This window comes from Bos javanicus, chromosome 7 (assembly GCF_032452875.1).
Source record: "Bos javanicus breed banteng chromosome 7, ARS-OSU_banteng_1.0, whole genome shotgun sequence".
NCBI classification, from domain to species: domain Eukaryota; kingdom Metazoa; phylum Chordata; class Mammalia; order Artiodactyla; family Bovidae; genus Bos; species Bos javanicus.
Genome location: NC_083874.1, coordinates 21746082 through 22890404, shown reverse-complemented (window position 1 = coordinate 22890404; position 1144323 = coordinate 21746082). Strand labels below are relative to the sequence as shown.

The 1144323-nt window shown below is 41.0% G+C and overlaps 12 protein-coding genes, 2 long non-coding RNA genes, 3 other non-coding genes and 1 pseudogene across 47 annotated transcripts; 10 read left to right on the top strand and 8 right to left on the bottom strand.

Annotated features, from left to right (window-relative positions):
* The first annotated feature begins 45975 nt into the window (after window positions 1–45975).
* On the top strand, window positions 45976–165363 carry CDC42SE2 (CDC42 small effector 2). Of its 8 annotated transcripts, XM_061422882.1 has the most exons (6): window positions 46471–46558; window positions 77969–78127; window positions 114300–114640; window positions 153531–153632; window positions 162201–162316; window positions 162845–165363. In XM_061422882.1, exons 3-5 carry the CDS (start codon window positions 114587–114589, stop codon window positions 162297–162299), a joined length of 255 nt encoding a protein of 84 aa, XP_061278866.1. In that variant the 5' UTR covers window positions 46471–46558; window positions 77969–78127; window positions 114300–114586; the 3' UTR covers window positions 162300–162316; window positions 162845–165363. The 8 variants fall into 8 exon arrangements, with proteins under 8 accessions (XP_061278858.1, XP_061278861.1, XP_061278860.1 ...); XM_061422874.1 differs by lacking the exons at window positions 153531–153632; window positions 162201–162316; window positions 162845–165363 and adding exons at window positions 46728–46828; window positions 70290–70371 and having other exon boundaries at window positions 45976–46558; window positions 114300–114387; XM_061422877.1 differs by lacking the exons at window positions 153531–153632; window positions 162201–162316; window positions 162845–165363 and adding an exon at window positions 46728–46828 and having other exon boundaries at window positions 45976–46558; window positions 77969–78051; window positions 114300–114387.
* A 17669-nt stretch (window positions 165364–183032) lies between these two features.
* Window positions 183033–416212, bottom strand: RAPGEF6 (Rap guanine nucleotide exchange factor 6). Of its 8 annotated transcripts, XM_061422863.1 has the most exons (29): window positions 410593–416212; window positions 374371–374441; window positions 373345–373401; window positions 367845–367928; window positions 344994–345063; window positions 320727–320870; window positions 286535–286666; window positions 274694–274871; window positions 272589–272725; window positions 268128–268286; window positions 267126–267278; window positions 262618–262782; window positions 258554–258661; window positions 256718–256921; window positions 253694–253802; window positions 240397–240637; window positions 233856–234013; window positions 224966–225206; window positions 222479–222862; window positions 211911–212122; window positions 207382–207505; window positions 205105–205128; window positions 201667–201887; window positions 199906–200097; window positions 197344–197481; window positions 191700–191928; window positions 189696–190201; window positions 187034–187324; window positions 183033–186355 (listed from the first exon to the last, which is right to left on the bottom strand). In XM_061422863.1, exons 1-29 carry the CDS (start codon window positions 410659–410661, stop codon window positions 186330–186332), a joined length of 4827 nt encoding a protein of 1608 aa, XP_061278847.1. In that variant the 5' UTR covers window positions 410662–416212; the 3' UTR covers window positions 183033–186329. The 8 variants fall into 8 exon arrangements, with proteins under 8 accessions (XP_061278847.1, XP_061278848.1, XP_061278849.1 ...); XM_061422864.1 differs by lacking the exon at window positions 205105–205128; XM_061422865.1 differs by lacking the exon at window positions 367845–367928.
* On the top strand, window positions 374565–375589 carry LOC133250967 (nucleophosmin-like; annotated as a pseudogene).
* A 93-nt stretch (window positions 416213–416305) lies between the features above and the next one.
* FNIP1 (folliculin interacting protein 1) lies at window positions 416306–536801 on the bottom strand. Of its 2 annotated transcripts, XM_061422872.1 has the most exons (18): window positions 536594–536801; window positions 488986–489112; window positions 476156–476290; window positions 472493–472593; window positions 472157–472231; window positions 471172–471263; window positions 466924–467007; window positions 465676–465747; window positions 464620–464755; window positions 461164–461365; window positions 457066–457151; window positions 438205–438351; window positions 437161–437330; window positions 432669–434079; window positions 431662–431830; window positions 424911–425108; window positions 420951–421066; window positions 416306–419043 (listed from the first exon to the last, which is right to left on the bottom strand). In XM_061422872.1, exons 1-18 carry the CDS (start codon window positions 536683–536685, stop codon window positions 418965–418967), a joined length of 3492 nt encoding a protein of 1163 aa, XP_061278856.1. In that variant the 5' UTR covers window positions 536686–536801; the 3' UTR covers window positions 416306–418964. The 2 variants fall into 2 exon arrangements, with proteins under 2 accessions (XP_061278856.1, XP_061278857.1); XM_061422873.1 differs by lacking the exon at window positions 466924–467007 and having other exon boundaries at window positions 536594–536798.
* On the top strand, window positions 451024–451125 carry LOC133252186 (U6 spliceosomal RNA). The gene has a single exon (XR_009737816.1). It is a non-coding gene; the product is annotated as a U6 spliceosomal RNA (small nuclear RNA).
* Window positions 536802–551914: 15113 nt separating the features above from the next.
* Window positions 551915–690220, bottom strand: MEIKIN (meiotic kinetochore factor). Of its 3 annotated transcripts, XR_009737463.1 has the most exons (15): window positions 687779–690220; window positions 687535–687628; window positions 687033–687120; window positions 684511–684574; window positions 667102–667239; window positions 660292–660411; window positions 632930–632969; window positions 627098–627150; window positions 624391–624461; window positions 621390–621554; window positions 620237–620317; window positions 614841–614960; window positions 562184–562304; window positions 561555–561758; window positions 551915–552317 (listed from the first exon to the last, which is right to left on the bottom strand). XR_009737463.1 is itself a non-coding variant. In XM_061422862.1 (14 exons), exons 1-14 carry the CDS (start codon window positions 687909–687911, stop codon window positions 552286–552288), a joined length of 1320 nt encoding a protein of 439 aa, XP_061278846.1. In that variant the 5' UTR covers window positions 687912–690218; the 3' UTR covers window positions 551927–552285. The 3 variants fall into 3 exon arrangements, 1 of the variants encoding a protein (XP_061278846.1); XM_061422862.1 differs by lacking the exon at window positions 561555–561758 and having other exon boundaries at window positions 551927–552317; window positions 687779–690218; XR_009737464.1 differs by lacking the exons at window positions 551915–552317; window positions 561555–561758; window positions 562184–562304 and adding exons at window positions 562321–569942; window positions 570104–570231 and having other exon boundaries at window positions 687779–690219.
* A 4612-nt stretch (window positions 690221–694832) lies between these two features.
* On the bottom strand, window positions 694833–757913 carry ACSL6 (acyl-CoA synthetase long chain family member 6). Of its 7 annotated transcripts, XM_061422858.1 has the most exons (23): window positions 757516–757911; window positions 754884–754968; window positions 739664–739884; window positions 734604–734718; window positions 733865–733929; window positions 733486–733587; window positions 732875–732974; window positions 732089–732267; window positions 731110–731142; window positions 729675–729726; window positions 721141–721214; window positions 719251–719328; window positions 715484–715618; window positions 714767–714901; window positions 713563–713658; window positions 712042–712114; window positions 709415–709503; window positions 708579–708695; window positions 706236–706439; window positions 705493–705636; window positions 704126–704227; window positions 703143–703214; window positions 694833–695300 (listed from the first exon to the last, which is right to left on the bottom strand). In XM_061422858.1, exons 3-23 carry the CDS (start codon window positions 739856–739858, stop codon window positions 695163–695165), a joined length of 2298 nt encoding a protein of 765 aa, XP_061278842.1. In that variant the 5' UTR covers window positions 739859–739884; window positions 754884–754968; window positions 757516–757911; the 3' UTR covers window positions 694833–695162. The 7 variants fall into 7 exon arrangements, with proteins under 7 accessions (XP_061278842.1, XP_061278838.1, XP_061278840.1 ...); XM_061422854.1 differs by lacking the exons at window positions 719251–719328; window positions 754884–754968 and adding an exon at window positions 719385–719462 and having other exon boundaries at window positions 757516–757913; XM_061422856.1 differs by lacking the exons at window positions 719251–719328; window positions 754884–754968 and adding an exon at window positions 719385–719441 and having other exon boundaries at window positions 757516–757913.
* Window positions 757914–819249: 61336 nt separating this feature from the next.
* On the top strand, window positions 819250–821240 carry LOC133251987 (interleukin-3). Its single transcript, XM_061424755.1, has 5 exons — window positions 819250–819619; window positions 819722–819757; window positions 820757–820849; window positions 820972–821007; window positions 821127–821240. Exons 1-5 carry the CDS (start codon window positions 819311–819313, stop codon window positions 821238–821240), a joined length of 588 nt encoding a protein of 195 aa, XP_061280739.1. The 5' UTR covers window positions 819250–819310.
* Window positions 821241–834137: 12897 nt separating this feature from the next.
* On the top strand, window positions 834138–836850 carry CSF2 (colony stimulating factor 2). The gene is made up of 4 exons (XM_061424754.1): window positions 834138–834708; window positions 834809–834847; window positions 835567–835692; window positions 836472–836850. The coding sequence occupies exons 1-4, from the start codon at window positions 834550–834552 to the stop codon at window positions 836577–836579; spliced, it is 432 nt and encodes a 143-aa protein (XP_061280738.1). The 5' UTR covers window positions 834138–834549; the 3' UTR covers window positions 836580–836850.
* A 42777-nt stretch (window positions 836851–879627) lies between these two features.
* On the top strand, window positions 879628–879734 carry LOC133252265 (U6 spliceosomal RNA). The gene has a single exon (XR_009737877.1). It is a non-coding gene; the product is annotated as a U6 spliceosomal RNA (small nuclear RNA).
* A 49300-nt stretch (window positions 879735–929034) lies between these two features.
* LOC133252085 (prolyl 4-hydroxylase subunit alpha-2-like) lies at window positions 929035–932252 on the bottom strand. Its single transcript, XM_061424813.1, has 4 exons — window positions 932245–932252; window positions 931259–931358; window positions 930715–930768; window positions 929035–929375 (listed from the first exon to the last, which is right to left on the bottom strand). The coding sequence occupies exons 1-4, from the start codon at window positions 932250–932252 to the stop codon at window positions 929199–929201; spliced, it is 339 nt and encodes a 112-aa protein (XP_061280797.1). The 3' UTR covers window positions 929035–929198.
* Window positions 932253–950509: 18257 nt separating this feature from the next.
* Window positions 950510–951341, top strand: LOC133250959 (small ribosomal subunit protein eS4, X isoform-like). Its single transcript, XM_061422853.1, has one exon. It carries the CDS (start codon window positions 950535–950537, stop codon window positions 951324–951326), a length of 792 nt encoding a protein of 263 aa, XP_061278837.1. The 5' UTR covers window positions 950510–950534; the 3' UTR covers window positions 951327–951341.
* A 1426-nt stretch (window positions 951342–952767) lies between these two features.
* On the bottom strand, window positions 952768–955362 carry LOC133250961 (uncharacterized). Its single transcript, XR_009737462.1, has 3 exons — window positions 954884–955362; window positions 953526–953701; window positions 952768–952856 (listed from the first exon to the last, which is right to left on the bottom strand). It is a non-coding gene; the product is annotated as an uncharacterized LOC133250961 (long non-coding RNA).
* A 37989-nt stretch (window positions 955363–993351) lies between these two features.
* Window positions 993352–993423, bottom strand: TRNAY-AUA (transfer RNA tyrosine (anticodon AUA)). The gene has a single exon. It is a non-coding gene; the product is annotated as a tRNA-Tyr (tRNA).
* A 19889-nt stretch (window positions 993424–1013312) lies between these two features.
* On the bottom strand, window positions 1013313–1084306 carry P4HA2 (prolyl 4-hydroxylase subunit alpha 2). Of its 5 annotated transcripts, XM_061422848.1 has the most exons (17): window positions 1084148–1084306; window positions 1050026–1050155; window positions 1045527–1045673; window positions 1037063–1037162; window positions 1036346–1036442; window positions 1035908–1036059; window positions 1032809–1032946; window positions 1029335–1029574; window positions 1027898–1028091; window positions 1026940–1027116; window positions 1023277–1023347; window positions 1022941–1023040; window positions 1019100–1019153; window positions 1018622–1018681; window positions 1016723–1016791; window positions 1016242–1016338; window positions 1013313–1013775 (listed from the first exon to the last, which is right to left on the bottom strand). In XM_061422848.1, the coding sequence occupies exons 4-17, from the start codon at window positions 1037142–1037144 to the stop codon at window positions 1013705–1013707; spliced, it is 1602 nt and encodes a 533-aa protein (XP_061278832.1). In that variant the 5' UTR covers window positions 1037145–1037162; window positions 1045527–1045673; window positions 1050026–1050155; window positions 1084148–1084306; the 3' UTR covers window positions 1013313–1013704. The 5 variants fall into 5 exon arrangements, with proteins under 5 accessions (XP_061278832.1, XP_061278830.1, XP_061278833.1 ...); XM_061422846.1 differs by lacking the exons at window positions 1018622–1018681; window positions 1084148–1084306 and adding an exon at window positions 1018507–1018572 and having other exon boundaries at window positions 1050026–1050104; XM_061422849.1 differs by lacking the exons at window positions 1050026–1050155; window positions 1084148–1084306 and having other exon boundaries at window positions 1045536–1045625.
* LOC133250958 (uncharacterized) lies at window positions 1024150–1038183 on the top strand. Of its 2 annotated transcripts, XR_009737461.1 has the most exons (4): window positions 1024150–1024715; window positions 1031214–1031292; window positions 1032170–1032323; window positions 1037542–1038183. It is a non-coding gene; the product is annotated as an uncharacterized LOC133250958 (long non-coding RNA). The 2 variants fall into 2 exon arrangements; XR_009737460.1 differs by lacking the exon at window positions 1037542–1038183 and having other exon boundaries at window positions 1032170–1032809.
* Window positions 1068820–1083274, top strand: PDLIM4 (PDZ and LIM domain 4). Of its 2 annotated transcripts, XM_061422851.1 has the most exons (7): window positions 1068820–1068989; window positions 1073451–1073602; window positions 1077132–1077213; window positions 1081776–1081957; window positions 1082166–1082329; window positions 1082713–1082830; window positions 1082950–1083274. In XM_061422851.1, exons 1-7 carry the CDS (start codon window positions 1068897–1068899, stop codon window positions 1083152–1083154), a joined length of 996 nt encoding a protein of 331 aa, XP_061278835.1. In that variant the 5' UTR covers window positions 1068820–1068896; the 3' UTR covers window positions 1083155–1083274. The 2 variants fall into 2 exon arrangements, with proteins under 2 accessions (XP_061278835.1, XP_061278836.1); XM_061422852.1 differs by lacking the exon at window positions 1082713–1082830 and having other exon boundaries at window positions 1068826–1068989; window positions 1082950–1083020.
* Window positions 1084307–1101246: 16940 nt separating the features above from the next.
* Window positions 1101247–1143841, top strand: LOC133250955 (solute carrier family 22 member 4). Of its 2 annotated transcripts, XM_061422844.1 has the most exons (10): window positions 1101247–1101879; window positions 1116317–1116420; window positions 1117949–1118103; window positions 1125517–1125688; window positions 1129779–1129905; window positions 1133867–1133967; window positions 1136264–1136478; window positions 1137508–1137690; window positions 1139852–1139987; window positions 1143460–1143841. In XM_061422844.1, the coding sequence occupies exons 1-10, from the start codon at window positions 1101487–1101489 to the stop codon at window positions 1143533–1143535; spliced, it is 1662 nt and encodes a 553-aa protein (XP_061278828.1). In that variant the 5' UTR covers window positions 1101247–1101486; the 3' UTR covers window positions 1143536–1143841. The 2 variants fall into 2 exon arrangements, with proteins under 2 accessions (XP_061278828.1, XP_061278829.1); XM_061422845.1 differs by lacking the exon at window positions 1143460–1143841 and having other exon boundaries at window positions 1136362–1136478; window positions 1139852–1139980.
* The last annotated feature ends 482 nt before the right edge of the window (window positions 1143842–1144323 follow it).

Genomic DNA, 1144323 nt, shown 5'->3' with positions numbered 1-1144323 from the left:
CAGCAACTGGCATTAATTGATCATTCCCTCTCTCTTGAGCAAAGACCTAGACACACATTTATTGTAGACTTACCATAAGTAGGATACAGCCATGAACCAAAGCAAAAAAAAAAAAAAATTCCTACCTCATCATCTGTTTATAATTTTACATACACTCAGCCCTTCTTGATGGTGCTTTCAGCCTTCTCTGGCAAGAATAACCTGTAGGAACCACCTGAAATGGCTCCTGTATCCTCTGACCTATGGTTGGTTCAGCCAGTGGGGGACCCTGACCAGAGATCAGGAGTAGGGAAGAGAGCAACGGCAGGTATTTCTTTGCCTGGCTCTGTCCCTGAGAGATTGCCTCACGGGGTGTCCCTCAAAGTTTCTCTCAGGCTGACCTCTGTACAGTTCTTTCCTTCCTGTTTGGATAAGAGCTTCCCTCTCGTCTTCAGATCTGGGGTAGCAACATCTTATCTGCTCCTATCCATGTGAGTTCCTTTACACATACAGTTTTGTAAACAGTCCCTTTATGAATAAATCTTCCACAAACATACATAAAAGTACATCATTATTTCCTTTTGAGACTGTCACTAATTCACTTCCCTGGGAGAACTTAACTTTCTGTAGGTGAGAGACATATAATAAACACAATTTTAAAATAAATTAGAAGGTGATAAGTAACATGGAGAAAGATAAGGCAGAAAAGGGAGAGGGGAAAGCTAGAAGAACAGTGTTGCAATTTTAAGTCCTGAGATCAGGGAAGGTCCAAGTAAGGAAGTGGTAGTTGAACCAAGATGAAGGATCTGAGACTCCAGCCCTGCGGATACCTAAGGGAGGAGCTTTCCAAGCAGAGGAAACTGCTAATACAATGTTGCTGAGACAGGTTCTCATCTGCTGTGTTTTAGGAGCCAGGAGCAAAGTGATTATAAGTGGGGAGTAGTAGGAGACAAAGTCATAGAAATGATACGGCAGAGGAGTGTAGATGCCAGATTATATAGGCTGTTTTTAAGGACTGGTTTTTGCTCTGAATAAAATGCAGAGCCATTAGATGGTTTTGGGAAGAGGAGCGATATGATCTGATTTTAAGTTTTAAAGACATCATTCTGGCTGTTGTGCTGAGAATAGATCATGGTGGCAAAGATGAATGCAGGGATTCCAGCTAAAAGTTTCTCGCATATTATTCTGGGTAAGAGATGATAGTGGCTTGTACCAGAGTGGCAGTGGTAATGGTGGTGAGAAGTGGCAGAATTCTGGGTATATTTTAATAGAGCTCCTAGATTTACTGATGGATTGAAATGAGGCGAAAGCAAGGAGTCAGGCATGAATCCCAAGGGTTTTGGCCTGAGCAGGTGAAAGGATATTGTTGCCATCAATTGTAATGTGGAATAAAACAAGACTTGTGAAAAAAAAGATGACATGTTTCATTTTGGGCATGTGTTAACTGGGTCAGGAAGGTCAGAAGTAAGAAATGGCAACCCACTCCAGTATTCTTGCCTGGAAAATTCCATGGACAGAGGAGCCTGGTGGGCCACAGTCCATGGGATTGCAGTGTCAGACACTACTGAGCACGTACATATCATTATTCATTGAAATAGCTGAAAGATGATCCAAGTGTAGATGTTAATAAGACTTGGATTAAGATCTGTAGTTCAGAAAGTGGTCTGGGCTGGAGATACAAATTTGGGAGCCATTAATATAGATAAAATATTTATAATCATGATATTGGATAAAATCACCAAGAAATTGATTATATATATAGAAGAAGAAATGGAGAAGGAAATGGCTACTCACTCGAGTATTCTTGCCTGGAAAATCTTACGGACAGAGGAGCCTGGCAGGCTATAGTCCGTGGGGTTGCAAAGAGTCAGACATGACTGAGCAACTGAGCACGCATGCATAGGAGAAGAAAAGTCAATGAGTCTTTTGGGGCACTCGGATGTTAAAAGTTAAAGAGGTAAGAGACAAAGAAGTTTCCAATAAGGTAGGATGAAAACAAAGAGAATGTAGAGCAAAAGTTATCAAAGTATGGCTCACAGGGGCCAGATCTGACCCCCTGTCTTTTTTTGTAAATAAACTTTTATTGGAATACTACCAAACTTAACTCATTTACATCTTCTCTTTGGCTGTTTTCATACTACAGTGGCATAGTTGAGTCATTTCAACAGAAACTGTATGATCCCCAAAGCCCAAAATTGCTATCTGGCTCCCTTACAGAAAAAGTTTGTTGGCCTCTGGTGTATAGAATCTTGGAAGTCAAGTCAAAACAGTGTTTCATTGAGAGGGAGTGACTGCATTGTGATCATGATTAAAATTCCATTAGAAAAACCAACATGGAGCTGACTTTGGTGACTTCAGCAAGATAGTATCAGTGAAATAATTGGAGAAACATACTCTTGTTCATTATTCTCAGGTCTCTAAACTTATTGTAGTCACAGTTAAAATTACAGTAGCATTTTTGTAAAGAACTGGTAAATTTACTCAACTCTATGAGGAATAATAAAGGTTCTTAATCAGCTAAATCAGCTGTGGCAAAAGAGTAAAAGTGGGTATGCATATGCAAAAAAGTGGAGCTCTGGTCCACGCTTGGCACCATATACAAAATAATCTCAAAATCAATCATAGAGCTAAATATAAAATCTCAAACTGTAAAACTTACTGAATTAACAGGAGAAAATCTTTGTGACTTTGTTTAGGCCAAGATTTCTGAGCTATGACACCGAAAGCACAATACATAAAAATGAATTGGATTTTGTCAAAATTAAAAAAAACTTTGCTCTGTAAAAGATAACTGTTAAGAGAATGAGAGGAAAAGCCACAGACTGGGAGAAAATATTTATAAATCATAAACTAATAACAAAACTTTTATCCAGAAAATATAAAGAACTTTTAATCATAAGATAATAAAAAAATTTAATTAGATAAATATTTAAGTAGATACTTCATCAGAAAATATATAAATGGAAAGCACATAAAAAGATCTCAACATCATTTGTCATTACAAATTAAAATCATAATGAGATACTACTACGTACTTATCAGAAGAGCTAAAATTAGAATGACTGAACATACCAAGTCTTCGCAAAGATGTAAAAGAACCAAAATCTTCATACATTACTGGGAGAAATATAAAGTGGCAGAACAACTTTGGAAAAACATTCAGCCATTTCTTACAAAGTTTAATGTTCACTTCCTTTATGACTGAAACCTCTCACTCCTAGATACTTACTTACCTAAGAGAAGTGAAAGCATGAAGATTTACATGTTTATATTACACCGCAAAGGAAACCATCAACTAAATAAAAAGGCAACTTCCATAATGAGGAAAATGTTTACAAGTAATATATTGATAAGAGGTTATAATATAAAGAGCTCATACAACCAAATAGCAAAAAAATGTAATTTTAAAATGGGCAGTGGATCTGAATGGATGTTTTTCCGAAGAAGACATTCAACGGACAACAGGTACATGAAAAGATGGTTTGGGGGTTTTTTTTAGTTTTTTTTTTTTTTTTTTTGCCGAGCTTTGTGGCTTGAGGGATCTTCATTCCCCAACCAGGATTGAACCTAGGCTCTCAGCAGAGAAAGTATGGACTCCTAACCACTGGACCACGAGGGAATTTCTGGAAAGATATCCCATGTCAGTAATCCTCAGGGTAATGCAAACCAAAACCACAGTGAACTATCATCTCACACCTGTTAGAATAGCTGTTAACAAAAAGATAAGAAATAGCAAGTGCGTGGCAAGGGTGTGGAGAAAAGGGGGCTCCTGTGCACTGTGAGTGGGAATGTAACTTGGTGCAGCCACTATGGAAAACAGTATGGAGGATTCTCAAAAAGTTAGTACACCTGTATGGCCCAACCGCTACATTTCTGGGTATTTATCTGAAAAACATGGAAACACTAATTTGAAAAGATACATTCACCCCTGTGTTTATTGTGCCTTTATTTATAATAGTCAAGATATTGAAACAGCATGTGTGTGTGTGTATCAGTGGGTGAATGGATAAAGATGTGACTTACATATACAAAAGAATGAAATCCTGCTACTTGCAACAACATGGATGGACCTTGAAGGTATTATGTTAAGTAAGTTGGAGAAAGACAAAACGCTTATGATTTCACTAGTATGTGAAATCTTAAAAAGTAAAAACAAACTCCTAGATACAGAGATCAGATTAGTGGTTACCAGAGGGAAAGGAGGCCAACTGTATGGTGATGAATGGTAACGAAATTTGTGATGGTGCTCACTTTGTAGTTATACAGATGTTGAAGAATAATGCTGTACTCTTGAAGTGTATATACCTTTTTAAAAATACGCCTACCATATGATCCAGCAGTTCTATTTCTGGATGTTTATCTGAAGGAAGTGAAAATGCTAACTGGAAAAAAATATACTCACCCCCATGTTCGTTGCAGCATTATTTATTATAGCCAAGACATTGAAGCAACTTAAGTGTCTTTTAATGAATGACTGATGAAGAAAATGTATATATGTACATGTGTGTATGCATATAGACAATGGAATATGATTCAGCCATTTAAAAAGAAAGAAAGCTTGCCATTTATGACAACTTGGGTGGACCCTGTCTGCTGAGTCAAATGGAGAAAGACAGATATCAGATGTGCTTACTTATATGTGAAATCTAAGAAGAAAACAAAAACTCATAGTAATGGGTTCTTGGTTTGAGGAGTGGGAGAAATGGTCGAAGAGAATCAAAAGATACAAACTTACACAGTTATAAACCATGGGTTTGTAATGTACAGCATGGTGACTACAGCGAATGATATCGTATATTTGAAAGTTGCTAAGGGTATGTCTTAAAAGTTTTCATCACAAGAAAAAAAGATCTGCAGCTGTGCCTGGACTTAATGTGATCATTTGACAATATGTACAAACATTGAATCATATTGTGTGCCTAATATTAGTATAATGTTGAATGTCAATTATATCTCAATTTTTTAAAAAAGACTTACTTACAGCAGCTTTATTTGTAATGGCACCAAACTGGAAACAAAACAAATATCCATCAACAGATGAAGAAATAAACAAATTAGTATATCTATACACTGGAATACTTCTCACAAATAAAAACAAATGAACTATTGCTCAGTTCAGGTTAGTTCGGTCACTCAGTCATGTCTCAACTCTTTGCGAACCCATGAACTGCAGCACGCCAGGCCTCCCTATCCATCACCAACTCCCGGAGTCCACCCAAACCCATGTCCATTGAGTTGGTGAAGCCATCCAACCATTTCATCCTCTGTCATCCCCTTCTCCTACTCTCAATCTTGCCTGTATCAGGGTCTTTTCCAATGAGTCAGCTCTTTGCATCAGGTGGCCAAAGTATTGGAGTTTCAGCTTCAACATCAGTCCTTCCAATGAACATCCAGGACTGATCTCCTTTAGGATGGATGGTTGAATCTCCTTGCAGTCCAAGGGACTCTCAAGAGTCTTCTCCAACACCACAGTTCAAAAGCCTCAATTCTTCGGCACTCAGCTTTCTTCACAGTCCAACTCTCACATCCATACATGACCACAGGAAAAATCATAGCCTTGACTAGATGGACCTTTGTTGGCAAAATAATGCCTCTGCTTTTTAATATGCTATCTAGGTTGGTCATAACTTTCCTTCCAAGGAGTAGTTAAGTTCAGTTCAGTTCAGTCGCTCAGTCGTGTCCGACTCTTTGCAACCCCGTGAATTGCAGCACGCCAGGCCTCCCTGTCCATCACCAACTCCCGGAGTTCACTCAGACTCATGTCCATCGAGTCAGTGATGCCATCCAGCCATCTCATCCTCTGTCCTCCCCTTCTCCTCCTGCCCCCAATCCCTCCCAGCATCAGAGTCTTTTCCAATGAGTCAACTCTTCGTATGAGGTGGCCAAAGTACTGGAGTTTCAGCTTTAGCATCATTCCTTCCAAAGAAATCCCAGGGCTGATCTCCTTCAGAATGGACTGGTTGCATCTCCTTGCAGTCCAAGGGACTCTCAAGAGTCTTCTCCAACACCACAGTTCAAAAGCATCAATTCTTCAGCGCTCAGCTTTCTTCACAGTCCAACTCTCACATCCATACATAACCACTGGAAAAACCATAGCCTTGACTGCTGCTGCTGCTGCTGCTAAGTCACTTCAGTCGTGTCCTACTCTGTGCAACCCCATAGACGGCAGCCCACCAGGCTCCCCGGTCCCTGGGGTTCTCCAGGCAAGAACACTGGAGTGGGTTGCCATTTCCTTCTCCAATGCATGAAAGTGAAAAGTGAAAGTGAAGTTGCTCAGTTGTGTCCGACTCTTCTCGACCCCATGGACTGCAGCCTACCAGGCTCCTCCATCCATGGGATTTTCCAGGCAAGAGAGTATTGGAGTGGGGTGCCATTGCCTTCTCCCATAACCTTGACTAGACGGACCTTTGTTGGCAAAGTAATGTCTCTGCTTTTCAATATGCTATCTAGGTTGGTCATAACTTTCCTTCCAAGGAGTAAGCATCTTTTAATTTCATGGCTGCAGTCACCATCTGCAGTGATTTTGGAGCCAAAAAAAACAAAGTCTGACACTGTTTCCACTGTTTCCCCATCTATTTCCCATGAAGTGATAGGACCAGATGCCATGATCTTCGTTTTCTGAATGTTGAGTTTTAAGCCAACTTTTTCAGTCTCCTCTTTCACCTTCATCAAGAGGCTTTTTAGTTCCTCTTCACTTTCTGCCAAGCGTCTTTTAATTTCATGGCTGCAATCACCATCTGCAGTGATTTTGGAACTATTGCTACAAACAAGAAAATAGATGAATCTCAAAATACTTACCCTGAGTGAAAGAAACCAGACAAAAACAAGGACATATTTTATGATTCCATTTATGTAAAGTTCTAGAAAATGAGAATTAATTCATAATCACTGAAAGTAGATCAGTAGTTGCCAGAGAAAGAGCAGGGAGATGGGTGGAGTGAGGGATTGAAAAGGTGCATGAGGAAATTTCAAAGGGTGATGGATATTTTTATTATTTTGATTGTGGTGATGGTTTCATGGGTGTATGTACATTTTTAATATGTACAGTTAACTATTTCAGTCATAATAAAGCTGTTTAAAAAGTACTACAAAGGTGTAATGATTTTTTTTTTTAAGTGTAGTATTGGTGAAAGAACTAAAGAATGGTTAAGCAGTTGACCAGAAGAGAGAGCTCAGGGGTAAACTTATATACTCTCTTTCTGTACTAATATATACATTTTATAGTCTATACATTGTTAATAGTTCTTTCAGTGACTCTCTGTGTGAAAACATTTATTTTCGCCCTTTCTCTTGAATAATAGTTTCATTAAGTACAGAATTCCATGGCACCATTATTTCCCTTAGCACTTCACAGATACTGTTGCATTGTCTTTTAACCTCTTATTTTACTGCTGAGAAGTCTATCGGCAATCTAACTGCAGCTCGTTTTGGCTAGTTTGCCCTTTTTTAAAGATTGTTTAAAGATTTTTGCCTTGTCTTTGGTAGTTTAGGCAGCGATTTTCTTTTCATTTATCCTGCTCAACACTTGGTGTACTTCATCTTTCTGAAGATTGATGTGTATTAATTATGCAAATTTCTTGCCGTAATATATTCAAATATCGCCTCACAAGCACCCTCTCTTTCCTCTTACGGGAGCTCCTATGAGGCCTCTCGTGCTGTGCTTCCCTCTGGTCACTTTGCTTACTTTCACTGGTTTTCTGTCTGTTCTGGTTCACCACCGCTTTCTTCAGCTGCAGCTGTCTTATCTGGTGTTTGTCCACCCCATGTATTTCTCTTTTAATTTCCGTAACTTTATTTTTCGTTTCTAGGCACTGTGTATGCTTTTTATATCAAATGCGTTGTTCCTTTTTCACAGTAATACGTTCCTTATATCTTTTACAGCTTTCATCATTTAAAGATAATTTCACACTCTTTCAGAACATGCTGTTGTGTCAAGTATTTAGGTCGTCAGTACTCCTGTTTGTTCATGACACAGTCTTTCCTCGTGTGTTTTATAGTTTTTGATCGTATGTCTGTCTTGAAGAGCAGTTGCTAATTCACTGAGGATCCTATATGGAGCTGTGGACTGTGATATAGGTGCTAGAGATTCAAAGAGAAGGTAGTTTAGCAGGAAGGACTCTCAGAAGGTAGGCAATTATAGTGTAATTAATGCTACACAGGAAATAAAATTTTAAGAATATGAATGTATTAATGGTTTGCAAAATATACAAGATAGTGTGCTTTTAACCTCTTAAAGAAGTAAACATAAAATAACTCATACCTAACACCATTTAAAATATATAAATTGGAATGAAAAACATAAATTTTGTGAGGCAAGCAGAAGTTTGGGGGAACCTTAAGCTTTCTGCCACAAACGTCTTTTGTACCTTTTTTTTTTCCCCTTGTATCTTTTACTCTGGCAACAGAGTGAAAAGCATACTGTTTTAGGTAAGATTTCCAGAGAAACAGACGTCAAGACAGAGATATGCATGCAGGAGGTTTAAATTAGAGAGTACTGTCAGGAATAACTTCTGTGAGAGAGTGAGAGTAGCAAGATTGGGCAGAGGGAGTTGTTGAATTCTGCAGTGCAGCTACACTGGAGGTTGTCAGACTTGTTCTGAAGTAAGGACTGGGCTGTTATTCCTGAGTATCAATAGTCACTGAAGGTGGGGCAACCCCAGGGAAAAGAAAAAACCTGAGTAAGGCAGTTTCCTTCAATGGGACAACTCCTAGAAAGAACAGTAGCTGTTAACAGCCCCAGAACTAGGGAAAAGAATGCCTCCTTCTGAAGGGGACATCTGGTCCATGCACAGAATCCACTATACCAAATAAGGCTTTTCCATAATTAGCTCAAAGTGCTTGAGCAAGAGAGGCAAAATTCTAAAACTGGGTGTTTCTCTTCTGAGAAATAAGTATCCCAGGGATAGTTTAGTACCTATTCAGACCAAAAGAAGATGACAAGCCCATAAAAAAGAAGAGCTAATTTTGAGTTGAGATTCAAAGTGAGTTAATGTATGGGGTCATTATTCATTTAATAAATTATCTAACATCATCTGGAGATAAGCTTACTAAAGATTGAACAGGAAACTAAGTTCTGATAATGGCTTTTGTCAGTGAAAATTGGGTCTTTGAATAAATCATTTATCATCCCTAGATTTCAGTTTTTTTGAGGAATCTCTATTCTGGTGTTCATGGCTGCTGTATCAATTTACACCCTACTAAAAGTTTTTAAGGGTTCCCTTATCTCCATGTCCATGCCAACATTTATTTGTCATCTCGATGCTAGCCATTCTGACAAGTGTGAAGTGCTATCTCAATGTGATTTTGATTTGCAAAGTGATTAATCATCATTTTGATGATTAATTATGTCAAGCATTTTTTCATGTGCCTGTTGGCCATTTGTCTGTCTTGTTTGAAAAAAAAAATCTCTTCTGAACTTCTGCCCATTTTTATTTCATTGGGTTTTTTTTTTATGTTGAGCTCTTTGAGCTGTTTCTACATTTTGGATATTTGGGTATTGGTCATAGCAACTTCACTTTCACTTTTCACCTTCATGCATTGGAGAGGGAAATGGCAACCCACTCCAGTGTTCTTGCCTGGAGAATCCCAGGGGTGGGGGAGCCTGGCGGGCTGCTGTCTATGGGGTCGCACAGAGTCCGACACGACTGAAGTGACTTAGCAGCAGCAGCAGCAGCAGCATATCATTTGCAAATATTCTTTCCCATTCAGTAGATTGACTTTTCATTTTGTCGATGGTTTCCTTTGCTGTGCAAAAACTTTTAAATTTTATTACGTCCTATTGGTTTGTTTTTGCTTTTATTTCTTTTACTTTAGGAGACATATGCAAAAAAAAATATGGCTACAATTTATGTCAGTGTTCCACCTATCTTTTTTCTAGGAGTTTTATATGGGTCTTGATCTTATATATAGGTGTTTAATCCATTTTGAATGTATTTTTGTATATGGTATAAGAAAATGTCCTAATTTCATTATGCTACATATTTTCCCAGAACTTCTTATTAAAGAGCCTGTCTTGTCTTCACTGTATATTCTCATCTTTGCTGTAGATGAATTGGTCATAAGTGTGCGGGTTTGTTTATTTATTTCTATCCTGTTCCACTGGTCTGAATTTCCGTTTTTGTGCCAGTACCATTCTGTTTGGATTACTGTAGTTTTATAGTCACTCAGTGGCTTATAATTTTCTCTTTGTGATATATTTGTCTGATTTTGGTATGAAGGTGATGCTGGCCTCGTAGAATGAGTTTGGAAGTGTTCTTTCCTCTGCAGTTTTTTGGAATAGCTTGAGAAAGATAGGTGTTAACACTGAATGTTTGGTAGTGAAGCCAGACCTGTAAAGCCTTAACCTGTGAAGCCTTCTGGTCCTGGACTATTGTTTGTTGGGAGTTTTTCAATTACTGATTGAATTTCACTATTGGCAATTGGTCTGGTTGGATTTTCTGTTTCTTCTTGGTTCAATCTTACAAGATTGTACATTTTCTAGGAATTTGTCCATTTCTCCTAGGTTGTCCGTTTTATTGGTATATAGTTGTTCTTACTAATGTCTCATGATCCTTTGTATTTCTGTGGCACCAGTTGTAACTTTTCTTTTTTCATTTCTGATTCTATTGATTTGGGCCCTCTTCTTTTCTTGATGAGCCAGGCTAAAGGTTTATCAATTTTGTATATCTTTTCAAAGAATCTGCTTTTAATTTCATTCATCTTTTCTTTTTTTTTTTTTTAGTCTCTATTTCATTTGTTTATGCTCTGATCTTTATTATTTCTTTCCTTCTCTAACTTTGGATTTTGTTTCCTGTTCTTCTAGTTTCTGTAGATATAATGTTAGTTTATTTGAAATTGTCCTTGTTTTCCTGAGATAGGCTTGTGTCACTATGATAAACTTCGCTCTTAATAACTGCACACAACGTAAACAAGCAGAAATGCATGAGACACTAAAAGGCCCATGGAGTTTTGAGGCCACTGCTGGCTCACTGGTGGGCAGACTCAGGCCCCTGGATCTCTGGCTTCAGGGTCCCAGGGGTCCTGGAGCTGCTGTTGGTCCACTGGGGGGCTGGGCAAGTTCCTGACACAGCTGGCTGCGGAGTCCTGGTGTCCCGGAGCTTGTGTCAGCCCACTAGTGAATGAGGCCAGGTCCTGGGGCAGCTGGGTGAGGACTCCAAGGTGTCTCAGAGCTGGTTTGGGCCTCCTGAAGAGTGGGCTGAGTCCTCTCGCAGAAGGCTGTGGGGCTGTAGTGGTCTTGGAATCAGTGTCTGCCTGCTGGGTGGAGCCTGAGCCCAGGAAATCCTGGAGCTGGTGCCTGCCAGTGGTGGGTGGAGCTGGGTCCCAGGCTCTCTGGCTTCAGGACCCACTGCTAGATCAGGCTGAGGCATGAGGGTCCTAATCCTAGGGTTACTGCCACCTTGCTGGTAGGCAGAGCAGGGCCAGATCCTATAGCTTAAGCTAGAGGGAGGATTCTAAAGTGGTTCTTGCCAGAACCAGTGTTCACGTGGTTGAACAAGCTCCCCAAAATGGCTGCTACCAGAATCTGTGTCCCTAGGGTGACTCCAGTTGCCTCCATGTCTCTCTGGGAGACTCTCCAAGATCAGCAGATGGGTCTGACCCAGGCTCCTTTCAAATAACTGCTTCTGCCCTAGCTCCCTGAGCATGTGAGATTTTGTGTGCATCCTTTAAGAAAAGAGACTTTTATTTCCTACAGTCCTCTGAGTGTCCTGAATGTAAGCCCCACTGGCCTTCAAAGTCAAATGTCCTGGGGATTCATCTTCCCGGTGCAGGACCTCTGGAATGGGGAGCCCAGTGTGGTGCTTGGATCACTCACTCCTTGAAGGAAATCTCTGCAATTGTCATCATCCTCCCATTTGTGGGTCACCTGCTTAGGGAATGGGTATCGACTATTCTGCATCTCTGCCCCTCCCCTGCACATCTTGAGGTTCCTTTATAACTTTAATTGTAAACCGTCTTTTCTACCAGATTCCAGTCTTTTTCATATTGATGAGAATACGAGACTGATCTCATTCACAGCTGCTCTGTGAATAGTTGTCATTTTGGTGTGCCCATGAGAGGTGGTGAACTCAGGGTCTTCCTACTCCACCATCTTGGCCAATGAAAGTTTTTATTTAAAAAAGAAAAGCACAAGTATGTTACATTGTAAGTCCCTATGATCTTGGCATAGTGACTTGAACATGATGTAGTTTAAAAACAAAAGAAATTGTTGTTATTAATAATGGTGACAAAATAATGATGTACATTATACCAGTAAGTGGTCAACTCATAATCCTGCTGTATTTCAAAATTTTTAAATAATCAAATACCATTCAACTAAGTCTGGCACCAGGAAGTTCCCTGATTGATAGCAGCTTACATATAAGCCCACATTTGTTTCTAATTCTGAATGTATCTCAGTATCCCCTTTCTGAAGCATGAAATTCTGACCTTTTACATTAAAACACAAGGTCTGGCCATTTTTCCAGAAACTGTAGAGATTTATTACTTCCCTCCATAATAGCGAACCAGTAAGGCTGAAAAATAAGAATTTGGTGTGATGGGTCAGTAACACTTGTATTCAGGACTTAAACTGCTATAAACACCGTTTGCAAACACATTGTGTTATGGCTCTGATACACAGTGCAGGAAAAGAAAAGCTCTGGGTGGCCACAGCCTCTATGATGTTGGTGTCTCCTGGAATAAGATCTTGATTAATTCTGCTTATGATTACTCTAATTCATCTGTATTTTATATCAGTGTGGCTGAGTAATGTTTGGTACAGTAATTAGAAGTACTGAATTTCTGTAAACGAAACCTATCAGTACACCATGCTCGGATCACATACTTGCACTTAATGATGTCATTTGTTTTAGGAATAACCCAACTTAAAAATCCTTTTGACTTTTTTCTCAGAAAGTGTTTCCAAGCAAGCAGCACGTAACCCTTCATCTGCAGTGGCACATTTAGCTAATGTGACTTTAAAGCACCTTTATAGAACACCTAATTATAGATGTAGAAAATGGGGTAGAATGGCAGGAGATAATAAATCATTTAAGATCACAAAGTAAATTAGGGCAGAACTCTGTTGTTGGTAGTTTGTTCAGGACAAGCCATTCTCAAAGTGGTAGTTTGTGAACCGTGTGCTGTGCCTGATTGCTCGAGCACAGGTCTACATTATCCGTGCCTGTGTGTATTTGATTTTAATCTTCAAGTTATACACACTTTGTGTGTCTCCAAGGCAGAAGTATTTCCAGGAGTGCCTCACTTGAGACTTAAGTGTTTTGCTCATCCAATCTGTGATCCAGTGTAAATTAGTCAGGGTTTTCTAGAGAAATAGAGTGGTACATATAAATGCTTACTGCAGATGGTGACTGCAGCCATGAAATTAGAAGACGCTTGCTTCTTGGAAGGAAAGTTATGACCAACCTAGATAGCATTTTCAAAAGCAGAGACATTACTTTGCCATCAAAGGTTCATCTAGTCAGGGCTATGGTTTTTCCTGTGGTCATGTATGAATGTGAGAGTTGGACTGTGAAGAAGGCTGAGTGCCAAAGAATTGATGCTTTTGACCTGTGGTGTTGGAGAAGACTCTTGAGAGTCCCTTGGACTGCAAGGAGATTCAACCAGTCCATTCTGAAGGAGATCAGCCCTGGGATTTCTTTGGAAGGAATGATGCTAAAGCTGAAACTCCAGGACTTTGGCCACATCATGCGAAGAGTTGACTCATTGGAAAAGACTCTGATGCTGGGAGGGATTGGGGGCAGGAGGAGAAGGGGACAACAGAGGATGAGATGGCTGGATGGCATCACTGACTCGATGGATGTGAGTTTGAGTGAACTCCAGGAGTTGGTGATGGACAGGGAGGCCTGGCGTGCTGCAATTCATGGGGTCGCAAAAGTCGGACACAACTGAGTGACTGATCTGATCTGATCTGATTATAGGACTTGGCTTATGCCAGTTATGGAGGCCAAGTCCCATGATCTGCCATCTCCAAGCTGCAGAACCAGGAAAGCCAGTGATATGGATTCAGCCCCAGTCCAAAGGCCTAAGAACAGGAGTGGGAGAACCATGTGGTGTCAGTCCAGATTGGAGTCTGACCAGGACCAGGATGTCTGTGTCTGAGGGCGGGAGAAGATGGATATCTCAGCTCCAACAGAGCAGATTCGTCCTTCTTCTACCTTTTGTTCTGTTTGCGCCTACCTCATTGGTAAGGAAGACCATGTTTACTCACGCTGCTGACTCAAATGCTAATCTCTTCTGGAGACACCCTCACAGAAATGCCCAGAAATAGGGTCTTACCAACTATCTGGACATCCTTTAGCCAATCAGGTTGACCCATGAAATTATTCATCACACCCAGCCAACTCAGCATTTATTAACTACACCCTCTCCTATGCAAAGTACCAGATACTGTCCAAAATACGCATGAAGTGAGAAATGTAAACCTTACCCTCAGAATTTACAATGCAGTACGCCTTTGTATGAGCGCACCATCAGTGGAAAAAACAGCAACAAGGCCCAGAATACCCACAGTTTCCCCAGAAAGTGACCCTTTCATAACTGCTTGTGTTACAGGCCGGAGGAGCTTCATGCCCAGCAGAATAGCCTCTGACTTCTTTGTTTCATTTTTCCACCTCTACAGTTTATAAGATAGGAAAATATGTTTACTTACTTGCAGAAAATGAGCTTTTCTTTCTCATTTTTTTTCTCTATTCGTAGCCCTCTTTTTTCCCCGCTTGCTATCAGTTGTTTTCCATAGGTGAATTGTGTGAATTTTCATATTTTATTAATTGTTAAATACTGGTAATTGAAAAAACATGGCAAGTTAGCATTGATTCACATGTATACATAAAGTCAGAAATAGTTTGAATAGTTAAACTACACCTGAAGCATTGTTCACAATAAACGTTGTACCACGTTGTAAGTTTAGTGTGATAATTAGCAATATAAATTATGTGTCACCCCCAAACCTTTCAAGTAGTTCTGACTCATCATTACATAAGGCTCGCAATTGGTTAACACTCCCAGAAAATTGTTTGGATTCATAAGAAACAGTAGCTAAGTTTTTCTACTTTAAAATCTCTGTGAAGACAAGAAATTTCTACTCAGTCAAATTTCAGTATTGAAGTGGAATCTCATAATACAAAGATAAAACAGATTTTTCACAAACCCACAAAGTAGTAAGAAGTTCTTAGCAATCCAGATGTCCCTGAGTCCTGATATAGAATATTCCGGAGTAGGTGGGATCACTGGCTTTCATCACTAGACTGCATGGACTACTCCCAGCTTACGCACTAGCTCTGTGTGCAGTGTCTGGTTATCTAATCTCTCTGTTCCCCAGCTTCCTCATCTATAAAGGAGAATAATGGTCCTACTTGTAATTAATTAAATACATTTTAACTACTTAGAGCAGTGCCTGGTGCTGTTCTTAATATGTTAGCTATTATTTGCATTATTTGATAATGACAGTTAATCAAAGAGAACAGAGCTATTGCTAAATGAAATTTTAAACAAAGTGAATGCAGGTGAAGACTCACACATCACTGCCCTTGTATTTGCATTTCTACTCTTTGTCTGTTGCAGATGAGTACCCTGTGATCCCGTTTGGTGTCAGATGACATACCGTCTGCTCCTTGTCCAGATCTTGTACTTCGCCCAGCTTCTTTAACAGAGTGACAGTGACCGGCATGAAAGCAGGGGAGGACGTGAGCGTGGGGCACAGCACCCTGCGCTTCTCAGTACCGTTCCCAGCGTTTCCCTCAGAAAGACAAATACAGATTGCGCTGTCATTGTTTACCTTCATCCTACTGCTTATCCAGCCTTGGCTACTTACTCTGCTTGCCACCAAGCTTCTAGATTTGTCCAAGATTCAAGTCTTCAGGCCTCTCCCCCTGAAAGGTACAATAAGCGCTGACTGGTTTCTTGGCTAATGTGATGAAGTCATTGTCACCCCATCCATTTTCTCAAAATAGCAGGTTATTTTCTTTCCTTCCTAGCAGTGTTTCTTAGCTAATTTATTGACTCATCATCACCCTGTCTATTTACTTAAAATAGAAAATTGTTTCTTTCTTCTTCTTTTCTAGTCCTACATGGAACTCAACTGACTGTAAAACTTAAGTGTTTCTTTCCTCATTTCCACCTGATGTTTTAATCAGCTCAGGACCATCTTCAAACCAGAAGTGAACGTCAGCGTCCACCATAAAGACCCCTCTCTTTGGCCTTCCCTAAGTGTGCGTGGGGCCTCGACCTCCCCTCCTGGAACTGGGCATGTGTGTGCAGGGTGAGTGCTGGGGGAGGGTGTATAGGGGCACAGGTGCCAACTTGAAAAGCTGACTTTCCGTTGATCTGACAAACACTCTGCTTTCTTATGACCAGTAGTATAAGCCATATTTTAAAAATACAATTTTCCACATAAAGAAAAATGTCCTCCCCAGTAACTTATTGCCATAGATGAATTATTCATGCTCTGTTTGAGTCTATTCCCTCAGCTTATGCACTAGGTCTTATTCCCTCTCACCCAATAAAAGACATCATGCTAATAGTTTCTGTTCCCAAGGCCCTGTTACCAACTTTTCACTCTCCACTAAGACATTCCCATAAGCCTACAAGGTTGCTAATATTTTTACTGTCTTCAATAAAATGAACAAAAAACCTTTGACCTACTTTTCCTTCCACCTGTCCAATTCCTGTCCAATTTCTTTACAGTTAAACTCAATAGCCATTTGTAGATTCCCTCTAATTTTTCCCTTTACACTCTGTATTGAACCAACTTTTGTGAAGTTTCTGCCTACACTACTCCACCAAAATTGTTCTTCTCAAGGCCATCAAGTGACCTCATATTGATCATTCCAGTGGTCAATTATCAGTCCTCATCTTTCCTGACCAGCAGCATTTTATGGCATTGATCACTGTCTTCTCTTTGAAGCACTTTCTTTTGGCCTCCAGAATACCACAGTCTCTTAGTGTTCCTCCTACCTTCCTGGCTATTTCTTCTCAGTCTCTACCCAAGTTGATGTCTTCTCTCTAATCTTGTAGTGTTGGAGTGCCCCAGGCTAAGTGTTGGGCTGTTTCTTCTTTATCCAAGCTCACTACCTTCATGATCTCATCTACTCTCTGGGCTGTAAATGCCACCTCTTATCTGACAATTCCCAGATCCCTCTCTTGAGCCCAGTTCTCCCTCCTGAGTAAAATATCCAACCGCCTGTTTAACATCTGCCTGAATATCTAAGAGGCATCTCATACTTTACAGGTCTCCAACAGAACTCCAGATTTTACTCTTTAAACTTGGCCTACTTGCAGCGTTCCCAATCTTGGCAACTTGAAAGTTCATGATGGCTCCTTCCTTCCATCTGCTCAGGTAAAAACCTTAGAGTTAGCTTTGACTCCTGTCTGTCTCTTATGTCCAGGTTGTTGGGAAAACCTATGTGACTGTCCCTTCAAATATTATCAGAATCTGAGTAGTCATCAGCTCTTTGGTTACTCCCTTGGTCTGAGCCATGATCCTCTGTCATTTGGACTAATCTCATAACTTCTTCACTATCTCTCTTCCTATAACCTGTAAACCTCATAGTTAGAAGCCAGAGCTTTAAAAAATGTAAGACAGATTGTATAATTCGCCTGCTGAAAGCCCTCTAAAACTTCCCATTTTAGTCAGAGTAAAAGTGAAAACCTTGATAACAGGTTCAAGGTCCAGCTAAAGCTGGCATCCCGTTATCTCTCTGACCCCATTTCCTTCTACTCTACCTTCCTCTCTGCTTCACCCCTCTTCACCAGCTCCCTTGCTGTCCCTCCATTACTCCACACGTACACTCTTGGGGAATGACTGTTCCGGCTGTGCCCTCTCCCGGAAATGGTCTTCTTAGCTAACTTTCTCTTTTCCTTCTTGTCTTCCCTCAGTGAGAGAATCTTCTCAGTGAGACTTGCCCTAACCAGGTGGTTTACTACTACAGCTCTGCCTCTGCATGCAGGCACACACTCACACACGTGTACACACACCACTGACACCTCTGATTATCCTTACCCTGTTCTACTGTTTAACATTTTTTTCTGCATCCATCAGCTACGAATACATACTCTACTTATTTATAGTTGTTTAGTCGCTCAGTTGTGTCCAACTTTTATGACCCCATGGACTGCAGCGTGCCAGGCTTCTCTGTTCCTCACCATCTCCTGGAGTTTGCCCAAGTTCATGTCCACTGAGTTGGTGATGCTGTCTAACCAGTCTCATCCTCTGCCACCCTCTTCTCTTTTTGCCTTCAATCGTTCCCAGCATCAGGGTCTTTTCCAATAGTCGGCTGTTTCCATCAGGTGGCCAAAGTGTTGGAGCTTCAGCTTCAGCATCAGTCCTTTCATTGAAGGACTTATTTATTGTATTTGTTATTTATTGTCTGTCTTCCCACTAAATGTAAGCTCTTTTTACATAAAGAGCTAGTAAGATCAAACAAAGATCTTTGTTTTGCTGTAGATATACTTGGAGCATCTGTCACAATCCAGGTATTTGACAAATAGTTGTTGATATACACACAGATAGACATACACACACATACATATAAAATAAAGTCACTTCCCTCTGATAAAGCTGAATGAGAGTTTCAGATCCCACAGAGAAGTGACTGTCCGTATTCTAGAGTGGAGTGAGGCCCTCGCACAGCACTGGGTCTGTTTGTATACACTGGCATCTTCGAGGACAAGCATTTGAACTGTGTTCATGACAGGAATTCAGAGTGAGTAGAAAATGGGGTAAAAGAGAAGTAGGTTATGCCACTCCTGTTAAGAAATCTGGCACAGTCTTAAAGGAAAGAAGCCTAGCACAATAAACTATTGTGAGAAGATAAGAAGTTAAGAAGTTAAACTCAGTAAGAAGTGAGTCAACCAAACTAAACTAAACTCAGTAACAAGACCTGTGATTTCAGGAGGATTTCTGGCTGTAGTGCAGTGCCTCTGACACAGACTCCCCACAAGTTTTATTGGTGTCCTAATAACCAGCATGATTACCCTGTCCATGCCACCGTACAAAGACAGGGACGTGTGCAGATAACACCAAAGACTCCTTAAACTGTTTCATACCTCAGGCGCCAAGCAGCTGTGAGGCCAGATTCTGTAAGAGGACAGAACACAGGCAAGAGGAAACTGTTTTTCTACCCATTTTATAAAAGGTGGGTGCCAGCAGCGTAAGGCAGATTGGTGATGACGGTGAAGGATGTTGACTGGCTGCAAAGCGTAGGGTGACCACAGCAGAAGCAGGAGCCAAAGCCGGAGGCCCGGCGGTGGAGTAGGACAGAGCAGCAGAGCACGCAGAAGCAGCACAGCTGGGCATGGAAAGGGCGGCTGCACCAGCATGAACAGCAGCCCAAGGGAGAGGGAGTGGGTATCTGGGTGAAGCAGCTGTGACAGGCAAGACAGTGTGTGAAGTACTGGCCCCTGTGTCATCAGTGGCTTAGGGGGGGCTCAGAGCGCCCTTCCGGAGGAGGGCTGCGGTACCAGCTCCAGCCACAGCCAGCAGGGCGTATGGCGTGGCGGCCCAGAGCCAACTGAAAGCAGCGCCACGCACAGTGGCCAAGCGTGCCTTGTGACACTGCGACGACCTGCAAAACCCCAGAGATAGTCTGTAAGAGAGAACCTCCGCAGAGGCCCAGGGTTTTACAGCTGTGTGTGTGAGAGTCTTCAAACTAGGGGAATTTGGTTTTTAATATTAAGGTAACTGTTTCCACAAGCCAGGGAATTCTAGGGAAGTTCAGAATTACAAACTTGTTTATGACTGTCCTAAAAGAAACTCTATCTCGTGCAGAAGCAAAAGCTTCTGAATTTTTTCTGAAAAACAAAAGGCTAATCCTGTGGGTGATTCAATTAGAAGGCAAATTGAACTTAACCATTCTCATAGGGTCTTTTTTTTGTTCAAGTTGGAGCATTGATTGGGAAGAAGAGGGACTTTCAAAATTGCTAAAGAGACTTTATGGGCAGGTTTGAATGAAACTTAGTCCACGACCTTTAAATTCTGCCATGCCTTCTATTCCAGTAGAAATAGCCCTTCTTTCTGCACAAGAAGGTCAATCTCCCCTTGCCCAAGGAACCTGAGAGAGTGGTTTTGCAGGAGGCAGAGCCTCCTTAGGACTTATCCCTACCCATCCCTCATTGTTTCTCAAACTAGATCTAGACTTTAATCCTGCAGACCTCAGGAGGTCATTTATAAAATAACCTATAAAATGAGGTCAGTTACAAAATGAAAACCAAAAACACCAAAAGAATAGCAAGATTTTGCCAATTTCAACTGATAAAAATGTACAATATGTTTGGGATTCTAAGTGTTAGATCAGGGTTTAAAGAATGTAAAGAAGGATCAGGTCAAATTTATTGATTTGGGTGTACAAAGGAGACATTCTGGATCTGATTTGTTACGCTAAGAAACTAAGAGTGGCTTTCCAATAGGTGAGTCGTTGGTTCACTAAAACCTGGAACCAAAGGATGATAGGATGAAATGACAATGCTTCGTTGCCAAAGACAGGGTGGGCAGGGTTAATATAAAAGGTGGACGTGGTAAATGTAATGGCAGCAAAGCCCAAAGCAATAATCAGAATGAGACGACCCCTAGAGATCTTTGTGTGCATGTGTGCTAAATCACTTCAGTCGTGTCTGACTCTTTGTGATCCTGTGGACTGTAGCCCTCCAGGCTCCTCTGTCGGTAGGATTCTCCAGGCAAGAATACTAGAGTGGGTTGCCATGTCTCCTCCAGGGAATCTTCCTGACTCAGGGGTTGAACCTGAGTCTCCTGCATTGGCAGGTGAGTTCATTACCTCTAGCACCACCTGGGATGCCCCATAGAGATCTTTGCTGCTGCTAAGTTGCTTCAGTCATGTCCGACTCTGTGCAACCCCATAGACGGCAGCCCACCAGGCTCCCCATCCCTGGGATTCTCCAGGCAAGAACACTGGAGTGGGTTGCCATTTCCTTCTCCAATGCATGAAAGTGAAAAGTGAAAGTGAAGTCGCTCAGTCATATCCGACTCTTCGAGACCCCATAGACTGCAGCCTACCAGGCTCCTCCACCCATGGGATTTTCCAGGCAAGAGTACTGGAGTGGGGTGCCACTGCCTTCTCTGATAGAGATCTTTGGTGTTGGCTAATTGCTCATGGTGTCCTTAGGTCAGAATTAGATAAGCAGTGTACTGAAATCTTCCTTCAGTAAGTTGCTGTCATTTGTATTTAATATGATTTGGATAAGCAGGAAACTCTGGGTCTGATGAGTCGAAGTCACCTAATACATAATCTTGGCTCCTGAGGCAATCTCCAGACCTGAGCCAATTCACAGACCCAGAGGCCCTTAAATAAATGGAAGACCAGGTTCCCCTGGGAACAACCCTAATACACAGCCAAAATATATACTGTAAATCTTGCTCCTAAATTTACCCAAAGGGACCTGCAGTCATTTACCAGGGTGATGTGCATTGAGGAAGGTGAAATAAGCAAACTTTCATTGGCTCTGAACTGGCACTAATTCTTAGAGAACCAAAGCACCACTGTGGTCCATCAGTCAGAGTAGGGGCTTATGAAGGTCAGATGTTTATTGGAACTGGGTCTCTAGTCCACTTCACTGCAAGCTCAGTAGGCTCTTAAATTCACCCTATGGTTATTTCTTCAGTTCTGACATTCACCGTTGGAATAGACATACTCAGGAGCTAACAGTAGCCCCACTTTGGTTGCTGTACTCTTGGAATAAGGACTGTTGTAGTAGGAAAAGCCAAATGGAAATCCCCACAAACTCACCTCTACTTACCAAATAGATACTTACTGGTTTGCTTGTCTGAACAAACCCTAACTTATACAATTACTCAGACCACTTGAAAGCTGACTTGGAATGCTAACATTATTCTAGCTACATATATTTAGAATATCAGTCAGCTCAGGAACTGGCCATTCAGAAGGGGTGCCATTACCATCAGTAATATACATGGTATTTTTAGAAAAGATCCTTTTACAAGATGTGGTCTTATAAAGAAGTAGGACTTTATAGTTATGAAATCTAACTTCTGTATTTGGTAGTTAATGACTCATCATCAGGTTGAATACATTGCTTTATAAAAACTAAAACTGAACATTAATTTATAGAATTTTATTTTGTACTTTTGTATTTGTCTCCATTAGCAACCTTTCTCACCAAGTATAAAAGTGAAAAATTCTGTTTATTTGAATTATTAAAATCTTGTGTCTTTCGAACATGGTATATTTCACCAGTTTCTAGAATCCCGGAATTAAAAGTAGTACAAAAGATTTTGGAAAAGGAAACTTTAGAATTAACAATAGCAGCCACTGTTTTACTAATATTATAGTAACTGTGGGTAAGTGGAATATTTGTTAGAAGTTCATAACCGACTTCGTGGTTAGTAACAGTGTTAGACGTGTCTTGTATTGTCTGCTCAACCTACAGCACCGTATAAAGAAGCTGCCCCATAGACTGTAAACGTAGAGCAGCCCAGGTTTCTGGTGGCTCTCTAGTTCCCATGAAATCCGTTGGAATTTTGGCTTTGGTCTTTGGTTTCTGTGAGACTTACATTCTTTATCTGAGTTATTCAGGGTCTCTGCTCCCTTCAGTAAAGGACACTGGCCTCTAAAGGTAATAAAAAATTCTTTAGTTTTAGAGTGCAAACACAAACAGCCTAGCTCCTTGCCCCTTTTCAGGGCACATATCCTTGATATGATTGTGTCCCCCTCAAATTCATACTGATGCCCTAACCCCTGGTGTGGTGTACTTAGGGCCTCTGAGGAAGTAACTGAGGTTGAATGAAGTTATTGGGGCAGGGCCTTGATCCTGTCAGCTCAGTCTCCCAGAGAGCCCCTGTGCTCCCCCTAATCACTAATGGTGCTTGTTGCAGAGTCTGGTGGACACCTTTGTCAGTTATTTAAAAATTTAAAAAACAGAAACTAGTTAGGGATGTTCAGAGGGAAGTTAACACAGGGAACTAATTACAGAATTTTTGGAAAGGTTAAAGAGCAAAAAGGTGAAAGTGCTGTTAACTCAGAGCCCAGGAATGCTGTGCTTCTGGGCAGCTGGGCCCCAGCTGCTCCAGCTGCTCCTGCTGCTAAAGCCCGAAGCAGGAGAAGGAAACAAATAGCTTCTCTCGCTTTGTCCCCTTTTAAATCCTCACCATTGTCTCCATTGGCAGAATCTAACCAAACCACAGCAAGGGTGCATGGGAAATAACAGTTGTCAGTCTTCAGCTCTCTGTGATATAGAGAAGCAGAAATGAAGCTAACAGCTAAAAGTGAAAAAAGCTGTACAATGTCCTTACTCAGATTAGGAAAGTTTCTATTTATTTATAGTCTTCCAAGAGTTTTCTTTTCCTACACCTAATGAGATAAAATGACTTTTCTTTTTTGAATCTTTTAATGAGGACAATAATGAATTATGTTAAAGATTTGTCATTGTTGAATCTGCTTTGCATTCTTGCTATAATATCAACTTTGTCATGATAGATGTATAAACATATATACATATATATCAAGGGTTTGATCCTTGGGTTGGGAAGATCCCTGGAGAAGGAAATGGCAACCCACTCTAGTATTATTGCCTGAAAAATCCCATGGACAGAGGAGCCTGGTGGGCTACAGTCCACTGGGTCACAAGAGTTAGATATGACTGAATGACTAAACAATACACATATATATGTTTTCTGTATATATGTGTGTGTGTGTGTGTGCTGGATTTTATTTGCTAATATTTTGTTTAGGACTTTTGCATCCATGTTTATCAGCAGAATTGACCTTTAAGTTTTCTTTCTCCATATTCTTCTTGTGTAAATTTATAACAAAGCTACACCAATTATACCCAGTTGTGCCTTTTCCCTACTTTTTAATTCTCTGGGAAGTAACTGTTACTGACATTTGATTTTTAAAAAGTCTAATGTAAACTCTAAACCTAGTGTTTTGAATGAAGATATATTTTTAGATTAATAGCTTATATTTATTTATAGTTTCACTTTCTTTTTGAATCTGTTTCTGGCTGGAATTAATCATTTTCCCCCAATTTTCTTTTTTACAGATTTTTAAAACGTACAAGCACAAAACTGTCACAAGTATTTTATTATAATTTTTAAAGTCCAAACTCTGTAACTTCTACTGCAAAACATAATGGCTTACCACATATTATTGTTCTGATTTGTGGGTTAGCTGGATGATATGTTCTGGTCTTGGCTAATTCGACTGGGATTGAATGATCTTAATGTGACTTTTCTTACATCTTTGGTGATTGGCAGCCTGCTCAATCAAAAAGAGCCTGTTTGATGTTACTTTGTCTTCTGCTTGTGACTTTCCATCAGCTCACACTCATTTTGATTTCTGATATATTTGACTTTATTATTACCAATCCTATTTGGTTCTTCCTTTTTGCCTTCTGCTGAAGTAATTAACTTTTTTTCACTCATTTTCTACTTTAAAATTGTACATTTTGTATCTGTTCTTAGCAATTGCCTTAGAATTTTATCCTGCATACATGTCTTTAAATTATTTCAGGTTTAAAAAGGTCTCTACTCTCTTCTTGGTTCTTTCTCATAACTGCATTTCTGCTTAATTCCCACCATCTTTCCTATTATTATTGTCGTATTTTGGTATATTTTTAAGCATTTTGTTTTGACTAGGCTGTACATAATGAAATTTTTCTAATTGATTTTTGGCTGTGCCGGGTCTTCTGTTGCTGCATGCAGGCTTTCTCTAGTTGTGCTGCGCAGGGGCTACTCTCTAGGTAAGGAGCGTGGGCTCTGGACACATGGGCTTCAGTAGCTACAGCTCCTGGGAAGGCTCAGTAGTGTGGCACATAGGCTGTGATCCTGACCAGGAAGGAACCATGTCCCCTGCACTGGCAGGTGGCTTCTTAACCACTGGACCACCAGGGACGTCCAAAAACATTTTTTTTTTAAAGCTACAAAAAGCTGTACAGTGAAAAGTTTATTCTCATTTCTGCCCCTTGCCTTCTAGGACCCCTCCCTAGGCAATTATTAGTATCAGTTTCTTGTATATCTATCCAGAAGCAATATATGCATATATAAGCATATAAGGTGTGTACACATTTTTCTTTTTTTTACTTTACAAAATACATTTTTCTTTCTGATGTAAATGATGGCATATTATCCACACTGTTCTGCATGTTGTTTTTTATCTAAAAATATTTCTTTGAAATTATTTCACGTCAGTACATATACAGATTCTTCATTCCTTGTAGTGATTTATATGATTATTATTTATAATATAAATATATATATTTTATACTAATTATATAAATATAGTATAATGGCTTTGTAATTCTTATAATAGCCATTAGATACATGTATCGTAATATACTGAACCAATCACCCTACTTTGGATATTTAGGTTGTTTAATGTTTTTTGCTACTGAAAACAATTTTGTAGTGAGTATATTTGTATAGACTTTGTTTTGCACATGTGTAAATATAGTATAAATTCTATGATATTTCTGTAGTATAAATTCCTCAAAGGGCATGCATCGACAGGCATGTGTTTTTTGAGTTCAATAAATTCTTCTCCAAAAGCATTTCATTGTCCTCCTATCAGTGCTCCATTAAAATGTCCTATTGTGAACTGAATGTTTGCAAACACTCAAGATTTGTTAAGTTGAAAGCCCAATCTCAGTGCAGTGTTATTTGAGATGGGGTTTGAGGAGGGGACTAGATCATGAGGATGGAGCACTCATAAACAAGATTAATGCCCTTATAAGAGCCCTAAGAAGTAGCTCCCTCTTTTTCTGCCATACCAGAAGTGAGCCATTTGGAATCCAGAAGAGGGTCTTATCAAAACCCAGCCATGTGGGCATCTTCTTGATCTCAGACTTCACAGCTTCTGGAGCTATGAGAAGAAAAATTTTGATGCCAAAGTCACCCAACATATAGTATTTTGTTAGAGCAGCCCAAGCTGGCTAAGACATTTCCCATGCAGTCTTCTCCATGTTCTTTCTGCTTTCTTTGGCTGGGTGTCACTACTCCAGGCAATTTGGAAAGCCACTTTTTGAAGAAACAGAATTACTATCAACTTAGGTCCCTGAGTGACTTCATGGATGATCAGACGTCCATTCCTATACCTCCCTTGCTCCCCTCACTAGGAAATCCTGCACTGGACTATTTCATGTATAAGAAGTATACTTCTCTTGTAAGAAAATGAAATTATGGATTCTATCTGAAGCAGCAATTAACATTTTCCCATCAAGTCACTTTCAGGTTTATCAAGTACATTTTGAGCAGAAATGAAGGCATGAATGAATAAAAATTTTAAAAAGATTTACCTATTCCCTTGTTAACAATGTGTTAGAAACTCTTTTGTTGTTTACGAATTAAATAGGCAAACAATCCATCGTATAAGTTTCAAGTTGCATTTCTTTTATTATAACTGAAGCCAGAAGTCTTTTGGGGAACTTCCTGGTTCAGTGGTTAAGACTCCACACTGCCCATGCAGGACGCCTTGGTTCCATCCCTCGTCAGGGAACTAGATCCTGCAAGCTGCAACTCAAGATGCCGCCTGCTACAATTCAGATCAGATGCAGCCAAATAAATAAATAAATAATTTAAAAGTTTTTTGTATGTTTACATATGTTAACAACCATTGGAACTTCCTTCTCTGTGAACTGTCAGTTCACGCCTTGTGGCCATTGCCCATTTTTCTATAGGTTTGTTGGGTTTTCTTTCGTTTATATGAATTGCAAGTATTTTTTCCTGTTTGTCACTTGTCTCTTTATGTATTTTTTAAATCAGTTTCTTTTAGTTTTTGAGGGTTTTTTTTTTTTTTGTCAGTTAAAAATGTCTTCTCCACTTCAGAGATTTTAATAAGTATTCTCTCATATTTTCTTAAAGATTTTTTCACATTTTGGTCACACTGCAAGGCATGTGGGCTCTTAGTTCCCTGACCAGGGGTTGAACCTGTACCGCCTGTGGTGGAAGTGTGAAGTCTTAACCACTAGACTGCAGGTGAGTTCCTCTTACAGTACTTTTATAGTTTGTATTTTTTTTACATGGAAATCTTTGATCAGCATAAATTTTATTTTGCTGTGGAGTTTCAGGTAGATAGAGATTAAATTTATTTTTCCCCAATAGCTAACCATTATTCTAGCACACTGATTGTTTAATCTCGCTTTTCCACAAGACTTAAAGTGCTACCTTTGTCATATACTGAAATCCAACATATAATACAACAGTTTCTGTGCTTTCTAATCTGCTCCACTGACTTGTCTGTATCACATTATTCTGTTATCTCTATAACAATATTTGAATGTCTTGTAGAGTGAGTTCCCACACTGTTCTTCTACTGCATAATTTTACCAACTCTTTTGGCTTATTTTCCATATAAACTTTCAAATAGGTTTATCTAGTTCTCAAGAAAATAGCACCTGGTTTTTTGTAAGGGAGGGGGAATCACCTTATTTTAAACATCCAAATTAGTCATTTCTGTTGTTTTCTTTGGTCAACTGTTTCCAGTCCTTTGATAACTGTTACTTCTCACATCTTACTCTTCCTTAATTCAGTTTTCTTTTTTGTTAACAAGGTTCTTTCTGTGAGCCTCTGTGAGAGGCAAACTCCCTTAACCCACCTGTCTAAAATGCCATTATTTCTCTTTCACTTGAGAAGAATAATCTTACTTGATAGAGACTTGTATTCTGACAGTCATTTATCTTCAAGACTTTGAAAGTATTTATTATGTTCTGCTCTCTGGTTTTTGTAGTGGCCACGGGTACATCATTTGTCAATGATACTGTTCTTCCATTGCCTTTCAGGTTTTTCTTTTTATCTGAGAAATTTTGTAGTAATCATTTATCTATTTTGTAGAATCACTGTTATGTGTCTGGATATGGATTTACTTTTATTTATTTTTCATCAGCCTTCTCTGATTTTGAAATTTATGTATTTCATCATTTCTGGGAAATCTCATCCACTGTGTTCATATACAGCCTCTCCTGTATTTATTCCAGTCTCTCTCAAACACTTTTCAGACTGTATTGGGGCTTTCAGTATATTCTTCATGTCTCTTAATCTCACATTCTTACTTTCCATCCTTTATCACTCCATAACATATTTTGAAAATTTCCCTACTCTATCATCCATGTGGCTATTTTGTTTCAGCTGTGTGTAATCTGTAATTTATTAACAACAGTAATAGTAAATGTATTGCATTTTTCAATTCAAATGACTTTTTCATTTCTAGAAATCATATTTTTTAAATCAAAATGACCCATTCTCTTTCATATGTATTATCCTATAATTTTGGTTCATGTTTTTTCTCTAAAGATTCTTTATTATTCTTTAAAAATTAATTTTATATAATTTTTAAAACACTTTGAAAGGTAATAATTTTGCAAAATATTTTTCTATAACTAAGTTCATAAGGCTGCTTGTGTTCCTGTTTGTTATGTTTTTGTGAACTGTAATCTAATTGCATATGTTTTGTCATTTTTTACTGTGAACGTTGAGTGCAAATTTCACGTGACCATTGTTGCAGAAGCATCCCTGTAGAGTGATTTGGGGTTTGTTACTGCCAGGTCCCCTCAGTGGTTTTCACTGGGGTCCAGCTCCTGTGTTAATGTCTCAGCAGGGAGTTGCCACACTACAGGTGTAGAATAAATTCAGATTCCATATCTGAGAGAGAAGCTTAGCTTCGTTTTGTTTTCTCAGTTGGGGAGTGGGATCTTTATCCCAGAGTCCTGCTAAGAGTAAACTTCCTCTACTCTTCTCTGATATGACGGTGTTTGTTTCTACTCAGAGAGGAAATCCTTCTACAGGTCATTGCTTTTTTATAGGAAGTAACAGTTTCACAATTCTGCTTGGAAAGGGTGAAGGCAGCTGTTGTTGTTACAGTCTCCTGTGATTATTAAACCTCAGTCTCTGGTTACTAGAGTCAGCATTTTTATCCAGTAATCTGCCTTAGTATCACTTAATACACTTCCCACTCTATAAGTGAGTTATCTTTAATTTCTGGCACCTGGAAATTTCTCTCTCTGTGTTATAGGCTTAATTACAGATTTTAAACATTTCTCGGTTTTATACAACATTTTTTCTGAATTTCAAAATTCATGTTATGAATTTTTATTATGTCTTGTCTTAGCTCAGAATCTATTAATAAATTACTTTTTAATTTTATTCTTTCATTCATAAACACAGCAGAATTATGTTTTTCTACTGTTAACATTCCTTTGTGTGTTTATTTTTGCCTAGTTACCTCTCAAACTGCATGTATAATTTTTACTGACCGTTTTTTTCAGGACTTTGTAAAAGCTATCAGGAAAGTGCATTTATATACTGAGGGGTAACTCTGGCTAGATCTTATTCAGAATTTAGGAAGATTCTCTAAGAGTAAACACTCCTGTATTGTGTGATCATCACAAAACATGTGACTTAGATCATTGTTTACCTGTAATCTGATGTTGTGTCCTCTGGTTTATAAAATTTTATATACCGATTCCCTAATTTTAATTAAATTATGGTAAAAATATTATCTATTATGTTCTCTAATTCCCCTTTAACATAAAAGGCTTATATTAGATTTGTCCTACAGTTAATTCTAACAAAATATGTACTTATATCAATCATTTTATATATATTCTTATAGCATAAAATGAATAATATATGCCATAATGTATGTAATTTTTGCCTTCACTGCCAGGGACCATGGAATCCACACCAGTGTTTATTGACAATAAATAAATTTCTGTTGCATGCTAGATAATTTCTACCCCCTGAATTTCCTTCATATATTTTATGTTTTTCTTTTTTTGACTTAATTTTATTGAAAAACAGTTGATTTACAATGCTGTGTTGATTTCTGATATATAGCAAAATGATTCGGTTTTATATATATATATATATATACACATACACACACACACATATATATATATCCTCTTTTCATATTCTTTCCCATTATGGTTTATCTTAGTTGCCTGTGCTGTACAGTAGGATCTTGTTGTTTATCCATCCTGTATATACTCATCTGCATCTGCTAATCCCAGACTCCCAATCCTTTCCTCCCCCATATGTTTTTCTTAAGATTATAAAATTATGGTCTGGTTTTACATGATGCTTCTTTTATAAGATGTAGTACTAATAACTCATTAAACACTGTCTTTGCCTTTATTGTTCTAAATAAGCTCATTTTTCCTTTTTCCTTTCCTTATTCTAACTTCAGCTCTCAAATTATATATTCTTATATTATTATCTAATGCATTTTCTTTTCTCTACTAATATCATCCTTCTTTCCTTGGCCTTTGTCTTAGGTCACATAGGATTAAGGTTGCCAATATCACCTTAACTCTGTATGAAAGTCAATAATTTACAATTCCCCTTTTAATTCTGAATTCATTTTTAGGTCAGTTTCTCTGATCGAAGAAAATGAATTGTCTTTCTCTTTACAGGGCCAGATCCTTAATCTATATGTCCCTTGTTCCACGCCCTTACCCCCTCACAGACCATCTTTCATGATTTATCTCTTTTCTTTCAATCTCTTCATATCCACAAACATACTCAAAATTCTCATAGTACCTACATCTACTTCAAGCATTTCCTCAAATGTCATCTTCTCAGTAAAACCTACATTGACTATCACCCCTTTAATCCTTCTTTGCTTCCTATTCCTTTTAACTGCTTGTTTTTCTTATCATACTAATATCTGATACATACATTTACATACCTACATATATGTGTGGTGGTAGTGGTTGTGTTGTTGCTAAGTCATGTCCAGCTCTTTTGCGACCACATGGACTGTAGCCCACCAGGCTCCTCTGTCCATGGGATTTCCCAGGCAAGAATACTGGAGTGCATAGCCATTTCCTTCTCCAGGGGACCTTCCTGACCCAGGGATCAAACTCAAGTCTCTTGCATTGGCAGGTGGATTCTTTACCACTGAGCCATCAAGGACGCCCCCATATTTGTGTATATACATATATATATAAAATCTTGTTTTTTACTGTCGACTACTTGACAGATGGGCTTCCCAGGTGGCACTAGTGGTAAAGAACCCACCTGCCAATGCAGGAGACATAAGAGATTCCAGTTTGATCCCTGGGTCAGGAAGATCCCCTGGAGAAGGAAACGGTAACCCACTCCAGTATTCTTGCCTGGAGAATTCCATCAACAGAGGAGCCTGGTGGGCTACAGTCCATAGGGTCACACAGAGTCAGACGCGACTGAAGTGACTGAGCACACACTTGACACATAATGGTCACTCAGTAAATAATTGTTAAATGAATGAATAATATTGCTCTTCATTTGTTCAGTTTAATGAAAGCATGATATCTTATTAGATCTCCAAATTACAATTTAGCTTGATATTCTTCTGTTAATTACACAAGTATTATTAACTCATGGAGAAGGGAATGGCAACCCACTCCAGTGCTCTTGCCTGGAGAATCCCATGGACAGAGGAACCTGGCGGGCTATAGTTTATGGGGTTGCAAAGAGTCAGACACAATCGAAGCGACTTGGTCGCACAGAGTTGGACACGACTGAAGCGACTTAGCAGCAGCACTCATGCATTATCAACTCACTGATATATACTTGTTTTTATCTAAGTTATTATTTCTGCAGTGAAATCCAAAGAATGGGTAGTAGCTACGGGAAAATGTTTAAAAAAACAGAATTGAATTCCAAGATATTTTTCCCTTCCACCTTCTACTAAGTGATAATAGTTGTAGTAAATTAATCTCTTCACCTCTTTAACATTTCTGCTTATTTATTGTAATTAGGGTAAGTTGTCTTCTGAAGTCAGTAGCTGAGAATTCATTTGTGTATTCTTTCTAGAGAAGTCCATGTATGTTTACAAGAACGTTATCAATTGCTTTCCAAAGAGTTTTATGACACATTTTTTAGTATCAGCTTTCTTCTTTGAATTTCACTCAATTCCTAATGGAACAAATGACTCCGTTTGTACAGAAAGGGAATAGATCAGCTCAGCAAGCAGTGTCCATCTCACTCAGGGCCAATCTCATGGTATGCATCCTGTGCAGTCACATAGGCCCCATGTTCAGAAGGACGCTAAACTTGGTTTAATGTTCTGCTGTCACTGTCTTGATATTCTTAATTTTTTAACAAAAAGTCATGCATTTTCATTTTGCAGAGGGCTGCACAAATAATGTAACCAATTCTGACCTCACAACTTAGTCATTTCTACCATATTTGTTTTTCTGGTTTAGCTCAGCAGGCTTATTATAACTTCAGCCCATAAGAAAATACATTTTTTATCTATGAACAGTTGTTCTGAGTTGTCTGCTGCCCAAGTTTACACCTGCAGTGTGTAGCCTTTAAAGGAGCCACAGTTAGATCCCAACAACAACAGAAGTCAGCAAACAATGAAATGATAGATTTTATGTACTGTTCCCAATAGCTATTAAATTAGAATTCAATAAACTCCCATTGTTTTGAACAGAGATCTTAAAGTTGAAAGCAAAAGAATGGCAAAAGTTAGATCATACAAATACTAACCAAATGAAAGCTGATGTAGCTTTAATATCAGGCTTTAAAACAAAAAGTACTACTAGAGATAGAGATACACTGCTTAATGATAAAAAGTCCAGGCCCCGTTCACTAGGAAGTACACCATGACTTCATAAGGGACAATCGAAGTTATTCCTGTAATACACAAAAAAAAAAGAGAAAGAAAGAAAAAAAAATTGACTACTAATGACTCCAACTTGAGCCAGCCGAATAGGTTGATACAGATAGCTGGAATGGATTTTGTTGCTTCTGTGGAGCACGTCCACAGCCAAGCAAATAAGCTGATGGGAAGACCCAAAACAGTAAGAAAATTATGGGAATAAGAAAGAAAGGACAAGGATTAAGTTAGTCCTCAACTCCTCTTCTTCCAAGAGGAGACCTCAAAAACATTCTTAAATTTGAAATTTAATGAATACCAGAGCTTACAGATGATTACCTCTGTGTTTTTGTTTGTTTTCTAATTTATTTGATTTTTGGTCATGTCTATGCTGTTTTTTTTTTTTTTTTTTTTTTAAATCAGTCTCCATGATTGATATGGATGTTCCAGACACAGGCCATCAGTTCAGTTCAGTTCAGTCGCTCAGTCGTGTCTGACTCTTTGCCACCCCATGAATCACAGCACGCCAGGCCTCCCTGTCCATCACCAACTCCCAGAGTTCACTCAAACTCACGTCTATCGAGTCGGTGATGCCATCCAGCCATCTCATCCTCTGTCGTCCCCTTCTCCTCCTGCCCCCAATCCCTCCCAGCATCAGTCTTTTCCAAAGAGTCAACTCTTTGCATGAGGTGGCCAAAGTACTGGAGTTTCAGCTTTAGCATCATTCCTTCCAAAGAACACCCAGGACTGATCTCTTTTAGAATGGACTGGTTGGTTGGATCTCCTTGCAGTCCAAGGGACTCTCAAGAGTCTTCTCCAATACCACAGTTCAAAAGCATCAATTCTTCGGTGCTCAGCTTTCTTCACAGTCCAACTCTCACATCCATACATGACCACTGGAAAAACCATAGCCTTGACTAGATGGACCTTTGTTGGCAAAGTGATGTCTCTGCTTTTCAATATGCTATCTAGGTTGGTCATAACTTTCCTTCCAAGGAGTAAGCGTCTTTTAATTTCATGGCTGCAGTCACCATCTGCAGTGATTTTGGAGCCCAAAAAAATAAAGTCTGACACTGTTTCCACTGTTTGCCCATCTATTTCCCATGAAGTGATGGGACTCATTGGATTTATTTATTGTAACTCTTATTGGTGACTTCTATAAAATTGTCCAGATTCATAATCAAGAACAGCTTGTTCTTGCCAAGATTGTATACTAAAATAATATCTCAAACAAAGGAGGAAAAAACACTTGGTTTTCTCATACAAGATTTTATATATGGATTGTTACACATTGGTATCTCCTTGTTCAACTGCCCGGAGACTGGTAGAAATCAATAGTGTTTGATGTACTTACCATGTACAATTGAGGCTTGAAAAGGAGAGTAAATATCATTATTCCCATAGTTCATAGTGGTTCCTAAATCTAGCTGCCTGTTAGAATCACCTGGACACATTTTAAAAATTCCCAATGCCAGATGAATTTTCTTAAACATATTACGTGAGTCTTGACCTTTTTCCTTCCTGTCCCAACTAAAAAAGCAGTTTAAAAGCAGTTGTACTTCTCTTGCTTTTATTCCGGCAAAGCAATTTACTGGGCATAAAATTCTTGAGTCACACTTTCTTTCCATAAGGACTTTGAGTTCTTGAGGACATTATTTTACTGACTTTAATCAGGAGAAATCTGAGACTGTTATTGTACCTTAAACTTTTGTCTGGCAAACTAAGGTTTTCTTTCTTTATCTTTGATTCTCAATAATTTTTTGCTAGGAATATGTCTCATATTATTTGATCCATAACAGTCAAAATACCTTTTATTTGGAGAAAAAGTGTTCTTGATTTATGTCTTTAAAAACTTAGGATGGTCATTTGTGGGGGAAGGGTTTTTAATTTTTGAGGATGCCAATTATATATATGTTGGGTCTACTTTCTTATCTTCCTTAACTTGATTAAGAGTACTATAGATGATCTAAAGCAAGCATCAGTCCAAGTGGAAAAATATTAGAAACATTCCCTTTAAAAACAGGTATAGAAAAAAATGTTTTTTTCTGTTAAACCTTAGACTGGTAGTCCTAAGCACTGTGGAGGCATAAGAATTGGCAAGGAAGAAATTAAGTGGTCAGTTGATATGCCGTTGATATGATTGTTTACGTAGACAACCTAAAATAATCTAAAATTAACAAGATGTTTTATGTAAAAATGAGTTGCATTCCTATATACTACTAGTAGCAAACAACTAGAAACATAAAGAAAGAAACTTCTAATAGTAATATTAGAGAATATCAAGTGTGTGTGTGTGTGTGTGTGTGTGTATGTATGTATGTGTGCGCGCGCACACGCACTCAGTCATGGCCGACTCTTTGCTACCCCATGGAGTGTTGCCCACCAGGCTCCTCTGTCCTTGAAATTTTCCAGGCAAGAATATTGGAATGGATTGCCATTTCCTACTCCAGGGGATCTTTCCGACCCCAGGGATCAAAGCCTCATCTCCTACATTGCAGGCAGATTCTTTACTGTTGAGCCACCAGGGAAGCCCTAAGGAGTAAAACTAACAGAAGATATCCAAGAATTCTTAGAGAAAATTTAAAACTTTGTTGAGAAAAATATCATTCGTAACAATTACACCACGCTAATGCAAGGTGTTAATAACAGGGGAGGCTGGGGTGGAGGATGAGAACTACATGGGAACTCTCTACTTTTCAGTCAGTGTTTCTGTAGACCTAAAAACACACACACACAAAAAAAGCTCTGTTAATTTTAGAAATGCACTTTTAAAGACTATATAGAGATGCATAAAACAAAGAAAAATAATGAATAAACATAGCTGCTTATCAGAATTCTTAATATTTTGTATCTCTCTCTTTTTTTTTTGTATCTCTTTCTTATTGATTTAAAATGTATGAGTTAATAGAATATAAAAGTAGAACTGAGTAATTTTTGATGAGCAAAAGAATATGTTGGGCAGATCTTGCCTGGAGCAGGAAGATGTAATTAACATCTTTGAGTCTCTTTCACTTTTCTAAACCAAGAAATCACTATGGAAATCATTCTTTTTATTAAAGATAACTATTTAAAAAAAGAAAACAAACTTTCATTTTCTCCAATTGAGGAAATTCCCATGAATTTGTCAAATGGCTAAGATGTTAATATCACCCCACAAATAAGTTAATTTTCTTTCTAAGATACCATTCTGTTTTCAGAGAGTCTCTCTTTTTTTTTCTATTTGTATATAACCTATTTTTAATAGAGTATGCAATTTATACCATGATAGAAGAGAAAAATGAAAAAAGAAAAAAAATGTCTAGGAGACAATACATGAATAGCAAAGTAACTCATGGAATTGACGTTGACCCCTGAATTTCAGGTATGTACAATTACTGTTCATAAGGAGACAAATTTTAGTTAATAATAAAAACTGTTCAGATAAATGGGAAATTAGGAAGAAATCAACCTTCACATGCTTTTTTAAAAGCAAAACAGATAGGCATGAAATAATCATGTTGGTACTATAATTTCATTTCAGGTTTTCACGTACTGCCCTTTATAAATAAATGCTACATGCAGCTTGTCAAGTAAGTTATCAAAACAAGGATATTTTGAAGTTCAAAGGTTATATATGATACACTGATGATATGTCCGTATATGTAAACTTTATTCTTTTAAAGTAGCATCTTTGGTACATTTTGTCTTTTTGCTCTACTTTTTATCATCTTCTAAATAAATCCAAACTCCTTCACATGCTCTAGCCTCTTTCGGCAAGTCCAGAATCATTTCCTCTCTGTGCCCACAGTAACCCTTCTCTGAACTGCTCTCATTCTCTGGTTCCCTAAGGGCATCATACTCTCATCTCACCCTGTTTTCAATCAGGTTGTTTTTCTATGCCAAAAAAAAAAAAAAAACACCTCATCCTTCCTTTCATTCGTGGATAATTCTTCTCGAGCATCTGCTCTTTTTGGAATCCTTTTCGTATCATCACAGGCTGAGTCAAATGTCCTCCACTAGAACTATGTCTGTGATAATACTTAGCAAAGTGTGCCCAACTTCCTCTTCACACCAGCGTAATGCGGGAGCCGGAAGCTGTGGTGGCAGCTTCTTGATTCTGTGGCTTCCTGACTAGAGCTAGAGCCGGAGCTGGGGGTGAGCAGAGTCTGTGTGATTGCATGGTGAGGGGTCAGAGAATGAAACACCTCTTTTTCTGGAATCCCACATCTTACTCTAGATGAAAGGTCAGAAACAGAGAAGAGATAAGAAGTTGTTTGTAGGTTCAAGAGGCAGAGCCTTGGAAGACTTCAGAGGCAGAGGGACGTCAGGGGTAATGTGAGATGGAGAAAGTGATTGGAATCCAGAGCAGTGCTGTATTGCTGGTTTTACTTGTCCTGCACCATTCTTCACTCCCATCCAGCTTAAATGCAGACTTGCATCAGTAGATCCCCCCTGCCTACAATGGTGCCTGCCACACAGTAGGTTGGCAACAAGTATCTGTTGAATTGAGCCCTGTTGAATTAACCATCCTTTAAAGACGATTCTTTAAAACCGCTCACAAAGGATACTTTGCCAGGAAACCTTTCCTAATCCCCACCGAGAAGGATTCTGTTTTTACCAGTACTTGTGGTGTGTTTTTTGGATATCTCTCATTTTCTTTCCATGTTATACCTTGTATTATATGTGTTTGGATATGTCCTATTTTTTTCTCTAGGAGCAAGATCACTGTCTGGATCATCTTTGAAGATCCTCGTAGAAGTATCACAGATTTTTTGCAAGTCCTTCCATGGTTGCTGTGCAGTGCCTGCTGTTTTCTATAGTTCTGATTTGCTTTTGTCCTCATTCCCACATAACGGAGATAATGACTTAGAAAGGAAAAAAAAAAAAAAGCTTCTGTAGAATCCAAAAGTCTATACCATTGTCTTCAGAGAAAAAGCAAAGGAAATAAATATATAATCTTTTATTAGAGTTACTTTGAAAATGAACAAGTATGTGAGATAGGTTTTTGTTTTAACCCAGCTCTCATGATTGCCTGGTATTACTTTGACTGTGTAGCTCTGATTTGTGGTATGTTTTGGAATTTAAAATTAGAAACCCATGTACCACTGATACCCTGCTCCCCTGATTGAAATATGACTCACTGCAGCTAAGAACTGATGGTAAAACAACAATGACGAAAACCCAAATCATCTGGGTTTGGTATGTGCCAGAGTATAATGTATGTGCATATATGTTCTCATACCTCTATAATTACCTATCAGTGACCTATTTATGTTTATTGTAGATTATTCCAAAGAGTAGAAGATATCTAATTGAAATATTTATTTAGAGGTCTAGTACTGAGCCGTCCAAGTACTATAGCCACTGGCTACACGTTGCTATTGAACACTTGAAACATGGCTGTACTGAATTGAGATGTGGCATTAGTTTCATATTTTTACTTTTTTCTTCATGTGACTACTAGAAAATTTTAAAGTACAAGTGTGGCATGCATTATATTTCTGTAGGATGGCATTAATCGCATATATGCCATAATAACTAGAAACATTGCAAAAGACATTGTGAAAAGGATGGCCAGTGGTGAAAAAAATCCACCTGCCAATGCAGGAGACACAGGTTTGATCCCTGGGTCAGGAAGATCCCCTGAAGAAGGAAATGGCAACCCACTCCAGTGTTCTTGCCTGGCAGGCTACAGTCCATGGAATTGCAAGAGTCGGATGTGACTTAGTGACTAAAAAAACAATCGATAAACTATTGATAGTCTACTGTGCCACAGGCACTGAAGTTTTACATGAGTTATTTTATTTAATTCTCCCCAAGTCTTATTAGATAGTTATTTTCCATACTTTAATAGTCTTGGGTTTGAAGAGGTTAAGAAAATTTCCGATAAGTCCATGATCAGACAGCTACCAATCTGCAAAACATACTCACTTGTCCCAGGAGATCATTCTCTTTTTACTAGAGAACACCACGTTTCCTCTGTCTTTTCTTTCTCTTATGCTACCTGAAATTCTAATAGCACCCAAAATTAGTAAAGTCTCACCATCCAGTTATTTCAAAATAAGGTCATATTTCCTTTTTTAACCCAAGTGAAAATAATATATAAGTCCCTCCCAAGCCAAGTTATCAGGAATTCCAATCTTTTCCCTTCATTCCCCTCCTTGTATATTCATAAGTGACACAGGCTTATTTACTAATGCCTGAGAATTGATCCATTTGTCTATGTATTGACAAGTGGCAGTTCCCACAGTCTTGAGGCTGGAGCTTGTCTAGAGAAGGGTTAATTCAGTGACAGGCATTATGTTAGTTTTAACCATCAGTGGCTTAAAACAACACCCATTTATTAGCTCGTATTATCTGTAGGTCAGAAGTCCAGCATGGTATGGTGTTGCTGAATTTTCTGCTCACAGTATCACACAGCTGAAGTCAAGGTGCCTGCCAGTCGGAGTTCTCATCTGGAGACTTGAGCTGGGGAGGAAATCTGTTTCAAAGCACATTTTTGTTGTTGACAGAATTCCGTTTCTTATGGGTACAGGACTCAGGTCCCTGTTTCCTTGCTGGCCACCAGTCAGGGGCCACACTCTGCTTCTAGAAGCCTGCTGTATTCCTTTTCGTGTGCCACATTCCTGTCTTCATGCCAGCAATGGCACATTGAACCTGTTTCGTGCTTTGAATCTCTCTGGCTTCTTTTTTTGCAACCAGCCATGGAAAACTCTTTGCTTTTAAGGGCTCAGGTAATGGGATCAGGCCCACCCGGATGGTCTTACTTTAAGGTCAACTATGAGGTAACTCCCAGGTGGTGCTCCCAGTGGTAAGGAATCCGCCTGCCAATGCAGGAGATGCAAGAGACACAGGTTTAATCCCTGGGTTGTGAAGATCCCCTGGAGAAGGAAATGGCAACCCACTCTAGTATTCTTGCCTGGAAAATTCCATGGACACAAGAGCCTGGAAGGCTACGCAGTCCATGGGGTGGGTCACAGAGAGTCAGACATCACTGAGCATCCACGTATGAGGTGTGACATAACATAATTGTGGGAATGATATCTCATTCTGCTTACAGGTTCCCAAATTTAGGGAATGGGATATTGAGGGTGGAGCGGGTGATGTGTTTTCAGCCAACTGCCTGGTACAGTGCCGGGGATATACAGTGCATGGACCCTACTACAGAGGTAATGACAGAAAGCAAGCAGCGAGAGTCCTCCCAGCTGCTTAGCTTAGCTTATCACAGGGCCAGAAGCAAGAGCTGAAACACTATTAGGCAGTAACACTCACTGGAGGAGACGTGGAGGATGGGATGTGAAAGTTCCTGACTTGGCCACCTTCTACTTCTTTCAACTGTACCGCCAAATTTTACTCATCACCACCTTTCTTTATGAAAACACACGTAGTTCTCTGTGCTAGGGGGAGGTGTAACATGTCTGTCCTGCCTGTTTTAAGGGCAGGAGTGTGCAGGCACTTTGAGGTATGTGGAGCCTCCATGTCCCATCTTGCTGGAGCCCTGATAAGACACAGAGATGGGAGTTCCCCTGGTGTCTGCTGAATGGCTTCCCAACAGGTTCCAGGGGCCAGTTCTGCTAGTTCCTCTGGGCCAAGGAGCTTCCTCCAGGTGCAGAAGGAGCACTCCTCTGGCGTGTAGCAGACTTCACCCCCTCTAGGTTACCCGAATTTTGAACTCTTGCTTTCCCCATGCTTGTATGCCAGTACTCAGCTCAAGATTCAATATGGCCTCTGCTCTCCCTGGGAACACACCTTTAACATGCCAATTACGGAACATTGGCTCGCCAAGCTTTGTATTCCCTAAAGTGCCACATCCCCTTTCTCTTTATTGCCTCTGTTGTTGACTTGAGAGATTTCGTTTAGCTGATTCATATTTTTAACCTTAAACATATAAAAGAAACTTTGATGGCTATCACATGTGGAAAATCTGAATTACTTGCCATATATAGGAGTTAACTATAAAAGAGAAACAAAAAAAGAAATTCTTCATTACTTGAGGTCTCTCACCTGACATAGCAGAGTGATTCTCAAAAGGTTCCATTCTTCCTCTCTGGTTGTCCCCAGAAGACATTTCTATTACAATTCCTAGCTCTCTTTCTGTTTGTTTTTGTTGTGTTTTAAGCTAAGGAGCTACAATGTAAACTATATTACAGGCTACATATTGAAGCTCTGTGGCTACATATTGAGCTGCATGTATCCCAGGCTACTTCCCCTCTTCTTCTCACCCCTACCCCTCTTAAGTGTGCTACCTAGTCATCTCCCACACCACCATAAGATGTACAATCCACAGTTTAGAAAACACAGATGTGGACTTTATTCTTCCCAGAGACCCACCTCAAATTCCTCTCCCTCTAAGAAACTGATACAGACCTCAGCGATCCCCTCAGCTACTACGCTATCTAATTATTCAAATATTGCTGTGTGACATTTCATTAAGGACAAAGACCACGGTGTATACTAAGTTTTCCCACAGCATTTGGTATGCTACCTGGCAAACAGCAGGCATTCAAAGGATATTTGTGGTTTGATGAGCAGCAAGGGTCAACTCTGGGTAAGAGTGTAAAGCAGGAGTCTGACTTAGGTTCCTCTCCTACCTGGTTGCTCCAGTCACAGAAGGGCGATGACCTGTGGTCCTCCTTTGAGGCATATTCTCCTTTCTCAGTAAGTTCCATGTGCTTCGTGATTTTCCTCAGTCTTCCCAAACCACACTTTGTGTGCTGTGTCCCATTATCTTGTTGACGAATTAGCTAAGGAATGTGGTGTTAACAACTAGATTTTACATTGCTTGACTCTGTCTTGTAAATCTGTTTGGTATCCTCTATCACACCAAAGACAGATCATATATACTTAGTAGATGCTCAACAGATATTTGTTGTGTAAATAAATGAATACCAGTTGTGTAGTTCGTGTTTTGGAGTGTCCATGATGTATCTTCAGGAAAAAAATACGAGATCCTCAAGCTAAGTCATAGAACATTGGTCAAAGGGATTTCCTAAGTCTGTTAACAAGTATGGAAAAGCTTTGTAGTTTTGACTCAGAACAGTACAAATGAAATCTTCCCTCTGCCTTTTCTCCCTCCTTTAAACCACTTCGCCAAGTTGGATGTTCATTTCAAGGAGCTAAAGCCTCTTCAGCTTTACATGAAACTTATGGTTCCTTCTCTGTACCCCAAGCAATTTATACATACTTGTCATTCAAATCTGGACATATTGAGAATGAGAGTGGGCACAAATAACTTTTAAGCCGGGTCGAGAAGGACATTGACAAACAAGGAAGTACGGCCATACTATTTTGAAAGTAGTTACTTGGTAGTGGTATGTCTCCTTTCAGTTAACTGTAAAGCTATTCCAGGTCTGGGCCTTATTTCTTTTAGCTTCGTTTGTTGCCTAGAATTGTGCCTGGCACGTAGTGGTGGTAAAAGAAATGTTAGTGCAGTTTTTTAAAATATTCATGTAATTGCATATAATACTATCTTGATGTAGAACCCAAACAGTCCCATTTGGGGCCGATTATGAACCATTTTCTCAGTATTACAAATATAGGGCAATGAGCTTAATTATATGCTTGTGTGAGGATAATAGCTAGCATTTACCAGCACTGAGCATGTGCCAGGCCCAGGGCTAAGAATTTTGCTTGAGTTCTCTCATTGATTCCTTCAACAACTCTTGGAGGTAAATACTACCCCCGATTAAATGAGAAGAAAAGACAGGTTTAGAAAGATTAAGAACTTTGGTCAGGGTCACCCCGCTAATTACGCATCAGAGTTTGAACTCCAGACTCTAACCCTATATACCATCTCTCCTATATGTGGTAAATAACTGGTACTGAATTTTGGAAAGCAGTTTTTAAAAAAGTAATAGTATACTTCTAGGAAAAATCCACTTCTTGTAAAAATTTTAAAGGAAAATTTACTTAACTAAGAGATTGCATCATTAGGCCAGTGTGGTAGCTACGTGAGCTTATGAGTAGTGATAGCAGTTCGTTAGACCAACAGATTGCTTTCTGTTGTCCTTGGTACTAATGTTTCCATGGGTTAAGGCACAAATATACCATGTTAGTTTTGTTGAGATCATTTTCTTGTTTGTGGACTAGTACGCGTGCAAACCATTTTATTTTGTACTGTAACAGCTGCATTTAACTTTAGCAGTATGTGGATGAATTATGAACACTCGTCTATTTTCTGTTGTGTCTTTTTAAAATTTATTTTGGGTTGTGCCATGTCTTCGTTGCTGTGCAGGCTTTTGTCTAGTTGCAGCAAGCAGAGGCTACTCTTCCTTGCAGTGAGCAAGGTTCTCGTTGCAGTGGCTTCTCCTGTGGCAGAGCACGGGCTCCAGAGTGAGCGGGCTTCAGTAGTTGCAGCCTGGGGCTCATGAGTCCCCGGCTCAAGAGCGCAGGGTGAGCAGTTGTGGCGCAGGGGCTTAGTTGCTCCAAGGCATGTGGGATCCTCCCGGACCAGGGATCAAACTCGTGTCTTCAGCATTGGCGGGTGGATCCTTTACCACTGAGCCACCGGGGAAGCCCTCTACTCTGTCCTCTTCAGATAAGTTTTTACCTATCAACAATTTAAAGAACAGTACAGACACATCATCATAATGACTTCAGAAAAAATTGTTTGGTACTATTGTAATTACAAACCATGTTTTTACATTAATGAAATATATAGAATCAATGTTTTTTCAAATAAAAGCAGTTTATTCAATTTTATATAAAAGTAATCTAAATTATAAGGGATCATCTGTAGCCTTAGTTTTAAATCAGAAAGGATAAATTATATATGTGAAGAGACGATGCCATAAGTATAATACTGAGCAAATAATCATATGCACAGACTTTCATACAAAATGTATCCTTTGATTGAATGGAATTGTCTTCTTAACTTTCTTTTCTACTGGCAAGTAGTATATAGGAATAGCTATAGCAACTGAAATTATGTATTAAGATATTTGATCACACATGATGTGTTATAAACTAAGTATGAAATATCTGGAAATAAATAATTTTACATAATAAGTTTACATAATAAATTCTATCATGCATAAATGATAGGAAATGTTATTACTAAAGGCCTTCACACAAGATGACTACATCTGTAATTCAAAGGAAGGATTATAAATGTATATATCAAGTTCAGGAATTACCTGTTTTCTTTTTGTCATAGGATTTTTTTAATTTTATTTTTTAATTTAAGTATAGTTGATTTACAATGGTGTGGCAATCTCTGCTGTACAGCAGAGTAACTCAGTTATATATATATATACATTCTTAATATTCTCTTCCATTATGGCAAGATATGGACATTTTTACAATTAATGGGTCTTTTTAAGTTTTACAGCAGAAAGTTTCCTTTAATTTGTCTTCTCCAGTGAAATAGGATACCATGATCTCAGTAGTTAGAAAAACTGCATTGAAGGTCAAGTCATCACTGTACTCGAGTAATCAGAAAATCAAAATGCTTGTGTTATGATATAGATAGGAGTCTTCTGGTTAATTGATAGAAACAGGAAAATATAAAATTGGTCATTTTTTGATGCTTTGTACTTTTTATTACCTAGAAAATTTTAATTTATTTTTTTTTCCCATTTACTCTAGGCACTTGGGATAGATCAGTTAAACAGAACAGACGAAAATCTCATCTTCTGTTGGGGAAGACAGACATTAAAAAATAAACATACATAGATAAATTATAAAGATTTTTGTAAGATTTTAAGTGTCATGGGAAGAGAAGGAGCAAGCTGGGAGGATTGAGAGTTGGGTTTGGGGTGGTTACAGTTTTTTTTTTTTTTTTTTGGCTGCTCTGGGTCTTAGTTCTGGCTTGCCGAATCTTTACTTGTGGCATGTGGGATCTCTAGCTGCGGCATGCAAACTCTTAGTTATGGCATGTGGGATCTACTTTCCTGACCAGGGATCAAACCCAGCCTGCTGCATTGGGAGCATGGTCTCTCAGCCACTGGATAACCAGGAGAATCCCTTGGTTACAGTTTTAAATAGTGTGGTCAGGCTAAGCATCATCATTTAAGATAAGATTTGAGCCATGGGAAGAATGTTACCTGCAGAGAGAAAGCTCTGCCAAAGACCCTATCCTGGAGTATACAGGCGTTTGGAACTGGAGTCAGAAAGTAAAACAAAAGGCCAAATCTAAGGGCTTTGTAGGTCACTGTAAAGACCTTAGCTTTTACAGTTTAGGAAATAGGGAGGCAGTGGAGGATTGATGAAACAGACCTTGATGAAACAGACCAGAGATTGATGAAAGTAACCAGATGAAACAGCAGCTGATTTTCCTGTAGGAAGGTATTCTGGTGGTGGTGGTGGTTGTTTTTTAGTTCTACCAGTTTATTGCTACCAACCCACCTCCCTCCACCCTCCTCAGGCATGTCTGCTCAGTCGCCTAACCCCATGGACTGCAGCCCCGCTAGGCTCCTGTCCATGGACTTTTCCAGGCAAGAATACTGGTTGGGTTGCCATTTCCTTTCCATTTCTCTCTCTTTTGTTGGTGGTTGTTGTTTTTAAATTAATTAATTTGACTGCCTGGGCTCTTCATTGCAGTTTGTGGGCTTCTCTGTGTACCAGCTCAGTAGTTGCCTGGGCAGATTTTAGTTCCCCCTGTCCTATTTGAGCGTGGGACCTTAGTTCCCCTACCAGGGATCAAACCCTGTGTCCCTGCACTGGAAGGTGGATTTTTAACCCCTGAACCACCAGGGAAGTCCTTTTGATTGTTGTTTGATAATAGACTGCAGTAACAGTGGGCAAGAAGATCATTTAGTAGGCCACCCAAATACAGGCCAGAGAAGATAAAAGTGATGCAAGTGAGAAGTGGTCTGAGTCTGATTTATTACAACCAAGAGACCTTCTTGACAGTTTGGAGCTGAAGAGAGAATGAGGAGCCAAAGACCAAAGTTTTTGACTTCAGTAACTAACTAGAAGAAGGACTGCAGCATGGTTTTGAGTTGCTTTTTGAGCAAGGGAGAACTATAATTTAGGGGGAAGAGAAAACTAATGTACTAACATCAGTCAAGATGGGGAAGATGTACTACGTTATATTCCAAGTATTGTAGGCATTTTGGTGGAGGGTTGGCTGCTAGAAAGGGGCACTCTTAAGTGTTTGATTTCTAGGACATAGAAAATATTACAGATAAGGGAGTCTCACAGATCCAGTGTGTGCGTGTGTTCGTCACTCCAGTCGCGTCCGACTCCACGAACTGTAGTAGCCCGCCAGGCTTCTCTGTCCATGGAATTCTCCAGGCAGGAATATTGGAGTGGATTGCCATTCCTTTCCCCATTGGATCTTCTCGACCCAGGGATTCGACCCTGGTCTCCTACATCGCAGGCAGATTCTTTTATCCCCTGAGCTACAGGGAAGTCCTAATTTTATGCATATCAAATGCCAGGTGGATATTCTCGGCCTTAAGACAGGTAATGATGGATGCAACAATTCTTAAGTTTCCTTTTTTTTTTTTTTAAAGGGTGGTTTGGTGATTTCAGGGCATGTACCTCTCAGCTGCTACTGAGAGGCGGTCAGTCAGACGGCTCAGCGCCGACCCTCGTCCGCCTAGGAGAGTCTGCACTATTAGTGCAGGCGCCGCCTCTCCGCGCTGTCTGGGGAAGGGGCGCGAGCCGCCGCGGCGGGCCGCCGGCCTGAGCGTGGGGAGGGGCTCCCGAACGTTCCCACCCAGCCCCGGTCGCCATCTTCCGGCGCGTTCTTTCCCGCGCGGGCTCCAGCCCGGACTCTCTGCCCTCTGCTTGTCCGGGAAGGGGCTTCTAGCCCGCGGAGACCACTGGCCGGGCGCGTCGCGGAGGTGCGGGCCAGAGCCCATCCCCGCAGGCGGGGCAGGGGGCGGGGCCAGCCCGGCGGCAGCTGCGCGGCGGCGCGGCCCTCCCGCGGCTCCCGGAGCGCGCACCGCCTCTCGCCCCGCCTGCGCGCGAGCCTGGGCGTGGAGGGAGGGGCCAGGAAGCGGCGAGCGCGCCGGGGAGCGCAGCTGCGGGCGTGGGGGGACAGCAGCCGCGGAGCCGGCGCCGAGAGCGGCTGCTGCCGGAGCGAGCGGCGGAGACAAAAGGCTACGGTGAGTGCATCTCCGGCCCGGGGCGCACCCCGGGCCTCCCACCTCGCCCTCGCGGCCCCTGGGGCGGAGGCCCGACGCCCTGAACCCCTACCTCCTAGGGCTCCGGGGCGAGTGCGGCCCGGCCCTGCCCGCCGTGCGCTGCGGGCTGAGCCTGCGGCTCCATTTTCAGGTCTGGGCGACGTCCTCCTGCGGACCGTGGCTTTGGTTTTTCTTCCATTCCTTCTGGGAGAGGGTTCCAGACTCTGTTCCGGATTCAAGACTGGCGGACGGGTGAGAGCCCACTGCCCCCCTGTTGTAAAATGGAAATGAAGGCTCCCCCTCCCCCAAACTTTGCCTGTCTGGAAGTCGGGAGGGTGGTGCAAGGGGCGGGTGGAGAGGGCCCGGGTCCTCCAGGTGAGAGTTTCGGCGGGGCGGGGCCCGCGGCTCGGAGTCGGACTCTAGCCCAGGGCGTCCGGCGCGAGCGCCCGCGGGTCTCGCCGCGGTTCGCTATGAGCCGCGGAGAAAAAGCCCTGACCACCTCCGAAGAGCAGCTTGTCCTACTCTTACAGGTTGTTTTACCCAGCGCTTGCCGCCTTACTAGTGATTTTTTGGTAGCGGGTGTGGTAGTTAGCGGCTCGCTGATGCCGCATGAATAGGTGAAAAGAGCCTCGATACGCTGGCTTAAGGTGTACAGGAAACATTGAGAGTCCTCTTTAGCTGCTGCTCTTATTTTAAGTGACACGCTTTTGAAGGGGACTTTGGTGCTAATGTTCAGTTTACAAAATTAACATTTTGTTAAGGGCCTGACGTATAGTAGATGCTCAGTAAAACGCATGAAAGTGAGTTTTGAAATGTCAGACAAAGCTAATCTCATAGCTAGTAAAAATTTAGGCACAGACCCTCTTGATTTAGAAGAAGGAAAAAATTGGCAAACACGTTATTTTGGTTTATAAGCTTGTATTTTTATTTCATCCAAGATAGTGTTGAAAAATCAGTTATTTTCAATATTAGGAGCATAGAGAATACGTTTGAAATGTGAATTTTTTTTTAATTTTGAGGAAAGTTGGTAGACATGTTGATATTTCTTAAAAATCAACATTATTGATCTAATTTTCTTTTGAAAGAATAGGGAAGGTGAAGAAAAGCTGCTTGTTTTCTATTGATATTTGATTCTTTTGAGACCCAGCTTTACATTTTATTATGAATAGAGAAGTTTATATGCTTTTGAGGGACTCTGGCATGGTTTTGAGTTGCTTTTTTGAGCAAGAGAGAACTCTTAAGGGACGAAAGAAAGCTAATGTTGCAGTAATATAATTAAACCTTACCACTTACTCTACAGATATTCATTAAGCACCTGTTTTATGCTGGCACCTGTGTTGGGTGCTGATTCTTCGGAGCAGACAAAACCCACAATTATCTTTTTCTTAAGCTTAAGCTGAGTGTGTTCTTTCTTCATTATTGATGTTGCAAGGACAGTCTGTCTTACACACTTGGTGCCTATTTAAAATCGGAAAAGATGGCAGGTGAACAGCAGGAAGTGTAGAGTCATAGCAGTCTATTTAGAGGTTAATAAGTAACTTTACAGGACTAAGATTATTACTGGGTTACATTTTCCTATTGTCAGTTTAATAAAATCCATATTTTTTTAATGAAGGGAAGAAGACTTTTAACAAACTAGTATTTCTGTTCTCTATCCCATATGAGATGTTGTTGATACAGTGTATTTATTGAATAGTAATGTACTTGTGGTTCTGTTTTCTGTAAATAATCTTTGCAGTACCGCGCATGTTCTGCTTTTAAAAATCTCCCAGGAGAACTAGTGGATTCCTTTTCTATAAGAAGTATTTTTAAATAAAGCACTTTTTCAGAAATTTTATTTTGACGTTTTAGTCACTATTTGCAAATAAATGTAGTATTGCATTGATAGTAGTGACAAGTGAAGGACTCTGAGTAATGATTTGTGGTTCCATATTTGAACTTTCCATCTGGTATTAAAACTGGTAAAACTGCTTGCTAAAAAGAGAATGATTTGTAGTATTGCATTTATTAATTCTAGAAACGAGAATGATTGATCGTACTGCATTTATTCTTAACATAAAGGTTGTGTTGTCTGCTTTTCTCTTATTTACATATAATAAGAAGGTACTTATTTTTATTCGGATTCTTCAGAAGTCCAAATTAATGTGCTGCAAAGTCAATCTTGATAATTACAGTATAAAGTATATTAATTTTTTACAGATAACTTTTGAATTTAGGTGGACACTTTTGACGTGTTAACACCTTATATGTTGTTGAAGATTTTGTGTGCATTTCAATAGAATTTTCAGATTTTTAGACTTTACTAATAGTTTTTTATGGTTCCTACAAATAATAAGGAAAGTGATCTCTTAAACTTTAGTGCTAGAGGGTTGTGTTAGTTTTTCTTTAAATATGTAGTTCTTATAGAACTACATATGATGAGTTGGTAATGCACATGTGTATTTCTAGTCTGTTGAGAAACCTAGTGACAAATGATAACAGTGATGATAAGAATAATGTAAGCATTATATGTTGAACAAAAAGTGCTTATTTTATTTGGGGCAAGAATTTTATCAAGGTTCTTGACAGTCCGCAGCGTTGAGACATGTTTAAATAATTTTACCAGTAAATTAGAACTCGTAATGACTGGACTTTCTTTATTGTTGTACCTTACAAAAATACTGTGTTTTCAAGGCATTATTTCCTACCTTGGAGTAATTTATAATGTTTTGAGGCTAAATAAATCTGAGCATCATTCCGCTTAATAATTGTTGGAACACTTAAAGTGTGTTGATGCTTTTTTCGTCAAGATATGTTTGACTTGTAGGCAGTTGTCTTTGTTGTTGTTGTAATATCCTTTAGTATAATTTAGAAGGTGTGTTCTTTATCAGATGTAATTAGTAAAGTTATTAAGAAACACACTGGTAAGACATACTGCAACTGTGCCCATATTGTCTGAATAGATTGTGAGAGAGACTATCAATTAACATTCGAAAAGTGCTTTAACCTCATCTCTCACATTTATTCAGTAGGATCGGTTGCTAGTGTGTTTTTAGGTCCCAGTTGTCTCTATTGTGAAAGAAGATAATCATGAAAGATTTCTCATCTGCTTTAGGATGAGTCTCAAATACTTTGTTAAGGCTCCATAAGACTTTTCTCTCAGTTGCAATATTGATTTTCATCTATTTCAGTGTTAATCTCAGTTCTTATGAAAATAATATTTTAACATTTATTGAATATTAATTGTTAGTAAAGTTTCAGGTGTGTTTCAGAGGGGGACGTTATGGGTTCCGTGTGCATTCTTGAGAGGAACTGAGTGAAACATGGTGCTTATCTTCAGTGGTTTGGTGAGGGCTTTTATTCTGATTTTATTCATACTACCTGGAAAAACTTGGAATTTAGCTTGTTAATTATTAACTTTATACGTTCTGCTCCCTCAGTTCAAAGCTTAAGTTCAGTTGCACTTTCTATAATACTGACAAGTAACGAACAGGGCAAGATTTAGCTGAAACTGCTCTGGGACCTCATCCAAAGGGAGTTTTTGAACTGAAAGCCCAGAATTTGGTGATGAGTTATCTTTATCACGACACCATTAAAATACCTGCAAATCTATTTTGGTCAAAATGGATTGTAATAGAACAGACTCCCTCTTTTTCCTAGAAAGCGTTAGATAATGCCGTGTTCAATTTAGGTGTATTTGAGGGTGACTGAATTTTGAGCACTGTTTCCATTTGGAAGCTTACCCAGAAATTCGTGCTAAGATTTCTTCCCTTTTTTTTTTTTTTTTGAGTCTATTATAATTTCTTAAATAAGTATTGATTATTTTATCTTTTAATGAGCATTTCTTTTTTAAAAGTTATTTCCTTATTTATGTGCATTAGGTCTTAGTTCTGGCATGCAGGATCTCTAGTTGCAGCATTCAAACTCTTAGTTGCAGCATGTGGGATCTAGTTCCCTGACTAGGGATCAAATTCGGGCCCCCTGCATTGGGAGAGTGTGTCGTCTCAGCCACTGGATCACCGGAGAGGTCCCAACAAATAAGTATTGGTTTTAAATGTGTGTAAATTAAGCTTGTAATTCACAAAGTTAGAAAAATAACAAAACAATTTCAAGAAAAGGAGAAGACTAAGATTTTTTATTAAATCTTTAGAATTAAATGTATGTAAGCATCTTGTACTAAACCAAAATCGTTTTTGTTTCATTTACTTTAATCTGTGTTAACTTTTTGCTCAGTAAAGCAAAAATGAATTTTTTGGATATATTTAGCACCTAATATCGGAGAAGGCAATGGCAAACCACTCCAGTACTCTAGCCTGGAAAATCCCATGGACGGAGGAGCCTGGTAGGCTGCAGTCCATGGGGTTGCTAAGAGTCGGACACGACTTAGCGGCTTCACTTTCACTTTTCACTTTCATTCATTGGGGAAGGAAATGGCAACCCACTCCAGTGTTCTTGCCTGGAGAATCCCAGGGATGGGGGAGCCTGGTGGGCTGCCGTCTCTGGGGTCGAGTAGAGTCGGACACGACTGAAGCGACGTAGCAGCAGCAGCACCTAGTAGTGGGAGCCCTTGGATATTTGTAGGGATGCAATGGATGGGACTTGATAAGAGTTTAAGCAGAAAACAACTTACTTTCTCTCACTGTATCTTCAAGGCCTCCCTGGAGATTGTCTTTCCCTGAATCTCCAGCCCTTAGGAAAACCAGGTAGCTTGTCTAGTTCTAGGTGGTAAAAAGTCTTCTGCTTATTTGTCAGTAATAGTCTTATTTTAGGGGCTTCCTTAGTGGCCCAGACAGTAGAAAAGCTGCCTGCAATGCAGGAGACCTAGGTTTGATCCTTGGATCAGGAAGGCCCCCTGGAAAAGGGAAAGTCTACTCACTCCAATATTCTTGCCTGGAGAATTCCATGGACAGGGGAGCCTGATGGGCTACAGTCCATGGGTTTGCAAAAAGTTGGACATAACTGAGTGATGAACATGTACACAGTCTTTATTTTTGTCATTAGAAGGCGTGTGTTCAGAATAACAATGTATTCAAACTCTTCCATGCCATAGAACTTTTCTTCGTAGCTCCGAACTGCTTCAGAGCAAGAGGTCTACTTTGGAGGGAGAGTCCTGAGAATCAGCTTCTCTTTTTCACTTTGCCAGCTCCTCTTTAGTATGCTGTTGGAATCACCTGTCCCGGGTCCACCTCGGTGGGGAAAGGGGCCTGGGGGGACAGGTGTGGTTTTCATGTAGCCTCTGTGCCTTCTGAGTTGGACAGTTTGTTCAAAGCTGGCTCTAGAGGAGTGCTGGAAATGGTTTTCTTGGGGATTCCATGTGTGGGAACCTCCAGCTACTATTCCTGCAGTATTCTTCAGCTCTAGTCCCTTAGGCTTCTAGTTACCCTCGTCTGCAGGCTCACTTTGCCTGGGGAGAGGTTTTGCTTTAGTCTTTAAAGTAGTTCTGTTACATTTTAACCAGACCCGCCTGTACTTTATTATTTCACAGGACGCACTTCCAAGCATTCTGTCCCAGCTTCAGCTTGCTATCTCTCTAGTTCCTTCTGTTGATGACCCCCCACTTGAACTGTACTTCTGTGTCTGGGACCTACGATTCATTGCTGCTGCTCCCTTTTTAAGTGCCCTGAGCCCCCTTCTTCTACATGCGTGCTTGATTATTTACCGTACTTTGAATCCATAGTCCACTTTAAAATTTTTCGCTTTTGTATATCCTCAGTTCTCTTTTGGACTTCCCAGGTGTCAAAGAATTCACCTGCCAATGCAGGAAATGCAGGAGGCGTGGGTTCAATCCCTGGAAAGATTCCCTGGAGGAGGGCTGGCAACCCACTCCAGAATTCTTGCCTGGAGAATCCCATGGACAAAGGAACCTGGTGGACTACAGTTCATGAGGTTGCAAAGAGTCTGGCATGACTGAGCACTCAGATCCAGTTCTTGTTCAGGGCCTCTCACTTCATGTGCTTACCTGGTAATTGCCAACCTCCCTCCTCCCCACCCACCCATCCAATTCTCCTTCCAGTCCAGCTGATACCTGGCAGCTGGGCTTGAATCAAGGAAGACATTCCTATGCTGACTTGTTCTCCATTTGTGTTGGCCAAGGAGGGTCCTTTGTGCTGTTCACAGTCCTTAATCGTAGTATCAATGGATCCCTGGTGGAATTACTCCACCAGCTGCCCAAATGACTATTTTATACATCCCCTCAAACCTCTGGTGCCTCTTTTCTCTTCTTTTTCAGCTGATGACCTTGTTTCCTGTGTATTAAAAATGAAAGCAATCAGGCGAAAACTTTGCATGTCTCCTCGATTCTATACCCAGACTGTATGCACTTCCTATTTGCTATGATCATCACGTCCTCTCTTGCTCTTGGTTGTGTCCACTTCCTGTCAGGGCCATTGCATTGCCTCAGGATTCATCCCATTCTGCCAGCCAGTGAGCTGTCTCATTAGTGTTTCCCATATGTATTGCATTATTCCTATCAGCATGAAGATATGCTAAAATATCTCTCATCTTTAAAAACAAACGTACTCCAATAGCACATTTTTCTTCAGCTGCTGTTCTTCAAAAGAGTTGTTATTTGTGGCCACCAGCACTCCCTCTCTGTCTTGGATCCAGCACAAAATTTCTTTTTTTTTTCTCATCTTCCCTGCTACCTAAACAGTTCTTGTTGAGATTGCTTACTGGTGACCTCCTTGGTAACAAATTCCCTAGTCAGTTCTCAATCTTACTCACTGGATGTAGCAGCTAAAGCGTTTGAAAGTGGTCAGTGAGTTTCTCGTCTTTGAAATCTTTCCTCCCTTTGTTTCTGGGACACTACTGCTTATTTTCACTTTCTTTTGCTGGTTCCTTTTTGTTGCCCCAACTTCTGAAAAATAAGGCAGTTTTCTAGACCTCTATGTTTAGACCTCTTCTGTATTTATACATGGTCTTCTGTGATCTCATCTCAGCCTCTAGCTGGAATTATCATGTATTTCAGGCTAAGAATGTTATCTCTCACCTGGATCTCTTTCCTAACCTTCAGCTGGCCAGGCAGCATTTTCAGTTAGATATCCCAGATTTAACCTGTCAGAACTGAACTCCTCATTCTCCTTCCTCCCTCTCCCACTCCAGTGGTTGTTCCTATTCCAGTTTGCCTCATTTTATTAAATGTCAACTGAATCCAAGCCAGGCTTCAACAGTACATGAACCAGGAACTTCCAGATGTTCAAGCTGGATTTAGAAAAGGCAAAGGAACCAGAGATCAAAGTGCCAGCATCCGTTGGATCATCAAAAAAGCAAGAGAGTTCCAGACAAACATCTATTTCTGCTTTATTGACTATACCAAAGCCTTTGATTGTGTGGATGACAACAAACTGTGGAACATTCTGAAAGAAATGGAAATACCAGACCACCTGACCTGCCTCTTGAGAAATCTGTATGCAGGTCAGGAAGCAACAGTTAGAACTGGACATGGAACAACACACTGGTTCCCAGCTGGAAAAGGAGTATGTCAAGGCTGTATATTGTCACCCTGCTTATTTAACTTCTATGCAGAGAACATCATGAGAAATGCTGGACTGGAAGAAGCACAAGCTGGAATCAAGATTGCCGGGAGAAATATCAGTAACCTCAGATATGCAGATGACACCACCCTTATGGCAGAAAGTAAAGAGGAACTAAAAAACCTGTTGATGAAAAAAAAAAACTGTTGATGAAAGTGAGAGGAGAGTGAAAAAGTTGGCTTAAAGATCAACATTCAGAAAACAAATATCATGGCATCTGGTCCCATCACTTCATGGCAAACAGATGGGGAAACAGTGGCAGGCTTTATTTGTTTGCGCTGCAAAATCACTGCAGATGGTGACTGCAGCCATAAAATTAAAAGACACTTGCTCCTTGGGAGAAAAGTTATGACCAACCTAGACAGCATATCAAAAAGCAGAGACATTACTTTGCCAGCAAAGGTCTATCTAGTCAAAGCAATGGTTTTTCCAGTAGTCATGTATGGATGTGAGCTGCTGAGCTGCCAAGTCACTTCAGTCGTGTCTGACTCTGTGACCCCATAGACGGCAGCCCACCAGGCTCTCCCATCTCTGGGATTCTCCAGGCAAGAACACTGGAGTGGGTTGCCATTTCCTTCTCCAGTGCATGAAAGTGAAAAGTGAAAGTGAAGTCACTCAGTCGTGTCCAACACTCAGCGACCCCATGGACTGCAGCCCACCAGGCTCCTCCATCCATGGGATTTTCCAGGCAAGAGTACTGGAGTGGGGTGCCTTGGATGTGAGAGTTGGACTATAAAAAAGCTGAGCACCTAAGAATTGATGCTTCTGAACTGTGGTGTTGGAGAGGACTCCTGGGAGTCCCTTGGACTGCAAGGAGATCCAACCAGTCCATCCTAAAGGAGATCAGTCCTGGGTGTTCATTGGAGGGACTGATGTTGAAGCTGAAACTCCAATACTTTGGCCACCTGATGCGGAGAGCTGACTCATTTGAAAAGACCCTGATGCTAGGAAACATTGAGGTCAGGAAGAGAAGGGGACGACAGAGGATGAGATGGTTGGATGGCATCACCAACTCGATGGACATGAGTTTGAGTGAACTTTGGGAGTTGGTGTTGGACAGGGAGGCCTGGTGTGCTGCAGTCCATGGGGTCACAAAGAGTCGGACAGGACTGAACTGAACTGAATCTTTGTTTCTCTGACTGTAACTTTGTAGACATTCTTGATTCCTTTTTGTTACACATTCACACTAATTCACAATAGTGTATCATGAGAATGTGTCCTTTATTTACCTTAAAATCTACCATAAGAATAAATGCGGGAACTTCCTAGTGATCCAGTGGTTAAGAATCCTTCCATTGCAGGGGATGTGGGTTTGATTTCCTGCCCCGGGGGAGTAAGATTCCGTATGCCATGGGGCCGGTGTGCCACAACGAAATTTTGTGTGTTTTGCCAGTTCAGCAAAAATACAAAAAAACTTTTTAAAAATTAAAAAAAGAATAAACATGACCACAGCTTTCTGTCTTCATCTGCACTCCCCACCCCCGCGCCCCTCCCCCACGTAGCCATCATCTCTCGCCTGTGTTATTAGTCATCTCCTGTCTGGTCTCCCTGCTACTTTTGCTCTTCTCTGGTCTCATGAACGTAGCAACCTGGGCAGTCCATTTGAAATGAAAGTCTAATTATTTTACTCCTGTATTCAAAACACTTTGGAGATTTTCCATATCATTTAGAGTAAATGCCAGAATACAACAGTGCCTGCCAGGTCTTCCATCATCTGTGTGGCTGACCTCTCTGATGACATGTCCTACTAGTTTTTCCTTGGCTTGTCCCACCCTAGAAACGTAGGTTTCCTGGTACCTGATGGGCGTCACATTTGCTAAGTGAATGGCTGCTTGTTACTCATGTCTTTGATAACAGCTTATATGTATGTTTCTCTAAAGTAAAAGTATTTCAATTAAAAGTATTTCACCTAAAACCATATAGTCCCATAAGAATTAAGTAAACACAAATTTAGATACAAGAGAAAATGATAAGTTTGAAATGAATTTTTTGTATAGAAGGTGAGAATACCCAGGAAAATGGTAAACAGCAGAGGAAGTGAGAAAGGAATGGAAAGAGGTTAAGGTAAATGGAATGAAGAAAAGGAAAGCCAAATTTCAAAGTAGGGAGCCACTCTAAGAAGAAAACTATTGTTGGCTTGCCGCATGTTTCTTTTAGGCTTCCCTGGTGGCTTGCAGTGCAGGAGACACAGGTCGATCCCTGGGTTGGGACGATCCCCTGGAGGAGGAAATGGCAACCCACTCCAGTCTTCTTGTCAGGAAAATCCCGTGGACGGAGGAGCCTGGTGGTGTGCAGTCCTTGGGGTCGAAGAGAGCTGGATGCGACTGAGCACATATTTCTTTAGGCTTTGTTTCTTGAATTCTGAGTCTTGTTGATTTACATGGATGTAGACACTGGGACTGCACTTACCTTTGCTTTATCAGGAATATGGGCTCAAATGAGACTTGAAAGCAAAACTAATTGTTTTTCTGTTGCCAAACTCCTTTTATTAAAGGAAAGCAGTTGCCATTACCAAAAGAGTAGTTTTCCTGGCAGTATTCTTAGCTTTTTTTTTTTTTTTTTCTGTAGACTGCTCAAACAGAAATCTCAAGATTTGCGGGAGGGATGTTCAGGGTACAAAAATTTGCTACTGAGTCTTCTCTTTTCGGTACTGGACTGCCTGTTTACTCACCCTCACAAGAGAGGGGGAGTATCTCTCAGCACAGTTACTGTATTCTGTGGTAAAGCAGCAGCTAGGTATGTTAGTGTGCATGCCTGTTGAGTCATACTATATGTATATTTGTGTTCTTAATGAAAGATACTGAATATATTTAAACTTCAACTTAACCTGCTATTTAGGTAGGAAATGAGAGTTCAAGAGTATATGCAAACTATTTCATTCTGATGAGACAAGATTTAAAAAAAATTTTTTTTCCTGAGTTACAGGTCTCATTTCCTATTGATTTAAAGAAATCCTTTTAAATAAATTATTGAGATAGGTGGCTTAGATACTCCTGAATGAGTAATTTTTTATGTGCAAGCATATATTCCTTATAAACCAATCTTAACTATTTAACTGTTTTTGTATAATATGTAGTAATTTCTGTCCCGATTGTCTTGTCTGACAGATTGTTCTGTGGCTAATAATACGGACTTAATTTTCATGATCATAGAGGTGTGGACATGTATGAATCTTTACAGATTTGTAGTATGCAAGTATAATTTAACTTGTTTATGCTTGTTACATACTTTAACTACTAAACAATAACATCTATAAATCAGGCTTGGTATTTTGTTTTTCTTTCACATTAAATAGGAAATTAAAATACAATTTATATGAACACATATGACTATTAGAATTTTTTAAAAACTTTCTTACCTTCTGTGTAAAGTCATTTCAGATGACATGCTAGTAAATGTTTTCCTACAGTATTGAATTTGTCATTCTGTACTTTTAGTTCATATGTTAGTATTTCACATCTGAATTCATATGTTAGTATTTCACATATGAAATAACCATCTTGGATTAATAAAATAATTACTTCTGAACTGATGGATAGTCTTAACCACTACTACATTTATTTCAGCTATATTCATAGGTTAGGCCCATCATACTTACATTGCTTTAACTTCGTAACGTTCTACATAGATTGTGAAGTAACCAGAATGATTATATTGAGAAGGGTAATAAGATTAATAGGCTTTGACCTAAGTCTCATAAGGGATTGTTAAAATGATTCACTGAAGTATGCATTCATTCATTCTTTTAACATTCATCAAACTACTGTGTGAAAGTGCTTCCAGTCTACTCAGAGTAGAATACAAGCTGTACTCATCCGGGAAATAAAACCCCGCTGTGTATGTGCTGCAGCCCTGCCGCCCTCTCAGGAGCATTTCATCTTTGCTCACTACGTGCCTGCCACGCTAACGCTTGTTTTCTTAAACATGTCCTGCTTGTTCTTTCCTTATTAAGGCTTTTACATGGGTTGTTTCCTCTGCCTAAAATAGTCTTCCCCCTATGGTTGGCCTCTTATCTTTAAGATCTCACTCAAATATCAACTCATTTCCTCACTGCTCAGTTTAAAATAGCCCGTGCCCCCCATCACTGTTTTACTTTCTTCATAGCATAAGTGGGAAACTGGATAATTCAGGCAGCAGCTTGTTTTAGAGAAGGAGAAGATTTTAGGAACCATGCTGCTGATCCTTTGATCAGAGCATTAGGTGGAACCAGGGGTGTGTTGGAGCTGGTGAGCTGATGGTGTGACTGTATGCATCTCTCCAGCTTCGTGTTCGGTGATGGTGTATTGACAGGTTACAGTGGAAAATGGGCAAAAGCTATAAACCAGGGCCTTTTCCCCCAGAGAGATGGTTGTTAAATATCAATCACTAGACCTCTTAGTGGGACCATATGAAATTGCTGTTTTTATAGATTAAAAAAAATGCTTGAATATTGGCAATTTCTTATGGTTTATCTTAGTGGAGTTACTTACTATGGTTGAAAGATACTTTCTTCATATGAGTTAATAAAATTACCTTTGTGCTTTACCTTGTGTGTCTTTTCAAAACTGCATTCCCTTCACTTCTGACAATTACTTCTAGATTGATTTAATATGTAAAAATTGGCTGTTTATATATTAATTGCTTAGCTGTTTACCTCGTTTTTAACTAGTTCTTTGCAAAAGCAGGCACAGGAGGTCTTGCATTTCTAAGGGTGTTGTTGGGTCTGCTACTGAGTCTTAATTGAAAGGCATGCTTTTCCTGGTGAAGAAACCAGAGTTGGTTCAATTTGAGTTATAAATTGTTAGATAATTTTTTAAATTTGCTTTTCAGAATGATTTACACAAATATACGAACATTCAGTTTTTTCTGGCTTTTTCTTTTTCCCTTTATCATCCTGTAGGTATTTGCTATCTCTAATTTATTTATTTTCTGCTCTTCTGTGATTTCTTTTACGAATCAGTGTCTAAATCAATGAAGTTATTTTGTCTTGTCTCTCAAGTGTTAGTAGTTTTTCCCTGTGGTCTTCCTTATCTGTGGTCACCTGGGCATTCCAAGCCATTTTCCACCTTTACCCCCCAGTTGTAAAAACAGACATGAAGCTACATCTTTCTTATAGGCGCCATTTTCCTGTTTGAAGGAATTTATTGTTTAAAAACTGAACCTTGTTGACTGAGGAGATTTCAGTAACATTTCTTGAGTAACAATTGCATTATCTTAACTCTGAATATGTGGGTTTGAATTGGTGGTATTGAATAAAATGTGGCTCACAGATTTCTTTAATTCACATTGTTCTGTCTTATGCACAAGCTTAAAAAAAATAATGTGTTTAATGCAGATAATCAGAATACACATAAAATCTAAAAAATAAAAGCACATCCATAATCCTTAAGATAACTGCTAAGATAACTGTTACTTAGTTAACATAACTACCTAAGATATCTACTAGTTATGTTTTGATGAATGTCCTTCCAGACAAATCAACAAATTGCTTTTTTCTACAAAAGCAAGATCTTAGTACATATACTATTCTATAATGTCGTACATTACCAAATAGTGTGATCTTTATAAAAGCATTACTTTTTATTATTTGTTGGAAAGGATCTTACAGAGTGGAAATTTTGTTGATACAGGGTAAAACTAAAGTTGTGATTGAAAACAATGGTGCTTATGGAGGAGAGTAGAATGTAGTAAGTTACCTCAAGACAAGAATTATTTCAGCATTAATTGTTTTCTTAAGAGCTCTCTTACCATTGCACAATAGCCTGATTGTATTATACCAGCTAAGGAAAACAGTACATGAGTCTATGTACAGAAGAATTATTTTAATAATAGCCCTAGTATAAAATGGGGGGCTGTACCTAAGTTCCTATTTTTTGGTTTGCCCCAAATCATATTGATACTTTAATACTAAGATATTTTAAAAGAAAAATGTGTTTTATTGAAGGACTTCATCTAATTTTATCAGATAATCCTACCCTTTTTAAGTGAATGAGTTCTTGGAAAATGAAAATGTTGGTATATGGATTCTTGTTTTACTGTTCAGGTTATTTTTTTGTTTCATGAATGTGAAAATCTTTGTGGGATTGTTACTGGTGTGTTGTATCCTTTGGATATCAGTCCTGATCTTGTCAGGTAGATGGTTTGGTCTTAAAGTAGCAGTTTTTAAAGCTAATGAAGAAAAAATAAAAAAATAAATAAAGCTAATGAAGGGTCCTGTGAGAGTTGTATAATTCAAATGACTTTTCTGTTACCACAGTGGTATCCGTTACATAGGGTAGAGTAGGTGATTTCTTGGTTTGGTTTTGTTCTTCTCGACCTTGTCCTGTTCCGTGTTGTGTTACTGCTTGCTCACCAGGCGCTGAAGTCTTTCTCTCTTTGGTAGCTAACGTAGCCATTTCTGCTACTCCACATGGTGCTACTTCCTGGATAGTACATATATTGCTGAAAACATTTCTCATGTGGTAAAGGAGAATAAAAAGCAGTGTAGTTGATGTGGCTTTTTCTGCTGAAAAAATTACGCATTCGTTGGCTAAAGTGAGGACTGGCAGTCAGTCCCTAAAAAACGGTTTTTCACTGAGTGATCACGTGTTTGTTTAAATGGATATGCAAGAACCTTTGCTTGTTGGTAGGTATTGTGAATCTTGATAAATTCAAGATAAGTGTTTAGAATTATTCCATCTCGCTGTTTTAAAAATTGGTATTTTAAAAAAGTTCCATTTTACAGTGAATTTTTAAGCCTCCCATTTTTATATTTATTTTGTGACTAATGACTTTGTATTTGTAAAAATGGTACATATACACTGAGGAAGCTTAGAAATAATTAGTCACGTTGTAACTGGCAGTACTCGTATTCAAAGTCTTGTCTGATAGCTTGGGAAAAGCTATAAAGTGGCACAAAGAATGTGGACTTTAGAATCAGGCACACCTCAGTTTGATTCATAACTCTGCCATATATTTTCGTTATGGCAGGATCTTACCCTTGGTGATTTTTGTGTTCTTTTTAGATTAAGTTAGGGTAGTAGGTTTGTTAGGATTAAATGAAGTACACAGTACTTCTACTTTGGCCTGTAGAAGGTGTTAATAGTTTTTTTCTTTTTTACTGCTCGGTATTATTTGAAAGTATCTCTGCAAGTCACTTTGGACAATTACCTTAAAAGTGATCTGTGTTCAGGAAAGTGGGAATATATGTCATCCAAGTGGACTCCATTGTAGTGCCACATCAGTCTGCCTATCTGAGGGGAAAGTGGTTATTGCAACTTTTTTAAAGAGTACTTTGACCTCATGGAAAACTTTAAAGTTAAAGGCTGAAGTAGAACTCAGGATGAGTTAATTATTGCTGGCCAGAATGGTAAGAAAGTAACTGATTTCTCTGTTTAGTGAGAAATAAAAATGTTTATGTGTAACAATTGCATACATAAAGATGTCTATATTAAAGGCCAACAACTAACCAGCTGACCCTTTGCAAAAGAAAAATATGACTGAAATAGGGAAGAAGTGTTCAACTTTAATAATAATCAATAGCCAGTCTCTTTTTTTCATATTTAAGATTTAAGAAATGGTGCTTTTTCACCCCAGTACAGTGACGTAGATACTAAATGCCTTGCTAGAGAGAACATATAAACCTGTAGAACCCTTTTGAATACAGTTTGGCAAATATCATATTTGCTAGTCGTATTTCTGCCTCTAAGAGTAAACCCTCAGGAAGTAACCTTCCTTTAACGCCCTACCCTTTTTTTTTTTTTGAGGGAGGATGTTAATGTCTTTTTTTGTAACAACTTTATTCAGATATTGTGATTTGTAGTAAATATTTATTTGGTCTTGGTCCCTGTTGCTGGCACTGAGCTCCCAAAACTATTGGGATTTCGGAGAGTGAGGAGAGCGGGTAAGGTATCTTTTGTTATGTTAATGAATGACTTTGAAAGGCTTGTGCGGTTGGGGACTGGTTGCCAGGGAAACCGAGGGAGTGATTAGTGGAGGGTTGGAACTTTCAGTCCTACACCCCTCTGACCTGGAGAGGAAGGGGGTTGGAGGTTGAATCACCAGTGCCATGATTCAGTCAGTCAATTTCCATGTGATGAAACTTCCATAAAAATCTGAAAAGATGGGATTCGAAGAACTTCTAGGCTGGTGAACACGTGGAGGTGCTGAGTGCGTGGAGTCCTCAGAACATGGAAGCGCTGTGCCCCTTGCCCCGTGACTTGCCCAGTGTATCACAGGACTGTTCGTGAATTATACCTTTTTTTTTTTTTAATAAGCTGGTGGTCTAGTAAGTGAAGTATTTCTCAGAATTCTGTGAGTGGATCTAGCAAATTAATCAAACCTTTGAGGAGTTTCGTGGGAAGCTCAGAAACACAGTGACAACCAGGGTTTATAATGTGACTTCTGAAGGGCAGGGGAGCAGTCTCAAAGGGCTGAGCCCTTAACTTACAGGATGTGATGCTATCTGTAGGTAGATACTGTCAGAATTGAGGTGAATTGTATGACCCCCAGTTGGTGTTAGAGAGTTGCTTGACATTGGTGTTTTCTTCACATCGCAGTTGGTGTCAGAATTGTCATTTATAAATCATATTTCACCTTTTAAAAGTATATATGTAAGTTCTGTGCATGCATCACCACTATCTAATTTTGGAATATTTTGTCACTTCTAAAAGAAGCTAGCAGTCATTCCCCATTCCTCCCTTCCTCCCAGCCTGTGACAACCACTAGTCTGTTTTCTTTCTGGATTTACCTCGCGTGGACATTTTATGTAAGTGAGTTCATACAGTTTGTGGCCTGTTGTGCGTGGCTTTCTTCACGTAGCGTAATGTCTCAAGGTTCATCTCTGTTGTACCATTTATCAGCACTTCATTCTCTGACCTGGCTGAATGTTATTTGTATGAATCTATACCACATTTTGTTAATCCATTCATCAGTTAATGGGTATTTGGTTTGTTTCCACATTTGGGCTATTATGAATAATGGTGCTCTGAATATTTACTTCGAACTTTGTATGGATGTATGTTTTAATTTATCTTAGATATATACTTAGGAGTAGAAATGCTGGGTTATGTTGTAACTTGACGTTTAACATTCTGAGGTCCTACTGAACTTTTCCAAAGTGATTGTACCATTTGCATTTTTTATAACTGGCTTCCTTCATTTAGTGTTTGTTTTTCAGGGTTCAGCCATGTTTTAGTGTGTGTAAGTACTCACCCCTTTTTGTAGTGAATATTATTCCTTTGCATGGATCAACCATGTTTCTTTTATCCTGAAAAAAGCTTTCTATCCAGAAATGTTCAATGATGCATTATTTGTATTGAAGAAAATTGAAAATTACTTAAAAGTTTTAGTAAAGAGAAGTGGTTAAATTAGGTACACCTTATGGCCTATCTGTTTTGGAGAGTTTCAAGGGAAAGTCGTCGTCAGAGTGCTGTGGTAGGTACACGGCTGTACACGTACGACTATTCCGTGTCTATAGCTTTGGGGGATAGTGATAACCAAATTTTAAAACATTTCTATATTTTCACAATATACAATAGTATATTTCTATACTTTTCATAGCATCTATTTCTTTATCAGAGTAAAAGAAACATTAGAAAAAAATGCCCATAGCTATATCTGTGTATATTACTGATACAAATTTGTTCAGCCAAGAAAAGCAAGATCACTCACTGTTAGGAATGTTACTGTTTTGGGTTCATCCAGTAATTATCATATTATAGCATTTCAGACTACTGTTAAAAAAGAACTTTTGATTCTTCATAATTACCTCAGATTTTTAATTCATAACTGTAGCGTGGAATAATTCTAATTCCTGGGAATTTTATTTCTGAAATGGGGAGGAGGAGGATAAATATAGGCTATGCACTTATTTGTTTATTGGCCACGCTACTCAGCATACAGGAATCTTAGTTTCCCAACCAGGGATTGAGTCCGCGCCCCCTGCCTTGGAAGCCTGGAGTCTTAACTGCTGGACTGCCGGGGAAGTCCAGGCAGTGCATTTTTTAAAAAAATTTATTGGAGTGTAGTTAATTTACAATGTTGTGTTAGTTTCTGCTGTACCAGAGTGAATCAGGTTTTTTATGTGTACACACACACACACACACACACACACACACACACACATCCACTCTCTTTTAAAGATTTTTTCCCCACCTGTGTCATTAGGGAATATTGAGGAGAGTTCCTTGTGCTATGCAGTAGGTCCTTATTAGTTATCCATTTCACGTATAGCAGTGTGTATATGTCAGTGCCAGTCTCCCACTTTATCCCTCCCACTGCTCTTTCCCTCTTGGTAACCAAATAACAAATACAAAAAACAAACACCTGTGACTGTTCCTATTGATATTTTGTAAATAAGTTCATTTGTACCTTTTTTTAGCTCCCACACCCATGGTATTTGTCTTCCTCTGACTGACTTCTCTCAGTTTCACAGTCTCTAGGTCCATTCATGTTGTTGCAAATGGCATTATTTTGTTCTATTTTATGGCTGAGCAATATTCCACTGTATATATGTACTTCATCTTTATTTGTTTCTCTGTGAAAGAATTTAGCTTGCGTCCATATCCTGGCTGTTGTAAATAGTGCCCCAGGGAACATCGGGGTGCATATATCATTTCGAAGTTACATTTTCTCTGGATATATGCCCGAGAGTGGGATTACATACAGTTCTATCTTATCTACATTCTCATCACACCTTCTCTGGCATATTTTATTTGTAGATTTTTTGCTGGCCATTCTGATTGGTAAGAAATTATACTTTCATGTGCTTTTGGTTTGCATTTCTCTCACAATTAGTGATGTTGAACGTCTTTTGTATGCTTTTTGTCCATCTGTATGTCTTTGGAAAAGTATCTCTTTAGATCTTCCACCCATTTTTTGATTGCACTGGTTTTTGTTTTTGTTTTTAATATTGAGCCGTGTGAGCTGTTTATATATTTTGGAGATTAATCCCTTGTCAATTCCTCCATTTTCACCCATCCTCTGGGTTGTCTTTTCGTTTTATTTATGGTTTCCTTTGCTATGCAAAGGCTTTTAAGTTCAGTTAGGTCCCCCCCCCTTTTTTTTTTAATTTTCATGTCTCTTGGAGGTGGATCAGAAGAGATCTTGCTGCAATTTATGTCAAACAGTGTTCTGCCTTTGTCTCCATCTAAGAGTTTTGTAGTATCCAACCTTAATTTCAGGTTTTGGTCCATTTTGAGTTTATTTTTGTGTATGGTGTTAGAGAGTATTCTACTTTTATTCTTTTACGTGTGGTTGTCCAGTTTTCCTAGCACTGCCTATAGAAGAGATTGTCTTTTCTGCATTATATATTCTTACTTCCTTTAACCATAGGTGCATACGTTTTTCTCTGAACTTTCTATCCTTTTCCATTGATTTGTATTTCTGTTTTTGTGGCAGTACCACACTGTCTTGATTCCCGTAGCTTAATAGTGTAGTCTGAAGTCAGGGAACCTGACTCTCCAGCTGTTTTTCCCTCAAGATTGCTTTGGCTATTCATGGCCTTTTGTGTTTCCATACAAATTGTTAATTTTTTTATTCTAATTCTGTGAAAAATTAAGCAGTGCATATTTTGATTTTGAAATACCATATGTATCAGAGTTCGTTGCAAAAAACAAACACTGCTTTCCGAAAATCGTGACCTCGTGGGTTCTGCTTACTCATTTTCATGGAAAATGTTGCTATAAAACTTGTTAGTCCTCATTGTCAAATCAGCCAAAGTGGATATGTTTTCTTGTCAGAAATATCTACTTTTTCAGTTCTAATAAAAACGGCAGTTTCTGCATTGAACAACCACTGGATAATTACTTTCACTTGTGAATTCTAACACTGATTGTTTAGGTAAGGAGTCTTGCCATTAATTGATTGATCAGGTAAGGAGTTTTTTGCCATGAGTTTCTTTCAGTATTTCTTGCTGTGCTTATATGAGACTCTTCCTTATCCTCCCAGTTATCCCTTTGGTGCCCTGGCAATTTCTTGGAAGCAAAGTTCCTTACTAAGCTTTATGACAAGTAAAAGTATGACTGTCTTCTATAACGTGGGAGGGCTACTGTGACAGGGAAGGTGGAAAAAGAATGAATGATGCACATCAGTTTTAGTAAAGGGTACAGGAGGGAGGTGGAGATCTGGAGATTGATTTCCTTAAAGCTGTGCAGACCTGTGTACCTCCTGGAAAGCGTCACACCTGGCACTAGGTTGCAGGCCCTTGAGTTAGCGGAACAACATTATCTTCTGCTTTAATTGGTGGTGTGTGTTTAAGTAAATTATCTCATTTACTTTTAAATTTTGCCTTGAAAGCTTGGACAAATTTATAATTGACCTTTATGATGAGATAGAGTAGTTTTTACAGTGGTTCATGGAGCAGTGAACATAGTAATCAGAACCTCATGGAAGAGACTGCTAAAACATAAAAATTAGGAGAAGAAAAAAGGAAACTGGATCTCTACCTCACACTGGACAGCAGGATGAATTTTTGATTTTCCAGAGATGAGTATAAAAAAAGAAAACCTTAAACATATTAGAAGGGAATGTTTAGCATGAAAACTTTTGGGTGTTGGGAAAGCCTTCATAAGCAATCCAATACACTCCTTTTTCTCATCAAAAAAGTCTCAAGTTATTGTTATATGGCCATAACTGTTTTTTAAAATATGTGAATTATTTTTCAGAAATCCAATTTTCAGAATACATATAAGATCAAGATTGTCATTTACATCTAAGTTACCTTGCAGTTTCATATATCATGTTTCCGCTTCTGCTCTTAAGCATAAAGAACTTTTCAAAGTGCTGCTATTGTAATAAACATGACCCAATACCCATTAACCTTCCTAATGATTGCTTTGCTAGATTTAGGGTTTATTTGGCTCTTGGTTGCAGACATGGTTGGTTGTATTTGTGCAGAAATGTGTGGAATTAAAGTTGTTAGGAAACCAGTCAGCTGCATTCTCTTGAAATAAACTATTGGTTGCCAGTCTTCTTTCAAATGGAGATTTTCGTAGTAAATAATAATAATATATATACTTATAAAGTTGTATATTGAACAGTTGAACCTTTAGAGAGATTTTTATAGTACAAGCAGCAGGCTTGTCAGATTTTAATCTGAAAATGGGTAAGAATCTATTTTCCATTTGTTGTTATTTTTCTTTAAAGTCTCCCGCCCCCCCGCCCCCGCAACTTTCAGTTCTCAATGAACAATTTGTACTTTTAGTCCCTCGTGTCCTTCTCTGCAAGACAGTGATGCGATTTATCACATCTTCATTCCTTATTAAGTCAATTGGGGCAAATTAAATATGTTCTGACTTTCTCAAGATAAGTTGAGATTTCAGCCCCCTCTGCATTTACCAGAAATAATACCATGCTGAGTCACTCTCTGAAAAAGCACAGCTGGTAGAAGAAATTGCATGTTAATGATATTGTCAGTGTAGGAGGGCCACTGCTATAGCGAAGCAGACTCAATTAAGCACCTGCTATTTGGGTTAATATTCTGAAGGAGCAGAAAACATTATGCTTGGTCAAGTAGGCTCAGTTAAGTTCACAGGGTACATCAAATCTGAATCAAACTAAAATGTAACAATTTCATTTGACACAATGGAAAATTAATACAAGATAAAGAGGACAAGTTACTGATCAGTTTGGGAACTGTGACTTATTTTGCCTTGAAGGGAAGATGTACTTTTTAGTTATGTAGTGTTTTCTTTTTTTTTTGGTATATGTGCTCCCAAAGTGAGCACTGTGTTATCTTACGTGGGCTTAAATAAAAACATTCAGTTATTCAGTAAACACTTAACTGCTTCAGCTGTGTGCGAGTCACTCAGGTATTAGGTGTTCAGTTGCAAACTAAAATAAAAATATGTATCTTCATAAGACCCTACATTCTGGTTAGTGATGAAAATGAGTTATATTTAATACATACATTATATATAATGCATGTATAATGCCAAACAAAAATTAAAGCACTATGAGGAAAAAGGAAAGCATGGGAACAAGATAAGGAGAGCCAGGCTAGGGAATAGGGAATGCCATTTTAAATAGGGTAGCAAAGAAAGGACTCAGTGGAAAGTGGAAAGATAATAAAGAGATAGCCATTACAGGATCATTTGTGATTACTATTGGAAATAGTGGCGGCAATCTAGATATCCGTCTCTATGACACTGGTTAAATGTGTTATGCATCTATATAGTGGAATACTCAGCAAATAATTTAAGTCCTACATATACAGAATGATCGGCACATTCATGAAGCAATAAAACCAAGGAGCAGAATAATACACAGAATATGTTACCCTGATGTCTGTCAGGTTCATGATATATTTTTCTAAATGAATGGAATCTCAGAGGAAAGATACATAACCAATTAATGGTCATCTTTGGAATGAAGGGTGTTTTGTGGACAGGAGAATAAGGGTGAAACACGTTACGTCCCATTTTACTAGGTATTTGTACCGTCTAGTCAAAATCAGTGATTAAGATGTAAGTACGTGGAAAACTGTCCAAATAGAAGACCATGGAAACACACACACTTGTAAACCCTAGTGGCCCGGACAGCCCTCTCCTAGATGGTGAGTAAATGGGGTAGTGAATAGAAACGTGTGCTCACTTCTGTGATGAGCTGGAGACCGTGCTGACGGTGACTGTTGGAAAGGAAGGCCAAGTCCTGTTTTAGTTGGGTAATGAGTTACAGTGATTATGACTGTAACATTGAGATTTCTCTTGACTTTTTTCACTCTTCTAATCAAATGGAAGGTGTGTTTATTTCCTGGAGTTTCCGCAGTGAAGTACCACAGAAACTTGTTCTCTCGCCATTGTGGAGGCTGGAGGTCAAAAATGAAGGTGTCAGCTGGGCCCTGTTTCTCTTGAAACCTGTCGGAGAACCCTTCCTTGCCTTGCCCTAACCTCTGGTGGGTTGCTGGCAATCTTTGGTGTTCCCCAGGCTTGCAGTTGCATAATTCAGCCTCTGATGTCAGCGTGTGGTTTTTCTGTTAGTATGTCTTGTTTTCTTCACAAGGCCAGCTTCTCATAATGACACTGATCATACTGGATTTAGGGGCCCACCCTACTCCAGTATTACGTCACTAACAACCCTGTTTCCAAATAAGGTCACATTCAGAGGTCCTGGGGGTTAGGACTTCAGCATATTTGAGGTGGGGGGGCGGGGAGCGAGCTTAGACAGAGAATGGGACAAAATCCAACCCATAGCAGTATTTCCCAGGGTAGGTTGCCTCCACGTACAGCCTTTCTTATATGCAGAAGTGTTTTGGAAAGTTGTACAGAGAGATAATGTTTTACAGTTTATTTTACTCTTACTGTAAAGTTGTTCTCATGGAGAGAAATAAAAAAATCTCATCATGCTTAAGAGTGCAACATATTTATTGAAGCTGATGTTTTAATGAAAATAAATTTTTTCTCCTATCTGGTAAAAGAGTATGGAGATTATAAGTAGTAATGAGTTAAACATGACAGTGAGTTACTAATTTAGACATTTTATGTGCTTTTTTTTTTTTTAAGTCATACCATGAGGATGAATACCTTATATTCTTTTTTTGTGTTTTTATTCTCACTCATGCAAAAATAGCTTCCTTTGCAGAAAGGACAAACACCCTCCCCCCCGTTCTTAGTAGTTTTTCTTGTGCCCATAGCCATTACACTTGTGTGAAACATTAGGAAACCTTTTAAAATTCTCCCTTGCCTTTTTGCTCCTTCCCATGTGTAAATCAGAAACCACATATTTGTTAGCCTCCAAAATCTTTTTAAAAGTTAGTATGTCCCAAATAAGCCTTTTTAGATGCTGTTTTACCCTTGGAGAAATGTGTTGTATATAAACAAATTGACAAATTGGCATTGAGGGGTGTCTCTCTTTTTTCACAGAGTCGAAAGAGAAAGGAGACTCTCCTTTCTTTCGTTGTAATTGAAAATGTCTCATTTTTTTCCTTTAAAAAGTTCATTAATGTAGAAAAACAATATAGTTATTTTTATGATTAATAATTCCTCTGATTTTTTTTTATGAAACAGGCAGTTAAATCTCACATCTTAGAAAGTTATTCTTATTTGGGCGGGCTAAGTAATGTACTTTAAATTCAGTTGCTACCTAGTTATGTTTTAAATATTTTATGAATTTAGGTGTCTTAAAATCTTGAGGATTCGTTTGGTCTTTAGATATCGTCTAGTCTGACATTCTTTCAAATGTAGGAACATTTTTAGTGTCCCTGATCTATAAAACTTCTAGTGACTGTGAATTCACTACTTTTCTAGACAACCCAGTATCTTTTGGAGGCCTCTCTGAAACTTGTACGTTAATGGCTCTTGATCCATCTTCTTTGACAATCAACCCACAGTAAGTCTTTTTTTCTCTCTTCACATGCTGTATACTAAGACCCACGATTATTTGAAGGCTGTCATATCTTTCCCTGTGCTTTTTGCTAGGCTAACTCTCTTATGTGGCATAGTTTTCAGACTCTTTGCCATCCTGCTTTCTCTTCTCTGGATGCATTCCAGTTTAGTAATGTCTCTGAAGATGTGGCACCCAAAACAGGATGGCATATTCCCGAACTTCAATATCTGAAATTCTGGGCCTAAGTAACACCTCCCTCCCTGGTTTGTAGGTACAGCCAGAATTGATAAATTCTGCAGAGTAAGTGTCCACATGATACATGGGAAGAGTGCCCATCATAGGTTTAGAGGGTTGGAGAAGCCTTCCTAAAGGAAGTGATGGCCATGTCAATTTCTGAAGAGTATGTCCTGCAGAGGTAGTAAGTAAGTATGATGCTCCAGAAGCAAGAGAGAGAGTGAGCCTAGTGTTTTTGAGAAGCAAAAAGAAATTGAGAATGGTTGAATGCACAGTTATGAAGTGAAGAGGCAGTAAATGAGGTTGAAGACAAAAATGGGGACCAAACCATAAAGGCCCTTGGAAATCATATTAAGGAACTGAACTGTTCTTAAGGATAATGGTGAATCATTAAAGGGTGTATTAAGGTAGGAAAAAAACACAATCAGACATTGATTTTAGAAGGATTGTTCTAGCTGAAATGGGAATGAATTGGAGGGACTGAGACAGGCAACCAGGAGATCAGTTTGCAATTATTATGAACTTTTTAGACATAGTGGTGGTGCCCAGACCTTGACTAGTGGTTTTGGGGTTGAGAAGAAACAGGTTAGAAAAATAGTTGAGAGAATTTGGTTACTTGGCTATGGAGGGAGAGAATGAAGGGCAGGAGGCAAGGATAATAAATACCCTTGTTTTTGGTGTGGGGAACTGGGTAGATGGGGGAGCTGAATGGGAATGCAGTAGAGGACTGGCGGGGAGGAAGTAGAGTTCAGTGAAGCTAGAGGCAGAGGTGAAGTGCTGTACGCAGCTGGGTATGTGAGCTGCAGGGCTCTGGGCTGGAGATAGGACTTGCATCAGTATCTAAATAGTAGTTGAACTCAGGAGTGACTGAAATGACCAGGGGAGCGTTTGTAGCATGAAAGAAGGAGGGCACTTGCCAGAGCCCTCAAGAACTGTTGTCTAGTATTTGAGCTGCAGCCTTTGGTGTCTTTGGATTATTTGGGAACCCGCAAAGGAGGAAATCCAGACTTGTGACATGCTTATTTCGTAGAAACCCACCTAAATTTTTTGATTTGTGGAAAGAAAATGGTCCTCAAATGATCTTCCCTACTCACCTGTCACAGTAACTGAAATTCATGTTATTAAACATTCTCTTGGAAAAGGCAATGGCACCCCACTCCAGTACTCTTGCCTGAAAAATCCCATGGATGGAGGAGCCTGGTGGGCTGCAGTCCAAGGGGTCTAGAAGAGTCAGACACGACTGAGCGACTTCACTTTCACTTTTCACTTGCCTGCATTGGAGAAGGAAATGGCAACCCACTCCAGTGTTCTTGCCTGGAGAATCCCAGGGACGGGGGAGCCTGGTGGGCTGCCATCTATGGGGTCGCACAGAGTCGGACACAACTGAAGTGACTTAGCAGCAGTAGCAGCAGCAGCAAACATTCTTTACTTTGGATTAAGGTATCATCTCTCTAGGAGTTAAAATGCATATATCCCTAAAGAGTGCTAAAGTTTTAATACTTTGGTGGTGGTTTTAGGTTCCTAGGTTGTTTTTTGTTTTTTTTTTTTAATTAAAAAAATTTTTTTTTGGCCATACAGCTTGGCATGTGGGTTCTTAACTTCCCTGACCAGGGATTGAACCCCGACCCCTGCACTGGAAGCACAGAGTATTAACCACTGGATTGCCAGGGAAATCCCAGGTCCCTAAGTTTGAATCTGGAATTCAGATCAGAAGAACAGCTAGGAATTTCAAAAAGATTGGTTTTGGAAAGTGTGACCTTGCTGAGGTGTATGAGAGGGAGCGGGACTTGAAGCACTGAGGTCACCAGTCACTTGGATAAGGAGATGAGAGCCTGAGTGAGTGAGTGTGTGTGTGTATGTGTATGTGTGTGGAAAGTGGATGGTGCTTTGAATAGCAAAGGGCTAATATAAAGAATGATGCTAAAGCTGAAGCTCCAGTACTTTAGCCACCTCATGCAAAGAACTGACTCATTGGAAAAGACTGATGCTGGGAGGGATTGGGGGCAGGAGGAGAAGGGGATGACAGAGGATGAGATGGCTGGATAGCATCACCGACTCGATGGACATGAGTTTGGGTAAACTCCGGGAGTTGGTGAGGGACAGGGAGGCCTGGCGTGCTGCAATTCATGGGGTCGCAAAGAGTTGGACACGACTGAGCAACTGAACTGAATATAAAGAGATGAGAGCCAGAGATTGTATGTGTGAGTGTGTGAGTGTGTGTGTGTGTGTGTTTGGAAAGTGGATGGTGCTTTGAATACCAAAGAGCTAATGCCCCTAAAAAGGGAATAAGGGCATATTAAGAGGATGAAGATCTAGATAGAGGGAAAATGTTGAAAGTATTTTAGTTACATGTTAGGGTGATCATATAATGTATCATCTAAACTGGTACGTACTGAGGTAGTTTATCATCTTAAACTGGGACATACTGTGATAGAAAGGGGAGTGGCTTTTAATAATTACTTTGTGAAAACCTGTGCAAACTGGGACGATCTAAGCAAATAAGGACTGGATGATTAGTAATGCTCTAGTTGTAATGTGCCTATACAGTATATACATATTATATGTATGGGCCTGTATACAATAATAGCATAAGGAGATAGTATCAGTTTGGAGCTACCGTGTGCCAAGTGTATAAACACTTGATACGTGTTATTTCATTCTTACAAGAATTCTCTGAAGTGGCCTTGTCCTCATTTATAGTTGATGGAACTTTCTCATGAAACTAAAATATTTTGCTGCAGTTCTCTATGGCAGTCAAAAATTGAAAATAATGAAATGGCTTAATACTAACCATAAACAAAAACAGGTAAACTCTTATTAAACACTGTGTCATACTGCAGTTGCTGCGAATCTGTACATGTATTTTAAAATGTCCCGTGACTTGCTAGGAAAATTACTCTTGTAATGTTGTATCATGTGTTAAACTCCATTCCCCTCTGATGTCCACATTCCTGAGGGCTTACTTTGTGCCAGACCGTGTTTCAAGCACTTTACATGTATTAACCTAATTGAGACTGCAAAATTGCCTTCTGATTTATAGCCTGTTTTACAGTTTAGCAAAGTGAGGCATGGTGAATAACTTGCCGGAAGTCAACACATCTAATAAGTGCCAAAGCCAGAATTCAAACTTTGACAGTTTGACTCAGTTTGACTCAGGATCTATTTTCTTTCTTATTGAAGTGTAGTTGATTTACAATGTTGTGCTGATTTCTGCTGTGCTGATTTCTCTGTGCTTCAGTTACACACATATACGTTTTCATATTCTTTTCCATTATGACTTACACAGGACATTGAATATAGTTCCGTGTGCTGTACAGTCGGACCTCATTGTTTATTCTATATATGATAGTTGGTGTCTGCTGATCCGAACTCCCAGTCCTTCCCTCTCCCATCCCTCCTGCCCCTTGGTAACCACTAGGCTGTTCTCTGTAACTGAGTCTGTCTGTTTCTTTGATATGTTCACGTGTATTTTAGATTCCCCATGTAAGTGCTATCATTTGGTATTTGTGTTTCTGTGACTTCCTTTGCTCAGTATGATGGTCTCTGGGTCCATCCATGTTGCTGCATATGACATCTTGTTCCTTTTTGTGGCTAAGTAGTATTCCATTGTATACACATACCACGTCGTCTTTATCTGCTCGCCTGTCAGTGGACGTTAGACTGTTTCAGTGTCTTGGCTGCTGGGAGTAGTGCTGCTGTGAACACAGGGGTCTGGATACACACTCAGGAATGGGATTGCTGGATCATATGGTAGTTCTGCTTCTAGTTTTTCAAGGAACCTCTGTACTGGTTTTCACAGTGACTGCACTTATTTACATTTCTACCAAAAGTGTAGTAAGGTTCCCTCTTCTCAGCACCCTTGCCAACATCTTTTAAGGTAGAATTTCTAACGATGGCCATTCTGACTGATGTGAGGTGATACCTCATTGTAATTTGGGTTGCATTTCTCTAATGATCAGCAGTGTTGAGCATCTTTCCCAGTGCCTGTTGGCCATCTGTATGTCTTTGGAGAAATGTCTGTTTAGACCTGTCCTTCTTTTCTTGAGTTGTTTGTTTCTTTTGTTGTTGAGTTGTATGAGCTGTTTATATATTTTGGAAATTAAGCCCTCAACGATCGCATCATTTGCAAGTATTTTCTCCCAGTTTGTAGATTGTCTTTTTGTTTTGTTTATGCTGTGCAAAAGCTTATAAGCTTGATTAGGTCCCGCTTATTTAGTTTGCTTTTATTTCTATTGCCTTGGGAGACTGACCTAAGAGAATATTGGTATGATTTATGTCAGAGAATGTTTTCCCTCTCTTCTCTTCTAGAAGTTTTTGGTGTCTCATATTTAAGTTTTTAAGTCATTTTGAGTTTTTTTTTATGTTCAGTGTGAGGATGTGTTCTAACTTAGTTGATTTACATGCATTAGATATTATACTTTTGAAAGAGTTATTTTCTGAAGAGAGAAAAGATTGTGGCCATAAATTTTTCTTTCTTTTTTAGTCTTTCTAAAAAAAATGTAAGGTTTCATATTGGAGTGTAGTTGATTAACAATGTTGTGTTAGTTTCAGGTGTACATGTGGCCATGATTTTCAAACTTAATGCATTAAAAGGGTTCTATTTTTCATATTAATCAGTCTTGCTACCAATGACTAACTTGTGATGAATTACTTTATCTTAAAATTAATTACATATATTGAAAGTATGCCATTTGGTTAATTTATATATATGTACACACACATACACACACACACACACACACACTCTATGAAACTATCACCACACTCAATGTAATAAAAATATCTCCAGCAAAAGCTGTTTGTAGCCCTTTCCTCTTCTCTTGGCCACATACCCTGCCTGTTCCCAGGCAGTCAGCTGAACTGCTTTCTATCTCTTGTGGTTCTGGAATTTTATATAAATGGATTCTATACAGTATACTCTTGGCTTCTGAGCATAATAATTTTGAGATCCATTCATGTGAATGAATGTATAATATTTTTTACTGCAAGTGGTATTACATTGAATGGCTTTATATTTTGTTTATTTACTCACCTGTTGGTGGAAAGATGAGTTGTTTCTAGTTTTTGGCACTTAAAAATAAAGCTGCTTTGTAGACATACACTTTAATTTTTCTTAGATAAATACCTAGGAATGTAATGGCTGGGGTATAGAGTAAGTGAACAAATGTTCTATAGAAAAGAATTGATTTTTGAGTATTGATTTTGTATCCCGTAACCTTGCTAAACTCATTCCATTAGTTCTAGTCATCTTTCTGATTTCTTAATTATTCAAATTAAGCATAATGACCCAGTTAATTGTCAGCTTAGCTTCCCTGGTGGCTCAGATGGTAGTGTCTGCCTGCAGTGCGGGGACCTGGGTTCAATCCCTGGTTTGGGAAGATCCTCTGGAGAAGGAAATGGCAACCCACTCCAGGACTCTTGCCTGAAAAATTCCACGGACGGAGGAGCCTGATAGGCTACAGTCCATAGGGTCGCAGAGTCAGACACGACTGAGTGACTTTGCTTCACTATAAGCTTATAAAATGTAATGTGTCACTTTGATATGTAGCATCCCCAGTATTTTCTTTTTATAAAATACTAAATATTCTTTATTATATGGGACCTTGAAAGTTCAGTTCAGTCGCTCAGTTGTGTCTGACTCTTTGAGGCCCCATGAATCCCAGCACGCCAGGCCTCCCTGTCCATCACCAACTCCCGGAGTTCACTCAGACTCATGTCCATTGAGTTGGTGATGCCATCCAGCCATCTCATCCTCTGTCATCCCCTTCTCCTCCTGCCCCCAATCCCTCCCAGCATCAGAGTCTTTTCCAGTGAGTCAACTCTTCGCATGAGGTGTCCAAAGTCCTGGAGTTTCAGCTTTAGCATCATTCCTTCCAAAGAAATCCCAGGGCTAATCTCCTTTAGAATGGACTGCTTGGATCTCCTTGCAGTCCAAGGGACTCTCAAGAGTCTTCTCCAACACCACAGTTCAAAAGCATCAATTCTTCAGCACTTCACAGTCCAACTCTCACATCCATACATGACCACAGGAAAAACCATAGCCTTGACTAGATGGACCTTTGTTGGCAAAATAATGTCTCTGTTTTTCAATATGCTCTTTAGGTTGGTCATAACTTTCCTTCCAAGGAGTAAGAAATTTCAAGCTATCATTATTTAAATAGTTGAATTTATAGGCAGTTTGAAGAAGGTAATTGATTCTGAGGGAGGAATTGCTGTTTGTTTTTATGGTTTTTATGAGACTCTTAGAATCTGTTCAGACTATGTATCTAGAGAATCAACCACTTCAATTATTTTGGGAGGATGAGGGAGAGTATATGATAAAGACTTGGAGGTTTGAGTCTGGAACCGAAACTGCAAGGATTCCAGGCCAGTTTACTGAAATGAGAAAGACTGTCAGACAGCAGTGGATTTACCAGTTCAGTCTGGACATGTTAGATTTTAGACCTGTTGTTTGTTGACTCTTTTAAGTGCTTATATGTTTATCTGGAGGACTATAAATGAAGAAATACATACTTTAGGTTAAAAACAGACCTGAGGTCACATAAATAGTTACTTGCAGAATTAGATCTCAAACCTAGCGACCTCTGATTCCCGAGCCAACGTGGTTTTTCTTGTGCTGTATTGTATCCACAAGGCAGAAAAACAGATTTGTCTTTGATAGTAATAAATATTTCCCATGAGCTATTATAAATACATAGCAGAGTTTGCAAGTTCAGATGCCAGCAGACTCCAGACAGATAACTGTGAGCTGGATTATGATAGAAGAGAGTGATGACATGTATGGAGAACTGCAAAACCCATGTCCCATCTGAAAGATTAGCTGCTGATCAGCTCCAGCAGATTATTACCAGGTGGGAAAGTGGGCCCAGTATTGCCAGATCTTCTGGCCTTTTTTCTTTTTTCCTCCAAGAGAGGTCAGATAATTTGATTTTTATGTGAAGTCGTCTAATTTATGAATGTCGGCAGCTCTCTTTTAGTACCCTGTGTAAGCCAGCCTGTGTGCCGCCACCAAACACAAATGTGTATTGGATTCCACCCGGCACACAAGAGTTGCACCTGGTATATTGTGGACACTACAATAAATTTACATGATGGGAAAGGGTGGTGACTGTAATAACTACATTACACCCTTTGAAGTATAAGTTGCTTAGTTTGAACATTGGACTTAGTGAATCTGGTGTTTAAATTCGGTTTTCTTGTGGATCAGTTAATCATAGGTGGGTGGGGGAGGAAGGAATTGCTTGACTTAGTGAATCTGGTGTTTAAATTCGGTTTTCTTGTGGATCAGTTAATCATAGGTGGGTGGGGGAGGAAGGAATTGCTCTCGGCAGCTTTTTGCCTCCTAATTGCATGCTTTCATTTGCAGATAGGACCAGCTGTGAGTGTGTGGATTTTTGAGTAAAACCTCGAACCCAAATGAGCAGAAACCATCAAGGAACAACACTGACAGTGAGTCTGCAGTCATCTGTATGCATAATACGGAATGTTCTCAACCCAGAGATAGCTCTTTTGAAAGGAGTGAGTGGTGAGTCTGACTATCCCCACTGGTGATTAATCTAAATCCTTCCCATAAAGAGAGGACTACTCCTCCTGCATGCTTAGCATTTACCAACTGTCGAATAGTAAGCTAATTTTTGTGTTACAGAAAATGACTCCAGCATGGTTTAAGAGAATTCTTTACCGATTTTTCGGAGAAGGCAATGGCACCCCACTCCAGTAACTCTTGCCTGGAGAATCCCATGGACGGAGGAGTCTAGTGGGCTGCAGTCCATGGGGTCGTGAAGAGTCAGACACGACTGAGCGACTTCACTTTCACTTTTCACTTTCATGCGTTGGAGAAGGAAATGGCAACCCACTCCAGTGTTCTTGCCTGGAGAATCCCAGGGACCGCAGAGCCTGGTGAGCTGCCGTCTATGGGGTCGCACAGAGTCGGACACGACTGATGCGACTTAGCAGCAGCAACAGTGTGTTTAATGTATGTTTGCAATTCGACTTTCTTCTTCAGTTAGACACATCCCTTCCTTTGCCTATGTATTTTCTGTCATTTTTTTTTCCCACCAGTCCATATCATACCATCTTCCAAGGCTTGTCTTCCTTGATCTATTCAGCCATCTTTAAAGAGATGGTCATCATAGTTACAGCATCCAGTCTAATCTTCTTTATGTAGGTCTCATTGCCGTTGGAAGTGATTGTTCCAAAGGACTGGGCATGAGATCCAGTTTTGGCCAATGGGAAATAAAAGGAAAGTCAGAGAGAAGCTATTGGGAAAGGTTTTCTTGCTTTTGAGAAAAAGGAAAAGAAGTGGTCCCTCCTCCAGAGCTTGTTTTATTTGAATGTGACCTCTGAAACTGTTGTAGCTCTTGTGCTACCAGCCTGAAGGGTTATTCCCTTACCTAAAGAAGGGCAGAGGTAAGAGAATTACAGAGAAGTAGAACTGGGCCTGGGGAAGGAAATGGCAACCCACTCCAGTGTTCTTGCCTGGAGAATCCCATGGATGGAGAAGCCTGGTAGGCTGCAGTCCATGGGGTCACGCAGAGTTGGACACGACTGAAGCGACTTAGCAGCAGCAGCAGCAGAACTGGGCCACATTCACTGTTCCTTCACATTCACTAGTCTTCACGGTAGATTCATTTATTATGTGACACAGTACACTGTCTTACTGTTTAAGCAATTTTGCTCTTAGATTTTCTGTTACTTGCTGTGGAAATCATCCCAGTTCATTGACTCCCCTCTTTCTTTTTACCCACTGGCATTTATACTTCATTATGTTCTGAACTGTCTAGTAATGTTTGTGTGTATTGCCTTCGTAGCACATTATAAGCTTTGTGATGTCAAGGACTGTGTTTATGTCCCTGATGTGTGTGACACATTTATGTCTTCTTAAAAAAGTCATCATTGTACATTTAACTGAGCTAAATTATTTGAACAGTAGAGAATTTGGAACATCAGTTCATAGATTTAAATCATTATGTTCTTTTTATGCACGTTTCTTTAACCACACTGCTTTTCTCTAGTGAAGTTTGGCTTCTGATTTAAGATGACTTGTGTGTAACACATTTTCAGGTAGTTAGTTCTACTCAATTTGCTGTTTGTTTTTATTCAACTTTGCCATGAAAATCAGCTGCTCTCTTGTATGTTTGAAAATTGGCTTTTAATCCCATAGGTTTTGCTATCTTCTCTGTCAGTATAGATGAAATCGTTTACATTCTGTTTTCTCTGCTAATTATAGGAATGAGAAATAGTAACAACGTCATAAATGAGGAATAATTTGTGTTTGGCTTTGCAATGCACATTGACAAAAAGACTTCCTGACGTGTGCATCTCTGTTCTGTTCTTAGGACCTGGTTTTGTGTACAGAGATTGAGGAAGGAGGGTTGATGATGATCTAGTGTCTTTGAGGAGCCTTGAGTCACAGGATGGAGTATTTAGCTGATTCTATTTTAAATTTATTATATTTTTAAATTTTCTGGCTGCTTCTGGTGGCAGGCAGGATCTCAGTTCCCCAACCAGGGAACAAATGTGTGCCTCCTGCAGTTGAAGTGGAGTTTTAACCACTGGACCCAGGGAAGCCCCAAGATGATTCTATTTTAAAACTTGTTAAAACCAGCTTTCCTCCTCCTCTAACTCAAGATATCCATGTAGTTGTTTTCTTTAGATTCTGCTATTATAATCTTGAAAAAGTGAAATAAGAAACTTGTTTTCTTCCTGAAAATCTAGTTTTGTTTTCAGCTTTGTTAAGGAATATCATAAACCTTTGTTGTAATCTGCTAATACATTCTGAATCCTTCAAAATGATTTATATTCAGGGAAGAATTTACTTTTTTATTGTTGTTCTGTGATTAAATGGGGGATAATAACTTTTTAAGAAGATAGGGAAAGTTGAATAATGTGCTTGAACCATTATTTTTAATTCAGCAATGTCATTATTCAGCAGAATAAGTTCAGATCACCAAGGTACTTTATTTCATGTAGGAATGAAACGTGTTCTAACCTCTGGCAGTCATGGCAGACATATGATCTAAATCAATCAGAATGATCTTCGGCATTTGCTAGAAATACTGGGATCAAGATACTTTTTTTCCTGCTGAATTTCAGCCCGGCAACTATCTTCCAACCATAAAAGGAAAGTCAGTTGAGTAAGAAGCCAACAGGGAAGGAGGAGATAGAGCAGAAACACACCCTGATCACCTTTGTTGAGATGCTGAAGCAGTTCTTCCCTAAAGATGGTATAAGTGAAGTTGCTCAGTCATGTCTGGCTCTTTGTGACCCCGTGGACTGTAGCCTACGAGGCTCCTCAGTCCATGGAATTTTCCAGGCAAGAGTACTGGAGAGGGTGGCCATTTCCCTTTCCAGATGGTATTCCTAGACTTCATTCAGTTACATGAGCCAATAAGTCCCAAAGCGTCATAGCATCAGTTCAGTTCAGTTCAGTTTGGACTCTTTGTGACCCTGTTGACTGCAACATGCCAGGCTTCCCTGACCATCATCAACTCCTGGCGCTTGCTCAAACTCATGTCCATGGAGTCGGTGATGCCATCCAACCATCTCATCCTCTGTTGTCCCCTGCTTCTCCTGCCTTCAGTCTTTCCCAGCATCAGGGTCTTTTCCAGTGAGTCAGTTCTTTGCATCAGGTAGCCAAAGTATTGGAACATATACAACAACGCATATACATCTTTATTATAACCTTTTCTATATCATATAATGATAACTCAAAGGACTTGCTAAGACTTGAATTGTGAATTAGGCAAGTCTCTGATACAGGTGTGCAAGGTGGCAGATAGTGCAGTCCTTTTTTTGATTTTTTTCAGGTGTTAAGTACAAGAGTTAAGGTGGTAAACAAATATGTAATCTGTACCATTGCTGGTGGAGCTTAATGTGACAGAAAGAGGCTGACAGTATCGGAACAACCCTCCTGATGAGTAGGTTCCTAACTGTGGTTTGGTCCTAGAGGAAAAGGAGTAGCCATCATCCATACTGATTTAGCCCTTTGGGGGAGACGCCTGCTGAACCCTTGACTCCTCTGGAACTGTAAAACAGTTGTGCAGAACCAGGGTTTTGGTTGACTTTTTTAAAAGGTAGTATGTTGTTATTGGTTTTTTTCGTAAGAAGACATGAGAATCTTACAGGACAATCCTTTATTCCAAATCTTGGGGCCAGATATAGTTTGAAATTTTGTGCTTTTTTCGATTTCAGAAAGGTTCGTGTATGTTTAATGTAATACTTCTTTTGTTTATGGAAGGGACACGTAGCTTTCTATTATTGATAATACAAATAATAATGTCTTTCATTAAATGACAGGCTTGGTGTACTTTTCAGCATTACCTTAACTGTTTGATAAATTACATTCATTTTAACACTCAAGAAAATTGAAGGCATTAGGTGACTTCAGCTAGGAAGTAGTAGAGTTGAGATTTCAACTCATATCTGCTTAACTCTGAGGTCTGTGTCCTTAACCACAGCTCTACTGCCTCTTTAGTGTGTTATTACAGCTTAAATTTATGTGTTGCTAACATTAGGAAGATTACTACTTTTTGATAAATTTCATCCATTAATTAAATTCACTTAGAATTTCTGAGAGTGCAATCCTTATTTGTAACGAAACATAATTTGCTTTATCCTTTCCAGATTTTATATCTTTCGTGGTTTGCTTACCAGCTGCATTGGCTGGAACTCATAGAACATTGTGATTACAATGAGCATCTTGTCTTGTTCATTAATCTAATGCCTCTGATGTTTCACAAAACATTACATTAATTGGAACGTCTACAGTGTTCACCACTGAGCATGAAGCCAGCCTTTTGGTTTTCTTTATAAATGAAATGTTAAAGAGATCAATTTACTTCCATTTTATTAAGAATTTTTAAAAATTCTGTTTTAACATCTGTAAGGGCCATATTTCAAAGTGTTAATTGTTGCCATGTCATAATTGCTCAAAATTAAAAGTTCAGTTATTTCTATCTGCTTACCCTGTGTTTCCATTTTAATCTCTGGTAGTCTTTAAACTTATATCTTTGGTAAATTTATTAGTATGCATTTAAAAATATGTTTACTATACTTTATAATTTGCTGACTTATATTTACATATTGTTTTTTAAATATGTGAGCCTAGCATATAATAGGAGCTCAACGAATATATGTTGAATAAGTTAATTTTTATGATTATCTAATTAGTGAGGCATCATGATAGCATGTTTTCGTTAGTGATAGGGAAATGTTATGTTAATTTTACCGAGGGAAAAAAATCCAGAAAATACATGTTTAATATTAAATTGTGGTTTTCTGATTTTTTTGTTCATGTGACTGATTTCTCATCCTATAATTTTCATTCTGACTTGATAGCACCTTGCTATAGGGTACTAGCCTACTTGAAACTGTCAGGTGGTTTTAGGAATTACACACACACACACACACGAGGAATATTTTGCTCACCAAATGTGAAAGAATGAAGAAATGTGTACATTATAGAAAATGATAAAGCTGCAAAGTTTCAATAGAATATTCATTTAAACAATGCCTCTGAATGGCTCCAAGTTTCTCCTATAACTTGTAAATATCAATCAGGAAGGAGCTTGGGTGATTATGAGGGCATAGATTAATGATATGAGCTCTTCAATTTTGGCAATGGGAGCCAATATATCCGTCCTTATTTATAGCTAGAAAATATTGTTGAAAGTCTGATTAACTAGTTTAGGGAAATGGAAATTGATACTAAATCTCTAGTTTTTTGGTTAATGGTCCAGGTGTAAGTACCCAGAAATCACTGCCATCCGAGCGGCAGTGCCATGCTGAGGTAAGTGGACTTGGTAGCCCTAATGTTGGACCACTTAGCAACTAACGTGCATATATGTAATAAGCCACACCACGAGAGAAGACTACACATGGCCATCACCAGATGGTCAACACCAAAATCAGATTGATTATATCCTTTGCAGCCAGAGATGGAGAAGCTTTATACAGTCAGCAAAAACAAGACTGGGAGCGGACTGTGGCTCAGATCATGAACTCCTTATTGCCAAATTCACACTTAAATTGAAGAAAGTGGGGAAAACCACTAGACCATTCAGGTATGACCTAAATCAAATCCCTTATGACTATACAGTGAAAGTGAGAAATAGTTTTAAGGGACTCGATCTGATAGACACAGGACCTGAAGAAGTATGGACGGAGGTTCGTGACATTGTACAGGAGACAGGGATCAAGACCATCCCCAAGGAAAAGAAATGCAAAAAAGCAAAATGGCTATCTGAGGAGGCCTTACAAATAGCTGAGAAAAGAAGAGAAGGGAAAAGCAAAGGAGAAAAGGAAAGATATACCCATTTGAATGCAGAGTTCCAAAGAATAGCAAGGAGAGATAAGAAAGCCTTCTTTAGCAATCAGTGCAAAGAAACAGAGGAAACCAATAGAATGGGAAAGACTAGAGATCTCTTCAAGAAATTAGAGATACCAAGGGAACATTTCATGCAAATATGGGTTCAATAAAGGACAGAAGTGGTATGGACCTAACAGAAGCAGAAGATATTAAGAAGAGGTGGCAAGAATACACCGAAGAACTGCACAAAAAAGATCTTCACGACCCAGATAATCACGAAGGTGTGATCACTCATACTCACCTAGAGCCCGACATCCTGGAATGTGAAGTCAGGTGGGCCTTAGGAAGCATCACTACGAACAAAGATAGTGGAGGTGATGGAATTCCAGTTGAGCTATTTCAAATCCTAAAAGATGATGCTGTGAAAGTGCTGCGCTCAATATGTCAGCAAATTTGGAGAACTCAGCAGTGGCCACAGGACTGGAAAAGGTCTGTTTTCATTCCAGTCCCAAAGAAAGGCAATGCCAAAGAATGCTCAAACTAGCGCACAATTGCACTCATCTCATGCGCTAGTAAAGTAATGCTCAAAATTCTCCAAGCCAGGCTTCAGCAACACGTGAACCATGAACTTCCAGATGTTTAAGCTAGTTTTAGAAAAGGCAGAGGAACCAGAGATCAAATTGCCAACATCCGCTGGATCATGGAAAAAGGAAGAGAATTCCAGAAAAACATCTATTTCTGCTTTATTGACTATGCCAAAGCCTTTGACTATGTGGATCACAATAAACTGTGGAAAATTCTGAAAGAGATGGAATACCAGACCACCTGATCTGCCTCTTGAGAAACCTATATGCAGGTCAGGAAGCAACAGTTAGACCTGGACATGGAACAACAGACTGGTTCCAAATAGGAAAAGGAGTTCGTCAAGGCTGTATATTGTCACCCTGCTTATTTAACCTATATGCAGAGTACATCATGAGAAACGCTGGGCTGGAAGAAGCACAAGCTGGAATCAAGATTGCCAGGAGAAATATGAGTAACTTCACATATGCAGATGACACCACCCTTATGACAGGAAGTGAAGAAGAACTAAAGAGCCCCTTGATGAAAGTGAGAGGAGAGTGAAAAAGTTGAGCTTTAAAGCTCAACATTCAGAAAACTAAGATCATGGCATCTGGCCCCATCACTTCATGGGAAATAGATGGGGAAACAGTGGCTGACTTTATTTTTCTGGGCTCCAAAATCATTGCAGATCATGATTGTAGCCATGATATTAAAAGATGTTTACTCCTTGGAAGGAAAGTTATGACCAACCTAGATAGCAATTAAAAAGCAGAGACATTACTGTGCGAACAAAGGTCCATCTAGTCCAGGCTATGGTTTTTCCAGTGGTCATGTATGGATGTGAGAGTTGAACTGTAAAGAAAGCTGAGTGCCGAAGAATTGATGCTTTTGAAGTGTGGTGTTGGAGAAGACTCTTGACAGTCCCTTGGACTGCAAGGAGATCCAGCCAGTCCATCCTAAGGGAGATCAGTCCTGGGTGTTCATTGGAGGGATTGATGCTGAAGCTGAAACTCCAGTACTTTGGCCACCTGATGCAGAGAGCTGACTCATTGGAAAAGACCCTGATGCTGGGAAAGATTGAAGGCGGGAGGAGAAGGGGACGACAGAGGATGAGATGGTTGGATGGCATCACCAACACAATGGACATGGGTTTGGGTGGACTCTGGGAGTTGGTGCTGGACAGGGAGGCCTGGCGTGCTGTGGTTCGTGGGGTTGCAAAGAGTCGGACACTACTGAGCAACTGAACTGACAGCAGCTGGGTTTTATTGTAGCTCTTGCCCTATGTCCTTACTGTAAAGGCCGTGATTTCCATGAGGAAATCAAAAAAGCAGCCCTCCTTTGGTTTTGATTAAGGAGTATTTTCTGGCAGCATGAGAAAATACACTCGTCTGTGCTTTATGGATGGAAGACATCCATTTCTTTTTTGAAGAGTAGTCATGCAGGATACCATTTTCATTTATTACTACTATTTGTTAATATTTGTGAATGCTTTTAGTGCACATGTTTGCTAAAAAATGCTTGTAGGGAATGATACTAAATGAAATGTGTTAATCTTAAGGTAGAGATAGACATTTCCTGTCCAAGATCATATTCCCGTGGTTCTCTATTTCTGTAGTTCTCTTTAAAGATGGTTGCCTTAAAAAAACAAAAAGTTGATCTGTAAAACTCACTAAAAAGTTCAGTGCTGTATATATTGTCATTGGGTTTTAATGCCCAATAAGAAAGACTAAGTATTGCTTCTTAAATATTGCAGTGCTTTCATACCTAATTATTTAACATCTTTAGACCTTCTGACTTTTCTCTGATTCCCTCAGATACTTCAAGGAGTTAACAAGGCAGATTTGTCAGTAGAGCAAACAAATCGTTTTAAAATTTGTAATTCTGAAAAGTTTAATAAATTAAACTTGGAAATTTAGCATATCAAATTTTCTTGTCTTTCAAATATCTTAGTAGATAGAGCATAAAGTATAATAATAATGTTCGTATGGATGTATTTAATAGCACATGACTATTAATACTGATTGATTTCTGTACTTGCCCAGAGTTAAGAGATTTGTCCACCAAAATGGAAACAGTTACTGTCTTAGGCTGGTTAAATCAGTTTGATTACAAATCATAACTATGATGCTGATATAAATAAAGCTATTTGGGTCAAAAACTATAGAATAAGAGTAGATTTCTGAAGAAAGAAATGTGAGACTGGCAGAGGCCTAACCAAGACTTAGCTGGCGATTATTAGGATGAGTGCTTTTCTTAGGCTGCAGATCAAGCCTTATAGTCTTACTCAACATTGTAGATTTTAATTTTATTGAACTCAGTATATTTACCTGATACACTGGTGTGTTTTTTTAGTTCTCCACTTCAGGGTAGAAAGATAGTTTTTTTCCCTTTAAAATGCTGGAGTTAGGGGAGCCTTTTAGGATTGGTAATACAGATGTTCCAGTGTGTTGTTTTTTTTTGTTTTTTAATGTATTTATTTTTGGCTGCGTCGAGTCTGTGGCATGTGGGCCTATTAGTTCCAGGGATTGAACCCATGTCCCTTGAATTGGAAGGCAGATTCTTAACCACTGGACCACTGGGGAAGTCCCTCTGATGCGTTGTTAGTGGGAGTGTACATACATTTTCTTAGAAGATTTGGAAAATATCTGTCAAAACTTAAAATGCCTCTCCCAAATTAAAATATATAAACAGACCCTTTGATTCTTCAGTTTCACTCCTTGAATTTATCCTAGCGATAAATCCCACTGTCTCATATCCCACATTTGTGAATTTACAAGATAATTTCTTGCAGCATGATTGTAGTTGTAAAAAATTAGGAACAACACAACTTCCCACCTGTTGAAAGTGGGTTACACCTGTAAGATAAAATACAGCCTTTCAAAAGTGAGAGAGGCAGTTTTTTTTTAAGTTTCTGAAACTGCCTGATTTCCAAGATACAGAGTTGAATGACAAAGCAAGGTGACAAATAATGTATTTGGTCTCATGAAAATATTTTTTAAAGGAAAAAATTTATATTCTTATATATCATTAGAATTTCTGTGAAGGGCTTATAGCAGAAGCTAATATTGGCAGCTGTGTCTTGGGAAGAGAATTTTGTGGCTAGGGATAATGATGAGAAGAAAATTTAGTTTTCATGATTTACTTTTGTTTCCTTTTTTTACACCATGATGATATATTACCTACATACCTGACCAAAACAAGCAAAACTCCAGATTAATATGAGGTACTTAGTTTAAAAAAAAAGTTCATTCCGTTTTTCATCTTTACTAACTCATGAAAATCTGTAAGGGTGAGACCTCCAATTACTTTAAAAATGTTTTTTATTGTGGTAAAAAACATGTAACATAGAATTTACCATCTTAGTTTTAAGTGTGTAGTTGAGTAGTGCCAAGTATAGTCACATTGTTGAGAAACACATCTCCGTAACTGTTTCATCTTGCAAAGCTGAAACTCTGTAACCATTAAACAACTCCCTTTTTCCTCCTCTTGCCAGCCCATGGTAACTACCATTCTGCTCCGTTTTCTGTGAATTTGACTATTTTAGCTTGGGCCTGGGTTCAGTCCCTGGTCAGAGAGCTAAGATCCTACAAGCCATGCACGCAGTATGGCCGAAAAGAAAACAAAACAACTCTGACTATTTTACACGTCATGTAAGTGGAATCATATGGCATCTGTCTTTTTATGACTGGTTTATTTCACCTAGCGTAATATCCTCAAGCCTCGTCCATCCGTGTGATAGGATTTCCTCCTTTTTAAGACTCCACTGTATGTATGTATCATGGTAATACTTTGTGTATATATCGCATTTTGTTTATTTGTTCATTGGCTCAAAGACATTGGCCTTGATGCTGCCGCTTGTCTTACGTGAGTCGCGCTGCTAACAACATGGGTGTACAGATACTCTTCCCGATCCTGCCCTCAGTTCTTCTGAGTACATGGCCGGACGTGGGAGTGCTGCGTCATACAGTAGAGTTATTTCTACATTTTTGAGGAACCTCCATATTGTTTACCATAGGAGCTGCACTACTTTCAGTTCAGTCCAGTCACTCAGTCATGTCCGACTCTCTGCGACCCCATGAATCGCAGCACGCCAGGCCTCCCTGTCCATCACCAACTCCTGGAGTTCACTAGACTCATGTCCATCGAGTCAGTGATGCCATCCAGCCATCTCATCCTCTGTCGTCCCCTTCTCCTCTTGCCCCCAATCCCTCCCAGCATCAGAATCTTTTCCAATGAGCCAACTCTTCACATGAGGTGACCAAAGTACTGGAGTTTCAGCTTTAGCATCATTCCTTCCAAAGAAATCCCAGGGCTGATCTCCTTCAGAATGGACTGGTTGGGTCTCCTTGCAGTCCCATTTTACTAACAAACAGTGCACAAGGGTTCCTTCCAGTTTTTTCGCATCCTCAACGCTGATACTGTTTAATTTTTTTGATAGTAGCCATGAAAATGGACATGAATTGATCTCAGGCAGTATTTTTAACAAGTTTAAAATCATTATATAATGTACTTCTTCTGGTACATTTACTTAATTTCAGTTCAGTCATCAAATATGCAACATGTGGTCACTTTTTAGAACTTTTTTTCTTTTCTTCCAGTGTGATTTATTGCTGTAACTTCAGATCTGTGTTGTATAATGAGATCCTCAAAGGTCTCTGCCTCCCTCTGTCTGTCTTCCCTATTTTTTTCTTCTGTTTAACCAGGAATGAAACACCCAGGGAACAGACTAGCTATATTAATTAACCCCAATGAATTTTGCTAACTTTACTTCTTTTCTCTAATACAGTTAAAATTTGAAGGTTCTGCATGTTATAAGAATCCCAGTGGTGTATCAGTATTAAAAATGTTACATTTTAATTTTAAAAGAAAGCTCAATTTTACTTTGCAACAGACTATCTAACCACTTTAATACTTTTCACTGAAACTAGTTTTACCTTCATGATCTTGACAGTCTTGTGTTAACTTTTCTCATAAGATGAATTTAGTCATAAATTGTCTTTTAAAAGTACAGTTAAGCAGTGTTTAAGCAGGGGATTTTATCCAGAGCACAAAAGTACATGAGATTCTATTCTAGTAAGAAAAGGAAAAATAGTGTAAATTGTTCTTCAGGTTTTTTCTTCTTTTACAAGAAAATTTTAGAGGCATGAGTAGTTCTACAACAAAATTAAGAGCTAATAAGATATTTTACAATTTGAGTAAATTACTTGCAGTTTTTTTCTTAATTTGAAGTTTCTGAAATTATCATCACATAAGTGTGTATTGTCTTGCAAATGTTTGTCCTTTAGAATTATTTAGTAGTAGTGTTTAGAAGTGTTATTACTCACATTGTGTGAGTATCCAGCTATATAATGACATCATACTCACTGGAAGTCACTTTGAAATAATTATTATACATCATATGTATTTGAAGTCATTTCAAAGTATTTTTTGCTAGACATTAAGTTCTTTATTATGCAGTTCTACTCCTTTATGAGTTATTTGAGTTATTTAAAACAGCTGCTGCATTTGTTACATTTGGTGTGTGAGTTGATGGAGAAGGCTGCTAAGTAGTGGAATGGCTTGGAAAGGGTGGGGGTGTAATCCTCGCTGTGAGTTTTGAGAAAAGATAATGAAATCCTTTATGTCCCTTTCCATAGACCTGCATTTCAAAGACTTACATTTTAATAAGAATTGGTTGTGCAGCTGCAACCCTGGCAACAAGGCCTGGGAGAGAAGAATTGGGGCAGCCTTCCAGAAATCCAAGGCAGGCAGTAGTCTCGTGTGGAGCCGAGCTAATGAAAATGATAAAACTATAAAGCACTTAGTAGAAATAAGACCAAGTACTTTCTTTGGCAGGATAGATGTTGAAATTTTCCATACAGTATTTTATTAGTTATAAAGTCCAAAAGCTGCCATAAGCTACTCCTGTGCAATAAAAAGTAGCTATATTATACTCTCCTTTAGTATAAAGATACCATAAATACTTCCAGAAGCTAATGTTTCTGTAAATTCTATCTGAAATATAATTGTTACTGGCTGTTTCTTGATGAAGTCTAGACATTATCAAAACACAAGCTACCAAACTTACCAGATTTTTAAAAGCAAACTTTTAAGTTTTAATAATTAGAAAATTAAATGCTCATAGTAGTTTTAATGTAAACTTCTCATGTTGTTTGGATTTTTTAGATCCCGCTCAAATAGTAAAATTTGTTAAACATACCCTCTTTTCAACACTATGACGATGGCTGTAAATATATCCTTAAACCATGAATTATTGCCTGGTTGTTAGGTAATTTAGGTTGTATCTGGGAGTTTCCCTCTTACTGTAGTGAGTATTGCAATGAAACATTTTTTTGGCATATAGGGTTGTTTTTTTTCCTGAATTACTCGAGATTACTTCTGGATTTCCAAAAGTGATATTTCTGCATTACATGTAAACTTTTAAAAGTACTATCAACTCACACAGTATTCTTAATATTCCTGATGGCTCAGACGGTAAAAAATCCTCCTGCAGTGCAGGAGATCTGGGTTTGATCCTTGGATTGGGAAGAACCCCCGGAGAAGGGTATGACAGCCCACTCCAGTGTTCTTGTCTGGGAACACTGGGACAGAGGAGCCTGGCGGGCTACAGTCCGTGGGGTCTCAGAGTCAGGCATGACTGAGCAACTAAACATTTGCACTTTCACACTCAATATTTGTAGGAATGAGCTTTTTTCTTACATGTTTGGCTCTTGACATGCTTAAATCTTCACTTCTGTCTTTAATTCTGGGAAATTTATTCTCATTGTTTCTTAACATGTTTGTTGTTTTTTTGAAACTTTGTTTTTTCCCTTCCTTCTGAAACTCCTATTATCTTGATGTCTTCTTTTCATACTCAGTATTTCCCTTTGATTCTTTTTTCTAAGATTATCTTTAAAAAAAAAAAAAAACTTATTTTAACTTGGCTACTCCGGTTCCTAGTTATGGCACTCAGGATCTTCTATCGTGGCATGCAGAATGTTTAGTTGTGGCTCTAGGGATCTACTTTCTCAACCAGGGATCAAAGCTGGGCCCCCTGTATCGGACATGTGGAGTCTTAGCCACTGGACCATTAGGGAGGTCCCTCCACTTGATTCGTTTCCCTAGATTCTTCTGAGTTCATACTACTCAATATCCCCCCTCGGTCTCTTCATTCCTGGAGCATCTAATCCACTAATTCTGCATTAGTGGTTGGGTTGTTTGGTGTATTATGTGTCTTTTATAACCGTTTTATGGCTTGCTCCAAATACTTATTTTAGCTAGTAAGCTAATAATTCTTTGGGAAGGAATATTATCCACTTAGTCTAATAATATGGATTAGGGAATGGCCAACAGCCAGACCTTCGTTTGTGTTGGTCTGAGTGAGTTTAAGAGAGGAGGGACTTGATCTCGGGTCAAACAGCCACCTGGCATTGAATTGCTGTTAGGCTTTTCTGTTGGCTACTACTGCGTTAGGCCGCTTCTGATCAGGGTTTGTTTTTTAAACTCTTAGAGGTTTTAAGAGGTGGTTTCCTTGTATCGTAATTCACCGCCATTCTATAGTGTTTTCTGAGAGGAGAAGGACTGAGACGAGTGAATGACCTCAGGGTAGTCCGTTCATACCAGTGTTCATGAACTCTCCCCTCGTAGGCGTTCTGTGCTGTCCTGATTTCATCCTGCTGACAAAGATACGAGCTGTTCTGCTCATTTCTGGTAAGGGGCAATCAAGGGAAAGATAAAGGCAGACTGAAAAAAGCTTTTTAGTTTTTTAAAAACTAAAAAAAACAAAAACAAAAAATCTTGCCTTTTGACTCCTGCCACCCTTTGCTCCTGACTAGAGGTCTCCAGTGTCTACTCAGCACAATCAATGGAAATTTATCCCCATCAGATTTTGTACTTTTTGTTATGCTGGTCCTGGAATCCAGACTGACTGCTTTTTTTTTTCCCTCAGGGCTTTATTTTGGAGGATGAGACCGGTAGCACATGATTGTTTATCATCTTGATAGAAATTGGATGGCCTCATCTGAGTTAATAATGATAAATTTTAAAGATTTTTCTTTAAAACATGTGAAAATCTTTAATGGAAAAGTAGAACTTTACTGATACTCCAGTGATGGAGAGTCTGCCTGCCAGTGCAGGGGACATGGGTTCAATCCCTGGTCCAGAAAGATCCCACATGCTGTGGGGCAGGCAGGCCCGCACACCACGACTCCTGAAGCCCATGCACCTAGAGCCCGAGCTCTGCAACAAGAGAAGACGCCACAGTGAGCAGCTTGTACGCTGCAGCTAGAGAATACTTGCCACAACTAGAAAAAGCCCACGCCCCATAGTGAAGCCCAGCGCAGCCATAAATCACTAAATAAAGTTGGGGAGGCAAATGTCTCATGGGGGAAAAAAAGAAGGCAAGTATATGCATGAAAAATATAACAAATTATGTGAAAACAAAGTACCTGAAACCTTAGTGGTTTAAAATGACAGCTATTTTATTAAATTTAGAAGATGAGGAATTTGAACAGGTCTTGGTAAGTCTTCTCTTACATGAGGCATCAACAAAGGTCATCAGATAGTCTTAGCTAGCACGTGGTCTGGACTGCAGAACCATTCGCCTGTTGCTCTGGCTGAGGAGGCTGGAAGTCCGGGCTCAGCTGGGACTCCTAACCTGCGTGCCTGAAACGCTTGTGGCCTTCCCAGCATGGCAGTCTTAGTGTTGTTGGACTTCTGAGCACAAGGTACCAGGCTTTTTGTGACCTCATCAGTTCAAGATCATGACTTGAGCTTCATTCTTTAGGTGAGAGAAGTCACCTAGGTTGTTTGAATTTAAGGTAGGGAATTTCTTTCTCTCTCATTTGGAGGCCTAATCAAGAATTTGCAGCCATCTTTACTAGATCACATAAAGTTATTAGAATTTTGTGTTGCTGATTGTTGTTTTTAGGAGTATTATCATTAGCGGCTTGGCTCAGGAAATTTTGCCCTTCTCCCATCTCAAGGGGACTCTCTAGAGTAGAGAAAATCACATACTTTTCCAGTTCATTTTTTTTTTCCTTTGCAGTATTATTATTTTTTTTTTTAATTTTATTTTATTTTTAAACTTTACAATATTGTATTAGTTTTGCCAAATATCGAAATGAATCCTCCACAGGTATACCCGCGTTCCCCATCCTGAACCCTCCACCCTTCTCCCTCCCCTCCCCTCCCTCTGGGTTGTTCCAGTGCACCAGCCCCAAGCATCCGGTACCGTGCATCGAACCTGGACTGGCGACTCGTTTCATACATGATATTATACATGTTTCAATGCTATTTTCCCAAATCTCCCCACCCTCTCCCTCTCCCACAGAGTCCATAAGACTGATCTATACATCGGTGTCTCTTTTGCTGTCTCGTACACAGGGTTATTGTTTCCATCTTTCTAAATTCCATATATATGCGTTAGTATACTGGTTCTTGAATACTCCATTCTCCATCATTTTGACTGGAGACAGTTTTGGTTGTCACAACTGGTAGAGAGGAATGTACCGGCTTTTTACCAGATAAGGGCTGCTGCTGCTGCTAAGTCGCTTCAGTCGTGTCCGACCCTGTGTGACCCCATAGACGGCAGCCCACCAGGCTCCCCTGTCCCTGGGATTCTCCAGGCAAGAACACTGGAGTGGGTTGCCATTTCCTTCTCCAATGCATGAAAGTGAAAAGTGAAAGTGAAGTCACTTAGTCATGTCCCACTCGTAGCGACCTCATGGACTGCAGCCTACCAGGCTCCTCCTTCCATGGGATTTTCTAGGCAAGAGTACTGGAGTGGGGTGCCATTGCCTTCTCCAGATAAGGGCTAGTGAAAGTGAAAGAAAGTGAAGTCGCTCAGTCGTGTCCGACTCTTTGCGACCCCATGGACTGCAGCATACTAGGCTCCTCTGTCCATGGGATTTTCCAGGCAGTAGGCCTGGAGTGAATTGCCATTTCCTTCTCCAGGGGATCTTTCTGACCCAGGGGTCAAACCCGCGTCTCCCGCATTGTAGACAGACCCTTTACCGTCTGAGCCAGCAGGGCAGTCAGATAAGGGCTAGAGACGTTGCTAAACGCATTTCAGTGCACAGGACAGTACCCTCCCCCACCAAAAAAGAATTACCTGGCCCCCAAAAACAGTAGCGTGGAGGCAGAGGAACTAACCCTTTGTTGCTGTTCAGTTGCTCGGTCGTGTCTAACTCTTTGTGCCCCATGGCTGCAGCACGCCAGGCTTCCCTGTCCTTCACCATCTCCTGGAGCTTGCTCAAACTCATGTCCATTGAGTTGATGATGTCATGCAACCATCTCATTCTCTGCCCTTCCCTTCTCCTCCTGCCTTCCGTCTTTCCCAGCACCAGGGTCTTTTCTAATGAGTCAGTTCTTCGTATCAGCTTCAGCATCAGTCCTTCCAATGAATATTCAGGATTGATTTCCTTTCGGATTGACTGGTTTGATCTCCTTGCTGCCCAAGGGACTCTCAAGAGCCTTCTCCAATACCACAGTTCAGAGGCATCAGTGACTTGGTGCTCAGCCTTCTTTATGGTCCAACTCTCACATCCATACATGACTACTGGAAAAACCATAGCTTTGACTCCATGGACCTGTGTCAGCAAAGAAACCAACCCTGTCTCACAGTAATCTTGCGATGTTGGTATAATCCTTATGAGAGAAAACTTTACCTCAGAGAGGTGATAGACTAGTGCCACTTAACTAATAAGTGGTAGAGCCTAGTTTTAATTCATTGTTGTTGTTGTTGTTGTTTTTTTGCAAATATTGGGACGCATTACCATGTTAAGTGCTATAAGAGATAATAATTTGGAGTCTGTCTTGATGGAGTTTACAAGAATCTGTATGTCGTAAGTGTTATTTAACACAGCATTGAACTGTACCTTAAAAAAGTAAGAGAAAGTGGTCCGCCATTAAGTTACTTAACATATCTGAGCTGTGGTTTCTTTATTTCCAAAGTAAGGATAATACTTACCTCTTACGATTATAGAAATTAGATAGTGTTTATTGAAATACACAGTGTAATATCTGACTAGTGCTCATTTTTTCTTTTTCTTTGTTAGGGGTTTACAATTTAGTTGAACCTTTCTTTATAATTTTCTATCACTGATTTTTCTTATCTAAAACAAAAACAGACTGGAAAATCCAAGAATATTGTATTTTTCATGTATGACCTGCTATGATTTAAGTTTATAGACCAGAACTAGTCCATATTTTTTTTTATTTTTTTAAAAAATTGAAGTATAGTTGGTTAACTTTTTTTTTTTTTTTTTGGCCGTGCCACACTGCTTGTGGGATTTCAGGTTCCCATTAGGGATTAAACCTGGGCATGGCAGTGAGATCCCAGAATGGTAACCACTAGGCTACCAGGGAATTCCCTCTCGATTAACAATATTACATTAGTTTCAGGCGTACAAAATAGTGATTCCAAAAAAAAGTAGTGTTTTTATAACTTAAACTCAGTTTAAAGTTACTACAGAATAAAGCTGTATTCCCTGTGCTACACAGTATATCCTTGTTGCTTGTCTGGTCCATGTTGTTGAGTGATATTTTCTGTTTCTGAAACCATTTTCCTCCTCATACCATCATTATGAAAGTTTCTATTATTACACGCTTTCCTTTGAATATCAAAATGAAGATCTTGTTTTAAATGGAATTAGAAAACTCCCCCCATTATTGTTTAGAGTTATTTTATAAGGTGATTCAAAAAGGTTTGAACATTTAAAACATTTATTATTTAGTTACCTTGTTATACTTGGGCAAGTAATCACCTTTGTACTAAGGAACTACCATTGTGTCTGTAATGCTCATTCGGTACCTTGTCTGTAACACAGCACGTGGCTACCTTATGGTCTGATTCCACTCAGGCTTTTTGTTGGTAGCACGTGATCTTTGATGGTTGAAATGGCAGCCAGGTTGAATGCCTTTAGTTCCTTAAGTCTGTAAGGAATATTGTAGTCCCAACTCTATAGTTTTCTTTTTACATATCCCCACACTAGAAATGTGGTGTAATAGTTGTGAATTCTGATGGCTATTATTTCAAAGGCAATCCAAATTTCGGATCAGAATGGCCAGTCTAGCATGATGATGGGTATTCATTAAAGAGCCTCAGGATTGCGTGAGGCAGGAGAAATTTTCCTGTTGGAAAATGAAGTTGTGGAAACTTACATAGTTGTAGAAAAAAATAGCAGTTTTTTCTCACTTGTGTTTTTCTATACAAAAAAGAATGACTGAAAACCCAATGTGCAGTACGATATGGCACAAAAACAGTAGCTTTTAGGTGAATTCCTTGTATGTTCTGCTGCATTCTACTCTCTTTCATTGCCACATATGCGGGCATTCTGGAGGTTTACTTTTCCCCTTAAATAGAGCTTGGTCTTCTCCTTGAACCTTGAGCAACCCTACAGTTATCCGTATGATTTTTATCTTATCTGACTCCATCAGGGGCTGAAATAGATGGGAATACCAAGAATTCTACGTCAGTACCTTAGTGAAACCTAACAGTGAATTAGAAGTAGAAGGCAACCTTGCAGTTTGGTGCTTGCTGCGTATTTATGTTCAGCCTGGTTAGTGTGTAATAAAATTTTTAAAACTTTTAGTTCTGTTCTAACCACCCCCTTTTGATCATTACCATGTTCAGAGGGCCTAGTACATAGCAGTAGCTCAATAGTATCTGTCAGATACACTTATGTGGTCAGTTGACCCTTGAACATGGATTTGAACTGCTTGGGTCCACTTATATGGGGATTTTTTCCCCAGTAAATATGTCCTACATGATCCATGGTTGATTGAATCTGTGGATGTGGAACTGTGTATGAAGCACTGAGTCTAAAGTTATACTCGGATTTTCTACTATGGGAAGGATCTCAACTCCCTAACTCTTGCTTTGTTTAAGGGTAAACTGTATTATATCAATAATCCATGTATCCATGTATGGTGAAATCCTGAATTCAGAATGCATGCTGAAGTTTATTTCTGTTATCCAGTTAACAGGTGTTCAGTTCAGTCAGTTCAGTTCAGTCGCTCAGTCATGTCCCACTCTTTGCGACCCCATGAATCACAGCACGCCGGGCCTCCCTGTCCATCACCATCTCCCTGAATTCACTCAAACTCATGTCCATAGAGTCGGTGATGCCATCCAGCCATCTCATTCTCTGTTGTCCCCTTCTCCTCCCGCCCTCAATCCCTCCCAGCATCAAAGTCTTTTCCAGTGAGTCAACTCTTGGCATGAGGGGGCCAAAGTACTGGAGTTTCAGCTTTAGCATCATTCCTTCCAAAGAACACCCAGGGCTGGTCTCCTTTAGAATGGACTGGTTGGATCTCCTTGCAGTCCAAGGGACTCTCAGGAGTCTTCTCCAACACCACAGTTCAAAAGCATCAATTATTCAGCACTCAGCTTTCTTCACAGTCCAACTCTCACATCTATACATGACCACTAGAAAAACCATAGCCTAGACTAGACGGATCTTTGCTGGCAAAGTAATGTCTCTGCTTTTCAATACGCTATCTAGGTTGGTCATAGCTTTTCTTCCAAGGAGTAAGCGTCTTTTAATTTCATGGCTGCAGTCACCATCTGCAGTGATTTTGGAACCCAAAAAAGTAAAGTCTGACACTGTTTCCACTGTTTGCCCATCTATTTCCCATAAAGTGATGGGACCAGATGCCATGATCTTTGTTTTGGGAATATTGAGCTTTAAGCCAACTTTTTCACTCTCCTCTTTCACTTTCATCAAGAGGCTCTTTAGTTCCTCTTCACTTTCTGCCATAAGGGTGGTGTCATCTCCATATCTGAGGTTATTGATATTTCTCCCGGCAGTCTTGGTTCCAGCTTGTGCTTCTTCCAGCCCAGCGTTTCTTGTGATGTACTCTGCATAGAAGTTAAATAAACAGGGTGACAATATACAGCCTTGACGTACTCCTTTTCCTATTTGGAACCAGTCTGTTGTTCCATGTCCAGGTCTAACTGTTGCTTCCTGACCTGCATATAGGTTTCTCAAGAGGCAGGTCAGGTGGTCTGTTATTCCCATCTCTTTCAGAATTTTCCACAGTTTCTTGTGATCCACACAGTCAAAGGCTTTGGCATAGTCAATAAAGCAGAAATAGATGTTTTTCTGGAACTCTCTTGCTTTTTCCATGATCCAGCGGATATTGGCAATTTGATCTCTGGTTCTTCTGCCTTTTCTAAAACCAGCTTGAACATCTGGAAGTTGACGGTTCATGTGTTGCTGAAGCCTGGCTTGGAGAATTTTGAGCATTACTTTACTAGCGCATGAGATGAGTGCAATTGTGCGGTAAAGTTTGAGCATTCTTTGGCATTGCCTTTCTTTGGGATTGGAATGAAAACAGACCTTTTCCAGTCCTGTGGCCACTGCTGAGTTTTCCAAATTTGCTGGCGTATTGAGTGCTGCACCTGCACAGCATCATCTTTCAGGATTTGAAATAGCTCAACTGGAATTCCATCACCTCCACTAGCTTTGTTCCTAGTGATGCTTCCTAAGGCCCACCTTACTTCACACTCCAGGATGTCTGGCTCTAGGTGAGTGATCATACCATCATGATTATCTTGGTCGTGGAGATCTTTTTTGTACAGTTCTTCTGTGTTTTCTTGCCACCTCTTCTTAATATCTTCTGCTTCTGTTAGATCCATAGCATTTCTGTCCTTTATTGAGCCCATGTTTGCATGAAATATTCCCTTGGTATCTCTAATCTTCTTGAAGAGATCTCTAGTCTTTCCCATTCTGTTGTTTTCCTCTATTTCTTTGCATTGATCGCTGAGGAAGGCTTTCTTATCTCTTCTTGCTATTCTTTGGAACTCTGCATTCAGATGCTTATATCTTTCCTTTTCTCTTTTGCTTTTCGCTTCTCTTCTTTTCTCAGCTATTTGTAAGGCCTCCCCAGACAGCCATTTTGCTTTTTTGCATTTCTTTTCCATGGGGATGGTCTTGATCCCTGTCTCCTGTACAGTGTCACGAACCTCAGTCCATAGTTCATCAGGCTCTCTATCTATCAATTCTAGTCCCTTAAATCAATTTATCACTTTCATTGTATAATCATGAGGGATTTGATTTAGGTCATATCTGAATGGTCTAGTGGTTTTCCCTACTTTCTTCAATTTAAGTCTGAATTTGGTAATAAGGAGCTCATTATCTGAGCCACAGTCAGCTCCCGGTCTTGTTTTTGCTGACTGATTAGAGCTTCTCCAACTTTGGCTGCAAAGAATATAATCAATCTGATTTCAGTGTTGACCATCTGGTGATGTCCGTGTGTAGATCAGAAAGTTATTGATTACCTGCTTTAATTTGAAGAAAGAAATACCAAGAAAAGAAGCTAAATGTACATGTGCTTTTTAATTTCCTTATGGTTACACTGCACTAAAGTTCAATATAGCAATGGGAAACTCTTTTTTCAATAGATAATACAACACAAGTATTATACATTTTCTTTGTGGCAAGGTGTTCTTTGTGTTGCCCCCAAGTTGAGCTACCTTCACTATTACCTTTGCGATTAACATTCTTTAAGATAACCTGTTTTAAAACAGCATTCCTATATTTATGTTTACATGTAAACTGTTAACACTTTTTATAGAATATATTAAATTTCATTCTGGACCTGGAAGATAAAAAGGTGATAGAGAAGTATTTTTACCTTACATTGTTTTCTCTAAGCAACCAAAAAGGCTTTTAAACCACCGCTGTAGTCCCACATGGATATATTTTTTACTTTTTCTTTAACGTTGTCACAGCACTAACTCGTCTGTAGTCAAATCTGTGAATGCTTTCATAGGCCTTTCAAGTCTCTTCTATATAGTCTGGATACTCAGTGTTGGTTTATGTAAATTCCATTTTTTTTTTCCCAGTTAAAAGTACACCTTATTCTTGAAATTGTGTGTGGGCTTACGAAGGTGAATAGCAGAGTTGCTTAATTTTTCAAGGTATTTTGAAGATCATTTAAAATATGAAAATACCTATTTTAACTTTTGGGAATGTTATTTTACCCTGTTTTTTAAAAATAATTATATAACTTGACTTATGGCTTTGATAAGAAAACATTTAAAAGCTAAAATAACAGCAAGTTTTCCCCTGAAGAGCTTGGTGATTCTTCTTTTGGAGAAATACAAACTCATTCTAACTAAGGGCAGCATATTTCTCCTGTGTGTGCCTTAGAACACAGGTCAGAATTCCAGGTGCCTATTTGTAATTGAAAGCATTGATTCACATTTTCTCTGGAAAATTCCCAAGGGGTTTTATTGTGGTGTTTTCTAGATTTTTTTTTTTAACCTGTAGGTTCAGTTCTGTATGTATGTGTGGATATTTTCTTTTTCTTTTTTTAAAGTCATTGGCTCTTTTAAACTGTAAATTTTATCTTAGTACTTGAAGCAGTAGTCCAGTTACCATTATTAGTTTTGTTTGAGGGTTCCAATGGTTCGTATTTGTAATGAGTTTGACTTATTTTGGTAGGTTTTATTTGTAGTGAAGTTAATGGCAGTGTATTTGTTGAAATCTTTCAGAATTTTCCCCACTTGTCGCTTCAGTCCCAGGTGACTTTACTAAGGCCTTATTTTTTCTGCATTGGTTTCCTTTCCTCCACACTAAGAATAGGAAAAGCTGTTTAGTCTTAAGGATAAGCTTGTGGAGACCTAAGCAACTGTGGGAAAAAATGATAATTTATGGTAAGTTTGAGAGCGCCAAAGCTGTATGTAAATTGGTTGTCTGACCAGTCTTTAGCAAAGGACATACATTTGTCTTGGGTACTGTCATTGTTCATCTTTAATTTGCCAGTGGTGTGAACTGTGTAAGTAAAATGTCTTCTATGTGGCTTTTTTGTTTGTGCTAGACGTTAAGCTTGAGAAGAAACTTGATAACGTAATAACCTTAGTCATCTCTTGTAGGGTATTATAGGCACTTTGATAATACAGTTTGAAGTTAATTTTTGTGGCAGTGTTAGAGCGAAGAAATTTGAAACAACTAAGTGTACTCTTTAGCTTGACGTAGTTCGGTTATTATGACAAATCTTCTAAACTTTTTTCTCAGCCAAAAAATATCACTGATTGCTGAAAATGTATCATCCCACCTCCCCCAGGAAAAATACCAAGTTAACAAAAAGTCCTAAGGCAGTAGTCTCAAGGCAGGACACAGTCAAATGGAAATCACTGTGAGCTTTGATGCTCTCTGGGGATGAATCTGAAACACCGTATCAAAGCCTGGTCTGAACCTTACCTTGTTCCACACCCAGATAAATGATTGTACTTTGTGCCTAATCAGCTTTCACATTCCCAAGGGATGGATGGGGTGGTACTCCATGCTGGACCAGGAAGCTTGGATTACATACTTCTCATTCTTCAAGCCTTTAATTAACTGCCCTCCTCCTCTTGCAAAACAGACAAGGCAGCCAGTTCAGGTAGTAAGTAGGTATTGTATGAATTCCCCTCAACAAGTTTAATCTTCTGATATACATAGCCTTCTAAACTAAGTGAAAAACCTTACTAAATATAATTTATTATGAGTGTATTTTTTTTGTAATTAATAAGTGATAGGTGGAGTAAGGTAGAATTCCTTATTCAACTATCAACTGAAAACCCTCTATTGTTAATCTTACTGTATGCTCTACAACCTTAGTACTGCTTTTGCTTTATTTATTTATCTTAATACTTGCCCTCTTAATTATAAAATTATAATAAACATACTCATGTAGTTTTGTATGCATGCTACTTTGTCTCAGAAAGATAGATGGACTAGAAAAATCTTTGTCTGCTTGCCTAGATAAGCATCAAGGAAGCTTGTCTCTGCTCAGTTCTCTGGGCTTCCCTGGTAGCTCAGCTGATAAAGAATCTACCTGCAGTGCAGGAGACACTGGTTTGATTCCTGGGTTGGGAAGATCCCCTGGAGAAGGGAACGGCTACCCCCTCCAATATTCTGGCTTGGAAAATTTCATGGACTGTATAGTCCATGGGGTCGCAGTGAGTCAGACACAACTGAGCGACTTTCACTTTCACTTTCCCTGGATGAAGGGGAAGAAGAATGATGCAGTTGTGATGACAATAATGATCATTTGTTTTTTGCTCAGTTTCTAAGCCATGGGATTCTTTGTGACCCCATGGACCGTAGCACTCCAGGCTCCTCTGCTCTTTACTGTCTCCTGGAGTTTGCTCAGATTCATAGCCGTTGAGTCAGTGATGCTATCTAACCATTTCATTCTCTCCCTCCCCCTTCTCCTTTTGCCTTAAATCTTTCCCAACATCAGGTCTTTTCCAGTGAGTCAACTCTTGACATCAGGTGGCCATAGTATTGGAGCTTCAGCTTCAGCAACAGTCGTTCCAGTGAATATTCAGGGTTGAATTCCTTTAGAATTGACTAGCGTGATCTAATCATCTGATCATGCTAACAATAAAAACTTATCTTGTTTTTTAAATTTGCTGTGTGCAAGGCACTATTCTAAGCAGCTTAAATTTACTCATTTAATCCTCACATACACCTTTAAGGCAGATAGTTAAAAACTCCATTTTATAAAATTCTGAACTGAGATACACAGAGGTTAAGGATCATTCATCCAGAGTGTGGAGGAATGCAGGATTCCGATGTAGGCTCTCTAGTATCTGAGTCTAAATTCTAAGTCACTACATTATTACTCTTTCTGTGCTTGCATGTAGATAACAGTGTGTAATATGAATATGACTATACATGTGATGTGAGAATCTCAAGCTGAGAAATTAAAAAATGTAAACTTGAATTTTATACTTCACTTTATGGGTTTCTAAGCACTAGAAAGTACATACGGTGCTTCATGGGTTGTTCCTCAACCTGGGAACACTGGGCTTTAACAGAATAATCAGAAAAACACTGTAAGTCTAAACTGTCTGAATGAAAGACAGACACTGAAGGAAATGAAAATTGTGGTTATTGAAATGAAAGTCATTAGCTGGGGTAAAATATTAATAGCAAAAGTTAAATAGCAGTAGAAACAGGTAAAAGAATCATACGTATATAGAAATGAATCTGAAGCTAGAGAGTCAGTGAAATTGGAGTCAAATGCAAAGACAATCTTAAGAGCCTTCATAGAGAAAAAGTAAATTTATGTTTAAAGGACGGTAAATAAGATTGACAGTTGACTTCTCATCAACAACAGTAGTGGTCAGAATGACACGTGTAAAGGACTGAAGGAAAAACACTGTCAGCCAAGAATTCTGTACTTAGCTAAACTGTCATACAAGACTAAGGACAAAATACAGACCTTGAGTTAACAGTGTTAACTGAGTGAAGGGTACATGGCATATTTCTGTTCTGTTTTAGTAGTTCTGTAAATTATTTCAAAATTAAAATGAAAAAGAAAATCCACAATTTTAGAGAGACACCTGAGAAGCTTACCACTTGTAGCTACATATTTAAAGAGATGTCCTTCTCAGATGGCGTTAGTGGTAAAGAACCCACCTGCCAATGCAGGAGACAAAAGAGATGGGGGTTCAGTCCCTGGGTTGGGAAGATCCTCTGGAGAAGGGCATGATAACCCACTCCAGTATTCTTGCCTGGAGGACCTGATGGACAGAGGAGCCTGGTGGGCTACAGTAGAGTCACAAGAGTTGGACACAACTTAAGTGACTTAGCATGCACATACTACTAAAAAAAAAAAATCTTAAGCAGAAGAAGGAAGTTGAAAGGAAAAATTGGGAGGCAAGAAAAAATGGTGATCTAAAAACTGGTAAATGTGGATAAATATTGATAATCATCAATATTATTTACACTTAGCTATGCTAAGCTTAAGTGCTTCATGTAATTCTCTCAACAACCATGTAGTATGGTTACTAATACTTTTCTTCAGTTTGAAAGAACTCATCCAGTTCCCAGCACAATGAATGAAAAGGACCAAACCAAGTTACATCGCTGAACACCTTGAGAATTCCAAAAGTAAAGAGAAACTCTTTCAACTTCCCAGAGGAGGGAGAAGTGTGTCACCAGCAAAGAAACAAAGTTATGTCCCCAGACTTCTTAGCAGCTACTCCTGAAAGTAGTTAATAGTGAAACAGTGCCTTTAAAATCCGGAGGAAAAGATCCTTAACTTGATATTCTGTATTTAACCGGTCAGTTAGATGTCAAATGCAAGCATTTAAAACATTTTTCTTCCCTGTACCCTTTCTTAAGAAGCTACTAGAATGTGGTGGTGGTGTTTATTCGCCAAGTCATGGCAGATTCTTTGCCACGCCATGGACTGCAGCATGCCAGGCTGTCCTTCACTAGGGAGATAGTGAACTGGAATGTGTGATTTTTTTTTTTACAAAATAAGCTGAGGCGGATGAAAAAAGGAAGAGGTGATTCTTGGAAAGAGGGCATCAACCTAGGAAAGGAACCAAAGGAAATATGCCTTGAGAGCAGCTAGTAAAGATTGAAGCAAGAGGCTAGTCATGTGATGAAATCAAAAGAAAATTTAACTCAGTGCATCTACTCACATGTTCAGGTATTTGGAAATTACAGGTCTTGTACAAAGCTAATTAAAGTGTTTTGCAGGCCCTGGTGCCTCAGTGGTGAAGAATCCACTTGCCAGTGCAGGAGATGCAGGGTCAATCCTTGGGTCAGGAATCTTCCCTGGGAGAAAGTGAAAAGTGTTAGTTGCTCAGTCCTGTCTCTTTTGTAACCCCCCTGAGCTATAGTCGACCAGGCCCCTCTGTCCATGGAATTTTCCAGGTAAGAATACCAGAGTGGGTAGCCATTCCTTCTCCAGGGGATCTTCCCCACTCAGGGATCAAACCTGGATCTCCTGCATTGCAAGCAGATTCTTTACCCTCTGAAGGAAATGGCAACCAAGCAAACACAAATTCTTAGGAGTTATTAACCACAGAAAAACTAATGATTATTCAAGAAAAAATAGCTAATTCTAATAGATGACTTGTTTCAGCAGTGGCAGTTGTAGTAACAAACATTGATTATTGATTCAACCAAAAACTGTTACCAGTGTTGATAAGTAAAAGGGAGCTTGAGGGTAGGCAGTGATTTTAAAAAAGACATATTCTAATCTATTTTAACAGAAAATCAGGTTAAATTATCTAAAAGTCAGTAACAAGAATTAGCAGTTGTCGTCTTATTCATAAATACCAGAAGAAACACCTTGATAACTTAAAAATGACTACGAACAGAGAGGGACGTGCTAAGTCGCTTTAGTCGTGTCCAGCTCTTTGTGACCCCATGGACTGTAGCCCTTTCAGTCTGTTCTGTCCATGGGATTTTCCAGGTAAGAATACTGGAGTGAGTGGCCATTTCCTCCTTAATGGAGCTCATATCTCTTGCGTCTCCTGCATTAGCAGGCAGGTTCTTCACCGTGAGCACCACCTGGGAAGCCCAAAGAATTCCATTAGGACGTTTCCTAACGCCGTGACTGTGACTGTGAACGTCCTAGTCGCTCGGTCGTGTCCTGCTTTTTGCGACCCCATAGCTGTAGTCCACAAGGCTTCTCTGTCCATGGAATTCTCCAGGCAGTAATACTGGAGTGAGTAGCCGTTCCCTTCTCCAGGGAGTCCTCCCAATCCAGGGCTTGACCCAGGTCTCTTCGCGTCACAAGCAGATTCTTTACTGTCTGAGCCACCAGGGAAGCCCATAAAGTGTTAGTCGCTATATGTCGTATTTGCCATTTTAAACAGCTTTTTATTGCTTACCAATACTTTAAAAATCTTTGTGCTTGTATTAATTTTTTAGAAAAAGGCAATACAATGTGCTCAGTTGTGTCTGACTCTTCGCAACCCCATGGACTGTAGCCCACCAGGCTCCTCTGTCCATGGGATTTTCCAGACAAATATACTGGAGTGAGAAGCCATCTCCTTCTCCAGGGCATCTTCCCAGCCCAGGGGTTGAAACCATGTTTTCCTACATTGACAGGTGGATTCTTTACAACTGCACCAGCTGCACAGCCCTGAATAAGAGTAAAAATTTGTTTAAATATAAGAAAGTATTTTACAGTACGATTTTTAATTCCCTGAACTGCTGGTAGTGGGATAGAATTTGAGTATGTATTGCTTGGTAAACCTTGTATGATGATGCCACCCACCAAGAAAGGTTATATAGACACAGATGTGGGGGAAAAGACAGTGAATTCAGTGTTACAGATAATGTTAACAAGGAGACCACATGAGATGTTCATTAGTATGTGGGTATAAATATCTACCTAGACTCAGGAGAAAAGATAGCTTTCAATCCATGAACTAATAATTGAGAACCTACTCTGTCACAGAATTGTTATTTCTAACTCTGTATCGCTAATGAAGGGTTTTAGGACAGTGGATGAAGAGATAGAAAAGGGAGAGAGAAACTGGAAAAAGGAAAGGAGAGTAGCAGGAAAGGAAAAGGAGGAGGATTTATTGTTAAAGCTAGAAAAGATAGGCGTGGTGTTTGTTCTCATATAAGGGTGAGCAGTGCGGGAGTTCGAGAAGGGAACAGTAGTTTTCTTATGTATTACTCTGTTTACATTGCAGACTCTGTCAGGTTTGAGCCAACATAAGAAACCCTCCCGTATATGTGTATATGTTTGGGTTAAGTACTTGGGTTTTAATTAAGGGGAAAAGGAAGATGTCAGAAAGGAAAAGCCTGGGTAGGCTGAAAGTGCTACCTAACTATACCTATAAAATATTAATGTCCACGGTAATTTGTAAAAGTAAACCTAAATGAAACTATGTGGGATGATGGCTTTATTATCCTGGGAAAGGTAAAATAAACCAATCCATGATGAAAATTTGTCAGAAGTAAGATAAACCCCCTAATCTGTGATGAAAATAGACTTTTGACTTTCTGACTTTTGAGCTTTCTTATGGAGAGTTCCCTGGCTGTCCAGTGGTTAGGACTCTGCACTTTCATCCAGATTCAGTCCCTGGTCAGGGAACTAAGATCCATAAATTACACAGTGCAGCCAAAAAAGAAAAAAGAGAAGCTTTCTGAGGAAAGCTGTAAACAAAGTTCAAAAAAAGTGATGCAACAAAAAATACAGAGGAAACCTGTACAGTCTACAGACTGTTGGCTGCGCCATGTTAATGGATTGTTGTTGTTTACTTGCTAAGTTGGGTCTGATTCCTTTGCAACCCTGTGAACTGCAGATGCCAGGTTCCTTTCTCTCTGGAATTTTCCAGACAAGAATGCTGAAGTAGGTTTTGCTATTTCCTCCTCCAGGAGATCCTCCCAGCTTAGGGATGGAACCCATGCCTCCTCCATTGGCTGGCGGATACTTTACTGCTGAGCCACCAGGGAAGCCCCATGTTAATGGATTAGATACTCAATATTGTTAAAATGTAAATTTCCAAATGTCAGAAAAAAATGCAGTCCCAGTCAGATTCAGAGGCTTTTTTTTCTTTAAGACATTGACAAAGATCCTCAAACGTGTGTGGAAATGTGAAGCATCTAGACAATGCAAAGTAATCTTGTAAAAGAATACTTTGGAAGATTTATCACTACCTGGCTTCAAGTCATAGCATGAAACTATAGCGGGCTTCCCAGGTGGCGCCAAGAGGTAAAGAACCTGCCTGCCAGCGCAGGAGGCATAAGACACGGGTTCTATCCTTGGGTCAGATCCTTGGGTTGGGAAGATTCCCTGGAGGAGGGCATGGCAACCGACTCCAGTATTCTTGCCTGGAGAATCCCATGAACGGAGGAGCCTGGCGAGCCATAGTCCATGGGGTTGCAGAGAGTCGGACACGACTGAAGAGACTTAGCATTCGCATACATGTATCAGAAAGGCAGTCTGGTTCTGGTGTAGGAATAGGTCAGTGTAATTAATAATCAGCCCAGAAATGGACACAAACTTAACAGTTACTTGATTTTCAGTAAAAGGTACCAAATCAAGTCAATAGGCAAAGGGATCCGTCAGGAAATGATCTGGAGCAATTGTATATCCATGTCAAAAAAAGGAATCATGACCTTTACTTTGTACTACCACTAACCACTAAAAGAGGATTATAGACTGAAAGTAAAAAATGAAAGTTGTGGGTGAAAAGATAACTGAAGAAAAGCTGTTTGGGGAAACATGCAAACATTTCCTAGAACACGTATCATAAAAGATGAAATAGATAAACTCGACTTGATTAAAAAAAACTCTGAGACATGTTGTTTTTTAAAACATGGAAAGACAAAGACTAGGAAAAGAATACTCATAATATACTTACCAGACAAAAGACTAGATCTAGAATATGGAAATAACACAACTGAAAAAGACACATAAATTTAAAAAATGGGCACAAGATCTGATTATACCTAGCCAAAGAAGAAAATACATGAGTGGCTTGCTATCACAGCAAGATAGCACTTCATACACAGGGGGATGACTGAAATTAACAAGATCAAGGACACAGAGTGTTGGTAGGAAGTGGAACAGGTGGAACTCTCATACATTGCTGGTACAAATGCAAGATGGTACAGCCGAACTGGAAAACCGGCCAACAGTTTAAAGTTCAAACTGATCTTGAAATATGACTCAGTAGTTCTCTTTCTAAATATTTACCCAGGAGAAATGAAAATTTCTGTTCACATGAGTATTTGTATATACTAATTCACAGAAGCATTTCTAATAGCCAAAAACTGGAAATAACAAATAGAAACAGTTACATTGTGCTGCATCTATACAGTGGAAGTCTGTATGAATTAGCTAATAGAGGCATCATGGAAAATCTCAGAAACATGCTGAATGAAAAAAGCCAGATTTTGTTTTTTTTAATACTATGTGATTACATTCACATGAAACAGTGGGAAAGACTAACCTATAATCAGTCATTCTAAGAAGAAAAACTAACCTTACTTCCATAGTTGCATGTGCCCCCAAGTGTGCCTTTTATAACTGAGTTCAGGGAACAGGGGCTTGATTTTGAACTTCAGCCACAGAAAAGAAGGTCTGTGATAAATACATAGTTTGAAAGCTCTTTTCAGAATGTTCCCCCCTGCCCCCCTACCCCCAGCCGGAAGAACTTTGTACCGCAAGTCACTATCAAAAGAATGATTTTAACTAGATTGAGACAGATTTAGTGCTGGTGCAGCTACGATATGGCTTTACTGAGAACTCAGACTTGGTCATTGATTAGTAGGTTCTGCATTTCTGCTGGAAACCTCTTTGGCATTTGGTAGAATTTCAGATCTTACTATCCCTCTCCCCACCCAAACATCCCAAATTTTACCAGGTCCTTCAGAGTCTCTAGTAAGGATGTTCATTTTTATTTGATTTTTTTTTTTTTTTTTTGCATTTCCATGACTCCCAACAACTTGAAATTGTTAGTACTTGCTTCTTTTACTTATATATTTAAATTGTTACTTAAAGATATAATATGTAGAAAATTGCATAGACCGTAAATGTACATTTAATACAAAATTATAAAGCAAGTACTTGAGTAACTACCACCTAGATCAAGAGGTAGAATATTATCAGCATTCCAAGAGCCCTTGTGCATCTCTTCCTGTTCTTAATTCCTGCCCTCAGCCATAGAGATAACCACGTTCCTCACTTGTATTATAATTTTCTAGTTTTACTTTTACACTTCCTTATGCATCTCTCGGAGAAGGCACTGGCACCCCACTCCAGTACTCTTGCCTGGAAAATCCCATGGACAGAGGAACCTGGTGGGCTGCAGTCCACCGGGTCGATAAGAGTCGGACACGACTGAGCGACTTCACTTTCACTTTCCACTTTCATGCATTGGAGAAGGAGGTGGCAACCCACTCCAGTGTTCTTGCCTGGAGAATCCCATGGATGGGGGAGCCTGGTAGGCTGCAGTCCATGGGGTCGAGAAGAGTCCGACACGACTGAGCGACTACACTTCCACTTTTCACTTTCATGCATTAGAGAAGGAAATGGCAACCCACTCCAGTGTTCTTGCCTGGAGAATCCCAGGGACGGGGGAGACTGGTGGGCTGCCGTCTATGGGGTCGCACAGAGTCGGACACGACTGAAGCGACTTAGCAGCAGCAGTATGCATCTCTACACAAAATAGTTTAGTTGAAGTTTTTTTTTTGTTTTTTTTTTTGAACTTGTTTTTGAAATTCGCATACATGAGGTCTTTGCACGTGCATTATTTTGTCCTCAGTAACATGGCAGTGAGAAGTGACCCGTGTGTTGGATGCAGCTACCACTTACTGTAGTATTCTTTTGTATGAATGGAGTACAGTTCATTTTTTTCAGTTTTTTATGGAGGTATAGTTGATTTACAATATTGTGTTAATTTCTACTGTATAGCTAAGTGACTCAGTTATACAGTTATATATTCTTTTTTATATTATTCTCCATTGTGGTTTATTTAGGATGTATAGTTTCCTGTACTATACAGTAAGACCTTGTTGTCTATCCTTTTTATATGTAATCGTTTGCATCTACTAACTCTGAAGTCCCAGTCCAATCCTCCCCAGCCCCCACCCCTTTGGCAGCCACAGGCCTCTTCTCCGTGTCTGAGTCTTGCATCATAGGTATGTTCGTTTGTGCAGTATTTTCGGTTCCACATGTAAGTGATAGCATACGGTATTTGTCTTTCTCTTTCTGATTTACTTCACGTAGCATGATAATCTAGTTGTGCCCATATTGCTGCAAATGGCGTTGTTTTGTTCTTTTTTATGTCTGTAGTATTCCAGTGTATAAATGTACCACATCATCTTTACCCATTCATCTCTCGATGGAAATTTTGGTTGTTTTCATGTCTTGGCTATTGGAAACAGTGCTGCTATAAACATGGGAGTGCGCGTGTCTTTTTGAATTATAGTTTTTTCAGGTATATGTGCAGGAGTGGGATCGCTAGATTATATGGTAATTCTATTTTTAGTTTTCAGAGGAATTTCCATACTGTTTTCCATAGTGGCTGTACTAATTTACATCCTTCCTACAGTGGAGGAGGGTTGCCTTTTCCCCATACCCTCTCCATTATTTGTAGACTTCTTAATGATGACCATTCTGACTGGTGTGAGGTGGTACATCATTGTAGTTTTGGTTTGCACTTCTCTAATAATAGCACTGTTGAGCATCTTTTCATGTACTTATTTCATATACCTGTATGTCTCCTTTAGAGAAATGTCTCTTTAGCCTTCTGCCCATTTGTTGATTAAGCTGTTTTTGTTGTTGTTGAGTTGTATGAGCTGTTAGTATATTTTGGAAATTAAGGCCTTGTGGGTCGCATTGTTTGCAAATATTTTTTCCCACTCTGTAGATTGTCTCAGTTCTTTAAAAAAATTTTTTTTATTCCCTTTTTTTTTTTTGGTGTGGTGGGGAATGTAGACTTTTAGGTTGTTTGCTAAAAATTCACAGCTATTACACATTATTTTTTGTTACTTCATTGTACTGTTGGCTATTTTAACTTTGATAACAAATAAGAGCATCTTATATCAGTATAACTCTTTGTAATATATGCACTACCCTTATGTACACCCTCATTTAGCCTTCATTTCAGACTTGTGACACTGGCAGTGTAGCATTCCATTTTTATAGCTAACAGAGCTTGTCAGTTCCTCAGGCTAACATTGTGAAAAATTAAGGTAGTATTAACAATTGCCACCGTTCTTTTATTTCAAAGTCTAAATTCTAAATTTTATCCAATTCTGTTTCGCACAAACTAAGCATGCTCTGTACCTCAGCTGAGTTAAAGTATTTCACAAAAAAAGGAAAAGAAATTATTTGGTTAGAGGTATGCCTCGTTGCCTTCTTTTTTTTTTTCCGAGTCATGGCCTTACTGTTTCTTTGGAAGTTGACCTAAAAAGTTTTGTTTTATTGATTTGTGTGTAGGATGTTGGGACATAAATTCTTTAAATTGTCAGCAGTGAAACTGTTCAGGCAAGTATGAAGCTTATATCTGCAGCATTTGATTTAGGTGTGGAAAGGGAGGAGGAGGGGGAGGGGCTGAGGAGGTTAGAGTTTTGACCAGAGCATACTGCTTACTTCCATACTTTTTTACTCAATGCCAGTCTCTGAAAGTCGAGAGACTGAGCTTTTAATGCAAGGAAGCTCTGCAAATCACTAAGTAGCCTGACAGTTCACGTAAGCTTTTCTAAAATCGTATGTCTAATGAAACTGTGGTTGGTGAGATGCTCTGGTACTGTGGTCCAGTTTGACCCCTGATGTATGTGTGGAATCTGCTGAGTTGTGTTTAAAGCCAAGTTTAGTTGTTGATGTTGCAAAGTGATACTTCTTTTGTTATCTTAAGGTATTAAAAGTAAGGTTTTCAGTGTGGATGTCATGTAAGCAACACTGAGCTCAGGAAGTGAAAGTAACTATGAGTATATTTATTATTAGTGTCTGTGGAAATTTTTGTGACAAATTCAGTACTTCTCTAAAGGTGTTATGTATAAATGTGTTCTAAGTATATACACATTTGTAAAAAATTCTAAAAAGAAATTTTGTTTAGAAAAGCAAGAAGAAGGAAAGTATACTGGTATGATATTCCAAGACGTGTTTGAAACATTTTTAGACTTAAATGTTTACTTAACAAATAAAAACCTGTGGAGCTGCAAACATCCCCTTGGTTTGAAAATGTATTTCATCCTATCTGTTTTCTAGATGATACACTTAAGTATCTTTTCTGTCTTATCTCCAGAAATACAAATTATTATACTTTAAGCAGTCATACTTCAACTAAACATTAAGAATTATTGTGAATATCACTTTCAAAGTAGTACATGTAGTGGGAAAATGTGTATTTTAAAATTTTAAAAATAAGGAATAGCTTTACTCTGGGAAGGACATTTGAATTTGTGGAAATGTGGATTTTTAAACAGGGAAGCCATTGATTAATTTTAAGTGTTAAACAGAAGGAACATTTACTTAGTTAAAAAGTGAAGAAAATAAAACACCTTCCATTGTAAAATTAATTTGACAGTGGTTTCTGGCAAAGATAAATTAAGAGTAAAAAGGGTGTTGCCTGGCATGGTATGTAGATGAGAAAATATAATGATAGAATAAATCATATAGTAGATTTAAAACCTCAGATTTCAAATCCAGTAGAGTTGAAACATCAGAGTAACTCAGTGTTTGTATGTGCTACAATAGCAGTGGTGAGCAAAAGGAATTTCAGTGTCAAACAAAGGCATATTTGTTTTCATAGAATTGGTTAAAAGATTTCACAGTAATTTTTTTAATGGCCAAGATCTTTGATTCAGGGTGGAATTAAGCTTGTCAAGTAAATAGTAGCTGAAATAATGTTCTTGATGTTGTAAATATAACCCTTTGCTCTGATACTCTTGCTGAGGAAATAAATGAAACATACTTTTCTTTTGAGCTTATAAACCTTCATAGTATTTACTCGCTTCATTGGACAGAGCCAGTTGCAAGACTGCTTCTTCTTTGTTTCAGAGTTTGGGTGAGGTGAGGAAAGTTCACCTCTCCTTGAAAATGCATTCCAGTTTCTGAATTTTACTGTGATGATAGTGTATATTTTCTTCCTCCTTATCTTCTCTGAACATATGCTTAAAACTTAATGTGTCATTTTCCTGTAATATGTTAGAAGGCACGTCCTTTAGACTGTGTAGAATGAGGGTCCCAAATTCATGCCTTGTTATGGCCTACATGTGTGCCATTGAACATGTATGCATTAATCTTCACTGAAGATCTTCTATGCAAATGTAAAAATAGCAGTCATTTATGTCTTTCTGGTTTAGAGTCATAGCTTCGGGAAAAGCTTTTATAGTCACAAAACAGAATGCTCTGTGAAGGCAAGGATTACCGTTTCCTTTGAGTTCCTATGTTACTAATACCTGACACTCAGTACTTAAATATTTTTCTGTTGAGTGACTTATCAGTTTATTAAAGTCTTGATTTTTTTTCAGTGTTTACTTTTTTTGAAATATTCTTAATTTTATCAGGGATTTAAGAAATAAGCTTCCAAGGATAAGTAAAGTAACTTGTTTTCTTTCCTTTTTTCTTTTTCTAGACCACCTGTTGAGGCCCTGAGTCAAGACAACAATTTTTATACTTTTCCTGGTGGTTCAGAAGCAAGTCTCTGTAGACCAGAAACAAAGAAAGGAAATAATCTGACCTTTTCTTTATTAGATTGACTGTAAAAGACACTTGACTTCCAGGAACAAGTACAGAGAAGTAATAAAGTTATTATTTTGGCATCATTGGACGTTGATCGCATTGAGAAGCGTGCTTTGTGAAGCTTCCCGAGTTGAGATTTGGAAACTTCATTGGTGCTCATTTATAACTTGGACTATCAGCATGAGTGAATTCTGGTTGTGTTTCAACTGCTGTATCGCAGAACAGCCTCAACCCGTAAGTATGACGTGATACACACACAAATTGGGTGGGGTACTTGGTATGCATACTGTTGATTCTCAGGCTAAGAACCAGGATTCCAGTAGTGATTGCAGGGCCGTTCCAAGGCTTGTCAGTGAAATTCTAAACATCTGATTAAAGAAAGAAAAAAGTAAGTTTGCTTTTGAGTAAATGCTATATGTGAAGAGCTGTAGTAGACTACCAAATGTGATTGAGAACGTTGTAGACCAACTTCCGGTGGACGCGTGAGAGGAGAGGGAGACACCCTGCGGTGGAACAGCCAAGTCGGCTTTGGAGATGAGTGGGTGGAAGGTGGCGAGCCAGGATTTACCATCTCATCGTCCTCACAGCAGTTCTCTGGGGAAGATGCCGTTATCCTTATTTCCTTGTAGACGTAGGTTCCATTTTTTTTGCCCTGAGTGGACAGTAAGTCTGCGCTGGCCATTTCTTGCTACCTGCCTCACTTTTGTCCCTTCTAACCTGTGCACATTTTGTTACCTCTACCAAAATTCTACCTTCCCCCTCCAGTTTTCTCTTCATCTTTTAAGATGCCTATATCGAATGTCAACTCTGTGAAATCTTCCCCACTTTCTCCTGACTTAGGGGAAAACCCCTCAGCAATATTTCCACCAGCTCTTTTAGTTCATTTTTCTATGGTAGGATGGACCTTCTTGTGTGGTAACTATTGCCGTCTCTTCTTTAGGGGCCCTGACCATGTTTCCTTTATAACTTCAGGATCGCATCTAATACCTTGGAGAATGTGGTTATACATGCTAGCTGGTTTGCTGGCTGACTGGCTGAATAAATGAATTTCTATTGTATTCTGTTTGGAGTAACATTTGTAATAATATGAAAGGAGGAATGATATGTAATCTTAAGGTCTCCTCAGATCTTTTCTGACCCTTTCCTTGGTCATATACACAGTCCACTTTTTAATTTTCCTTGTATATACAGTTGTTTTGGAATCTCCTAGTCTTTAATGTCTGGCTCTGGAAAAGGGAAAATATGAAAAAGTGAGGGCAGGGAGGAGAAGAAAGGGCACTGGCTTTTTAAGTTTTCTGGAAATCACTTCAGCCAGAGGATGAGGGCCTTGCAACAGTTGGGGAGTTGAGCACCAGCAGTGGCGGCCCGCCCGTCTGCTGGTCTGCTCCTCTGTGATCAGAAGTGGAGATGTTTGGAGGACAGGCTCGTTTTTGCCCACCCTGGCTCCCCAGAGGTTGTGCGCGTGATGTACAAAGACCACAGGTGTGGGAGGAGGGGAGCCCTGCTCTGCTCCTCTGCTGAGAGCTGACGCTGACTGAAACTAGCTGCAATTTACCTTTCAAGTTTTCCCCTGGAAGTTGCAAGCCTTAAAGAGACTCCAGAGTTCCAGAATAGATACAGCAGAAACATAATGCCTGTACAGTGGTGGTGGGGGTACAGATTCCTACTGTTAACGGCTCACCATCTTCCCTTTTACTCCTTTTGTAATGCTGTTACATTTAGTTCTTTGATCCATGAAGTATGGAGGGTTGCTTTGTGTGGGATGAGGTAGGGGTCTGACTGTTCTTTCACGTTAAGTCAGCTATCTAAAAACAGTTTATTAAATAGCCAGTCTTTTTGTTAGTGATATGAAATGTCACCTTTATTATATACTACATTTTCACGTATTTAAAGAGACTGCTCTTAAAATCTGTTCCGTTCTTTTGGTTACATGTTTACACCTGTGCCGTCGCACCTGCTGCCGTTACTTAGTATGTAGCTCTTCTTCAACTATTTTGATAAATCTTGTTGTTAAGACGGATTATGACATGGTTTTTTGCTGTGTTGTCTTTTGTATTTTTTTCTTTGAATGAGATATGTCATGCATCTTTTAAATCATTCAGGTGTTTACTTTAGAATTGCATTGAATCTAGATGTAATTGGATGAGAATTGACATCTTTTGAATTTTGAGTAATTCCATTGAGAAGCATAGCATACATCTTCATTTATACAGACCTTTTCATGTTCTTTTAGTAAGTTAAAATTTTCATCATGTAAGTTTTGCATATTTCTTGCTCAGTTTTTTCTAGATTTTTTAAAATGAATTTTCCTTGCTATTCTGAATGAAATTGTTTTGCTATTACATTTCCTAGTGGATTTTTTTTTTTTTTTACTATTTTGTAAGCAATTAATAATTTTTATACACCAATTTTTTATCCAGATACCATACTGAACGCTTTATATTTCTTAAATTTCTCCATATAATGACATTTTGTTTGTCTTAATTCTCATATATAAACTTTTATCCCTATTGAAATATTTCTGCATTGGTTAGACCTCCAATATAGTATTGAATAGTGTCGATGATGGCTGAACATTCTTGCTTCTCCTGACTTTTAATGAGAAAGGTTCAAATTTACTTAAGCATAAAATGAATATTTATTTCAGTAACCACGTTTACCTGTGCATTTGTTATTGTGTACAATTTATCATTTACAACTTACATTGCCAGTGATTGCATTTTCAGCAGTTTTGAAAGATTTTAGAATACTTGAATCCCATCACCGTACTGTTTGCACTGTGCCTTGTAATTTTTGTTGAAAGTCATTTGTGATAATATGCTGAGTAAAAGAAACTGAGGGAAACAGGCCTGTAGTATCAGTTTTGTATTTGTCTGTGTGGGGATCAGGCTTTGCTTAATCTTTGCTGCAGTTGTAGGTGTCCCGGGATAACATTCTCCGTGGTGTCCTTGCTTTTCTGCCCTGTTGTCTCTGTAGGACTTGTGTTTAAGTAAGGTCTGAGAGGTCCAGAGCTTTCGATGGTATTTCCCTGTATTTTCACACAGGAACACTGATGATGTACTGGTGAGATGCTGGGGACGGGAAGCATGGTACACTGCCGTGGTTAGGTCTCGGTCTTTAGTGAGCCTGAGCCCCCTGGACTGTGACCTACACAAGTGCTTCTCAGTTTTGTTTCAGTTTTTTTTTTACTCCTTAGTTGAGACAGACGGGCTGGAGGAGGCTGCAGTTGGACATTTCCCTTCCCCAAAGTTGGTTAGTTTCTGATATAACCTCAGTCAATTAGGAGCTGGCCAAATAGGTTTCTTTTGAGGGGATGCTTTGTTAAGAAGAGCAGGCAAATTTCCATAGTGCCAGATTGCAGAAGGGCATTATAAATTGCACTTCCCTGGTGGGGCTCAGTGGGAAAGAACCTGCCTGCCCATGCCAGAGACGTGGGTTTGATCCCTGGTCCAGGAAGATCCCCTGAAGAAGGAATGGCAACTCCCTCTAGTATTCTTGCCTGGAAGAGTTCCCATGGACAGAAGAGCTTGGTGGACTACAGTCCGTGGGGTTGTAAAGAGTCGGACACGACTGAAGTGACTGAACAGCAACAACAATTGTAAATTGCTGTGAGAACCCTACCTGGGGCCTGTGTGTGGCAGTGGTCTAGGTGTGGTTTTTTGATGTGGTCTGAGTCAGAGTTCAGGCAAAGTATCAAACCTCTCCTGATCGCCTTTAGGTCACTGAGAATATAGAGATTGGATTGGGTGAAGTTTTAGTTACCTAAGATGACGCAAGTTAGCCTAAACCATAGTGGCTTAAAACAGACTTTTATTATCTCACAGATTCACTTAGTTAGTGTTAGTCGCTCAGTCTCATCCGACTCTTCGCTACCCCGTGAACTGCAGCCTGCCAGGCTCCTCTTCCATGGGATTTCCCAGGCAAGAGTACTGGAGTGGGTTGCTACTTCCTTGTCCATAACTAAGATGATGCAAGGTAACCTGAGCCATGGTGGTTTGAAACAGACGTTTATTATCTCACAGATTCTGTGCGTCAGGAAGCCAGGCAGTGTTCAGCCAAGTCCTCTGACTTAAGGTATCTTTGAGGTGACAGTTACAGCTGAGGCCATAACTACCTCAGGGTTCAGTGCCGAGCGGACCTGCTTTCTCGGTTACTGAAGCAGTTATTGGCAGGGTTTGGTTTCTCTCTGAGTCCTGACAAGAGTCTCGGCTGGAATAAGGGCCTCGGTTCCTTGTTGGCTGGAGGCCTCCCTCAGTTAGTCGCCACACTGGTCTCGCCACAGAACAGCTCACGGCGTGGTGACTGGCTTCCGCTAGTGTGAGGAAGAGGGCAGGCAAGGTGGACGTCAGAATCTCTGTGACTTGCCACCACTTTTTGCTGTGCTCTGGCCTGTAGAATTAACTCGCTAAATCTAGTTCACACCCGAGAGAGGGGAGTAGACAAAGGCATGAACTCCAGGAGACGGGGATCATTGGGACCAACTTCACAGGCTGCCTACCACAGATTCCCTCCAAGGCCCCTCCCAGCGCTCACATTCTGTGAATGCTTCCCTCTCTCTCCCCCAGAAAGAGGCCACGCATTCCGTTTCCAGGCCCAACTTCAGAGACTCTCAGTCAAGTGCCCGGGTAGCTGTGACACATTCTTTAACTGTAGCTAGCCAACATGAAAAATGTAGTCAAAGAGGAAAATCATCTTATCTAAAAGAGTTAGACTGTGAAAAGAAAGATGTTGAATTTGTTCTGTTTCAGTGGCATATCTTCCATTACAGTACTCTCTGGATAGACAAAATACCCTTTTAGAGGAGACAGGGAAGATAGGCCTGTCTCTGTTCAGATAACATCAGAACCAAACGCACTGAACCAGCGTATAGTGTTGTATCTTATTTTAAAATGTCTGCCTTTCCCTCCTCTTGGCTGAAGGAGAAGGAGAGTTTTCTCTGGTACTCACTTTGAGAACATGCTAGAGTTCCTGCTGGTGAAACTCCCAGGAGCCCGGGGGCCCTCCTAAGACAGGCCCCCCTAAACGCTCCAGCTGTCCACACTCCTCACCCAGGAACTCCTCAGTTACAGTCTTAAGTTGTCCTGCTCTGGTTCTGCATGACCTGGGGGTTTCCACTCTAGTCCATGGTGGTTTTCTGTACTGGCCTGTCTCTCCAGTTCTGGAGGCAGCGGTTGGTTCTGTGATCTCAGTTTTCTAAAGGACCTGAGAATTGTTGATTTTCAGTTCAACTTTTTGATCATGTGGATTGGCACGACATCTTCTAAGCCCCTTACATGTCTGACAGGAAACCACAAGTTCTATTTCCATATTTTTTAAGGTTGATTTGTTTATTGCCAGCATTCATAATGCATATAACATTCTGTTTTACAGGTATACTCAAACTAGAATGACATAGATTGGGAATTTTAAAGAGTGGGAGCATAAGACTTTAGAATTACAAGTACAGGACATTAGAAATACATTTTCTGATACACAAAGCATTTGCGGTTTGAGTGTTTCTGTGCACATATAACATGTCTGTGTTGTGTTATTGTTTAATAATAGGTAATTGCTTGAAATATTCCACCTTTTTGACTTGCTGAGAAAAACGGCACAGCACTGCACAGGGTCACATGGTTACTGTGGTGGAAGAACCGCTGGCTTGTTGGCGTTAGGGAGAGACACTTAAAGGGTGCGTTAATCATTTTGTGCGTGCTTACAGCCTACAGAAGTGTACCTTGCAGCTCTAGTAGACAGTATCAAGAGTGCCTTATTTGAAAGCTGCTTGGTCATCTCTAAAGCTCCCCAAAGTCTGTACCAGAATTGAGTGCTGTGTGCCGACTCTCCCACTCCTTTACCGCCCCCTGCTCTTGCGCATTCCATGTGTGGAAAAGGAACAGCTCAGTATTGGGAAGAACTTAGAATGCATTTTTCTGAGTAGTAGCATAAGAATCATACTTTTCCTTCCTACTCTTTAGTTTTAGCACAGTATAGTACAGAATAAAATAGAGTCCCATTTTTTTGAGCTGTGGTAATCTAAACCTTTAAAATTGTCTGTAGTGTAAATGCTGCGGTTGTTGCTGCTATGTATATGCTAAGGTAGGAATCTTTAAATGGTTGCTGTTTTGCACCTTAATTTTTTAAAAAACAAGATCTGTCAGCTGTTTATAGTACTTCAGTGAATTTTTTACCTTCTTATTGTGCATTGAAATGCTAGTGGACTTTTTTACCAACTTTTTTTTTTTTTGAGTTATAATTGGTATACCCAAAAAACTGTGCATAATTAATATATTCTGTCTGCTGAGTTTGAATGTATGTATACACATGCTGCCATCACCACAGATCAGATCAGATCAGATCAGTCGCTCAGTCGTGTCCGACTCTTTGCAACGCCATGAATCGCAGCACGCCAGGCCTCCCTGTCCATCACCAACTCCTGGAGTTCACCCAGACTCATGTCCATCGAGTCAGTGATGCCATCCAGCCATCTCATCCTCTGTCGTCCCCTTCTCCTCTTGCCCCCAATCCCTCCCAGCATCAGAGTCTTTTCCAATGAGTCAACACTTCGCATGAGGTGGCCAAAGTACTGGAGTTTCAGCTTTAGCATCAGTCCTTCCAAAGAACACCCAGGGCTGATCTCCTTCAGAATGGACTGGTTGGATCTCCTTGCAGTCCAAGGGACTCTCAAGAGTCTTCTCCAGCACCGCAGTTCAAAAGCATCAATGCTTTGGCACTCAGCCTTCTTCACAGTCCAACTCTCACATCCACATGGAAAAACCACATGACCACAGGAAAGACCATAGCCTTGACTAGACGAACCTTTGTTGGCAAAGTAATGTCTCTGCTTTTGAATATGCTGTCTGGTGGGTCATAACTTTCCTTCCAAGGAGTAAATGTCTTTTAATTTCATGGCTGCAGTCACCATCTGCAGTGATTTTGGGGCCCAAAAAAATAAAGTCTGACACTGTTTCCACTGTTTCCCCATCTATTTCCCATGAAGTGATGAGACCGGATGCCATGATCTTCGTTTTCTGAATGTTGAGCTTTAAGCCAACTTTTTCACTCTCCTCTTTCACCTTCATCAAGAGGCTTTTTAGTTCCTCTTCACTTTCTGCCATAAGGGTGGTGTCATCTGCATATCTGAGGTTATTGATATTTCTCCCGGCAATCTTGATTCCAGCTTGTGTTTCTTCTAGTCCAGTGTTTCTCATGATGTACTCTGCATATAAGTTAAAGAAACAGAGTGATAATATACAGCCTTGATGTACTCCTTTTCCTATTTGGAACCAGTCTGTTGTTCCGTGTCCGGTTCTAACTGTTGCTTCCTGACCTGCATACAGATTTCTCAAGAGGCAGGTCAGGTGGTCTGGTATTCCATCTCTTTCAGAATTTCCCACAGTCTATTGTGATCCACGCAGTCAAAGGCTTTGGCATAGTCAGTAAAGCAGAAATAGGTGTTTTTCTGGAACTCTCTTGCTTTTTCCATGATCCAGTGGATGTTGGCAATTTGATCTCTGGTTCCTCTGCCTTTTCTAAAACCAACTTGAACATCAAGAAGTTCACGGTTCACGTATTGCTGAAGCCTGGCTTGGAGAATTTTGAGCATTACTTTACTAGCGTGTGAGTTGAGTGCAATTGTGCAGTAGTTTGAGCATTCTTTGGCATTGCCTTTCTTTGGGATTGGAATGAAAACGGACCTTTTCCAGTCCTGTGGCCACTGCTGAGTTTTCCAAACTTGCTTGCATATTGAGTGCAGCACTTTCACAGCATCATCTTTCAGGATTTGGAATAGCTCAACTGGAATTCCATCACCACAGTTAAGGTAATAAACTTCTGAGTTATCCTCCGAAACAATAAATATTGATTTACAACCTCCCCCCTTTCTACTCACATTACATGCTTTCCCTATACAGTGTTTTCCCACACGGTACTGATGTTTTGTAATGGTTTTTATCTCTGAAATGTGTTACTTTATTTGGATACCTATGCTAGTCATCATATTAACACCAATATTTCTCCAGCAAGCCAGGTTCTGGTGAAATAACAGTGAGCGAAACAGACATTATGACTTAATTCACTGTCATTCTAGTGGAGGAGTCTGTGATGTCAGATAATGGTAAATGTTCTGTGGAAAAAGAAAGCAGAAGAAAAGATAGAGAAGGGGAAGTGGGGGACGGATTAAGAGTGTACAGGAAAGACCTCTTTGATGAAATGATATTTAAGCTAAGATTTAAGGCACACAGTTAGGTAGGGAAGAGCGCTTCAGTCTGAGGGACTGAGAGTACAAGAGTTCTGGAAGCTCAGGGTTGTATGTATGAGAGGAATATCAAAGAGGGCGGGGTGGCTGTGAGCCAAGGCCACAGTAGTGGGAAATGAGGTCAGAGATAGTGAAGGGCCAGGTCATGTATGGCCTTCCAGGCCATGGAAAGACTGGTTTTTACACTTGGGAAATGGGAAATCATTGGATGGCTTTGTTCTTTAAGTGAAGTGCATGTCCCTTCTCAGTGGTTTGAGTGTTACTGTGTGCCCAGACGGAGAAGCAGCGCTGCCTGACGAGACTACGTCCTGCAGCCGCGCGGTACCGTGTCCTTCCTGCGCTGCCAGCCGGGGGGTCCTCTTCTGCCATCTGCAGTCGTGTGCCTAGCACGTCTGAAGTAAGATTGCTTATTTCCTGCAGTAACTTTTCTTACTTCCACTTTTTTTGTTGTTTTGATGTGCAGTTCTAATCCATAATAGTAGGGGTTGTGTATGTCAGTGATGAAGTGGTTACTGTCATTTAAAAAAAAATGAAGGGCACTGTTCTCCGTGTATTAGAGAGTCTGAGGTTTCTTCAAGGGAAATAGGTGAAGAGTTGGAGGGAGATGGGGTGGTCAGTAGACAGAGGCTGCTTGCAGACCTTAGACCTCAGACGGAGAGGAAGAGCCAGCAATAGTTCAATGAAAGGTGGCTAGAGGAAGCTCTCGGTAAGGGCATTCTGGAATTTCACAGGATTTATGCCAGGCAAGAGTGTTTGCTTGTGTGTGATGCATCTCCATCAGTACTGTGTGTTGATGACCCCAGATGGCATGATTCATGTAGAACTTCCTTTTTCAGGAATCACATTCCCAAATACCCTAAATGAAGTGTGAATTTGACTGATACAGTGTCATTTTTCCCATTTCTGAAAATGCAAATATGCATGCTCTTAATTTAACTAAAAAATCATATAACTATAGTCTTCTCAAACCATTTAACAGATGAAGTTATGTAAATGAAAATTAAAAATCACCCTTATCAGTAGAGAAATGAAAAATATTCCTACTTTGTAGAAAGGCAGTGCAGAGGACTGATTCAAATGTCTTAACCATATGCTAAACCTGGAAATGAGGCAGGATTATCTCACTCACTGGAACTGCCTGTCCTGTCTCGGGAGCAGCTTCTGGATTTCCTCCTAGAGACAGTAAGCTGCTCTCAGATGTGGTGGGTGGTACTCCCTGTGTGCTCTCATACCTGTGGGGAAAGTGTGGACTTGTGTACATGAACTCTGAAGACAGACTAGAAAGGCTCTTGGCATGAGGTGCCCCTGTCCTGGCCTGTGCCTACAGCACGGTCAGGAAGTGCTTGGTTCGTGTCCCTAGCATTCCATGTGGATGCCAGCTGGAGAAGCGCAGGAGTGCTGGCGGGTGAGAGGCGGGAGGAACATGGCAGCAGAAGGCCGTTTTTCTTAGAAACTAGAAGGCCTTTATATTTGTTGATGTCGGAAAGAAAATTGTTTTCTTTAATGCTTTTATTAAGTTGATCTTGATTTAATTTCAGTTGGAGTTTTTTGATACATACATGAAAGTAAAGCAAGCTATTCCTTAGCAAGCCATGAGGTTGCTGCCATTTATCATTTCTTAAAAAGTGACATCAGCAAAAATAATTCAAAAGTAGACAGTAGTATACTCAACCTCATGCGCTCAGCTCCAGCAGCATCAATTCTTATCTGATCAGTGCATCTACTTTGCCTTTTTTATATTTTGAAGTCAAATTCCAAGCATTATTTCATCTTATCTATAAATATCTATAGTTTTTTTCTCTGAGATAATGACTTTTATTTCACATAACCACAGTACCATTATCACACCAAAAAATACTTTAAAATTTTCTTTTACGTATAAATGTACTATATAATAAATAATTCAAAAACAATTGTATTATGAATCAACCCAAGTCAAAAAGTGGAGCATTGCCAACACCCCCAGAAGCCCTCCAGCATTCTCATTTACATCTCTTCTCCAACGCCAGGAGAGCTGCTGCCCTGCTTCTTAGGGTAATCATTTCCTTACTGTGTTTTATGGTTTTACTATTTGTGTGTGCCCTGAACACTATAGTTGGTTTACTGTTTTAACTTTAAATGAGTGGTGTTGCACTGGATATAATTTTTTTTAATATAATGATATAATTATAACAATATAATATAATGTTTTCTTTAATTCAATATTAAATTTAAAAGACTAATCTGTATTGAAGCCGTTGCTGCTGCTGCTGCTAAGTCACTTCAGTCGTGTCCGACTCTGTGCAACCCCATAGACGACGGCCCACCAGGCTCCCCCGTCCCTGGGATTCTCCAGGCAAGAACACTGGAATGGGTTGCCATTTCCTTCTCTAATGCGTGAAAGTGAAAAGTGAAAATGAAGTCGCTCACGTTAGCTGAACTTAATTCCCTCTTCTCTAGAGTGTTCTGTTGTATGACTACACCATGTACATCCATATAGTCCTTTAGAAATTCTGAATTGTTACCAATACGGGGCTGTTATGAATGATGCTCTTTTGGGTCTTTGTGAATGTGTTGCCTGGTGAACACATGCTATAAGTTTCTCTAGAGTTTAAGGGGTGAAATTACTGTTTCTAAAGTCTTAAGGACACTAGCTTTTACCATGCAAGACACAATTGTTTTAAATGTTATTGTTGTTAATTCAGGTTGCTAAGTCATGTCCAGCTCTTTGTGACACCATGGACTGCAGCACGCCAGCCATCCCTGTCCTTCACTATCTCCCAGAATTTGCTCAAATTCATGTCCATTGAGTCAGTGATGCCATCCAACTGTCTCATCCTCTGTCCCCCACTTCTGCCGTCAGTCGTCCCATATCAGGATCTTTTCCAATGAGTTGGCTCTTTGCATCAGTTAGTCAAAGGATTGGAGCATCAGCTTTAGCATCAGTCCTTCCAATGAATATTCAGGGTTGATTTCCTTTAGGATTGACTGGTTTGATCTCCTTGCAGTCCAAGGAACTCTCGAGTGTTCTCCAGCAGAATTGAAAAGCATCAATTCTTTGATGCTCAGCCTTCTTTATGGTCCAACTCACACATCTGTACGTGACTACTGGAAAAACCAAAGCTTGGACTATGCAGACCTTTGTCACCAAAGTGATTTTTAATATGCTATCTAGGTTTGTCATAGCTTTCCTTCTAAGGAGCAAGCATCTTTTAATTTTGTGGCTGCAGTCACCTTCCTCAGTGGTTTTGGAGCCCAAGAAAACAAAATCTGCCACTGTTTCTACTTTTTCTCTATTTGTGTTAAAATGATGGGACCAGATATCATGGTCTTTGTTTTTTGAATGTGGAGTTTTAAGCCAACTTTTTCACTCTCCTCTTTCACCCTCATCAAGAGGCTCTTTAGTTCCTCTTCACTTTTCTGCCATTAGAGTGGTATCATCTGTATTTCTGAGGTTGTTGATATTTCTCCTGGTAATCTTAATTTCAGTGTATGATTCATCCAGCCTGGCATTTTGCATGATGTACCCTGCATGTAAGTTAAATAAGCAGGGTGTGACATATGACCTTGACGTATTCCTTTCCCCGTTTTGAAACTAGTCTGTTACTCTGTGTCTGATTCTAACTTACTTCTTGTCCTGCATACGGATTTCTCAGGAGACAGGTGAGGTGGTCTTATGTTCCCATCTCTTTAAGGATTTCCCAGTTTGCTGTGATCCACTCAATCACAGGCTTTAGTGTGGTCAGTGAAGCAGAAGTAGGTGTTTTTCGGGAATGCCTTTGCTTTCTCTGTGATACTCAGCAGATGTTGGCAATTTGATTTCTGGTTCCTCTGCCTTTTCTAAACGCAGCTTGAATATCTGAAAGTTCTTGATTCATGTATTGTTGAAGCCTAGCTTGAAGGATTTTGAGCATTACCTTGCTAACACGTGAAATGATGGCAATTGTACAGTAGTTTGAATATTCTTTGGCATTCCCTTTCTTTGGAACTTGGATGAAAACAACCCTTTTCCAGTCCTGTGGAAAACGCCAATGCTGACTTTTCCAAATTTGCTGGCATATTGAGTGCAGCACTTTAACAGCATCATCTTTTAGAATTTGAGATAGCTCAGCTGGAATTCCATCACCTCCGCTAGCTTTGTGTATAGTAATGCTTCCTAAGGCCCACTAAACTTGACACTCCAGCATGTCTGGCTCTGGGTGAGTGGCCACACCATCATCGTTACCCAGGTCATTAAGGACTCTCTCTATTCTTGCCACCTCTTCTTAATCTCCTTGCTTCTGTTTTAAATGTGGTTTTACCAAATTTCGTTCCTGCCAGCAGTTGGAGTGTACCAACCATTGTTCCGTAAACTTATCAAATGCATGGTATTTTCAGACTTTCAGTTTTTATCAGTCTGAGAGGAAATGTTTAATCTTTCATTTTAATTTAATGAGAATGAAAAGTAACCTGATTTTTTTTTTTAAATTTCCAGTCGTGAGTTTCAGGATTATACACAAATCAGAGATTCCTTGAAATAAAATTCTCCAATCCAGTTCTTCCACACTGTCCCCTCTGCATATTGGTTTTATACCATGAGTTCTTTGAGAGTACAGAGACAGACACATTTAGGTGACTTGAAGAGAGTAAGTCAAGATGTTATGCCCTAGGAGCTTTCATTCTCGTGTTTAGTTTCAAGTATGATTAGGCATTAGTCTGAGTGCGTTCTATTTACTCTGTTTCTAGTAACTATTATAGAAGTGCACTGAGAAACCACCAGGTGTGTCTGTCATCCTATGCACTAAATATTACTGAAATTTAATTCTAAAAAAAGATGCAAAGTAAAAATAGAAGATTAAGTCTTTTCCTCTAACATTACAACACTCCCAGGTGAGCATATTCACATATGAGACCATTGAATACAGAACAGTTCAGAACATGGAGCTCTGGAGTTGAGAAACAGGATTATTTTACCTTTATTGTGATAAAAATAATTATCACTGGGGGGAAAAATAGGAAAGAAACTCAAGGAAAGATTTTTTTCGGGCAGTAGGAAGAGAAAAAAATATTGTGGTCAAATAGTTTAAAAAAAAATATATATATATGTATGGTGGATAAGTCCTAACAATTTTTTTCTCTATGCTCATTACAAAATACTGTCTATATCTTCATAAAGAAAATGTTCCTCATCTATGAGGTCATGTTAAGTAGCTATTGTGAGCTCCTACGGAGAAGGCGATGGCACCCCACTCCAGTACTCTCGCCTGGAAAATGCCATGGACAGAGTAGCCTGGTAGGCTGCAGCCCATGGGGTCTTGAAGAGTCGGACATGACTGAGTGACTTCACTTTCACTTTTCACTTTCATTGATTGGAGAAGGAAATGGCAACCCACTCCAGTGTTCTTGCCTGGACAGGAGAGCCTGGTGGGCTGCCATCTGTGGGGTCGCACAGAGTCAGACACGACTGAAGCGACTTAGCAGCAGCAGCAGCAGCAGCAGTGAGCTCCTATGAACTGTCAGCTTATGTGAATGCTGAAACATTTCTTAAAAGATATTTTGCAAATCATCTCACCATCTGAGAGATGGTTGTGTTTTTGTAGGAAACAGTTTCTTTGGTACATGTTCTGTCATTTGTATAAATGCTGTGAAAGTCTGCGTGTCTTCATAAGGCATTGAATTTTTAAAATGGCTAAAATTAAGGTTCTTCTGAAACATCAATAGCATGAACCTTTGCATTGTTTTGTTTTTACTGATTATTGGGTTTTATAAACCTAGAAACAGCAAAGATAAAGAGGATTAAGCCTTTATTTGTCCAGAGTTAGTGGTTTGGGTCCTGATTCTCACATGGCCTTGGTATATACAAATGGGATAGAAAGTTAAGGACCTCAATTGTATTATTTTTAAAATCAGAAGAAAAAGAAAAGTCAGTATCAGAGAGGTAAAGTCTAGATAATAAACTGTTCATAGTTGTAGAAGAGTAAAATGTTTATGCTAACTTTATATAATTTGTGATTAAAGAGGAATTAGAGTTTAAGTAATTTCTGGGACCTAATATTGTACTATAGTAATATTTTAGTAATTATCTGGGACATATTTATAAGTACCATATAAGACCTTTTTAAAAGCACTTAATCTGTTCATCTGTGACATAAACACATAAAAGCCATTCTGTTTTTCATCTTTCTCTGCTTTAAACATGTTTATGACGGGTAGAAAATACTACAGATCAGTTTGTTAGCTCTTGTATGCAAGACAGATTCTAAGATCTCACCAAATAGCTCCTTTCAGTACTGAGTAAAGTTTGGTCTCTTATCACCTTTGTACATAGTAAAAATTCTTCTAATTTTTTAGATATTTCCAGTGCTCATGTTCCACTTAGTTTTGTGGATTCACCATTCTTTTCATTGTTTGAAGAGCTATTTCAATGCTTATGTCCCTCTGTTTTAACTGGTGGGACAGCATTTGTTTTATTTTTGTGTGTTACTTGTTTTCATTGGTGAGTTGAGGATAATTTTCATACAATCATAAAATTATAATCTTAAAGGCATAGAGGCAAGTGTCTAGTCAAATGCGTTACACACAGATTTGGAAACTACTAAGAATAGTGAACTAGTAGACTGAATTAAGGCTAGTGAATTAATGGGCAGAACCCTACCATTTTCAGACTAGTTTTTCACTAGTACGTGTTTCGATAAATTAAATGGAAGTTATACATAACATTGGATATTTACTGTTCGACCTTGAGCAAATTAATTAAACCTCAGCAAATAGAAATATTGACACATACCTAATAGACTTCAGTATATTAAAGTAGATGTTGTATTTGTGACCCCATGGACTGTAGCCCACAAGGCTCCTCTTGTCCACGGGATTCTGTAGGCAGAAATACTGGAGTAGGTAGCCAAACCCTTCTCCAGAGAATCTTTCCTACCCAGGGATCCTTATCTCCTCCAGCCCCCGCATTGGCAGGCAGGTTAAGTACTCAGCATAGTGCCTGGCTTGCAGTTAAGTGCTCTTTTGTTTTTCTTAGTCTTTATTTATTTGGCCGCGTCAGGTCTTAGTTGAGGCAGGCAGGCTCTTTGTTGTGGTGTGCAGGCTCTAAGAACTGGGGTTCAGTAGCTGGGCTGCATTGGGCTTAGTTGCCCCGTGGCATATGGGCTCTTAGCTCCCTGACCCCAGGGATCAGAACCGCACCCCCTACACTGGAAGGCGGATTCTTAACCCCAGACCATCAGGGAAGCCCCATTAGTGCTCTTTTTATGGACGCTGAGTTGATGAATTGTAGTTTGCTCTCATTTTAAATAATGGTTGGTTTTGTTTTGTTGTTTTGTTTAAATCTCCATTGGTTATTTTCAAGCACATTCTATCTGAAATGAGTGGGACCTTCAAAGCTTGAAAAATGGGCCTCTTTCTAGAAGTATTTTGGTTCGGTTTGGTTTTGTTACCAGGAAGGGAGATTCAGGTATGTTACAGAGAGGGGATATTGGACCAAACACATCCACATTCAGTCTTCTCCCTCCTGAAACTACACTTTGTATGACATTAGAGTCTGAGGGCTTCCCTGGTGACTCAGTGGTAAAGCACCTGCCTGCCAACACAGGAGACGCAGTTCTGCTACCTGAGTTGGGAAAACCCTCTGGAGAAGGAAATGGCAACCTGCTCCAGTATTCTTACCTAGGGAATTCCGCGGACACAGGAGCGTGGCGGTCTACAGTCCACGGGGTCACAAAAAGTTGGACTTGATTTAGCGACTAAACAGTAGCAACAACAGAGGCGTCTGAAATACAAAATGGTATTCTTTTCCACAAGGAAAAGAACTCACGGAAAGCAGTTAAGTATGAATGAAAGGTAATAAAACAGATGATAGACTGGGAATTTACAGAACGTAGCCACACCCAGTTGTCTGCAGAGAGGGATACCGACCAGAAGCACACCAGAGGCTTTCACTTGTTCCTGCAAGGCCTGCAGCTAGGTTTGAGCGGCCCAGGCTGGCCTGAAGCAGGTTCTTCCCTAGAGAACTGACTCTACAGAAAAGACCCAATGATGTGTGTGGTTGTGGACTCCCCGAGGGAAAAATCCATTCACCATTATTTCATCTGTTGTTGATCACAGCAGTCAGCATGCCTAGAGCCATGTGTACTAACCCTCGTGTGCACAGTCAGATAATCCTCAGGCTTGAGGAAAGCTAAAGGAAATTCACTGAAAGAACTGAGGAAATTGATGATACAGGAAATAAAGAAGAACTGCAATGAAACTGTCAATATTCCTCAGATGATTGAGATGTTAGGCCCTTGAAGCAAGAACAGTGTGCCTCCAAAGAAAGGGGCGGGGGCGAGAGAAAGAACAAAATCAGAGGAACACATAGTGTTTGGAAATGATAGATATAGCTGAAGTAAGCCTAGGAGAAGGACTAGAAGATAAATCTTTTTTAAAAAAGTAAAAAGTAGAAACAAAATTTAAAGAAATAGATGGAAAGTACAAGGGAAAGGTTAAGAAAATTAGATGATCAATCCTGAAAGTTCAGATCTGCCACAGAATTTAACAAAGTAGAAAATAGTCATTGAGGAGAATAAATTATCAAAGTAATAATACAGGAACATTACCCTGAAGTTAAAAAAAAAAAAAGCAGATGTTTTGGGCCTTTTTAAAGGTCATTTGAGTGAAAGATACTCATTCCATTTAGTGAAATTTCAGACTATATGGGTAAGTCATTTAGCGTTTTAACCAGTTATACTGCAAGAAATTTGTGGATGGTGTTGAAACAATATGTTGGTTTCATAGGAAGTTAAGCAAATAAGAAATTCAACACAAAACACAGTACAAGAAAAGTAATTATAGAACATTGCTTGACTTAATTGTGAACAATATTTACAAAAAGTTAATACAAGCATTTTATCTTCTTTTTCTATTTTACATATATGTTTGGGGGGGGATTACATGACTATTTTTGAAACACGAAGGTGTTTATTTTTGAGTAACTGTGTATGTGGTGGTGGAAAGAAAAGAACAGTGGACAAGGGAGACTCCCAGACCTGCCTCCGTTAGCTGTGGGTCCTTGGCAAGTGATATGCCCTCTCGGTACAGTATTGTCCTGCGGCTTGCAGTAACAGATTATCACAGGCTTAGTGGTGTAAACAACACGAATTTATTATCTTTACTTCCAGAGGTAAGAAGTCCAGTTTAGGTTTCACTGCTGTAATATCAGTGTATTACTCCACATTTTCTTTGTTCAGTATACAGTCATTTCCTGAAGTTAGCTCTTCTTGTTTAGTTGCTGAGTCATTTCTGACTCTTTTGCGACCCCCTGGACTATACCCCCAGGCTCCTCTGTCCGTGGGGTTTCCCAGTCAAGAATACTGGGAGTGGGTTGCCATTTCCTCAAACTTGTGTCCCCTGCCTTGGCAGGTGGGTTCTTCACCACTGAGCCACCAGGGAAGCCCTACTACACATGAAACTGTAACTCAGATTGGGACTTGAACCAGGTCTCCAGCCTGGCCAAAACCCACGGTCTTCGACTGAGATCACACACCTGATTTCAGGACTTAATGAAGCTGAGGTTCTTGGTTGTCTCAGCACAGAAATAATTCAGTAAGAAACAGAGTGATAGGTGAAAAATGGATTTATTTAGTGAGAAACATATTCCACCAACAGAGTGTGGGCCATCTCGGAAGGTGAGAACAGCCCCGACATACCGCGTGGTTAGTTATTATGGGTTGGGGTGGGAGGATTATTCCCACTATTTCAGGGAGACTGGTAGCGGGGATTTCCAGGAATTGGACCACTGCCCACTTTGATTAGCCTCGAAACTAGGGCGTAGGGCGTCATTTATGGCGTAGGGCGTCATTTAGCTTGCTGATGCGTTACAGTGAGCATACACTGAGGCTTAAGGTCGAGTGAAAGTTGACTCTTCGGCCATTTTGCACCTGTTTGGTTCTAATCAGTTCATGTCGTGTCCTCAGGCTTATCATTCTTCTGATGTGTGTGCCCTGCCCCTTCCCTCCTATTGCGAGCACGTGTGCGCGCTCACACACACCCCCCCACCATATACATATGCACACATGTACAGGAACAGCTTCAGGTGGACGTGTGGTAGCAGAAACTAGTGTAAAGACTTTAGCACTCTTGAGATTGAGAAATATATCACTGGTACTTAGAAAAGCTATTTCAGGCTTGTTTTCAAGCCTGTTTTGTGTTTCCGTTTTCATACTTGCAGTGTGTGGCTTAAACCAGACACTCACTGAAGAGCAAAGGAGATCACGGTGTTCACGTGAGGTTTCTCACTGAGAGAGGAGAACAGCTAATTCCTTCAGTTTTGCATTTAGCAGTTCTGCCCTTGAAAAGATCTCTGTAAACTTGCTTTGAGATTCCCTATAAAGAAACAAATTTGGGGGCCTCCTGTGAACTTCTCATCTGTTACCAGCTTTGAAACTTATACTAGGTGGGAAAAGGCTGTTTCTCTGCTAAACTCTAAAGGGCCAGGTGAAGACAGCACTGTGCTTAGGAGTGAATTTCACGCGTGTCACCAGCAGCCCACCTGTGTGTAAGTATTTCCAGTACGAAATCCCTTGCCTTTCTGTACCTCGACTTAGGTCTCAGTCCCTGTTCATAACGCTAGCTGGGTGTTTGGATTTCTCTGTGGTGATTGATGACATGGCTCTCATTTTCTGTAGAATTGGCTCTTACATAAGCCTCTTCACCTGAGGACCATGCCGGCGTTCCAGCGAGTGCACGCACTGTGGAAACCAGAGAAGTAGAATTGTCATTTATTATTCCCAGAGTGTATCTTCATACAGTACAAGTCGGCATTCTGAAAAGGTTGATTATTTTCTGAAATTTTGGCAGATTTTTTTCCTTCAATCCTTGCAGTCTACTCCTTGCTTCTCTCCATTTTTCTTACTTATCAAGGATCAATACTAATTCTTACATAGTAATTAGAGATTTTTGGTTATTATCTTAGAAACCAAACTCCCATAGGTGTTATTATCAGTGCATAGACTACCCACAGGAAAGCTGGATCTGGCTACTTAAACATTTGTTTAAGAAAAGGAAACATTTGTTTAATAAGCATCCCCAAGACCTGGGGCTTCTCAACTCTCTTTCTTGATTCTGTGCACATTGGCGTCTTACTTTCTGACGAGAGGTGGGTGTTCTTTTCTCCATGGTTGCCCTCAGCTCCAGCTTCATCATCTCATTTTAACCACCATGAGGAGGAAAGGGCATCTCCCTGCTGTATAGTCCTTCCCGGGGAAGGATTCTGCCCAGGCTGTGTCCTGTGCACACACCATGGTCATGGTTGTGGACTACTCTGGTTGACACCCTATCAGAATCATACGGTTGGAGTCAGGAAGAGGTGATTTCTCCAAAGGAAAGGAAGAGGGTTGTTGCTTCTAGAACAAAGTATGCAGAAAGAAATGGCGTATGTCCACAATAAAGTCTGATGCCTATTTAGCAGGATATAAATAAAATGTCACTTCATTGGTCTGAATATCTATTAACTAGTCTGGTAAATAGAGTATATAGGGGACTGCAGTGCAAAAGTAGGAAGTCAAACACCTGGAGCAACAGGCAATTTGGCCCTGGAGTACAGAATGAAGCAAGGCAAAGGCTAATAGAGTTTTGCCAAGAGAACGCACTGGTCATAGCAACACCCTCTTCCAACAACACAGGAGAAGACTCTACACATGGACATCACCAGATGGTCGACACCGAAATCAGATTGATAATATTCTTTGCAGCCAAAGATGGAGAACCTCTATACAGTCAGCAAAAACAAGACCGGGAACTGACTGTGGCTCGGATCATGAACTCCTTATTGTCAAATTCAGACTGAAATTGAAGAAAGTGGAGAAAATCACTAGACCATTCAGGTATGACCTAAATCAAATCCCTTATGACTATACAGTGGCAGTGAGAAATAGATTTAAGGGACTAGATCTGATAGATTGCCTGATGAACTATGGACACAGGTTTGTGACATTGTACAGGAGACAGGAATCAAGACCATCCCCAAGAAAAAGAAATGCAGAAAAGCAAAATGGCTGTCTGGGGAGGCCTTACAAATAGCTATGGAAAGAAGAGAAGCGAAAAGCAAAGGAGAAAAGGAAAGATATAAACATTTGAATGCAGAGTTCCAAAGAATAGCAAGAAGAGATAAGACAGCCTTCTTCAGCAATCAATGCAAAGAAATAGAGGAAAACAACAGAACGGGAAAGACTAGAGATCTCTTCAAGAAAATTAGAGATACCAAGGGAACATTTCATGCAAAGATGGGCTCGATAAAGGACAGAAATGGTATGGACCTAACAGAAGCAGAAGATATTAAGAGGTGGCAAGAATACACAGAAGAACTGTGCAAAAAAGATCTTCACGACTCGGATAATCACGATGGTGTGATCACTGACCTAGAGCCAGACATCCTGGAATGTGAAGTCAAGCGGGCCTTAGAAAGCATCACTACGAACAAAGCTAGTGGAGGTGATGGAATTCCAGCTGAGCTATTTCAAATCCTGAAAGATGACGCTGTGAAAGTGCTGCACTCAATATGCCAGCAAATCTGGAAAACTCAGCAGTGGCCACAGGACGGGAAAAGGTCAGTTTTCATTCCAAACCCAAAGAAAGGCAATGCCAAAGAATGCTCAAACTACCACACAATTGCACTCATCTCACACGCTAAAGTAATGCTCAAAATTCTCCAAGCCAGGCTTCAGCAATACGTGAACCGTGAACTTCCAGATGTTCAAGCTAGTTTTAAAAAAGGCAGAGGAACCAGAGATCAAATTGCCAACATCTGCTGGATCATAGAAAAAGCAAGAGAGTTCCAGAAAAACATCGACTTCTGCTTTATTGACTATGCCAAAGCCTTTGACTGTGTGGATCACAATAAACTGTGGAAAATTCTTCAAGAGATGGGAATACCAGACCACCTGACCTGCCTCTTGAGAAACCTGTATGCAGGTCAGGAAGCAACAGTTAGAACTGACCATGGAACAACAGACTGGTTCCAAATAAGAAAAGGAGTATGTCAAGGCTGTATATTGTCACCCTGCTTATTTAACTTCTATGCAGAGTACATCATGAGAAATGCTGGGCTGGAAGCATGAGGAAGCACAAGCTGGAATCAAGATTGCCGGGAGAAATATCAATAACCTCAGATACGCAGATGACACCACCCTTATGGCAGAAAGTGCAGAAGAACTAAAGAGCCTCTTGATGAAAGTGAAAGAGGAGAGTGGAAGAGTTGGCCTAAAACTCAACATTCAGAAAACTAAAATCAAGGCATCTGGTCCCATCACTTTATGGGAAGTAGATGGAGAAACAGTGTAAACAGTGGCTGACTATTTTCTGGGCTCCAAAATCACTACAGATGGTGATTGCAGCCATGAAATTAAAAGACGCTTACTCCTTGGAAGGAAAGTTAGGACCAACCTAGACAGCATATTCAAAAACAGAGACATTACTTTGCCAACAAAGGACCGTCTAGTCAAGGCTATGGTTTTTCCAGTGGTCATGTATGGATGTGAGAGTTGGACTGTGAAGAAAGCTGAGCGCTGAAGAATTGATGTCTTTGAACTGTGGTGTTGGAGAAGACTCTTGAGAGTCCCTTGGACTGCAAGGAGATCTAACCGTCCATCTTAAGGGAGATCAGTCCTGGGTGTTCATTGGAAGCACTGATCCTGAAGCTGAAACTCCAATACTTTGGCCACCTGATACGAAGAGCTGACTCATTGGAAAAGACCCTGATGCTGGGAAAGATTGAGGGCAGGAGGAGAAGGGGAAGACAGAGGATGAGATGGTTGGATGGCATCACTGACTTGATGGACATGAGTCTGAGTGAACTCCGGAAGTTGGTGATGGACAGGGGGCCTGGCGTGCTGGGATTCATGGAGTCGCAAAGAGTCGGACACGACTGAGCGACTGAACTGAACTGACCTCTGGTAAAATGTTATAGTGAAAGTGAAAGTTGCTCAGTCATGTCTGACACTTTGCAACCCCATGGACTATACAGCCCATGGAATTCTCCAGGGCGGAACACTGGAGTGTGTAGCCTTTCCCTTCTCCAGGGAATCTTCCCAACCCAGGTCTCCCACATTGCAGGCAGATTCTTTACCAACTGAGCAACAAGGGAAGCCAAAAATGTTACAAAGCTGCCTCAAATCCTTTCAGAACAGTTTAAAAAATTTAATCATTGTAGCTCTAGAATACCCTAAGCTATTGTTTAGGTGTAAAAAATAAACTGAGAAGTTAATCCAAATCAGTAAAATAAAAACTAAGGATATGAGAATTATACAAACAGCTTTAAGAAACAACAGTTTTGAATGTCAAAAACTTGAACATCTTTAGCAAATGCTGAAGTAAACATTGATAAAATTGTTTGGTTCTAAGTTGTGTCTGACTCTTTGTGACCCCATGAGCTGCAGCATGCCAAGCTTTCCTGTCCTTCACCATCTCCCAGAATTTGCTCAAGCTTATGTCCTTATGTCAGTGATGCCATCCAACCATCTCATCCTCTGTCGTCCCCTTCTCCTCCTGCCTTCAGTCTTTCCCAGCAGCGGGGTCTTTTCCAGTGAGTTGGCTTTTCACATCATGTGGCCGAAGTATTGGAGGTTCAGCTTCAGTATGAATACTCAGGGTTGTTTTCCTTTAGGATTGATTAGTTTGATCTCTTTACTGTCCAAAGGACTTTCCAACACCTTTCAACACAAGTTGAAAGCATCAGTTCTCTGACGCTGAGCCTTCCTTATGGTTGAAATCTCACATCCGTCCATGACCGCTGGGAACACCATAACTTTGACGATACTCACCTTTGTTGGCAAAGGTATCTCTGCTTTTTAATATGCGTTCTAGGTTTGTCATAATTTTTCTTCCAAGGGGCAGCCCTCTTCTGTTTTCATGGCTGCAGTCACCAAAGTGAAAAAGTAAAAGAAGGCTATATTCTGTGCTGGTTATGTACACCTTCATCAGGATTCTAGTTAAGCTAAGGTCTGTAAGCAGTTACTTCAGTTGTCTTTTGGCTTCTGTGCCCTATTAAGTAAACTTGATATAATGAGAAAAAGGTAAGGTAGAGGCCTGTATTAAGCAGTTTATTCACATGGTTTTCATCCTCTCCGCCAAATCATAACCACTATATGTCATTTTGAACACTCTATCAGAGCTCATCAAATATTAATAGGTAATAAAATCCTGTCAATCATTTATTTTTGTATATTTTAAAGTCATGGTAATAATATCTTTTCCCCACAGTTACTCTATTATGTCTAATGGTTTTTGTGTTTTCTTCCTCTGCTATAATGTGTTTTGCTTACTATTTGTAGAGTATAAGATAATGTATTTTATATATTGCCTCCAGTGTTCATCAGACTTGGCATGAACTTGGAGTTCGTGGACACAGATAGGAGATAGTGAGTTTAGTAACTCACATCATCACTGATACTTGTAAATAGATATATGAACTCTATAATCATCTTGGTATGCTTAAGACTTATCCAGTCATTACTGGAATAAAACCATGACTCACACTTGTGGTGTGTTTGTAGAAATCTTGGTAGAGTCCAGAGGTAAGGAATGAAAATGGTGAGAAGTAGGTCATACGAGGGTGATGGAGCTAAAGTTTATTTCACTACTTCCCATCTGTAAGTAGGACAGGGTCCCCACATTCCAGTTTTATTGAAGTAATTAACATGTAGCATTGTGTTTGTTTAAAGCGTACAATGTAATGATTTGATACATGAATATATTGTGAGATGCTTACCACAGTAAATTCAGTTGACACTCAGCACCTCATATAAATTCTTTTTACTTTTTATGACAACTTTTAAGATTTATTCTTAGCAACAGTCAAATATAGAAGACAGTATTGCCAAGTATAGTCCCTGTGCTGTACTTTATACCCCAGAACTCACGACTGGGAGTTGTACCTTTCGGCCCTTTAACCCATTTCTGCCACCCATCCCCACGCCTGGCTCTAACCTCCTGCCTCTGGCCACCACTGGTCTGTTCTCTGTTTCTGCATTAGTTGTTTGTTTGTTTGTTTGTTTTTTCAGATTTCAGATAGCAGTGAGATTGCACAGTACTCATTTTTTCTTTCTAACTTAATTTCACTTAGCATCATGGCCTCCAGTTTCATCAGTGTTGTTGTGAGTGGCAGTGTTTCCATCTTTTGTTTTATGACTGAATAAAATTCCATTGGTACCAAAAATTTCCAAAATTTCATTTTTTGGTACCAAATTCAAAAAAATCATTGCCAGGAGTGATGTCAAGGAACTTATTCCTGGTTTCTTCTAGAGTTTTATGTTTTCAGGTCTTGCATTCAAGTATTTAATCCATCTTGAATAGATTTTTGGATGTAGTGTAAGGTATTGGTCCAGTTGGATTCTTTTGTATGTGGCTGTTCAGTTTTCCCTGCACCGTTTATTGAAGAGACTATCTTTTCCATTGTTCCGTTACCCTTCATAATTTGCTTATGAGTTCTAGCAGTTCTTTGGTGGAGTCTTAGGGTTTTCTGTATATAATATCTAGAGAAGGCGATGGCACCCCACTCCAGTACTCTTGCCTGGAAAATCCCATGGATGGAGGAGCCTGGTAGGCTGCAGTCCATGGGGTCGCGAAGAGTCAGACACAACTGAGTGACTTCACTTTCACTTTTCACTTTCATGCATTGGAGAAGGAAATGGCATCCCACTCCAGTGTTCTTGCCTGGAGAATCCCAGGGACAGGGGAGCCTGGTGGGCTGCCGTCTGTGGGGTCGCACGGAGTCAGACACGACTGACGTGACTTAGCAGCAGCAGTAGCAGTAGCAGGAAGTTACTAGTTTCTTCTGGGTTGTCCAGTTTTTTGGCATGTAATTGTTCTTAGTAATCTTTGTGATTCTTTGTATTTCTATGGTTTCAGTTGTAATGTGTCCTCTTTTGTAACTTAATTCTATTTTTGGTAAGTTTAAAGAGTTTCCTATTTTCAAAAGTAGCTCTTTGTTTTGCTAATCTTTTCTATTGCCTTTTTATTTTTCATTTATTTCCTCTCTTATTTTCTTCCTTCTACTAACTTTGGGCTTTATTCTTTTTCTAACTACTTGAGGTATGTGTGTGTGTGTTAGTTGCTCAGTCGTGTCCGACTCTTTGAGACCTCATGGACTATAGCCCACCAGGCTCCTCTGTCCATGGAATTCTCTAGGCAGGAATACTGGAATGGGTTCCATTCTCTTCTCCAGGGGATCTTCCCAACTCAGGGATTGAACCCTGGTCTCCTAAATTGTAGGCAGTTTCTTTACCATCTGAGCTACCAGGGAAGTGGCTCAGCTGGTAAAGAATCCACCTGCAGTACAGGAGACCTGGGTTCGATCCCTGGGTTGGGAAGATCCCCTGGCGAAGGGAACGGCTACCCACTCCAGTATTCTGACCTGGAGAATTCCACGACTGGTATTCCATGGGGTCTCAAAGAGTGGGGCAGGACTGAGCGACTTGAGGTATAGAGTTACACTGTATTGGAGTTCTGCTGTTGTTAACATAGTTGTTTCTATGAACTTTTTCTTAGTACCGCTTTTGCTGCATCCCGGAAGAGTGGTATGCAATATATCCATTTTTGTCTCAAAATGTTTTTTGATTTCCCTTGGAAAAGGTTTTTAAAAATGCATTTTGTTTCTGACTTTGCCGGACCTCCTTGCTGCGCGTGGGCCTTTTCTGGTTGTGGTGAGCAGGCCTCCTTGTGGCGGCTTCCCCCGTGGCGCACCGGCTCCGGTGCCTGCGCTTCGGTAGTCGTGGCACGTGGGTTCCGTGACCTTGCACCCTGTGGGGTCTGCGGGGCCGGGATCCAACCTGTGTCGCCTGCGTTGGCGGGCACCGCCTGGTAGGGCCCTTGGTTTCTCTCTCAGTTTTTTCTGTGACCTGTTGCTCAGTCAGTGGTATGTTAAGTGAGTTTTCCACTTCTTTCCTTGTAATTGATTTCTCATTTCATATTTTCATGCTCATATAAAAATGCTTGATATGACCTCAGTCTTTTTAATTTATTAATACTTGAACTGCAGCTTAACATATGATCTATCCTGTAGACTGATCCATGTGTACTTGAGAAGAATATGTATTCTGTTACTGTTGTATGAAGTGTTCTGTAAAGTGTTCTGAGAATGTCTGTAGAGTCCATCGGATCGAAAGGGTCATTAAGCCCAGTGTTTCCTGGTTGATTTTCTACCTAGATGATCCATCTATATTTGAATGTGGGTTATTGAAGTCTCCTGCTATTATTGAATTGCTGTTTCTCCTTCAGGTCTGTAATATTAGCTTTATATATGTTAGGTGCTTCCATGTTTGGTGCATAAATATTTACAAGTATTGTGTCCTCTTGCTGGAGTGACTCCTTTTAACGACCTTCTTTGTCTCTTTTTACAGTCTTACCTGTTTTGTTTGATGTAAGCACACCTATCTCTGCTTTCTTTTGTTTTTTATTTGAACAGAATACCTTTTTCTCTTCTCACTTTCCACCTGTATCCTTAAAGCTGAAGTGCTGAAGTGCTCTTGTTCGTATATAGCTGGGTCTTGTGGTTTCTGTTTTATTCAGCTACTCTACGTCTGTTGACAGGAATGTTTAGTTCATTTACATTTAAAGTAATTATAGGCATGAACTTAGTATTACCATTTTGTTCTTTTCTGGTTGTTTTATAACTCTTGTTTCTTCTGTTTCTCTTCCTTTGTGATTTATTTATTTTTAGTGCTGTGGTACAGATTCATTGTATCTCTCTTGTTGTATATCCATTGTAGGGTTTTGTTTTTGGTTTGTGGTTATGATGAGGCTTATGTAAGACATCTTACATTTATCACAGTCTGTTTTTAGCAGGTGGCAACTTTAGACTGAATGCATCCTAAAGCTTAATATTTTTATTCTCCCCATTTTATATTTTTGATGTCATAATTTACATATTTTTTACCTTGCATAATGTTTTAGAAATGATAGTTCTGGTTCTTTTTATTAATTTTGTCTTCTAATATTTATACTAGATTTATATGTATTTGTAAGTATAAATTATTGGTTTATCCACCATCATTAATTGTGTATTTACCTTTATCAGTGATAATTACACATTAATATGCTTTTCTGTTAGTACCTATCATTCTTTTGTTTCAGCTTTAACGACTCCCTGTAACTTCTTTTTGTCTGTTCTAGTGATGATGAATTTCTGCAACTTTTGCTTGTCTGGAAAATTCTTTGTCTCTTCCACTTCTGAAGGATAGGCTTGCTGGTAGAATAGTTTTTTTTAACGGTTTTTTGTTTTTTTTCTTTTAGCACCTAAAATACACCTTCCCACTCGATTCTCCAACATTTCTATAAGGGGTGGAGGATTGCTTTATATGTAACAAGTTGCTTTTTAAAGATAATTTTGGGGGTTCTTGCCCTTGTGTGTGTCTGTATATCGTTCAGGTTCGGCAGTTTAACTGTAAAGCATCTCAGTGGGTCTTTTTGTATTAATTTATTTGCAACTCTCTGGGTTTCCTGTCTGGACATCTGTCTCTTTCACCAAGGTTGCAGATGTTTCAGCCAGTATTCTTCAGCTAAGCTCTCTGCCTTTGACTCTCTGTCTTCTGGCGCCATATAACGTACACACTGGTCTGCTAGATTTTGTCTCTTGTTCATTACTCTGTCTTCACTTTTGTTTATTTTTTTCTCCTTCTGTCAGATTCCACTGCACTGTCTTTGAGTTTGCTGATCCCTTCTTTCACATGAGCTTGTCTTTTGCTGAACCCTTCTGTTGAATTTTTTGTAATTGTGTTCTTTCAGCTTTGTGATTTCTGTTTGGTACTTTCATTTTCTGTTGCTGTTAAAATCCTCACTCTTCTCCGGTATTGCCCTCCTGATGTCAGTCAGCGTCTTGATGACTTTCATTTTGAATTCATTATCAGGTAAATCACTTATCTCCATCTTGTGAAGGTCTGTTTTTGGGTTTTCTTTTCTTCTTTTCTTGGGGCCACATTTCTTCATTTTCCTGGACACTCTGTTGGTTTCTTCTGTGTGTTAAACGCCGCCTCTTCCAGGCGTGATGTGCTGGCCACGTGCAGGGGTTGAACATTATCTTCAGCCTGGTCCACGTTCTTGGTGGGCTCTCAAACCCAGTGATCGCCCACAGCCACATTCTTTGTTGCTGAGGGTGTGCCAAAGCCTATCAGTGCTCGGAGGGGAGGCTCTCAGGCAGCACCGTGCAGTCACCTGGATGCAGGCCGACTGGAAGTCAGACGCTCAGGCAGCGTCTCTGAGCTACGCAAGTAGACTCCTTTCACAGAAAAGCGGGGAGCTGGGTATCTCTGTCTGTTCCCTATGCACTGAGGCGTTGCGGTGATAGCTAGGAAAGAATTAGTTGATTGCTTTCATGTTCCGGGACCCATGACCTGGAGCCCAGCTGGCCACCACAGCGAGGCAAAAAGTGTGTCCCCTGAGAGACACTAGGGGACTTGGAACAGGCAAGAGGAAAGTGGAGATGGTGCCCACTGGCCTCGTTTCCGAGCAGTCTCTTAGTCTATCTGTGTGTGCTAAATTAGAAGCTTAACTCTCAGGTAGCAGCTTTTAAAGTATGCAAATAGACCTCTCCTCGGAAAGACTTGGGAGAGGGGCATGCCTGACTGCTGCCTGTGCCCTGAGCCCTGTGGAGTTCGCAGGTTCAGAAGCGTTCTTTGTTTGCTGCAGTGAATAGGCTCTTCTTTTTGATGAAAACTATGGATTAAAACACATTCTTTGGTGGCTAGGTTGTTGTTTTTAATGAGAGAAACTATTCAACCCAATGGCTTTCCAAATAATTTAAACACACACACAAACTTTAAAATAGTGTTTAAGAGTTCGAGAGGTTAACTAATGTGAATATAAGGTGGGAACGTGAGCACTGGCCGAGAGTCCAAGTGAGACTTTGCCAGAGTTTCCTGGATTTGAAGGGAGTGTTAAAACGTAGCATACTGCTTTTCAAGGTATTATCAGATGAGTTCCTGTATTTAAAGTGCTTAGAAGTATGCCTGGCATAAGAATTGCCCATTGTTTTAAAATATTCAGCTGTAAATCTTCAGAGTCAGTATTTCTAAACCATTGAGCCATCAGTATCACTGTTAGCCTTGAACGTTCCTGGACCTGCCCCAAACTTGGTGAATCTGAAATTCTGCAAGGAGAGGTCAGCAGCCTGTGTTCTAACAAGCCCCCACAGAGATTCTGATGCACAGTAAAGCTTGCTTTCCTATTAACAGCCAGCATAAAAGCTGAGACAGTATATACGGTGCAGCTATTCTCTGGGAGATAGCAGTATTGTGACGTAAAAGCGAAAAACCCAACAAAACAGATAAGTAATTTACTTGTGTGGAAATACAAAATCCACTAGAATTTTCATCTTTTTTTTTTTTTTAACATCTTCCATATGTGATAGGTCCTTGAGAAATATTTGGTCATACTATTGGATAAGACAAACAGTTTTTAGAGAACTGAGCTGACATTGTTTATTTAAAATCCTTTTATTCAGCAGCCATTGTCCAATGTGTCAGGCACAGCTGTGGTCAAAGAACTCTTAGCATGGTAGGAAAGTCCAGCTGTGGGCAGATAAATTATAAGCAGTATTTTTAAGCATTAAAATTGAAATAATGAGCTTTGTGCTCTAAGTGCTTGGACCAAGGAACGCCCAGCAACCTCATCTCAGAAGGTCATGTTTGAGCTGAGTCTCAGGCAGTGCCACACAGCAGGGGTTGGGAGAGGGCATTTCACATAGTTTGTTGATGTTAAGCCATAACTGTTGCCTTGATTTTTGTGTGAGACCCACTAGTAAAATCCTTTTCCTTTACTATAGAAAATATCAAATCTCTTTTTGTGTTACAGCTTTTTATGTAGCTTTCGTTAGTCATTTTCTCCCCGTCGTATAAACTGGATGGATAGTAGGATGTAGTTTGAAAGCAGCTCACGTACTTCGGGGATCATGGACTGTCAGTGGCATCATAGGAAAAGTGGCTGTTTGTTTTAGAAAAGCCCAATGCCTAGCGACCCTGTCGATATTTCAGAAGATTAACTTAGCTTATTTCAGGGGCTCCCAAACTTTTGTTTTTATTTCCCTTAACACTTCAGTAATTTTTTCATGGTGTTCGCAAGGCAAGAGAAATACCTCACAGATTTATTTATTAGGTTTGGTCTAAACAACTTGAGTCTGAGTGAACTCCTGGAGATGGTGATGGACAGGGAGGCCTGGCGTGCTGCGATTCATGGGGTCGCAAAGAGTCGGACACTACTGAGCGACTGATCTGAACTGAACTGAAACAACTTAGTATTTATGTTCTAAAAACTGAGCTGTCACTTGAAAAAGTTACACACATACATAGGAAGAAAATAAATTCTTATTTCCTTCCCAAATAACCATGATTACTTAGTGTGTGCCTGTGTGGCTTTATAGAGCTCTTCAAACTCTGGGCTCAGACGGAACACCACCAGCGTCTTCTCCAGCTCCGTACCTACTTCTCTGCAGTACTGGACTTTTTGCACAGCAGCTGCTGAACAACTCTGCTTTGCAAATATATGTCACTGTAAAAAGTGTGTGCTCTAAGACTGGAATTATGAGTCATCTTGGACTAGTTCACACAGCGTTGTACATATATTAAGTATCACTGTGCTCCCCTCACACTGAAGACATCCCATGGGGCCCCTGGATGTTTGCCGACTGCTCGACACAGTCTGGGAATCATGAGTTACTTGATACATTCACAGGTAGGGGGTTTGGTGATACATCTCTCTCAACTTTCTCTTTCCAGGTCACAAAGTTAAGTCAGTAGTATATCTTTGTCTTTTAGCCTTCCGAATATTTAGTCCACATTGGCGTAAGTGATTGCTATCTTAGAGCCTGAGAGTACGAGCCTTTCCCCCTGCTCCAGATGGCAGGCTCTTGTGTTCTTCCTTCATATTTCGTGTGTGTTTCCTGAAGGGCCTGAGGCTGCTCCACCTGTGCTTTTACCTTGAGCCTCCCATTGCCTCTGGAACCTGGCCTTAAACTGCTCCTCGGTGGCATGCGTTTGTGCATGAAGCTGTCCAGAGAAGAGTCTTAGAGGGACTTTTAAGTGAGTCAGTAATCACTTCCTGGAAGCTATATTTAATCAATATGGGCTTCCCTGTGGCGCTAATGGTAAAGGATCCACCTGCCAATGCAGGAGCTGTAAGAGAAGCAGGTCTGATCCCTGAGTTGGGGAGAACCCCTGGAGGAGGGCATGGCCACCCACTCCAGTATTCTTGCCTGGAGAATCCCATGGACAGAGGAGCCTGGCAGGCTACAGTCTGTGGGGCTGCAAAGAATTGGACACGACCAAAGCAATTTATCACGCACGCATGCACATAGAAATGTGAGGGAGGTGGGGCATTTATATTACTCCAAAAGTTAGGCCTGAAAAACCACGTGACTGTGACGTTTATATATTCATAAAAGTATTCATTCAGAAAACGTGTGTTGATGAGTTGCTCTGTGCGGTGTATGGCACTGGCCCTTGGTGGGCTGACGTTTTACATGCCCTCTCTGTGAGGAGCACATCTGTGATGCAGCGGGCCTTTTAAATTTGGTGTGAGATGCAAATTTTACTTTGGTGGAAGTGAACACAAGGTTCTGTGAGTACAGAAGGGAGGAGCATGGAACCTCAGAGCAAGGGTATAGAGAAGAGGTGCCCGAGTTAGCCACGGAGCAGTAGGGAGGGTCCTTCAGATCGAGGGCAGAGAAGTGAGAAAGTTGGATCATAGCATCTTTAAGGAGCTTCGAGTAGCAGACCGAAGCTTAGAATGCAAGGAAACGTTGATAGATGAGGCTGGAGAGAGAACAGGGTTTCATAGGCTTCGAGAGTTTAAATTCAGCCTGCAGGTTTTGAAAAGCCATTGAGGGATTTTAAAGTGGTGCGTGACATCAGTTTTGTACTTGGAAAGGTAGATCTAAATACAGGGCAAGGAGTATCAGGCAGGGAAGGAAGGCTGTGAAGCTCGAGCAAATCAGTTAGGCAGTGACTACAGCAATGTAGGTGGAAGGCGGTGGGGCTGAAGGAAGGCTGTGGCAGTGCCGTGGGGTGGAGAGAGGAAGGGTAGGATAGGACCGAATCCCCAGGATACTGTGAGGAAGAGGAGGAGCGAAGCAGAGCCCTCAGCCCTGGCTTGAAGTACTGCTAGGAGCGTTGCCCACCCCAGGGGGCGTGGAAAGGAGGACCAGGCTGCAGAAGTGAGGTTACACGCTTACTTGTGGACACAGGAGAAGGAGATGGTGGCCCCCTCCAGCATCCTCGCCTGGGGAATCCCACAGACAGAGGAGCCTCGCGGGCTGTAGTCCATGGCGGCACAAAAATCGGACACGAGCTAGTGACTAAACCACCATCACAAGTGGGATTCCCTGGCCTCTCAGACGGCAAAGAACCTGCCTGCTAATGCAGGAGACCCAGGTTCGATCCTGGGACAAATCCCCCGGAGGAGGGCATGGCAACCCACTCCAGTATTCTTGCCTAGAGAATCCCATGGACAGAGGAGTGTGGCGGGCTACAATCCATGGGTCGCAAAGAGTCGGACACGACTGAGTGACTAACGCTTTACACTTTGTGAACATAGGAAGTTTGAGTATCCTGTCAGCATTCACACGGACGTGTCCAGTAAGCAGTTGAATGTGTGTCTAATGCTCAGAGAAGAGAAAGTAGACTCACGAGTCATCAGCGTAGTTAATAAGGTGAAGACATGGGGGAGGAGGGGAAAGGGGACCCTAGGACACCCTGGAGAAGGCCGCGCGCACAGAGCACATAGGCGCAGAGGGACGGAGCGCACGTCAGAGACAAGCGGGAGAGCAGAGAGGGGATCCTTTGGAAACATAGTCTCAGCATGATCCTTTGTCTGAATTTTATATTCCAGATTTTTACTTTTGTATTGGCCTAGTAATTTTTATTTTCAAAGAAGGAACATGTGATGGGAGTGCATGAATAATGCATATAGATAGCAGCGTTTTAGACTAAATGGGTATTGCAGTTCGCGGTATGTTGATGTGGTAGCTCCACAGTGTATTTTTTAAAAACTTCAAATATATCTCCTAAATATATATATGTTAGAGTTAAGAGAGGAAGACAGGAAGTACATAGTGCATTTTAGAATTGTAAGGCCTCAGAAAGAGTACAGATAAGATTATGTTCTCATGAAAATCAGACATGAAAGTAAATATTTCTTATTCATATTTGTGACATAACCATTTTTGCTAGTACTCAGTGCATAAGTTTTTATGTAAGTTGTAGACTAGGAGGAAAACAAAATGCATGAACGTATCTTTTTAAAAACTAATAAGGGAAGGAAGAGCGCCTCCCTCCACCCCTTCTGGATAAATAAAAGCAAATTCTGGATATCAACATTTCATTGAACAACTGTCTAGTATCTAAGATTTAGTCTCTAGGACTTAAATAACGGTGGTGGTGGTGGTGGTTTAGTCGCTAAGTCGTGTCTGACTCTTGTGACCCTGTGGACTGTAGCCCGCCAGGCCTCTCTGTCCATGGGATTCTCCAGGAGAGAATACTGGAGTGGGATTCTGTCATTCCTTTCTCCAGGGGATCTTTCCAACTAGAGATCAAACCCAGGTCTCCTGCATTGAAAGCAGATTCTTTTATCAACTGAGCCACCAGGGAAGCCCTCAAAAGTTCTAATGACGCGTAGTGGACACACATTGAATGGGAAGAGACATGTTTCCTAGTCCTTCAGGGTAATACAGCCACTCATTTGTTTTAACCTTTGGGCCTTGGCCTTACGCAGAATAACAGTTAATATTTTAAGGTTGGCAGGAATTATTCAGAAGGTTGACAGTTTTAGTAAAGTTCCCTATAAGGAATAAAGAAGAATAAAGTATGTTTCCAGGAAAAACTGTGACTCTGCTACTGACAACAGTTCGTGCGTATTGAGTGAAGTACAGCGTTTCCTGTTTTTCTTCGCAGAGGCCTGACTCTGGAATTCCCCTGTTTGCCCACGATTTAATTCTTGTCTCTGGCCTGTGCTCTCGGTACAGCACACCAGAGAAGTGGGCTGTTCTTCACATGTCTGACTTGTGCCTGAAAAATATTTCAGTTTTGTATCTTAAAATACTTAGTTATACTCAGAGTCTAGGTTTTTGACTCAGAGAGTAGTAACAGAAGTCTGAAGAACACCTCAGCCCGGGTCTGGATCCCGTCCTTCCTACCTTCTCTGGAGCACTTATAATATTGATAACCCTTCGTTTTTCTTTACCTCCCGTTTCTTTTCGGATCTATCACATCAGAAACTAAGCATGATCAAGTCTGTCTCATCTTGAAGGGAAAAAATCCAGTCTGCTGGTTTCCTCTTCTCCCTTGAGCTACAGCTGTCTCCTCCCGTTCGAGGCCAGACTCTGTCCCATGCTCTGTGTGGGAGCTCTCATTTCCCCGCCCCCTCCCCTCACTCCCCTGATGGCTGGCGCCCCCGTCACTGCGGGCACAGGGTCACCAGCGTGCCGAGCAGGCGCCGAGTCCAGGGGACACGCTTCTCTTCACCTGACCTCCCTCCAGCTGTGCAGCGCGTCACCTAACCCCCATCACACTTGAAGAGCCCACATCTGACTTTGCCCCTGACTTCCAGGCTGCTCCTTTTTGGCTTGCTTTAATGGCTTATTTTCCTCATCCAGCCTTATGAGGAGTGCTTTTCTGTGCACTTTTCTTCCTGGGAAGTCTCCTTAACTCAGACCACTTTATCCTGGTGACTCTGTTTGTCATCTCTAGTTAGCGCTTCTCAGAATCCTCTATCTGTGTATTCAGTGCCCTTGAACGTGAGGCACGCTGAATATCATTTGCTAGGCCTCACTTAAATGTCTCATAGCTATCGTAGATTTGGTGTGTCTTTTTTTTTTCTTTCCATTTATTTGTTTGGCTCCCCAGGACTTAGTTGTGGCACGTGGGATTGTCCGTCTTCATTGCAGCGTGCGCGATTTTTAACTGTGGCATGGGGACTCTTAGCTGTGGCATGTAGAATCTAGTTCCCTGACCAGGGATGGAACCCAGGCCCCTTGCATTGGGAGTGCGGAGTCTTAGCCACTGGACTGCTGGCTAAGTCCCAAACTCAGTGTGTCTGAAACGGAATCTTTCATCTTCTTCCAGTATGACTCTTCCAGCAAGGCTCTCCCAGAATTGTCTAATCCAGTAAATCATATACCCTGTATTCAGTCTGAAATCTGTTCATCTTTCATAACTTTTACCTTTCCCTAGTTCTCAAATCCAGTTTTTGATTTTAGCTTCAACCTGAACTTTCCATTTCTGCTACTGGTAGTTGAAATTCAGTAATCTCCTTTAGCCAGCATCATTCTAATACCTTTTCCATTGGTGCCCTCTGCCGTGCTTTCCATTGTAGTGATCATGGAGTAGCCTTTTAGAACCATTCTGATCATGTCATTCCCCTGCTTAACAAGCTGGGCTCCTTCTAGCCTTAAAGAAGGGAGGACTGAAACTTCTGCTTTTTTACCCTAAAATCAAGGTTAGACTAGATGTCATGAAGTGAAGTCTAAAGGAAAAGTGTGATGCTCAGCTCCATAAAGTTCAAGTTGAAAAGTAGTCATTATTTTCAGATGATGAATTAGTCACCCAACATAATTACTATGATGCAAGCAGGTTGATGTCATCCTGTCCTTTGAATCAGTTCAGCTGTCTCCTCCTGAACATCCTCTCTCATTCAGCATGCCTGTTGTGTTATTGTTTATGAGTGCATATTACTATAGCTACTTCAGAGGCACAGTGACCTACAAGCACATCCGTTCATTGATCTCTCAGGAAACATTTCAGGGTGAGATAGCTGGTGGCCTCAGTGTACCATGGTGACTCCTCTCTCCCCGCATCTTGCAATAATTCAGCTGTTGGAATAACTCACATAATGTGGATTCATGGGCCCAGTGTAGCCACCTTCTAAGCCCCAGACACACCCTTCTGAATCCACATCTTCAGAACTATTAGAAGTCTTGTGTATTCATGGGGCAAGAATGATATGGAAGTAGATCTTATTCTCTGCAATAGGCCAGCCCATTGCCTGTTTTAGAGGGCCCTCTGGCTGAGCCAGGTGGCACCCTCTGTACTTGGGAGCTGTGGCCCCTTCAGGCTGGTCTGCACAAAGTCCACAGTCCTACAGATGCCAAGAGTCCAGCGACTATAACTGCTGACCGTTGTCTCCATCTGTAGACATCTCCCCTTTTCTGCTTATGTCTGGAGTGTGCCAAGAACCTGGAAGCCTCCTCCTTTACTGTCAGTCAAGGGGCATCCTGGGGAAGAAACCCCAACAGTTTGTCCTGATCAGGTGTCAAGAAAGTTCATGTCCTGTTCTGGTGCAGATGCATTTGGATGTGCTTGGAGAAACATGGGTTTCTGATAAGACAAGTTTGGTGGAAATGTAGCAGTGTATTGTCGAGGGAAAAGTAGGCACAAAACTAGCATTTGCATTGCCTTTTCCCTTCCTTAGTCCTAGAAGAGATGGCACTGCTTCTCAAGGACCATTTAGGGACTTGTGCTGTAACATCTCAGATGAGAAGAGTGTGAAGGGAACTTTGTTGAATTTGGTGGATAGAAATAGACAAACTCAGAGTCCAGGGGCAGAACAGGAACTGGGTGGAAGCGACTGCGTTGGCGGCACTTGGCCTCCTGCATCGAAGGAGGGCTGCAGGTGGCGGACCTGTGCTCGGGGAGTCCGCGCGGGTCCTTACGTGGCCCTGTGTAAAGGCAGCAGGGGGTGGTATGTTTCGCCAAGAAAGAGAAGGTTGAAGGACATAGACAAAGGATCTAGGGCCTTATACTTGGCTTGCTGCCAAGCCTTTTAACCTGAAGTCTTTGTATAGCCCTAGGGGACAGGGCCCCAAGGATGGATTGAATCTTAACCCTTTAAAAAGGGGCTTGAAGTAATTAAATTTGGAGAAGTAAAGGAATGAATATTTTGCTTCTAGGTGGTGGTGGTGGTGTTCAGTCGTGTCTGACTCTCTGCGACCCCGTGGACTGCAGCGTGTCAGGCTTCCCTGTTACTATCTCCTCTGATCACACTCATGTGCATTGAGCTGATGGTGTCATCCAACCATCTTACCCCCTCACCCCCTTCTCCTCCTGCCCTCAGTCTTTCTAGCATCAGCTTCTTTTCCAGTGAGTTGGCTCTGAGGTTGTTATAGATTATAATACCTGTTGTTACAGACTCTATTCAATCAGGTATTTTTGAGAGAAAAAGGGAAATCATGTAATATAAAGTCTCAGATCAGAAAATAACTGCAAAGAACTTCCCCCTAAAATTATAATGGATAAAATAATAACATATCTACCACTGAAAAAAATTTCTGATCTAGGGCTAAGGTCACTAAACCAGAACTTGTGAGCCACCCTTTTTTGTGCTTAAAAGTTAAATGGAACACCGCTATTCTCACTTGCTCCCTCACGGTCTCCAGCTCCTTACCTGCTGTGATAACAGTGGGTCAAAGCTTTGGCAGACTGTGTGGCCTGCAGGCTTAAAATATTTACTCTCTGGCCTACAAGAACACATGTGGATTCCTGGAGAGGAAGAAGTGGAGTTGTTTTGTAATTCAGTGAAACATACAAAGGAAACAAGTAACTGATGAAAGTCACACACACACTCTCTCCCTTCCTCCTCATCCCCACCCTCCTTAGATACACAGGCACATTCAGATGTCCCCATAACAGAGGCTCTAGAAATTGCAAACAAAGAACATAAGGAAAAGTATCAAAGAAATAATAGAAGAAACTTTGGTACACTGTAGCAAAATTTGTGTTCAGCTAGAGAGGGATCCCATATGCCTACAGAACACTGGAAGGGAGAAGCAATGATCCTGGAGATGCTCCAGAGCCACTGTTGAACTCGAGACTTCTTTTGGGATTCTGTGGCAATAAAAGGTAGAGACAGTAAAGTGATACCTATTTTAGGTCTAAAATTAATGTGTGAACACGCCACTTTTGTGGTTTTATAGAAAATCACATCCTAACCCTGGAGAGCTGTCACTTGGATAAGCTTTTAGGGTGTATCATGTGCATAGCAACATTTCAGGGGATGGCGACATGGAACACTACGTTGGGAGGCAGCCTGACCTGGTTCCACTAGTTTGCAGCTTGCCTTGGTTTTGATCGGGTAGCACTTTCAGGAGAAATATTCTGTTGAAAGGGAAGAAGATGGGGCTACACAGAGTTGGCATTGGGACACAAGGCAGCTGTGCCCGTGGCCTCTTCAATCGATCACAGAATCTAAGGCATCATGGAAAACTTGGGTCTAATTTAAAATCACCTTCATCTCTTGAAAAATCTTGGATGGTTCAGTTGAACACAGCAGCATGGTGAGGAAGTGTCCCTAGTGTGGTGGAGCAAGGGCTGCCGTGACCTGCAGCTGCAGTCCTGGGGGCTGCTGGGACATGGGTGTCAGAAGCGACGGGGAGGCGGTTTGTAACTTAGAGCCAGAAGAGACCGGAAATCAGTGACTGGACTAGAACCCAGCCTCCCCTGTACCACTAGCCGACAGATTCACTCCAGCAGGAAAGGGCAGTTGGCTATGATCTAAGTAATAACCATCAGAATAGCATCGGTGTTTAATGATGAGACACAGAATTCAGTACTTACGTCATACTGTCTTGTTATGAACGATGGTTACAGATGATACTTTTACATATCTTTTTTTTTTTTAAGAATAAAACTTAAATGGTTATTATACAAATACATGGATGGCCGAAGTTAGATCAAATAATCTATTTTAAATTCTAAATATTATTTTGCTTTACCAATTTTTTTTTTTTTTGGTGCATATATTTCTCTGGGGGAGTTCATCGTAGGAGATGGTTGTGGCGATACCAAGATTTAGGTATTTTCCTGTCCTGGGCAAAAACATTTTTCATAGAGAGTCATTTGTGCATAATGTATAAATCTACCAGAATAAGTTTTTGTTAAGACCATTTTCTGAACATTATCCCTTATATTTTAGAAGAGGCGCCGGCGGATTGACCGAAGTATGATTGGAGAGCCCACAAACTTCGTGCACACAGCTCATGTGGGGTCAGGTGACCTGTTCAGTGGGATGAACTCTGTAAGTACGAGGGTGGAGCAGGTGGGTGGGGCCTGGGGCGCGGTCAGATGTGCCTGTCTGGCAAGTGCGCTGTGCCCAGTGAACTGCAGACATTTAGTACACACACTTAATGTGAGTGTGAAGAGAAGAAATGAATAGTGGAAAAATCTCTTATTTAGTTTGCGAAGCCATGTGTTTTTTTTCTGTTTGTACTAAACTCTTTGTAGCTACATTTCTTCTGAGTAACCGCTTTAAAATTTTTAAAGGATTTGAGTTCAGAAAGGAAGTTACTATCACATGGATTCTCATGCCGCCATTCCCCCCATCCCTCCCACCCCACCCAGCAACTTTGAGGTCAGCTTTTTAGTAATATTTAATCTCCTTTTTGTTCTCTTAAGTTCAGTTGGGTTGCCTTTGCAAATGTATTTGTCCCCTTTACTTTATAAAATATTAGCCTTTATCTGATGCTAGAATGCTTGCAATTTATTACTGTAACATAAGTTCTCATGCACTTAGCAGAGGATTAAAATTTGCACATATTTGCTCTTTGTTATAGAGGTTTCGGTGAACTTCAGAAGAGACTTTAGATGTACTCAGTTGAACTCTTACTCCCTAATTTGCATCTAAGAGAAACAGAGAGTAGTGTGACAGAAACCAGTAGAGGGGGTTTTTACCCGGGCTGTGCCTCATCCTTGCCCTGAAGCAAATGACCGTGTGTCCAGAGTCGCTTTCCCCCCATATCTCAAGTGCGCACGTGTGTCTGAATGTTCCCTCAAGTGTTTAGAACCAGAGAGTCAGTAAGGCTTTCATAACACAGATACGCTGCATTGTGTGCTGACTGGACTCTGTTCACAAAAAACCTAACAGGAGAACAGACTTGTGAAATAGGTGGATGGGTGTCCTGGATACAGCAAACAAGTTTGTCACTGCAGTTACTGGGTAGGCTAAGGGATGACATTCGTAGCTTCCTGGAAAGGAAACAGCTTGTTTGTTTTAAGTCTGTAGGAAAAGTACACTGAACGGCTTTTGTGGAAACGTAAGAGCCGTCAGGTTGCTGTTAAAATACAATTCAGTAGCTTTGTTTCCTGGATCAGTGCGGAATGATGAGACCAAATGGACTGCTGACTGTTGTTAATATTAAGGTCATTGTGACAAAGATAAATAGAATGAATGGTTTCAAATTTATTATAGCTGATGAATTTTAATTTATTTCTCATCAACACGTCTTCTTCCCTACTTGTGTTCATAAAAATTTAACTATGTAGGCAAAAAAGATCTTCCCTTGTAGCTCAGTTGGTAAAGAATCCACCTGCAACAAGGATACCCAAGTTCGATCCCTGAGTCAGGAATATTCCCCTGGAGAAGGAAATGGTAACCCACTCCAGTATTCTTGCCTGGGACATCTAATGGACAGAGGAACCTAGTGGGCTCCAATCCGTGGGGTCGCAAGAGTCGGAAGAGCCCAAGAAGAGGAAATCTGTCCTGTCCCTGCTTCCACGTTTTCCCCTTTTACTTGCCATGAAACGATGGGACTGGATGCCATGATCTGACTTTTTTTATATTGAGTTTTAAGCCAGCTTTTTCACTCTTCTCCTTCACGCGCACCAAGAGGCTCTTTAGTTCCTCTCCACTTTCTGCCATTAGAGTGGTATCATCCACTTACCTGAGGTTGTTGCTATTTTTCCTGGTAATCTTGACTCCAGCTTGTAACTCATTCAGCCCGACATTTCACAGGAGTGATGAGGGTTACTTACTGGAAGTCCAAATTCTTGTTTGAAATTAAAGAATTGACTTTTGGAAGAAAAACAGATTTGTCTTTCTTATAATCTGCATGGCATTATGAATGTACCGTGTAAAAATATATAAAGATGTTGTTGTAAATAGGCCTAGGATACCTATAAAGTGTAGGATAACATGTTGTGTTAGGTAGGAAATTATTTGGCACCATGGTAAAATCCAACTTTCTGCCACAAAACTTGGTGTTGCCAAAAAGGAGCAGAAAGTGAACTGATAGGCTGTGGGCCATAGCCTCCTCAGGCGGAGCAGGTTTGCTTAAACAGACCTGTGGATTTTAGTTTCTTTTTTAGGGTACTCTTACCTAAACTGGTTGTTTAGTCATGTGAATATAGATATTGCAGTAACTCATGTGGTGTCACTGGAGTTAGTTCCACAGAAGTGAATGTTTTAGTAAATGAGTGAAAACTTACCCATTTAAGACCCAATCACATGTTCTCGCCTTAAACTTATTGGACCCAAATACGCTATGCATTTTATGTCTTGTTACTATTTTCACTTAGAATGTATTTAAACCTGCCTCACTCTGAATCTGTTAGGCCATCACCTCCTATTCCTCCTGCTCCGAGCAATCTAGCGTGATTCTGAGTTTCCAAAATGCTTCTGATTGATACAAATGAAGACAGGATATACTAAGAGCACTTGAGAGTTTGCAGATAACCTTGTGCCTTTTTTTTGGTAAAGTAAGAAAATACCCCACTGGGACTTGCCTGGTGGTCCAGTGGTTAAGACTCCACTCTGCCAGTGCCGGGGTCATGGGTTTCATCCCTGCTCCGGGAATTACGATTCCACATGCCACACAGCACAGCCGGAATAAAAAGGAAGATGCCCCAGCATTTTTATATCTCCCTAGAAAGTAGCCGTGTAAGATGGTTAGGAGGGATGATCATCTGTAATCACTCTACAAGTAGGAAACCTGATGTTCACGGAAGATGAATAGTGCGTCCAGAGTTACGGTGTTAATGAATAAACCGGGATTGCAGTTGAAGTCTTTGGATTCTATTTTTGGAGTATAGTTGATTTACAGTATTGTGTTAGTTTCAGGTGTGGAACGAGGTGATTCAGTTATACATACATTCTTTTTTACATTCTTTCCTCATATAGATTATCGTGGAATGTTGAGTGGACTTCCCTGTGCTATACAGTCGGTCCTTGTTGGTTATCTGTCTTAAATAGACTAGTGTATGTGATCTATCCGTTCCTCCTGTGTTTCCCCTTTAGGAACCATTAGTTTGTTTTTGATATCTGTCAATCTTTCTGTTTTATAAATAAGTTAGTTTTTTTAATTAGAGCCCACATGAGTGATAATATTTGTCTCTGATTGACTTCACTAAGTATGATAATCTCTAGGTCCGTTCATTGTACTGTGAATGGCACTATTATTCACATTATTTTATTGGAATATGATTAACATTGTACTAGTTTCAGGCATAAGCAGAATGAGTAAGGTGTCCACACATCTGCTCTTTTTTAGATCCTTCTCCCATATAGGCCGTTATCGGTCCTTGTTTGTAACAGTTCTCTATTTTACATAGTCCCAACCTCCCCGTGTGTCCTTCTCACCCCTTTCCCCTGGGTAACCACAGTGTTGTCTTCCACACCTGTGACTCTCTGTTTTGTACTTAAGTTCATTTGTACCATTTTTTTTTAAAGATTCTGCATATAAGAGATATCATGTACTTGTCTTTCTTATTTTGCTCAGTATGGCAATCTCTGAGTCCATCCATATTTCTGCAAATGGCATTTTTATTCTGTGAAATGGCTGAGTAATAAAAATCCATTGTATATATCTACCACGTACTCGTTATCCACTCCTCTGTCGGTGGACACTCAGGTCGCTTCCCTGTCTTGGCTGTTGTAAATACTGCTGCTGTGAACAGAGGGGTGCATGTGTCCTTTTGTATTTTTCTTGGGATATATGCCCAGCCAGGAGTGGGATTGCTGGGTCATATAGCAGTTCTCTTAGTTTTTAAGGAACTCGCAAGCTGTTCTCTGTAGTGACTGTGCCACTTTACATTCCCATGAACAGTAGGAGGGCTCCCTTTAGCCCCACTCCCGTCCCAGCATTTATTGTTTGAAGACTTGCTCTAAATGGCCATTCTGACCCTTGTGAAGTGATACCTCATTGTAGTTTTGATTTGCATTTCTCTGATAATTAGCAGTGTTGAGCACCTTTAAATGTGCTTTTGGGCCATCTGTGTGTCTTCTTTGGAAAAATGTCTTTATATCTTCTGCCCACTTTTTGATTGTTTTTTTTTTTTTTTTGACATACAACTGCATGAGCTGTTTGTATATTTTGGAAATTAATCCCTTGTTGGTTGCCACATTTGCAAATATTTTCTCCCATTCTGTGGGTTGTCTTTTCATTTTGTTTATGGTTTCCTTTGCTGTGTAGAAGTTTCTGAGTTTAATTAGTTAGCTACCATTCAGTTTTTTTCTTTAGAAGGTGGATTCAAAAAGATCTTGCTGCAATTTATGTCAGTGTTCTATCTTTTCTTCTAAGACTTTTATAGTGTTTGGCCTCATTACGTTTAAGTCTTTGACCCATTTCCAGTTTATTTTTGTGAACGGTGTTAGGAAGTGTTCTACTACTACTAAGCGCTTCAGTCGTGTCCGACTCTGTGCGACCCCATAGACGGCAGCCCACCAGGCTCCCTGTCCTTGGGATTTTCCAGGCAAGAACCCTGGAGTGGGTTGCCCTTTCCTTCTCCAATGTATGAAAGTGAAAAGTGAAAGTGAAGTCGCTCAGTCGTGTCCGACTCTTCGTGACCGCATGGACTGCAGCCTACCAGGCTCCTCTGTCCATGGGATTTTCCAGGCAAGAGTACTGGAGTGGGGTGCCACTGCCTTCTCTGAGGGAATGTTCTAATTTCATTCTTTTATATAGTTGTCCAGTTTTCCCAGCACCACTGAGAAGAGACTGCTTTTCTCCAGTGTATACTTTTGCCTCCTTTTGTGATGGATTAGGTGGCCATAGATGGGTGAATTTATTTCTGGCTTTTTATCCTGTTCCACTGATCTGTGTTTCTGTGCCAGTACCATACTATTTTGATTACTGTTGCTATATAGTATAGTCTGAAGTCAGGGAGCCTGTTTCTTCCAGCTTTGATTTTCTTTCTCAGGATTGCTTTGGCTATTTTGGGTCTTTCCTGTATCCATATAAATTTAATAACTTTGTTCTCAGTTCAGTCCAGTTGCTCAGTCGTGTCTGACTCTGCGACCCCATGAATCACAGCACACCAGGCCTCCCTGTCCATCACCAACTCCCGGAGTTCACTCAAACTCACGTCCATTGAGTCGGTGATGCCATCCAGCCCTCTCATCCTCTGTTGTCCCCTTCTCCTCCTGCCCCCAATCCCTCCCAGCATCAGTCTTTCCCAATGAGTCAACTCTTCGCATGAGGTGGCCAAAGTCCTGGAGTTTCAGCTGTAGCATCATTCCTTCCAAAGAAATCCCAGGGCTGATGTTCTAGTTCTGTGAAAAATGACACTGCTAATTTAATAAGAATGGAATTGAGTATGTAGATTGCCTTAGGTAGTACTCTCATTTTGACAGTGCTGATTCTACCAAGAACATGGTATGTATAGCCTGCTATCTGTGTCATCTCTGGTTTTTTTCATCAACATGTTATAGTTTTCAGAGTAGATGTCTTTTTTGTCCTTAGGTGGACTTATTCCTGTGTTTTTTATTGTTTTTGATGTGATGATAAATGGGATTCTTTCCTTAATTTCTCTTTTTGGTCTTCGTTTTTAGTGTATGGGAATGAAAAAGACTGCTGTGTGCTAATTTTGTGCCCTGCAACTGTACTGAATTCACTGATGAGCTCTAGTAGTTTCCTGGTGGCATCTTTAGGATATTCTGTGTATCACGTATCATGTCATCTGCAAACAGTGACAGTCTTACTTGTTTTCCAATTTGGATTCCTTTTATTTCTTTCTCTTCTCTGTCACAGCTAGGACTTCTGAAACTATGTTGAATAAATGTGACAATGGATTGTGACGTAGATTTACAGATATTTAAAAATTCTTATAACCCTGGGATTAATGTCACTTGATCATAGTGTATGATCCTTTTAATATACAGTTGGAGCATTTTTGCATCTGTGTTCATCAGTGATACTGGCCTGTAATTTTCTTTCCTTTTTTTGTGTGTGGCATCTTTGTCTGGTTTTGGTATTAGGGTGAAGTTGGCCTCATAAAATGACCTTGGGAGTATTTCTTCCTCTTCATTCTTTTGGAAGGAGTTTCAAAAGGATAGGTGTTAACTCTTTTCTCAACATGTGATGTAATTTGTCTGTGAAGCCATCAGGTCCTGGACTTCTGTTTGTTGAACATTTTCTAATCATTGTTTCATTTTCATACTCATGATTGGGTCTAAGGTCTCCTTAGACAACCACTTTGCCTGGCTGGCTTTCTTTTTCTTGGGGATGGTTTTGATCATGGCCGCCTCCTGTACGGGGCTACGAACCCCCATCCACAGTTCTTCAGGCACTCTGTTAGATCTATTGGTCACTTCCACTGTATAATCTAAGGGATTTGATTTAGGTCATACCTGAATGGCCTAGTGGTTTTCCCTACTTTCTTCAATTTAAGCATGAATTTTGTGATCAGGAGTTCATGATCTGAGCCACAGTCAGCTCCCGGACTTGTTTTTGCTGACTGTATAGAGATTTTCCATCTGTCTTTCATTACTTAGAATATATAATGCTATACTCCCTTCTGGTCTGCAGAGTTTATACTGAAGAAACAGCGGATAAATTTATGGGTTTCTGGGGATTTCCTTGTATATCATGTGTTGCCCTTCCTTACTGTGTTGATATTTTCTCTCTTGTCATTTGGTCATGTGTCTCAGTGTGTCCCTCCTTGAGTTCATCTCCTGTGAGCCACTCTGCGCATCCTAGACTTGAGTGTTCCCTTTCTCACGTTAGGGAGGTTTTCAGCTATAACCTCCTCAGGTGTTTTCTCGGGCCGTTTCTGTCTTCTCCTTCTAGCACCCTATAGGGTACGTGTTGGTGTGTTTAATACCCCAGAGGTATCTGAGACTGCTTTGTTTCCTTCCATTGTTTTCTCTTCGGTCTGTTCCTTAACAGTGATTCTTACCATTGTTTCCAGCTATTCATTTTTCATGCCTCATTTATCCTGCCTTGATTCCTTTTAGTGTATTTTTCATTCCAGGTATTGTATTCTTTGTATCTCTTTGTTCTTTACATCTTGTAGCTCTTTGTTAAACATCTCTTGTAAGTTCTCAATCTGTGCCTCATTCTTTTTCCGAGATCTTGGACCATTTTTACCATCGTTCGTCTAAATTCTCTTTGTTTGTAGCTCTCTTCATTTAGCTGTTTCTTGTGAGTTTTTATCTTGTTCCTTCATCCGAAACATCTCTCTGCCATCTGATTTTGTCTGTTTATGGGATCCTTCATGCTGGCTGCAGGATCACAGTTCCTCTTGCTTGTAGTGTCTTCCCCAAGTGGTCCTGAGGCTTGTGGAAGCCTCCTGGTGGCGAAACCGGTGCTTTCCGCCTGGTGGGTGGCACAGGGGCTTGTCCCTCCGGTGGGCAGGGCTGTGTCCTGGGGGGTATATGGCACACGTGGGGCCACACAGCACGGTCACAGGGGAAGGGAGGGTGCAGGCCTGGGGTTCTGCCTTCATCAGGGATGAGGGTAAATGCCAAGGCTTTCACAGCTTCACTCTTAACTGCTTCCTCCTGGCACTATTGTGAGGGTTACATGATGTCATATTTTGAAGTGATTCTGTAAACCTGAGAGCAGCCTATTCTGAGGGAGTATTCACTCAGTATTGACTAGAGATGTTTCAGTCTTCTCTTACATAACCAATTGCTGGCCACAGGTTTCTGCAAAAATCCCCCAGTGTGTTAAGGAGACATCATAGGCTCAGCAGAGGATGAGTCAAATAAAGTTCAGGGGCTCTAATCATGTGATAGAAGCTGGAGAGAATGATCCCCTGGGCTCAGAGGAGAAAGGGTATACTACTCAGTTCCTCAATATGCAGACTTGGCTCTTGGGGTGTGGCCTCTAAGCTTCCTTTGAATGTTCCAAGTCTTTGAATCCTCATTTGAATGCTTATACTTTTTCATTTTATTGATTTTACTAAGAGTATATTAGGGCTTCCCAGGTGGCACCAGTAGTAAAGAACCCACATGCCAATGCAGGAGATTCCTGAGAGATGCAGGTTCAATTCCTGGGTCAGGACGTTTCCCTGGAGGAGGGCATGGCAAGCCATGCCAGTATTCGTAGAATCCCATGGATAGGAGCCTGTCCATAGCATTGCAGAGAGCAGGACATGACTGAAGTCATTTTTAGAATAAGAATACTACTATTATGTAAATTTTACCACATGGACTTTTAAAATTTATCTTTGGTTCAGTTTCCTACTTTATTTTTGTATCTGATTCTAATCCAAGAAATTGAGGTGATTTAATATGTGAGGTGGTTGTAAATTAAGGTGGTTGAGGAACAAACTTGAATTCGTCTTTATCCTTTTGACTGGTTTTGAAATGTAGCCAAATACCTTGTGAACTACAAAACCTTTTTTTGTAATAGGGAAGTGGAGTAGGGGGTGTTTTGGCCAAAAAAAAAAAAAAAAGAATTGTTCAACCACCAGCTTACCACTCCCCATATATTGAAAACAATTTCTAAGTCTGTAAAAAGATAGATATATATATAATTTTTTTTTCTATAAAAAGTACCCTTCTGGGAAAAGCAGCCCAGCCAAACTGTCAATTGATTGGTTGCAGTGGCCCTAGTTCCTGACCCGTTCTTTTCCGTTCTTGTCTCAGGTCAGCTCCATTCAGAACCAGATGCAGTCCAAGGGAGGCTATGGGGGTGGCATGGCCGCCAACGTGCAGATGCAGCTGGTGGACACAAAGGCCGGATAGCCCCGGACTTCTCCTCAGTGAGTACCTCAGAGCCCCACGGCCACCGACGATGAGGAGAGGCTTAGTTCAGACTCGAGTTCAAAAAATAAAAGTCTTATTAAAAAAAATTTGTGAACTTACTGGAAAAGGCAAAAATAGTCTGTCCACAGTCAGTTACAGCATTTGGGTATTAGTTTCAGATTGTTGTTTTTCCTTATGAGAAACTTTAAATGTTTTCAGACGTCTTGCTCTGGGGGAGCCTCTGACTGAGATTCTAGTGACAAGATCTCTCTTATGTGTTCTTTAAACATGAATGAAGTTACTGAGTTACTGATATTGTGTGAAACCCATGTGTGGTGAAGTAATTTTATATTTAACACCATTATGGGTAAATCGTACATAATAAAATTTTCAAATTTAAAAGACAACTTCTAAATGGAAGCATGAAACCCCTAAAGTATAAAAATAATTTGGCTTTTTCTTCTGGTTTTATAGGTCATTGTGAATTTCTGTATTTTGTTCCAACTGTTAATTTTTTGTCATGGTTGCTTTTCTTTCCTTTTCAGTTACAAAAAAAGAAGCGTGATGGCGTCTTGTTCACCCTGTTGTGACTGCTCCAGTGACACGTTCCTGTTCTGCTCTGAAGAAACTTGTCAGAAGAATCCTGCATTTCCTTCAGCTGGCATGCATGCCTTTGGACTCATGGACAGAGTTCTTTGGATTGTGGCTTAATTCTTGATTTTTATGGGTCTGATTTTAGCATGATCTTTTTTTGTGAATGCTGGCACTGTTTTGCATTCTTCCCCCACATTTTTCTTTCCACCTTCAACCCCTCTGCCTTATTGATTTTATTGGTAAGCAAAGATCTGCTTTTATTTGTTAATTTACACCATTTTTGTATATTTTGGAACGTATGCGACCTGTAAGCACAATGATCATTTCTATTCATATGAAACTGCAGCAGAGTAGTGTCTGCATGCTTTATGAAGTTGCTTGTGTGGGACCCCACAGGATGCCAGATGGAGAGTTCCTGGCTGCCATGGGTGGATGATACTGCTGCTATTAGAGAAAGGTGAGCTGTGGCACCAAGTCACATCAGTTTCACAGAAAAAGGCAACTTGTAGCTTATTTTAGAAGTATGACTTTTATTTAGTTAGAATTATAATAAAAGAAAAGCTTGCATTCAAAAGGCATTCATTCTGTTGTAAATGTTCGATCTATTTATTTGCGAGCAAGGACCTGGGATTGTAAACAAGTGTGTTTATCTATTGAGTGTGTGGTAATACCCTCATCCAGTCTGACTCTGAGCATCATGTTCTTTGTTCATTTCTTTGTGTGCTTGGTCTCAGTTTTTGCTTGTTTATGTTTAATACTGTGGTATCCAGTTGGCTTCCAGTAGCAGTTTGTTGAGTTTCTTAGCCTCTACTTCTAAGCACGGCCTCTGGAGTCCGTGGCCTCTCCATGTTCACATTGTGGGACAGTGGAAGTTGCCAGGAGCAGCGGTTGATCTGGCTGTGTTGTTGCCCGTGAGAACAACCTGCGTGGTGACTTAAGGTATTGCCAAGAATGCTTGGGCTTCAAAGTGTGTGTTCCTCACAAATTGTATTTCTATAAACGCTCCTCCTAAGGGTGTAGTGCTAAGCCTGGTAGTGGTTTGGTTTCCACTAGAAATTTAAAATCCTATGTCCAGTTTAGCCCATATCCTGCAGGAAATGGGCTTAACTGGAAGAAAACAGTAAGGAATTAGGTAACTGCATAGAGAGAGAGAGAGATCTAGATCTGTTCTCTTCACCTTAGTCACAAGTTCTTAATAAACAGGTAAGTGAATAAATACTGGGTTATAGAGGTAAAACATGGCAGGATTTCTTCCCCCAGTTCTTTTAAGTTACCCTGTACAGCAGGCACTAGATTATTCAGTCCTTTATTTCTACAGTTTTGATCTCTGTAGATGTCAATCTCAAGAGAATCTGTCAAGAAAAAACATTTATGCTTAGCAATCAGAATAGGCATTTTGCAGTTTAATAACTTCTAAACTTGAATTCATTTAATGTCATTAATTGTGTTGATACTACATTCTGGGTTTTGCTTGACCACCAGTGTCATTCTGACCGGCAGTCAGGGTCCTGACGGACGCTGCAGTGTGCACGCTCTTTAAATACGATGGATTGTTTTAGTGCTGTCAGTGATAATGCTAGCCTACTTCTATTTTGACTTTAGTACAGAGTTTATAATTGTGTAACTCCTAGAACAGTACAGGGAGCCCTGGTCCCTTTTCCCTTACTTGATGATTTGACTTTATTCTTTTTCTCGATCGCTCGCTTTCCTGATTCTCCAAGGACCAAATTCTCCAGTGAGCACTGGAGCGTGTCTCCAGGGTAAGCCAAAGGCTGCGCTCTTCAGCCTCTAATTGTTCTGCAGCTGCCTCTGGCAGGCACAAGTAGCCCCACTGTGTGCAGGAACACATGCCAAGGAAGGTGCCAATAACGACTCAAGAAAATTACCAAGACTTTTAAGATACTAACCTTGGACACAGTTTTTTTAGGGAGTCCACTTTCCCCCATTGATAAGTAGGTTTTTAAACCTTGGGATGTCATTTGCTCCCGATAACAATGTGTCTCATTTGAAAATTGAAGCTAAATAGAATTGACTGTTAATATTAATATTTTGCTGAAACATGTGCTAACAACTGTTAACTAATGACATGCATTCTTAAAAGAGGTGCTTTCCTGTGATGTAGGCGTGAGGTGGTGCCAGTGAGCATAGAGTGGAAATGTGAACTGTGCTGATTGGGTTCAGCATTTCCAATGCAGCATTATCGGTGGGCCTTTAAAGATACTTTGTGAGTACATATTAGCTCTCACTTTTGTTATTAAATTATAGCAGTTCTATTATAGAAAGCAAGTTTGCCTTGATTTTGTTTAAAATGACTTCTGCTCAGCACCCAGGAGATAAAATTGACATATTTTTATAATATAAGCATACTTTTTTTGTACATTGTGTTCATTCTTGAATAAAGTAAGTTCAGTGTTGGCTTGTAGATAATAAAGTATTTGATTTTGATTCAATAAATGTTTTTCAATCCTGACTTGGTTATTTTCTTTCTAGGAGATATTTAATAAACACAAGAAATGCTAAAAAGGTGCTGTAAGTGACTTTTGAGTTATGACTATTAAACAAAGGTATTATCCAGCTCAGTTTTTCATGCTGAAGCATTTTGTCCTCACAGTATATATGTAGGACTTAATAGTAAAGCTAAGAATTCTATTTCCCAGTCACACTATCATATTAGAGTTACAGAATATTTCCATTGTCACAGAAAGTGTGGGAAGTTTTGAAAGTGTCTGGAAGTACTTTGTGATGTCAGAAATTGAGGATGGGGTACCCCTTCAGGGGTGCTGCTGCATAGCAGTCCCCACAAGAGACCTACTGTCAGAGTGCCCTAGTTGGGAAACTGTGATTTAGAACAGAGTATACAGACATTCCCGTCTGTATACTCACCAGATCCCAGACCCTGTTAGAGAATCTTTAATGTGTGGTTGGTCAGGGATTGGGAACAGATCACTTAGATGTGCTATATCATCATATTCTACAATAAAAGTCAAGTATCAGAAATGGTTTCTCAAACAGTTTCAATAATCTTTCCTCGTCTCATGGCCAGGGACTCTAAAGGGAAACTGGGTTACAATGAAAGGATCTGAAGAAATTCATGCTGGTATATTAATGAGGAGCTCTGTTTGGAGTGCATGTTTTCAAAGCATATGCATAACATGTGCACAAAAAGTAGGACAAATCTATAAAAAGTGTCAGAATGGAATTTGCTAAAATTTTAAAAATGCAAAATTCTTACATGCCTTCTGCTTCAAAAGATGCTTTTAGCAGACTGGTGAAAAAGCAATTTAAATTTTACCTTTAACTTACTGTCTCCATCCAGACCGGTCCAGTAAGAGAACTTAATCTGACTATTAATATTTAAGCACCTAAGCTTTGAGGATGTTTCTGAGATGAAGGTTTTGTTGTTGATGCTTTTACCAGCTACAAGTAGCCTGTGGGTTGCTTTTGCCCCTACCCTTCTCTTCTCAATCTCCTCATCTTAATAGTTTTTTAGCTGATCTTTGTACAAAAGAAAAGAGACTACTTCAGGATCAGAAGATCCAAATGTTTGATCTGGGACTTAACAATTGCTATAAGGATGGTTTTAGGCTCACTGAAAGGTAAGAGCAAGAGAATAAAAACTATGTCAACTCTAACCCCAAATTTTCTCCTCTGTAAATCCAAGCTCCAGAGTTTACTAGAGCTTTAAGAGCTCACTAGACCTATGTTCACCACCTTTAAGACCATGGAACACCGAGGCAGCGGTTTTTACTCCTTTACAGGAGCAGAAAGTAAGATGCTTTTTTAGAAAGATCTTCAGAGCTTCACCTGGTTACCTTTTTCATAAAGTTGCTACTAGAGCCATCTAAACACAACCAGCTTTTAAAAATCTGTGTGCCTTTCCAACGCCTTACCTTTCCCCAGGCCCACCCACCTCTGAGGGAGGTGCAAGGACCACTCTGCTGGATGCAGTGTGTTAAGGCAGTGTCAGGAAACATTAAAAATTTTACTTTTCAGAAATAGTGAAAAAAATTTTTGTTAGGGATCTTATAATAAAATACCCTAGATTTGGGTGGCTTAGAAACAAAGTTAGGCTTCCAAGTCCGAGATCAGGGTGCCAGTGCAGTGAGGGCCCTCTGCCAGGCACTAATCCCATTCTTGAGAGTTACACCCTTATGACTTAAGCACTCCCAAAGGCCATACCTCGAGAACTTCAGTGTGAGCTCCAGGGAGGGGGCACGCTAACATTGAGATCATAGCAAAACAGGAATACAAAAACAAGAGGTTAAAAAACTCAAAGTAGGATACATCCAAAGAAGCCCACACCAAGATTTAATCAAACCATGAAAAGTCAAAGAATCTTAAAAGCAGCAAGAGAAGAAATAAGTGCAAAAATCGTCAAGAAAATAATAGCAAACAGAATTCACCAGCACATTAAAACAATGATAAATGATGACCAAGTGAGATTTATTCCAGAAAAGCACAAATAGCTCAATGGAAGAAAAGTCAGTCTCTGTAATACACCATGTTTGCAGAGAGATGGGGGGAACCCCATGTGGTCATCTCTGACAATCCTCAAGACCCTTTCAATAGTAAAAACATTCAACAAACTAGGACTAGAAGGAAACTAAACAAAATGAAGATCATCCATGAAAAGGCCACAAGTGTGATACCATTCATTTTCAATGATGAAAGACTGAAGAGATCAGGAACCAAAAAATGGATGTCTGCTTTCACCACTTTGAACAAAATACTAGAAGTCCTAGCCAGAACAGACAAGAAAAAGCAAAGTTATCAGATCTCACTTCACACACAACATGATCTGATACGTAGAAAGTCCTAACAGATCACACACACACACTTGTTAGAACAAATAAAGTGACAGGATACAGAGTCAACACAAAAACTGTTTTTGTATACTAAGGAATAAATTTAACCAAGGAGGCAAAGCTAGTGGAGGGGATGGAATTCCAGTTGAGCTATTTCAAATCCTGAAAGACGATGCTGTGAAAGTGCTGTACTCAATGTGCCAGCAATTTTGGAAAACTCAGCAGTGGCCACGGGACTTGAAAAGGTCAGTGTTCATTCCAATCCCAAAGAAAGGCAATGCCAGACAATGTTCTAACTGCTGCACAAATGCACTCATATCACACACGCTACTTAAGTAATGCTCAAAATTCTCCAAGCCAGGCTTCAACAGTATGTGAACTTCCAGATGTTCAAGTTGGATTTAGAAAAGGCAGAGGAACCAGAGATCAAATTGCCAACATCCGCTGGATCATCGAAAAAGCAAGAGAATGCCAGAAAAACATATATTTCTCCATTATGGACTATGCCAAAGCCTTTGACTGTGTGGATCACAATGAACTGCGGAAAATTCTGAAAGAGATGGAATACCAGACCACCTGACCTGCCTCTTGAGAAATTTGTATGCAGGTCAGGAAGCAACAGTTGGAACTAGACATGGAACAACAAACTGGTTCCAAATAGGAAAAGGAGTACATCAAGGTTGTATATTGTCATCCTGATTATTTAACTTTTATGCAGAGTTGGAAGCACAGGCTGGAATCAAGATTGCCTGGAGAAGTATCAATAACCTCAGATACGCAGATGACACCACCCTTATGGCAGAAAGTGAAGAGGAACTAAAGAGCCTCTTGATGAATGTGAAAGAGGAGAGTGAAAAAGTTGGCTTCAAGCTCAACATTCAGAAAACTAAGATCATGGCATCTGGTCCCATCACTTCATGGCAAATAGATGGGGAAACAGTGGTAGAATTTATTTTGGGGGGCTCCAAAATCACTGCAGATGGTGATTGCAGCCATGAAATTAAAAGATGCTTACTCCTTGGAAGAAAAGTTATGACCAACCTAGACAGCATATTAAAAAGCAGACACATTACTTTGCCAACAAAGGTACATCTAGTTAAAGCTATGGTTTTTCCAGTAGTCATGTATGGATGTGAGAGTTGGACTATAAAGAAGGCTGAGCGCTGAAGAATTGATGGTTTTGAACTGTGGTGTTGGAGAAGACTCTTGAGAGTCCCTTGGACTGCAAGGGGATCCACCCAGTCCATCCTAAGGGAGATCAGTCCTGGGTGTTCATTGGAAGCACTGATCCTGAAGCTGAAATTCCAATACTTTGGCCACCTGATGCGAAGAGCTGACTCACTGGAAAATAGCCTGATGCTGGGAAAGATTGAGGGCAGGAGGAGAAGGGGACGACAGAGGATGAGATGGCTGGATGGCATCACTGACCCGATGGACGTGAGTCTGGGTAAACTCTGGGCGTTGGTGATGGACAGGGAGGCCCGGCATGTGCAGTCCATGGGGTCGCAAAGAGTTGGATGTAATTGAACTGAATTGAAGGAGGCAAAAGACTTGTATGTTGAAAACTACAAACCATTAGTGAAAGTCAAGACACGAATAAATGAAAAGATATCCCGTGTTCATGTACTCTATAAAAATCCATCCTTATGTCCATGTGGGATCTCAAGGGACCCCTGAGACAGCCAAAATAATCTTCAAAAAGAACAAAGTTGGAGGTATCATACTTCAAAACCTCTATAAATCTACAGTAATTACCACAATGTAGTACTATCATAAAGAGATATAGATAGACCACTAGAACAGGAAGCCCAGAAATAAACTTCCTGTCTCTGGTTTCAATGACTTTCAACAAGGATGCTAAGGCCAGTCTTTTCAACAGATGGTGCTCTGGAGATTGGATATGCACACACAGAATAAAGGTGAACCATGTCAATCTGTTCAGGCTACTACAACAAAATACCACAGACTAGATATCATATATAAACAACAGAAATTTATTTCTTACCGTTCTGGATGCTGAGAAGTCAAAGATCAAGGTGCCAGCGTGGTTCCTGAGCCAGGTGCCCTCTTGCTGTGTCTTCACAGCGTGGAAGAGGCAAGGGATTTCTCTGGAGCCTCTGAGAGCAACAATTCCATTCAGGGCAAAGTCCCCAAGATGGAAACAATTCCCAAAGGCTGACCTACTAATACCATCACATAGGGCATTAGGGTTTCAAGATACCAATTTTGGGGAGGACACAAGAGTAGGCTATTAAACGATATACAAAAATTGGATAAAACACATTAACATAAGACCTAAAATAATGAAACTCTTAGAAGAAAACATGAGAGAAAAGGTTCATGACAGTGAATTTGCAATGACATTTTTGGATAAGACATCAAATCACAGGCAACAAAAGTAAATAAAAATCAGACTACTTCAAAATTACCTTCTGTACATCAAAAAAATACAATCAAGAGAATAAAAAGGTAACCTACAGAATGGGAGAACATTGCAAAGCTTATATCTGACAAAGGATTATATCCATTATATGAAAGAACTATAAGTCAATAACAAAAAACACACAACTAAAAAGTGGTTAAAGGACCTGAATAGACGTTTCTTTAAAGATAAATAAATGGCTAATAAGCACATAAAACGATGCTTAACATCACTAATCATGAGGGAAATGCAAATCAAAACCATAATGAGATATCACCTCACACTCAATAAGATACATGGCTTTGGTTAAAAACAAAATTAAAAAACCCAGAAAATCATGTGTTAGTGAAGATATGGAGAAATTGGAACCCTCTGCGTGCTGGTGGGAATGTAAAAGGGTGCAAATGCCATGGAAAACTACAGAGGGTCCTGAAATAAAACGTGAAAATACCAGCATATGATCTTACTTCTGGTTACATATTCAGAAGAACTGAGCAGAGTCTCAGACATATTTGTACACAAGAATACAGCAGCATTCTATACAACAGCCAAGGTACCGAGGTGACACAAGTGTTCACGGACAGCCGAATAGAAAAAGTGCAGTATGTACTAAACAAGGAAACGTTATCCAGTGTTAAGTCCTGACACATCCCACTGTGAATGAACTCTGAGGATGTGATCCTGAGACAGACTTGGACCTAGGATCCTCTCCTGGGTGTGTACACCTGGACAGATATGTCCTTGAGCAATAGCATACAGAGAGACTGTAAGTGACTAAAAGTAACTGTAACTGGAGCAACTGTAACAGCATGAGCAAGGGCAGCAGCAAATGGGGGACAGGTCACTAAGTTCTGCCTGCTGTCCAGTCCATGAACGTGCCCTGGTGTTGCTCCATTTAAGGACCCAAGCAGCTCCTCCTGGGGAGCCAGGCAAGGGTATGTTTCTTGCTTTGACTTGCTTGTGCTACAACGTGAGAGCCTATATAGCCTTGCCTGAAATTCCCTGGCCACTTAACCAATGTGAATTGATTAGAGTCCAAGGGCCCAGGTTGATAACAATTTCCACCTAAGCATATCAGTAGGTAAATGCTTAGCAAGTCAACAGATTAGGTGTTCAAAAGCAACAGCAGATATTTAACACATATATACATGCGATCTAGAAAAATGGTACCGATGAACCTATCTGCAGGGCAGGAATACAGACAGAACAGACTTGTGGACACCGCAGGGGAAGCAGCTGAACTGAGAGGAGCACTGAAACATACACATTATCATCTGTAGAGTCGACAGCTCGTGGGAAGCTGCTGTGTAATACAGGGAGCTCAACCTGGTGCTGGGACAACCCAGAGGGCTACGATGGGAGGAGAGGTGCAAGAGGGAGGCGACATGTGTACCCACTGGTTGATTCACATATGGCTGAAACCAACACAACACTGTAGAGCAATTATCCTCCAATGAAAAATAAATTAAAAAAAATTTAAAACAGTAACAGCAGAGTAGGAGAGGGAAACATTAAGAAAAGTATGACATTTACAGACTGTAATCAAGTGTGATGAGAACCGCCTCCGAATAGACTTGGACATACAGCTGAGAAATGCAAAATCACTCCATCACCCGACATCCTTTTCCCTATTCCTTGTAAGTGCAAACCTGGGATAAACTGGAGTTTATCTTCTGCTCAACATGTTATGCCAGTAGCAATGGTGCTTTCACAATTGAGAGCTTGTTAAAAAGGTTCATGGGAACATGACCGACACAAGAACCAAAGACCCTATGAGGCCGTGTCAGAAACTCAAGTTACTCAGCAACTGCCCAGCACCTCAGGACACTCGCTCCTGTCGTCAGCAGGAGTTCCTGGCTGTAGAAACCACTACACGCCTAGGTCTTTGTTCGCTAGATGACACTGGTAAGATGATGCCTGAGGCGTTTTTCAGAGCATCCTCACCATGCTTAGCACACAGCAGGGACCTAAGGGTGCATGTCTATAGAAAAACCGTACATGTGTCTATGGAAAAACCATTCAATGTTTTCCATTAAAGCCCATAATACCACACAGGGCCAGACACAGATGTTGACAGTGTCTCGTGTGAAAAACACCATGTACAAAAAACTCTGTGATGTGGACGGAGGCCTTTCCTAGTATGCTGACACTGAGGGAGGGACATGCCAGTGCAGCCCAGCCAGCTGCCTCAGGAATTCAGTGAGTGGCAGTTAACAGGCCGTCGTGACTTGGATTTTACAATGCAGGCCATTCATTCTGTCCCCTGATGCTGGCATCCTCCTCTCTCTGCTTGGTAGTGGGTGACCTCATCCTGCCTCGAAGCCTCTGCTGTGGCTCTCAGATACAGTAACAACCAGAGAGCAGCAGGTGTCAGTCTAGCTCAATGCGACCCTTGGTGGTTCTAAGAATGAAGGACTTACCAGGCCTTGTATGAGAGAAAGTCAGTAGCATAGGCTTCCGGTGATAAATAGGTGGTGGTAAAAACATAAAACTATGATTTCTATTTTCTTTCCAAGTTTAAGAAACATACAGGTTCAATTTTTGTTTTACCTACCAGACTTCAATTAGTTCCAGATTGCCAAAAGCACTTTACATTCCTGGCCTCACAGGGAAGGGAGGATGGTCTGGCTGTGGGGCTATGTAAGAGGATGGGACACTGGAGGGACAAGCTGAGGAGACATTTAGTAAATACTGGTCACCAGTTAGGCGTGGGCTTGGCTCATTCTCCAGTCCATCCTCGTACAGAGTTTTACTCTTCCAATGTCATATATAGGTGATGGAATGGATGATTAGAGGATAAGTGACTTGCTCGAGGTCAACAGCCAATAGCTGGACATAGTTGTCTTACCGTTTTTGATTCCACATCATGGGGTCACACAGAAAACTGGCCCTGACCTCCAGGCTAGGAATTCTAAGGAACACCTCACACAGGCCCGCCTGCGGCCACATACCCACGTGTGTGTATAGGGGCAGGTGACTTTGACCCTCAGTCCCACCCAAACCCCATGGACTGGGACAAGAATAGTTGCTTTTAAAAGGAGAATGGAGAGTTATAGTAAGACAAAGGCAGGAAAGCTTGAGGGCAAAATGCAGGAGGGGGTTAAGACCTTATCTGTCAGCTATCTGTCAGTGCTCGTTTCAAAGGAGACAAGATTTACAGGTGAGCAGACAGACAAAGAGGATTCCAAGCTACTCTGCTGGACTCTCAGCTCTCCCTCCCTGTCACCTGGATGAAAAACACCCAGCTCTGAAGCCTCAAACCCTTTGCTTCTCAGGAGCCCAGATCTAACACTGTATTCAGACCCTGGAGACCGGGGAAGATGTCATACTCTTTAAACCAAAAGGTATCAGCAGGATAGGGTTTAGGATGACCCAGTGCAAAATATTTTTTAAATTGGAAAATTAAAAATACTGAAAAGAAAATAAGCAGTAACCCAGAATGCCACGAACAACCTAGCAGCTGAACGTACCCTGAGTTCCAGGTCGCAGTGGGCTTGCCGGCTGTGGGGAGGTCAGAAGCCAGAAGGGAGGCTCAGTGTTTGGGTGCCAGCGGTGAGTCCACACGGGATCCCCAGCCTCCCACCATGCTGAGCACCTGGGTCCCCAGCCGATCTCCAGACTACTACCCTCCAGACTACTCAACACCTACCCCTCGTGTGCACTTCCTGGGATAGAAAACCGTTCTTTAGTTCATCTTGCTTATTACTCTGCCTCTCAAAGGAAGTCCTGAGCTCAAATAGGATTTAAATATCTAACACTGGTGATGATAAAAAAATAACTGCTTTCGTTTATTGGCTCCTCAGCATGATGAAGCCCCAGTGTCTTAGTGAAATGAGTGCTTGACAAGCTGAAGTTAAAACCCAAGGTCAAATTTCCCTGAGTTTTGGCCCTTGCTGCAAATCTCAGTGCTGACCAGCAACTTGATCTCTAGTGCCCCATAGATTTTACGGATGAGACCCAGGAGGAGACAGCATTTGGAGTTTGGGTTTATTAGGTGTATACAAACTGCCCTTAACATACTTCTGGTCTCCCAAGGAGCTGAAACCCTCTGCTACTGCGATGAGTTTTCCTCTCCTTCTCTAGCAGCCACCACAAATATTTCATTTGTTAATCTTTCTTGGGTTAGATTTTTAGGGGGCATTTAAAAACGACTGCGGTAAAATACACACAAATTTACCATTGTAACCATTTTTGAGTGCACATTTCAATACTGCTGCACACATCATTATTGTGCAACCAACTTCCAGAACATTTTCATCTTGCAAACACTGGGTAGCCCCCCATTTCCCTCCCCCCAAGCCTTTGGCAATCACTATCCTAGTTTCTGTGTCTATGTATTTAAGTAATCTAGATAGCTCACACAGTATGTGTCTTTTTGTTCCTGGCTCATTGTACTTAACATGAAGGTTCATCCGTGTTGCAGCATATTTCAGAATTTCCTTCCTTTTAAAAGTTGAATATTCCACTTACATATATATACATTTTATTCATCTATTTATCCATCAGTGGACATTTGGGCTGCTTCCACTTTTTGGCAATTGTGAATAACGCATGAGTATACAAAGCTGCCAGGAGGCTGCTCTCAAGTCTTTTGGATACACAGCTAGAAGTGGGATTTCTGGATGACATGGTAGTATTATTACTTTCTTTTTCAGGAACCTCCATATTCTTTTCTATCAGGGATGCAAGCATTTTATATTTTCACTGAGAGTACATAGGGCTGCAGTTTCTCCGCATCCTTCTCAGCACTTGTAGTTTTCTAGGTTTTTCTTTTTTTGGGGGGGTGGGGTGGGGTGGGGGTGGGCATAGCTATTTCAATGGATGTGAGGTATTTCATATATAATTTTTTTCACTTCCTTTTTGATTAGTGATGTTGAACATCTTTTCCTGTGCTTATTGGCCATATTTTTCCCTTCTTTGAAAAATCTCTAAAGTCTTTGGCCCACTTTAAAATTGTGAGTTATTTTATTTTGTTGTTGAAGAAGAGATCTTTTTATTTAAAAACTTCAATATTTGTTTAGTGGTAACCCTCAGAGAGCCCTGGGGGCATCCTGTCTGTGCCCCAGACTGCCTGGCGAGTTCTCTTCAGAGTTTTCAGATAGCTCCTCTCTCAGGTTGTCCTACTGCTATTAATATGCTTCCTTCAAGTTTCCCACTCATGTTTTTAAAGTTTTGACTTTAGGAAACAAGAAAGCTCTGGGTCTCATTGAAAAGTCAAGACTATAATGCATTTTCTACATGTGATCAAACTTAATTTTGGAGCATTTTGGTTATATTTAAGATACATGAGGTTGTCTGATAAATGACCCTTTGATTAAGGAGTCTCGGCCAGCCAAGACTATATTGGGCAAAGAAATTAAATTCTAGAAAAGAAGATGTGGTGGAAGAGTCAGGGTAAGATCTATTCAGCTATGAAGAAGGAAGAGAGAGGGAGGGAGTGAAAGGTAGTGAAAGGGTGATAATACAGCTTACAATTACTGAGAAACTTTTTAGGTGGCTGCTGCTGCTGCTGCTAAGTCACTTCAGTCGTGTCCGACTCTGTGTGACCCCAGAGACAGCAGCCCACCAGGCTCCCCCGTCCCTGGGATTCTCCAGGCAACAACACTGGAGTGGGTTGCCATTTTAGGCGGCTAAGCCATACCAAAGGATTGCACTTGCATCAACGCGTTTCATCCTCATAGCTCATGAGGTAGGTCGTTGTTAACCTGATCTGAGGACGAGAGAACTTAGGCACGGGGCACGGGGATAATACACAGCCTCCGAAAGTCACACAGGTGGAAAGTGATCTATTAGCTATTTTTTGCTATACAGTAAATTACCACAAATTCAACAGCTTAAACTGGCATAACTTCAGTACATCAGGAATCTGAAATTCAGTGGGTCACAGCTTGGCTGTCTAACGTGTCAGCTGGGCTGTGCTTACATCTGGAGGCTTAACTAGGGGAAAAGCCACTTCCAAGTTCAGGCAGGTGGTTGGCAGGATTCATTTGCTTGTAGAACTGAGGGTCCCAGCTCATCACTGACTGCTGGCTGAAGAGATACCTGTGTCTCCATCTTCGTTGTGGCATTACTGATAAAAACTGCCGAGATTTGGAAACAACCCAAGTGTCCACTGACAGACAAATGGATAAAAAGTATGGGGCACGTGCACATACTCTGCTGTGCATACACAGAGTAACATTATTCTGCCTTAGAAAAGAAAAAATTCTGCAATTTGTGACAATATGCTGAGCAAAATAAGCCAAGCACAGAAAAATGCTGCATGATCTCACTAATATGTGCAATCTGGTGTTTACTCAGGGGTGAGGGATGGAGGAAAATGGAGATGTTGATCAAAATGTGCAGAGACTCAGTTATGTGGGACGAGTAAGTTCTGGAGTGGTACTGTATACCACGATGACCACGGTTACTACCACTGTGTCATATACTTGAAATCTGCTAAAGAGTTGATCTTGAGTGTTCTCACCACACACACAGACTGTAACTATGTGAGGTGATGGATATGTTAATTAGCTTAACTGTAATAATCATTTTACAATGTATATGTGTATAAAATCATCACATTGTATAGTGTACACTGCTATACAATAAATCTTTCTGACCCCAGCCCCCAGTTTCATAGGTTGACATCCTAATCTCTGAAGGTGATATTAGAAAGTAGGGCCTTTGGAGGTGATTAGGTCATTATGGTGGAGCCCTCATGAATGGGGTTAGTGCCCTTTATAAAAGAGGTCCCAGAGAGAGCCCTCACTTCTTCTGTTCCCTGAGCACCCACTATTTACGAACCAGAAAGCAAGTTCTCACCAGACCCCAAATCTACCGGCATCTTGATCTTCGACGTCTCAGCCTTCAGAATTGTGACAAAGAAGTGTCTTTGTTCATAAGCCATCCAGTCTGTGGTATTCTGTTACACCAGCCCAAATGAACTAAGACACATGTCTAAATCATACACAGTATTTACATGCCAAGTATTTAACTCAATAAAGCAGGACAAGGAAAAAAATACTTAGAACACTTAAAAATAAATCTTATATGAGAATATGAAACCCTTAAACCAAAACAGGAAAACACTGACAGCAATAGCAAATCTAAGTAAATGGAGACATACACTGGGATACGGGAGACTAAATTTTACAATGGCGGCAATTTCCTTCAAGCTGATATACAATTTCAAGAAAATCCCACTCAAAACTTCACATTTGTGTGTGCATATGTATGTATATAAGCTGATAACTGGTTGTAAAATTCATTTGGAAATGCAGTGATACAAGAATAGCTAATATATACTTGAGAAAGAACAGTGTCAGAAAACTCTCTCTACCAGATGTTAGTATGTATTATAATACTAAAGTAGCTAAGTCAATGAGGTATTGGGGAATGGAAGAACAAACAGGATGATAAAAGAGAACACACCCCAGATGTATTCTCATATACATATGGACGGCTGATGTCATTCAAGTGCCAAGAACTTATCTTTTCAACCTGGCCTCTACCTCACAATACACACAAAAACCTATTCCAGATATATTTCGGAGCTAAATTTAAAAGGCAAAACATCCAAGTATCTAAAAAATTCAAATATGTTGGAGTAGAGGAAGACTTCTTAAACAGATCACAATGCACTACCCATAAAGGAGAATAAATTTCTCTAGTCCAAAATTAAGAACTTCATCAAGTGACACTATTAAGGCTATGACAAGCAAGCCGAGAGTGAGAGAGGACACCTGCCACAGAAGTAACAGATGAAGCAGCCATATCCAGAAACACATATATACACACAGCTTATACAGATAAATATATACAGAATATTTATAAATTGATAAAAATAAAGCATTTCGTAACAGTGCAAATTAAGTGGTTCACATAAATATGAAAAGCTCAACTCCACTAACAATAAGGGAAATAAAAACCAAAACCACAATAAAACACCATTACATACCCACCAAAATGGTCAATGTTAAAAAATAAAAAATACCAAATAGAACAGATGAGCAGCCGCCAGGAGTCTGTGGAGATGTTGGTCAGTGTAGATTTTTATAAGTTTAATTGGCTCTTTTGTCTGCTTTTCATTCCTGTTCAGAGTTGGGCCATTTGTATTTTCTGGAAAATTTCCCTTGGGGGGCCTGGAAAAAACCACCACTCATTAAATATTCCAAGTCCTATGTCTAAATGTACAAAAACTGTACTAGGACATAGCTATTTCCACACTAACCATTATCATCTGAAGATTATCCAAATAGAATGTCTAAAATTTTTTATTTTCTGATTGGAAATGCTTTATTTCATTACCTCTGTGAGGAAGTCTTCTGAAACATTTCACTATGGACCACACACATATCTGGAAACATCATTAAGAAATTACCTTGTTCTACCTTTTCTGTTTTTGATGAATTACATCATTTAGCAAGGAATTTGAGGAAGGTGAGCTTGCTAAAGAAATGAAAAACATTATTTGTATATGTACACACACGTTCTCCTTATCCATTCACCCAGGAATGGATACAGCTAGTCTGCACATCTTCCTACTGTAAATAATGCTGGGGGGAAGAAAAAAAAAAAGGTAACTACGTGAGATGATGAATGTATTGACTGTGGTTATCATTTCCCAATGTGTATGTAAAAAAAATTACATTATAAACTTTAGCAATTCACACTGCACAACCTAAAATAAACTAAATGTAAGGACAAGTCTGGCTCTCACCTTTTTAAACACCTAAGACCTCATGCAGAGTCACACTGTAGTGTGGCGCCATCTGGTGGTTCCAGTGCACTGTACAACTTCCTCTAAATTTAGTCCTGTTATTGTTTCTTCCAAGAGTAACTTTGGACCCATGATCAGTTCAGTTCAGTAGCTCAGTCGTGTCCGACTCTTTGTGACCCCATAACCGCAGCACGCCAGGCCTCCCTGTCCATCACCCAAACCCATGTCCATCAAGTCAGTGATGCCATCCAACCATCTCATCCTCTGTCGTCCCCTTCTCCTCCCGCCCTCAATCCTTCCCAACATCAGGGTCTTTTCCAATGAGTCAGCTCTTCGCATCAGGTGGCCAAAATATTGGAGTTTCAGCCTCAGCATCAGTCCTTCCAATGAACACCCAGGACTGGTCTCCCTTAGGATGGACTGGTTGGATCTCCTTGCAGTCCAAGAGACTCTCAAGAGTCTTCTCCAACACCACAGTTCAAAAGCATCAATTCTTCGGCGCTCAGCCTTCTTCACAGTCCAACTCTCACATCCATACATGACCACTGGAAAAACCATAGCCTTGACTAGACAGACCTTTGTTGGCAAAGTAATGTCTCTGCTCTTGAATATGCTATCTAGGTTGGTCATAACTTTCCTTCCAAGGAGTAAGCGTCTTTTTAATTTCATGGCTGCAATCACCATCTACAGTGATTTTGGAGCCCACAAAAATAAAGTCTGACACTGTTTCCCCATCTATTTGCCATCAAGTGATGGGACCGGATGCCATGATCTTCCTCTTCTGAATGTTGAGCTTTAAGCCAACTTTTTCACTCTCCTCTTTCACGTTCATCAAGAGGCTCTTTAGTTCTTCTTCACTTTCTGCCATAAGGGTGGTGTCATCTGCATATCTGAAGTTATTGATATTTCTCCCAGCAATCTTGATTCCAGTTTGTGCTTCCTCCAGCCCAACGTTTCTCATGATGCACTCTGCATAAAAGTTAAATAAGCAGGGTGACAATATACAGCCTTGACGTACTCCTTTTCCTATTTGGAACCAGTCTGTTGTTCCATGTCCACTTTTAACTGTTGCTTCCTGACCTGCATACAGGTTTCTCAAGAGGCAGGTCAGGTGGTCTGATATTCCTACCTCTTTCAGAATTTTCCAGTTTATTGTGATCCACATAGTCAAAGGCTTTGGCATAGCCAATAAAACAGAAATAGATGTTTTTCTGGAACTCTCTTGGTTTTTCAATGATCCAGCGGATGTTGGCAATTTGGTCTCTGGTTCCTCTGCCTTTTCTACAACCAGCTTGAACATCTGATCATCTGCCACCAACCTTCAAACAGGAGGCAGCATGGCTAACACTTCCCTCATCATGAATTCCAAACTTATGCAGAGCTTTTCATTATAAGACTAAGCACTTTTTCATGTTTATTGGACAGTCTCGCCTCTTAATGAAGTGCTTCTTTCTTTTACCCCCTTTTTAAAAAAAATCTGGGTGCTCTTTTTCTTTCGATAGAAAGAAGTACTTTATATATTCTGGATACCTGTGCGCTGAAGGGCATTTGAATTACAATATATTTTCCAACTCTGGCTTTTTGTTCTTTTAAATGGTCATTTTTTGATGAACACGTTTTTAAGACAGTGAAATATACCATTTCCTTTATTGTTAGTACTTTCTTATGAGAATCTTGTTTAAGAAATCCCTACTGTGGCTGAGATTTTGTTAGCAGTACCAGTGTCACTTTTTTTCTAAGTGCTGGGTTTAAGTTACAGACAGGGCCACCCAGGACAAGTTTTCTCCATGGGAAGGCTCTTAAATGAGACTCCACTTCTTTAGTAGTTATGGGACTACTGGATTTTCCTTATTACAGTGTTGCTAAGTTTTGTTTTTCTATGTTTATTTCATCCACATTTTATTCAAAGTGTCTGTCTTTCTAATGACTATAATAGTGTTTTGTTTCTAACACTGGTTAGTTTTGCTTTTTTTTCTTTTTCCTTGATCATTCTCACCAAGAGTTGAGAAATTTTATCAGTCTTACTGCTTTGCTAGTTCTTTGTGTTTTTTTTTTTTTGGTCATGTTACATATTTCACTAATTGCTGCTGTTATTTTTTTCCATCTATTTGAATTTAACTTGCTAGTATTCTGGTTTCTTGAGAAGGTTTAGCCAATTCATTTTTAGCCTTTCTGCTTTTCTAATATGTGCACTTTAATGCTACACTGTTCCCTTTAATCACATCCAAAAGATTGTGACTTGATATTCCTGTTTTCATTTGGTTCAAAATAATTTCTACTTTCTACTGGGTTATTGAGAGGTATATCCTCTTTAACTTTCCAATTTTGTAATTTTTGTTACCAATTTCCCATTAATTCTGCTGCAGAGAGCCTTCTCTATGAGCATCCAATTCTTTGAAACTTGTTAATAGTTTCTATATGGTCTAATGTATAGTCAGCTTTGATAAATGCTCCATAATCACCTCAAAGTAATTATCCTTAGGGAGGAGACTGTATCTGCTCTCATTTACTGAGAGAGCTGTAATAAAATTTTATTATTTTTTTATATTAAAATTTTAAATATGACTTTTGCTTCTGATCAGTATGGAGAAATTAGCACTTTATCTTCCTCCCTAAAACAAAAAACTAGACAAAATACATAAAACAAAGCCACAACCACTTAAGACCCTTGACACGAGACACTAAAGCACGTAACCCTTCAGCACATAAGCCCTCCCCTCCACAGCCCCAGCTCACGGCCTGTAGAAAATTCCCGGAATATAGAAAATTCAAAAGAATCTAAAAGCTGTTAGAATCAATAAATGAATCAAGCAAGTCATTATAAAACAATATTTCACTACATTAGCAACAAATAAACGAAAGACCTAGAGACACCTCACAAAAGACAGTATCCAAATGGCCAATAAATTTGAAAAGATGCTTATTAGCATTCCTAGTAATTATGGAAATTAAAGTTAAAACATAAAGATACCAGTACATACTTACCAGAACTCCTGAAAGTAGAAAGTAAAATGAAAAATATCAAGCGTGGCAAGCATGATAGCAAATGTCCCTTCTGTAAACACTTGGAAATGCAACAGGCTGACCAGCCAGTTGGAAAGGAAGCCTCTGGGCCTCTCTTACCTTTGTTTAACAAATGCTTCTTGAAGACAGTGAGATGGGGTGGTTCCCGTGGTGTGATCACTATATCCTTTAATTCAGACAAAAACAGTAGCATCCATTAGTTTTCTAGAGTGGCCATTAACACAATACCAAAAGCTGAGTGGTTAAAACAACAGGCCAGAAGACCAAGAGCAAGGTGTTGGCTGGGTGGCACTTCCTCTGAGGCTCCAAGGAGGGATCTCTTCCTAGTTTCTCCTCCTTCCTGGTGACTGTAGGCATTCTTCCACCAGTGGCCACAATTCTCTGCAGGCTTCACACTGCCTTCTCCTCTGTGTTACCTTCCTTTGCCTCTCTAAGGACACTCAGTATGACAGTTTTGAGGCGAGAGGTAAACAGAAATTATGCAAGTGGAGTTCTTGAAAAGCTGTTTTGCTAATAAAAGGGACACACAAGTTTGCACCTTTCCAGCAAATCCTTTCTTCTTGAAACACTTGGTGGTGTCCTCAGGTGTCTGAATAGCATGGGGAATCTCTGTACCAACCCGAGAGAGTCCGCTGGCAGACTCTTCTGTTACAAAAGAAAAACAAGCTCCAGTAGGGTTTAAGCCACTGATAAAGTTGGTTTGTAATCGAATACACTTTTTAAAAAAGTATTTGCCTGCATCAGGTCTCAGTTAGTTGCATCATGCAGGATCTTTGGTTGCAGTGCATGAACTCTCTAGTTGTGGCACGTGGGCTTCAGCTTTTGTGGCTGTCAGGCTCTGGATCACAGGAGCTGAGTAGCTGTGGTGCGCGGGGTTAGTTGTTCCCCAGCATGTGGGATCTCACTTCCCTGACCAGGGATCAAACCTGTGTCCCCTGCACTGCAAGATGGATTCCCAACCACTGGACCACCTGGGAAGTTCCTGAACACACTTTTAAAAAACTAAACAACAGCTAGGTGTTTGACAGATACCATAATGTCAACTGTAATTGGACAATTCCAATTTCTCTCGAGACTAAAAACAAAAAAATGCCTTCATACCAATGCAGGTCCCAAACTGGTCCTCTTGAGTGACTAGGTGTAATTACCTGACAGGCTCCCACACATCAGCAATAACGTGCAGAGACGACTGATTAGATTCTTTATTGATTCCACCAATGTATTAGTAGATATGATAATAAATGGTACTTTTACATTCTCTTAACCAAAAATATAACAAATATTTACACTCAATAAAAATACAAAAAGCATACAGAGGCACTGTCTTTCTAAAAGACATAAGTTTAAGAGGTATCAAAAAATAGGAGACAAACATTGCTTGTTACAGGATACTTTACAATCACGGAATTGTGCAGTATAATTGCTATTTGATTATTATGACTGTGCAGTTTTGTCTTTTGCTGATAAGCTCGCGTTTCAATTTTAAAAGGTCAAGTACAACTGCATTCTGTGTGTCAAAAGTAAAGAAGCCTTTAAAGAGCACAACAAAAATTAAAGATGAACTGGGGTTCACGTTTAAATCTGAAAATGTACTTTAACACTTTAGAAGATTTATCCCTTTGCTCTAGCCTTTATACTAAAGGGATACATCTATTTTAATATTACATGTTTTAGAAACATATATCAGAATAACAATCAGTTTTAAATACACAAGGAGGTTTGGATTATCTCCATGATTACATCATATTTCAAGCCTGGGAGATTTTTAAGGTGGTTATGCAGACTTATCACCCTCACAAAAAATCATTTAAAGGTTTTTCTCTCCCCAAATATCATACTGAAAGTAATCATTTGGAGAAAGTAATAATCTATTAAATTACAATAAACTTTATGGAAGTACATACTGGAGTTATTAATTCTCCATATCTTTCATTATGAAGAGTTTTTTTGTTGTTGAAATTCATTATTTGGCAAAAGTTTGCAGCAAGGAGTTACTATTTCAATATTCCTGGCTGATTCAGAGTTGTGGTGCGATGAGGGCACAAGTCTCTTTAGTATGCTTATAAATTCATAACATAAAAACAAATGGGGACTTAGAACTGGAACAAGTACAGGTTAAGGCTTCTCTTGTTCTAGTCATGTGACAAACTAAGAGAAGGCAGGAATGTATCCGATAATCAAAACATAAAGATCAAAATGCCACGACGTTTTTAAGGGATACATACATATCAAACTACAAAGCATTTGGCTAGTTCCTGATCAATGTGATCAGCTGATCCAAACACTCACAGTTCAAGCTACAGGAAAACAAAGGCAGCTACAAGGTGCAAGTCCAAAACCACAAGCCTCTGACTCTGTGCAAGATGATTATCGATAACATTAAGGACAACAATTTGAAAGACCTGTTAAAAAAACAGATATTGTGCAAACAGCACATTTTTCTGGGGAGTGGATACAAAATGGTGAGAATAAATACCCAAACTTGATAAAAAGATGGTTATAGCAAAAATATCTTTCACTTTCTTTGTTTTGTTCTGGACATGAAAATAATATTGTGTAAACCAGTGAAAGAAAAATTTATGATCAAAAGACCACTGTTTATAGATCAAACCTTTACAGTGTGACTTTCAAACTATTATTAGATTTTTGATCCAGGTTAATTTCCATTTCAATGGGCCAAGATAGCTATGAAGCCAACTAGCCTCATTCTAACCTTAAATTTCTAAGGCTTAAGTTTCTGATTTACAATTTTTTGCCCATGGGAATTTTTCAGATACGTGATCTTTCCTAAGATGAAGAAACTGTCATTTTGATAGAAAAGATGGACTACTGCCATGTACCAGTTGGAACTGATTTATGATTTTAAAATAAAGGAAATAGAAGGATGATAGAAGGAAGAGAGAGCTAGGGAAAAAATGAGAACAAACTTTTCAAAAGGAAGTCATAAGCCAACTAAATCCTATAAATTCACATATGGACAACCACTCAGAAGTAAACCTATTTTTGGTTGCAAGTTGATCCGGGTAGTGCACATTAATGGCTTTGGCTTTTGTTTTTTTGGTAGTCACAGAAGTTTATTAAACTTTCATTTGCCTTTATACTAAAAAACAAATGAAAATATTTAAACTAAAGATATAGAAAACATTATACTTAATTTTTTTAAATGTTGGAAAGTCTGTCTCATCCAGTAAACAATTACTGAAATTTTCAGTAAATATTTAAGAGTGCCATGCCCAACAGGAGATACATTTTATATATATATCCTCTCAAGGCCTGAAGTGAGAACCAAGAAATAATCATTTCCATAATTCTAGCTCCTCTTTCCCCCACAAAATTTTCAACCAATCATTGACTCTGGCATGCTGAGCTTTACCTACAGTCAACTGGGAGCTGCAGTGTTTATCAAGATTGAAAACAGCCTTGTGCTTTGAGATGGGGGTGGGGGTGGGGAACACTGCAGAACACTTAGCACAAAGCTAAATTGATCTTCATGATTACACTGCCAATGATAACACATCCATTAAGAAAGAACTCCATATCTGAGTTGTGAAAAATTTTAGTTACAGGTTCCTACAGAGTAGAACCGTCTAGAACTCAGTTTCCATTTATTGGATTTATACTTACAGTTAGATAGAGCATTACGTTCACTTCAGAAAGAATTTCTATACGTGTTACATAAGATAAAAATTTCATTCTTTGGAAATTAGGATTGCTACACACCCCATCATACCCCCTTCCTTTTCCCAAAAGGCTGCTGACTCTGTGCTAGCTTCATTTGGCTTCCAAATCCTGACCAGCAGATGGCAGTATTTTTCCTTCCTAACATCTCAACAGCAAAAGGATTCCTGTTCCATTCAAACAGACCCACATTGTATTGGTGCTACAGATGGTTACATCTCTGTATAGTCGAAAGTATTATCATCCTGTAAAGATGGCTTCTGTTTGGTCAGATCAGAGACAGTTTTATGGCCTCAAACATGAACATCAGTTAACAAGAGCTCCCAAATACAAAGAAAACCACAAAACTTCAAATAATAAGTTACTTTTCAAATACATAAAAATATCCTTGGCATTGGCAGACATTCTGAATTTGTCTGTTAACCCAAGCTATGGCTTGAAAATACTACCACTCTACTATCTTAAAAATAATGTGTTAAAGGAAAATCTATAGTGAAATATATAGGGAGGACTCAAGTTTGAATTTGTTCTAGTAACTGTGGTCCCAAGGCAGATCTGGTGTGCAAAGCGGAGACTGGTATCCAGGCACAACATCCATAGCTGAGGACACTATGCATCTGCAGGGATTAAATGAAAGGAAGCATGATTCAGGTTATCTCACTGCTCAGAGTACAGGAACAAAACCTCTGGGTTAGCAGCAGGAGCAGCGTGCTGTGTGCTAGCAACGGCCTGCAGAATCACGAGATGGCTCCGCCCACTCCTTCTTCCAGGACTTTCAGTAGACTTCAACCAGGTCAATACAAAGGCTACACTGCTGAAACCTGTTCATTTTCTGAAAACAACAGAAACACAGTTAAGTGGTAGATCTGCATATTAATAAAGATCAACTAACAATCTAGTTATCTTTTAGAAAGTTAGTTAATTTCAACAAAGAAATCTCAAATATCCCATCAGAGGACAGATTTTACCGTAATGACATTTTTGAGTTCTGACCACACTGAAGACTGACAATCAACTGGAATTCCAAAAGTGCTTTGTAACCACTTTATTATTATTACTACACTGTTTAAAAGGATAAAATTCATTTATTGCCAACTTTGTCAAGTCAGTCAAGTTTTGCGAATAAGAGGAACTCTATCAAACAGCATGACTTCAGATAATTTGACATTGTGATAGTTGGAGTTTCAAGTGCCCAAGCATTAATATATAACACAACTCCACCAATGTCAAGTGTCTTCTCTTAAAATCATCCCTTTTGGCTGAGCTGCCATCTGAAATATAAGAATACTCCATTTGAGCTGGAAAAAGGGTACCGGGCACAGAGAAACAACGAGCTTGTCCTCTCCGTTTACAAAAACACACCATCATATTTAGGCTTTTCTTTTTTTTTAAACAGAGATTTCTAAAGCAGTGAGGAAAACATTTTTGATTACATGAAATACCAGAGTAAAGATCATTCAAAGTGTTAAGCTATTTATTTGAGAGCTATTAAGGTAGTTTGTCAACATACCATCTGCTTCGCTATCTCCATCAGTCACATCTAGTTTATGCCTCTGAGGCTGAATTACAATCTTCGATGGAACACAGGCCACAGGGCTGCTACTGAGAGAAGCTGGTGGCAGTCTAGAGAGGCTGTTATGCATCATCTTTGACCTCTGCACCGCCACACTATACTCTGGAGGTTTTAGGTGGAGGTGGGGTCCTTCCTTTAGGTCCGCTAAAGAAATCCCCATGTATCCTGGAGGAGTGGGAGGTGGCTCCCTATACCTATCCTCCTTCTTGGGTGAGGTGACACAGTACACTGGCATGAAAAATAAGCAATGGAAACGTTAATGAAAAACAGAAGAAATGAAAAAAAACACAAAACTTATTACAATGACAAAATAGAACTTAAAAAACTGACAAAATGAATATATTTGAACACAATGGCAGTAGATTAAAAACTTTTTAATAAGCTTAATAAACTTGATATTTAAATTTGTGTTTAAAATACATAAATTACATTGGGTTTTACAAACATTAAACAGTGAGACAGTTGAAAGAGACCCTGACGACAAACTTCTTCCTTTCACAGGTCAGCCTGCGAACCACAGAGGTGCGACAGATTCCTCAAGGATACCAGCCCCAGAGGCAAGTCAGAAACATTTAAGAATTCATCCTGAATATCTAAAGTGTATTAAATGGGGAGATTTTCATAGAAATGACACTTAGGTCCTCTGCTGCTGCTGCTGCTAGTCGCTTCAGTCGTGTCCAACTCGTGCGTGTCCAACTCCAGCCCACCAGGCTCCCCTGTCCCTGGGATTCTCCAGGCAAGAACCCTGGAGTGGGTGCCATTTCTACTGAAGTGCTACTTTCCCCTTTCTCTGATATGAACCACTGTTTCCTGGCACTCCAGGGTAGATCAGTTGTCACTGCTGGCATATAAATAACTTGAGAGAGGAACTAATTCCTTCTAGGACCTTATTCCTAACCTCTGCTTTGTGCTTAAGTGAAGAAGAAAAACCATAATTTTAGGAAATCTACTTTAAGTTAACTTTCTCTGATTTTCTCAGTGGGCATTAAAAATAATAGTGACTTAAAATCTTTTCCCCTACGTTTGTACACCCTGGGTCTAAAGTAAAGCTTCAAAAAGCACCAGAAATAGGTTAGATAAAGAGGAAGGTTTCATGAAATTAAGACCAATTCACAAGACTCATAGGACTAGTAACTCTGCATGTCTTGATGATATCAGTAACTTTTAAAATACAAACACTATCTAAATACATGGGGAAGGAAATGGCTGCCCACTCCAGTATTCTTGCCTGGAGAATTCCAAGGACAGAGGAGCCTGGTGAAGAGTCGAAAATAACTGAGCAACTAACACAAATCTATATGCAATAAGAAGAGACTAAATTAAAAAGGATCATTAAAATCCTCCCTTCAGAGAATCAAGTTTGTCCATGCTGAAATTTCTACAACTTTATCAGTAAAATCTGCAGATAATATCAAAGTCAGAAGGATTTCCATTCCCATCTGAGGAGAATGGAGCGAGGAGAGGGTAGAGAGCTTAAGAGAACACAAGCATGAAGAACATTAAGAGATCTGCCCAGAGTCAACTAGAAATGAACAACAACAACAAAAACACGAAAAAACATTTTAAGTCTATTTTCCCAAATGGATAAGAGAAAGCTTTTACGCCCATGCACACACATGCTTGTGTATCAGTATACCGGTTACCTCAAAGGCTTTAATAAAAAAAGCCCTTGGAAAAATGAATGAACTAAAAACCCCGAAGTATAATGAAATAAGATGAGTAAAAACTATGCTATAAAAACCACGTCTTTTACATTTAGTAATTTAAATTGTTACCATGCATATGATATAAAAGAAAGAGTTGATTATAATATTGATTCAAAATAGTCACTTCACACAAAAGAAAACCAGGTGCTACTATGTCCCAGGACTTACATAACTCAAGAAAGGGAAAAATGTATTTGATAGACAAATACTAAAAGAATACACCAAGAAAGCTGTGTGCAGTTACAACAGAATCCACAAACAGAAGTTGGCACACGCATAATATGCACTAGGCAGGTATAACGAAAAGTATTTTGGACTTCTTTCTTTGCTCTTTTTGGCCATGCCGCACAGCATGTACGATCTAAATTCCATGACCAGGGATCGAAACGGTGGTCCTTGCAGTGGAAGCTCAGAGTCTTAACCACTAGACCACCAGAGAAGTCCCTGCTTCAGACTTCTTTATCACACATTTTCCCCCACCTGTAAAACCTAAAAGTTTTATCAGATTCAAAGCTTCTAAACATGCATGCAAAGCAAGAGGGGTTCAAACAATTTAAGAGGTGGCAAAGAGAATAATCCCTTTATTACTACTGCACAGTAATGTAATATTTCTTAATGAAACCAAAAAGATCCCAAAAGCAAAACCAGACATATAAACCTGTCTCCCTAATTAAATTACTGCATGTCACCCTTTTCATTTTAAATGGCTTGACTATCCGACCCAAAGCCCTTGAGAAATCATCAACTTTTTGAAAATAATTTGCATATGGAGGAAGGAAAGAGAGATTAGAATAAAAGAAAGGAATTTTGCAAGAATAAAGTTCTGGGCCAACGTCACGGTTTACCACTTAAATTCTAAATGCCACAGATATGACAAAGAACACATAACTTACCAATCAAGCCCTTTTCTGTACTTGAAGTAACAGTTTTATAGACTGGGTCGATGCCCTCTTTGTGGTCCAAGCCTTCAGATGATTCAGCTGGGGTGTTCTCCAGCACTCTCCGTTTAACTGTCCCATAGTTTGGTTCGTATGTGTCAGACAGAGAACTAGAGGAAGCCCAACTCTGTCTCATCTGATTAGTCTCTAGGCTTCCTTTACATTGACCACAAGTTCGAGAGCAGCCTTTGGGACAGCTGTAGTGCTCACAGTCAGTGGGTTCAACTTCAGCTATGGGACCATCCAAATGGGTAGGTCGGTAAGAGTTCAAAAACTCCCAGCCTTTGGGGTTTGGAAGACTTTGGAAGTTGTCATGGGAACTGCTTGAGCAGGAAGTCCAACTCCCACGACCACTATCAGCTGTTTCTATAATGATGTGCTCATGAGAAATCTCTTCATTGCTCACAGAAGATGAGACAGCTAAACTCTTGTTGATTAGAGATGGCTTTGAGAGTGTCCACCTAAAATCAGAGACACACAATTAAAAGTAATTTACTGGCTTAATGGAAAAACTGCCTTCTATCAACTGCCTACAAGAGACTACAGAGCATAGATCACAAGTGCTTAATGCCCACATAACCCTGTGAAAAAAATGTCACTGTAATCAATCATCACTAAACTTCTACTGGCATTAAGGTTTATACTTAGCTAGAAACTCAAATACTTAGCAAGGTTTCCTCAGCATTCTTCTTGAATAAAATTAAGTATACATTTTCATTCTGGGTCACACAATGCTAGATTCTCTCCATGCACACAGAATTAAGAATTTTAATTACAGGAATCATGTTTCATTTTTCAGCATGTCTCTGAGGTACCAAGTAAACAGCAACTTCCCCAATTACCTACTACTGAATGAGTTCTATCATTTCTAGCAAGGGTTCTCAAACTTACATTCATGGGCCAAATCCAGTCAAGACTGTTTTATTATGGTCTTGGGCAAAGCATAGTTTTTGTTTTGTTGTTTTTTTTTTTTTTACATTTTTAAACAATTTAAACAAAATAGAACAAAATACTCCAAAGATTTTGAGACAGGGACTGTATGCAGTCTGCAAAGCCTAAAATTTGTACTCCTTTAAATGGGCCTTTACCTGCTCACCCCAGATAAGGTTTGTGAAGTCCTGATATTTGGTACAGAGGATAGACCAGGATCTGCAAAGTGGAGTCCAGGGGTAAATTTGGGCCTCTATACCTGCTTTTGCATATAAAGTTTTACTGGGACACAGTAAAACTGTTTGTTTACAAATTGTCAAAGGCCATTGTGATCCAACAAGAGCAAGGTTGAGCAATTGCAACAGAGACCTTACCGCTTGCTAAGTCTAATGTATTTACTAACTTTTACAGAAAAAGTTAGCCGATTCCTGGTCTAGAGAACCACAGTTTAGAAATCTTTACAAATACGATAATGCTTTACTATGTAAAGTATACCAGATTTAACAATATCAATTTACAGTCAACTTTCTCAATGCTTTCTGAAGACTTCCATTTTGTTTGATTCGAAATAGAAATTTAGAGTTCACTTTTATTTTTTTGGATTGCCTTTTCATACCTGGTAATTCTTATGCTCTAAATCATACTTTGCAAGAACAGGGATCTAGGACTAGTCCTACTCTCCCAATCTGTCCACAGTGTGTACAGTACTTTGAGGGTACTTGCCATTACACACTCTGTTTTTGAGCAGTCTCTAACCTTACAGCCAGAATGCAAGACACTTCCCACATACCAACAGCATCTTCATGTTGAATTCTTATTGATCAAAAAGACATATGATATAAGTTATGTGATTTTGGTAACACTTAAAAAATGAGCACCCCTGCATCTTTCAAAACAGTACTTATTTTCATATAAGTACATATAAGATACCCCCTTTGGTGGGGGCGTCCATGTTCAAATTAGGGAGCACTACTTGCTGTGGCCACTTGGCTTGAGTTTTGTGATGGGAACACAGGCAAGGATGTTTACCCAGGGCCAAGCTGACTGTGGTCTCCTATCCCTGAGGAGTGCTCTGTCTTTTCCAATGCTCCAGTGGATTCAGGGACTGCCACAGCCTGGGAGGAACACCGTTCATCCTGTAGAGCTGTAGACATGGAGTCAACAGAACAATTGCTCACAATGCTGGACCGTGAAGAAATCTCACTGTGGCTGGAGTCAGACAAGTTGTCAGATTTAGCTGATGGTATAAGTGTATAACCTGAATAAGAGAAGACAACTGATCAGACTACAGAACAAGTGAACTGGAGTGGGGAGGGTCAGGGAGAGGATTAAAGAAAATATAAAAAAGAACAAAAACATAAAGTGAGTGTCAGTGTCAATCTCCATCTATGCAGAAGCAATGGTGCCAATCTTCTATCATGCTCCCTTACACATCCATTCACCTACCTACCTTTATGGCACCAATCTAATTCCAAATTCAAGAAACAGAACGTTAAAACACAGTATTACTGAGAAAACTAGTTCAAAGGTAAATCTGCCCCTGGCTCTCACAGAGCTATAAGCATTTAAGAGAATAAGAGGCATTAAATATATTACAGAACATTAAAAAGAAGACATCTTGAACTTCTCATCTTCTTCTTAACTCTATGTTCCCTCCCCTATGATTAACATAAATATTTCAAGGCCTGACTTAAGTGTTCAAAACACCACCTTGGGCTGGGGGTACGTAAGGGGAGTTAGGACCCAAGGGAAATAATTTGTTTTTTCAAACTGCAAATACTTACCGTAGATACTTTGCTTTAGTCACCTAAGAAGTCTTGCCCAAGCTGAAAGCCACTTGTTTTAGTATTTTTAAAGAAATTGTTTTAGATTTGTATTTACTCTTATACCTAGTTTCCTTTTTCTTCATCAATTTAGCAGAGTATTAAACAGCTGAACTGACAGATTTAGAAGAATGTATCATGAAAAAAAAACAGCATCTACCTGTTTTAAATTGTTCTATGACTTACTGCACAGCAGATATAACTAGAGAGATTTTCTTTAGCATTTTCTGGAATGAAGGGGTGAAGATGGAGTAAAGTAGAAGGATCCAAAATCAAATCTGCAGTGTGATACTTAATGTACCCAATCACCTGTTTTTGTAATTGTCAGAAAAGTGCCAAACATCTGTTGTTGTGAAGTAAAAGAAAATGCTGTAGTAATCCCAGCAAGGAGTAGGTAGCAAAGAAGGAAGCAATTATCTTCTCGTTCACTGAGAGAATGAGGTTCTACTAGGTGCATGACCTTTGGGTCCACTCCTAGAAATCTCAAAAACTATAGCCTCTATACTCACACATAGTTCAACAACCAAAAAATGTGTTAATCAATAACCTAATTAAGTAGTTTCATTAACTATTTCAAAAAGAAAAATTAAGACTCAGAAAATGTGTGATCTATGTATCTGGCTTTGTGCCAGGCACAGGACACGCCAAGCCAAGCCAATCATTTGACTCCTCCCCAGTTCTCTGATCATGGGATCACTGCTATTCCTCAGTGTCCCGCATGAAGTGATCCGTCAATTTTCAAGAGGACCAAGAAAATGGATGTGGTAAACTAAAAACAAAACTAAAAAATTCTTCCTCAAAAGAAAAAGTCACTGTTCTTTTATCCTGGGGCACAGACTTGCTTTACTGTTTTAAAAATAATTTCATTCCTATGTCTGTTAGATCAGTATTTCTCAAATATAATTAATTCTAAGAATCATCTGGAAGGCTTATTAAAACACACATTCTTGGGCCAATTTCTAGCAATTCAAATTTATGAGGTCTGCAGTGGGACATAGTAACTGTATTTTTTTAAACAAGTTTCCCATATATTTTTTAACTTGCCAGGTTAGATTATCTCCCCCTCCTCTGACCAGAGTGTATATGAAAAGTGGATGAATTAAAAAAAAAAGGTTATGTGGACAAGATATTATATAGTTTCTTGCCTTCCAAACACTTCTCTTTAGCTTATAATGTAGTTGCAGTAATAAGAAAGCAACACACATATGTAAAGGCAAAGGTTTTGATCAGATCATTACTGGGGTTTTAATGTAAAAGTAAATACTGGTTCCTAAAAAGTCTCCTCTACTTGCTGTACTCACAGACCCAGCTGTTACCAGTAGAAAATAAAGCCAACCACAGAAAACGAGAGTATTAAGTTTACTAACATTAGCAAAATAACATACATACAAATAAGGCACTTTAAATGAATACGATTTGGTTGCTGGAGGATACTAATCCATAAAATGCTCAGAGAAAGTATTTTAGTAGTTGGCTGCCTCAGCCTTGACAAATGACTTAATTTAAGTTACATTTACATTAATAAATGAAAACAAATTTCACACTAAAATTAAGTAAAGAACTTCATCAGAGTGTCTTTCTCCTTTTAGACGTGAATCGCGTATAGAAGCAGTGTAAAGTGTTACTGTTGCCTCGGCTATTTGAATTGAAGATGTCACTCCCTTTCTCATCTTTGATGTTGCTTCCAACATCCTTCACTTTCTCACAGCTTTCTGTAGCTTGATTGTGATCTGCGTCCTCTTTTTTGCTGTTGGCTAGTCTCTCCCTTGAAAGAGTTCTTTCCCTAAATCTTCTAAACGGGGATGTCATTCTTTTTCTGGCTGTGTTGTCACAGCTTGTCCTGTCTCTATTCTCCTCAGTGGCCTTCTCGGTCCTGTCTGTTCTTTTGGCTGTGCTCCTGGTAATCTGAAGGATTTTCTTTTGCAAGTAAACCCCACCTATTCCGGGGCAGCTCTGGCCACTGATGTTGGTGCTGGACTCACGGGGAGGGGATGAGGAAGACCCTGAGAGGCGCAGCAGGATGCTGTGATCAGATAGGATACTGCCAACTGGAGGGAGAGATGCAAAAACCCTGTCATGGTCAATTAATTCTTTCCAATTAATCACAATTTACCTGGTTTATATAACATTTTACTATCAAAAAATTTTAACATCTTGACAATATCTGAAAAATTAAAGTCTAACAACATACTTTTACTACATGGAAACTCTACAGCATAAACAAGACAGAACACAGGAGAAAGGTTACCTTGATTAGAATAAGCTGGTAATAAAAAACTGCTGAAAGTAACCCAAGCTGCTAAAATCATAAGCTAAAATATGACAAGAGTACCCAATAACCAGAAATATTTCTTGAAAGTAATTATGTCTAGAATTTCCAGGCAGATTCTACTAACAAAAATCAGACAGGACTTCATCAGAGTCTCTTTCTTCTTTTAGACTTGAATCGTGTATAGAAGCAAAAATCAGACAAGATATATAAACAGGATACACAATATATATATTTATAAAGCACAATGTCCGATCCAGTTTTCTCTCCGAGGTGGAGAGGTTCCCTGCCTTAAGCATCAGGGAAGATAAAGGTTAAGGCCTCTTGACATCTCACTTTTTCAATTCTTTGTTTAAATTCTCCTGTTAAAAATCCTGAGTGTAGGCGTCTTCTCTTTTTTTAGTTGAAAAAAAAAAAATCGGCTTATTTTCTCAATTGTTAGAAAACAAAGAACTATTTCAAAGTATAGCAAGAACCAAGAACAGAGTCTAATAACATATTCTTAGTTTAATGGCATTTTTGTTCAATCACTGACCACTGGCAAAAATCTGTCTATGGAAATAAACCACCAGAAATAGTTTTGAAGAAAAGACTTTCTTCAGATTTCTAAGACTTTAAAACATTACTATGTTTCTCACAAATCTATAAATATCATGGTCACAAATCTATAAATATCATGTTCAATTGCTGGCCACCCACTGAAAGACACAACAGAGAGAAGACTTCTCTATTCCAGTGGTTAAAATGGATTTCTGTTGGGAATAAAAGCAGTGGGGAAATTCCTGTTCTTGACCTCTTCCCTCAAGTCACACTGATGCATAAAACACCAAATCCAGTTCAACTAGTTTCCTGGTTAGAGAACTGTCTATAATGAGACCACTGGAGGGTGTACAGGTGTTCCTGAAAGAGCATTAAAAGCATATGAACACTGTTCATCTGGACCATGTGTGTGAATAAGGCACTGTTCCCAGCCCCAATCCTTGGGACCTGATTACCCATCTGAGTATTACCTGGAGAATTCCTTGGACAGAGGAGCCTGACAGGCTGCAGTCCATGGGGTTGCAAAAAGTCAGACACGACTGAGTGACGAGTGCTTTCACACACACACAAGGGATACTTTGGATAGGAAACACACACAGTAAGGAGAGGAAAGAGATCTGTGTATTTTCCTAAATCATATACAAGCTACATACAACCGGAATAGAAAACTGTGCTTTATAAACACATCTATTATGAATACTTTTATATGTCCTACGTGATTTTTACTAAGTTTTTCTTAGTAAAATCTGAAAGAAAATTCTAGCCAGTCTCAGCTATGTGAAGAAGGTCAGTAATGGAGTTATATTGCCCTGGTGTGGCAGCAGTGATAAAGAAGAGCAATTCCAATTTACTAAACACCCACCATCTATCTATCAGGCATTACAGGTTTTATTTCATTTAAATCTTAAATAAGGTCCCTAAAATAGGTGGTCCCTATCCCTTCTTACAGACTGAAGACCTGACCTTATAAATCTGTTATTTATAGTAAGACAGCTATGACCGGGGACAGAGTCAGGAATCAAACTAAGGTCTGACATCACTGTACCACACTGCTGTCACAGAGGTAGCAAAAATAAAAAGGAACCCTCAAAAGTGAAAGCAAACTTAGAACACAGGAGCTAAGGAAAGCTCTGGAAGTTTTCCTGCTAGAATTCGTAACCTTGCCCTCCCTCAGACCGTGTACTGTTCTGTACTGTGATTATTCAAAGATGTAAATCTTTTACATCTGTGAAATTCCCACAAGTCATGTTCATGCATATACACCAAATCCAATTCAACTAGTTTCCAGTTAAGGAAACTAAGGAGTCTTTTCACCAGGGTACACAGAGAATATGGAGGGGCCAATGGAAGAAACATACACATTATTTAGAATGCTACATTTGGAGCTGGTGTGAAATGGCAACTTACATTCATACTACCCAGGCTAGTCAGAAAAAAAAAAGAGCAAAGCCTCGGTCTGAATTATTAAAATATAGGTAAATAAACAAGAGAAATTTCACATTTTTTTTTAACTCAAGAGGTTCTATATTAGTATAAATGTAAAAATCCACAAGGGTACTGTACAGATTATTGTAAATTTTGATTAATAAAAAGGTAGCAGTAACATTACATTAGAAAGAAAGGAATGTATTACCCTAAATATTAGTTTCATTTCCTAAATCTTGTAAATGGGTTATAAACAATTTCCTAAAGAAATTCTTACTTTAAAAAACTTCATAGAATTATTTGAATTAATTGGTAATTTGAATAACAACATCAAGAATCTGCACAGACCAAAACACCTGACTTCTGCCTTCATTCTTATCTACGCTTGTCCTCTACCAAAGAAGGACCACACTCTGAATGCAGGAGTCCTAGCTCCATGCTGCATAATACCTGGAAGCCATCTGAATAATTCAATCCCAAACATGAAAATTCAGGAGGTATTATGAGTTTCACTTTTCTTCACACTTTCTAAATATTACTACTACAGACCAAAAGCAAACTATGTGCCCCACAGTGTTGTCTGGTGTTAACAAGAGCTCAAAGTGTTTTCCCTCACCTTTGCGGGGGGAACCTTGAGGAGACACAGGAGGGCTGGAATGTAAGGATGATGCCACAGAAACGGTGTCTTCTGTGTGTTTCTTACCACCACTTACTTCTTCAGCTGTTCCTAAAATTTTCTGAGGTAAACCTGTACCTAAAAATAAAATCAAAGAGGTAAATAAGCATCACTTCACAATTAAAATGTCTACAGTTGCCTAAATTACTACATAACTAAAGCCACGATGCACAATGGCTAGTGTAGTCAACTGAAATGCGTAAATGACAAACGGGGACTACATGACTGGGTAATGGCACACAGAGATTCTCACCTCTAGGTCATTTGTTCAAATTCAGCCAGTCACACAGATCAGATTAGAATAGCTCTTTCCTTGCTTGTTTTGTGGCATAAGGGACATGGATTTAACAGTCTGGGTATAGTGTGCCACCCCCCACCACTGACACACGTGTTGGAAGTCTCAATAGAGAATGCATGGATTCAGACTCTTCCTTCCCCTCTAGAGGTGGCCTCTCCAAGTCAGGGCGAGGCATGTGGCAGGGGCAGCGGAGGGATGTTGGCACTGTCACTACCTGTGGTGCATCTGTGCTGTGGGTATACAGAAGCAGCTGCAGGGCTGCCAGTCCAGCCCTTTTCAAGAGCACTAAATTCACACTACAGGAGAGAAGTAGACAACAGAAAGAATCATCAATTTATAGAAAAAGAGTATGGAGCCTACTGGAAACATTCCTGCAAAGTTCTGTCATCACTCTTGTCCAACAGCTGGTCCTTTTTGGCATAGGTCAACCTTACCAATGTTTTCACTGTTGAACCAGTAAAGAAAGCCCAACTCTGATGAGTACTCAGCATAGTAACAAGCATTCCTTTAATACTGAAAAAATTTAAAACTTGGTATACTCACACTACTTTTAGTGAAGTGCCATTTTAATATATTTATCATATAACTAATAGGCATATTACAGGAAGAAGGAAGATGGCTACCTGGTACAAATTATTCTGCCTCTTAGGTGATGACGTCCAAGTAAGAAATCAGAGTTAGACTATTCCCATTTCTCATTCTCATCACCAGATCAACTACACCCATTTTGCATCCAATTTTCTCTTCATATCCACAGTCACCAAACTAGATCAGGTTTGGTCACCTTCCCATTGCTACATCAGCTTTCCACTTAGACTCCCCATCTCCAATCTCACACCACTTTCCTACTATAGAGCTCCTCAAACATAAACTGGACCAGACCCTTGCCTTGCTCAAACTGCTTCCTATAGGTATCTATTGACAACTTTCCTTCAGCATGCCATGTTCTAATTTTGGCATGTCTATGACTTGACTTCTCTTCATCCTGGGACACTGTCTGTTTAGTACAGTGTTAAAAGTAAGGACTTTGAGCCAGTTAACCTGAGCTCAACTTCCAGTTCCATCTCTTACTGAGGGTGCTTTAAGTTATTTTGACTATGGAATGAGAGTATTCTTTATCTTTAGAGTTCTTAAAATTCAATGAACATATATATATAAAATAGTAAAAGCACTTGGAACTGTGTCTGGCATTCAGTAAGTGTTCTCTAAGTGTTAGCATTAATTATTATTGTCCCTCAACACTCTGCAGCTTTGTACTCAGAGTAAACCACCTGTAGCTCCATGTAGCTATCAAATTCTTCCTCTGCCTGAAGCAACTTCTCTGGAATTTTTGCCTAATTACCTCCTTCCTAGTCAACCTTTAATACTCTGCTTAGGTGTAACCTCCAAAGTCTTCTCTGGAGCACTGTCTTACCTCTCTCAACTCTAAGAGTCCCCTCTCTTTTGTTCTTTTCTATGTTCTATACATGCTCCTGCCATAATAGTGGACACATCACATATACTGAAGTTATCTATTTATGTGAATATCTTTATCACCAGACTGAAAATCTGGCAAAGGAAGGGGAATTCCTTATTTGCCTTTGGATTTCAAAGCAAAATCAAGTTAAATTCTCAAGGTTCTACTGAGTATGTTCTATGTATAATGCATGGGCTAAATAATAATACTGGGAACCAAACCTCATCTAGCTTTCCACCTGGAAGCTAAAATAGTGATACTGCTAGAACAAGTAATGAAAGTAATTTGAACAACGTCTACATGGTCCAACAGAGGAAAAAAGAGCATGGCCTATACTTTGTGTATTTTACCCTTGCTTCTTTCTTGTTTCCTAGCTAGGTTTTCATAAGTGGTCATTAATGTAAAACCAACTTTTTTTTTTTTTTTAAAGACATAAGCAATTTCATTCTCATAGGTTGCATTTTCATTAGATAACTGAGTATATAGACCACTAAATGCAGTATGCCCTTGGTACCCAAGTAAAAATAAGTTTTTGGTTGATATTATAGGAATTCTCACATCAACGTTTAAAGCATGCATGCAGTCATCAAAGACTTATAGGCAAAATGAAGCATTTCTTGACTCATGAGTGCTGCTTATATTACACAAACCATGATAGCAGATCTCCAAAGCATTTATAATTACTTTCCAATCTGACTCGCCTGGCAATTTCAGTTAAACGAATGCAGTATTAATTGTGTATACTCACTCAGGGTGGCAGGGTCTCTTCCTTGGCCCTTCTTCCTGATAGGGTGCAAATTTACAGCTGGCACCTGAAGCACCTGGCTTCCTCTGTGAGGCTGATGCAAATGAGCTTTAGTTGTTTGGCCAGCTGACCTCAGTGGCACCGGAGACATTTCTGATGACTTCATTGATTTTTTCTCATTTAAATTCTTGGTCACTAATAGGAGAGAGTAACAAAACATACTTCTGTACTTTATAAGGCAAAGTTATGTGGGATGTTTTCGTGGTGTGGCTCCTAAACTTGGGCATGTGTGCACCAAAGCCCTGAAGCACTTGAGACTCAAGCAATTAACATCTTCTCATTTATACTGTTGAAATGCTCTCTTTACTCTATCAATTCTAGCATGCCTTCAAGCCATTCTCCATACATCAGCATGATGGCTCTTCCATCATGAAAATCTGATCTGATAATGCTACTTTCCTTCTACAAATGCCCTGCACAAACCTTCAGATGACTTGCCACTGCTCTCAGGATAAGACACAAATCCTTAAAGCAAGGTCTATTAGACCCTGCATGATCCAGCTTCCGCAATAACCCACACTCTGTTTGTTCTCAAGACACCCTGTATCCTTCCTTCACAGCACTGATAATTATAATACAATTATCTGTGCAATTAATCAATCAATGCCTCTTCCCTCCACAAGGCTATAACTAACAAGATTATAAGGATGGTATATCTTGTTTACAACTGTATCCCTATGTGTTCAGTGATACAACAGATGTTCAATAAGTAGGTATTGAGTAAGTGAAATTATTTCAACAGCTATACACAGGAATACCAAATTTGCTAGAAGTGTTCAAGATATTGTTTTTATAACAACATTTACTGAATGTCTCATTACCCTACATTTGAAAATTAATTGTGAATCTGAATTTTAAAAACAATACTTAGTTGTATTTCCGTTTTCTTTTCTACTCTATTGACATACTTGTCCCATTACTATGCAAATACTATACCATTTACCAATCTCAGGGTCAACTCATGATGACTGCCATTTCTCCCTATTAACTAGGAACATGGAAACAGAAAATCTGAACCTTCCCGCCCCCTATATTCTGTCAACATTTAAATCAATTTCTATGTATTATATTGGGATTTTTACTAGTGTAACATTTAATCACATATCCAGATAAGTAATACTCATAATAGATGTACAATCTTTGATTTCTGCTTTCACAACTCATAATGTCTTTGACCCAGAGATACAGGCATTCTACTGTTTGTACTTAATTAAAAAAAATGAGTATTGAGAATAGGATCTATTTTGTTCATCACATTTTCTATTCATAAATAATATCAGAAAAGCTCAGATTTTTCTTGTTTTTACCTTATGTACTGATACCTATAATTTATTGTATTTTTTCACTTGGTAAATATCTGTAAAATTCTTAGAAAAGGGAAAATCTTCACTTATTTTACTTTTCATTTAGGGATGAAAGTAAGAACATTCTCAAAGAGAAAGACTCCTCTATAATGTTTCAGTCTTTAAGATTTTATAATGCTTTTCAAAGAACTATATTTAGACTCCATTTCCTGCACAGAGAAATCATCAGGAATGGATGAGAGTTCAGTATCTGACTAACATGATGACATGATGCTTGAGTATGTCAGTAAACCTTTGTGAGTGAAAGTTAATTTTCTTGGGACTTCACCATAATACTACAAAAATAAGTTTCTATTTTGTTGTGCTGTTTAGTATCATGTAAGTGAAAACTTGTACTTACAGGTACCATATGCAGGCTCCCATTGCAATGACATCATCTGGAACTTCTCTTCATCTGTCTCGACATCCAGACTGGAAAGATACTGCTTCACTTTTCTTGCCATTTGGGCATCTTCATATAGCTTCTTGGCATTTAGCAGAGAGCTACGGCGTGCCCTTTTTTTGTGAGCACCTCCCTGAACATCCAGCATGTTTGAATTTGTGCTGCCTTGACTCAGTGACCTGTAAGATGAAGATCACAATAATGGGCTATAAAGACACGAATTAAGTACGACAGACTGAAGATTAAAAGAATTCTGTTCTGTTAATGCGATTGCATGCTGATGCAAATGAGTTAAAAGATGAAAAGCATTAATGCAAAGTAATATGTCACACATGGCAATGTTCTGAGTTTCAAGATTCAGCAAAGTGAAGAACTCAAAAGGATAAGTTGACAATTCCCCCCAAAGCAACAAATTCCATCAGACCTATGTTTGGTGCCTTCCAACCCATAGGACAATTGTGACAGTGAAAGCATTCCTTGGCCCTGTGGCCATCCACACTCTGAAGATATGTCAAGAGCCTAACTGGGCAAGTGCACCCTGAGCCAGATCTCTGCACCAGGGCTCTTCAGCACGGGAGTTTCTAGAGCAGCGCTGGTTGTATGTGCTGCTTTGGACGTGCTACTGCCATCATCATTTCTGTGTACAGCAGACCTACTCTGAGCACGCTCCAATGTTACCTGTAACCAGATTTTGGCCAAACTTTAAAGAGAACAACCAATAAGAAAAATAACACCATTTATATTCAAGTCAATATAGTCAGAGATGGGAAACAGCAGTAAAAAGCTATTCAATGTTTCCACTCACATATGAATTGGTGAGGTAACACATGGCTTCTAGGGTTGGGGATATGGGATCTTTCTTCTGCAGTGCCTCTAAATGTGATGGAACTACAAGCTGGGTAGGAATTACTACAATTCAAACAAGCTAATAAAGTTTTACATACAACTCTTTTCAGCAAGCTTTCTTCTACAATAACTATATCTAGAACCACTGGAAAACAGGAATTGCAATGCTATTTGTCCTTTGTAACAAAGATGGCAAACACAAGGTTCTAGACGATTTTTATTTTAAAGGCAGTTGCCATTCTAAAATAATGAAGGTATCTATGGGTTTTCAAAGTTAGCCTCCCAAATACCCAAAGATATTAAAAACTGGACCACAATCTTATAATCTGTTTTTTCCGTATTTATATAGCTCATTTTAAAAACACACTAAAATCCTAATATTTTCACTTCAGATTAAGTGAAATAAAGCTGTAAAAAATGTTATTTTTCTTTCACAATTTTAAGATCTTTAAAAGACTGTGTCTTACAGTGGATGGAAACTTGCAATTGTTACTGGTCAGGCAGAAACTGTGACATGTTTGTTGCTACTTACACAGCAGAAATTTCAAAATTTGCAGAATAGTTTGGAAAAAATCCAACGGCATTAGTGAATACTCCCTTAACCTTCAGGAATTATAAGGCTTCAGGATTATAAGGCTATAGTGACTCTGAAGTTCAACAACATTCCTGAAGCAAGTGTCAAAAGGAAGCTAGCCCTGTTATTTGCAGAGCCAGCCTAAGAGCCCCGCATCAGCAGCTTTTTGTTCTTTTACAGCTTGTTTAAAAAAATGTGGCATTACCTATGCATCTGATGGCACAAAAGGCAATACTGTGCGTTTCTGGGAAAAAACCCAGAAACTAACAACTCTAAAGGTGATTCAGAAGATTCATATTCTAAATAGGAAGAAGTTTTAGAAAGACATAAACCAATTTAATTTGCGTAATTTTTATTAATGCAAAAAAGGTGTTATGTGACAAAAATGCACACCTAAAATATATAAGAACTCTTAACAAGTAAAAAATTATCAGTATTAAGAAGGCATTTCAGTGATTTTTCTTAGTGGTACATAAAATAGTAGTGGTCTTGACAACTGATGTTGTCTTAGATTCAAAGAAATGCAGTAAAATCAATTCCCAACATTTAAGTACAAATTTTAATACAAATATTTAATAATTTTACCTAAGTTGATATACAAAGGAGCCTAGAAATTTAGAATAAAGACAAAATTTCAATAAATGAAACACTATGATAAATGACAAAGAAATGTCTTTTAATCTACTTTCAAAATGCTTTGATATAAAAAAGAAAATGTCCGGTGTCTGCAAACATCATACAATGCAATCAAATGCTGAATAGTGAGTGTGTTACACAAGTCATTCAAACACCCCAAATACCCACTAAGATACACTGTCCATTCTTCTTCATCACAGCAATGTTAGAGATCAATTTCTGTTTTCAATGAGAAGAACCAGAAAAGACCAAGACATAAATGTACAGTATATAAGAAAACACATGAAAAACACACAGAGAAGGGAAGAAGAAAGTAGAAAATTCAAGTTTACCAAGCTTCAACAGAAAACAAAAGACCACAAATAAGACAAGACTCAAAGTAAGTGGCTCACAAAAAATCTTTCATATATGTCTTATAAAAGCATCTAACTTCATGATTCACTGTAATCTTAAAAGAGCACATTCTTATTTAATCCATTCATCCACAAAACCCATCTTTTCCTTCAACTGAAATTGAAAAGACTAGATATATGACTTATAAGATATCTAACTATGACAGATCTGTAAGCGGAGATCTGAAACTACTTGAAAAACAAAAGGTGTCATTTTTGGAATCTATTTCAGTTTAAAGAGAGGTAAGGGAGCCTTTAATTAAAAGTGGTAGGAATTTAAAATAAAATTCTATCAATGCTGTATATCTCATAGTATTAGTGGATCTGAGAAATTAAAATAATCTTCTATTTCAATTACTTACTATCTCAATTCTATAGTATAGTTTGGATAAAGGCTGCAGCTGATGGAAAATGTACCCTTTATAAACAACTTTCTTATCCATTTTAATTCACTTAAATATTTATTTTTATAAATATGGCATGTGAATAAAATGGTGTGGACTCTGGAATCAGACTATCACCAATAATGAATTAGAATCCACTATAGTGAGCTCTAGGAATTAGGACAATTCTGTCTTCCCCATTTGTACCATGGGAATACCAGTATCTATTTCACAGAGCAGCTATAGAATTCAAGTTTATATAGAGTGCTTAGAGAAGTATATAGGAAGCATACAACAATATATGCTATCATCATCATATAACTGACCCTGCTAAATTAAAATCTAAAAGGGACTTACGGGATGTCAATAATGGAAAAGTAAAGGGAGAAAAAAGCTAGTTCTACCACTATTTTCTCCTTGTTAGCAAAAGGCATTTGTCAGGAATGTAGGTTGACAGGGTTAATAGAACACATGCTATTTTACGTGCGTGCATTAATGAAAAGGATGCAGTATACGTTAAGAGTTGAGCAACCTTCATTCCAGTTGCATTCATCTCTACACTTACCCCAGACTCCGCCACCTCTTCTTCCTGTAAGCAAGAGCCACAAACATTGAAGCGTGTGTTTGAATAGGAAAGCACAGAAAAAAGACAACAGTTGAAAGTCAGAGAAACTATGGAGACAGAACAGAACAGAAAAATTTTACTAGAAAAAAATGGTAGCTTAACAGTAAAATGACTTTAATGGAATACAAGGTGGTAAAATGAATTATGACATGTACTGAAGGCCAAAAAAGTCCACAATATTTAAAAGTGTGCTTTTAGACCAATTATGTTTTTAATACATAATTAATTTAGAGGCTTATGTTAATAACAAGCTTAACAGAAAATATTTATTACAAGTTTCCAGGGAAACTTTAAAAGAAAGAATAGAACTTCTGAATTTTTTTCAAAGGTATTTTTGAGCCATTCATTTAAGTGAGACAATGAAATTACAAGGAACATAAAGATTTATAATTTCATTTTTAAGTGCAGAAATTTCTCTATGTATTTGTTCAAGAAATTTTGAACAAACCAAAGCCAACTTAAAATTTAAGTATAAATATATCATGAAAATCTGTATGCTCCTGTATCTCCTTATACTATAATTGGGCTGAATCAAGATTCTTTATAACATTTTTATTCTCATTTTTTTGGCCCTCTCCTCTCTACCACCTGATTGGTCTGAGCATATCCCAGACTTGTACTCAATAAGCTCCAGCTGTGGCCAGCCCCAATCTGTTTCTTCAGTCAGCACACTGACTACTGTCCACACTACATAGTATGTATCACCAAAATGGCCAAATACTTGCTTAAAGAAAGCTACACGTTTCAGTACTAGCTGACAAAATCAATTTAAGCAAAGTTCAGTCTAATCTAACTATAAATGTTTTATTTTTTCCTATACTGTATCTACTCTAGGCTAGACCATTCAAGGGAACAGTCAAGTTTATTGATTTCCATCTTTGCTCATTTCTGAGGCACGGCTGGTACTCAGAAAATTATCAACTGGGCTGGCAGGCTCACAAATTCATTCAGGAACCAGGGTGCTAAAATACATGAGTAGACGGATGTCTGTGTAAGGTAACAGGGAATGGTGGAGCCACTGTACAGGCACATATAACAAAAACAAAAACTTAGAAACAAAGAAACAAACAAATCCTGCAGGTTCGCTTTGGTCCCTGGTTCTTAATTCTTCTGCTTCTACACTGCCGAGCAATGGCACCTCTCATTACATGCAGTGATTCTCAGGTGTGCAACTGGGTAGGGAAGAGGAGATATGACACACTCCTTCTTTCATATTTGGAGAATTTCTAAACTAGAGCAACCATCAGGTCAACTACTCCTAAAAACAGACTTCTGAACTGTGGTTTAAACAAAACAAAAATTCAGAAAACAATCCTGACATATGCTGATTCCATCCGGTTACAACAATTCCATCTCTTTTTGTTTCTTTAGTAGACGCTATTTCTTTTAAGCCACTGAAATTGTGCCTGTTCTGGCAAACATTTCGTTTTTAAAGCCCTTAGGTACTAAAGCTATACACACAGGCCTAGAAGAAAATCAGATAAAAAATTAAAACCCTAGTATCTTTTCATCCTAAAAATTACTAGGAAAAATAATTTACTTTAAGTTTTATATAATTTGAGGAGGCATTTGTTACTACATGAAAGGTGAATTTTAAAAAGCATTCACAGAAGATCAGGTTAATAGTGAACACAATATTTTCATTTTTATTAAAGATACAGTATCCTTAAATCTGCACTTTCTAAACTGCTAAAGAATTTACATAAGCACCATAACTTGAGACAAAGGAATACATTTTAGACAAATGAAGTAGAACTTATATAGATATTGAACTTTAAAAATATTCAATAAAAATCAAAGACATGCAGACTAATACTTCACACATTTGGTTAGAACCAGATGAAAGTGTTTGTTTTCTCTGATAACTTCAGTAAAGATCAGCAACTTACTTATATTTAAGTTAGATAACATTTTATGTAACAATAACAATACAGAACTATCTGTGTACTCAAAAAAATTAAGAGAGAAGTAGGGTTCAAATCTCAGTAATTTATGTCATCCTGGACACATTATCTAACTGCTCTGAGTTTCAGTTTCTTTGTATGTAAAGGGCAGGCCAATACTACCAACCTTTAAAGGTTTTTATAATACACTATTATTTGAGATTGACATCTATAAAGCACTTAATACAGCGCACAATAAAAGGCAGATGGTCAATAAGTGAAAAAGATCACTTTCAATGCCACTCTGTAACACTTACACACTTCAATGCCATACCTCTGTCGGAACATCATAGCTGGATCCATGTTAGCAGAAGTCATTCGAACAACCTGACGAATTTCCTTGGCAATCATTCTGAGTTTCTCGAAATTTACCAAACCATCAACTTTGGAATCATTTCCTATAGGATAAAAGTAATTTTTTTAACTCCCCCAATTAAAATATCTATACAAAGGTAGCAGAAGTCAAGTCATTATTCCTGGAGGCACAAATCAGAACCTTTATCAAACTGCCACTTTTTGGTTTTAAGAATTGATAAACCCATATATAGTTTAATCCTGCTCCCAAGGAATGACCTAATGGGAGGAATTATACTCCATGGGAATAATGATTACGAACATTGCAAAGTGATAAACTGTGCATAGCTTCTAAAAGCCACCTCTTCACTGCACTGCAGGCACACCTAGTAAAGTGCAGCCCTCAGTGCTAGCTCTCCAGACGCTCGGCTCACTCAGGCAGGTACCTGCATCTAGTTTTTTGGCAGCAAAGTTAGTAACCACTTGAAAACTTAGGTTTCCACCAGGGGTCATAAAGAGTGACCTTTGGGCTTACCTAGTCCAGTATGGTTGCTACGGTTTACAATGATTTAAAAAATTGTAAAATCAGTTGTGGACACTTAAGAAGTGGAAGACATCCCATGAAAATAAGAATTTCTGCCTTATGTGGAAGAAAAAGAGAGCGGATGGTATGTGGGGGATTAAATAATAGCACGTCTGTTTTCTAAGTGGTAATAACTAGTTAAAATTAAGAGACGGATGGCTCATAGGGACAGACATCTTCAAGTCTACCATGCCCTTCCCCAGAATTTGAATTTACAATCATCACTTTAATCATTAAATACAAATTTGATTGTTCATAAGTTACATAATTTTTGTTTATTAAGTAGTTCTCTGAGAAAAAAATTCATACAACTTTCAAAATGGTCTATTTTTCTTTGACAAGAACAGGAATGATACCAGACTTAGCCCAGATGTGGGGCTTATGCAGTTCAAACCACAAGGCAAAAAATCATATGTTCAAAGGGTAATCTAACTGTCTTTTTTCCACACCTGTCTTTAACACTTGGTGTGACCCTATTTATTTCCCATGGTGGGCCCCGAGGTATCTCTGTGGAACACCAAGTCCCTGAAGCCAAGATGGAAAACCACATGGGTCTGAACACACGTGGGCTCCCTCTTTGTAGTAAATGGTACCTATCTACTGGACATATAAACTGTTCTGGGTCTCAAAATGAGTTGGAAACAAAATGACAATGCAAAATACTTTCAAGTCATATAAACATGTTTTGAGGGAACATGTAAGAAAATATATTTGAAGTCTCTAGTAATATTTTCTTAAGAAAAAGAAGTAATAATGAAATTAGGGGCAGTATAATTAGTTAATTGGTACAACACACCGAGAACAGTTCGAAAAGTTCAACAAAAATAGAAGAAATACGTTGAGTCATTAAAAAAACTGTCAAGGCAGTGAGGATCTGAAGAAATAATGAAGATGTGTGGCAAATTTAGCATTTCCAGTGCTCCACCTACAGGCCTCTGCTGATTTCAGAAAAGGTGACCATGAGCTGAAAAACTGAGCAGTGCCACCCTGACTTTTGAAGTTAGAGAACAACTTAAGTCTAGATAAATCTTCAATTCTTCGGGTTGGGATCTTTAAGACACACACACACCCACACACACACACACCCACACCCACCTACCCACCCACCCACCCAACAAAATGTAGACTGGATAAAAGTTCAGTGTTACATTATCTCAAAATGTGAAATGGTTTAAAGTGATTTTTGGATTGCTAGCACTCCTAGCTGCCTGGCAGAATCAAGTTTTAATTCTATCTGGAGAAACAGAATATTGTCCGAAATTCTAGATTATTTCTGTAATTTTTTTATATACAACATCCACCTGGCCAAAAATAACCAGGTACATTTGGTGAAAATTTAATATGACTGAAATGCAAGGGGAAAAAAAAGACAACAGAAAGACTCATTAAAAAAAAATCACACCTAGATTATGGAGTTACTAGAGACAGACACGGAGAAGGCAATGGCACCCCACTCCAGTACTCTTGCCTGGAAAATCCCATGGATGGAGAAGCCTGGTGGGCTGCTGTCTATGGGGTCGCACAGAGTCAGACATGATTGAGTGACTTCACTTTCACTATTCACTTCCATGCATTGGAGAAGGAAACGGCAACCCACTCCAGTGTTCTTGCCTGGAGAATCCCAGGGACGGGGGAGCCTGGTGGGCTGCCGTCTACGGGGTTGCACAGTCGGACACGACTGAAGCGACTTAGCAGCAGCAGCAGCAGAGACAGACATTAAAGTAACTGGTGAATATGTGCAAGGTTATAAAAAACAACTCTGAGAACTCTGGTAGAAAACATGAAGAAATGAATTTAAATTGTAAATCTGGGGGGAAAGCCCAATAACTGAAATAAGGAATATGCTGTTGAATTTAACAGTAAGTCAGACATAGTTGAAGAAATAATTTTAAAATTGGATATTAGGCTAGAAGAAAATTCCAGAATAAATAAAAATATCCAGGTGAGACAAAATCAAAGTCGTATAATAGCAAAGCTAGAGAAAAACAGAGATAGAGAGAAGAGAATATTTTAAAGCAGCTATTAAAGGAGGGTAGATTATTGTCAAAGGAACAACAAATAAGACTGACAGTTGACTTCTAAAAATAACAGTGGAAGTCAGGAGATATTTCTGTTACCTTAAAATGTTGAAAGATAACTGCCAATCAAAATTGTGCCTTAAGAATGAATATTAATTAAAGACATTTTTTCAGATAAACAAAAACTAAGATTTTATCACCAATAGACTTGCACATAAGAAAATAATAATCAGTGTTCTTACAAGGAGAAAAATCCTCAACCACAGGCAAACTTTGAAATTCAGGAAGGGGAAAAAACAGTAACAATATCATCACACTAAATAAATATCGACTTTACTAAACAATATTAGTACCAAGTGGGATTTAAAGGCATGGCAACAACTGTATATAAATCGAGAGGTGAGAGAATGGGTATTTGAATGGTCTGAGTTCTTGCACTGCCTGACACACAGAAAAGTACTAATGGATACTACTCAAAGTAGTATCGGCAAGTATCAATGTTGTAATGTATAGGGTAACACTAGAAAATTAGCAAAATAGTGTGTAGTCAGCAAGTTAATGGAGGACAAATACCACTCACAAAAAAACAATTAAGAGGAGTATAAACTACACGGCCGACTCAATGGACATGAGTTTGAGCAAGCTCCAGGGTTTGGTGATGGACAGGGAAGCCTGGCATGCTGCAGTCCATGGGGTCAAAGAGTCAGACAAAACTGAGCGACTGAACTGAGACTACATGGCAAAAGACTAATAAATTAGGTTTTTAAAACTCAAAACGTGTTGTTCATCAGAAGATAATCTTAAAAGAGCCAAAGGCAGTCATACTATATATATATACATATAGGACTTACACAAAATCCTTAAAAGGTGTATTAGAGAAAGAGAACGTTATGGAATATAGGCAAGAAATCGAACTGAATGGATAAAAGAGGACAAATAAATATACAGAAGGGTGTCCAGACACATTAGTAATCAGAGAAATGAACATTAAATCACATCAAGATATAATTACACACCTACTGAAATGGGTAGAAATAAAAAGAATGAATTGACCAGGTACTGGAGACAGCGAGGAACAATAAGAATGCTCATGTCACTGCCAGTGTTCCACTTCAGTGGATTAACACCAAACTGTCTCCCAAAGTTGACTGTATGAATATTCATAAATTTCACTGTGAATTATATCAAACAAAAATGCATGTGTACTATGAGATATGTGAAAGGATATTCACAGCAGCATTATTTGTATTGAGTAAACAGTGGAAACTATCAAATGCTCATCAACAGATTGAATGAATCCACTATATCGCATTTATGTAATGCAATGTCAAAATAGTTTTGAATAATGAATTACAATTACACTCAAAAACATGCAAGAATCTCATCACACAAGTCTAATGTTCACCAAAATAATCCAGAAGCCAAACCAAAAACTAAAAAAACAAATATACTCTGTGGATACATAAAGCTCGAGAACAGGTAAAACCATCGTATTAGAAGTCAACACAAGTATCTTTAGGGAAGATGAAGGTGGTAACTGGAAAGGGGCACAAGTGGGGCTGCTGGGAGGGAGGCAATGTTTTTTCTTGACTGGGTGTTGGTTGCCTGGGTGTTTGCTTTGTCATAATCCATTAAGTTGTTCACTTGTTTGCGGTACTTTTCTGTTTGTGTTCAGTAACTAAAAAAAGAAGTTGGGAGTCTGATCTTGGTTGTGTGTGAATTGCATTGGGTAAACACCAACATCTGTTCTTATCAATAATGTGGGTTTTTCCTAAGATTTACTACATTTAATTGGGTAAAGCTTTTAGTGACTTATAATCAATAGACTGAAAAATATATTAAATACATTATAATTCTGTAGAATTAGCTGAAGTTAAGCATGCTAATTTTCAAGTAACTTTAAAATACCTTCATGTAGAAATGTCATATCTTTCTTGACAACAGGAAAGAGTGGAATAATTGGAGGCTGCATGCTTTGACTACTAAGAATATTTCTGTATTTTGCCATGTTTCTGGATGGATCAAAAAGGTCTTGCAGATCTTGGAAGTGTTTCTCATACTTGCTTGGTAACTTTTCCCAAGTACCTCTGAGTCGTGCTACAGATGCCAAGTTCAAACCACTGCCAAAGATGAGAATAAAAACATTAAAAAGAGGCTTGCAAGAGAGGTAGGACGCAGGTCAGGTTAAGTGTATAAACCAATTTTCTTGAATGAAGCTAAAATAAGCAGATACATCTTATATAAACAGTAGAACCATAAAAAAAAAAAAAAATAAAAGGGACTCCTTGATCTTGTAAAACAAGAAAAACTTGCTTCAAAGGAACTACATCATGTGCCAATGGTTGTATATAGCTTTTTTTTAAGGGTGCATGTAAATGACAAATACAGTAAATCCATTAAACATACATTTAACTTAAAAATAAACTTCAAGCATCACAATGTTTTTGTATGTTTTACTTAGAAATAATTTTATGGAGACATTATTTATTTGAAAGTGGTATAAGTGATAACAAGTGCTATATAAATATAAGTGAGGCAAGTTCTGAGACTGAAAACCTTCTTTCTTTGAGATTTTGGCCATTCATGTCCCTGATTTCAATACTTCCATAGGTTCTAATCCTGTTGTCTGTCAAGTGTCTATATACTCAATGTCTCCTCTCTTGTTCTCGGCTACCTGACTTTTACCTCTACCACAGAATTTAAAATGTTCTCTTGACTTATGATTTTAAACTGTGGAATTAGGAAATCTTTGTTTCCTCTGTTTCTCAGAAATCATCTCAAAAACTATAAGGATGAATAAGAGAAATGCAGATTTCATTTCCACCAAAACTTAAGAGATATCTGTAACTCCTAAACAGAATGGCTATCAAAAAATAGTCAAGTCAAATCTAAGTACGCAAAATGCTGAAAAAGGAGGCCTGCAGCGGAAGATTTCAATGAAAGTTGTAAACCATAGCGCTCCAAAGCAGGTAACTTACTCCAAAGGCAAAACCAGCAATCCCCTATTTGGAACAACAAAGCAGGGTCCATAGACTGATAGAATTAGGAAGGGGCTGGACTCTTGTTCTTCACCAGGGAATGTCAGGGAAAGTAAGATTTAAAACAGTGTGTGCAGTGATATAACATCTTGGCTAGAAGCAGTTTAATAGTGACACAAGACAGCAGAGAGAAACTGAGTTGTAAGCACCCAGAAAACTGTGTATCTCCATTTGCTGGAGAGAAGTTAAGGGTAAAAAAAATTCACATACAAGCTCTATTTCTGCTAGCCTGGAACACTTCCCTGGCTCCTCTCCTGTATGAATCTCCTGCAGATAAGATGGTATAGGAAAACTCATGTCCTTCTAAAATAAGGAATGAATAAAGGAGCCATAACATGCTGCTATGAGGAAAAACACAGACCATAAAGAAGGAAGATGTTCTGACAATAAAAACTGGGACTAATGACCCTAGTATCCATGATTCAAATGAATTAATAAAGTAAACAAAGAGCAATGAAGTGATATAAGAGTTTAGGAAAATATATATATTGATTAAAAAATTTAACAAGTTTAGGAAAAATTGGAAGAAAAACCACAACTATCAGAAAAATGAAAGCAATGCTGGAACCTACATAAAGAAAAAGATAGCTAAGATCTTGAGCAAATATCTTAAAAGGACTGACAAAAGCAATCAATGGAAATGGTCAGAGTTGAGGAGAACGACAGAGAAAATGGGCTTCGCTGGTGGCTCAGATGGTAAAGACTCTGCCTGCAATGCAGCAGATTTGGGTATGATCCCTGGGTCATGAAGTTCCCCTGGAGAGGGAAACAGCAACCCACTCCAGTATTCTTGCCTGCAGAATCCCATGGACAGAGGAGCTGGCAGGGTACAGTCCATGGGGTTGAAAAGAGTCAGACACGACTGACTCACACTTTCACTTTCTTTTCAGAGAAAAAATAATGGATATGGAAGACAAAGGCTATCTAAAATTTATATAATTGGTATCCTTGAAGCAGGAAACAAAAATAATGGAACTGAAAAAAATCTTCAAAAGTACAATTTGAGAAAACTATCCAGGAACAAAAGAACTTAATCTATAGAATAGGTACCACAGTTTCAGAGAACCTGACACAGAACTAAATGAGATGTAGAAGCACCCACGTAAGGTAAATGACTTCAGAGACAAGAAAATAAAAGGGGAAGCAAGCTCTGAAACCTGCACAACTACATGGAACACTAGCTGTAGAGCAATTATCTATGAGGTTCCCAAGAAATAACATGTTAGAAAAGAACTTTAAAGCCAGATAAAGTGATAGCGAAGTTCAAAAGCAACAGAAAAATATTTTGAATATGCTTAGGATATATCATTTCCAAAAGCATTTTTAAGAAATGATTAGAAAACAAAATTCAATCAGGAGATAAGGAGAGAGAGTGATGTCAACATTATAGTGTCATAAGACATCCCTATCCCAACAAAAACTCAGCCCCTATCCATGAACAGTGGGACCCAGAAACATGGACCAAGGGACCAGAGAGGAGTCTTACCCACCAGCGTACTGGGTAACAGGCAGGAAGATTTGGAGTGGGGAATCTAGAGGAGACTAAGAAATGGTTCTGGCCCCTTTCAGCTATGGACTGAGAACATATGCAGAACACTGACTTCGGTGGTCACCTTCAGAGAAGAGGGACTTTGTGAAGTCCAGGTTTCCAAAGGAGAAGTTCGAGTGCTCCGCTGAAGTAGACGAGAACAGAAGAGTGTGAGTGAAATGGGATAGGAACAGCTTGACTTTGTTGGCATCACTCCTCCCCCAAGGAAGCATTATTGTTGTTGTTGTTCAGTTGCTCAGTCATGTCTGATTCTTTGCGACCCCATGACTGCAGCACGCCAGGCTTCCCTGTCTTTCACCACCTCCCGGAGCTTGCTCATGTCCATAGAGTTGGTGATGCAATCCAACCATCTCATCCTCTGTCGGCCTCTTCTCCTCTTGCCTTTGGTCTTTCCCAGCATCAGGGTCTTTTCTAACGAGCTGGCTCTTCTCATCAGGTGGCCAAACTATTGGAGCTTCAGCATCAGTCCCTCCAGTGAATATTCAGGATGATTTTCCTTTAGGATTTACTGATTTGATCTTGCAGTCCAAGGGAGTCTCAAGAGTCTTCTCCAACACCACAGTCCAAAAGCATCAATTCTTTGGCACTCAGCCTTTTTTATGGTCCAAATCTCACAACTGTACATGACCACTGCAAAAACCACAGCTTTGACTATACGGGCCTTTGTCAGCAAAGTAATATCTCTGCTTTCTAATATGTTGTCTAGGTGTGTCATAGCTACTCTTCCAAGGAGCAAGCATCTTTTAATTTCATGGCTGCAGTCACCATCTGCAGTGATTTTGGAGCCCAAGAAAATAAAGTCTGTCACTGATTCCACTTTTCCTCTTCTATTTGCCATGAATTTAATGGAACCGGATGCCATAATCTTAGTTTTTTGAATGTTGAGTTTTAAAGCCAGCTTTTTCACTCTCCTCTTTCACCTCCATCAACAGGCTCTTTAGTTCCTCTTCACTTTCTGACATAAGGGTGATGTCATCTGCATATATGAGGCTGTTGATCTTTCTCCCAGCAACCTTGATTCCAGCTTGTGCTTCATCCAGCCAGGCATTTCACGTGATATATTTTGCATATAAGTTAAATAAGCAGGGTGACAATACACAGCCTTGACATGCTCCTTTCCCAATTTGGAACCAGTCCTTTGTTTCATGTCTGGTTCTAACTCTTGCTTCTTAACCTGCACACAGGTTTTGCAGGAGGCAGGTAAGGTGGTCTGGTATTCCCATCTCTAAGAATTTTCTGGTATGTTGTGATCCACGCAGTCAAAGGCTTTCGTGTAGTCAAGGAAGCAGAAGTAGATGCTTTTCTGGAATTCTCTTCCTTTTTCTATGATCCAATGGAGGTTGGCAATCTGACCTCTGGTTCCTCTGCCTTTTCTAAATCCAGCTTGAATATCTGAAAGTTCTCAGTTCACGTACTGTTGAAGCCCAGCTTGGAGGATTTTGAGCATTACTTGCTAGAATGTGAAATAAGTACAACTGTGTGGTAGTTTGAACATTCTTTGGCATTGGCCCTTCTTTGGAACTGGAATGAAAACTGACCTTTTCCAGTCCTGTGGATACTGCTGAGTTTTCGAAATTTGCTGGCATATTGAGTGCAGCACTTTAATACCAGCATCTTTTAGGAGCTGAAGTAGTTCAGCTGGAATTCCATCACCTCCACTAGCTTTGTTCATAGTGATGCTTCCTAAGGCCCACTTAACTTTGCACTCCAAGATGTCTGGCTCTAGGTTAGTGATTCCCACCATTGCGGTTATCTGGGTCATTAGATCTTTTAAATATAGTTCTTCTGCGTGTTCCTGCCACCTCTTCTTAATAGCTTCTGCTTCTGTTATATCCATTTCTGTCCTTTATTGTGCCATCTTAGCATGAAATGTACCCTTGATATCTCTAATTTTCTTGAAGAGATCTCTAGTCTTTCCCATTCTATTATTTTCCTTTATTTCTTTGCATTGTTCACTTAGGAAGGCTTTCTTATCTCTCCTTGCTTCTCTTTGCAACTCTGCATTCAGATGGGTATATCATTCCTTTTCTCCTTTGCTTTTCGTGAAAGGCAAGCCAAAAGGCAAGGAAGCATAACTCAAGCCTAAACTAGATGGCTCTTGATCTCTCCAACAGGGGAAAGGGAGAGCAAGTTGGGAATGCCTGGCTGTTCAAGCCATGTGAGGTGTTGCTAAAGACACTCATTCTCTCTTCCAGCATCCAGAGCACTAAAGTGGGATCTCTATGAGTGGGAGGGAGGGAACAGATCAGAAGAGTAGCATGTAAGATTCCAAAAGGATATTAAAGGAATGAGGTGCCTGCTAACGCCTCTGGATTCCAACAGGAAGCCCATCCAGAAGACATAGAAAGTGAGTGTTAGCTGCTCAGTTGTGTCTGACTCTTTGTGACCCCAAGGACTGTAGGCAACCAGGCTCCTCTGTCCCTGGGATTCTCCAGGCAATAGTACTGGTGTGGGTTGCCATTCCCTTCTCCGGGGAATCTTCCCAACCCAGGAATCGAACCCAGGTCTCTTATTTCAGGCAGATTCTTCACCATCTAAGCCACCAGGGAAGCTCCCCAGGAGACAAAGGAAAACCTCAATTGTAAATCCTCCTGATGTACCCAAGAGTACCTGCAGCTCACTGTGCTCAAACCCACACCTTCCACCCCTCTGCTACTGGCTTCCTGTGAAAGGTCCCAAAAGAAAGCTCTGGAAGAGAGGAAAAACATACAGAAAACAGGCTGGAGTCTATGGGTGAAGAAGAAACCACAAATCTGAACTGTAGCACTACCTTTAGGAAAATAAAAGAGACATATCGGCATGTGACATGGTACATCCTAGGATACAGAGAAAACATACGAGCTTCAGCATTCTGCCCAAGAGGGAACAAGAAGCCTGGAGCAGGTGTACCCACACAATGCTAGAGAGAAAGTCTCAGAATCTGTATTAGGAATGACAAAAGGATTTTTTCCTCCTGAAGGCAATTCATAAAAATTAGAGAAGATGAAAGCAATTTCAAATGCAGAAAAAGCAAGGCAAAACTCCCTGAAGCATGAAAAAACAAGGAAACATGACATCACGAAAAGTTCACAATAATCTTCCAGTAATCAAAGACACAGCAATCCATAATTTACCTAATAAAGAATTCAAAATAGGTGTTTTAAGAAAACTCAATCAGCTATAAGAAAACAGAAAGATGAGTCAATGAAATCAGAAAAACAATATATAATCAAAATACAGACATCAAAAGAAAGAACCAAAAGAGTATTCTGGAATGGAAGAATTCAGTGAATGAAATGAAAAAAATTGCAATAGAGAATAGCAACATCAAGTAGACCAAAGAGAAGGAAAAATCACTGAGATAAATGATAGAACTTTGAAATAACTCAGAGTGAGGAGAAAAAAGCATGAAAAAAAGAAAAAAAATGAAGAAAGCCAATGAAGAGAAAAAAGAAAAAGAATGAAGAAAGCTGGGAAACCATTATGGAAGAAAACTCAAAACAGCCAAGATACAAACCCTTGGGGTTCCAGAGGGAGAAGGGAAGAGAAAGACCACTAAAGAGGCACAGCTGAGAAATCTCCAAACCTGGGAAGAGGCCTCGACATCCAAGTTCATGAACCTAACAGATTACCCCATTATTTCAATCCAAGACAACTTTCTCCAAGACACATTATAACAAAACTGTCAACATGAAAGAAAGAATTCTACAGGCAGCAAGAGAAAAGAAGATTGTAACTTACAAGGGAACTCCCATTAGACTATCAGTAAACTTTTCAGCAGAAAACTTACAAGCAGGAGAGAGTGGACTAATACATTCAAAGTGCAGAAAGGAAAAAATTACCAGTCAAGAGTACTCTATCTGGCAAAGTTATCCTAGAGAAGTAGACTTTCCCTGGAAATCAAGAGCTGAGAAGTTCATAATTACTAGATCTGCCTTATAAGAAATGCTAAAAGAAGTTCTTAAAATGAAATGACACGAATAATGTTAAAACATATGAAAATATACAACGCTCTGATGAACATTAAGTATAGAGTTAAGCTAAAAAATACTCTCAACAATGAAATATGATGGTATATTAACCACTAAACTAGAGAATAAAGGTTAAATGACGAGAATATAAAAAACACTTGCTATTACAATTTGCGAATGAATACACTACATAAAAAGGCAAATTGTGACACTGAAAACATAAAAGAGGGGGCAGACTCTTGAGAGTCCCTTGGACTGCAAGGAGATCCAACCAGTCCATTCTGAAGGAGATCAGCCCTGGGATTTCTTTGGAAGGAATAATGCTAAAGCTGAAACTCCAGTACTTTGGCCACCTCATGCGAAGAGTTGACTCAACGGAAAAGGCTCTGATGCTGGGAGGGTTTGGTGGGGGCAGGAGGAGAAGGGGACGACAGAGGATGAGATGGCTGGATGGCATCACTGACTCGATGGACGTGAGTCTGGGTGAGCTCCAGGAGTTGGTGATGGACAGGGAGGCCTGGCGTGCTGCGATTCATGGGGTCGCAAAGAGTCGAACACGACTGAACGACTAAACTGAACTGAACTGAGAGTTGTATGTGACTGGAATTTTATCAGTGTCAAATAGACTGTTACATCTCTAAGAGATTTCATGTAAGTGTCATAGTAACTAACCACAAAGCAAAAACCCACAGTGGATTCACAAAAGGTGAAGAAAAGAAAATCAGAGCATACTACCAGGAAAAGTATCAATTCACAAAGGAACAAAGCAACAGAGTAAAAAATAAGAGTAAAAAAGAAAGAAGGGAATTACAGAACATCCAGGAAACAATAAGATGGCAGGAGTAAGTGCTTATATATCAATAGTTACTCTAAGACCCCCCAGTAGTGCAGTGCGTAAGAATCCACCTGCCAATGGCGGGGACTTGGATTTGATGCCTGGTCTGAGAGGATTCCACATGCTGCACAGTGGCTGGGCCTCAGCGCCACAACTACTGAGCCCACCACGCTCCAGAGTGGTGAGCCTCAGCCACTTAAATCTGCTCGCCCTAGGCCCATGGGCTCCAACTACCGAGCCTGTGTGCTGCAACTCTGATACCTCCGTGCCCAGAGCCTGTGCTCCGGAACAAGAGCAACCAGCACAATGAGAAGCCTACACACGGCAACAAAGTGCAGCCCCCGCAGGCTGCAGCCAGGGGAAGCCCGCCGCAAAGACTGAGGGCAAGAGGCCAAGGGCTCGACAGAGGAGGAGATGACTGGGTGGCATCACTGACTCAATGGCCATGAGTTTGACCAAACTCCGGGAGATAGTGAAGCACAGGAAAGCCTGGCGTGCTGCAGTCCATGGGGTCACAAACAGCTGGACACGACTGAGTGACTAAACAACAGATACATAAAGGGTATTCCATTCAATACCAGCAGAACACACATTCTTCTCGAGCATACACAGAACATCTTTCAGGTTAGGTCATGTAAGCCAAAAACAAGTCTCAGCAAATTTAAGAAGACTGAAATCATACCAGCTATCTTTTCTGACCACAATTTGTGAAACTAGTTATTAACAGCAAGAGGAAAAATAAAACATCTACAAATATATGGAAATTAAACAGCACTCCCTTGAACAAACAATGGGTCAGAGAAACCAAAGGGGAAATTAAAAAGTACTTCTAAATAAAGGAAAATGGATATACAACATACCAAAATTTGGGGGATACTTCAAGAGCAGTTCCAGGACCTAAACTGATAATGACAAATTTCTCAAATAAATTACTTAACATATGTAACGAGAAAAAGGAGAAACTAAGCCCATTTGAAAAATAACAAAAATCCAAGTAGAAATAAAGAAGAGACCAGAAAAAAACAATAGAAAAGATCAATGAAACTAAGAAAGTTATCAGAAATAATAAAACTGACAATTCTTTGGCTAGACTTAGGAAAACGAGAACTCAAATAAATAAAATATGCTATAAATTCCAGTCATAGGTGACTGATTCACCCGTTTCATCTCAGCTGTAAAGTTAATATGTCCTTTATATTTTGTAATGCATTGTGATATAAAATGTAGGAATACTAAGCAATTAACGTTGGCACCCCACTCCAGTACTCTTGCCTGGAAAATCCCATGGATGGAGGAGCCTGGTAGGTTGCAGTCCATGGGATCACCAAGCGACTTAGCGATCTGAGCGACTTCCCTTTCACTTTTCACTTTCATGCATTGGAGAAGGAAACGGCAACCCACTCCAGTGTTCTTGCCTGGAGAATCCCAGGGACGGGGGAGCCTGGTGGGCTGCCGTCTGTGGGGTCGCACAGAGTCGGACACGACTGAAGCGACTTAGCAGTAGCAACGTTACATGAACTGTCAAAAATGTAAATAAAATATTCTTCATAACAAAACCAACCTAACCAAAACAAAGCTTCCTAACCAAATGTCTGACCTTTTTTGTACCCATCTTGGGGCTGCTCTCCACCGTTCTCTCTCATTCTACTTCCTTGATTTTAACAACACTATCGTAACTATGCTGTCTACTATCTCTTGTATTAGTACTCTAGTTCTTTGGTTGGACTTGCTTCTTTACCCTCACCTTGAGGATGGCCTCTAAGATATGTTTTTTACCATATTCTTTGGACACTCTACACAGAGATCTCTTCTGGAGTCAATAAGATTTTTTGAGGGGCGGGGGTTGTTTGTTTTTTTAATGGAGTACTCCAAAACTGAGCTGGTAACGCTCAGATTCTTTACTCCATGTTTCCTATACAAACAGTTTCAATTTCTAGCCTTCTAATTGTCTATCAATGGCATCTGTGTTCCCTTGTTTTAGACTCAGCTGTTAAAAACTGTGAGGTAGTTGGTGTAAGTCCTGAATTCCACAAATGAGAAACTGGTCTTCAGTTTTCTCTTGCTACCACAAGCAAGAGGCAAGATTCAAATACAGATGCGCCTGATTCTAAAGGCCATTCTATTAATCTCTATTCAACACTTCTTCCACAATGTCTAGTTCTATTGCATCCAATGGTTAAATTTCATAAAGGAGTTTTCTATTACCATGACAGATTTATGATTTAGAAGTTGCTATAAAGATTTTAATTTTATCTCTTGTGAGTACTAGAAAGAAATCATAATTAATTTTTGGGAGAGTGTGCACAGACGGAATTAGTTACGGTAGTTATTATGCTACCATATACAAGTACATGACCTTTAAAAGGACCACATTACTACTACCCTCCACCTTTAAAATTAGACTTGTTTTAGGAGGAATCCTTCTGTGATCAGCATTGTGCTGGATGAGGGTCCGAAAATAAAGTACGTACACTGAGATTCTCATAAGTGAAGAGAAGGAGGAAGGTTTCCAGAAGCTCATGTAACCACCCACACTTCCTGGGTTTATAAACTTTGAAGGATTTTCACAATTCTAATGGCCCAGCTTGTCTGAGTGGCAACACATTCAATGATACCTCATATAGTCTGTGAGAAACAGGAAGAGGTCACCAAATGGTTGCATTATTTGTTGCTGCTGTGGTCACTTCAAAATAGCAGTTTTAAATTACTGCATTAATATCACCAATTTGTAGTGCATTGATTTTTCAATGTCTAATCACAGTGAATCAGGTACTGCCTGATGCACAGTACAGAAGTCTGATGATAAAGACCAGGTATCGGGCATATATCCAAGAAGGTATAATCCCTCATGGGGGAGAAATGAAGAAAACTGGGCAGGGAACCACCTCTACTTAACAAAAAAATGTTTAAGTGACTGAAAGATGGAAGAAACAAAAAGAGAAAAAAACAGTATCACCAAAATGGAAAATATGTTCAATCTAACAACATTTATATAAAAATATATTCATTGAACTTTTCTCCTGCTCATTTAATACCTAAGAAGAAAACCAGCTTCAAGTTCAGTATCATGACAAAATCATACAGAAATATTTGTACAAACTTACCTTATTATTGCAAACATGGAATTGAAGTTCTTACATTCTCGACAATGAAGTGCAATTTTAATAAAATGTTTAATAATCTTCATTCGTTTGAGCTGATTTGATTCAGTTAAAATCTCTGATGCAACCCAGAATGTCTCTTGGTTTACAATGTCTTCAAATTCTTTCAAGTGAGTATTTCCTGTTTTGGACTCTAACTTAAAAAGGTCATCAATATATTCAGTAGGCTCAATATTACGAAATAAATCAAAGTCCCTCATTGACAGCTGAGTGGCCACCTCAATAGTACTTAGTTGTAGCATGGACAGCTGGCTTTCCTTAACTAGTTCTTGAGCATCTTCATCTGAACATAGGGTTTCTGTTTCCATGTTATTTTTCAAATAATACCTAAAAGGAAAAATGGCTTTTATAAGTGATTCCACATTTATAAGAGCACTTTTCCTCTTATCACTGTTGTCAAAACATCATTATAAAAAAAAAATCATTATACTGTTAATAACTTTTTGTCACAGACAGGGGTGGGGATGATTTGGGAGAATGGCATTAAAACATGTATAATATTATATAAGAAACAAATCACCAGTCCAGGTTTGATGTAGGATACAAGAAGCTTGGGGCTGGTGCACTGGGATGACCCAGAGGGATGGTATAGGGAGGGAGGTGGGAGGGGGGTTCAGGATGGGGAGCACGTGTACACCCGTGGTGGATACATGTTGATGTATGGCAAAACCAATACAATATTGTAAAGTAAAAAATAATAATAATAAAAAATAAATATAAATTAAAGAGGTAAAAAAAAAAACCTTTTTGTCAGAAATGTCAGCAGAATATTCATTTAAAGATAAAATGGAAAATTAACATTTTGAATGAGAAGACTTTGAAGAAGTTGTTCTCTTATTCTACCATTTAACATCTATGAATTTAAAGTGTAAAAGTAATGTTGATTATACTGTAAAACTTAATGATTTTAAGAAATTATTCACATGTTGTGTGAACAATCATGTGTATACTCTTGAGAACCAAAGCTTTAATGAGGGCTCTATAAGGATGCAGGACACATAATAGGTACTATACAAAATACTTGTTCATGGACAGCATGAGTAAACTCCTGAATCAAGACTGTCTACAGTTCTATTTGGAAGGTGTTGCTGTACTCACTTTCTTCTTAACTTAAAATTTTCAAGAAAAGCAAAGAATGAAACCCATACAGAACAGAAACTTCCATTACTGATTTCTCCCTTGATAAATCCAAAACTTCATTCCAGCAAATGGCATTGATCGGTAGCCGTAAAAAAGATCTTCATTTGCCTTTCATCTTTTTAGATGAACAATTTTATGACACTTAAAAGCTCAGAGGCAAGTAAAGAATTCATAATTAGAAAATATCTTCTACAAGACTGTTGCTGCAGAAGAGGTTACATTTTGTATCACAAGTGGTTTTTACTTCAGTCTTTTCTATTAATAATATATAGCTTGATCTGAGCCTGAGTTTGTGTCCATCTATTTTATATTGTCAAGGAACTATATTTATTTTTCTTCTGCCTTTAAACTATTCACATGCCTAAGAGATTACCATAAATAATGAATTGAAACTCATACTGTAGATAATAAAATTAGATCTAATTATGTTAGGTTTATTAACTGAATTCTCTTAACATTCCTCTGAGGTTGGTTCTATTACTTTCATCCCATTTTATGATGAGAAAATTCAGGCACAGAGGTACTAAATAACTTGCTCAAGATCACACAGCCAAACCAGGGATTTGAATCTGGGCAGTCTTGCTCTAGGATCCACGCCCTTAACCACTACATATAGTCAGCAAAAGCAGAGTTAACCTATTCTCTCTTAACAGCAACCATGATGGATAGTCATTTTAAGGTTTCTAAGGATCTCATTCCACATATGAATCTGGGTTTGCTAAAAAGATTGTATTATTGCCAGAAAAAAAATCACTAAAAAACAAATGCTACTGAAACTATCTTCTAGTTGATCAAATAATTTTCAGAGCACATTTAAAACACTTTTAGAGTTTTAATATATCATAAAAGGAAAAGTACTTAGAAGAATTAGGTAAACTATGGCTTCTTTTCCCCAAAGTACATACTGATCATTTAAAAAGCAAATAGTATAAATTAACATACATATAAATACTCAGATACATATAATAGAGATATGTATCGTCTCCCTCTGTAAAAAACAGGAGTTGGACTATACCACTGGTTCAAAGGCTTTATTTTAGCAGGAGGGCTAAAGCATTTTTATCCTTTCTCCCACTTCTGGGTAGCACTTACGAGTGCTAACACTCTTAAGATTCCATTTACATAATTATGGAGACAACAGAAGGCTAAAAAAAGAAAAATACTATGCTAATTTTAGAGAGAACTCAGTGGCCCTAAAACATGATGTTCCTATTTAACATTATGTCTTTTAACATGGAATCTTCAAAAACACATGCAGAAATGAGTACATTCATTAATAAGCACATTCACCTTCCATTGAGCTGAATTCTATCAGCTAATTTGGAGAATTGGTCTGGAAGTCTTCTCTGTTTTATAACACCCTCAGGAGTAACAGAAACTTCACAGAGAGAGTATGTGTCAGATGCACCAGTCAAACCAAATTCATGAATAGCTTGACAAACAACTTCTTTAGCTGTAGTGTCTTTACTGATGATAATGTAGCAACTTTGCTGATCTGCTTTGAAAACTCTTATAACTTGATCAGGAATATCTGTATAAATACAAAACAGTATTCTGTTATTTTACAGAAACTGATTCAAACTCTTCAAACAATAATTTAGAAGACAATGATCTCTCTAAACAGTTAAATATATATTTCTCTTTCAAGGATGTTAAAAGAAATCATAGCTGCACTTATTAATAAATCAATGTATCTTTTCTGGTGACAAAATACTAGTATATGTTCACAGAAAAACACCAAGAAAAAGAAAATAAAGCCATACTACGCATATGATTTGAAAGCCATGAAATTTTCATTTTTATAAACATTTTAAGTCATTAAATATTCTTCAACAAAATTTTTTATGGAGGCATAGGACTCCACAATCTGTATTTTATAATCGGAAATGAACCAAATCCTGAATCATAGACAGTCAGCTTGCATATCACGTTCCTTTATCATAAGTAAATTATGATAAATAATTTCCCTCCATCTCAAACTCTCCCTGAAGATAAACCTTTGTAGTCAATCTGATTTATTTCCTCAGGGATAATCCAAACCAAAGAGAAATGTTGAGTTAGAGGGCATGCATATGGTTAGGGTTTTGGAAATATACTTCTGAACTGTTCTCAGAACATTATAATGTTTTATCATCCTAGGGTACAAAGACAGCAATTTTAGTCACATTCTTATCAAAACTGTTTATGAATTTTTTTCCCCCATTTTGAAAGCCCTCTGCATTTCTTCCTCCAAAAATGTGTCATTATTTTGTATTTCACTTCTTTAGTTCATGGTGAAACTCACTGGTTTAATAAAACATTATTCCTTTTTAAAAATATTTTTTGTTATTCTTTATGCTTTTTCCTACTGAATTATACTAGGTGCCAATACAATCTACTATAAAGTGGCCAATGTCTTTTCAGATTTTATATTTATATATTTTAGCACAGGAAAATTTAAAATATTCATGTGGTTAAATCTCAGTGTTTGTGATGTTTGCTATTAGTAGATTAATCCTACTTTAAAATAAATGTTCATGTAATACATACATGTAAATAATGATATTCCCCCCTCCTACTCTACCTTATTGCTTTTTCTATTCATATGGCATTGGCTAAAGCTTCCTGAACAAAGCTTTCTGAACAATTAGCCCATATGACAGTGGGCTAATTTTTAACATAATTAAATTTAATTGAAAAGTGATTTTACAACACAAACAACTGCTAAATGTTTCCTCATGATAATAAATTATAAAAATTTCTTCCATTTTTAATTAGGAAAAATGTATTGTTGTGGATATTTCTATCATGTGTGTAATGGGGGTGAGCTAGGGATATTTTGGTGGCTCAAGTCACTGTATACGTTTGTGTAGCATTACCTTCTTAGCATTGTATACATTGTAAATCTAAGAGAAAAGAAAAATTACAAATTTATCTCAAAACCACCCGAGGCATAATTCTAGCTAAATGAAAGAGAAAAGTAATGAAACAGATGTGGGAAGAAATAATTTCACAGAATAAAGTTAGCAGTGAGTCTACAACACAAAAAGACAAAGACTGACTCTCAGTATTGGAATAGTCAACTGAATACATGTGAATACAATTCCAGGAAAAGTATTCTTAGCCGACAAACGTTGACTGTTCTGGGTTTAGTGTCAAACTGGAAGCACAATGCTTCATCTATTCAGGCCCCTTTTGTAAGATATATGCGCCAAACTGCCTTTTTTTGAGGTATGCAAAGATCTGATTCACCAAACACCTCTTTGCCTCCTGTTCATACATCTCTGAAAATGAGTCAGTCCCTCAGATGTTGCTGACATTAGGTTTCTAAGTCTACAGGCATAAGGTAGGCTCTTATGGCATGCTAACGATATGCTTCTCTATTCTGGGCTAGAAAATGCAGGAAGTTGGAAATTTCAGTTTTCCAAAAGAAAGATACTGGACAAGAGTTTCATTATCCCTTTTAACCCAATAAAAGGTGTCAAACAACTACTACTATTATCTGTATTGTTCCTATCCTCTTCACAAAAATAGGTCTCAGTCGTCCAGGGCTTAGAGGTAGATTTGTTTACTAGGTTTTTGGGGGTTGAGCATCTGCCAGCCGAGCTGGCTGACCATGAGGGAATGGGGAGATGCTCTGATTCTTTTTACTAATTTCTTCAGAGAAATTTATTCAAACAGACAGATTGGCAATTTGCACACATTTCTTCTCTTGCTGCTAATATACTACGTACGACATCAGGGAAGGAACCCTGTGCATCCTTCCAAACACTGTATTCTGTTACATTCTCTTATATTCACACTGTTAAAACCATTTGTTTCACATGCAAAGAACAAACTGTCATATAGTCATATAAGAAGGAATCAGGCATTATAAATGGATAGCTCTAGAACAGATCTGCAAATGGAATTACGCAAAGGATATTACATAACCCAAATCCTGGTGAATTTTCCAAGATAATAAATGCCCATTTTGAAAACCAAATTTGAAAATTTGAGACACATTAGAGGAAAAAATATCTCCACACTGGTATCAGTGTTGGGGTAAATCTCTCTTTCCATTTTAGAACTGTTACCTGTATAATACATATATTTTCTTCACAAAAGTATTAGTGGGGCGACACTGTAATTAATGCTAAACATAATATTTGAAACATGGCAGACACTCACACATTAAATGATTAGTTAAATGATGAATATGAAGTTAGAATAAAGTTGAATCAAAAACAAAAATGATCTAATCATTTCAAATTTTAGGTATGAAGCTAAAATACACATAAAAGTATAATCCTGTAAGAAAAACAGACATTTAACAAGAATCTTGGAGAAGTACAGCATTTATTAGTCTTATAATTAATATTCCATATTAAAATTCTTACATAATCAGTTCAGTTCAGTTCAGTTGCTCAGTCGTGTCCGACTGTTTGCGATCCCATGAATTGCAGCACAGCAGGCCTCCCTGTCCCTCACCATCTCCCGGAGTTCACTCAAACTCACGTCCATTGAGTCTGTGATGCCATCCAGCCATCTCATCCTCTGTTGTCCCCTTCTCCTCCTGCCCCCAATCCCTCCCAGCATCTGAGTCTTTTCCAATGAGTCAACTCTTTGCATGAGGTGGCCAAAGTACTGGAGTTTCAGCTTTAGCATCATTCCTTCCAAAGAAATCCCAGGGCTGATCTCCTTCAGAATGGACTGTATGGATCTCCTTGCAGTCCAAGGGACTCTCAAGAGTCTTCTCCAACACCGCAGTTCAAAAGCATCAATTCTTCGGCACTCAGCTATCTTCACAGTCCAACTCTCACATCCATACATGACCACTGGAAAAACCATAGCCTTGACTAAACGGACCTTTGTTGGCAAAGTAATGTCTCTGCTTTTGAATATGCTAAGTTGGTCATAACTTTTCTTCCAAAGAGTAAGCATCTTTTAATTTCATGGCTGCAATCACCATCTGCAGTGATTTTGGAGCCCCAAAAAATAAAGTCTGACACTGTTTCCACTGTTTGCCCATCTATTTCCCATGAAGTGATGGCCAGATGCCATGATCTTCATTTTCTTTTTTTTTTAATTTTATTTTTAAACTTTACATAATTGTATTAGTTTTGCCAAATATCAAAATGAATCCACCACAGGTATACATGTGTTTCCCATCCTGAACCCTCCTCCCTCCCCATACCATCCCTCTGGGTTGTCCCAGTGCACTAGCCCCAAGCATCCAGTATCGTGCATTGAACCTGGTTCATTTTCTGAATGTTGAGCTTGAAGCCAACTTTTTCACTCTCCTCTTTCACCTTCATCAAGAGGCTTTTTAGTTCCTCTTCACTTTCTGCCATAAGGGTGGTGTCATCTGCATATCTGAGGTTATTTATTGATATTTCTCCCAGCAATCTGAATTCCAGCTTGTGCTTCTTCCAGTCCAGCGTTTCTCATGATGTACTCTGCATATAAGTTAAATAAGCAGGGTGCCAATATACAGCCCTGACGTACTCCTTTTCCTACTTGGAACCAGGTTGTTTTCCATGTCCAGTTCTAACTGTTGCTTCCTGACCTGCATACAGGTTTCTCAAAAGGCAGGTCAGGTGGTCTGGTATGTCCATCTCTTTCAGAATTTTCCACAGTTTATTGTGATCCACACAGTCAAAGACTTTGGCATAGTCAATAAAGCAGAAATAGATGTTTTTCTGGAACTCTCTTGCTTTTTTGATGATCCAGCGCATGTTCGCAACTTGACCTCTGGTTCCTCTGCCTTTTCTAAAACCAGCTTGAACATCAGGAAGTTCACGGTTCACATATTGCTGAAGCCTGGCTTGGAGAATTTTGAGCATTACTTTACTAGCGTGTGAGATGAGTGCAATTGTGTGGTAGTTTGAGCATTCTTTGGCATTGCCTTTCTTTGGGATTGGAATGAAAACTGACCTTACATAATAGGTAAATGAATTCAAGAACTGAAATTCACATATTCCATACTTTCAACCCAAGGCAAAATTTCTAGTGTTAAGTAAAATTAAAAAGTGAGATAAAGACACATGTTTTGACCCTGTTGTTGTTATTTAGTTGCTAAGTCCTGTCTGACTCTCTTGCAACCCCACTGATTGTAGTCTGCTGATGACGTAACAGGTACTCCATAAATATTTGTATAGTGATTAACAATTTAAAGCAGAATGAAGAGGCAGTCTTTTGCTGCCTCTTTGTTTTTTTAAAGATCATCTAAAATACCTAAAAAGTTCTTCCATTTTTAATGTCTGACCCTGATATTATACTAAAAATAGAAAGAAGAACTTTTTAGGTATTTAAGATGACCATTACAAGAAAAACAAAAAAAAAAACAAAGGAATGTCTCTTCATTCTGCTTTAAACTGTTAATCACTGTACAAGTATTTATGGAATACCCGTTACATCATCAGTGTTTCAGATGATGAAGCTAAAGTAACAAATGAGATGGACAAAGTCTCTGTTTGCAAAGATTTGCTTATATTCAAGAGAGTAGGTGGTGGTTCAAGGAAAGACATAATGATGAAGTAAATAAGACAATTCATACGGTAAAAGTTCACAAAGCAAACACAAGTGATGAGTATAATGACACGGATTAAGGACTGGCAAACTCGTTCCATGAAGGGTCAAAAAGCAAATATTTTAAGTTCTGGAGGAATTTAGATAGACAGAAAATAGATAATATTTCATAGATATTTATGTAACAAGAAATTTGACAAAATTCAAAGTATATTAATAATGTAAATCTAAAACATGTAAAGATATGTAATCCCAGAGGTTTAGGCAAACATCCACTAAAACAGAACTGGTTAAACAGAATGTTCAAGATATTGTGGTAGAATACATCCTGCTGCAGAAAGGCATTTAGGGTATATTACTAGGTGAAATGGGCTAAGTGGAAAAAAAACTATATCATTTGGGGTGAAAGAAACAGTACATACATTTTATGTGCTCTGAAATTTCTGAAAGGATACAGACGCAAATGAACAACTGTTAATTCTGGAAAGCAGAGACTTTTATATTTTATCCTTTCTCTGCAAATAAAAACTGTAATATATGTTCCTTTACAATTTAAAATTAGTTAAAATAACTCAGACTTGCAATGCAAAATGAGTATGAAGTTTACTAAATATTAAAGATGTCAAATTAAAAGTTTGTGCTAGTAAAGGAAAAAGAGTAAGCAGAAAGTTCCATATGCAAACTCAGAAAAAAAAATCAGTTTTCAAATACTTTTAGCTACACTCTGAATTTTTAGGCCTCATATCACATTAAACCCCAAAATTCTGAAACTTTTTACAAGTTAGAGAACAGCATGTATACTCTGATTCAATGGGTATAAAAGACATATATATTCAAACAAAATGGCTAAAAGAATATATGCCAGTTTATACTGGCAACCTTTGAAGTGTATGGAGTTCTGCTTCCTACTTCATTCAATTCTGTATCATCTGACTTTTAACCATATACTAAAACACTACACACAAACATAAGCAAGAAAATACCGTAGTCTTCAGGATACTTACAGTACAAACCAACAGCTGTAGGCAGCAAAAACAAAGCAAACCATAAAAAAGTCAGCAAACAAAAGCGAAGTATTAAACAGTTCTGTAGCTTTGTCCTTACTTTCTAATAACAATTTAAAATATGAAGCAAAAACATAACTGAGATGTAGACTGATAAAAGTTAGTCATACTTGGCTGATGTCACACATGTACTACAATATACATATGTGATGTACACAGGTAACCTAAAATTCAGTGCTGTCATTTATGATTCACCAAGCTGAATTTGGAATTAATTGGTAATAAATATTTTATTCACCATAAATGCAAACAGCACTGCAGAAGGCTTTAAATAAAGTTGCTCATCTGGAGATTTAAAAATATAATTTTAAGTTAAATTCCTCTTATATGTGTTCATGCATATTGCTGATATGGACAAAGGCTGCAGACTGAGCTTTGCAGACTGACTTTCTCTGAACAGACAGTAAAAGGGCATTCCAACACTTTCAACATGGTCTCAAAGAGGGAATTATGCAATCAATCTTGAAGAGCATATCCTCTTCAGAGATCAGAACTGTAAACTTCAGGGTTTACAGTTTCTAAATTTTAATAATTCCAACCTCTTTTGTTTCCCTAGCTAAATCCCCAAATTCTCTCTCCTCCCCCTTCTACCCATTCTTTACCTCCCACCCTGCCTCACTTCTAAATATGCCAGTGGCAAAAATACAAATGTACATCAATAACTGTAAGTCAATCAAGTTATAAATCATACATCCCTAAACACTTGTCTTATGAAAGTACAGATGAACATTTTGTTTGTGCTTTGGTAGTGTTTAAAATTTTATTTGTGAATGCAGTGTAAGAAATACTGCTATGAACATATGCACACAGACACAGAAATAAATTCCCATACTACCACATGACAACGTCAGACAGACAATGATAATGTGCTAGAAAAGCAGAGAGCGATTCTGTATCAGAGGGACCTGAGATCCCCAGATGAGGTAACACTTGGGCTCAGCACTAAGGAATAATAAAAGTTTCCTGGGATATGCAAGGAGAAAACACCAGAGGTAGCAAACAATATGTGCACAGAAAGAGAGTTCTGAAGGTACGTTCCATACTCAGGAGAGATAGAGAGGTAACAGTTTGGAGAATGGTATAACAGGAGGCTAGAAAAGGGGTTTATAATTATGCTGTAAAAACTGGATACCAACTGTTATTAAGTTACTGTGTTTAGGCTCCAAACCTACAACTACCCTGCTACAATGGGGCTAGGACTCTGCAAACCATATTTTTTTCTTGCCAAAAGGGAGCACCAGAGGTAGACTGCAAGGTTACAGGAAGAGACCTGCTGCCTTATTTTCTTATGTGTGGGTATGTGGCTCCTGTATTGCTCAAACGATACTCCTTCACCCTGGTGGTGGCATTTCCTTCATGCACCAGAAGCTGAATCCACTTTGCAGCTTCCTAACTGTGACACTTTAGTGCTTGCTTTCTTACCTTTTTATGTAAAACAGTTTACTTTATACTTGGTAACAATATCTGATATTAACTTCTGATCAAATACATGGAGTGCTTTCCATCTCACTACTGAATCCAGAACAAATAGAAATCACTAGACATTTCTAAATCAAGTAACAGCTCATCAAAACCTTCATTCCAGAACAGGGGTCCTCAGCCTGCAGAACCTAATGCCTGATGCTCTGAGGTGGAGCTGATGTAATAACAACAGAAATAAAGTGCACAAAAATGCAATGTGTTTGAATCGTCCCTGCCCCCTTCCACAGGAAAACTGTCTTCCATGAAACCAGTCCCCAGTGTCGAAAAAGCTGGAGACTGCTGCTTTAGAAAGAATGCTGGTAGTCACGTAGAGAGTAGGATGTGTCAAAGACAGATCACTGGGCCTAGGAATCTCTCGAAACAGGTGAAGAATAACAGAATTCTTCCCTTTTCCCACTAGCTGTTAGAGCTTTAACATCAAAACTGAAGCTGATCACAACTATATGCATCTTTGAGGAGGTGCTTTTTTCCCTCCTCTCCTTGGATCAAATATATACCTCAGTTTTTAATTGTATGCATCTTTTATTGAAAACCATCTCAAAGCCATTCAAATAGTAGATATATAAGTAATTCTTCAAAATGTTCCATCCTTATAAAGAAATTTTAGGTTACATAGTTAAATGACAATTTCTGCCTCTGAGCGTGGATACAGAAAAATAAACTTGATGCCCCACAATGAAAGTCTGAACATCAATGAAAAAGATGCTATAGTACTTTAACAATATTGGATGTAACGAAAACATTACAGGTAGTGGAGAGAAAAATCAGTGTTTCTAAAAAACTGTTAACACATTTCTGTATATCACAGAGGAAGGTAAGTTAGACAAGTTAGATTAAAATAATTTGCTTTATTCCTTTCCACACTCTGGTTAACATGTTTCTTGATTGAGAAGAAGTATCCCTGCTTTCATCCACTGCTTGGATTAGGGTTACCAAAAGATACGTACTTCTCTTTCATACTGAAAGTACCATCACTCCAGTTTAGAGAAAAAGACATAATCTTCTTTTTAGTGTTTCTGCATTAAGTCAAAATATGGAGGTGAAAAAAGAGGGCTGCCAGCAAATCTAGTATTTGTTACACATGGCTCAATCATCTATTTATCTACTCAGTACAAATATGGCTGTATAAAATAAGCAACAATTACCTGAGGGATTAGAAAAATCCAACATGCTGGTGGTAGGCTGGAGGAGGTCGGGGCTGCTGGACGAGAGTGTTCCAGGGATAGGCATGATGGCCAGACTGTGCCTGCAGTGTCTCGTTCCCACAATGCTGTCATCCTGTGACTGGCTCAGGCCTCCATCACTTCAAAAGAATGCCACATATCACTTTAAAATATTTGAGAAGCCTTTATAGTAAACATTTCTGTTCTCTGTACACAAGGCATAACAGGACCAATTCAAAGTGGTGACTTTAAAATAGTATAGCAATTAAAAAAAAACAGGACAGGTGTTATACTGAAAACAACACTAAATTTTTTTTTAATAATTATACTCAAATAAAATTTAATTTATACATCTAGGTAATTCTATTACAGCTGACCCCTGAACAATGCAAGTATGAACCAAGCAGGTCCACTTATGCACGGATACTTCTCAGTGGTAGTAAACACTACAGTACCACACAGTCCCTGGTTGGCTGAATCCACAGATGTGAGGAACCACAGGTGTGTAGGGCCAACTATAGATTCTACAGGAATTAACTCCTGTGTTTTCAAAGGTGGGATCTACATGACACAGAAATGCTTGTATTTTGTATTTAGTTTCTGCTGGTTTTGGTAGAGAAAATCAACCTGAACAGGAAGTTCTTGAGATCTGCCAGCTTCATTAGACACTAAGACATGTATCCAACATACAGCACAGCCACACCGCTGTAAGGTTCTTCCTTTCGAAAGAAAAGCTTGGCAACCTTTGAGGCAAAGGATGGAGTTGGTCTGAATCCAAGACAAAAACATGGCAGGTTGTAGAAAACAAGGGGACTAGGCTCAAGTGACAAAGTAGATAGGTCTTCAAACACATGAGGAACCTGGGAACTGCTTCAACCACCAATTACACAGAAGAGAAAACAGTAAGATGATACAGAAAAAAGCAGCAAAGGACAATGGCGGTATGTGACAAATAGAAAGCAGAAGAAAAAAGGGGACCAAGAGAGAGAGAAAAAAAATTTTACAGGCTCTAGTTTATTCTAAGGGTGCATTATTTCTTGTGTGATCTCTCAAGTCTAATTACTTAGCTGTTCCCTAGATGAGACAATCAAAACCAAAGCAGAAAGCCAGTCACTGAAAGTTAATTCCCTTTAAAGGTTTCAAAAATGAGTAATATTTATTAAATGGCCATATTAAGCAAATACTCTTCCTTTAAAATATTTCAGAGGTGTTAAACAGGCAATTCTAAAACCAAGAGAAAAAATAAAACCAAACATAACCCTGTTACTTAAGGTTTAGATACCCCTCAAATTCTATAAAACACAGGATAAGAAAAACAGTTCTATACAAACATAGGACAGCAGTGAAAAGTAGACATCCATTAGCATCAGCAACCAAAATACTACTTATTTCTAAGCACTGGTTACAATGTTTTAGGTTAATATTAATTCCCATCTATATATATTTTTTTCAGTGTAGCATTCTACCCAGTATTTGCTGCATATACAAATAATTATCACAGAATACTTACCTATGATCTTGGGATGGATTAAGATCTGAATAATATAGGGTACTTCCTAGATATGTTAGGAGTTAAAAATAGGACTTAGGCAGATTAGAAAACTATGCAAGATGGAATTTAGAGGATTGCTAAATAAACAGCTAAAGGACTGTTAGTAGCCAGACAAGGAAGAGAGCCAGGATAAGACAAAGAGAAGTCAGGGAGAAGCATGAGAACATGGGAAAAAAGCATAGTTAAGTGTTTCAAGAGCAAGCTACGTCAAACAGACCTAGGTTATTAGCTGTGTGACCTCAGGGAAATTTCTTTGTTTATTGGTTACCTCATCCAAAATTGTGAATACTATTGATCCCCTAGTACTATGGCAAAGATTAAATAAGGTAATGTAGGTGAACATTTTAGCACAGAGAAAAATAGGATTCCTACTTTTTAGATGATAGTAGCACTTTTACTGAAATAAAAATAGAACAATACATATCTAGAAAGGATAATTTTTATTTCTGCTAAGTTGGTTCCTTATAATTAGGGGTGTATCCCTAAAGATCAGAGCTAAATAGCTTATGATAAGAGGAAAAAACGGGGGGGGGGGGCTCTCGCACACATTTTATAGTTTTGTTTAAATATTTCAGCAACAATTCATATTTGCTGCTGCTGTTGTTTAGTTGCAAGGCCGTGTCCAACTCTTTTGCAACCCGCATGGACTGTAGGCTGCCACCAGGCTCCTCTGTCCATGGGCTTTTCCAAGCAAGAATACTGGAGTGGGTGGCTATTTCCTTCTCCAGAGGATCTTCCCAATTCAGGGATCAAACCCATGTCTCCTGCATTGGCAAGTGGATTCTTTACCACTGAGCCCAGGGAAGCCCTACAATTCATATTACATAAATAATAAAGAATTTTTAAAAGTACAAGTCTTTCTTTGATTTCTGAAAACAACCTGCCAGTTCTTTGACACAGTCAGGTAACTAAATCCAAGGAAGCAAACTGTTAAAAACATTAGCTGTTTCTACTAATAATCAAAGTCTAAACAATTTTAACAATATTAAAAAGTTACAATTTACTATTTAGGGGAATTGGCTGTCACTTGCAATAAACTAGAATTTACTACAGAGACTGAGAAGTACATGAAATACTAAAAGTCTTTATCTCTCTTACTGATGTTATTTAACATTACTTTTGCTTTTTAATAAGCAATAGATATGACACAGAAAAGCTATAATTAAAGCTGGTAACAAATTCATGGTAACTAAGGTGAAAGCATATACAAATGAAAACTATACTAATGTTATGTACAACCCATGCTATGACATGAAACAGTATCAAATTGGCAAAATATCCATGCTTGTTTGGAAGCCGAATTAATAATGCCTATTTGCAAACATGTCATTTCTTACCAAAACAGTCTCCTGAGAAGATGATGCAGTAACAGAAACAAGATAGTTTTGAAAAATTCCTCAGTAATGCTTGATACTGAATTTACTTAAAATAAAACTATGTTTTAGTTTCAGAGTATGAAACTAAAAAGGCTGCATAAACATCAACAGTTTGCAAACAAAAATAATACCAATATTAAAAGCAAACACAGTGAAAGCTAACAATAAATGGAGAGGAAAAAAATTAACTTCTAATAACCAAACAAGGCAAACTACTTCCGGGACTGTTACAGTGAATTAGATACTTGACTGGGCAATCCATGATTAAAGAAAACAAAATAAAAGCTATAATTAAAAAATAATAGGAGATCAGACTTCCTGATTTTCAGGTCAAGAAAATTCACATTGCTATGTCTTAATTTGAGGATATTATTCAAAATCAGTTAGACTTTTTTTTCCCACTTGCAATTTTCAGGAGCATTCTTTCATTTTAAAATTATGTCATGGTTAGATATTTGGGGAATTACTGAGTCTTATCTCAACTACTTACTCCTTCCTTATATTCAGTATCTTTACTCCTCTTACAGATGTGGACATTCTCTCTTACAGTATTTCCATGACAACTCTTGTGCTGCAAAAGCCAGAGCCAAGTGCCCATTCCAAAAAGTCCAGACAGAGAAGCCATACTGAAAACTGTGGAATTAAACTCATGAAAAATTCTTCCTAATTAAAAAATAAATATTCAAACCAAAAAAAATTTTAATACAAAAAACAAGGAAGCAAGCAAGAAATGGAAAATTTACCTATAAAGCTACTTAGAGAAAACCATGATCAACCTTTTCCTTCTAGTCATTTCACAGTAAATAGCACAATTTATTTAACCAATCTCTTGTAGCTGGACATCTCCCGAAAATTTTGCAATTTTATTTTACTATGGATAAAGAACAACTAATGATGATGATGATCATTTTAATTTTTGGCCTTGCTGTGCAGTTTGTGGGATCTTAGTTCCCTGATATGGGGTTGAACCTGGGCCCAGAGTCTCAGGGCTGTGAAAGCGCTGAGTCCTAACCACTGGACCACCAGCAAATTCCCTATTCTTGATTATTACTGATGCAGAACATCTCATTCGTGTTATGTGCCTACTGAACTTCTACTGATCTCTGTGTGTGCATGTGTGTGTAGCAAAAGAGGTTGTCTGAATTCATCTAATGATTAAGTACCAAGAAATATGACATACATTCTCAAAAATGCAAAGTATCTAACCTAAAACAAATTCGTTTTCCTTGCAAAACAGGGTCCAGTAGAAAACTGTTATGATTGCTACCAAAATAATCTGGGTTTTTTGGGGGGTATTTTTACAGTTGAAATTATTAGCATTATGTTTAGAAGAGATGACCAGTTTAATGTTAACTCCCGAAAGGCAGCATTTTATTCATATTTTATTCACAGCCAACAAACTCCTGCTGCCACAAGGGAGAGACTCAATAAATGCTTGCTGACTAACAACAAAAATCCCTCTGAGTTTAAGTAAAATAATTTTTACTAGATCTTTCATTTTGGTGGGGTCCTAATATAAACAAACAGTGCTTGGACACACTCAAAAGACTGCTCCCAGCCAACTCAATTTCCATGCCTCCTGCTGTAGGCACAGATAGACACCAACTAGAGTGACCAATTCCCACTTCCTAAAGGAAACACTATAGAGATGAGATACTGATTTAGATGCCTGACAACTGAATAAGCTGGGTGAAACGTGACAAACTAACTGCAATCATGCTGTTCTCTGGCTTTTGATGACACATGTCACAGGTATGCCACAAAGTGTTCAAAATGAGACTCTGTTACAGGAAATACATGTTTTCCAGATCAAACGCCCCAAGGGCTTCTGGAAATGGAACTCTGGGCATTACTCCTGAGGAACTCCCTGTGTGAATTCTTCTCCCTTCTGATCCTCCATTCCTCTCCCTTTTCCTCAGTGTGTTCATGCAGACTTCTGGTCATCCCAAACTGTCTCCAATCTCTTCAGTGTGAGCTGGTCCCTCTAATAATTTCATTATTGAAATCTCATTTGTGAGAAAAAGTTTATTCTTATATAAAAGTGTTTCCCATGCTGTGAGAAAAAGTTTATTCTTATATAAAAGTGTTTCCCATGCTGCTATCATACTACAGTATGCTCATATTAAAAGAATTTTGCTAAAGCTATGATTTTTTTAAAGCCTCAAGGAGAATAGTCACTCAAAAAAGAATGACTAATAAATTTGCTAAAAGCAAGAAACATTATGAACACAGCTCAGGTTGTTTCAATTTTCTGTGAGCTCCAAATTAAATGAAGAATAAATATGCTTCTCAGAGTTGAAAATAAAAACTGATGAAGCATTTTCTGATCAGGAAATTCTTATAAGATCTTTAAGTAAAAGATAAGAGCTGACATTCACCTTGTTCCTAATTAATCTTGCTGTTATTGCTATACTGTGTTGCACCATCAACCCCAAATCACTACCACAGATAAAAGATCTTGAAAGAGTAAATCTTACCACATCACATGTCTTCGATGGCCCCCTATTATGACATGAAGTCCGTATCTTTAGCATAATATTCAAAGTCACTCACTAACCTATCTATCATGCTTCATCGTTAGGGTGCACTGAGAAACACAGTCTACCCAGATCTACCAAGCTTGTTTCTGCCTTTGTACATATCAAAATAATTATCACCCTGTAATGGACCACTTGCTCATTTTCCATTTTAGATGACCAGCTCTTACAAGGGTAAAAAACTCGTTCTACTTTCACTATTTCTATCTCTGGATATTGTGCCTAGTTTATAATAAATGTGTGAAGAATAAAAGGTTCCTGCTATGAATCCCCTAAAGGCAGGGACGACCTCTTTACAGCTCTGTAATTATCACCTGGCACAGTACAAGGAACTGTCAAGAGCCAAACTCAGTATCTTCTTTGAATATGCTTTCTTTCCTTTCACTGATTCATTGCCTTAATTCAGCAAATATTGAGTGACTACTATGTGCTAAGTACTTTATTTGATTATAACTTTTCTGATTACTTTAGAAAGTGGACACTATAAAATATACACAGATATAGTATGTATTAGAGCAATTCCCAGTCATGACACTGGATTCATTTTATCAGTATTTTAATGATTTAATCTGCATTTAAAATCCTGAGGTTCTATTCAGATTTGGTGATATTTTGTTTTGAAAACAGAAATAGATTTGATTAAAAAGGTTAGCTTTAGAATTCAAGAGGGAATAAATAGTGCAATAAAAGGAAGATTTGAAAGACAAAAAAAAAAAAAATAGTGTCAGTGAATACGTCTCAAGTTTTAAGATGTCCAAATCTGTAGATAATGGGACTGACATTGGACCAAACGTATACAAAAAAAAAAGATTTCATAAAATAAAATGAAGTCTTTTCTAAAATTCAGATCAAGGTTAATGGAAGACTATATAATCTAACAATGATATCTTCATGGAAGTGATTAGACATTTAGAATTTATTCTTATTTATGGATTGCTTATAGATTGCATGATGCAATAGCTGTATAAAAACTAAAAGTGACCCAACTTTCCTTTTTCCATAAAAAACTTTATAGTCAATAGGAACATGCCTATATTACAGAGATTGTAATTACCTACCTAAAAAGTTTTGGAGGCAAGATACTAAATCGTGTTTTATCCAAAATTTTCCTGATTTTGTTTCTTCCACCTGAAACGGTATTTGCTTTTATTTTCTTATTTCCTTTCTCCTGTGATGTCTGTTCAAGATCTCCTGGTACATCCTGGATTGAGTGGCGATTACTTTTTTTTTCAGCAATTTTGGGAATATGAGGAACACCAGATTTCTCTTGTTCAGTCCTACTAAGTAACTCTTTGAACACTGTGGAAATAAATGTAAAAAACTGTCATGTCTTCTCATTAGGAAGTTTTCATATCAATGACAAATTTTAGATAAACACAGTTGTCTTCTATCATCTGGCCTTTCATAGCATTATTCATTAAATCTCACTGCATTATAAAATTTACACTCACTCTTCATTAATCAGCTATATTCACTTTTCATCTTTTATACCTGACTATAATTCTGATGCTGACCAATAGTGATCAAAGAAATTCACTGGTGAAAACAGAAGCAAAGTGGGCAGATTGCCAGCATGTTTCAAAAGCCCAAGGGCTCCTATTTAGGTAATGAACAATATAATTGCTAATCAACCCATATTTTATAGAAAAAGGTACTTAGATTCTATTATTTATATTTTATCCCTTATCATTTGAGATGAGATGTAAATACTACAAGTCAGGCCTTGTTTTGCAAACTTGAACCATCAAAATACAAAAAAAAGAGAAGAGCCCTTCTGGACCTGCTTTTACCAGAAACAAATAATATTAAATTTTGTAATATATGACAATTCCCTCAATGTAACATGTGTTAGACTTAAGTCACTCAGCAAAGTGAAAGTCACTAACAAGCATTTACTACAGTGGTCTGAAGTAAAAAACCAAGCATTTGTAGATAACTTTCTATCAATCCTAAGTCTGGTGAGTTACATTTCATCCTCAAGGAGGGTGCAAGCACAATGGAGAACTTGCCTTTCCAGCAACCTCTTTGCTGAGATCGTTTTTCACCTTGTAAGAGGGCCTGTACCTCCCTGGGATGAGATAAAACAAAGATAAATCCTTATAAAGCTCTATATCTAGAAGTTTTAGCTGTCTCATTTACCAGTTAGGAAAATCTATGTGAACTGCTTTTCATTAACTAATGTCACAGCAGTTATTTTTTGGCTGTTCCTATCCTAAATGTGTTCTCAAAGAAGACAGATCAACTGCTAGAGGGGAAGAAAAAAAAAAAAAAACTAAAAAGATAAATGCTAAAGTAGAAGACAACATTCCTGAAGAGGGATGATACCTGGGAGGGATGGTGGCTGCATACTTTTGAACATGCAGGTCTTTAGCCACCTAAGACTCAGACCTCAGCTTAACAGGAAGTACAGCTATGAGTAGTATGACTCTGTATCTTTATAAAAGAAAAGCTATAAATTATATAAATGTACCCACTGAAATCTCAAACACAGAAAATTGTCATCTTTTCTGTTGTTTGTGGAATAAATCCATAGTTTCCTAGAACATCAAAGGACTTACTAGTAAGACTCAAGTAGAGAGAGCCACTGAAACATTACAACATAAATAGCTTGGTATTTAATTATTGACTTGACCATTTTAGAAAGTTTCAACCAGGATGATATCACATTACCAAAGTACATTGCAAGCTTATGAAAAGCACATTTTCTGTCTTCAAGAAACTGGAAACCTTTAGGAGACACCTTTCAAAGATAGGTCAACTTCTAGAACTAACACCAAAAAAAATGTCCTTTCATCATAGGGAAATTGGAATGCAAAAGTAGGAAGTAAAGAGATCCTGGAGTAACAGGATCCAAGTTTGGCCTTGGGAGTATAAAATGAAGCAGGGCAAAGGCTAAGAGAGTGCTGCCAAGAGAACGCACTGGTCATAGCAAACACCCTCTTCCAACAACACAACAGAAGACTCTACACATGGACATCACCAGATGGTCAACACCAAAATCAGACTGATTATATTCTTTGCAGCCAAAGATGGAGAAGCTCTATACAGTTAGCAAAAACAAGACTGGGAGCTGACTGTGGCTCAAATCATGAACTTCTTATTGCGAAATTGAAACTTGAATAAAGTAGGGAAAGATTTAGGTCATTCACATATGACCTAAATCAAATCCCTTACAATTATATAGTGGAAATGACAAATAGATTCAAGGCACTAAATCTGACAGACAGAGTGCCTTAAGAACTATGCAAGAGGTGGTAATCAAAACCATCCCCAAGAAAAAGAAATGCAAAAAAGGCAAAATGGTTATCTGAAGAGGCTTACAAATAGCTGGGAAAAGGAAAAAAGTGAAAGGCAAAGGAGAAAGGGAAAGATATACCCATCTGAATGCAGTTTCAAAGACGAGCAAGGAGAGATAAGAAAGCCTTCCTAAGTGAACAATGTGAAGAAATAGAGGAAAAAAATAAAAAGGGAAGATGAAAGATCTATTCAAGAAAATTAGAGATAGCAAAGAAACATTTCATGCAAAGATAGGCACAATAAAGGACAGAAATGGTATGGACCTCACAGAAGCAGAAGATATTAAGAAGAGGTAGCAAGACTACACAGAAAAACTACACAAAAAAGATCTTATAATAACCCAGATAACCAAGATAGTCTGACCACTCACCTCAAACCAGACACCCTGGAGTGCAAAGTCAAGTAGGCATTAGGAAGCACCACTACAAACAAAGCTACTGGAGGTGATGGAACTCCACCTGAGCTATTTCAAATCCTAAAAGATCATGCTATTAAAGTGCTGCATTCAATATGCCAGCAAATTAGGAAAACTCAGCAGTGGCCACAAGACTGGAAAAGGTCAGCTTTCATTTCAATTTCAAAGAAAGGCAATGCCAAACAATGTTCAAACTAACGCATAATTGCACTCATCTCACACACTAGTAAAGTAATGCTCAAAATCCTTCAAGCGAGGCTTCAACAGTAAGTGAACGGAGAACTTCTAGATGTTCAAGCTGAATTTAGAAAAGGCAGAAGAACCAGAGATCAAATTGCTAACATCCACTGAATCACAGAAAAAGCAAGAAAATTCCAGAAAAAACATTTACTTTTGCTTCAATGACTATGCTAAAGCCTTTGACTGTGTGGATTACAACAAACTGGAAAATTCTTCAAGAGATAGGAATACCAGACCACCTTACCTGCCTTTTGAGAAACTTGTAGCAGGTCAAGAAGCAAAAGCTTGAACTAAACATGGAAGAACACACTGGCTGAAAATTGGGAAAGGAGGATGTCAAGGCTGTATATTGCCACACTGCTTATTTAACATATATTCAGAGTACCTCATGTGATATGCTGGGCTGGTAGAAGCACAAGCTGGAATCAAGATTGCGGGGAGAAATAGCAGTAACTTCAGGTATGCAGATGACAGCACTCTTATGGCAGAAAGTGAAGAGAAACTAAAGAGCCTGCTGATGAAGGTGAAAGAGGAAAGTGCAAAAGCTGGCTTAAAACTCAACATTTAAAACACTAAGACCATAGCATCTGGTCCCATCACTTCATGGCAAATAGATGGGGAAATGATGGAAACAGAGACAGACTTTATTTCTTGGGCTCTAAAATCACTTCAGATGGTGACTGCAGCCATGAAATTAAAAGACTTGCTCCTTGGAAGAAAAGTTATGACCAACCTAAACAGCGTATTAAAAAGCAGAGACATTTCTTTGCCAACAAAGGTCTGTAAGTCAAAGCTATAATTTTTCCAGTAGTCATATTTGGATGTGAGAGATGGACCATAAAGCAGGCTGAGCACTGAACAATTGATGCTTTTGAACTGTGGCTTTGGAGAAGACTCTTGAGAGTCCTGTGGACTGCAAGGAGACGAAAACAGTCAATCCTAAAGGAAATCAACCCTGAATAGTCACTGGAAGAATTGATGCTGAAGCTGAAGCTCTAATACTTTGGCCACCTGATGCAAAGGGCTGACTCATTAGAAAAGACCCTGATGCTGGGAAAGATCAAAGGCAGAAGGAGAAGGGGATGAAAGGACGAGATGGTTAGATGGCATCACCAATTCAATGACATGAGTTTGAGCAAGCTCTGGGAGAAGATGATGTACACGGAAGCCCTGCATGCTGCAGTCCGGGGGTCACAAAGAGTCGGACACGACTCAGCAACTTAACAACAACAACAATGCAGCTTTTTAAAAAAATTCACTTTAAGCCACATGGTAAAAATAAAAATGCTTTTTTGAGCTAAAGTCAAGATACTGATCCATTCCAAAAATATTTACTGACTTTTGAATAGTCGAAGACTATGCTTGTTGTTTGCAGATTGTTTCAGTTATGAAACATACAATCAGTCAATGATAAATGGATTGGAGAGAACACAACTAGAGGAACTAGTTAAGACAGCAAGAAAAAGAAAATCTTCCTTCATTAAGTCACCATGTAAGAAGAGATCAGTGAAGTGAGTTGATTTTAACTAGGCAAAGAGAATAGGAGGAGTAATTCTAGGTAGAGGAAATCTCAAGTTTAAAGCACCTGCGGCAGAAGGAAAGTTCAAAAAAAAAGATGACTGAAGAACAAGGTAGAAGAAGGGCCTGATAAAGTTATTGTAAGGTGTTTGAACTTCCTGTTAAGAGCAACAGGAATTTGCGGGCAGCAGATATCTCTGGCTGCAGAGTGTAGGTAAGGTGTTTCAAGAGTGTACAAGGTAGCTTATATCTTTACTGGACTTACATATATAATATTAAGTAAAAATCTGCATCACATGCTTTGTAGATAAAGAAATGATTAAGTTAAACTAAAAAAATAGTGAGGAACAAGAATTAATGGATGGCAAACAAACATAATTAGAAAACCATTAAGCATCAATATTAGATATAATATATGAAGATGAAAGTGCCCAATAATAAAAGAAATGCTTAATAAATTTGATTACATAAAAACTAAAGATTTCTTAGTCTCTCTATATATGTGTATATGTATTTACACACACAAACCAAAACAAATGAACGTGGAAAGTCAAAAGACAACCTGGGGAAAATATGTGCAACCTTTAGACAAAACAAAACTTTTCTTCACTTATTAGACATTCAAACAAATCAATAAAAGATGAATAACTCAACATATAATGGACAAGTGAAAAAGACTGTTTATAAAAAAGAAATGTTAGCACATAAAAACAGTGTTCAACTTCCCTCATCATTAAAGGCAGTATATCAGAAACTAAAAAGTTTATTAAACCCACTGCAGAGGCATTCTTATACACTGATGAATGAAGTTTATAAACAGACTGGGGAACTTTAGGAAAGTAAAACCAAAGTAACTATAAAGGTAATTCCACTCAGAGAACTTTATCTTATAGCTATATCTACATAAACATAAAAGATAAATACAAAGGATATTTATTACATCATTGTAAATAGGAAAAACTATGAACAATCCTAAAACATCCAGCAACATGAAACACCAGATCAACAGATTATGGTAACAGTGTGATGGAATTTGATGCAGTAACAATCATAAAAGAAAGAAACTGGTACGAACTCCTGTGGCAAGGTATAACACACTGTACACACAATGCGGTCCCACTGGGCGTCTTTCTTTAGTATACTTTGTAAAACATGCATGTATTACTTTTATTAAACAATTAAAATGCTAATCATAAATCATCTGAGTGGTGGGATATTTACAGATGTTAGAAAGTTGCAGAAAGTAAGAGGAATAGATGAATGCAAACTCCAGAGCAGGAAGAGGGTAAACAGAGATTGCCAGCTGTTTTCTTCTCTGGGGACATATGCTGAGTCTAAACATAAACATGAAGTGAGGATCAGGTAGAGGGACTCCTAGAGGAAAAAGAAGTTTTGATGGATGTGAGTAATGGCAAGAAAACTGGAACACAGAGAAGCACCAAAGCAGTGTCACTTCTCTTCATGAAATATCTCTATTGTAAGACAAGGCATGAGGCTGGAAATTTCTTAGAATCTCATAGTACTCAGAAAACAAAGTCACAACAGGGAGAGACGACCAACAAACACACAACAGATCTATTGGCTTGGGGTGGGAAGCTGAAGAGCTAGGCTCAAAATCTCTGAAGGAAAGAATGATAAAAAAGGAGACAAAGCTACCAGATTTTTAATCAAGAGACTGAAGGTAGGAAGTGGTTGGGAAGACAAGGGTGAAAAAGCAGAGTGAAATTTTTCAGTCTCTGCTTAGAGACAAAGTTCCATTAGAGAAGGGGCCTATATCAAGCACATGACGAGTGTGCTGTCAACCTGAAACCAATGGACACAGCCTAAGTAATTCTGCAACTCAGCGTGACCCGGCTCAATTCCCCTTACTCTATGTGATTAAACAAAGGAAATGGCAGATCCTATCTGCGAAAAAATACTAACTTTACTACTAAGGTTTCTTTATATACAAAGTACAACATACAATAAAAAATTTTAAGATTCAAGGAAAGAAAATAACCAGAGGGAAAAAGAGAGTAAAAGATAATCCAAATGTAAGAGTTAATATACAAGGATTTTATAATCTTTTCATTAAAGAACACAAAGGAAAAGAGATAAAACGGATTAAAAGATGAAGACGTGCAACAAAGAACTGAAGTTTATAAGAGATTCAAGTGAATATTCCAGAACTGAAAAATATCTAAAATTAAATTCAAGGCATGCATTTATCATCAGACTGGGTACAGCAGAAAATGGTGTAACTTTCTTAAACACAGGTCATTAGAAAATATCCAAACTGAAACACAAAGCTAAAGTTAGAAAGAACAGAACAGAATGAAATAAATAGTTGGGACACAAATCTTCTATCATATAAGTGACTGATTTCCCACATGCAAAGGAAAGAAAGAGGGTCAGTAGTAATTAATAATGGCCATGAAATTTTGAGAACTGATGAGTAACATCAACGTAAAATTCAAATGCTGAGCAAACCCCATACAAAATAAATACAAAGAAAACTGTAATGAGGACTCCTTGCTACTGTTAAAACTGCTGAGTACTATTTGCAACCTATGGAAAATGTGGGTATTTTTGCTTAGCCTCCTGTGAGTTGTGGTCCAGTGTTTAATTTTCAAACCCACTGCAGTGCTATACAGATGTGTCCACTTTGTACCACCTGGTGGTCAGGCTAGGACCTGAGCAGAGGTCTGCTTGTGCCAGTTCTCAAAGTCTATGATATGCTAAATAGAATCAGATTCACGTACCTATAGGACGTCGGTGAGCCTAGAATTTCATAAACAACTTTACGGGATTGCTTCCTTCATGTCAGTTATCAACCTGGTACACTTTCTAGTTCCTTAGGCCTCCAAACTGTCCACTGCAGTGCCTCAGGGGCCAAGTAGAAGAGGACAGTGTGTGGGGGGCGGGGGTGGGGGTGGGGAGGGAGGGGAGCAGTGCCGTTGGCCTTGCTTTCTCAAAGCCACAGCTCCACTAAGGGGTGAAGAACATTTTGTGAGGCAATGCCACTGGATTGCATGGAGGCTGGGGCCTGAGAGAATGGGAAAACAAGAGTGGGGGAAGAAAAAAAAAACCTGTGGAAATTTTCTAACTCTGTCTGAGCTTTAGGAGTTTCCCTTCCCATGCCTTGTCAGGCTTCTTCTGGGTCCTTTTTGGTCTGTGTTATAATATTCACATCCGGGTTTCGGGTTGCCTTGAGTATAGCCCTGGGGTAAAAAACATCCTTTTGGTGGGGAGGGTACAGTCTTAGACGAGTGGTTAAGGGATCAGACACATCCAGAGTCTGTGCTTTTAGCAACTGCAGGATTCCAAATCTTTGCCCTTTTCCTGGGAGTCTACTGCCAAAAAAAAAAAAAGGCTCAGTCTCTTAGTCCCTTTCCTTGTATTGTACTGGTAAATGCTCTGCAGCAGATAATGGCTCCAGTTTACCTGAGGTCTAATTTCTCTGTTTAGTAACAGGTAGTTCTTCATTAGCCAGCCCTTTCAGTTGCTCTCAGTCAACACCAGAAATAGTAAGTTGACAAGTTTTTTTAAATTAATTTTGCTCAGAGTAGAGGTGGCTCTTTGAATTGGGAGTCACGTCCTCATTTTTCATTCTGACATGGCCTCTGCCATTGTTTTCTAAATACTTTCTTCTTCATATTTTCTTTTAGACTCTTGGAATAGTACTCAATTGCATTTTGTATTTTTTTTTTTCCATAAAGGTGATTTCTTCAACTTATCTTTTCCTTCTACTCAGTGTTTGTCTTTTTTACTAAAATATGTCTCTGCATACTTTGAGACTTATTTTTCTCAGTAACTGTCTTTCATGGTAATGCCAGAGTTACTGGGACTTTATTCCAGGCATCAAAACCAGACTAAAATACTTCATTTCAGCAAATGTTTTACTTTTATTCCTTTGAGATACTCTTCGGCATTTTGCATGGGGAGAATGTTGGCTGACTACACTCTGGGGCAAGTAGGGAGGTCTAAAGGGCATGGGCTGCCTTCTGTAGCACCACAGAACTCTCATGCTCTGCAACATTCAGTCTAGGGTTCTTTGGGCAATTGTTTCTCACTATTCAAAGAGTTCGGAGGCTGTGGTTTCTCTTCCTCTTGCATCCTTCAGATCAGTTTTGTTTCCCAGGGTCTGTGATGTTAACCACTACATTATACTATCTCCATGTTTTTATACACAATCACACTTGATACTAGTTAATACTTATGACATGCCAGGAACAAAAAAAATTTAAAGGTATTGATGTTTTTAAACCTATGAAACAGAGCTGCAGAAACTGAACTGAGAAACTAATTTGCTTCATGTGTCAGAATAACCTCTGCTTCCATATTTTTCAAAATTAGAATCCTTTCAGTTTAACCCAAAAGTTGGTATTTCTAGATACTAGCCCAAGTCTAGGAAATTAAAAAACTATGAATTTTTAGCATAGGTTTACTATGCTAAAAATAAGTGAGCTTATACAATATTTGTAAATTGCTAATAGATTGCTCAGAGAAGGCAATGGCAACCCACTCCAATACTCTTGCCTGGAAAATCCCATGGATGGAGGAGCCCGGTAGGCTGCAGTCCATGGGGTCTCTAGGAGTCAGACACAACTGAGCGACTTCACTTTTACTTTTCACTTTCATGCACTGGAGAAGGAAATGGCAACCCACTCCAGTGTTCTTGCCTGGAGAATCCCAGGGACGGGGGAGCCTGGTGGGCTGCCGTCTCTGGGGCTGCACAGAGTCAGACACGACTGAAGCGACTTAGCAGCAGCAATAGATTGCTATATGCCAGATTTAGCACAATGTCATTTAATAAGAGACACTCAAGTGAAAAGAGGAAAAACACCAAATGTTTCATTTTTCATTATGACTAAGTGCAGTATTCAGTTCAGTTCAGTTGCTCAGTCGTGTCCGACTCTTTGCGACCCCATGAATCACAGCACGCCAGGCCTCCCTGTCCATCACCAACTCCCGGAGTTCACTCAGACTCACGTCTATCGAGTCAGTGATGCCATCCAGCCATCTCATCCTTTGTCATCCCCTTCTCCTCCCCAATCCCTCCCAGCATCAGAGTCTTTTCCAATGAGTCAACACTTCGCATGAGGTGGCCAAAGTATTGGAGTTTTAGCTTTAGCATCATTCCTTCCAAAGAAATCCCAGGGCTCATCTCCTTCAGAATGGACTGGTTGGATCTCCTTGCAGTCCAAGGGACTCTCAAGAGTCTTCTTCAACACCACAGTTCAAAAGCATCAATTCTTCGGCGCTCAGCCTTCTTCACAGTCCAACTCTCACATCCATACATGACCACAGGAAAAACCAAAGCCTTGACTAGCTGGACCTTTGTTGGCAAAGTAATGTCTCTGCTTTTGAATATGCTATCTAGTATCAACATAACTTTCCTTCCAAGGAGTGTCTTTTAAGTTCATGGCTGCAGTCACCATCTGCAATGATTCTGGAGCCCAAAAAAATAGTCTGACACTGTTTATACTGTTTCCCCATCTATTTCCCATGAAGTGATGAGACCGGATGCCATGATCTTCGTTTTCTGAATGTTGAGCTTGAAGCCAACTTTTTCACTCTCCTCTTTCACCTTCATCAGAGAAGCCAAAGTGGGAGAAAACATACATACACACACACTTTTCCATAGGCAGAGCTTTCAAATTCAACTCTTATTTCTCAAAATTCAACCTAAATAATGTAGAGAATTTTTTTCCTTCTTACTACATAAAGACCCTTAAATTTTCTTTGACAGTTTCCAACTGTAATATTGTTTTTACTGTTGCCCTTCTCAAAATTTGAGAGAAAATCCCATGAAGACTAACCAAGTTGCAGTCTTTTTCAAAAGCTAAAAAAAAAAAAAAACCCAAACAGTAGATTAAGTTAAAAGTAGAAGCTTAGACTTGCTGAATTCAAATAGTTACAAAATCAAAACACACTTCAAGTACTGTACTGAAATCAGATTGATTATATTCTTTGCAGCCAAAGAGGGAGAAGCTCTATACAGTCAGCAAAAATAAGATCAGGAGCTGATTGTGGCTCAGATCGTGAACCACATGATCTGCCAAAATTGCCAAATTCAGACTTAAATTGAAGAAAGTGGGGAACACCACTAGACCATTCAGGTATGACCTTAATCATCCCTTATGATTATACACTGGAAGTAAGAAATAAATTTAAGGGACTAGATCTGATAGACAGAGTGCCTGATGAACTATGGACAGAGGTTCGTGACACTGTACAGTAGACAGGGATCAACCAACCACAAGAAAAAGAAATGCAAAAAAGCAAAATGGCTGTCGAGGAGGCCTTACAAATAGCTGTGAAAAGAAGAGAAGCGAAAAGCAAAGGAGAAAAGGAAAGATATACCCATTTGAATGCAGAGTTCCAAAGAATAGCAAGGAGAGATAAGAAAGCCTTCCTCAGCGATCAATGCAAAGAAACAGAGGAAAACAACAGAATGGGAAAGACTAGAGATATCTTCAAGAAAATCAGAGATCCCAAGGGAACATTTCATGCAAAGATGGGCTCGATAAAGGACAGAAATGGTATGGACCTAACAGAAGCAGAAGATATTAAGAAGCGGTGGCAAGAATACACAGAACAACTGTACAAAAAAGATCTTCACAACCCAGATAATCACGATGGTGTGATCATTCACCTACAGCCAGACATCCTGGAATGTGAAATCAAGTAGGCTTTAGGAAGCATCACTACAAACAAAGCTAGTGGAGGTGATGGAATTCCAGTTGAGCTATTCCAAATCCTAAAAGATGATGCTGTGAAAGTGCTCAATATGCCAGCAAATCTGAAAAATTCAGCAGTGGCCACAGGACTGGAAAAGATCAGTTTTCATTTCAATCCCAAAGAATGGCAATGCCAAAGAATGCTCAAACTACCGCACAACTGCACTCGTCTCACACGCTAGTAAAGTAATGCTCAAAATTCTCCAAGCCAGGCTTCAGCAATACATGAACCGTGAACTTCCAGATGTTCAAGCTAGTTTTAGAAAAGGCAGAGGAACCAGAGATCAAATTGCCAATATCTCCTGGATCATTGAAAAAGCAAGAGAGTTCAAGAAAAACATTTCTGCTTAGACTATGCCTAAGTCTTTGAATGTGTGGATCACAACAAACTGTGGAAAATTCTTCAAGAGATGGGAATACCAGACCACCTGACCTGCCTCCTGCAAAACCTGTGTGCAGGTCAAGAAGCAAGAGTTAGAACCGGACATGGAACAACAGACTGGTTCCAAACAGGAAAAGGAGTACGTCAAGGCTGTATACTGTCACCCCGCTTATTTAACCTATATGCAGAGTACATCATGAGAAATGCTGGGCTGGATGAAGCACAAGCTGGAATCAAGATTGCCAGGAGAAATATCAATAACCTCACATATGCAGATGACACCACCCTTACGGCAGAAAGTGAAGAAGAAATAAAGAGTCTCTTGATAAAAGTAAAAGAGGAGAGTGAAAACGTTGGCTTAAAGCTCAACATTCAGAAAACTAAGATCATGGCATCCGGTCCAATCACTTCATGGCAAATAGATGGGAAAACAGTGGAAATAGTGGCTGACTTTATTTTGGGGGGGCTCCAAAATCACTGCAGATGGTGATTGCAGCCATGAAATTAAAAGACATTTACTCCTTGGAAGGAAAGCTATGACCAACCTAGACAGCATATTAAAAAGCAGACGCACTACTTTGTCAACAAAGGTCCATCTAGTCAAGGCTATGGTTTTTCCAGTAGTCATGTATGGATGTGAGAGTTGGACTATAAAGAAAGCTGAGCACCGAAGAATTGATGCTTTTGAACTGTGGTGTTGGAGAAGACTCTTGAGAGTCTCTTGGACTGCAAGGAGATCCAACCAGTCCATCCTAAAGGAGATCAGTCCTGGGTGTTCACTGGAAGGACTGATGTTGAAGCTGAAACTCAATACTTTGGCCACCTGATGTGAAAAGCTGACTCATTGGGAAAGACCTTGATGCTGGGAAAGATCGAAGGCAGGAGGAGAAGGGGACAACAGAGGATGAGATGGTTGGATGGCATCACCAACTCAATGGACATGAGTTTGGGTCAACTCTGGGAGTTGGTGATGGACACGGAGGCCTGGCGTGCTGCGGTTCATGGAGTTGCAAAGAGTCGGACACAACTGAGTTACTGAACTGAAAGAACAGTTTGACACAGAAAGGCAGAAACTGAAAGTGAAAGTTAAGGCGCTCAGTCCTGTCTGACTCTTTTCAACCCCGTGGACTGCAGCCTGCCAGGCTCCTCTGTCCATGGGAGTCTCCAGCCAAGAATACTTGAGTGGGTTGCCATTTCCTTCTCCAGGGCATTTTCCCAACCTGGGGATTGAACCTGGGTCTCCTGCGTTGCAGGCAGATGCTTTATCCTCTGAGCCACCAGGGAAACCCAGAAAGGCAGAGTATACTCTACTCAGAAAGGCAGAGTATACTGTTATTAAAAATCAGCAATTCACTGATTAATTACTTCAATGTTTTACTCTATTCATTTCCATAAAACAGCTAACTGGCACTGATACTGCTATTTCACTAGAGGTAGACTGATTTGCACATTAGCAGGAAGAAAAAAAGCCTATGACTTCTATGTTTCATTGAGTATTTCCAGGTGAAGTACAGTCCATAATACTGAGCAGACATTCATAAATGACTAAGTGCAGTTGTATACTTATTTTAACTAAGATTTCAAAATAATTAAATACAAATAAAAATGAAAATTCTAGACTACAGAATATTATATTCAAACATTAAAGATCCTATAATGTTCAAAAAGCTTAGATGGGAACATGTTTTAAGTATTTTTACTATCCTCCTTATCACTGTTGACTTTTTTCTTTTCTATTACCAAAAAAAAGAGCTCAAATAGATTTTTACAACAAAACTCACCAAAAATGTTGGTCTTTACAGTAAGTGCAAGATGAGTATTATTCCTCAAAATTTCAAGGGCCTTCACAAACGTTATATTCTCAAAATTTTGTCCATTTACTTCCATTATCTTGAAGAAAGTGTTCAAAAAATAGAAAGACAGAAACAGTATTAGTTATTTCTGCAGCCTTAAGTTTAATGGGTAAAAAAATAAAACTTAAATAAAATATACCTATATGTGAACAATAGTTATCTGTGAGAAGTGGAATTATTGTCTAATAGCTTTTCTCTATATTGTGGTATTTCCTAAATCTCTACTATAAACATTTTTTTCAGTTCATTTCCTCTGGGATAATACCGGAAAAAAATTTAAAACATAATGTTTTATATATGAAGGGAAAATTTCAATTGTGTCAGATCTCATAAAAATTATCACCTGTGTGTGTGTGTACACAAATTTTAGTGAAGTATTCTAAATGCAAATTTATTGCATTTAAAAAAGAGGTAAATTCATTTAAAAGTGGTATTCTAATTACAGCTAATATCATTTCCTGCCACTGACTCAATCAGGCAGTCAAAAAGCAACAAGCACAACTGTTATGGGCTCTTGTTCCATCTGACATTGCTGATCATTCATATCAGGGCTTCACAAACCTGGCTGTACCTCAGAATCATCAGGAGTTTATTCAAAAAGTACTGATTCCAAGGGAAAAGGATAAAGAGACAAGACATGCTGAGGGAAAAAAAGGCAGCACAGAGGATAGATCTTGAGGGCTGACACAGAGATTTCAAAAAGATAAAAAGGAGTGAGAAAAAAAAATATTAGGAAAAGAAAAAGAAAAAAAAATCACAGAAGTTAAATTTCCAGAGTTTAAAAAAGTCTTCAGTCTACATACTGTCATGGATCATCTAATATCAGGCAAAAAATAAAAAGATCTATTTTTTAACGGATCACTTGAATATTCTGAATTCCAGGGACTTAGAATAAAGACTCTATAAGCATCACTCTTGGGGATTTGTGCAGGTGGCCAAAGGCACTTAAAAAAGAAATAGAATGGCTTAGACTTCTTTGGGACTATATTAAGATGATGTGATACCTTTCTGTGACGTCAATGTTCTGAGAGAAAAATGACTGTGATCAAAGATTTTTATACTTCATTGAACAAAGATATCATTAGACATGTAAGGGACACAAAGCTAGAATACTCATTCGCCCTTTCTGAAAGAAATCCTAGAAGAGGTACTAGAAGTACTGGAAGACAACTGTGAAATAAATAAAAATAATGGCACCATGTGGCATAGACGAAGTAGAGGTGATCAATGAAAGCAGTAAGCAGGTGCAAAATGATTCTTAGTAATAGGCTTATGAAACTTAATGCAAATGCCAAAGTACTCTTAAAAAAGAATATTCACAATATTAAAAAATGACTTATTGAAAATCTCAGATAATTTCAACCATACTTGGAAGGCCTGAGGGAAGAAGTAAAATAACGATAAATTTTTCTCTCTCAGGAATCAAACTGCTGGAGTATTCTTTTCTTTTTCTTCTATGAAGAATGAGATTCTTAAACATGTTTACCAAAAAATACCTGTCCAATAAATATATGACTCCAAATTCTTAGCAACTAGATATTCTTAATGAGTAGTCTGAGTAAAGCCCAGAAATCTCTATTCTAAAAAGCTCCCCTAGAGGAAGAAGAGTATCATTAAAACTTTGTGTCAGAGTTTCTTTTTTAAAATTATATAATTTATTCTTAAATTTTAAAGTATTTTATTATATCATTCACTTATATCAGTTTCTTAACTCCCCGCACTATTGATATTTAGATACTGATATTTGGTCTGGATAACTGCCATGTGGCTGCTTTGTCACGGGGTGTTCCTGGCTATTCAGCAGTATCCCTGGCCTCTATCCACTACATGCCAGTAGTAATTCCCAAGTCATGACAATCAAAAGTAACTCCAGACATTACCAAATGTCTCCTGGGTGACAAAATTACTGCTGGTTGAAAGCCACTGTTTTGAAGTACAGAACTTTTAATAATGTGAATGCATGCCTGCTTGCTTGATTTATGTCATGGCATGTGGCATGTGGGATCTTAGTTCCCCGACAAGGCACTGAACCTGTGCCCCTTGCAGTGGAAGCACAGACTCTTTTAACCAGTGAACCACCAGGGAAGTCCCTGTGAATGCCTTCTTAATTCAAAAACAAAAAACACCATCGTGTGATTACAAGTAAAATAAGGTCACATTCTAAATGAACACATAAACAAACAAAAATTTTAAGTGGAACAAAGTCAGCTTCCCAAATGATTTAGCTAGGAGAGAAACCACTCTGGTGTACATGAGATTTTGAGAGCTTTGTTCAAAATACAGATTCCCAGTCCTTAACTCTGCAGGATGTGATTACTATGATTACTAAGACTGAGGTATTTTTTTTAGTAACAAAGTTGTCAGAATTTCATTTTTGAAAATATATTGTTCTATAGTTTACTAATGCCTCCATGGAGAGAATAAATCCCTATCTACTTACTCCCAGTATCTCCCCTTCCTTTTCCTAATCCTTCAACCAGCTCACTCTACTTACGGATATACCAAATAGTTTTGTTACCATATGAACATTATTTAAAGCAAAACCATCATTTATGGTAAATCTTTGGCCACTTAATTTTAGAGTGGTATGGAAAAAAGTGCTTACTCCTTTAAAACATGCAAGGGTGCTAACTCTCTTACTGATCTTTCTGGAATACTGTGAAGTTGCCAAATGACGAGTTTCCTAATACTTGGAGGATGGGCAGGACCATTCAGATTGATAGTGGCCAGACTACCAGGCTGTTTCTGGACATGCTATATCAAATTTTCCATTAAGAGTAATGGATATATGACAAACACATTTTAAAAATAAACCATTTAAAAATACCACCTCTAAAAAAAGGTTTCAAAGTATTTCCTTAAATTGATCATGCTTACTAGAATATCATCATATGAGAAAAGTAGCACTCCTATTACTTATAAAAAGGCTTTAAATGGTTGTTATTTACTTACTTGATCACCACGTTTCAGTCCTGCATCAGCAGCTTTGCTACTAGGTTCTACGCTTTCAACAAAAATACCAAATCCCTTCTCACTTCCTCCACTTAGGCTGAAATGCAGAGGTGACTCCCGGGAAGCTTTCTGCAGCACAACCTGTCTCCACTTAGCCTTTGCAGCACACGCAATATTCAATAACCGGAGATGACCATTCATTTTCTATAAAGTAGAAAGGGGTAACATATATATATAAATGTATATTATCTATTCCTATAGGCTTTAAAAATATAACCTAAAATTATTACAACTAGAGTAAATAAAGAATATATAAGTATGGGTAAATAAAACTGAAGGAGAGAAACCTTCCACCCTAGGGCACTCTCAAGAATAAGATCCCTTAATATGGTTTTTTAAAATTTCTAGATAATCACAAGTTAGAAAAGATTTCAAAGTGGTGTCTTATTCAGACAGTGATGACAAAAAAATTTCTTCATTTTCTGAATCTAAGTAATAACACATTCTGTATTACTATTGTGCTTATCTCCTAGCTGTTACATAAAACCAGAATATTTTTAAACTTCTATTTAAAACCTTAAAGGACTTCAACCACCTTCCCAAACATTGTCTGATACTCAGACACATGCAAGTCTCCATCTCTTTCAGAAATATTATTCTTATAATTTAGATTTTCCTATATTATTTTAGATCTTCATTAAACTCAGCAATATTTTAACTTTCAAGTTCTAGTATCAGTTTAATGTATCAACTGAGAATTCAACTATCCTCAAATAGTGTATTAAATAAATCTCATGTCCATAACAAAAAGCTAAAGTTTTTCTCAGGGTAGAAACCAAGTTTTACACCTCTTCTGATCCTATATAACAGCTTGGAGTATACAGCAGAATTCAGTAAATATTTGATGACTGACTTGGTAACTGGGGGGAAAAAAATCCCATGACTGCAAGATAGTTTCTATTTTCATAAGTCCCTTGAATATTTACATAGCCAGCAATGGAAGCACCAAATGATGCTGGTGAGCCTCAACAGGCCTCTTAATCAGTTCCCTGTTCATTCTCCCCATTTTGCATAGAGCAGATGTGCTGCTGAATAGACTACAGGAACCAAGAGTTAAGGAAAGAGACAAAACAATCTGAAATTTGCCCTTCTTTATTCAACTTAATCCACTTCTACTCTGTAATAACAATGGTGCCATGCCAGGTTTTGTTTGCAGATTCTTATATTCATAGCTCACTATAACCCTCAAGACAATCCCAACAACCTAGAGGCTACTATATAAAATAAGACAATGGAGGCATATAAGGTTGGACAATATTTCCAAGTTCACATATCTACCAAGTGGTGAAGTCTGAATGTTGTTAATTCAGGCAATCTAACTCCTGAGCTGCATTATTATTTATTTCCTAAAAATTGAAGTTGCTTGGAACACACAACTGAGTTGAAGTTCAAAGTTTTTATATCTAAAACGAAGAATAAATAGATTTATAAATAGCTACCATGAAAGTTAAGAAGACCTTGAGGGTATTATCTGAGGTGTTGCATATTAAAAACAAATGAAATCACATGCAGAAGGGAGACTTAGAAAGTCTACTGTAGGTCTGATAAATGTGTATTTGAATGCCTAATACACATGAAGTGAAGACTAGAAGAAGCATGATCTTTGTTTGGGTTGAAGCAGCAGAGGATGAGCCCAAGTCTAGAATACAGATTTGAAAGTTCTCAGAACACAGGAAAAGATGAAAGCTATTCTGAGTTGCAATTCTTCAGCAGGGGGAAAGAAGAGATTGGTAAGAATCCCCAAACCCTGAAGAAGATAAAATTTCTGAGCCTTACTGTATCTTCCAGATTTTTTTCAAATTCCTCTAGAAATCGAGTCATAGCAGGATCACCTTCAAAATCATTGAAATGATTATTTACCCATAATAATACAATCCGTGTTACCTGTGGAAACATGGAAGAGGCAGCATAGGATTATATGAGAGGAATTCTTCCTGCAAAAATAAAGCCCTAAAAGCAAGTCCTAAACTGAGGAACAACTGAGCTTTATGGCTAAGCCCTTTGCCCACCCTCTCACACATGAAAGGCTCATTCTAACAGAGAGGAACATTTAGTTTGAGCTTTTGCTTCCTTATATAACAGAGAGAACAAAGCCTCTGCTTTCACTGAGAAGACAAGCCTGTATACTAACATGTAAGTAGTACATGGGAAGTGTATTTTGAACAGTATCTTAAAATGCAAACTTCTAAGGGCAGGCAAATGTCAAGTATTTCTTTAGTTGAGACCATTTCACGAAAATTGTAACAAAAATCTGAAACCTCCTTCGTAAACACTATAATTTTCAAAGTTGTGAGTTAATTTATTACTTTGTTAACCTGTGCTACAGATTAACAAAAAAGTTAAAAACAAACAAATGGATGTTCAATTAAATGTGCCTACAGTGAACTCTACTCAATGCCCTGTGGTGACCTAATATTGGAAGGAAATCCAAAAAAAGGGGAGATATATGTATACTTATGTCTGATTCACTTTGCTGAATCAGTACAGCAGAAACTAATACAACACTATCAGGCAACTATAGTCCAATAAATATAAAAAAAAATTAAGAATATTAAGAAACATTCTGAACATTAAGAAAACACACAGAAGCCAAGATAAATCTAAAGAAATAAACCAGAGATTTTTCCAAAATCTAAATTAAAAAAAAAAAGTGCCTAATAATACAAATAATATTTTTATTATTTGTAAATACAAATAATATTTTAAGTCATATCCTTTAAAATTGTGGTAAAATAACACATAAAATCCACTATTTTAACCATTTTAAAGTGTACAATCCAGTGGCATTTAGCCCATTCTCAATTGTGTACAGTCATCTCCAAGCTACCTAGTCCCAGAGCACTATCACCACCACAAAAGAAAATCCCATTCCCAATAAGCAGTCACCTACCATTCTTCCCTCTTTCCAGCCCAGAATAGCTTCTATTTGCTTTTCTGCCTCTCTGATTTGTCATATAATATGCGATCTTTCATGACTGGCTTGTTAGACTTAGTACATTTTCAAGGCTTATAACATGTTGCTGCTGCTGCTGCTGCGTCGTTTCAATCATGTCCGACTCTGTGTGACCCCATAGATGGCAGCCCACCAGGCTCCCCCGTCCCTGGGATTCTCCAGGCAAGAACACTGGAGTGGGTTGCCATTTCCTTCTCCAATGCATGAAAGGGAAAAGGGCAGCATGTATCAATATTTCATTTTTTTTTTTTTTATTAAATGGTGGTGGTTTAGTTGCTCTGTGTCCAACTCTTGCAACCCCCTGGACTATAGCCCACCAGGCTCCTCTGTCCATGGGATTTTCCAGGCAAGAATACTGGAGTGGGTTGCCATGTCCTTCTCCAGGGAATCTTCCCAACCCACGGACTGAACCCAGGTCTCCTGCACTGCAGACAGATTCTTTACCAACTTTTTTATAGCTGAATAATATTTCATTATATAGTATGCAATATTTTGCTTATCCATTCATCAGCTGATGGACATTTGAGTTGTTTCCACTTTTTGGCCATCATCAATAGTACTACTATGAACACTTGTTTACAAACTTTTGTTTGCATACCGATTACCTGTTTTGGCTATATACTTCAGGAGTAGAACTACTGGATTACACAGTAATTCTAAGTTGAACTTTTTGAAGAACTGCTGAGCTGTTTTCCATAGCAGCTATACCATTTTACATTACTACAAGCAATGTATGGGAATTTCATTTCCTCCACATCAACATATTCAAAATCCTTGGTATTTCCTTTTTTAAGTCATCTTAGTAGGTATGAAGCAGAATATCACTGTGGTTTTGATTTGCATTTCCCATGACTAATGACACTGAACACCTATTGCATGTGATTGCTGGCCATTTATCTCTCTTCTTGGGAGAAATACCTATTTGAGTCCTTTGTCTATTTTTAAATCGTATTTTCTTTTTGCTGTTGAGTTATAAGAGTTTTTTTATTTATTCTGAATACTAGATCCTTGTCAGACATACGATTTGCAAAAATATTCTCCTATTCCATATGTTGTTCTGTTTTTCCTGATTGTTCCTTTAATGTGAAAATGTTTTAATTTTGATGAAATTCTATATATCCATTGCTCGAGTCTGTGCTTTGTACTAAAAAAAACTATCGCTGAATCCAAAGTCATTTTTTTGTTTTTTACTCCTTTTCTTTGAAGAATATTATAGTTTTAGCTCTTACATTAAGTCTCTGATCCATTTTGAGTTAACACTGAATATGGTATAAGGTAAAGGTCAAACTTCATACTTTTACACATGAATATTGAGCTGTCCCTAAGTCATATTTTTGTTCATCCTCTAGCATGCCTTTATTTCCTCAGCAATCTAAGTAACTATATATAATTTCAAAAGCAAGGGAAAGGCAAGCCTATACTTTTGGACACTTACTGTATCTAACTTATTTCCTTTAAAGTATAACTCAAGAGCTTCCCAGGTGGTGCTAGTGGTAAAGAACTCACCTGCCAATGCAGGATACAAAAGAGATTAGGGTTTGATCCCTGGGTTGGGAAGATTCCCTGGAGGAGGGCATGGCAACCCATTCCAGTATTCTTGCTTGGAGAATCCTATGGACAGAGGAGCCTGGCAGGCTACTGTCCATAGGGTTGCACAGAGTTGGACAAGACTAATGGCACCCCACTCTAGTACTCTTGCCTGGAAAATCCCATGGATGGAGGAGCCTGGTAGGTTGCAGTCCATGGGGTCGCTAAGAGTCAGACATGACTTGAGCGACTTCACTTTCTCTTTTCACTTTCATGCACTGGAGAAGGAAATGGCAACCCACTCCAGTGTTCTTGCCTGGAGAATCCCACGGATGGGGGAGCCTGGTGGGCTGCCGTCTATGGGGATGCACAGAGTTGGGCACGACTGAAGCGACTTAGCAGCAGCAGCAAAGTGATTTAGCAGAAACTAAAACTCAGAAAGACAGGCCAGGCAATTATGGCTCTACTTTTATTTTTCTTAAAATAACTAACTTCCTATTACTGAGGTAGTTTATTGGTAGTTATGTACCAGTAAGCTGAGGTATTACTAGTTTTTCCATGGAAAGTATAAACACTCCATAAAAAAAGTTAAGACAATCTATTTAAACGTTAAATGCAAAAAAAAAAAAAAAATCTTCAATGCCACATCTAAATGTGTTACGGCAGTGATAAATTATATAAAGTCTTTAACTCAGAAAAATCAATGTTTTTCTATTTAGATTGTTTCTAAGCCCTCTTGTAAAAACGTACTTGGTGAATATTCTTTCTAAACTTTTAAATGTTTTACTCATCTCCTCTGAAACAACCAAGTATTTTGATAAAGTGCAAGACTGCTGCTGCTAAGTCACTTCAGTCGTGTCCGACTCTGTGTGACCCCATAGACAGCAGCCCACCAGGCTCCCCGTCCCTGGGATTCTCCAGGCAAGAACACTGGAGTGGGTTGCCATTTCCTTCTCTAATGCATGAAAGTGAAAAGTGAAAGTGAAGTCGCTCAGTTGTGTCCAACTCCTAGGGACCCCGTGGACTACAGCCTACCAGGCTCCTCTGTCCATGGGATTTTCCAGGCAAGAGTACTGGAGTGGGTTGCCATTGCCTTCTCTAAAAGTGCAAGACTACTATCCTGCATTTTCTGAATTTATAACTATACCACAGCCTGATTTCAGTTTCTGCCTTTTAGAAAGCAAAATAATCTACTTTTTACAAGCTATTTTGTCATAAAAGTAACCAGATATGTCTACTGATTCACTAATTTTTTAGGTGAATTGAATCTTACCAAAATAAGCATTTAATTTGTCAACTGCAAAAGATTTTGGGGGAATATAAAGGTTAAAATCAATTTCATGCCCTTTATAAAACCAACCTTATCCCTTAAGCTGTCAATTTTAAACCATTCCAACAGTTTGGTCCCAACATCCAAAGGACTTGCAAGAAATGTTCTGTAAGTTAATAGGAAATCTTCTATATAAGTTGGGTCCACAATGGAATGCTCTTCTATTAAATGCATGATGAGACGCTCAGGTGTTCCCTAAAAATCAAAACAAAGAATTAGAAGATAAAAAAGTAGCTCAGGAACCAAATAACTCCTATTGATTACTTCCCTTTGTAGCTCCTCGATTACAAAGTCCTCAAAGTAAAGTTTCATCTTTAAAACTGTCAGCACTGGAAGTAGGCAGTGTCTCAAGGTTGTAGTCCATCATCATGCAGAAGTTTAGAGGAAAATAAGGCAGAGGATTAAACATGCACAACAGCATTACCTTGGCTGTAGCTGTTTTATCCGTATTTCATTATAGCTATGAGGGGATAATATAATAACTATCTTGAGTAAAGAGAAGGAAGAGGGGCTCCCCTGGTGGTCCAGTGATTAAGAATCTGCCTTGCAAAGCAAGGGAAATCGATTCAATCCCTGGTCTAGGAAGATCCCACATGCCATGTTGCAACTAAGCCTGTGCACCGCAACTACTAACCGTGCTCTAGAGCCCAAGAGCCTTAACTACCGAACCCACACACAGCAACCGCTGAAACCTGTGCGCCTACGGCCTGTGTTCCACAAGAGAAGTTACCGCATAACACTAAGAAGCCTGCACATAACAATGAAGAGTAGTCCCCTACTTCCACAACTAGAGAAAGCCCCTGTGCATCAACAAAGAGCCAGCACAGGCAAAAAATAAAATAAATAAGATAAGAAAGGATAAGAGTTAAAGAAAATAAATAAATAAATAAAGCTTTCTTCCAAATTTAATCATCCTTAAATTCCCTTCTGTTCCAGGTTATGGGACAACATAGTTCAAGACAGCTTGTTTTATTACTGTCACTTCTTGGAACAGAGATTTCCTCTTCTGCGGTTTCTCCATTCCCATTTGCCAGAGGAACCAGAAGTTCTACAGACACTTTTTACATGCACACAGAGTTTAACTGCTTGCCTGTTTCTCAATTTATAAAAAGGAATAAAAGTAAAATTTATCTATTGCTCCTCCTTGAATTTCTGAATCACTGTTAAAATTTACTACTCTGCTGCTGCTGCTAAGTCGCTTCAGTCGTGTCCGACTCTGTGTGACCCCATAGACGGCAGCCCATTAGGCTCCCCCATCCCTGGGATTCTCCAGGCAAGAACACTGGAGTGGGTTGCCATTTCCTTCTCCAGTGCATGAAAGTGAAAAGAGAAAGTGAAGTCGCTCAGTCATGTTCAACTCTTAGCGACCCCATGGACGGCAGCCAACCAGGCTCCTCCGTCCATGGGATTTTCCAGGCGAGTACTGGAGTGGGGTGCCATTGCCTTCTCCTAGCAGCATCTTAAAAAATGGGTACACAGAATAAATACAGAAATAAACCAGGTATTAAGCCAAATATAAAAACCAATTGTTGCCCATAAAGTCAGATTTCAATTTGGTGCATTCATCCTAATGATTTCATTGGCCAGAATTATTGCATGACAAATATACATTAATACTAACAATGTTCTTGTTTAAAAATTTATTACAAGATTAAAAAAGGGTACCCACTGCTAAGCAGGTATGTAAATCATTTCTCTAGAAGGAAGTCAGAGAAAGGCTCTTCAAGTTACCTATTTAAGGGACAAGATAATCACAGGTCATTCTTATTCTTCTCCCACCTTCAAAAACACTCTAAGAATTCCAAATCGGGTCTGTCATTCAGGAAAATCACAATTTGACGTCACTCAAATCTGGTTCTCAGATCATACATACAATATGTCAGGGGTGAAAATGACTGACATGTTAAAGAAAAGCCGTTATTTTGATTAGGTAAATCACTGAGGAGGGATATCTGTGGAGATTAGGTTGTATTTTAAAAAGCAGTATTTAATGACAAGTTCCATAATCATGCAGAGGCACTTACCAAACTGCTCACTAGCATCCAATAAGGTGGGATGCTGGGAGACAGGTATGCTGAGTGGGCAGGTGAAGGAGATGGCTAGCTGGTAGAGTTTGGTTATGATGAGCAAGCAAGTAGATATACAGAGCATAACAAGAGCCACTGTTAGATAAGGTTATTTACAATGAGGGAAAGGAAAAGGCTACAAAACTAACTCTGTGGTACAGTACTAGAACTGGGAGTCCTGGTATAAGCTCAGGACTGAGACAGATATAAAAAGGAACAGATGTGCATGAATTTAGTTTACATATATTCCTATCTCTCTGAGCAAAGGCTCTAGAAGCAATGACACCTCAGTAGCAGTGAACAGAGTGAGTGCCCTGATTTTGGTTTTTAAATGTTATTATCTACTAGGAGGATCCAGGGCTCTCTGGAGCAATGCCTGATTTCAAAGCAGGGGTAGGAAAAGTAAAAGATGAGCCTGGAACATCTTGTTTTGCCAGATAACAAGAAAGCTCTCAAAAATGATGGGAACATGTCAGAAGAATACAGGAATCAACAATCTTAAGAGGGTCCCACCATCTAAATCTGGGACAATCAGACAATCAGAACAATGCTGATGGTAAAGAAATACATGAGAACATTCTAATCAAAGAGGAGAGAATGCCATTCTTACAGGAGAATGACAATAAAATAATGGAAATAGAAAATCACCATTTCAGGCAGGAGTAGTCAATCTAAGTGAAGACTGGTGGATAGAGGTCTGCAAGACATACTGACACTATCCCAGAACATCAATGCTTCAAATGCTTATCAATTACAACGGGTAAAATGGTGATTTCACAGTAAAGACACCTGACAGACACCAGGTCTCTGTGGACCAGGTGATTAAGATTAACTTCACTAGTGGTGGCATAGGCGGACATTGTGTGCTCCCTGATACGATGTACTGAGAAGAGCAGAACATTATTTCTGTGAGGTTCCAGCCAGGAAAGTATAACTTTAGTCTGGGCAGGAGGAAACAGCGGACAGATCTAGTCTGGGGGTCATACTGTAGACTGTAAGGTGTACATTCATCAAAATTGCTGAGAATGTGAAAAGGGAATAACTATTCCTGGAGTAGACTTAAGTGACATGACAACTAAATGCAACTGTGTGCCTGGATGAGATTGAGCCAAAAATGAAAAAAAGCCATTTTGGGGAGAGTTGGTGAAAATCTAAATGGGGTCTGTGGGCTGAATGGCTTTACTTTATCAATGTTCATTTCCTAACTTGAAGGGCTCCATGGTGTTTATGTAGGAGACTGTTCTTATTTTTAGGAAGTACACAATGAAATATTTTGGAGTAATGAGGCATCACATGTGCAGACTGCTCTCTCTCAAAAGATTGAAAAAATACTGATGAAAATGGAGGATATGCAGAGAAATGTTAACGGTGGGGGAACCTGAGTCAGGATACTCTAAACTGTTCTTGCAACTTTTCTGTAAGTTTGAAATTATTTAAAAAAAAAAAAAAAAAAGCCTCAACATGAGCCTTCATAAAAAGACAGCCTGTGACAATCCACACATATATTCGAATTTTTTCCTACAAAGAAAGCTTACACTTATCAGCTTAGGAAAAGAAAAGGAGTGTTTAGATATAGTCTGACTCTTAAGGAATATCTGATCTGACCAACCAGTCCCTCTTATTGTTAAATAAACAGCTGCACTTATAATGAAAAATAACACATTTAGTTATTTTGCAACCAAGACTAGCTTGAAAAGAAAAAACTGTCAAGCATTTATTTCCTCTCTTCCAACTATAATTGCTCTATTTTACATCTGTGTGTGCTCAGTCATGTCTGACTCTTTGTGATACATGGACGGTAGCCCACCAGGCTCCTCTGTCCATGGGATTTTCAAGGCAAGAATACTGGAGTGGGTTGCCATTTCCTTCTCGAGATTCAGACGCCATTAAGACAGGCAGACAGGAGAGTGGAAGGCAAAGATCAGAGGGGAGAGGGAATCAGAGAAGGGAAAACAACATGGGTATTAAGACTCTACAGCATGCTAAGGCTTTTGATTTGCCACATTTAGCCCTAATAAAGACCTGCCATAGAATCCCCATTTTCAGATAAGAAAACTGAGGTTCAGAGAGGCTAATGTCTATTTCAATGACACAGAGATCCCATCAGCGGTCTCCATCTTCATCTAGGATTCTTGTACGTTGATGGTTGGTCCTTTCAATTTGTTTTGTTTCTAAATATTGCTATCTTTGATGAAATTAACTTCCATTATTGATGAATCATACATTTGAGAAGGCAAATTCTGACTGGTATATTCTAAGTAATATCCTTTCATACTGATATACATGGCAGTGTCATCCTTACCCAATAAAATACTGTTAAAAACCAACTAAGAAAATGTCAAAAGGACACATTTATTTATATACACTGGATCCCAAAGTTAGTGAATTATCTTGCACTACTTAATAAGCACTTCAAAGTCTTTTAAACAAGATGAAGGTTTTATTGATCAATAATAAGTAAAACACACCCACCTTAATTACAATGTGTCCTTTCCTGGTTCCACTTCGATCCAGTTCACGATGCTCATGTACCATAACAATTTCTCCCTCTTCCTCAACTTTATGGGTATTTTTTTCAACATGGTTTAAAATTCTCCAATAATCCTGCTGGGCTATGCAGACAAACTGCCCAAGAACAACATGGGGACAATTAATAAACCTATAATACATAAATATATCACTATGCACCAAGGCAGAGCACAAAGGTAAGAACTCAAGTGACATCAGTTCCTTTTTATTTAGCCCCTTTACTCCTTAACAAAAATCAAGGTAAAAAAAAATAAAGCATGCACAAAGAGACCAAAGAAGTTAAATCCATGTGAATTCTGCTCTAAAAGGAGAAGTAAGCATATACTTCTTTCAAAACTGACACTACGCAAAGAAAACATGAAGCAGGAGTAAGTTAGAAACAAACAACTCAGAAGTTCCTATTTCTTCCTCTATTGGGAAAAAAAAAACAAAAAGGAGACTGAGCTGGCTAATATCACATAGATATTTAACAAACAAACATTTATTGGGTATACTCTCTTTAAAATATGTATAGTTTAATTCCACAAATATTTGCATCAGATATAAAATCTACTTTCCTTTATTAACTGAGTTTTTCAAACTTCTAACTCTCAAATCAAGCTATTTTATTTTGAGGAAGGAAAAAGGCTCAGCCATTTAAAAATCAAGAAACAGGAGAACCAAAAAAAACCCCAGAAACAAAAGAACATACACTGCTATATTTAAAATGGATAACCAACAAGGACCTACTGTACAGCACAGGGAACGTGGCTCAATGTTATGTGGCAGCCAGGGAGGGAGTGCAGTTTGAGGGAGAGTAGATACAACGTTTATGTGTGACTGAAACTATCCTTCACTGTCTACCTGAAACTATCCTAAATAATCCACTCTACTCCAATATAAAATAAAAAATTAAAAAAAAAAAAAAAGAAAGAAACAAGAGAACATTACCAGAGATAAGCTTACCTGACAGTCATCTACTTTAGTCCTAACAACTCCATGCATGTACTGTTTATCCAGAGTGGGTGTGATTCCAAAACTATTTCCCATAAAGAGATTGTCAACTTTTCCATCTGGATGACTGATTTCCACAGTGCCATTTAAAATAACATACCATGAATCAAGCTATAGAGAAGACGACAGGTTTTAGGAATCTTTGAGAAAAGATGATTATATGTTAACTTTGAAAAATAATCAATCAGTACATAGAACTCATATAATTTATAAAAGATTTCATTATATTATTGAATATTCCATCAGATAAGAATGTATTAGTAAATAACACCGTTTCTATTAAGCAAACGACAACAGTTTATTTTACTCTTTATTCTTTTAGTCACCAAATGAAATCAGGGACCCTCATAACTGACCAAAATACTCTTAAGACAAAATACTGCTGCTAAGTCACTTCAGTTGTGTCCGACTCTGTGTGACCCCATAGATGGCAGCCCACCAGGCTCCCCCGTCCCTGGGATTCTCCAGGCAAGAACACTGGAGTGGGTTGCCATTTCCTTCTCCAATGCATGAAAGTGAAAAGTGAAAGTGAAGTCTCTCAGTCGTGTCTGACTCTAGTGATCCCATGGACTGCAGCCTACCAGGCTCCTCCATCCATAGGATTTTCCAGGCAAGAGTACTGGAGTGGGGTGCCATCGCCTTCTCCGAAGACAAAATAATGTTATGGCTAAGACCACAGTTTAGTTGCTTAGTCTTGTCCAACTCTTTGAGATCCCATGGACTGCAGCATGCAAGGATTCCCTGTCCATCACCAACTCCCGAGCTTGCTCAAACTCATGTCCACTGAGTTGGTGAAGCCATCCAACCATCTCATCCTCTGTCGTCCCCTTCTCCTCCTGCCTTCAATCTTTCCCAGCATCAGGGTCTTTTCCAGTGAGTCAACTCTTCACATCAGGTGGCCAAAGTGTTGGAGTTTCAGCTTCAGCATCAGTCCTTCCAATGAATATTCAGGACTGATTTCCGTTAGGACTGACTAGTTTGATCTCCTTGCAGTCCAAGAGACTCTCAAGAGTCTTTTCCAATACCACAGTTTAAAAGTATCAATTCTTGGTGCTCAGCTTTCTTTATAGTCCAATTCTCACATCCATACATGACTACTGAAAAAACCATAGTTTTGACTGATGGACCTTTGTTGGCAAAGTAATGTCTCTGCCTTTAAATATGCTGTCTAGGTTGTCATAGTTTTTCTTCCAAGGACCAAGCGTCTTTTAATTTCATGGCTGTAGTCACCATCTGCAGTGATTTTGAAAATCACCAAGAAAATAAAGTCTGTCACTGTTTCCATTGTTTCCCCATCTATTTCCCATGAAGTGATGGGACCAGATGCCATGATCTTCGTTTTCTGAATGTTGAGCTTTAAGCCAGCTTTTTCACTCTCCTCTTTCACTTTCATCAAGAGGCATTTAGTTCCTCTTCACTTTCTGTTATTAGGGATGTATCATCTGAGTATCTGAAGTTATTGATACTTCTCCCAGAAATCTTGATTCCAGCTTGTGCTTCATCCAGTCCAGCATTTCACAAGATGTACTCTGCATATAAGTTAAATAAGCAGGGTGACAGTATGCAGCCTTGACATACTCCTTCCCATTTAGGAACCAGTCTGCTGTTCCATGTCCAATTCTAACTTGCTTCTTGACCTGCATACAGATTTCTCTGGAGGCAGGTAAGATGGTCTGGTATTCTCATTTCTTAAAGAATTTTCCTCAGTTTGTTGTGATGTACACAGTCAAAGGCTTTGGCATAATCAATAAAGCAGAAGTGGATGTTTTTCTGGAACTCTCTTGCTTTTTCGATGATCCAAGATGTTGGTCATTTGATCTCTAGTTCCTCTGCCTTTTCTAAATCCAGCTTGAACATCTGGAAGTTCATGGTTCATGAACTGTTGAAGCCTGGCTTGGAGAATTTTGAGCATTACTTTGCTAGCGTGTAAGATGAGTGCTATTGTGAGGTAGTTTGAACATTCTTTGGCATTGCCCTTTTTGGGGATTGGAATGAAAACTGACCTTTTCCAGTTCTGCGGCCACTGCTGAGTTTTCCAGATTTGCTGGCATATTGAGTGCAGCACTTTCACAGCATCATCTTTTAAACAGATTTGAAATAGCTCAACTGGAATTCCATCACCTCCACTACCTTTGTTCGTGGTGATGCTTCCTAAAACCCACTTGAATTCACATTCCAAGATGTCTGGCTCTCGGTGAGTGATCACACCATCGTGTGGGACATGAAAATCTTTTTTTGTATAGTTCTTCTGTGTATTCTTGCCACTGCTTCTTAATATCTCTTTCTGTTAGGCCCATACCATTTCTGTCCTTTATTGTTCCCATCTTTGCATGAAATGTTCCCTTGGTATCTCTAATTTTCTTGAAGAGATCTCTAGTCTTTCCCATTCTATTGTTTTCCTCTATTTCTTTGCACTGATCACTGAGGTAGGATTTCTTATTTTTCCCTGCTAATCTATGGAACTCTGCATTCAAACGGGTGTATCTTTCCTTTTCTCCTTTGCTTTTAGCTTCTCTTGACGTACTCCTCTGGAAGTAAGACCACAAACTCTTGGAATTTGAATCCAGAATCTGCCACTGACCAGCTGAATGAGTCTGGGAAAGTTGCTTCAGTTTCTCTACTGCTATAATGAGTGTAACAATATCACCTATCAGAGAACTTTTGTGTCAATTAAAAATGAGTTTATTACAAATCAAGTAATAAATAGCAATAAATTCCAGACTGGAATAATGTCTGGCACACAGCAAACATTCAAAAGACATAAAAAAAAGGTAGTTACTGATTAAGAAAAACTATTAAAAACTTGAATTTTAAGGTATACCTAAAAATATATCAAAAATTTCTAATGTTAAGAAAATACTGCTCTCAATTTATACCAAAGTATTTAATGCTCTAAAGAGACATATTGTAACGCCTACTGCATATCCATGAAAGACTACTTGTTCTCACTTAATATCCCTTTTATTAGTCTAAACTGTCAACAATTTTAATGTGATTTAAGGAAAATCTGGATTATCAGTTCTTAAGAATCAGTGACAACAAGAAATATTTTTTCAAAACTGTGGGGTTTTGTTATTTCAAATATAAAATATAATTATTGTGAAATTTCACAATTATACAAATTACTTGAGGACAGGGGCCGTGTTGGGTTTTTTCACCACTATCCTCACAGTGTTTAGAATAGTAACTGGCAAAAAGCAGGCACAACAACAAAGTTTTGCTGACAGAACTGTAAAAAATTAAAAGAGAAAATTTGTGGAAAAGTTATTTAAAATCCTACTGTTTGTACAGTTGTCATTAAAAGTTTAGTATTTTCCTCCCATGTTTATCTTATCTCACACTGCTGAACTATTTATTTTATGCTTTGAAAAAAAATTCAATACTATATTCATTTGTTCAAACTTTTTTTTTTTTTTTAGTATATCCCATGTGCTAAATGTTTTCTAGGATACAGGGAGAAATCATGTAAATGAAGCTAGAGGTAAGGCCCCACCTTCAAAGATTTCTATCAAATCAAAGATTTCTATTACAATCATTTGAAAAGCTATACGAAATTATAACCTGTGGCCACATACTCATTTAGTTAACCACTGCTTATTTGGGGGATATATTTTGGTTATTTCCAATTTTTAATATTATACAAATGTTACAATGAATATATCTTTTGTGATAACTCTTGAGTTTTATATTGTCTGGAGGAGAGACATTCAGAAGGGTAATAACAGATTAGAGACTATTAAAAGTCCATGTTAAAAATTGCTAAATGATTTTCCAGAAATACTGCTTATATTCCTATTAACAGTATATATGACAGTGTTCATTGACTAATAGCTCACTATCAATTTTTATCAGTTCAATAAGAAAAGCAGTGAAGTGCTACCTGATAGCAGTAACACATTTCAATTCCTCTGAATCCTCCCCTCCACCCATCCACAAGTTGCCATCCAAGCATTTTTGAAAACAAAACTGCCACATAAATGCCTCAACTGACAGCAGTTCACTAGGAGGCACAGGTATGAAGACAATTCCTTTGTTTAAAAAGAAAATGGGTAATATAAAAAAGGGATAGGAGATTAAATACTTGATAACATTTAATAATATTATAAATATACTAATAAAATAATAATATCTTCAAGTCTTACAACTTAATTTGAGAAGTTAAAAAACAAATTTGGTCCAATGAATTACTGAACATCTATTTTGTGTAAGGTCCATGGCCAAGAAATCAAAATTAAGACAAAATCAAACAAAATGAAACTTATCTCTTCAGAAATTATAACTGCCCCCAAATCAGCATTCATTTAAAAAACTGTATAACTTTTAAGTCAAGATTTATACAAGTTTATGCAAATTAAACATTCTAAAAATCAGCTGCCACAGCAAGTAATGTGTAACAGATATTTGCTAACCTACCTCTTGCCCATCTTCAAGAATAACAGCTCCAGCCTGCTCTACCACTTCAAAAATCATCACTGAGCAGAGTTCTCTCCTTACAGACATGGTCATATTTGCAAAAGCGGGAAGCTGGTGCATAAACTCCAGCAATTGTTCTGTTAGAAAACAGAAATTCTACTTTAGTGCTCATCAAGGACTACAGTTTAAAGATACAATAAAATCTAGAATCCAATACCCAATTTCCTAATCAACTTATGAATTCATGATGCTTAACTAGAGAAGCCAAGATGCAAGATGACTGTTGCTTAAAAAAATCTGGTTAATGGATACATTCTGACTCACACAAAAATACAGCCATAAGAATTCACAACTTCCAGAGAAAACCTGGAAACTACAGGTTCAAATGATACTGGAGAGTTTAGCTAATTCTCATGGTGGTTAGGTTTAGTGATGTCCTTTGGTCTAATAAATTACTGAAAAGAGCTTTTGTCTGTTTCTTATGGGCTTGAGTTTTAAGTAGTTATTAATAAATGTCAGTAAGTAATTAAATTAGGGATAACAAATGTGAATACTACTTTAAGATTTGTCAAAGCAAATACAAGGTAACTGTCTAATTTAACCAAGAAATGTTTGAGTGCCTGAGTCCCTTCTCTTATATAGATATGAGAGCAATAAAGACAAATATAAGGGGAAAAAAATACATTTAAGCAGTCAGCTAAAGCTGAAATAGAGGAAAATGATAAGAAGTTATCAACCCACAGATAACTGTAATTGAACTATATTTCATCTTTTAAATAAACCTTGTAAAAAGTACATAGTGTACAATTCTTTATCACTGAAAATGCACTTACAGTTTCTGTCCAGAAAGCATTCACAACATGAGTCTCAACTGTAGGTTGCATAACTATACTATATGTTATTAGCATGATAAGGAATGTTTAAACCTATAGATCTTAACTCCCATAGACTATAATAATTACTAGCAGTATTTTCTGATTTGAATCACAGCAATATAACTCTTTTAAAAGAGAAATCTAGGATAAAATCTTAAATGAATCATAATATATAATGATACTAAGTAATCTCTGTCCTTAAAGATGACATTAGCATCTTTAGTACTATTCAATCTCGAATGTAAAGTACAAGAAAGTAAAGAAAAATTCATAAAATTTGAATCAAAAGCTGGAGAGGCAAAACTATGATTTCTTTTTTTTAATAACATTTGAAATCTTTTAAAATTCATAGACACTGGACACTGATGTCCTGTGTTGTAAGTACCTTACGGACATGAAAGGGGAAACCACTTAAATGCAATCAAAGCTTTTGTTTTATAAACTGGGGCAAACAGAATGTGAGGCCTCTCATCACCCAAAGATCATCAGGGTTGATTCAGCTGATCTGGTTGTCCAGGCAAGTGTCCCCTTCCTCCGCCACCACTTCAGGCATGTGTCCCTCTTGAAGTTGTACACTTAATCAAAGACGACAAGCTGTCCCGATACAGGAGTATCTTGAAAAGAACACTCCCTGACAAAGGGGAACTGTCCTTTGGTTAAGGGTATAGGAGGAGCTGTGTTCCACTGCTAGAACCTCCGAACAAGCTCTTTTATCAGGGCAGCTAGCCTCAAAGATGTCCCTAAACAAATCCGGCCTCTTGATGGTCATGTCTGGATGTAGTCCTCTCCCTTACTGCATGAGGGCTGCTTTGTGTGACAAACATAATTGGGAAGAAGCAATGACGTGTCATTCCTGAGGTCAGATCAAAAAAGACACTGTGGCATCTGCCTTATTCTCCCCTGAATAAGAAACCAACTGCCATGTTGTGAGAACTTTTAAGCCATCTCTGGAGTGGCCTGCATGGAGAGGAACCGAGGTTCTATGAACAAAGCCACATGAGCAGCCACCTTGGAAGTAGATCCTCTAGCTCAGGCCAGTGAAGCCTCAGATGACTGTAGTCCCTGCCACATTCTGACTACAACCACATGAGAGAGAATGAGCAAGAATCACTCAGGCTGCTCCTGAATTCCTGACCCACAAAAAATTTTCAGCGATGTGTCATTCACCAACAGGTAACTATATATAAATTAAACTATAAAATTCCTATTGTGAACAGATGTATTTCTTACCGATGTCATCATCAGTTTTATCTGCAGGTTCTTTTTCAAGACATTCTCGGACAAGATCCCGCCCTTGCAGAGGATCTGTTCGATCAATGTCTTCATCTTCCTCTTCTTCATCTTCAGAATCAACAGGTCCTTCTGGAAGACGTGTTAAATCGACATCTCCTACCTCACTTTCGGTAGCCTACAGGAAGAAATCTTGATCACTTATCACTTTATGTTATAAAAATTATGTATTACAATCTAAATGAAATACAACTATCCCTTCCACTAAATATTATCAAGAATTAGGCAACACTGTATGTTGTATCAAAAACAAAATGATACTTATTAATAAACGGTTCTCTGCCCAAAATACAGGCCATCATTTCACAGTGTGACATCTAAACTGATGTCTAAGCCAGTAAGTATAAAATGGTCAAGAGATTAAAACATCACTAAATGTATTAATACTTTTTTCCAAAAAACCCACTTATATTCCTTAAAAGTACATTTCTTAAAATATGAAGTGAAAAAAAGAGAAAGAGTTTACTAACAATCATTTTAGGAGCATCTTGTTAGTTTACGATGGCTATTTTAAATAAGGTTATTATTCTTTCGCCACAGGTTTAGAGTCTAGTAGAGTAGGGATTCACATAAATTAGGAAATAAGTATAAAACAGATAAATAACAGTACTGAAAACTGCTGAATTGCAACAACTATGAAGGACTGAACAAATACTTATGTCTTTCCAATACCTTATTACTTAATCTAACAATAAGCAAAGAAAAGCCAAGGTTACTCTAGGCAATCTTGAAGAAAATAAACTTATACTAACCAGCTGAACTTTGCAAATATACTAGTATCAGATATTTGTAAAAGAATTACCAGATCTTTAAAAAACTGTAAATTTATATTTTTAAACTTATTTAATTGGAGGCTAATTACTTTACAATATTGTATTGATTTTGCCATACATCAACATGAATCTGCCACAGGTGTACACGTGTTCCCCATCCTGAACCCCCCTCCCACCTCCCTCCCCATACCATCCCTCTGGGTCATCCCAGTGCACCGGCCCCGAGCATCCTGTATCCTGCATCGAACCTAGACTGGCAATTCGTTTCATATATGATATCATACATGTTTCAATGACATTCTCCCAAATCATCCCACCCTCTCCCTCTCCCACAGAGTCAAAAAGACTGTTCTATACATCTGTGTCTCTTTTGCTGTCCTGCATACAGGGTTATCGTTACCATCTTTCTAAATTCCATATATATGCATTCAGATCAGATCAGATCAGATCAGTCGCTCAGTCATGTCCGACTCTTTGCGACCCCATGAATCGCAGCACGCCAGGCCTCCCTGTCCATCACCAACTCCTGGAGTTCATTCAGACTCACGTCCATCGAGTCAGTGATGCCATCCAGCCATCTCATCCTCTGTCGTCCCCTTCTCCTCTTGCCCCCAATCCCTCGCAGCATCAGAGTCTTTTCCAATGAGTCAACTCTTTGCATGAGGTGGCCAAAGTACTGGAGTTTCAGCTTTAGCATCATTCCTTCCAAAGAAATCCCAGGGCTCATCTCCTTCAGAATGGACTGGCTGGTTCTACTTGCAGTCCAAGGGACTCTCAAGAGCCTTCTCCAACACCACAGTTCAAAAGCATCAATTCTTCGGCGCTCAGCCTTCTTCACAGTCCAACTCTCACATCCATACATGACCACAGGAAAAACCATAGCCTTGACTAGATGAACCTTTGTTGGCAAAGTAATGTCTCTGCTTTTGAATATGCTATCTAGGTTGGTCATAACTTTCTTTCCAAGGAGTAAGCGTCTTTTAATTTCATGGCTGCAGTCACCATCTGCAGTGATTTTGGAGCCCAGAAAAATAAAGTCTGACACTGTTTCCACTGTTTCCCCATCTGTTTCCCATGAAGTGATGAGACCGGATGCCATGATCTTTGTTTTCTGAATGTTGAGCCTAAAGCCAACCTTTTCACTCTCCACTTTCACTTTCATCAAGAGGCTTTTGAGTTCCTCTTCACTTTCTGCCATAAGGGTCGTGTCATCTGCATATCTGAGGTTATTGATATTTCTCCCAGAAATCTTGATTCCAGTTTGTGTTTCTTCTAGTCCAGCGTTTCTCATGATGTACTCTGCATATAAGTTAAATAAACAGGGTGACAATATACAGCCTTGATGAACTCCTTTTCCTATTTGGAACCAGTCTGTTGTTCCATGTCCAGTTCTAACTTTTGCTTCCTGACCTGCATACAGATTTCCCAAGAGGCAGATCAGGCGGTCTGGTATTCCCATCTCTTTCAGAATTTTCCACAGTTTATTGTGATCCACACAATGTAAACTGAAAATTTAAATGTCACTCATAGAACACAATGAGAATGTATTTTGGGAAATAAAACTCTGCTGAAGTGGACTATTCGGCAATATTTCTAAACACTATACTTACTGGATTCATATTATAAATGAAAAAGCATGAATACTGAAGCAGATATGAAAAAAGTGAGTAGAACATACAGGAATTTTCATAACAAATAAGCACTCATGTATGAGTATTAACTGAAAACTACAGAACCTTCATTCAAATATGTAAGTCTCATCTCCTGTGTCAAACATTCACTCATTTGTTCCTCTCTAACTTAACCCACATTTCAAAAGGAAACAGTGACCTATTTCCGGCTAGGTAAGCTAAGGAAGAAAGTCCTTTCCTATGGATTTTTGTAACTGGAGCTGGAGAGTAGAGCATCTTTTCTTCTCTGGTTGATGAACTGGAAGAATGTGATGCAGGGCAGCCCACAGCCAAATGGGAATGTCTTTCTGTGGTGGGAGAAAATGGAATCAGCTGGCAGAGAAAGGGGTAGAGGAATGCAGAGGAAGGACACTGAACAAGAGAGCAGACAAAAAAGAGATCAAGACAGACACAAAGCAACACAAATAAAAAACCAAAAATGTGTCATGCAGGACAGAGATGGAAAGAGCAGAGCATGTGCAGCAAAGATGACCTCTGACAGAAAGTGTCACAGAGGGCGAGGAAGGAAGAGCAATCAAGCTGCCAGGAGTGAAGTGACTAGACAGACAGGGGCAGACACACTTGCAAGCATCCAGGTTCCTTGAGGTTGGAGCTGCCTCTGCTTTCTCTGGGGGTCAATTAATTATCCTTTCTGGCTTTTGTTAATACAAGTTAAGGCTCTGATACTCCAACTGAAAGAGTTCTGATTTGTTTTATAAGACCATGTTCTATACTTCCTATGGACTTCTGCACAGCTTTGAGTAAAAGTTTTAATGAATAGTTAAAGTAGATTAAAACATTTAGCTTGCAATCTTTAAGATTAGACAAGCTGGCTCTTAAGGATCATAGAGGGGCAATCCTATCTTACATGACTGTCATGCTCTCTTAAGTCATTTTTGACTATGAAATGTTAGTATTTAAGTGAAATGCATTTCTAAATGATGTATCTTTGGAACTAAAAACTTGCTAGCAAGTTACAACCTCTTTTCAAAAATGAGTAGTTTTAATTTAAATGTGTACATACTAAAATGACTTTTCCAAAACCCAATCTATTTACAAACACTGATTTTAACCTAAGAAATTAGTGTCAGAAAAACACTGAAGTAATATTTTTCAAACAAGTTAATTAAATTTTTCAAAATTTAGACACTCACCTCTGGTATAATAGTCTTTTTCTCTTCTATCAAGTTTTAAGGATAATCTACCTTAAATTTGAGTTCTTAACTACCTTGTTTTCAACTCAAGCTCAGGTTTTCATCCTCTGATCCAGACTATTTCAACCTCATCTCATTCTTACCTTTTAGATTTTTTCTGATAAAAAGATGGATAACTCACAATATTAATAAAGGCAAGATGCAATTGAGTTATGTGGACAATAAGGAAGTCACTTGCATCACTTACATGAAAAATGAAGGTACTAAAGAAAATAACTTTTTAGGGAGAATGAAAATTATGGGTAGGAATTGGGAGAAGGCTGCTAAGACAATTCTTAGGAACTTTTGAAGGCCATCTGAAAAGGAAAGAATATAATTCTTTTTATCATGCCTTCTTTTACCTGAACATTTTTCAAAAGAAAAAGAATAAATAAAATTAGTTAAGAGAATATACTCAACTGCTAAAGCATTCAGAGCCTATAAGAGGGATGATGTGGTAAAATAAGAATTAAGAATAAAAAATATCAAAGAGTGACCAGAAACATGCTAGAAAATTAAAAAGGTTTTCATAATTAAAAAATAAGTAAACAAAAAGTTCGATGTAGAGTCCAAGGTCTTCAGTTCAGTTCAGTCGCTCAGTCGTGTCCGACTCTTTGCGACACTATGAATCGCAGCATGCCAGGCCTCCCTGTCCATCACCAACTCCCGGAGTTCACTCAGACTCATGTCCATCGAGTCAGTGATGCCATCCAGCCATCTCATCCTCTGTCATCCCCTTCTCCTCCTGCCTTCAATATTTCCCAGCATCAGGGTCTTTTCCAATGAGTCAACTCTTCGCATGAGGTGGCCAAAGTACTGGAGTTTCAGCTTTAGCATCATTCCTTCCAAAGAAATCCCAGGGCTCATCTCCTTCAGAATGGACTGGTTGGTTCTCCTTGCAGTCCAGGGACTCTCAAGAGCCTTCTCCAACACCACAGTTCAAAAGCATCAATTCTTCGGCGCTCAGCCTTCTTCACAGTCCAACTCTCACATCCATACATGACCACAGGAAAAACCATAGCCTTGACTAGATGAACCTTTGTTGGCAAAGTAATGTCTCTGCTTTTGAATATGCTATCTAGCTTGGTCATAACTTTCTTTCCAAGGAGTAAGCGTCTTTTAATTTCATGGCTGCAGTCAACATCTGCAGTGATTTTGGAGCCCAGAAAAATAAAGTCTGACACTGTTTCCTCATCTATTTCCCATGAAGTTGTGGGACCGGATGCCATGATCTTCGTTTTCTGAATGTTGAACTTTAAGCCAACTTTTTCCCTCTCCACTTTCACTTTCATCAAGAGGCTTTTGAGTTCCTCTTCACTTTCTGCCATAAGGGTGGTGTCATCTGTATATCTGAGGTTATTGATATTTCCCCCGGCAATCTTGATTCCAGCTTGTGTTTCTTTCAGTCCAGAGTTTCTCAGGGTGTACTCTGCATATAAGTTATATAAAAAGGGTGATAATATACAGACTTGACGTACTCCTTTTCTTATTAGGAACCAGTCTGTTGTTCCATGTCCAGTTCTAACTTTTGCTTCCTGACCTGCATACAGATTTCTCAAGAGGCAGGTCAGGTGGTCTGGTATTTCCATCTCTTGAAGAATTTTCCACAGTTTATTGTGATCCACACAGTCAAAGGCTTTGGCATAGTCAGTAAAGCAGAAATAGATGTTTTTCTGGAACTCTTTTGATTTTTCCATGATCCAGTAGATGTTGGCAATTTTGTCTCTGGTTCCTCTGCCTTTTCTAAAACCAGCTTGAACATCAGGAAGTTCACGGCTCACGTATTGCTGAAGCCTGGCTTGGAGAATTTTGAGCATTACTAGCATGTGAGATAAGTGCAATCCCTGACTAAACAAAGAGAAGCCAACTCTTTAAGGTAAAGATAGGTATGACGACCACCAAGACTGGAAGTCACTATATGATGTTGCTGAAGATGCAGTTCCTAGGAATGCAGTTTCTTTAATAATTAAATAAGATTTTTTAAAAATGTAGTATCCACAGTGTCCAGGATACAATATAAAATTATTAGACAGATGAAGACACTAGAAAATGTGACCATAACCTGGAGAAAAACCAATATAAAAATATCCAGGAATGATGAAACTAGGAGACATGAATTTTTGATATTTAAGTAAATTCAGGGATTTAAGGTCTGGCCTTTGAACTATTTTAATCCCAGCAGCTGGGATACAGCAGATCCTCAGAAAGATTATGATAAATAGATTAAGCTCAGGGGGAAAAAAGTATATTGGCCAAAGGACTAAAAAATATTACATGTTTTGTGTTTTTCTTTTCTCATAGTATGAATGTGTCTCTGTGTACACGTATAAATATAATTTGGTGAGGTAGACAGTCTGAGATGGTTTTATGTTGACTTGGCCTTCTCCAAATAAACCACCAGAGGATATTCTTTTTCTGTCTCCATCTACATAAACGTGAAGCTACTATGAGGAGAATAAATTAGTATGAGAAGTTACACAAATTATAGAAGCCACATTTTCAAATTTAGAGCAAAGATTAAGCAGAACCTGAGATTTTCAGTGCTTATCTCTACTGAATTCCCACTTTCAATATTTCATTCAACCTTTTTCATGGATCATGTACTCCTTAAGTTTCCTCTTAGTTTTTCTAGTCATGGCAACATGAAATTAATCCTTCACAGTAATGCATTCTAGGCTGGCCCAGTCCAGTATCTCTACAACAGGGCCGGTAAGGAGGCAAGGTCTCCTTTGTCCTGGATTGTCAATCAGTTAGTAGTAATCCTATACATTTTCCCTGGAAACAATATTGATTTCTATTTTCAAATATAATGCAACTAAAAACATTTCTAGATTGCTTAACTGCCAAAGCTGTGCTTAACTCAGCATGAGATATAAAAGGAAGAAACTTCACACTAACAATAAATTATGATGATATTGATCAAGCTTACAGGTAACTACACTAAAAAGCTACACCAGAAAGTTTCATATAGTCAAAGCTATGTTTTTTCCAGTAGTCATGGACAGATGTGAAAGTTGGACCATAAAGGCTGAGTGCCAAAGAAATGATAGTAGTCCCCTGGACTGCAAGGAGAGTAAACCAGTCAATCCTAAAGGAAATCAACCCTGAATATCCACTGGAAGGACTGATGCTGAAGTTCCAATACTCCAACCACCTGAGCTAAAGAGCTAACTCATTGGAAAAGACCCTGATGCTGGAAAAGAACTGAAGGCAGGAGGAGAAGGGGATGACAGAGGATGAGATGGTTGTATGGCATCACCAACTCAATGGACATGAGACTGAGCAAACCCCAGGAGATGGTGATGGACGCCAGGGAAGCTTGGTATGCTGCAGTCCCTGGGGTTGCGAATAATCAGACTCAACTTAGCAAATGAACAACATCAACAACAGCAGCACAACATAAAAAAGCAGAGTGAAAAAAGTGATAAGACCCACAGAAAAACTGCTGTGGGTTCCAACATGTGAGAGGCAATACAAAAATGTCATCTAGGTGGAGCTGCAGGAAGAACAAAATTACGAAAGTAGGAGTAGGTAAAGACAAACTCATTCGGGGAATAGCATATGTATTTGTCATGGACTAGAATCTCAGTTCAGTTGCTCAGTCGTGTCTGACTCTTTGCGACCCCATGAATCGCAGCACACCAGGCCTCCCTGTCAATCACCAACTCCCGGAGTTCACTCAGACTCATGTCCATTGAGTCAGTGATGCCATCCAGCCATCTCAACCTCTGTCGTCCCCTTCTCCTCCTGCCCCCAATCCCTCCCAGCATCAGAGTCTTTTCCAATGAGTCAACCCTTCGCATGAGGTAGCCAAAGTATTGGAGTTTCAGCTTCAGCATCAGTCCCTCCAATGAACACCGCGGACTGATCTCCTTTAGGATGGACTGGCTGGATCTCCTTGCAGTCCAAGGGACGCTCAAGAGTCCTCCAATACCACAGTTCAAAAGCATCAATTCTTCGGCACTCAGCTTTCTTCACAGTCCAACTCTCACATGACCACTGGAAAAACCATAGCCTGACTAGACGGTCCTTTGTTGGCAAAGTAATGTCTCTGCTTTTTAATATGCTATCTTGGTTGGTCATAACTTTCCTTCCAAGGAGTAAGCGTCTTTTAATTTTATGGCTGCAATCACTATCTGCAGTGATTTTGGAGCCCCCCAAAATAAAGTCTGACACTGTTTCCCCATCTATTTACACATTAGGTCATAGAAAATGGTGTAAATGATATTCCTGTTAAGCACTGTTCTTAGGATGTATCTCTTCTCTTTTCCCCATTCCTCCAAATTAAAAATACAGTTGACTCTTGAAACAAGATTGGTATTAGTAGCACCAACCCCCTCCACCCCAATGTGAAAATCTACGTATAACTTTATACTCCATCCTCTGTATCTGTGATTCAGTACATGTAGCATCTATTTACTGAAAGAAAAAAAATCCATTTATAAGTGGACATGTGCAGTTCAAACCTATTTTGTGCAAGGGGTAAATGTACCTGCACATTTTGTAAGGCTCTGCTTAGACTGTTACAAGCCATGACTGATAGAGGAACTCACTTTTAAAATCTCTCAAATGCTGAAATTTGGATAACCAGGAACACTACTTCACATGATGCTGGCCAAGCATATCATGCAAAATTCTGGGCTAGATATCACAAGCTGGAATCAAGATTGCCGGGAAAAATATCAACCACCTCAGATATGCAGATGACACCATTATAATGGCAGAAAGTGAAAAGGAGCTAAAGAGCCTCTTGATGAGAATGAAAGAGGAGAGTGAAAACGCTGTCTTAAAACTCCACTTTCAAAAACTAATATGGCATCCAGTCCCATCATATCACAGCAAATAGATGGGGAAACAATGGAAACAGTGGCAGACTTTCTTTTCTTGGGCTCCCAAATCACTGCAGATGATTGACTGTAGCCACGAAATTAAAAGATGCTTGCTCTTTGGAAAGAAAGCTATGACAAACCTAAACAGCACATTAAAGCAAAAATACCACTTTGTTAACAAAGGTCCATCTAGTCAAAGCTATGGTTTTTCCAGAAGCCATGTCTGGATATGAGGATTAGATCAAAAAGAAGGCTAAGAAGGGTAAACACCAAAGAACTGATGCTTTCAAACTGTGGTGATGGAGAAGACTCTTGAGAGTCCCTTGGACTGCAAGGAGATCAAACCAGTCAATCCTAAAGGAAAGCAACCCTGAATATTCACTGAAAGAATTGATGCTAAAGCTCCAATTCTTTGGCCACCTGATGCGAAGAGCTGACTTGCTGGAAAAGACCCTGATGCTGGGAAAGACTGAAGGCAAAAGGGGAAGAGGGTGGCAGTGGATGAGATGGTTAGATAGCATCACCAACTCAATGAACATGAATCTGAAAAACTCCAGCAGGGAGTGAAGGACAGGGAAGCCTGGTGTGCTGCAGTCCATGGGGTTGCAAAGAGTTGGACATGACTTAGTGACTGAAAAGCAACTATAATCCCTCTAATCTTCTTCTACAATTTTATTCAACTTTTATTTTTAACTATATACTCTATGCCCTCCTTAAAAATTTTTAAATGTAGAAATAATAAAGTCCATTGAGAAAAATACAAGAAAAGCTGAAGAAACATACTAAAAACTACCCACAAACCTACCATCAGCAGAAAACAGGTACCATTTGGTAACACATCTCTTGAATTCATATTTACATTCCATGTATATAAGACAAATATGTATATACTTAAGATTCTGATTTCTTTTCCTTCTGTTTTTATTTTTGTACATTTGTTTAGTTTTAACCTTTACACTGTTTCTATCCTTTGGCTACTATTCTGTGCTTACCTTCTTTGGCTACACTTCAAAGAGTTTATCTTACATTTTTGCATATCTTATTTTAGTAATGTAATAGTTTTCTTCTTTAAAATTTCTGAATTTCTGGTTTAGTTCTTGACTTTCATTATTTTGGCTCATCTGTTTACTCTCCCTAAATTATTAAAACTTCTTTTATCTTATTGGTTACTTTCTATGTTTCCAGTACCATCTTTTACCTATGTTTTCATTTATGTGACCTTCTAGAAAATGTTAAACTAAAAGGGCAGAATACAGATTGATGGCTGCCAGGGCTGAGGGAGCAGGAGAAGGAACTGACTAAAAAGGAGAATACAAAATACTTTTTCAGGTGATAGAAATATTGTATGTCTTCTTGTAGGCTATACTACAGAGGGTAAATTTTGTTATTTGTAAATTACATCGCGGCATCAATCATATATACAAACACACTGACGCAAGAAGTAGAAGTGATATGACTTAATGGTGAATTATGATGATCAGGGGATGAGGCCAACGCTAACTTTCAGGTTTCTGGGGACATGAAATGGTATCTTCTTCATTGTGTAACAAAGGGACTTCTTTGCTGTGCAGGAGAGCTGGCAAAGGTATCTGTCCACATTTTATGCTATGTTAAAATGAATCACTTTAAAGGCAGAATGAACTGTGGCAAGTACTACTGAGGAAGGAAACCATACAAAAGGTTGAAGCAGGGCAGCCATACTCATGGTCAGGGTCCTACAGGAGAAGACTCCAACCACACCAGCAGACAGGCTCTACCCCAGCCTCAGGTGGGCCATTCTGTAGGTGAACATCCTATAGATGCTAAAGTAAGCACAATTCTTCAGAGGCTCCTCCAAAATCTTGCCAAAGATAGAGAATCCCATTGTGTACAGCCCATCTTTTATTAATAGTTCAGGGTAAAGAACTGGCCTTTCCAAGTGACCTTGAACTTCAATTTGGTGCACTATCCTTTTGTTCCTTTTCTCATAACCATCGAGGGCTCTACTCCTTGCTCCAAAAAGGGGATCACATCTGGTCAGAGACGGATATACTAGTGAGATCAGGTATCATCAACACTACATCTTTGCTTTATGGCCTCTTTTTGCAAGGTCCAGACATTCTCATTAATCTTGAGAAAAATCTACAACCACATCCCTTAACTTCATTAACCCAGGGTCAATCTTCCTTAGGGTTCCTTCTCTAGGAAAAACAGAGTCCAGAGAAGCACAACTCTACTCTGACTTTCAGGTATGCAACAATTCTAACTTAATCCACAGGATACGTCTTTTGGGGAGAAGGTGGGAAACGCACGAAGTCCAACAACTCCATGAACACAGTAAGTGGCCCCTGAACCACCACACAGTCTTTAACATAACTTAAAAAATTCCCTGTTCTATCTACAATAAAATGATGAAGAGGGAGAATTCCTTGTTGTACTAATAAAGGGCCAAACAATGGGACGTAGATGGCAAGACCACAACAATAATCTTTGTAGAGAAAAACCTCACATGAATCAAACACAGAGGCTTTTTTCCACTTTGCACCTGCCTAAAAACTTCCCTTAACAGAGCAATGTAAATTTTCAAAAAACAGCTAAATCCATGTAACTGAACAGAACCACAGTCTAAAATAAAATGTTTTCCTTAGATAGCAATGGTTGTATTTCAAAAGATCAGTACTATATGGTAACCACTAGTCACATGTGGTGCTTGAAACATGCCTTATCTGAATTGAGACATACTGTATGTCAATATTCTTTGCCTTTTGAAGACTTAGTTAGAAAAAATAAAGTACCGCATTCATAATTCTTAAAAACTGATTACATATTGAAATAATAATATCCAAATATACTATGCTAAAAATATATATTATTCAAATCAATTTTACTTGTTTCCTTTTAATTTTAAAATGTGGCTACTACCAAATTTAACAGTCTTTACAATACAAAGTCAACTCTAATTTTCTTCATGACTTTACTTATGGAGACTTAAATAATCAACTATCATAAAAATCAGTCTTTTTATAAGTTCAGTTGTCTCAAGAACCATTTTCCAATGAAAGCAAATATATATTAATACAGATTCACCTGGGTAGAAGAAATTAAGAACACTAAATTCACATACTGTTGGACCATATTTAATCACTCTCAAAAGACAAATCACCTCTTTCATTAGGCTTGTAAATCTGAAAGGTAAATAAAGCACATTTTCTCAAAGACTTTATGTCTGAATTTCATAACCTAATTAAAAGATACATGAACACCTAAGCCATAAGCACAAGGTATTTGGCAGAATTAAAAAAACATAAGCATAGCATACAAACTCCCAAAGTATTACCTGATAGATATCAGATAAACTGCTGCTTCCAGAGTCACTGGCGATGCTACAGCCAGACTGACTAGAAGACACGTGAGTCACCTGTGGATGAGGGTTGTCTGCAATGTGCATCTTGGTAAGATCGGCTGGAAGCTGAAGAAGAAGAAAAATAGTCTAAGATAATCTAAATATCAAACATTAGCATTAAAGAGTTCTTGACACACTGTGTAACTTTTGCAACAAAATTATATGTACATTTCTCTTCAATCTAATTTCTAATGTAAATTCTCCATTCTTAGAAAAATCTCAAAAAATGGTAAGAACCAAATTAGTATTCTATTAAGCAAGCCTACAGTGGAAGCTCACTGATCAGTTTTCAAAAGAGATTACCATAAGTAAGGATATTAAAGAGGGAAAAACTGCCCTTTCCTTTATCTCAAATAAAAATAATTGGCTGTTGCTACTTAGAGTACAGGAATACTATCCCCTCCCCACCCATAAACACACACACCCCTAATACAAAACGGTTGGAATACCAGAATAAAACAGCAATATCTTGGATTAAAGTACAGCATCTAGCATCAAGACTTCAGAAAAGCAAGCATTCAATATTCCAAAATTTTAGTAAGCCTTTTTTTCATTTAATATTGTATTAGCTTATAGTTGGACCCTAAAAAATTTTGTTAGTAATCATAATGATGTAATGAATGTCTGTGCTAGGTATATGGCTACAGAGATACAGAAATCAATGCTTCCTCCATCTCATCTTTCATATGATTATGCTTTTATCAGGGATGAAAGTTGTACAATATAATTCACACCATAAGACTTTAAAAAATTTTACAAAATAAATGCTAAATTTATTTTGAGTTGAGACAAGATACAAACCACTGAGCTCCAAAGCAGTGAGAGTTTTACATTGCGATTTGATGACATATTTTCCAAATAATTTCTCTGCAACTTGCTATTCAGGACCATTGAGAGAAATCTACATTTCAGAGCAAGGTTTCTCACTGCTTTATTATACAAAAATGTTAAGGAAACACGTGAATGATAGTGGAAGCTAAATATACTCTAAAGAAGAAAATGTCCAAACCTGTGGTCAAATACTAAAAATTACACACAGAAAAACTGCATCACTAACATCCCCTGCTGGGACAGGTGATACAGATGAATCCTGTAATGCTTTGGATTTGGACCCCAGGCAGTATTTGTTGCTGTTGTTTAGTCACTAAGTTGTGTCCAACTCTTTCGTGACCCATGGACTGTAGCTGGCCAGGATTCATTGTCCATGGGATTTCCCAGAATATTGGGGTGGGTTGTCATTTCCTTCTCCAGGGGGTCTTCCAGAACCAGGGATCAAACCTGAGTCTCCTGCTCTGGCAGGCAGATTCTCTACCACTGCACCACTCGGAAAGTATGTTATACCCTATCTGGAATCAAGATTGCTAGGAGAAATATCATCAATCTCAGATATGCAGATGACATAACCCTTATGGCAGAAAGCGAAGAGGAATTAAAGAGCCTCCTGATGAGGGTTAAAAAGGAGAATGAAAAAGTTGGCTTAAAACTAAACATTCAAAAAACTACAATTATGGCATCTGGTTCCATCACTTCATGGCAAATGGATGGGGGAAAAAATGGAAAGAGTAACTTTTTTTATTGGGCGTTATTTTCTTGGGCTCCCTGCTGTTCATGACTACAATCACAAAATTAAAAGACATTTGTTTGCTCCTTGGAAGAAAAGCTATGACAAACACAGACAGCATATTAAAAAGTAGACATCTCTTTGCTGACAAAGGTCCATACTCAAAGCTATGGTTTTCCCAGTAGTCATGTATGGATATGAGAGTTGTTGGAACACAAAGAAGGCTGCATGCCAAAGAAGTGATGCTTTCAAACTCTAGTGCTGGAGACTTCTTTAGAGTCTCTTGAACTGCAAGGAGATCAAACCAGTCAACCTCAAAGGAAATCAACCCTGAATATTCATTAGAAGGACTGATGCTGAAACTGAAGCTCCAATCCTTTGGCCACCTGATGTGAAGAGCCAACTCACTGGAAAAGGAGTTGGCTGAAAAAAATTTCCCCAATGCTGGGAAAGACCGAGGGCAAGAGAAGGGGGCAGCAAAGAATGAGATGGTTAGATAGCACCACCAATTCAATGAACATGAGTCTGAGCAAGTTACAGGAGATACTGAAGGATAGGGAAGCCTGGTGTACTTTAGTCCATGGGGTCGCAAAGAGTTGGACATGACTTAGTGACCATACAGCAACAACAAAATAAGTGTGATCCAAAAGTAAACTGATGCTCAATTTAAAATCATCGCAATCCCTGATTTTGGATTAAAGTTACATAGGATTAATAGTGCTTCCAGTTAGCTACTGAAAGCAAACACAAAACTTCACCGTAGGGAAAAAATCATCCTGGGCATCAAGATAACAGGACTGCCTGGTGGCTCAGCTCCTCCAATGCAGGAGGAACTGGTTTCATCCCTGGGTTGGGAGATCCCCTAGAGAAGGAAAAGGCAACCCACTCCAGTATTGTCTAGAAAATCCTATGGACAGAGGAGCCTGGTGGGTTATAGACCATGGAGTTGCAAAAGAGTAGGACACAACTTAACAACTAAACAACAGGCCTCAGATTACTTAAAAAAAAAAAAAATTTGACGCATAATATCCATTGCGCAAATAAAACCAGGCACATTAGGAGACAAGATGGCATTCATGCAAACTAAGGGAAGTAATAAAATCTAGAAACCCGTGAAGAAAAAGCTTTCAGATAATGGAGTTATCAGATACAGATTCTAAAACAACTTTATTTAATAACATATGCCAGGGGTAGACGGTAAAAGCATCTGCTTGCAATGCGGGAGACCCGGGTTCGATCCATGGGTCAGGAAGATGCCCTGGAGATGGAAATGGCAAACCCAGGCAGTTTTCCAGTACTCTTGCCTGGGAAATTCCATGGATGGAGGAGCCTCATAGGCTACTGTTCTTGGGGGTCGCAAAGAGTAGGACATGACTGAGCGACTTCACTTTCACCTTCACCAGGGGTTGGCAAACATTGTCTTTAGAGGACTTAAGAGTATACATTTTAGGTTTTTGTAGGCTACACATCTCTGTGGCATTACTTCTTCTGACTTTTATTTTTTTAAAAAGAACTCAGCAAAATAAAATTCCAATTTACCGTTGGACAACATTGTTTCATACACACATCAAACAGGCCAAAAAAATAGAAAGCAACTTCAGAGACCGAAAAAAAAAAAAAAACCCTTTTATCTTTGGCCTTTCTAGCCATCTCAAACTAACTACTTATTGTACAGCTAAGTACATACACAAAATGCTCAGAATAAGATTGTTTTGTTGTTGCTGTTTTTGCCTTTTTTCACAAGATTTTTTTCTCCTCTAAGATCATAATGAACATGATCGCACCACAAGTGAAGTCAGAGGTAGGACAGAGACTGCTCCTAAGGCTGGTTTGGTCATCGGGGTCATTAAAACTGACTCACTCCTAACAACATGTACAAAAACATAAAATGTAAATAAAAACACAAATTTTCCTTTAAAAAGTACTTTAAGAAGAAAAGCAGGGCCTTGGAAATTGGGTTATTTTTTCCTTCCCTGCTGCAAATTCATGTCATGGCTTTGGCTGGGTGGCAGAGAATGTGTGTCCCCTGCAGGTGGCGCTGGCGTGGCGGGAGGGCAGGCCAGCAGGACGCTACTGGAAGATGACCATGTTTAGACTGAGACGGGAAGTGGAGGGTGAACAGGTAGGTCATGGTGGCCTTTTTGTTTCTTTAAACTTTTTTTTTTGATGTGGACCATTTTAAATGTTTTTTCTTTTTTTAATTGAATTTTTTACAACCTCACTTCTGTTGTTTATGTTCCAGGTTTCTACCCTGAGGCATGTGGGATCTTAGGCCCCCAACCAGGGATTGAACCCATACCCCCTGCGTTGGAATGGGGAGTCTTAACCACTGGACCACGAGGGAAGTCCCATGGGTAAGTTTAACTTTTCCTTTATTTTTTGCTGTCTAGTCATCCTCATCGGTCTTGGTGTCAACACCATCCTCCTCCTCATCTTCAGCTGCCCCTTTGACCGTAGCTGCTTCAGCCTCCTCACCTTCATCTCCTCCCCTTCCTCACCATCACCTTCCTCCTCCTGCTCTCCCCTCCACATCTTCTTCCTCTTTTTCATTTACCTCTTTGTCAACTTCCTGCTCCCCACTTTGCTCATTAGCAGGTGCCTCTCCCCCATTCTCTGCCTCCTCCACAACTCCCCTCTTTTCCTTTGAAAAGGTGTTACGTTGAAACTGCTATCCACAGCCACGGCTGACATGATGGGGCAGGCCAGTGATCCTGTGCAGCGGTTTAAGAGGAAAGAAAGCGAGAGTCCGAGGAGGCTCTCCAGAAAGCTGCTGGAGGCCAAGGCAGAGGTGGCTGAAGCACATGGGAAATCAGATGAGGGAACAATGCAAAGATGGCTTTTCAAAGCAGCCAGTGGGGCAACAAATTTATTTTAAACAATCTTTTTTTTTTTTTAAACTTAGCTATGCCATGCAGCATGTGGGATCTTAGTTCCCTGACCAGGAATTGGACTTGTGACCCCTGAATTGGAAGAGAGGAGTCTTAATCACTGGACCACCAAGAAAGTTTCATAAACCACCTTTAGGAACGTAAAAACTGGGCTTCCCTGATGGTCAGTGTTCAGGAGTCTGCCTGCTCGTGCAGCAGACATAGGTACAATCCCTGGTCGGGGAAGATTCCCACATGCTGAGAGGCAGTTAAGCCCATGGGCCACGACTACTGAGCCCATGCACAGTAACTGCTGAGCCTGTCTGCTCCAACTACTGGGCCAGTGTGCCTAGAACCCATGCTCCGCAATCTGAGAAGCCACCGTACTGCAACAAAGAGCAGACCCCATTAAGAGCAACTACAGAAATCCGGTACATGGCAGTGAAGAACTAGCAGAGCCATTAATTAATTAATTTAGATGGGCACTGTCCTTTAAAAACATAAAACTAAATAAAAATGTAAAAGTCATTCTTAGTTCAAAAGTAATTAACAGCTCACTGGCAATATCTGGCCCAGTTTAGCAATCGGGACATACATAAAGAAACATAGGTCTAAGAACTTTAGCAAAGAAAAACTAACAAAGAATGAAATGAAAGTTCTAGAATTCAGAAATACAATTATGTAAATTTTAAAAGTCAACAGATAGATTCAGTAACAAATCTGACAGAGCTAAGGAAAAAAAAGAAAAGAAAAGAAAAACTGGTCTCAAAAAATGTCCAGTAAGAGACATGAAGAGTAAAAAGAATAAAGTTAGGAAAGAAGGGGCAAGAGCCACAGGAGATACAGTGAGAAAGTAGCACCAGAATAAGCAGAGTCACAGAAACAGAAGAATACTTAATGCATAGAAATGATGGCTGGGCAATCTGCAAAGTTAACAAAAGATACAAAGTCATGGATCAAGTAGCTTTAAAAATTTCCAGTAACATACATAAAAGCCAAACCATACTTATATACACCAGGGTAAAAGTGTCGGGGAGGGGGGCAGTCAGAGAAGTCTTAAAAGTAGTCTACAAAAAAAAGAGATTACTTCGACAAGAACAAAATTAAACTGACAGCTGACTACTCAACAATTTGGAAGCTAGACAATGTAGTGTTATCTTCAAGAGCTAGAATTCTACACCCAGTAAAAACAGTTCTCAAGATGAACAAGATAGTAATTTTCACAGAAACAAAAATGAAGAGAAATACTCCCACAGTATACCTACAGTGAAGAAAATGCACTAGGAGACAGAAAATGATTCTAAATGAAAACTTCTAGATGAAGGGAAGAAGGAAAACCAATGAAAATTGGAAATGTGTGGGAAAATCAACAAGAATATTGATGATATGAAACTGTAACACAAACCAAAAGAAAGTTTATGTGATTTTACTAATGTCAGATAAAGAAGACTTGGAGGCAAAAGCATTAACAGAAACAAAAGAGGACATTTCATAATGATAAAAAGTTTAACACTAAACAGATATGCACCTAGTGAGTAATATAGCCTCAAACTGTATGAGGTAAAATAATGATAACAATAAAAGGAGAACTACATGAATCTACAATTATGCCATAAAAACTTTATCACAGATCTCTCAGTAACAGAATAAATAAAAAAACAAGTAAAGATACAGAAGATATGAACATAATACAGAAACAAAGTGTATATACATAAAATGCTGCAATCAAAAACTACATATTTTCTTTCAGGATTCATACATAAACATTCATAAAAATTGACAATAAGGCAGGCCCCAACATAATTCAAAAGGTTAAAATTACAGAGAGACAATACCATGATTACAGAGCAAATAAGGCAAAATAATAAAATGATAACTAGAAAATTATTATGCACTGGGAAAAGTATAAAACAAACCTCTAAATAGCCCACTTTTGACTGTGTGAATCACAACAAACTGGAAAATTCTGAAAGAGATGGGAATACCAGACCACCTGACCTGCCTCTTGAAAAATCTGTATGCAGGTCAGGAAGCAACAGTTAGAACTGGACATGGAACAACAGACTGGTTCCAAATTGGGAAAGGAGTACGTCAAGGCTGTATACTGTCACCCTGCTTATTTAACTTCTATGCAGAGTACATCATGAGAAACGCTGGGCTGGAAGAAGCACAAGCTGGAATCAAGATTGCCGGGGGAAATATCAGTAACCTCAGATATACAGATGACACCACCCCTATGGCAGAAAGCGAAGAATAACCAAAGAACCTCTTGATGAAAGTGAAAGAGGAGAGTAAAAAAGTTGGCTTAAAGTTCAACATTCAGAAAACTAAGATCATGGCATCTGGTCCAATCACTTCATGGCAAATAGATGGGGAAATAGTGACAAACTTTATTTTTTGGGGCTCCAAACAAAATCACTGCAGATGGTGACTGCAGCCATGAAATTAAAAGGCACTTACTCCTTGGAAGAAAAGTTATGACCAACCGAGACAGCATAATAAAAAGCAGAGACATTACTTTGCGAACAAAGGTCCGTGTCTAGTCAAAGCTATGGTTTTTCCACATCTCATGGATGTGAGAGTTGGACTATGAAGAAAGCTGAGTGCCGAGGAACTGATGCTTTTGAACTGTGGTGTTGGAGAAGACTCTTGAGAGTCCCTTGGACTGCAAGGCGATCCAACCAGTCCATCCTGAAGGCAATCAACGCCAAATATTCACTGGAAGGACTGATTTTGAAGCTGAAACTCCAATACTTTGGCCACCTAATGTGAAAAACTGACTCATGTGAAAAGACCCTGATGCTGCCAAAGATTGAAGGCAGGAGGAGAAGGGGATGACAGAGGATGAGATGGTTGGAAGGGCATCACTGACTCAATGGACCTGAGTTTGAGTAAACTCTGGGAGTTGGTGATGGACAGGGAGGCCTGGTGTGCTGCAGTCCATAGGGTCGCAAAGAGTTGGACACGACTGAGTGACTGAAGTGAATACTGAAATAGCCCACAGGTAACAAAGTCACATCAGAAATCAGAAAATATTTAAACAGAATAAAAATTAAAATGCCATATATCAAAACTTGTAGGATAAGCCACAACAAGTTATTAATGATGAGACTTTTCATCAGCAACCTCAATTCACTTACCCCATCAGCCTCCAGCCTACCACGTCTGGCAAAATTTCCTATTTTTCCACACACATTTTCTATACCTGATCTTCTGAGCTCTGCTGGAGCTCACTAATCCATGAAGACTAGTGTCAAAGTTTTGTTCGGAGGTTGAGAAGGCAGCTTAGCTAATGGCTTAAATACAGACACAGATTATGAAAGTACACAGTTTTTTGAAGGGAAATGCTTATTACATGAAAAGGGAAAGAGATGTATTAAGAAGAGGCAAAGAGGCAGAACATAATAAAAAATGTCAAGCTATGTATTTTGAAATTCATTTCTATAGCCAACAGAGAACTACTGTAATTTCTGTGAAAGGCAGTGATGTAAGATCTACATGGTATGTCTCTGACAGGCTTAACTCAGCAAAATGTATTATTCTGCTGACTCAAAATACCCTATAGATCCAAGTAATTCTTTGGGCAACTGTTTCACATGCAGAGTCTCAGACATCCAGGCTGCTTTGGTTTCCTGGCTCTGCCATCTTAACATGGGGTCACTTAAGTAATCACAACAGAAGAAAAAAAAGCTGGAAAAGACTCAACACCGCCATCAATCACGGAAATAAAAATTAATACAAATAACCTTTTCCCCCATCAGAATGGCAGAAAGAAAATTTGACACTACAAAATATGGGCCAGATAACGGAGGAAAACAATATTCTTATAAATTGCCAGTGGGAGTTATGAACTGATACAGCTACTCACAGCTACTGTGCAGAGTCATTTGGGGAGCAGCCACTTTGAGGGAGCAAATGTAAGGAAATGGGCTTATTACATTTAAAATATATAAAACTTATTCCTCAACAACTCCTCTTTGGGTACCTAAAGAAGCATACATGTGTCCAAGAGGGAATGTGCCAAGACATTCATTACAATGTCTGTAAAAGTTCAAAAAAAAGACAAATATCACAGGAAGAACAGCTAAATTACTATAGCTCATTATGGAATACAAAGCAATAGTTCAAGGTATAAAATATATCTATATGTTCAAACCCGGATAGTTCTTGGTTGAAAAACCAAGATTCATAATAAATGTAGACAATATGACTAGTTTTTTAAAAAACATAATCACAGTATCATGTATTTTCTGGATATATACTTATCTAGGTTTAGGGGGAAAGATTTGTAGGAAAGTATACTAGATAACCAACAGGAGCACTCTATAGTGAAGGTGGAAGATTGGGGCTGGTGGTCTAAAAGGAATTTTAGTTTTATTTGCAAAATCTAGCTGAGATGTTATACTTCCATATGGAGAAAAAACTTTCCTATTAATTTCTAAAAATAAACCATTTGAAAAATTTCAGAACTGAAAACAAATATATACACGTTGAGTACAATAATTTCCCACCTTCCCATTTAAAAGTGTCCACAAACACTGGAATGTGCTGAAATTCTGTAACCCTTAGCAACTAGGGGTTGCTATACATACAGTATACGTTTTTTATAAATGTTGAAATATTAAGATCCAAAGATGAGTTTAATCAGAATGTCTTGTGAGAACATGACAAATAATGATATACTTACTGAAAGTAGAGCCCAGAATGAACATTTAACTTAAAAGCACTGGAAACAAAATAGAAAGTGATATAAAACTAGATTTACAACACAAACTCCTAACATAAGGACTTGAATGTGAAGCTAAGAAATGAAGTGAACATCACTCATTATCAGAGAAATGCAAATCAAAACCACTATGAAGTACCATTTCACACCAGTCAGAATGGCTGCGATCCAAAAGTCTACAAGCAATAAATGCTGGAGAGGGTGTGGAGAAAAGGGAACCCTCTTACACTGTTGGTGGGAATGCAAACTAGTACAGCCACTATGGAGAACAGTGTGGAGATTCCTTAAAAAACTGGAAATAGAACTGCCTTATGATCCAGCAATCCCACTGCTGGGCATACACACCAAGGAAACCAGAATTGAAAGAGACACATGTACCCCAATGTTCATCGCAGCACTGTTTATAATAGCCAGGACATGGAAGCAACCTAGATGTCCATCAACAGATGAATGGATAAGAAAGCTGTGGTACATATACACAACGGAGTATTACTCAGCTACTAAAAAGAATACATTTGAATCAGTTCTAATGAGGTGGATGAAACTGGAGCCTATTATACAGAGTGAAGTAAGCCAGAAAGAAAAACACCAATACAGTATACACACACATATATATGGAATTTAGAAAGATGGTAACAATAACCCTGTGTATGAGACAGCAAAAGAGACACTGATGTATAGAACAGTCTTATGGACTCTGTGGGAGAGAGAGAGGGTGGGATGATTTGGGAGAATGGCATTGAAATACGTATATCATCATATACGGAACGAGTCACCAGTCCAGGTTCGATGCACGATACTGGATGCTTGGGGCTGGTGCACTGGGATGACCCAGAGGGATGGTATGGGGAGGGAGGAGGGAGGAGGGTTCAGGATGGGGAACACATGTATACCTGTGGTGGATTCATTTTGATATTTGGCAAAACCAATACAATATTGTAAAGTTTAAAAATAAAATAAAATTAATTAAAAAAAATTAAAAAAAAGAAGAAAAGTGAAATAAACCTACATTTTCATTTCACTCCTTTGAATACAGCACTCACTCTACATATTCCTGTTATATATCACATGTATAAACATTAAAATATTCTTATACATTTATATTTCACTTTTACTACCTAATGAAAGCCTACCATAGTGATGCCTACCCCACATATATCACCTGCTCATTGAGTATCTGTAGAACAACTGAGTGAATATTTGACTTCTAAACACTGTCACTATTGCTCAGATGGTTTCCATGGATATCTGAATAGATAAAGTCTTAGCACATACATATTCAGTATTTCAGGGTGACTGGCATTGCCTAAACTGTGTACTGAGTTTTCTGGATCTATTGGGGAGGCAGAGGAAGGGCAGGGTTTGATGGCTGAATAAATCAGCAAATAATGCTATACTAAGCTCTTTACAGCACGCGTGTATTTATGGAGGGTCAAAAAGTCCATTACTTTGCCAACAAAGGTCTATCTAGACAAAGCTACGGTTTTTCCATTAGTCATGTATGGATGTGAGAGCTGAGGACCAAAGAACTGATGTTTTTGAACTGTGGTGTTGGAGAACATTCTTGAGATTCCCTTGGACTGCAAGGAGATCCAACTAGTCCATCCTAAAGGAAATCAGCCCTGAATATTCATGGGGAAGACTGATGCTGAAGCTGAAACTCCAATACTTTGGCCACGTGATGCAAAAAACTGACTCATCTTTAAAGACCCTGATGCTGGGAAAGATTGAAGGTGGGAGGAGACAGGGACGAAAGAGGATGAGATGGTTAGATGGCATCACCGCCTCGATGGACATGAGTCTGAGCAAGCTTTGGGAGTTGGTGATGGACAGGGAGGCCTGGCATGCTGCAGTCCATGGGGTTGCAAAGAGCTGGACACAACTGAGCGACTGAACTGAAAGAACTCTGACAAAGTAGAAATGTGTTTCACCCAGCATTTTCAAAACTTCTTTTCCCCCAATATTCATCTTATCAACATTCTGTCAATATAAGAAATCATGCTATGGGCCAATACCATCCATTTATCCAAGAAACATTTATAGGTCAATTAGTTTGGGGAGCAGTGGCAGAGATCTACTTGACCCTAGACTGGCATGAATGCAGGTATAAGTATAGCACAATATTACACAAACGAACACAGTACATATATACACATGTATCTATATATCTATATATATACTGTATACTTGCCAAAACTCAGGGGTACCTGGCAAGTATTACACAATTGTTCAAGACTGTACTACATATATTAAAACTTGGTCTTCAGGAATAACCTGCACAGCTAAGAATCATAGTAGGGAAAATGTACCCTTTAACAAACTGCTATCTGAAACGTTCTGCCCCTTATAATCCATACCCAAGTGTTATTTCATTTAGAAGGTCATTCAAAGGGCTTTATTAAGTACAAAGTAATATTTACTATTAACTCTAAAAATAATGTTTAAGAATTATACAATTCCCCAACAGAACATTATTCCTCAAAAGTTATTATTAAATTCCAAACTGCATTGTTATTAGTTTCTTTTTCAAGTGTATTTTTTTTAAATATAAATTTATTTAATTTAATTGGAGGTTAATTACTTTACAATATTGTATTGGTTTTGCCATACATCAACATGAATCCACCACGGGTGTACATGTGTTCCCCATCCTGAACCTCCCTCCCACATCCCTCCCCATACCATCCCTCTAGGTCGTCGCAGTGCACCAGCCCCAAGCATCCTGTATCCTGCATCAAACCTGGACTGGCAATTCGTTTCATATATGATATTATACACGTTTCAATGCCATTCTCCCAAATCATCCCACCCTCGCCCTCTCCCACAGAGTCCAAACACTGTTCTATACATCTGTGTCTCTTTTACTGTCTCGCCTTGTCTAACTCAATGAAACTAAGCCATGCCCGTGGGGCAACCCAAGAGGGGCAGGTCATGGTGGAGAGATATGACAGAATGTGGTCCACTGGAGAAGGGAATGGCAAACCACTTCAGTATTCTTGCCTTGAGAACCCCATGAACAGTATGAAAAGGCAAAATGATAGGATACTGAAAGAGAAACTCCCCAGGTCAGTAGGTGCCCAATATGCTACTGGAGATCAGTGGACAAATAACTCCAGAAAGAATGAAGGGATGGAGCCAAAGCAAAAACAATACCCAGCTGTGGATGTGACTGGTGATAGAAGCAAGGTCTGATGCTGTAAAGAGCAATATTGCATAGGAACCTGGAATGTCAGGTCCATGAATCAAGGCAAATTGGAAGTGGTCAAACAACAGATGGCAAGAGTGAATGTTGACATTCTAGGAATCAGCAAACTGAAATGGACTGGAATGGGTGAATTTAACTCAGATGACCATTATATCTACTACTGTGGGCAGGAATCCCTCAGAAGAAATGGAGTGGCCATCATGGTCAACAAAAGAGTCCGAAATGCAGTACTTGGATACAATCTCAAAAACGACAGAATGATCTCTGTTTGTTTCCAAGGCAAACCATTCAATATCACAGTAATCCAAGTCTATGCCCCAACCAGTAACGCTGAAGAAGCTGAGTTGAACGGTTCTATGAAGACCTTCAAGATCTTTTAGAACACCCAAAAAAGATGTCCTTTTCATTATAGGGGACTGGAATGCAAAAGTAGGAAGTTAAGAAACACCTGGAGTAACAGGCAAATTTGGCCTTGGAATACGAATGAAGCAGGGCAAAGGCTAATAGAGTTTTGCCAAGAAAATGCACTGGTCGTAACAAACACCCTCTTCCAACAACACAAGAGAAGACTCTATACATGGACATCACCAGATGGTCAACACCGAAATCAGACTGATTATATTCTTTGCAGCCAAAGATGGAGAAGCTCTATACAGTCAGCAAAAAGAAGACCAGGAGCTGACTGTGGCTCAGACCATGAACTCCTTATTGCCAAATTCAGACTTAAATTGAAGAAAGTAGGGAAAACCACTAGACCATTCAGGTATGACCTAAATCAGATCCCTTATGATATTACAGTGGAAGTGAGAAATAGATTTAAGGGCCTAGATCTGATATATAGAGTGCCTGATGAACTATGGAATGAGGTTCGTGACATTGTACAGGAGACAGGGATCAAGACCATTCCCATGGAAAAGAAATGCAAAAAAGCAAAATGGCTGTCTGGGGAGGCCTTACAAATAGCTGTGAAAAGAAGAGCAGTGAAAAGCAAAGGAGAAAAAGAAAGATATAAACATCTGAATGCATTTCCAAAGAATAGCAAGAAGAGATAAGAAAGCCTTCTTCAGAGATCAGTGCAAAGAAATAGAGGAAAACAACAGAATGGGAAAGACTAGAGATCTCTTCAAGAAAATCAGAGATACCAAAGGAACATTTCATGCAAAGATGGGCTCGATAAAGGACAGAAATGGTATGGACCTAACAGAAGCAGAAGATATTAAGAAGAGATGGCAAGAATACACAGAAGAACTGTATAAAAAAGAGCTTCACGACCCAGATAATCACGATGGTGTGATCACTGACCTAGAGCCAGACATCCTGGAATGTGAAATCAAATGGGCCTTAGAAAGCATCACTACAAACAAAGCTAGTGGAGGTGATGGAATTCCAGTTGAGCTATTCCAAATCCTGAAAGATGCTGTGAAAGTGCTGCACTCAATATGCAAGCAAATTTGGAAAACTCAGCAGTAGCCACAGGACTGGAAAAGGTCAGTTTTCATTCCAATCCCAAAGAAAGGCAATGCCAAAGAATGCTCAAACTTTACTGCACAATTGCACTCATCTCATGCGCTAGTAAAGTTATGCTCAAAATTCTCCAAGCCAGGCTTCAGCAATATGTGAACCATGAAATTCCTGATGTTCAAGCTGGTTTTAGAAAAGGCAGAGGAACCAGAGATCAAATTGCCAACATCCGCTGGATCATGGAAAAAGCAAGAGAGTTCCAGAAAAACATCTATTTCTGCTTTGGCACACCAAAGCCTTTGACTGTGTGGATCACAATAAACTGTGGAAAATTCTTCAAGAGATGGGAATACCAGACCACCTGACCTGCCTCCTGAGTAATCTGTATGCAGGTCAGGAAGCAACAGTTAGAACTGGACATGGAACAACAGACTGGTTCCAAATAGGAAAAGGAGTTTGACAAGGCTGTATATTGTCAACCTGTTTATTTAACTTATATACAGAGTACATCATGAGAAACACTGGACTGGAAGAAACACCAGCTGAAATCAAGATTGCCGGGAGAAATATCAGTAACCTCAGATATGCAGATGACACCACCCTTATGGCAGAAAGTGAAGAGCAACTCAAAAGCCTCTTGATGAAAGTGAAAGAGGAGAGTGAAAAGGTTGGCTTAAAGCTCAACATTCAGAAAACGAAGATCATGGCATCCGGTCCCACCAATTCATGGGAAATAGATGGGGAAACAGTGGAAACAGTGGAAGACTTTATTTTTCTGGGCTCCAAAATCACTGCAGATGGTGACTGCGGCCATGAAATTAAAAGACACTTACTCCTTGGAAGGAAAGTTATGACCAACCTAGATAGCATATTCAAAAGTAGAGACATTACTTTGCCAACAAAGGTTCGTCTAGTCAAGGCTATGGTTTTTCCTGTGGTCATATATGGATGTGAGAGTTGGACTGTGAAAAAGGCTGAGCGCCGAAGAATTGATGCTTTTGAACTGTGGTGTTGGAGAAGACTCTTGAGAGTCCCTTGGACTGCAAGGAGATCCAACCAGTCCATTCTGAAGGAGATCAGCCCTGAGATTTCTTTGGAAGGAATGATGCTAAAGCTGAAAACTCCAGTACTTTGGCCACCTCATGCAAAGAGTTGACTCATTGGAAAAGACTCAGATGCTGGGAGGGATTGGGGGCAAGAGGAGAAGGGGATGACAAGAGGATGAGATGGCTAGATGGCATCACTGACTCGATGGACATGAGTCTCAGTAAACTCCGGGAGTTGGTGTTGGACAGGGAGGCCTGGTGTGCTGCGATTCATGGGGTCGCAAAGAGTCAGACACGACTGAGCAACTGATCTGATCTGATCTGATACAGGGTTATCGTTACCATCTTTCTAAATTCCATATATATGTGTTAGTATACTGTATTGGTGTTTTTCCTTCTGGCTTACTTCACTCCGTGTAATAGGCTCCAGTTTCATCCACTTCATTAGAACTGATTCAAATGTACTCTTTTTAATGGCTGAGTAATACTCCATTGTGTGTTTGTACCACAGCTTTATTATCCATTCATCTGCTGATGAACATCTAGGTAGCTACACGTTACAGAGGAACTGTGCCTATCCAGAAATCACTTATCCATTAACTTTAAAATTACCAAAGAATAAAGATTATTTGTGGGCACATTGCAAAGACTTTAAGTTCCTTGTTGTACTCACAGTAAGACATTTCAGAACTACATACTTAGCTACTGAATATATAAATAAATTTCTAACAAGCTTGGTGGTCTAATTTCCTAATTACTCAATAAACAGCAGTTTGTGTATATCTAATGCTAGTCATAACATTAGTACCATGGGTTTGGGGAGACTTTAGACAACAATCAAAATACTAAAACAACAAATGCAACTTAGAAAGACCTCATTCTCACTGAAGGTAAAAAGCGGATTAAATATACTAAAGAGTCCTGACAAAGACCCAGAATCACAAATGTTCATCGTAGTAGCCGTAGTCCAACAGCGCTAAGTGAAGTGTGACTAGTCAAACTGAGACATGTTCAAAGTATAAAATGCAAATTTGGATTTACTAAAAATAAACAAAAAGTAAAATCTCATTAATAATTACTTTATTACATATTTTAAAAACTCAACTGGACATATTATTACATTAATTTCACCTTAAAGTTATTTTAGAAAATAAGGCAACCAGAAGGTTTAAAATTACATATGTAATCCACATTAGGCCAGGAAACAGTACGCAAAACAGAATAGCTCAGGTAGAGAGGTATACTACAGGAGCATACAAGAGATGAAGGACCAGACATAGCATTTTGGGGTGCTTAGATTCCCTGTACTAGAAAAGAGCTATTGTAGAGGCTTCAGTAAATAAATGACTAGAAGAAATATACCTTTAGAACACATTACCCTGGAAGCATAGAATATGAAACGGAAGAAAATCATACATATAGGAGACAAGAAAATTAGTCAAGGCACAAGAAGATGGAAGTCTTACAGAGTTAAAAAGCAAGACACCAGAATTATGCAGTACTAGACGAGAGTATCAAAAGTGTCAGCTGACAGTGAGAGAGGAGTTAAAAACAGATCCTAAGGCCCCCACAGCAGTCTGGAGCCTGTTTTACGGAAACAGAAGTATAAACTTCTCAAAAGCCCTGAAGGAAACAGCTATACCTAATCACAGCAGCCTGGGGTACATACAGCAGCACTGTGCCTGAGGCATGTAAAATTGCATTTCTAACTCATTATTTTTACTGAAAGATGAGGATGGAGGGTATCACTGTTAAATAACAATAAATATTAGTTTTTCAAATTGGAGACACATGTCTCCCCACTTTTTAACATTTTTAAAACCACAGAATTCAATCAATATTACTTAACAGTAGTTTTGTTTAAAGGGCAAATAGAATTTTTGTGAAAATAGGAAATCGGTTTAAGAGTACCTGGCAAGTTTAGGGAGACACAAGGAAGCTGCTGTAGTTGGAGTGAACAAGGAAGAGTGTAGGGGAAGATGAAGGGAAGAAGAGATCATATATTGTCTGGCAAGTCATGGTTGATTTCTACTCAAAACAAAGAGTGTCAAGGAGGAGGAAGTCATCAATTGTTCAAATGCTGCAGATAGGTAAGGTAACGGAAGGGTCAAGAAACAACCTATAGGAAAAAAAAAATAAACAACCTATAGATTTAGCTGTGTCTAAAAGTGAAAATGGCAGCACTTTCTAAACCAGTGACTGCAGGCGCACCTACAGAAAGACGACGGAAGCCAAGGCAGGAATGCCTCTTTGTCCAGTAGTCGTCACCCAGGGCAAGCAACCGTAACAGACCAGATGGTGAGCTCTTAACTAAGAATCAATCAAGAAAGGTCAACCTCATGAAAGAAAAACAAGAACAAAAAAACTCAACTAAGAGAGAAATTTAAACTTGAAGAAAGAGCTAGTAGACAATCAAGAAAAAAGAATACCAACCATAAAATGAAAACAAGTTATTAAACAAAGGTGGTTACAATGAAGCATCACTAAGAGATGTCAGAAATGAATAACACAATTATTAAATTTAGAAACTTAAAAAATACACAGCAGGACAGAAACTGGTCACAGGTGGAGGATAAGTTAATGAGCTAGAATATCGAACTAGGAACACACAGAATGAGAAAAAGTATGAAACAAACGTTGAGAGACGTTATGGACAGTCCAGAGTTCCAACATACAGAGTAACAAGAGAAAAAAAAAGTTGCTGCTTTCAAAAAATAACATACTTCCCACAACTGAAGACAAATGGGAATCTTCAGCGTGAGAGAGACTTCCAAAAGCCAAAAAGGAAAAAGAAAACAAAAAATTAGATAATCCATAATAAAACTTTATGGCATCAAGGATAAAAAATAAAAACAAAGCAAAACACAACTAACAACCAACAAGAAGAAAAGCAGATTACTTAACACAGGAACAAGAATTACAAAGATCCCAGACTTCTCATCTCTAGTACTGGATGCCAGAAGACAGTGCATTAACTTTTTCAAAGTGCTAAAGGGAAAAGACTTTAGATTTATTATTTCACACACAAATAAGCAACTATTTGAAGGGTAAATATAAAAGATGGCATCTGAACATTACTGCTAAAACTATTTACTGATCAAGACAATAAACCAATTCAGAAGTAATGAATCTGAGTACTAGAATGGGCAAAATACATGAATTAATGAATAATATGTCTTAGAAAACCAAAAGCAACAAATATGAAAAATTAATCACAAGTGTAATTAATCACAATCCAGGGTTAAAATTCCATCAACAGTGAAATGAGAGTTGGGGGCAGGGGTAGGAGACATGTACTTTATCATAAATACTTAATTTACTCAGTAAAGTAACAATCACAAAATCCAGCTCAGATAATATCTGCTGTCATTTAATGAAACCTTAGAATTTAATGTTTAAAATCCTGTTTGGGTCTTCTATATTTGTTCAATCTTAAATGTGGATTATCAGTATCTCAAAAGGCTAACCCCTATATCTCATTCTTTTGTTTGAATCTTTTTCACCTGGTTTCCTCCATTTCCTTTCTATGTGTCATTTTAAACCTCAGTGCCAAGTAGCAGCAATGCATGGGCCCCACAGGTGGCATGTGCACTGAAAAGATCATCCATGCCTTACCAGATAATAGTACAAATGAAGTGTGAACCTAGGCATCTTTCTATTCTTTACATTTCAATCAGCTGTTTGCCAAATGGACAGTGAATTTAAATGTCCTTCCAGAAGCTGCCTTTAAGAGACATACCCAATGAGCTATCTTTCAGATGAAACAGTACACCATGATGCTATCATAGTATTTCTTCCTTAGTCACCATCAATAGGACAACCTTTAAACAAAGACATGATTTCAGATCATCCTAAGAGATGCTTCCATTGTGTCTGTCTCTATCCAACAGAACCATAAAGCAATCTTAACATAGTTACTGTTACAATTAAAGTGTTTTCTAAAACATGTGGTTTTATACAAAACTAAAAATTTAGATTTTACTGTTTTTGTTTTGACATTTATATAACAGGAAAGATGACTTGAGTGGCATCAAATTCCGGATCTATATTAATAACCACTGTGAATACAATTTATTAAATTATAGTGTATAGTTTTCTAAAACCTAGCAAATCCTTCTGTGTAGCAATTTTGCTTTTCTGTGAGTTAACATGCTTGCTTTAAAATGACAAGCATAAAAGACAATCCTGAGCAATTCCAAACTACTAATGGTTCATTTACTACTATTTTGAAAATAATTAAGATCATTATTAAAAGATTTTCATATAATTACTCTTCATAATGAGTATTCTTCATACCATTTGGCTGCATATGAATTATTATCCAGTGTTTGTAAAATAATACAATTCAACAATTTATTTGATAGCACCATATTACTAGAAAATGTTGTATAACACAGACTAAAGATTAGACTAACATAGCTAAATACATCAACCCTTGAAGAAAATGAGGAAATACAATATATTCAAGTTAGAGTATGATCACAGAGATGTATATGTATGTGTATGTATAGGCATAAACAAATGATCATTCAGTCTGAAAAGAGTATACTTCAAATGCACTACACATTTTGAGTCTACAGATTCATTAAGAAAGTATTTTCAAATCCTCTTAGAGGTACATGAGAATATTCAAGATTCTTACAAACTGAAAAACAAAAATGGCCACGAGAATGAGTTTTTTAAACTGCTCTGCAGTTCTTAAAGTTTAGAAAACGTAACAGTGTAATACAGCTCATTTAAAATTCAAAATAGAATTTAAATGTAATAGATTATATCACTCTCAAAGAAAATAATAATTACTTACTTTGGAGGCCCATGGCTGAAGACAATTGGCATAACAGCGAACAAGAAAAGCCATTTCCTGAGCTGCAAAGGATAGTTTCCTTTTCAAACCAGAGCCACACCGACGAGTATGTTGACAAAATTCTGTTAAGTTTCCTTTCTATAAATCATACACCATTTGCAGTGTAAATTGCAGTGTAAAGACAGCTTCTCCAAATCTCTTTCAAACTGAAATCAGGAGCTTTCAGTAGCTTAGAACTGAGCTTCTAAATTACTGGAGCAGTTTTCATCAAAATGTTCACTTTTAACAAGTCACAGTAAATCAAGATGTTTGTATTTCTGGCTCAGAACATAGAGACATACACACGCTTCCTCAGGCACCTGGCACAGGCATGCACAGTGGTAACACAACAGTTAATACTGTATCAATCAAAGCAAATAAGGCAACATGCACCAAATCTGTGTTGCTAGATTCTGAGAAACCTTTCCAAAGACAGCTTTGTCTTTTCTTCAACTTATTTCATTCTGTAGAGCAAGCACTGCAGTAATTCTTCTGCCTCAGAAGCAAACCAGAACACAGTATCCTTAAGATGAAAGTTTCTTCTTTATATTGTTAACCATCAGAGGTTTAAAAAAAAAAAAAAATGAACCACTGAGCAAGCGGTAGTTAGAAGATGTCTGTTCTAACAGGTTAGTCCTGAAGAATGCCTGAGAATCTTCAAAATTAAAAATTTCTCTTTGCACAAGCACTATTTACAGCTCTGCAGCATTGCTCCTTGTTCTAATGCATCAGTAAGACAGTACTGTGGATCTAAGTCTGACGTTGTGGTTGAAATTTTATATATGATAGGGTACAAAAACACTACATCGTCTGCTAAAGCAAGACTATATGTTAGCGTCTTAATTCCTACTGTCCTTGCCTGTTTCACAGCAGCTCCCTAAGGAGAAGCTCCTATTGATTCTATGCTCTGCAGTAAGATGAAATATCTAATAAGAAGGAAAGAGAGTGGGAGGAGAATAGAGCTAAAAGGATGACATCACCTGTATAGAAAGCCTTCAGAAACTGCATTAGATCAATTGGCTACTGTATCTGCAGATGTAGCCCAAAGAGCAGTTTACTGAAAACACATACACACCCTTCTATGAGACTTGTCAACAAGCTAAATTCTATAAGAAAAAAATTGGCTCAAGCATCTCTGTTTCAGTTTTAAGATTCATTTGTATTTTTAATTCTGTTCACTGATGCACAGCTTTATTTGGGAAGCCATATTTCCTAATATTACTATTCAAATTTAACATAGGCTTATCCTCCCAAGAGAAAACAATCGGCTCTAGTAAGATACTCTTGCACTGCAAATACAGAAGGCAGCCTAGTTCTCAGATGTCACATATGTATTCTGCTTGTAAAACTTCCTATTTATCAAGTAACTGTTCTGAAAGGTGTAACCTTCAAGATTATTCTAAATTAACATTAAAAACATCAAAAGTGGCATGAAGATGTGTATGTAAATAATAAATTTAAATGGAAACAACAGAATTTCACTGTACAAAGGGAAACGAAAAAAAAAAAAAACACACAAGCAAAACAGCTGACATGTAGCATTTACCAACTCCCTCTGAGGAAAAATCATCTATGCAATATGGTACTTTCCTACAGCCCAATGCTAGATTCCTAGAAAGAGACAAGCAGCAAGTAAAATCCAGAAACAATCAGAAAAGAAAGTGATTCAACCTGCTTCCAAATTGAGCTTGGACTAAAAGGAAGCATCATTTTCCTATAAAAATTATAAGAAAAAATGAATTCTTGTCACACCCTCTCTAATCTGAAAACACAATTCCTCTAGTACCCACCCTACTCTTCAAGATTCTGTCACAAGGCATCTAAATGTAGGTACTACCACAAAGAGTTTCCACTAAGCTATAATGGTGCTTCCCAATAGCCAAAGTAAAACATAGTTTCCAGCAGTTCAAAAAAAAAAAAAAAAAAGGTACCACCCCTCCAGGCAGTAAAATTCTAAGAATAACATCAATAAATAACTCAGAGTAATAGAACTACCTTGCTTTATTGACCTAACACCATTTTAAGGGGAAGAGTATGTGCAACGTAAGAGAAATTATTACCTGAGAGACAGGTGTTATTACAATGGACTCTACTGTCAAAGGGATAAATACCTCATTATTAGCCAAAAAGAAACAGGCAAAGTAACAAAAGATTTCCAATACCCCTGGGCAAAGTATAAGTCACTTTCTGAACAACACTTTGCTGCCCATCTTAATTATGCTGCTACTTATAAGAATAGAACTGACTTTAGTAAAACTGTTATTCTGAACAAAATCATATTTTCACAATAAGTGATTATAAACGAATCTGGGTTTGTATAAAACTTAAGAATTACTTGTTTTGTGAAAAGATTTCAAAAGAACACACAAAATTTACATATAAACATACAACTAAATCTAGCAAATAAACATGACTCTAGCTTTCAAAACCTGAAACACAGAAAACATCCACAGGTTGATTTTCCAGCACCAATATATTTTTTTCAACTCAATTAATTTAAATAAACTACAATGAATTGGAATTTCAACAAAAAAGTATTCAAGAATAAACTAACTAAAATCTAATTTTAACAGTCATCTTTAAAAACAGGATAATGATCATAGGTACCGTGTATGTAAATGAAGCCGAACACTTTCTAAAGATAAATTTCTAAAAGACATTTTGTACATAAACATTAATGGCGCTGAAAAACATTTTAGTTTCAATGTGAGCTAATACTTATATTCATGTATAGAACCAACAGGATAAATTACAACCAAATCAAAAGCAAAATCCTAAAGGGCACCTTTTCCCCTTTTTATAAATCATGATGATAGCTCACAAAGAAGGACCTCAAGCTGAGAGAGATCAGCCATCTCTTAGCTGCTTTAAAAAACACCCTGCCCTGTGTATGAAATGCAATCCACTAATGCCATATGTTAGAATTACTGTAGTAAACACTGGCTCAGTAAAGGAACAACTCTCTTTTCCTTTAGTTTGGCCTGGAAGTGAAGATGACATCATCCCTTCCCTTGTTCCACCAATCATCTCATAGTATCTGCCATTCTAGGGAACTGTATGGTAAGCCTAGTATGAAAAATCTCCCTGTGCAAGAATACCATGAAAGAAACTAACAGGTCGAATTTTATGTTTAGCATGTGAACCCACTGCCCCTCTGATGATGCACTTTACCACAGTTTCTTCAGAAATAATGACTTACTCTCTTAACTACTGATCAAAAAATACAAGCATCCTTTAAAAAGTCAGTAATTTATCAAGTAACTAAAATATATGATTAGGTGAATAAATGGCTTTTCACTTTCATTACTTAAAAATTTTTATCATGGAGCTCATTCCATTACCTCACCAATTCAAATAACTGAAGTAACTCAAGCAAGGGAGAATGCCCTGATGTACTAGGAATCATCAACATAAGATAACTATTTAAGAACACATTTTCCCTGCACGTGAAATGCCATAATGATGCTAAGCCACACTGATGAAATCTTTAGCTTTAAAAAGATCTTTCAAACTACTACCAAATAAAGCAATCAATGTATGCATCTGCAAAACTTCAAACCATTTAAAATAGTTTTATAAAAATGTAAATGCTATAGTTAATAATAATATTCATATTATAAATTACACTAATTGTATAAACTAATTAAAATATATTACCTAAACTATTTCTAAACAAAAATAAAAAGCAGAACATTGAAATCATCTTGTATAGAAAGCCAAATATGAGGTTCTAATAATTATTAAACTATAAATATACCTTTTATTTCAATAAGTAACAACACTGAAAAGGAATAGAAAAAAGGTAATCATGGAAAAAGCTATCAGAAAATTAAAAATGAGAATAAGTTATCATTTCTAGACATTATGGAAAACAAAAACCCAACATTAACAAAAACCAGGTTTATAATAATCTCAGGCACAGTCATACATATACTTTATTCCCTATCTGCACAGTGTAATATTATAACCACAGTTTAGAGAAGTCAAACTCAAAAGGAGATGAGGATTAAATGAAAAATTATGTAGTTTTACAAAATAAAACACAGGCCACTCAGTTCTGTATTTTAGTTGTAGGCATCTGGCCTTTAAAATATAAACTGTAAAATATGCTTATATATATAGTAAAAATACTTTAATCCTTTTGAAAAATGAATGAATAGATGACACTACCATAATGTCTGAGGCAACATACAAGCCCTTTTAAAGAATCACAGTAAGCTTTCCTACTCTACACCCAGCTCCTGTCCCTTGCTTAACTTCAACATTTGAAATGAATTTTTGTAGTTATCAGACATGGTTAACTCTAATTACTGGTGCCCTTCAGGAATTCCTGCTTTGAAATTGCTTGCCCTCTGTTCCTCAGCCTTTTTGAAGAAAGGAAAGCCACAGAAGCAACCCTCTCCTTCTATTCTGTGAGAAACAGTGTGCTGCAGCATCCTGTCATCTCTGTCCACGAAATGATCAGCACCACGCTGCTGAAAACCCCGTCAGAGCCACCAGCAGGACACACATGCACTATGAAATATGATCCTTCCTTTGGGAGTAATGGAGGAAGAAAAACCAAAGAGGGAGAGGGAAGCCTTCATCATCAACTAAGGTGATGTAAGCTTCTATAATTAGAATCAGTGAAACCGAAGGAACAATAAAAAGGCACCACCAAGCTTCTACTTTACACTACAGAGTGCAGTCGTAGCAAGCATTTTTTTTCACTCACACACACACAAAAATACACTATGCATTTATAATAATCAGTCAAGGATGCTATATACTGTATGCAAAGTTAATGCATAGTTTTAATCAAATGTACTGTTTTCTACAAAAAATAAGACCTGCCCGACAATGAAAAGAGATACCTGTATCTATAAACATGAATGAAAAAAGAAATCTCACTAAAAAAATTAAACTATTGAGAATATTGTATCCATCTATAAATTCCTGGATTATATTAGAGACTACTTTTGTTATCACTTCTGTAATTTTAAAATATTGCATTTACTGATATTACAAAAGCTAAATGCTAAACAGTACAGTTACTGAATAGATAATAAATCAAATTAAAAGGCAGTAACAGTCAGCATTATTAATCTATTTGCAATGTCTGAGTAGTTATTTCCCTTGGAATGCTCTAAAAAATCATTATCTTAGGCCATTGGTGTACATGTATTAGTATCAGAGTTGCTTCAAACAATCTTCCAAAGAGCTTTCTGTAAAGTGTTTCACGTATGATAAATATCTTTCTGATTCTGGTTGCCTGGGCAGATCCACAGGAATCAGTGTCACCTCAACAAAAGAGAGAACTGTCTCAGAAAACCAGAGGGGCATGACCCTGCCCTCGTTCCAAGGCTCCTGAAGCTCATACAGGGTGAATGACAGAAATTTTTTAAAAAACTACTAATTAGAAGTTAGCAATATTTATGTAAAGCCTTTCATACCCATATGAAAAATAACTTTCATACACTGTGAATCAATCCTAAGGGGAAAAAAAATCAGTCACAGATATATTCATACAAGTTGTAGTAGGAAGAAAATGAAACTGCATGAGAATACTGTTGTAATATTAATATTAAAAATAATATTCAGGGAAAAATTTAATTCCTTGAGAAGTAGAAAGGCAGGATAACTAAATATTCAGCATTATCTATATTAGTCCAAAAGATATCAATGATTTAATCAAGAAACATGCATTTAAAAATCATTAGCCACATTTGCTATCTCCGTTTTGAGGATTACAGTAAACTTATTTCCTTCTTAATATTCTTCTATATTTTTTGACATTACTACAAGAAACTTTTTTCCCCCTGTGACACACAAATTTTTAAAATCTGATTTAGGCAAGCATTTGTCCTACTTAGTTTGATTACAATCACACCCCTTTGCTTTTTCTCTGTCCACGTGTGAATTCATGACCCTGTAACTAGGTACAAGAACCTTCTATTGAGAATTCTACATTGTTTCGCAGAAGCCAACTGAGAAAAATTCTCCTAGGAGATGCTAGATGCCCATGAATAAAAAGAGAAAAATCCTGCTCTGTTTTTAAGGTATAAAGCACCATAAAGAACTTATCTGTCCAGAGCACTTTGGCTTGCAAATAGGGTGAAAAGCAATACTGAAAAGCTGCAGATTCTTAGAGGTTGAACTCCAAATTTCTCAGTAGTAACCTGGTCAACACTCACTGTTTATACACAAGTCAGACTGGCAAAGGCTCCAGATTTACAATCTTCTTTACTTCAGAAGTGACAGAAGATTGTTTACTCACTTATCCTTTCATTCTACAAGTATTTACCAAATACAAATTATTTAATTACGAACAGTCAGGATCCATCAAGTGTACAAATAAAGTTCACACTGTTGGACAGTTTCTTTATCAATCAGTGACTATGACTTTAGCAGATCAAACTTGAAATTATAATAATATATGCAACAAGAGTGTATATACTTCCTCCATTTTGACTTGAATAAATGATTAAACTAGTTGTTCACTGGTGTTCTGCTACGGTCTAAAGGCCTGCATCTCACTCCCACCCCTCTCCCCGACCCCCTACCTCCTTCTGCAAATTCCAATGTTAAAAATCTAATCTCCAAAATCATGGCGTTAGGAGGTGAGGCCTTTGGGAAGTGATTAGGCCATGAGAGATCTGGAACTAGGATTGCACATAAGTGCTAAGTCACTTCAGCCATGTCCAACTCTTTGTGACTCCTTGGACTGTAACCCACCAGGCTCCTCTGTCCATAGGATTCTCCAGGCAAGAATACTGGAGTGGGTTGCCAGGCCCTACTTCAGGGGATCTTCCAGACCCAGGGGATCGAACCTGTGTCTCCTGCAGCTCCTATACTGCAGGCAGATTCCTTACCACTGAGCCACTGGGGAAGCTGGAGCTGGGATTAGTGCCTGTATAAAAAAATGCCTTAGGGAGCTTCCTAGCTCTGCTCTACCATGTGGACACAGAAAGGGGTTGGCAGTCCACAGTTAAAAGGGACTTGGTAGCTAGTTCAATTCCTATACACGATGCAGGGACTGAGGGTCTTAAAAACATTGAAAATTAGCACTTGAAATAGAAAAGGAATTCATATCATCTGATTCCTAGTTTAACGTCTATTATATCATATTAAACTGAGGGATCTGGCTCTTACAAACCTGCCCATTTCAAGGATGTGATTTATTTGAAAGTCCAAACAGGTGGTCCTGAGACAAATATTGAGATGCTGCTATGAAGGTCTGTGTTCCTGCATAATTCACATATTGAAATTCTAATTCTCAAGATGATGGTATAAGGAGGTGGGGTCTATAGAAGGTGATCAGATTATAAGGAAGGAGCCCTCTGACATGGGTTATGCCCTTAGAAAGGAGGCTCCACAAAGCTCCCTAGCTCTTTCCACCACGTGAGCAGAAAGCAAGAGGTAAGCAGAAGAGGGCCTTTACCAGAACCTGAACATGATGGCTGCTAGTACCGTGATCTCAGTCTTCTTAACCTTTGTAACTGTGAGAAATAAAGTTCTGTCATTTTTTGTCACTCAGTCTGCTACCGTGTTATAGCCACCTACACAGACTAAGACTCATTCCATGAGGTGATCTCAGCAATCACACTCGAACCCTTGTTCAGGAGCACTGAAAAATGTCTTAAATCTCTCTCTGTACACTATAAATCCAAACAAAACATGGAGCACTGCAGGAGAGCAAGGAATATAAGGCACAATTACATAAGCAGCAAACGAGAAAGAAACACTTGATGCATTAGTAATTTGTGAGCCTAAAATGAAACAGTAGATTCTAGAGTATCATACCATGCTTACCAACTGCCATACTATGCTAAACCAATGAATGGGATGGAAGAAAACATGTAAAGGAGGGTGAGCAAAACAGCAGAGGATGTGATGGCTAGACAGCATCACTGACTCAATGCACATGAATTTGAGCAAACTCCAAGACACAATGAAGGAAAGGGAAGCCTGGTGTGCTGCAGTCCATGGGGTCTCAAAGAGCTGGACATGACTTAGTGACTGAACAACAATTAAAAATTTAACTCATTACCTATGAAAAATGTTCACCATTGTAGGTTATTTAAAATACAGTAGTCAACTTCCTATAAAAAACACATAAAGAAATTCTTAAGTAAGTTGTGGTGGCTCAGATGGTAAAGAATCTGCCTGCAATGGAGGTGACCTGGGTTCGATCCCTGGGTTGGGAAGATCTGCTGGAGAAGGCAACGGCTACCCACTCCAATATTCTTGCCTGGAGAATTCCATTAACAGAGGAGGCTGGCAGGCTATAGCCCATGGGGTTGCAAAGAGTAGGACAATACTGAGTGACTTTCACTACTTTTCACTATCTTCAGAAGAGAACATAATTATGAGCAAATGCATGTAAGTATGTATATCATCTTATGGGTTCTACTTCAATCAGAAGCAGCACAGTCTAGGAACATGGAAGTGTTAGAGAAGGCTTCTCTAAAGAGTTCATGGATGACTGGAGTTGTAGGAGCTGAGCAGGACTTTATCTGGAGGACATGGTAGAGACCATTCTGGATAAAAGGAGCAAATAGCATGCTAAGATTCAAACTGAGTCATCAAAGGACAGAATTACATTAACTAAAGAAGACTGTAAGAAATTTCCAGGGTGAGAGAAGACCCAAAGGAGGGAACAATCTACAAAATAATGGGGCCAGAAGGCTGTAAAGGTAGGCTGGGGGCAGATGAGAAAGGGATTTAGATATCAATTAATCTCAGTACTTTAAAAATAAAATATTTCTGAGCTATATTTCTAAGATATATAACTTATTTATAAATTAATACATGTATTCAGTTCAGTTGCTCAGTCATGTCCAACTCTTTGTGACCCCATGAATCACAGCATGCCAGACCTCCCTGTCCATCACCAACTCCTGGAGTTCACTCAGACTCACGTCCATCGAGTTGGTAATGCCATCCAGCCATCTCATCCTCTGTCGTCCCCTTCTCCTCCTGCCCCCAATCCCTCCCAACATCAGAGTCTTTTCCAATGAGTCAACTCTTCACATGAGGTGGCCAAAGTATTGGAGTTTCAGCTTTAGCATCAGTCCTTCCAAAGAACACCCAGGGCTGATCTCCTTTAGAATGGACTGGTTGGATCTCCTTGCAGTCCAAGGGACTCTCAAGAGTCTTCTCCAACACCACAGTTCAAAAGCATCAATTCTTCGTCATTACCAATATATAATTTATTTATTAACACATAATTAACACACATATTCTAAAATATATAATCTATTTATAAATTAATACACGTAAAAACATGGTTAATAAATGTATTTATAAATTAATATATGTGAATTTATACATGTATTAATACATGTAGTATCAGCAAAAATGCTTTGTGTTCACTGTAAACAGGAAAAAATCCACAAAAACTTAAGAGGATTACAGTACACATAAATTCTATTTTCTTCCCGTGTCCCATTTTGCAAACTACATTTTAAGACACCTGAGCTAAACTACTGACCTTAATTACTAAAAGAAAAAGGGTCTTAAAGTTAATAATTCCAAAACCAGTCATCAGTTTCCGGCAGACATCCTTTGTCATCATTTAATTGGCTTCTAGTCATTTATTATTATATGTAGTAAGGCAATTAATTCAGTGACTTTCATATACATTTATATAAGCACTCTATTTTGTAGGGTTGAAAAAATATATTATTTAAAGTGAACCATAGCAAGTACAGGCTACAAGAAAATTGTGAAAAGCATAGCTGGCTGATTGCTGCCTGCCTGATTTTATATTTCCTACCTTTTTTCTCCCTTTGATATTTTATCTTACATTTTTCAGTTATCCTTTCATTTATACATATTTTGGTAAACATGTTTTATAGCCAGGAATCAATAAATAATAAAATTAATTTGTTAGTAACAGGAACAAAGATTTTTTTTGAGTATTTTAAATAATAGTAACAGAAACAGGAATTGTTGACATTACTGCATGTTTTTCAATGCATGAGACACTGAGCAGAGCCTCTTATACATAAAAAATCACTAAGAAGGATACACAACTTGCCCAAAGTTACACAAGAAACCTCAACAATCTTATAAAAACAGGCACTCTATTTTCTTTAACAGGCAATATGCTCTGAAGAATGTAAGCAAGATGGTTCACATTTTCAAAGCATGTACACTCTGATGGGAGAAACAGACACTTGAATAAAAAAAAGTACAATGTAGTCTAATAAATGGTAACAGGTATATACATGGGCTACTACAGCAATGTAGATATGTATACCTAATCCTACCAAGAAAAAATCATGGATTCCTCCCATGAGATGATATAAATTATTTAAATTAAAAATTTTAATTTTAAATTAAAATCCTCAGTCATACCAGCCACATTTTAAATGCTCAAAAGCCACATGTGGCTGGTTACTATCAGTTTGGAAACCACAGATATAAAACATTTGCATCATTGCAGAAAGTTCTATTATACAGAACTAGTTTAGACTACATACCAGATAAATGTTCTAGATCATTAGACTTTCTAATAGGTGGTAGTAGGCCATAAAAAGACTTAAGAGTTTAAAAGAAATAACACTGTTAAAAGATTCTTTTAGGACTGATAAAAGTAAAATGAATGAATTATTTGGTAGCAGGGGATAGTAGAGTACATAAAGAATAGGGCTAGGAGTACACACCAGAGAGAAGAGAAAAACAGAACCTGAAATAAAATGATTAAGCGATATTTTTAAATGCAGAAATTATATAATACTTTTCAATTAAAAAAATTCTCAACTTCTAAAAATGAAAAATTATTGCTTTTACAATAAAGGTTGGTCGGGGGGGTGTTGCTGGGAGATGCTACAACATTTCTAAAAAGAATGACAGTGAACACTAAGACAATGACATGGGGAAACTGAGGTAAGGGCACAAAACATCTGAGAGGAAGAACCTAGAGATATCATTAACTGATTAAACCTTGAGTGTGCACATATGTTCTATCAGCACCATCATGCAAGACAAGCAAACTCAATATCATCATCCTCATTTTTAGAGGTAAAGCAACCAAAGCATTAACAGTTCAGATAAAATGCCCCAATCGCATAGTAAATGAAAGAAGAATTCAGAGAGATGGCTCATCTAAATAAAAGACTATTTTCACTTGTCTTAATTACTCATCCTATTCACTGAATATTACTCCCAATCACCGCTATGCTATTTTCAAATACCAAGTACATCCTCCCCAAAGATTAAAGTTCTGAAATCACTGAGAATATTTGAAGATATTTAAATGTGTTGTGAGCTCTGAGAGAAATACCCAAAGTAGTTTAAATGATGTTACTACTGTTATAGAAGTGCTCTTTTAACATTAAAAAAGAAAAAACTTTTCAAGTTTAGAGTGTGCTTCTCATCTTTATACAAAGCAATGTACATGAACAGCCTGAAAATATTTCATAAGAATAAATAATTTTTTTCAATCATTCTAGGCATTCATTTAGAAAGTATCTTTCAAACACATGCAAAATTTTTAATGCTCATAAAATGTGATGTACAGGTTTGGATTAATGATACTTAAGAAAACTACCGGAACAAAATATTCCATACACCTTTAAGAATTTTTGACCTTCAGCACTCTAGCAAGAAAAAGTGATGGTTCGCAAGTGCAAAAAGAAACTGTCAAATTTCCACCGCTATCTTGTATAATGATTCTGGGACTTACATGGTGGTCCAGTGGCTAAAAACTCCATGCTCCCAATGCAAGGGGCCCAAGTTCAATCCCTGGTTGGGGACCCCACACGCCTCAAGTTAAGACTGAACATGCATGTGCCTCAACTAAGACCTGGTGTAGTCAAATAAATAAATTAAATATTTTTTTAAAAAAATTATTCCTCCTGATCTCTCTGAACTGCTGATAATACCCACAAAAGAAACAAAGATCCTATGGACGGGGGAGCCTGGTGGGCTGCCGTCTATGGGGCTGCACAGAGTCAGACACGACTGAAGCAACTTAGCAGTAGCAGCAGCATGGTAGTCATAAAATCAATTATCTACTGTATCAATACTGATTAAGATTTTTGCTATTAAAACTTATACCCATCCTTATCTAACTATTTCAAAATAGGAGGAACACTGCCAAATTCACTGTAGTAAGCCACAATCACACTGCTATCAAAACCAGCCAAATATACTACAAGAAAAGAAAATTACAGGCCAATATCTTTGATGAATACAGATGTTAAAACCCTAAAAAAATATTAGCAAATCAAATCCAAAAATATATAAAAAGGATCATATAGAAAGATGAAGCTGGATTCATTTCAGGGTTTCAAGGATGGTTCAACATACATGAATCAATCACTGTGATATACCACACTAAATGAAAGGAGAGGAAAAAAAAAATGATGGGAAAAAAAAAGCATTTGACAAAATTCAACATTCTTTCATGCAAAAACTCTCACCAAAAAGGGGAGAGAGAGAACATAGCTCAACATAACAAGAGTCATTTATGACAACTCCATCACACTCAACAGTGGAAAGCTGAAAATCTTCCCACTAAATTCAGGAATAATATGAGGATGCCCACTCACCACTTCTGGACAATACATTATTGGAAGTCCCAGACATAGAAATAAGACAAGGAAAAAAATAAAAGGTATCCAAACTGGAAGGGAAGAGGTAAAACTGTTACTATTTTCAGATGACATGATACTTTCTATAAAGAGCCCTAAATTTTCCACACACAAACCCTTTTAGAACCAATAAATATATCTGGCAAGGTGGTAGTATACAAGATTAATGGTTTCATTTCTTTACACTAGCAATGAAATATCAAAGAAACAGGAAAAAAAAATCCTGTTTAAAATTGTTAAAAAAGCAAAATACCTAAGAATAAATTTAACCAAGAAGTAAATGACCTATACACTGATAACTATAAAACACTGATAAAGGAAAATGAAGATGATGCAAAGAAGTGGAAAGATAGCTCGTGCTCTTAGACTGGAAGAATTAATATTGTTAAAATAGCCACACTATCCAAAGCAATCTATAGATCTAATGCAATCTCTACCAAAATACATAGGAAATTCTTCATAGAATTAGGGGAAAAATCCTAAAATTCATATGGAACCACAAAAGACCCAGAAAGTTCTATCCAAGAATGTACAAAATGTCATTAGTAGTTCCATAAGTGAGTGATGGGACTAATCAACTTTTAATTTTTCAAAAATAGACAAGAATCATTTGTGTATTAAGTCCAAACTTAATTAAAACTTGAATTAGCTAAAATTAATTAGTGACAGGGCAAGTTACTATATAAAAAGTGGGAATTCCCTGGCAGTCCAGTGGTTAAGACTCAACACTTTCACTGCCATGGTCCCCAGTTCAATCCCTGATCTGCAAACTAAATGGTACAGCCAAAAAACAAAACGAAAAAATCATTAATAAAAACAGGAAATGAACTTTATGTAATAAAAAATTTGAGGACTACTTCATATGTTATGGCTTGTTGTCAGAATGTGCTCAATCAAAGAAATTAGGCAAATAATGCCTAAATCCTTACAGCTGCTCAAATTTAACACTCTAACACAAACAACTCCTTAAATAATCCTCCTTATTCCTAAAATGGAATGAATTTCTGACAACCAAAAGAACATATACCCTTGGGAATTTTGATACCCTAAATCTCTAGGCTGTTTTTATATTTTGGAGGATCAAGTTTCCTTTGAAAACTTATAAAACACACCTGGATTTATTCTTTCTTAAATTATCCTTATTCCTTGATTCAACTATTGGGTCAGTCAAAAAGTCTGTTCAAGTTTTTCCCGTAAGATCATATGGGAAATCCTGAAAAAACTTTCTGGCCAACCCAATACTTTTCAATCTGAAAAGCAGCATCTATCATTACAATATTAAAGACTTAAAAAGATTTTCTGGTTTTATGGAACTTGTTTATTTCATCATCTTTCAGTATTTGTCTGTGGAAACATACCTTTAACACTTGCACGTATTTCTGCATGAGCATACAGTAGCATAACTGTCCCACACATGAAGGGGAGAACTGACATTTTATTTCTTTTGTATGCCTTAGTGTACAAAAGAAAAAAAGCTCCCAAATGAGTCTATTTTCTGAGTTCTCCGGGCACACATACACTCAGGGCACACCATTCAAGCAACAGAAAGGTAAGAAAATCCACAAGCACGTCTAAAAAGATACATTAAAGAAATTCTTTTACACCATTTAAACAAAAACAAATACCCAACTGGTAAGAGTATTTCTATCAAAGCCAACACAACAGAAACATTTTTAAAAATTATATAGATATCTTTTATGTGCCCCAAACTTTTATCTGTAGAGCCCCAAGTGTTGATATTACCAAAAATATATGCTGATATTACCAAAAATATGTATGTTCATACTGTATATGAACATTAACGAATATCAATGAAATATTCCTAAATATACTCACAGAAAGATAGCTGTTAATATCCACATCATCAGTAATAGTCTGGCGTTCTCCTTTACAATTAATTTTCCGAAATCTTCTTCGAGACTGTCTGGCAGGAATTTCTCTTTGTAGAATATTATCTTCATTATCTTTGGAATTCTCTACCTGAAACACATGTTCAGATTCCTGATTAAACATCCAATTTTTCCATATTACTGACAGTCTGTGGAGTTTAAACAGGCTCATAAGGAGACTTCATATACTTCAAGCAAGAAACTGCCTCAAGAAAATAGTCTGTACAGGACAATGCTCATGAATACAAAAAGATTAAAGGTGACATTATAAAGATCTAGAGACCACAGTTTCCTCCCAGGAAATAGTCTCTCTTGCTTACATGAGCATACATCCTCCTAAGTGAAGTCACTTACCAGAAATGAAGGCTGTTAACTACACCTACACATCCAATAATCACAACATCTAAGTTAGTCTAATTACAAACTGCCTGGTTATACACATATTTAGCAAACAATCATGGTTATGCCTTCAGTGAAATGCTAAACAATGAAACAAAAATGCTTTGTGTGTTATTCTTTGATGTCCACCTTAATGTGTGAAAATAGTCAAGAGTAACTAAGGCTGGCATCTTCTAAGGAGGAAGGGAAAACTAACATTTACTGAGGGCTTTAGGCCAGCATGCATATACATTATACTATACAGTTTACACAGCAGCCTTGTAATCAGGTATTCAGTTCAGTTCAGTTGCTCAGTTGTGTCCGACTCTTTGCGACCTCATGAATCACAGCACGCCAGGCCTCCCTGTCCATCACCATCTCCCGGAGTTGACCCAAACTCATGTCCATCAAGTCCGTGATGCCATCCAGCCATCTCATCCTCTGTCGTCCCCTTCTCCTCCTGCCCCCAATCCCTCCCAGCATCAGGGTCTTTTCCAATGAGTCAACTCTTCGCATGAGGTGGCCAAAGTACTGGAGTTTCAGCTTCAGCATCAATCCTTCAATGAACACCCAGGACTGATCTCCTTTAGGATGGACTGGTTGGATCTCCTTGCAGTCCAAGGGACTCTCAAGAGTCTTCTCCAACACCACAGTTCAAAAGCATCAATTCTTCGGCACTCAGCTTTCTTCACAGTCCAACTCTCACATCCATATATGACCACTGGAAAAACCACAGCCTTGACTAGATGGACCTTTGTTGGCAAAGTAATGTCTCTGCTTTTTAATATGCTATCTAGGTTGGTCATAACTTTCCTTCCAAGGAGTAAGCGTCTTTTAATTTCATGGCTGCAATCACCATCCGCAGTGATTTTGGAGCCCAAAAAAATAAAGTCTGACACTGTTTCCCCATCTATTTCCTCATCTATGAAGTAATGGGACTAGATGCCATGATCTTCGTTTTCTGAATGTTTAGCTTGAAGCCAACTTTTTCACTCTCCTCTTTCACTTTCATCAAGAGGCTTTTTAGTTCCTCTTCACTTTCTGCCGTAAAGGTGGTGTCATCTGCATATCTGAGGTTACTGATATTTCTCCTGGAAATCTTGATTCCAGCTTGTGCTTCTTCCAGCCCAGCATTTCTCATGATGTACTCTGCATAAGTTAAATATGCAGGGTGACAATATACAGCCTTGACGTACTCAGGTATTACTATTTCCAATTTAAAGGCGAACAAGGGAAAATCCAAAATGATCAGTGACTTCCAGGTCTCGTAACAGTGACTTATTAAAGGTGATCTAGAATACAAGCCTGTTTCCAAAACTTATGCCACTGATACAAGACTATATTGCCAAGGGAGGGGAGGATGGGAAGGATAGAAATAGCTGAGGGATATTAACAGGTACAAACATCCAGCTGTAAAATAAATGACTCATGGATATGAAATGCACAGGGTGAAGAATATAGTCAATAAATATGTAAGAACATTGTATGGTGACAGATGGTAATAGGACTTATTGTGGTGATTATTTTGAAATGTATAGAAATACCAAATCACTACTTTGGGTAAGAGGAACTAACCTAACACTTATGTTAGTTCAACCTAAGTGTTCTGGGTTGATTTTACTTCAAAAACAAACAAACTCACAGTAAAAGAGATCAGATTTGTGGTTCCCAGAGATGTGGGCTAAGGGGAGAAGAATGGAACTGGAGGAATCAACCTTCCCAAATTCAGACTATATTACAAAGCTACAGTCAACAAAACAGTATGGTACTGGCACAAAATAGAAACATAGATCAATGGAACAAAACAGAAAGCCTGGAGATGAATCCTTGCACCTATGGACACCTTAACTTTGACAAAAGAGGCAAAAATACACAATGGAGAAAAGACAGCTTCTTCAACAAGTGGTGTGGGCAAACTGGTGAACTACATGTAAAAGAATGAAATTAGAACACTTTCTAACACCATACACCAAAATAAACTCTAAATGGGTTAAAGACCTAAATGTAAGACTAGAAGCTATAAAACTCTTAGAAGAAAATATAGGCAGAACATTCTCTCATATAAATTACAGCAAGATCATCTATGACTCACAACCCAGAGTAATGGAAATAAATACAAACAAATGGGACCTAATTAAGCTTAACAGATTTTGCACAACAAAGGAAACAATAAGCAAGGTGAAAAGATGGCACTCAGAATGGGAGAAAATAACAATGGAAACATCTGCAGAGAATTAATCTCCAAAACATGCAAGCAGCTTATGCAGCTTAATATCAGAAAAACAAACAAGCCAATCAAAAAAGTGGGCAAAAGACCTAAACAGATGACATACAGATGGCCAATAAACACATGAAAAAATGCTCAACATCGCTTATTATTAGAGAAATGCAAATCAAAACCACAGTGAGGAATCATCTCACACTGGTCAGAATGGCTATTATCAAAAAGTCTACAAACAATAAATGCTGGAGAGGTTGCAGAGAAAAGGGAGCTCTCTTACACTGCTGGTAGGAACACAAACTGATAAAACCACTATGCAGAACAGTATGAAGTTTCCTTAAAAAAACTAGGAATAAAACTACCACACAATTCAGCAATCCCACTACTGGGCATGTACCCTGAGGAAACCAGAATTGGAAAAGACACATCACATGTATCCCAATGTTCACTGCAGCACTATTTACAATAGCTAGGACATGGAAGCAACCTAGATGTCTACTAGCAGATGAATGGGTAAGGAAGTTGTCATACATATACAAAATGGAGTATTAGTCAAAAGGATGAGAATGCAAAAGGAATATTACTCAAAAGCTATAAAAAGGAACACATTTTAGTCAGTTTTAATGAGGCAGATGAATCTAGAGACTATTAAACAAAGTGAAGCAAGTCAGAAAGAGAAAGACAAATACTGTAAATTAATGCATATATATGGAATCTAGAAAGATGGTATCAGTGATCCCACATGCAGAGTAGCAAAGGAAACACAGATATAGAGAACAGACCTTTAGACTCGGTGGGAGAAGGAGAGGTGGGATGATTTGAGAGAATAGCACTGAGACATATATGCTACCATATGTAAAATAGATAGCCAGTGTGAGTTTGATGTATGATGCAGGGCACTCAAAGCAAGTGCTCTGTGACAGCCTGGAGGGATAGGGTAGGGGGAGGTGGAAGGGGGCTTCAGAATGGAAGGGACACATGTACAACTATGGTTGATTCATACTGCTGCTGCTGCTGCTAAGTTGCTTCAGTTGTGTCCGACTGTGATGTATGACAAAAACCATCACAATATTTTAATTATCCTCCAATTAAAATAAATAGATTTAAAAAAAGAAAAAAAAGGAGGGACTTCCAGTTATAAGGCAAATAAGTACTAGGGATGTGATGTCAACACGATAAACACTATTGTATACAACTCAGTGACACACGTGTTATATATGAAAGCTGTTAAAAGTAAATCCTAAGCGTTCTCATTACAAGAAAAACATTTTTTTCTACTTAACTTTCTATCTACATGAGATGATGGTCAGTCATTAAATTTATTGTGCTTTATCACTTCATGATGTAAGTCAAATCATCATGCCTTAAACTTACAGTTGTATATGTATAAATTTACATATACAATAAATAAAACTGGAAGGATAATAAAATAAATATTTATTATTATCCCTCAATAAAACTGGAAGGAAAGAAAAAGACTATCTGCCGATCTACTAAAAATTACAAATTACATAATAATTTTTTAAAAATCACTTTTGCAAAGGTATACTGACATGTTCTAAAGTAGACTTATAATTAACCTCACGTTCAATAAATAACAAACAACAATTTCAGCTTTTTCCCACAATTACTTCTCCTGCTAATGTTGTATCACTTGCTGATATCAAAAATTTCCTAGTCATCCAAGAATGAAATTTCAACATTTCCAACTCCTCTGCTTGTCTTCCAAATCTTATCTTCAATCATTTCTTCAAAACTGTCAAATGGTTTTTTTAGAAATCCCTTTCATGATGCCTTTTTTTTTCATTCCCACCATCACCATTCCTTAGTCAAGCCTTAATCACTTCAGTCCTAAACTTACTGCTTCTGTCATGATCTTCTCCAGTTCCATCTGGCACGGTCAGGTAAATCACCTAGATAAAACAGTATGTCGTCCCCTGTTCAAAATGCTAAAATGGACCTCTAATGGATACCAAATAAATTTTAAACTATTACATTTGATATCCCAAGCCATATTTGCTCCATTGCTGAAATATTTTTAGCACTTTATCTTACACAAGGAAGTCTGGAGAAACTGCTCCCACATCCTCCTCCCCACAAAAAGTCCTTTCACATAAAAGCTCCAATGAGGTATGCAAAACTTCCTGATGATTTCTCAGGAAGAATCAATGTCTAAACTGTTCTATTTCCAATGTGAGTGTTCAGGAGTAAGTAGCAGTCAAGCCACTTTGACTATTCATGGTTCCCTACTTTGGCCACCTGATGCGAAGAACTGATTCATTTGAAAAGACCCTGATGCTGGGAACGATTAAAGGTGGGAGGAGAAGGGGATAACAGAGGATGAGATAGTTGGATGGCATCACCGACTTGATGGGACATGAATCTGAATAAATCCCAGGAGTTGGTGACGGAGAGGGAGGCCTGGCATGCTACAGTCCATGGGGTCACAAAGTGTCAGACATGACTGAGCGACTGAACTGAACTGATACATAAATAAGTTACATTCTGCCAAGCAACTTTACCTATTTCAATTTCCGTTATCCTATCCATTTTATCTTCATATGCTGAAATACTACCATCATGTAAGAACATCTCAATTGCCATCTCTTCAATAACCACAAGAGACATTCCTTTGACTGCTTTACTACTGTACCCTACCCAGAGTTCTCATAAATAGAACTGCTTTCAGGCCTTTGCATTCATTTGTATTATTTCTGCCTAAAAGTCACTCCTCCTCTGCTAAAATCTTGGCAAGCTATATATACCTCATAACCCAGTTCAACTAACCCTACCTCTGCCCCAAGAAGGTACCACCCTTCTACAGCACTAAGTATATTAGCCATAATTATTAGATAAGCCCACCTCACTACAAGTTCTCTAATATAAGAACTGCATTATATTTATATTCATCTTTGCTCACTTATTAAAAATGTTTGCCAAAATGGGCATTAAATTCTTTCTTTCTCCCTAAAGATTTAAAGCCCTTTCAAGTATGCGTAAGATGCTCAACAAATACACAGGCAGGCAGAATAACTTACTGAATATTATTTTTCTGAAAGGTAAAATCCAGAAGACACAGGGGTTGACAATCTAATTCAAAACTACAGAATTTTGTACAGGCAGCAAATACATGTCACCTCTTTGAGATTAAATTTCCTCTTTAAAAAAATGATCTTATTTACTACATCACTACACTAGGCCAAGTAACAGAAACTATTATTTTCTTTAAGGCTTACAACATAGCTACTCTTTCTGTTAACAGATGCTATGGAGCCTCATAAAGCTTTTTACTTCACACAAATGGATGAGTAACAATTCAAAAAGTAAGTGTGACTAAAAAGTTTACTGCCTCCATACCATCCTATCCTACAGGATATGCTAGATTATTTAGGTGAAATTCCAGTATAATGATTCTTAGATCTTTTAATATCTACCATTTATCTAGCAAAAAGTGATTTAAATGATAAAGGATTTTCAAGATAGAAACAGTAGTAAATTAAAATTAGGAAAGGAGTTTCTAAGTCTCAAAAAATGTGGGGGAAAGTACCAAATGAAAAGAAAAAAGCAAACAATGTATAAATGATTAAACTCTCGCTGAATACAACTGAAATGTGAGATTAGATTTAAAAAGTGAAATCTCGTACACACATACGGAAATGGCACAAAAGTAGGAATCCTAATGCAAAGAATGAAGTGAAGGCAAAATACCAGGAAGCAGGCTAGGAACACAGACCCAATCTACCAGATGATTTCTCAACTTTAAAGGCAAGCCTTTCCACTTGGATGGTTAGAGAATCCACCAAAGACAGGGAATGCACAAGAGACTCACTCATCTCAAAGAGCTACATCCTCAATGCAAGGTATAAGTCTATCCTGAAGAAGAGAGGAAGAAAAACTGCTTGGCACTGAGAAAAGACCTGCTGAGGGTGGGGAAAATTCAAGACAGAGGCCATCCTTAACGCAGGTCTACAGTTTTAATTCATTATACTTTAAGTGTATAAGAAAACTTGTACATACATGCAAGAGACAAAAACAAATCTAAAACCTCTGTAAGAATGCAACTTTAACCCAAACCTCAAAGAATCCCCACACCTAAAAGTTCAAGCCATGTGAAGTCACAAATAACTGCCCCCCATGAAAACCCCAAAACTAAAAACAGAAAGAAAAAAAAAACACAACCTCAACTACAACAAAACCTAAGAGACATGATGAACAACTATGGACAGAAAAGGCAGCAGAATCACATCTGCAAAAATTCCAATATATTGGAAGTATCAGAAAATATAAAGCTATGATAAAGAAAAAAACAACTTTAAACAAACAAAAACTTGAAAATGAGCCAGAGATTATAAATAGCAACCAAACAGATAAAGACCAGAAAAAAAAAATCCTCCCCAAGTGCCCTCCCTCCCCACCGTCAGGTAGCAAATACCGAGTAACAAGAAATAGCCGTCTACATTAGAAAGAAGGATGAGAACATGGAGATATATCCTGTCTGAAACACAGAGCACAGAGAAGGCCTAAAAGTGAGGGTGGAACAGGAACACTCAGAAAAATTTTTCAAAAAACCAGTCTCAGCCCTGAACACAAAAGTAACAATAGAGAAAACTGAAACTACTGATCTAGCTCAATTCTTTCAGAAGAGGTGTGCTCCTCTCCAGGCCTAAACGCTATCTTCTGTCTTTACTACCCTAATACACAATATTTAGTATCAAATACAAAACACTAACTCACATAAGGAGAAGGCAATGGCACCCCACTCCAGTACTCTTGCCTGGAAAATCCCATGGATGGAGGAGCCTCATGGGCTGCAGTCCATGGGGTCACTAAGAGTCAGACACGACTGAGCGACTTCCCTTTCACTTTTCACTTTCATGCATTGGAGAAGGAAATGGCAACCCACTCCAGTGTTCTTGCCTGGAGAATCCCAGGGATGGGGGAGCCTGGTGGGCTGCCGTCTATGGGATCGCACAGAGTCGGACACGACTGAAGCTACTTAGCAGCAGCAACTCACATAAAAATAGAAACAATTTTTAAAAAACTACTCAATCCACTGCCAAGAGACAAAGCAATCAACAGAGCAATCGATGAAAATTAAGAAAGACCCAGATCATAATTAATATGGTAATGGTTCAGCAGAAAATGTGGACAATATAACTAGACAGACGGAGCAGACATAAGAAAGGTATTAGAGCAAAATGAAAATGTCAGAAACAAAAACATGGTACTGAAGATGAAGAATGCCTTTGATCACTAGACCTGATGCAATCAAGTCAAGAGAAATTACCCAAAGTGAGAGAGAGAAAGTAAAAAAGAAAAATGAAGCAGAATAGGTCTTTAGATAGTCAGATACTTATAGCAGCCAATTTTATGAGCCCAATTCTTGTACCTCATATCCAGAAAAACACTAACATCCTTCATGAGGAGCTTCAGACTAACTCCTCTAGCAGACTAGAGGAGCCAGTCTGTTCCTCACGACTAGCAGAAAGCTTCTGCACAAAAACACATGCTTGATTGCACGTATTCTCCCTTCACCCAAATCACAAACATACTGACGTTCCTCCCTGCCTCTTTGGAGCAGTTTCTCAGAGCTATCTGAGGTGCTATCTCCTGGGTTATAGTCCTCATTTTGCCCAAATAAAACTTAACTCAAAACCCTCACATTGTGCATTTTTTAAGTCAACATTTTTTAAGAAGTAACTAAACAGAGAATTAGTGAATTAGGAAAACAGAGCTAAAAAATAGCAGTATGGAGTACAAAGTCAGAATGAGATGAAAAAGAAGAAAAAAAAAATCTTAAGAAATACAGAGAATTAGCTGAAAATATTTAACATATTTAAACAAAGTTTAAGAAGGTGATAATAGAAAAATGAAGATGATGTCCAAAGAGAAAATAACTGAGATTATATTTACTACGCTATTCTAAAATGTCCATGAAAGGGACTTCCCTGGTGGTTCAGTGGTTGAGAATCCACCTTCAAGCACAGGGAATGTGGGTTTAGTCACTGGTTAAGGAATTAAGATCACACACTCTGGGGTAACTAAGACCACGTGCTCTAGAGCCAATGCTCTAGATTTTTTAGCAATCACAATGGATGTAAATGGAAGAATCTTTTCAGGTTAAAAAAATAAATATTCCACCAAATGCAGAAAAAGAGTTAACAGCCTTCAAGTTCTAAGGCCCACAGAAATTGTTGTTGTTTAGTTGCTAAGACGAGTCCGACTCTATGCAACCCATGGACTGTAGTTTGCCAGGCTCCTCTGGTCCATGGGGTTTTCCAGACGAGAATACTACAGTGTGTTGCCATTTTGTCCTCCAGTAAATCTTCCCGACCAAGGGATCAAACCAAAGTCTCCTGCATTAGCAGATAGATTCTTTACCACTAAGCCACCTCTGAAGCCCCAAGGCCCTCAGAATCTGAATACATAAATGAAAAGAGAGTCCTAGAAATTAAATCACAAGGTAACATCTCACTATGAAATAATGAATGCAAGAATCCTAAACTCAGTTATCAAGTTAAGCCTAGAAGAACAGAAAAAATAAAACAAATAGCTCAGGTCAAGCCTTTACTGGGTATGTAAGGGGCTTTCCCGGTGGTTCAGTGGTAAAGAATCTGCTTGCCAATGCAGGAGATATAGATTTGACCTCCCCGTTGGCAAGACCCCCTGGAGACGGAAATGGCAATTCACTTCAGTATTCTTGCCTGGGAAATCCCATGGGCAGAGGAGCCTGGCAGAGTGCAGTCCATGGGATCACAGAGTTGGACACAACTTAACAACTAAGCACAGCACATTCCCCATCACTAAAAACAGACTACTCAATGTTGAAAATAGTGTTACCATTAACACTCATGGTCTGTGTTATGGGGTTTGTATCTGTTAAATTACACCACAGCCTTTAAGTGGTACAATAACAAAGGGTAGTTTAAAATTCTAAAAATCTGTTAATAATAATATTAAGAGATCAAAGGAGAAAAAGGCACAGATCACTGTAACAAATGTAGAAAAAAAGGTTTTAATCAATTTCAATATCCCCTCTTGCTAAAAGCTGCCCTGGTGGCTCAGACAGTAAAGAATCCGCCTGCAAAGTAGGAGACTCGGGTTCGATCCCTGGACTGGGAAGATCCCCTGGAGAAGGGCATGGCAACCCATTCCAGTATTCTTGCCTGGAGAATTATATGGACAGACGAGCATGTCCGGCTACAGTCCAAGAAATCACAGAGTCAGACACCACTGAGTGACTAACACGTTCTGCTAAAAAATTTTAACACTATTTTTTGATAGTCAAGCTATCCCTTTTAAGTTACAAACTTCTGACAAATTCTCAATAGTTTTTTGATATCTCTTTGCTTTCTGACATGAATTGCTAGCCTAATACATTTCCTACTCCACATGTGATATATAATCTATTATTTCCTTGGTGGCTCAGTTGGTAAAGAATCCGCCTGCAATATGGGAGACCTGGGTTCGATCCCTGGTTTGGGAAGATCCCCTGGAGAAGGGAAAGGCTATCCACTCCAGTATTCTGGCCTGGAGAATTCCGTGGACTCACAAAGTTGGACACGACTGAGCGACTTTCACTTTCACTATATCCTTTTAGTGGGGAAATAATATTTACTGACCATAATCTGGGCTTGCTCTTATAGCCACAAAGAATTACTAAAACTACTTCTAAGCTTTTTCAATGAACAGCCCTAAGAAACATACTTTTTCATAAAGAGAACCAACCTGGGAAATAATTTTAAGACAAATGATGATATATTCAAATTTTGCCCTATAGCTTTACTTAGTCATTGGGGAAAAATGACTCTTAAAGATCTTTATATATATATATATATATAATTAACTGTATTATATTAATTACAACTTGTAAATTTAATTACATCCAATTAAATGTTATCTTAATGACAAATCATTTCTCTTCATACTATACACATGTATATTTTACATATGTAATAGCTTTAACCATATTAATGTTACCATCAATTTCCTGATACTACATAATCTTGGTTCCTAATGATGTATGTATAGATGATTTATAAATTTATGTATATATTAATTATAATTACATGTGACATACACATAATTATGTGTAATGTGTCTCTACAGGCACATATAAAAAACTTCTATAATACTGCCATTAGTACTAAAAATTAAACTACTGACTCCTTCTCTCCTCATGGATACCCCATTAAAAAGACATGGACAAAATAGTGTTTTTTAAAGTCAGCAGACTACATCATGCAAAATGACAGCCTGGATGAAGCAAAGCTAGAATCAAGATTGCCAGGAGAAATATCAATAACCTCAGATATGCAGATGACACCACCCTTATGGCAGAAAGTGAAGAGGAACTAAAAAGCCTCTTGATAAAGGTAAAAGAGGAGTTAAAAAGCTGGCTTGAAAACTCAACATTCAAAAAACTAAGATCACAGCATCTGGTCCCATCACTTCAGGGCAAATTGATGGGGAATAAATGGAAACAGTGACAGACTTTTATTTTCTTGTGCTCACTGCAGACGGTGACTGCAGCCATGAAATTAGAAGATGCTTGCTCCTCGGAAGAAAAACTGTAACAAACCTAGACAGCATCCTAAAAAGCAGAGACATCACTTTGCCCATAAAGGTTCATAGATGCGAAGCTATGGTTTTTCCAGTAGTCATGTACAGATGTGAGAACTGGACCATAAAGAAGGCTGAGTGCTAAAGAATTGATGCTTTTGAACTGTGGTGTTGGAGAGGACTCTTGAGAGTCCCTTGGACTGCAAGGAGATCAAACTAGTGAATCCTAAAGGAAATCAAACTGAATATTCATTGGAAGGACTGAAACTGAAGCTCCAATGCTTTGGCCACCGGACATGAAGAGCCAACCCATTGGAAAGGACTGATGCTGGGAAAGACTGAGGGCAGGATGAGAAGGGGATGACAAGATGAAAGGGCTGGATGGCACCATCAACTCAATGGACATGTGTGAACAAATTCCAGGAGTTACTGAAAAACAGGGAAGCCTGGCATGCTGCAGTCCATGGGGTCGCGAAGAGTCAGACATAACGGAGCAACTGAACAACAACAAAGTCACCAGAAATAAAAATTCCTGGTAGAATTAAACCAACTATTTTACATATATTAAATTCATTTGGTTTTTTAAAGAGTACATTTTTTTTTCTTTTTTTCTGGATTATTTTAACTATTGTTAAAACTTACTAGGTTCCACAAAAGAGCTCCTCTTTCTCAGGTTTGTTCAAGCTCTTGCTTTTTTATTGTTCCAAATATATTAGGCACAAAACCACCACCATTCTGATGGTAATTTTCACTGGACTCTAATTAAATTTACAAGATAATGTAAGGAAAAGAAATACCTTTATGAATGATAAAGGTCCTCCTCATTTGAGGACGTGGCATCTCATTTTTTACTCAAGTTGAATTTTTTGAGAGTATTTAAAAGCAAAGTTTTTGAAAATTTGTTTGGTTTATGCTAAAGTATTATATATGCATGCATGCGTGCATAGTCACTGCAGTTGTGTCTGACTCTACGACCCCAAGGACTGTAGCCCACCAGGCTCCTCTGTCCATGAGATTCTACAGGCAAGAATACTGGGGTGGGTTGCCACGCCCCACTCCAAGGTATCTTCCAGACCCAAAGATTGAACCTGCGTCTCTTTTATCTCCTGCACTGGCAGGCAGGTTCTTTACCACTAGTGCCACCTGGGAAGCTCAGTATTAAATACAGTTACTGTAGAAACTATTACCTGACATAAACATTGGGTTGGCCAAAAAGTTCGAGTTTTTCTGTAAGACATTATGGGAAAACCCAGACAAACTTTTTGGTCAACCCAATTTTATGTCAGGTCAATTTCTTAATCTCCATAAGACAATCTGCTAGGATTTTCATGGGGATTACACTGATTTTTATATCAATATGGAGATAATTTATATCATAAAAATGGATTCTTTCAATTGACTTAGTGCTAAGGAAGAGCCCAAATTTTTTTTATGGTTTTCTGCATAGAGATCTCCTATACTTTTGTTAGATTTATTCTGATGTATATGGATGTTTTGACGTAAGTGATTTGCTTACTAAATTCTATTTTTCTAATATTTTATTACTCATAAATACAAATAGAATTGATTTCTGTATATGAACAAGTACTGAAAGACCTTGCTGAAATGATTATTAATTCCTAGAGTTCACATGCAGTTTTTGATTTTCTATATGCAAATCACATCATTTGTGACAGTTTTATATTTTCATTTAAAATCTTTTTCCTCTTGCCTAAATGCACTCTGTAAGGTTTTTTAGACATTGGATTTGGAATTGGGGAGCTCTAACATGTTCCCAAGTGCCAGGAGAAGGTTCTGAATGTTTACTGTAGGTTTGTGTGGATACTTTTGATAAGGTTCTGAACGTTCCCCTCTTTTCCTAGCTTGCTAAAAGTTTTAAAAGTCCTCATGAATGAACTTTGAGTATTATCAAGTGATTGTTTTTCTATCTATAGAGATGATCATCTCACTTTTTCCCCTAATGATATTAATATAATGAATCACACTGATTTTCAAATACTAAATCAATCCCATAACTCTGGAAATAAATTCAACTTTGCCATGATATGTATGGATATATGTATCACTAGGATTTGATTTTCTAATATTTGAAAATTTTAAAATATACTTTCATTAAAAAAAAATGACCTGTAATACTCCTTTTGAGTAATGCTAGGTTTTGCTTTCAAAATTAAACTGGGCTCTTACACAATGTTATATGTCACCAATATTTCAATTAAAAGAAATTAAACTGGGCTAAAGAAACATATTCAATTTTTCTCTGTTTTCTGTTAGACTTTATGTGTCATTTCTTCTTTAAATGTTTAAAAAATTTATCAGTGAAACCATGTGGGTCTGAATTTCTAAATGAGAAGGTCTTTAATTTCAGGTTCATTTTCTTTCTAGATATTGGATTATGCAGATTTTCTATTTGTGTAAAGGTGTGTGCCAGTTTTGTTAAGCTGTGTACTTTGAGGAATTTGACTCTAAAATTTCAAACTTATTTGCTTAAAATATTAATAATATCCTCTATTACTTTTTTTTTTTAAGTTCATTAGATCCACTGCACTATATTCTTTTTTACTCCTGACACTGGTTATGTAATATGTTTTGTTCTTCATTACTTTTGATAGGGATTTATCAATTTTATTATTCTTTTTGGAGAACCAACTTACACCTTGCTGATTCTTAAGTCTGCTTGACAGGTCATTGATTTTAATATTTATCTTTATTATTTCGTTGCTTCTCATTTATGTTATAGGTATAGTTTGCTGCTCTCTAATTTCATGATGTGAAAGCTCATGTACTGTCAACCTTTAATCCGCATAGCATTAAGGTTTAAATGCTACCTTTCTTGCTCAGCAAGAACGATGTAAGCTGAATTCCACGTTTTGATATGTCATCTTCATTCAGCTAAGAATATTTTCTCATTTTCACAGTGATTCTTTTTTGACAAGTGATTTAATATACACTCCTAAATTTCAAAAGTTGTATTCTGTTGTAGTTCTGTTTTTGTAATTGTTTTTTAAATTAATTCCATGGTGGTCAAAAACTATAAATTGTAAAATTTAAAATCTTTTTTGAGCCTGATGTTCCACCTATGGTCAACTTTTAAAAATATTCCATGTGTACTTGAAAAGAAGATGCATTCTACTGTTGATATAGTGTTCTCTATATAAACTATTTGTTTCCCTAAACTTCATGAACCAACCTCTGCTAGCTTCAAACGTATCTTCTGTAGCTTTCTCAATTCTTTTAGCCTTTTAGTTAAAAGAAGAATTCACAGAATTAAAGACAGTTCGGACCTTGCACTAGATTATGTTTTGGCTTAAGGGACTGTCATAGTTGGTCTGATATTCTCTACAGGCCACTAAAACTTTCACCTTATAAGCAATAAAGCAGTTTCATTTTCTTACTGTTCGTATGTTCACTGTTAAGATTTTTCATTTCCTTTGAGAACTTGTCCTTTGCCATCACAACTTGGCTAAGTGTTTGGCACAAGAAGCCTAGCTTTCAGCCTATCTTAATTTCAACATGCCCTCCTCACTAAGCTTAATCATTTCCAGCTTTTGATTTAATGTGAGAGATGGACAACTGTTCCTTTCACTTGAGCACTTAGAGGCTATAGTGGGGTTGTTAACTGACCTAATTTCAATACTGTTGTGTCTTAGGGAAGAGGGAAGCCTGGGCATAAGAAGAGAGGTGGGGGAACAGTCAGTTTGGTAGAGCAGTCAAAACACAACATTTATCGACCATCTTAATGGCTGTGGTTCATGATGTCCCAAAACAAGCATAATAGTAACATCAAAGATCACTGATCACTGATCACTGAAACAAATATAATAATAAAAAGTGGCACCAATGGACCAGCTTGATGTGGGGCTGCTACAAACCTTCAATTAAAAAAAAAAATTAGGAATATGCAATTAAAAAAAAAAAAAAGCACACCTGCAGGCAACACACATTTGAAAGCAAAAAGTGTTAGTTATTCAGTCGTGCCTGACTCTTTTCAACCCCATGGACTGTAGCCCACCAGGCTCCTCTGTCCATGGGATTTTCCAGGCAAGAATACTGGAGTGGGTTGCTATTTCCTTCCCCACAGGATCTTCCCAACCCAGGGACTGAACCCAGGTCTTCTGCATTGCAGGCAGATTCTGCACTCCCTGAGCTACCAGGGAAGCCCAACACACATTTACATGTACCCGTATATTTATTCTGTCCACTGTCCTTTGTACCACATCTCTGTGCTTCCATCTGAGATCCTCTTCTGCCTGAAAAATTTTCTTTTAGTAAAATGAGTTCTGGTCTACTAATGAAACATTTTCTTAGCATCTACGTGAAAACCTTCAAATTCTGTAACTAATGAAGGTAAAATTACTGTATTTTACCATTGCTCCTTTAGAAGTGTTTTTTTTTTTTCTTCTGTCTTTCTAGCTTTACCACTTTCTCTTTACTTTTGTTTTCAATAGTTTTACTATGATGTGCTTATGCATTAGCTTGTATTTATCCTGTTAGAGTTTATGTTCATCCTGTAGAGTTTTAAAATCTGTGAGATGACATCTTTTTGGTTTTGGAAAAGTCTCTTACTTATAATAATATAGTTATTCCCTCCTGTCCTCTAAGACTCCAATTATATAAGGATATGACCTTTGCACTCTGAGTCTCCCAAGGAATAGAAATAAAAATGAAAACAAACAACTGGGACCTAATCAAACAAGCTTTTGCACAGCAAAGAAAACCATAAACAAAACAAAAAGACAACCTACAGAATGGGAGAAAATATTCGCAAATGATGTGACCTACAAGGGCTTAATTTCCAAATTATACAAACAGGTCATACAACTTGACAACAAACAACAACCCAACAGAAAAAAGATCTGGAGACGTTTCTCCAAAGAAAACATACAGATGGCCAACAAGCATGTGAAAAGATGCTCAACGCTACGAATTATTAGAGAAATACAAATCAAAACTATAATGAGGTGTCATCTCTGAACGGCCAAATAAGACTATAAACAAATGCTGGAGAGGGTGTTGAGAAAAGTGAACCCTCCTACACTATTGCGGAAAACAGTACAGATGTTCCTCAGAAAACTAAAAATAGAATTACTATATGATCCAGCATTCCCACTCATGGGTATCTAGCCAAACAAAACTATAATTCAAAGGATACATGCATCCCCCTGTGTTCATAGCAATACTATATACAATAGCCAAAACATGGAAGCAATCTAAATGTCCATCAATGAGTGAATAAAGAAGATGTGGTACATATACACAATGGAATACATACGCAGCCATAAAGAGTAAAATAATGCCATTTGCAGTAACGTGGATACAACTGAAGATTATCAAACTAAGTGAAGTCAGTAAGAAAAAGACAAATACCATATCACTTACATATGGAATCTAAAATCTGACACAAATAAACTTATCTATGAGACAGAAACAAAATCACAGATAGAGATTAGACTGGTGGTTGCCAAGGGGGAGAGGGATGGGAGAGGGATTAATTGGGAGTTAGGGATTAGCAGATACAAACTGGTATATGGAGAATGGGTAAACAACAAAGTCCTACTGTATGGCAACAGAGAACTGTATTTAATATTCTATAATAAACCATAATGGAAAATAATATGAAAAAGAATGTATATATGTATAACTGAGTCACTTTGCTATACAGCACTATTTGTAAAATCAACTATATTTCAATGTTTAAAAAAATAAGTCCAGAAAATAAAATGAGGGGGAAAACACCCCAAAACTCTCCTATATTCCATTGTATTTTTCCTTGGACCTGTATACAGTTGACCCCTCAGCATTGTGGGGCATAGTAGCACTTGACCCTCCATGCAGTTTAAAATCTGTGTATAACTTTACAGCTGGTCCTCTGTCTCCTTAGCTCTTACACCCACAGATTCAAGCAACTGTGGATCATGTAGTACTGTAGTATGCACAAAACAAAAATATACATGTAAATGGACCTGCCCAGTTCAAATCACTATTGTTTAAAGAGGTGACTCTTATCCTGCTTATCATTCAATTCCCTAAGTCAATCTTTTCAGCTAAGTTTTACCTTCTCTTTAACCTAGCTGAGATTTTATTTTCAGTTGTGTTTCAAGTTGTAGAGTTTGGGATTAATTTTTTCATTTTATATCTTCTAATCTTCTGGTAAAATGTCTATGTGTTATCTCTAATATTTGGATCTCTTGAGAGTTGGTTCATATTGTCTGCTTTTTATTCCCTTTAGTTACTGACCACTTTTAGATGTATTCCATAGGTTGATACATAGTGTATTTTTACTATGGTTATTTTGCAAATTCTATCAATTCAGTGTGTATTCACTTATCCTTTGACAGAAAGTTGTTTGATAGGTTTAAAATTTTCAAGGTGTAGCCTTAAGGTGGATTAAGCACATTCACATTTATTGGTATGACTAATCTATTTTCAGTCTCAATTCGGTGATAACATTTTAGGTGTATTCTGTTATACTTATTCACTTTTCACTTTCATGCATTGGAGAAGGAAATGGCAATCCACTCCAGTGTTCTTGCCTGGAGAATCCCAGGGATGGTGGAGCCTGGTGGGCTGCCGTCTATGGGGTCGCACAGAGTCGGACACGACTGAAGTGACTTAGTAGTAGTAGTAGTAGTTATACTTATTTCTCTGAGAAACAGGTATTCTTTGCTTTTTAATAAAAAAAAATATTTTTTGGTGCCTAGAAAGACCTGTATTTTTATTTTAGAATCACTTCTGTACTTAAACCTTTTAAATGTCCTTTGATCCTTGTATTCTTTTCCTTTATTTCTTACAATTATTTCTCACACTATTTTCTCTGACACTTTTTTCCAGTTTTAAGACTAACAGAACAATGTATAAGCTTAAAGTGTACAACACTGTTGATACATTTACATATTACAAGGTGATTACCACCAAAGCTTTAGCTAACAGCTCCATGTCACAGAGTTACCATTTTTGTAGTGAGATGGTTTAAGATTTGCTCTCTTAGTGACTTTCAAGTATGTAACAGTATTTCTGACACTTTTACTTTATTCTGTGTGTCATTTTCATTTACTTGGTTCTTTCCTGACCCTCTTCCATACACCTTATTAAATTTTCATTTGACTTGATTTTCCCTGGGGGAAGCTTATAATTCATTTTTTTCTAAAAGATTTGTTATCTATTCCTTACTAAATTCATACTCTTTTTACTCTTTTTTTGGAGGCGGAGGGGGTGCATTTTCTTTTCTTGGTTTTTAAATTTCTGATTTTACATGCTTTTTGTTTTCAATATCCTCAAATAGTTGACTGAATATATTTAATTCTGTCTGGAGTGCAGCCACACTTTTCATCTGCATGACTAGGATGGGGAGAAACTTCTCCTTAGCTGACATGTAAGAATTATCATTTTAATAATATCGATACATAGATTTGTCAAGCTTCCTTTTTTACCTTTTTGTGATACTAGGATGTCTTACGAAATCCCTCATTTAACAGCACCTCTTTTGTCAAATGGGCTTTCCTGATAGCTCGTTGGTAAAGAATCTGCCTGCAATGCAGGAGATTCTGGTTTGATTCCTTGGTTGGGAAGATCTGCTGCAGAAGGGATAGGCTACCCACTCCAGTATTCTTGGGCTTCCCTTATGGCTCAGCTAGTAAGGAATCCACCTACAATGCAGAAGACCTGGGTTCCATCCCTGGATTAGGAAGATCCCCTGAAGAAGGGAAAGGCTACCCACCTCCAGTATTCTGGCCTGGAGAATTCCATGGACTGTATAGTCCATGGGGTCACAAAGAGTCAGACATGACTGAGTGACTAAGCACACTCACTTTTGTCAAATACTTTGAAGGACAGATGTTTTAAGCTATTTTTTTTTTTCATTTTGCTAGTGGAAGGAGAGGTTGCAAAACCTGATTTTGTGTTCACTTCAGCCTGCAGGACTAAAATTTACCCACGTGCTTCTTTTAGCACTTAAATGCCAAAGGGAGCTTGTTCCCTTTTTAAAACCTTTTGTCTTAATCCTGAATTCTGCATGTAGATGACTATTCTGCAATTACTCATAATTTTAAATAACGTAGTTTCTGTTCTAACATATGCATATGTACACACATATTTTACACTTAGTACAGAATTAGTCTTCTTGCAGTGTAGGCCAACCATTTCTCCATTTGCTAGCTTCCATTTTCTGAGTTTTCTATAGACCTGGATGGTTGACCTTTACTCATCATAAAGTTTTGCTGAAGGGTTGGAGTAGAGATGAAGTGTGAGAGATAACAAGCTGGGAACTGGTGATTTCTCTCTTTATATTTACAACTATTTTCAAGTTTGAGCATCCTCTGTTTTCAACTTGTGTTGTGAGCATGATTTGTGAAAAGATTTCTTACACCCTTCTTTTAGTACTACATTGTTTTTGGAGGAAATATTTGGAGACAGGTAGTTAAGTGTTTACCACTGTCTTTAGCTGCCCAGAAGAAGTAAGATTTAAAAGTTTAATTAAAACAATGAACTGTTAAAATTCAATAAAGTATTACAGATTTTAAAACTTCAATAATCCTGTCATCAGGTCTTTCTAGTATGACTTCAAACCAAAAAGTTGTTAAGAGGAAAAAAACTCAATAGATTAAAAAAAAAAATTGTAATAGACACAAAATTCACTTTAATTTTTTGAGAGTTATGTTTTACTTGGTAGGAATTTTTTAGGACTTCAAGCCCGGGAGACAGCATCTCAAGTAACCCTGAGAGAACCTCTTCAAGGAGCAAAATTCACTTTAGACTAGCTATAAAATGATAACCTCTTATAACAAAAGTGTTCATTTATATAGTAATAAAAAGTTCTTTTGAACACAAATAAAGAGTAATCCAAGTAGAAAAACTGGCAAGAGACATGGATAATAAAAATAAGCCTTCCATAAAGCATATGAAAATATGCAAAAATTAAAATAAGATTTCATTATTATGTATCAGATTGAGATGACTAACCTATCAGGTAACAAGGAAGGTGTTCAGAAACAGGCATTCCCCATCACCAGTGGTTACGCATGACATTTGTAGAAATACATACAGAAATACATACATAATAAAACCATTTGATAGAACTTGTCAAAGGAGTAAACATGTTACTTATGTATACTCAGACCAAATACATATGTACATACTTGTCCAAGTATACACTGGGACCAAGCATTTTTATGAACCTGTAAATAATTTCACGTAAAAGATACACTGAGGTATCAAAGATCTGTACTGTTACAAAATGCTAAGTACAATTTTGTATTTCAAAGGATGTAACAGTAGTGAAAAACTAAAAAAAAAAAAAAAAAATTAAGATTCATCAAATGGTGGAATGAAAATAAAATCCTCAAAAACTTCAGAAAGAAAAATCCTAATATTATTTTAGGTTATTTTCTCCTATTACTCATAATCAATTTTTACCTATGCTGCTCATCAATATGATAGAGTTATGGAATTTAAAAATTACCAATCATAAATATATACAGTTCATGTGACTTTTTGGGTGATTTTTAAAATTGTATATATGCACATACTTTTTCTTTTTCTGAAACACTGAGTATAAATTGAAGAGAAAGTGATTCCTGACCTTAAAATGTGTCAACATGTATTTCCTTAGAACAAAGACATTATCTTACACAACCCCCCCAAAAATAATCAAAAACAGGAAATTCAATAGTATCTAACCCAGGTATCCCCAACCTCTGGGATCTAATGCCTGATGATCTGAGGTGGAGATGATGTAGTAATATTAAGAGAAATAAAATGTACAATAAATGTAATAGTTTGAATAATCTCAAAACCATCACCACCCACTCCAATGGGCTGGAAAAATTGTCACCCATGAAACTGGTGCCAAACTGACCACAGTCCAAGTTCAAAGCTCAACTGTGCCAACATCATCATTTATAGTTACGACCCTCTCCTGCCTCCAAGATTTAATGCAACATAAAAAGCATTCCATTTAGTTATATCTTTTTTACTCCTTTAACATGAAACAGTTTTTCAGTCTTTCTGTGATGTTTCTTGACACTGGGATATTTGAAGAATATAAGCCAACAATTTGAATAATGTCTTTTTGGTCTGTCTGATATTTCTTAATGATCAGGTTCAGGCATGCACTTCCAGCAGGCATATTTCTCAGAGGTGATATTCTGCCCTCTTCAGTGCACTGTACCAGAAGTAGTATGGTATCACGTTATGCCTATACTGATGGCAGTAGCAACAATTTTTGTTACAGTGGTATCGTATCCTTCTGTTTCCCCATCAAAAATTTGGTAATTTTTCCCTTCATAAATGATTTGTGGGGAGATAAAATGAGATTATGTAAGTATCCCATTTCTCAACGAACATTAGTCCCAAGTTTTAGCATCATTAATTATTTTCTAACTTAATCATTCCTTAAAGACTTATTAGTTGGCATTTGACTATCAGGAAGAAATTCTCCTTTTCATTCATTCATATTAGAATTTATAAATTCTTTATTATACAGGAGGGTACCATCAATTACTACACATTTTTATTTGGATTCTCACATAGTCCCATATTTGGCCAAAGGGAGATCCTTTAATCTAGTTCTTCCACTGGCCTTTCTCTGTCCTTCTGCAAGACCCCTATAATTCTCTGAATATTTCCTTACTTTGTAAGGTAGGTGATGCAAATATTTTATATTTTGATAGAGAGATAGGTTATAAATGGTATACATTTGTAATATCAATAAATTGTACACTTAAAATAAGTGTATGCTGCTACTGCTAGGTCGCTTCAGTCATGTCCGACTCTGTGCGACCCCATAGATGGCAGCCCACCAGACTTCCCTGCCCCTGGGATTCTCCAGGCAAGAACAAACACTGGAGTGGGTTGCCATTTCCTTCTCCAAAATAAGTGTATGCTGCTAAGTCACTTCAGTCGTGTCTGACTCTGTGTGACCCCATAGACGTCAGCCCACCAGGCTCTCCTGCCCCTGGGATTCTCCAGGCAAGAACACTGGAGTAGGCTGCCATTTCCTTCTCCAATGAATGAAAGTGAAAAGTGAAAGTGAAGTTGCTCAGTTGTGTCCTACTCTTAGCAACCCCAAGGACTGCAGTCTACCAGGCTCCCCCACCTATGGGATTTTCCAGGCAAGAGTACTGGAGTGGGGTGCCATTGCCTTCTCCAAAATAAGTGTATATGTATATGTTAATACTCTAGCTAGTGGTGCTTTCTACACTGTTATGAGTAAGCAATTTTAAAACTGTCTTAAGTAAATATTTTGATGATAATGGAGACGAAGTTTCTCACCATTTAGTGAGAGAAGGTACAAATAAAAGAGAATATGAGAATTAACTCTAGGTTTTATAGATAGATATATATAAAAGAAATAAATACAAAGGTGTATATTTAAGTGTGTATGTATGTGTGTGTATATATATACACTCAGATGTATATTTTCTAGCTCTGTTCACTGAAAGGCCTTACAAGCACTGAGGCACCTGAAGCAATGGAAACAATCAGCTGCCAGATCTTGGCTTCTAAATACTGCTTTCCACTAAAAGCAAGCAGATCTCCTCACAGAAAAGGTTAACTCCAAGCTTGGGGCAAGACAACAACAATTCTTCCCTTTAATTCAAAATGAAAATCGATAGATATAAATTTAATAATTAATAAATTGAACTCTACATTTAAAAATGGCTAAGATAGTAAATTTCATCCTAAGTGTATTTTACCACAATAAAACAAAAGTATGCACAAGGTGTTGCTTAATCCAGATATAACTTATAGTCTGTCCTCTGTATACGTGGATTCAACCAACCAGACTGTAGTATTGCAGAATTTACTACTGAAAAATACCTGCATAAGTGGACTGAGCAGTTCAAATCCTTGCTGTCTAAGGGTCAACTGCATATGAAAACACTATGGCAAAAGCACCATTCTTTTCCCATAAAGCATGAGAAATACACATCACAAATAAACAAGAAAACCCTACCACCTGAAGCAGTTTTCCTGCCGTGTCTCTCAATGCACTCATTTAAAAGAAAGAGTTCTGAGGCCTTAATAGATATGCCATGTATACCAACACTTAAAGAAAATAAACATAATACAATATATAGTCTAAGCCTTGAACAAACTTGAGAACCAATAAAATTTACTGAATATTTATTTACTATGTGGGAAGTACTGTGCAATACTATCAAAGACACAAACAGAATAAAAACTGATCTCAGCCTTTTAGGAGCTTAAAATCCAGTTGCTTATATGAAATTTAGGACACTAAGCTCATGACAACGTAGATGATCCAATTTGGCAAAGAGATCACAGAATCTACCTGAAGATGTCAATCTGACTATAACACTATGAAATAAAAAAGTAGTTTAGTTTTGAGCCCTGATATTAAAAGGCTACATTAAGAATTCAGCCTTGTTTCTCAATAGTTTAAATCAAATCAGATGATATGATCATCTACATGAGATGCTAGCAGGACAAAGCATCCATTCAATATTAGCTGTTTTCTAGTCAGGTCATCTCAGAACAAGGTAAAAGAGAGCTGTGTTCTGGATTCTTCAAATGCTGAGGGAAAAAAGTCTTATTTTCTAAAGTTAAATCAACTACCTAGCTTTAAAGTAAAGAACTAATCCTTAAATACACTCTTAAAATAAAATATTAAAATGTAAACCATTTATTTGGATATAATTGTGTCTCTTTTTTTCTATCTCTTTCTCTCAAGTCCAGGGTACAGAAAACAGATGCTCAAAGATTATTACCTATATCGAATAGGAAAATCAGGGTTCCATTTCAGAGCTCTTATTTAAATTTTCTGGTGAATGTAGTAAAGGAGTTACCAAATTGGTAATACTTTAGATATAACTGCATCATGTTTCAAATTCTCTCAAGAATCAGAAAAAATATTCAAAGTGGGTGAAAATGCATCAAACTAGGTATATATAAATATATATGGTTTGATGCTACTTAGTAAAACATTAAAAAGTCACATTAAAGGAACCTTTTTGAGTATTTAAAAGATCACTACATTTAAAGTTGAAAGTGAAGCATAACAAAAAGGAATTCAACATTTTTTAAAGTTCTTACCACAATCATTTCTGAAGGCTCTAATACAAGACAATCACATCCTCTTTTTCCTCCAAACTGCTTACCAAAACTATAAAAACAGAAAAATATTTCTTTAGCAAAGGTTATAAAATGTATCAATACAGAAAAAAAAAAAGAACCAAAAAAACTTAGATGTTAACCAAAAAATTGTGATTCTATTGCTTCAAGATTTTCTTAAAAACAAACAAAAAAACCCCTTCTTTTACTTGCCCAGATATGTGGCCTCAATACACAGTGTGATAATTATTTTAAAAATTCTGCCTTCAACTAGTCTCTAAAACTGATTATAAAAGATATCTACCTAATCTCAAATTTTGAACATCTATTAGTATGTGTTGAATTAAAGAAAAACCACACTTGCTGCTGCTGCTTAGTCACTCAGTCATGTCTGACTCTGCGATTCCATGAACTATAGCCCACCAGGCTCCCCTGTCCATGGGGATTCTCCAGGCAAGAACACTGGAGTGGGTTGCCATGCCCTCCTCCAGGGGATCTTCCCAACCCAGGAACTGAACCTGGGTCTCCTACATTACAGACCGATTCTTTACCACTGAGCCACCAGGGAAGTCCTAAAACTACACCTACTGAAGAGTAACACTAAAATTACGGAATATTTTTTTAAAAAAACAAATTTTTGAAACTGATATAACAGACATAAAAACTTTAAAGATATTATCACTTGAATATATTAAAAAATGAAGTAAGATACAGAAGTGATTCATTAAAAAAAAAATTAGGGTTAAAGCCCCTGGATAGCTCTTTGGAAAAAATAAAAACTGCAGCACTACTCAAAGAAAATTTGAGTTTTTAGGTATTTGTCTGGAAGAAAGATTTCTACGTAAATCAAAAGAAGCACGCATAAAGAAAATACTGGTATTTTCATTTTAAAAGATGAACTGAATTTTTTAAAAGGTGGGTTATAAAAAAATACTAGACACACAAAAGGATAACATATTTAACATGAAACAAAAGCAATCTAAAATACTATAAAATGGAAATTAAGTACCATGGTTAATTATAAAATATATAAATAAAACACTATAAAAAATAACTTTAAAACTCCACTAACAATGCAAGCAAAACTATAAATACCAAAATACAAACTTAATAAGGAAATACAGAAATCACTTATAAAAAAACTATACAATTTTATTGATGAATTGAAAATAGGGCTTAATAAAAGAAGTGATATAGCATATACTTACAAGGAAGCTATTATAAAAATGTCAACTTTCCACAAAGTATATGATTATATACAAATATTAGTTTATAACAAAATCCTAATCAAAATCCAAATGAACTTACTTTTTAACATAACAAAAAAATCACTGCTATTTTTTCTTAAGCAATAGCCTGTATTTTTTTCTTATTGTTCTTCCTCCCACCAAAATCCCTACCTTATGTAATACATAAAACAATGAAAGCAAATATGTAAAAGGCTACTTTAAAGATGGAATAACAGGGAATAGATTTACTCTCCTACGTGAAAAAAAAAACAACAACAAAAAATGGAAAATCAGACAAAACACATTAAACAACGGTTTCAAGATTTTGGAAAGTAGGTAGGACATGTATATGGATGCTTTAGAGAGGAAATTAAAAACCTAAGATGACCCTTACAACATCCCAATTTTACTAAGTACAGGTAATCTCCAGGCCACAATGCAAAAAGGGAGAAACCTAGCAGAGTCTGCCAGTGTCACTGAATTGAAAAGACAAAGATAGACTTGGGGTGTGGAAAGCCTGGGCTTCCTGGTGGCTCAGATGGTCACGAGTCTGTATTACGTATTCTACATAACTTGTATTATGTGGAAAGACCACATAATACACAGGACATTGGATAGGATCGTCAGAAATTGATTTCCTTTGCAATGTGATAAATTAGTCTACACTAAAGAAGTACTTTTGCCTGGAAAGTCCCATGGATGGAGGAGCCTGGTGGGCTGCAGACCATGGGGTCCCTACAGTCTGACATGACTGAGCGACTTCACTTTCACCTTTCACATTCATGCATTGGAGAAGGCAATGGCTACCCATTCCAGTGTTCTTGCCTGGAGAATCCCAGGGACGGGAAGCCTGGTGGGCTGCCGTCTATGGGGTCGCACAGAGTGGGACACGACTAAAGTGATGCAGCAGCAGCAGCAGCAGCAAAGAAGTGCTAGACTCACTCAAACAAATATTAAAGACTTAAAATAGATTCCAATTAAGTGAACTACATGTCAGAAGAAAGCCTAATACTACTCTAAAGAAATACACCAAAAGGTGAAATACAGCAACATAGAAATCTGACATCCAGTAAAACAAAAAAATACCGTGCAAAGAGGACTATATGATCCATAGCCAAAGAAAAACCGACCTATAAAAACAAATCTACAGTTGTCAGCAGTGAGAGAATCAACAGACAACACTGAAATAGCTATTTTTAAGTATGCTCCAAATGTTTAAGAAAGTGAGATAAACATGAATTCAACAGAGAAACAGAAGCTTTTTTTTTTTTTAAAGACCTAGTGGAATATTCTACCACATCACATATGTAGACACATGTCTGGTTGTGCCAGTTTTTAGTAGTGTTAACAACGGTGAGTGGTTTCACACTGTCAATTTGATATGCTCACAATACTATAAATCCTCCTATCAATTTTCCGTCTATTAGATTTAGTATCCTTTTTTGATTGGTGACCAGACCTCAAGTGTTATTAGGGGCTACTGAAAAAGCCATTTTATAATTGTATCATTCCTTCTGAATTTATCAGCTAAAGTACTGAGGTAAAGAAACATACTCCAACTATTTGAATTCCTAGAACAATAACTTATACAAGAAAGGCATGAGAAAAGCTGCACTGGAGATGACATGACTATACATTAAGTAAATTCTATACATTCTGTTTTCAGGTAATTCCAGCCCAGTGGTTAGCGCTCAGGGCTTTCACTGATGTGGCCTAGGTTTGATCCCTGGTCAAGGAACTAAGAAGCTGACTACAAGCAGTGTGGCACAGATTAAATTGGTACAGCCAATTTTTTTTTTTTTTTTAAAGAAAGAAACAAGTGAATTTACCAAGATTGAAGGATTCAAGCTCAACATTCAAAACTCAATGCTTTTATTGTATATTATCAATGAACAATCTGGAAAAAAAATTTAATTCCATTAAAGGTAGAATGAAAACACAGAATACTTGAGATAAGTTTATAAAAACATGCACAAAACCTCTATAAAACTGCCAACTAAAAAAACTATAAAACACTGACAAGAAAATTACGATATCCTAAATAAGATATACCTCATTTATGGGTGGAAATGTTCTACAAATTCAATGTAATCAACAAGTTGCCTTAGAGACACTGACATGATGATTATAAAATTTACACAGAAATGTAAAAGATCTAAAATAATTAAACCAATTTTGGAAAACAAGAAGATGGAATATTTATTTTATATTTCATGGTAATTTTATAAAGCTAGAATACTCAAGACAGTATGGCATCAGATTAATTTATAGATCAATAAAACAGGACCGAGAGAACAAAATCAGACCCACACATATATGTTCAATTGATTTTTGACGAAAGTGCCAAGGAAATTCAATGAGGGGAAAGATATTATCTACAAGTAGTGACAGAACGACATATCGATACAGAAAAAAGGAAGATTTTAATACCATAATCAAAAATGAGAAATGGATCAGAGATATAAATGAAAAAATGGACATTAAAAACTTCTCACAGCACAGAATTTTTGTACATGTCCTAGACAAGGGTTACTGAGGAAGTTTCCTTCCATATAGCTAAATTTTAAAAATCTTATCATGAACGAGTTTTATCAAATATTTTTTTTCTGCTTACTGAAAGGATCATGTAGCTTCTGTCCACTCTTTTACTAATGGAGAATACTACATTAATTGTTTTATGGATTTTAAACTTCCTTGCATTCCTAGGATAAACCCAACCTGATCACAAATGTCTAATTCTTCTAATATATTCATGGATTTGGTCTGCTATTATTTTGTTAATTTCTACAGGTATGTTCAGGGGAAATAATTGCAGTTTTCTTAGAATAGTACATCATCATGATAATACTATATTCATAAAGGAGACTGAAAAGTTCCTTCTTCCATTTCTCAAAAGACTTTACGTATGTGTTAATGTTAATAATAATGCTTCATTAAACATTTATCTGTGGGGCTGAGCAGGCATGAGCATTCAAGGTCCATTTCCAGCTTTGCTCGCTGGTAGAGCCTCTGGCTGTCCCGAGAGGGTGAGTTGGTACTAATGGTGTAGATTAGGGTCGGGGTGGCCCACATGGTCCTTGTCCTCCGGCTAAGAGGTCTCCTACCCACCCTTGGGTCTTCCCACCTCTGCTGCTGAGGGCCCCATGCTCCCCTAGCCTCTCCACAGGGAAGCGCTGGTGAACAGGGTGGCTCTCAGATTCCACTGGCTCTGAGAATTAAGACTGAATCAACCTGGAATCAAGATTGCTGGGAGAAATATCAATAACCTCAGATATGCAGATGACACCACCCTTATGGCAGAAAGTGAAGAAGAACTAAAGAGCCTCTTGATGAAAGTGAAAGAGGAGAGTGAAAAAGTTGGCTTAAAACTCAACATTCAGAAAACTAAGATCATGGCATGCGGTCCCATCACTTCATGGCAAATAGATGGGCAAACAGTGGAAACAGTGGCGAACTTTATTTTTTGGGGCTCCAAAATCACTGCAGATGGTAACTTCAGCTATGAAATTAAAATACATTTGTTCCTTGGAAGAAAAGCTATGACCAACCAAGACAGCATATTAAAAAGCAGAGACATTCACTTTGCCAACAAAGGTGCGTCTAGTCAAAACTATGGTTTTTCCAGTAGTCATGTTTGGATGTGAAAGCTGGACTATAGGAAGGTTGAGTGCTGAAGAATTGATGCTTTTGAACTGTGGTGTTGGAGAAGACTCTTGAGAGTCCCTTGGACTGCAAGGAGATCCAACCAATCCATCCTAAAGGAGATCAGTTATGAATATTCAATGAAAGGATTGATGCTGAAGCTGAAACTCCAATACTTTGGCCACCTGATGCAAAGAACTGACTCACTGTCAAAGACCCTGATGCTGGGAAAGACTGAAGGCAGGAGGAGAAGGGGACGACAGAGGATGAGATGGTTGGATGGCATCACTGGCTCGATGGACATGAGTTTGAGCAAAGTCCGGGAGCTGGTGATGGACAGGGAAGCCTGGCGTGCTGCAGTCCATGGGGTTGCAGGGACGAACACGACTGAACAACCAAAATTAACTGAAATATCTGAAAAATGCTTAGCAGTAAAGCCATCTAGGCCTATGCATTTCCTTATGGGAATATATACAATAACTAATTTACTTTTTAAAGGATATTAGAATTCCTAATTGTTTTTGAGTGTATTTATATTAATATATATCTTTTTTTCTTTTCCCATGCAGCTTGTGGGATCTTAGTTTCCAGACAGACAGAGATTAGTTCTCCACCCCTTGCACTGGAGGCTCAGAGACCCAACCACTGGACTGCCAGGGAAGTTGCCAGTGTATGTCTTTTTAAGATTTGTTCAATTTATTAGTATAAACTGGCTGATAAACTTCCCTAAGAATACTTTTAATTTCTGTAAGATAGTAATATCCCCTTTTTCAATACCTAATATTGATAATCTGTGTATTCTCTATTTTAAAAGGGCAATCTATCTCAAGGTATAACAATTTTATAGATCTTTTCAAAGAACTTTTCGTTTCATTGATTTTTCTCTACTATTTTTCTGTTTTTTCACTGATCTCCACTCAAACTTCTGTTCACTTTGAGTTTACTTTACTATTCTTAAGCTGGAAAAACTTAAGATGGTTGAATTGAGACCATAAAAGTACTAAGACTTTCCCTCTAAGGGCCTTCAGCTGAATTCCATAAATTGTGATGTGTGTTCATTTTCATTCATCAAAATACTTTCTAATTTCTGTTATCACTCTTCCTCAAATTATAGGTCATTTTCAAAGGCACTGTTTCAATTCCCACATTTTTCTCTGGTATCCATTTACAATTCAATTCCAATACACTTAAGAGGACAAACTCTGTATGATTTCAATCCTTTTTAACTTACTGAGACTTGTTTTATGGTCTAAAATAAGCTCTATCTTGCATAAAGATGTAAGTCTGAAAAAACCATTAAATCAAAGTGGCTGATAGACTTAAGCTTTATTAATTTTTCATTATAGCAGTTATATCACTTATTGAGAGTAGAGTTTTGAGATATCAGCCATTACTGCTGGTGTGAAGGATTACATTAGTTGTTTTTGATTACTGAACCAGCCTTGTGTACCTAAGTTAAATCCCATTTGGTTATGTTGTGTAGTTCTTTTTATACATCTCTACCATATTTGAATCTGGTTCCTATGTTTGCTCTGTCTCTTCCAACTGTTTTTTACCCTCTAGAAACCCTTGTAATTTTTTCTTGCTAGTGAGAAATGATGTAATGGATAAAAGGAACTACTTACAAATATACCTTTAGTAATATGATAGTAAGGTGTGATAGGAGGAGAAGTACATTATAGTTCTAAGATTATGTCTCTTCTAGTGAGTCTTTGCCAGTGGACTGAATTTCACATGTTTCTCTGTTGTTCTCCTTTTAGGTGGGACAGCATTGCTAGAGTAGGCTGCTGCTGCTGCTAAGTCACTTCAGTCGTGTCCGACTCTTAGCGACCCCATGGACTGCAGCCGACCAGGCTCCTTCATCCATGGGATTTTCCAGGCAAGAGTACAGGCTGCTGCTGCTAAGTTGCTTCAGTCGTGTCCGACTCTGTGCAACCCCATAGACGGCAGCCCACCAGGCTCCCCTGTCCCTGGGATTCTCCAGGCAAGAACACTGGAGTGGGTTGCCATTTCCTTTTCCAATGCATGAAAGTGAAAAGTGAAAGTAAAGTCACTCAGTCATGTCCAACTCTTCGTGACCCCATGGACTGCACCCTACCAGGCTCCTCCGTCCATGGGGTTTTCCAGGGGAGTACCAGAGTATACAGCTGAGTTATTTACCTTTCTGCACGTCTAGGCTCTAATGGAATAGTTTCTCCTAAAGGCATGGGGAAACAGTGTAAACAGTGTCAGACTATTTTTCTGGGCTCCAAAATCACTACAGATGGTGACTGCAGCCATGAAATTAAAAGATGCTTACTCCTTGGAAGGAAAGTTATGACCAACCTAGATAGCATATTCAAAAGCAGACATTACTTTGCCAACAAAGGTTCGTCTAGTCAAGGCTATGGTTTTTCCAGTGCTCATGTATGGATGTGAGACTTGCACTGTGAAGAAGGCTGAGCGCTGAAGAATTGATGCTTTTGAAGTGTGGTGTTGGAGAAGACTCTTGAGAGTCCCTTGGACTGCAATGAGATCCAACCAGTCCATTCTGAAGGAGATCAGCCCTGGGATTTCTTTGGAAGGATGATGCTAAAGCTGAAGCTCCAGTACTTTGGCCACCTCATGTGAAGAGTTGACTCATTGGAAAAGACTCTGACGCTGCGAGGGATTGGGGGCAGGAGGAGAAGGGGACGACAGAGGATAAGATGGCTGGATGGCATCACTGACTTGATGGACGTGAGTCTCAGTGAACTCCAGGAGTTGGTGATGGACAGGGAGGCCTGGCGTGCTGCAATTCATGGGGTCGCAAAGAGTTGGACACGACTGAGCGACTAATCTGATCTGAAAGGCAGACATTCTTAAGAAAGCTGTAGCATGTTTCAAAATGTTTCCTTTTTCCTCCCCTCTGACAGAAGCACAAAGGGCTTTTTCTCTATTATTCACTATGAGAACCTGTTTGAGATCTATGAGAACCTGTTTGAGATCTATGAGGTAAAACTCAAAAAAGGGTGGAGGTTCTTTCAATGACTTGGTCTTGCCTGATTTTTTTTTTTTTTTAAACTCTGAGAGTAGTCCACACTGAGTCTCCAGAAGTTCATCAATTACAGTTCAATTTTCCTACACTGACATTAGCTGCCTCAGAGACTGTTGCTCTAAGTTTTGATTTTTTTGTATTCATCTGTCATTCTCTTTAATTTGGGGACAGCAGTTTCCCTTGTTACCTCACTTCCCTTATGGACCTAAGAAAAGTTATTTATTTTTCAGTCTATTCAGTTTTGTATTAGGTTGGTACAAAAGTAACTGCGGTTTTGGACCATGAATTTTAAATCATTATAACTAGGATCAATTTGTTAATTGATCTTTTGTTAATCAAAATAGGAACCATTATAATCAACACATTTTTGCCAATGAGAAATAAGTTTGTTTATTCCTATATATAGTTAAAATATTATAAGTAGCAAGTAATAAGTCATTAGCTTCCCTGGTGGCTCAGATGGCAAAACATCTGTCAGCAATGCAGGAGACCCAGGTTCGACACCTGGGTCGGGAAGATCTCCTGGAAAAGGGAATGGCAACCCACTCCAGTATTCTTGCCTGGAGAATTCCATGGATAGAGGAGCCTGGTGGGCTACAGTTCATGGGGCCACAAAGAGTCAGACACGGCTGAGCAACTAACACTATCTACTAAGCCATCAGCAAAAAAAAAAGTGAGAAATGCACATTAAATTGATGTTTAACATAACCACATTTATTTAAGAATGTATTCCAATTTCAAATGGTAATATTCAACAATGCAATTGCAATTACTCTTAAACCAACCTAATAGTTGTTATTAGAACACAGTGGCAATTTCCAAGATTCTTACATGGCCTAGCAGAAACTGGAATTCCAAGAATATTTTGTGTCTACAGATTAATACAAGGAGACGTGCACTTAACAATACTGCATCTTCCTGGGTATGAACATGGATTGTTTCTACATATATTTACATTGTCTTTAATTTCACTTATTAACATTTTACATTTTTCAGTGTATAAGTTTTTTACTTTTAAAAATTGTTAAATTATTTCTTAATATTTTTGAGGTTATTCTGAATACATTATTTTCTTAACTTCATTTTAAATCTTATTCACTGCTAGCATAAAGAAATACAATTAGTTTTTATATATTGATTTTATATCCTGTGACCATGATATACTTTAAATTTTACTAGTTAAGTTTGTAGATCCCTCTACACACAAAAACTGGTAGTTTTATTTCTTCCTTTCCATTCTGTATGCAACACCCATTCATGATAAAACTCTCAATAAGCAAGAAATAGGGGGGAACTTTCTCAACTTGGTAACAACTATCGGACAAAACACCAACAGCTAGCACCACACTTAATGGTGAGAAACTCAACGCTTTACTAAGAGCAGAAACAAAGCAATGATGCTCCCTCTAAAGCATGGCTTTTAAGATAGTATCGGGGCCTCCCTAATGGTCCAGTGGTTAAGAATACACCTTGCAAAGCTAGGCACACCAGTTCAATTCCTGGTCCAGGAAGAGCCCACATGCCCAGGAGTAATGCGGCCTGTGCCACAACTTCTGAGACAGCGCTCTAGAGCCCAGGAGACACAACTACTGAGCCCACGCACTGCAGCTACTGAAGTCTGCATGCTCAGAGCCTCTGCTCCACAACAAGATAAGCCACCACAATGAGAAGCTCATATACCACGATGAAGAGTAGCCCCACTTGCTGCAAGTAGAGAAAACCCTCACACAACAATGAAGATGCATCACAGCCAACAAATAAATCTTTAAAAATATATATTAAAAAAAACGATGGTATTGGAAGTCCTAGCTAATATAATAAGAAAAGGAAATAAGAGGTATACAGATGGGAGGGAAGACACAAAACTGTCCTTGTTCTCAGATGATTTGATCATTCATGTAGAAAACCTGAAAAAACTGACCAAGAAAACTCCTGAAACTAATAAGTGATTACAGCAAGGCTGCAGGATGCAAGGCTAACATATCATTGGTCAGGGGATTTTTGCAGAAACTAATGTCTGTTGTTGGCAATTTGTTATATATGCGAATATTGAAATGTCTCCAGTCAATAACATTTGGGTAACAAAAGACATATTAATATTTCTCTGGTCAATAAGTTGTTAACATGCAAAAATTAACTGCTTTCCTATAATAACAGCAAGAATATGTGGGATGTGATACAACAAACACCATCTGCATTAGCATAACTGAAAATAAAATACAGTTGACCCATGAACAACACAGGGGTTAGGGATACCAAACCTTCCTGAGTCAAAAATCTGAGTATAATTTTACAGTCAATCCTCCACACTGGCAGTTGCACATCTGCTAATTCAACCAACTGTGAATCCTGTATTACTGTAGAATTTAGTGGGAAAAAAAAATCTATGTGTAAGTGGACTTGTGTAATTCAAACCAGAATTTTCTAAGGGTCAATTGTACTATGGTAAAAATCTAACAAAATCTACATAAAATCTATGTAAGAAAAATTACAAAACTCTAATAAAAAATTATCAAAGAAGAAATAAATAAATGAAGTGACAATCCTTGTTCATGGACAGAAAGACTCAATTTTGTCAAGATGTCAGTACTTCCCACTTGATTTTAGACCAATGCAATGCCAATCAAAATTCCATAAAGTTATTTTGTGGATAGTCAACACAACATTGAAAGAGAAGAAAAAAAAAATCAAAGGGCTGATGCTGTCAGACTTCAAGATTTACCAGAAAGCTACAGTTATCAAGACAGTGTGGTATTGTTGAAAGAATAAATACATCAATGTAACAAAACAAAGAGCCCAGGGAGAGACCTCTGTAAATACAGTCAACCCATCTTTGACAAAGAAGCAAAGGAAGCACAATGGAGCAAAGTTAGTCTTTTTAACAAATGGTGCTGAAACAACTGGATGTCCACATCTTAAAAAACATAATTTAGACACACTTTATAAAAATTAACTCAAAATTGACCACATACCTAAATATAAAATGCAAAACTACAAAACTCTACAAGATAATACAGGAGAAAACCTAGATGACGCTGGGTATAGCAATGATTTATCTACAACACTAAAGGCAAGATATATAAAATAGTAACAGATAAGCTGAACTTCATTAAAATTAAAAACTGCTCTACAAAAGACATAGTTAAGAGAATGAGACAAGCCACTGACTGGCAGAAAATATCTGAATAGGTAGTTCTGATAAAGAATTGATGCTTTTGAACTATGGTCTTGGAGAAGACTTGAGAGTCCCTTGGACTGCAAGGAGATCCAACCAGCCAATCCTAAGGGAATTCAGTCCTGAATATTCACTGGAAGGACTGATGCTGAAGCTGAAACTCCAATACTTTGGCCACCTGATGCAAAAAACCGACTGGAAAATGCTGGGAATTTTCCAGCTGGGAACTGATTTTCATGCTGGGAATGACCAAAGGCAGGAGGAGACGGGGATGACAGAGGATGAGATGGTTGGAGGGCATCATCGACTCAAGGGACATGAGTTTGAACAAGCTCTGGGAATTGGTGATGGACAGGGAAGCCTGACTGCTGCAGTCCATGGGGCTGCAAAGAGTCGGACACGACTGAGTGATTGAACTCAACTGAGTTCTGATAAAAGATCGTTGTCTAAAACATATAAATAACTCTTAAAACAAAGATACAAAAACAACATAATTAAAAAATGGGTGAAAGACCTTAACAGACACTCCAGCAAAGAATGCAAATTAAAGTAACAAGATACCACAACACTTCATCAGAAACACCAAAATCCCAATCCCTGACGATACCAAATGCTGCAAAAGACGTGGAGGAAAAGAACTCTCATTCATTGCTGCTAATAATGCAAAATAGTACAGACACTTTGGGAGACAGTTTGGCAATTTCTTACACAACTAAAAATACTCTTACCATATGATTCTGTAATCATGTTCCCTGGTATTTACCCAAAGGAGCTGAAAATTTATATCCACAGAAACACTTGCACCTCGATGTTTATAGCAACTATTCATAATTGGCAAAATATGGAGGCAACCAAGACACTCTTCAGTACGTGAATGGATAAACTGTGGTACATTCAGATGACAGACTATTATTCAGTGCTATAAGAAATGAGCTATTAAGCTATGAAAAGACATGGAGGAAACTTATATTATGTATTTCTAAGTGAAAGAATCCAATCTGAAAACACTATACATGGTATGATTTCAACTATATGACACTGTGGAAAATGCAAAACTATAAAAAAGCCAGGGGTTGGTGGAAAGGAAGGAATTAACAGGTGGAACTCAGGAATCTGAGGTCTGGGAAACTACTCTAATACTATAATGGTGAAAATATAACTTTGTATGTTTGTCCAAACACAAAGAGTGTACACTACCAAGAATGAACCCTAATATAAACTGTACTTTGAGTGAGGTTCATCAACTCTAACAAATGCACCACTTTTGTGAGAGTAGCTCATAATGGTGGAGACTATGCATGAGTAGGGGCAGAAAGTATATGAAAAATCTGTATACCTTCCACTCCAGGCTATAAACCTAAAATTGCTATAAAAAAATAGTCTATTATGAAATAAACAATAAATCAGTTTTTATGAGAATCCTATCAGGATTTATAAAACAAGCATATCCTTACATTCATATGGAAAAACAACCTAAAATAAGCAAAATCACTCTAAAAATGAACAAAGCTGTAAGACTCACAGTACTGATTTGACAACTTACAACAAGCCACAATAATTAAGACAGAAGATTAGTACCAAGATAGAAAAATAGTTAAATGAAACAGAGTAAACATTAGTTCAGCAAAAGCAAACGAACAGACATATATATGGTCAACTGATTTTCAACAAAAGCAATTCAATGCCTTCTAAAACGACACTGGGTCAACCGGCTATTCTTAAGCAAAAACACAAAACAAAGAGAAACAAAAACAAAACCAAAATGAAGTCATAATGAACTACACCAAAATATAACTGCTGAAACTGAAAACCATCTAGAAGAAATCATAAGAGAAAACTATGCAATTAGGCTAAACAAAGATTTCTTAAGATACACCAGCAAAATCTAGGTCCTCAAAAGAAAAAAAAAAACAAAACTGAATCTCATGAAAATATAAAACACTTGTGCTTCAGAAGACATTATTAAGAAAAGGAAAAAACAAGCCACAGAAAAAAGAAAATGCATGCATATCATATATCTGACAAAGAACTTGTATCTAAAACATCTAAGTTCTTAAAACTTGGTAAGACAAACACAATTAAAAATCATACATCTCATGAAGAACTTATATCTAAAACATAAATTCTTACAACTTAAGACAGATAAAGGGCAAACGCTTTGAACAGACATTTCAGCAAAGGTACAGGAATGCTTAATAAGCACATAAGAGCTTCAACAGTAATAGTCACTACTGAAATACACGTTAAAATCACTGAGATAGTTAAACACATACTAGAAGAGAAATAATCAAAAGACTGTCAATACCAAATGAAGGAGAGGATGCAGAAAAATGAGATCCATGGTATGTTCTTGGTCAGTATGTAACATAATAGTCATCCTTTAAGCAATTTGGACCTTTCCTCAAAAGTTAAATATATATTTATATGACATAGCAATTCCCTCCTGCATATCTACAAAAGAAAAAATAAATACACAGCCCATGTAAAGACATGTATTTATTTGAATCTTTACAGCAGCATTATTCATAGAAGCCTCTAAACTAAAACAATAAAATTTCAAACTTTTCATCTTCTCATGAATGGCTAGACAAAATGTGAAATCTTCTTAAAATGAAATACAACTTAACAATTGAAAAAAATAGACATGCTACAACTGTTATAGTCTAAAACAATGATGAACCTCAAAAACATTATGCTAAGTGAAAAATGCCAAAACAAAGACTACTTTTAAATATCTGCGCAAGGTAGATATTGAGACAGAAAGTCTGTCAGGTTTTAACTGCAAAAGGGCGTGCAAAACTTTTTCAGGTAAAGGAAGTCTAAAACTATGGTGTACCAATGTATATATATTAATCATAAAAACTTATGGGTGAATTTTATGGTATGTAAATTATACACCAGTAAAGCTAGTTTAAGAAAACTGTCTAAGAATACACAGAAGAGAATATTTACAAACTTGGAATAGGCAAAGATTAGTAGAACACGTTTAAGTACTTCAAACAAATTAGTAGAACACTTAAGTACTTTGGACCTCTCACACTTAAAGAAGTTATCATTGAAAAACAAAAAGGCAAGACATAATCTGGGAAAAATACTGAAGAATTGATGCTTTCAAACTGTGGTGGTGGAGAAGCCTCTTAAGAGTTCCTTGGACAGTAACAAGATTAAACCAGTCCATCCTAAAGGAAATCAACCCTGAATATTCATTGGAAGGACTGATGCCAAAGTTCCAATACTTTGGCCACCTCTTGCAAAGAGCCAACTCATTGGAAAAGATCCCGATGATGGGAAAGATTGAGGGCAGGAAGAGAAGGGGGTGATGGAGGATGAGATGGTTGGATGGCATCAACCTATTCAATGAACTTGAGTTTGAGCATGGAGGAGGAATCTATTTGTCCTCATTGGAACAGACACATATTCTAGATATGATTGGCTTTTGCCATCCACAATGCTTCTGCCAGAAGCACTATCCACAGGCTCACAAAATGCCATCTATAGCCTCAGCACTCTAGATAGCATCATTTTCAATTAAGGTACTCATTTTGCAGCAGCAAAAGTACAGCAATAATTTCTGTTATGTATCTGCTCAACAGGCAGAATACATGGATTTCATATTCAAGGCATGGAAGTAACAGTGGTTCTTCTGTTATACTTAATAACTCATACACAGAATTTGTACTTCCTCTTCCTAAAACTTTGAGCTCTGCTGCTTTGAGTCTTGCTGCTGCTAAGTCGCTTCAGTCGTGTCCGACTCTGTGCGACCCCATGGACTGCAGCCTACCAGGCTTCTCTGTCCATGGGATTCTCCAGGCAAGAACACTGGAGTGGGGTGCCATTTCCTTCTCCAATGCATGAAAGTGGAAAGTGAAAGTGAAATCGCTCAGTCGTGTTTGACTCTTAGTGACCCCATGGACTGCAGCCTACCAGGCTCATCCATCCATGGGATTTTCCGAGCGACAGTACTGGAGTGGGGTGCCATTGCCTTAGTCCTGCTAGATTATTTCTAGCAGGAACACAGCAATGGTTCCACTGAATTAGTGACTTCCACCTAGCCACTGAGATGAGTGCAATTGTGTGGTAGTTTGAGCATTCTTCGGCATTGCCTTTCTTTGGGATTGGAATGAAAACTGACCTTTTCCAGTCCTGTGGCCACTGCTGAGTTTTCCAAATTTGCTGGCATATTGAGTGCAGCACTTTCACAGCATCATCTTTCAGGATTTGGAATAGCTCAACTGGAATTCCATCACCTCCACTAGCTTTGTTCGTAGTGATGCTTTCTAAGGCCCACTTGACTTCACATTGCAGGATGTCTGGCTCTAGGTCAGTGATCACACCATTGTGATTATCTGGGTCGTGAAGATCTTTTTGTACAGTTCTTCTGTGTATTCTTGCCACCTCTTCTTAATATCTTCTGCTTCTGTTAGGTCCATACTATTTCTGTCCTTTATCGAGCCCATCTTTGCATGAAATGTTCCTTTGGTATCTCTGATTTTCTTGAAGAGATCCCTAGTCTTTCCCATTCTGTTGTTTTCCTCTATTTCTTTGCACTGATCGCTGAAGAAGGCTTTCTTATCTCTTCTTGCTATTCTTTGGAACTCTGCATTCAGATGTTTATATCTTTCCTTTTCTCCTTTGCTTTTCGCTTCTCTTCTTTTCACAGCTATTTGTAAGGCCTCCCCAGACAGCCATTTTGCTTTTTTGCATTTCTTTTCCATGGGGATGGTCTTGATCCCTGTCTCCTGTACAATGTCACGAACCTCATTCCATAGCTCATCAGGCACTCTATATATCAGATCTAGACCCTTAAATCTATTTCTCACTTCCACTGCATAATCATAAGGGATCTGATTTAGGTCATACCTGAATGGTCTAGTGGTTTTCCCTACTTTCTTCAATTTAAGTCTGAATTTGGCAATAAGGAGTTCACGGTCTGAGCCACAGTCAGCTCCTGGTCTTCTTTTTTGCTGACTGTATAGAGCTTCTCCATCTTTGGCTGCAAAGAATATAATCAATCTGATTTCGGTGTTGACCATCTGGTGATGTCCATGTATAGAGTCTTCTCTTGTGTTGTTGGAAGAGGGTGTTTGTTATGACCAGTGCATTTTCTTGGCAAAACACTATTAGTCTTTGTCCTGCTTCATTCTGTATTCCAAGGCCAAATTTGCCTGTTACCCCAGGTGTTTCTTGACTTCCTACTTTTGCATTCCAGTCCCCTATAATGAAAAGGACATCTTTTTTGGGTGTTAGTTCTAAAAGGTCTTGTAGGTCTTCATAGAACCGTTCAACTTCAGCATCTTCAGCGTTACTGGTTGGGGCATAGACTTGGATTACTGTGATATTGAATGGTTTGCCTTGGAAACAAACAGAGATCATTCTTTTGTTTTTGAGATTGCATCCAAGTACTGCATTTCGGACTCTTTTGTTGACCATGATGGCTACTCCATTTCTTTTGAGGGATTCCTACCCGCAGTAGTAGATATAATGGTCATCTGAGTTAAATTCACCCATTCCAGTCCATTTCAGTTCGCTGATTCCTAGAATGTCGACATTCACTCTTGCCATCTCTTGTTTGACCTGGCCACTGAACCGAAAGGCAGAAAAGGGGTTTATTCTACTGGCCTGAGTGATTGATTACAATCACCAAGGAGGAACTGAGTTGCTGCATAAAATGGAGGCCAGCAGAACTACATCTATAGCCCAAGAGGTTCTTTTGGGCTCTGTACAGTGCTTTCAAGTCCACTATTAAAGTTAATGGAAAACTACCAGCAACCCCAAGTGGCCGGGGTGGGGGCGGTGGGCAGGGAAGAACCAAACATAGGATAATTAAGGACCCTTAAGAAATGAAGGTTTTGTGCCCATCATCACGTAAAGAACCCAGAACAGCTGAAATTCTGGTTGAAGGCACAAGTACTGAATGGGTGGTAAAAAGAGGAAGCAAGATCAACTACGGATTTGTGACCAATGATAGAAACAGGACTGTATGTTGTATACATGGTCCGGAGTTGTATAAACGTTAACTATTTTCTTCTTTCCTCTCTTTCCCATATCTATTTTATATATAAGTTGTTGGAAGTGAACTTTATAAGGTAGTCTGGAGTTAACAGTCAGAGGCACTGTGATGAAAAGTATAACTAATACAGCAAGCACTGACAACTGGGACCGTGCATCCCCTTGTTTCAGGGAGATGGTAAGAACTTCTTTACTTATATGAAGGATAGCTGTATCTTGTTAAATGAAAAGAGAATTGGATAGAAGCTCAAATGTGTTCAGAAGCATTCATATGAAAACTAAGTAACCAAGGGAGTGGACTGTACCAGGTGTCCCCAACCTCTGGCATCTAATGCCTGATGATTTGAGGTGGAGCTGATGTAATAACAGAAACAAGTGCACAATAAATGTAATATGCTTGAATCATCCTGACACTGCCTTCTCCACTCTGGTCTATGGAAAAACTGTCTTGCACAAAATCTGTCCCTGGTGCTAACAAGGTTGGAAAGCACGGCACTGTACCATGTATTTACTGCCTCTCAAGTTCAAATGTATTTGCTCTCAGTTTCAAATTTACTTTATAATAAAGGATCTGGATTTAATCAAGATTCTCCTTTGGCTGGCTGTTAATGTCAAAGCTTTGTCAGTAAAGGAGGCTAGTACAAGGAAACGGCAGATACTTTCCTACTGCTTGGCAGGATAGGTGTGTGTAAGGCAAAGGGAGGTCCTATCTCCAGCCTCAGGACCCATCTGCACCCTGAGTGGGCTAGGGGTTGGGAAGGACTATACTGTTTACCAGTCCTCGTCAGACTTTCTCTCCCTGACCGCCTTGACCCAGTAACCATGGACACCTCTGGCCCAGAGCAACCAAGTGAACTTTGTCATTAGCCACTGGGCTACAAGCAACATATTCACCAACAAAAGTTCTGAATTTCAGTTTTGGGGAGAAAGTTCCCCTTTCAAGTTTATTCCTTCCTTGGGTAACCTTAGCACCTTTATCCTTCTTAGTACCTAATTTCTTGAAAATTAATAATTCTTTAAAGGGTCCCTGTTCAAATTACCATGTGGTTTCTGTCTATTCATTGATAAAGGAGTAACGGATACCTTAATATCTAAAGAAATAGTTTATATTTTTATAAACAATACTATTATTCCTCTTATATTAAGTACTGCTATATTCTATTGACTATCATAATGATGACATCTCAATGCCATTATGATATTTGCAGAAGCCAAAAATTATTTGATGTTTAATATATGCTAAATCATCTAAATCATAAGATGGCAGAGTAGAAGGTCGTGTGCTCATCTTCTCCTGCAAGAACCTCAAAATTGCAACTGGCTGCTGAACAACCATCAACAGGAGAAAAAGAACTGCAAAAATGTAAAATGGTTGTCTCAGGAGGCCTTACAAATAGCTGAGAAAAGCAGAGAAGAAAAGGGCAAAAGAGAAAAGGAAAGATATACCCATTTGAACGGAGAGCTCCAAAGAATACCAACGAGAGATAAGAAAGCCTTCCTCAGCGATCAGAGCAAAGAAATAGAGAAAAACAATAGAATGGGAAAGACTAGAGATCTCTTCAAGAAAAGTAGAGATACCAAGGGAACATTTCATGCAAAAATGGGCACAATAAAGGATAAACAGTATGGACCTAACAAACGCAGAAGATATTAAGAAGAGGTGGCAAGAATACACAGAAGAACTGTACAAAAAAGATCTTAATGACCCAGGTAACCATGATGGTGTGATCATTCACCTAGAGCCAGACATCCTAGAATGAAAAGTCAAGTGGGCCTTAGGAAGCATCACTACGAACAAAGCTAGTGGAGGGGATGGGATTCCAGTTGAGCTATTTCAAATCCTCAAAGATGATGCTGTGAAAGAGCTGCACTCATATGCCAGCAAATCTGGAAAACTCAGCAGGGGCCACAGGACTGGAAAAGGTCAGTTTTCATTCCAATCCCAAACAAAGGCAATGCCAAAGAATGCTCAAACTACCACACAGTTGCACTCATCTCACACGCTAGTAAAGTAATGCTCAAAATTCTCCAAGCCAGGCTTCAGCAATATGTGAACCGTGAACTTCCTGATGTTCAAGCTGGATTTAGAAAAGGCAGAGGAACCAGAGGTCAAATTGCCAACATCTGTCAGATCATAGAAAAAGCAAGAGAGTTCCAGAAAAACATGTACTTCTGCTTTATTAACTATACCAAAGCCTTTGACTGTGTGGATCAAAACGAACTGTGGAAAATTCTTAAAGAGGTGGGAATACCAAACCACCTTACCTGCTTCCTGAGATATGTGTATGTAGGTCAAGAAGCAACAGTTAGAATCGGATATGGAATAAACTGGTTCCAACTTGGGAAAGGAGAACATCAAGGCTGTATATTGTCACCCTGCTTGTTTAACTTATATGCATCATGAGAAATGCTGGGCTGGATGAAGCATAAGCTGTAATCAAGATTGCCAGGAGAAATATCAATAACCTCAGATATGCATATGACTCTACCCTTATGGTAGAAAGCAAAGAGGAACTAGAGAGCCTCCTGATGAAAGTGAAAGGGGAGAGTGAAAAAGCTGGCTTAAAACTCAACATTCAAAAAACTAAGATCATGGCATCCAGTCCCATCACTTCATGGCAAATAGATGGGGAAACAGTGGAAACAGTGACAGACTTTATTTTTGGGGGCTCCAGAATCACTGCAGATGGTGACTGCAGCCATGAAATTAAAAGATGCTTGCTCCTTGGAAGAAAAGCTATGACAAACTTAGACAGCATATTAGAAAGCAAAAACATTACTTTGCCAACAAAGGTCCACCTAATCAAAGCTATGGTTTTACCAAGAGTCATGCATGGATGTGAGAGTTGGACCTAAAGAAAGCTGAGTGCCAAAAAATTGATGCTTTTGAACTGTGGTGTTGGAGAAGACTCGTGAGAGTCCCTTGGACTGCAAGGAGATCAAACCAATCAATCCTAAAGGAAATCACTCCTGAATATTCATTGGAAGGACTGAGGTTGAAGCCCCAATACCTGGGCCACATGATGGGTAGAATTGACTCATTAGAAAAGATCCTGATGCTGGGAGATTGAAGGCAGGAGGAGAAGGGGATGACAGAGGATGAGATGGTTGGATGGCATCACCAACTCAATGGACATGAGGCTGAGCAAGCTCCAGGAGCTGGTGATGGACAGGGAAGCTGGCATGCTGCAGTCCATGGGGTTGCAAAGAGTTGGACACGACTGAGCAACTGAACTGATATGCTAAATATTAATCTAGGTATTTTATTTGTATTGACTCATTTAATCCTAACAATCACCCTCCGATAAACTCTCAAACAAGCATCTCTCAAACACAAAATATAAATCTAACAGGAACTGTTCTCTAAATGACAATTAAATACACTTCTATAATCATCTTTGCTGTGAAGTTCATGATGATTACATTAAAGCATACCATGACTTTGTTTTAAAAATCTCTTATTACTGGGAGTTCCCTGGTGGTTCCATGATTAGGACTCGGTGCTTTCGTTGCCATGGGCCCAAGCTCAATACCTGGTCAGGGAACTAATATCCCACGGGGCAAATGGTACAGCCAAAAAAAAAAAAAAAAATCAAACAAAAAAACAAAACACCAACAAAAAAGAAAACCTCATACTATCCATTATTTAAAACAAACTCCAATGTCTTGATTACAAACTAACAGTGAATCATTATGGCTGATTAATGGCTTCATAAAGTGATTACAACAAATTCTTAACCACTCATTAACAGCAGAAAAGAGTGATAAAATATTCAAAAGAACAGTACTAATAATCCTAAAATAGAACTGTAATCCACATCAACCAAGCTTATTCTGTTTCATGAACTAATTCACTCACTACAAAGCACTCAAGTGTCTTTCAGAACATAGGGGAAAGGAACAACAGCCAAAAGGGTTAAAGAAGCAAGAATTATTATGTATTTTATTTGTAAAAACAGTCAACAATATGTTTTATACTACTAGTCAAGAAGTACACATTTCATTTAACCAAATATTGATGATAAAGTTTCAAGACTAAAGACACAGCTTTAAAAATGGCCTCAGAACTGAGATGTTCCATACTATCAAACAGAATGTACCTTGATACTTAAAATATTTTTAAAACTAAATTAATTGAGCTGCAATTAGAAGTCCTACCTTAAAAGCCTAAAAATCTCTTTTCAACATTACTAGGGAAAAGTCACCAACAGGTTGTATTTTTATGTTACCAAATTATAATTTCAGGCCCCCAAATTTTAACTATTACTAACAGACCACATTATCTAAGAATATTATATCTAATCATCTTGCCAACCACTCTTCTTTTACCTAATAATTCTGATGGTGATAATTAAAAATTACTTATAAAAGCCAGGCACTGTTCTAAGAGCTATATAAACTCACTTATTTCCCAAAACTGGCTTATGAAATACATCCTATTATTGTTCCTATTTTAGAAGTGAGGAAACTGAGCCACAGAACGATTAAGTAATTAACCCAAAAAACAGTAAAGCAAAGAGATGAACTCAAGCAGTCTAGCTCTAAAATATCAACTTGTACAAACTTCCATTGAGAAGTATGAGTCATAGCTTGCTATAACCTCATAACACACGTAAGTGGGTACTATTAGTATCCTCATTTTCACAGGAAAACTAAAATTTGTCCAGACTCAAACAGCTAATAAGTGACAGAATCAGGATACTAGCCAAATTCCCGTTAGTCTAAAAGCTGATTTCTTAACTATAAAGGTATATTGCCTCCCTATAACTAAGAGCAATGAATCCATGAAACATCAGATAAATGATATCAAATCTCAAATAATACAATAACATGTCACGGGATAAACTAAAGATTACACCCCAGACGCAGGTGAAAGAGGAGAGTCAAGGAGCTGGCTTAAAATTCAACACTCACAAAACTAAGATAATGGCAACTGGTGCCATCACATCATGGAACATAGATGGGGAAACAATGGAAGCAATGACAGACTTTCTTTTCTTGGGCTCCAAAATCACTGCAGATGGTGACTGCAGCCATGAAATTAAAAGATGCTTGCTCCCTGGAAGGAAAGCGATGACAAACCTAGACGGCATATTAAAAAGCAGAGACATTACTTTGCCAACAAAGGTCCGTCTAGTCAAAGCTATGGTTTTTCCAGTAGTCACGTATGGATGTGAGAGTCAGACCATAAAGAAGGCTGAGTGCTGAAGAACTGATGCTTTTGAACTGTGGTGTTGGAGGAAACTCTTGAGAGTCCCGTTGACAGCAAAGAAATCAAACCAGTCAATCTGATAGGGAATCAATCCTAAATATTCATTGGAAGGACTGAGGCTGAAGCTCCAATACTTTGGCCACCTGATGCAAAGAGCCAACTCATTAGAAAAGACCCTGATGCTGGGAAAGATTGAAGGCAGGAGGAGAACAGGTGAGATGGTGTATGGCATCCTTGACTCAATGGACATGAATTTGAGCAAGCTCTGGGAGGGAGATGGTGAAGGACAGGGAAGCTGGCATGCTGCAGTCCAAGGGGTCACAAAGAGTCAGACACGACTGAGCCACTGAACAACAACATACTCCCGAAATATGAAATATCAGTTGATTCTTGCCAAGTACTTCACGTAGTACCAAAAAGCAAAGACATCTATAAAATGTATCATCTACTAAGAGAAAATACATATTCTACATAAAATAGTTTAACATAAGAAATAAAACAGTCGTAAACTTTGCCTATCAAATATACTAAGCAGCCAATGTAAACATACCTGCAAGGAGGCAAAACCATGGAGTCTTTCATAAGCACAGATCCAGAAAGCAGGATATACCAACATCTGGCAATAGTTTCTGAACTGTTTAAGTGAATAAATAGATGAGTAAATAAATATACATATTCACATGTATATATGAATTCAATACAAAATACAAAACATGAAAAAAATTCAAGTATTATTATAAGTAGTTAAAAATTAACAGTCCTTGGAAATTTCACTTGTTGCCGAAGGTTTCATATAGACCGTGTTCACATCTTACATAATAACTATCCTAAGATACAGGTTTCAGAAATATTTTTTTTGGTTCTTCATTATTAACTTGTATCAGTAACTTCCTATTCCTCATTTTTGTGTATGATCACCACATTTGATGAAGATCAACTCAAATACTGTACTAGATGTACATACTAAAAAGTTATATTTCTGATAAGTTTAACGTATATTAAGGACAGTATTGTTTGGAATTCACATTTATCAATGTTCCATCTTCATGTTCAACTATAATATGGGTCATAATGATCTACTTCTTTCACTTAAATTCTATTCTGACATGAAAAAATAAAATGTCTACCCAACCTTTCATTTTATGTGTTTTTGAAGGATAAAAAATATCAGATAACTTGAGTCCATCATCAGTTTTAGTTCAGTTAAATCACCAATGGAAACCCAGAATACCATTAGGTGTTAAGTTTATAATCTAATCATTTTGTCTTTCATATATTTTTAATTTACCATATCTGCAACTTCAATTAATTCCAACATGTAGACAATTCTAATTTTATATAAAAGAAACATTCCCTCTGAGCTGGAGAACTGTATATCTATCTAGCTATTGATATGTAAACTTGCATATATAACACACAACTCAACCTCAACATGTTCAAAATCTACCTATCATTTCCCTCAAGCTTGATTTTTTTCTAGGGTTCTCTGTTCTCAGTGAATAATACCATCTATCGTCTAGAAATCTAAGCGTCCAAACCATTCTACACAACACCCAGGGTGAGCTTTCCAGGTAAATCCTATTGCTTACCATGAGAAGGAAAAATTATCATCAACTTTCCAGAAGATATTTTAAAGTTCTTAATATCCCTCCCCTCTGTCTTCACTGAGGGAAAATACAAATGGCTGAAAATCTCCTACTTAAAGTTCTTTGTTTGGAAATTCCTTCTAATTCTTTTGAAATATGACTTTCATACAATCAAAAAGGAATTAAAATCAATAAAAGAAAAATTTGCCCAAAATCAACACAGAAGAAAGTTACGTTTAAATGCTACCACAAGTCTCCAATTTTTATCTCTTTACTGAAACAGTCACAGAGTTGTCAGTAAATTCTACTATAAATACAGGAAAACTCCTGATGTTCACTCCTAACACCAAGAGAGCCATGCCAGCTCGTCAATCAGAAAACGTTCAGACCTTGCAGAGAACCCCATCCTTCGAGCACAGTTTGGCAATGTATCTGATGAGTAAACATAAGGAAAGTGAAAGTTCTTTAACATGGGTCCACCTATCTCCTTTCTTTTTGCAAGTGAATAAATTTAAGAATAACCTAGCCTGGAGAAGAGTGCCACACATAATCTTGTCAGATCTTACTCCTGCAAAGGCTTCACACTGCTCCTAAAATAAAGAACAAAAACTATTAAAGTGGCCTCTACCTACCTCTCTCTAGATCTCGCTCTCCCCATTTCCTCCTCTCTACTGGTGGCACTGAGCATAGTGGTTTATTTTCACTTTTTCTATCATGCTGCTTCCCAGTTAAGGTCAACTATATGCATTCTTTTCTCTGCTTCCACTAATCTCTGAATTTAAACTCTTTAATTTACACATTCATTTTTCTAAAAATTCTTTGGTTTATGATTAGCCAGATATAGATTTGGATAATTCTTAATATTAATTTTTAAACAGTTTAACTGAAGTATAATCTACAAACCATAAATTTACCACTTTAAGTATATGATTCAATGCTTTTTATGAAGTTGCAAAGGACTGTGCAAACATCATCAAAGGGAGACCCCTCGTGCCTTGTTTGCAGTCTATCCCTGCCCCAGGTAAACAATAATCTGCTCAGTCTCTACAGATTTCTATTTTGGACAGTTCATGTAAATAGAGTCATGTAATATGTGATGCTTCTAACTTACATCTTCCATTTAGCATAATTTGTCTGAGGTTTGTCTATGTTGTAGTATTTAGCACCACTTTACTCCCTTTTACTGACAAATGGTATTCCACTCACCAGATGCAGAGCATTTTATCTACCCATTCACTGGACAATTTCCAGTTTTAGGCTACTATGTATATTGCTACTAAGAAAGAACATCTGTGTACAGTCTCTGTATGCACATTTCCATATTTCCTTAGTAAATATATAAAAGTGGAATTACTGGGTTACATGGTAATATTTTAAGAAACTGCCAAACCATTTCCTAAAGTGGCTTTGTTAACACCTGGGATTGTCATATATCTGTACCACAAATATATGACAATCCCAGGTGTCAAAAAATCCTAATCAACACTTGTTATTGTCTACCTTTTTGACTATAGCTATTTTTCAAAATTTGTTTTTAATTGAAGTAACATTGGTTTATAGCACCGTGTTTCTATTTCTGTATATCCTATAGCATGCTCACCATCACAAGTTTACTTTCCACCCATTACCATACAGGTGATCCCCTTTACTCATTTTGAACCCCTGAAACTGTAGCTATTCTACTGGGTTTAAAGTAGTACCTCAGATTAACTTTCTGTATGTAAATACTCTGTACCATTTATTGAAAAAACTATGCTTTCCCAACTGAAATGGTTTAGTACCTTGAACAAAAATAAACCATTCACTGGTGGTTCCTTTTTAATACTCAGTTGTGTTATACCCACATTGTGTGCATATAGCTTAGCTACGTAGCTAGAGGTCCATTTTTAAAAAAAGCAGAGACTATTTATAAATATAGGAGTTTATTTCTGGGCTCTCAATTCTGTTCCATTTATCTATAAATCTATACTTTTCCTTGATAGCTCTTATGTATGTGTAGCTATCTTAATGAACTTTTTCTCCTCCATTACATGTTAAACTCATAAGGACAAATCTCAAGTCTTTTCACCATTCTATACCAGCCTAAGCATAATAAGAACAAACATTTACTAATAAGTTAATGAATCAACAACTGAACAAATAAAGCTATAAAAATCCACATGAATCCAGAGAATACTTAGAAATAATGATAAATGCAATGTGCAATGAAACACTATAGTCAGTATCAGAAAAGGCAGAGGAACCAGATTTGCTAGACCACAGAGAAAGCAATGGAATTCCAGAAAAACATCTATTTCTACTTAATTGACTATCCTAAAGGCTTTGACTGTGTGGGTCACAACAAACTGTGGGAAATTGTTAAAAAGATGGGAGTACCAGACCATTTTACTTGTCTCCTGAGAAACGTGTATGCAGGTTAAGAAGCAACAGTTAGAACTGGACATGGAACAAAGGATTGGTTCAAAACTGGAAAAAGAGTATGAGAAGGCCATATATTGTTACTCTGCTTATTTAACTTATATGCAGAGTACATCATGGGAAATGACAGGCTGGAGGAATCACAAACTAGAATCAAGACTGTCACAAGCTGGAATCAAGAGCCAGGAGACATATCAACCACCTCAGATATACAGATGATACCACTTTAATGTCAGAAAGTGAAGAAGAACTAAAGAGCCTATTGATGAGAGTGAAAAGAGAGAGTTAAAAAGCTGCCTTAAAATTCAACATTCAAAAAACTAACACAATGGCATTCAGTCCCATCACTTCATGGCAAACAGAAGAGCAAAAGTGAAAGCAGTGACAGACTTTATTTTCTTGGGCTCCAAGATCACTGCAGACCATGACTACAGCCACGAAATTAAAAGATCCTTGCTCCTTCTAAGGAAAGCCATGACAAACCTAGACAGCATATTAAAAAGCAGAGACATCCCTTTGCTGACAAAGGTCCATAAAGTCAAAGATGATTTTTCCAGTAGTCATATATGGATGTGAGACCTGGACCATAAACAAGGCTGAGCAGTGAAGAATTGATGCTTTTGACTCGGTAGTGCTGGACAAGACTCTTGAGAGTCCCTTGGACTGCAAGGAGATCAAACCAATCAATCCTAAAAGAAATCAACCCTCAATATTCACTGGATGGACTTACGATAAAGTTCCAATACTTTGGCCACCTGATGTGAACACCCAACTCATTGGGAAAGACCCAGATGCTATGCTAGGAAAGACCGAAGGCGTAGAAAAAAAAGAGAAGGGCGTGGAATTACATGAGGTGGTTAGATAGCATTATTAACTCAATGGACATGAATCTGAACTAACTCCAGAAGACAGTGGGGGACAGAGGAGCCCAGCGTGCTGCAGGCAATGGTGTTGCAAAGAGTCAGATATGACTTAGCGACTGAACAACAACAACAAATCAGCTGCACACCTAAAATAAAAGAGGTCCCTGTTGCCAAAAACTATGAAAGAAAAACAGAGAAGAATTATCTTCATAATCTGAGGAAGCTAAAGATTTTGTATTCTTAAATAGGACATGAGATGCACTAATCACAAGGGAAAAAAACAGAAAGAATCTCTTTTCTTCAAAAGACGCCATTAATAGAGTAAAAAAAGCAAGCCACACAGTGGGAGAAGACATTTGCAACTTATGCACCCAACAAAGGACTTAGATATAGCATTCATAAAAATTTTATACAAATTGATAGAAGATAGCCCAATTAAAAAATGATCAAAAACATGAATCAAGATTTCAGAAAATAGCTATCCAAATAGACTATATGAATAGGAAAACCATTCATCATCACTAAGCAGGAAAACAAAAAATAAAATCATGATGAGATAACAAAATGAAATATATATTTTAGATTCTAATACTAGAATCTTCTAAATTTGAGCACATATATTTCCAATGCTTATTCCTAAGGAATATTCCCCAAAGGAATGAGTAAATAAGGGTACAAAAAGACATGAACAAAATATTCATAGAAACTTACTGTTTATGACAGGAAAAATACTGTAAACAACAGTATTTTTATTAGTAGTGGGAAAGATTTTTTCACATAATTGTATACTATAAAGCACTGAAAAAGAACAAATGCAAAAACATGGAAGAATCGACATCTGTGAGGTATATAAAGCCTGACCAAAAGGTTTTGTATGAATTTTTATATGAAATTCAGAGACAAAACTAATCTAAGGTGACAGCCATCAGAGCTAGACTATCTTTCCAAGATGGCTGACTGAGACCTCTGAAAAGCTAGTATGTTCTATATATTCACTGCAAAGTAGTTACACAGATGTATCTTGTTTATTAAACTTTACTGCACTTACTTCTTCCCTGAGCTCTATGTATATTTCACAGTTCAGGAATGTATTTCAATCTCTTCCACAGAAACTTTCAGAATCAAATGAATTTCCCTACTAACAGTCCAAAGTTTAAACATTGTTAATTAAGGAAATACTTACCAAAAAAGAACTTGATTGCCACTGTATCTCTCATAGCGTGCTCTTGCAGACATCAATCTAATGTATTTTTTAAAAAGTAAAAAATTTTTAAATTATCTTAAATTGTTTTAATAATTGTTAACAGCTACCACAACAGAAAGTTATCAGATCTACCACTGAGTTTTTCACTGGAGTTTAAAAATATAAACATCACACACATACAAATCGATTTAATAAATACAAATTTGCTTACATTTAAAAATACTCTATTACTAACACTCTAGTTTTCAATTTTCTTCTTTCTTCTTGATACACTTATTTGATATATACTAACATCTGAACAATGTTACACAGAAAACAGAAAATAATAAATCCAAAACAATCATATTTTAGCAATTTGGCCCATAGCCAGAAACTTAAAAGAACAGCCAGAAAAGTTATGGTTAAGCTGGCCATTGGAAAGAAAACACAGTTTAACCAAAATTTATGCAAAGTTACAACAGTTAGTACTTACAGCACTCAAAAGTGCCTTTACAAATATAATCACAATGATACAAGGTGGCAAGAAAGTGAACTCATTTTACAGAACAGAAAAATGAGGTTTGGAAAGTTCATGGGTACTGTCCATAGGAGCTTATACCCAGTCAAGAGTCTTGCTCCTTCCACTTTAATATAATACCACATCATACCAAGTCCATCTTAAGCATTTTATATAATAAATATCAATACAAAATACAAAAAGAAAACAGTTCTGTTTTCTCTAGATAGCACAGATTGAGCACTGTACTTTGCTTTAAATATTCTCATTTAATCCTCAAAATGTTGTAACAAAGTTAATGTTGTTATCCCTATTTTATAGAAGACTAAACTACAGCTTAGATGTTAAGACTTGCTTAAGGTCCCATGGCTAAGAAAAACTGGAATGAGAGGGGCCAATTGCCATGCACAGCCTATAAAAAGCGAATGATTTGGCCCCTGCAACTATCTATCCGAACTCATTTGAATAAACCTCTTAGCACATGCTCTTAAACACAGCATCACACTTACCGAAGCTGATGTTCCCTGAGATTTGATAATATTTCCATTCCATGAAGATAAGAATAAATAGTATTTAAGTCCTGTAAAACAGAAGATTTTAGATTAGTAACTTTGAATACTTCTAAAAACATTTTCCCTGGTGTGATTCTGGCCTGTGCGGCTGTTTTCCTCAACAATAGTTGTTTATTTCCGTCTGGCTTCTCTCCCATCTAAGTGCATGCCTCCAACCCACGGACATGAGCCCCTTGAGGCCCAGAACTATCTCTTAGGTTGTGAACTAAAGGCTGACAAAGACTATCACTTTAAGGTGGATAATGATGAAAATGAGCACCAGTTATCTTTAAGAATGGTCAGTTTAGGGGCTGGTGCAAAGGATGACTGCACATTGCTGAAGAAGAGGCGATGAATCGTGAAGGCAGTCCAATTAAAGTAACACTGGCAACTGTGAAATGTCTGTATAGTCAAAGGTTTCCCTTGGGGGCTATGAAACACCACCACCTGTGGTCTTACAGTTGAAGTGTGGTTCAGGGCCTGTGTACATTAGTGGACAGCACTTAGTAGCTGTGGAGGAAGATGCAGAGTCAGAAGATGAAGAGGAGGAGGATGTGAAACTAAGTATATTTGGAAGGCGTTCTGCCCCTGGAAGTGGTAGCAAGGTTCCCCACAAAAAAGTAAAGTTTGCTGCAGATGAAGATGATGATGAAGATGGTGATCGTGACAAGTTTGATGAAGAAGCTGAAGAAAAAGCTTCAGTAAAGACATCTATATGAGATATTCCATCCAGAAAGGCACAAAAATTAAACCAGAATGGAAAGACTCAGAACTGTCAACACCAAGATTAAAAGGTCAAGAATCCATCAAAAAAAAAAAGAGAAAAAAAAAATTCCTAAAACATTGAAAAGACCTAGCTCTGTAGAAGACATTAAAGCAAAAATGAAAGCAAGTGAACAACCCTGGGCAGTACTGGTAAATTAAAGCCAAAGATGGGGAGAGAGGAAAAAGAAAGACAAATATAGTCTAAACTGAGTATCAACAACAATCCAGACTGAAGTCTTCTATTTTAATCTCAATCCCCTTTCCTGATTGGCCACCCAACCACACCCCCTTCCAAGCTTGATCTCCTAAAACTCTTCCGACTGCTGTGATTCAGTGAACCTTACATTTTGCTTTCTATTATTTGTGCAACGGCCTCAATTCTGACCATGTTTAATCACCTTTGTATTTCCCTCGCTGCTCAATAAATATTTACTCAAAAAATTAAAAATATAATAGAAAGAAAGAAAAGTGAAGTCGCTCAGTCATGTCTGACTCTTTGCAACCCCATGGACTGTAGCCTACCAGGCTCCTCCATTCATGGAATTTTCCAGTTAAGAGTACTGGAGTGGGATGCCATTTCCTCCCATTTCCTTCCCCAGGGGATCTTCCCAACGCAGGGATCGAACCCAGGTCTCCCACATTACAGGTAGACACTTTACCATCTGAGCCACCAGGGAAGCCCAATGTGTGTGTGTGTGTGTGTATAATGATATCCCACAATTCTGTAAGCTACAACCACTTATGACACAATTGTTACCATGGAAGAGTCACAAAAATCTCTGAACAACAGATCTGAAAAGGTTGAGAATTCCCTCAACTCATACAGGAACCCCTCCTCAGCATGGCTGACAAACAATGCCAGAAATCAAAAATTCATTATTTCATACCAAGATCTATTTCACTTCAAAACATATGTAATATTTCTTCTTTAGTGACCTTCAAACATTTGAAAAGTTATCCCATCATCTTAAATCTTTTTTTTTTTTTTTAACCTCCAGATAACAGAGTCTCAGTATTTGCAGGTTCCAGATCTTTAAGCATCCTAATTGATCTCCTCTGTGGAGATGACTCTGCTCGTTCTTACTCCTCTTAAAATATGGCTTTCTTAAAAAAAAAAAAAGTCTCTTTCAAACAGACTGAAGGGGCTTAGCAGGTGGAGTAGTGGTAAAGTACCTGCCTGCCAATGCAGAAAATGCAGCAAATGCAAGAGATGTGGGTTCAATCCCAGGTGAGGAGGATCCCCTGGAATAGGAAATGGCACCCCACTCCAGTATTCTTGCCTGGAAAATCCCACGGATGGAGGAGCCTGGTGGGCCAGTCCATGGGGGTCACAAAGAGCTGGACACAACCAAGCACTCATGCACACACGACACAGTGTTCTTAGTGAAGTGTTAGTCGCTCAGTCATGTTCTTTCCCTCTCTGAAAGAACTGGGAAATGTGTCTCTAGCCTTTATTCCGATTATTAGATATTAATAAATCCAGGTTAATACAGAGGTATAGTATAACCTCTGCCAAGTGCAATGGCATAGCAAAAGGAAGATGCGGAAGCAGGGAATATTCCTGACAGAACACAGTATTTTACCACAGAACGCTAGTGCACAGTAATTACAAAGCAGCTTAAATTCCTTACCAAAAAAATGTACCTCCTCATTTTCTTACAAGGAGTAATGTCTTTATAGCAAGGCAGACTGCTCCCAAACACCACCCTCCCTCTTACTGATACGTAACTATCCAAGAATTATCAGATGACAAAGAAAAAGAAGACATGACAGCTTTTCTCCCAACTAAGAAAACACGCAACTAGGACAAGAAGAGTCCTAAGGGAAAGGCGATCACGTCTGATTCCAGAGATCACAGCTGCCAGGTAACATGATGGAGTCCATGACCACACATATCGCTGTTAGATCCTTAGCAAAATAAGAGTGAAAAAGATTTTTAAGTATCTTTTTTTAAAAAGAGAGATGAACAGATTAAAAGAGCAAACTGTGACAAATTAGTCTACAGACCTAAATAAGGTCTATAAAATTCTATAAGACAGCAGATGGAACAGTGATATGATAAAAAGTACTTTCAAAGAGGGCTACAGTGACAAATCTTATCCCATATGCTCTTTTGCAACAAGACTTTGTCACTCCCTCATCAAAACGGACAGCTAGGCACCCTCCCCATGGATCTGAGTTTGGTCCTGTAATTTGTTCTGATCCAAAGAATGTGGCAGAAATGAGGTTGTGTAACTTCTAAGATTCAAACACCCTGAGACCACCAACATTGTGAGGAAGCCCAAAACAGCCTCACTGAGAGAAAAAGGTACCAAAGTACCAGATATGTGATTCTTTCTGAGACCAGACCAGCTGAATGGAACTAAGAGAATGATCAAAGTCAAGGTTCTGTGGGGAACCTCCCAGCCAAAACTTTCTGAGTTGGGATAAAAAGCAGAGTACTGGTACAAGGCTGGTTCACAGTGAGCTCTCACTGAGCCTGCAGACCCACCCTAATAGTCTCTCTCCACTCCCAAAGTTTATAACTAGATTTATACAAGTGGCAGTTAGAATAATCCTCACAAAGGATCCTGAGTAAAAGCAGTCATGGTGGAAAGGGCCAAGTAGAAATCTCTGTGTGCATGCACACTAAGAACTCGCTTCAGTCATTTACAACTCTGTGTGAGACCCTATGGACTGTAGCCCGCCGGGTTCCTCTGGCTGTGGGATTCTCCAGGCAAGAATACTGGAGTGCACTGCTGTGCCCTCTTCCAGGGGACCATCCCTACCAGGGATCAAACCTACGTCTCTTAGGTCTACCTGCACTGGCAGGTGAGTTCTTTACCACTAGCACCACCTGGGAAGCCCTCTGAAATTGCCCCATTCCCCCAGAACAAGACAGTACATAAAAGACAATATTGCTTATCCAAAGGGGCAAAGAAGCAAAGACTAATGCCACCAGTAAGGACTTTAAAGTATGCAGGGTGCTGGTACTTCCCATGTATAATCTGCAAAAAGCAGATAGGTCCTAAAAAATGACTACAGACTGCCAGACACTTAACCAAATTTAAGCCCTGGGCACAGCTGCAAGTCCCAAACATAATACTGTTGAAGGAACTGTTTAATTAAGCTTCGGGTGTTGATTTGGTCAATGTATTCTTTTCCATTCCAGTTACTAAAGTAAAAAGTACAAAAAACAGCAACTGTGTAGGATCGTATTAATTTACAGTTTTGCCTAAGGGCTATTTTAACTTTCTCAAGTTTCTGTCGTAATACAACCTGAAAACATCTAGACCACCTGACACATTATATACATATTTTGCTGACTGGACAGAACCAACAAGAAAATAAGCAAGAGGTACCTGGTATTGTGGAGTCTTGGAGAACACACTCAACTCCAAAAAGTGAGCTATTAATTCTATGAGGGCTCAAAGACCTGCAACTTTAATGTTTCAGGGGTGCAGTGGTCAAGAGCATTACAAGACATCCCCTCCAAAGTGAAATACAAACTGTTGAGACTTAAGCTTTCATTCAAGGTGGAAAAAGAGGGGCTGGACTTATCTTCCACCTAAAACAACAAAAGGTCATAATAAATAAATAAAATAACATTTTTCAAGAGAGGAAGATATCAGTTTAAAAAAAAGAAAAAAAGACAGTGACACTTGAGAGACGGGGAAAAAATGCCTGGTGGTGTCTTAAGAAGAGGGCTTCCCAGTGGCTGAGTGGTAAAGAATCTGCCTACAATGGGGGAGACCTGGGTTCGAGCCCTGGGTCGGGAAGACGCCTTGGAGCAGGGCAGGGCAACCCATTCCAGTATTCCTGCCTGTAGAAACCCATGGAGAGAGGGGCCTGGCATGCTACAACCCATAGCGTCACAAAGAGTCAGACACGACTGAAGCGACTGAGCACATCTTGAGAATTACCTGACCACCAGGGAGGAGAATGCAGCTGAAGTTTGCAGAGCAGGATAGAGGAAGTGCATACTATACAGAAAAAAAGGATGTTCTGCAAACTTACAGAGGGTTTCACTTGAGTCTTAGGCTGAGTACCAATCATTTTAAGTACAGGAAGAAATTTCTGAATTCAGGGAAAGAATCACCTTAAGGGATTAGAGTAGTGATCCTCAATCAAGACTGATTTTGCTCCTTGAGTGACCAATTATACACAATATACAGACCAGTTATGTCTGGAGACATTTGGGACTATCATCATTTCTGAAGGGGTAGGGGGAAGTGCTCCTAGCATCCACTGACTATAAGCCAGCTGCTGCTGCTGAGTCACTTCAGTCGTGTCCGACTCTGTGTGACCATATAGACGGCAGCCCACCAGGATGCCCTGTCCCTGGGATTCTCCAGGCAAGAACACCGGAGTGGGTTGCCATTTCCTTCACCAATGCATGAAGTGAAAAGTGAAAGGGAAGTCGCTCAGTCATGTCTGACCCTCAGTGACCCCAAGGACTGTAGCCTACCAGACTCCTCCATCCATGGGATTTTCCAGGCAAAAGTACTGGAGTGGGGTGCCATTGCCTTCTCCGGACTATAAGCCAGAGATGCTGCTAAATATCCTGTGATGCCCAAGACAAAGCCTTCAGATCAGATCAGTCGCTCAGTCGTGTCTGACTCTTTGCGACCCCATGAATCACAGCACACCAGGCCTCCCTGTCCCTCACCAACTCCCAGAGTTCACTCAGACTCACGTCCATCGAGTCAGTGATGCCATCCAGCCATCTCATCCTATGTCGTCTCCTTCTCCTCCTGCCCCCGATCCCTCCCAGCATCAGAGTCTTTTCCAATGAGTCAACTCTTTGCATCAGGTGGCCAAAGTACTGGAGTTTCAGCTTTAGCATCATTCCTTCCAAAGAAATCCCAGGGCTCATCTCCTTCAGAATGGACTGGTTGGATCTCATTGCAGTCCAAGGGACTCTCAAGAGTCTTCTCCAACACCACACTTCAAAAGCATCAATTCTTCGGCACTCAGCCTTCTTCACAGTCCAACTCTCACATCCATACATGACCACAGGAAAAACCATAGCCTGGACTAGACGAACCTTTGTTGGCAAAGCAATGTCTCTGCTTTTGAATATGCTATCTAGGTTGGTCATAACTTTCCTTCCAAGGAGTAAGCGTCTTTTAATTTCATGGCTGCAGTCACCATCTGTAGTGATTTTGGAGTCCAGAAAAATAAAGTCTGACACTGTTTCCACTGGTTCCCCATCTATTTCCCATAAAGTGATGGGACCGGGTGCCATGATCTTCGTTTTCTGAATGTTGAGCTTTAAGCCAACTTTTTCACTCTCCTCTTTCACTTTCATCAAGAGGCTTTTGAGTTCCTCTTCCCTTTCTGCCATAAGGGTGGTGTCATCTGCATATCTGAGGTTATTGATATTTCTCCCGGCAATCTTGATTCCAGCTTGTGTTTCTTCCAGTCCAGCGTTTCTCATGATGTACTCTGCATAGAAGTTAAAGAAACAGGGTGACAATATACAGCCTTGACGAACTCCTTTTCCTATTTGGAACCAGTCTGTTGTTCCATGTCCAGTTCTAACTGTTGCTTCTTGACCTGCATACAAATTTCTCAAGAGGCATATCAGGTGATCTGGTATTCCCATCTCTTGAAGAATTTTCCACTGTTTATTGTGATCCACACAGTCAAAGGCTTTGACATAGTCAATAAAGCAGAAATAGATGTTTTTCTGGAACTCTCTTGCTTTTTCCATGATCCAGCAGATGCTGGCAATTTGATCTCTGGTTCCTCTGCCTTTTCTAAAACCAGCTTGAACATCAGGAAGTTCACGGTTCACATATTGCTGAAGCCTGGCTTGGAGAATTTTGAGCATTACTTTACTAGCGTGTGAGGTGAGTGCAACTGTGCGGTAGTTTGAGCATTCTTTGGCATTGCCTTTGTTTGGGATTGGAATGAAAACTGACGTTTTCCAGTCCTGTGGCCACTGCTGAGTTTTCCAAATTTGCTGGCATATTGAATACAGCACTTTCACAGCATCATGTTTCAGGATTTGAAATAGCTCAACTGGAATTCCATCACCTCCACTAGCTTTGTTCGTAGTGATGATTTCTAAGGCCCACTTGACTTCACATTCCAGGATGTCAGGGCAAAGACTAATAGAGTTTTGCCAAGAAAATGCACTGGTCATAACAAACACCCTCTTCCAACAACACAAGAGAAGACTCTATACATGGACATCACCAGATGGTCAACACCGAAATCAGACTGATTATATTCTTTGCAGCCAAAGATGGAGAAGCTCTATACAGTCAGCAAAAACAAGACCAGGAGCTGACTGTGGGTCAGATCCTGAACTCCTTATTGCCAAATTCAGACTTAAATTGAAGAAAGTAGGGAAAACCACTAGACCATTCAGGTATGACCTAAATCAAATCCCTTATTTTTATACAGTGGAAGTGAGAAATAGATTTAAGGGTCTAGATCTGATATATAGAGTGCCTGATGAGCTATGGAATGAGGTTCATAACATTGTACAGGAGACAGGGGTCAAGACCATTCCCATAGAAAAGAAATGCAAAAAAAGCAAAATGGCTGTCTGGGGAGGCCTTACAAATAGCTGTGAAAAGAAGAGAAGCAAAAAGCGAAGGAGAAAAGGAAAGATATAAACATCTGAATGCAGAGTTCCAAAGAATAGCAAGAAGAGATAAGAAAGCCTTCTTCAGAGATCAATGCAAAGAAATAGAGGAAAACAACAGAATGGGAAAGACTAGAGATCTCTTCAAGAAAATCAGAGATACCAAAGGAACATTTCATGCAAAGATGAGCTCGATAAAGGACAGAAATGGTATGGACCTAACAGAAGCAGAAGATATTAAGAAGAGATGGCAAGAATACACAGAAGAACTGTACAAAAAAGATCTTCACGACCCAGATAATCACGATGGTGTGATCACAGACCTAGAGCCTTAGAATAAAGAATTCTCTGCACCAAAACAATAGTTCTGAGGTTGAACAATACCCAAAACTCACACTGGGACCAGAAGAGCTGCTACTCCCACCAAGGAGACTGAAAAAATCTCGTAATTCAGAACACATTTAGTAGAATCCTCAGGAGCCTTTGGATTCACTATTGGGGCAAAATTAATGCCTCACTAAATGCTACTCTGGTGCTATACAGCATAGTTCAGAAAACAGCCCCAAAAAGATCAAAAGAATTTCCAAATTACTTAACTCTGCCCCAGAAAAATATTTACAAGAAATAAAAAGTACCTAGCACATAAAAAAGTAAACTTCACAATCTCTGGTAGTCCATCAAAGATCATCAGGCATGCAAAGAAATAGGAAAAATGACCCATAATGAGAAAAAAAAAATCACCTTGGTAATTATCAGATAACAGAATTCATACAAAAAGACATTTAAAAACTTATTAAAAGTACACTCCTTACGTTCAGGAAAATATAGAAAAGATTAACCATATAAAAAGGGGTATTAAAAAAAACTCCAGGACTTCCCTGGTGGTCCAGTGATTAAGAATCTGCCTGCCAAAACAAGGCAGATGGGTTCGATCCCTAGCCCTGGAAGATTTCACATGCCATGGAGCAACTACTGAGCCACGATAACTGAGCTCAGGCTTTAGAGCGTGTGAGCCGCAACTACTGACGCCCGTGCACCCTAGAGCTGGTGCTCTGCAACAAGAGAAGCTGAGCACCACAACTAACGAGCAGGCCCCACACGCCCCAACTAGAGAAGGCCCAAGTGCAGCAACGAAGACCCAGTGCAGGCAAAAGAAATTAATTTTTTAAAAAACCATGGGGGAAGAAAATCAAAATGGCAGATTAGGAGGAGTCTGAACTCACCTCCCCCAAAGAACACATCAAAAATATATATTTACATGGGAACAATTCTCACTGAAAACAAACTGGAGACTGGCAGAAAGGCTCATACAACCAAGGCTGTAAAGAAAGATCCACATGAAGTCAGGTAAGAAGGGAAGAGAAGCCATCAGGTCAAGACCTGAAACACAAATTGGGAAACCTAGCCCTGGAGTCCAGCACCAGACAGATAAGTCCACATGGCTGGCTAGAAGACCAGTGGGACTAGCAGGGGGTGCCGTGAGAAATCTAGACTCTGCTAGTGAGGAGCACGTACATGCTTGCTTGCTTGCTCTCAAAACAAGATGGAGAAAGCAAATGAAAATGTCAGGCACTCCAGCTGGCTTCCTACATTGGTCCCAGAGTGTACCCTGGCCCATGCTGGGGGCAATTTCAGCCCCTCTTGCTCCACAGCACGGCTCCCCACTAGGGCAAAGGCTGACACTGCCAAGTAGATTAAGTCACTGTGACAGAGTCAGTTCAGACCCAGCACTGCATCTGAACGGGGTGAAGACAATCATTACCGGCGTTTGTGGGGACAGAAGGTCAGAAGCCGCCTGGAACTCCAGTGTGCTGGGACTGCCCCAGCATGCACCTGGACCCACACTGACTGCCCACTCGTGCTTCAGCACTGCTACCCTCCGGGGTGAAAATGCCAAAGTTGGGAGGGATGAGACACATGCTTAGAGAAAACGGAACCAGCTCAGACCTAACCTTCAGCACTTCTGCTTCAGTACCTTGGAAACTTGGGAAAAAAGATGCCCACTCTTGGCCCTTCTATTTAACATAGTATTGGAAGTCCTAGGCACAGCAACCAGACAAGAAAAAAGAAATATAAGACTAAACTGGAAGAGAAGAATAACTGTCTGCTATCTGCAGATGGCATCATACTTTATACAGAAAACTCTATAAAGGTTCCACCAAAAAACTGTTAAAATAAATGGATTCAGTAAAGTTGCAAGATACAAGATCAACATATAGAAACCTGTTGCTTTTCTATACACTAATAATGAACTACTACAAAGAGAAAACAAGATAAACAATCACATTTGAAACTGCATGAAAAGAGTAAAATACCTAGGAATTAACTTAACCAAGGAGGTGAAAGGCCCATACATTCAAAACCATAAAACACTGATAAAGGAAACTGAAGACAATAAAAAGAAATGGAAAGATGTTTTGTGCTCATGGACTGGAAGAACTAATATTGTTAAAATGTCCATACTACCCAAAACAATCTACAGATTTAATGCAGTCCCTATCAAAACAACCATGATATTCTTCACAGAACTAGAACAAATAATCCAAAAATTTTTATGAACTGCAAAAGAACCTGAATAGCCAAAGCAATCTTGAGAAAGAAGAACAAAGCTTGAGGTATCATGCTCCCTAACTGCAAACTATACTGCAAAGTAACAATAATCAAAACAGTATGGTACTGGCTCCAAAAATAGACACAATAGATCAAGGAAATAGAATCGAATTTTGGGGTTAGAGAACCCAAAAATAAACCTACACACTTATAGTCAATTAATCTAAGTCAAAGGGAGCAAGAACATACAATCGGGAAAAAGACACTCTCTGCAATAAACTGTGCTGGGAAAACTGGACAGCTACATGTAAAAGAATGAAATTAAAACATTTCCTCAAACCATATACAAAGAAAAATCAAAATGGATTAAAAACCTAAATGTAAAATCTGAAACCATAAACTCCTAAAAGAGAATATAGGCAGAACACTCTGACTACAGAACACTCTGTAAATCAAAGCAATAATTCTTTTGTATCTGTCTCCTAAAGCAACAAAAACCAAAGCAAAAATAAATGAGACCTAATTAAACATTCAGTTCAGTTTAGTTGCTCAGTCGTGTCCGACTCTTTGCAACCCCATGAACCGCAGCACACCAGGCCTCCCTGTCCATCACCAACTCCCGGAGTTCACTCAAACTCATGTCCATCCAGTAGGTGATGCCATCATTAAGAGTTAATAAAAAACTTTCTATTTTGTACTGGAGTACAGCAGATTAACAATGTTGTGATAGTTTCTGGTGAACAGGGAAGGGACTCAGCCATACATATACATGTGTCCATTCTCTCCCAACTTCCCTCCCATCAGGCTGCCACATAACACTGAGCAGAGTTCCCTGTGCTGTACAGTAGGTCCTTGTTGGTTATTCATTTCAAACACAGGGTACACGTGCATCCCAAACTCCAAACTATCCCTTCCCTCATCCTTCCCCTACCCAAACCATAAATTCATTCTCTAACTCTGTAAGGCTCTTCCTGTTTTGCAAATTTCATTTGTATCATTTCTCTTGAGATTTCACCTATAGAGGATGTGATACAATGTTTCTCCTTCTCTGTCTGACTTACCTCACTCTGTAGGACCATCTAAAGGTAAGAGCCTTGCACAACAAAGGAAACCATCCATGAAACAAAAAGACAAATCAACTGCTCAATGAGAGAAAATATTTACAAATGATATGACTGACACGGACTTAATATCCCAAATATATAAATAGCTTATATAATTAATTATCAAAGAATTAAAACTCAGAAAATGGACAGAAGACATGTAAGACATTTTTCCAAGAAGATATACAGGTGGCCAATAGGCATATGACAAGATGCACAACATTACTAATTCAGCAGAGAAATGCACATCAAACCACAATTAAACACTACCTCAGTTCCGTCAGAATGGCTATCACCAGAAAGATCACAAATAACAAATGCTGGCAAGGATGGAGGAATAAGAGCGTCCTAGCGAGGAAAGGGAATGTAAATTAGTGCAGCCACCATGGAAAACTATCATAGGGCTTCCCTGATAGCTCAGTTGGTAAAAAATCCATCTGCAATGCAAGAGAACCTGGTTCAATTCCTGGGTCAGGAAGATCCGCTGGAGAAGGGATAGGCGACCTACTCCAGTATTCTTGGGCTTTCCTTGTGGCTCAGCAGGTAAAGAATCCACCTGCAATACAGGAGACCAGGGTTGGATCCCTCGGTAGGGAAGATCCCCTGGAGAAGGGAAAGGCTATCTACTGCATTATTCCCGCCTGGAGAATTCCATGGACTCTATATATAGTCCATGGGGTCACGAAGAGTCAGACACAAATGAGCGACTTTCACTTTCACTATGAAAAACAATATGGAGGTTCCTCAAAAAAAGAAAAATAGAGCTACTATATGATCCAGCAATTCCACTTCCAAGTATACATCTGAAGAAAATGAAAACACTAATTCAAAGAGATACATGCACCCAATGTTTATAGCACTATTATTTACACACAATAGCCAAGATACTGAAGCAACTAAGTGTCCATCAACAGATGAATAAAGTAGATGTGGTATGTGAATGTGTGTGCACACACACATATACACACAATGGAATACTGCTCAACCACAAAAAGGAGTGAAATTTTGCCATTTTAAAGAACATAGATGGACCTGGAAGGTATTATGCCTAGTGAAATCAATCACACAGAAAAAGACAAATATTATATCTTATCATTTACATGTGGAATCTAAAAAATAAAACCAATGAATACATATAACAAAACAAAAACAGACTCACAGATATAGAGAACAAACTAGTTGTTACTGGTGGGGACAGAGGCAAAATAGGGCCAGTAGAAGACTTAAGAAGTACAAACTACTAAGTATAAAATAAAGAAGATATAAAGATGTGATGTACAGCACAGGAACAGAGCCAATATATTATAATAACTGTAAATGCAGGATAACCTACAAAAATACTGAATGACTACGTTGTATGTATAAACTAATACTGTACAATACTGTAAATCAGTTATACTTAAATTTAAAAGAATAAATATAAATAAATAAAGGGAGAAAAGACGAAAAAAATCTGAACAGAGCACCAGTGAAGACAGGGAACAACTTCAAACAGTCCAACAAAACTATAATTGGGAGTCACTGTGAAGAAAACGAAGAACAAAAAAATAATTTGAAAAATAGTAGAGATAAAAACTATGAGCTTGCACATCCATAAGGCTCAACAAAACTCAAGCACAAGAAATATGAAATAAACAAGAGCAAAGCACATAAACTGCTTAATAAATGATAAAGAGAAAATTGTAAAAGCAGGTAGAGGACATCCCTGGTGGTACAGTGGATAAGAATTCGCCTGCCAACACAGGGACACAGGTTTGATTTCTGGTCTGGAAAAATCCCACATGCCACAGAGCAACTAAGCCCGTGTGGGACAACTACCGAGGCTGCACTCTAGGGTTCGTGAGCCACAACCACCAAAGTCCACGTGCCTAGAGCCTGTACACTGCAACAAGAGAAGCCACTGCGATGACAAGTCCGTGCACCACAATCAAGAGGAGTCCTCAAGCACCACAACTAGAGAGAGCCTGCGTGTGGCAACAAAGACTCAGGACAATCAAAAAAAAAAAAAAAAAAAAAGCAGCAGCTAGAGAAAGAAGGTAAATTACACAGTGTGAATAATAATTAGAATTACAGAACACTTCTAGTCAGAAACAATGCAATCCACACAATACTGTAGTTAACACCTTTAAAGTCACAAGAGAAAAAAATTATCTACAATCCTCTTTCAGTCAAAATATCTTCCAATTAGGAAAGCAAATATTTTTCATATATACAAAGATTGAATCAATCAATCACCAGCAGACCTGCTCTACAAAAATAAAAGTCATTTCCATAAAAGAGGAAAACAATATCAGATGGAAATCTGGAGCTATACAAAGGAATGAAGAAAACTGGAAATAGTAACTACAAATATAAATCTTTTTCCTATTTAAAAAAAAAATTGGCTATTTAAAGAAACAGCAACAATGACAACAACATATTATGAGGTTTATAATATGTGTACAAGTAAAATGCATCACAATAGCAAAGGCCAGGAGGTAAAAATGTAGGTATAATATTGTAAGGTTATTTTATTATATGAGAAACAGTATCATATTACTTGAAGGTTGTGGTAAGTTTAAGATATATACTATAAACCTTAACAAAACTGACAGTTTGCAGAGTCTTTTGGATTTTTTACTATACAATAAAATCTCCTGTGAACAAGAACAGTATTGTTTCCTCCTCCATATATATATATGCAGGCAATTTTTTTCCCTAGCTTTAATGCATGAGCTAGGGCTTCCAAAACAATGGCTGGTAGGTGTGGTCATATACTACAAACACAGCTGCTGGGGCCCCACCCTTTTAGTTAAGAGTCATCTCAACCTGGCTAGACACTCACAAAATGCCTATCCCATGGAAATGTGCTTGTTATTTTCTGACATCAAGACAACTTTTAGTGGCAAACAAGTTTTCAAAACTGTAACACAAAAGGTTATGTCATGACAAACAAAATTAGAAATCCCAAAACTTGATTTGCCAGATGAGGGCGGACTAGGAGTCGCAGAGTTTTCTGAGATTCTCAAATGAGCTATGTCATATTTCCTCTGGTTTCAGGTCAGAGGGTATCTTTGGTACATCACTGGTGATGGTACATCAATAGCTGACAATTAGGAATTCACTTTTCAATTTTAAAGTCTGTCAGAATATAATTCACAAGTTTTTAAATACATATGGTTCTCCAGTTGTCTGCCTGAATAAAGGCTGACAAAGTTTCTGAACTTTAGATTCTCCAAGTCCTTCTTCAAATATCTAAAAGTTCGCCCTTTATTTGTCTCCAATCTTCTCTTCAACAATTTGGTCACTTTAACATTCTGTTCTCCAATGGCATCTATAAATGGTGACCACAAGGATTTGAAGAGAAGTATTAGGATTATTCCTATCAGGAGTTAGCAAACTTTTTCTATAAAGGGTCAGATAGTAAACATTCTAGGTTTTCTGGGCCATATGGTTTTTGTCACTACCACTAATCTACCTTGCCTTTGCAGAATGAAAACAACCAAAAAAAAAAAAAAAGGTAAATGAGTGGGGGTGAGTACATTCCAACAAAACTTTAGTTACAAAATCCCTGGTAGGCTCAGTTTGGTCCCCAGGGAATACTCTGTCAAGTCCTAACATGTGTTTGTGTGTTCAGTCACACAGTCATGTCCGACTCTTCGGGATCCTATGGACTGCAGCCCATCAGGTTCCTCTCTCCATGGGATTTTCCAGGCAAGAACACTGGAGTGGGTTGCCATTTTCTCCTTTAGGGGATCTTCCCAATCTAGGGATCAAACCTATGTCTTGGGTCTCCCTCATTGGCAGGAGGATTCTTTACCACTGTGTCACCTGGGAAGCCCAACTTCTAATGCATATGGTCAAAAATATCTACCAAGGAAGTCAAGCCATGAATGAGGTGGAAACTGGAAACATCAGATTTCCACTTTTCCAAGCTTCCATAAAGCGCAGGCAAATGATCCAAGTGCTACCAATCAGATATACTCATCACAAACTTTTAATCTAGTGATACCAAGAAGCAAGAACTGTGGTTGAAGGCTCTGTCAACACATGCAGTGTACAGTGTACATGGTCAGCACTGCAAGTTACGGTACCCACTGTGTTCAATGCAAGCAGCAGTACTATCTTTACCAAATATGTGACAAGGAGTATGGATCATGACTGTCTAGCTCCACGTCTATTTCTCCAGCATTCCCAGCAAGTCGATAGCTACCTGCTATCCTTTTAATAAACACCTTTTCTTTAAATTGACCAGAATTGGGTTTTTCTGCATGTAAGTTACAACCTAAAAGACTTGGGAACTTGGCAAAAATGTGAATTTCCATACCTTATGAATCAGAATCTCTGGGAGCAGGATCTAGCAGTCTGTGGTTTAATGAGACCTACAGGTGGTTCTGATACACATTCAAGTTTAGAACAAGTGGTTTATTGGTAGGATTTATGCCACTCTGGGGGATTCCCAGGTGGCCCAGTGGTAAAGAACCTGCCTACCAATGCAGTAGCCACAAGAGACATGGGTTCGATTCCTAGGTTGGGAGGATCCCCTGGAATAGGAAATGGCAACCCACTCCAGTAATCCTGCCTGGAAAGACAGGCAGGACAGAGGAGCCTGGAGGCTACCGTCCATGGGGTCAAAAAAGAGTCAGACATGACTTAACGATGGAACACATGCACACACATGCCACTCCGGGTTATTTGGCTGATAACCTATTAAAGAGGAGGGACACAAGCACTGAGATGTCTAGTAAACCCTGGTCCCTCCAGAGCACCTGGTTTTAGGGTCACAAGATGCTAAGCATTTATGAAACAACGGAAAATAATCTTTCAGAACAAAGGATGGTTGTAACAGCAAACTGATAAATTCTCTCATATGATGTGGTTGGTTATGGGTTTTCGTTTACATGGGACAATAAGTATTTATAGTTGTTCACTGCGTAATGCTGGTCTTAGAAAGGGGTTTCTTGTGGTTTCTGTACCAATTATCGCCGACACAGGCTTAAGGTACTGCATTGTCTGTTAGGCTCCTGGTGTGTCCCAGATCAATAAAAGCTATTATAGATACCCAAAACAACCCCGACAGAGGCAGACTGGAAGTCTTACAGACATTTTTTGGTAATAAAAAATGTAAATGCTATATTGAAAGCAATGGTATTTACATTGTGCACTTCAAAGTTGCTCTACTGAACCTCAAAAAGGGAAATCATGAAAAAGATGGAAAACTAGGAATTTATGACATTCCAGATCAGTAACACCTACATCAGACCCTGGTTCTGTAACTACAAAATAGTGAAGAAATTATCCAGGGGCATGAGGTCGCAAAGAGTCAGACAGGACTGAGCAACTGAAGGCACACAAATTAGAAGAACAAATACCAACTCAGGATTAGAGAATAAAAATAATTAGTCCCATTTGGGCAAAAAGGAGGTGAGGAAATGGTGATGACTCAACACGTCATAAAACACATCAGCAATACCCTCTCAGCCAGTCAGTCATGTGAGTGAGTGAAGGTGGGCAAGCTGAGGTAGGTGAGAGCAATGCTATCCTACAAGCTGCCCTTTAACGACCCACACCTAACACATTCACTGTAGGTATATTCTATGGCTTTTCAATTTCACTGTAAAATGACATGTTCAATTCATGTTTGTAGCTCTGTATGAGGAATTAATAATTCTGTTAAGTTTAGTTGCTTAGTCGTGTCCGATTCTTTGTGACCCCATGAATCGCAGCACACCAGGCCTCCCTGTCCATCACCAACTCCCAGAGTCCACCCAAATCCATGTCCATTGAGTCGATGATGCCATCCAACCATCTCATCCTCTGTCGTCCCCTTCTTCTCCTGCCCTCAATCTTTCCCAGCATCAGGGTCTTTTCCAATGAGTCAGTTATTTGCATCAGCTGGCCAAAGTACTAGAGCTTCAGCCTCAACATCAGTCCTTCCAATGAACAACCAGGACTGATCTCCCTTAGGATAGACTGGTTGGATCTCCTTGCAGTCCAAGGGACTCTCAAGAGTCTTCTCCAACACCACAGTTCAAAAGCATCAATTCTTCGGCACTCAGCTTTCTTCACAGTCCAACTCTCACATCCATACATGACTACTGGAAAAACCATAGCCTTGACTATACGGACCTTTGCTGGCAAAGTAATGTCTCTGCTTTTTAATATGCTGTGTAGGTTGGTCATAACTTTCCCAAGGAGTAAGCGTCTTTTAATTGCATGGCTGCAATCACCATTTCTGTTAAGTATGTACTTCTAGTTAAGCACTTTGGGATTTCTATCCCCTTCCTCAATGCTGTACCAAGAAGTGTGTTGCTCTCAACAACTATATATCTCAATTCAGCTGTTCTACACATGCTTATAAAACTAATTAAACTTGTAGAACTCAAATTGGAATGCTTAAAGTGATTCTGAATTTTTCTGTTTCTCAAAGTCTCAATCTAGTGAATTTCTTACCTATGAAATGCTTGTGATCACATACGACACTCAATACAACATCAATTATCTAAAACATTCATCAACCAAGGTATTTTACTCATTATCTCAGCAATTAAAAAGAAAACTCTCAGGGGATTCTCTGGTGGCCCAGTGGTTGAGAATCTGCCTTACAATGCGGGAAATATAGGTTCAATCTCTGGCTGGGGAACTAAGATCCCACATGCCATGAAGCAACTAATAAGCCCGTGCCCTAAAACTACTGATCCCACATGACACAACTAGAGAGCCCGAGTGCTACAACCAAGACCCAATGCAGCCAAGTAATAAACATTAAAAAACAAAACAAAAAAACCCTCTCAGGATGAATCTCTACGGTCAACACAAATTCAAACTCAAGATATACATATTCTGCAGCTATAGTCCTATAATCAAAAGTTATGCTGAAGAATCTTCTCCAAATTATTTTTAGGCTGCCTTCAGCCTAACAGTGCAGTTAAAAACTTGGAGACAGCTGTGGTTTCAAATCCTGCCTCTATCAGTTATTAACCATATAACAATAGATAATCTACTTAACATTTATTTTTTGTACAATAGGGAATGTCAACAGTTTCTTTTCAAACTTAAATTTTTAAAATAAATCTACTAAATGTGTAGCACAGACACACATGTTAAAGGTTAACAAATATTAGTCTGTTTTATATGTTTCATTATGAAATTACAAAAGTTAAATTATATCAGCAGACTATTAAAACTATTTGAAAGACTTTGAGCAATACCTCCAAGTTAACATGCCCATACATTAAATACAGAATTCCATTCCATTGGTTTTATCATCCATGAAGGTGTAAATATATTCTGCAAAATGGCAATGAAAAGCTGTAACACTTACCACACCTGAAGCTCACACCACAGATTCTAAATGCCATTTCCTACTAAAAGAAACCTGGTGTGATGTATGTCAGAGAGTGTTTTGCCTATGTTCTCCTCTAGGAGTTTTATAGTTTCTGGTCTTAGGTTTAGATCTTTAATCCATTTTGAGTTTATTTTGGTGTATGGTGTTAGAAAGTGTTCTCGTTTCATTCTTTTACAAGTGGTTGACCAGATTTCCCAGCACCACTTGTTAAAGAGATTGTCTTTAATCCATTGTATATTCTTGCCTCCTTTGTCAAAGATAAGGTGTCCATATGTGCGTGGATTTATCTCTGGGCTTTCTATTTTGTTCCATTAATCTACATTTCTGTCTTTGTGCCAGTACCATACTGTCTTGATAACTGTGGCTTTGTAGTAGAGCCTGAAGTCAGGTAGGTTGATTCCTCCAGTTCCATACTTCTTTCTCAAGATCGCTTTGGCTATTCGAGGTTTTTTGTGTTTCCATACAAATTGTGAAATTATTTGTTCTAGCTCTGTGAAGAATACTGTTGGTAGCTTGATAGGGATTGCATTGAATCTATAAATTGCTTTGGGTAGTATACTCATTTTCACTATATTGATTCTTCCAATCCATGAACATGGTATATTTCTCCATCTATTAGTGTCCTCTTTGATTTCTTTCACCAGTGTTTTATAGTTTTCTATATATAGGTATTTAGTTTCTTTAGGTAGATATATTCCCAAGTATTTTATTCTTTCCGTTGCAATGGTGAATGGAATTGTTTCCTTAATTTCTCTTTCTGTTTTCTCATTATTAGTGTATAGGAATGCAAGAACATAGGCAAAACACTCTCTGACATACATCACAGCAGGATCCTCTATGACCCACCTCCCAGAATATTGGAAATAAAAGCAAAAATAAACAAATGGGACCTAATTAACCTTAAAAGCTTCTGCACATCAAAGGAAACTATTAGCAAGGTGAAAAGACAACCTTCAGAATGGGAGAAAATAATAGCAAATGAAGCAACTGACAAACAACTAATCTCAAAAATATACAAGCAACTCCTACAGCTCAACTCCAGAAAAATAAATGACCCAATCAAAAAATGGGCCAAAGAACTAAACAGACATTTCTCCAAAGAAGACATACAGATGGCTAACAAACACATGAAAAGATGCTCAACATCACTCATTATCAGAGAAATGCAAATCAAAACCACTATGAGGTACCATTTCACACCAGTCAGAATGGCTGCGATCCAAAAGTCTACAAATAATAAATGCTGGAGAGGGTGTGGAGAAAAGGGAACCCTCTTACACTGTTGGTGGGAATGCAAACTAGTACAGCCACTATGGAGAACAGTGTGGAGATTCCTTAAAAAACTGGAAATAGAACTGCCTTATGATCCAGCAATCCCACTGCTGGGCATACACACTGAGGAAACCAGAAGGGAAAGAGACACGTGTACCCCAATGTTCATCGCAGCACTGTTTATAATAGCCAGGACATGGAAGCAACCTAGATGTCCATCAGCAGATGAATGGATAAGAAAGCTATGGTACATATACACAATGGAGTATTACTCAGCTACTAAAAAGAATACATTTGAATCAGTTCTAATGAGGTGGATGAAACTGGAGCCTATTATACAGAGTGAAGTAAGCCAGAAGGAAAAACACCAATACAGTATACTAACGCATATATATGGAATTTAGAAAGATGGTGACAATAACCCGGTGTACAAGACAGCAAAAGAGACACTGATGTATAGAACAGTCTTACGGACTCTGTGGGAGAGGGAGAGGGTGCGAAGATTTGGGAGAATGACATTAAAACATGCAAAATATCATGTATGAAACGAGATGCCAGTCTAGGTTCGATGCATGATACTGGATGCTTGGGGCTAGTGCACTGGGACAACCCAGAGGGATGATATGGGGAGGGAGGAGGGAGGAGGGTTCAGAATGGGGAACACATGTATACCTGTGGCGGATTCATTTTGATATTTGGCAAAACTAATACAATTATGTAAAGTTTAAAAATAAAATTAAATTAAAAAAATAAATAAATAAAAGAAACCTGGTTCCTAGATACATGGCTAATTTCAGTAGTAGGACAAGGAAAGTAAAAGCCTGGAACACCTTTTTGGGCCAGAAAGTAGGGTATTACTTAAAGACTATTTCTTATTGTTGTTTAGTTACTGAGTTGTGTCTGACTCTTTTGCGATACTATGGACTGTAGCCCACCAGGCTCCTCTGTCCATGGGATTTCTCAGGCAAGAATACTGGAGAGGGTTGCCATTTCCTACACTGGGAATGTGCCGTCCATCCAGGGACGGAATGTGCGTCTTCTGCTTGGCAGGCAGATTCTTTACACTGAGCCACCTGGGAAGTCCTAAAGACTACTGGATCATGCCAAAGTTCTCAGGAGGAGGAGGAGGAGAATGTAAAGTAGGAAAAGTTCTTCCAAACGGAACATCAGCTAATAAATGGATGGAAGGAATAAACTGCCTACACTTTCTACTGCTCACTGAACACTGTCACCTGGTGACCCCTCAGCATCTCAAATGCAATATATCCAAAGCTAAACTGATTATCTATCCCCTAGCTGTGTCTTGCTCCTAGGTTCCCTGATTTAGGTGACAGTACTCACCTTCAACAGCTCATGTGAGAACATCTCTGTTCACCATCTCAGCTGAAGCAAGTTAGAGAGTCCTTCCCTGGTGGCTCAGACAATAAGGAGTCTGCTTGCAGTGCTGCAGACCCAGGTTTGATCCCTGGGTCAGGAAAATTCCCTGGAGAAAGGAATGGCTACCCACTCCAGTATTCTTTCCTGGAGAATTCCATGGACAGAGGAGCCTGGTGGGCTACAGTCCATGTTTATACATCATCAAATGTTTATCTGCCTTCTTAGAACAGAAGGCAGCACTCAGTCTCATAATGTGAAGGTCCTGAGTTCCAACCTCAGTGAGCACAGTCTGGGCTTCCCTGGTAGCTCAGCTGGTAAAGAATCCACCAGAAATGCAGGAGACCCTGAGGTCAGGAAGATCTGTGGGAGAAGGGAGAGGCTACCCACTCCAGTATTCCTGGGCTTTCCTGGTGGCTCAGACGGTAAAGAATTCACCTGCAATGCAAGAGACCTGGGTTCAATCCCTGGGTTGGGAAGATTCCCCTGGAGAAGAAAATGGCAACCCACTCCAGTATTCTGGCCTAAAGAATTCCACGGACTGGGGAGTCTGGCAGGCCACAGTCCATGGGGTCATCGAGAGTCGGACACGACTGAGCAACTTTCATTCACAACAGAAAACAGCCTTCTTGCCTCTAGTCTGGCACCCTATAATCCATTCTTCACAGTGCTACCAGAGTGATCTTTCTAAAAAGAAAACACAAACTTAACAAGGAGAACACAGTCCCTCATGTTCTGAATCCTGACCATGCCTCCAGCCTCATATATTTACTACTTACTCTTGTCCCAATATTCTAGCTACACAGGCAATGTGCATGTTCATACCAAGCTCATCTGCGGCCTTGGAAAATGCTGCTCCCTTTTCTAGGAAAACATACAGTTCCTTCTTTACCTAACTTTTATATATTCTAATTTACACTCAAGTCAGGGTTCCTTTTCTAAAACAATTTGAATGGCACGTGCTTAGTCTTTACTCCTCTCCCCCAACAGCCCTCCTACAAACTCCTGAGCATCTGATACGTGCAACTGTCAGAGTACTTAACCAGACTCTATTTTAATTGTCTGTGTACTTGTCTATCTCCCCCTCTAAGAACATTTTATTCCTAGCACTTAAAAACAGGACTTGAAAAATACATATCACACAAACATTCATTAGGAAGTCTTCTACAATAATGTATGCATTCAACTCTGCCTCAGAGAGTCATTTGAGGAGCTCATAAGCAATCCAAACTTCAGTTGGCACTTGTAACACTTATGAACTCTTCTTTATGATAAAGTCTTCTTGTATAAGTTGAATGCTCTTAAGAAACCAACCTAGAATAGACTATCAACTTCTGAAAACAAGTTATAAAACAGAATGGTATATTAAAAAAATCATGTAACAAACACATCTGTTTTCATTCTACATAAAACTTGAGAAATATACACTTAAATAGACATAGGCACCTTAAAATATTATACTTCATACAGTACAGGCAAGATTAAATAAGAGGCATTTATTTAGGAAAATATCAGGCTCTCTATAGATATCAATAAAAAACAAACAAACAAGATCAACGCTTAAAATGTAACCTAAAGTTCACTGATAAAGAAAAGCACTGGGGCACTACTGGATGAAGGAAGTAAATGATGACTCATGTGACCCTGAGCAAGACATTTTACCTCTCTCAAGTTTAGTTCCTTTATCTGTATGTGACCCACTTCACCAGCTCTTGAACCATCAGCCAAGGTATTTTTGGAAATCATATATACGTACATTCACAAATACTTGCTAGGTGGTGCTGCTACTTCTGCTATGTACTAAGTGCCCTGTCCACCAAGTCCCACGGGTCTCTGCCTCATGTCAAAGCTGCCAAAGTTTCAGTTTGGGGCAAATAATGGAGAACATCAAACAAGGGCTGCTTATGTCTTCGCAACCTCAAGTTCTTAACAACGAAGGGGTTCCTTCAGTTTTCATCTAAGCCAGATCTCAGTTTACACCAGCTGCTAAGTCACTTCAGTTGTGTCCGATTCTGTGCGACCCCAGAGACGGCAGCCCACCAGGCTCCGCCGTCCCTGGGACTCTCCAGGCAAGAACACCGGAGTGGGTTGCCATTTCCTTCTCCAATGCATGACAGTGAAAAGTGAAAGTGACGTCACTCAGTCGTGTTCAACCCTCAGCGACCCCATGGACTGCAGCCTACCAAGGCTCCTCCATCCATGGGATCTTCCAGGCAAGAGTACTGGAGTGGGGTGCCATTGCCTTCTCTGACACTAGCTGCTGCTGCTGCTAAGTCGCTTCAGTCGTGTCCGACTCTGTGCGACCCCATAGACGGCAGCCCACCAGGCTTCCCGTCCCTGGGATTCTCCAGGCAAGAACACTGGAGTGGGTTGCCATTTCCTTCTCCAGTGCATGAAAGTGAAAAGTGAAAGTGAAGTCGCTCAGTCATGTCCGACTCTAGCGACCCCATGGACTGCACTAGTTCAAGGTAAAGCCAAAAGGCAACTACAATGTTACAGAGCTCACAACTGTACATCCAAGAACATGACTTTGTCATAGAGTCAAGTTCACCACGCCTGGCTGCTACTGCTCTGCAGAATTCTCTCTCAGAGAAGCTCCTTATCACTCAAAACCATGATTTTATGGTGTCGAAACTACTGAATGGCCAGAGTTGTTATTGTTTTTGCTTTTTTCTCAAGTTGGGAATCTCCAATACATATATGAGGTGTCTTGGAAGAGCAATTATCCAATAAAGGCCCCATCTGGGTCTAGTATTCCCTTTCTATACAGTTTACTTTACAAATGAAGGTCAGAGGGCCCCAGTTGCATAAATAAGTTCTTGCTTTCCAAGGAGCTCTCTAAATGTGCACCTGCTGTAGAAAAGCACAAGAGAATCCTTGTTCTGCCACCCTTAAGGGTGCACACAGTGACTCCCTCAAAAATTTTGAGTACAATGGTGCTCTTTTGCTAATTCAGAAGGAAAAAAACCCTAAAATGTACATTTAAAGACCATTATTCTAAATTATGAAAAAGATTTAATAAATAATCACAAGAACACTAAATTTTATATTCTTTCAGTCCAAGCCCCCTCTTTAAATTTTGGTAACACAAACAAGCTAGATTTTTTATAAAATGATTTTCTGGATTGTAAATAGGCAATTACATTAACATCTAGCTGAGCATGAAATATTTGCCCAACAAAAGTTTAAAGTCATATGCTTAAAAACACATGAAAAGTTAAAACTGGCACTGCAGGTAAAGCTGCAAATGTGTTTTAAAGCCGTATAAAAAAGAAGTTCCTCTTTCAAAGTATGACTTAAGTTCCTCTATCTGAATTGTCTGTGAAGAACTGCCAGGTAAAACACATAGTTTCTTTATGGTCACTGTACATTATTTACATCTTACTAGGAGAAGATTTGGAGAAGGAAATGGCAACCCACTCCAGTGTTCTTGCCTGGAGAATCCCAGGGACGGGGGAGCCTGCTGAGCTGCCATCTATAGGGTCTCACAGAGTTGGACACAACTGAAGTGACTTAGCAGGAGAAGATTAACAGCAAATTTTGCTCTGTGCCAAATTCAATCTTTTTTCCCCAGCACTTCAAATATCAGACCAACAGAAATTACTACTAGAAAAACACGAAAACAGTATTGGTCAGATTCTTTTCCTTTTTAGAGTCATTCACTCTACAAATATTTGGTTACCTACCACGTAACAAGTATTGCATGATGGAACTGGGAGATAAAGATACAGTCACTGTCTTCAAGACGCTTACAATCCAGCCAGGGAGAACAAGCCAGCAATCCTAACACAGAACAGTAATTGCTGAGACAGGAAGGGACACAGAGAAGGAATGGGAGATCAGATTTCAGTGAGGCGGCTGCATTTGTCAAGTGAGAGGATGGTGTTCAAGACAAAGGAAATAGCAGACTAGCATGTACGGCTATTACTGAGGGTTCATTATGATTGGCACTTCGTTAAATACTTTGGGGCTTCCCTGGTGGCTCACAAGGTAAGGAATCCACCTGAAACACAGGTGACCCGGGTTGGATCTCTGGGTCAGGAAGATCCCCTGGAGAAGGGAATGGCTACTCACTCAAGTATTCTTGCTTGAAGAATTCCATGGACAGAGGAGCCTGGTGGGGCTACAGTTCATTGGGCAGCAAAACTTTACATATCTCATTTAGTCCACGTAACAATCCCCCAAAGATATTCAATCTTAAAATTAGGTAACTTTTCCAAGGTCACTAAAATTCTCAGTGCTATAGCCCAGATCTGAAGTAGGCTTGTTTAAATGCAAAATTCCATGACTGTAAACACTTTTCCATCCTACATAAAAGCACAGAGACTGGGGAAAATGGCACAATGGACAATGTTTCTAACCGCTATCCATATATCATAATTACTTAAGGAGTATAGAATTACTTCTATAAATACCAATGCTTGACACTCCATTCCAGATTTTAATTCAAGAAATGAGATGGGCCTCAGCATTATTAAAAAAAAACAATTCCCTAGGTTGAGAAACATATGTAGCCCAGGTTGAAAAATACTGTGTTATGACACTCACATTTCTCTGATAATCAGTGACGCTGACCATCTTTTCATGTTTGTTGGCCATCTGTGTGTCTTCTGTGGAGATAAGTCTCTTTAAGCCTTCTGCCCATTTTTTTCATTGGGTTTTTTTTTTTTTAATTGAGTTGCATAAGCTGTTTATATATTTTGGAGATTAGTCCTTTGTCAGTCAACTCATTTGCAAATATTTTCTCCCATTCTGAGGGTTGTCTTTTTCACCTCATTTATGGTTTCCTTTGCTTGCAAAAGCTTTTAAGTTTAACAAGGTCCCAATTGTTTATTTTTGTTTTTATTTTCATTACTCTAGGAGGTGAGTCAAAAAAAGATCTTGCTGCGATTTATGTCAAAGAGTGCTTTACCTATGTTTTCCTCTAAGAGCTTTGTAGTGTCTGGACTCACATTTAAGTCTTTAATCCATTCTGAGTTTATTTTTGTGTATGGTGTTAGGGAGTGTTCTAATTTTTTTTTAATTGAAAGATAATTACTTTACATAATTTTGTTGTTTTCTGTCAAACCTCAACAGTCATAGGTATACATACATACCTTCCCTTTTGAACCTCCCTCACATCTCCCTCCCCAGGTGTTCTAATTCCATTCTCTTACATGTAGCTGTGAAATTAAAAGATGCTTGCTCCTTGGAAGAAAAGCTATGACAAACCTAGACAGCATATTAAAAAGCAGAGACATTACTTTACCAACGAAGGTCCATATAGTCAAAGCTATGGTTTTCCCAGTAGTCATGTACAGATGTGAGAGTTGGACCATAAGGAAAGCTGAGCGCCAAAGAATTGATGCTTTTGTACTGTGGTGTTGGAGAACACTCTTGAGAGTCCCTTGGACTGTAAGGAGATCAAACCAGTCTAAAGGAAATCAATTGTGAATATTCATTGGAGGAACTGATGCCGAAACTCCAATACTTAAGGTCATCTGATGTGAAGAACTGACTCACTGAAAAAGACCCTATGCTGGGAAAGATTGAAGGCAGGAGGAGAAGGGGATAACAGAGGATGAGATGGTTGGATGGCATCACGGACTCAATGGACATGAGTTTGAGCAAGCTCCAGGAGTTGGTGATGGATAGTGAAGCCTGGCGTGCTGCAGTCTATGAGGTCACAAAGGGTCAGACATGACTGAGCGAGTAAACTGAACTGTCCAGTTTTCCCAAGATCACTTACTGAAGAGACTGTCTTCTCTCCATTGTATATTCTTGCCTCGTCTGTCATAGATCAGGTGACCACAGGTGCATGGGTTTACTTCTGGGCTTTCTATTCTGTTCAATTGATCTAAACTACAATAAGGTATCACCTCACACTGGTCAGAATGGTCATCATAAAAAAATCTACAAACAATAAATGCTGGAAAGGGTGTGGAGAGAAGAGAATCCTCCTACACTGTTGGTGGGAATGTAAAATGGTACAGCTACTATAGAGAACAGTACAAAGTTTCCTTAAAATAAAAACAGAGCTATCATGTGTCCCAGCAATCCCACTCCTGGGCATGTACCTGGGGAAAACCATAATTCAAAAAGATACATATACCTCAATGTTCACTGCAGCACTATTCAGACTGGCCAGGACATGGATGCAACCTAAACATCCATCAACAGAGGAATGGATAAAGAGTATGTAGTGTATATATACAATGAAATATTACTCAGCCATATAAAGGGACAAAACAGTGCTGTTTGCAGAGACGTGGCTGGATCTAGAGACTGTTATAAAGAGTGAAGTCAGAAAGAGAGAAACAAATATTGTATAATATCACTTGTATGTGGAATCTAGATAAATAGTACAGATGAACTTATTTGCAAATAAGAAATAGAGACACAGATGTAGAGAACTTACCTACAGGAGGAAGGGGAGCAGGGCGGGTGTGGGATGAATTGAAGACTGGAATTGACACACATGCACTCCTACGTTTAAACTGACACATACACACTACTGTGTAAACCTAAGGTCACGACGGAGCACCGAGTTCCTTGTACCATACAGGAGATTCTCACTAGTTGTCTATTTTATACACAGTAGTGTATGTATGCATAGTTTGAACCCAATCAGAAGTGGGCAGAAGACCTGAACAGACATTTCTCCAAAGAAGACATGTAGATGGCTAAGAAACACATGAAAAGATGCTCAACATCACTCATTATTAGAGAAATGCAAATCAAAACCACAATGAGGTTTTCACCTCATACCAGTCAGAATGGCCATGATCAAAAAAATCTACAAACAATAAATGCTGGAGAGGGTGTGGAGAAAAGGGTACCCTCTTGCACTGTTGGTGGGAATGTAAATTGATACAGCCACTATGGAGAAGAATATGGAAATTCCTTTTAAAAAACTAGGAATAAAACTACCATATGACCCAAGAATTTCACTAGTGAGCATATACCCTGAAGAAACCATACTGAAAAAGACACATGTACCCCAGTGTTCACTGTAGCACTATTAACAATAGCTAGGTCATGGAAGCAACCTAGATGTCCACTTACAGAAGAATGGATAAAGAAGTTGTGGTACACATACACATGGAATATTACTCAGCCATAAAAAGGAATGCATTTGAATCAGTTCTAACCATGTGGATGAACCTAGAGACTATTTATACAGAGTGAATGAAGTCAGACAAAAACAAATATCGTATTATGCACATAAATGAACTCTAGAAAGATGGTACTGATGAACCTATTTGCAGGGCAGCAACGGAGACCCAGCACAGAAAACAGACTTGTGGACACAGTAGGAGAAGGAGAGGGAGACGAATAAAGAAATTAGCCCTGAAACATCCACATTACCATATGTAAAACAGACAGCTGGAGCTGGTGGGAATTTGCTATATGACGAAGGGAGCTCAAACTTGGTGCTCTGCGACTACCTAGAGGGGTGGGATGGGGTGGGAGGTGAGAGAGGTTCAACAGGGAGCAGACATGTGTATATGCCTATAGCTGATTCATGTTGACGTATGGCAGAAACTAACACTATATTGTAAAGCAATTATCCTCCAATTAAAAATAAATAAAAATAAACTCAAGTAACTCCAAAAAAAAAAAAAGAAAAAGGGTGCGTGTTTGGGGGTGTGGGATGATAAGGCTAGAGTGCAAGGCAGAAGATAATGGAGGACTCTACATCTTTCCCATTCCCATCAGAGCCAAATTCATGAACTTGCAGCCTTCACTTTCTTGGGTCTTATTCTCTAATCCACTGCAGTCAGGCTCTGTATTCAGTCCACTGAAAGCATTCTGATGGAAGCAACCTGAAGAATATAGGAGCCTTCACCTTTCTCGAATTCTCTATAGTACCTGATGTTAATAATTAGGGATTTCTTTATGAAATGTCTTCCTCTAAGTTCTTCTCCTACCTCTATAAACACTTTCTTTTCATTATCTTTGGCAGTTTTCTTTTTCTTCCCTCTTCCCTTTAAAATCAGAGCACTTAAGAGTCTGTCCTCCTTTTCTCAGTCGACTTCACCTATGACTCATAAGCTGTAGACTCTCAGACCAACTCAGACCATTAGCCGGTTTGATCTGAAGCTCCAAATGCTTTCTGAACATCTCTGTGTCCCCTGTTGCTGCTAAGTCGCTTCAGTCGTGTCCGACTCTGTGCGACCCCACAGACGGCAGCCCACCAGGCTCCCCCGTCCCTGGGACTCTCCAGGCAAGAACACTGGAGTGGGTTGCCATTTCCTTCTCCAATGCATGAAAGTGAAAAGTGAAAGTGAAGTCGCTCAGTCATGTCTGACTCTTAGCGACCCCATGGACTGTAGCCCGCCAGGTTCCTCAATCCATGGGATTTTCCAGGCAAGAGTACTGGAGTGGGGTGCCAACTGAATTCTCTTCCTACCCTAATTCTGCCTTTTAATAATGTGCTATTATACACAGTTACCCAAATAAGAAACTAAGAAATTATCTGAACTTCTGCTTTGCTCTGAACAGACCCAATCCAAGTCTGTCCCAACAAGCAAAAGACAGAAAGGTTTGCCACATTTGCCCCAGAGCTACTGCAGTTTAAAGGAACATAAAGACAGAGTGTCTCTTGGCCTGAAGTGCAGCATCTGAAGTTTGAGGCAGTTGCCGCAAGAGTAGGGTTGGAAAGAATGAGGTGGCCATTCCAAAAAGGGTCAGGTAAGTCAAGGTATAAAGGATAAGCAGACGAAGACCAAGAAAAGCCAAGATAGGAGGTTCAAAGTCCAGCCCAGAGATTAAAATGCAAAGAACCAAGATAGTTTCCTAGTTCTCTTGGTCACTGGAAAGAATACACACTGTATGATTCCACTCAAATGAATGCAAAAACATCTTTCATGGCGAAAGATATAAGAACAGTTTCCTTTGGGAAAAGGTACTGAGTGGGAGAGGAAAAGGGGGAGTTTCTGGAATGCTGGTAATATTCTATAATAATGATTTGGACGGTACCTAAATATATTTGTGAAAATTAAGCTGGCTATACACTTGAAAGCATGTGGAATTTACTGTATGTGTATTATGTTGTTGTTTAGTTGCTAAGCCATGTCTGACTTTTGTGAACCCAAGGATTGTAGCCAGCCAGGTTCCTTTCTCCATGGGATTTCCCACTCAAGAACAATGGAGTGGGCTGCCATTTCTTTCTCCAGGGAATCTTTCCAATGCAAGGACTAACCCCATGTCTCCTGCATTGGCAGGCAGATTCTTTACCACTGAGCCACCAGGGAAGCCCCCATATGTATTATAGTCAATTTCAAAGACTAAATAAAAAAAAGTCTGGCAGGATGTACAAACTCCCATTTCAATCAATGAGCATGTTGAGACAACTCTACTTCACTATTCCACTATGTCATATTCTGCTACCTTATTTCACTCCTAAACTATTGCATTTGTTTCCTAAAACTAGATCCACATCTCCTGATTTCCCAGTTATCCTGATATAATCATTAACAGTCTTGCCTTTCACATTGAAAAATACTCTGGTGTGGACAAAATGTTGTTTGTTCATCCTACTGAAAACCACCTGCCTCTAGCGTAGCCAGCCTGTACCGCTTCTTAACCCATCCCCTGGCTCCACCTACACCTTCAACAATGCCCACAGAGTAATCTTTGTAAAAGTGACCCTATTTCTGGGCTAAATAGCTGTTAAACCCTCCAACAGTTCTTTATTTACAACATCCAGTCCAAATCCCTGAAATGATCCAACCCTGCTATTATATCCAGCTCCAACATTTAACACCCAACACCACGCATCATCTCCTTATACACACAAAACACCATACACTAGTCCAGTGTTTTGCGACCTTTCTTCATTATCACATCTCTCCAAAGAGTATTTTTCTTAATTGCCACCCCATCTCCAACTAAACATTAAGGAATAAGACTTTGTCCAGTAACGATGAGTTTCGTGTAATATTACTACACATACCATAGATCTAAGTTTGGTTTTTTTTCCATTCCCCTCAAAGACCCAATTTTTGTCCCACTGGGAATGACACCATCCCCACTGGGAATGCACGCTCTCAGACTGGCTACTTGTTCTACAAATGTACCTGGCTTGTCACCATTAGTGCCTTTGCTCCTGCTGCCCTCTGCCTGGAATGACCTCCCTCCTGGATATCATCTAGAAAGCTATTCACAATATTATGGGTTTAATTTAAAGGTCCTCCAAGGAGACTTTCCTTTTCTCACTTGCAGCTGTAAAGTGCCCTATTCACATCTTCGTCACCAGTAATCTTAACGTTTTACTAATGTCTTGTCTGTCTCCTAAATCACTGAAGAATAGGGACCATGTCTAATTTCTCCCTACAACCTTGGCTTTGAGTATTCTAACATATCTGCTTACTGAATGGATAAATTAATGTTATCATCTGCATGCGGTAACCAAACATCTCAGTTTGCTGGAGACAAATGACTTCTTTCATCTGTTTTCCAGGTGTAAATACTAACCCACCTCTTCTCATTCTCAAAAATAATTTGGATGACAATTTATACTGCTAAACTATCTAGGTAATGGGAAATAACTCTGAGCAAGAATAGAAGATGATCAGATCTCAGTACTAGGAAGATCACTCTAACCAAATATGACAATAAGTAAAATGACTCAAAAATTCAGGGGTGAAATGATAAAAGTGTGAACTAGGATAGTTGAGCTGGACAGGAAGTGAGAGACTCTCAAGATGTAAAATCAACAAGGTTTAGTGACAAGTTAGATACAGAGAAGAGGACAGCAGGGGAAATTGAGTAAAGACACTAATTCTGAACTGGGAAACTGAGGCAGTCAACCAGAAGAATATTAAAGAGTAAGAATGATGATGGTTTCTATTTCAGACAAGTGATTTAAGAACTGTCTGATTTAAGAACAAGTGATTAAGAATAATGAATCTGAAGCACATGAAAGGTGGTAAGATGTGACAGACTTATGTGTCAACCTATTAAAAATTAACAGAAGTCACATTGCTGATTGAGACCACCCAGGTGTACAAAATCAGCAGTTCTAATGAATAGAAAGTATTATATTTTAAAATGAGGTCTTAAATAATTCTTAATTTTGTTCTGTTTAACATATTGATCGTTTAATATGTGCGAAGCATGGTATTAAGCAGTTAGAGATGGAAATATAAGAGAAATACTCTGCTCACTCTGAGGTAGAAAAGAAAGATTACAGAGAAAGAACGGCATTGAATATGAACGGAGTTGAGAGAAACGCAAATTCAGGGTCTCAATTTTGACTGTGGTGTCTTTAATTTTGGTATAAGGACTCAAAATGAGTACCTTAACAGCTTTCGTTGCTTCAGAGCACTAAGCTTCCCATGGAGTAGTTAAGCCTAAAATTTTCCATTAAAAAAAAAAAAAAACAAACCTTTGTAAAGTGCAAAAGGAAATCAGAGGACTAGCTCAGGAAAGCCCATGTGCTATGGAGGGTGAATCTACAAAGCAGGAGAGCTGGCCAGAAAAGTAAAACTGCTTTAGAATACGCTTCTAAATGGCATTCTTCACAAAACTTCCCATTCTCAGTGTCTGGCTCACTAGGATTATGCTTGAGTTGATAGTTTCATGTAAGGACAACAGATGGTTCAAAATAAAGGAACCATTAATTCTGTCCCAGAAACAAACAGAAGAATTCTTTATTCATGAATTATATGATGCAAACATCTGATTACAAGATTCTAAGACACTGATTCTTAATCTATTTGTATATTTTTCATAATGCTTTGTACCCAGTAGGTATTCAAGGAAAAAAAGCTGAATGAATGCATTTTACCCCTTCTATTACATATTTTCTTGACTTAGCTTCCAAGACATCACCACTCAATCCTGGTTTTTCTTTGGCTGCACTGTTGGCTCCCACGCATTCTCCTTTGCTGGTCTCTGCTCTTCTCACTGGCCTTGTAATGACCAAGTCTCCCAGGGCACTGTCTTTGGTCCTCATGTACGCTCACCACTTTGGCAATTTCATTTAGTCTCATGACTTTAAACATTATCCTTAAGCTAATAACTACAAAGCTTCTATTTGCAGCCCAGCCTTCTCTTTAGAAATAACTATAAACTGTATATGCGACTCCTTACTCAACATTTCTAACAGACAATTCAAATGTGACATGTTCAAAACTGAATTTCTGATCCATTCCCGTTCCCCAAACTACTCATCCTGCAGCTTTCCCGGGCTCTTTGACACAGCTCAAACTCTTTGATTGTTAACTCCAACACTCCAGTTATTCTAGCCAAAAACTTTGAAATCATGCTTGATGGCTTTCCTTTCCCTCAAAGCACAAATCCAATCCATTAGCAAATCATGTCTGCTAAACCTTCAAAATATTTCCATAATTGACTACTGCTCACCACCAGCATTATTATCCTTTAGTCTGAGCTATGATCATCTCTTCCCTGCTTTAGATAACCTCTAACTGATGTTCCTGTTTCTTTCTATCCTCGCTCCCAGTCTATTTTCAACCCAGCAAGCAGCCAGGGGATGCATTAAAAAGTAGGATTACATTGCTCCTCTGCTTCAAAACATTTTGGTGGAAAACAGAACTCTTTTTCATTCAAAATAAAATTAAAAAATATACAATTAAGAGTCCTGCATGATAAGTTCCATCTTACATCACCATTGCCTCTCTGACTTCATCTCTTACCACTCTGCACTAGTCACTTAGAGCTCCTTGCTATTCCTTGAATGCACCAAACACTCTTTCATTTAAAGACCTTTGCAATGACTATTCTACTTGGAAAGCTATGTCCCAATATATCCCTACGGCTAATTCTATCACATGAATCAAAGCTTTAATAAAAATTCATCTCAATCAAGACACCAACTACCTTAAACTGCACACAGTCCTTGTCCATTTCTTCCAATTCCTTTATCCTGATCTTTTTAAAATTTGCAATTATCAGCTAACATATTATGTAGCATACTTGTTTCCTATATTTATCTGTCCATCTCCCTCCCTCTTCAGTTAGAATATTAATAAAAACTCCAGCAGGGTAGGCCTGTTTAGTTCACTGATACACCCTAGTGCACAAAATAATGCCTTGAACTGGTAAGCTTTCAATAATTGCTGAATATATTTATTACAGATGCTTAACAGTCCACTAAAAAGAATAAGGAACTTCTGAAAGCAGAAATGACCCTGTGAGAATTTCATCAAATTATTTATCACAAATACATCATCACTAGAATTCAATTTATCACTTCTTTATTGATACTTCTGTGCACCCCCACCCCAAACAAATTCTACACTCAATTAAAAGCACTGCCAAAGATGGGACTTCCCTTAGGACTCTACACTTTTCCTGCTAAGGGCCAGGGTTCAATCCCTGGTCAGGGAACTAAGATCCCACAAGTCACATGGTGTGGCCATAAATAAATAAAAATAGTTCAAAAAGCACTGCCAATGAATCAAGCAGTTAACATGTTATATGCTGCTAGATGTCAGAGCTCCAGTCTGTGTACTGTGGGCAGCTGTTTCAGCATTCATTCCCTTAAACAATGCTGCTGTTTCAGTAAAACAAGATGAAGTACTTAACACAGCAAACACTAGCCAACATAACTTTGTGAACAGTTCAGAAAATTTCCTAAGGCTCAAAAATAAGCAAACTAGGTAATTTTGTTAATAAAGAGAATTAGGATTTTCCCATTAACATGCTCTCTTATCATTGTGGAATTATGTTAGAAATCAATATCAAAATGTATGTGAAAAATAACCCACTTATTTTCAAGTGCAATGTGACAGTTACCAAAAGAGATCTGACTGAGCCACTGAAAGCCTCAAAAAAGTTAGAAGACTGAAAAAGCACAGAGGGTGAATGAGAAGACAGAAGAAAGTTTTACTATCAAAGATACTTAAGAAACTTCATGCATTTGAAAATTAAATGTCCACTTTTAAATGACAGGTTAACAAGGAAAATCAGAAAATATTTTTAACAGAATAAAAAGGAAAAGAAAATTTACCAGAATTTGTTGCATGCAGCTGAAGCTGCTTGATACTTTCTAATGATATAGAAACTATGGTAGGTTCACCTGTTCAAAATGAACGCTTTCAATTAACTCACAATGACCTCAAGAACTATCAGGGAAACTAAGACACCTAGAATTACAAATTCAAGTCTTAAAAAGAGGGCTGTGGAAAGCGGTAGAATTTGCTTTGTTTCTATGCAAAGATCAGGATCTCCAACAACAAAGTCTGATCCATCAGCTAAAATTACAGTTTGACTGTCATGTCACAAAAGGTCAGTCCAAATTACTGAGATCTACTATGCAAAACATATAAACCTGAAAAACACAAAACTGAATTCAGAAGAACTAACCCAAAGCACTTTCTTTCATTTATTTCAATTACACACAAGACAATCCAACAATACATTCACAACATTGTTTTTGCTTTTTGGTTTAAGAAACATAGCACTTATTATGGAAATTTCTCCAAACCAAGGAAAACCTCACCTCGCCCCCTAAGCACTCTACACCGACCGGCAAGGTTAACAGGTTTTAGTTATTTGCCTGAAAACTAGCCTGCAGGTCAAATGAAAACTATTTAAGCTGATGCCATTACTGCTAACTCAATAAAGCAGGTTTTGGATCCAAGCACAAAATACTGTAGAATTTGTCAATGACACAGTCTGAAAAATTACCTCCTGAACTGATCTTTAAATACGCAGAATTCTCCACTAGAATTCATCACCTGAACTGGACGCAAAGTTTTAAACTGATGTTGAAAACTTGATCGTTCAGGCAACTGAACAGTATTTAAAGTGCCTATACGGTAACTTTAAGAGAAATTATTAAACTTTAAGTAACAGAGATTTGGGGTTTTCTCTTTGTTATTTTAATGACACGGCAGATACATTTCACTTACAACTTCCACCTCCTTTTCATAGTCTACCTAGTTACGGGACAATCTCACTCCGAGAACCGGCATTTTGCCCTGAAAAAATACGATTTAGTAATGGTGCTTTCTTATCGAAAACACTGGGAAGTCACCGGCCAAGTACCGGGTGTGCGGGGAAAGCAGCTTTTCGAGAAGGAAAGACGGCCGTCACCCGCCCGCGAGAAGGGCCCGGTTTAGGACCGGGAACGCAGAGAACAGATAGCCTGGCAAGCAGGTGCGAGGCTCTGGCAAGGGGACAGTCGCCGCAACTTTCAGACCGACAGAGGGAAGCTGTCCGTTGGACAGAGGGAGGCTCGACGGGTCAGCTGGCCTTACCTCGGGCGTCCGCTCTGGCGGCTTCTTCTTCAGCGCCTGCCTAGCGCCAGGATCCACAGGTGAGTTCATGGTCGCGGCCCCGGCCCCCGTGCTCCCCAGCCTGCCCTTAGCAGCCCATGCGACAGGCCATTTACCCTAGGTAGGGGGGCTACACCCTCCCCCTCGCAACTCCCCTGAAGAAGGGAACTCCGAACTGCGGCGGGGACCGCGCTTTGGCAAACAAGCCTTCGCAACGCCCGCCCAGGGCCTCAGCCCACGCGCGACTGGCCAGAGGGAAGCCCGCGCGGGGGCGGAGGGAAGGCTAATGCGCGTGCGCAGCACGCGCAAGCGCGCAAACGAACGCCTAAGGGCGTGACTCCGCGGTGACGTAAAAACTGGGGCGGTGCCCCGAAGCCTCTCCCATCACTTCTACGTGAGAGTTGAGGAAACGTCGCGAGACTTCACTTAAACCTGTCTTTGCATCTGCCTCGGAGTTGCGGTTTCAGCCGCTCCAGCTTCCGGTGGCGGGGCCGGAAACGGCTTGTGACCGACTGAGAGAAAATAGCGTATGGAGGATCAAACCGTGGGGCAGGAGTTCTGGGTGGAGAGTTGTTTGTGCCAAAATCCGGAAGTTCAGGGCGTGGCCAGGCTCGGGGCGGAGCTCCAATTCTGCAGCTCCAACACCGCTTCTTTGGATAATGTGCGGAAGTCGAAGCAACCATTCAACAAACGAGGAAGTTACTACCCTCTCTTCCCTCCCTGTCTTCTAATAAACAGAGTCTCTTGTGGAAGGGGCCCGCCGAGAAGAACCTACCCTAAGACGGACGCCCTGACATAAGCGCAGAGAAATAGAAGCTTGGTGGCCTTGAGCAGGAGTTGGCAGTCGCCGAGCCTGCAGCCAGCTCAGAATTAAGCGCTTGTTCGCGAAGTCAGTCTGGACTACGTTCACATAACCAATGCTGAGGCCAGCCCTCCCTCCGCTCAACCCATTCTCAGGGTTGCCTGACTTAAGAATGTGCGCTTTTTACATTTTATACACTAGTCTTTTTCCCAACAGGCCGAATAATGTAAATGAACATTTATTAGCTAGTTCCTTGGTAAGAAAAACATCTAGGGCAGCCAGACATCTGTAGAGGCTGTTTCCACTGGAACGTCACTGACAGAATTCCAGAATCCATCCTTCTAACAATCCTATCTAAGCGCAGATGGGCCGCACTAAGTCACACAATTTTCCTTGGAGTGACATAATCATGTCCTTTCCACTGAATACAATTTAGTATTTTTTTTACAGTACTTTATGGTTCACAAAGTAACTGATTTAAAATTATGACGTTGTTCTCATTAATTTTTTAATGACATGGTAAGAAAATTTTAGACTAACAAAAGGGAAAACAGAGAGCAGGCTGCAACATCACCATTTCAGGGATCCAGTAATGATGGCTGATGGTAAGGGGCTTTGTTTTCCGTTGGTCATTCAGCTTGCCCAAACTTGGAAGTTTACAACATAATATTAGCACATTTCTTTTTTGAGTAGAGGGCAAAAACTTTACCACGGAAGTTATGGCTCAGCCACTCAGAATTTTCAGTTGGTCACAAATAATTGCAATAACCCAGTTTCGTCATTTTTGTGTGTGTATATTCTCTCAAAAATCTTACTAAGGTCACAAAGGTTACCCCATTTTTCAAGCATGTTTCCAAAGCCACACCAGTATTTTGAAAAGAGGGAAAAGGAATTAAAAGTATGACAACCATGAGCTTGGACTTTTAAGGGCAAACATCTATATTTGTGTCTTTAATAGGCCATTTCTAGTTAAATAACTTGGTTATTTATTTCTGAACTTCATTTTTCTTATCTGTAAAATGGGACTAGTAAAAGAACTACTGCTTTGGAATTTTCTGAGGATTACATACATAGACTTCCCTGGTGGCTCAGACGGTAAAATCTGACTACAGTGCAGGAGACCCGGGTTCAGTCCCTGGGTTGGGAAGATCTCCTGTAGAAGGAAATGGCAACCCACTCTTGCCTAGAAAATCCCATGGATGAAGGAACCTGGTAGGCACAGTCCATGGGGTCGCAGAGTCGGACACGACTGAGCGACTATACTTTCTTTCTTTCTACATACATGAGATAATTTATGTGAACAATCTGCACAATCCAAGCACTCTTTTATTATTTATATTACTTTACCTTTAGGAAGTGATTTCTCTAAAACATAAATTCAAATTTGAAGAACTGGATAGGGTTTTTTTCATCCGCTGTTTTTTTTCACCAGAACTATACAGAAACACATTTAAGTATTCATGAAGATGTGGAGCAACAGGAACTCGCACAAACTGCCAGTTAAGCGTATATTGGGAAACCACTTTGAAAAAAGAAGTTATCTAGTAAAGCTGAAATTTAACATACCCTTTGACAGCAAGCCCACTCCTTGATGTTTGTCCTAAAGAACACCCAGAAAAGATGAACAAAAATGGTCATTGTTCATATTAGCCAAAAATAAAATAATCCACTTGTCCATCAACTATAGAATGGGTAAGTTGCTGTATATTCCTTCAGTGGAATACCACCCACATAGCACAAGAATGAATCTCCAACATAATGCTGACAGGAAAAAAAAAAAAAAAGGCAAAATACGGAGTACCACTATACAAAGTTCAAACACAAGCAAATCTGAAGAATAACACTTAGGGATGCGTACAAAGAAGTAAAACTATAGAGAGAAGAGCAAGGAAATGTTCATGAAAGTCAGGTTGGAAGTCACAAAATTAGAAGGCAGAGTATTACGATCAGGATAGGGCACATGGAGATGGGGGGGCAGGGATTCTGGGTTACTGAAAAGGATTTACTTCTTGATCTAAGTGACAGTTACAATACTGTATATTTATTCATCTTATACTTGACAAGGAAAATGAATTAAGTCTACAAAAATACTTATTAATATAGACTTTATTGTGATAAGACAGCAACAGTAAAAACAGTATATTAGTATCTATAGTAACTACACACAGCTAAATTTGAGCATATTTTCAAAGTCTATGTTGTCCTCTACCATCCTGTATTATGCTTTGGTATGCTAAAAAACAAAAAGTGAAGAGACAGAGTGAGAGCTCTAATAACTATTTTCAGAGAAAAGCCAACGTCCAGGACAGGATTCACCAGTATTAACATACACCTGAAAGGAAAAAATAATGGTTCTTAAATTCTAGGTGGTTAAATCTTTAAAGATGGTTAAATATTGCTTCCCTGGTGTCTTAGTAGTAAGGAATGCGCCTGCCAATGCAGGAGATGGAAGGTTCAATCTGTGGATTCAAAAGATCCCCTGGAGAAGGAAATGGCCACCCACTCCAGTAGTCTTGCCTGGAAAAATCCCATGGACAGAGGAGCCTGGCAGGTTACACTCCATGGGGTTGCAAAAGAGTCAGACACAACTTGGCATGGACAGAGGAGCCTGGCAGGCTACAATCGATGGGGTTGCAAAAGAGTCAGACATAACTTTGCTATGAAACAAAAACAAATCTTTAAAAAAAGAAAAAGTAGCTTAACTCTTTACCCAATCTTAACATTTACTGACTTATTCCTGGTACCTAGATCTGTGTCTATCACACAACAGGTGTTCAATCAGTATCTGCTAAATGAATAGAACTATCTAAGGACTAAGTGATTAAGATTTTGCTGTTAGAAAGATAGGAACTTGATTGCTGTCCTATGGAAAAGATATGTCTGGCTAGGCAACTACTCTATTATGTAAAAATGAATGCATACACAATCATATTATCATCTTTGCAGAACAACAGCAGACCAGCAGAAAGAAGTTAAGAGCACTGGTTTTAATAGCACCTCAAATGGTATAAGGAAGTGAGATTTGGGGTTGCTGGGAGACTGAGTCACTACTACTGGGAAAATAAGAGCACTTGCTGGCCTAAATCCAGAAGGTCACTTTCTATCACTAAATAATAATCTTTGAGGGTGGGGTCTAGAAATACTTTCCAAGCACTATCTAGATGTTTCTCATATGAAACCAGGTTTGAAAACTAAATTAACTCAGGTTCTGGCTAGTCAGACCCATCTTAATTCCAACAGTGAAAGATACTGACTTCTGAGTGCTGAACCAAATGTGTGACATAAAAATGGCATCAGAAGTTTCTTGAGGATGTAATAGTATCTCCCTTATATTTACATGACACATCAACAGTGTTATTCCCTTTCAGAAAATTTAGGTAACACTGCTTTTATCAATAATCTTACTTTGAGTGCTGGGGTGAATATAAAGACATGTTTTGGGACTCTCCTTGATACAATGGTTACTTGGAAAGGAAGGCATCTCAAACCTCTTCAACTTAATATCCTCCTTAGAGTAAATACACATGTATCTATGGGAGGTCTAGTCAGATAGTGTTAACCTGGGCAGAGAGCTGTGTGCAACCTGATAAAGGAATCAGTCTAGGCTCACAATTTTATGAAAAGAGGAGTTCCTTTTAAAGGAAAGGTTATAAGAGGACAAAGTCCTGGGGTCTGGGCAAGAAAGGAGCCTCTGACCCAAGCATATGTTTTAAGACCAAAAGTTCTCCTGAAAAAAAAAAAAAATAATGGATAGAAATTTCATCTACTTAAAAATCTGTTTAAAATTTCTTTTAAAACTTCAAAAATCTTTGAAAAAATCTTTTGGGATTGCCAGTATTTTCTTTCTTTAGGGAAGTTTAGAACAAACAGAGTCAAGTCCACAGTCTGAACTATAAAGCAACAGGAAGCACTACACTCTCCAACTTCCCTCTTTTCTATCTGCCTAAATCCTTCTCACTCAGAGTTACAATTCCCCAGCCCCCAGTGCACCTTCAGCTCATGTTTGATTCCACTTGCCATCCCACCCCTACCTCCTACAATGGCAAAGACAAACAAAAGAAATCTCAGATAGCTTTACAACGCATTTGTCACCACATCCTAGTTGGAAGCATTCTGGTCTGAGATAGGACTTTAAGTAGTAATTTGAATTGGGCTTCCCTGGTGGCTCAGAGGTTAAAGCATCTGCCTGCGGAGACCTGGGTTCAATCCCTGGGTCAGGAAGATTCCCCAGGTTTACATGGCTTCTAGATTTTAAATAATTTTCAGTTGCTTTCATAAAAGCAATTGTTTCCAATTCATTGTTTCCAATTCATCAATTCCAAAAGTTGTTTCCAATTCATCATCACGAAGATTAGGTTAAATATAAGAATATATCATATTTTTTGGTTACTATATTTTAACTCAAAAGAATGTATGTTAAATTCTGCCCACAATAAAACAGGTAGGGGCTGTACAGGAAAGGCTGGACAGATTACCTAGCAACCATGCTGTGTGTGCACAAAGCCACTTCAGTCATGTCCGACTCTTTGCAACCCCACCAGGCTCCTCTGTCCATGGGGATTCTCCAGGCAAGGATACTGGAGTGGGTTGCCATACCCTCTTCCACCTAGCAACATACCAACATTACTGAGCATTTGGAGTGTGCCGTCAAGCATTGAGATTAATTCTTGATATTCATTATTTCATTTGATTCTTACCACCTCATAAAGCAGATTCAACTAAATGACCAATACAGAAATTTTGGATTGGAGAAGGACAAACTTAGAGGACATTATGAACAAGGTCCCTGCCTATAGGTGTCACACTTGGGAAAAGAATCCAGATGGGCTGGCAACAGAGTCCACAATGTTACATATACCTTATTAAATGTGAAAAAAAGACCAACATCATCCATCAAATTGACATGTGTATTTATTGCACAAATATCCCCTAGAACTGGGAGGTTATTATAATACAGGCGTACATTTGAGAAATGTATACAGAACAAGAAACACGTATTTACATTTTACATCTCCCACCATCTAAATAACTTAGAGAAAGCAAAACAATCTCATAAGACATCTAGCAGAAGTAGGCATTGTGTAAAATCTGTTTGTTTTTTTTTTAAGTGATCATCCCCAGTGTATGCCAACTGCAACAAAATGAAATCTGTGCTACTATGTTTATTGCACTTAACATTTTCAAACTCAAAATTAAGACACATTAATAGAAACCAGGAATATTTAAAATCAAAACAATTAGTTTATATACAGGAAAAATTAGTTTTAAATCTATAATGTAAAAGATTCCTTTTTCATTTCCTGCTGCAACAAACAGGTTTTTAAAATGTGTACTACATATCTGTCTGTACCATAAGAAGTTGAAAAATTGTTTTGAAAAGGCCAAAATTCTTTTCACATTCATCATAATGACCATACTTCAAAGAAGTAGCAGTTCATTCCTTGGGCTTTGTGTAATGAAAGAATAACTATAACAAACTGAGCAAAAATTACAGGATGGTAAATTGTAGAACTCAGGAATCCTTACAGGATTAATGATTCTATACGAAGCTTAGTTTTAAGAATTACAGTAGCATGAGCCATCCATTTGTTGAAAACCAGATTTCCAAAATGGTAATTTATTACAGATTTCAAATAGACAGGACTGTGAATAGTTTGATGATTAATTTAAAAAATAAGACACAAAAACAAGACATTATCTACCTGCTATGCATCCTGAACTATGATGAGAAAAAATATAAGTGGCCCACATACGATCTTTTCCATATTCTGAATTCAGAAAAAGAGATTGATTCATAAAATTCCAAACAACAGATCAGAGAATTTCTTTAATGAATAGACTAAAAAAAACTATGCCAATGAAAATATATCCACAAACACTCTTTGACAGCAAGTCGCCCATGGGAGACTCAGGCACTAAAGCAGCTGAGAGGATACAGGGGCCAAACTGCCTGCAGGCACACCAACTTCAGGTTTACATTCCATTAAAATAACCATTTCATCTCAGTCTAGCTGGAGATGAGAACAAGGTAAAATGTGACCCAATGCTATAAATTCGAGGTCAGAAACTAAATAAACCACAGAAATTTCCTTAATTACTGAAAATTTAAATAGCAAGAATGGATGCATTATACACAAAAGATACTTAGTAACAGAATAAGCAAGTGGTTTTCAGTTTTAAGCTAATCAGCTGATTATGATGAAAATAGTTCATGAAAGCAGAAACCAGTTTCACTTCTTACATTAAGAGCATCTTAGACCAGATAAGTAAAGGATAAACTATTAATATAATGTAGTATTTCAAGTAAACTGAGGTAGTAGAGCATATTGAAAACTTTATCTACCCATCTTTCTATTTACATTACTTACAAGAGTTTGGTTCCATATTAGCCTTTCTCACAAACAACCCTCCCCAGTATATACAAAAACAGTTACAACTGAAAAGTTGAAATCTTTGAAAAAATATTAGCTATTGGAAAGGGAGGAGCTATTAGAGAAAAGAAAATTTTAAGAATTAATGAGTTTTGTTAGTGTAAATTGAATATTATGAAGCAGTGAACAAATATTCAGTTCCTATGGGTTCAAGAAGGGCTTGATACCGAAAACCAAGGGCCTCGGCTACCTGAGCACTTTTAAAGAAAATAGTATTATTTCTGCCAATGCTTTGGTGCAATTTTTAATCCCAATTTTAATTTATTAAATTAGATGCAAATATGTAAATATTAACATTTATAAGAATTAGCTTATACTTATAAACAAAACAAATAGTATAAAGTAGAATTCTTATTTTGGGAATCTACATTCCTCAACCTTAAAAAAAGATTGGCTTTACTTATAGTTTAGGGTGTGTGAAACAGAAAAATCACCAGAAAATAATATTTCAACACTATATACAATTACTACTAGTTGAAAATATATCTTTAAAAAGGCATGTTTACCAATCTTGTATTTCTACCTCTGGTTTTTTAAAAAATAGATACATATGTACACTTGGGTAGATAACATAACACAAATTTATACACTTTATTCTGAGTTTATTTTAATTAAAAGTTGTTTAAAATATTGAGAAATACTTAGAAATTAGGTATTTTGAATTGAAAAACAAACAAACAAAACCAAATAATCACAACTCTATAGATCTCTGTACCTTAGAAACAAAGAAAACTAGTGAAATGACTATTTCTGGGCCATTTAGTGAGATACCTGTTGCTACTTATGAGCTGTGGCAAGACTGTAGTGATCATAATCAAATTCTTCAATGTTACTCATTTTATAGAAACTTCTAAGTTACAATGTGGCATCTTCAAATGCTTTTCCCCAAAACGCTCTTTTTAGTTTCACTTGGTTAAAAATCTACCACCATCCAAAAGTCCAATTAAAATGAAAAAGTCATCTGGTGACATGATATGCACAGCAATACAGAATACCAAGGTGACTGACTCATTCAGATGAAAGTCTGACAGAGAAAAAAAATTGCCATAAATGCATGTTGTGACTGCTTCCTTGGTTTCTACTTAACTTTTCACTGAAGTTAACTTCCAACAGCCTTTATGTTAAAGTAGTATCTGAGCAACATATGGGGAGTGAGTGCTCGCTACAGCAGCCAAGAGAGGAAGATCACTGGATTCAATCCTGAAATTAAAAAAAAAAATCTCAGTTCAGGTTTTCTATACCCAGTACCTAAGTCCTACAGGCAAAAGACTGCTACCTGTAAGATCACTACACATCTCCAATCAAGGACATTGGCCACCATGGCCAAAATGAAAAGGGGAAGAAAGCTCAAGATAATGAAAATAAGAAATTTTTCCGTAAGTAAAAACCATAACCAAAGATTTTTTTAAAAAGGAAACCTCTGAAATGCAACAGAAACGAAGTCTTAAATGTAGAAAACCATCTCAGTGATCTGCTGATGGGCCATGCATCAGGGCAAGTGATGATGTCTAAGAAATACTATATAATAACAGAATGATAGTATGCAGCCCTATTGTTCTGGATACAAATGTTTCTATAGTAAGATTCACTGGAAAGAAGTAATGGAAGCCTCTTAAAAATACAATCTACCACAAATAATGTACAGGAAAAGAAAACTGGCCAATAAATATCAAAATAAGTTATGCAGACTCACTCATGGTTAGAGAATAAATCTGAATAAAATCAGCTTTCATTTTTCAGCAAGTAGCTTAGCAAAAATTAAAAAGTTTGGTAATAAAAGTAGTAGGAAGAGTGTGCTTCCCACTGTTTGTGGGAATTTATTCTGGTACTTTCTGAATAGAATTTACTACTGCTTGTCAAAATAAATACCAACATCTATCAACAATTTAATACACATGTCCTTTAATTAAAAAATTCTACTTCAAATAATGTATCCTATATACTTTAAAGAATTATACTGATTCCAGCACTGATCTGTAATAGCAAACTACTGAAAATAATCTAAACACCATACAATGGAATGCAATATAGCCTTTAAAAATGATATAGACCAGTATGTGCGGTATGTGCTTAAATGAACAAACATTCAAGATTCATTAAAAGGCAAGTAGCACAATGACAAACAGAGTATAAACTAATTTGCATTTTTAACCCTACACATTTAAAAATTCTATAAGAAACAATTCATTAACTGTGTTTGGATGAAAACAGAAATTGTGGAAAAGATGATACAACTTACTTTTCACTTTATGCCAAAATGCATGTACACTGTATATACATTACCTAAAAAATTAGTTTAAACTTTTAAAAAATAAAAAGCTTCACACACAGAGAATCATTTCCAATCTGGATGCTAAGGAATAACATTAATGAAAGAATTTAATCTGGTTTCAGACATACAGTAGTAACTCAATATTAGCTGTTTCTCCCTTCATAAAAGCTAAAACTAGACAAAAGTTCTAGCTTGTTTTAATTTATTCAACCAGCATTTCAAGAAATAATTCATGTACCTGTGCATGCACACACACACACACGAAAAGTGGCCATAGAACACAGGGAAAGTGACCACAGAACATAATGAAAGGGGCTATACCATGACTCCCGCCAAATTCCTCTTTGTCCTTCAGTTAGCATTTTACATAACTGGCTTCTTCCCAGGAATAATTGCAGAGTATTAAGACATAATATATAAAAAGTGGAGAAGGAGCAATACATATGTAGATAATATACCACCATCCACAGAAGGCCATTACTCCTTCAATCAGTTCATCTGGATGACAGGGCAAATGCTGGGAATGATGAGTTTATAATATATTTAATAAATAAAAATGAATATTCAATTTTTCTAATGCCAAAATTTATATTTTAATTCATTTCTATTAAACTATATTCTCAGTCTAGTGAACTGCCCAGGGACAGTGCCTTTCACATCAGTCCAAGACAAGGTTCTGTTTTTATATTGTAGAGAGCAATCCAGATGATAATACTGTACAGGTTCTAACAACACAACAATTTAAAAAGAAAAAGGCAATTTTGATGAATGTTCCTTGCCTAAATAAAGACAGTGCAATGAAAAAGCAAAGCCAGAGAAGAAATCAGGAACGTACCCTAGAACCACTCCTAGCTCCTTGACATGAACACGCATCTGCCCCCTCAGGTACTCAGACAGCATTTTGCTCTTGAAGTACAGCTCCTGTAACCGATCTTCAAGATGCATTACACACTGCAGTTAGGAGGGAACCAAGAATGAGGTCAGAAAACGCACAACACAAAGTAATGGCAAATTCCAAAACATTATACTTTGACAATTCTACTTAGCCATTCCAACATAATCTAAAATTTGGAGCATATTTTTAAAGCATGCAATTTTAGCTAAAGGAGTGTAAACTCACTAGCTTGTATCAAAGATTTAGATTCTACAGAGCTATTTTTTAAAGTGGTGAATTACATACAATATCAAGTTAACCATTTTACATATGAGTTACCATTTTAACTACTTTATACAACTGAGAGGCATTAAGTACATTCAAAAGGTTATGCAACTTATCACCACCATCCATATCCAGAAGTTTGAAAAATAAGTTTTTATTCCAAATTTGATAACTATAACACTCTTATAAATTAATATACTTCAAATGTATTTACATTAAAAGGCTGCATTCTCCTATGGAAAGCAAAAGAAAAAAATTTCCAGCAGCTCATAGAGAATGCTCTATAGGCCTCACTAGAAGAAATGTTTCTAGGCTGGAATATTAAAAACTAAAACATAAACATTTTGTTTCTTGTCAATTAACTTGCACAAGTCACTAAAGCAAGTGTCTTTTTATGTGAATTGTTGATATATATATATATACATATATATATATGAGGAAAAAGCATGAGGTGTAGGTGCTAAAATACTAAATTCTTGCAGAATATTTCTCTCGTATGAAAACTGGCTGCTGTTAAAACTCCTAATAAAAACACATTTTCTTTTTCTTCAGAAACAAAAACTGAATAGATTTCTTGGCACATATTCTTTTGTGGTGTATTTTTGGTAGTATTAATATAATGCTCATGTAGACTGAAAATGCCTTATGTGAAAAAGAAAATATCTATAAAACATGTTAATAATAGGATTCATACACAAAAACTTACCATATTATCTACTGTTAGACACACAATTCAATGTTATTAAGTATATTCACAATGTTGTACACCATCATCACTATCCATTTCCAGAACCTTTTCATTATCCCAAATGGAAACTCTACACCCAGTATACAAGAACCCTTTATGCCCTCCTTCCCCCAACTCCTAGTAACCTATCTATTCTGTTTCTATGAACATCCATATTCCAGACAACTTATGTAACTGGGACCACACAATATCTGTCCTTTTGTATTTTGCTTATTTCACTTAGCATAACATTCCAACCCTACTGTATCATGTATCAGAATTTTCTTCCTCTTTATAGCTGAAATATTCCATTCTATGTATTACACATCATTTACTGGTGGACATGAGTTGTTTCCAATTTTGTCTATTGCAAGTAATACTGCTGTGAAAAACAGGGAACAACTGTTCAGTCCCTGCTTTCCTTTATTTTGATTATAAATACAGAAGGACCACATGACATTTAATACAATGTTAAACTTTTTGAGGAACTGCCAAACTGTTTCCACACCAGCAACACCATTTTACATTCCCACCAGCAATGCATAACGGTTCTGATTTCTCTGTATTCAATATTTGTTATTTTGGGGGTTTATTTGATTAAAACCATCCTTATGGGTGTGAAATGGTATCTCAATGTGATTTTGATTTTCACTTTCCTAATAACTGATGGATGTTGAATATCTTCTCATGTGTTTATTGGCTATTTGTGTTTTTTCTTTAGAGAAGTGTCTACTCAGGTCCTTTGCCTACTTTTTGAGTTGTTTCTTTGCTGAGTTGTAGGAGTTCTCTATGTATTCTGGATATCAATCTCTTTTCAGATGTATGATTAGTAAATATTTTCTCCTGTCCTGTCAGTTGTCTTTTCCCTCTGTTGATACACAAAAGTTTTAGCTCAGTAAAGTCCCAATTTATCTACTTTTCCTTTACTGTCTGTCCTTTTGATGCCACGTCCAAGGAATCACTGCTAACTCCAGTATCATGAAGATTATACCCTATATTTTCTTTAGAGAGTTTTATGGTTTAATATTTAAATTTAGTTTTGTTTTTTTTTTTAAGTTTAGATTTAAGTTAAAGTCCATTTTTGTTAATGGAATAAAGTAACGGTTCAACTTCATTCTTTTGCATGTGGATATCCAGTTTTCTCTAGGCCAAAATACTGGAGTGGATAGCCTTTCCTTTCTCTAGGGACACGCACAAATCCAGTTTTCTCAGTAGGATTTGCTGCAAAGACTCCTTTCCCCTTTGAATAGTCTTGGCTTCCTTGTCAAAAATTGATTGACCATATATGTTAGGGTTTATTTGGGGGATACTATAATCAATTGGTCTATATGTCTGTCCTTATGATACTACCACACTATTTTGATTACTGTCCCTTTATATAAAGTTTTAAAATTAGGAGGAGTAAGTCCCCCAGCTTCATTCTTAGTGCTATCATGTTAATAATACTAAGTCTTCCAAACAATGTGAAATGACTTTCACTTATTTACGTCTTTAATTTCTATCAGAGATGTTTTGTAGTTTTCAATGTAGAAGTCTTTTGCCTCCTTGGTGAAATATACTCCTAAGTAATTTATTCTTTTAATGCTACTGTAATTGCTTTCTTCATTTCTTCTTCAAGACTGTTCATTCCTAGCATATGTGAATGCAACTATCTTTGCATGCTGAATTTATCTTACATCTTTGCTAAATTCATTTATTAACTCTATCAGGGTTTTTTGGTGGAATCTTAGTTTCCTATGTATAAGATCATATCTGCAAACAAAGATAGTTTTATTTCTTTTTTTCCAATTAGGATACCTTTTGCTTCTTTTCTTGCCTAACTGCTCTGGTTATGACTTTCCAATACTATGTTGAAAAAAAGTGGTGAAGGTGAACAACCACATCTTCTCCCTGTTCCTAAGGGTAAAACTTTTATTAGTCTTTAATTACTGAGTGTAACGCCAGCTCTAGGTCTATCATATATAGCTTTTGTCTTGTTGATCAACAAAGGTCTTTAACTATGCTGTATTACAGTTCTCCTAACCAAAAAAGGAAAGAATCTTCAAATCTTCGAAATGGCATCTTCAGAAAAAGGTTACCAGTGTTATAAAAAAGGATCATCCAGGGACTTCCCTGGTGGTGCAGTGGCTAAGACTCCACACTCCCAGTACAGGGGCCCTGGGTTCAATCCCTGGTCAGGGAACTAAATCCCAAATACTGCAACTAAGACTTGGCACAGCCAAATAAATAAAGAAATATTTAATTTAAAAATTAAAAAAAAAAAAACAAACAAACAATCATCCAAAGTCCTAATATGAAAATGAGGCTACACAATGCACTGGCATTCTGCACAGAGCTTAGGGCTTGTTACATGTCATTACTTCACATAATACTAAACCAGGTACTGCAGAAATCATATAGACTATATAGACAAGTACATGTACATATCCCTTTCTGTCTTAGTTTGAGTTGTAACAACAAAGTACCACAGACTCAATGGCTTAAATAACAGATAATTATTTTCTCACAGCTCTGGAAACTGGGAGTCTGAGATCAGGGTGCCTGCATGGCTGAGTTTTAGTGAAACTCTCTTCCTGGCTAGCAGATGGCTCCCTTCTCCCTGTGTCCTCACACGGTAGAGCAAATGGAATCGCTCTCTTCCTCTTCTTATAAGGCCACTAATCGCATAATGAGAGTCCCACTCTCATAACCTAATCTAACCCTAATTATTTCTCAAAGGCCATCACATTGCAGAGTATGGCTTCAACATGTTGATTTTAGAGGAATACAAACATTGAGTCCATAACACCTTCTTTCAGGAAAATAATAATGAAGATAACAGTAGTATTCAGTGTAGGCACATGAATAACAATAGGGTTAAGTTAGCTATCACAGTGTCCACAGTTAATTCAAGCCTTACACATACTTACAAAATTTGGAGACAGGTTATGTTTATAAAGCTGAAGAGTGGAATGAAGCAGATTGGAAACAAGACTGGAAACCAACACTTCCTTTCCCAATTTATTATCTGTCATTCGTCTCTGGCTACTGGCCACTTGAACAGTCCATTTATCCATATCTGCTATAATACAGACAGCTTCTGCTATTGGTTCATCCAATACTGGATGCTGGGAAAAAAGGAAAAAGAAAAATAAATCACCTTAAAAAAAGAAAAGTTTTCAAAGATAATGTTAATGGGATGCACAAGGAAGAGGTACTAGACAAAAACAAAACAGAGAAATATGAAACTTCTGAGAGTTACAGCCAAAGAATCCTTGACGGTGAAGAAAGTAGCTCAATAACAAATACCCTGAGATATCTTATAGAAATGATAATACATTCATTACCAGAATTTTGTATCCTTTAATCCAGAACTTGAATTTTACCAGTATTTTGATCATTCATTCAACAGATTTACTAAGTGCCAACTATGTGCCAGGCAACTGAAAGAAAATGCTTTTACTTCGAAAGAGCTAAATATTTTAAAAATAGGAAGGAAATAAATTCATATGAAAGGTCAATGATAAGGTTCTGTGCTAACTATCCCATCCAGTCAGGCATTAATTTCTTTGAGCACCTCAGAGACTATCTCTTGATTATCTCTTCCTGGCTATATGTGCTAGGCTTTTCTATTTTACAAAAATATATATCCAGAGTATAGATACAGCAGTTAAAAAGGAGACAAATCAACATATACAAACATGTTTCTCAGGATACTTGGTTAAATGGGTGGGAGAAAAGTCACTACCCGCAGCTTCCCAGGTAGTATAGCAGTAAAGAATCCACCTGCCAAGCAAGGTAGGAGACACAAGAGATGAGGGTTTAATCCCTAGGTCGGGAAGATCCCCTGGAAGAGGAAAGGGCAACCCACTCCAATATTCCTGCCTGGAAAATTCCACAGACAGAGGAGCCTGTTGGGCTACAACGGAGTTGCAAAGAATCAGACACGATTGAGCATGTGCATGCACACGCACATACTATATCCCAGTTATGTTCTTAAAAATTCAGATCTTTATCTAAATGAAAATGTATAGAAAAAAGAAAATACTCAAATCAAACTGTTTATTATAAAGTTTTCTGTGAAGAAATACAAAATATTAAGAGTATAGAAAATCTTCACTTTTTGCTTTGTAATCTTTATACTGCTTAAATTTGAATCAGAAGCATTCACCTAAATGATATTTTAATAAGAAAATTTAAGAAATAGAAAAACATTTTTAGCTCACATATATGGATAAAAGAACCACAGGCATATGCCTGTGCCCTTGGGTTCCCATGGTTTACCCACAAAGAATTAAGTACATAATACCACCATAAATAAGAGATGCTCAATACATCTTTTTGTATTCAGAAAGGTAAGGCTTTCTTCACCATTGGCCATATGAATTAACATACTGGCAGTAAGACTGAAATATAAACTACAACCTGAAATACTTAAACCCAATGGCCTTTCTCCTTTCTAACTTTCACTGTTACTAAAATTTCATAGCAAGAATACAACAAGTTTACTCCAGGAAAAATCCAAGTTTGGCACCCACCCCACCGAGGGATATCTCCTGGTCCAGAATAAAGTTTTTTGCTTGATGCTAAGGAAACAAAGAGAAGGGAGCTCACAGTCCTATGAGGGAGATAAAAAGAAATACATATGCAGCTATGAAAATACTTGTGTAACAAACAGTCACCAAGTGCTGGGGTACCAGAGGAGGGCAACACTGGGTTCTGTATGACTGGGAGTTACACAGTAGAAGGAGCACAAGGATATGTCACTGAAACATGAATAGCATTCCGAACGAAAAATGGAAGAGGATTATGGATAATTCTATAAAGGGGAATACCATGAAAAGACTCAAAAAGAGAAGTAGATGCATGTAACCAAATTTGTGGAAAATGATACTGAGAAGTGGGAAACAAAAGAATACAAAGGAGGAGGCTGGAAAGCTAACACTGTGAAGACTTCCCATGGAACTCTAAATTCTATATTTGTTTTTATAAATGGTAGTTAAATATTTCTTATTCACCTCTTACCAAGGATATAATACTTTTCATCAACTTCAATACCGAAACATAATTTTGGAAATGGTATATACATGTAAAGAGGTAAGGTAAATCTTACATTTTTAAGAAACAAGAAAAGAGTGAATATATATTCAATGTAACTATTTTTGTTCTTATAAAAGAAAAATATGGTGGGAAATAGAATTAAATAATTTAAGTGGAAAACAAGCTGTTAAAGGAAGATACTTCTTGCAAAAGCAGAGGGCATTTTCAGGAGATGAGAATTACAATGGAAGTCCATCTACTAGCCTCACAAGGAAATGCCTAAACAGGTAATGAGGAAACAGCTATGAAATAAACATATCTCTTTTTAAAAAGCTTAAAAACCACTTTAGAAATTCACTTTATAGCTCCTCAATCAAAAGTCACATGGCTAAGATTTTAAAAGCTATTTTTTTTGGTAAGATAAAGGAAAATAAGCCCACATCAGTAGTTTCCCAAGAAGTGTTAGTTTCTCAGTCATGTCCAACTCTTTGCAACCCCATGGACTCTACAGGCTCCTCTGTCATGGAATTCTCCAGGCAAGAACACTGGAATGGGTTGCCATGCCCTTCTCCAGGGGATCATCCTGACCCCAGGATCGAACCCGGGTCTCCCGCACTGCAGGCAGATTCTTTACCCTCTGAGCCAATAGGGAAGCCCAGTTTCCCAAGAAAGAAGGGCCTAAAACCCAAGTCTGAGACTACAACTGATCCAAATCAAACTCATTTACAGTTCAGTTCAATCGCTGAGTCGTGTCTGACTCTGCCACCCCACGGACTGCGTGCGGCACACCAGGCTCCCCTATCCATCACCAACTCCTGTAGCTTGCACAAACTCATGGTGATGCCATCCAACCAACTCATCCTCTGTCATCTGCTTCTACTGCTGCTTTCAATCTTTCCCAGCATCATGGTCTTTTACAATGAGTCAGTTCTTCACATCAGGTGGCCAAAGTACTGGAGTCTCAGCTTCAGCATCAGTTCCTCCGTTGAATATTCGGGACTGATTTCCCTTAGGATAAACGAGTTTCATCTCCTTGAAGTCCAAGGGACTCTTCTCAAGAGTCTTCTCCAATACCACAATTTAAAAGCATCATTCTTTAGTGCTCAGCTTTCTTTATGGTCCAATTCTCACATCCATACTAGACTACTAGAAAAATCATAGCTTTGACTATACAGACCTTTGTCAGTAAAGTAATGTCTCTGCTTTTGAATATGCTGTCTAGGTTTGTCATCATTTTTCTTAAAAGGAGCAACTGTCTTTTAATTTCATGGCTGCAGTCACTATCTGCAGTGAGTTTGGAGTCCAAAAAAATAAAAATAAAGACTGTTACAGTTTCCTTTGTTTCCCCATCTATTTGCCATGAAGTGATGGGACCAGATGCCATGATCTTAGTTTTCTGAATGCTGAGTTTTAATAAAGCCAGCTTATTCACTCTCCTCTTTCACTTTAATCAAGACGCTCTTTAGTTCCTCTTCACTTTCTGCCATAAGGGTGGTGTCATCTGCATATCTGAGGTTACTGATATTTCTCCCGGCAATCCTGTTTCTAGCTTGTGCTTCATCCAGTCTGGCAGTTTACATGATGTACTCTGCTTAGAGTTAAATAAGCAAGGTGACAATATACAGCCTTGATGTATTCCTTTCTCAACTTGGAACCTGTCAGTTGTTCCATGTCCAGTTCTAACTGCTGCTTTTTGACCTGTATATGGGTTTCACAGGAGGTAGGCCAGGTGGTCTTGTATTCTCATCTCTAAGAATTTTCCTCTGTTTGTTATGATCTACACAGTCAAAGGCTTCAGCATAGTCAATGAAGCAGATGATTTTCTGAATTCTCTTGCTTTTTCTATGATCCAACAGATGGTAGCAATTTGATCTCTGGTTCCTTTGCCTTTTCTAAATCCAGTTTGAACATCTGGAAGTTCTCAGTTCACATAGTGTTGAAGCCTACCTTGGAGAATTTTGAGCATTACTTTGCTAGCGTGTGAGATGAGTGCAATTGTGTGGTAATTTCAACGTTCTTTGTCATTGCCTTTCTTTGGGTTGGGCTTCCCTAGTTGCTCAGCTGGTAAAGAATCCGCCTGCAATGTGGGAGACCTGGGTTTGATCCTGGATTGGGAAGAAGAAGGGAAAGGCTACCTACTCCAGTATTCTGGCCTGGAGAATTCCATGGACTATATAGTCAATGGGGTTGCAAAGAGTCAGACAAGACTGACTGAGTAACTTGCACTTTCTCTTCTTTGGAACTGCAATGAAAACTAACCTTTTCCAGTCCCGTGGCCACTGCTGAGTTTTCCTAATTTGCTGGCATATTGAGTACAGCACTTTCACAGCATCATCTTTTAGGATTTCATATAGCTCAGCTGAAATTCCATTACCTCCACTAGCTTTGTTCATAGTGATGCTTCCTAAGGACAACCTGAATTCACAGTTCAGGATGCCTGGCTCTAGGTGAGTGATCACAAAATCGTGCTTAGCTGAGTGATTAAGATCTTTTTTGTATAGTTCTTGCCACCTCTTCTTAATATCATCCGCTTCTGTTAGGTCCATACCATTTCTGTCCTTTAGTGTGCCCATCTCTGCATGATATGCTCCCTTGGTATCAATTTTTTGAAGAGATCTCTAGTCTTGCCCATTTTATTGTTTTCCTCTATTTGCATTGGTCACTTACTTAGGAAGGCTTTCTTATCTCTCCTTGCTATTCTTTGGAAATTCTGCGTTCAGATGGATGTATCTTTCCTCTTCTCCATTGCCTTTTGCTTTTATTCTTTTCTCAACTATTTGTAAGGTCTCCTCAGAAAACCATTTTACCTTTTTGCATTTCTTCTTCCTGGGGATGGTTTTGATCACTACCTCCTGTACAGTGTTACATAATTCTTCAAGCACTCTATCTATGAGATCTAATCCCTTGACTCTATTTGTCATTTCCACTGTGTAACAGTATAAATTCATTTTAGGAGTTGTTAAAGAAACAAGGGGGCAGTACCAGTGATTTATTCTGAAGCTGCTTCTTTTCACTCATGGATTATCATAAGCAATGTCCTAATCTGGTAAAATTTCAAGTTAGTCAATTTCAGTCCTTTCCTTAACCATCAACTTCTGGAAAAAACAACCTATACCCAAGAGGAACATATTCTTACTTGAGAATACATTTCCTATTTGTGGCCTGGAAGTATTTGAGGCTGGATACAAATACGTTCCTCAAAACTAATCAGTTTTCTTCATATATCTTTTTTTTTTTTTTAAGAGAGAGAACCCCAATATTTTAAAGGGAACAGGTTTTAGGGACATTACAAACTGCTGTTCAAACTACCATTGTCTTTGGAGAAGAAAATACCAAACATGCAACAAGAACAAGAAAATAGTTCTAAATTTAAAAATTGGTCAATATCTTCATTTCTGGGAATCTAGCCTACAGAAATAACCTTAAATTCATAAAATGCAGCAACAGTATCAATGTTATTTATAACAATAAAAGGAAGAAAAGTTGTTTTTTTTTTAATTTGAGCAATAAGAGACTGAAGAGCACAGAAATAAATCCATGTATATATGCTCAATTAATTTGACTAAGGACCCAAGAATAGTTTCTTCAATAAATGGTGCTTAAGAAACTGAACAGCCATACTGCAAAAGGATGAAACTGGACCACTATCTTCCACCACACACAAAGTCAACTCATAGGCTAAATGAATTCTATACACCATGACCAAATGGGATTTTTCCCAATAGGAATACAAAGATTGGATTAACATCTAAAAATCAGTCAATGTAATCTATCACATTAACAGAAAAACCCACATGATCATTTCAATAGATTCACAAAAGTATTTGACAAAATCCCACACTAGGTCATGATTTAAGGGGGTAGGGCACAGAAAACTCAAAACACTAGGAACAGAACTTTATCCAGCAGATAAAAGAGCATCGTATAAGAATCCAACAGCTAACATTATTATGCTTAATAATTAAACGCTTGATGTCTTTTCCCTAAGGAAAAGAACAAGATAGAGATGTCTACCATCAGCACTTCAATGCAACACTATACTAAACGCTCTAGGCTATACCATCAGGCCAGGGGAAAAAAGAGGCATCGCAGACTGGAAAGGAAGATGGTAAAATGAAGCTGTACGTAGAAAATCTCAAAGAAGCCACACAAAGAACTATGAAAACTAATAAAAGAGCTCAGCAAAGCATCAGGATACAACAACAATATATAAAAAATCAACTGTAATACTATAGCCAGAAATGAAAATTAATCCTATTCACATTTATGCATTTGCAATATTTTGATGTTATAAATAACTTAGTGATGAACACCTAAGAATACACATAGCATTTTCTGTATTTTAAGATTTCTAATTTGACAGATTCCTTTCACTTATTTTCACAATGACAGGTAACCACATATAAAGTGATGGATTTAGAAAACAATTGTGTTCTGTCTGTGCATCTGTGTGTGTTCAGTCATGTTCAACTCTTTGCAACCACCAGGCTCCTCTGTCCATGGAGTTTTCCAGGCAAGAATACTGGAGTGGGTTGCCATTTCCTTCTCCAATTATACACTGAAGTGTGACCAATAAAAGGCAACTCTGGGTTCTACTGGTTAATAGTTTGTCCAAATTTAAGAGCAGTGAAGGTCACTCACCTGCACAGCATGAGACAAATCTGACACCAGACACTGACGGAGCCTCTCATCATTCCCAATTCCTTGAAGAACAAAGTCAGGGACATAAGAAGAGCAATAGCCACCCAGCAAGGATCTCCCAAAGTTGGCAATGTTGGGCTGAACAGCACTCACTTCAATTAACTTCGACCTGGGAGAAAAGTTCCAAAAGAAGGCATATCTATTCAGTAATGAATATATTTTACAAACATACAAAAAAATTTGGACTCTACTAATCCACATTTCCAGTACCATCATTCTCTATAAAATATACTGAAAGTAAAATCATCCTTAAATAAAAACTGGCCTAAAAACAAACAAAAAAAACCACACTAGCTTAAGGGCTCAATGAGAACACAAAACACTCCTTCGTATCCAAAAAGGGTTTGATGGACAACTGTAATGAGATGAACATGAATCTTTCACAACAGACTTTATGAAGGCTATCCCTTGTGTATATGTAACACACCCTTAATACAATCAAATTACAGAAACCATCACCTAAGACCAAGTATAAATAATTTACAAACCCAAAGCTTGGTGTGTAACATTTCTCAGGTATGAATCTCTTCCTTGTATTCTTGACCGAGAGTATATGTCCTGTGCTTTCCTCTTATCTGCAAACTGATTTCTAACAGCTATTTCCTACCTTCTCTCAGTGATCACCTCTCCCTAGTTGCCAGGCTCAGCACAGGTTCTCTCTGAGGAGCATAATTCTATCCTAAATGGCTTGAAAACTCCTAGACAGTAGCGAATCTCCCATACACAAACATAACTTTTCTCTAATATCTTCACAAAGCTTTTCCACAGTACCTATGAGTCTTAGCCTTTAATTCTTCTTGTAAGAGCACATCATAATCAAAGAAAATTTGTCCAGAACAATGATCTCTTCTTTTATATTAGCTACAACCAACTTTCAGATACCAGTTAAACAAAAGAATTGTACATATTTTTAAAAGTTCTATGAAAGGTTAAAACTGCATACTCACCCAGGAAAAGGTATCTCATCTTCTTCTGCCCAATCCTCCTGCTCTCCTCCATAATAACTGTTTCCTTGTCTGGCTACATCTTGACCTGTATCTTCACTTTCACTGTCCCCAAGGGCACTATCTGAACTTTCATTTCTTGGAATGTCCCATTCAGCTCCCACAGCAATTTTTTTCTCTGAACTCTCTTTATCCCCATGGGGGACAAGAATGGAGAGTGTATCTCTTTGGTCTTGTTGAGGAAAACAGGTTTTACATGAATCTTGGTGAACTGTTGCTACACATTTGCAAAATTCATTGTTTGGTTTGCTATTTTTTGTACACAACCTTTTTGAAAACTCCAGCATACAGCAGTGTTGTTTACTGTCTGTACTTGTTTTAAGTGGAATATCATCAATAGTCCTGGTTTCAATTGAATCATCATTAAAATATTCATCAAATAAACTCATGCTTTCTAGGTCTGAATGATTCCAGCAAGGGAGTTCACAGGGTTCTCCAGATACTATGTTCGGTATAGCAGACTCTTCAGATTTAGTTGTTTGTTTAGCTTCTTGATGCTGATCAACAGCCCCTCTTTCTTCTTTCGGTGATTTGGTGTGATGCCTGGTAATCTGATCCACTACTGCCTGACTCCGGAGTTCAGTATCTGAGTCAGGTGACATAGAATCCCCAATCAAGAAAGTAACCTTTGTCTGGGTTGCCTCACAAGAAAATGCAGCTGTCACAAGCTTATCTGGAGGTTTTTTTTCCACAACCATTCCTGCAGATCTCAACACTTTACCTGTGTGAGAACCTGAATCTAGCAACTCCTCATTCCGCCACGTTTCCTCTGCTGGGTCTAAGCCTGACTTTGACAATGCACATCTGTCTACTGGAGCAGATCCTGTGCAAACAACTGTTTCTAACTTGGTATCAAGGCAAGTTCTTGACTTATCTCTGTACTGTTTAACATCGGGAGCATTTTCTTCTTGGCAGTCCGGAGAAATCATCTGGCACTCATTTGAAATTCCAAGCAGCTCCTTAGAGCTGTTCTGAATATCTTCTCTCTCTTGTCGTGAAACATTCTCCATATTTTGCCCAAGGAGTGGACGACTGCAATATTTACAGTTACAATTAGGAGTCCTTGTCTCTTCCGACTCTTTAAAGAGCAAACTGCTTTTGTTTCTATGCATTGTGATCAGCACATATTCAGATTCTTCTATTTCTCCTTTCTCCAAAGTGGTAGTAATTACTGTGCCTGGCATAACAATGGCTTCATCTTCTCCATTTTCTAAAAGATGGGTTTCTTGAAGTTCAGAGCATCTTATGAAATAAGTAAGAAAATAAAGCAGCCTCTGAACCATGTCTTGTCGTTTGCCAACTACCACAGTCCTTGCTAACCGTACAGGGGAGCCAATAGCGCCATATAAGTCTCCTGAAATAGAAAAATCAGTTAATGGACATATCTCCTACTTATACAGCTAAGCACCCTATTTTCAATTAACAGAAACCTACTCTTATTATATGAGGGGTAGGTCAGGTTTTACTTTTGGCTCCTTCAGAGGTGAGTGATTATTCAGGAGTAGGATGAGATGAATGATCTTAACCAAAAAGAAAGGTGAATGGAGGGGCTTTCTACCTTCCTCCTGAAGCAGCTGCTGTGGTGCTGAAACCACAAGCAAACAGTCAGTTGTGAAAGTCACATTTACCAAGAACATGTTCCATGCCAGTCCCCTTGCAGAGTATAGCATCTGAGTGGACAAGTACTGACTAAAGTACTTATGTGCAAAAGCACATCTGCTGAGGACCAAGGAGAGGAAGACAATAGAAGTGAAAATGAGCAGAGCTGAAGTAGTCACATCACATACTTAACTTTCCTTGATTGAAATTATATTCCTGAACCTCAACTGTTGCCGTCCTACTCAGGACCTCACATTAACTTCCATGTTTTTAAAAGTCCATTTTCCTTTCCATTCCATTCCCCAGAGAGCTGGATACTCACGACAGACCCAAAGGGCAACATGTTCAGCTTTATGATTCATTTTCACTTCTGTATCGATACTATACATGAACAGCTATTACATTTAAAAAGGGGGGCTCCTAAGTCACTTCAGTCGTGTCCGACTCTGTGTGACCCCAAAGATGGCAGCCCACGAGGCTCCCCCATCCCTGGGATTCTCAAGGCAAGAACACTGGAGTGGGTTGCCATTTCCTTCTCCAGTGCATGAAAGTGAAAAGTAAAAGTGAAGTTGCTCAGTCGTGTCCAACTCTTAGTGACCCCATGGACTGTAGCCCACCAAGCTCCTCCATCCATGGGATTTTCCAGGCAAGAGTACTGGAGTGGGGTGTCATTGCCTTCTCCGAAAAAGGGGGGAGTGGAATTTAATTCAACTTTTGAAAAACCTCTATTTTTACTTTACAAGAATCTCATACTTTTTAAAGGAACGAACATAAACAGGTCTCAAATAATATATAGACTGTATTAACATGATACATTTTCTCCTCTAGCTAAGACACTGGCTCTAGCACCACGATGCCACTGTTCAAACTACTCCCAAGGTTTCCACTAACAAGCAAATAAATTGAAACTGCTTTGGCTTGGTGAGTCTTTCATGACTGGTTCCACTTTACTTTTCCAAGTTGATCTTCTGATAATTACCTTTTCTCATCTTTATTCATCCAAAGTCCAAGTTAAAGTGGACTACTTCAACTGGACCCCTGAATGTCCTCAGCACTTTAACACCTAGACCCCTTTACTCATGCTATGTACTTTCACGTCCCTCTGTATCTCTGTCAGCCCAAAGCATCTTCCCTGGGACAAAAGTTAGCTTCTGTAACTGAACTCCCACTGAACTTTTAACTTCTTATAGCTCCTATCTGAATTATCCTCATTGTCCATATATATTTTACCTACAGTATAAGACTGTCATTTCTTAAAGACAGTCATCTTTATATCCTCCAATGCTCTTTGTACAGAGCCTTAGATATATTGTGCATTCAATAAATGACTGTGAAACTGAAAACAGATTTGAAATGTTCAAATTAAAAAAAAAACTACTGAATTACTTGATTTGGAAAAACATATATTAAATATTCATACAATGAAATACTAGTTAGCATTTAAAAAGAATGAATTAGTAATACATATAATATAGGTGAATCTCAAAATAATTATGTTGAATGAAAGAATTCAGACCGAAGAAAAACACTTAGTGTTTGATTCCATCTATATAAATTCTAGAAAATGCAAACTAATCTACAGTGATTGGTAGAAAGCAGACGAATGGCTGCCTGAGTATAAGGGAAAGTGAACAGGCAGAGTAGGGAGGAAGTGATTACAAGGGGCATGAGGAAAATCTGTAATGATGAATATGTTCACCATAATGATTTTGGTGATGGTTTCACATATATTTTGACATATATATCAAAACTTACAAAACTGTATACTTTATACATGTGTTTGTTGTATGCCAATTATTCCTTAATTATGTAGAAGAAAGGAAAGGGAGGGAGGGAGGAAACAGAGTGGGAATGAGAGAGGGAGGTTGATTGGTTATATGATTAATAAGCCACATGACAATCTGCCTGGCAAGCTCACACACCCTAACAACTAAGAGAATTTAAAGTTTCTACCAGGTCACCAAAATGTTCTCCACTAGTTCTTCTTCCATCACCAAATAGCACCAGAGTAACAGCAAGGATAACAGCAACTACATGTATTTATCGGTCACTGTCCTAAATACTATACTCATATTATTTCATTTCCTTTTCACATTATAAAGTATGTACTATTTATATTTATTTTATATATCTTTGGCCACTCCATGCATCTTGTGGGATCTCAGTTCCCCAACTAGGGACTGAACCCAGGCAGAGGCAGTGAAAGCACCGAATGTTAACCACCAAACCACCAGGGAATTCCCTGTACTATTTATTATCCCTACTTTATAAACAGGGAAACTGTGGTTCAAACATGGTATGCCTGACTCCCCAGCCTATGCTTAAATTTAAGCTCCAGGCTACACTGCCTTCCTAACGACTGTCAACTCATCAGTTAAACCCTCTCTCCTGTTACCCATTTATTTAGTGGGGTGCGCAACACTAACGGCAACATTTTCAAAATTTACTCAACAAAAGAAACAAACATAGTTCAATGGAAAACTCCATGACTGCTTCTCAGTTAACCAGATTTATTCTAGAGATCACAGGTAACTTTGTTCATTCATTCTTTCTAGGCAAAGTACTAAATACAAAAAATCCAGAAGACTCCAAAGTTAGTAGTAAATTCTGCTCCTTTTGTTGCAGTTGCAAGTCTCTATCCATAAGGAATATTATACATAAGATTGGGATAAGACAATTTAGCAGTCATGTAACAACAAGGAAGAAGTGCTTTAGAAAGGAAAGGGAAAAGAGAGCACTTAATTTTTCTCTATTTATTTTTGCTATGAAATAACTCCAGATAGTTACACAAAAGTCTAAGTATAATGCATTAGGTAAGGGTTTTCAGAATACATACCCAGTTGTGCCCAAAGTGGATTATATGGATGAGTCTTTGCCAACATGTCCACACTCTGAGAGGAATGTTTTTCTAAAAATATTTTTATAGGTGGTTGTCCATTTGGCATGACTGTTGGAACCCAGGCAAGATGATTGGTCAAAACTGCAGTAATAAGTGCTGGCAAGAATCTGAAATCAAAATGCATCCTATCAGATTCTAACCTGCTTTCATAAAACCTCAAGCAAAAAGCAGTGACAGAATAAAGCAGAGAGGGTATATGGCCAATCGTCATAAAAAAAAAATAGAGGAATAGAGGAAAGGATAGGTATATCACCAAAATGAAAACAAAAGTTAATAAATTTTTGTTGTACTAGTTAAAAGAAAACTCCTTAAAATAAAGATAGCATTCATAAGGAGCTATTTTGACTCATAATTAAAAAACAAAAATACCATTTTATTTGAAAAACTATGGATTCTTTTCAGTGTTTATGAATCAATCAGTAGGTCTATACATTTCCCAATTACTGAAAAGGAAAATGAAAGAAAGTATTAACAAAACTTTGTTTAGAGAATATAAACATTTAAATTACTCATCTAGAGTCTAAGAATTTGATGAATGATTAGAAGAAAGCAATATGATAAAGTACCATACTGAAAACATTATTATTGGAATTCTGGCACTTATCTATATATTTTTTAAGTTGTTTTCTAGAGAATGAAACTGCATATATAGATATAATTATGAAAAATGAGAAGCCTCACACAGTTCCGTAAGATGTCAGGAGTTTTAATACACAAATACATTTTTACTGTTTCTCAACATCAGGTTCTTTGGCCTTCTTCTATATCTTTTAATTATATTAATTACCTTTTATAATTCTATCTTGATCATTAATAATATGAAAACTTCCAAAGGCAATGATTAACTCTTTCATTTTTGTAACTGAACTTGATCACAATCTAGATATTCACTTATTATAAATAACAGCTAAGACAGTTAAGATAGCCTAGATGGATGGATAGATGGAAGAAAGGGAGGATGGGAGAGAGCGAGGGCCATACTGATTTTTTGAAGCATTTTCCATTAGAAAAGTGAACTCCTTCATGAAACGATGGCAAAGCTGGTTCTTTTCTGGAGTCCCCGACATCATTGTAAGCCAGACAGGCTCTCCAATTCGTGGCATTGTATAAAGATTACAAATTGTTGTTCTAAAAAAGAGGAAAACACATTATAAAACTCAGTTCCCAGAATTACATACTCTTAATGTTGCTGGCTCCCACCTAGGTTATTAAAAGCTTTGGAAAAGAGGTAATGAATCAAGTCTTTCCTTCTTTGTCCTCAGCATACTACCAAGGGAAAGGGGGAATATAAACTCAAAATGTTTTGGTCCTAGAACCAGATCTGTCCTCAAAGACTGTGTGCCTTTGGATAAATTACTGCCCTACTTTAAGCATCAGTTCCCCTTACCTGTAAAATGAAAGGAAAGGACCAGATAATTTCTAGACCCTTTCCAGTTGTACATTTCTAAGGTATAAGCTATACTTTCATATATATAACAAATTATTTAATCAACAACATAGAAAATTATTTTAAATGGCGTAACAGCGTGCCAATATTACCCACTCAGAACAATAGTTTATCAGCATCATTTTGTTGCCTGTGCTCAGACTCTTCCACTGGGATGACCTGGAGGGATGGTACGGGGAGGGAGGTGGGTGGCGGGGGCGGGGTGGGGGGTTGGGGATCAGGATGGGGAACACGTGTATGCCCGTGGTGGATTCATGTTGATGTGTGGCAGAACCAATACAAAATTGTAAAGTAATTAGCCTCCAATTAAATAAATTTAAATTAAAAAAAAAAGAAGAATACCTTTAAGATGGCAGTTCTTTGTTGTTTTTTTTTTTTAACATTAATATCTGTTTGGTAAAGTGCTATACAGTCACCAGGATAAGCAACTCCCACAAAGTTGGGGCTTAAGAAACTAGTCAGTCTCGCAGAAGCCACAGAATGGTATCTGACTTTCTACTCTCTCAAACGGTCCTAACAGAACTTTTAGCACTAATGCATATGTTCTATTATCTGTGCCATCCAACATGGTAGCCACTAGCCAGTCATATGTGATTACGAGATAACTAAAATACGGTCAATGTAACTGTGGAATTGGATTTTAAATTTTATTTTGTTGTAATTAATTTAAATAGCCACAGGTGGCTAATGGTTATTAACTTATTAGTAAGGCTCTAGAAGGTTCTCTTGAGATTTCCACAAATCTCAGATACCTACCTCAATATAATTTAAAATAACTAGAATTCTGGTGGCTTCCCTGGTGGCTCAGAGGTTAAAGTGTCTGCCTGCAATGTAGGAGACCTGGGTTTGATTCCTGGGTCGGGAAGATCCCCTGGAGAAGGAAATGGCAACCCACTCCAGTACTCTTGCCTAGAGAATCCCATGGACAGAGAAGCCTGGTAGGCTACAGTCCATGTGGTTGCAAAAAGTCAGACACAACTTCACTTTCACTTTCAAAATTCACAAACGAAAAAGAATTCTGTTCCTTGTTCAAGTTTTACTGAATCTCAACCTAATATGAATAGGATATATTACCATAAAGTGACAAATACAGGTCACATTAATGAATTATCGGTAGGGCACAAAATAACTGCTGAGAACTTAAATGTATGAATAGAAAAAACTACAGGCATCTTATAGAGAAAAATAGGAGTAGAATATAAATGAGGGATATGAGATAATGCTTATTTTTAAAAGACTATTAAGGATATCCAGATAGGATAAAAAATTGAAAACAAATGTTTATCCACTTTTAGTTCTTATGCCCCAAATGAACACTACTTAATGATTTAAAAATCAAATGAATTGCTACAACAGACAGAACTTTAGTGAATTTTACTGAAACTTTAGTGAAAATTAAAATTACAGATCTAATAAGATTCTAGAAGACAAAATACAGAGAAGAAATGTTCACTGAAGTAGTAGGGTAGAGAAAGATGATATATTATGGTACTCATAACGGGGGACATGTACAAAGAGAAGCTAATTTGCCCCAGTGAAGCAAAGAGAGTGTAAGTTTTCAAAAGTAGGTCAGGAGTCATATAGGACTATAAACTGACAGACTAATTCAAGGTCCATAAGTGGTTGGTTACCCCTACATTCTACCCCATCTTCCTGCAGAATAACTAATGACAGGAAAGCAGAGGAAGCAACTGACCTGCCTGGGGAAATGACATCCCCAAACCCTCCTTGATATTTGAATCTTTCATAGTACATAAATACATAGATAGTAAATTTTGTGGTATTAAAATTTCATGGCAGAGGCAGCAATTATGGGGGGAAAAATGTTTAAATATGCTCCTTCAGGCAGTGAAAATGAAAAAAGTTGAGCAACACTGCTGTAAAATAAGGTTTTCCAATCTGTTCTCCCAACTTTTATTTTGGTTCCTCGCTCTCAATTCTTAATGGGCAACCAACATTTTGATACTAATACATAAGTAAAGCCTCCAAGGAGAGAGGGACACAAACAAAGACAGAAATACACACACAAAGGACTCCAGAAGAAATAGGAAATAATATATTCAGAAAAAGAAAAGAAAAATATGAAAGAAAGACATATAGACGATCAATTCAGGAATGTCAATTTCTAATAAACTCAAGAGAGAAAATAGAGGAAAATAAATTATCAGAGAAACTAATTTACCAAAGCTGAAAGACAGTGCTAAAATCATACTGAAAGGCTAAAGGAACCAAGATCAAGTATGAATTCATGGCAGGAGATAAATATGCCCTACAAGTGATAAATCATGAAATAGCTGCATTAAGTACACTGTTTAATAAAATGGAGGTAAATAACAAAAGAAATACTTAAAGAGTTAAAAGAGGATGTTCTTCAGAAAAAGAATGGGGATAGGAGAGGTAGAATAGGCTTCATTTACTTTTCATATAATTTTTGTTTCTTAACCACGTGAATGTCCTTTTTGATTAAATGAATGAACAAGCTAATCAACTCATTTTTCAGAAGTTTCTTCAGAATAATAGTGTCTACCATTCAGTTCAGTTCAGTCGCTCAGTCACGTCTGACTCTTTGCAACCCCATGAAAAGCAGTGTGCCAGGCCTCCCTGTCCATCACCAACTCCCGGAGTCCACCCAAACCCATGTTCATTGAGTCCGTGATGTCATCCAACCATCTCATCCTCTGTCGTCCCCTTCTCCTTCTGCCCTCATTCTTTCCCAGCATCAGGGTCTTTTCAAATGAGTCAGCTCTTCACAGCAGGTGGCCAAAGTATTGGTGTTTCAGCTTCAACATCAGTCCTTCCAATGTACAGTCAGGACTGATTTCCTTTAGGATGGACTGGTTGGATCTCCTTGTAGTCCAAGGGACTCTCAAGAGTCTTCTCCAACACCACAGTTCAAAACCATCAATTCTTCGACACTCAACTTTCTTTATAGTCCAACTCTCACATCCATACATGACCACTGGAAAAACCATAGCCTTGACTAGATGGACTTTTGTTGACAAAGTAATGTCTCTGTTTTTTAATATGCTGTCTACCATTAGGTTGGTGCAAACGCAACTGTGATTTTGGACCATGAACTTTAAATTATAACCAGGCTCAAACACATCTTTATTAATCAAAACAGGAACCACTGCAATCAACACATTTTTGCCAATGAGAATTAAGTTTGTTTATTCCTATACTGTAAAACTCCACATTTCAGGATTCAACGAACACTTGGAAAGCATTTTCTGCCTCCTGCTGGTTGTGGAAGCATTTTCTCTGCAAAAAGTTGTCAAGATGCTTGAAGAAGTGGTTGTCAGTTGGTGAAAAGTCAGGTGAAATGGCAGATGAGGCAACACTTCGTAGTCCAGTTCATTTAAATTTTCAAGTGTTGGTTGTGCAATCTGGGGTGGGCGTTGTCATGGAGAAGAACTGAGTCCATTCTGTTGACCAAAGCCGGCTACAGGCACTGTGGTTTTTAGTGAATCTCATTGATCTGCTGAGCATACTTCTCAGATATAATGGGTTCACTTGGATTCATAAAGCTGTAATGGATCAGACCAGCAACAGACCACCAAACAGTGACCATGACCTGTTTCTGGTGTAAGCTGGACTCTGGGAAGTGCTTGAAGCTTCCTCTTGGTCCAACCACTGAGCTGGTCGTCATATAAAATCTACTTTTCATCACACGTCACAATCTGATCAAGAGATGGTTCGTTGTTGTGTACAATTAGAGAAGACAACACTTCAAATTGATAATTTTTTTGATTTGCCGTCAGCTCATGAGGGAACGATTTATTGAGCTTTTTTCACCTTTCCAATTTGCCTCAAACGCCAAATGACCATAGTATGATCGATGCTGAGTTCTTCAGCAACTTCTCATGTAGTTTTAAGAGGATCAGTTTTGATGATCCTATCAGTTGGTCATTGTCAACTTCTGATGGTTGGCCACTATGCTCCTCATCTTCAAGGCAATTGTCTCCTTTGCAAAACTTCTTGAACCACCACTGCGCTGTACGTTCATTAGCAATTCCTGGGCGAAATGAGTTGTTGATGTTGTGAGTTCTCGCCACTGCTTTAGGACTTATTTTGAACTGAAATAAGAAACTCCCTCATAATTGCTTTTTGTCTAGCATCATTTCCCTAATCTAAAATAAATATAAAATAAACAGCAAGTAAAAAGTCATTAGCAAAAAATAAAAATAAAGAAATGTACATTAAAATGATATATAACCACATTTATTTAAGAATGTACTCCAATGCCAAATAGTAAAGTTCAACAATGCAAAACAGCAATTGCTTTTGTACCAACCTAACACAAGTCTTGATGAAGGTGAAACAGGAGAGTGAAAAAGTTGGCTTAAAACTCAACATTCAGAAAACGAAGATCATGGCATCTGATCCCATGACTTCATGGGAAATAGATGGGGAAATGGTGGAAACAGTGTCAGACTTTGTTTTTTTGGGCTCCAAAATCACTGCAGATAGTGACTGCGGCCATGAAATTAAAAGACGCTTACTCCTTGGAAGGAAAGTTATGACCAACCTAGATAACATATTGAAAAGCAGAGACATTACTTTGCCAACAAAGGTCCGTCTAGTCAAGGCTATGGTTTTTCCTGTGGTCATGTATGGATGTGAGAGTTGGACTGTGAAGAAGGCTAAGCACCGAAGAATTGATGCTTTTGAACTGTGGTGTTGGAGAAGACTCTTGAGAGTCCCTTGGACTGCAAGGAGATCCAACCAGTCCATTCTGAAGGAGATCAGCCCTGAGATTTCTTTGGAAGGAATGATGCTAAAGCTGGAACTTTGGCCACCTCATGCGAAGAGTTGACTCATTGGAAAAGACTCTGATGCTGGGAGGGATTGGGGGCAAGAGGAGAAGGGGACGACAGAGGATGAGATGGCTGGACGGCATCACTGACTCAATGGACGTGAGTCTGAGTGAACTCCGGGAGTTGGTGATGGACAGGGAGGCCTGGTGTGCTGCGATTCATGGGGTCGCAAAGAGTCGGACACGACTGAGCGACTGAACTGAACTGAACTGAACACAAGTCTATGCCAGAGTCATACTGTTAACATTAGCATAGTGAGTCTCTGAGGACACTCCCTTTAGAGTTTTGATATATAAAAATATGCACCATGACTTGAAGTGTATCAAGTGAAAAGAAGGCAAAAAAAGTACATGATACAGCTCTCACTACACAAAATTCTGTGTTATCATTAACAACCTAGAAGTAATAGTACTTGCTCTCTAGCCCCTTTAATGATTATTCCCTACTGATGAATAGTAAGAAAGGCAAGTATTTTCAGTCATCTGACCCTTTATTTTTCTTCATCTGTCCCTAGAGACGAAAAATTCATTTTACTTAGAAGGGAACTATGACATGATTTAGTTCTCATTGATATATATAAAATCCAAGTAAAAATCCAAGGACTTCAATGTATACATATGGCTGATTCATTTTGCTGTACAGCAGAAAATAACACAACACTGTAAAGCAACTATATTCCAATTAAAATTGAAAAAAAAAAAATCCAAGGACTTCATCTCTGCCAGGCAGCAATGCTAACTAAACACAGTTCTCAATTCTTTAGCTTCCATACACATGTGAATCATTTCCTTCCTCTTCCTTCTCAACTACCCAAAATTCATTAATCATCTCATTTCAAATAAACACATACTTTAAAATGCTTCTCATTATTTACAGCAATGATTTATGAAGTCAACAGAAACACTGAATTAGTGAACAATGAATCACTGTTCATGAGGAAAATACAGGGTCAGGTTCCTGTGATCCACTGGTCACAACACTTTTGTCAGTCTATCAGTATATAATCCTGTTTGATGTGAGTTTTTGTTTAAAGACACTTTATTTAATATTCTGTTAATTCATTAATAATGAATTCACAGCCAACAGCACTATGATACATACCTTGAAAAAGCTTATCTGACACATATTTTCTCTGTAAAGCACATCATAACCTTCTTGCACTTATTAACATTAGCTAGCATTTCAGCACTGTGCTTGTGGATAATATTTTTTAATACAAATTTATTTAATTGGAGGCTAATTACTTTACAATATTATAGTGGTTTTGCCATACATCAACATGAATCCGCCATGGATGTACATGTGTTCCCCATCCTGAACCCCCCTCCCACATCCTTCCCCATACCATCCCTCTGGGTCATCCCAGTGCACCAGCCCCGAGCACCCTGTCTCATGCATTGAACCTGGACTGGCAATTCATTTCACATATGATAATATACATGTTTCAATGCCATTCTCCCAAATCATCCCACCCTTGCCCTCTCCCACAGAGTCCAAAAGACTGTTCTATACACCTGTGTCTCTTTTACTGTCTCGCATACAGGGTTATTGTTACCATCTTTCTAAATTCCATATATATGCATTATTATACTCTATTGGTGTTTTTCTTTCTGGCTTACTTCACTCTGTATAATACGCTCTGTATAATTCATCCACCTCATTAGAACTGATTCAAAAGCATTCTTTTTAATGGCTGCGTAATATTCCATTGTATATATGTACCACAGCTTTCTTATCCATTCATCTGCTGATGGACATCTAGGTTGCTTCCATGTCCTGGCTATTATAAACAGTGCTGTGATGAACATTTGGGTACACATGTGTCTTTCAATTCTGGTTTCCTTGGTGTGTATGTCCAGCAGTGGGATTTCTGGGTCATATGGCAGTTCGATTTCCAGTTTTTTAAGGAATCTACACATTGTTCTCCATAGCGACTGTACCAGTTTGCACTCCCACCAACAGTGTAAGAGGGTTCCCTTTTCTCCACACCTTCTCCAGCATGTATTACTTGTAGATTTTTGGATAGCAGCCATTCTGACTGGCGTGAGATGGTTCCTCATTGTGGTTTTGATTTGCATTTCTCTGATGATAAGTGATGTTGAGCATCTTTTCATGTGTTTGTTAGCCATCTGTATGTCTTCTTTGGAGAAATGTCTGTTTAGTTCTTTGGCCTACTTTTCGATTGGGTCTTTTATTTTTCTGGAATTGAGCTGCAGGAATTGCTTATATAATTTTGAGATTAATTCTTTGTCAGTTGCTTCATTTGCTATTATTTTCTCCCATTCTGAAGGCTGTCTTTTCACTTTTCTTATAGTTTTCTTCGTTGTGCAAAAGCTTTTAATTAGGTCCCATTTGTTTATTTTTTATTTTATTTCCAATACTCTGAGAATTGGGTCATAGAGGATCCTGCTGTGATGTATGTCAAGAGAGTGTTTTGCCTATGTTTTCCTCTAGGAATTTTATAGTTTCTGGTCTTACGTTTAGATCTTTAAACCATTTTGAGTTTACTTTTGTGTATCGTGTTAGAAAGTGTTCTAGTTTCATTCTTTTACAAGTGGTTGACCAGTTTTCCCAGCACCACTTGTTAAAGAGATTGTCTTTTCTCCATTGTATATTCTTGCCTCCTTTGTCAAAGATAAGGTGTCCATAGGTGTGTGGATTTATCTTTGGGCTGTCTGTTTTGTTCCGTTGATCTATATTTCTGTCTTTGTGCCAGTACCATACTGTCTTGATGACTGTGGCTTTGTAGTAGAGACTGAAGTCAGGCAGGTTGATTCCTCCAGTTCCATTCTTCATTCTCAAGACTGCTTTGGCTATTCAAGGTTTTTTGTATTTCCATACAAATTGTGAAATTATTTGTTCTAGTTCTCTGAAAAATACCATTGGTAGCTTGACAGGGATTGCATTGAATCTATAGATTGCTTTGGGTAGTATACTCATTTTCACTATATTGATTCTTCTGATCCATGAACATGGTATATTTCTCTATCTATCTGTGTCATCTTTGATTTCTTTCATCAGTGTTTTATAGTTTTCTATATATAGGTCTTTTGTTTCTTTAGGTAGATTTATTACTAAGTATTTTACTCTTTTAGTTGCAATGGTGAATGGAATTGTTTCCTTAATTTCTCTGTTTTCTCATTGTTCGTGTATTGGAATGCAAGGGATTTCTGTGTGTTAATTTTATATCCTGCAACTTTACTATATTCACTGATTAGCTCTAGTAATTTTCTAGCAGAGTCTTTAGGGTTTTCTATGTAGAGGATCATGTCATCTGCAAAAAGTGAAGAGTTTTATTTCCTCTTTTCCAATCTGAATTCCTTTTTTCTTTTTCTGCTCTGATTGCTCAGCCAAAACTTCCAAAACTATGTTGAATAGTAGTGGTGAGAGTGGGCACCCTTGTCTTGTTCCTGACTTTAGGGGAAATACTTTCAAGTTTTCGCCACTGAGGATAACGTTTCCTGTGGGTTTGTCATATATAGCTTTTATGATGTTGAGGTATGTTCCTTCTACTCCTGCTTTCTGGAGGATTTTTATCATAAATAGATGTTGAATTTTGTCAAAGGCTTTCTCTGCATCTATTGAGATAATCATATGGTTTTTATCTTTCAATTTGTTAATGTGGTGTATTACGTTGATTGATTTGCGGATATTAAAGAATCCTTGCATCCCTGAGATAAAGCCCACTTGGGTCATGATGTATGATCTTTTTAATGTGTGGTTGGATTCTGTTTGTTAGAATTTTGTTAACGATTTTTGCTTCTATGTTCATCAGTGATATTGGCCTGTAGTTTTCTTATTTTTGTGGCATCTTTGTCTGGTTTTGATATTAGGGTGATGGTGGCCTCATAGAATGAGTTTGGAAGTTTACCTTCCTCTGCAATTTTCTGGAAGAGTTCAAGTAGGACACGTGTTAGCTCTTCTCTAATTTCTGGCAGAATTCAGCTGTGAAGCCGTCCGGTCCTGGGCTTTTGTTTGCTGGAAGATTTCTGATTACAGTTTTGATTTCCGTGCTTGTGATGGGTCTGTTAAGATTTCCTTTTCTTCCTGGTTCAGTTTTGGAAAGTTGTATTTTTCTAGGAATTTGTTCATTTCTTCCAAGTTGTCCATTTTATTGGCATATAGTTGTTGATAGTAGTCTCTTATGATCCTTTATATTTCTGTGTTATTTGTTGTGATTTCTCCATTTTCATTTCTAACTTTGTTGATTTGATTCTTCTCCCTTTGTTTCTTGATGAGTCTGGCAAATGGTTTGTCACTTTTATTTATCTTCTCAGAGAACCAGCTTTTGGCTTTCTTGATTTTTGCTATGGTCTCTTTTGTTTCTTTTGCATTTATTTCTGCCCTAATTTTTAAGATTTCTTTTCTTCTACTAACCCTGGGGTTCTTCATTTCTTCCTTTTCTAGTTGCTTTAGGTATAGAGTTAGGTTATTTGGACCATACCTTTTTAAAGTGAAGTACAGCTGATTTACAAAGTTATATTAGTTTCTGGCACACAGTAAAATGATTCCTAGATATATCCATATAGATATACCTATATATATATATATATATATATGTGTTATGTGTGTGTGTGTGTGTATATATACACGTGTGTGTATATCTACATATGTATATATACACATTCTTTTCCACTCTGGTTTATCACACAATACTGAATATACTTTCATGTGCTATAACAGTAGGACTGTGCTGTTTATGTATCATTTTTCATATAGTAGTGTATATCTACTAATCCGAAACTCCCAATTTTATCCTTCCCCTCTATCTTTTCTCTTTGTTAACTGTAAATTTGTTTTCTGTCCATGAATGTGTTTCTCTTTTGTAAACAAGTTCATTTGTGACATATTTTAGATTCCAGATATAAGTGATATCACATGATATTTACCTTTCTCTGACTTACTTCACTTTGTATGATAATCTCTAGGTTCATTCATGTTGCTGCAAATGGCATTACTTCATTCTTTTTTTCCTTTACAAGCAATACTACTGTGTATATATACCACATCTTCTTTATCCATTCATCTATCTATGGACATTTAGATGTTTCTATCCCTTGGCTACTGTATATAGTGATGCTCTGAACACTGGGGTGCATGTATCTTTTAAAATTAGAATTTTCTCTCAATATATGCCCACAAGTGGGATTGCTGGATCATATGGCAACTCTATTTTCAGCTTTTTAAGGAACCTCCATACTGTTCTCCATAGCAACTGCACCAATATAAATTTCCACCAACAGTGTAGGAGGGTTCCCTTTTCTCCACACCTTCTCCAGTGTTTATTAAAAGCCTCTTAAATGATGGCCATTCTGACCAGTGTGAGGTAGTAACTCATTGTCATTTCAATTTGCATTTCTCTAATAATTAGTGATATTAAGCATCTTTTCATGTGTTTCTTGGCCAGCTGCACATCATTTTTGGAAAACTGTCTTTGGGGCCAATTTTAATTGCAAAATCACTAAAAAAAAAAAAAAAGGTGCAAAACGCTTTGAAAAAAGCAGCACTATATAGATCATGAAAAGGACACTTGTTTATAAAACAGAGCTGAAACAAGGAAGAGTACTCCAAAGAAGATATACAACCAACCAAAAACCCACGAAAAGGTGCTCAACATCACTCATTATTAGAGAAATGCAAATCAAAACTACAATGAGGTATTATTACCTCACATCAGTTAGAATGGCCATCATCAAAAAATCTACAAACAACAAATGTTGGAGATGATATGGAGAAAAGGGGACCTTCCTGCACTGTTGGTGGAAATGTAATTGACACCACCACTACAGAGAACAGGATGGAGGTTCCTTAAGGAGCTAGTAATAAAACTATCACATGACTCAGCAAACCTACTAATGGGAATATACCATAGGAAAACCATAATTCAAAAAGATACATGGACCCCAATGTTCACTGCAGCACTATTTACAACAGTGAGGACACAGAAGCAATATAGAAGTCCACTGACATGTATATATATATATACACACATATACATATATATAGGTATATATGTGTGTGTGTGTGTGTGTGTGTGTGTGTATATATATATATAATGGAATATTACACAGCCATAAACAGGACCAAAGTTGGGTCATTTTTGTGATGTGAATGAACCTAGAGTCTGTTAAACAGAGTGAAGCAAGTCAGAAAGAGAAAAACAAATATCATGTATTAATGCATATATATGGAATACAAAAAAAAAATGGTACTGATGAACCTATATGCAGGGCAGGAACAGACACAGACATAGAAAACAGACCTGGGGACACAGGCCAGGGAAGGAGAGGGTGGGATGAACTAAGAGAGTAGCACAGATATATATACACTACCACGTGTAAACAGACAGCTAGTGAGAAGCTGCTGTAGAGAACTCAGCTCAGGGTTCTATGATGACCTAGAGAAGTGGGATGGGTGGGTGGAGAGACTTAGGAGGGAGGAGACGTATGTATACTTGTATTTTATTCACTTTGTTGTACAGTACACATCAACACAACACTGTAAATCAATTACACTCCAATTAAAATACACAAAAGGGAGAATACTGTCTTATTTGACGTCATCTGGAAATGTGTGTGTTACAGCACTCAAAATTTTCACTGCTCTGCACATGTCCACAAAGGATCATATAATCACTATGAGTATATTTTAGGTTTATAAATAAATTGCAGCAAGCAGACTAATTCACAAATACAGAATCTGTAAATAATGAGGATCAACTGTACATATTAAAAGTACGTCTACAGATAGATTGCTTAAAAAAACTGTGTTTCATCAAGTATTTTTTAAATATTGTAAGAATGTTTAACTGATATCATGCAGTCATTCAGATTTGCACAGACTGAAGTAAAATTATCAGATTAATACAAAAAGGAAAATACACAATCAGGACATACATTTACAATGGTTTTCTGCTTTTTTGTTTTGTTTTGTTGCCTGCACTGTGCAGCATGCGGAATCTGTGTTCCCTCATGAGGGATCAAACCCAAGCCCTTAGCAGTGAGAGCATAGAGACCTAACCCACTGGAATGGCTAGGGAATTTCCTACAATGATTTTATAACTCATACATGCTGTAAATTCCAGGCAATGTTAAAATTTTAAGGGGAGGCAATTCATACTACTTTACATCACAGCAATTATCTTGTAGGTATTTAACTCAAAAATTCATTAATCAAAATGCTGAGTTTAACCTAAGAGCAAAAACAGTTTTCTACCAGGAATGAGTCTCATGACAATATTTACTATTCTGGTAACCTCAGCTGGATCTATGATGACAGTGCTTCCTCAGAGCTCAAAAACAGACTCTCGGCCTTTTGCCACAAAGCTTGTGACTAAAGAAAAGAAACTAATCCAGTAATGTAAGATACAGCTCAAAGTACAAGGGCAATGATTCAATGCTGGGTAATATCACAAAATGTGAATGTCAAAAAAAAGGGGGGGGGCAGGATTCTTTTTGGCGATAAGCAAAAAGAATTGTTCAAAACATATAACAAACCCAGTCCAAAGTCAACGAAACATTGAATTAAACCATATTCATGCTCATTTGACAGCACATATAAACTGAAACAATACAGAGAAGATTAGCAAGGCTACCTGCCCAAGATGACATACAAATTCATGAAACATTCCACATTTTTAAAAAAACATACAATAAAAAATCATGTTGATACTATCCAAAGCAATCTACACATTTAATGCAACCCCTAACAAAATTCCAATCACATTTTTTCACAAAAATAGAAGAGACAATCCTAAAACTTGTATGGAACCACATAAAACCCTGAATAGTCAAAGCAATCTTGAGAAAGAAGAACAGAAGTGAAAGCAACATGCTCCCTGGTTTAAAACCATGTTACAAAGCTATAATACTCAAACAGTATACTAGTGGAATAAAAACATAAATAAATCAGTGGAACAGACAGCCCAGAAATATAGCCTTGCATATATATGGTCAATTAATTTATGACAGAGGAGCCAAAAACATAACATGGAGATAGGATAGGCTCTTCAATGAATGGTTCTCTGAAAACTGGACAACCACATGTAAAAGAATGACCAGACCTTTATCTTATACCACAAACAAAAATCAATTCAAAATGGACTAAAGACTTAAACTCAAGACCTGAAATCATAAAGCCCCTAAAAGAAAACAAAAGGGGTAAAGTCCTTGACATCCATCTTGGCAATAACTGAAGATAACAAACCTTAACATGTATGTACTTAAGAGAGCACTGACATATGTAAGTTGTAAGGAAGGAGAGGGACTGGAATGAAGGCAGTCAAAAGGTACTACAAACTTCCATTTATAAGATAAATAAGAACTAAGGATATAAATGTACAAGATTAATATGATTACCACTGCTGTATGTCATATACGAAAGCTGTTATGAGTAAATCCTGAGTTCTCATCACAAGCAAAATATTTTTTAGAAAGTTCTTTAATTTTGTATCTATAGCAGATGATAATGTTCACTAAACTTGCTGTGATAATGATCTCATGATGTGTGCACATGCTTGTCACCAAGTCATGTCTGACTCTTGGCAACCCCATGGACTGCAGCCCACCAGGCTCCTCTGTCCATGGGATTTCCCAGGCAAGTATACTGGAGTCAGTTGCCATTTCCTTCTCCAGGGGATCTTCCCAACCCAAGGATCGAACCCATGACTCCTGCTTGGCAGGTGGATTCTTTACCACTGAGGCACAGCGGAAGCCATGAAACTATTAGAGGAAAATGAAGGCATAACACTCTTTGACATACATCTCAGCAATACCTTTTACAATCTGTCTCCTAGAGTAAGAGAAATAAAAGCAAAAATAAACAAACAGGATCTAATCAAATTCAAAAGCTTTCGCACAGCAAAAGAAACCATAAACAAAATGAAAAGATAATCCACAGGATGGGAGAGAATATCTACAACAGTGTGACCCACCTGGGATTAATCTTCAATATTTACAAACAGCTCACGTAGCTCTATGTCAAAATACAAAGTGAAAGTCAAAGTACGAGTGGCTCAGTTGTGTCCAACTCTTGCGACACCGTGGACTACACAGTCCATGGAATTCTCCAGGCCAGAATACTGGAATGGGTAGCCTTTCCCTTCTCCAGGGGATCTTCCCAACCCAGGGATCAAACCCAGGTCTCCCACACTGCAGGTGGATTCTTTACATGCTGAGCCACAAGGGAAGCCCAAGAATACTGGAGTGGGTAGCCTATCCCTTCTCCAGTGGATTCTTTCCAACCCAGGAACTGAACTGGGTCTCCTGCTTTGCACGTGGATTCTTTACCAACCGAACTATCAGGGAAGCCCTATGTAAAACAAACAAACAATCCAATCAAAAAATAGGCAGAAGACCTAAAATAGCCATTTCTCCAAAGAAGTCATACAGATGGCCAAGAATTGTAAGAAAAGATGCTCAACACTGCTAATTATAGAGAAATGCAAATGAAAACTACAATCAGGTATCATCTCAAACCAACCAGAATAGTCTACAAACAATAAATGCTGGAGATAGTGAGTAGGAAAGGGAACCCTCCTACACTTTTGGTGCAAATGTAAATTGGTGGAACCACTATGGAGAACAGTACAGAGGTTCATTAAGAAACTAAATACAGAGCTACTATATGATCCAGCAATTTCATTCCTGGGCATATATCTGGAGGAAAACATGGTTCAAAAGGATACATGGACCCCAATATTCACAGCAACGCTATTTACAATAGCCAAGATATGGAAGCAACCTAAATGTCCATCGATAGAGGAACGGATTAAGACAATGAAGTAAATACAGACAACGGAATATTACTCAGCCATTAAAATGAATGAAATAGTGCCATTTGCAATAGTATGAATGGACCTGGAGATTAACATACTAAGTGAAGTAAGTGAGACTGAGAAAGACAAATATCATATATCACATCACTTATTTGTAGAATCTTAAAAAAAATGATACAAATGAACTCATTTATAAAACAGAAACAGACTCACAGACTTAAGAGAATGAACTTATATGCTACTGCATAGCACAGGGAACACTGCTCAATACTCTATAAAAACCTAAATGGGCAAAGAACATAAAAAAGAATATATATAGAACATGTATATATATATAATATATATAGAACATGTATATATATAACTGAATCATTTTTCTGTTCACCTGAAATTAACAACTTTACTCCATTATAAAATAAAAATTTTTTTAAAAAAGAAAGATACGTGGAAAATCTCCAAATACTTAAAAAAGATTTTAAAAATTTATTTTTTAACATAACGGTCAAAGAAGAAATCTCAAGAGAAATTTTAAGATTTCTGAATTAAACTTTCATTCAATATAACAAAACCTGTGGAATCCAGCAAAAACAGTGTTTAGAGGAAAATTTATAGCACTGAATGCATATATTAGAGAAAAAGATAATTTGAAAGCAATAATCTAAGGTTTAACTTCAGGCAACTAGAGAAAGATGAAAAACACAAAACTAAAGCAAACAGGAAAAAATAAACAAAAATCAGATTAAAAATTATTGAAATTAAAGACAAAAATCAATAGATTAAAAATCAACAAAACAAAACCTGGTTCTCTGAAATGATCAAAGGTGCTTTGAAACTTTATAAATTTCTATCCAAGATAACCAAGTAAAAGAGAGAAATGACACAAATTACTAATATTAGAAATAAAAGAGGGTCCATCACTATTAACCTATGGACATCAAAAGTATAATTAAGAAATGATATGAACAACTCTATGCTTGCAAATTTGATGATTTAGATGAACCAGACCAACTCCTTGAAAGATACAAGCTACCAAAACTCACACAAGAAGAAATAGATAACCTGAAGAGTCCTATACCTATTTTTACAATTGAATCAATAATCAATAATATCTCAGCAAGCCAGGAATAAAGAGGGAATTTCTTCAGTTTGATAGACAGTGTAAGAAACTTAACTTCATATTTAATGGTGAAAAAGTTGAAGCTTTTTCATTCAGATCTGGTATAAGGTAAGAATGAACCTTCTCATCATTGCTTTTCTACATCATACTGGAAGCCCTTGTTAATCCAGTAAGGCAAGAAAAAGAAATAAGAGGTAAACAGATTGGGACAGAAGACATAAATCTGTCTCTATTCACAGATGAGCAGAAAATTTAAAAGAAATGACAAAAATCTCCTAGAATTAATAAGCAGTTATAACAAGGCTGCAAAATATAAAGTTAATATATAAAAGTCAATTGATTTCTTATGTATCATCAATGAACAGTTGAAATTTGAAATTATAAACAAGGTATCATTAATATTAACAACCAAAAAAACTGCCCTGAGATATTTATGTATAAATTTTTAAATGTATAAGATTTACAGGAGGAAAATCATAAAACTCTGATTAAAGAAATCAAAGAACATACAAATAAAGAGCAAACTATTTCATGTCAATGGACAGGAAGTATTATTACCGATAAGATGTCAACTTTTCCCAATCTACAGTTTCAATGCAATCTCAATCAAAATCCCAGTAAGTTATTTTGTAAATATCAACAAAATGATGTGTTGGAGATTTGATAAAGTTTGGAGAGGCAAATGATCCAGAATAGTCAACACAACACTGAAGGAAAAGAACAAACGTGAGGACTCATATAATCTGATTTAAAGAATTATTATAAAGTTGCATTAATCAGGACAGCGTGGTACTGCTGAAAGAAAAGACAAATAGATCAATAAAACAAAACAGAAAGCTCAAAAATAGAGCCCCTGAGATATACCTGATACCTGATAAATCAACTGATACCTGATAAAGGAATAAAAGCAATACAAAGCAAAGACAGTCTTTTCAACAAATGATGCTGGAACAAGTGGACATTCATACGCAAAAATATGCACCTAGACAAAGGCCTTATAGCTTTCACAAAAGATAAATAAATAAAAATGGATCAAAGACCTAAATTGTAAATGTGAAATCATAATACTTCTTGAGCATAACATGGCTGAAAACTTATTGATCTTATGTTTTATTTCATCATAAATTCAAAGATTCTAGAATATGGCTGAAGCAATGAGATCTCTCCTTTGAGACAGGTTTAAAAGAGGACACCAGATTTACTTTCACTGTGGTTTAACACAAAGAGAGAAAAATTAAGAATATAAGAGGATCAAAGTCGAAAACAAACGAGTTCTCTTATTGTCAAATTTATTAAATATATGACTTCCTAGCCATTTCCATTAACATATATAAATATAAATATATATATATATATATATATACACACACACACACACACACATGACATGTCTACAGTTTCACAGTAGCAATCTTGCAGTATCACAGGCTAAAACAGCCTTTTACTTCAAAATGCAGTAACTCATATTTAAACAAACAATCCAGAAGATCCTTGACCCAATAAGGTGCCATACAAGACAAGCCAATGAACAAAAGTGAGGTACATAGACTAGTGGAGATAATAAACTTTAGGTGGTACACAGATACGTGTTTTAAATTTTAATTATTATGCATTCATTTTATAGCTTACTTACCATAGCAAAGGATGTTGATTGTCTATGTAGGGTAATAATGCATAAAGTTTCATTTTTAAATACATTTATTTAGGTAGCAAAACAGGGTCAATTTAGATCTGGCAATACTATGAACATCAACTATGAATGACTTTTGAAAATCACTGATATAGGTTATATTTGGCATATATAATAGTGGTAACATCAATGTTGGGCATTCTGCTAAGTACTTTACATACATTATTTTATTCTATCTTTACAACAATCTATTCAATCATTACTAAATTGAATTCATAGATTTTATGTTAGAAAACTAAGGGTCAAAAAAAGGCTAAAAAATCCGCCCAAGGTCATCAGGGATAATTAAAGGCAGAGCCACAGGTCTGTCTGTCAGATACTAAAGTCTTGAGTTCTTGTCCTACGTGTTATACTATTTCTCTAGTGTAAAGGAGGAAAGACCGAGAATATAAGAGGACAAAGTAAAACTGAAGTGAATCTCTTTGAGACAGAAACACATCAGTCACTTAATGTGATTCCTGACATAAGGTCATCTGCAATATGTTTCCTTGCCTTAACTACAGTGCAGTTGCAGCACTTGCTTGAGCTTCAGGGACCAAGCTTTGTTGTGCCAGAAGATACTGCTAGAGAAAGGATTAAGCAACAAAGTTATATGGAACATCAAAGTTCATACTCCTTATATCCATGTATATTTTTGTATTCCATGTATCTAAGAATGTGTGATTACCGTCACTTAACCAGTCCCTACATCTAGGAACCCAAAGACAAAGCACATTTCTGCTAAAACAAGGGTCTCTTCTGGTTATATCTGCTTGTTTAGTGGTCCAATGCTAGCAACCATACTACTGACTCCTCTCAAGTGTGCTTGAATTCCAAGCACTTTTGATATTTAATAACAAAGGAGTCAATAGCCTACTGAATTACACCCTCATTTGACTATGGGACAGAGAAGGTTAAAGAATTATATTTTATCAGAGTAAGTAAAGAAAATAAGTAAATTTTCCAGTGTACACCATGAAACAATTCTATATTATGAAAGGCTGGAGAAAAATGTACCTGAATTCATTTAGTGCATCAACTATTCGATTATATGCCAAACTCCTCTGACTGGCATCAGCTGATCTCCGGCTCATTTTCATAGCCTTGAAAGCAATCAAATAGTTAATTCTTATACTGACCATGGGCAAAATATGGGGAAAAAAAGTAAAAGACAAAATCACATATTTATTTAACATTTTACCTACCATTCTTAACTAGATATGTATAAAGAAGGCACACATATTTCTAGTGGCTTGTTTTTGCACTTTTGGTCATTAATGAGTATAATAAAATTCAAATTTTTCTGATGTTAGACCTCTTAATTGAAAGAGAATATCAAAACACAAAGAAACTGACATTGACAGTTTCTGAGTTACATAAAACTTCTCTCCCAAACAGATCATAAAATGCTAACTCAGTAACAACTCCTGAGTTTCGCTAATATTCCATAAACAGTGGTTTTGTTAAGTAAATCCTTTTTTTAAACCTAAAACATAAATATTCTACTGAAAGATATCTCAAGTTATTAGTAATGTTTGCTTTCTTAAAAAGATATTTAGCCAAGGTTTAGAAGTCCTACTTTAGGTAGACAAAAAGATCAGAATATGGTTATCAGAAAGAACTGTGAAATTTTTAAAATTTTTTCAAAGATAATGTAATTCTACATTACTTATGTAATTACACATTAATTTTTTTAATATTCAAATATATATGTAAGAGAAGGTTAGACTAGAATCATTCATGTACATCTGAAAGCTTCATAAGGTAAAAGTGACAATTTTTGTTTTCACAAACTGCTGAGAGACTCCTAATTTATAAAGAAGTAAATATTCTTTGGCTAGAATTGACCAATATTCTTCCTTAACTTTATGAAATAAATTTAACTACATTATAGATCTCAAAAGGTAGTGCAGACTTTGAAATAACTCCCTCAGTGCTCAGAAACAGAATCTATAGTTTTTCATTTAAAATATAAATAAGTGATCATTTGAAAACAGCCCTAGAACATCTTATGTAGGTATTTCAATGTTTACTATAGTCTATGATTAATTAACTATAGAATAGGTTCTATTCATTTATATGAAAGTATTCACTCAGCTCTTTCAGTTTTATAAAGAAATGAGTTGTTAAACATGAACAAATATACAGCTGCTATGTGCCCTTTAGGGTGCAGAAGGAACAAAGCATTAAAACATTTAAAAAGTAACCTCTAACGAGTTCTGTACTGCTTGAATATTTCAAGTTTTATACAAAGTTTAAACACTTTTCCCTGTAACTGAAATGTCAGTTCAGCCATGGCTTAATATTCTGTGTACTGACTTTGGCAAAAACTGACTACAAAAAACACAGTAGCAAACTGAAGAAAATGTCACGAGTGTTGAACTTCTGAAAAATGAAAATGGACTTTACTCATCGCTCACTAAAAAGGTATTGCTAATGATCTATTTGTCTTTTAATAGATTTGTTGTGAATAACTAACATAGTGCCTTCTTTAGAGGCACAAGATCCTCAGGCACTAATGAGTTACTGAAATGCACCCTCTGCTTTCTAGACCATTCTAATTGCTCCTGCATCTCTTGTTTCTTTTACTAGTCTCTTTCAAACATGCTGCCATAATAACCTTCTTAGAGCACAATTTGAAGACAGTCTAACAAAGTCAAAAATCCTTGCAAGCATTCTAGACTCCTTGTGATCCGGTCCACATTAACTCTGTTAGCCACACCACCTACTACTACTTTTTGTATCCTTTCCTTTCTGAATTCTGTCACAGGGATTAAGAAATTTAGTTATGTTCAATGATTCAACTTATAGGAATCTCATAAAACATAATCTGGAAAATTCACCAAGATGTTAACTGAAGTGTAGCTATAGCTGAGAAAAACCAGATATGGCCTAATTAACTTAAATGGAGGGAAGCCACTAAAATATATTTAAGAACCATTTATAATGAGAAATGTACATGTTAACAAGGATGAATTTTTCAAAACAGGCACGTAATAAAAACAATATGAACACAGCACAGTCCCAATCAAGTAAAATACAATATGCATAGAAAAGGTCTGAGTAAGAGTTTCAGAAAAATGTTAATGACTTATCTTTGGGTGGCAAAGATAGCAATTTTCCCTGTTACTCTGTTATCCATTTTTCAAAGCATTGTGTTTAAAAAATTCTACAACTCCTTTAAGATGCAGTCCAAATGAAACATCTTCTCAGAAGGAAGTCATTTTTCTTCCCTATGAACTCCTAAGACACTTTGCTTTTCCTTCTTTTTTACTCTTATGTTCTATCTTATATTCACAACTTTCTTTACATCAATTTATTACATGCGCTATGAGCAGCATTTGACATAATTGATCACTCCTACCTTCTTACACCACTTTCTTCACCAGGCTTACCCCAAAAGTACTCTCTCTTGTTTTTCCTCCTACTTAAATGGGCAATCCTCAGTCTCCTAGCTAGTTCTCAGCTCCTCCAAATTTAACTACTGAAATGCTCCACAAATCAGGATCTCCTCTCCCTCTTAATCAGCTTCTTAGATTACAATACCATCTATATACTGGTGACTGCTCAGCTTGGACCCTAAACTCTAGACTCACAATTACTTGGATGTCCAGGAGGCATCGCAAACAAACTCCTGATCTTCCTCCACCAAACCCGTTCCATTTGTAGTTTTCCCATTTTAGTTCTGCCAATTCCATCCATCTTATTGCTCAAAAGAAAAATCCCAGTCCATCGCCATGATTCTTCCTTTTACAGTTCCAACTCAGTCCATCAGCTAATCTCATTAGCTCTATTTTCAAATATACCCAGAATCCAACCATTTCTCACCAATTCCATCATGAAACTGGTTTGACTACCCATCATCTCTCACTTGAATTATATTTCAATAGCCTTGTAACTCAGAGAAGGCAATGGCAACCCACTCCAGTACTCTTGCCTGCAGAATCCCATGGATGGAGGAGCCTGGTAGGCTATAGTCCATGGAGTCACTAGGAGTCAGACACGACTGAGCGACTTTGCTTTCACTTTTCACTTTCATGCACTGGAGAAGGAAATGGCAACCCACTCCAGTGTTCTTGCCTGGAGAATCCCAGGGACAGAGGAGCCTATTGGGCTGCCATTTATGGGGTAGCACAGAGTCGGACACAATTGACATGACTTAGCAGCAGCAGCAGCAACACCCTTGTAACTGATTCCAAAGCATCCAACTTTGCCCCTAGAAAATCTATTCTCCACCAGCAGTAAAAGTGATTCTCATGAATTATGTCATTTTCCTGCTCAAAACACTCCCATGGCTTCCTATCTTTCTTAAGTGTATATGCCCATGCTCGTACAATGGTATCCTGTAAGGCCCTACATGATTTAGTCCGACTTCTACCCCAGCCATTTTGGCCTCCTTACTCCTCCCTACCGATGCCCAAGCATCAGGCTTACTCCTTTGCCTCTACTTGTAAAATTGTTGTCTCAGATGGTTATACCAAATTTCCTCTGTATCTCTGGATCATATGTGACTTTATCAGGAGCACTCTTGACTATCCTATAAAAATTTGTAATCCTCCATCCAGCATTCCATAAAAACCTTTCTCTTATTTTTCTTCATAGTACTTATTACCATCCAAAATCTTACACACTCATTTATTTGCTGCCCCATGATCTAGAGAGTTGCTTTTTTTTCACTCTTATCCTCAGTTGCTAGAACAGGCCTGCCACATTACAGGCCCTCAAATATTTATTTATTGAATGGATAAATGACCTTAGATCTTTTTTTAGGCAATAAGCTCCTTAAAAAGAGCTAAAGTCAATATTATGTGGCAGCCTGGATGGGAGGGGAGTTTTGGAGAATGGATACATATATGTATGGCTGAATCCCTTTGCTGTTCACCTAAAATTATCACAGCATTGTTAATTGGCTATACCCCAATACAAAATAAAAAGTTTAATAAAAAAAAAGAAGTGAAGTCTACTTTGCGTCTCCCAGGTCACTTTGTAGGGTACCTGCACAGAGTCTGTTAATTTTTCTGCCATGAATAAAGACAATGCTTAAGCAAAAGAATGAGAATAAGATTCAAAGGAAAATAAAAAATAAAAACAAACCATAAACGTGGTTATGCTTACCTGTTCTATTGCACTCTTTAATTTGTTCATGTGGCTTTCAAACAGAGGAAAATGTGAAAAAAAGAACTCATTAAATTTGTTACTTTCATCTTCATCTTTGGATAATGAAAAGATTACCCCAATTGCAATCTTCTTTTTCCTCACAATTCCTGGGTTAGGGCCACAGCTTTCATCTGACAGATTAAAGCTTTCTTCTACAGACCTTAAAAATAAATGTTTTTTTTTATTTTAAAAATATGAAAATGATTAAATTCACAATTCAATCTCCTTGGTAATTAAATGTAGGCAAGCTAAAGGTCTTGCAGTGTTTTATCAAGTAAATCTAAAAATTCGTATCAATTATGTATATCTTTGAGAAATATATTGGCTATTCCTTTATATTCATATTTTTGTAAGAAATAATAGAGTCAGATTGGAAACGTTTTTGTTCAATTATGGAAACAGTGACAGACTTAAATTTTGGGGGGCTCCAAAATCGCTGCAGATGGTGACTGTAGCCATGAAATTAAAAGACGCTTGCTCCTTGGAAGAAAAGTTATGACCAACCTAGATAGCATATTCAAAAGCAGAGACATTACTTTGCCAACAAAGGTCCATCTAGTCAAAGCTATGGTTTTTCCAGTAGTCGTGTATGGATGTGAGAGTTGGACTATAAAGAAAGTTGAGTGCTGAAGAATTGATGCTTTTGAACTGTGGTGTTGGAGAAGACTCTTCAGAGTCCTTGGACTGCAGGGAGATCAAACCAGTCCATCCTAAAGGAAATCAGTCCTGAATATTCATTGGTAGGACTGATGCTGATGCTGATGCTGACACTCCAATACTTTGGCCAGCTGATGCAAAGAACTGACTCATTGGAAAAGACCCTGATGCTAGGAAAGACTGAAGGCGGGAGGAGAAGGGGGTGACAGGATGATATAGTTGGATGGCATCACCAACTCAATGGACATGAATTTGAGTAAACTCTGGCAGTTGGTGATAGAGAGGCCTGGCATGCTACAGTCCATGGGGTCCCAAAGAGTCAGACACAACTGAGCAACTGAACTGAACTGAAAAAAAGTAAGTAACCCCAGTGTAAAACCAACCTAAAAGAGCCTGAATTTCAAGGTTTATAGACGAGTCTAATCTCTTCACTGTTCTAGAATCTACTTCTCCCTTTTGATTCCAGAAGTAAAGTCAAAGATGAAGGAATAAAGGGAGTGAATAAAAAAGGAATCAAGCTTCATCATCTTTACTTATACTTAACACAGATTTAAAAAAAAAATTTCAAGAATGAATGAATTTGCCTGAATAGAAACATGAAAAACTAGAATATCAAAGCATGCAATAAATGGACCAATGACCAAAACAGAAGAGTTAAAACTATAAAACCCTTAAAAGAAAATATAGGATAAAATCTTCATGACACTGGATTTGGCAGTGATTTCTTGCCTGGAAAATCCCATGGATGGAGGAGCCTGGAAGGCTACAGTCCATGGGGTCGCTGAGGGTTGGACACGACTGAGCGACTTCACTTTCACATTCTTGGATGACACCAAAAGTAAAGCAGCAAAGGAAAAAAATAAATCCGGCGACACAGAAATTAAGAACTGCCGTGTATCTAAAGTGGTTTCCCAGGTGGCTCAGTGATAAAGAATCTGCCTGCCAGTGCAGGAGATGTAGCTTCAATCCCTGGGTCAGGAAGATCTCCTGGAGGAGGGAATGGCAATCCACTCCAGTATTCTCGCCTGGGAAATCTCACGGACAGAGGAGCCTGGCGGGCTACAGTCCATAGGGTCACAGAGTCCAGGGTCAGATACAACTGACTGAACACAAACGCACGTGTACCAAAAGACGTATCAACAAAATAAAAAGGCAACCAATAGAATGGTATAAAATAGTTCAAAACATGTATCTGATAAGGGATTGATATTCAGAAGTATATAAAGAACTGCTACAACAATACATCTGATTAAAAAATGAGTAAAGCACCTGAACAGACGTATCTCCAAAGAAAACATACACATGGCCAATAAGCATATGAAAACATCATCACTAGCTATTCAGTTCAGTTCAGTTCAGTTGCTCAGTTGTGTCCGACTCTTTGCGACCCCATGAATCGCAGCACACCAGGCCTCCCTGTCCATCACCAACTCCCGGAGTTCACTCAGACTCACGTCCATCGAGTCAGTGATGCCATCCAGCCATCTCATCCTCTGTCGTCCCCTTCTCCTCCTGCCCCCAATCCCTCCCACCATCAGAATCTTTTCCAATGAGTCAACTCTTCACATGAGGTGGCCAAAGTACTGGAGTTTCAGCTTTAGCATCATTCCTTCCAAAGAAATCCCAGGGCTGATCTCCTTCAGAATGGACTGGTTGGAAGGGACTTTCAAGAGTCTTCTCCAACACCACAGTTCAAAAGCATCAATTCTTCGGCACTCAGCTTTCTTCACAGTCCAACTCTCACATCCGTACATGACCACTGTAGGCTATGGAAAAGCCATAGCCTTGACTAGATGGACCTTTGTTGGCAAAGTAATGTCTCTGCTTTTCAATATGCTATCTAGGTTGGTCATAACTTTCCTTCACTAGCTATTAGAGAAATGCAAATGAAAATTACAATGAGTTATCATTTAACACCCCTACAGATAGTTATTAATTTTAAAAAATGGAAATTAACTACTGGTGAGGATGTGAAGAAATTAGAACTCTTATGCATTTCTAGTGGAGGGCGGGGCGGTGAGGAGGTGGGGAGGGGGAGTGAAAATTCCCTGGCAGTCCACTGGTTAGGACTTCATGCTTCCAATGAAGGGGGCACAGATTCAATCCCTAGTCAGAGAACTAAGATCCATCATGTAGCTTGGAGCAATCAAAAAAAAAAAAAAAAAACCTGGCCATTTTTAGTGGGAATATAAGTAAAATGGTGGGGCGTTCTGGTGAAAACTATAGCAGTTCCTCAAAAACACAGAATTATAATACAATGCAGGAATTCCACTTCTGGGTATGTAAGGATAAAAATTTTATGATTCCACTTATATGATGTATGTAGTCAAATTTACAAAGAAAAAAATAGCATAGTAGTTGCCAGGGACTAAAGGGAGGAAGGAATGAAGGAATTACTGCCTAATGTCTACAGAGGTTCAGTTCAGTTCAGTTGCTCAGTCGTGTCCCGCTCTTTGTGACCCCATGGACTCATGCGTGGTTCAGCTGGGGGAGATAAAAAAAGTTCTAAATGTGAATGGTCATCAATGCACAACAATGTGAAGGTACTTAACACCACTGAACTACACTGATAATAATGGTTAAAATGGTATATTGTATGTTATGCATAACATAACACAATTTTTTTAAAAGTAATACACTTTAAAATTTTCCAGTTGCAAACTTTAAAAATATAAAATACAAGTCCAGACTTTTAACATACAAAACTGTGTTTAAGGAACTAGTCAATCTTGTGGTAAAATAAAAGTTCCAACTTACCATCTAGGAAATACCCCATTCTCTAAACTTGTTGTTTGGCTACGTCGCCAGCGTCGCTGGTAGCTGCTGGCACAACTTCTGGTAAGTGAGGAGTTTGGAGAGGGAAATGGTGTAATAAGCAAGCTGCTGAGAGATGCTGTCAAGTCAGAATAAGAACAAGTACAATTTTTAAGTTAATAATAACTAAAAACAGGAACAAATTTCTTTTTAATAAATTTAATAACAGTGACTCAAAATTTCCATTTTGCTGAATGAAGCTCTAAAATCTCCATTAAAAAAAATATATATATCATTGTTGGAGCAAGGTCCCAGAAAAAAAATCACATGATAAAAGTGATTCAGTAAGAGATCCTGATACCGTTTTGCCATCCTCACTTTTTCCCACCCCACTCTAGAAGAAAATGCTATTTTGAAATAAATCTTTATTCCTTTGGTGATGACACTGACTCCAAGCTTAGATGAACCTCTCTGCACAGGTTTATCACAGAGCACCTCATACAATAAACTAAGATTATTTTTCTCACTAATTTTTCATTAGAACCTGTGCTCTTTAAGGATGTAATCTGGGTGGGTGTTTTTTTGTTTTTTGTTTTTTTCTTAAATCCTCAGAATGTTTCAATAAAACTTTGTCAGACAAATTTTGGAAGAGTAGATATCTCAAAGAAATATGTATAACACTGGTTCAAGATATCTAAGTTTCTCTGGGCAAGAGACAATCTGACATTTTAAACCCAGCTAGGAGAAAACAGATGTAAGCAAATGTATTTTTCCTACTATGCTATTTAAACAGTCTCTTGAGAAATACTATTTTTCTGACTGCGTGTGTATTCATCCAGGCCATGCTCCATCAGGCACATTTTTACTATTAAATATGAAAAAAATTTTAATTTAAAATACTTATCTCTGCTGTTTCTACAATTCTCTTGTTAGGCTAATATCAATACCAACAAACTGTACACATAAAATTAAATGATTAAAACAAAGATTAAAAAGGAAATCAATGTCAGGTAACAGTGATCTCATAAAAACCGGATTAACACATGAACCTATCATTACCGGAGCGTGCTATGCCACTGTCTCTGTCCTCATTCAGTTCTCTTCCAGGCATGTCCATTGGGTTGCTGTGAACTGTGAATCAAGACAAAACTGTGACTTATAAAACACAGTGCTGTTCAGGTTGATGTTCCTTTTAAAATAGCAAACTAAATCATGCTCATCTCATTGCATTCCTTTATTTTTTTCAACAGCATGGCACAAACCCAACACCAAGAGCTATTATTCAGTTGAACAAGCTTTGAGATCTATGTGTAAACAATCTGTGACATAATATATAAAGAAGCAAAGGGTGACTAAAATAAGCATTTTAGAAGCACATTCAATGACATGAATATATTCACAATATACTACTACATGATAAAAAGGCAAGCTACTGACCAGTAAAGAACAATGGTTGCTGAGGCTAAGGGATTGGCATATGACGGTTAATCTACTCTTCTGCCTATATAAATGTACATTTTAAAATTCTATAATAAAAATTAAGAAAACTGAACAGTATAATCCCAATTTCTTTTTAAAACAAACAAAAACTAAGGAGGTACTTCTGGTTGACAAAATGGCTAATACATATTTTTTGCCTATTTCTCATATTTTCCAAATTTTCTATACTATTATACATTGTTTATATTTCTAAGGAAAATACATACTAATTAAAACAAGAAGTTGGATACAACTTCCTGGATACAGAAGCATGAACACAGTCTACAATCATCTATTTAGTGATATCAATATAAACAAATACAGTCAGAGATGCCTTTTATAGAATATAATGGTGCTTGTTCATCTGAATCTTAGCTCCAAGAAAAATCATTCTTATGGAATAGTGTAGATCAGAAATTGCACAACAACAGTATTTTCTGTGATTGATGAACTATATGATACAAAAGCTACTCAGCCATGGAAACAAGATAGTATCACATTAGAAATTCAACTGGTATTTTAAGAAATAACGTTCATACTATATTTTGGTTTAGGATTCTAAAGTTAAAATCATTAATACATAATGAGGCAAGAAATGACAAACTGAAATTTCATGAAAATGTCATTTCTACTCGTAACTTAGTTTCTGGAAACCTTAACAACATATTCAATAGAAAGATATTAAGTCCTTAAACTTCCTAAGCAACGTTTTCTTAACTGCACACCGTCCCCAAATGCATTTCTCTACTCTCTTGTTTCCACAGCATAACTATCAATTCTAGCCGCTGGGGCACACCAACTAGTCTACCCACACAGCACACGGCAAACCTGCAAAGAAAGAGGCGCTCCTGATCAGGCGGAGCGGACCCTGTTCAGAGAATGCCCGCCTGGGGCTGCAGAACTGTGAAAGACCTACATGGCAAAAACGTAAAATACATATGAAAGAGGGCTGTTAGAGAAGCCACGATGTATCAGGAATAAAAGGTGAGCTAAGGCAGCACAAAAGCAGACCAACAGATATGAATGGAAATCTTTAAGTAAGAATAATTCAAGCTGACTTCCTATTTTTGAAACAGGATGGTTTCCCTCTGGCCATGGCTTATGACACCATAATAATTTCATGCCTATTAAGTCCACAAATAGTAATAAAATAAGCTTCCACTATGTAAGGTAAAAATTATTTTATAAGCTTCCACTATATAAGGTAAAAATTATATTAAATGTTCAATCCTTTCTCATCTAAAACAATATTTTTAAAGATTAAAAAAGCACAGTGATGTTATATACATAATTTGATATTTTCCAAATGAATTTATCCTTTAAAAATCAATTTTAATATTACAGAGTATTGTGTAACTAAAATTAAAAGAAAACCACCTAAACGCTTGGCTGAAAAAGCTGACCACAACATAAAACAAAGGGCAAATAAAGAAAAGGGGTCTACTGACAAGTAAATATGAATCTGATTTTTCTAAACTAGTGCTAAATAATAAATTAATGGGAGAAACCAGAGTTCCTAGAGCAGAGGTCAGCCACTATGGAAGCAGGAAAGCCAATGCAGCCTGTCAGGGCCAGACTCCCAGGCCGCTCAAGGTAGTAGCTGCCACACACTTGACCAAGAGAAGGTAAGAGTCTGAAGACCGAGAGAGCGTAACATTACAGCCTGGAAGCAAGCACCTGAGTTACTTATTAGTTAGGGTTAATCCAGATGGCCTAAAGAGCCACCTAGGAGGTTGATCTAGGACAGAACTGACGGCTTTACTGTTTTAAAAAGTGACAAATGTATTTTTAAATTGTTAGTAGGTATTTTTCTATAACAAGAGTTTCTATAATTACAGTGAATGTGCAGCAATCCTTCCATGTTTCATTGTTCAGTTCTTCCTTCAACTTTTCCTATTTACCTTAAAACTTACCTGCTCTCTTTAATCTCATTCCTTACTCTTCCCTACTCTGAGTATATGACTTTGTCTCCTACAGTATGCATACGTATATGTGTGTATACAAGAAGAATCACCATACGGGAACTCTCGTTTTCCTACACTGCTATCTCCAGACTTAATTCTTACTCATCCCTGCCTCCTTCCTGCCTGAGCAGTAATAATAGGTAATATTATTCAAGCCTTTCTTTGTGCGAGGCCTTAGTGAAAAATCCCGAGATGTCCCTCTCTCCCTCCCTTTCAAAGCTAATTCTTCTACATCAGCTAGACCCTTCAAAAATCTCACTTTACCAGTATCACCTCTATTTCCAACCTCATTCTCCTTATAAACCTCCTTTTCCATCAACATTTAAATACTGTCAGAACTCTTCTCCCTTCTCCCCATATATCTAATCCTGTAGTTCAACAGTTCTTAAAATGTGGTCCAAGGACCCTCTTCGGGGACCCTGCAACCCTTTCATGGGGTTACATGTTATTACTGGGTACTTCTCCCAACAAACTTCTCAACAACTCTTTATCCTCACTGACACAATCTTATTCTAGGTCCCCATTATGTGTCACTGGACTATTATAAGCAGTCTTCTAATATGGGTCTTTTCTCAATCCCACTGGCTCATCTGAGTCCTTTCCCAAAGCAATTAGAATATTCTTTTGCAGATACAAATCTGATCTGATCACGTTTCTATATTCTGAAAACTCCTCCGTGGTGGCCTTGAGAATGCACCACAAAGTTCTCCAGTTATAAGGATGGAAATTGGCCAAGCACCCCAGCTGCTGTGTTTTTAAATCCATTGCCAGATTTGGGCAAGGTCACATACCCCACAGCCTGCTCCTAGTCGATGACTGAACACAGCAGGTATAACAAGGTAAAGCCCATTTTAGCAAGACATGGGTCACTTCTGACAACCAAGTATAACTCAAAGACTTGTCCACAGCCTTATCAAACCTTCCCTGGACTAGTGTGGCATGCTGAAACACATCCACTCAAGCTTTTATTCCTCTCCTTCAATTAAGGTCAAACTTACACCATAATCTGAGGGCTCTCTGAACCCTTCCCTGCTTCCTCTTCTCTCACTAAATAGTAATAAATATTATTATTTATTAGTACTAAAATCTGTGCATGTTTACTCTTGTCTTGGAACCTGTTAAAAATCAGGTGGAAGACCCAAACTAACACATTCTCCCTGGCACCCAACTGCTCAAAGAATAACTTGAAACTTCTCAGTGTGGCGGCCCACAGTCTCCATCATGATCTGACTCTTGCTCATTTCTTTACTTCTTTTCACTTCCTTTAACTCATATTCACACTGTGCTCCACCCACATTGATTTATTCACATTCTTTCTACACTCATTGTATCTGTTGCACTTAGATCTATGAACATGCTATTGCTTTTTCCTGGGACATTTCTTGTCCCAACTGTCAGGCAAATTCTTCAAGTTTAAGCTCAAGCTTAAGGCTTTAAGAAAGCCTTTTCTGACTCTCTAAAACTGAACACAGTGTTCCTGCTCATTTCTAACACATCATGCTCTTAGTCTCACCCAAGAATTAACTATAGTATACTATAATTGAATATTGTATCACAGTAAATTAACTATAAATCCACTGAGGCAGGAACTGTGTTCACCACTGGTTTCTCATGGCCTAGCAGAGGTGCCTGGCATTTAATAAGTGCTTGATAAGTATTCGTTGATTAATTGAAAATTTAAAGAAAATAAGAAATGATATTCAAATATCCTTGATTCACAATTAAGAATGTACAAGAAAAAGCTGTTCATGAAAAAGTCTATGCTTTGTTAAATGTATTATTTTTGTATTCCATATTAAAACAGAAAAGCTAAGTATATCTAGCATCTATGGTGTACTTTACCTTTATACATGATAATGGATTTATATTATTAAACAACTTTTAATAAGCCCCTTTAACTTTGAAAACTGTCAAATTATTAAAAAAACACTTGTCATATTTTTACTTTATTAAAATGAATGAAATAATCGAGTTAAGCAAAAGTAGAACTTCTATTTTTCTATAAAATGCATGCTTTCTAAATCACATGCCAGACATTGTAACTAGCCCACAGTAGGTAGTTAATAAATGGTTGCTATTTGAATGAACATGAATTATTAAAAATATATAATGCTATAATGTTAGAGTTGGGAGGAAAAAAACTTTTCAACTAATATGTATAACTGATATCTATTGATTGAAATTACAAATAAAAGTTTTTACTCAACAGGGAATGAGGAAAATATTTATCCTATGCTAACTGCTGTCTACTCTGACACACTTCAATTCTGTATGCACTGGAAATATGGTCAGAAGTAATTTAGCTGATCTTCTTAAGATACAACAAAGGACCAGATATTTTAGAAATAGTTTGTCACTTTAAAATGCTGAACTTAAATAACAAATGGCTTCCCCAGTAGCTCAGTTGGTAAAGAATCCGCCTGCAATGCAGGAGACCCTGGTTTGACCCCTGGGTTGGGAAGATCCCCTGGAGGAGGACATGGCAACCCAGTCCAGTATCCTTGCCTGATGAGTCCCATGGACAGAGGAGCCTGGCAGGCTACAGTCCACAGGGTGGTAGAGTCAGACACGACTCAGAGACTCTCACTTTCAAATAATCAAAACAAACTAACCAAATTACCAAATGAGCTACTATTATAATAAATCTCTTAAGAAAAACATCAAATTTTGAATATCTGCTTACAGATATTCAAGTGAATTTGTGAATTACAAGTCACAAAAACAAGCACCAGTTTACAAAAACAAGTAAACAAAATTACTTTAATATGGTTGTGGAAAAGGAAAGGGAGAAAGTATAATTCCTGTCTCCCTCAGCTGAACTATTCAAGAGAACTAGTAAGGGCTTTTTACCCCAACAAAAGTACTTTTCAAAGATGCATCGAAATTAAAAACAAAAAACAAATCAGATATTTCTTCAGCAGTTCCCTTTTTTCAGATACAAAATAAATACTAAGTTCAAATATAAGAAAATTATATTTTTCAAATAATACAAATATTATAAATACTTGCAATTTAAATCCCTTTTCCACTTCTAGTATTTGAAATCCTTTGGTGAAATTTTAACAGATCTACATTGGTAAGAACATTTTTAAAACATACAAAACCATTTTACCTATATTTCCAAGTAGTCCATTAATGACTGTATTATTATCGGCCTTTAATGTACTGTTGTCCTGATTAATGAATTCAAGACTGTCTTGAAGCCTAAGGGGAAGGAGGAAAAAAATGAATACCAAATCTATTTTATGCTCTTAATGGCAATTCTTTGTATACTTCAATAAAATTTTAAGTGTAAAACATTATATTTAAGTTTCCCTGTCAGTACTATAAACTAGTCATCTAAATCAGGGGTTGGGTACAGCCTGAGGGTTAAATTAAGCCTGCTGCCTGTTTCTGTAAAGTAAATTTTATTGGAATACAGTTATACCCAAGTGTTGTCAACAGATGAATGGATAAAAAAGATGGTCATGTTTGTGTGTGTGTATAGACACTGGACTAGTATTCAGTCATGAAAAAAAGAGGAAAGCCTGCCGTTTGCAACAGGCTTCAGAATGTGGAGCTAACATACTGGGAGCTATGAGGCACAACCAAAAAATTAAAATAAATACAAACTTTTAAAACTTATTTTAATTTAAAAATAAAAATCCAAACACAGAGAGCAAAGTGATGGTTACCAAGGACTGGGAGGAGTGGAAAAGGGAACATAATGGTCAAAGGGTACAAACTTTCAGTTATAAAATTAACAAGTTCTGTGTGTCAGTGTACTACTAACTAATAATACTGCATTATCAATACTGGAAAGTTGCTAACAGAGTAAATCTTAAAAAATTCTCACCACAAAAAAAAGAAATGGTAATTATGTGACGATGGCAGTGTTAGCTAAGGCTATGGTAGTAATCATTCTGCAATATATAACTGTATCAAATCATGGTATATTTCAACAGAGCTAGGAGGTAAAATCTGGCTTCCATTAACTTTCAAACTTAAGGGATAGAAAAAAATCTGAATTTACGCTGTAGTCCTAAAAGCAGCTTATTAGCTTTCATACTTTGCAGATCTTAAACAATTCTCTTCTCCTTCCACCCATAACTACTTACGTATTGAGACTTCCACAGATGCTGCTGCCAGTCCGTGCAGTAAAAACTTTGCTGAGCATGAGCTGTGGAGGGGAACTATGAAGAAAAAGAGAGGGATAGACAGAAATCAAAACTGAAACACAAGGATCTTTTCAATTTATTATAAATAAAAATGTTTAAGTTACAGAGATGTTATAGCATAGTTATAACAGACATGAAGTAGCATTAAACCCATAAAACATCATAAACTGAGTATCTGGCAAGCTCTGAGTGGAGGCTATAAGAAATTCTCCCATCTTTAAGAAAAACTGAGTATTTTAAAATGGATTCATTAAGAAAAATCAGAAAATCCCTCACCGGATCTGATGAATTTTTAAGGTGGATCCTTTGTAGCTCATTGCTACTGAGCCAAACATCATCTCTCCAAGCATATTGGCATCAGAAGAGCACCGAGAACCCTAAACAATAAGCATAAACATTAACAAAATCATTGAACTTAAAACTATTTCAAATGCTAATTTTTATTAAAAATTTCTCCCTGATGGCTCAGTGGAAAAGGATCTGCCTGTACTGCAGGAGACACAGGAGACCCAGGTTCAGTCCCTGGGTTAGGAAGATACCTGGAGAGGAAAATGCCAACCTACTCCAGTATTCTTGCCTGGAAAATACGAAGGGCAGAGAAGCCTGTCAGCTACAGTCCATATGGTCGCAAAGAGTTGGACACAACTGAGCACACAGACACAGTTCCACAGCTCTCACTGCAGTTATTCTACACAATGTTTTAAGTTATTTGACATTGAATAAACTGCTCTGCAGCTTGATTTTCTTCATTTTACACTGTCTTACAGATCTAAGCATACTGTTACATACAGAGTCTTTTTAAGAGGTGCATAGTGTTCTGCTATATGAAAATACTAGTTTATAAGCCAGTTCCCCTTACTGACATACTGACAGGTATTTAAGTCACTTTCTGTTTTCTGCTACTACAAATAGTGCTCAAGTAAATATTCTTAACCATATAGAGTCGGACACGACTGAGCGACTGAACTGAACTGATGCATATGCAATGTTTCTCCAGGACAGATAAAAAGAAGTAGAATTCAATGAACATGCAGAACAGATTTTATCATTCCTACCATGCAAAAACAAGCAACTGCAAAAAGGGTAATTTGGACATATTCTGCATTCTTTAAAAAATACTTATGTTAAACATCAGAATGTCTTGTTTATAAAGAATTCTGTTTTAAAAAGTATTTCTTTCAATTATTCTTTAATTGTCCTCATAGGAGTCAAAAAAATCTAAAAACTGACTCAGTCATTGGTTACTATTTAGATACTATAGCAAATACTACTAGTTACCCACCAACCCACCAAATATCTTATTTCTTATTTTCTGAAGTCCAATTTGTTTCAGGGAACCAATGTGCCCTAGTGAAAAAAACTGCATTTCAGAGCCTCCCTTAGAGATAGGTTTAGAGTTGATCTCTATATTCAAAGAGTTAAACCAATGGTTATAGTGGTAGCTTTCAGAACTAGCCATTTATATGTATCCAACACAGTCCTGGTCAATGGAATATAAGTAGAAATCACTGTAAACAGAGATGCTGTAAGAGGACCACAAGCCAACAAGTATGTACCTGTTAGCTCTAAGTAGAGAGATAAGCAAGCCTCAGTCTCTGAGGCCATCCTGAAGCCCATACATTATCATCCCTAGATGGCCTCTCTCCAGACTTGCCATATGTAGAAAATCACTGTTTCACAGGATGACCCAATGCCATTACTAACCAATACAATTATATAATAAAACAAATGATAAGGAAGAGGATCTATAACTAAGATAGCAAATAAGGATCACGTCCAAATTTCACTAAGCTATTCTACCACAGGAAACAAAAAATTAGAGGAGTTTTTAAAAATAATTAAAATATTCTTCTGAAGATAACAATAAAGTGATGAGGACCCCGATTTTACAAGTGGAAGCCAGGGAATAAATATAATGTGATTCTCTTTTACTCTTTTGCTTGTTTACTACCTGCCTTGGGTTCAAAAACCTGTATATTTACATTCTGTCATCTTTCTTAACAGCATCTTCCAATAGCAATCCATTTCATTATACATATTATTTTTTATATTTGTTTCTATACATTCATTGACATTTTTTCTTAGTGCTGTAGTCTTAATTTTGTTTTAATAAAGGCACAAAGTTATTTAAGGAAAAAAAGTCACTTTTGATATACCTAGGTTACTAAAAGAAGCAACTCATCTATCCTTGGGATTTGGTTAAGACAAAATTTTTTTTTCCAGGCACAGAAGTTTGGGAATTAAGAACAGTTTAGAAAGAGCAGAATAATTTTTTAAATGATGAAGTGGTTTGTTTTTCTTTTAAGATCAACAATGCCAATCTTTCTTGGCAACCTAAATTGCTTCTGGATAATGACAGAAATGAGAATTTTCTCCTACAAGCTCATTTCTGTTACAACGCATCTAACCCATTTTATTTTGACTAAAAATAGTATTTCTTATATTAAGCAAGCTACACAAATTTAAATATCAAAGCATTTATACATTTTAATACAAAAGTAGAAAAGAATCCTCAGGAGGCAAAATTCAGTAAAAATAAACTGGTACCTAAACTTTATAAAACCAGGTATCAATAGCTTGCTATCAAAGGTTCTCTCTACCTGTTCTAATACATATCAAATAGTTATCATGACTGTCACTGATGTGCTATATATTTTAATGTGACATAATCTATAATTAAGGTCATAATTAAGAAAATGTTATTTTCTTTAATTTTTTTTAGAAAGATTTTTTTTATTTGAAAGGTCAATTCTTTGTTAAGTACTCACTGCTGAATGCAATAATCTGTAATACCCTGTAAATCAAAGATAACGTTCTACTTACCTGAAATAACATTTTATCAAGTGTAGTGAACTATATATTATAATAATTCAATGCCTTCTTGCTAAAAAAAAAAAAAAAAAAGCAGATTTCCAAGACCATGAACCTACTGTCAGAACACCTGGACATATGACCTGGGAATCGGCACTTAAAAAACTTTAGGAATTTTGTATGCAAAATGAGAATTACAATCACACACTGCTTCAGAGTTTCTACCACCTGGATCCATTTGCTAATACTCATATTTAACTGCATAACATTACAAAGAAAGGAAAGTTTCTACAATTGATCAAATGAGAAAACTTGCAAACTGGCATAAGTATGATGATCCTACATAAGCACAGCACTATTAAGAACTTGTTAGGGTGTCATACCTAAGATGGAAGAGGAACAGAGAAGAGCAGAGAGAACGATGTAGTACCTCATAATATCTGGATTTTTATGACTCAAATCTCTTTCACATATACCATTATGGTGATGTCGTATAAGGGTTAGTTTCTATCTAGACACAATTACCTAAACAATTTAAAAATCCAGGATTCTATTTTAGTACTGCTAAATATACCTATGCTTCATTCATGCAAGCCTGAATGACACAAATAAATTCACATTAGATGACATTTGCTTAGTTTGATCTTATGTGAAATAAAACAACTTGTTGTTTAGTCGCTAAATCATAAGTTTATAGAGAAGTTCCTATGTAGTCAACTGGCTGGTTAATTCTATATTTTAAAAGAAGAGCCACATTAATTTTCAAAAATGAAAACATATCTCATACCAAAGCTGAACTCTATTATTTTATATTTACCCTAATATTTCAGTAATTTAAAAGTACATAAAGTAAGAAATGATTCTGATGGTCTAAAAAATATGAAATGGGAAATAAAGAGGAGAAAATACCCCTGGCTACATGTGCCTGAAGCTCTCTATACTTCCCCTATCCTATCAAAGTTCATAAACGTATTTATTTAATTATCTGTCTCTCCAGCTATACTACAAGCTCCAGAAGGGTAAGGACTAGTCCCAGTTATATCCTCAGTCCCAAGGATGATACACAACACACTGTAGGTACTCAAAAACATTTGTGAATAAATAAATAAATGGCATCAACGATCTTACCTGATACTTAGGACACTGGTCTTTCACATCTGAAGATGAAGTCATGGAACTGTCTAGAGAGGAAGAACTGTCTCCTCCAGGTTTCAGCTGGCAGCATTTCCCAAAGACTTTAACTTGAGCGTCGCTACAGAGCTTCTGAAATGGAAACATTATTCCCATTCGTATTTTAACATACGTTCCACCATATTTAAATTACAGCATAAAAATTTTTGGAAAAACCAAGGATGAAACAATGTAAAATAATATAGCTATAACATTATGGTTAATTGCATTTTACTGTATTTTCTCCATAACAGTTTTCTATTCTTTGTCTCATAACTATGATAATATTTGTGGAGTTTGTTTTTTTTTTTTTTACTGTATTTTTCTCATAAAAATTATTAAACCAGGAGAACTTTTCTATATTATAATGGTCTACACAATGCTCATTGCTAGGGACTTAATTATATACTGCAGCAGTTTTCAAACTATTTGATCTCAAAAACCTCTTCATGCTCTTAAAAACTGTTTAGAATCCCAAAGGCATTTTTGTTTATGTGACAATATATTTACCAGTATTGTCCCATATTGGAAGTAAAGAGAGAAAATTTAAATATTTATAAGTTTATTTAAATATAACAATATATGCATTATAAGCTAATGTAAGTAACATATTTTTATGGAAACAAATTTGGAAGATGTAGGAATCGTTAGAGAAATGCAAAGGAGACATATTTTAACATATGTACATATATATGTGGGCTTCTCTGGTGGTTCAGTGGTAAAGAACCTGCCTGCCAATGCAGGAAACATGGGTTTGATCCCTGGGTCAGGAAGATCTCCTAGAAAAGGAATTGGTTAACTCACTCCAGTGTTCTTGCCTTGGAAACCCGATGGACAGAGATGCCTGAGGGCTATAGTCCATGGGGTCGCAAAGAGACAAACATGACTAAATGACTGAGCACACACATATATATGTAAGTCTAAACTTTTGAAATAAGAATGTATCCACGTATTGGACAGTTATATTTTCAGTCAGAGCTGAGGTTAGGACCATAAGGTTGTACTGTCTAGTATGGAAAAAGAATGTATTTCAATTTTTTGCTTTACTCATCTTATTTTCCTATCCCTCCACAATAGGTTCTAGAGCTTTCAGTACTCATAACTACCAAAGTTGCAATCTACCAAGGTCCTTGATACTCCTAAAAGAATTGAAATATTAATCACAGTTACCAATTGTTTATTCTTCAAACCCAGCTGGCCTAACTTATCTACTATTGCAAACCACCATTTATCAGTCAACAAAACCGGTGGCTCAGAAGGTAAAGAATCTGCCTGCAATGCAGGAAACCTGAGTTCAATCCCTGGGTCAGGAAGATCCCTTAGAAAAGGGAATGGCAACCCACTCCAGTATTCTTGCCTAGAGAATCCCATGGACAGTCTGAGTGACTAACACTTTCACTTTTGGGGGCTTCCCAAGTTGACACTAGAGGTAAAGAACCCACCTACCAAGGCAAGAGACATAAGATATGTGGGTTTGATCCCTGCATCAGGAAGATGCCCTGGAGGAGGAAATGGCAACCCACTCCAGTATTCTTGCCTGGAGAGTCCCATGGACAGAGGAGCCTAGTGGGCTACAGTCCATGAGGTCGCAGAGTCAGACGCCACTGAAAGTGACTTAGCACACATACAATAGTAGTAGAGTACTATGTGTACCAGTACTAGACAAAAGAAGTGAATAAAACAGTTCTTTTCCTTGTAGAACTAAAAATCTAACAGACGAAAGAGACATTTAACAAACAGCTAGACAACTTAGTATAATTAAATATATATTTCAAATATGTCTAATAAAAGTAATAATAATGATAGCAAATGCTAACTCATATAGCACCTAGTATTTGATCAGGTATTATTCTGTTTTACATGTATCTACTCTTTTTTTTCTCACAATTCTATGAAGTAGGTACTAATACTAATCCCATTTTACAGATGAAGCTGTTAAAGAGCAACAATGTTTATATAAACTTTCCAAGAAAGAACTTAAGTTAATCTAGGCAAATCAAGGAAGTGACATTTAAACTGGGACTACAAAAAAGCATTGGAGTTAAAGTGAAAGAAGAATGAGAGGTCAAGAAAGACATTCCAAGCTGAGGTAACTATGTATGTCCAGTCTCTTAATCAAAAAGCAATTTGCTAGAGGCAAGAAAGGGACAAACGTACACAAATTCCAAGACTAAGGTTAATGTCTACTGATGCTAGAAGGTTAATGTCTACTGTGCCATGTCCCCTCACTAGACCATCTTACAATGAAGTTGCTGCTGTTTAGTTTCAAAAAAGTTATAACTTCAGAATGGGAAAGAGAAAAGATACTGTATAGCTAGGAAGTTGATGGGAGAAAGGTGTGTGTGTGAGAGAGAGCGAGCTTTTACGTATATATCTACGCACAATATCTTATCTTCTCTACAACAGGATAATGAAACTAAGTCAGAATTTACATACAATATACCTTTCCCAACGTTCAATGTGTATCTGCGTTATACATTAACCAGATTCCCTCAAGGTAGGAGGATGCAATCAACCTTTGAAAAATAGTCCCTTTCTTCTGATGCCAGCACTGTAATTTTTAAGATTATTATTTCTTTCTCATCTTGTACAGGGGATCACACTGACTAAAGGCTCATTCTATGCATTCATACCTGACTCTACAAAAATCTCTGATGAAGTTTATAATTTTAACTTGCCAATATGATACATGATTATCTCAAAAATGTTTAAGAGCTGACCAGTGGAACAATTCTCAAAATTTTTGAAAATCTGTCTCCCAGGTTAAAATCCCCAACTTGGCTCAAATAAAATTCTCTTTATTTCTTCTTGACTATTAACTAAATTTTCATTGACACAAAGAAATCTAGGTCCCACTCTGTCTTTAACTACTCTTTTCCCCACTTCATACACTGCCAGTAAGTAAAATCATTTTTATTGGTTTACTATTGTCCTTCCAGTATTCTTTTTTCAAATATAAGCGTATTCTTTTTCCTCTTCTTTTTCAGAAAAAGTGATTCAGTTCCGCCCTTGCTTTATTTTCCACTAATATCATAGAGAATCATTTCATCTATCTTTAGAAATGCTTCCTCATTCTTTCTGTTTTAAATACAGCTGCATAGTATTCCAGTGTGGAAATATACTACAGCTTATTTAACCAGTCATCTGTTAATGACATTGCCAATGGAACTGCTGGGTCAAAACATAAATACATAAAATTTTGGTAGATACTGCCAGATTATCCTCCATGGATATCATTTCACTCACTTCAACAGCAAAATACTGCCACTAAATAATTGGGGTTTTCCCAATCTAAAAGAAAAGAACTAAAATCACAATACAGTTTTTATTTTCATTTCCTTGTGAAAAAGAGGAAGAATCTTATTGAACGTGTGATGTCATCTGTATGTGAACTCCCTGCTCTCATCCTTCACCCAGTTTTCTACTGAGCAGTTCTCCTGTCTTGATTGATAGGAATTCTTTATATAAAAACATTACCAGCTGGTCTTATATCCCATAAAAGTGTTTTCCCAGGATATCATGTGTCTTTTAATTTTCCTTATGGTAAGTTTTTTCCTTTTTCACTTGTTTGCCTTTACTCTGTTTTGTTCATCATCCAAGTTACTTCCTTTTCTATCAGGTTGTCAAATTTATAAGCCTTTTACTTATGGCTTCTGCATTTTGAATAATAGCTAAAAGGTGTTTTCCACTCCAAAGATACATAGGAACTCATGTTTTCTTTGGTAATGTTCGTTTTATTTTTTACATTTAAATGTTTGATACACTTGAGACATGAATCTAAGTTGATTTCTCTTGTATCTGGCTAATTATCTCAATACCATTTATTAATCTTTACCCTACTGATTCAAGGATGCCTTTATCGTATATTAAATTCCTACATGGATTTAATCTATCTGATCTTTTATTTCCATTAGTCTGTTGGTCTATTTATGCTCCAATAAAATAGTTTTAATTATTGAGACTTTATAATGTATTTTTCAAATCTGGTAGAATTAACTCAACCTTACAACTCTTCTTTTTCAGTTTTCCAACTTATTATTGCTATTTTTTCCCTTTGAACTTTAGAATCTGCTGTTTAGTTCCAGATATGACCACCCGCCAATAATATTAATAGTTAAGGTTGGCATTTTTATTGAGATACATTTTTTAAAAAGCAACTTAGAACAGAGAGCGTTATAACCAAAAGTACATTACCCAGAAACATATTTTGCCTTTTTATTTGTTCAAGCTTTTATGTACTTCAGGAGATTTAAAGTTTTAAACATAAAGATTTTGTTAACAACCAAAAGTACATTACCCAGAAACATATTTTGCCTTTTTATTTGTTCAAGCTTTTATGTACTTCAGGAGATTTAAAGTTTTAAACATAAAGATTTTGTTAACTTTATGCAAAGGCACTTTCAAAAATTGCTGTTTTAAATGAAGCTTAGATTCCTTCATACTTACAATTGGAAGTTATCTGCATATACTGAGTTCACTGATTTCTGTATATCAACACTGAAGAAGTTTCAATAACCTAACCAAATCCTATGTTCTAAATCTGGAATCACAATCACGATTCAACTATTGGCACTTGTACAGTTTCAGTGTGCAAAACTCTGACATATTAAAATTTATATTCACCTTTCCAAAGATACGTGAGCCTGCGAATGTGAAGGCTGAAACATGAGTTAATGCAACTTCACTGGCAGTACATAAAAAAGCATTAGATTATTACCATAAAAACAATGTCCAGGATAAAGATAGTAGCATATGATCAACTCACACTTGATCCATATGCCTATATCAGTGTTCAAAGAAACCACTTCACACTTCAACTAGATGATGAATAAGGTCTGAGGATCAAATGTAAAAAAATAAAAATAGACTTTTACAAACACGTGAACTCTCTGGATTAAATCCACTGAATATCTGACTCATTTGTCACAGAATATAACAGAGCTGGAATGAAAAAATGTTCTGAGAAAGTTATACATTAATAAAATTTTATTTCAGCATTTTAAGACAATCAGGAAGCTGTTGATGCCCAAACTATCACATCATTATGCACAGACCCAGATAGCGTGTAAAAAGTTCAAAATTATCATTTACATCACACTCTTTGCCTATACAGAACTCATAATTTAAAGCTTTTTTTCCCAGTAGATGAAAAAAAAATACTTAATGATTCCAACAGCTCACAATCGGGGAACATGCTCTCTGGTGTTCAAAAGGAATATATAAAATCTTCATGAAAGTATTTATAGGATTTTGATAATAAACTTCCTAACTTATAACCTACATGCAGGTCAGGAAGCAACAGTTAGAACTGGACATGGAACAACAGACTGGTTCCAAATAGGAGAAGGAGTTCGTCAAGGCTGTATATTGTCACCCTGCTTATTTAACTTATATGCAGAGTACATCATGAGAAACACTGGGCTGGAAGAAGCACAAGCTGGAATCAAGATTCCTGGGAGGAATGTTGGCTTAAAGCTCAACATTCAGAAAACAAAGATCATGGCATCTGGTCCATCACTTCATGGGAAATAGATGGGGAAACAGTGGAAACAGTGTCAGACTTTATCTTGGGGGGCTCCAAAATCACTGCAGATGGTGACTTCGGCCATTAAAAGAAATTAAAAGACATTTACTCCCTGGAAGGAGAGTTATGACCAACCTAGATAGCATATTAAAAAGCAGAGATATTACTTTGTCATCAAAGGTCCATCTAGTCAAGGCTATGGTTTTTCCTGTGGTCATGTATGGATGTGAGAGTTGGACTGTGAAAAAAGCCGAGTGCCAAAGAATTGATGCTTTTGAACTGTGATGTTGGAGAAGACTCTTGGGAGTCCCTTGGACTGCGAGGAGATCCAACCACTCCATCCTAAAGGAGATCAGTCCTGGGTGTTCATTGGAAAGACATGTTGAAGATGAAACTCCAGTACTTTGGCCACCTCAAGAGAAGAGTTGACTCACTGGAAAAGACTCTGATGCTGGGAGGGACTGGAGGCAGGAGGAGAAGGGGACGACAGAGGATGAGATGGCTGGATGGCATCACCAACTCGATGCACCTGAGTTCGAGTCAACTCGGGGAGTTGGTGATGGATAGGGAGGCCTGGCGTGCTGCAATTCGCAAAGAGTCAGACACGACTGAGCGACTGAACTAAACTGTACTTATAATTAAAGCTGATCAAAAATACGTACTGAATAATTAACACATGTGAGGCAGGGTGCAGTTTAGGAAGCAAAGGTGAATAACAGACAAATTTTTTACTTTTTTTTGTTTGTGATTTAAAAACAAATACAGCTATGACACAGAAGTCTATGAAAGGCTATCAATATAAACAAAGGACCAAGAGAATTCTGATGTAGGAGAAAAGATATATACCTGGAGCAATCAGAAAGGATTCATAAAATGGTGATAAAATAAACCCAAAAAAGGGCAGATCTTCATCTAGGATGACAGCACATAAGATGAGGATATATAAAACAAATGAGACTGCAAGCACTCAAGGCTGTTTGATTTCTAGTCACTGATGAGCCTAGACCAAAGTTCAAAAAGAAGAAGCAGGCATATAAGAAAATTTCAGAAGAATGAATGCACAGTATGAGATTAGAGCCAGTAGACAGACTGAGAAACATAGAGACTCAGAGATAAGGCCAAGAAGAGATACTGAAGAGAGACAAAGGAGAGACAGATGAGACACTGAGGAGAGCCCGAGAGACAGTGAGGCAGAGAAACTAAGAGACACAAAGACACACTGAGAAGAATCAAAAAAAAAAAAAAAAAAGAGAGACAGAGACAGAAAAAGACAGGACATATATACAAGAAAGTAAAAGGATAATCATATATTTGGCGTTGGGTAATGAGACTTTGTGAAGACTTGCAGGGAAAGAAAAAGAGCTAACCAAAAGAGAAGAAGGAGATAGAAGACTAATGAGACTAATGAAGCATCATCTCAGAAAAGGTGGGCAGGAAGGGTTCAAGAAACAGCATGAAAAGAAGATTCATAATGATGTTTAAAACAGAAAGGAAGAATGCTACAGTAACACAACGAGTAGCATTAATCAAGAGAAACAGTAAAGAAGAGGTCATATCCTTCAATTTAATGGAACATCATCAAGAACACACAAAAAAATTCAATAAATATTTGCTAAAGAAATAATAAAGAGTATTAATTAATCAATCACTGTCAACCTTAAAAGTCTTAGACAAGTTCTGCTGACCTATTAGCATTCTAAATACAAAGACGACATGCTTATCACATTTGCAGCTAGACTTAGATTTCAACTGTCTGCTTGACCATCTACAGCTTTGACTCTTAGGCATCTCAGTTCAGTTCAGTTCAGTCGCTTAGTTGTGTCCAACTCTTTGCAACCCCATGAACTGCAGCACGCCAGGCCTCCCTGTCCATCACCAACTCCCAGAGTCCACCCACACCCATGTCCATTCAGTCGGTGATGCCATCCAACCATCTCATCCTCTGTTGTCCCCTTCTCCTTCTGCCCTCAATCTTTCCCAACATCAGGGTCTTTTCAAATGAGTCATCTCTTCGCATCAGGTGGCCAAAGTATTGGAGTTTCAGCTTCAACATCAGTCCTTCCAGTGAACACCCAGGACTGATCTCCTTTAGGATGGCCTGGTTGGATATCCTTGCAGTCCAAGGGACTCTCAACAGTCTTCCCCAACACCACAGTTCAAAAGCATCAATTCTTTGGTGCTCAGCTTTCTCTATAGTCCAATTCTCATATCCATACGTGACCACTGGAAAAACCATAGCCTTGACTACACAGATCTTTGTTGACAAAGTAAGGTCTCTGCTTTTTAATATGCTATCTAGGTTAGTCATAACTTTCCTTCCAAGGAGTAAGCATCTTGTAATTTCATGGCTGCAATCACCATGGGCAGTGATTTTGGAGCCCAGAAAAATAAAGTCAGCCACTGTTTCCACTGTTTCCCCATCGATTTGCCATGAAGTGATGGGACCGGATGCCATGATCTTACTTTTCTGAAAGTTGAGCTTTAAGCCAACTTTTTCACTCTCCTCCTTCACTTTCATCAAGAGACTCTTTAGTTCTTCATTTTCTGCCATAAGCGTGGTGTCATCTGCATATTTGAGGTTATTGATATTTCTCCTGGCAATCTTGATTCCAGCTTGTGCTTCCTCCAGCGCAGTGTTTCTCATGATGTACTCTGCATAGAAGTTAAATGAGCAGGGTGACAATATACAGCCTTGACGTACTCCTTTACCTATTTGGAACCACTCTGTTGTTCCATGTCCAGTTCTAACTGGTGCTTTCTGACCTGCATAGAGGTTTCTCAAGAGGCAGGTCAGGTGGTCAGGTATTCCCATCTCTTTAAGAATTTTCCACAGTTTATTGTGATCCACACAGTCAAAGGCTTTGGCTCTCACTACTCAGCTATTCAACCATTTTGGTTGAATTCACCATACTCTTCCTTCTCCCTCATTCCTCCCACAGCCAACATGGAGGTTTTTTCACTATATTTAAAAAACTGACATATAAGTGACAACAGAATTATATTCAATTCAGATGTATGACATAATGATGATGCAGTGGTTTGTATACATTATGAAAAGATCTCTACGATAAGTCTAGTTAATTTCTCCAAAGAAGACATACAGATGGCTAACAAACACGTGAAAAGATGCTCAACATCACTCATTATCAGAGAAATGCAAATCAAAACCACAATGAGGTACCATCTCACGCTGGTCAGAATGGCTGCTATCAAAAAGTCTACAAACAATAAATGCTGGAGAAGGTGTGGAGAAAAGGGAACCCTCTTACACTGTTGGTGAGAATGCAAACTAGCACAGTCACTATGAAGAACATGTGGAGATTCCTTAAAAAACTGGAAAAAGAACTGCCATATGACCCAGCAATCCCACTGCTGGGCATACACACCGAGGAAACCAGAATTGAAAGAGACATGTGTACCCCAATGTTCATCACAGCACTGTTTACAATAGCTAGGACATGGAAGCAACCTAGATGTCCATCAGCAGACGAATGGATAAGAAAGCTGTGGTACACACACACAATGGAATATTACTCAGCTACTAAAAAGAACGCATCTGAGTCAGTTCTAATGAGGTGGATGAAACTGGAGCCTATTATATAGAGTGAAGTAAATCAGAAAGAAAAACACCAGTATATTAACACATATATATTTTTAAATTTAAAAAGATGGTAATGACGACCCTATATGCAAGACAGGAAAAGAGACACAGATGTAAAGAACAGACTTTTGGACTCTGTGGGAGAAGGGGAGAGTAGGATGATTTGAGAGAATAGCATTGAAACATGTACATTACCATATGTGAAACAGATGACCAGTCCAAGTTCGATGCATGAAACGGCACTCAAAGCCAGTGCACTGGCACAACCCAGAGGGATGGGATGGGGAGGGAGATGGAAAGGGGTTTCGGGATGGGGGGACACATGTACATCCATGGCTGATTCATGTCAATGTATGGCAATAACCACCACAATATTGTAAAGTAATTAGCCTCCAATTAAAATTAATTAAAAAATATAAGTCTAGTTAACATCCATCATAATGCATAGTTTTAAAAATTTTTCCTGTTATGTAATCTTTTACATTTTAGCAACTTTCAAATATACAATATAGTGTCATTAACTACAGTGATCACGATGTATGTTATAGCCCCATGACTTATTTATTTTATAACTGGAAATTTGTACATTTTCATGCCCCTTCACTCATTTTCCCCACTCCCCACACCCTGTCTCTTGCAACAACCTATTTGTTCTCTGTATCTGTTAGTTTTTTTTTATGTTCCACCTATAAGTGAGATCATACAGAATTGCCTTTCTGTGTCTGACTTCTTCCACTTAGCATAATGGCCTCAAGGTCTATCCATGTTAACAAAAACAGCAAGGCTTCCTTTTTTTATGGCTGAATTATATTTTTATTCATTCATCCATTAGTGGGTGCTTAAGCTTCATCCATGTCTTGGGTATTATAAATAATGCTGCAATAAACATGAGAGTGCAATGCACATATCTTTCCAGGTTAGTGTTCTTATTTTCTTCTGGTAAATACACAGAAGCAGAACTGCTGAACCATGTGGCACATGTATTTTCAGTTTTCTAAGGGACCTCCCCTCATTGTTTTCAATTGTGGCTACACCAATTTCCACACCCACAAATAGTGTACAGGGGTTCCCTTTTCTCCACATCCTCGTCAACATTTGTCATTTCTTGTCTTTTCGGTAATAGTCATCTGACAAGATGATACATCACTGTGGTTTTTATTTGTATTTCCCCGATTATTAGATGCTGAGCACCTTTTCATGTATCTGCTGGTCAACTCTGCCTTCTTCGGAAACTGTCCATTCAGATCTTCAGCTCACTTTTCAATTACATTGTTTGTTTTCTGCTACTGAGTTACATGAATTCTTCAATATATACTTGATATTAACCCCTTATCTGATATATGATTTACAAATATTTTCTCCCATTTGGTACACTGTCTTTTCATTTTGTTGATGGTTTCCTCTGTTGTGTGAAAGCGTTTTAGTTTGATGTAGTCTCATTTGTTAATTTTTACTTTTGTCATCTTCACTATCGGTCTCATATCCAAAAAAAAAAATCACAGCAAAGACAATGTCAAGGAATTTACTGCTTGTTTTATTCTAGGGGTTTTATGGTTTTAGGTCTTATATTTAACTCTTTAATCCATTTTGAGCTAGTTTTTGTGTACAGTATTAGAGAGCAATCTAGTTTCATTCTTTTGCATGTGGCTGTCCAGTTTTCCAGCATCATTTATTGAAGAGACTATCCTATCCCACTGTACAGTTCTTGGCTCCTTTGCTGTAAGTTAATTGACCACATATGTGTGAATCTATTTCTGGACTCTCTACCAAAGTGACTTTTTGGAACATAAAGCAGATGCCTACAATGGTTTCCCTTTACACAGGATATAATCTAAACTTCTAACTCAAAGACCTATAAGGCCCTAAATACTCTGGCTCCTATTCTACCTCTCTCCAATTTCATCTCTCAACTAAGTTACATACTACTTTACTATCATTCCAGCCAGACTGGTCTTGTTTTACATCCTTCAATTTACTGAGCTCCTAAGTTAATCTGTAAAATGCATTTGCTGATTCTACTAAAAGGAATACTCATCTCCTATACCATGCCTTCAATTTCTTCAGATCCCGAGTTGAATGTCACTTCTTCACTGAGACCTTCCTTAATACTCCTACACCCAAACTGATAAGAAATAGGTTCCTTCCTGTGGAATCTCGTAAGAATTCTGTATGTTTCTTTCACAGCTGTTATCATTGTTGTTGTTGTTTAGTCTCTCAGTTGTGTCCAATCCTTGGCGACCCCATGGCCAAGGACCCCATACAGCACACCAGGCCTCCCTGTTCTTCACCATCTCCCACAGTTTGTCCAAGTTCATGTCCATTGCATCAGTGATGCCATACAACCATCTCGTTCTCTGCTGCTCTCTTCTCCTTTTGCCTTCAATCATTCCCAGCATCAGAGACGTTTCCAATGAGAAGGCTATTCTCATCAGATGACCCAAATACTGGAGCTTCACCATCAGTCCTTCCAATGAGTATACAGGGTTGATTTCCCTGTGGAATTATTTATTTGTTCAATCTTTACCTCTGCAAGAATGTCTAATTGCAGGCAACAAGAGAGGTAGAGACATAAATCTCCAAATGCCCAAAGCTTTGTAGATACTGTGTTATCTGCACAACTAAATAATACTTTAAGAAAATGTTGCAATTTTTTTTGTCAGACTGAAAAAAAATATCCAGATAACAGCTAAGAAATCTAAACAAAGCACAATCTCCAGAAAACTAAATGTGTTACTGATCAGAGTAACATCATAAAACCTGACAATCAAAATAACTCAAAAATTACCAAGTACTTATTACATGCCACTTAAATAGACCATGAAGATGCTATTATAAATAAGACAATAGATCACAAGCAATAAATCAGATTTTTCTAAGAACACAAAACCTCAAGTACAAACTCCCAAGCAGCTGTATGCCTATTAAAAAATAACTCTTTGTCTATTATAAGTCAATTCTATTGGTAGAAAAATCTTTCCCAAAGTGTTCTGCTTTGAGTTGTTTACTGAAATGTTAATGAAAATTGTCAATTTAGGGGAGGAGAGAAAAGACAGTTCCAGGCTTCCATTTCCAGATTACAGATCCAGGGGATGGAGAGTCCTTATGCCTGAAAGGGTAACAAAAGTAGCAGTAGCAAAATGACAGCAATCACTTGCATTTACTTGGATGACTAAGTGAATGGCCATGTACTCCTGCTAAACTAGTCATAAAATATTTCAAAATATGATATTCAAAGTCAACAGAATAGACATTCTTGCTACTGCTGTATAGAATGGGGAAATATGATGCACTAGGGCCTAAGATTTAACTTGCTTTATACCTTCAGACAAATAATGTCACCTCTCTGGTCACACTTTCTACAGCTATATAAGATGGGAGATTTGTACAGGTTCTCTTTAAGAATCCCTGTAGCTCTAGTCATATCTCACAATAGCAGTATATAAGTAAATGTCAAACTAAAATTTTCTCTGGTACTAGACCAATGCAAATAAGGCAAATATTTTTTCCTTTAAAAATTCTCAAAATCGGTGCTCTAAACTTTAATAACATGCTAAAATGTTGTATATTGACAAATAAAAAGTACCATAATTGAAATTTGACCCACTCTTTCTTGAATTAGAATATTTGGCATTAAACTTGAACCAAACCAATAACAATGCTCACCGATACTGATATGTCCTCATTTTTTCTCTTAACACTGGAGTCAAACAGGACATTTCTCCCTCGTCTTTCACAGTCTTGATATACAATCAGTCGAATCTGGCTTGGATCAAACTCTGGCAAAGGCCAACTTTAAAGAAAAATAAAGATTCATTAGAATTAGTTTAATAAATATTCCACATAAACACCTGGAAATAATAACCGAAACCCAAAGTTGTAGTACTGCTGCTCAAGGTAATACAGAAGATCTTTATATAAAATACTACCATTTAGTTTAGGGTTGAAAATTTACACAGCTGTGGCACTTTAGGTTAAAAAGAAAGAATAGCTGTGGCAAGTATCATTCAGTGTATATAAAATATAGTCATCCCATATGAATCTAAATATAGCTAATAAAAATATGTAAAAACATTTACTATAATGAAAATATATACTTATTTCATGGCATGGACTCAGATGGCATAAGATTAATAATCCTTAAATACTTTTGTTACTGTTTCTTTAATATGGAAATGAAAAAAACAGATCCAGTTTTCAGTTTAAATAACAAAAACTAATTACTTATAAAACAAAAACAAGTAAAAAGGTGGTGAACATCCAAATGGGATAGAAATTCCTCATGTATATTTGATACGAGTGAAAATGGCATAATCTTTTCGGAGAATAGGTTTTAAAATATATACACTAATTAGACAACATCTAGTAAAAATGAAGTTGACCCAGCAATTCTATTCCAGAAAAGTATGCCATTATACAAGAATGTTCAGAGCAGCACTGTTCATAATAGTTGAAAACTGCAAACTATTCATATACTTACCAACAGAATGGGTAAATATTCATACTATGAAATACTACACAACAAACCTAACGAATGAACCTCAGTTGCAGGCAGAAACATAGACCATGAGCAAAAGAAATTAAAACAATTACACACATACACACAGTAGTGTATTTTGCCATTTATCAGTTCAGTTCAGTTCAGTTCGGTCGCTCAGTCGTGTCCGACTCTTCGAGACCCCGTGAATCGCAGCACGCCAGGCCTCCCTGTCCATCACCAACTCCCGGAGTTCACTCAGACTCACGTCCATCGAGTCAGTGATGCCATCCAGCCATCTCATCCTCTGTCGTCCCCTTCTCCTCCTGCCCCCAATCCCTCCCACCATCAGAATCTTTTCCAATGAGTCAACTCTTCACATGAGGTGGCCAAAGTACTGGAGTTTCAGCTTTAGCATCATTCCTTCCAAAGAAATCCCAGGGCTGATCTCCTTCAGAATGGACTGGTTGGAAGGGACTTTCAAGAGTCTTCTCCAACACCACAGTTCAAAAGCATCAATTCTTTTGGTGCTCAGCTTTCTTCACAGTCCAACTCTCACATCCATACATGACCACAGGAAAAACCATAGCCTTGACTAGACGGACCTTTGTTGGCAAAGTAATGTCTCTGCTTTTCAATTTGCCATTTATAGAAAGATTCAAATCAAGTAAAGCTTTATCAAGTGATGCACATTTCGTTTTTAAAACTATCATGAAAACAAAAGAAATGATGGCTTCAAAAGCTTGGAGAGTGGTTATAGCTCAGAGTTAGGTGAGAGCAGTGAGATTTCACCAGGAAGGGACATACCATGAGGACTGGGGCACTGATGATGTTCTATTTTTGACCAGATAATGTTTACACAGATACAGTATCAAAAAGAAAAAAGAAAAATGCCACTGCATTTGTCCTGTGTGCTTTTATACAGGCATTGTATTTCACAACTTAAAAAACTAATGGAATGAGTGAGATAAGGAGAGGAAAAGGGAGAAAACAATGAATTGTATGACAGAGACACTAATCTAGTAAACTGCATGCACTACAACTTACAGGACGGCTGCCAAGCAAGAAGAGGATTGTGATTCCAGGAGCTGCCTACTGTAAGTTAGGCTAAGTGGTCAATTCCTCACAATTCATCAGTCACAGCTTTTGATTACATTCCTTCATTTCCTTAAGAGAACCTCAACCCTAATCCTAGTACTTCCCTGGTGGCTCAGTGGTAAACAATTCGCCTGCCAATGCAGGTTCAATCCTGAGTTAGGAAGATCCCCGAGAAAAGGAAATGGCAACCCACTCCAGTATTCTTGCCTGAGAAATTCCCCATGGACAGAGGAGCCTGTCCATGGGCTTACAGTCCATGGGGTCGCAAAAAGTCAGACACAACTTAGCGACTAAACAACAACAGCAGCAACCCTAACCCTATCAATGAATGTTAAAAAAAAATCCATAACTGGCAATATAAAACATCTCCACCCCAATCTTGACAGAAAATATAATTTTAGTTTTCTTATATTTAATCCTTAGCAAATGTCTATGAATTGATGAAAAACTTATCCTGGACAATCAAACTAAACCAGGGATTCATCCTTAGATTACAATGATTTGCATCCCACTGAACAGCATTTATTAAACTGTGCTTTGATGTTAGGCAAAAGAAACCATAAAAGGACAGACTGATATAGAAAATCAGGAGGGTGGTCTCAAGAAAACTAAGAAAGAGGAGCACTTTAGAGAGGAAGAAGAAATATCAGGGCTGTTACTAAAAAGTATCCACTAGTTTTAGAAACAAAGAAGTCACTGGTGACCATGATAAAGACACTTCTCAGTACAGGGGTCAGACTGCAGAGATTTGAGGACCGAATAAGGGTAGAGAAAATAGAGATTTTAAGACAAATATCAAAGAAAGTAAAAAAGAAAAGGAATCATGAAATAGAAGACAGTTATTTTGTTATTAAAAAGGACACGTGAACATGTTTACATATTGATGACAAAAGTGTGAAGTGGATGGGAGAGGAAGACTGACAAAGTAAGGTGTCTAAGGAAGTGGATGAGGACAGAATACAGAGTACAGATGAAAGAATTACCTCCGAAGAAAGGATAATCACTGCACTAGGACAAAAAGAAAAGATGGACACAGATACAGGAAGATTCAGAGATATGAGGGGAAGAATGGGGGAATTCATACCTAGAAGCCCTGTATACTTTCTAAAGCAGGTGAAGGAAAATAAAGGACAGGTTGTAAAATGTGGGGACAGTAGACAGCAAAAGAGAGCAGTCTTTGTAGCAAAAGAAAATGTGCTGACTGGCAAACGTAAGATTTCTTGGCAATTATGAAAGTCTACCTGAGATGAAAATACACCAGTCACAAACTACACAGTTGGGTCATTTTCTCCAGCAATCATTCGCATTCATGTGCTTGGATATGGATCAGATTGAGTAAGTTGCAATCAGGGAACATGGGTTCAATCCCTGGTCAGGGAAATAAGATCCCACATGCTGTGGAGCAACTAAGCCCTTGCGCCACAACTACTGAGCTGGTGCGCTCTTGCCCTCCACAACTAGAGAGCCAGCATGCTGGAACTGTACATTTTAAATGGATGAATTTTACAGTATGCGAAATTTACTTCAATAATAATAAAAACAAGTTAGAATGTGTTGCTCCTTTTCTTATTAAGTATTTGTAAAGTATTCTTCCAATGAGTACATGGATTGAACTATCATATTCCACAACCTGAAAAAATAAAACAGAAACTTCCTTTGAAAAGTTTAAAGGTATGCCCATCAACTGATGAATGAATAAACAAAATGTTATACCTATACAACAGAATATTACTTGGCTATAAAAAGCTGAAATATGGCTGACCCTTATAAATATTAAGCCAAATGAAAGAAGCCAGACACAAAAGGCCATATACCATAAAATTCCATTTATTCCCTCTGACTTGTCGAAATAGTCAAACCCACTGTGGCAGAAAGTAAATTAGTGGTTGCCCAGGAGGACTGGCAGAGGAGAAGGGAGATGACTGCAATGAATAAGGAGTTCTTTTTTTTTAACTGAGGTATAGTTGATTTACAATATTATACAAGTTTCAAGTGTACAACATACTGATTCACACTTTGTAAAGGTTGTTCTCCATTTATAGTTTTTATAAAACATTCCTTGTGCTCTACAATATTCCCTTGTAGCTTACTTATTTTATCTGCAGTAGTTTGTACCTCTTAACTCCCTACTCTCTAATCTTGCCCCTCTCCTTTCCCCACTGGTAACCACTAGATTCTTCTCTGTATCTGTGAGTTTGTTTCTTTCTATTATATTCAGTAGTATGTTTTATTTTTTACATTCTACATATAAGTGATATCATATAATATTTGTCTTTCTCTCTCTGACTTCATAAGCATGTGGAGTGATGAAATGTTCCGGAATCTGACAGCAGTGATAGCTGGACAACTGCTTGACTATACTAAAAAAAACCCACTGGCTTGTACATGGTTAAAAGGTAAATTTTACAGTGCATGAAATTTATCTCAACAATAGTAAAAAGAGTAAGAATGCTTTCTCCTGAACTTACCTAAGCATTTGTAACGTAAAGTGTTCTCTGTTAACTCAAAATAAGACTACACAAAAGCTTAAATTCTAAAGCTTCTAGAAACATAGAGTATCTATACAATCAAGGGGTGCAAAGAATTCTTATACAAGACACAAAGTTATTATGCATAAAAAATTTGATAAATTGAACTTCATTAAAGCTTAAAACCTGCACATTAAAAGGCAGAGTTCTTTTAAAAAGGCCAGTCATAAAATGGAAGAAAATATTTGCAATATATATAGATGACAAAGAACTTGTAAATAGCCTATACAAAGAACTCCTATAAAGCAGTTAAGATGAACCATCTGTCCAATTTTAAAATGGGTGAAAGGCTTGGGCATTTCAGATAAAGAGTATATAAATGATGAAGGAACAAAGCACATGGAAAGGATGCTAACAAGATTAACTATCAGATAAATGCATATGAAAACACTTTCACAAAAGACTAGTAACGTTTGTTGTTGGTAAAAATATGAGGCACGTGGAATCTTTCACATTGCTGGCATGAGTGTAAAAGGGTACAACCATTTTAGAAAAAATTTGGCAGCTATAACCAAGCAATTCTTTTCAAAGATATTTACCCAGTAGAAATGAGAACATATGTTCAAAGAAAAGTTTTTGCAGCTTTATTCCTAATGGCAAAAAAATCTGGGAACACCACAATTACCATCAACAGGAAAATGGATAAACAAGCTGTGGTACATTCTTACACTGAAATACTGCACAGAAATAACAAGGAATAGACTACTTACTCGCCATAACACAGATGAACTCTGAAACAACCCTGAGTGAAAACAATCCAGACACAGAAGCATACATATTGGTAATTCCATTTATATGTAGTTATAGACAGGCAAAACTCATCTATGGTGATAGAAATCAAAGCAGTGCTTGGCCAGAGGCAGGATGGAAGGGAATGGACTAGAAAGGTTTTTGGACTGACTGAAATGTTCTATATATTTACTGGGGTTGTAGTTAAACAGATGCATACATTTTTAAAAATTAATCAAATTATACACTTGAAATGTATGCTTTTTACAAAAACTGTACCTCAATCTTTAAAAAGGAGGATTATGGGGAAAAACCACTATACATATAGTGTATATGCTGAAGTTGAAGCTCCAATACTTTGGTCACCTGATGTAAACAGCTGACTCACTGGAAAAGACCCTGATGATGGGAAAGACTGAAGGCAGAAGGAGAAGAGGGTGACAGAGGATAAGATGGTTGGATGGCATCACCAATTCAACGGGCATGAAACTGGGCACGCTCTGGGAGATGGTGAAGGACAGGAAGGCCTGGTCTCAAACAGTCAGGAATGACTTGGCAACTGCGCACACACACACACACCATTGTGCAAACACACACACACCATTGCACACACACACACAAACATGCTTGCCCAGTGGCTCAGACAGTAAAGGTCTCAAAGAGTCAGACATGACTTGGCAACCACACACACACACACACACACACACACACACACACCACTGTGCACACACACATACACACCTGCCTGGTATCTCAGACAGTAAAGGTCTCAAAGAGTCAGACATGACTAGGTGACCGCATGCACGCATGCGCACACGCGCGTGCACGCGTGCACACACACACACACACACACACGCTTCCCTGGTGGCTCAGATGGTAAAGAATCTGTCTACAATGCAGGAGATTCAGGTTCGATCCCCGGGTCAGGAAGATCCCCTGAAAAGGGGATTGGCTACCTACACTTCAGTATCCTTGCCTGTAGAATTCCACGGACAGAGGAGCCTGGGGGGCTTTAGTCCATGGAGTTGCAAAGAGTCAGACATGACTGAGTGACTGACACTTTCACTTTTCATAATGTATTTATATTATTTACATTTTAGATATCTCAATAAAACAGAAATTAAATATTTACCATCCTCAGAAGCATAATGCCAGGCCCTGGGAATATTTCTGTACATTCATTCACTGACTTAAAAGCATTCATTAAGTATGAAAAGAAAAACATGACTGTGAAAGATTCACAGTCTAACAGGAAGACATGAATAATTTTATCACTGTAACACAGTCTGTAACTGAGGCAGGATTATAATGCAGACAAGAGGTCTGCATAGGTAGGTCAGGTACAGACTCACTAAAGAACAATAATAAACGATATACAATGGATAATAAATAATAGGTAACAGTTATTATCTACTGTATACCAGTTACTGTCCTAAGGGCATTACATAGGTTAATTCATTTACTCTTCACAGCATCAATTCATCTTCACAACTTCATTCCTATTTTACAGGCAAGAAAACTAAGGCATAGAGAGACTAAGTAGCCTGCCCAAAATAACATAGCTAAATATAGACAGTAATTGGCAAAGTTCAGCTTAGATTCCAGGCACTATGCCTCTGGAATCCATGATCATAACCATTATTCTCTACTATCGATGAAGTACCTAAAGTCTGTATGAGCTTCAAGTTGAGAAGACGGGTATTCTCTTCCCTGCAAGAAGAAAACATCATACGCTATAATTTTTAGCGACCCTAGCTCTGGAGTGTGCAGTGAAGTAACAAAAGCTGGAAAGGTAGACTGGCGCTAGATCAAAACTCAGAACTATTTCACACAAACACATAAGGACTTCCTTCAGACAATGAGTAAACAGGGTGTTAAAATGACAGTAAGATCATCTGTGCCTTTTAGAAAATCACATTTACAAAAACTTAGAGAACTGACTAGAGAGGAAGGTGTGGAGGTAAGAATAAGGTTCTAACCTGAACCAAAAATAGCACTGAAGACAGCAAGGGAGGGAGCCAGATGTTATTTAGGAGACCAAGAAAGGACTTGGGAGACTGGATATGGGGAATGAGGGGAAAAAAGGATGCCTGATTTTCAGGTTTCAGATTTGATGAAGAGAGTCGTAGAGAAAGAATACAGGAGGGAAAGCAAGTTTGGAATAAGGGTGTTTACAGATTTAGTTCAGTGGGCCTATGAGATGCTGCAGAAGAAACACCTCTGATATTCTGATGAAAAAAAATGCTCTGGAGTTCAGGAGAAAGGCTTAGACTAGAGTTCTAGATATAGGAGTTATTGATACATAGTTGGTAGTGAAATTATTCAGGGAGAACATATTAATGGAAAAGAGAAAAGATACACAGAAACAACAAGTTCCTACATGGAACTGCATTCAAAATCCTGTAATAAATGATAATGGGAAAGAATATGAAAAAGTATGCCTGCATATGTGTGTGTGTGTGTAAACTGAATCACTTTGCTATACACCAGAAACCAACACAACATTATAAATCAATTATACTTCAGTAAAATAAATTTTAAAAACAGAAAAGAGAAAGTAAAGAATCAATAAGCTAGAATTTTACAACATAGCAGTATCTTAAGGACAGAGAGTAGAGAAATCAGGGAAGATCAGTAAACACAGACCACAAGAGAAAATCAATGGTACAATATTATTTCAAAAGTCAAGGGAGATGAAGATAAAAAAAGGAACAGGGCATAGTGGCAAAGGCTGCAGAAAAGTCAAAAGATTTATAAAGACTACACGTATCCATGGGATTTTGTAATTTGGTGGTCTTTGGTACTCTTCCAAGAACCATTTCAATGCAGAGTTGGAGCCAGGGTAGTCACACAACAAGAGCAACTAGAAAAAAGAACTGAGAAAGTGAGATGGTAAGTATATACTATTCAGAAAGTATATACAGAAGTATACACTATCCCTTTAAAAGGGGTAGAGAGAAAAATAATGTGACCACACAAATGACCATCTAAACTGTAAAATTTTGAAAGCAAAGGAGGGCCCTAAATGCACAAAAGACACCTGAGATTATCTTGGGCAACCAAGATCTATGGTCATCCCAGATAAGTAGAAGAAGTAAGGCCACAAAAGGCTATCTCTTAAAGGAAAAAGACATATACAAACATATATTATTGTTTGCATTTATGTATGTATCTATCTACCTAAAGAAAAAAGGTACATACTTAAAGGCATGTGTTTCCGAACTGAATGGAAGAAATCAGCGGAAAAGTCTAACTGGATAGCTATGTGTAAATCAATGAAATTAGAACATTCCCTCATACCATATAGGGCTTCCCTAGTGGTTCAGACAGTAAACAATCCACCTGCAATGCAGGTTCAATTCCTGGTGGTCAGGAAGATCCCCCGGAGAAGGGAATGGCTACCCACTCCAGTATTCTTGCCTGGAGAATCCCACCAACAAAGGACCCTGGAGGGCTACAGTCCATGGAGTCATTAAGAGTCAGACATGACTGAGGGACTAAGCACACATGTGTCATCGCTCAGTCGTGTCCGACTCTTTGTGACCCCATGGACTGTAGTCTACCAAGCTCTTCTGTCCATGGGATTTTCCAGGCAAGAGTACTGGAGTGGGTTGCCATTTCCTTCTCCAGGGGATCTTCCCGACCCAGGGATTGAACCCGGGTCTCCCGCATGTACTCCATACCATATACACATATGAACTCAAAATGGTTTAATACCTAAATATAAGACATAACACCATAAAACTAGAACAGAACAAAAGCTAAACATTCTTTGACACAAACTGTAGCACAACTTTCTTAGATCAGTCTTCCAAATCAAAAGAAATCAAAGTGAAAATAAACAAATGGAGCCTAGTGAAAGTCGCTCAGTCATGTCTGACTCTTTGTGACCCCATGGACCATACAAGTCCATAGAATTCTACTGGCCAGAATAATGGAGTAGGTAGCTGTTCCCTTCTTCAGGGGATCTTCCCAACCCAGGGATTGAACTCAGATCTCCCACATTGCAGGTGGATTCTTTACCAGCTAAGCCACCAGGGAAGCCCCAAATGGAGCTTAATCAAACTTAAAAGCTTTTGCACAGTGAATGAAACAATCAATAAGACAAAAACACAACCTACATACTGAGAGAAAAATACTTGCAAATGATGCAACTGACAAGGAATTATTATCCAAATTACACAAGCTCAATTATCTCAATATCTAAAAAAAAACAAAAACCAAACAAACTCAATCAACAAATGGACAGAAAACCTAAACAGACATTCTTCAAGGAAGACATACATTGCATCAATGTGGATGAACCTAGAAATTATAACACCAAGGGAAGCAACTCAGATACAGAAAGACAAATATCATATCACCCACATGCCGAATCTAATTTTTTTTAATGATACAACTGAACCTATTTACAAAATAGAAGCAAATTTACATATATTGAAAAATAACTTATGGTTACCAAAGGAGAAACACTGTGGGGAGAAATGAAATCAGAAGCCTGGAATTAACATACATACACTACTAAACAGAAAAGCAACAAGGATCTACTGTACATCACAGGGAACTCTACTCAATATTCTACGATAATGTGTATGAGAAAAGAATCTGAAAAAGAATGAATATATGTACACGTATGTGAATTACTTTGCTGTATGCCTAAAAATATTAATTATACAACATTGAAAATCAACTATATTCCAATAAAATTAAAAATAAATTTACAGGAAAAATTTTAAAAAGACATACAGATGAAAAGATCCTCAACTTCACTAATTATTAGAAAAATGTAAATCAATCAACAAAGAGGTATCACCTCACACTGGCAGAATGGCCATCACCAAAAAGTCTACAAAAAATAAATGCTGGAGAGGGTGTGGAGAAAAGGACCCCTCCTACACTACTGATAGGAATATCTACTCCCATCAGTAGATTCCCAGCACCACTCTGGAAAATATATGGAGGTTCCTTAAAAAACTAAAAATAGAGCTACATATAATCCAACAATCCACTCTCTTGGGCATATATCTGAAAAAAAAAAAAAAAACCCAAACTCTAATTCAAAAAGATTATTCACCCCAATATTCACAACACCACTATTTACAACAGCTAAGACATGGAAAGACAAAGACTTAAGAATGACCTTTTACTAACCAGAAACTAAATTCTGATATCTAATTCACCATATTTTCCACTTCATCATGATGCCTTTTATCAAAATTTAACTGAAGATATGATTAAGCCTCATCATTAAGAGTGGTAAGCACACTATCACTATTCACAAAAATTGTCTATCCATTATAGCAAAGCTATCCTCAGTAAACATATCTGATCTATGTGGTTTTTAACTTTCTGACATTCATTCTACATACCTGAGAACTTAAACTGCAGTGAAACACTGCAAAAAGGTTAAAATGAGATAAAACAATTGAGAGAGCCTGTATCCATGTTGTTCAACTGGGTGACACATATTGAAAAAGGTATTTTTAAGTATTTTTAATCCTACTTTCATAGTAGGATTTATTTAAGACATAAAAACAATGTACTAAATTCACTACTAATTCAAATTAAGTCAAGTCATAAATGACTAAGTGGTGACACGCAGTTAAGATGTTTACAAAAGCATCAAAAATACTACCTGATAAATTCAGGTCTATATCTGTAAAATTTAAGAACATCAAATATAAAATAATTGGATTATGATCAATAAGCTAATACAATGTCAAGTTTTTAATTTAAATTTTACTTATATATATGAAATACACAAAAGCATACTGCTCTTCAAATAGCTGTATTGAGTTTTCCTATGTAATAAGTATGAGAAAGGGCAGTAAATGACAAAGAGAATAAGACATACATACCCCAGGGACTAATACGTAGTGTCTATAAATTAGACTTTAAAATAATGATTACCACCTGCTCAAAACATTCTCAAGTCCTTCTAATTAATCACCATAATTCTAATCAACTACTCATAAAATAAGTCTACCTAAAAACTCAGCATTAAAATTGTTCCATCACTAAATTTATAACTGATTTGGGCTGATTTTGACATTATTAACATTTGAAAATAAAATCTTAAGCTGTATATTAGTAGCATCTCTATTTCTCTTAAGCAATTCTGCTTTTCAAAATCCCTAAAAACTCCAGTTATGTACAACTGCCAACCCAGGTTAATAATAGCAATGAACCACATTCATCTGAAACCACAAGACTGTCCCGTGACATACCAAGAAGTCTGAATTAAGTCAAAAGCCCCTCCATGCTGCAATGCTAAAAGGCCTAATCCTAACAACAGGACCATGGGGGACTGGGAACTTTTAAGAAACATACTGCCAATGACAACATCTATTTCTGAAAAGGTTCATCTACCCAGTTCTGTCATTTCACAAGCGACATCCTGTTCTTTAATTCCATCAAAGACTCTGCTATTTTCACAAAAGCAAACCATGACTACTTTTCAATTTCTCATCTCTTCTACCAAAAATATGCGATTAAAGAAAATCAACCTAAGTATTCAATAAACCAAGTGCTGTCCTGGCAGCTGGTACAGACTAGGAATGCCAACATGTTTTAAGGGTTCTTTAACTCAATAGAGGCAGGTCCCAGGGAGAGGACTCAGGCAACCCATAGCTAGAACCCAGCTCTTCAACCATCCCCATCTATGAAGAACTCAGGCTCATTTACTGAACAAGAAAATAGAATAGCTCCTCTCTCAACTTCCATGTCCCAAGCCTGTCATTTCAAACAAGTACACACACACACACACACACACACACACACTGCTGAAAGCCACAAGGTTGTGTTCCACCCAGATGACAATCAACCTAAAAGCAGGCCCTAGGGAGAAGGCAATAGCACCCCACTCCAGTACTCTTGCCTGGAAAATCCCATGGACAGAGGAGCCTGGTGGGCTGCAGTCCATGGGGTCGCTAAGAGTTGGACACGACCGAGCGACTTCACTTTCACTTTTCACTTTCGTGCATTGGAGGAGGAAATGGCAACCCACTCCAGTGTTCTTGCCTGGACAATCCCAGGGACGGCGGGGCCTGGTGGGCTGCCGTCTATGGGGTCGCACAGAGTCAGACACGACTGAAGCGACTTAGCAGCAGCAATGATCACAGACACAGAAAGGTTAATATGAAAACCAGTTCACGAATCTGAACTCTAGGTTAAATTTAGACAAGTCTGACACAAATTACTACCTTTGAATTTATAATCTTCAATACAACTACCAAGTTACATTATTTGGCTGGTTCATGAAATAAAGACATTTCAACTTGCTTTAAAAACACTGTCTTTCACTGAGTTTTTGCACTTTTGTATCAGCAAGTTCTTCCAGGAAAAACAAACAAATAAACAGAGGGTACATCTGGTGTACTATGCTGATGTGATAAATGCAGTAAGCAACAGAAATGCCTTAATGTAGTGGGCTATTAACCCAAATCCTAGCAGACAATATGTTAAAACCAAGACTCATTCCTCACACCCAACATGAAAGAAACAGAATGAGCTCTGAATCAGCCGAACTTGAATTTAAATCCCAACTCAGCCACATACTGACTGTGATCTTAGAAAAGTGTCTTCATTTCTATAGTCCTCAGATTCCCCATCTATTAATATAACAGAGGACTAGCTCTGTGATTAGTATAGGGAGACTGTTTTATCTCAACACTTAAAACACTGTGTCACACATATCAAAATTTCAATAAACACTTGAATTACTGACATTGTTACTAGAAGTGTCTCTTCCATGTACAATGCCTTCTTGTCCTAGTTACAAAAACTGTAACTTCCTTTATTTTAAATTGCAATAGTTTATAATTCTAATAATCCTGGCACTTCTTAGGATATATAAATATCTGGCATAATGGTTCTAGAGTTTCATCACAATTCATCAGACAGAAACTTCTAAAATCCATCTTTCATATGTGGGGGGCAGAGGCTGTATGGGAAATTTCTGTATCTTCCACTAAATTTTGCTAGGACATAAAATTGCTCTAAAAATTTAAGTTTATTTTTTTTCAGTTATATTCATATTTTTCAATTATTTTCCATTATAGACTATAAGATACTGAATAAAGCTCCCTATGCTATACAGTAAATCCTTTTTGCTTATCTATTTTATAGCAGTGTACATCTGTTAATTCCATACTCCTAGTCTATCCCCACCCTTTTCCCTTTGGTAACCATAAGTTTGTTTTCTGTTTGTAAGTCTGTTTCTGTTTTGTAAATAGATTCATTTGCATTACTTTTTAGATTCCACATAGATATCATACAGTATTTGTCTTTTTCCATCTGACTTACTTCATTCAAAACTTAGGTCTAATTTAAAGAACCCATCCTTAATTGTTGAAGTTAGAAGCCTGCATAAAGTCATAAAAGTTCACTGAATAATTTTACAGACCTAACCAATCTAACCGGAGAAGGCACTGGCAACCCACTCCAGTACTCTTGCCTGGAAACTCCCATGGATGGAGGAGCTGGTGGGCTGCAGTCCATGGGGTCGCTAAGAGTCAGACACGACTGAGCGACTTCACTTTCACTTCTCACTTTCATGCAATGGAGAAGGAAATGGCAACCCAGTGTTCTTGCCTGGAGAATCCAGTGTTCTTGCCTGGAGAATCCCAGGGGTGGGGGAGCCTGGTGGGTGCCCGTCTGTGGGGTCGCACAGAGTCGGACACAACTGACGTGACTTAGCAGCAGCAACCAATCTAACATTTCAGGGTTCATTCATGACAGACTTCTGATATGAATTTGGATTTAACATAATCAGGGTATAAGCATGTTTGCCGCAGCACTAAATGTATTAAAAGGAAAAAACAAAAAAATTAAAATGCTCATCAAAGAGACTTTGATAAACATGCTGCAGTACATTCATTCAAGTGGAACACTGTGTAACTGTTTAAAAGCATAAGAGCTATATATAAAGATCTCCAAGATAATTTATTACATGAAGAAAACAAGGTTCAAAAGGGCATGTATAGCATCAGACTTTCCTCCAAGGAATACAAAATAACTTGATAACTTTCATAATCTTATGGCAGAACACGATCTGCTTTTCAAAAAGTTTCAGATCAGAAATGAACTATCCAGACAAAAAGTCCAATGTCCACCAACTCAAAAACCAGCAAGTACCATAACACTAAGAAACAATGGAAGAAAAAGGACACGTTCCAAAACAGGCCAATGGTTTCTCTAATGTCAACCTACAAAATCTCTGTTCACCTAGATGCTCAAACAAAAATCCAGAAGTCACCAAGTTCTGTTTATCCTATCTCCTAAATGTCTTGAGTCAGATCACTATCACTGGAGACTTCCCTGGTGGTCCAGTGGCTGAGAATCCATGCTCTCAATGCAGGGGAGCCCAGGTTCAGTCCCTGGTCAGGGAACTAGATCCCATATGCTGCAACTAAGAGTTCACATGCTGCAAACAAGAGTCAAGATCCTATGTGCCACAACTCAGACTCGGTGCAACCAAATAAATATATTTTTAAAAAATTTTCAAAAGACCACCACCATTACCACACTGCCACCTCTGAGCTACCATAATATCTCACTGCTTAAATTAGTCTCCCAGTCTTTCCTGCTTTCCTCCAGTTTATTCTCCAGTGTACCTACAGTGGGAAAACCTCAACATGCCACTCACCTACTTAAAAATTCTTGGTTAATAACCTCATTGCTCTCAGGATAAAGATCTAACTCTTTAATAGACTTGGCTCTTGCCTATTCTCTCCTCCCACCTCCTGTCATATCCACTTAAATCAGTTCTTTAAATGACACTTTCACTTCAACCTTTTTCACTATGCTTTTTCTTTGGTCTAGCACACTTTTTCTTGTCCTCTCCCTATTAGCCCGATTCATTTTTCAGGTTTCAGTTAATGCTTCTTCTCATTAGAAGTATTCCTGGTCATTCCAATCCTCCACCCTACATCTGGAATAGGTTCCCTTCCCATTTGCCTCCACAGCAACCCCTTTCTCTACTTCAATAGAGCTTTAAACTGACATTCTGTACATCCCTCATTCTAATTTCCTTTTTATTATCTCCATTTCTACTGGATCATAGGCTCTATGAGAACGGGACCATACTTCTCTTGTGCATAGCTGTATTCTAGTGTCTAGTACCATGGCTGACATTTAGTAGCCTGTCAACAGGTAGGTGGTAAAGAATTTGCCTGCTATTGCAGGAGACACAGGTTCAATCCCTGGGTTGGGAAGATTCCCGGAGAAGGAAATGGCAACCCACTCCAGTACTCTTGCCTGGAAAATCTCATGCAGAGAGGAACCTGGTGGGCTATAGTTCATGGGATTGCAAAGAGGTGGATGGGACTAAGTGACAGAGCATGCCCACACGCAATAGGTCAAAACTAAAAACTAAACTCTGGCAATTTTTTTTAATCTTGAGATCAGTGTAATGTTAACAAAACATGAAATAGGATTTTATTATTTTTTTTAATGTGAATGAAATATCTCAGTACCTATTTGCTTATACTGACTCTGAAGTACACAGTCATTTCAGGGTGTAATGCATTCAGTGTTCTCTCCCAACTCAATCCTCAAAAAAGAGAATAATCTTTGTAAACATAATATAAACTGACTATACAAACCTATGAGAACCTAACAGAATGTTTAACTTTATTAATTTTAAATGTGGATCATTTTTAAAGTTTTTAAAAGTGCTGGGGAGAATCAAATAAGATAATATACATGAAAGCAATCTATAAATTATTACTTCTGGCTTTGCCTATGTGGGGACGCAGCATTCATTCTATAAGAAACCTAGATAACCAGCATGAATAAAGCCACTGAAGAACATCCAGAAAGGACTTAACATGCCAAGTTTAAGACTGAGATCCTGAGAAAGGCCTGCTTGTAAAACTGGCCTTTATCTGGCATCTGGCAACTTGACTAGTAAATAGTTTTCTACAATGATGTGAAACTTTCTTTAAGTGATGTGTGGCTTACTATAACTAAACAACTGTACAAAATGGTTTATGCTCAAGACCTGCTTTTCTTCTGAGAGTCTGGATTTGGAACATGCTGTCGCAGGTTCCTACATGACCAGTATCTAATAAAAATCTTGGGTACTATCTGATCAGTCCCCAGTAATAAGACATCACTGCTGAAGAGTTTAAATGCTTCCTGGGTGACTCCACTGGGAGAGGGTACTTTGAGGTCTGCACCTGGTTTTCTATGGCCTTTGCTCCAGGTGCCTTCTCCTTTGCTGATTTGTATGAGCTTTATATCCTTTCACTGTAATAAATTTTAGCTCTGAGTTTGACTATATGCTGAGTACTGTGAGTTCTTCTAGTTAATGAACCTGGGGTGGTCTTCAGGGCCCCTAGAACAATAAAGAAAATGTATTCACAGGGTAAATACGTCTATCTGTCTGGAATGAGGATATAGCTGGCAACACAAAAACAGAAGGAGTCTTCTTTTGCCCCGTGTCATTAAAAAGCAAAAGCAAAAAGTGGGGAATGGAAATTGATGCAGCCCCTATGGAAAACAGTATTGCAGTTCTTCAAAAAACTAAAAAAAAAAAAAATCACCACCATATGATTCGGCAATCTCACTCCTGGGCATATATCCAAAGAAAATGAAAACACTAATTCAGGATCTTCCCAGATCAGGGGTTGAACCCATGTCTCCTGCACTGGTAGGCAGATTCTTCACCACTGTGCCATCAGGGTAGACCACTACCTAGCTAGAGACAAAATTTTCCAGCGTCCTTTCCATCTAAGCATGGCCGTATTACTAAATTCAAGTTAACAGACGACAAGAGGAACTGGCATGTGCAACTTCAAGGCCATCTCCCTGAATACAAACTGTTTCTTCTTCTCTCTTTGCCCCTTTGCCCTTAGACTCAGACAGAGAAATCACAGGAGACAGAGGCAGAGCTGTCCTAAGAGACCTACCAGTTTGGATCACTGGGTAACTTCCTGCAACTGCACTGTCTACTGGCCAAGAACTACCTATCTCTTTTTAAAAAATTAATATACATGAAAGAGATTATTTTATTTTACTGTATCTTGCTATTTCTATTATAAACCTTAGCTTACACCCCAATACACAATCACATAGTCTAGATCTGAGTCTCACTGCTTAGGCAAATTTTCCCTTTCGAGGGTCAGAATCCCTAGAAGACCACTTCTAATTCTAAAGTTATGACTGGTATACACTGCCCTCTGATATTGATCAAATCAGACTTTTTATTAACAGTACAATGAGTAGGCAGATCACTATGCTATATTTCAGGAGTGTAAATTTACAGAGTAAGCTTCATATTTATGATCATGCACTTATATATGAGAGTGTCTTAGGATAATATAAATTTAGGAATTTTAAAAACATAAATTTACATAAACACATTTTTTATGAGTATAGCAATTAAATGGTTTTAAAACAGAGAGACCAAGGTATAAGTCCAAGTTCAGTCATTTATTAGCTGTATAGGTAAATATTATAACTATTAATGTAAATAACAATTGTTAAGTATTTAACAACAATACTGTTAAGTATTTAAATTAATAAATTAAATTATTAAATTTCATAAACATATAATGCATTTAGTACAATGTCTGGCATACTGTAAATACACAATAAAAAGTGGCTATTCATAGCAATCAAAAAAAAGAAGTGAAAGGAATCCAGATTGGAAAAGAAGGAAAACTCTGTTAGCAGATGACATAATTCTTTACATAGAAAATACTAAAGATGCCATCAGAAAATTACCAGCATTAATCAATGAATATAGTAAAGTTGCAGGATATAAAGTTAATACATGGAAATCCCTTGGATTCCTCTACACCAACAATGAAAAATCAGAAAGAGAAATTAAGGAAACAATCCCATTCACCACAAAAATAAGATACTTAGGAATAAACTTACCTGAAGAGACAAAACACCTGTGTGCAGAAAACTATAAGACACTGATGACAGAAATTAAAGACGACACAACAGATGATGAGACTATACCACCTTCTTGGATAGGAAGAATCAATACTGTGAAAATGACTATACTGCCAAAGCAATCTAAAGATTCAATGCATTCCCTATCAAACTACCAATGGTATTTTTCACAGAACTAGAATAATTTCACAATTTGTATGGAAACACAAAAGACCCTGAATAGCCTAAGCAATCTTGACAAAGAAGAATGGAACTAGAGGAATCAACCTTCCTGACTTCAGACTTTACTACGAAGCTACACTCATCAGGACAGTATGGTACTGGCACAAAAACAGAAATACAGATTAATTGAACAAGATAGAAACCCCAGAGATTAACCCACACACCCATGGGCACCTTATGTTTGACAATAGAGGCAAAAATATACAACGGAGAAAAGACAGTCTCTTCAATAAGTGGTGCTGGGAAAACTAGGCAGCTACATGTAATAGAATGAAATTAGAAAACTTAACACCACACACGAAAATAAACTCAAAATGAATTAAAGACCTAACTGTAAGACCAGAAACTATAAAACTCTTAGAGGAAAACACAGGCAGAACACTCTCTGACATAAATCAGAGCAAGATCCTCTATGACCAACCTCCTCCTAGAGTAACAGAAATAACAAAAATAAACAAATGGGACCTAATTAAACTTAAAAGCTTTTGCAAATTGAAGGAGACTATTAGCAAGGTGAAAAGACAATCCTCAGAATGGGAGAAAATAACAGCAAATGAAACAACTGACAAAGAACTAATATCCAAAATATATAAGCAGCTCATGAACTTCAATACTAGAAAAACAATCCAATCAAAAAGTAGGCAGAAGTCTTAGAAGTTTCTCCAAAGAAGACATATAGATGGCTAATAAACACTTGCAAAGATGCTCAACACTGCTCATTATTACAGAAATGCAAATCAAAACTATAATGAAATATCATCTCACATGGGTCAGAACAGCCATCATCAAAAAATCCACAAACAATAAATGCTAGAGAGAATGGGGAGAAAAAGGAACCCTCTTTCACTCTTGGTGAGAATGCAAACTGATACAGCCACTATGGAAAACAGTACGGAGATTCCTTTAAAAACTAGGAATAAAACTACCATATAACCCAGCAATCCCACTACTGGGCATATACTCTGAAGAAACCATAACTGAAAAAGGCACATGTACCCCAATATTCACTGCAGCACTTTAACAATAGCTAGGACATGAAAGCAAGCTAGATGTCCATCAACAGATGAATGGATAAAGTTGTGGTACATATACACAGTGGAATATTACTCAACTATAAAAAGGAACGCATTTGGGTTAGTTCTAATGAGGTGAATGAACCTCTAGCCTCACACAAAGTGAAGTAAGTCAGAAAAACAAATTATCATATATTTACGCATACATATGGAATCCATAAAGATGGTACTGATGAACCTATCTAAAAGGCAGCAATGGAGAAGCAGACACAGAGAACAGACTTCCGGACACAGTGGGGGAAAGAGAAGGTGGGATTATTTGAAAGAGCAGCGTTGAAACGTACAGATATACCATATATAAAGTAGACAGCCAACGGAAACCGGCTGTGTGACACAGAGAACCCAAAGCCAGTGCTCTTTGACAACCTAGAGGGGCCGGGTGGGGAGGGAAGGGGAAAGGAAGTTTAAGAGGGAGGGGACATGTGTATACCTATGGCTGATTCATGCTGACGTATGGCAGTGTGTGTGAGTGTGCAAGTCGCTCAGTCGTATCCGACTCTGAGACCCCATGACCGTACAGTCCATGGAATTCTATAGGCCAGAATACTGGAGTGGGTAGCCTTTCCCTTCTCCCAGGGATCTTCCCAACCCAGGGATTGAACCTAGGTCTCCCAAATGGCCATTACTTCTACAAAAGTCCATTTTGACTTTTATGTATAATAATAATAAACATAGATAACTACAATGCTAATACTTCTGGAAGCACAGAATAGATACATGTATTTTTGTATCTTTAAGCTTATTGCTGTGTCTGGTACAGAACAGGTCCCTAGTTTAGGTGTGTTCAGTGAGTAAAAGTGAATTAATTAGTTAATAGCCACTTCTTTTTAATTTAGTCTTTTACTTTTAATTGGAGGATAATTATTTTACAATATTGTGATGGGACATATGGCAGAAATAATCACTATTCCTCAAAATAACCCAATGATAGAAATAAGAAGCCTAAACAAATTGATTCTGTTATAATCCTAAGGCACTGGAGGGATGTCAAAATGAAGATGTCATCCTAAAGGAAGCTAAAATGTGTGTCCAGATGTATCTCTGCTATGAAGTCAGGGTCAAAGAAAATCAGCATTCAGGGAACTGACAGCCTCTACAGTAAAATCTTTTTTTGTTTCTCTTCCTGTTACTACCTCCACTTCTAAAATGATCTCCACATTATTTTTAGGTTGAGAAAATCTTAGCATTTTTGAAGCTATGGAAAACTGAACAAAACACACAGATAACCAAGTAGCATTCTTTTCTTAAGCTAGAGTATGCCAGTAAGTTTAACTTATAGGTTACAGAAGACACAGAACTGTTAAAAACAGCCTGCTGGAATTCCATTGGGAAGTGTCCGTTACTCAACTGCGTCCAACTCTTTGCCACCCCATGGGCTGCAGCCTGCCAGACTCCTCTGTCCATGGGATTTCCCAGGCAAGAATGCTGGAGCAGGTTGCCATTTCCTTCTCCAGGGAATCTTCCTGACCCAGGAATCGAACCTGTCTCCCTCATTGCAGGCAGACACCTTACCAGCTGAGCCACCAGGGAGTAAATGTTAGTCGCTCAGTCGTGCCCGACTTCTTTGCGACCCCATGGACTGCAGCCCACCAGGCTCCTCTGTCCATGAGATTTTCCAGGCAAGGATACTGGAGTGGGTTTCCATTTCCTTCTCCAGGGGATCTTCCCAACCCAGGGATTGAACCCATGTCTCCTGCACTGCAGGCAGATTCTTTACCCACTGAGCCACTAGGAAAGCTCCATATAATTATTAATTTCATATTTTTTTAAATAATAGTCAACCTGAAGGCCACTGTTCGTTTGTCTGGATTCAAACACATTTACTATGTTTCCATCCAATACCTTTATTGTTCTGTTTTTTTTTTTTTAAGATTTTTTTGAGGACTTTTCTGGTGGTGCAGTGGATAAGAATCTGTCTGCCAATGCTGGGACACAGATTCGATCCCTGGTGCAGGAAGATTTCACATGTGGTGAAGCAACTAAGCCCATGTGCCGCAACTACTGAGCTGAGCTCTAGAGCCTGCAAGCCGCAACTGTGCCCAAGTGCTACAACTGCTGAAGTCCGAGCACCCTAGAGCCGGTGCTATGCAGCAAGAGAAGCCACTGTAATAGGAAGCCTGCACACCACAACTAGAGAAAGCCTGTGCACAGCAACAAAGACCCAGCACAACCAAAAAAAACTAAGACTTTTTTGTGCGAACCATTTACTGAATTTGTTACAACATTGCTTCCGTTTTAAATTTTGGTTCTTTGGCCTTGAGGCATGTAAGATCTTCGCTGCCTGACAAGAAACTGACACCACACCCTCTGAATTGGAAGGCAGTCTTCCATGGAACTGCCATGGAAGTCCCCCCGTCATTATTGTTGAGGTTCAAATTATCCCAAATTTGTCTAGGGGGAGGGCTTTTGAAAGTTAGCTCTTGAATTCCCTTGACCTGTTACAAGTAGTCTTTGGTAGCCTTCTTTATTTCGGGAGGACAAGATTTTCTATGTTCATTTTGTACATTTTCTGCCCCAGACCTGAAATCATCTATTTCTCCAAAGAGCCCTGATTCTGAAGGCCATTGTTTTCAATGGTCTTTTAATTCACAAAATGCATCTGGGACTTATGAGAATCAAGAGGTTAGGTAATCTAAAAGAAACCAAACATCACTCAATCATCATATTAAAGTATTTTGAATTCTCAAAAAGGAAAAATTAAAAGGATTCTTTTTTCATTATCAGTCTAAAGTTAATTCTTGCAAATTGAGATGTCTAAAATATGGGAACAGATTTTAAAGGAGTCTGTGTATTATAGATCACTCACAAACAGGAACTAAAACAAGGCAATTTAGAATCACACTGATATCTCTACAGACAGATATAATAAAAGCAAATGCCTGGAAAATTAAGCATCATCTCAAGGATACCAATTCTATTAGGTCATTCAATCTTCCTTCACCATAAGTTTTTAGCTAATAGTTTAAACTGCTAACAATCCTCAAAACAACCTCTAAACCACACACAAAACAATTTAAATAACTCTAGTATCTGTCACTTTCATTTCTCATGACAATCCTAAAAGTCCAAGCCCTCAAGATGTCATATGTACATACAGTCATTTTTTTAACTTTAGGCTCTCCTATTCCAACTCATTTCAGGCTCACCTTCCAGGAATATAATGATTCATCAAGTCATTCCATTACTTCAAATCTATTAATGACTCTCTATTTCCTTTCGTATCAATGGTCACAAGTTTTCTAAGATAACCATGCCTCCACCATGGTAACAGAGCCCAATCCTATCACCTTTCCTTTATCTTAATGTCTACAGAGTTGATTCTACCCTTTTTGGTCTCTTGTTCAATCCTGCCTGTTGCTTGTTAACTCTGGTTTGTTTCTTCCACCCATTTATCTCTAAAAATCTCTCTGCTGTGTTATTGCCACTTTTCCCTCCCTTCTAAATCAATGTTGAAAAAGTTGGGTTACCTAAAAGCAGCCTCTTGAATGCCCTATTCAACCTCTGAATGTGCACATTTGACACTGTCACCGCTATTCCCTGATACCCTCATGTCATCCAATTTCCAATGTATTACCATTTTAAAGCTATCATTTTAAATTCATATAAAGTATTTGGAGCCCTGGTATACATGGTTTTTAAAAACTTTCACACACATATTACAATACTATTCAGCAGCAAAAACCAATTACTTAATATACACAATAACATGAATGAATAACAAGGCTACAAATACATGACTTTATTTATATGACATAAATGAACAAAAATATAGGGACAAAAATCAGATGAATGGTTGGTTGTCAGGAACCGGAGTGGAGGAGGGGAGAACCACAACAAAAGAGTTACAAGGGAATTTTCTGATGTGACAAGAATGGTCTGTACCTCTATTGTGGTGGTAATTGTATGACTATATATCTGATGCAAAGAAATGACTCATTGGAAAAGACCCTGATGCTGGGAGGGATTGAAGGCAGGAGGAGAAGGGGACAACAGAGGATGAGATGGCTGGATGGCATCACCGACTCAATGGACATGAGTTTGAGTGAACTCCGGGAGTTGGTGATGGACAGGGAAGCCTGGCGTGCTGCAGTCCATGGGGTCACAAAGAGTCGGACACGACTGAGCAACTGAACTGAACTGAACCAAACATTTGTCAAACCTAAAAAAAAAAATGAAAACCTAAAAGAGAGAATTTTAATACACGTTATTTGTATCTCAACAAGTGTGTTATTTGCTCAGTCATGTCCAACACTGTGAGACCCCATGAACTGTAGCCTGCCAGGATCCTCTGTCCATGGAATTCTCTAGGCAAGAATACTGAAGTGGGTTGCCATGTCCTTCTCCAGGGGTTTTCCCAACCCAGGGATTGAACCCAGGTTGACTTCCCTGGTGGTTCAGACGGTAAAGCATCTGTCTACAATGCAGGAGACCCGGGTTCAAGCCCTGGGTTGGGAAGATCCCCTGGAGAAGGAAATGGCAATCCACTCCAGTACTATTGCCTGGAAAATCCCATGGACAGAGGAGCCTGGTAGGCTACAGTCTATGGGGTCACAAAGAGTCAAACACGACTGAGCAACTTCACTTTCTGCATTACAGGCATATTCTTTACCATCTGAACCACCTGGGAAGCCCATATTGCAATTAAACATGCCTTAAAAAAGAATATTTCACCGACGATTGCAATGCACTGATCTAAAGATTTCAAAATCTCTATCTCCAGCCCCAGTTATTTGCCTGAGAACTTTCACCTGAACCTCAAGGTAGCTCAAACTTATTAAGTACAGCTAAACTTCCTGATTTATTCCACCATGCCTACTCTTCCCTCTTGTATTCCTTACCTCGGTTAATGGCACTACCATCACCCATATCCCAGTCTCCCAACAGAGAAGATTCAGCAGCAACTCATCTTCCTTCACATTTCATATTCAAACACTGAATCCTTTTCTCCCAGATATATAGCACCTCCTTTCCCATCCTTCTGCTACTGTTATGACCTACTTTCTCTAACCTGTAATAAATTTAATAGTGCCTTCACTGGTATCTGCTTCCAGACTCTCCCCATTCTGTCCCATCTGTCACAATGCCATCTGAGATAGCATCCTAAAACACAAAGCTTATTACAGTATACGCAACACCAGTTCCTAGCTACATGGTATACACAGAACTCTGCTTATACTGTGAGCTCCAGAAGGATCCCCCAACTTCTCATTTCCTGTCATTCCCTTACATGCATATCCTGAAACTCAATAATCACTAAATTTGCTACAGTCTTTCCTTAGGCTATGCCTATGAGCATATATAGCTTTTCCATAGGCTATGCCTATGCCTATGAGCTATAGGACTTCCCTACAGTTCAGATGGTAAAGAATTTGCCTGCAATGCAGGAGATCCAGGTTCGACCCCTGGGTCAGGAAGATCCCCTAGAGAAGGAAATGGCAATCCACTCCAGTACTCTTGCCTGGAAAATCCCATGGACAGAGGAGTCTGGCAAGCCACAGTCCATAGGGTCACACAGAGTCGGACACAACCAAGTGACTAACACACATGAGTATACCTACACCTCCCTTACTTCACTCAACCTGAAAATCCAGGGTACCTTAAATTTAGGATGAAGCTCAATGCTATCTCCTCTAACAAAAACAGATGTAACCACTAAACTAAACCACTAAACAAAGGTAACGTTCCCTTATGCAGCCTCAGAATTATTTACATAGCTATATCAGAGCACATTATAGTCATCTGATTATCACGGGGCATTGTGGGATTATGAAAATACAAAGATGGATGAAACAAAATCCCTGCTCAGATCTCAGCTTTAACTACCTATTCAAGTATTCCTTTGGCAGCTTGAAAAGGCTTACAGATCTGTTTTGTTTTCAGGATTGTAAATGAAACTCATATGGAAATAGTTGTCAAAACGTTAAGTTTGTGGTATAATAACGTGTTCTGAATATTAACTCAAATATTGAGAATAATTAGTGGATCTAGTAAGTGCTGTAATTTTGAAATAATGAGCATAAAGAATTTTTCTCAAATATCTGCATCAACTGTAGTATGTTAAAACTATCTATGATTCCTCTTGGTGATCAAAAGTTACAGGAACTACTAATACTATTGAGGTTTATTGCCTACATTTTAACTGAAGAAATTGCTAATTGTGGTTAGAGTTAGTAAAAGTAAATATGTCATTTCCTCCCCTCTATCCAAGTTCCTTTTGCACAGTGAACCACAGATCCTTTGTGGGTTTGTAAACTTGACATTAAAGACTCCTCCTTTAAGAGCTCTTAGTTTAGACTTAGCAGCAGCAGCAGCAGTTTAGGCTGTGAGACTCATCTATAAGCCTTTTCAAGCTGCCAAAGGAATACTTGGTAGGAAACATGATTAAGAATCCCTGCCTTAGAGAATCTCATTGTTTTTCTTAGGCTCTTCACTGAATCTGGCATTTAAAAACAGGTGAAGGTGAAGTCGCTCAGTCGTGTCCAACTCTTTGTGACCCCATGGACTGTAGCCTACCAGGTTTCTCCATCCATGGGATTCACCAGGCAAGAATACTGGAGTGGGTTGCCATTTCCTTCTCCAGGAGATCTTCCTGACCCAGGAACTGAACCCAGGTCTCCCGCATTGTAGGCAGATGCTTTAACGTCTGAGCCACCAGGGAAGTCTAAAAAGTTTAAAAACAAAACAAAACAAACAAAAAAAAAGTGCACAAAAGGTGCTTACCAAATAAATGAACCAATATATGTTTGAAGTCAATTTTTTAGTTCCTTTGCATTTTTAAAACAAAGTCAAGATGGTCTTTATTTTATGAATAATATAAAGGCAGGTTATCAGATACAACATCTTCGGTTACCTCTTTAAAAAGTTACACTGAACAAGTTTTGAGTGATACATTTTTAAGAGCTCTAACTTCGTCAACTTAGAAAGTGACACATGTGATGTCTTTTCATACTTTTCCACTATGTAAGATTTTGGAAAATTCACTCACAAACACTCTTTCTTACTGTGAAGGAGTAATGAGGCCAACTAACAAAGGTGACTCCCAGCATAGGTCTGCATGTTGAAGGAGGTAAGCAAGGTCAGGTGATAAATAAATTTCAAGAAAAGAATAAATGCAAAATTAAAATTATATAGTGATATGATTTTTAAACAGCCACAAATTCTTACAACTCTAGAATATTTAAATATACCTGAAATATTTTAAGAAATACAGTCATCAGATTTGTGATTCCTCCCAGCAAAAACTCTTTTCTGGAGAGAAAGTAGGGTCTGAGAACCATCTACAGCCAGACAAGTAATAATGTTTTCTCACAATCTCTCTCCGAATTAACTATTAAGGATCATTAAGTATCTTCTATTAATTTATACTTCGTTATAAAATTATAAAACTTTTACAAATATCATCTAAACAAGTAAGTACATTTAAATATGCTATATATTGTTTCTGTATTAAAGTATATAGGAATGGACTGGACTCAAGCAAGTTGCCAGTTTCTCAGAAGTTCCTAGTTTCATAGAAGTATGTGTACAAGTAAAAATAATTATGACCAAAGAAAGACTCTAATGCATAGTTAAGCTACAGTGGAACATTAGTGTTTGTTTAGTATCTAGTTTCCAGCTCTGAACTACTATAAATAAGATATGAGACTCCAAACAAACCTACGTAATACCAACTGGTACTAGAAGACAACAGGGCTTTTTTTTTTCCTGGCAAACAGTTATTTTATTGTGCATGCTATGTTTTCAGAAAGCTGAACAATCTTTCCTCTCAGTTTTTAAAAAAACATGTAAAACATGTCAATATATATTTAACAGAAGAATTTGGCAGTTAGAAAATATAAAATCCCAAGACACTTTTTGTATACAACCAAAACAAAACAGTAAGGATAAGGAACAGTTCACTTAAAAAAAAAAACCAATCTAATAATTTCATCTCGAATCTATGAAATATTTTAAGATAGCATTCTTGATATTAATTCTGCTCTGAGTAGAGTTTCATGCTAGTAATTTTAATTTACTCCTTATAATAATAAGTTGGAAAAATTGAATTTAGTAAATATATAATAAGTATTTCTAACCTCTGGCTTCTAAAACATTATCTTCAATTCTAAAAATTTACCTCCTCAGAAATTCATCACATGCTTAAGGAAAAAAGCAGCTGAGATATTACTTAAATTTACTTAAATACATAGCTGAGATATTAAATTTCCCACTCCTATAAAACCATCTGCGGTTGTCAGCAGTTACAAGGAAGAGGGTCAGTCTACAGTGGAGCAGCACAAGGGAATTCTTTGAGGCACAGGAATTGTTCTGTGTTGGTGGTGGTAGTTGTAATAATCTAGTCATGTATACGGAATGAAAATAAATACATGTGGAGGTTCGTAAGAACCAGCACTATTCCCAATTACCAAGAGATGGAAAAAGGCTAAATGTCCACCAACAAGTGAATGGATAACAATCTGTGCTATATACATACAACGGAATGTTATTCAGCCATAAAAATGAATGATACACGCTATAACATGGATGAACCGTGGATACATTGCACGAAGTGAAAGAAGTCAGACGTGAAAAATCATTATTATACGATTCTATTAATATGAAATATTCAACACAGATAAATCCACAGAGACAGACAGATTGGTGGTTGCCAGTGGCTAAGTGGGAAGGAAAGAAGAAACCACTTAATGGATAAAGTGTTTGCTTCGGAGTTGTGGAAATGTCTGGAACTACTCAGAAATATAGGTGATGGTGTACAATATGATGAATGTACTAAATGCTACTGAATTGACTTTAAACATGGTTAATTTTATGTTATATGAACTTCCCGTCAGTAAATTATATACATATACATGAAGCTTCATACTGAAGCAGAATGGTGATAATGATGGTGTCAATGAAAATGCAGATGGTACAGCAGCAGCGATGTGGTACAGCCAGCGGTGCGTCAACAAAACTTAGGAAGACATAGCATCTGCCTTCAACATGCTTACCACTTAAGGTATATGCACAATACCTGAAACAGTTAAACAATCACTTTTAAAAATTTCCATCCCTCTGAAAATACAGCTACAGATTCTCATTTGACCAGCAAGTCTTGTTTAAATGACAAAGCTTAAAAACAGTTTCAGTAAATCTCTGATATCACAGTTACTGACATTTGGCCTTGATAGTTTTGTCAGTTCATGAAACTCATCAAGAACATGAACACATGGCCTTGTCTGGAGACCATTAAGCTATTGGTGATGATGGGGAGGGAGACCTTGGTCATCAACGTAGGAAAGAGCAAGTTTGATGGATAACTAACTGCTCCCCAAATGCCAGAGCTGAGGCATATGTCATCAAGATCACAGGACAGTAAAGCAGAAGGCCATGCCTTCATTCACTCAGCAACTGGCATCTTCTGCACGTCAACGTCATTTACTGTCCCATCTAATGGGTACACTAAAAAGACTAAAACTCAAACCCTAACCTGCAAAACAGCATAGTTCAAATTCAAGCCTCGTGAGAATGTGGGAAAATGGAATTCTCATATACGACTGGTAAAATGAAAATTGATACAATCACTTTGGAAAACAGTGTGGTAAAATCCAATAAAGCTAAACGTAACATATCTTATGACCTATAAATTCAGTTCAAAGTACACATTCAACAGAAATGTGGACATATCTTCCCCCAAAAAACTTATACAAAAACATTCATAGCAACATCATTCTTTACAACTTTAAACTGGAAACAATCCAAATATCCATCAACAAAGTAGCCTGGGTAAATAAATTGTGGCATACTCACATAAAAGGAAGACTGTACTTTGGCAGTTCTCAACTAGATTCTGCCCCCTCTCCAGGGACATCCAGCAACATCTAGAGACATTTTAGGTTGTTGTTATGGGTGGGGGTGGGGGGTGGGGGGTTGCGGGGGGGAGGCTGCTTGCTACTCACATCTTGTGGTTGGAATCCGGGATGCCGGTAAAGTCCTTCAGTGCACAGAAGAGCCCGCCCATAACAAAAAAATTATCCCATCCAAATGTCAATAGGGAAATTCTAGCCTACAGGAATGAGAAGGAACTAGACACTACAAAGAAAAATGCAAACATAACACTGAACAAAAAAGAAGCCAGACAAGAAGAGAGTTTGTGAATGGTCCCATTAATATAAAGCTCAATATCAGGCATCCCTGAGGTATGAAGTCAGGACAGTAGGGGTTGAAAGGGTCAGGAAGATTACACAAACACAAGCAACCTTCTATTTCTTGAACTGGGTACCAGTCACCTAGCAACATGTCTAAGTTCATTGAGTTGAATAGTCAAAATGTGGACACTTTTCTTAATTATATTATTCTTCAATAAAAACTTTAAGAAATTCATAGGACTTTATACCACAAAAAGGGAATTACTGTATGTAAATTTTTAAATTAAAAAATTTTCAATGCTTTTCTACTACAAATCAGTTAAAATTCATTATCACATTGGTTAATATTTCTCTGAAAAACTTCTCCTTTGGACTCTGATAATTCCAACTCCTAGCTATGCCACTTACCATTTGTGTTGATCTTGATCAAATTACATATTTCATTTTTATATCTTTTTTTTTTAATTTTATTTTTAAACTTTACATAATTGTATTAGTTTTGCCAAATATCATAGAACTGACTGAGGGAAAAGTCTAGATGGAAACAGAAAAGTGTTGAGAGTGGTTAGGTCTGAGAAGGATTGGTAGGATGGGTTTTTCATATTTTATACTTGTTTGTTGTTTTGTATTCACCTGGCAGTAAGATCTGTTGCTTCTGTAATTTTAAAAAGATATAAAAATGATGCCAGGTGAATACAAAACAACAAACAAGTATAAAATATGAAAAACCCATCCTACCAATCCTTCTCAGACCTAGCCACTCTCAACACTTTTCTGTTTCCATCTAGACTTTTCCCTCAGTCAGTTCTATGTATGTACCAATAAATACAATAATAGTGCTGAACGTTTAAGTCTAATGCATTTATAAAAGCAACATCACACTGCACACTATCTTGTAACTTTTAAAACTTTAATATATGCGTAAATCTCCACCAGGGAATACAGATTACCATGTTCTATTTAATAGCTACACAGTGTTCCAATATATAACCATAGCTTATTTAATAAATCTAATTATGGCCACAGTAACAAATAGGAAATAACTTCAAATAAAATTTTAATAAACATCGGAATATGCTTACATGATCACTTTTGCACACTGCAGCACTCCAAAATAGTTGTACCCATATACACTCTCACAATCACAGAACAGGGCTTGCTTTACCACTCCGGCTGTAATAATATATCACTGTTTTTAACCTTTATTGGACTGACAGCTTAGTGAATTGGAGATACGATATCTTGATTTGCAATTTTTAATTAATGAGGTTAACCACCATTCAGAATGTTTAAAGGTCCTTTTTTTAATGTCTTCGTAATTTTGTTTATATCCCTTGTGGAGAAAGGTATAAAATCACATTAAGTTTTACCTTCTTCATGAGCAAACTGAGCTGAAACTACTTATCTCTTAGGATGATTGAGAGGTTATATGAGAAATATAATCAGTGAGTGATAACTTGGGCTTTACATCAAACTCATGCTGGAGACCTTCAAAACAAAGCAAAATAATCACCTGTCCAAAATCCTACCCTAGAAGATTAAGAATTAATTCCAAGTAGGGCAATCTGACCGGAGAAGGCAATGGCACCCCACTCCAGTACTCTTGCCTGGAAAATCCCATGGACGGAGGAGCCTGGTAGGCTGCAGTCCAGGGGGTCGCTAAGAGTCGGACACGACTGAGCGACTTCACTTTCACTTTTCACTTTGAGGCATTGGAGAAGGAAATGGCAACCCACTCCAGGGTTCTTGCCTGGAGAATCCCAGGGACAGGGGAGCCTGGTGGGCTGCCGTAAATGGGGTCACACAGAGTCGGACATGACTGAAGCGACTTAGCAGCAGCAGCAGCACGGCAATCTGAAAGTTTTAAAGATCACAGGTGATTCTAATGTATACATCACCTTGAGAATCTAATTTGCTGATGAGCAAATTAGAAAATGAAGGTCACTCCTTTTCTGACATGCTACCTATGTGTTCTCTTTTAGATATACACAGAATCCCCGCCACTGGATTCAACCTTTCTTGGGAGTTGGGAATTCTACTAAAAGCAGTCTCTTACTGCTTTTCACTCCCTAGACCACTAAAACAAAATGAAAATATTTTCAGTTTTTATGTACAGCTAAGACTAAATCCCAAAGTAAACATTCTTATTTACTAAACACATTATGTAAAAGGGCATTGTGCTTTGGTTGATTATCAGAATAAAATTTCATAATTTACTGTACTACATACATGTTTCAAAAACATGCATTATCTTATACTATATTATAGCAAGTGTACAATGGATGGCATTTATTATTGTTTACTGGGAAATTCCTCCTGAATCAGAATATATCAGCACAAAGAAAGACATGTTAACACATGGTAATTAAGCAAAAATCAAAGGATAGCTTCTCCACAGATGGTACTCGATAAGCTAGATATTTGTGTGGAAAATATTAAGCTCAGCCTATATGTAAAAATTAACTCAAAATGTGCTGTAGACCTAAACATAAAACCTCAAAAACTATAAAATTTATAAAATTTGTAAAAACTATGAAAGAAAACAAGAGAAAAATCTTCTTGGCCTTAAGGCAAGACAAAATTGCTGAAAACACATACACACACAAATATATATATATATAAAATCTTTAAAATATAATAAACTAGACACTTCATCAAATAAGACTTCTGACCTTTGAAAGTAGATACCATTGAAAGAAGAGATGCAAACCAGAGATAGGAGAAAATAAGCTAACAAAGAATTTTAATCCAAATAACGAAGTCTGTAATACATAAGAAGCACTCCAATTTTTAAATGGACAAAGTAGTTAGAGACTTTACAAAAGAATGCATACAACCAGGCAATAACCACCAAAATCTTTGCTCAACACTACCAAGCATGAAGGAAAGGCAAATTAAACTACAAGATGCCACTACACCCACCCACAAGTATTAAGAATAACTGGAATTATCATACACATTTTCAGTGAAAAAGTAATTGGGGCAACCGCTTTGGAGAACAATTTGGTGGTTTCTTATTAAGTTAAATACACATTTGCTTAAAAACCAGCAATTTCACTCCTTGGTATCTATCCAACAGAAGTAAAAACATTCTCATACAGAGTTATACATGAATGTTCATAGCAGCTTTCTACATAATACCTCCTCAAGCCAGAAGTAATCCAAATATTCATCTACTGGTATATCAATAAATAAATTTTAGCATATTGATAAAAGGAGATACTGGAATACGATAATAGAATAAAAAGCAATGAGCTATTGAAATAAGCAGAAACATGGATGAATCTCAGAAACATTCTGCTGAGTGAAAGAAACCAGATATGAAAGAGTATATATGGTAGGACTTCATTTACATGAAATTTTAAGATATCCAAAATTAATCTGCAGTGACAGAAAGCAGATTACAAACTGTCTGCTGGCAGGGTAAGCAGGGGTTGGTTACTGACTACAGAAGATACAAGGGAACCTTGACAGTTATACAAAGCTCTACATCTTGATTGTAGTGGTTGTAAACACAGCTGTATACATCTGTTCAAACTCATAAAACTATACTGGCTTTAAAATGAACAAAGGATTTGTTTTAATGAAGTATGGTAAGACACAGACTTGGAAATAACTGCCATGAAGGAAGAAATTTATACTCACAATTCCCTAGAATTAGGAAGAATGCCACACCACACCTGGCCAACATGGGTGGGTAAGGAGGCAGAAGGAAAGACAGAAAAAAGTGGCAAGGACTTTTATTGTGTTTTCACTGGAAAGAATGGCAAAGTAAACAAGCTAAGCAGGTTTAGGATTGGCTAGTTTGAGTAATTTCAGTGGTCTCAACAGTACAGAAACTGTCCCCAGTTGGCTGGTACCTGGCCCTGGGTGATTAGAGCAGGGAGACAGTGGCCCAGGAGTGTAAGAACTCAATAAAGGAGGTGGTGGTGGGGGGGGGGGGTACAACCAAAGGAGGATTGGCTAGTTAGCATGTGAAAGGCACACTCCTGGAGTTGTCCTTCGCTATCTCTAGGAATTAGTTAGCCTGGAAGGGGCAGTTGAACATTCAACTAACTGAAATAATCTAATAATCAGCACCCTTATGGCAGAAAGTGATGAAGAACTAAAAAGCCTCTTGATGAAAGTGAAAGAGGAGAGTGAAAAAGTTGGCTTAAAGCTCAACATTCAGAAAACTAAGATCATGGCATCTGCTCCCATCACTTCATGGGAAATAGATGGGGAAACAGTGGAAACAGTGGCAGACTTTATTTATTTGGGCTCCAAAATCACTGCAGATGGTGACTGCAGCTATGAAATTAAAAGACACTTACTCCTTGGAAGGAAAGCTATGACCAACCTAGATAGCATATTCAAAAGCAGAGACATTACTTTGCCAACAAAGGTCCGTCTAGTCCAGGCTATGGTTTTTCCTGTGGTCATGTATGGATGTGAGAGTTGGACTGTGAAGAAGGCTGAGTGCCGAAGAATTGATGCTTTTGAACTGTGGTGTTGGAAAAGACTGTTGAGAGTCCCTTGGACTGCAAGGAGATCCAACCAGTCCATTCTGAAGGAGATCAGCCCTGGGTATTCTTTGGAGGGAATGATGCTAAAGCTGAAACTCCAGTACTTTGGCCACCTCATTCGAAGAGTTGACTCATTGGAAAAGACTCTAATGCTGGGAGGGATTAGGGGCAGGAGGAAAAGGGGATGAGAGAGGATGAAATGGCTGGATGGCATCACCGATTCAATGGACGTGAGTTTGAGTGAACTCCGGGAGATGGTGATGGACAGGGAGGCCTGGGGTGCTGTGATTCATGGGGTTGCAAAGAGTCGGACACAACTGAGTGACTGAACTGAACTGAATAATCAGCATAAACAGACAATAAATCCATTAGGTAAACAGTTGATGGACAACTTCAAAATGGAAGACTGAACCAGGCACATACCACCTGAATCTGTTGATCAAACTTAGCACCACTTAAAGTGGGACAACCAGAGGTTATGCGCTTTGTGATAAAATGCAGTAACAAGTACACATCACATCTATGAAGTAGTCCTAGGGAACAACATAATACAAAAAAACAAAAACACAAAACTCTGCACCTAAATTCAATCAAGTCTCTAGATCTAACTCTCAATTTAAAGAAAATAAGGTGGAGAGAGAAACAAAGAAAAGGACATAGTGAAGATGCAATCAGATCCAAATCAAAGTATACAATATTCTACAGACAAACTGGGCTTCCCTGGTGGCTCAGTCGATAAAGAATCCACCTGCAACATGGGAGACCTGGGTTCAATCCCTGGGTGGGGAGGATCCCCTGGAGGAGAGCATGGCAACCCACTCTAGTATTCTTGCCTGGAGAATCCCCATGAACAGAGGAGCCTGGCAGATTATAGTCTATGGGGTCGCAAAGAGTCGGACACAACTAAGCGACTAAGCACAAAAACAAATTAGAATCCTACTTCAAACTCTGACACTTCCAAGACAATCAAGGGAAATTGAACATGGACTGAGTATTAAATACTAAGGAATCATTGCTCATTTCCAGGGTAACAGTAATCTTTTAGAGATTCATACTCAAGTATTCATGAATGAAATGACAGAACGTTTGGCGTTTAAAATATTCCAGCAATAACAAGTAACAGTATTAAGTCCCTTGTGCCTCAGATAGTAAAGGATCCACCTGCAATGAAGGAGGCCCAGGTTGATATTGTTATTAATAGTCTCTTTACTTTTCCGTTTGGAATTTTTCATAAGAAAAAGTTTCAAAAACTTTTTTAAGAAACCCAAGTTAAACACTGGTGCAGCACTGGTGTGCTGATATATTAAAATCCCATTCAAATGATGGTAAATGAAGTGTGTGTGCAAATGTGTGTAAATACACACACACACATATATATACATACACATCACACAGATATATACATATATATTTAAGACAAAGAGATATGAAAGGAAAAATTTCAAGGATAAAGAGACTTCAGCAAACATTTGAAAGATGAACAGCAGCAAATGACTTTTCAAAAACATAAGCAGTTACAACCTAAATGTCAATGAATGTCCTGGAGCAACCAAAGAATTCATCTCCTCAGAGTACCTAAGAAGCAAAGACCTTGGAAACATAAAGTCCTTTGGAAGGTGAAGGAGAGGCAAAGGAGCAAAAAGCATATCCTCCACAGGTTGTGAAAGTGACTTTCTCCATCCTCTCTTAACTCACTCCTTATACATAACACATCTTTATTTTCTTGGGAAACCTGTCCAAGTTGCACCAGCCTTACAGTGTCTCTAGATTGAAAGGCCCATTAAGTATCAACAAATGAATAAAAAAAAAAAAAAAAGGTATATCACTGTGAAATTTCAGAACAAAATAAAGAGAAACCTGAGAAAATTCCAAAACTTTCCCAAGGGTTGAGAGTTACGGCTCTGACTTTCTCAGCAGCAATACTGACAGTCAGAAGACCAGGGAGCAATACCTTCCAATTTCTGAGTTAAAACGATACTCCAAACAGAACTCTGCATCTACTAGATGGGCCGAACATAAAAACAAACACCTTTTCAGATGGGCAAAGTCTCAAAAACTTTCTCTCAAGAAATCACTCCCAGGAAGCTCCTAAAGGGTAGGTACTACCAAAACAAGGGAACGATTCAAAAAGGAAGAAGTCATGGAAGCCAGTCTATAAGAGATCCTAACTTTCAAAGGTCAAAGGAATTTCCAGGAGGAAGGTAAAGGAAGGCTTATAACAATGCTATGCAGCAGAACTACAGGGCAGCAACCCAAGCTAGAGCCAGAGAAGGTCAGAGGGCTCCAAGACGGATATATCCATGAGGAAAAAAAAAATAACTAACCAATTATCAAGAAGCTTTCACTAAAAGAAATAAGTTGTTTTGAGAGATATTTTATGGAGTTCTTAAGCTCAAGATTCTAAAGAAAATAAGGTGAACCAAAAAAGTAAAAAGAAAAATAAAGGCAATTAACTCTAAGAGATTTTTTTTAGGTACAATAAAACATAAAATATATTTAGTTCAGCAGTGAATCTTTTCTAATACAACAGTTAACCTTGATTATTTAAACTAACCAAAATACTGGAAAAATGAAGAAGAAAGGAAAGGGCATACATGGGTATGTATATATGTATGCATACTTAAGACCTAAATCTTTACCAATACAGGAAATTGATAATGTCTAAAATGAATAAATTTTTTATAGAACAGTATATTCATATTATTTATAAATATAAAAACAACTACTCAAAGAAACACCAAACAACTAAAAAAGCAGTTGCATCCAGGATCAGGACTGGGTTGGAGGAATTTATTCTAAGTAAATTCCTGTCATAATATTGTTGGGCTGGGGGCAAAACATTTCACCTCTTAATTTAGAATCAGAGTCACAAGTGAAGAGCATGCCAAGCTAGCCAGTCAGAAGTTCCAAGGGTCCAGAAGTCACTCAAGGAATACTATATACTGGGTAATGTAAGTACAAGTGGTGCATTAACATGGGGTTTTACTGTCTGATGGTTAAACTATGTTCAGAAATTTCTTTGAGAAAATTTAAAACATGACTTTATTTTCTTGGGCTCCAAAATCATTGCAGATGGTGACTGCAGCCATGAAATTCAAAGACGCTTGCTCCTCGGAAGAAAAGCTATGACAAACCTAGACAGCATAGTCAAAGCTATGGTTTATCCAGATGTGAGAGCTGGACCATAAAGAAAGCTGAGCGCCAAAGAATTGATGCTTTTGAACTGTGTTGTTGGAGAAGACTCTTGAGAGTCCCTTGGACAGCAAGAAGATCAAACCAGTCCATCCTAAAGGAGATCAGTCCTGAATATTCATTGGAAGGACTGATGCTGAAGCTGAAGCTCCAATACTTTGGCCACCTGATGCAAAGAACTAATTCACTGGAAAAGACCCTGATGCTGGGAAAGATTGAAGGCAGGAGGAGAAGGGGACAACAGAGAATGAGATGGTTGGATGGCATCACCGACTCAATGGACCTGAGTTTGAGCAAGCTCCAGGTGTTGGTGACGGACAGGGAAGGCTAGCGTACTGTAGTCCATGAGGTCACAAAGAGTCGGGCACGACTGAGCAACTGAAATGAACTGAAGTTATTCACAAATAATTTTATTATATTTCTGCATTCTATAAATGTGTAGTGTATATGTTTTATATTCTAATGTAATCAGGAATTAATAGAAATCAATATAAAACTAAGTATCGCTATCTGTGGGAATCCTATCACAATTCAACTTTACTCACCTTGCATTAATGTCACAATCTATAGTTTCTTGCTATAAATAGAAAACTTTAAAAATCATATAACAGACCACAACAGGGTGGAAAAGCAGGCCAAAAAGTTGCAAAGAGCCTGCCAGCTACATCCTACAAATGCAATCATAAACATAAAGCAGTACAAACTGAAATGGTTCATAATCCCACACACTCAACACCAACTCTGCCACTCTATCAGGATTATACTAAGGTGTAATCTCTCTGGGGTGACTTGGGATAAAATGCTGTTGTGTCAAGGGATACTATATACTGGGTGATGGGAATACAAGGAAGTAGATCTCTAGAGCTCTGGCTGTGTCCCCAAAGGTCTACGTTAAATTGTTGCCCCATTTCCCCATAAGGTCTGCTTAACAATCAAAAGGCCTAAGGACAAAGAATGCTCAAATGGAAAAGAAATTCCATGGTACCTCAAAACCTCTTGTGTTCTTGAAATAAACTCCCGCTACCAAAAAAAAGTACTTGAGTTCATTTACTCAGTTTTTTATCCACTCAGCATATACTGAGTATGTCAGAAAAGACTCTGTGTACACACACATACACAAATTTTGAATGTGAAAAATGGTAGGAAGGGAAAGTATGAAGTGTTATAGGGGATATAAATAGAGAACCTAACCTATTTCTGAGAAATCAAACCATTCTTGCCATCTTAAAAAGATCAAAATAATAATGAAATTTTCCTTTAAATCGGTAAACACTGAGCCAAAGAAATATGTGCTTAAATTACAGAGAAATGACTAGGCAAATAACCCAAAACAGAAACATCTTTGTTAAAGGAAATAAAATTTCTTCAATTCAGTGACTATTTTTATTCATCACTCATTCATCAAATACTTACTGAATGCCTTCTGTGAATCAAACACCAGGAATAAAGCATGAAACAAGTTATACCATGGAACTTGGTCCTAAGTACCCTATGGAACTTAAAATCTACTATAGTATTCAGATACATAAGAAGCAATTACAACCCAAGAAAGTAACTGTCATAATGGTAAATATGGTTTCTATTGGAGCTTCAAAGACAGATGTGTTGTAGCCATATAATTCCAAGAAATGTGCAAACATATGAACGAGAATAGTCTAAAGAAACATCAAACTTCTAGTCTAATTCAGAGCCCACAGCTAGAGGAAAAATTAGAAAGAAGACTGGAAAGAATAAACTGAAGGGTGAGGAAGTGTGAGAAGGAAATCTACCATTTAAGAGACTACCATGCCATTAAATCTTCAAAACAACTCTAAGATGGTAGGTGCAATGGGTATTGGGACTCTCTCTTCAGTATCCACTCCTCTACTCTGACACGTGTACACACACAGCATCTTTAATGACGACACGATATTATTTCCGAAGGTTATACATACAGGATGGAGAAGGCAATGGCACCCCACTCCAGTACTCCTGCCTGGAAAATCCCATGGACGGAGGAGCCTGGTAGGCTGCAGTCCATGGGGTCGCTAAGAGTTGGACACGACCTCGAGACTTCACTTTCACTTTTCACTTTCATGCATTGGAGAAGCAAACGGCAACCCACTGCAGTGTTCTTGCCTGGAGAACCCCAGGGACGGGGAGCCTGGTGGGCTGCCGTCTAAGGGGTCGCACAGAGTCAGATACGACTGAAGCGACTTAGCAGCAGCAGCAGCATAGAGGGGAATACACACAAGATGGGAAAGTTACGGCAAGTTTTTATGAAACCCATTCAAGGTCTAAATGAGATGATGGCAGTGGGAAATGAACTAAGATATTGCAGAATCAGAATCGACAGGATTTAACAAATGACCAAATGAAGCAACCAGAGAGAAGAAAGAATAAAAGATGATTCTCTGACTTTCAACTTGGTAGACTAAGAGAACGGTAGTGTCAGGAACAGAAATAAGATTGTGTAAGGCGAGTTTAGGAATCCTGTTTTGTTTTTTTTTTTTTTAGTTGGAGGATAATTGCTATGCAGTATTGTGCTGGCTTCTGCCACACATCAACATGAATCAGCCACAGATACACACAGGTGGCTGATATATTTTACATGGGGAGTTTTTTTTTTTTTTTTCAAACAAGTCTTTCCAAAAAGATAACTTAAAACTCAGCAAGATTTAAGACAATAATTATTATAGTAGTAAGAAATAAGGTCCAAAATTCATAAGTTGAATATTAAAGCTATATTTTTATTAAACTATTTTTTCAATAAATATGATTCTAAGAAACAAATCTAATACAACTACTTAGAGATGGAATAGTAAATCAACAACAAAATATCTGCATTTCCTATAACAAACTTAGATTCTTAGAACCAAATATTGATACCACAGAGCGCTAACATGAAGTTTAACTTGGATTTTTCAGCTTCTACTTTAATAAGAAAGATATGATCTCAGAATTCTCTGTAAAGAATATTTTAACTTTCTATTTCTAACATAAGAATAAAAGGTATAATTTAAGGAGGGGTGTTATTTTTTAAATAGAAAATCTTGTGAATAGACAAATATTTTAAATCATATTTTAAAAACTTCTGAAATATAATTCTTATGAACACTGATAATATTAGGAAACCAGTCTTTAAGAACTTCGTAAGTTCAAAATGCAACCTAAAATCAGAATACTGAAAGTGAAAAGATAACACAGCACTACAGACTGTTTTCCCTACAGAAACAGAAAGCTTTAGCAGTGAAGCCATTTCCTCCCTTTTCATTTAATAATACACATCTCACTTTTCCCCCAAAACATGCCCCCCTCAAAAAAAAACAAAAATAAAAACCATTAAGATCACTGGTTATCTCCAACTTGACAAACCCAACAGATACTTTTCTGTTTCTCATCTCACCAGACCTGTCAGCAACCAGTTAACACAGCAGTTTATCACTCCATCATTTTTTAAACACTTCCCTTTCTGAGCTTTCCCAACACAACACAGCACTGGCCTTCTCCCTACGTTTCTGGCCATTTTTTCTTTGCAGACTTTCCTCTCCCACATTTGTACATTTTAGATTTCCTCAAGACAAAATCTGTTCTTTGCAATTCTCTATCTACACACACCCCTTTTCCTATATTATCTCATCTGTTCCCTTAGTGTTAATATTGACCATTGACCATAAGCCCAAGTTCATTATCTCCAGGCCCAACCTCTTTCGTGAACTCTGGATTTACTTTATTAAACTATCAAATAAATCTCTCAATAACAATTAAAACTAGACCAAATCTCCAAAACAGAACTTCTGATTCTCTCTGTTCTTAAAATTAATACGTTCATTCTAAAAATATTTACCGAGCACAGACGTAGGCATTGTGCTATATATACACTGACTCAACAATGTGAACTTGAGGGGGAGAGATGATAAATTGTAAAAAGAACTATGAAGGATATAAACAGTGTGCTCTGATAGAGACTAGGGGAACGGGCTGCTCCTTCGGACGAGGAGTTCAAGATAGGCCTCCACAGTATTACAGTCTCTCTCTGGAAAACAGCGTCTTACCTGAACTGCCCCAGACAGAACCTAGGTATTTGTTCCCCACAAACACTCATCATGTGGCTTACAAGGTTCTAACTCTAAAATACACCTTGAAGTTGAAAAGTACTCTCAAGTAAGCAAAGGAGAGAGATGTGGACAAGTAATGGCAGCTGCGATACATGTCACAGAAGGAAATACAGACAGCTATGGAAGAAAACTAAAGTGAAATCTAACTTGGACAGGGAGAAATCAGAATAGGCTTCCTGAAGAAAGAATAATTAGGATAAGCCCAGACGATCACTACAAGAAGCTAAACAAAAAGCTATGTAAAATTATGCCCAAAACAAAGAACAACACAGCATGGCACATCCCAGAACCTAAAACAAATCCAAAGTGATAAAATCATAGAAAAGGGAGAGGGCTAGATTAAGACAAGGCCAGAAAAAAGCAACAAGTTATCAAAGATTAATGAGATCAGATCATGTCAACTTAAGAAGTCTTCCTCTGGCCAAATATGGGGCCAATTTGACTGTAATGGATGAAAACGCATCCAAGAGGTGATACTAAAACATGATAATTAAAATGGAGACATTCATCTAACTCAGTATAAATTATTCTAAAAAGTGATACACAAACTTTGGTGCTGACTTTCCTATAGCAAATAACCAAGTAAGTGGTAAGAGAAAGTTCACTAAGAAATAAACGCAGAAAGGACTAAAGAATCAGGATATTACCATTTTGCATCCCCTAACAAAATAGTGGGTTCAGGCAATAATCAACAAAAAATGCTAAAACCAATAGTGAAAGAGGAATTTTATAATGGAATAGTCTGAAACCAACTAATCAACCTTAGCACCACTAAAAATGGGAAAACAAGACACTATGTATGCAATACAAAGTACACTGCAAAATCTGTTGAATATTTTAAATTAAAAAAAAAAAAAACCAAACCCTGAACCCAAGTCTAGTCAAGTATCTAACCATCAGTTTTCAGGAAAGAGAGAGTAAGTTGTAGCAGTGGTTCTCAAACTTGAGCATTAAGAATCACCTGGAGGGTCTGGTTAAAATATAGACTGCTGGGAACCAGTAAGAATTAAAGGAAACCATTAGAGATCAGTCAAAAAGAGAACATGGGAAATTTCATAGAAAAAACGATCCATTTTAAAAACAAAAACGTTTTTAGGCACATAATTACAAACTCAATATGCAGACTGATTCAAACAAACCTACTATAAAAAGACATCTTGAAAAAATCTGAATATAGACTAAGAATAGATAATATTAATAGATATATAAACAATATACAATATTAATAAGTAATAAAACATAATAATAATAGAATAACAGCTATGTTAAAAATAACCTTATTTTTAAAAATTAAGAACTCGAGGCTACAGATTTCACAAAAGCCACACCACCACAAGCCACATTAAGGAGTTTGGTCCTAAACTGAATGGTTTTATACATAAGCATGAAATCATCATAGTAACAACTTCTGGTTGTGAAAGCCATGTGCTAAGCACTGCATTAAGTGCTCAACATGACTTACCTCTTTGAATCCTTAAAACAACTGTGTTGTGGAGATTTTAAATTCTACATCATTTTGCCTGCTGATCATGATCTGAATTAGCATTTTTTTTTAAAGGATGAATTTTGAAAACAGTTTGCAGAAAAGCAACAGTGATGACAGAAAGACCAATTAAGAGGTTGTTACTCCTGCTACAGACAGTGTAAGGACAAACGTTCATGCGTTAGGAATAAAATGAAAATACAGAAACTGCTTTTTGAACAAAACATGAATTATGTCCTCCAGACATTTACCTCTCAAACAATCTTCTTCATGAAATTAGACTTCTTTCAATAATTTTTTTAAGACTTAGTTTATTAACACAACACAGTTTACTGTTACCTTCACTAATATACCTCATGACAATGCCACACAGTTGCTATTATTAACACCATTTTTAGATGAAGAGAGTTTTTTAATATTTATTTATTTGTGCTTCCCTGGTGGCTCAGAATGTAAATTAATTTGTCTACAATTCAGGAGACCCATGTTTGATCCCTGGGTGAAGATTCCTTGAAGAAGGAAAAGGCAACCCACTCCAGTACTCTTGCCTGGAGAATCCCATGGACAGAGGAGCCTGGCAGACTACAGTCCACGGGGTCGCAAAGAGTCAGACACGACTGAGTGACTAACACACACATTTATTTATTTGGCTGTGCCAGGTCTTAGTTGAGGCATATAGGATCACTGATTTTTGTTGCAGCATGTAGGATTTTTAGCTGAGGCATGTGGGATCTAATTCCCTGACCAGGGATCAAACCCAGGCCCCCTGCATTGAGAGTGTGGAGTCTTACCCACTGGACCACCAGGGAAGTCCTGAGAATTCTATTTACTCATTTGCTAATTTTTATAATTTCATTTATTTTCAGCTGTGCTGAGTCTTCGCTGCTGAGTGGGCTTTTCTCTAGTTGCGGTGAGCAGGAGTTACTCTCTGGAAGTGCGCAGGTTTCTCATCGTGGTGGCTTCTCCTGTTGCAGAGCACAGGGTTTACGGCTCCAGGCTTCAGTAGTTGAGGCTCCTGGGCTCTAGAACACAGGCTCAATAGTTGTCACACAGGCTTAGTTGCTCCACAGCATGTGGCATCTTCCCAGATAAGGGACTGATCTGTGTCTCCTGCACTGGCAGGTGGATTCTTTACCACTAAGCCACCACGGAAGCCCCTGAGAATTTTATTTTTAAAGCAATTTATGTGTACTGAAGTTATTGAACTTACACTGAATTCTTACTTCCACCAAAAAGTATCCCGATGGAGATAATATAAAGGGTATCTTCCCCTAGAAAGCACTGTCTTTCCCAAATTCTTTAAAAGATGAAAACAAATTACTGTTTCACTTCTATAAATTATTACAATAATATTCTTCTTGTGATATACTACACTCATCTCCAGCTCTGGAAGCTTAGACAGGACAAGCACCAGGAACTAGTCAGGTAAGGAACTTAAGACTGAAAGGAAGGGAGTAATCCCTGACCATATTTTTCAATGGAGTAACTATGAAAGGCAATATTGAAAAGCTCCTAAGGCTTCTCTGTCTCAAGTCTTTCCTATCCTTTCCTGGCTTATCACCATTGGACCTTGTATACTGCTTACTCTAGGAACTGACTCTTACAGGCTGAGCTATAGTTAGCTGCCAATGGCTAACTGTGTCCAAGCCTGATTTAACAACTTAAGCTGACTAAAACAAAACCAAAAAAGGATTCTAGAAAGGAAAGCATTGTATACTGGTATAAAAACTAAGTTTTAGTCTATTCAAAAAACTGAGCTACATAAAAAGATGCTAAACATCGTTTATTATTTGGGAAAGGCAAATTAAAACCACAAGATACCACTAGACCCATTAACATGGGAAACAAATCTAAAAAGAGTGGATGTATGTATAACATTCACTTTGCTGTACACCTGAAATTAACACTAACACTGTAAATCTACTACACTCCAAGGGGAAAAAAATGTAAAGATTCTAAAATGGTTAACAAGGCAAACTTTATGTTAGGTATTTTTTACAATACAAAAAAATTTTTTTAATTTAAAAAACCAGACTAATGGGACTTCACTGGTGGTCCAATGTCCAAGACTCTGAACTCCCAATGCAGGGGGCCCTGGTTCCATCCCTGGTCAGGTAGCTAGCTAGATCCCACTTGCCACAACTAAGATCCAGTGAAACCAAGTAAATAATTTAAAAAACAAAAACAAAAAACAGACTAACAATATCTGGTTTTGAAGAGAATCTGGAGCAACTGTAAACTTCGTACATTACTAGTGGGACTATGAATAGTACAACTACTTTGGGAAAAGTTTGGCAATTTTTTTTTTTTTAAGTTAAGCATATGACCCAGCAATCCCACTCCAAGAGAAATGAAAGTGCATTTCCACATAAAGATTTGTTCACAAACGTTCACCAGCAGCACTGTTCAATACAGCCCAAATTTGAAAAGAACCCAAAATGTCTGCCAACCAGTGAATGGATAAACAAATTGTGGTATACTATTCAGCCCAGCCCCCCCCCACCCAAAAAAACTGAAGGAACTACAGAAAAAAACGCAACAACTTGGATGAATCTCAAAATCACTCTGAGTTAAAGTAGCCAGACACAGAAGCCTATAAACAGTATGTTTACATTTACATGAAATTCTAAAAAAATCGAAACTTCTATCATTAAACAGAAAGCAGGTCAGCGATTGCCCTGGGTGAGGTGGAGTTAAGGAATGATAGCAAAGGGGCATGAGGAAATTTTCTGGGTGATGAAGTGTTCTAAAAATTCACTGGGGTTGTGGGTACACAACTGTGTGTGTGTGTGTGTCTGTGTGTGTGTGTGTGTGTGTGTAAAAACAATGAAATTATTTAAAAAAAAAACAAAACACAAGACTTAGGTTGATCAAATTTGCAAGTTGCTAGGCACTGGAGAAGGAAATGGCAACCCACTCCAGTGTTCTTGCCTGGAGAATCCCAGGGACAGGGGAGCCTGGTGCGCTGCCGTCTATGGGGTCGAATAGAGTCGGACACGACTGAAGCAACTTAGCAGCAGCAGGTATATATATATATGACATTACTCAGTTTTCATTTTCTCACATGTACACTTCTACATTTTTTAAAGTAAAACCTTCCATATTGCACTGCAGTTATTGTGCTTACACATCATTCTTAGATACAAAAAAGGATCATGCAGTTATCTATACTGCTACTTGCCCTATCTCACATGGTTGTTGTGAAACATCACATGAGATAACTGATGAGAAAGTGCTCTGGCAACTCTAAAGTAGGATTACACAACCATATTGTAGACTTACATTTTTTAAAAAAATAACTTTTCCACAATTACTTGAGATGCTTGAAAATCTAGATACCTCAAAGTAAATCTTTGCCTAGAAATAGAAAGCCTATTCAAATGTCACCTTTTTAGTATAGCCCCCAAACTTGCTTTCTACTGACCCTTGATTTACCGGATGGCTCGATGTAGTACTATCTAGACTGCAGTTTCATTTTTCAAAAGAAAAGCACTAAAGAAATCTTTAAAGAAAGTCATTAGATAAGCATGGCAAGACACTTCCCAGTAGAAAAAAACAAAAGCTAGATAACTGTCTTTATTAAGTACTGTTTCAAGATGTTTACCTCTGAGATTTTTTCCCCTCTAAAAGTCAGTGACATTTCTTTCCATTTAATACTTCAATTCCACATATTACAGAATGTTTACTAACGGGGCTTGCATTAGTGAGAGAGGGTGAATAATTTTAAAGTTAGCAAAACCTTTTAAACCGGTGCGGTACAGTCATTTCAGAATGTGACTGTTTCAAAATGTAACAGATTCTCATTTTTTCCTAGTACTGCTGTACAACTAGGCTCTTTGCTACCCTACCAGGTTTGAGTGACATTTGACATTCAGCCTACTTACATTCACAAGTTTCCACACTGCAACAAGTATTAAGGCTGTCTGAAAGACATATCTCTTCATCAAATGAAGTTTCGAAACTAAACTTTATCTACAATTCAGGTTTATATTACAGGGTCTTACAATCTTAAAAAGTTTTTTTTTTTTTTTTTTTTTTTTTACCAGCAACAGGTACTATAACCAAGCCTGTAATACCACAAAATATCTTGGTATCATTGTCAATTTTTATAGACTCGTTTTTAGGAACAGTTCCAACGGGATGGTCAATTCTAGGGCCATGCTTCATTTGACTCAGCGCAGCTTCATTCTAGTCAATAATAAGCACAACCTCTTAGGTTTCACATTTCTCCTTCGACAATATTCAGGCCACTCGGTCCGGTATCTGCAAACCTCTAATTTAGATTTACAAGAAATCTGAAAGAACGGCAGCTTGCCGACACGCTCCTCCAGCCTTCTCTACACTCCGAAGGCTGGCCAAAACGTGCTGCTCTCTCCACAACAGCAACCAAGCTGGAACCGAGCACCCAGAGGACGACCAGCCGCGGGGAGGAGGGGAGAACTTTTCGGCCCGGAGGACGACGGTTGAGGTCCAATCCAGCCCGCGCCCAATTCTACGCGTCGCCAGGAAGGAGTGTGGCCCCTAAGCTCAGGCCGCGATGCTCCGCCTGGAGTGGCAGAGCCGCGCGTGGCCGCCGAGCAAGACGTAAACAAACCGCCCGGGACAAGGGGGTAAGGGGCGACCGTGGGGGAGGGGGGAGAGGCCCGCGCTCGAACCCTCCAGCGCTGGTCTGCAGCTGCCCTGCCCCTCCCGACCAAGACCCTGATCCCGGTACCGGGGCGACACTACTGCGCGAGCGTGAACTTCGAGAAAGCCTCAGCGCCTCTGGAAAGTGGACCCCACTAGGCCATCGGCTCCGCGCCCCTCGCCCCTCGCCCCTCGCCCTGCGGCGACCTACCTGAACGCGCAGTCCGGGTCCCTCGCATCCCGACCGGGCGCGCCCAGGCCGTTCCTCTTGCTGAAGAGCTTCTGGAACAGGGTAGGGGCCATGGTGGCCACGGCCAGGCCGGGGTCGCTCCTCAGGGAACTCACCAGGCCCCCGCTCCTAGAGCTGCCCCGCCACCCCCATAGGCGCCTCAGTCATATGACAGAAATTAGTCACTTCAAACGGCCACGGCGCGCGGGGCGGGGCGCGAGCCAAAGCCGGCGTCCATTGGCTGGCGATGAGCCGCATCACGTGGCGGCGCGCAGAGCAGAGTGCAAGGCGGGGATCCTGGGCGGAGTTGGAGCCCATAGGCTGGCTGGTGGAGATCCTCACGTGGCAGCTCACGGGGCGGGGCATGCGCGGAGGGAAGGGGCGGGGGGCTGGTTGTGTCTGAAGATGTGGAGGAGGGACGAGCTCCGGTCCTTGTCTTTCTCCGTGACGCCTTCAGTTGCTAGCTGAGCCTAAGGCGGGGTGCTGCGAGGACCACGCCAGGGCCTGTGGAGTACAGAAGCCTTCACCTCCCGCACCCATGACACAAGAGAAGTTCAGGGCACCACTAGCAACCGACTCTTTGCCGCCGTCCCTTCCTCAATCTGTGTGGCTTCGCACCTCCGTACATAGGCGCCGGGTGGAGTCTGGTGGCCTCCGGAGCAGAAAAGGCGCGCGAGCCTACCCCGGGGACTGCGGCGCGGGCTGGACTTTAAGCCCGAGGCCACAGGCCCGCCCAGGCGGGCCACGGAGTGGTTTATGCTCAGAGCTTGACTGTGCGAGACTGGTGCTTGGGTCTAGGGGAGGACCCTGCCGAGACACTCCGCGGGCAGCGGGGCCCCCCTACCCCAGATGTTTCCCACTAGCGCCTCGAACCCTGACACCAGGAATTAGCCCCTTTGAAGAGTTAACCATAGGAGGCTCGAGATTTACACTCAGTGACGAGGTATGGAAAGAGGAACTGTCAAATTGTGAGCAAATGAGTTTTAATTGGCAGAATACCCTTTCCAAAGAAAAAGATTGCTCATAAATGACCTTAACAGCCTACTTAAATTTGGCTTCCCTGGTGGCTCAAACAGTAAAGAATCTGCCTTTGATCCCTGGAGACCCGGGTTTGATCCCTGGGCCGGGAAGATCCCCTGGAGAAGGAAATGGCAACCCACTCCAGTATTCTTGCCTGGAGAATCCCATGGACAGAGGAGCCTGGCCGGTTGCTGTCCATGGAGTTGCAAAGAGTCAGACACCACTGAGTGACAAACATTTAAACTTTCACACTACTTAAACCTAGGGAACCAAAATTTATCAGGGTTTGGATCAAATTGGTCTTACAGATCTTACGTACCCCTACCGTTTCACCCACTGCCACTCCAGGATGAGGAATTTTGTACCATGGGATGCAGTTCTCTGACAGAGATGGATGTCAGGAAATTACTGGTATGTGGTTTGGAAGGTCAGAGTAAAACACTTCGTTGAGAATTTCATTTACCTAAGGATACAAATCAAATTGTTTTTTCTTTAAGTGGCTACCAACTCACATGATTTGCAGCTTGAGTTTATGCTATAAAATAAGTGGTCTCATATAGAAAAAAAAAAGAAAATAGGCAGAATATATATCACAGAGAATATCAGTGGTCATGTAACAACCAAGTTTCAATGTTAATAATTTTTAAAATGCTATTTGTAGGCGGTTAAGAAACTAATTTCGAGACTTCCCTGGTGGTCCAGTGAAGAATCCGCCCGCCAATGCAGGGGATAAGGGTTAGACTCCAGAGAGAGTCCACATGCGCTTGGGGGAACTAAACCCATGCGCCACAACTACTGAGCCAGGGTTCTGCAATAAAAGAAGCCACTTCAATGAGAAGCCTGTGTCTCACAACTGGAGAGTAGCCCCTGCATGCTGCAACTAGAGAAGCGCCCACATGCAGCAAGGAAGAGCCAGCACAGCCATAAAGAAATAGTTTTTTAAAAAACTAATATATTCATCCCACAATGTTTAAGTGCCCCGGTCTAGGCACTGGGGAGCCAAAGTAAACAAAAAAGACAGGGCTAAATTTCTATATGTTTTAGGGTTTTGGAGGTTTGATTTAGTTGCCAAGTTGTGTCTGACTCTGTGACGCAACCCCCCCCCCACCCCTTCCCCCGCCCCCGCATAGATTGTAGCCCACCAGGCTCCTCCAACCATGGAATTCTCCAGGCGAGAGTATGGGAGTTGGGTTGCCATTTCCTTCTCCGGGGGATCTTCTATATGAGGAAACAGTAAGTAAAAGGTAGTTTGAAACTACTACTGTTGTGAGTGAAAATTGCACAATGAAATGAGTGTGTAGGGGAGGCCTCTGAGGAGGTGACATCTGAAGTGCTCAGGTTAAGAATCATTCAGAGTTCCTCCATACATTGCTTAAGTTCCAGAATTACTGAGCAATACAAGCTCAAAATAGTAAGACTGTCTTCCCCTATAAACTTAAGATATCTTAATTCTATGGTGCCAAACACTGAAAGATTTCTAATGAGGCAAAAGACACAATGTATATTTTTCTCACAAAATGTGAATGCAGAATAAAACTTTTATAAACAAAAAATGAAGTCAGTGCAATTTTTTACAGTGAGAAAACGCACATCCTATAAGTCAATTAATGAAGCAGTCATTTTGGGAAGTTTTGCTTTTACACTAGCAAGTATCACTAAATGAGTGCTAGTGGAAATGGGCTCAAGTCTGTCTACATAGGGCAAACGACATGATGAGGAATCATGGCTGATTCATGGCTGGCACAGAGAAGTCTAGAAGTTCCATGTCCCCTCAGAAGTTTCTAAATACAATAACCTCATGTGCTTTCATCTTGGGAAAAAGTTACTTCATGGATAATTATAGGTAAGAGTAAGGAAAAGAACATAAACTTGCATAAGAGATACTTACTTTTAGTATTCTCTAATCAAGTAACAGCTTCATTTCTGTGGTCTCATTTTATCTTATACTTGAAAGGTACAGAAAAAAGACAAAATTTATTGGGTTGGACAAAAGATTCATTCGTTTTTTCCCATACAATGGCTCTAGAAACACTTAGTTATCTTTAACTTAAAACAGTTTTGTCATATTGTACTGTGACAGCTGTCATATCAGCATGTGTTTTTTTTTTAAAAAACATAAAAATTGGTGAATTTTTGTGTAGTGATTTTAATATTGAAGATGGAAGGAAAAAGCAACATTTTTGACATATTATGCTTTATTATTTCAAGAAAGGTAAAAACAACTGAAACGGAAAAAAAAGATGTATGCATAATTATTTTTGTATGGAGAAGCTGCTATGACTGACCGAGTGTTTCAAAAGTGGTTTGCTATGTTTCGTGCTGGAGATTTCTCACTGGATAATGCTCCACAGTTGGTTGGACAAGTTGTAGTTGATACGAATCAAACGGAGACATTAATTGAGAATAACCAATGTTATACTACATGGAAGATAGCTGACATGTTCAAAATATCCAAATCAAGTGATGAAATCATTTGTACCAGCTCAGTTATGTTAATTACTTTGATGTTTGGGTTCCACATAAGTTAACCGAAAAAAAAAAAATCTTCTTGACTGTATTTCCTCATGCAATTCTCTACTTAAACATAATGAAAATGTTCTGTTTTTAAAATAAACTGTGATGGGCAATGAAAAGTGGATACTTTACAATAATGTGGAATGGAAGAGATCATAGGGCAAGTGAAATGAACGACCACCAAACATGCCAAAGTCTGTTTTTCATCCAAAGATGGTGATGTTGTAAAAATGCTGGGATTGGAAAGGAGTCCACTAGTATGAGCTCCTTCCAGAAACCCAAATAATTAATTGCAATAAGTACTGCCAATAAGTACTCCCAATTAGAACAGTTGAAAAGCATCTGCAATTAGTCAACAGAAAACGCATAATCCTCCATCAGGGTAACAAAGACTGCACGTTTCTTTGATGACAAAGCAAAAACTTACACACTTGACTGGCAAGTTCTGTCATTTACTGTATTCACCAGACATTGCACCTTGAGATTTCCATTTATTTCAGTGTTTACAAAATTCTCTCAATATCGGGTAATCCAAGTCTAGGCCCCGACCAGTAACGCTGAAGAATCTGAAGTTGAATGGTTCTATGAAGACCTACAAGACCTTCTAGAACTAACACCCCAAAATGATGTGCTTTTCATTATACGGGACTGGAATGCAAAAGTAGGAAGTCAAGAAACACCTGGAGTAACAGGCAAATTTGGCCTTGGAATATGGAATGAACCAGGGCAAAGGCTAATAGAGTTCCACCAAGAAAATGCACTGGTCATAGCAAACACCCTCTTCCAACAACACGAGAGAAACTCTATACATGGACATCACCAGATGGTCAACACCAAAATCAGATTGATTATATTCTTTGCAGCCAAAGATGGAGAAGCTCTATACAGTCAGCAAAAACAAGACCAGGAGCTGACTATGGCTCAGATCATGAACTCATTATTGCCAAATTCAGACTTAAATTGAAGAAAGTAGGGAAAACCACTAGACCATTCAGGTATGACCTAAATCAAATCCCTTATGACTATACAGTAGAAGTGAGAAATAGATTTAAGGGACTAGATTTGATAGACAGAGTGCCTGATGAACTATGGACGGAGGTTCATGACATTGTACAGGAGACTGGAATCAAGACCATCCCCAAGAAAAAGAAATGCAAAAAAGCAAAATGGCTGTCTGAGGACACCTTACAAATAGCTGTGAAAAGAACAGAAGTGAAAAGCAAAGGACAAAAGGAAAGATATACCCATTTGAATGCAGAGTTCCAAAGAATAGTAAGGAGAGATAAGACAGCCTTCCTCAGCGATCAATGTAAAGAAACAAAGGAAAACAACAGAATGGGAAAGACTAGAGATCTATTCAAGAAAATTAGAGACACCAAGGCAACATTTCATGCAACAATGAGCTCAGTAAAGGACAGAACGGAGAAGGCAATGGCACCCCACTCCAGTACTCTTGCCTGGAAAATCCCATGGATGGAGGAGCCTAGTAGGCTGCAGTCCATGGGGTCGCTAAGAGTTGGACACGACTGAGCGACTTCCCTTTCACTTTTCACTGTCATGCATTGGAGAAGGAAATGGCAACCCACTCCAGTGTTCTTGCTTGGAGAATCCCAGGGACGGGGGAGCCTGGTGGGCTGCCGTCTATGGGGTCACACAGAGTCGGACACAACTGAAGTGATGCAGCAGCAGCAAAGGACAGAAATGGTATGGAACTAACAGAAGCAGAAGATATCAAGAAGAGGTGACAGGAATACACAGAAGAAATGTACAAAAAAGATCTTCACAACCAAGATAATCACGATGGTGTGATCACTCACACTTACCTAGAGCCAGACATCCTGAAATGTGAAGTCAAGTGGGCCTTAGGAAGCATCACTATGAACAAAGCTAGTGGAGGTGATGGAATTCCAGTTGAGCTATTTCAAACCCTGAAAGATGATGCTGTGAAAGTGCTGCATTCGATATGCCAGCAAATTTGGAAAACTCAGCAGTGGTCACATGACTGGAAAAGGTCAGTTTTCATTCCAATCCCAAAGAAAGGCAATGCCAAGAAAGGCAATGCCAAAGAATGCTCAAACTTTACCGCACAATTGCACTCATCTCATACGCTAGTAAAGTAATGCTCAAAATTCTCCAAGCCAGGCTTCAGCAATACATGAACCAGGAAATTCCTGATGTTCAAGCTGGTTTTAGAAAAGGCAGAGGAACCAGAGATCAAATTGCCAACATCCGCTGGATCATGGAAAAAGCAAGAGAGTTCCAGAAAAACATCTATTTCTGCTTTACTGACTATGCCAAAGCCTTTGACTGTGTGGACCACAATAAACTGTGGAAAATTCTGAAGGAGATGGGAATACCAGACCACCTGACCTGCTTCTTGAGAAACCTGTATGCAGGTCAGGAAGCAACAGTTAGAACTGGACATGGAACAATAGACTGGTTCCAAATAGGAAAAGGAGTACGTCAAGGCTGTATATTGTCACCCTGTTTATTTAACTTATATGCAGAGTACATCATGAGAAACACTGGGCTGGAGGAAGCACAAGCTGGAATCAAGATTGCCGGGAGAAATATCAATAACCTCAGATATGCAGATGATACCACCCTTATGGCAGAAAGTGAAGAAGAACTAAAGAGCCTCGAGATGAAAGTAAGAGAGCAGAGTGAAAAAGTTGGCTTAAAGCTCAGCATTCAGAAAACAAAGATCATGTCATCTGGTCCCATCACTTCATGGGAAATAGATGGGGAAACAGTGTCAGACTTTATTTTTGGGGGCTCCAAAATCACTGCAGATGGTGACTGAAGCCATGAAATAAAAAGACGCTTACTCTTTGGAAGGAAAGTTATGACCAACCTCAGTGCAGTTCAGTTCAATCACTCAGTTGTGTCCAACTCTCGGTGACCCCATGAATAGCAGCACTCCAGGCCCCCCTGTCCATCACCAACTCCCAGAGTTCACTCAAACTCACGTCTATCAAGTCAGTGATGCCAACCAGCCATCTAATCCTCTGTCGTCCCCTTCTCCTCCTGCCCCCAATCCCTCCCAGCATCAGGGTCTTTTCCAATGAGTCAACTCTTCACATGAGGTGGCCAAGTATTAGAGTTTCAGCTTCAGCATCAGTCTTTCCAATGAACACCCAGGATTGATCTCCTTTAGAATGGACTGGTTGGATCTCCTTGCAGTCCAAGGGACTCTCAACAGTCTTCTCCAATACCACAGTTCAAAAGCATCAATTCTTCGGTGCTCAGCTTTCTTCAGAGTCCAACTCTCATCCATACGTGACCACAGGAAAAACCATAGCCTTGACTAGATGAACCTTTGTTGGCAAAGTAATGTCTCTGCTTTTGAATATGCTATCTAGGTTGGTCATAACTTTCCTTCCAAGGAGTAAGTGTCTTTTAATTTCATAGCTGCAATCACCATCTGCAGTGATTTTGGAGCCCAAATAAAGTCTGACACTGTTTCCCTATCTACTTCCCCTGAAGTGATGGGACCGGATGCCATGATCTTAGTTTTCTGAATGTTGAGCTTTAAGCCAACATTTTCATTCTCCTCTTTCACTTTCATCAAGAGGCTCTTTAGTTCCTCTTCACTTTCTGCCATAAGGGTGGTGTCATCTGCATATCTGAGGTTATTGATATTTCTCCCGGCAATCTTGATTCCAGCTTGTGCTTCTTCCAGCCAGGGTTTCTCATGATGTATTCTGCATATAAGTTAAATAAACAGGGTGACAATATACAGCCTTGATGAACTCCTTTTCCTATTTGGAACCAGTCTGTTGTTCCATGTCCAGTTCTAACTGTTGCTTCCTGACCTGCATACAGGTTTCTCAAGAAGCAGGTCAGGTGGTCTGGTATTCCCATCTCCTTCAGAATTTTCCACAGTTTATTGTGGTCCACACAGTCAAAGGCTTTGGCATAGTCAGTAAAGCAGAAATAGATGTTTTTCTGGAACTCTCTTGCTTTTTCCATGATCCAGCGGATGTTGGCAATTTGATCTCTGGTTCCTCTGCCTTTTCTAAAACCAGCTTGAACATCAGGAATTTCCTGGTTCATGTATTGCTGAAGCCTGGCTTGGAGAATTTTGAGCATTACTTTACTAGTGTGTGAGATGAGTGCAATTGTGGGGTAGTTTGAGCATTCTTTGGCATTGCCTTTCTTTGGGATTGGAATGAAAACTGACCTTTTCCAGTGATGTGACCACTGCTGAGTTTTCCAAATTTGCTGGCATATTGAGTGCAGCACTTTCACAGCATCATCTTTCAGGGTTTGAAATAGCTCAACTGGAATTCCATCACCTTCACTAGCTTTGTTCATAGTGATGCTTTCTAAGGCCCACTTCACTTCACATTCCAGGATAGACAGCATATTAAAAAGCAGAGACATTACTTTGTCAACAAAGGTCCGTCTAGTCAAGGCTATGGTTTTTCCAGTAGTCATGTATGGATGTGAGAGTTGGACTATAAAGAAAGCTGAGCCCCGAAGAATTGCTGCTTTTGAACTGTGGTGTTGGAGGAAACTCTTGAGAGTCCCTTGGAGATTCAACCAGTCCATCCTAAAGGAGATCAGTGGGTGTTCATTGGAAGGACTGATGCTGAGGCTGAAACTCCAATACTTTGTCAACCTCATGCGAAGAGCTGACTCATTGGAAAAGACCCTGATGCTGGGAAAGATTGAAGGCAGGAGGAGAAGGGGACAACAGAGGATGAGATGGTTGTATGGCATCACCAACTCAATTGACATGGGTTTGGATAGACCCTGGCAGTTGGTGATGGACTGGGAGGCCTGGCGTGCTGCGGTTCATGGGGTCGCAAAGAGTCGGACATGACTGAGCGACTGAACTAACTAATTAAGGGGAGAAATTTCAATTCCTGAAGACTGTAAAAGGCACCTATAACAGTTCTTTGCTCAAAAAGATAAAAAGTTTGGGGAAGATGAAGTTATGAAGGTGCCTGAAAAATGGCAGAAGGTACTGGAATAAAACATTGAATTCATTGTACAATAAAGTTCTTAGTAAAAATGATAAAGTATCCTTTATTTTTATTTTAAAACTGAAGGAACTTTTTGGCCAACCCAATACTTGCTATCATTCATCACATTTCCTTTATGTTATAGTGTAATATTCAAATTATAGACTTAGAGGGCACTGAAATGATACAAGTTTGCCATAAAAGAGGACATGTAACTATACCTAATTATGTAGATTAAACTGAAAATAGTTTCAAGTTTAGTGACAGTGTAGATTATATTTTTTTCTCCTTTTACTCAACATGACCTCTTTTCACAGAGAAATTGAGGTGTCTTAAAGTAGCCTCTTTATATTTAGGGGCAAGAAGGAAGTGTGAGAAATAAAATAAAATAATTATTCATTAATAACATATAAATGTGGAGCTGTTCGGTTAGAAAGTTAGACATAAGGCCTACACTTTCACTCAGGAGTAGAAAATTTAGCCTCTGTGCAAACCCCAAAGGCCTTTGGGTCTCTGTCCACCTGATCCCAGTAACATAGAAAAGAGGCATACTCCTCCCTACAGCCATTTTCGAGTTATCAGACAGCAAAAGGTGGCAATAAAACAGGAATCTTGCTCCTTTAACCACCATGCTAATAAGCACAACCTCAATTGTGCTGAATTCTTCTGAAACAAATTAGATTTTCATTGATAACATCTCAGAACAAGATAGTCAAATCAAGATGATCAAGTAAAACTTCCTGAATGACACTTAGATGGACTCAGAGTACCTCAGTTTTAAAAACTCTTAAGCCAACCAATGATTTACTGCTGTATAATACGGGAATGGCAGTTGTTTGAGGCAACAGAAAACAAACATTATTTAACAAATATTTCTTCAGTCCCTCAAAGGTGTCAATTCGATGTTCTGGCTGTCTATTCCTACTTTTAGGAACTTAATTCTTAGTGGGAAGATGCGAAGTAAACAAAATGTTTGCAAGTAGTGGTAAAAGTTAGGAAAGAAAGAGTTAATAGTATACAACTGGAGGGAGCCAAATTTAGATACAGTGGTCAGGAAAGTCCTCTCCAAAGATGTGGGATTTGAACTGAGGTCTAAAGAATGAAAAGGGACAAGCCATGGAAACATGATGGTAAATAACATTATATAAGAGAGATGAAAAATACAAACACTCTGAGACAGGAAGGGGTTTCTCCTGTCTGAAGAAAAAAAAAGCGGGGAGGGGCTAAAACAGCTGAATATACTCTGGGAGGGGGAAGATGTTTGAGATATGGTTTAAATGGCGACATGGAGCCAGATTATGTAGAACCTTGTAAATCATGCAAAAGAGATTGGATCAAGTGTGATGTAAACTATTGTAGGAATTTAAAAACAGGAAAGGGACATGATAGAATTTATGATTTTAGAAGATTACTCTGGTTGCTCTGTGGAGAAAGGAGTATAAAAGAATAAGAATGGTAAGAGAGAAACTATATAGGGGTAGACCATGTATTTTAGGCAAGAGTTGATGTTAGCTAACTATTTTAAGACAGAACTAATAGGATTTATAGTAGAAGTAAAAGAAAAACTAAAGATTGACTCCTAGGTTTTTGCCTTGAGCAACCAACTGGAAGTAATTTCCTGATACAAAGATGAGTGAAATTATAGGTTTAAAGAGGAAAATCTAGCATAGTAAGTTTGGATATATTAAGTTTGAATGACCACTAGCTATCCACCTGGAGATTCTGAGTAGAATATATGAGGAGAAGGCAGGACTGAAGAAAAATTTGCTAGACATCAGCTCATACACAGAATTTAAGATAACAGAATAAGTGAGTTTTCCTAGAAAGAGTATGTATGTATAGTAGACAGTCCAGCACTAATATTCAGAGAGGACACCACTTACAAGTCTTCACTAGAAAGACTCAACAAAGAAGGATGAGTAGTAGTAAGACAAAAGAAGAAAATAACCCCAAAAAGGAAGAAGACATCAACTGTGTTGAATGTTACTGAAAGTTTAAGTGTCCGTTAGATTTTTCAACATACACATCTTGACAAGAACAGTTTCAATAGAAAGCAGAGCAAAAGCCAGAATGGAGGGAACTCAAAAAAGAAAGAGTAGGGAGGGAGTAATAAAGCAAATATAGACAACTACTCTGCTTCGCTGAGATAAGGAGCAGGAAAAATGGGGATTGAGAGGAGATGGAAGGAGGGAATTTTTTTTTTTTTTTGAGATGGAAGATATTAGAGAATTTCATATGCTAAGAGAAAGAATCTAATAAAGATGATGAAATCAAACACCTGCTTAGTTCCAGGTGCTAAGGATGCAATAATGTACAAGACAGTTACAGCCCTCACCCTTAAGAAACCAACAAGTAAACAAGTTATTACAGATTGTGATAAGTGCTTTTAAGGAATCAAACTTTTATCTTCAACATAAAATTGGCTTGAAATCTTCACATTGAATTCTACTGGAAGTATACAAAAGGAAACAGAAGTTGACAGGCAATTACATGATGTTATAGTAAATGCTATGATATGGGCAAGTACAGGATGAAAATAAGGAAAAACAAGTAACCTTTTGGAGGAATTAAGGGGAGTTTTCTGAAAGGGGAAATAAATCTGGATTAAAAATTAAAATGGGATATGCTAAAAAAAGAAGATGTGGGCATAGAAAGTGTGTTCCAGGCAGATGGAGCAACACATTCAGGGCTTGGAGGCAAGAGAGAATTTAAAAATCCAGTGACCTACAATACAATCTAATGGTAAAATTGAACTGGATTAATAAAACTATGTAAAAATCATTTAAAAGACTTTATCTAGAGGACATGGGGAGCTAGCAAGGGATTTTAAGCAGAAAACAACATGATCAGGTGAGCATTTTAGACAGTTCTCTCTAGATGCATTGTGAAAAATTGACTATAGGGTACAACAATAATGACTGAGAAATGAGTGAAGAGGCTTTTATTCTAAGCCAGGCAAGAAAATACTGGCATGAACTCAGAGAACAGCCATAGGAATGGAGGAATATGGAAAATACTGAGGACTTTTAGGATTCAAAATCAACAGGACTTCATGATTGCCTGCCTGTGAGAAAGTAAGAGGAAAAGGGTGATAGCAACTTTCTGGCTAGGTAACTTGGATAGATGAAGCTATCCAACACTGAAACAGATGATAGAAGACATAACTGCTTCAAGGCGATATAAATTCAATTTGGGATATGTTGAGTATGAGATACCATGGGAATCCCTGTGGTGATGACAAGTAAGCAGTTGGCTACAGAGACTTAGAACTCTAGCAATGTCTCATGTGAGTCCATCAGTCAGGATGTTCTGTGTTGCACATGATAGAAAACCCAAACTAAACTGGCCTAAGCAAAAAAAAAAAAAAAAAAAAAAACTGATTAGCTAGCATAACTGGAGCTAAAGTACAGAACAGTTCAGGCACAGCTGTATGCAAAGACTCAACAATAACATCAAGAATCTAGCTTCTCTATTCCAGTTCTAATTCCTCTATGTGAACTCCATTCCCAGACACTGCCTCCATTTGTGGACACAAGATGGCTGCCAGCAGCTCTCCTTAGAGGAATAGTATAATAAAAAGGCTGTATCCAGTATTCTCAGGAAAAGCACTGAGATTTAACCCAATACATTATTTTAGGCCTTGCCCCTAATCCTGAACCAATCACTGTGCCTGAGTTAAGTGGGCCATGTAATCGATTTAAACCATTAAAGGCCCACATCTAGAACTAAAGTTGGGATCAATCCCACCTAAATCATGTGACTTGGAAACTCAAAATCCAATTATAAGGGAGGTAGTGAAGTGAAGTGAAGTCAGAAGGGAACAGAAATACAGTGGTGAACAAGATGTAGTTTCTACATGCAAGAATCTTATAGTCGAAGGGATAAAGTGTAGAATTTGAAAGGCAATTACAGTACATTGTGATTAGTATGATGCAGGCAAGTACAAGATGCTGTGGGAACACAAGGAAAGACAATAAACTTCTGGGGGACACAGGCAGGGCCAGTCACCACACATATTCACTACCAATATCCATGGCAGTTACTGACAACGATTTGGGGTCAACTGAACAGAGATAAGGGAGAAGGCAATGGCACCCCACTCCAGTACTCTTGCCTGGAAAATCCCATGGATGGAGGAGCCTGGTAGGCTGCAGTCCATGAGGTCGCTAAGAGTCGGACATGACTGAGCGACTTCCCTTTCACTTTTCACTTTCATGCATTGGAGGAGGAAATGGCAACCCACTCCAGTGTTCTTGCCTGGAGAACCCCAGGGACGGCGGGGCCTGGTGGGCTGCCGTCTATGGGGTCGCACAGAGTTGGACATGACTGAAGCAACTTAGCAGCAGCAGCAGCAGCAGAACAGAGATAATAACCAATGGCAGTGATAGATGACATCACCAAGAGAGACAGTGTAATATAAGAAGCCCTAGAATATGGGACTTCCCTGGTGGTTCAGTGGCTAAGATTCTGCACTCCCAATACAGGGGGCCTGGGTTCAGTCCTGGCCAGGGAACTAGATCCCACATGCTGCAAGTAATAGCTCACAGATCACAACCAGAGATCCCAGTGTAGAGCAACAGATAAAGATAAATTAAGAGGGAAAAAAAAAGAAGTCCTAGATTATAACTCAAAGAAACAACAAAATTTAAAGACAGGACAAAGGAAAGTAAGGAAAAATAGAAGAGAAAGAGATCAAAGATGGGATGAGGTAAGAAATGAGATGAAAGCCTGGAGAGTAATGTTTCAGAGAAGTCATTCCTTACTGTAGGATTTCAAGAGGAGAGTAATAGTCTACAACATCATTAGCTAGGAGGGGCTGGGTAAGATGAGAACTGAGAAATACTCCTTAGATTAACATCAAAGGAATGCTGGTAGCCTTGAGGGGACCAGTGTCAGTGAAGGGCCCAAGGTGAAACCAGACTTTATGTGTGTTGAGGGTAGGGGAAGGAAGAGGAGAAAGGACTGAGCAGTGAAGGGAATCAGTGAAAAAGCAGAAAGGACTCTTTTCAGGAAACATGGATATAAACAGGTAAGGAATTATTACATAGGTAGAAGAATGTATAGAATCAAGGGAGCATTTAAAATATAAGATGATCCAGTATGTTAAAATGAAGGTTAGAAAGCTACAGTAGAGCAGGAGACTGAAGATAACTTCTATCTGGAAAGTCTAGGTATCACACCCTTCATATAAGCATGTGTGCACAATATGAGATAAAGAAGCTATTCATAACTGAACAAACCTTGGAAAGGTGAACAAAACTTTAAATTTTTTAAATGGAAATGGCATCATGATTGCTTGGCCTTTCATGAATTTTTAACTGAATTTTCTGGGTACTTGTGACATGAGGGTTTGTTTTTTCTTTTCATGAACTTGAAAATATAATTTTAAGTGCTTAGAAATGAAATGTAATTAGTTGTATGCTAAAATAAAGTGGTCCAGTCCCACTGTTAACCTTTTAAAAAACATAGACCACTTTGAAAATATGATGAAAACTATGGAGACACTCTCCCCAGAAAGAAATGAACTCCTTTTCTGATGGTCTTCCAGGGAGGTTCACTGAAAGATGTCTGGCGCCTACCCACCAATGCAAAGTTACAATATAACCTTCTAGATTTGCCAACAGGAATCTTCCTGGAACTTATCACGTCTGGCAGATAGCAAGTCGGGTTATTCTACTTTCTTTCCTCTTAATCATAACTAAAGTTATGTCCTTTACTAGTAAGCCTTGAACTTCAATTGCAACTCTTTCCTCCCTCCCACCTTTCCCTGTGCTCCAGCTAATAAAAATAGTGGATTCACATAGTCCTGCCTTCATTTGCTGGTTATCTCACTTTCTAAATCACATCAGCCTGGCCAAGTCTTTATCTTTATATTTTTCTTATCAGCAATATGAAACTATCAAATGTTTATTTCCTCCAGCCCCATTAGGACCAGTCTAAGAATCAGGTATCATTTTTTTCTCACAAGAACCTACCACCTGTTTAGAAACTATCAAATACTTTGTTCTCATTCTCACCCCTATCCCTTGGATTATAAACTCCTTGAAGGCAGGGAATAAGCCTTCTATTTAATTTCATATTCCCCCGCTGCTTATCACATTTCTGCTTTTTAAAACGACCACAAGAGTTGCTGACTTAGTTGAGTACTGATTGAGAAATCAAGTCTAAATTTGGTTCTAACCTCCATCATTAATGATCTCTTCTATATTTCCTAACAGCTTTCCTGTATTTTACCTCCAAATTAGAATATAAAACCAAAATCACAAGTAAGTTTTGTTAATGGCTTAAGGCCTTGTGAAATTATTTACAAGAATATCTTCATGAGACTCCTATTTTAAAATGAGTACTATATGGGTTATGTAACCTCAGTTAATTCTTCAATTTTAGAATTTTCCTTCATACTGAAGCAGCTCTGAAATTTTGCCTCACTTAATTTTATGTCTAATAACATTAGTAAAACCATCAGAATTAAAACCTCACCACCAGTTATACACTATACTGTGTTCACTGACAATAGGATTGCTGCTTTTTAGGAAGGTCATTTCCAAGATATATTACCCCTCAAAAAAAGTCCTACAGATAGATAGCACTAGCTAAAGAAGGTTGTTTGGGATGAGGTAATATATTAAATACTTAGTATCTGATTGATTGAAAGTATTACACAATTCCTGCTTCAGCAAACCTTGAGTATAGAGTTTCTTTCAGTCAGACCTGGAATTAGGTCTCTCACTCATGTGGTTTCAATTAAGTTCTGTTAAAAATAGCTTGTAATATAAGCATCAACAATTTTACTACTGTTAATCCATACAAAGGATAAACTTGGGAAAAAACCATCAAACGAAGTTACCTGGTATCCTGGTATTGCATCTTTATAAATAGCTGAAGTCATCTATTTAGTGTACAGTCTTCTAATATAAGCTGTTTGTTATTTTACAATACAAATATATATATATATATATATATATTTAAGAAACAGATAGAAGAACGATTCCTTCTCAGCTTATTAAAAGTAATTTATAAGACTCAGTAAAATTTCAACATCAGGATATAGCACAAATAATTAGAGAATTTTGATTTTTTAATTTTATATAATTTCAAGCAGATATTGTGCTTCACGGACTTTGACTTCACATCCAAATCTTCAAAGTAGTGAAAATTCAGCCACACCTGCTACATCCTTCCACTTGTTTTTATTATAATATCTGGAGAAAAAAATAACAATAGATTATTTCATATACATCACAAGCATGTGTCCAATAGTTATTAATAACCAGTCCCTAGGAGACAGAACACTTGATGTCCAAGCAACTCTAGTTTCAATCCATCAATCCTTAGGAAACAAATCTAGAGGTCCTTAAAAAAAGAAAGAAAGAAAAAGGGAAAGCTGGCTCACTCCCTCCTGGACATACTGAGGATACTTCTCTTCTCTTTGGAGGCACAAAGAGACCTGTCTGACATTCCAACAGAAAGCCCAGCAAAGACAGCTGTCAGTGGCCATCATAGGCTGCTAACTCCAGCCTGGTAACCTGGTGGAATCCATCCAGTTGTGGTTCCCATCCCAGTCCTCCACAGCCACCAGCTAGTCAGAATCTCCTTTTCCAGGCTATCCCTGCTTCCATTCTCCTACTGACCTGTTGTAGCTGAACCCAGGTTCTTTCCAATACAGGATTCTGAGGACTTTCTTCCTCCCAATATCTTGTACCTTTTGGAAAGTCAAACAAAACCTATAGCTCTCCTTAGATTTTGAGATTTTTATTTTCTTTTTCAGAAAAAATGATAAATGTTATGTTATAAATTCATATCTTAAGCTAATAGAATAATAACTTTTACCTGGATATATATCTTTAGTGAGAATTTGAATGTTTAGATGATAATAACAGGTGGAGTCAACTTTATGTATTTCCATTGTCACATTCATTCTATGATACACCTTATGCCTGGCCTAATCAGCCTATATCAATGGTTTTCAAACTCTGCTACACCTTAGTTATTTGAGCTTTTAAAAATCCTGATATCCAGGCTATACTCCATACCAAATAGGACAGAACCTCTGAACAAGGGACTCAAATATCCAGAAAAGTTTGATGTACAGCTGTTTGAGCACCAGAGACCTGTATCTTTAGTGGTCCATGGACCAGTAACTTCAATGTCATCTAGGAGTTGATTAGAAATGTAGAATCTTGGGCTCTATTCCAGAGCAAGAGAATCATAAATCTCCATTTTTAATAAGATCCTCAAGCAAGTCACAAGTAAACTAAAGTTTGGGAAGTACTGGCTATTCTATCCTCTACTGCTGCTACTGCTAAGTTGCTCCAGTCGTGTCCGACTCTGTACGACCCCATAGATGGCAGCCCACCAGGCTCCACTGTCCCTGAGATTCTCCAGGCAAGAATTCTACCCTCTACTCTTCCTTATTGTTATCTTCACTGACCTCAGATACAGTTTGCTCACTTGTCGATCACTTTGGAAACTGGGCCACAGTCATCCTCTCCATACAACTTAAACATTCCAAGTGGCAACCAGCCCATCCAACTATGTAGTCTCCTCCACCCCTCCTTGGCCTTCATATATACATCCAGGGCCATGCTCTATATTTCCCCCTGACATCACCTACAGCATATCATCTCTGCTGCTACTGCTGCTAAGTCAATTCTGCTAAGTCACTTCAGTCGTGTTCGACTCTGTGCGACCCCATAGACGGAAGCCCACCAGGATCCCCCGTCCCTGGGATTCTCTAGGCAAGAACACTGGAGTGGGTTGCCATTTCCTTCTCCAATGCGTGAAAGTGAAGAGTGAAAGGGAAGTCACTCAGTCGTGTCTGACTCTTAGCGACCACATGGACTGCAGCCTACCAGGCTCCTCTGTCCATGGGATTTTCCAGGCAAGAGTGCTGGAGTGGGGTGCCATTGCCTTCTGCCTGCTATTATCTAAAAATTCAAACTCTCACTTAAGATATATATCCAGGTAAAAGCTGTTATTATACTAGCTTAAGATATAAATTTTTAACATATCATTTATCAGCTTCTCTGAAGAAAATAAAAATCTCAAAATCTAAGGATAGCTACAGGTTTTGTTGGATTTTCCAAAAGGTACTGTTACCTTGGAAGTCTTCCCTGACACTTCAAAGTTAAAATCATCCTCTCCTGGGCTTCTAGGATGCTTTGCTCCACTTCTAACTTATCACCTTAGAAGACTGTGAAGTCTACCTCATGATGAATCCGTAAGCCCTGGAGGACAAAAGCTGTATTCATATCCCTAACTAATAATACAATGCCTAATGCATGCTTGTTGGCTGAATTAAAGTACCAATAACAGACCTCCATTGCTGTAACTGTAACAGTATAAAGCAATGATTGGCTGGTTCTTCTTATTGGTTTTAAAAAAATTTTAAGTCTCTGTTTAAATAAAATATAGAAATCCAATGTGTAAAGCAAAGAGAAGCAAGACTGCTCTGTCTGGATGAGCTGAGAAACTCAGAGCCCTATCTACTCTTACATTCTCTATATGACAGCTACCCAGTCAAATATCAATAATCTCAGATATGCAGATGATACTACACTAAAGGTAGACAGTGAAGAGGAACTAAAGAGCCTCTGGATGAGGGTGAAAGAGGAGAGTGAAAAATCTGGCTTAAAACTCAACATTCATGGCAAATAGATGGGGGAAAAGTGAAAACAGTGACAGATTTTATTTTCTTGGGCCCCGAAATCACTGCAAATGGTGACTGCAGCCATGAAATTAAAAGATGCTTGCTACTTGGAAGAAAAGCTATGACAAACTATACAGCAAATTAAAAAGCACAGACATCACTTTGCCAACAAAGGTCCATATAGTCAAAGCTATGGTTTTCCCAGTAGTCATGAATGGATGTGAGAGTTAGGCCATAAAGAAGGCTGAGCACTGAAGAATTAATGCTTTCAAATTGTGTGCTGGAGAACTCTTGAGAGTCCTTTGCACAGCAAAAAGATCAAACCAGTCAATCCTAAAGGAAATCAACCCTGAATACTCACTGGAAGGACTGATGCAGAAGCTGAAGCTCCAACACTCTGGCCCATGATGCAAAGAGCAATCGCATTGGAAAAGACTCTGATGCTAGGAAAGACTGAGGGCAGGAGGAGAAGGGGGTGACAGAGGATGAGATGATTGGATGGAATCAATGACTCAATGGACATGAGTTTGAGCAAACTCAGGGAGATAATGAAAGACAGGGAAGCCTGGTGTACTGCAGTCCATGGGGTCACAAAGAATCAGACATAACTTAGCTGCTAAACAACAACAGTCAAACTTAGCAAGAACCAGGAAAGCTAAGTTCTAGTTCTGATTCTGCCAGTAACTACCTGTGTGACCTTGGACAAGTTACTGATCAATATAGCCAGGTCGTTTTTGTTGTATGCAAAATGAGTAAAACAAACTAGATTATCGTATGGTTCTCAAATTTTAGTGCTTATTGGGATCACATAGAAAGCTCATCAAATTGTAGATACTTACGCCATCTCTCTAGAGATTGTAATTTATCAGATCTACAGTGATTCTGGTACAGGTAGTCAGAGGACCACACAATGAGAAACCTTGGACTGGATGTTTTATAAGGCCTCTTCTATCTGTCTGTCTATAACCATTCTCAGATCTCTGCTTACCCACACCATCTCGTCAACCATATCTCTTTTGGACTCGTGGTTTACTTTCACCAATTTTTTCTTTAATCGGCATAATACCAGTTATAAATGAACAAGCAGCATACTGAACAGGGGTCCTAGACCATCAAAAGTGAGCTTCGCTCTGTCCCTGATTAGATTACTGCCAAACTAGCTAAACTGTTAAATGCCAGGACTAAAAATAGGCTGCTGCATGTTTAAAATAACATGCTCACAGTTAGCTTGGGGCTTTGCTATTTTTACGAAAGGAAAGACAGAGACAAGTGCCCAGAGGTTGAAAGGGAATTACTTAAATATGGAGGCTGCTGTATGCGATGAGAGCCTAGAAAGAAGCCAGGAGGTGGCACAACTGGTTCAATATGCATCAGTGGGACTCTCTGAATTAAACTAAAAAATTTGGTCTTAACACTAGAAAGAACCTCCTAAACACAATTTAGTTTTGGTTTGTTGCATAATTAAACCCAGAATTATGACATTACCTGATGAATTATTATGACCGGCCAAAAAGATCAAGTTAAGAGTTTATTTTTATCAATTTACTGATATTAATTTATCAATTTTTATCAATTTACATACACACAGAAAAGTACTATACAGCTTCTTGGGCCTTCAGAAACTTAACACATCCATGTAACTACCATTGGGATAATGAAATGGAACACTACCAGGACCCTAGAATTCCCTCTTATAACTCTTTCCAGTTAATACCAGCTTCCCAACAAGGACATCCACCATAGTGATTTCCATCATAGTTTAGTTTTGCCTAGTTTTGTACTACTAAATATAAGTGATATTAAATGTACTCTATTGTGTTTGGCTTCTTGTGTGGGACTCATCAATACTCTTGCAAGTAACTGTATACTGTTGATTCTCAGTACTGTATAGCACTTTAATCAGTGACTATATCACAGTTTATCCATTCTACTGTTGATGGGCATATTCAAAGAGTTTCTGGTTTGAAGCTGTTACCAATAGTGCTGCTATGAACATTCTAGTATATTTCTTATGAGGAATATATGTGCACACTACAGTTGATGCTTTTGAACTATGGTGTTGGTGAAGACTCTTCAGAGTCCCTTGGACTGCAAGGAGATCCAACCAGTCCATTCTGAAGGAGATCAGCCCCGGGATTTCTTTGGAAGGAATGATGCTAAAGCTGAAACTCCAGTACTTTGGCCACCTCATGCAAAGAGTTGACTCATTGGAAAAGACTCTGATGCTGGGAGGGATTGGGGGCAGGAGGAGAAGGGGATGACAGAGGATGAGATGGCTGGATGGCATCCCTGACTCAATGGACGTGAGTCTGAGTGAACTCCGGGAGTTGGTGATGGACAGGGAGGCCTGGCGTGCTGCGATTCATGGGGTCGCAGAGAGTCAGACACAATTGAGCGACTGAACTGAACTGAACTGACAGTGGATATATTCCTCAGAATAGAAACTCTGGGTCTCTAGGGCCCAGGGAAATGGAATTTCTGGGTTTCTTTCCATTTCAGTGAAACTTCTAGGGGTCCAGTGGTATGAGACATCTGCCTTACAAGCTAAAGGATAAATTGTTGCATCTGGACCCTTCAACAACCAAAAACCAGACACAATACGTAGAGGGCCATTTTAGATTTTGGAGTCAACATATCCCTCATTTGTGTGTACAACTCCAGCCCACTTACTGAGTGACCTAAAAAGTTGCTGGTTTTGAGGGGGTCTCAGAACAAAGAGAAGAGTCTGCAAAAGGTCCAGGCTACTGTACTGCTTGTGCCATAATGGTCCAGCAGATCAAATGGTGCTTGAAGTGGCAGTGGCGAAAAGAGAAGCTGTTTGGGGCTTGCAGATGAATAATCACAGTACAGGCCCTAAGGATTTTTCAACAGAGTGCTGCCATCCTCCGTGGGTAATCACTCTCTTTTTGAGAAATAGCTTATGCTCTGCTACTGAGTCTTAGTAGAGATCAAACCCTTAACCATGGACCACCAAGTTACAATGAGAGCTGAGCTGCCCACCATGAATTGTGTGTTGTCTGATGCACCAAGCCATAAGGTTGGCTGTGAAGAGCAGCACACTGTTAGCAAATAGAAACAGGTTTATGAGACTGGGCTCAAGCAGGCCCTGAAGGCAAAAGTAAGTTATATGAGGAAGTGAGCCACACGCCATGTCCACTATTCCTGATACTTTATCTTCTCTTTCCCTGCTTGCTTTAATGGTATCACGGAGAGTTCTGGACAGGTAACTGAGGAAAAGAAAGCTCAGGCTTCATCTACAGATGGTTCTCCATGATATGCAGACACCACCTGAAAGTGAACAGCCTTAGCACCTATAGCTTCTTTCTGGGACATCCCTGAAGGAAACTGGTGAAGGAATATCCTTCAAGTGGGCAGAACTTCAAGGACTGAATCCAGTTGTTCACTTTATTGGAAGAAATGGCCAAATGTGTGATTATATATGAGGTGGCTCAGATGGTAAAGAAGCTGCCTGCAATGCAGGAGACCTGGGTTTTATCCCTAGGTCGGGAAGATGCCCTGGAGAAGGTAATGGCTACCCATTCCAGTATTCTTGCCTGGAAAACCCCATGAACAGAGGAGCCTGGTGGGGCTACACTCCATGGGGTCGCAAAGAATTGGACATGACTGAGTGACCAACACTTTTACTTTCATTGGCTGTGACCAATAATTTGGCTAGGTAGTCAGGTACTTGGAAGATACATGATTTGAAAATGATGACAAGAAAATATGAGAAGAGGTATGAAACTAGAAGTCTCTGAATGGGCAAAAAAACATGATGATATCAGTATCCCACATGAACACTCACCAAATGTTACCTAAACAGAGGACAATTTTCATAATCAAGTGGATAAGATTACCTGTTATGTGGATACCAGTTAGCTTCTTTCCCCAGCCACCCCTGTCATCACCCAGTAAGCCAATGAACAAAGTGGCCATGGTGACAGGGATAGAGATTGTGCATGGTCTCAGCAAAACAGATTTCCACTCACCAATGTCGGCCTGGCTACAGCCACTGCTGAGTACCCAATCTGTCAGCAGCAAAGACCAACACCTAGTGAAGATCCCCTAGAGAAAGGCTACCCACTCCAGTATTCTGGCCTGGAGAATTCCATGGACTGTATAGTCCATGGGGTCACAAAGAGCAGACACAACTGAGCGACTTTTACTTTCCCTGGAGTGGTCAGCGAGCTACCTGGTGGGTTGAGTACATTGGTCCACTTCATCATGAATGGGGAAACATTTTATTCTTACTGGAATAGACAGTTATTCTGGATATGGATTTGCCTTCCCTGTACATGATGCTTCTGCCAAAACTCACCAACCAAGGATTTACAGAAGGCCTTATAAACCATCATGTTATCCCAAAACATTGTTTCTGATCACACTACTCACTTAACAGAAAAAATAGTTTGGCAATAGGCCCAAACTCTTGGAATTTACTGGTCTTATCATGTTCCCCACCACTCTGAAGCAGCTGGCTTGACAAAATGGTGGAAAGGCCTTTAGAAGATTCATTATAGCATCAACCTGCAGAACTGGGGCAAGGTTCTGCCTAAGGTTCTGTATGTTCTGACTCAGCATCCAATATATGGTGGTACTGTTTCTCCATAACCATGATTCACAGGCCCAGGAATCAAGTGGTAGAAATGGAAGTGAGACCATTCAATATTACCCCTTGTGACCCACTAGGAGAATTTTTGCCTCCTGTGGCCATGACTTTATGCTCTACAGGTCTAGATACCTTAGTTCAAAAGGAAGAAATGCTGTTACCAGGAGTCACAACAATGATTCTATTGAACTGGAAATTAAGATAGCCACCTAGCCACTTAGGGCTTCTCACACCTCTGAGTCAACAGGCAAAGAAGAAACTTCTTTGTGCTGGCTGGGGTGATTGATCCTGACTGCCAAGGGGAAATCAGACTACTGTGCCATGATGGAGGTAAGGAAGAGGATATCTGGAATACAGGATAAAGCATCTGCCTGCAATGTGGGAGAGACCTGGGTTCAATTCCTGGGTTGGGAAGTTCCCCTGGAAAAGGAAATGGCAACCCACTCCAGTATTCTTGCCTGGAGAATCCCATAGACAGAGGAGCCTGGCAGTACTAAGAGCATCTCTTAGTACTACCATGCCCCACCATTAAGGTCAATGGAAAACTATAATAACCCAATCTAAGTGGGACTACTGATGGCACAGGCCCTTCAGAAATGAGGGTTGTGTCACCTGACCAGTAAAAGAACCACAACCAGTTGAGGTGGTTGCTGATGGTAGAGGTAGTATGAAATAAGTAGTGGAGGAAAGTAGTTATAAGTACCTGAGAGATCAGCCCTGGGATTTCTTTGGAAGGAACGATGCTGAAGCTGAAACTCCGGTACTTTGGCCACCTCATGCAAAGAGTTGACTCATTGGAAAAGACTCTGATGCTGGGAGGGATTCGGGGCAGGAGGAGAAGGGGACGACAGAGGATGAGATGGCTGGATGGCATCACTGACTCGATGGACGTGAGTCTGAGTGAACTCCGGGGGTTGGTAAGGGACAGGGGGGCCTGGCGTGCTGCGATTCATGGGGTCGCAAAGAGTTGGACATGACTGAGCGACTGATCTGATCTGATCTGATAACCACGTGACTAGTTAAGCAAATATTTTTGTTTTCTTCCCTCTTTCATGCCTATATCATGTAACATAAGTTTTATTAATAACACTTAACTTTATATCATAGTATCTAAGCTACAGGATATCAAGAAGAAAAACAAATATCACCGAAGGACTTTATCCTCTTCTGGGGAAGGAGTGATCACATTTTCAGTTTTATGTAGAGTAGCTGTAGTATGTTAGGCAGAAGTATTACTTTGTTATTGTCTTTATTTAGACATTAAATATGGTTTAAGGAGATGTGTATGAATGCATAGTTGACATGGAGTGGACTGTGATGGTAAGTTGTATGCATCAACTTGGCTAGGTAACATTACCTAATTAAATTAAATACTAATCTTGGTGCTTCTATGAACGTATTATGGTTAACATATGTAATAAATAACTTTAAGTAAAGGAGATTATCCTTGATAATGTGGGTAGGCCTCATACAATCAACTGAAAGACCTTAAGAAAAAAACTGAAGTTTCTCTGAAGAAAAATTCCTCCTGAGGATTTACTGTATCATTGGCTCCTGCCCAAGAGTTTTTAGCCTGCCCTACAGGTTGCAATCAGACCTTCCAATTGCATAAGTCAATTCTCTAAAATAAATCTCTTTATATACCTATACATATATGTGTCTCTCTACATATACCATTTATTCTGTTTCTTTGGTAGAACCCTGATTGATACAGCATCTACTATTCCCTACCACTATGCTAAAGTTATCAGAGACTGAGATAGAAAGAGGTCTATTATGTGATTTCTGTCATTTAAAACTTCATAACCCAAAGAATATAAAAAGTTAGCATTATGAATTATGTCAGGTAGACTGCCAGGCTCCTCAGTCTATGGAATTCTCCAGGGAAGAATACTGGAATGGGTAGCCATTCCCTTCACTGGGGGATCGTCCCAACCCAGGAATTGAACCTAGGTCTCCTGCACTGCAGGCAGATTCTTCACCATCTGAGTCGCCAGGGAAGCCCAGTAGTATATTATTAAGTGTCAAATGAACATCACTAAATTAAGTAGTCAAGGAACTTAATGAAAAAGATCTCTGTGGACTTCAGGAGTGCTCTGGGCATGTTCTGTGGAGGAAACGGGGGCAAGGATCACGTTATACATAACCTATTAAGTTTCAGTTTCTTTACTGCTTGCTTACCTTTCAAAGGTTCCCAGCTTCATTGAGTAATTAGACATTCTGTCTGATATGCAGTGAGGGAAGTACAGAAAAATCTAAATTTGGAGCATAGAAGCCTTGAAAGATTGAATTCCTCTCCATTACTTGGTAGCAGTGTGATCTTGGACAAATTTCATACTACTTTAAGCCTCATATTCTTAATATTTTTTTTAAAAAGTATACATCCTGCTATCATAAAGTAATAGTGAGAAATAAAGAAGATATAATGAGGTGCCTTTCCCAGAGCAAGTGCTCAACTAATGCTAAGTGAATGCAAAAATATCTCCATATATTTAAAAATGAAATATCTATCTATGAAACCCAAAATCACTAATTTTAGATAATTATAAAAGGAAGGATACTAGATAAATACACTTTAAATTAATGGCATAACATAATTTTTTAAGAGATGACAGTAATAGACTTTCAAAAAACCCATTTTACTCAGGTTCTGAAAACTGACCAAGCTTTTTTATAATTTTACCGTTTCCACTTCATGGAAGAACTCTCAGAATACAATTTATAACTAATTCCTGGGTACATAAGGAATTTACAATGAAAAAATCTTTTGTATCTTTCAAAGAGTAGGTTCTACATTCATACTATAGTACCTTGAGGTATATCTTTAGGAAGAGAATATTTCTTCTTTACAATAATTCCTTTACTTTCCACTTGTCTAGTTCCTGGTGATGCTTTAATAATATAACATATTTCTGATGCATTTGAAGGTACCTGAAAAAACATTACATAATTTTTCAGGTAATAAACCTATAGATTGTTTTATTTCAAAGGCAAATAGTCTCAATATTGATATATTTCATAGACATTCGCAATATAAAGCATTTAGGAAGTGCTCACTTCACTCCAGACACTATATAATTGGTTTTTAAAACATTTGCTTATTTAATATTCACAAGAAACAGCAAAACAGATTATATTATTCCCATTTGTAAAACAAGGAAACTTAAGTTCAGAGAGGCTGGATTAACTTATTTAAAAAACATAGAGAAAAGTAATGGTAGAGTTGAGATTCAAGCACTCCAAAGTTGAAGACAAAGTTTATAGGATTTACTGAATTAAAACATGACCCAGAGGGATGGTATGGGGAGGGAGGAGGTAGGAGGGTTCAGGATGGGGAACACATGTATACCTGTGGCGGATTCATTTTTATATATGGCAAAACCAATACAATACTGTAAAGTTAAAAAATAAAATAAAATAAATTTAAGTCTGATTCAAACAATAGATTCCTTGATTTCCTAACTCAGTTAATTTTTCAGAAATTTTATGAAGATATTTATTTATTCTATAATTGATGGATTAAATTAAATAAGCCTTATATACCACTTTACATCTCTCCCCCCACAGCAATAATGTTTAGTCTTTCTAGTGGTTACTTTTATAACTTTTTAAAAGTTGAAGTATAGTTATTTACAATAACATGTTAGTTTTAGGTATACAGTACAGTGATTCAGCACAGAAAAGTACACAGTACAGAAAAGAATCTGAAAATAAATAAATATATATATATAGATAGATAGATAGATAGATAGTATAGAATCCTTTTCAATTCTTTTCCCTTATAGGTTACTACAAAATATTGAATATACTTCTCTGTGCTCTACAGTGGGTCCTTATTAGTTGTCTATTTTATATATGTAGATCAAATTGCCAACATCCACTGGATCATGGAAAAAGCAAGAGAGTTCCAGAAAAACATCTATTTCTGCTTTACTGACTATGCCAAAGCCTTTGACTGTGTGGATCACAATAAACTGTGGAAAATTCTGAAAGAGATGGGAATACCAGACCACCTGATCTGCCTCTTGAGAAACCTGTATGCAGGTCAGGAAGCAACAGTTAGAACTGGACATGGAACAACAGACTGGTTCCAAATAGGAAAAGGAGTTCATCAAGGCTGTATATTGTCACCCTGTTTATTTAACTTATATGCAGAGTACATCATGAGAAATGCTGGACTGGAAGAAACACAAGCTGGAATCAAGATTGCCGGGAGAAATATCAATAACCTCAGATATGCAGATGACACCACCCTATGGCAGAAAGTGAAGAGGAACTAAAAAGCCTCTTAATGAAAGTGAAAGAGGAGAGTGAAAAAGTTGGTTTAAAGCTCAACATTCAGAAAACGAAGATCATGGCATCCGGTCCCATCACTTCATGGGAAATAGATGGGGAAATGGTGGAAACAGTGTCAGACTTTATTTTTCTGGGCTCCAAAATCACTACAGATGGTGACTGCAGCCGTGAACTTAAAAGACGCTTACTCCTTGGAAGGAAAGTTATGACCAACCTAGATAGCATATTCAAAAGCAGAGACATTACTTTGCCAACAAAGGTTCATCCTAGTCAAGGCTATGGTTTTTCCTGTGGTCATGTATGGATGTGAGAGTTGGACTATGAAGAAGGCTGAGCGCCAAAGAATTGATGCTTTTGAACTGTGGTGTTGGAGAAGACTCTTGAGAGTCCCTTGGACTGCAAGGAGATCCAACCAGTCCTTCTGAAGGAGATCAGCTCTGGGATTTCTTTGGAAGGAATGATGCTGAAGCTGAAACTCCAGTACTTTGGCCACCTCATGCGAAGAGTTGACTCATTGGAAAAGACTCTGATGCTGGGAGGGATTGGGGGCAAGAGGAGAAGGGGACGACAGAGGATGAGATGGCTGGATGGCATCACTGACTCAATGGACGTGAGTCTGAGTGAACTCCGGGAGTTGGTGATGGACAGGGAGGCCTGGCGTGCTGCGATTCATGAGGTCACAAAGAGTCGGACACGACTGAGCGACTGATCTGATCTGATCTGATTTTATATATGTAGTACTGTGTATATATTAACCCCAACTTCCTAATTTGTCCCTCCTCTCACCCCCTTTAACCACTGGTAACTATACATTTGTCTTTTCTACATCTGTGAGTCTCTTTCTGTTTTGTAAATAAGTTCATTTGTATCACTTCTTTAGATTCCACATGTAAGTGACATCATATGATGTTTGTCTTTCTCTGTCTGGCTTATTTCACTTCGTATGATAATCTCTAGGTCCTTTAATGTTACTGCAAATGGCATTATTTCATTGTTTGTTTTAATTTTTTAATTTTCTATTGGCATACAGCCAATTAACAATATTGTGATAGTTTCAGGTGAACAGTAAAGGGACTCAGCCTTACACATATATGTATCCATTCTCCCCCAAACTCCCCTCCCATCCAGGCTGCCACATAACACTGAGCAGAGTCCCATGCCCTATACAGTAGGTCCTTGCTGGTTATCCATTTTAAATGTAGCAGTGTATACATGTTCATCCCAAACTCCCTAATTATCCCTTCCCCCATCCTTCCCCTGGGCAACCATAAATTCCTTCTCTGAGTCTGTGAGTCTCTCTTTTTTAAATAAGTTTATGTGTATCATTTCTTTTTAGATTCCACATATAAGGGATGTCCAGAGAAGGCAATGGCACCCCACTCCAGTACTCTTGGCTGGGAAATCCCATGGATGGAGGAGCCTGGTAGGCTGCAGTACATGGGGTCGCTAAGAGTTGGACACGACTGAACAACTTCACTTTCACTTTTCACTTTCATGCACTGGAGAAGGAAATGGCAACCCACTCCAGTGTTCTTGCCTGGGGAATCCCAGGGACAGAGGAGCCTGGTAGGGTGCCATCTACGGGGTTGCACAGAGTTGGACACAACTGACGTGACTTAGCAGCAGCAGCAGCATAAGGGATGTCATATGATATTTCTCCTTCTCTGTCTGAACTTGCTTCACTCAGTATGACAATCCCTACGTCCATCCATGTAGCTGCAAATGGTATTATTTCATTCTTTTTAATGGCTGAGTAATATTCCATTGTATATATGTATCACGTCTTCTTTATCCATTCCTCTGTTGATGGATATTTAGGTTGCTTCCATGTATTGGCTATTGTAAACAGTACTGCAATGAACACTGGGGTGCATGTATCCTTTCAGATCATGTTTTTCTCCAGATATACGCCCAGGAGTAGAACTGCAGGGTCATATGGTAGCTCTATTTTTAGTTTTTTAAGGAATCTCCATACTGTTCCCCACAGTGGCTGCACCAATTTACATTCCCAAGAACATTGAGGGGTGGCTTCCCATCTGGTACTAGTGGTAAAGAACATGTCTACCAACGCAGAAGACACAAGAGACATGGGTTAGATCCCTGGAGGAGGGCATGACAACCCACTCCAGTATACTTGCCTGGAGAATCCTATGGATAGAGAAGCCTGGAGGGCTACAATCCATAGGGTTGTATAAAGTGGGATACAATGGAAGCAACTGAACATGCACTCACAACAGTGAGGGAGGGTTCCCTTCTCTCCACACCCTTTACAAGATTTATTGTTTGTGGACTTTTTGATGATATCAATTCTGGCTGGTGTGAGGTGATACCTCACTGTAGTCTTTGCATTTGCATTTCTCTAATAATTAGTGATGTTGAATATCTTTTCATGTGCCTGTCGGCCATCTGTGTGTCTTCTTCAGAGAAATGTCTATTTAGGTCTTCTGCCTATTTCATTCTTTTTAATGGCCAAGTATATTCCATTGTATAAATATACCACGTCTTCATTCATCTTCCCCTGGGCAACCATAAGTTGGACATTCAAGTTGCTTCACATCTGGCTATTGTAAATAGTGCTGCAATGAACACTGGGATGCACATAGCTTTTCAAATTATAGCTTGCTCTAGGTATATGCCCAGGGGTGGAATTGTAGGATCATTCATTCAGTTCACTCACTCAGTCATGTCTGACTCTTTGTGACCCCAGGGACTTCAGCATGCCAGGTTTCCCCGTCCATCGCCAACTCTCTGAGCTTACTCAAACTCATGTCCATTGAGTCGGTGATGCTATCCAACCATCTCATCCTCTTTCATCCCCTTCTCCTCCTGCCTTCAATCCTTCCCAGCATCAGGGTCTTATCAAATGAGTCAGTTCTTCATATCAGGTGACCTAAGTATTGGAGTTTCAGCTTCAGCATCAGTCCTTCCAATGAATATTCAGGACTGATTTCTTTTAGGATGTACTGGTTTGGTCTCCAAACACTCCAAGAGATTCTCAAGAGTTTTCTCCAACACCACAGTTCAAAATCATCAATTCTTTAGTGCTCAGCTTTCTTTATAGTTCAACTCTCACAGCCATACATGACTCCTGGAAAAACCATCGCTTTGACTAGACGGACCTTTGTTAGCAAAGTAATGTCTCTGCTTTTTAATATGCCATCTAGGATAGTCGTAACTTCTCTTCCAAGGAGCAAGTGTCTTTTAATTTCAAGGCTGCAGTCACCATCTGCAGTGATTTTTGAGCTCAAAAAAATAAAGTCTGTTACTCTTTCCATTGTTTCCCAATCTATTTGCCATGAAGTGATCGTACCAGAGGCCATGATCTTAGTTTTCTGAATGTTGAGCTTAAAGCCAACTTTTTCACTCTCCTATTTCACTTTCATCAAGAGGTTCTTCTTTATCTTTATTCTTTATTCTTCACTTTCTGTAGGATCGCATGGGAGCTCTATTTTTAGTTTTTAAAGGAAGTTCCATACCGTTCCCCGTAGTGGATATGTCAATTTAGATTTTCATCAACAATGTAGAGGGAGAAGGCAATGGCACCCCACTCCAGTACTGTTGCCCAGAGAATCCCATGGATGGAGGAGCCTGGTAGGCTGCAGTCCATGGGGTCGCTAAGAGTTGGACACGACTGAACAACTTCACTTTCACTTTTCACTTTCATGCATTGGAGAAGGAAATGGCAGCCCACTCCAGTGTTCTTGCCTGGAGGATCCCAGGGATGGGGGAGCCTGGTGGGCTGCCGTCTATGGGGTCACACAGAGTCGGGCACGACTAAAGCAACTTAGCAGCAGCAGCAACAATAATGTAGGAGGGTTTCATTGTAGCTTTGATTTGCATTTCTCTAATTAGTGATGTGGAACATCTTTTCATGTGCTTTTTAGTCACCTGTATATCTTCTTTCCAGAAAAGTCTGTTTAGGTTTTCTGCCCATTTTTTGATTGGGTTGTTTGGTTTTTTGATATTGAGCTGTGTGAGCTGTTTTTATATTTTGGAGATTAATCCCTTGTCGCTTGCATTATTTGCAAATACTGTCTCTCATTTTTTGGGTTATCTCTTCTTTTGTTTATAGTATCCTTGCTGTGCAAAAGCTTTTAAGTTTAATTAGATCCCATTTGTTATTTTTGTTCTTATCTCCATTACTCTACTACTTTTGGAGAGGATCCAAAAAGACATAAATACAACTTATGTCAAAAGAGTATTCTACCTATGTTTTTACTCTAGGAATTTTATAGTATCTGATCTTACATTTTGGTCTTTAAATCATTTTTAGTTTATTTTGTGCATGGTGTTAGAGAATATTCAAATTTAATTCTTTTACATGTAGTTTTCCAGTTCTCCCAGCACCACTGATAACACTTCTAAGCATCAACATGGTCACAAGACCCAGTCTAAACAATCAATGTATTCTATGCCCCTGGACATAGTGACTGGCTCAGTAAGGGGCTAACAGGAAGAAGGGAATGCTGAACATGAAATTCTGACACAAAACCAGAATCACTAAAGGGGGCAGAGAGGTCCTAAACTGATACACAACCTGGGCTACACCTGTTGTAGTAGAAATAGATAGAGATCTTAGGAGGATGAGATCATCAGTTAGATCCACAGGATTCTCATCAAATAAGAGCAACAAAATAGTGGGTTAAATGATCAGGGTCAAGGTTTCAGTGTCAGAGTCATTCTTTAAGATCCAGCTCAGAATGGTTTTAAGCAGAAATGATTACAAAATACACTTCACATCTTCCTATAATTTCATTATAACAACAAAAAAGTAAGTACCAAAAGTGCTGTGGAAAACGCCACTGGTAATTTAATAGTAATTGTCAGTTAATTTTGACAATATGCCATCAAGCAGACCATCTCTAAAGAAATGCCATTGCTTTCAAACATAACATATCTTATCTCTTAGAATTCAGAAGCAGAGATACATATGTATGAAGGGCACCTCATATTTTAAATAAAGTTTATACAGAAGCCTATTCTAATGTAAAATTTATACTCTGAGGTGGACATCTACAATTTTCCTGCCCAGTATTCCTTTTCCATCCTTCTGATATGGAACAGTACCAGAATCTTCTTGGGAGAATGTAGTCATTTGGACTGGTTGGAGAACCACTGGAAGAGATAGTAAGGTTGGAGAAACCTGGACTTCACTCATGAGGAGTGTGTGGGTACTGGCTTGATGCCAGGCAGGAAAGACAAAGGTCTGCCCCAGCAACTGCTGGGTTTCCAACAACTGCCTCACAGTACTCTCCAATTGAGTCAGGTGAACACCCTGGTCCAGCTCACTCCATGTCACAGAGTGGCACTGGATGTGTGGCAGCCAGCACAGGGGAAAAGACTCCACCTTGGGATGCAAAGGTGACTGAGCCTCTACTTTTAGGGTAGAGCCCAGGCGGGGCAGTGGCAGCGACTGCTGGTGCTTACTCAAGCAGTACCCCAGAAGCAGTCTAGACTTCTGACGACAGCAGAGCCACTGGGTTTCCCCAGATGAACTCAATCATACCCTTACCAGGACATGTCATACCTAAAATGGCAAAAGTTAAAGAATTTCAAATACAGCAAGAGAAAAACAGAGAGTCACACACAAGCAAATTCCTATTCAGCTATCCCCTGATTTCTTTGCAGAAACTTTGCAGGTCAGAGGAGAGCAGCATTATATTTTAAAGTCTTAAAAGGAAAAAACCTGCAACCAAGGATCCTCTACTCAGCAGATTATCATTTACAACAGAAAGAGAGAAAAAGATCTTCTCAGACAAGGAAAAGGAGTAAGAATTTATCAATATTAAACCTACCCTAAAATAAATGTTGAAAGATCTCTAAATGAAAAAGTAAGAATCTAGAGGAAAGAGAAAATTCCAGTAGGAAAGACAGATATATAGTAAGCATTGAAGATTACTTAATTAAGCCAGTGTGCAGATTAAAAGACAAAAAATAATGGTAAAAGAAACTACAACTACAATTATCAGCAAAAAGATAAACGTGAAGATGCAAAATATGACATCAAAAACACAGTGTTGGGGAGAAGAGTAAAAAAAAAATTAGATCTTTCAGAATGTGTTTGAACTTAAATGAATACAAATTTAAAACAAGTAGATATAATTATAGGTCAATATTATTTCTATGGTAAAGTGCTAGTTGCTCAGTCATGTGTGACTCTCTGCGACCCCATGGACTGTAGCCCTCAAGGTTCTTCTGTCCATGGGATTGTCCAGGCAAGAATACTGAAGTGGGTTCCATTTCCTTCTCCAGGGATAACCACAGATCAAAAACCTACAACAGACGGAGAAACCAAAAAGAAATGTACCAAATACACCACTAAAGAAAATCATCCAAATATAATGGTAGAAACAAAAAGAAGAAAAAAATGAACAGAAAGCAACTACAGAAACAACTGGAAAAAAGTAGTAAAATGGTAATAAGTACATACTTACAATAATTACTTCATGCGCCAATGAGATAAATGTGCCAACCAAAAGACACAGGGTGGATGACTGGAATAATAAAGTCTCTTCAATATGCTGCCTACCTGAGGCTCACTTCAGTGTTAAAGACACACAGACTGAAAGTGAGGGGAGAGAAAAAATATTTCATGCAAACAGCAAGAATGTGGGGGTAGTAATACTCATATCAGATGAAAGATTTTAAAACAAATGCTATACCAAAAAAAAGATTAATTATCATGTATAATGATAAAGGAAACAATACAAGAAGACAATATTATACTTATTAACATATACAAACCCATACAGGAGCACCTAAGTATATAAAGCAGACATAACTAACAGGCATAAAGGGAAAAATTGGCAGTAATACAGTAATATTAATAGAAGAGGACTTTTAACATCCCATTGACATCAATGGACAGATCATCCTTACAGAAAATCAATAAAGAAACAATGGTCTTAAATGGCCTAATGGACTAGGTATACTTAATAGACATTTATAGGATATTAAATCCCAAAACAGCAGAATACACATTCTTTTTAAGTGCATATAGTAAGTGCTCCAGGATAAATCATGTACTGGGCCTCAAAAGAAGCCTCAAAAAGTTTAAAGGGACAGAAATTATATCATGCATTTTTTTTCCCAATCACAATGGTATATAAATAGAAATCAACTATAGAAAGAAAACTGGGGAAAGAACAAATGAGTGGAGACTAAACAACATGTTACTAAACCAGTGAGTCAATCCTGAAATCAAAGAGAAGACCAAAAAAAAATTTCAAGACAAATGAAATGGAAACAGAATTTCCCAAAACCAATTAGATGCAACAACAACAACAAAAAAAACACATCTGTATGAGGGAAATTTATAGCAATAGAGGCCTTCCTCAAGAAATAAGAAAAATCTCAAATAAACAGTCTAATCTTCCACTTAAAAGAATTAATTCTTTTAAGGACTTCCTTGGTGGTCAAGTGGTAAAGAATCCTCCTGCCAATGCAGGGGATACAGTTTAATCCCTGGTCAGGGAAGATTCCACATAGTGCAGGGCAGCTAAGCATGTGTGCCACAACTACTGAAGCCCACTTATCCTAGCGCTGGTGCTCCACAACGAGAAGCCCTTGCAATGAGAAGTCCACAAAACCGCAACTAGAGACTAGCCCCCACTCACTGCAAGTACAGAAAACCCACGTTCAGCAATGAAGACCCAACACAACCATAAATAGATAAATATTTTTTTAAAAATTTTACTCTTTATTTGAAGATTTTGAAATGTAAAAGAAAAAAAAAAAAAGATTTAAAAAAGAAGAAAAGGCAAAGCCCCAAAACAGCTGAAGGAAGTAAATAACAAAGATGAGATGAAATAAGTAAAAATAGAGATAAAAAGATCAATGAAACCAAGAGCTGTTTTTTAAAAAAGATAAAACTGATAAACTTTTTAGCTGAGTTCATCAAGAAGAAAAGAGGCCTCTGCCTCAAAATAAATAATGAAAGAGTAAAAATAATAACTAATACCACAGAGACATAAAAAGAAAAAAAAAAACCCATAATACTATGAACAGGAGAAGCAATGGAAATAGCAACAGACTTTATTTTGGGGGGCTCCAAAATCACTGCAGATTGTGACTACACCCTTGAAATTAAAAGACGCTTGCTCCTTGGAAGAAAAGTTATGACCAACCTAGACAGCATATTAAAAAGCAGAGACATTACTTTGCCAACAAAGGCCCATCTAATCAAAGCTATGGTTTTTCCAGTAGTCATGTATGGATGTGAGAGTTAGACTATAAGAGAGCTGAGTGCCAAAGAATTGATGCTTTTCAACTGTGGTGTTGGAGAAGACTCTTGAGAGTCCCTTGGACTGCAAGGAGATCAAACCAGTCCATCCTAAAAGAAATCAGTCCTGAACATTCATTGGAAGGATTGATGCTGAAGCTGAAACTCCAATACTTTGGCCACCTGATGCTGGGAAATATTGAAGGTGGGAGGAGAAGGAGACAACAGAGGATGAGGTGGTTTGATGACATCACCAACTCAATGGACATGAGTTTGAGTAAGCTCTAGGAGTTGGTGATGGACAGGGAAGCCTGGTACGCTGTGCCCATAAGGTTGCAAAGAGTCGGACACGACTGAACAACTGAACTGAACTGAACTGAATGAACAGTTAATATGCCCACAAATTGGACAACCTGGAAGAAATTGACAAATTTACAGAAGCAAACAACCTGCCAAGACTGAACCAAAAAGAAACAAATAATTTAAACAAACCAAATCATTAGAAGTTAAATAGAACCTTTTATTTAAAAAACTCCCATCAAACAAAAATCTAGGACCAGACAGCTCTACAAGGGAACTTTACCAAACATACAAAGAACTAATAGTTATCCTTCTCAAACTATTCAAAACAATTGAAGAGGAATGAATACTCCCAAGTTCATTCTATTATAATGCCCCCATTGCCCTGACACCAAAACTAGACAAACATTTCAAAAAAAGAAAATTACAGACCAGTATCCTTGACGAATACAGAAGCAAAAATCCTCAACAAAATTTTAGCAAACCAAATCCAACAATATATAAAAAGAATCATATACCATGATCAATTTAGTCTAGGATGTGGATTTTAGTCTAGGGCCACAAAGACAGTTCATCATTCATGAATTAATCAGTATGATACAGCACAGTAACCAAAGTAAGGATAAAAATCATGTCATCATCTAAACTGATGCAGAAAAAACCTTTGGCAAAAATCAACATCCATTCGTGATAAAAACTCTCATCAAAAACTCTCAACTTAATAAAAGTCATTTACAACAAGCCCACTTAATATCATATTCAATGGTAAAAAACTGAAAGTCTTTCCTCTAAAGTGAAAAACAAGACAAAGATGCCCACTCACACCAATTCCATTTAACAGTAATGGAAAGCCTAGCTACAGTAATAATGTAAGAAAAACAAATAAATGGTATCCAAATTGGAAGAGAAGAGGTAATATGATATCTTTGCAACCCTATGGACTGTAGCCCTCCCAGATCTTCTATTCATGGGGCTTCTCCAGGCAAGGATACTGGAGTGGGTTTCCATGTCCAACTTGATACTTCATACAGAAAATACTAAAGCCCCCACTCAAACATTATTAGCAATAATAAATGAATTTAGTAAAGTTGCATTGCTGCTGCTACTGCTAAGTAGCTTCAGTTGTGTCCGACTCTGTGAGACCCCATAGATGGCAGCCCACCAGGCTCCCTCGTCCCTGGGATTCTCCAGGCAAGAACCCTGGAGTGGGTTGCCATTTCCTTCTCCAATGTATGAAAGTGAAAAGTGAAAGTGAAGTCGCTCAAGTCGTGTCTGACTCTTCGTGACCCCATGGACTGCAGCCCACCAGGCTCCTCCATCCATGGGATTTTCCAGGCAAGAGTACTGGAGTGGGGTGCCATTGCCTTCTTTGAAAGTTGCATTATATGAGATTAAAACACAGACATCTGTTTTTTATAGAACTGATTTTTATTTCTATACAAAAACAATGAAATAATGGAAAGAAAAAAATCCTGTTTAAAACTGCATCAAAGAGAATAAAATGCATAGGAACAAAATTAACCAAGGAGGTAAAAGATCTATACTCTAAAAACTATAAAACACTGTTGAAAGAAACTGAAGATTATACAAAGAAATGGGAAGATTCCCCATGCTCTTGGTTTGAAAGAATTAATATTTTTTAATGGCCATATTACCCAAAGCAATCTACAGATTTAATGCAATTCCTATCAAAATTAACAATATTTTTCACATAGCTAGAACAAGTAATTGTAAAAATCATATGGAACCACAAAAGATCCCAAGTTGCCAAAATAATCTTGAGATAAAAGAACAAACATGGAGGTATAACCCTTCCAGACTTCAGACTATACTACACAGCTATGGCAATCAAACGGCAGAGTACTGGCACAAAAACACACACGTAGGTCAATGGAACAGAATAAAAAGCCCAGAAATAAACCTACACACCAATGATCAATTAATCTATGACAAAGGACACAAGAACACACAGTGGAAAAAAGACAATCTCTTCAACTAGTGGTTCTGAGGGAAAATGGAAAGCTACATGTCAAAGAATGAGATTAGAACATTTTCTAACATCATTTACAAAATAAACTCAAAATGGATTAAAGATCTAAATCTAAGACCAGAAAGTATAAAACTCCTTAGAATAAAACAAAGGTAGAACACTTTTTCACATAAATAGTAGCAATATTTTTTTAATCTGTCTCCTAAGGCAGAAGTAGAAGCAAAAAGAAATTTAACAGGACCTAATTAAAAAGCTTCCACATAGTAAAGGAAACCATAAACAAAATGAAAAAGACAACCTATAGAATGGGAGAAAGTTTTCTCAAATGATATGGCCCACAAGGAGTTAATATCCAAAATATATAAACAGCTCATATAACTCAGTATCAATAAAAACAAACAACCCATTTTAAAAAAAAGGCTTAGAAGACCTAATTAGACATTTTTTCAAAGAAGATAAACAGATGGCTAACAAGCACATGAAAAGATGCTCATCTTGGCTACTTATCAGAGAAATGCATGTTGAAACAACAATGAGACATTACCTCACATTTGTCAGAATGGCCATCATCAAAAAGTCTACAAAAAGCAAACATTGGAGAGGATGTAGAGAAAAAGGAACTCTTGTACACTGTTGGTGGGAATGTAAATTGGTGCAGCCACTATGGAAACCAGTTTGGAGATTCCTCAAAAAACTAAAAATTGAACTACCATTTGATCCAGTAATTCCATTCCTGGGAATACCTGCAGAAAAAATGAAAAGATACATGCACCCCTGTGTTCACAGCAGCACTATTTGCAACATCCAAGACATGTGAACAACTCAAGGGCCCATCAGCAGACAAATGGAAAAAGAAGATGCAATACATATACACAAAGGACCACTAGCCATAAAAAAAGAGTGAAATTCTGTCATTTGCAGCAACATGGATGGACCTAGAGAATATTACGCTTCGTGAAGTTGTCAGACAAAGACAAATACTCTACGATGTCATTGATATATGGAATCTAAAAAATAATAATACAAACTGATATATAAATGTAAAACAGAAACAGGTTCACAGATACAGAAAGCAAACTTGTGGTTACCAAAGTGAAGATAGTAGAGAAGGACAAACTAGGGGGGCTGGATTAACAGATGAAAACTACTACGTAGTAAGTAGATTAGCAACAAGAACACATTATATAGCACAGGAATGAGAGCCAATATCTTATAATAACTTATAGTGGAATATTGTTTCTGAGGTGCCAGTGGTCAGTCAGCACATTCACCTTACTTATCAATAACCTCAGATATGCAGATGGCACCACCCTTATGGCAGAAAGTGAAGAGGAACTAAAGAGCCTCTTGATGAAAGTGAAAGTGGAGAGTGAAAAAGTTGGTTTAAAGCTCAACATTCAGAAAACGAAGATCATGGCATCCGGTCCCACCACTTCATGGGAAATAGGTGGGGAAACAGTGGAAACAGTGTCAGACTTTATTTTTCTGGGCTCCAAAATCACTACAGATGGTGACTGCAGCCATGAAATTAAAAGACGCTTACTCCTTGGAAGGAAAGTTATGCCCAGCCTAGATAGCATATTCAAAAGCAGAGACATTACTTTGCCAACAAAGGTTCATCTAGTCAAGGCTATAGTTTTTCCTGTGGTCATGTATGGATGTGAGAATTGGACTGTGAAGAAGGCTGAGCACCAAAGAATTGATGCTTTTGAACTGTAGTGTTGGAGAAGACTCTTGAGAGTCCCTTGGACTGCAAGGAGATCCAACCAGTCCATTCTGAAGGAGATCAGCCCTGGGTGTTCTTTGGAAGGAATGATGCTAAAGCTGAAACTCCAGTACTTTGGCCACCTCATGCGAAGAGTTGACTCATTGGAAAAGACTCTGATGCTGGGAGGGATTGGGGGCAAGAGGAGAGGGGATGACAGAGGATGAGATGGCTGGATGGCATCACTGACTCGATGGACATGAGTCTGAGTGAACTCTGGGAGTTGGTGACGGACAGGGAGGCCTGGCGTGCTGCGATTCATGGGGTCGCAAAGAGACACGACTGAGCAACTGATCTGATCTGATCTGATAGTAGAATAAAACCTACAAAAATACTGAATCACTATCTATATAACTGAAAACAGTATATTTTAAGTCAATTCTACTTCAATTCAAACAATTCCTTAAAAAAATTTTAAACAAGATAAAATTAGCAAAAGGAAAAGGCACATAATGTGCAGTCCAGAAGAAAAGGCATACAGATTTGAATTCAGGAGGATAAGCTTCCAGTTGTCCACTCCTTGCTGAAGTCAAATGGAGAACATTTATTTCTCCGGAGCGCAAAGTACTGCCAACCAGGGAAGCTCAGTGAGCCTTTGTATCAGGGTTTCTATTTAGAGTCAGTCACATAAGTATGCAGTGCCTGCAGGACTGACCTCAGCTACTCAGACCCCAGTCCCCCAGAGGTCAAACTGATACAAGGTGGCCCAAAGCCTCAGGCAACAAAAGCAGGTGTTTACCATAAATCACTTGTGAGCATAAACTATCTGGCCTGGCTCAGGACATACAAAACACTGTTATCCAAGTATCCACTGATATTCCAAGGCTTCAGAGGTCATCTCCCAGGAGCCTCATCCCAGGATAAGCCTGAGGAACTTGGGAATGTGCAAGCCTGATATTTTTAACCCTTTCCTGCATACACATAGTTTACAAAGAAATGACATTAGGCTAACAGAAGTCATAGAAAACTTGAAATAGCGGTAAGTTCTCAATCTAGTAAAGGATTGTGATGGTCCTGAGGTATTGTTTCTCAAAGAGTTTTTGTTTTTCTGGAGAAGATGTACCTCCGGCCCCTTTCTGATTCAGTAAGGTCATGTGAGTATTTCTGGCCACTAAGTTTTGAGCAGAGGTAATGAATGTCACTTCCAAGCCAGAACATTTAATTGCCAGTGTAAGGCATTGCAGAGCTTTCTTTTTCACTGGCATAATTTCTAGAAATATTCAAGATGGGGCTGCTCTATGAGCAGGGCCCTAAGTCAACTTAATGGATGTATGTATAGCATCAGCAAGAAATGAAACTTTGTTGTTTTAACTGCTAAAAATTGTTTTAGTTATTTCTTACTACAGGTTATGCTGTTTAATACAAGTTGTCTATAAAATAAGTTTGCACAAGCTTTAAGCTTAACAATGAAACTTTTTAAACAATTTCCTTTTAGATCTTAAATAAGAAATATGTTGTACTAGAGGTCTTATCCAAGATACTAAGGGACAGTTCTTATGGAAGAAACAAAACCATTATTATTCTAAGATGATATGATTGTCTACATAGAAAATCAAAAGGAATTCAACATATATTAGCATTAACAAGATTCAGCAGGGTTCTGCATATACACAAATATATACAAATCATTTATATTTCTATACTCCATAAACAAATTTTTAAAATATAATGATAAAAAGACACAATTTGCCATAGCATCAAATAATATACCTAGGAATATATTTAACAACAACAACAAAAATACAAGGTTATTCTGGTTAAAATAATAAAACTTTATTGAAAAATATTGAGTAACACTTAAATTAGGAAATACATGATGCTCATGGAATGAAATATTTAGTAAAGATGTCAGTTATAAAAATAAAAACAAATTAGAGGAAGTGAAGTGAAGTGAGCTCGCTCAGTTGTGTCTGACTCTTTGCGATCCCATGGACTGTAGCCCACCAGGCTCCTCCATCCATGGGATTCTCCAGGCAAGAATACTGGAGTGGGTTGCCATTTCCTTCTCCAGGGGAACTTCCCGACCCAGGGATCGAACCCAGGTCTCCCGCATTGCAGGCAGGCACTTTACCCTCTGAGCCACCGGGGGAGCACAATTAGAGGAATGAATGGCACAAATCCCAGGACAGTCATTACTCACGGGACAGGGTTAATGGAATCATAGTGAGATTCCTTGGGCTTCGGGGAGACAGTATTTGTAATGTTCTCTTTCATTGTCTGCATAGTGGGTAAGCATAAGGGTATCCATCTAATTTTTTTTTTCTTTAAACTGCACATACTCTCTCCACTTGTGGTGCACAGGCTTCTCATTGTGGTGGCTTCTCTTGTTGCGGAGCACAGGCTTTAGGGCACGCAGGATTCAGCAGTTCCAACTCTCAAGCTCTAGAGAGTGGGCTCAGTAGTTGTGGATCAAGGGCTTAGTTAACTCCCTGGCATGTGGGATCTTCCCATACCAGGAACTGAACCTGTGTCCCTTGCATTGCCAGGTGGATTCTTAGCCAAAACATTACTACAAAAGATGTGGAAGATAAAACTGAGGGCATCTCCCAGAAAGTAGAACAAAAGGATAAAGACATTATTTTAAAGATAAGAAATTGAGAGGGCTGGTATAGGAAGTCCACTATGCAAATAATAGATGTTCCAGAAAAAGGAGAAAAATGCAGAGAGGAGGAGATTATTGAAGAAATAATATGAAAAAATTCCCCAAACCAAAGTGTTTATGTTTCCAGGTTAAAAGAAATCCACCATGTTCTACCACAATGCATGAATAAAAACATATACCAAAGTATTAATACATGATAATGAAATTTCAAGACACCAAGGAAAGGAAAAGATCCTTTTAACCCTCACAGAGAAAAAATTATTTTAAAAAATTTTTTATTTATTTTAGGCTTGCATTTCACATGATGTACTCTGCATATAAGTTAAATAACCAGGTTGACAATATACAGCCTTGCAGTACTCTCTTCTCAATTTTGAACCAGTCAGTTGTTCCATGTAAGGTTTTAACTGTTGCTTCTTGACCCCCATACAGGTTTCTCAGGAGACAGGTAAGGTGGTCTGGTACTCCTCTCTTTAAGAATTTTCCACAGTTTGTTGTGATTAACACAGTCAAATGCTTTCATGTAGTCAATGAAGCAGAAGTATATGCTTTTCTGGAATTCCTTTGCTTTCTCTATGATCCAATGCATGTGGGCAATTTGATTTCTGGTTCCTCTGACACTTTTCTAAATCCAGATTGTATATCTGGAAGCTCTTGATCACACTGCAGATGGTGATTGCAGCCATGAAATTAAAAGATGCTTATCCTTGGAAGGAAAGTTATGACCAACCTAGATAGCATATTCAAAAGCAGAGACATTACTTTGCCAACAAAGGTCCATCTAGTCAAGGCTATGGCTTTTCCAGTGGTCATGTATGGATGTGAGAGTTGGACTGTGAAGAAAGCTGAGTGCCGAAGAATTGATGCTTTTGAACTGTGGTGTTGGAGAAGACTCTTGAGAGTCCCTTGGACTGCAAGGGATCCTACCAGTCCATCCTAAAGGAGATCAGTCCTGGGTGTTCATTGGAGGGACTGATGCTGAGGCTGAAACTCCAGTACTTTGGCCACCTCATGCGAAGAGCTGACTCATTGGAAAAGACTCTGATGCTGGGAGGGATTGGGGGCAGGAGGAGAAAGGGACAACAGAGGATGAGATGGCTGGATGGCATCACCAACTCGATGGACATGAGTTTGGGTAAACTCAAGGAGTTGATGATGGACAGGGAGGCCTGGCATGCTGCAGTTCATGGGGTCGCAAAGAATCGGACACGACTGAGCGACTGACCTGAACTGAACTGAGGAATAAAGGGGAACCTCAACTCTCTATTAATAAATAACATCTATTAATATGAAAAAAAATAACCACTTACAGCTAACATCATGCTTAATGATGAAAAACTTGAACCTTTCCCACTAAGATCAGGTACAGGCAAGAATGTTCCCTCTTAACACTGTTTTTCAACATCATACTGGACGTCTTTGCTAATGCAATAAAGACAAGAAAGAAAATAAAAGAAATACAGAGTGTAAAGGAGAAATAAAACTGTCATTATTTACAGATGACAGAATTATCTATGTAGAAAATCCAGAAGAGTCAACAACAATAAAAACTCCTGGAGCTAATAAGCAATTATAGCAAGGTTGCAGGATACAAACTTAATATAGAAAAATCAATTGCTTTCTTATATAACAACAATGCTGCTGCTGCTGAGTCACTTCAGTCATGTCTGACTCTGTGCTACACCATAGACAGCAGCCCACCAAGATGCCCCGTCCCTGGGATTCTCCAGGCAAGAACTCTGGAGTGGGTTACTATTTCCTTCTCCAATGCATGAAAGTGAAAAGTGAAAGTGAAGTTGCTCAGACGTGTCCGACCCTCAGCAACTCCATGGACTGAAGCCTTCCAGGCTCCTCCATCCATGGGATTTTCCAGGCAACAGTGGAGTGGGGTGCCATTGCCTTCTCCATAACAACAATAGAGAACTGGAATTTGAAATTAAAAACACATTACCAATTATATTAGCATGCCCAAAATGAATTATTTAGGTATAAATCTAACAAAATATGTATAAGATCTACATGAGAAAAACTGTAAAACTTTTGATAAAAGATATCAAAAAAGAATGAAATAAATGGAGATATAACCCATAGTCATACATGACTCAAGGTTGTCAAAATGGCAGTTATTCCCAACTGAATCTACTGATTCAGTACAATCCCAATAAAAATCTCAGCAAGTTATTTTGTGAATATTGAAAAACTGATTAAAGAGGCAAAAGACCCAAAATACAGAACACGATATTGAAGAAGAACAAAGTTAGAGGACTTTGACTTAATTATAAAGTCTTTATAATAACTTTAAGTCATTATAAAGCTATAGTAATCAAGAGAGTGTGATATTGGCAAAAAATAAAAATAAAAAGGACAAACAGATCAATGGAACAGGAGAACCCAGAAACAGACATTTATATATACTCAACTCATTTTTGACAAAGGAGCAGAGGCAATACAATGAAGCAAAATAGTCTATTCAACAAATGGTGTCAGTACAATGGACAGCCACCTACCAAAAAAATAAAAAAGAATATAAACACAGACCTTACAACCTTCACAAAAATTCAAAATGGATCAGAGGTCTAACTATAAAATGCAAAACTATGAAACACTCTAAAGATAACATAGGGGAAAACCTAGAAGATCCTGGGTATGGTAATGTCTTTTTTTGATTAACATCTTTTTAGATATAACATCAAAGACATGATCCATGAAAGAAATCATTGATAAGCCAGATTTACTTAAGATTTAAAGCTTTACAAACGGGTATATCAAGAGAATTAGAAAAAAAAAAAAGAAAGGCACAAGTTAGAAGGAAATATTTGTAAAAGATACATCTGATAAAGGACTGTTACCCAAAATATACAAAGAACTGTTAACAGTAAGAAATAGCACAATTAAAAAATGGGCCAAAGACCTTAACAAACACCTCACCAAAGAAGATATTCAGATGGCAAGTAAGCATATGAAAGGATGCTCCATATTTCCACATCAGGGATATGCAAATTAAGACAACGGTGAGATGCCACTACACACCTATTAGAATGGCCAAACTCCAAAACATTGAAAACAGTATATGTTGATGAAGATGTGGAGCAAGATGAACTCTCATTCTTTGCTGGTGGGCCTGAAAAATGGTATAGCCATTTGGTGTTTTTTTAAAAAACTAAACATACAGTTACCATTTGAGCTAGCAATTTTATTCCATAGTATTTATCCAAATCATTTGAAAGCTTATGTTTACACAAAAATCTGCACATGGGGACTTCCTTGGTGGTCCAGTGGCTAAGACTCCACACTCCCAATGCAGAGGACCCAGTCAGGGAACTAAATCCCAAATGCCAGACGTGGGACCACTTTCTCCCCCACAAATTCACCAAAAGATCATTTGAACGCTGAGCAAATTCCACAGAACAACTTCTGAATGCTGGTGGAGGACACCAGGCAAGGCAGTCTGCAAGGCAAGGCAGGACCCAGAAAGGCAGCCCATTGTCTTCTAAAGGAGGTAGGACAAAATATAAAACATAAAAAGAGAGACAAAAGAGTTAGGGATGGAGACCCGTCCCAGGGAGGGAGTTGTGAAACAGAAGTTTCCAAACACCAGGAAACCCTCTTACAGGCAGGTCTGTAGTGATTTTTGGAACCTCAGAGGGCAACATAACCAGGAGGAAAATAAATAAATAAATAAAACCCATAGATTATGTGCCTAACTGCAACTCCCATTGGAGAAGTAGCCCAGATGCTCGCATCTACCACCAGCAAGCAGGGGCTGAACAGGGAGGCACGGGCTGCATTGCTTAGGGTAAGGACCGGGCCTGAATGCCCTGAGGACAATCTGAGGGCGCTAACGTGAGATAGCAACCCAAACTGTGGGATAGCCAGAGAGAGAGGAAAAAAAAGAAAGAAAGAAAGAAAGAGAGAGAGAAAGAACTTTCCCACTAAAAGCTCTAACCTAAGGCACTGGCGGGCCGCATGCAGAACAAAGGACTAAGCAAGTATCAGAGGACAGCTAGCTGGCTTCGGACCAGCCCATCCCCCACCAGAGGCAGAGAGGCAGGAGGGTGACAGCCAGAGCCGGAATGCAAGGGGCAGTTTCGGCCCCAGAGACCGCATCCTCTTCCAAACTGCGAGCAGGCTCCCAGTTGCTAACCAAGTCTTCCTGGGATCCTGGATGGTTGACATCCACCAGGAGGGTCGCAGGGACTGCGGAGGTGATAAGACACACTGCCCACCTGGGGAGAGTGCGCTCACCAAGCACCTGATCGCCTGAGCTGCTCAGACCTGGGAAGGGCACAAAACGCAGGCCCAACTGAGTCTGTGCCTTTGTGTAGTACCCAAGAACCTGAACCTGAGTGGCTTAGACCTGGGAAGTACACGCAACCCAGGGCCCACTTTAGACAGTTCCCCTGCAGAGCAACCGGGAGCCTGAGCAGTGTAGACTGGGAAAGCACACACGCCATGAGCAGGGGCAAACCCAGTGTGGCCCAGACACTGTGAGCACTCCCCCCACACGCCAGTGATATTTGTTTGCAGTGTTCCTCCCTCCCCACAGCACAACTGAACAAGTGAGCCCAAATAAGCGACCACCTTCGCCCCCTTGTGTCAGGCACACTGAAAAGACTTGCAAATAGAAGAAGCCAAAATAAACAGAGGGAACCGCTTTGGAAGTGACAGGTGCAATAGATTAAACCCGTGTAGATAGTACTGACTACATTGGAAGGGGCCTATAGACCTTGAGTAGAAGTATAAGCTGGAACTATCTGAAACTGAACTGACCCCACACTGTCCACAACAATTCCAGAGAAATTCCTAGATATATTTTACTATTACCATTTTTTAAATTAAAAAAAAAATTTGCCAAAAAAGACCCTATTTTTAAAGCAAATTTCATATATAATTTTTTATAATTTTTGTGATTTTTTTAAATATTGTATTTTTGAGAGTCTAACCTCTACTCTAGATTTTTAATCTTTGCTTTTTGGTATTTGTTATCAAGTTTATACCTTTAAGAATCCAATCTTCAGTACCCATTTTTACTTAGGACTGTGATTACCGGCTTGATTGTCCTCTCCCCCTTTTGACTTTCTTTGTTCCCCCTCATGGCACCTCTATTTCCTCCCACCCCCATCCCTTCTCTACCCAACTCTGTGAATCTCTTTGGGTATTCTGAGCTGTGGAGAACACTTAGGGAACTGATCACTGGCTAGATCTGTCTCTTGCCTTTTGACACCCCATGTTCTCTTCTTGGTCACCTCTATCTCCTTCCTCCCTCTTCTCTTCTCTATGTAACTCTGTGAACCTCTCCAGGTGTTCCAGGCTGTGGAGAGCACATAGGGAATTGATTACTGGGTAGATTGCTTTCTCCCCTTTTGATTCCCCCTCTTCTCCTCCTGGTCACCTCTATCTCCCTGCTCCCTCTTCTCTTCTCCATGTAACTTTACGAACCTCTCTGGGTGTCCCTCACTGTGGAGAATCTTTTCTCCACTAACCTAGACATTTTATCATCAGTGCAGTATGCATGGAGAAGTCTTGAGGCTACTGTAAGAATAAGACTGAAAACCAGAGGCACGAGGCTTAAATCCAAAACTTGAGAACACCACAAAACTCCTGACTCCAGGGAACATTAATTGACAAGAGCTCATCCAAAAGCCTCCATACCTACACTGAAACCAAGTTCCACCCAAAAGCCAACAAGTTCCAGAGCAGGACATACCATGCTAATTCTCCAGCAATGCAGGAACATAACCCTGAGCATTAATATACAGGCTACCCAAAGTCACATCAAACCCACAGACACCTCAAAACTGACTACTAGATATTTCATTGCACTCCAGAGAGAAGAGATCCAGCTCCACCCACCAAACACCGACACAAGCTTTCCTAACCAGGAAACCTTGACAAGCCACTCACCCAACCCCACCCACAGGAAGGAACCTCCACAAAAAAGAGGAACCACACACTTCCAGCATACAGAAAGGCAACCCCAAACACAGCAATCTGAAGAAGATGAAAAGGCAGAGAAATACTAAGCAGGTAAAGGAACATGATAAGTGCCCAGCAAACCAAACAAAAGAGGAGGAGATAGGGAATCTACTGGACAAAGAATTCAGAATAATGATAGTAAAAAATGATCCAAAATCTTGAAAACAAAATGGAGTTATGGATAAACAGTCTGGAGACGAGGATTGAGAAGACTCAAGAAATGAGTCAATCAATAATGAATAATGCAATAACTGAGATCAAAAACACTTTGGAGGGAATCAACAGTAGAATAACTGAGGCAGAAGATAGGATAAGTGAGGTGGAAGATAGAATGGTGGAAATAAATGAAGCAGAGAGGAAAAAAGAAAAAAGAATTAAAAGAAATGAGGACAACCTCAGAGACCTCTGGGACAATGTCAAATGTGCCAAATTTCAAATCATAGGAGTCCCAGAAGAAGAAGACAAAAAGAAAGGCCATGAGAAAATACTTGAGGAGATAATAGTTGAAAACTTCCCTAAAATGGCGAAGGAAATAGCCACCCAAGTCCAAGAAACCCAGACAGTCCCAAACAGGATAAACCCAAGGCAAAACACCCCAGTTCAGTTCAGTTCAGTTCAGTCCAGTCGCTCTGTCGTGTCCGACTCTCTGCGACCCCATGAATTGCAGCACGCCAGGCCTCCCTGTCCATCACCAACTCCCGGAGCTCACTCACTCACATCCATCGAGTTAGTGATGCCATCCAGCCATCTCATCCTCTGTCATCCCCTTCTCCTCCTGCCCCCAATCCCTCCCAGCATCAGAGTCTTTTCCAATAAGTCAACTCTTCGCATGAAGTGGCCAAAGTACTGGAGTTTCAGCTGTAGCATCATTCCTTCCAAAGAACACCCAGGACTGATCTCCTTGCAGACCAAGGGACTCTCAACAGTCTTCTCCAACACCACAGTTCAAAAGCATCAATTCTTCAGTGCTCAGCTTTCTTCAGAGTCCAACTCTCACATCCATACATGACCACTGAAAAAACCATAGCCTTGACTAGACAGACCTTTGTTGGCAAAGTAACATCTCTGCTTTTGAATATGTTGTCTAGGTTGGTCATAACTTTCCTTCCAAGGAGTAAGCATCTTTTAATTTCATGGCTGCAATCACCATCTGCAGTGATTCTGGAGCCCCCCAAAATGAAGTCTGACACTGTTTCCACTGTTTCCTCATTTATTTCCCATGAAGTGATGGGAGCAGATGCCATGATCTTAGTTTTCTGAATGTTAGCTTTAAGCCAACTTTTTCACTCTCCTCCTTCACTTTCATCAAGAGGCTTTTTAGTTCCTCTTCACTTTCTGCCATAAGGGTGGTGTCATCTGCATATCTGAGGTTATTGATATTTCTCCCGGCAATCTTGATTCCAGCTTGTGTTTCTTCCAGTCCAGCGTTTCTCATGATGTACTCTGCATATAAGTTAAATAAACAGGGTGACAATATACAGCCTTGATGTACTCCTTTTCCTATTTGGAACCAGTCTGTTGTTCCATGTCCAGTTCTAACTGTTGCTTCCTGACCTGCATACAAGTTTCTCAAGAGGCAGGTCAGGTGGTCTGGTATTCCCATCTCCTTCAGAATTTTCCACAGTTTATTGTAATCCACACAGTCAAAGGCTTTGGCATAGTCAATAAAGCAGAAATAGATGTTTTTCTGGAATTCTCTTGCTTTTTCAATGATTCAGTAGATGATGGCAATTTGATCTCTGGTTCCTCTGCCTTTTCTAAAACCAGCTTGAACATCTGGAAGTTCATGGTTCACATATTGCTGAAGCCTGGCTTGGAGAATTTTGAGCATTACTTACTAGCATGTGAGATGAGTCCAAAAAACCAATACCCAGTGTGGATGTGACTGGTGATAGAAGCAAGGTCCAAAGCTGTAAAGAACAATATTGCATAGGAACCTGGAATGTCAGGTCCTTGAATCAAGGCAAATTGGAAGTGGTCAAACAGGAGATGGCAAGAGTGAACATCGACATTCTAGGAATCAGTCAACTAAAATGGACTGGAATGGGTGAATTTAACTCAGATGACCATTATATCTACTACTGCAGGCAGGAATCCCTTAGAAGAAATGGAGTAGCCATCATGGTCAACAAAAGAGTCTGAAATGCAGTACTTGGATACAATCTCAAAAACGACAGAATGATCTCTGTTCATTTCCAAGGCAAACCTTTCAATATCATAGTAATCCAAGCCTATGCCCCAACCAGTAACTCTGAAGAAGCTGAAGTTGAACGGTTCTATGAAGACCTACAAGATATTTTAGAACTAACACCCAAAAAGATGTCCTTTTCATTATAGGGGACTGGAATTCAAAGTAGGGAGTCAAGAAACACCTGGAGTAACAGGCAAATTTGGCCTTGGAGTAACGAATGAAGAAGGGCAAAGGCTAATAGAGTTTTGCCAAGAAAATGCACTGGTCATAGCAAACACCCTCTTCCAACAACACAAGAGAAGACTCTACACATGAACATCACCAGATGGTCAACAATGAAATCAGATTGATTATATTCTTTGCAGCCAAAGATGGAGAAGCTCTATACAGTCTGCAAAAACAAGACCAGGAGCTGACTGTGGCTCAGATCATGAGCCCCTTATTGTCAAATTCAGGCTTAAATTGAAGAAAGCAGGGGAAACCACTAGACCATTCAGGTATGACCTAAATCAAATCCCTTATGACTATACAGTGGAAGTGAGAAATAGATTTAAGGGACTAGATCTGATAGACAGATTGCCTGATGAACTATGGATGGAGGTTCATGACATTGTACAGGAGACAGGAATCAAGACCATCCCCAAGAATAAGAAATGCAAAAAAGCAAAATGGCTGTCTGGGGAGGCCTTACAAATAGCTGTGAAAAGAAGAGAAGCAAAAAGCAAAGGAGAAAAGGAAAGATATAAGCATCTGAATGCAGAGTTCCAAAGAATAGCAAGAAGAGATAAGAAAGCCTTCCTCAGTGATCAATGCAAAGAAATAGAGGAAAACAACAGAATGGGAAAGACTAGAGATCTCTTCAAGAAAATTAGAGATACCAAGGGAATATTCCATGCAAAGATGGGCACAATAAAGGACAGAAATGGTATGGACCTAACAGAAGCAGAAGATATTAAGAAGAGGTGGCAAGAATACACAGAAGAACTGTACAAAAAAGATCTTCATGACCAAGATAATCACGATGGTGTGATCACTCACCTAGAGCCAGACATCTTGGAATGTGAAGTCAAGTGGGCCTTAGAAAGCATCACTACAAACAAAGCTAGTGGAGGTGATGGAATTCCAATTGAGCTATTTCAAATCCTGAAGATGATGCTGTGAAAGTGCTGCACTCAATATGCCAGCAAATTTGGAAAACTCAGCAGTGGTCACATGACTGGAAAAGGTCAGTTTTCATTCCAATCCCAAAGAAAACAGCCCAAGACACATATAATCAAATTAACGAAGATCAAACACAAAAACAAATATGAAAAGCAGCAAGGGAAAAACAACAAATAACACACAAGGTGATTCCCATAAGAATAACAGCTGATCTTTCAACAGAAACTCTCCAGTCCAGAAGGGAATGGCAAGACATACTTAAAGTGATGAAAGAGAAAAACCTACAACCCAGATTACTGTACCCAGCAAGGATCTCATTCAAATATGAAGGAGAAATCAAAAGCGTTACAGACAAGCAAAAGCTCAGAGAATTCAGCACCACCAAACCAGCTCTTCAACAAATGCTAAAGGATCTTCTCTAGACAAGAAACACAGAAAAGGTGTATAAACTCGAACCTCAAACAACAAAGTAAATGGCAACGGGATCATACTTATCAATAATTACCTTAAATGTAAATAGGTTGAATGCCCCAACCAAAAGACAAAGACTGGCTGAATGGATACAAAAACAAGACCCCTATATATGCTGTCTACAAGAGACCCACCTCAAAATAAGGGACACATACAGACTCAAAGTGAAGGGCTGGAAATGAAGACTAAAAGAAAACAGGAGTAGCAATACTCCTGTCAGATGAAATAGACTTTGAAATAAAGGCTGTGAAAAGAGACAAAGAAGGGCTCTACATAATGATCAAAGGATCAATCCAAAAAGAAGATATAACAATTATAAATGTATATGCACCCAACATAGGAGCACTGCAATATGTAAGGCAAAAGCTAACAAGTATGAAAGGGGAAATTAACAGTAACACAATAATAGTGGGAGACTTTAATATCCCACTCACATCTATGGATAGATCAACTAAACAGAAAATTAGCAAGGAAACACAAACTTTAAATGATACAATGGACCAGTTAGACCTAATTGATATCTATAGGACATTTCACCCCAAAACAATGAATTTCACCTTTTTCTAAAGTGCACATGGAACCTTCTCCAGGACAGATCACATCCTGGAACATAAATCTAGCCTTGATAAATTAAAAAAAAAAAAAAATTAAACCATTCCAAGCATCTTTTCTGACCACAGTGAAGTAAGATTAGATGTCAATTACAGGAGAAAAACTATTAAAAATTCCAACATATAGAGGCTGAACAACACGGTGCTGAATAACCAACAAACCACAGAAGAAATCAAAAAAGAAATCAAAATATGCATAGAAACGAATGAAAATGAAAACACAACAACCCAAAACCTATCAGTTCAGTTCAGCTCAATGTATGGCAATGTATGCCAAAAACCACTACAATATTATAAAGTAATTAGCCTCCAATTAAAATAAATAAATAAATTTTAAATAAATAAATAAATCCCATTGCCACAACTACAGATCCCACATGCTGCAACTAAAGATCCTTCATACCACAATGAAGACTGAAGAATACACATGCTGCACTAAGACCCAGAGCAGTCAAGAATAAATTAATTTTAACAACCTGCACATCTATATTAAAAGAAGCATTGTTTTTTTTAATTTATTTATTTATTTTACTTTACAATATTGTATTGGTTTTACCATACATTGACTTGAATCTGCCATGAGTGTACATGTGTTCCCAATCCTGAACCTCCCTCTCACCTCCCTCCCATCCCATTCCTCTGGGTCATCCCAGTGCACCAGCCCCAAGCACCCTGTATCATGCATCAAATCTGGACTGACAATTCGTATCACATATGATATTTTACATTTTTCAATGCCATTCTCCTATATCATCCCACCCTCGCCCTCTCCCACAGAGTCCAAAAAACTGTTCAATACATTTGTGTCTCTTTTGCTGTCTCACATACAGGGTTATCACTACCTTCTTTCTGAATTCCATATATATGCATTAGTATACTGTATTGGAGAAGGCGATGGCACCCCACTCCAGTACTCTTGCCTGGAAAATCCCATGGATGGAGGAGCCTGGTAGGCTAAAGTCCATGGGGTTGCTAGGAGTCAGACACGACTGAGCGACTTCACTTTCACTTTTCACTTTTCACTTTCATGCATTGGAGAAGGAAATGGCAACCCACTCCAGTGTTCTTGCCTGGAGAATCCCAGGGATGGGGGAGCCTGGTGGGCTGCCGTCTCTGGGGTCGCACAGAGTCAGACATGACTGAAGCGACTTAGCAGCATACTGTATTGGTGTTTTTCTTTCTGGCTTACTTCACTCTGTATAATAGGCTCCAGTTTCATCCACCTCATTAGGACTGATTCAAATATATTCTTTTTAATGGCTGAGTAATACTCCATTGTGTATATGTACCACTGCTTTCTTATCCATTCATCTGCTGATGGACATCTAGGTTGCTTTCATGTCCTGGCTATTATAAACAGTGCTGTGTTGAACATTGGGGTACACGTGTCTCTTTCAATTCTGGTTTCCTCAGTGTGTATGCCCAGCAGTGCGATTGCTGGGTCATATGGCAGTTCTATTTCCAGTTTTTAAAGGAATCTCCACACTGTTCTCCATAGTGGCTGTACTAGTTTGCATTCCCACCAACAGTGTAGGAGGCTTCCCTTTTCTCCACACCCTCTCCAGCATTTATTGCTTGTAGACTTTTGGATCACAGCCATTCTGACTGGCGTGAAATGGTACCTACCTCATTGTGGTTTTGATTTGCATTTCTCTGATAATGAGTGATGTTGAGCATCTTTTCATGTGTTTGTTAAACATCTGTATGTCTTCTTTGGAGAAATGTCTGTTTAGTTCTTTGGCCTACTTTTCGATTGGGTCTTTTATTTTTCTGGAATTGAGCTGCAGGAGTTGCTTGTATATTTTTGAGATTAATTCTTTGTCAGTTGCTTCATTTGCTGTTGTTTTCTCCCATTCTGAAGGCTGTCTTTTCACCTTGCTTATAGTTTCCTTTGTTGTGCAGAAGCTTTTAATTTTAATTAGGTCCCATTTGTTTATTTTTGCTTTTATTTCCAATATTCTGCAAGGTGGGTCCTGCTGTGATGTATGTCAAGAGAGTGTTTTGTCTATGTTCTCCTCTAGGAATTTTATAGTTTCAGATCTTACATTTATATCTTTAATCTATTTTGAGTTTATTTTTTGTATGGTGTCAGAAAGTGTTCTAGATTCATTCTTTTACAAGTGGTTGACAAGTTTTCCCAGCACCACTTGTTAAAGAGATTGTCTTTTCTCCATTGTATATTCTTGCCTCCTTTGTCAAAGATAAGGTTTCTAGAGCTGTGTGGATTTATCTCTGGGCTTTCTATTTTGTTCCATTGATCTACATTTCTGTTTTTGTGCCAGTACCATACTGTCTTGATAACTGTGGCTTTGTAGTAGAGACTGAAGTCAGGCAAGTTGATTCCTCCAGTTCCATTCTTCTTTCTCAAGATTGCTTTGGCTATTCAAGGTTTTTTGTATATCCATACAAAATTGTGAAATTATTTGTTCTAGTTCTCTGAAAAATACCGTTGGTAGCCTGATAGGGATTGCATTGGTTCTATAGATTGCTTTGGGTAATATACTCTTTTTCACTATATTGATTTTTCCAATCCATGAACATGGTATATTTCTCCATCTATTTGTGTCCTCTTTGATTTCTTTCACCAGTGTTTTATAGTTTTCTATATATAGGTCTTTTGTTTCTTTGGGTAGATATATTCCCAAGTATTTTATTCTTTTTGTTGCAATGGTGAATGGAATTGTTTCCTTAATTTCTCTTTCTATTTTCTCATTATTAGTGTCTAGGAATGCAAGGGATTTCTGTGTGTTAATTTTATATCCTACAACTTTACTATATTCATTGATTAGCTCTAGTAATTTTCTGGTGGAGTCTTTAGGGTTTTCTATGTAGAGGATCATGTCATCTGCAAACAGTGAGAGTTTTACTTCTTCTTTTCCAATCTGGATTCCTTTTCTTTTTCTTCTCTGATTGCTGTGAACAAAACTTCCAAAACTATGTTGAATAGTAGTGGTGAGAGTGGGCACCCTTGTCTTGTTCCTGACTTTAGGGGAAATGCTTTCAATTTTTCACCATTGAGGGTAATGTTTGCTGTGAGTTTGTCATATATAGCTTTTATTATGTTGAGGTATGTTCCTTCTAGTCCTGCTTTCTGGAGGGTTTTTATCATAAATGGATGTTGAATTTTGTCAAAGGCTTTCTCTGCATCTATTGAGATAATCACATGGTTTTTGTTTTTCAATTTGTTAATGTGGTGCATTACACTGATTGATTTGTGGATATTGAAGAATCCTTGCACCCCTGGGATAAAGCCCACTTGGTCATGATGTATGATCTTTTTAATATGTTGTTGGATTCTGTTTGCTAGAATTTTGTCAAGGATTTTTGTATCTATGTTCATCAGTGATATTGGCCTGTAGTTTTCTAAAAGGAGCTTTATTCTTAATTGCCAAAACCTGGAAGTTATCAAGATGTCTTTCCATAGGTGAGTGGATAAACATCCAGACAATGGGATATTATTCAGCCCTAAAAAGAAATGAACTATTAAGCCTAGAAAAGACATGGAGGAACCTGAAATACACACTAATAAGTGAAAGGAGCCAAACAGAAAAGGCTACATACTGTGTGATTGCAACTATATGACAATTTAGAAAAGGCAAAACTGTAGAGATAATTAAAAGATCAATGGCTGTCAGCGGTACGTGAGGGGAGATGAATAGGTAGGACAAGAGGTTATTTAAGGCACTGAAAATACCCTATCAGTTAAGTTCAGTCACTCTGACTTTGCGACCCCATGAATCACAGCACGCCAGGCCTCCCTGTCCATCACCAACTCCCGGAGTTTACCCAAACTCATGACCATGGAGTCAATGATGCCATTCAGCCATCTCATCCTCTGTTGTCCCCTTCTCCTCCTGCCCCCAATCCCTCCCAGCATCAGAGTCTTTTCCAATGAGTCAACTCTTTGCATGAGGTGACCAAGTATTGGAGTTTCAGCCTCAGCATCAGTCCTCCAATGAACACCCAGTACTGATCTCCTTTAGGATGGACTGCTTGGATCTCCTTGCAGTCCAAGGGACTCTCAACAATCTTCTCCAACACCACAGTTCAAAAGCATCAATTCTTTGGCCCTCAGCTTTCTTCACAGTCCAACTCTCATATCCATACATGACCACAGGAAAAACCATAGCCTTAACTAGACAGACCTTTGTTGGCAAAGTAATGTCTCTGCTTTTGAATATGCTATCTAGGTTGGTCATAACTTTCCTTCCAAGGAGTAAGCGTTTTTTAATTTTGTGGATGCAATCACTATCTGCAGTGATTTTAGAGCCCCCAAAAATAAAGTCTCACACTGTTTCCTCATTCATTTGCCATGAAGTGATGGGACCAGATGCCAAGATCTTAGTTTTCTGAATGTTAGCTTTAAGCCAACTTTTTCACTCACCTCTTCCACTTTCATCAAGAGGCTTTTTAATTCCTCTTCACTTTCTGCCGTAAGGGTAGTGTCATCTGCATATCTGAGGTTATCGATACTTCTCCTGGCAATCTTGATTCCAGCTTGTGCTTCATCCAGCCCAGCGTTTCTCATGATGTACTCTGCATATAAGTTAAATAAGCAGGATGACAATATACAGCTTTGACGTACTCCTTTTCCTATTTGGAACCAGTCTATTGTTCCATGTCCAGTTCTAACTGTTGCTTCCTGACCTGCATATAGGTTTCTCAAGAAGCAGGTCAGGTCGTCTCGTATTCCCATCTCTTTCAGAATTTTCCATAGTTTATTGTGATCCACACAGTCAAAGGCTTTGGCATAGTCAATAAAGCAGAAATAGATGTTTTTCTGGAACTCGCTTGCTTTTTCCATGATCCAGCGGATGTTGGCAATTTGATCTCTGGTTCCTCTGCCTTTTCTAAAACCAGCTTGAATATCTGGAAGTTCACAGTTCACGTATTGCTGAAGCCTGGCTTGGAGAATTTTGAACATTACTTTACTAGCGTGTGAGATGAGTGCAATTGTGCTGTAGTTTGAGCATTCTTTGGCATTGCCTTTCTTTGGGATTGGAATGAAAAGTGACCTTTTCCAGTCCTGTGGCCACTGCTGAGTTTTCCAAATTTGCTGGCATATTGAGTGTAGCACTTTCACAGCATCATCTTCCAGGATTTGAAATAGCTCAACTGGAATTCCATCACCTCCACTAGCTTTGTTTGTAGTGATGCTGTCTAAGGCCCACCTGACCTCACTAGGTGAGTGATCACTGGGTGAGTGATCACACCATCATGATTATCTCTGATATTATAATTACAGATATACCTATTTTTATTACCCTCTGCTTTACTGCATTTTGCTAGTACTATATATAAATTTTTTTTTTAATAAATTGAAGTTTTGTGGCAACCCTCTGTTTAGCAAGTCTGTTGGCACCATTATCCAACAGCACTTGCTCACTTGATGTCTGTGTGTCATATTTTGGTAAATCACACATTTTTCAAATGTTTTCATTATTATTATATTTGTTATGGTGATCAGTGACCTTTGATGTTACTATTACAATTGTTTTGTCAGTTTTTTGCAATAAAATTCTTTTTGCAGCCATGAAATTAAAAGATGCTTGCTCCTTGGGAGGAAAGCTATGACAAACCTAGACAATATATTAAAAAGCAGAGATATCACTTTGCAGACAAAGGTCTGTATAGTCAAAGCTATGGTTTTTCCAGTAGTCTGTATGAATGTGAGAGTTGAATGACCATAAAGAGAGCTGAATGCCAAAGAATTGATGCTTTCAAATTGTGGTACTGGAGAAGACTCTTGAGAGTCCCTTAGACCACAAGGAGATCAAATCAGTCAATACTAAAGGAAATGAACCCTGAATAATCATTGGAAGTACTGTTGCTGAAGCTGAAGCTCCAATACTTTGGCCACCTGATGTGAAAGGCTGACTCATTGGAGAAGAATGTGATGTTGGGAAAGATTGAAGGCAAAAGTAGACTATATGAAGTCTAATTTAAACTATGGACTTTGGATGATTATGATATGTTAATGTGGGCTCATTCTTGATTTAAAAATGTACATTCTGATGAATGATATTGATAATAATTATGGCTATGCATGTGTGAGAGTAGTGAAGATATGAGAGTTCACTGAATTTTCCTCTCAATTTTGCTACAAAACTAAAACTTTTCTAAAACAAATTTTAAAGTAAAAGGATACAAAAATATACACCATGCTAACAACAGTCAAAAGAAAGCTAGAGTAGCTATATTAACATCAGACAAAGGAGATTTCTATGCAAAGAATATTACCAGGGATAAATAAGGCCTTTCATGATAAACTGGATGAATTAATCAAGAGGATATAACAATCCCAACCACTCTTAAATGTTTATACATCTAGTAACAGAGGTTTTGTTTCACATATAAAACATTTTTCATATATAAAAATATTCACATATTTTATATGTGAAACAAAAAAGGATAGGACTAAAAGGAGAAAGAGACAAATCTACCATTACAGTAAGAGATTTCAATATCTCTTAATAATCAATAGACCAAGTAGGCAAGAAATTAGCAAGGATATAGTCTACTTGAACATCACTACCAATCAACCCGACTGATTGACATTTATAGACCACTTTACCCAACAAAAGCAGAATACACATGATTCTCACATACACAGAACATTCACCAAAATAAACCATATGGGTTATAAAACATATCTTAACATTTTATGGCAAACAGATGGGGAAAAAATGGAAATAGTGACAGATTTTATTCTCTAGGCTCCAAAATCACTGTGGATGGAGACTGCAGCCATGAAATTAAAAGATGCTTGCTCCCTGGAAGAAAACTTATAACAAACCTATACAGTATATTAAAAATAGAGACATCACTTTGCTGATAAAGGTCCATCTAGTCAAAGCTATGATTTTTCCAATAGTCATGTACAGATGTGAGATTTGGACCATAAAGGAGGCTGCTGCTGCTAAGTTGCTTCAGTCGTAAAGTGACCCCATAGATGGCAGCCCATCAGGCTCCGCCGTCCCTGGGATTCTCCAGGCAAGAACACTGGAGGCTAAGCACCCAAAAACTGATGCTTTTGAACTGTGGTGCTGGAAAAGATTCTTGAGAGTCCCTTGAACAGCAAGGAGATCAAATCAGTCAATCCTAAAGGAAATCAACCCTGAATATTCACTGGAAGGACTGATGCTGAAACAGAAGCTCCAATACTTTGGCCACCTGATGCAAAGAGCTGTGTCATTGGAAAAGACCCTGATGCTGGGAAGGATTGAAGGCAGGAGGAGAAGCGGGTGACAGAGGATGAGATGGTTGGATGGCATCACTGATTGAATGGACATGAGTTTGAGCAAATTCCGGGAGATGGTGAAGGACAGGGAAGCCTGATGTGCTGCAGTCCATGGGGTTGCAGAGTTGGACATGACTTAGCAACTGAACAAAAACAACAAATTTAAAAGGAATCTAGGCATATCAAGTATAGTCTCAGATCACCATGGAATGAAATTAGAAATGTGTAACAGAAATATCTCTGGAAATTTTTCAGATATTTATATAATAGCACACTTTTAAATGGCCCAAGGATGAAAGAATAAATACATAGGGAAAATGGGAAGTATTTGAACTGCATGAAAATGATAACACATTGTGTCAAAACTTGTGGGATGCATCTGAGCAGTAGTTGAAGTAAATGTATAGTTGAACTAAACTGTGCTGTGCTTAGTAGCTCAGTCATGTCCAACTCTTTGCAACCCCATGGACTGTAGTCTGCTAGGCTCCTCTGTCCATGGGGAATCTCCAGGCAAGAACACTGGAGTGGGTTGCCATGCCCTCCTCCAGGGAATCTTCCCAACCCAGGGATCGAACCCAGGTCTCCTGCATTGAAAGGTGGATCCTTTCCTGCTTGAGCCATAGGGAAGCCCATGAATACTGGAGTGGGTAGCCTGTCCCTTCTGCGGGGGATCTTCCCAATCCAGGAATTGAACTGGGGTCTCCTGCATTGCAGGTGGATTCTTTACCAGCTGAGCTACCAGGCAAGCCCAGCATTAAAACTACTGTATTAGAAAAGAAGAAAGGTCTCATATCAATGACCTCAGCTTTCACCTTAATCAATACAATATTGTAAAGTTAAAAAATAAAATAAAAAAGTAAAAAAATAAGAGCTAATTAAACATAAACTAAGCAGACTAAAAAAAATAACATCAGAGCAGAAACCAGATTGCTCAGAAAAAAGAGAGAGAAGACATAAATTATCAATACCAGGAATGAGAAAGATTATATCACTACTGCTGCTGCTGCTGCTAAGTCACTTCAGTCGTGTCTGACTCTGTGCGACCCCATAGACGGCAGCCCACCAGGCTCCCCCATCCCTGGGATTCTCCAGGCAAGAACACTGGAGTGGGTTGCCATTTCCTTCTCCAATGCATGAAAGTGAAAAGTGAAAGTGAAGTCGCTCAGTCGTGTCCGACTCTTAGCCACCCCATGGACTGCAGCCTACCAGGCTCCTCCGTCCATGGGATTTTCCAGGCAAGAGTACTGGAGTGGGGTGCCATTGCCTTTTCCTATCACTACAGATGCCCATATATTAAAGAATAATAGGAGAATATTATAAATATTTGACAATAAATTTACAGGAAATGGACAAATTCCTTGAAATACACAAACTACCAAAGTTTTCTCAAGAAGAAAGAGATAAGTTGAATAGCCCTAAAGAGGTTATACATGCTAAGTCGCTTTAGTTGTGTCTGACCCTTTGTGACCCTATGGACTGTAGCCCGCCAGGCTCTTCCATCCATGGGATTCTCCAGACAAGAATACTAGAGAGGGTAACCATGCCCTCCTCCAGAAAAAGGTAGTAATTGTAACATTTCTTTTCAACAAAGAAAATTCCAGGCCTATATGGCTTCAATAGTGAATTCCACCCAACAAAAATAATTTAAGGCAGAAATAACACTATCTCTTCCCCAGAAAACTGAAGAGGAAGAAATACTTCCCAACTTGTTTTATGAGCTTAATCATTACTCTGATACCAAACGCAGACATACACTTTATTTTTTTAAATTATTTTATTTATTTTAATTGAAATCTAATTACTTTACAATATTGTAGTGGTTTTTGCCAAACATCCACATGAATCAGCCATGGGCACACATGTGTTCCCCATCCAGAATCCCCCTCCCAACTCCTTCCCCATTCCATCCCCCAGGGTCATCCCAGTGTACCAGCCCTGAGCACCCTGTCTCATGCATCGAACCTGGATTGGCAATCCTCTTCACATATGATAATATGCACATTTCAATGCTATATACACTTTAAAAGAAAACTACAGACCCTCATGAACACTGATGCAAAAATTGAAGCAAATCAAATCCAATAATATATAAAAAGAAAAATACATTACAACCAAATAGGGTTTACTTTAGGATGCAGAGTTGGTTTAACACTAGAACATCAATCAATACATTATATTCAATTTACAATCATCAATTCACCATATTAACAAACTGAAAAAGTAAAACCCTACGATCACCTTAACAGACATAAAAGCTACATTTGGCAAAATCTAGCTAAGAGTCGGACATGGCTGAGCAACTTCATTTTCACTTTTCACTTTCATGCATTGAAGAAGGAAATGGCAACCCACTCCAGTGTTCTTGCCTGGAGAATCCCAGGGACAGGGGAGTCTGGTGGGCTGCTGTCTACGGGGTCGCACAGAGTCGGACACGACTGAAGGGACTTAGCAGCAGCAGCAGCAGCATCTATTTCTGATAAACTCTCTCAAGCATATTAGGAATAGAAGGTAACTTTCCCAAACTAAGAGAAAATATATAGAAAACCTACAGATAATATCATACTTAAGAGTGAACTACTAAATGCTTTTCATCAAAATATAGAAACAAGGCAAGCATGTCCGCTCTCCTTACGGCTCTCTTTCAACATTGTACAGGAGGATGGAATCAGTGCAATTATGTAAGAAAAAACAAAAGGCATCCATACTGGAAAGAAAGAAGTACAACTATTTTATTCACAGATGACGTAATTGCCCATGGTCAAACAGAAACTTTAGGGGGAAATACCACTAGAGCTAATAATTAAGATTAGCAAGTTTACAGTATCTTTATTATGAAATGAGTGTTTGTGTCCCTCCAAAGTTTATATGCTCAAGTCATAACCCTCAATGAGATTGTATTTGGAGATAGAGCCTATGAGAGGGTGATATGAGTTCATAAAGGTGAGGCCCAATCTGAGAGACCTGGTGCCCTCATAAGAAAAGAAAGAAACACCAGAGCCCTCTCTTTCTTTGCGTGGAGAGAAAAGGTCATGTGAAGTCATAGCAAGATGGTGGTCACCTACAAGACAAGAAAAGAGCCCTACCAGGAAATGAATAGGCCAGCACTTTGGTCGTGGACTTCCAGGCCTCTAAAACTTTGAAAAAATAAAATTCTGTTGTTTAATCCCCCTAGTCTATTGTATTTTGTTATGGTAGTCCAAGAAGACTAATATAAAGATCAACAAACAAAAAGGTATATTTATTGGACTTCTTCTTGGTGGTGCAGTGGACAAGAATTTGCCCACCAATGCCAGGGACAGGGGTTCGATCCCTGGTCCAGAAGATTCCACATGTCTCAGAGCAACTGAGCAACTCAAGCTCAGTACTCAGAGCACAGAGCAACTCAAGCCCATGTGCCACAATTTTTGAGACCATGCTCTAGAGCCTGCAAGCCACAACTACTGAGCCCGCATGCTGCAGCCACTGAAGCCCACATCCCTAAGACCTGTGTCTGTAAGAAGAGAAGTCTCTGTGATGAAAAGTATGTGCACTTCAACAAAGAGTAGACACCACTCATTGCAACCAGAAAAAACCTGGGCAGCAACAAAGACCCAGTGCAAACAAAAATACATAATTTTTTTAAAAAAGGAATCAGTTGGATGGGAGGGGAATTTGGGGAGAGAATGGATACATGTATATGTATGGCTGAGTCCTTTCACTGTTCACTTGAAGCTATCACAACATTATTAATCAGCTACACCCCAATACAAAATAAAAAGTTAAAAAAATAAAAAAGGAATCATTTTTTAAAAAGGTATATCTCTATTGCTAGCAATGAATAGTGAGAAATAGAAATTAATAGCATAAAAATCAGAGAAGGCAATGGCACCCCACTCCAGTACTCTTGCCGGGAAAATCCCATGGACAGAGGAGCCTGGTGGGCTGCTGTCTATGGGGTCGCACAGAGTTGGACACGACTGAGCGACTTCACTTTCACTTTTCACTTTCATGCATTGGAGAAGGAAATGGCAACCCACTCCAGTGTTCTTGCCTGGAGAATCCCAGAGACGGGGGAGCCTGGTGGGCTGCCATCTCTGGGGTTGCACAGAGTCAGACACGACTGAAGCAACTTAGCAGCAGCAGCATAAAAATATGAAATATTAAAATTAGGTGAGAAATAATGACATCAGGTGGGAATAATGACCTGTTTAGTAAAAATTTTAAGGTAGTAAAGAAGACCTAAATAAAATGGACAGATGCCCTTTTTTCTTAAGATAGGAAACTCAATCTTGTTATGATGTCAATTATCCTCAAATTAACCTATAGATTCAATGCAATCCAAATCAAAATCCCATTAGAGTTTCTTGTTTTTTTGTAAAAATTGACAAGCTTATCCTAAAATTCATATACAAGTGCAAAGAACCTAAAAGCCAAACCAATTGAAAAAGAATAACAAAGTCAGAGAGCTAGTACTATCTGATATTAAGAATTACTATAGTGCCACATTATTCAATACTGCATGGTACTGGTATAAAGATAAACAAGTAGATGAATGAAACGACATAGAGAATCCAGACAGAAACCCATACTTATATATGGATAACTTTTTTTTCAGCAAAGGTGCAAAGGCAATATAGTGAAGAAAGGATAGAATTTTCACAAATGCTAGAATAATTGAATGTCAATATGCAAAAAAAGAACTTGAATCCATATCTAACATCATTTAATAAAATTAACTCATAGGCAAAAATGTAAAACTTTAAATTATGAAACTTCTAGAAGAAACCACAGAAGACCTTTGTGACCCTGGGTTAGGCAAAGATTTCTCAGATATGACAACAAAGGCATATCCCAATAACAAACTGACAAGTTGGACTTAATCAAAGTTAAAAATTTATGTTCTTCAAACTGTTTCACAAGAAATTACATATTATATGATTCCACTTATATGAAATGCCCAGAAAAGGAAACTCAAGAGACATAAAGTAGATCAGTATTTGCTTGGGGCTGAGAACAGGGTTTAAGTGTAAATGGGCATAAGGGATCTTATTGTGGGTAAAAAATGTTCTAAAACTGACATATGGTGATGCTTAAACTCTCCAAATTTGCAAAAAATCATTTAATTGTAAAACTTTAAATGGGTAAATTTTATTATATGTAAAATATACTACATTAAGGTTTTTTTTTTTTTTTAAAGAAGACAATAGAAATAGTGTGAAAAGACAAGGTGCCCACTGGAAGAATATTCTTCAAAGCATATATCTCATAAAGGATTTGCATCCAGAATATGTAAAGAACTTTCAAAATTCTACAATGAGAAAATCAAATAATTTTTTAAATAGACAAAATATTGGAACAGATATATCACCAAAAAGGATATGCAGATGTCAAATAAGTACGTGCTGTTGCTGCTGCTAAGTCACTTCAGTCGTATCCGATTCTCTGTGACCCCACTGATGGCAGCCCACCAGGTTCCTCTGTCCCTGGGATTCTCCAGGCAAGAATATGGGAGTGGGTTGCCATTTCCTTCTACAATGCATGCATGCATGCTGAGTCGCTTCAGTTGTGTCCGACTCTGTGCAACCCTATGGACAGCAGCCCACTAGGCTCCTCTGTCCACGGGATTCTCCAGGCAAGAATACTGGAGTGGGTTGCCATTTCCTTTTCCAAAATAAGCACATGAAAAAGTGATTAACATATTAGTCCTTAGGGAAATATAAATTAAAATCACATTACGATATCACTTCATATCTATTAGAATGGTTCAAATTAAAAGACTGGCCATATTAAGTGTCACATGTAATGAAACAAGTTTCAAACACTGCTAGTAGAGGAGCCAAGATGGCGGAGGAGTAGGACAGGGAGAACACTTTCCCCCCTACAAATTCATCAAAAGAACATTTAAAAGCTGAGTAAATTCCACAAAACAACTTTTGAAGGCCGGTAGAGGACATCAGGCACCCAGAAAAGCAACCCAAGTCTTCGAAAGGAGTTAGGAAAAAATAAAAAAGACAAAAAAAGAGACAAAAGAGGGAGGGATGGAATTCCGTCCCGGGAAGGGAGTCTTAAAAAGAGAGGTTTCCAAACACCAGGAAACCTTCTCACTGCCGAATCTGTGCCGAGCTTTGGAAGCACAAAGGGCAACATAACAGGGAGGAAAAATAAATAAACAATTAAAACCCGCAGATTGCGAGACCTACGGTAACTCCCCCAGTGGAGAAGCAGCACAGACGCCTGCACACGCCATTAGCAAGTGGGGGCTGGGCAGGGAGGCACGGCGTGGGCTGCATTGCTTAGAGTAAGGACCTGGCCTGAATACCCTGAGCGCTATCTGAGTGAAATAATTTGGGCTAGCAAATCAGACTGTGGGATATCTACCACGCGAAAAGCCAGCCCTAACCTAAGACACCGCCAGGCCCGTGCACGGAACAAAGGACTGAACAGAGATAGCCGGCTGCAGACCATCCCCCTCCGGTGACAGGCAGCCAGAACTGGAAGGGGGCAATCACAGCCCCAGACATTATCTATAAAACTGTAAGCAGGCTTCTTTGCTAACTAAAACTTCTTGGGGGTCTGGATGGTCAATATCTACCTGAGAAGGTGCGCTGGTTGTACACCTAGATAACCAAGCAGCGAGCGGCGGGGAGGCGATAAGTCGCAGCGATCGTGCTCGCCAAGCACCTCATCACCTGAGCTGCTCGGACCTGCGAAGGGCACAAAGCGCAGGCCCAATCAAGTCTGCGCCTCTGAGGACTACCCGAGAACCTGAACCTGAGCGGCTTGGACCTGGGAGGTGCAGGCAGCCCAGGGCCGGCCTCAGATGGTTCCTGGCAGAGCAACCTAGAGCCTGAGCAGTGTGGGCAGGGAGGCTACATGCGCCGTGAGCAGGGGCAGACCCAGTGTGGCTGAGGCACTGCGAGCACACGCCAGTGTTATTTGTTTGTATCATCCCTCCCTCCCTCCCCACAGCGCGACTGAACAAGTGAGCCTAAAAAAAAAAAAAAAAAAGTGTCCTCCACTGTCCCCTTTGTGTCAGGGCAGAAACCAGACACTGAAGAGACCAGCAAACAGAAGAAGCTATAACAGAGGGAAATGCCTTGGAAGCTACAGGCAATAGATTAAAACCCTGTGGTTACTACCAACTACATAGGAAGGGGCCTATAGATCTTGAGAAATATAAGTCAGACCAAGGAACTAGCCAAAAATGAACTGAACCCACAATACTCACAACAAAACCAGAGAAAGTCCTAGATATATTTTTACTATTTTTACAATCATTCTTTCTTTCTTTTTTTTAATTAAAAAAAAAATTCTAAGTCCTCTATTATTCCTTTAATTTTCACTTTTATAACCTATTACTTTGCAAAAAAAAAAAGACCTTTTTTTTTTTACAGCAAACTTCATATATATTTTTTTATAATTTTTTGACCTTGTTTTTTTTTTTTTTTTCTTTTTTTCTTCTTTTCTTTAACATTGTATTTTTGAAATTCCAAACTCTACTCTAGATTTTTAATTTTAGCTTTTTGGTATTTGTTATCAATTTTGTACCTGTATTTTCTTTATAATTTTTGCGACTTTGTTTGTTTTTGTTTGTTTTTTTCTCTCTTTCTTTTTCTTCTTTTTTTTAACATTGTATTTTTGAAATTCCAAACTCTACTCTAGGTTCTTAACTTTTGCTTTTTGGTATTAGTTATCAATTTTGTACCTGTATTTTCTTTATAATTTTCGTGACCTTGTTTGTTTTTATTTGTTCGTTTTTTCTTTCTTTCTTTTCCTTCTTCTTTTCTTCAACATTGTATTTTTGAAATTCCAAACTCTACTCTAGATTTTTAATTTTTGCTTTTATGTATTTGTTACCAATTTTGTACCTTGAAGAATCCAATCTTCAGTACCCATTTTTCACTAGGGAGCGAGATTACTGGCTTGACTGCTCTCTCTCCCTTTGGACTCTCCTTTTTCTCCACCAGGTCGCCTGTGTCTCCTCCCTAACCCCTCTCTACTCTACCCAACTCTGTGAATTTCTGTGAGTTCCAGATGGTAGAGAACACTTAGGGAACTGATTACTGGCTGGATCTGTCTCCCTCCTTTTCATTCCCCCTTTTATCCTCCTGGCCACCTTTGTCTCCTTTCTCCTTCTTCTCTTCTCTGTATAACTCTGTGAAGATCTCTGAGTGGTCCAGTTGTGGAGTGCACATGAGGAAGTGATTATTGGCTAGCCCACTCTCTCCTCTATTGATTCCACCTCATCTCATTCGGGTCACCTCTAACGCCCTCCTCCCTGTTCTTTTCTCCATGTAACGCTGTGAACCTCTCTGGGTGACCCTCACGGTAGAGAAACTTTTCATCTTTAATGTAGATGTTTTATCAGTGGTGCTGTATAGAAGGAGAAGTTTTGAAACTACAGTACAAATAAGACCAATAACTGGAAGCAGAAGGCTTAAGTCCAAACCCTGTCTCCAGGGAACTCCTGACTCCAAGGAACATTAATTGACAGGAGCTCATCAAACGCCTCCATATCAACACTGAAACCAAGCACCACACAAGGGCCAACAAGTTCCAGGGCAAGACATACCAAGCAAATACCCCAGCAAAAAAGGAACACAGCCCTGAGTGCCAAGATACAGGCTGCCCAAAGTCACCCCAAAACCATAGACATCTCATAACTCATTACTGGACACTTCATTGCACTCCAGAGAGAAGAAATACAGCTCCACCCACCAGAACACTGACACAAGCTTCCCTAACCAGGAAACCTTGACAAGCCACCTGTACAAACCCACACACAGCGAGGAAATGCCACAATAAAGAGAACTCTACAAACTGCCAGAATACAGAAAGGACACCCCAAAATCAGCAATTTAAACAAGATGAAGAGACAGAGGATAACCCAGCAGATAAAGGAACAGGATAAATGCCCACCAAACCAAACAAAAGAGGAAGAGACAGGGAATCTACCTGATAAAGAATTCCAAATAATGATAGTGAAATTGATCCAAAATCTTGAAATCAAAATGGAATCACAGATAAATAGCCTGGAGACAAGGATTGAGAAGATGCAAGAAAGGTTTAACAAGGACCTAGAAGAAATAAAAAAGAGTCAATATATAATGAATAATGCAATAAATGAAATTAAAAACACTCTGGAGGCAACAAATAGTAGAATAACAGAGGTAGAAGATAGGATTAGTGAATTAGAAGATAGAATGGTAGAAATAAATGAATCAGAGAGGATAGAAGAAAAACGAATTAAAAGAAATGAGGACAATCTCAGAGACCTCCAGGACAATATTAAACGCTACAACATTCGAATCATAGGGGTCCCAGAAGAAGAAGACAAAAAGAAAGACCATGAGAAAATATTTGAGGAGATAATAGTTGAAAACTTCCCTAAAATGGGGAAGGAAATAATCACCCAAGTCCAAGAAACCCAGAGAGTCCCAAACAGGATAAACCCAAGGCAAAACACCCCAAGACACATATTAATCAAATTAACAAAGATCAAACACAAAGAACAAATATTAAAAGCAGCAGGGGAAAAACAACAAATAACACACAAGGGAACTCCCATAAGGATAACAGCTGATCTTTCAATAAAAACTCTTCAAGTCAGGAAGGAATGGCAAGACATACTTAAAATGATGAAAGAAAATAACCTACAGCCCAGATTATTGTACCCAGCAAGGATTTCATTCAAGTATGAAGGAGAAATCAAAAGCTTTTCAGACAAGCAAAAGCTGAGAGAATTCTGCACCACCAAACCAGCTCTCCAACAAATACTAAAGGATATTCTCTAGACAGGAAACACAAAAATGGTGTATAAATTCAAACCCAAAACAATAAAGTAAATGGCAACGGGATCATACTTATCAGTAATTACCTTAAATGTAAATGGGTTGAATGCCCCAACCAAAAGACAAAGACTGGCTGAATGGATACAAAAACAAGACCCCTATATATGTTGTCTACAAGAGACCCACCTCAAAACAGGGGACACATACAGACTGAAAGTGAAGGGCTGGAAAAAGATTTTCCATGCAAATAAGGACCAAAAGAAAGCAGGAGTAGCAATACTCATATCAGATAAAATAGACTTTAAAACAAAGGCTGTGAAAAGAGACAAAGAAGGTCACTACATAATGATCAAAGGATCAATCCAAGAAGAAGATACAACAATTATAAATATATATGTACCCAACACGGGAGCACCACAGTACGTAAGACAAATGCTAACAAGTATGAAAGGAGAAATTAACAATAACACAATTATAGTGGGAGACTTTAATACCCCACTCACACCTATGGATAGATCAACTAAACAGAAAATTAGCAAGGAAACACAAACTTTAAATGATACAATAGACCAGTTAGACCTAATTGATATCTATAGGACATTTCATCCCAAAACAATGAATTTCACCTTTTTCTCAAGCGCACATGGAACCTTCTCCAGGATAGATCACATCCTGGGCCATAAATCTAGCCTTGGTAAATTCAAAAAAATAGAAATCATCCCAAGCATCTTTTCTGACCACAATGCAGTAAGATTAGATCTCAATTACAGGAGAAAAACTATTAAAAATTCCAACATATGGAGGCTGAAAAACACGCTGCTGAATAACCAACAAATCACAGAAGAAATCAAAATTTGCATAGAAACGAATGAAAATGAAAACACAACAACCCAAAACCTGTGGGACACTGTAAAAGCAGTCCTAAGGGGAAAGTTCATAGCAATACAGGCATACCTCAAGAAAGAAGAAAAAAGTCAAATAAATAACCTAACTCTACATCTAAAGCAACTAGAAAAGGAAGAAATGAAGAACCCCAGGGTTAGTAGAAGGAAAGAAATCTTAAAAATTAGAGCAGAAATAAATGCAAAAGAAACAAAGGAGACCATAGCAAAAATCAACAAAGCCAAAAGCTGGTTCTTTGAAAGGATAAATAAAATTGACAAACCATTAGCCAGACTCATTGAGAAACAAAGGGAGAAAAATCAAATCAATAAAATTAGAAATGAAAATGGAGAGATCACAACAGACAACACAGAAATACAAAGGATCATAAGAGACTACTATCAACAATTATACGCCAATAAAATGGACAACGTGGAAGAAATGGACAAATTCTTAGAAACGTATAACTTTCCAAGACTGGACCAGGAAGAAATAGAAAATCTTAACAGACCCATCACAAGCATGGAAATTGAAACTATAATCAAAAATCTTCCAGCAAACAAAAGCCCAGGTCCAGATGGCTTCACAGCTGAATTCTACCAAAAATTTAGAGAAGAGCTAACACCTATCCTGCTCAAACTCTTTCAGAAAATTGCAGAGGAAGGTAAACTTCCAAACTCTTTCTATGAGGCCACCATCACCCTAATACCAAAACCTGACAAAGATGCCACAAAAAAAGAAAACTACAGGCCAATATCACTGATGAACATAGATGCAAATCCAACAACACATTAAAAAGATCATATACCATGACCAAGTGTGCTTTATCCCAGGGATGCAAGGATTCTTCAATATCCACAAATCAATCAATGTAATACACCACATTAACAAATTGAAAAATAAAAACCATATGATTATCTCAATAGATGCAGAGAAAGCCTTTGACAAAATTCAACATCCATTTATGATAAAAACTCTCCAGAAAGCAGGACTAGAAGGAACATACCCCAACATAATAAAAGCTATATATGACAAATCCACAGCAAACATTATCCTCAATGGTGAAAAATTGAAAGCATTTCCTCTAAAGTCAGGAACAAGACAAGGGTGCCCACTTTCACCATTACTATTCAACATAGTTTTGGCCACAGCAATCAGAGCAGAAAAAGAAATAAAAGGAATCCAAATTGGAAAAGAAGAAGTAAAACTCTCACTATTTGCAGATGACATGATCCTCTACATAGAAAACCGTAAAGACTCCACCAGAAAATTACTAGAACTAATAAATGAATATAATAAAGTTGCAGGATATAAAATCAACACACAGAAATCCCTTGCATTCCTAGACACTAATAATGAGAAAACAGAGAAATTAAGGAAACAATTCCATTCACCATTGCAACAGAAAGAATAAAATACTTAGGAATATATCTACCTAAAGAAACTAAAGACCTATATATAGAAAACCATAAAACACTGGTGAAAGAAATCAAAGAGGACACTAATAGATGGAGAAATATACCATGTTCATGGATTGGAAGAATCAATATAGTGAAAATGAGTATACTACCCAAAGCAATTTATAGATTCAACGCAATCCCTATCAAGCTACCAGTGGTATTTTTCACAGAGCTAGAACAAATAATTACACAATTTGTATGGAAATACAAAAAACCTAGAATAGCCAAAGCTATCTTGAGAAAGAAGAATGGAACTGGAGGAATCAACCTACCTGACTTCAGGCTCTACTACAAAGCCACAGTTATCAAGACAGTATGGTACTGGCACAAAGACAGAAATATAGATCAATGGAACAAAATAGAAAGCCCAGAGATAAATCCACACACATATGGACAACTTGTCTTTCACAAAGGAGGCAAGAATATACAATGGATTAAAGACAATCTCTTTAACAAGTGGTGCTGGGAAAAGTGGTCAACCACTTGTAAAAGAATGAAACTAGAACACTTTCTAACACCATACACAAAAATAAACTCAAAATGGATTAAAGATCTAAACGTAAGACCAGAAACTATAAAATTCCTAGAGGAGAACATAGGCAAAACACTCTATGACATACATCACAGCAGGATCCTCTATGACCCACCTCCCAGAATATTGGAAATAAAAGCAAAAATAAACCAATGGGACCTAATTAAACTTAAAAGCTTCTGCACATCAAAGGAAACTATTAGCAAGGTGAAAAGGCAGCCTTCAGAATTGGAGAAAATAATAGCAAATGAAGCAACTGACAAACAACTAATCTCAAAAATATACAAGCAACTCCTACAGCTCAATTCCAAAAAAATAAATGACCCAATCAAAAAATGGGCCAAAGAACTAAATAGACATTTCTCCAAAGAAGACATACAGATGGCTAACAAACACATGAAAAGATGCTCAACATCACTCATTATCAGAGAAATGCAAATCAAAACCACTATGAGGTACCATTTCATGCCAGTCAGCATGACTGTGATCCAAAAGTCTACAAGCAATAAATGCTGGAGAGGGTATGGAGAAAAGGGAAGACTTTTACACTGTTGGTGGGAATGCAAACTAGTACAGCCACTATGGAGAACAGTGTGGAGATTCCTTAAAAAACTGGAAATAGAACTGCCTTATGATCCAGCAATCCCACTGCTGGGCATACACACTGAGGAAACCAGAAGGGAAAGAGACACATGTACCCCAATGTTCATCGCAGCACTGTTTACAATAGCCAGGACATGGAAGCAACCTAGATGTCCATCAGCAGATGAATGGATAAGAAAGCAGTGGTACATATACACAATGGAGTATTACTCAGCCATTAAAAAGAATACATTTGAATCAGTTCTAATGAGGTGGATGAAACTGGAGCCTATTATACAGAGTGAATTAAGTCAGAAAGAAAAACACCAATACAGTATACTAACGCATATGGAATTTAGAAAGATGGTAACAATAACCCTGTGTATGAGACAACAAGAGACACTGATGTATAGAACAGTCTTATGGACTCTGTGGGAGAGGGAGAGGGTGGGAAGATTTGGGAGAATGGCATTGAAACATGTATAATATCATGTATGAAATGAGTTGCCAGTCCAGGTTCGATGCACGATACTGGATGCTTGGGGCTGGTGCACTGGGACAACCCAGAGGGATGGTATGGGGAGGGAGGAGGGAGGAGGGTTCAGGATGGGGAATAAATGTATACCTGTGGCAGATTCATTTCGATATTTGGCAAAACTAATACAATATTGTAAAGTTTAAAAATAAAATAAAATTAAAACAGAAAACTCAAAAAAAAAAAAAAAACACTGCTAGTAGAAATGTAAGATGGTATAACTACTTGGAAAACAGCTTGGCAATTTCCATTTTTAGGTATTTATCCAAGAGGGAAGAAAATATACACCTATACTGTAAAAGAATGTGTATTATAACACTTGCTAAAACAATAAGGAAAGTTCTATTCAAAACTTGCAATAGTGGTATTGCAATAGCAGAGAGAGGTTGTGTCCAATTCCAAATACAGCAAAGATAGCTGGGGATTTAAAACCAATGAACAGTGAAAGCATCAGAGGATGGGAAAACTGCTAAGAGGAGAGACATCAAGGGTAAGGAGATTCTTGCTAAACTTATCTAAGATACTATGATTTATGATAGGAAATATATATTTGATCTTTGCCCCCATTTCTGGCATAGAGCTGAAATTCCCTAGGTGATAAGAGAAATGAGGTGTCTTTTGTTACATTAATAAAGTGACTTTTGAACTATAGCTAGGATAGCGGCTGGTTGTGAGGGAAACCAACTATGTAATTAGAGGATTAGGACTTTCAGGCCCATACCATAACATCTTCTCATAAGGGAGGAGAGAGTAGCTAGAGGTTGAATGAATCACCAATGACCATTGATTTAATCAATCATGCCTATGTAATGAAGTCTCCATAAAATTCCAAAAGGACAGGGTTCAAAGAGCATCTTGGTGAGACTGGGGAGAATGGCACTCCAAGAGAAAGCATGGACCTTCTGCACCCGTCCACCATACTTTGCTCTATGCACCTCATCTATCTGGCTGTTCCTGAATCATATCCTTTTATAATAAAACAGTAATTTAGTGAGTAAAATGTTTTTCTGAGTTCTATGAGCCACTATAGAAAATTAATCAAACCCAAGGAGAGAGTTGTGAGAACTTCTGATTTACAGCCAGTAAGTTAGAAGTAAAGGACTTGTGACTGGAGTCTGAAGTCTCAGGAGACAGGTAATGGAACCTCCAATTTGTAGCCAGCCTGTCAGAAACACAGGTAATAACCTGGGCTTGCAATTGGTGTCTGAAGTATAAGGTGTTCCTGTAGGACAGAGCCCTTTACCTGTGGAATCTGTTGCTGTCTCTGGGTAGTGTCAGAATTGGGTTGAATTTCATCCACCTGCAATGTAGGAGACTTGGGTTCATTCCCTGGGTTGGGAAGATGCCCTGGAGAAGGGAAAGGCTACCCACTCCAGTATTCTGGCCTGGAGAATTCCATGGACTGTATAGCCCAAGGGGCCACAAAGAGTCAGACAAGACTGAGCGACTTTCACTTTCACTTTCTAGGATACCCAGCTGGTGCCTGGAATTTGCTTGTTTGTTAAGTGAAGGAAAACCCTCCCCATCAATACACTCATTGAAACTAGGTCCAGGAACTGATTTAGACTTAATATGCCAGCATGCTAAAGGCAGCCAGAATGATCAGATATCAGAGGTGGAGGACTTTCTGTAAACTGGTGAGCAGAATTCTTGCTAAAATCATATTCAAGGATGGACATGGAAGCCCAAGGTCAAGGCCTAGTTTAGAAGAGAGTTCAGGATAGCCTCACTAAAGTTTGATTATGGAGAGATTCTTTGTTAATACAAATACTTCACTGAAATGTTCCAAGCAGCTAAATAATATAAATGTCCATAAATAGATGAATGGGTAAATAAATTATGGTATACCATGCAATGAAATATTACTTAGCAATAAAAAGGAACAAACTATTGATACACTCAAACACAACAAACTGATACACAACAAAATATGGAAAATCCTTCAAGAAATGGATACCAGATCACCTGACCTGCTTCCTGAGAACTGTATGCAGGTCAAGAAGCAACAGTTAGAACTGGACATGGAACAACAGACTGGTTCCAAAATGGGAAAGAAGTACGTAAAGGTTGTATACTGTCACTCTGCTTCTTTAACTCATATGCAGAGTACATCATGAGAAATGCTGGACTGGATGAAGCACAAGCTGGAATCAAGATTGCCGGGAGAAACATCAATAACCTCAGATATGCAGATGACACCACCCTTATGGCAGAAAGGGAAGAAAAACTAAAGAGCCTCTTGATGAAAGTGAAAGAGAAGAGTGAAAAAGTTGGCTTAAAACTCAACATTCAGAAAACTCAGATCATGGCATCTGGTCCCATCACTTCACGGCAAATTGATGGGGAAACAGTGGAAACAGTGACTTTATTATTTGGGGTCCACAATCACTTCAGATGGTGACTGCAGCCATGAAATTAAAAGACACTTGCTCCTTGGAAAAGTTATGACCAACCTATACAGCATATTAAAAAGCAGAGACATTACTTTGCCAACAAAGGTCCATCTAGTCAAGGCTATGGTTTTTCCCATAGTCATGTATGGATGTGAGAGTTGGACTATAAAGAAAGCTGAGCGCCAAAGAACTGATTCTTTTGAACTGTGGTATTGGAGAAGACTGTTGAGAGTCTGGACAGCAAGGAGACCCAACCAGTCCATCCAAAAGGAAATCATTGCTGAATATTCATTGGAAGGACTGATGCTGAAGCTGAAACTCCAATCCTTTGGTCACCTGATGTGAAGAACTGACTCACTGGAAAAGACCCTGATGCTGAGAAAGATTGAGGATGGGAGGAGAAGGGGACAGCAGGGGATGAGATGGTTGAATGGCATCACTGACTCAATGAATATGAGTTTGAGTAAACACTGGGAGTTGGTGATGGACAGGGATGCCTGGCGTGCTGCAGTCCATGGGGTCACAAAGAGTCAGACACGACTGAGCAACTGAACTGAAACTGATTGATATACTCAACAATATGGCTGAATCTCAAAATAGCCATGCTGAGTGAAAGAAGTCAGACTAAAAAAAAAACAACTCTCTCTGTCTTGAAGGACTCCAAAATCCAATCTGTTATGACAGTAACTAGATAAGTAGTTGCTTGCGGGGCATGAAGAAAGAAATTGTAATATTATAGGAGGAAACTTCTGGTGATGAATATTTTCACTATCTTGATTGTGGTGGTGGTTTCAAAGATGCTTATATACAGGAAAACTTTTTTTTTTACTTTTATTAGAGTATAGTCACTTTATAATATTGTGTTAGTGTCTACTGTACAGCAAAGTGAATCAGATATATATATAGATATATTCCATTTTTGGATTTTCTTCCCATTTAGGTCACCATACAGCATTGAGTAGAGTTCCCTGGGCTATACAGAAGGTTCTCACTAGTTATCTATTTTATACATGGCATCACTAATATATGTATGTCAATCCTAAATTCCCAATTCACCCCATTGCCCTCTTTTCGCCTTGGTATCCATAGACTTGTTCTCTATGTCTGTGTCTCTATTTCTGCTTTGTAAATATGATTGTGTATATCAATACCAGGCTTTCCTGGTGGCTCAGGTGGTAAAGAAAACACATGCAATATAGGAGACCACCTGCAATACAGGGGACCCAGATTCAATCCCTGGGTTGGGAAGATCCCCCAGAGAAAGAAATGGCAACCCACTCCAGTATTCTTTCCTGGGAAATCCCATGAACAGAGGAATCTGGTGGGCTACCATCTATGGGTCACAAGAGTCAGATATGACTTAATGACTAAACCACCACCATACCAATGTCAACTTTTGGTGATGAGTATTTTCACTATCTTGATTGTGCTGATGGTTTCAAGGGTGCTCATATATGTAAGAAATTTAAATTGCACACTTTAAATATTTGTAGCTCATTGTATGTCAATTATATCATGGCTCAACAAAGAATCTTTTTTTTTTAAGTAACAGTTCCCAGTCTCAACAAGGCTCTCCGCAATGGGCTATAATTTTGGGTTTCCCTAGTTCTTCCATTCCCCTAAACTCCTATTTTAAACCCTTTTAAATATCCTTAAGCCTCTTATCCTATATTCTTTCTTTCTCTTCCTTTCTCTGGAAGATTATCCCTCAAGTTGCCTCTAGTCTCAGCCTTTCTCCACCCTGGGAGCCAAAATAAACTTTATACTAGAACATTCATATCTCCTGTTTACAAACTCTTACCAGCACCCCCTCCAGAAAAATCCAAATTCCTTAACAAGGATTATAAGACCATCTTTGATGTTGGCCTCTACTTATCTCTACAATCTCATCTCTAGCTTTTTCCTCACCATCTGCATCCCCATCTTCACCTTAGGGTCACACTGGGGTCTAGCTACAATAAACTACCACCCATTCCTAAGTTCTGCATTTTTATTTCTTTATCTCTCTGCCCTTTTCGTGTCTTATTCTTTCTCTCTCTTGTCTGCCCTCTCTCCCTTTTCTCTGTCTCTTTCTCTCTCTCCCCCCGCTTCTGTTCTCCTCTCTTTTTCCAGTCATCCTCTGTCTTTACTCCCATCCCCCCACCCCCCTGCCATGGCTCTTAAGAGTTATGCATTTTGTTAGTACTTCCATATATTCTTGCTAACACAACTAAGTTGATGTCAACAATTTCTATGTACAGACATACTGAGTTTTGGATCCAAGTAGGATAATACTATTTCATCTGGGTTTTTTATATTCCTAGGTCTTGATGATGCAAAGTGACAGCCTAATATCCTTTATTTGGAGTGATATCTGATAGCTGACTCCACATGTAGATGATGTTAGCCTCAACTGAGTTACAGATCTCTTAAAGTATCTCATATACAAAGTATCCAATATAAAAGTAATTATTTCTTTTAGTAAGTGAAGGAAAATTTGAAACTACTACCTCATTTGAAGAACTGTCTTGCAAAGTTGACACAGGAACAATTTCATCTGAATTAACATAATTGCTGACATTTGGAAATAGTTCTTCAAAAGATGCTTTTTGCACTGAGGACAAATCAATCTATAAAAGAATACATTACTCTTGTAGAAGTACAATACTGCAAAACAATCATTTTTAAGTAACCAAAGAAAAGTTGAACTACTCTCTCAATTGAATGATTTTCTTGTGAGCTTGACATATGAATAATTTTATCTGAATTAATATAATTGCTGATATTTAGAAATACCTCTTCAAAAGATGCATATTTAACTGGGAACAAATAAATCTATAAAGAATAGTACAAGGCTCATTAGCTTTAAAATTATTTTTAAATAAGAATTTTCATTTGCTAAAGTATCATTTAATTTATACATATTAAGTGGTCCCATCACTTCATGGCAAATAGATGGGAAAACAGTGGAAATAGTAACAGACTTTATTTTGGGGGGCTCCAAAATCACTGCAGATGGTGATTGCAGCCATGAAATTAAAAGACGCTTACTCCTTGGAAGGAAATTTATGACCAACCTGCTGCTGCTAAGTTGCTTCAGTCGTGTCTGACTCCGTGTAGCCCCATAGATGGCAGCCCACCAGGCTCCCCCATCCCTGGGACTCTCCAGGCAAGAACACTGGAGTGGGTTGCCATTTCCTTCTCCAATGCATGAAAGTGAAAAGTGAAAGTGAAGTCGCTCAGTCGTGTCTGACTCTTAGCGACCTCATGGGCTGTAGCCCACCAGGCTTCTCCATCCATGGGATTTTCCCGGCAAGAGTACTGGAGTGGGGTGCCATTGCCTTCTCCGATGACCAACCTAGACAGCATATTAAAAAGCAGAGACATTTGTCAACAAAGGTCCGTCTAGTCAAGGCTATGGTTTTTCCAGTAGTCATGTATGGATGTGAGAGTTAGACTATAAAGAGGGCTGAGAGCAGAAGAATTGATATTTTTGAACTGTGGTGTTGGAGAAGACTCTTGAGAGTCCCTTGGACTGCAAGGAGATCCAACCAGGCCATCTTAAGGGAAATTGGTCCTGGGTGTTCATCGGAAGGACTGATGTTGAAGCTGAAACTCCAGTATTTTTGCCACCTGATACAAAGAGCTGACTCATTTGAAAAGACTCTGATTTTGGGAGGGATTGGGGGCAGGAGGAGAAGGGGACAACAGAGGATGAGATGGTTAGATGGCATCACCGACTCAATGGGCATGAGTTTGGGTAAACTCTGGGAGTTGGTGATGGAAAGGGAGGCCTGGCATGCTACAGTTCATGGGGTCACAAAGAGTCAGACATGACTGAGTGACTGAACTGAAGTGCCCACTAAATGAAATTCACCTACCCAGCAACTACACCTCATGGACTAATTTCCCTGATCTTCCCTTAACTGTTAGCCTTCCCCAGTGTTCTGCCTTTGCCTTCTTTTTGCCTACCACTGTACACTAGAGATTTTTAAAATCTCTACCTTGTTCCAGAGCGCCATACCCATATCATTATCAGGTTTCTCAACTTACCACATATTTCTACATCAAAATCAAAATATTTAAAGCCAAAGTCACGACCCATACTCCTTAGTTTTGGATTTCAAGAAGCTCTGTCATGTTGAGGCGCCAGATCTGACTACAGTAACCTGGCCTGAACCTAGGCTATACCACATGTATGTGTGCCCAGAATGAATTATCAACTGGCTGAGTGGGGACTGGGGGCATCTGCCCTTTCCCAGCTCCTCTTCCTCGTAGGGAGACAGAACAACTTCAGGCCTATCAATGTGTATTTTGAAACAGTGTTAAAAAGGTCACCTGAAAGTGAGACCCTAGAAAATGAAAATCCTTAGAAGCCCTGAGTCAACTGGCCTCCTTTCAGGGAAGCCAGCCAAGGAATGGCAACTTGGAATTGAGGGGAATCTAAATGACCCATTTGGTGGCAGCAAGCTATGGAATGAACCAAAGGGCAAATAGACTCATTCAATAAAAAAAATTAAAAAAATGTAGACCTTAAAATGTCAAGCCACTAAGCGCTCTCAAAAGTATTTTTATTTATTAAAAGACACTAAATATTTACCTACAAAATGGGAGAAAACATTTAAAAATTATTTATCTGATAAGGGTCTAGTATCTGGAACATATAAATAACACTTACAACTCAACAATAAAAAGACTAATAGCCTAACTTTAAATGAAGAGGATCTGAGTAGACATTTCTCCAAAGAAGATACACATAAGGCCAATAAGCTCTATTGCAAAATCACAATGATATACTACTTCACATGGCCAAAAGATGGATGATGGTAAGTGTTGGTAAGAATACAGACAATCAAGACACTCATACTGCTGCTGGGAATGTAAAATTGTTCAACCACTTTGGAAAACAGCCTATCAATCCTCTAATTATTAACCACAGAGTCACCATATAACTCTGCAATTTTACGTCTAGCTATATGCTCAAGAGAAATGAAAACGCACATCCACACAAAAGTTGTATCTGAATGTTTGTAGCTCCTCATTATTAATAATAGCTCAAAGGCAGAAACAACTCAAGTGGTCATGAATACTATTATTAGGCCACAAAAAGGAAAGAAGTACTGGTATATACTAACCTTGAAAATATGCTAAACTAAAAGACGTTAGTCACAAAAGGCTACATATGATTTTATTCACGTAAATGTGAATAAATATCTAGGAAATCTATTGAGATAAAAAGTGGATTAGTGGTTGCTTGGGACCAGATAGTGGGATGGAGGAATAAAGTGATAATGGCAATGGTTAAAAGGAATGGGTTTTTTTGTGTGTGTGGTGATAAAAATGTTCTAAATTGACTGGGGTGATATACACCCAAGAAAACTGAAAACATATATCCACACACAGACTTGTCCATGAACACTCATAGCACTGCTATTCATTCAAATACCCATAAACTGATGAATTAGTAAATAAAATGTGGTATATCCTTAATATGAGACGTTATTCAGCCATAAATAAACAAAATACTGATAAATGCTGTAACATGGATAAATCTTAAAAATATTATGGTAAGTGAAAGCAGTTAGACACAAAAAGCCACATACTGTATGATACAATTTATATGGAACGGCCACAATAAGCAAACTTTAAAGAGATAGAAAGTAGATTAGTAACTTCCAGAAGCTGGAGGATGAGATAGGAGGAATGATAAGTGACTGCTAAGGGGGTGATGAAAAATGTTCTTTAATTAGATTGTAGTAGTGGTTGCACAAGCTTATGAGTACACTAAAAGTCACTGAATTCATACTTCAGCAAGGTGAATTTTAAAAAATGTGAATTATGGCTCAATTTTAAAAAGATGTTGGTATTTACAAAATAGTCAATTAATTAGTTTTGTAGGGGAAAAATCATTTTTAAACACATTTCTCATATATATATATATATATTAACCCAAAAGATAAAACAAAAATGAATAAAAAAAGAAAGTCATTTTCTAGGAAAAATATTAATCTTTAGAAAACTAGAAAGACTGTGAGCAGAGTGTTCACAGAATACCGTTTTCCCATCTTGCAAAAGTGATCTTTGGTTAACTCTCCAGCTCTGTTCCACTAAGAATCTGATAAAGGTAAAAATGTCAACTATATTACTAGGCAACACTGCTTAGGGTAAAAATGATATCTAATTTTGAGGAATTATACATACAATGTAAATTTTTAAAATGCTAGAAAACACACATTATGGGCTTCCCTGACTCTTGTAATTAGGCATGTCCCTTGTGGGGACCCTGGAAGCTACGTCTAGGTGTTATTATAAAACATACTGAATCTCATCTCCTTGTATCTGAGCTCTCTCCAGACTGCTGTGCAAGCTACTATATGAGCTCCTGTGAGGACTGCTTGCACTGAAGAGGCACACCTGATCTTGCTCTACTTGCAAGCTGTATACCTGCTGTTCAGTTGAACCTCAGAAGAACCCTGGCTGGGTAAGAGGCAAATTATAGATTCTTAGAAGAAAATACAGGGAGAAAACTTCATGATATTGCATTTAATAATGACTTCTTCGATATGTCACAAAAGCACAGACAACAAAAACAAGAACAAAAGATAAACTGGACTACATGTCAATGTATGGCAAAACCACCACAATATTGTAAAGTAATTAGCCTCCAATTAAATTAAATAAATTAATTTAAAAATTAAATTTAAAAAAATTTAAAACTTTTGTGCATCAAAGGGTACTATCAACAGAATGAAAAGGTAACCCACAGAATGACAGTAAATATTTGTAAACCATATATCTGATAAGGGGTTCATATCTAGAATATATAAAGAACTCTTACAACTCAACAACAAAAAAATTAACAACCTGATTTTAAAAATGAACAAAGGACTTGAACCGACATTTCTCAAAAGAAGATACAAAATGACCAATAAGCATGTGAAAAGATGCTCAGCATCATTAGCCATTAGAGAAATACAAATCGAAACCACAAGGAGATACCATCTTACACCTGTTATTTAAAAAAAACACACACACACAGAAAATAATAAGTGTGGACAAGGATGTAGAGAAATTGGAACCCTTGTAAATTGGTGGGAATGTAAAATAGTGCAGCTGACATGGAAAAAAGTATGGTTGTTCCTCAAAAAGCTACAATGAGAGTTAACAAAGGATCAGCAATTTCACTTTGAATAATATACCAAATGAATTCAAAACAGGGCCACAAAGAGATATTTGTATACCCATGTCCATAGCAACATTATTTACAATAGCCAAAAGATGGATGCAACCAAATGTCCAACAACAGAAGAATGGATAAACAAAATGTGGTACATTCATACAATGGAATATTATTCAGCCTTAAACAAGGACATAAGTCCTGACATATTCTTCAACATTGATGAACCGTGAAGACATTATGTTGAGTGAAATAAGTCAGTCACAAAAAAGACAAATACCATATGGTTCATTTATATGAAATGCCTAGAACAGTCAAATTCATAGAGACAAAAAGTAGAATGGTGGTTACAAGGAACTGGAGGAGGAAGGAATGGGGAATTCACTATTCAATGGGTATGAAATTTCAGTTTTACAAGATGAAAAATTTCTGAGTATGGATGATGGTTACAACAATGTGCATGTACTTGAACTGTACATTTAAAAATGATTACAAGGGTAAATTTTATGTTATGTATTTTTTCCACAGTAAAAAAATTTTTTAAAGAATAAAAATAATTCTTTCATGTATAACAGTATATAGAGTACTTCCAGTGAAAATATGTTTATGCAACAGAAAATACAGACATTACTATGTGCAATATTCCCCTAGTCTAGGAGAAATAGAAAAAGAGAACAGAGAGCCAGAAAACAGATACTACAAGTGCTAAATGATAATAATAACACTTACCACTAAACCAGGTGTTTGCGAAGATGGAGTACTTGTTAACAGGCCTCTGCTTTTCTTATCAGAAGTACTGGAATGTGCGTTCTATCAGTATTTTGTGAAACAGAGAATTGAACAGCAGAAAGAAATAAATTAATACAGTAAACACAAAATTTTATAATTTTATACTAGATCATAATGTGTCACAGTAATAGCATTTTAATCTACTAACTCAATTTTAAACCACTAGACAGGTAATTAAAGAACTGTTTGACTTGAGCTGGGTTAAACAACTTCAAAAAAACTCCAAGTGGTACAAATGATAAACCTCTTTGAATAGGTGTCAGTATATGCTGAGAAGCCTGGAACCCAAACTCATAAAATTTGAACATCATAGGGAAGTTGTGTTAGGTTTCTTTTTTTCTTTCATCTTTTCTTCCTTTCACTCTTCTGGCTTAGAAATCTCTTAAACTAGTTGTTCAAGACATAATTTAGAATATTTATTAGGAAACTTTTATCAAAAAATTTATAGGTACATTTACCTAGCACACTAAATCTGTTAGCTCTCTAATTTGTTAGCTATATAATCTTTCAATATGTTCATCTGAACAACAGGGATTATTCTACCCTAGGAACTGTCACGCAAATGTTACATATGATACATGCTGCTCCACTGAAGGAGCACGGTTACCTGATAGCTCCCAGCTGCAACAGCTTTAGAATCTGCTTCAGCTTTTAGGTTGAAGCCATTACCTTCTTGGGCAAGCCTCAGCCAACATTTGAACATAGCAGCCCAATGTAAGATTCCTGTAATGGACAATCTATGCTCCAGACCTCCCTACTGGGAGAGCTTTTGTCAGCTCTGCATTGAAGACTAAGGCTATTTCACCCCAATCTTCCTTCCTCCCTGCTCTTCTTTCTCCAGTATTACCCCCTCCAATATGGCACTTGAACTCTTAATTCTGCTGAATAATCTTTCCCAGTGGTCTCAAGCAAACCAATTGTCAACTGTCAGTCCATTTAAAACATACCTGCCTGCATATAGCTGTAAGTATATAGATTCTCTGCAATTTTTCCTAGCTTTGCTAAGAAGTTATGTACATCTAAATCTTTCTAATAAGTACATTTTCATTTTACAATCTTTTCAAGAACCAGCTAATAAAAGAACAGTGCTTACCAATGCAGGTTTGAGAGGCTGAGGCAGCAGAACTTTAGCAACTGATTTACCTGCACTGCTTTCTACAACAGACCTCTGGTGAGATGATGGAACCTTGATTTTTAGACGACGAGAGCTTAACGTTGTTTGAAAATTTGTATCTCTAGGTTCAGGATCTTTTTCAGGCTGAAACAAATTCAGAATCCTAAGACACATTTCACAGTGCTTTAAAAACATTTGTATCACTTCTCAGATGTCCTGTTTTTATTGTTATATGGATGTGTGTTATAATTAAAATGGGATATGTATTTCTATCTATAATTCTCTAACTTCAAAGTTTAAAGATAAAACTTTCTTAAAATAGGTAAAGCATTCTTCATTTCTGCTATAGTATTTTTGATCTCAAGCATTCCTTTTCTGATTATTCTTAGAATTTCCATCTCTCTGCTTATATTGCATGTTGTCTACTTTTTCCTGTAACTGCCTTAGCATATTAATTACAATTATTTTATATTTCTGGTTTGAAATATAATTCAAATTGGTTATAATTCTAACAGTACTGTAATATCTGACTCTGGTTCCAATGCTTATTCAGTCTCTTTAAACAGTAATTTCTGGCCTTTAGTATGGCTTGCAATTTTTGCTAAAAGGTAGACATGTTGTACTGGGTAATAACAACTGCGGTGAATAGTCTTTCATAATGCACTGATAAATTGTGGGGGGAGAGGGGAAGCCTTCTACAATTCTATGATTAAGTCAGTATTTTATTGAGCCTATGCCCCTGGACTGTGAACATCACCAGTCCTTCTTAGTTCCCCTCCCTGCAAATTGAGACAGGATGGCTAGAAAGGACCATCCTGTAGTAGTTGGGTACTTCCATTCCCCGATGTGGAAGGCTAGAGGGAGCTAGAACTGGGTAATTTCCTTTCTCCACTGGAAGGGCAGAGCTGGCTGGAATCAGGTATTTCCCTTCCCCAGGTAGGTTACTGCTGCTAAGCTGCTTCAGTCATGTCCGACTCTGTGTGACCCCATGAGACGGCAGCCCACCAGGCTCCCCCGTCCCTGGGATTCTCCAGGCAAGAACACTGGAGTGGGTTGTCATTTCCTTCTCCAATGCATGAAAGTGAAAAGTGAAAGTGAAGTCGCTCAGTCATGTCCAACTCTTAGCGACCCCATGGACTGCAGCCCCCCAGGCTCCTGCATCCATGGGATTTTCCAGACAAGAGTACTGGAGTGGGTTGCCCTTGCCTTCTAAAACCCCAGCAAGTTAGGATCTTAAACACCTTCTCTTGAGAGCAGGATTTGTTAAGAAAAACAGAATATTTCAAAATGGTTGAGGTATTTCAAAATGGTTTCTTTTCCCTTCCCACTACCAGAACCATGAGGGTATTCTTCACTGATATTCATTATGAGGATCTGGTACAGTTTCTGCAGGTAAAACTCACAGAAGTGTGGAGGTTCCTGTGATGAATGGGTTCCTCTTGAGTTGTCCACAATGAGCCTCAGAAATTCATCAACGACATTTTTGGTTTTCCCACCCCAGCACTGGTTCTCAGGGAGGTTTCTGTTCATGTGTTTCTGCTCTGGTAAGTCAATATTCTCTGTATCCACCTGTCTGTCTTTCCATGATCTGGTGTAGCAGTTTACCATGCGACCTTACTTCTTTGACAGATCTATAAAGCGTTGCTGATTTTTCAGTTTGTTCAGGTTTCTACTTGCTAGGACAGAGCAATGATTTCTAAATTCCTTTCGTGTTAGATCAGAAACTGGAAGTCCTCCAATTTTCCAAAATTCTTTATAACACGACCTGCAAGCAGCAGCGTTCGGCAAAACTGGCCACTCTCCCTTTTAGGAGCAAAAGTCCTCCTCCCTTATCTTCTACGAAACCATACACTGTTTATTTTCCCCTCCTCTCTGTCCACTCTTTCTTTTCCATCTGGCTGTAGAATTTTCCAAGAATTGATCCTGGATACCTTTCTCTTCCTTACTCTCTAGATACTCTTTCCCAAGTGATTTCGTCCAATACTATACATTCTAAAATATCTGTAATATTGTACACTCCTCTTTTATTTTTCTGACCTGCAAACTTGCAGCCAGTGGTGCTTCCAACATTTTCATCTTCATGTGCATTCAGACCTCATGCTTATCCTATCACATTATATAGCACCTTTATCCATCAAAACTGCTTAAGACACAAACCTAGAAGTCTTTCTTGACACCACTCACTCTTTCTGCCTCTATATCCAATCCATGAACTCTACAGGCAAAATATCTTGAATCCATGCACATTTTTTCATATGTCCTACAAAACATCCTAGTTAAAGCTACCACAATCTCCCACCAAAAATCTTTGTAATGAATCTTCTTGCTGACAGTCTTGCCCTCTTTCAATCTGCTCCCCAGTTATACAATGACAGTATGGTAGAGTGAAAAAAGTATAGGCTTCAGATCAAGGAAGACTTGCCATAAATTCCTCAAGCATATTGGTTAACACTTAAACCTCATTTTCCTCAGCTATAAAATAGCTAAAAAATAAATGAAAACCTTACATAACAGGAATGCTATAAAAACATATAATTAACAAAAAATGCTTAGAGTAATGCTTACATTGAGTAGCCACTCCAATAGTAGCTACTGCTATATACAAAGTCAAGTTCGAATTCCTCCCCGAAGACCACTAGATTCCAGGCCTAATGTACTGATTTATAATTCCTTAACATAGAACATTGTTACTATGTTTTGACTACAAAGCAAATGCATTATTGTCACTTTAAATTACTAACAGATATCCAATTATCCAAAAAGAAATTGGAAAAATTGTACATTTTAATCCTCTTTCATTAAATTTATAGAGTATATATGCATGCAACAATAATGTAATATGATAAACTCTAAAAATGTTTTCAATTATTGGTTTAAATAGCTGAAAAATAATTCATATAAAGTATTATCTAAAAGAAAAAAGTATTTTCTATATTAAGAAAATTTATGGTTTATAAGGTTATTCTGCTTCAATACTTACTTTTTCTTTTTTTTCCCCAGGGGTCGAAGGGTAATTTTTCTCAGCAAGTAAAACTCCACAAGATGCATTATCTATAACAAAAATATACATTAGTGTTAATTATTTAACCTGTTGTTACATCTAAAGTACAGAAAATAGAACTCAAATTTGAAAAAAAATTGATTTTAATGACTGATTTTGTAATAGTTTTAGAACAACCTAACTTGAACAATCTGACAGGAGAAAGAATTCTTTAAAATATCTTTACCTCAAAACCTCCAGGTTTCACAGGAATAAATAAACTCTATATAAAAGATTTATCTTTCAATTTAGTAGAAAAAGTTGAATGTAACTTGAATTCTTAATTATCCTTCCACTTCCATTCTCTCTCTACTATAACTTTTTTACTAGCATTTAAAACATACTCATACTCAGGCTTCTTTCAGAGAAGGCAATGGCACCCCACTCCAGTACCCTTGCCTGGAAAATCCCATGGGTGGAGGAGCCTGGTGGGCTGCAGTCCATGGGGTCGCTGAGCGTTGGACACAACTGAGTGACTTCCCTTTTACTTTTCACTTTCACGCATTGGAGAAGGAAATGGCAACCCACTCCAGTATTCTTGCCTGGAGAATCCCAGGGACAAGGGAGCCTGGTGGGCTGCCGTCTATGGGGTTGCACAGAGTCGGACATGACTGAAGTGACTTAGCAGCAGCAGCAGCAGGCTTCTTTATTTTTAAAAAATTTATTTTTTAGTTGAAGGATATGCAGATGCAGATATGCAGATGACACCACCTTTATGGCAGAAAGGGAAGAAAAACTAAAGAGCCTCTTGATGAAAGTGAAAGAGGAGAGTGAAAAAGTTGGCTTAAAGCTCAACATTCAGAAAACTAAGATCATGGCATCCGGTCCCATCACTTCATGGCAGATAGATGGGGAAATAGTGGAAACAGTGGCTGACTTTATTTTTCTGGGCTCCAAAATCACTGCAGATGGTGATTGCAGCGATGAAATTAAAAGACGCTTACTACTTGGGAGGAAAGTTATGACCAACCTAGATAGCATATTCGGAGAAGGCAATGGCACCCTACTCCAGTACTCTTGCCTGGAAAATCCCATGGATGGAGGAGCCTGGTAGGCTGCATTCCATGGGGTCACAAAGAGTCAGACACGACTGAGCGACTTCACTTTCACTTTTCACTTTTCACTTTCATGCATTGGAGAAGGCAATGGCAACCCACTCCAGTGTTTTTGCCTGGAGAATCCCAGGGACGGGGAAGCCTGGTGAGCTGCCGTCTATGGGGTCGCGCAGAGTCGGACAGGACTGAAGCGACTTAGCAGCAGCAGCAGCAGACAGCATACTAAAAAGCAGAGACATTACTTTGCCAACAAAGGTCCGTCTAGTCAAGGCTATGGTTTTTCCAGTGGTCATGTATGGATATGAGAGTCGGACTATAAACAAAGCTGAGCGCCAAAGAATTGATGCTTTTGAACTGTGGTGTTGGAGAAGACTCTTAAGAGTCCCTTGGACTGCAAGGAGATCCAACCAGTCCATTCTGAAGGAGATCAGCCCTGGGATTTCTTTGGAAGGAATGATGCTAAAGCTGAAACTCCAGTACTTTGGCCACCTCATGCAAAGAGTTGACTCATTGGAAAAGACTCTGATGCTGGGAGGGATTGGGGGCATGAGGAGAAGGGGACGACAGAGGATGAGATGGCTGGATGGCATCACTGACTCGATGGACGTGAGTCTGAGTGAACTCTGGGAGATGGTGATGGACAGGGAGGCCTGGCGTGCTGCCATTCATGGGGTTGCAAAGAGTCGGACATGACTGAGAGATTGAACTGAACTGAACTGAACCTTTCTTCTCCTGTTCACAAGCTCCTTAATCTTTGATCTATAAAACAAATCTTTCTTCTAATGCTCATCCTCCAGGGTAGTAGTTGCTACTCTTTTCAAGGACGTGTGCTTTTACAAGTTTAGTTTTTATGACTAGATTCATTTCCCTTAGGATGGAAACCACCTTAATCATTTTTATAACCATAACTTCTTAATACCTAGCATTTTCTAAATGCTCATTACATAACTGCTTAAAGTAAAGATAACACCAAAAATTATTTTTTTTCCAGCTCATACAGACTTTTATATGCATCAGGAACAAAGCAAGCAATTCTTTAAATTTATCCCTAAACAAATTCTCTAAAACTTACTGCAGGAAATAAAGAAAATAGAAATCTGAAATGAAGCAGATGTTAATAAGGTTGTAAATGTCTTGCTAAGTTTATTCTAATAATAAACTGCATAATAAAGGGCCAAAAAATGCAAGGCATTTTGTTGTTTCTTTTATTTTTCAATCATCACACATAACTTCAATGTATCTGTTAACTGATTACCTTCTTCTCCTATAATTGAAATTTACAAGGACAGGAAAAATATATCACTCCCTGTTGGTATATATCAGTAATGCCTAGTATAGAATACTCAGTAGATGTTTATTAAATGAATTAATGATAGGTACTGTGGGGATAGTTAAGACCTAGCCTCACACATCTTCATTTCTTAAATACAACCACACACTAAAAAGCACTCAATTTCCTGGGCTACCAGTTTTCTTAACATATACCATACTGTGACAAAAATAAAGAAATAGAGGATTATAAAAATGATTAGTTACATTATTAATTACATGATTCTGAATATGAATCTGATTCAAATTTCATTATTAATTACCTGATTCTGCCTTTAGTTCTGAAGAAATATTTTGGTCTGCTAACATCGTCATGCTAGAATAAGAACAAATTAATGGAATTCTTTTACTCTTTCAGTAACTTTTGAGAATCATCAAATAATACTTAATATACTTAATACTTAAAATAAGGACATTCCTATGCAATCAATTATCCTGTAGAAAAAATGTTAATATTAGAAATGTTAATGTTAGAAAAATGTTAATATATCTGTATGAACTAATAGTTTTTTGAAAAGGCAATATGTGCATCCATCAGTGTGAGACAACAGGTACAAAGCATAGTATTTATTTTTTAAAATTAATTAATTTAATTGGAGGCTAATTACTTTACAATATTGTAGTGGCTTTTGCCATATATCAACACAAATCAGCCACGGGTATACACGTGTGCCCCCCATCCTGAACTCCCCTTCCACTCCCCTCCCCATCCCATCCCTCAGGGTTGTCCCAGTGCACTGGCCCTGAGCACCCTGTCTCATGCATCGAACCTGGACTGGCGATCTGTTTCACATATGGTAATATACATGTTTCAAAGCTATTCTTTCAAATCATCCCACCCTCACCTTCTTCCACAGAGTCCAAAAGTCTGTTCTTTATCTCGTGTTTCTTTTGCTATCTTGCATATAGGGTCATCGTTATCATCTTTTTAAATTCCATATATATGCGTTAATGTACTCTATTGGTGTTTTTCTTTTTGACTTACTTAACTCTGTATAATAGGCTCCAGTTTCATCTACCTCATTAGAACTGATTCAAATGAATTCTTTTTTAATGGCTGAGTAATATTCCATTCTGTATATGTACCACAGTTTTCTTATCCATTCGTCTGCTGATGGACATCTAGGTTGCTTCCATGTCCTGGCTATTGTAAACAGTGCTGTGATAAACATTGGGGTACATGTGTCTCTTTCAATTCTGGTTTCCTTGGTGTGTATGCCCAGCAGTGGGATTGCTTGGGTCGTATGGCAGTTCTATTTCCAGGTTTTAAGGAATCTCCACACTGTTTTCTATAGTGGCTGTACTAGTTTGCATTCCCACCAACAGTGTAAGAGGGTTCCCTTTTCTCCACACCCTCTCCAGCATTTAGAATCAGACAGATCTCGATTTAAAGCTCAGGTCTGCTACTTACATTTGAGTGGCCTTGGGAAAGTTACTTAACCTGTTTTGAGTCATGATCATCTCATTTATGCAAAAAGAATAGCAGTCTTGTCTTCTAGCATTCTTCTGGTAAGGATCTCATGTAACATGAGAGATAATACTTTAAAAAATTAATATTCTTTTTCTATTTTATAGTTTCGTAAATGAGACTGCCCCCAATCAAATGTGTAAAAGAGGATTAGTTATTATAAGAACACAAAAAGACCAAAGCTCAGCCTTTGATCACCAAAGTGGGGTTTCTGAGTCCCCAGTGGACTTGAAAACTAAATGTGAAAAGATTATTTTTAAATTCCTATTACTGCTTTAATGAAAAGTTGAACTCAGTAAGCAAAAAGAATTTTACTCCTTCATATTTCCCATTTAAATTCATCCTGTCAAAAAGACAAATTTAAAACTATAATGCAATTCATGGAGTCGCAAAAGGCTGGACACGACTGAGCAACTGAACTGAACTGAAAACTATAATTGAAAGATGCATATACCACTGTGTTCATAGCAGCAGTATTCACAATAACCAAGACACAGAAACAACCTAAATGTCCATCAACAGCTGAACGGATAGAGAAGATGTGGTGCATGTATACAGTGGAGTATATATATAAAATACTACTCAACCATAAAAAAGGATAAAGTAATGCCATTTGCAGCAACAGGAACACAACCAGAGATTACCATACAACTTATATATGGAATCTAAAATATGACACAAACGAACCTATCTATTAAATAGCGGAATCAGAGACATAGAGAACAGACTGGTGATTGCCAAGCAGGAAGGAGTTACAGGAGGGATAGAGTGGGAGGTTGAGGTTAGCAGATGTACGCTTTTATATATGGAATGAATAAACAACTGCATAGAGAATATACTGTATAGAATAGAGAACTATTAATGTATTCAATATCCTATGACAAACCATAAAGGAAAATAATGCTTAAAAAAGAATATGTATGTATAACCCAATAACTTTGTTGCACAGCAGAAATTAACACATTGCAAGTCAACTATACTTCAATTATAAAAATAGAAAAAAAAGAAACAAATACAACACAATACAACTACAATATACAAATACAATAAATTCATCCTGTCAAAAATAGTACTTTTTTGCCCCCAAATGAAATTTCATGTGTATTCTACTGTTTTTGTGGTAGGTACTCTCTGGTAATAAACACACACTTTTAGGTAATAAAAACTCCACTATTAGTCTTCTTCAAAACTAGAGGCACTGAAACAGTCTGAAAATAAAAACCCAGCCTTTTAGCACAAGTAGCTTGAGAAGCACTGCACTATTATGCTGATGCCTGCTGAAGAGAGGGTGTCTTACCCATGCCCACACAGAGAACTTCCTCTCACTGCCTACCTTCCGTTCAGCCTGTCTACTCGTATTAACAGCATAAAACATTCCTCATTACTTTTGCCTCTTTAACCTGCTGGATGTCTTCAGAATATGTCACAAGAAAACCTGGATTCTGCTCTATCACCATCTAGTGGCTAAAAGCAGACAATGTCAACTTCTACAGGCTTCTCAGGAAGATTGCTCAGGGAAACTGTTCTGGATTTCCAGAACTGCACTGGGGTAACAAGCAGAAGCTCCTGTGCCAGGTTTGTGATAACTGTAAATCACAGAACTTGGCTGCAAAGCAAAGACAAATGAGCACATCCTTACCTGGGACTTAAGTATTAAAGCAAGATTAACAGTTACAATGTTTCCCTGGTGGCTCAGATGGTAAAGGATCTGCCAGCAATGCAGGAGACTGAGGTTCAGTCCCTGGGTTGGGAAGATCCCCTGGAGAAGGAAATGGCAATCCACTCCAGTATTCTTGCCTGGAGAATTCCACGGACAGGGGCCTGGCAGGCTATGGTTCATGGGTTGCAAAGAGTCGGACACGACTGAGCAACTAAAATACATAATATCACAACACCAAACTCATTATTTAATTTAAATCTCTTCCTTTTCTCAACCTAGCTCTGAGTTAGACTCCTGAAGTGAGGAAAGCAACTATAGTTTTTTTTTTCCCCCTTCTATTTCTTGTTATTTTCCCTCCCCCATTTGCTAACTACTCTTTAGGATTCTCTGGCATTGGAGCAGCAGGAAGGAATTGTAGGAAAAAAATAGGAAAGGTCTATCCTGATCTTAATTGATACTATTATAACATGTCCTTGGTGCCCTTTGGGCATGGCAGATAACCAAATGCTGACTCTTTCAAACCTGAAGTATTATATTTTGAAGGGTTCAAGATAAGATTTCCCTATCCCTAGGATGCTCTCACTTGCTGCTCTTTATGATGTTCTCAGATTTTGCATTTGATGATACTATTTCCAGCCTTGTTTTTTTTTAATATATTTTTCATTGTGTTTTTAAATTTTTTACTTGTTTGGCTGCACTAGGTCTTAACTGCGGCATGCAGGATCTTTAGTTGCAGCATGTGAACTCTTGGTTGCAGCGTGTGGATCTAGGTCTCTGACCAGGGATTGAACCCAGACCCCCTGCATTAGGAGCTTGAAGTCTTACCACTGGACCACCACGGAAGTCCCTCCAACCTCTTTTAGTCAAGTTTATTTTGTCTTTTCCAAGAAGTCATACTGGACATGGTACCTTTCAAGATGATCCCTTCTGTGGGATCTATGTCTGACATTTGGGCAATATGCACAAATCCTTGCTGTGCAAGACTCTGAAAGTATATCTAGCATCCTCTTTATTAGCCACTCCACAGCATCTAACTGACCTTCTTGCTTTGAACCTTTCCAGATGTGAGTCAGAAACCAAATTCCAGAGAATACATGTTGAACTTTCCAAATGGTTCTCTGGGGGCTTCTTCTCTTGGGTTGTAGTGAGGGAGAAGTTTCTCTCTCTCCTTGCATATGACACCAACAACTCTTATCAAAGAAATAAACATTTTTTAAAAATTTATTCATTTTTAATTGAAGGATAACTGTTTTATACAATTGTGTTGGTTTCTGCCAAACATCAACATAAACATTCTCGATCATTTCGTCCTCTCAGTGCATTCTTATTCTTTTTTTTAAATAACTTGGAGGTTGGTGATGAGCTAATGATGAAAGAATGAGGTTTTGATCTCATCTATTACAAGTTTGACATACATGGTTCTATACAGAATGGGGGATAGAGTAATTGTCATTTTATTTTGTTCTCATCTATTGGTCACGTTCCAAACTCTAAGACTACATGAAAGTACATTTAACATCTTGCTAGTTCAAAAGGTTTCACAAACCAAAGGCAATGCAGAGAAGGTGGTCAAATTCAAAACCAAAATACCTGGCAGAGGGCTATTGTGTCTAGGAGAGTTTACCATGAAGGTTGCAGAAAGAAAATGAAGTCAAAGTCTTGGAGAACTTCAATGAGACTTAAGGGGCTTAGGGTGGTAATGAAAGCTACAGTGAGGAAGAATCATCAGTGGAGAACTTCAGGCCCAAAATAAGGCTGTAAGTTCATCAATGAATTTATCAGTAGAGTCCAGCCCAGGTATAGAACTAGTCTTGAAACCTGCAGCACAAATTGGTAAAAATTCAGAGACAACTCATGGGTCCCAGACACTCTCAAGACCCAACTTCACTTCTCCCCCTCTTTGGCCTATACATCTATATTTACAGTGATGATTTGTCCAAACTGGGACCTTTCTGAGAGTAAAAGTCAGCTATATTAAAGATTATGTCACAATAGCAGTACATACTGGGACTGTCTCAGGTAAATCATGAGGCACGACCATCCTCAGGAATAGTTTCATACTTCATTATTCAGCCCTTCAATGGATTCTGTTACCCCTGCTTTGAAAATACATCCAAACTCTGACCTCTCACTATCTCTTCTCTTGCCACTCTGGTCCATAGTCCAATATTTCTTGCCCAGTTAGGGCAGTATTCTCCTAACTATAATTTCCCTAATTCTTTGCCTTATCATAGTCTGTTCTCAACACAGCAGCTAGGATGATTCTTTCAAAACATAAGCCATATCACATCATCCTTCTAAACCATTCAACAGCCTTAAAATTCACTTATACTTGCCTAAAATGCTTTATATGATCTGGCATCTTGATTCTCTCACTTATCTCCTAACTCACTACTCCTCCTCACTTCACACCAGGAGCTCAAGCCTTCCTGCCTTGGGTATGGCTCCAGCTAGTCCCTCTACCTGGAATGTTCTTTTTTTCCCAATGAATCACACAGCTTGGTCTATCTACTTCTTATGTCTCTGTTCAAATACTACCTTTTCAATGGTGAGTCTCTGACCACAATACTTAAAAGAGCAAATCTCTACCCTAATACTCTATAGTCCCCTATCTTGATTTATTTTTCTCCATAGCATTTATTACCATATAGCATGGTATAAATTTACTTGCTTATTAATTTATTGTTAATATCCTCCAACTAGAATGTGGACTCAATTAAGGCAGAAATTTTGTTTTTAATCAATTTTGTTACAACAATTATATAGTTAGACAGATAGACAGACAGACAGATGGATAGACAGAAAATATACTCTGGTAATCAGAACAGTCCTGGCATATAGTGAGTCCTCAACAAATACCGAATAAACAAACACCTGAATTTCTGGGCTAATAATCATACTTGCTATATAACTATGAGAACAAAAAGCATTAAAAACACAACAACTTTAAAAAATGTTAGTCCTTACACTTTTCTGTGGCATTTCTGATAGTCTTCTGAAGAGGTACCTAAGGGGGGAAAAAGATCTATTAGGAATATAATTCAGGGGAGGGGAACCAAGATGGCAGAATAGGAGAAGATGGAGTTCACCCCCCACAGCAAACATATTAAAAAATATATCCACATGTGGAATAATTCTCATGGAAAACTAACTGGAAACTGGCAGGAAAATGTCTATACAACCAAAGCTGCAAGAAGGATCTCCACATAATCAGCTGGGATGGAAAAAAAAAAAAGGGCATCAGGTCAGGACCTGTGCCCCTGGGAGGAATCTGTAATGAAATAAAACATCTGTGTGGGTAGACTCTTTCCCTGGGGAGCATTAAGTTAAGCCCAACCTGGGGGGTCCTGTGTGCATGAGACAAACTTCCTTTCCTGCTCAGAAATCCACTGAGATGATAGTAGAGCTGGAATGAGGAGTACACACATGCTGGCTTGCCAAAAATCAGGGCAAAGAGGACTTCATGGCACTTCCCAACCCCAAAGGGGAAGTACCCAAGCCCCACTCACTCTGCACCACAGCCTGAACCAGGTTCTGGGCAAAGACTTGGTCTAGCTACACAGAGACACACTAGAGTGCCTGGGGCATGATCTGGATGGAGCTGTGGTGGCCACTATCTTGCATGCATGTAGGGTGGCATCAAAAGAGTGTGAAGAAAGGTTTTAGGACCCAGGACGACCACACAGGTCCCACTGGATTTCAAAATCTTCAAATCACCAGAGGATCATATAAGAGAGAGGGCTATTCATCAAGGAGGCTGACTTAAGGGATGACTTCAGCTGGAGGACACAGATCCTGGTTCCAGTAAAAGGGTCTGCAGAAGTGGCACAGCATGCCTTCAGAGTAGATGTTGTCACCACTCCTTCTTGACTACTGAGGAAACTCAAGCACAGGGGACTTCAGAGATCAAGCCCTGAGCCTTTGGAGTGGGACCACTGACTCCAACACCTTAGACTACCAGAGAACAAACCCCAGGGAGTATCAAATAGTGAGAACTCACACAAAGGAAACCACTTCAATACAAGACCCGGCATCACCCAAACACCAGTACCACCCTGTGCAGGACACCTCATCTAAACAACAAACAAAACAAAAATACAAACCCAATCATAGCAGACAGGATTACCACCTCACTCAGCCTTGCCCATCAGAGGAAAAACAAACACACAAACAAACAAACAAAAACTCAGCACTAATCTCACCCTACACAAAGCTTACACAAACCACTGGACCAACCTTAGGAAGGCAGAAACCAAAAGGAAGAAAGAATTCAACCTTGAAGCCTGGGAAAAGGAGACCTCAAACACAATAAATTTTATAAGGAATGAGAAGGCAGAGAAATACTGCACAAATGAACAAACAACCTAGAAACACAGAAGTCCAAATAAATGAAGAGGAAATAGGCAAACTACCTGAAAAAAAAGTTCAGAATAATGATAGTAAAGATGATCAAAAATCTTAAAAATAAAATGGAGAAAATGCAAGAATCAATTAACAAAGACCTAGAAGAATTAAGGAATAAACATACAGAGACAAACAACACCATTACTGAAATTAAAAATACTCTAGAAGGAACCAGTAGCAGAATATCTGAAGCAGAAGAATGAATCAGTGAGCTGGAAGATAAAATGGTGTAAATAACTTCTGAAGAGCAGAATAAAGTAAAAAGAATGAAAAGAATAGAGGATATTCTCAGAGACCTCTGGGACAATATCAAACACACCAACATTCAAATTATAGGGGTCCCAGAAGAAGAAGAGAGGAAGAAAGGGTATGAGAAATTCTTTGAAGAGATTATAGTTGAAAATTTCCCTAACATGGAAAATGAAATAGTCAATCTATTTGTGCCAAGAGGCACAAAGAGTCCCATACAGGATAAACCCAAGGAGAAACACACCAAGACACATACTAATCAAACTAACAAAGATTAAGCACAAAGAAAGAATATTAAAAGTAGTAAGGGAAAAGCAACAAGTAACATACAAGGGAAACCCATACATTTTACAGCTGATCTTTCAGCAGAAACTCTGCAGGCCAGAAGGGAATGGCAGGATATATTTAAAGTACTGAAAGGGAAAAATCTATAACCAAGATTACTGTACCTGGCAAGGATCTCATTCAAAATTGATGGAGAAATCAAAAACTTTTCAGACAAGCAAACATTTAGAGAATTCAGTACCACCAAACTAGTTTTACAACAAATGTTAAAGGGACTTATATAATCAAGAAATACAAGAAAAGAAAAAAGATCTACAAAATCAACCCCAAACAATTAAGAAAATGGCAATAGGAACATATATATCAATAATTACTTTAAATGTAAATGGATTAAATGCTCCAACTAAAAGGCACAGACTGGCTGAATGGATACAAAAATAAGACCTATATATATGCTGTCTACAAGAAACCCACTTCAGACCTAAAGACACATATAGACTGAAAGTAAGAGGATGGAAAAATATATTCCATGAAAATAGGAAGCAAAAGAAAGCTAGAGTAGCAATCCTCATATCAGACAAAATAGACCTTAAAATAAAGAAGATTACAAGAGATAAGGAAGGACACTACATAATAATCAAGGGATCACTCCAAGAGGAAGACATAACAATTGTAAATATCTATGCACCCAATATAGGAGCACCTCAATACATAATACAAACACTAACAGACATAAAGGGGGCAATTGACAGTAACACAATAATAATAGGAGACTTTAACACCCCACTCACACCATTGAAGAGATCATCAAAACAGATAATTAATAAGGAAACACAAGTCTTAAATAATACATTAGATGAGATGGATCTCATTGATATCTTCAGGACATTTCATCTAAAAGTAGAAGAATAAACCTTTTTCTAAAGTGCACATGGAATATTCTCCAGGATAGACCACATCTTGGGTCACAAATCAAACCTCAGTAAATTTAAGAAAATTGAAATTGTATCAAGCATCTTCTCTGACCACAATGCTATGAGACTAGATATCAATTACAAGAAAAAAAAAAAAAAACAACCTTAAGAAACACAAATACATGGATATTAAATAATATGTTTCTAAATAACCAGCAGATTACTGAAGAAATCAAAAGGGAACTAAAAACATTTCTAGAAACAAATGACAATGAAAACATGACAACTCAAAACCTGTGGGATGCAGCAAAAGCAGTCCTAAGAGGGAAGTTTATAGCAATACAATCCTACCTTGAGAAACAAGAAAAACATCGAATAGACAACCTAACTTTACACCTAAAACAACTGAAAAAATAAGAACAAAAAAACCTCCAAAACTAGTAGAAGGAAAAGAAATCATAAAGATCCAAGCAGAAAGAAATGAAAAAAGAAATGAAATAAACAATAATAAAGATTAATAAAACTAAAAGCTGGTTCTTTGAGAAGATAAGAAAAATTGACAAACCTTTAGCCAGACTCATCAAGCAAAAAATCGAGAAGAATCAAATCAACAAAATTAGAAATGAAAAAGGAGAGGTTACAACAGACAATGCAGAAATACAAAGGATTCTAAGAGACTATTATGAACAACTGTTTGGCAATAAAATGGATAACCTGAAAGAAATGGATAGATTCTTAGAATAGTTCAATCTTCCAAGACTGAACCAGGAAGAAATTGAAATTATGAACAACCCAATTACAAGCACTGAAATTGAAGTTGTGATAAAAAATCTCCCCCCAAACAAAAGCCCAGGACTAGATGGCTTCACAGATTTCTGTCAAACATTTAGAGAAAAGCTAATGCCTATTCTTCTAAAACTCTTTCAAAAATTGCAGAAGGAACATTTCCAAACTCATTCTACAAGGCCACCATCACCCTAATACCTAAACCAGACAAAGACAACACAAGAAACGAAAACTACAGGCCAATGTCACTGATGAACATAGATGAAAAATCCTCAACAGAATTTTAGCCAACAGAATTCAGCGACACATCAGAAAGCTCATACACCATGATCAAGTTGGGTTTATTCCAGGGATGCAAGGATTCTTCAATATACACAAATCAATCAATGTTATACACTGTATTAACAAATGGAAAGATAAAAACCATACGACATTCTCAATAGATGTAGGAAAAGCCTTTGACAAAATTCAGCACCCATTTATAATTAAAACTCTTCGAAAAATGGGCACAGAAGGAACCTACCTCAACACAGTGAAGGCCATATATGAGAAGGCTACAGCAAACATTCTCATTGGCAAAAAACTGAAAACATTCCCGCTAACATCAGGAACAAGACAAGCATGTCCACTTTCACCACTGTTAATCAACATAGTCTGGAAGTCCTAGCTACAGCAATCAGAGAAGAAAAAGAAATAAAGGGAATCCAGATCAGAAAAGAAGAAGTAAAGCTCTCACTGTTTGCAGATGACATGATAGATAGTGTACATAGAAAACCCCAAAGATACTATGAGAAAATTACTAGAGCCAATCAGTGAATTCAGCAAAGTCACAGGATACATCAATATACAGAAATCACTTGCATTTCTATATGCTAACAATGAAAAATCAGAAAGAGAAATTAAGGAATCAATCCCATTCACCACTGCAACAAAAAGAATAAAATATCTAGGAATAAACTTGCCTAAGGAGACAAAAGAACTGTACACAGAAAATTATAAGACACTGATGAAAGAAATCAAAGATGATATGAACAGGTGTAGAGATATTCCATGTTCCTGGGTAGGAAGAATCAATATTGTGAAAATGATTATACTATCAAAAGCAAAATACAAACTCAGTGAGATCCCTATCAAATTACCAATGGCATTTCCCACAGAACTAGAGTAAAAAAGTTCACAATTCATATGGAAACACAAAAGACCCCGAATAGCCAAAGGAGTCTTGAGAAAGAAGAATGGAGCTAGAGGAATCAACCTTCCTGACTTCAGATTATACTACAAAGCTACAGTCATCAAGACAGTATGGTACTGTCACAAAAAAATATAGACCAATGGAACAAGATAGAAAGCCCACAAATAAACCCATGCACCTATGGGTACCTTTTTTTTGTTGACAAAGGAGGCAAGAATATACAATGGGGCAAAGACAATGTGGCAAAGACCTCTCCAACAAATGGTGCTGGGAAAACTGGACAGCTACATGTCAAAGAATGAAATTAGAACACTGCCTAACACCATACACAAAGATAAACTGGAAATGGATTAAAGACCTAAATGTAAGACCAGAAACTATAAAACTCTTAGAGGAAAACATAGGCAGAACACTCGATGACATAAATCAAAGCAAGATCCTCTATGACCCACCACCTAGAGTAAAGGAAACAAAAACAAAAGTAAACAAGTGGGACCTGATTAAACTTAAAAGCTTTTGCACAGCAAAGGAAACTACAAGCAAGGTGAAAAGACAACCCTCAGAATGGGAGGAAATAATAGCAAATGAAACAACTGACAAAGGGTTGATTTCTAAACTATAAAAGCAGCTCATACAAGTCAATGCCAGAAAAACAAACAACCCAGTCAAAAAGTGGGGAAAAGACCGAAACAGACATTTCTCCAAAGAAGACATGCTGCTGCTACTGCTGCTAAGTCGCTTCAGTCGTGTCCAACTCTGCGACCGCATAGACGGCAGCCCACCAGGCCCCGCCGTCCCTGGGATTCTCCAGGCAAGAACACTGGAATGGGTTGCCATTTCCTCCTCCAATGCATGAAAGTGAAAAGTGAAAGTGAAGTCGCTCAGTTGTGTCTGACTCTTAGCCACCCCATGGACTGCAGCCTACCAGGCTCCTCCATCCATGGGATTTTCCAGGCAAGAGTACTGGAGTGGGTTGCCATTGCCTTCTCAGAAAGAAGACATATAGATGGCTAATAAACACATGAAAAGATGCTCAATATCACTCATTATTAGAGAAATGAAAATCAAAACTACAATGAGATATCACCTCACACCAGTCAGAATGGCCATCATCAAAAAGTCTACAAACAATAAATGCTGGAGAGAGTGTGGAGAAAAGGGAATGCTCTTGAACTGTTGGTGGGAATGTAAATTGATACAGCCACTATGGAAGATGGTATGGAGATTCCTTAAAAAACTAGGAATAAAACCACCATGCTGCTGCTAAGTCGCTTCAGTCGTGTCTGACTCTGTGCGACCCCATAGACGGCAGCCCACCAGGCTCCTCTGTCCCTGGGATTCTCCAGGCAAGAACACTGGAGTGGGTTGCCATTTCTCTCTCCAGTGCATGAAAGTGAAAATTGAAAGTGAAGTCGCTCAGTCATGCCCGACCCTCAGTGACCCCATAGACTGCAGCCTACCAGGCTCCTCCATCCATGGGATTTTCCAGGCAAGAACACTGGAGTGGGGTGCCATTGCCTTCTCCAAAACCACTATATGACCCAGCAATCCCACTCCTAGGCATATACCCTGAGGAAACCAAAGTTGAAAAAGACACATGTAATCCCATTGTTCATTGCAGAACTATTTACAATAGCTAGAACATGGAAGCCACCTCGATGTCCATCAACAGATGGACAGATAAAGAAGTTGTGGTACATATACACAATAGAATTTTACTCAGCCATAAAAAGGAATGCATTTGAGTCAGTTCTAATGAGGTGGGTGAACCTAGAGCCAATTATACAGAGTGAAGTAAGTCAGAAAGAGAAACATAAATATCGTATTCTAACACATATATACGGAATCTAGAAAAATGGTACTGAAGAATTTATTTATAGGGGAGTAGTGGACAGATAGACATAGAGAATAGACTTATGGACATGGGGAGAGGGGAGGAGAGGGTGAGATGTATGAACAGAGTCACATGGAAAGTTACATTCCCATATGTAAAATAGATAGCCAACGGGAATTTACTGTATGCCTCAGGAAACTCAAACAGGGGGCTCTGTATCAACCTAGAGGGGTGGGATGGGTAGGGAGATGGGAGGAAGGTTCAAAAGGGAGGGGGTATATGTATACCTATGGCTGATTCATCCTGAGGTTTGACAGAAAACAAAATTCTGTAAAGCAATTATCTTTCAATTAAAAAATAAATATTTTTTTAAAATTAAAGAAAAAAAGAGTGTGTAGTGGCTAAGTGCTGAACCTTGAACACAAAGGCCCTGGGAAAGGACTTCATCTAGCTATTCAGAGACAGCTGAGAGTGGCTGGAATGTGATCCAAGTGGAGCTGTGGAGGCCATTGTCAGCACACTCAGGAATAGGTGGTGGTTCATCTCCCAGTGAGAGTGCCCTGGCTCCACCAACTCCTTACCACACCTTAGTGGTAGATCTGGAGCAGACAAGTTCTGGGAGAGATCTGCCAGAGAGGCAGCTCAGGTCTCAAGGGGCAGCACAGCCACCTCACTTCCTGTATTCACAATGCCCTGATCCCCAGCCTCAGTCTGTGTCTCATCACAGCCTTGTGCTATATCTAGGATGAACACAACAGAGAAATGGATGTGACCTTGAGCTGTTTCTGAGTAGAGCCACAGATGCCTACACAGGCAGCACATAGGTGCTCTGTGACCGAATGGGTGTCACCTGCTGCGGGGTAGAGGACACACTCAAAGGCAACAGAGCCTGATCAAACCTGACCCTCAGAGCTTCTAATCCAACAACTAGGGAGCAGACCTTGCCTCTGACAAGATGGGACAGCCACTGAGCAGAGAGGAAGCCCTGCCTCACATTCTGCATAGGCTCTAGATAGTCTAGCATGAAACACACCCCCTATCTAGGGAATAATGGTCAGCACAACCTAAGGAAAGACGTGGCTGGTGTTGACACCAAAACCAGCCCTTACACCAAAAACACTGGACACACACACCCTGAACCAGGATGCTCTCATGGAAAAACATTCCTTCAAGATCACGGTAGAGAACTGTTTCTCTTAAATTAATAAAGACACACAAAGTCAAGTAAAATGAAGTTAGAGGGACTACTCCCAATTAAAAGAACAAAGAAATCCTCTGTAAGCAAAAACAATGAAATGGAGATCACCAGTCCTCTAAACCCTGAATTCAAAAAAGTAGTAATAAAAAAGTTAACATAATTAAGAAACATTATTGATAGAAATGCAGACCACTGTAACAGGAACTAGAAATTATAAAAATGAACCAATCAAAACTAGACAATTCAATTACCAAGATAAAAACCAATCTAGAAGCAATGAATAGCAAAGTAAATGACACAGAAGATCAAACAAGTGATCTAGAAGATAGAATAATAGAAATCATTCAATCAGAATAGCAGACAGAAAGACAAATGAAAAAACTGAAAGCAACATATGAAATATATGGGATAATATAAAACATTCCAGCCTACACAACAGGGGTTCTAGAAGGAGAAAATGAGAAATGGATGGGAATGTACTTGAAGAAATTATGGCTGAAAACTTTCCACACCTAAAGAAGGAAAAAGTATAGCAAGCACAAAGGGTACTAAATAAGATTAACCCAAACAGAGCACACCAAGGTATATCATAATTAAAATGGCAAAAGTTAAAGAGAGGATTGTAAGGCAGTGAGAAAAAAACAGAGCCAATTACAAGGGGATCCCTCCCCCCAAAGAGCTACCGGCTGATTTATCTGCAGAAATTTTACAGGCCATAATGGAGTAGCATAATATATTCCAATTACTGAAAGGAAAAAACCTAGGATTCTCTATCAGCAAGATTATCATCTAGAATAGAAAGAAAGATAAAGAATTTCTCAGACAGGCAACAACTAAACAAATTCAACAATACTACACCTACCATAAAAGAAATATTGAAAGGTCTTTTCTAAATAGAAAAGAAGCAAGAATCTATAGTAATGGGAAAAAAACACAACAGGAAAGGCAAATATATAAAATAATTGACGACCTACCTGCCTGCTAAGTTGCTTCAGTCGTGTCCAACTCTGTGCGACCCCATAGACGGCAGCCCACCAGGCTCCCCGTCCCTGGGACTCTCCAGGCAAGAACACTGGAGTGGGTTGCCATTTCCTTCTCCAATGCATGAAAGTGAAAAGTTAAAGTGAAGTAACTCAGTCGTGTCTGACTCTTAGCAACCCCATGGACTGCAGCCCACCAGGCTCCTCCATCCATGGGATTTTCCAGGCAAGAGTACTAGAGTGGGGTGCCACTGCCTTCTTCGATGATTGAAGACAGTACAGAGTAAAAAAAAAAAAAAAAACAATAAAAAAATTTGTAAAAACAATTATAACTACAATTACCAGCAAAAGGATAAGCATGTAGTTGTAAAATAGGACATAAAAATCACAAAATGTGGAGGAGGGCAGTATAAAATGTAGATCATTTTAGAATGTGTTTGAACTTGCATGACTATCAGTTTAAAGCATGTAGATATAATAATGGGTCAATATACTTATAATTCAGGGTAATCACAAATCAAAAACATATAAAAGATACATAAAAATGAAAAATAAAAGAACTCAAGCATACTGCAAAAGAAAATCATCAAACCACAACAGAAAAAACAAAAGGAAGAAGAAATGAACAAAGAGAAACTACAATAACAACTGGAATACAAAACTGAAAATGACTGTAAGTACATACCTCCTTTAAATGTCAATGGACTGAATGTTCCTATCAAAACGAAGAGTGGCAGACTGGATAAAAAACAAGAAGCTACAATACGCTGCTTAAAAGAGTCTCACGTCAGGACAAAAGACACACACAGATTGAAAGTAAGGCGATGGAAAAAGATACTTCACGCAAACACAAATGACAAACAAATAAGGGTAGCAATACTCAGACAAAACAGACTTTAAAACACAAGTCACAAAGAAAGACAAAGAAGGGCTTTAGGTTCAGTTCAGTCGCTCAGTCGTGTTCGACTCTTTGCGATCCCATGAACTGCAGCACGCCAGGCCTCCCTGTCCATCACCAAAAGAAGGACATTACATAATGATAAAGGAATCAGTACAAGAGGATGATATTATACTCATTTACATAAATGTACCCAATAAAAGGGATGCCATGATCTTAGTTTTTTTTTTTTTAATTTCTCTTATTTTGGTGATAAAATACTAGAAAGATTTAGGTAACATAATTTTGTAATAGGTTTACTCCCAGATATTATTTACATTTCATGTGTAAGGTGAATCACTGATGAAGATTTCCAGGTTATGTGAATGTTTACCACCAGGACATTGAAAGAAATTATACATGTAAGGAGAGACAGATTTCCTTTTCCCAAACATCTGTAAGAGCATCAAGTGCCTTTTATTTGAACAAATAAAGTCATTATTATGTATTTCTTTTCAAAAGAACAAAACATGACTGTCCAATAATAAAATGGTTTTATTATAAAATTTTATTTTTCAATTCAAATATCACCTTTCCCCAAAATTTTACCCTTTATGAATCATTTGGCATGCTTATGATTATTATGTAGAGCTCTTGAGCTTTATAAAACACTGAAGAAGAAAACGATGTTCTGTGTTTATTTATTTTTAATACAAATTTATTTAATTGAAGGCTAATTACTTTACAATATTGTATTGGTTTTGCCATAAATTGACTGAATCTGCCATGGGTGTACATGTGTTCCCCATCCTGAAGGCCCCTCCCACCACCCTCCCTATCCCATCCCTCTAGGTCATCCCATTGCACCAGCCCCAAGCATCCTGTATCATGCATTGAACCTGGACTGGTGATAGTTTCACATAGGATAATATATATGTTTCAATGCCATTCTCCCAAATCATCCCACCCTTGCCCTCTCCCACGTCCAAAAGACTGTTCTATACAACTGTCTCTTTTGCGGTCTCGCATACAGGGTTATTGTTACCATCTTTCTAAATTCCATATATATGGGTTAATATACTGATTGGTGTTTTTTTTTTCCAGAAATGATGTTCCATTTATTCACTGAAAAAGAGGGAGATTAGGCCTTCTTGATCAATTTCTTCCAGTCTCCGCAACTCCCTCCCTTCACTTTTCCGAAATAACACACTGAGAAACATTTTTGTACAAAAACCACGTATTATTCCCCACCTCACAAAATCGGGTGGCTGTATTACAGGAACAAAACCAGATCAAAGACATAAAAAGAAAAAGTCACCACTTATACTGAAACACAACAGTGTTAAGAATTCAGGTATTCTGTAGAATTATTACCAGCATAGTTAAAATATTTCCACCTGGATCTTTTAAATGTGAAAGTGATCACATTAAAGACCTGAGGTTGCAAGAGACCACAGTATGAACCAGAATTCCATTTTCCTTTAAAGACCTCAGTGGAAAAGTTATTTGGAATGAGTTTCCTTTGGGAAAAACTGGCGGGAAAATACAGAAAACCCTGGCCATTGTCAAAAGGCACTGGGATCTTTCTGGAGTCAAAAGCAATGGAATTAAACTCCAGTAGGAGCAAGCTCATTTTCACTCCTAGCGCCTGGAATAAACTCACTAAAGGAACAAGGTCTCCTTGGTTCCAGTACTTTCTGGCTTACTTCACTCTGCATAATCGGCTTCAGTTTCATCCACGTCATTAGAACTGATTCAAATGTATTCTTTTTAATGGCAAAGTAATATTCCATTCTCTATATGTACCACAGCTTTCTTATCCATTCGTCTACTGATGGACATCTAGGTTGCTTCCATGTCCTGGCTATTATAAACAGTGCTGTGTTGAACACTGGAGTACACGTGTCTCTTTCAATTCTGGTTTCCTTGGTGTGTATGCCCAGCAGTGGGATTGCTGGGTCATACGGCAGTTCTATTTCCAGATTTTTAAGGAATCTCCACACTGTTCTCCATAGTGGCTGTACTAGTTTGCATTCCCACCAACAGTGTAAAAGGGTTCCCTTTTCTCCACACCCTCTCCAGCATTTATTGCTTGTAGACTTTTGAATAGCAGCCATTCTGACTGGCATGAAATGGTACCTCATTGTGGTTTTGATTTGCATTTCTCTGATAATGAGTGATGTTGAGCATCTTTTCATGTGTTTGTTAGCCATCTGTATGTCTTCTTTGGAGAAATGTCTATTTAGTTCTTTGGCCCATTTTTTGATTATGTCATTTATTTTCTGGAATTGAGCTGCAGGAGTTGCTTGTATATTTTTGAGATTAATTATTTGTCAGTTGCTTCATTTGCTGTTATTTTCTCTGATTCTGAAGGCTGTCTTTTCACCTTGCTTATAGTTTCCTTTGTTGTGCAGAAGCTTTTAATTTTAATTAGGTCCCATTTGTTTATTTTTGCTTTTATTTCCAATATTCTGCGAGGTGAGTCACAGAGGATCCTGCTGTGATTTATGTCGGAGAGTGTTTTGCCTATGTTTTCCTCTAGGAGTTTTATAGTTTCTGGGCTTAAATGTTTAGATCTTTAATCCGTTTTGAGTTTATTTTTCAGCATGGTTTTAGAAAGTTTTCTAGTTTCATTCTTTTAAAGTGGTTGACCAGATTTCCCAGCATCACTTGTTAAAGAGATTGTCTTTAATCCATTGCATATTCTTGCCTCCTTTGTCAAAGATAAGGTGTCCATAGCTGCATGGATTTATCTCTGGGCTTTCTATTTTGTTCCATTGATCTATATTTCTGTCTTTGTGCCAGTACCATACTGTGTTATGACTGTGGCTTTGTAGTAGAGCCTGAAGTCAGGCAGGTTGATTCCTCCAGTTCCATTCTTCTTTCTCAAGATTGCTTTGGCTATTCGAGGTTTTTTGTATTTCCAGAGAAATTATTTGTTCTAGCTCTGTGAAAAATACCACTGGTAGCTTGATAGGGATTGCACTGAATCTATAGATTGCTTTGGGTAGTATATGCATTTTCTCTATATTGATTCTTCTGATCCATGAACACAGTATATTTCTCCATCTATTAGTATCCTCTTTGATTTCTTTCACAAGTGTTTTATAGTTTTCTATATATAGGTCTTTTTTTTCTTTAGGTAGATATATTCCTAAGTATTTTATTCTTTTCATTGCAATGGTGAATGGAATTGTTTCCTTAATTTCTCTTTCTGTTTTCTCATTATTAATGTCTAGGAATGCAAGGGATTTCTGTGTGTTGATTTTATATCCTGCAACTTTACTATATTCATTGATTAGCTCTAGTAATTTTCTGGTGGAGTCTTTACGGTTTTCTATGTACAGGATCATGTCATCTGCAAACAGTGAGAGTTTTATTTCTTCTTTTCCAATTTGGATTCCTTTTATTTCTTTTTCTGCTCTGATTGCTGTGGCCAAAACTTCCAAAACTATGTTGAATAGTAGTGGTGAGAATGGGCACCCTTGTCTTGTTCCTAACTTTAGGGGAAATGCTTTCAATTTTTCACCATTGAGGATAATGTTTGCTGTGGATTTGTCATATATAGCTTTTATTATGTTCAGGTATGTTCCTTCTAGTCCTGCTTTCTGGAGGGTTTTTATCATAAATGGATGTTGAATTTTGTCAAAGGCTTTCTCTGCATCTATTGAGATAATCATATGGTTTTTATTTTTCAATTTGTTAATGTGGTGTATTACCTTGACTGATTTGCGGATATTGAAGAATCCTTGCATCCCGGGGATAAAGCCCACTTGGTTATGGTGTACGATCTTTTTAATGTGTTGTTGGATTTTGATTGCTAGAATTTTGTTAAGGATTTTTGCCTCTATGTTCATCAGTGATATTGGCCTGTAGTTTTCTTTTTTTGGCATCTTTGTCAGGTTTTGGTATTAGGGTGATGGTGGCCTCATAGAATGAGTTTCGTAGTTTACCTTCCTCTGCAATTTTCTGGAAGAGTTTGAGTAGGATAGGTGTTAGCTCTTCTCTAAATTTTTGGTAGAATTCAGCTGTGAAGCCATCTGGACCTGGGCTTTTGTTTGCTGGAAGATTTCTGATTACAGTTTCGATTTCACGCTTGTGATGCGTCTGTTAAGACTTTCTATTTCTTCCTGGTTCAGTTTTGGAAAGTTGTACTTTTCTAGGAATTTGTCCATTTCTTCCAAGTTGTCCATTTTACTGGCCTATAGTTGCTGATAGAGTCTCTTATGATCCTTTGTATTTCTGTGTTGTCTGTTGTGCTCTCTCCATTTTCATTATTAATTTTATTGATTTGATTTTTCTCCCTTTGTTTCTTGATGACTCTGGCTAATGGTTTGTCAATTATATTTATCTTCTCAAAGAAGCAGCGTTTGGCTTTGTTGATTTTTGCTATGGTCTCTTTTATTTCTTTTGCATTTATTTCTGCCCTAATTTTTCAGATTTCTTTCCTTTTACTAACCCTGGGTTCTTCATTTCCTTTTCCAGTTGCTTTAGGTGTAGAGTTAGGTTGTTTATTTGACTTTTTTCTTATTTATTGAGGTATGTCTGTATTGCTATGAACCATCCCCTTAGCACTACTTTTACAGGTTCCCACAGGTTGTTGTGTTTTCATTTTCATTCGTTTCTATGCATATTTTGATTTCTTTTATTTCTTCTGTGATTTGTTGGTTATTCAGCAGCATGTTGTTCAGCCTCCATATGTTGGAATTTTTCATAGTTTTTCTCCTGTAATTGACATCTAATCTTACTGCATTGTGGTCAGAAAAGATGCTTGGAATGATGTCAATTTTTTTGAATTTACCAAGGCTAGATTTATGGCTCAGGATGTGATCTATGCTGGAAAAGGTTCCTTGTGTGCTTGAGAAAAAGGTGAAATTCACTGTTTTGGGGTGAAATGTCATATAGATATCAGTTAGGTCTAACTGGTCTGTTGTATCATTTAAAGTTTGTGTTTCTTTGTTAATTTTCTGTTTAGTTGATCTATCCATAGGTGTGAGTGGGATATTAAAGTCTCCCACTATTATTGTGTTACTGTTAATTTCCCCTTTCATACTTGTTAGCATTTGTCTTACATGTTGCACTGCTCCTATGTTGGGTGCATATATATTTATAATTGTTATATCTTCTTGGATTGATCCTTTGATCATCATGTAGTGTCCTACTTTGTCTCTTTTCACAGCCTTTGTTTTAAAGTCTATTTTATCTGATATGAGTATTGCTACTCCTGCTTTCTTTTGGTCTCTATTTGCATGGAATATCTTTTTCCAGCCCTTTACTTTCAGTCTGTGTGTGTCCCTTGTTTCGAGGTGGGTCTCTTGTAGACAACATATATAGGGGTCTTGTTTTTGTATCCATTTAGCCAGTTTTTGTCTTTTGCTTGGAGCATTCAACCCATTTACATTTAAGGTAATTATTGATAAGTATGATACCATTGCCATTTACTTTATTGTTTTAGGTTCGAGTTTATACACCCTTTCTGTGTTTCCTGTCTAGAGAAGATTGTTTAGTATTTGTTGGAGAGCTGGTCTGGTGGTGCTGAATTCTCTCAGCTTTGGCTTGTCGGTAACACTTTTGATTTCTCCTTGATATTTGAATGAGATCCTTGCTGGGTACAGTAATCTGGGCTGTAGGTTATTTTCTTTCATCACTTTGAGTATGTCCTGCCATTCCCTCCTGGCCTGAAGAGTTTCTATCGAAAGGTCAGCTGTTATCCTTATGGGCCTCCCCTTGTGTGTTATTTGTTGTTTTTCCCTTGCTGCTTTTAATATTTGTTCTTTGTGTTTGATCTTTGTTCATTTGATTAATATGTGTCTTGGGGTGTTTCGCCTTGGGTTTATCCTGTTTGGGACTCTCTGGGTTTCTTGGATTTGGGTGATTATTTCCTTCCCCATTTTAGGGAAGTTTTCAACTATTATCTCCTCAAGTATTTTCTCATGGTCTTTCTTTTGTCTTCTTCTTCTAGGACTCCTATGATTCGAATGTTGGGGTGTTTAACATTGTCCCAGAGATTGTTAACATTGCCTCAGAGAGTCTCTGAGGTTGTCCTCATTTATTTTAATTCGTTTTTCTTTTTTACTCTCTGTTTCATTTATTTCTACCATTGTATCTTCTACCTCACTTATCCTATCTTCTGCCTCCATTATTCTACTGTTGGTTCCCTCCAGAGTGTTTTTGATCTCATTTATTGCATTATTCATTATATATCAACTCATTTTTATTTTGCTAGGTCCTTGTTAAACCTTTCTTGCATCTTCTCAATCCTTGTCTCCAGGCTACTTATCTGTAACTCCGTTTTGTTTTCAAGATTTTGGATAATTTTCACTATCATTATTCGGAATTCTTTATCAGATAGATTCCCTATCTCTTCCTCTTTTGTTTGGTTTGGTGGGCATTTATCCTTTTCCTTTACCTGCTGGGTATTCCTCTGCCTTTTCATCTTGTTTATATTGCTGTGTTTGGGGAGGCCTTTCCAGGAGTTCTCTTTATTGTGGAGTTTCCTCACTGTGGGAGAGGCTGGATGGGTAGCTTGTCAAGGTTTCCTGCTTAGGGAAGCTTGTGTCGGTATTCTGGTGGGTGGAGCTGGGTTTCTTCTCTCTGGAGTGCAGTGAAGTGTCCAGTAATGAGTTATGAGATGTCAGTGAGTTTGGTGTGACTTTGGGCAGCCTGTATATTGAAGCTCTGGGCTGTGTTTCTGCGTTGCTGGAGAATTTGTATGGTATGTCTTGCTCTGGAACTTGGCCCTTGGGTGGTGCTTGGTTTCAGTGTAGGCGCGTTTGATGAGCTCCTATCAATTAATGTTCCCTGGAGTCAGGAGTTCTCTGGTGTTCTCAGGATTTGGACTTTAGCCTCCTGCCTCTGGTTTTCATTCATATTCTTACAGTAGCTTCAAGACTTCTCCATCTATACAGCACCAATGATAAAACATCTAAGTTAAAGATGAAAAGTTTCTCCACAGTGAGGGACACCCAGAGGGGTTCACAGAGTTACATGGAGAAGAGAAGAGGGAGGAGGGAGATATAGGTGACCAGGAGGAGAAGAGGGGGAATCAAAAGAGGAGAGAGCAAGCTAGCCAGTAATCACTTCCTTATGTGCTCTCCACAGTCTGGACTGCTCAGAGATGTTCACGGAGTTACACAGAGAAGAAAAGAGGGAGGAAGGAGACAGAAGTGGCCAGGAGGATAAAGGGGGGAATGAAAAGAAGAGAGACAGATCCAGCCAGTAATCAGTTCCCTAAGTGTTCTCCACAGTCCAGAACACACAAAGAGATTCACAGAGTCGGGCAGAGAAGAGAAAGAGGAGGGAAGAGATAGAGGCGACCTGGTGGAGAAAAAGGAGAGTCCAAAGAGGGAGAGAGCAGTCAAGCCAGTGATCTTGCTCCCACGTAAAAATGGGTATTGAAGATTGGGTTATTAAAGGTACAAAATTGATAATAAATACCAAAAAGCAAGGATTAAAAATCTAGAGTAGAGGCTGGATTCTCAAAAATACAATACTGAAGAAAAAAAACAAAGTCACAAAAATTATAATATATATATGAAGTTTGCTTTATAAAATAGGGTCTTTTTTTTTTGCAAAGTAATAGTAGGTTATAAAAATGAAAATTAAAGGTGTAATAGAGGACTTAAAAATTTTTTAAAATTTTATTTTAAAAATTTAAAGAATGATAATAGTAAAAATATATCTAGGACTTTCTCTGGTGTTCCTGTGGACAGTGTGGGGTCAGTTCATTTTCAGATAGTTCCTTGATCTGGCTTATACTTTGCAAGATCTATAGGCTCCTTCCTATGTAGTCGGTGCTAACTACAGGATTTTAATCTATTGCACCTGTCACTTCCATGGCGGTTCCCTCTGTTTATTTTAGCTTCTTCTCTTTGCTGGTCTCTTCAGTGTCTAATTTCCGCCCTGACACAAGGGGGCTGTGGTGGACACTTTTTTAGGCTCACTTGTTCAGTCGTGCTGTGGGGAGGAAAAGTGAAAGTGAATGTGAAGTTGGTCAGTCGTGTATGACTCTTTGCGACCCCATGGACCGTAGCCTACCAGGCTTCTCAGTCCATGGGATTTTCCAGGCGAGAGTACTGGAGTCGGCTGTCATTTCCTTCTCCAGGGGATCTTCCCAACCCAGGGATTGAACCCGGGTCTCCCGCATTGTAGGCAGACACTTTACCCTCTGAGCCATCAGGGAAGAACACTGCAAACAAATAACACTGGCATGTGCTCACAGTGACTCGGCCACACTGGGTTTGCCCCCGCTCATGGCGTGTGTGCTTTCCCTGTCTACACTGCTTAGGCTCTAGATGCTCTGCTGGGAACTGTCTAAGGCCAGCCCTGGGTTGTATGCACTTCCCAGGTCTAAGCCACTCAGGTTCAGGTACTCGGGTACTCCACAAAGGCGTTGACTCGGTTGGGCCTGCATTGTGCCCTTCCCAGGTCCACACAGCTCAAGTGACCAGGTGCTTGGCAAGCACGGTCGCTTTGACTTATCACCTCCCCCATCCCTGCCACTCGGTTTTCTGGGTTTACAACTGGCGCACCTTCTCAGGTGTGCCTTGTGTCTCTTCTGGGGAGCTGATCTCTGGCTGCGACCCTCCTGGCAGATGTCAACCGTCCAGAATCCCAAGAAGTCTTGGTTAGCAACGAAGCCTGCTTGCAGTTTGGTAGATGATGCCTCTCTGGGGCCGTGATCACCCCCCTTCTGGCTCTGGCTGCCCTCGCCTGCCTGTCTCCAGCGGGGGATGGGCTGGTCCACAGCTGGCTAGTCTGCTCAGTCCTTTGTTCTGTGAGCCGGCCTGGTGGTGTCTTAGGTTAGTGCTTTTTGCTAGTTAGCTATCCCACAGTCTGGTTTGCTATCTCAAGTTAGTTCCCTCAGATTGCCCTTGGGACATTCATCCAGGTCCTTACTCTAAGCAATGCAGCCTGAGCCTCCCTGTCCAATCTCCGCTTGCTCGTGGTGGATGCCGGCATCTGTGCTGCTTCTCTGCTGGGAGTTACCATTGGGCATGTAATCTGTGGGTTTTAAGTATTTATTTATTTTTCCTCCCAGTTATGTTGCCCTCTGAGGTTCCAAGGCTCCCCACAGACTCACCAGTGAGAGTGTTTCCTGGTGTTCGGAAACTTCTGTCTTTTTTAAAACTCCCTTCCCAGGACAGATCTCTGTCCCTACCTCTTTTGTCTCTCTTTTTATCTTTTATATTTTTTCCTACCTCCTTTCAAAGATAATGGGCTGCTTTTCTGGGTGCCTGATGTCCTCTGCCAGCATTCAAAAGTTGTTTTGTGGAATTTACTCAGCGTTCAAATGTTCTTTTGATGAATTTGTGGGAGAGAAAGTGGTCTCTCTGTCCTATTCCTCCGCCATCTTAGGACTGCCGATCTTAGGTTTTTTTAACATTGAGTTTCAAGTTGAACCATAAAGAAAGCTGAGCATTGAAGAATTGATGTTTTTGAATTGTGGTTTTGGAGAAGACTCTTGAGAGTCTGTTGGACTGCAATGAAATCAAACCAGTCAAAGCTAAAGGAAATCAATCCTGAATATTCATTGGAAGGACTGCTGCTGAAGCTCCAGTACTTTGGCCACTTGATGAGAAGAGCTGACTCATTGCAAAAGTCCCTGATGCTGGGAAAGATTGAAGACAAAAGGAGAAGGGGGTGGCAGAGTGTGACATGGTTTGGTAGCTTCAGTGACTCAATGGACATGAATTTGAGCAAACTCCAGGAACTAGTGAAGGACAGAGGACCTTGGCATGCTACAGTCCATGAGGTTACAAAAGAGTTGGACACAGCTTAGTAAATGAACGAAAACAACAACAATAAATATATTAAACAAATACTAACTAACATAAAGGGATAAATGGGTAATAGTACAATAATAGTAGGAGACTTTTAACACCCCACTGACATCAATGGAGTGATCACCCAGACAGAATATCAATGAAAAACAGAAGTTTTAAGTGACACAACAAACCAACTGGACTTAATATCTACAGGACATGACATACACATACATACACACACACACACACACACACAAATATATACATACACACACACACACATTCTTCTCAAGTGTGTATCAAAATATTTTCCAGAATAGACAATAGGTCACAAAATAAGCCCCAACATATTTAAGAGGACAGAAATTATTTCAAGCATATTTTCCAACCATAATGGTATGAAACTAGAATGAAAAACAGAAAAAGAACAAAAACTCATGGAGACTGAACAACATGTTACTAAAAAAAAAAAAACAATGTTGAAATCAAACAAGAAATCATAAAATACCTTGAAACAAAGAAAAATGAAAACAAAACAATACAAAATTTAGGTGATATTGCAAAAGAAATTCTAAGAAGGAAGTTTATAGCAATATAGACCATCCTCAAGAAACAAAAAATAGTCTTAAAGAACCTAATGTATTACTTAAAATAATTAGAAAAAGAAGAACAAAGATAACCTCAAGTCAAAAGAAGAAAGGAAATTACAAGGATCAGAGAAGAAATAAATAAAATAGAGATTAAAAATAATTGAAAAGATCAATATAACCAAAAGCTGATTTTTTAAAAGATAAAATTGACAAACCTCTAGCTAGCCTCATGAAGAAGAAAAGAGAGGATCCAAATAAACAAAATAAGACATGAAAGAGGAGAAGTAACAACTGATACCACAGAAATACCAAAAAAAAAGAGAGAGAGAGAGAGTATACTATGAAGATACGTAAGCCAACATATTGGAGAACCTAGAAGAAATGGACAAGTTTCTAGAAACATACAGGCTGCCAAAACGGAGATAAGGAGAAACAGTTTGAACAGACTGATCACTAGAAATGAAATAGAATCTGTAATTTAAAAAACTCCTTGCAAACAAAAATTCAGAACTGGTTGGCTTCCCTGAAGAATTCCACCAAACATAAAAAGAACTAATCCTATCCTTCTCAAACTATTTCAAAAACTTGAAGAGATAGGAGCACTTCCAAATTCACTCTATGAGACTACCATCACCCTGATTAAAAAAAAAAAAAAAACAGAAAAGGTTCTAAAAAGAAAATTAAAGGTAAGTATTGTTGATGAATATAGTAGTAGAAATCCTCAACAAAATATCAGCAAACCAAATCCAAAAATACAAAAAAGGACCACACATTATGATTTAAGTTGTATTCAATCCAGGGTCATAAGGATGGTTCCACACATGCAAATCAAGCAATAACATACATCACGTTAACAAAAGAAAAGACAAAATCACATGATCATCTCAATAGACACAGAAAGAGCATTTGATAAAATTCAACATCCAGTCATGATAAAAACTCTGGCCAAAGTGGGTATAGAAGGAACATATCTCAATATAATAAAAGCCATTTTGACAAGCCCACAACAAACATGATATTCAACTGTGAAAAGCTGAAAAGCTTCCCATTAAATTCAGGAATAAGACAAGGATGCCCACTCTTGGCACTTCTATTCAATGTATCATTGGAAGTCCTAGTCACATCAATCAGACAAGAGAAAGAAATAAAATGTATCCAAATGGAAAAGAGAACCCTCCTACACTGTTGGTGGGAATGTAAGTTGATGAAGCCTCTATTGAAAACAGCTTGGAGATTCCTCAGAAAACTAAGAATAGAATTACCATATGCTCTAGCAATCACACTTCTGGGAATATACTTGGAGAAAACTATTAATATAATTCAAAAAGACACATGCATTCCTATGTTCATAGCAGCACTATTCACAATAACCAAAACATGAAAACAACCAAAATGTCTATTGACAGATGAATGGATAAAGAAGATATGATAGATATATTAAATGAAATACCACTCAGCTATAAAAATAATGCCACTTGCAGCAACAGGGACAGATCTAGTGATTATTGTAGTAAGTGAAATAAGTCAGAAAGAAAAAGACAAATAGCATATAGTATCATTATATGTGGAATCTAAAATATGGCACAAACAAACCTATCTACAAAACAGAAACTGACTCACAGGGAGAACAGACTTGGTTTCCAAGGGGAAGTGGGGAGAGAGAGGTATGGACTGGGAATTTGCAGTCGGTAGATGCAAACTTTTACATTTAGAATGGATGAACAACAAGGTCCTACTGTATAGCACAGGGAACTATATCCAATCTCCTGGGATAAACCATAATAGAAAAGAATATAAAAAAAGAACATATCTACGTATATAACTGAGTCATTTGGTTATACACCAGAGACTGGCACAACAATGTAAATCAACTATACTTTAATTTAAAAAATTCCTCAAAAATGGATTCAAATGGAAAGGAAGACGTAAAATTGTCATTATTTGAAGATGACATGATACTCTATATAGAGACTCCTAAAGTCTCGAGACAAAGATTATTAGAACTAAAATATGCATTCAGGAAGGTTGCAGGATATGAGATTACTATATACAAATCTGTTGCATTTCTTTACACTAATAATGAAATATCTGAAAGAGAAAGTAAAAAAAATCCTGTTTAAAAATCATATAAAAAAATCTAAGAATAAACTTATCTGAGGAGGTAAAAGACCTACATGCTGAAAACTATAAAACACTGATTAAGGAAACAGAAGATGATTCAAAGAAATGGAAAGATATCCCAAGCTTTCAGATTATAAAAATTAACATTTTAAAAATCACAATACTCCTCAAAGAAATCTCCAGATCTAATGCAATCTGCATCAAAATATCCATGGCATATTTAACAGAACAAGAACAAATAATCCAAAAATTCATATGAAACCACAGAAGACCCAGATTGCCAAAGAAATCCTGAGAAAAAAGAACAAAGCAGGAGGCATAACCCTTCCAAATTTCAGACAATACTACAAAGATACAGTAATCCAAACTCAGCATGGTATTAGCACCAAAACAGACATAGTCAATTAATCTACAGTAAAAGAGGCAAGAATATACAATGGAGAAAAGACAGTCTCTTCAGCAAGAGGTGCTAGGAAAGCTGGATGTGTTGTGCTGTGCTTTGTCACTCAGTGGTGTCTGACTCTGCAATCCCATGAACTGTAGCCCATCAGGCTCCTCTGTCCATGGGGATTCTATAGGCAAGAACACTGGAGCAGGTTGCTGGATAGCTACATGTAAATCAGTGAAATTGGAACACACCCTCACATCATATACAAAAATAAACTCAAGATGCTTTAATAAATATAAAGGCATGTCAGAGATTGCCCTGGTAGTCCAGTGGTCGAGAATCCACCTGCTAATGCTGGGCATGGGTTTGATCCCTGGTCTGGGAACTAGGATTCCACGTGCTGAGGAGGAACTAAACCTGTGTGCCACAACTATGAAGCCTGAACTCTAGAGCCTGTGAGCTGAAACAACTGAAGCCCTTGCACCCTAGAGCCTGTGCTCGACAACGAGAAGCCATCACAATGAGAAGCTCAGTAGCCACAACTAGAGAAATCCCATGCACAACAACGAAGACCCAGTGCAGAAAAGAAAAAAAAAGGACTGAAAACATGACATGATGAAACTCCTAGAAGGGAACACTGGCAAAATATTTTGGACATAAATTGTAGCAATATCTTCTATGCTCAGTCTCCCAAGGCAAAAGAAATCAAAGCAAAAACAAACAAATGGGACCCAATTAAGCTTAAAAGCTTTTGCACAGCAAAGGAAATCATCAACCAAGTGAAAAGACAACCGACAGAATTAAAGAGAATATTAGTAAATGATGCAACTGACAACGGGTTAATATCCAATAGAGACAAACAGGTCAAACAACTCAATATGAAAAAGCAAACAACTCACTCAAAAAATGAGCAGAAGACCTAAATAAACATTTCTCTAAAGAAGACACATAGATGGCCAATAAACACATGAAAAACACTCAATATCACTAACTATTGGAGAAATGAAAATCCAAACCACAATGAAGTATTACCTCACATCTGTTAAAATGGCTATCATGAAAAAGTATACCCAAAAAAATGTTGGAGAGAGTGTGGAGAAAAGGAACCCTCTACACTGTTGGTGGGAATGTAAATTGCCACAATGAAAATGTAGCCACTATAGAAAACAGTATGTAGATTCCTCAAAAAACTTAAAATTGAGCTATGTATGATCCTGCAATCCCATTCCTGGGTATATGCACAGAAAAGATGAAAACTCTAATTTAAAAAGATACATGCATCCTAACATTCACAGCAGCACTATTTACGATAGTCAAGACATGGAAACAACCCAAGTGCCTATCAACAGACGACTAGCTTAAGATGTAGTATGGATGTGTGTGTATACACACGCACACAAACACACACACACACACACAATGGAATATTACTCAGCCATAAAAAGAATGTAATATTGCCATGTGCAGCAACATGGATGGACCTAGAGAATATTATATTTAGTGAAGTAAGTCAGACAGAGAAAGACAAATATATGGCATCTCTTATATATGGTATCTAAAAAATAATACAAATGAATCTATTTACAAAACAGAAATAGACTCACAGACATAGAAAACAAACTTATGGCTATAAAAGGGGAAAGGAAAGAAGGAGAGGGACAGATTCAGAGTATGGGATTAACAGAAATAAACTATTATACCTAAAATAGATAAGTAACAAGGATTTACTCTATAGCATAGAAAATTATATTCAATATCTTGTAATAATATATAATGGAAAATAATCTGAAAAATACATATATATATATATAACACCCTGTTGTATACCTGAAACTAATACTATATTGTAAATCAACTATACCTCAATTTAAAAAAGAAAGAAAATACACAGGGCTTTGTTCATTTGTGTAAAAGAAACACAAAAAAGATAAAGCGTAAATTAAAGAGACTGCTTACCAAAAAGGGGTGGGTGGAAATGGGGTAGAAAGAAGAGGGCAAAAGCATCATGGTAGCAGTAGAAGAAGATGTAGCAATACTCTTCTGTATTGCTTGTATGATAATATTTTTTTGTATAACTATAATTCTTAGAACCATAGTAATGTTTCACATACCTTCAACAGCCCTCTCCCCCTGAATAAATAAACAAAACCAAATAGGAAGGGGGAATCAAAAACTGAATTCAACACTACCAAAGGAATGTATTAATTACTACATAACAACTGAACAATAATTTCAGTGAAAGTGGAGGAAAAGAACTAGCCTACCTAATTTTTGAAAAGAGTCTGTTGATAGGACACTGTAATGCTAAAGACAAATAGAACTGTACATAAATGCTGTAGTAATCTATTTAGTAAATGTATTTCTCACAGGGATCTGGGTTAACAAATCTGAAACTTCTCTGTGTGTATAATAGGATAAAGGAAGGGAAGGAGGGAGGAAGAGAGAGAGAGAGACAAAGCAAAAAAGAAGTGGATTTTAACCCATAAAATAAATATCCATGAGTTCATACGGATATAAATAACTGAATAAATAAATGGCAGAAAATAGTTACTTTTCAAAAAGAAATTTCAATTAATAAATGTAACAGGTAACAGCAAAGTATTGATTGAAAATCACCATTACATGAACACCACAGTAAGAACTGTTGCAGTCAAGTTCCTCTGAGGAATGGTAGTATCAGTGGATGAAAGTTTGAGGAGAAACAGGACTTATGGAGCCATAAACTATTTTTTTTTTAGGTATTTATTAACTACAGAGGGAAGCTAGTAACTTTACAGTGGAGAAAACCAGATATCACCTTAATTAAGTGAACATTAATATGACCAATAATAACATAAATGTACTGACATTAAGAACTCCTTAATACAACATCATTTCTGTGGTATTCTTATCAAAAATTGCATAATCTCTTTCTAATCATGAGAAAACACTAGACAAATTCAAATGGAGAGACATTCTACAAAATAACTGATCAGTAATCTTCAAAAGTATCAAGCTTACAAAAGACCAAGACTGAAGATCTGTCACAGTAGATTAAGGGAGAAATAACAATCTAATTTAACTTATATGCAGAGTACCTCATCAGAAATGCTGGGCTGGAAGAAGCACAAGCTGGAATCAAGATTGCTGGGAGAAATATCAATAACATATGCAGATAACATCACCCTTATGGCGGAAAGTGAAGAACTAAAGACCCTCTTGATGAAAGTGAAAGAGGAGAGTGAAAAAGTTGGCTTAAAACTCAACATTCAGAAAACTACGATCATGGCATCCAGTCCCATCACTTCATCGCAAACAGATGGGGAAACAGTGGAAACAGTAGCTGACTTTATTTTTCTGGGCTCCAAAATGACTGCAGATGGTGACTGTAGCCATGAAATTAAAAGACACTTACTCCTTGGAAGGAAAGTTATGACCAACCTAGACAGCATATTAAAAAGCAGAGATATTACTTTGTCAACAAAGGTCCATCTAGTCAAGGCTATGGTTTTTCCAGTAGTCATATGGATGTGAGAGATGAACTATAAAGAAAGCTGAGTGCCAAAGAGTTGATGCTTTTGAGCTGTGGTGCTGGAGAAGACTCTTGAGAGTCCCTTGGACTGCAAGGAGATCCAATCAGTCCATCCTAAAGGAGATCAGTCCTGGGTGTTCATTGGAAGGACTGATGTTGAAGCTGAAACTCCAATACTTTGGCCACCTGATGTGAAGAGCTGACTCATTGGAAAAGACCCTGATGCTGGGAAAGATTGAAGGCAGGAGGAAAAGGGGACAACAGAGGATGAGATAGTTGGATGGCATCACCAATCCAATGGACATGGGTTTGGGTAGACTCTGGCAGTTGGTAATGGACAGGGAGGCCTGGAGTGCTGCGGTTCACGGGGTCACAAACAGTCAGACACGACTGAGCAACTGAACTGAACTGAACAATCTAATGCAATGTAGGATCCGAGATAGGATCCTGAATCAAAGAAAAGACAGTAGAAAAACTGATGAAATGTGAATAAGGTCTGTAGCTAACAGTTTAACGCCAATGTTAACTTCCTAATTATGACCATTGTATTGTGCTGAAGAATTGATGCTTTTGAACTGTGGTGTTGGAGAAGACTCTTGAGAGTCCCTTGGACTGCAAGGAGATCCAACCAGTCCATCCTAAAGGAAATAAGTCCTGAATATTCATTGGAAGGACTGATGCTGAAGCTGAAACTCCAGTACTTTGGCCACCTGATGCAAAGAACTGACTCATTGGGAAAGACCCTGATGCTGGGAAAGATTGAAAGCAGGAGAGAAGGGGACGACACAGGATGAGATGGTTGGATGGCATCACCAATTCAATGGACCTGAGTTTCAGCAAGCTCTGGGAGTTGGTGATGGACAGGGAAGCCTAGTGTACTGCAATCCATGGTGTCACAAAGAGTCAGACATGACTGAGCAACTGAACTGAACTGATTATGGTTATAGAAAATAACATTTCAGAAAGCTGGATGGGAGGTATATGGGAACCCTTTTTATTATTTTTGCAACTTTTCTGCAAGTATATTAATAAAATTCAAAATAAATGTTTTTAAGAAGTAAACCCATATATGCTTAAGTTACTTACTATTAGTCAGATATTATGTGTAGCCAAAGGTAATCCTAATTGATTAATTTAGCTAAAAAATCATTCAAGAGAAAAAATACTTTGCTTTTTCAATACTGACAAGGGTTTTTCCCTTTGTGACATGAGGAAAAAGAATGTGAAACTTACCTAAAATTGCAGAGAGATTTGAAAACTCAGGTACCTTCTCTATTGCTACTGCTTTACTTATGTCCAAAAGAGTAGAATTCTTACATGGCATGTTTTCTTCCAACATGGGATGCTCCCATTCTAAAAGAAGCAGGGAGAAATGGCACAAAATTTTGAATAGCACACAAGTGGCAGGTTACCTTTTTCTCCCCAACTTAGGTTCCTAGCCCATACAAAGCTACAGTAATTGAAGAAAGTTTAGGTGAAGCATAAAAAAAACCCTTGAGGACATCAGGATATTAAATAATCTTTGGGCTATTACAATGCCCAAATACTCTTACTTCCTTTTCCACACTTTTCCCATTATCCCCATATTATTATATGGCATATTTAGTTAGGCCAGTATTCAATGCAAACGTTATGATGATAAATTGTCATAAAAATGCTGTCTTTAACTCTGTTGGTATATATACAGTGACCACCTCTTGTTTTTCCTGGAGCCAATAAAGAGTTGTTTGTTTAGATTTCTCTGTATTCTTCATCTATTTAATCCTAAACCCTACCAAACTGTATAAATCCATTCTATTTATTCCATTCTCTGATGTTCTGAAATTTTATATTGTTCTGTCTTGGTGTTTTTCATCTCTTGTGCTAGACACTGTACGGCCCTTTAAACCCAGAAATCATACTTCTTAGATCTAGAAACTGTTCTTGAGTTATATCTTTGGTAATTTTCTTCCTCCTGTTTATTTCATTATCTTTTTCTGAGACTCCTATTATTTGATGTTAGATTTCATATACTACTTCTCTAACTAATATTTTTTCTCCTTTTTTTCCCTCCTGACTTTTTTTTTCCCCTGGGAAATCTCAATTTATTTTCTAATCCTTCTACCGAGTTTTCCATTCTGCTATTGCATTTAATTTATTCTCTGAATATTCTCACTCCCTTTTTTTTTAAACAGCATCCTGTTCCTATTCAATGAATGCAATATACATATTTTTATCTCAAGGAAAACTTTTCCCCCCAGTATCTTTCTTGTATTCCTATTTCTGTTTGGTTTCTTCTCTTATTTTTAATTTTACTGTGGTGGGAACACTTAACGTGAGACCTACCCTCAAATTTGAGAGTACAATAGAGTATCGTTAACTATAGGCACAATGTCGTGCAACACATCTCTAGAACCTGTTATTCATCTTGCATAACTAAAACTCTACCTGTTGATCAGCAACTCCCCACATTTCCTTCTCCTTGGGTCCTGGCAACCAACATTCTACTCTCAACTGCTATAAATCTAACTACTTTAGCTATCTCATACAAGTGGAATAATACAGTATATTTCTTCCCGTGACTGGCTTATTTCACTTGCCATAATGTCCTCAAAGTTCTTCTGTAGTGTTGCATATAACAGGATATCCTTTTTAAAGGCTGAATAATATTCCACTGTATGCATATACCACATTTTCTTTATCTATTCATCCATCAATGGTCACTGGGCTATTGTGAAAAGTCTGCAATGCACATGGGAGTTCAAATATTTCTTCTAGATCCTGACAGTAATTATTTTGAATAAATACCCAGAAGTGGGATTGCTGGACCACATATATTTTAAATTTTTTGAGTAACTGCCATACTCTTTCATTGCAGCTTCACTATTTTACATCCCTATCAACAGTATACAAAAGGAAATCCAATTTCTCCACATCATTGCCAACACTTACCTTTTAAAAAAATAATAATAACCATCCTAATAGTTGTGAGGTGATACCTCACTATGATCTTGATTTGCATTTCCCTGACGGTTAGTGATCTTTTCATATACCTGTTGGCCATGTGACTGTCTTCTTTGAGGGGAATATGTTTATTCAACTTCTTTGTCATTTTTAAAAATCAAGTTATTTGGATTTTTCCTATTGAATTGTGGGAGTTTCTGATATATTTTGGATATTAATCCCTTATCAGATATGTGGCTTCTAAATATTCTCCCTTTTTGTAGGTTGTTTATAGGTTATTCACTTCGTTGTTTCTTGTGCTGTGCAGGAGCATTTCAGTTTTATCTAGGCCTACTTGTCTAATTTTGCTTCTGTTGCCTGTGTTTTGTTGTCACATCCAAGAAATAACTGCCAATACCAATTGTCATAAAGCTTTTCCCCTATGTTTCTCCTAGGAGTTTTATAGTTTCTGGTCTCACATGTAAGTCCTTACTATATTTTGAGCAGACTTTTTTGTATAAGGTAAGGGTCCAATTTCATTCTTTTGTATATGGCTATCCAGTTTTGTCAACATCATTTGTTGAAGAGACTATTTCTCCCACATTGAGTATTCTTGGCACTCTTGTTAAAGAGCAAATGTCTTTATGGATTTAGTTCTGGGCCCTCTATTCTGTCCTACTGGTCTATATCTCTGTCTTTATTCCAGTACTATAATGTTATGTTTACTATAGCTTTGCAATATACTTCAAAATCAGTTTAATGTTAATTTTCTGTCCAGATGTTCTATCCATTATTAAAAGTAGGAGTATTGAAGTCTCCTACTATGACTGTATGCCTATTCCTACCCTCAGTTCTGCCAGTGTTTACCTTCTATGTCAGGTGCTTTGATGTTGGGTGGATATTTATTCCTAACTGTTGAGTGTTTTTGATGAATTGATCCTTTTATAATTATGCAACATTCTTCCTTGTCTCTTGTAAAAGTTTCTGACTTAGTCTATTTTTATCTGATATAAGTATAGCCCCTTGTGCTCTCTTTTGGTCACAATTTACATGGAGTGCCTTTCCCCACCCATTTGCTTTCAGTCTATGTGTGCCCTTAAATCTTAAGTGAGTCTTTTGTAGATAACATACGGTTGGATTATTTCTTCAACCCATTCAGCCACTCTTTGTCTTTTGATTGGGTTTAACCCATTTATATTTTTGATAGAGGAGAATTATTGATAGAAGAGGATTTACTATTATAATCTTGTTAACTCTTTTCTGTTTTATAGTTATTTTGCCCCTCTTCCCTCTCTTGCTATGCTCCTCTGTCTTTCATTGATTCTTTTACATTGATATGCTTTGACTCCTTTCTATTTTTCTTTTATGTATCTTCAACAGGTACTTTTTGTGTGTGGTTACCATGGGGCTTACATAAAACAGTTTTAACAGTCTACTTTAAACTGATAACAATTTAACAAAAACTCTATGCTTTTACTTCACCCCTCAAACACATTTTGCAGTACTGATGTTATAATTTACCACCTTTCATATGGTATATCCATTAACATATTTTTATAATTATATTTAATATGCTTGTCTTTTAACTTTTATACCAGAATTAAGAGTGATTTATATGTCACTGTTACTGTATCAGTGCATTTGTCTATATACTTACCAATGAGTTTTGTACTCATATGCTTTCATACAGCTGTTTAGAGTCCTTTGTTCTAACTTGAAGAACTCCTTTTAGCACTTCTTGTAAGGCAGGGCTAGTGATGATTAACTCCTTCAGCTTTTGTTTGTTTGGACTTCTCTTCTCTTCATTTCTTAAGGACAGTTTTGCAGGTTTCGGTATTATTGGTCAGATGTTTCTTTCTTTCAGCACTTTGTCTATTTACTTCCACTCTCTTCTAGCCTGCAAGGTTTCTGCTGAGAAATCCATAAACAGTCTAATGAGGTCTCACTGTATATATCAAGTCGCTTTTAAAACTGCTGCTTTCAAAGCGCTTTTTCTTTGACTTTTGGCAGTATGACTATGTGCCCCCATGTGAATTTCTTTGGTTCATCTTATCTGAGGTTTGTTGGGGTTCCTAGGTCTGGATGTACACTTCCTTCTCCAGATTTAGGAAGTTTTCAGCAACCATTTCTGTGAAGAAACCTTCTGGCCCTTTCCCTCTCCCTCCCTCCCCACTTCCCTTTTCCCTTTAGGACTCTCACAATGCATATACTGATCTGTTTTCTTGTGTTCTGTAAGTCTCAAACTTTCTTCATTCTTTTATATTCTTTTTCCTTTTAGCTCCTGTGACTGGATAATTTCAAATGACTTATTTTTGAATTTGCTGATCCTTTCTTCTGATTGATCTTTTACTTTTTTGTTTTTTTTTCTTAGTGCATTTATTGTTTTTCTCAGCTCTAACATTTCTTTTTGGTTCTTTTTAAAAACTCTCTTAAAATTCTCACTTTTTCCATACATTGTTCTCCTGAGTTCTTTACGAACATTTGCTGCGCATCTTTATGACAATCATTTAAAATTCTCTGTCAGGTGGTTCACATGTTTCCATTTAATCAGAGTCACTTTCTGGAGCTTTATCTTATTCTCAGTTTTTGGACCATGTTTCCCTGCTTCTTCTTTCTCTTTAATCATTTGTGTTGGTGTCTGCACATTAGATAAAACAGACAGCTTTCCCAGTCTGTAAACAGGTAGGCCTCATACAGGAGATGACCTTCACCAATCTTTCCAACCAGGATCTTCTCAAACCTTCTTGCTAGTTCAAACCAGAGTCTTTGTTTTCAGTGGCCATGAGGCATCTAGAATATAACAAGTCCTATCACTGCTCTAAGACAGATGAGACAAAAGCTAGTCCCTTGGGCAGCCCCAGAAATGTTGGAATGTTGAACACAGTCCAAATCTTTCCCTCCCCAGAGAGAAGCCAGGATCTAGTGAATGTTCTCATGCTAGGATAAACTGGTATCTTTGTTTCAGCACTCATCAGACTTCTAGAGTATGTCAGGTCCCACCAGCACTCTGAGGCAGACAAGTCAGTAGTCCATTCTTTGCCTATCCCCAAATAATTGAGGGCTTTTGGCACATGGTTCAGTCCTTTCCCTTCCTCCCTAGGGAAAATCTGGGAGCTGAAGGTTTCCTGCCAATTGTATGGTGCTGTATGGCAGATGTGAATTATAATGAAAGGGTGTCTTGAATTTTTCTATTTGCTTTGATGTGACTGGTTTCAAGCTTGCCTGGGGGTGCAGGAGTCACTCAACTAGTTTTGAGATTTCTCACAAAGGGAAATCTCACAAAGGGAAATACATGGACACAAATTAGTCCATGTATTGTTGTTGAATTGGTGTGTCCATGGGGAAAGGCAAGTGTAAGGCTTACTATTCCAACACCTTTCTGATTTACTACCATATTTCGCTGTTTTGACCTCTATGCTTTATGTTAGAAAATTCATCAGAAGTCTGGTAGTCCTTGTCTTCTGCTCATATTTGAGAGGGGGCCCTAAATGGCTAAGTGGGATCTCTATGGCTTAGCTGGGGCTGGCCACATAGGCAACTTCACTGTAGGGTTCCTGTCAGTTTCACTGAAGTACTACTGAGGTCAGTATCTTTTGATACTTTCTTTAGGGTTGCTCAGATTTCTCAGGAAAAAAATCTTCCATTTTCCTGCCTGGAAGTTTCAATTCTGGGTGCTAGCATTCTAGAAGCTGAATAGAGAAATGGACCATTGGGTTAGGATGAGACTAAGCATTGGGTGAGCAGTCCTACAATTTGGAATATACATTTGCATTTAACTACCCCTTTCTGCATTCACGACAGTATCTGAAGCAGTTGGCTTTTTCTATATAATAAATAACACTGAAATCTCAGTGGCATGAAATGAAAGCATTTCTTTCTTACACCTGTCTACTATTTGACTCAAGCAGCTCCACTTCAGGCTATAGGTTGGGTAATCAACTAGGGCAGCTCTCTGAAGTCTGCAGTCTGCCCAGGGCTATCCTGCTCTGTATCTCTTATTCTGGAGTTCAATAATAGAGGTAGAAGCTAATTAGGATATGCATATGGTCCCTGACTCACAATGGTTCAGCTTAAGAGTTTTTTCCATCATAAGTGGAAGAAGATTTGTATTTTCCTCATGATAGCAAAAGGATAGGGGGACAAAACCAATTATGTATGCACATATCAAAAGTTTGCTTCTGATATCTGGGCAACTGATATCCATGTTGCCCAAAGTCATATGGCCAACCCCAAAGCCAAAGAGTGAGAAAGTAAACTTCACCCACCATGAGGCTATGACAAGGTTAATGACAACATTTCAAAATACCATGGTATCCCTGTTATTAACAGTGCTTAGTTCAGGGTCCCTCTGTTTCAAAATACCCCAAAGAATAAATTTCTAGGAAAGGAGAAGGAGAAGTCACCATAATTTTTGTATTTTGGACACAGCTTTTTACAAGTATTTTACAAGCCACATTGAAAGCTTTTCTGGGATAGTATAGTATTGTACAAACTAGCTTGTTTCAGGGGTATTCCCATTGTTGATTCAGGATTCAGCTTTTTAAGTCCACTTTATCAGACCATTTGCTATCTAGCTTTCCAAACTTTATTCTTTCTCATTCTCTTTACTCTTATGTGTTTGTGTCTTTTTTTAAAAAGTCATTTTCTGCCATTGCACAAAGTTGTGGAGGAAGGCATATGTTCAATCTGCATCATTAACCAAAAGCTGTTAATTATACATATGGCAAACATAAATAACTGATAATTTGTAGAAAAAATTCAAGCAGGGAGATGGTCCAGTCAACCTTTGAATTATTGAAAAGTAAGAGAAGTATAGGAAATAAAAGATAACCCATAGTTCAAGAGAACAAATATACATATGTTAGGTATAAAGTTGCTCAATATTAATAACTGGATAATATGTATTACATGTAAATGCTAATCTCTTCATCTTTTCCTGATCTGGGGGGTTTTGATCTATAGTCCTATGTGACTGAGTGTGGAACACAGTGGATACTGGGCAGAGAGGTTTTGGTGAGGAAGATAAGTATACCTTCTCAAAAGGAACATTATTCATTGCAAAATTTGTAGACAAAGGACCAGTTTCTATGGAGGAGCAACTTAAGGTTGAAATTTTCTCACCTAAATAATCTGATCCTCTGAAGAGCTCAGGTGATGGGAAGCTACTTAAATTCTCTTCGGAACTCTTGTATTCTGTAGAAGAGTCTGTAAATGAATAACTTAGAAGAGAGCCAGAAATATCATGCTGCAAACTTAGTCCTATAGAATAAACAAGCAAAAAGAGTAAAATGTTTCAACAGTAAACAGATTTAAAATGCTAAGAACTTAAACTTGTACAAATATACATGCAGTTGTATACTAGTAATGTAAAATTACACATAAAACTGAAATGGCATGCGATTGTATACAATCTTAAATTGTACTTGAATTTCAATCTTAGAAAAGGTCTATTTTTGATATGAAGAAAATGCAATATAAACCCCTTCCATTGTTTTTCAAAGTTTTATACATTTATTCCTTCCCTACTTTGGTTCAGTTATAATTCTTGACTCAAAAATACAAATTTTATCAAGTATACCTTAATAATAAATATAAATAAATAAAATGTATACCTAATTTTTCAAGTGCAAGTTTTATATATAAGTAACCCATTAACTGTAAGCTGACTAGCTGAAAAGAAGAAAGGATGATTCTAGTTATTCCACTTAAAAAACAATGAGCATAAACATAGATTCAAGGGAACATAGATCAAAGGAACTGAACAGAGTCCAGAAATAGACTTACATGCATAAGAGTAACTTATTTTTGACCAAGATGCAAAGGCAATTCAATGGAGAAGGGATATTCTTTCAGACAAATTATGTTGGAACAACTGTATATCCACATGCAAAAGCAAAACAAAATAACTTGCACTCATATCTTCCATCATATAAAAACTTAACTATAAATGCATCGTGAGTCTAAATGCAAATCCTAAAACTACAAAACTTCTACAAAAAACAGGATAAAATCTTCATGACACTGAGTTAGGTAACAATTTTTTTAATGTAACAATTAAAGAATGATTCATAAAACAAAAGCAGTGATAAACTGGGCTTCATCAAAGTTTAAACCTTCTATTTCAAAGAGACAAGCCACAGAGTAAGAGAAAACATTTGTAAATGGACTGGAATCCAAAATATAAAGAACTCCAAAAATTCAATAATAAGAAAACAAACATCTCAATAGGAAATTGGGGGAAATATATGAACAGAAAATCTCTCTAATTCAGAAGTCTTAAAGTCATCCCTGTGAGAGTAGACTAGAATGAAAATCTTTCTAATAAATGACAGGAACAGACCTTAGTATTTACTTGAAGAACCAGAAAGTGTAGTAAGAAAAGAGAAAATATACTCTACTATAGACAGTCAGCATTTATGAAACATTCCTAACATGATAAAACAGAGGTCAACACTAACAGAAACTGGTGGAGTGTGGGATAAGGGATGAAAGGAGAGCATGACTCCTAAAACCCATTATCTTCTGCCCTGGAGCTGACTTATACCTATCTCTGCTCATTCATTACCTACCCGAGACTACTAACTCTTTATCCTTCCCACTTTGATCTCACCACATCTTTTTCTTTCACTCCAACCATCTCCTTAATGTTGACAACTGCTCCCAATGTGCCCTCCTCCTCCAGCCACCAGTGCACCACTTAAATTGACTGACTCAAGCTACCATTCTTCTTCCCCTCTTCAGATGTCAGAGTCAGGCTATTCCTCTGAGTATGTTTCTCTTCCCATACTTCAGCTGTCCCAGAGTGTCCTTCCCTGTCCTTGCTACTTTTCTCATTGTCTTCATCCTTCTCATTCTTGGTTGCCGCATCTCTCGTGACTTCTACCTCTCAAAATTCTATGAATACCACTCTCAGGAGAGAAAATCCTTCCACCAAACTCCAGAACTCAAATTGGGCTCAGAAACTAGGAAAGCCCTGTACTCACCCCCTGGGTAACTTGGCAGAGAAAAGAATAAACAAATGTTCCTGACTATAATAATAGAAGGTTGCTCCTGGTGTCACAAGTAAGAAATGTAAATGCATTTTTTAATTACATTTATATCAAATTATAGTATACATTTTAAAAAGTCAGTTCTACAAGCTTTTATCAAAAACTACCACCTCTTAAAGGAATTTAAAAAAAAATTGCAACCTCTTGTCTCATAACTCCCTATCATAATGAGACAACTGTTTTCAACCCTATTAACTCTATTGTTTTTATATGCTTATATTTATAAATTAAATGTATTCAATGATTCTGTTGTTATAATTGCTTAAATATATTTACAGCTGAACCATGTACTATGAGCTCTATCATTTATGTTAAATTTTTGCTACAAGTTCTTATTTTTCCTTTGAGTTATTGATTACCTAATTTTCAATTCATTTTCTAAGTACCTATTTCATCTCAACTTTTTGCAAAAGTATAAATTTCCTCTCAATAATTTTTTTTAAAAAATGCCAGGTTATCTATCAGTTTTTTTTTTTCTTCCTCTCTTCTTCCCTTCCTTTTTCTCCTCCTTTTTCTTTCCTTCCTTTTTTTCAAGTACTGCTGCTGGAGATCTCAATACACTTGCTCAAATTGGGATTGATTGTCTGCTAGACATGCTGCACAGGTGTCTTCCTGGGATTTCCCTTTACCATGATCCTAAGAAATTCTTTTATATATTTCATGTATTAGAGCCTTTGATTTCAGATTTCATGATTTCTTCCTTATTGATTTCCTTTCTGGTTTTGTTGGAATAGCTTCTTCATTTCCTGAGAAAAGGTGCATAGAAGACCTGTTTGAAAATTTCTTTATACTATCTTCCTATCTGAGTGATTGTTTAGCTAAGTACAGAATTCTAGGCCAGTATATTAAAAAGACTGATGCAGTCTTTAGTGTTTGACAGATTTAAACCTCACTGTTCCAAGTTCCCCTTCTGTCCCATATCTGTACAAGTTGATGAGCCCTGGTGTTCCATATTCTGGCAACAATGGCAAGTTAAAGCCTCATCCCAGCCCCACTCTAACCACCTAAACATCCCAACCCAGTTTCCTTTCCCTGCTCTCTCAAGCCATTTTCAGTCCTGTTCAGGAAGACAGTCTCCTCTCTAAGCGGCCTCATTATATCAGTAATAAACTTTTCCACACCCTCTTGGTATGTGAGTGGCATCATTAATCTTGAAATTTAAAACAAATTTTGGGTGAGGATTTATCCTGTCTCTGCAAATCAGTTCTCTTCAGAAAAAGTGCACTTTTCCACCATGTTTTAGCCTCTAGAGTTGCTTCTGATATGTTCAATGTTATTCACCTTATTGATTGCTTATTTGCAAAAGGTAATCTTTTTTCCTCTGAAAAACTGAAGGATTTCTCTCTTTATCCTGAAGATTTTTAAATTACATGACATTGGGTCTTGGTATGGGTCTTTTTCATTCATTGTGATAGGCAGTTGGTGGGCTCTTTCAATATGTATACTCATGAAGATGGCAGAGGAATAGGATGGGGAGACCACTTTCTCCCCCACAAATTCATCAAAAGAACACTTGAACGCTGAGTAAACTCCACAAAACAACTTCTGAATGCTGGCAGAGGACATCAGGCACCCAGAAAAGCAGCCCATTGTCTTCAAAAGGAGGTAGGAAAAAAGATAAAAAGAGAGACAAAGAGGTAGGGACGGAGATCTGTCCTGGGAAGGGAGTCTTAAAAGAGAGAGAAGTTTCCAAACACCAGGAAACACTCTCACTGGCGAGTCTGTGACAAGCCTTGGAACCTCAGAGGGCAACATAACTGGGAGCGAAAAAAATTAATAATTAAAACCCACAGATTACATGCCCAATGGTAACTCCCAGCAGAGAAGCAGCACAGACACCAGTATCCACCACGAGCAAGCAGGGGCTGGACAGGGAGGCGCGGGCTGCATTGCTTAGAGTAAGAACCAGGCCTGAATGCCCCAAGGGCAATCTGAGGGAACTAACTTGAGATAGCAAACCAGACTGTGGGATAGCTAACTAGCAAAAAGCACTAACCTAAGACACCGCCAGGCCGGCTCACAGAACAAAGGACTGAGCAGAGCTAGCCAGCTGTGGACCGGCCCATCCCCCACAGGAGACAGGCAGGCGAGGGCAGCCAGAGCCGGAAGAGGGTAATCACGGCCCCAGAGAGGCATCATCTACCAAACTGCAAGCAGGCTTCATTGCTAACCAAGACTTCTTGGGGTTCTGGATGGTCGACATCTGCCAGGAGGGTTGCAGCCAGAGATCAGCTCCCCAGAAGAGACACAAGGCACACCTGAGAAGGTGCGCCGATGTACACCCAGAACACCAAGCGGCAGGGACGGGGGAGGTGATAAGTTGAAGCGACCGTACTCGCCAAGCTCCTGGTCACCTGAGCTGCTCGGACCTGGGAGGGCACAAAATGCAGGCCCAACCAAGTCTGTGCCTTTGTGGAGTACCCGAGTGCCTGAACCTGAGTGGCTTAGACCTGGGAAGTGCATACAACCCAGGGCCGGCCTCAGACAGTTCCTGGCAGAGCAACCTAGAGCCTGAGCAGTGTAGACAGGGAAAGCACACACGCCATGAGCAGGGGCAAACCCTGTGTGGCCTACTCACTATGAGCACATGCCAGTGTTATTTTTTACAGTGTCTTCCCTCCCCACAGCACGACTGAACAAGTGAGCCTAAGAAAGTGTCCACCACAGCGCCCTTGTGTCAGGGTGGAAATTAGACACAGGAGAGACCAAGAAACAGAAGAAGCTAAAACAAACAGAGGGAACCGCTTTGGAAATGACAGGTGCAATAGATTAAAACCCTGTAGTCAGCACCGACTACATAGGAAGGAGCCTATAGATCTTGAGAAGTATAAGCCGGATCAAGGAACTATCTGAAAATGAACTGACCCCACATTGTCCACAATAACACCAGAGAAAGTCCTAGGTATATTTTTACTATTATCATTTTTTTAATTAATAATTTTTTTATTTTAAGTCCTCTATTACACCTTTAATTTTCATTTTTATAACCTACTATTACTTTGCAAAAAAAAAAAAAAGACCCTATATTTTAAAGCAAACCATATATATGCTGCTGCTAAGTCGCTTTAGTCGTGTCCGAATCTGTGCAACCCCATAGATGGCAGCCCACCAGGCTCCACCGTCCCTGGGATTCTCCAGGCAAGAATACTGGAGTGGGTTGCCATTTCCTTCTCCAATGCGTGAAAGTCAAGTCGCTCAGTCGTGTCCAACTCTTAGCGATTCCATGGACTGCAGCCTACCAAGCTCCTCCATCCATGGATTTTTCAGGTGAGAGTACTGGAGTGGGGTGACATTGCTTTCTCAATTCATATATATATATTTTATAATTCTTGTGACTTTGTTTTTTTCTTTAATATTGTATTTTTGAGAATCCAACCTCTACTCTAGATTTTTAATCTTTGCTTTTTGCTATTTGTTCTGCTTTATTGACTATGCCAAAGCCTTTGACTGTGTGGATCACAATAAACTGTGGAAAATTCTGAAAGAGATGGGAATACCAGACCACCTGATCTGCCTCTTGAGATATTTGTATGCAGGTCAGGAAGCAACAGTTAGAACTGGACATGGAACAACAGACTGGTTCCAAATAGGAAAAGGAGTACGTCAAGGCTGTATATTGTCACCTTGTTTATTTAACTTATATGCAGAGTACATCATGAGAAATGCTGGACTGGAAGAAATACAAGCTGGAATCAAGATTGCTGGGAGAAATATCAATAACCTCAGATATACAGATGACACCACCCTGATGGCAGAAAGTGAAGAGGAACTAAAAAGCCTCTTGATGAAGGTGAAAGTGGAGACTGAAAAAGTTGGCTTAAAGCTCAACATTCAGAAAATGAAGATCATGGCATCCGGTCCTATCACTTCATGGGAAATAGATGGGGAAACAGTGGAAACAGTGTCAGACTTTATTTTTCTGGGCTCCAAAATCACTACAGATGGTGACTGCAGCCATGAAATTAAAAGATGCTTACTCCTTGGAAGGAAAGTTATGATCAGCCTAGATAGCATATTCAAAAGCAGAGACATTACTTTGCCAACAAAGGTTCATCTAATCAAGGCTATGGTTTTTCCTGTGGTCATGTATGGATGTAAGAGTTGGACTGTGAAGAAGGCTGAGCGCCAAAGAATTGATGCTTTTGAACTGTGGTGTTAGAGAAGACTGTTGAGAGTCCCTTGGACTGCAAGGAGATCCAACCAGTCCATTCTGAAGGAGATCAGCACTGGGATTCCTTTGGAAGGAATGATGCTAAAGCTGAAACTCCAGTACTTTGGCCACCTCATGCGAAGAGTTGACTCATTGGAAAGGACTCTGATGCTTGGAGGGATAGGGGGCAAGAGGAGAAGGGGACGACAGAGGATGAGATGGCTGGATGGCATCACTGACTTGATGGACATGAGTCTGAGTGAACTCCGGGAGTTGGTGATGGACAGGGAGGCCTGGCGTGCTGCGATTCATGGGGTCGTAAAGAGTCGGACACGACTGAGCAACTGATCTGATCTGACTTTGCCAACAAAGGTTCGTCTAGTCAAGGCTATGGTTTTTCCTGTGGTTGTGTATGGATGTGAGAGTTGGACGGTGAAGAAGGTTGAGCGCCAAAGAATTGATGCTTTTGAACTGCGGTGTTGGAGAAGACTCTTGAGAGTCCCTTGGACTGCAAGGAGATCCAACCAGCCCATTCTGAAGGAGATCAGCACTGGGATTTCTTTGGAAGGAATGATGCGAAAGCTGAAACTCCAGTACTTTGGCCACCTCGTGCAAAGAGTTGACTCATTGGAAAAGACTCTGATGCTGGGAGGGATTGGGGGCAAGAGGAGAAGGGGACGACAGAGGATGAGATGGCTGGATGGCATCACTGACTCGATGGACGTGAGTCTGAGTGAACTCCGGGAGTTGGTGATGGACAGGGAGGCCTGGCGTGCTGCGATTCATGGGGTCACAAAGAGTCAGACACGACTGAGTGACTGATCTGATCTGATCTGATCAATTTTGTACCTTTAAGAACCCAGTCTTCAGTACCATTATTACTTGGGAGTGAGATCACTGGCTTGACTACTCTCTTCTCCTTTGGACTCTCCTTTTTCTCCACCAGGTCATCTCTATCTCCTCCCTCCCCTTTCTCTTCTCTGCCCGACTCTGTGAATCTCTTTGTGTGTTCCGGACTGTGGAGAACACTTAGGGAACTGACTACTAGCTGGATCTGTCTCTCTCCTTTTCGTTCCCCTCTTTATCCTCCTGGCCACCTCTGTCTCCTTCCTCCATCTTCTCTTCTCTCTATAACTCTGTAAACATCTCTGAGCAGTCCAGACTGTGGAGAGCACATAAAGAAGTGATTACTGGCTAGCTTGCTCTCTCCTCTTTTGATTCCCCCTCTTCTCCTCCTGGTCACCTATATCTCAATCTTTTCTTCTCTTCTCCATGTAACTCTGTGAACCTCTCTGGGTGTCCCTCACTGCAGAGAAACTTTTCATCTTTAACCTAGATGTTTTATCATCGGTGGTATATAGATGGAGAAGTCTTGAGGCTACTGTAAGAATAAGAATGAAAACCAGAGGCAGGAGGCTTAAATCCAAATCCTGAGAACACCAGAGAACTCCTGACTCCAGGGAACATTAATTGATAGGAGCTCATCAAACGCCTCCATACCTACACTGAAACCAAGCACCACCCAAGGGCCAACAAGTTCCAGAGCAAGACATACCACACAAATTCTCCAGCAACACAGGAACACAGACCTGAGCTTCAATATACAGGCTGCCCAAAGTCACACCAAACTCACTGACATCTCATAACTCATTACTGGACACTTCATGGCACTCCAGAAAGAAGAAACCCAGCTCCACCCACCAGAATACCGACACAAGCTTCCCTAAGCAGGAAACCTTGACAAGCCACCCGTCCAACCACTCCCACAGTGAGGAAACTCCACAATAAAGAGAACTCCACAAACTGCCAGAATACAGAAAGGCCTCCCCAAACACAGCAATATAAACAAGATGAAAAGGCAGGGAAATACTCAGCAGGTAAAGGAACAGGATAAATGCCCACCAAACCAAACAAAAGAGGAAGAGATAGGGAATCTACCTGATAAAGAATTCCAAATAATGATAATGAAAATGATCCAATATCTTGAAAACAAAATGGAGTTACAGATAAATAGCCTGGAGACAAGGATCGAGAAGATGCAAGAAAGGTTTAACAAGGACCTAGAAGAAATAAAAAATGATCAATATATAATGAATAATGCAATAATTGAGATAAAAAACACTCTGGAGGGAACCAACAGTAGAATAATGGAGCAGAAGATAGGATAAATTAGGTAGAAGATAGAATGGTAGAAATAAATGAAACAGAGAGGAAAAAACAAAAACGAATTAAAAGAAATGAGGACAACCTCAGAGACTCTCTGAGGCAATGTTAACAATCTCTGGGACAATGTTAAATGCCTCAGCATTCAAATCATAGGAGTCCCAGAAGAAGACAAAAGAAAGACCATGAGAAAATACTTGAGGAGATAATAGTTGAAAACTTCCCTAAAATGGGGAAGGAAATAATCACCCAAATCCAAGAAACCCAGAGATTCCCAAACAGGATAAACCCAAGGCGAAACACCCCAAGACACATATTAATCAAATGAACAAAAATCAAACACAAAGAACAAATATTAAAAGCAGCAAGGGAAAAACAACAAATAACACACAAGGGGATTCCCATAAGGATAACAGCTGACCTTTCGATAGAAACTCTTCAGGCCAGGAGGGAATGGCAGGACATACTTAAAGTGATAAAAGAAAATAACCTACAGCCAAGATTACTGTACCCAGCAAGGATCTCATTCAAATATGAAGGAGTAATCAAAAGCGTTACAGACAAGCAAAAGCTGAGAGAATTCAGTACCACCAGACCAGCTCTCCAACAAATGATAAAGGATCTTCCTTAGACAGGAAACACAGAAAGGGTGTATAAACTTGAACCCAAAACAATAAAGTAAATGGCAACGGGATCATCAGTTCAGTTCAGTTCAGTCACTCAGTTGTGTCTGACTCTTTGCGACCCCATGAATTGCAGCATACTAGGCCTCCCTGTCCATCACTATCTCCCGGAGTTCACTCAAACTCACGTCCATTGAGTCAGTGATGTCATACTTATCAAATTACTGCAAATGTAAATGGGTTGAATGCCCCAACCAAAAGACAAAGACTGGCTGAATGGATACAAAAACAAGACCCCTATATATGTTGTCTACAAGAGACCCACCTCGAAACAAGGGACACATTCAGACTGAAAGTGAAGGGCTGGAAAAAGATATTCCATGCAAATAGAGACCAAAAGAAAGCAGGAGTAGCAATACTCATATCAGATGAAATAGACTTTAAAACAAAGTCTGTGAAAAGAGACAAAGAAGGATACTACATAATGATCAAAGGATCAATCCAAGAAGAAGATATAACAATTATAAATACATATGCACCCAACATAGGAGCACTGCAATATATAAGACAAATGCTAACAAGTATGAAAGGGGAAATTAACAATAACACAATAATAGTGGGAGACATTAATACCCCACTCACACCTATGGATAGATCAACTAAACAGAAAATTAGCAAGGAAACACAAACTTTAAATGATACGACAGACCAGTTAGACCTAACTGATATCTATAGGATATTTCACCCCAAAACAATGAATTTCACCTTTTTATCAAGCGCACAAGGAACCTTCTCCAGCATAGATCATATCCTGGGTCATAAATCTAGCCTTGGTAAATTCAAAAAAATTGAAATTATTCCAAGCATCTTTTCTGACCACAATGCAGTAAGATTAGATCACAATTACAGGAGAAAAACTATTAAAAATTCCAACATATGGAGGCTGAACAACACGCTGCTGAATAACCAACAAATCACAGAAGAAATAATAAAAGAAATCAAAATATGCATAGAAAAGAATGAAAATGAAAACACAACAACCCAAAACCTGTGGGACACTGTAAAAGCAGTGCTAAGGGAATGGTTCACAGCAATATAGGCATACCTGAAGAAATAAGAAAAAAGTCAAATAAATAACCTAACTCTACATCTAAAGCAACTAGAAAAGGAAGAAATGAAAAACCCCAGGGTTAGTAGAAGGAAAGAAATCTGAAAAATTAGGGCAGAAATAAATGCAAGACACACAAAAGAGATCATAGCAAAAATCAACAAAGCCAAAAGCTGCTTCTTTGAGAAGATAAATAAACTTGACAAACCATTAGCCAGACTCATCAGGAAACAAAGGGAGAAAAACCAAATCAATAAAATTAATAATGAAAATGGAGACATCATAACAGACAACACAGAAATACAAAGGATCATAAGAGACTACTATCAGCAACTATAGGCCAGTAAAATGGACAACTTGGAAGAAATGGACAAATTCCTACAAAAGGACAACTTTCCAAAACTGAACCAGGAAGAAATAGAAAATCTTAACAGACACATCATAAGCATGGAAATTGAAACTGTAATCAGAAATCTTCCAGCAAACAAAAGCCCAGGACCATATGGCTTCACAGCTGAATTCTAAAAGCCCAGGACCAGATGGATTCACAGCTGAATTCTACCAAAAATTTAGGAAGAGCTAAATTCCTACTCAAACTCTTCCAGAAAATTGCAGAGGAAGGTAAACTTCCAAACTCATTCTATGAGGCCACTATCACCCTAATACCAAAACCTGACAAAGATGCCACAAAAAAAGAAAACTACAGAGCAATGTCACTGATGAACGTAGATGCAAAAATCCTTAACAAAATTCTAGCAAACAGAATCCAACAACACATTAAAAAGATCATACACCATGACCAAGTGGGCTTTATCTCAGGGATGCAAGGATTCTTTAATATCCACAAATCAATCAATGTAGTACACCATATTAACAAACTGAAAAATAAAAACCATATGATTATCTCAACAGATGCAGAGAAAGCCTTTGACAAAATTCAACATCCATTTATGATAAAAACCCTCCAGAAAGCAGGACTAGGAGGAACATACCTCAACATAATAAAAGCTATATGTGACAAATCCACAGCAAACGTTATCCTCAATGGTGAAAAATTGAAAGCATTTCCCCTAAAGTTAGGAACAAGACAAGGGTGCCCACTCTCACCACTACTATTCAACATAGTTTTGGAAGTTTTGGCCACAGCAATCAGAGCAGAAAAAGAAATAAAAGGAATCCAAATTGGAAAAGAAGAAATAAAACTCTCACTGTTTGCAGATGACATGATCCTGTACATAGAAAACCCTAAAGACTCCACAAGAAAATTACTAGAGCTAATCAATGAATATAGTAAAGTTGCAGCATATAAAATCAACACACAGAAATCCCTTGCATTCCTAGACACTAATAATGAGAAAATAGAAAGATAAATTAAGGAAACAATTTCATTCACCATTGCAACAAAAAGAATAAAATACTTGGGAATATATCTACCCAAAGAAACAGAAGACCTATATATAGAAAACTATAAAACACTGGTGAAAGAAATCAAAGAGGACACTAATAGATGGAGAAATATACTGTGTTCATGGATCAGAAGAATCAATATAGTGAAAATAAGTATACTACCCAACGCAATCTACAGATTCAGTGTAATCCCTATCAAGCTACCAGCGGTATTTTTCACAGAGGTAGAACAAATAATTTCACAATTTGTATGGAAATACAAAAAACCTCGAATAGCCAAAGCAATCTTGAGAAAGAAGAATGGAACTGGAGGAATCAACCTGCCTGACTTCAGGCTCTACTACAAAGCCACAGTCATCAAGACAGTATGGTACTGGCACAAAGACAGAAATATAGATCAGTGGAACAAAATAGAAAGCCCAGAGATAAATCCATGCACCTATGGACATCTTATCTTTGACAAAGGAGGCAAGAATATACAATGGAGAAAAGAGAATCTTTTTAATAAGTGGTGCTGGGAAAAGTGGTCAACCACTTGTAAAAGAATGAAACTAGAACACTTTCTAACACCATACACAAAAGTAAACTCAAAATGGATTAAACATAAGACCAGATCTAAATGTAAGACCAGAAACTATAAAATTCCTAGAGGAGAACATAGACAAAACACTCTATGACATACATCACAGCAGGATCCTCTGTGACCCATCTCCCAGAATATTGGAAATAAAAGCAAAAATAAACAAATGGGACCTAATTAAAAGCTTCTGCACAACATAAGAAACTATAAGCAAGGTGAAAAGGCAGCCTTCAGAATCGGAGAAAATAATAGCAAATGAAGCAACTGACAAAGAATTAATCCCAAAAATATACAAGCAACTCCTGCAGCTCAATTCCAGAAAAATAAATGACACAATCAAAAAATGGGCCAAAAAACTAAACAGACATTTCTCCAAAGAAGACATACAGATGGCTAACAAACACATGAAAAGATGCTCAACATCACTCATTATCAGAGAAATGCAAATCAAAACCACAATGAGGTACCATTTCATGCCAGTCAGAATGGCTGCTATTCAAAAGTCTACAAGCAATAAATGCTGGAGAGGGTGTGGAGAAAAGGGAACCCTCTTACACTGTTGGTGGGAATGCAAACTAGTACAGCCACTATGGAGAACAGTGTGGAGATTCCTTAAAAATCTGGAAATAGAACTGCCATACGACCCAGCAATCCCACTGCTGAGGAATACCAGAATACTGGTATTCCCACTGAGGAAACCAGAATTGAAAGAGACACGTGTATCCCGAGGAAACCAGAATTGAAAGAGACACGTGTATCCCAATGTTCATCACAGCACTGTTTATAATAGCCAGGACATGGAAGCAACCTAAATGTCCATCAGCAGATGAATGGATAAGAAAGCTGTGGTACATATGCACAATGGAGTATTACTCAGCCATTAAAAAGAATACATTTGAATCAGTTCTAATGAGGTGGATAAAACTGGAGCCTATTATGCAGAGTGAAGTAAGCCAGAAAGAAAAACACCAATACAGTATAATAACGCATATATATGGAATTTAGAAAGATGGTAGTGATAACCCTGTATGCAAGACAGCAAAAGAGACACAGATGTATAGAACAGTCTTTTGGACTCTGTGGGAGAGGGCAAGGATGGGATGATTTGAGAGAATGGCATTGAAACATGTATATTATCATATGTGAAACGAATCGCCAGTCCAGGTTTGATGCATGATACAGGATGCTCAGGCTGGTGCACTGGGATGACCCAGAGGGATGGGATGGGGAGGGAGGTGGGAGAAGGGTTCAGGATGGGGAACACATGTACACCCATGGTGGATTCATGTCAATGTATGGCAAAACCAATACAATACTGTAAAGTATTAGCCTCCAATTAAAGTAGATAAATTTATATTAAAAAATAAAAATGAAAAATATGTATACTCATGATCACTTTGAATTCTAAAAAAATTTCTAGTTTCATGTGCTTAATAATTCCGTTCCTGTTTACTTTATAATATCTGGAACTACTGTTTTTCAGATATTAGAATGCCTGGACTCAGGTTATAATTTTTCTTTTTAAAATAGCAGCTTTATTGAAATACAATTCATATTCCATAAATCCCAATCTTTTAAAGGATACAGTCTGGTGGGCTTTAGTTTACTCAGAGTTGTGTCATCACTATTTCTTTTATCTTCTCTTTAACATCTGTTCAACTTTTGGAGTACTTCCTTAAATTGATCATCTAATCCTTCATAGAAAGTTTTATTCCTGATTTCATATTTTTAAGAATTCTTTTTGTTCCCTGAATGCTCCTTTTTTTTGTAGCCTACACTCGTTTCACAGACATGTTTCTTCATCACACTGAGGATAATAATGAAAATATGACTTAAAAGGTTTTTTTCTTGCATTGTCTGTGTTCTTCAAGTTTCTTTTTATTTGGTATCTAACTTTTATTTTATACATACTAAATTTGTATAATTCCTTAAATGTCTGGTAATTCTTAAATGTTTAAGAATGAGGCACTAAAGAGCGGCTGGAAACTGGATTCATAAGTGAGGTTTAGGAAGCAGTATGGGCTTTACTGAAGGGTACTTGGACAGGAACCAGGTCATTACTGCCAGAATATAGGTCTTCTCCTGGTCAGAGAAGTTTCCAAGAGAGGAACCCTCTAGGCTTTTAACTGGGGTGTATTTTCCTGAGTCTGAGGTAAATGAACAGACTTTACTTAATTCCCTTCCCTCCTCCTCCCACACCTCACTGCTAGTTTTCAGTATAGCACCCCTGCCCTCAGCAGTACTGAGCATCCCTTTGCTTCAGTGTCTCTGGACAGCCATGGTGGGAATAAGAGTAGCTGCCTGGCTACATCGTCTTGGGGGAGGGATCATAGTATCTAACTGCTACTTTTAAAGATTTCCAAAATCCTATTTTCAACATTATCTCAACCTATTCCTTCACAAATATGTGGGATATGTGATGTCTCTAATTCCTGAACTTCAGCCTGCGTCATTTCACTTCGTGGTTTGTCCTAGTTTCAGCCTTTTTTTTACATTCAGTTCAGTTCAGTCGCTCAGTTGTGTCTGATTCAACTTAATTCATTTACATTGCAGATTCCAAACTTTTGTTGATTATCTCTTATCAGCTAAGGTTTCTTCTCTTTTTGTCTACATTATGGCCTTATGCCGTTTTTATGCCTTTATTGATATTTTAGTGTTTCCAGAAGGAATAACTAAATCTGGTCAATCCTCCAGATTAAATATGAAATCCTGAGTTAATTTTAATCATGTTGCAAATTTTCTAGATTCCAAGACAGAATTAAAACAATTATATGTTAAATAGAATTCTGTGGGTTGCTCAAAACCTAACCATTTATATTTTATTGTAGTATAACGTATTCTAGGTTTCAAATATCAATCAAATATCAAACAAACTCAGATACAGCTAGTTTGTTAATGAGAGACAGTCTATCTACTATTTTCTCATACTTTTCACACATCAACTTGATAAAGCTACTAACCAAGGACATTTATCATATATTTAAACTATAATTTCTTAAAATATTGATTATGATAAAATTGTTTATTCCCTCTAAATAGAGTAGAAAACTCATTCAACAAGCATTTAAAATTATATTATGTCTCAAGCATGGAATAGGAAGATAAAAGGCAGTGCTTATTCTTAACAGCTTTAGGGCCTAGATGAACAAATATTATACTGTTGTTTCGAGTCCTGTGACAGTGCCATGGAACTACCAGGAAAGAACAACTCATCTAGAAAGAGAGAAGAGCAGTCAGGAGAGGCTTCCAAAAGAGATGGCACCTGAATCTGTATTTGAAGAAGTAGCGGAAGTTAACTAGGCAAATAAGGAAGAAGAAGGAGGGAAAAGTGTTTGTTAAGCATTTTCCATGTTCTTTTACACTATATTTTAAGAAAATTCCTGTATTTTCTACCTAGCTAATTTGATTTTCAGCTGAATACATTAGGTTGATTTATTGTTTTAAAATTTTATATTTTTAGTTTCCAGGGACTATAATTTTTTATAGCAGCTGATTACATTATGGATTCAATTACCTCTTGTCTCTAAAGAGTTATTTAAAGTTTACTATCATCCCTTCAGGTTTTGATTCTTTTGTTTGGTGCATTTGTGATCTCTCTTCCATGGCATTGGTATTCTTCAAAGATTTGACTGTTTTCGATCGTCTGTTCATATGTGTATTTGAGAATTTCTGTTTATATGGCAGAGAATATAAATTCTGAAAAAACAACCTACCTCTGGAGATTTTAGAAGAGTGATGAGATATTCTGGGGACTTATGTTCTGAGTGGGGATGTTCTCCTGTATTTTCTGGGGATTGTAGGCTACACGGGAGTGCATGCAAGCTCAGTTGCTAAGCTGTGTCTGATTCTTTGTGACCCTATAGACTGTAGCCCACCAGGCTCCTCTGTTCATTGGATTTTCTAGACAAGAATACTGGAGTAGGTTGCCATTTCCTCCTCCAAGGGATCTTCTCGACTCAGGGATCGAACCCACATCTCCTGAATTGGCTGGCAGGTTCTTTACCACTGAGCCACCTAGGAAGCCCTAGGTTACATGGGGGCACTGCCCTATTTGGTTAGTATCCACACTGGAAGTCTCCTATATCAGAATTCCCATTTCAGAGAGCCATTATGTATCTTTTCCCTGGGATTAACAAGTATAGCATAATCTATATTTTTTAACTTTTCTGTCCCTTTGCTATCCGTATGGCAATCTGGAGTTACTTCAGACTCTTCTGCTTCTCTCTCCAGCTCCAACATTGATCCTAAGGAGCCAAAATGAAGTCTTAGTTCACTTTGCTAGGCAGTAATTCCTAGGGTTCTGACCTGGCAGCAAGCACTAAGTTGCCGGTGTTCCAATATAAGAAAGGGATGAGTAGGGGGCCAGGTCATACACTGCCTAAATGTAGTGCTTAATCCATCGTCTTGACAACTCCTTCAGGGTCCCATCTATTATAGTGTTTCACATTTATTGACCAAGTGTTTTGAGTTAAGTGTATCTCCAGAGCTACTCTTACCTCTTCAGTGTTTTTTCTCTGCTCTTCATATATTTATCAGTCCGATCTCATCTGTCTTTAAGAATTCCTCAGGCTTAGTGTAGTAATGACATCCTTCTTTGTTTTCAAAAATAAGTTCAATTACACCAAAATTCTATCAGCAGCCCTCCATATTCAACTCCCTATTTGAATTACTAGTCATCTTAAAGGCACCCATTACTTAATATATTAAAGAGAGAATTTATGATTTTTCCTTCAAACAAGATTTTTTTCAGTGAATGGCAGCACCACCTTACACTCAGTTATGCAAACCAGAAACACATGTCACCTTTGACACCTCCATCTTCAAACTTCATCTGTAAATTCTGTCAATTTCATTTCCTACAATAACCATACGTATATCCACTTCTTTCCATTTCCAGTGCCATCATTCCTCCCCTTTACTACTGCAGTCCCAAAAGATGCCTATTTACATCCACTCTGCTTCTTCCCATACAGTAACTAATATGATCATATTATTCCCTATTTAAAAGACTTCAGCAGCTTCCTGCTGCTCCAAAGATAAATATCTTTGGCATGGCCTGCAAGGCTATGGAAGGTCTCGTCTGTCCAACCTTATCTTATTATCACATTTCCTCCTCTGTTCCCTCTGCCTGGATGTCTCTTTATTCATCTTTCTGTATAGTTAAGCTCTACTTTTCTTCAGATCTCAAGTAGATTACCACTCCCTCATGGAAGCCTTCCCTAATCTCTTCAACTAAATTCAGTTACAGTCAAGTCTACCTCACTTTTGTAACACTTATCACAATTGTGTTTGAAGGCTTTGAGGATGAAGTCCAGAGCACAGGCAGAAGGATTCAACTTGGACCAGGAGAAAGACATCTTTTCTACTGAGATGGGAAGATAAGACAGATACAAATGGATGTTTATGTTTGTAAGAAAGTAAGTTGAAGGAGTTCACATTGCCAGTCTTACCTGTTACTTGTTTACTATTTGATGAATTACTACTATCAGCCTGGAGATCATCTGTCACTGACTCCTATGTGAAATAAGAATTAAACATATAGCACAAATTATGAGATGGAATATTTTTATAATATTATAAAAACATTTATTTGGTTATTTTAAAAATGTAAAACTAATGTTAACTTTGTGTATCACTTTCATATTTAAAACATTTTTCAGCTTATTGATATAGATGTAATCTGATATATAATATTAAATCTTAAAATATAATACTGTGGACATATCTAGGGTGTCAAAAAATATACTAGTCAATAACTATTGTGGGATAAGCCAGCAAAGTGAAAATGAAAGTCACTCAGTTATGAAAGTCAAAGTCACTCAGTCATGTCCAACTCTTTTTGACCCCATGGACTTATATAGTCCATGGAATCCTCCAGACCAGAATACTGGAGTGGGTAGACTTTCCCTTCAGGGGATCTTCCCCACCCAGGGATAGAACCCAGGTCTCCCATATTGCAGGAGGATTCTTTACTGTCTGAACCACCAGGGAAGCTCAAGAATACTTAAGTGGGCAGCCTAGCCCTTCTCCAGTGGATCTTCCTGACCCAGAAATCCAACTGGGGTCCCCTGCACTACAGGCAGATTCTTTACCAGCTGAGCTGCCAGGGAAGGGAAGTCCCTGATAAACCAGCAACAAGAAGATAAAGATGAATATTTTTATGATCCCCTAGGCAAGAAGGAATTTTTTCCCCTCTAAATACTAAAGCAAAATAAATAAAAAGAAAATGATTGATAAATAAATCTAAAATACCAAAAGTAAAATAAAAGGCAAACAAACAAATGTGGAAATATTTGTTACATATGTGTGTAAAGTACAACTATCTTCAATAAATAACAAGTATTTCACAAAGTTACACAAATGGCCAATAAAATGAGAAAAAGTATCAACTTTACTAGCATTCAAAGAAATGGAAAGTAAACAACATGCTACTTTTCATCTATCAAATATATCTATATATCTTTATCTATATCTATATTTTTAAGTTTCAGATAAGATGGTGCCAACTGGACAGAATGAAATAAATAAAATAAAAAATTTAAACATAATCCAATCCTTGACCCATTGCAACATATTTATCTTAGGATAACAATTTGAGGTATATAAAAACAATTTCTGTGGTAGGATATCTACTGATATCTAAAACAGCAAAACCTTGGAAACAATCTCAAACTCTCAAACACAAAAAATAGTTATAGAAATTAAAATATGACTATATATGACAAAGCACCAAGCAGACACTAAAAATCATATTTTTGAATATTATTTAATGTTAGAGGAATTTATACAATAATTTGTAAAAAAAAAAAAAAAACAAAAACATTTTTAAAGGCACAGGAAAAAATAAATGGAAGGAAAATACAAAAATTGAAAGGAACTGCTTAAATATTCTTTTTGCACATCTTGAATCATCTGTTAGGGATACTTAACACCGCTAAAATCTGGGGAAATGTATTTTGTCAAAGTTGCCCTCCCCAAAAAAACTTGTCATAGAGAAATATGCAAGCTAAAAAGCTGGATTGTGACTATCAAATTTAATGCTAATGTCATATGCTGCTGCTGCTGCTGCTAAGTCACTTCAGTCGTGTCCGACTCTGTGCAACCCCATAGATGGCAGCCCACCAGGCTTCCCCGTCCCTGGGATTCTCCAGGCAAGAACCCTGGAGTGGGTTGCCATTTCCTTCTCCAATGCATGAAAGTGAAAAGGGAAAGTGAAGTCACTCAGTCGTGTCTGACTCCTAGAGACCCCATGGACTGCAGCCTACCAGGCTCCTCCATCCATGGGATTTGCCAGGCAACAGTACTGGAGTGGGTTGCCATTGCCTTCTCCAATGTCATATGAGTCACAAGCAATTTTTAAAATCTGAGTTTCTCCAAACTACTGCTCCAGGCAAGAACACTAGAGTGTGTAGCCATTTCCTTCTCCAGGGGATCTTCCCCACCCAGGGATCAATCCCAGGTCTCCTGCATTGCAGGCAGATTCTTTACCATATGAACCACCAGGGAAGCCCAAACTACTGTTATACATCTGTAAAATATTTTACAGAATCCACATTAAGTACATTAGATCAGGAAGTTGTATAATATTCTAATGATAATGAATCCTCTGTTTCTAATTGTTAATGTAAGTCAAATGAGAAAACATGAAAATGGCTTCGAAATGTGTGCTACCAAACATAGCAGAATTACTAAGAAGCACTTAATATTTGTCACACAGAAAATTAGCCAGTAAGGAATATTTCTTAAATCTTTGACAAAGGAAAGAAAAATAAAAATGCATGGCTATGAGTCTATCAGAATCAGAAATTCAAGGCCCTATCTAAAGCCACAGCATCAGTATGTATAAAAACACTGGAAAGTTATGTAGTCTCTATTGAACAAAGATCATATTATACTTTCTTTCAGAGGTACATTAGGTACCACTAGTCTCTACACTAAGTTTATCCAAGGACCAGAGGAGAAACATACGTACACTCAATAGAGCAATCTTCTCATCCTGGGTCTCTTCACTAGTGCTATTTTCATGCAGGTTTTTCTCTCCTGTAGCTTTTAACTCAGTGCTAACAAACAAACAACACAATTAGTTTGTAGTGTCTGGACTTGGCTCTCCACACTCCAGATCACTGTTCACACTGTTTAGAATCTGAAAGGCTCTATGGGGGTCATCATTAGCCACAAGAACATAGTGTGTGAATTGTATCAACACACAATACGCCGGGAATGCTTTCCTGGAGATTATATCGCATTTGCCTTTAGGCAACTTGGCCAAATTTCCTTCTTTAAAACAAAATATCTCTCTTTCCTAAGTCAAATTCCCAGTTCTGTGTTCTGAGAAGAGCTAAATCAGAACACATTATTTCCTTCACTGACTCTTCTTCTTCATTGACTCTTAGAATGAGAGGTTATTAGGATCAAATCAGGACTGAAATTTTGAGGTGGCCAGAGGCATGGGGCTGTTACTTGTGTATACACACCTCGGTGGCCGAGAGCTGCCACCTCCCTGACCACTCCGCTCAGATTTTTCCGCGATTCTCTGCAAACCACGCGTTTTGCCATTTCTTTTCAGGCCTACAGATAGGGTGACACGTTTCAGGATAAAAGCCCCAGAGGCCTGCCTGCAGGCTTTGGGGGAACCCTGGGGTTGAGGCCCAACCGCCCCCGCCCTTGGTTCTTGTCCACCCCGCAGCCTGCGCCATGAGCCAGCCCCGCGGAGCTTACAGTGGGCAAAGAGCTTTCGGCCGGGCCGTGACGGGGCCTCCGCCTTGGCCCGGGCACCTAGACCTGTCGTTGGGGTTAGGTTGAGCCTACCGCGGGCCTGCTTTTTGCGGGTATAGACCCCTAGTGACCACATTGCCACCCCACCGCCAGGCCCCAGAGGCCTCTTAGCCCTGGACGGCCTGTCTCGTCGTCTTTCTGCGGAACCTAGCTACAGTCCTGTGGAACCAGAGTCCAGGCCTGCGGGGCACCCAGAGAGGAATTAAAAAGGTAAGAAAAACCAAAAGGCCTACAGCGCCAACCCCCACCCTGGCCTGGAGCGGCCTGCCTCACTCCCGCCTTTTTATCTCCGGGAAGTTGCGCGGCGGCTTCTGGGAAGACGCGGTAACGTGGTGGCTTCTGGGAAGACTAGTCAGCTGGGCCCAACACCTGGTACTGATACTTGGGCCAGTCTCCTTAGCAACATTACCAGGAAGGCCATGGTAATGGAGTTTGAGGTCTCTAAGCACACGGTCTTCCCAGGGGGAAGCCTGACTCAGTGTAGGAAGGTGAGAGAGGAATGAAAGCACATTACAGTGACAGGGAGTGTTTTCTGAGCACCTCAGTCCCTAGAGCCGCCAATTTGCGGTGGAGCCTTGGTAACTTGAGAGTCTAACCAAGCATTAGAAGTGCTTAGGTTCCAGGAGGTTTCTTCTCAGGGACAAGCAGAATCTCTGAGCCCCTGCCTAGAAGCTACCTCCCGGACATCTCTTAGTAGCCTTGTGGTTAAGGTAGAGAGTTCCACAAGGGCTCCCCTCCTAGTGCCCTGAGGCTAAGGTCTTTTTCTCTGCCCAAAGGGAGTAACATGGGAATGACCACTCACTCCATACACTGAGGACAGACCATCTGGCTGCATCTGATAAACATATTGTGTATATAATAACCATCTTCTTACTTTTAAAAAATGACATTTCACAACATTAAAACATGCTATTTGTATAGATGAAATTAGAAAAACTCAGACTTCTTTTGTGATGCTCCAATATTGTGTATGTTCATTGGAAGGACTGATGCTAAAGCTGAAACTCCAATACTTTGGCCACCTCATGTGAAGAGTTGACTCATTGGAAAAGACCCTGATGCTGGGAGGGATTGGGGGCAGGAGAAGGGGATGACAGAGGATGAGATGGCTGGATGGCATCACTGACTCGATGGACATGAGTTTGAGTAAACTCCGGGAGTTGCTGATGGACATGGAGGCTTGGCGTGCTGTGGTTCATGGGGTCGCAAAGAGTTGGACACGACTGAGTGACTGAACTGAACTGAAATGAAGCACACATATAGCCACAATGTTTTTATAATAAAATCACTGGATTTTTTAATTCAAAATCTGCTCATAGAAAGTCACTTAATAATTCTTAAAACTTAACTTTGTAAAGAATAGAGGGCAGCCATGCTTACTTTATTACATATAGTGCTTTGAGTCACTGAATTAGTACTTAGTCAGCACCTTACTCTGTGTCAGGCATTATGGTAGGTCGTGGGGTACAAAAGTGAATTAGAAACGGTTCTAAATAGTCAAGGACCTCACAGTTTTGTTGTTGTATAAAGCAATTATCATATTTCAACATCCTTTCTCTAGTCACATCCATACATGCTGACAGGCAGTCTGTAGTTTACAAGCCAGCTTTCCAGGCTCCCTTCTCTCCCATTGGAGAATTTTTTTTTTTTTTTTAATTGTGGGGTTCTTAAATGAATTTTTAGGAGGTATGGATCCTGGAATGCCTAAGACATAGAAATGGAAGAAATGGTGAAAAAGGAAAACAGCTTGAAGCAAAAGCTGATCTGCCCTTTGATGGCCCTATTCTCTAGAACCCTCTCTATACTGAATTATATTCGCTGAGGTTCCATCAAGTCAAGATTTATGGGAGTTAATGCCCAGGGCTTCAAAACTTGAAATAACCTCCAGTGTCATTTCTTGGGCCAAAAGTGTCCTTAGAGATGATCTGGTTGTCCCCTCAATTCAAAGGTGAGCAATTAGGACACCTGTCTTAGGAGGCTCATTAGGACAGGAGGTTGGCATAGGTGGCATGAATCTCCTAACATTTGGCTAGTGTGCTTGTCATGCTCCCATTCCTCCCAACACATGGCTGGGAAAGGAATACGGGAGGAGAGCAAGGAAAAGAGCTTGAAGCCTTAAGTAGCAAGGGGAAGAGAAGAGACTACAGTCAGACTTGGTCAATTTAAAGCTCCGCCTGCCCAGCCTACACAAGGAGAAAGAAATATGTCCCCTACAAAAGGGTGAAGTAGGGCGGAGGTATCTCAACACAGTCATCTATCTCCCTCCACTCTATCCTCAAGCGTTCAGTCCTAAGTGTTAAATTGAACATCTTCCATTTTCCTGTTATATTGTTTCCATATCTATACTTTAGAATTCTGCTTTCAGTGTTTCAGTTCAGTCATATGATTGTTTTGACTAGATTTGGAAGTCATGGAAATGCTAACTTCTATGGGCAAACAGATTCCAAATTTTTAAGAGATTTCTGAAGAAAGCTTTTGGGAAAACAGCCAGTTCATGTATATAGGATTCCCTGGAGCCCAGAGGAAATCTTTCAGAATACCAGTTTCTTATCAAGTGACCCCCCCACCAAACCCTTGCAACCTGAGCTCTGAGCAGTTTCATTTGTGGTACCATCCACAGGATTTAGGGTTCAACTGAAAATCAGCTTATTTTTGCTTAGTCCACAGGACTGGGAAAAAATAAGTGATAAATGGAAAGTATCTTCAAGTACTGCAGTCTTAATACTATGCAACATATGTAAAAGGACCAAGGGGATTTTTATTCAACAGACATTTCTTGAGCCTCCATGATGGTACAGACTTTCTGTGCTGGGGCTACAACCACAAGCAACTTAGTCTTAGTGGGCATGTGGCAGAGGGTTAGTCAACCATGCAACCATATGGGAAGCTTCTTAGAGAAAAGGGTAGTTGAACTGAGATATAAGAGGTGAATGATAGGAATTAGGGAGATTAAAGGAAAGGGTATTCTATGAAAAGGAGACTAAAATCATGATGCTTTTAGGCCACTGCAAAAAGTAGTTGGCATAACTGGAACCAAGACTCTTTGGAGGAAGGACTGGAGAAGAGACCCTGGGCCTTATGTGCTGAACCAGGGAGCCTGAACTTTACCCTAGAAACTATGGGAAGTCACTGAAGGAATACTAAGCAGGAGAGTGGCATGACCAGATTTTCAATTTAGAAACATTGCCCTGACTCAAATGTGAGGAAGCTGACGTGGAACAGGAAGACTAACTTTAAAAGCACTGTAATATTCCAGACGAGAGATGAGAGGGGCCCCAGCTACACTAAAAGCTTTGAAAACAGAGAGGAGTAGATGGTAGCAAATATATGGAGAAAGCAAAATCTGCATAATTTAGACTGCAGAATATACCATTTTAAGAGCGTACTCACTGTGTACGGGTAAAAGACATGGAAATACTGTTTAAGGGCCATCGTGATGGAAAATTTGAATACAATCGTGTGTTCTTTTAAAATATAAAAATGAATTAAATCCTGGATACACTTAAATCCAGGACACATTTGATAATAGCAAATGTGCAAGGCAAAGGAGAGCTTCTCTGGGGGGACCATAAGTCTTCGGAGTTTGGGGATCCTTACAAAGGATGTAGAGTAGGTTGCCTAGTGATATAGCTTGATTCTATTATAATCAACCAGAATTACCATAAGCATTATGACCAGTGATCACCAAATATACTAACATCAGAGGATTATGCTAAATAAATTTATAAAATAGTAATTATAAGAAACTTTGAGAAACAAAAAAAATTTTATTTTTTTACAAAAGTTTTCATAAATGCATTGTATATTTGATATGCATGCTATTATAACAAAGCAACTAAAAATATAATTACAGTTAATATACTTTTATGCATATTTAAAAGGTAACTTTTAAATTTCCTCAATTTTTAAAAATTGAAAGTAGAATAAGCAATTCTTCAAAAAATATCCATTTCCCCTTCATGCAACTGCTGCAGTGACTTAACAAGAAAAATAAAAATAATCAGTCGAATGTTTAAAAGCCACTGTCACCCCATGAAAACCTTTTGTTTGGACCAAGTTTAGAAGTGCTTGCCTCCAGGTAATATGTATCTATTGCCTCTGGGTTATAACCATTTATGTGTTCTCATTAGGGCTTTGTCCTCACTTGAATGCTAATTCCATTCTTACTGTGGTTAACTGTAGATTCACAGAAAGGACCTTGTAGCATACTTAGAAAATTCTGACTACCGGGATCATGTTTTTCTTTTCACGTATATGCTTTCTTAAAATAGAAACAGGCAAGAAAATATACCAACTTAATTCAACATATAGTTTATCAATTTTATATATAATTTTTCATTTTTCCTGAGATATTAAGTTTGTAAGTGGTCTGTTTTCATGCAAAAATACAGTTTTCCATTCTTTACATTCATTTCATAGTATTTTGTATTCTAAGTAACTACATCACATTTGTGCTTTATATTAATACATTTGGAAAATAAAGAATAATTCATTTCCTTTACTGCTAGAAACAGAAAAGATTAGCGACTCTTTGATGGGTAATACAATCAAATTAAGTGCTGACTTCAAGTTGCTAAAACATTACCTGACTATAAAAATTGCAATGAAAAATTCTATTTTTTTCATGCTTGCAGTTTTACCTAAATTTAGAATGGAAAGTTGACCTGCTTATGTGAGGGAGACTGGGTATTTATTCCTTAGATTCCTGAGTTCTTGAGTTCCTAATATGTGAGGCTAGGCCTGCACACCACACCTGGTCAGTTTCCTCTCTCATCTGGAGGAAAATCACAATACAATACAAAGACGACTTTTATGGCAAAAGGAAAGAAAATGGTGTATATTCTACTTTATATCTTTATAAACAACAATATCAGTTTGTAAAATGTGAGAATTACCAACAAATTTGAATGAGAAACAGAAAAAAGGCCAAACATTTAAAAACATGTTTATGCTTAAGTAATTGACTGCTGTTATACTTCGGATTTAAATTGGATTGATGTCCACTATGAATGTAAATATCTTAAGTACATAGCCTTTTTCTATTTTTGGTTAAAGAGAAATACCAACTTTTTCCCCTCAAAATAAAGTTGGAAAATCTGAGGCAAGAAGGATTTTCTTTCATTAACACATACTGTTTCATTTCTATTTTATTAAAAAATTCAGTAGTTAAACAGAGGAAAAAATAAATGTACATGCAATATATTTAAGGCCTGCTGTTTACTTTTCTCAGCACATCTGCAAGAACCTGTTTATATGCCCAAGTGTGACGGTTTTCATGAGGATTAGGAAGGCTAAATAGAAACTTAAGATCTTTAAAGTGAGGAAAAGAAATCTTAAGTTACCCATAATCAATTATCTCTATTACTAGGTAAAAGTGGAATCAAAATAAAATCAAAATTATTTGCTTAAAATTACACTGTTTAAAATCCTTTGTAAACAAAGATAAACATGAAATTTAGTTGAGTGGAAGGACAAAGGGAAACAGCTTCATTTTCTTCAAGACGTGAAGCTACTCGCCTTTAAGATAGTATGAATATCCAATAGCAATTTTACAGCAATGAATATCCAGGTAGCAATTTTCTTTTAATTAGTCAAATATATATTAAATATAAAAAATTAATGTTATGTAGATGTGGCCTTGGACATTTTTAGTATTTGTTTGTTTAGAAATGCCTTTAAAGTTAGTGTGCATAGAATAATGTGCATAGAACTAGGTTATTTACCATAAGTCAAATCTTAAGTATGAGCAGTGGGACTGCAGAGAGAGTCCAGTAAAGGAATATGTAGAAGACTGGATAAATACATCAAACAAAACTGGGGTTGGTCCACTATTGCTAAGACTGAAATGTATCATCTCTGGTGCAGATTCATCTAGTAAGCCTGTGTGATTATGCAGTTTCTAACCCACAGCCTTATTGACAGTATGGATTTGCTCCCGGTGAAAGGAGCTTCTGGACTGTGACCACTGCCCCTGTCTATTTTCAGATCCTGGCTCTACAGATTAAAACACTTTAAAAACACTTTCCTAGGGACAGTTTCTTCTTCAGATGCAGTCTGTAGCTTGGGACTTAATTGCTGTTCATGCTGGGCTTTAACTATATGACATTGTTGGCACCCAGGTACAAGAAGTATTTAAGCACATAATACAAGAGAGGAGGTTTTCATGGGTATTTAGAAGCATTTAGAGATTCTATGCATGAATTATTCCCCAAGGAGACAGTTATCTATGATGGACTTAAGTAGTTTTCTAGGGGTATTTTGAAGAGGTTCTTCAAACTTACGTTGTTGGAAAATTATTTTATTTGGAGATGACATTCCCCTCCTCCCTACATCCTGCCTTGACAGTCTTATTGGAAGAAAGAGAAACTGTTCAGAATTATTGCCACATGTTTCCCAGGCCTGGCATAGACATGTTGAAAATGGAAGACTGGAAGAACCCAGCAAGGAAATTTGGTATATTAATTGCTGCCCACCGTGAGAAATAATTCTGGGTTTCTTATCCCAAGTCTTCCCTAAAGCTCCATCCAATGTAGAGTCAACAGACATCTTTCATAATACATGTGGTAAGACATCCATGAATATACACATACTATCCTTGAAATAGTTGTATATTACACTACTTCTGGGTAGTTCCTAATATTTTAATAAGCTTAATAAATAAGGAAATGGATTGAAAAGTCTTTGTAAAATGTTATGTAAATATAACATTTAAGAATGTCTGAATTTGCATTCATCATAAATAAAAGTAAAAATTGGACAGAAAACGTTTTCAAACCAATAAGGATTATTATGTTTAAAGAATCTGAAGTTATGTAGCTATAAAGTTATGTAGAAGTTATGTATCATGTCTGTTTCAGCAAGATTCTGTATTAGTTTTCATTTAAGTCTAATTTAATTGTGATTTTGTCCATCAGTTATCGAATAAGGCAGTCCACCTTGCCTCAGTATTTGCCATACCTGTTTACTATTTCAAAAATAATTAAGTACAATGTATCAGTTATGTTTTTCTTTTATATTTAATAGAAGTTCTGTGAACATTGAGAATATATTACTTTTAGTGGTACACAGTTCTTAAGAAAAGTCGATTTTTTTACAATGCCACTTGTGATATTTTTAGCAGCTTGCTACAATATCATTGTAATAAAAATAAAGTGTACTCAGTGATGAGAGAGAAAATATTGTTAAAGACCTCTAGAGACAGGAAAAGGCTCAGTCATAAGGTCACGTGCTTTTCATTTTCAGCTGCATCATTCTGACTTGTTACTTTCAAGAACAACTATAATATTGCTACATTGTCCATTATACCGAGAAGAACTTTCCTTGAACTTCACATGGAGGTTGAGTAAAGCTCTTCTATTTGTTTTTTGAAGTACTCTCTCAGCTCAGGTCTCTTAGCCTTTAGGGTCGGTGTCAGCAAGCCATTTTGAACTGAGAACATATCAGAGTGGATGTGAATGGCTTTAACCTAAAAACCAAACACAGAATACATCTTTATCAGGAGTGTAACACAACATTCATAGCATACATGGTAGAAGTAGACAGGCATGTGGGAATAGAAATACTGACATAAAAACAGGCCTATTTAAAAAGTCAGAGTTACTGTAACAGCCTGTCAGCTTATTTGATATATCTGAAAGCCACCTCATCCCCTTCTTACTCCCCAATTTAGCCAGTCAACAGAAATGAATGAGGTCCTCACTCTGTGCCAGGCACCGAGGGCACAAAGAGGAATCACGAGTGCCCCTACCCTTGGGGAGTGCATGCTGGCATCCAGCAGAGCAGGCACAGTGGGCAATTATTAGAGAGAACGGAATACTCAGGAGGAAGGGCACCTAACTCAGGGAAGCCTTCCCAAATTAGGGGAGTGTTAAAGGACAAGCAGGAGTTAACCAGCTAAGGAGAGGCAGGTGAAGGGCATGCCGGGCAGAGGCAACCCCATGAACACAGCCACAGGAGTGAGAAATGGCAGAGTGTGAAAAAGGAAATCCAAGTGGTTTCTTTTGTCGTTTCGTGAAATAGGAGGCCAAGGAGGTGACGGATGAAGCTGAATTGGTGGACAGGGCAGTTTTAGAGGAAGACAGTAGGAAGACACTGAAGATTTTTATACAGGGCAGTAACACAGCTGAATACACATTTTATAAAGTTCTTTCCAAGAGAAACGTGAACATGGTTTTTAAGAATGTTAAGACTAGAAGCAGCAAAACCAATCAGAAGGATCTGACCAGTCCATAGGAGAGCAGAAAAGGGGCTACGCTTAGAGTGGTGGCAGAGACAGGGTCAAGTAAGCAGTTCTAAGAGAGATTCAGAGAGAAATGAGATGAAATAAGGAAGAGGCAGTTTTGAGGACTCCCAGGCTTCCAGCTTGGAGGGCTGCATGGAAGAGATGCCATTCACAGGAGGAATATAAAATCTAGGTGGGACATGATGAGTAAATGTTAAAAAAAAAAAAAAAAGTTCTGCCGGAAAATTTTATAGTATTATTGGAAGGAGGAATGGAGAGATCAGGTTTAGTGTTCATGGTGCTTATTTCCATGAGGCAGATCCCAAGCCTCCTCATACAAAGTCTCTTTGCAATGCTGAATGGGGGGCCAGAGAGATAGATCAACTATTCTGGGAAGGGCTGGGCAGGCTCCTCTCATGTGGATTCCAGCTGAAAGGGTCACTGTCAATTCCACGAGAACTTTTATCATCTGGGCTTGAGCTGAATCCTGGAAGGACAGTCTCTCCAAAAACTTGTATCCTGACTGACAGTTGGGTCTACCTTCAGTTATTTTGTTGAGATAACAGATCCATATTATTAAAGAGCAAAGGAATCACTATATAAAGACTTAAAAAATTAAATGTGCTGAATACACATATACTTTCACTTGCTGTTTCACTGAACTGATCATTTATTGAGCAACTACTATGTGTCAGGTATGGTGTAAGGCACCAGGGATACAAAGAACAAGACACAGTCTCTGCCCACATGGGCTTACAATCTAGTGAGAGATGCTGCCATGTGAATATTACTGCTACAGGGAAAGCAGTGGTCCATTGCTTTGCTAGCATCATTCCCCATCTTCCATGCTAATAAAACCAGGTTTTGTTTGAGGCCAAAATGGTCTATATGTAAACTATGACAATCCTATTCCCTATTTCCAAGCCTCCCTTGAGACTAAGCGGGTAATCATCAGATCCATTTTTGGCTACTGAGAAGGGAAAGTTTTTGCTTTCCGCATGAAAGTTTCAGATATACCTATTTCTACCCACTCCCCCTTTTTCCTTCCTTGAATATGGACTGTGTCCAAAGCCATAGCAGCCACCTTGTGACCATAAGGTGATACGCCAACATACCCAGAATGGAGAGTGGGAAGAAAGACCTAGGGCTTTGAAGACCTGTACCTGCCTTGGACATCTTATCTTTGGACTTCTTATGTGAGAAAACCACAAAAACACACCCTATGTATGTAACATACTGAGGGTTTTCTTTTAGAGCTGAATGCATCTGACATAGCACCTAACCCTACCCGGGTCAGGATTCACTGCAAAGGGATGCTTGAGTAAAACTCTGAAGGATAAGCAGGCTTTGGCCAGATAAAGATAGCAAAGGGAAGGGAGAGGCTGCTCTATGGCTCCAGTAATGGGGGCGTGGGTTACAGAAGCCAGGAGAATAAAAGTGCAAGGTCCCTGTGGCACATGCTACTGCCACAGGAGAACCGTTACTTAAAATCCATGGATACAATCAGGAAATGACTTATTTTAAAAAACAAAACAAAATACTCTCACACCCATTAGGATGGCTATTATCCAAAAAAGAGAAAATAACAAGTGTTGGTGAGGATATAGAGAAATGGAATCCTTGTGGGCTGTTGGTAGGAATATAAAATAGTGCAGCCACTATGGAAAACAGTATGGCAGTTCCTCCAAAAATTAAAAACGGAATTACGACCCAGCATTTGGAGTGTGTGTGTGTATCCAAAAGAACTGAACGCAGGATCTCGAAGAGATATTTGTACATCCATGTTCACAGCAGCATTATTCACAACAGCTGCAATGGAGAAGCAACCCAAATGTCCACTGACAGATGAATGGATAAGCAAAATGTGGCAGAGATATGCAGTGACATTTAATTCATAAAGGAAGGAAATTCTGACACATGCCACAACATGGATGAATTTGAGGGCATTGTGCTAAGTGAAATAAGCCAGTCACGAAAAGATAAGACACCTAGAGTAGTCAAAGTCACAGAGACAGAAAGTAAAATGGTGGTTTCCAGAGACTGGGAGTAAGGAAGGAATTAAGTTACTGTTCAATGGGTACAGAGTTTCATTCTACAAGATGAAAAGAGTTACAGAGATGGGTGGTGATAATGGTTGTACATTATGAATGTACTAATGCCACTGAACTACACATTTAAAAATGGTTAAGATGGGAAACTTTATGTTATGCATATTTAACAACCAAAAAAACTCAGGGAAAAAAATCAATGCATGCAAATAGTCACAAAAAATTCAACATGTCAAGGATTGTTTTCAAAATCTCTGATGCCAATTGTCTAGTGTTCTGGCAGGTGGATACTGTGATATGACAAAGAATTCTTGGCCCAGAAAATTCTCCATTGCATTCACTGATTTTTCAGATCAAAGACTCAATGTTCAAAGAAGACCCCTAAAACAGCTATACTTTCTACTTCTTAAAAAGCTTTCAAGAAAAATTCTAACAAATTCTGGCATTTTTTAAATGCATGCTTGTAATTTTAAAATGTGATGATTTTTAAATGAACACAACATTAACAAATGAGATTCACCTTTGCCTCTTAGAAATTTGTTCAAATGAAGGATTCACTTTTGCTATAGAAAGAATAGCATTTTAAGGGAACCATGTGTGGTGAGAAGGGGAGGACAGGACTACACTAAAACTAAAGCTAGCATTACATGTAGCAGCTTCAACTTTACTTCACATATCTGAAGGATTTCTACTTGGATATCCAATATACATACGTGGAAATCTGAGGCACCTGCCCAAAAAAGAGGTATTATCTAATGTTTCAAAATTTGTAAAGGTCCTTGTAATAAGTGTTTTGTTTGAAAATTCCCTCAGTGATCTTGATATTCAAAGAAGCAAGTAAGTAAGTTGGTTGCTGGAGTTGGTAAGGAATAGGGCTGGCAGTTTTTGTACCCTCTGGAATATACTTTTTTCCTAACTTGCTTCTATCAAACACAAATCATCCTAGGGGATCCAAAAGTCACTGGAAACAGGTCCCAAGGGAGATGTTTTTGGCCCATAGTACACTGAGAACCAGGGGTTCCGCAGTGGCCACTGCTGATGGGTGCGTGGAGGTGGACGTGGGCATGAAGGTGGGGTGCTGACAGGCAGGGGTGGGATGGAGTTGGGGAGAAGCAGAGGTACATGAAGGTGGGGTGTGGGAGGGATAAGTGAGGGGGTTGGGTTGAAAGTGGGGGTAGAAGATAGGCTCTGGCTCAAGCCCTAGATCTACTAGAGCAGCTCTGCTCTTATGTCTGGTACATGTTATCTAAGTTCGGCTACTTAAGTTTGGAAATCACCATTTGATAACAAGACTAGTTAGCATGAAGAAAAGATGAACAAAATCCAAATAAAACTTAATCCAACAGCGGTTTAACTTTGTAACTCATGTTTACTGTTATGAAATGGAAACTGAAAAAGTGGCAGAGCTAACATCCTTAGCTCCTTCTGATAGAAATGGTATCACGGGAAGGCTTCTGACAAGTGTCAACAGCACACCCACCTTCTTCTGTAAGTGAAAATAATAATATATTTAAAAGGAGATGCCAATGCCAAAATATACATTTCTACAGTGTCCCTGCAGCCTGGGTTTCAGCTTATGCGCCTTCCTAACAGCATGTGGAGAACGTGTGTAACTGAGACAAGAGTCTACGTTCACCACAGGGACCTGGGTGAACCCCTCTGAAAATCCAGCAGCGATAAGCAGAAGCTTCAGACAGTACAGTACGGGGAAGATGACTCTCACAGGGAGAGCTACCGGTGCTATTATGCTATTAAGAGGGTAAGTAGAATGTAAAAGAAACATTATGATCTTAGGAAGAAAGAACTGCATCAGCTGGTAGATTCTGCGTATCTGTCAAACCAGCTACCTGCAGCAAGCCTAAGGCGCTGCCCGGGGCATCTGCAGTTTAGTGTGGCTCTCTACAACACAGTCTCTTCCTGAGGAGAGGAAATGAATACAGTCTTGCAGGAAGCCAAGCAATGTGGCACTCAGCACGCCTTTCAGCCACTTAACAAACAGATCAAAGTGGCACTGCTGCCAGTCCCTGCTCCAGTCTGACCTACGGCCCTGGGTCTATTTAAATCCTGCCATGAAAATACCTGCACAAATTGCTCCAGTAGCTAAAAATCTAATCAGTAATTGGGAAAAAATGAGTCAAAATAGTTCTTTAGCTAACACTGACCTTAACTGTGGGTCGCCAACCTAGTTTTTTATTTTTCCCCAGAAAAAAAAAATTTCTCAAAACTTGCCAATGTTCATTTTTTATAATTACATATTTTCTAATAAAAGCAAATTGTTGAATTGTGGCTGGGAAAATAAAGGGATAAATCTTTATTCTCCCATTATGCCTAACACAACATAAAATGTGTTTTCCAGTTTGCAATAAACAAAGTTTTTGTTGTGGAAAGAAGGAAGGAGATACTTGATGTTAGCTCCCTTTTTGAAACTATACGGTTATCAGTGATTTCTTTTTTTTTTTTTTAATTTAAAGACACTGTAACATTTAAATTTTATATTGGAATATAACGTTTCACAAGTGTCAATTTATGCCAACTCACTAAAGCATAGAAATTTTCATAATCCTGAAAAATCATTCAATAGAATTACTCAGTGAAACACTTTAACACACAATATTGCCTGTAGATAATAAATACAAAATAAATAATTTAGGACAGGAGAAATTTTTAAAAATTTAATTAATTAGGGAAATGCTCAATTAATTTCTGATTTAAAGGCAAACTGATTAAGTATTCATTTCAATGACAGAAAATACAGTAAAAGATATTTAGCAAGGGCTCTGCAGTCAGGATTTGAAAGATCTATTAAGTTTCAAAGTTCACTTTGTATTTATATGCCTATACAAACTAATAAGCCATATAAGTGTCAAGAAAATGGTTAAATAATGGTTAAGTATGCTCAAATACTTCCCAAGAACCTATATGTTTTAATTATTGATACAGTTATTTTAAATGCTTCCTTTCTACTCATTAAGAAATATCTCCCAAAGATCTCCATAAATTAATGATGGTTGGCCTAGTTCTAGGAATTGTTTCTGAAAATTAAATTACATTAAATTTTCATCTAATTCAAAGTTTAATTCAGATCAATCCTGCCCAGTAAGTCTCAACTCCTAATGTTTCTGTTGAATGATTTAAGCCTTGGGCTTGGGTATGTATTTGGGGTGGAGGCAGCAGGGGAGGGTGCTGTTAAAAAATTAGCAAAAGCCTTAATTGATCATTCTTTTATGAGGAAAGGGAAAAGGACTAGCTGACAATAGATTATGGCTTAACTGGAATAATTTATGTCAAGCTTTAGAATACAACTAGGAGCATACCCTTCTCAGGCACGAAGCCTGGTTTTTGCTCGCCTGTGGTCAGCTGAGGGTACACGCTGGCTGCGGTGGGGAGGATGCCACAGACCAACTAAGAGGAGAATGAGAACAGAGAAAATGGAGAGGTAACAAACAGCCCTGGCAATGAAACTCAGGCCTTTGGGATGCCACATGACTTCTCTGTATTTGAGGTTACCATGGCAAGGGCAGATTAATAGAGCAGAAACTCTGCTTAAGGCATATGGAAAGTTAAGAATATGCCCACTCTCAGTAAAAGCTCTAATTTGAGCAACGGTTAACACTGGAAAAGGTTCTTTAAACATAACCTTAAGAGTGGTAGTCTTTTCCAGGAAAGAGAATCAGTTACAATTCTCCATGTACCCTGAGGCAGGTCACACAGCCCACATCCAGCAGGGGGCGTGCAAGCCTTGGGAATCACAAGGATATCTGTAGGATCCCAGTGCATCCCCAGCGCCCTTACCGCCAGCCATTCAGGTAACAGAGGCCCAGACGCACCAGGTCTCCAACCACTCTGTGGCCCCTGCTCTACATACAGGATCATGTCTGTAGTCACACAGCTTCCCTTGATGGAGAAGCAATGAAGTCAGTTCTAGCAAATTTAAAAATTTAAATAATTATCATGCCAGAACTGACTTTGCATTCAGAAAGATATATGTGACTTCCCTGAATGCCTTAGATTTTATAATTTTTTAAAATAAGGATTTATCCAGGTCTTATCTGCCCAAAAACATGCTGACAGATGCAGGCAAAGCAGTGTTTCTCAACCTAGATTAATGTAAAGATCTATTTCAAAAGAAAAACATTTCTCTCAAACCCTGAAACTGTGTTTACTTAAGAAATTAAAGTCTTAATCTGTGGAACTGTTTTCTAATTGCCAAATAATTGCTGTAAGAATTTTAGCAATATATTTAAAACTGGTTTAAAAATGGTTTTGGGTTAACATCAAAATGAACATATAAAATTAAAAAATTCTCATAAACCCTACAGACTCTGTGGGAGAAACATTTTATGAAAAACAATTATATTAAATGCATACTGGGGAATTTTTTAAAATCCATATTAATATTTTTCTGTTTAAAGAATTGTGCTTTTGAATTTTTGACTACAGAGGATTACACATGGTATGTGTAAGAAGGACCAAGTATGTTCATGAATTCAGTTACAAAAAAGAGGCCCAACCTTGCAAAGTCAAAAAGTCTTAAGAGGTTTGCTGTGTCCACTCCCAGCACACTCTTTGTTTCCTCCTCTTTGTAAAGAGCACACTGGGCTGACAGATCCCTGGCCCCAGAAGGGCAATCTTTTCCATGTCCCAGTAAGTAAGATCACCGGCTGCAGCCAAGAAGACAGTCCCCATAAAAATAAAAATGAGACAGGGCTCTGCTGCTTTTGAGTACTGCACACAGCTCAGAGACACACCATGTAGACACGCTCTACCGGTGACAGCTAGGAACATATTTCAGCTTTATGAACATTTGTTATTATGAGGACAATGAGTGCAGTCTCACTTAGCAGACAACCTCTTTTAGTTAGATTGCAGGTTGCTGCAAAGTCAGCTTGGAACAGGCTTTCGGAGGTCTGCTGGTACATAGCCTGCCTGCAGGGCACAGTGTGGAGGATAGGGAATCTAGGTTAGGGTCACCGTCGGTTGCTTTAATTTCCATCCCTACGTAAAGGGCGGTAACAAGTATGGAAAAGGTAACAGTTACCTGTTCAAAAGAGTGGAGTCCACTTTCTTGTCCTAACCTCACCATATCTTCTAAAATGGCTTTCTTCAGCTCCTGAATCAAACCATATAGGTAAAATTACAAGGCAAAATCACATTTCAAAATGGAGATAGAAGAATCAGTGAGTTTTGAGCAAAGTACAACTAGTAACCATACCAACACGTGCCCCCACCGTTTGAACCCCCAGCTGTGGCTGACACTCCCTGGCAGCAAGCCAATCACCACCTCTCATCTGGTAAGTAAGTGCTGGCAAGGCCTAAGGAGCGCCCGAGAGCAGGCTAAGGGACTACTCAGCTTTTCTAAAAATCAGCCCTCTGGTCAGCCTGCTGAGTCCCTGGTGCCTTGTCACCCCCAGAAGAGCCCAGGGCCTGGTGGGAGCTCTAGAGTTCACACTGCTAAGAAACAGACCGTGTGACTGAAGGGCTAATAACAAGTCAGGGCACAGAGATCCTCTTCCACAGAACCACACATGTGCCAGGAGGTTTCTGGAAGGTGTGAGCAGCTAACGCTCTCAGCAGGAAGAACTGTGTTGCTTTTACAATTCTATGACTGTCTCTCTAAGCCCAGTAGACACAAAATCTACCTCCCATCAGGAAAGAACAGGGCTGTCAGAAGGCCTACACTCACATCTGACACTGCTGTTAACCAGCTGTGTGGCTCTGGGCAAGCCCCCTCACTCCCTGGACTCTGCTGCAAGCTGCAAAACAGGGCTGGACATGCTTTCTGTGATGTCTCCTGGCTGGAAAATTCAAACGTTTATCAAGTATTCTAAGAGGAATTAAGGTTCTTCTACAACAATAACAAAAGACAAACCTCTGGTTTAGGACTCCCACCACTTATAAAATGAACTTGGAAATTTCCCTACTGGCTCAAATTTCACTTGGGCTACTGTTTTTGTGTTCTCTCATTATGCAGTATGTTAGAAGGTCCGGCAGGCTTTGAGGAAACAGCCCCCAGGTACAGACCTTATTTGTGCAGAGCTCTGCATACGTCCCTTCAATTCCTCTCTTCTGGGCCCAAGAGGGCATGACTTCTGCGTCGGGCACGACAATGCCCACCAAAAAGGCCTGTGATCCCACCAGAGGAAAACATAGTTATGACAAAAGTTTTTAAAGTGGTTATTTGTGGTCCACCATTAAAACTTATCTTGGTATTCTCAGACTCTACTCTTTTCTAAAAATATGTAAATGCTTATGAAACATTTCCACTAACATATCACACATTCTTGACAGAAATATTCTTGAGTATTTCTGATATATTTCCCTAACTTTGTAAAAGATTGATTAATAAAAAATAAGCTTAAAGGAGATTAAAAATCAGTAAGGTTAGTCCTGTATGTACCTTTAATTCTCATGACAAATTTAAATGAGACCATCTTTAGGATACTAATCAACCAACTCTACATCAAAAACACATACATTTCTAAGTATTTCCAGACCATTTTGAAACTGATTCATTAATATGCTCCTCATTCATCAAGAACACAATTTTAATTTTTAAAGTATTTTCTTAAAAAAATAATAGTCTTTAACTACATAAATCTAATGACAGCCCATGGGCTTCCCAGGGGACACAGTGTCAAAGAATCTGCCTGCCAGTGCAGGAGATGCAAGAGACTCAGGTTCGATCCCTGGGTTGGGAAGATCCCCTGGAGTAGGAAATGGCAACCCACTCCAGTATTTTTGCCCGGGAAATCCCATGGACAGAGGAGCCTTGGAGGGTTACAGTCCACGGGGTTGTAAAGAGTCAGACACAACTAAGCAACTGAGCATGCAATGATAGCAGAGAATATATTCACAGTGATCCTTCTACTTCAGATCTAAATGATACTGAAAAGTAGAATAAATAGAAATTCTCTCCAAATAATTTAATCCTAAACTATATTAGTATACTAGCTTAATACATTAAGTATTAAGCTTAATACATTGTACATTATAATCAGTACAATTACTTGCAATATTGCACCTATTTATCTGTAAAGTTCACTTACATATTTTAAAACCAAAACAGCAGAAACCCTGAATCTTGCTTCACCATATTACCTCAGAATTCCTCTTGGAAGTAGATGAAGCATAAGTTAAAAGTAGTGGGAATGTACATTACTACTACTTCAAGCAACTTATTTACCTTAATTGCAAATTTATCAAACTATAAGCAATCAAGATTTCTCCCTTAGATAAACATTTTCTCTCCTGATCTTATATGCCAGATAATACCAGTGTCGGAAATGAATGGTCATCATTTTAAATCAAATACCAGATACTTAGGAAATCATTCCCCAAATTCTCATCAGGCCCGGCACGTGTGGGAAGGCGGGAGCCTGGGGACTCACCTTTAAGCTGTCCCCATGGACATAGACTTGGGCAACAGGCTCACTCCGGATGTAGATATTCTCAATCATCTCGGGCGCAACATATTCTCCCTGAGCAAGTTTAAATATATGCTTCTTCCGATCAATAATTTTAAGAGTACCAGTCTGTGGAGTTGGACAAGCAGCTTCATAAAAAGATGGCATTCCCAAGCTTGAGCCCCTCACTTATTCGTGCCATAGCCCCTCAACCCCCGCCCTGTCCCAGCCTGCATGCCCCACTGGATCTGCTCGTGCACCCAACGTCTCTGCCCTCACAAAGTCACCATGTGGCCAGAGAGGGACAGTGTGTACACAAGTGGGCAGCTCTCAAGCTCTGCTGGGCCGAGTGCCCACTGTCCTCTCCGCTCAGCATGTGCCTCGTTCCCCCTCCCAGCCCTGCCAGCCAGGTGCCCAGCAACAGGTGCCCTCCTCCTCAGAAGGCTCCCCACCTTCCCATCGGGGCTCCTCTCACCAAGGCCCTCACTCCAGCTGTCCCTTTTCTCATCTGCATCTTCAGATTCGCCCTGTGAACCACGCTTAGGCCACCACTCCCAAAGGATGGACTCTCCATCCATCAGCACACAGCACAGCTCTGGTGGAGGCCCCCAGATGGCAGGAGGGGCCCTCTCTCTCCAAGATTTCTGCGGCAGGCAGGCCACCCCTGGGCAGTGAGTGCTTGAGCCCCTGGCTTCCAGGACCCCCACCCACTTCCCTGACTCCCTTACATCTCTTTGAATTTCCGAGGTGAATAGGTTGGTCTCTCTCCTTTGGCTCAACCCTTGAATGCAGCCATGTCCCCACTTCCACTGACAATGTCCCTTGAGGTGACTATCATTTATCTCCTCAGTGGCCACTCCTGCATCTGTCTGAGCTTCCTGCCAGAGCTCTTCACTGAGTTCTAGCCTCAGAACCTCACTATCCTCAAAAGACTAAAAAAACAAACAAACAAACAAAAAACCAGGCTGTTTGCCCTGCACAATGCAGTGTGCCCTAAAGGATGACCCTCCTCAAGCCTGCTCCATTCCCCAAGCCCCAAACCTAGAGATGGCCTTGCCACTGCACTCTCCTGGGACTTCCAGTAGTCAGGCTCACCCGTCCTCAGGCATAAATCCTCCTTACAGTCGACTCTTCCTCCCATCAAAACCACTTCCTTATCTAACGTGTGCACACACTCTGGCCCCACTCTATGTGTTCAATTATCAGAACCACAGTAATCTCACCAGAAGAGAAAAACAAGCAGGCCTTGTTTTGCTCAAAATCCAGCCTGGACATCAAGCACTTCCACCACACTGGCTTCTTTGGGCCTCATGGCACCCCGTGAGTTGGGTGTCATCACCTCCATTTCACAAACGGTGAAGGTGAGGATTAGAGGGGTCAGTCAACTCCTCCAAAGCCATGTAGGTAGGAGGTGAGAGAACCAGGACTTACACCAGGTCTTTCTGGATCAGAAACTTAGAACTTTTTCCCTGACCTATCTAACACTATTCCAACATAATAATAATTTTAAAAATTGACTCCCACAGACTGTCTGCCTAGTGTGTTGGGCTGTGAGTTCTTGCATGGATCAATTTACTTGCTTCTCACAACACCCTGCAAGGTGGGTGGTTTCATCTGAGTTTTAGGGCATCCGTGGCAGGTGCAGTTTTGTGGGACTTTCCCCCAAGTTATTCCCCAATTTTGAGGACTCCCCCCTAATACTAAATGAAGTACAGAGCCTTGAAAGGGGCCTATACAGGCAAGGCCTGAAGCCTGGGCTTCATTAGCTGACAGGACAATCTACCCTCTGCCAGTGTCCAGGGCCCTGCTTGCTTCTCCAGCCTCTCTCCTCCACTGTGGGTCCTCAGCTAGAAGTGCTTGCCTCACGCCCTAGTTTTCCTCAACTTAGTGCCGCTACTACTCCTGCCCTGACTGTCCTTCTGCTCTCCCCTCTCTTGGGACAGGACATACATTCTGAGACTCAGAGCCAGTGGGCGCCTGTTCTTCTCTGCCTCTCCCCCAGGTGAGCATGGCCGTCATCTCATGCCCATCACACTAGGTTGGGTAGCATCTAAAGATACCTCTCTTCCCTGAGCAGAGTCCCTGGTTCTGGGTACACGGTGGGGGCACACGCACGTCTGCTGCAGGAGTGAGGGTATCTCCCAGTGAAGTGCACAGTTCCAAGCGGCAAATCGGCTCACCAGCCCCTGGAGGGCTCAACATCACTAACCTGCCCGATAAACTCGACATCTCAGAACATCCACCCAAGGCCTTAGCAATTTCCCAGAGACACAGGAATGGTTTCCTGGGGTGGGCTGCAGCAGGTGGGGGGGCTCTTCGTTTCAGGGATGGAGCCTTTTTGTGGTCACAGCTTTCACCTAAGCATATGCTATGTGCCAGGTAGTGTGTTAAGGGCTTTACAGGTACACTGTAATCTCATTTCTTCCTTACAACATGACCACAGAGGTAAGCAGTGTTATTACCCCCATTTTACAAATGATAGAATGAATCACCATAACTGGTTTTAACTAAAAGTTGGGGGCCACAGCTAAAGAATGCCATGTAGCTTACTCTCTTATTCTACAAGGGAGTTAATACGAAGCCACGGGGAGGGATAAAACTTTGTTCAAGGTCACCGGAGTAGCTGCTAGCAGAGACAAAAGAACCCTAGAATCCTCCTGCCCAGCTCCAAGCTTTTCACATCACTCAGTGTCACCTCTCAGCTGGAGGCCAGTGTCCCAGGCCCTGCCTTTCTCAGATCTCCGAGAGCTATGAACCCCTTGTTCCATGTACAATACTTTATCCGTCAGATTTCAGAGCACTGTCAGACTTCTTCTAGGAGGCCACTTAAGGGTAGGCAGTGGGCCTCAAATTCCAATTCTATGCTCCCCAAAGATCCCTGTCACCTTCACCAGGAGGATGGAGAAGGAAGCTTTGGGGGCAAGGTAAGAAAGAACCTCCCAATTCCCTGAGGTTTTCTGGAATGACTGATTGTCGGGGTGGACATAAAGACTCCTGCCTCGGGAGTGAACCAGATGACACACACTCCTACCACCAAAATGTGTGGAGGTCCATGGTTCCAACGTACGCACCGGCAGCCATTTCCCGATGTCTCCAGTGTGAAGCCAGCCGTCATCATCCAGGGCTTCCTTTGTCCTCTCTGGGTCTTTCAAGTAACCTTTGAACACATTTGGTCCTCTCACACATATCTGTAGGGACAAACACCTGGTTTTTCTCAGGACGCAGCATAGGGAACCCTGACAAGAGGCTGTCATGAGGCATGTGTAGAAAAATGTACACTATCCCTCAGGAAATCCACTGAGGAAACCACAGTGGTGGAAAAAAAGGACACAAATGGCCACCGGCATTCTCTCAAGCAGTGACTTCTCTGCTCTGACTCCCCAGGCCTGCCTCTGCCATCCCCTCTTCCTCAGGAACCCAGTGGCCTTCGGTATGTGCTGCTCTGCAGCACTGGATGGTGTCTCCCGGAGACAGAAGGCTGGCTAATTCTGCCAGAGATGCCTGATGCCCTGCGTCATGACCAGGCACTCAGCATTCCCATCCACTCCCATGGGATCAGCAAGTGCCGGTAAGCTCTATCTACCCCATCTGGCCTATCTCCAAATGGTCACATTTCTGTTTGGACAGATACACAGCTCAGGCCATGCCACTTAAGAAAAAAAATGGGTTTTAAAAAAAAGTTTAGCAATCCCAAATCTTATTTTAGATCAGCCCAGCCCCATCCTTGGGGGTTGGTTACTTCATAAACAGGAGAGGAAATGCTCAATTTAGTTGGGCTTAAATTAATCAGGAATATGAAATGACTTTACACATAAGGTGAAAGGAAAATAATTCCATTTTTTTTTCCCTTTTACTCCCTACATAATAAAGCATCCACAGACATGAATGGCTAAACACTCAAGTTTACCTCTCCTTCTCCTTTGCTGGTCCAGTAGTTCAGTTCCTCGACATCGACGAGCTTGATATGATTGCAGGGCAGAGGTGCCCCTACGTGTCCTAAAACACCAGAACAAAGGGGCATTGGTCAGCGTTCATTTCAATTTCAGGACTGAAGATGCTCCGTGCCATGTAAAACCCCTCAGGTGGTCACAGTGGGGAATTGTGGATGGAAAGCAACACACCTTTAGACAGGCAAGCACTGATGATAAAGTTTTGGAGCAAGGTGAGGCCAACCAACCCCTGCGGGGCCTTTGTTCTACATCCGTCCAGTTGGACAGACTCACAGGGCCCAGATGGGAGGCTCACACCCACACCAACCACACAGTCAGGATGTTTTATATTAAGACATTTCCCCATTATTAGATCGTATCTTTTGGTTTTGTTTCAGTTCAGTTCAGTTCAGTTCAGTCGGTTAATCATATCCAACTCTTTGAGACCCCTGGACTGCAGCACTCCAGGCTTCTCTGTCCATCACCAACTCCCAGAACTTACTCAAACTCATGTCCATCGAGTGAGTCGGTGACGCCATCCAACTATCTCATCTTCTGTCATCCCCTTTTCCCACCTTCAATCTTTCCCAGCAACAGGGTCTTTTCTGATGGGTCAGTTCTTCCCATCAGGTAGCCAAAGTATTGGAGTTTCAGCTTCAGCATCAGTCCTTCCAATGAATATTCAGGACTGATTTTCTTGAAGACTGACTGGTTGGATCTCCTTGCAGTCCAAGGGACTCTCAAGAGTCTTCTCCAACACCACATTTCAAAAGGATCAATTCTTTGGTGCTCAGCTTTTTTTATAGTCCAACTCTCACATCCATACATGACTACTTGAAAAACCATAGCTTTGACTAGACAGACCTTTGTTGGCAAATTAATGTCTCTGCTTTTCAATACGCTGTCTAGGTTGGTCATAACTTTTCTTCCAAGGAGCAAGAATCTTTTTATTTCACAGTGGCAGTCACCATCTCCTGAGTTTTCCAAATTTGCTGGCATATTGAGTGCAGCACTTTCACAGCATCATCTTTAAGATTTGGAATAGCTCAGCCGGAATTCCATCACCTCCACTAGCTTTGTTCTTTTGGTTTGAGGATCATAAAATAGTCATTATTGCTTTTCCCCCAGTCACAAAACTGTTGATTAATGTGCATAATAATCATCTACAATTCTCTCTCCCTCACACCTCAAATAAGACTTTACATTTTCTTGGTCTTCTATATTCCAATCACAAAACTACAACTAAGCTATGTTCTAATAACTGGTTGTTACACAGTTTATTGGCAAAGCAGAGGATTTTTATGCAGGTGCTGGCCAAGGTCCTGAAATAAAGTGAGCCACGAAAACAAAAAGGAGGCTCTGCCACTTTCTCTTTTAAATGAGATGTTGTCAAATCTTTTACAGTATTGTACAAAGACAGCTATCCTCTCATACTCGATAAACTTTCATACGTTTTTATGGTAAGGATGCCTAAAAAAGGTAAAACCTCCAAACCTTCACATGTGATAATGCAGAGGGTATCACAAGAGGGAAGAAAGTGTCCAAAAGGAAGGGTACATATGTAAGCAATCATATAATATGGCATATTATATATAATATGGCATAACAAGAAAAAAGTTAATGAGCCAGGATCTCAGAATACACTCCTTGTAGTAAATCTGCCAGTGGTAGGGAGACCAAAAACTTGGCATACAAGATATACTTCACTCAGCAGGAGTTTAAGGAGATAAAACTCAGAAAACAAAAAAAGTGCTTCTGTACCTCACTTGGCCAAATGTGATTTCAATTTAGAGTCCACCTATCATGTTTCTGCTGACTGCCTCAAGGTGCTCAGAAAATAGTTGCATTACTAAGCATGTTTCTTTCCTATGCACATCATTCCACGTTTTCTAGTTATAGTTGAGCAAACTTAAGCATGAAGGGTAGCCCCAGGCTCACAGAGGAAGCTGGTATCTGGAAGGAGTCTTTTGACGAATGTTTTTCATATTCTTCCAGCATTTGGTCTAAATTTGGTGATGGCCAATACATGTACAGGCCAATCCCTACTACCTCCTCCTTGTCCTAAAAAAATAAGTCTCTTCAGAATGAGGTTGTGGGCAGTAGTTGCCCCTCTCTGAGGTTGCCACTGCCTTCTAGATGTTGCAGTCACAGGAGACCATAGTTCCAAAGAGCCTCTGAAATGGCCCTTCAAGAAATGGCACATTGGCTGCTATAAACGTGCCCCTCCCTCTTAGGTCATATCCAATTCGCAGCCTGCTTCCTTCATTCTAAAATGACTATAGGCTAGACTGTGATATTTAGAAACTATAAAATCCAATATATTGATATTATAGGTATTTTTCTATCTGGAGCTGTATTTTGTGATCTGTTACTTTTCTTTTAAAACATGACTTCTAATTATCTATGGAAGAAATAGGAAAATACACACAAAAAGCAAGTACAAAAATATGTAACAAAAAAACCAAATCCATAATGCCACAACCCAGACAAAACCACCATCAATGTTTTTCTTCTATTTCCTAAGTGCCCTTGTAAATACACTCTCCAAGAGGAAGTTTTCGAGCTTGCTGTTCTAACTCGTTCCCGCATCTTCAGCCCATCCTACCTGAGGTCCAGTCCCCAGGTGTGGTGAAGGTACACCCCGCCGTGCACTCCGTTTGGCCGTAACCTTCATAAACCTTCAAGCAAAACACAAGAACTGCACTGTAGTGTGCGCCCTCCTGCAGGTAGCTGGCTGCCCTTTGCAGGCAGCTAACCTCCCACTGAGTGTCTGGCTGCTCCTGGCTGGGGATGGTGCCCTGAAACTAGGTAACTCCAGGAGAAGCTGGACACAGATAACAGGCATGGCTACTCTGCTTGGAAGAAATGCTATTTTCACCAGAGATACTTAGTAGATAAGGTTATGTGGTTTGGGATAAAGGCTTCTATTTTCAACCACTGACTTTATTTTCAGTTTGAATAATACATAGTAAAGACAAACATTTTAAAATCCATTAGAGGTCTTCTTTTGTCTCTGTAAGATATTCCCCTTCAGAGTCCCATGTGCTGGCATGACCAGACCATGTAGGAGAGCTGCCTTTAGGAGAGGTCAGCTCATGTTGCTGTATAACAGGAGGGTCAGTCTAAGAAGCCCATGGCTTCTTTTTCCTTCCTTTTTTTTTTTGTGTGTGGGGTGGGGAGGCTTGCAGGATCTTAGTTCCCTGACCAGGGATCGAAACCAGGATCCCAGCAGTGAAAGCACTGAGTCCTAAACACAGGACTGCCAGGGAAGTCTCAAGAAGCCCACGGCTTCCAAAGCATAAAATTTTAAGCTTGCATATTTATGAAATAGATGTGCCTACTTTACTGAAAACCCACCAGTCACAACTATGTTACTATATAGTCTGCATAAGTCTGGAGAAGGCAATAGCACCCCACTCTAGTACTCTTGCCGGGAAAGTCCCATGGATGGAGGAGCCTGGGAGACTGCAGTCCATGAGGTCACTAAGAGTCGGACACGACTGAGCAACTTCACTTTCACTTTTCACTTTCATGCATTGGAGAAGGAAACGGCAACCCACTCCAGGGTTCTTGCCTGGAGAATCCCAGGGACGGGGGAGCCTGGTGGGCTGCCATCTATGGGGTCGCACAGAGTCGGACACGACTGAAGCGACTTAGCAGCAGCAGCAGTTTGCATAAGTAGGAACTCAATAAACATTAATTGAATGGATAAATAAAGGAATGGATTTTTTTTAGCAATGACAAAATCTACCCAGTCAAATAAAAGCACACAAATGAACTTTCATCCCCCTCCCCGACGCTCCTTCTCTGGGCTGGGGGACAGTCTGCAGGCTGGAGAATGCAGAGATGCCAGTACAGGTGTGGGACAGATTCTCCAGCACATTGATGATCCATGTGGTTTTCTCCCAGAGTGGATACACGCCTAGGCTTTCTACAATGTCACAAAGCTTTCTTGGCTTTCAGTGACCCTTAGGCTTTTTACATCTTCAAAGCAGGGGCTTTTACCCCACAAAAATCTTGCCCCTAGGATATTTCTCTATACAGAAGAGGGATCAATGGGTTCCCTGCCCTGTCCTAATGTACACCCCACTGCCCCCAGTGAAGGCCACAGAAAGGCAATCAATACCTGGCAGCCCAGAGCTGCCCGGAGGAATCCCAGGACTGTTGGTGATGCGGGGGCTGCTCCAGTAACAATCATCCTCACGCACCCACCGAGACTGGCCTGTGGGGAGAGAGAAAAACGTGCCAGAGTCTATGCTGCTGCAGGTGACGTGCAGCTCACCTGGGTCTCACTCAACGAAAACACACCACAGTTGCACCCTAACCTGGACGCTGAGGTTGGGATCAGAGAGGCAGCCTGAAGCTGTACAACCCAAGAGCTGAGGTGAGGAAGGCCCTTCTCCTTCCAAATGAATCAATCCAAATGGCTTTGCAACCCAAGCCACGGTATGGCTGGCTAACTCTTTTATGTATTTTGAGACATAAGCCATTAATCTGCGTGGCATTCTGTAATTTTGATTCTCCCTTTCTTAAAATACACAGCTGTTCCCTCACTCTCTCATTGTTTGCAAGCATCCACAACAATTACTTAGGACAATTTCTTCCCACTTACACCTTAATAGCATGGCCTTTTAGTTCATTTCTAAATCAATGCCATGAGCTATTCACCTGTGCACGGCAGAAGACAATAAATTTTTTAAGCACTTTGTTTCTGTAAGTTGAGCCAAGAGATTTTAAATATTCATTTTCATAGCTAAAAATAGAGTAGAAGGAAAAATGAGTAATGCTCACTCCTCTAATTAACTACAAATTCTTTGTGTGATGCAGAGCTTTACAACTTTAGTGGGGATACAGGAATGAGTAGTTCATATACGGCTTGGTTTGGGAGAAGCTGAAGGGATGGGAAACAGGGAGGGAAAGGAAGATTCTTGGTCATCATGCTAGAGCCTTGTGCTGCTTGGAAAGGCACCGTGACCAAGGTTACAGGGAGGGGGCGAGAGAATCCTCAGGTCCCAGGAGTTCCCTGGTGAGCCCGACTACCCACGGGCAAAGTTGTCCTACTGCCTACAGAGGTCGAGGAACTCACTTTCCAAGAATTCACACCAAGAATTCTTGCTGGTTGCCTCAGGCAAATATAACACATCTCCAAAGAACGAAAATGAGTCCTTTAAAATTTCAATGGCAGCTTAAGCTTTGATTTCATTGGCAATTAAGTTACTGTTTTATAAGATTACATGCCATGCCACTGGGATAGAACTCTCCAGTTCTTCTATAAGGTCACCCACTGGATACCTGGGTGCCACTCCACCATCACTTGTTCACTTTCTCACCTGAATCTTATGAAAGAAGAGTTCATCCCAGATACTATCATTCCTGATGATTCCACTCCGGACCTCGGCCTGCTTACGCTTTGCTGCAAATTCCAGGAGCCAGCGCTTTAATGGGGTGTCTGCCTGGCTGAAGATCTGAAGAACAGAAGTTGGGAACAGCTGTAAGGACCACATACCCTACCTCGAGACATACTCTCAGGAAGAAAGCTCAGACTGGTCAGCAGAGAAGCCACACTATTTTTGCCCCTGCACGTGAAAGTATTAATTACTTAGTCATGTCCGCCTCTTTGTGACCCTGTGGACTGTAGCCCACCAGGCTCCTCTATCATGGAATTCTCCAGGCAAGAATACTGGAGTGGGTTGCCATTCCCTTCTCCAGGGGATCTTCACAACCCAGGGATTGAACACATGTCTCCGGCATTGCAGGCAGACACTTTACCAACTGAGCCTCCAGAGAAGCAGGAGCTTCACTAAATGTGTGACATCCAGTTGAAGGTTAACACTACCAAGGCCCAGGCACACAGCTGAGAAAGAAGCTTCCTTCCCCTCAAAATCTCCCAACCAGGGTTTTGGACAGCAGGAAGCAAACAGAAGAGCGGGTGGGAGTCAGGAAATATGAGAGGAGGCGACTTTCAGGACCTGGGGCTGGAGGTGTAGAAAGTCTGCCTGGGGCTCCAGCCTCCATCCGAACAAGCAGAGACTCCCCGCGAGGCTCACCTTGTCGTACATGCGGTTCAGCAGCCGGGGGACCACTGGGAAGATGGTGGGGTGCAGGGCCTTCATGTCATCTGAGAGGAGGCGGATGTCTCCCTGGAAGAAGCCAACGCGCCCTCCGTGGCAGTAGACGACGGACTGGCGGAAGAGGACAGGAAGAAAGGAGTCCCTCAGGGCGGTCACTCCTGGGAGCAGTCCAGAGCTGTCCAAAGCTCTGCCCCATACGGAGGCACCTGTGACCCCCAAAGCCAGCTCTGGCTGCTGCCATAGGACACTGAAGAAAGCCATCCAAGGTGACATATCGCCCTCCACAGCTCCCCACTCCCCGCTAAGTCCCACTCAGACATGAAGCGAAGCAGGAGACAGGGTGGAATCCTGAGCCTTTGGGGGATGCCAGCGCAGCCACACTCACTGGTGGCTGCCCCTTCGTGCTCACTCCCAGAGCCTGGACAGCGGCCTCCGTCCCTGAGCTGTACTACCTCATCAGTGTGTCTGCTCCAGATCTCAGAATGCCTGCGCGCTTCCCCAGGGACAACTCAGCAACTCTGGAAGGCTATGCAGTGCCCACGAGTACTGGGGATGCTGCTGATGTTGTTGGCCAAGGGAGGCCAAGGTGGAGCCTGGCTGGTTGCTAATGGGACTAGGAACATGCCAAGGGCTCCTTTCTTTCGTATTCATAGCAATTATGTAAGGGAGACAGAATTCTTATCAGTTTGACAGAGGAGGAATGCAAAGGCCTCAGAGGTAAAGGGATTTGCTCAGAGTCACAAGTGATAATTGCTGGTGCTGGAATCCAGGTCTGAAATGCTGGAAAGCCCTCCCTAGTAGACCAGATCTCCCCCAAGGCCAAATGGCAGAGGCTTAGGAGATAATGCTTCTGCTGCACCCAGAAGTAGGGCAAAGGCTAACCGAGTTTTGCCAAAAGAACACACTGGTCACAGCAAACACCCTCTTCCAACAACACAAGAGACAACATGGACATCACCAGATGGTCAATATCAAAATCAGACAGATTATATTTCTTGCAGCCAAAGATGGAGAAGCTCTATACAGTCAGCAAAAACAAGACTGGGTGCTGACTGTGGCTCAGACCATGAACTCCTTATTGCAAAATTCAGACTTAAATTGAAGAAAATAAGGAAAACCACTAGACCTTTCAGGTAAGACCTAAATCAAATCCCTTACAATTATACAGTAGAAGTGACAAATAGATTCAAGGGATTGGATCTGATAGACAAAGTGCCTGAAGAATTATAGATGGAGGTTCATAACATTGTACAGGAGGCAGTGATCAAGACCATTCCCAAGGAAAAGAAATACAAAAAGGCAAAATGGTTGTATGCAGAGGCCTTACAAATAGCTGAGAAAAGAAGAGAAGCTAAAAGCAAAGGAGAAAAGGAAAGTTATACCCATTTGAATGCAGATTTCCAAAGAATAGCAAGGAGAATAAGAAAGCCCTCCTCAGAGATCAATGCCAAGAAATAGAGGAAAACAATAGAATGGGAAAGACTAGAGATCTCTTCAAGAAAATTAGAGATACCAAGGGAACATTTCGCACAAAGATGGGCACAATAAAGGACGAAATGGTATGGACCTAACAGAAGCAGAAGATATTAAGAAGAGGTGGCAAGAATACACAGAAGAACTATACAAAAAAGATATTCATGACCCAGATAACCACGATTGTGTGATGACTCACCTAGAGCCAGACATTCTGGAATGCAAACTCAAGTGGGCCTTAGGAAGCATCACTATGAACAAAATTAGTGGAGGTGATGGAATTCCAGTTAGGCTATTTCAAATCCTAAAAGATGATGCTGTAAAGTGCTAGATTCAATATGCTAGCAAATTTGGAAAACTCAGCAGTGGCCACAGGACTAGAAAGGTCAGTTTTCATTCCAATCCCAAAGAAGGGCAATGCCAAAGGATGTTCAAACTACCACACAATTGTACTCATCTCACAGACTAGCAAACTAATGCTCAAAATTCTCCAAGCCAGGATTCAACAGTACGTGAACCGTGAACTTCCAGATGTTCAAGCTGAATTTAGAAAAGGCAGAGAACCAGAGATCAAATTGCCAGTATCCGCTGGATCATTGAAAAAGCAAGAGAGCTCCAGAAAAAACATCTATGTCTGCTTTATTGACTACGCCAAAGCCTTTGACTGGGTGGATCACAACAAATGGTGGAAAATTCTGAAAGAGATGGGAATACCAGACCACCTGACCTGCCTCCTGAAAAATCTGTATGCAGGTCAAGAAGCAACAGTTAGAACTGGACATGGAACAACAGACTGGTTCCAGATTGGGAAAGGAGTACATCAAGGCTGTATATTGTCACCCTGCTTATTTAACTTATATGCAGAGTACATCATGTGAAATGCTAGGCTGGATGAAGCACAAGCTGGAATCAAGATTGCCGGGAGAAATATCAATAACCTCAGATATGCAGATAACACCACCCTTATGGCAGAAAGTGAAGAGGAACTGAAGAGCTTCTTGAGGAAAGTGAAAGGAGAGTGACAAAGCTGGCTTAAAGCTCAACATTCAGAAAACTAAGATCATGGCATCCGGTCCCATCACTTCATGGCAAATAGATGGGGAAACAATGGAAACAGTGAGAAACTATTTTGGGGGGCTCCAAAATCACTGCAGATGGGGATTGCAGCCTTGAAATTAAAAGACGCTTGCTCCTTGGAAGAAAAGTTATGACCAACCTAGACAGCATATTAAAAAACAGAGACATTACTTTGCCGACAAAGGTCCTTCTAGTCAAAGCTGTGGTGTTTCCAGTAGTCATGTATGGATGTGAGAACTGGACTATAAAGAAAGCTGAGCACAGAAGAATTGATGCCTTTGTACTGTGGTGTTGGAGAAGACTCTTGAGAGTCCTGGAACTACAAGGAGATCAAACCAGTCAAACTCAAGGAAATCAGTCCTCCTGAATATTCACTGAAATGACTGATGCTAAAGCTGAGGCTCCAATACTTTGGCCACCTGATGTGAAGAGCTGACTCATTAGAAAAGACCCTGATGCTGGGAAAGACTGAAGGCAGGAGGAGAAGGGGACAACAAGAGGATGAGATGGTTGGATGGCATCACTGACTCAATGGATGTAAGTCTGAGCAAGCTCCGAGAGTTCGTGATGGACAGGGAAGCCTGGCGTGCTGCAGTCCATGGGGTCACAAAAAGTCAGACATGACTGAGCAACTGAACTGACTGACTGACTAGGAGATAATGTGTGCCAAGGCTGGTTCCTTAAGTGACATACACGGATGTTTCTCTGTCCCTACAACCTCATGTGGATTCCTCCATTCTCTGTCCCCAGGAGGTCTGTCCTAGTGCTCAATCATGATGGCAGTGCCATCTATAGCCTGAGGGGCTGTGAGAGTTTGATTCCCCAACTTTACTATCTTTACTGCTTTCTGTTTTAGGAGTTTGTGAGTGATGGAAGTTACAAAATATAGGTGTGTTGGGCATAAACGGAGCCACATTGCACAGAGGTTGAACAATAAAGCACTTTTGCAGAGAAGCAATGCTCGCTGAGCAGATGCATCAGCTGGGACCTCTCTCAGCCAAGGGATGTCCACAGGTGGGGCAGGCAGGTCCCAAGAGAGATAGGTGGAGGGGCCATGGTCCTCTGACCCCTTGTGGCACCTTCCAAAGACAGGCCAGTTTAGTTCTATTTCACGCTGCCAGTGACAAAGTGACACCCTGCTAGGGTTGCGGGTTCAGGGCACAGACTGTGCCTCCCTGAAGCCAGGGCCTTACCTGTACCATTCGCTCAAACATGTGTGCTAAAGGCAAATAGGAAATGTGTACATCCGCACAAGTGGGAGCCCACTGACTCTGTAAGAAAACAGAAGGAGCCCAGGCAAGGCCCGGTCAGTCAGGGGGCGTCTTACCTGGATGACTCTCTCAAACATGTGAGCCAAAGGCAGGAAGGAGATGAGCACATCGTCCTGTCTCGGAAAGATCACTTTCTGCAGGTGCCGGGCATGGGAGACAGAAAGGAAAGAAACACTGACAGGAAGACAACAAGAGAGTCATAAAACAATAAAGAGAAAATGACCTGGAGGGGCGAAAAGGAAGAGGGGGAGGGCTGGGTGGGGGAGGAGGGAGAAGAGACAGAGGAGAGACGACAGAGAGAAAAAGTGAGAAGGGGGAGGGGTGAGAGGAAGACAGAAGGTGCAGAAAGAAAAGTGAGAGAAAGGGCAGCATAGGAAGCCGCGTGTTAGGTCGAAGCGCCAGTGGGTCTAGGTTATCTGCAGAAGCAAAGAGCCAGTTGAAGCACATATAAACCAGCAGAGTCAGCTGCGCAGGGGAGTCTCCTCTGGGAGGGCCTGCACCTCACACACAGCCTTCCTGCCACCTCAGGCACCTCCCCCTCCCCACAGCTGCAGGGGCTGCCTCTGGCCCCACTTCACCAGCAGCCCTGGGCCACCTGGGTAGGGATTCAGAGGGTCTCAGCCTGTTGGCACTTTCCAGTCCTTCTTGGAGAAAGGGGCCCAGAGAACCCTAGGTCTGTGCCTATGAGGGTTGGGGACAGAGGTGTGGCGGGTGGAGCCAGGCCTCAGAAGCCACAGCCTGAGAACAGGGCTTCACAGGGGATGCCAGAGCAGGATCCCCCTCTCTGGGCCAGATCTGACCTCAGGGACAGGAGCTGCGCTGGTCAAGAGGCTCTGCTCAGGGACGAGCTCTCCTGGGCTGATTTCCCTGCTCTCTGCCCCTTTTCAGAGGTCCTCAGTCTCCTGGGCTGGCTTTCGGACGAGTCTGGACAAGCCCTGGGAAACTTGCTCATGGCTCCTGGCCTGGGCTCAGCTACCAAAAATCCCTCAGTTTCCTACCAAGATGTAGGAACTTTCCTACTATTTGGGCATATGCTCCATAATGCCATCTGGCATAAATATGGATAGTGGTTTTCTCTACAGTGGAGAAAAAGCTTAATTTATGTGAAAAGGTATGTCCCTTCCTCCTTAAGGAAACTGTAGGACATTCAGATACTCACCACTTGTGGTAAAAGGTCCTTCCTTCTTAGCTGGTTAAAAATGCTAACATGCTTTTGTCAGGCCAAGATATCAAGCTTTTTTTATTTTAGATTTACCTTTTTTAGTACAGCCTTATAAATTAGCAGTTGCCGTTGTTTCTCAGACTCTAGTAGTCCTTAAACACAAAATGATTGAATTAAACCCTGACTTACTTGGAAAAACAAGTTACCAAGGATTACTTTTTAGATAAAGTTATACATTACCCACTCCAGTACTCTTGCCTGGAAAATCCCACAGACGAAGGAGCCTGGTAGGCTAGAGTCCATGGGGTCGCAAAGAGTCAGACATGACTGAGCGACTTCACTTCATACATTAAACCACAGGTATCTCAATTTTTGAAGTTAAAAATGGAAAACAGTTTTCCATGTTTTTTCTTTCTGGGATCTCAGCACTATTAGAAATCAACTGAATATTTACCAGGTATGGATCATTTCAGCATTTGTGGTTCGAAGTATCTGTGAAAGTGGGATTGCTCTAATGAAAACAGAAACTTCTGCCTGGGAAAGGCAGCCTAGATTATATCAGGGGAAAAAAAAAGAAAGCACAAAAAAAAGCCTCTGAGGCTTGAGGGTGACCTTGAGAGTAAACCTGCATTGGAGCCTACTTTATTCACCTCTGTCACTTTCAGAAAGCCTGAGAAATCAGCCACCACGTTCCCATGGGTGAGCATCGCACCTTTTGGGTTCCCTGAAAGGAGAGAGCAAGAAGGAAATTAGTTGGAAGCTCCTCGGCCACTCCTTGAGAAAAGCGCCCAAGTTGTCAGTCCCAGACGCCCAGTGCTGTCCACGCAAACCTCTGGCCTTCGTCCACAGCCACCATCAGAGTCCCACACAGATGAGTGCTGGGAAGGACCACCATTCTGCAGACGCTCGAAGCTCACCCACCTTGAGGCTCCCAACTGCCTGATACCACAGAAGGCAGGTGACACAGCTGCACAGGGGGGGTGCCTCGAGGCCTGATGGGCTGGCCGGTACCTTCCCTTCTGCCTTCCTCAGGGAGCACAGGCTCTTGGCCCCCAGTCTCCTTAGGCATATCCCCAGTAACCCATGCTGCTCTCTGGGCCTGTGCTGTTCCAGTCTCCAGCTGCCAACTGTGCTGGCAGAGGACTTCCTCACTGTAACTGACACCTGGAAAGGCCCCAGTCCAGGCCAGGCTGGAGGCCCGGACTGCTGGGAGAGCCCTCCCATCTTCTCATTGGCAGAGACAGGACATGGATGTTCTTGCTGTGTCTTGACACGACCTTCCACTGCTGCACCTGAGGAAGCCAGGGGCTGCTAGCATGGCTCAGAGGCCAGGTGGGGACAGAAGACACAGCAGGCTGTGGAGGAGGCCACTGGTTAGCACGGCCTGTCGGGGCAGACACACGCTGCTGGTGCTCCTGGACAGACCTGACCAGGCTCGAGTCCTGGCCTTGCCCCTCAATGGCAGCCCAACACTGGCAGGTTGTTTTCTCTTTCTCCGTTTCCTAACCTGTAAAATGGGGCTTATCTAAGTTCTGAGGACCTAGCCAGGTACAAAAGATATTAAATTACAAGTTACCACTGAGGCAGGAGATACATGATCTGTTAAACTCCAAAAGTGAGGGGTCAGACCATGTGTAGAATTTACCCCCAAAATACCAAATAAACCAAAATGTTAACTTTGCAACCCTCACCCAAAAAAGAGGTAATAAAAGGGCTGAGTTGAGGTTAAGAGAGTATTGCAGTAAATGCCACTGAACTGTTCACTATAAAAAGGTTAATTTTAGGCTATGTGAATTTCACTTCAGTAAGAGAGAGAGAGAGAGAATACGAATGAATGAAGGAGAATTTGTGAGGATTTCTTCAGAGAGCTGTTGAGTCCTACAGCTCATCAAAAGGGAAGGAATGAGGAGTCCTCTCTCCCAACTCCAGTCTGAAACCCAAGCTAACTCAGGCCCTAATGAGGCTATTTGAAAAGCACAATCATGTTCCTTAAAGATCGGGGTTCCCAATAAGAAAGGTGAAGATGGCTGTGGCTGAAAATCAGATAATAAATCCCAGAAACTGAACACGGAGTCTACAGAAGGTACATCAGGTGGTGATGGGAATGGTGTCTTAAAGAGGAATCTTACCCGAAGGCCAGTACCCGCCCTCAAATCAGAGGGGGCAGTAAAGTATATACCAGAGACATAAGCGCATGTGAAGCAGGGAGCAGACAACCAAAGGCAGGCACTGCCTGCTTTAACAAACCTCCTAAAAGTGTCCATGAAACAACAGACTGAATTGTAAACATCTGCCCCAAACCATTCTCCCTCCCTACTTTCATCTGGTGGGAGAGGGCAGAAACCTTTATCAGCCAGTGGAGGAAGGGGAGGACCACCAGGTAGGAAGGCATGATCTCACACCTTTCCCACCCAGCCTGCAGCCAGCCCTGGCCTGGGTAGGGAAATCTCAACGAAGTGGACACATTCATATTTTGGACCTACACTTGTAATTCTGAATTAAGATCGAGTTTGTGACTTACAATGCCCATGGGACTCACCTGAGAGGGATCAGAAAAGGCATCAGAAAAGTTTTATCCAGGGGCAGACAAAGAGCTACCCCACCAAGCAATTGTAAAAGAATAGATGCAAACAAAAACAAAGTTGCTCTCATAATTAGAACCTGTGAGGCTCACCCTATTGGTGACCTGTTTGTCAATAATGGCATCACCTCTGTCTGACCAAGATGTGGTGTGTTTTAACATGTGATCAGGCACCTACATCCATATTGCAAATCACAGAGGTGATTTTGGGGACATAGAAAGTTACAGGATTGAAAAAACATTATTTTCTAATAGGTGGCTGTTAAAATACCCTCCTTTTGAAAATAAGATCCATGCACTTTGTTTTACTGCTTCTCTTTCTTTCATCCCAGCATCTTTCCTCAAACCCAGGCCCTTATTAAGAAATTTCCCTGAATTGTCTCTTACGTACAAATCCCAGAAGAGTCTCTCAGCCCACAAACAATTCTGAGAGTATCATCTAGAAATTTTCACCTGTGGAGTCATAAATTCTGGATTTTTTTCTAAGGAACACCCCCAAAATACCAAGTATGAAATCGGAACTGTCACAAAATATGGTACTATGCTGCACAGCTTTAGACCTGCTAGACTCGGTAACTTGCTCACATCTAATGTAATCTCAGTGGAGAGTTTGAGAATTTCAAGAGAAATTTGTCTTCATTGATGAAAATCGTCTAAAAGCCTCCACTCAATGCAGGCCAGGATACACACGGTGGTAGCACTTATTCAATTCTACGTAGTTGGACGTGCCCCTTTCCTCTTCAACATGATAAGAAAAGCTTACAGCTTTCAGAAACAAATGTTTTCTTGTAGATATAAATGAAATTTTACAAACTTCTAGTGAGTTGCAGAATTTCTAAGAAAATGCTCAAATTATTCCTTAAGAAATCCTCAAATTATTTCCTCAAGTCCACTCGAGATCTGGCCCCAGAGGATAAAGGAGAGGTAAACACTGGCAGCAAATCCTGGGAGAAGACTCCCAGGTCTGAGTTGGGAGGTGAGAGGTGAGCCTTCGAAAAGGCTCTGCTTGCTTCTGATTCAGGACAAGGACACACCCCTGGTAGCATTTGTTTTAAACGTGATACGGAAATGTTTCCAACTTGCTCACGTGGAGGAACAGGCTAAGCATTCCCAGCTAGACCTATGTGCCATCAAAGTTGCAAACTCATGTCCTCTGGTTCTCTCCTTTCCTGGTGCAACGTCAGTGACAAGGCGGGCATCCAGGCCCTCGCGTCTTGGCAGAATGAGACCTGTGGCCCATTTCCCACCTTGTACTTATCAACTCGCCATCCTTGCACTTCATTTTCTGTCCAGCTGCTGAAGGAAGAAAACTCTCTGAGTTTCAGATTCTGCCAACAGCATTTTGGCTTTAGCCAGTGCTCCTGGGTAGGCTACCCATGGCTGGTGAGCAGAAGGGCATTTCACTGGATGAGGATCTGCCCTGGATGGATGTTGGTTCTGAGATGGAGCAGCTGTGGGGTGAAGCTGAGCTCAAGGTCTCTCCTCTAGGAATGGATGGGAGAGGGACTGGGAGCAGTGTTGGGTCCTCTGGCTGGGGGCTCCTCTGGCTCTTTTTTTCTGCTTTCACATAAAAGTGGGTTACGAAAGATACCAGTGACAGAAGTGCTTTAGAAGTTGTATAATACAGATAAGAGTGTTCATCTCCCTGCTAAAGGTTCCCAAATCTTTTTAAGAATTGAGTCTTACATTCATCAACCCCACATCCACCAATGTTTTTAAACATCAGACTCGAGGACTAGCAGGAATACAAATAATCACTGTAACAGCAGGCAATTACTGAAAACCAATGTGGGCACTGTGCTAGGCATTTCATATATGGTAGCTCAGTTATTTCTTGGAACAAGTCTATGCTACAGGTATCAGATGTATGCATTTCCTACCCAAGGAAACTGAGACTTAACAGAGCTTAAGAAACTCCCCTAAAGCTGCACAGCACAAGTGCCATGATGTAATCTTAGGCCTGTGGTCACACAAATCGTGAATGGGATGGTGCAAAAAGCGTAAGTCAAGGTGAGCCTTTGCCCAGAGAGCCCACCCTGAGCAGGCACAGCTGTAGGGCCAGTGGGCACTTAATGCACTAGATGAAATGACAGGCTTCCCTGGGCATCCTCGGCTGGAATAGAGGGGATACTTCAGTTCTGGGGCCTCCACCTTCTCCTCAGCCTCCCAGCCCCGCTGCCACCACTAAGAACTAACCTGGCATGCTGATACCCTTTCCTATTACTCCAGACACATAATGCTCCCCAGCCCCTCCTCCCTCCCAAGCTGGACTCCAGGGTCCCTCACTCCAGCCACTCTCCTGCCAAATCCTTCAGTCCCCAGGCATCCCCTGGAGGACCCCACTCAGATAACCCCACCAAGTCAATCCAGCTGCCCCCCTTTTCCATTCCTCCCACAATGTGACCCCAGAGGCTCACGGTCTCCAGCCCCAGAGACGTGTGTTCCTCACAGAGACTCACATGGCACCCCCTTAGACTCTGGTCCGTTCATGACACATCTCACCCTCAGCCAGGACCCTAACTCCTCCATGGAGGAGGCCTCCCAGCCTCCTGGCCTCCCAGAAGCCTTTCTTCCTCCTTTCGTCCCCCCAAGGTAGGTATCTCTCTACAGTACTTAGAAGCCTGCTCTCTCCCCTGACACAAAGCAGAGCTTTGGGGGCTTTGCTCCACTGAGCTTCACCTCCCCTTCTCTGTCTCTGGTGGCATTCTCCCAACTGTTCAAAACACCTTTAAGTATTTCCGGGAAAACAACAAAAACTCCACCTTCCCTCAACCCCATGGCTTCCACCAGCTGCCACTCTGTTCGCTGTCATCCCTTCACAGCTGATCTTTTTTTTTAAAAATAAACTCTGTTCCAATATAACATACATATGGTAAAGTGCCCAAATACATACACAGTTCAGTAGATTCTTTTCAAAGTGAAAAAAATTATCCAGGTACCAGTTATCTGGGTACAAGTTATCCAGCCAACTAGTGCCCAGATCAAGAAACAGAACATCACCAGCTTTCCACGGCAGCAGAATCCCAGGAGGCAACCACAATCCTTGACTTCTGAGACCAGAGAATCCTTTACTGTGCTTTGTCATTTAATATAAAAGAAATCATACGATATTTTGTGTCTTTTTTTTTTCTTTCACTTGAGTTATGACTTCCTATGTGTAGATATACCATCCTATTGCTGACAGGCATTTTAGTTGTTTCCAGATTTCAACTTCCCAAGTTTGCGTTGCTAGGAACGTTATGGAGCATGCCTTTTGGTGACACAGCCACGGCTCGCCGCCCCCACCACACGGGCACCAGCGGGCGCTCTTGCGGCAGCATCCCGTGGGCACAGCTGAGCCACCCGACCATGCTGGCCGCTTCTATCCTCCTCTGGCCTCTCGGGCTGCTTCTGCACAGCTTTGATTTGGAACTCTGCCCCCCATCACTCCTCTCCTATCAGTGTTGCCCCCCTGCAACCAGACCCCTCTCTCCCTCACAGAAACATTTTCCTTCTTGCTGCTGGTCCTCTCTGCACACGCTGTTCCCTCTCCATCCCCCTCTTCTCCTCCAGCCACCAGTCCTTCAAGACTCTGCTTAGACCTGGAGTCCTTTCCATCCTGCTGTGCCGACCTCTGGGTGGCCTACCACTCCACGCACCCTGGGATGCAGGCCCTCAAGGCAGAGAACTGCCTTGGGACATGAGCTGTGAGCTCATGAGGGCAGGGCAGTGTCTTCTCCATCCCTGTGTCCTTGGCGTCTAACACCAGGTCTGATGCAAAGTGGTAACTGAGCTGAATGAATGAATCCATAGACATCAGAAAAGGACAGCTAAAGACCCACAGACTAACAAGGACATGTTTGAAAAGACCACTGTATTTTCTTCTCTGGGAAGACAGCGTACATGAACCCATAAGGATACATCTGCACAATCGTTCATGGGGCCCAAGTCCCCAGATTAGGCTACGTTATACCCACAGAGTATACAAGAGTATCTTTCATTTGGAAAAGGCAGTTCGATTTCATCCAGCTAATACTTATTCTGAAATGAACGACCAACCACACGCCCACCCATTAGCCATCCCTGAGGACAGACAAACCTCAAGCTTTCACCTCCTCCAGGGCCTTCTTGACCTGACTAGTGGCTCCAAAGCACTGGCTTATTCTGGGAATCTCCAAAGATGTTTCTATCACACACCAACAGAAAAATCTTCCCAGAATGATTCCACCAGAATCATGATTTCAAATGTAAGGTGCAGACAGTATTTTCCATCTTTCCTCACTGAAAGAACAACGTGGCTCTTGACGAAGCCAAGGCCAAGATGCTTATCGTGGAAGGGAAGCTGGCTCCTCAGCCGTGGTGTGCCGGACAAGAGGAGAGCCATCAGGGACACAGCTCAGGCTCAGGCTGACGCCACAGAAATCCAAGTGTGCGGCCAGGTGGGGTGACACCAGGTAAGGGGCCTGCTCCCCTGCCAGCTCCACTCTGGCACCCACCACAACTCTGGAGTGGGAGCTTTGGGCAACGAATCGCAACCTGTTTTCTAGGCTCCATGTACTCTGTTTCCTCCATGTAGAGCTTGGGCAGGTGGCTCAGCTTCCAGTTGCAATTCCATAGTCTGAAAAAGCCCTGGACACCAGGCCTGTCTTCCACCGCTAGGCAACAGCACTGTTTCTGCATCATGAAGTTCTTTTCCAGATACAAGGGGGCAGCAGTTGTGACTAAGTGACTCATTTTTGTGACTAAGTGACTTAGTCACATAGTTGTGACTAAGTGATTCTGTGCTTCGAAGCTCGAGCACATTCTTAATCAGCAAGGATCCAAAGTTAAAGGCCAGAGTAGTGACCTGCTCCCAAATTCAGGGTGGAGGGACAGGTTATCAAAATTTCACACTGTGAAACTCTTTAATAAAGCAATGGCACCCCACTCCAGTACTCTTGCCTGGAAAATCCCATGGGCGGAGGAGCCTGGTAGGCTGTAGTCCATGGGGTTGCTAAGAGTTGGACACGCCTGAGCGACTTCACTTTCACTTTTCACTTTCATACATTGGAGAAGGAAATGGCAACCCACTCCAGGGTTCTTGCCTGGAGAATCCCAGGGACGGGGGAGCCTGGCGGGCTGCTGTCTATGGGGTCGCACAGAGTCAGACACGACTGAAGTGACTTAGCAGCAGCAGCAGCATAAAGCTGAAGGGCATATTTTTAAATTCTGGGTTGGCTCTGGATATCAGTTCCTGGGGAGCAGAGGCTGTGCTATTTTCCTTCTGACAGGGTTTAGCAGTAAGGTGGAAATTCTCACACCCACTTGCGTGCGTGCATGCTATGTCGTCTCAGTCACATCTGACTCTTTGCAACCCTATGGACTGTGTAGCCTGCCAGGCTCCTCTGTCCAGGGGATTATCCAGACAAGAATACTGGGGTGTGTTGCCGTGCCCTCCTCCAGAGGATCTTCCGGACCCAGGGATCCAACCTGGGTCTCCTGCATTGCAGGCGGATACTTTACCACTGAGCCATCGGTGAAACCCCAAACCTACACGAGTTAATGGCAAAATCCATTTTGATTCAATAAAGTCATACTTGTCATGAGCCACCCACAAGGATAGTCCTGCCTGTGGGACTGGTCAAGGGTCTGCCAAATGCCTTAGAGGCTGCATCTGGAGAAGGCGTGGGAGCCCTAGTTCACTGCCCATCAAGAAATATCAGCAAAGTAGGCCAGTCCTAGGTCTGGGGAAGAGGCTAGAAACTTCCTGCCCCTTCCCGAGTTATCACATGAGGCAGAGAGGCAGCAGTGAGAAGAGCACCAGGAGGGGCAGGGGGGAGAAGAGGGCACCACTGGCCGCTGGTGCTCCCTTGGACAGTCCCCACCCCGCCTGCCTCGCAGGCTGTGCTGAAGTCTCAGGGGCACAGTGATAGGGTGGACAGGCCACTGAAGACCGCAAAATGCCATGCCTGTGGAACTGGTCCTCAAGTGCGTCCTGCCTCCTTCAGGAAGACTTCCTTGGCTGTTCCCACGAACACTGATGCACATACTCCTCTGCCAGCACCAGGCATGGAGTGCGTCATTTCCTCTTCCTGAAACTTTTGCCCACAACACACCAGGCACAGATCATCTGCACTGCCTTCTAACACATCTTTCCCACCTCCTGTTTGGCACCTTTGACCACCCAGGTGAGAAACCGGGGACAGTGGTGGCAGAGAGGTTAAGTGACCATGCTGTGCCCCTCCAGCAAGTGGTGGAGATGGGGCTCAAAACCAGACTCTCCGACACCAAACTCCACACTCCTTCCCCAGTCCCTGACACAAAGGCCAAGCAGGCGCAGGGAGCAGAGAGGTGAGAGCCCTGCCTCAGAGTCATGCGTGACCCCACTGCCTAGACTGCCTCTGGTCCCCACTCTGGGAAGTTTGTAGCCCCCACCCTAGTCCTCCCGAGTCCACACCGTCCAGCCGCCCCGTGCTGCCTCGTGTTGGCCGTTGGGAGCAGCAGGGAGGAGCCAGCGTCTGGAGCCAGGCACAGGACAAGGCTCAGCCCGCCCCACAGAGGGTGCCAGAGAGCCCTCGGTCGCCCTGTCCAGGGTGCCAGGAAGGAGCAGGTGGCTCTGGCTGGTGAGCTAGAAGCCTCACTTACCTGTCGTGCCACTCGTGAAACACACAATGGAGAGGTCACTGGGTTTCGGGGGCTACAGAGGTGAGAAGAGGAGTGTGTTAGAGACCCAGCCGGTGTGGCCGCCTGGACCCCTTCCCCGGCCAGCCCCTCTGTGCACACCCTGCCCCACCTCACGTGTGTGTGCGTGGTGTGAGATGCAGGCATGTGCTGGCACATGTGTGTGGCCCTGCATGCTGTCATCAGAAAGGTGAGCAGGCAAGTCCCCAGGAAAGAGGAGGAAAAGCCAAGGAAACCTAGCCAGGCATGGACACATATCTGTCTCACCCACCTCACACTTGCTCCTGCCACCTCCCCCACTTGTGTCTGAGTTGAATTCTAAGGGGATTGTGCTGCAGTGGCCACACACAGGCCTTCGTCAAAGATCTCACCTTTCTAGGCCATGTGACCCATTTCCTCCTTTCTTCCCACTATTTCCCCCAATGTCTGGGTTTAGGCTTGGGAACAGAACATGGAGCCCAGAGCTGAGCTGCCCACTCTGTCACTGAGATTGCTCTGCATCTGGCCCTTGCCCTGTGCATGTAGTCCTGGGGTCACCACGAGGAGCCCACCATGACCACTTGCATGTAGAAGATGGTGTCCCAGAAGAGGTGACATGAGTTGAGACTGATGGACAAGCCACATCTCTCCAGATGAAGTCAGAGTGGGCATTCTGGGAGAGGAAACCAGCCTGGGCACAGACAGAGGTGCAAGAGACAGGGCATGCTGCTGGGTCAGAAAGGAGTTCTCTAAGGCTGGGGGCGTGGCACAGTGTGTGGAGGTAGGAACACATCAGGGGCTATGGGGAAGGTAAGGGCCCTGGGAAGAGGGATGTGACCTGCTGCTGCCTGTGCATGCGAAGGCTCACAGGGTGGGAAGTGAGTGGGAAGAGCTGAGCTGCAGAGGGGGCTGGAGGTAAGAGGCCTGGTTAGAAAGCGGAAAGTCCCCACACGGCCCCTCCCAGAGGGCAGTGGCCCACACTGGTGACTCCAGCTCAGGCAGGATCACTTGGGGATGACACACAGAAAAGCTCAGAGAGCAAAGATGAGCAAAGACAGCAGAGGCCGCAAGGCGTCCACTTCCGGCTCTGCTGCTGCTCCTGCCCATCTCATCCTCTGGAGAGCTCACTACAGGGAAAGGGAAAACATCAGGTCTCCCAAAGAAAAAGTTACTGGAGACGCAAGGGATTGGCTGCCCTTTTTCCTCCCTCCCAAACATCCGACTGCTGTTCCAGGTCCCTCTCTGGACCCTCACTCACAGAAGTCCTCAGCACCCAAGGGGACATTTCCTCAGTTGCTTATTAACACAGGGGTGCTACTCTGGCCTCTCTACCAAGCCTTGTGGATGGTGAGGAAGGTCCGTAAGGATGTGCCCTGGGCACCATTTTGCTCAATCAAGACCTGCTGAAAAACGAGCTTACCACAGGATCACAGTGATTCTGCTGGCCACAGTCCTGAAAGAGGAAAACATTGGTTTTAAATGCTCAAAAATTCTAATCAAAAAAAAGATAAATAAATAAACACAATATGCCTCGATCCTGCACCAAGCCCAGAGGCCAAGATTCCCAATCCAGGGAATACAAAGATACACACGCAGGCACTGGCCACCCCACATCACACATAGGGGTCTGCAGCCCAGGGAGAGGCTAAGCACTGTATACAGGCACAGTGGGGAGATGGCCTGAGGGGTGCACGGTACATCAAGACGGAGCGGCTAGGTGGCCTGGGCCTCCTGCCAAGTGGTCAGGGCTGGAGGGGCAGATTGGGGCTTCCAGCTTAGGTGTGGCCCCTAAAACCATGGCAGGGCACAGGCATTCAAGAGCACACAGGGAAATAGGTGGAGAACTGGAAGGCCCACGGTTCTAGGGCACAGTGGCAGTCAGCTGCTACTGAGTAAGGCGCGAGGCCCTGGAGCATGCCCTGTGTCACCCTGGCAGGCCACAGGCTGCCACCAGCCCAAAGTCTCTGGGGAGGCCATGCAAAGGAAACCAGCTCTGTTGGTTGCTGGTGGCCTGGGAGACATCTACAAGAACCTCTTCAGGACTCCAGTTTACTACAGTCCCCCGGCTCAGACAGGCTAGCTGTTAGCTGGAAAAGAGGAGACTCCAGAGGCTGTGGGAGAAGCTGTGGGGCAAGCTGGCACTACCATCACCTACTGGTGCCTGTGACATTAACTGTGCCAACCAGCTGAGCTCATACCAAAGAGGATGCCTGGGGGACCAACTCTACTACCCAGTACCAGCCCCTGGGAAGCCTCCCCTGTTTGAACCCTGGCACATGAAACATCCTGATGGCCTCAGACATCCATCCCAGGGTCATAAGATGGGCAGATAACCAGCAGCTCTGGCTCAGGGGTCAACTAGCTGTGGCCCAGGAAACAGCCCAGAAGCAGACCCTCACCTCCACATCCTGCATGGACTTAATGACCACCCCGCACTCTTGCCCTCTGTCTTTCAGGGCCTCCTCGAATGGCTCCATGAGGATGATCAGCTTGAGCCCTGGCGTCTCCTTCCTCTCCACGTGCTCCAGGAGAACCACAGCTTTCTGAGGTTTATCCACGATCACGGTGCTGATGTCAGCTGTAGGGGTTGTCAGGGAGAGTCAGGCTGTGCGGGCACAGGCTGTAACTGCGGGCAGCACGTGCCAGGTAGTAGAAAAATGGGCTGTGTTTGCCACAAGACAAGCTTGTGTGTAAATGAACACGTACAACAGGTCACATGCGACATGTTTCCAGAGGAAAACTGCCCAAAGCCTGGACGAAGCCGAGGGCAGAAGACCAGGAAATCTCTTAGAAGGAATGCTTGGAATCTACCCTCAAGAGATTCCCTGGGGTAGATTCCAAACATTCCTTTTTCTCTAGGTTCAGCTACCATCATCCCTGGTCTAAGATACTGATCACACCCCCAACACCTGCCTTAAGCTGAAGGGAACTCAGAGGGTTGGCAGCCTATGTGGGGGGCTGGTGCAGCAGCTCCTTCTTGGCAGCCCTACTGTGTGGAAGGAGCCTTCAGGTAAAGTCCAACTGGGGACTCAGGAAGCCAATTCAAGGGCCAAAACGGAAGCCCCCAGTGTTCTCTGAGAATGGCAGCAAAGTGTTTACTAGTGTCAGACAATCAGCATAAGCTGAAGGCTGGGAAGGGGAAGTGGGACCGGCCACCAGGGACAGGAGTGGGCAGCTGGGCTCACCTGTGTTGATGATGTAGCGGACTGCCCCAGGGCCCAGGGTGTCATATAGAGGGACCACCACCATAGAGTATGTGTAACAGGCAAGCTCTGCGATGATCCACTGTGGAGAGAATTGGGGTGGGGGACAGGGGGTACAGAGCAGATATCAGGGCTGCACTGCCCTCAGGCCCAGGCAACCAGGGCCCTTGCTTGGGGCCCTGTGACCAGAGTGCTCTATTCTGGCCCTGTGCACAAGGCAAGGGACCCATGCAGCTAATGGGCTGTGCCTGCTCACCCACAGCCTTCTAGTCCATGCGTGCTCCAGGGAATCACGGACTCCAGATTACCCCAAGCCCACCTCCGGGGTTTGTATGGGCTTCTTCCCCAGGTCCTTCCTCTCCCATGGCTCAGGGAGTCGCTGTTTGTGCAGCTGGGTGGGGTGTAGATGGAGCTTGGCTGAAATGTCCACCCCGATTAGGGGCAATGCCAAGGGAGTGAGAGATGGCATGGATGAAGGATCTCCATTTTTCCTCTTGCCCCAGTCCCTTCAGGCAATGGGAGCTGGGCTGTTCTATGGTATCCAATCCTGTATTCCACTGATGCCTCTAAAACCAGTTAAGGCTGATGCTCACCTCTGGTCTATTTTGTGCAAAAACGCCGATAAACTGATCTGTACATGGTTTACAATTGTGCTGGAGAAGTCCAGACCCTAGAAATTCAGCCCTGTCGGCCACCTGCACAGAGACACAGAGAAATGATGGGAAAACAAGGGTTCTTCAACAGGGAAGGGAGAGGTGCAGGTGGGCTTTCTATGGTCTGAGGGAGCTCCCCAACTCCCTACTCAGGTGTGTTGGAAATCTTGAAAGGTTGCTGCCAGGAGTTTGACAGACAGGCCAGACAAAGAAAAAGTAACTGAGACCCTCCAGGGTGCCCCCAACCCACCCTCCCACCTCATTCCAAGCGCCAGGTCTGTGTGGGTAGACAGAGTGGGTGCTGTCTTCTGTTACTCACCTCCTGGTAGGACAGCCACTGATAAGGCTGCTTGGGATTCCTGAAGCCAAGACAGGGTCCATTCCCTGCAGAGAGATAAGCAGACCTTGTGCCAGGGAGGAGGGCAGGGTAGGAGTACCACCTGCACCCACTCAGTAGACACCTGGATGAACCTCCCGCCCCGGGAGACAGTCCACAAGCCAAGTGAACTGCTCCCCACCTGCCTAAACCTGCTGAAGTGCAAGAAGGCCTACAGTACACAAGCATGGCATTTCCCCAGGGAGACCAGGGAGGCCCAGGAACGGGAAACGACACAGTGCCCATTAGTTCCCACCATGACCTGTGTGATGCAGCCCCAGGAGGACACGGAGACCCGGGGACCCCTGGGCAGAGGTGGCACTTTGCCTCTCTGTGACAACTCCCTTCACCCAGACATCCTGGAAGTCGGGATCAGAACCATGCCAGCTAGTAGCCTGGTAGTTCAAGGCTCACCAGGGGCTGCCAATGGGAGATAGGGAGTATGCGCTAAGAGACAGCTTAAGGTCAGCGGTTCCAGGGCTGGACAAAAGCTGAGGTTAGCCGTTGACCGCATTAGCAGTTACCTGTGTGACTGGGTGGCAGGAGGGCTAAGAATGGCTTCTCTCCCCTGACCCTGGGAATGACTCATCCTCCACACCCCTGGAACCATGCTTACTCACCCCACCCTTGCACCTGCTCAACCCCTGCCACGACCCTTCCATACTCCCATGGCCCCTCTTACCTGAGATCCTAAGCCCACGGTGGAACACCTCGTACATGGTCCTGGCATCGTCGTAGTAGTGGGTGAACAGCTCCGGGCTGTCCCCTATTACGGATCGCCGGGCCCCACCACTGTCCTACGAGCCAAGCACAGAACGGAGAGGCAGCCGGGGGTGTCAGGAGAGGGCACCGGGCCGTGCACAGTGTGGATGCACACGTGGGCCACACGGCTGGAACGGGACGCGCTCTGTGCACACTCACAGGCACGGCCTACACACACCTGGGCTGCACACACACACCCTCTACACACGTTCATGGACACGTGACTTGTACACACTGGACCTGTACATACCCACACTCCAACAGGCGGCTCACGCCCATGGGTCCAGTATAGTGGTCTACACACGCACACGCAGCACCCACACACCAGGTCAGTGTACACTGCTGCTGCTGCTGCTGCTGCTGCGTCGCTTCAGTCCTGTCTGACTCTGTGCGACCCCAGAGACGGCGGCCCACCAGGCTCCCCCGTCCCTGGGATTCTCCAGGCAAGAACACTGGACTGGGTTGCCATTTCTGCCTCCAATGCATGAAAGTGAAAAGTGAAAGGGAAATCACTCAGTCGTGTCCGACTTCTAGCGACCCCATGGACTGCAGTCTACCAAGCTCCTCCATCCATGGGATTTTCCAGGCAAGAGTACTGGAGTGGGGTGCCATTGCCTTCTCCGGAGCATACACTAACTGCCCATAATCCTTAGTTACTGTGCATACACACCCATGGTTCACTCATACAATAGAGTGGTGGATGCTGGCTGGAGTCAGGCTTCAGGATCAACCCGCCAAGGTGTTGCTGCCATGCATGTAGGTTAAGAATCATGGCTGTCATCCATCACTCACATAACAGTGTGATTAGTTTGAGAACCCGCTGAAGGTACTTTCCCGGGAAAAGAGGCCTAGAAGGCTGTGAAGGAAACAGCCTGGACCTTCGGTGAATCGAGTGGGAAGGCAGCAAACGCCACGTGTGCTGGGGGCTGGGAAAGGAGCTGGGCTTCTCCTGCCTCTTCCCCTTCCTCATGCCACCCCTCTCCTCAGGACCCAAGCCCAGTACTCTCCAGAATCACTGCTCCAACTCTTCTCTGAGCACTATTTGGGCTGTGCTGGGCTGGCCCATGGTCCGCCACCTCTTGGAACCTCAAGTCTGAGGAACAGCGTGAGAGCTACAAAGCAAACAGCCGGACTCTGAACCACAGGCGGCACTCAGCTGCTTTGCAGTGGACAGTTCCGTCTGGCCAGTGCCTCCTGAGCACCAGGCCCATGGAGGACCTGCGTGGGGATCTGGGCACCGATACAATCAGACCTGGTGAGCACTCAGAGGGGACAGAAACGATGAAGCAAGAGACTGTGTCCAGGGACAGAAGGGGTATGCATGGGCAGGTGTGTTAGAGCATGGCTGCTGAGCTGGGTTTTAAAGGATACAAAGGGGTTTACTGGGCAGAATGAGGAACAAGGACTGGAAGTCTCACCAGAGGCAACAAGGGCAAACACTTGTGGCAGGAGGGCACCTGGGGGCTGGAGGCAACTCATGCCGCTCCGAGTGGTAAATGGAGGGGTCCAGAGAGGCAGCAGGTCAAGGCGAGGTGCTTGAGCTTTAGGTGGAGGGCAATGGGGAGCTGGGAAGGATTTTTAGCCAGGGTAAGAGACATGATCTTCATGACCCAGATAATCACGATGGTGTGATCACTCACCTAGAGCCAGACATCCTGCAATGTGAAGTCAAGTGGGCCTTAGAAAGCATCACTATGAACAAAGCTAGTGGAGGTGATGGAATTCCAGTTGAGCTATTTCAAATCCTGAAAGATGATGCTGTGAAATTGCTGCACTCAATATGCCAGCAAATTTGGAAAACTCAGCAGTGGCCACAGGACTGGAAGAGGTCAGTTTTCATTCCAATCCCGAAGAAAGGCAATGCCAAAGAATGCTCAAACTACTGCACAATTGCACTAATCTCACATGCTAGTAAGGTAATGCTCAAAATTCTCCAAGCCAGGCTTCAGCAATATGTGAACCGTGAACTTCCAGATGTTCAAGCTGGTTTTAGAAAAGGCAGAGGAACCAGAGATCGAATTGCCAACATCTGCTGGATCATGGAAAAATCAAGAGAGTTCCAGAAAAACATCTATTTCTGCTTTATTGACTATGCCAAAGCCTTTGACTGTGTGGATCACAATAAACTGTGGAAAATTCTTTAAGAGATGGGAATACCAGACCACCTGACCTGCCTCTTGAGAAATCTGTATGCAGGTCAGGAAGCAAAAGTTAGAACTGGACATGGAACAACAGACTGGTTCCAAATAGGAAAAGGAGTATGTCAAGGCTGTATGTTGTCACCCTGCTTATTTAACTTACATGCAGAATACATCATGAGAAACGCTGGACTGGAAGAAACACAAGCTGGAATCAAGATTGCTGGGAGAAATATCAATAACCTCAGATATGCAGATGACACCACCCTTATGGCAGAAAGTGAAGAGGAACTCAAAAGCCTCTTGATGAAGGTGAAAGAGGAGAGTGAAAAAGTTGGCTTAAAGCTCAACATTCAGAAAATGAAGATCATGGCATCCAGTCCCATCACTTCATGGGAAATAGATGAGAAAACAGTGGAAACAATGTCAGACTATTTATTTGGGCTCCAAAATCACTGCAGATGGTGACTGCAGCCATGAAATTAAAAGATGCTTACTCCTTGGAAGGAAAGTTATGACCAACCTAGATAGCATATTCAAAAGCAGAGATATTACTTTGCCAACAAAGGTCTGTCTAGTCAAAGCTATGGTTTTTCCAGTGGTCATGTATGGATGTGAGAGTTGGACTGTGAAGAAAGCTGAGCACCGAAGAATTGATGCTTTTGAACTGTGGTGTTGGAGAAGACTCTTGAGAGTCCCCTGGACTGCAAGGAGATCCAACCAGTCCATTCTGAAGGAGATCAGCCCTGGGATGTCTTTGGAAGGAATGATGCTAAAGCTGAAACTCCAGTACTTTGGCCACCTCATGTGAAGAGTTGACTCATTGGAAAAGATTTTGATGCTGGGAGGGATTGGGGGCAAGAGGAGAAGGGGACAGAGGATGAGATGGCTGGATGGCACCACTGACTCGATGGACGTGAGTCTGAGTGAACTCTGGGAGTTGGTGATGGACAGGGAGGCCTGGCGTGCTGCGATTCATGGGGTCGCAAAGAGTCGGACACGACTGAGCGACTGAACTGAACTGAACTGAACTGAAGAGACATGATCTGAATCGTTCCCCACCAGGTAGCACACAGGAGTAAATGCTACCAGGCCCTCTATGATCTGGATCCCTCTTACCTCTCTCATCTCACCTCCTACCACTCTCTCCTCGCCTCCTTCACTACAGTCTCTCCGGATTCCTGCACTACTGGACGATGAGGCAAGGGAGGGCACCACCCTCCCAGGAAGAGAGGCCTTGGCTGTGCCCATGACCTGTCCTCCCCACCAGACCCACAAGGGACTCGCTCTCTGACCCTCAACCTGACCAAATCCAGATCACTGTCACCTCTAAGCCCAGAAGCCCCAGGTGCCTCCCCACACATGGCCCCTGCAAAGTCACAGCAAAAATGGCCCTGTCTCTCCTACTACTGAAAACCCCAAATAGATCCAGGCTGTCCACTCCGAGAGTCCCTCTCCAGTTCATGGGGCTTCCTTGCTGGCCTCTCCAGGTGAGTTAATTCATCTTAGTGCTTCCTCTGCATCATCTCACCAAATCCTTAAAGTAACTTTAGGAGGCAGGTTCTCTTTTTATTGCCCACTTCACACATGAGGAAACTGAGGCTCAGAGAGTTTATTAAAAAAAAAAAAAAAACTGCCAAGGACCACAAGGCTAGTAAGAGGCACGGCTGGGCTGCGAATCCAGAGCTGCTGGTCACCACAGGCAACTAAGTTATATATACCCACAGCCCTTCTCCACCTCCCAGCCACACCACATGAATCGCCACTTCCCAAAACCACCAGGTCGTAGTCACACACCTGCACCTCTGCACACATTTCCAAAGCATTTTCTGGAAAAATGCTCTAAAGGTCCCACTCCTATCTCGGCCTGTGCCCTCTCCCACCAGACAAAACTCTGTCATGCTTATGATCGGTACCTACAAGATACACCGCCAAGAGCAAAAGCAAGGAGTTGCATGGTGTACGTGGTGTATTATCATTTCAAATCATGGGCAGATGTCTATACGTTTGCTTGTGGAAAACAGCTAACACAATGCTCAGGTGAAGAGAACTGGGAGGCAAAGGGAAAAAGGTGGAAGCTTATCAGTCTATGTCCTTTGGCTGCTTTTGAACTGTACACTAACTATTCAAAATAACTAAAAGAAGATCCTCTGGAGGAGAGCCTAGCAACCCACTCCAGTATTCTTGCCTGGAGAATCCCATGGACAAAGGAGCCTGGAGGGCTACAGTCCATAGTCGCAATGAGTCAAATACAACTGAGTGACTAATACTCTTACTTTCAAAGGTTTTTAAAAGGCAAAATAAATTCCATAAACGTAGGAAACAAATCTTACAGGTCCTTCTAGACTGAGCCTGGAACCCCTTGTCCAGGCCGGGCTGCCATCCCTTCTTCCCTCAGCGGCTCTGCCTGTGAGTTGTGTGCTCTGGAAGGGCAGGGCCCTGCGGTTGGGCCCCTCTGGGTCCCAGCTCCAGACCAGGGTCGGGCACAGGGAGAATCTGGGAGGAAATTTACCCAGCACCCCCTTGAGAACATGCTTAGGCCTCCTACTGAGGCCACCATAAGCCAAGGCCCCCTCCCCGAGAAGCAGGTAAACCAGAGGCCCAGGGTAAGGGCAAGGTCAGTCTCTGGCCGGGTTTCAGCTCCTGGGAGAGGCAGAAGGTGCATCTGGTAGGAGAGCCTGTCCAGGGCCGCTTCAGAGCTTCCTGGCTGGCTGCCCAGGGAAGAAACCAAGGTTCTCTGGGCCATCTGAGGCCAAATAAGCCACAAGTTTGGGTTCTACCTTCAAGATGCCTGTCCCCTGCCCACTACTTCCCACAGCCCAGCTGCTCACACGCTGCTCACCTCCACCTCCTCTGACTGCATCAGGAGATTGCACGGTGGCTTTAAGGCCTTCGGTCGGTGAGTGAACCAGTAGGCGAGGATGGCGGCTAGTGCACCCATACTCACGAGGGTGGTGGCTGAGAGGCTGCGGAAAAACTGGCCCAAGTCGGCCAGCTCGGGCAGCTGCAGCATCCTCAGGATCTCCTGAGTCTGCATCTTCTCCAGAAGCGAGAGGAAGAACTCTGTGGGGAATGAGAGGCAGGTGAGGGAGGCGGCCTGGCAGAAGGCAAGGGAGGGGTGGTCTGGGGCCTCTCTCCCACTTGAGTCAGAAGCCACACACTGATTCTGGCCGGGTCCCAAGCAAGGTGAGATGTACAGTCTCCTGGAGCAGCACAGCATATACTAGGAGCTAGATGCTAGGAAGGGCCCTTCCCGGTGACAGGCCAGAGAGCCCTTAGCAGCCATACCAGACAGTCGGACATCCGGCCCAGTTCTCCTGAGAAACATATGCTCGGGCCCTGGGCCATGCCTGACATGTGCTTCCGCATCTCCCAGGGGTAGAGCATGCTCTGACAGCTCTGGAGTTAATGCCTCCAGAGCCCCAGCATCTGGGTGTACTGCCTCTCCTGTGTCATCACAGCATCTTGCTTATCCTTGCTCTCGCGGTGTGGACTGGATGGAGGGGCAGCAGATGTGCCTGGCACTGTGCCCAGGATGAGTGGGGGTGAAGGGACGTAGATGCCTTTCATGCCACCTCAAAGCCGCCAGCAGCTGGCTCTCACCCTAAGGGACACAGAGAAGGCGAGGGGTCTGTGGGGGCAAGGCCCACAGACCAGCCCCGACAGATGTGAGGGTAGCGAAGCAGAAGGCGAGGGTTCAGTGCATGACATGCAGCAAAGTCCTCTCAGCCCACCAGGGGGCTTTCCTCGAAGAGAATTCATAAGCAAAGGCCTGCCAGGGGCAGAGGTGATACTGGGGTCAACTTTCTGAAGAAAGGCAGCGCTCCCAAGAGCAGCCAGGCTGAGGTGCGGACCCGGCTCTCCTGCCCCAGACTGCTGACCACTATGCACTGTGGCTCCGCACCACCACAGACCAAGAAGCCAATGGCGGGAAGAAGAGGTGGCCCACCATTAACAACGGCCCTGTGCTGTGCTCCCTGGGATCCCATCTGCTAATGTTCAGAGGAAAGAGGAGGCAACAGAGGAGGAGCGAGAGTTAAGCTGATGGGAAGGAAAAGGAATGAAGGCTCAGAGAGAAGGGGCTCAGCAACGTGCTGGGTCCCTCCTAGGGACCACAAGCATCCCTCGTGACGCTGCACGTGGGGTCAGGGTGCCCTGATGGGATAAAGCATGCAGTCCAAGTGGACACCGTGGGCCTACTAGGGGCACAAGGAGGATGCCCTAGGGTGGCCAGTGGGGGCTTTTCTGTGACAAGCACTGGGGGCTTAATTTGGTTCAAAAACGGAAGCCCCCAAGTGCTACCAGGCCCTCCTGTTAACTGCTAAGTGAAGTAATGCTGGCAAGACACGCACATGGCTAGCTGGGCTCAGGGGTCTGCACTTCGCCCAGGCCTGAGGAAGGCAGCGAGGGTGGGCCAGGTGTTGGACGCTCTACCCCCACAGGGGCCTTCTTGGTGTCACTGCCCATCTGGGGGGCCCAAAGCTAGGAGTGCTGTATGACACCTATGGGTCTGCCAGCTCAGTGAGGGTTGTGTGGGCTCCTGGCTGCCATGTGCTGGTCCTTCACCCCCATCTCTGGATGCATGACTGTTGTTTCCCTTCTTGGGAAAGAATGAGAAAGGCCAACAACAGCTACTCTGCAGCCACAGGATATGAGCCAAATAGCAAATGCTTGACCCTTAGGAGAGGAGAGAGCTGCTGAAATTCCAATAAATGGCATCTGTGCTAAACATCACCATACCAAAGATGAGGTCAATGCTGTGCACTCACTGCAGAGGAAGTGGGCAAAGCTCCAGAGTTCAAGTCCCTTCTTCACTTGTGAGCTACTCTAGGTTGAGCACACCTCACTTCTCTGGACCTCTCCTTCCCCATCTTTAAAATGGGGACAGTATCACTCATGCATGTAAAGCTCCTCATCCTGGGTGTGGTGTAGCTAGAGGCATGATGGGACTAAAGAGATGGCAGCGGTGTGCTTGTCAGAACAAGGAGGCTGTTCAGCCCAGGCCGAAATACACTGGACACACGTGTCTGAAACCAGGTACGCGGACCCTCGGGGGTTTATGCCCTATGGATGGCACGGCAGGCTGTGTGAGCCCAGGTTATACTCATCAACCACACACAGGGTCTGGGTGAGAGAAGCGAGCCCCCAACTAGCCAGAGCATCCTCACTGAGTCCCTGAGCCAGAAATCCAGTTTTACCAGCAGCCTGCTTGAGCTGGATCAGTTTTGGAGCCGCCCCACAGGAACAAATAACTTCTGGCAAACTGGAGAAATTAAGGTTCGGCATCAGCAAAGCAGAGGTCAGGCTACGGACCAAGGTAAATCCACTAAGGAAAACTGCTCTGGGGAGGACCCTGGGCAGGAGGCCAGTTGGCTTTCTTGGGATATTTACTTCCTTAAGCTGCAAATAAGAGACTAAGTTACAGCCAGGCCCATCAGATAAAAAATGACTCACTACATAGTGGAAAATCTAGATAAGCCCGCTAGCTCCTTGGGTGAGCTCTGAGAGCTGAATGATGTTTCCTATAGCAGACTCAACTGACTCCATAGGCTGGGAAGCCAAGGCTCAAGAAGTCCCTGTCCAGCCCTGGGGCTCAACTATGCAGTCCCAAAAATTTCAGAGAAAACCCTGGAAGTATGCCTTACTACCTCAAGTGTTCTTGCCTGGAGAATCCCATGGACAGAGGGGACTGGTGGGCTACAGTCTATGGGGTTGCAAAGAGTCGGATACGACTAAGCAACTAACACACACACATGCTTTACTACCACCAGTCCCTGGCCCTTGGCAGTTCCTTGCAGGCCCCAGGCTGCAGCCAAACGTGGGCATTGGTTGCAATGCTGGGACTGTCACAAGAGCACAGAAAAGAATGACTAAGCCATCCATTCACTTACCCATCTACCCACCCACTCACCTAGCAGACCCTCATATGGCCCCACTCTGATCTAGTTCAGTGCTGGGCACAGGGCCAAGCCAGATGTGGGCCTGCCCGCAGTCTCATCAGGGAGATCCAAAAGGGAATGGACAGTGCTGTGAAGGCAGTTTGGGCTGTGATCAGACATAGGGCACCAGAAAAGATGCCCAACTCAGGTCCAGAGAGTCAGGGCAGACTTCCTGCAGGAAGTAGCAGTGATGCCGAGACTGAAGGATAAAGAGGAAAGATGTCCCAAGCAGAGGGAAACAAATATGCAAAGGCTGGAGCTGAGGGAGACCACGGAGCACTTAGCAAACTAAATATTACACCCAGGAAAGAAGTCTGGAGCCCATGAACCTTTGTACGAGGTCCAGGGCCACAAGTCTGAGGCTGGTTTCCCGGATGTGCCGACCTTTCAGTCATCACCAAAGCACCACAGGCCCCAGGAGAGGGAAGAACAGAACCTGCGTAAACTCCCTGAAATGTTGGTATACCTGGGAGTCCATGCCTCCACGCTGCACCACTCAGTCCTCATGACTCCTTATGAGGTGGAGACACAGAGACTCCACCGAAGAAGTTACCTGCCATTCACAGGTGCAGCAAGCGAGCAGGGGAGCCAGGACCTGAGCCCCAGATGACCACAGCCTCTAAACCACTGCCTTGCTTTGCACTGCCACCCCAACGCTTGCCTACGCTGTGCCATCCACATCCACAACCCGTGCTCTCCTTTGCGACAGTGCTAAACCCACAGACAGGACTTCCCAGGAGGTACTGCAGAAAAGAATCCGCCTGCCAATGCAGGCAGATGTAAGAGATGTGGCTTCAGTCCCTGGGTTGGGAAGATCCCCTGGAGGAGGGCATGGCAACCCACTCCAGTATTCTTGCCTGGAGAATCCCATGGACAGAGGAGCCTGATAGGCTGAAGTCCACAGAATCACAAACAGTCAGACACAACTGAAGTGACTTAGCATGCAAACCACAGAAAATCAGCTTCAGACCTGGTCAGAAGAGTCCAAGCCCAGGTCAGGGGGTGGGCAGTGGGCAGCACATGGCCACCAGAGCCTGTAAGCAGGGAACAAGATAGCCAGGCCAGCCACTTGCACTTCACCATGCACACACTATAGGTGGGCTCCCTCTTGGCCTCACATTACGAACTTGCCATTTTCCCACGGTTGGGTTCCCTTCCAGGAAGCCCACTTGCCTGGGATGCTGGAGGGTGGTGGGAAAAGGGCTTGACCACTCACTCCTCCCCAGGCTCCTACTCAGGTGCCCACCCTAAGGAGGCAATTCAAGTGACTGCAGGTCCTACAGTGCTAAGGCTGGGCCTGTGCCCCTTGGCTGGGCAGTGACCAGAGGGTGTTATTCCTGCCAGCTCACCAACCTCAGACAGTCAGGGGTGCTTTCACATGCCCTGAGAATGCTTCAGATCAGGACCCACCAGAGGGGAGAGCTGCAAATTCAGGTCCTCTAAGGACATGGACCTCAGAGCAAGCCTGTGTCACCAGGCTTTTGGCTTGAGGCGGGGCCTGGGAGTCTGGTCTCATCTCATTACTTAACATGGCCTTGGGCTCTTCTGACCTCTGCTCCTTCTCTGTCAAGCTGGTGTAGCGCTTGGTGGTCCCTGGGGTCTGAGCCATTGGTGCTTCATTCCCTGTCCCCAGGAGGCTCTCGTGGTTGCAGCAGCATTGGACATGGGTAGGGGGCGTGGGGGAGGGGGACAGCAGCTAAGGGAATCAGCAGTGGTGCTGGTGTTGCCAAGAGAGCAGCTGTGTTTGTAAATATTCACCTGGCAAGGGTTCCCAGCCCTCAGCATCAACTAGCCTCCTCTCCTTCCGCATATACCATGCCTCCTTCTCCAGTTCAGAACACCAAGTGGTGGCACCAGGCCCCTCCTCACCCCCATGGACGGTGGGGAATGAGAGGCACAGCTGTTAAAACCCAGGAAAGAGAGAGAGCAGGAGGAAGGGGACCCTGGTCGGAAGCATTCTGACTTCAAGGTGGCAGAGGCAGAGCCCCAGGGCCCATTTCCAGTGCAGATGGCCCCCAAATCCATGGCTCCCCTCCAAGAGCCCTCTGCTGGTCCAGGTTCCTAACCCCACCCCAGCACTCTAGACTTTCACGATCTGGCAAGATGGCTCTGTCAGGACTACTTCCTAAACATCTCCCAAATCTGACCACTCCTTCCCACCCTGCTACCCCTCTCCCTCCCCCCGGCCTGGTCTGGTCCAGCCATCACCGAGTGCTGTCCAGACTCCCACACCAGTCTCCCCACAGGCCACCCTGCTCAGTGCAGTGTTTACACCGACACCAGAGTTATGTTCCTGACACACAACCATGACCAAATTGTGCCACTGCTCAAAAGCTTTACCTGGCTCCCTCCTACCTGAGGACAAAACTTCGAAGTCAGCACCCTGGTACTGAGACCCTCCATGATCCTCAGATTCTTCCTTCCCCTTAGAAACACATTGGCTTCCCTCTATATCTGCCTGGAGGCAGGTGGGCGGGGGGGGGGGGGGGTGGTGGTCCGTGCAAACCCCTGAGGGCTTCAGAAATGGGGACGCACAAGGCAAGCCAGTAGATCATTAAAGGACTTCCTTAACTCCCAGTGAAGGACTCTGAAATAAAATTATAAATTCCTAGGGTCCAGGGCTCCTGCAAACAAGCCAGGGAAAAGGCCCATAGGAGAGTTCTGGTGCTGGACTGACTGGGTCCAAGTCCTGACTCATACTGATAGCTGTATGACCTCAGACAAGTCACTTTACCCCTGTGCCTCATCTCAAAAAAATCTCGTGGACAGAGACTATAGTGCCAGGCGCACCGAAAGGGAAATAGTCAATAGACAGAAGTTAGCTCAAGCAATTACTCTGTCTCTGCCAGCCAAAAGGGCTCAAAGACAACCTGCAGAATGACATGCGTTCACACCCTACCTTTCCAGCAGGCTCCTGGCACTGGGCAGGCAGTGAGCTGGTCCCACCAGGACCAGTCTCCTTTTATAAAGGGTATGTGGGGCTTGGGGAGCACTTACCACATCTTAATCAAAACACAAAAGTGGTGAAGGCCCTGCCCCAAGTCTGCCCTCCTGGGGACAGCTGATGGCAACAAATACCTGCTCTGAGAAGCCAGCTGGTGGTGGGAGCTCTAGGAGTGGTGGCAGAGGCTCCCCGGCAGCTGTGGCAGTGGGTCTGGTAGGGGACGGGGTGCAGAACAGCTCTATGGGGAGCTGATGGCCTCTCAAGGCCCCCGCTGCCCCCCACCCCCAATCTGCATGCAGGGCAGCACTGGCTCAGATCAGCTCAGAGGCAAGCAACCCAGCCTTAACCCCTACTCTGCCAGGTTGCAAAGAGCCTCAGATTATACCCCTCTCTGCTTCTCCCCACCTCCACCCTGTCTTCAGTTCTAGAGATCGGTTTGTCAGAAGGGTTGCTTAAGGACAAAGTCTTCTTACACATCTATCTGTGGCCAGGCCCTCAGCCTGCAGGCAGCATGGGCGGTGGGGGTGGTGGGAAACAGTGGAAGTGGGGGAGGGGATGCCAGATCTCCTGGCAGAGGGAAGCCTGCACCATGGCCCAGGAATCTCCTCCAGCTCCTTCCAGGGGCTGCCTCCGCCCCCACCAGGTCACACCCAGTCTACTTGGGGGACGGGAAAGAGATTAGGCACAGTCCCAGAAAACATATTTGCTTAGAGACGTTCTGGGCAGTGGGGACACTCCAGACCAAATACCAGTATCAGCAAGTAAAAGATAATGGCTGAGCTTCCCCACGAGACCCCAGCACAGCAGCACACCAGCCCCTTCTCAAGGCCTGCCCTGAGATGCTTTCCCACTTTGCTGGTGGGGGACGGGGGGCAGAGGAGGTGGGGGTGGCCACCCTGGAGCCAGAAGCCACACCTTGGCCTGCTGAAACCAAAGCTGAGCCCCGAAACTCCCTCAACGCCTCTGGCAGGCAGCCGGGGACAGCGAAGTCCCAGGACGGGCAGGGCCTCAATCCTGCAAGTTTTCTTCACAGGGGAAGGAGTGGGGGTGGGGATCAGCTACAGCCTTTTTTCACTCTTCCTTCCCAAGCCAGGATGTGACAGGGCCACTGCCGGAGAGTAAAAGGCCGGTCTGGCCCAGAGGATCCACCGCACCACCCTCAAGCCCTACTCACACTCGGTGCTTCCGAATTTCCCAGAACAGGGCCTTCCCAACACCGTCCACCTCCTGAGGTCGCAGCACAGCACTCTGAGCTCCCTCTTGAGAGCTATGCGCTCAGCCTGCCTGGAAACTCTAGTGCCTGAGGGCCTTGCAACACCTTCCCTGGAGCTGATTCGGCTTGCCCTGCTAGCCCCACCGTTGGGGGAGGGCTGCTTGGAGAGCTTCCTGCCTCAGCAGCCCTTACCTGGAACCTGGCACAAGTCTGTTTGGGCTCCGAGGCCCCAGCCTCTGGCAACCCCACCTGGAGGGAGCTCTAAAATGTACAAATGCCTGAGGACCCACCCTCAGCCCCCAAAGCCCTTTACTCTTTTTTCCTGGGGGGACCCTTACTTATCTATGCACATTTTCAGAGATATCTTTAAGGTGAAAGCCTCCTTCGATGCTTCTCAGGGTAGCTTCTGGGGCAGAAAATTCAGTGGACGTAACCCAGGTCCTGGCTGACAGAAAATCACACAGGGTGCCAGAGGCGGGGAGTCCTGGCCCAGCAGTGCTGCCCCAGGAAGCATGTGGCCCAGGAGCCAGGTCAAGAGAAGCACAGACCTCACCATCCCAGCTGGGTGGCCTGGTCTGTTAAGACGAAGACACAACAACTCTCCCTCAGCCCGGCACCCTCCCCGTCCACACAGGCATCAAGCTCTGTGCTGAGAGAGGGGCCGCCTTCCTCCTGGGTTTTAATTAGACTCACAGGACCACAGACGACTGGGGCAGACACAGGGCCGAGGGCCTCCCCGAGCTGGGAATTGCTAGGTGAGGCCCACTGCACGTTCCCCCGTGAGAGACAGGCGCAGGATTCAGGGTTGCTGGGTTACAGAGTGGCTCACCGGCCGAACCTCCCTGAGGAGCCTGAGTGTAGTTCTGAAGGTTTAACTCAGACTCCTGATGTAGAAAGGCCTAACGAAAGGTTGGCTGTGCCCGACCGCTGCCCAGGGCCCATCTCAATAGCCTGAACCTGCCTCGGAAAGGCTTCCCTTCAGCAGTTCACTTGGAGGCAGCCCACATCATGCTCTGCCCCCCATCCTCAGCCCAGCACCTCTCAGGAATCTCACTCACCCTAAGCCCTGGTCAGGGAACATGGGCCCGCATTCCTGACAGCCACACCGGGAAGCCAGGCTCAAACAATACTTAATCAGACACTTAAAAATACAAATAGCCTTGAGCGCAGAGGAGCAAAGAGAAACACAGTGTCTTTTACGAGCTCTGAGATAAAAGTTGTCCTTACCACGAATTAGCCCGGACAAAAATTCTCAAAATAAAGAGGGGCAGCAGATGTTAAGACAATGGCAATGATCCCTTTAGCAGTATTTCCAGGGGACCTGACAGGACTAACAGGGTGCGTGAGCCTCGGGCCTCACCATCCTTCCTTCCACACCAATTCCGGGGGGGTGGCAGACAGGGAAAGTGGCGAGGGTCATGAGTGCTACACAAACAGAGGATACACCCTGGCCAGGCCCCACTATGCAGGAAGCCAAGTCCTGTGGCTGCAACGTGATCTTTTCCCCACCCCACCCCGCCCATCCAGGTTAGGGCTACCAGGGCCCTGGCCTTGGGAGCAGTGATCCATTTCGTCACTGGCCCCAAGTGAGGGCACACGGCAAACCCTACAGGTTCAAGCTCAGAAAGAGAACGTGGGCTGCTCCTGGCAGGGCCATGCTGCCCTGCTGTCAGAGCTCAACCGCGGGGGCCAGGGTTACAGGTGGGACACAATGTGACTCCCTCCAGCTCCAGGGAAGTTTCTCGTAGGCGGGTTGAGGGTCCTGTGAAGAGGTGGTTGGGGTCACTGAGGTGAGGGGAGCAAGAGAGCAATGGATGCGCTTGCCCACTTGTTCACTCAGAAGCAGCTTGGAGACATCCTGCTTGGGGTGAGAGTCACAAGACAGAACCTAAAACACATCTTCAGTCAGGGACAGGGAGCAAGAGATTAGGAGCAAGGTGGGAAGGAGAGTTCTGAGAAGGCAACAGAATCCCAGAAAGAGGCCTGTAATGTGCGCAGACTCCTGGGAAGGAGGCACTGAGGCTGAGAAGACGGCACGTGGCTGCCGAGAGAAAAAGACTACAATCTGCGCTATATACCACCCCGTGCCTTATACATCAGCCACAGGCCGATGGTGTCCACCAGCTCACCTGACCTAGCACCGCAGGGTTTGAGGATGCCAGAGTGTCCCGGGCAAGCCACGCCTCCAGATCCCAGCCAGAGGGACCACTACCATGGCCAGGAGCCAACAAGGCGCCTATACCCACCGTTTCCAGGGTCACAGTTTATTTCATAGGAATGACAACGAGCAGAGAAAAGGGAGTTCTGCTTTTGGTTAAAGTTTTCTGGGACTCTGATAAACAGCTTAATTTTCTGGCTTCCTCATTTTTTGACCAAGTTCCTCTTGAGAACTGCACAAGGAAACACAAATCTGAATCTCGCTCAATTCAGCACAAAGTGTGTGCTGGTCAGCGGGACCCTGCCACCTCCTGAATCGTCCCCTCTGGAGTGACTCAGGGCCACGGAGAGACTACTGACTTCCACTGCCCTCCAGTCAATAAGACCTGTTGTTGGCTGGGGAGAGCTGGTGGCGTCCACAGAGTTAAGGCAGCCCAGCCCACTGCTGATCAGGGAGGACTGAGAACTCAGGCCTCCTTTTCAAGGCCAGGATGAATGGGGACTATGCAAATCACTGCCTCCGGAGGAGCTGCAGCAGGGGAGGGCCTGCTGCTGGCAGGCCTGCACCTCTCTACTTGGGTCTGTCACATGAAAGGGTTTGTATTCCTACCGCTGCCTCTGGCACTTGGCCAGACTGGGGCTGTTCTCACCAGAAAACAAAAATCTCTTTCAGACCAAAGCTAAACCAGGTCCCGGCTGGCCCAGGGAGGCTGACAGACGTTGTTCACACTGACCCACTGAGGAGTCATCACCTGGATTCTCACTGAACCCCCCAGCTCTCCAGAGGGAGCTGAAGGCCCCTGTGGCTGCTTAGAAAATCACTGAGTCAGGTCAGGGAAGGCAGGGCCAAGAAATGGGATTGGCCCATGACTATGTCCTTAGTCATGACTGGGCCTCAGGAAGCAACCTTTTGGTATGAGAGAACTTCAGTAATTTCCTCATGGAGTTGATGCGGAATGTGGAGAAAGAAATGGGAAGAAATATGTGACAGTAAACAAGAGCCCTTGCAGTGCACAGAGAAGACCTTTAAGAATGGGGGTCTCAGGTACCCCTGCCTGCTGCCACAAGCACCCTTGGGCTGGGGGTGGGGTCGTAACCTAGAGCCCAGCGTGCACAATCACGCTCCAGAGCCGGGACTCCATCTTCCACAGAGCTCCACAACAAGGTCAGACTTCCACCTTGTTCAGACTTCCAGAGCTGCTTGTCTGACACCCTAGAGTCACCAGGAGCTGTCCATTAACCATGGCACAAATATCTGTATCTATCTACATATTTTTAGAGGAATGTATCGATAACAAAACAAAACCCCAACCAGATTCCCAACATATTTTATTATACGACAGATGGAAGAACACCATCTCAGAATAAAGGATAGTCATTTAACTTGAAAAACTCACAGTACTGCCTTCATCTTCCACATTGTGTGCCACGTGTGGTTGCAGATTTCCTCTGCAGTGGATGACACCGAATGAAGAAACCAGATACAAAACAGCGCACACCCTAGGCATCCACCTAGAGACAGGACCCACGGCAGAGGCTAACCTATGTGGACAGTACAAACCTCGTAAGCTATGCAGCATGGATGCTACACAGACTCCCATCAACAGGTAACAATGACACAGCAAGATCTCAAACACACATATGATCATTTAGCCTGAGAGAAAATCTAGGACAAAACCACCTCGGAGCCGATTCTGAACCGATAGGAGGGTTTGTGGATGTTCCGCAGGTGTCCTGCAACCCAAGGCAAACAGGCCTCGTCTGCCTCTTAGCCCAGAGAAACCACCCACCTCTGATGACCATCCACCCTCCTTGGTCCCTCCTGCTGTCAGCTGGGATCATACACCACGCCCAAGAAATCCTGAGAGTTCATGGGGCTGCCCCACTGGGGAGAAGCAGGAAGTAGGGGAGGAAGAGAAACGAAACTTCAATCCAGATGGAAAAGCGGACTTCACAGGTCACAGCCTTCCCTGCTGCCTGACCTGTGGCAAGGGGATCAGGGACACACATCCCCAAACCTCCCAACAGCCCACTGGGCCAAAGGAAAGCCGCCTTCCCTTTCTCTGCACCACCCCAGGCAGCGCCAGGCTGAGGAGGAGGCAGCCGGCAGGTTGAGTGGGGGCTGATACAGGTGAGTCAGTGGTGTCCCCCACACACCTGCTGGAAGGTACGTTCTCCAGCCTCCTGGGGTAAAGGTGGCTTCATGCAGAAGAATGGCCAGAAGCACCACCCCTTCCACAGTCAAGGGGTCACGGCAGGCCTGGATAGGTTCTCCCAGAGGCCCCCTTCTCCATGTGGACGCCTGATTTCCTCTTACTGACCTCTAGGCCCTCACCATCCACCCTCAGGTCAACCTTACTCTCCAGTCTCACTGGCTGGCCCACATTCCATCTTGCTGCGTTCTCCGTCCCAGCTCTGACTACCTTTCCATCCCCATCTCTGACTGTCCCTGCTGTGTGGCTCCAGCTGGCCATGCTGTCCAATCTCTGGCTGACCTTACTGTCCCCCCCTACCCTGTAGCCCTCCTGTCCATGTGGCAGGACCCACAGTCCATCCCCAGAATGGTTTATAGCCAAGGCTGGGGGAAGGGTTAGTGGTCAGGAGGAACCCCACTGGGGATTCTTGGCCACGAGAACAATCTAGAGAAAACAAAAATCAAATCAAACAACAAAAACACACTCGTGGGAAAAACAGGGCTACCAAGGGCTAATCCCGGTAGCCACTTCCTGTGCTGGTGGGCCAAACTGTGGTGGCACACAGAGAGGGGGTCAGGGTTCCTGCTGTCGATTGGTGGGCACTATCCCAGAGCTGCCCATTCAACCCAGGCCAGCCTGTCCTCTCTCTCCATTCCTCCAACAGCCATAGTCACTAGAGCTATTCCCAGCCCTGAGAGATACCAGCTCAGGTTTGCTTACCCCAGGATCTGGCAACGGATGCCAACTGTTACCTCATTGGCACCATCCTATCCTGGCTTCCTGCTCTAAAGCCCCAGGCAGCAGTTACCTTTGGAATGCAGGCCTGAATGAGCGGATGACAAATCAGAAGCCAGCCACCCCCAACTCTCCGTGGCCACCCCCAAGCACCCCTACTCCCTGGAGTAGCTGTCGGGAGAGGAGAGTATCTCCAGGAAGAGCTGGTGAACAGGCACACACGGAACTTCTTGGGATCTGAAATCTTTCCGGCTCTGAGATTACAGATTGAACTTCGGAACAGACAGCTCAGCTTGGCCCACATTTGTCCCAGCCCATTTCCCATCTTCCTACTTCTACTTGTCATGGACCCCAAGCCTCACATGAATCAGGAAACCACACCAAGTAGCGAGGTCAGAGAATGACCACACCAACCAGGGGACCCCAGAGCAACTGAGCAACTATGTGCCACCACCCCTGGGCCTAACCTGAAGGCCAACCCCAAAGGCCCCAGACAGCACCTCAGCCACAGTGCTCCCCTCCTAGGGCTCAATGAGTGGTTGGTGGGCACTCTGACCAGGCCGACACAGGGCATGGGGCCATCAGACGGCATCCTCCAGTGAGCTGCGGCCCGGGGCTGGGGCCTCCTTTCAGCTCTGCTTGGCCAGAGTGAGTTCCCAGCCTACTGGGAGACTGGAAACTTGGAGCTCTACGGAAACGATAGGATCTCGTCCTCAGAGAAGACTACCTTCCACAAAACCCATCACCCTGCAGCTGCAAGTGCAGTCATTCACTCATTCGTGAACTCACTTCTGGAGCACCTCCTTCTGTTCTGAGCTCTCCAGTGAGGGCTGCTATGGCTCTGGCTGCAAGGGGCTCACACCTGCTTTCCCCTAGGACTTCCCCCATACTGACGGCATCCCGCAGCTAGACAGAGAGCCTGGCACCCAGCAGGAGCACATTCAAGGTCTGCTGTCGGTCAGTGGACTTGTGTTGAGGCAAAAGATTATAAAGCACATCATTACCAAGATAAGTTATTCTCAGGGAATTTTTCTTATCATTCACTTATGCAATCAACACTACACACACACTGTACTGGCCCTGGCTTGGGGCACAGGCAGGAGACACCCTGGCTCTGCCCTCAGGGGATCACAAGGCTCACAGGAGGCCCAAGACCGTAGTTTAGTGGAATCTGTGCCCCCAGGAGATGCGTGTGGCTTGAAGGGTACAGGGACAGTTCACCTTAGCCATCCACATGCTCAGTTTTGGCCATATGCCCTCGATACGGCTACCACACAGAATAAAGCCTCTTCTGCCTGGCCTCCTAGGCCTGAAGAGCCCAGCCCCCGAGACCTCACTGGCTAAGTAGAGACTGTGCCAAGCTCTCATTCAACTGTCTTCTCAGTCTTTTCTCTCATGGATCCTTCTGCCTGGAATGTCTGTTCTTTCCCTACACCCTTTCGGCATGTCAGAGTCCTGCATCTCCTTTGAGGAAGGCTTAGCTCAAGGTGTTATAACTTTAGCTAACATTTAGTTAGCCCTTCCCTAAGGGCTAGCCCCTGCTCTTTGCTCTTCACACCTGTCTTCTCCTTAAACACTCCCCGTCCAAGGATTGTTCCCTTGTCTGTGCCCACCGACCAGCCTGCTGGAGGGGCTTGGGTTCTTTCCAGTCCTCCAGGTCTCTCTGTGGCCTAGAGTCTGAGAATGTGGTCTGACTCACAGCTCTCAGGGGTGGCTTCACCGCTGAACCTCCTTGTGTCTTGGTGCTGCATCTGTTAAAGGAAGCTAAGAGCACCACAGTGTCATGGGTGAAATTAAACGATAGCTTGCGGACTGTAGAACATGGTGCTGGACACATAATACACACTCAAGAAAACAGCAGTCAAGTCAGCACGTTTGCAACAACACTTCTGCCATGAAAACACTGCTTCTCCCCAACAGTACTTCATTCAGTGAATGTTTTGAGTGCCTACTATATGCCAGGCACTGGCTAATTACACATTGCAGCTTCTGTTACACAAATGCCTGCAACTTCAGCCTCTCTTTGCAAAAAAGTCAGAGCCTCATGCTCACTTATCCTGCATACTGTGTGGGGGGGACAACCCTGGATCCCATCTGGGGCTGTAGCTGAGCCAGATTCGGCCTTCTGAAGGTCAACCCAAGAGCCCTTATAGTCTCAAGGGACAGAAAACCAGTCAGGGAGCAGAGTGGCTAGGTTCTGCTGCCCCCTGGTGTCAGCGTGCTCTCATTGGGAGTACCCCCCTACCCCACCATAGGCTGGGGAGCGAGAGAGGGCACTAAGGTCAGAATTCTCCCACACAGAGGCGCGCCATAGGCAAATCCAGGCCTTCTTTTGTGAGGTGTGCCCTCGATGTTCTGCCCGGAGTCCACTGTCTGTCCAATTCCTGGCTGCCGTCCTGGGCCCCTGGGATGATCCCAGACCTCACACCAGTCCTCTACCCTAATGGGAGCAGAGATGGAGGGAGAATCTGATTGGGCTGAGCTGAGCTAGGCTGTGCAAGTCTGCACCTGCCCTGGACACCCATAACCAGATTGCTGTCACACCAGTCTCTGCCACCATTCCTCTTCCTGGAACCTAGCCTCAACTGGGCCATCTTTGGCCAGACTTAATTCTCATCCATAATATCGCAACAGCTTCCCACTGCTCTCCCAGCCTCCGCTCTCCTCCTGCTGGCTCAGCCTGGCCACTGCAGGTAAATCAAGGGCTTTTCTGCCCCCGAAATAAAACCCTCTTCTCTAGAATCCCCTCCCATCCAGACTCCATCCCCTCTGACAACCCACAGTACTCAAGCAAAAGACCCTAAAAGACCCATCTCCCACCACAGTCCTTCCTGCATGTCTTTGCTGCCCTGACTTTCTCTACCTGGGGTTTGGCCTACCTGCCTCTGACAAACACCCCTGTATGCTGCAGAAGCCCACTCAGACGTCACCGATGGTCGGGTATATGGTTGCGCAGACTGGATCCTGTAGAAGGACACAGGGTTGCATCAGCCTCGAAGTTCATCCACCAAGAGGGGAGCCTCTTTCTATTCTGTACAAGGGTGCCATTTGGCAGGCAGAGTGCCGATCCATGGGGAGCACTCAAAGTCCTCTGAGTGCTCACAGCACTGAGACCACGGCAGGGCCAGGCACGGCATCTGACTCGCCACACTGGGTCTATTTCGTTTCCTTGTTTATTACTCAACACACAGGTGGGATCTGGGTTGGCCTCAGTAGAGCCGTTGCTCTGCCAAGGCTCAGAGCACGCGGCTGCGTCCCCCAGATAGGCAGTTCCTCCTCCAGATGGCTCTCCTCTGTCCTTGCCTTGTCTCTGTAGGGCCAGACTGGGCAAACGGCACATCACTCCACAAAGAGTACTATCACTTCAGGGGGGCCAGAGGATTCTGGCAGCTGCCATGGGATCAGAATGTGTTCTCAGTGTTAGCCCAGGTGTCCTCCCTGCCCTCGGAGAAAGGCTGGGTCCAGGCAGAGTCCCAAGGAAGGTAGGCATGATCTGTGAATGCCATGACGTGTGGCTGGAGTGAGCGCCACACACCAGCCTCAGTGTTTCACGCTTACACCAACTGTGGCATCTTTTGAGAAATTTCCTGTACTCATTGAGAAATCTGGCCTCTGGGGAAGCAGCTGCCCCCCTGTACCAAGAGCCTCCCTGCTTGACCGTTCCGAGGCCCCTCAAAAGCCCTTCGGTGAGGCGGTTTCCCCACTCTAGGCGGCACCTGATTGCTTTGCGAAACACTCCGCACCAAAGCAGGACTGAAGGCCAGTTTGAGTTAGTGTTGGCTGAATCCCACTTTCAGATGAGCATCTTGCACTGAAAGGATTTTTTCCCTCAGAGGCTGCTGATGACTCCTGAAGTTCTCAGGCACCTCCCTGTAGCCACAGAAGACCAAGGCTCCAGAGAGCCACCCTTGGACCTATGGCCGGGGGGTTGGTGGTGGTGGTGGTGGTGGTGATGGGGTCTCCTAAGGGTAAGGCGACAGGGTCCTCGCACAGGGAAAGGGCTCTGAGAGCACCAGCCACGCAGTAAGCAGGGGCTGTTACTATCATTATCGTTATTTTGATACCTCCGGCCCTCTGTTCCTAACCCTAGTTCTAGCTCCAACCCTGCCTGCTGGATGCGCACATCAGACCCAGAGGGCCCTGCCTGGCTTGTCCTCAGACCTGGCAGACAGAAGGAGCTTAGGGAGCTGAGGGGATTAAGGAGGCCTCACTCTCTCCCCAGCTCAGGGGAGCTGCCCCTGTGGCCTGACACAGGGCAATGGTGGCCGGCGATGCCCACCAACCCTCAAGTTCAAGCCTGATGCCACGAAGCACTTAGCAACAATGGATCAATTAACTCAGATCAAACCCTAATCTTTCAGATATTATCTGTGTGACATTGGCAAGTCAATTAACCTCTGAACCTCAGTTAAAAAACAAACAAAAAAAACCCAGCACCACCGACCTCCTAGGATTTGCCGTGAATATTAAATAACAGGCAAAGTTTCAGTTAAGAATTTCAAAAGGGTGGACTTCCTCCCCTTCTGCTCAGAAAAAAACCTTACTACTTCCTCTGATACTGCTGTTTGAATGTGAAATAACAATAAAACTAACATTTCATGAAGCATTTGCTCTGGGCTAGGTCAGCTTAAAGCCAGTTTAAGGTTCAAGCACTGCACATACATTATTAGGCTGAATTTGTATAAGGGGGTAGTGGAGACCCCTTAGTGGTATCATAACCTAGAGGAAATCAAAGCTCACAGAGGACTGACTGATGCAGGCAGGAAAACTGCTGGATGAATGGGTCCTGGGTGAGAGCCCAGGTTCTGTGTGGGGGAGGAAGAGTATTGGGCAGGGACTTGGAAGAGGGGGTCCTCAAAGTTTCTTGAGAGGATGCAGAGGTAAGAAGCTGACTCCTGTGAAGGGGAGAGGTTGTGGGCTGGCACAGTGGGGACACAAGCCCTGGGCATGGCTGAGGAGCCAGGTGAACCCTGCTTTACAGAGGGTCAAAGGTGGGCAGGGAGGGGTTGTGAGGAGACCCTCTCAACCAGGATTGGGATGCCTCAGGCCAGTCTGGGTCACGTGCTTGACCTGCTGTGGGACCTCAGGGCCCAACACCCTCCATTTCTGGACCCTGGAGATCAACAAGGATAAACTGTCAATCCCTGGACTTGGTCTTGGGGGACGACCGGGCTCAGGCCTAGTCTGCTCAGCGGATGGTCCTCGCCATATTGGGGGTGGGGGTGGGGGTGGGGGGAGGCCACGAGAATTAGAGGGAAGTTGTGGGGTCTCAAAGACGAGGTTGTTGTGGGGTCGCAGTGAGCAAGGTCCCTCATTTTTACTGACACAGCTGCTTCCCAAACGCGGCCCAGAGCCCGCCAGAATTTGGAAGGGGGAGACCTGGGCGACCTAGCGGAGTCCCGAAAGGATGGCTCAGGAGCCGGGGCTGGGGGCTCAGACAACCCAGGACCAAGATCCCACAATGTGCTGGGGATGGGGATCACGGACGAGGACGGAGATGGGGGGACTCACCCGAGAACAGCCAGAGGGAGCCCCCCGACACGAGGAAGAAGGTCAGCATATCGGTCAGCGGGACCCAGCCTGGCCCCGCACGGCCGCCCCGGCCCGCAGCCCCGCAGCCCCAGCAGTCGCCGCGCCGCCGCCGCCGCCGCCGGGTATTTTTAGCCCCCGCCCCTCGGCTCCGCAGCGCCCCGCCTTCCCGCGCGGCTGCGGCGTCTCGGCGGGAGGGGGAGGGCCGGGAGCGCGCTCTGCACTGGCGCTCGCAGCCAGTTTCGCCGCGGGCTAGGTCCCGGCGCCCGGTACGCTCACCCCCGCGTAGGAACCGCCGAGTCCCCGGGCGGGGGAGGGGCCAGGCTGCAGAGCGGACCGGGCCTCTCCACCGCAGCCCAACGTCAGGACTCGGCGTTCTGGGGAAACGGGCAGCAGAGGGGCGCACGGGCGACGCGCGCGGGGTGCTGACGCCGCGCACCTTGCCAATGCGCGACTCTCACCCCTACGCGCGCCATCCTGGCTTTTAAGGCTGGGCAGACTCTGGGTGGCAGAGAGGTTGTGGTCACCTGTTCTAGTAGGCGCACGTGCTGCTGCGCCGCTTCCCGCTGACGCTAACACCCCTAGGACCTCAGTTTGCAGACACTGGGAGCCTCTGGGTGTCGAGCCCCCTAACGAAAGAAGAGAGAGGGCGATAAGGGTCTAAGTAGGATCTGGAAAAGTGGCTGTTAGGACGGATAGTGCCCATATTCGCTGAGAACCCCAGATCGCACATCACTCCTTCTGGGAAGATTGAATCTGAGGCCACCCAAGGTCACAGGAGGCTCCATGTGGTCACAGGCTGCCACACGGGGTCACATGAGGTCACAGAAAGCCACACGGAATCACAGGTGTTTCACCAAAACACAGGTAATCCTGGTCTTCACACACAATCATATGTGGCGCATGAGGCCTCTCAAGAGGGCCCCTCACAGCTACAAAGAATGGCCACACAGGCATCCAAAGACGGGGATGGCTCCACAGCTAGATGACCAGTTATGTTACCAAACTGAACTCACCCAGCCTGAAGCACCGCAAACCTAATCTACTGACACCAGGTTTTGGTGGTGAAAATACAGTGTTTATCGCAGTGTTCAAAGCAAGGGAGTGGAAGATAAGCCCCAGATCTACTTTCAGTTCGTCTTTGAGTTAGGGTTTTTTTCTTAAGGGATATGAACAAACAGGCTGAAATTGATCGTCTTGTGACATTTCTGTGACATTTCTTCATCGCAGTTTTGAAATAGAGAAGGGGCCAGGGCACAGCCTTTGAAAGAATGGCATTTCCTGAGGACAACATGGGGCTTCCAGATGGTGTTAGTGGTAAAGAACCCCCACCTGTCAATGCAGGAGACTAAGAGACATGGGCTCAATCCCCGAGTTGGGAAGATCCCCTGAGAAGGGCATGGCAACCCACTCCAGTATTCTTGCCTGAAGAATCCCATGGAAAGAGGAGCCTGGTGGACTACCATCCATAGGCTCTCAAAGAGTCAGACATGACTGAAGCAAATTAGCACACATGCAGGAGGACAACATAAACTATTAGAACCAAATGGGTCCAAGATGGTAGTCAATTCCACCAGACTTTAATCCTCAGTATACACTGGTTGTAACAAATCAGCAAGCTAAGTGACACAGCCATAGGTGCCAGGACAGTTCCAAGACTGACCATCGAAGACCCAAAAGAAGCCAATGGCCCAATTCCTGGAAACCTCCACCCCTTCCCCCAAATAACTGGAATAATCCTGCCTATTAAATTACCCAGCCCATAAAAAGTAACCAGGCCATATTGCAAGGCCTTCTTGCCTGAGATGGCCCACCTTCTTTCCGTGGAGTGTTCTTCTCTCTAAATAAATCCATTTCTTCCCTATCACTTTTTTGACTCACTGAATTCTTTATGTGATGAGACATCAAGAACCTGAGCTTCATTAAGTCCTGAAACCAGGTGTGTGATTCAGTTTCAAGAGTTAGGATGTTCCTGGTTTATGATACTCTGGCCAGGTGATCCATGGCTTACAGTCTGTTACCTCATCTTGCCCTGGATAAACAACCTGAGTTTGTTTATTAATGGTGATCTCTCTAATAGCTTTTAGTACATTAATGATATCAACCACAGCAATTTTAGTCATCTGACTCTGGTTGATTACTGTTCAGTTAGCACAGGGTTGGTGTCAGAGGGGACAAGAAAGGGGACAAAGTTTTGGATAGAGAGATTAATGATAAACTCGGTAAGAAAATTTGATTTTAGGGAGACACAGCTTCAATCCCCACTCCTGTTTTAACTTTCTGCCCCATCTTTGAGGGAAGAGAGTGATGACCATTCTGGCTATTTCCTGCTGAAATGGGGGCATAGTCCTGACTCAACTGGAAATGGAAACGTTGCATACCAAGTAGGAAATATTTCTGAGATCCAGGTCTTGCCCCTTTGGTGCAACAGCTTACAGTACATTTTATAATCAGGTACCCAGTTAGAAGCTGGAAGAGGAGTGAAAACCCAAACTTAAAGGCACCTTGGTAAACAGGTCTCACTCACTGAGGAATTCAGAAGAATAAGCCTGAAAACCAGCCTGAACCTGGTGCTACTGGGGAGACTTGTCACCAGGTAATGAATTTCCTAATTGTATCTAAGTAGGTCTTAACTTCTGAGGTGGTATTAACATATACATAACAGATTCTATTAGCTGCTACACTTATGTTTCCTTTTTCTGCTAAAATCTAAATGCACTGGTCATAGCAAACACCCTCTTTCAACAACACAAGAGAAGACTCTACACATGGACATCACCAGATGGTCAACACCAAAATCAGACTGATTATATTCTCTGCAGCCAAAGATGGAGAAGCTCTATACAGTCAGCAAAAACAAGACCAGGAGCTGACTGTGGCTCAGATCATGAACTGCTTATTGCCAAATTCAGACTTAAATTGAAGAAAGTAGGAAAAACCACTAGACCATTCAGGTATGACCTAAATCAAATCCCTTATGATTATACAGTGGAAGTGACAAATAGATTTAAGGGACTAGATCTGATAGAGTGCCTGATGAACTATGGACGGAGGTTCATGACATTGTACAGGAGACAGGGATCAAGACCATCCCCACGGAAAAGAAATGCAAAAAAGCAAAATGGCTGTCTGAGGAGACCTTACAAATAGCTGTGAAAAGAAGAGAAGTGAAAAGCAAAGGAGAAAAGGAGAGATATAAGCATCTGAATGCAGAGTTCCAAAGAATAGCAAGGAAAGATAAGAAAGCCTTCCTCAGCAATCAATGCAAAGAAATAGAGGAAAACAACAGAATGGGAAAGACTAGAGATCGCTTTATGAAAATTAGACATACCAAGGGAACATTTCATGCAAAGATGGGCTCAATAAAGGACAGAAATGGTATGGACCTCACAGAAGCAGAAGATATTAAGAGGTGGCAAAAATACATGGAAGAACTGTACAAAAAAGATCTTCACGACCCAGATAATCACGATGGTGTGATCACTCACCTAGAGTCAGACATCATGGAATGTGAAGTCAAGTGGGCCTTAGAAAGCATCACTACGAACAAAGCTAGTGGAGGTGATGGAACTCCAGTGGAGCTATTTCAAATCCTGAAAATGATGCTGTGAAAGTGCTGCACTCAATATGCCAGCACATTTGGAAAATTCAGCAGTGGCCACAGGACTGGAAAAGATCAGTTTTCATTCCAATCCCAAAGAAAGGCAATGCCAAAGAACGCTCAAACTACCGCACAATTGCACTCATCTCACACGCTAGTAAGGTAATGCTCAAAATTCTCCAAGCCAGGCTTCAGCAATACGGGAACCGTGAACTTCCAGATGTTCAAGCTGGTTTTAGAAAAGGCAGAGGAACCAGAGATCAAATTGCCAACATCTGCTGGATCATCAACAATGCAAGAGAGTTCCAGAAAAACATCTATTTCTGCTTTATTAACTATGCCAAAGCCTTTGACTGTGTGGATCACAATAAACTGTGGAAAATTCTGAAGGAGATGGGAATACCATACCACCTGACCTGCCTCTTGAGAAACCTATATGCAGGTCAGGAAGCAACAGTTAGAACTGGACGTGGAACAACGACTAGTTCCAAATAGGAAAAGGAGTACGTCAAGGCTGTATATTGCTTATTTAACCCTGCTTATTTAACTTCTATGCAGAGTACATCATGAGAAACGCTGGGCTGGAAGAAGCACAAGCTGGAATCAAGATTGCTGGGAGAAATATCAATAACCTCAGATATGCAGATGACACCACTGTTATGGCAGAAAGTGAAGAGGAACTAAAAAGCCTCTTGATGAAAGTGAAAGAGGAGAGTGAAAAAGTTGGCTTAAAGCTCAACATTCAGAAAACTAAGATCATGGCATCTGGTCCCATCACTTCATGGGAAATAGATGGGGAAACAGTGTCAGACTTTATTTATTTGGGCTCCAAAATCACTACAGATGGTGATTGCAGCCATGAAATTTAAAGATGCTTACTCCTTGGAAGGAAAGTTAAGACCAACCTGCTGCTGCTGCTGCTAAGTCGCTTCAGTCGTGTCCGACTCTGTGCAAGCCCATAGATGGCAGCCCATCAGGCTCCCCTGTTCCTGGGATTCTCCAGGCAAGAACACTGGAGTGGGTTGCCATTTCCTTCTCCAATGCAGGAAAGTGAAAAGTGAAAGTGAAGTCGCTCAGTCGTGTCCGACTCTTAGCAACCCCATGGACTGCAGCCTACCAGGCTCCTCCGTCCATGGGATTTTCCAGGCAAGAGTACTGGAGTGGGGTGCCATCGCCTTCTCCGTATGACCAACCTAGATAGCATATTAAAAAGCAGAGACATTACTTTGCCAACAAAGGTCCATCTAGTCAAGGCTATGGTTTTTCCAGTGGTCATGTATGGATGTGAGAGTTGGACTGTGAAGAAATCTGAGCGCTGAAGAATTGATGCTTTTGAACTGTGGTGTTGGAGAAGACCCTTGAGAGTCCCTTGGACTGCAAGGAGATCCAACCAGTCCACCCTAAAGGAGATCAGGCCTGAGTGTTCATTGGAAGGACTGATACTAAAGCTGAAACTCCAATACTTTGGCCACCTCCTGGGAAGAGTTGACTCATTGGAAAAGATCCTAATGCTGGGAGGGATTGGAAGCAGGAGGAGAAGGGAACGACAGAGGATGAGATGGCTGGATGGCATCACCGACTCGATGGACATGAGTTTGAGTGAACTCTGGGAGTTGGTGATGGACAAGGGGGGCCTGGCGTGCTGCAATTCATGGGATCGCAAAGAGTCGGACACGACTGAGCGACTGAACTGAACTTAATCTAAAGCAATTTTTGTCTAGTATTAATCTGGCTACAGAGAAGGCAATGGCACCCCACTCCAGTACTCTTGCCTGGAAAACCCCATGGACAGAGGAGCCTGGTAGGCTGCAGTCCATGAGGTCGCTAAGAGTCGGACGCAACTGAGCGACTTCACTTTCACTTTTCACTTTCATGCATTGGAGAAGGAAATGGCAACCCACTCCAGTGTTCTTGCCTTGAGAATCCCAGGGATGGGGAAGCCTGGTGGGCTGCCATCTATGGGGTCGCACAGAGTTGGACACGACTGAAGTGACTTACAGTACAGTAATCTGGCTAAAGAATCTAATGCCTTCTGCTGGGAGGCTATGGCTTGAGTTGTTTCATCTGTCACTAATATTCCTAAAGTAAGAGGAAGATTTCATAAGGTTGAGTTGGCAGCTGCTAGCAGATTTTGTTTTGAGAACAGCTGATGGTGTGTCCTTGAGTCTGATATGGTTTGTTCAGAAAATTAAAATTCTCAGTAATGTAGGAACCAATCTGAAACCATGTCCACAAATGGCCACCCAGCTCTGTTTTGAATGCTTGAACCATTTACTCTATTTTCACTTCTAAATGTATTTTTTCCTTAATGGTTAAAGCAGATGTACAATGTATATTCAATAAGCCACAGAATAAACTGTTCCAATTTAATTTAAATGATGTGTAAGCCAGAATGACTTTCCCAGACCTCAATATGTGAACAATTTTTTGGTCATTTACCCTTTTGTTTGCAAATCTTTCAATAGATCAAAATAGTTGTCTGTATTAGTTGTCCCTAATAGATGCCAGGATAATTACTGCCTCCCTGAACCCATCATGTCCCTCAATGCTAGACCTTCTTGTTTACACACACATCTACATAGATATCTATACCTGCTGTATCTATCTATCTACTTAGAGGGATCTCCCTAGTTGTCTACATTGGAGGAAAACTAATGAGACATAGTGAACAAGTTCAGAGGTCTGATTATGGGGAAACATTTTATAGGATATGCATTTTATCCATTATACTAAGTTATCACACCATCATTGTACATGTATTTTTAGCGGTAGACTTACAGCAAGCAGTGATATATGTCATGAGTAGTTATACTCTGATAATTTCACTAGAGAAATTTCCTTCTATCCTGAACATTGGGGACAACAGTATGGTTAGAAGTAAAAGAGTAACTATCAATTTTGACAGTAGACAAACATTTGGTAAACAGGTCAATTGAATTAGTAGGATGGGTCTTACAGATCTGGTCTGGATTCTTGGGTCAGCAGTCTACCACTGTTTTTGTCTTCTTCTTGTCTGGATGTGGGTGTCATTTGAAGTTAGTAGTCCTTTCCATAGATCAGTCCAGTGATGAAACTCTTCTTAAATGGGAAATATTAATTCAAGAGTCAATTCCCTTCAGTTTTGCTGTGCATGAACTAGTTAGGAGTCCCTAATAAGGATCTTTTCATCTAGGTTGGAGACAGTCCTTTGATGCCTTTTCCAGTAGGCATAATTTCCTGGTTGCAGGTCATGGGGCATCTGTTCTTCACCCAAAGACAGAGTGCTGTGATAAGCTTCAGAAACAAATTTAGAGTGTCCTTTTAATAATTCAATAAAACTTACAATCATGTAGCATAAGAACAAAGAATTATCTGGGAAATGAGTCAGGCAGTAAATACAGACCTCAACTGGTGACTCAGTCGGTAAAGAGTCTGCCTACAATGTGGGAGACCCAGGTTTGACCCAGGGGAAGATCCCCTGGAGAAGGAAATGGCAACCCACTCCAGTATTCTTGCCTGGATAATTCCATGGACAGAGGAGCCTGGCGGGCTTACAGTCTGTGGGGTTGCAAAGAGTCAGACACTACTGAACAACTAACACTTTCACTTTTCACTTTCACAGACATCAACTAACAGAACCAGAATCTAATATTCACTGAAACATACTCTTTTTCTCTCTAAAATCACCCTCGTGTCTACCAAATGTAGCCAAATTAAAACTAATTTGTTTGCAAAATGCATCTGGTTTTAATAAACTTGGCCTGATTTTATATAAGTGTAATTGACCATATGCTTACCTAGTAGCACAGTTGTAAAGAGTCTGCTTTCCAATGCAGGAGACATGGGTTCGATCCCTGAGTTGGGAAGATTCCCTGGAGAAGGAAATGACAACCCACTCCAGTACTCTTGCCTGTGAAATCCCATGGACAGAGGAGCCTGGCCAGCTACAGTCTGTGGGGTTGCAAAAGAGCTGGACATGACTTAGCAACTAAGACAACAACAATTGATCATATAGACTCTTTTAAATTGGCTGTCCTGGAACTTTTCATAAGGAATCTTAAATTGAACTTTTTAAAAGGATTCTCAAGGCCAGGAAAGTCATGCCAAGGGCTTGTCACAGATTCTGCTTATGATATCTATAGATCTGGGTGAATTCTTCTCTTCTCAAGTTCCCCTCTCCTGCCAAATACCTTGCAATTCCTACACCTGTCAGGAGGTGATCTTCCTCATTCACCTGATGAGGCTGCTGGAAACCTAAGAGTTTACGATTTCTAGAGGGATCAGGGAGAGAGAAAAGATAAATGTTTCCGTTCTGCTTGCTGCTGCTGCTGCTAAGTCACTTCAGTCGTGTCTGACTCTGTGCGACCCCATAGACGGCAGCCCACCAGGCTTCCCCATCCCTGGGATTCTCCAGGCAAGAACACTGGAGTGGGTTGCCATTTCCTTCTCCAATGCATGAAAGTGAAAAGTGAAAGTGAAGTCGCTCAGTCGTGTCCGACTCTTAGCGACCCCATGGACTGCAGCCCACCAGGCTCTTCTGTCCATGGGACTTGCCAGGCAAGAGTACTGGAGTGGGGTGCCATTGCCTTCTCCGTCCGTTCTGCTTATAAAGGTGTAATTTATCAAGCTGCTGGAAGTCATAATTAGCTTAAGGGGAAAGCTTTCCTTTTATCTAAAAAACATAGATGAAAAAAGTCAGTAATATTTCAGATAAAGACCATAAAAATACTATATTCAGCAGCTCACTCAGTGCTATTTGACAAATCTTTTTGTTAACAGTTTTATACAGCCATTGGGATTCTTTAATTTCTTACCCAGTCCAGTGGCATAATCTGAAAGTAATCAGAAAACTGTATTTTCTATGAATCTTCTTGAAGATGAAGCATTTTTGCAAAAGCATCAGAGTACAACAATAACTGTCTATAAATGACAAAAACTTCAAAAGGCATTAAAGATCTTACTTACTACAATGCAACTGACAAACTTGGATAGTGCTATGACAGACAGCATTGGAAGATAATAATTAGAATTATGACTGACAACATTTTATCAGGACATATCAGATTTTTTTAAGAATTCCATATGATTTTAAAATATATATATTAATATTTACCCATACAGTATAACCTGAGAAGGTTTATCACTATTTGACAATGCTTCCCATGTAATTTAACATACCAAATAATCCTACTTAGTTTAACACCTCTCTCTGAGTTGCTTCTCTGAGGAACCAGGGATCAAATTGCCAATATCCGTTGGATCATAGAAAAAGCAAGAGAGTTCCAGAAAAACATCTACTTCTGCCTCATTGACTCTGCTAAAGCCTTTGACTGTGTGGATCACAACAAACTGTGGAAAATTCTTCAAGAGATGGGAATACCAGACCATCTTACTTGCCTCCTGAGAAATCTGTATACAGGTCAAGAAGCAACAGTTAGACCTGGACACAGAACAATGGACTGTTGCAAACTGGGAAAGGAGTATGTCAAGGCTGTATATTGTCATATTGCTTATTTAACATATATGCAGAGTACATGTGAAATGCTGGACTGGATGAAGCACAAGCTTGAATTAAGATTGCAGGGAGAAATATAAATAATTTCAGATATGCAGATGACCCTAGCCTTGGTGTCATGGCAGAAAGCGAAGAGGAACTGAAGAGCTTCTTGATGAAAGTGAAAAAGGAAAGTGAAAAAGCTGGCTTAAAACTCAATATTCAAAAAACTAAGATCATGGCATCTGGTCTCATCACTTCATGGCAAATAGAAGGGGAAACAGTGAGAGACTTTATTTTGGGGGGCTCCAAAATCATTGCAGATGGTGGCTGCAGCCATGAAATGAAAAGACACTTGCTCCTTGGAAGAAAAGCTATGACAAACCTAGACAGCATATTAAAAAGTAGAGACATCACTTTGCTTACAAAAGTCCATCTAGTCAAAGCTATAGTTTTTCCAGTAGTCACGTATGGATGTGAGAGTTGGACCAAAAGAAAGCTGAGCGCTGAAGAACTGATGCTTTTGAACTGTGGCGTTTGAGAAGACTCTTGAAAGTCCATTGGACAGCAAGGAGATCAAACCAGTCAATCCTAAGGGAAATCAGTCCTGAATATTCATTGGAAGGACTGATGCTGAAGCTGAAACTCCAATACTTTGGCCACCTGATGTGAAGAGCTGACTCATTTGAAAAGACCCTGATGTTGGGAAAGATTGAAGGCAGGAGGAGAAGAGGATGACAGAGGATGAGATGGTTGAATGGTATCACTGACTCGATGGACATGAGTTTGAGTAAGCTCCGGGAGTTGGTGAAGGACAGGGAAGCCTGGCATGCTGCAGTCCATAGGGTTGCAAAGAGCTGGACATGACTGAGCTTCTGAAGTGAACTGAGATGCTTCAGGGGCCCTTTGGAAAACTCAAGGTTAGCTAGAGGTCAAATCATTTTCAATTAGAATTTGATCTCTTGGAAGTTTGTCAAAAATACCCAAAAGTTTCAAAATACTTGATCAAATAGGGTCATAGGTCACTGTGAAATAGTACTTATCTACTTGACCAAACTGACAATGAAAGTTAGAAAAAGCAAATATAAAAATTTACAACTTTCTTAAAAGCTTGTAAAGAAACTTAAAATCTGTTATCAAAAGCAGCTCAATATTAAAAAACAAAACAAAACAAAAATCTATGGGGACTTTCATGGTGGCTCAGTGATAAAGAATCCCCTAGCCATTGCAGGAGTCACGGGTTCAATCCCTAGCCCAGGAAGAACCCACATGCCCAGGGGCAACTAGGCCCATGTGGCACAATTATTGAGACTGTACTCTAGAACCTGGCAACCACAACTACTGAGCCCACATGTCACACCTGAAGCCCATGTGCTTTAGAGCCTGTGCTCTGCAAGAGAAGCCCCTCCAGAGAGGAGCCCTTGCATCACAACTAGACAGTAATCCTGTTTACTGCAACTAGAGAAAAACCCAAGCAAAGCAATGAAGACCCAGGACAGCCAAAAATAAATAAGTCAAAAATAAAATAATAAAACCCAAAAAACTCCTTTGTTCTCTTAACTGAGAGAGAAATTAAATTCAGGATTTTTACTATCTTTAATATTAAAGTTGATTTACTTAATTAAATTCATGCTAATCTTAGTCCTCACTACACATAGAATTCTTTTCTAAAGACTTTTTTTTTCTCTCACAAACCATCTACAACTTTCTATAGCTATATATATTAGTCCCTTATTTTCTTTCCTATTTAGAAATAAACAGCTTTCAGACATAATCATTTTCCCTTAACAAAATGCATTTCCATTCCTCTTACCTTCTTTTACCTTGAATACAAAGATGTTTTTGTTATTAATTTTTAGTTTTAATTACATATATTAATGAGAATTCTCAACTCTTAAAAACCTTAATTTCTAGTGAAAACAAAGAAGTAAGCAAGCAATTGTGACCTGTCTCTCATTAGCATTCTGTAGGTTGGCCAACTTATAAATGTTATTTGTAATTTCTAAAAACATGTGTGTATTATTTACCAAAAATGTCTTGGTGTGACACTGAACCTATTTATTAATAGTTCTAAATGCCTTTTTCAGTTCAGTTCAGTTGCTCAGCCATGTCCAACTCTTTGCAACCCCATGGACTGCAGCATGCCAGGCTTGCCTGTCCTTCACCAACTCCCGGAGCTTACTCAAACTCATGTCCATTGAGTCGGTGATGCCTTCCAACTGTCTCATCCTGTCGTCCCCTTCTCCCACCTTCAGCCTTTTACACCATCAAGGTCTTTTCCAATGAGTCAGTTCTTCACATCACGTGGCCAAAGTATTGGAGTTTGAGCTTCAGCATCAGTCCTTCCAATGAATATTCAGGGCTGATTTCCTTTAGGATGGACTGGTTGGATCTCCTTGCAGTCCAAGGGACTCTCAACACCACAACTGTGGTCCTCCAACACCACAGTTCAAAAGCATCAATTCTTCAGCGCTCAGTTTTCTTTATAGTCCAACTCTCACATCCATACATGACTACTGGAAACACCACAGCTTTGACTAAATGGACCTGTGTTGGCAAAGTAATGTCTCTGCTTTTTAATATGCTGTCTAGGTTGGTCATAGCTTTTCTTTCAAGGAGCAAGCATTTTTTTAATTTCATGGCTGCAGTCACCATCTGTAGTGATTTTGGAGCCCCCCAAAAAATAAAGTCTCTCACTGTTTCCATCATTTCCCTATCTATTTGCCATGGACCAGATGCCATGATCTTAGTTTTCTGAATGTTGAGTTTTAAGACAGCTTTTTTACTCTCCTCTTTCACTTTCATCAAGAGGCTCAGCAGGCTCTTTAGTTCATCTTCGCTTTCTGCCTTAAGGGTGGTGTCATCTGCATATCCGGAGAAGGAAATGGCACCCCACTCCAGTACTCTTGCCTGGAAAATCCCATGGATGGAGGAGCCTGGTAGGCTGCAGTCCATGGGATCGCTAAGAGTCGGACACGACTGAGCGACTTCACTTTTGCTTTCCACTTTCATGCATTGGAGAAGGAAATGGCACCCCACTCCAGTACTCTTGCCTGGAAAATCCCATGGATGGAGGAGCCTGCTAGGCTGCAGTCCATGGGGTCGCACAGAGTCGGACATGACAAGCGACTTAGCAGCAGCAGCAGCATCTGCATATCTGAGGTTATTGTTATTTCTCCTGGCAATCTTGATTCCAGCTTGTGCTTCATCCAGCCCAGCGTTTCACGTGATGTATTCTGCATATAAGCTAAATAAGCAGGGTGGCAACATACAGCCTTGATGTACTCCTTTCCTAACTTGGAACCAGTCTGTTGTTCCATGTCCAGTTCTAACTGTTACTTCTTGACCTGCATGCAGATTTCTCAGGAAGCAGGTAACGTGGTCGGGTATTCCCATCTCTTGAAGAATTTTCCACAGATTGTTGTGATCCACACAGTCAAAGGCTTTGGCATAGCCAATAAAGCAGATGTTTTTCTGATACTTTTAATGTCTCTGTAAAAGGAAGCCTATGTTCAACAATTAGTGTTCCAGTATCTTATTTTACGTAGGAATGATCTAGATATTTTAAAAACTTTCAACACTTAATTTAGCAAAACTTTAAAGTTTCACGTTACCCAAATCTGGAAAGACTATTTTTAAGTAGACAATCCTAAAACATGATAATTCCTAAAGAGTTTACCTAAAAGCTTTTATCTCATTTATATTTAATTTACTTATAAAAATTTCATCATGGACTTCCCTGGTGGTCCAGTGTTAAGACTCCATGAATCCAGGGCAGGGATGCAGGTGCCATGATTCAACCCCTCGTCAGGAAACTAAGATTCCCACATGCCATGTGGCTTGGCCAAAAAGTAAAAATATTTTAAAAATTTCATCATACCAAGTTATTATCTGTTTCCTGAAAAATTTTGCAACAGATATAGTAAGATCTTATTTGACATCTAGTAAACCTAAGGTACAATAAAATTATTATACTTAATGTTGGTGCCTCTAACAATATGTCTGTATTAATTAAACCAATAAACTTAAACTAACTTTAATACCAAATAACAATTTAATATGGAATATTTCCCAGTTCATGTGAACTGGAAATTCATTTGGGTTACTTTTATTTTTATATTTCCTTAAAGCCAATTAAACAGAGCTCATTTAGAAATTAATTTTGGTAAGACCATCCAAATACAAAGATATATATTTATAACACATACATGGACACATAGATAAACACAACCAGAAAGTTCATAGCTTCATTTTAAAACTTAGTTATGAAACACGTATTACAATATAAAACTCATTAGTTTATAAATAACAGTTGGAATAAGTTTTAAAAGACCTATTTTTCCTTTTTTTCTTCAGTTGAAAAAGAATTGGAGATGGTCTACATAAGACAAAGATGAGTTCCTGAGAGCCCATCACAAAGGCACAGGGAGAGAAAAGCAAGTTCCTTTTAGAAGGACTTGTTCCCTTCGAGTAAAAGTTCTGAAAAATGATGCTTTATCAAGCCAGCAAAATCAGTTTTAGACTGTCAAATGAACCTCATTTTGTTCATATTTTCTCCAGAGCCTAAAGAATATCATGACCATGTGGTGTTAACCAATGTAAGTTTGGCTTCAGTCACAGAACCATAAATAAAGGTGGTCCCATTTCTTAGTATGCAACATAAAGGGCTATTTTTAGGAACTGAACTTTTGTTGCCCATGTCTGCCAACTAAAATAGTGCACCTCCTTTAACACAAATATACCCTCACACATGTATATAAGATAAAAATCAAACCAACTCCAAAGCCTCAAAGAAAAACCATTTTCCAAAGCCTCACTTCAACCCAATCGCATAAAAACCCACCCATAAGGAATTTCCTCATGTGTCCTTCTTTTTTACAGTTCTAGTTGGTAGAAGGCATTATAATTTAGAGAGCCATTAGGGATCATTATTCTCCTGATTTTAAGGAGTACTGAAGTCAAGTAGTGTTACAATAAAATACATTTTTTTTTCCTTTTCACAGGTGCACAGCTAAAAATTTCTCAATTCTGCAAAATACACCCTAGAGGGCTACAAGACAGAAAAGAGCTCTGATTATCTATTATTAGCTGTTCACAGCCGGTGTTGTCAAATATCAAGCAAACAAACAAATCAATGCAGAGTGGTCTCTCAGGGTCACAGTTTCCTAATCCAAAAGGAAAATCCCAGTCAATGTCCTGCCAAAGATGAAACCAAATACAACAGAGAAGAATACCCTGTTGCTGTCACACATGAGCTCTGCTACTTGCCAGAGACATCTCAACAAGTCAATGCCTTGCATCTTTCATCACAAAATTGAGAGCTCCATGGGTCAACAATGCCTGGTCAGCAGTAAGCCCGTGGGACTGTCCAGAGACAGAAGCACTCAAGTAGCTGCTACACAGGATCTTAGAGCCACCACTGGCCAGCGGCCGATGTGCCATGGACAAGATGCCTACACGGGATGGTGGTCCCTTTGTGGTTGTGAAAATTGTAACTTAACCAAACTTGGGGCCTGTCACCTAACGCTCAACAAAACCAACCTACTGATGCCAGGCTGTGCTAAAGGAAAGTACAGAGTTTATTGCAGAGTGCCAAGCAAAAGAGTGGAAAATAAGCCTCAAATCTACTCCCGCTTGGTCTTTGAGTTAGGGTTGGGTTTTTTTTTGTTATTGTTTTTTTAAGGGGAAGAACAAAGAGGATGGTATTAATCATCCATTTCTTAATCCAAGTTTTCAGAGTCAGAATGACTCTAGTTTTTGATTCTCTGTCCATGACTCAGGGTCTGTTAGCTCATCTTGCCTTGGAGAAAAAACTTGTGTTTGTACACTAGTGATGATATCTAATAATAGCATTTTTAGTACACTAATGATGTTACTGACATCATAATCATCTGACTCTGGTTGATGACTATTCAAGTTAGTGCAAGATTGAGCTCAGACAGGACAAGAAAGGGGATAAAGGTTTGGATAGTGAGATTGATCATAAACTCAGTAAGAGAACTCAGTTTTAGTGGGACTTGGTTTCGGCTGAACACCTTCTGTTTCAGTGTCTGGGACTGAAAGGAAGCCCAGCTGCACATTCTTCTGGGAGAATAAATGTAGTTATTTTGGTAGGCTCCAGTGAACACCCACACCGGATTTCAAGGTTACTTTTTCCAACACTCTTGCTTATTCTCCAAACATGCATGTACCACCAGGCCTCCAGCACCGAGGACAGCGCTCAGGCAGCCCAAGCCTGTCTATATGCAGCCATCCCAAGCCAGGCAGTAGCTGACCCAGGCAGACAAGGGGAGGAAATCAGAGAGCAGAGGTCAGGTAGCAGATGGTGGAAGGGCCAGAGCTCTCTTCAGACCCACCAGAGCCAACCTACCCCGTGTGCATGTGCGCTCACAGCTCAGCAGCTATGGTGTGAGTTTATGTACAGGCCCAGGCCTGTTTACTAAGTCACTTCAGTTGTGTCCGACTCTGCAACCCCATGGATGGCAGCCCACCAGGCTCCCCTGTCCCTGGGATTCTCCAGGCAAGGACACTGGAGTGGGTTGCCATTTCCTTCTCCAATGCATGAAAGTGAAAAGTGAAAGTGAAGTCGCTCAGTCATGTCTGACTCTTTGCAACCCCATGGACTGCATGCAGCCTACCAGGCTCCTCCGTCCATGGGGTTTTCCAGGCAAGAGTACTGGAGTGGGGTGGCATCACCTTCTCTGGCACAGGCCTGTAGCAGCAATATATGTCATGTGTATACTCAGCCTGTCTATACACACCTTGTGGGTGCAGGTGTGCAGGTATATACCTCTGAGACACTTCCTGTGTTTACAATAGGTGCTTCCACCTTCTTCCCTATTGTAAAGTTGGGATTCCAGGGAGAGATGCTCCTGCTGGAACTCAGGCACAGCCTGGCGGGGACTGTGGAATTGTTCATGCTCCCAGATTAGCAGGGATCCTCCAAGAGGGTCTCATATGGCTGTCAGAATACCCTCACTTTACTCCCACTGGCAGCAGATTAACTAAAGACCTTCTGGAACTCAGGAGGAAACTCAGGGGAAGGTAGAATGCTGGGCAGAAAGAAGGTATCTCCCCAGACCAGACAGTCTTACAGAGGTGAGCAGACAACAGAACCAACAAAGCATTTCTTTGCAGAGGGAGGAGCCCAAAAGCCAAGCCTCAAGCCGGACTCCCAGCCCTCCTCTGCAGCACTCACCTGCAGAAGTGTTCCAGGTCTTTGCATAAGTCCGGGCGGCCTCCTCTCCAGAGTGATGTCATGGGATACATTTAGTCTGACCTCCTTCAAGATGTAACATCCAGTTACTATTCTTACAGATGCCTCTGCTACTTGTGAATATTTGAATTCATAAACCTGTGCTGAAGCTGTGACACATTACAGTTTCACTGTGTTTTCCTTTTTTTTTCACTGAGCATGCTTTGGTCCTCCCTGAGGAATGGGGATAGCAAGACCAGATCCCTCTCCTCTATGGGTATGTTCCTATCACTAGATAAGGGGTCTTGTTCTTTCCTGTCATGGGCTTCAGAGATTTCCTTTCCACTCTGTGGTTTTCCATCTATGCACCACTTGTTAGCTTGGAAAGTTGTGACTCTACATGGGTGTGGTAATCATGGAACCCAACAGGAGTGAACTGGGGGCCCAGAGATACCTAGGAAGAGCTGGAGGACCCTTGGATTTCTCTCTTTGTTAGCAAGGTCAGCCAGCCACAGGAGTGGTCAGTGCTGTTTATGCCATCTCCTCTCAGATCAGCATCTCTGAGAGGGCAGGCAGGCAGGATCCTGATCATATTTTCAGCCTTGGCATAGGGCCTGACCCAAAGAATGCAGAGAACATTATCACATGTAACAGAGCAGGAAACTGAAGTCTAGCGATGAGAGCGTCTTCCTCAGGTCACAGAGCAGTTCTCGCCTCCAGACTCTCATTTGTTCATTCATTCAGCTCTTGTTTACTAATAATGTGCCTGCCCCCTGCTGGGCACTGAAGGGGCAGGAGAGACAAGTAGGAAGCAGCAGTAATAGCAATCCAGGGTGGTGAACGTGATGACATACCTTCAACCCAGAGGAGACATCGTGGGGAGCGGGAAATATTTGAGTAGGCTCTATATCTTGCCAGGCATAAGGAGTGGGATGTAGGACACCACTCCCAGTCCTGGCTCTGATTCTGTCATGTGGAGCAGCCCTGAGCAAGTTTCTGTCCCTCTCTGTGTTCACTGGTATAAGAAGAGGTGGATCTAGAGGCTTCTGGGCATCAAAACTAAGTAGCAATAACTCTGAGGCCTCTTCATCATCATAAGCGGCCGCTGTCTGTCCTGCGAGGCCTCATGTCCATTCTAAGTCCAGCCTTCTAGTGACCCTGACAGCCAGTCAAGGATGGACTCAGTTACTCTGGACCCAGGTTTTCCTACACTTAGAACACCCGGGCCATGCTTCTCCGACAGTGATGGACCCTCTGTTATTCGAGCTCTCCAATATTTTTGACCACTCTCCTATTTTTGGATAGTTCCCCACATCGTAAGTATCTCCTTCCCAAGGTAGAATCCAGAAAACTCTCTTATCCAGCCGCTCTTGCAGGAAGGGGTAGATAAGTGACTTAGACTATACCAGTGAAATATAGTCTCATGACTATATCTCATGAGCCTTTGATTCAAAAGCTCATGAGCCTTTGATTCAAAAGCCAGCAATGAGCAGGTGAGAGTCCTACATGTGGCCTCTATCTTGCTGACACAAGGCAGGTAGATTTGGGAGCTGTTTCTGAAAGCTGAGATTTAACCCTGCTTCTTGAGCACTACCAACTATGCTGTAAGCTTCCTAACATTTTAAAATATATTCTCTTTCTGCTTAAAGGAGTGAGTATGAATTTTGTTGTTTGCAACCAAGTACTCAGGCTGACCTACTCACTGCCCCACTGTTAAAGGTCTTTCCAGCCCTCTAGAGGGTGGACGTGGGACTGGGCACACAGCACAGTGCACACCACCCCCACCGCGGCGCACACCAGGAGACAGAGATGCCGGCTGCCGGGCCTGGTTGAGCCAAGCCAGACCTTTGTTTCTCTTTACTGCGACAACCACAAATCTGGACAGCGGAGCCAAGAACTTGAAATCCTATCCAGAGCAAAGGTTTTGAATACATGATGAAATGGTTGCAAACCATGTTCAACTCATGTCTTTTATTGAATAGTAGTGCTTTTCCCCCAGGTTAATAAAATTGTTCAACATAGAAATGTTTGGAAATTATCCCCAAGGAGAATCACCAGTGCAATTTTGTGTGTTTCATAATAATAATGTGTTTATATAGTGCTTAGTATTAATATGGGTCAGCCATTATTTCTAAGCATTTCTGACACATGATTTTTATTTTTTTATTTTTTAACTTTACAATATTGTATTGGTTTTGCCATATATCGAAATGAATCCGCCACAGGTATACATACGTTCCCCATCCTGAACCCTCCTCGCTCCTCCCTTCCCATACCGTCCCTCTGGGTCGTCCCAGTGCACCAGCCCCAAGCATCCAGTATCGTGCATCGAACCTGGACTGGCGACTCGTTTCATATATGATATTATACATATTTCAATGCCATTGTCCCAAATCATCCCACCCTCTCCCTCTCCCACAGAGTCCAAAAGACTGTTCTTTACATCAGATTCTGACACATGATTTACATATGAGTTATGGACTGAATTGTGTCTTCCCAAAATTTACATGTTGAAGTCCCCCATATGACTGTATTTGGAAACAGGGCCTTTAAAGGGATAATTCAGGGAAAATGAGTTCATAAGGGTAGAGTCCTAATCCAGCAGAGCTGGTGTCCTTACAGGAAGAGGAAGGGACACACATGCAGAGTAAGGTCTTGTCAAGAATCAGCAAGAAGGCAGCTGTCTGCAAGCCGAGATAGGCCTCACCAGAAACCAACCTTACCAACACCTTAATCTTGGACTTCTAGCCTCCAGATACATGAGAAAATTAATTTCTTTTGTTTAAGCCACCCAATATGTGGTATTTTGTTATGGCAGTACTAGAAGACTAACACAATATGGTAACTCATTTAATCATTACATCAACCATTTTTCCCACGCATAGAACAATTCAAGAAATATTTGCTAAATGAATGAAGGATAAATTTATTTGGTATCATATGCTACTTTTTAAAACCTGACCACATAAGTACTTTCCTTATTTTATTACCTCTTTAAATTAAAAAAAAAATGGATACATGATGTCCATGCATTCATTCAGTTAACTATTTGGTTAACAAGTACTACGCTGAGTCCCCACTAAGTGCAAAGCATTGTGTAGGTACTGGGGATAGAGCAATGAACAAACAAACAAAAAGTCAGCCCACACGACATGTACTTGTGCTATGGAAGTACCATTGCCAAACTGTCAGAAATCAATTAACCCATTTACTGGGGTTTCTTTGGATTGAAAGTTCTCTGATGAGCCAATCAGACACAGGCAGCTATCTTCTTTTCTTTTAAAAAGGTCAACTAGATAACTAGAGGGCTCCTGGGAGCCAAAGAAAGACAAAGATGAAGCCCTTGGAATTTGTCCTGCATCCACAGGGCTGATCAAGCCACTAGTACTGATCCCTGAGACACCTATGCCTATGTCTCCAGCTCACACAAGGTCAGGACTAATGGAAAACAAACCGTACCTTAAAGACTTTGGAAATGAAACAAACGCATCATTTCAAAGAAAATTTGGTTGAATGCTTATACCATCTGGGGGTAGGGAAAATCTTTTTCATCACAACAAAGCAGGCAGAAACCACAAAGGAAAAGACTGGTAGATTTGAAGATCTGACTACATGCAAATTCTAAATGTCTCCATATTAAAAAACCACCATTAAAAAATCTAAAAGAAATCTAATAGAAAATAGAAAATCTAATAGAAAACGTGTAAAAACTGTAACACTGGCAACAGAAGAAGGGTTTGACCTGTAACTCAAATCAAGAATAAAAAGACAAATAAGCAAAGGACAAAGACAGGCAATTCCAGTAAGAAGAAATGCTGCCCTCCTCTGCCTAGCTGCTCATTCAGGTGAGATGTGAAGTAGCTGCCTTAATGCTGCCACCTGTTTTTCCATCTCCTTCTTCCAACGTCTAGGCCATAGGGGCGCTGATCCCTGTAAGAGGAGGAAGGACCAGGCTTCCGTAAGCCACACCTTACTCACCTGGCCCCTCCCTCCTATCACTCTCCCCATCCAGCCAGAAGCCAGCCCCTTTTTCCTGGTGGCAACCTAGGCAGCTTAGCCCACCGCCAGGCCAGATGAACTCAACAATAAAAGCAGGGCAAAGATTAGGAGAAAATGTGGACACCTAAGTGTCTGACATCCTGCAAACCCTTTCTGATGGGAAGCTTGGCAAGCTGTGTCACAAACCTCAAAAAGTTCTTAAACTCTGACTACCACCAGCAGGTTTGCTTAGGAATTAACATGGAGAAAAAAAAAATCATGATTTTTTTTTTGTCCATGAGGATTGTCATTGAAGTATTATTTACAATAGCGCCAAGGTGGAAACTATCCAAAAGTCCAATCCCAAAGTGGCATTCATTTTTGTACCTCCGTAGGATGCTCTGCTGCCCATAAAAATGATGATGCGGAAGACTGTGGAATGACACAGAGAGATGTTCATGGCATGTGGCCAGGTAAAAAATGCAGGTTACAAAACAATATATTCAGGATGATTTTCATGTGTTGTAGTGTCAAGAAGTCACTTAGTCATGTCGACTCTTGGCGACCCGATGGACTGTAGCCCATCATGCTCCTCTGTCCGTGGAATTCTCCAGGCAGGTATACTGGAGTGGGTTGCCATTTCCTTCTCCAGGGGATTCTCCAACCCAGGAATTGAACCCAGATCTCCTGCACTGCAGGCAGATTCTTTACCATCTGAGCCACTTAAAAGCATGTATCATGGTTTAGTCATTAAGTCATGTCCAGCTCTTGCCACCCCATGGACTGTAGCCTGCCAGGCTCCTGTGTCAAAGGGATTTTCTAGGCAATATACATTCATGGAAAAAAATCAAAGAAAAGTTAATGGTTATTATCATTGACTGGTGGGATTAGAAGAGTTTTTTTTTTCTCTTCTTTGAATTTACCTGTATTTTCCATTTTTTTTTTACAATGAATAGGCATTTCTGTAACAAGGAAAATTCTATTTTAATAAGGAGCATTTCCAGAGCTCTCTCTTGGCTCAGAAAGGGTTGGAATGCTGGAGAGGGAGAAGCATGTCATGGGAAGATCATGACAGAATGACGTCCCTCCTACATGGCATGAATTTCAAGGTGTGAGTAGAGGGTCAGTGCTACCAGACTCCTCATATCCTGATTTGTGGTCTCCTTGCATGTGCCCAAGTCTTTCCCTTCTCTGGTGGTCATTAGAAGTCCACATGGTCAGGACTGGAGGTGGCCATGAGGACCTTAGGAGAGGCTCATGTTAGCCCAGGAAGATGTTAGAGAGTATAGGGAGGCAGGCAGAGGCAGGCCCTTTTAGAGGTGATGGGAGAGCTCTTGGGGAGGGGCCAGTGCTGGGAAGTCTAAGGAGAAGTGAATTTTCAGAACAGGACAGTACATTCCCTGGAGGGAGTCAGGCTGCTTCCCAGTCTCAGAGCTTATTACGGGGAACCAAAAAATCAATGCTAAAGACACTGCCCAGTGGGCTCAGACCCACAGATAACAAAAACAGTACTTTAAGAGGCCGCTCTCAGGGCCAGGAAAGCAACAAGAGCACAATATAGAGCACTTCAAAGGCAGGGAAAACACTCCTGGCTAGAAAGCTGCTGGAAGGCACCAGAAAGGTAGGGAAGGGACTGCCAAAAGAACCAACCCCAGTGACCAGTGGCTGACTCCCCAGAAGAACCAGCTAAGTGGGGGCTCAACACATCTGAGCCAGCTGTCCTGTCCTCCCTAATCCCATAGAACCCCAGGGAGGAACAGGGACTTGCTTGAGGTCACACAGAAAATTAAGACAAAGACCAAAATGTGGACATTCTGACTCCCAGTCTAATATGTTGACCATTACTCCCTAAAGAGGACTTCACAGGTGGCTCAGTGATAAAGAATCCACCTGCTTGCCAATGCAGGAGACACAGGAGACTCAGGTTCAAACCCTGGGTCAGGAAGATCCTCTGGAGAAGGAAATGGCACCCCACTCCAGTATTCTTGTTTGGGAAATTCCACGGACAGAGGAGCCTGGCGGCTTCAGTTCATGAGGTTGCAAAGAGTTGGACATGACTGAGCACAGGTACACCCTCTAAGGAGAATTCTATTTCATTTGAAGACATAAATAATGTCTATATCATATAAAGTATTTGAAACTATAAAAAAAACAATTTATCATTTAATTTATGAAGTAAATACAGATAGAATTCCAAAAGTTGATGTGACATCAAATTTTTAAACAACAAAAAATAGATAGGCTAATACCAGATATAAGTATAGGCACAAAATCTCTTAAACAAAATTTTAACTGATGATTAAATATGTAACTTGAATTTCCACTAAAATAAAACAACATGTATTTCTAGTGTGCCGGGCTGATATCGAACAAGCAATCAGGGCAGTACCTAAAGATTTGTTGAGCACCATCCAGGTGTAATTATATGATGAGCTCATATTCTACTGTAGCAACTCTATAAGGATGCCAGGATTATCTCTGCAACAGCTGCTCTACGACTTTCAATCCATCCACAGCTTTACAAGAGCTGCCGTGTTCAAACAGGGGACTCTACCCTTGTCACTGACGATTGGTCCAAATGACCAATAACCGGTACAATAGCTGAACCCAATGTAGTTCATCCAAGGGAATTTGGAATCGGAATTTTAGTCCTTTTCTGCAGAGAGTGCACATCTGCAGAGAACATGAAAAATGAAGCAAATACTTCCAGAGAAGCAAAGATGAGAAACAAAGAGAAATTCATTGTTGAGTTCTCCGTGGGCCAGTGAGGGGTGAAGGAAGTCAGTGCAAAAAACCAGACCAGAAGAGGTCTCAAGCCCAACTGTGTTGCATCTCAAAAAAATCCCCAGGGAAAGTTTTTTTTTTTTTTTAGCCAGTCCTTGATAGATTATGAACTTGTGACCTGCATTTCCAACTGTGGCTGTATTCCTGATTCTGGTGCACCCTGGAGGCCCAGCTACATTCCTGCATTTGGAGCAAGTGAGGCTCTTCCCAGTGGCCTCTAGACAATCTTTATCTGGCTTGAGTAGGTTACTATTGCTTGTGATCATTTTTACTAAAATATCTAATTTTGCAGATGAGGATATTGAGGCTCAGAAGGCTGAAGGAACTTGTCCAAGATTTCATAGCTAACCTGAGATTTGTCCAAAGCCATCTGACTCCAAAGCCTGTGTCCTTTGTCGTATTAAAGAGGAGTCCACAACAATTCAATATCTTTTCTCAGCAAAATCTCTTAAAATCAGAAATAGAGGATTTTCCAGGTAAAAAGGAAAAAGTGAAAGTGAAGTCGATCAGTCATGTCCAACTCTTTTTGACCCCATGGACTGTAGCCTACCACACTCCTCTGTCCATGGGATTTTCCAGGCAAGTGTACTGGAGTGGGTTGCCATTTCCCTCGCCAGAGGATCTTCCTGATCCAGGGATCGAACCCAGGTCTCCTGCATTGTACGCAGATGCTTTAAAAGCAAGAGTTAATTTCTTGAAAAGAAGAGATTTGAATTCAGGAGCCAGTCTACTTTCTAATGGGAAAAGATAGCAAATATAACCCAAGTCTTTGCTGTCATCCCCGAAGCTATTAAAAGCTTCACTGTGGTTTGTGTGGGGGCAAACCTTGGAGAGAAAGAAAGGGAATATCCCCCGCATTTGTAGAAACACTGGATGAACCGCAAGGTCTCAGTGATGACACACAGCAGGGAATCCACCTAAAATACCAGCGTCCTGCATACATGTGCTGTATGACTCCAACCTCACTCGAAATAATTTCAAAAAAATATTTTTAATCAGTAGAATTAAAGTTCCCCCCAAAGGAAAAAAAGGCAGTGGAATCTAAAACACGCAGGATGGACGTGCTGGGCCCAAGTGTGTAGTGAAGAGAGGACAGTTTCACAAGGTGAATTTCCAGAGAATGTGGGGTAAGGAGGGAGGGCGGTGATTCAGCCACTGACACCTGTGGGAGCATCAGACTGAAACCCACAAGGCCTGCCGCCTGCTACCTCCTCCACCCAGCACACAGGCTGGTATGTGCTCATCATTCGGTATTCAGAAGACACTCATTAATTAAGTCGGGTGTTGTAGGATTTCAGAATGAAAATCTTAAAGCAGCAGTTGTAAATATCAACAAGACCTGTTTAGGTGGAGAAGTAGACACAATTTGTGCTGGGGACAATGTTTTGTGTGTGTGTGTGTGTGTTCCTGAGTCAGCGTGAGCCTTTTAGGAGCCAGGAGGATGGACCTCTAAACTTATGCCCATGGAAAGGCTGAAGAAGGATGTCTTCGAGTGTAAGAGCAGACATGGGCACTTGAAGGAAGGAGATTGGCAGACAGGTCTTCTCCTTTCAAGCACCTCTGCTCCCTCTGGTGCTCTTCCACAGATCCTGCCCCACGACATATGCACATTCAGTCCCTATTCTCCCTTGGGCTCTCCCATTCCCATTCCCATGTTCCTCAAGGGCAGATCTTCCTGCCAGATGAGGAATTCAGGGCCTCCAGGAGCTCCAAACACCCACAGCCAGTTTCTATACTGAACCTCTGGCCATATTACCTACAACTCCCCCCAGGTGCTCTCTGCTCCACCTAGTTTTTGCTCCTCCCAGGAGACCTGTTTCCGAAGTTCCTTGGCTGGGCAAACGGTGTCCCTCCTGTCTCACTCTGGACATCTCTGCCTCCAGATTAGACTTGTCTTTCCAAGGTAAGCACAAACAATTCCACTGGGAGAAGATCATCCATATTCCCCTGAGGACAGGGGCCCATGATGACCTGTCCTCTGATTTGAGGTATCCAAACTTGGTTCTACCTCCACCTGTACGTAAATGGAAGAGAGGAGGAAAGACCAAAAGTGAGTACCTAGAGGGTAGAAACTCCAAGAGAAGAAACTAAAAACTATTGTACTACACAGGAGTGTTTGTAAGGTGATTGAATATTTATGAAGTTTTGAAGCAAACATTACAGGGAAATATTTCCTTTACTGAAGCAACAACAACAAATAGAAAATAGGAATAAACGAGGTCTGCTCAGGATTGAGATGAAGAGCACTATGAAACTTTACAGAAGAACATAAAAGAAGGCTCCAGTGAATTAGGAGATGAATGATATTCTTAGATGACAACCCTAAATACTACAAAAACACCAATTCTCTCCAAAGTTTATATTCATATTTAATGCACTCTCATTTTAAAACTTAACAGAATGGGTTTAAATTCAATTCGAAGAATGTTCATGCACAATACTGACCAAGAAACACTTTTGAAAGTAGAATAATACTAAAAACTAAAATACTACAATGAATAATACCAGTAACACAAAAATCAAATCTGTGGCACAGAAATGGATCAATTATCAGAAAGCTCAAACACTAAACAAAAATACAACATGAAATTTTAAAATTTTGCCACTCAGAAATATTTATCATATGAGGAGCTCTTAGAAATCAATTTGAAAAAGAAGAGAGTCTGAAAAAAATAAGGGGCAAGAAGAAAACTAAGTAATATGGAAAAGAAATATATATATAGCTTGTAAACATAAAAATTAGCCAATTTCACAAGTAATCAAAGAAAATTCAGTAAAAATAATGTACATCTTTACTATCAATTATCAAAGTTTAAAACATGATAATAAATTCCACTGAAAAGGGTTGAGGACATGTATGCAAATCAGCCTTTTGGGGTGGGAGAGCAATTAGACAAACACATAGAAGCACATTCAATGCAGCAATTGCACTTCTAGAAATCTATCTTCTGAAAGTAATGTGTAGAAATAGCGATATATGAATACTCAAAGACATTCAGCCAGATATTACCTGTAGTATAAAAAAGTCAAGGCAACCTCAGTACCTACTAACAGTGGGTTAGATTAAAAAATGTTGTATACACACAGGATAAAATACCATGCAGCAGTTTAGAATAACAGCATAAGAGAATACACAAAAAATGCCAGAAAACAGTTCCACTGCATTAAGTGAAAACAAATTATAAAATCCACTCTTCCAGCAATTATTTATTGAGTGACCACCACGTGCGACTGAACAACAGTGAGCAAAATAGATAACATTCCTACTCTCACGAAATCTTCAGTTTCATAAAATTTATAAACTGGACTACAAGCATGGCTCCAACTAAAAAAATAAATACATAAAGAAGATGTGGTTGCAAGGGTGTCAAAAAAAGACACAAAATGATGTGTCAGGAGAAAGTGACTGCCTCCAAGTTTGGCACTGAAGGTGGTTTTTGTACTCCTTTTGGTACTTTTCTGAGTTTTCCAAGTTGTTTGCAATGAATATATATCATATTTGTAGCCCAGAATGAAAATCAGAGAATGTCATCTTTTTTCAAAGGTGAGTGGGACCTGTGTAGGAGGTGGTGAAGAGAAGACGGGCTGGATAGGGGTGGGCTGGTGTGAGGAGACACTGGGGAAGGGCCACACAAGCAGGAGTGGGTGTGGAATCCAGAAAGTGGGAGGAAAGAAAAGTCCAGGCAAAGGAACATCTTATGGGTCTTTCTCTTAATATCCTCCCCCACAAAATCATATTGATCCTGATTACAGTGTCTTTCCCATGAGTCAGGGGATGCCCTCTCATCCCTAGGCATGGCTGAGGCCCTAGCCTCCCCTGAGGACAGAGGTTGTTCACTATTTGACTCAACCTTTCCTAACCTGGCTTTTTTCTTTTTTCCTTTGAACCTGTGCTGCCTTTTAGAAAATTAGGTTTCAGAATTGATCACTTGTTCACTTTCATTTATCAAATGTTGTCACTTTTAGACTCCTTCTAGTGTCCAGGCAATGGGTGGCCAAGATTCTCTCCCACATGCTGAGCTGTTACAGATAACCCCCTTTCACCCTCAAGACAATCAGTCTAGCCAAGTCTCTCTTCCCAACAGACCTGAGGTGCCAGAGTCAGTCATGGATAGATCTTACCCCTGGGAATTAGACTGATGGTCTTTGCAGGCTGACTATCTCCTATGTGGCTTCTTTCACTGAATGAAGCTCTGCACTGGAGTTTGGTATTTCCTCTTTGTGGGGCTTCTCAGGTGGTTCAGTGGGTAAAGAATCCGCCTGCAATGCAGGAGATGCAGGTTCGATTCCTGGGTCAGGAAGACCCCCTGGAGGACGGCATGGCAACCCATGCCAGTATACTTGCCTGGAGAACCCCTTGGACAGAGGAGCCTGGTGGGCCACAGTCCATGGGGTCTCAAAGAGTTGGAGATGACGGAAACGACTGAGCATTCATGCACACACATTTCCTCTTTATGGCGTGAGCTAAGAGACAACAGCGCTCAGAAGATCAATACTTCAAAATGTGATTGTAACACATGCGATAGCTTAGACTACTTATAGGACTTCTCCCAGGGAAGTACCACCATCATCTTAGCGCAGACTCCAACATGACCTGGACCTTTAGGATCTTGTTCCTGCCTTCCCCTTCCAGCCAATCCCTTCAGTGACCCCAGCTCTCCCCTTTCATCACCCTTAATCATACACATCCCACACAAACAGGGTCTCATGACTTTTCAGAACTCATGCTGTTCTGGCCACCATGCTGGCCACTGGAGCTCTACCGTCCCTCACCCTCACTTCAGTTCCTGTCCAGCCCCATATGCACTGCTACCCAGCCCTTCCACTCCCCAGCCCTTCCAACTCCCTATCAGCCTTTTTTGTCAACACCCAGGACTTTGCTCCTGTGCTAATGCCACAGTGAATGGGGTTCAGTCCTTTATCCTTGTGCCAGCCTGGGGTGTTGAGAGGAGATGGATATGTGGGTAGTCACAACATGGTAGGCTGCATGTTCTGACACCAAGTGGTCTGAGGGGCAAAAGGGCTCCTAGCCCAGGGCTGCTCCAAGTCCACATCCAACCTGAAACAGAGATGAAAACGACCATCCTGTGGTCTGGCTGCTCCTCTCAGATTGCAGCTGTGAACCACATGGGCACTGGACCCAATCATGATGGACTAAGCTTGACTTGATTCCACGACCCTCCCACATGTCACACCTTTTTCCTTTCCCACTGACAGCCACATGTCTTGAAAGAGTCATCTATACTCTACTTCCTCACCTGTAGTTTGTCTTCCCATGAGTCACTTGTCAAGGTTGTCAAATCCAGCATCCAGTTCTTTGTTCTCATGTTGCTTTTTTGTTCAGCAGCTTTCAACTCAGCTGAAGGAAAACATTCTCCTGTATACCTTCCTCTCTCAAGTTCATGACTACAATTCCCCAGGCTTTCCTTCTACCTCTCTGGCTGCCACTTTGTTCTCCCTTTGCTGGCTTCTCTTCAGAAGCAGTCCTTCCTGTGAATGTTTGCATACCCTGGGGAAGAATTATCGTATTTCCATTTATACTCCTCAGGTGTCCTCTTCTAGGCTCATGCTGCAAGTACTATCTATGTTGTTTTCGTTTAGGCCCTAGGTCATGTCTGATTCTTTGCAACCTCATGGACTGTAGCCCACCATACTACTTTGTCCATTAGATTTCCTAGGCAAGAATACTGGAGCGGGTTGCCATTTTCTTCTTTAGGGGATCTTCCTGACTCAGGGATCAAACCCAGGTATTCTGCACTGGCAGGTGGATTCTTTTTCACTGTGCCACCAGGGAAGTTCCATAAGTACTATCTACAACTCATGGGGTTGCAAATAGTCAGACACGACTGAGCAACTGAACTGAACTGAACTGATACACCAATGACAAATGTTTATTTCCCAGTCTGACCTCTCTCCTGAGCTTCGGATCCTACATCCAGCTTTCCCCTTGGCAGTTCCCATTGTACATTTAAGAGACATCTCCAATGAACCATGGTTCTGTGGACCTTAGGGGTGCTTTCTCAGCATCCATTCCATCCCTCCCCCCACCTTTTGTAAGCATACACTCCTGCCCACAGCTCCAGAGACTGTCTCTGATTGGTGAAGAAAACTAGTATAACCCTATTCCCACTTGCGACAGTGATTGGTGTCCTAAATTGATCCAATCAAATTGAACAAAAGTTCAGAAACTCTGATGGTTGGGTAGTCGAAGCTCCTTCTTCTGGTGGGTGTATAGCCATTTTACTCCACTGCAGGAAGCCAGATTGAGGACAAAGCCAGACTGAGGATTCAAGGATCAAAACATGCCTGAAATCTGGACTTCTCAGGAATCAGAGTCAATACATTCCACCCGATGTTTAGACCAGTTTTACTTGTACTTTCTGTTATTTGCCAGTTGAAGCATCATGAACATATGAGAGAAAACACAGAACTCTCATGTTCCTACCACTCTTCAACTCACTTTTTTGTGGTCCTGCCCATTTCAGTTCATGCCACCCCAATCCATTCAATGGTTCAGTCAAAGTCTTCCAACTCACCCCTGACTCCTTTCATACTCCTCTCACACCCAGTTCTGTTTTCAAAATATAGAGAGTTCATCCTTTCCTATTCCTGGCCCACTACTGTCTACTCTCTCTCAGCAGCCAGATGAATCTTTGAAAAACCTAAATTAGATTACATCATGATCCTGCTTTAAAATCCTGCAACTTGGAATAGAATTCAGAGTCCTTCCCAGGCCGACAGGCTGTTTGGGCTCTAGCCCAGCCTACCTTTCTGACACATCCCCTTCCCCTGCCTGCTCCCAGCTGCACTGGCTCCCTCTTCCTCAAAGTCTCCCCGTACTCCCACGGAAGGCCTTGGCACTGCTCTTCTATACCCTCACTTCTTGCTGTAGTGGCTTCTCTATTTGTCGCTCAGGTCTGAACTCAGATGTTCCCCACCTCAGGAGGACTTATCTGAGGACCTCGTCTCATGGTGCTTACCCAGTCAAACCCTATCATAGTGCCTTATTTTATTAACGGCACTTATCCCTGTAGGAAATTGTCTTGTTTGTGCATGTGTTCACTTCTTTATTGTCTGTCTCTCTCCCTCTCCTGGTTGCTCCTTGATGGCAGGCCCAGTCTTAGTAACTGTTATATCCCAAGACCTAACATTCATTGCATTGGGACAGAGTGTGAATCTCTGCAGTGCTTCTGGCCATGATAGAAGCAGAAGATGGCTGAGTCCCACTGCGATGGAAGACCTGAGTCCTTGACTAGGCTTCTGAACAGAGCGCGGGTGTGGAGGCAGATGACGGGGAGCAGGGGAGAATCCGTGAGGCTTTCAGAGACCTGGGCTCCAGATAGTGGTTCACATTATTTCCTAGCTGTTCTATGGAAAAAGCGTCAGAGAAAAAGGGCCTGAGAAACATCTGCGGCTACAGTCATGGGAAGCCCCAACACGGAGAGGCCTTGGGGCGGGGTGTGTGTGGGGAGGTCTCCAGTCACTCTGAGGCCTTTGGTCACAGATTCCACTACTGCTGGGGCCCAGAGGCTTTGGCGTCACCAACCACCTTGACCACTGTCACCCAGAAAGCGGGCATTCTGTTGCAGAGGGAGGGAGTGAGTGGGCAATGCTGCCATCACAAGGCCTCTGGTCAGATCCTGGAACTGGCTGGACTGAGGCCACTCAGGCCCAGGCCAGGGAGGGGCTGCTGCATTTCCTGGCACACACTTCCTTTCTCCTTTTAGAGGAGCAAATGTCGCTGGGGCCTTGGCCACAGCTTCCTGCCTCCTTCTGAGATCAGAAGCCACAGCTACAGTCTCAGTGGCTACCCTGCCACACTAGCTTGAGAGACTGGGGGCCAGGCACACTGTCCCCACCTCCACCTTTTCCAAGGTGTGTGCTCTATGAGCAGGGCATGACTAGTGACAGTTACCTTGGTATCTTGGGAAGGGGAAGCTCTGGCTCTGAGGGACCAGATAGCTCTGGCAGAGCTGCACTCAACATAGGCCACGCAGAGCTTTCCACTACTCCAGCTCCCAGCTCTAGAAAAAAAATCACTGATTCGCTAAGCAATAAGCACGGACGCAGTTACTGTGATGAGGGCCCACCTGTAGTCTGACATTCCTGGGCTGTGAGCTTCACTCAAGCTGTCTCTGGTTCCAGAAGGGACACTGCTCCCTCACCTGCCCCTGCCCTCCAGCCGTAGTGAGCCATCTGTGGTGCTCTACAGAGCCACTCTCTGTCATGGTTGCTATGCTGCTTTCTCTGCCTAGAACACCTTTCCCTGCTGTCTTCTTTCCTGTGAGCTGACTTCCCATCATATCCTTCAAGAGTCACTGGAAGCCCTCCATCACCCCTCACCAGCTGGGTGGGGACACTTCTCTTTGCTCCCACTGTCCTGGCACTACAGTGTGTTCTCAAGGAGGCTGCCACCAAGACCCTCAAGGGTCCACCTTGGCCACCATATTTTAATTCATTGTCCCTCCCTCCTCACCATTCCCAGATCCCTTATCTGCTCTACTTTTTCCAAAGCATTTATCACCTTCTAACATACCATATCGGAGAAGGCAATGGCAACCAACTCCAGTACTCTTGCCTGGAAAATCCCATGGACGGAGGAGCCTGGTGGGCTGCAGTCCATGGGGTCGCTAAGAGTCGGACACGGCTGAGCGACTTCACTTTCACTTTTCACTTTCCTGCATTGGAGAAGGAAATGGCAACCCACTCCAGTGTTCTTGCCTGGAGAATCCCAGGGACGGGGGAGCCTGGTGGGCTGCCATCTATGGGGTCGCACAGAGTGAGACACGACTGAAGCGACTTAGCAGCAGCATTGTATTGTCTTTCTCCCTGCCAAGCTGCACAAGGGCAGGGATCTTTGACTATTTTGTTCACTTATGTATCCTAAGCCCTCAGAAGAGCATCTGGCATTTATCGAGTGGTCAATGAATATTAGGGCTTCCTAGGTGGTGCTGGCGGTAAAGAATCTGCCTGCCAATGCACGAAATGCAAGAGACACAGATTCTATCCCTGGGTCAGGAAGATCCCCCGGAGAAGGAAATGGCAACCCACTTTAGTATTCTTGTCTGGAAAATTCCACGGACAGAGGAGCCTGGTAGGCTATACTCATGGGTATCAAAGAGTCAGATATGACTGAGTGCGCGCGCGCACACACATATGCGCACACACACACACACTACATTTACATATGTAAATGGAATGAATGAATGAACCACAGTTGTCTGTTTACTTGTTGGTGAGCTCCTTGAGTGCAGAGCTTAAAGATAAGGAATCTCTATATCCTCAGTACCCAGTGAAGGATTGCGTGCAGAGCAGGACTTTCAGCCCGTCATGCAAGACTCTCATTATCTCTCACCAAGATTCTTGCCAGCCTCATCCTGCAAAGTAAAACAGAAAGGAAGTGGTTATGGCTAAAAGGGTGGCCTCATGAGTTGGCTTTGCCATCCTCACCATGGGTCACTCTTGTCTGCCCGCTCTGACAATCTCTGGATCACTTCACAAATGGGACAAACGCCCAAATCTCTTGCCAATCAGTGGAGAGTTGAACTTGCATATGAATGACTCTAATATCTAAGCAAGTGTGTGAACTTTATCAACATGAGTTGTGAGACCACGATATGCCATGGGTATGCTTAGAATTAATTGAGGGATATTACAGGGGACTTGATGTGTGTGGGAAGGGAATTTCCTACAACTGTCCCAATTCCTGGAACAACAGCAGGGAGGGGAACTACATATTATAAATCAAGGAGGAAGGAACCAATTCTTCATTAAATGGTGATAGAGAAAATGGCTATTTTGGAGGGGAAAGCCTGTTAAAATCCCTACCTCACACTGTCCAACAAAATTAACTCCAGCTGATTAAAATGAAATGTAAAAAAAAAAAAAAAATAGAAGATAAAACATATATCCTCTCATTTGGGAGAGGATTTTCTAAGAATAAAAATCAGTGAAAGAATTTATCCAAGAGAAATCAAAGCATATATCCACATAGGGACTTGCACTTGACTCGTAGCAGTTTTATGTGCTGCTGCTGGTGCTGCTGCTAAGTCGCTTCAGTCGTGTCCGACTCTGTGCGACCCCATAGACGGCAGCCCACCAGGCTCCCCCCTCCCTGGGATTCTCCAGGCAAGAACCCTGGAGTGGGTTGCCATTTCCTTCTCCAATGCATGAAAGTGAAAAGAAAGTGAAGTCGCTCAGTCATGTCCGACTCTTCATTTTATGTGCAGTAGCCCCCAAACTGGAAACAACCCACAGTTTCACCACTAGATAAATGGTTAAACAAATTATATGAAGCACTACTCAGCAATATAAAGGAAGGCTCAGTTGGTAAAGAATCTGCCTGCAATTCAGGAGACATGGGTTCGATTCCTGGGTTGGGAATATCCCCTGGAGAAGGAAATGGCAATCCACTCCAGTATCCTTGCCTGGAAAATCCCATGGACAGAGGAGCCTGGCGGGCTACAGTCCATGGGGTCGCAAGAGTCGGACACGACTTAGCGACTAAACCACCACACATGGATAGACCTAGAGACTGTCATACTGAGGGAATTAAGTCATAATCATATGATATCACTTACATGTAGAATCTTAAAAAATGATACAAATGAACTTATTTACAAAACAGAAATAGACTCACAGACATAGAAAACAAACATGGTTACCAAAGGAGAGACCGGGGTAGAAGGGCAGAGATAAATTAGGAGCTTGAGATTAAGATATACACACTGTTGCTGCTGCTGCTGCTGCTGCTAAGTCGCTTCAGTCGTGTCCGACTCTGTGCGACCCCATAGATGGCAGCCCACCAGGCTCCCCCGTCCCTGGGATTCTCCAGGCAAGAACACTGGAGTGGGTTGCCATTTCCTTCTCCAATGCAGGAAAGTGAAAAGTGAAAGTGAAGTCGCTCAGCCGTGTCCGACTCTTAGCGACCCCATGGACTGCAGCCTACCAGGCTCCTCCATCCATGGGATTTTCCAGGCAAGAGTACTGGAGTGGGGTGCCATTGCCTTCTCCAAGATATACACACTACTATATATAAAATAGGTAAACAGGAAAGTCCTGCTGTACAGCATAAGGAACTATATTCAATATTTTGTAATAATCTATAATGGAAAAGAATCTGAAAAAGAGCATATATAAGAGAAGAGGAACAAAAGAGCCTCTTAAAGAAGGTTAAATAGAGAAAAAGTTGGCTTAAAACTCAACATTCAAAAAACTAAGATCATGGCATCTGGTCCCATTACTTCATGGCAAATAGATGGGGGAAAAATGTAAACAATGACAGACTATTTTCTTGGGCTCCAAAATCACTGCAGACAGTGATTATAGCCATGAAATTAAAAGATGCTTGCTCCTTTGAAGAAAAGCTATGACAAACCTAGACAGTGTATTAAAAAGCAGAGATATCACTTTGCTGACAAAGGTGGGTCTAGTCAAAGCTATGGTTTTTCCAGTAGTCATGTACAGATGTGAGAGTTGGACCATAAAGAAGGCTGAGCACTGAAGAATTGATGCTTTCAAACTGTGGTATTGGAGAAGACTTTTGAGAGTCCCTTGGACAGCAAGGAGATCAAATCAGTCAATCCTAATGGAAATCAACCCTGAATATACATTGGAAGGACTGATGCTGAAGCTGAAGCTCTAATACTTTGGCCACCTGATGTGAAGAGCCGAAACTCACTGAACAAAACCCCAATACTGGGAAAGATTGAAGGCAGGAGGAGAAGAGGGTGACAGAGGACATGATGGTTGGATGGCATCACTGGTTCAATGGACATGAGTTTGAGCAAACTCCAGGAGAATATGAAGGAGAGGGAAGCCTAGTGTGCTGCAGTCCATGGGGTCACAAAGATGCAGACACAACTGAGTGACTGAACATAACAAAACATTATATATATATATATATAAATGTATATATAAATATATATATAAACAATCACTTTGCTGTGTACTTTAAAACAATCTTATAAATTAACTATACTTCAATTAAAAAATCATTAAGAAAAAGACGGCACTATTGATACATACAACAGCACAGCTAAATCTCAGAATACTTATGCTGACTAAAAGAAGCCAGGCAAAGAAGACTACATACTGTTTGAGTCTATTTACATAAAATTCTAGAAAACGTAAATAGTGGTGAATGGGTAGGAGGAAGAGATTATAAATGAGTATGAGGAAACTTCTTGGGGTGATGCACATGTTCACAATCTTGATTATGGTTGCATTTTACACTTGAGAGTGCTGCGTGTGCTGTGCTTAATTGCGCAGTCGTGTCTCACTCTTTGCAACCCCATGGACTGTAGCCCGCCAGGCTCCTCTGTCCAGGGGATTTTTCCAGGCAAGAATACTGGAGTGGGTTGCCATTTCCTCCTCCAGGGGATCTTCCCCACCTGCATCGCCTACATTGGCAGGCAGATTCTATAACACTGAGCCACCTGTCAAGCCCTTACACTTGAATACATATGTTAAATCTTATCAAATGGTACAATTTTAAAATGTGCAGTTTAGGGACTTCCCTGGTAGTCCAGTGGTAAAGAGACGGAATCCATGTCTGCCTGCCAATGCAGGGGACATGGGTTCCATCCCCAGTCCAGGAAGATGCCATGTGCCTTGGGGCAATTAAATCCCTGTGCCACAATTACTGAGCCTGTGCTCTAGAGCCCTGTAGCCAGTGCTCCGCAGTAAGAGAAGCCAGCTCATTGAGAAGCCTGTGCACCAAACTAGAGAAGCCCCCACTGACTGCAACTGGAGGAAGCTCACACATGGCAATGAAGGTTCAGTGCGGCCAAAACATAATAAACTTTTAAAAATTATTTTTAAAAATGTATGTCAGTAGTATCTAAATAAAACTGCTTTTAAAAAATCAGTGAACAAAAATCACACGTAAAAAGGGAAACAGATTTTTAAACTTCTTTTCAAGTTAAACCTTATATATAATAATATGTACAGGTATTATGTGTGCAATTCAATGATTTTTTTATATATGTATACACTTCTGTAAGCGACACTCAGATCAGCATCTAGGATATTTCCAGTACTCCAGAAGGCTTCCTAATGGTCCCCCATTGCCTAATATCTCTCCGAAAGTAACCCAGAAAGGCCAGTATACATTCTAGCATACAAATTTAAAACTTCTATGTATAAAATATCAATCACCATGAATTACATTAATAAGTAATTAACATGCTGTATATTTTGCACAAATATCATATACAAAGTGCTGCTAACCTTAATATATGGAAAGCTCTTACAAGGAAAACACTTGACCTGCCAGTGAAAAAATAGGCAAAAGACACGAATGAACAAGTCATGAAGGAAGAAAGGAAGGAGAGAGAGGGGAAAAAAAGAACAGAGAGAAAGGAAAGAAGACATTCAACTACTCAATTAATCAACAAGAATTTATGATGTGACTGTTGTCACCTAGACATTGAGTTGAGAGTATATACGCAAAGAAGACACAATCCTAACAGTGTAGTGAGGAAGGTGGACAGCTGGCCATTAAAAGCGGCAGTCCAGGGGTTAGGACTCCACGCTTCCACTACTGAAGGTGAAGGTTCAATCCCTGGTCGAGGAACTAAGATCCCACAAGCTGCGCGGAGTAGGGGCAAAAGGGAGAACAAAGTCTTCAATCCGCTGAGGAAAAGCACAGGGGCTTTCTGAGCCCGGAACAGGTATCTGACCCAGCTGTCGAGGTTTCCTGGAGGAAGAAGTATCTCAGCTAAAGCCTGAGAGAGCAGGAGGAGGGAGATGTGGGAAGGTGGGGGTGTGGGGAGGGGAGGACACCAGCATTCATCCTAGAGTGCAAGAACAAGAGAAGAAAGGCCCGGGTAGGAGAGAAAGGAGTGTGAGCTGTAGCGGGCAGAGGGAATGACGGAAGATGAGGTTGGAGGAATAAAGAACCATGGCCTTGAGCACCAGTAACACAGAAACCCTGGAGCATTTGATTAGCAGGAGAGTGAAATCTCTAGACTTGAATGCCCACATGCTTCAGCTGGAGCAAAGCCTCCAGCAGTGCCCTCTTTAAGGGCAGCCTTCTTGGGTAGTGGGCTCACAGCACACACTGGCACAGAAAAAAAGGGAGAGATGAGGCTGGGGGGCGGAGAACGAAACTGCGACCCAGACCTTACTCCCCTCCTTTGTCACTCGAGGTCCCGGGGCTCCTGGCTTTCCTTATTAACTTCCTTTATTTCCCAAGAAACCAAAGAAAGAAAACCAGATGACAATTACATAAAAGGAGAACATTTGGAAATACTAAGCTAGTTGTGTTTTCCCAGTAAATTCTGCTGCCCCACAAGGCTTCCCCAATTCCAGCAGCTGGAATATGAAGCACATAGGACCGTCAAGAACAGCTGTTACCTCAGAAACATAGAAGAAGCTTTAGACTTTCAAGAGCTCAGACTCTAAGTGTATTCAGGACACAGGGAACAAATGCAAGAAGATTTGGGGCCAGGTCTTTTGCCCTAATTGATAAAGGTCTCCTGGGCTGGTGGGAAGGAGCGTTTGGTGTAGATGGAGCCAAAGTCCTGTCCCTTCCTCAAGTTTGGCCAGAGGGATTTAAGGGATCTCAGTGTATAAGGGTACTTCTCTTTGGTTTGGCTAGAGGTCTTCCAAACTAGTAGAGGAGAAAATTTGATTTTTTTTTTTAAAAAGAACTAACCCAAAAGAACAAAAATAAATAAATAAGGCAGGACAAATGAAAGTCACTATGTAAAATGATAAATTTCTCCAGAATACGACAGCAATATTAGATTCAAATTAAAAGCAGCTAAACATTCCGGTAAAAGATAGACTGTCAGACTAGATTAAAAAGCAAAAGCGGTGGGACTTCCCTGGCTATCCAGTGGTTGAGACTCTTGAGTTCCCACTGCAGGGTGCACGGGTTTGATCCCTGGTCAGGGAACTAGGATCCTTCATGCTGCTTGGTGCAGCCAAACAAAGAGGCAAAAAGGGAGGCATATCTAAAGTGTAAAGAAGTTGAAAGCAAAAGACTAAAGAAGGATATCACACACAAGCAATAGCAAAGAAAGTGAAGTAAGACAAAACTGACTTTAAGACAAATTTTTTTAGAAACAAGAGGATTTTAAAATTCATTGTCACTCTATAACAATTAACAGTTCAAGAAGGTACAATCTAAATATTATACGTATAACTTCAAAATATATAAACGTAACTGACAGAACTATAAGGGTAAATAGACAAATTCACAGTCATGGTGGAGACTTTTCACATACACTCTGTGACTGACAGAATAATATACCCCAAATTAAGTAAGGATATAAAGATTTGAACAACATAGTGAGAAAATGTCCCAAATTTTGATAAATGCATTTTGTATAAAAATGCTTTACTCAGTAACTAAAGAAAATAGAATCTTTTCAAGTATACATGGAATATTTATAAAAGTTGACTATATACTAATCCATAAAGTAAGTCTTACTTTACCTGGTAGCTCAGCTGGTAAAGGATTCACCTGTAAGGCAGGAGACCCCAGTTTGATTCCTGGGTCAGGAAGATCCCCTGGAGAAGGGATAGGCTTCCCACTCCAGTATTCTTGGACTTCCTTGGTGGCTCAGATTGTAAAGAATCCTCCTGCAATGCGAGAGACCTGGGTGCCATCCCTGGGTTGGGAAGATCCCCTGGAGGAGGAAATGGCAACCCACTCCAGTATTCTTGCCTGGAGATTCCCATGGACAGAGGAGCCTGGCGGGCTACAGTCCATGAGGTTGCAAAGAGTTGGACACAACTGAGCGACTAAGCACAGAGGACAAAGTAAGTCTTAACAGATTTCCAAGGGTGACATAATATGGAGCTCCACTATCCAATATGGTAACCACCAGGCACATGTTGAGGAATTGAAGTGTGGTTAGTCCTAATTGTGATGTGCTGTATGTGTAAAATATACATTGTATTTTGAAGACAGGACAAAAAAAGGAAATGAATCTAAAATACAGTATGAATTATTTTTATACGGATTCCATGTTGAAATGATACTATTTTGGATATATGAAGTTAGATGAAACACATTATTAAAACTAATTTCCACCTGCTTCTTTTTACTTTTTTAAATGTGGAAATTTTTAAATTACATATGTGGCTTTCCATTGTATTTCTATTGAGTAGCACTGATAAGGAACATATTATCCTACCGAAAAACAATCAAGAAGGGACTTCCCTGGTAGTCTAGTGGTTAAGACTCCAAACTGACAAGGCAGGAGGTCGGGTATGATCCCTGGCCAGGGACCTCCATCTCATAGGCTGCAACTAAAAGGCCATGTGCTGTAACTAAGACCCAGCTCAGTAAAAAAAAAAAAAAAAAAGGAAATTAATTTTTAAAAATTAAGAAGAAATTAGTAAAAAAAAAAAAAAGAAAGAAAACTAGAAATCCCCAAACATATGGATATTAAGAAATGCACTTCAAAAATAGCCCACATAGCAAAGAAGAATTCAAAATGGAAATTAGAAAACATTTGAACCGAATAACAAAATTCAAAATGCAATTTAACCAAAATTTGTTAGATGTTACTAAAGCAGTACATAGAACAAATTTTAGAGCAGGGCTTGGCAAAACCTAACCAAAACCCAAAATCCAGCCCAGTCTTATTTTGTTAAAAACAAACAAACAAACAAACTTACAGGAACTCAGTTTCTTCCATTTGTTTATTTATTGCCTGTTTCTGAGTTCATGCTATTATGGCAGAATTGAGTCATTTTGGGGAAGATCTGTCAAATATATTTACTATCTGTCTGGCCTTTTATGGAAAAATTATTTGGTTCAGAGCCTTAAGTACATATATTAGAAAAAAGTAAAGAGTGTAAAGTAACAGGTTAGGCATCCATGTCAAGAAATTTGAGGAAGAACAGCAAAATAAACCCAAAGAAAGTGAATAAAGGAAATAATAAAGAACAGATGGAAGAGATCAGGCGCATTCAGGGTGGTATGGCCATAGACAGAGAGCAAACAATAATGAAATATAAACTGAGCATATGCTAGAAAGGATCAACAAAGCTCAAAAACTGGCTTTTTGAAAAGTTTTAAACAATCAACAAACCTCTAGTGAAATAATAAAAAATAAGTAGAGAGAAGAATAAAGAACCAACATCAGGACCATCACCACTGACACTGCAGGCATTAAAAAGACAGTAGCACAATTTGGAAAGTCACATGCAAATAAAATTTAGAAAAAAACCAAATTAAGTTAAAATTATAACCTCAAAATTGACTCAAGGAGAAATAGAAAACATGAATAATCTTATAACCTACAAAATGATGGATTCAGTAAAGAAACTCTGACCCCAGATGGATTCAAACGAGGACTTCTTCCAAAATATTCAAGGAAGACATAGTTCCAATCTTACACAACCTCTTCCAGAAAATGTAAAATTAAGAAACACTGCTATGATATACCCAAACTGGACAGATGATTGAGTCTTTCTCTTTGAGAAGGCAATCTTACTAGAATGATGATATTCTTTATCATCCAAACACTGGGACATTTGAGAGTGAAAGAAAATGCGATGAATAATGATATTAGGATGACAAGTTTTAACTGTGGTTGTCCCAAGTAAATCAGGATGTAATGTTCCTCTCAATCTCACTCATAAACACAGATGCAAAAATCCTAATGAAAACTAGGACACACAGAGACTAGCACAAAGACAGAAATATAGATCAATGGAACAAAATAGAAAGCCCAGAGATAAATCCACACACATATGGACACCTTATCTTTGACAAAGGAGGCAAGAATATACAATGGATTAAAGACAATCTCTTTAACAACTGGTGCTGGGAAAACTAGTAAAAGGATGAAACTAGAACACTTTCTAACACCATACACAAAAATAAACTCAAAATGGATTAAAGATCTAAACGTAAGACCAGAAACTATAAAACTCCTAGAGGAGAACATAGGCAAAACAGTCTCCGACATACATCACAGCAGGATCCTCTAAGACCCACCTCCCAGAATACTGGAAATAAAAGCAAAAATAAACAAATGGGACCTAATTAAACTTAAAAGCTTCTGCACAACAAAGGAAACTATAAGCTAGGTGAAAAGACAGCCTTCAGAATGGGAGAAAATAATAGAAAATGAAGCAACTGACAAACAACTAATCTCAAAAATATACAAGCAACTTCTACAGCTCAATTCCAGAAAAATAAATGACCCAATCAAAAAATGGGCCAAAGAACTAAATAGACATTTCTCCAAATAAGACATACAGATGGCTAACACATGAAAAGCTCAACGTCACTCATTATCAGAGAAATGAAAATCAAAACCACAATGAGGTACCATTTCACGCCAGTCAGAATGGCTGCGATCCAAAAGTCTACAAGCAATAAATGCTGAAGAGGGTGTGGAGAAAAGGGAACCCTCTTACACTGTTGGTGGGAATGCAAACTAGTACAGCCACTATGGAGAACAGTGTGGAGATTCCTTAAAAAACTGGAAATAGAACTGCCTTATGATCCAGCAATCCCACTGCTGGGCATACACACTGAGGAAACCAGAATTGAAAGAGACACGTGTACCCCAATGTTCATTGCAGCACTGTTTATAATAGCCAGGACATGGAAGCAACCTAGATGTCCATCAGCAGATGAATGGATAAGAAAGCTGTGGTACATATACACAATGGAGTATTACTCAGCCATTAAAAAGAATACATTTGAATCAATTCTAATGAGGTGGATGAAACTGGAGCCTATTATACAGAGTGAAGTAAGCCAGAAAGAAAAACACCAATACAGTACACTAATGCATATATATGGAATTTAGAAAGATGGTAACAATAACCCTGTATACGAGACAGCAAAAGAGACACTGATGTATAGAACAGTCTTTTGGACTCCATGGGAGAGGGAGAGGGTGGGATGATTTGGGAGAATGGCATTGAAACATGTATAATATCATATATGAAATGAGTTGCCAGTCCAGGTTCGATACTGGATGCTCGATACTGGATGCACGATACTGGATGCTCGGGGCTGGTGCACTGGGACGACCCAGAGGGATGGTATGGGGAGGGAGGAGGGAGGAGGGTTCAGGATGGGGAACATATGTATACCTGTGGCGGATTCATTTTGATATATTGTATTGTATATATTGTATATACAATACAATATTGTAAAGTTAAAAAAAATTAAATTAAAAAAAAAAGAAAACTAGGACACAAACTATAATACATAAAAATGGTAATAATATATGACAACCATGTTGGGTTTATCTGGAATACAGATTATGTTAACTCTAAAATAAATTAATTTGATTCATTACATTAACAGAGTAAAGAAAAAAATACATGATCATCTCAATATAGGTGGAAAAATTTTTGATACAATCGATATCCATTCATAACAAAAACTATCAGCAAACTTAGGAATGGAAGGAAAGTTCCTTAATCTGATAAGGGATATGTGCAATCTACTCAGAGGAAACATCACACTTAATGGTAAAATGATTGAATCTTTCTCTTTGAGATCTGTAACAAGACAAGGATGCATGATATCACTACTTATATTTAACACTGTACAGTACGTCCTAGCCTGTATAGTAAGGAAAGGGGAAAAAAAGATATGAAAATAAGAAAAGTAGAAGCAAAATGTCATTATTCACAGACAATTTACTTGTATATGTATAAAGTTTAGAAAGATCTATAGGTAAAGTTTAAAGATTTATAAGAGAGTTTATAAATTCCTTGGATACAAAATCAATCTATAAAAATTATGTTTCTCTATACCAGAAATATATTAATATGAATTTTAAAGAAGGTATCATTAATATTACACCAAAACACCAACTTCCTTAAGAATGAATCTAACGAAAGATGTACAAGTTCTCTACTGAGAAAATTTTAAACTTCAATGAGAGACATTAAAGAAATAAAAAAGGACATACTAAATTCATGGGTTATCTCTTAAAAGGATATCATTATGCTTAAAATGATTTACAGGAAAAAAATGCAATTTCAAACTCCCAAAATTTTGGGAGGTGGGGTGGGGTTAGGGCAGAAATTGACAAGCTGATTTAAAACTGATGTGGATAAAGAATAGCCAAGACACTCTTGAGGAAAAAGGACAAGGTGGGAGAATTTGCTCTACCAGATATGTCATACATTATCACAAAGATGAATTATAAAATTTAAGATGGTGTGATATTGGTTCAAAAAGAGACAAACAGACCAATGGAACAGAATAGACAACCCAGAGAGAGATCCACACCCACATATAAGTCAACCCTCGAAATATGCTCTAGATAGTCATGCAATTCAACAGAGACAGGACAGACTTCTCAAAATGGTATGGTACAAATGAGTATCAGGACTTCCCCGGTGGCTCAAGCAGTAAAGAATCTGCCTATGATGTAGGAGCTACAGGAGACACAGGTTTGATCCCTGGGTTGGGAATATCCCCTGGAGGAGGGCATGGCAACCCACTCCAGTATTCTTACCTGGAGAATCCCAGGGACAGAGGAGCCTACAGTCCATGGGGTTGCAAAGAGTTGGACACAACTGGCACAAGAGAGCATGCAGACACAAAGGTACCAATATGGAAACAAACCAGAGCCCTACCTCATCCCACCCCAGGTCAATGAAACACATCCGTGTGAAAAGGAAAACTATAAAGTTCTTATATAGTATTATATATGAGGAAACCTATGGCCTTGAGGTAGGGAAGTAAGAAATTACTAAATAAGATATAAAAAGCACTACTAACAAAGGTAAGGTTTGACTACATTAAAATGAAGAACTTTTGTCCTTCCAAAGATACCATGGATTGACAAGATAAGAAAAGGTGTGGGAGAAGATATATGCAATGTACACAATCTGCAGAGCGTTTAAAGAAATCCTACAAATAAGAAAGTTGTAGACAATCCCAGAGCAAAACGTTGGATGGGTACCTCACATCAGAGGAAATCCAAATGGTTGATAAACATATAAAAAGTTCTTAACCTCATTAGTAACCAGCACACAAGGCAGATTTAAATCACAATGCTGCTGCTGCTAAGTCACTTCAGTCATGTCCAACCCTGTGTGATCCCATAGACAGCAGCCCACCAGGCTCCTCTGCCCCTGGGATTCTCCAGGCAAGAATACTGGAGTGGTTTGCCATTTCCTTCTCCAATGTATGAGAGTGAAAACAATGAGGCATTATTTATTTCTACCAGATCAGTAAAAAATTTTCAAGTCTGGAAAACCAAAGAGAATGTGAAAAACTTATAGAGTGAAGAGAGTTTAGCAAGATGGTAGAACCATTCATTGCCTTTTCCACCAGCCTCTTTCCCTCCTACCCTGAGCAAACTCCATGCGAGATCTAAACCTACTTAGCTGACATTCCCAAATACCACGGCCAGAGCCCGCCATGAGCAACAGGTTTCAAGCCATTAGAGCCGTTTTCACATGGTGCTTCCACCTGCTTGCACCTGACTGCCTGGGATCTGGGCCCAGAATGTTTCTTCTCCCAGGACTCCCAGGCAAGTCCCCAAACCCCCATCCAGGACTTGAGCACGGGAGGAAGCCGATGTGGTTCGCCACGGAAACCTCTGTGCCTGAGACACTTGTTCTCATTAACAGAGAGAACTGCAGGTGTAACCAAGCCACACAGGAGGGCAGGCATTGCTCTCAGGGTGGGTGAGGAGGCTGGGAGGGCCACACAGAGGCGACCATGACCTGGGTCTCAGGATGAGGAGGCATTCACCAGGCAGTGAGGGGCCAAGGACCCCCAGCCAAAGGAGGACCAGGGATCGGAGTGGAGAGAATGCAGTGACTGGTACTCTGAGGGCCCTGTCACTACACTGAGTAAACCTCAAGAAGAGTCCCAGGTCAGTTAAGAAAACATCCAGGCTAGATTTTTTTTTCATAATAATAAAAAAATATATATATATAATGTAAAATATACCATTTAAATAATTTTTAAGTGTACAGTTCAGTAGCATTAAGTGCATTCATGTTGTTGTGAAACCATCACCACCATCCATCTCCTTTTCCATCTTCCCAAACAGAAACTCTGCACCTAATAAAGGATAACTCCTCATTCCCCACCCTCCCAGCCCCTGGCAACCTCCATTCTACATTCTGTCTCTGGGAATCTGATTCTTGAAGTACCTCAAGCACATGAACAGACTGCAGTATTTGTCCTTTTGTGTCTGGCTTATTTCACTTAGCACAATGTCTTCAAGTTTCATCCATGCTGTAGCATGTGTCACAATCCCCCCGCTTTTGAAGGCTGAATAACATTCCATTGTATGTATTTACCATATTATTTTTTGTCCATTCATCTACTGATGAACACTTGGGTTGTTTCCACCTTTTGGCTATTGTGAATATTGTTGCTACTGTAGACTGAATGTTTTTGTCCTTCCAGAATTCATATACTGAAATCTCATCCCCAAGATAATGGTATCCAGACGTGGGGCCTTTGAAGATGATTAAGTCATGAGGACAGAGACTAAATGAATGGGATTTGTGCCCTTATAAAACAGACTGAAGAGAGCTCCCTTGCTTCTTCTTGCATGTGTTATAGTGAAAGGACAACCGTCTATAAACCAAGAAACAGCCCTTCATCAGACACCAAATCTGCTAGCATCTTGATCTTGGACTTTTCAGCCTCCAAAACTGTGAGAAATAAATTTCTGTTATTTTTTAGCTACCCTGTCTATGGTATTTAGTTAAAGCAGCCCATACAGACTAAGATAGCTGCTATGAACACTGGTGTATTAATAAAGATGAGACATTTCAAAGCCAGGAACTAACGCAATTTCAGTTAAGAAAACAACCATTAGAGAATTCCCTGACAGTCCAGTGGTTATGACCCCTGCACTCACTGCCAGGGGTCCAGGTTCAATCCCTGATTGGGAAACTAAGATCCCACATGCCATGTGGTACTGCCAAAGAAAGGAAGGAAGAAAGAAAACAACCATCAGAGAGGCCAGAACAATCACAACTACCAAGTCCCGAGAGACCCACAGGCTCCAAACCCACTTCCCATCTTCGGTCCCTGACATCGTGGCCCTGTTGGCATGTTCATCTGGGAAGAAATAAAGTGTGGCTTTGCCAGTTACAGGCCTTCCAACTCACCCCAGCCTCATGGAGTACCAGGCACATTTGTCAGAAAGACAGGAATGTGACTCAGTAGTTAAGCCTGAAAAAGTTTATCAGCGTTGAAAAAGTCTTTCACAAATCTGTGAAACTCTAGTACATGTAGAAGACACAAGAGTCAAGCAAATGTTTCAATATACACTCTGGCAGATACACTATAAGATGAGTTATGTTAGAAACCAAATTGGGTCCTGTGCACAGAGCAGAGGAGGAGGTGGAGGACCCAGGAGGAAGGCACAGCTCAGAGAGGGTAACTGTCCAGGATCTTAAGCTCCCAAAGAAGTGTCCTTGAAGAAGACACGTGTGAGTCAGAGACAGAAAATGTATGGTGAAAATGCACCCACACCCTCCTCTCTCAGTCTTGTGGAACTGTTCCCCTACTTCTGCAGGAGTGGAATTTTATCCATAGCTCATAGGTCTCCTACAGAAGGAGTTAGTTAGCCAGGATGTTTGAATTGTGAAGCAAATGTGTGAAAAGTATTGGCATCGAGTGAAGGGCATGGAGGGACCTCAGCAGAGACCTCAGCAGCTGGGCTTAGGATGCTCAGGAACTGCAACGGCTATGGTAAGACTTCCATGAGGCAGGGCACACAAGGACATCACCTTTGTTTTTTCTAATCACTGCCTTTAAGTGAGTTCCTTCCTACCACCCTTTCCTGACTGGTCAACTTCTTGGGGAGACTCTCAACTCTTGAGCCACTTGGGATATAAAAGAGAATTAGTGCAACTTAGAGACAATTTGACATGCATTTCTTCCCCTCCCCAGGGCTGGGTGTATTGGGTGAGGAGGATGAATGAGACTCATGGCTCCTGCGTGACAAGCACTACTGCCATCCTCTTGTCTGCTGTTGCTTTTCAGCCTGGGCTTATCTGGCTATGAGGTTCTCTGTGGTGGGTGCGTCCCTGTGGGGCACAGGTATGCATCCTTCAGGATTCCCTGCAGGACAGGGAGGAACTCCTTACTTCACAGCTCCCCATCAAGTGAAAGGCCTTTGCCTGACCTCTTCTGAGACCCCAGCTCCATCACTGTGGTCGTCCTGTGATTCTTTCCTCATGGGTCCCCTTGCCTGGCAGGCAGCCTTCTTCACTTGGGGTTGCAGCCCTTTGAACTTCCAAGTGTCCACTCAGGTCAGAAGAAACCATACATTCTTGCTTCCCCAAACTGTGGTAGCACAGAAGGTTCTAAACCCTCTGTTCCAACAGTTTTCTTGGCTCAGAGAGACACAGAGTTGGGTGCCGGTTCTCTTTTCCAGGGCAATACAGTAAGATCCTACCCTGTTAAACTGTCATTTAATCTTGAGGGCATAGTTTAGAACAAGCCTGTGGTGTGGTGTTTAGTCCCTAAGTCATGTCCGATTATTTTGTGAACCCATGGACTACAGCCCGCCAGGTTCCTCTGTCCATGGGATTTCCCAGGCAGGAATACTGGAGTGGGTAGCCGTTCCCTTCTCCAGAGGATCTTCCTGATCCAGGGATCAAACCCGTATCTTCCGCATTGGCAGGCAGATTCTTTACCAATGAGCCACTTGGGAAGCCCTCAGAATAAGCAAATGGCATCTAATCAACAACCAATTAGGTAGGAGGCAGTGTTACAGTTGCTAATTGTGTGGCCATTAGAGCTATTTATACTGAATCTGATGGGAAGGTTTTAGAATATAAAAATGAGCACATTTCATATTGTGTATTGTGGGCTATGCTTTTCTTATGCTGTAGACCCCCCCAAGTATGGCTCCCAGGAGATGGAGGAGGGAAGGAAGTGTGAGAGAGAACTTAAGGTCTATTTAAACAGGAGTGAGGGGATTTCAGGGGACTAGGATCCCAAACTCAGAGAAGGCAATGGCACCCCACTCCCTCTTGCCTGGAGAATCCCAGGGATGGGGGAGCCTAGTGGGCTTCATCTATGGGGTCGCAAAGAGTCAGCCACGACTGAAGCGACTTAGCAGCAGCAGCAGCAGCAGAATCCCAAACTGACAAGGATCACTTGTTTCCTGGCCTGGAAGGAGCACTGTGGATCCTCAGTGGGAATTTCCTTAGGAGGGAAACTATGCTATGCTCCTCCTGGAGCCTGGGCCAAGTAGGCTGACCACTGGAGGGACAAAGAAGGGGTGACATGAGTGGAAAGGTGTCCAGAAAGGCCTCTCTGACAACGGTGGGAAATAGGCTGGGAGGTTGGCCTGGGAGCTGTGGTGGGGACTCAGGCAGCCAGGCCTGGCTGTGGGTGCCAATGGGAATGATGAGAGGTACTAAGAAGCAGATGCAGGTGGTGGGGAGAGAGCAATGAGTAGGGGGTGAGGCCGATGGTGGTGACCAAGCCAGAAGCAGGATCTGGGTGAGCCCAATCAGGATATAGGACAGGGAAATACTAGGGAAACACTAGCAGCCAAAACCCTAAGAGGAATCAAACCCACAGCATTAAAGAAATTAACCACAGAGAGTGGGAATCATGACCCAGATCCTAGTCAGATGGAGAAACCTCTAGAAATGCAACGCTGGGCACAGAGTGACTCTTTACAAATTGATTGTTTTTCCCAGAGAAGGAACCCCTTGAAATCTGAGACACAAATGAAAATGGTGTCATACTCCCTGTGAGCTCAGCTCAGAGGCTCCTTAGAGGCCTCCATTATTAAGACAGATAACTCCTATGACACAATTGTTGGTAACCCTAAGACCAAACGTGAGCAGCCTGGCTCAGAATCCAGATGTTCAACAGCCAAGATCCATAATGGAGCAGAGCAGTAACTGGAACAGAAGGAGGAGGACTAAGACCCAGGACTTGAGCCCAGTTCTGTGCCCTGGGAGGGCAAAGGCCTGGACTCAAGGACTCTACACAAGGTTGTGAGGGTTTGTGGGAAGCTCAGTAAGCACTCAAGGGCATCATCCTGAATTTTCAGGAAGATACTCAACTTCCTCAAAAACCTGTTACAGTCTCTTGCTAGGATGTGCTCTACTCCCTTTGAAGAAATCAGAAATTTGGGTCAGATGTGGGGAAGGCAGAAGGTAAGGCAGGTGCTGTGCTCAGTCTGCGCAGTGGGCACCCCAGCCCAGTTGGCACCTTACCTGGGATGTGGCCCTGGGGACCATCAAGGCGGGACCAGAGACAAGAGAAGGCAGTCAGCCTTTGGGGGAAGCTGGGAAGGCAATGGGGCCTCTGTGACTAAGCAGGTATCAGGTGGCAGCTCTGCCCCCAGCCCAAGAGGGGTTGGTTGCCAAGGAGGGGCAGGAACTGGGAAACAGGGGCAGCAATGCTGCTTCTGATTTGGAAAAAAGAAAGACACATTCACTCATTCTGATCTGGAATGGGCTCTGCTGGGGACGTGGAGACCCCAGAGGTGGAGGGACCCTCCCCAGCCTCACATATCTCAAGCTTCTTCAGATTTTTACTGATAGTTAGAAACACATTAAACAGACTTCTCTCAGGTGTTCCAGAAGACAGCCAGGTTAGACTTCAGACAGGCCTTTCTCTGCAGGGACTAAGAGTGTGTGTGGCAGGGCCAGGGGGGCGGTGTCCTTCCTGTGGTCTTGTCTGTCACCCTCCTTTCTAGCAAGGTCCCCAGCAGAGCCCTCTACCATATCCCACAGCCCTCTGCCTTACCAGCTCTATCCTGACCCCAACCCCATGAAGCTCCCAGCTGCCCTAAGGGCATACACTTGAGGTGGTCAGAGTGTATTCTGGCAAAGCCCGGTCAAGGCAGGACTCATCCTATCCTCTGGCTACAGGTGGGCTGGGGAGGGGGCTTGGGTGAATTGGGATCTCTTTTCTAACCAGCTGCCAGAGAAGAACCCAAAGGAAGAAAGCCAGCTTTGCTAAAACAAAATTTTAGAACTCCCACACTTGGGGAAAAACATCCACTACACGACTCTACACGAGGCAAAGAATAGACGGATGGACATATCTGCCATTAAGATGCCAGGTAAAGTTAAGGCTTGGGTGAGGAGAAGGGGACGACAGAGGATGAGATGGTTGGATGGCTTCACCGACTTGATGGACATGAGTTTGAGTGAGCTGACTTGAGTGGAGGTTGGTGATGGACAGGGAAGCCTGGCATGCTGCAGTCCATGAGGTCACAAAGAGTTGGACACGACAGAGCGAGTGAATTGAACTGAACTGAGATCCATTAATATGCCAGGTAAAGATGAGACCATGCAGGTGTGTCTGACCCCAATGCAGCCAAGCCCAGAGCAGGGACCAGCAACATGATGGCAGTAACAGCAGCAGGGAGACAGTGGGCCCTCAGATTCAGCACTCACCTTCAGCACGTGCCACTGATAAAGTGTTTAGATTCCTGCAGGGGAGAAAAGAGAACCCATGAGCGCCACTAGCCTGAGGTTGAGCTGGGCCGTCCCTCCCCCATGCCCAGCGTGGCCCCAGCTACTCAAAGAGTTGATAGTAAGGTTATTCTGGATTCTAGAGGGGACATACCAGGAGAATCATGCCTGAGGTTGGTTTCAGGGGTCTCTAAGGGCTGGGGGTTTGGGAAGCTGAAGGGAAGGAAAATGAAGAAGCAGGAGGCAGAGGAACCGCCACATCTCTGAGCTGCTGGGAGCAACTGTGGTCCTCCCTGATCCTGTGGAAATCTGAAATGGCCTGGCCTCTCTTATAGGCTCTGTGGCGTGGTGGGAGGGACAGATTGGGAAATGGGGTGATGGTGGGGTGTGTGAAAAAGCCCCAGGTGGGCTGATACCCTTTTCTGATATAGAAAGCTCCACAACAAACAAATCAATCTATATATAATTTTCTGGAACTCATGATCAGCAAAACTTGAAAAACTGTTCTCAAGGGGATATTTTTTTTCTTTCTTCTCTTTATGGCCACGAGGTTTGTAGGGTCTTTGTTTCCTGACCAGCAACCAAAACCTGTGCCCTTGGTAGTGAAAGCATGGAGTCCTAACCATTGGACCACCAGGGAATTCCCTCAAAGGGTTTCACTTTAACCTTACCAAGGAATATAAGAGCCACTATCACCCCAGACAGCGTGGTTGCAGGCGAGAGGGCAGCCTGGCTCTGAGTTCCCCCAGGCTCATCTGTGCCTCTGCCCAGCTGGGATCTGGTCCTTTTGTCCTCCAACAGCTCTGACTCTGCCAATCACCCTCACTGGTCTCCTGCTTTCTGCTTGACAGGAAGGCAGGATTTTGCCTGGGAACATCATCTGTTCGTGTTCAGTCATGTCTGACTCTTTTGCAACCCCGTGGACCGTAGTCCTCCAAGTTCCTCTGCAGGAAAGATTATTGGATTTTGCAGGAAAGAATATTGGAGTGGATTGCCATTTCCTTCTCCAGGGGACCTTCCCGACCCAGGGATCAAAACCGCATCTCCTGAGTCTCCTGCATTGGCAGGTGGATTCTTTACTACCGAGCCACCTGAAAAGCCCAAGTTTCATATACTGTATTCTTAAAATGAAATAACCCAGAAAAAAAGGTGTCATTAAAAAAATCATGTGCGTGCATATTCAATTGGTCCCAACTCTTTGCAAGCCCATGGACTGTGGCCCGCCAGGCTCCTCTGTCCATGGAATTTTCCAGGCAAGAATACTAGAATGCGTTGCCATTTTCTATTCCAGGGGAATCTTCCTGAGCCAGGGATCAAAACCTGAGTCTCCAGCATTGGCAGGCAGATTTATTACCACTGCGCTACCTGAGAAGAAAATCACAAGGAAAATAAAATACATTTCAGTTCAGTTCAGTTCAGTCGCGAAGTCGTGTCTGACTCTGCCACCCCATGAATAGCAGCACGCCAGGCCTCCCTGTCCATCATCAACTCCTGGAGTTCACTCAAACTCATGTGCATCAAGTGGGTGATGCCATCCAGCCATCTCATCCTCTGTCATCCTCTTCTCCTCCTGCCCCCAATCCCTCCCAGCATCAGGGTCTTTTCCAATGAGTCAGCTCTTTGCATGAGGTGGCCAAAGTATTGGAGTTTCAGCTTCAGCATCAGTCCTTCCAATGAACACCCAGGAGTGATCTCCTTTAGAATGGACTGGTTGGATCTCCTTGCAGGCCAAAGGACCCTCAAGAGTCTTCTCCAACACCACAGTTCAAAAGCATCAATTCTTCGGCACTCAGCCTTCTTCACAGTCCAACTCTCACATCCACACATGACCACTGGAAAAATCATAGCCTTGACTAGACGAACCTTTGTTGGCAAAATGATGTCTCTGCTTTTGAATATGCTATCTAGGTTGGTCATAACTTTCCTTCCAAGGAGTAAGCGTCTTTTAATTTCATGGCTGCAATCACCATCTGCAGTGATTTTGGAGCCCAAAAAAATAAAGTCTGACACTGTTTCTACTGTTTCCCCACCTATTTCCCATGAAGTGATGGGACCAGATGCCATGATCTTAGTTTTCTGAATGTTGAGCTTTAAGCCAACTTTTTCACTCTCCTCTTTCACTTTCATCAAGAGGCTTTTTAGTTCCTCTTCACTTTCTGCCATAAGGGTGGTGTCATCTGCATATCTGAGGTTATTGATATTTCTCCCAGCAATCTTGATTCCAGCTTGTGCTTCTTTCAGCCCAGCATTTCTCATGATGTACTCTGCATAGAAGTTAAATAAGCAGGGTAACAATATACATGTACTCCTTGACATACTCCTTTTCCTATTTGGAACCAGTCTGTTGTTCCATGTCCAGTTCTAACTGTTGCTTCCTGAATGGGTGAATTTAACTCAGATGACCATTATATCTACTACTGCTGGCAGGAATCCCTTAGAAGAAATGGAGTAGCCATCATGGTCAACAAAAGAGTCCGAAATGCAGTACTTGGATGCAATCTCAAAGACAAAATGATCTCTGTTCATTTCCAAGGCAAACCATTCAATATCAAGGTGATCCAAGCCTATGCCCCAACCAGTAATGCTGAAGAAGCTGAAGTTGAACAGTTCTATGAAGACCTACAAGACCTTTTAGAACTAACACCCAAAAAAGATGTCCTTTTCATTATAGGGGACTTGAATGCAAAAGTAGGGAGTCAAGAAACACCTGAAGTAACAGGCAAATTTGGCCTTGGAATACAGAATGAAGCAGGGCAAAGGCTAATAGAGTTTGCCAAGAGAACGCACTGGTCATAGCAAACACCCTCTTCCAACAACACAAGAGAAGACTCCACACATGGACATCACCAGATGGTCAACACCGAAATCAGATGATTATATTCTTTGCGGCCAAAGATGGAGACGCTCTATACAGTCAGCAAAAACAAGGCTGGGAGCTGACTGTGGCTCAGATCATGAACCCCTTATTGCCAAATTCAGACTTAAATTGAAGAAAGTGGGGAAAACCACTAGACATTCAGGTGTGACCTAAATCAAATCCCTTATAATTATACAGTGGAAGTGAGAAATAGATTTTAGGGACTAGATCTGATAGACAGAGTGCCTGATGAACTATGGACGGAGGTTTGTGACATTGTACAGGAGATGGGGATCAAGACCATCCCTATGGAAAAGAAATGCAAAAAAAAAAAATACATTTACAGTATAGTAATGTATTTATTCGGAGAAGGCGATGGCACCCCACTCCAGTACTCTTGCCTGGAAAATCCCATGGATGGAGGAGCCTGGTAGGCTGCAGTCCAAGGGGTCGCGAAGAGTTGGACACGACTGAGCAACTTCACTTTCACTTTTCACTTTCATGCATTGGAGAAGGCAATGGCAACCCACTCCAGTGTTCTTGCCTGGAGAATCCCAGGGACGGGGAGCCTGGTGGGCTGCCATCTGTGGGGTCGCACAGAGTCGGACACGACTGAGGCGACTTAGCAGCAGCAGCAATGTATTTACTGGGGCTTCCCAGGTGGTGCTAGGGGTACAGAGCCTGTCTGCCCATGGAGGAGATGTAAGAGATGTGAGCTTGATCCCTGGTGGGGAGATCCCCTGGAGGAGGGCATGGCAACCCACTCCAGTATGGTAGGAGACAGTCCATGGGATTGCAAAGAGTCGGGACATGACTGAAGTGACTTAGCATGCATGCACTGTATTTATTGGTTCCATAAGTGTATGCTGTCTGTTTCTAAGATGACTTGTCTGTCAGCACCTACAACAATGCTATCTTATACAATACCAAACACTATAGATGATATGTGTATTACTAACAGTAGACATCAAAAATGAGAAGACAATGTGAAAGAGAAATTCATATTTTTTTACAGGTATAATAATTCAGGCACTGATAATGAAGAAGCAGCAAAATGATTGCTTTACTGCAGCCCAGTGTAATAAACAGGATTACTTCATGGTAGCTTAGCCTATCCACCAATGAATGAACCATTATACAGCTGTTATGGCATACAGTATTGCAGTCATATTCATAATACAGTACTGGGAATACTGTTACATTAAAAAAAAAAATCCACCTAACTGTGATGATAGGCTGATGTGAAATTTCTCCAAGTACAAGAGAAAAAGGCACATTGTACCATAATGTAATCCTTTGAAAGCAAAGATATGAAATAGTAAGAAAACTAACACATTATTAATTTTGTGTTAAATATTTCACTCAGTTTACACGTATATAAGGACAGACTAGTATCCACATATATTTTAAGCATTCATGATATAAGTTTTTCTTTTTATTTATTTATTTTTATTCTTCTTTTTTTAATTTTTTATTTTATTTTTTTAATTTAATTTTATTTTTAAACTTTACAATATTGTATTGGTTTTGCCATATATCAACATGAATCTGCCACAGGTATACACGTGTTCCCCATCCTGAACCCTCCTCCCTCCTCCCTCCCTGTACCATCCCTCTGGGTCGTCCCAGTGCACCAGCCCCGAGCATCTAGTATCATGCATCGAATCTGGACTGGCGACTCGTTTCATATATGATATTATACATGTTTCAATGCCTTCTCCCAAATCATCCCACCCTCTCCCTCTCCCACAGAGTCCAAAAGACTGTTCTATACATCAGTGTCTCTTTTGCTGTCTCGTATACAGGGTTATTGTTACCATCTTTCTAAATTTTTTCAATATTTCTAGGCTCCACATCTTGTCTGTCAGTTTTTTCAAACTGTTGCCAATCTCCAATATATATTTATTGGGGGAAAAAAATCTATGTATAAGTGGAATTTCTCAGTTCAAACCCATGTTGTTCAAAGGTCAACTATAGTTTTTAAGAGCCTGAAACATTGATACTAGCATTTAAGTCCCAGCACTGTCACCTCACAGTTTGGGGGCAGCTTCTTTGAGAAGGAGGACTGTGGGGCTGAGGGCCTTATATGCCTGTCCCTCCCCTGCTCCTGGTTTTGTCTGAGATAAATATTATGAGCACAACAGGAATGAATGCATGTCCCAAATCTTTGTGTTCCAGGTGAGAAACAAGAGAGTGACAAGCACCGAATGCTTTTACATTTATGAATAACAAGAATGACATGGCCACCCCCAGTTCCCCAGATATTGAAGCAGCGCCAAGTAGGCTTGAGGTCAATAGACAGCTCTATTTGGGGACACTTCCTCTGTGACTTGCCTGGCTCCAGACCATCCTTGAGATCTTAGCTGCCCCACAGTCCAGCACGGAGAGGCTGCCCCATTTCTGGGTTCCCTTTTGCCACCCCACTCCCCACCCCACCAGGCTTATCGTCCTAAACTGGGCTTCCCCATCTATCTTCTCTATTGGACGGGGCTTGGGGAGGAGGTCCACTTGGCACAGATGTGCCCCCAAGAAGGCCGTGTCCCTGCAGATTGGAATAAAAAGCTGAGGGTGCACAGGTTGAGGCTGTCCGGGACCCAGGCAAGGAATACAGAGCTGGGAAAACTAGGCCTCTCCATCTGGGCCCACCCAGGTGGCTCTTTCCTGTGCTCTTGCTCAGGTGGGCATGTGAAACCTGATGGTACTGCATGGCCAGCCAGGAGCCCTGAGCTGCCTGTTGTATGGATAAAACCAGATGGCGTGGTCAGGGCCACCAATGGAAGCACAACTGAGGTCACAGAGACTAAATCTGACACAAGATGCCATGGAGAAGCTGACAGAAGAGCCTGTCGTGATGACTCAGGCCTGGGCCCCTGACAATGGCGGGCACCCAGAAAAGGGGCCTGTGGGGGCAAGGGACAGGAAGGAGCAGGAGTGGACCTCTGGATGAATGGGTCCCAGGGGCCACGACCTCAGGCACTGCACCCTACTCTGAATGTATCTAGGCCACAGGCAGGACCAAGCCAGGCTGGCAGGGATCCACAGGCCAAGGCCCAAGGACCCATACTGAGACTCACAGGGTCTCTCTCCTACAGACCCCATCCTGCCCCAGCCCTAGCAGGGCCTCCCCGTGCATCCGCCCAGGGCTGGGAGCCATCAGCTCATTTCCCTTCATGATTGCAATCAGCCAGCCTGCAGAGGAGGTTTTCCCTTTGCTGGGCTGATGCAAACGCCTGGGCTGGAATCACTTTCTAACAGGGGGTGGCCGGGCCTCTCCCAAGGGGTTGGGCAGGACTGTGGCCTGCAGGGGAAGAGAAGGGGGTTTCTGTAATTTCACATGAAGCAGTTTCTTTAGAGTCTGGCAAACCTCAGAGGAGACTCCTGCAGGAGGCCCAGGCTCTGCCTGGTTCCCCTGAGAGGCTGCTGGAGCTCTGTGGAGAACACCCACTTCTCTGTCCTCCACAGGGGCACCCCTCCCACTGCCCACCCCCCCACAATCACATTTGCTTAGAGGAATGTGACTCTGTTCCTCACACACACGATGAGACATCCTTGCTCCCCTCCCTTCCCTTCATGGTCTCCTCCCACTGCCCTGCCTCAGGAGCCTGCCCTTCTACACTCTGGCTCAGTGAAGCCCTGATTTCTCCTAACCTCCTCACCCTCTGACCCCCGGATGCCAGCCCCTCAAGGTCATCCCTAGCAGTCAGCTCACACTCCCCGATCATGCCACCCTCCATGCCTCTAACCCCACCTCCCCAAACCCTCAAGGGCTGACTTTGCTTTCTATTTCCTAGGGACTACAGAAGCTATTGTCCCCTCCTGCCACCGAACCCACTGCAACTTCCCAGCTGGACAGACGGGGCCCACCCAGGCAGCCCTTCCCTGAGCTCTCTGCTCAGGCTGGTGCGTGATACCTGATGCCGTGATTCCTCAAGTGACCATCGCCTTCAGGCACCACCTGCATGGCCCGATGTCCCGCTCTCTCACCCATTTCCAGCTCATCTCCAGCAGAGAGATATTCAAGTTTCCCTGCCTGAAAAGATCGCTCTCTGACTGCTTGACCCCTCTAACTGCTTCTGTCTCTCTCTCTTCTTCCCTTCAGAATAAACCTTTGAAGAGCCATCTATCGGTCTTACCCTCCCTCATTCCTTAGCCCACTGCCACCGGTTTCTGCCCCCACCATACATTAAAACATTCCCCCCTCCGCCCCCCGCAGAGGCTCCAGTGGCCTCCTTGTCCTTAACCCAGGATAATAATCCCAGGGGCCACATCTTATCCTTACCCTACTACTTCTCCCACCACCCACCTGGCATTACCTCCTAATTTACCAATTTCCAGTGCTGTTGTGGTGGGTCCTCAGCCTCTGGGGTCAAACAGACTTGCTTGCATTCAGTCCTGGTGATGTTGCTTCTTAGCTGCAGGAACTCCACCTCTCTGAGACTCAGTTTCCTTTTCTGTAAAATGGGGTAATAAAAGTCTCTGCCTCGGGGCTCACTGCGAGGATGAAATGAATTAACCATTAAAAAAGAACTTAGCACCCAGCATTTTAGTAAGTGCTGCTCGATGAAAGTTAGCTGTTAAAAGTCTCTAACTGCATCTGGTTCTTTTGCTCCCCACCAGAATCAACTCACTCCAGCCTTCCTACTGTCTGCATTTCAGAGAATGCTCCCCACTCCTCACCAGCCAACCTGCTGTCCTGATTCTTCCAAACCATTCTCCCCACAGTAGCTAGACTGGCATTCCTGGGACTCAAACCTTTTAGGGACCACACACACCTATCCCTGGCTGAAAACCCCACAATGCTTCCAATGCTCCTAGCATGAAGCCTAAACCTACTCCTCCTTTAATAGATTTTATAACTATTTTTAAAACAAGAGGCAAACTACAATGGTCAAGGTTTACAATAACAAAGTTGTAAAATTTTCTACGCAAAATTTTTCTTTGCTTAGAATACAATATGAAGTCAGGACTTTCAGAGAAGCCTTGTGGGAATATTCAGCCTCCATAGTTTTCAGTTTCCCTCAGAATGCCTATTTACATAAAAAAGGAAGCTTTTCTCTATAAGAAATCACATTTTTTGTGTGCGTATGCACAGGTCCCAAAACTCTTACATAGAATGTAACACCAAACCACAGTTGAGTATGTAAGAAGTCCTGGGTCTCTGGGACACGAACCTCCACCCCTGCTTGAGCTGAATACTTTAAATCAGAACTTTTTTTAATTCTTATTTTTATTCCCCATTTTCAAGTTGAAATATAGTTAATGTACAATATTATGTATCACAGATGTACAGTAATTCACAAATTTTAAGTTATATTCATTTATCAGATCAGATCAGATCAGTCACTTAGTCGTGTCCGACTCTTTGCGATCCCATGAATTGCAGCACGCCAGGCCTCCCTGTCCATCACCAACTCCCGGAGTTCACCCAGACTCACGTCCATTGAGTCAGTGATGTCATCCAGCCATCTCATCCTCTGTCGTCCCCTTCTCCTCCTGCCCCCAATCCCTCCCAGCATCAGAGTCTTTTCCAATGAGTCAACTCTTCGCATGAGGTGGCCAAAGTATTGGAGTTTCAGCTTTAGCATCATTCCTTCCAAAGAAATCCCAGGGCTGATCTCCTTCAGAATGGACTGGTTGGATTTCCTTGCAGTCCAAGGGACTCTCAAGAGTCTTCTCCAACACCACAGTTCAAAAGCATCAATTCTTCGGTGCTCAGCTTTCTTCACAGTTCAACTCTCACACCCATACATGACCACAGGAAAAACCATAGCCTTGACTAGATGAACCTTTGTTGGCAAAGTAGCGTCTCTGCTTTGGAATATGCTATCTAGGTTGGTCATAACTTTCCTTCCAAGGAGTAAGCGTCTTTTAATTTCATGGCTGCAGTCACCATCTGCAGTGATTTTGGAGCCCAGAAAAATAAAGTCTGACATTGTTTCCACTGTTTCCCCATCTATTTCCCATGAAGTGGTGGGACCAGATGCCATGATCTTCATTTTCTGAATGTTGAGCTTTAAGCCAACTTTTTCACTCTCCACTTTCACTTTCATCAAGAGGCTTTTGAGTTCCTCTTCACTTTCTTCCATAAGAGTGGTGTCATCTGCATATCTGAGGTTATTGCTATTTCTCCCGGCAATCTTGATTCCAGCTTGTGCTTCTTCCAGTCCAGTGTTTCTCATGATGTACTCTGCATATAAGTTAAATAAGCAGGGTGACAATATACAGCCTTGACGAACTCCTTTTCCTATTTGGAACCAGTCTGTTGTTCCATGTCCAGTGCTAACTGTTGCTTCCTGACCTGCATACAGATTTTTCAAGAGGCAGATCAGGTGGTCTGGTATTCCCATCTCTTTCAGAATTTTCCACAGTTTATTGTGATCCACACAGTCAAAGGCTTTGGCATAGTCAATAAAGCAGAAAGAGATGTTTTTCTGGAACTCTCTTGCTTTTTCCATGATCCAGCGGATGTTGGCAATTTGATCTCTGGTTCCTCTGCCTTTTCTAAAACCAGCTTGAACATCAGGACGTTCACGGTTCACATATTGCTGAATACTCATTTATAGTTATTATAAAATATTGGCTATCCAAATATACCCATGTTATGAAATATATCCTTGTAGCTTATTTTATACCTAATAGCTTGTACCTCTTAATCCCCTGTTTCTGTATTGCCCCTCCCGCCTTTTCTCTCTTTGCCAGTAGCCACTGGTATGTTCTCTGTATTTGTGAGTCTGCTTCTTTTTCTCTTATATTCACTAGCTTGTTGTATTTTTTAGATTCCACATGAGTAATATTATACAGTATTTCTCTATCTCTGTCTGGCTTATTTCATTTAACACAATGCCCTCCAAGTCCATTCATGTTGTTGCAAATGGCAAAATGTCATTCTTTTTTATGGCTGAGTAATATTGCATCACACACACACTAAGTCACTTCAGTCACGTCCAACTGTTTGTGACCCTATGGATTGTAGCCTAGCAGGCTCCTTTGTCCATGAGATTCTCTACGCAAGATTAGTGGAGTGGGTTGCCATGTTCTCCTCCAGGGGATCTTCCCAACCCAGGGATCAAACCCACATCTACTGTGGCTCCTGCACTGCAGGCAGATTGTTTACCACTGAGCCACCAGGGAAGCCTATATGTGTGTGTGTATATATATATCAATACACACATATATCACATTTTCTTTATCCATTCATCTGATGAGGGACACTTAGGTTGCTTCCATATCCTGGCAATTAAATCAGAACTTGCTAAATGTCATGTGAATTACCTGAGGACCTAGTCAAGAGGCAATTCTGAATCAGAAAGTCTGGGGTGAAACTTGAGGGTCTGCACTTCACACAAGCCCCCAGCCAATGCTGAAGCTGCAGTTTCGAGGTCCAAGCTGAGTAGGAAGGCTTTACGCCTGTCTCTACCCACAAGACTGTACGTCTCTCAAGGAGAGGGCCCGTGTGTGCTTTAACCACAATGCCTGCACATCGCAAGCACTTCATATAAGTTTGTTGAATGAATTGCTCTTAATGGGTACCCAGTCCTCAGCCTCCTTATGTCTTTCTCTTGTCTAATTTCACTCATGCCTTTTAGATTCTCCACTTGCTTTTTGAGAATGCTCTGGGCCCAGATCCGAGAGCTGAGCCAGGGGCCTGTGGCCACAGGCATATTGTCATGACATGGCCTTACATCACAGGCTCTTCACCTGCCTCTGCTGCAGCCACATCCTGGTCCTTGTCTTCAACAGATCTGCTCCTGCTCAGAAGCCTGAAACACCCAAATTCCCCTGCCTCAGCATAACCTCCTACCCTTCATCTCCCCACACTGATCACATCGCATTGCACCCCAGCCCCTGGCTTTTGCATCCTGACTCTCTTCTTCCTCCCACCGCAGGTCCAGTGATCTCAAAGAACTCTTCCCTATGTCTCTGTGACATCCCTTTACCAACCCCCCCTGCCCCAAGCCTATGTTAGGGCCTGACATGCCCCATGGGGCAGGGGTTCACCTCTTCTTTCAGGGCCTGCCCTCTGGGCGCCCCCTCCTAGTCTGCCTTCTTCTTATGTGGGTGCTGCTTCTCTGGTCCTTTGAGGACCCCCCAGGGTCTGCCCTGTTCAGCAAACCCTTCCCACCAACCTGCATCAGCCGAATCACCTTCAGAACAGACTGGGATCCAGACCCCTGCAACACAACTCTCTCCTTTATTCACTGGCTGCCAGATAAATTCCTGCCTGCTCCACTGGGCCTTCATGTGGCCACCCATTCAGAACCAGGCAGTGCCAGGTGGGGTGGGCAGCAGAAGGTCAGCGCTGTCCAGGGCATGGCAGGACCACATCCCACTGGGCAGGAGCTCAGAGTCAGTGGACCCTCACCTGTCAGAGAGGATCTCTTACCTATCCCCACTCTGCCCCGTGACCCGCCTGTCTCTTAGCCTCCCTGGCAAGATAAGGAGATACGCTTTGAGTAATTTTTTCTCCAAGTTTCACTGATCTCAAGTACTAGAAAGTGATGAATAAGTCTGTGGTTTGCTATGGAGGTTCCATGTCAGATAAAGATTCTTCCGAAGCCCGCCCTCCCCTCGCTTCCCGGGGCACGGGCACTAAATAAAAGTCGGAGGCTGTCTCAGACACTTCAGAACGCCACAAGGACCTGGACGAGACAGAATCATCCTGCCAGCCCAAACATGAGCAGTCTCTCCATCTTGCACCTGCTTCTGCTCCTGCTTGCACTCCATGCCCCTCAGGCAAAGGGGTTGCCTGTCGTGACATCGAGGACTCCATATTCTATGTTGATGAAGGAAATTATGGATGACCTAAAGAAAATAACTCCGAGTCCAGAAGTGAGTAGCTGGGATAAGGTTGGCAAGGGGCAGGGAAGGGCTGGCAGGTGCCTTGGGCCAATAGGACTCAGGGGCTCTCTCTCTCTCTCTCTGCCTCACCAGGGCTCCTTGAACTCAGATGAGAAGAATTTCCTGACGGTAAGAGTTCAGCCCCACACATGGGTGAACTTGGGTGGGTTCCCATCTACTTCCTGCCTGGTGACCTCAGGCACGTCACGCCACCTTGGCTAGCCTCTGTGTTTTCATCTGTAAATCGGGTTAACAGCACCTATCTCGGTGGTGGTGTTGTGAAAATTAAATGCACACTGCGTCAAGTTCCAAGACCAGCGTCTGGTGCTTATCGAGTGCTCGGGACATTTCCCCGGTTATGGCTGTAATAATGAAAATGATTTTGTTAATTACAAAATGAAAAGGCAGCTCTAGATGAACAATACCAGGGGCCTTAAGCTCAGTTTTCAGTTTCTGGGCTGGCAGACTAAAATTTCCCACAGGATCACACCTGCCACCTTCTTTTTCCTTAAATAATTGAGTCACGTTTTCCAATGCCGACCAGCACTAGTCATCATCACTTTCAGCTATTTTTCCTAAAGTGGTTATTTCACCTTTGCTCGCATGGCAATTCTTGGGTCAAACGAGAGGTAGAGTGTCTCCTGAGTCCATTGACCATTTGCATTTCCCCTCTCTTAGGCACTAATAGTTCACACGCTGCACCCCTTTCCACACTGGGGACAATCTCTGTGATTGTCTTCCTGATTTCAAGGAGCCATTAATTCAGTCACGGCCTTTTAGCTGCAAATATGTCCCTTAGCCAGCCTTTTGCCTTTTTAGAGTCTGTTTGGGGAAATATTTTTTTTCCCCCAAGTGCAAAAAGATTCACCCAGGACCTTCATGCAGCTCACAAGAGCCACAGGCTTGGGATGTGGGTAATGTAAAGCTTGTCTAGGGGTGTGCATTCACCTCTTGGCTGGTGACCTTTGGAGCAGTTCAGGGACACATCTGAGGCAAGAAGGGGACTAGGAAGGGGCTGTCCAGGGATGTCCCCAAAAGCAAACTTGAAAAACTGTGAGGGTGACGTCAGCCCAGCCGTAAGGACACTCTCCAACTTTCCCCCCTTACGTGTATTCTTTGTCCCCTTAGAAAGAGAGCCTTCTGCAGGCAAACCTGAAAGTATTCATGACATTTGCCACAGATACTTTTGGAAACGATTCAAAAATCATGAAAAATCTTAAGGTAGGTGAAGCTGTCAAGGGCTTGGGGATCCTTGACCCTGCTCTTCCTCTGGCAGGAGGGTAGCATGTCTTGCTTGTTATCGAGGAGAGTCTCTGACTGTTTGCTTTGGTCTCTCCCCACAGGAATTCCAGTCTGTGCTGCCCACAGCCACACCCACGGTAAGCTGCCCCCAAAATGCCCCTGAGGTGATGCCCTGAGCTGCAACTTGACTCCAGCCTGTCATCCACCTTCCAACCTGGCTCCATCTGATGATGCCTCCTTCTTTGTTTCTACACAGGAAGATCCAATTTTTATTGAGAACAAGAACTTGGGCGATTTCCGGATGAAATTGGAAGAATATTTGGTTATCATTAGAAACTATCTGAAGTCCAAGAACATATGGTTTTCCTAACATCTGAAGTCTGAAGCCCAGTTCCCTCTCTGAAGCCTCAGAATATCAGTGACAACAGACTGTCCTAAACTTCTTCGATGTTTCTCACATGGTCCAGGCCTGGAAGAATTAATTTTCTCCTGTGGAGTCAGATGAATCGTTGATTATTTAATTCCTGATATGTGTGACCCTAATTTGTCCTTTTGGGATTATGTTCTCATTTTTAATCTATTGAGACTTATTTATTTATGTATGTATTTATTTATTACCTTGTGCAAATGTGAAGGGTATTTATTTTAGCAGAGGAGTCATGTTCTGCTCCTTCTGGACAAAACTTAAGATGGGGACTTGGGAATATGTTCATTTGTACCTCAGGTTTGAAACTGAGGTACACATCTGTGAAAATAAACTACACTCTCTGAACAAATGCTTTGTTGCTAGTGTCTCAGTTTGACTCAGGTCTTAGTAACTCTCTCACTTGATGATTTAACATGCCTCCCTGCACTGGATGGGCCCTTGTACCCACACCCTGGCAATCTGTAGTCCACTGGGGAGCCAGATTGAATTTTAGAAAAGGCAAATGTGATCAGCTTGGTTTATACTTAATTTTCCAGTCCTGGAGGGTCTTCTGGACCTTGTCCAGATACAGACAAGGTCTGTGTTGTTTAGTCACTAAGCCGTGTCCAACTCTTTTGTGATCCCATGGACCATAGCCCACTAGGCTCCTCTGTCCATGGGATTTCCCAGGCAAAAATACTAGAGTGGATTGCCATTTCTTTCTCCAGGGACTCCTACTGACCCAGGGATCAAACCTGCATCTCCTGCATTGACAGGTGGATTCTTGACCACTGAGTCACCAGGAAAGACCCATACAGAGTCCTGCTCCTGCTGCTGCCAAGTCACTTCAGTTGTGTCCGATTCTGTGCAACCGACCCCACAGACAGCAGCCCACCAGGCTCCCTCATCCTTGGGATTCTCCAGGGAAGAACACTGGAGTGGGTTGCCATTTCCTTCTCCAATGCATGAAAGTGAAAAGTGAAAGTGAAGTCGTTCAGTCATGTCCAACTCCTAGTGACCCCATGGACTGCAGCCTACCAAGCTCCCCCGTCCATGGGATTTTCCAGGCAAGAGTACTGGAGTGGAGTGCCATTGCCTTCTCCAATACAGAGTCCTAGGGTAGCATAAAAGGCCTGATTCCACCTAGTGCTTCTATTTTCCTCCTCTCACAGCTACCTATCTTATCAATGCTCCAGGTAACAGAAGTGCTGTGGCTTCCTAGGTGAACCACACACCTTTTTTCACACCTCTAAACCTTTACCCACACTGTTACTGCAGCGTCGCATGCCCTGATCCTGATTCAACATGCCCAAGTTCATTTTAAAAAGCTGTTTACTTGAAGTAACAAGTAACACTCTGAGTATTTAAAAAGCCCTTTTCCAGCATATTTTCTAATGCCTAGTGAAGCATTAGGATGCTTCAAAAGGATGAGTGAAGGTAATAAAAGAGAAGATGCAATCTAGCTTTTGAATTACTAATAGAGCAGACTGAAAACTTTCTTATTAAAGTAGACCAGGAATAACATAATAAAAACAAGTCATTGAGCCAGTACCATACTACCTTGATGATACTATCTAATGCTTCAAAAGCATTAGGATCCTTCAAAAGGATGAGTGAAGGTAGTAAAAGAGAAGATGTAATCTAGCTTTTGAATCACTAATACAGCAGACTGAAATCTTACTAAAGTAGACCAGGAATACCATAATAAGGACAAGTCATTGAGCCAGTACCATACTACCTTGATGACTGTAGCTTTGTAGTATAGTTTGAAATCAGGTAAGTTGATTCTTCCAGCTCCATTTTTCTTTCTCAAGATTATTTTGGCTATTTAAGATAGCGGACATGGAAGCAACCTAGACATCCATCAACAGATGAATGGATAAAGAAGCTATGGTACATAGATGCAATGCAATATTACTCAGCCATAAAAAGGGATGCATTTCAGTCCGTTCTAATAAAGTGGATGAACCTAGAGCCTGTTATGCAGAGTGCAGGAAGTCAGAAAAAGAAAAACAAATATCATATACTAAAGCATATATAGGGAATCTAGAAGGATGGCACTAATAAACCTGTTCACAGAGAGTAATGGAGACACAGAGATAGAGATCAGACTTATGACAAGGGTCGGGGAGAAGAGGGAGAGGGTGAAATGAATGAAGAGAGCAGCATGGAAGCGTATACATTAACATATGTAAATAGATAGCCAATGGGAATTTGCTGTATGACTCAGGGAACTCAAACTGGGGTTCTGTAATAACCTAGATGGGTAGGAATGGGTGGGAGGTGGGAGGGGCATTCAAGAGTGAAGGGGACATATGTACACCTATGATTAATTCATGTTGATGTATGATAGAAATCAAACCAATATTGTAAAGCAACTATCAATTAAAAATAAATAAATATATATATATTTTAAAACTCAGAAACAGTCTCCTGTATCTTATGAAGGATGTGAAAATGTGTGCAATAATTCTTTAAAAAAAACTTACTATAAAGTGTCAGTGTTTAGGGGATTTGGAATCTTATTGAAAAAGAAAAAATGAATACATGGAAGAACAAAAGACTAGCTCAAATGTTGCATACCTCTGGGTTATTCACACTACTCAAGGACAGAGCCCTGAAAGAGATGGGTAGGCAGGGACCCACTGGGAGGACTGCCACTGTAGCCCTGGGGTGGCACAGACTGATCTGAATGACAGAGGCTGGGGCATCACTGAACGTGGCTTCAATCTGCCACCTGACCCTTGGGGTCCCACTGACCCTTTGGCTCTGAGTGCCTCCCTCTCTGGCTCCCCTGCATCCTGCCCAGTGTACTTTCTCCAGTCTGAGGGTTCAGGGGAGGCGGGGCAGAGCAAACTTTCTCCTGTCGCTATGCTAAGGAGCAATGTCATCCTCTCTGACTCCTCACAAGTCCCATAAAGGCTTTGGGCGCTGAATACCTAGGAGTCTGGCCCTCTACTGGACGCAGGGGATATGGCAGTGACTTACTTTGCCAACGAAAGTCCGTCTAGTCAAGGCTAGGTTTTTCCAGTAGTCATGTATGGATGTGAAAGTTGGACTGTGAAGAAGACTGAGCTCCGAAGAATTGATGCTTTTGAGCTGTAGTGTTGGAGAAGACTCTTGAGAGTCCCTTGGACTGCAAGGAGATCCAACCAGTCCATTCTGAAGGAGATCAGCCCTGGGATTTCTTTGGAAGAAATGATGCTGAAGCTGAAACTCCAGTACTTTGGCCACCTCATGCGAAGAGTTGACTCATTGGAAAAGACTCTGATGCTGGGAGGGATTGGGGGTAGGAGGAGAAGGGGACGGCAGAGGATGAAATGGCTGGATGGCATCACCGACTCGATGGACGTGAGTCTCAGTGAACTCCAGGAGTTGGTAATGGACAGGGAGGCCTGGCGTGCTGCGATTCATGGGGTCGCAAAGAGTCGGACACGACTGAGTGACTGAACTGAACTGAACTGAGAGGGAGGGAAGGTGTTCAGGGAGCTTGCTTTAGATTGAATGGCCTTGGAAGGTAACATATGAGTGACAAGAAACTGCCAACCACAGAGCAACCAGAGAGAAAAGAGCTCTGGACAGGAAGGACATCAGCTGTTGCCCAGAGACTGAAATGAGCTGAGAGCACCACAGAAGGGAGAGTTCACTTCTCCCTCAGTCTCTCCCTCCCTTCCTCAAGTTCAAGCCCTGTGTCAGTAACCAGTCACTGCAGGAAGTGGTCAGACAACACAGACTCCATGCAGAGAGATCAGAGGATGTGGAGTGTGAGGTCAGCATAGGCAGGTCCTGGGTGGAGGTGACATGCTTGAGAAGTTGTTGTTCAGTCACTAAGTCATGTCCAACTCTTTGCAACACTATGGACTGCAGCATGCCGGGATTCCCTGTCCTTTACTATTTCCCAGAGTTTGCTCAAACGCATGTCCATTGGGCCTGTGAAACTTGAGAAGGGGGTGGGCCTTTTTGGATTCTGGGAGGTTCTTCATTGCCCTTCTTGTAGAATAGTCCAGGCTGCTCCAGGCTGAACTGGGATAAACATGAACCCAGCACACTCAGTTTCATCCTTGACCCCAAAATCGCAGACCCTGCCTGGGTCTAGAACAACCAGGCCCAAGCACAGTCCTGGTCTGTGGCCCAGAACTAACAGGGGGTCAGTTCCCAGCTGAGTTGGGGTATTTTCGTGTCATGTCCATCTGCCTGCAGGGAGATGGTTGATGACCAAATGGTAGGTCCTGGGTCAGTCTCCCACAGGTCTTAGCCAGAGAATCCCAGGGACGGGGGAGCCTGGTGGGCTGCCGTCTATGGGGTCGCACAGAGTCGGACACGACTGAAGCGACTTAGCGGCAGTAGCAGCGGCAGACTGTCCTTAGTGCCAGCTCTATAAGTCTAGTTGCCACTAGGGGGCGTCAAAGCCCCATCATAAATTGCACAGAGGCCAAGTGAAGGCCAAAGTTCCCACCCTTCCAAATCCTAGGTGAAAAGGATCCAAATCCTTTTCAGCAGGAAAGTAGACAACAGGAATTTTATTTCTTATTTTAATTAAAAAATATTATGGAAAAGAATCTTAACTATGTATATAGTATATAACTATAGTATATATAATGTACATATATATTTATAGTATATAACTAAATCATTTTGCTGTATACCTGAAACACTGTAAATTAACTATTCTTCAATTTTCAAAAATAGTATTTTTTTATTGCAAGGGTAATATGAGAGAAAATAAATACTTTGGGTTTTGTTTGTTTGTTTAAATAAACTTGGAAATACAGAAAAATAGAGCAAAAAGAAATTGCCAGGAAGGCAAGTTCCTGAGGAGAGAACTCAGAGAGGCATCACCCACCTCCCTCCATGGTGCGAATCTTCTTGTTCCAGAAACAGGCTCTTCCCCTCCCACCCTGGCATTTCACTTAGTTCAGCAAGCACCCCGAAGACCCTCCACAGCTTATCCAGGCTGGAGCAGAGGGTTGGGGAGACACTAAGTCGGGCCCAGGGGCCTCTTGGCTACGCCCAGTTGGCCCAGGATGGTGTGGGGCGGGTTATTACATACAGAGCAATGGACAGATGGGTGCGGATCTCGGCAGAGGTGCTTCTCTCAGGACGTAATGTGGAGGGAGCTTGAGAAAGGAGTAGGAACTCATCAGGCAGCCAGAGACGCAGAGAGGGATGTCAGGCAGATGGTGCCAGGGTGCAAGGGTGTGGAGTCTGAGAGTATAGGGTGAGCTGGGGGTCACAGGAGGCTAGGTAGCTTATAGGACCACAGTGTGGGTGCCCAATGGCCAGGTGGAGACAGGTCCCTCAGAACTCATTTGGTCACTGCCTTTGTTTTCAGAGTCTGATGACCCTGGGCCCTAGGCACCTCTGGGTCTCAGCCTGGTCCCTCCTCAATTCCTCCCTCTCTTTGCTCAGCCCAGCCCAGCCACTGTGGAGACAGCAAGACTAGACAACCATGACTGAGGAGAGGGGGTTGTACGGAGATGGAAGGAGAGGATGGGGCCACTTCACTGTGTTTAGGGCCAACAGGAAGAGCCAAGGCAGAAGGAGAGATGCTGGAGGAAAGAGGGGGATCTCTGGAGCCATGGTGGGAGGGAGGGAGAGGCAGAGGTTGTGTGGGCCAGAGAGGTGGGTTGAGTTCTCACCATGGGCTGTGCCTCAGTTTTTCTCCTTGAAAACCTTGGGTCAGGCTCATGCCCACTGAGGCACAGGACCCCTTTAAGTCTGGTCCAGAGACCACCTGGAATCTCTTCCTTGACTGAAGCCAGGCCTCTAGAGGTACCTATTGCCTACTGGCTCCAGCTTTAGGGGTGCCCAGCACAGCTACAGTGCTTCAGTTCCATCCTGCATTCACAGAACCACCACATGGTTCCTCTACATGAATATTTGTCCCTTCTCCTACCCAGCACACCCCCACTCTCCACATCTGCACACAGTGGGCTTAGATCCACGCTTGCTCCCATCCCCACGCCTCATGGAGCTTCTGAGAGAGACCACTGGCTCACAGCCATACCCTGCCTTGGCTGGTAGTCAAGGCATCCTCCCTCCCACCAGCTCCTCAGAGATCCCAGACTCAGCTTCCACCTCCAGCCTCAGCTCAGGCTGTGGCCTTCCACAGGCCTTCCTGCTTCCCAGGGTCCACGGAATCCCAGTCTGAGGTCTTCTCGCCACCTCCTCAGACAGGTGCCCTTGAACTGGCTGCCCCTGGGACTTCCTTCAGCCAACAACAGGCGAGTGTCTCCACTCAGCCTGCCCTGGAGGGCACCACGTGGGCCGTGCCAGAGATGAAGTAGGGCAGCCGGGGACAACAGACTGTGACGATGAAGACGTGCAGCTCTGAAAGGAACTGTGTTGGGAAAGGAGCACGGCTGGGCCTGTGCCTGTGGCCAGGATGAAGCATGGGGTTGTAAGAGCGCCTGGGAGCAGGGCGCTGCGAGTGAGGGTCCACATCTGGGGTGATGGTGGCGGGGTGTTCCCTCTCCTCCCACTGCTTATGTCCTGTCCCCTGTGGTGAGAAGGACCAGGGTCCCTTGAGTGTGGTAATAAAAACAATGGACCCCTCAGAGGGGGTCTGAGCCTTGAATGAGAGCGGGGAAAACATTTCGGACAAGCTCACCCTATGCCAGTGAGCATCCAACAAACGTGACTGTTTTCCTCAGGCTGAGGGCTAGACTCAGTGGCTGCTTTTTCCTACAAGGCAAAGCCTTAGGCTCCTGGCAGTCTGGGACCACCTCCTCCCACGCCGGACAGGGGGCAGGACTAGGGAGGACAGTGCCCTGCACCCGTGCTGTCAGTTGACTCTCTCCAGGAAAATCCATGTGACTGAGTCATTTCCTAGTCAGCTGACCTTAAATCCCCAGGCTGCCTGGCAGGGTTTGCTCCTGGGGGTTGCTTGTGGGGGTGGTGCTGGGGTGCTGAGGAAAGGTCTGAACAGGAAAACCCCCTACCACACCCACCAGAAGCTTCCAGAGACTGGCCCAAACTCCAGCGATCACTCCCCTCTCATCCTCTCTTTCCAAAGGGTGATAGAAGCTGGAAGGGGGAGGCACCCAGTCAGTCAAAACAGAAAACATCCCCCCATGCAGCCCCGAACTTCTTTGTTAGGGAGTTGTTACCTGCAAAGCGGACCTTCACCTCCTTGTGGAGATAAGCCAACTGGGGTCCAGAGGTGGAAATCACAGTCTGAGGTCATGCAGTGAAAAGTGGCCAAGCTTGAAGGCAGGTCCGTTGGCCTCCAGCCCTTCATTCAACACAAAGGCGGTTGCTGTGCCCCCACAACCTTACACAGGGTACTTGGCACAACCCTTGCTAGGATGTGGCCCGAGGGAGTGCGAAATGAAGGTGTGTTTCAGGGAGTGTGTGTTTATGAGTCGACGGCCCTAGGGATGGGAGGAGAGATCCTCTAGGATGACCCCTCTGGTCATCCTAGAGACACTGTGTGGGCCTTCTCCCTCCCCTGCCCCACAGTTCACTGACCCCTTTGTTACTACTCCTGCTGGGAGGGGCTAGGTGGCCTCTGGGGAAGGTGCTGAGAGGAGGTAGGGGGTTCTGCCCAGAGGCAGAGGTACATAGCAGGGAGCTCGCGGCTCAAGGCCAGAGCCCTCTGGGACCTGAAGAACAGAACTGGAAGCAAGAGACACACCTGCCCAAATAGGACCTCAGGGTGAGTCAGAGGGAGCTCTAACACTTCAGAAAAGACCCGAAGGAAGCTCGTTCCAGAACCACCCATCTTGCCCAGCAGAGAAAGCTTGCATCTGCAACTTTGGCCAATCAGCTCCAGGAGGGCTGGTGAGAGAGCCAGGCTAGGGTCCCCAGCCTCCCGCCCAGTGCCTTTGCCTGAACTCCAGACCCAAACAGAGAGAAGTGAGGGGTACCTTAGGACTTTGGGAAGTTGTAAAGGCTTCTGGTAAAGATTTCTCCTTTTAATTTTTAATGAAGCCTCCAATGTCTCCCCGCCCCGCCCCCCCGCCCCCACACACCAAGGAGGCAGGTAAAGGCAGAGGCCCCTTCTAGGTATCTGATGACACTCCTAGCTGGGGAAGAGCTTAAGGGACAGAGATTCACAGGTGGGAGATGCATTTCCAGCCCTGGAGGGGGTCCTCTGGGAGGGTGAGGGGCATAGGTTGGGGGAGGGAAGGCCTGGTGCACCTACCCTTGGTAGGTCATTACCTGAGTGTATAGTTGTTCCATGCTGGGAAATAGCAAAGAAGCCCCACGGACCAAAGAGTGAAGTGAAAAGGACATCTCATCATCCTTGGGTGCTAAGTTGCTTCAGTCATGTCTGACTCTACGGGACCCCACGGACTGTAGCCCACCAGGCTCCTCTGTCCATGGGATTCTTCAGGCAAGAATACTAGAGTGGGTTGCCATTTCCTCCTCCACGGGATCTTCCTGACCGAGGAACTGAACCCACGTCTCATGTCTCCTGTGTTGGCAGGCGGGTTCTTTACCACTACCACCTGGGAAGCCCCAGAAAACACATCGTCCCCGACCCAGAATTGAGCCCGGCCTGCGGCAGTGCAAGTGCCGAATCCTGGCCACTAGACCCCTATCGTCCTTGGCCCTGCCTGAAAGTTGGCATCCCTGGGTCTGCCCAAGGCCTGGCTGACTCTGTACAGCGCTCAGGAACTTCCTCTTCACCAGTGACTTCCACGTGTCTTATGCCTTGACTTCTCTCTGACCTTTGGGCCCATGTGGCCACAAGTGAGTCTTCTGAAGTTCCCCTGGCCTCTCAAACTTGCCACATCCAGTCCAGTCTGGACTGACTCCTCAAACCTCTCTGATACTTTGGGTCTCCCCCATCGCAGCAAATGGCCCTACTGTCCACCCAGCTGCCTGAACTAGAACGCTGAATGTTAGAGGTTCCTCACTCACCTCCTAACCCCAACCCACACATCCAGTGAGTCCCCTCAAGGCTTTCTCTTAGCTTGCTTCACTCTCATTTCATGACTGACCCCTCTGGGCTGTTCACTTTCTGTTCATGTCTTGATTGATACCTATGAGTCTGGTCCTTGCCCTCCCTGCCCCCTACCCAACATGAGCATCAGAAGTGAGCTCTGAGAGCAGAGGACTGTGAGCTCAACCACACACCCACCTCTCTGAAAGGTGGGCTATATGGATGCAGAGTTCACACACACATGGTTGGGGGTTAACCGCCCTCAGATTCCCCTAGACCAATCAAAACTCGCCAGTGCCAGGGGTCTTGGGATACCCAGAGAGCAGGACCACAACAGCTCTCCAGGACAGCCTGGGCTTCCACAGCGACATCTCTTTCAGGAAGGGCAAGCCACTCACAGTGCTGTCCCCACACTGGGTTCTCCTGAGGGTTCCCCCAGGAGCCCAGAGTCTGGGTGGTGATTGGGTTCGCCACCTTGCCACATCTGTTGAGAAAGATGCTATCTGGGCTGCAGCTGGGCAAGGAGTAGCTATCCCTGCAAATTCCAGTAAGCCTGAGTCCCCTGCCCTGTTTAGACTTTAGAAAACTCCCAAAGCGATGCCTCCCACCTGGGAGGATTCTCCCATGAAGTTTCCTGGGACAAGCAACAATTTCCCATGTGAGGTAGCAATAATTAAATCCATTGTACAGATGAGGGAGCTGAGGTTCAGGGAGGAGGGACTTTCTTGGGCTACCCAGGGATCAACGGTGGAGTTAATCCTGAGACAGAGATACCTGGATGTCAGGCTCTGCTGGGGAAATTCTGCCTTTGGCCCCCAGGGCTTCCTAAGGATGGTGACAGGCCACCCTAGCTTCCCTGCCAACACCTGGAGGAGTCTCTCTTTATAAATGCCCTGAGGGGGACATCCCTCTGCTGGTCTAGCCAGGTGACTAGCATTTCCTGGCTTGCTGATCCCTGAGAGATATCAGAGGCTATGGGCTCAAATCCCATCTCTGCCATCAGTGATTGTATGAACTGGGTGGGCCACAGCTCTCCTGGTTCTCAGGTCCCCAGGGAGGAAAAGGGCCACCACCCCATCAAGGGGTGGCAGGCCCAGGGAGGGCAAGATCAGCTGAGATGCTCATGCAAAGGTCCCATAGGATGCAAGGCACCCTGAGGCCCATTTCCTTCCCTTGTGATAACTTCCTCTGTGAAAAAGATGCCAAAGAAACCACAAGCCCCTAACTTCCTTCAGAGTCTGTGGGAGGGACACTCATAGGAAACCCCTTCCAGAGGGTTTTCTCCTGACCGGGTAGGAAAGGGGCCAAAGAGGAGTCACACTGCCCATCTTGGTCCTCACCCCCACCCTCCCACAGTCCCACTGGGGGCCCTGAGTCAGTGTACCCGCTCGATGTTATCACGGCCACTTTCCACGCAGTGCAATCTAGGAATGCCTGCCCGTGTCACAGCCTCAGCCCTGATGTCATCTTTCCAGAAGGAAGACGCGTGGCTGCCCATGAACCTCATTGTCAAACCCCTGGACTTCTGTCCTCTGTGTGCCGACTTCAATGCCCACAGGCCACCCTGCTGGTGTGGACCTCTCCTGTGGCTCCTGCTCCTCCTTTCCTTCTCTCCCAGGACGACTGGCCAGTCTCTTGCCCAGCTATCATGCCTCTGGCCCCTAAACACTACTGCCCTGGCCTTCAGCCCTTCTTCTCAGATAACAGGGCCCTCAGATCCTACAGACCTGCTTTTCCATCCCCTGGGTCCTCACCTTGGGCACATGGGCAGTAGCTCTAACCCTCCTTGCTTACACTCCACAGCACACTGTATAAGCCGCCTCCTCTTCACCATGTTATTGCTGTTGTTTGGTCACTAACTCGTGTCACCTCTTTGAAACCCCAGGGACTGTTCCCATGGGACTCCCTAGCCAAGAAAACTGGAGTGTGTTGCCATTTCCTCCTCCAAGGGATCTTCCCAACCCAGGGATCGAACCTGCGCCTCCTGCATTGGCAGGCGGATTCTTTACTTCTGAGCCACCAGGGAAGCCCCTCTTCACCATGCCTATTCCTAAACCTGTTTGCGCCCAAGACACTCTCCCCCTAAACTATCCTCTTCCTCCCTCCGGCAACCTGACTTGCCACCTGACTCTACCCGCCCTTTCAGCAGGCACTGGGAGCGTCTCCCAGGAAAAGTCTCTGGTGCCCTGTGACCACTGAGCTGGAAGAAGTGGTTCCTTGAGATTCCTTAGCTCTGAATTTCCTCCATCCCAGCCCGGATCGTACAATGGGAGGGCCCACTGCTTGCTCCCCTACAGGACTGAAAGGCGTCAGGGTTAGATGAAAGGACCGGTGGGAGGGTCTCAACTTCCTCCTCCTCAGCACAGGGCTTGGTGCAGACTGGAAGAGTTTGTTGACTAATTGTCTGAGCTGTGACAACTCATTTCGAGGAGGAAAGTGACCTTCCATCTCAGAGAGGCCACCCAGCCCTTTGCCTCCCTGGCCACAAGCTTAGCGACAGCCTGTGGCCCCTGCTTCCCACCACACAGCCTCCAGGGCGCTGCCTGACACAGACTCTCACTCGCTGTGGCACCTTCCCCTCTTCCCCCTTGAGCGTTCCCTGTTAGGGCCTGAGCAGAGGTTTCGTGGAAAATGTAGAGGAAGGGCCAGGGTTTGAACATGCCACACTCTTATCCCGTTTGGCCACCTAGAAATGTTCCAGCAGGTGCAAACGAGTAAGGTTGGCCTCATGGTGTGCCCCAGATCCTGGCAGGGACCTCGCGGGAGGCAGGGGTCTGGATGGCCAAGGCCTGGCTTCCCTGTACAAGGACAGCAACTCTCCTACTATGCCATGAAACTTGCTAGGGCTGCAGGTTCGGGCCACAGTGTTCAGTGAGTTCTACCTGCTCCCCAGGGCTGTCCACTGGGGCTCAGCAGCATGTCCTTGCTTATGTCTGACACCATCAATCAAGGTTAAACCAGCATCTGGGGCCCTGAGACATCATTACCCAGTGTGGGGAGTTCCTCCCCTATCAGAGAGGCACCTGCAGAGGCATGGGGGCTCACACAGATGCACCTCACATAAAATACCCTCCCCTCCTGACACATCTGTAAGTATAGACAGCAACCACACAGGCACATGGACACTCAGATACGGAAGTGTGTGGACCCATACCCCTTCAATCATGAAACTTACAGCGTGGGGAAGTAAACACCAATTCATTCCGTCCTCTCCAAAGTCCATTGTGAAAATCAAACACTTGTTAGCCCCTCAAGAGCTTGTGACCTTTCCAGAAGCAGTTCCTGTTCCACAGGGACGCTGCTGAGCTGGAGGTGGGCTGGCACTGGGGCCACGTAGGAAGTTGAGCCTGGAAGAACCTTGGTTAAGAAGCCGTTGTCCCCTGTACCTCCTGTGGATGCAGCCACGACCCTGCTGGTGCCTGCAAGAGGCTGTAGATAGGAGCACAGTGCCCACCTCAAAGGGGACAGCATGCCCTGCAGAGAGAAGCAAGGTTCATACAACTCAGAAGAGTCACTCAGCAAGGTGGTGTTGGAGGCAGGCTTTGAACTCAGAACCCTGACCCATCCCAGCTGAGAGCCCCAACCCACCTATGCAGCTTGGGAGCTGAATATGACTGTGTACACCAGGACTGTTGCTTTCAGATCTGGAATCTTTCTGGTTGGACATGCATACGGTTGTTATTCCCTCAGCTCACAGGAGCTGTGAGGCAGAGGGCCCTGGATGGGCACAGCTTGCTGACCGCTCTAGATCCTTGGTAGGAGCTGAGGTGAGCTGTCACAGGACCATGTCATTGGTCTGGAATCTGCCTAGGCGGGCAGTGAGGCAGGCCTGTGAGAGTCTTTCTCACACTCCAATCTCCCACTGTGGCCAGAACTGTGAGCTCTAGGAGGAGAAGGGGAGACTGGGGTCAGAATGGGCCCCACTGTAGCTCAGCCAGCCCAAAGGCTTCTTAGGACACAGGCAGGATGGGGAGCCAAGGGTGGGGGCGGGGGTAGAAGCCCAATCCAGTGTCTTCCAGGCCCCGCCCTGGCCACTTCAGGCCAGGAAGTCCAAGCTGTACCCAGAGGCCCCTCAGAGGGAGGGGGAAGCCTTGGCAGGTCAGACTGCTGGGGAGGGCTGGAGAATGCTCAAGAAAGCAGGCAGGTGGGCTGCCAATTCTTGGAAGGGCTCATTAGTGAAAACCCCCAAGCCTGACCACCTGGGGGAAAGGCTCACCGTTCCATGGTAGCTGATAAGGGCCAGGAGATTCCACAGTTCAGGTAGTTCCCCCGCCTCCCTGGCGTTCTGTGGTCACCATTAATCATTTCCTCTAACTGTGTATATAAGAGCTCTTTTGCCAGTGAGCCCAGTGCTCAGAGAGAAAGGCTAAAGTCCTCAAGAGGATGTGGCTGCAGAACCTGCTTCTCCTGGGCACTGTGGTCTGCAGCTTCTCCGCACCTACTCGCCTACCCAGCACTGCCACCCGGCCCTGGCAGCATGTGGATGCCATCAAGGAGGCCCTGAGCCTTCTGAACCACAGCAGTGACACTGATGCTGTGATGGTGAGTGAGAGAGGGAGCACAGGCCATGCCTGGGCCACCCTGCTGGCCTGGACTCGTCCTGCCTGTCAGCTCGATAACAGAATATTTTCCTTTCCTACAGAATGACACAGAAGTCGTCTCTGAAAAGTTTGACTCCCAGGTAAGATGCTTCTCTCTGACACACCTTTTCCCAAAGGCCTCTGCCCTGGGGACTGACTCCATTTTAGACGGACCCTTACAGGGTTGTCCGCTTTCTCTCTAGCCAGCTGGCTGCCAGAAGGAGGGTTGCTTAGAAGGCCTTGCCCCTGTGGCAGTCATGTGGACTCCTTTACTAGCTGAGCAGCCATGGACAGACCTAGTGTTCAAGGGTATCGAGGTCACCAGGGGACTGGCGGGGGTTATGTCATGAGACAGGGGCTGTGGGCTTGGGACACTCACTGTGCCCTGAGACCAAGCTCTGTGGACACCGTGCTGGCCACTGAAGGTCACAGAAGATTTTCAGGAACAACTATGTCTGTACAACAGCTTTGGGCAAGCCCCCCACCCGCTTCCCCCGAAGGGTGGAAGGACCAGCGATCTCCTTCTCTGGGGGCTGGGACCCTCTTGAGATACCAGACCAAGGGAATGTGGCTGTGCCGGCTGGAGGTGGCCTGAGCTGAGTGGTGAGGGCGAGTCAGACTCGTCTGTAGTGGATGGGGGGACAAGGCTGTGTGTATGACAGGGCCTAGCCTGAGCTTAGTCAGGAACAATCCTGTGCCCCTCCCAGGCCCTGCTCTTGGGAGAGTGGGATGAGAACAGGAAGCAGTGATGGGGAGGATGTCCTGGGCCCACCAGAGCACACTCGGCCACTGCTCACCAAGGAATGGACATTTCCCACAGGAGCCAACGTGCCTGCAGACTCGCCTGAAGCTGTACAAGAAGGGCCTGCAGGGCAGCCTCACTAGTCTCATGGGCTCCTTGACCATGATGGCCACCCACTACGAGAAACACTGCCCACCCACCCCGGTGAGTGCCCCCACTAGGTGCTCAAGCAGGAAGGTCTCCTTCTAGGAGGGTGGAGAAATAGTGGGGCGAGACTTTTGGCTGTGGGTATTTGGGACTCCAAATGGTTTGAATCAATAGATTTGTAATAATCAGCCCTTCCTGAGAGGGAACCACTCTAGGTGTTAAAGCCCTGGAGCTCGAGAGACTGTATCATGTCGTAGCGGGAGCTGGTACCTTGCTTGTCATTACTGTTAATGATGTCAGAGGTGAGGCAAACACAAGGAAACTCAAGGCCTGCCTAAGGCCCAGAGGAAGTTCCACAGCCCAAGTGCCTCCTCCTAAAAGGACTTTCCCCTGGTCCCTCCTGGGCTGCCTGGATTGCATCGGAGCAAGGAGGAAAGCTTACTTGGAATGGAAAAAGCCCCCAAACAATCCTTCCCTGTGGGAAAAGTGAGGTCTGCGGCCTTGAAACGTGCTCATTCTGGGCTCCTAGAGACAGTTGGGGCTCAGCTTTGTGCCCTGGCCTGGGACCAAAGACGAAGGGGCCCGGCTGCCCAGCAGACCAGTGTCCGTCTTGCACTTTTATCGGGCCCCTGGGCCAGCTGCCACCGACAGCTCTGTGCACCCTTTGGGTGACACACGGGTGGCAAGGTGTCACCTGACCCACGTCAGGAGGCGGGCCTCAGACAGGCCTTCTGACCTCCGAGTTCTAAGAGACAGCACAGAAACATGCTGATGCCTCCCCCACGTCACCCACTCATGCCTGGACTCAGGGTTTTTATTTCCGTTTCTTTCTTAAGGAAACTTCCTGTGGAACCCAGTTTATCAGCTTCAAAAATTTCAAAGAGGACCTGAAGGAGTTCCTTTTTATCATTCCCTTTGACTGCTGGGAACCAGCCCAGAAGTGAAGCAGGCCAAACCAGCCAGAAGTGGAAGCTTACCTCACAGATCGCTGCCCTCCTACCCACAAAGAGCCAAACAAAACTCAGGATCTTCACACTGGAGGGACCACAGGGAGGACCAGAGCTGTAGGGGGCCGCTGGCTTGTTCAGGGCCATGTTGCCCCTGATACAGGTGTGGCAGGGGAAACGGGAAATGTTTTACACTGGCAGGGATCAGCAATATTTATTTATATATTTATGTATTTTAATATTTATTTATTTATTTATTTAAACTCATACCCCATATTTATTCAAGATGTTTTTCTATAATAATAAATTATTCAAAGTCTGTTCTGATTCGTGCAGTTTTCCAGTTTGTTTTCAATCATGAGCAAATGTTCAAGGTGCTCTCCTCCCTGGCCCAGGGCAGGGAGGGGAGGAAGCTGGGAGTTGGGGGAGGGGGCTGGGGCCTGCAGATAAGGCACAATTGGACACTCAGCACTGTCAGAGCACAGGGGAGGCGGCAGCCCTCCTGGGTATGACATTCTGCACATGTGGACATGCTTCCCTGGGTGCTCACAGGTTCCCACCCCAGAGAGAGGCTTCCAGGTTCACTTGGAAGTCCAAGTAACCCAGACAGTGGGAATCTTGCTCCATAGAAGAGTCGTCATCCTTCTTGGGCAGGTGGGGGATTCCTGAGGCTTGGCTGGTCACTGGCTGAATGGGCCCTTCAGAGAGAGGCCCAGACCCTGGCCATGCCCTGCCCCCCACACTCAGGGTTTCAACCACTCCCAAGGTGAACCAGCAAATAGACTAGCTGTTCAGGGAAAAAGAAACAAAACCACAGGGGTCAGAGCTCAGCATATTTACCAAATTTTCCTCCAAATGGGTGATCTTAATCTTTGAGTGTCAGAATGTAAGTGCATAATTTGTTAGTAAATGGCTCTCATGTGGCATTTTTCTGAGTTGGTTTTTGTTTTTACATTAAGTTCTGCATGTATTCTGGCACCTTCCCCCCAAATCCATGCCCTTCAGACTGGAAAAACAGTATTTCTCCTTCCTGCCTATGCTTTTTCAATGGGGCTGGAGGTCTTGTTCCCGAACCTGTCCTCCAGTGTCCCTTCTGGGGTCTGTGAGGAAGTGGGTCTCTCCCTAAGTGTCAAGAGGGCAGCATGGTCAGCCTTTACCTTGACGGGTGGGCCTGGGGAAGCTTATTTGGTGAGTTTTAGCTCCTGCCTGGTTTTTTTCTACACCCTACTTGCTTGCTCTGCTCAAGCCACCAACTGTAGACAGCACCAGTCCTGGTCAAAGACCAGGCAGAAAGGTCATGACTTTAGATGCAATTATAAATAAAAATTCTTACACCAAACCTGAATTTTAGCAAAGACAAGAATCCACAGAGTATGATGTAGTCATAGAAAATGAAAAACACATCTTGCCCAGAGATAACGTAGATCCTCGCTGCCTTCTACATAAACCAATGATAACTGATAAGAGATTTAGCATTTCCTCAGACTCTCATATAGAGGTACATCTCCTCACAGAAGTGCTATCAAGCCCAGGGTTCGGATCAGCTTGGAACCACCTCAATCATACCATGTTCCTGTACGTGCTCCTGGCTTGTGTGTCATGGGTCTTGGAAAGCCATTCTGCCCCGATGAAGATAATCAGTGGGTCTACCCAGGACAATCACACGGCAGTCTGTGCTGAGATTGAGAAAGAACTCATGGCTGACAACGTTACATACAAGGTAAGTCTGGGTCTTCATCAAATATCACTTTACTCTCAGTGGCCCTCTGTGTTTCTAACCAACTTTTCCTGCTTCCAGGGCTCCTTCGAAAGGCCTCAGAACACCAGTGAGGTAAGGAGCAGTCAACCCATGGTCATTTCTGACCCCACTTGAAAGGGAAATCCCAGGGCAGAGACAAGAACAAAAGTTGTTGGGTCAAGAAATCTGGGGAGAAAGTTGGGAGTTTGAAGATGAAGTCTCTGGCTCAGGCAGCAGATGAACCAGAAGCCAGGTTTTGCCGGGCTCTTTGATCACTATCCCAGAGCAGCCCCATGCCTAGGGAAAGATCAGAAACCCACTGCAAACCTCAACTATCCCTGGTTACCCTGGCCTGAATTTGAGTCCAGGGTTCCATCTGGCCAGGGTAACTAGGGATGGATGAGGCTGAGGGTCAGCGGACCCTCAATTCAATGCCCTCAACCCTGTTTCAGGAACTCTGCTATGGGAAGTTTATAGAGGGCTTCATCTCCACCCTGAATAACATCTCTACGAAACACAAGAATGACTGTCACATAGAAAAAGTCTGTAAGAACATGAGGCAACTCACCGAAATCTGCCCAAAGCTGAAAGTAAGTTGTTCTTAGGGGAACCTGAGACATCATTTCTCTCACCACCACAGCCGGAGGCCCAGGGGAGCAAACAGTTTCTTAGGGCCCCCGTTTGCTACATGTGAGGCTTCAGATACTAATTTGTCATCCAAAAGAAGTCCACTGACTGACAGGGACCGAGGCTTAGGGGAGTGGGGATTCAGGGGCCATTCTAGACACTTTTGTTTACCCTCTGCCAAGCCCGTACACACAGGAATCGGTGTGGGACAGGTCAGGGCATGGACTCAGCCTGGGAGAGGGAAGGGCACTCAGGGCCAGCCCCAGTCAGGTGGCTAGTCTTAACTGGCTCTGGTTTGCCCTGCTCTTGGTGCTCTTTCTTAGGCTAAGGGGCTCCACTGGGAGCCCATGGTGTGGGGATGGGTAGCCGCTTAGGGGGGGATGTTGTGGGGAAACGATTGAGGGTCCCTGCTTTTTGCCCACCTTACTGTTTGTCTCCTGTGTCCCCTCACCCTGCGTGTTCTTGTGTCCCTGTCCTGGGGAGCCAGGAGACCTCCCCACACTCTGCTGGGTCTCTCCCTAAAGCTATGGATGACCCTCAGTCCTGGGGCTCTACCATCACCAGATGGTGCCCAGTGAAGACAGATGGGGAGGGTTTGCCGAGTCACCTCCTAGGTAGATAGGTGGGTCTTACAGGGCCCTTATGGCTGGGAGAACAGAGTTTGCTTTTACTTTTTTTTTTTCTGCTAAGAAGAGAACTTAATTATGTGTTTCTTATTTAGCTAACAGGACACAACTGTATTACTGAGAAAAGTAACTTCTCAAAGTTCAAAGAAGCTTTAAAGAGTGTTGTCATATCTATAGAAGGATGGAAATCTTGTAAAAGGATCAAGGGCATCCTCTGAGACCTCGTCCTCTCACGTCCTGATGCCCTGAGAGTTTCAGGAGATGGGGTTGGAGGAGCCGCAGGAACAATTTACAGCCGGGGTGGGGTAAGAGTTTGCTGGCCCTGGGTCAGCAGATGGGGCTGAGGGTGGTAACGGCAGGGGTGTGCTTGAGGAAATATTTCTGTAACTGATGCATCAGCAGTTGTTGCCTTAATAAAGCTGGGGTAAGGAAATGCTGGTAAGAGTTGTGATAGTGTTCAGTCTCTCTGGGGCCTTGATAGACTGAGAGGGGTAAGGGGCTGGGATTGATGGCCCCATAACCAAGGCTCCTGACCTGGAGGGCCAGGGGTCTCTCAGGAAGAGGCCCAGGAAGGCGAGTGGGAACCCCACCTCATCTGCCCTTCGATGTGCTTCTAGTGCCAGTGGACACGTGGTAGGAGCCCCATCAATGCTAGTGCAGTTGGTTACTGCTCCTCTTCTCCCTGTGTCCTTTAAAACTCAAATCAGATCTATTCCCAGACACCCCTCCCCAGGCTCACTCAGCACCCATCCACACCTGATCCAAAGGTCCAAGGCCCTCCCTACTTGGGTTTCTACTGCAGCTCTAAGTTCACTTGATCCTCATCCTCCCCCATCCCCCCACCGGAGGACTCAGTGAGGCAACAGAAGAGTCAACCCTAGTAAATGGCTCAGGAGCAAGGGGGATTTCAGGCTACTCACAGAGGACTCAGCACAGTGGGGGACCTGGACCAGGCTAAGGGGCCCATGGGGGCCCAGAACATTTCCAAACCCTCAGCTTCATCTCAACCAGCAAACAACTGACTTCAAAGCCCCTCTCCTGGCTTACTGAGCTCCTCACAAACCCTCCAAGGACACTCTCCAAGCATCTCCTTGACCTAACAGGCCACTCCCCTACTATTAACACCCTCGCATCCCCAAAGCATGGGGCCTTGCCTGTGGGGGGTCCACCAGTCACTCAGGTCTTGAAATGCTGCCACATTGGGCTACCAGGCTCTGACCCCTACCCACTTTCAATTCTAACCCTAACCCTAAGTATTCGAACCATTTATTAGAGGTGACTGGGATTACCCCACAATCCAAATAGCTTCCTACAATCCAGACCTTCAGACCATGAACTCGTTCAACAAACCGGGAAAGATAAAGATCTACTATTCTGGAATATAAATAGTCATCAAGCTGTAACCAAAACTAAGCCCAGGTGGGACTTGTATAGAGTCTGAAAATCTACCTTACTCTGCTGTAAAGCTTCAGACTGTGCCTACAGTCAGCACACAGACCCACTACCGCCCTCCCCACCCTCATCCCTTGGCCCATGATTTTCAGACGACTTGCAGCTCATCTCCACTGTGAGGACCACTTTAGGCTGGAGGTCAGCCTCAAGTGTGACTGAGGGAAGTGGCCAAATTATCTCAGAACATTGAGCGTGGCTCTGTGATTCAGGTTCAGCCGCTACGGGACCAGGGGCCAAGGTTGGTTTTGGCCCAGAGAAAGCCCATGGTCCAGTCCCCAGAGTCTATGAGTTCCTGTCACTTGGGCAAACCACACAGGTGCTCAGAGTTTTCGAGACCATTTCTCTGTGACTGGCAGCAGGGTCTGTGGGATGCATGGCAGCACGGGGTTGCTGAGATATGCTGGCAGGAAGAACTGCTACTTCCATGCCCGGCCTCCTCTCAGCCTGAGACACCTGACAGTAGGAGGTCGGGGCTTGCATGAACACCCTTGGAATCTCAGGGCTGTGTTCAGGACAGTAGGGTACGCATGAGCCTGGCTTGCCACTAGCTTGCTGTGTGGCCTTGGACAGATGCCCCAGTCTCTCAGTCAAAGTCCACAAAGGCAGGGGTGACTCTGGCCCCGGAGGCTGGACTACAGCCTAGGTTCAGAGTATTCATCAAGCTAGAGAACCTCAGAGCACCTGGCTCAGTTCAGTTCAGTTCAGTCACTCAGTCGTGCCCGACTCTTTGCGACCCCATGAATCACAGCACGCCAGGCCTCCCTGTCCATCACCAACTCCCGGAGATTACCCAAACTCATGTGCATCGAGTCAGTGATGCCATCCAGCCATCTCATCCTCTGTCATCCCCTTCTCCTCCTGTCCGCAATCCCTCCCAGCATCAGGGTCTTTTCCAATGAGTCAACTCTTCGCATGAGGTGGCCAAAGTATTGGAGTTTCAGCTTCAGCATCAGTCCTTCCAATGAACACCCAGGACTGATCTCCTTTAGGGTGGACTGGTTGGATCTCCTTGCAGGCCAAAGGACTCTCAAGAGTCTTCTCCAACACCACAGTTCAAAAGCATCAATTCTTCAGCACTCGGCTTTCTTCACAGTCCAACTCTCACATCCATACATGACCACTGGAAAAACCATAGCCTTGGCTAGACGGACCTTTGTTGGCAAAGTAATGTCTCTGCTTTTGAATATGCTATCTAGGTTGGTCATAACTTTCCTTCCAAGGAGTAAGTGTCTTTTAATTTCATGGCTGCAATCACCATCTGCAGTGATTTTGGAGCCCCCCCCCCAAAAGTCTGACACTGTTTCCCCATCTATTTCCCATGAAGTGATGGGACCAGATGCCATGATCTTCGTTTTCCGAATGTTGAGCTTTAAGCCAACCTTTTCACTCTCCTCTTTCACTTTCATCAAGAGGCTTTTCAGTTCCTCTTCACTTTCTGCCATAAGGGTGGTGTCATCTGCATATCTGAGGTTATTGCTGTTTCTCCCGGCAATCTTGATTCCAGCTTGTGCTTCTTCCAGCCCAGCATTTCCCATGATGTACTCTCAGAGCACCTGGCTCAACTCTAGGTAAACAGGTTGACAGAGAGGCTCTGGTGCCTCTCCTGCGAGAGAGGAAAGTCAGGAATGAACACAGTAGGGAGGCAGCCATACTACCCGGACTAACTATCTTCATCCCCCTGAAAGCCTTAAGCCCTGGCCAAGGCCACCAAACCCATGAAGAGACCCTGCAGTGAAGGCCATTTGTATTTTCCATGCGCCCCAGTTTTCCCTCCAATTAATCTCAGTTCTGGACAGTGGTCCTGGGGAGCCTTCTGGGGCTGGAACTAGGTAGGAGGGCCATGTGGGCACTGCTCTGGAGACCTAGGCAGGTCTGAGCCCACAGCTCTCTGAGAGCCTACTGGCCCTTCACCCTCAGGACCTAAGGACAGGCTGGCACATCATAAAGCCGGAGCTCTAGGCCAGACACCTAGGCACAAGAAGCATGGCTCTGACTGTCCTGGGTACTCTCTTTCCCTAAGAAGCTGGGAAACCAGTTCAAATTGTATTCTTTTATGGGAGATAACCATGGGCAGGCCTATGGCAGGCCCACTTTAACCCCAAGGAAACACTCTTGGCTTTGCCAGGCCCACCTCTAGACCAGAAGGAGGAACAGGACTACATGGTCTGAGGAGATGGGCTCACCCATACATCAAGACTTCCCAGGACACAAACAGTCCCTTCCCTTCACAGGGATATCCCCAGGGACCACCCAAACATGCTATAGCCTTCTGCTTCCTGGGGGCCCCATCCCGCCTCAGAAATCAGTGGTACTGAAGATGGAACCAGGAATCGAAGCCTTTCACTAAAGCAGCAGGGCAGCCCTCTCTCAGGCTAGGCCCTGAGAACTGGAACAGCCGCACTGGCAGCCGCATGGCCGCTTCTGTCAGGGCCATGGTGTGTTCACATCCTTTGACTCTGCATTCACATTCAGGGAGACCACTTGAGAGACAGAGGAGAGAAGCTCCACAGAAACAATCTGCCTGTCCATGAAATGAAACAAAGGACATGAAGCTAACATGACAACGTGTCAAAGCATTTGTGAAAGGCCCAGAATGCTATCATTGTCAGGATGACCCCGCTGTGGGCCAAGAGCTGGAAGGGAACTAAGATTATGATTTAGATGGTGGGATGGCAGGTTGAGTTTTCTCCTTGGTTTTCTACCCTGTCATGGTTTTGAGTGTGGCCTTGGAGGAGAAAGGCTGAAGGCCAAGGTCAGTGGGCATCATATGGGGCCTTTGCTTATAGAAAATCTGCATCCTCGGTGTCCCCAGATAAATGGGGTGCTCAGTGGTGGCTTGCATTGCATTGACTGATTCCCCAAATTGGTTGTTCAGCCAAGATGCTGGTGATTAGCTTACAATGCAGACTGTATCATTCACAGCCCATGCTTGTGCATGCTCAGTCATCTCCAACTCTTTGCAGCTCCATGGACTGTAGCCCGCCTGGCTCCTCTGTCCATGGAGTCAGGCAAGCATATTGGAGTGTGGTGCCACTCCCTTCTCCAGGGGATCTTCCCGACCCAGGGACTGAACCCATGTCTGAAGGTCCAGAGCACCAGTACTTTCTGAGATAGCATGGATAGCAAAAGAGGCCTGTCTGCTCCTCCTTGGCAGGCAGGGCAGCTCTCAGTTTGGGCCTGGAGATTGCAAGGTGCTGTTCGGGCATCCTTGATTACCTTTACAACTGCCCTGTGCATGGATTCTCACTTTGGGGCTTATACAGCTGGCCTGCCAGCCAGCCCCAAGTGAGCAGGACTGGCCCTGGAAATCAGGGCCTGAGTCCTTACACCTCTGGCTTCCTGCATATGTGTGTGCTTGGGAATTCAAATCCATATGATTGGAAGTGGAAGGCAGGGGCTGCATGGACCAGGTACATACTGTGCCTACCTGGGCTTCTGAGCAAAGCTGCTTTTTGTGTTGAATGCACAAGGCTGGTTGTTGTAGCTCCAGAAGCAGCCTCTCAGGACCCTCCCATCTGGTTACATGGGCTTCACAAATAAGGAATCTGGCATGTAAGTTGTCTTGAGCCTCCATTTTCTTATCTATGAAGTGGGGTTGTGGCAGGGACAGAGAGGCCCCAGCCTGACACAAAGAGGCCCAGCTAGATGCAGGGCCCTGACACCTAAGGTCTAGGTCAGAACACTGCTGAGAGCAGCCTGATACTGGCCCTATTCCTCTAAGGAAAGGTGAGGCTGGAACGCTCATGGCATCCAAGTCTGCAGAGCAAGTCCAAGCAGAGCCAACACCCAAGACGGGAGCTGGGGATGAGGAAGGGCCATCTTACCCACTGTTGGTGCTGGCAGCTGTCTGCCCCAAGACCCAAAAAGACCTGGGACTTCCTCATGACCACACAGGAGGTGAGCCAGACAGAGAATCCTAGACCTGGTTCCACAGAAGCCTTCTTTCTAGGCTCTCAAAAGGGCTACTGAGCACAGACTTCACCTTCGGAAAAGACTGACCAATTTCACTCCTATTAGGAGACCCCTGAGTTATGGCTGCCAATAAGGATGCAGCTTCACACGTTATTTTTCATTGTGGTTTGAGATAACAGTTAAACAGTTTCATGATGCCGCCACTGATGTTATCTCTGGCCCAGACCTGTTCTTTCAACCTAGAAATGATTAATCAAAAATTTTTCTCCCTTTTCTCTTTCTTGACTTCAAAGGAAGATGAGCATAAACTCCCTAGGTTCTGCCCTCAAACATGGCTCCTGAGCCCTCACCTAATGTGAAGGTTGGCATTTCCTTCAAGATCCTAGGGTTCTTCTAGAGGCTGAAAACAAGCCTTTTAAAATTATTTAACTTAAAAAAATCACTTATTGAACAATAAAGTACACAAATCTTAAGTGTACAGTTCAGTGAATTTTTATATATGTTTATTCTGATAAAACCAGCACTCGGAGCAAGACGGAGAACATTTTCCAGCACCCCAGAGGCTTCCTGTACTCTCTCCCTCCTAGTCAGTATCCACTCGCCTAAGTGTAGCCACCTTTTAAGCTCTATCACCATATAGTCATTTTGCCTATTCTTGAACTTAGATGAAGTGGAATCATAGGCTGCACTCTCTTTTATATTTGACTTCTTTTGTTAAATATTCCATCTCTCTGGTTGTTGCATGTAATTGTAGTCTGTTCCTTTCTGTTTCTGTGTAGTATTCCACTGTATCCCAAATACATTTTCTTATTTTTCTGCTGATGAATATTTTGGCCATTGGTGCTTTCTGGTCAATATTAATAAAGCAACTACAAACACTCTTGTCCTCGTATTTTGGTGAGTGTATGTATGCATTTCTGTTGGAAATGTTGAGTATGGTGTGGGATTACTGGGTCATAGGATTTGCATATTTTAGCTTAGCTGGTACTGTCACACTTTTTTCCAAGGAAGTCTTTTATAAACAACATTGTTGCTGGTCTTCCTGCCTTTTATAGGTACTGCTTGTCCATCAGACACTGGATCTCTCCTTTCCCTTCACATGATCCGAAGCTATTTCCTGAACATTCTCCTCATTATTTGAATTCTTCTCTACATTGTTCAGTCTTGCCCAACCATCAACATTCTGACAAGCCAACTGTTGGGAAACAAAACCCAAATCCGACTAAGTCTGGTCCAAGGGCCAAGGGGACTGTTCTCGGGAGGCTCAGCTTGGGCAGGCTGCACTGAAGCACGTGCACTGAGATGAGAAGAAATTAGCCAGCGTATTGCTCACCAGCTCCACATGCTGTCCTGGCTGTGGGTAGGCTGCCTTGACTTCCAGTGTCTTCCGTGTCTCACCGGGGGAGTCAGCTCAAGAAGGGCCCAAACGGTGACGTGCCACTGTCCTAGAGGAGAGACCAGGTCAAACCAGTCTGGGGTCCTTCTGGGGTCTCAGCTCCCTGGTCGGTCTCCTGCCATGTCCTGGTGCTCTCACCTTCCTGCCCCCTGTCAAATCTTTCCACTTCTCTCTATCACACAGCCTCACCCTGGTCCACCCACCCTGCACCACCACAGATGACTACCACGACTGTCCCATGGACACTCATCTCCAGATGGATCCCTCCTGCTGCGCTTCCAGGCAGTCAGATGGATTCATGTACCTATTGATTCACTCAACAAATATTTACTGAATCCTACAAAGTATCAAGAATTATGCCAGGCTCTGCACAGAACCCAACACTTGAGGTGCTTACCTTTAAGTGCATTAGTCTGGCTATGAGAAACAAAACCCAATCCAACTAAGTCTGGTCCAAGGTTGGCCAGGGGCTCCCTGCTGGCTCAGTGTGAGCACCTTTGGTCTGTTCTAAGACCTGCCACTCTAGGCACACAGTCCTGGAGACCCTTCCAGCCTCACTGCTTATAGCCTTTTGTCTCCCTCCAGTAGCCCTTGGTCCCAGGAACAGGAATCAGCTGCAGTTCTCTTACCATCCCCAGACCCCTGTGCCTGGAATGCATCCTAGTCAAACAGCTAATGTTTTTCTCCCAGTGGGATAGAAGTGTCTAGTGGGAGATGGACGTGTCCTTTACTGGGGCATCCTCCTCCTCAACATTTACTCTGGGGCTTGCCTGGCTACCTTCTAGGCCTTGCATGCATGTGTGTTCAGTTGCTTCAGTCGTGTCTGACTCTTTGCAACCCTATGGACTGTAGCCCCCAGGCTTCTGTGTCCATGGGAGTCTCCAGGCAAGAATACTGGAGTGGGTTGCCATGCCCTTCTTCAGGGGATCCTCCTGGTCCAGGGATCGAATCCACGTCTCCTGATTCTTCTGCAATGCAGGCAGATTCTTTACCCATTGAACCACCAGGGAAGTCTTAGGGGAGCACTATCATCTGTTGGAGGACTATGAGGTCTCTGCTCTGAACTATAACTCTATCCCCTAAGTCTGGGGAGGATCCCTCGCTGTGTAGGTACGAGCAGTGATTGTGTTCCAGGGTCTGAGAAAAGTGAGCCACTTCTTACCTCTGATTAATAGAAATACAGGTTTTAATGGACATCAGGATGGAAAGGCAGCATGAATTTCCTGAAGCTTAGAAAAGGCTCTGTGGGGCAAATATCAGCACCAGGCTAAAACCAGATATCTGTTATCATTATCCTTATCAACATCAGCATTTGAAAGATGAGCCAAGAGGATGACCATGGGTCACCCAGGAGCCAGGGGAGCTGAGAAACTAACATCAGCATAGCTGGCCTGCTCCCTCTCCCACTTAACGGATTTAGAAACTGTCTCAAAGGAAGCAGAAGAAGGGAGGGAAGCCTAGCTCCCTGGCTATGTGTCATACTTCCTCCTGCCCAGAGCCTGGGGCAGCCCCGAGTTGTCCTGGTGGAGGCCCTGGCTCCTACCCAGGCCTCTTGCGCCAGCAGGGCTGGATAAGGGTGGTGCCATTTCATGTGCTGGGAGTGGTGGCCAAGGAAACAGCAACTGTTGCTACAGCCACAGTTGTTTCGAGTCAGAAACTACATGATAACTCATAGTTCCATCCATCCCCCTCACACCCAGGAAGATCTCCCTGACTGACCACCATGACTCTTAGGTCCCTTTTCCTACCAGAATCTCTCCAGGGCAGTTGCTATCAGCCCTCCCAGGTTTTCAAGTGAAACAAAAGCTCTAGCCAGAGGCAGGGCTGTGCCCAGCCTAGATTCACAGAAGACCTGTGACTCAGACCCTAACATCTCTCACAGGTACAATCCCTGGAAATGCACACCAGCCAGTTTTGGAACCCAGGAAGAAACCACAGGAAGCTGCAAGAGTCTCAGGCCATTCCCTGGGCTACATTTGCACAGAAGGCTCCTGCACCTTTGATGCTTTGGTCTGCTTAGGGACAGTGATGAGTCCCTAAGCAGACCAAACTGTCCTTTGGGCTCCAGACCAAACAAGAACACTAGGCATGGCTGTGGGCCTGGGTCCTGTAGTTATCATGAATGCTTGTGGAGCTTAGGGGGTAGGAACCCCCGTAGGAAGGAGCTTCTTTCCTTAATGTCATCCAGTCCAGAAGTCAAGGTGTCACAAGCAAACAAACAGATAGAACAGACCATGACCATGACCATGATGGTGAGAAAGACACAGCCTGAAGATCCTGATGGTAAGAGATGGACAGACACTGACCAAGTCCCTGGTACTGACAGATTCAGCCAAAGCTTGGAAGGAATATATGGAAAGACCAGCTGGAGACAGTGGCAGTGACAGACTGACAGACATGGAGACAGATGAACAGACAGACTTACGGTCCAAGCAGAGACAAAGACACAGCTGCTGCTGCGGTCAGGGTGAGAGGTGGCAGTTTTGTCCTGCACTCAGCCTTAGAGGCTCTTGCAGTTTCTTTCCCAGCACTGCAATCAGAGATTTCGAGGGGCTTTTTCCAGGGCCACAACTCCCCCTTCCGCATGATCTCAGGAAGGGAGCAGGTTGGGGCTCTTACTATCCCTGGAGCTGTGACTGAGCAGGACCCTCTGAGGCCTTCACAGAATAACCTCCCAGCCATGTCCTCTGCCTGCCTTTTGTCCATAGAAAAACTTTAGTCAAAGAATAAGTTTAACCAGAGAAGTGAGAAAATACAGAAAGAAAGGAAAATAGGAAAATAGTCAAGCAAGACAAAATAATACTTTAGCTGTTAAATAAGGGCTTCCCCGGTGGCTCAGTGGTAAAGAATCCGCCTGCAATGCAGCAGCTGCAGGAGATGCGAGTTCGATCCCTAGGTCAGGAAGATCCCCTGGAGGAGGTCATGGCAGCCCACTCCAGTATCCTTGCCTGGAGAATCCCATGGACAGAGGAGCCTGGCAGGCTACAGTCCACAGGGTCACAAAGAGTCGGACCCAACTGAAGTCACTTAGCGCACACACACACACACAGTCATTAAACAAAGTCAAGGACCTTTTAGTTCTTTCCTAAGAATTAGAGATAATGTTCTGAGCCATGTCCTTTGAGCTGTTTTGTAGATAATTCCACCAGCTGGAAGAGGTTAACTGATGCTGCCCACAAGCATGTAGACTGCAGACCAGTTGGAACCAGAAGGTTGATGATCCTGACTCCCGATTACCTCACTACCAACCAATCAGTGTCCACAAGCTGGTCACAACCCACTCGTTGGACACTCTAAGATTAGTTGCTACCCACTCCAGAGCATGGCACACAGTTTTGATAGGAAAAGGAGTACATCAAGGCTGTATATTGTCACCCTGCTTATTTAACTTATATGCAGAGTACATCATGAGAAACGCTAGGCTGGAAGAAGCACAAGCTGGAATCAAGATTGCCGGGAGAAATAGCAATAACTTCAGATATGCAGATGACACCACCCTTATGGCAGAAAGTGAAGAGGAACTAAAAACCTCTTGATGAAAGTGAAAGTGGAGAGTGAAAAAGTTGGCTTAAAGCTCAATATTCAGAAAACGAAGATCATAGCATCTGGTCCCATCACTTCATGGGAAATAGATGGGGAAACAGTGGAAACAGTGTCAGACTTTATTTTTTGGGGCTCCAAAATCACTGCAGATGGTGATTGCAGCCATGAAATTAAAAGAAGCTTACTTCTTGGAAGGAAAGTTACGATCAACCTAGATAGCATATTAAAAAGCAGAGACATTACCTTGCCAACAAAGGTCCGTCTAGTCAAGGCTATGGTTTTTCCAGTAGTCATGTATGGATGTGAAAGTTGGACTGTGAAGAAAGCTGAGCACCAAAGAATTGATGCTTTTGAACTGCGGTGTTGGAGAAGACTCTTGAGAGTCCCTTGGACTGCAAGGAGATCCAACCAATCCATTCTAAAGGAGATCAGTCCTGGGTGTTCTTTGGAGAGGGTGGGAAGATTTGGGAGAATGGCATTGAAACATGTAAAATATCACGTATGAAACGAGATGCCAGTCCAGGTTCAATGCACGATACTGGATGCTTGGGGCTGGTGCACTGGGACGACCTGGAGGGATGGTATGGGGAGGGAGGAGGGAGGAGGGTTCAGGAGGGGGAGCACATGTATACCTGTGATGGATTCATTTTGATGTTTGGCAAAACTAATACAATTACGTAAAGTTTAAAAATAAAATAAAATTAAAAAAAAAAAAAAAAAAGGAGATCAGTCCTGGGTGTTCTTTGGAAGGACTGATGTTAAAGCTTAAACTCCAATACTTTGGCCACCTCATGCAAAGAGTTGACTCATTGGAAAAGACTTTGATGCTGGGAGGGATTGGGGGCAGGAGGAGAAGGGGACAACAGAGGATGAGATGGTTTGATGGCATCACCGACTCGATGGACAAGAGTTTGGGTGAACTCCGGGAGTTGGTGATGGACAGGGAGGCCTGGCGTGCTGTGATTCATGGGGTCACAAAGAGTCGGACATGACTCAGAAGCTGAACTGAACTGAACAGAAGGTTAATCGCTACCCACTCCAGGGCAGGGCACACAGTTTTGAGGGCATTAACCCGCTGTGGCCCACTCTGCCTGGCAAAGCAAGAAAATTATTCTTTTCTACTTCACCCAAAACTCTGTCTCCACATTTCTATTCAGCACTGGTGAACAGAGGGCAAGTTTTCAGCAACAGAGCCAGACTCAAGAATTAATTCATATCCCTGACACCACTGCTGCTTCCAAACCTTATGGGGTGGGAACTGCTCCCCCACGTCTCTCCTGAGGTCTTAGGAGCCACTGTGAGTCCAGACTCTGTGGGTATAATGGACAGTACCAGGTAGAGGTTGTAGTCTAGTGCTCTCGTGGTTATCAGATAATACTTTGCTCCAACTGGCCAACTTCTTTCTTCAGCTCTATGATGTCCAGGGCCCAGAGATCTGAGGACCTAAAAGGTTCTGGCCAAAGAGAGAAACCCCAGGCCAGACACAGATGGGAAGACTAGCTGCTTTCTCAAGTAGAGACACTGAGACTGACCTGGACACACTCAGCTCTGTGTCTGTAGAGTCCAAGAACCCCTGACAAGGGGTAAGACTTTCCTACTTTGAAGGGACCTTTGTGTTGAAACCATGACTAGGTTGCCTGCCTCAGGCTGGGTCCCTGGGAAGGAGGCTGTGAGACAGAGATTAGCATGAAGGACTGTTTGTGGAAGAGAAGAAAATGGGAGGGAAGGGAGAAGGATTGAACTGAGGGAGAAGCTGGATTCAATGCAGTCACAACAAAACCCTCAGTTGACCCAAAGGAGATGATCCTTCAGAGTTTTCCAAACTTAGGGGGTGGAAGTCAAGCTTTATTCCTTGATGTAGGCTGTCCCTTGGAGGACACACAACTCCAGGCATAGCAATGCTTTTCAGCCAAGGAAATCCCCAAAGAGGGGAGATTCCTGCAAAGAGTTGCCTTCCAGCAGCACTCCTAAGCTGCGGGAATAAGCCCTTGACCCTTGAAGGGTGTTTTGGGCAGCACACCACCGTGTCCACCACAATCCACCCCTTGAGCTGTTTAGATCCTCTTCTTCATATAACCACTTCCCACATGTTCTGGGAGCAGCTCCTCTAGGATTCTAATGCTGTATGTACAGTTGCATGTTTAACAACTGGCTCTTAAAAATTAGCAATGGGCTATCTCAAGCCAGGCTGAGTGACCTCCGGCACATTGATGATTCTGATGTGCTTCTCTTCTTGGAGGAAGCTTAGTAGAGGAAGGTTAGTGAGATGAACTACAGCCCCTGCTGTTCTAGTCGATCTCAGAGCCACCCAGGACTCATCTTTTCTTCTGTCTATTTTAGATCCCCTTAGTTAGCATTGGGCTTCCTCAGTGGCTCAGTGGTAAAGAATCCGCTTGCAGTGCAGGAGACCCAGGTTTGATCCCTGGGTTGGGAAGATCCTCCAGAGAAGGGTATGGCAACCCACTCCAGTATTCTTGCCTGGAGAATCCCATGGACAGAACAGCCTGGCAGGCAACAGTCCATGGGGTCCCAAAGAGTCAGACACAACTGAGCATGCATACATGCACAGTTAGCATTGAGAACACTGAGTATATACTCATCTTGGTGGTTTCCCTGGTGGCATAACCCAGTCCCTTATCACAGAGGGATCTAATTCCTGATCTGATTTGGTTTTAGCCTGGGGATGCTGCACTTGTCTCTTTTACTGTCAAAACTGGGGGTAGGAATACCAGAGGGGCACTCGAGTGGACCCCACTGTGTAGTACTATGGAGCAGTACTCTTTCCTCCGCCTGATGATCAGGCTTTGGTACTCGTGACCAGAGTACTTCTTTTCTGCTGGTCCCTGGACACAAGGAGGTCAAAATTCCCTGGCAACAGCTTTGGCTTACAGTTTAATGGGACACTCACTTGTGGTCTCAGGTGGAAGTGTCCCTTCCTAAGGACCAGGATCTCTAAACCCACACAGTCAAGAGTTGCAGGGATGGGAAGCATAAATTTCCCAAGTGGGTCACTCAGTTCAGTCGCTCAGTAGTGTCTAACTCTTTGCAACCCCATGGACTGCAGCAAACCAGGATTCCCTGTGCATCACCAACTCCAGGACCTTGCTCAAACTCATTTCCATCGCGTTGGTGATGCCATCCAACCATCTCATCCTCTGTTATCCCCTTCTCCTCCTGCCTTCAATCTTTCCCAGTATCAGGGTCTTTTCCAATAAGTCAGCTCTTCGCATCAGGTGGCCAAAGTATTGGAGCTTCAGCATCAGTCCCTCCAATGAATATTCAGGACTGATTTCCTTTAAGATTTACTGGTATGATCTCCTAGGAGTCCAAGGACTCTCAGGAGTCTTCTCCAACACCACAGTTCAAAAGCATCAATTCTTCAGTAGGTGATGGTAAAAGGGGCTATTTCTACTTCTGTCTCTTGGTTCTCAGACCTTTGTATTATACCTACTGGAACATGGCTCCATATAAGGGTCTTTGACTTAGTGAGAATGTGTTCTGGAAGACAGCTCTTTATCCTTGTAAAGTACCACTTCCAAGCTGGTGCTTCAATTATGCCTCCACCAAGCTGCTGCACAATATTTTATTGGGTCAGCAGCTCCTACATGGTACAGTATGATCAGTGAACCTTACAGTCATGAACCTTCTCCTTTGCCATAAATACTATATGAGATACCATGCTAGTGGGTCAAAAACTGAAAGCCCTTGGATAGTGATTGACAGGCCCTGTAGATATGAAAGGCAAACCCATTCCTGGAATGTATATTTATTTTCATCAAAAAGAATCACTTGCCCTTCCAGGGTTTTAGAGAGCTATGTAGTCAATTAGCAATCAAGTGGCCTGTTGATCTCCTTGACTCAGTATTGTATCTGGGCTTCCCTGATGGCTTACTGGTAAAGAATCCACCTGTAATGCAGGAGATTCGAATTTGATCCCTGGGTTGGGAAGGTCCCTTGGAGAAGGAAACAGCAACCCACTCCAGCATTCTTGCCTGGGAAATCCCATGAACAAAAGAACCTGGTGGACTACAGTCCATGGTCACAAAAAACTCAGACATGACTTAGTGAATAACTGACAACAACAAAAATAACAAATTGGATCTGGAGCTCGAAGTTGGTATGTGTTGCTGATAAGCTAGACATTTTATAATGGCAATAGCTAGATCAACCGTGGTTAAGTTAAGAGCTCATGGTATTGTGTTTATGCATAGCTTGCATCCCTGCCTCCATGGCTACTCCATTCTTGTATCCACTGAGCTAGCACTGGGGTACAGTAATGGAAGTGGGTTTATATTACCTGGAATAGTCAGTATGTATATCCGATCACTGTAGATCTTCCGCTGTGGTATGCTTCCTAGCAGGCATTAACATGCAAAATGAAGCTCTCCATAGTCCACACCACTAACATCTCTCCTTGCATGCCTCTGTACTAGATTTCCTCATCCCAGGTGTTCTAATCTTTCTCATTCCAAGTTCCTGAGCAGCCAGTCAAGCCATTGACACTGCCTTTGTGTCCATATATGTTTTAAGTTCAGATAACTTTTCCACACAAAGCCAATGGCCAGTTTTACCACCTGAAGTTCTAGTCTGGATTTTTCATTATTATCTTTCAAGGTCAGTCCTTAGTGAAGCTGTAGTACAGTAACAAGCATTTTTGGCTTGACCCACATACTGATCTGACCTACTTGTAAACCAGATTTGGGCTTTTACCTCCTCCATCAGTTGGCCCTGCGGGATCATCCATGTATCTCTAGCTGTAACCTGGGGGAGAGGCTCTGGTGCCACAGAGGTAGATACATTAAGCCCTGGGTTACCTGTTTGTGCAGCTTACTTGTGCCCTCCAATCCTGTTTATACTTGATACTAGTTCAGTTGATTTCCAGTGTACGACTTCCATCTCATGATGGGTTGTTGCTAAGCCTGCCTGGCTTTCTAAGTTGCTGCTGCTGCTGCTAAGTCGCTTCAGTCATGTCCGACTCTGTGCGACCCCATAGACAGCAGCCCATCAGGCTCCTCCATCCCCGGGATTCTCCAGGCAAGAATACTGGAGTGGGTTACCATTTCCTTCTCCAATGCATAAAAGTGAAAAGTGAAAGTGAAGTTGCTCAGTCGTGCCCGACTCTTAGTGACCCCATGGACTGCAGCCTACCAAGGCTCCTCCATCCATGGGATTTTCCAGGCAAGAGTACTGGAGTGGGTTGCCATTGCCTTCTCTGGGCTTTCTAAGTTAGGCCCTCCAAATCCATTAGGGCTCAGCAGAATAACAGGAGTTGCTTTTCAAAAGGTATATAATTCTCCAAGGCAAATGATATGGCCTGTTTCAGAGCCATAGGGACACAATGTATTTTTCCCTCACTACTGATACCTTTAAGAAACACAGGATCTGATGATTCATATGTTCCAAATGGCAGGGCTACTTGTACTACAGCCTGAAAATGCTGTAGAGCCTTGGGACCCCACTCAAAAGTGGCAGGCTTCTATGTTACTGCCAGGTATATGGATCAGAGCAATAGTTCCAGGTATGCAATAGGTTGCACCCATAACTCTAAGAGGCCTACCAAACATGGTGCTTCCTTCCTCATGGTGAGAAGTACAACATGTAGTCATTTGTCCTATACATTGGAGGAAATTTCCTGACATACTCTAGACCACTGAAAGAAAGTGAAAGTGAAAGTCACTCGCCCAGTCATGTCCGACTCTTTGTGACCCCATGGACTATACAGTCCATGGAATTCTCCTGGCCAGAATACTGGAGAGGATAACCTTTCCTTTTTCCAGGGGATCATCCCAACCTAGGGATTGAAGCCAGGTCTCCTGCATTGCAGGCAGATTCTTCACCAGCTTAGCCACAAGGGAAGCCCAAGAATACGGGAGTGGGTAGCCTATTCCTTCTCCAGCGGATCTTCCAGACCACTGGATCCCTAAAATTTTGACTAATGTGGTAGGTTCTGAATCTTCACAGGGGTTATCTTCTGGAGTATATGTCTTTTGTCATGGCCATCAATATGTTTGTCTCTGCTTGACTACCTTGTCTAGTTGGCATACAATTATTGATAGAGTAGACCAGGGTGACGTTCTGCAGGGTGTTCAGATCACTCAGACCTCTTAGGACTACGGTGTGACAGAGGGAAGGAGCGATAACCTAACCCTGGCAATTTAGAACGTTGTTTGTTCCAAGTAAATCCTAACTATTTCTGAATGGAGGAGAAAAGAATGGAGTCACCATATCAGTGTCCACATACTATATGCCTGAAGGCATGTTAATCTACTGTAGCAAAGATAAAACATCTGGCAGGCACAGTGGCTGCCACTGTGGCTACTATTTGTGGAGCTGGTAGAAGCCCACTGGCATCTTCCAGGGTCTGAGTTTTACTGGTAAATTAAAGAAGATACATGGAATTCCTTTAGATCTTTAATGGTGGCACTAATCTCTGCCTTCACCTCTAGAATGTAATACTGGATTTTTGTGATATTGTTTTTTATTTATTTTGATTTATTTTTAATACTATTTTGGCTGGAACAGAAGTTTTTAAGGCTTCTACTTGGCTTTCCTCACTATGACAGCTCTTACCATACTGGCCAAGGACCCAATATAGAAGATTATACTAGCCATGAAATATGTTTATCTGATTATATCATTGAGTGGGTCTGTGGACCTAGAGGGATTTCTATGAGCAGGATTCAGACCAAGAAGCTATTTATTATCTGAACTACATATGTCCCCAATTCTAACAAGAGGGTCTTGGTGCTATTTCAAGTCTCCAGAGAATAATTTTAACTCAAATTCTGTGTTTAACAGTCCTTGAAATGCTGGTCTATTCTCTTTCCCAGTATCTACAGTTATCCAAATAAATGGCCTTCCGAAAGGTTCCCTTGGGGAAGACCTGGGGAAATCATTGTCATGTACACTTGCCACGGTACTAGGCGATCCTTCCTTCTAGAGATCTGGCTTTTTCTTCAACCAATGCATTCTCAATCTGAAAACTAGTTCTGATCTGGAAATTTGGCAAGGGACTTGTGACTGGGAGGACTAGGCTTATTATCCTTGATTGATTTGATTTAAGCAGCATTGTTCTCAGTGAGTTCAGTTCTGTGACAGTATCTCCTGTTATCAGTCCTGACCTATAAATGACAAACACTGTTTTACTTCTTAGTCATGCTGCTGCCCCTCTTTCTAGCATACTCCTTATCGTTGTGGTGTCTTTGGAGCCCTTCCAACCTTAGTATATTGACTCTGGCACACCCACTTCCTCCACACATTCTGTCGCAGCAATTCTGGCAGAGCTATCTTATTTTTCCATGCTTCTAGGAACCATTCTAATGGTCTATTTGCATCATCTCCTGGGGTTCATGCCACAGATGTTTTTTTTAATTCTTTTTTTTCCCTTTTTTTTCCCTTTTATTTATTTATTTTTAAATTTTATTTTATTTTAACTTTACAATATTGTATTGGTTTTGCCATATATCAAAATGAATCCGCCACAGGTATACATGTGTTCTCCATCCTGAACCCTCCTCCCTCATCCCTCCTCCCTCCCCATACCATCCCTCTGGGTCGTCCCAGTGCACCAGCCCCAAGCATCCAGTATCGTGCATCGAACCTGGACTGGCGACTCATTTCATACATGATATTATACATGTTTCAATGCCATTCTCCCAAATCATCCCACCCTCTCCCTCTCCCACAGAGTCCAAAAGACTGTTCTATACATCAGTGTCTCTTTTGCTGTCTTGTATACAGGATTATTGTTACCATCTTTCTAAATTCCATATATATGAGTTAGTATACTATATTGGTGTTTTTCCTTCTGGCTTACTTCACTCTGTATAATAGGCTCCAGTTTCATCCACCTCATTAGAACTGATTCAAATGTATTCTTTTTAAAGGCTGAGTAATACTCCATTGTGTATATGTACCATAGCTTTCTTATCCATTCATCTGCTGATGGGCATCTAGGTTGCTTCCATGTCCTGGCTATTATAAACAGTGCTGCAATGAACATTGGGGTACACGTGTCTCTTTCAATTCTGGTTTCCTCAGTGTGTATGCCCAGCAGTGGGATTGCTGGATCATAAGGCAGTTTTTTTTTTTTTAATTTTATTTTTAAACTTTACAATATTGTATTAGTTTTGCCAAATATTGAAATGAATCCGCCACAGGTATACCTGTGTTCCCCATCCTGAGCCCTCCTCCCTCCTCCCTCCCCATACCCTCCCTCTGGGTCGTCCCAGTGCACCAGCCCCAAGCATCCAGTATCGTGCATCGAACCTGGACTGACGACTCATTTCATACATGATATTATACATGTTTCAATGCCATTCTCCCAAATCTCCCCACCCTCTCCCTCTCCCAAAGAGTCCATAAGACTGATCTATACATCAGTGTCTCTTTTGCTGTCTCATACACAGGGTTATTGTTACCATCTTTCTAAATTCCATATATATGCGTTAGTATACTGTATTGGTGTTTTTCTTTCTGGCTTACTTCACTCTGTATAATAGGCTCCAGTTTCATCCACCTCATTAGAACTGATTCAAATGTACTCTTTTTAATGGCTGAGTAATACTCCATTGTGTATATGTACTATAGCTTTCTTATCCATTCATCTGCTGATGGGCATCTAGGTTGCTTCCATGTCCTGGCTATTATAAACAGTGCTGCAATGAACATTGGGGTACACGTGTCTCTTTCAATTCTGGTTTCCTCAGTGTGTATGCTCAGCAGTGGGATTGCTGGATCATAAGGCAGTTCTATTTCCAGTTTTTTAAGGAATCTCCACACTGTTCTCCATAGTGGCTGTACTAGTTTGCATTCCCACCAACAGTGTAAGAGGGTTCCCTTTTCTCCACACCCTCACAGTTTTTTAAATATTGCATTCCTTGGACAGTTCAGTTCAGTCGCTCAGTGGTGCCTGGCTCCTTGTGACCCCATAGACTGCAGCATGCCAGGCTTCCCTGTCCATCACCGACTCCTGGAGCTTACTCAAACTCATGTCCATTGAGCCAGTGATGCTCTCCAACCATCTCATCCTCTGTCATCTCCTTCTCCTCCCACCTTATTGGCCTGAGTACTGGAGCTTCAGCTTCAGCATCAGTCCTTCCAAGGAACATTCAGGACTGATTTCCTTTAGGATTGATTGGTTGGATCTCCTTTCAGTCCAAGGGACTCTCAAGAGTCTTCTCCAGCACCACAGATCAAAAGCGTCAATTCTTCAGTGCTCAGCTTTCTTTATACTCGAACTCTCACATCCATATATGACTACTAGAAAAACCATAGCTTTGACTAGATGGACCTTTGTTAGCAAAGTAATGTCTCTGCGTTTTAATATGTTGTCTAGGTTGGTCATAGCTTTTCTTCCAAGGAGCAAGAGTCTTTTAATTGCATGGCTGCAGTCACCCTTGGACAAGTCATTCCTTGGACAGTGATCTCAAATGAATAAACTCTTTTATCCAAATTTCTGTTTCATCCCCTGATTCAGAATCCAGTTTCATATATATTATTCCAACTCCTGCTTGTTCTTACTGGTTAGCTCCTGTGTTTTATTTGAGTGTAGATCCTTTCCTCCTGGAGATCCAACATATCTCTTGCCAGGTTACATTGTGATTTAACCCAAGTTACTGACCTAGTGGGTCAAGAGTGGGAGTGGGAATAGGTCCTGGGAGGATGAAAGAATAAGAACTGAAGGACAAAGGCCTCTGCACCATCTTTAGTTAGGCAAGAGTTAGGGTCCCTAATTCTTAATAGGGATGAATGTGCCACTTGTATAAGTTCAGAGGGTTCTAAGGAATCTGAGGAGTCAAGATTTTCAGATGCAATAGATGTCCTCATTCCACATATCAGGGTCCCCTTCTTTCCCACCCAGGGCCGTAACTTGGGCATGGGAGACCTGTCTTAGTTGGGAGTTTAACCTTCTTTGGAGCTTAGCTACTGACATTTTCCTTCTCTTTCACTAAAAGAGATGAGAGCTCATTATATGTACCACGGGAGCCTAGGGCTTCCATACTTAGTTTTTATCACCAATGAATTGCTCTAAGCTTTTCATTACCTTTTTGTGAGACTCAGTCAAGCTTAGCAATAGTTACCCAAACATTGTTATTAGAGTAACTGATTCCCTCATATTTCTCAAATACCTGATAAACTGCACCAGCTAATGCAATCTCTTCCAATAGGAGCAGAAGTATTAACAACTGCACCACTACCTACTGCCTCATGCTAGAGGCTGTCTGTCAGCTGTGAAGGGGCGGGTCCTCACTAGCAGCCAGGTGGTGAGTGAGCCAGCTCCACAATTCCATCTAAGTGTCTCCTTAATTCATTTTACCACTCCTCGAGCCAATACCATAGATCAGGTGCTGTGGGAAGCACTCTGAGTCAGAGATTAGCATGTAGAACCTTTACTTGGGATCAACATCTGCAGGAAAGAGAGGTCAGAAGGAGGATTAGACAGAGGGAGGATGAAATGCTATATAGTTTCAACAAGGGTTCCAGCTGAGCTCAGGGGTTCTCCAGGGGTTATCATTCAGAGTTTTCCTAAGATAGGGAAGGGAGCCCATGCCTTTACACACTCACATTTATTAGTCACTAGATCTGAGGTATGACCTTATGCAAGGTAATTTTCTTTAGCAGAGGCAAGACCCAAAGAGGGCTGAGAGCTGAGGCAGTCGTCTGGTAGCTCTTTTAGCAGCTGATGGAATAAACCCTCCATTCATAAATGAGTGTCTGGGTTGTACACCACAACATCTACCACACCACTTTCAAAATGCCATGCACAAAATCAGCTCCTGGCAAATGGATCAGAAGCCTGATGCCTACAAGTCACCCATTAAGATTCTCTTGCTTTAGCTTAAGTCTCTTTCCTACTGGGACACAGAAGCCCAGGAAATGGCCTCATGCCATTTCCTAGGCTCTAGTACCCAGCTTCTCAGGAGAAATGGCTTCAGGGTTAGGAGTGGTGGCATCATGAAGGCAGGGAAGACCAATAGGTCAGAAAATTTCCCTGTGGCTTCCCTGGTGGCTCAGTGGTAAAGAATCCACCTACCAATGCAGGAGACACGGGTTCGATCCCTGATCCAGGAAAGTCCCACATGCCATGAAGCAACTAAGTCTGTGTGCCACAACTACTGAGCCTGTGCTCTAGAGCCGAGGAGACACAACTACTGAGCCCACGAACCTAGAGCCCATGCTCCACAGCAAGAGAAGTCATGGCAATGAAAAGCCCATGCATTGCAACTAGAGAATAGCCCCCACTTGCCGCAACTAGAGAAAAAGCCCACACAGCAGTGAAGATCCAGTACGGCCAAAAAATAAATAATTAGAAATAAAACCTTCCCTGATCCTGGAGAGCAGGTCAGTGCAGAGTGAAGCAGCATCTACTGGCAGGTCTTGGGGCAGCTGGGGTGGGGGATGATGGGGAATGAAGAGGGGATGTGAGTGGAAGAGGCTTCTGTAGTTCAGGCCCTTGCGGCTGGAACCTTTGGGCCAGTGGGATGTTGAGCAAGGTTCAGGTAAGAGCAGCCCTCTGCTTGTGGGTAATCCCAGCCTCCTTTCCCAAGCTTTCCCCAGAGCCTTATTGGAGCAGGATGGACAGGAACTGTCCTCTGGTCCAGGTGCCAGCTCATGCCTGGGTTTCCCCAGGAGGCAGGTCCAACTGGTCCACCCGTCCATTCTGGCAGTTCTGGGCTCTTTTCAGGCAGAGCTATATCCAGCTGTTTTGAGGGCTTTCCAGTGAGCTATAGTGCTTCTGTCCCATGGAGCCTACAGGGAAACCCCCAGCTCTGGCCCCCACCCCTTGACTAAGGCCTCCAGAATCTGGGCCAGAGGCTAGGGTGGGGCAAGCCACTGAGTCAGGACAGCGGTTTTCTGTCCACAGATTTCCCTACCATCTGCACCCCCAGAAGATGTAGGAATGGGGAGCTGAAGTCCATACAGTCACTGGAATGAGTTACATCATTTCTTTAATGCTCACCACAATCATGTGAGACCATGACCCCACTCTTTCACATATGGCGTAACTGAAGCTGCTAGCAGAGAAATAATTTGTTCAGAGCTATAAAGCCACAGAGTGGCAAAGATGAGACTTGGACCCTAGTCTATGAGACCCCTTGTAAGGTGCTCTTCCACTGCCCTCTCTGCCACTTGGTATAATCCAGCCAGGATAAGATACTGAGAAGGGATGGCAGATCTTGACTATGTGGCATCAGGATGCCAGCTGGACCTGGGCCCTCTAAGTGTCTCCCCCTTGCCTGCCTCAGGACCCTCTGTGTGAGCCTTCTAGCCCATCTAGCACCCCAGGCTCCCACTAATACCTCGTATCTCAGCCTTCCACAGCCTCACTCCTTGAGCCTTCAGGCCCCAGTGCCTACCGAGACCTTCCTCCCAGATGTCCCAAATTCTTCACAACCATCAGTGTGGTGGAACCATTTTACTAACAGGGAGACTAAAACACAGAGGAACCCAGGGAGCCAGGATAGTTGAAAGCACGTGGATCCAGCACATACCCTAGTGCAGGTCCCCAGTGTCCATGAATGGCAGATACGAAGGACAGCAGTCTTATGTCTCAGTCACCTCAGTGAGGACAAGGGTGAGACACCTGGGGCAGCCCCAGCTCCAGGGCCTTCACAGGGGATCTCCTCCCCTTGTTCTCCACAGGAAGTGTGTGATGCTGGCCGGCCAGCCACAGAGGCCTGGGCATCCCCACAGAGCAGCCTCATTTCTCCACTCCCTAGCCCTCTCCCCACCTTTATCACACTGGCAGTCACGCTTCTTATCTCAGAGCCCAGCTTCCTGCTGCTTTTAAAGAGACACATGGCCTACCACTGGCTGACTGCTACCTTGCTAAGAGGTCCTAGCCTCATCTCCCAGGGTCATAGCAGGTTTGTGCCTTGCTCATCACCAAGAAAGGCTCTCTCCTCTCCACTCAGTGCCCAGGTCACTCTAAGGACTACCGAACAGCCTAGGGACTGGAATGCAAGTTCTTTTGAAGGACAGATAAGTGGATGAATGGATTGATTCATTCATTCAACAAATAAATACTGACTGAAGCACCTATTTGCTGCATAGTCACTGTGCTGGGCACTGGGGACAAGTGGGAAATAAGAAGACAAGACTGTCTTCTCAATGCCTACATTCTAGCGGGGGAGACAGCAATAGACAAAAAGCATTCCCCAGACAATGTCAGAAGAGACGAGCAATGAAGGTTAATAACAGAGATGATGGTATGGAGTCTCTGGAGTGACTAATGGCAGCCTTTCTGAGGAGACATCTGGCTGAGACCTGACAAGAAGGAGCTAGATTTATACTTTTAAAGGATCACACTACTACTGTGCTGGCCAAAAGCATCGGAAAGGGGATCAGTGAGAAGATTGCCAAAGATGATGAGCTGATCTGGACAGCAGGGGTATCAAGGGGGAAAAGGGGTCAGGAAAGGGGTCACAGGGAATAGGGAGCAGAAGATGGAGCATAGGCGGGAGACAGGGTGTGGTGCTCATGGGCCTGGCAGGGGGATACCACTTGCCTCAACTTTCCCACCCTCTGTTCTTCAACTGACCTGGCCTCTTGGAGGCCTCTGCTGAATGCCCCTGGACAGAGCTAGAGTATTCAGAAGAAGGTGGGGACAGACTGGGAGTGCACATGGGACCTGACCCAGTAGGCTCTATCCTCACTCTCAGGGCATCCTAATTCTGGTCATATGAGAAATTGGGCTTGAAATGTAGTGAGTACTCTTCTTCCTGTTGTTCCAGTACTTCAAACTCCTGGAACTTTGAAGCGTGGATGCCACAGCTGCTGCCCATCAGTTGCCTGCCACTCAGCACTTGGGCCATGACCCAGGCTGACACCCAGAGAGCAATGCCCACTGAAGCTCTAGCAAGTTGGTCATCAGGCACCTAAGCTGGTATCCTTCCCACCTGGAGCAGCTTCTGATCTCCTGGCCATGGGAGAGCACAGAAAAGTGTCAGACATAGGTGAGCAACACAGGGCCAGGGGAGGATGGCTGCCAGAGGAGGAACGGTCAGCGGTCGGCAGAGGCCTGTTGCTTGTACTGTTGCTCATTGCCAAGGGAAGGATATTTACTCAGCATCCAAGCCCCAAAGATCTCAAAGCAGGAGGGCTGAGGTGTTGAGACGAAAGGGGCAGAAACAAAGACAACTGCAGCATAAACAGCAACATCAGTCAGGCTTGAGGCAGAGGCCCCTTGAGGGCATTCAGTGTTGGGGTAAAAATAGTCATTGAAGTCACTCCCATCAGCATACCTCACTTTGGGGGGTAGTAGCGGCAGTGGCTGGGGGGAGATTGGGTATCTGTGACCTATTCAGTGATATTCCCCCTCACCAGTTTGGCACCCACCAATTTAGTGGGATGCCAAAGGTCAGAGAGTATGAGAATTGAGTCATCTTCAAGAAATGGACCACCCTGGACTCTAAGAATGAGCCTTAGGGAAACTGTTAGATATGGGCTTCCAATCTAGAGCACCCCAAGGCTTCAAAGGCAGGTGCTCAAACACTCTGCTCTGCACTATTTGATAGCTTTCTTGAGAAACTACAGGGGAACTTAGCCTGTCCCTTTTTACTATTTTACAAGTCAAAGAGACCTGTATCTTAGGGATTCACTTGCAAATGCCCACAATGGCAGCTGCCTACAAACCAAATATCTAGAACTGAAAAGAGAGTAATATGGGATCACTGTTCTCATATATGCCAGTCCTATCAATGGCCCTCAAAGAGAACTTCTGGACGTGAAGATTTTGTTATTCTAAAGCTGTCAAAGATGTTCCCTATGTACCTGGAGCCTTCACACCATCCATCAGTGTAGAGTTGTTCATACCTTTCTGCCTGGAGCAAAGGCTCTCTCCAAGAATGTGCAGGTGAGTGAGAGCGAGCACAGCTCTGGGTCTTGGCAGGCACCAACCTCAGTGGAAGAGGGAAGTTTGGGTGCTTCTGGGGAACGTTCTCTTTCCCTAAGCTACCATCATCTCACGTGCCCTTCCTTGGCTGGTTCCACTGCATTCAGCAGGGGCAGGCTGTCCCTCAGATAAAACAGTGTCACCAGTGAAAACACCTCACGGGAAAGCCTATCCATCACATGGGCGCCACATGAATCTTACTTGAACATTTCACAGACTTCTTAAAAATGACTCAACTGTCTTAAAAATGATATACATTTATTGGTAAAAATCCAAACAAGTAAAGCAAAACAGCAACCCATATCCAGAGATGGTTCTTTGGTTAGCATCCTTTATTCTTTCTTTCTCTATTATAGAGTCAAGAGTGTACTTGACTCTATAAGTCTTATTGTACATGTTATAACTTTTTTGTTTTGTTCATTCAGCAACTGAAATGTGCCACATGCCAGCAGCTTTATTCAGGGACAAATGATTCAAAGAGTTAAGAGAAAGTTGTGACCTAATGTTATGTCAGCGAACTATCTTTTGATAATAAAAAGTATAACTCTGGAGAAACTCCTCCCTTAGTCTCTGTTTACTGTTATGAGGTCTTACCTCTTGCTCAGCTGACTGCAGTGTGACTGATGTGGAAAGCATGAGCGCACAGACGAGAGGTTGCCTGGGCCCTGAGGTGCCACTGATGCAGAAACTCACCAACACGTCAGTGTGTCAACAACACTAAGAAACCTTTGACAAATTGAAAAGACCCTGTAAGCAACAGTGAAAGTTTTTTAAAGGGTGAGAAAACCACTGGGGAGGAGATTGCTTTGGCATCTGACTGGCTCATTGTATCTATAGATAAGGAATTATTCAAAATGACTTAGAAGACCCCCAGTTGCTCATGCTTCATCTACCTGTCTTAGAGAGGAAAAGAGAAAGTGACATTTACTGAGAGCTAGCTATGTGTGACAGCTAAGAACTTCCACACATTATCTTATTTAATCTTCACATATTATCTTATTTAATCGTCATGAAGTGGATATCACGATCCCATTTTACATATTCAAAAGTGAACTCCTGATCTTCGGCTTCAAACCTGCCCTATTGTAGACTTCCTTATCTCAGGCAATGTCAAGCCCTTCTTTCCAGCTGCTCAGGGAAAAATCCCTGGAGTCAACACTGCTCACTCTCATATTCACTTCTAATCCATTAGAAAATCCTGATGGCTTTTCTTTCAAATTATATAGAATATAATAGAATATTATATAATATATATAATAGAATATTATATAGGTGCATCTCTACTGCACCCATGATGGTTCAAGCTGGTTCATCTTCTGCCTAAAATAAACTTCAGCGGATGCCTGGCTAATTTCCCTGCTTCTACCTGTGCTCTGCTTTATAGTCTAGTCTCAACTCAGCAGCCAGAGTGATCCTGTTACAATCTAGGTTAGATTATGGGACTCTTCTGTGTTTTATCAGAGCAAAAGCCAAAGTTCCCACAATGGCCTGCAAGGCCCAACGTCATCTGCCCCTTCATCTTTCCATTACCTGTCTTTTCCCCTCTGCCCCACCCCCTCACTGATGCTGCTCCAGCCCTGCCAGGCTCCCTTGCTGTTCCCGGAACACAGCAGGCTCAGGGCCTTAGCACTGGTTCTTTCCTCTGTCTGGAACAGCCAAACTTCTTCAACCATGTTCAAGTCTTTGCTCAGATGTTATTTTCTCGAAGAGATCTGCCTTGCCCACCCTATTTGAGACTGCAGTCCCTTCTACCAGCACTCCCAGCACCCCAAATCCCCCTTATCTTGCTCTATTTTTTTATCTGTAGCACTTATCACCTTCTAACATATTATCAAGCTTGTTGGTTGTTTTGTGTCTCCCATGCTATGATACACATTTCTGAAGGCAGGAATATTTCTGTTCCTCTACTGATGACACTCAAGTTCCTAAACAAGTACCCAGTACACAGAAGACTCAAGCAATGAATGTTGAATGAATGAATAATGAACTGGGGCAAAATGAAGACTTAGTAAACTGTCTAAGACCTGCCAACTAATAGGTGGCTGAGTTAGGAGTTGCAGCCAGGTCCCATGGACTCTAAAACTCAGGCTATTTCTACCGAATGTCTCTTAGAAAGAAAGAGGCAAAGGATCCAAAAGCAAACTGACTATGGGACTTTCGCCTACAGGATAATCTGGGGACTCTTTAGCGATGGGTGCCCAATTCAGAGCCGGGCCCACCTCCAGCTGTACCTGTAACCTCACTTGGAGTCAGGGCACAGCGGCCAGCCTGAGCAGTGGCCCTGAGTCATCCCGAAAGGTATCAGTTGATTAAGGTGGAGCATGAGAAACACTGTGAATAGGATGTCTGTGAAACATTAGAGTAATGTCTGGGGCTGGCCCACCTATGTTATTCAAAAGAGTCACTTCCTTATGAACTTGGAGTCCTGTTTTTCTGAGGGCAGAGTGGCCATCTCTCTTCTACCCAACTGTCCTCTTGATTTGTTGTCTATAGTTTGTATGTGAACCCCCATTTGCCTGACAAGCCTCTCTCTAAACCTGCCCTGGATGCCGCAGCTTGTTTGCTGCTTCCGCTTCCCATGTGAGGCAGGTCATCCTCTTCCTGAATTCTCTCCCCCAAGAAGACTGTCCACTCTTAAGAAGGTGGTCCAAAGCTTGGAGGCTAAATTATTTCTCATCTAATTACATTGGTATCAGGAGCATGGGCAAGGTACGTGAGTGGGTTGTGTCACTTCATAAGCATAGAAAAGGGCCTTGGAGACTTCCAAATTTCTGGGGCATTGGGCCAGTTTTTGGCCCCACCAGAATTGAGGCAGCATCCAGGACTTCAGAAAAAGAAGGGTACTTTCAAACAAGCAAGCAAACCAACAAACAAATTCCTGTTGCCACATTAAGACTATTTTTGATAGAAACAAGACCAGGAAAAGATCAGTTCCTTCAGCTGCACCCCATTCTGCCTGCCTCAAAGGCAGCAACTCCTGCTTGCTTGTATTCCTGTCATGCCCTGACTGAGAGATCATCACAGAGGACAAGTTGGAGCCAGTTGTAAGCTCAGGGAGGAGAGGCCTGCCTAGAGGCCACTCCAGTCCTTTCCACTTAGGAAAATGCCACCAGTTGGCAATCCAGATGCATGACTATTCCATGGCTTTGGGGGCAAGGCTCAGGGGCCAGTTCTCAGCCCTCAGCCTAGCAGTGCTCTCCCAACTCCAGGAGCAGAAATGCTCCTTAGAGGCACACAGTGGAGCCCAGGAGCTGTGATGAGACAACCCAGGAGTTTAGAAGAAGAGGCTGAGTAGGTAAAACTCCCACAGAAGGGTAGCTGTGCCTAACTCAACCTCCCTGAATGAGGTCCACCCTGGGGAACCAAGTGTAAACACCACACAGTCCCATCTTTCTAATAAGCAAGGAACTCTGAATACTGTATAGTTTCCTGAAAGTGCTTTATCAAAAACCTCAATTAATGTATTCTTTGTCTTAAGACCTTTTCTTTCCTTAAAATGAAAATGCCCCCAAAAGGTCATAGACTGGGCTCTCACAATTCCACAGAGCACATGGACCTTCCTTTCAGTGAATTTTCTGGGAGCTACTCTCTACCTGTATACCTTCATTGAGATCATCAAGGGATTTCTTGCTCAAACTAAAAATTGCTCAAGAAGCTGTCTCTGAACAAGCTCCACAAACAAGGCAGGCACACAGAGAATTCCAACCTTAGTGCTCAGAGGACCCAGGGCTCCTGGCCTACTGCTGAGGTCTAACCTGAGGAGGCAGGACTGCCACATTGGAATGCCATCTCTGTCAGCCTGTCACAGAGGAGCAGGAGCCAGGAGCTGGGGGCAGGGATCACCTTGGTGACTAATAACCTAATTGTGGAAAATTACAACTTCCTGAGTTGGGTCTATCAGAGGTGGCCACAAAACTCTTTATGATGTGGCCAAAAATTCTTCCTTCCACCACAGCCCTTGAAAATAGGTCAAAGACACCTTCTATGGAACTCTCAAAGGCCTTAGCTCATACACCATCAAACTATGTCAATATGCTGCAAACACTGGAGCTTTTGTGAGAATACTCCTATCATTTTTGGGTCTGAGCCTGGCCCTGGTTCTGAGCTGGTAGTCGGTCTTTCTCCCCTTGATCCGCCTTCGGGGATTAAGTGGCTATGGAGGCCAAAGAGACGGTTTCCTGCTCTTTGCCCCCCCCAAAGTCTGTCTACAGCCTCTCTGGGGCAGGAGAGTCTCCTTTTATGTACCAACCAAGACCTACAGGCCTGGTTTCACCTCTCATCTCCCAGGCTACACCTAACCCAAAAGCAGCGCAAGGGGTAGATTATCCACTGGCAGAGACTTTAATCATCTTTCCTTCAGCTTCTAAGAGGTCCCAGGCTTGTGGCAGGGGCTCATGCCTGGCTGATACCTGGGTCAGACATGCAGAGCTCCCTCCCTGAATGTTGGGCATCCCGTTGGCAGTATGGTGCAAGGGTCAGCATACAACCTGATGCCTGATGCCACCCATACTTACTCTGTAACCCTGGGCCATCTCCATTACCACAGCATATAACCTCATGGCTATATGAATGTTGGGCATCCCGTTGGCAGTATGGTGCAAGGGTCAGCATATAACCTGGCTCTGATGTCACCCACACTAACTGCATAACCCTGGGCCATCTCCATCACCACAGTGAGGCCTGTCTTCCCTGAGAATGAGGGCACCATTCTCTGCCACAGGGGCTGCTGTGGAAGCCCTAGGGTACACAACAACAGATGAAAGTGGCTTTGCAGGCCATTGTGGAGGCGAGCACAGGGCCCCTGTCTCCTATTTCCTGTGTTCAAGCCTTAGCAGAGATAAAAACCATTCAGCTCTGAGGGTGCCAAACAGTGGGGAATTTAGCTCTAAGAAGACAGGACTCTCTGAAAGCTCTGTGCCTATTTCTCTGCATTTGTGTCTATTGCTACTAGCAGGAGTCCCACCCTCCAGGGCCAAAGCAGTGATGAAATCTCTAGGGTTTTGTGTCCTCTCTTCTAAGAGGCTCAAGAAAGGGCTGACCTGGAGAAAATGTCCCACCTAAATGCCTGCCACCCAAAATTTCACTTCTCTTGGCCGGAAAGCCTCATCTTGCCACTGGCCCACACCTCAGCCTGGACGGAGGTAGATGGTCCTGTCCTGACAGGACCCTCAGAGCCTCCAGGCAGCCCTTACCAGGGATAAGAGGCCTAGAGTTGGCCTGGCCTAGAGCCAGCTGAGTCACAAGAGTCTGCCTTGAGTTCAAGGCCAAAAACAATGACTCAGGCAGGATGGAATCCAGGGAAAACCAGCCCTGGCTTTCCACCCAAGAGTGTTGACCAGCTGGGCATGAGCTCATGCAGTTAGACAATGACAATGACAGTGGGAAACTGCCAGCCCCTTGTATATGAGAAAGACTTGGGGGCTGAACCTTGAGCCTGAAACCACCCCTGAAACATTCTTTGAAAACCCCATATCATATCAACTCATCTAAAATTAGCTTTCAGCATCTAAATCACTTCCTGTTACGGAAACCACAGGTCTGATGCTTCAGTCATCACCCTGACAGCCTCTAGGGGGTGGGTGAAACAGGGGTGGTGAAACAGCGGTGCTGCACATAGAAAACTATGATAATCCAAAAGAGATACAGCAGTCAGGAGCCCCTCTCTCCATAATACAGAAATGACAGCTAAGCAAGACTTACGAGGCTACTGCTGCAGGAACCAGGACCATCATGAGCAGACATGTGCAGCCAAGCACACATGTACATACCTCCCTGTGCCTTGTATACACAGGCCAGGGCCTTCACTGTTGCTACAGATAGACTAGCACATGCATAGCCCAAGCACGTCTCCGCCATGCCCCTTCTGAGCATGGGACTCTCCACCAAAGGAAGGTGGGTGTCTGGCCTGCTTTAAGCATCTGCAGCCTTGTTTCTTCTTGTCTTGTAGCCTTGGGTACTTTATGCCTAATAGGCTGCAAGAAAGACTGGCCTAGTGCTCAGGGCTTGGCCTTCACTCACTGCTTCAGCTAAGTCTTCGTATACTAGGACCACCAGGAAGCATTCTTAGTAAGACCGAGGATTATACTAGAAATCTATAGCAATATATTTTAACAGTCAACCATCAGAAAAAATTCCACTGAAGTCAGGAATAAGACAACAATATCCAATACCCATGCTATTACACATACTGAAGTCCTAGTCAGTGCATTAAGATAAGAAAAACAGGTATAAGGATTAAAAAAAAAAATCCAATAAACTTATTTTAAGATAAATGATGATGACTGTTATCACTGTTTGCTTTATATTAAATGGTTTATGTATCTCGTTTAACTCACTTAAATCCTAACAACCACCTTATGAGATAGGTATTACTATAGAAGCTATTTTTATAGATGAGGAAACTAATAAAAATTCTGAGATACTTGTCTGGTAAACGGCAGAGCCAGAATTTAAACCCAGGAGCCAGTGTGACTTCAGATTCTGTACTCTTAATCACTATTACTATATAACCTCTTGATGATGTCAGACTTTACACAGAAAACCCAGGAGCTGAACAATGTGGCCAGATATAAATTCAGTAAGCAAAAAATTAGCAGCTTTCCCAAATATCACAAGTCAGTCCTCTTCCAATTAATCTATAAATTCTATCCAAACTATCCTAATCTATTAAAATCAAAACCCCCAGAGAACATCTCCTCAATCCTGACTTACTGATTCTAAAACTCATAATGGAGAATACTGAAGATCATTCTGAAGACCTATGGTGGAAAATTTGCCATGTATAATTTCAAAGTATGTTATAAAGCAAGTGGAATTAAGACCGTGTGGTAATGGTACATAAATAAATAAATAAACCAGTAACTCAGAATGAAGAGTCCAGACAAAGCCCACATATTTAAGCGATTTATGGGGGCAAGATAAAGTTTAGATTCTGAGATGAGTGATAATACTGACTTGGACTCTTTTTAAGGTCAGTTTTATTTTGGGTTACTCCTAAAGTAGTTACTAATTAGGAATACGAAGGACATTAGTGCAGTGAGGATACATGTTGGGTGGATGCATCCTCATTTCTTGCTTTCTCATAAATGAATCCCTCAAGTTCATGGTCTTGACAACCTGCAAAGACTGACATGTCTGCCAGATCAGAAGAGCACTCACTGCCTTTTGCAATCCCTCTTATGTACCAAAAACAGCTCACACTACCAAATGAAGCAATAATTCTGCTCTTCAGTAAGTCATACCACAGAGTCCTAATATGTATATTCTAGGCCTTGAAAATTCTTGTTGCTAGTTTTATGGGTAACCTATCCTTACCTAGCTACGGAGTCTTGGCGTTTTCTGTTCATGCATACTCTTTCGGTAAGCAAGCCTAAATCTACCACAAGTGCTCTTCCATGTAATTGTGAAACATATGGGGCTTCCCAGGTAGCATTAATGGTAAAGAATTGACCTGCCAATGCAGGAGCTGCAGGAGACATGGGTTCAATCCCTGGTCAGGAAGACATCTTGGAGTAGGAAATGGCAACCCACTCCAGTATTCTTGCCTGGAAAATTCTATGGACTGGGGAGCCTTGTGGGCTACAGTCAGTGGGGCTGCAGAGAGTTGGACACAACTAAACACGTGAAACACACTAATCTTTAAATGAAGAGTACTGAAATGATTGTGATTCAGTGTTAGAAATACTTGTAGTTTTAAGTAAAACTTAACTCAAACTGGCTTAAATAATAAATAAAAAGTAGTGGCTCAGAAGTACACTGGATTTTGGAACAGGATTGGCCCAGTAGATCAATAACATCGTCAAGAACCTCATTTCTCTTCTCTGTCTTCTACTTTATTTGTTCATCATAAGATTAGCTTCCCCTGTGGGAGTAAGATGATTGTCAGTAGCAACTGAGCCAACACTGAAAAGAAAACCTCTTTGTTAGAAGCTCACAGCAAACATTATTTCGTGTGTCTTAACCTCTAAAGGGTCATTTACTTACTTGAAACATTCATACCCTGTAGCCAGGGTGGATGGGATGCAATGATTGGCTTAAGCTACTTTAAGGGGTGAAAGCGAAAGAAAGTCACGTTGCTCAGTCATGTCCGACTCTTTGCGACCCCATGGACTGTAGCCTATGAGGTTCTTCCACCCATGGAATTCTCCAGGCAAGAATACTGGAGTGGGTTGTTGTTTCCTTCTCCATTAAGGGGTGAGGGTGAGAGCAATCACACATATACTACACATCTAGGAAATTCGGAATGCTGTTAACAAGGGAGGAGGGAAGAAGGGGTACTGTGAAGACAATCAACAAAGCTTCTACAAAATTATCACTTAGTTGAAAAGATAAAGCTATTGATAGATTCCTCCTCATACCATTCATAAAATAAATTCAGAGATATTAAAGTCCTAAATATAAATAATAGACATAGGAGAATATATAGAAAAATATGTTTATGACCTGGAGGGAAGAAGAATCCTTTTTAAATACGATCACACAAAATATCAAGTCACTTTAAAAATTGATCATTTTACTCCATCAAAATCACACATTTTGGTATAGTAAAAGATACTGTAAAATGAAAGACAAGTGAAACAATGGGAGGAAGGATTTATAACATGTATAATAGACAAATCATTAATATCCAGAATATAAAGAGTATTAAAAAGTTAACAAGTAAAATCTTAACAACTTAACAGAAAAAGAGTATGAACCAACTAAAAAAACTAACAGAAGAAACAAAAATGTCCAATAAATATATAAAAGATGTTTAGCATCACTAAGGAACTTGAGAAATACAGTCAAATTCTGCATGTGACATTTGATAATATGAAGCCTATGATTTTAACAGGTTCTTGGCAGGTACGTGATGTTAGTGGCTTTTAGTGGATCTAACTTTTTTCTACGAACAAGTTGACAGATGTTACTAAATATGTGTGTGTGTATACACACACACACACACACACATACACCCATGAGTTTGTAATTTATGCTTGCTTGTGAGCTTAATGAAGCATATGCAAGAATATTCATTGCATCCCATGTGTAATACTGAAATTTTAGAGACACATAAAATTTTCATCACCCAGAGGTGAATAAACAAACTGAGGTATGTTCATGCTAGATAATATCATACAGCAATTCCAAAATGTACTTGTTTTCTTTAAACCAACACAGAAAGATCTCTAACATATCACTGGCTGATAACTGTAGAATGATAACATACAGTACATCATTTATGAAAAAGAAAGAGAGAGGAGGAAAGAAAAGAAGAAACCATAAAAGAATCCTATCTTTTTTTTTTTTTTAACAGATACACAAGGTCAGTAAGTAAATATATTAAAAAAAGATCTGGAAGGATATACCGCTAGCTGAGAACTGTGGTTACTTGTAGGAACTGGGAGAGAGGATTAGGATCAGATGAGGCAATCAAAGAGCACTTTAGCTTTACAATTTTATAATCATCAGGATGAACTTTCTTGCTCTTTTTACAGGAAGATAATATTCTTGCTTGTAAGATGTTACAAGAAGAGAATGTATTCATGCATCACTTGGGTAATTAAAAGACAAAACTATTCTTTATTAAATCATGAGGAGTTGGGCAAGCAAAGGCTAAAATTTGGAGCCTTATTCTTCTGCAGGAGCTCTGCGGTCCATGACTGACTAGACTCCAGATGTCTCTGCTTACCTGTCATGTACCTGCCCAGGCCTCACTGCCACGTTCATGGACCTCCCTGGCCCCTGAAGGGGGGCATGGGCCAGCTCTCTCCTGCAGCACAACTGCATGTCCCTAAATAGGGAATGGGGTGGGGGAGGCATAAAGTCCTGGATAGATAAAGGTTCCTCTTATGAAAGAAGTTCAAAAACAGAAAGGAGGGAAGGCCATGGAAGGTCCAGCCCTGGCAAGCAAATACTAGCATTCAGATCATGTGTGCCACTCCCCATGTGCTCACCTCACATCCCAAGGATTTTTGCCCAGATTTTGAGAGACTGTTTCCCTCAACTCACCTTGAGTCCAGGGCAGTGGCTAAAACAGGGGCAACAGAAGGAACAGAAAAAAAAAATGGTCTAGGACAGCATCAGGGTAAGAAAAAGGCATGAGGAGAAAGTCAAAATACTAAAGGACCTGGGAAAGGGCCAAGGGCAGGGGCAGGGTTATGCATCAGGAGGACGTTCTACTCACATCCATGGACAGTGGTGGCAGATGAAACCACTACCTACATCTTTCTCCAACATGGAGAAAAATGTCTTTTATCCACAGGGGTAGTAATCCTAATTCCCACTTTGGTTAACCAAGTAAGAGAGGAAAGAGCCTTCCTACCAGGTCAGGGCAAAGGAAGTCATTGTTTTCACTGGAGAGGTACAAATGGAGCTCAATGCAGATGGCAGAGCCCTCCAAAGGCACGGTCCAAAGGCCTGGGTCAAGATAACTAGAGGGGCTGATGCCACGTGTGCAGGAAATGGAATCCTGGGGGTGGTGCGGTAAAGAAAAAAACCCTCTGGTTTTAGCAGATCCACTCCTAAGGTTACTCAAAAAGTTCAGACCAAAGCATCGCCCTCACTCTACAAACCATCCACCCACTCCCCAGTGACTTCAGAGAAGAACTGTGGGAACTAAAGTGCTCCATCCCAGGAAAAAGGGCTTCCTTTGAGGTTAAGGTGTGAAACGACAAAGACTGCAGCATCCAAGAAGGCCTTCCCAATGCTGAGACTCCTGATCTCTACCTCCAGAGCCTCGGTAGAGCCTAAGACGGTGAGTACTTTATCAGGCTCCTAAAAGGAATGAATATGGAATGCCTCTATTGCACCCTTTTAAAGTCAAGTGACCTGACATTAAAGAAGAGAGGTTCAAAAAGTGGGCTTATTTTTTCTTTATGACAGGACCAAAGAGGCACAAAGTGAAAGGATTTCATTGTATAATAACATGAGGTATTAACTATATTGTGGTTAAGAAAAATTATGGAGCAATTTGGAAAATGCTTCTCTTTTTTCTGATGGGTTTATTTTTTTTTAATTTAATTTTATTTTTAAACTTTACAAAATTGTATTAGTTTTGCCAAATATCAAAATGAATCCGCCACAGGTATACATGTGTTCCCCATCCTGAACCCTCCTCCCTCCCCATATCATCCCTCTGGGTTTAAAATATCCAGTCTGTGAGAATTAACAAGCGACTGTGTCTATGTGTGTGTGTGTGTGTGTGTGTGTGTGTGTGTGTGTGTCTAACAGTTATCAGATGTCACTGTAGACAACTAGAATAACAAAGAAGTAGGTACATCTGCTGCACATAGTGGCAACGAAAAACTTGAACCTGCCTTGGAGTACCTACATCTACCCAGACAGTCCTGTTGGTATTTTTCTATATTTTTCAAGACCAGCATTCCAGTAGAACTTTCTGTGATGATGAGAATTATCTATCTGCACTGTCCAGTACAGAAGCCACAAACCATATGTGGCTATCAAACACTTGAAATATGGTTAAGACAATTGTGAATTTTTATATTATTTAATTTTAATTGATAAGCTATATTTAATTAAATAGCCACATATGGCTAGTAGCTATTGTACTGGACAGCACAGTTCTAGGTTGACTCTGTCCTGTTTGAGGCAGAGTCTGCCAAGGGGTATAAGATGCACCATGGAGGGTACAGAGGACACTGTGAAACACACAAGAAACAAAGCACTGGTGATGGATAAAGCTCCGAGCAAGTGCCGTGACAGCACAGAGCAGCTGTGGTACCTCAGATCTTCTCAAGCACCTGCTGCTCGCAACAAAACAAAACACAAAACCCTTGGCCAAGTGACATTTTCAGAAAAACCCTAGAAAAGGGCATATATTAGTGAAATGGAGAGATGTGGAACAGATATAACAAACTCAAATTAGTAGAAGAGTGTAATCCTAATGATGATGAAATCTTCATCTTCATTCCTGTTAGTGAGAAGCCCATTTTGGCAAGCGGCCAAGGAAGCACCAGGCTGGACACAGTGCTGGGACTGGACTTCCCTATCATCCATAGGCAGTGACTCAGGAGGCAGAGCTATGGGTTGAGAAATGCCTCAACTTTCCAAATATTAGACTGTATGGTCTCCTGGGCCTTTTATGCAAGGTAGCTCTTCAGATAATGAAAACCATCCCCAAGGCATGGAGTAACAATAACTACCTTCTATTTTTTAATTTCTTTTCCTAAGGCCAATTTTCATACGCCATATGACAAGACCATGATATTCATTTTGCATGCTCCCAGGTCAGAGTTCAGGATGCAGAACTTTCCTTTGGAGAACTCAAACATTTCTGGCATAGTACCAGAGTATCTGGCATACTACTCAGGGCCCAGACTCCAGTAGCCACCAGCAAGTAAGGAGTGTGGTACTGCCATGTTATTAGTTCAGAAATGGTAGGAATCAGAAGTCATTCCAGGGAATATCCCAGGAGACTGATGCAGGTTGGAGAAAGAGAAGACACAGAGAGCAGGCAGATGAGGTGAAAGGAGGAAAAATACAAGAGGAGACATCTTACATTCTGTTCATCCCACGCCAGTGGAAAACTATGAGTGGAGCTTCCTCAAGCAGTTCTAACCACCGTTCTTTTTTCCTGGCTGAGCAGCCTCTAACACCTTCCAGCAGTCACAAGGTAAAGGATAAAAATCCTACGCTTAGTAACCAAGGCTCACGAACCATGTCTTGTATGTTCCAGATGAATTGATCCTTTTACTTCTCCCACACACATCATGTTGATTAGGGCCTCTACACCATCTTTATATCAGCTACTCCCACAAGCTAGTTCACTCTAACCACATCCTTCCTTTTTCCTACCACTTTACAAGCCAGCTAATATTGTCCCCTTCTGGAAGACTTATCCAACTAATCAGTTCAAAAGGAGCTCTCCCTCCTTTTTAGCACACCTAGATTTACTGATAAATTTCTTCCTTTGTTTGTAACTCTTCAAATGGGTAATAATTTCTACCAGATAGAGCCCACTACAGGAACAGGATTATCATCTCTGAATTTCCCACAGCACCCAGCACAGAGCCAGGTGTAAATCAATCACCTAGGGTGCTTTGGTTCATTTCAACAAACATTCTGAGTATTAACTCTGTGCCAGGAGCCATTCTAGATGTTTCTGCCAGAGTCAATATAGATAATGGACAGGCAGTAATACATTTATCTCATCTTCACATACAGCTAAACCAATTCTCAATTTCTCTGATTCTTCAAGGCTAGACAGTTTTCCTTTGACAAGAAAGACCATTCCCCATATCAGACCTGACTATTCCCTTTACCATAACTTCACTCTCCGTAATGCTCTTGTTCATGTCAGTAGCCTGAAAGCACTAAAGGAGGACAGACACAATCTACAGCAAAGTCATCTCAATTCCTACTATTGGGCAAATCAGGTATCAATCCAGGTCTCCCTCCATAATGAAAAGCAAAGTAATAAATAAAAATGTGAGACAAACAAAAGATTCAGCAGTTCAAAAAAAGTGACCCAACTTGAATAATTTTTCCAACAGATTCCAAAAGGACATTATAGCAATAGAAACAATATAATCAGAAAAAAATATGGTAAGAAAAAAATGTGATTATGGAATTGCAGGTTTTTTAATCCCAATGGAAGCAGTAAATAGAAAAACTAGGTACTACAGAAAACAGAATCAGCATATTAGTAAACAAACTTAAAAAGGAATTCTGAGAAATTCAAGGGAAAACACATGAAGAAGAAAATTATGGCATTTGAAAGAACTCCAGATAAGGTAAGTGAGTACAAAAAGAAATTTTAGAAGGAGAGAACTGATTAGATGAAGACCTAAAGAAATAGCTGAAGTAAATCTCCCTGAGATGTACAGGGTTACAGGTGCCAGGGATAAAACAGAAAAGAGCTCACACAAGGTACCCACTCTCATGGATTTCCACAAATAAATGACTAGAAATATTTCAGATGCTAGTAAATGTTTTAAAGAAAAAAAAAATGAAGCGATATAATACAGTAACTTGGTGACAGAATGACTACTTTAGGTTTAGGGAGAATTCTCTGAGGTGACAAATGCATTTAGTCTTGAAGGAAAAGAGAGCAATAGTCATGATACAAAGCCTTCTAGGTAGAGAAACTACTTTGTGCAAAAACCCTTAAGTATAGGCACAGCACGGTTTAGGAAAAGAAATAAAGCCAGTATGGCTAGAGCATAGGAAGCAAAGGGGAGAGTGTGGTGAGATGAGGCTGGAGAAACAGCCGGGGGTAGATTACATAACATAAGCATGGGAAGAAGTCTGAGTGTGAGAGAAGTCACAGGAGAGCTTTCAGCTAGAAAATTATTACTCTGGCTGCTGACTGGAGAATGGATTGTAATAAGGTAAAAGTAGAAGAAGGAGACTGATGGGAAACCTATGTCAATAGTCTAGGGAAGGAAGGACAATAAATATGTACTTGAGTTTTCAGTGGATACAGAAAACAGATTAGAAACAAAGACATGGGCAAAAATACAAAAAACAAGAAACTAGAAGTTATCATAGAAAAAAAAAAACCCAACTTAATTAAATCAGAGGGTTATCTTGCTTGATATTCCAAAACAAAGACATTCATAAGTATTTCTGGGCTGAAAATAGCTTACAAAATTATAACTAAAATAACCAGGGAGAAAGAAAGGTATTTAAAAAAAGTGTAAAGCTACTACTATAATGGATACCTTAACATATGTTTTTCAATCTTAGATCAAGCAGACAAAAGATAGAGAATTTGTCTATTATTAATAATTAATAAACCTGGCTTCATAGAGATTAAACACATATCCTATAAATTCTGAATATACATTCTGGTCCAAAAATCGTAAGAATGATAGTGACTTTTTAAAAGTCTCTATCTAGATAACTGTATATCAGTGCTCTCTTCAGTAGCACACATACTAAAATTGGAATGATATAGAGAAGACTAGCATGGCCCCTGCATAAGGATGACTTGCAAATTTGTGAAGCGTTCTATATTTTTGGGGGTGACCTAGAGGGGTGGGATAGGGGTGGGTGGGAGGTTCAAGAGAGAGGGGATATATGTATACATACAACTGATTTGGGCTTCCCTGGTGGCTCAGATGGTAAAGAATCTGCCTGCAATGCAGGAGACCTGGGTTTGATCTCTGGGTTGGGAAGATCCCCTGGAGAAGGGAATGGCAACCCACTCCAGTATTCTTGCCTGGAGAATTCCATGGAGAAAGGAGCCTGGTAGACTACAGTGCATGGGGTAGCAAAGAGTCAGACACAACTGAGCAACTAAGCACAACAACACAGCTGATTCACTTCATTGTACAGCAGAAAGTAACACAACACGGTAAAGCAATTATACACCAATAAAAAATAGGTATGTTAAAAAATAACTGTAAGTCAAAGGGGGAATCAAAATTGCTAGTAAATGAAAGGCAACATCAATTATCATGCTACATATTAAACATATATGAAATGGATTAGATAAAAAAAAGTTCTCAAAACACAAAGAATTCTAGGATGTAGAAAGCTGGGAAGAGTATTGCTCACACCCTAACACAACAGCAATAGCCGGATAAACCATAAAACGGTAACTTTTCCTGGACCCATCAGAGAACTGAGGTCACAGAGCAAAGAGCTAAAATCTAAGGAAACTCAGGTGCCAACACTTAAGAGGTGGAACATGAGCACATGTTTACCTGTGGCAGAACACAAAAGAATGAAACACTGGGCTCCACAGAAGAAGGTAAGAAGAATTCACACAAAACCTTTCAATGAATTGCTAAAGGCAAAGTATGGGCTACATAAGAGTATGGAACTCCTGGGAGTCACAGATACAAGGGAAATTCACACCTCTCCTGCTCACAGGAGAGACTATTTCTGTCCCCGGGGCTTTCTCAATGATCCTGACCCTCCTCTCCATGACATTCAAAACTCTTCCTTGTATCTTTGGTGGGTCTTGGGCAGGAGATAGTATAATGAACCTCTCACAATGGTAGAACACTTCTAAAGATTTGGGGCCAGATCATTTCCTGACCTCCCATATGGCAACAAAGTTTGCAAACTCTCTAATTGAGGCTGGACCAGGACAACACAGGATCCCCGTTGGTTTCCACCACTAGAGTAGCCAAGCCTAGTACCAGACAATAGAAGATTACTGCTAGGGAGGGGCAAGAGTGCATCAAGAAAATCCTGAGGTACAAGTACACTGCAAGTCTCAAAGCTGCAGGTGAAGCAGGAATATTTAAAAACAAAACAAAACAAAACTTCTGGAAACCTAGCCTCTTCCTAAGCAAAATGTTTTGAAGCTGAAGGTACACTGAAGGCAAAATATAGCAATGAAAAATTATCTCAAACTCAAATACTAAGTAAATTGACTCAGATCTCCATACCAATGGCTTAGGAAAAAAAGAAATGTGCATACTTCCAGGAAAAGAAAATCATATTTACATAATGGTATTACATACTATCCCAATTCCCAAGAAGGGCAGTACTTTAGTACATTCAGTACTTTACAACATTCAAACTACCAGACAAGTGCACTCATCTCCCACGTTAGTATGAGGTTATGCTCAAAATCGTCCAAGCTAGGCTTCAGCATTACATGAACAGAGAACTTTCAGATGTTTAAGCTGGGTCTAGAAAAGGCAGAGGAACCAGAGATAAAATGCCAACATTCGCTGGATCATAGAGAAAGCAAGGGAATTCCAGAAAAACACCCACTTCTGCTTCATTGGCTACACTAAAGTCTTGGACCGTGTGGATCATGACAAACTGTGGAAAACTCTTGGAGAGATGGATATACCAGGCCATCTTATTCGTCTCCTGAAAAACCTGTTATGTGGGTCAGAACAGTTAGCACCCTTATCGAAAAACTGACTGGTTCAGGATTGAGAAAGGAGTACAATAAGGTTGTTTATTGTCACCCTGTTTATTTAACCTATACTCAGAGCACATCATGTGAAATGCCAGGCTGTATGAGCTGTGAGCTAGGATCAAGATTGCTGGGAGAAATATCAACAACCTCAGATATGCAGATGATATCACTCTTATGGCAGAAAGTGAAGAGGAACTAAAGAGGCTCTTGATGAGGGTGAAGGAGGAGAGTGAAAAAGTTGGCTTAAAACTCAATATTAAAAAAAACTAAGATCATGGCATTTGGTCCCACCATTTTATGCCTAATAGAAGGGGAAAGGGTGGAGGCAGAGGACAGATTTCCTCTTCCAGCTCTAAAATCACTGTGTATGGTGACTGCAGTCATGAAATTAGAAGACGATTTCTTCTTGGCTGGAAAGCTATGACAAACCTAGACAATGTGTTAAAAAGCAAAGATATCACTTTGCTGACAAAGGCTGGTTTAGTCAAGGCTATGTATGGTCTTTCCAGTAGTCATGTATGGATGTGAGACCTGGACAATAAAGAAGGCAGAGTGCCAAAGAATTGATGCTTTTTAACTGTTGTGCTGGAGAAGACTCTTGAGAGTCCCTTGGAAGGCAAGGAGATCCAACCAGTCCATCCTAAAGGAAATCAGCCCTGAATATTCATTGGAAGGACTGATGCTGAAGCTGAAACTCCAATACTTTGGCCAAGTGATGTGAAGAACTGACTCACTGGAAAAGACCCTGATTCTGGGGAAGACTGAAGGCAGAAGGAGAAGAAGGCGACAGAGGATGAGATGGTTGGATGACATCACTGATTCAATGGACATGAACTTGGGCAAACTGCAGGAGATGATGAGGGACAGACAGGGAAGCCTGGGGTGCTGCAGTCCATGGGGATGCAAAGAGTTGGACATGACTTGGTGATTCAACAACAAATTACACACTATATTACATACAAGTATGCAATAAAAATTATGAGACACATAAAAAAAAGAAAACAAAGTACTGTTAACAGACAAAGCAATTATCTGAAACAGAATCACGAAAAACCAGATATTAGAATGAACTGACAATTTAAATGTAAGGTAAATCAGTTAAAGTCTTGAGTAAAAAAAAATGGATGGCATATATGAACAGATACGGAATTCCAGAAGAAATATAAAAATCATAAGAAAGAATCAAATAGAAATTCTAGAAATAAAAAATACAATAAAAGAGTTGAAGAATGCCTTTGACAGACACATTATAGACTCAATACAGCCAAGAAAGAATCAAGGAACCCAGAGACAAAGTAATAGAAATTACTCAAATGTAAACACAAAGAGAAAAAGGGTGTAAAAAACCAGAACAGAGTATTCAGGAGCTGTGAAAAAATATCAAGTGGTCTAATATATATGTAATTAGAATCTCAGAAGGATGAAATATAATTAAAGGGAAAAAGAGAAACATTTAAAGATAAGTTCAGCAAGAATTTTCAGAAAACAATGAAAAATATAAACTAGAGAAACAAGAAACTCAGAAATCACAAACAGGATAAATACTACCCCCCAAAAAATCACACTTAGACACATCATTCAAACTGCTAAAAAACAGACAAAAAGAGAAAAATCTTGAAGGCAGTGAGACAAAAAAAAATTACACACAGAGAAACAAAGGTTAAAAATTATAGCAGACATATTCATAAATTATGTAATACAGAAAACAATGGAGTGAGATCTTTAGTGTTGAAAGTAAAAAAAGCTGTCAACCAGGACTCAACAACTGACGAAACAACCTTTTAAACTGAAGGAAAAAAAAAAAACCTTCCGGAAAACAGACTTTATTTTTTTTGAGCAGTTTTAGGTTCACAGCAAAACTGACCAGAAAGTACAGAGTTCCTAGACATTCTCTGCCCTTACACATGCACAACCTCTCTCACTACTAACTTATTGTACCTCAGTGGTGCAAATTTTTTTACATTGCAATTTTTTACACATGCAAAAATTGATGAACCTAAACTGATATACATTATTATCACCTCAAGTCCACAATTTACATTATGGTTGACTCTTGGTGTTATGGGCTTCCCTGGTGCCTCAGTGGTAAGCAATTTGCCTACGAATGCAGGGGACATGGGTTCTTTCCCTGGGACAGGAAGATTCTCTGGAAAAAGAAATGGCAACCTACTCCAGTATTCTTGCCTGGGAAATCCCATGGACAGAGGAGCCTGGTGGGCTACAGTACACGCAGTCACAAAGAGTCGGAAAAGACTAGACAACAACTTGGTGTTGTACATTCCATGGGTTTGGACAAATATAATATAATGGCATGCATTCACCATTACAGTATCATATTAAATGGATCACTACCCTAGAAACCCTCTGTGCTCTGCCTATTCATCCCTCCTTCCCCCATTCCCTAGCAACTAGTGATCTTTTGTCTTCATAAGTTTTGATTTTCCCTGAATTCTATGCAGTTGTAGTCATACATTATATAGCCTTTTCAAATTGGCTTCTTTCAGTTAGCAATACACATTTAAGGTGCCATTATGTCTTTTCATGACTTGATAGCTCATTTCTTTTTGGTCCTAAGTAATAACCCATGGTCTGGATGCACCATAGTTTATCAATTCATCTACTAAAGGACATCTTGGTTCCTTCCAAATTTTGGCAATTATGAATTAAGTTCTTATAAATGTTTATGTGCATGTTTTTGTGTGAATGTAAGGTTTAACTTATTTGGGTAAATATCAAGGAGTTGTGATTGCTAGGTGATACAGTAAAACTGTTTATTTTTTAAGAAACTGCTGAACTGTCTCCCAATGTGGCTGTAAAGTCATTACTGATGTAGTTAAGATTAATACCTACTATATTTGTTACTGTGACTTCCACCAGTGACTTCCCTGGTTGCTCAGATGGTAAAGCATCTGTCTACAATGTGGGAGACCTGGGTTCGATCCCTGGGTGGGGAAGATCTCCTGGAGAAGGAAATGACAACACACTCCAGTATTCTTGCCTGGAAAATCCCATGGACGGAGGAGCCTGGTAGGTTACAGACCATGGGCCCGCAAAGGGTCGGACACGACTGAGCTCTCACTTTCTTTCATATTTGTTACTGTTTTCCATTTGTTGCCCTTGTTCTTTTTTCCTGATTTTTGTCTTGCCCTCTTTTCCACCTTCTGCAGTTTTACTTGAGCATTGTATATAATTCCATTTTCTCTTTCTCAGAATATCAATTATTGTTCAGTCACTAAGTCGTGTCTGACTTTTTGTGACCCCATGAACTGCAGCACACCAGGCTTCCCTGTCCTTCACTATCTCCCCAAGTTTGCTCAAACTCATGCCCACTGAGTCACGGTTCATGCCATCCAACCATCTCAACCTCTGTCGTCCCCTTATCCTCCTGCCCTCAATCTTTTCCAGCATCAGGGTCTTTTCCAATGAATCAGCTCTTCCCATTAGGTAGCCAAAGTATTGGAGCTTTTGCTTCAGTGAATATTCAGTCCTTCCAGTGAATATTCAGGGTTGATTTCCCTGAGGACTGACTGGTTTGATCTCCTTGCTGTCCAAGGGATTCTCAAGAGTCTTCTCCAGCACCACAGTTTGAAGGCATCAATTCTTTGGTGCCCTGCCTTCTTTATGGTCCAACTTTCACATCCATACATGACTACTAGAAAAGCCATAGCTTTGACTTTACTGACCTTTGTCAGCAAAGTGATGTCTCTGCTTTTTGATATACTGTCTAGGTTCGTCATAACTTTTCTTCCCTTTGGTTGAGCATTAGGATTTCCCTTTCTTTTTTAATTGGAGGAAAATTGCTTTACAATGTTGTGTTAGTTTTTGCCATACAACAACATGAATCAGTCATAACTATATATGTATCCCCTCCCTCTTGAGCCTCCCTCCCTTCCCCTCAACTCACCCCTCTAGGGCATCACAGAGCGCTAGCCTGGGCTCCCTGTTTTATACAGCAACTTTCCACTAGCTGTCTATTTTACGCATGATCGTGTATGTATGTTGATGATACTTTCTCAACTCGTCCCACCCTCTCCTTCCCCTGCTGTGCCCACAAGTCCGTTCTCTATATCTGTGTCTCCATTCCTTGCAAATAAATACATAAATACCATTTTTCTGGATTCCATATATATGGAATATACATGATATTTGTTTTTCTCTGACTTACTTGACTCTGTATAACAGGCTCTAGGTTCATCCACCTCACTACCAGTGACTCAAATTCATTTCTTTTTATGGCTGAGTAATACTCCATTGTATATATGTACCACATCTTCTTTATCCATTCATCTGTCAGTGGACATCTAGGTTGCTTCCATGTCCTGGCTACTGTAAATAGTGCTGCAATGAACACTGGGGTACATGCGTCTTTTAGAATTGTGTTTTTCTCGGGGTATGGGACCCAGCGATGGGACTGCTGGGTCATATGGTAGATTCCTAGGTTTTTAAGGAATCTCCATACTGTTCTCCATATTATCAGTTTACATGCCCTCCAACAGTGCAGGAAGGTCTCTTTTTCTCCACATCCTCTCCAGCATTTATTGTTTGTAGATTTTTTGATGATGGCCATTCTGACTGGTATGAAGTGATACCTCATTGTGGTTTTGATCTGCATTTCTCTAATAATGAGTGATGTTGAGCATCTTTTCATGTGTCAGCTGCATGTGTTCTTTGGAGAAATGCCTGTTTAGGTCTTCTGTCCATTTTTTGATTGGCTTGTTTGTTTTCCTGATATTGAGCTGTATAAGCTGCTTAAATATTTTGGAGATTAATTCTCTGTCAGTTTCATTTGCAATTACATTTACAATTAACCCAAGTCCACTTTCAAATAATACTATACCACCTACAGTATTATTTTTTCCTCTGCCTTCTTTCAAGATTTTTTTATCTTTGATTTTCTACAGTTTGAATATGATATACCTAAGTGTAGGTTTTTCAGTATTTACCATGCTCATCATTCTCTGAGTTTCCTGTATCTATGGTTTGGTATCTGAAACTAACTTGAGGAAGTTCTTAGTCATTAATGCTTCATATATTTCTTTTGTTCCTTTCTCTCTTTCTTCTTTTGGAACTCTGATAATGTGTTATTTAGTCCTTTTGTAGTTGTCCCACAGTTTCTGTATATTCTACTATTTTTAAAGACCTTTTTCCTCTTTGGTTTTCATTTTGGGAAGTTTCTATTAACACACCGCAAGCTCACTGTTTCTTTCCTTGTCTGTGTCCAGTATCCTGATTAGCCTATCTAAGGCATTCTTGATTTTTGTTACACAGTTTTCTAACTTCTAGCATTTTCTTTTGATTCTTTTCTTAGAGTATCCACATCTCTGCTTTTACTACCCATCTGGTTTATGTGTTTTTCATTTCTTCCTCTAGAACCCTCTACATATTAATCACAGTTGTTTAAAAGTTGTCTGTAAAGTCTGACATCTCTACCATATCTGGGTCTGGCTCTGATGTTTGCTCTGTCTCCTCAAACTTTTTTCCTCCCCCTCCTAGTATAGTTTATAATCTTCTGTTGAAAGGACATGAAGGACAGAGAAGTGAGGTCAGAGGGCAAACCTCTGTATCATAAATTGTAACAACAGACAGGTAGAGCAGAAATCCACCTCCATGAGAATGAGTACTGGGATAGAAAGGTCTTAACTGTGATTAATAGGATCCTAGAGGCTCAGTATGGACAAGATTGAGAGATAAAAAAACTCCAGGGGGATCCTAGTCATGAGAGAGCTCTCATACTTTCATGAGTTTTATCTCTGGCATCCCTGCAAAGTTCTCACAGGAAAGAACACAGAAAAATCCCCTCATACTTTGGGTAGGAGTATAGAAAAGGGAATTGTTTTGAATTATACTAGAGCATTCTGGTCTTAACAAGGCCTGCTGTCAAGAGAATCTACTTTACCATGTGAGAAGGCCTTTAGCAATACAGTGGAGAGAGTGGCATGTTATAACTCCATGATTAGGTCTCAGTCTTTTGGTGATCCTGTTCCTGTGGACTGTCAGCTTCACCAGTGTTTCTTAGTTCCCCCACCCCCTTAGGTGGGAGAGGATGGATAGAGGGGACTGAAGTTGGTATTTCCTCTCCCCTATATGGAAGGTTAGAAAGAGCTAGAGTTGGGTATTTCCCTCACCTCAGGTTATTTAGATTCTGATAAAACCCCAGCTCTGGTAAAGTAGATTCTCTTGACAGCAGGCCTTGTTTTTTTCATTGTTATTGTATAGGAATGCAAGGGATTTCTGTGTATTAATTTTATATCCTGAAACTTTACTATATTCATTGATTAGCTCTAGTAATTTTCTGGCAGTATCTTTAGGGTTTTCTATGTAGAGGATCGTGTCATCTGCAAATAGTGACAGTTTTACATCTTCTTTTCCAATCTGTTCATTTTATTTCTTTTTCTTCTCTGATTGCTGTGACTAGGACTTCCAAAACTACATTGAATAGTAGTGGTGAGAGTGAGCACCCTTGTCTTGTTCCTGATTTTAGAGGAAATGTTTTCGATTTTTCACCATTGAGGATAATGTTTGCTGTGGGTTTGCTGTATATGGCTTCTATTATGTTGAGGTATGTTCCTTCTATGCCTGCTTTCTGGAGTTTCCATCATAAATGGGTGTTGGATTTTGTGAAAGCCTTTCTCTGCATCTACTGAGATAATCTATGAAGAGGAACTAAAAAGCCTCTTGATGAAAGTGAAAGTGGAGAGTGAAAAAGTTGGCTTAAAGCTCAACATTCAGAAAGCTAAGATCATGGCATCTGGTCCCACCACTTCATGGGAAATAGATGGGGAAACAGTGGAAACAGTGTCAGACTTTATTTTTCTGGGCTCCAAAATCACTGCACATGGTGATTGCAACCATGAAATTAAAAGGCGCTTACTCCTTGGAAGGAAAGTTATGACCAACCTAGATAGCATATTCCAAAGCAGAGACATTACTTAGCCAACAAAGGTTCATCTAGTCAAGGCTATGGTTTTTCCAGTGGTCATGTATGGATGTGAGAGTTGGACTGTGAAGAAGGCTGAGCACCAAAGAATTGATGCTTTTGAACTGTGGTGTTGGAGAAGACTCTTGAGAGTCCCTTGGACTGCAAGGAGATCCAACCAGTCCATTCTAAAGGAGATCAGCCCTGGGATTTCTTTGGAAGGAATGATGCTAAAGCTGAAACTCCAGTACTTTGGTCACCTCATGGGAAGAGTTGACTCATTGGAAAAGACTCTGATGCTGGGAGGGATTGGGGGCGGGAGGAGAAGGGGACGACAGAGGATGAGATGGCTGGATGGCATCACTGACTCGATGGACGTGAGTCTGAGTGAACTCTGGGAGTTGGTGATGGACAGGGAGGCCTGGCGTGCTGCGATTCATGGGGTCGCAAAGAGTCGGACACGACTGAGCGACTGATCTGACTGAGATAATCATATGGTTTTTATCTTTCAATTTGTTAATATGGTGTATCACATTGATTGATTTGGGAATACTGAAGAATCTTTGCATCCCTGGAATAAAGCCCACTTGGTCATGATGTATGACCTTTTTAATATGTTGTTGGATTCTGTTTGCTAGAATTTTGTTGAGGATATTTGCATCTATGTTCATCAGTGATACTGGCCTGTAGTTTTCTTTTTTTGTGGCATCTTTGTCTGGTTTTGGTATTAGGGTGATGGTGGCCTCATAGAATGAGTTTGGGAGTTTACCCTCCTCTGCAATTTCCTGGAAGGATTTGAGTAGGATAGGTGTTAGCTCATCTCTAAATTTTTGGTAGAATTCACCTGTGAAGCCATCTGGTCCTGGGCTTCTGCTTGTTGGAATTTTTATTACAATTTTTATTTCTGTACTTGTGATTGGTCTGTTCAGTTTTTCTGTTTCTTCCTGGTTCAGTTTTGGAAGGTTATACTTTTCTAAGAAATCTTCCGTTTCTTCCAAGTGGTCCATTTTATTGGCATATAACTGCTCATAGTGGTCTCTTACAATCTTTTATATTTCCGTGTCTGTTGTGATTTCTCCATTTTCATTTCTAATTTTATTGACTTGATTCTTCTCCCTCTTTTCTTGATGAGTCTTGCTAACAGCTTGTCTAATTTATCTTCTCAAAGAACCAGCTTTTAGTTTTGTTGATCTTTGCTATAGTCTCCTTCGTTTGTTTTACATTTATTTCTGTGATTTTTATGACTTCTTTCCTCTTACTAACTTTAGAGTTGTTCTATTCGTCCTTTTCTAGTTGCTTTAGGTTTAAAGTTAGGTTGTTTATTTGATGTTTCTCTTGTTTCTTGAGGTAGGCTTGTATTGCTATGAACCTCTCTCTTAGCACTGCTTTTATTGAATGCCATAGGTTTTGGGTTGTCGTGTTTTCATTTTTATTTGTTTCTATGCCTATTTTGACTTCCTTTTTGGTTTCTTCTGTGATCTGTTGGTTATTCAGAAGTGTGTTGTTTAGCCTCCATATGATTGTTTTTAATAGGTTTTTCCCCATATTTGATATCTAGTCCTACCACATTGTGATCAGAAAAGATACTTGAACTGATTTCAACTTTAAAAAATTTTCCAAGGCTAGGTTTATGGCCCAAGATGTGATCTATCCTGGAGAATATTCCGTGTGCACTTGAGAAAAAGGTGAAATCCACTGTTTTGGGGTGAAATATCCTGTAGATATCAATTAGGTCTAACTGGTCCACTGTATTATTTAAAGTTTCTGTTTCCTTGCTAATTTTCTGCTTGGTTGACGTATCCATAGGTGGGAGTCGGGTATTAAAGTCCCCCACTATCATTATGTTAATTTCCCCTTTCATACTTGTTATCATTTGCCTTACTCATTGAGGTGCTCCTGTGTTGAGTGCATATATATTTATAACTATCTCTTCTTCTTGAATTGATCCTTTGATCATTACGTACCATCCTTCTTTGTCTCTTCTTATGGCTTTTATTGCAAAGTCTATTTGACTTCCAAATTTGCTGGCATATTGATGCAGCACTTTCACAGCATCATCTTTCAGGATTTGAAATAGCTCAACTGGAATCCCATCACTTCCACTAGCTTTCTTCGTAGTGATGCTTTCTAAGGCCCACTTGACTTCACATTCCAGGATGTCTGGCTCTAGGTGAGTGATCACACCATCGTGATTATCTGGGTCGTGAAGGTCTTTTTTGTACAGTTCTGTGTATTCTTGCCACCACTTCTTAATATCTTCTACTTCTGTTAGGTCCATAACTATCACACAATTGCACTCATCTCACATGCTAGTAAAGTAATGCTCAAAATTCTCCAAGCCAGGCTTCAGCAATATGTGAACCATGAACTTCCAGATGTTCAAGCTGGTTTTAGAAAAAGGAGAGGAACCAGAGATGAAATTGCCAACATCTGCTGGATGATCAAAAAAGCAAGAGAGTGCCAGAAAAACATCTCTTTCTGCTTTATTGACTATGCCAAAGTCTTTGACTGTGTGGATCACAATAAACTGGAAAATCCTGAAAGAGATGGGAATACCAGACCACCTGACCTGCCTCTTGAGAAACCTATATGCAGGTCAGGAGGCAACAGTTAGAACTGGACATGGAACAACAGACTGGTTCCAAATATGAAAAGGAGTAGGTCAAGGCTGTATATTGTCACCTTGCTTATTTAACTTATATGCAGAGTACATCATGAGAAATGCTGGGCTGGAAGAGGCACAAGCTGGAATCAAGATTGCCGGGAGAAATATCAATAACCTTAGATATGCAGATGACACCACCTTTATGGCAGAAAGCGAAGAACTAAAGAGCCTACTGAGCCTCTTGATGAAAGTGAAAGAGGAGAGTGAAAAAGCTGGCTTAAAACACAATATTCAAAAAACAAGGATCATGGCATCCAGTCCCATCACATCATGGCAAATAGATGGGGAAACAATGGAACCAGTGAGAGACTTTAATTTTGGGGGCTCCAAAATCACTACAGATGGAGACTGTAGCAATGAAATTAAAAGACGCTTGCTCCTTTGAAGAAAAGCTATGACCAATCTAGACAGCATATTAAAAAGCAGAGACATTACTTTGCCAACAAAAGTCCATCTATTCAAAGCTATGGTTTTTGCAGTATTCATGTATGGATGTGAGAGTTGGACTATAAAGAAAGCTTAGTGCCGAAGAATTGATACTTTTGATCTATGGTGTTGGAGAAGACTCTTGAGAGTCCTTTGGACTGCAAGGAGATCAAACCAGTCAATCCTAAAGGAAATCAGTCCTAAATGTTCACTGGAAGTACTGATGCTAAGGCTGAAACTCCAATACTTTGGCCACCTGATGCAAAGAACTGACTCACTGCAAAAGACCCTGATGCTGGGAAAGATTGAAGGCAGGAAGAGAAGGGGACAACAGAGAATGAGATGGTTGGATGGCATCACTGACTCAACAGATATGAATTTGAGCAAGCTCCGGAAGTTGGTGATGGACAGGGAAGTCTGGTGTGCTGCAATCCATGGCGTCACAAAGAGCTGGACACGACTGAGTGACTGAACTGAATGGATGTTAATTCTCCCTCAATTGACCTAAAGATTCAATGCAATCCCAATCAAAATCCAAGCACAGACAAAAATTAGTTGTATTTCTATACAATAGCAATGAAAATCTGAAACAAAATTAAGGAAACAATGCCATTAGAAAATAGAACAAAAAAGAATAAAATACTAAGGAATAAATTTAATCACAGTAGTGCACGATTTATACACTGAAAACTACAAAACATTGCTGCAAGAAATTAAAGAAGACTTAAATAAGCTGAAAGACATCCTCTGTTCATGGACTCGAACACAATATTAGGAAGGCAGTACTTCCCAAAGTAATCCACAGATTCAGTTCAGCCCCAATCAAAATCCCAATGGCCTTTTTTGCATAAACTGAACAGCTGATCCTAAAATTCATATAGAATTTCAAGGTAACAGCCAAAACAATTTTCAAAATTAGTTGAAGAACTCACATTTATTGATTTCAAAACTTATTACATAGCTACTTACCATTAAAGCAGTGTAAAACTGGCCTAAGAATAGGGATAACTATTCCATATCAATGGAATAGAACTGAGGGTCCCGAAATGAATTGATTTTTGACAACAGTGTGAAGGCAATTAAATTCAGAAAGAACAAATAGTACTAGGATAATTAGATATCCACATGCAAAAGAAAGAACCCTTACCTTACATACAAAATTAACTCAAGATAAATCCAAAAACCTAAACGTAAGAGCTAAAACTATAAAACTCTAAGAAGAAAAAATTGAAGTAAGTCTTCACAACCCTGGGTAGGTATGACACCTAAAGCACAAGCAACCAAAGAAAAAATCAGATAAAATGGACTTCATCAAACTTTAAAAGCATTTGGCTTCAAAGGACACCATCAAGAAAGAAAAGATAACCCACAGAATGGGAGAAAGCAAATCATATTATCTGATTGGGTCTAGTATACAGGATATATATAGAAGTCTTACAACTAAACAATAAAAAGACAAACAACCCAACTAAAAAATGGGGAAAGGATTTGAACAGACATATCTCCAAGCAATATACAAATTGTTAATAAACACGAGAAGATGTTCAACACCATTATCCCTTATTGAAATACAAATCAAAACCACAATGAGATACCACTTCACAACCACTAGGAAGGCTGTATACTTTGTAAACAGGAAAATAACAAGTGTCTGCAACAATGTGGAGAAACTGGAGTGTAAAATGGTCCAGCTATTATTACAAAAAATAGTTTGGTGTTCCCAAAAGAGTTAAACACAGAGTTACCATATGACTCAGCAATTCCACGCCTGGGTATATAATCAAAGAATTGAAAACACATGATTAAACAAAACTCTGCACACAAATATTCATAACATCACTATTAACAATAATAAAAAAGGTGAGGAACAACTCAAGCGTCCATCAACTCATGAATGGATAACCTTGAATAGCCAAAGCAATTCTGAGAAAGAAAAATGGAACCAGAGAAATCAGGCTCCCTGACTTTAGACTATACAACAAAACTAGAACACTGCAGGGGAAGGCAGTCCTAAGATGGCAGAGGTATAGGATGGGGAGACCACTTTCTCCCCCACAAATTCATCAAAAGAACATTTGAATGCTGAGTAAATTCTACAAAACAACTTCTGAATGCTGGCAGAGGGACATCAGGCACCAGAAAAGCAGCCCATTGTCTTCAAAAGGAGGTTGGAAAAAATATAAAAGATAAAAAGAGAGACAAAAGAGGTAGGGATGGAGATCCGTCCAGGGAAGGGAGTCTTACAAAAAAGATAAGTTTCCAAACACCAGGAAACACTCTCACTGGCGAGTCTGTGGCGAGCCTTGGAACCTCAGAGGACAACATAACCAGGAGGAAAAAGAAACAAATAATTAAAACCCACAGATTACATGCCCAATGGTAACTCCCAGCAGAGAAGCAGTACAGACGCCCTCATCCACCACTAGCAAGTGGGAGCTGGGCAGGGAGGCGCGGGCTGCATTGCTTAGAGTAAGGACCTGGCCTGAATGCCCCAAGGGCAACCTGAGGGAACTAACGAGATAGCAAACCAGACTGTGGGATAGCTATCCTGGGAAAAGCCTTAACCTAAGACACTGCCAGGCCTCCTCACAGAACAAAGGACTGAGCAGAGCTAGCTGGCTCTGGACCGGCCCATCCCCTGCCAGAGACAGGCAGGTGAGGGCAGCCAGAGCCAGAAGGGGGCAATCGCAGCCCCAGAGAGGCATCATCTACCAAAATGCAAGCAGGCTTCATTGCTAACCAAGATTTCTTTGGATTCTGGACGGTCGACATCTGCCCGGAGGGTCACAGCCAGAGATCAGCTCCCCAGAAGAGACACAAGGCACAACTGAGAAGGTGTGCTGATTGTACACCCAGAAAACCGAGCAGCATGGACAGGGGAGGCGATAAGTCGCAGTGACCGTGCTCGCCAAGCACCTGGTCACCTGAGCTGCTCGGACCTGAGAAGGGCACAAAATGCAGGCCCAACCGAGTCTGCACCTTTGTGGAGTACCACAAGACCTGAACCTGAGCGGCTTAGACCTGGGAAGTGCATACAACCCAGGGCCAGCCTCAGACAGTTCCCAGCAGAGCAACCTAGAGCCTAAGCAGTAATCAAAACAGTATGGTACTGGAATGAAAACGGAAATACTGATCAATGGAACAACAGAAAATCCAGAGACAAACCGACACACTTATGGTCAATTAATGTATGACAAAGGAGGCAAGGCTATAACAATGGAGAAAAGACAATCTCCTCAACAAGTGATGCTGGGAAAACTGGATAGCTACATGTAAAAGAATGAAGTTAGAACATTCTCTAACACTGTATACAAACATAAAATCAAAATGGATCAAGGACCTAAATTTAAGACAAGATGGTACAAAACTCAAGAGGTATTATATAGACAGGACACTCTTTGACATAAATCACAGAAAGATCTTTTTGATCCACTAGAGTAATGAAAATAAAAACAAAAATAAACAAATAGGACTTAACTGAAATCAAAAGCCTTTTCATAGCAAAGGAAATCATAAACAGAATGAAAAGACAACCCACAGAATGGGAGAAAATATTTGCAAACAAAGCAATTGACAATGTTGCTCCAAAATATACAAACAGCTCATGTAGCTGAATAGCAAAACAAAACAAAACAAATAAGCCATCAAAAAATGAGCAGAGGACTTAAAGAGACATTTCCCCAAAGAATACATACAGACGGTAAAGAACCACTTGAAAAGGTGCTCAACATCACTAATTATTAGAGAAACGCAAATGAAAACTACAAAAAGGTGTCCCTTTATGTTGGTCAGAATGGCCATCATCTAAAAGTCTACAAACAATACATGTTGAGGACAGCGTGGAAAAAGGAAACCTTCCAATGTTGTTGGAGGAAACATGAATTGGTATAACCGCTATGGAGAATAGTATGGAGGTTCCTTAAACAACTGAAAATAGAGCTACCATATGATCCAGCAATCCCCCTCCTGGGCATGTATTTGGATAAAACCATAATTTTCAAAGATACATGGACCTCAAATTTCACTGCAGCAATATTTACAGCAGCCAGGGCATGAAGCAATCCAAATTTCTGCTGAAAGAGGAATGGATAAAGAAGATGTGTGTGTGTGTGTGTGTGTGTGTGTGTGTGTGTGTGTGATAGAATACTACCCAGCCATAAAAAAGAGTGAAATAATGCCATTTGCAGCAATATGGATGAACCTAGAGACTGCCATACTAAGTGAAAGAAATCAAAGAGAGAAGACAAGTATCATATGATGTCCCTTATATATGGAATCTAAAGAAATGGTACAAATGAACCTACTTATAAAACAGAAATAGAGTCACAGATATAGAAAACTAAGTCAGTTCCTAGGCAGGCTGATAAGAAGTCTGGGTTTTCCAAAAAGGAGAGGTTGGTCTGCGGCTCTCAAGGAGGAGATAGGGGTCTGGAATTTTCAAGGAGGAGGAAAGGACAAATTCCTCTGCATTCCTTACTCTTCAGTTCAGTTCAGTTCAGTCGCTCAGTTGTGTCCGACTCTTTGTGACCCTATGAATCGCAGCACGCCAGGCCTCCCTGTCCATCACCAACTCCCAGAGTTCACTCAGACTCAACGTCCATCGAGTCAGTGATGCCATCCAGCCATCTCATCCTCTGTCGTCCCCTTCTCCTCCCGCCCCCAATCCCTCCCAGCATCAGAGTCTTTTCCAATGAGTCAACTCTTCCCATGAGGTGACCAAAGTACTGGAGTTTCAGCTTCAGCATCATTCCTTCCAAAGAAATCCCAGGACTGATTTTCAGAATGGACTGGTTGGATCTCCTTGCAGTCCAAGGGACTCTCAAGAGTCTTCTCCAACACCACAGTTCAAAAGCATCAATTCTTCAGTGCTCAGCCTTCTTCACAGTCCAACTCTCACATCCATACATGACCACTGGAAAAACCATAGCCTTGACTAGACGAACCTTTGTTGGTAATGTCTCTGCTTTTGAATATGTTATCTAGGTTGGACATAACTTTCCTTCCAAGGAGTAAGCGTCTTTTAATTTCATGGCTGCAAACACCATCTGCAGTGATTTTGGAGCCCCCAAAAATAAAGTCTGACACTGTTTCCCCATCTATTCCATCACATAAAACATTTTTTTTTTCTTTAAGCCCAGAACTGATGATTACACCACAAAACAATTCAGTTTAAACTCTGTACTAAAACCTTCTGACTAATCCTGTTATCTTGGAATGTATATTATGGGAGTGAGTCTGGTAAGATCTTTCTGTTGTTAAATTCTAATCCTGTTATCTTAAAATGTAAATTGTGGGAGTCAGTTTAGTTCAGTTGCACAGTCCTGTCTTTGCAACCCCACGGACTGCAGCATGCCAGGCTTCCCTGTCCATCACCAACTCCCGGAGCTTACTCAAACTCATGTCCATTGAGTCGGTGATGCCATCCAACCATCTCATCCTCTGTTGTCCCCTTCTCCTCTCGCCTTCAACCAATTAAAAAAGTGTATAGCTCCCTTGCTAAGACTAGCAAGTGGGGAACTCTATGCCCTCTTCTGATGTCTATGTCAGAAGCTTCCTCTGTCCCTTTTCACTGTAATAAAACTTCTGCCACACAAGAGCCCTGAGTGGTCAAGCTTGGTCTCTGGGCCTGAAGCTAAATCTTTGGAGATCACGAATCCAAAGTCATTCACTATAAGTTATCAAAGTGAACTTACAGTTACCAAAGGCAGAAGAAGGGGAAGGATAAATTGGAAGATTGTGATTGAAATACAATCTACTATGTATAAAATAGATAACTAATAATAACCTACAATATAGCTCAGAGAACTCTACTTAATACTCTGTAATGAGAGGAACAAACTCAAAGAATGTTCAAACTATTGTACAATTGCTCTCATTTCACATGCTAACAAGGTAATGCCCAAAACTCTTCAAGCTAAGCTTCAGCAGTATGTGAACCAAGAACTTCCATATGTACAAGATGGATTTAGAAAAGGCAGAGAAACCAGAGAGCACCAACATCTGTTCGATCATACAGAAAGCAAGGGAATTCCAGAAAAACATCTACTTCTGGTTCATTGACTATGCTAAAGATTTTGACTGTGGATAATAACAAACTACAGAAAATTCTTAAAGAGATGGGACTACCAGGCCACCGGTAAGGTCTCAGGTCTCCTGATAAACTTGTATGAGAGTCAAGAAGCAACAGTTAGAACTGTATGTGGAACAATAGACTGGTTCAAAATTGGGGAAGGAGCACATCAAGGCTGTATATTGTCACCTGACTTATTTAACTTCTGTGCAGAGTATATCATGTGAAATGCCAGCCTGGATGACTCACAAGCTGGAGTCAAAATTGCCAGGAGAAATATCAACAACCTCAGATATGCAGATGATACCACTCTAATGGCAGAAATCGAAGAGGAACTAAAGAGCCTCTTGATGCAGTTGAAAGAAGGGAGTGAAAATGCTGGCTTAAAGCTCAATGTTCAAAAAACAAAGATTAAACACACACACACACACAAAGATCATGGTATCCAGTCCCATCACTTCATGGCAAATAGATGGGGGGAAAGTGGAAACAGTGACAGATTTTATTTTCTTGGACTCCAAAATTACTGTGGATGGTAAGTGCAGCCACAAAATTAAAAGATGCCTGCTCCTTGGGAGAAAAGCTATGACAAACATAGACAATGTATTATTAAAGGGCAGAGATATCACTTTGCCAACAAAGATCCAGTAGTCATGTGCAGATATGAGAGTTGGACCATAAAGAAGGCAGAGTGCTGAAGAATTGATTCTTTCGAATTGTAGTGCTGGAGAAGACTCTTGAGAATCCCCTGGACTGCAAGAAGATCAGACCAGTCAATCCTTAAGGAAATCAACCCTGAATATTCAGTGGAAGGACTGATGCTAAAAGCTGAAGCTCCAATACTTTGGATACCTGATGCGAAGAGCTGACTCACTAGAAAAGACCCTGATGCTGGGAAAGACTGAAGGCAGGAGAAGTGGGTGACAGAGGATGAGATGGCTGGATGGCATCATCGACACAATGGACATGAATCTGAGTAAACTCCGGGAGATAGTGAAGGACAGGGAAGCCTGGCGTGCTGCAGCCCATGGGGTCGCCAAAAGCCAGATATGACTTAGCGACTGAACAATAACAATGACCTATTTGGGAAGAGAATCTAAAAAAAAGTGTATATTTATATGTGTATATATATATATAAAAATATATAAGCATATATATAGAAAATAAAGCATATATATAATAAAGCATATGTATAACATGTATAATAAAACATATGTATAATAAATATGTATATGCTATACATATAATGTATAGTGTATGTATAATAAAACATATGTATATGCTTTTACAACAGAAACTAATACAACATTGTAAATCAACTATACTACAATTAAAAGTATTTTTTTTTAAAGAAATTAACAAGACTTTAGAATCCTACAAATTTGGAAACTAAGAAATATTCTAAATAATCTATTGGTTAAAGAACAAAACACATGAAAATAAAAATATCTTGGACTGTGTAATATAATACAACATACTAAATTTTGAATGATGCTGCTTAAAGCCTGCAGCTAAAGCCAGAGACTTATGTATCAACTAGTTTAGTGCTTAGGGTAGAAAAGTTTTCTGTTTTGCTGGACTGCCTCTTTTCCATTCCTAAGGCTGGTGGAAGCAGGCTTTTCTTTGGGCCTTTTTTGTTTGCATCTACTCACATTTCCAGGTTGCCAGCTTCTGAGATGAATGAGGTAAAAATAAAACCCAGGGAACTCACTGCAGTTTCATTCCTTACCCGCTAGTCTGCCTTCTTCTCTCCACCATTCAGAGCATTGTTATGTTTGTTTTAAATATAAAATCCAGGGTTTTAGCTGTACTTACTAACAGAGAAAAGTATTTCTATTTTATCTTTCTAGAAACAGAAGTCTCTCACAAGAGACTTTTAAGGCACTGACTTATATTGTCCTTTTTCTTAACTTGGGTGGTGGTCACCTTATTACTCTTTAAGCTATATGATTTATGCATGCGTCTATGTATATATTTCACAATTTTAAAGTAAACATATTATAAATTATAACAGCATCACAATTCTCTGTGAAGCAAGAAGAAACTATCTCTTCCACTTTGCAGCAGGGAAACTCACGCTTGGAAAACACAGAGAACGCTGAACCCAGGTCAAGAACCCAAGCCTAGGGCTCTTGACCACTAAGGCATTCACTGCTCAAACTTCTGAGTTTGGCTTCTACAAAGATGATGCTTAAGAAATGCTGAACTTCGTAAAATATTTCAACTCTTAAAAACACACCAAAAACAAAGCTTTTTATAGACACTTTATTTTTTGGTTAAAGGTGCAGCCAAAAAATATAGAAATGCGATATAATCAAATGTGTAAACAAGGTATCAGAACTTGGATTCATGAAAATATATGACAAAGACATCACTAGAGACTAGAAAGTTTCACTACTGCAGGCTGACCCCTGCCCCTGGTACACAGAAAGCACAGACTAACCAGAGAAGCCACCTGATCAGCATGAATCCAGTTTACTCAGGACCTGCTCCAGCCTGCCTTCCCTCTGCTCCACAAATTCACTTCTTCAAGTTCTCACCTGACTGGGGTTGGAACAAAGAAAGGTGTCCACCACACTGTATTTAAAGATGTGGGCTTAGAGTTTGGAAGTGAAAAGGCAGAAAAGGATATCATTCAACTTCTGTTGGTCCACAGGGCCTCAAGAACTCCTGTCCTCGCTCACAGAACCACCTATTGGAAACTGAACAGAAAGAGTGTTACAGTCCTGGCTGTTCACTTAGCAGCCAAATCAATAACCCCTTTAACCCAAGTCCTGTGGTAGGTGCAGGAAGCATACACAAATAAGACAAGTTTCATGAGGTAGGACCATATATTGTTATCAACTTCCCTTTTAGAACTACCTTTGCATCCCTAGGTTTTGGGTCATCATGTTGTTGTTTTAATTTGTTTCTAGGTGCTTTTTACTGCCTCTTTGACTTCTTCAGTGATCTCCTGGTTATATAGTAGCATATTGTTTGGCTTTCATGTGTTTGTTTTTTTACAATCTTTTTTTTCCCCCCTGTAAATGATATCTAATCTCACAGCATTGTGGTTAGAAAAGATGCTTGATAAGATTTCAATTTTCTTAAATTTCTGAGATTTTATCTGTGCCCCAAGATATGATCTATCCTGAAGAATGTTTCATATGAACTTGAGAATAAAGTGGATTCTGCTTTGAGATGGAATGTCCTATGAATATCAACTAAGCCTATCTGGTCTAATGTGTCATTTAGTGCTGTGTTTCCTTAGTACCATATGATAACCTCCACAGATTCAGAAAAACCCATTTATGATGAAAACTCTCCAGAAAGTAGGTATAGAGGGATGCTATCTCAACATAATAAAGGCCATACATGGCCAACCCATGCAAACATTCTCAATGGTGAAAAACTGAAAGCATTTCCTCTAAGATGAGGAACAAGACAAGGGTGTCCACTCCTGCCACTATTACTCAACATAGTTCTGTCCTAGCCATGGCAATCAGAGAAGAAAGAAAAATACGAGAATCAAAGCTGGAAAAGAAATAAAAATGTCAGTGTTTGCAGATGACACAATACTACACAGAGAAAATCCTAAAGATGCCACCAGAAAACTACTAGAGCTAATCAATGAATCTAGTAAAGTTATCAGATCAGATCAGATCAGTCGCTCAGTCGTGTCCGACTCTTTGTGACCCCATGAATTGCAGCACGCCAGGCCTCCCTGTCCATCACCAACTCCCGGAGTTCACTCAGACTCACGTCCATCGAGTCAGTGATGCCATCCAGCCATCTCATCCTCTGTTGTCCCCTTCTCCTCCTGCCCCCAATCCCTCCCAGCATCAGAGTCTTTTCCAGTGAGTCATCTCTTCGCATGAGGTGGCCAAAGTACTGGAGTTTCAGCTTTAGCATCATTCCTTCCAAAGAAATCCCAGGGCTGATCTTCTTCAGAATGGACTGGTTGGATCTCCTTGCAGTCCAAGGGACTCTCAAGAGTCTTCTCCAACACCACAGTTCAAAAGCATCAATTCTTCGGCACTCAGCCTTCTTCACAGTCCAACTCTCACATCCATACATGACCACTGGAAAAACCATAGCCTTGACTAGACGGACCTTTGTTGGAAAAGTAACATCTCTGCTTTGGAATATGCTATCTAGGTTGGTCATAACTTTCCTTCCAAGGAGTAAGCGTCTTTTAATTTCATGGCTGCAGTCACCACCTGTAGTGATTCTGGAGCCCAGAAAAAATAAAGTCTGACACTGTTTTCACTGTTTCCCCATCTATTTCCCATGAAGTGGTGGGACCGGATGCCATGATCTTCATTTTCTGAATGTTGAGCTTTAAGCCAACTTTTTCACTCTCCACTTTCACTTTCATCAAGAGACTTTTGAGTTCCTCTTCACTTTCTGCCATAAGGGTGGTGTCATCTGCATATCTGAGGTTATTGAGATTTCTCCTGGCAATCTTGATTCCAGCTTGTGTTTCTTCCAGTCCAGCATTTCTCATGATGTACTCTGCATATGAGTTAAAAAATAAACAGGGTGACAATATACAGCCTTGACGAACTCCTTTTCCTATTTGGAACCAGTCTGTTGTTCCATGTCCACTTCTAACTGTTGCTTCCTGACCTGCAAACAAATTTCTGAAGACGCAGATCAGGTGGTCTGGTATTCCCATCTCTTTCAGAATTTTCCACAGTTTACTGTGATCCACACAGTCAAAGGCTTTGGCATAGTCAATAAAGCAGAAATAGATGTTTTTCTGGAACTCTCTTTCTTTGTCGATGATCCAGCAGATGTTGGCAATTTGATCTCTGGTTCCTCTGCCTTTTCTAAAACCAGCTTGAACATGAGAAAGTTCACGGTTCACATATTGCTGAAGCCTGGCTTGGAGAATATTGAGCATTACTTTACTAGCGTGTGAGATGAGTGCAATTGTGCGGTAGCCTTGCGCCGTCGCGCCAAAACGCAGGCGGCTGCGACGGGTGCGCCAAGCACGGCGGAGAGGAGCCACCCCACGTCCGAGGTCAGGGGCAGAAGCCGGGAGGACCCCATGCCTGAAGGGCGGCGGCCAAGAGGAGCTACCCCGCGTCCGAGGTCGGGGGCGGTGACTGGGAGGAGATACCCCACGCCCCAAGCCCGAGGCCAGGGGCGGTGGGCGGGAGGAGCTACCTCATGCCCCAACGCCCGAGGCCAGGGGTGGTGGCCAGGAGGAGCAACCCCACGCCCGAGGCCAGGGGCGGTGGCAGGGAGGACCAACCCCACGTCCAAGGAGCCGTGGCTGCACGGGCACAAGAGGGCCTAGAGGAGCTATCCCACGTTGAAGGTCAGGAAGGGTGGCGGTAAGGAGATACCCCTCGTCCAAGGTAAGGAGCAATGGCTGCACTTTGCTGGAGCAGCCGTGAAGAGATACCCCACGCCCAAGGTAAGAGAAACCCACGTAAGACAGTAGGTGTTGCAAGAAGGCATCAGAGGGCAAACACACTGAAACCATACTCACAGAAAACTAGTCAATCTAATCACACTAGGACCACAGCCTTGTCTAACTCAATGAAACTAAGCCATGCCCGTTGCCCATGGGGAAACCCAAGACGGGCGGGTCATGGTGGGGAGATCTGACAGAATGTGGTCCACTGGAGAAGGGAGTGGCAAACCACTTCAGTATTCTTGCCTTGAGAACCCCCTGAACAGTATGAAAAGGCAAAATGATAGGAAACTGAAAGAGAAACTCCCCGGGTCAGTAGGTGCCCAATATGCTACTGGAGATCAGTGGAGAAATAACTCCAGAAAGAATGAAGGGATGGAGCCAAAGCAAAAAGAATACCCAGCTGTGGATGTGACTGGTGATAGAAGCAAGGTACAATGCTGTAAAGAGCAATATTGCATAGGAACCTGGAATGTCAGGTCCATGAATCAAGGCAAATTGGAAGTGGTCAAACAAGAGATGGCAAGAGTGAATATCGACATTCTAGGAATCAGCGAACTGAAATGGACTGGAATGGGTGAATTTAACTCAGATGACCATTATATCTACTACTGCGGGCAGGAATCCCTCAGAAGAAATGGAGTGGCCATCATGGTCAACAAAAGAGTCCGAAATGCAGTAAAGTCATAGGATACAACATTAATACATCAAAATCTCTTGCATTCCTATATACTAATAACAAAGTATCAGAAAGAGAAATTAAGGAAATAATCCCATTTACCATTGATCATAGCAACAAAAAGAATAAAACACATAGGGATAAACCTACCCAGGGAGAAGGCAATGGCATCCCACTCCAGTATTCTTGCCTGGCAAATCCCATGGACGGAGAAGCCTGGTGCGCTGCAGTCCATGGGGTCGCTAGGAGTCGGACACGACTGAGCGACTTCACTTTCACTTTTCACTTTCATGCATTGGAGAAGGAAATGGCAACCCACTCCAGTGTTCTTGCCTGGAGAATCCCAGGGACGGGGGAGCCTGGTGGGCTGCCGTCTATGGGGTCGCACAGAGTTGGACACGACTGACGTGACATAGCAGCAAACCTACCCAAGGAGACAAAAGACCTATATGCAGAAAACTGTAAGAATGATGAAAGAAATCATTGATGAAATGATTTAGAGTTTAGATTTAGAAACTCTTTGTTTCTAAGTTTAGTTTAGATTTGGAGTTTAGTTTAGATTTGGAGTTTCCATTAGGTGGTTCCATGAGTGAGAACAGGAGTTCTTGAGGCCCTGTGGACCAACAGAAGATGAATGACATCCTTTTCTGCCTTTTCACTTCCAAACTCTAATCATTTCTTTCATTGATGAATGAAATCAAACAGATGGAGAGATATATCATGTTCTTAGACTGGAAGAATCAATACTGTGAAAATGATTATATAATCCAAAGCAATCTACAGATTCATTGTTCAGTTCCGTTCAGTTGCTCAGTCATGTCTGACTCTGCAACCATATGGACTGCAACATGCCAGGCTTCCCTGTACATCACCAACTCCTGGAGCTTACTCAAACTCATGTCCGTAGAGTTGGCGATGCCATCCAACCATCTCATCCTCTTGTCTTCCCTCTCTCCTCCCGCATTCCATCTTTCCCAGCATCAGGGTCTTTTCAAATAAGTCAGTTCTTCACATCAAGTGTCAAAAGTACTGGAGTTTCGGCTTCAGCATCAGTCCTTCCAATGAATACCCAGGACTGATTTACTTTAGGATGGACTGGTTGGATCTCCTTGCAGTCCAAGGGACTCTCAAGAGTATTCTCCAACACCACAGATCAAAAGCATGAATTCTTCAGTGCTCAGCTTTCTTTATAGTCCAACTCTCACATCCATACATGACTATTGGAAAAACCATGGCTTTGACTAGACAGACTTTTGTTGGCAAAGTAATCTCTGTGCTTTTTAATATGCTGTCTAGGTAGGTCATAGCTTTTCTTCAAAGGAGCAAGCGTCTTTTAATTTCATTGCTGCAGTCATCATCTGCAATGATTTTGGAGCCCCCCAAAATAAAGTTTTTCACTGTTTCCATTGTTTCCCCATCTATTTGCCATGAAGTGATGGCACTGGGTGCCATGATCTTAGTTTTCTGAATGTTCAGTTTTAAGCCAACTTTTTCTCTCTCCTCTTTCACCTTCATCAAGAGGCTCTTTAGTTCTTCGCTTTCTGCCTAAGGGTGGTGTCATCTGCATATCTGAGGTTATTGATATTTCTCCCAATAACCTTGATTCCAGCTTGTGCTTAATTCAGCCCAGCATTTCACATGATGTACTCTGCATATAAGTTAAATAAGCAGGGTGACAATATATAGCCTTGATGTACTCCTTTCCTGATTTAGAACCAGTCTGTTGTTCCATGTCTAGTTCTTACTGTTGCTTACAGTTTTCTCAGGAGGCAGGGCAGGTGGTCTGGTATTCCCATCTTTTGAGGAATTTTGCAGTTTCTTGTGATCCACACAAAGGCTCTGGCATAGTCAATAAAGCAGAAGTAGATGTTTTTCTGGAACTTTCTTGCTTTTTCAATGATCCAGCAGATGTTCGCAACTTGATCTCTGGTTCCTCTGCCTTTTCTAAATTCAGCTTGAATATCTGGAAGTTCATGGTTCACTATGGAGAAGAGTATGGACTAAACATAGAACTACCACATGACCCAGCAATCCCATTGCTGGGCATATACCCTGAGAAAACCATAATACAAAAAGACACATTTACAACAGCCAGGACATGCAAGCAACCTAACCATCCACTGACAGATTAATGGATAAAGATGTGGTACATATATACAATGGGATATTACTCAGCCATAAATAATTTAAATTGGATAATTTGCAGTGACGTGAATGGACCTAGAGTCTGTCATACAGAATGAAGTAAGTCAGAAAGAGAACCTGTCTTTTGTCAGACCCAGATCTAATGTGGTACCAATTCTCTGATTAAATGAGACCTCACTCTACTGTGCTACTCAATTAATAGGTTCTCTGTTATAAATTCAAGCACTAGGTTCTCTGTGATCAAACCTCTCAAACTTTACATATCTATTTACAAATTGCTTCCATTATCCCAAATTATTTAAAGGTAAATGTAGCATTTATGTTTGCTACTATATCAAATCTTTATTAACTGTTGAAAGAATAATATAAATTACTGTTTTTAGGGCAAAGGCTTTGGGAAGCTCCAGATCGGTGTCTGATTCTCAAGCCTTTCACTAACCTGCAATGAAACCTCTGTGACCTCAGATACATTATATAAGTTTTTGACCTTCAGCTTCTATATCTGTCCTAAAGAGTTGTGAGTTTGAAATAACAGACTGTAATATTCCTAGCACATCACCAAATCCATACTGAAAAGCTCAATTCTTTCGTGCCACAGTGAACATGTTAACACTAAGCTAAGCAGGTTAATAAAGATCACTAAAAATAGTGCCATATCTCTAAGGTTATCTTCTGTTTGTTTCCAGGACCACACAGATTGACAGGACGGCACCAACACATAACAGAGTCCTTAATAGCTGATTCCATGCTTAATGCAGGAAATATTTAAGATAAATGTTGGACATCTTGTTATACCAGATAACAAAGGAAGATATCAAAGGCAAGGTTTTCTGTATCTGTATTTCGTTTTACATGAAATTAAATTTTAAAAAGTAAAATGAACAAGAGAGTTCTACTCCTAGCTATGATGGAATAGCTTATGGTAGAATAACTTTCATGTCAAAAATAACCATGAAAATTGGATAAATCTCTTAAAACTCTGAAGATATCAACAGACTGATGAAGCAAAAAGGGCTTAAGCATCAGATCCTGGGGATGAATCTCAGGTGGGTGAGCCAAAAGACTGATCTCTTTGATCCTCTGACCATTTACTGACCATTTACATGCATCTAGGCATGCAGTAAGAGACTGAGGACTCAGATAGACGACTCAACAATAGGCAACTGCTAAGAGACAGAGAAACCAGCAGAGATCATAGTGGTCTCAAAGGGCACTAAAAGAGAAAAATTAGACTGTAGTTTTTTAGAATACTGACTAGGAGGGAGGGGTGTAGAACTTAGTCAACCACTCACCCTGTTTACCCATTAGGACATTTTCTAGATTCTGAAGCTGTGCACAGTGGAAGACGAAGAAGCTAATCATAGAACCTCTGGGAAAAAATGGATTTGGGGGGCAGTGTCAGATACTGAGTATACAAGGATTAGAACTGTAGAACTGCCAGTGAGACAGATCCAGGGAACACTCTTGGCAGAGAAGTTGCAACTCTATTATTTTTCAGATTCCCTTACTAGCTGGCTTCCTGTTAGGTTCTGATGGTGGAAGGCACTAGAAGAAGATTGTATGGCACCAGATAGGTAACAGTTGCCCTAGAATCAGTGATTTTTTGCATGAGAATTGGCTTTATAATTAAGCCATTGAGATTTAGGGATTATTTTACTATTCTAGCATAAACCTAGTCTATCCTAATAAAATATGTAAAAAGAATCTTTGTACTTCATACCAGATACAAAAATAAAACCTAGGTGAATTAAAGATACAGATGAAAAAAAATGACTATAATGCTTTTAGAAAAGAATATAATATCTTTATGATCTTGGGATACAGAAGAACTTTGTAAACAAGACATACAACGTATAAATCAAAAAGGAAAAGCCTGATAAACTTGAAACAGAAATTAAGAACTTCTGTTCAAGAAAAGACAGAACTAGGAGTAAAAAGACAAACTAGAAAAAGATATTTCAAAACATGTAACCAACAAAGAGCTTCTGTCCATAGTATATTAAAGACTTCTATGAATTAGTAAGAAAAAGACCTGAATAGACAAATATGAAATCCAAAGGTTAAAAAGCATACAAGAAAGTGTTCAACGCCATTAATAATCATGTTCAGTTCAGTACAGTTCAGTCGCTCAGTCGTGTTGGACTCTTTGCCACCCCATGAATGGCAGCACGCCAAGCCTCCCTGTCCATCACCAACTCCCAGAGTTCACTCAAACTCACGTCCATCGAGTCGGTGATGCCATCCAGCCATCTCATCCTCTGTCGTCCCCTTTTCCTCCTGCCCCCAATCCCTCCCAGAATCAGAGTATTTTCCAATGAGTCAACTCTTGGCATGAGGTGGCCAAAGTATTGGAGTTTCAGCTTTAGCATCTGTCCTTCCAAAGAACACTCAGGACTGATATCCTTCAGAATGGACTGGTTGGATCTCCTTGCAGTCCAAGGGACTCTCAAGAGTCTTCTCCAACACCACAGTTCAAAGGCATCAATTCTTCAGCGCTCAGCTTTCTTCACAGTCCAACTCTCACATCCATGCATGACCACAGGAGAAACCATAGCCTTGACTAGACGGACCTTTGTTGGCAAAGTAACGTCTCTGCTTTTCAATATGCTATCTGGGTTGGTCATAACTTTTCTTCCAAGGAGTAAGCGTCTTTTAATTTCATGGCTGCAATCACCATCTGCAGTGATTTTGGAGCCCCAAAAAATAAAGTCTCCCACCGTTTCCACTACTTCCCCATCTATTTGCCATGAAGTGATGGGACCAGATGCCATGATCTTAGTTTTCTGAATGTTGAGCTTTAAGCCAACTTTTTCACTCTCCTCTTTCACTTTCATCAAGAGGCTCTTTAGTTCTTCTTCACTTTCTGCCATAAGGGTGGTGTCATCTGCATATCTGAGGTTATTGGTATTTCTCCCGGCAATCTTAATTCCAGCCTGTGCTTTTTCCAGCCCTGCGTTTCTCATGATGTACCCTGCATATAAGTTAAATAAGCAGGGTGACAATAAACAGCCTTGACGTACTCCTTTTCTTTTTTGGAGCCAGTCTGTTGTTCCATGTCCACTTCTAACTGTTGCTTCCTGACCTGCATATAGGTTTCTCAAGAGGCAGATAGGTAGTCTGGTATTCCCATCTCTTTCAGGATTTTCCACAGTTTATTGTGATCCACACAGTCAAAGGCTTTGGCATAGTCAATAAAGCAGAAATAGATGTTTTTCTGGAACAAGGGATTGGGGGCAGGAAGAGAAGGGGACGACAGAGGATGAGATGGCTGGATGGCATCACTGACTCGATGGACATGAGTTTGAGTGAACTCCAGGAGTTGGTGATGGACAGGGAGGCCTGATGTGCTGTGATTTATGGGGTCGCAAAGAGTCGGACATGACTGAGCGACTGAACTGAACTGAACTGACACATCCCATCTGTCAAGAAAGGATGACTACAGTAGCCATTCACTTGGAAGGGGTCATGAGAGAAAGATGAGGCCAGAGATCAATACTGGGAGTCTCTGATGTCTACTGGAGTCTCTGATGTCTATCAGTCACCAGTCTACTGGTGTCTGATCTCGAAAGGAGTCAGTGGCAGAGTTCAAGTGGAACATACTTAAACCAGAGCTCACTCCATACTTCTCAGCCAGCTAATTCAGCCCTTTACTTATTTAAAATGGAAGCACAGTTGTTGTGAAAGTCACTCAGTTGTGTCCGACTCTTTGTGACCTCGTGGATTATACAGTCCATGGACTTCTCCAGGCGAGAATACTAGAGTGGGTAGCCTTTTCCTTCTCTAGGGGATCTTCCCAACCCAGGGAAAGAATCCAGGTCTCCCACCTTGCAGGCGCATTCTTTACCAGCTGAGCCACAAGGTTGTATAATATTATGTAAGTTACAGGTGTTCAACAGAGTGATTCACCATTTTTAAAGGTTATACTCCATTTATCAGATCAGATCAGATCAGTCGCTCAGTCATGTCCGACTCTTTGCGACCCCATGAATCGCAGCATGCCAGGCCTCCCTGTCCATCACCAACTCCCGGAGTTCACTCAGACTCACGTCCATCGAGTCAGTGATGCCATCCAGCCATCTCATCCTCTGTCGTCCCCTTCTCCTCTTGCCCCCAATCCCTCCCAGCATCAGAGTCTTTTCCAAAAAGTCAGCTCTTCACATGAGGTGGCCAAAGTACTGGAGTTTCAGCTTTAGCATCATTCCTTCCAAAGAAATCCCAGGGCTGATCTCCTTCAGAATGGACTGGTTGGATCTCTTGGCAGTCCAAGGGACTCTCAAGAGTCTTCTCCAACACCACAGTTCAAAAGCATCAATTCTTCAGCACTCAGCCTTCTTCACAGTCATATTATAAAATGCTGGCTATATTCCATATGTTGTAACACTTATCCCTGTAGCTTATTCTATACCTAATAGCTTATACCTCTTACACCCTTACCCCTTTTCCCCTCTTCCCTTCCCTTTCCCCACTGGTAATCACAAGTTTGCTCTCTATATCTCTAAGTTTGCTTCTTTTCTGTCACATTGACTAGCTTGTTTTATTTTTTTAGATTCCATATGTAAGTGATATCATACAGTATTTGTCTTTGTCTGACTTATTTCACTTAGCATACTGTCCTCCAAGTTCACCCATATTGCTACAAATGGCAAAATTCTGTTCTTTTTTAAGTCTAAGTAGTAGTTTATTGTACATATATACCACATCTTCTTTATCTGTTCATCTGTTTGGGAATTTAGGTTGCTTCCATACCTTGGCAATTGTAAATAATGTTTCTATAAACTATGAACCAGGGTGTACATATCTTTTTGAATTAGCATTTTTGCTTTTTTCAGATATATACTCAAAAGTGGAATTGCTGAGTCACAAGGTAAATAAGTCATTAAAAAAATAATGATTTTCAGACATCTCCATTCTGTTTTCCATAGTGGCTGCAACAATTTATATTCATACCAACAGCAGGAAGTTCCCTTTTCTCCATATCCTTGCCAACATGTGCTATTTGTGTTCTTATTGGTGATAGCTGTTCTGACAGGTGTGAGATAGTATCTCACTGTGGTTTTGTTTTGCATTTCCCTGAGGATTAGTCACACTGAGCATTTTTTCACATGCCTGCTAGCCATCTTCATTTCCTCTTTGGAAAAATGTCTATTCAGTTCTTCTGCCCACTTTAAAAAAATTTAAATTGGAGGCTAATTACTTTTCAATCATGTGGTGGTTTTTGCCATATATGGACATGAATCAGCCACAGGTGTATGTGTGTCCCCCATCCCGAACCCCCCTCTCACCTCCCTTCTCATTCCATCCCTCTGGGTTGTGCCATTGCACCAGCTTTGAGTGCCCTGCTTCATGCATTGAATGTGGACTGGTCATCTATTTCACATATGGTAATATACAGATTCCAATGCTATTCTCTCAAATCATCCCACCCTTGCCTTCTCCCACAGAATCCAAAAAGTCTTTTATATATATGTGTCTCTTTTGCTGTCTCCTGTATAGGGTTGTCATTACCGTCTTTCTAAATTCCATATATATGTGTGTTAATATACTGTATTGGTGTTCTTCTTTCTGACTTATTTCACTCTGTATAATAGGCTCCAGTTTCATCTACCTTATTAGAACTGATTCAAATGTGTTATTTTTAATAGTTGAGTCATACTCCATTGTGTATATGTACCACAGCTTTCTTATCCATTTGTCTGTCGATGGACATCTAGGTTGCTTCCATGTCCCGGCTATTGTAAACAGTGATGTGATGAACATTGCGGTACACATGTCTCTTTCAATTCTGGTTTCCTTGGTGTGTATGCCCAGCAATGGGATTGCCGGGTCGTATGGCAGTTCTATTTCCAGTTTTTTAAGGAATCTCCACACTGTTCTCCACAGTGGCTGTACTAGTTTGCATTCACACCAACAGTCAAAGAGGCTTCCCTTTTCTCCACACCCTCTCCAGCATTCACAGTTTGTAGACTTTTTGATAGCAGCCATTCTGACTGGTGTGAGATGGTACTTCATTGTGGTTTTGACTTGCATTTCTCTGATAATGAGTGATATTGAGCGTCTTGTCATGTGTTTGTTAGCCACCTGTATGTCTTCTTTGGAGAAATGTCTGTTTAGTTCTTTGGCACATTTTTTGATTGGCTCATTTACTTTTCTGGTATTGAGCTGCATGAGCTGCTTGTATATTTTTGAGATTAATTGTCAGTTGCTTCATTTGTTATTATCTTCTCCCATTCTGAAGGCTGTCTTTTCACCTTACTTACAGTTTCCTTCCTTATGCAAAAGCTTTCAGTTATGTCCCACTGGTTTATTTTTGCTTTTATTTCCATTACTCTGGGAGGTGGGTCATAGAGGATCTTGCTGTGATTTATGTCAGAGAGTGTTCTGCCTATGTTTTCCTCTAGGAGTTTTATAGTTTCTGGTCTTACATTTAGATATTTAATCCATTTTGACTTTATGTTAGAAAGTGCTCTAATTTCATTCTTTTACAGGTGGTTGACCAGTTTTCCCAGCACCACTTGTTAAAGAGATTGTTTTTTCTCCATTGTATATTTTTGCCTCCTTTGTCAAAGATAAGGTGTCCATAGGTGTGTGAATTTATCTCTGGGCTTTCTATTTTGTTCCACTGATCTATATTTCTGTCTTTCTGCCAGTACCATACTATCTTGATGACCACAGCTTTGTAGTATAGTCTGAAGTCAGGCAGGTTGATTCCTCCAGTTCCCTTCTTCTTTCTCAAGATGTCTTTGGCTATTCAAGGTTTTTGTATTTCCATACAAATTGTGAAATTATTTGTACTCAGTTCTGTGGAAAATGCCATTGGTAGCTAGATAGGGATTGCACTGAATCTATAGATTGCTTTGGGTAGTATACTCATTTTCACTATATTGATTCTTCCGATTCATGAACATGGTATATTTCTCCATCTATTTGTGTCATCTTTGATTTCTTTCATCAGTGTTTTATAGTTTTCTATATATAGGTCTTTTGTTTCTTTACTACATTTATTCCTAAGTATTTTATTCTTTTCATCACAATGGTGAATGAGATCGTTTCCTAAATTTCTGTCTTCTCATTGTTAGTGTATAGCCAATACAAGGGATTTATGTGTGTTAATTTTATATCCTGCAATTTTACCACATTCATTGATTAGCTCTAGTAATTTTCTGGTGGTGTCTTTAGGGTTTTCTATGTACAGGATCATGTCATCTGCAAATAGTGATAGTTTTATGTCTTCTTTTCCAATCTGGATTCTTTTTATTTCCTTTTCTTCTCTGATGGCTGTGGCTAAAACTTCCAAAACTATGTTGAATAGCAGTGGTGAGAATAGGCACCTTTGTCTTGTTCCTTTAGGGGAAATGCTTTCATTTTTCACCATTGAGGATAATGTTTGCTGTGGGTTTATCATATATGGCTTCTATTATGTTGAGGTATATTCCTTCTGTGCCTGCTTTCCAGAGAGTTTTCATCATAAGTGGGTGTTGAATTTTGTCAAAGGCTTTCTCTGCATCTATTGAGATAATCACATGGTTTTTATCCTTCGTTAATGTGGTGTATCACAATGACTGGTTTGCAAATATTGAAGAATCCTTGCATCCCTGGAATAAAGCCCACTTGGTCATGATGTATGATCTCTTTAATATGTTGTTGGATTCTGTTTGCTAGAATTTTGTTGAGGATTTTTGCATCTATGTTCATCAGTAATTTTGGCCTGTAGTTTTCTTTTTTTGTGGTATCTTTGTCTGTGGCATTTTTGGTATTAGGGTGATGGTGGCCTCATAGAATGAGTTTGGGAATTTACCTTCCTCTGCAATTTTCTGGAAGGGTTTGAGTAGGATAGGTATCAGCTCTTCTCTAAATTTTTGGTAAAATTCACCTGTGATGCCATCTGAACCTAGGCTTTTGTTTGTTGGAAGATTTTTGATTATAGTTTCAATTTCCATGCTTGTGATGGGTCTGTTAAGATTTTCTATTTCTTCCTGGTTCATTTTTGGAAGTTATACTTAAGAATTAGCCCACTTCTTCCAAGTTGTCCATTTTATTGACATAAAATAGTTCCTGATAGTAGTCTCTTATGAGCCTTTGTACTTCTGTGTTGTCTGTTGTGATTTCTCCAGTTTCATTTCCAATTTTGTTGATTTGGTTCTTCTCCCTCTTTTTCTTGATGAGTCTGGGTAATAGTTTGTCTATTTATCTTCTCAAAGAACCAGCTTTTAGTTTAGTTAATTTTTGCTATAGTCTCCTTTGTTTCTTTTTCATTTATTTCTGCTCTAATTTTAATGATTTATTTCCTTCTATTAACTCTGAGTTTCTTCATTTCTTCTTTTTCTAGTTGCTTTAAGTGTAAAATTAAGGTTATTTATGTGATTTTGCTGTTGTTTCTTGAGGTAAGCTTGTATGGCTATGAACCTTCCCCTTAGCACTACTTTTACTGAATCCCATAGGTTTTGGGTTGTCGTGTTTTCATTTTCATTTGTTTCTATGCCTATTTTGATCTCCTTTTTTATTTCTTCCATTATTCGTTTTTTATTCAGAAGCATGTTCTTTAGCCTCCATATGTTTATATTTTTAATAGCTTTTTTTCCTGTAATTGACATCTGATCTTACTGCATTGTGGTCAGAAAAAATGCTTGGAATGATTTCAACTTCTTTGAATTTATCTAGGCTAGATTTATGGCCCAGGATGTGATCTATCCTGGAGAATGTTCCATGTGCACTTGAGAAAAAGGTGAAATTCATTGTTTGGGGGTGAAACACCCTATAAATATCAATTAGGTCTAACTGGTCCACTCTATCACTTAAAGTTTTGTGTTTCCCTGCTAATTATCTGTTTGGTTGATCTATCCATAGGTGTGAGTGGGGTATTAAAGTCTCCCACTATTATGATGTTACTGTTAATTTCCCCTTTCATACTTGTTAGCATTTGCCTTATGTACTGAGGAGCTCCTGTGGGTGCATATATATTTATAATTGTTATATCTTCTTCTTGGATTGATCCTTTCATCATTATGTAGTGTCCTTCTTTGTCTCTTTCACGGTCTTTACTTCAAAGTCTATTTTATCTGCTATGAGTATTGCTACTCCTGCTTTTTTTTTGTCTCCATTTGCATGAAATATCTTGTTCCAGCCCTTCACTTTCAGTCTGTATGTGTCCCTTGGTTTGAGGTGGGTCTCTTGTAGACAGCATATATAGAGGTCTTGTTTTTGTATCGATTCAGCCCGTCTTTGTCTATTGGTTGGGGCATTTAACCCATTTACATTTAAGGTAATTATTGACAAGTATGATTCTGTTGCCATTTTCTTTGTTGTTTTGGGTTCAAGTTTATAAACCTTTTCTGTGTTTATTGTCTAAAGAAGATCCTTTAGCATTTGTTGAAGAGCTGGTTTGGTGGTGCTGAATTCTCTCAGGTTTTGTGTGTAAAGCTTTTGATTTTTCCTTCATATTTGAATGAGATCCTTGCTGGGTATAGTAATCTGGGTTGTAGGTTTTTCTCTTTCATCACTTTAAGTATGTCTTGCCATTCCCCTCTGGCCTGAACAGTTTCTATTGAAAGATCAGCTGTTATCCTTATGGGAATCCTCTTGTGTATTATTTGTTGCTTTTCCCTTGCTGCTTTTAATAGTTCCTCTTTGTGTTTGATCTTCATTAATTTGATTAATGTGTGTCTTGGGGTATTTCGCCTTGGGTTTATCCTGTTTGGGACTCTCTGGATTTCTGGAACCTGGGTGGCTATTTCCTTCCCCATTTTAGGGAAGATTTCAAATATTATCTCAAGTATTTTCTCATGCCCTTTCATCTTCTTCTGGGACTCCTATGATTTGAATGTTGGGGTGCTTAACATTGTCCCAGAGGTCTCTGAGGTTGTCCTCATTTAATTCTTTTTTTTCTGCTTCATATATTTCCACCCTTCTATCTTCCCCCTCACTTATCCTATCTTCTGCCTGTTATTCTACTATTGTTTCTCTCCAGACTGGTTTTTATCTCATTTATTGCATTATTCATTATTGATTAACTCTTCTTTATTTCTTCTAGGTCCTTGTTAAACATTTCTTGCATCTTCTTAATCCTTGTCTCTAATCTATTTATCTGTAACTCCATTTTGTTTTCAAGATTTTGAAACATCAGTACTATCATTATTCTAAATTCTTTGTCAGGTAGACTCCCTATCTCCTCCTCTTTGGTTTGGTGGGCATTTATCATGTTCTTTTACCTGCTGAGTATTCCTCTGCCTTTACATTTTGTTTAGATTGCTGTGTTTGGGGTGCCCTTTCTGTAGGCTGGAAGTTCGTGGTTCCTCTTTATTGTGGAGCCTGCTCCCTGTGGGTGGGGTTGGATTAGTGGCTTGTCAAGGTTTCCTGGTTAGGGGAGCTGGCATCTGTGTTCTCGTGGGTGAAGCTGGATCTCTTCTCTCTGAAGTGCAACGAAGTGTCCAGTAGTGAGTTTTTCGGTATCTATGGGTTTGGCATGGCTTTGGGCAGCCTTTTAATGCTCAGGGCTGTGTTCCTGCTTTGCTGGAGAATTAGCATGGTGTATGTCTTGCTCTGGAACTTGTTGGCTCTTGAGTTGAGCCTGGTTTCATTGTAGGTATGGAGGCTTTTGGGTGAGCTCTTATCTATTAATGTTCCCTGGAATCAAGAATTCTCTGATGTTCTCAAGTTCTGGAGTTAAGCCTCCTGCCTCTGGCTTTCAGTCTTATTCTTACAGTAGCCTCAAGACTTCTCCCTCCATACAGCACAGTGAAAAACATCTAGGTTAATGGTGAAACAATTCTCCAAAGCGAGGGACACCCAGAGAGGTTCACAGAGTTACATGGAGGAGAGGGAGGAGGGAGATAGAGGTGACCAGGAGGAGAAGAGGGGGAGTCAAAAGGGGAGACACAGTCTAGCCAGTAATCAGTTCCCTAAGTGTTCCCCAAGTGTTCTTCACAGCCTGAAACACCCAGACAGATTCACAGAGTTAAATAGAGAAGAGAAAGGGGAGGGAGGAGATAGAGGTGACCTGGGGGAGAAAAGGGAGCATCAAAAGGGGAGAGAGAAATCAAGCCAGTAATCACACCCCTAAGTGAAAATGGATACTGAAGATTAGATTCTTAAAGGTACAAAGTTGATAACAAATACCAAAAAGTAAAGATTAAAAATCTAGAGAAGTTAGACTCTCAAAAAAAAAATTAAAAATACAAAATCAAAAAAATTATAAAAAATATATACATGAAATTTGCTTTAAAAATAGGGTCTTTTTTTGCGAGGTAATAGTAGGTTATAAAAATGAAAATTAAAGGAGCAATAAAGAACTTAAATTTCAAAAAACTTTAGTAGTGATAATAGTAAAAATATATCTAGGAATTCCTCTGGAACGGTTGTGGGCAGTGTAGCATCAGTTCAGTTTCAGATAGTTCCTCATTCCAGCTTGTACTTATTCACAAGGTCTGTAAGCCCCCTCCAATGCGTAGTCAATGTTAACTACAGGGTTTTAATCTGTTGCACCTGTCACTTCCAGAGCAGTTCCCTCTTCCTTGTTTATTTTGGCTTCCTCTTTCAGGTCTCTTCAGTGTCTAATCTCTACCCTGATACAAGAAGGCAAAGGTGGTCACTTATTTAGGCTCACTTGTTCAGCTGTGTTGTGGGGATTGAGGGACACTGCAAACAAATATCACTGGTGTGTGTGGGGAGTGCTCGCAGGATATGGACCACACTGGGTTTGCCCCAGCTCAAGGTGGTGTTTGCTTAACAGGTCTACACTGCTCAGGCTCCAGGGTGCTCTGCAGGAGCACTGTCCAAAGCGGGCCCTGCATTTTGTGCACTTCCCTAGTCTAAACTGCTTGGTTCTTGGGTTCTTGGGTACCCCACAAGGGCACAGACTCTGTTCGGTGCGTGTATTGTACCTTTCCCAGGTCCAAGCAGCTCAGGCAACCAGGTGCTTGGTGAGCACACTGTTCCAGGAGGGCCATGTGTCTTAATGACCTCCCTGGTCTCAGCCGCTCATTTTCCCAGGTGTGCCATGTCTCCTCTGGAAAGCTGATCTCAGGCTCCGACCCTCCTGGCAGATGTCAACTGTTTAGGATCCCAGGGAGACATGGTTAGCAACTGGGAGCCTGCTCACAGTTTGGTGGAGGATGCCAGTCTCAGGTCAAGATTGCAACAATCCCTTGCCTTTCAGCTCCGGCTGTCACTTGCCTGCCTCTCTGCCTCTGGTGGCAGGGGGCAGGGGGAGTGGGTCCTGTACGCAGTCAACAAGCTCTCCCTTGGTATTCGCTCAATCCTTTGTTCCGTGAGCAGGCCAGGCTGTGCGTTAGCCTCTCACGGGAAAGTTCTTTTTTTCTCTCTCTGGCAGTCCCACAGTTTTGGCTGCTGTCTCAAGTTAGCTCCCTCAAATTGTCCTCAGGGCATTCAGGCCCAGTCCTTAGCCTAAGCACCAATTATGCAGCCCATGCCTCCCTGTCCCGCCCCCGCTCCTCGCTGGTGGCAGAAGTGTGTGTCTGGGCTACTTCTCCACTGGCAGTTGTGGTTAGGCGTGTATTCTGTGGGGTTTTTTCTTCTCCCGGCTATGTTGCCCTCTGAGATTCCAAAACTCCCCACAGACACACCTGTGAGAGGGTCTTCTACTGTTTGGAAACTTCTCCTCTTTCACGACTCCCTCCCCAGGATGGGTTTCCATCCCTAACTCTGTCGTCTCTCTTTTTGTCTTTTATATTTTGTCCTACCTCCTTTCAAAGAGAATGGGCTGCCTTTCTGGGTGCCTGGTGTTCTCTGCCAGCTTCAGAAGTTGTTCAGCATTCAAATGATCTTTTGATGAATTTGTCGGGGAGAAAGTGGTCTCCCTGTCCTATTCCTCCATTATCTTGGGACCACTCCTTCTGCCCACTTCTTAATCAAGATTTTTTAAATGTTGAGTTGTATGAACTGCTTATATATATTGAATATGAACCTCTTATCACTAATATCATTTGCAAATATTTTCCCCTGCTCAGTAGGTCATCTTTTTGTTTTGTTGACAGAGTTTCCTTTGTTGTGCAAAAGCTTTTGTCCCATTTGTTTAGTTTTGCTTTTATTTCCTTTACTTTAGGAGATGGATTCAAACAAATACTGCTGTAATTTACGTCAGCGTGTTCTGACTGTATTTTCCTCTAGGAATTTTATATATCTAGACTTTTAAAAAAATGTTTTATTTATTTGGCTGTGCCAGGTCTTATTTGTGGCACTCAGGATCATCCATCTTCATTGTGGCACTGTGGGATCTTCTAGTCGTGGCATGCAGATCTTTGGTTGTGGCATGTGAACTCTCAGTTGCAGCAAGTGGAAAATAGTTTCCTGACCAAGGATTGAACTGAGGCCCACTGCATTGGGAGCTGAGAGTCTTAGTCACTGAGACACCAGGGAAGTCCCCTACATACCCAGTTCTACATTTAGTTCTTTAATCCATTTTGATATTTTTTTGTACATCCCTTAAAAGAGACATCACTGGCTACTCAGTCCCCATGGACTTACCATTATCAGAATTCACATAAAATCCATGGGTTGCTGTATCACCTGGCTTCTAGCTGGTAAAGCCCTGCTGCTATCCCTTTGTTACCAATATCTTTGAACTACAACTCATCTCTGCAGCCTCAAGGATAGGCCTCTAGCTTTCTTCCAACTGCCCCTTCCTTGGGGTCCATGTTCTATACAGACTACTTGGCCCAGGTTTCCTCTTCTCTGAGGCTTACAGCAGGAAACAACACCATGAGAGTCACTGGGCCATACTTTATCTGCAACTGCCCAGGAGGAGCTGATCAACCCTGCCTTCCAAGGACTCCTTGAAAAGAAATTTTTGACACATATCAACCTGTGTTCTTTTGCCCCTTGCAATCTAATATTTTTCCCTTTCTCTGCCTCCTTTCAGCCAATCAGCCCAGGGCTCACACTGTAAAGCCTATAAGGCAGGTGAGCCACCCAGATGCTTCTTTCTGGATTGAGGTATTCATTTCTGAAGCTGTCAGGAGTGTTGCTTGCTGATGACTCACATCTATGTCCCTCTCTAGATACTACCCTCATCTGAGAAGAACTGCCTCACTTATGTTACAACCTCCCTAGGGACAGTCTCCTTCAATGTTGGGCTAAAGCCAGAGTAGGAAGGTCTAGGCATCTTGCCTCAATTTAGGGCAATTATAAGGGGTCTTCCACGTTCCAGACCTTCTCAGAGGATTGACTCAGGTCTGTTTTGCAGCTGAATCATAGTTCATCTTACTGCACTGCCCAACCCTGTTTCCCATAATGTCTAATATTATTCTTGAATGCAGATCTCCAGTTCAGAGTCTGTATTTAGAACTGACCTAAAAACTTAGTAAACTGAGTGGTTCTAATACATAGATTCTAGGAAGTAGATGGGGAAACAGTGTCAGACTTTATTTTTGGGGGCTCCAAAATCACTGCAGATGGTGACTGCAGCCATGAAATTAAAAAGATGCTTACTCCTTGGAAGGAAAGTTATGATCAACCTAGAGAGCATATTCAAAAGCAGAGACATTACTTTGCCAACAAAGGTCCGTCTAGTCAAGGCTATGGTTTTTCCAGTGGTCATGTATGGATGTGAGAGTTGGACTGTGAAGAAAGCTGAACGCCAAAGAATTGATGCTTTTGAACTGTGGTGTTGGAGAAGACTCTCGAGAGTCCCTTGGACTGCAAGGAGATCCAACCAGTCCATCCTAAAGGAGATCGGTCCTGGGTGTTCACTGGAAGGAATGATGCTAAAGCTGAAACTCCAGTACTTTGGCTACCTCATGCAAAGAGTTGACTCATTGGAAAAGACCCTGATGTTGGGAGGGACTGGGGGCAGGAGGAGAAGGGAACAACAGAGGATGAGATGGCTGGATGGCATCACCGACTCGATGGACAAGAGTCTGAGTGAACTCCAGGAGTTGGTGATGGACAGGGAGGCCTGGCGTGCTGTGATTCATGGGGTAGCAAAGAGTCGGACACAACTGAGCGACTGAACTGAACTGAAGATAAGATTTTGGCAGTCAGTTACCTGCTTGGTGGCTAGCAATGAGGACCCTATCATTGGTGGGAGATGTAATATTAATAGTCCCTGGAATGGTGTAGTTGTATATTTGTTCAAACCTTCAGTAACGGTAAATTGGGATAGGATATTAGTGGAAAAGAACACACTGGTGGTGCAACATCTCAGGCGACTAAAAGATACAGGGGTATGGTATACAAATTAAGGTTCCCCTAAAGATGTAGAAAAAAAAAAACATATAGTTATCAGAGCGTAAACTTACAGCTATCAGAGGGTAAATCAGTGCAGGCAGGAATCAATTAGGAATTTGGTATTAACAGATACACACGACTATGTATAAATATCTTGCAATAATCTATAATGGGAAAGTTTGAAAAATATACTATATATATAAATAACTGGATTACTTTGGTGTACATGAAAAACATTATAGTGTAAAACACTATAAATCAAGTATACTACAATTTTTAAAAATCTGAACTAGAAACCACACACATGAAAAAAGAAGTGGAAGACATGCATACTGATAACTACAAAGCACTACTGAGGGAAAGTAAAAAAGACCTAAATAAATAGAAAAACACCCCCATGTTATTGAACTGGAAGACTATATTGCCAAATGGCAGTACTATCCCAAAAATTTATAGGCTCAGTGAAATCTCTATCAAAATTCCAACTCCCTTGTTCATATAAATGAAAAAAAACCTATCCTGAAGTTCCTGTGGAAATGCAAGGGACCCAGAATAGCCAAAAATCCTGGAAAGGAAAAATAAAGTTGAAGTACACATTCATTGATTTCAAAACTTACACTAAGGAAAGAACAATCTTTTCAACAAATGGTGCTGGGACAAATGGATATCTAAGTGCATGAGAATTAAGTTGAACCCACAGCTCACACCACATGCAAAAATTAACTCGGAAAGTTCCCCAGTGGTTAAGATTCCTGGCTTTCACTGCTGTGGCCTAGGTTCAATCCCTGGTAGACGAATTGAGATCCCACAAGCTGCATGGCACAGCCAAAAAAAAAAGTTGACTCAAAATGTATCAAACTTAAATACAACAGCCAGAATTATAAAACTCTTAAGAGAAAATACAGGTATAATTTTTGTGACCTTGGATCAAGCAATGGTTTCTTAGGTGTGACATATAAAGTATAAGTAACCAAAGGGAAAAGAGCAGATTAACTGGACTTGGTTAAATTTAAAAACTTTTGTGCATCAAAGGACACCATCAAGGAAAGTCACAGAATGGGAGAAATATTTTCAAGTTATGTATCTGATAAAGTTCTAGTATCCTGGATATAAAAAAGAATACATGAAACTCAATAAAAAGACAACCTAATTTTAAAATGGACAATGGATTTCATTATATCTCCAATGAAGATAAAGAACTGCCCAATAGTATAAAACAGTCTTTTTGGACTCTGTTGGAGAGAGAGAGGGTGGAATGATTTGGGAGAATGGCATTGAAACATGTATAATATCATATAAGAAATGAATCACCAGTCCAGCTTCGGTGCAGGATACAGGATGCTTGGGGCTGGTGCACTGGGGTGACCCAGAGGGATGGTATGGGGAGGGAGGAGGGAGGGGGTTCAGGATGGGAAACACGTGTACACCCATGGCAGATTCATGTTGATGTATGGCAAAAGCAATACAATATTGTAAAGTAATTAGCCTCCAATTAAAATAAATAAATTTAAATTTAAAAAAATTTTTTAAAAAGAACTGGCCAATAAAAACATTAAAAGATGATCAATATCATTAGGCATTATGCAATGCAAATATAAGCCAAAAGAAGATAACATATCACTCACCATAGGATGGCTATAAAAATAAAAAGCAGAAAAAAATAATAAGTGTTGACAAGGGTGTGAAGAAATGGTAACAGTCATACATTGATGGTGGGAAAGTAAAACAGTGCTGTCACTGTAGGAAGCAGTGTAACAGTTTCTATAAAAGTTAAACACAGAGTTACCATTTGACCCAGTAATTCTACTCCTAGGATAACAAAGAGATTATTTAAAATATCTGTTCACATGAAAATTTGTACAAATCTTCTTAGTAGCATAATTCACAATAGCCAAAAAGTCAAATCTCAAATGCTCATCAACTGATGGATAAACAAAATGTGGCATATCCATACAATGGCATATTATTTAGCTCTAAAAAAGTATTGAAATACATGCTACAACATGGATGAACCTTGAAAATACTAAGTGAAAGAAAACAGACACAAAAGCCTGCATGTTATATGATTTTCTTTGTATGAAATGTTCAGAATAAATAAATCCACACAGGCAGAAAACAGATTAATGCTTGCCAGGGACTGAGAAGGGAAAAAGAAGGGGAGAATGTGAATTACTGTTAAAAGGACACAGGATTAGTTTTGGGGGTGATGCAAACATCCTGGAATTATATTAATGATTGTTACATCACCATGTTGTGCAATACACTAAAAATCATTGAATTATATACTTAAAAGGGTGAAATGTATGGTATATAAATTACATCTCAATAAAAATTTTTAAGAGGATAGATCTACCCCATTTACGAACATGGTAGAAAGGTCTCAGCCTTGTAAAACTAGGTACATATACCTCAGGATCTACTTGCATTTCTTCTGGTCACTACACCAATAACTGGAATCAAGTTACAGCATAACCTAACTAAAGAAGTAGTGTGCCTAATAAGGGGAAAACACACTGTATACTGAAGAAGCTACAGAACCGAATCAACATATTCCATCAGGATCTAATTATTGGGTCTGGATTCTAAGGGATGTTGGTGGGAGGTGGGGATGGGGCCTGTCACATGTAAAACTGGCACAGGTCTGTGTTTATTTTTACCATGCATCACATCTCTTCTCGCACAATGTGAAGCACTCACAGCTGTAATCATTTGGATGATTTCCAAAACACCACATTTTAGCCCCATTTCTAATAGCAATATATTTTCAGTTTGCACCCACATTTTGAGCTAACTCATTCACGACTGGAAGACTATACTGCTAACACGGCAATACCACCCAAATAATCTACCGGTTCAGTACAATTCCTATAAAAATCCCAACTCCCTTGTTCACATGAATGGAAAAGTCTACCATAAAGTTCCTGTTGCTGGGCCGGCCCCATCTTATGACATGGTAGATATGACAGACAAGAACCCAATAGGCAGCTTTGTTGCATAATCACTTCATATTTCAAGCTTAAACACTCAATTTCTACCACAAATACTCCATTTCTAACCTTCCTACTACAGTACCCACTTAAAGTTAGCCAACTTTCTGTTTTAGCTGTGAACAGGCAGAAGCAGATTACGGGATAAGCTGCTCTGGACCAACTACTGGATATTTAAAGACTTCACAAATGTGGTAGGATCCTGAATTTTCACAATCTTTAATAGTTATGATCAAATGGCCAACTGGTCCTATCACAGTCTACCACCCAAAAAAATAGTAGCCTGACACAGTAGAGATCTCTTAAAGATTCCAGTAAGGTGTAAGCTTGAACATTCTAATTATATTCTGCAAAGACAAGGTCATCTTTCAGGCTGCATTCTATACCACCAAATCAATAACTATAATATGAAGAATACATGGGTCTGGGAACACTGGGATGAAAACTGGAATGGCTCCACTTCATGCCACTCAGAGTGATTCACCTGGAGAATTTCTGTTTCCTATCTCTACAATTGTTAGGCTCTACTGATCTAGAGCTACCACTACCAAATAAGGTAGAAATTAGCCATGTATATCTGTTCAAATTTAAAAATCTAATTAAATTAAAAATTAAGTTCTTCAGTTGCACTAGTCATATTTCAAGTGCTCAACAGCCACATGAGACAGTGGCTACCATAATAAATAGCACAAACACTATACATTTCCATTACTGTAGAATGTTCTATTGGACAGCACTACTCTACAGGACCTGATCACCAGAATAGAAAGCTTCTACCAGGGGATACAGAAAACCCTAATGAAATTTAAGCTATGGCTATGACACTGTCCCTTTAAGCACTTCATGCCAAGAGACCAGGAAGAAATGAAAGGAGTCACTTTTCTGACAGGGTCACTGACCCTGATCATCAAGAGGAAATAGTGCTGGGACTTCCCTGGCAGTCCAGTGGTTAAGACTCTGCACTTATTCAGGGGATATGGATTCTATCCCTGGTTGGGGCACTAAGAGTCCACATGGGGTGTGGTGTAGCCTAAACATTTTTTTTTTTTTTAAAGAAGGTAAGTGTTGCTGTTACAGAATGGAAATAAGGAAAAATATGGTGCTCAGGTGATCCACTGGAGGGTTTCTTGGACTTGTCAAATTTTAATAGTAAAGGGACAAGTGTATCATTCATGCCCTCAAAACATAATGGTAAACAAGGCTCAGACATCTCAGGATGAGGGTTTGGGTTAGACTAACTGGTGTGCCACCCATTACAGCAGAGGTACAAGCCTGACACAGGAATGAAGAGTACCTTCATATTTCCTGTGTAGTAACATGACAATGACTCAAGGTCCAAATGAGCATGCTCCTAATGCTTTGTTACTATTTAAGTCTCTGGAAAACTGAACAACTGCCATTATCTAAGGGCTGGGAGACCAGGATTGTCTGAAAATGTCAGGAAATGGTGGCTGAAATTGAAAGAGCTACTTTCAAAATATTTCTTTGTGCTAAGTTTTTCTCTGTTTCAGACCTTTGCACTTGTTACACTCATCTTTCAGATCATTCACACAGCTGGCTCATTATTACCCTGATGTAATTTCCTTAAAAGAGATTTTCTCTAATCAACAAAATCTTCCAACATAGATTATTTTTCTTAATACCACTATAATTAATTCCTTTATAAGACTTCTAAAATATGTATTCATCTTATTAATAGATTTTTAATTTTTCATATTTATTGTTAAACTACACCACTGGAATTTAATCTTCACAAGCGTGGACACTTTGGTGATTCTATTCACTGCAACATTCTCAGCACCTAATAATAATCAATGCCTAGTACACTGTAGGTTCCAATGTGTGTGTGTTAAGTCGCTTCAGTCATTTCTGACTCTTTGTGACCCTATGGACCGTTAGCTCGACAGACTCCTCTGTCCATAGGATTCTCCAGGCAAGAATACTGACGTGGGTTGCCATGCCCTCCTCAAGGGGCTCTTCCTGACCCAGAGATCGAACCCATATCTCCTGTGGCTCCTGCATTGCAGGCAGCCTCTTTACCACTGAGCCACCAGGGGAGCTCGCAGGTGCTAATACATATTTTCTTTCTTTTTTGCCAATAAATATTTTCTAATTGACTGTTGCAGAGGCTAACAAAAGTGAATTAGAAATTGGGACAGGTTATTTCAATACCTTTAACTAACCAATAAATCAATGGGGACAAAAAAACCTAAAGGTAACAACTTGCCAATTATACGCAGCTAGTTTCTAGCAGATTCAGCATCAGAACTTTTCAAGATTGCCGGGAGAAATATCAATAACATGATGACACCACCCTTATGGCAGAAAGTGAAGAGGAACTGGAAAGCGTCTTGATGAAAGTGAAAGAGAAGAGTGAAAAAATTGGCTTAAAGTTCAACATTCAGAAAACTAAGATCATGGCATCTGGTCCCATCACTTCATAGGAAATAGATGGGGAAACAGTGGAAACCGTGTCAGACTTTATTTTGGGGGGCTCCAAAATCACTGCAGATGGTGACTGCAGCCATGAAATTAAAAGACACTTACTCCTTGGAAGCAAAGTTATGGTCAACCTAGACAGCATATTCAAAAGCAGAGACATTACTTTGCCAACAAAGGTCCATCTAGTCAAGGCTATGGTTTTTCCAGTGGTCATGTATGGATGTGAGAGTTGGACTGTGAAGAAAGCTGAGCGCCGAAGAATTGATGCTTTTGAACTGTGGTGTTGGAGAAGACTCTTGAGAGTCCCTTGGACTGCAAAGAGATCCAACCAGTCCACCCTAAAGGAGATCAGTCCTGGGTGTTCATTGGAAGGACTGATGCTGAGGCTGAAACTCCAATACTTTGGCCACTTCATGCAAAGAGTTGACTCATTGGAAAAGATCCTGATGCTGGGAGGGATTGGGGGCAGGAGAAGAAGGGGACAACAGGGGATGAGATGGCTGGATGGCATCACCGACTCGATGGACATGAGTTTGGGTAAACTCCAGGAGTTGGTGACAGACAGGGAGGCCTGGCGTGCTGCAATTCATGGGGATGCAAAGAGTCGGACACGACTGAGCGACTGAACTTAACTGAAAAGGCCCTCCCCTTTCCACTGAATCATCTATATAAAAGTAAATAATAAATACTGCAACTGTTCCAAGAATGTGGCAAGCAGCATATACATAAGGCAAAGAAAGTGAACTATAATTAGTGCTGATGTGCTCAGTCATGGCCGACTCTTTGTGACCCCATGGACTGTAGCCCGCCAGGTTCCTCTGTCCATGGAATTTTCCAGGCAAGAATACTGGAGTGGGTTGCCATTTCCTTCTCCAGGAACTATAATTAGTATCAACTTTAAATACCATACCTGCCATCTCTTGTCTATTTAACTATGAGAGAAGCAAACGGAATAACTCCCAAATATCTGTGACAGTAACAAAGACTGGGAGAGCTAGGAATATAGTTAATTCACAAGAGAACTCAAATTACATTTCTTTACCACCTTCTCTTCTAAATCCTTGACCAATGTTTCTTAACATACCATAAAAGCATTGCTCCAATGTTCATGCTGGAGAAAAGATGTGGGGTAACTGCTCCAAATAATCTGTACCTAGAATATTAGGCTTAAAATGCCTTACACTAATTTTGTAATTAATGATTTTTCTTATTTTATCTTGGCAAAAATAGGAAATTTACACATTGTGACTACTGCCCATTGGGACTAAAGTACACCACTCATATCCATTTTCTAAGTTATAATCATTCATTGAAACAAATATAACAAGTCATATTCAAAAAATTCCTGAAAGAACATTCTTTGTCCAAATTAAGCTTTTTTTCTTATTAATAATGATGATTAAAAGAACAGGTAGGATCTTTATGTTGTACCAACCTCAAATTGGGTATGACAGAATTTCAATATTGACAATCATTTCCTTCCAAACGGAATGAATAAGAATGAGAGAGAAACCTTTCCCCCTGGAAGCAGTCACTGTTGTTGTTGTTCAGTCACTAAGACATGTCCGACTCATGGCGACCCTATGGACTGCAGCACACCAGGTTCCCCTCTCCTTCTCCGTCTCCCAGAATTTGCTCAGTGATGCTATTGAGTCAGAATTGAGTCAGTGATGCTATCTAACTTCCCATTCTCTACCACCCTTCTCTCCTCTTGCCCTCAATCTTTCCCAGAATCAGAGTCTTTTCCAATGACTTGGTTCTTCACATCAGGTGGCCAAAGTATTGGAGCTTCAGCTTAGTATCAGTCCTTTCAATGAATATTCAGGGTAGATTTCCTTTAGTAGTCATTAGTGATGAGCAAAAGTCTCTGGGATGTCCCTCACAAAAGTGAGATCTAAATCTGCTATAACTTGGGAACAATTTTTGGAAATTTTAAAAGCAGTATGATAATACCAAAGTATTATTTGACATAATTTGGGTAGAGAAGGAAAGATAGTAGAAAAATGTCTGTTATACGCCTCTAGGAATCCTGACAGAGAAGGCAATGGCAACCTACTCCAGTACTCTTGCCTGGAAGATCCCATGGACGGAGGAGCCTGGTAGGCTGCAGTCCATGGGGTCACGAAGAGTCGGACACGACTGAGCGACTTCACTTTCACTTTTCACTTTCATGCACTGGAGAAGGAAATGGCAACCCACTCTAGTGTTCTTGCCTGGAGAATCCCAGGGATGGGGGAGCCTGGTGGGCTGCCATCTATGGGGTCGCACAGAGTCGGACACAACTGAAGTGACTTAGCAGCAGGAATCCTGAGGGTTTTTCCCTCTCATTGCTTATTTTAAAATTAGCTTAAAAAATTAAACAATTACTTAAAGAAAATGAAAAAATTAGCCCTAGTCCAGAGGAGGAAATCACACCTGATTGTCAAAACAAATGGTTCTAGATCTTCACCCCTCAATGAAGAGACTGACAAGGAATAACCGAATGACTCCCCCAGGGGATTCTGCAACTCTTCCCTTTCCCTCTTTCCCCCTCTACTTTTAATCACTAAGTAATAGTAGTTCCCTTACGAGGCTGATCATTAGAATCTATTGCAGTGTTTTAAAAAATACAAATTTCTGGATCGAAGTCCTCAATGTTTTTTTTTGTTGTTTTTTTTTTTTTAGTTTTATTTTATTTTTAAACTTTATATAATTGTATTAGTTTTGCCAAATATCAAAATGAATCCATCACAGGTATACATGTGCTCCCCATGCTTAGTGTGTCTAGGGGACAAGTCTGTACTGACCATACTTACATAGTTCATGAATGTGGCCACGCGATTCCCCGTCACAATAAATTCCAAAGGGTCACTGTCAAAGTCCTGTGAAATTTATGTAAAAGTGAATATACAGGTCTTAAGCTTAACTAGTTAAGAAAAGAAGCATGAACAATAAGTTGCTTTCCCAACCATTATGAGAATGAGAAACTCATCTTAGCCAAATGGAGGTCACCCTGCTCCTCAAGGATGGATATGAACATATAGGCAGGTGAGATTGGAATCCAGACAGAAAGGGCAGATATAGGAACTAAGTGTTACATTCAAAGAACAAACCACCAACCCACTTATTTTTGCATGGTGGAGACAGAAAACTCAACAAAGGAAGTGGGTCAGAAAAGATGACTAAGAAGGAATGCATGCCACTCTAGAAAACATTTGATCCTAGAACTGGATAAGTCAGGAACATTTCAGAGTGGAATCACAAAGAGGTCTTATCCATCTATAGGAACAGATTGGCTTTTGCTTTCAAGATCTGTATCATTTCCTCAGTAAAAGCTATTCCCACAACATCAAGAATATGGTTTCACAGATTCCTGTAACCAGTGGGTCAATCTTGACTGTAGAGACAGCTACTTTCAGACTATATTCTGGCAGCAGTGAGAGAGGGACATTCCAGGGACACCTTCTTAGGAAGGAACAGTTTTAAAGAACAATCTTAGCTTACACCTAAGCTCTCCCAGGAAGTCTTTTCTGAACATTTAGGCTGCATGCCTGTTCACTGTGTCTCAGGACACTGTGCACATACCTTCTTTATAGCACTTACTCAATAACTTAGAAAGTAACTATTCACATGCATGACTCACAAAACAACATGCCTCTGTTTGAAAATGGGATTTTTTTTTTTTTTTTTTGCCTTCCTATCCCTAGATCCTAGGAGAGTAACCAGGATATCAAAAGTGCTGAAGAAACATTTGGTGTTTTGTTTGCTGATTCAGCTTGTCATTCCCAGAGTACAAATACCAATCTTCTCTCGGTGTCTGGTTCAGCCACACTAGGGGCTTATGCAAGGCTGAAGTACTGGAACTCAAAGCAATAGACTCAAGTGTTCCTCCTATCAACAGAGGAATGAGGTCTGCCTGAAGAGACCGAGGAACCTTCTAGCACAAGAGAGGGGACACAGGTAGGAGGAAAAGACTCTAGTCCTCTCTCCATCACTTTCTACCCCAAGAATTCATCTCAAGTCCAGGTGCCTAGTGGAGGCAGCACCACACTAGAAGACAATAAAATCTGTTTTCTCTTCTGTCTAATTTTAAGACAGTCCCCAAAGATTTATCCTTGAGAATTTAGAGGACCTTGAGGTAGAAGCCAAATGTTCCATGTGAGTTGTTATCTTTTCCTGCCACTTGAAACACAGCCCAAAGGAACGATGTTTTGCTCTTACCAAAAAATAATCCACATGAGGTTCATGGTATCCTCCAATGCCATAATCAGCAACCTAGCAGTAAAAAAAAAAAAAAAAAAAAACCATGGTTAACTAGTGGGAAACCTCCAAGCCAGCTCAAGAACTCTGCATTCCCAAGCCTGCTTCCTAAATGAAGACTGAAGAGCAGTTTACCTAGCACCTGCATCTGGACCAGGAAACTAAGGATCAGACAAAATATGGAATTTACCTAAGGTGATACAGACAGAAAGTCACAAAGTTTGAATTCTTACCCAGGCTTTTTGATTCTGAGGTCCATGCTCTTAAACCCTCCACCATTTGTGCCCAGATAAAAAAACAACCAACAATCAGGCTGGGTAAGTTTCTGTGGGAAAGGGCATAGACGTGGGGCTCCCAACATTTCAAGACCCATGTCCTCAGGCTGGAGAATGGAAAGCTTCAGGGCAGAGGAAACTATGGCTTAAGTGCATGATTAGAAAGGACAAGAAAGGGGGATAGGACAGGACACAGATTCCACACTCAGGTTGACTCAGATACCTCATACCTGGAGAAATTCGGCTGTTTTATCTGACAGCCCAGTGATGAGCCGAATCCTGCAATTCACTTGGCCAATCACAGGGTCTTCTTCTTCTGTTAGAAATACACTGAATGGAGAAAATCAGGTAGAAGACAGGGGCATGGGGAAAGGAGAAAAGGGGATCAATGAAAAGAGAGTCAGGACAAAAAGATGGGATAGAAAAGGAGGTGGAGAGGACGAAGGGGTTAGAGATCATTCCTCTCACCTCAGGACACTGTCACAGCTGTCATTTCCAGCTCAGAAATGCCATATGGTGATGTTTAGAATCCCCACAATGTCAGCATTCACAGGACCCTTTTAACTCTTCCCTTCCAACCTTCTGATCTCTTAACAATTATACTGGGACAATACTGAGAGGGTAAACTGGCCAAGTTTAGACAGTCAGTAAGGGCAGAGGTAGGACTACAACTCAAGTCATCAAGATTTTAGTCCTGTGCTTTTTTGGTGAGACAACAAGATCTCCCAAAATTTTAAGTAAAACTCAAAACTGACCAAACCACAATAAAAATTTAAATGTACAATTTAAGTTATAAAAAAATCATTCTTGGGTCCATGAACAAACACAAACCACATATAAACATATGTGCACAGTTGCTCAGTCATGTCCAACTCTTTGCAACCCCGTGGACTGTAGCCTGCCAGGCTCGTCTGTCCATGGGATTTGCCAGGCAAGAATACTGAATTGGGTTGCTGTTTCTTTCTCCAAGGGATCTTCCTGACACAGGGACCAAAGCTAGGTCTCCTGCATTGCAAGCAGATTCTTTACCATCTGTGCCACAAGGGAAAGCTCATACACACATGCACACTTATAAGCCCACATGGAGGTATGCACACAGTCACAGCTAAGGACAGCATAAGAGACAAACAGTAAACAAAAGGAGAGACATGAAGTGAACACCCAGGTCAGAGAAATCTCACATATATGAGTAGGGTGATTGGGAGAGATGCCAAACCACACCATGCCCAGATTACCTTTGGCTGATTCTTTGTTTGGATGCCTGGGGAGAACCTGAAGTGAGGCTAAAGACTCTGGATCGTTTCATCCAGGAAATAAAATCTGAGAATGAATTTAGTCTCACTTCACCTCTATCTGCTTATGTCCAAAGACTCTAGACACAGAGCTATCATTCATTAATTAATTCATTTATTATTTTTAAAACTTGTTATGAGCTATTTTAAAGCATACAGAGAACTATGAGGAATAATACAGCAGATCCATAGGTACCCTAACTCAGGCCTACCAATTCTTGGCATTGGTCAGAAGATGCACAGACTATCTACCTACACAATACCTATATAAAAGACTTTCTCTCTTTTTTCACTAAGATAATTCTGATTTTATTTAAGATGTGCCCAGAAAAAAAGATTATATCTTCTCATCTCACTTGTATTCTGTGCACATGTGCTAAGTTGCCTCCGTTGTGTCCACCTCTGTGTGACCCTATGGACCATAGCTTGCCAGGCTCCTCTGTCCATGGGATTCTCCAGGCAAGAATACTAGAGTGGGTTGCCATGCCCTCCTCCAGAAGATCTTCCTGACCCAGGGATTAAAGCCAGGTCTCTTATGCCTCCTGCAAAGAATAACTATCCCAAAATTATTAGTGCTTATTTACCCTGGAACATATTTTTATATATTTATTATTAATGTATTAAAAGTGAATATAAATAGTATTTTTCCATGTACTTTATATAAATTGTATCATACTAAACATAATCTTCTATAATGTGCTTTTTAACTTAGTGTTTGTTTTCTGAGAGATCCATGAGAAACAGTTCGTATCTTTTTTTTTAATTTACTCATTTCCACTCCAGCTAAGTCATGGGTTGTATGCATAGTTCATGAATTATTCATTTCCCTTTGATGAACATTCAGATTTGTAAAAACCTTTATATTACATCTCCCTGTCCACATGTACAAGTGTTTCACTAGAGTAGTGGTCTGTATACCCCTAAAGTATGCAAATTTTAGCAGAAATACACAGGAAATGATTTTCAGATACTCAAGTGCTATATATACACTTAAACAGCTTTGCTATTTCTCTCTCTTTTTAAAAAATATTTACTCATTCATTTAGTTGCAATGTGCAAGACCTAGTGCTGTGACCAGGGGCTGAACGCAGGTCCCCTGCAGGTCTTAGCTACTGGACCCATCAAGGAAGTCCCTCAATTTTTCCTTTCAAATAGTCCTTCCCTTCACTATTCAAAAGAAAAGTCTAGTGTTCATGCATATAAAATTTTATGACGGTGTATACTTCCCAAGTGTAAGAACTAGGGCATCAAAAAAAGGAATAACATGAAATACAGCTTCAGTGAAGCCTCCTCTAGGTTAATGAAGACACTCATTAACTCACAGTACAGTTTCCTGTATCTAACATATCTGGTTAACTGTACAGTATTTAGAAATGGGGTATTTTTGGCCCTTGTTGGGATGCTGTGAATAAAAATGTTTACAAAGCAGGACACTATTACAAGATAAAAATGTTAGCTTCATAATTTGGCCTCTTCTATTCCTTGATTATTTTCAAAGAAGGCTTTCAAATAGTCTTGTGGGATGAAGTAAGGGTCTAGTGAGGGTCTAGCAAAGGTTTAGTAACGGTCAAGTGAGTAGTGAGAATGAATATTTATCTGAAAAGTGGTGGCAATTCTTTTCCACTATTCTTAACATTCATCCCTAGTATATGTCACTTATTATAAAGAAGAGGAAATTCAAACACCTAAAAAAGTCCAAAGTCTAGGTTGGTAACATTGATTATTTTAATAGTAAAAGGCTGTCAACAAATATATTCTTCTAAATGCAATTCCTTCCACATAGCTTCCAAAAATCACCAATAAGGAAACAAAACAAAATCACCCATCACCTAGGCCTACAATGTAACTTGGAAACAGATACACAAATTTCAATTTTCTTGTTAATGGGAAAATAAACAGCAGATGTCAGCAAAGTTATCCAAAGACATCTAAGCAAAGAATCCAAGGCAGCAGAAAGAATGAAAAGTGCAGTATGGTCTTAATGATGGTGAAACAAATATTAATGGTAAACATCATACATCATATAAAGTATGGTCTTCTTTCCAGAGGGAGAGGTCGTACTCTGAATAGGGAAGTACTGAGAGAAAACTGTGAAACTTAGTGGATCAAAGGACTGCCTTTTGGATATTTTAAACACAAGAGCCTAGAAACTGTACTGAATCACAGGAAAGGCACTATTACTGGGGTAAAGGGAGTCTCAGAGAGTGAGATGGCTCTCATAGGTTTGGTGGTGACGAGAAGTGGCTAAAAGTAAGGGACCCATGAAAATTATAAATTAAGAAATAATCTAGAGTAGACAGACCAAAAATAATACCATTAATTAAACTGAATGCATTTCACTGTAGAAACAGAAGAGGAAACATGTAACATGAGATCAATGGTCCAGGAAAATACAACAAAAATAAACATGAACAAGAAAAATAAAAAAGAACTCACTACCCATTCAAGTTACTGTCAAAAAACATAAAATGAAAATAAAAACTCTTCAGGAGTTGAAAACACAAAATCACCCAGCCCTAGCCAAGAAACAGAAGAAAATTATAACAAAATACTATAACATTAAATATAATTAAGCATCTGTAACTATGAAAGAAAATTACAATTCATAAATTGAAAAGCTCAAATGGATATAGACAACAAAAGAATATATGAATTAGAAATTGATCATATTCAAAAAAGCTACAGAAAAAAATAAAACAATACTTTGGCCACCTGATGCAAAGAGCCAACTCACTGGAAAAGACCCTGATACTGGGAAAGACTGAGGGCAGGAGGAGAACAGGGCAACAGAGGATGAGACTGTTGGATGGCATTACCAACTCAATGGACATAAGTTTGAGCAAACTCTGAGAGACAGTGAAGGACAGGGAAGCCTGGCGTGCTGTAGTTCATGGGGTGGCAAAGAGTTGGACACGACTAAGCGACTGAACAACAACAACATACTCTTAACAAACTGACCATTACCCAAGTAACTATAAACTCTGGAAAAAATATGAAAAGTAATTACCGGAAGGCACTGCAGACTAAACAAAAGCAGGCAGATTATGAATGGCAGTCAATCCTTAAAAGGCAAGAATGGCACAGGGTGATTTCCTATATTTTAAACAGCTGTTAGACTTGGATGGCCATAGGTGACACAGAACAGGACAGCTAAAATTCTGAGAGAAAACCCAAAGTTTTTCTAACCTGAAACACATTACATCAGTGCTTAGAAGTAGACTGCCACAATGTGAGTGGTGGTGGTTTAGTAGCTAAGTTGTGTCCGACTCTTTGCAACCCCATGAATTGTAAATCATTAGGCTCCTCTGTCCATGGGATTTCCCAAGCAAGGATACTGGAGTGGGTTGCTGAGAGAAAGAGAGGAACTTTCAAATACTATGCATAAGCTCCGCCCGACTCTCTCTCAGATCTCCAAACAAAGCATATGTAGGTGAGACTGCAAGCATCCCAGCCAAGAATAAGAACTGAACTGCACAGAAAAGCTTGCAGTTTGTGTCAAACCAAGTTAACTTCCTGTATTAAAACCAGAAACAAGCTGTCCATTCCAAGACGGTGACACAGGGTGCTCCTGAACTCCCCTTCTCCCATGGACACACCAAAAAAATCTATAGCTACATATAGAAATTTTTTCTCTGAAGGAAATCCAGAGGATGAGTGACAACTATGCATCAGGTGAACAAGAAAAACTCCACATCAAAAATGAAAAGAGAAGGGGAAATCCCTGGTGGTCCAGTGGTTGTTACTCTGCACTTCCATCATAGGGCATACAGGTTCGATTTCTGGTCAGGGAACTAAGATTCTGCAAGCTGCATGGTGTAGCCAAAAGATAAATAAATACGTAAAAAATTTTAAAATAGTAAAAGAGAACAAAATCACAGACAGAAAAACTAATAGTTATCAGTGGGAGAGTGGGGGGGGGGGGCAAAATAGGGGTAGGGGATTAAGAAGTATTCACCTGAAACAGGTATATTTGTATACTTTAAAAGCTGCTGCCAGAGGGTCCAGCTTACAATCAGCCTGCACCCAGGGGCTGACTGATATCCTTTCCTTTGGACACTAACAGCTCTTGGTACACCTTCAAATACTAGAAGCCACTAAGATCAAATAAGGCTGCTTAGACAATCACAAACATTCAAGAAAAAAACAAGAGCTAGGTCATGGTTTAATGACAAGGTTCATCTCCTACACATGACTGAAGTGTAGGAAGTGACCAAATACCTTTAAACTGCTGATGGAAAACACTGAAAACCAAGAATACTCTACCCAGAAAGGTTGTTTTTCAAATTTTAATAAGAAATAGAGAGTTATCCACACAACCAAAAGATGAAGGAAAACACAACCAATATACCAGTATTACAAGAAATGTTAAAGGGAATTCTTTAAGCTGAAATGAAGGGGCACTAAGTAACAAGAAAACATTTGAAGTATAAATCTCACTGGTAAAGGTAAATATATAGTTAAATTCAAATAATCTAATGCTGTAATAGTGGTGGGTTAATCACTGATAAATCTAGTGTAAAGGTTAAAACACAAAGGTAGTAAACTATAATTATAATAATGTGTCAAAGTATACACAAGATAAAAAGATGTAGATTTTGACATCAAAAAGAGAAATAATGGGTAGGGGAGAGTTAAAATATAGAGCTTTAAAATGCATTCAAACTTAAGCTGTTATCAATACAGACTGTTATAAACACAAGATGGGGTTTATGTAAGCCTTACAGTAACCACAAAGCAAAAATCTATTGTAAGTACACAAAAAACAAACAAACAAAAAAACCTAGGCATACCACTATTTTAAAAAATCAAAAAGAGTGTAAGAGAAGAATAAAGGAATTCAAAAACAGCCAGAAAACAATTATCAAATGGCAGTAAGTCCATCCTATTGATAATTACTTTATATGTAAATGGACTAAATTCTCCAATGAAAAGACATGCCATGGATGAATGGATAAAAAAACAAGACCCAGAAATATGCTGCCTACAACAGACTCACTTCAACTTTATGGAAATACACTGACTAAAAGTGAAGGGATATAAAAATACAGTCTATACAATGGAAACCAAAAGAAAGCTGAAAGAGGTATACTTATTCTAGATAAAAGACTATATAATAAGAGACAAAAAGGCCATTGTATTATACAATGATAAAGTGGTCAGCCTAGTAAGAGGACATACCATTTGAAAATATTTATACACCCAACACCAGGGCTTCCCTGGTGACTAAGATAGTAAAGAATCTGCCTGCAATGCAGGAGACCCAGGCTTGATCCCTGGGTAGGGAAGATCCCCTGGAGAAGGAAATGGAAACCCACTGCAATATTCTTGACTGGAGAATCCCACAGACAGAGGAGCCTAGCAGGCTACAGTTCATGGGGTCATAAAGAATCAGATACGACTCAGTGACTATCACATCTCCATGCACCCAACACAGGAGCATCAAAACATATAAAGATTTAAAGGGAACTATTGATAACAATACAATAGTAATAGTAATTGTTGTTCAATCGCTAAGTTGTGTCCAACTCTTGGCAAATCTGCGGGCTGCAGCACTCCAGGCTCCCCTGTCCTTTGCTCAAATTCATGTCCACTGAGTTGGCAATGCCATCCAACAATCCCATCCTCTGTCACTCCCTTATCCTCTTGCCCTCAATCTTTCCCAGCATTACGGTCTTCTCCAATGAGTTGGCTCTTTGCATTAAATGGCCAAAGTATTGGAGCTTCAGCTTTTGCATCAGTCCTTCCAACAAATATTCAGGGTTGATTTCCTTTAGGATTGACTGGTTTGATCTCCTTGCAGTCCAAGGGACTCTCAAGAGCCTTCTCTAGATTTAAAAGCATCAGTTCTTTGGTGCTCAGCCCTCTTTACGGTCCAACTCTCACATCTGTACATTATCACTGGAAAAACCATAGCTTTGACTACATGGACCTTTGTCGGTAAAGTGACATCTCTTCTTTTTAATATACTGTCTGTGTTGGTCATGGCTTTTCTTCCAAGGAGCAAGTTTTTAATTTCATGGCTGCAGTCACCATCCGCAGTGATTTTGGAGCCCAAGAAAAGAAAATCTGCCACCGCTTCAACTTTTTTCCCTTTCTATTTGCTATGAGGTGATGCGACTGGATACCATGATCTTAGTTTTTGTAATGCTGAGTTTTAAGCCAGCTTTTTCACTCTCTTCTTTCACCCTCATCAAGAGATTCTTTAGTTCCTCTTTACTTTCTGCCATTACAGTGATATCATCTGAATATCTGAGGTTGTTGACATTTCTCCCAGAAGTCTTGATTTTAGCTTGTGAGTCATTCAGCCTGGCATTTCACATGATATACTCTGCACAGAAGTTAAATAGTCAGAGTGACAATATACAGCCTTGTCATACTCCTTTCCTAATTGTGAACCAGCACACTGTTCCATGTCTGGTTCTAACTGATGCTTACTGACCTGCATAGAGGTTTCTCAGGAAACAGGTAAGGTGGTCTGGTACTCCCATCTCTTTAAGAATTTCTGTAGTGATCCATAGTTTCTGATCATTGGAAGGACTGTATCCATAGTTTCTTGGGCTTCCTTGATAGCTCAGTTGGTAAAGAATCCGCCTGCAAATGCAGGAGACCCTGGTTCAATTCCTGGGTTGGGAAGATCTCCTGGAGAAGGGACAGGCTACCCACTCCAGTATTCTTGGGCTTCCCTTGTGGCTCAACTGGTAAAGAATCTGCCTGCAATGTGGGAGACCTGGGTTCAATCCCTGGGTTGGGAAGATCCCCTGGAGAAGGGAAAGCCTACCCACTTCAGTATTCTGGCCTGGAGAATCCCATAGATTGCATAGTCCATGGGGTTGCAAAGAGTCAGACACGACTGAGTGACTTTCATAGTTTCTAGTGATCCATACAGTTAAAGGCTTTAGCACAGTCAATGAAGCAGATGTTCTTCTGGAATTCCCTAGTTTTCTCTATGATACAAAAAATGTTGGCAATTTGATTTCTGGTTCCTCTGTCTTTTCTAAACCCAGCTTTCACATCTAGAAGCTCTCAGTTCACATAGGCTTTTGAGCATAATCTTACTAGCATGTGAAATAAGCACAAGTATCCGGTAGTTTCAACAGTCTTTGGCATTACCCTTTTTGGGGATTAGAATGAAAGTGTGATGCTGTAGAGAACAATGATGCATAGGAACCTGAATCAAGGTAAATTGGACCTGGTTGAGTAGGAGATAGCAAGAGTGAACATCAACATCTTAGGAATCAGTGAACTAAAATGAACAGAAATGGGTGAGTTTAATTCAGACAACTATTAATATCTACTACTATGGGCAAGAATCCTTTGGGAGAAATGAAGTAGTCCTCATAGACAAAAAAAGAGTCTGAAATGCAATACTTGGGTGCCATCTCAAAAACAAGAGAATGATATCAGTTTGTTTCCAAAGCAAACCATTCAACAATAGCAGTAGGAGACTTCAATACTCTGCTTTCATCATGGGTAGAACACACAGACAGAATCAGTAAGGAAACATTGAACTTACATTACACATTACACCAGAGGGATTTAACAGAACATTTTTAGGCCATTTCATTTAAAAGCAGCAGGATATACATTCTCCTCCAGTACTCTTGCCTGGAAAATCCCATGGACGAGGAGCCTGGTGTGCTGCAGTTCATGGGGTCTCTAGGAGTCGGACATGACTGAGCGACTTCACTTTCACTTTTCACTTTCATGCATTGGAGAAGGAAATGGCAACCCACTCCAGTGTTCTTGCCTGGAGAATCCCAGGGACGGGGGAGCCTGGTGGGCTGCCGTCTATGGGATCGCACAGAGTCAGACATGACTGATGCGACTTAGCAGCAGCAGCAGCAAGCATATATGGAACATTCTCCAGTATACAACATATGTGATTCCCTGGTGGCTCAGAGGGTAAAGTGTCTGCCTGCAATGCAGGAGACCTGGGTTTGATCCCTGGGTCAGGAAGATCCCCTGGAGAAGGAAATGGCAACCCACTCCAGTACTCTTGCCTGGAAAATTCCATGGACAGAGAAGCCTGGTAGACTACAGTCCATGGGATTGCAAAGAGTCGGACACGACTGAGCAACTTCACTTCACTATGCCACAAAACAACTCTTGATAAAGTTAAGAGGACTAAAATCATATCAAGCATCTTTTCCAATAACAACATTATGAAACTAAAAACTAAAAGCAAGAAGAAAGCTGGAAAATTCACATATATGGGCAGACTAAGCAACACACTGTTGACTAACCAATGGGTCAAAGAAGAAGTCAATCAAGAAGATACTGCGAGAAATAAAATGAAAATATAACATACAAAACTTACGGGATACAGCAAAAGCCAATTCTAATAAGAAAGCTCATAGCAATAAATGCCTGAATTAAGAAACAAGAGAGAACTCAAAATAACCTCATTATACACCTCAAGGAACTAGAAAAAGAAGAACAAATGAAGCCCAAAGTCAGTAGAAGGGAAAAAATAACAAAGCACAGAGCGAAAACGAATGAAACACAGACTAAAAAGACAGTAGAACGGGTCAATAAAACTAAGAGCTTTAAAAAAAAATGTAGACAAGACAGACAAACATGTAGATAGATTCACCAAGAAAAAAAGAAGACTCAAATAAAATTAGAAAAGAAAGAGGAGGTGTTACAACTGATACTACAGAAATACAAAGGTCCTTGAGAAATTATGTTGAACAAGAACAAATTGGAACAACCTTGAAGAAATTGTAAATCCCTAGAAACATACAACCTACCAAGAATGAATCATGAAGAAATTGAAAATCTGAATAGATCAATTACTAGTAAGAAGACTGAATCAATTATTTGAAAATTACCAACAAAAAGTTCAGGACCACAGGGCTTCACTGGTAAATCTGACTAAATATTAAAGAAATGCTAATAACAATTCTTCTCAAACTCTCTCAAAATTTTCAGAGGGAATACTTCCAAACTTATTTTACTCTCCCAGCATTACACTGATACCAAACACGTATAAGAAAAGAAAAATTTACACCAATATCCTTGATGAACAAAGACATAAAAATCCTCAACAATCTATCAGCAAAACAAATTATACAATACATTAGAAGGATCACACACCATGATCAAGTGGGATTTAACCCTGGAATGCAAGGATGGATAAATACTTGGAAATTAATCAATGCGAATCACATTAACAAAACGAATGGAAAAGTCATATGATCATTTCAATAGATATAGAAAAACCATCTGATGAAATTCAACATCCATTCATGATCAAAAAAATCTCAACAAATACAGAGGAAATGTGCTCCAACATTAAAAAGGCCATATATGCCAAGTCCACAACTAACAGCATACTCAATAGTGAAAATGTCAAAGATCTTCCCTAATCAGGAACAAGACAAGGATGCCCACACTCATCACTTTTATTCAATATAGCACTAGAAGTTCTAGACAGAGCAATTAGGCAAGAAGAAAAGAAAGGCAGTTGGAAAGGAAGAAGTAAAACTATCTCTATTTGCAGATACCATGATCTTTTTTTTCACTGAAGTATAGTTAATTTTTGGGCTTCCCTTGTGGCTCAGCTGGTAAAGAATCTGCCTGCAATGTGGGAGACCTGGGTTCAATCCCTAGGTTGGGAAGATCCTTGGAGAAGGGAAAGGTTACCCACTCCAGTATTCTGGCCTAGAGAATTCCACAGACCGTATGGTCCATGGGGTCACAAAGAGTTGGACACAACTGAGCAACTTTCACTTTTGGGCTTCCCTTTTGGCTCAGCTGGTAAAGAATCCGTCTGCAGTGTGGGAGACTTGGGTTCAATACCTGGGTTGGGAAGATCCCTTGGAGAAGGGAAAGGCTACCTACTCCAGTATTCTGGCCTGGAGAATTCGATAGACATAGTCCACGGGGTTGCAAAGAGTCGGACATGACTGAGCAACTTTCACATAGCTAATTTACAATGCTGTGTTGGTTTCTGGTGTATAGTAAAGTGAATCAGTTATATATATATATATATATATATATGTGTGTGTATATATATATATATTCAGTTATATATGTATACATATATTTTGTCTTTTTCATATTCTTTTCCACTATAGTTTAACATAAGATATTGAATATAGGTCCTTGTGCTATACAGTAGAACCTTTTTGTTTATCTATTTCATATACAGTAATTTCTATCTGCTAATTCCAAGCTCCTAATTTATTCCTCCCCCAGTCCCTTTTCAGTTCAGTTCAGTTCAGTCGCTCAGTCGTGTCCGACTCTTTGCGAACCCATGAATCGCAGCATGCCAGGCCTCCCTGTCCATCACCAACTCCCGGAGTTCACCCAGACTCACGTCCATCGAGTCAGTGATGCCATCCAGCCATCTCATCCTCTGTCGTCCCCTTCTCCTCCCGCCCCCAATCCCTCCCAGCATCAGAGTCTTTTCCAATGAGTCAACACTTCCCATGAGGTGGCCAAAGTACTGGAGTTTCAGCTTTAGCATCATTCCTTCCAAAGAAATCCCAGGGCCGATCTCCTTCAGAATGGACTGGTTGGATCTCCTTGCAGTCCAAGGGACTCTCAAGAGTCTTCTCCAACACCACAGTTCAAAAGCATCAATTCTTCAGTGCTCAGCCTTCTTCACAGTCCAACTCTCACATCCATACATGACCACTGGAAAAACCATAGCCTTGGCTAGACAGACCTTTGTTGGCAAAGTAATGTCTCTGCTTTTGAATATGCTATCTAGGTTGGTCATAACTTTCCTTCCAAGGAGTAAGCGTCTTTTAATTTCATGGCTGCAGTCACCATCTGTAGTGATTTTGGAGCCCAAATAAATAAAGTCTGACACTGTTTCCACTGTTTCCCCATCTATTTCCCATGAAGTGATGGGACCGGATGCCATGATCTTAGCTTTCTGAATGTTGAGCTTTAAGCCAACTTTTTCACTCTCCTCTTTCACTTTCATCAAGAGGCTTTCTAGTTCCTCTTCACTTTCTGCCATAAGGGTGGTGTCATCTGCATATCTGAGGTTATTGATACTTCTCTCAGCAATCTTGATTCCAGCTTGTGCTTCTCCCAGGCCAGCGTTTCTCATGATGTACTCTGCATATAAGTTAAATAAGCAGGGTGACAGTATACAGCCTTGACGTACTCCTTTTCCTATTTGGAACCAGTCTGTTGTTCCATGTCCACTTCTAACTGTTGCTTCCTGACCTGCATACAGATTTTTCAAGAGGCAGATCAGGTGGTCTGGTATTCCCATCTCTTTCAGAATTTTCCACAGTTTATCGTGATCCACACAGTCAAAGGCTTTGGCATAGTCAATAAAGCAGAAAGAGATGTTTTTCTGGAACTCGCTTGCTTTTTCCATGATCCAGCGGATGTTGGCAATTTGATCTCTGGTTCCTCTGCCTTTTCTAAAACCAGCTTGAACATCAGGAAGTTCACGGTTCACCTATTGCTGAAGTCTGGCTTGGAGAATTTTGAGCATTACTTCACTAGCGTGTGAGATGAGTGCAATTGTGTGGTAGTTTGAGCATTCTTTGGCATTGCCTTTCTTTGGGACTGGAATGAAAACTGACCTTTTCCAGTCCTGTGGCCACTGCTGAGTTTTCCACATTTGCTGGTATATTGAGTGCAGCACTTTCACAGCATCATCTTTCAGGATTTGAAATAGCTCAACTGGAATTCCATCACCTCCACTAGCTTTGTTCGTAGTGATGCTTTCTAAGGCCCACTTGACTTCACATTCCAGGATGTCTGGCTCTAGGTCAGTGATCACACCATAAATTTGTTTTCTCTGTTTCTGTTTTATAAATAAGCTCATTTGTATCATACTTTAGATTCTACATATAAGACATATTATATGATACTGTCTTTGTATAACTTCATGTAGTATGAAAATCTCTAGACCCATTCATGTTGTTGCAAATAGTATTATTTTATTCTTTTTTATGGCTGAGTAGGATTCCACTGTGTGTGTGTATGTGTGTGTGTGTGTACACACAAAGTACCTATTCTTTATCCATTATCTGCCAATGAACATTTAGACTGCTTTATTTCTTGGGTTTTGTAAATAGTGTTGATATGAACACTGGGGTGCATGTACCTTTTTGAATTAGAATTTCATCTTTTCTGTATATATCTGAAGAAGTGGAATTAATAGATCATCATCTATTTTTAGCTGTTTAAGGAACCTCCATATTGTTCTCCATAGGGGCTGTAGCAATTATATCCCCACAGTGTAGGAGGGTTCCTTTTTCTCCACATCCTCTCCAGTCTATTTATAGACTTTTTGATGATGGCCATTCTGATGGGTGTGAAGTGATACCTCACTGTAGTCTTGATTTGCATTTCTCTAATAATTAGTGATATTGAACATCTTTTAATGTGCCTGTTGGCCATCTGTATGCCTTCTTTGGAAAAATGTGTGTTCAGGTCTTCTGCCCATGTTTTGGATTGGTTTGTCTGTTTTTTGCTGCCATTTTTTGAGCTTTATGAGCTGTTTGTATATCTTAGAAATTAATCCCTTGCCAGTCACATCATTTTTAAATATTTTTTCTCCTGATCTATAGACTGTCTTTTTGTTTTGCCTCTACTTTGTTCTTTTTCTTTAAGATTGCTTTGGCAGTAGATGCCATGATTTTATATAGAAAGCTCTAAAAACTCCACCCAAAACTGTGAACTAATAAAAAGTGCAGTAATTGCAGGATAAAAAAACCAATATACAACAATAAATTGCATTTCTATTTACTAATTACAAACTATCAGAAAGAGAAATTAGGAAAACAATCCCATTTCCAACTGCATCAAAAAGGACAAAATACATAAGAATAAATTTAACCAAGGAAATGGAAGAAGTATATGCTGTAAAGTACACAATGAGAGAATTGAAGAAAACACAAATAAATGGAAAGATATTCCAAGCTCATGACCTGGAAGAAGTAATATTGTTAAAATTGCTCATATTACCAAAAGCAATCTACAAATTCAATGCAATTTCTATCAAAGTATCAAAGGCACTTTTCACATAAATAGAACCAAAAATCCTAAAATTTGCATGGAACCACAAAAGACTCCAAATAGGCAAAACAATCTTGAGAAAAAAGAACAAAGCTGAAGGCATCATGCTTCCTGATTTCAAACTATATTATAAACATATAGTCACAAAACAGTATGGTATTGGCCTAAAAACAGACCCAAAGATCAATGGAACAGAAGAGAGAGCCCAGAAATAAACCTATGCAGATGTGGTCAATTAATTTACAACAAAGGAACCAAGAATATACAATGGAGAAAGGATAACCTCTTCAATAAATGGTACCGGGAAAACTAGACAGCCACATGCAAAAGAATGAAACTGGACCATTATCTCAAGCCATACAAAAAATCAACTCAAAGTGGATTTAGACCTGAATGTAAGACCCAAAACCATAAAACTCATAGAAGAAAACAAAGGGTAAACAAAAACACTGATCTTGGCAATGATTATTTTGTATTTGACACCAAAAATGAAAGCAAGAAAAGAAAAAATTAGTGATTGGGACTATATCAAACTAAAAAGTTCCTGTACAGCAAAAGAAACCATCACAAAATGAAAAGGCAACCTATAGAATGGGCGAAAATATTTGGAAATCATGTTTCTGGGAAGGGGATAATATCCAAATCATAAAGAACTACTACAATTTAACAGATACAAACAATCCAATTAAAAAATGAGAAAGGGATCTGAACAGACATTTTCCCAAAGACGATGTAAAAATGAATAGACAAAAATGATACAAAAATAAACAGACATTTTTCCAAAGATGATTTAAACATATGAAAAGGTGATGGTGATGGTTTAGTCGCTAAGTAATGTCCAACTCTTGTAAACCCATGGACTGCAGCCCGACAGACTCCTTTGATCATGGAATTTTCCAGGCAAGAATACTGGAGTGGAATGCCATCTCCTTCTCTAGGGTATCTTCCTGACCCAGAGATTGAACCTGGGTCTCCTGCACTGCAGGTGGATTCTTTACTAACTGAGCCACAAGGGAGGTCATGAAAAGGTGCTCAACCTCATTAGTCACTATGAAAATGTGACTAATGAAATACCACCTCACATCTGCTACAATGGCTAAAAGAAGAAGTAAATATTGGTGAGTATGTAGGAATCTGTACACTCTTGGTAAGAATGTAAATTGGTGCAACCACTGTGGAAAATAATATGGAGATTCCTCAAAAATTTAAACACAGAACTACATTAAGATCCTATAATGATACCTCTGCATACTTATCCAGCAGAAAAGAAATCACAATCTTGAAAATGTATCTGCAGCCCCATCTTCACTGCAGCATTATTTACAATAGCCAAGACAAGGAAACAATGTAAATGCCCATCAACAGAGGAACAGATAAAGAAAATGGGGTATTGCCAGATTTCTAATTTAAAAAAATAGATATGCAACAAGGGTTTACTGTATAGCACAGGAAACTATACTCAGTATCTTACAATACCTAAAATGGAAAATAACTTCAAAAATAATATGTGTGTATATATACAACTGAATCACACAAAAAAAGAATTCTACTTTTTGAAATTTAGTAATGTTTATCTTTTTGCTAGTTTTTCTAAATGTCCTATGGACATCTAATAACAAGTGAGATAAAAATTTTTTAATATTTTTGTGTAGGATATACGATTAATAAAATTAATATAAACAGAAATTATTGTATTTAAATTACTAATGACATCATTCAAGATGCTCCTATTTTCTGCACTTGATAAAACATTTTTCAGTTCAGTTCAGTTCCTCAGTCATGTCCGACTCTTTGCGACCCCATGTACTGCTGCACAGAAGCCTTCCCTGTCCATCACCAACTACCAGAGTCTACGCAAACTCATGTCCATTGAGTCAATGATGCCATCCAACCACCTCATCCTCTGTTGTCCCCTTCTTCTCCCACCTTCAATCCTTCCCAGCATCAGGGTCTTTTCATACGAGTCAGTTCTTTAGCATCAGGTGGCCAAAGTATTGGAGTTTCAGCTTCAGCATCAGTCCTTCCAATGAATACTGAGGACGGATTTCCTTTAGGATGGACTGGTTGGATCTGCTTGAAGTCCAAGGGACTCTCAAGAGCCTTCTCCAACACCACAGTTCAAAAGCATCAACTCTTCAGCACTCAGCTTTATAGTCCAACTCTCACATCTATACATGACTACTGGAAAAAAACCTTAGCTTTGTCTAGATGGACCTTTGTTGGCAAAGTAATGTCTCTGCTTTTTTAATATGCTGTCTAGGTTGGTCATAGCTTTTCTTTCAAGGAGCAAGCATTTTTTAATTTCATGGCTGCAATCACCATTTGCACTGATTTTGGAGCCCAAAATATTCTGAGAGAAACGTTAATGTCTTACTATGATTATATATTTTTTCTTTTCCCTTATATTTTTTATGATTTTTGCTTTATGTATCTTTCTTTGTTGTTAGGTGTCTATGGCAGAAAGTGAAGAGGAACTAAAAAGCCTCTTGATGAAAGTGAAAGTGGAGAGTGAAAAAGTTGGCTTAAAGCTCAACATTCAGAAAACGAAGATCATGGCATCTGGTCCCATCACTTCATGGGAAATAGATGGGGGAACAGTGGAAACCGTGTCAGACTTTATTTTGGGGGGCTCCAAAATCACTGCAGATGGTGACTGCAGCCATGAAATTAAAAGACGCTTACTCCTTGGAAGGAAAGTTATGACCAACCTAGATAGCATATTCAAAAGCAGAGACATTACTTTGCCAACAAAGGTCCGTCTAGCCAAGGCTATGGTTTTTCCAGTGGTCATGTATGGATGTGAGAGTTGAACTGTGAAGAAAGCTGAGCGCCAAAGAATTGATGCTTTTGAACTGTGGTGTTGGAGAAGACTGTTCAGAGTCCCTTGGACTGCAAGGAGATCCAACCAGTCCATTCTGAAGGAGATCAGCCCTGGGATTTCTTTGGAAGGAATGATGCTAAGGCTGAAACTCCAGTACTTTGGCCACCTCATGCGAAGAGTTGACTCACTGGAAAAGACTCTGATGCTGGGAGGGGTTGGGGGCAAGAAGAGAAGGGGACGACAGAGGATGAGATGGCTGGATGGCATCACTGACTCAATGGACGTGAGTCTGAGTGAACTCTGGGAGTTGGTGATGGACAGGGAGGCCTGGCGTGCTGTGATTCATGGGGTCGCAAAGAGTCGGACACGACTGACAGACTGAACTAAACTGAACTGAATGATTTACAATGTCTATCTTCTTTGTGAATAGTACCTTTTATCATTAAAAATATTCATCTTTGCTTCATCTAAAATACATAAATTTAATTTAAAAAGGAGAAAAAAGAAAATGTGATATTCATATATACAATGGAATATTATCCAGCCATAAAAAAGAAGGAAGTATTGCCTTCTCAAAAATATGGATAGATCTTAAGGGCATTATGCTAAATTAAATAAAGACAAATGCCGTATGATCTGATTTCACTTACATGTCAACTCTATAAACAAAACAAAAACTCAGCAACAAAACTGAACTTGAACAAAATACAGATTGACGATTGCCAGAAGTGAAGATTAGGGGTTAGCGAAGTGCTCAAAAGGCACAAACTTCCAGTTATAAGATAAATAAATCCTGAGGATGTAAGTAACAACAGAGTATTGTATATTTAAAAGCTGCTAAGAGAATAAATCTTTAAAGTTCTCATCACACAAAAAAAATTGTAACTAAGGTGATAATGTTAACTGAAGTTATTGAGGTAATCATTTAGTAATACACACATATATTAAATCTTTGTTATACAGCTTAACACTAATACAATGTTATATGTCAATTATATCTCAATAAAACAACAAAAACATTCTTAAAGGACTATAATAGAATCTAGAGTTCCAACACCATTATATTTGCAGAAGTCAGGATATAATAAAAAAATTACTTGATATATTAAGAACCAGGAACACGTGACCTATTCTCTAGAGAAAAGTCAGAAACAAAACCAACTCAAAGATGGAACAGATGTTGGAATTAGCAGATAAAGATTTCTAAGCTGTTATTACACTCAAGGATGGAAAGAAAAATAATACTTGCAATTAATGAGAAGTAGAGAAATTTCAGTCAGTAAGAGTAAAGAAACTATTGAAAATTTTAGGACTTCCCTGGTGGTCCTAGTGGTTAAGAATCCGCCTGCCAATACAGGGGACACCAGTTTGATCCCTGGTTCGGGAAGATTCCACATGCTACAGGGCAACTAAGCCAGTGCACCACTACTGTAGCCTGCATGCCTAGAGCCTGTGCTCTACAACAAGAGAAGCCACTGCAATGAGAAGCCTGTGCACCACAGTGAAGAGCAGCCCCCACTCACCACAGCTAGAGAAGTCCACGGACAGCAACCAAGACCTAGCACAGCCAAAAATAAATAAATTTAAAAATAAAAATAATAGTAAATTTGAAGGAAAGATAAAAAAGTTTAATGAAAGAGAATCTGTTGAAAATTTTAGAACTGAGAATTCCCTGGTGGTTCATGGTTAGGACTCTGTGCTCTTACTGCTAAGGGCCCAGGTTTGATCCCTGGCTAAGGAACTAAGATTCTGCATGACCTGTGGCATAGCCAAAAAGAGAGAAAACTTTAGAACTGGAAAATACGATATCTGAATTTAAAACTTCACTAGATGCACTTAACATGGAAATGGAGATGACAAAGGCAGAACCACTAAGGTTGGAGGTATATCAACAGATACTATCCAATATGTAGAAAAGAGAAAATATCCAAATAAAATATTGACAAGACCTCCTGCTTATATAAAGATTATAACACTATAAGAATACAAAAAGAAAGAACATGAATATCCTAACTACCAAAGGACAACCAATAACTATGATAAACTAATGAAACTGTTTTTGAAAGAAAAACTGCCTTCACTGAGCTTGTCATCTATTATCTAGAATATGAAGAAATAATTCTTTCCCAGATGACAGCAAAAAATGAAAACAAAAAACATACCAGAGATATGAATAACTAAGGATGAATAGGTGATAAATTTTATTCCTGAGGACTTCTAAAGCTGACACAGGGTTTCATGGCAAGAGCAGAAAAGATTTCCTCTGTTTGGTCACAAGTAATATGGCTTTCATGAGATAAATATTTGCAGTCTGCTGCATATTTCATTTATGTAACCAACTTTTAAAAGTCATATATAATTAAAACAAAACTTTACTCTCTTTTCGTGCCTAGCGCAGCCATGGCTCGGGGTCCCAAGAAGCACCTGAAACGCGTAGCAGCTCCAAAACATTGGATGCTGGATAAACTGACTGGTGTGTTTGCCCCTCGTCCATCTACCGGCCCCCACAAGCTAAGGGAGTGTCTCCCCCTAATCATTTTCCTAAGGAATAGACTTAAGTATGCCCTAACTGGAGATGAAGTAAAGAAGATTTGCATGCAGCGTTTCATTAAGATCGATGGCAAAGTCCGCACAGATATAACCTACCCTGCTGGTTTTATGGATGTCATCAGCATTGATAAGACTGGAGAGAATTTTCGTTTGATCTATGACACCAAAGGTCGCTTTGCTGTTCATCGTATTACACCTGAGGAGGCCAAGTATAAATTGTGCAAAGTAAGAAAGATATTTGTGGGAACAAAAGGAATCCCTCATCTGGTAACCCATGATGCTCGTACCATCCGTTACCCTGATCCCCTCATCAAGGTGAATGATACCATTCAGATTGACTTGGAGACTGGCAAGATTACTGATTTCATCAAATTTGACACTGGTAACCTGTGCATGGTGACTGGAGGTGCTAACCTGGGAAGAATTGGTGTGATTACAAACCGGGAGAGGCATCCAGGTTCTTTTGATGTAGTTCATGTGAAAGATGCGAACGGCAACAGCTTTGCCACACGGCTCTCAAACATTTTCGTTACTGGCAAAGGCAACAAACCGTGGATCTCTCTTCCCCGTGGAAAGGGTATTTGCCTTACCATTGCTGAGGAGAGAGATAAGAGATTGGCAGCCAAACAGAGCAGTGGATAAAATGATCTCTATGTGGTGTGATTGGAAAAGTCTTTGTAATTAAAGATAATACCAAGTGGAAAAAAAAAAAAACTTTACAGATAAATAAAAATTTTAAACAGGTTTAAAAAAGGATCTCCTGGAGACACTAAATTAAAAGATAATATATACTGATACACTTCTCTTCGAAAAGGTCTTGGAGGACCAGATTATAAAGAATTTTGCTCAAACAGTCATTAAAAACTAACAAATATATACAAGAGGAAAACTATCAAAACTCTGAAGAGAGATATCAAAGCAGAACAAAATAAACAGTGATTCCATGTTCATGGATAAGAAGACTTAATACTGTCAAGATGTCAGTTCATCCTAAATGAATCAATAGATTCAATACAATCCTAATCAAAATTCTAACAAGTCATTTTGTGGATATGGAAAGACAAAAGACCCAGCATAGACAATACAATATTAAAGGAGAAGAACAAAGTTGGAGGATTGATACTACTTGACTCCAAAGCTACTACAAAGCTACAGTAATCAAGACAATGTGGTATTAGTGAAAGAACAATCAATCAACGGAACAGAACAGTGAGCCTAGAAACAGACCTCCATGAAAATAATCGACTCATATTTGTCAAAGGAGCAAAAGCAATACAATGGAGCAAAAAGAGTCTCTCAAAAAATGGTGATGGAACAAATGGACATACATATGCAAAAAATATAAATCTAGACCTTACACTCTTCACTCAATATAACTCAAAATGGATCACAGACCTAAATGTAAAACACAAAACTATAAAACTGGAAGACAACATGGGAGAAAATCCTGGTATGGTATTTGTCCTTTAAAATCCTGGGTATGGTAATGTCCTTTAAAATAGAACAACAAAGACATGATCCATGAAAGAAATGATTGATAAGGTGGACTTCATTAAAATTAAAAACTCTGCTCCAAGAAAGACAATACAAAGAGAATGAGAAAATGAGTTGCATACTGGGAGAAAATATTTGCAAAAGAGACATTTAAAAGGGACTGTTATCTAAAATATATATAATTAATTCATAAATACAACTATAAGAAAACAAAAACTCAATTAAAAAATGGACCAAAGCCCTTAACAGACCCCTCAGCAAAGAGATATACAGATGGCAAGTAAGCACAAGAACATATGTCCCACATCATATGTTATCAGGGAACTGTGAATTAAAACAATGAGATATTAATAATGTCACATATTAGAATGACCAAAATCCAAGACACTGACAACATCAAATGCTGACAAGGATATGGAACAATAGGACTCTCATTCACTGTTAAAACAAATGCAAAATAATACAGAAACTTGGAAAGACAGTGTGGCTATTTCTTACAAAACTAAACTTACTCTTTACACAAACCAGCAATCACATTCTTTGGTATTTACCCAAAGGAGTTGAAAAGGTAATGTCCACACAAAAATCTATACATGGATGTTTACAGTATCTTTATTCATAACTGCCAAAATATGGAAGAAACCAAGATGTCCTTCAGAAGGCGAACAGATGAATAAACTGTAACACATTCAAACAACAAAATATTATTCAGCACTAAAATGAAATAAGCTATGAAACCATGAAAAACAAGAAGGAACCTCAAATGGATATTAGTAAATAAAAGAAACTGATCTGAGATGGCTACATACTGTATATTCCAACTATATAACACTTGAGAAAAAGCAAAGCTATGGAAACAATAAAATATCAGTGGCTGCTGTGAAGAGTAGGGGCAAAGATGCACAGTCAGAACATAGAGGATTTTTAGGACAGTGAAATTCTCTGTATTAGATTATAATAATGGATATAGGTCATGAGACATTTGTCCAAACCTATAAAGTACAACATCAAGACTGGATCCTTCACCCATAGGTAAACTAAGGAATTTGGGGGGATTATGATATGTCCATCAATATAGGTTAATCCTTAATGAAAATGTACAATTCTGGTGAGTGATGTTGATAATGAGGGAGGCTATGTATGTGTCAGGGCAAGGGGTATATAGGGAATCATTGTACCCTCTCAATTTTATTGTAAACTTAAAACTACTCTAAAAAAATTAAATCTTTTTAAAAAAAGGACAATCTGCTATCATCTTTTCCCTTAAATGTCCCCCAAATAATGACAGCAAGGCAAATCCAAGGAGGGAACAGAGGGAAATGTGCTCAGCACCAAATGAGAACTTACTTTGGGTTTTGCAATCTCCTTGATCTTCCTGATTTCCTCGTCAGACATGACATCGTAGAACCTGACAATGTGTGGCTGTCCCATTCATCCTCCTCTTTGAAGGGGGCGATGACCAGCTGGGGCATCCTGTTGCCATAATGTAACCTACAGAAAAGCCTCTTTTGCCTCTGTGGTGTCTGGGAAGCACAGAGCAACAAGTCTATGTTCCAGGCTCCTCAGTCTGCCAGGCAGCAGCCTCACTCCTTAGGCCCATCTCCTCCCTCTTCCCTCAGAAAGGAAAAAAAGCATAATGAAACACAAATCATTCAATATCTTCTCTGTCAGGAATATCCTTACTCATATTTACAAGCCCTTAGAGGGAAGTCACTCTTATACTGGACTTAAAAAACAGTGACAATTCACCTTAAACGGGTTTGGAAAAAAAAGAGTCTTTTTCTTCTATCCAACTTCCCATAATGTCCAGGGGTGATCAGCTCAATTCTGAGATTGAACCCTTTAATGGTCTGTTCTCTGTGGCCTTCCTACTCATGCTATGACCCATGGACCAGCATCAGTTGGGAGATGGTTAGAAATACAGAATCTCACGTTCTAACTCAGTATTACTGAATTAGAATCTGCATTTTAACAACATCCCAGGTGATTCCTACGCACCTTAGATTTTGAGACACTAACAAAGTCCAAGATCTACCCATGATCCTCCTGGCCCTCCATGAGCCTGCCTATATTAAAATTCTGAATATTATAGCTTCTTTTCTCAAATATTATGCTCTACTAATATAAAAAATGTTTGCTATTTCCAAAACATAGGATACTTTTTCTCACTGTACACTTGTTCATGGTATAGTCTCAGCCTAAAACTTCTTTTATTACATTGTTCACCTGGTAATCTAGTTTAGGAGTCCTTTACCTGTGAACCTTACCACTTTTTGTCCTAGAGTTAATAACCTTTTGTTGTATGTTGCTACCAAATCTTGCACATACCACTACTGTACTAAAACTACTTATTTATATTTTAAATTTTCCTTTAATACACTACATATTTCTATAACAGGGCCATATATTATTCATTTTTGCTTAATTTCTTCCACATGCATGTAATAAAAAATAATATTCATAATAGTCTTAATGCCTAACATCTAATTAGCCATCAATTAAAATAAGTGTTTGATATAATTATAAGACTGAAAAAGACCCAGTGGTGCACTCAAGGGGCAGGTTCAAGAACTAAAATATCTTCCCAACTAAATCTGGCCTTCCAAAGTTGAAAGTCCCCAGTATTTATACGGCCAGATGATCTAAAGGTCTCCAAGTACCCTAAGCACCCCTTATAACCCCAATGACTCCCTTTCCCATCTTACGAGTTTGATACCCTCTCCGCGGCAGAGGCTTTCTTAGCTCTAGAGGGTTTGCTTATAATCAAGAGTATCCTGAGGAGAACTGTTCAGTGTCTCCTGTTTAGTCTCTGATTCTTCATTCCCAAGGTTTCCTACCCTTTCTTCCTCCAACAACTTCACAAAGTATGGCAGATTCAACTGGGCTTGTTTATGAGAGGAGTCTGGACAAAGGAAAGCAAATAGTTAATAATCAGGGAGATCATTTGGAGAAGCTCTGCAATTCTTCTACTTCAAACGACGCTGATAAACCAGTATGGAATTTGAACACTGTCCAGAATTAGAATAAAGAGAGAAATAAAAACTGGTATGGAGAAAATCCACCCCCACTATGCCTTACTCACCAGTTCCAAGGGACCTAGTACAGAAAGGCAACCAGCAGTCCTGCCTCACATTCACAACTCAAGTTTTATGCTGCGCACATCTGCTTCCTAGTGCATTTTCATTACAAGGTTATATATCATGTGCTGTTTTATATATATATATATATATATATATATATATATATATATATATATACAGTTAGAATGTAGACTAGAGTTCCAGATAACTTCCACAAGCATCATCATCTCATGGGCCCTCACAATATCCAAGAAAGAAGGATTTTGGTCCCCATTCCTCAGGTAAGAATACCAAGACACAGAATAAACAAGGAACCTGGGTCAAGATCATATAGAAAAAAATAAGCACATCAGAACTAGAACCCAGATGTCTAACTCTGTGGCTCTTACCAAAAATACTCAAAAAAAAACTTACAAGGCTTATCTCACATAACAGTCATGAAGGACACTCCCATGTTAGACAGTCAATGTAAGAGTTCTGGCAATAATGTCAACAAAAGAAAGATTTTACGAACCTGAGTCAGGGCAGCACAGTCTAGAGTGTGAAATCTTATCAAGCTTATTAATATAAACCAGGTGTGGTATGATTATATAAATGCCCTTTTCAAAAGAAAACAAATTACAGTCAAATTAGATATAGCCCTTTGGTCATCCTAGAGTAATTATGAATCCAGAATTGAAATATTTTTCACTAAGCTCTTACAGTGCTGTGATCAGTTATCGTGTTATTTTCTACAATCTATTGACGTTATCTGTTAACATGTCTAATCTCCCACTACCATCCCCAAACTACCTTAAGATATTCTGGGAATAGACCACACATAAGTCTTTTGCCCAGTACAGCATGTAGCATATAACAGACCTCTGTAAGTTTGCTGAATTTAGTAACAGTAAAATGACTCTGCAATATCCCCATCTGTTTGTAGTCTTTATGCCAAGACATCTCCCTGAAACAAAGGGAATATACCACCTGTCAAGGAGCTCTTTCCACTTTTTGGCAATTATCTTGAGTTTTTCTTCAAACAGAACCCAAGAGTATCTGGCTGCATATTCTTCTCATATGATCTAGGGCTAACTCTAAGGGCCACAGAGAACAAAAATAATCAATTCCTCTAATTCTTCAGTTAATCTTTTCTTCCTCCAGTAATTCCAATTATTTGTTAAGATTCTGACACTAATTCTAATTTGTGAATTGTCCGACATGACCAAGCAATTCTCTGACAGCTGCTGGGTGTTCTACTATTTAACTCAATTCTGGCACTATCCATCTAAAGACAGGGTCAGATCCCATAGGCTAAGGGTTCAGTCCCACAACACGGTCTCCTACCCCTACCTCTACTTCAGTGGCCAACTGCTGTTCAATTGCTGAGTCATGTCTGATTCTTTGCAACCCCATCGACAGTAGCATTTCAAGCTTCCCTGTCCTTCACTATCTCCTAGAGTTTGCTCAAACTCATGTCCATTGAGTCGGTGATGCCATCCAACAATCTCATCCTCTGTTGCCCCCTTCTCCTCCTGCCCTTAATCATTTCCCAACATCAGTGTCTTTTCCAATGAGTCGGCTCTTCACATCAGGTGGCCAAAGTATTGGAGTTTCAGTTTTAGCATCAGTCCTTCCAATGAATATTCAAGGTTGATTTCCTTTAGGATTGACTGGTTTGAACCTCTTGCAGTCCAAGGAACTCTCCAAAGTCTTCTCCAGCACCACAATTCAAAAGCATCAATTCTTTGGCACTCAGCCCTCTTTATGGTCCAACTTTCACATCTGTACATGACTACTGGAAAAACCACAGCTTTGACTATACGGACCTTTGTTAGCAAAGTGATGTCTCTGCTTTTTAATACACTGTCTAGGTTTGTCACAGCTTTTCTTCCACGGAGCTTTCCAAGTGTTTTAATTTCATGGCTGCAGTCACTGTCCGCAGTGACTTTGGAGTCCCAAAATACAAAATCTGTCATTGTTTCCACTTTTCCCTCATCTATTTGCCATGAAGTAATGGGACTGGATACCATGATCTGCTTTTTGAAAGCTGAGTTTTAAGCCAGTTTTTTCACCCTCCTCTTTGACTCTCAAAAGGCTCTTTAGTTCCTCTTCACTTTCTGCCATTAGAGTATTATCATGTGCATATCTGAGGTTGTTGATATTTCTCCCGGCAATAGTGACTCCAGCTTGCAATTCATCCAGTCAGGCCTTTCGCATGATGTACTCTGCATAAAAGTTAAATAATCAGGGTGACAATATATTGCCTTGTCATACTCCTTTCCAGATTGTGAATCAGTCCATTTTTCCATGCCTGGTTCTAACTGTTGTTTTTTAACCTGCATACAGGTTTCTCAGGAGACAGGTAAGCTGATCTGGTATGCCCATCTCCAGAAGAATTTTGCCCAGTTTGTTGTGATCCACACAGTCAAAGGCTTTAGCATAGTCAATGAAGCAGAAGTACATGTTTTTTCTGGAATCCCCTTGTGTTTTCTATGATCCAACAGATGCTGGTAATTTGAGCTTTGGTTCCTCTGCCTTTTCTAAATCCAGTATGCACATCTGGAAATCCTCAATTCACTTACTGCTAAAGCCTAGCTTGAAGGATTTTGATCACTACCTTCATAGCATGTGAAATGAGTGTAATTGTACAGTAGTTTGAACATTCTTTGGCACTGCCCTTCTTTAGGACTGGAATGAGAACTGAACTTTTCCAGTCCTGTGACCACAGATGGGTTTTCCAAATTTGCTGGTGTACTGAGTTCAACACTTTAACAGCATCATCTTTTAGGATTTAAAACAGTTCAGCTGGAATTCCATCACCTCCACTAGTTTTGTTCGTAGTAATGCTTCCTAGGGCCCAGTTGACTTCACACTCCAAGATGTCTGGCTCTAGGTGAGTGATCACACCAATGGTTATTCTGGTCATTAAGACCTTTTTTGTACAGTTCTGTGTATTCTTGTCACCTCTTCTTATATTCTGCTTCTCTTAGGTCCATACCGTCTTTGTCCTTTATTGTGCCTGTCTTTGCATGAAATGTTCTCTTGGTATCTACAATTCTAGTCTTTCTCATTCTATTGTTTTCCTCTATTTCTTTGCATTGTTCACTTAAAAAGGCGTTCTTACCTCTCCCTGCTATTCTCCGGAACTCTGCACTTAGTTGGATATATCTTTCCTTTCTCCTTTGCCTTTCACTTCTCTTCTCAGCTATCTGTAAAGCCTCTTCAACCACTTTATCTTCTTGAGCGTTTCTTTGAGATAGTTCCAGTCACTACCTCCTGTACAATGTTATGAACCTCCATCCATAGTTCTTCAGGCACTCTGTCTATCAGATCTAATCCCCTGAATCTATTCATTACCTCCACTGATGGTGCTTCTGACTACTGGCTGTGGATTGCAAGTTCCAATGACCCTCTCCATGCATTTGCTTAATTTGTTGGAGCAGCCCAAAGAACTCAGAGAAACATGTTACCAAGTAGATTACCAATTTACAACTTACAAACAGATAAAAGATATGCATAAGGCAAAGTATGTGGCAAGGGGTGTAGAACTTCCATGCTCTTTGGTCTTGCCATTCTCTCAGCATCTCCACATGTTCTCCAGTCTGCAAGCTCCCTGTGCCCTGTCCTTTGGGTTGTTATGGAGGTGTCATTATATAGGCAGGTTTAATTAAATCATTGGCTACTGTTGGTCAATTTAACCTCTAGTCCCTCTCCTCTTTTCTGGAGGTCAGAAAAGTTTCAACTTTCAAATCACAGGGCTTGTTCCCTGGCAAGCAGCTCTCATGTTTAGGTTACCTGAAAGTTTTCCAAGTCACCTCATTAACATAACAAAGACATCTTTATGCCTCTCATCACTTAGGAAATTTGATTTTTGGAGCTTTGTGCCAGGAACATGGAGAAACCCAAATACATAGTACTTATTATAAGCTACAATAACACATTCACTCAATACAGATCAAATTAAGTGTTTAGCACTGCTGCTGCTGCTGCGTCACTTCAGTCATGTCCAACTCTGTGCGACCCCAGAGACGGCAGCCCACCAGGCTTCCCGTCCCTGGGATTCTCCAGGCAAAAACACTGGAGTGGATTGCCATTTCCTTCTCCATTGCATGAAAGTCAAAAGTGAAAGTGAAGTCGCTCAGTCATGTCCAACTCTAGCGACCCCATGGACTGCAGCCTACCAGGCTCCTCCGTCCATGGGATTTTCTAGGCAAAATTACTGGAGTGGGGTGCCACTGCCTTCTCCGTTTAGCACTACCCTTGAGTATGAAAATGCAAAACTGGAAAAAAAAAAAAAGAAAAAATATTATTTCTAAAGTCTTTGCTTTAGAAATAAAATTTGCTTGTCATTGGTAAACAAAGGATATTGTAGCCATCAAGACATTACATTATAACCACCCAAAAGATGAGCCCTGAGGGAACCCAGTATAGAAACAGATTACCTGCCATTTAGGAATCATCAGATTGCACCTATCCCTGAGGGTGCAGCTTGGGGAAAGTCATGATGAGAAAACACAGGATACTGGCCCCATATAACTGAGGTTCATATCAAGGAATGATTTCAGTGAGCCCAGACTCTTGCATCTTCCAATATTCAGAAAAGTGCTAAAATCCTTAACTTGCGATATCTGGTTTTCTTTGCTTAACAATAATCTTTTGATGTTTCAACTACTTAACCTTTGTTTTGCTGACTTAAAAAATGCACCAACGTGAGAGTTGTGAGTTAAGTTTTATTTGGGGCAAAATGAGGACTATAGTCTGGGAGACAGCATTTCAGATAGCTCTGAGAAACTGCTCCAAAGAGGTAGAGGGAAGGTCAGCATATATGTGATTTGGGAGCAGATATCATCATGAAGAAATGTGGTGCTTTTCTAGACATGAGAAGATGTAACAATTGAGCCCATAGAATCAGTTCCTGAAAATATATAACTATTTGAAGACTTGTTCTGCCAATTTTTTCAGAGCACGGAATGCTTCTTTCCTGATCTCCTTCCTGAACTCCCTTCAGCAGATGCTGAAGGTCAGCAGCTGCAGCAGCATGTGTGATTTAATCCTTGTAGAGGTAGACAAGAAGTGTACATGGCAAGTGCCAACTAGTAGTTAACAGTTGCAAAAACTCCTGTATATCCTGACTCCCCCTTCTCCTCCTCATAACAGTTTTCTCAGCACTATCTGAGATGCTGTCTCCCAGGCTTGAAGTCATAATAATGTATGCCCAATAAAACTCTCAATTTTTAGGTTGTGCATTAAAAAAAATTTTTTTTTATCTATTTGGCTGCAATAGGTCTTAATTTAAGTATGCGGTATCTTCAATCTTCACATAGACAGGCAGGATCTTTAGATGTGGCATGTGGGATCTAGTTCCTTGATCAGGAATCGAACCCAAGCCCCCAGAATTGGGAGTTTGGAATCTTAGCCACTGTATTATCACAAGGAAGTCCTTTAGGTTGTGCCTTTTTTTTTTTTTCTGTTGACAGCTTATTGGGGAAAACAATTTAATAAAGGCAATACAGATGTAAATGAACTATTAAAACATAATAAACTTCTATGGTGAAGGGAATTCAGGCTACTATGGAACTTGCAGAAGGGAACAGGAGAATGTCAGAACAGATTTATCAGAACAGAGAATGCCTCAGTTGTGAGCCCTCTTACTTAAAGATTGATTATGCCTGAGAAAGACAATACTGACTGCTGTATCGGTAAACAAAGGATGTTGCAGTCATCAGTGATTGTAGTCACCATGGAGGGTGAGCCCTGAAGGAGTTCACAATGGAAACAAGAAATACCGACCATCAGCAACCATTAGACTGCAGCCACCCTCAATGCTATAGCCTGAAGAAACTCGGCATGAGGAAACATGGGATATTGGCCTAGATAACTGATGTGCCTATCAAAGGAATGATTTCACTGGGCCCAGACTCCCATTTCTCCATTCACAGAAAAGCACCAAATTCCTTAACTTAAAGTATATAGTTTTCTTTTATTAACAAGAGCTTCTTTGGAATTTCCTGGCAGTCCAATGGTTAGGACATGGTGCTTTCACACCTGAGGGCTGGGGTTTGATCTCTGGTTGCGGAACTATGATCCCACAAGCCATGTGGTACAGCCAAAAAAAAAACCACAAAACAGTAAATTGTACATGTTGTGGTTGCAAAAATTCCCATATATCCTGGCTTCTCCTCCTTCCTTTTTGGTACAGTTTCCTCAGCATTTATCTGAGAGGCTGTCTCCCAGGCTTGAAGTTTTAAGTTCAGTTCAGTTGCTCAGTCGTGTCCGACTCTCTGTGACCCCATGAACCACAGCACACCAGGCCTCCTTGTCCATCACCAACTCCTGGAGTCCACCCAAACCCATGTCCATCGAGTTGGTAATGCCATCCAACCATCTCATCCTCTGTTGTCCCCTTCTCCTCCTGCCCTTAATCTTTCCCAGCATCAGGGTCTTTTCAAATGAGTCAGCACTTCGCATCAGGTGGCCAAAGTATTGGAGTTTCAGCGTCAACATCAGTCCTTTCAATGAACACCCAGGACTGATCTCCTTTAGGATGGACTGGTCGGATCTCCTTGCAGTCCAAGGGACTCTCAAGAGTCTTCTCCAACACCACATTACTCTGAACTTTCAGGTTTTTTGTTTCTTTCCAGTTGACATGTCCCAGTAGAATTCTTTGTTTTACCTCTTATAACTTACCTCCATCAAATTTATATGCCTATATTTTAAATACAAATATTTACCAAAAGCTTAATTTAAAAAAATGGAACCATCTATTCCCCCACACCTCCTTTCCAGTCACATGTCTCAAAAGTGGCCACTTTCTTCAGTTGTTCCCTTTCACATTTTATTGCTAAATTTATGCTTCAGAAAATGATTAGTTTATCATAAGACCTAAGTTATCATAGAGGGACTGGAAAAACAAGAAGTTTCTATAGCAACGATGTCTTCAGGAAGACAATGCATTAACTGATTATGACCATACCAAAACACGTAAGACATTTTCACTGTTACACAGATCTTAGTGAATTTCCACTACCATATAAAGGCTAACTAGTTGTTCATCAACCTACTTCATGCTCCTGGAAACAGAGAAACTTTGTATTTTCCAAGCCTCCCTTGAAATGAGACGGGGGCCATGATAGCTCTGACAAGAGAATGTGGACAGAAGTAATGGATGCCACTTATAGGCCTGGCCTATAACATGTATCACGAAACCCTTCACACAGCTAGCATGAAGGGACTCCAAAACAGCAGAGCCATTCTGGAGTAGAAAAAAAAAGTCTCAATTTCTTTTTTGGGGGGTGGCCATGCCACACAACTTGCGGTATCTTAGTTTCCCCACCAGGCATTGAACTCAGGCCCCCTGCAGTGGAAGTGCAGCATTCTAACCACTAGACTGCCAGGAAATTCACTAGAAAAAAATCTATATTCTTGAGTCAACATTTAGAAAAGCCACCCAACCTGCAGGAGGACTCTGCCTGGATGCAAAGTAAAATTTCACACCTTTCTTATCTTAAAGATTTGGGAGTTTATTTGTTACCATAGTGTAGTCTTCCCTGACTAACACAATTGAGTCACAAGAACTCTATGGAATATTCCACCTAAGGCGAGGGGAGGTGGGTCAGTTGGTAAGTGGGATGAAAGAGCAGCTCAACACAGAGCAAATGACTTGCTTTCCTAGCTCCCAAGGGTATTACCAAAAGAAAGCAGCTGATGGGTGAAGTCCACTGCCCTGTACAGGTCCCCAAGCCGGAAGCTGATATCACTGAGATGGTCCAGGACTTGAACCTTGGAGATAGTGCTATGCTCCCCTGCATTCAATTGCTTTAGCGCTTGCTGCATCCAAAGCACTGAATGGTGAAGGTCACTGATGCTGAGGGCTGTCTGGCCCAGCCTGAAGCAATCACCAACACTCAAGGTAGAACGATACTTGGTTCTTAGAAGTAAGAACAATGATACTTCTGATAAAGGACACAAAGGATGATCACTGAGGTCAATAAAGAGATCATTCACCCACTCTATTCCCACTATCCAAATACAACCAGTCTTAAGTTGTTTCCCTTCATATTTTATCTCTGAGTACATGCTTCAGAAAATAATCAGATTATTTTTATAACTATGTTTGGTTAAGATAAGGGGTTTACCCCATAGAAGACACTGAAATGAGTTCCCACGGACCACCTTATTAGTAGGAACATACTTTATTTTTTAAAATATAAGGCAGTATGGGGAGAACAAGCATGAATCAGGAGATCTAGGCAGGTTCTAATTCAAGATAATAATATAAGAATGAGACACCAATAAAAGCTATATTTGATGAAGCAGGTGTAGACTTTAAAAAATATTTACAATCTAGAAGTTGAGAGTTATGTTTTATTCAAATTTTTTGGACTTAAAGCCTGGGAGGCAACACTTCAAGTAACCCCGAGAGAACCCCTCCAAGGAGGAGAGGAAGGGGAGCCAGGTTATATAGCAGTCTTGCAACAGGGCAGGTAACATGCATGTCAAAAAAAATTACTGTTAATTAAAGGAAAAATAGGTATCTCGAGTTAAGGAATTTAGCACTTTTCTATGTATGGGAAGATGCAAGAGTCTGGGCTCACTGAAATCATTCCTTTGATATGCACCTCACTTATCCAAGGCCAGTACCCTATGTTTTCAAATCCTGAGTCTCCTCAGGTCTCACTGGCTCATGTTGGAGGGCTGCAATCACTGATGACTGTGACATCTTTGTTTACTGATACAGTAGGAAATATGCCATTTCTCACAAAGTTTTGAAAGTCATCTGCCTATTATACCAAATCCACCCAGACATAAATGTTCAATTTATCTTCTACTTCCTAAAATCAGATCCCAGTTTCCTAGAACATGAAGTCTTTCTGGTTTTTATCTCCTAAATTCCCATGAAAGGTCCAGAGTTCTCAGAACACCTCACAGCCACATGAGGTGGCTAAAAGGCAAATAGTAGTTTCTTCCTCTGTATTTCTCAAGTCCTACAGGAAAAAAATTGCAAGTTCTAAAGACAAGAAAAGCAGCTCTAAAGCAAATGTTCACAAAGGGAACCCATGCATGTTGCATACCTGGCAGGACTCCCCTGGAAAGAGCCGTCAGATCTAGTTTTTATGTGTGCTGAAGAAGCAGCAGAGCCTTAGCAGCCCCAATTACATTCTCCTCTGTAGGGAAAAACCTGTGCAATGATGTGAGCCTGGAAGTAAACACTTCCACACACCAGAGAGGCAGAAAGTTAAAGGAGAAAGAAAAAAAGATCACATGAAATTACTGATAAAAGGAAATGATCCAGTAAAGGACAGACTGCAACTTGTGGGTTAAATTCCTGTCCGGAAGATTCCCTGGAGAAGGAAACGGCAGCTCACTCCAGTATTCTTGCCTGGGAAATTCCATGAACAGAGGAGCCTGGTGGGCGACAGTCCATGGGGCTGCAAAAGAGTCAGACACGACTTAGTGACTAAACAACAACAAAGAACAGACCCAAGCATACTATCAGACCTCAGTACTTTACACAAAATTGAAGTCATCTGGAAATAGTGGGAATGGGGGTGCTGGGGCAATGACTTTCTAAAACTATCCTCCAACACAGTAACTACTGGCTACATGTGGTTATGAAACTGTAAATTTATTAAAATTAAATAAAATTTAAAATTCAGTCCCTCAATCATACTAATTAAATTACATTTCAAATGCTCAGTAGCCAGATATGGCTAATAACTACCATGTTGGATAGTGCAGATACAGAACACTTCCATCATGAACAGTTTTACTGCACATGCAGTGCTCAGTTGCTAAGTCATATTCGACTCTTTGTGACGTCCTGGATGTAGCCCATCAGGCTCCTCTGTCCATGAGATTTCCCAGACAAGAATACTGGAGTGAATTGCCATTTCCTTCTCTAGGGGAACCTTCCTGACCCAGGAATCAAACACGCACTTCCTGCATTGGTAGGCAAATTCTTTACCACTGAGCCACAGAAATGCTCTAAAATAAATCCTAGAATTGAAAACAATGGATAAAATTAATAAATCATTGGTAGTGCTGCAAGGTAGCTTATTCATGCAAATGAAAATTGTTTCTAGAGGAACTCACTTTCAAGCAGATTTCAAAGAATAATTTCTGCAAAAAGAAGTCCAAGGAAAGCAAATATTAATAGCTCTCAGGAGGAAAAAAAAAAAAGCAGAAACAATCCAAAAAATTTAAAATTCAGGTGTTAGAATTATATGACATGCAATATGAAAGAATATATTTAATATATCTGAAGAAATGGAATGCTGCTAAGTCCTTCAGTCGTTTCCGACTCTGTGTGACCCCATAGACGGCAGCCCACCAGGCTCCCCCATCCCTGGGATTCTCCAGGCAAGAACACTGTAGTGGGTTGCCACTGCCTTCTCCAATGCATGAAAGTGAAAAGTGAAAGTGAAGTCGCTCAGTCGTGTCCGACTCTTAGCGACGCCAAGGACTGCAGCCTACCAGGCTCCTCCGTCCATGGGATTTTCCAAACAAGAGTACTGGAGTGGGGTGCCATTGCCTTCTCCAGAAGAAATGGAATAGGGACCTGAAATATGATAAAACTACAAGAAGGTGACAAACACTATCCAAACTGAAATACATAAAAATTGAATTAAAAGTTCAATAGATTTGGGACTTCTGGGTTTGGCCATGATAAAGAAGCTTACAGTGAAGTAACTTTACCACAAAAAGCAAATATAAAATATGAACAGAATCAATAAAACAATTATTTGAAGGCATTGGATAGCAGTTAATGTAAACTGACTTGGAGGCTATACTTGTTAAAAGAAGGAAGATACTAGAGGTAAGCTCTGCACTCAACCTAAATTTTCCAAAGCCATTTAACTGTATACTTGAAATAAATGAATTTTATGGTATGCAAATAGCTCCTCAACAAAGCTGTTTTTAAAAGTCAGAGTGTTGTTCTATAAGGAATTGAGTGTCCCCATGAAAAAGACCAGATACACTGGTATTTTGATGTTTCCTAGAGTATGATTAACACCCTCCCCAACAGCTAACCCAAATTCTACCAATATAAACATTCTGCTTACATTTTCAGTATTTTCTGAGGTTTTAAGTTTTCTCCTTCAACTTAGCCTCTCTGATCCCAACCCTCTCTGATATGAACAAATGATTTTTAAAAAATTCACCAAGTATATAATGAAACCCTCCAACATGAGAATCCATGATAATACAAAAATGGACAAAAAGGGTTCCTGGATAAACACATAATAACGGGAACAGACAAAACGTTCCTTAAAACTGATAAATAACACTTAAGAGATATTTAAGTTGATAGACAATACATCAAAAACACAAATGCAAAACATTTTGTAAAAAGAACAACAATCATAAAAATAAAAAAGATTTTAGAAGTTCAAAATGACCGTCAAAAAATTAAATTCAAAGTAAAATGGCCAGTTCTAGGAAGTATAAAAAACAGGCAAAGAAATGAAAAATATGAGAAAAACAGGATCAACGCAGGAGATCCCCCATCCAAGTAATGTAAGCTCCAGAAAGAAAGAAGAGAGAAAATACAAGAAATTATGAGAAATACAATTTTCCAGAACTAAAGAAAAACACAATCTCTTGTATTGAATGCACTCACCAAGTGACAATCTGAGAAAATGAAACTAACAAACAAAATTCTCCCAAAGTACCATTGTGAAATCTTAGCCCGAGGATAAAGATAAGACCTTGCAAGAGAGGGAAAAAAACAGGTATTCTACAAAGAAGAGAGAATCAGTGGACACTAAACAACAAAAGTTCTGAGGAAAAATTCCTTCAATTTTTGGCATGCTTGAAATAGGGCTAAAAAATGAATAAATTCTATTTGGAACAGGAAAATAAATGTTTTCAGAAAGATATTTTTAAAGAAACTCATAACAACTCATTTTACTAGACATAGAAAATCAAAATAGTAATATTCTGACTTCTGCTTCTGCCCACAAATATTAAATGCTACAAGACTGTTCTCTCGCACCATAAGCAGCTAGAAAACTGGACAAAATAAATCAAATTTGACAAAAAGCAGAGCAGGGCTAATCCTTAAGAACAGTAAAAGAGACAATGAGAACCCTATGATAGCCCCATATTTCTGCCTGGAGACAAATACTTAATATCACTGTTGGGGATGCCAAGGCGGTAAGAAACTGCAGAACAGAGTATCAAAGAAGAGGGAAACATACACACACACACACACACACAAAAGGTCCTGAAATCTAAAAATGGGTCTTCTCTATTCTTTGGCTATAATACTATTCTATACTTGCATTAGGTAAAAATCCAAAAAACTAGACAAAGAAATACTGTAGAGGAAAAATAATAATCAAGAATTTTAGATCTAAACAATTCTCATCATTTACACAAGGCAGGAAATCATTTGACTTCCCACTATCAAAATGGGGAAACTATGCTCAATATACAGAGCACTCACTAGAAATCCCACCAAAAATGGGTCTTGCAGGAGGAGTTAATCCACAGAATACAGACCACTCTAGATTCACCTTAACAAAAATTAAAAGCAAGCTTCAAAGGGATAAAACTGACCTGTATTTAAATGCTTGCTAGAATAAAAACACTCTATAAAGAATATCACAAAATTCAAGGTAAAATTCATAATCCTGGCACTCAGTAAAAAACTACCAGACCTGTTCAGACAGGAAGTGGACCAGGCACAACCTTTTTAGAAGAATAAATGACACAAACTGATTAGAGCCAAAAAGGTCCAAGTCCACATCCACTAGATCTTGAGCCTCAGTACACACCTCATTATGATAACACATCAACAAGCTAAATGACATACCCATAGGCGCCATGACAGTTCCAAGGCCAACTATAAAAGTCAAAATTGGGTGGTGGTCCAAATCCTGAAAATGCCCATCCCCTGCCACAAAAAAACTACAGGCCAATATCACTGATGAATATAGATGCAAAAATCCTTAACAAAATTCTAGCAAACAGAACCCAACAACATATTAAAAAGATCATACATCATGACCAAGTGGGCTTTATCCCAGGGATGCAAGGATTCTTTAATATCCACAAATCAATCAATGTGATACACCACATTAACAAATTGAAAGATAAAAACCATATGATTATCTCAATAGATGCAGAGAAAGCCTTTGACAAAATTCAACATCCATTTATGATAAAAAAAAAAAAACCTCCAGAAAGCAGGCATAGAAGGAACATACCTCAACATAATAAAAGCCATATATGACAAACCCACAGCAAACATTATCCTCGATGGAGAAAAATTGAAAGCATTTCCCCTGAAGTCAGGAACAAGACAAGGGTGCCACTCTCACCACTACTAGTCAACATAGTTTTGGAAGTTTTAGCCACAGCAATCAGAGAAAAAAAGAAATAAAAGGAATTCAGATTGGAAAAGAAGAAGTAAAACTCTCACTGTTTGCAGATGACATGATCCTCTACACAGAAAACCCTAAAGACTCCACCAGAAAATTACTAGAGCTAATCAATGAATATAGTAAAGTTGCAGGATATAAAATCAACACACAGAAATGCCTTGCATTCCTATACACTAACAATGAGAAAACAGAAAGAGAAATTAAGGAAACAATTTCATTTACCATTGCAACGAGAAGAATAAAACACTTATGAATAAATCTATCTAAAGAAACAAAAGACCTACATATAGAAAACTATAAAACACTGATGAAAGAAATCAAAGATGACACAAATAGATGGAGAAATATACCATGTTCATGGATCAGAAGAATCAATATAGTGAAAATGAATATACTACCCAAAGCAATCTGTAGATTCAATGTAATCCCTATCAAGCTACCAATGGTATTTTTTAGAGAACTAGAACAAATAATTTCACAATTTGTATAGAAATACAAAAAACCTCGAATAGCCAAAGCAAACTTGAGAAAGAAGAATGGACCTGGAGGAATCAACCTGCCTGACTTCAGGCTCTACTACAAAGCTACAGTCATCAAGACAGTATGGTACTGACACAAAGACAGAAATATAGATCAATGGAACAAAATAAAAAGCCCAAAGATAAATCCGTACACCTTTGGACACCTTATCTTTGACAAAGGAGGCAAAAATATACAATGGAGAAAAGACAATCTCTCTAACAAGCAGTGCTGGGAAAACTGGTCAACCACTTGTAAAAGAATGAAACTAGAACACTTTCTAACACCATACACAAAAATAAACTCAAGATGGATTAAAGATCTAAACGTAAGACCAGAAACTATAAAACTCCTAGAGGAAAACATATCAAAACACTCTCTGACATAAATCACAGCAGGATCCTCTAAGACCCACCTCCCAGAGTAATGGAAATAAAAGCAAAAATAAACAAATGGGACCTAATTAAACTTAAAAGCTTTTGCACAACAAAGGAAACCATACGCAAGGTGAAAAGACAGCCTTCAAAATGGGAGAAAATAATAGCAAATGAAGCAACTGACAAAGACTTAACCTCAAAAATATACAAGCAGCTCCTGAAGCTCAATTCCAGAAAAATAAATGACCCAATCAAAAAGTGGGTTGAAGAACTAAACAGACATTTCTCCAAAGAAGACATACAGATGGCTAACAAACACATACAAAGATGCTCAACATCACTCATTATCAGAGAAATGCAAATCAAAACCACAATGAGGTACCATCTCACGCCGGTCAGAATGGCTGCGATCCAAAAGTCTACAAACAATGAATGCTGGAAAGGGTGTGGAGAAAAGGGAACCCTCTTACACTGTAGGTGGGAATGCAAACTAGTACAGCCACTATGGAGAACAGTGTGGAGATTCCTTAAAAAACTGGAAACAGAACTGCCATATGACCCAGCAATCCCATTGCTGGGCATACACACCGAGGAAACTAGAACTGAAAGAGACATGTGTACCCCAATGTTCATCGCAGCACTGTTTATGATAGGCAGGACATGGAAGCAACCTAGATGTCCATCAGTAGACGAATGAATAAGAAAGCTGTGGTACATATACACAATGGAATATTACTCAGCCATTAAAAAGAATGCATTTGGATCAGTTCTAATGAGGTTGATGAAACTGGAGCCTATTAAGTCAGAAAGAAAAACACCAATACAGTATACTAACACATATATATAGAATTTAGAAAGATGGTAACAATGACTCTATATGCGAGACAGCAAAAAAGACACAGATATAAAGAACAGTCTTTTGGAATCTGTGGGAAAAGGCAAGGGTGGGATGATTTGAGAGAATAGCACTGAAACACGTATATTATCAAATGTGAAACAGATTGCCAGTCCAGGTTCGATACATGATCAGGATGCTCAGGGGTGGTGCACTGGGAAGACCCTGAGGGATGGGATGGGGAGGAAGGTGGGAGGAGTATTCAGGATGGGGAACACACGTACACCCATGGCTGATTCATGTCAATGTATGGCAAAACCCACTATAATAATGTAATTAGCCTCCAATTAAAATTAATTAATTAATTTAATTTTAAAAAATAAAATAAAAACTAAAAAAAAAAAAATTCCCATCCCTTCCCCAAAATAGCTAAAATATTCCTCCCACTCATTAGCCAATGAAATTACCTACCTATCCCTATAAAAACTGACAACCCCATACCCTGGTGCCTCTCTCACCTTCTGAGATGGCCCATACTCTATTTATGGAGTGTATATATCCCTGAATAAACCTTTCATTTTACTATGCTCACTCTTGAATTCTTTTCTGAGCTAAACCAAGAACCTACACTTGATGTATTTAATCCATTTTATCTGCACCATTGGTTTATTAGCTGTCATTTTAAAAAAAAAGTTGTAATGGTTGCTATGGAGTTCACAATATGCATATTTAACTTACTGTGAAAGACATTATATATTATTATGTCTCCTTACTAAATGTAGATACTTTATAACACTATGCCTCCATTTTCTGAGAGCTGGGACATGACTATCCTCTCTGGCCCCATTTCTTTCCTATAACAATGTGAAGAGATCAGGAAAATATAAACCATAATCAGGAAAAAATCAATCAACAGAAAAGGACCCAACAATGATAGATTATAAACTATTAAACAAAAACTTTTAGATAGTTATTATAAATATTATGAATAAGCACAAAGATATAAAGAAAAACTTGAATATAATGAGAAACGAATATTATTTAAAAAGAACTAAGCAGGGACTTCCCTAGTGGTCTGTTATTCAGTCACTCAGTCATGACCAAGTCTTTGTGACCCCATGGATTGCAGCATACCACGCTTCCCTATCCTTCACTATCTTCCCAAGTTTGCTCAAACTTATGTCCATTGAGTCGACCATCCAGCCATCTTATCCTCTGTCGCTCCCTTCTTCTCCTGCCCTGAATCTTTCCCAGCATCAGGGCAGTCTGTCGTTTAATTGGTGAACTTTTTCTTCTGAGCTAAAGGCTTTATTTCCTTTATGAATAGTTATTATTTAATTCGCTGTGTGAGGTCTTAGCTGCATGATGGGGGAACTTTTTGCACTGCAATGAGAACACACTCTCTAGTTGTGGTGCTTGGACTCAGTAGCTCTGCAGCATGTAGGATTTTAATCCCATGACCAGCGACTGAACCCAGTCCTCTGCATTGCAAGACAAATTCTTAACCACTAGACCACCAGGGAAGTCCCTAATTGGAGAATTTTGACCATTCACATTTAAAGTAATTATTAATATAGTTGAATTCAGTTCAGTTCAGTCGCTCAGTCATGTCCAACTCTTCATGACCCCATGGACCACAAAGCATGCTAGCCTCCCTGTCCATCACCAACTCCTGGAATTTACTCAAACTCATCTCCACTGAGTCGGTGGTGCCATCCAACCATCTTATCCTCTGTCATCCCCTTCTCCTCCTGCCTTAAATCTTTCCCAGCATCAGGGTTTTTTCAAATGAATCAGCTCTTCACATCAGGTGACTAAAGTACTGGAGCTTCAGCATCAGTCCTTCCAATAAACACTCATGACGGATTTCCTTTAGGATGGACTGGTTGGATCTCCTTGTTTTCCAAGGGACTCTTAAAAGTCTTATCCAACAACACAGTTCAAAAGCATCAATTCTTCAGCGCTCAGCTTTCTTTATAGTCCAACTGTCACATCCATACATGACTACTGGAAAAACCATTGCTTTGATGAGACGGACTTTGTTGGCAAAGTAATATCGCTGCTTTTTAATATTCTGTCTAGGTAGGTCATAGCTTTTCTTCAAAGGAGCAAGCGTCTTTCAATTTCATGGCTGCAGTCACCATCTGCAGTGATTTTGGAGCCCAAAAAAATAAAGTCTGCCATTGTTTCCACTGTTTCCCCATTTGCCATAAAGTGATGGAACCAGATGCCATGATCTTAGTTTTCTGAACACTGAGCTTTAAGCCAACTTTTTCACTCTCCTCTTTCACTTTCATCAAGAGACTCTTTAGTTCTTCTTCACTTTCTGCCATAAGAGTGGTGTCATCTGCATATCTGAGATTATTGATACTTCTCCCAGCAATCTTGATTCCAGCTTGTGCTTCTTCCAGCCCAGCGTTTCTCATGATGTACTCTGCATAGAAGTTAAATAAGCAGGGTGACAATATACAGCCTTGACATACCCCTTTTCCTATTTGGAACCATTCTGTTGTTTTATGTCCAGTTCTAACTGTTGCTTCCTAACCTGCATACAGATTTCTCAAGAGGCAGGTCAGGTGGTCTGGTATTCCCATCTCTTTCAGAATTTATATTAAAAAAATAAAATACATAGACTTCTCTCTCAAAAAAAAAAAAAAAAAGAATTTTCCAGTTTATTGTGATCCACACAGTCAACGGCTTTGGCGTAGTCAATAAAGCAGAAAGAGATGTTTTTCTGGAACTCTCTTGCTTTGTTGATGATCCAGCGGACGTTGGCAATTTGATCTCTGGTTGGAAGTTCATGGTTCACGTATTGTTGAAGCCTGGCTTGGAGAATTTTGAGCATTACTTTACTAGCGTGTGAGATGAGTACAATTGTGTGGTAGTTTGACATTCTTTGGCATTGCCTTTCTTAGGGATTGAAATGAAAATTGACCTTTTCCAGTCCTGTGGCCACTGCTGAGTTTTCCATATTTGCTGGTTGACATATTGAGTGCAGCACTTTCATAGCATCATCTTTCAGGATGTGAAACAGCTCAACTGGAATTCCACCACCTCCACTAGCTTTGCTCGTAGTGATGCTTTCTAAGGCCCACTTGACTTCACATTCTAGGATGTATGGCTCTAGCTGAGTGATTATCTGATTCACCATCACCATCGTGATTATCTGGGTTGTGAAGATCTTTTTGTACAGTTCTTCTGTGTATTCTTGTCACCTCTTCTTAATATCTTCTGCTTCTGTGAGGTCCATACAATTTCTGTCCTTTATTGAGCCCATTGTTGCATGAAATGTTCCTTTGGTATCTTTAATTTTCTTGAAGAGATCTCTAGTCTTTCCCATTCTGTTGTTTTCCTCTATTTTTTTGCATTGATCACAGAGAAAGGCTTTCTTATCTCTCCTTGCTATTCTTTGGAACTCTGCATTCCAATGGATATATCTTGCCTTTTCTCCTTTGCTTTTCACTTCTCTTCTTTCCACAGCTATTTTTAAGCCCTCCTCAGACAGCCATTTTGCTTTTTTGCATTTATTTTTCTTGGGGATGGTCTTGATCCCTGTCTCCTGTACAATGTCACAAACCTCCGTCCATCGTTCATCAGGCACTCTATCAGACCTAGGCCCTTAAATCTATTTCCCACTTCCACTGTATAATTGTAAGGGATTTGATAGGTAGATTAAGATGTATCATATTTGTTATTCTACTCATTGCCCTTGTTCTTTGTTTCTTTGTCATCTACTCTTTCTTCCTTCTCTGGTTTTAATTAAGAATTTTATATAATTTTGTATTCCAAAATTAGAATATCAACTTCTTAAAAACTTACAGTAGTTGCCCTAGAGTTTTCAATATGTTTACTTGTATATTAACACTGTACTGTTTCTTGGGTATTGCATATACCTTGTAACAGAGTATTCTCAATTTTTCCTCCAATTCCTTATAACACTGTTCTCATTCATTTGATTTGTGTGTTAACTATAATCATTTAATATATTTTTTCCATTATTATTGAACAAACTAATATCTTCCTTATTATTTATTGAACTCTTCCTTTATATACAGACCCAAGTTTCTGACACATACCATTTTACTTCTCTCTGAACAACTCCTTTTAATATTTCCTCCAAGGTAGGTCTACCAGCAACAAATTTCCTCAATTTTTATCTGAGAAAGTCTTTATTTTACTTCCCTTTGGAAGGTTAATTTCACTCGATACAGCATTATAGGTCAATGGGGTTTTTTTCAACACTTTAAATATTTCACCACTATCTTCTTGCTTGCATGACTCTGAACAAAGGCCTGAAATAACTCTCATTCTTGTTCTTCAACAAGTAAAATAGTTTTTCCTTATGTTTTCCTTCAAATTTTTTTTCTTTTTCTTTGATTTTGTGCAGTTTGGTGTAGACTTTCGGGTATTTTTCCTGCATTGTGTACTCTGAGTTGTTGGATCTGTGTGGTTTGGTGTTTGTCACTAATTTTGGAAAATTCTAAGCCATGCTTACCTTAAATCTTCTATTCCTTTCTCTCTTTTCCTTTTGGTATTTCCATTATACATATGATACCTCTTTTGTGATTTTCTCATAATTTTTGGATATCCTGTTCTAACATTATTTTTCTTTTCTTTTCAGCCTAAGAAGTTTCTGTTAACATATCTTCAAGTCACTGTTTCTTTCCTCATTCCTGTCCAGCTGATAAGCCCATCAAAGGTAGTCTTCATTTCTATTACAGAAGTTTTTAAATTTCTAACATTTCTTTTATTAAAATTAATTTTTATTGGAGTATAGCTGATTTACAATGTTGTGCTAGTTTCTGCTATACAGCAAAGTGAATCAACTATACATATACATATATCCACTATTTTTAAAATTTTATCAACCATATAGAGTATTGAGCAAAGTTCCTGTGCTATTCAGTAGGTTCTTATTAGTTATCTGCTTTATATATAGTAGTGTATATATGTCAATCCCAATCTCCAAATTTATCTCCTCCTCTCCCTATTAAATCCTAGAGTTTCCATCTCTCTGCTTACATTACCCATCTATTCCTTCATGTTGTCCACTTTCCCATCAGAGCCCTTAGCATAAAGGAAAAACTGGGGAATAAGATGTCCAGAGAGAGCTTTGAAAAGCTCTGACACAATTTCAGGCTCTAGAATGTCACTCACGTGTACAGTGCACTGTACATTCCTAGGAAAGACCTAAGAAGGCCCTAATCTCTCATTTCCCTCTGTCCTTGAGTCTCTGTACCAGCAGGATATGAAAGATAAGGCACAGTTGTAAACTCTCTGCCTGAGTATTGAAAGTATGCCCTGATATCCACACAGAGTCCCTCAGCAAAAGCTGAGAAACTTTTGTGGCAAGTTAACTAAGAAAATCTTTGTTCAAAAATTAGCTGACCAACTAACAAAGCAGAGACTTAAGAGGCTACACAAAGAACATATACACTACAGAACAGAATTACAGTGCATAAGTCATTAAACAAACAGGATCAACAACAACAAAACCTGGGAGTAAGATGAAGGGGAATCTGATTTCCAGAGTTCCCATGTTATATTACTAAAATGTCCAGTTTTCATACCTCAAAAATACAAGACATGCAAAGAAACTGGAAAGTACAGTTTTTATACAGAAGAAAAGCAACCTGGAAACCCATAAATTGGATTTACTAAGTAAGACTTTAAATCAACTATTATAAATATTTTCCAAGAATTAAGGACAATTATGTCTAAAAAATATTAAAGAATAATCATGATGTCTCATCAAAGAGAGAATACTATAAAGAGAGTAAAGTATAAAAAAGAACCAAATAGAAATTCTGGGCTTGAAAAACACAAGAAATGTAACACAAAATTTACTAGACGGGCTCACCAACAGATGTGAACTGGCAGGTAGGTCAAATGAGGTTACTTAGTGTGAGGAACAAAGAGGAAAAAAGAATGAAACAAAGCAAACAGAGCCTGGAGTGATATCAGAGAATACAGCAGGGTAAGAATAGCCAAGAATCTCTCTCTATGTAGCTAGACAATAATTGCAGTGTCAAAAAATGTCTAAACTAACTGTTATGGAACTCCAGAGTACACTTGAAAGTTTGCAGCTTCTAAGGAAATGCTTGGTTGGTAAACTGCAGTTGATATCATTTGATTTCAGAACTCAACAGAACTCCAACTATGTCAGGTGGCAACAGGGATAGCAACCCACATTTCTGGCATGGCTGAAGCCACAGTGGATAATAAAAACCTTGTCCTGCAGGTACAGAGACTAGCTGTAATTGTTCTAATCTCCACCAGCTAAAGCAGCTTCCAGGAGATTTAAAGGAACCACCTATTTTTATGGACATCCAAAAACAATCACATATATGGTGGAATTTAGAAAGCCACTGTGAATGCCCAGGGAAAGATGTAGGCTGAGAAAAAGACAATGAGAACTTATGCTTTCATTTTAGGCTACTCCCCAGCTAAGAGATACCCTACAATAATAACAACAACAAAATCTGCTAACCCTAGGGAAGAGGGAGAACATTTATATCCAGAATTACCAAATTATAAAATTCAAATATCCAGTTTTGAGCAAGGGAAAAAATTACAAGGCATACAAAGAAACAAGAAAGTATAGCCCATACAAAAGAACAAAACAAATCAACAGAAATTATACCTGAGTAAATGCAGATATCAGACTCACTAGACTAAAACGCTTTAATACACTTAAAGAGCTAAAGTAAGACATGAACAAAACAAGAAATGATATATGAACAAAATAGAGATAGATATTGTATAAAGGAGCCAAAAAGAAATTATGGAGTTGAAAAGTACAATAGCTGAAATAAAAAAAAGTATACTACAAGGGTTAAAAGCAGACTTAAGCAAGCAGAAAAAAATAGACTTTAAATCCAAATACGTTAGAACAGACTAACAAGGATATTATATATTAATAAAATGGTCAAAACAGCAAGAAGATGTAACAATTATAGACTTTTACACACACCATAAAGAAGGCTGAGCACCGAAGGATTGGCACTTCTGAACTCTGGTGCTGGGGACTTTTGAAATCCCTTGGATTGCAAGGTGATCAAATCAGTCAATCCTAAAGGAAATCAACTTTGAATATTCATTAGAAGCACTGATACTGAAGCCAAAGCTCCAATACTTTGGCCACCTGATGCAAAGAACTGACTCACTGGAAAAGACCTTGATGCTGGGAAAGACTGAGGGTAGGAGGAAAAGGTGGTGACAGAGGATGAGATTGTTGGGTGGCATCATCAATTCAATGGACATGAGTTTGAGCAAACTCTGGAAGATAGTAAAGGATAGGGAAGCCTAGCATGCTACAGCAGTCCCTGGATTGCAAAAGAGTCAGACATGACTGAGCAACTAAACAAAAACACACACCTTATAACAGATTCTCAAAATTCAGGAAGTAAAAATTCACAAAACAGAAGGGCAAAATGGATACTTCTACAGAAATAGTTGAAGATTTCAATACTCTACTTTCAATAATGAATAGATCAACCAGACAAAAGATCAATAAGGAAACAGAGCCCTTGAGAAACACAATAAATCAACTAGACCTAAGAGATATATGAAGAACAATCCATCCAACAATAGAATATTTTTTTCAAGTGCATGTCTTCTCATGTGTACACTGGACATTCTCTAAGCTACCTCATATGCTAGGCCACAAAATAAGTCACAACATAGTTTTAAAGATACATATCATACGAAGCATCTTCTCTGACTAGAAGTTGAAGCTCACAAATATAGAGAAATTAACAACAAAGTCTTAACCAATTGGTTAAGAACAAATCAAAAGAGAAATGAGAAAATACTTAATGACAAATGAAAATAAAAATACAACATACCAAAACTTGTGGGAGTCAGTGAAAGCAGTGGTAAGAGGGAAATTTTATAGCTGTAAATGCTTTCATAAGAAAAAGAAGAAAGATTTCAAATTAACTTTACAACTTAAGGAACTAGAAAAAAAAAGAACAAACTAAACCCAAAGATGGTAGAAAGAAGGAACTAATAGAGACAGACCAGGGACAGACAAACAGATAACGGAAAAACAACAGAGAAAATTAATAAAACCAAAGTTGGCTCTTTGAAATGATTAACAGAACTGACAAATCTTCAGATAGGTTGACAATGAAAATAAGAGACAGAAGATAAACTACCAAAATCAGAAATGAACGTGGGGACATCACTACAAACTTTCAGCAATAAGAACATAAAAGGATTCTATGACCAACTGTTAGATAGCTTAGAAGAAAGGGACAAATATATAAATTAACTAAACTGACTCAAGAAGAAATAGAAAATCTCAGCAGACCAATAACAAGCAAAAAGACTGAAGCGGTAATCAAAACCTTCCAAAGAACTAAAGTCCTGGACCAAATAGCTTCACTGGTGAATTTTACCAAATATTTTAAAAAGCATTAATACCAATTCTTTTCAACTCTGTCCAAAAAGTTGAAGGGAAGGGAACAGTTCCTATCTCATTCTATGAAGCCACTACCCTGGCAAGTACTGCCTAAAACCAAAGTCAGACAAAAGCATTACAAGAGGAAAATTAAAGACCTGTGGTGGATTCATGTTGATATATGGCAAAACCAATACAATATAGTAAAGTTAAAAATAAAATAAAATATATATTAAAAAAAGACCAATATCCCTTATAAATGTAAAAAACTCAACAAAATATTAGCAAATAAAATCCAACAGCATATTAAAAGAATTATGTACCATGACCAAGTGGGATTCAGCCCCTGAATGCAAACACAGTTCAACCTAAGAAAGTGGATCAATGCAATATATTACATTAATAGAGCAAAGGGGGAAAAAACACTTGATCATCTCAATTGATAGTGGATTCTTATTAGACATAATCCAATATCCTTTTATGATTAAAAAAAAATCTCATAAAGCTAGGAATAGAGGGGAAATTCCTCAACACAATAAAGAGTATTCACGAAAAACTCACAGTTAACATAATACTCATTGGCAAAAGACTGAAAGCTTTCCCTTGAAGATCCATAAAAAGACAAGGATTTCCACTTTGACCACTACTATTCAACGCTTTTACTGAAATTGATAGCCAGAACCATTAGACAACAAAAGAAATAAAAAGGCATCCATATAGGAAAGGAAAAAGTAAAATGGTCTCTACTCACAGACAACATGAGTCTATACAAAGAAAATCTCAAAAAATCCATAAGAAAGCTACTTCTGCTAACAAACCAAACCCCAAGTTCCTGGGTACAGTATAAACACACAAAAAGCTGTGTTTCTGTACACCAGCAATGAACAATCAGCAAAGAATATTAAGAAAGCAATTCCTTTTATAATAGCATATGAAAGAATTAAATACTTAGGTATAAATCTAGCCAAGGAGGTGAAAGACTTGTACAATGAAAACTACAAAGAATTGCTGAAGGAAATTTTAAAAGATCTAAAGAAATGGAATCGATAGGAAGACTTAAGTCACTGGTCATCTGTTAATACTACCCAAAACAATTTATAGGTTAAATGCAATTCCTATTAAAATTTCTAGAGCCTTTTTGGCAGAAATGGAAAAGCTGATGCTCAGATTCATCTAGAAGTGTAAGGGTTCCCAAACAGCTAAACAATCTTGAAAAGAAGAATAAAGTTGGGGGGACTCGCATTCTCTGACTTCAAAACTTACTACAAAACCACTACAGCAATTAAAGAGTATGAATGAACAACAACCAAAAAACCCTAAGCCTTAAAAATGAGCAAAGGATTCGAACAGACATTTGCCCAAAGAAGATATGCAAATAGCTAATAAGCAGATGAAAAGATGCTCAATATCACTAATTACTAAGGAAATGCAAACCAAAACCACAATGAGATACCACCTTATACCCATTAGGATGGCTGCTATCAAAAAAGCAAAACCAAAAACCTAGTGATGATGAGGATTTGGAGATACTAAAACTCGTGTACTGTTGGGGGTATGTAAAATAGTGTAATAAATATGGAAAAGAGGACAAAAGTTATTAAAAATTTAAAACAGAATTGCCATATGACCCAGCAAGTCCAATTCTGGATATATATACCCTAACGAGCTGAAGGCAGGGTTTTGAAGAGTTATTTGTACACTTACATTCATAGCAGCATTAATCACAAAAGTCAAAAGTTAGAAGCAATCCAAGTATTCAAAGACAGATGAATGAGTAAACACAATATCCATATGATATGTTACATATATATAATGTAACATTATTCAGCCTTAGAAAAGATGGAAATTTTGGCATATGCTACAATGTGAATGAACTTTGAGGACAACTGTTAAGTAAAATAAGCCAGTTAACAAAAAAGGCTAATAAATTCAGAGAGACCTAAAGTAGAAGAATGGCTGCCAGGGGGAAGTGGGAAATAGAAGTTGGAGTTTCATTTTTACAAAACAAATATATTTCTAGAGATTGGTTGCACAGATGTGAAGTGTATGTAACACTATTGAACTGTATGTTAAAAAAATGGTTAGATGGCAAAATATTTTATGTTATACGTATTTAAACACTATTTAAAAAAATTTAAGTATGTAACTGGCCTAAAGACGCACATAAACCAAGAGAATAGTATAGAAAGCCCAGAAATAAATGGAATTGTACACTCACAGGTGGTTAAAATGATAAATATCATGTTATGCATATTTTACTACATTAAAGAACAGAAAAAATAAAACCAAACCTGATTCTTTAAAAATATTTTATATAGTCAAAATGGTCAAGAACAGAAGACCTAAGTTAAACAGTGAGATAAGAATAAAAATAATTCACAATGCAAAAGATATCTAATATTATAAAAGAATAAATATGAACAAATATAGACCAATAAATTCTAAAACCTAGAAAAGACAAAATGATAAAAGTGGATACAAGAAGGATTACAAAGGCCAAATAGACCAATAAAGATTTAAGAAATAAAAATACATCAAATACTTGTCTGTAAAATATTCCCCAGGTTTTAATAGTTTTATTTGTAAGATCTATTAAACTTTCAAGGAACACACTCTCAAGTACTCTCACAAGCTCAGAAAGAGATTCAGAAATATGAGAAAAAGCTCACAGACATATGGGTATATACCCACATGTGCACATGCACATGTAATACACACAAAGCTAGCTTACCAGTGGATGGGTCCTGACGGACGAAGCTCTCCACTAATGACCAATCTTTATTTAGATGCTTCAGTACCTTGTACACATCCACTAATTTTTCCAAACCTTCCTTATCTTCAGGGATTACAAGGTTCAGTGCATCTCTTTTTTCAGCACAGCTATAGAATGTATTGGGTGGAAAAATGAGAAGATAAGAATAATGAATCAAATTTAAGAGATTTTATCTTAACAAGTTTAAAATGCATCTCTCAAACACTATGACTTTACTATGTGCCGGGTCCCAGAATAAGGAATTAAAAAATTAACTCCACTATCTTTCCAGCTATCCCATATATCAAGTATTAACACCTCCCCTACCCAAAGATAGATAAAACCAGTTCAGAAAAGTTAAGTTATATGATTTCCCGAAGTCATACAATTGATAAATTATTAACAGAGTCAGGATACAAGCCCAGATAGGTGTAACTCCCAATGCTTTTAATGCTTTTAATCACTAAGCTGTAACTGCCTCACAGATCAACAAATATACCAGTAGTATCTGGCTGAACAGGTTAGGAATGATGCTAAATACATCCACAGTCAATGTGATATAATCTTTCTGAAGGACAACCCTACAAGTCTAGGATTCAGCAATTCCATTTGTATGACAACACAATGAGGAAGTGTGCAAAGATAGAATAACAAACACGGAAGTGTTTTTCCAGATATTCAAAATGTTCAATAGGAAGAACACTGTTAAATTAATTATGATGCAGCTGCAAAATAATATAGAATAGAGCACCATTAAAATGATAATAAAATCCATATTTACTAATAGAAACACATTAGCTAGCAAACCATGTTATAACATAGTAAATATTATGATCCATATTGCTTAAAATTTAACTAAATTTGGTTAGAAGAAATACAGGCATACCTTATTTTATTGTGTTTTGCTTTCCTTCATTCAACTGTTTTTGCAAATTTAAAGTTTGTGGCAACTCTGCTGTCATGATGGTTAATACTTTTTAGCAATAAAGTAGTTTTTCATTAAGCACTTTGCTTTTTTAGATATAATGCCATTGTGTACCTGGAGCTTCCCCCTGTGGCTCAGTGGTAAAGAATCTGCCTGTAATGTAGGAGACATCAGGTTTGATCCCTGGGTCAGGAAGATCCCCTGGAGGAGGGCATGGCAATCTACTCCAGTATTCTTGCCTGGAGAATCCCATAGACAGAGAAGCCTGGAGGTCTACAGAGGTTACAAAGAGTTGGACACAGCTCAAGTGACTGACCATGCACACATGCACATACTGCATACTTAACAGACTACAGTATAGTGTAAACATAACTTTTATATGTACTAGAATACCAAAAAAATTCATGTGACTCATTTTATTGCAATATTTGCTTCACTGCAGTGGTCTGGAACTGAACCCACCTGTAGTATCTCTGAACTACACCTGTATAAATTTTATGCCAGTGTATTTCGGTTCAGTCGCTCAGTTGTGTCCGACTCTTTGTGACCCCATGAACGGCAGCATACCAGGCCTCCTTGTCCATCACCAACTCCCGGAGTCCACCCATACCCATGTCCACTGAGTCAGTGATGCCATCCAACCATCTCATCCTCTGTCGTCCCTTCTCTTCCTGCCTTCAATCTTTCCCAGCTCAGGGTCTTTTCAAATGAGTCAGCTCTTCGCATCAGGTGACCAAAGTATTGGAGTTTCAGATTCAACATCAATCCTTCCAATGAACACCCAGGACTGATCTCCTTTAGAATAGACTGGTTGGATCTCCTTGCAGTCCAAGGGACTCTCAACAGTCTTCTCCAACACCACAGTTCAAAAGCATCAATTCTTCGGCGCTCAGCTTTCTTCACAGTCCAACTCTCACATCCATACATGACCACTGGAAAAACCACAACCTTGACTAGACGGACCTTTGTTGAAAAAGTAATGCCTCTGCTTTTCAATGTGCTGTCTAGGTTGGTCATAACTTTCCTTCCAAGGAGTAAGCGTATTTAAGGAGGGAAAAAAAGCCTGTAAACATACAGACATGACGGTTACTTCTATCGGGTAGGTTAGAGGTGGATTTCGCGTCTTTATTATGACAAGAGTCATGCTGATTGCCAACTCTGCTGTTATGTTGATAATCTTCTAGTTTCCCATGAAAATAACTCTGTTATTTTCAGGTTTCCAACCCCCTCCACGTAGAAAAATGCTTCAAGGAAAGCTAGGGGCATCTACTGATCATGCACTGACTAGTTTAAGTTAATCACAGAAGTCCTGTTCCCCTTGTTACTGATCTGCCTCAGCAAGGGCAATTTAAGCTAATGAGACATAGGTTTAGTGGGAGACATCAGAAAATATTTCTTCAGTGTTATATTAATACATAAAAGTAAGAAATAGCTCTTTAGCCAGTTATTGTGCTGTCTCTAAATATGATACCTAAAACTATTAGATATTTTAATTAGAGAAAGCTAAACTGAGGAGCAGATACATTACTAGCAGAAGAGATGAAAAGAATCTGAGTTCATAACATGGTTGAGCCTCTCAATCAAGCAGCCCTAAAACTGCCTGATCTTTGGAGGATTTCTTTTTATATGCAGTATTACATTTTCCTCATTGTTGAAGCTATTATTGTCTGCCAAAAGTATCTCTAATTAAATGTTTTTGTATAATCTTAATTTTGTTTGTAATGTTAATGTATGATTTTGACATCCCTACTTAGAAGCATAATGCTATGCTAAGTCACTTCAGTCGTGTCCGACTCTGTGCGACCCCATAGACGGCAGCCCACCAGGCTCCCCCGTCCCTGGGATTCTCCAGGCAAGAACACTGGAGTGGGTTGCCATTTCCTTCTCCAATGCATGAAAGTGAAAAGTAAAAGTGAAGTCATGTCTGACCCTCAGCGACCCCATGGACTGCAGCCTACCATGCTCCTCCATCCATGGGATTTTCCGGGCAAGAGTACTGGAGTGGGGTGCCATTGCCTTCTCCAAGAAGCATAATAGATAACTCAAATTTAACTGCCAATCTTTGCCCTCAAACATGCTCCACCCACTCACTCCCCCATGTCAGTTAACTCTATTCTTCTAACTCTTAAGGCTAAATCCCAGATTTGCTCTCATGTTCTGTCTTTCTTTCCTTCTCTACTCCATCATGAAATAACAATGGTTCTACCTTCAAAATTACACTAGAGTATAACATCGTCTCACCAACTCTGTCATGACCACTCTGGTCCAAGCTACCACATTTTCTGTTAAGATTTTTTCCAATAACTTTCCCAACAGAGAAATTTATTCCCAATATAGATCTAGAGAGATCCTTTCCAAATAAAGAGCAGAAGGATGTGGAGAAAAGGGAACCCAACTGCATTGCTGGTAGGAATGTAAACTGGTATAGCCAGTACAGAGAACAGTATGGAGATTCCTTAACAAACTAGGAATAAAACTACCATATGACCTAGCATATTAGGCATATAGCATACTAGGCAAATACCTGAGAAAACCACAATTCAAAAAGACACATGCACCCCAATGTTCACTGCAGCACTATTTACAATAGCCAGGACATGGAAGCAACCTAGATGTTCACTAACCTATGAATGGATAAATAAGTTGTACATATACACAATGGAATATTACTCAGCCATTAAAAGGAACCATTTGAGTAGTAATAGTGAGGTGGATGAACCTAGAGCCTGTTATACAGAGTGAATTAAGTCAGAAAGAGAAAAACAAATATATTAACACATATATATGGAATCTAGAAAGATGGTACTGATTAACTTATTTGCAGGGCAGCAATAGAGACGCAAAAGCAGAGAACAGTCTCACGGACACAGCAGGGTAAGGAGAGGGTAGGACAAACTGAGGATAGTATCATTTACATATATTATACACACACATACACACACACACACACCCTATCAAGTGTAAAACAGGTAAAGAGCAGGAAACTGCTTGCAACACAGGGAGCCTAGCCTGGTACTCTGTGACAACTTAAGAGGGTGGAATATGGGGCAGGTCAGGGGGGAGGCTACAGAGGAAGATGATATATATATAATTATGACTGATTTACACTGATATATGGCAGAGACCACCACAACACTGTAAAGCAATTATCATCCAGTCAAAAAAAAAAAAAAATTAAATAAGAGCAAACCATGCTACTCCTTGGGCTTCCCAGGTGGTTCAGTGGGTAAAAAAGCTGCCTGAAATGCAAGAGACACCAGAGACATGGGTTCAGTTTCTGGGTTGCAAAGATCCCCTGGAGGAGGGCACGGCAACCCACTCCAGTGGTCTTGCCTGGAGAATCCCACGGACAGAGGAGCCTGGAAGGCTGTAGTCCATAGGTCGCAGAGTCGGACACGACTGAAACAACTTAGCATGCATACTACATGCTACTCCTCTGATCAAAATCTTTCCCAAACTGCCAGTATCACTCACTAAAAATTAGCCTCCATGGTTCACAAGGTCCTACATAATCTGGCCCTTCACTGTCTTGCTGTCTCTCATCATTTCCACTGTTTCCCCATCTATTTGCCATGAAGTTATGGGACCAGATGCCATGATCTTAGCTTTCTGAATGTTGAGCTTTAAGCCAACTTTTTCACTCTCCTCTTTCACTTTCATCAAGAGGCTCTTTAGCTCTTCTTCACTTTCTGCCATAAGGGTGGTGTCATCTGCATATCTGAGGTTACTGATATTTCTCCAGGCAATCTTGATTCCAGCTTGTGCTTCTTCCAGCCCAGCGTTTCTCATGATGTACTCTGCATATAAGTTAAATAAGCAGGGTGATAATATACAGCCTTGACGTACTCCTTTCCTGATTTGGAACCAGTCTGTTGTGCCATGTCCACTTCTAACTGTTGCTTCCTGACCTGCATACAGATTTCTCAAGAGGCAGGTCACGTGGTCTGGTATTCCCATCTCTTTCAGAATTTTCCACAGTTTATCGTGATCCACACAGTCAAAGGCTTTGGCATAGTCAATAAAGCAGAAATAGATGTTTTTCTGGAATTCTCTTGCTTTGTCGATGATCCAGTAGATGTTGGCAATTTGATCTCTGGTTCCTCTGCCTTTTCTAAAACCAGCTTAAACATCTGTAAGTTCACGGTTCACCTATTGCTGAAGTCTGGCTTGGAGAATTTTGAGCATTACTTTACTAGCGTATGAGATGAGTGCAATTGTGTGGTAGTTTGAGCATTCTTTGGCATTACCTTTCTTTGGGACTGGAATGAAAACTGACCTTTTCCAGTCCTGTGGCCACTGCTGAGTTTTCCATATTTGTGTAGGAAAGTTTAAATGGAGTCAGAGGTTGGCAACCTACAGTTCTGAACAAACTTTCAAAGCACAGCAGAGCTCTTAAAGGTATTCTGAAAATATAAGTCATGTTACAATCACAACTAGTTTGATCAACAATGAAAAGATTTACCAAATCTTTAATGTCTATTCTTACAAAATTTAACTTACATGTATACTTATCATTTATCTTGTCATTACATATTGACAGGTTTGTTTCAATAATTCCAAAGTATGTTTAATTTATAACTTTGGGACTATAAGGGTTTGCTACAAGAAAGGAAGATTTTAAAAATAATTGCTATAGAAAGGGTATATGCTCATTAAATATGTAAACTATAATTGTCAGACATTGGTTATCTTCCTGATAATCAAGGCATTACGTCTTCATATGCTAATCAACAAAACTATTTGAAAGAATTATAAAGATTCTCTTAACATTCAAAACACAGATGAGACTTTCATACTTGTAAAACCAGTTTTACAATTAAAAAATAAAATGACTGCGGTTTCTGAATCTTAAAATACAATGCAGAATTTTCATTTACTTTCATAAAACTTACCTTATTAATTTCAGCCTTTCTCCCTTTGGAATTTAGGCTATAAATATCCCTCCAAGACAATATAGATGCATCCTTCAAGATTTGATACATTTTTATTAGTCATTCCACTCTAAATGTTTTCTAATTTCTATGATGATATCATTACTGATTCATTACATATATGTATACACACACACACACACACATATAAACACACACATATATATCTTTTTAAACATGAACTTTTAAAAGTTATTTTTGTTGCTTTCTAATTTCATGGAATGGTGATTGGAAAACAGTCTGTCGATACATATTCTTAAAGGTGAAGTATGACCTAGTGTGTATGGAGTTTTTTTTATGTTCTATGTACACTTGAAATGAGCAAGGTTCTACACGCGCTCAGTATACCAAGCTTTTTGATTGTGCTATTCAAATCATCTACTACTTGAATGTGTTTTAATTTGCTTGATCTATCAATGACTGTGTGCATATGTTAAAATATCTCACAATAATTATGGCTTTACAATTCTCCCCAGGAAGTTTATACTTTAGTACTTGTATGGCATTATTATAATACACCCAAACAAATTCAGCATCCCTAATATCATTTTTTGCCTTAAAGATCATTTTGTCTGATATCAACTTGCCATACTGGTTTTAATAACTGCCTGGAGGACTTCCCTGGTGGTCCAGTGGTTCTGACAATGCAGGGGATAATCACTGGTCCGGGAGGATTCCACATGCCAAGCAGCAACTACGACCGTGTGCTGCAACTACTGAGCCCATGCTCTAGAGTCCGAGAGCTGCAACTAGTGAGCTCACATGCCACAATTACTGAAGCCTGCATGCCCTAGAGTCTGTGCTCTGCAATAAGAGAAGGAACTGCAGTAAGAAACCTGTGTACCACAACTAAAGAAAGCTCACTTGCAGCAACAAATACCCAGCACAGCCAAAAATAAATAAATAAATACAAATTTAAAAACAATTGCCTGGAATATATTTTACAATTCTTTTACTATTTAACCTTTCTGTATTCTTTGGTTTTCTGTCTCTTTTGTAAACATGATATAGCTAAATTTTTTTCAGAATATGAGAATGTATCAGTTAAACTGCAGCAAACTTCAGGCTTGTTTACCTTATTCCAGTTTTCTTTTTTTATAGCACTTGTTAATATTTTAACATACTATATAACATACTTATCCAGTATATTGTATTGCTTCTTTTCCTCAGTTAGAATGTTAGTTTCTGAGAATGGGAATTTTTGTCTATTTTACTCACTTATGTCCCAAGTGTTTACAATACAGCCTGGCATAAAGTTTTATGCACTCTATGAATATCTGATAAGTAAATGACTATTTCTCTTTTAACTGCTAAGTTTAATACACTTTCATTTCTTGTGATTACTATTATATTCAGATTCATTTCTACAATATTATTTTTAATGCATATTAAAAACAGTACAGCATCTAAGGAAAAAAAGGTAGATTTCTGAAAAATAATGGCTTTTTCTTGCTTGCCAATCAGTTCTATCCTGACCAGGAAATTCAAGACTCAATGGAATCTTTCATTGAAATGTTATTTTGTCAACATATTTGCCTTGATGAAGTAAACAGGATCTCTCATTCACTATAATTGGGAATCTTTTATCTTATATGTAAACCTGAGTGAACTCACTTTTTAAAATAACAGCTTTATTGATATATAATTTACATACCAGAAAATTAATCCTTTAATGTGTATGACTGAGTAGTTTTTAGTATATTCACAGAATTGTACATTACCATGAACTGCAGAATATGTTCATCTCCCCATAAAGAAATGCTATACCCATTAGAAGTCACTCCTCACTCTCCTTCCTTCTGCCCAGCCCTGCTGCTGCTACTGCTGCTAAGTCGCTTCAGTCATGTCCGATTCTGTGCGACCCCATGGATAGCAGCCTACCAGGCTCCCCGTCCCTGGGATTCTCCAGGCAAGAATGCTGGAGCGGGCTGCCATTTCCTTTTCTAATGCATGAAAGTGAAAAGTGAAAGTGAAGTTGCTCAGTCATGTCCGACTCTTGGTGACCCCATGGACTGCAGCCCACCAGGCTCCTCCATCCAGGGGATTTTCCAGGCAAGAGTACTGGAGTGGGCTGCCATTGACTTCTCTGCTGCCCAGCCCTAGGCAACCATTAATTGATATCTGTCTCTATGTATTTGCCTAGTCTAAACATTTCATATAAATCCAATCATATAGTATGTGGCCTTTTATGTCTGGTTGACTTCTCCAGGCAAATTTCTGGGATATCTATTCTTCGTTTAGCTGGCCTAGTCTGCTCTATATCTGTTGTGGAACACACCACTGAATCAAAGAGAACTCACTATAGGAAATGAAAAGACAGAAAAGGAACACTGAAGTAATATAGTGATAGTAACTGCAGAAGCAACTCCTACCCCTACAACTAGGGGAACAAGGGAAAAGGTTTAAGGAGGACTCTGGTTTAAACCCAGGGACCATGCAGAACTATAACACTGACTTCTGAAGAAGACAATGCTGTCTGACTATTTCTGGAGCTGGAGAGGGAGGCACCAAAGGTCTGGGACTCAAGCCTTTGAAGTAAGAGCACTGACTTGATGAAACTGCCATCAATGAACACAAACTATGACTGCGTCTAGAAGACTGAGGAAAAAAACAGGGAACACCTATTAACGCTGAAGTTTACAACTACTGATGGATTGACATTCATGGAATGGCAAGCAAAACAGGAAAAGTACAGGTCACTTCTTCCTGTTGCATTTCATTCTACTTTTAGTGCCCTCCAGTTGGCAGAAACTGACAGGAAGCCAACTAATAAAAGAGAAATGAAGTTTGCCAACTCCCATCTCCAAGACCAAAGCAGAATATATTAATAGAAGGGTAAGTCTGAATCCAAGATGTCTCTTGGGTAGCTTAATAACCGGTACATGTTATTTAACCCATCCAGTGAGCCTTCAATTTCAAGAACTGCTTTTAACTTTTAGAACATATATTTGGTTCTTTTCAAATCTGCATGGTCTTCTGATGAATTCTGTTGCTTTCTTATGTTTTCTATTTCATTTTAAATATCTTATATGCCTCTATTATCTCAAGTTCTTGGGTGTCTAAATTCAATTTTGTTTTCTATTACTTCTGCTGACACAGTGAATAGGTTTTGAAATTTAGAATTGTGAACTCAGCAGCAGGGCCTATGTGAAAGTGAAAGTGTTAGTCACTCAGTCATGTCTAACTCTTTATGACTCCATGGATTGTAGCCCTCCAGGGTCCTCTGTCCATGGAATTCTCCAAGCAAGAATACTGGAGTGGGTAGCCATTTTCTTCTCCAGGGGAATCTTCCTGACCCAGGGATTGAATCTAAGTCTGCCACATTGCTGGGATTCCCTGGCAGCTCAGATGGTAAAGAATCTGTCTGCAGTGCAGGAGACCCGAGTTCAATTCCAGGGTTGGGAAGATCCTCTACAGAAGGGATAGGCTACCCACTCCAGTATTCTTGGGCTTCCATGGTGGCTCAGCTGGTAAAGAATACACCTGCAATGAGGGAGACCTGGGTTCGATCCCTGGGTTGGGAAGATTCCCTGGAGAAGGGAACAGCTACCCACTCCAATATTCTTGCCTGGAGAATTCCATGGACTATATAGTCCATGAGGTTGCAAAGAGTTGGATACAACTGAGTGACTTTCATTTGCACTTTCTCCCACATTGCAGGAAGATTCTTTGGGAAAGCACTAGGGCTTATGTGGCCTGGATTTAAAGTGTGTCCCTTCAAAGAAGATTTGCATTTATTTCTGCTAGGCATGCTAGAGGACCATACTCATGTGAATTTCTACACCTGGAGAATAAGGGCAAGATCCTAGACTGTGGGAATAATGAATTATCTTTACCTTTTCATCATAGACAGTTTGGCTTCAGCCAAAACAATGTATTCTTTCAGAGCCTGAAAGAGTTTTTCTTCCACAGAAATCAACCTAGCCATGCGCCCTACAAGGGGATAGAAGAAAGGGCCCATCAGAACTAGACAAGTGGTTTCCCTGCGTGCTTCACTGGGACAAAAGCTCCAATGAAAGGTGGGTCCCCTGAACCAGAAGAGAGAAGCTCCTTCTGGATCACTCAGTTGAGGAGCTTAAGGAGATGTGATGGTCACACTGTTCTAGCCTTTGGCTCCAAGACAGAAAGACACTCCCAGAGGGATGTTCAACACTTGATCCATACAGTGAACTCTGTCATCAGGGAAGGGCCTTTATCTCATCCTTTCACCATACAGCTAATCTTATCATGTGGGGCAAGGAAATCCTGGAGGATAAAACCACTTCAATACATAGGAATGAACTTTGAAGTTTCAGGTGAGGAAGAAAAGAGGAGACTGGATTCTCAAGTCATATAATGTACACCACCTATAATCATTATGCATGTATCCTCAAACATGGATGACTCTGTGCAACCCCATGAACTGCTGCCTGCCAGGCTCTTCTGTCTATGGAATTTTCCAGGCAAGAATACTGAGGCTTGCCATTTCCTACTCCAGGGGATCTTTCTGACCCAGGGATCGAACCTGCGTCTCCTGCATTAGCAGGCATATTCCTCACCACGGCACCACCTGGGAAATGATCACTAATGTGGAATCACGTTTGTGACACTCCACAAAAAGTACCTGAGCATTCCTAAAGGTTCTGAGAATATCTAGACTTCACAGAAAGGGTACACACCACAAACACATGTTTCCCAGAAAAAATCTTTGGGCAATGTGTGGTCAGTTCCTTTGCCGCTGCTGCTGCTGCTGCTAAGTCACTTCAGTCGTGTCCGACTCTGTGCGACCCCATAGATGGCAGCCCACCAGGCTCCCCCATCCCTGGGATTCTCCAGGCAAGAACACTGGAGTGGGTTGCCATTTCTTTCTCCGATGCATGAAGGTGAAAAGTGAAAGTGAAGTCGCTCAGTCATGTCCAACTCTTATCGACCCCATGGACTGCAGCGTACCAGGCTCCTCCATCCATGGGATTTTCCAGGCAAGAGTACTGGAGTGGGTTGCCATTTCCTTCTCCAGGTCAGTTCCTTAATGGCCTCTAAAACAAAAAGTATTAATTTCTGGAAATTCCTTTCTCACTGTCCCCTAGTCACAGGTAAAAACACGTGGATGAGACTTTTCCACCCTGATAGAGAATAAGTCGGCCAACCTGATGCTGGGAACTAAGACTCATTTGCATAGAATACAACCTTCCCTGGTGCATACCAGCAGATGTGAAGATCTCAGCCCATGTGTAGCGCAGAAAACCAAACGAGGCCATCACTAGCACAGACATTTGGAGTTTCAAGATTCCAGAAGCCAGCATCTGTAAGGCAGGCAGTAACATTAATTGGACCAGGCTTCTTTTCATCCTAGTGGATAAGGTAAGGGAGCAGGTCCTGGAATGGGCCTCTCCTTTTAAAAACAATCTTGTTCCCAGCTCTGGAGCGCAGGATGGGCACGCTGCCTTGTCCCACCAAAAAAAGAAAAAAAAAAAAAATAATTGGACCACTACAGTTAGAAAAAAGACTGACTAATGTGAGGAGATTAATTCAAATGAATGCACATATGCAAACACACACAACACAAGCCATAGTAACTGACTTATACTGTGAAAGCTTAAAGGAAACTGTCTGATTATATGCTCTTCAGGAAACCAAGCACTAGAGGGGAGCAACCAGTTGGGAAGTAACCAAATGTAGGTCAAGCAGTTTTTTAACGCCAGGATGATCAATATGAGCTGGTTGCTGGGAACCTAAAGTGAAGCATGCTACGACACTCGAAACTAAACAGTTCACTCTAGAAACAAAATGATCAAAGCTGAGCACACAATTCATTAAAAAGCCAAGTCCAATCCGTTAGCTGGTAAAATCTATAGTCTTCAGAAATGGTGAAAGTGAAGTTGCTCAGTCGTGTCTGACTTTGCAACTCCATGGACTGTAGGCTACCAGGCTCCCCCATCCTCCATGGGATTTTCCAGGCAAGAATACTGGAGTGGGTTGCCATTTCCTTCTCTAGGAGCTCTTCCCAAACCAGGGATTGAACCCGGGTCTCCCGCATTATAGGCAGATGCTTTACCATCTGAGCCACCAGGGAAGTCCAGACATTCAGAAATGGTATAGCTCAGTAAGAAAAATATGCTAGAACAGGCAAGGCATAATTCTAGACTTCACAGATTACTCTGCTGTTTTTATTTAAATTTGGTCCTCAAGGTCAAAAGAAGGGGAGCATGTCCTGGAAAGTTTCAGATTTCACTGGGAAAATAAGCAAAAACATATGTGAGTACATAATAAGAAAGTTGAACATTCAGACTCAGGAAACACAGATCAATTATTCACTTTTCAAAGGACAAATTTCTTCATCAACAAAAGATATAACTAGATATCATGATTTTTAAGGGCACCTCTAAGTTTCAAAGAGAGTCTATGATATTTATAAAATTTACCTCAAAGAAGAAATACAATATAGGTATATCCTGTGGTAACTATGGAGTAAGAGAGTTTATCCATTTACTAGCTATGATGTTTTGGACAAGATAATTTACCTTTCTAAGTTCTGTTTTTCACTCTGCACGTGGTTAGTGTAATGAGGATTAAATAACAGATTTAATGTGACTGGCACACAGCCGTCATTTCAATAAAGAAAACTACAGTCATTATTTGTTTCATAAACATAAAAAGTGTCTGTTTTTATGTTGCTGTTGGCCTAAATTCCGCCTTTGGTCTACTTCTCCCTCTCTAACCTTTTAATACTAGTAGCTGGCACTTGCTGAGTGATTACCACTCTTCTACATACTACCATGTGTTGCTGCTGTTGTCTGACTCTTTGCGACCCCATGGACTGCAGCACGCCAGGCTTCCCTGTCCTTCACCAACTCCCAGAGCTTTTTCAAACTCATGTCCATCAAGTCAGTGATGCCATCCAACAATCTCATCCTGTCACCCCCTTATCCTCCTGCCTTCAATCTTTCCCAGAGTCAGGTCTTTTCCAATGAGTTGGCACTTTGCATTAGGTGGCCAAAGTATTGGAGCTTCAGCTTCAGCATCAGTCATTTCGATGAGTATTCAGGGTTGATTTCCTCTGCATGTAAGTTAAATAAGTAGGGTGACAATATACAGCCTTGACGTACTCTTTTCCCAATTTCAAACCAACCCATTATTCCATGTACAGTTCTAACTGTTGCTTCTTGACCTGCATACAGGTTAATCATGAGGAAAGTAAGGTGGTCTGGTACTCCCAACTCTTGAAGAATTTTGCACAGTTTGCTGTGATCCACACAGTCAAAGGCTGTAGTCAATGAAGCAGATTTTTTTCTGGAATTCCTTGCTTTTTCTGTGACCCAACAGATGTTGGAAATTTGATCTCTAGTTTTTCTGCCTTTTCTAAATCTAGCTTGTACATCTGGAAGTTCACAGTTCACATACTATTGAAGCCTAGCTTGAAGGATTTTGAGAATTATCTTGCTAGCATGTGAAATGAGTGCAACTGTATGGCAATTTGAACATTCTTTAGCATTGCTCCTCTCTGAAACTGGAATGAAAACTGACTTTTTCCTATTCCCTTAGGCTGTTTTATTTTTCTTCATAAAAGAAGATAATCAGAAATAACTGTTGTTCCTGTCCTGTAAAAATCTAAGTGAACTCATGCTCAGAGCTTTTGATGAGAACAGAAACTGAGCAACCTCTCAAAACAGAAAAAAGGTCAATAGAGAGGGGAAAAAGACAAAAGTCTAGTTAAGAGAACTGAATACTACACTTACATGCAGCACCCCTAAGAAAGAATAAGGCCTCAGAAATGATGGATCTACAGTACACCAAAAAGAGTACTAGGATTCTCAGTCACAGATTCCTGAATCTACGTGTGGCACAGAAACAGAAAATTGTCATTGTTTAAATGCCAAAGAATGCTCAAACTATCACACAATTGCACTCATCTCACATGCTAGTAAAGTAGTGCTCAAAATTCTCCAAGCCAGGCTTCAGCAATACATGAACTGTGAACTTCCAGATATTCAAGCTGGTTTTAGAAAAGGCAGAGGAACCAGAGATAAAATTGCCAACATCCGCTGGATCACTGACAAAGCAAGAGAGTTCCAGAAAAACATCTTTCTGCTTTATTGACTATGCCAAAGCCTTTGACTGTGTGGATCACAATAAACTGTGGAAAATTCTGAAAGAGATGGGAATACCAGACCACCTGACCTGCCTCTTCAGAAACCTGTATGCAGGTCAGGAAGCAACAGTTAGAAGTGGACATGGCACAACAGACTGGTTCCAAATAGGAAAAGGAGTACATCAAGGCTGTATATTGTCACCCTGCTTATTTAACTTCTATGCAGAGTACATCATGAGAAACGCTGGGCTGGAAGAAGCACAAGCTGGAATCAAGATTGCCGGGAGAAATCTCAATAACCTCAGATATGCAGATGACACCACCCTTATGGCAGAAAGTGAAGAGGAACTAAAAAGCCTCTTGATGAAAGTGAAAGAGGAGAGTGAAAAAGTTGGCTTAAAGCTCAACATTCAGAAAACGAAGATCGTGGCATCTGGTCCCATCACTTCATGGGAAACAGATGGGGAAACGGTGGAAACAGTGTCAGACTTTATTTTTTTGGGCTCCAAAATCACTGCAGATGGTGACTGCAGCCATGAAATTAAAAGACGCTTCCTCCTTGGAAGAAAAGTTATGACCAACCTAGATAACATATTAAAAAGCAGAGACATTACTTTGCCAACAAAGGTCTGTCTAGTCAAAGTGATGGTTTTTCCAGTGGTCATGTATGGATGTGAGAGTTGGACTGTGAAGAAAGCTGAGTGCCGAAGAACTGATGCTTTTGAACTGTGGTGTTGGAGAAGACTCTTGAGAGTCCCTTGGACTGCAAGGAGATCCAACCAGTCCATTTAAAGGAGATTAGTCCTGGGTGTTCATTGGAAAGACTGATGCTGAGGCTGAAACTCCAGTACTTTGGCCACCTCATGTGAAGAGTTGACTCATTGGAAAAGAGTCTGATGCTGGGAGGGATTGCGGACAGGAGGAGAAGGGGACAACAGAGGATGAGATGGCTGAATGGCATCACTGACTCAATGGACATGAATTTGAGTGAACTCCGGGAGATGGTGATAGACAGGGAGGCCTGGCGTGCTGCGATTCATGGGGTCGCAAAGAGTCTGAAACGACTAAGCAACTGGACTGAACTGAAGGAAACACTGTGAAAGTCAGCAAACATCCATATACTATTAGCAATGATGAGGACAAAGTCAAAGTTAGAAGGCTTCCTTCTATTTTCTGTGGATCTTGTTGGGCTGCTACACTTTTATGGAAACTTTGCAAAGGAAAGAGCTCCCATAGTGACTGACAGTAAGTTTCTCACCAGCACAGCAGTAAAGAAACTCTATCATATTTAATTTAAATTAATGACCTCCTCTTTTCTTCAGGAAAGCAGAAGACAAAACTCCTCCATGAATGATGTCCTCTATATACCAGGATGAAAGCAACTCTCTAATTCCCAGAGACTGGGAACAGAGGCCAAGAGAAATCTGTACAAATAGATCTTGTTAAAATAACTCTTAACTTCCTTTAGTCTCCCCATATACTTCATTCACTTTTTCATACTATCTATTCTTTGTTCAACCTGGTATATAAGAACTTGGGCCTATCCATTTTGGGATCTTCATTTTCCTATGGGGACCCTCAAGTACATTTAAAATTCTGTATGTTTTTCTCCTGTTAATCAGTTTTATATTAATTTGATTTTCAGGCCCACAGAGAGGCCCCAAGAGAGCAGATATAAAATTTTGTTTTTCTTACACTATTAACCAACTCAACCTGGTATCTACAGAATACTCTACCAAACAACAGCAGAATACATATACCTTTCAAGGTCACACAAAACATTCTCCAGGATAGATCATATGCTAAGTAATAAAATAAGTTTCACTAAATTTTTAAAGGTTTAAGTCATATATTCTCCAATCAAATGGAATAAATTTAAAAAATGCACAAAATCCTAGACTTCTTCAAACATTTGGAAACTGAACAACATAACCTATAGGTCAAAGAAGAATTTGAAGTGAAATTAGAACATATTTTGATTTGAATAAAAACAAAATTACAGTATGTCAAAATACATGGTGCTTAGTTGCTCAGTCCTGTCTGACTCTTTGTGACCCTTTGAACTGTAGTCCGCCAGGCTCCTCAGTCCATGGGAATTCTCCAGGCAAGAATACTGGGGTGCGTTTCCTTGCCCTCTTTCAGGGGATCTTCCCAACCCAGGAATAGAACCTGTGTCTCTGGTATCTCCTGCACTGCAAGTGGATTCTTTACCTGCTGAGGCATCAAAGAACCCCTCAAAATCTATGGGGTATAGCTTAAAGCAATATACAGAAGGAAACATACAGCTTTAAATGCCTATACCAGAAAACAAGGTCTCAAATCAGTAACCTAAGCATTTACCTTAAGAAACTGAAAAAAAATGGAGGGGGAAAATTAATCAAAGCAAGTAGAAGGAATGAAATAATAAGGATAAGAACAGAAAGGCATGAAACAGAAACCAGAAAAACAATAGATAAAATAAAAGAAGTTCCAAATACTGTTTAGTTGAAAAGATGAACAAAGTTAACGAACTTTTGGTTAGAATGACAAGGAAAAAAGAGAAAAATTTTAATTAGACAAATAAAGGAATAAAGTAATGAAACAGAGAACAGCAATATAAACCCTACAGAAACTTTAAGGATTATAACGGAATATTATAAACATCTTTATGCCAACAAAGCAAACAACTTAGATGAAAGAAAAACTCCTAGGAAGGTAAAATTACCAAAACAAACTCATGAAGGTATAGAAAATCTAAATACATCTATAACAATTAAAGATACTGAATTAATAATTTAATATATTAATATTAATATTAATATATTAATAATTTAAAATATTACCACATATTGATATTTGGCAAAACTAATACAATTATGTAAAGTTTAAAAATAAAATAAAATTAGAAAAAATAAATAAAACAAATAAATAAAACAAATACTTTCAAAGTAAAAAAAATAAAAATAAAAATAAAAACCAGGGTAATGAGATTATAAAAAAATAAAATAAAATAAAATATTACCACAGAGAAATAGCCAGGCCCAGATGGTGAATTCTGGTGAATTCTATCATTTAACTGAAAAATAGTAATAATCCTTCACAAACCCTCTCAAAAAACAGAGAACGCATCCAGCTAAATATATAATGTCAATACTACCCAGATACCAAAGCCACACAAAGACATCATATGAAAAGAAACTACAGAAGCCTCAAGTAAATTCTAAATTATCAGCAAACCAAATGTATGCAAAAAGAATTAAATATGTAAAATGTGTAAAAAGAATTTAATGGATATTCAATTTAATATCCAGCAATATGCAAAAAGGATTTAAACACCATGATTAAGTGAGATTTATCCCAAGAATATAAGGTTGGCTTAACATTCAATTAATGTACAATACTATGTAGAATAAAGGACAAAAAACACAAATACTCAATAGATACAGAAAAAGCATTTGACAAAATTCAATACTCATTCATGACTTACAAAAAAAATACAAAACCTCAACAAAACAAACGGAAAAGAATTTCCTTAACCTGATAAAGACGTGTGAAACTCTCGTAGCTAACCTGCTATTTAAGGTGAAAGACCAAATGCTTTCCTGCTAAGAACAGGGACAAAGGAAGGAAGTCTACTATTGCCACTTCTGTTCTAGCCAGAGCAATAAGGTAATTTTTAAAAATCAGAAAGAAGTCATAAAACTGTCATATACAGACTACAGGTAGAAACTCAAGGAATTCACAAGAAAACTACTAGAACTAATGGAAAAGTTTAGCAGGGTGAAAGTTGCTCAGTCGTGTCCAACTCTGCGACCCCATGAACTGTAGTCCATGGACTTCTCCAGGCCAGAATACTAGAGTGGCTAGCCTTTGCCTTCTCCAGGGGATCTTCCCAACCCAGGGATCGAACTCAGGTCTCCCATACTGCAGGCAGATTCATTACCAGCTGAGCCACAAGGGAAGCCCAAGAATATTGGAGTGGGTAACCTATCCCTTCTCCAGGGGATCTTCCTGACCTAGGAATCAAACCAGGGTCTCCTGTATTGCAGGCGGATTCTTTACCAACTGAGCTATCAGGGAAGCCCAGGTGACAGGGTATAAAATCAATATACCAAAATCAATTGTATTTTTCTATATTAACAATGGCATACACTACAATATTGTAAAGTAATTAGCCTCCAGTTAAAATAAATTAATTTAAAAAATGGCATAACAAAATGGAATTAAGAAAATGATTCCATTAACAATAGAATCAAAAAGAATACACTATATAGAATCAAATTTAACAAAAGTATAAGACTTATACACTGAAAACTACAACTGCTGAGAGACATTTTTAAAACTCTAAATATGAAAAAGACATTCCTTGTTTGTGGACTGGAAGGCTTAATATTAAGCTGGTACTACTTCCCAAATTGATTCAAAGATTCAATACAATCTCTACTGAAATCTCAGCTGGCATTTTTGCAGAAATTGACAAAGCTGATTCTAAAATTCATATGGAAACACAAGGGACCCAGAGTCAACCCAGATAAACCATAGGAGGCAATAATAAAGCAAAAAGCATTTATTTGGTATGAAAGAATTGCAATAGGAGGCATACAGATTGGGTAGCAACTGAGTGTCCCATTAGGCAGTAACTGGAGATTTTAAAGGCAGAGAAAGGAGTTCTCATTACAAAGTATTGTAACTGGAGTTGGAGGCAGAAGTTAGTCTTGGCTAAATATGATTGAGTGCTAACATGAACACTAGAAGGAAGTAAAAGTTCAGGTAGTCTTCCAGAGTCCTTGAAATATGTATGGTTTGGCCTACTACAAAAGTTCAGTTCCACCTGGTGAGGACATAGGTAAGGTTCACTTGCTAAAATGACCTCCTTCCTCCATTAAACAATTAGTTAACATAAGTTACTCCAGAATAACCAAAATTTTGAAAATTTTGGATAAATCTTGAAAAGAATGAAGTTGAAGGACTTACATTGCCTGAAGGACCAGGGATGTCTTCCCTAAAGGACAACTATGCTTAGCTCCCTGAAATAAATGGGCAGACCACTCATTTCCCTTTCAGTAACCTGAGGTCAGACTCATGAATCCATCCTCATCCACATCTATACCCAAGAAATACTTCAAGAACATCTAACCAGGAGTAAGAGGCTGTCTTTATGAGGTGATGCTATAATTTCATCTAGAACTCTACAGTTCTTAGAACTCTCCCCCTTGAGCTTACCAATTAGAAAAACTAAATCATGTTTAGTTCTTTTTTAAAAAAATAATTTCTCTCAATTGCCTTATCTAAACAATAGACTACTTGTTGTAACAACACAGTTATGGAATTGATATATGATCCAACTTTTATAGTGAAGGAAATAAATGCACAGCATTATTAAGTTAACTTGCCTAAGTCACACAGATAACTAATGGACTCAGATTATCTTACTGTCTAAGCAGGATATGAAGCACTTTAAAAGTGACTAATCATGTTCCAAGTATTAACTAGCATTGATAGAGCATCCAGTAAACTCTATAAGGCAGATAAGAAAGATAAGACAAGATCTTTCCTACTATTTGGAAGAACCCAGTGCTCTAAACACTTAAGTGATATGTCCATGTATAGACACTTGTTGACAATTTACTGGTGGCTGTCTTCAAACCTGGAATACAACATAAGGGAACAGAGAAGGCTTAACTAATTTTTACACAGACCATCATTTACAGAAATATTTTTCTTTTCACAGATTATATTTCACAGTCAAACTGAACAACTAAACTCACTTAAACTAAAAGTAGTTTCTGATTGTTATTTTACTATTGCTGAATGATCTTAGGAAGAAACCTTGGTATTTCTCTTCCAAAAAAAACAAAAAAGTCACGATTAAGAGAGAGAGAAAGGAAGAGCCACTAAAACAGGAGAATATTTTTATAGCATAACTACCAATAAAAGAAGGAAGGAAATGACAACCCACTCCAGTATCCTTGCCTGGAAAATCTCACGGACAGAGGAGCCTGGTGGGCTGCAGTCCATGGGGTTGCAAAGAGTCGGGCATGACTGAGTGACTAATACCAACTACTAACTAACTACTACTACCAATAAAAAGCCTGTATCCAGAATACATAAAGAATTCCCACAAATAAGTAAAAGACTCAATAGTAAGTGTGCTAGAGACTCAAAAAGAACTCATAACAGAAGATACCCATGTGGCCAACAGAAATATGAAAGGTATTCAGTATCATGCACAATCAGAGAAACACAAAATACAACTATAGGATACAACTACCATCAGAATTAAGAACTACAGTGCAATGGGAACTCTTACACATAGCTGGTGAAGTGAAAATACAACTATTCTGATAAAGTAACATAATCTAATAAATTTCAATAATCTAGTAATTCCACTCTCATGAAATAAATAGTAATTTCACTCCCATGAACTGAATAGAAGTATGTGTACCATAAGCAAGTACAATAAACAAGTCCCTCTAAAAACAGAAGGACTTCCCTAGTAGTCCAGTGGTTAAGACTCTGCACGTCCACTGCAGGGCATGCAGGTTTGATCCCCAGTCAGGGAACGAGGATCCCACTTGCCAAAGAGGGCAGTCAAAACAAAAAAGAAACAAATAAAAAACCCAAAACTTAAAAACAGAGCTACTATATGATCCAGCAATCCCACTCTGAGGCATATATCCAGAAAAAAACATTAATTCAAAAAGATACATGCACCCCAATATTCATAACAGCATTATTGTCAACAACCAAAAACAGAAGCAATCCATTGACAGAGGAATGGATAAAGAAAATGTGAGATACATATGCACGTGCGTGTGTGCAGGCACACACACACCCACACACACACACACACCCACAAACATGGAATATTACTCAGCCATAAAAAAGAATGAAGTAATGCTATTTAAAGCAACATGGACAGACCTAGAGATTATCATATTAAGTGAGGCAAGTCAAAACAAATATCATATAATATCACTTATATGTGGAATCTAAACAATGATACAAATGAACTTTACAAATCAGAAACAGACTCAGAGATATAGAAAACAAACCTATGGTTACCAAAGGGGAAAGGCTGTGGGGGGATAAATTAGGAGTTTAGGATTCATATATACACACTAGTATATATAAAACAGATTACCAACAAGAATCTACAGTATAGCACAGGAAGCTCTACTCAATATTCTGTAATAACCTATGTGGAAAAAGAATTTGAAAAAGAATGCATATATGTACAACTGAATCACTCTGCTGCACACTTGAAACTAACACAACACTATACATCAACTATATTCCAACATAAAATAAAAATCAAATTAAAATTTCAAAAAGAACTTCCTTAAAAAAAAAACATTCACACCAGAGTTTACTGTATTCCCAAAGTGGAAGAAACTCAAATGTCTATCAAAAGTAGAACACATAAAGAAACCATGGTACACCAGTTTCTATCCAATTAAGTACCATGGAGTACTTAAAAGGAATGAACTATACAAACTACAGAAGATACACAAAAATAACATTGATGTATCTTAAAAACAAAGCACTGAATAAAATAAACTAGACCAAATAAAACACAGTGTATAAGTTCATGAATATAAACTTTTAAAATTATATTGCTAAATTATAAAATTGAACTATCTCACAAAACCAATACATTTAAAAATATAGTTCTATATATTAAGAACAGAAAAATCTTCAAGATATACTATTAATGAAAGTAAACTGTAGAACAATATGTTTAATATGATTTTATTTATGTAAAACAGATAACTTAGGGACTTTCCTGGTAGTCTAGAAGTTAAGCATTTGGGCTTCCCATGCAAGGGGCCCGAGTTCAATCTTTGGTCAGAGAACTAGATCCTACATGCCCCAACTAAGAGTTTGCATGCTACAGCTAAAGATTTCACACGCTGCAACTAAAAGATCCCATATACTGTGACAAAGACCCCAAGTACTGCAACTAAGACCCAGTGCAGCCAAATAAAAAAATTCTTTTAAGATAACTTATTTGCATGACATATATCTGAGACATTGTTCAATAAAACTTACTGCAATAATGAAAATTTCTAAAATCTACCATTTAATTCAGTAGGTAAGTAGCTGTTGAACACCTGAAATGTAGTTAATACCACTGAGGAACTGAATTTTTAGTTTAATTTGAATTATTTTCAATTTAATAATTGTGGCTAGTGTCTACAGTTTGGACAGTGCCTATGCTCACTCAGTCGTGTCCGACTCTTTGCAGCCCCTTGGACTGTAGCCAGCCAGGTTCCTCTGTTCCTGGGGCTTTTCGCTAGGCTCCTCTGTTTAAGGGATTTTAAGACAAGAATACTGGAGTGGGTTGCCATTTCCTTCTCTGGGGTCTTCATCCCAACCCAGGGATTGTACCCACATCTCCTAAGGCTCCTGCATTGCAGGTGGTTCCTTACCTGTGGAGCCATTGGGGAAGCCCCACTGTTTTAAATTTTAAAAATTAATTTAAATTAATATTAAAAATCAGAGACATTACTTTGTCATCAAAGGTCCATCTAGTGAAGGCTATGGTTCTTCCAGTAGTCATGTATGGATGTGAGAGTTGGACTATAAGGAAAGCTGAGCACCAAAGAATTGATGCTTTTGAACTGTGTTGGAGAAGACTCGAGAGTCCCTTGGACTGCAAGGAGATCCAACCAGTCCATCCTAAAGAAGATCAATCTTGAGTGTTCATTGGAAGACTGATGCTGAAGCTTCCAAGCTGAAACTCCAATACTTTGGCCACCTGATGTGAGGAGCTGACTCATTGGAAAAGGCCCTGATGCTCGGAAAGATTGAGGGCAGGAGGAGAAGGGGACGACAGAGGATGAGATGGTTGGATGGCATCACCGACTCAATAGACATGAGTTTGGGTAAACTCTAGGAGCTGGTGATGGACAGGGAGGCCTCGGGTGCTCTGGTTCATGGGGTTGCAAAGAGTCAGACATGACTGAGCAACTGAACTGAACTCTGTTTTGCCTAAATTGTTAGCAGTAATGTACACGATCTTTATGTAATTAATAAATGTAAAAACTAAGGCTCTTTTTCTCATGGGTAAAATGAGAAGTACATACCTCAACTCCAAGATTACTATAACTACTAAGAACAAAATGGAAACAAATCATCAATTTCCTGATGCATTAAGAAAAAAAAAAACAATGGGGAAAAAAAGTTCACATTAGTTATAAATAATAGTGGAGAGAAGCTGGAATCTGGGATCACACAGGAGTTTGTAGCTCGGAGAAACGATCAGTTACGTTTGCCATTCACGAAGACTGGCAAAACAAAAACAGGAACCACTTAATCAAAGTATAATGAATCCAGTTTGGGATATATTAACATGGAAGAACCTGTGAGCATTGTAAGCAGAGCTATAGCTGCTAGCCAGAGAGTAATAAAAGCTGGAATTAAAGATTTAAGAGTTGTCAATACATAGGCAGTATTTGGAAATCAGAAGGCTTCAGGAAAGCAAAATGGCTACAAAGCAATTCTGAGCCGTAACTGAGAGGTGACAAAGAAGGACCAGGGGAGTCAAAAAGAAGAAAAACCAGTAGACAATTGGTTTGGCCTCTCACGGAAGAGAAGGTTTTGTTTTTAAGTGGCTAATGTTTCTTTAGGTTTCATTTCTATCAAAAAACAAAGCAAAACAAAACACAATGTACACTGGGACTTCCCTGGAGGTCCAGTGGCTGAGGTGTCACCCTGCCAAGGCAGGGGCCCAGGTTTAATGCCTGGTCAGGGAACTAAGATTCTGCATGTGTTGAGCAGCATGGCCAAAGACAAGAACAGAAGAAACAACTAGATCTAAATCAGGAGTGTGGTCAATCTCAAAGCAGCCCTCACTGACCATCAGGGGAGTAACTCTGGAACTGAGAAATCACTGATCACTCACCCTACAAACCATCAAAGAAGGAAGGTTCTGATAAAACAACAAACTTGAACCCTCACTCACGTCTATCATTCTTGCCTCCTTACTCAGGGCTTTTACCAAGCACCTGGCTTCAGACCTGTTCTGAAAGGAGAAGAGCAGGCTACACTCTCACTCATAAGCACTTTCTGAAAGGTCTACATCAGACCCTGATCTCTGACCAGGCTAAGGTAGATCTCATGTGGACTGTGATACACAAAATCTACACGGTTATCGGAAATCCTCTTCTTTGGATTCCAGGCTTATCATTCTTGATTCTACTTCTAAAGACCAAGTTTCTGTAAGTTAAGTCTGGTGATGGATTGATTTGAGTTACTTGTCAATGGAGACTGGAATACAATGCATTCTCACAGAAAAGCTGTAAATCTGATGCATATCTATGAAAACACACTTTTTCATTTTATCATTTGAGGAAATTCTAACTCAAAATCTGAATTGTTGAACTGCAGCAGGTCTGGGAAACTTAGAAACCATAGGCAAAAATTAGTGTGCACCTTTTAAGGGAGAAAGTCCTTAATTTTATAAGATTCACAAGAGGGTCTGTCACTCCAAAGGTTAACAGCCACAATAACTTTTTTTTTCTACCTCAGGCCCTATTTATGATCATTCATTGAATAATCTGTGACACCCATTCCAGAGTTATATACAAGTTCCAAGTAGATATGTTCACTAGGAAGCTGGACCTAAGAGTCTAGAACAAAACTCAAGACAGAGATGTGAGTGAAGTTTAAGAAATCATAAGCACATAAATGATTGTTACAGCATTGAGTAAGAAAGCGCCTTCCTTTTAAAGTATAGTACTGTGAAAAGGAAACATGGACATACACAGGAGAAATGTGGGCCAACGAAGAAAAGTTAGCAAGACAGTCTGGGAAAGAAAGAAAAATCAAGAACCATGAAGTTATTTTTCCTTCATTGGATGAAAAAAAGTCAAAAGTGTCTACTACCGAGTATGACCACTAGGAGGACCCTTAACACTTCACCAGACAATTTCAGGGAATTAGTTATGGCAGATTTACCATGTCAAAAAATAAAGAATGGGAGGTGTGAGGACAGTAAATATAGGATAAAGTTTTAAGTAGCTTGCCAGTGAAATCAAGACAGACAAGAGGACAGCTGTGGGCCCATCAGGGGGTTTGGTCCTGACTTCAGTGAGGCCTGTGCTGGGCTGTGCTTAGTCGCTAGGGTCTGCAAATTCACGAAGCAAGGGAAAGAAAGAGGCTGTCTTTTCAAAGAGAGTATTATCAGTAACAAGAGACCACCTAGTGGGTTGCTAATATTATAAAACCACTTTCAGAAACACACTGAAAAAGTCCTTTAAAATACTCAACTTCGGATTTGCCAAATACCCGTGACCTTCCACTTACCCTTAGCCCCGAAACATTTCTCACAGAAAAAAAGTTTTCCCCTAGTTTAGAGAAATAAAAAATCTTCACAAAAGTTTAAAAACCTCTTCAGAGTGGCCTCAGCCTTGGAAATGACTTCCCAGACAGCGCTGGACACTCCCCGACCCTCCCTCAGGGCGCCACCTCCATGCCACCTGTGCTGTGAGCACTTCCTCATGGGGACACAGTGCCTCGGGAACACGCACCAAGACGGCCATTGCTCGGTCAGGACTCGCCTGAACGGAGAGGCGGGCTAGAAGCCCTAAACAACAGCGGCTACGGAGACTGCATAAGCCCCAACGCCAGCAGCACCACCGCTCACCTCCTCAACTGCGGAACACGCACCTCACGATCAATGCCTTTCCAGAAACCTCTGGCCCCACCCTTTCCGCAAAAGCCCCGCCCCTTCCCTAAGACTGCCCACAGGACCTGCCCCATCCTGGTACTTAGCTTGAGGGAAGACTCGCTGGTAGAAAAGCGAATAGAGACGTGGGAAAATAAATTTCCTTCCCTCAGGGGACTTCCGTTCAAGTTGAGTCAAAACCTAATACACAAATAAGAATATCATGTTACAGTGGCGGTGTGTGCTAGGAAGAAAGCAGAGCAGGGGGCGGGAATGAGGATGCAGATGTTCAAGGAAGTTTTGAAAGGCCAGTATGATGAGGTGTCTAAGATGGGGCTTGGTCAGACTGAACGGAATGAGGATAGAAACTCTCTGACCACGTTGGGGAGGAACTTTTCAGGCAGAGGGACCAGCAAGCACAAACACCTGAGTAGGCCAGTGTGCTGGAGCGAAGGCTGCGGGCGTGTTGTGGGAACCGAAAGGTGCTCTCAGTCTTCCCCAGCCATTCGCCCTACCGGGAAGGATTCAACATGCCCACAGGCCGCTCAGCGAAACTCGAAGCCACACGACTGCCCCTAGGAGCCCCTGTCACCTCTGCATAACCAGCGGCCACGGTGTTGAGACGGCCTTAGTGAGCCCAGGAGCAGGCAGGCAGCTTTCTCCCCCGTGTGAAATAATGATGTTTAGGTTTGGAAGATAATATACAGGATGCCCAGTTAAATTTTAAGTTCACATGGGCAACCAATAATTTTGTAGTATTTCTCGTACAAAATTATTGGTTGTTCATCTGAAATTAAAGTTTAACTGGGTGCCATGTATTTTTGTTTGTTAAATCTGGCAACTCTAATTTAGAGTTCAGATGCTAGGTTTGAAAACAAGACCCGTGGTATGCCAAGCCATATTAGAGACTGAGGCAGAAGAAATTCTGTGCAGCTAATATACGTTTTTGTGTATTTTTTGTTAGTGTTATCAAGGTAGTAAAATTAGTTGAAAATATTGCAAAGTTGAAAAGATTGGTGTATTAAAATTAACATTTTTAAGTTTAAATATTTTATTTATACTAAAAATGAAAATTACTATGTTCAATTTTCCTGGTTTAAATGGAAGCAAACTCGTCAGTAAAAATTTCAAAACTTTGAAACTCTTGATCAACTTTCTTGACCAAGTGCAATCTTAAATTATCTTAAATTAGCTTCAGTTTACTGATTATTCTTTTGTAGGATGCCACTGTGACTCCTATTTAGAACAAAATTCCCTAGACCACGTTCAAGTTTGGAAAAGATTATACTAAAAAAACACGTGAAATCAGTTTCAGATGATTCAAACACAATGCCAATTTTATATTACAAGTCGTTGCTATTGTATGCGGCTTAAAATTACTTCAGGTGAAACTGCCACAGGATTTAAGTTATCAGACTTATAACAGATGTATTCATAGAAAATAACTTTTCTTCAGTAAAAGTTCAAAATATCTGGACACTTCACTTGCTAAGTCCATATCTAGGATATCTATAATCTCTTTAAATTTCTATTTGATAAACACTTCTCCTATAATAATTAATAGACTCATCCAATAATGTGTACATTTCCAATCTCTTTGTTTTCAAATTCAGGAAGTATGTTCATATCTCTTCCTAAGTTTAACATGAGTCAGACATACTTTCAGTTACTTGCTCTCATTTGTTATAAGCAAAATATGCAACCTTTTAAAAACTTTTTCTCAGTTCAAAACATCATCCCAAACCAGTAAGCTGCAAAAAAATGTGTAATGTATTTGCACCACAATGCAATGTTTTAGCATGTTGTCTGAGCATGTTGTATTTAGGTTTCAGGATGTTGTATTTTGTCAATTGATGTTATATCTCTTAACATTTAACAAACATCTTTAATTTGTGCGTAGTGCTGTGATTGAATTTGATCTTAATGCCCCTCAGGATTAGTATTTGTGTTTAATGTAGTTTTTAGACGGACTTCCCAGATAGCTCAGCGGTAAACAATCTGCCTGCCCATGCAGGAGACACAGATTAGATCCCTGGGTCAGGAAGATTCCCTGGAGGAGGAAATGGCAACCTGACCCGGTATCCTTACCTGGAAAATCCCATGGACAGAGGAGCTTAGCGGGCTACAGTCCATGGATTCTACAGACAAAGAGTCAGGAATAATCATAATTTTGTAACTGCTCAATGAATTTTATGTATCTATCAATATATCTGTATCTTCTGTAAAGTAGCTAAAAAGATTATATTTGAAGTCATTGAAAGTAGTCTTTTTGAACATTAAATTATGAGCTGAGAAAGGCAAAAATTTGGCATAATCATTTTGAGGGAAAATAATAGCTTGTGTACCCTGCAATATTGGTTCCATTAACATAACCCTGGCCTCAAAGATTTTTTTATTAAGAATGTCATAAGATAACTCATATTCCCTAATCTCTTCAATAAAATTAAAATGTCTATTGTTATAACATTCTTAATGAAAACATACTAATCTGACACACTTGCTTAAAATGGGCTACATCTGGTATAGAGAGTAAGGAAAAGAATTTTATTTATTTCATTCCAAATAGTGTTCCAAATCTAATATGATTTCCTAGCAGCATTATGTATCTCCCAAAATTCAAAAATTTAAATCTTGACCCTTAGTACCTTGAAATGCAACTGTATTTGGAATTAGGGTCTTAAAGAGATATTTAATATAAAATTAGGTCATATGGGTGGGCCCTAACCCAATATAACTGGTGGCCTTATAAGAGGAGACTTGGACACAGACAACACATCCAGGGATGACCATGTAAGAAAGTGGCCATTTAGAAGCCAAGGAGGAAGGCCTCAGAAGAAACCAAACTTCCTGAAACCTCGATCTTGGACTTCTAGCCTCCAGGAACTGTGAGAAAATAAGTTTGTTTCAAACCATCCAGTCTGTGATATTTTGTCAGCCCTAGCAAACTAATACATGTTATAAATTTGTTCTGAATTTTATTAGACAAATAAGGCACAGATTCCTTTTTATTATAGCTATATCAACATTATAATGACTATAAGTTCAATTAAATTAAGCTACATACATAGTTTTTGGTTTTTCAACTTTTAAATTCAGCTTATCCTGGATATTAAAACAAGCATCCAAAGTATAAATGACAGAAGTTGGGAAGTTAAAAGGGCATGTGAAAGTTAATTTTATATGTTAACTAGGCTAGATTGTGGTGACCAGTTGCTTGGTCAGACACTAGATCTTCAGCTCACATAGTAAATTATCAGAGATGTTACCTTAGGCTTACAAAACAAAAAGGACGTTTGTGATAGTGTTACCAGGTAACCAGTGTACCAGGTACAAGTGTAACCAGTTTGTGTTACCAGGCAAAGAAAGGACTATAAAAAAAAAAATTAAAAAGTGACAAAAGGGAGAGGGCAGATGTAATAGAGGATAGTGAACAAAGCTAGATGATCATCTGTTAAATTTCTAAAGTGGAAAAATCATGAGATATCTTTGTAAATATACAATTATAGTCAGAAAAATTAGACAATTGAAAAAGGTTCCCTTAAGAATAGGGAATAGAGGAGGAGAGAATAGAGTAGGAAAGCATTATTCATGGTAAACTCTTCTGTTTCTTATTTTTAAAGCCATGTGCATGTATTTTAAACTGAGGTTAGCAGACAAAAAAACAACTCCTACTTATTCTTCAAGACCCAGATCTAACAATGTGGTGCCAACTCCTGGTTAAATGAGACCTCATTCTCCTGTGCTACTCAAGCACTAGGTTCTCTGTTACCAAGCCTCTCAAACTTTACACATCTATTTATGATCCTGGAGAGGATGAATCTCAGGTAGGTGAGCCAAAAGTCTGGTTTCTCTTATTCTTTGATTATTTACTGATTCTACACATGAGATAAGAGACTGGGAAACCAGATAAAGAACCCAAGTAACAGGTAACTGCTAAGAGAGAAACCAGCAGAGATCTTGGTGGTCTCAAAGGGCACTGAAAGACAAAAAATTAGATTGTATTTTTTTAGAATACTTAACAGGAGGGAGGAGTACAGAACTCAGTCAGCCACTCACCCTGTTTACCCATTAGGACATTTAGTAAATTCTGAAGCCATGCACAATGGAAAATTAAGAAGCTAAGCAGAAAACCTCTGGGGAAAAAAATGGATTTGAGGAGCAGTGTCTAAATACTGAAGATACAAGGATTAGAATTATAGAACTGCCAGTGAGACAAATCCAGAGAACACTCTAGGCAGAGAAGTTGCAACTGTCTATTATTTCTCAGATTCCCTTACTCACTGGCTTCCTGTTAGGTTCTGATAGTGGAAGCCACTAGGGGGAGATTGTATGGCAGTCGATAGATAACAATTGCCCTGTTGCTGCTGCTGCTGCTGCTGCTAAGTCACTTCAGTCGTGTCCGACTCTGTGCGACCCCATAGTTGGCAGCCCACCAGGCTCCCCAGTCCCTGGGATTCCCCAGGCAAGAACACTGGAGTGGGTTGCCATTTTCCTCTCCAGTGCATGAAAGTGAAAAGTGAAAGTGAAGTCGCTCAGTCATGTCCGACTCTATCGATCCCATGGACTGCAGCCTACCAGGCTCCTCCGGCCGTGGGATTTTCCAGGCAAAAGTACTGGAGTGGGTTGCCATTGCCTTCTCCTAACAATTGCCCTAGAACCAGTGATTTTTTGCATGAGAGATGGTTTCATTAAGCCACTAAGATTTAGGGGTTATTTTATTACACTACCACAAACTTAGTCTATCCTAATAAAATACATAAAAAGAATCTCTTTAAGTAGATTCTTGCACCTCATACCATATACAAAAATAAAACCTAGCTGTATTGTATTAAAGATATAAATGTAAAAGATATAACTATAATGCTTTTAGAAAAGAATACAAGAAATATCTTCATGATCTTGGGATATAGAAGAATTTTTTAAACAAGGCATAAAAGCATAAATCTAAAAGGAAAATCCTGATAAATTTGACACAAATTAAGAACTTTTGTTCAAAAGAACTAGGAATGAAAAGACAAAGTAGAAAAAAGATATTTGCAAAGCATCTAACCAACAAAAACCTTGTGTCCATAGTATGTTAAAAATTTCAATGAATTAGTAAGAAAAAGATTTGAATACACAAAACCTAAAGACGAATGAACATACAAAAAGGTGTTCAATGTCTAATCTAATGTTATCTAATCATGTTAATATAGATAAAACTATCTATATAATAAGCTAGCTAAAATGCAAAAGTGTGACAGTATCAGATATTGGAGAAGACTGGGATAACAAGAACTTTTACTTACACCTGGCAGCAATGTGCATAACCACTCTGGAATACATTATATGTAAGGTTGAAGACCCACCTACTAAGAGTCAACATTTCCACTTCTAGGTATATATTCTAAAAAATGTGTTTATTTGCATTAGAAATCACATATAAAAATGCAACAGCAGCCTTATTAATAAAAGACTGAAACCAATTCAAATATCTATCAACAGTATATTAGTATATTATGATACTGTCCTATGATAGATGCTAATAAAACTGAACTACACAAATTAACATAAACTACAGCTTCACAGCAACATGAATGAATCCTACAAACAACTATCAAATACAAGAAGCCAAACACCCCCTAAAATATACTCTTGTTTCCACTACAAAAAAGTTCAAAATCAAGGACAACAAAATAACTACTATTTATTTAGGGATATAGACCTGGATAGTAAAACTACAAAGAAGCAGAGGCATGACTACCACAGATCACTTGACAGTGGTTACCACCGAGGTACTGGGGGCAGGTCAGAGATGTGATCAGAGGGGCTCACAGGGCCCCCTGAGGTACAAGTCTGAAAATAATCTCTTCTCTAATCCAGGTGATGGTGACATGGGCCTTCATGCTCTCCATCATAGTCTTTAAACTGTACATCTATGTATCACAACCAACTCTATGTGTATGTCTCAAAATTTTAAAGTAAGAAATTTCAAATTATAACAGCATCACAACCATGGATATACATGGTCTCTATGTTCTCTGAGATGCAAGGAGACTGTCTCTCTCACTTTCCAGAAAGAACACTGGAGCTTCAGCTTAGAGGAAAAATAAGTGTTGAAACCTGGTCTGGAACATCAGGGTTTGCCTCTCAAGTATTCATTATCCAGATTCATTATCCAAATGGTGAACTTGGTAAAAGCTCCCCATCTTAAAAAAAAAAAAAAATACTTCAAATACGGCTCTTTAAGGCTTCTGGCAGGGACGTTTTATTTTTGGTTAAAGCCACATTAATAGAAATTCCATAAAAACAAGCATGTAAACAAGGAATCAGAACTTTGGTTCACTGAAACATCTCACACCTAAAGCATCTGAGGTACAAAAGCACCTTGCTAGGTGCAGACCACCTGACTCTGCTCCAACCCTACCCGAGCGTCCAGAGATAGCACAGGCTGGTCAGAGAGGCTGGGGCCCAGGTCGTCCAGGACCTTCCCTAGTCCACTCTCTACTCCACACAAAACATTTATGCCTCCAGAGACCCGCCTGATGGGACTGGAACATAGACAGGAGTCTGTCACATTGAACTTGAAGACAACACGGACTGTGGGGCCAGGAAGGCGAAGGGCAGAAAATGATGTCAGTCAACTTCTGTCGATCCACACGGCCTCAAGAATTCCTGTCCTCGTTCATGGAACCACTTATTGGAGACTGTGAACAAACAGAAAGTATGTTACATTCCTGTTGGTTAATTTAGCAGCCAAAATTAATGATTCCTTCATGATGACTCCTACACTAGGCCTGGGAATCAGACATGAGTAAGACTTGGTTTCAGTCATCAAGTTGCTTATGAGCTGGTAAGGAAAACAGATAATTGTACAAAAGTCTGTCAGTGACACGATATATGTGCATAGGTTGCCACAGAAACAGAGCTAAAGAGCGTTTAACCATGTGGGGGAAGAGGAAACCCTAAGGCTGGGACAGAAAGCTGAACAGGAGTTATCCAGGGAAGGAAATGGACAGAGCAGGTGGTTCCTATACCAAAGGGGGTCTGGGAAGTGGGAACAGGATAAGAAAGAGAGCAAGGCACAATCCACGCTGGTGTGTGTGTCAGGGACCCCAACAAGCTTGGCACTGCTGGAATGCGGTGGGTGGGCAGTGAGATGCAAGAGACAAGGAAGCCTGTCAGGACTGTGGCAGACCTCAGTCGACCTCTGGGAGCCTGTCAGGACCGTGGCAGGCCTGGAAGCGACCTCAGGGAGCCTGTCAGGACCATGGCAGGCCTCAGTCAACCTCAGGGAGCCTGTCAGGACCATGGCAGGCCTCAGTCAACCTCAAGGGCTCTGGGCAGCAGATCTATCCTGTGTGTTGTGGGCAGCGGGGAAGCAGAGCCGGTGCTAGCACAACCACCTGAAGTTGTGTCTTAAACGCTCACAAACCACGCTTTTCATTTCATAGACTCATAATGAATTGAGAAAATTGCTTTTAATGTGCGAATGAGGTCATTGTACTTTTAAAATACACTTTGTGATAATTAAATAATACATGTACTTAGCTGAAAAAATCAAATTGTTCTACAAGGCTTATAATGATAAATAGCAATCTCCTACCCATCCCTTCCCACCACCAATCCCCACTACCACTGAACATTTAACTCCTTTGTCTCTTCTGATATTTATCCTCATTTTTCTAAATAACATTCTTATAATGTTATTTCTTGACTTTCAACTTTAGATCTTATATGTTGATAGTCTACCACAGAAGATGGGAGCTTTGGAATTTTTTACACCACTCTTAAAATACATATTTCCCCTTCCTATCTCCCAATATAGTTATATCACAAGTTCTAGTTAAATTAATATTCAGTATTTACACTATTATGTCATGTAAATATTACTCACACTTGAGTTACCTAATAGATTGTGCAGCTGACCCTTGAACAACACATTTGAACTGGGCAAGTCCAGTTATATACATGGGTTTTTTTAAAGATTTATCACTTTATTGTTAAAATTAAATATATCTTTTGCTGCACTGGGTCTTCACTGCTGTGTGTGGGCTTTCTCTAGCGGTGGCAAGGCAGGTGCTAGTCTCTAGTTGTGGTGTGTGGGTTTCTCACTGCAGGGGCTTCTCTTGTTGAGGAGCACAGACTCTAGGTACATGGGCTTTAGGAGCTGTAGCATGTGGAATCTTCCTGGACCAGGGATCAAACCTGTGTCCCCTGCATGGCAGCCAGACTCTGAACCACTGGACCACCAGGGAAGTCCTAGTTTTTTCATAGTAAATACTACAGTACTACATGATCCACAATTGTATGAATTTGTAAAGGTAGACCCGTGGATATGGAGGAACCGCATATATAGAGAGCTAACTGTAAATTACACATGGATTTTCAACTGTGTAGAGGGTCAGCACCCCTACCTAACCTTGCTTTATTCAAGGGTCAACTGTATTTTCTTTCTGGTACAACTTTTTTCCTTTTTCTTATTTTCTTTCTCATTTGCTTAATTTTCTGTGAATCTATCACTATTTATCCCCATAACTCTCCAAGAGGTCTATAAATTCATCTCTTTGTGATCACTTCCTGTCACATCCTGCTTCAAGCCTCTCCATGACTCACCACAGCTGCTTCCAAAACAAAGCTCAACTTTCAGCCTCCACAGTTTGATTTCAGCCTCAAGCCTCATCTCTCAGTCTCTGTGCCACAAGCCTCCGCTTGTGCAAGAAACAAAGGCAGCTGGTCCCCACACTATGATGTTGGTTTTAACCTGAGCCTTGTTCCACGTGGGCTTTGCTTGCCTGAGACACCTTTTCCTCTTTTTGTTTCCACTTCTCCCCACTGTGACCTCAGAACCCTTGCCAGAGCCCACTCTTCTGGGGGCCATCCTGGACCTAGGATGCCTGTATAGCTATTCTTCCTTGGGGCTTCCTCAGCTCTCTAGGCACCTCTGAAAGTGTTCCCAACCAAATGTCTTAGCATATAACCAGCTGAGTGGACAGCTAACATGGCTGCGCGGGACTACTGGTTATCAAGGAAAAACAAACACAAAACCCCAAAATCTCCAAAAGGGAGAAGGTTTTGACTCTGTGAAAATTCAGCAGCAAGTATCTCTCAGTTCAGAGTCTCAGGCTGACCACCAGAGCCCAGAGGCTACCACCACAACTTAAGCCACTCACCCCACTTGCAGCCCACAAGCACAGGGCAGGCAGCATGTCTTGTTCGATAGTCACCTTCCCCACTCCGTAGGAGGTTGTACCAGAATACAGCTGTGCCCTGGAAAGAGAGAGCCTGTCATACCCTTAGATACTGGGCTCAAGGATCTGATGCTGAGTACCACAGAGCCCCCCTCTGAGCAGAAACACTCTCTCTCTCCTGTGTTCAGGGGCACAGGACTCTGGGACTCCAGCGTACAGAAGTTCCCCAAAAAGCTCCTACCCTTCATGGTGGGGTAGATACTGAGAATCCCACCTGGCCCTCAAGGAATTTCCCTCTCCATTCCATCTCCCAAGGTGAAAGCCTAGACCACAGGTCAGGGTTCAGGAAAGGGCTAAGCTCCCTCAAAGTGATAGTCAAGCAAGCCAGGGAACTGGACTAGGAGACAGGAATGAGGTCTGGGCCCTGCACTTCAACTTTTGACCCCCAAGAACCAGAACTTACCTTCTTAGGCCAAATGGCAGCCCCCAGATCAGGAAAGACGGTGGCACCACCAGCTTCTACATCACTCATCTGGGAATACAAGACACAGAGCTTGGCCCTTCTACTCAATACTCTCAGAGCAACTGAGCCACAAAGGACATGATGAAGTATGTGGATTGTCCTTCTCTGAGCACCAGTAGCTCCACCACCAGCCCTCTGGCCAGAAAGGCTCTTCCCACACCCTGCCCTTCCCTAAACCCTGCTTAATCTGAGTGGTTCATTAGGACAGTCCACGCCATGGAGAGAGGTAGGCCTAAGGAGACCCATACCCTGGCTGTCCTCGAATGGGGAAAATCTGAGTCTGTGCTGGGAAAATGCCTGGCTGACCCCCACGCCCCTTATCCTCGTCCAAGCTGGCCCTCGCCTAACCCGGTGTGCCTTGTGAGCGGCCCTGTGGCTTCTATTACCATTGGTGGCCCCAACTCTGCACTGTTTTTCTGGCTTGGGTAACCTGCAGCTCTAGTCAGACTCTCACCTTCCCACAACAGCCACCCTCCCAGGGCCAGCTAGGGTACTCTGTCTCCAAAGGGCCTGCATCTCCCGCAGTAAAACCTCAAACTAAATGGAACACAATTTCCATAGCAGCAAGGCTGCACTCATGCCCACAGAGCTCAGCTCATGCCCAAAGCACCACCTCTTTCTCATCTGGCTCTCTTACTTCAAGTTTTTTGCCTGTAAGGTAATAAAACGTGGAGCTAAAATATTTCCACAGGACACATACCAGACAGACTGAAGGGCACCCAACAGATGAATGGTAAATGTGGAAAATGACAACCCCTGATGGCTTCCCACCAGAGCGAGGATCAAATCCAGGCTCTTTTCTAAAACCTGAAGGCCCTGGCAGTCTCACCAGCCTCTCCCTTTGGCCACCCCAGATTAACACACTATCTCTGAGACACACCACCCTTTTTTCTCTTTTTCCAACATCCCAAGTTCCTTCCCTTTTCCAGGCCTCCACACATTCTCCTCTCTACCAGAAATCATGTTCTACCAACAAATTTCCACTCAACCTTTAAGACTCAACTGACATGTTACTTCTCAAGGGAGGCTTTCTCAGAACCTCCACTCTGCATTACTTCTTCAAAGCATTTATCACTATGGTAACCAAACAATGACCTCTCCTATGTCTAAAGTCTTTCATATTAGACCATAAGCCCATGAGAAACCACACATGCCCTGCTCACCAGCACATTCACAGCAGTCCCCAGCACATAATAACCACACAATGAAACTTAAACAAGACACCAAAGGGGAAAATGGACACAGGCTTCTGTCTTTAAGTTACTTCTATGCCTCTTTAGGGCTACCTCTTTCAGCCAAGGGGAGAGGAACCTATTCCTCATGTGAGAGGTAAACCTAACCCTGGCTGGAGTACAGGCAGCAGGTGGGAGGCAGGCAGGCCACTGAGCTTCGGGGAAATGAAGGCCGGTTCATCTAAGAGCACTTCCAGGCCACCTCCTCACTCTGACACTAAGCAGAGACCTCTCCAGGACACCCATCCCCTAAGTCCAGACTAGCATTGAGCCCATCAAAAAGGAGCCAGGGATGTAAATCACAGGAGCTGGGAGAAAAATACAAATGGAAACACGGGGCAACACTCTACTCCAGCGAAGAAGGGTGCTGAGGGCCAGGAGGACCCAGCCATTGAGCAACAGTTGGTGGTACTGGCTCTGATGGGAACATATTTGAGAGCACTCTGGACCCAGGCTCCCCTTAAGCCCACACACTGCAGGCGTCATACTTACGTAGTTTAAGAACGTGGCCACACGATTCCCCGTCCCTAAACGCTTGAAAGCATCTTGCTCATCTTTCTATAAAATTAAGTGAAAGCACACAGGTGGGCCTGTACCCAATACTTACATAGTTAAGAAACGTCGCTAACCTATTCCCCTCCGTTTTGAGGCCGCTGTCAAAAGGTCGCTGCAATAGACAACAACTTTCACCCAAGTTTGCAACTGACTTCCCCTGCCACCCACAGGACTGGGGCCAAAAAGGTCGAGGGAAGGTACCAAGGGGGGGTTCCATACACAGGCCTGGACCAGGGGCCAAAGTTGCAAGGGAAATCCTGGCTGGGCATGGAGGACAAGGGGCAGGAAAGAGTTCACAGAGACCTAGTGATGTCCTCTGCTTCAGAGTCAGGGCAAAGAATGGCAGGGTTGGGTCGGGGGACCACTCCCAATATCACAGGGGAAACAGCCGGGCTGCACTTGGCTCTGGACTTGGGCTTCTCCAGTAACAAAGAGTGGGCCCTGGTGAGGTGAGGGGGCTACGGTGAAGGCTACAGCCTTCTCAAATCAGCTAGAGCAGGGCCTTTGAAAAAACCTGAGCGGGGTCTTACCCTGGAGAAGTCAAAATGTGGCTCGTACTGTCCTCCCATTCCATAATTAGCAACCTGGTAGGAAATAACAGCATTGGACTTTGTCAGCAGCATGAACCACCCTGAAGCAGCCCATCTCCCAGGTAACAACCAGAACCCCAAGGAGCAGCCTCTCTGAGGAGGGTAGCTATGCCCTGCCAGTTTGGGAAGAACAAATGCTGCAAACAGGTCTATAGTTGTGTCCAAGAGGAAGGGTGCAGCACAAATGTGGTTTCCAAGAAAGGACATGATGGCAAGCTGCAGATGGCCACCGTGGAGAAGCTCCAGCCCTTGAGGGACACATGAATGGCAGCAGAGGGAGCCCTCCTTCAGGCAGGCCATGATTATTTGCAAGATAATGAAGCGGTAATCCAGAAGAATACCAACAATAAATTCAGAACTGGTTTGGGTAGGGGGTTTCTTTTTAGTACTAGTTTGGGAGCTACTCAGTGCCTGGCCATGCTCCTGCCACCTCTGTCACCAGGCCCCAGAAACTCATCTTGGTCAGGCTGAATAGGACAAACAAATCCCACCCCATCTCATAGTGGTCCACTGTACGGAATACTTCTGCACCCAAGTGCAGCAGCAGGGCTTGGGCGGCTGGCTGCAGGGGTCCCAAAACTGCTGCTCTACCTCAGTGCCCCCAAGTGGAGTCTGAACCCGGACCAGGGCCTGAGCCACCTCAGGTATCACTAATTGGATCAGAAGTCACAAACACCTTTGTGAACAGTTTACCAGCACAATATAAGTTCTAAGTCACACTGGTTATTTTAGCTTCAGTAGTTAGATGAGAGACGAAGTTCAAGATGAAATGCAGAATCTGACATGAAAGCTGACGTACTAAATGGTACCACCAATGTCTATCTGGGAACACTTGGCTACTGTGTCTTAATGAAACCATAAACACTTTGAAGATTCAACTATTAGTCCTCAGAAAAGTGGTTTCATACAAACTTTGTGGTGATTCTAAGAGTCGGGAGAGAGATGCTGCAAAACTGGCAATAATGGCCATCTATTAACAGGATGGAGGGAGAGGGAGGATGGGCTCTACAAGAGAGAAAATCCTCCTTTTGGAGTATAAAACAGTATTTATTGAATGTGATGAAACGCAGATTTGGGGCAGAATGATTTTTTTCAATGTCCATAAAAATAAAAACATTGATAAGGAGAATCGGAATCAGTGGAAGAAAACATCCTGTCACACACTGCTTTGGCCGTCAAGTGTCCCACACCAAAAATACTATCAACAGTGCGAGGAGGCCCAGTTCAGCAGGTGACCCTGAGACTGACGATGCATGTAAGGAGAGAGGTGCTAGAGAAGCTGATGAAGTGATATCACAAATGATTTTCCTTTGGATCCACTATAGCCAAGAACTTGAAGAAAACTTTAAACATGACTGTGATCAGTTTTCCAGTGCATTCAGGAGAGTTCACTTGCTGCTTGTTGCTGGAGGTGCAAGGTATGACTACATTTTCCAACACACCCACTTGCTGGATGGAGGGCTTAAACTTTCACTACCTGGGGATAATGAAAGAAGCTGCATTGTTACGGGTGGCTCATCTTTTAGCAGTTTTGAGAATCATGGTGATTCTCACGTTTGATCATAGTGTTCAGGCTACTGTACCTGTAGTATTTAATACCATCCCCAAATAGTACAAGTGCCATGGGAACTTCTGGATGTGCAGCCATCAGAATCACCATCTGGGCAACTCCAGGCCCCAGACTCATACCTCACATAACAAGAAGCTGTACATCAAAACTGATTCCTGAGAGGAGGTATTCATTTGTCACAAAAGTATTAAGAGTCAGTCCTTTGAAAGATGTGGGTATTTACAATACTGAGGTCAGAGTGAAGGGGGAAAAATAGTTAGAAATCACTTTTTTGGTGAGACTGAGACATCAGCAGAGTCTTCAGCCTTCAGGAATTCTGGCAATGCAGAATCTCTTCCACTCTCAGACAGGCCCTCATCCAATTCAAAAGAAAGCCTCGATCACCCTTTCTTCCAAATGATCTAAAGCAAACACATCAACTACAGGTGAGGATGTCAGCAGACAGCAGAAGAACCAGTTCCTTTCCAGAAGCCTGTAATGCCCCCATGCGGACCCTGGTGGGAAGGCTCTTGCTGGTGCCTAGGCATGTATCACACTATGTGGAATGAACACTAGGAGACAGGTTCTGAAACCTAGTTTCCTATCCCCTGTCCGTGTAGGATCAAAGCTTTGAACAACACCGGCTGGCAAAGAAAATGCCAAGACAGCTCCTAGAGAACGAAAGCAAACAACAATGGTCTTCTGGAAGACCCTGACCATAAAAGGCCATACGCTGGGAGCTGCGGCATTCAAAGCCCACTTATCAACTGAGTCACAGCATTACAAAAGGTCAGTTAAGAGGAAGCCAGACCAAGGACAAAGCTGCGTCTTCTGGGGTTGCATGTGAGATAGGGTACAGCCTGGCATACACAGTCATCCAGGAGAGCAACAGGAGTACAGGCCTTGTACACTCTTTTCAGCCTCTTGGTCCAGGGTACGGAGTCAGCAACCAAATGGAACATCATCCTCAGTAAGGGCCATGATGGTCCTAACACTGGCTCATTTGCAGGAAGCAATGGCAGATGTCTTAACAACAACACAAAACCTGTTCCAGGAAGGTATGAATTACAACTATACCAACAGGACTGCACTTGGGGCATGGAGACCCTTTCACTCTTGAAAGGGGTGTGCTCTCCCACGTAACGGGAGTGGGAGATGTGGCAGAAGTCCTCTCTTGATGCGCTTGTCTGCAGATCTTACCTAAAAATTAGACTTTCAAACTCAACACTAAGCTCAGTGGAACTGAAAAAATTACATAAAATGTTCACAAGACTGTAAGATAATCAGCATGCTTTAAAAAAAAAAAACAAACAACAACAACTCTGGTAGACTTCACACAAATCCATAAAGACAACCTTCAAAATTGGTTTTGGTTGCTGCCCCAGCTATGGAGTGGGGAGTAAGTGCTGATTTGCTTGGATGTGTCCAGGCAAAAGTTCAGAGAATATTTTCCAAGTGATCTCAGTTGAATATTCTACTGAGAGCTATGGTTGATCAGTTAAAGTGTGAGATCCTTAAATACACAGACCCTCTGGCCAAACAGATCCAAGAGACTCAAGAAAAATGCCAGTGAAACTTTTCTGGCAGTGTCTCAGGGCATCACTTTACAGCAGAATTCAGAATCTGGAATGTTCAGAAGGGAGCATGCCCAGTGCTGATTTGAATTCAATAGAACAGAGGACATATTAGTAGGAACTCTGCCCATAATGTTCAGTATGGTGCTGCCGTGTGTCTTCACCTCTGAAATAAAAAGCAGGAAGCCAGGGTCCCACAGAATTACTTAAAATGGAGTATTTCATCTTCACCATCCAACCAATCTAGGCCACTCCCTGCTAAAGTATTATAGAACATTTTACCTCCAAATGGACTTGACTAAGACTCAGAACCATACCTCTGAATATATTCACAGCTCTTAGAGGTGTCCCTGGAACAATTCAGGGTATCAGCTTCTGTAGTTAGGATGACGTAAATGGGCCTGCCACACCCACCAACAATCCCTAGCACCTAGTGTGATACTTGGGCACAGAGAAGATATTCAGGTGACATTTGTGAACACTAACTGTTGTATGCCAGTGGGCATACTTAATTCTGGCTTCCCAGTAGGAGGCCACTCCATACTCGTGGCATCTTGTAGTCATACAGTTACCCTAGGCCCAGCCCTGAGCACCCTGGGAGATGATCTAGCTAGAAACACTCCCTTCCCAACTCCAGGGTCCCAGGAACAAGCCATACCTGCAACAATTCTGCGGTCTTCACTGTTAGCCCTGTGATGTGCTGCATCCGCAGATTCACCCGAGCCACAACGGGGTCATCATCCTCCTCCAGCCAGGAGCTACACCGAAACAAGAGGGAGAGAAAAGCAGGGCAAAGCAGGCTTCGATGAGGTCCTCCACTCTCCCCAGCCTCAGGGCCGGCGCTGAAGGCAGCACAGAGTGAAAGCTCCCCGTAGGCAGGTGCAGGCGCCAGCAGGGAGGACACCCACCCAAGCCACCGCCCTCAGTAGGAGCTAGGAGGCCCCGGAGTTGGGGCGTGAGCAGCCATCCCTCTTCCACCATCACCTTTGCTAACCTTTTGGAAACCCTGTAGCTGGCGACAGTAAGCACACCTGTCTTGGGATCACGAACAGTGGCTCGTGCAAGCTGGAAGGCAAGAAGAAAGGGCACACTTATCATTCTTTGCCTTGAGTGTTTTCCTGGAGAGACTGGGACCTGATCTGCCAATCAGACCAGGAAGGGAAGGAGCTCTGCAGGTAGTGGCTCTAGCCAAGGCCCCTTGATCCTGCAAGCCAGGCCAGGGCAGTGGTCTCCAAATTCCTGTTCTGCTGTCAGAGCCTGGCCCCTGCCCGCCCCTGGCTCCCAGGTCCATGCTGTCTTCAGAATTATGCCTATGGAGTCTGTTTAGTCTATTCACCCATCTGCCTAGACAGCCCCTTTCTCCCCAGGCCCACACACCACACCTGCCCACGCCTGGCCGCTCCCACCATATTCAGACTATTCTGCTGTCCCTGAGTCTCAGTCCTGCATGCTCCTCTCAACACGGTCAAGTCCACTGTCCTTCTGAACCTCAGCAACCTCCTCTGCCCAGAAACCTACCCAAACACTCTCCTACTGCACAGCCTCTGCTGGCCTCCTGCTGCACAAGGAACAAAAACAGAAAGCACAGTTTTCACTCCCTTGGGAGCTCTGCAAGGTCAGAAGATCGTCAGGAAAGCAGTCTACAAGCAGCAATAAGTGATTGGCTGCTGGAAGCCACCCACCTCCACATGCTCACTCATAATAAATACACACCTATCTCACACCCCCCCGTTTCCACAGACTGGTGCAGTGATACTCCCAGGAAGGGCCTGCTGCCTGGACCCAGCCCCCCATGCTCCAGCTGTGGACTGTCTTAACTAGTGCTTCCTCATGTGCCCAGCACAATACCAGGAGACCAAGACACGGCTGCTATCCTCATACAACTCAGTCAGGTGGGAAGGCAAAAAACCAGCTGCGTGGTCACAGCACAGCATGTAGAAGCTGGGAAGGGGGACGCTCAGTGTCCGGGGGAGCACAGTCGACAGGGTCAAGACTGGTTTCCTAAGAGGGTGATGGCGGAGCCACCTAGCTGAGATTTGAACAGTAAGCAGGAGCTAGCCAGGCAGGAGAAGGTTACAGGAACAGGGCAGGAACAGCAACGCAGGGACCCAGAGGTCAAAATGGATGTGTCGTATGACTGTGGATTTGAAGTGAGAGGGAAGAGATGAGAACAGGCTGAGGAGGCAAGAGGGGGTTGAGCTGGATCTAACCTGTGACCAGTGAGAAGCAGGGGAGGGACACCACAGCCTGAGTGTAACAAGGATCACTGTGGATACATCATAGAGGGGTGATTAAGGAGGGGTCAGAGCAGGAACAAGGAGGCCAGTGAGGATGTCAGAGAGAGGTCAGGGCAAGAGGTGGCAGAAGGGATGGAGGGAGTGGATGGACCAGAAGGCTGGCCAAGCTGGACAGGTGCTGCTGCAGCACGTTCAGGTAAGACCCACTGCACCCAGAACGGAGGGCTTCCCCGAGATCCACCCACTGTTCTTTCCTGATGACAACTGCAGCTGTGGCCAGATCCCATCCAAACAAGTGAACCACAGCACTGGCCTGACGCCTACAGGGAGGCTCTGGGCAGCTGTGCTCGGCTCCCAGGGACAGACAGAGCTATTTTGAAAGCAGGCCAGAGACCTGAGGGCAGCTGCCAGGCATTCCCCACAGGCTAAGTTAAGCTCATGGGCCCTACTTCAAAGCCAGGATAGCATCTGTCCCTCACAGGCTCCGGAAAGGAGAGGTCCGCCTGTAATAGCCAACATGTTTGGCCCTTCACGGGGCTTCTATTCAAAGACTAGCTTCCCAGCCACTCTCCTCTTCAGCCACACCCATGTGCACACACGCACCCAACATGAGCACATACACACAGAGCAATGTTTCTGCCTTGGACAGAGGAATAGGGAGGAATCCCTCAGGAGGGTCTGGCACCACAGTGCCTCCCTCACCTGACAGCCAAGAAAGCAGTTTTCTTTCCCGCAGGAATTTGGAGCTGGTCCAGGGAATGGAAGAGAGTGGGGGTCTGTGGTCCCCATTCTCCATACACTCTGGCTAGACCCTCCCTCAGCAATATCAGTGACACTAACAACTGGCTCTGAGCCCTGGAGGTCCTAGTACCTCAAAGCAAGGCTGTTCCAAGATGCAGTCCAGGGCCCAGGATGGGAACCTATCTTAGGCCTCTCCAGGAGTGCTGGCCTCCTGGCCTCGACAGTTCTCTTAGAAGCAGAGCAATAGAGGATCTCCAGCTAACTCCTCGCTCCTGATCACCAGTGACAGGAGAAGGGTGGGGACATGGCAGCAAGCAGTTCTCTTTGAAAGATGTCAGATGGGAGAAAACCTTTTATGAACTAGAAATAGAAGAAGAATTTTGTAACATGATGACATATATACAAAACCAACAGCCAACTTGCACACTTACCAGTGAAACACCAAAGGCATTTCTAGGAAATTCAGGAACAAGACAAAGATTCCTATTATAAAAACGCTCTAGAAGCTCTGGACAATTCAACAAGACAACAGAAACAGAACTATAATGACTAGAAAAGAGAAAACAAAATTTTTCTAATTTGCAGGTGCTAGTACTATATGGCGGAGAAGGCCCTGGCACCCCACTCCAGTACTCTTGCCTGCAAACTCCCATGGACAGAGGAGCCTGGTGGGCTGCAGTCCATGGGATCGCTAAGAGTCAGACATGACTGAGTGACTTCACTTTCACTTTTCACTTTCATGCATTCGAGAAGGAAATGGCAACCCACTCCAGTGTTCTTGCCTGGAGAATCCCAGGGACGGGGGAGCCTAGTGGGCTGCCATCTATGGGGTCGCACAGAGTCGGACACGACTGAAGTGACTTAGCAACAGTAGCAGCAGCAGTACTATATGGACAACCTAAGATAATTAGCTAAAAACCAAAAGAATAAGAAATGAGTTCAACCACTAGCTGTGATCTGCACCGGGTCTAATTCCTTGTGGGTAAAATGAAGATGATGACGGAGCCTGCTGAGCAGACATAGCAGTTAACACATGTTAAGGACTTAGAATAGGGCCTGCCACACTTCAGAACTCAGTACACATTAGCTATTATGATGAAATATATTTTTACAATCAACAGTTTAGCTTATGATGGTACGCTAATTTAATAACATAACCAGTAAAATCATAATGGTGAAAGAAACAAAGTGAAGTTACAATAACAATAATAACAACAACAACAAACAACAAACTGCCTAGGAATAAATTAACAAGAGAAGTGCCAGGCTTATGTGAAGAAAATATTTAAAGGTGTGAATAAACAGAGAGACCCAGTGTGCTGCTAGATGAGAAGACAGCCCTGCAGACACTCACGCTCCTCCAAGTCAATCACTTCTTCGCAGTCCTCATCAGGAGCTCCACGGGACCCAGCCTGGCAGTACCCCATGGCATACTTCCTAAACACTCACCCACACACCAGCCACCAACCTGCCCAGGGTGCCCTTTTTTCCCACCCTTGTCTGTCCACATTGCTTCCCCCCACGGACATGACTCCTCAAGGTCAAATCGAGTCTGCAGTACCTTAGTACCCGACAGTGGACTCATGCAAGCCATCAGCAGAGGCCACCTGGGTGAGCAGCCACACTGCCCCATGGCACCTGGACTAAGCGGCCTGAGAAGGAACGGCGGAGACACCTACTTTGGGTTTCGCAATCTCCTTGATCCTCTCGATTTCCTCGTCAGACATGACGTCGTAGTACCTGACGATGTGCGGGCTGTCCCACTCATCCTCCTCTTTGAAGGGGGCGATGAGCAGCTGCGGCACCCTGTTGCCATGGTGATACCTACAGAAGAGCCTCTTCTGCCTTCGGGGGGTCTGGGGAACACAGAACAACAGGCCCTGAACCGAGTGAGTCCTAACCCTCAGTCCCAGACTAGCTGGCTGCAGACACTGGTCTCAAACATCGTGTCCAGCAGTCGCTCCCTCCCACCTCACCAGACAAGAAAACAAAAGCCCCTCAGTTTGGCTGGCATGAAATGATATGCCACAAATCATGCAGAGGTTGTCCTCTCCCAAGAATTCCTCATTTGACAAGCCCTGTGGCAGGGTGTAATTCCTGACCCTTCTCACAGAAACATGAGTAGGTGAGGAGGGCTGGGGCAGGGGAGACGTCTTTCTAGGCAGAAGAGCCAGCGGGAGCAAGCAGACACCGGCACGGAGAAGGCCAACAGACTGACTCACATCTGAGCCTCTGTGAGGAAGCACCGGGGTCCCAGGGCTGTCCAAGGCCAGTGATACCTCATACCAAGCTCTAGCAACTGTCTTGTCTTTGCTAGAGATCACGACTTCCGCTGGGGCCCGAGGCACATCAAGTCCCACGGGTTTTCTTAGAACAGTGAGTCAAGCAGAAGCTGGCCTCTTGGGATGGGGAGGGGTGCTCAGCAACAACTCAGAGGACTGAAGCTCTGCCTGGGACCTCAGGGAAGACAAGCCTCCTACCCTGTACCTCGGAGAACATCCACATGTCAGCCTCAGCAGATACGACCAAGAACTGAGAAAACCACCTACAGACAGAGTAACATCTTCCTCACATCTGTCTGTCCAGAGCTGAAATCTAGGTCCACTGCCTGGGCCCTGACCCAGCCACGTGTCTCACCAGTTTGACACCCTCCCCACGACAGAGGCTCTCGTAGACATCCCTCTCCGGCAGGTAGTCCACAGGCCTCTCGTATATGCCTTGCTGGGATGCGAGCTCAGCTTCTGTGTGATTCGATAACATTTTTTCTCTTTCTTCTTCCAACAACCGTTCAAAGTAGTGCAGATTCCCTCCAGCTCGTTCATGGCTCGGGTCTACAATAGGAAAGAACATGAAGGAAAAGGAAACCACAAACATCTGTTAGGTCATTTAGAGAAATTATTCTGTAAGCGGTTTTCTCTCCCAGCAGCTCACTTGCACGCAGCATTCTGGCTTCCACAGCACCTAAGCGGGGTTTGCTGGTCATAGAGGAAAACCCAACAGAGGTTCTCTCCACTCTGGTTAGAGATGAGAAAGGAGCAACAAAGTGGGGGGTGGAGGGGATGCCTCGTCACTGATGCAGATCTCCTCTCAGACTTCCCTGGAAATCCTGAGGACACGGGTCCAGAGAAGCAGTCCAGAGTTCTGCCTCCTCCTCCCAACTTGGCTGTGTGCTAGCTTCATCCGTGCCCTAGAGTCCATCTGCTCCGTTACTGATGAGCGCATCACGCCCTGGCCACAGCGAGAAGGCAGGCTGAAACACCAGCAAGAACAGCCACATGACACTCCCACGGCTTCGTCCTATGGACCTCACGACACAAAGGAGCGAGCCAGGCAGGATTACTGAGCCACCCCTCAGATGAGGAAACTGAAGCCCAAAGATGTGAGGAAATTAACGTGAGGTTATTCAGAGGAGGAATCTAGGTGACCCGACTCCCTGTCCAAGGCTCTTACTAACATGACAGAGTCTACAAAGCTCTCTTCCCACATCCGTCTAACATCCACACTAGCTGGCCTCAGACGCAGGACCCGTGAAAAGCAGCAGCAAAAGGAAGTCTTTGCTGGCCACTGAAAACTCAAACTATGATATCCCAAATATTAATAAGAAGAGGAACAAATAGGTTCTTGAGACACAGTGCTTTGATCTCCTTCAGTCTAACATCACAAGACACTTAAATGCCCAAAGCCGTGGCAAGTCCATCAGTTAGACCTCAGGCTTCTAATAACAGGTCAGGTCACTGTCACTGCAGCAACCCTGAAATACAGCTTGCCTCTCGAGCTATTGTGGATGTAATAAAGGCTCCACCCTACAGAGCAGCAGATATACTGCAACCCTGGATTCCCATTTATAAATGAAATAGAAATCTATGTGCAGGCCTGAGCGTATCCATCAGTGACTGGGCAAGGGTTAAGGCCAGAACAGACATAGGTAAAGAGCAAGCTGGCAGCTAGCCTGGGCCTGAAAGCAGCAAAGGATTGGTCACCGGCTAGGCAACTGGTCAGACTGGCTTGGTCCCTGACAGCAGCCACCCCTGCCACCTCCCATCTGCACCTGACCTTCCCCCAAAGGCTCCTTACCAAGGGAGAGCAGGCGGCGGGTGAGCTCCACGGCACGGTGCAGGTCACCCAACTGGAAGACGGCGTAGCTCAGATAGTCCAGCACCTGGGCCTTGGATGTGGTGGCCTCCTCCCCAGCATCGAGCTGCTTTAGCACCTGTTCCATCCACAACACCGTGTGGTAATAGTCGCCTTCGTTGTAGGCCGAGCGGCCCATCCCAAAGCAGTCATCCACACTCAGCATGGCCTGGTATTTGGTTCCTGCAGCCAGAGAGGCATGTAGTCAGGCTCCAAGGGCCTCTGGGTTAGGGACAGAGATTTCCCCCATTGCAGAAGCCTGGGCCCCTGGGAGGTGGGGGCGTCACCCCAGCAGAGGCCCACTAGGATTTCAGACCACACACCTCCAAGGGCCATGAGTACAGAAAGCACAGCCATGCTGGTCCTGCCTCCGGCTGGGGTGCACAGCCTGTCTCCTATCCTCAGACTCCCCTCTTTCCAAGGGGGAAGGGGCCTTTATTATGGAGGAGCCCAGGATGCCCAAGAAGTAGTGTTCAGGAGAGTATAAAGGTCCTAAGTGCCGCTCAGGAGATGTCTGCAAGGTAGCTGCCCATTTGAGACTGGAAGTTTAGAAAAAATAACTTGAATATAAAAAACAGAACTGAGGTGGCAGGTAAAGCCATGGATGAAGATAAATGCTTCCAGAAATAAGTGTCAGGAAAGAGAGACACAGTAGTTGAGGCCAGGGCCCCAGAGGCCACCTGTACAGAAACGGTGGAGTGAATAACATTGAGAAGCACCTAAGAGGTAGAAGAAACAGAACAGGAGTGGTGCGACAGATGCCAAGGGAGGTCAAGAAATAAGACTGCAATGCCAGCTTTGACCACTAGGCGGTGGGGCCCTTCAAAGTCAAAGTGTTAGTCACTCAGTCCTGTCCCACTCTTTGTAAGTCCATGAACTATAGCTGCCAGGCTCCTCTGTTCACAGAATTCTCCAGGCAAGAATATTGGAGTGGGTAGCCATTCCCTTCTCCAGGGGGGTTTCCCAACCCAGGGATTGAACCCAGGTCTCTCACACTGCAGGCAGATTCTTTACCGTCTGAGCCACTAGGGTGGGGCCCTTGGTAAAGGTCGATTCAGCAGGTCCTCTGACCATAGGTCATCTGCTGTTAGTTCATGCTGGAAGTGACCATGAAGAGGGTTTCAAGTCAAGAAGGAGATGTGGTGTGTAAGCTATGGGGAGATGCAGGGTTTAAGCTGTGACCCTCCTGGAAAGCAAAGGAACTTCCCTACAAAACCATTAATGGCAACCCAAGCATGGCTGACAATGGAGAGTTGCCTCAGAGTGGGCTCTTTCTGCCTGATATCCAAGATGTCCAGAATGAAACCCCTGCTGCCATGGGTTGGCTTCAGGGTCTGCTCACCAGGATGGCTCAAGAACAGACAATGTAGGACAGGATAGGAAAACGGGGGAAATAAACACCAGACAGAGTTAGCAGGAGACCATGGATGGGAGAAGGGAGGCATCCTTGAGTCCTTGTTCACTCTCCAGGAACCTCCACAGATCTCTGGCTCTGTGGATGCACGAACTCAACACTGATGGAGGCAGCATAACAGGTGAGTGGGCTGGACAGAGCAGGGCCTGTGTGGGCCTACCTATGGCACCCAACAGCTGTGTGACTATGGGCAAGTTACTTAGCCTCTCTGATTCTTAGTCTGTTACCTCTAAAAAGAGATAATGCCATCAATTTTAGAGGACTTGTGCCAAGAATTCAAAAAGACAATGTCACATGAAAATGTCTCCTATGAGTCCTTTGAGTGTAATAAACAGTAGCTATTACCATATGTCTCACAGATACCAAGAATGTCAAGAATGACTCCCAAACACTCACTATCTTTCCCAGAAACCAGTGTGAAAGTCTGCTCTCTGGAGAGTGCTCTCGGGAGAATACCAGTTGAGCTGAATGCTGAAGGGCCATAAAGGTAAACCTGCACAGTTTGTGGGATGAACAAAGAAGCCAAGCAGTGGTGATGCTTAGTACAACAGGCAAGGAGACCAGGGAGACAGTACCCACACAGGACTGCAAAGACCATATGTTAAGAGGAATTTGGATTTAGCCCTAAAAGTAAAGCATTGTAAACAGGCTTCCCTGGAGAAGGTGCTTAGGGAGACACCAGGTAGGAACAGCACCCTGGGGAACAACTCCCATCCACCCCTCACTGCCCCTCCAGGATACACATGGGGCTGTTACCGAATGTGAAGGGTCAATGCCTGGCTGTGGCTCCCTCTTCCCACCAACCATTCTCATAGCTATAGGGTGAACGGATCCTGCAGGTGCCCCAAGCCACCTTCTCTCTCTGGCCTCCTGGCCTTGATCCAAAATCTGATTGAGTGAGGATTAAGGAGACATCCCCAATCTTCCTGTTGGCTCCCTGGGCTTCCCAGTGCCAAGACTCTAGGCTCTGACTAGCCAACACAGTTCCTCCCCCTCCCCTACACACCGTGATTCCCTCTGCTGTGCCTCCAAAAGGGTCCCCATGGGTGAGGGAGCCTCCAAGATCTACCAGAGTCTAACTGAATCCCTGGGTTTATTGCCCTTTAATAGCCACCAAACCACTACACGTCTTCTTATAAACATACTGAGGCAGCCAGTTGAATTGAAACAGGGCCTGTAAAAGAAATGAGAGAGGTGCCAAAAGAGAAACAGCTGAGATCAGTGTCCCAGAATTCAAAGGAGGGGAGAATATCAGGAAGAATCAGGCAATTAATATGCTGAACACTAGTGAAGAGCTAAATAATATTCAGCCTGAAAACTGTCTGCTGGCTTTACCATCCAAGTGTCCCCTGTTGGTCTTGTAGGGGCAGGAGGAGGCCAGACTGTGTGTGTTCAGGAGGACACAGGAACCAAGGAAACAGGAAAAGAGTGTAGATGACTATCCAGCTGCCTAACCAGGAGGGAGAAGAGATCAATCAGCAGCAGAGACTCAAACAGGCCTGGGATCCTGAGGCAGGGGTATGTAAGATGAGCAAGAACAGAGGTTTCCAAGATGAGCTCAGGGGGAAGAGTCCAGACAGGTGGACAGAGAAGAAACAGGGGCAGAGACTGTAACTGAGGGTACACAGGCCATGGGACAACATGTTCCAAGATCAGTCCTGGGCAAGAGGACCCTGGAAGGTGGGAACGGAAGTGGGTCTGGATACAGACCTGAGTGGTACTCTGGAGATGCAGGCCAAGGAGGTCCTGAGCGGCAGCCTTGGCCTTCCCTGAGCTGAGAGAGGGGAGGCCTGGGCTAGAGGGAGGTGGGGGGAGAGGGGCTGAGGGCAGGCAGCTGTCATAGACTAGGGGACTGGCACCAAATGGAAACAAAGAGAGAACCACTGTCAGAGGTGACAATGCCCCTGAGGGTAGAGACCAAGAGTCAGCAGTGGCTCCAGCCCTGTCCAGACACCATAGTAGACACACGGGCTGGACAGCCTTTGTCTGGAGTGGTGAGTTACCTGGAAGTTCCCCTTTGGAAATTGTATCTGGGTCCAGTTTGTATGTGTCCTGAAGTCTCATCAAGGCCTTGGCGGCTCCTGTTTCATCTTCATCGGTGGGGAAGAACTGTCGCTGCACTGACAGGTTTGCAATAAAATCTTCCAAAGGAGAGAATGAGGACAAAAGGTTACCTCCATCCAGGGACAGAATTTCACCTGGAACCAGACGGGCACCCAGAGGAGGGTCTCTGGCTAGTGCACTTCCCTGCCCCTCCTCACGAGGGCCGTTTCCCTTTTCTCCAGGAAGCCCTTCCTAGTGGCTCCAGTTCAGGGAGACCTCTCCTTTCTTACTCCCTCACTGTACCAACTGCCTGTGCTGCTCATCTGAACTGAACAGAACGGCCCCCTCATACCAATTAACATGTGGGAGTCTGAGAGTCTTGGATCCAAAGCACTCAGACAGACCTGGTGGAGACAGAAGGGACAGAGAGGGTAACTGACTGGGACACAGGAAAGGACTAAGGGAGGACTTGCTGACCACTCAGCAGAAAACAAATCACACAGTAAACCTCGATCTAGGATTATTAGGCTGGCCAGGTAATCACAGATTCCTGGCCCACATCTCAGATGGAGGAGCCCAAGGGACAGAAGAGAGCCCAGCTGGCCACTCATTACTGACCACTGGTCCTAATCATCCAGAAAGGTAATGACGACAGTCCTGGAGGTGTATGGCACTCTCCCCTCACCAAGATTAGGGATTAGAGGATCATCTGAGCAGGCCAAGTACTGAGATGGGCCGCCCATGCCCTGTTGTGCATGATTCCCTCACCAGACCACACTGTCCAGCTCTGCTTACTAGGATAATTCCTGCCACTCCAACTCACATTGAGCTCAGGGCATGAGCTCCCTGACTGTGGTGCTCAAGACCACAGCCCGGAGTCTGGGAGAGCCCTAACCACAGAGGCAACCAAGGAAGCTATTCTGTGACTCCAAGATCCGGCTGTAAAGCAAGATATACATCTCCTGCAATCTCAGGACTCCAAGTGGGGGCCAGGCTCTCCCATGCTGATTTAGGGGCTTCAACTGTGCTCTGGAGCTGAGAATTGGAAGGGAAACTCCAAGGCCATTTCTTTTCCAGCCTCTTCTTCCCACAGCACCCACAACCTCAGGCACAAACATCCACTTCTAGCCATGCCTGAGGACCCAGGAGCCAAGATGCTGCAACCCTGTCTCCTTCATGGCTGCATGGTCAGGGACACTAAGGGCTTACAATCCAGAGAGAAAAAAATGCTTTCCAGAAAAAGCCACATTGTTAGTGTTATCTCCCTGCCTCCCCACTCCACATTTCAGGGGCAAGAACTCTGAAAGAAAGAGGTAAAAACAACCTACTGCTCTCTGGGGCTGTCCTATCTCCCTCTGGGTAATTATAAGGTTTTCCAAAGGAACCAGATGTTGATGGTGGGGGCTGGGTATAGAGAACAAGACTGGAAAGCAGGAGATCATCTGGGCGGGCTCATTCTCCTGTGGTGCAGGCACAACGGCCAGTTCTGAGCTACAGGCCCAGGCTGGGAGCCAGGGTCTGGGAAAGACAGCCACAGCTTCTGGAGGCAGTGAGCTCACCGGGCACAGCTCCAGCCCGGCTGAGTTCACCAATCCCTCCCTAGAGGCCACTCTGCTCCCAGCCAAGCCAAGCCCAGCCCAGTCTGGCCACATGGGCTAAAACGCCTCGGCTTGAGAGACAACGAATCTGAAGTTAATCAGCACTTCCAACTCTGGGAGGAGAGGCAGTGAGTCCAGGGGGCTGGGCCCAAGGCTAGAAGGCCCACCTCCAGGCCTGCCCCACCATCTGCTGCTGAGAGGAAAATATTAGAGCACAGAAAGTACTATCATAGTAAAAGCACTAAGCAGAGTTGAAGTTTTAAAAGAAAAGTTCACTCTCGGACCTGCAAATCCCACTTATGGGAATTGATCATAAGAAAATAATCAGAGGTGGGCACAAAGATAGGGGTAAGATTGCTGATAACTTGGGAACAATTCCATGTCCACTGATGACCATTTTTACACTACATCAGTGTGACATATTACTGCTGCTGCTGCTGCTACGTCACTTCAGTCGTGTCCAGCTCTGTGCGACGCCATAGATGGCAGCCCACTAGGCTCCCCTGTCCCAGGGATTCTCCAGGCAAGAACACTGGAGTGGACTGCCATTTCCTTCTCCAGTGCATGAAAGTGAAAAGTGAAAGTGAAGTCGCTCAGTCGTGTCCGACTCTTAGCGACCCCATGGACTGCAGCCTACCAGGCTCCTCCATCCATGGGATTTTCCAGGCAAGAGTACTGGAGTGGGTTGACGTATTACTGAGCCAGACATTAAAATCATGTGGCAGAAGAACATTTAAAAAACATACACAGCAGCTGAAAAATTCAGGAAAATAGTGTAAGCTATGTCACAAATCTGCCAATGGATATGTCTTCCTTCTAAAAGATATGAATGGGAGTGAATTTAGAGGAGGCCCACACCCCCACCACTTAGCACACTTAACCTTTGTTAATTCGTTTGGTCCCTCAAACATTCCCTGGTATCGTTCCATTTTATCCACGTGTTAAAAAGACTAGAATTTTAATAGTGATTATAATCAGGCAATTGGATTAAAAACTGTATAATTTTCTTATATGATTGTTTTTGTATTCCAACTTATCTAGAAAAATGTATTACTAAAGCATAATTAGAAAAAAGTCACTACCCCCCACCCCAAAACGGACACCAAAACACTAGAAAAAGGCAAGAACTGATTTTTTTTTTGCCATGCTGTGTGACATGCAGGATCTTAGCTCCGTGACCAGGGATCAAACCCATGCCCCCCTGCAGCAGAAGCACAGAATCCTAACCACCGGACCACCAGGGAATTTCCAAGAACTGATTATTATTAATATCACAATTGAAAGCAAGGACAGCCAACTGCCAGGTCCCCACAGAGTTAAGAGCCACGGGACTGGCAGCTGCTGTTCACACACTGCACGTGTTCACCAACATTCCGAACCAGGACTGGCTCAGACCCACATGCCACAGGCCAAGCCCAGGGACACACCAGCTCATGCAACCACCTGCTCACAGTCCCTCACCTGCGGCCGAGTTCTGTAGGACAAGGTCCTCCAGCGCAGGCCAGTCCGTGTTTAGCCGCTTCACCAGTTTATAGGCATTCACAGGGTGGGCCAGGTAGCCCTCAGGGTCAGCAGCCGACTTGCTGGTCAGGGCTTCCATTTTGTCAGCCCAGCTGTAGAACCACAGAAAAAGGTAGACTAAGACACCCATTCATGTGGATCTTGACCTATGGTAATTTCCCTGGTGAGATTCAGGGGATCTCTATCCAGAAAGGAAAAAGCAGTGATCCTCAGCCCACATATTTAGCTACTCTGGCATGAAGTACACTCCAGGCCAGGCCCATACTGCCCCCTCAAGGGCTTCCCCTTATGGGCACCCTGGCTGGGTTCCTGGTGGGGGCTCCTGCCAGCCCGCCACCCTGGCTCAGGGTGGCTGTGGGAAATTAGGACATCAGACACCTCTTAATCTTGGAGAGCTTGGCTTCCTCCACCAGGATGTACTCCTTCAGGGACTGCACCAGGTCCTTCTCTGCATAAATCAGGTCTGTCATGTGTCCTGCGAGGGAGAGATAAAAGGGCCAGTAAGAAGTGGATGAGGGACATCCAGCTCCCAACCTTGAGGCAAAACACATCAGCACAGAGGCGAGCTGAGCCAGGCACATGTCAGCTCTCTCGGGGTCATGGGGACCTAGGGTTAAAGGAGGCCTGGGCACTCATATGGTCCTGGTCCCCAGCTTTAGGAAGAGAGAGGCAGAGGCTCCAGGCGGATGGTAAGTGCATGGAGGACACCTTAAGGAAGAAACCCCGCATCTCACTCTCCCACTGTCACCCAGCTGGGTCATGCTCCTGGGACAAGGATGTCCTGAGGGCTTCTCTGCTCAGGACCATTCTCTAGTCCAGGAGAAAGTTGGACAGAAACGCCAGGCAGCCCAGGAGCAGCCTGCACTTTCCAGGGTGGAGGCCCAGCTGAGACAGCCACCTACCAGGAAGGACATCCAGGTCATCAGGGGTCAGAGGCGGAAACAGCAGCTCTGCAAGCCTGACTCTCCCCAGATCTGGTCAAAACCAGTGGACGAGGCCACCCCACCCTGAAGGAGAACAGGCCTCAGGCAGTGCCATCCCCTGGCACTTGAGCCAAGGACTGCCCAGGCAGACGACAGTCCTGTTGGCACATACCAATAGAAGTGAAGAATTCAGCCTGCACACAGCTCAGGACACCAAACCAGGCCACCAGCAACGTGGACTCCCAGGGTTTCATGGTCACAGAGGGCAGTGTCTGCAAGGCATTCAGTGACAGTCATTAGATCAACAATGGCAAAAAAGCAACTTAGGAGAGGACACATCACATGTGCACATATACATAGACATTCAAACATGCCAAACTCTGACCCAGCACACAGAAGTTAAGGAAGATATTCGGGATCACCAGTAGAAAGACACCAGGGTGTACAACCAGGGATGTGCACTTAATTCTGTCCCCTGCTCTGGGAGGCTGAGTGCCCATGGGAGAGACTCTACCCTCTCAACTTCCGATAACCACTGTCAACATGCGAAGGCTAAATGGGGAGGAGGGACAGTCACGCCTGGTTCTAAGGGTCTGTCAGTTCAAGATTCTGACCCAGACTTCTTCTGTTTGTCTTTCCTTCTAACACAAGTGCCAGGACAGTGCCCGGTGCTGAGGACCCAGATGTAACACACCGCCCATAGGCAGAAAGAGAACAGGACACAATATGCCCCAGGGGGTCCACGCCCAAAACAAGGTGTGCAGCAGATGGTCAGCCAGAAGAGAAATCAAACTGCTCCCTGCTGGTCTGCACCTGGCCATCGTGAGAGCAGGCTGGGCAGACACTGCTCTTCCTGTAGCGAGGCTGCTCGGCAGACACTGTCCTCATGGAGAATCACCATTTGCAAATATTTACCATGCCAGGCACTGAGCTAGGCGCTTGGGATACAAAAATGAATCAGCCACACAGGGCCAAAACCTTAGACTGGGCTGGGCTGCTGACATAAGTAAGAGGCTGTCTTCCCATCAGCCTAGAAATAGCCAGACGCAGCTCCGAAGGCAGAAGGCACACCATGGGGCGAGCGCACTGGCAGTGGGCCCAGGTACACAACGTGAGCTTCAGACATCATCTCCCAGCCTGGCCACGCGGCCCGGAGCACGCAGGAGGAACATCCACCTGAACGCCAGTTCTGCCAGTCCCTCCTCTTCCTGCTCTACTTCAGCCAAGCCCCACTGGAAATTTACTGAGAGAAAACAAGGAAAATAAAGGACATACAAAGGCCTTCCCTCCAAACTTCAAGCCTTATCTGACAGAATTCTAAGGCTGAGCCGACTAATGCCAGCTCATCAGTTTTTTGCCTGCAATGGCTGATTGGACGCACAGTCAAACCCATCATTCCCCACTTCACCCTTCCAGGAGAAATTCCAATCCACTGTGGCTCCCGGTTAGGCTCAGAGAAGCCCAACCACAACCCTCAACCCGAGACGGGTTCCTGTGTGAGGAAGATGGGGGCTTCCCTGGTGGCTCAGCTTGTAAAGAATCCGCCTGCAATGCAAGAGACCTGGGTTCTATCCCTGGGTTGGGAAGGTTCCCTTGAGAAGGGAAAGGCTATCCCTTCCAGTATTCTGGCCTGGAGAATTCCATGGACTTTATAGTCCATGGGGACGCAAAGAGCCGGACATGACTGAGCAACTTTCACATGCGGAAGGGGAGAGAATAAGTGAGTGCCCGCCTTTACCCCCTGCCAAATGTATGCAGAGCTGACATCATGCCCATTAGTGCCCTAGGTGTTAGGGGCCCAGAGATACACAGGACAAGACTATTCCACCCAGAACCTGCGGCAGGGTAGGGAGGATGAACTAAGAGGTCCACTATAAAGTTAGGGCAGTAGAGGAAAGCAAGTCCCTGAGAAGAGGTGACAGGGCCCAGGCCAGCCCCAAGGGAGAGCCCAGATCCTCCTTTTTCTAGTCACAGATCTGCTCCCAGACCTCAGCACCCTGCATCCACCCCCAGGATTCTAGAAGGCCTTTCTTCTTGCTTACATAAGACCCTTTCTCAGGGAATGGGGTCTGCTCCTTGTACTTCAAGAGGCTTCATCAGCTTAAGAGAGCACCTTCTGTACACATGTAGAGAGGGAACAGTAAAAACCCAGAGCCAGGAGGCTGCGTCTGCAGACAATTCAGCCAACTGCCTGTCAGGCTGGTGATGGGAGAATAGTGCCCAGGCAGGAGGCCAGACTACACACGGCTGGAAGTTGGGGGGCAAGGGTCACCGTTTGTCCTCTGCTCCATCACCAGTTGCAGTGGCATGCCTCCTCAGAGATCAGATAACAAACTTAGGGAAGGGAGAAACCTCACTTTTTCTTTCAAATTGGTGATATTGGCCATGGTTCATGCTTTATAGCACTCAGGAAAAAACAGCCAGGTTCCTTCATTACATGAATACCAGCTGTCATTTCTCTGGAATGTGCTATCTGGCTTAGACTGAGACTATCCATGAATCCCAATCTGGAGGCAGAGCCCAAAGAATCACAGATCGGTTTCTGGGTGACCAAGGGCTTACAAAGTCCTCTTCTGATGGAGAAGGGGGCTGACGACCCTGCTGGCCCAGACAGCTAAGCACTCCCATGCAGCCCCCAGACCACTCAACCTAAACTGCCACCCCATCCCATTTCTCCTGAACACTAATTTGTATTAGGTGTACAAAAGGTCATCTAATCAGGGTCAGGGTGGGAGGCGGCAGCCTCCAAGAAGGACTGCAGGTCCCAGTGTGGGAAAAACCAACCAGCTGCATATCCCCCCTCCCATCACATACCTATAGCAGAGCCTGCTGACGACAGAGTAAGTGGGGCCTGTATGCCTGCCAGTGCTGCCAGAAGCTCTCCAGGAACCAACCCTCAGAAATCCACGCTGAATAGGCCTAGAAATGGGCAACACTGAGCCCCCTTTCATGAAAATAAAGTAGCACCAAGCCTGAACAGAAAACCCATACTGAGTTTTATGTAAGCTGCATCCTGAGTTTTGAACAAATTCTGGTCCGTATCTGGCACCCAACGAAAAGGAAAACCTCACGACAGATTTGTTCGTGCCAGGAAATTGTAACATCAGAAGATGTTACATTTCTTCCATACAATGAATGGTTATGGATTGTGTAGGAATGGATACTGTATGCTTTTTAACACCAAGAGAGACCAACGCATCTTGTTAAGTGAGAAAAATAGGCTCCCAAACAATATATACGCTATGCTTTCATTTTTATAAGGAATAAATTTTATATATGGAAATTTACATACCTGCATATATATGTAAGCAGAGAGTCATAAATCTAGTTGTTATCTTGGTTAAATAATTCTATTTTTCTCTTTATGTTTATTTGTATTTCCTAATCTTTCCACAAGAAGTTCTATAGGAAATTTGAAATATACTTTATATAATATCTAAAATGAGAAGAAAATAAAGCAAGCCCTCTCCAATGGAATCCAAAGAGACCGAGCAGCCTGAGTTGGGACCCCCACAGGGAGGTCCTTCAAAGCTTGCCAACACCCCAGTGACAATAATTCGCCCACCAGGCAACCGGCACTATTTCTAAGCACAGGGCGGTTCCAAGACATACAATCACAGGCCCCAGCAAGCCGGCTCTTTGGAGAGGATGTTCACAACGGGGCCAAACAGCCATGAAAAGATGTTTCCAACTGCAAACCAGCAGCGTCCTTAGCTTCTCCCCTTACCTCATCAGGCAGGAACCTATGCCAAGCTCCCAGCTGCAACCCAAATGCAACAGCTTGAGTTTTAACAATGTATTTAACAGCCTAGAGACAGAACATGGGTTTACCAAGAACAAACAGGTCTCGTTTGGCTCCAAACAAGAGGATGCCTGCCTTCTGCTAAGGGGCAAGATCTGCCTGAACAGGGCTCCCTCCAGTGGCCTCGCCTCCTGGTAGTGAGGCCAACTCTGCACGGCACAGCGAAAAGGACCTGCGTGCTCAACCGAGCAAGAGTTGACAGAGGCTCCAGAGGCCCTACCACCTATGCACATGGACGGCCACTGAGGCCCATAAGCTGCTCTCCCTGGCACCCCAGGGGAGGGATTAGAGGTGCCCGACTCTCCTCACCTGATGTCATGCCTCAACTATCACCCTGATCTGAGCCACCCCTAAGTCGTCCTTACAGCCATACTGGCCCCTGCCTGCAGTGGTCTCCCATCTTTATGGCCTCCCTCCCACCTCTGCTCTACAAAGTAGCCAGCACAGCTTACTGTATCCCCCTGTTTGTCTCTCTCTCCCTAAGAACCCTCCAAAGGCTCTCCACTATTCTCAGAATAAACTCCAAATTCCTTAGCACTTTTTGACTCTGCATGACCTGGCCCTACTGCCCTCTCCAGCCCCATCTCATGACTCCAGATTTCATAACTTCAACAACCACATCACATGAAAAACAATCTCCTTCACTGAGAACCTACAGAAGCCTAAATGTTCCTGCATATCTCTCCTTATGCAGCTGTCCCTGAGGATCCACAAGGGATTGGTTCCAGGAGACCCCACAGACACCAGCATCCACGGATGTTCAAGTCCCTTATACACTAGGCATTGTACAGTCGGCATCGATGGGTGTCACATCTGCAGACAGGGAGGGATGACCGTAGTCTCTCTATCCAGCACCTGGACATGCTGACTTGTACTACCCACGTGGGTACCCTCAAAATCACAAGGCTCCTGCTTCAGTAACTAGACAACAAAGTAGCAGACAAGGCTGTACAAATCAACATACAAAAGCCAGCTGGGTTTTCGATCAGAGTCTTGGCAAAGACTCAGCAGTCTAGGCAAGACTAACTTATGAGGAACTACGGGAAAGAAGAAGACCCCCACACTGCTATACTGGATGCATCTACAGGACCACCTTGTACTCTCTTGGCCTCACCTGCCTCCTGGGCCACTTGCTCTACCTCAGACCCAGTGAAGGACACCGCGCAGGCTCCAAATCTCAGACACTTCCTGCAACTTCTAAACTCCAGTGAAGTGCCTTGCTGGCCTCTCTGGGGACTGCTAGAGGGCCTGGGAGTGCAAATGAGGACTGAGCAGGGTTGCAGGGGGTGGGCGGAAATAACTCCTCCTTGGGCAACTGTGACCAATGAAAAACAGAAACAAGAGGACATTGGCAGATAAATCCCCTCTCCAGGCCTCCACTGAGAAGCAGCAGAGCTCACCCAGAGATGCCCTGCACAGCTGAACAACTAGAGCACCTCTGTGCAGACTGGCCAGCTTGCTACAGCACCACCTTGGATATGCTCCCCTTCCTTCTCAGCTGCACTTTTCTTTTCCCTTACACTTGCTACTCTGCAACTGTACCTTCTAACAGAGCATCAAGCACTTAAGATCTGTTTTCTGGGAACTAGGCTAAGCTAACCACTATTCATGTTTCCAAAAATCTTTCACTTCTACCATCTAATCCTCACCAACACCTTGTAAACTAGACAGATTTTCATCCCCATTTCAGATAGAGATATGTAAAATACATAACTGAAGCTGCTCAACTCACATGCTACAGCAAATCAATGGCAGAGCTCAGACTCAAAGCCAAAACATATATTCCACTATTTATTGCCGCCTTCGATCCTACTCAGTAACATCTGTTGCCATATAGCATCCTAAGGACTTCCCAAAAGGAGGAGCCACACTTCGGCCTAGCAGAACAGGCTTGCCCAAGTCAAAGACTTTATTGTGATTCACAAAGCAGCCTTATGATACCCATGGCTGGATCCCAGCAGAAGGCAGACAGCAACATGGGCTCAGAAAGACAATAAGCATGGCGCCTCCAGTTCAAGTGAGCAGTCACTCCTGCCGTCTGGGAGGAGCACTCACAGCACTCACAGGTGACCAAGAGGCCCAGCTCAGGACAAGACAACACAGTCGAGCAGGCAGACACACCAACCCTGGAGTCAGAGAGTCCCAGAGTTAAAGCTCAGCTCCACAATCACTTCCGGGTTTCAGAACCTTAGACAAGTTACAGTCGAAGGAGTTACAGTTCCAAGTTACAGTCTTGGAGCCTCAGTTCTCCCATCTATTTAACAGTGATAACATCTCATAGGGCTGTTCTGAAGACTGAATGTGATGACATGTCAGCGGGCAGCCTAGCACCAGGCACAACTTCCACCAGTCATCAGCACCAAGGGTACTAGAGGGATGGCAACAGACCTGAAGCAGCTGACCCCTGGAGGGAAAGCAGGTCCAGTCTATGAGACAGTGAAGATGAGAACGAAACAGAAATTGGAGAACCTCCACGTCCCAAGAGTGTCAAAAGAGATTAAGGAGAGGGTGGAGTCAGGCCTAAAGCAGCACACCACTGGCCAATCACTGGCTCTCTCACCAAGGAAGGAAAGTTCTCTGGGAAAAAACAGGTGACCGGATCTACACTCTGGAATCTCACCTATTCCTATGTCTCTGGCCTGCACACTCTGAGTTCCTACAAATACCAGGTCTCAGGATCTTGGCCACACCCTGGGCCCTCAAGAGTGCCAGGTACAGAGCAGGGTATATTCTAGCAAACACTTCCTGAAACGTCCAGAGCAGATGTTGGTCTGTGATCAGAGTCACATCCAGTGAGCTGGAGAATTTGCTGCTGCTGCTGCTGCTGCTGCTGCTGCTAAGTCGCTTCAGTCGTGTCCGACTCTGTGCGACCCCATAGACGGCAGCCCACCAGGCTCCCCCATCCCTGGGATTCTCCAGGCAAGAATACTGGAGTGGGTTGCCATTTCCTTCTCCAATGCATGAAAGTGAAAAGTGAAAGTGAAGAATTCACTACCCAAACATTTATAACCCTCTGCCCTGCAATGACACCACTTAAAACACTTTCTCCTAGATCTCCAAGAAGTCTAATCCAGACTTTTCAGCCCCCTCTGCTCCTTCTGAGAATAAAAACGATATCCCTCATTCCACATCCGCAGCTCAAACCCAGCGACCACAGGGGCCACCAGCCCTCTCTGCTCAAGAACAAACTCATGTCCCACCCTAGCACTTCAAAAGTCCAAAAAAATTGCTAGATTTTTCGAAGTTTAACTCTCACTTCAGCACCCTGTCTGGGCTTGCACGTGCCTGCATCACAGCATTTCCTGCCAACCTCCATCTGCATAAAATTAAACTTTAGACAGATCCCAGGAGCCAGGGACACACCCAACAGCCCAACGCACACCATGGCCAGCGTGGCCACACACTGGCCAAGGTCTTAACATCCAGTCTCAGGCCCTCCCAAGGATGTGGGAGGGCAGAGTCAAAAAGGGAGGTTCTCTCAGGAAATGAGCAGACCCTAGATTTGCTACCCTACTCATTCCTCAGGGCTGTACCCATGCAGTCGCTCCTCATGAACGCTCACACTCTTAGCTCCTCCTTGGCATGTGACCAGCTGCCAGCACGAAGCAGCAATCTCAGAGAAATTATGAGTTACCCATGGGCAAGGACTATACCACCATCATTGTCTCCTCCCCCTCCTCCCTCATTCCAGCCCCAGGCACACTGTAAGCAAAAGTACACAGGAGATACTCCAGGAATGAACAGAGATCGGCCAGGCTAAAGCAGTGACAAAGTAGGCACTCTCTGGGGTACACCATTTCAGAGCATTAGACAGGATAGAAGGGCCTATCACAAGCCACAGATAATGCTCAGTTGCCACCATGTCTGCCTGCAGATCTCTCAGAGAACTAGGGTGGCCCAGTATGACAGCATCTCTGGGATGAGGCCCCCAGCCAACTCACCCCATCTTTGCTACGTGGCTTCCTTGGCTGGGCCACACAGTGGACAGAGTTGGCCGTCTACAAATGAGGCTCAAGAATAAAATGATACAAAGCCCAAATATACTATGAGTAGGGAGAAGTGAACAGAGAGGCTGGACCTGGAAGCCCAGAACAAAGTGAGAAACTGCATCCTGGAAGCTTCAGAGACTCTCTGAGCACAAGCCAAAGGAAACCACGGTTCATTTAACAGAATTAAATCATGGAATCTGCTATCCCAGATGTGACATGGGCAGCAGCTTTCAAAACTGTTCTCTAAATTCTTAGGGGGACAGTGGATCTCTGCAGAATCAGGAACATCTGAGAATGCCCTAAGCTGCAAAAGCAATGTTCCCCAACTCTTGATCTCAGGGCCAGGATCTCCTCCAAAAGGGCTGAGGTTGTTGAGCTTCAGATTGTTTACATCAAGCAGCACAAGCCTCAGGTATCACTCTACAGCAGAAGACACCAGCCTCAGCCTTGGGAGGGACTTTGATATTCTTCTCCATCTGAAAGGTGTCAATTCGAAAACAGAGACCAGGGGCCTCTGCCCTGTAAAAGGAAACTCCGCATCCACATTCATGCTGCAAGGGTTCACTGAACACCCTCCACATACAGGACACAATACCAGGCACTGTAGGGTCTGTAGGCAGCTATCCACTAAAGCGTCCCTCCCCCCATTTCCTTGCTTCCTCTAGAGTGCCCAGGTCAGCTTCCATTCACACAGGCTATTCCTCTGTCTGGGTTACCCTTTACTCAACCTTCATCTGACCACTCCAGCTCATGGGTCACCTCCTCCAGGAAGTCCTCTGGCCTGAAGCATCCTGTCCTCTACCAAGTACCCACAGTCCAGTGCTCCCTCTGAGCACAGCACTCACCACACTGACCGGGGCCTGGCCTTTCCTGGTCTCCAGTCCACGTGCCCCACTAGGCCAGCAACTCCTTGCAGTTTCTGATTAACACTGAAGGGTTCGTTTCTTGAATTAGTTAACTAGTTACAAGTCTCCGCGGCTGCTGAGGCAAAACTGGAGAGAAGAAAAAAAAAAAAAAACTTTATCATCCAATAGCCTGTCTTAATGGGAACCAAACAGGCCAAGGCTACAGACTCCCAAGCATCTGGATGGAGGAAGGTGGACCTAACACCAAGCGGCCCCTAGAGGCCTGCCCGGCGCCCCTGCCTCCTCCAAGCTCCGGGTGCCCTGGGGCCGGGCCGCCCCTTCCCGGGAGCCTGACCCTCGGGGCGGCCACTCTCCCCACCCGGTCCGACCGCCCCGAAGGGACCGGCAGGAAAGGCGCCGCTGACCTCACCGCCCTTATCTCGGGGAGGGGACTCGGCGACGGGACAGGAACCCATGCGGGTGCAGAAACAGGGCGGACGGCGCGGGGCTGCGGCCCGGACGGCGCGACCCCCGGCCCCCAGCTGCCGGCCCCGCGCGGGCAGAAGGTTCGGCCCGGTGACCCCGGCCGGTACCCGAGCCCCGCGGCGGACCGGGCTGCCAGGCAGGCGGGACGCTCACCCGGACACGCGCCGCTCCCGGCGTTTCCAGAACCTCCCGCGGCGGCGCCGGGCCCACTCGGCACCTCCTCCTGGGCGGCTCCACCTCCCGCCGCTGCCGGCTCCGCCCGCTTGAGCCGCCGCCACGTCCCCACCTCCCTCTCCCCCCGGGTTCCCTACCTCCCGCCCACCCCCAACCCCGCTCCCACCAGCACCCCCCGCGCGTCCCAGGCCCCCGGTTCCGCGCCCCGACAGCCTCAGCCGGGGGCGCCACCGCCGGCGATCCCCGGGAAGACCCGGGCCGCCCGGCCGCGCGGGAGCCGGGAGCGGGGAGCCGGGAGCGGGCCCGGGACGCGGCGGGGGCCGGCCGCCCGCGCCCTTCATGCGGCCGGCCGCTCGCCGCACGTACGCGGCGCCCGCCTCCCCTCGGCGCTCCCTTGTGGGACTCTGCCCGCCCTCCTCCCCCGCCCCCTGGGCAGCTAGAGAGGAGCGCACGACCGGAGATTAGTGCGGTGGGGGGAGCATCCCTGGATGCTGGCCGACTCCCCTGGCCCCAGCTCAGGCCCGTTTCCTCGGTGGTCCTGCTGGATATACCGCTCCTACCCTCGCCTCCCCATCATCATCACCATCAGGTGACGGGGTCTGGGGTCACCCGGCCCTGGAGCTGGATTATCAGGGAAGGGAACAGTGGAGAAGGACCTGAAAAAGATCTGGGATCCACCCCCAGGACCAGGTTCCCAAAGGGATTCAGGCTGTCCCCAGCTCCTGGATACGGCACTCCTGGTGATGAAATGTGTGGCTGAATAGGTTGATGAGAAGGGAGACCATCGAAGACTGGTCAAAGCGGGGGGTGGGCAGGGGGGCACATTGGAGTCAACCTTTGTTTTTCCCGAGCCCTTATATACAATACGGGCCAAAAATAGTGGACGCCACTTTCAGCCAATCCAGTCTGGGAGGGAGTGAAGGCAGGGATGCTGCAAATCTCGGCCTGAGCTAGCGGAGGCCCTGGCCACAGAGCAGGTTCCCACGCCTGTTCTGTGAACCTTTCTGCTCATGAATGAGGGGAAACACTGTCTGAGAATCTCATCAGGGAGCTAGCCCGGAGTGGGAGGTGCCCAGCCTCCGCCCAGACAAGTGCGGGGATATTCCCTGTGGCACACCGTCCAGGCTGGCAGCCCAGACCTGGGGAAGGCCTGAGCACACACAGAAATACACACAACACATAAAACACGGAGTGAACCACTGTTCTGGCCTTCCTCAGCCACCAGCTGATCTCCCCAGAGCTCAACTAAAACCAAACAGAGAGACTTTCCTGCCTCTACTCTACCTTGTTATACCACGGGGAGCCTCCCTCTGTTTGCCCAGGTCCTCCCATCCTCTCCCCCTTCTCAGGAGCTTGCTGGATGGATCATCCCTTCTCTATCTTGAATGTTCAACCTCCTCCTCTCAAATGGCTCCACCCCTTGACCTATAAATATTGACAGGCCTTGGGACCTCCTTAGTGGTCCTGTGGCTAAAGCCTCCGTGCTCCCAATGCAGGGGACCCAGGTTCAATCCCTGTTCAGGGAACTAGATCCTGTGTGCTGCAACTAAGACCCAGTGTAGCCAAATAAATAAATAAATATTTTAAAAAATATTTTCAGACCTCTACTGTGGAAACCGGAGAAGGCAATGGCACCCCATTCCAGTACTGTTGCCTGGAAAATCCCATGGACAGAGGAGCCTGGTAGGCTGCAGTCCATGGGGTCGCTGAGAGTTGGACACGACTGAGCGACTTCACTTTCACTTTTCACTTTCATGCATTGGAGAAGGAAATGGCAACCCACTCCAGTGATCTTGCCTGGAGAATCCCAGGGACAGAGGAACCTGATGGGCTGCGGTCTATGGGGTCGCACAGAGTCGGACATGACTGAAGCGACTTAGCAGCAACTATGGAAACAGTAAAGGGCTTCCCTTGTGGCTCAGCTGGTAAAGAATCTGTCTGCAATGCAGGAGACCAAGGTTCGATACTTGGGTTGGGAAGATCCCCTGGGGAAGGAAAGGCTACCCACTCCAGTCTTCTTGCCTAGAGAATTCCATGAACTGTATAGTCCATGCGGTCACAAAGAGTCGGACACAACTGAGCGACTTTCACTTTCACTATGGAAACAAAACCGCATTAGACCTCACCAGCTACTGCAGTATCTCTCTCCTTCTCAACCACAGCAAAATTCTCTGAAAGAGCAATCTGTCCTCACTTTTCTCCCAAACCTCAGAACCCTGCAGTGGGCCTTCTGTCCCCCTCACAAAACCAAACAAATTCTCCGTAACCTCCAAGTCTAAATTCAACAGCCCACTCTCCAGTCCTCATTTGACAAAGCCCCCAGCACCACCTGACACCCAGCAGCCTTTGGTCACTGCCTCCCGGAAACACTCTTGTCCCACACTATCCTCTCTGGCCAAGTCTGCCCATTTTCGCCCCAACCTCATCCCCCTCCCTCCCTATTAGTCTAGGGGTTCCCTAGAGTTCAGGCCTAGGCACTCTACTTTCCTATTCTCTTTCTTACTAGAACTTCTTGCTACACACAGATGAAGCACATTTGTCTCCCTACCCTTGCCCCTGACTCCTGAACTCCAGACTGGCTGCACAGTCTACATCTCTGCTGAGTGTTCACAGGTTCCTCAGTCAAAGCATGCCCAACGTGGAGTTCATGCTCTCTCCCCTTCTCCTGCTCCATGCCTCTGGTACTCCCTGCCTCACTGGGGAACCCACTCCCACCCCCACCCCCAGTTACCTCACTGGAAGTCTGGGAATCACCCTCAGCACTTCCCTCTTCCCTAGCCCAGGCTGTGTCCTTCCATATCCCACGTCTGTTCAATTCTACCACCTAAATCTCTTTCTAATCCACTCATTTTTCTCCATCCTCTTTGCTTTTTTTAATATATGACCATGGGATGCCATCCTTTAATAACTTGGCACAGGCGTCTAAATATCAAAGAGATATGTACTTAAAAAAAAAAAAAAAAGGCAAAACGTGAGAGTTGCGAATTAGGTTTTATCTGGGGCAAAATGAGTCCTGCAGCCCGGGTCTCCATCCTCTCGCCCTTGAATGACTGCAGCAGTTTCCCAGCTGACCGCCCCCTCCATTGCTTCCTCCCGTCTCTCTTCCATACAGTGACCTCCTCAGAATGCAGCTCTGAACCCATCACTTTCAGCTTAGTAAACTGCATTGTTCTCAGGAAAAAAGTCCTCAAAGTGACCCACAAGGCCGCGAATGGTTTGGCCTCTGCTCACTTCTCCACCCGCACTGACTTTCCCCTCCAGGCCCTCTAACTGGCCATTTCCCCTCCCCATTCCACTCCCAGGCCTTTGCACATTCTTTTCTTTCTCTCTAGCAAAATGTCCCTCCTCCCCAATTAAATCCTTCAGATCCTCCCAGAAGGAATTTCCTCGCTTCCCTGACCAGGTCAAAACCTCCTGTAATAGCCTTTCATGCCCTACATGCTTTGTAACACTTGCAGCAGTTGCTATAGTTGAATGATTGTTTAGTTTAATGTCTGTTCCCCCTGCCTTGCCCACCACTACACACACACACACACACACACACACACACACACACACACACGCTGGCCTGGGGTCTCCAGGACTACATAAACAACGTGTGTTTTTGTCAATCATCACATCCTCAGCAGCTAACACAAAACTGGGAGTCAATAAATATTTCACAACTACATGAAGGGATGGGTGTCTCCTTAAAGCCTTGTTCCATAAAACTGTAGCCAAAAGGCTGACTGAGGCCCCAACAGAGCCTCAGTGTCCTGGGCCCCAGTCGTTCCTAAGTGTCTCCTTCTACTCCTCCTCTGTCTCATAGAAGGCTACTTACTGTTGGACTTTGGACTCACCTGGGTAATCAGGATGATCTGACTGTCATGTCCGCATCCTTCACCACTTTGCCTTCCTAGGGATGGGGGCTGCTTCTGGCCTGTTTATCACTGTGTCTCCAGGTCCAGCACAGAGCCTAGAACCCAGAACCTAGATAGAGAGTGGGAAAGAAAAATACAGGAATGAATAAATGGACATGTCCCACTAATGTGGCCTCCACAGGCTTCACTAAGTACACACATTTTGGGTCACTTAATAAATCAAGAGTCACTTTGAGCAGCCATGTCACACCCCCTTCCTCCCAAATCTGCTGTGTAAATAAAGCCACACCTCCCTTCTGGTAATGGCTCTATCCTATTCATTCGTGCATTCACTCCACAAACATTTGATGGGCACCAGCTGAGGCCCTGGCTAGGGGTTCAGGGACCATGAAGATCAAAGGGGCTCTGTCTAGTGGGGAAAACTGGCAGGTGAACGGACGCCCACCTAGTCCCAGTCTTAGAAACCCTTCTTGGGCTCAAGATCAGGTGACTGCCAACTTTGACCCCAGCCTGGTTTCATTTGGGGCATCACCAAATGAAACCCTTCCCCCACGCTGTCTCTAAGTGGTAACCCTGGCCAATGGCTCTTCAAAGCAGGCTAGACATGTCTACCCACCACCCCCACCCCATAGAAGGACCTGGCATCTCTCCAGAAAGAGATGACAAAAATATCTGTGCTAGACAGACAGGTAACTGGATGAATGGGAAGGCAGGTGTGATGCAGCCTTTTGCTCTAAACCCAGGGGGTCCCCATCCCCTGAGCTAAGGACCCATACCGGTCCACATAGCAGAAGGGTGAGTAGTGAAGCTTCATCTGTATTTACAGCCACTCCCCATCGCTCACGTTACCGCCTGACCTCTGTGTCCTGTTAGATTCTCACAGAAGCATGAACCCTACCAAGAACTGTGCATGTGAGGGATCTAGGTTGTGCGCTCCTTAGAAGAATCTAATGCCTTATGATTCTGCATTGTGGTTAGTTGTATAATTATTTCATTATATATCATAATGTAATAATAAGAGAAATAAAGTGCACAATAAATATAATGTGCTTGAATCATCCCGAAAACATTCCCCTTCCTCATCCATGGAAAAGTTGTCTTCCACAAAAACTGGTCCCTGGTGCCAAAAACGCTGAGGACCCCTGCTCTAAAAGGCAGGGGTCTGAAGAGGCATCCTGAGCCTGCCCTTCTCCTGCCTTTCCCCACTCACCTGTGATCCCTGACCTGGGAAGCAGGAGGTCTCCCAGACTGGAAACTACCACAATAGCCGGAAACGTGGCCAGGGTTTATGAGCGCCTGGTCCCTCCATGGAATTCCCCAGAGCAGGGTTCCTGAGATCAGTGCCGCAGAGGCTATTGTGCATGTTGACATACATCTGTACCCTTCAACACAGTCAGCACGCACCTGGACTTTGGGTCCAACCCTCCTCTCCAGGTTCCTCCCTTTAGGGACCAAGAAAAGACTAGATATAGCTTGACTCAGGGCCGGGGAGAGAGGGCAAGAAGTGCAGCTTGAGTGGGGCCACCTAGTGGTGGCCTTGCGTGCATGCCAAGTGGCTTCAGTCGTGTCCGACTCTGTGACCCTATGGATTGTATAGCCCACCAGGCTCCTCTGTCGATGGGATTCTCCAGGCAAGAATACTGGAGTGGGTTGCCATGCCCTCCTTCAGGGGATCTTCCTGACCCAGGGATCAGACCCATATCTCATATGTCTCCTGCATGGGCAGACAGGTTATTTACCTTTAGCACCACCTGGGAAGCCCAGTGGTGGCCCTACTGCTTCAGAATTAGGGCCTCGCAGGTAGTCTGCTCTTACAGCCTGGTGTAGGACCCTAGGGTAGATGCAGAGAATCTGGCAGAATCCCCAGGAGCCTGCGGTGCCAGCCCTGGACAGGGCCAAGTGGGTCCCCCCAGAGCGTCCACTTGGTGCATGCAAAAATGAGACAGACCCAGTGGAATGGCTACAATTCCCCTCCTAGCTGCCTCCTCCATGGACCCTTGCAACTCAAGACAGCAATGCAAGCACAAGCTGGGCTGTCATTACAGGGTGGAGAAAGGCATCCAGGGCCTTGCGAGCTATAATTACCCAGCAGGTCCAGGGCAGGCCCTCAGGGTGGAGACAACGGGCTTAGACTTGGTCTTCCCTCCTCACCACACTCGTCCCACTTCCATCTTGAGCAAGAAGCTTCTGGGCTGGTGCCGGTACCCAGAGGGCCAGGAGTTAGCTAGGTGCAGTGCTTAGAAATCCTGATATTAGAAATATGTTTTTAAAATTATTGTTATTACAACACAGAGCCCCATCCTACTCCCACTGTCATCCTGTCTCTCCTCCCCCAGCCTTGGGCTGGGGGAGGGATTAGGGATGAGTGAGGATGAGGTGAGAGTGGGGATAGCTCTCGAACATCTGACTTAGCTACTGTTTAAAAGGCTGAACATTCAGTGGTTTTACTATTTTTTTTTTTTTTTAGTCCTTGTCAAAATATCAGGAAGCCAGTAGAGCAGAGGGCACAGGAGAAACAAGAGGTGAGACTGCATTGTCCTCGGGACAGAGCACCCTTGACTTCGTGGGCCCCCAAAATGGGTTTGGATATGATGCTGAGGGCAGGGGGCAGCCACCCCAGGGTGAAAGCTAGGGAGGAGCAGGATCCCATTTGGGATCTAGGGAGAGCATCTTGTCTGCCTGCTGTCCGGAGGAAGAGAAGGGGGAGCAGAGCCTGGGAGTGACTGGGGATGGGGGTGGTGTAGGGTCTACATGACAGCTGATGCTGATCTCAAGTAGGGAATGGCAATGCATAGAGAAAGAAGCTGGCAGATTTAAGAATTAATAAGGAGGTAGACCAGGAAGCCTATGTTCATTCATTTATTCAGCAAATATTTATTGAAAGTTCTGCTCCCCATTCTGTGCTCCTTCTTCAGGCTGAGGCCCTAATTCACACCCAGAACAAGGTCTTTTCATCCTTGGCTCCCCTGACCCTGCCACCCCAAAGTAGGTCTTGCTAAAAGAAAACAATGGCAGCCCTCAGAAAACACGAGAACGGGGAGAGGGTTGGTTACCCCTAGAGATCATAGCAGCACCCTTGAGAGTTTCAGACTGATATGGAATCCTTAATCACAGCGTCTGGTTTCCCCCATCATGAGGCTCCTTCCACAAACCACCCAGTTAATCATGGTCTTGGCACTAACTAACATCACCCTTCCTCACCCTGTGCTTCATTCCCCCCGCCACGCTCCTATTTTTAAGTGAATGCACTTCTGCTCTAGTGATGCATGTTTCTAAGGCACCTCATATTCTGTCCGGAATGAGGTGGATATCCATCCACGAGTGACCCTGGCCCAGTCAAGTTGTGCAAAGTCTGTACTGCACGAGCCTGGGGCTCCATTCCCGTCACAGACATTGTAGATTTGATTATTTATGACAATGTACCAGTAGATAGAAATAAAATGAATTGCAAATGGGGTATTCTTTGCTGATTTGTACAAAACAGTTGTATGATTTGGTATGTCTGCTTCCACACAATCACAGGATCCTGAGTCACCCTTGTGGATGAGGCCTTTAGGAGTCCAATCCCTCCTGTGGGCTCTCTCCAGCCCTCAGCCACCCGGCCTGTATCAGCTGTGGTTGTGGCTCTGACTCTCCCCCAGCGCCTTGAGGAGACGCAGTCATCTGATCTTGCTGGTGAGCCCCGTCCTCTGTCCAAGGAACGCTGCTCCAGACTCTGACCCTCCACAGGGAGGCCAAGGCATTCATTCCTCTGGAGCCCCTCACCACTCCACACCACATCAAACTTACTCCAGCACACTCACATCTCATACAAGCACATTTTGTACTTACCCAGTAAAAACACGGCTGAGTCGCAGTTAACTAGTCTCCATGACATAATGTTATAGTTACTAGCATTTCATATTCACAATTTTACTTTTTGTAGTTTTCTACATTTTTCCCTGTGTCCATCATTCGCATGAACCTGTGAGAAGCTTGACTGACCTGGCCACAGCCTTTGGTGGGAGGATCCTTACCCACTGGACACGCAGGCACATGCACACAGGCACATAGAGGTGTGCACGCGTGCACAAGCTTGTGGGACTTGGCCTCTCACACGAGAAGGAGAAGATTCTGTGCTCTGTACTTTGGCTGTGCCCTTAGCCTTGACTCTGTTTCACAACTTAATGTTAACATTGAACCAGAATCTGACTTTATCCCTAACCGTGAACCAGTCAATTGATGCTTGGAATCAGAAAGATGTCCGCTTCTGTCACCCGCAGGAATCACACCTCCAAGGCGAGCAGGGATAGTTTGGACAGGGTATCTCCCTGGCTGAAGAGTGAAGGTAGAGACGTGGCTATCATGCAGTGTCTGGCCATCAGACACGGTCATGTGTCAATAGTCTCGGGAGCAAGCTTTATTCTCTCATTCCAACAGTCACCAAATACATCTAGGCGAGGCTGACCCGTTACCTTCATCAAGACCTGGAATTTTTTTTCTTTACTTCATCCCAGAACAAGAGCAGTTATCTGTGTCCCTGGGCTGACATGCAATGAGGCCTCAAATCTCTTTGGAAGAATTCTGCTGCTCTGGTCTTGCCCCAACAGCTCCAGCTGCAAAAATGAGGATGGCCAGCAGAGGGCGCGTGGAACCCACCATGGGCCACCCAGTTAAAGGAGCAGTCCCAGTTTTGCTCAAAAAGCCCCTCAGTTCTTGATCTTGGGCTCTATTCCTACAACCTGCCAAGGTTTAACGGGAGCTCTTGCCTAGAACTGCATAAACAGGAGCAACTATAAACATGGGCAGATAGAGATGTTTTCCAGGCCATATGGAATACCTCCAATGCTAGGACCTCTGGTAGTGGGAAAGGCAGAGAGAGTACCATGGGTGACCAAGGCCCTTCACAGCCAGTTAAGTTGACTTGCAGCCTGGGGGGAGCCTCAGGCCAGAGGATCCAGTAGGCCTAAAGAAAACCCAAGGGCCAGTAGCTCAGTGAAGTTAGGTAAGGAGATCAGGAGGCCGCTGATAGGACTCTGAGCGTGCATAGAATATCATGGCTCCTATTGAGGTGATTCCTTGAAGAGAGGGGCCACAGGAGAAGGGATGGGCCGTCCTCTTTTGGGTTCCCCTGATGCTCCAAGTGCTTCTCTGATAGGGCAGCTAAGGGATGGAGCACTCTCTCCGTTCCAGGGAGTGGAACCTAACACTTCACAGACAGCATCTGAGGAGAACACTTCTGCTTGCTCCTTCAGACCCTTGTCTGTCTCTCCCCTCCTGCTTTGTGCTCCTGACTGCCAACCTACATGATGACACAGCAGATGCTCCTGCCCTATGACTTTTGGTTGGATTCAATCTATGGGAGCACCAAGCCAGGAGGAAGACATGGACTTTGGGAAAGCTGCCTGCAGCCTACACTTGAGGGTCCAGCTCAGAGACCTACCTAGTTTCGGGACTGCCCTGGCTATACTGAGGGGCAGCCAGGCCTATCTGCTTTCTTTCACAATAGGATCACTCAGCCTAAGGCTAATTCAGAAGCCTTCTACACCCTCACTTACTTTCAGTAGGTCAATAAATAATTGCTGACACATTCTCGGTGCCAAGTCCTCGGTGCCCAGGGACAGACACAGAGCTGAGGTGAGTCTGACAACAGCCTTTGACAGAGCTAATGGGGTTCTTTTTTGGCGGGGGAGGGGGCAATGACACAGACAAGAAAACTGATGATGAGTCACAGGGGCTGAGGGAACCTGCAGAGGGGTATCTCACCTCCTAGTGGTCAGTTAAGGGAGTGGGGTTTGGGCCTCTGAAAAGTCAGCCAGGGGGAGTAATGGAGGTCTGGGAGACAGAAGGTCCAAAGGCTGGGGTGGGGGAATTCCCTGGCGGTTTGGGTAGACTCTGGCAGTTGGTGATGGACAGGGAGGCCTGGCGTGCTGCACTTCACGGAGTCGCAAAGAGTCAGACACGACTGAGCGACTGAACTGAACTGAACTGAACCAGTGGTTAGGACTCCATACTCTCACTGCTGAGAGGCCAGGTTCAGCCCTGGTTGGGGAACTAAGATCCCACAAGCCATGCTGTGTGGCCAAAAATAAAAAAACAAAAAGGCTGGGGGAGGGGGATGACTAATTCACATGGAAGCCTGTGCTGGCCAGGCAGGGCCTCCTTCTGCCCACTGGAAAGCTGCTTGAACTTTAGAGACTCCTGCCAGCAGGCATGGAATGGCATGTGCAGCCAGGGCCACTTTAAACTTTTATTTAAAAACGTATTAAGATATAATCAGGTGGTACTACGTAAGAGATGTGGGTTTGATCCCTAGATTGGAAAGATCCCCTGGAGTAGGAAATGGCAACCCACTCCAGGATTCTTGCCTGAATCAGACACAACCGAGTGCACACACACACACACAAACACACATAATCAACAAAAAGAAAACTGCTTAACATATAGCCCAATGTGTTTCAAATACATGTAAATTCATATTACCATCACTTAGATCAAGATATAGACTATTTCCATAATGTCCCTTGTAACCTGATGATAGTCAATAAACCTTCCCAAAGTTGACTACTATTCTTTCTTCTTTGATTATTTTTTTCAGATTTTGAATTTTATAAAAGTGAACTTATACACTATATACTTTTATGTCTGCTTCTTAAATTCAACATTATGGTTGTGGTAGTGCCCCATCTTGCTGTTTTTGGTGGTCTATCATTCTATTTCATTGCTGTAGGTATTCCATTATTTGAATATATCATAATTTATCCATTCTATTGTTGGCAAACATTTGGACTGTTTCCAGTTTTTAGTTATTTTAAATAAAACTGCTTTGTATATATTTGCACACGTACATTCTTATTTCCTAGTGGAAATAAACATTCACTTATGTAGAATATAAACCCAGAAGTGGAATCGCTAGGTCATAGGATATACACATATTTAGCTATAGTTGTTACTTCCAACCATTTTTCTAGATGGTTGTACAAAATTACTCTCCCAGCAGCAGTGTATGAAAGTTCCAGTTGTTCCACACAGCAATGTGGGAAATCTTCAGGGGAAAAGCCAGGGTAAATGTGAAACTCACTACACATTATTCCCGTTTCTCAAGGATCATAATCCTTCAATTCTTACCTGCATTAGTTGTTCTCCAATGTCCTCAAAGAGTTGTCCTTTATATTTCATCCAAGTTTCTTAATTGTTTTTGGCAGGAGTATTATTCTGATACTACCTGCCACCATGGCCAGAACTGGAAGTTTTATTCGGTTCAATTCTGACACCGGATTAGAAAATACTGGCAAGGGATAGGCCCCACTGGCCCAGCTGTTTTCAGCTCCAGCTTAGAGTCTCAGACACCTGTGGCATCACATCCACATTCTGAATTAAGGTTCCCTATTTTCCTTTCTTCTTTTAAAATTTTATTAGATTCCAACCATGGGTGAGTAACTGGTAATAAACTAACTTCTCCACTGTAAACAAATACAAAGCTAGATAAAACATTTACAGTAACTGATTACAGGCATTGGACATCAAACAACCTTCATTCTTGAGAGAAAGGAAACACAAGAGGTGAATTCCACTTTCACTAAAGTTCTTTTCCTAGGGCATTTTCCAAAATAAGGCAGAAGGAAGTGGAGCCCAAACAGAGCAAAGTAGATGAGTAAAGGAAATAGAGATCAGAGATAGAGGTTACTGAGGTGGCTGAACTTGTGGGGCAGGATATTAAAGAGTAAGGAGGGAGCTGCATGGAGAAGGAGCTCTAGAAATCTGCCCAGATACACTCTTTGTCTAAGTTGCACAGTTGCAGAGAAAGACTCTTTGAAGCCTGATGGGTTAAAAAAAAACTCTGAGTCTGTGAACTAAACAGAGCTTCCAGAGTTCACACAAGGCTGAGACCTGATCTGGCCAGGGTGGAAAGACCTTGCTGAAAACCCTGAACATTTAATTAAAATCTTAGAAAGTCCATACCTTAGGAATAGGGCCACTCTAGCCATATAGACATTCAGAAAACAAAGATCATGGCATCTGGTCCCATCACTTCATGGGAAATAGATGGGGAAACAGTGGAAACAGTGTCAGACTTTATTTTTGGGGACTCCAAAATCACTGCAGATGGTGACTGCAGCCATGAAATTAAAAGACCAACCTAGACAGCATATTGAAAAGCAGAGACATTACTTTGCCAACAAAGGTCCGTCTAGTCAAGGCTATGGTTTTTCCTGTGGTCATGTATGGATGTGAGAGTTGGACTGTGAAGAAAGCTGAGCGCCGAAGAATTGATGCTTTTGAACTGTGGTGTTGGAGAAGACTCTTGAGAGTCCCTTGGACTGCAAGGAGATCCAACCAGTCCATTCTGAAGGAGATCAGCCCTGGGATTTCTTTGGAAGGAATGATGCTAAAGCTGAAACTCCAGTACTTTGGCCACCTCATGTGTAGAGTTGACTCATTGGAAAAGACTGTGATACTGGGAGGGATTGGGGGCAGGAGGAGAAGGGGATGACAGAGGATGAGATGGCTGGATGGCATCACTGACTCGATGGACGTGAGTCTGAGTGAACTCCGGGAGTTGGTGATGGACAGGGAGGCCTGGCGTGCTGTGATTCATGGGGTCGCAAAGAGTCAGACAGGACTGAGCGACTGAATTGAACTGAACTGAGCCATATAGAACTGTGGTGTTGGAGGAGACTCTTGAGAGTCCCTTAGACTGCAAAGAGATCCAACCAGTCTATCCTGAAGGAAAACAGTCCTGAATACTCATTGGAAGGACTGATGCTGAAGCTGAAACTCCAATACTTTGGCCACCTGATGCAAAGAACTGATTCATTTAAAAAGACCCTGAGGCTGGGAAAGATTGAAGGTGGGAGGAGAAGGGGACAACAGAGGATGAGCTGGTTGTATGGCATCACTGACTCAATGGATATGAGTTTGAGTAAGCTCCAGGACTTGGTGATGGATAGAGAAGCCTGGCGTGCTGCAGTCCATGAGGTCACAAAGAGTTGGACACGACTGAGCAACTGAACTGAACTGAGCCACACAGAATACATTACTTTACTTATTGAGGCCCTAACAAAGCCTCAATAAGATCAAATTAAGCCTCTGGTAGATTTACTGCCCAATGAAACAAACTCAACACTCCATAAAGAAGAGCATAATCCAGACTCACCAATGTACTGTCCACAGTTCCCAACATACAATCAAATATTACCAGACATATGAAGACACAGGAAAATATGATATATAGCCAGGAGAATAGAAACAGATTCAGAGATAACACAGATACTGGAAATAGCAGATAAGGACTTTAAAACACCTATTATAAATATGTTCAAGAATTTTTCAGTGATAAGATGGACATAATAAATGAACAGATATGCCATCTCAGCAGAGAAATGGAAACTGTAAAAAAGAACTAAATGGAAATTCTAGAACTGAAAAACGTAATCTATAAAATGAAAGTTTTACCAGGTAGTCGTTAAGACTGGGTTCTGCAAAAGAAAAGTTCAATAAACTTGAAATCAAGTCAATAGAAACCATTTAAATGCAAACACAGAAAGAAAATAGACTGAAAAAAAGTGAACAGAGCTTCAGGGAAATGACCTGGAAACAATATCAGGCAGACTAGTATGCATAAAATTAGAGTCCCAGAAGGAAAGGAAAGAGATTATGGTGAAACTTTAAATAAAATAGTGACTAAAATTCTAAATTTTATTTTAAAAATTATTAACTCATCATCCCCAAAAGCTTAGGATTATAAAACCTCAACCAGGATAAATACAAAGGAAACCACATCCAGGCACATCATAATCAAATCTCTTAAAACCAAAGAAAACATCTTAAAAACAATGAAAGGCACAAACACGTTACATTAAGAGGAACAATGATAAGAATGAACACTTATCAATCATCAGAAGTCATGTAAGCCAGAAAACATGAAAACATAAAAAATATATAGCATATTAAATATGCTATTAAAAATCAACCAAGAATTCTATATCCAGAAAAACTATCTCTATAAAATAAATGAGAAATAAAAATATTTTGAATTTTTAAAAAAGCTGAGAGAATTTATCACCGGTGAACCTGCATTACCAGAAATGTTCAAGGAAGTTCTTAACGCTGAGGAGAAATGATACCTGATGGAAACTTGGCTCTAAACAAAAGAACAAAGGTCTGTAATAAGTAGATATAAAATATATTTTCTTGTTTCCTAAACAATTTAAGAGACAACTGAGTATTTAAAGCAAAAATAACAACTCTTCATTATGGAGTTCATCATGTTTGTAGCAGTAAATGTACAACTCAATCGAAAGGAAGGGAGGGCCAAGTGGAAGTATATTATTGTAAGGTTTTCACATAAAAAGGAAAGTTTATCCTTTTCTTCTTTTCTTTATTTTTCATTTTATTACCTTCCTCTTTCTAGTTATAAATACAATACAAATTTATTTACATAAAATTAAAACCCCGACAAAACACGTAACCTAGAAAATGTAAATGTTTCAAAGCACTATCACCAGCGGTAAGTATCAGTAGTTGTGACTTAATCGTTTTAAAAGGTATTAAAAATCTGAACACATATACGAATATACCTTATTCTGCTCCATCTGACTAGATCCCTCTACTAGTCATGGGAGTTTTTCAATTGATTCTCCCGGATTTTATGAAGACACAACTATGATAACATCTGCCAGCAATGACCCTCTGACTCTCCATTACTTACTTCTTTTACTAATCCATTATTTCTTTTTTTTCCACCTTATAGTCCTAGTAAGGACCTCCAAGCAGCACTTCACGGCAGTAGTGAAGGGACATTGTTTGGATAATATCCGTTGTTTGGACGGTAATGGGAACTGTAGAGTTGGAGTCCAATATTGGCTCTTGGTTTCCAGTATATGTCATTTAGGGCTTCCCCAGTGGCTCAGTGGTAAAGAATCGCCAGCAATGTGTTAGAAGCAGGTTTACTCTCTGGGTTGGGAAGATGCCCTGAAGGGGGAAGTGGTAACACACACCAGTATTCTTGCCTGGAAAATCTGATGGACAGAGGAATCTGGTGGGCTACAGTCCATGGAGTGGCAGAGTCAGACACGACTGAGCACACACGCACACATATGGTATTTAAAAAGTTAATGTTTCCTCCTCTTCACGATTTTCCAACTTTTTACTGTGAATAGCTGGTGAGTTTTATCAAATGTCTTTTGGGCTGATCACAATGTTCCTTTTTTCTCTTTAATCTATTAATCAATGGATTTTATAATGTTAAATCAAGCTTACAATCCTAGAAAATCACCAAGTCGATAACTATTTTAACATACTATGGAAATCACTTTGCTGTATTCACAAATTAGATGGATCTGCGATTTTCTTTGCAGGGGGCTGCCTTGGTGTTAGCATAATAAATAGATCTTAACAATAATTGTGGGAACTCTGGCTCAGGAACACCACAGTTCTCAGAGGGAGAATGCTTGTGTTCCTTGGCTGGGCCAACAATGCTGCATGCTTGAACGCCCAATGTCACAGCTCTTTGTGGTCAGCTTGTTTAATCCTAGACACAGCTACCTCTCAGGGCCTGCTGGTTCCAGAGTTGTGGGCAGAGTCCATTCCAACATTCAGCGCATGTCCAGTTCCAGATCTGCCATTTTCCCTTCCTCTTCCCTGAGATGAGACAGTTCTTGCTTAACTCTCAGCACGTAGAAAGCTCATTATACATTCTCTTTGAGCAATCCTGGCTTCCAGAGTGGGAGAGGCACCCCTCTACACCCCCTCAACCCTGCCTCTCCTGTTCCTTAGGCAATCCTACCTTCCTGCAAATAAGATGATCTCACAGGCAGCAAACAATCTGATCGGGTGTTCTCTCAGCAGGGGCCACATCACATGTACACTCTTTGTAGGGGGTGGGAACAAGAGATGTGGGGTGTGAAGAACTCAGACCCCAACACTGAGGACTCTGCCCTCGTCCCACTGCTGAGCCTGGGTCTGCACAGCTATGGGCCTAGCCTTGGGAGGAAAAGTAAGTGGGAAAGGATTTTTGAAGATTCCTGGGAGCCAAAAATATAGCCACCCAGGACATGAGGCTGACTCATGAATGGGCTTCTCCTGCAGCCCATTCACCCCATGGGCCTGGAGTAGCCTGAAGCCAGCTTCACCCTTCCAGGCCTGTATATGGCTTTTTCTGCTCTAATCCCCATGGCCCCCTGCACCTGGGTTCCCACACCCTGGGGCCAGCTGGCAGCCGCTGCACTCTAGGGGCACAGCTCTGCTCCACTCTCGTAGCAACACAGACGGCCAGGCTCACACCAGGTGGTCACAGCTGGGGTGTCCCAAAGCCAGGCCCGGAGGTGAAGTCAGCCTGAACAGTCCATGCCAGCCTGTGACTCAGTCGCTAAAGGCACCACAGGCACCAGTTGGCAGTGCTGGGCACCACCAGGCAGGGCATTTCATCAAGACAAATCAGAGACCAAAGTTGCTGGTGCTGTAGAGGGGTGGGTGGCCCTTAGAGACAGAGGATGCAGCTGGGACGACAGGCTGGAAACAGGGCCATGCTTGCTGGAATCTTGGGGAAGTCTTTGAGGCCTCCACCAATCTCATCGTGGTCTCCAAGACTCTTGGGTAGTAGGAGATAGAGACTAAATCTGTACCAGTAAGAAAGGTATGAGGGGTAGGGGCTGCTAAGGTTCATCTTGAGGAGAAGGACTAGGAAGTCTGGAATTTAAATCTTTGAAGTTATCTCCAAATTAGGCTATACATTTTACATGTGTGTTACAAGCATTTAGTCATTCAATACTCAGGCCTAAAATAGTGCCTGACTCATAGGAGGCTCTCAAAAATATTTGTTGAATAAATGACCAAAGCATAAATATTATAAACCATGATTCTTGAAACACAATTTTCAGGGACTTCCCTGGTGGTTCAGTGGTCAGCCCGCCAATTCAGAGGACACAGGTTCAATCCCTGGTCCGGGAACTAAGACCCCACATGCCAAGGAGCAACTAAGCCTGTGCGCCACAACTACTGAGTCCATGCACCTAGAGCCTGTGCTTCACAACATGCGAAACCACCGCAATGAGAAGCCTGTGCGCCACAAGAAAGAGTAGCCCCCGCTTGCCTCAATTACAGAAAGCGAGCGCACAGTGATGAAGAGCCCATGCACCACAGTGAGACCCAGTGCCACCATTAGGTAAACAAATAAATAAAAAAATCCTTACAACAAACATTGTTCTCACATTTTTTCATATTTATTTCACTGAAAGCCTAGAAATATGGAAGTGGCCTGGCCTTCTCTCTGAGTGGCCCCAGTGTCAGCTCTAATGGTCAGAAGAGGAGGAAAGTCTTCAGTCAGGAGAACAGAGTGTCCTGGCCAGGTCGCTGCCAAACGTGAGTGTCTGTGGATGTGTGGCCTGGGGCAGAGCACAGAGCTAAGCTGTGCCAGGACTCCAGGCCCAGGGAGCGAGTCCCAAGCTGACAGAGGAGCAGTGGCATGTGTCTCAGGAGCCTCAGTAATTAGGTTCCTGGGCCGCCTCCCACGCTTGTTCCTCTTTGTCATCCTTGCACTTTCAGTAGTCTGACCTGCCCCTGACAGCCATGTCTCTCCCCCAGAGCTGCAGAGGGATGGATCCTGAGCCCCTGCTTATGCTAGAGTATGGTGATGGTCACGCCAAGGCCGAGAGCGTCTAGGGAACAGAACAGACCATCCAGTTGTTTCCTGATCCCTCTTCTGTTCTGCCTGGAGAAGCTGATTTGTAAAAGAAGGCAGCTTCTCTGCTCAGGGACCCAGTGTGGCTGGCTGATAGAAGCCTTCAACTTTCACGGGAAGCTGGTGAGAACCCCAGCATTGGGCCTCTATTTGGGGGCTACAGGTAGCAGCACTGAGGCATTTGGTGCTAGGAGAGGCTGGGTGATTCTAGGGCAAGCCGACTGTACCCTCTGGGCTGAGCAAGAAGCAGGAGAGAGGGTAAGCTTGTGGGTGTCTTTGAGGCAGGGGCTGAGACCACAGGGCCTTTGTAAGCTGCTTTCTTGAAGAAAGCACTCAGTTACATGGGCCTCACTCCCACCTCCATCAACCTGTTCTGTCACTTCCCTACTTGGGCTGGGCTGCCCCTGGCTCTCCCACCTGTCTGCTGCCTCCCTCCATTCCTCCCAACACTCTCCACTCCCAGGCCTCAGGGCCAGAGCCTCCTTGGGCCCAGCTGGGTAAACCTGCCCCTACCCTGCTGCCGGCAGTCCCTTTGTTGGGTCCCAGAGCAGATGGGTTTTCTCTGTAAAAACAGAGACAAAGCAGGTCCGACAGGGGTGCTATTGGGGACTGCAGGCATGATCAGGACATGTCTAGACTCTGATGCAAGGGACATGGCATAAGTCACCAATGCAGGGTCTAAACCCCTGATTGAGTGCATAGAAAATATGTGAGCTTGGGGTGGACGCTCACCCTTCCCAAGGCTGAGTTTCCTGATGAGAATTGGTTCAGCTTTCGTGTCTGCCCTGGAATCTGGCTCAAGGCCAGTAACTAGGCTCCAATTGTCAGAATTGGCTTTGTCCCTGTTTGGATCTTCAGAGGCTGGTTTTCTGTAGAGCCTCTAGCCTCTCAGCCCCCCGGGGGGTTGCGCCAGGGTGGGGAGTCCCCACATCTCCAAGCCTACTTAATCAGGTCTAGGCTAAACACACAGCATGCATTCAAAAAGTTTGTTGAGGGATCAAATGGCACAAAACTAAAGCTGGGAAACTCCCTCTGTCACAGGCACGCCCTCCCCTGAGTTCTGCTGCACCAAACACAGCTCACAGGCCAGCTTTGTTCCCTCCTTGACTAGCCCTGTCATCCCAGGATATGTGGGGCATTGCCTTTAGTTCACTTCAAAAGCTACATCACTTCAGACCTTCTTTCCAGATGTTACCTGGTGCCCATGCCCCTGGCTGTCTCCTCCCCTTTGCTGCTGCTGCTGCTGCTAAGTCACTTCAGTCGTGTCCGATTCTGTGCGACCCCATAGACAGCAGCCCACCAGGCTCCCCTGTCCCTGGGATTCTCCAGGCAAGAACACTGGAATGGGTTGCCATTTCCTTCTCCAATGATGCATGAAAGTGAAAAGTCAAATTGAAGTCTCTCAGTCGTGTCCAACTCTTAGCGACCCCATGGACTGCAGCCTACCAGGCTCCTCCGTCCATGGGATTCTCCAGGCAAGAGTACGGGAGTGGCCCCTCAAATATTGCTAAGGCCTGCCTTGCTCCCTATCACTATAGGGCCAAGCTCTGGCCCTGCAGAAGGTCCCCACAGCCCCTCCCCATCCAGCCCTGCCCCAGACTGCTGTTCTTTCCACCCTGCACACTCACAGGTTCCTAGCCTTGATCAACAGACTGCTTAGTGAACAGACCCAAAGAAGGCCAGAGGCCATGGGTCCTGGAGTCGGGCCACATAGGCTACACTGAAACGGGAGTTTCTTGGGTTCTTCTTTGTGTACCCTCTGGGTCCTGGAGTGGCCAGAACTGTGGAGTGGGCATCCCGTGAAGACGAAGTGCCCCTATCAAGACTCAGATCTCCTTGGAATCCAGGCTATTGACTGACAGGAGAGGGCTGGGCCTTGAAGGAAGGCTGTATTGGCCTGAATAGAGCAGACTGTATCTAGAGATTTGTGGCCCCAGGGCCAGGACAGGGCAGGTTAGGGTCTTGGTTCTCTGGTCAGCCCCTGGCACTTCACAGGAAGGTATCCTCAAGGGCTGCTTCATCAGTTTCACTACACACCCCACTCGGGGCTGCTTCCAACTCTGGGCGGTCCCCTGGGTTGGCCTCAACTTCAGCCGGAGATTGTTCCTGTTTCGGCCCTTCCCTCAACCCCCACCCTAGGCTGAGTCCCAAGGGCATCTCCCAAGGGCATCTGTTCCTGCTAGAGCCTGCCAGTCCATTGAGGAAAAAGAATTGTAGTTTCTCCTGACCTTGGACAGATCTGGCCTCATACAGCAGGCCTGGGCATAGTGCCCTGAGCTACTTGAGGCTCCCCTGAAGGACAGGGCCCCTGAGCATGCCTCCAAGACGACAGGAACAAAAGAGCACAAGTCTCTGCTTCCTGGATCCCCTCATGCCCTGCCTCTCTCTGGCCATGGCTGAGGGATGAGCTGTAATCATAATTCCTGTAACAACAATAATATTGTTACTAAGGAATGTTTTTGAACACCCTGTCTGTGGCAGGCTCTCTGTGGCTGCTGGGGAAACATAAATAAATAAGATAAACACAGTCTTTGTCCCTATAGATCTCTCTACCACAGCCTTGGGCAGGCATGGGCCCTGGCATATGGAAAAGCACTCAATATGTTTTTGTTGAATGAATAAAGAATGCATGAAGTGAGCAGTCTGGTTGTATTGAGCAGCAGAGATGCCTGGTGGGGTGTGCAATGAATAAGTGAAGGCCACCAGGGCAGAGGTGAGGCATGACCCAGCTGCCACCATCCCCACCTTGGAGAGGGCTCCCAGACCCTGTAAACTGCCCTGTGACCTGGTGCTTCAGCATGATAGGGATTCAGCAGTACAGTAATCCCCCAGGGAATAAGAGCAACAAGCCTGAAAAGGAAATTCTGAGAGTTTCCTGGAGGGCGCATTGGGGATGGACTGAAGCAGCTTGCCTAACTCACTGTCCAGAAGCAGGGCATCTCAGCAGTGAGCCTACAGTGTGACTCCTAAGAAGATCTGCCTCCAATCTCCAGGAACACAGCCTTGCCCAGGCCTGTGTCCTGTGGGAGGGTGCTGTCCAAAGCGGGCCTCTGACGTCCCCTCAAGTCAGGGGTGCCATCAAGGACCCACTGTGGAGGATGACTGCCATGGACCCTGGAACTACCCCAGAAACTGCTCAATGAAATGGAAAAGTTTATACCTCTGATTTTGGAAGAGCCACTCCCCACCACACCCCTGTCTTTGACCCTAGGGGAGAAGCCTTCAGAGAGGGATTACCCAGCCCAGAGCCTGAAGGGCTAGGAAAGACATACTCAAGTGGACCACCCCTGGACAGGGGTGATATACTTACCCCAAAGGAAGTAAAGAGGAAGGCAGTAAAGGAATTTCAGGATGGGGGTGGTGGTCGGGAGTCCTGGGGGTGTGTAAGCTGGGAGAAGTCTAAGGAAGAGTTTCAGGAATCCACTATGGGATCCCTTGGGCAGGAACTTCCTCAGCCTCCTGAGGTCCCACCTCCCCACAGCAAAGATCTGCACCATTTACATTCACCGTGGCTCTTGGAGTGCTGATGAGGCGTCTGATCACCCAGTCATGCTGTGCACTTAGTTCTCAGACGGTCAGTGACAGTGTCAGCTGCTCCCAATCTCCACATCATTCAGTGGGGTCCAAGTCCTAGGGATCCTCAGGCCTAAGGGCCCCTGAGAGACCATCCAGCCACTGACTCTTTACTAGCCCTTCTGCTTGGTTGGTCCCTGTTGGACATAAGTCTGTACGGAGTTGAGCAGAAACCTCCTTGCTCACAGAATTGAAAGTCCGATGGCTGGCACTCTCTGATTATGTCCCCCCAACCCATACATTCCCATATATATCCTCCAACACACACACACATACACACACACCACTGCCACACACACCACTGCCACACACACCACTCATGTTTCTCTGCCACCTGAACAGACAGCAAACAGCACCTCTTCTCCCAGAGAGGCATCCACGTTCCACCTTGAAGAGCACACCCACTTCCTTGGACTACCCTAAGTACGTGCCTCTCATGTGTCCTCTTTCTTGAGGTGTTATAGATCCGACAGATCCGTCTTACCCCATAACCTGTTAGCCTCCCAAGGGCAGCGTTCTTAACAGAAGTTGGACAAGAAGGCACACAGAGTTATCAAGAATGGCTAAATGAGGGGCCTCCTCAGGGTCTGGAACAGCACACAGTGCTTCCCTGATGTAGCCAGGCCGAAGTGTCGATGGTGGCCAAGAGTGGTCAGTGGGGCCCTTACCAGGCCATAGCTCCTGCAAACGTGGCACCCTGAAGGACAACGGCACCCTTCATGGCACCCTGAAGGACAATGGTTGAGAGAGAAGACCAGGAAGGTCCCAAGTGAAGGGCTGCCCCAGATTCCACTCCACTCAGGTACTTCACACCCCTGCAATGTGGCACAGCCACAACCCGAGCCACACTAGTTGCTCCCTTCCTAGGTAGGTAGCTTTCCAAAACTCCTTACAAGGGAGGATGGAAAAGGGCCATGAATGCAGGAAGAAAGCCAGGGAGGATAGGGCAGCCGGAGAAGGCCTGAGTGTCCTGGGGAAGCAGTGACACTTGTAAGGATAAGACAGGGCACCCAAGAGAGCCTTCCTGACCTCCCCAGACGAGGTCGGGTACTTTTTTGTCCCCCCTCCCATACTCGGCACTGCCTGCTGTCAACCTGAGTCTGTGACACTGGCCCAGGTGTGCTCAGGGGCAGGGCTCCCTCCTCGCAGAGGTGGGGCCCAGACTGCCTGCCAGGACCCTGAGGAGGTTCGAAGCAGGGCGAGGCCCCATCCCCCATCTGGGCAGCCCCTGCTCCGCATCTTTCCCCGGGCTGGGGCGCCGCCCCTCAGAAGCAACTTCAAAGGACCCGGCTTGAGCTTCCGCAGCCGCAGAGCTGAGGCTCGGGCAGGATCTCGGACGTTGGAGCCTTCAGGGTCCGGGGTCTTGAGAACCTGGTCGGGGTGCCGGGCTGCAGGCGGTCGGGGCTGAGGGGCGGGTCCTCAGAGCCCCCCGAAGTGGGAGGGTCGGGTCAGCCGCGGGGCCAATCCCGGCGCGCAGGGAGCGGGGGCGGGGGCCGGGAGGAGGCGGGGGTGAGGGGGCGGGCGGGCCGGGGGCGGGGCGCGGCGTCCAGGCGGCGGCGGGGACGGCGGCGGCTCCTCAGTGTCCGGCTCAAGCTCCGGCTGCGGCTCCGGCTCGCGATGCCCCACTCGGTGACCCTGCGCGGCCCTTCACCCTGGGGCTTCCGCCTGGTGGGCGGCCGGGACTTCAGCGTACCCCTCACCATCTCGCGGGTGAGTCCAGCGACCACAGGGCGGCGGGGTGGTCCTGAATCTTGAGACCCAGTCCTTGAGGTCCACTCGGGACCCGGATCCCCGACGTCCTGGAGGCTCGGAGGCCAAGCGTTGGCCTCGGTGACACACAGGCTGTAGAGGCGGCTTCCAGGCTGGGCAGCGCCGCCCCAACCTCCTCCCCCTCTCCCTGGGCCTGCCTGCCCTGTCCCTCGGAGGACCCCTCCAAAGAGTTCACAAAGCAGCCTCCCTGCTGGCCTCATTTGGGGGGACTCAACCGCAGGCCATGGAAGGACCAAAGTCATAGGCCAGGGATCGGGACTGGTCAACAGAGGCCCAGAAATGCTGCTTACATTTGAACCCCTCCTGAAGATTTGGGGCAAAATGACTGAGAGACCCCCTTCCCTATCAAGGGTCCCTGCCAGCAGAGCTGTGTGACCCCAGAGAGGTCTGGGGTTCTCTCTGAAACTGAAGAAAGAAAGATCCAGCCAGTTCCCCTCTCTGGTTTTGGTCAGTCTCTCATTCATGACCTCAGTTGTCCTAAGGGGAAGTGACCAGGAATTTTTGGCTTCCAGGGGAAGGGGAAGCCTGTCTGTGCAGTTGTGAGACCCCTTCCCCACAAGACTCACAAGGCCAGGGGTCAGGATAACCTCAGCCCAGTTCCTCAAGTTTCCATGGCCATGCACTGCCCCAGGCTTAGGACAGCGGAGGAAGAGGAGGGGGCACAGCCCTGGGTGGTGGGTAATCCAAGGGGAACAGGGGAGCAGAGGGGAGGACTCGGGCCCTGTTAGGGGGCACCCAAACTGGGAAAGACGGGACTCTGGCCCAGCCTTGGGGTCCTGTATTTGAAGGGCCAGAAGAGGAGACCCAGACTCTGCCCTTGGAGTCCCAGTGAAGGGGACCAAGAAGACAGAACCCTGCCCTTGGAGGCTCCCAGTACGAAGGGAAGAAAGGCAGGGACCTGGGGCCATCCCCTGACCCCACACAGGCTACTTTGGCCTTCGAGACCCTGTGTCACGGGAACTGAGAACACCTTCCCCCACCCTTCCGCCACTTGGGGGCTGGACCAAGCTGGCTGGGCTTTCCGAGATGTCTTTCTAGTTCTTGGGAGGGGTTGGGCACCTGGTGGAGCATGGCATCATGGAATACTGTTTCTGGGGGCCAGGGTGACAGGCAGGCCCAGCTGTCCTGGGAGGATTCCTACATCTGCCCTCACCCCACGGCCACTAGGTCTCTGGGCCTGAGTGAGGTGGGCCTTCAGCGCATCCGGGAGCCTTTCATCTCCCACTTTCCTGAGAGAGCCCTGCGGGGTGTGGGTGTGTGTGTGTGTGAGGGGGCGGGAACACATCTGTGTCTGCCTGTGAACGTCATGCTGTGTGTCCACCCACCGAGGCAGGCTCGTGGGGGCGCTAGGCAGGCCAGCCGGCCAGGCACCCTGGGTGTGAGGCCGCTGACAGGCTCAGCGGCAGCGGCTGACGGCCGCAGGCGGCAGGGAGCAGAGACATCTGTTGCCCACGCGGCTGCCTGCCCGCTGAGGAAAGGCCTCCACAAGTCACAGCGGCAGCAGCAGCGGCCTTGTTTGGAGGCGATCAGGATGCAGGCCGCTGGCAAGCAGACAGGCTGAAAAGAGTTTGCCGGGAAGAACCCCTTCTTTGTCCCCCAAAGTCACACAGCAGCAGCTCAGGCCTGAGGAGCCAGGATGGCTAAGCCTGGATTTGGGTGGGATCTGGGGAGATTTACAGGACTGAGGAGGTACAGGCCACGGCTTGCCCAGCAGGTACCTCAAGGGTAATTCTACAGACACTGATGATATGTGGGAGTGTCCTCACCAGGGGGGTTCAAAACCCAACCCCTCCCATGCTCATGGGGCTTCCCCCACCCAATGGAGGCAGCCACACTCAGACAGAGAGGAGGCTGGCTGTCTGGCAGAGCCGGGACTATGCAACCTCAGCCCACAAAGCCTCGGGGAGCCCCCCCCAAAAAAACACTGTCCAGGGCTCCTTCCTTGCAAACTATAGTGACTGCTGCCTTGGCATCCTAATGGGTGTTGCTACTACCAGGTCCCTAGATGCCCCAAACAAATACCACCAACTGTATGCCCAACTCCCTGGAGGGGCTTTTTGCCTCTAGACTGTGTAGAGTGACACAGGGGCTTGAAAAGTAGCTGCTATAGGTGAGGCCGCTGGTTCATGCCCCAGTCTCCCAGTTGACCTCCCTGCTCCTCTGTCTCTTCCCTTTATCTGTCTATCCTGCATTCAGCATCCAGAAAAATCGGCCTGCATTCAACTCTGTCCTGTGATTTCCCTGTTTAGAATCCTCCCTTTTCCCCAACTGCCCGGGAGAGATGCCAGCTTCTCTCCTGGGCCTACAAGGCCCGCAGGTCTGGTTCCTGTGTTTTTTCTGATTTCGTCTCTTCCATTCTCTGCTCACCAATGATATTTTGGCCACAGAAGCCTGCGTTTACTCTCACTCCAAGATGAGCCATTATACTTGCTGATCCTTCTACTCAAAACACCTCTCTGTTTTGTAGAAATGCACACTGTGGTTAAGAGCAAAGGATTTGGAATCGGTTGGCCTGGGTTGAAATCCTAACTATGCCGGTTATCAGCTGAGCGTCCCGCGCTTCTCTGGGCTTTGGTTTCCTCATCTAGGAAATAGGCTTGCCTTGAGGACTAGTGAAACAATGCATGTAAAGGCAATTGGGAGAGTCACGGTTTCCTGGCCTTGCGCCCTCTCTGACCAGAACTCCCGAGCTAGCAGCTCTGGCAGAGCCCCAGCCACCCCTGCTTTCGAGAACTTCCTCCACCCACAGGGGCCTGAATGCACCCCTTGTACTGGCTGAGTCATCCTGCCACTAGCCACCCCCTGAGGAAGAAGACTCCTCTCCAAAATGGGGAATGGGGCAAAGTACCCCATACCCCAAACCTCTTTCTTCATCTGTAAATAAGGATGAGAACAGCCTCTGTCTCATTAGGTGGTTGAGAGGTTGCCATGAGCTAGTTATGGCTAAAGCACTGAGCCCAGGCCATGCCACAGAGCAGGTATCCATGAAGGAGAGGGGCCTGGCAGGGCCTTGACGGGGGAGTGTGGGATGGTGCCAAGCGGGTGCCTCCCCTGGGAAGACAGACTTCTCTTGGTGCCAGTGTCCAAAAAGGGAATATTAATGGTGGCTGAGGGTATCATGCTCTAGAAGAATATTCCTTGGGGCAGCCTATTTCAGGGCAGGTCAGCTTGGCAGTGCCCATACCAGAACTCCAGCCAAGGAGCTGCCAGCACCTCAGCTTTGTCTACTCACTACAGAGAACTGGCTAAGCGGAGCCTGGCCAGGCTTCCAGGAGCTCCCGCCCCATAGGAACAGTGTCACTGACAGCTCTTGAGCCATAGCTTGACACTAGCAAAGAGGCTGGGAAGAATGAGGGTTCCTAAAATCTCTCTCCATAGGCTGTGCAGGGACCAGAAACAGGGTAAAGGACGTCCTATTGCCTGAATTCCCCCAGGCTGCTTACTCAGGCATCCCATGAGTCTATCCCCAGCCTCATGTGACTCATGTCAAGGGATCAGCATTGAAGGAGGCTCCAGTGTGGACGCTGCTGACCCTCTGGGGTCCACAGTGGCACCAGGGTGGCCTCAGTGCCTGTCCTCCAGAGGAAAGGGAGCTGTGATCCAGGAATGCAGGTTGGCAGCTGGAAGTAGATGGCCCCCAACTTGCCTGGGGAGGTGACAACACAGAATGAGGTGCTAACACTGTTAGGGGAGCTAAGTGGTAAAGGGGGCACACAGGGTACAGTGGGGCCCCAGATGAGAGGCTCCAAGGGGAAATGCCTCTGTGGAGAGCCTAAGACCTGAAGGATGACGTGGTAACTAGGGTTTAGGGGCTCAGAGGAGTGTGTTCCGGGTAGAGGTAACAGCATCTGCAGAAGTGTGGCGGTAAGAGAGAGCTCTCTGCTGCCTGTGAGTAACTCATGTGGTCTGGATAGGGTGTGGGTAGGTGGAGGTAAATATGGAGGGATGGGGATGAGAAGAAACAAGGTCACTAAGGGTTTGAGTGTCAGGTCAAGGGACTTACTATGTGGTCTGGCTGGATGGGGCAATGTAGGCTATATGTCCATGTTTTGTATTAACTGTCTATTTGAGAGCACATATCCCTGCGTGTCCCCTGCATGTCCATGGGCATATATGCAGGCTGCAAGAGTGACATCGTACTTGTTCCAGCCCAGAGGAGTCTCCTGTCTTATGCCATCATATCCTACCAGACCTCCATGAGCTGGAGTTGGGGCCTTTAGCGCAGAGGCTCCAGCCAGGCCATGTGGGAACTCAGTCAGTCTTATGGTATGCCCACCCACAGGTCACACTGGCAGAAGGGCCATACTGGCATGGTTCTGGGGTTGGCAGGGGTCTGCAGCAGAGCCTGCAGCAAGGCCATGTAATGACCAATGCCCAGCCATCTGGCTTGTCCATCCACAGGTCCATGCTGGTAGCAAGGCTGCCCTGGCTGCCCTGTGCCCTGGAGACCTGATCCAGGCCATCAATGGTGAGAGTACAGAGCTCATGACACACCTGGAAGCCCAGAACCGCATCAAGGGCTGCCGTGACCACCTCACACTGTCCGTGAGCAGGTACGCACAGGGCAGACTGAGCCAGAACGGTGGGGGTGAGTTAGGGGAGGGTGCATTCTGGGTCACCAGCACCCTGGGTGAGCAGGGCCTCACACAGCCTTTCTGCTTCTGTTCCCTGGCACCCCAGGCCTGAGGAGCAGCGCTCTCACAGGGGGTTGCAGGCACTGTTTAGAGATGTGAGTGGCTTAAGAAAGGAGGAAGCCCCCATTTAATCTATTGCTGGAACTATGTTGGGGTCTTATGGCAGGGAGTAGACAACCCCAAATCAGGGCTGAAATAAGACCTGGGGTAGCCTCACGCTGGAGGTGTCTGTGGTGTTGATATCTGTCCTTTCCCCACCCATGAGTGACCAGCTTGATGAGCAGTTCAAAAAATTTTATCGACCAACACCTTGTTTAACCATCAAACTGATTTGATACAGTAAAATCTAATATAGGCTCCACTTTACATGTGAGACAACTGAGATTCAGAAAGTTTGGAGGGTGCTTCAAGTCACACAGTGGAACAATGGGGAAGCACGATCTGACTGACCTCAGGGCTCTCGCACTCTCACCAAAGACGCCACTCCCTCTGCTTGACTGCTGACCTGTCAAGCCTTGCTGAGGCTGATGGCAGTTGGCTGGGTCCTGCCTCAGCGGGATCTCCCTCCCCCTGTCTTCCCTGGATCCAGAGAAGTCAGACGTAATTACTCAGCTCTGCCACGTTCCTTGTTAACAGGGACTTTCCACGACCCCCTGTGGATGTATGTAGGCGAATCCTCCCCAAACCACAACGTGGCCAACCAGGCCTTAGAGCCGGTGGGGCAGAGGGTAATCCATTGGCTCAGAGCCGTTAAACATGGTGGGAAGGCTTCTGAAGTAGCCCCATTTGAGTCTGGCTCTGCTCTGGGCTGAAGTCAGGACCTCTGACTCTTCTCCGGGCCGAGTGGGTCCAACTGCAAGTCCAGGGCCTGGTACACTCCACCTGGCTCGCAGTGAGGAGGCCCTGGCCCAGGAGTTCAGCAGAGCTGGCCCTCTTCCAGACTCTGAGGGCTCTTAGGTACACGAGATGACCTCCATGAGCCTGCATTTCCTTCTCCATAAAGCACAATCACATTCATCACCCTCTCTGAGACAGGGGTACAGGCTGGCTGGGGGAAACATCAGCACTGCTCTGCCCACGAGCCACCCAACTTGGCTGGGTTCCTGGGCCCTGACTCACCTCTGGCCTTGACTCTGCTTGGCTGTATAAAGGAAGCCCTGGTAGTAGTGGGGTGAGGGGCAGGGAAGGCTCACAGGGGGCCTGATTCAGGAGGTCCACAGAGGGAATAATGTTCAGGGGAAGGTGGCAGGATGGGGGCAGGGTGGAGGTCCCCCTTCCTTCCTTCCTTCCCTGGTCATTTGTTCCGAGCCAGGCATGGATGGAGCCAGGGGTCCCCTGACCTGTTCCACTCTGGGTGTTTCAGCTCCTAGATGCTGCTGGACATGGAGCCAGGGAGAGCACATTCTCTCCTATCACAGATTCTGGGCTCCAGCCCCAGCTCTGCACTTGAGAACTGTTCTATTCTCCAGCTGGTGACTTAGTATCAGAGCCCTTAGCTTCCTCAACTTCAAACGGAGGATCTGGGATTGAGTGATCATGACATACAAGGTCTGCTCAGTCAGGATGAAAAGCTGGGGTCCTTTCCCGCAGCCCCCTATCCCTAATTCTCACGCATGCAGATTCTGGGGGATCAAGACAAGGACCACCTTGACTTTCCGGGCCAGATCTCTTGTCCTGGGGACTTTCTCACCTACAAGGCCCCTGATCCTGCTCTGTCCTGCCTGTTGTGCCAGCACTTATGCCTGAGGCCCCGACATGGGCCTGGCGAACTGGCTGGAGGGAGCTTCTGTGTGGAGCTCTGCCCAGGCCATCCTCCCTACCTACTCTCTTGTGTACAGAGAGCGCTAATCCTCCACAGACTAATTCCAGTTCATCACAGGATGAAAAGTAAAGTAAAGGCCCAACTTCCCTGCTATGCTTACTTTGTCTGGAACTCAGTCAGATATCCAGCAGTCCAAACTAACCCACAGTGTCTGGGTACGTTCTGTAGGTTCAGGACCTTCCTGGCATCAGCTCCAACCCCAGGGCCTCTGGTCAGATCCCTGTCACCTATTACATGTGACACAAGATGGATTTGCACAGCCCACCCTTTGGGGGACTTAAAGATGGTAGATAGAGCTACCTGCCCAGCCTAAAGTATGGAGATCTGGGGGTGGAATTTGACATACAAATAAGCCTTTCATTCCAATCTGATGCCTTGGGCTACTCTCTTGGCTCTGGGTACTTTGTACCCTCTGATCCTTAGACCTCAAGTTTGTACCTCTCTTCTGGGCAGGACTTCAAGGAAGTATAAGGCCAAAGAGCCACACGAGATGTCCTAGGTTTATCCCGGCAGAGTTCTGAGTATGCCCAGGCCATAGTTAGAGCTGTGAGCTAGGGCAGTAACGGGAGCATGGCTGAGGGTGCTGGAGCCAGATGCCAGTGGGGGTGGGACAGCAGAGCCTTGATGCCACAGGCCTCTGAAAAGCTGTGGAGGAGAGAGGTAGCCTGCAGGGGACCAAGGAATGGGCAGTGGTGGGCAAGAGCAGAGGGACTGTGGACTACAGGTGTGGTCAGATCGTTAAAATCCTCTTCTGAGTGGAGGGAGAGGGGCAGGGTTGAGCTGCTAGCCCAGTGGTGAGACCCCTGAGAAGTCCCAGGAGGCCCTGTGGGGTGGAGTTGGGACATTATTCCCCTTCGATGTAACCAGCCTCACTCACATTCACCTGCCAGTCCAGGGTCCACACACCCTCCTGGCCTGCCTTCTCACAGGACTAGTTGGTGGCAGGACTGGGCCCCAGGCTTGTAGCCTCTCGGCCCCGCCTGCCCCACTGATGGCAGGTTTATGATGTTTTTCTCCCTCCTGAGTGGTGTTTGGCTTTTGGTTTCTATGGCGAAGCAGGAATTTCCTAATGGCCTGTTTCCCATCTGGGCTGGGCAGACATTGGTGATGACTCTGCCGGCGGCTACAGGAGGGGAGGTGCACCCCACAGAGCCTCCATCTCACCTCCCCCCACAGTCCCCGGGTGCCTGACCCGCAGGCTTGGGCAGAGCTGTGGATGGAAGAGAATGAGCAGTGGGCTCCCAGCTGATCAGTGTGTGAGGCCTGGCTTGCCCCACCCCGCCATGAGCTTGGCCCTCTTTGTGTGGAGCTTCCGTAAGCAACAGAGAGGGTGGAAAAGTGGGGAAGCTGCAGGGCTTCCCTCCTAGGAACCAGACCAGAGTGGGAAGGAGCAGCTGGTGGAGAAGGGACACACAGCCTACCCCAGAATCCTGAGCTGTGTCTCCTTGCCATAACGGCTGCCATTCTGGTGCAGGGGAAAGTGCTGGGGTGGTATCCTTACCCATGCAGAGTAACAAGCCTGGTCCAGGGTGGCCCTGGGCCCAGACCCCAACCCTTCTTGGTCCGCGTCCCAGGCATGGTGGGCTAATAAGCAGAGATTTGTGACCATCCTAATTTCTGCCACAGGCCTGAAGGCAGGAGCTGGCCCAGTACCCCAGAGGACAACAAGGCTCAGGCACACAGGATCCACATCGACTCCGAGGCCCAGGTTTGTACATATTCCACTTGGCTGGCCTGGCCTGGCTCAGAGCAAGCCCGGGGCAGAGAGGCTGGGCCTCACCCACAGGTGTAACTGCGGATGTCCTCACCGTAGTTCTCAGGTGCCCACGCCAGAGACTGAAGCAGAAGGCTTCTCTGAGCCCTGTCAATGCCCCTTCAGGTGCTCCCCAGGTGATGAGTATCTGCAGTGGGTTCTGCCGGTACCCCAGGCAGTCCTGGATTCTGAGACAATAGTGCCCGTGATGGGCAGAGACTGGGCCAGGCTTTGGCTCAGGGCTACCACCTACCCAGCTGGGTTTCACTCTGTTGCCCAGTGACGCCAGATCAGGAGGAAGTCACCAGGCTTGGGGGCAGGGTGGGGGACAACCACAGGCTGTGGAGTGACCACAGGCTATGGGGTACTCTTCTGTCTCATCCTAACCTTGGGCACCTACCTGGCCAGAGCCAACCTTAGAATATAAGGCACTGCCCTGCCTATCCAAGACTGAAGTTTTCTCCTGGCCATTCTGCAGTTGCAGCTAGCAGACCTCATGCTGCAGGCCTGTCTGCTCAGTTACCTTTCTGTGTATGACGAGAGTCACAGCTATGGTGCTGTCCTCAAGGAGTGTAAGGTGGGGCCAGGCTGCTTTAGGACCTCATTTTGCCATGGGCCTGAGGAGTAGCCCAGGTGGCAAGGCTGAGGTATCCAGAGTGGACTTGACATCGCTGGGGCCACAGAGTTTAAACAAGGTGGAGACTCGACTGGTCTGTGATGGATCCAGAACTTGGGACCTAGCATGTGGGACTATCTGTCTCTCCATGGCGGTTTTGCTGTATGTACCAGAGGGAAGGGTGTGGCCTCGCCCTCACCATCTATCCCAGTCCCCATCTTTCTCTGATGTTTGTTCCCAATCTTGCTTTTACTGGCATCCCTGAGGCGAGATATATACCATATGCAGGAAGTGCCCATTCTGGAAGGGGAGAAGCACCTAGCAGTTCCGGGATGGCAGAAGCCAGGGGTCGAAGGAGTCCAGAGAGGTATAAAACTCAATCAAGGGATCAGAGAGGACTGGAGGAGGTCATCCAAGCCATGACCTGAGGGTCTGGGAAGAATAAGGCAAGCAAAAGGGCTTGGAGAGAAGTGTGCCACATACAAAGTGAAGCACATACAGAGGCTCAGAGGTGAGATTGTGCACCAGAGGTTCAGAGAAAAGTCCCAGGGGTGGCTGGGGGCAAAGGGGAGGGCTGAGGGCTCTCAGTTTCCTCTGCCCCGGACCTCAGCTGTTCTTGCAGAGATCTGTGGCCACACCCGCGTCTCAGGAGCTTGCACCTGGTAGTCCCATGGACCCATGGGGACAAGGGGTGGGAGACACAGACAAGTCAGCCAGGCCTGATGTGGGGCTGAACAATGGGGACAGCGTGGTGCAGGCCCCCAGCTCATGTGTGAGCCCGGCACTCACGTGTAAGTGCCAGGCTTTGCAATGTGAAGCTCAGGTCTGCTGAGTCCTCAGGGAGAGGCTCTGGGCCAGGGGCGCTGGGGTCTGGAGGGCAGTTGCCCCTGCCCCCACACTTCCCCTCACTGACCTCCTCAAGGGCCAGGCTGCTGTTGGCTGAGGCTGGAAGCAGAGGGATTTTCCAGGAGCAGCAGGGCAACCCCTTAGCTGCTGCCCCCATTTTGTACTTAAAAGGTCATGAGCTCTGTGGGTGGCGACAGAAACATCCCCACCCAGCCCCTGCCCGGTCGTGTCCTCAGTAACACAGACACAGGGCCCATTGTCCCCAGACTGCTCCCACCCTCTGCCTGCAGGGGAGACGGGGGTGGGCCCAGCTGGAGCCATCACAGGAGGGGAAAACCACAGCTGGCCCTCAGACCAGCACAAGGTACCCTGGCACTCACCAACTGGGGTTTCAGGCCCTCCTTCCATATAGGGTCATAGAAGACTTCTCTCAGGCCTCACATGGGAACACAGCCCAGAGTGAAGGAAGGATGGTGATCAGGAAAGGTTTCCCAGACAGGGTGGCATTTGAGCTGAGAACCAGGTGATGGTTTAAGGCAAGCCAGGTGCAGCAGGCAGTGCAGGACTCAGCCTGTCCTCTCCAGACAAGCAGAGAGCCGAAGCTCAGCCTCTGGGAGGTACCACCCGCTCACATGGATTTAGTGCTCACCTCTGTCCCAGTTGGGTGTCCCAGATTCTGACCACAGGCACGTGGGAGCTGTTGAGCAAGCCCATGGTTACCCCCATGCTGTGGAGTGACACATCGAGGCTTCAACAACTAAATCAGCAGCTGGCAGGGACTCCGGCCCCGACAGCACACGGGCACATCATGGAAAGGGGGAGTTCAGGAGTTGGGGCTCAGGAATGCTCATGAAAGCCATTCATCCAATGATGGATGCATGCCAGGCACTACGCTCAGCGCTTTATATGCAAAGGTCTCATTTTATACCCACCAGGAACTTATGATATAGAAACCATCGTGCTCCCCTTTCACAGGTGAGGAAACTGAGGTTCACAGAGGTAATATAACTGGCTCAGTGAGTGAGTGAGAAAGTTGGGACTCAAACCAACACTGAGGTCATCACGTGTGTCTTAACCGCTGAGAGGCTGCTGCATGGGTGGCCATGGGAGGGGCAGGGGCTCTGATGACCCTGCAGTAAACCCCCACACCCTGCTGGGCAGGGGTAAGTGGAGGGCCTTCTTCCTCTAGGTCCTTCCAGCCCTGCATCCTGTTGAAGCCTCCTTTGTATGGGGCCCAGCCCTGCCCCCACAGTCCATGGCCCATCTGGTCCCCATTAGAAGCCAAGCCAGCCCCGGCCTGCCTGCCCTGCAGACACACGTGGGAGAGTGCTCAGGTTTCTCAGGGGCTTTTCTTGGACCCAGTGGGGTAAAGGTTTTTCTGCTGCTGTTGCCTCATTGATGGGGGCCCACCTGGGCAGCAAGAGACCCTCTCCTTTGTCTTTTAGGGTGGGAGAAGCTGGGACTCCAACCCTACCCAGTCATTCAGCTGCTAGTTCACCCATTCCTCTTGCTCCTGCCCAGCTCAAAGCCTGTAGAAAGCAGCAGCTTGGGCAAAGCCCTGCAGGCTCAACTGTGCCCCAGCTGGAGGCTGCCCGAGTCCTAGGCTTGCTCTTTCCCCCGGTGGTAGGCCACCTCTTCTCCCACCTGACAGCCCTGTTCACACTGTAGAGTGGAGGGACAATTTATATGTCTCCTCCCAGACTGAGGCTGAGGACACCTTCACAGCCTGGGCTCTTGGGCCCTACCCTAAAGTCAGGGTGCTCTGGCCACCAACTGTGTCCCTGTCAATGGATAGGGACATGGTCATCCCCAGCATGACCAGCTCTGGCTCCAAGTACACATAACTCTGTGTGATTAGGTGTATGTAGGTGGACTGGCTGATCCATGTATGTTGCCTTCCTGCATGGGTATGTCTGTAAAGGTATTGTGAGAGTGTGCATGCCTGTTGTCATACTGCTGAGGACAGGCCTGTGTGCCTACAAACTAGAGGCAACACAGCCCTGAGCACTGCAGGGACAAAGGTCCCCAGTCCCCATTCAGACCTGCACCTGCAAAGAAACTTCCCTCTTCTCTTGGGTTGAGGAGGCATATTCAGGGCATCCCTCCCCTAGATGACTCTGTCATGGGCATCAGGCTGGCTGTGGGGTCGTGGGATGGGGAGCTTTGAGCCCTGGCCTGCTTTCTGCCCCTCATCTGCTCTATCTATGGAAGGCCACCCATTGTTTGCCTGGGAAGCAGGAAGTGGGGGTGAAAATACAGGCCTAGAGGGGTTTGACCTCACAATGGTACCTTTTCTTAAAGAAAAAAAAATTTATTTATTTGGCTGCACTGGGTCTTAGCTGCAGCATGAGGGATCTTTGAGCTTTGTTATCATTGCTTGCTGGATTTTTAGTTGTAGCAATCAAACCCTTGGTTGTGGTATGTGGGGTAACGTTCCCTGACCAGGGATCAAATCTGGGCCCCCTGCATTGGGACCCCAGAGTCTTAGCCACTGGACCACCAGGGAAGTACCACAATGGTACCTTTAAACCTCCTGCTCCTGCCGAAGGGTCCTGGGACACAATGATCGATGACCCTTCCTGGCTGTAGAACGGGAGTTCCTGTTTTGCATTCCCAGCCATGGGCCCATCTAGTACCCAGCGCGGTTCTGACAGGTAAAAAATACCTGGCACCAGGACCACCTTCGCAAGGAAGCCACACACTGTGCAACAGACACGCTGGCCTTAAAAGGCTTCTTGGGATGGTCCTGCCCAAACACCACCCACATGGGCACTGGGAGTCAGAACCACCACAGGGCTCATGAGCCAAGGTTGAGTCTCAAGGATTCAGGGCTTTTGTGTCTGACTTTCCATAAGCATTTCTCATTTCTTCAGGGGTTGAACCAGGCCCAAGGCTCAGCCTTTCCTCCACAGACCTGTTCCCTGACTAGACACCATAGCCCAGAGATGCCTGAGCAAGAGTAGCCAGCCAACACCCAAGAAGGCTTGGCGTAGCTGGGCATAGGTGGGTGTACCACAGAGGGTCTCCCAGTGCCTCCGTTTTCTCTCTCTCCTAGGATGGCAGTCCACTGACAAGCAGGCGGCCCTCAGCCACCGGCCTTGGGCCAGAAGACGGCAGGCCAGGCTTGGGATCTCCTTACGGGCAGTCACCTCGCCTCCCAGTCCCTCACAATGGCAGCAACAGTGAGGCTACTTTACTGGCCCAGATGGGTGCCCTGCACGTGTCTCCACCCCACAGGTAGTACAGAGGCAGGACTTTTGATGCCCTACCCAGTTCCCATCTTAATTCCTGATCCCTCAAAATCTCACACCAGGTCCCATCTTGACCCTTAAACTTGGGTCTCAGCTGGTTGCATTCTGACTCATGAAACCTCACCAGAACCCTGAACTGGCAGGGGGAAGGCTAATACTGCAACCCTGTCCCTTCGTGCATCTCTTTCGTCCAGCACTGACCCAGCCAGAGGCCTTCCGAGAAGTCGCGACTGCGGAGTCGACCTGGGCTCAGAGGTGTACAGGATGCTTCGGGAGCCAGCCGAGCCTGCAGCTGCGGAGCCCAAGCAGTCAGGCTCCTTCCGCTATTTGCAGGGCATGCTGGAGGCGGGCGAGGGCGGTAGGACTCTTTTCTTTACCCCACCTGCCTTCCCACTCCTTGAAGTAGCAAACTCCGCCCTCCGAACCTGTCCCATCCGGGCTTTCGCGACCCAACATCTTGCTTCCCAGCCATTAGCCCCTCCCACGTGTCCCGCCTGACTTAGCGACTGAACAACAACACGTGTTCTCTGCGCCTCCTCACACCCCTCGCTGCACCGGGGCTTTCTGATTACCACTCCACTTGTATCGCAGCTCCTCCTTTCACGCCCTTCTAACCCCCTCCCCAATCTCTGTGCGGGTGGCTCCGGAAGTAGGGCGCAGCCCCGCACTCCGCAGAAGTGAAGTTTCCCGCTTTTTCTGACCTCCGCAATGGGCTCTTGCAAATCGCTCTCTGTCTTTCAGGGGAACGGCCCGGGCCTGGCGGTCCTCGGAACCTCAAGCCCACGGCCAGCAAGCTAGGCGCTCCGCTGAGTGGCCTGCAGGGGCTGCCCGAATGCACGCGCTGCGGCCACGGCATCGTGTGAGTACCTCCCCTGCCTTCCCCACCTGCCCCCAGGGTCCTCCGTCGGAGGCCCTGAGTAAGGCCGTGCTTTACGGAGCTGTCAGCCCCTGACGCCGTCCTCTCCGATCACCCACTAGGGGCACTATCGTCAAGGCGCGGGACAAACTCTACCACCCCGAGTGCTTCATGTGCAGCGACTGCGGCCTGAACCTCAAACAGCGCGGTTACTTCTTTCTGGACGAGCGGCTCTACTGCGAGAGCCACGCCAAGGCGCGCGTCAAGCCTCCCGAGGGCTACGACGTGGTGGCGGTGTACCCTAATGCCAAGGTGGAACTCGTCTGAGCCGCTCCCAGAACGTCGCATCCCCGCCTCTGCTGCCTTTAACGTTCCCGCGTGGTCCGTGTAAATATGTGTTTGCGCCCTGGCTCTCTAATAAACTTCCTCCGCTCCGCCTGCGCTGTATCGGTGCCCTGGCCTGCCTCCTTCCAACACAGGCTCTGGCTCCAGAGTGCTGAACTGGTTCAGATGCCAAGCATTTTCTCAGGCACTAGGTATAACGGTGAGCAAGATATATACTGTGCTGTCTGGCTCAGATGGTAGAGAATCTGCCTGCAATGCAGGAGACGTGGGTTCGATCCCTGGGTTGGAAAGCTCCCCTGGAGAAGGAAATGGCAACCCACTCCAGTACAGTTGCCTGGAGAATCCCATGGACAGAGGAGGCTGGCGGGCTGCAGTCCATGGGGTAGCAAAGAGTCGGACGTCACTAAGCACCTTAGTATACCTGTCCTTAAGGAAGCCACAGCCTGGGTGGATGGCAGACGTGAATCATAGGCGCAAGTCTATTAATAGGGAGGGGAGGTCTGAGGTGCTTAGTAAGGGGACATCACTCCAAAAAGGTTTGATCTGGATGGAGTCAAGGAAGGTGTCAGCTGGGAACTAAGGGATGAGGGAGGGAAGAGCTTTTCAGGGTGAGGAACTGTGTGTGCAAAGGAATGTTAAAAGCGAGCACAGGCAGGAAAAGCCCCGTGTGGGCACCACCAGGAGCGCGGGCGGCCCCTAGCAGCCGCAGAAGGGACTACACCGCGGGGATATGCCGGGAGCTCACCGGTTTGGCTGCGGGCGGTATCTGCCTCCCGGCCAGCTCAGCATTCTCTCTTCCGGGTCTGCCCCCCACCCCCGCGCCACCACCTCCCGGCCCCGTCGCTGTATTAGTTCCTTTCCTTCTCCTTCCCCCGCCCCTCTGCCCACCAGAGGGCGCGCGGAGTGAGTGAGTAAGTGAATAAGCGTGTGCGTTTGTGTGTATGAGAGAGGAAGATTTTAGAAAAGAACACTCGCCTCCAAAGTCGAGAGAAAACGCCACTCTTCCTCGGAGGCCCGGCGGTGACAGCGTGGTAGGGCGGCCCTGAGCCTTTCCCTGCTCCGTTGCACAGTCCGGTACAGACTCGCACTTTTAAAAAATATGAGTGGTAGCAGAGTTGATGAATCCTGGCTATTCACACACGATGATGACGCGTCCTGGACTCCGGGTCACGTGGGTTAGCCCTCTTGTTAAGTTACTCAGGACAGGAAGCAGCGTTGTTTATTTAGTGAGCCCCGAGTAGTGTACGTTTGTGCTGTTTTCAATTTTGTACTATCACAAACCAACCACAAAAGACTGCTATCAGTTCACACTCTCACCATCAGCATACGACAGTACTCATTTCCTCATGCTCCTGCCAACTCGGGGTATTACCAGGTTTTTGTTTTTATTTTTGCCAATCTGATAATAAAATGAGATATGTAGTTGCTTTAATTTGCATTTTTCTGATTACCCCTGGTGGCTCAGATGATAAAGCCTCTGTCTACAATGCGGGAGACCTGGGTTGGATCCCTGGGTCAGGAAGATTCCCTGGAGAAAGAAATGGCAACCCACTCCAGTACTCTTGTCTAGAAAATCCCATGGACAGAGGAGCCTAGTGCAGGCTACTGTCCATGGGGTTGCAAAGAGTCGGACACGACTGAGCGACTTCACTTTCTTCTGATTACCAGGGATGAGCATTCATTCAACAAATATTTGTTGTGTTTGCTAGTGAGTGCTGAGTGAAGAGGAAACAGAATGGTCTTCTCCTTCCAAGAATTCCTCTAAACCCTTCACTCATTTTTCCGAGGTTTAACTGCTTAATGATAGATAAGAACTTTTTATATTTTTGCAAGAATCATTGTTACTGGACTCTATTCCACTGAACTGTTTTCTTGTTATTGAGACAGTATCATATTGATTTAATTATTACTTTTTAAAGAGGTTAATGTGCCAATCTCTCCTCCTTGTTCTTCATTTACAAACATGCCAAGATTATTCTCGTACATTTCCATTTGTCCAGCAATTTAGACTCAATATCAGGTTCTGGAAAAACAGACAACAAACCTCTCTGAACTGTGACTGGGGTTGCCCTGAATCTACAGACTCAGGTAAGAACTGGCTACAGTCCTTTCCTCCCAGAGAAAGCTGTGATCTCTGCTTATTCTGCATTTTTTCAGGTTGGTGAAATAAAAATTCAGATCTTAAGGCAAGACCAAAAAAAAGTAAAATATAGAACTTTCTCTGCCCTTTGGCCTCCTCCTTTCCCTCAAGTGTGTATTGTGCTGCTGCCAGGTGGTTAAACAGACCTCCACACTGGCAGAAGTGCCTGCTCAACCATAAAGATCCGTTTTTCTCCAGGTACCAGCCATGTAATTCCTTAGAAAGTAACATTCCTTTCTCAACCTTCTAAGGGTTCATGCTGACCCACCACCACTTGCCTTGTGTGTGCAAATATATTTGGGGAACTTTATATGCAATGCCAATATATAATTTCCCTTAAAGATAGCGACCAGTGCAGAATAGACTGGTCAGACCACCTGGGTAAATACTGTGCCACAACCTAATAGACATTCTTAGCTTAAATACTTAACTTATGAGCTTATTAAGTTACTAGATATATATCTTATATTCTGCTTATTTTACCTGATTATTGTTTCTTGCATTATCAAATGTGTGACTGAGCCTCAGATAAAATCAATGATGATTAGGCAACTTGAAATGACTGACCAAATATATAGTTCCATAAGATTCATGATAATGCTAGTATAACTAGATACGTGAATAAGCAACAAGAGGAAACAACTTCCTGGACCAAAACAGGCTAGTGAGATATGCGGTCCAAAGGCTTTGGGTTACTGTTAATAGGGCCTAGTCCAGTAATAGCACACTGAATGGCCCATCAGTGAAATCTCCGACTGACCTGGGAATGAACATTCCTAGTGCCCTGAGACAAATTGGTCATGAAATGTACCCCCACCTCAAACCTTGGTTGAAATTAAGACCAAAAGGGATTGTAAAATCAAAAATGTTGCCATTCTACAAAAATGAAGTCAGTAGCCACTGCAGTCACTGACTTAAAACAGACCCTGAAAAGAAGGGGAAGATCAGGATGAGGCAAGGCACTCTGTGTTTTGGAAAAAGTGGCAGAAAAGGCCTTCAGATTTCAGGAGAAAATTTTTATGAACTTGGATTCTTGCATCTTCCCATACTAAGAAAAAGCACTAAAACCATTAACTAAGATGTCTGCTGCTCATGACTAGCAGAAACCTTCTCCTGAGATGTGAGCTGGATTGCTGGTAGCCCCTTAACGAAAATCACACGTATACTGCCCTCCCCACCTTTCCTTGTTGAATGGTCCTCATAGTGCTCTCAGACTGTCTCTTGGGGATAACTCAGTTTAACTCAAATAAAATCTTTCATTTCTTTCTTAGGTTGACTAATTTTTTTTTCCATTCCCCAGAGTGCTGTATAGTACTTTTGTATGTTTTCATTTCCATTTTCTTCTCATAGATTTTGTGTTCCTGCTTTACTTTGTTTTCAAGAATTCCTTCTAAGGCTCCTTCCACATACCCCGCCCCTCCCTCAAGGAGCACAGTCCAGGGCAGTAGGCAAGTGTTCCCTTGAGAAGTGAACTCCCCACCACCCCTTGGGCCACACCCAGTAGGGTGGGGGCAGTGAGGAGTCTGCAGTTCCCTCCCCACCCGTCTCATCTGCAGACCAGGTCCCAACAGCACCAGGCTGAGCAGTGGCCGACATGCATCCCCAGCCAGGTAAGTCATCCGTCTCAGGAGCCCCTGTCACAGGCCCCCCACACCTCTCCCAGACTCAAACTTGTAGAGACCTGGCTCCTCACTCCCAGAAGCTGCCCTTGCTCACCTTAATCCCACAGTCACCACCACCCCACACATGGCCTACCCAACCAAATTGAGGGGTTCTTGAGTTGCCTGTGTACCAACAGCCCCTCATGATCAAATAGGGCTGCAACAACTATTGCTAGAACTCTGTTCACCAGTGCCAAATGGAAATTTGGAAACAGAGTTCTGGATAAAGTAGGGAAGAGTAACTTTTATTGCTTTGCCAGACAAAGGCTAATGAATGCCCTCAAGACTGTGTGACCCACCCTGGAGGAGGTAGTGAGGCGTTTAATAGTGTTCAAGGGGCAGGGTGTGATCAGCTCGTGAATAGTTCTCTGATGGCTTGACATTAAGTTGAAGTTTCAAGTATCATCAACCTTCTGGTTTCAACCAATGTAGGGTCTCTGTTCTTGGGATCAGTGGTTTTCATCTGGTGGGGGGTCTGCTTCCTGGTAAAAATCCTAGAAGTGTGTGTCAGGCCTGTATCTGTATCTTTCAGGGAGCTAGGCCTTTGGAGATTCTGCCGTGTGGCAGATTTATAATCTAATTGTTACCAGTTCCCCAGCCCAACAGCCATTCTTTGTTTCTACAGCTTCACATTTCCCAATCATTAACTTGTGAGTCAGCCTTTTACTCCAAAAGACAAGGGCAGCGGGACCTGTACATTGTTTTTCACAAGCAGATCAGCCCTTGCTGAGGTAGGCATTCTGGTGAGGGCTAGGGGGACAAGAGCCAAGGGGAGTGGCACCCAGAGCTGCCAGTCTTCCCTGTGAGGCCCAGGCTCTGTTCATTCCCCCAACTACCAGGCAGGGTCCCTGTGGAACAGGATCTCTGAGACCCAGGGTCCCAGTCCTGAGACAGAGCAGCTGAGTCTCCAGGAAGAGACACAGAGCCAGGATCTGCAGTTCAGAGTGCCCAGCCCACCAACCCCGCCAGACCGACCTCTCATTATTATCCCCAAAACTGCCCCTCTTCAGGTCTTCACCTCAGGAGCCTTCAAATCAGAGACTTGGACATCATCCTTGACATCTCCCCAGCCATCCCATCCCACCCATCACTGTGTCTGGGGTTCTGCCTCCTAAGTATTTCTGGGGTCTGTTTCAGGACTCCTGGAGGATTCTCTCACTCTCTTGCTTCATGGACCTCCTTCCCTGGCCAAGGGCATGGAACTAGGGCCCTCAGGATGGAGCCCATGACCGATCAATTACTGGCCTACCAGTTAAGGCTTCTCAGACTTCAGGTTGCTGACCAACTGCCTGTTTTTACTTTCTCTGCTACACAGGATGGGAGAAGGCAATGGCACCCCATTCCAGTACTCCTGCCTGGAAAATCCCATGGACGGAGGAGCCTGGTAGGCTGCAGTCCAAGGGGTCCTTAAGGATTGGACACGACTGAGCAACTTCACTTTCACTTTTCACTTTCATGCATTGGAGAAGGAAATGGCAACCCACTCCAGTGTTCTTGCCTGGAGAATCCCAGGGACGGGGAAGCCTGGTGGGCTGCCGTCTATGGGGTCACACAGAGTCGGACATGACTGAAGTGACTTAGCAGCAGCAGCAGCAGCCACACAAGACAGTTCACCATTCTCTGAGCAATCCTGCCTTTTCATACCCTCAAACATTTTCTCAAGCTCAAAATGCCTTTACTCTTTCTTCTTCATTCAGGAAACTGCTAATCACTTTTGACGGCCCAGATCCACTCTTTCCTCCCAGAGTAGAGCGTTGGCTAGCCCATCCCCGGGCAAAGTCAGTAGTAGCTCCCAACCACATGCCCTTCCTCCATCCTACCCCTTCCATTCCTTTCGGGTGCTTCTGGCACAACCTGTTGTCTCCTCAGTCAGAGCCTGGCCCATACCTCTCTCCATAGCCCAGATTCCACCCAGGCATGGAGAGGTGCAGGAGCCCTGGGGCCAGCACCTGCCCTCTCTCTCACACACACATACCCTGGGCCTCCCTGCCTCTTACCTCCTTCCTCCTCACCTTGCTGTCCTGGTTTCTGCTGGCATACTGCCTAAACCCTGAAAAGGAGGTAAGGCCACCTCAACTCATTCATTCAACTATTTACTAAGAATCTACTATGTTCCAGTCATTGTGCTGTGTAATAGGAAACATTTTGAACAAACATATTTAAATTTTTTTCCTTATTTTTTTGGCTGCACCATATGGCATGTAAAATCTCAGTTCTCCAACTGGGAATCAAATCCAAGTCTCTTGCAGTGGAAGTGCCAAGTCTTAACCATTGAATCACCAGGGAAGTCCCCTGAGTAAACACATTTTAAAAGCACAGATTATAAGCAGTGCCATAAAGGAAATAAATAGGATTCACGGTAGAGAATAAATGATCCCTTCACATCAGGAGTGGAGGAGCTTCTGTGAGTACATCTGGGAAAACTACATTTCAGGCAGAAGGTACAGCGGACACAGAGGCCCTGAATGGGGCAGAGTGGAGGAGACACAGGCTTGTGTGTTCTAAGAACAAAGAAGCCATGTCTGGAGTGGTACAAGTGAGGTGCTAATAGAAGCAGATGAGCTCAGAGAGAGGTGGGTGGAAATCCTGCCCATGTTGGCCTTGTAAGCCTCAGGAAGGACTTTGGTTTTTACTCTGAGAAGAGAAGCCAGAGGAGTAGCATGACCTGGGCTTTTATGTTTTAACCAGGATGACTCTATCTGCTGTATGGAGAACAGACTGTCAGGGGCAAAGGTAAAAGTAGGGAGACCAGTTCGTAGACTTGACTGCATTCATCCCTAATTAATCCCTAACTAGCCCACTTCCTTCTGCCTCCATAGCTCCAGCTGCAGTTCAGTTCCCCATCTTCTCCTGCCTGGGGCTGTGTCAGCCTCCTGCCTGGCTTTCCTGTCTCCTGTCTGGCTCCTCAATCCTTTCTCCACACAAGTCAAAGAGTTTTTTAACATGCAAATCTGATTATGTCACTCTTGTTTTTTAAAGCTTCCATGGCTCCCCTTTGCTTTTAGGACAAAGTCTAAATTCCTGTACCCTGCACGCAAGGCCCCAGGAGGTGTTCAGTTCAGTCGCTCAGTTGTGTCCAACTCTTTGTGACCCCATGAGCTGCAGCACACCAGGCCTCCTTGTCCATCATCAACTCCCGGAGTTCACTCAAACTCATGTCCATTGAGTCAGTGATGCCATCCAGCCATCTCATCGTCTGTTGTCCCCTTCTCCTCCTGCCCCCAATCCCTCCCAGCATCAGGGTCTTTTTCGATGAGTCAACTCTTCTCATGAGGTGGCCAAAGTATTGGAGTTTCAGCTTTAGCATCAGTCCTTCCAATGTACACACAGGACTGATCTCTTTTAGAATGGACTGGTTGGATCTCCTTGCAGTCCAAGGGACTCTCAAGAGTCTTCTCCAACACCACAATTCAAAAGCATCAATTCTTCGGCGCTCAGTTTTCTTCACAGTCCAACTCTCACATCCATACATGACCACTGGAAAAATCATAGCCTTGACTAGACGGACCTTTGTTGGCAAAGTAATATCTCTGCTTTTGAATACGCTATCTAGGTTGGTCATAACTTTTCTTCCAAGGAGTAAGCGTCTTTTAATTTCATGGCTGCAATCACCATCTGCAGTGATTTTGGAGCCCCAAAAAATAAAGTCAGCCACTGTTTCCACTGTTTCCCCATCTATTTCCCATGAAGTAATGGGACCAGATGCGATGATCTTCGTTTTCTGAATGTTGAGCTTTAAGCCAACTTTTTCACTCTCCTCCTTCACTTTCATCAAGAGGCTTTTCAGTTCCTCTTCACTTTCTGCCATAAGGGTGGTGTCGTCTGCATATCTGAGGTTATTGATATTTCTCCCGGCAAGCTTGATTCCAGCTTGTGCTTATTCCAGCCCAGCGTTTCTCATGATGTACTCTGCATAGAAGTTAAATAAGCAGCATGACAGTAAACAGCCTTGACGTGCTCCTTTTCCTATTTGGAAACAGTCCATTGTTCCATGTCCAGTAGTCCCTGCTGAACTTCACTGACAGCCCTGACGCAGGCCACTGTAATCGCTGTTTTGTTAATCTGTAAATTCAGCCTCTTCAAGATCCCTTGCCAGATTCTAACAGGCTTCCTTGACCCTCCAAAGAGTTAGCAATGAAAACTGACTTCTCCCTTTTGGTTCTATGTGACAAACTTTATTGCCCTCAGCTTCCACCTTGAGAACCAAGGAAAGGGGTGAGAGCAAGAGAAACTTAGATGTTGCTTCATGCTAGCTCTCCTTTCCTGTCCAAGGACTCAGACCCTCTGGGGGCACTGCAGCCTGGCCCTGGGAGCATAGCCCATGAAGAGCTGAGTCAGGGGTGTTGTGACCCACACTGTAGTGCCCAGAAGCCTAGGCTATGAGCCCAGAGAGTCTCTCTGACCACTCGGGGAGTACCCTGCCCCTCCTCCACCTGTGGGTCTCCTTGTGTAGCTTATCTGCACTCCAGCTCCATCCTGGAGCTCATTCTTACCCAAGGTAATACCTTCTTGATTTGGGGCCCCTGACTTGCTTTCCACAGCTCTAGGTAATTTCCTGATTTATCCTTTTCTTACACAATATTCAAAAATTTCCCACAAAATAGTCCTCGGTATCTCTAAAAAGAGGTGGAAGTCTAAAAAGAAACAGGTAGTAAAGGGGTCTCTCTAATAAGCATGGACTGTCCTTCTGTCCCCTTTCTACCACAAGTAGGAAACTATACTTGGAAACCAATTTTATCTTTGCTTCTGTCTGATGTGGACCATTTGTGGCTGAAGGCAGAGTCTAGAAATCCCAGGAAAGGCTGTCAGAGGCCTCACTTCTTCCTGCAGGGTCTGGTGTTCGCCTCAGCCATGTGGGCTCAGGGACCTGACTGACCAGCCCTGAGCAGGTCTGTCTCCCCCCTGAGCAGGTCTGTCTCTGCTGAAGCACCACACCACACACCAGCTTCTTTACCAACATAGGTAGCAGCGGAAGGACACTTGGCTGCTCCCCAGGGTATTCTTGGCCTAAAGGCACATTTCATGGTAAGCCAGGGCAATGTTACAGATGGAGAAGAAGTCTCAGGGGATGCAAATTTTGTAAAATACAATCAGACCTAATATGTCCCAGGCCTTCATCTTCAAGTCCTTAGTGAACTGATATTACTCTTCTTTCATCCTCACACAAACCTGAAAGGAGGTACAATTATTATCCTCATTTCATGAAAAGCTGAGAAACTCACCAAGGTCACATGCTGGTTAGCTGATCTCATGGCGAGGACGCCCAGAGCAACTGCAAGCACGCGTCTTCCCTGGAGAATGTTGCCTGTCCTACCGATGGTCTGGAAACCCTCTGAAGGGTGCTGACCTATCTCTGCTTGTCAAGGTCCCCAGAGCAGCCCAGAGTGCAGGTTCAGATTCACCAAGTCCTCACAGAGCCAGGCTCCTCCATGGACCATGAAACGGTGGAAAATGAATGAGTCAAGGGCTTCCCTGGTGGCTCAAATGGTAAAGAATCTACCTGCAATGCAGGAGACCTAGGTTCAATTCCTGGGTCGGGAAGATACTGTGGAGAAGGGAATGGCAACCCACTCCATGGACAGAGGAGCCTGGCAGGCTATACTCCATGGGATCCCAAAGAGTCAGACACGACTCAATGATTAACACACACACACACACACGCTTTGGGACTGCATGTAGACAAGGCTGATGCCCACAACACTTGTTCATAAGCTCTGGTCAACACGAAACCACCCCCATACGTGCCTGACTTGTGCTTGAGGTCAGGTCCTGATCCCTGTGCTAAAGGACTACTCTGAGTCCTCACCCCTTCTCCTCCTACTTCCTGTGATGCCTTCTCAGCCTGTGTTCCTGTCCACTGCCCTGCCTGTCCCTGACCCAGCTTCTCCCTTCTCCAAATGCTCATCCTCAAGAGTGATCCCTTCTAAACTGCTCCTCGCCTCTTTCTATAGTCTTGCCCAGTCCCACTGAAGTTGGTCAGGGGGAATAGAGATCAGAGGCCCAGCCAAGAGATGGTTCTTCCTCTACAGGCTTGATGTTAAGCAGGCTATGATTCCAGTCAGGTTTGTCTACTTCTCAGCACTCAGAACCACTTCCACAGCAGATTTCTGCTTTTCCCTACCAGATATCCAACTCTCCCATCAATTCTTGGAGTTCTGCTCCTTGAAGTCTTTGTCCATGCACAGGGCCTCAGAAACTCTGCACTCAAGACCACTTCAAAACATTATACCTCCAGCCCAGGCCTCTAAACAACTGGCCATCTCTACCTGGATGTCCCAAAGGCACCTCAAGCTCAACATATCCCGAGTGCACTTCATCATCTTCTCTCCAACACCTCTTATTCCTGTGCTTCTCAGACAAAGACACCACCATCCACACAGCCATCTAATTCTCCAAATTTGTCGTCATCCTTGTCTTTCCCCCTCCCTAATCCCGGTATCTAGTTGGTCATCAAGACCTGTCCTTGCCACCTCTTTAACAGCTCTGAATGCATGCTCAGTCATTCAGTTGTGTCTGACTCTTTGCAACCCCATGGACTGAGCTCTGTAGAGCTCTGAGCTCTCTCCTCCCAGACCAATCCCAGTGGGGCTGGGTGAGGAGCCCACCAGGCTCCTCTGTCCATGGGATTCTCCAGGCAAGAATACTGGAGAAGTTGCCATTTCCTCCTCCAGGGGGTCTTCCTGACTCAGGGATAGAACCTGGGTCTCCTGCATCCCCTGCATTGGTGGGTGGATTTTTTTTTTTTTACCACTGAGCCACCTGGGAAGCCCCCTTAACAGCTCTAGAATCTAATTTCTCAGCCGCCACCACCATCACCCTCTTGGACAGCTAATCATAGTCTCTTCCCTGGTGTCTCTGCTTCCATTCTAGCTCCCTCCTTTGCATTCTCAACTTGGCCACCAGAGGGAATCACCCTAAAACATAAGGTTTTCCTCTGACTTCACTGCCTCAGAATTAAATCTAAGGCCATTTAACAATTCAGAATTTTAAAAAGATGTTCAACATAACTAATTATTAGAAAAATTTAAATCAAAACTACAATGAGGCATCACCTCACACCAGTCAGAATGGCCATAATCAAAAAGCCTACAAATAATAAATGCTAGAGAATGTGTGGAGAGAAAGGAGCCTTTCTACACTGTTGGTGGGAATGTTAATTGGTAGAGCCACTATGGAGAACAGTATGGAGGTTCCTTAAAAAACCTAAAAATAGAACTACCATATGGTCCTGCCATCCCACTCCTGGGCATATATCTGGAGAAAACCATAATTTAAATAGACACATGAACCCTAATGTTCATTGCAAAACTATTTACAATAGCCAAGGCATGTAGGCAACCTAAATGTCCATCAACAGATGACCGGATAAAGATGTGAGATACACACACAGACACTCTCTCTCTCTCTCTCTCTCTCTCTCTCTCTCTCTCACACACACACTCACACACACAGTGGAATATTACTCAGCCATGAAAAAGAATGAAATAATGCCATTTGCAGCAACATGGATAGACCGAGTTCAGTTCAGTTCAGTCGCTCAGTCGTACCCAACTCTGCGACCCCATAAATCGCAGCACGCCAGGCCTCCCCGTCCATCACCAACTCCCAGAGTTCACCCAAACTCATGCCCATCAAGTCAGTGATGCCATCCAGCCATCTCATCCTCTGTCGTCCCCTTCTCCTCCTGCCCCCAATCCCTCCCAGCATCAGAATCTTTTCCAATGAGTCAACTCTTTTCATGAGGTGGCCAAAGTACTGGAGTTTCAGCTTTAGCATCAGTCCTTCCAAAGAACACCCAGAACTGATCTCCTTTAGAATGGACTGGTTGGATCTCCTTGCAGTCCAAGGGACTCTCAAGAGTCTTCTCCAACACCACAGTTCAAAAGCATCAATTCTTCGGCGCTCAGCTTTCTTCACAGTCCAACTCTCACATCCATACATGACCACTGGAAAAACCATAGCCTTGACTAGATGGACCTTTGTTGGCAAAGTAATGTCTCTGCTTTTGAATATGCTATCTAGGTTGTAATTTCATGGCTGCAATCACCATCTGCAGTGGTTTTTGGAGCCCCCGAAAATAAAGTCTGACACTGTTTCCACTGTTTCCCCATCTATTTCCCATGAAGTGATGGGACCAAATGCCATGATCTTAGTTTTCTGAATGGTGAGTTTTAAGCCAACTTTTTTACTCTCCTCTTTCACTTTTTATCAAGAGGCTCTTTAGTTCCTCTTCACTTTCTGCCGTAAGGGTAGTGTCATCTGCATATCTGAGGTTATTGATATTTCTCCCAGCAATCTTGATTCCAGCATGTGCTTCATCCAGCCCAGCGTTTTTCATGATGCACTCTGCATATAAGTTAAATAAGCAAGGTGACAATATACAGCCTTGATGTACTCCTTTCCCAATTTGGAACCAGTCCATTGCTCCATGTCTGGTTCTAACTGTTGCTTCTTGACCTGCAAACAGATTTCTCAGGAGGCAAGTCAGGTGGTCTGGTATTCCCATCTCTTTCAAAATTTTTCACATTTTGTTGTGATCAACACAGTCAAAGGCTTTGGTGTAGTCAATAAAGCAGAAGTAGATGTTTTTCTGGAATTCTCTTGCTTTTTCAATGATTCAACAGATGTTGGCAATTTGATCTCTGGTTCCTGTGTCTTTTCTAAATCCAGCTTGAACATCTGGAAGTTCACCATTCATGTACTGTTGAAGCCTGGCTTGGAGAATTTTGAGCACTACTTTGCTAGAGTGTGCAATGACTGCAATTGTGCAGTAGTTTGAGCATTCTTTGGCATTGCCTTTCTTTGGGATTGGAATGAAAACTGACTTTTTCCAGTCCTGTGGCCACTGCTGAGTTTTCCAAATTTGCCGGCATATTGAGTGCAGCACTTTCACAGCATCATCTTTTAGGATTTGAAATAGCTCAACTGGAATTCCATTACCTCCACTAGCTTTGGTTGTAGTGATGCTTCCTAAGGCTCATTTGACTTCACATGCCAGGATGTCTGGCTCTAGGTGAGTGATCACACCATCGTGGTTATCTGGGTCATGAAGATCTTTTTTATATAGTTCTTCTGTGTATTCTTGCCACGTCTTCTTAATATCTTCTGCTTCTGTTAGAGTCATACCATTTGTATCCTTTATTATGCCCATCTTTGCATGAAATATTCCCTTTGTATCTCTAATTATCTTGAAGAGATCTCTAGCCTTTCCCATTCTATTGTTTTCCTCTATTTCTTTACATTGATCACTGAGGAAGGCTTTCTTATCTCTCTGTGTTATTCTTTGGAATTCTGCATTGAAATGGGTTTATTTTTCCTTTTCTCCTTTGCCTTTTCTCTTCTTTTCTCAGCTACTTGTAAGGCCTCCTCAGACAACCATTTTGCCTTTTGTATTTCTTTTTCTTGGGGATGGTCTTGATCCCTGCCTCCTGTACAATGTCATGAACCTCTATCCATAGTCCTTCAGGCATTCTGTCTATCAGATCTAATCCCTTGAATCTATTTATCATTTCCACTGTATAATCATAAGTGATTTGATTTAGGTCATATCTGAATGGTCTAGTGGTTTTCCCTACTTTCTTCAAGTCTGAATTTGGCAATAAGGAGTTCATGATCTGAGCCACAGTCAGCTCCTGGTCTTGTTTTTGCTGACTGTATAGAGCATCTCCATTTTGGCTGCAAAGAATATAATCAATCTGATTTCAGTATTGACCATCTGGTGATGTCCATGTGTAGAGTCTTCTCCTGTGTTATTGGAAGAGGGTGTTTGCTATGACCAATATGTTCTTTTGCAAAACTGTTAGCCTTTGCACTGCTTCATTTTGGAGTCCAAGGCCAAGTTTGCCTGTTACTCCAGGTGTCTCTTGACTTCCTACTTTTGCATTCCAGTCCCCTATGATGAAAAGGGCATCTTTTTTAGGTGTTGGTTCTAGAAGGTCTTGTAGGCTTCATAGAACCATTCAAATAATACTATTACTTAACTTGTATGACAACCTCACCCCTAAAATCAAGAGCTAGTGATCAGAAGGCTGATGACAACTGCCACAACAGAAAATAGTATTTCCTTATAAATTTCCCAGATTCAGACCAGTTCACAAGCTCAGAACCTACTGATCGAAAAGGATGCCAAGTCTCTTTAAGAAATAACTCTCCTAAAAAAAAAAAAAAAAAGAAATAACTCTCCTATACTGCCAAAAGTATATGTGATAATTATTTCCCTAATTTTTCCCCACAAGGGATCTGTGACTGTCTCAGGTTACTCAGGCTGCTATAACAAAATACCACAGATTGAGGGGCTTAAACAATAGAAATTTATTTCCTCACAATTCTGGAGACTGGAAAGTCCGAGATCAACTGCTTATCAATTCAGTTCCTTGTAAGTCTTCTTCCTGGCTTGTAGATACCTCTCTGATATCCTTTTTTTTATAAGGGCACTAATCCCATCATTAAAATCCCACCCTCATGATCTAAACCTAATTATTTCCCAGAGGGCCCATCTCTAACCACACCTCTACACTGGAGGTTAGGGCTTTAACATATGAATTTTGAGAGGGCACAATCAGTCCATAGCTGTGGCCTTTTACCTAAATAACTCTGGCCTGAGGAGAAGGAAAGACCCAGCCTTTTTGGATACAGAGTATGAGCTGGCACTGATACCAAGGGACAGCAAGCAACATAAGTATCCCCTAGTTATGCTTGGGGCTCATGAGAGCCAGGTGGTAAATGGGGTTCTCCTGCAAGCAAGTGTGATGGATCCAAAGATCCACACTGGATCTTTAGTAGTTCCCTGGTCCCTAAGTGCGTAACTAGGATAGATACACTTAGCAGCTGGCAAGACCTTAACATTTACTCCCTATTAAATAAGAGCAATTATGGTGAGAAGGACCAACTAGAAGCCTCTAACACACCCACATTCTTGACCAATTTATTTCATCAGAAGTAAAACCACCTCCTGGGAAGAAATGTAGAGATCCACACCAATAGAAGGTTTTCTTCTTCATATCCTTCAGGGAGGATAAAAATCTCTTCGCTTTTATGTGGAATAAATAGCAGGACATATCACTGTCTTGCCCTGGGGTTATGTTAATTCTCCTGCTCTGTCACAATATAGTATTTAGTGACTTTGATTGTCCTGATATTCCATGGAACATCATGATGGTCTATGGAATTGATGTATTGATGTATTAACGACATAATGCTAATATGTCATAACCTAGTGAGCAGATGTCCTAGAAGATGGGAGATAAAAAGTATGATTGAGGGCTTTTGATGCTGATGAAGTTGTGTTTTTTTACTTTTTTTTGTTCCAGAATGAGTTAAATGTATAAAAAGTAAACAAACTAGTAAAAAATGAATCCCTCGGGCTACTATTATGGCCAAACTTATTTCTTCTATATCCTTGCCCACTTCTTTCATTCCATATGATTTTGAAGCTAACTGGTGAAGTTATTAGGGATCCAGTTGTCTGGAGCATGCCAGGCCATCTTCTGTAAGGTAAAGGCAAGTTGTTGTACCTTGTATCCTCTACCACTAATAAAAAGACATAATGCTTGGTGGGAATACTACTGTAACCCACTTAATGGGTATTTTGGGAGGCTCCCACTTTTGAGTGAAGCCCAGAGCAAGAGAGAGTGCTACAGAGTATCCAAGGTTCCCTGCCACTTGGACTATGTGACCCATCAGAATCAATGGTGCTAGAGATGTTCATGGTGATAACGATGCTGGGCAGAGTCTCTGATAAGCCCTAATAAAATAATTTCAGTAAGATCTCTAGGATGCCAGAGCAAGGTCATGCCTTCTGCAGCAGAGAGCTATTTGCCTTTAGAAAAGCGGCTATTTGGCTATAGTAAAAACTGAGTACCTGGCAATGTGACATCAAGGGTCTATGCAACTAGAAATATCTAGTAAGAGCTGGGCATTATCAAATTCTATCAAGTCATAAGATTAAGCAGGCACATCAGCAATCCATCATATAATAGAAATGATAGGGTCAGAATCAGGACTGAGCGGGTCCATACAGCTCATGTAATTTAATGAACAGTAGCTCTAACTCCATGACAGCTACACCTCAGCTCTACCAGCATTTTTCCTCAACTCAAACCTATGGTTTTATGGGGGTTCTCTATAACCAACTGACAGAGGGAAGAAAATACTCAGCCCTGTCTCATAGATGCTATCAACCAAAAAACGGATTGTTTACTGCAACACAGCCCCACTTAGGAGTGGCCCTAAAGGACAATGGTGAAGGGAAATTTTCCAATGGTCCAGGTATAAGTAGGGTACTTGGGCATTCATTATGTATGACAGGCAAAGTGGTTTAAGGTATGGATTTACATATACTCATTGTCAAGTGGTACCTGTTGACTCTCACATACGTGTACAGCCTGGAAGTACAGGGGAGTTGACCAATGGAGCCAGAACTAGTTTTGTTTTGTTTTTTTTTTTGAAAGCCTCTTCATTCTCTATGGCTCTTTACTTCATTCTCTATGGCTCTTTAGAAGATCCCAGCAGGATTGAACTCCAATTATCCATAGAAATTAGGGTTGAGAAAAAGCTGAGGCAAGTGAAATGAATGAGGCACTTGCCTCCGGTGCAAAATTTAAGAGGGTGCCAGGAAATTCAATCATCAAATAACATTTTAACACAGCGTTTTAAAAAATCAAAACCAGTATGAGACTCTAGGAGGAACAAAGCTCCAAAATTTTAAGTAAAGATATGGTCAGTTATTATTGATGTTTTCTTTGCCCTCAGGCTCTAGAGTCTTAGCTCGGCACTGTCACTGATCCTGGTCCCTACCAATGACCAGTTCAACTACACAGTCTTGTGTTGGCCTTACCTCCTTTCCTGTTCCCTCTCCCTGGTCCTTCATTCCTTTCCCCAGGATCACGACTATAAATAAATGATCTCCACATAAATTCTTATCTCAGGCTTTGATTTTTATTGGGGTTGAAGGGAGGATGAAATCTAAGCTAACTAAGACAATGACCGCAAGAAATACTGTTCAAAGAAGGATACTTTTGAAAGGAAAGGAAAACACTTAATAAAACAGTGCTGTCCTGGCACATCCAGACATAAGGTCTTATTACACATAAGGAAACAGGTTCCAAGTGGATAGAAAGCCAGCCAAGACTAGAGGTTATAAAAAATGGAGCAGAAATGCCTCCTATCTCTTAATCAGGGCCTGGATGCAAATGCATTTGTACAAAATCTCCAAGAGATGGGCCCTTCAGCCTGTCAATCCCTTCCAACCTCAAGAACCCCAGGACTCTCATTGCAGTCCCAGACTCACTCACACAACAGCAGAGGGGCCTTAGGCCTGGACACTAGCAGACTGGTCCCTGCTCTGGCTACCCTGCCAAATCTGGGCAACAAACTAAACCTTTTCCTCCTCCCTTCCTGCATCCCTCTGTTCCCCGACTGGGAGCGGTCCCTTCTGCAAACCAGAGGCCTCTAGTCCAAGAAGCTTCTGGCAGCCATCCTCGAGGAAGAGCCCCGGGGAATCAAAATCAGAGCCCAGGAGAATCAAAATCAGAGCCCAGGAGTGGTGACAGCTGGGTCTCCATTACCGTGCTCTCACAAAGGGTCAAGCTCCGCGTAAAATCTTCTCCAGAGGCCCCAACAGGATCCTGGGACCACCCGGTAGTCCCTGCTCCCCACCTCCCCTCAGTCCAAGCGTGTCTCTGACGAACTGTGACCTCGATCATCTCTTCAGGGCGCTGGGCCTGTTTCCCCCTATTCAAGGTGAGGCTGCGGGCTGTCCGGAAGCCGCCAGCAGGTGACTGAATCTGGCAGCCTAGGATTGGGAGTTGGGAGCTCGGGGTCGGCGGGCGCGGGCGCGCTCCTGTCACCCCTGCGCCCGCAAAGGTTTCCCGGGAGCACGGGCTCCACGGACTCGCCCATCCGCGCCCGGCCCGAGGCTCCCTGAGCTCAGACCCCGAGTTGGAAGCGGCAGCGGAGAGATCCCAGCCCCGGACGAGGCCTGAGGCGACGGCGACAGGGAAATCCGACCTCTCAGAGCCCTTGCTCTGCGGCCTCGACTCTGCCCTTACACGCTGCCCAACCCGGCAGCCCGGGGCTGGGTGCTCAGCACTTAGGGGGCGCCGGGGCGAGCAGGGGCAAGGTAGGGGCGGCGCTGGAACTAGTCCTCTTTTTCCTAAGCCCGCGGCCAGCTGACCTCCCAGCCGCCGCCGGGTGGCGGCGGGCGGGGGGCGGAGCACGGGCTGAGCCGCCCTGGAGCTCCACCCGACCCCGTCCCGCCCCGCCCCGGGCGGGTTGGCGGTGTGGTCCCGAGTTTCTGCTTCCAGAAATTGGCTTCCAGCTTTGCGTCCAGCGCCCAGCAACCTTCTAACGCCCGCAGCCCGTTTCCCAGGAAAGGCCCCGACCGCGTGGCCCGCCTTCCCTCAGCTTGCCGGGTCCGCGAGAACGTTTTGACGCCCACGCCCTGCACAGCGCGGCGCTGTTCTGGGAACGCGCTCTCATCACCCAACGTTGCCAACTGCAGAGCCGCGCCGAGCATGCGGGACTACGACGAAGTGACCGCCTTCCTGGGCAAGTGGGGGCCCTTCCAGCGCCTTATCTTCTTCCTGCTCAGCGCCAGCATCATCCCCAACGGCTTCAACGGTATGTCAGTCGTGTTTCTGGCAGGGACCCCAGAACATCACTGCCGGGTGCCGGACACCGCGAACCTGAGCAGCGCGTGGCGCAACCACAGTATCCCCGTGCGGCTGCAGGACGGCCGCGAGGTGCCCCAGAGCTGCCGGCGCTACCGACTCGCTACGATTGTCAACTTCTCGGCGCTCGGGCTGGAGCCGGGGCGCGATGTGAACCTGGAGCAGCTGGAGCAGGAGGGTTGCCTGGATGGCTGGGAATTTAGCCAGGACATCTACATGTCCACCATCGTCACCGAGGTGGGTGTGTGAGCGACCCTTAATCTGCATCAGTCCCCCTGGAGACATTCTAGCCGTCCCTGGCTCAGCGTCCCCAATTCCTCATCAGACCTGGCTAGCAGTCATCTGGGTTATACTTTTAACACAGGTGTGCAGCCCAAGAGGGCAGGACACGCTTAGGATCATTCCTGGTCAGTTTGTCTAGTAGGGAGGGCATGAAGAACTGAGTAGGGAGGCAGCCATCAACTGCCTTTTTCTCTGGCAGTTTCACAAGAGGAAGTTGTTTCCCAAGAGCCTAGATACTGTCAACCCCAGGCTCCCCAGATGTACAGACTGAGTCAAATTCCTGCAGGCATGAGGAGGGGTGTGGGGATGCTGCTGAGACCATGTGCAGACACAAAGAAGAGTCTTATTGCTGGGCAGGGCATGGTCAGAGCATGGGCAGATCTGGTCTGTTCCCTGATCACAGACTTCTGGAAGCATCAGGGGCTCTCCTGCTCTGCTATACAACTATGATAAGGCTTGGGTCCTTTCCTGAGGCTCTAATTTCTCCACAAAGGAGCAAGAGGCCTCCCGATACTGGTGGAGAACAGGGAACTGCTAAGTCATTGCAGTCGTGTCCGACTCTGTGCGACCCCATAGACAGCAGCCCACCAGGCTCCCCTGTCCCTGGGATTCTCCAGGCAAGAACACTGGAGTGGGTTGCCATTTCCTTCTCCAATGCATGAAAGTGAAAAGTGAAAGTGACGTTGCTCAGTCGTGTCTGACTCTTAGCAACCCCATGGACTGCAGCCCACCAGGCTCCTCCGTCCATGGGATTTTCCAGGCAAGAGTACTGGAGTGGGGTGCCATTGTCTTCTCTGAACAGGAAGCTAGAGGAGGTATAACCCTGGTCCCAAGGCACTCATGAAGGGACAGACTCACAGAAACAGTGTAAGCATAGAGCTCAGGGGCTTCTCTGGCTTTGATCCCCTAACTGGGGCTTGTAGTGCTTACCTGCCTTCTGCCCACAGTCCGATCCTGAGGCATCTAAAAGTAGGGGTCAGCTCATCCCAGTTCCTGGAAGTGCAGTCAGCATCTGGGCTAGAGCTGGCCCTACTAACTGCAGTCCTCCTCAACAGTTGGGTTGAGGAGGACTCTCTTTCTCTTTCCCCTTCCTTAATAGTCTGTTCACCTCAGGATGTGAGGGGTGGGTAGGTAGCTGCTGGTTTACAAGTCCATGGCTATCCCTGTTACACCTGGCCCAAGTGGGCCTCTGGGAAAATACATGGTTCTCCATCTGAGGATGCACATTACACACTCACAAACACACAACCGGATTTGCCTTTTTCAGCAGCTTTTCCCTTACTTGCTTTCTTTTGGGGTACTATAAAAAGTAGTATTTGAGTAAAATAAAAAGCAAAGGAGCACTAGTCATTGGGAGGAAGGAGGGAAGAAGCATGAAAGTGAGTAGGGTCGGTGATTCTCCCTAGAGAGGTGGTGGGACAGAGTTCTGGAGTCAGATGGGTGGACTGGTTCTGGCCCCACCCGTAAGCACTAGTCTTCAAATATTTGCATATTCATGGAAGTATTATTCACAAAAGGTAAAAGCAACTCAAATATCCAGCAACAGATGAATGGATAAATAAAATGTGGTATATGCACACAGTGGAATAGTATTCAGCCTTAAAAGAGGAAGGAAATTCTGACACATGCTACAACATGAATGAATCTTGAAGATATTATGCCAAATGAAATAAGCTAGTCACAAAAAAAGACAGAAACTGTTTGATTTCACTTATATACCATATGAAGAGTAGTCAAACTCATGGAAACAGAAAGTAGAATGGTAGTTGCCAGGGGCTGGGAGGGGAGGGAAATGGGGTGTTATTTAACAGATATAGAGTTTCATTTTGCAAGTTGAAAAGAGTTCTGGAGATTGATTGCACAATAATGTGAATATACGTAATACTACTGAACTGTACACTTAAAAATTGTTAAGGTGGTACATTTTATGTTGTGTGAATTTTATTACAGTTGTTAAAAATGAGGATCATAAGAACGCCCAGCTTATCTGAGTTGTTGAGAGGATTCAGTGAGATCATGTGCTATGCAACATCCCATAGCACCAGCAAATGGGCATCACGGGTGGGTGGATGAGGAGCGGTAAGGGCAGGACCTCGTCATCCCTGGCTGGGCATCATGGGCATTTGGGGAGCTGTTCTAAGGGCCAGGTTTCAGCCAGTACAATGGGTGATGAGACTTGCTGAGGGCAGAGCCCCTTTCCCAGGGTGGAATTCTAGGGCCAAAGAATAGGACACAGGTCTGAATCCACTGCTGGGGGAGAAACGCCCTCATCTCCCTGACAAGAGCAAGTTGGGGACCCTGAGCAAGTTCTCTGCACCTCTCTGGCCCCACACTGGCAGAGGGATCATCCTCAGATGGTCTCTGCTTTATACCTCTATATGAGATCTCCTGATGGGCATACCCTCTGGGACAGAGGAGCCCACCTGAACTGACCCCCTGACCCCTTCACAGGGAAGACAGGTTGGTCAGGGACCAAAGGAGGGCATGTCCATGCAAGTACTTTCCAGGGGATGCCAGGAGGCGGGAACCTGGTATCTGAGTTGGGACCTGTGTGAGTGCATCTGTCTGGGTATATAGGTGTATAAGGTAATTTCCTTCCTCAAGGACTGTTTGTGAAATGCAATCTATTTGTCCTGTTTAGAGCTAAGAATCACTTTAAAAAACAAAACTTTATTTTGAAATAATTTTCATTTAGAGAAAAGTTGTGAAAATAGTACAGAGAATGTGCTGATCTCCAGGGGGCCTAGATTCAGGAGCAGAGCCACTGGACAAACCTTAGGGGTGAGTCTGGCTCCTGGCCAGAGTCTAGGCATGGGCTGGCCTTTGCCTCAAACATGTCTTCTTCTCCCATGGAACATCATTAGGTAGACTTGACCCTCTTCAGTCCATGGGCTGAGAAAACTAGGCAGTCATCTCTGAACCAGGGCCCATACTCCAGAGGCCCTGGGCGGGGGTGGAGGGGGGGCTTGTTTGGTAAAGAGCAGCTTTCTGTGGCAGACCTCCAGTGACCTGAGGCAGGGCTGCTGCCCCACCATATCAATTGCTATCCTCTCCTTCAGCTGGAGGCATCCTCTAGGAACCCATGCGGGAGACCCAGGTTCGATCCCTGTATTGGGAAGATCCCTTGGAGAAGGAAATGGCAACCCACTCCAGTACTCTTGCCTGGAAAATCCCATGGACAGAGGAGCCTGGTAGGCTACAGTCCATGGGGTTGCAAAGAGTCGGACATGACTGAGCGACTTCACTTTCACTTTTCCTGACCTTAACCATGATAGAATGTCCGACAAAGGGCCTGGGCCTCTGGAGGCACTAGCCTTGTGCTATCTTTCTTGGGACCTGGGATTAGGGCTTGAACAGAATAGGACACACTGATTCCCCACCCACAGCTCAAAGGTATAAAATAGGAACAAAGGAGCCTTATCCTTTGCTAACAGGGCACTAGGAGCAGTGAGAGAGGGAACGATGAGACCAGAATGAGCCCAGCATCTGACAATTACTTGGGACTCCATATGGCAGCTCAAAGGGATGTACCTCCTTTGGGGCCTCTGCCAAAGCTGAAGAGTTTGAGCATGAAGCAGGTTAGGCTGTTTTCTTCCCATCAGACTTACAGGCTGCCCTGGAATACCGCTGGCTAGTGTGAGACTGGCAGCTTGGCTGTCGGGACAGCCTGAATATCAGACCTGCCCTCTGGCAGATTCCAAAGGGGATAAAGTGGGAACCTCAGCCTCCAGCCAACACCAACAGACTTTTATTTCCAGGCAGTGCTGCAGAAAGAGAACAAATACAGGAGACTGGGGGCTTTTTCCTAGCTGTGGCCTGAATTTGCTTCCCTGTTTATCAGCTGCCTCATGCCAAACAGTTTGTCTGTTGCCTGTAAGTTCTGTTCCTCTGACAAAGGCCACCAGGATCTCAGAATGTGCCTTCGTCCAGAGGCTGCTTCACCCAAGCCTCCTGCCAAGTTTCTGGATAAAGATTTTGTCCATCTCTCCTGGTGGGCAGCAGACCCCTCACACTCTGTCCAAGAGATAGGGTGGTATATTGACAAAAACAAGGCTTGGCAGAGCTGGTCAGAGGAGCTGTAGATGCCTTGGACCTGTGAAGGGACTGTAATTTCTTCTTTGTGACAGGCTGTATGTGTGTGCTAAGTTACTTCAGTCGTGTCTGACTCTTTGTGATCCTATGGACTGTAGCCTACCAGGCTCCTCTGTCCATGGGATTCTCCAGGCAAGAATACTGAAGTGGGTTGCCATGCCCTCCTTCAGGGGATCTTCCTGACCCAGGGATGGAACCCATGTCTCTTATGTCTCCTGCATTGGCAGGTGGGTTCTTCCAGGCTAATGCAGGCCTGCCTTGTTATCTGAAGCCTTGGTATAGTTTTAAGCATGTCTCTAGAGTCCAAAAAATAAATAAATAAATAAAATGGCAGAGCCATTTGAAGTAGAAAGAATAGAGCCTCTGGGGAAAGGCTCAGTTGACTCACATATCCCAACAATTGACACAGACAGTCCAAGGCTGGTGGCTCCTGCTCTGTGTTTACAGGACTGGAAACAGGACTGAGTGCCCCTTCTTCTTCCCTCAGGCCCCTCCATTCCCATCCCTACCATCCCACTTAAACTCCCTGGGTCTTTTGCTTTGGCTCTACCTCTGATAAACACAGAACTCTTCACCAATGCCTCTCCACCTGTGGGTGCTTCTTCTTTACATCTAATATAAGAGAAGAAAGATACTGAGATTTTTAAGAGTTAGCCTCCCATCTTCTGAGCTCCAAGTACAGAGGCTTAATTCCTGGTGAGTGTAGCCAGGAGATTGGGGGATCCCATCCTCCACTCAGTCCACACTCATGTAGTGGCACCTCTACTCTAGTGTCCACAGGCTGACAATATGGGGGCCCTGGGTGCCCTTATCCCAGTTTGTTGTAGAGTGGAGATTCCATGCCAAAAGAGGCAAGCCAAAAAGGATGCTACCACCTCCAACGAGTGTCTAACTCATAAGGCAGGGAGTGTCATTCAGAGGGTACTTTCCCTTACGCCAGCCTGGTGCAGGGGCTCAGATATTTTTCCCCAGGGGAGGAAGTAGTCCCCACAGGAAATAACTTCATTTCGCACAGGATGTACAGAAGTTGAAGCCTGAGAGTGTTCTTTAAAACAACAAAAATTGTGGTGGTAAACAATTATGAGGAGACTGGTAGCTCCATTAGAGCAACAAGCTAACCCATAGGGCGGCTAGATTACCGGAGAGAACCAGAAAAAGAGACAGCTCAGAGCAACACTCCTGGAGTCGGAACAAACCTCACACACTTGCCTCAAAACTGCTCTTTCAAAGGGACTTGAATTTAATTGAACTAGTCTGTGGCATATTTTGTGCCCCAGTGCACAATAAAGGAATGATATAGCAATTGCTGGAGCCTGACAGCTAGGATGGATGGCATCACTGACTCAGTGGACATGAGTTTAAGCAAACTCAGGGAGATAGTGAAGGACAGGAGGCCTGGCATGCCGCAGTTCATGGGGTTGCAAAGAGTCGGACACGACTTAGTGACTGAACAACAGCTAGGTGTGATATCAGCAGAGGGAGACAGCTTAATAGAAAAAATGGGGAAAGAGACAGTCAAAAAGAGCCCTGCTAAATCCATTGTTCTCCCGGGGTGACTGCACACATGCCTAAAGCTGTGTCCTCTGAAGAGCAACACCAGAGGCTTCACACTGTAGGGGAAATAGTCTTTAATAAGAGTCCAGCCAAGTCATTAAACAAACAAAAAAGCAAACAAAAACAAAGACAGGTACCCCTGGTGTGTGTCGGGGTGAGAAGGGGTGCAGGGGAGAAAATTCAATGCTCAGAGTTTCTACAATGTATTTTCTGAAATGTCCAGTTTTTAATCAAAAATTACAAGACATACAAAGAAACAGGAAAACATGACCCACACTCAGGAAAAAAGTAGGAAACAGAAATTGCCCAAAAGGGCCTAATTGTCAGATTTAACAAAAACTTCAAAGCAGCATTATAAGTATTTTCAAAGAACTAAAGGAATTCATGCTTAGAAAGTAAAAGAAAGTACAATGACAATGTCTCATCAAATATTGAATACCAATTAAGATTTAAAATGAAAGTTATATTAAAAATAATCAAATGAAGTTTCTGTAATTGAAATAAACAGTAGCTGAAATTTTAAAATTCACTAGAGAGCCTTACTCTAGTAACTTTGAACAGACAGAAGAAAGAATCAGCAAATTTGAAGATAGAGAAATAGAAATTATGTAATCCAAAAAACAGAAAAAAAGGAGTGAATAAAAATGAACACGTTCTTAGAGAAATGCAGAACATTGTTAACCAGACTAACGTGCATAAAGGGAACACTAGAAGGAGAAGAGAGAAATGAGCAGAAAAAAAGATAGTGAAAGAAATAATGACTGAAAACTTGCCAAATATGATTAAAAACATTAATCTGCACAGTTCAGCAGCTCAATTCCAAGAAGAAACAAAAAGATTTTTGCACACAGACAAATCATGGTAAGATTACTTAAAATCAAACACCAAGGGAAATTTTTGAAAACAATAAGACAAATAGGACACATACAAGGGAACCCTAATAAGATTTGCATTTGACTTGTCATAAGAAAGAAAGGAGGGGACTTCCCAGGTAGTCCAGTGGTTAAGAATCTGCCTGCCAGTGCAGGGTCCATGGGCTTGATCCTTGGTCTGGGAAGATTCCACATGCTGAGGGGCAACTGAGGCCAAGCACCACAGCTACTGAAGCCCACACACCCTAGAGCCTGTGCTCCACAACGAGAGAAGGACTACGAGAAGCCTGTGCAGCACAACTAGAGTAACCCCAGCTCGCGGCAACTACACAAAGCCCGTGCATAGCAAAAAAGACCCAGCGCTGCCGTAAGTAAATAAATTTTTAAAAAGAAACAAAGGAGGTCAAAAGCAGGGGGGTAACATATTTAAACTGCTAAAAGAAAAAGCACATCAACCAAAAATCTTATTAATGTAACGAGCAAAACTACCTTTTAAAACTAAAATAGATATTCTCTCTCTCACACACACACGTAAGAGAATTTTTGACTAGCAGCGCTACCTTACAAGAAATACTAAAGAAAGTTCTTCAGGAATAATTATTTTTCTAAAGCACAACTTATTCTCTGAAAACTACAAAGCATCTTTGAAAGAAATGAAGATCTAAATAAATGAAAAGATATCTCATGTTCTGTTCATGAAGCAGAAGGTAATATTGTCAAGATGGCAACTCCCCAAACTGATCTACAGATTCAACACAAAACACATTCAGTATCATTAGTCATTAGGAAAATCACAACCACAATCAAGTCAAAACCATAATGAAATACTTCTTAATACCTCCTGGGATGGTTAAAATTAAAAAGATATACAATACAAGTGTTGATAGGAATATGGAAAAATGGAAACATTTGTTCATTACTGTTGGGTTTATACAATGATGCAGCCACTTTAGAAATACCCAAGAGAAATGAGAACATGTATCCTTGCAATATCTTGTATAAAAAAGTTTATAACAGCTTTATTCATAATAGCCAAAAAGTAGAAACAACTCAAATGTCTACCAGCTGCTAAATGGCTAAGTAAAAGGTGGTATATCCAAACAGTGGAATATTATTCAGCCATAAAAAGGAATAAAGTACTGATACTTAGTACTTGAATGAAGTACTGATACTTAGAACAACATGGATGAACCTTGGAAACATTATGCTGATTGAAAGAAGCCAGTCACAAAAGATTGCATATTGTATGATTCCACTTATATTAAATGCCCAGTGTAAACCCATCTAACATTGTTCAAAATAGAGTAGCACCTGTCAAGGGCCACTATCAAGTCTCTTTCAGACACCCAAGGACTGGAAAATTACTGAAGACAAGAAGTTACAGATTCTCAGAAAAAAACAAAACCAAAAAACAGCCTATTGAAGCACAGCTAGCCCAGATACAACTGTGGACCAGAAAAGAAAGAAACCCACCACCTCTTTCCTGCACCTTGTCCTTTGAACTCAATAAAAGACTCAAACCCCCACCATTAGGGGCCAGCAACCACTCTGTGCATCTGGCCCTTTCCTCCCTTGGAAAGGGAATAAAAACCCTCTTTTCTTCTCTTGTTAATATTTCTATGAATTCTTTCCCAATCCGTGTTGGTTCACCCAACACCCAGAATAGGCAAATCCAAAGACACTGAGTGTATGTTAGTGATTGCCACAGGCTGGGAAAAGAGAATTGAAAGTGACTGCTAATGAGCATGGGTTTCTTTCAGGGGTGATGAAACTGTTCTGAAATTAGATAATACTGATGACTGCACAACTCTGTGAATATAGTAAATTATAAATGAATTATACACATATATACTGAATTTACACATAAGAAGAATGAATTTTATGGTATGTAAATTATATCTCAATAAAGCTCTTATCAATTCAGTTCAGTTGCTCAGTCGTGTCCGACTCTTTGCGACCCCATGAACCGCAGCACGCCAGGCCTCCCTATCCATCACCAAATCCAGGAGTCCACCCAAACCCGTGTCCATCGAGTCGATGATGCCATCCAGCCATCTCATCCTCTGTTATCCCCTTCTCCTCCTGCCCTGTCTTTCCCAGCATCAGGGTCTTTTCCAATGAGTCAGCTCTTCGCATCAGGTGGCCAAAGTATTGGAGTTTCAGCCTTCACATCAGTCCTTCCAATGAACACCCAAGACTGATCTCCTTTAGGATGGACTGGTTGGGTCTCCTTGCAGTCCAAGGGACTCTCAAGAGTCTTCTACAACACCACAGTTCAAAAGCATCAATTCTTCGGCGCTCAGCTTTCTTCACAGTCCAACTCTCACATCCATACATGGCCACTGGAAAAACCATAGCCTTGACCAGACAGACCTTTGTTGGCAAAGTAATGTCTCTGCTTTTTAATATGCTGTCTAGGTTGGCCATGACTTTCCTTCCAAGGAGTAAGCATCTTTTAATTTCATTGCTGCAATTGCCATCTGCAGTGATTTTGAAGCCCAGAAAAATAAAGTCAGCCTCTGTTTCCACTCTTTCCCCATCTATCTGCCATGAAGTGATGGGCCCAGATGTCATGATCTTAGTTTTCTGAATGTTGAACTTTAAGCCAACTTTTTCATTCTCCTCTTTCACTTTCATCAAGAGGCTCTGTAGTTCTTCTTCACTTTCTGCCATAAGGGTGGTGTCATCTGCATATCTGAGGTTATTGATATTTCTCCCGGCAATCTTGACTCCAGCTTGTGCTTCCTCCAGCCAGTATTTCTCATGATGTGCGCTGCATATAAGTTAAATAAGCAGGGTGACAATATACAGCCTTGACATACTCTTTTTCCTATTTGGAACCAGTCTGTTGTTCCATGTCCAGTTCTAACTTGCTTCCTAACCTGCATATAGGTTTCTCAAGAGGCAGCTCAGGTGGTCTGGTATGCCAATCTCTTTCGGAATTTACCACAGTTTATTGTGATCCACACAGTCAAAGGCTTTGGCATAGTCAATAAAGCAGAAATAGATGTTTTTCTGGAACTCTCTTGCTTTTTCATAAATGAAAATAATTAAATAGTAAGCTTTCCCCCACCACTCCATGGTCAGTAAATTTCTAGCTTTAAGTTTACAACTAAGTTATAAAGAAGACATTGTGGATGGAGGTATATACTATTATTAACTAACTACTACTTCCTCTTTTCCCCCACAGAATGAAAAATAAGAGAACACAGAAATCCTTTCTTAAATGAACTATTGCTAGTTTTTCATTCATAGTTGTCTCTGAGGTTGAAGTCCATTTATAAAGGGATTTTACACCTTGTGGTGAAAACTTTTCTGGTTTTTAGTCATTGAATAGAAAGTTCTCATTTCTACGAATCTCTTCTGCCTAGTCAGGTTTAAGTACAACCTGCTTTGCTTATTCATTAATGCTGTTTGTAAAAGGCATGAGATTAGTAGAAAGGGAACTACCCTTTAACGAGGTCTGTAATGTGTCCGACGCTGTCAGACACTGTACTTACGTTGCCCATCCAATGCTCACAACAGCTTTGGGAGAGAGTACCGTTGTCACCTCTTTGAAGGTGAGAAAGCAGGCTAACAGAGGTGAATGAGTGGCCCAAAGTCACACAGTCAGAAATGGCAGAACCCAAGACAGCCTGTGCTCTTTGCTTAGCATCAAGCTGCCTTCCAGAGTTCTCAGTTCTATGTAGTCACAGGGATACTCTTATCTTTATGATCCTTTATGGCTTCGGTAAAGGCTAAAATTACTAGACTTTGGCTACTTGCAGAGTTCAAGGTTGAGGGTGATTTTCAAAGGACTGTGTGATACCACACATTTCCAAACTAGTTTTCCATTATTCCTAACTGTTCAACATTTGTTCACCGATGATTTGTTAAGCATCTGCCACATGCCTAGCCTTGTACACTTTAGTTAACTAAAATGATTATATGAATGTGTTCAGGTTTTAGAACTCTGTCTATCTGGAGGAGGTTGAACAGGTTGGGGGCGGGGTGCCTCTTTTCCTTTCCTGCTGGAGAACAAGGACATGGTGGCCGAGAACATCCCACCCCGGATGGCTGGGCTCATGCATGCACATGTGCACACCTGATCTGTCCTCTAAAGCAAGCTTGACCTTCAGGTTTGTGGAGGCAGTGACCATGTCTGCTTTGTGCCCCTTCAGAATCTGGCCCAGAGCAGGTGCTCAATGACTGTTGCATAAATGATTAAGCAGTTCCTTTTACCAGTCCACTAGAACTGGGGCTACTCACTTCATTGCTGTGTGCCTTCATTTGCTCATTTGTAAAATGGGGATAAAGGGAATACCTGTTTTCGGGCGGCAACATTGAGATCCCATGAACGATGCAAGGCACACAGTGAGCAATCGATACACTGTACTTGTCCTTTCTTCTATTACTGTTGAGGGCATGAGATGCATGTTCTTCTAGGTCAAGTGTCCTCATGTCACCTATTACCTTGGGACCTGGTTTTTTGTTCTTTAAGGCTAAATGACCCAGTCAAATGGGGAATATTGGTCTAAGACCTGGAGGATGAGACAGACACAGTAATCCTAGGAGAGTATATCCTGTGCCTCAACCCTGCACAGTTTGGGACATTCTGCTCTTTGTCCAGAGTGCATGTGGGAGTGTGGGTTATGTTTCAGAAATGCTAGCGTTTGACCTGAGGGCATAGCTCCAGGCCAGTGCCAGGCAGCCTCTCACCAGGCCGTCAGCCATTCGTCTCTAAGCAGACCCTGTGTATGTATGTTTGTGTGTGTACACACATGTGCAGAGACCCACAGGACACTTCTGTCTCATTAAGGAAAAGACCGTCTCCCACTGGTCCTGCCATGTCATTGTCAACAACAGGGAGTTCCCTGGAACCTGACAATTGAGGCCCCAAGATACACCCCTAGAACCCCAAGGGGCTGGGGCAGGCACGGCCTGGCCTTCTCAAGAATGGCCCCATGGAGAAAACGGTCCCCCTACAGGCTGGCAGCTGATTTATTGGAACACCAGTCCCGTGAGCTGAAGCCAATATTTTATCTGCCAATTTTGTATCCTGTTACCAGGCCTCTTGCAACTTTCAAAGAGACTCTTTGGGTACAGTGACTCCCCAAGAGGGAACCCAGCCTTGGAAACAACCATAAGTAGCATGAGGTCCAGCTGCCCTCCTCTACCAGACGTGAGCAGAGACAGCGCTCTCTACCAAAGACAGACAGCACCCCCACGGGCCTGGGGCGGTGCACGTGGCCAATTTCTGTGCTGCACGATGCTGACGGCTTCGGGGGCGCCTCTTCAGGCAGGGAAGGGGGACCTAAAACCTGGCCTCATGGCCTCCAGTAGGAGAGCAATGGGGAGCTGACCTTCGCCTCACCTTTCCCAGAACCCAGTTCACAATTCCTTTCCTTGCTGCATTCCCCAAACAGACCAGGCTTGACCCACCATCAGGGCCAGCTTGATGGGCATCAATCCCTGCAGTCACCTAGGGCCCCACATTTATTTTTAATGCTCTGCTATTGACATCTTGAAATTCTTAATCATTTTGAACAAGGGGTCCTACATTTTCAGGTTACACTGAGCCTGAAAATTAGGGAGCCTGTTCTGTTTACTATTTTGCTCATGCAAGGCCTGACATCTGACAGCTGTCCTCTTTCCTTTCTGTCTCTTAAGTCCTATCTATGCTGCCCAAAGGCAACGTCCTGATAGGAAAATGTTTTTAAAACCACAAAGGAGAGCACATTATCTTGGGAAGAGCTTTTCTGCTTGGCTGCAGATGGAATGGTGATGGTTGATAATGGACACTTAATAGCCCCACCAAACCTGGGATTTTCTTAGTTCTGTTCAAGGTTAACGGCTGTGGTGGAGGTCTTCGGCCCCTAGTCTTGATGTCACATTCCTTGAAGAAGTGTAGGGGTGGTATGTAATAAACTCATTTTATCTGGCCTTTGGTGTTCTTGTCCAAAGCAGGACATGGGTACAAGGTAAAGTTGTTATCTTGCTTGCCCATTTACTTGCTTTGACTTCAGGCAAACACTAGTCTCAGAGACTAAGTTTAGTCTTCTGCAAAATGGGTTATGAGCCACACCATGAGGCTTTCGGGCTTCAATCTGTGACTTTTAGAATCTGGTGGCCAGTAATTCAGGTACATGTCTCCCTTCTGACCCGTGGCCTGGCAGAGCACGTGAATCTGGCCGTACGGTTTTGGAGGGTTTGTGCCTTTTCCCCTGAAGCCCATTCAAGGTACCCCAGTTGAAGCAGCCTTCCTCTGGGTGTGGTTTCAGTCTTATCCTCAGCTGTGCCTGACGGTAGAGAGTTTCTGGTTCACGTTGTTTTTTCTTCTGCAGAGCTGTGCTCGGGCAGCCTGCCTGTGAGCAGCACTGTGAGCACAATGCGAGGCAGTCCCAGGAATCTTGCTGTTGTCTCCAGGATGGGGGTGTTCTCAAGGACATTATCCTCAGCATCACAGAGTGGCCCCTTCGTGGAAGGAAGTATAGAGGAGAGGCTTCTCCCCGGTCTCGGTACTCAGACAAACTGAGCTTTTGCAGAATGAGTTTATTACTCTGCACACTGTGATCCTGAGAGCCGAGCTGCTGGGATATTCAAAGCCAGATTTCAGGGCTTCCCTGGCAAGCTGACAGGCCTTTGGGCAGGACAGCCAGAGGTCAGTCTTACCCCTGGCTTGGTTATTTTTGTAACCCCTGCTCCTCTGAGATTTTCATTTGCCACGATTCCCTTAGCATTTTGTTGTACACATTTTTCTTGTATGTATCCTTATATCCACCTCTCTCTGCTGCAAATGGGGCATGATACAAATATGTGAATTCACTTTTAAATCTATGTCAGGGAAGTTGAAAGGATTAAGAAGCAAACTGCCTTAGGAATGTCATGGGTGCAGTACCACTGCTGAGTGGGAGGCTGGGATTGGGTGGGAGGCAGGGGTTTTTTCCTATAGACTTTATCGTCTTACCACACACAGCAATCCCCTGATCCACTATCCCAAAATACTTATTGGTACCTGCTTCTTTTTTAATTCACAAAAGCTCACTGAACACATTTTGAAATTTTTGCAACCTCCCCTTGAGATTATGTTGAATTGACTTAAGTCAGGAGCTGGTAACAAACTCTAGCTGAAATGCTCATTTTGTGGGTCCACAAGCAGGGACTTGTTAGAGCTACAACAGCCCATGGGCCCTGGGGAGTGGGAGGGACCACACTTCTGGGAGGGCTGCATGGAAAGAAGGGTGGAGAAGTGTAGAGGGGAGATAAGAAGCACTGAAGAGGGGCGGGAACACCACCCCTAGCACAGTGGGGCTCCGGATCAAGCCCTACGCATGGCCTGCGGTGTTATGCGGCCCAGGGAACACAGGGTTCTCTGGAGGATTCTGCTCAGAAAATATAATCACAGGTGTTTGGGGACCACTGGCATTTTTCAACAGGTAGAAGAAGCTTTTCTACCTGGATCAAGTGACCATGCCCACCACCCTGACCTGCAGGCACTTAGAACACTGTCCCTCCATGCCAGAGGGACGTGCTTCAGTAACTTCTGAAGCAGAAATGGCACCTCTGCTTCATACTACTTCACAGTTGAGGGGTCGCCAGTCAAAGCCATGCCACAGCTCACTTCTCAGTACACAACGTAAGCAGGGCCAGAGGTATCACCCCTCCTTTCGGAAGGGGAGGGTGAGCCTCAGGCAGGACAGTGACTTGCCCCAGTGACTGACAGAGTCAGCAGTCAACCCCAGGGCTGTGAAGCCTATGCCCTTTGCACAATAGTGAGCCTGGCACCGGGGCAGAGAGCCTGCCTGGCTGCCACGCTAATACGCCAGACACTGGAGCTGGGCAGGGGCCGGACCTGCTGGGGGGCTGGGCTCACACTTTGTGTTTTTCCCTGGCAGTGGAGTCTGGTGTGTGAGGAGGATTGGAAGACGCCCCTCACCACTTCCCTGTTCTTTGTAGGCGTGCTTCTCGGCTCCTTTGTGTCTGGGCAGCTGTCAGACAGGTAAGGACGATGGGAGGGAGGGAAGGTGATTGTCAGTACACTGCCTGTCCTGGGGTTGGACTGAATTTAGGGTATTTTCACCAGAGAAAGGGAGGCCCCATAGGCCACCAAGTTGAGTGACAGGAGCAGCTATGACGTATCCTGTATCCTCTGTGCTCAGCCCCTTGTGGGGAACCACTGGAAAATGGGGCCCTTATATCACCAACTGTTAGTTGCTTAGTTGTGCCCAACTCTTTGCAACATCATGACTGTAGCCTGCCAGGCTCTTCTGTCCACAGAATTCTCCAGGCAAGCATACTAGGGTGGGTTGCCATTTCCTACTCCACTGGATCTTCCCGATCCAGGGATTGAACCAGGGTCTCCAACATTGTGGGCAGATTCTTCACCATCTGAGCTCCTCAAAAAAATACACTGCTACCTCGCCAGGGCCTCCTCACCCCGCCCTCAGTTTTTTGTTGCCATGTGATCTATCCACAACCAGCCATTAGCCAGAGGCAAAGCCAGATGGTGAGTACCCCTCCTCAACTGTGCACCTGCCTCTGCTGTGGGTCATGCCCCTGGCTGGACACTGGGGCCGCAGAGCTGATCAAGGCTGCTTCGGGGCCTCCTGGAGTGCACTGTCAGGAGGAGACAGCATCGCAGCTTGGGGAGACGTGACCACACTGACCCCTGAATGTTCTGTAGGGACCATAGCAGGAAGGTGGGAGTGCTCAATGGCAGTGTTGGGGAAGGCTTTCCAGAGGAATGGCTGTCCCTCCCTTAGTCGTGAAGCCCAATGGGACCCCCAACCCAAAAGCCTGAGATGACCTGAGTGTGGAAGATGAGATGGGAGGTGTTGTCCTGTGTTCCCTTTGAGCTACTGGACACTATCAGAAAATGACATTAAGACTTAAGCCAGCTGTTGTGTCATTTATGGATGTTGCTGGAAGCTACTTTCCACAGGGCAGTGGTTCCCAATTTGGGATGCACAATAGAGTCACCTGGGAAATAATATCTTTAAGCCCTGATACCCATACTGCATCCAACTGTCTACATCCAGACAATAAGAATCTCAGAAGGCTGTCACAGTATTTTTTTTTAACTCTCTTGATTCCAAGCACATCCTAGGTTGGAGACCACTGACACAGAGGGACTCTTGGCTCTGGGTTGACAGAATTCTCATGTTACTGACATTCGACAAATCTTCAGTTTGTACTGTGCTTATGTTCTAGAAATGTGATGGCAGCTTCTACCTACGACTCATTCTAAAGAGCAAATTTCCACGTGGTCCTTACATAAGCTGCTCCATGATTTTGAGATATGCTGCCTCCACAGGAGGCTCAGAATCTCAGAAAGTTACCTCCTGGGCAGAAGGATGCCTGAGACCTCACCCAGGAAGAACCTGGGAGGATGTGATAGGAGAAAAGCCTGTCACGGTCCTGAGAAAAATAGTCTGCAGGGATGCCTGACTCGGGCTTTCCCCAAGCTCTGCGTACGGTGCTGCTGTGACCTGCACAGGCCACTTCTTGTGTTGTGCTGTGCTCTACAGATTTGGCAGAAAGACCATCCTCTTCGCAACCATGGCTGTGCAGACTGGCTTCAGCTTTCTGCAGATTTTTTCCATCAACTGGGAGATGTTCACTGTGTTATTTGTCATCGTCGGCATGGGCCAGATCTCCAACTACGTGGTGGCCTTCATACTAGGTAGGAATGGCTTCTGACCTGCAGGGCCCCTGCTTCCAGTCCTCGGAGAGGCCTGGGAAGAGGGGGCTGCTGAAGAGGGCACAGGAAGCACTCTTACTCAGCACAGAAGGAAGCACTGTAATTCATGGTCTGTGCTTCCAAAACACGATCAGCTTCGGGGACATATGTGCTGGGGAGGAGGCTGTGATCACAGGTTCTTTGACAGGTCACAGGCAAGGCAGGTACTCATAGGGAGCCAGCTCTTTGCTGGCCCTGAAATGTGACAGTGAGTAAGAGCCAACCGAGTGATAACTGAGACACATTTCAGGAGCACAGGGCTTGGGAGGGACACAGAGGAGGGATTCTTGAGGGAGAGACAGTCCGGGGATGTGTCTGATCTGGGCTATGAGGGCTCAAGACTTCTGCCTGGGCCACGGCTAAATGGTCTCCTGGCAGCTGGGCCTGGCCCATAGGGGGATTAAGGGTGGTCGGTGCGGCTGGTACACAGGTGGAGGAGGCACGTGCCAGACAGGAGTCCGGTGCCAGCTGTCCATCTTTGGGCAGATCTGGCTTCACCCCTAAGTCAAAGCCCACCCCCCAGAACATATCAGCTGCATACAGGACAAGCCTCATTGCTGGGAGCCGTCCTATCTCCTAGCAGCAGCCTTGCTTCTGGAATATCAGGCCGCATGAGGGGGACTCACAAGCTAAAGGTCAGGAGGAGGCCCCCAGGGCCTTCAGCAGCTTTTCCCAGGAGGCAGCAGGGTAAGCTCCAGACGTGTTGATAAGGGTCATCTGCAGGAGTGAGAGTCCCCAGCAGGTTCTCTGAGGTCACCTCCTCAGGTGAGAGAAGCGGCAATGGGGCCACCTCTGGAACAATAGATACTCATTCCCATAACCTCCAGTATGATCATATTTCCTTGTGGGCGGTCCCAGTTTGTCCCTATTGCCACAGTGTAATTACCAACAGCATCCCTTTAATGTAAGTCTGATGATTCTTATCTCAGAAGTCTGAATCTAGTAAGATGATTCTGATAGGTTTTAAGATTCTGGATGACTCGTTGGCTTTCAAGATCCTGTGTTCTCTTTGTTGAGGATATGTACGCCCTGTCAGATTGCCAACTTGGAACTGTTCAAATTCTACTCCCTTAATCATTTGTGAAGCGCTCCTTGCCAAAGGCCTAGCCTTGGCATCTGAAGAAGGAGGTGGGGAGGGCATGCTGCAGTCACACGGCCCCAGCAGAACACCCTCTTCAGCAGGAGAGGACCTCTCTCCTTTCTGCAGGGGGAAGAGGGGAGGGGGAAGGATTCGTTCAGAGGACACAGACAGCTGCCAGCCAGTGGGGCTAGAAACTGGAGACTGGAAGAATTCAGGACAGAAGTTGCAACCTCCTAATGCCTGATGACCCCAAGGACACAGGGCTCCTGGACACAGCAGAGTTTGTTGTTCTCATGGTTTAAATCCCACAGACTCCATCTTCCTTTTGGTGAGCACCCCATACCTGGAAAGCCTGATGGGTAGCTTTGCTTGGGCCAGAACATACTAGAGACTAAACAGAGGAATCTGCCTGAAGTGAGCAGAGCACCTTTAAGCGAACCTAAAGAATCACCTGAAATGGAAGGGCACAAGGTTGTAGAGAAGCCAGAGAAGCCCTGTCCTTGGGATCAGAAGTCAGGCGGTGTCTGTGCCCTGCACGGCATTCCCCAGGGCCTGCTGAACGGCAGCCCTTAGACCTGCCTTTCCAGGGGCACAGGGTGCTTCTGAAGCCACAGAGCCTCCTCCCTCGTGTGAGTGGATGAGGCCGGGAGAGCCCACGCCAGGCTTCCTGCAGGGAAGTCTCTGCCCAGCTGACCCTGTCACTACAACCAACTTCTCTCCCTGCTCCTTATGCTGACACGAGTGGGAAGGCCAAGGGAAAAGTAAGAGCTGTAAGATCAGTCGGAGCTTAGATGTACAGCCAGCAGAGGGCGGGCACTGGGTGTAGCAGGCTCTCCATCAGCTGTGCAGGGTCTGGGAGCCTCCCTGGCTATAGTGTTACTCCACTGTGTTCTACAGGAAACTGCTGACATTTGTGTGCTGGTTTGAAACTCCTTGTCCTGGATTCTCAGGCCTGAACATTTCAGTGTCACTGAAAGTCAATCTGCCCCTTGGAGCAGCCAGAAAGAAGCCTTCGCGAGCGCCTGGAGTCGGGTGGGGATGCGAGACACAGAACCATCTCTGGCTTCTGGCAGCGCAGCAGTGCTCTCTGGTGTTCTAGAGCTGAAATAGCCAAATTGTGCGTTTCATTTAACTAAAGCAACCTAAGCTTTGGATCTGGTCTGAGTTCTGTCTGGCCCTTCACCTTCACTTTTGCCCTCTGGCTCCAGGGAAGGGTTGGCAAGATGCTGTGGTGATAATCTGCCATTTTAGGAGTTCTCACATTAACTCAGGAAGCTGAATTACTCCCACTCTCCACACAGTACAAAAACGGATTCTCTCCTTGCTCTGCTTTTTAACAATTATAAAGCCTGCCGGAGTCACAGGAGACAAGAAAGGGGAAGAAAGGAACAGTGCTTCTTAAAGAAACAGAAAGTTCACCCGAAAGTGAAGAGGCCGCCAGAACGATGCTGGCTCAGCAGCAAGTGACCACTCAGGACCAAGGACACCGACCCCACCCACATTCCAGCTCTCCCCTCACAATCTCCCACTGTTTCCCAGAAGTAACACCCTTGAGCTGTCCAAAGCCTCTGGGTGAAACACGAGTGGCATCCTCCTTTATTTCTCATAACTAGCTGCTTGAATTTATTTTGCAAAGTTAACTGTCTCCTGTCTTGAGTGATTCATTCATTCAGTATTTTCCCAGCACTCTTAACAATATTTGTTCCAACACGCTGAACTACTTAAAATGCTGCTTCCTCTGATATCTTCATGTTTTCTTCCTTTTGATGAGTACATAACTGATGGCCTCTTTCTTTGTAACTTTGGCTACCAGGAAGCTCAGGCTGTTATGCAGCCTTTATTAGTCACGTAGTTTTTAAAAGTTTTAAAATTGAGTTTACATAGCATAATGTTAACTCTTTTCAGTTCCGTTCAGTTCAGTTCAGTCGCTCAGTCGTGTCTGACTCTTTGCGACCCCATGAATTGCAGCACACCAGGCCTCCCTGTCCATCACCAACTCCAGGAGTTCACTCAGACTCACATCCATCAAGTCAGTGATGCCATCCAGCCATCTCATCCTCTGTCGTCCCCTTCTCCTCCTGCCCCCAATCCCTCCCAGCATCAGAGTCTTTTCCAATGAGTCAACTCTTCTCATGAGGTGGCCAAAGTACTGGAGTTTCAGCTTTGTGTATAAATTCAGTGGTTATTAGTATATTCACAAAGTCATACAATCATCGACGGTACCTAACTCCTCAACATTTCATCATTCACAAAAGAAACTTATCAGCTGTTAACCTCCCCATTCTCTTCTTTCCCCAGCTCCTGGCAACCACTAATCTACTTTCGGTCTGTATGGATCTGTCCATATTCTGAACGTTTCTGATAAACAAAATTTTATAACAGGTGGCCTTTGTGACTGACTCCTTCACTTAATGCTGCCAAGGTCAGTCTGTGCTGCAGAATGGCCCAGCACTCCACTGTGCGCAGATACCACGTTTTGGCCATCTCTTCATCAGGTGACAGACATCTGGGTTGTTACCATTCTTTGACCAATTTGAAGAACGTTGCTATCAGCATTTGAGTACAAGTCTTTTGTGGGTCTATGTTTTCAGTTCTCTTGGCTGTGTACCTAGGAGCGGACTTGCTAGATGATACGGGAATTTTAGGTCTTACCATTTAAGGAACTGTCAGACTATTTTCCAAAGCGATCTGTTGCACATTTTTGCTCTTTTCTCTAGGTCATAGCTTTTCACCTTTCTTTGTATTTTACTTTAATGTTACCCTTATTTTATTTTATTCAAATTAAAAGCTACTTCAAGGGAGAAATGGGATATAAATACATAAGATGCAGAGATTTGCTGGCAACCCTTGTTGCACTGCCCCAAGAGGGAAGAATTGGGGGACACAGGCAGGAGGTAGGACTCACTGCTGTCTGTCCTCCAAGGGCTCAAATCTGGTTGGCAGAGGCAGCTAAGACAGCTGTTACAGAGAATGTGGGCTGTGGGTCTAGGAGTGTGGGGGGAGCACAGATAAATTGTCTGCCTATATGCATAGACCAGAAAGGTCCCTTTTAACCAGAATGATCATGAACGTTTATAGAGAAGAAAGAGGACAAGGGAATATCTGCTATTTTGATGAGAATTCTGAGTATTTTCCAGGAGCAAAGAGAGGTTTTTGCTGTCTTCTGTTGGATCTCTTGGTCAAAGGCACTGTGTTTTCCAACATTCCCCTGACATCTGGTACATTTCAATTGTTTGACCAGGATAAAAGAGTTAACGATTCCTGAGTACCTGCCACATGCCAGACACCTGACAAGGCTCCTTACCTACATTAATCTCAGTCCTCATAATAATAACTCCATGAAGTAGGACTTATCAAAGTCACCCTAGTAGCCAATGAGCATCAAGGGGCCCAGCCCCTGCACATGGCTGGTAGAGGACCCTGGGTCCTACCCTATATCCTGGCAACTGCACCACAGTCATGTTTCTTGAGCTGGGGTCTGCAGACCTCTGCAGGTCATTCATGGAGGGGCAGATCCTGCCTCCAAGTGGAAGGGATCCAGTGGTTCCTGAGCCGACTACCATAGCAGGGCCCTGAGCAACATGACGGTAAGCCTGGCCCCCTCCGAGTCACTCACTCTCGGGGAGAGTGCTCAGATTCTGGAGGTGGTGACAGGCAGTGGGCAAACACTCCTGGCCAAGACATGCTTCTTTGGCTTAGAAGTCAGCGTCTCACTCACAAGTGATACTCAGAGGCCCAACCAGATCAAGACCAAGCAGGCTTTGTTCTAGGAGCAAACACCTAAGGGGTAAAGTCGGTCAGGAGAAGGAGCCCCTAGTGAGCAGAGCCAGAAGTCACCAGTCACCTCTCTCACTGCCAGCAGAACACATGGAGTTTGTGACACCTGCTGGCAGTGAAAGGTCTGCAGGAAATAAGACTCCTCTTCCGGTGTCTCTGAGAGGACTGGTTGGCCTCTAGTTAGTTTGAAGACCAGTCCAAGTGGGTGCAATGCAAATCCTAACTTCTAAAATGCAGGTATGGCCCCACCCATCTCCCACACACGTCTCCACTAGAACTCAGTCGAAAGACAGCTTGACAGGGTGAAGGCTTTGCTCCCATGTAATTTTTTTTTTGGACTGTATCCATAGATTAAACTGATCAGGCTTAAATCCTATCTGTCCCGCTTATTGCATATGTGTGAATTTAGGCAATTTGCTTCAACTCTTTAAGTCTCAGCTGATGATATGTAAAACAGAAGTAATATTAGTTGTTATATGATTGTTGTGAAGAGTCAAAGAGATAATATATGTAAACACTCAGTCTGGAACCTGGCTCAAAGTGCCTACTCAAAACAATACTAACTATGAAGATGATGATGATGATGCTCAAGGCAGGGTGATTTTCTAAAAGTCAGAGAGCAGGAAGTCGTGCTCCCAAGGAACTATTCAGATTTGTGCCCTCCCTGTAGCTCCACATAAGGACAGAAGGGTAGATTAATGAAGCTTCTGTCCTCCATGGGTACTCTGCAAAGCTAGAGCAACTCTGTCCTGGCCTGAGACCCAAGCTTAAAGAGGAATGTTATCCAGAAATTCAGTGGGGTAACTTCTTTCTCTTCTCTTATCAGGATCATGGAAGTGTGAGGGAGTTCCCTTGGCCTCTTGAGTCTACAAGATTTTCACTTAGTCCTGTGCACTCTCTCTCTTCCACAATCATATCCTCTGCTGCTTCACTTCTGAATCTCTGCTTAGGAATAAAGCACTATTAATTCCCATATCATGATAATTACAGACAAAGTGTTTAGAAACCATGGCATGGTGAGTCTTCTTATGGAGTGACAGGAAGGTCATTAATGAGGTAAGAAAAGATCTGGGAACAACGCTCATGATCCTGAAAGAAGTCCAGCTCTATTCTTGGAAATGAGTTTAAAGGCTAAGAAATGCCTTGGGTGGTTAGAGCTATTGTCCGCAGTCCAAGATGTGAGAGATAAACAATCCTGGCCATTTCTATCAGTCTGGGTTTTAGAAGTGGCTGTTCAAAACAGAACCACTGAGACACATCTTCAGTTATGCTGAGTGAGGAAGAAGAGAGGTGAGGATAGGAGCACAAAGGAGGGGAGAAAGGGAAACCAGCAGAAATGGTCATTTTACTGCTTCTCTGGAATTAGTCCTTAATTCCTTAGCCTGTGCTCAGGGAATATAAACACATCTAAGAAACTCCTTCTTAAAACCCAAGCCTGAATAACCTTCAAATCATCTGTTTTGTATTTTCTGGGCTACTTTTCAGTAGTGGTGGGCAGATCTCAAACAAAAGATGGAGCTATTGCCATTGGCCACATCTCCACCCTGGGGCAGAGGACCAAGAGTGGACTCTGTGGAAAGGGCCTGAGTTTTGTGACAAAGAAGAAGCCTGTTCTCAGACTCCTTGTCTCAAATCAAGCACACTCCAAGAAGCAAGCAACATCTCTTGAAGAGCTGGGGCTGAGCCATCCACTGTGGCGCTGAGCAGAGCAGGAGCCTTTCCCAAAACAGGGCCAGATGCCAAGCATCTGGTGGTTTTGTGGTGTTCTGGGAAAGCTCTGTGAGTTCCCTCCATGTGCGGCTAGCTCCAGGGCTGCCGCCTGCCAGGCCAGAAGAGCAACTTCTTCTTGTCTTTCATTGGGCTATAAAGACTGTGTCTGCCTGGGGCTGATCCGTGGGCACAGTGTGGCCTCAGTGGAATTCAGCCCTGGGCACTGAGGCCCTGCTCTGTGGACCTCCAGAGCCAGCTGGATCCTCTTTATCATTTCTCAGGGCTCAAGGGTAGCTAAGGGTGTCCTAACACAGCTCAGTAACTGAACTCTCCGCTGTTTCCGAGAGACCCATATCTGCTTCTTTACAGTGGTGAATGGTGGGAGAGGCTGAATGCCGCATGAGCCACACACCCTCAGGAGAGTTCCCACGCCTCCTGGGACACCCTCATTGCTCCTCACCCTGGGGCTTTTATTTTGGAAATGTGGCATTCTCAGAAGAGGTTACCTCTTAGGGCTGAGCATGATATTCATGACATGAGGAGACATTTTAAAAAAAAATCTACAACTCCTTTAAAATCTCATGAAAACTCATCCTTCTATGAAGTGGTAAGTCTTGGGTCATGTCCCACCTTCCTCCACACTGACCACTCCTGCTCTGGGCCAGGAGGTAAATAACTCCTTCCTCTTCTAAGTGGTTATGTTTTAACTCTAACTGCCAGGTAATGATGCAAAAAAGCAAATATTAAAGTGAGTTAAAATGCTAATACTCCTCCCTTGTTTTGAACAGGAACAGAAATTCTTGGCAAGTCAGTTCGTATTATATTCTCTACGTTAGGAGTGTGCACATTTTTTGCAATTGGCTACATGCTGCTGCCACTGTTTGCTTACTTCATCAGAGACTGGCGGATGCTGCTGCTGGCGCTGACGGTGCCGGGGGTGCTGTGTGTCCCGCTGTGGTGGTGAGTGTGGCTCTGTCTCAGACAGCCCCCTACTGCGGGCCAGCAACCTGGAGCCCAGAGTATGGTGCTGACCTTGGCGTGGGCCTGCTGATCTCACTGGAGTAGGCTGAGGCCTCAAAGCCCAGAGACCGTTTCCCTTGTTGGGGGTAGGCATGTGTGCTGGGGTTTGATTCCCCACCATCCCACAAAGCACCATTCTCAGGAAACCCAGTCCCCCTTTGGCTCTCCCAACTCTTCTCTGTTAGTGGGTGGTTGCTGTTGTTTGTGGAGATGGTACTGTTGGGTTTTGTTATTTTTAGCTCTGCCCCTCTGCTCTTCACTGGAGAAGGAAATGGCAACCTACTCCAGTGTTCTTGCCTGGAGAATCCCAGGGACGAGGGAGCCTGGTGGGCTGCCGTCTATGGGGTCGCACAGAGTCAGACACGACTGAAGCGACTTAGCAGCAGCAGCAGCAGCCCTGCTCTTCTGACACTTTTCTGTAGGAAATCTCTTTCTCCTTATGGCTTCAACTAATGTAACTTCCTCAAGCTTCCCTACCATGTAATGAGTAGCATCTAAGATGTGACTGTTTATCTGCTTTGTCTTGAAGAGCTAGAAAATCACATCTGTTTAATTAATTGTTAGAGAAAATATTCTCTTCACTCCTCCCACAACCCTTCAACCAAATTTTGACACGTTAATGTGGGAATAACAAAGTGTTGAGATGCTGACCCCAATTTTACTGAGTACAGCTATGGGGAAGACTTTATGTGAGAGAACAGAATGACAATAATGGAATAAGGTCCCAGCCATATGTTTTATTTAGGGGAGACTTCTCATTTCTTTGGTTTTTCCATATTTAAACAAGAGCAAAGGGGATTTTTCCCATTACTGAGTTCGGTACTCTCTCTCTCCCTCTCTCTCTCTCATTGATTAGTCTTGATTTAGTTTCATTATATCAAAATCAAATCTCCTAGCAGTGACTGGTTTTACTGAATTGCTTGACCTCTCTCTGCTTACAAACAATGAAAGTATTTTTGATCATGTGTGGGGGCTCACAGGTTAGACTAGCCCTCATGGTTGCCCTGTCCTATGGACATACTTAGGAAGTGTGCCTTAGGAAGTTTCCCAGAAGGACCTTCATCTTGCTGCAACTGTTAGGCAGCCATAGAGGCTGACAGTAGTACTTCTTGGCCTTGTTAGACCTGGTAGCTGTGGTTAGACCACTCCAAACTACTGTCCTTTTATGATCTCTAAGGCTGCTATGATTTACCAATGCAAATCCTTGGCATGAGTGTGCATGGGAAAAAGAAAGCACTTTTTTTTTCTTATTTCCCTAGAATTTGAGAAACAGCGTGTTAGATACTATTCTGATTTCCTGACCCAGTCTGAGAGTAGGGCAACTTCCTTGAATGAGAATCACCATCATCATCACATCACATCAGCATCACACCCTCTCTCCACAACACGCCCTGCTAACTGAATTTATTGTAAAAGGTGCTGGTGACCAGACAGTCTCTCAAGTCACAAGCCAAGATTATTCAGAGGTTACTTACTGCCTCTTCAGTTGAATGATTTTGGTAATCTGTGTTCATTGGTTCTAGTTGTCATTTCAGCATAAGAGACTAGTACTTTCAAAATATGTTATAGTCAACTGTAGTACTATATGATTCTATCAGAGAGAGAGAACAAAAATAGAAGGGCCCTGACTGTAAGAGATTAGTACGGATTTTAATTTGCGGGGCTTGGATCTTTGCCTCGGAACCAAATACCACAGCAAGGAACAACTCTGACAGGTCAGCCTCTTGGGTTTCTAGCACAGAAGGTCCATCCCACAAGGAGCTGCCTTACTCTTGCCCTGAGGAGAGTTGTTTCTATGTTGCCCATGGGCTGCTCCATGGGTGCTCCTGGCTGTGGGCACATTGTACCCAGGACAGGACTGCCCCAGACAGAGCACAGCCCGGGGCCAGGACAAATAAGCTGAGTGCTTGTCCTGAAAGTTTAACAGTCTTATCAGTTTTCTATAAAAATAAAAACAAAATAGCTCTCTTTTGAACATTTCGTCCTTGAGGGTGGGATTTCCTGAAGCAGTGCGCATCCGTCGGGGTGGGCTGGGATGATGTGGCTACGGCTTCAGGCTACTGAGACCTCTGTTGCCTATTCAGTATGTGATATAGACTCTCCAGCAACACTCTTCCCCTGTTCAATTTCTACAGAGAGGCTGTAATGTAAACCTTATTTGGCCCTCCACTAACTTGAAATGATGAGCTAGACTTGATTATTTATGCACAAAAAAACCATGGCAATTCACAAGTTAAGATGGCAGCAACCCTAAGTACAGTGGGCTGAAAATTGGAGCAGGTGGTTTGGGGACTTTTTAATGTCCCCAGTTTCCTTTAAAAGGCTTGGCAGTAAGTGACCACAAGTATGAATGGAGTGTTGTAGGTGGGGGAGGAGCCCCTAGGTGCAACGTGGGGGAAGTTTTGCAATATCTAGCTGACTAAGCATTTGGAACTTGAGGCCAGTGATGGCTCTCAGAGCTGATAGTTAAGAAAGGTAGGGTATGTCTAAGAACAACTTGGTTGGGGAAAGATACCTCTTAGAAGTAGAAGTGCCCAAGCTGTATAGTTCTTCATTAATATAGTTGCCTCTAGACACATGCAATGACATATTAAAATTAAGAAAGTGCAAGTGTTAGTCTCTCAGTCATGTCCGACTCTTTGCCACTCCATGGACTATAGCCTGCCAGGCTTCTCTGTCCATGGAATTCTCCAGGCAAGAATACTGGAGTGGGTTGCCAGTCCCTTCTCCAGGGGATCAGACGTGGGTCTTCCACATTGCAGGAAGATTCTTTACCATATGAACCACCAGGGGCCACAAGTAAATATAAAATTGGATTCTTCAGTCACTCTAGTCACACCAACTCAATAACCACATTTGGTTAGTGGCTGCTGCATTGAACAGCACAGATACACAGCACCAGAGAAAGTTCCCTGGGACAGGACAGCTCTAATTACCAAGGGCCAGTGGCCTAACATCATCACAGTTGCTACAGGGACCAACCAAGTGTATATTCCAAAAAATGCAAAGTGGGTTCATTTTTCAACTCATGTCCTTGTGGTAGGCTGGGGACGGAAGGTGGGGGTTAGCTATTTGATACGTTGTGTTTTGCTCTGAGATAATTCCTGTTGAGGCTTTGCAGGGGCCTGTTAATTATAGGAAGACTATATCTGTACATGTAATTTATTTTCTAGGACAGCTTAATACTGACAAATAGATAAGGAAAACAAGAGCCAGCAAAAGAATGGCTAAGCAATTCTGAGAAATAAAGATTAGGAAAGAATGATAAAAAATAAATAAAAATAGAAAAATTAGGAAAGAATAGAAGTCAGCCATGTCTGAGCATCAGTTAAAAATGTGGGTAGATTGTATAATAAAAAGTCAGTTTCTAACTAACACAACATTGTTAATCAACTATATTCCAATATAAAATAAAAAAAATTTTAAATGTTTCTAGACAATAAAAAATAAAAACACCACATTGGCTATCTCCCTACAACTGATTTGGGTACTCACTGAGCTGAGAATCTGTTGAAAGCCATGGGACATCCCACAGAGGTGTGTCAATGCACTCGCCTCCTCCTCTGACTGCCTAAGGAAAAGCCCGAGGAACACAGGTGCCTTCTTTTACCCAGGAAACTTGTGAGCATCACCAGCTGGGGCACCAGGAATTCCCCTAGGGATGGACACACTGAAAAGACACTAGACTCTGTTTCTGTAATGAGCCATGCTGGCTATGAAGTTTTGGGTGGTATTCTCCAGCTGCCCTGGTTTCAACATGCCCATAGTTAATGTTACTCCTTGTAGGCGGGCCCTGGCTTCAAGTACAACTAACGATTGGTCTTATGATTTGATCAGAACTTTCAAATGTGAAGGTACTTTTACTTATTCCTACAAATAACTGAGTTCTTATGAAGCCTCCCTCCTGATGTTCTTTAAAAAGACAAACTAGAATTTTACAAAATAAAAATCATTTGGGGGCAACTTAACAGTTGATAGCATCAAAACTTGCTACTGGGAAAAATTATGAAACATCCAAAATGAATTTTAGGTTTATTCCTGAATCTCCCCGATGGCTGATATCCCAGAGAAGATTTAAAGAAGCTGAAGATATTATCCAAAAAGCTGCAAAAATAAACAACGTAACTGCCCCAGTGGTAGTTTTTGATCCTGTGGAGGTAAGGATTTGCAAATGTTTTCCCTTGAGATCAGCTGTGCATTCTTGATTATGGAATTTAATTTGATTCAATAGATTTTTGAGTGCCTACTATGTACCAGGCACTGTTCAAGACCTTAGAGACAAAATGATGATGAAGTTCTGAGATAAAACCCATCTCAAAGGGCTGTGGACCAATTAAATATAATAATATATATAAATTGCTTAGCAAATAGCAGTGAAAGTGTTAGTTGCTCAGTCATGTCCGACTTTTTGCAACCCCACGGACTGCAGCCCACCAGGCTCCTCTGTCCATGGAATTCTCTAGGCAAGAATACTGGAGTGGGTAGCCATTCCTTTCTCCAGGGAGCATACAGCAAGTGTAGATTAAATATTAGTTCTTGCTCTGTACCACGGATGCAGCTACATACTGGTGATTTTTTAATATCTATATTAAGTGGGAAAAAAATGTGTTTGAGAGATATTCCACCCATGGGTTCCCCACTGTATTCTGAACCTTACCAAAGTCTGCTGGGGAAGCTGTACCTGTCTTTAGTCTTGCTATATCGTGTCTAGGACCCTAAGGCCTGAGAGCATAGGCTGGTGGATTCACACCTGCAGGAAGGAGGCCATGGGAAAAAGCAAATATTTAGTGGAGACATACTCACTTCCTGACAGTCAGTAAGGACTCACCGTGTCCTTGGCCATACCTCGTGCCAACTCCCAGAGAAAACAAGAAAAATTAGACACATGAGGAGCATAGAATATAACCCAGAGTGTTAAGAGAATTAGATGGAAGATAAGTGATGAGGTGAGGAAGGAAGTCCCCAGGGAGCAAACAGGGTGAGCCAGCAAAGACAGCAAAGTGATTCAGGGCTGGTCCAAACCAGTGAGGACGCTTAAATGATAGGGCAAGGGCATTCATGGCCAGAAGGGTCAGGGACTGCTCAGGACACCCCAAGAAGACTATATACTTCTTAGTCTGTATGCTTGCCTCCACGCTCACATCTGTGCCCCTGGCCACCCCAGGACTTTGGATGGTGACGAGTGTGCCAGTACTCTATCCTTCTTGGCCTTTGGAACCTTTTACAGAAGCAGATACCTTGGTGACGGCTGGAGGTTTAATTACAGTGGCCATGAACCCAAGCTTTCAGAGAGCTGCCAAGAAAAATATGTCTTAATCCTTTGCTCTTCGGATCAAGAATTCCGTTCCCAGCCTTGGTCAATTTAACTGGATGCAAAAATAACATTGGGAGTGTCTAACACTTCTGGATCTCAGGGCTGTGCTGAGTGTTTGTTTTGTTTTGTTTTGTTTTTTTGATGTTTAATGGATAAATGGTCTGACTTCTGTTTTGAGGACCTTAGAGTCTAGTAGTAGAGATAAAGCTTATGTGGATGAAAGCAATCATAAAACATTTCAGAGATACATAGTTATATAGACAAATGAGAACAAAGTCCAATGTCAAAACACATGCTTTCTTCCTGCCATGAGGCATATTGAACCTCAGCTGAACAAACCCGAGGAGGAAAAGGGAGCTTGTGCTTTCCTGAGGCCAAGTCATCTCTCCCTATTCACCTCCCAGGTAGGGTCCTCTGAAGGAGGATATATAGGGCCCTGTGCCAACAAATGCAAACTGCTCAGAATGGTAATAAAGAGCCCACCAGATGCCAGGCACATTGTTCAGCTCATCTAATGCTCATGCCAATCATTGCTAGTACATATTATTATAGGCCTTTTCACAGGAGGGCTAACTGAGGCACAGTTCTTCTTAGTTTAAAAGTTAAATTATTTGCCCAGGATTACACAGATAAACATCTCACTCTGGTGCCTCATGTTAAGGGCAGTGGCATTAACTTGGACAGGAAGAAAAACCATGTCATACCATCTTCAAACACAGTCTTGGGCTTCTGTGGCTTCCTTTCTGAAGCACCTTCAGCCTTCTCATGGTGCCCGGTCCAAAGGCATTTCGGCGGCTCCATACAAGCCAGAGAGAAGCACTGGATACGGAAATGTTCTTGTCCTGAGGTTTCCAAATCTGGCTGCTTATCACCACCACCCAAAGAGCTTTTAAAAATTACAGATTCCCAGGCCCTTGAGTCCTAGGAAAGATTCAGACTAAGCAAACCCAAGGTGAGACCTGGAAATCTGCATTTTCACAAGGACCCTGTGGAAGTGCCAATTGTCAGCATAGGCCTGATCCCCAGGTCCTGTCTGTGCTTGGTCCCATGCCCATAAAACTTTCAGAAGGACTGCTAGTCCCAGCAGTTTACGCAGGGACTTTCTTCCTTGTGATAATTGGGTAATACTGCCAGGGGCATGTTCTGGAGGTTTTCACTCCAGATAGTGCAGAAGCAGAAAGGTAACATGACTGTGAGTTGCATGAGGAGGTGCCTGATTGTTCTCGAAAAGAAAGATGCTAATATTTGGGAAGCAGCTACAAGGGCGGGTCTGGCACTCTTCCTTCCTTCATTGTGGAAATTCTTTCCTTGGCTTCTTACTGAATACACGCACAGAGTCATGGAGTTTAACTTTATCCTGAAGAGATTCTCCACCTCAGAGCCTTGTAACTTTTTTAGTTTCAATTCCTTTTTTTTTAATTGAAGTATAGTTGATTTATAATATTGTATTAGTTTCAGGTGTACAAGAAAGTGATTCAGTTATTCTTTCAGATTATTTTCCATTATAGGTTATGAAAAGATATTAGTAAATAATCCTTGTTGCTTATCTATTTTATGTATAGTGGTTTGTATCTGTTAATCCCATACATCTAGTTTATCCCTCCGACCCTCCTTCCTCTTCCCTTTGATAACCATGTTTGTTTTCTATGTCTGTGAATCTATTTCTGTTTTTTATATAGATTCATTTGCACTTGTATTACATATATAAATGACTTATAATATTTGTCTTTCTCCCTCTGACTTACTTCACTAAGTGAAATATTCTCCTGTTGCAAATGGCAATATTTCATTCTTTCTTACGACCAACATTCCATTGTGTATATACCATAGTATCTTGAGCCAATCATTTGTTGATGATTGTCACTTGGGTTGTTGTCTTGGCTAATGTCTTGGCTAATGTAAATAGTATAGTTTCAATTCTAATAAGCTTGATTATCTAGATTCCTAACACATGAAAAGTTAACTTCAGTAAATTAAAAGTAAAGGAAGGAAGCCCATTAACAGTAGTAAGAATACCACCAACCATTGACAGCTTACGTGTTTTCCTCAATGGTGCAATAATTAAAATAAGAGTTAAAATGTATGGGGTGTTAACAATGGTTCAAATACTATGTTAAGATTTATATATATGACCTCACTTAAACTTCTCAATGCTTAATTATTAGACCCATTTTACAGAGAGATAAACTGAGGCTCACAGAGGCTAAATAGTAACATTTTCAAGGTCCCCTAGTTAACCCAAGTGTGTTCTGACACTGAGACAAAAACAGGAAAAGTATAAAAAGCAGATATGAACCTCAAGGTAGTTTGGGGCTATATGGCCCTACCCACTCAAAAGGCCCTAAGGTTCAGTGTGATTAAGGTCACCCATAGTGATGCCCATGAGTCAAGGCAAATCTATGTTAGCAGTCAGGCTTTACATAAAGAGATAGTGAAGCCAATTTTTATATTTTAAAGGTTTCTGTCTAAAATGGGCCACAAACATTTTTAAATGTTAGAATAAGCATCCTTTATTTAGATGCCCTTATTGTATGCAAGGGCTTCCCTGGTGGCTCAGAGGGTAAAGCGTCTGCCTGCAATGAGGGAGACCTGGGTTCTATCCCTGCATTGGGAAGATGCCCTGGAGAAGGGAATGGCTACCCACTTCAGTATCCTGGCCTGGAGAATTCCATGGACTATATAGCAAATTCCAGACTTCTAAGCATATTCAAAGTGAAGTGAGTTACATGCATAAGAATATACTATCGTAGCCAAAGATACTTCCTCATCATTTCTTAATCTCATAGTTGTGTACATTACTTTAGCAACAGGAGCAACTCCCCCTGAAGCAGCAGAAAGTTTTCATTTTGGACCTGTTTAGGACTCGGAACATTGCTACAATAACTATTATGTCTTTGCTGCTATGGTAAGTAATAACAGATCTGGAAATGTGACATATAGCATGTCAATATAGAGCTGATTTTCTTTTTTTTTTTTAATTTTATTTTATTTAACTTTACAATATTGTATTCAAGGGACAGGGTCAAGGCCTGGGTCCTCCTGAGACAAAATTAAAATTTTAGAATCTAAGTTATTTGGAAAGCCCTTAACTTAATTTAAGGGCTTCCCTGATAGCGCAGTTGGTAAAACTGCATTGCTCTCGGCCTGCAATGGAGGAGACGCAGGTTCAAGTGCTGGATTGGGAAGATCCCCTGGAGAAGGGATAAGCTACTCACTCCAGTATTCTTGGACTTCCCTTGTGGCTCAGCTGGTAAAGAATCCACCTGCAATGCGGGAGACCTGGGTTTGATCCCTGGGTTGGGAAGATCCCCTGGAGAAGGGAAAGGCTACCCATTCAAGTATTCTGCCCTGGAGAATTCCATAAACTGTATAGTCCATGGGGTGGCAAAGAGTTGGACACAACTGAGCGACTTGCACTTTCAACTTAATTTATGGAACTGGATACTGAAAAAAATGTCAAAGAGAACTTTGACCCACATGGAAAGGGTCCCCTGCCCCTCCTAAAGTTACTGGGATTAAAACTAATGATATCCTGGATGCCCGAAGCTGAGATGCTAACTCACCTCCTGCTTCCAGAAGTTGTACAGGCAATTAATCAGTGAGCTTAGAATATGCTGAGTCCCTACTGCCTGACTTGGAGTTTTGACAAGCTTATTATTCTTGTGAATAGCAATTTACTGAGTGATTTTTAAGACACATAAATAATGAACTGACTTTGTAGGCAAGATTTAATAATATATCTGCCAAGAAATTAGGAAGAAGACAGAAAGGAAAGAACATGCCTACTCCATGATGGCAGCACAAAAAACGATGGTAATCAGAACTACCAGGCTCACGCTGCAGCTAGTCTAATTTTAGAGCCGCCTTGTATTAAATTAGAAGTCATCAATAACAGAGTTTATGCCCCTGAATTAAGCAAGTGTGTCCTGGACACGTGGCTTTCCGCACAATGGACCTACTTAGTTCTTAAATGTCAGCAGGTATCACTGATGCAAATGAATCTTGAGAAGGGGCACTCCTGGGCTAACAATAAAGTAGTCGTTAGTTTTATTCATGCTGCTCTTATTATCAAATGTGAAAATCACTAAGATCCTAGAGGAATAAAGTTTCATTTTTTGTTTTGTTTTGAATTAGCCCTTGTGCTATCCAACCTAGTAGCTGCTGCTAAGTCGTTTCAGTCTTGTCCGACTCTGTGCGACCCCATAGACGGCAGCCCACCAGGCTCCCCGTCCCTGGGATTCTCCAGGCAAGAACACTGGACTGGGTTGCCATTTCCTTCTCCAGTGCATGAAAGTGAAAAGTGAAAAGGAAGTCGCTCAGTCGTGTCCGACTCTTAGCGACCCCATGGACTACAGCCCACCAGGCTCCTCCATCCATGGGATTTTCCAGGCAAGAGTACTGGAGTGGGGTGCCATTGCCTTCTCCTCCAACCTAGTACAGTATGTGTAAAAAAGATCCAACAGTGTTCCTGAAAATATTTTTCAGATGTTCTCTGCTTTTCAGTCATGTTGATAATAAGCAAGTTTCTCCACAGAGGAGTCTGCATAGTGTTATATATAACTTAGTGTTTTTTCCACAGAAAAGCTTTTATGTGGAAGTTAACTATAATGGCGGGATATGCAATGTGCATTCTGTGATACCCTGAAGCATTATGAGACTCATTTTTTTCCCCTAAAGTGAGTTTTACTAAGTCAATTGGAATTTACTGTAAGTGGATCCCACAGTATTACCTATGTATCTTTTTCTTTTCGGGGGGAGGGGAGGAGAATGAAATATGGATTTTATGTTCACTGATGTTACAGTCTTTCTTCAAATAATATCTCTAAGGGGATGAGAATGTGTTGTACAAGCTATTCTACTGAAACCTGAAATTAGCTAGCTTAGGATAGGTAATTGTTGAATATTTGTATATTTAGACTTAGTGCTGTCCACTTTCTGCAATGATAAAAACATTTCACATCTCTGTTGTCCATTATAGTAGCCACTAGCTCCATGTGGCTACTAAGGAATTGAAGTGTGGCTAGTGCCAAAGTGAGGGATGAAATTTTAAGTTTTACTTAACTTTAATTTTTACTTTTAAATAACCCTATGTGGCTAGTCACTACTTGTAAGGTACCAAGATATGGACAACTTCCTATCCATCGTGAAATTGTAAAGTGACTCAAGCCATCCTTTTGTCGTTTCTGTCTTTCGATTTCCAGGATGTTGACCTCAGTGGGTTACTTTGCTCTGTCTCTCAACACTCCTAATTTACATGGAGATCCCTACCTGAACTGTTTCTTCTCTGCTTTGATTGAAGTTCCAGCTTACATTGCAGCCTGGCTGCTACTTCGAACCCTACCCAGACGTTATGTCATAGCTGGAGTACTGTTCTTTGGAGGAAGTGTGCTTCTCTTAATTCAGTTGGTACCTGCAGGTAAGAAGCTATCCAGTATTAGCAACTTACCAGAAAAGATCCACACCTCGACCAGGCTAGTTATTAGTCGTGTGTGCTTAGTCGTTCAGTCGTGTCTGACTCTGTGCGACCCCATAGACGGCAGCCCATCAGGCTCCCCCGTCTCTGGGATTCTCCAGGCAAGAACACTGAGGGAAGCCCTAATTATTAGTCACTTCCCTATTTATGTAGCTTTTACATAATAAACCATTCATAAGTCAGTTACACAAGAGATAGCTAACTCTGTGATTTCCTTTGTTCAAAATTAGTCCCTTCAAACAGAAGGGTTAGCATCGGAGTCAGAAATCACCACCAGAAGAAGAGTAACGCTCCCAGTGCATCCCCTTCATAGAAGCTTTCACCTAATCCCTCAAACCTTTGAGGCATAAACCTGAGTGCTAATTTCTTGGTACTTTCAAACCTTCTCTCTGATTGATGTATATATACAAGTGTTAAGAGTTGGTAGTACATGCCAGTTCCAGTATAAATTCAGTGATTTTTATCGTCTGTAATCTTTAAGTAGTTAGAAAGCACATGAAAAGATACATGCTTCTCTTTTCCTCTTATGTCCAAGTTTCTCATATTGTTACAACATTAAGTCAACAGATTATTGATATATAGTATTATATATAGAAGTATATATCTCAAGAATAATAAGTAGGATAAAAGGATTGGTTCTTCTGTTCAAAGATTAAACTTAACTGCATTAACAAGCTAACAATTGACTATGAAACTGTTGTAATTAAAGTGTAGATAAGGTCACGGAATGCATAAATGATCTAGAATGACAGAAGAGTGAAGCTCAAAGCACCCTTCACTCTCCATCTTTTTCTACGTCCAATTAGTAAGCCTTTGAAGAAGAAGTGTAATTTGGGGAATATCTTTATATTAGAAAATATTTATATATGAAACATAAAACATTCCTATACAAGCAATAGGGACAAAACAAGCAACTGTTAAGAAAGTACTGTTTCTACAAGTACCTCTGTTTACACTGGGTGTCTTCTCCAGGTTACAACTTCTTGTCCATTGGTCTGGCCATGTTGGGAAAGTTTGGGATCACGTCTGCCTTTGCCATGCTGTATGTCTTCACTGCAGAACTCTACCCAACCCTGGTCAGGAACATGGCAGTGGGGGTCGCCTCCATGGCCTCCAGAGTGGGCAGCATCATCGCTCCCTACTTTGTTTACCTAGGTGAGATGCATCTTATCAGTCTATCCTTTTTTTTTTAATATATCTGTAAGTAATAGACTTTCTGTTGTGAAAAATGCAAACAGCACATGCTAGACTCCTGTACAAGGTCACCTGTACTCTCTCAGTTCCTCAAATCACAGCTCTCAGAGGAACTAACACTAACCTTTGGTGAGTAGCCCTCCAGACATTTCGTTTTGTACAACACACACACACATTTTTAAATACACAAAATTATATCATAAATATTGTTTCATGACTTTTTTTTAACTTAACATTGTATCAGAATATCTTTCCTGATTGGTATATATATAGTTTTCATCTTTGCCTTTCATCTTCCCTATCCTTTCATACCATGCTCATGTGGTCTAATTGGTATATATGTAGTTCTTTTATCTTCTATTTAGTTAGTACATAGACTTCTAATATATGTGTACACATAATTTATTTAACTAGGTTCATGGATGAATATTTAGACCATTTCCAAGTTTTTGTTATTGCAAATAACATTACAGTGAACATTCCCCTACACCCCCACAGCCTTTGTATATATGGATCAATGGATTGCTGGAGCAATTTAAAAATTTCATAGATATTGCCAAATTGACTTCTGAATACTATACCAGTTTACAATCCAACTATCAATATATGAGAGTGTCTGTTTCTCCACATCCTCACCAACAATGGGAATCATCCAATTTTTTAATTATTGATAATCTGTTGTGTGAAAAATGGATATCATTGTTGCTTTCATTTCTTTTTCAACTATGAATGAGGTTGAACATTTTTTCATGTATTTATTGACATTCTATTTATTTTTAAGATATCTGACTGTCCATGTCTTTTCCCATCTTTCTAATGGTTTATTCAACTTTATATTTTGAGGGGGGAGCTTTTTGTAATTGAAAAAATTAGCCCTCTATATATATATTGTAAATATTTTTTCCTAGTTTATCATTTCCCTTTTGACTTCATGACTTTGTTTGCAGTGCAGGAACTTTAGCTTTTATGTGATCATATTTATTCATCAGAAGGGCTTTCATGAGATGTTCCATGTATGTAGGAGCTAGCACTTGAAGCCTAAACCTCATAAGAACTTTACTGGTGAGAGATGGAGACACAGTTCCTTATTCTTCCTAGTTATTCATTGGTTACCTACTGGTTCAAACACACACAAATACATCCCCAAAGACATATGTGAATTCTCAGACAAGGTACACTCTAAAACCTTACAGAGAAAGAGAGACATTTTCCACATAGCTGCCCTGAATACCTGAGAAATACATTATTATGTAGAATGGTGTCTTTTCATCTTCCCTATACTTTCAAACCATGCTCATGTGGTCTAATGGGGGACCACTTACATAAGAAATGCAGGAGTCTGAGAAAGAGCTTTCTGTTCCACAGTAGCAGCTCCTGTTGGTGACAACAGAGGCCTTAGAGAAGCTTCAAGATTTATATTTTTTTTGTCAAATAAAATTCTTGGTTGTGTTATTCCTCTGTAATCTCTGTATGTAGAAGGGAAGCAAGATGAAGATCTATTATTCTCCTGTCCAAGTAACACCAGATAAAGAAGAGGTGGAGTGGTTCTTCCAATTACATATAAAACCAAGACATATAAATACTGCAGAAAGAAACCACAGTGCCTGACATTTATTGATTTAAATTGGATTGAATATATTACTTAGATTTTCTTTGAGAGTCTCACAGCTCTGTGGACCTAGCTTTCTACAGCAGCCTACTGGTCTGGGCAAGTGCAAAGGTCATATCAGTCATCACAGCCAGTACCTGTCCCTGCAACATCCTGGTCCACCTCTTTCCCTGTGGTGTCCTCCCATCCCCCATCTCCAGTGACTTTTACCTTAAGAGAACTTTGGTAGACAAAGATTTCTATCAAAAGAACATCTATCACACCTGATTAAGTAGCAGCTTAGAGAATACCAGTTGACATGAAAGACTTTTTGATAATGCAAGATCAAGGGTGAATAATTATGGAAATTCAGAGGCAATGACATCTGCCAAACAGAAACTGTGTATTTTGCACACTTTTTTCTTCTGTAAGTATTCAGATTTAAAACTGTGTGCCACCATTACAAAGCGATTCTCAAGAGCATCTGGAGAGTCCCTCTATCTAACTGATGTCCTTACGTCCTGTGTCTTACAGGTGCTTACAACAGAGTTCTGCCCTACATCCTCATGGGTAGCCTGACGGTCCTGATCGGAATCATCACTCTTTTTTTCCCTGAAAGTTTTGGGAGAACTCTACCAGAGACCCTAGAGCAGATGCAGAAAGTGAAAGGGTAAGTGGAACTTTATTTTTTTTTATTATTATTATTTTTTTTTACTTTGCAATATTGTATTGGTTTTGCCATATATCAACATGCATCCGCCACGGGTGTACACATGTTCCCAATCCTAACCCCCTCCTCCCACCTGCCTCCCCATACCATCCCTCTGGGTCATCCCAAATTATATGTATAAAAAAAGAATAAACATGATAGAATAAATAGGAAGGTTCTGAAAAGGAAGAGTAACAGTGGAGAGTAGCACTATCAGATAATAAAGCATATTATTAAGCAACGGCAATTAAAACAGTATGATAACAGTATAGAAAAATAAATTACCGGGATGGGATAGGGTTCAAAATTAAACTGAATAAAATAAGAGAATTTGGTGTGAGATAATAAGTAGCACTTCAAAATCAGTGGGGAAAAGTTAGATTATTCAGTAAAAAGTGGTAGAATATTCAACTAGCCATTTTGGCTACATCAAAAGCTGAAATCCTACTTCAAAATATATCATGATAAATTCCAGGAAGATTAAAAATTGAGGCCTAAAAATATTAAGTCATAAATGCACCAGAAGAAAACATAAATATTTTATAACCTTAAAGAAGGCCTTTCTGAGCATGATATGAAAAACAAAAAGACATAAAGGAAAAGATCAACATATTTGATTAAGCAAGTTTAGATATTGTCAGTAGAGCAAAAGTGAAACCATAAATTAGAACAAAGGTCGACAAACCAGGGGGAAAATATTTGCAACACACTAGACAGAGTTAATAAACTTAAGATACAAGAAGCTCTTAGAGGTCAGTGGGAAAAAGACCAACAACTCAGTAAGAAAACTGGTAAAGGTCATGAACAAGCAGTTTATAGAAAAGAACATTTCAGGGGCAAATATATTTATGAAAAGGAAATACCTGTCCACATTAATAAAAAGAATTTTTAATGCAATATCATTTTTTGGCCTATGAGATTGTGTGAGAGTTTTCTTCTTGATATCAACCAATTCTGACACCAACGAAGTGTCCTATAATGACATTCAGTTATGACACTAATTACCCAGGACTAGCATCATCCTCTACAGGTTAAAGGCTCAGTCCCATAAGACAGCTTACTCTTCAGCTGCCAGTCACAAGTAAAGTAATGGGTCCCCAAGGTTATCCACATTTCTGGCTGTTGGGGAGGGGGAAATTTACTCCCTTACCCCTTTAAGTTCTTGTGGCTGAACTAATAATAAAATTGACACAAGTCAAGTCAAGAGCAGAAAAACACATTTGAATTCATGCACACAGAGATCTCTCAGAAAGAGGACTGCAGACATGGCCAAAGCAGGCAGCTTTTACACTTTTTAGACAAAGAAACAATAAAACTGAGAGGAATTGATAGGACAAAGAAACTTAGGTTTGAGTGCTTAATTGCTGTTGTTCAGTCGCCAAGTAGTGTCAGACTCTGCGACCCCATGGACTTCAGCAAGCCAGGCTTCCCTGTTCCTTACCATCTTCCGGAGTTTGCCGAAGACATGAACTTGGGTACTTAATTAGTAAGGAATTTAAATAAAGTGTGGGCCTGGGTGGTAATTTATAAGGAAGCAGCAATGTTTATTTATACAGATTTTTTGGTCCTGCCCTGAATTCTCCATCTCTGGTGATAAGGGTGTCCTTCTACCTCCATATGTGGGGAGTGAGCATTTTCCAAGAGGGATTTATTTCCTGCTTTCGGGGGCACAGAGGAGGCCAGAGCTTCTTTCTGCATCAGCTCCTTCACAAGCAACTTGAATTCAAAATAATCAAAATGGGGACTTCCCTAGCAGTCCAGGGGTTAGGATTCAGTGCCTTCACTGCTGAGGGCCCAGGTTCAGTCCCTGGTTGGGGAACTAAGATCCCACATGCTGCGTGACCAAAAGCAAAAACAAAATCAAAAAGCAAAATAATCAACATGCTATTGTGGCATATTTGGGGGCAGCCTGCCCTGAGCTCCAACATGTCCAACGTGACTACAAAGTCTGGTGTTTCCACAACGCCCCTCCTCAAGTTCAGGAATTTGCTAGAATGATGCACAGAACTCAGGAAAACATTTTACTTACTATTACCCATTTGTTATAAGCAACACAAATGAACAGCCAGGGGAAAACGTGAGGTCCGGAAGGGCCCAGAGCACAGGAGTCTCTGTCCTGTGGAGTTGGGGAGCATCACCATCCTGGCACGTGGATATGTTTGCCAATTCAGACGCTCTCCAGACCCCAGTAAACGTTTAGGAGATTTTATGGAGGTTTTTCACCACATCGGCATCATCAATATTAATTTAACCTCAGCCCTTCTCCCTTCTCTGGGGGCTGGGGGGTGGGCTGAAAGTTCCAGGCTTCTAGTCAAGGCTTGATCTTTCTGGAAACCAGCCTCCATCGTGAAGCTATCTAGGGACTCACCAAGAGTCACCTCATTAGAATAAGAGGCAAGACATTCCTGTTACCCTTGTCACTCAGAAAATTACAAGGGATTTTAGGAGCTCTATTCAGAAACCAGGGACAAAAATCAAATATCTTTCTATGACAACACAGACTGGCAAACATTTAAAAGATCAGTGGTATGGTAGTAGAAGTTTAAGGTTCATTTATTTTTATTTATTTATTTTTGTCCACACCGGGTCTCCGTTGCTGCAGGGTTTCTCTAGATGTGGCAAGCAAGGGCTCCTCTTCACTGTGGCATGCAGGTTTCTCGTTGCAGTGGTTTCTCTTGTTGCGGAGCACGGCTCTAGGCACGCGGGCTTCAGGAGCTGGGGCTCGCAGGCTCTAGAGTGCTGGCTCAGCAGTGGTGGCTCTAGAACTTATTGGCGCTGCAGCACATGGGAGCTTCCCCAGCCAGGGGTTGAATCCATGTCCCCTGAATTGTTAGGGGGATTCTCAACCACCGGGCCACCAGGGAAGTCCAAGAGAAATTTAGATTCTAGAGGGAAACTGCCTGGCTTCAAAACCCAAATCTACTGCAAACTTGGGCAATTCGCTTAGTTTTCACTAGACCTCAGTATTCCCATCTGTTATATGGGAATAGTTCATATGGCTTTTGTGATGTTATATAAGATAATGTGTTTTTTATTGTTGTTGTTTACTTTTTTTATTTTATTATTATTATTTTTTTTTACTTTACAATATTGTATTGGTTTTGCAGTGCAGAGCCATGATAAAAATAAGTCCATATGTGAATGGGTTGTGATCCAGACTAGATGTATATAGCAAAAGATGCCCAGTTTTGATAGGCTGTTTCTCCTAATGATGAAACTACTTCAATATCAACTTTACCTTACCAAGAACTTCATGCTTACCACTCTATTCTTTCCTCAGTGAAACTATAAAATTGTGAATACTAGTGCTAGCTATACTCATGAGGTTCTTTTTAAAGTAATTACTTGTTCATTGACTAGAGAAATGTTTTTCTGTGTCAATTTGGCATTTTTTTTTTCATTTAATTTTCTTTGGCATTTTTCTTATTTTCAGGTTCAGATATGGGAAAAAAACAAAAGGTTCAATGGAGAAAGAAGAAAATTCCAAAGTTATAATAACTTCATTCTAATAAAATTCCCATCCTATTTGGTGAATTGAAAAACATCCATAAGCCTGTGAAGAAACTAAAGCTGTTCCTGATGAAAAGGACTAACTAGGAAGAAAAACACTAAAATGGACCTTGCTATTAAGAAATGCTTGCCATATGGCAAACTCTGGACCAGACTTACAGATAACTCCTTATTTTTAAAAACAAACCATTTCTAGAGACTTCCTAATTAATTCGATGAATTGAGTTTGTCGGATTTTTAGAAAACGTGTTGGTCAAGGACTGGAAAACCCATATATAAAGATTAAACTCATTTCCAAATACAAAGACTATCCAAATTTTTTAAAAATTCATTGAATTAACTCAACTGTCAGGCTTGTGTGTGTGTGTGTGTGTGTGTAAGTAAACCAGCTCATTCAAAATGACCAATTATATGCAGTATTCCTACCCAGCAAATTTTATACGCTCCTTTGAGAAGAATTGATGGCAGATACTAATAGCATTTACAAGTGAAATGCATCAAGAGATCAGACAGCCTGGCTCTATGGCCTGTCAGCATTCAAGAAGGAAACAAGGCAACTCCTGGCTACAATTTCAGAGGCTATGGCTCACAGGCTATCGAGTGATTCACATTTGTTGTGCTCTTTGTGAGCACTTGACTAAGCTTTCTGTTCCCTAAGACTGGTTAAGGGGCCTTTTTTTTTTTTTTTTTTAGGTAAAAAAAAAATCAGGAAAACCACAAACTAGTTAGATTGGTAGAGGTGGTTTGTGTGCCCCATAATGAAGAGAAATCAGCACCACAGAAGAAG

Bases quoted from the DNA above. Each gene is read 5' to 3' on its own strand.
- CDC42SE2 (XM_061422874.1), top strand. From the start codon at position 45,984: ATGTACCTCTCAGCTGCTACTGAGAGGCGGTCAGTCAGACGGCTCAGC. The intron at 46,559-46,727 runs GTGAGTGCATCT...CTCCATTTTCAG, and splicing joins GGCGGAGACAAAAGGCTACG to GTCTGGGCGACGTCCTCCTG. The intron at 46,829-70,289 runs GTGAGAGCCCAC...CTACTTTTCTAG, and splicing joins GATTCAAGACTGGCGGACGG to ACAACCCAGTATCTTTTGGA.
- RAPGEF6 (XM_061422863.1), bottom strand. From the start codon at position 410,661: ATGAACTCACCTGTGGATCCTGGCGCTAGGCAGGCGCTGAAGAAGAAG. The intron at 222,863-224,965 runs GTGAATGTGCTT...TTTTCCTTTTAG, and splicing joins AGAATTCAGCTCAATGGAAG to GTATTATTTGAAAAATAACA. The intron at 190,202-191,699 runs GTAAACATCCTT...CTCTGATTTTAG, and splicing joins CACAGTCAGCTTGGCCCTGG to GTGGACACTCTCAAAGCCAT.
- FNIP1 (XM_061422872.1), bottom strand. From the start codon at position 536,685: ATGGCCCCTACCCTGTTCCAGAAGCTCTTCAGCAAGAGGAACGGCCTG. The intron at 472,594-476,155 runs GTAAGATCGTTG...CTTATTGTTTAG, and splicing joins ACCAGTGTCCTAAGTATCAG to GGTTCTCGGTGCTCTTCTGA. The intron at 457,152-461,163 runs GTAAGCATAACC...ATTGCTTTCAAG, and splicing joins TAAAGAGTGCAATAGAACAG to GCTATGAAAATGAGCCGGAG.
- MEIKIN (XM_061422862.1), bottom strand. From the start codon at position 687,911: ATGTGGTCACTAGGGGTCTATACCCGCAAAAAGCAGGCCCGCGGTAGG. The intron at 687,121-687,534 runs GTGTGTATACAC...TTTGTTTGTTAG, and splicing joins GGCAGCTCTCGGCCACCGAG to CACTGAGTTAAAAGCTACAG. The intron at 667,240-684,510 runs GTAAGACTGGCA...TTTATTCTATAG, and splicing joins AAATAGTAAACAAGTAACAG to GACTAAGTTTGCAGCATGAT.
- ACSL6 (XM_061422854.1), bottom strand. From the start codon at position 757,564: ATGCTGACCTTCTTCCTCGTGTCGGGGGGCTCCCTCTGGCTGTTCTCG. The intron at 739,885-757,515 runs GTGAGTCCCCCC...CATTCCCCACAG, and splicing joins CTCCCTCTGGCTGTTCTCGG to AGTTCTTCCTCTCGCTTCTG. The intron at 704,228-705,492 runs GTGAGTCCCCAG...GTGGGATCACAG, and splicing joins TCCATGGGGACAGCTTAAAG to GCCTTTTTGGTGGGCATTGT.
- LOC133251987 (XM_061424755.1), top strand. From the start codon at position 819,311: ATGGAGGTTCCATGTCAGATAAAGATTCTTCCGAAGCCCGCCCTCCCC. The intron at 819,620-819,721 runs GTGAGTAGCTGG...CTGCCTCACCAG, and splicing joins AAATAACTCCGAGTCCAGAA to GGCTCCTTGAACTCAGATGA. The intron at 821,008-821,126 runs GTAAGCTGCCCC...GTTTCTACACAG, and splicing joins TGCCCACAGCCACACCCACG to GAAGATCCAATTTTTATTGA.
- CSF2 (XM_061424754.1), top strand. From the start codon at position 834,550: ATGTGGCTGCAGAACCTGCTTCTCCTGGGCACTGTGGTCTGCAGCTTC. The intron at 834,709-834,808 runs GTGAGTGAGAGA...CCTTTCCTACAG, and splicing joins GTGACACTGATGCTGTGATG to AATGACACAGAAGTCGTCTC. The intron at 835,693-836,471 runs GTGAGTGCCCCC...TTCTTTCTTAAG, and splicing joins AACACTGCCCACCCACCCCG to GAAACTTCCTGTGGAACCCA.
- LOC133252085 (XM_061424813.1), bottom strand. The intron at 930,769-931,258 runs GTATGAGGTATC...TTTTACTGCTAG, and splicing joins AAACAGCCGAATTTCTCCAG to GTTGCTGATTATGGCATTGG. The intron at 929,376-930,714 runs GTAAGAGCAAAA...TAAATTTCACAG, and splicing joins CTCATGTGGATTATTTTTTG to GACTTTGACAGTGACCCTTT.
- LOC133250959 (XM_061422853.1), top strand. From the start codon at position 950,535: ATGGCTCGGGGTCCCAAGAAGCACCTGAAACGCGTAGCAGCTCCAAAA.
- P4HA2 (XM_061422850.1), bottom strand. From the start codon at position 1,037,144: ATGAAACCCTGGGAGTCCACGTTGCTGGTGGCCTGGTTTGGTGTCCTG. The intron at 1,023,348-1,026,939 runs GTAGGTGTCTCC...CTTGCCTTCCAG, and splicing joins AGGAGATTGCGAAACCCAAA to CTTGCACGAGCCACTGTTCG. The intron at 1,023,041-1,023,276 runs GTTAGCAAAGGT...GTTTCGGTGTAG, and splicing joins AGCTACAGGGTTTCCAAAAG to CTCCTGGCTGGAGGAGGATG.
- PDLIM4 (XM_061422851.1), top strand. From the start codon at position 1,068,897: ATGCCCCACTCGGTGACCCTGCGCGGCCCTTCACCCTGGGGCTTCCGC. The intron at 1,073,603-1,077,131 runs GTACGCACAGGG...TTTCTGCCACAG, and splicing joins CTCACACTGTCCGTGAGCAG to GCCTGAAGGCAGGAGCTGGC. The intron at 1,077,214-1,081,775 runs GTTTGTACATAT...TCTCTCTCCTAG, and splicing joins ACATCGACTCCGAGGCCCAG to GATGGCAGTCCACTGACAAG.
- LOC133250955 (XM_061422844.1), top strand. From the start codon at position 1,101,487: ATGCGGGACTACGACGAAGTGACCGCCTTCCTGGGCAAGTGGGGGCCC. The intron at 1,125,689-1,129,778 runs GTGAGTGTGGCT...AATGAATTTTAG, and splicing joins CTGTGTGTCCCGCTGTGGTG to GTTTATTCCTGAATCTCCCC. The intron at 1,136,479-1,137,507 runs GTAAGAAGCTAT...TGTCTTCTCCAG, and splicing joins AATTCAGTTGGTACCTGCAG to GTTACAACTTCTTGTCCATT.